The sequence below is a fragment of the Athene noctua genome, chromosome 2 (assembly GCF_965140245.1).
Source record: "Athene noctua chromosome 2, bAthNoc1.hap1.1, whole genome shotgun sequence".
Lineage (NCBI taxonomy): Eukaryota > Metazoa > Chordata > Aves > Strigiformes > Strigidae > Athene > Athene noctua.
This window is the reverse complement of record NC_134038.1, coordinates 79,620,359-80,773,791: the sequence shown is the minus strand read 5'-3', so window position 1 is coordinate 80,773,791 and position 1,153,433 is coordinate 79,620,359. Positions and strand designations below refer to the sequence as shown.

The 1,153,433-nt window shown below is 38.2% G+C and overlaps 2 protein-coding genes across 14 annotated transcripts; both read left to right on the top strand.

Moving 5' to 3' along the window:
- The first annotated feature begins 309,934 nt into the window (after window positions 1–309,934).
- On the top strand, window positions 309,935–999,246 carry CTNND2 (catenin delta 2). 13 transcript variants are annotated; one of them, XM_074899519.1, is made up of 24 exons: window positions 309,935–310,052; window positions 443,022–443,155; window positions 580,879–580,991; window positions 676,105–676,139; window positions 676,603–676,719; window positions 698,701–698,873; window positions 707,293–707,860; window positions 733,142–733,336; window positions 752,765–753,083; window positions 819,576–819,708; window positions 843,537–843,750; window positions 859,619–859,802; window positions 893,116–893,233; window positions 897,104–897,289; window positions 908,950–909,123; window positions 922,725–922,875; window positions 958,346–958,556; window positions 961,922–962,006; window positions 968,835–968,960; window positions 982,786–982,912; window positions 987,066–987,197; window positions 991,318–991,395; window positions 994,381–994,454; window positions 997,403–999,246. In XM_074899519.1, exons 1-24 carry the CDS (start codon window positions 310,034–310,036, stop codon window positions 997,661–997,663), a joined length of 3,927 nt encoding a protein of 1,308 aa, XP_074755620.1. In that variant the 5' UTR covers window positions 309,935–310,033; the 3' UTR covers window positions 997,664–999,246. The 13 variants fall into 13 exon arrangements, with proteins under 13 accessions (XP_074755620.1, XP_074755619.1, XP_074755623.1 ...); XM_074899518.1 differs by lacking the exon at window positions 309,935–310,052 and adding an exon at window positions 310,855–311,149; XM_074899522.1 differs by lacking the exon at window positions 309,935–310,052 and adding an exon at window positions 311,256–311,315.
- Window positions 999,247–1,093,323: 94,077 nt separating this feature from the next.
- Window positions 1,093,324–1,152,390, top strand: DAP (death associated protein). Its single transcript, XM_074899516.1, has 4 exons — window positions 1,093,324–1,093,473; window positions 1,100,222–1,100,318; window positions 1,144,877–1,144,919; window positions 1,148,034–1,152,390. The coding sequence occupies exons 1-4, from the start codon at window positions 1,093,419–1,093,421 to the stop codon at window positions 1,148,151–1,148,153; spliced, it is 315 nt and encodes a 104-aa protein (XP_074755617.1). The 5' UTR covers window positions 1,093,324–1,093,418; the 3' UTR covers window positions 1,148,154–1,152,390.
- Window positions 1,152,391–1,153,433: the final 1,043 nt, after the last annotated feature.

Sequence of the window (1,153,433 nt, the reverse complement as noted above, 5' to 3'; positions counted from 1 at the left end):
GCACACAGGCATGTATTTCATTGTACAGGCCTATCACAAGTTTCTGTATACGACTAGCTGCTCACTCACATATAACTTCTAGCAGATATACCAACCATCTTCTTGCAGAGTTAGCTCTACCTTAAAAAACTGCAAACATGAATCTCTGCATAAAGTCTCTTCTGTTTTGTCAAAATCTTATAGAACAAAGACTCTTGCCTACAAATTGCATATAAAAGAAAACTGTTTATTCTTGAAACCTCAGGAAGAAAATAATGCTTTCTGCATCAAAACATGAGTGAAAACTATTTTCCCTTTCGTGTAGCTATCCTGATAACATTGAAGGCAATGCACCCAATATTATATGTTATTGAATACTTAATTGGTCAAGTTTATTAATAATGTGAAAAAAATATTTACTGATCAGCACTACTGAATAACCCCATTTTTCCATAGTTTTCCATATCTCCTCTTTCATTTCTGAATGGCTTTAAAATTGTATATTTGTTGTAATATAAAATTCTGCGATACAAACTCTGAGTTACTTGATGTGTGTGCCTAAAATTGCAGTTCTCATTTACTAAAAAGTTAACATAATTTTTAATGTACTACTATTTTAAAAGAAACAGAAAAAAAAAATCTATGGAACATATACAAAAATTTTAGGTGCCTCATATCCATTTAGAAGGCAGAATATATATAAGACTCAATTTGTGAAATCATTTTAGTTGTTACTAACAGTGAGAGACTGTTCTTGCTCCTTCTATTCTTTATTACATAGATAGCACATGTTCCTTGTATTCTTTATTACACAGATAGTACTTTTGAAGATGTGAGGTGACTGATCTTGGATAAAAATATTGGAAATATGCAGTAAGTTTGTCTGTAACACTTCATGCTTCATACAACAATATTATTCAACAGTGTCTGATAGAATTTCTTTCTTCATCACCTAGTGGAAATGTATATACTTGTTCTTTACTTTTGATAGCTGTATTTTTCCCAAGGGTCTTGGATACATGATTCATTTTGCTGTTTCCTCTTTTGATACTAAATTTTGATTGGATAGCTTTTAATTTTCTTTCTATTTCAGAATAGTCTGGTAGTCTCAATAAGGTCTCAGATCTTCAGAAACAAACAAATATAAAATATTTTTTTAAAAAAACAAAAGTCCAATGAAACAAAGCTTCTTTACTTTTTATCTGACCATAATTTAAGTTTTAGCAGCTACAAGTAAAAGTTACTATTAAAAATATTGTATAATTCTCTACAAATTGTGATTTATTATGAGTGGTACTCTTGATAGCCTCCCTGAACATTATATGTTTTTCCAAACTTTATTTACATTGAAATTCTTTGGATGAGTCAACAGGCATGTGGGTAAGAAAAATCTTTTTACTATAGACTACTTGAATTTACCAGATATTTTTTTTTAACAGTGTTGCTCACCAAAGACTTTAAAGGAAACTTGACAGGTGCAACAAGAGAGGGAATGATTAAAAAAATAGAATTAAATCAATTTAAAAATTGGTTAAGTGGTTGGAAATAGAAGAAGCAAAGGTCAGCTCCCATCATGAAGGAAATCCCACAAGGATCTGTAGGGACCTTAGTTCATTAAAAAGTACTGAATAGTGAGATGATAAGATTTTTTGCCAAGTTATTCAGGTTAGTAAAGAAAGGCTGACTGTCAAGAACTGCAGAAAGACTTCACAAGACTGAGCATTAAAATGTCAAGTGAAATGTACTGTACATAAATGCAAAAGACCTTACAGTGGGCAAAACCAGTCCTAGCTTCACATATGTAATCATGGGTACTAACTTAACAGTTCTTACTCTAAAGGACAGGTTTTGACAGTTTGTTGAATATTGAGCTCAGTGATGTCACTTGTGGTCACAGTGAGAATTAGTCATAAAAGCAAATCAAATTGTAAAACTTAATAGGAAAGAGAGAAGAAAACTAAGAACAATGCTATATTATCATACAAATCCAAAATCCACCTGCCTTTTTGGGTGCTGTATGTACTTTCTTAACTAATCTACTCATCTCAAAGTGGATATATTAGAACTGGAGAAGGTTCACGGCCAGTGAAGAGGTATGACTGAAGGTATGTGTGTAAAGAAGAATTAAATAAAACCATTCAGCTTCACTGAGAAGGGTTCACTTCCATTCTCTCCACCCACTGCAAGGGATCTGACACAAGAACAAAGCATTTCAGAGGAGCAATGGTTAAGCATCAAAAATTGCCTAGACTTCAAGAAAACAGCAACACATTTGTTGGGGCTACACTGCTCCACAACTGGAGAGCTCTATGCGGTCCCTCAATACACAGTCACTTACTTTCTGTAACCTGAGCAGTTTGGAGCCAGTGAAGAATTCATTCCCCTTTCATTTGTTTTATAGGAAGTAAACACACATTTTAATGAGAGATGAAATAAGCACATTTAGAAAATCAATTCTATATGCTTAGGTATTTTTACTAGAAATGAATATTACATGTTTCTATTAGTCTGTGTCCAAACTCAGACATAGAATGATCTTTTAGTTCGACCATTTTTCAGAAATTCTGTTCAATAATAAACCTCTTCTGTAGTTTCTTATTTCTTACTTAGCTATATCCTTTTACTGACATGTTTAGAAAGCAAAGTCAAAATAACAACAGCAATGCATAGAGAAAAAGTCCATTGAACCATAGATGAAGTTTTTGTGAAGAATATTTATTAATTTATATTCTGGAAGCAAAAGTTGTTTTCTTGCATTGACTGTGAAATGGATTATATTCTTGTGTGTTTATTTGTTCTGTTTTCCCCTTACAGTGCTTTAATTTCAAAAACAATATGATAAACAAGGACACTGTTGCTTAGCAACTTTAAATATTTTGGTTTTAAACTCAGTGCTTATAGTTTGAAATGTAAGTTCATGTATACTGTGTGATAAGTTACTGGAAAATAATTAGCTTTTTCTTGGACTAATTCCTCGGAAATACATTTTGTGGGTTACTTGTTTACTATTTGTTTAGGGAGAAGGAATTTGTGTAAACTATATTCATCTATAGAGATTTTGTTAAAAAGGCAATTTATTATCCTACATATTGAACAATTAATTTTTCAGTAATTAACATTTGTCAAATTTATTTTTGCTCGATGTGTCTAGAATAATCTTAAATCAGTAAACTTTTATAGTTTAAAATGTACTTCATGTAGAGTGATTCTAGCTTGTATCTCTCTAATGAGCACCCAGTGATATAACCTGTTCATGCTGTAGTTACAATTTGAAATTTTTGGGTTTTGTGTGTGAATTAACAGGCTAGACTCTTAGTTATTTATCAGTTCAGAGACACTGAAGTTAAAGTCCATTCATTTTCTTCTAGAAGAATAAGATGTCCCTACAGTTTTTGCTTCCTAACAAAACCAGCCTTTTACTAGTGCCTAGTAGGGATATATGACCATTAACACAAGTGGGGATATGTGGTTATTATTTTGACTATCTTGCTTAGAAGCTTATTGCATGTATTCTGAAATTATTTCCTACAAAAAATAATATTATATGCAGATGAATATATATGTCTATTTTTCAGGAATTAGAAGCTATGTGTTTAATTAATACCTTGTATGTTGTTTAAAACTTAAAAATTGGTCATGCTTAATGCTTATTTTTAAATCTTTCCTGGAAACAGATTTAGGTAGTAAGATTCTAAAATAAAAACCTGCAGATACAGTCTTTTTCTCCTCACTAATAAGTTACACATATAGTTTGGGTTTTTTGAAAAATCTTTCAAATTCTTTTTTTAGGGAGAATAAGGTTTCTGCATTTTGATGGATTTGTGAGTGATTATGGTGGATAGAACTGAAACTTCCAGTGGAAGAAGGAGGTTAGCGAAGATGGCTGCATTGTGACAAAAAGGATTTTCAGTACAGGAAAGTGAGAATGGATGAAGCAAACAAGGAAATGCTTGTTTAGGGCTCATGTTAAACCCGGATACTGTCATATTATGGTATCTATATTGAAGAAAGGGAACAGGCAGTGGGTCATTATTGTACAATTATATGTAACTTCTATGTAAGTGTTAATTTCCGTATTTTGAGTAATTATAAACAAGCTAAGTATTCCTCAATTAGTAAGCACTTGGCAATAATTTAATAGGCAAAGATGACAACTATTTCTTACAATTATTAAGTATATTGAAACACAATTCAGATAGATTGAGTTGCTGGGCCTTTCTTTTGCTATACTTTTCTTTGAAGAAAACGGTATCTTCAGTTACTACCTGGTAGACGGACAAAGTTCAGTAGATTACCCTTGCTCAACATCAGCAGTTTAACTCATGTATCGTGGCACACATACCTCTGAATTTCATATCCCCCATGTTAGAATCACTGATTATGTTTTCCTCAAAAACTTTATTTTTTAAGTGAAAAGGAAGATAGCTTTGTGAATGTTTAATAAGAACTGGTAATTTTTACCAGTATGTTTTTGCTTTAATTTCCTTCTGACTTCAAAGGCTAAACCAATTTCTAAATAAATTAAGGCATAAGAAGCAAAAATATTGTTAGTACTTTCTTTAATCAGAAATTGCAGACATGAAATAAATATGGATTGGAAATGCTTCCTTTTTTCGTCATAAGTAGTCTCTTAATATTTGGTGACAATTATTGCCTAAGAGTTGTATAATTCTGCGTGCAGACATCCACTTCTTCCTGATGCTAGAATCAATTAAAGGGGATAAAATTGTGGAAGCTAGCATTCTTGATTTAGAAAACTGACTATTAAATTGCAGAAAGCTGAGTTGCAATATCCTCCTGAGTTGCAATATCCACAATTTAAAAAAAAAAAAAAAGCATTATTCATAGTTGCAACCTGTTTGTCCCAAGCATGTACATGAAAAAATTTCAAATCAAAGTTTTCTGAGTTGGCTAACAGCTAGATTTGGTTAAATATCAGTAATGCAACAAAATACTATTTATTATCAGTGGTAGAAGCTGGGATCATGATTTCCAGAGCTAATGACAAACTATAGAAACATTTTGAAGGTAAGGATATGTTTCCTTGGAAGGTCTTTCGGAAACTTTTTCAAAACCAATACTTTTTCTTCTTTTTTCCCTTTTACAACTTTTTTTTTCATGTTTTTATTTTCTTTTTCTGAATAGTCAGTATAAGATAAATAGATATTCTGTAGTACATTTGTTTAATACCAGAGTCTCTACAGTCTGATGTCTGTGAGCAATATAATTTCGTATGGCTTGTCATTAGCTCTCTGTAGATATTTTGCATGGGTCAAGAAAAGCCATTTGCCTAAAAAATGAAGACAACTTGTGATTCAGGAGAAGATCTCAGCAAGTGCCTAAAACTATAATGAGAATTAATCTTGCAGTCTCTCTTAAGCCATATGTATCATTAATATCATAATTAACCATTTAGATTGCCTAGCAAGTACTTCCATCCTCGTGGTTCTCCTTCACAACTTTTCATGAGCCTGAACTGGTTGCTGGTTGCACACCTGCGTGCACCTTTCTCCATCTGGATGCATTCTATGCATCTTGGTGTTCTCCCTAGAGAATATTTGCAGCAGTTCTAGAGTATGTGCATTCTTATTCTTCAGCTTAGCTGCAGTAATTTTTCTTGTCTTCTACCTGAAATTAAAAACAGAGAATGCAAAAATACTTTTCTATATAGGCTATTATTCTCCCAATGCAAGAGAACCTAACATATTATGTTAACATTGTTTCTTCAGAAATGCAGAATGGGATATAAATTTGGAATGACAAATTGGTGTAGACGAGGAAGGGTAGCTCATGCAGTCTTTGCTGATCGAGGAAGACATGAAAGATAACCCTACATGTTCATACTGAAAATTCCTGATTTGGGGACTTCTATGAGTAAATTGACTTATTTTCAAAACTTAACTTTGTAATGTGATAATCTGAAATTTGGTAACCTCATTAATGTACTTCCATTGGTGGTGTAGAGAAGGTAAATTTCTGGTTTAGAGGTCCTTCAAAAATTTGTTGCCATCAGTTCCCAGGATTTTAGAGTACTGACAAGATGCTCATGAGCACTAGATCGTCCCTGTGGAGTGGCTCCTCATTAGGCTCTTTGCATCATCAGCTCCTGTTCCCACCGATTTCAGTAAGTTCTGTCTCAAACCTGGATAGCTGAAATACAGATCAGATTGCTGTTGGGCTAACCCTTATGGGTACACAAACAGACTGTAATGGGTATATGTCAGACCATTGAGCTCTATCATAACAAAAAAAGCCACTGCACACCTGAACTTTCTACAGTGAGAGAAGCCCTCGCTTCTGGAGCACAGCACCCCTGCTCCAACAAATTTCAGAAAGACACTGGCAGTTGGTGGAGCTGAAGCCATGATCCAGGAGGCGAACAGATAAAAGCCACTCCATACTGGACTGGAGTACATACCCTGCTAAAGGCCTCCACCTTACCAGGGGAGTCCTAACCCGCTGACTGGAACCTCCAGCTAAGATACGAGAAATTGAGCCTGGGAAGACGGTTGGGTAGACATATCTGTCTAAGTGCAGGTGTTCTTTTCCTCACTGGGGGTTTGTGGTGGCTGGAAAAAAATTAAGTAAAATTACGTTCTCCAACTCTCTTGTCCATGGCATACAGTCCCATTATTTCCTCCCCTTGCATTTTTACCTTGATTTTTCTGTTTGTCGTTCCTCTGATTGAGTTCATATTCACTTGCAGTGAGGTATTTTCAAAATCTGAAGCTTGTGATATCACACAAACATTGCTTAAATAATAACAGCACCACTGTATTTCACAACTATTGAGATAAAATTCTAAGATGGAGACAGAAAACCAGGCAATGAGAAAAGAAGCGTACATTTAACACAGCATGAAAATAAGATGTGATTAAAATTAACAGTGAGATTTTCACTAGATATACCAGGATATAAATATCTGAATACCTATGTATCACTTTCTTTATGTGTATTAATATCTTTTTTTAGTTACCAATGACAATAGGGTAATATTTCTAAAAGAGACAGATTGTAACAGAAGAACGGGTTTACAGGCCATCTAAAACATATAGCTCCCAGAAAGGAAGCAAATGTAACGACTGAGTGAACATTTGTGCTTGCTCAACATGAACATGTGTTCAATAAATATTTGCAGCTATATTAGAAGGGACTGAATACTTAATTTGAGACTCAGATCACTTGCAATAAACTTCTAAAACCAGGAAATCTCAAAATACCAACAAATAAAGATACAAATAAACACTTCTGATGAAAAGGACAACTAACTGAAATAGAATGGAACTTTTCTTGTTCACAATTTTGGGAAAAATTGAATTTCTGATATAATGATTTAAGAAAACTATTGTTTTAAAGCCAAACTTAAATTTGTTTTTTGAATGATAAAATATTTTCTTAAAATATGTATTTCCCTCTTTTTCCTCCACAGCAACATTTTCTGCAAATATTCAAAGTTTATCCTGAACGTTTCTTTCAGTTTATTTTTATTAAAATCCTCTGTTCTTTTAGATGTCTTGCTACTGAAAATCCTAGAAAATAGTTTCATAACTTCTGTGGTAGCTAATAATTCTGCTAATTATTACTATTGAGTATAAAGTTGCCTGTCTTGTAAAGGGTGAAAACTAAATACAGAATAATTTATCCAGTTCACTTCTTCCTGTTTTATTGAAATCAACATTTGATTTTAATGATAAAATAATATTTATTGTGCTTATTTTATATGTAAATTTTACATTCTTCACTCTTTGTTCCTCTTCTCCCTGCCTTTTTTTCTGGTTTTATTAGTTCTCCCCTCATTCATTCATTTATGGTACCAAAACCTAGTTTTAGTCATGTAATGATTACAAAGAGATCATTTAAATGTGCTGTACGATGAAATGCTTTGCTTAATCTGGTGTTTGGTGCAAGACCTATCATTTGGACTGTGTTTCAATATTTATTACTGAGCTTCAAAACCAGAAGTTACATATGTAAATTGTGCCTTTAAGTGAGCACATCTTCAGTATTCTGCTATCTTGCCACTGCTTCCCATCACCTCTCCTTAATAGATTAATATTTTCTTTTCTCTTCTGGCTCTGTCCTTCCAAGTACCAGCTCACTCACACTGTAGTTCCTACCATTAGCTTTGTGGTCTTTAAAGGGTCAAACTTGGGGAATTACTTTCCCTATTCTGCATCCACAAAATCACTCTCCTGTAATCCCATAATAATCAACCATAGAACACCTGCAGAGGTGAGTCTACCTCTCTCAGGATAGGTTTTAATAAGTGACCAGAGGAAAGAAGCAGGTACCTGCATATCCAGAGAAAGAATTTCACAAGAACTCTCTGGTATATACTTTCTGATATGACACAGTTTGTATGTATGTGGGACTTCTCTTCATCATGGCATCTTTAATAGATTGTAAAATGAGATTTACAAAATAATAAACAAATATTTGCCTTTTTAACCACAGCATCAATGACAATTTAGCTCATGTGTCTTTTATTGAGTTGACTAAGTGTCAAGCTGCACCTTGTAAATGACTATGTTTGCTCGTTGCTTCTTTAGCAAAATGATGGAGAATATTGCCTAGAGATCCTTTGTAGCTCCCAGTAAGGTTCCAGTTCCTCTGAATATTCTGCTGAAGTTTCTCATCTTTCCTTTAATTTCAATAATTATACGGAATGGAATCCATCTGTAGTTAATACTTATATTTGCGAGAGGTAAAATTCTAGAAAATAAAAATATATAGGTTTTTCCAAGTTTGCCACCTTCCCTAACAGTTTCAAATGACCATTGGTTATGAAAAACTTTAGAAATGGCCAGAGAACACTGGGACCAAAAAGTAATACTGTAGTCATTTTGTAGTCTCTGTTCTAGTCCTTGTTTAATTTCGTGCTTTAAAAAAAAAAAAAAAAACAAAACAAAACAAACAAACAAAAAAAACACCACAAACAACAGGAAAAAAAAAAAACAACCTTGAAATAAAGCTTCAAAATGAAAGATTTTCTGCTTAAAGTGGTCAATAATATGCTGCAGCCACTTTGATACTTCTTTTTTTCAGAATTAGTCTTGTCTTGTAACCAGTTTTATTTTGAGAAAATCTCAATTTTCTGACTAGAATCGTTTTCCCTAATTTAAAAAAAAAAGACATTTCTTAATATATCAACCTTCATTTCATCTTCCTTCTGTACCTCTACTTGTGAGATTCATGTTCTTCCTTTCTTCCTACAAGCTTCTTCTTGCATCTGTCAGAGTTCATTGACTCATTTTTTCCTTTCCCTCTTCTGCTTCCTTCATAATGTCATTAATGTGTCTATGAAGCATTGACATTCTTCTGAATTCTGAAAAGATAATGCTGTATCTATTCTGCTTTCATTTTAAATTTTATTATTTTTCAGGTGGTACTCTAATCTGTGGAGTGTTAAGTGTCACAGCAGATAAGCTAAGTTGTAAATTGAATTTTTTCTTATCCATAGATTTATCTTTCAGCATTCCCCTTTTCATTGGGTCCTGCAGAAGCATACATTTAATTCTTTCCATTTATTCATCAGTGTTAGTTCATCATTCAGGCGAATCAGAAATCTGCTCCTAGAAAGAAAAATACATGTCATATATTTTGTGAAAACGTAAGCTCTTTGAGTGTAGATCCTTTTTATTGCAGCTGAAGGGAAATATTGTTTGCTCTGAACAAAAAGGAAAAATAATGATGAAGTCTTTATGAGAAAATGAAACACCTACTGGGAATTAAATGAAACTCAGTAGAAAAGCTTCTTCTGTGAAGCTGTTGTATCTCCTCCCAAGGGAATGAAATCATCTTACTTGGCTTCCAGGAGCTACCACACAGAGTTATTTCCACCCTAAGAGAAAAATTCCCATTAATTCGAAAAGATTTAGTGTTGAAATTTTTGTACCCTCAATGATAAAAGCTATAACAATTCACCCTGAAGACTAACAAAATATGCATGAATCATTTCTACATGGTTTCAAAATGTGAGCCTGCGCATGTGTGTGTGTGGTATGTACACAGAACAGAAGCTACATTAAACTATAGGTTCAGACTTTTAAGTGCTGGTAGCTGTCATCATTCTATACGCTTTAATTATTGGAAAACCTGACCTAACATTTTAAGATAATGTCACCCACTCTAACTAGACAACTCAGGAAACTTTCTAATTAAAGAAATAATTATAACAGGTGTAAGACATTTCAGTAGCTGAATGGCATATTTTTCTAAAGCAATACAGTGAGAAGCAAGTGTCCAGAATGTTCTGCTAATATGTGATCTAGCAATTATGTGTTTCTGACCTTCTCTATGATTTGAGGAGGATACTTTGATTTCAAACATAAAGCCATATAGAAGGATCGGATATTCTACAGACCTTTCCTCTGACTGTCTCTTTGATGATGCTCTAAATAGTATGGATCATGGCTATAGACATCTGATACTAGGTGTCTTTCTGTATCACCTATCCAGTGTGGAGAGATAAAGGCTGAATAATATTTATGAGTTAAGAACAAACACCCATGGGATAAGTCCCTTTTTCTTTCCACAAAAGATGGTATCAGTCTTCTTTCACGGTATGCAGTAAATACCATGTTAGGACATGATCATTGAAACCTCAGCATCTCCCCTTCCTCCCCTTCTCTAAAGTTTTGGCTAGAAGGCCTTTCAGTCAAATGTGACCAGTTGTGATTATGAGGTATTCGATGTCAACCATGTGCAGCACAATACCAGAAGATAATTACATTACTCAAAATAAGTTACTCATTATTAGTAGAACTGCTGCATGAAATACTGTAAACTGTCTGTCTGTCTTAGTAAGCTTACAAGCTGTTTGGCGACTTTGGTGTTTCCCCCAGTTTGTCACCACTGCTGTTTGTGTGCAGTGTGTATCAACATCAATGATACTTGCTACAGTCATCATTTTTCAGCAGTTGCCAGTTTGGTTTCATTAAACCATCAACTCAATACCATTTCCTAATAATCAATAATAAATAAGTAGTGGTTGCTATAAATTGCAGCATGTCCCATCTAGTATTCACCAAAATCAGGAAAGACTGAATGCACTATTTTTTTCTTCTCAGATTTATTTACTATTTCAGTTTCCAGAATATACCGTATTGTCACTTTCAGGTCTGCACAGTATTCAAAAGCAGTCAATTGAATTTTTACTCAGTATAATTTGATTCTCAATGTGGCAACATGGAATATTTTCTGTTTCCTGATTGGATGAAAGTCATTTAGATTCTGTTGTGAAAATGCTGTCTTTATGTGTATAATTACTTTTTTTCCTTCATTTTAAAATCTGCTGGTTTATGAACAGTTTTCTTAGTAAGCTGATTTCCTAGGGTATTTTTAGAAAACAAAAGGTAGTAATGGACAAAACAAAGCTAATTGAACATCATATCTGAAGTAATATGAAAGCAAAATTTTGCCAAAATTTCCCAAGGTTACTGGTATAATACACAGTGTATATTAAAGAATTAGGAAAAGATGAAAAACATTTAGTACCCCAAAATCTCTGTGTATGTGTATGTATGTGTGCATGTGTAAGTTTTGAAAACAGTTGGAAAATAGTTGAAGGATTGCCAGAGAATAGGTAATAATTACTCTTCTCTGTGTGACTAATTAGTCTCTGGTGTTTTTCTTGGAAGAGAACAACTGTGTCTCTAAAACAAATTTAGGAAGGATTTCGTACATGTGAATGTTCAAATACCATATTTTGTTTGTAATTGCAGTCGGATTGCTGATCTATTCTGGAAAGTCTATACTCTTTTAAGTACTTTGATCATAACAGCATAAAACTCCCTGTTGATAAGGATTTGAGAGATTTTTACTCCTTAGGATCATACAATAATTTGGGTTGTTAGGGACATCCAGTGGCTACCTTCTCCATCCTTGTGTTTTATTTTATGTAGTACAGAAATAGTCTTTAGTGATAACTAATATTCTGGCAAATTTAAGATGAACTTTTGTAGAATATACAAATGAATTAAAAATTAGTGTCTTAAACTTGTATTTAAAATGTTAACATTTTAAGTAATAGTAATGTAAAATAAGGGAATTAAAGCAAAGGGTGTTGCATTTAGTTGCCTAGAACACTAATCCGTGTAAGTATCCTTAAGGGACCCTATTCAGGAGTCGGTACTGCAGTCAGATGCATACTGTATAATTGTACACAACAAAATGATCCCTGCCCCCGGGGCTTTTTAAGCCATATAGTCTACATACAAAAGAAAGAAAGGTACACAATAATACAGAAAACTTTAATAATCAACATAACCAATCGTTTCACACATCATCAAAATAGTGATTATCATGGTTTTACAAAAATACATAGCAAAGCCATGTATGAAGCGAAGATTTTTAAGATGAGTGGTGAAGAAGTTTGTAAAAATTTATATGGAATTTCTGTAATAGGTTGATCTCCTCTGGCTGCCAGACCCCATCCAGCTGCTCTCTCACTGCCCCTCCTCAACAGGATAGGGGAGAATATAAGATGCAAAAGCTCCCGGTTTGAGATAAAGATGATCACTGACCACTTACCATCACAGGCAAAACAGACACAGCTTGGGGAAAATTCACATAATTTATCCAGTTAAAAATAGTGTTGGACCATGAGAAATAAAGATAAAACCTAAACCACCTTCCCTCAGGCAAGCCCCTTTCTTCCCAGGCTCGGCTTCGCTCCATTATTCCCAACTTCTCTACCTTCTCCACACCAAGCAGCACAGGGAGATGGAGAATGGGGGGCTGCAGTCAGTCCATAACATCCTAATATGAATTCTAAATCCTATTCAGAGCCCCTGGAAGGTCTGCCACTTCTGTATTTTTTATGGAAAACACTTTCTCAAGTCTATTTACCTGATGAATGGTTTGCATAACATGACAAGCTGCTTCTTCCATTTGACTGTAATCCCTTCTTTCAAGGGTGTACCTTTGATACATAATCCTGGGCTGGACACAGCACTGGAATAATTTTCCCTTGAAGAAGACAGCATCCTTCAAGATTTAAGTGGGATTCTTAATGGAACGATTGTTCAGTGATGTCTGCAAACCTGTAGTTAATAAACATTTCCATTTCCCTGAAGTCCTTCAAGTCAGTAACCTTGGTTTCAAGGCACAGATGTTTACCTCAAAGGATCATGAGCAGCCTACACTATCTACAAGTACATAGCACTCCCTTTCCCCCACCAATAATGCATGACACCTAATTCAGTTAACTTAGAAATCCATTCTCCTTAAGGGTTTCCAAGTGATCATTTTACCTTTTTCAAATGAAGAGTGATTACTTTAGCTAGCCTAAAGTATCCAGTTGAACCAGCTGACTTTTCCTGGTAAATTTATCTCTCAGTTTAGAGAAGGAGAGCCTTTTGGACTTCATTCTCCTGACATTGCTCCATTTGCTTCATGTTAAAAATCCCTTTTCGACTCATTAAGTTCCAGGCTTTGTGAAAATTTGGTATTGTTTTAGTCTGGTACCTTAAATATTTAATGAGTGGTTTTGCTTGAAGTTAGAGAATTTAATTTGCTAGCTCGACATGTTTTAGACTAGATTACATCCTTCTTTGATAAGGAAGCTTTAAAAAAAATTAATGAGATGGTGAATTTCCTTTTTGTCCCTTGTTTCACTTTTCAGGGAAACACACTTTATAAAATGAACCAAAAGTTACCTTGAGAAAACACCAGGGCATCCCTTGGGACAAAATGTCCTACATTCCCACAGTTGCAGTTACATTCTGGAATAAGACGGACTACATTTATTTAGAACAACAGTGGACTATGAACAATAAAGCAGAATCATCTCTGATCTCTGTCTCCTCCTCTTATCTCAGAAACTTCATGAAGATTTCTGTCCTACTGTCATCCAAAGGGTGCCAAAATGGAATACTTGTATAAGTATTCTGTTAAGTAAGTCTAGCCAGCTAGATGAACTGAGTCTTGGGGAATCTTCTACTTTGACATCAGGTGAAAGCTAAATCAATAATCTACTTTGATGAGGTGATCCCAGGAGAATTCCCCATTTTTTATATTCTAGGTGACTAACATGTGCCATATATCTGTGTTCTGCCCAGTCAGCCACAAGCAGTTAGATACCAATTCACCTGAATATTTAAATATACAAGAAAATGTCATTAAAGCCACTTGACTAAAGCAAATCTTCAAAACTGTGGTGGTTTAAACCCAGTGAGCATCTGAGCACCATGCAGCTGCCTGTCCACTCCTTCCCCCTCAACGATGGGATGCAGAAAATGAAACAAAAGGCTCAGAGATTGAGACAAGGAAAATGAAGGATGACTCACCTGTTATGGTTATGGGCAAAAGACAGACTCCAGTGGGGAAGAAAACAAATGTCAATTTAATTGGAACACCACCACCACCATCACTAATTCACCAATCAAACAAAGTAGAACAGTGAGAAATTCGATGACATCTTGAAGACACCTTTCCACCCACACCTCCCTTCCTCCCCAGCTTAGTTCTACTCCAAATATTCTCTACATCCTACCCCAGCAAAGATGCAGTGTTGAAGGGTCTGTGGATTGTGGTCAGTTCATCACCCCTTGTTTCTGCTGCTCATGCCTCCCCGGGGTGAGGACTCTTCACACTCGTTCTCCTGCTCCAGCATGAGGTCCCTCCCATGGGCTGCAGTCCTCCCAGCAGCAGACTGCTCCAGCGTGGGCTTCCCTCAGAGTCCCGGCCTTCTTTGGGTGCAGCCACCTGCTCCGGTGTGGGGTCCTCCATGGGCTGCAGGTGGGCATCTGCTCCACCGGTGACCTCCACGGGCTGCAGGGGCACAGCCTGACCTCTCACCACAGGCTGCAGGGGGGTCTCTGCTCCAGCACACCTCCCCCCCCCACCCCAACCCCCCCATCTTCCTTCTCCTTTCTTCCATTGACCTTGGTGTTTGCATAGGCATTTCCCTCACAACTCCTCCTCCTCTCAGATTCTCCTTAAATATGTTATCACAGAGGTGTTGCCCCTGTCACTAATTGTCATAGCCTTGGCCAGAGATGGGTCTAACTTGGAGCTGGGGAAACTTCAAGAAGCTTCTCACAGGGACTACCTCTGTAGCCACCTCCCCCCACTACGAAAACCCCCACCAATATAAACCCAACACAAAACCCCATTAAATACTTATTCTAACTGCACAGTCTTGACATACATAGATACTCAATTTGAAGTGTACACAGCAAGATCACATGGTGGTACTCTTGAGAAAAAATTTTCTCTTCTTCCTTATCTGTGATTTTCTGTGTTCCTTGGTTTTTTACATTTTTAATAATATACTTTTAATATTGTAACAAGTCTGTTGGATAGTATGGTATTGTAGCATTTTTAAGAGTTTTTCTTTAAAGAGCAAATCATGCACATTTCTCTCAAGACACACCACAAATGGCAGAGCTGTTATTTCTGTGGCACTTGGTGGACAACAGAAAGGCACTAGAACTTTTACTTCCCCAACGCTCATCATAACCTTACAGGAATGGGTATCCTGCCCAAATCTATTAGACACTTATGTCACCAAATGTATTGGTTACCTTTGTTTGTGATAGGATTCAATACAAATATGAGCTCTTCCTAGGTATAAGCTCTTGTTTATAACACAAAATCAGCTCCAGCTATTGCTTTTTATGAGGTGGTCTATTGTGATAGGGTATGCTGACAATGAAGTAGAATGGGGTCTAACAGTTCATCAGTAGTCAAATTTTGCTATAATACAGTGCATGTAAGAAAGCCAAAGGGGACTTCAAAGAAATGCTCCGAATTTCTGAAATTGTTAAATCTTTTTTGGGAGATCATGTTTCCAAAATCTTTTCTTCTCTGAGTAAAGATTATTATATTGTGTCCTTCCATTTTGTATGGGAACCAAAGCAAATGAAATGAAATAGCAACACAACAGTAACATCTGGTCCTTTCATTTTACCAGTGCAATCATGGCTCTCTGTATAGTTATTTTAGATTTAGACCACTATACCAGAATATATGAATTGAAAGTCTCAGCAGAGATTAGCTTGAGGTGAGGAACTTTTTTAATAAGGAAGATTTTTTATGATAGTGGCTGCTTGACAAAGAGTAAGATGTTTCAGCAATTCAGACACAATAGAAAAATTTGATAGAGATCCCGACTTTTGTCATTGTGCTTTTTTCATTTCCTTGAACAGTTCACATGATGCTGTTTTCAGGAGCATGTCAGAATATATTAGGTCTACACTTTCCTTATTTTAAAAAGCCATGTTTTAAAATTAAATGACAACACTGAACTAATTTAAGGACCATATTATTTCTGCCTGTCTATCGGTTGTGACTAGTTCCTCAGCAGACTGCTGACTGACAACCTTTTGTATCTGAATAGGCTTTAATGATCAATAGACCTTTCCTGAGCAAAATTGCCAGAAAGCAAGCTGAGATGGCTGATCTTTCTTACCCAATACATTAAAAAATACTGCAGAAGAACAACAGTGCCTTGTCATGGTATTGTTATTGTTCAATGAAAATATTACTTAAATGATGAAGACTAGATGACCTCTTCAGAGCCCTTCCAACCTGAATTATTCTGTGATTGTAAGATGGAGAAAAAAAGTCAAAATACTTATTTTCAGGAAGTGGACTTAAAAATGAAGATTTCCTTGCCCATACCATTAAACCTGAAATAAATATGTGCAGGTCTCTGGATCTCTCCTTAGGGTGATTGTGATAGGACAAAATGGCTTGAGGAAAATTTCACATTCTTTCTCTTCCAGAAAGTGAAATCTTCATTCTCCTTTTTATTCTCCAGGAGCAAAGGTCCTTAAAGACAGAGAAACTGAATCTCTGTAATTCACTAATAAATATAAATAAAAATGTAATTCAAAATATAAAATTTAAAATTCAGTAATAAGTATACATATCTATATAGATACCTTAATTCAGTTATGAATATAGATAGCTAAATATAAAACCCCTTCTCAAGTCTGTAACACCAGTGGTTTCAAAAGAGCAGAAAAGCACTGTAAAACACATGGACTCTTTACCTAAAATAGACTTAGTCTCTTGACTTTCATTAAAAATGTCTGAGTTTACTTGAATTTTATAGAATCACAGGATTGTTAAGGTTGGAAAGGACCAATAGGCTTGTGAAAACTCCATCTCTGACATATTAAAAACTAAATAAGACAAGGTCCTGAGCGACCTGATCAACTTTGAAGTTAGCCCTGCTTAGAGTGGGAGTTTCAACTACATGATCATCAGGGGTCCTTTCCAAACTTATTCATTACATGCTTCTATAAACTTTGTGTAAGTTCCATTTTTATTGAAAACATTAAGTGTTATGTTGATGATGACATGAAAACTTTGAGTTCCTTCTGACTATGGTGCTTTGAGGGTATTTTACTTTTCTAAAAATAACTTATTTTGAAAAATAAACCACAGCTATTGTTGCAACTGAGAATTCAGACTGATTCTAGAAAAACTGCCACAAATGTATTTGATTTTATATTTTCATTGCCATTAAATTCTTCTGAATAGAAATTTTTTACTTTATTATGTCAAGATTAAGAAATACATATTTTAAGTAATTTAGTGTTTGAAAGAATTCCAGACCTCAGGATACAGTTAATAGAAAAGAAAGCAATAATCAGCAATGATAGAGGCAGTCTCCAAATGAAGGGAGAAAAAAAAAAAAAAAGTCTGATCCTTGATCAAGTATTATTTCAAATTTTCAGATTCTTCAGAATAAATCTCTACTGAAATTAAGGGAGCATATTTTGCCGAATTGAGTGAGAAAATTTCCAGAGAAGTTAAGAACACTGTTGAACTGTAGGAGTGAATGATCCTAAATATTTTTCTTGAGTTTTGTTTCTAAATCTTCTCTCTCTCTCCAAAGTGTTTGTATTCATACTGTGAATTCAATACACTTGGAAGAGTATTGACCCCAAAGTTGTTTCAGTTGTTCCCATTCCAGATTCAGATCTTATGAAAGTGCTTCAGATTAATGTGTACATTTTATGAATACAAATGACTTTAAATAAAGTTCTCACACACACTTTCCTTTCAGCAGTTTTATGGTTACAGCTTATATTCATATATTTTGACCATAGTATGCTTTTAAATAGCAGCATTTGTGAAACTGGGCTTTATTTTAAAATATGCATTCATTAAAAGTCATGCATTCATTAATAATTTTCATTGTAGTTATAGTCTCAGTAACAAGATACCATGTCTAATGTCAAATACCACTACTTTATTACAACCACCAATGGCTCATTCACCTTTTAGATATCACCAATTCAGTTTTTTTCTTAAGTTTGCTTTTACTACTATTGTGGTTAAGGTTGTCCCCTGGACTTTCTGTTTTAGCAGGTATGTTTTTTTTAATCAATCAGGAAATTCTGAAATGCAAGGAAAGGAACAGAAAAAGCTGAGGAATGGAAATACATGTCCTTCTGAGATTAATGCAGAAGTATCTTCATTAAAAGAAAGTACTATCAGCCCTAAAGCTGGAACTCCTGACTTTTTCAGCTCAATAATGAAAGATTCAAATGAGCAGACAATATGGATATCTTTACGGTAAAAACTCTGAGTAGAGGAAGGAGTACAGGATAGTTATGAGTTAAAAAAGAGGCTGTTCATCTGTGTAGTGAAATTGCAGGTTTAACCTGGAGATCAACCTGAAGATCATGTAATGTCTAACATAAAAACTGAAAACTGCAACTGTGAATAGTACAGGCAGCAGGGCCAAGAAAGTTCTGGAGAAGACATAAGAACATTCTTGAGTCATTAAAAAGAAGAAATCTAGAATCTCAGAATTGAACAGAATCACAGAATCATCTATGTTGGAAAGGACATTGAGGATCATCCAGTCCAACCATTAACCTCACACTGCCAGTTCCCAACTACACCATATCCCTCAGCGCTATGTCAACCCGACTCTTAAACACCTCCAGGGATGGGGACTCCACCACCTCCCTGGGCAGCCCATTCCAACGCCTAACAACTCATTCTGTAAAGAAATGCTTCCTATTATCTAGCCTAAACCTTCCCTGGCACAAATTGAGACCATTCCCTCTTGTCCTATCGGTTATTACTTGGTTAAAGAGGCTCATTCCCAGCTCTCTGCACCCTCCTTTCAGGCAGCTGTAGAGGGCGATGAGGTCTCCCCTCAGCCTCCTCTTCTCCAGGCTAAACACCCCCAGTTTCCTCAGCCGCTCCCCCTACGACCTGTGCTCCAGACCCTGCACCAGCTTCGTTGCCCTTCTCTGGACACGCTCGAGTCATTCAATGTCCTTTTTGTAGTGAGGGGCCCAAAACTGAACACAGGAATCGAGGGGCGGCCTCACGAGTGCTGAGTACAGGGGTCAGATCCCTTCCCTGTCCCTGCTGGCCACGCTATTGCTGACACAAGCCAGGATGCCATTGGCCTTCTTGGCTACCTGGGCACACCGCTGGCTCCTGTTCAGCTGGCTGTCAATCAACACCCTCAGGTCCCTCTCTGACTGGCAGCTCTCCAGCCACTCCTCCCCAAGCCTGTAGCGCTCCTGGGGGTTGTTGTGGATTGTGCACTTGGTTGTTGGCCCAAGTGCAGCCCCCGGCATTTGGCCTTATGGAAACTCCTCCAGTTGGCCTCAGCCCATGGCTTCAGCCTGTCCAGGTCTCTCTGCAGAGCCTCCCTACCCTCGAGCAGATCAACACTCCCACCCAGCTTGGTGTCATCTGCAAACTGACTGAGGGTGTCCTTGATTCCCTCATCTAGATCATCAATAAAGATGTTAAACAGGAGTGGCCCCAAAACTGACCCCTGGGGGACACCACTGGTGACCAGCCACCAACTGGGTTTTACTTCATTCACCATAATTCTTTGGGCCCGGCCATCCAGCCAGTTTTTTACCCAGCAAAGCATGTGCCCATCCAAGCCACGAGCATCATTGAAACCTTGTTTTTTCACTATTAGAAATAAATGCAGTAAACTACCTCAAATGTATTAAAGTATTCATATACACCTAATCTAGAGAAAAAACTCTTGCAGAAATGTACCTTGTACTTGTAGGTATGACCCTTTAGAAGGTCACAAATTCTTGTGAAAAAATAATTCCTTGTCATACTATAACAGGGAATGTCTTTGCCAGAGTAAGGTATGGTAATAGAGATTTTTAAAACAATGTCATTTACTGACTGATAGGGAAATTAAGGAATTTTTTTTATAGGGATAATTGGATAACTCCTCACAGACCTGCATCACTGAGGAAACTTCATAGAACTTACTTTTATCTTCAGAATTAGAGACAGAATTTTTCTTTTTGTTTTTCAGGCTAGATCATAAGAGTCACTGAAATGTGCCAGAACAGTAGTGGAAAACTTTCACATCCACAGCCATAAATGAATACTCTGAGACATAACAGTTCTGAGATGGAAAGATGATCTTGTCATAGATAAAAGAAAGTAGAGTCTAAGGAGGAGGTACTATCTGAGAGAAGAAAATAATGTAGAGTAATGAAAACTTAAAAAGACCTTCAGTTTAGTCAGCAGGAGATCTGTTTTTCACAAGAAGGGTAATGCAGTACCAAAACAGGTTACCCAGAGAGGTTGCAGATTCTCTGTCCTTGGTGGTTTTTAAGACTCAGCTAGACAAAGCCATGTCTGACCTGATGCAGTGTTGGTATAGTCCGTTTTTGAGTTGGAGAATGGACTTAACAACCTCCACAATTCCCTTCAAACTACTACTTCTGTGACTTTATGGAAAAATAAAAATGTGGATTATTTGAAATGAGGACAGATAATAGGAGCTGGAGGGGAGTAAATGATAAAAACATTTAGGGAAAAAATAGAAATGGTAAGATTGGTAGCGTACATCAGAGATTTAAGATTTGCCTTCTTATTCCCTAACTTTTCACAAAAATGATGTTGTCCTGGTTTTAGGTGTGGATAAAATCATTTAACTCTTTTTTTGAATAGATAAAAGCAGCTTGTACACCCATAGGGCTAAACCAAGCTTTCAACTTCATCAGATAATTCATTTAACAAATGGACTAAGTATGACAAAAACATATTCAGGAAAAAAAAAAAAAGCTTAAGAACATAAAGTATTATTGGGTAGCTGAACTTATATAATTTCAAGCCCACCAGATGTTTAAGTGTGCAGTATAACAACAGGAATATGCCTAACCAACAGTTTCTATTTGCTATAGGGCTGGGGTTTATAGCAAAGACTTCTCTTTGGAAAGCCTTTAATTCTTATTTAACACTCCCCTTGTATCAGGATTGGACCATCATAGTGCCTCTTCTTGTGGAAGAAAATAAACACAATAGGGCTCACTGTTCTTGAGTGTGAGGAGACAGGCACTATCAACCAGCCAGACAGAAAATTCTTTGCAAGAACAGTATTGGAAAATGCCCTGGTTCTGTCCATTGTAAAATAGATGTTATATTATACAGAGTTTGTTATTCAGCAAAATCTTAAACTAAATGAAGAATAATACTAATCTCTTACTAATAGGCCAAAAGTAAAAACTATTATGTGGTACCCCTGGAAGCACTGGAATGCAAATCTAAAATTAATTAATATTATAACTTTTTATATTTTTATATGGGTAATAATAACACTGGAATTGCCTAATAAAATGTTACCTTAGAGAAATAAATAAAATCAATCAAAATTCTTTTTGAAGGTTAATCTACTCTAAAATTAAGTAGAGAGATAATATTTTTTTTTTTTTCCAAATATTTGGGAAACCTTATTTTAGGGAATATGTTGAAATCATAAAGACTATATTTAAGTATTCTTGAATTTACGTTTTAATTAATTATTTGAGCACTTTGTAAACTAAGATCTAATCACTAAATCACTAACCTAGACTGATTATGTCTTCATTGTTTTGTACAGATATTTGAAACAAAGCTTTCAAGGTTTGTCTTGGAATACAGCAAATTTTTCATAATTGCTCAGCATTATATAATTTTCCTCATACAAAAAAATATATATTTATCCTTAAGTATTGCAGAATGCTTACTAGGGAAATGTACGGTATCTACAGTCTTCATCTGTTAGTGAAATTTAACAACTTCAGATCATGAACATTGTAAGCAGTTGTTCTTTGGGGGGAATGTAGCATATAAAAAAAAAAAAAAAAAAGAAATAGAAACATAGAATACCACATTCTCTAATAGAGTATAACAGAGCATATGGACGATTAAATAGATTGAAAAGTAGTGAAATAGAAAATAAAAGCCAACAAAAGAAAGGAGTAAGATGTCATCATTATCTATTATGAATTTATGAAATGTTGCTAGCTTGCCACTGACAACTGTTCCTTGTGTGAAAATAACAGAACAGAATTTACTAGCCTTTTACCTTCTTTTAAACTATATTCATTAAAGACAAATAAGCAGAAAATAGTCCAAAGAAGTCAGAAATTTAACAAATATAATCTACAACAGATTAAGCATGTCTATCAATATGTGAAAAATTGTTTTCAAGAAAATGGTAGTTTACTCCCATTTGTGCACATCCCTCTATATGCACACGTACTGATATTCTACAGAAAGCTCTGGGAAAGGGAAAATACCACAACAAGCTGTTTCTGGAGGATTTTTCAGAGCAGATGAGACAAATATCTATGTAGTATATACTAGATCATCATAGGGTTTTGACCTGGATAACCTTGAAGACTAAACAGGAAGTAGAATTTATTTTTATGAACTAAATATGAGTTACTTCCAAGCATTATCACTACTATTTAGATATTTAGATTTGTAGTAGATTTCTTTTTAAATTTAGTGACTACATCTGTGTCTTCGATGTAGTGAAGCCTTAAAAGCTACTACTTTTAAGATATTTGCATCTATGCTTTTGAACAAAGTTCATAAACGAGTAATTAAAAATATAACAATGCAACATAACTTGTCACTGTAATAAAGTTGTCTCGAAAGCTAAGGAGGGGAGTGTGTGTGTGACTGAGATGTCATCACTTGTTTCTACTTTCTTTCTAACTGAGAAAACTGTAAACAAGCCAATATTATGCAAAACTATCTTCATGCTTGGCCTTTTTTGTGCTATGGACTTTTTATTAAATGTTCTAAAAAGGGCACTTTTCAGTGTAATTGTTCACATTTTTCATTTTATGCAACTAAAGAATGCTAGTCATTAAGCTCAGTTCTCAAGTGGCATACTTCAGATTGTGACTTCCACAAATTGGATGGGGATGTTGGATGTGAAATGAATAGAGAGTGAGAGCTATTCATATTAATGAAGAATTTTTAAAGTCCCATGGATGACTTTCCTTATTAACATCCTACTCAGACTTAAACTTTTACTAAAATATGGGGTTTTCATATTGACACTAATAGTAGACAACGTTAAAGTGGAAAACATTTTTTCCTCACTATACCATTAATATAATAAGTGCATAAGTTTTCCTCTACTAATCACTTCTCCATATGTTAAATAGCACTGAGACCTCAAATTACTAAACTAGTGTAACACAATACTCTTCACACTATATCTGTCTCTTCTGTCATTGAATCTCTATGGGAGAAGTAACTTTCTGTATGTGTATGATGAATTATACTCTTATAGAGAATTAAGACTAAAAGTGGGGCATAAAATGTATTTATGTGTTCTGTCATCAATGCAGTATGCACAAACACACCTTTTAAAAAATGTGTATGATTCTATGAATATGTAGTCAGTCTGGTTATGGTAAAACTACAAATTCTCATTTCTTAATGGCAGAATTAAGTCTGAGAGCATTATTAAATGGCATCAGAATGTGACAAAAAGAATTCAAATAGTCAAATACTTATAAATTCTATAAAAGATGTATATATAACATATACAACAACATTTTGCATTTCTCTTTGATGTATGGAACCTCATTTAGGAAATGAATACTGTCCTGAGGTTCAAATTGTTTGTTGGGAACATAAGCTTTGATCAAGAATGGAGTACCTTTAGAACATATATTAGAAAGCAAATAAATCAAATCATTCTTGTCATATAATTATGGAATGATGTTATAAAGTCAAATTAAAAAGATACATCAGGATTAATGGCCATGACCTGGCATAAATATTAAAAAAGCATCTGGAGAGCTTTCTGTAGTTTGCAACATATAAACAGTAAACAGAAGCACCTGCCTTTTACGAAAAAAAGTGTCCCAGATAGATCTTAACATATACCAGATCTCATGCTAAGTTTAGAAAAGAAATATCTGCAACTTTTTAAAATATTAAAACATTAGCTTATTAAAGTGATTTATGATTTTTAATAGCAGGTCTTTACTTCAAAGTGAATTATACATATATGAAAATCCAAATATGTAAGTATACAGAATCTGTCTTCCTGTTTAGTCTCTAGGGACTAGTTAGCTAGGTTAATGCTACATAACCTAAGGTAGTCATGAATGAAGTTTAACCTAAATGAGGTACTCAGTCTTCTGGAAAAATCTTTTAATATGATGCTTACTTAGAAACATCTAATCCAGCACATTTTGGGGGAAAAAAAATGCCATTGTCAGAAAGCAAAACTTTCTCAAATTTGTGATGTTTAACATTATGTTAGATTAGTGCAACTTTACAAATCGCCTCAGTAATTTTCAACCCTGCTTCAGCTATTGAAATAGAACAAGGCACAAAGCCATCATGACAAGAAAACACCCTAAACCATATTGTTCAAGCAGAATTATAAGAAAACAAGGAACCAAGACATGTATTTTTCATAGTCTTGAAAACTGTAAAAGTAGAAGCTACTTCTAGTAGCAGGCACATATAAACCTTATATAAAAAGGAAAAAAAAAAAAAAAGGAGTGGAAAAACATCTGCTGAAAATATGTTTTTAAAAGATTTATGTAAAGTTGAAGTACTGACTTGACTCGACTGGCAGCCAAACACCAGGCAGCTGGTCACTCATCTTTTCCTCTGCCTGGGAAGATAAGGGAGGGACAAAAAGGAAAAAAACTTGTAGGTTTAAATTTAAAAAAAAATGTTTAGTGATAGTAACAAAACAGTAACAACAGGAAGTCCAAACGGGTAATGCACAATGTGCTTGCTCACCACCCACTGACAGACACACGTCCCACCCCTGGCAGCAATCCCAGCAGAGCGAAGGTCCCACCACATGGACCAGAAGTGAGAGAGAACCCACCTCCTTTATATACTGAGCATGGTGTCACATGAGATGGAACACTCCAATATTCAATTTGGGCCTGGCACTTCAGCTGTGCTCTCTCCCAGATCAAGAAAATTAACCATATCCTAGTCAAAACCATGACAAGTACTAGTCCATTATAATCTTTACAGTTAATGCTTGGTCTATTTTATTTCTAAAACAAAGGGGAAGAACTTAGATGTTTGACAATGTCTGTGTTGTGGGATACAGAAAGGAGTAAATATTGTATAAAAAAGAAATGGCAAAGATTTCATATCACATAGACTATCTCTTCCATGTAAATATATCTACACTAAGCATGTATTCTTATTGATTAATCATTGGTCTCCAGTATGACAGAACATCTGTAATTATACAGCTACATTCCTTTCTATTGCTGACGTACATAGATTGGTTACAGAATCAAGGAACAACCAGATTTGAGTGGAACAGAATTGTAAATTAGTATAAAATTAGTGATATTTCTCAAAAATATTTGAATTTGCTTTCTTATCCAACAGAACATTCTAATGATCAAAGAAGTGTTTATCATTAGATAGCTTAAGTAACTAGCTTTGTTTATGAAACCCATTGATTTTTCTCATGTATTGTGTGAAGCAGGTCTTGGTGATTATACAGCAAATTAAGCTGAGGTGGAAGTTACAGTCTTGATTGTATCCATTAACTATATCATCATTGACTATTATGAATTCCTGTGATCAGAAACGTTTGGATGATTGTAAACTACAATTTTATTCCACAATAGAGTTTCAAAAAGAAGATTCAGTTATCTAAACAAAAAACAAATAAAAAGTATACTATATACTACTATAAGGTATGTTCACAACTTGACAAGAGCAATATCTTGAATAGTTGATAGGTACTGTCTGTAAATAGAGCAAGACAATATCAATATACTAGGGAATGTACAGAGGTGCATGAAGTCCGGTTGTTTTGAGACCAACTGTCATAGTGACACTACACAAACTGTATTTGTCCCAGGATTATGGTGTAAACCAGTGTGATCGAGTAAACTTGGAAATCAGGTTCACACCTGGAGTAATGTGGTATCACCTACACATGCATTATCTCAGTTTCTCATGACTGGTAACTAAGTCCAGAGTTTCCCCTCTACTCAGCTCCTTGAGGTATATGCTTTGCAATATACATTGTCATGAGCATTTTGATGACTTGTAAGTTGAGGATACAGAACACCATGATTTCCATGTTCATTTAGAAACAAAGTGTTTAAAAGCTGATGGCAAATTTGGTCAGGAAAAAAGAAAAAGGGGGGGATCAATGATATAAAACCAGTCAAATCTTGATATCCCTGCAAGTGAATGAGATCAAGCTCTTAAGAGCAGGCAATAGTGGGAAAACCTTTGTCTTGATGTGTGCAAGTCAGTATGTTGCATAACTAAGTCTAGCAAAGCTAGATATGAAAAAACCAAATATGCACATTGCTCTCTCAAATACTTTGGAATAGGTCCCTGACAGGGGACATAATACTTCTTGTAGATACAACATAATACTTCTAGCATTCCAAAACCAAGGTGATTTTGTATGTAATTACCTTAAGATGACAGAGGAATACCAACAGTACTGGGATAAACTAGACAAAGTAAAACAGAGGGGGTTTTCCATAATGAATATAAGTTGCATTTTAATAAGAGGTAATATTTTTCCTTAAATCAAAACAGACATTGGGTATATAATAAGCATTTCATAGAACCTGTACACATTGCAGAAATAGAAAATACATACCTGAAATATGTGTTAAGATATTTTTTTTCCTACTAACATATTGATTTATCCATTAAAATATTTTACTTCATGATATTTCTGATACTGTCAGAAATACTTCCATTATAATTATTCTGATTCTGTCCTGCACAAGAACAAAAACTAAATCATTAACAGTAACTTTCTTCTGTGATGGACATCAGCATTTCTATTGCATGAAAGACTTCGTAAGAGCTAGAACCTGCAGGATTTACTTAAAGATGTGAAATGGAAGGTAGAGAAAAGCTATTGAAAACACAGGTTCTGGCAATACAGTGGAATGAATACTGGATTAGCATCCTCACCTGGGAAGTACGAAAATGAAGCAGGACAAAGGGTGTCCCACAGTTTAAGACTAAATGAAAACATGAAAGGAAGTGTGTTTGTGATACCCTTGTCCAGATAATATTGTTATACTACATTACTGATTCCAATAAAATGTGAAAGCTTCTGCATGAAGTAGTTACAGATACAGTTATTCTTCAGTAACATAATAGGCCTCTTAAATAACTCAGCTTTTTAAAGAACTGCATATGATTTTCTATAACTGTAATACTCTAATGGTACGAGGAGATGCAGCAGTATGCTATTGCCACCATCAAAGTACTCTTTCATTTAAAGCAGTTAAAGTCGTATTGAAAATATCAGCTGGTACATGCTGGGTGACTTGTATTCAACAGGTAAGTGAGGTTTACCACATTGTCCTGGTTTTGGTTGCAATAAAGTTAGTTTTCTTCCTAGTAGCTGGTATAGTGCTGTGTTTTGGATTTAGGATGAGAATGACAACACACTGATGTTTTAGTTGTTGCTAAGCAGTGTTTTTACTAAGTCAAGGACTTTTCAGCTTTTCATGCTTCCCTGCAAGTGGAGGCTGAGAGTGTACAAGAAGCTGGGAGGGGACACACCAAGGACAGTTGAGCCAAATGAGACAAAGAGGTGTTCCATACCATATGACATTATTCCCAGTATGTAAACTGGGAGGGAGTTAGCCAGGGGACATCACGGCTCAGGGACTGGCTGCTCAGTGGGTGCTGAACTTGTGTTTTACATCATTTGTTTTGTATATTCTCTTGTTATTATTCTTTTCCCTACCTTTTCTGAGCTATTGATCTGTCTTTATCTCAAACAATGAGGTTTACTTTTTCTTTCAATTCTTTCCACCATCCCACTGTGGCAGAGAGATTGAGTGATCAGGTGTGTGCTGCTTAATTGCTAGCTGGGGTTAAACCACAACACACATATGTTAAACTAATATGAAATTGAATAGAAAACAAATCCCTCAAATCACAACTTGTAATACACAAGTAGTCATTTGGGGATATTATATTGGTCACTGGCAAAATGAACTCAAGTTTTCATAAATCAACTATATCCCTTTAATCAATATGTGCGATGTACAATTTTTATTTGCCAAACAAATATACAAGCAGTGCTGATGGATGTCACGCAAAACAGACAGATCCAAAGCCAGGTGATTATCTAAATGCTTACTTAAATCACCTATTACAGGTCTGAGTTGCATGTGATAAATAGAGTCCAGAAGTGTTCATACCGTTCTTGAAATAGTTGCACTTGCTCAGTTAGGAACATACAAGGGTGACTTGATTTGCTTTCTGAAAAACTCATGAGGATTTCAAAGAAAATTAGGAAAACTCCTTTCAGGACTCCACTAAGTTCTGATTCTTTATTATTATTCAACATCTTACAATTAATCAGTTTTTAAAATCTGTGCAGGATCTTCCTCTTTATCATATAGTTACTGGGTTTTTGTAAGAGCCTTTGGCTCCAGAGAGCCTTGGATTTCTCTTTGGATTAGAAATACAAGACTGTAATAGCCAGATCATCCTTTCTGATGGACTTAGAGGCATCCTATCGAACATGTTTGAAATCCCTGACCTGCTATGGAAAAGATCAAAGCACAATGGTAAATTATGCCTGTGTGAATCCCTGAAATACAGGCAAAACCAGCAGATTCACTTATCCTGTAGCATGGGCCAAGCTCCATGCTGCCTGCATCCCTGCTTGTGTGCCTCTGTCTGTATGCTGCTTCAGGAATCCCCCAGCCGGTGAGGTAACAAAAATAACTTTATTCTTTGTATTTCATGTGTGGTTTTAGGTTATTTCTGTGTCCTGCCTGTGCAGGCTCACACAATATCCATTATTTCTTTTTCTTATGTTTTCTACTTATTTGACCAATACAGTCTTCCAAGCATGTAGTTGCCAAGATTTCCCATGGAATACATTCAAAAGACAGCATCATGTTTGACACACTCCAAGGCAGTTTTAAGTAAGATGTTACGTTCTTCATTAGAAATTTGGCTATTTCACCAAAATTGTTCCTTTAAACTCTTGGGTGAATACCACTCAGTACTGGCCATGTATTTCTTATTTTTTTATCTCTCTACTCCCTAACTTCTCTCAAGCATTCATTTCAAGATAGATCCTGTAAACTGATTTTGGCAGTAGAAACTCCACTGCTTTTTTCACCGTGTACATCATTGTTAAGAACAGATTTCGCTTCTCTGCAATGCTCTTTTGTATCCTGATTATCCATTCTTCCTGCCGACTCTCTGGTAGCCTTTATGATCTTTGATGTGTTTGGAGTAGGGTGGGTCTGTTATTTTTTATTGCTTTTACTTAGACATTCCTCAAACTTTTAACCTTCATTTATTAGTTTATTATGCCCTTTCTGCAAGACATGAGCTTTTATACTTTCTTCATCTGGAAGAAATTTCACGGTTTTGAAGGATGTCTTCTTGCTTCCAATAACTTATCTTACACTATTGCTTAGGTTTTTCATGTTCCTTTCATCCTGTCGTAACCCCTTCTACTTGCAGACATTTAAGTGTCAGCTGGCCCTTGAAGCTCTTTGACAATTTCCTAATTTTTATGCAGTGTCCCTTCTTTGAGATAGAGCTCATTTATATACATTACAATTGCTGTTATGGTTGAGAAGGCACTCTAACATATCAAAGTACATCCTGCATTCTACTTGGGACCAGTTGAAAGACTGCATGTTTTCTTGTGAAGCCTCCAGCCAGTTGCTAGTCATTGAGAGTGGATAAAAGTATGATCCCTGCATTAGAGCCTGATATGACATTTGTCCAGTCTAGATGGAGTCAAGTCTCCCATGACTGCTGCATTTCCTGCCTCTAATCTCTGTAAGCAGATCACAATCAGTGTCACCATCCTGTGATATCAGGAAAAATATATCAAAAAATATACTTTTTCTGTCTGAGACCTGGAATTTCAGTCTATTCAGATTCTGTTACCCTGTGAGGTGTTTTTTCATATATACTGAACATCAGCATTAGTCTGGTATATTCTGTAACCCAATTTCAGTCTCCCACTGGTCAGATGAATATTCAGCATCCTATTATACATCTCTCTATTTACTGCTAGACTAAGTAGATCATCCACACAATTTCTTAAACTTCCAACTTTGATGCAGAAACATAAGTACTGCTGCTTTAGTTCTTGTCTTCACATCCTGTATGAAAAGCACTCTGCCATTTCTAATTCCTGTGCTTGAGTACTGAGTGTGCATGTCTTCTTCATTAACTCAACTTTTTGTTATTAATTTCAGGCACAAGAAGCCTGTTTCTCCTATTGATGAGCTAAAATCCATTTCTTCTGTACAGGTGCTTTTTAATCCACTATGTCCCTGGTTTCTGATGAATCCAGCTTCTTGCTCCTTACACTTTCTAAGCCAGACACTAAGATTCTTCATCTCCTTCAGTCGTGCAGATTAGAAATATTACTAACATAGGTGCACTGGCTGTCATCTTTCTTCTGAAGTGTCTGAAGTTGCCTCCAGATTCTTTCACTTGCTCTTCTCTGTCAGTACTACCCGTGTAAACTGTGATTGCTGGCTTCTTTACAGAGCTTTCTACAGTGGATCCAGATTCCTTAAGAGATCACACCTACAATCAACAGGCAAATCACTAGGCAGTTTTGTCTGGGATGAGAGGCTGTCAGTTTGGTTGAAATAGAATTTTCTACCGCTAAAGTACTTCTTTCCAGCCTGGGTTTCCAATTCCAAAGAGATGTCCTCAGTGCAAGAGGTTAAATGGCCATCTTTTAATGAAGAAAGGAACACTGATGTCTCCCAGAGGGATTATTTTCCCTTTCTTCAGTTAAGTGTCCTCCTCCCAGAAGATGGACTGCTATCTTGAATTTGATTCTGTTGCGATGTGTTCCTGAAAATCTCTATGAAGCTCTGCTGTCTTTCTCAGCACAGGGGATTGTTTGCTTTGAGATAATCTGCTCAAGGATATTCTTAAACTTGTAAGTGAACCTTTCCGGTTCAACTACTCTGCTCTCAAGAGCTAGAATGTCCCCTGAGGACAACAGGAGGTCTTTATTATATATATATGTATGCTATCTTTTCAGAAGGACGTTCTAGCAATAAAATGAATAATCCCTCTTTCTTTTGCTGAAGTTCTTTCTCCATTTCTTCATTCAGAGTAGAGAAGACAGAGGTTTTTTTATAGTTGATTTTGTGTCTGGATGAGTTTGCATACTGGCATATAGTGAATGATAAACAATAATCTGGTTACCATTTAGCTGCAGCACCAACTAAAATGCGTACTAATACACTATATTATACATTTTCTAATTGAAATTAGAAATCTAATTACATAGATTTCTTGTGCATTTAGCATATTCATTCATGCTAATTGATATATGTAGGATGCCTTGGTCACATAGTCTATTATTTGTTTGCAACAAATATGGCTTTCAAGTCATTTACCCCCTCCCTGGCAGTGTTCAAGGCCAGGCTGGACGGGGCCATGAGCAACCTGATCCAGTGGAAGGTGTCCCTGCCCATGGCAGGGGCGTTGGAACTAGATGACCTTTAATGTCCCTTCCAACCCAAACCATTCTATGGTTCTATGGTTCTATAATGTTCTCAATTTTTTTTTCACTATCTACAAATCCAGTTAATGTCGGTTTGAATTGCAAATATTATACAGTTTTTCATAATTAATACCATTATTAACATTATTCAACATTCATTTGCTTCAATGCAATTAAGTTAGAACTAAGGCTTGAAAAAATACATCTCTTCAGCTTTAACTATAGCATCTGCTATTATTATAAGTCATAGCTTGGTAAATCTCCATGCATGTATTATTATTAGCCTCATTATCAAATGAGTTCTTAGATTTTGGAGCTCATGGGCCAAATGTAGTCCCCAACAGTGCAAAGGGTTTTTTCCCTTTCTGTCCTATCTCTCCACGCTTTGTTATTTATTTCTTGAAGAGCCCAAACACTACCTATCATTATCCAATGGATATATTTAGTTCTAGCCTGGTCACATCAGTCAGCAGAGCACTCATAATATTGTAGCATCTCACTCACCCTGGAGAGGAATAACGGGCTTCCTGGCAGTAATTCTCATTCAAGATGATATCAGGCCTACCCAAGCCTCCTTGTCAAGGTCAATTCTCAATAAATAACAAAGGATAGAATCAGTCTGCAGAAAAAATATTTTCCTCCAGAGGATGCAAATCTCCACTAACTTAGTTTTGCGTTAAATCACACAAATGTGAACTTAAACATGTAATTAAAATATATTGAAGAGAACTTTCAGAAGTTAAACTGACAAACTATGCCTATTATGATTAGTTCACTTTTTAACTTGATTTATTAGCTGTCAAGGAAGACGGTCTTACAACTAGAGAAAGCAAGTCCTGTCAACAGCAGAAAGCCTCTAACAAGGTGAACACATTAAAACACCAACCTGGCTATTGCTGCCCAGAAAAATTTATTTGGAGTAAAATAAAGGCATTTGTAGATTCTAGACTCCCTTAGAATGATTTAGTGAAGCCTTATGGTGAGAAGTATTAAAAAGACAGAGAAATCTGACATCTTACTCTACTGTGAAATTTTCAGTGAAAGGAAAAATTAAAAAAAAAAAAAAAACAAACTTAGAAAAGGTATATCCTTTTTTTCACATTAAAAGACTTATTCTAAAATTATTCTAAGGAAATAACCATTGAATATTTTCTTTTACTAGCAAAGTAGACTCCATTAAAATGGGATTTGACAGTATATATAAATGCAAGCATATGCCTGGATAACTTTAAACTCCAAAGCTGGAAAAAACTTCACTAGATGTTGCTGTTCTTCCAAATTTACATCACTGTTCACAGAGATCAGTCTTCTTTCCATCACTGAACACTAATTCAGGAGTCAACCAAAGTGCCAGTTGTCCTGGATGTATCTACATTATATCTTCTAATCAAGTCTGGAACGTCCCCCTGAAGCCAAACTGAAACTTTCTTTAAATGCAGTATAGATTTCTGGATGATAATGGTCCTAAACCAAATCAAGATATCAGCTATCAATCTCAATTTACTGAGACATGATGAGGAACAAATTAAATTCCTTGTGACTATAAGTGATCATATCAGTCTACTGCTTTCCTTCCAGTACAAAATCAAACAGATTATTGACAAAACACACTCATTTGAATTTGTGATGAAAAAGAGTAGCAGTATACATGCCACTAGTTAGAGATGACAGAGACTGATGGAAATTATAACCACTCAATTTCAACGCAAAGTCCAATAGGCAGTAATTTTTGTTTTCTGGGTAATGTTGATAGAAAAATCTCTGCTTTCCTGCAGGACATGGATATTATAACTGCATGAGAATTTATTTGTTTTGAGCTACATCTGGAGCTGAACAAGATTAATCCAGGAGGGTACAAATAGTCACCCAGAAATAAATGCAGATTATGAGGTTTGTTGGGCCCAAGGCTTAGTTAATACTCAAAGATGTACCCCACAGAGATAAAGCAATTGGATAAACACTAGCCCACAAGACATGAAGGGGTAACCTTAAAAAAACCTCTTAACATTTCTTATTAGATTTCATTTTTCTTCTGTGTAATTTCAGTGTCACAGGTGTGAATACATGGCTGGCTTGTACATAATATCAAATCTCACTTTTAAATAAAGATGAGACTGGTTGATTATTTCATTTTGTGCCCTTTGAGTAGGAGAAAGACAGCTTGTCATGAAAAATAAAAACAGTTGTCATTCTTGCTTTGACAGTGAAAAAAGCATACAATAATTCCTTTGTTTTTTATTTCCTTCAAGCTAAGAGTTGCTTACTGTTTAAGTGAAATGAGAGGAAACTTACTTAAAAATAAACTACTTATCACAGCTGGTAGCATAAATCCTTAGCTTTTTTACTTTCTATAGCATAACTGTGATTGTATTCTTTTAAAATACCTTGCCATTATATCTAGCAAAACTAAACTGAGTGCATCCTGGGGTGGGGTTTTGCTATTTTGTTTTGTTTTGTTTTGTTAATCTATACTCAGAACAGTTTTGTTTCTGATAGAGGTAAGAATCTACACAAACTTGTAACAGTCAGACCACTGTTCCTACTAGTACCATTAGCAATTTCCAGGTTACAAAAAGTACATTTTCCTGTGAAGAGAAATTTGAGGCTCATTTTGGATGTTTTTTCAATTTGTAGCAGCTGCTTGTTCACCTAACGGCATTTCACGTTCCAGGTATATGTATGTCCTGCATACAGTTAGTTTTCCAAATTCTTCTAGAAAACCAGAATTATCCCAATAATATCTGAATACTACATTGTTTATTTAAGCACCTCAAAAGAAATGTGAGCTCCTTTATGGTCTTTATAACCTGGAAATCTGTTGGCTTGATTCGTGTCTCAGTTGCTCAAGTTTGGTCATTTAGCCTGAGGTAGAATATCATACAGATGATTCAATAGCCTAGTTGCTAATGATTGTATTCCACAATCTATCATCTTAGACTACTTTCTATTCTTTGACATGGACATTATCTGGTTATTACTGGTGCCTCTTTTTACTGATATACAAAAATTATATAAAATCAGTATCCATCTTATCTCTACTGGCTGCAGCTGACAGAAACTGAAAGTAAGCTTTTGAAGTAAAATAAGAATTTGAAGGCTACTCCATCAAAAGAACCTAGAATGCTTTGACAGAGCCTTTTTTAACATAATATGTGTTCGGAGACTTCCTATTGCAGGTTAGAAAACACTTTCTAAAACCAGTCAAGTTTCATGGTTCTAAGAACCTCCAGTACTGCAGGTGAGTTTCCACCTAGATGCATGTATAAACACTAAGGAACTTGCAAATCACAACAGAAGTTGCATGATCTGTTATAGGATCAAATACAATGCAGCATAATAAAAATAGTTGAATCTAAGTTCTCTGAAGTTATAATTACAGTTATAAGAGAGAACACAGAATTTTATGACACACATTATGAAATGTACATAAAATATTTTTGTGGTTTATGGAAAACAAACAAGGTCAATTAATTTGAATTGGAATGCCAAGTTATATTAGAAGGCAGATGACTAGAAAGAAGGGATTCATTTTCTGTCCTCCCTCCCAGAGGAGGCTGGTTTGTTTTGTGTTTTATTTAAATAGGGAAAAAGCTGGAAGCTTACATTTATCTCGAGCAGCAGCAGGACATGTTGGAATATGGACAAAATTGTTGAGAATTTTTGAAATTATATTAAAATATATAACATACTTTGAAAGAAAAATAATTTCTCATCCTCCCAACAAATCCAGAGGTATCTGCTTGTAATATATTCACATACACAAACCTCTTTTTTTTACACATTGAATCAGTCTCTCAGGTTACTGTTCTTAAGTATGTGAGTGACAAGAGTTTATGTTCATACACATAATATATTTCAACAGCTGAAGGCTTTGTGGGGTTTTTCTTTCTGTTTTGCAGTTCTCAAACCATTGGGTGTGGGAAATGCGGTAGAGGTTTCCTACCTGAGTCTGATGATGATATAGTTCTCTCTGAATGATTCTCACTTACAATAGAAAGACTAAACCCAGACTGTGAAGGGTGGTACATTTAGATATTGCAGTACACAACAATGTTATCCTTATAAAACTATTATAAATGTTCCAAACTATTTCAAAAATACTATAAAAACAGTAGACATGCATTGATCCTGCTGATTTATGACTGTAGAGGAATAAAATCTAATCCATAATTAGATTTGTTCAGAGATGGTATTTTCAAGCAGTTAATATGAACTTTAAGACTTTTTTTTTCATACCTACTTGGCAGCAAATGAAGGCGGTCTTAAAGTAATCCAGTCCAAGCAGAACAGACCAGATCCTGTATAGACTGATGCAGAACTGCTGCAACTATGGACAGATATTTATAAATCGCTCTTAAACCAAGCAAAATTATTTAGAAAAATTATCTTTTAGACTCAGAATTATTTGACCTGTACTCCTCTGGTTTAAAAGGAAGCTCAGAGAAGAATACCAAATTAAGATTTATTTTATTGTTAATATCTCAAAGGAGTTTATATATTAAATGGTAACAGAAAGTTTTACTTTCCATCTTTTCTGATAATTTATTCACTCAGGTTATATTTTGCTCCAGAAATACTCCTTCAGTCTATTTACAGAGTTAGTACAATTTAGGGTACAAAAATCCTTATTTGTATGAAACAAACACACCAAAGATTAGGGAAATATATATATCCAATAAAACTACGTACTGCCCTAAAGAAGAAATACTTTCTCCCCTATCCTCCACAATTCCCTTTTCTATTTATGGCACCTGTAATGACAACAATAAGGCACATCACATGGACAGTAAGAGAGCACTTTGCTTCTCCTTCCTATTTTGTGTGGTCATATTAATGAGGTCTGGCCTTACAAAACCAAACTGAGAGTGGGAGATCTGACATGCCAAATATTATAAAGTTGGGTGTTATTTTATGAATGTCATATTATTAAAAATTATTAATGTTATTATCTATATTATTGTGTTATTTATATTGTTATTTTTATTTTATTAGCCTTGAATGTTTCTGCAGGGTCGTTTCAGATACACATGAGAAGACATGCATAAATACAGTTTCTGCTGTGCTCTAACAGGATTTAGGATTGGTTCGTATTGATGCCCATAAATCTTATTTCTATGGTATACTTCCAGCTCAATTGCTTTTTAGAAAATAGCTCTGCTATCCTGTATAAAAAAAAAACAATTCCTTGTTTTATGAAAATATCTATCTGATCTTAACTAAACAGAAGCTATTCCTCTGCTGAAAAAGTTCATGGGAATAACAGCACCAAAACAACAGCATGAGAAAAACATGGGGAAAACACTGTCACGGAAGCTATGGAAAATGCTGTCACAGCCTCTTGGGTGAAGAGGTACAGAGCTGGCAGGTTGCAGAGTGGGAAAAGGGAAGGCCCTTAGCAATACAAAAGGCTAAGTTACCTGAAGAACAGTGAAACAACAGGCTGGTACCATCTGAGGAATGAAACACTCTTTCTTAGGTAGAGGGAAAAGTGAAGACAGGAAAGGTGAGATCCCATGCTGATCTATAATGTCAAACAGTTGCATGGTTTTTTGATGGGTTTTTTTTCCGTTCCTAGTAGTAAAATATGGAATTGTTTGGAACTTCTGCATGCTTTAAACAGAAATGAATAAAATTCTAAATGTCTACCTAATGTGTACAAACCAACTGATTGAAAGGCTGAGTCATTTTGTGGAACAAAATTTGAAATAGTCATTTTGAAGTGTGGATACTTTTTTTTATAGAGAGTTTGACATTGAATTACATTTGCCTAGAATGCTGCAGGCAATTATGGTTCCATAAACTAATATTATCGTTCTTCTTTGAGGAAGGTATCTTCCATAATCTGCTAAACACAAGGTAAAACAATGTATTATAGAAATCTACATAGCCAAAACGAGAAAATAAGTCATAAACTATATGAAATAATGACACTTGAAAGAAATAGCATTTAGATTTAATCTTATATACTAAATATTGTATTTTGATAAATCAAAATTATTTTCTCATTACAACCCACCTAATACATTTTCTGAAGAAAAAAGATAGCAATATATTTTTTTTCTGTCACATTTACTGTTAAGATTAATATTATAAAATATTATGAATCTAATAGTTTTGTTTAGGAAACATATTCTAAGCTTTTCAAAGAATGCGACACAGACATGAAGACATTTTATGGAATCAGGAATTAGTAGTTCATTTCTGTTTCTTGTTAATTAAACTGTTATGTTCTCTTGTTGGTGCCAATGTGCTTTATTTACAGAGTAGCGTTACTTGCTTTTACTTAAGGTATCAAAGTGCAAGATCTTCAACCTGATTTGCAGCTCTTCCGCAGATACGTGCTTAGCATCCCGTCATCTAAGTCACCAAAGACAGAATTTTATATGTCTAAGTAAAAGAAGATTGCTTACTTGAAAATATTGTGGCTCTTTGAGATACATTGTCCATATACATGACATAGAGGAATCTTTGTTTTATTTTGTTAGCCAAAAACAACACCCAAGTGTTAGAGATGATCCTGTTCTTTTTTCTTTTGAATGGTAGCTGTGACAACACTCAGAAGGTTTCCACAGTATAAATTTGAAAAGGTATATAAGTAAAGTTCCTTTAAAATATGAGAGGTCAAAGTTCAAATAAGAAGTTACACTGAGTATGGATTTTTTGAGGCATGTACCTTCATAAGGGAAGAGGAAAAAGAGTTGGAATGAGGCAAGTGCTTTCAGTTTCAGCAGTCAGTTCTTGGGGACACTACTGCTATACTTATACTGGTTTTCCAGAGATTTAACTCCTACATCTAACAGGTGATGCCCTCTTCTATCTCCTTCAAAATGATTACAAAAAGTTCTTGCTACCTTGTCTTCCATGATCCAGCACGAAGCAGAAACAGTCTGGATATGAGAAAGACAGAGACATTCTTTTTACATCTGTTGTATGCAGTAAATAATAATGACAATCAGCTGCCACAGATACTGAAGCTTGTCATGATAGAGATTACAGATGCATACCATGATTCATACAATCACAAGGTAGCTCAAGCTTGGAAGGGATCTCAGGAGGTCATTCAGTCTGACCTCTTACTCAAAGCAGGGTCAGCTATGAGGCCAGGCCAAGTTGCTCAGAAATTTATCCAGTCAGGTCTTAAAAACCTCCTGGAGACTGCAAAACCTCCCTCTGGGCAACCAGTTCAAGTGCTTAACTGTCATCATGGCCATGACAAGAACAAGTTTTTCCCCCTTTCAGATATGAAAATAAATAGAAAAAAAAAAGCTATGAGTTTATACAAAGAACACTAACTTAGTCTACATTTTCCTACTGAGCCATGACAAAATACATTGTTTTTTCTAAGACAAATCTCTGCTTTTTAGATCATTTTACTTTTTCATATGTTCCTGTTTCCTTAAAGTTAAAAAAAAAAAAAAACAAAAAACAACAAAACTACTCTGTAAAAATTAATTGCACCATATTCTTGGATCCATTATTGCGCAAAAGTAGTTCTTGAGGTATGCCTGTTAACTGATATGTAATGTCTAAGTTCTAGTGCTTGCAGGCTTACTTTGCTTGTTTGTCTCATGCTGTATGTATTTCTTTTGATAGATGCCATAGGATTTCAGCACACCACAGCACTAAGAAGTGTACTTACTCTTTATTTTTCATTTTAAAATGTCCATAATTTCTTATGGCTTTCTAATTTTCAGAAAGTGGAAAATTACAGAGAACTACAGCCACCCCATTTGAATTTCATGTCATGTGCTATATCTTTCTAGCTGTATTCTTAGCTGTACTCACAAATACTCAGGTGATAATGGGTTTTGGTTACTAGAATAATGCAGCTAGAAAAAAAAATACTACTGTCTTTTTAAAATGTATATTTTAATCATCATTTGCAGCATCTTTTAAAGGTAATACAGACTTGTAGCTGTATTGCCTGAAGGTATCATAAACTTTCATGGATATACCACAGGAAATAGTCCTTTTGACTTCTGTCACTTAAGGAAACTAGAAGGAGAAAAGTGAGGTTTTTATCTAATAGTTTGTCTGTATTTCCTTTTTTACAAGTAACTGCAGCATTTGTTACATCAGGTGATACATTTAATACCTAATTAACATTTATAAAATGTACTTCAATGTTCTGCAGATTTAGAAAGATTCTATAGGCTAAACATTGCATAATACAGCTGGAGTCATCCCTGGTTATCACCTTTAGATGGATACAGGGAGTCAGTGATGTAGCATAGATTTAATATCCTATTACTGCTAATTAGGTTTGCTTCACTTGCTTCACTTTCTTTTGCATTCTTGTCCTATAACTTGTCTTGCCCTTGATAGATGTAGGTGTCTAGAGACAAAATATGGTCATTGCCAGATATGCTCCTGCTTTCATCAAGTGAAAGTTCTTTAAATGTTTTATGGCTCATTCTTTGCCTCCTTGGCTGTACAGACTGCTGTATTAAATTGATACAGTAATGGTAATATCTGTTTAGGTACATCATGTAATACATCAGCTTAGTAACTCCTTTGCCATCAAATAATGCTTATCTAGGACCATAAAGATAGAGGGTTTATTTTCCTCTGCAAGTCTGTGACCTCTCTACCAATTATCCCAGGCTCAAGATCAGCCAGGCAGCAAGAGAAACAGCATGAGACAATGGCTCAGTGCTAAAGAGAAGCCTAAATATTTCCCCAAAAAACAACAGGCTTCATCTTTACCAAGCAGGGGGTCAGTATCATCAGCAAAGGATGAATGATCACCTACTGAGGAATAACCAGGGTTTCAGAAGCATTCAAAGCTTTGCTGCTGCTCCAAAAGCTTGCCACTGTTTAACAGCTGTCACAAGAAGGCTATTGACCACAGGGAATGCATCACAGTTCCCATCACTAATACAGCAATGTACATGTCTATCATACTATATATAGATCGAAAGATATACACATTCATTTGTGGTTTCTTTCACTACTGTTATTCACTGATGGCAGTAATGGAAAAAGACATAGCTCCAATGAGTATGATTTGAGAGAGACAAGATGCACAAGATTAATGAATTAAAGGCAATGAAATCATAAATAACACTTTTAGATGTAAAATAGATGCATAGAATGTACCCCCGAATAAGTCAAAAAGTAAATAATAGGGTTCACTTAAGTCACTGAAAATCAGAATGTAAATAAAAAATTTAATGTACTAGTGTAGATTATAAAACAAATTTGTGTTACCGTTTTTGTTACTGATGCTCACACAAGCTTGTGCAGGTCTTGTGATGGTGAACACAGATGGTAAATTGACAATAGGGTTTAAGCTGAATGCATTTCAGATTTAACCTTCCTACTTTTCTACTACATACATAAAGAAACCAGGAAAAGCCCCTCTATTCTTCTGGAACTTATTTTTCAGTCTGGTTTTGTAGTATATAAATACAATTGTGAATTCCACCTTTTTATAAATAACTTAGAAAAAAATAGAGGAACTTACTGGGGAACAGGAACATTTTCTCCGAGACTGAGCGGGGTTTTTTTGTTTTCTGGTATTGGGTTTATGTTTTTTAAGGCTGTTTGGGACATGTGACACTTTGGCTGCATCTTCTATATTTAGATAAATGAGGATGTGCTTTCTTGCTTGTCTTCACGTAGTTGTGCATATAGGCTACACTACATAGGTTTCTTATATCAATTGATTTTTATGAGAGAGTTTTTTTGGTTTGGTTTTGGGCTTTTTTAGTTTTTACAAAATGCATATTTATCCTTTCTGATAAGGAAATAGAGTCTGATTTATTAGATTACTTGTCCGAAATTCCATAGTAATTCACTGACTGAGACTTTAGACCTTCAGTTTCCAGACTCCTGCTTGAATACTCTCCCACAGAAAAACTATTCAATGATACCTGGAGTCCCAAGTATTACTGTCATATATATCTCACATGCAGAGAATGATTCTACATGCAACATTTGACAGGTCTCCAGCATCTAGAAACTTCACTGGTGGAGACCTGTTTCACAACTTGGAAGGGAAAAATAAGGATTCCCTTCTGTTTGAATCAACTATTGGCACTGATGCCTATCAGATTGTTCCCTGAGCATGTGCAAAAAAGTCATAACATATTTTTAAAAGCGTAACATCTTTAAAACTCTGTTTTCTGCACTGTGAGTTTCAAGTCTAATTAGTGTCTGTTCACACCTTTGCTCTTCCAGGGTAAACGGAATTGGATTTTCTAGCTAACTAGTGCTAAAACTCCAAGACAGTATGAGCCAAATTTCCAAAACTCAGCTCCGTCAACTTGAGAGTTCTAGGCTCAATCTTCAATCTGTAAAACTGAAATAAGGCTTTTTCACTTTTCAAAGCTTTGGGAAAATAAAATCCATAACACTTACAAAACAGGGGTATCATGACTATGACGAACATGTATGATGTATGAATCAAATTGATGTATGATGCTTCAATCTTCATTGGACAAAACTTTTTCCAATTAGAATTTATAAACATTTCACAAATTAGAAGAAATTAAGATTTCAAATTTTAGTAAATAAATATTGGCTACTCTCCTGTATTTTGTAGTTTTCTGGGTAAAAAATGTTGGCTTATCTATACGCTCAGGACAGATTATTTCACAGCATTCAATGAACTTCTGCCTTTCAAAAATGTCTTAATGATGTTTACCGTGATATTATTTCCCTCTTTTATGAAAAATTGTGACTTCAAATTTTCACATTACAGACTTTTCTATGTCTTTTCATTTTTTACTGCTTTGACATTCCCTTTAAGTCTATTATTATTATTATGTGTTGATGGTAGTTGTTTGTCTGAACTCAAACTAAATATATGGAAAATTTTCTCATATTTCATTGACTTTCCATGATAAAATGTGTAGCTGGGTTAACACATGATAGATTTGAAAAAGAAAGGCAGAAGTCCACTGTTATCCCCTCCTGTTGTTTCACTTGGACACAGATGAACAGCTAGGAGAAGTCTGAGGAGTATCAGGACTTCCAGAGACCTGGAAACAGTGGTAAGGGACTCTGGAGCACAGGTAGTTCTTTTCATCAGTCCTCCCAGTCAAAGGGAAGAGATTTGAATGGGTTGGTTGAATCTGGCAAATCAACAATTGGTTACAGAACTGGTGCCACAGCCAGGAGTTCAGCTACTTAGACCATGGGACACACTTTGAGAAACCTGGTCTACTGAGAGCTGATGGGCTCCATCTGTCAGAGAAGGGGAAAAGCATCTCTGATCGTGGGCTTGACAAACTGGTGAAGAGGGCTTTAAACTAATGTTGCCAGGGGAAGGTGAACCTCAATCCACCCAACGCCAGTGCCAGCAATAAATACCCAGAGGCTGAAGAGGGATCACAGGTCAGCAGAAGAGCACCTGAAGAGGAGCACAGATGAATTCCAAACAGTAAGTCAGATTCATTAGGAACCCAACCTAAATGCCTCTATGCAAACATGCATAGTACTTAGTATGTAGCACTGGGGAATAAACAAGAGGAGCTAGACATGCACGCATCTGCAGAGCTATGATCTTATTAGCATCATGGAGACATAATGGGCTGATTCCTATGACTGGAGTGTTGGAAGGGAAGGATACAGGCTCTTTAGAAAGGACAGGCAGGGGAGATGAGGATAGGGTGTCACCCTCTATGTCAATGACCATCTGGAGTGCATGGAGTTCCACCTAGGGATGGACAAGGAGCCAACCAAGAGTTTTTGGGTCAGGATTAACGGGAAGGACAGGGACAGGAGACATTATAGTGGGGGTCTGCTACAGGCCACCTGACAAGGAAGACCAAGCAGATGAGGCCCTCTATAGACAGATAGGAGCAGCCTCACATTTGCAAGCCCTGGTGCTCATGGGGGACTTCAGTCACCCGACATCTGTTGAAGGGACAACACTGCAGGGCATAAGGAAACCGGGAGGATCCTGGAATGCACTGATGATAACTTCCTTCTCCATGTGATAGAGGAGCCAATGAAGAGAGGTGTTATGCTTGACCTTGTTCTCACAAAGAAAAAGGGGCTGGTGGGGAGAGTGAAGCTCAAGGGTAGCCTTGCCTGTAGTGACCATGAAATGGTGGAGGTCAAGATCCTTAAGGCAATGAGGAAGGCACAGAGCAAGCTCATACTCTGGGCTTCAGGAGAGCAGACTGTGGCCTCTTCAGGGATCTGCTTGAAAGAGTACCATGGGACAAAGCACTGTAGTGAAGAGGAGTCCAAGAAAGTCAGTTAATATGCAAGGATCACCCCCTCCAAGCTCAGGAGCCATGCATCCCAACAAAGAGGAAGTGAGGAAAAAACACCAGGAGGCCTGCATGGATGAACAATGAGCTCCTGGACAAGCTTAAACTAAAAAAGGAAGCCTACCGAGGGTGAGAGCAAGGACAGGTAGTCTGGGAGCAGTACGGAGAAACTGTCAGAGCAGCCAGGAATCAGGTTAGGAAGGCCAAAGCCCTAATAGAATTAAATCTGACCAGGGACATCAAGGGCAACAATAAAAGCTTTTACAGGTATTTCTGTGATAAAAAGAAGACAAGGGAAAATATAGACCCTCTCTGGAAGAAAAAGGGAGACCCAGTCACTTGACATATGTAGAAGGCTGAGGTACTCAATGACTTTTTTGCCTCAGTCTTTTCTGGCAAGTGCTCCAGCCACACCACCCAAGATGCAGAAGGTAAACGTAGGGAATGGAATAAAGAAGAACCACCCACTGTAGGATGAGATCAGATTCGAGACCATCTAAGGAACCTGACAGTGTCCAAGTATACAGGATCTGATGAGATGTATCCACAGGTACTGAGGAAACTGGTGGATGATAGAGTCTAAGTCACTATCCATCATATTTGAGAATCTGTGACAGTTTGGTGACATTTCTGCTGACTGGAAAAGGTGAAAAATAATCCCCATCTTTTAAAAGGGAAAAAAGGAAGACCTGGGGAACTACACGCCAGTCGGTCTCACCTCTGTGCCCGGCAAGGTCATGGAGCAGATCCTGTGGGAAACTATGCTAGGATATATGGAAAATAAGAAGGTGACTGGTGACAATCAACGTGGCTTCACTAAAGGTAAATCATGCCTGACAAATTTGGTGGCCCTCTACAACAGTGTTCAGCATTGGTGGATAAGGGAAGAGAAACAGACATCTACCTGGACTTGCGCAAAATATTTGGCACTGTTCTGCATGACATCTTTGTCTCTAAATTGGAGAGACATGACTTTGATGGATGGACCACTCAGTGGATAAGGAATTGGCTGGATGGTCACACTCAAAAAGTTGTGGTCAACAGCTCGACGTCCAAGTGGAGAGCACTGAAGAGTGGCATTCTTCAGGGGTCAGTTTTGGGACCAGTGCTGTTTAAAACACATCTTTGTTAGTGATATGGACAGTAGGATTGAGTTTACCCTCAGCAAGTTCACAGATTACACCAAGCTGTGTGGTGTGTTTGACACGCCGGGGGGAAGGGATGTGCCATCCAGAGGGAACTTGGCAGGCCTGAGAGGTGGCCTGTGCAAAACTCATGAAGTTCAGCAAGGTCAAAGGCAAGGTCCTGCACATGGGGCAAGGCAATCACAAGCACAAATACAGACTGGACGATGAGTGGATTGAGAGCAGTCCTGTGGAGAAGGACTTGGGGTATTAGTAGGTGGAAAACTGAATGTAAGCCATTAGTGTGCACTCATAGCCCACAGAACCAATTGCATCCTGGGCTGCACCAAGAGAAGTATGGCCAGCAGGTTGAGGGAAGTGATTTCCCCCCCTCTACTCACTCTCATGAGAGCCCACCTGGAGTGTTGTGTCTAACCCTGGGGCCCCCCAATTAAATCATTAAGTCATATAAGCTTCTCTTTAGACGGAAAAGAGATTAGATCAAAAAAAATTTGATCAACTTTAGATCAAAATGTAACTGCATCTTCATTCTTACAAAAAGGGCCAAAAGTTCATTTTGCTGTATAACTGGAGTTATTAAACAACTGTAGATGCGACTGCATGTACCTATTACTATAAAACAACCTATGCTCTATAAAAATCAGGAAGGTCTGATCGTTGGGTATAGATCAAGGAAGTTAGTTATATTAAAGATGTTTAATCCAGTAATTTTGAGTTTGAGCAGAACATTACTACTTGTTTCATTCACCTTAATGTTTAAAGTGAAAACAACTGCAAGAAATGAAACATTGCTTAAAATATTCAGGGGAGCAGCAGCATATGCCTCAAGAGATAAGACTTTCACTGTTAGTTTAATTAAGAGACCAAAAAGAAAGCTTTAAGTGTTATTTACAGGTTCTTGACATATTCAATAATGAATCATAGGATGCTGTAAAGGTTATTCTGTCTATTACAAAAGAAGTGCACAATAATTGTTTTATAACCAACTTATTTTCTTCACAATGTTTTATTCCATTTATAGTAGATCAATGTGCTTGAAATGGGAAACAAAAATTATTTTTTTACTGTTTCAGCTATCTAGCTAGCTTCATATTTGAGAGAGAGTACAGTGGTAAATTATGTCCATTTTTGTATACTAAGATATTAAGCATACTACCAGCACAATATTTACTACTCTGTATTTTCCAGAACACTTAATTTATTTTTAGGAATATCAAGAACGTTTGGTGCTACTACCAGCACACCAGATAACAAAGGATTTCCAAAACCCAATGCACTCTTTGCTCTAGTACAATCATTCTTTATTCTTTTCGCATGCATATTTATCATCCTGACTGGTAATGTTTGGGGGCTTTTTTTCATTAAGATCTTTCTCATGCACACACATACATTCCTTCTTCAGTATTTATCTATTGCTTTAGACAATCTCTCAGCTAAAACAAGACAAGAAACAACTCTTCTTTTCCAAATTGATTTTAGGATTGATAGAGATGATAGTGCGTCCTCCCTGTGATATATGGGGTTCTGGACCACATATAACAGCATCTGTATTACCATTATGCCAGGTTTTTAAGTAATAACTCTAAATACAACATGCCTTACATAATAATGTGTTGCTCATCTTCTGTCTTCTAAAGAACAGGCATCGGCTTACTTCAGCTGTGGCTTGCTACAGAAGGACAGATTTTGAGATACAGTATTTACATATTATTTATATAATATATAAATCATATATTAAGATAACATAATATAATATAATGCAATGTCATGTCATATATATTATTTATATATAATTTATTTGGTTTTATTTAGAGTGTTATGAAGACTAGATTGCCAATATTGGCAAGCTATTGACTTGTCCCTATGAGAGAAACATCTTTGTAGTTTCTCCCTTATTAAAGGGAGAAGGAAGAGCTAATTTTATAATAAATCATGATTAAAATAACATTTTTATTATTCATCTTAAAAATAAAAAAATAAAATCTTGCCTCTCTTCACCAGGAATTAAAGGTTAAGATTTTATGTGAAAAAAAATGGCTGACCATACTGATCATTGAAAGCATAAATAGCCATCTGAGCTATACACGTTCAGAGGAAAGGAAGAAAAGCTAACATTCAAAACCTACTTCAAGGGTGACTGTGAATAGCAAATTAGATACAGCTTGTGGTAAAGTGTGGCTGGAAAAAGGCCATACCTTTCCCTGCTGAGGTCCTTAGATACATTTTCATGTCTGCTTCAGTTTCCCTGTATTTTATGCAGCAATCCAGATTTATCAGTCTCCGGCAGTCAGCAAGAGTACAGAAAAAAAAAAAAACAAAAACAAAAACCAAAAACCGAGAGAATTAAATTTCCCTCAGCAGCAGGTGGCTTCCCTCTGGCAAGAGATTTTCTGAGGACCTTAAATGGGCCAAATTAATTTCCAGCTATGTTGTAAAAGATGTGTTTCTTTTTGGAGGAGACTGTCTTCAACACGGATACTCATTCTAATGTATTTGTGTTAGGTTGTGCCCTGAAAGATTCAGTTACAGTCAAAATGAGTATATTATGTTCTCTCTACCTGCCCCATAGCATCTTCCACCCTCGGAAAACCTGTCCATATTAGGAGCTTTGCCACATCTGCAAGTCCCTATGTTCCCTCCGATGGAGACAGGGCAGTGAAGAGCTCCTTCTACAAGTCAAAAAGAGTCAATTAGGACTGAAAAAGAAATGGCTTTTAAGTGAGGTGCAACAGTCTGATGAAACCATAGTTAATGTCTCAAACATCCAATAAAGAACTTTGGTAAAGGAGACAGTCTCTGTGGACACACTGGGGTTGTGCAGGCAACAGCAGGAAGACACAGAGAGAGGAGGGGGTCCCACAGAGGTGGGATCACACTTTTCTGGGGCTGAATTTCCCTATCTTGAGTGACTCTGTAAAGAGACAATAGAGAAGCCATTTTCACGACACATGCACCAAGAATAAACATCAGACAATGGTCATACCTATAGGGAGGGAGGAGTTGCTCCGCAAAAACCCACAAGTCCCCCAACCCATTTCTGGGAAAATCTGAAGATACAAGCTATGCATGCACTAAAGCAAAAAGAATTCAAGAAGCATAGACTGCACATGATGCCTAATTATCCTGAGTTCAAGTGTCAACCTAGAAGAGGAGCAAGGAATTATAAAAGGATACGAGTCAAAGGTCTGGGTGGCAGTACCCTTCCAGAGCTGGACCCCTGGGCTGGCTGGACCAATGCTAGAACCAGGATGGGTGAAATCTTTCTTTCTTGGCTTTCTCTCTCCCTCTGTGTCTCTCTCACTCTCTCTTTCTCTCCTTTTCTTTCCCATTCTCTATCCTTGTATCCCTGCATATAAGGCAAGGCTTGCTGGGGCATATTTAAGGCTTGTCGGGCACGTTATAAGATTTACCACTAGTCATTGTATTTTGTAAGGTTTGTTGGTGTATGTTATGCAGTTTACTGCTTCTTGCAGAGGTTGCAAAACTTACTGACAGAGTTTCATGCTGATATCTGTTGTGAGGAAATAAAAATTGAATTTTGTGAATTGAAGAATTCTTGGTTTCATTTCACCTTAATCATGATTTGGGAATCAGTGAATCTGAGTTGTCATACTGAGAAATTGGGACGTAACACTAAGAGACCACTTTTTTTAAAAGATATGTGCCTCTGACAGCAAGGATCACAAATACGACTATCATTTCTCTGTGTCTGACAGATGACAAATTCCTGATAGAGAAGGAATGCATTGATGAATGAGCACAAATTCAGTAGCTTGGTTTCTGCAAGTCTCCCAAAATATTCTCGTAAATTAAGCTGTGGTTTTCTACTCATATACCCCCTTGTCACTTGCTTTCATCAGTCTGGACCAAATTACTTCTGGTTATGGACAAAATAGTGAATGTACAGCTTTTGTCAAGAGCCTTCAACCTGATATGCTCCACAGTGCCTTAGGAGCAGTTAAAGGATTTGAGGATCTACTTTATACAGAGCACTAATAACCACAACTCTTTTGACTTCTCTGCTATTCAGATTCCACTGTCCATTGTTTATAAATAATTGTGATCACATCTGAGATACTTAACGCCGTTACTAAATTTTAGTCCTATCTATCTAAATAAAATATGGAACTCAAAATTTTGGTTAAAGTTTAAGAGCAAAACCAACCGCTATCTAAATGAAAAATAAGTTTTATTTGAAACAAACAAACAAAAATTATTGTTATAGATCCTACTCTTTCAAACAGGTGTATTTTCAATACCTTTCAGGTAATCCTGCCTATGCCTTCCTCATCTTTCACGCTCTTCTTTTGACAAAGAATTAGAAGAAAATGTGTTCTTGAATCCCACAGTGAATTGACAGAAAAGCAGAATAAGACAAATGGAGAATGTAACTTCTTTCCCATGGAATATATTTTAACATCTTTTCATGACCACTGAAAAAGTAGATGTGAAACAGAAGTTTGAATACTGCATAGGGCTTTCTGAATAGAAAGCTGTAAGTCTTGTGGTAGATTTGGATATAGCTCTAATCATTTACACTTAAAAATCAATCCTCCACTTGGATTTAAAATAAAAACCTAAATGAAGCACTTATTGTTTTTAGAGACCCAAAAGAGCAAATAAGCTTACTTTGTAATTTGTGCCTATAATCTGAATACCTTGTCAAATGGGTGAAACGTGCTTTGAATTCCTCCACATTATGCTTATTACAAAATTTACAAAATTACAATCTAGGGGGGAAAAAAAGTAAATCTTAATAGTGGAGTTCTCAGAATGGTAAGGGAGAGATGTAATATATTGTTTCCTTATGGTATCAGTACTTAAAACAGACCTTGGAAATGTAGATCTAATCAGGTGAATCTTCAATTGAAAGAAGGATAATAATTATTTATTTCCTCTTTGGAACTTCTAATATTAGCAGATATAATTCTAACAATTACTTGAAAGGTAAAAAATAATTCCTCTATCAAGAAAAAACAACAAAAATTTGAAGAATGCTGACAGTATAACTATGGTGATCACATGGAAAATCTACTAGGTACTCCTTTGTTTTTTAAAGGAAATATTCATCAGTTACTATTAAGAAGAGACATTTCCCTTCCTCTGGCAGAAGTCTTCCCCATTCTTCAGAATCCAAAGACAGAGCTGATTCTCCCCCTCTACTCTACTCTCATGAGATCCCACCTGGACTGCTGTGTTCAACTCTGGGGCCCCCAACGTAAGAAGGACATGGATCTGTTGGAGCGAGTCCAGAGGATGGCCATGGGAATGATCAGGGGCTGGAGGACCTCCCTTCTGAGGACAGGCTGAGAGAGCTGGGGTTGTTCAGCCTGGAGAAGAGAAGGCTCTGGGGAGACCTTATAGCAGCCTTCCAGTACTTAAAGGGGGGCTACAGGAAAGATGAATAGGGACTCTTTGTCAGGGAGTGTAGTGATAGGATGAGCGGTAACAGTTTTAAACTGAAAGGTTGGATATAAGGAAGAAATTCTTCATTATGAAGGTGGTGAGACAACAGAACAGGTTGCCTAGAGAAGTTGTGGCTGCCCCCTCCCTAGAAGCGTTCAAGGCCAGGTCGGACGGGGCTTTGAGCAACCTGATCCAGTGGAAGGTGTCCCTGCCCATGGCAGGGGGTTGGAACCAGATGACCTTTACAGTCCCTTCCAATCAAAATCATTCTATGTTTCTATGATAGAGCAAATGATACAGTGACAATAATAAATGAGATGGCTGAAATAATATGTTATCAAATTGAGAGATTGACATATAAAGGAGGATCTTAGTTTTACTCTCAGTGCTAAAAATTCCACTAACAAGGTACTACTAAAAAATGTACCACTGGAAAACCAGAAAAATATATCAGAATCTAGCTGTGAATGTTTTTTTATTGAATAGTGGAACCTACAGATCACACATATCTAGAAGGAAAATCAGATTACTCAGAAATGACAGAATTGGAAATTAAAAGGCTTATGGTTTCTTGTCATTAAATGACACTAGCTGTGTTCTGTAGCAGCAGCAGGTAGTGGCTCCTCTCTGCCTCAGAGTTAATGTAACATATTATTTTGTAAAAGTTATTTGATAGTAGAAGTTGCCTCAAATGGAGGGAACCTACATGAAAATATTCCCAGGATGCCAAAGGCTGACATCTGTTTTTCTTACCTCAAGATGCAAACAGGCACACATGTCCAGATACTCAGTTGAATGGGAGCTATGGATCTTACTATTCAAAAGCATTTTTAAAATTTTGTCTGTCATGAATACATTTTTCACAAGAATTTTTCACTGTGTGTAAGAAGGATCATCAACATAATATCCTTTAAAAGGAAATATTAATGCAATATTATGTACATCTGCTATTATGTACAACATACCTGGACAGCTGCTACTGTGTAATTTCAACAATTTTAGAGAAAGAGAGGAAAATATTTTTAAATTGAAATGTTGCTACAAAGAAAACTATTGCTTCCTGCAAACTTTCATGTTTTCTTTGGAATTTCCTTCACTGCCAACTACACTGTCATATGCTCATAATAGTTGGCTCTATCTGGACTTGGTAAGGGTATAATCTTTCTTAATTTCTGAAGTCTTCAAAACTATATGAAACTTTTTTAGAAGCTGATGCCTATTCTGTTCTTCAGTTCTCTATCAGGGAAAACCATAATCTGTTTCATGTACTCATGCACAGTGTAGGGGTGCCTTCTTTACGATAGAAGCAGTTACTAGAATTCAGGGTTCTCCCTTAGCATCTCATAACTTCACAGCTTCAAAATATTCACCCTAGTTTGAACCTTATTTCCTTTCATACTGTTATGCTGCTCTTCGTGCGTGAAGGGCAGGAACAACTTAACTTATTAACAGCTTTCTCTATGTTCCCATTGACCATTGTTCTGGTTTGGCTGAGCCAAGGAGTTCATAGTCTTTAGGCAGAGATCCAATTTAGCAAAGAAAGCTATTCCTCTTTACTGGATTTGCCTGGGGTGGAGGTAACTCCCCACAGCAGCCCTCATAGTGCTATGCGTTGTATTGGTGGCTAGAATGGTGCTGATAACACACCAGTGTTTTGGCTACTGCTGAGCAGTGGTCACACTGCATCAAGGCTTCCTTCCCTGACCAAAGGGATGTTCCATGCCATATGACATCATGCTCAGCAATAAAAGCTAAGAGAAAGGAGGAAGAGGGAGGATATTTTTATTAAGCCATTTGTCTTCCAAAACAACCTCTATACATAATGAGGCCCTACTGTGTAGGAAGTGGTTGGACATCACTTGCTGATGGGAAGTAGACAATAAATCTTTTCTTCTGCACTTGGCCTTTGTTTTTCTTTATTAAACAGACTTTATCTTGGCCCACGAGTTTTTCATCTTATTTTCTCCCCTTGTCCCACTGAAGGGGGAATGAGAGAGCAGCTTGGTGGGCACCTGGTGGCCAGCCAACTCAACCCACCTCATCCTCCCTTTTTACATCTCTATTATACCTCCTAATCTATTTTAGGAGGTGGAACAGGCTAGTTACATAGCTATGTTGTAAGCGAGTATAGGGTAGAGCAGAAGTCCTTTTTATTCTGAAGACTTTCAAGACTTTTTGGACAATGAATCAGCAGACAAAGGTACTTGTCAGTTCCACCAACAGAAGCCATTTAGCCATATCAGCCTGGGGCTTCACACAAGACTTCTAGGGTCTCATAATTCTGGAGACAGCACAGCACTTTAAAAAGCATGGTAGCATTCATTCTGGACTCTTGGTAGGCCATGAAAAAAAAAAAAAACAACTCATTTGTAACTAGTCCAGGTGTATGGAAACTTCACAGATGCCATTCCTAATGATCTATCTTGGACTACAGTGTGGCAAAAATTTTAAGTCTGAGAGCATCTTTTACAAAACCTTGTGATACAACCTCTTCTGGTTTCAACTAGAATCTTTTGCTTCCATAACATGAGAGAGATCTGTTGCTTTGACTTGGGAAATGGAACTACTATTTGGAACTACACTTGACTGAAGCTCTGCCACTCAGTGGCGTGGGAGTAGAATTAGGCCCACTGTATGCTAACGATTGTACTGTGTGGTATTTACTCTAATTAAAGTAACTAAGAGCTTGTTTGTTAGAGGCACACTGAATCCAAGTTCACTCAGGTGTAGCTGCAAAGCAAACTAGCTGTGTACATATACCTAGCTTCATTCAGTGGCATGAATCAGTTTTCTTTAGACTGTAAATAAGAATAAACAAAATTACAGACATTTCAGTCCTAAATTACTGTTTCTATGCAAGGCTTTGTCATTGCTTAAGTCATATAAAAGTTAAATCAGGTAATTTTTCTTCAGTGTCTCTACCTAGGCAAGGCTTAAATGATTGGTTTTGGCAAGCATGTCATCACACAATAAAACTCATGTTGTGACGAGGGTGGATGTAGGCATTTATCTTCTGCTGACAGCTTCAGACAAAAGGAAGATAAGTGAAGCTATGGTAATTGTACAGTGACCTTTCCGCTTTAGGGATATTGACAGGTATCCTTTTACTTCTATACAGTATGTTTGCCATCATAATAATTAGGTTTTTGTTAGTCTGTTGTTGGTTTTTATACTTACAGTGCTCTCTCTTGAAATGTTTGTAGATTTCTCTGATTTTCTCAAGATAACATTTACTATGTATCTGACAAAATGTCAGCAAATACTAGTACATGTTTTCTTAAAAGGACTCTTGGTTTTTTTATGTTCATAACAACTGATAATTTTGCTGACCAGAAAAAAAATGCTCTTTCTTCTTCAGTTTTAAGAAACAATTTCTTCATGTATATCTCTTTGAGATTCATCTGGTTAAAAGGCAGAAGGGTAGACCAACTGCAAAGATTCATGTATAAAATAACAATGCATAAAATTTTCTTTTGAATACAAGAAAATGAAACTGTATTTGCAACTCAGTTTTCACAGACTTCTTAAAAATTCCGGCAGAGGATGGAATTATTTATTTAGTGTTCTTTTAAAATAAAGTTTATCATACTGCAAGCTCATGGTGGGGACTGTTACTCATTTTGCAAGTGACAGAGTGCTAAAAAAGGCTGGGAGGTAAGGAGTAGACTTGAATTTGATTTGGCAACCAGTCAGGTAACTAAGAAATCCCTATTACATTTTTGTTGCTCAAGTACACATGAATAAATCTGTCTTTCTGCCTGCTGCTCACACTTTAGATGGGATCTCCGGCAAGGTGCTGGCACTGGGCATAGTTACGGCTTGACTTTCCATCTTCTTGGTCAGTACCACTGAATAAATGCAAGGATTATCCTGATTTACTGCAGCTGTAAACTATCAGAAATTTACCATCCTTCTTTCCTCAAGGGAATGAGGAATTTCGATTTAACAGTTTGGCTTAAGTCATAAACTAGACGTTAATGTAACTTCTCTTTGACAATGCCACCCTGTGGTAGTCAAGTTGATTCACTGCTGCCCAGAAATAGAGCTTAACAAATAATTCATGGGGCTTCTCCCTCAGTTTCTGTAATATCTGTGACTAGCCAGCTGTTTCCCAGCATTAATATGTTATTTATGTGTTTCACAACTATCTTTTAATTGGCTGCTATTTGAATTGTTCATTTATGTATGCATGATGACGACTTGTGAATAAACAGGCAAATCCCATGCCTAAAAAATGCTATAGTTGATGAGGTGGTACTTTGCCCATAAATTTTGCCTTCCTTGTATCGTTAGACCACCACTACTTCAACACTTGCATTATAATTTCTCAACATACGTTTATGATTTAATATTAGGTCATTTTAATCTCTTTATAGAAAGATTCCTTTCTATTTTGTTGTGAGTAAAGTGAATTTAACAACAAAAGATTTTTGAAGGCACAGTTACCTCACTCAAAATCCATTGAACTTCAGATAAGAAACTTAGAGGTAAGCTAAGCTCATGTACATTTATACTTTGACTTTTATCTAGAATCTTAAAAAAAGCTTTTAAGAAAACACTCTAAAATGTGACCTAAGGAAAATATTCCTGAAGCTATTCCAACAGTTTGTAGCTTTCCAAGTCCCTTACAGATGTGGAAACATAACTGGCTCTTTAGAACTATGTATCATAGAAAACAGCTTGCATTCTGTAGTTTGTGATGAAGAAAACATCTTATATGCTGTAATGGCACTGACAGTAAAATTCACTGAAAAATCTCTTTCCTTATTTGTTCATAAAATATCCTTAATTATATCTGATATGCCATAAAAGAACTCTTCTTTACAACAGTCTCCCTTTTATAAATCCCAGCAGTGAGACATTTATTTTCTTAATTGGTAATCATTGAGCCTTTGCCTCAAACATGTAGTCTTTCCTTCTTTTTATGCATGTAGACTTAAAGGTTTCTAATTTCTTCAATCATTTTATTACTTTTTATATACTTTCAGTGTGTTTGATACCTTCTGTTCTGAAAAGACCATCAGTAATATTTGATGGTAGGCTACTGTCAGGCTACTGTAGGGGTAGAAAGGGGAAGGTTACTGGATTTACTAATATGAGAATATTGTGTGACAACAATGATGGGCTTAATGTGTGATAAGGACCATGTGCCAATGCACCATCTGCCCAAAAGCATCACTCTGTTCATGTAGGCAGAGCCTCTCAGAACCACTGAAAAACCCCAGGTCACAAGAATCATATATTGTCAGCTGCTATTACTTAATTTGCCTTAAGAAGGAGCTGTCTTCTGTCAGTGACAGTGTTTGACAAGGAAAAAAAAAAAAAAAAAAAAGCAGATATAAAGAAAAATTAATTATTTTACTTTCACATCCCTAAAGGGCTCTCTGAAATTGGAGTACTGCAACTGTGGAGAGCTGCATAGGTGCTTACAGATCATTTTGTATAGTGGTGTTCAGACTTTTGATCCACATTACTCATTTTTTATTGTTTGAATCATCCTCATAGACTGTTTGCTGTTATCAAAGGCAGACAGATAGAAAAATATAGATGCATTTAAAATCTTTATGGACAGCTAACCGTATACAGTAAACTAAATTAAATATTCTACACCTTACTTGGAAATATTGACGATCAGTCCAAATTGGTTTATTTTTTGTTCTTTCAAATGTAGCAAAGGAAAAGAAAAAATATTTGTTTTTATAAAAAGTCCTTATTAGGGAAAGATTATTCAGAGATAAAATGATAAAGATAGATCATATTATTGGCAAACACTCTAGTAATATGCAGTTTAAGCTCTCCAGATATAATCATGATATTTAAAGTTTATATTTCCACTTAGAAAAAGGCCAAACCAACCAATGTGGATTTTTTTTCTTCAATACTGTAATCTGGCATCTGATGCTAGGAATACAGGCAAACTCATAAAACTTAGGTCTGGATCTGGATGCACACTTCTTCAAAGACTGTAAGGATCTAACATTGAAAGTTAGATTCAAATGTTGCTTCCATTTCATATGCATAGTCTAACTACCTGCCTTTCATGAAGAGCAGACAGGATTAACTTGGCCTTGCATTGTCAATATTTCACTACCTGTAGTAAAAACTGAAGTAGTTATTATAAAAGAATATGGCGTGTGCTGTGATGTTTACACTTGTTACATGCATTTGTCCAAAGAGCCTGCCATCACTTAGAGTAATTCCTTTATTTTTATGGTAGCAAAAAGTGAGTGGGGAATGAAAAGAGAAGTATATGAGTTGCCTAAAAGTCTCATCCAACTTCTCTTTATATCTATACTTTGGAGCTGTCAATACCAAAAGCTAGGATATAATGTATAACAGGAATACAGAATTATACATGCAGAAAACACACAGAAATGTGAGTCTAAAATTGAGCTTTAGAGTAGTTACTTATTCTAGGTAGCAGTGTCTATAAAATGATTTTTTCCCTGATGCCAGTAATTTTAACAATAAAAGTGAAAGGATAACAAATTGCTCTTTAAAGGTGACAATGTGGTGATTGAAATGAATGATGTTCCTACACATATAAAGCAGCAAGAGCTTTTCCTCTGTCTTTAGTGGTACATAAATCAATCAGCCTTGCAGAGCCAGATCCAGAATTTTTTCCTCATGATTAGAAGATCCTTTATATATAAACAGATTCCTGTAAAAATAAAAGACATTTGGCTGACACCTTCGCACGGCCACAAACAATATTACTATATCACTTGTTGTGATATATTTAAACAATAACATTGGAATAGGTCATTCCAGTTAATAAAAAATACTCCTTGAAGAATGTAAAGCTGAACATAAACATAAACTTTTAAATTACTGTCTGGACACTCCACTTTACAATTGTGGGAGGTGTTCAACAAAATACTTCTGCAGGGTTTTTTATTTTTCTTGAAGAGGAATCAGATTTGGTGATATCCAACCATTCACTATGGATTTGCCTGATGTAGTGAAATAATAGCTGCTAATAGCATCCAGTGTTAATAAATTAAATCTATAAGGAAATAGTCTAGATTTTTCTCTCTCAGAAGTCATCTTTGCAACACGATACTCATAAAATGGTAACTGTGTTCTATTGAGGAAAATTCTTCTACTGCATTTTTTTTTCTTTAATTGCATTGAAAGAAAAAGTCAGATGTTTTCTAGTCCCAGCAGCAGAATGAAATTTTATGCTCCATTCACCACAAGAACTGTTACCCTGAAGGTTTTAATTCCAGGAACAGTCATTCAGTTTTGATGGGCAAGTTGATAAGAACAAGAAGGAAAGTATTTTGCTGATCTATCAGTATAGGTGAGCAATCTGTCATATTAAAAATAAATTTTAGAAATCCAACCAGACACGTATGTCCCACAAAGGACACAGCAAGCCATGCCCTGTAAAACTTATTAAAGAAATATCTGCCAGATCTAAAAGCATCCATATTCAGAATCATAAAGATATTTTAGTACAAACAGAAGAAAGAGGAGGAAGTTTCAGGGGCGAACTCTGAAAAGCAAACCATCTTCTGGCAGTAAAAATAGAAGTTAGCTCAAAACTTGCTTAGGATCCTGAAGCTTAGTTTTCTCCTTATTACTTTCCACTTTACTTTGGCTTATCAGTCCTCTTCATGTTCTTTACTTTCAAGTGAATTTGTCCAGAGACTGTCCAGCAGTCTCAGTAGGTTAAAGATGTGGGAGTTCATGCTGTACAGACCTAGAGTTTGGCTTCCCATACTTACTTTTGATTCCCATAGTCCCTGGTGCAAGACTAATTTTTTCTTTGAATGCATACACTTTCTGAAGTACTAGATCTAGTCAGATTCTCTTCTTTACTGTTGTGCTAGCTGACGAAGTGTACCAGTGATACTAAATTAAATAGATTTCTGCCTCATTCAATCTTTTCTTTTTCTTTGGCTCGTTGACTTAGAGACTTTTGCATCTCTTCTATGGGGATTAGCTTTAAGTATGAGCATTTACTTATATGGTACTGTAAGACAACAGAATGTCAAAGAGAAGAAAGAGGAAGAATTCAGAAGACGGAAAAACTAGAAAAACTAGCTATAAGGGTTTGCGGAGACCCTGTCTTTGCAAAGATGAGTTCCTGCTATAATGTACAGGGCAATTTCTCCCCTAAATGCTTCTTTCATTTTACTTTTGTACCTTTGCCTGACCCAAAATTTCATCTCTCTTTTTTCAAAGAGTCCATTACTTAATCTTCTCATTGCTCCATTAATCATTTGGCTCCAGCAACATCCAATACTGCCAGGAATTTAAACCTTTTCCTGTGTTGGCTATAATTTTTAGCCCTGTAGACAGGTCTAAAATATAGCATCTTGTAGTCTATATAAAGATGAGAAGTGTATTGATGTTTGAAAAACAGCATGATCTGGAGTTAGAGCTTGGTGAATTCAGATTTTAATATGACACTTCTTTTTTTCCCATGCAAAGACACAGGAGCACAGCAGTCCTTATGCAAGACTGGGAATCTTCATCTACTCACCACAATATCTACTCTTACAACCAAAAGATATGCACATGCTCATGAGAGGGTAAGAACATAATCTCAGTTTGACTGTATAGTAAGAGCTAGATTGTGTCTTGAAAAACAGGAAAGAGAAACACAACATCAAGGTTCCTTAAGGAATAATGGTAGGCTTGTTTCTAAGAATTTTTAGGACAGATAAGAATGCTGTGAGGTTGTAATTCTGCTTTTGTTTCCCTCTGCATCTTCAGTTATCCCTAAATAGCTAAATTACAGAATTCCAGTGTCTAAGTGAACTGGGTTAAATATTCAGAAATATTTAAGAGGCCAGATTGTTTCCCATATTTGATGCTTGTATATGAGCTGTGTTCCAAAAAAATCAATGCACTGAGTACTGTGCTCTTAAAAGTATACAGGACTCAGGTCTGGAAAATCTGGTCTCCTTGAGACTTGGATGTTAGTTTAGTATTAGGGCATGATGCTGGGTGCAAGGAGCAAGAGACTAGCTACCTCTGTACTGGTGAATTCAAGCACACATAGAGAAATGCCTGTCAGCATGAATTTGGCCTGTGCTAACTACTGCCTTCCCAAAGAATTCCCAAGCACACACTGACAATTAAAATGCTATCACGGGACAAAATCACAGCAACATTAATGTCAGAAGGTGTCACAGAGAAAAAATATTAAATTTGCATAGTTTGAACCAAGAGCAGGTTTGAAATGGTTTATTAATTTGCTAATGACATGTAATTTACTAGCAATCAATGAACTATACATACAGGATGAATATTGTTAATATAGCAGATAAAACACATTTATAAAATTATAATAAAGCCATACAAATTTCTAAATATGTCTCTATGACTAATCCCAAGGACTTCTAATCACAAACGTATACACAGTGTTACACACACAACCCCTCTGTAACTGCAAATGCAGGTTACAAGTATCCCCCTGGTCTGTCTGGGGATGCAGACTCCCCTACGTGCACCCACATCCTGCGGGAGTTGTGGGTGCTCTCACATGCTGCTCCCAACAGCTGGTGAGGCTGGACCCACAAGCTCATGTGTGCCCCAGGTGTGGGTTCCTTCTTGCATTAGCTTGTACTGTTGCCCCCTGGCCAGAGAGCAAGTAACTTATGGCATCTGACCAGACTGCCCTGTCTGACTGAGGCACAAGTGTGATTCAATTGGGATGTCTTCTATCAGCATCAAACAATATTTTTAATGCTGTTCTGTCTCCTTCAAGGTCTCTACCCACATGTTACAACTTATGCTTCTTTTATACTTCTCTGACCAACTCCTGCTTTGTTTCAAAAGTCCCTCTGTAATTCCTTGGTTACTATTTTTCCATCTGAGGTCTGTCTTCCCCTTTTACATGATCAGTTGGGGGCTGATAGTTGTCTTTCTATTTAGCACAATGACCAAACAGTCTCTGGTTTTGCATATTCAATCCAGCACACACATTAAATAGCCTCATGTTTTTACCCTAACAGATGCTGTTATCCAGGACATTTGCCAAGGATAGACTGTGAAAACAACCTACAGAAGAGATCTTGTGAAGCCCTCTAGTCCAATATAATGCTCAAAACAGATCCAACATGCAACTCAGATCAGATTGTTTAGGGTTTTGTCCAGCTGGGTCTTGGAAACCTCCAGAGCTGGAGATTGTACAACCTCCTGGGACAGCTGGCTCCAGTTCTTAAATATAGTGAGCATTTTTCCCCTTGTATCTATTTGGAACCTGCCCTGTCACAATTTAAGACCATTGTGTCTTGTCCTCCAGCCATGTACCTCAGTAAAGAGCTTGGTTCTGTCTTCTCAACAACTTGCAGTTGGAAGGCTACTTACTGTCAGATACCCTCAAATCCAGCTCTTTTCCATGCTGTACAAGCTTTATTCCCTCAGCTTTTCTTTACAGGACACATGCTCCAGCCCCTGACTATCTTGAGGAACCTCCAGTGGACACACACAAGTTTATCAATCTTTTTCTTGTACTGGAGGGCTCAAAACTAAGTGCAGTGTTTAGGACATGGTCTGTAAGAGTTAAGTAAAGGAGAGTAATCATTTCCCAGTGATATTACTTCCCAGTAATGCAATGCAAGATGCTGTTGGCTTTCTTTGCTGCCAGAGCACACAGCTGATTTTTTGCTGCCAGAGCACACTGCTGATTTTTGTTTTGCCTGCTGCCCACCACGACAGCTAGGGCCTTTCCAATGGATCTGAACCCCTGTCAGTCCATCACTACACTGTACCAATGCAGAGAGTATGTCTGTTCCTAGTGTAGGACTCTATATTTGTCCATCTCTAATTTCAAAAAGTTATTGTCAGCTTATTCTTTTACACTATGTAAAGCCCATCAAGCCATGACCTTGAGTGTGTTGACTGCACATTCAGTTTGTTGTCGACACTCTCAGGAGCTGTTTGCTGCTATACATGGTACTATGCCATTTCAATGTCCTCATTCTACCACTGCCCTCCAACAGTGTCACAGTATGTGTAACAACTTCACGTGGCCAACCAATGGGATAAAAAGACACCAGAGAGCAGCAGATGTCTGAGCCATACACCAAGAAAGGGTTTGGTTCCTACAAAGGCTAAAGAAGATACAAAAGTCATCTAGCCTGAACATGAGCAGCAAAAGGGGGAGCAACAGGACTTTCATGAGCTGGAGTCTCCCAAGACACACTGGCAGCAGTTGTGGACTGTGTGTTGCAGTACTGAAAGCTCATCGGGGACAGCAGACCTAAGGAAGGTGGGGGCAGGCTGCTTCTTAAAAAGAGGAAGGTGTGATAGAAGTAGATAATGGCAGAACATGGCAGGCATGTTGTACTAGACCATTATACTTCTGAACAGTCACAAAAGCCTGTGGGGTATGTTCTGTGTCAGACCTGTGTCAGCTAATTTTCAGTCTAACCAAGACTGACTTGCTTTGGGAAACAGGAAGTCAAAATCACATAGAAAAGGCTGTTTCATGCCAGTGGCATCAGTGACAGAAGATGTTCCTGAATATGTTTAAATTACCAGACTGGTAATGTAGACTGTATGTCTTCTTCTTCCTACTTCCCTTTCCTGCAACCACACTGTGCAATAGCTCAAGACACATGTGTTCTCAAACATTCTCTTAAATTGGTTGTCAATAGAGACAAAATGCTGACTTACATGTATGGCAAACCATTGTAATCCAGTGGGAAATTACACTGAAAGATAAAATTGTAAACTGAATTACTGTTTGGAAATAAGCACAATAAAATATAATTACTTTTAGAGTATAAATAATACAGCAGAGCGACTGCTTATTTCTTCAGAATACTTTGTTTATCTATTATCAGCAACCAAGTTCAGTAAACAGAAAATACAGTTTTCTTTCAAAGACTGATGGTTCCATGCAAGTCCAGTGTTCAGAAATTCCTGGGGGGAAAGAGTTTTTATTCCCTTTGTGTGGAAAAAAGAGAAAAAACCATAAGACATACATCACCCACTCACACCTTCTCCAGGGATATTTGGAGAGGCAGTCTAGCAATCAGAGCTGACGAGCAGTGGATTTTCCACTTCACAGGAGAAGCCAAAGTTTTGCATTTTATCCGTTTTTGAAATGAAAACTAGAAGTGCAGCTACATTATCCATTTGAAAATTTCCAGGCAGCTCTAATACCTGCATATGAACTTAGACACTAGGAGGATAATGGATACCCAGAAATGCTCAGTGAAAGAAAACATCTCTTATTCAAGAGATCATTTTGCGGTGGCACCCAGGCTTCTATTAAAAAGGGCTAGCTGCTCATTACTGCTCTCCCATGAAGCATGTGTTGCTGAATGCTGTACAGACGATAAGAAACAGTGCTGACTAAGACAACTTTTCTCAGAGACATGACACAGAGGACACACTGTAAGAAATGACACAACTAATCAATTTACTGCAAATGTCACAAAGGTGGCCTAACAGCAAAAATTAGGATCTTCAATACAGGAGCGGAGGTGAGCAAACTGGTTAACCCTTCTTTCGTCCCTCTACAAAATAAATACTTGGTGCAGCTTTAAAGGGGATTCTATGGTTATTCTTCCCAGCAGAACCAGAGAGTCTGGAAGGCTCCTATCCCTGCTGCATCTCATCAAATGCCCCTAAGATTCTTGAGCAACACTGCAGCATATTGAGTTTGAGGCTAGCTTGCTTAATTGTCATTATATTATACAGTATTTTCTGTACTAACTAGCATGACTGATATTATGAAGAGCTGGGCGAAAGAGGAAACTGTAATTTGCAATAACCATGTCTGCTAGTCAGTGAAGATTTTGCAACTGCTCAGAAAGCTTGCCTATATTAAGATGAAATATGCTAGTACACGTGCCTTTGTGTAGAGGGAATAGTCTAGATGCATGTAATGCCTTGTTATTTTGTGTTAGTGGAAACTTACTAAGAATGGGACATTAATAAGGCACAGACTTAGCTGACACAATATAAGATAGCACCAAGAAATTTTGAGGTATTGTAGTCATTTCTAGAGAAGATCTCTTCATGCCTGCGATCTTCTTTTCAGGACTTCCTACCAAGTATTAAAATCCTTTACCTTCTCCAGCTGTAGTCTGTGACCTTTTCTGTCAAGCTCTTTGTTATATAAAGATAAGGCCAACCTTTTAAAGACAGTTTGGGTGGTAAATTAGATACTGCAATGTATGGACTGTTTCAGGGGGTAAAAGTATCTTCCTTCCTTTGAGGATTGACAGTAGAAACTAATGCCTGTAAAATGAAGAAAACAATTGTGAATTTTAGGCCTTCCTCCACATTATGATTATGAGTGTCGTTGTGCAGATGTTAATCCAGAGCAGGCAATGCCTGTCTCAGACCAGTGAGCCTTGTCATCAGAGGTCAGATAGAAGCTTTCAGCTGGGGAGGGTCAAGCTGGTGAATGAGAAGGAAAAGCTTGCTGAAACCATAATCCTTTCACTCATGTCAAAACAGATTTGAGCTATTGTTCAGCCTGTGGAACCTCTATTACCTTTAGAAGTCATTCTCTTTGAAAGCATTCAGAAGCCTATGGATGGGAAACTTGAAATGAGCACAGTTTAAAGGAATTCACCTGTGTCACTTCAAGGAGAGAACAGCCTGTGCCTTATAGCTATGAACATAAAACATAGGCACAATGAAAGTACACTGGTTTATGAGGTTTGGTGTTAGAATAATTGCAATCATATGGTTTTGATAAATTTTTTAAAATTGTTATCATTTAACACGTAAACAAAGGTAATTACTTGCCTTAATCTTGGTCTGAGGGGCAAAGTTCCTTTAGTTATTGATGGAAGTAGTATTGTAAATGAGATATAAGCTGCTAAGCATAACCATAACAGAGCTGAAAAGCTCTGTTAAGTGAGACAAGAAACGCAGAAGAAAAATAGAATCCATTGCAGGATGAGTAAAATCCACATAGGGATTAAAAAAAAGACAAAATGTTGGAAAGTATCACTGTACTATGAAGATAGCTCAAAAGCTATGTGGAAATAAGAAGGGATGCAACATAGGAAATAGCTACTAAGGATGGCTATGCATGTGAAGGGGAATTGCTACATTTCATTTTAATGTTAGACATCACTTGTGTTTTACTAGCTTTTATTTTTCCCATATTTTACTGTAATGTATATAATTTCATTTACAATTTTTTATAACTAACTTCTGTAGTCATTATCTACTTGTAAGATATTTTAAAACCTTTAACTCCTTGCCTAGTAAAGATAGAGAGACCCTGGACAGTCTGAAAAACTCCCTGAGTACATCCCTAATAGCATGAACCTAAAGAAATCAAGTGCCTAAGAAGACACCAGTGTCAAGATAAGTGATGAAAAGCTAGTCTAAACTAACTTCCTTGGAATAAACAGGAGCTGAAGGACAGATTAATTAACTCTATGACCGTATATGGACACAAGAAACCTAAAGTTCACTAACGGACAGTGTGAGAAAAGCTATGTGGACCCCTAAGGAGGGGGGTTCAAGCTCTCCCGTTTGTTACCCATGCTGTGTGCATTGGTATACATGCACTTCAGATGGGCTGATGTTTTGCCCCCTTCCCCCTTCAAATCTAGTTTGTTTGAGTTTACAAGAAAACTAGGCACATATGCTGTGTCTCAGACCAGGGCCATAATTCTCGGCTGTCTGATTTAAACAAGCTTCTAGGTAAAAGGAGAAGAGAGTATAAGTAGTTTTATTCTGTGGTGGGAATGAATCTAGGAGACTCGATCTCATAGAAGTTGATGCAGAAACAGAAAAGAATAGAGCAAAGGGAGGTTATTGCTTTTGTTCTTAAGTGTAATGAATTGTGTCTTTTGCAGCTTGTTTGGGGAGGAAAAAAAAAAAAAAGAGATTTATCTCAAGAAATTTTGGTTGTGACACTGCCTGGTTGGCAGGAAATGCTTCTACTCCTATCTTCTTTTACACTCTCTTCCTTCACACTCCCCCTCCTAAGAAAGCCTATATCACCTCACAGGAAGAACCAGGCTAAAATCTAATTCCAAGGCCAATATTATTTTATAAGTAATTTACTAGATCTGGGCAATAATAGAAACGTCTAGAGTCTATGAGGACTGAAAGTAGTATTTCCAGGTTGCAAAACAGAGTGTAGAAAATAATACAAAACAAAATTTAAAAAATAATAATTAAAAAAAAGAACAAAAAGAAAATAAAGAAAGGATTAAAAAAAAAGAATAATAATAATAAAAAAAAAGAGGTAGCTGGCTTACTTCGAATTTCTTGGAAGTCATATGTGTTTTTTTCAGTATTAGTAAAAAATCGTCCATCTGAAAACCTAATGAAACTTAAGAGTCTCAAAATAGACTGTTGGAAATTAAATAGGAAAGTTCCTGCTGTCTTACTGGTGATAGTTTCATATAAGGACCATTTTGAGACCATAACTGTGTGGAAGATGTGTTTCTTCTCTATGATGAACAGGAGGGGTTGAAATCACCTCTCTGGTGTTGAAAATTTACATTTCCCAGTACACCAACAGTAAACCCAGGATCGTCTTCTTCACCATGTCAATAACATTACCATGTTATTCTGTGAATCTGTTACCATAGTTTTGACCTCCTTTATTAGAGACTAATCAGGTCAAATGCCAGCACATACAGATCAACTTTGATGTATTTGGATTTAATTGTAGAAGCCACTCAAGTCTGCAGAGGGTCTTGTAGAAAGTAGGAACTACTTATATGTCATCTTATGCAAGGCATCCTTAGAAACTGCTATGGTTAGAGATAATCTTCAGTGTCAGGAAAATTGACATGGACCCCAATACAAATGCCTACGTTCCTTCTGCTACCATGGTCCTGCAAGGCTTACATTGGGGTTGTGTTGTGTAAGTCAACACACTGTCACTAGTACTCCACACAATGCTATCTTCAGTATCAAGAATTGCCAAAGATCTGGTTTCCTTGGAAACATTTCCTACAAAAAAAAAAAAAAAAAGAAAAAAAAAAAAGTATGCTTAAATTTGACTGTGAATCAGCACAATCTCAATGAAGGGGCTAACAGAATTGGATACACATGGCACAAACCCACTTGCCTGATGATAACACATTCCTGGTGCTGAGTGACATTGAGACAGCTGGTCTACCTACCTTCTATAATAGAAAGGATGAAGAATTAGAAAAACCACCATGTGTTGCATGGAACAAATAAACAAAATGCTTTAGTTTCTGTTTTGGAAACTTCCATAAACTACATTGATTACAGAAGTTGAGAAGGAAAGGAAGAGGCAGAAGGAGAGAGAAATTGTAACATTACCTGAAATAAAAGTATCTCTGTTATTCCACTTGGTGCGGACAGACTGGTAACATCTTGCAGTGTGTCTAGCAAAAAATGCAAAGAAGGATCAAAGCTACCTCTAGAAACTTCAGATTTCAAAGGGCACCTGAGCCGTATGACTGAGTTCAGATTAAATTAGATGGGTGCCTGTTAGCTCTAAAAGAAGTTAACATCTACCAGTAGCAGACACAAATTCCACAAAACGATTTGAGACTCAGCTTGAGAAAATTGACAGTCTTAATTCCAGTCAAATAAATGCCCACAGTATACCAATAAAAACTTGTAATATTTGTTGTGACACTTGTGTATTCCTAGAATCATATCAAGAATTAAATCTCAAATAAGATGAATGCAACTGAGCTGTATTTTGTATGGGATGAATAATGGTTCCAAATATTTAACTAGTCTACAACTGTTAGGGATGTGTAAGTTCAGGCAGGTCTCAAAAAAATCAGTCTTGATCATGATACTGATCGAGAACTACCAGAAATTCTAATAACTCCCTGAGAAGGTGCAACAGCTCAATTGAAGAAGGCTCTTTTATACTAATAGCAAAAGTGAAAATGGAGTTATCAGATACCTTAGTTTGGTGAAGAAAGGCAAGCAGCAGTGTCAACCAATTGATTTTGTAAAATGATCCATTTTTTAAAGTAAGGAAAGGAGCACTTCATCATTTAGCATGGAAACAGATATTATTAAGGGGACAAAAACACAGCAGGGACTAAATTTGAAGAGAGAAGTCAGATAATGGTACAAATATTAAGGAAAAAGGATCATGCCTTCTTCCATCATACAGAAAGACCCTGTGTTATTAGTGATAAATGTTCTCTTCCAGCTGGTGCATATGCCCACTTGAGAAATAGAAGGCAGCTGGAGAGTTAAACCCCTTGGTCTCACCAAGTCTTCTGAGCAGAGTGAAAAGTTATTTTCTACCTTTTCTTCTTTTTTTGTTACAGCAACCTTCCTTGCCACCTAGTCTTTCAAGATTCTGAATTCAATATTATTTCCTATCCATAACAGGGCAGAACAGGGGAGATACTATTTTATTTATTCAAAGCCCTACCAGTTCACAACAATGAATTAATAAGCTAAAATTAATTTGTGTATTTATTGGTCAAGCCTTCTCGGAAACATCAATAATACTCAACTAAAGAACATTTCAGTTTAAAGTAGTGAACTTTAAAATTATATAAGGAAAGGCAAAATACTCTCTAGAATACAAAAAAGTTTAACTCTTTCCTACTGAAATCATCTCAGCCCTGCACTGGGTTGTAGAATCTTTATGGACCTGTACTGTAACTCAAGTGCAGTAGAATCCATATTAAATTGGTGGCATTAGTGGTTGGTAATTAGAACTCATCAACAGTGTACTATTTTTTCACTGAAAAAGTAAAGATTAACCTACAGAAGTAGTTTGGAGAGCTTTTGCCCCAGATCCAAGAAAATAGAACATTTTTGTTGGGGCAACAAAGGCAGACTCTGACCTTACGTATCAAATTATTGTTTATGGTATATGTAATGAATTTAGATATATGCTTGAAACTGTTAAAGATACTAAAACTCTGGTAACATTGCAAATAACAAATATTGCTATGGCAAATACTATGGTTCCTAACCCCAAATTAATGACTATTCATGTTAAGTAGTATCTCCATGTCTTCCAAGCAGGTCAGAAGGTTCTCAATAACTTAATAGATTGTTCTTGAGATGGTCCAGTGTACTAAATCAAATTCCATCATCAGTGCTAACCACTTACAATCATTACAAACTTTGGTGGCTGTTCTTATTTGTATATCAGAGCTGAAAAACAATCCTGGATTCCCTAGGTTTTTTACACATTAAGAACTTTGTTTCTGTCTCCAGTGCTGTATTTAGTGCAGGATGGGAACTAAAACAAAAACAGAATCAAACTTCATCCACCTTGGAAAAAGGAATGTTTGTGGTATTTTTATACTACATAGTTCAGTGTATAGTGAGCTACAAATTCAGAAATGTCTACAGAATGGTCCTGTTTATAAAAGAATAAATCTATAATTCTGTTTTCTTACAGTGCATTCCTTGTTCAAAGACATTTTCTTTGAAGGTCTATGGTACTTTTCGTTAAGGGCACTGTGTTAACGTGTGGTTATATCAGTCTAAGCCAGTATTTTTTTCTCATTTTATCTTATTGTTGCCAACTCTAAAACCCATTTGCTTTGATAAGAAACATCACAAAAGAATGTTTGGCAAATCAACACTGTCCAGACTCCAGCCATTTAATTATATATACTTTCCTCTGCACCTCATGATGGTAGACTGACATCCATAAGATGAAGTATAGAGAAAACTGAGAGACATTTTTTATTTGTCTGACAAAGATACATTTTCTCTGATAACATCACTTTTATTCCAGAAGGATATTATCTCAGCAAGTAAGACTGACAGCATGCTTCTCCTGGTTTCATTCATCAGTCTGAACCTTCTTCATGGCCTTGGCCTCTGTCTTCTTGTGAAAGACAACTATATGTCTAATAGGACAACAGAAGTGCAACTTTACTGTTTCTATGAACTTGCATTAGATTAAGAAAGACAACGTCGGTGCTTTAAGTACATTCACTTGGAGTGTGGAGGGAAGGAGTGTTTTGTCTGTTAAAATTTGGACGTCTGTGAAGCTAGATAGTGGTAAGAGTTCTGCAGAGAGAAAGGGACCCACATTGCATTCTGTGGTGGCTGAGGCTAGATGATGGATGCTAATAATCAGCACACTGTGGATCAGGAATATGTGTTTAGGGAAGCCCAGAAAAATGCCTGAACTTCATCACTGGCACCTTTCTGCCCCTCTACCGTCTTGGTACTAGCAATGTTTATCCCTGAGTGTACAGAAAGGCTTGATATCAGGATACAACTTTAGTGAGAAAAACTCACTAAACTCAGCCTGTATACTGTGGGTATGCAAAGACTGAACTACAGTTTGCAGGTTTTGCTGGCAATTAAAGCAAACTAAGTCCACCGGAAGCTCACACAATCTGGCTACTTCAGCACCACAAGGTTTGTAAAAGGAACTAGAGAAAAAACAATAATCCTCTTTCAACTCAAAAACCTCTTTTCTCCAGAGTACTTTTCTATGCTAAAGTCAAGTTTGTATTCTTTCTTTTTACCATTCACAAACCATCTAAACAACAAAACTGGGCAAATATTTAACCTTTAAGCCTACACTAAGATTATGTATTGTGTAAGGCAGGAGGAACCTTTCTTTTCCATTTTATGCGAGTTAAGGTTAGAAGTGAGTATGGGGGCCCTTTCCTGGATATTGCTCCAGTTGTGTTGTTGGATGACTTAGAAGAGATAAGGAGATGGTATGTAACCAGGGAAGAGCCTTGGTTTCCATCTACCTATTCACTCCCACCTACCTGGAGAACCCATGTAGTAATAATGAAAATCTTAGAAATGGCTGCAGTAAGAGCAACAGAAATGTGCTTCACTGAGCTACTGGTAGCATGTGGAGTCACAGCAGCGCTTGCAGCAGATTTTTAACTACTTCATCAGAGCTCTACTTTTTCAGGCCAATTCAGTGACAAGTCAGGAGGCATATATTTTGTTCTGTGCTGGGGCTAGAGCTGAAATACATTCATCTATTTTCAAATGAGATCCATGCTGTTGCATGATTGCCTGATCTGGAAGCCAGAGAGAATGAAATAAGCATAGAAGAGGCAGGGCAGAGAAACAAGGTAGGAAAGAAAAATAGTTATTCTGAAACCTTTTAAAGTATCTCAAAGTGAAGACTTAGTGCAAATTTGTGAAGCTGCTGTGAGAATATAACGGCAAATTCCCAGCTTCAACACAATGGAAATTGTTTGAACAAGGAACTCTGTGACTCAGTCACCGCCCAGTCTGCTCTGCCCAGTTGGCCACTTAGGGTGGCTAGAACAAATTTCAGACAGAATTCAGTTCTTGGCTTCTTTTATGTATCTTTTCATTCCCTTCTGCCCACACAGTGTGCTATTTAAACAGCAGTGTAAAATACAGCTGCATGAATCATATACAGACTATTGCCAATTAATGGGGAAATCTGAGGGTCCCTGAGACAGATCTTAGCAGTACTATGTGCTAATATAAAGTAGAAATTTAGAATTCGATTCTGCTTAACCATCATGCAAATTTCCCTGTGTAAGCAGGAAAGAAGACATACATCAGACATGCACACTAAAAAATAAAAAGAAAGAAGTGACTTAGTTTTGTGCCAGGCCTGTCTTCACCTGAAGATCTGCCTGGTTAGACAGGCAATGCCATGTGAAACATAATACAGCAGTGCTAAGCACCATGCATCCAGAAATCATGCTGGTTGCCCCACACATCAAGTCATAACATCAGCTAAAAATAAATAAAGAACCTTCAATGTAATAATGTTGGATTCAAAATCTTTATTGGTTTTGAGCCTTCAGAATTCATACTCTTGAGTAACTCTTCTGTGACTTTGGAATTTGCCTTGCTTTTAGTTCAGAACAATTCATCATTAAAAAATAAAATCATGTCATGGGACATAACATGCAAGTTCACAGCGTAAATGTTGTTTTACAGATCACAAGAGAATTTCAGGGTGATGACCCAAAGAGAGAATATAACGTCAGCTTGTTCTCTATCTCCTTTGTGAATACTTGTCTCTCAGTATTACTCATTTATGTTTTTTCCATGTTTGTTCAGGTTAAAGAGCAAAAACAGTATAAAAAGATTCATCTTACTCTTGAGTCCAGATTGTAATAAAATGTTCCCAGTGTTGGCTTCTACACAAAATCCAGCTACTTTTGTCATATTTTCTCTGAGGAGTTGAGGAGTAACTGCTTGTAGCTGTTTTTTGCTCTGATGCCTTCACAGGGCCAAGGGTTAAGATTGTGGTCTTATGGTAAGAACAAAATATAGAGAAAAAAACTTTCTCCTGTATATGCATACAGAAAATCTCTAAGGAATGCAAGCCACTACGGCTATGTCAAGTGTGGACCTCCCTGAACTACATGACAATATAATTCTTTCCTTGACTACATAACATAGTTCTTTCCTTGGTTTTACAGCTACAAGATACCATGAATGAGTACCTTGCTCCTCCAGAGACAATATGGGGGGAGAAGGAATAATGCACAAAGTCAGTTCTTAACACGATAATCTGAAATTTATTTGTGCGTAAAAATTATTAGCAAAGGAAAACATTTTTTTTTTTTTTATTCAGCCACACAGGTGTAATTCTGATAAATTTCATGGAAGTATGTAACATCTCTCTAAATTTAGACAAAGTAGTACTAGAAGGTATGCAGATGATAACCTGTCCTCAAAGGAAAATTTAAATGGCTGTCACTGTTGGGACTTTTATACCTGACTAAGAAGTGTGAGACTGATGTCATAAATCAATGTTCCTGAGTGTGATTTCTGATAGCAAATATACCTTTCAAAGAGTACTTTCATGAACTGCATGAGAAAACTTGTCCATGCTCTTAAGGGTAGTGAAAGCCATCGATACTGTCTGACACCATATCTATGTGCTTTAGGTCCAAATCTTATTACAGGAACATTTTTTAATTTTAAGTGTATCATATGTGTAATATATAAATAAAAGTTTATAGCTGTGAATCAAGTTTGATTGGTTGGTTGGTTGGTTGGTTGGTTGGTTGGTTTGTTCGTTCGTTCGTTTGTTCATTCGTTCGTTTGTTGGTTGGTCTTTTTATTCCTATCTCTGTTCTTTCCCATGTTTCAAAACTCCAGGCTTGGTCTTCTTGTTTTACAGGACATGTTCTTATTTCTTTAATCTTGGGAACTTCTTTTTTTTATTTTTAAATTCTTATGTAATTTTGTTGGTTTTTTTTATTTCCCCCTGCCTCAGATTTCTTATGCTTTTGTTCTTGTTTCTTACTTTTATTCAGTGTCCCCTATATTGAAATTTATAACTGACTTCATTTATAATTACTTCATTAACATTTATAACCAGTTACATTATTTAGGTTTAGTTATACTTTTTAATAATTTTTTCATTGGATGATTATTTTTTCTTTCTCAGATGAACTCTGCCCTGAACAAGGATAATGCAAACTCCTTTGACATCTTTCAATTTGTATCCAAAACTCAGAGAACACAGTTGAAATTTTTCTCTGAAAACTTTTTCTTTATAAATTAATCTTTTTTCTTTAACCTTTACTGTGGCTTGGCAACATATTGTTTCCCTGGTTTTGTTCTCATTAAAAATGTACCTTCACAGTCTAGAACTGTGGCAAAAAGTCAAGCAGGAAGGAACGGGAAAAAGATCCTATTAGAAATGTTATAGTGAAACAAAGAAGGGAGCATGACTGTTACATTTATTATCATAAAACTTGTTCACTTTTAGAAGCAAGTAATTCTTCCTTGGTCTTTTATCATTGCCATATAGTAAACACTCACTTTCATTTTTCTTATTGTTTCACAACAGTTTGCTGAGGTGGAACTTCAGAAGAAATAATCAGTAGTGGTCAAGAAACTCACAGTTTAGTGATTAAGGTTGCCTCCTCTTGCCCTTTCTGTTTGCTTTTGGATTTGTTTTTTCTATCTTTTTTTTTTTTTTTTTAGCTTCTTCCTTTCTTTTTCTATTTCAGTTAAAATGTGAATGTCACTAAGAAATGTGAGCACAAAAGAAGTGCTCTTTTCCAGTTTTGAATTTTCTCTTATTTTACAGATTTCTTTTCCAGCTTCATTCTGGACAAATGGGAAGTACAGAGAAAAAAAAAAAAAATAAAAAGGAAAAGAGGGAAAATAAAGCACAAACACCAAAACACAATTTTTTCAGCTTTTTAATCTGAACTAAATTAAATGCAGCATGTTTGAATATGAAACAAAACTTTAAAAATGAAAAATATCTAATAGTGAGTTTTTGAATCAAAATAATAATAATAATAGATTTCAAACATACTAGAAATATTTATAATATAAATGTTGGAGAGTAGTTATGTCAGTTTTAGGTTTCCACTTTATTTCAGTTCTATTTGATTGGGAAACTTGACACTATGCACTACAAATAGTTACTGATATCACAAAGACCCAATCAGGTTGTGAGGTATTTGATGATTGCACTTAACATTCATTGATAAAAATATATGGAATTTCAATTTAACCAGGTAATTTCAAGGTATATGGGCCAAATAGGACATTCGTGCTCTAGATAAGGGGGTAGCATGATGTGAAAAATTAAAATTTTTTAGCCCTTAATAAGTTAATGGAAGATTAGACGGTAACATAATATTTCCTACCATATTCCATCATCCCATACCTTTGTCATTAAACAGACTGCCATTATGTAGGAATTTATTTTTTTTTTCAGGAGGCTGCTGAAGCTCTGAACATGTAGAAACTGACACAGTAATCTTATCATTTGTATAATTTTACTGACTTTTATGATTCAGATAACAATCTCCAAAGCATCAAAAATCTAAGAGAGGGTTCTTGAGAAAGTAAATGAACATGAGAACAAAATCCTGTTGAATGTCAAACATAAATTATAAGATTATACTTGTGTGTGTAGGAAAGCATCTTTATGAAGATTCAGGAAAGATTTTACTCTTCTGTGCTCAACGACGCTATTACTTTTTTTCCTTTTATCATGTAAACAGCTTTAAAAGATACTGAATGATATTACTCACTAGTTTTTTAGCACTGTTGCTTGAGAATTATAGTGATGACTAAGTGATTATTAAAATCATCTACCCAGTTCAAATAACTAGAGTTTATATTAGTGTCCAAGAGTCAAAGAAATAGACAAGATACACATTTTTGCAGTGATACAAGTAAGTTTGCAGTGACTACATAACTAAAAACCTGTGAATATTAATGAATATTAATGGTTTTCAAGAGATAGTAATATGATCAGCAAATTTTTATTGTTAGTTTACATTTCAGTTTTAAAAGTGCCTTTGGATAACAATCTGATGCTGAATTGACAGGCTCTGCTAGAAGTAAAGATTTAAAGGACTTTTCAACACCTTTGTTTTCACCCTGTCTATGCTTTGCCTCTTTTCCACCTCTCTTCTATTGCTTTCACTTTTAACTTTTCAGTCTTAACCAAGAGAGTGAATTATAAGCTCAGTTGGCTCAAATCACTATAGTCATTACAACAGAAACATTCAACACCAGGGAACAAATGGTATTTTGTTATAATTAGGATTTGTCAATACTACAAACATGAACTGTACAGACTTTGATTAAAGTGCTGCTGTGTCCTGACCTGGCTGTGAGGTGATTCTAATTTGCAGTGTAGATAGTTGGCCTTCTTTTATCTTTTTCCCTTTATACCCTTCTCCAGATCATTAATGATAATGGGATCTGATTCTTTCCATTTTATTTTGGCAAGGAAGTTGGAGGTGTGCACCATGGAGAGCTGCTGAGTTACTGTCACATGACCCCAAAAGATCAGTAAGAACATAGTACAGTAAATTGCACTTTTGACACTTGATTTTAATCCATAATGATATATATATATATATGGCCAGATAATGAGCTGGTTTAATATTAATTTTATTCTTTTCTTATCAAGGTTTTTTACCCCTTTTGATCTGCATGATAACAAATTCAGTTGTTTCAGTTGTTTCTCAGTGATTTCTGTGAAGGCCTTTACCATATATGTTAATCTTTATATTTTCATTTTCCTAAAATTAAGGTATTTCATTTCCAAATAACATTTTGCCTTATTTACTTCCAGGAAAAAATAAACAGAACAGACACTATGGAAACTGGGAAGTGTTTGATTTCTCAGATAACAAAATTATTTGCCATCTACGGATTAAAAAATAAATACATTAAAAACATTGAAACCAGCATTTTGTTTCTATCCTAAATAACTTTTAAACAGGGTCAGTTTCTGGCCTGCTGTGTGTATGGATACCCGTAAAGGTATGGAGTATTTAAAGTAAATCACGGTCTCTGGCTATCTCAATAATTCTGGTGATTGTGTTCACAAATCTTGACATCATGTGCTGTTGCATCAGTTTATGGTAACAGCATATCAAGCCTAGAAGACCTTGTCAACAGCTTACTTTGAGTGTTCACCATTCAGAGTGAAAGTCCTTCATGAGTGGTGTCACTCAAGGATCCATTCTGGGACCAATATTATTTAGTATCTTAATCTGTTACATAGACAGTGGAATTGAGTACAACCTCAGCAATTTTGAAGATTACACCAAGCTGAGTGGTGCACCTGGTACGCTTGAAGGAAGGGATGCCACCCAGAGGGACCTTGGCAGGCTTGAGGAGTGGGCCCGTGCAGACCTCATGAAGTTTGATGAATCCCAAGTGCATGATCCTGCACCTGTGTGTAAGGGCAATCCCCAACATCAATACAGTCTGAGGGATGAATGCATTGAGAGCAGCCCTTTGGAGAGAAACCAAGGGATAGTGGTGGATGAAAAGCTGGAAATGAGCCAACAATGTTCACTCACAGCCCGGAAAGCAAATCACATCCTGGGCTGCATAAAAAGAAGCATGGCCATCACGTTGAGGGAGGTAACTCTTGCCCTATACTCCATTCTCGTGAGACCCCACCTGGAATAGTGTGTCCAACACTGAGATCCCCGGAACAAGAAAGACATGGACCTGTTAGAATAGGTCCAGAGGAGGGCCTCAAAAATCATCAGAAGGCTGGAACATCTCACCTGTGAAGAAAGGCTGAGAGTTTATGTTGTTCAGCCTGGAGAATCCTCCAGGAAGATGCTGTTGCAGCCTTTGAATATATAAAAGGGCCTTATAAGAAGCATGGAAAAATTCTTTTTACCAAGTCTTGTAGTGACAGAACAAGGGACATTTTTAAACTGAAAAAGGGTAATTTCAGAGATATAAGGAAGAAATTCTTTATTGTGAGGGTGGTGAGACACTGGAACAGGTTGTCCAGAGAAGTGGTGGATGCCCCCTCCCTGGAAAGCCAGACTGAACAGGACTTTGAGCAACCTGATGCAGTGGAAGATGACCCTGACAGCCTAAGTCATTCTACGATTCTATGAAACATATGAAAGCACACAAGAGGCAAATTCTAGAGAAATTGTGAGAATGAATGAATAAACAGGAAATACAATCAAGAGTAAAGCTGTTGAGAAAAAAGATATAGGAAAAAATTGTCAAAAACTCTTATACTTCTGAAAAAAATGCTTTGGGTCTTAACTAAACTAAAATTAAAGCTAAAGTAAAGGTTAGCTTAAGCAAAAGATTATTTAGATTTAGTCCTGTGAAACTGGAGTTTTAACAGGGTTAAATGAAGAATCTTGATCTTCAGCTTGTTACATACTTTGACTTTTTTTAATAGGCAGAAGTCAAAACAAATCTCAGTCCTACGAAAAAATCCGTATTTTACATGTCTGTGGATTTATATGTACATGGGTGTATGAATATGTCAAGAAGGAAAGGCGAACAGTAAATTAAATCCAAAATGAACTTTTTGTAAAATCTTGAATCCTGTATCTTACCTGTTTTTACTTAAAAGGGAAGCAGTCCATAATCTACTCTTTCTGGAGATTTCAAACCTGCTTTCACATGTTTGTAACTGGAACAAATCCATATCTCAGAACAGAAAGAGGAAAAAGAAAGTAACATTTGGAGAACATATAAAATTGAACAAAAATGTATTTAATAAAATAAAAAGTTTTGTAATTAGTTACATGTTATAAAATTATATTAATGTATTGTATTGCTCTCTTATTAACAGCAAAAAAATTGGAATGTGGCAGGAAAGTATGATAGTCATAATTTTGGTCAAGAATGCAGAAATTGTGAAATCACTGTTTTTACATTGATGTGGTTTAACCCTAGACAGCAGCTAAGCACCACACAGCCCCTCACTCACCCCTGGTAGGATTGGGGAGAGAATAGGAAGAGTACAAGTGAGAAAACTCGTGGATTGAGATAAACACTTTTTCCCTTCCGGTCCAAAACATTCCATGATTCTATGATAGGTAAAGGAAAACCCATGCACTCAAGCAAAGCAAACCAAGGAATTCATTCACCACTTCCCATGGACAGGCAGGTGCTCATCAGGACTGCAGGGCTCCACCATGTGTAGCAGTGACTTGGGAAGACAAATGCCATCACTCTGAATGTCCCCCCCTTCCTCCCTTTTCCCCCAGCTCTATGTGCTGAGCATGACGTCCTATGCTATGGGATATCCCTTTGGTCAGTTGGGGTCAGCTGTCCCAGCTGGGTCCCCTCCCAACTTCTTGTGCACCCCCAGCCTACTCACTGGTGGGGTGGGGTGAGAAGCAGAAAAGGCCTTGACGCTGTGTAAACTCTGCTCAGCAGTAACTAAAACATCCCTGAATTATCAACACTGTTTTTGGCAGAAATCCAAAATTTAGCCCCACACTAACTACTAAGAAGGAAATTAACTTTATCTCAGCCAAAACCAGCACATACACGCACTCAGTACATACTACATTCTGAGGCTGCAGTCCAAGCAAGTGAAGGTAAAAACACAGTGTTGTATAGGATGCATTTTAGAAGCAAGTGCAGTTTTAGAATTAAATTGTAAATCTCAGCTAAAGAGATTGTAGTTTTTATCATTGCTTTTGCTACAAATGTAAACCTAGGTCTTAAAAAACAAAATAAGGTAATTCAAGCCTATTAACTGTCATGAGAACTCCTTCTGTACAGAAAAGAGGGACATGAAGCCCCTTTTGTGATCTAAGGAAACTCATTTGATTTCTGTGAATGAAATCCTAGCCTCACCCATTGAGGTCAAACTGCTGTTGAGTTTCAGATTCCTTTTGTAATGTCCAGCTTCTGCATCTGCATGCTAGAGATAAAACAAATCCTACACATCAAAGGAATGGTAAGAGTCTTAATTCATTAATTGTTTTAAGTTCCTTTGAGGTCTTCAGATAAGTGCTGTAGAGTTGTTATTAATTTATTCAATTTATGAAAACCAGTAGTAACTGTTCACACCAGGTATAGCACACAGCTGCAAAAATTAACATTGCTAATTATGTGCCAGAGCCCTGAGTTTTTCCCTGCTTCCCTGCTGTCTGCTTGTGCTCAAGGCCAGCTCTGATCTGGTGCAGCTGGTGGACCCAGGGTTGGAGTGCTAGGAAAAGAGCTTGGAGAGAAAATACCGTGGGAAACCTTTTTGGCATCCTGCTCCTCTTTGCACAAGAGGTGCTTTTAAGCCAAGATGCTTAGCCTTGTCTTTTCCAGAGCTATCTTAGAACTTTCCCTGTGGTCACCCATATGTCTCGCTGCTCCTGACCTGAGGACTTGACCTTCCAGCTTGACCTTGGAACTGCCTTGTAGCTATGGGCAAACCTGGTGATCTGAACTGTCAGTTGAACCCAGTCACTGGACCTGCACTTTTCTCTTGAGTACTGTGGGACTATGCCCTTTATCTTTGAGGGTGCTGCTCCTTCTGCCCTGCTGTCACCCAGCTACTGGCTTGCATTCTCTTCTGAAGTAGCTGGCTCCTGCTACTCTCTGAGGCTACCTACAAAACAGCACATGCCATTCACTGCTATCCCCACCTCTAATAATAAACACATAGTCATCATGTGTGGTAATAAAAGACAATCTATCATGGGGAATCTAATAATGATACCTTGTTTTTTTTCTGAAGAAATATCCACCAGGTTGCTACAAAACCTGGAGCAGGGTGGGAACAACTTCTCAAGATAGTAATTATAAAAATTCATTCCTTTCTTTTGCTTGAGAAATAAAATTTAATTGCATATCCAGAAAGAAAAAGATTTCAGTTCCACAGCAGTTCTATATTTGCATTGTCCAGGTTATTGACTGGAAGATGGAATCTTAACACTAGTATCTTACTGTCTTTCATTTTGAATGCTTTGGAAGACAGAAACCTAAACCAACCCTGAGATCCAAGTAGACATGTACTTAGTGAATGCTTGTGACTCCGCCTTGCTCTCATTTTTAAAAAGCGTTAGTAACTTCATAATTGCAGTGTGCAAGAGGTACTTCCACTGAGCTTCAATAAGCTAAAGTGTTATCTTTTTAAAAAATAAGTCATCATCCAAACTATCTTATCACAGTGTAATACATCAATTAATATTGTGGTTGTAAGGACGATTTTTTGTGTAATTTGCTTAGTCAATGAAATGGAGAGAAAGACCCTACAAGAGTTAAAGAGAATTCAGCTCTTTGAAATATTAGCAAAATTATGTATCAAGATGTTTATATGGGTGGAGATGGAAACATAAGGAATTGACCAGATGGACCAGAACAGATGAAGGACAAAGAGAAACAACTTTACTAATGCTTTCTGTTAATTTTCAGAAACTGCTTCATACAGACTCCATTTGCTGAGAGGGCTGTAACTTTGTGGATCATGCAAGAGTTGCCAATGTCATAGTAGTATAAAATATATCCATGGTATTAAGAGGGCCAGATCTTGTAACATCCACACAATATTTTCTGCTATATTGTTTTCATTGGGGGCCATACAGCTGGAAGCCTATTTTCCAGAAATACACAGTAGAGATACAATTCTGTAGGGACTGATTTGAAAAGAGATGGACTTTAAGAAGTAATGAAATTCAAGAGTAATATAACATACAGGTGAAACCCAGACCAGTACCAGAAGAGAGTAAAGCAGTTGAAAACAAATTCACACATTCATCATGTAACCTACATGAGCACATGACACTTTTTTTTCTCATAATAATGAAGTGCTTTGTATATCAACCGGACCTCAGACGTCTTCCTCTGAAATTCACCAGGACAGCAGAAGACCAAAACAAAGTTTTATATTAAAGATCAAACACCAACTCATACCTCTGTTTTACTTCAGGTGACTGAATGTACTACAGCCCAAAGGAATGTTTTTAAGATCCTTCTATTGGCAATATCAGCAAGGTAACATTAAAGTGTATTAAGAAACGTATTCCTTTCTCCAGCGATAGGAATCTCAAAAGATCAAACCAGATAATAATACTAATGAAACTGAAATTCTGCATATTCTTTCAAGTAGTGACTGCAAGCAGGAACTACAGCCATATTCATGCTTGCCATGTGAACATGCTAGCTGTGACATAACCTGATCTCAGTGACGGTCCACTATTCCTATTACATATTTCCCACAGTTTGTAACACAGTATAACTCAACTACTAAACCATTACAGATCTTAAGATTTATTTATCACAATCCTCACCAGTTAAACTGCATAAAGAGTAATGTTGTTCATAGCATAGTCTTTATATTGTCCCTTACTCCAGCACTGCCCTGAAGACACAGCAGCAGCTGCCAACTTCTGCAAGCCTCCTGCAGAATGTGGCAAAGAACCTTTTTACTATGCTATTAACTCACTGCAAAAGCATAGTGTCTTAACTGCATAATTTAAAGAACTCCATGTGAATGCAAAGTACCTTGAATGTGTAGCTCACTTGATAAATGGTCATAGCACAAGAAAATAAAGGTGCTTAAAATGTTTCAAGATGCTCTTCAACTGGGAAAAAAAAAAAAAAAAAAAAAAAGCAGCAATCCAAAACAACAGTATAATGATCATTTAAACAGAAAATACGAGTGAAATTCCATTTTCGGTCTGTTTGGTTTTAATTATCAGATTGGTTTACAGGTTTTGACAGTAACCATTGAGGTGAAAATTGCCAGAATGTCAACATACACAAGAATTTGGCTGAGTTATTTGTACTCCAGTATCACATATACAGCACATTTAAGGTTTTCTGAATGTAGCTATCATTGCTTTCTCTTCTGACCACACCAACCATACTCATTCTAGGTACTGAGCACCTCCTGAAGGTTCAGGCTTTCCTAGCTTGCTTTGTCTTTAGGTAATAGACTTTTCTGGAAGAACATGACACTTTAGAAGAATCACTTTTTTGTGTTTTCTTATCGCTGCATGCACTAGCCAGCACTGTCTCTTACCTGAAATACACGAGCAGGAAATGTTTCTTTTCTGCTTTGCTGCCAAAAGTCTAAATACTTGTAGTTTTCTCAGTTAGATTTTTACTTTGTAATCTGGAAATTATTTTTGTCTCCGTATATCTTAGGTGCACCACTTTCCCGAGTATTACAACAAATCATATAAAATGGAAGTATTTTTTCAAGATAAACACTTTTCTTATTAATGCCCAGAGCAGCTGCAATGCCTGAACTTCTCACTGGAAGCAACCTTCCTTTGTTTTCGTGTCTTTTGCAGCAGATCAGACTGGCAACGATGAGCTGATAAACAAAGAGATTTTTTTGTTGTTCTTCAACTCCATTTATCCAAGTCATGCTCCAACACCAATCCTCCAGTAGTTGGTTGTGCCAGTTTCAAGGGCTTCTCTCTGCTGCATTGTCATTCAGGCTTAACCCTTTGCATGATGAAACTGTCATCTCGTTACTGAAACACAGGAGATGTCAGTCCTATATTATCAAGGAGAATGTGATTTTTCCCTTAATTTCAACCAAAAGAGTAGGACTTTTTAGCTATTTAGTTCGTTAGTGTTTTGTACACTTTACAGAACTCTAACTTCCATGCCACATATTCAGCTTAGTTGATGATTTCTCTATTGACAGTCCATGCAGAGCCACTGGGTGGATGATAAGGGGTTTTTCTGAGCTGAACAAGTAATGAGGAAATATTCTGGCAAAAAGTCAACTACTTCATAATCCATTAGGGAAGACAGAAAAATGTATCTGTCAGTTTCACATACTGTGCAATACATTTCATGCAGGTTTGAACATTATTGTTTCTCATTCAGAAATTTGAAAATGGAGGTACAGAAAATACCCTTCCCACTCCCCAGCTATTCACAATTTAATTCAGTAAAATCTTTTAAATGACACATCATGTTGGGAAAAAAAAATTGCTCCGATTATATTTTTCAGAGTGTCATGAAGTTATATCCACAGACAATTATTTTTATTAGGTGAATTTCCACAATAATACCTATAAGTATCTTCCAAAGTATTTAAATGTTAAAAGAATGTTCTGTAATAAGGCTGACTATATGAAAGCTTTAATATAAATAAGATATGTTGGAGAATTGTAAGTCCCACAGAGGAATGCATACACCATGATAAGAGAGAAATTCTTGTAATTAGGTTTACCAGTCCATGTAAGAATGAGGTCAAAATGTTGCCATTCACTCTTTCCATATGTATAACAGTAAACTGCATTCTTATAAATAACATACAAAGGCTTTTCAAATCATCTGCATCATGCTAATAAAAAGAACCGACACTTATATAAAAGAACTATGTTCTTACTCATATTACATTACAACACAGTAACCCACTATAAGCAAAATACTCTTACCACAATTCCTCTCACAGGAGGAGGCAACTTCTCAATCTGCATCAGTTACTAATGCTGAAGTCATAGCTGACTCCTATTGCAGCAATTAAGTCTTATAAACAGTTGGTTTTTTCTGTGAAGTAATGAGCAGATCTTAACACCCTCTATTGCGTTTTGTGGTTTTTAACCTGAGAATATGAAGTACATCTCAACCAGAGAGACTGTCTGTTTCATACTTTTAAAAGATAAGCTTGTGTAACAGATTTAATAGAAAATATATTTAAGCCTCATTTTAATCACTGAACCAAAATAATTTTTCTTGGAAAGTATAACCACTAAAAGCTACCAAAAACATTAAACCCTACTAAATCATACAAATGCATATATAAAATTAGTAACCCATCATGAAAAGAGCCATTTGGCAATACAACAAATTTGCATCATAAATGCTACGCCAGTTTAAAAAAATGTCCATTTTATAAGAGTGCATGCTCTGTTGTTTGCCCAGATTTTTTTGTAAGCACACCCTGTACAGTATTGATAAGATGTATAGTACACTCATTGTACTTCAGAAAGAAGTAATTTTACTGGAAATGCAACACATGACTTTAAGAGTTTAACAAATACTGTTAAATTTCATACAGTTTAAATCAGTCACAACAGATTTCTATAACAGTATTTTTTGATGTGCACTAGAATTTTTATCATAAATTGAGTGATGAGTAGATGAAAGGAAATATAACAGTCTACAGTTCTTTCCAACATCTGACAAAAAAATAAAATAAAATTAAATGCACAGCTAGCATACACTGTAAATGAAGAAAATAAATCTTTGAAGAATTACAGTGCTGTAGTTGTTTTTTTAACTAACAACTTCTGCAATTTTTTTTAGTAATATTCATAACATTATAAGCACATCCACAGAGAATATAGAATACCCTTATTCATGGTCTCTAAACTGTAGTCCAGGAATAGTATTACATAAATGATTTTCCATTCCTTTCAAGATCTGGGATTTCACGAAAACTGACTCTTCATGCTGCCCATGAACACACAGTTCAGTGGAGATGCATGTCATCAGCAGCTATTATTTTCTGCTCTGGTAGTAGTTTGGAATTAGAATCTTTCTCAACCAGAGCAGGCAATTCTCTGTTCTGGCAAGAATCTTGTCTAAACAGCGGAAGAACCGAGCTCATAGGAACAGTGGCTGCTTCTCCTTCTGCCTGCCTTGCTATGAGGAAGGTAGGCATTACGTGTGTATACCTCCCCAAAAGATCAGTATTTGCTAACAGGTGAATATTTTACTAGCAAGGAAAACAATATTAGCTAACTATAAAGGTAGTAAATTTTTGAAAATTTTTTCATGGACTTTTTTGTTTACCCTTTTTCTTAGAACATAATGGGACCTCACTGACCTCTAGCCAAGGCACTTGTCAGTTAAAGGAACAGCAGTGAAGATTATCTGATTTTCTTTTCTAGATATAGAGAAAAGCAAGGGTTTTATTAATCTGATATGCAAAACAGAAAAGGAGGGGGTGTTATGGAGATACAATCCCAACACCCATGTCAAACTACTACTTAAACTCTGCAGCTAGTCAGATGAGATGAACTACCCAAGCTAATAAAGTGGGTGCATGTGGTCTGCTTGCTATAGAGAACCATATACCTAAATATCTTAGTACAGATTATGACAGGAGAAAAGGCAAGAGAGAGTACAGCTTGGGAGTGCTAAGTCTAGACTACACTGAGAGTATTCAATCACAGACCTCTTCATTTTGTTTTCTTCTGGAAAGTAAAAACCTGGAGTACTTTAAAGTACATAGCTGCAAATGTTTCTTCAGCAAGAGCTGGACAGAATAACAAGGCTACTGGATCTGTCAGTTTAATTTTGCTGATTGAATAAGTTCAACTGAATTTAGGTAAAATACTTCTGTTTCAGTGTTCAGGATTTGTTTAGTTGGTAGTGCTTCCTACTATGTGGTGTTGATTTCTTTCCCTGAGATTCTCTTAATCTGTAGCGAATGCATCTGAAAACTGTGAGAAAGCCATGTTCTCTCATCACAGAGTGGAGTCATATCTGTCCATCCTGATACCATCATTTTAATGTTATTTTCCTTTTGAAGATCAGTGGAAGTCTGAAAAGAAAGAGGAGGTGACTGCTGTTGTGGGAAGATGAGCTGAAGGAGAAAGCAGGGATCATGGCAGATGAGACAGTCTGAAAGAAGAAACTTGACGTAGAGGTAGAGGAACTGCACTGGCATTACCTTTTCAGACATGAAAAATTGGAAAGGGGAGATGAGTAGTCAGAAGCGTTGTTAGGAAAGATGGGGAGTGACACTGCATGCAAAAGACTCGAAGCTGAGGAAATACAGTATTGGAAAGGCAGAGACATAGTAATGGTTTTGATAAGGCAGGTTGAAGAATACCTTGGAGCTACAGAAGAGGAATAGACAGAAGAAATATTGAGAAGAAAAAATGGTGTCTTAGAAGAAGGAGCAAAGAAAATGTTATCATGACTCATGTGATGAACTATGTTTGTTCTCAGCTGTGAGTTTCTGGAAGTCTGGGTCAGAGGAAGGCTCCTGAAAGTCAGGGACAGTCCCTGGGGAGCAATTGAGTTTGTTCATTGGGAGCAAAAGTTTTAGGGCCTGCAGCATGCAGCAGGGAGAGAAGGAGGATTCTCCTCAGTGTAGCAGCAAATAGCTTAATAGCTCTGAGAGATGTCTGAAGGACCAATCTGGAACATGCTGTGTTTGCTACAGTTTGGAAAATTGTCTACAGTTTGGAAAGTTGTCTAGAACACACCTGGAAGCAAAGATATCATGGACAGGGTTAGCTGTAAACCCTTCTTTATTTCTGTTCAGTCTGAACTAATTTGAACTTTCTCTGTTTAAAAAGTTAGTTATTTTTCTATAATAGAAGCAGATCTTTCTTAGTTCAACCTTTCTAGTCTTCACTGGGGGCTCACTACAGGGAATCTACATCAAAGGTCTGATGACTTGGGCTACAGTATCTTTTTGAAAGACACTGAATTTACAGGAATAGAGGGCAAATGTCTGGAGGAAGAGGTGGGATAGGGTGGAATAGAAAAGGTATGGTTTTTTGAAAACTATGATCTCACCTAGACATTCTGTTTTAGATCATACTTTGAATTCAAATAGTGTGGATCCTTATGTACAGTGACTTTGATTAATTCCTCAGTTGGATTATTCTGGATTTACACTATTTTTAACCTACGCTCACCTGTTATTATGCTGAGCTGATGTGAACACAGTTTTCTTTCAGAAGGATCTGTAAAATGTATTTGCTTAAGACAAAGCTGCTCACTGTGTACATCAGGATTTGATCCTATGGGTCATCTGTCAGCAGTATCCATTAGTGACACAGCAGTAAATAGTTATATATCACAGTGCCATCTCAGCTTTTTGCCTCTCCTAGGTCTCAGGGTTACTGTTGTAACACTTCAGATAATTCTTTATGTGGTGGTTTGCTTTTAAAAAACGATGGCTATTACAATTCAGAAACATTTATCCTAACATGTTTCCTCTGCACACATATTTGTTATATCTAATGTAGCACACTGTAAAATAATGTTTTTTTAACTATGGATTTATGAGCAAAAATCCTTACAGTATTAATGGAAAGGATGTGCATAAATTCCCTTGTGCACTGATGACATTATATTTCCCAGAGTGTATGTGCATTGCATGTCATTTGGTGCTTTGCTTGGCTAGAATCCTCCCAGCCATTTCTTCAATCCTCTAAAATCCAAGCCATTAAGGTACCATCACATGCACAGGGAGACATTTCTGATAAACTTTCCCATAGTTACTGTTGCTAGGTAAATCTCTCCCTTGACATCCAGGTATTTAGATATGTTTCTCACTTTCTTTGTCTCAGATCTGACACAGTAACATGACTTTGGAGATGGGGGTAAGGAGAGATGCATGCAGCCAAAGCAACAGCTGAACTGTGGGAATAAAAGAAATAAAGTTCATTTCTTTAAGGTATTTTAAATATGTTTTAATTATATCTGGACAGAACTTATCCATACATTGACTGGCTATTATTGAAGTGCAAGGGTAAAAACAGCAGTTACCTCTAAAAAGATATTTAAGCGTAAGTCAGTTCTGGCATTGCCTAATTGTTGAGAAATTATTCTCTCCAGCCTGAACCTCTCTTTAAGTTTTTCACTCCTAATTTACTTCTAATGAATACTTACATGTGTTTTGTGCACATCTATATTTAGGCCAGTTTTGGATGATGTAAACAATGCAGAAAATTATTGGTCCATGTCCTGAACATGAAAGCTCTGGTTTCAAAACTGAGACATGAGCATTGATTTCTGGCTGTTAGGATCTATGGGATGAATACATAAGGTAGGCTAACAAACGAAAAAAGACAAAAACATTGTTAGAAAAATCCATGGGTGGTAGATGAGAGGGAAACCTCTTTTTCATAAAGGGAATACCAGATTGAGTTGACCTTTGATATTCTATAGCAGTCATCTAGACATTATACTCAGTGTCTTGGAATTAAACAGGCTTGCAGTAACACATTGATTCTAATACTGACTTTCTGTACAAGGGTAAAATCTAACCTTTGCGAATGTTCAATGTACTTTTAACTGTACTGGTAATATTTCTAATGGATAAGTTATCATTCACAGAAAGCAAGATGTGTCTCAGCTTTTACAGAGATTTCTTAGACTCCTTTGCAAAAAGTGCATTTGGCTCTTAACATGACTGTTATGTAAACAGTAGTGGAAAAAAAATATCTTTTCTGGAACGAATAGGTAAATTTCTAGACCAGCTCATCATTTAAATAAGTTTTTAAAGAAAACATGACAAGGTAGTTAACATGATGTTGATCTTCTTTCCTCAAAGTCATTCTAATTTTTACCCTTGAACCACTTGATCAACTATTCATTTTCTGTGAGCCAAAAATATTAAGTTCAGAAGCAAGAATACATGTCAAGAGACTTGAGATGTTTGATGTGGAGAGTCAAAAATATTATTAGTAAATAGGATTCTTTATGTCACTGTGTCACCGACCAACAAATCCCTACAACGGAATAAGTCTCAGAGGAGATGGGCAAGGAGGATGGGCCCATGAAGCTCAGGGAATAATGGCAGGTGTGACCAACACAGCTGACTGTATCTCAACACAGGGGATCAGAAGGAGGCCTTCATTTCAGATAAACAGCTATCAAGTGTTCAGTGGATCAACTGGTGTAAATGTTTCTCTCTGAGTTCATTAAAGGACTGTGAATGTCTCCTTGAATTAGACAGATCAGCATGGGGGAAGTGAGTAGTTGGTCAGCCCAACATAGAGTATAAAAACTAAACAATTAACAAAACTATTTCAAAGAGAACAATATGCATGAGCTGGCTTCAACCCAAGTTTTCCTTCCCAGTGACTGGGGACACCCAGCATCCTGATGGTGAGCATATTATAGAGACAAGTAATTGGGACCACATTGGTATTGTGATTGAACTGCGTGTTGCAATTGCTAATTTTTGCTAAGTGTATCTTACATTTGTAGTATGTTTTCAGTATATTTTGTAGCACTCTGCTAAATCAGAAATGCTATGTAACATCAGCTGTCTTCAGACAAGTAAATGAAATATTAAACATTACACCCTCCACTCATGGAACATCTAGAAGAACCTGGTCAGAGAGTACTGGACTGTGATACACTGATTTCCTGCCTATCAAGCATTTTACTTCTCTCTGTTCATGTTCCATTTGCAAATGTTTAAATTTTATAGTGTAATAGCGTAACCAGTAATAGGGTAACTAATAATAACATAACCGAGTATTTTTTATGTATGAACACACACACACGTGTGCTATATAACTAAGTTTATGAAATAAAAACGTTAATTAAACTCAAGCCACGTACTTTAAAAGTTTTCTTCATGATCTCTCAAGATGACATTTTTAAGGAATCAAAGCACTGCTGCCAAAATTTTTTTTTCCAGTTTCTCAGTGTCTACATTTATCTTCACAAGCTGCCCATATACAACATTAAATTAAGTAACTTTTCAATGTTATCACCTAGATCATTATTTTTCCTCTTTGATGCTTAATTTCTCTGATAGAAGTAGTATCTCAATTTTAGAGGTTGTTTTGGTTTTTTTTTTTAGCCTTACTGATTAAAGACAATGTAACCTTCCCAACCCAAATCTTTTAATTCAGGGGCGTTATCCACTGCCAAAAGAAAAGCTTAAACTGGGGTAAAAAAAAAAAACAACTGAATAACTTAAATACCCATTAATTTCAAAGTGGTTTGAAAAGCGCTACTGACTAACTTATATGGGACATAAAATATTTATTGATATTTAAAAATAACTAGAAGGGAAGAAGATTCTCTACAGTTAACCTGTCAGCATTTTCTGCAATACATGGTATCATATTACAAATAAGAAAGCATTCTTCAGAATAAAAATAGAAAAGCAGAAAAATATTTGTCCCTAAAGTACCATGTGAAGCTTGTAAATCTTTATAAGATCTTCAACCATCCATAAATTTATCAGCAAAAGATGCATGGTCTCTTTCCTCCCCTCCCCATCTCCTACCCTACCGTTTTCTAAAGTCCTTGGCTTGCTATTACTGAAGGGCAATCAATTCCAAATCTGAATGGAGTTAGGGATGATCTTAACAAACCTGTAGGTGCAGAAGGAGGAAGCAGCCCTGGCAAGCTCCCCTGGGCCCCCCTGATGGACACCTCTGGGCTGCTGCTCAGGGCAGAGCAGGAGCCAGTGGCGCTTTTTGCTGCTGAGCTGTGTGGGCAAGCAAGAAGTTGGGCTCACAGCTGGGTGGTACCAGGCAATAGGTTCCTGTGGGATGGCTAGGAAGAAGTTGGTAGTCATTCACCACAAGCACCAGAGTTGCTAGTTGTCATAGGTATTCCTGGCTCACCAGGAACCTGCTGTAAACTCCATTGGTATGGATTTTTTTCACTGTGTATGTTCTTAATGCATTAGTAAAGCATGTAACATCCAGACACATTCTTCACTGAGGAAAGCCAATCGTGATTTAAGGTAATTTGAGAACAATACAATATTTCTGTTAGGTGTGGCAACTCTGTAAAGTAACAAATGTTACCACTTGTTCCAACAAGCAATAAAAAGGCAGTCTTCACCCTTGGCAAACAAGAATCACAAAGAGAGAGGTCTCCAGAGTTTGAAACTCCTGTTATTATTTATACAGGGGATTGATAACCTTTAAAATGGACCTTCATTTAGAAGACAGGACCCCAGAGTATTTAATTCCTTTGCTGAACATTTTCAGGTACTCTTAAGAGTAGCAAGGTAGAGAAAGAAATACAGTGGTATCACTCAAGATGTCCACTTAGTATTTGCGGCTAATTAACAGACTTTATTAGGAGCACAAATAATAGCTTTATGTTCCAGCAAGCACAGTTCAGTTTACATAATAGGAAATAGAATGAAATGGAAAACAAAGCCATGTCTGCAGAGACTGCGAATTATCACTGAAGACCTTTGGGAAGTGGTTGTATATCAGTATCTGTCAGGAATTTGTAGGTACAGCTGACCCTGCTTTAGGGTACAGAAATTAAATGCAAGACCTCATTCAAGTATTTCAACAGTCAGCTCTCAGGAACTGTAATACAGATTTTCCAATAGCAGAGCAGACGCAACATGAAAAGCTAAAAGCTGGGTTAATTCGAATGACATGTGCCAAATGATGAGAGGTAACAGCATTTGGCTTTCAAAAAGTTGTGTGGCATTAATCCTTCATAACGCTTTTGAATTTATATATCACCTTTCATCTCAGAGCACTTTGCACATTATTCAGTGCATCACTGGAAAGAAGTTTCTTCTGAATTGGCCTGTGGCAAGGTTAGAAAAAGCAACTATAGACAATCAAAATCCCGTGCTGTTCAACATGCTATTTTACATTATTATTATTTTAGAATCTTCCAACACGTGCTGTCCATAGAACTGGAAGTATCTACCTTACAGGCATGAAATAAATAAATCCTGCTTGTATATTGATGTTTGGATTCAAAGATATTATTTAGTATTTGTTATTGCTGTAGGAGTCCTCATCACAAGTTGTTTGCAGCTATGCTAGCCATAAAAAGATTATTTTTTCTTTACTTTAAAACACATATAGTTTAAAAAGAAAAACTGAACACATAAAGCAACAAAGACATTCATGAATGCTCTAAGAACGAGCAATCATGAGACACCAGCTGTGTACCTCTGTGGAGCATTTCTGTAAAAAACCTGAGTTTTAAGAAGGGTTTTCACTGTGGATGCCAAATTGGTTGTCCATTTATTTATGAGTTTACAAAGAGCTTGCCACAAACCCAGGAACAGAATGTCAGCAAAAGCAAGGGTTCTTCTTAGAAAGAAAATTGTTAAATTGGCAGTAAATGTTCTGCATTGCTGAAGTGGAAGAAAGAATCAACATCCCAGTAGTGTGCAAGAAATGCTGGACAGAATACACTATGAGAAGAAAAGCAGTTAAGTTTGACACAGCTGACAATATCGGTCCTTATGATTTCGGCATGAACAGGATAATTTTCTTTGTATATAAAAAGGAATTTCTTGAGAATGGAAAAAGAAGATGGCAGTACAAAATGGCAGTTTAAAAATGGCAGAAATGTGAACATGTTTTACTACTATACAACCCCATCTTCTAGTCACTACTCTCTTTGATTAAAGCTAGTGGGAGTTTTGAGTGAACAAGGGTTGTAGGGTCAAGTCCACAGTGTTAACAAAAAATTGAAGAGAGAAGAATGAAAGTACTTAATGACACAAACACTTCTGTGAAAACTCTGCCATCATTGTGTTCTTGAGTGAAAAATATTCTCAATCAGCTGTCAGGCATTTTATAAGTGCACATGAGTTGGAAAAGGCCAAACACTGCCCTTGATCTGTGCGTTCTCTGGTGGAGTCAGGCCACAGTCAGGTCAGAGTGCTTTCTTTAGTAATGAACTAGACTTAAAATCATAGAATCATTTAGGTTGAAAAAGGTCTTTAAGATTATTGAGTCAAAACGTTAACCTAACACTGCCAAGTCCACCACTAAACCATGTCTCTAAATGCCATATCTGCACGTCTTTTAAATACCTCCAGGGATCATGTCTCAACAAGCCTGTTCCAGTGTTTGATAACCCTTCCGATGAAGAAATTTTTCCTAATATCCAATCCAAACACCCCACCCCACCCCCCCCCCAGTGCAACTTGAGACCATCTCCTCTTGTCCTATCATTGATACTTGGAAAAATAAACCAACACCCACCTCACTATAACCTCCTTTCAGGTAGTTGTAGAGAGCAATAAGGTCTCCCTTCAGCCTCCTCTTCTCCAGACTAACCAACCCCAGTTTCCTCCTAAGATTTGTTCTCTAGACCCTTCACCATTCTTATTGCTCTTCTTTGGAAGTGCTCCAGCACCTCAATGTCTTTCTTGTAGTGAGCAGCCCAAAACTGAACACAATATTCAAGATGTGGCCTCACCAGTGCTGAGTACAGGTGGGGACGATCACTTCCCTAGTCCTGCTGGCCACAGTATTTCTGGTACAAGCCAGGATACTATTGTCCTTCTTGGTCACCTGAGCACTCTGCCAGCTCATATTCAGCTGGCTGTCTACCCTAGGAATGGAGGAGCTGACATTACTTCATCCCTATCTTGCAGTGGGTTAACTAAGGAGAAAAGCATGAAGTCTACAATTTTAACTTAAATCTGGGTAATTATGAGTTAAATCTAAGTAAACCTCCTGAAGTGATTTTGCCTTGATGACTATTGATAGCTAATCTAAGAATGAAGAGGACAACTGAGCACCAAGAAGTGTTCACTCACCCCTTCTCCCGCAGTGCTGGGAAGGAAAAAAATTAATCAGAAGGCTCAGAAATTGAGATAAGAACAGGGAGGGGTCATTCACACATTAACTGACACAGGCCAAAGAGAGACTCATTAGGGGAAGACAAAGGACATCACCTTAAGTCAAAACATTAACAATAAAGACATTTAACAGACAGAATGGGACATTGAGAAGTTTTACCATATCTTAAAATCAAGTTGCAGGCAAATCTCTGCTCCTCCAGTGACATCCATGGGTAGCAGGGGGGCGGCCCTGATGTCTCACCACAGGATGCAAGTGGGGTCTCTGCTCTGGCACACCGCCCTCCCTTCCTCCTCCTTCCTTCCACTGACCTTGGTTTTCACGTAAGCGTCCTTCTTGTGACTTGTCCTCAAAATATCCTCCACTCACTCAGGTTCCCCTCTTAAATACGTTACTGCAGCGGCAGAGCTACCATCGCTAGTTGGCTCAGCCTTGGCCAGGGGCAGGTCTGACTTGGAGCTTTTGAGAAGCTTCTCACAGGAGCCACCACTGTAGCACCATCCCTCGCTGCCAAAAACCCCACCACAAAAACCCAGCACACCTGGAGGATCTGGAGCTGTACAAACAGAATAAACAGCCCACATGCCTTCCTTATGAGGTACTCTGCAGAGCTACCAGAGGACAAATATTGTGCACCTGATAGTATTGGAAGGCTTTATCATTTTCTTTTCCTCAGGGTTTGACTTTTTCATGTCATGATGAGTATTTGCATATAAATAGTTAGAAACAGGCATGGGCTAAAAAGTTTGTAAAAGGATGACAATAGAGCTCTTCACTGATCTCTATTTTAGCAATCCGTCAAAGCTGCCACCCTTATTTTAATGTGTATACAAGGTTTAGATAGGAGGAGAGGGAGCAAAACTAATTCCTAACATCTCGAGGTGATGTTGGTTAGATATGGAAAAGTTACTAAATGAAGATAAAAATGACATTACCCACGCTAATTTTTGTGCAGCATAGATGATTTGTAGTTTTCTGAGACTCATTTTTAGTAGGAAACTGAAACTGTAGTAGACTACTGGATTGTACTCATCAAAAGACCAGAGCAATCCACAGCTTCATATTTCCTTTTGATTAGGAAAAAAAGCAGTGCAGTCAGAAAAGTGGGATAAAATAAAGACTGCTACTGTATACACCCTTGTCATAGTTAGGGAAGCCTAGCTTCCAGAAAGTAGTTAAAGTTCTGTCAGCTTTAGCAATGTTCATGCTGTCACAGCTATGCCCTCTGAAATGTTTTATTGCACTGTGGATCAGTTGTATTGAACACACTCATTTTTGTTTTTTCTACACTAATCAGCATCACTTAGCATTTAAAGCAGAATAGTTCAAGCATGCTCATAAGAATACAACTATGCTGTTGAGGTAGTTATTGCTGTCTCATAAATTTTCACTTAACTGTCTGTACTTCCTGAAATGTATTCTCTGCAATGGCTTTATTACTGCCACAGTATAATTTTGATTTTGAAGTTGATACATATTTTTTAAATTGCACTATCATATCTTGTGATATTGACAAAACATCGCCCTGTACCCTGCCATTCATGCCTTAATACAAGCCAGGAGCAGGCATAGACCATGCTGCTCAACGCTGTTCATTTAGTGGAGAACCATTAAATACGCTTTCTGTGAAGAGCAGGTTCCCCATCTCATGCGCAAAGGCTGAAACTCTTATCAGGATTTCTAGGTATGTGGAGTAGCTTGCCGGCCTGTATCCTGATCTATGTATCTTGAGCAGTTATGTGAGCTGTTTCTAGGGTAGACAGTTTTTCTAATGATATATTTCATCTGTTAGAAGTCAAAGTCTCAGTATTTTTATTGAACTTTTGTGCTTCAGGATATTTGTTAGTGTAATCTATTCATCTGTTAAATTGTTTCAGTTTTTGTTTTTCTGTGGTTTTCAAAAACTGCTCATTTCATTTTTTTAGCAATGGGGAAGATAACAAAGCAGACATATAAAATGTAAATAAACTCACTGTAAATTAAAAAATAAAAAAAATTAACCAAAAAAAGTGGGACACACTCTTTGGATTGATATAAATTGTCTCTGTATAAAATTTTAAGATTTCATGAGAGTTCAGTAAGTTTCCTAGCAATGAAAAAAAATAAAATCCTGAAGTTAATATTTCAGGACTTTGTGTTCTCTCATCTTTTTGTCATACTAGAAAATTTTAAAAAGCAGTGACATTGTTTCAAATATTCATAGGGTAAAATGTTTTACAGTTGATTTATTATATAAAATTTCAAGTTACTACAGAGGAACTTGTATGGGTGCTTGTAACATTAGGACTGAGTTACTGCCTGATGAGAAACCCTTACTTTAATGGAAACCTCAATGGATGTTCAGTGGAAAGCTTTTCTTTACTTCACATGAAACTAAATGTGACAAAGATCTTTCCATAGTGTGATGCAATCTGCCTGTAGTACTTTGTCCTTCAATCATAATACTTTGATGACTATTTGGATCTTTCCACGATTTTCCTGCAGAGCTCTATTCCATAAAAAGTGGGCATTCACAGCTATGAATTTTTAGAAATGTTTTTCTAATCTTTCCTCAAAGTCTTAATATTTTGGCAAGCATGACTTTAACAGTTGTGACAGCTTTGATAAGAGGCGTAACACGGATTACAGAACAATTACTCCCATGATCCCAAAATATGTTAAATTATAGATTTAAGTAGGTAGCTGGTCATATTGACATCCATTGAGCTATTCAGAAGACTTAAATTGTGCATGGACTTTGTTGAAGAGTGTAAGAATGTCTTAATACATAGCAAGGTCTATATCAAGTTTAAGAATTGCTAACATGTTTCTTATTATTTTCTGTCACTGTACTGTTAGACATTGCTTGGTTTCCATATTGTTAGAAATGGCATAAAAATTAAAATTAAAAAAAAAAAACAAACCACACAACAACACAAGAAACCCTCTCCTATTGTTGGAAAGAGCTTTTTCACTATTGTGCTCTTCTAATCAGCAAAATGCCTGAAGCATTTACCAGAAGTCTGGAGTTCTTAAGTTTAACAAATATTCTCTTCTGTTTTTAAATTAAACAATAAAACTTCACTAGGCATAGCAAGAAATTAAAAGTTTACAAAACAAAAATACTCTTATGAAGCTTAGATAGCAAACAACTCTTGAGCTTTATTATTATATCATTCAGAGGTTCTTTCAGATCATTCTCTAGAAAGACTGATGTCTATTGACAAACTGCAGAGTTGGCAGGTCGGTTCTATTTGGCTTAATTGATTTAGAAATGGTAGGCCTTTGCAAGGTAAGCTGCCATGGGAAATGGTTGTTGCCACACTTGTTGCTAGGTGTAGTAAACCTACTCTGGCTAAGTCAGGCTAGCTAATTAATGAAACACATCTTTTGATTCATTTGATGGATACTTATGAAAATTGTCAGTATGATGTTACATACCCTACAAACTGTTCTCTATTTATTCCTAAACTTCTTACATTTTATATACTAAAGAAAATATGAAAGCATTTAATCCATATGGATTTATGATGAGCTTAGTTAGTGTCCATACTCTAGACCACAGTGGTAAGCTAGTTCTTTCTTTTAGGAGCTTATTTTTTTTTCATATCCTATAAAAATATGTATGTATCTTTACCTTTAAAGAAAAACCTTTAAAGAGTGACCTTTGAAATAATCCCATCGAGATCAAGAATGGTAGGGAGCCTAGGAGGAAAAGAACTAGTCAGATATATATCATTTTTGTTTATCCTTAAAATCAACTATATTAGTTAACAATGTGTTTGCCATTTCTTACTGTTCCTAAGAATTTTTTTTCTTCAGCAGCTCTTGTGAATCAAAATGTGAATAAATGCATGATGATTTCCTATCACGTACACTGGACATTAACTTCAGAGTTTTGTTCAGTGTTTTGTTCAGAGTGTTTAAACATATTAGGTTCTATGTATTTATCATACAGTTCAGTTCACATGGAAATGGGAACTCTTATGACATCAGACTAGGACTTTATTTTTTTTTTAATATCAGTTTGATTTTCTGACTAAGCTACTATTATTTCCCTAATTTTGTCAGAATCCCATAAATAGGGGTTCCCACAAAGGCACCGGGTCCAGCTACATTGCTTTAAATCAATCATGTTCATACAATAGTGTTTAAACAAGCCTTTATCTTGATGACAGCAATGGAAAATGTCCTAGATAGGAGGCTGTGAGAGAGCCAGTCAGAGAGGAAATAGTCTTCCTGGGCCTTATTCTTTTTGTTGTTGTCTGATAAAAGAGTATATTGCAGAAGAGAAAGCATCTTTATTTCTAATGATAGTGAAAGTACTGACAAAACAAGGGTAACAATCAGGCTTTACATTTTCTTTTCCCTGAAGAAATGGAAATAGCACACAAAATATTAAGGGATTTTCTAATTTGTGAGCACTTTGAGACAGTACATATCATGTCAGGCAAAAATCTTTTCACTTGACTAGATCCACAAATAGAGATGAATACCAAGGCGAAAACATGACTTCTCAAGCCCCAAGTCAAAAACATGACTTCTCAAGCCCTCTTGTTCCTGGTCATCTAACTTTCCTAGACAGTCAAGACCATGCTTATATTGTACAGCATTATGAAAATAAAAGATCTTGAAGCAATCACCAAAAAGCCGTCTCTGGAGTTGGGAGACACAGAGTTTCATCAGCTTGGACTGAATTAATTTAACTATTCTACTTTTTGACCTGAGCTCCTTTCTCTATGCAGCCCTGCACTGAGTAAATATGGATCTGTTGTTTGATGATACTGGACTGCATTGCAGAAGCTTACTCGAAACATCATTGGAAAAGTTCCTTTAGATAAATGCTATGCATATGTATAGCTGGACACAGTCATGACCTGCCTTCATGGCACCAAGCAACTGCCACTTAACTGCTGACAAGGAATTCACATGGACTACTCTGCCTCTTACGTCCAGCCCTATGGTATTTGACTTGATCACTCCCTGTGTAGTTAGGCAACAATACCGGTCACCACTTCTAGTCTAAGCATCTTAAGCAACTCTGAAATCTGGTTTAAGCAACATACAGGAAAGGATTATACACAATCTGAACCATTTTCTGTTGCTCTGTGTAAATCAGAATGATGTGTTCAGCTCCAACATGGGTGGAAGTCAAGCCAGTTTTGTTTATATATTTATTTCTCCATAACCAACTAGGACACTGAAAACTTCATTGTAACACAGCTCACACTTTCACACTAATGTCATGTGTCATTTTAGATGACTTCCTTGACAACCTAAGTGAAATTTCCTTCTAGTAAGTCTGTAACTTCATGTTATTTGACCTAATCAATCTTATGTCCAGTTCTGATTCGGAATTACATGAAGTTGCTTTTATCTGAATTATCTCCTGAATCAGTTCCAGCAATCTCAATTTACCACTTCAGCCTATATCTTCTTCTACCCTTCTCCATCTCACTCCTGCTGCAGCGTTGGAAATGCAGCCCATCTGTTCTTTGTTATTATAACACTGCAATTTACAATTTACATTTGTACCTAAAGCTGGTTGGTTTGTTGGTTGTCTTGGTTTCCCCTTAATGCCAACATCATACGTTTAACACTTGGGCTATAGAAGAGTTAGAAGTCAATCATTACTACTTACAGCGTTTAATGTTTGAATGTTTCATCTAATCCAACAGGAAAAGTACCCAGTCTCATCTGTATGTTTAATTACAGTATAAATAGAATTTTAATTATGATAACCAGAAACATCATTTTTATTCTAACATCACCAGGTAATATTAACAAAATCCCATGTAATATTGTGAGGACTGCTCTGCTTCAGTGTTAAAGCAACCCTAACAGCATTAACTATTGGGCATTTTTCAGGCTAGAAATATAATGGATTCCCTATGCATGTTAACTTTTAAGAATTGCATCATTTCTCTGTCCAGTTTAATCATTGCATACACATCTCCCTTCATTTACAGAGTTTTGACTGTGCACAGTTCACTCTTATGTTCTCTAGGAAATTTAGGGGAGAGTGATATCATCTCTACTCCCAACCCAAGTACGATCTCAGTCTTTTCAATCAGCGGTCAAAGAGACTGATTTTATTTCGTCTAGTACTCTATTCTCAAATGATTTCTGAATGATTCTGTCGGAGAACTAACTTAAGTAATAATATATATAAAAATGATTGTTTACTATTTATTTATTCAGAAAAGGAAGCTGATAATGAAAGCAGGTGACTACAGTTCAGTCTGAGATGCCCTCTGTCATGAGATTTATTTTCTAGCTTGAAGGAGGAATATGTTCTTTTATTGTGTCTAATAGGCAAGTTGCAAATCTCTTGGTACAGTATTCCAAGATTTATTTTATTGTAAATAACAGCTAACATGATTTAACAGAGAAATAGAAAGCTACCTCTGTTCTCTGCTTTATTAATTTTCTCACATCCTAAATAATAATGCACTTGTTCAAAACAAAAATATTTTCTAAAATTTACTCTTTCCTAGTGTGTCATGAATTACTAACTTTTACTATTGTAATAAGACTCACTGTATTTAATTCATTGTTATTAGGATATACAATGCAACAGTCATTAATTTAGTACTGTTTGAGATAAATTGACCTCTTTTCTGTTTCAATCATATAATTGTCAAGGATTCCAATGTTAACTACATTAAATATGTCGGCTTGAATTTCAGCTTTAGTAATCTTTTCATTGAAATCTATAAAACACAGCTACTGATACAACAGTAGCATACAGGTTAAACTTTTCATATTTATTTTCTAGCATGATGATAAAATTTAAAAAAAAAAAAAAATATTTAGAACAGAATACGCTGCCCAGAGCACAGATGCATGTGCTTCAGTTTACTACCCATCTGCTCTTTGGCAATAGACGTATGAGCCTTATATGGGACATTGATGTGTGCTGTCAACACAGTGCATTGAGAATTTTGAATGCAACTTGCTGAAACGTGAATTGGAAATTATAACCATCAGTTTACCTCACTAAAATGAGAATAATCTCTTCCACAAGGCAGAAGAGGTATTTCTGAAATTCAGGCATGCTAATCTGTGTGTTCTTCTCAATGAAGGTGGTATATTCAAAGGAAAGAAGACATATCATATACTTTGTTCTATCATCATAAAATAAAAATGCTGTATTTCTGTCTGTCCTCATTCTAATTTTGACACCCCCAAAAAATATTACTGTGAATTGCATGACCACAAATTGTCCTTATGACAACTATATATTTCCCTGTAGCAAAGGCTGAGTTCTTATAAGAGCCTATGTTGGGTCCAAAATGTTGGGTCAGAGTAAAATAAAACTAAAGAATAGTTATAATTTCAATGCAAGAACAGATTAAAAAAAAAATACAGAGTAGCAGAACAATAAGTTAAATAAGAATAAAATGAACGATTCCACTTTTAAAAAATACAATAAAATCGTTTGGGTTGTATTAAAAATGGGAAGATCTAGAGTGTAACAGATGGCCCGGAAAAGCAGAGTGAAAATTCACTGGAACAAAGCATTGCATCAATAAGATATAGAAAAGACCAAATAAGGCGTTAATGTAGATTCGGTCTCAAAAGAACCCTTTAAGACTTAGTTTGAAGTTTTAGAAGGCAGTCATTCTTTATTGCAGCGCTGGATGCATGGGGGATCATTCTAGCTAATATTCATACCGAAAGACAAGGACACACACTATATACAACAAAATAAATGAATATTCATGTAATTTCCAAGAAGTACGCACCTATTTCCAGATAATCTAATGCATATGTTAATACATTGCGTAAGCATACTAAAATCTGGGGAAGAGTGCCTGAGGGGCTTCCACAGGTGTCTGCTGGCTTATCTGCCCTCCCCTGGATGTACCCTCACAGTTGCAAAAATTATGTCCTTGGGCCCATTCTTGCCTGAGGCCCCTTACAGCAATTAGCACCGACTACTTGCAGGCATCAGCTAGCAGGCATCAAAGGTATATAGCTACGGAAAAGTGAGCAAGTTTTGGTGGTAAACACTAGGAGTGAGAAGTAGTACAGCAGGAGAAGCCACAGGAGCGGTGAGGTATGAATTATGCAGATTACCATTAAATACCGTTGTGTTACCTGGTTGAAGAGAAGGCAAGCGAAGAGCTGTTTGGGTGAAGTTAAGAGAGTCGAGGTGCAGCATCCCAACTGCACAGACCAAGTTTTATTCTTACACGGGTATTATCTAGGCCTTGAATGATACAGCATACAGTATTGATGTGTTATTTACCTGTTAAAAGGGCAGCCTAGACCTGCAGAGGATCTGTATATATGGATAGAGCGCCTCTAGGAGTACTATTAACACTTTACTAGCTAGTTTACAACTAGTTGCATATAACTTTTGTATGTTTTAGTTCTGTGTTTCCAGAAACTGTGCTGTGTTGAATTCACCTAGTACAAAGAAGGTGTATGAAGGACATTAGTGTTTATTTCTTGGCAAGTTTCAAGCTATGAAGGAGAGCACCATTATGTGCTCTGCACTGGATTGTGCTGGAGACATTTATTCATATACATGAATATGTGAATACCTTCAGTCTGTGTTGTGTTCCTGCCATTATTTAATTGTTTCAGGGTCTTTTTCTGGTTAAATTTTTCTCAAGCTTTTCAACTACAGATGTTTAACGCTAGTTAGGCATTTAATTGCTGTGGAAGATCTGTGAAATACCACCCTAATGTTAAATACAGTCTTTCTCAGTTTGGGATTTTTCAGCACTGACATCTTCTGTGGAGAAAGGTGATCAGTCTGAGTCAGATTGCTAGATACGTTTAAAACCAAGACTTCAAGGAAAGTCACTGTGCTAACTGAAGATGCAAAACTTCTGTACCCATCCCTCCTCTAATACTGAGGATCGAAAGGGACCATATTCAGCTTTCTTGCTCTTGCTTTTAGAAATGCAGCTGTAAAAGTTTGATTTGCTTTTGTTATTTAATGGCTATGCAAGACTTGTGATCATACAAGCATTGTACGTTTTTAGGAAAGAAAAGAACCTTTTGGTTTTATATTCTGTCTTTTACGCTTGGAAATGGTGAGTTGTCCCTTACTGACATCTGCCTTTGATTATCACTCATCCCAATGCACAGACAACCTGTTGGAATTGTACATTAATAGTACAGCATGTACAGAAAGATGTCACTAGGGTTTTCATGGATAATAAGCTTTTTAAAATATCTGTCTGATTTCAAATATAAACCTAAAAATGTATTAATGACCTTGCTCCTAACCTAGAATAAAGTGAGACATTCATTTCTTGCAAATTGGTACAGCTTCTTTGACTGTATGGCACTAACCTGATTTACACATAAAAAGAGTCTGGCCCAGTGATGGCAAATGTATTTCCTCGCACCATTTTAGCTGTCTTGTTTCATCCCTAATCCTGTGTTTGGATGACACAAAAAGAAATTCAGAAATAGTGCACACATGACTTGGAGAAGATTTGTTTACCTTGGCTTGCAGAATCCCTCCTCTCTCATGGGTGAATTATAACTCCCACTGAATTTTAACTCCCACTAAAGTCTTTGAAAAGAAGACCAGGATATCTTTCAAAATTTATCTTGCAAATAAATGGGAGTGTTTCTTGCTGTCAAAGGAATAATAACATAGCTAATTCTGAAGAGGTGCATTCTGTTTTAATCCAAATACAGCATTGTCTATCCACATACCGAGAAATTTTCAATAGTCTATTGCTCACCATGTATCCACGCAGAAGTTTGAAGGCTGTGTATTTTTGTGTAATGGGCAAGTACTGAGTGTCTTGTCCCATGCAGAGAGGATCTGTGCATCTGTACTATTAACAAAATCTATTTTATTAATGTTACAATGTTACTCTGCAGTTGTTACCATGAAAAGACCTGAATCCTATTCCCTTGAACATTTGCCTGTATTTACAAGGCCTACCACAATGCAAATGACTAACACAACAGTAAACACTTAAAGTGTTAACACACGCAGTGGCCTGGCCAGCAATAGCTTTTGCTGTAAGAACGGGCCAGAGGCAGCAAGTGTGTCTCTGGGGCTGTGAAGTGAGCTGGTTAGCAGGGTGTGAAGCCATTCCTTCCCTGTGTTGCAGTTTTGTTTTGCTGCTTTTCTTTTTTTTTTTTTTTTTTTTTTGGTAGGTGTGAGATGAAGGGACCAAGAGGGACACTTAGTAATTTTTCAAAAATGACAAGCATAATTTTCACTTCTGGAGGAAGATGCGGGGGAAGACAGAAGTATTTGGGAAGGTGAAGCAACAGCTGAGTTTGCTTGTGTATCCGTAATGTAAGTGCCATTTCTTATTTTGTTTTTTCAGCTGTGGCAAGACCAAGAGTGGAGGAAAATAACATGGGCTAAAATGTACCAAGAAAAACCATTAACTTTGAGATGTGGCAAAATAATCCAGGACCTCCACAACAGTCAAGGTCTCCAGACTGAAGACTTTCTTACTTGGTGAAAAAAACAGGGACATGATGAAGAAAGGGAGGTCAAGCGTTTCTGACTAGAGCTAGGTTTTCTCTCCTGCCACTTCTTCCCCACCAAGTGCCATGAGGTGAGTGGTGCACCAGGAGCTCTCCGCCAGGCAGCAGCAAGGCTCACTGCTCCCAACAGAATGGGACAGTCAAGGCTGGAGGTGCCCTCAGAGACATGACACTTCCAGTCAGGTTGTGTCTCATACACTTTTAATTAGGAGTATATATCCCTGATACAGACTGATTTTGTGAGTTACTAAGAGTCTATGCTGTTTCTGACATTACATCGGAATAAATCAAGATTTTTCAAGCGGTGTGAACAACTTACATACTAACCGCCCATAATTGCCCATAATTTCATCTCCTTTCAGTATAAATTTAGTAATATTTAAGTCTCTTCTTCTTTGGAAGTAAACTGCATTAAGTCCCCCATCAGCTTATATACAGAAATTACTTTTGGGTGCTTCTTTGCAAAGCTCTCCATCAGTGAGATGACTAATAACTAGGGTGGTCTCCAGCTAATGGAACTATATCATGACTATGAACTCTATAAACTTTTCCTAACAGTTTTATATATATATATATATTAGTGTTTTGGACTTCAGCAACATACTTTTCATCTTATTATCTGACTTATGCAAGTTGTAGACCACACATGGTGGAGCAATACATTTGTATCTAATGAAGGATGAAAAGAGCTAGCCTACTAATTCTTCCCTCACTTAATTCTAAACTGTAAAGTGTAACAGTGAGAGACATTAAAGTGACCCAGTAAAATAATAGTTGTTTCCTTGTTTTCAATCAAGGTATGTTTCTAAAACATTTGTTGGAACTAAATCAGAAATTGAGGATTTGATAATGAAGTTAACAGATGAAGTTCTGTTCCCGGCAGGCTGCAGGAGACCAGATTAATCTCGATCACAATGAGCACTTTGAGTGTTAAAGACTGTCAAGGAAATTGAAAATTAATTGTACATATTGTCATACTAGTAATTAGAAAGATTGAGAAGCTTTTGTTACATCTCCAGACTGTCTGGCAATTTCTGTTTATAGGTCATATTTGTCATGAACATTTGTCATGTTCACTGGATGTCAAAACAGATTTTAGTGAGAATACTGATTTTGTGTTTTGACATTTGTTTTGGAAGAGGGAAAGGGAAGGGGTCACTTGTTTGATTTTATTTATTTGCAGCCACCCAAACAGACTGATTGAACTTGGCTCTGTTGCATGGTAACTTTCACTGCTGTCTGTGTCAGAAGACTCTCAGTCAGCTTAAGTTTTAGATGGGTCTGAACAGACTCTTATCTTTAGACCTGTCATAGTTTGAACTCGGCCAGCAGCCAAACACCAAGCAGTCGGTCGCTTACCCTTTTCCCCTGCCCAGGAAAATAGGGGAGGGACAAAAAGGGAAAAAGAACCCCTTAGCTTGTAGGTTGAAATAAAAAACAGTTTAGTGATGGTAACAACAGTAACAATAGGAAGTCCAGACAGGTAATGCACAATACTCTTACTCACCACCCGGCAACCGACATGCAGCCTGCCAGGCAGGGATCCCGACAGAACAAATATCCCACCTCCTCTATATACGGAGAAGAACATTACGTGATATGGAATGCTCCAATGGCCAATCCGGACTGGGCGCTCTGGCTGTGTTCTTTCCCAGCTCAAGAAAATTAACTCAGTCCCAGTCGAAACCAGGACATATGTGGTTTGAACATAGCTAAAACCCCAAATATTTTGCAAAGACTATCCAGAATTAATTGGAAGAGGAATAAGGCCAGTTCTTTTCTTTCAGGCTTCATCTTAGTCAACAATATCTGCAAATATTTTTGATTGCAACAAACTCTCTTTAAGGTCTCTTTTTTTTTTTTTTTTTTTTTCCTTTTTTCATCACCTCTATAATTTGACTGTATTTCTGCTGCCTGCTTCTATCAGCAGTCTCTGTTGAGCTCCAGATGCACAGCTTGCTGAACACTCATTCCTGGGCTCCCCTACCCCACACACTAGGAGTTAATATTTTGTCTTTTGTGTGAACATGCTCAACTGCAAGAGAAGATGCAGTCTCCCAAGGTGTTCCCACCCTTTTGGACATCACTTTGCTGCTTCTTCTGGTTAAACTAAGTGAGAGGACTAGCAAGAAGGAGTTAATATCTTTTTAATAGATTGATAGATGAATTCCATACCCTGAATACCCCTTGACTTTGTACAGTAATTTTGCAACTTGCATTCTCTCTCTAACAAAATATTTTTTACAGTTGACATGTTTCAGATCACAGTACCTAAAAATTTGGTTCCTAAAATCACCTTTAGCTTCAAAATAAGGCATAATATTGTTTCGGGCTTACTTTTTTTACAATGTCAGTAAACGTTAGTCTTAACTTTTAGTTTCCTAAATAAATTGCATGTCCCGGTATTACTTTCCACATAATGATCGGACAAAAATTCTAATTTCAATAAAATAACGGTAAAAATAATAAACTAACTTTCCCAATCTAGACAGAAATAACAGAATATATTTTGGCCAAGTACATTTTTAGCACTCAGGTAAATTTTCAAGAAACTCACACTGCAGCTTTCATTATGTATTTGTGTGTCATTTTTTCTCCCAAACTCACTCATTCAAGATTAAAAAACCAGAACTTTTTGTCCCATATTATTTTATTATTATAATACAGTGCTTTGGAAAGTTATGTATTTATGACTGTTCTGTCACCAAAGCATAAGACTATTTCTCCCATGTAGTAGAAGCATGCTTCTTCTGAGGTAAGCAAATAGACTCAGACATAAATACACCAAGATGATGTAACCCATGGTGATGCATATGTATACATTTTCATCAAAGCCTAAACACTGAACTGTGGAAGGATTTGCTTGTGGTTTTGCTTATGGCAAAAATTGCATGGTAGATGAGTGGGAATTTTAGGGTCTGGTTCTAGTCCCATACTTTCTATGTTCTTTAACTTCATCTGCCTCTGGGGCTTCCAGACTGAAATAGTGGAGACACAACGCTCATGATTTCATTAAGTAGTATGTAAATTGATGTCACCTTGCTGGAGGGAAAGAGGAATAGCAGACTTACTTAAACATAGTTGTGTTACACCTACATAGCTATTCTATGTATGTATGTACTAACTATACCTTTGTATAGTAAGTTACTATACTTACATAGTTAAATTTACTTAGGACTTCCAGTCAATAACTCCTTCAAAAGTAGGCTATTGTCACCAAACATAAAACAACTCATGCTTTTGGAGACCGGAAGGTATTTTTATGCCTGCTTTTCATTGGGTTCTATGGAACATATGGCTCTTAAACAAGGCAGGAAACGTCAGAAGGTGGATTAACAGATCATATCTTGTTTTTGCAAAGAAATCAACGTGTATTTCAATGAATTTATGTTTAGGCAGAAAGATGAGGAAACATTAAGTTAAAAATCAGTAGAGAAGCCATTAATACACAGATAACAGTAAAAATTGATTCAGCTTTCTGTCTGATAGCTCATCAAACACAGGATTTTGTAGTTAACAGCTGAACACTTGGTACTGATTCTGATTAGGCATGTTCAAGAACACTTATTCTTTTCCTATTCTAAAACAGTTTTTGAAAGATTTAATAAGCCTGAGGGGCCATTCTTTGCCTAGTGAAACACATCAATCTTCTACATACTGTTAAGCTTTCTTACATTCTTAGCTTGCAATGAAGGTAGCTTGCACCTGCAGATGTGAATGTGGACACTTCATTAGATACACTAATGGTCCCATTTGCCAAGCACATTTCGATACAATTAAAATATGCTTCCAACAGAATGGGGGATAAATTAGTCATAAGCTGATATGAGACACAGAGTAGGTTCAAACACAACACATATAGAAAACTAATTTCTACTTCCCCAGCATTTGCTTTTCTCTACTTAAAATGCAAACCTTTCAGCTCTGAAGGCATAGCTCCTAGCTGTTTGCTGTTTTACAGAAACTTAGCATTTTTGGTTTATTAGATACACCTAATCCTGTACACTGCGCTTAACTTGATCTGTGAGTGAATATGACAACAAGTATCACTGTCATGGTGTTTCATCCACCCAGGAAGGAGTGGTTGCTGCACTGTGGTCCTCCTGCCTTCTCCATTTTGCTCTGTGGAAAGGAAGGGAGGAAGGAGAAAGGTCTCATCTTCATATGATGGAATCCAAGCTTTCCAGGGTTTTACAGACCCTTTTGGAATTTGTCTTATAAAGCTGCAGTCATCCCTTGGAGTGTCCTCTGTAGCTCTCTCCTCATAAGACAATCTCTTCTTGTGGCATCATTTTACATGTACAAAAACTGAAAAACCTTGTTATACCATGCCAAAAGCTTTGATATGGCTATTGTACATCTTTTGTTTGACACTTCCAATATGGTAATTACCATTTAGAAATATTTTTAATACCTTGATCAAATAAACCTGTGCTTTCAGATTGGTAGACATGATTCTGTATAACTTGTATGGGGATTGTATCCAGAGGTTCCTGTCAGAATCTTTTTCTTGGTCACTGTACAGATGTAACATAAGAGACAATCTCTCTTAGAACGAGTGTGTGCAAAATGTGAAAACAGCATGGGTTGGCAAGAATGAGGTAGCAGTAAAAGCAAGCAAATTGCTATGCCATTACTAAAGTCTCAGCTTACTCAGATGTTGTCAGTCTGCCGCACACTGTGTGCTTGCTGTGTGCTACTACACAGAAAAGTTTGTAAGTACAAATATCACTGCTATTCCTAATGAGCATAAACACAAGATTTTGAACCCTTTTCAGAAGGATTAAAACTTTAGTTTTAGCATAGCAAAACAGGAAAATAAGAAGTTCAGCTTCTGCAGTTTGGGCATGATTTTTTTGTTTGTTTGTTCTGTCTTGAAATAGTAAGAATCCTGGTTTACATTAGACTTAGATTTGACTCTTTAAAGTGTTTAAGCTTTAAATAGGGTTGACATAGCGCTGAGGGATATGGTGTAGCTGGGAACTACCAATGTTAGGTTAATGGTTGGACTAGATGATCTTCAAGGTCTTTTCCAACCTAGATGATTCTGTGATTCTCTAAATTAATCTAAATAATAAAAGCATCCACACCACTAGAGAAACCCTGTCAGAGGCACCAGATGCTAGACTTGTGCATATTCTTCAAAAGCAATCAGTCTACTTTTAAAAACCACTGCTAAGATCTCCTCTTATGACCAAATGTCATGTTTTGAACTCGGCTGGCAGCCAAACATCACACAGTCACTCACTCACCCTCCCCAGGCCTGGGAGAATGGGGGAGCTGTTGGAGGGGGAAAGGGAGACTCATAGGTTGACATAAAAAACAGTTTAGTAATTGTAATAAAATGAAACAATAACAATAATAGAAAGTACAAACAGGTAATGCATAATGAGGTTGCTCACCACCCACTGTTACCCAGCTGATACCCAGCCCATTGCTGGCTAGCGATCCTGAAATAACAAGATCCCACCGTGGAAATGAGAAATAACCTGCTTCCTTCCTGGCTGCCCCTCCTTTATACACTGAGCATGATGTCACTTCATATGGAATACTTCATTAGCCAATCTGGGTCAGGTGCTTTGGCTATGCCCCCTCCCAGCTCAAGAAATATTAACTATATTCCAGCTGAAACCAGGACACCAAACTGCAACTTTTTTTCCCCAGGTTCTTCTTAAAGCTTTTCAAGTACAGTTTCCTGTTCACAGAGATTAAAAATTCACTATATTGATAACAAGTGCAGGTCTTCTGACTAAGTGTTGTTTAGGCAAGCCCAGGCCTGATCACTTCTTAGTCTCTTGTGTGAGTAGTGACCACGATTGAATGAGTTTGTGATCTCAGTCCAGTTACCAATGAAATGCATCCTTTTCACATGAAAAAACAACAGTGTTGTCACCTCTCCAAGTACCTGCTTTAGAGAAGCAAAGCTCTGAATTAAATTTTCAGGTGGAACTTCCGCCTTCTGGGTGTTTTGATAGCTTAGATCTGTCCTGTACCCCACAAAATATTTGTTATGAACAACCTTATTAAACTTATTATTTCAGTTGAAAACATAATCAAGTGCCAGCTTGCAGTATGTTTTGTCTACAAAAACTCTTCTTACATAGAAATACCCTCACTATTTATTTAATCATATGAAACATTTTTTCTGTATTGTAGATAAAACATCAAAATATATGCTTGAACGTGAGAAAAAACTGCAACACAGTAAGATTAACAATGTCATCCAACAAACATTTGACTGATATGAAATGGTTGTGAGCATTTCTCTTACATTATGAAAGTCACAGCTGTAATACAATTAATGCATAATCTTACCTTTGTAATTATATTAAATTGTAGTGTATTGGGTAATCTCTTTTGTTAAGAATAATTTACCTTATTCCTAAAGCTAGCTATGCCAGATTAGTGATGAAACTATGCTTTCTATTCTGAGCAGTTTAAGAAAATCTATTTTTCTGTTTCTCTCCTGTTCACATTGAATTCATTTCTATAAAAATATATATATATATATATATATCATTAAATCACTTCCTTTTTCAAAATTTTTCTATAAAACTTGAAGAGAGCACCTGAAGAGAGGTCTTCTAGGAGACTCCTTTCGGTATTCATTGATCTAATCTTATGTTTTAAGATCTCTTTTCAAAATCCTGCTAGGATTTGGTATACCTTGGGTTTCATAGAGTCATAGAATGGTTTGGGTTGGAAGGGGCATCAAAGATTGTCTAGTTCCAATCCTCCTGCTATGGTAGGGACACCTCCCACTAGATCAGGTTGCTCAAGGCTCCATCCAACCTCGCTCTGAACACTTCCAGGGATGGAGCATCCACAACCTCCTTGGACAACCTGTTCCAGTACCTCACCACCCTCACAATAAAAAACTTCTTCCTTATATTTAATCTAAACCTTCCCTCCTTCGTCTTCCACCCATTGCTCCTCATCTTATCATTACAGTCCCTTGTAAAAAGTCCCTCCCCATCTTTCCTGTAGGTCCCCTTTAAGTACTGGAAGGCCACTATAAGGTCTCCTTGGAGCCTTCTCTTTTCCAGGCTGAACAAGCCCAACCCTCTCAACCTGTCCTCATAGGAGAGGTGTTCCAGCCCTCTGATCATCTTGGTCGCCCTCCTCTGGACTTGTTCTAACAGTTCTATATCCTTGCACTGGGGGCTCCAGAGATGGATGCAGTATTCTAGGTGGAGTCTAACAAGGGCAGAGTAGAGGGGCAGAATCACCTCCCTCGGTTTACTGACCACACTTTTTTTGATGCAGCCCAGAATCTGGTTGGCTTTTTGGGCTGCAAATGCATGCTGTTGGCTCATGTTGATCTTATCATCCACCAACAAGCCCAAGTCCTTCTCCTCAGAACTGTTCTCAATCCACTCATTACCCAGCCTGTATCTGTGCTTGGGATTGCGCTGGCCCAGGTGCAGGACCTTACACTTGGCCTTGTTAAACTTCATGAGGTTGGCCTGGGCCCACCTCTCCAGCCTGTCCAGATCCCTCTGAATGGCATCCTTTCCCTCCAGCATATCAACCACACCACACAGCTTGGTGTCATCGGCAAACTTGCTGAGGGTGCACTCCACCCCACTATCCATATCACCACCAAAGATATTAAACAGTACTGGTCCCGGTACCAATCCTTGAGGGACACCATTTGCACTGGTCTCCACTTGGACATTGAACCATTGACCGCAACCCTTTGAGTGCAGTCTTCCAACCAATTCTTTATACACTGAGTGATCCATCCATCAAATCCATGTCTTTCCAACTTGGAGAACAGGATGTCAGCAGGACAGTGTCAAAGGCCTTGCACAAGTCCGTGTAAATGACATCAGTTGCTATTCCTTTATCTATTGGTGCTGTCACTCCATCATAAAAGGCCACAAAATTTGTCAGGTGTGATTTTCCCTTGGTGAAGTCATGTTTGTTGCCACCAATCACCTCCACATTATCTATGTGCCCAGGCAGAGCTTCCAGGATGATCTGCTTCATGATCTTGCCAGGTACAGAGGTAAGACTGGCCTGTAGTTGCCCAAATCTTCCTTTTTCCCCTTTTTAAATATGGGGGTGATATTTCCTCTTTTCCAGTCCGTGGGCACTTCACCAGAATACCATGACCTCTCAAATATGATGTAGAGTGGACTAGCAACTTCAAGCACCAGTTCCTTCAGGATCTGTGTGTGGATGAATCCCATGAGGCCCCATAGACTTGTACAACTTCAGGTTCTTTAGATGTTATCTAACCTGATCTCCACTGACAGTGGGTGGATTATCCTTCTTCTAATCCTCCCCACCTTCAACTTCTACATCTTGGGCAGTGTGGCTGAAGTCCTTGATGGTAAAGACAGAGGCAAAGAACCCATTGAGAACTTCAGCCTTCTCTATATCCTCCATGACCAGCTCTCCTTTTCCCTTCCAGAGAGAACCCACATCTTCCCTAGTCTTTCTTTTATTATTTGCATGCCTAAAAAAGATTTTCTTGTTCCCCTTGATGTCCTGGGCTAGGTTTAATTCTATCTGGGCTTTTGCTTTCCTAACCTGATCCCTAGCGACTCGGACAACTTTATATTCTTCCCAATCTACCTGTCCATCCTTTCACTTTCTGTAAATTTTCTTTTTATCTCTAAGCTTGTCCAGGAGCTTCTTTTCCATCCACACAGGTCTCCTAGCATTCTTACCTGCTTCCTATTTTTGGAATACATTGTTTCTGGGCTTGGAGGAGGTGGTCCTTGAATATGGACCAGCATTCTTGGGCCCCTCTCCCCTTCAGGGCATCACACCATGGTACTTCACTAAGCAGATCCCTGAAAAGGATGAAGTCTGCTCTCTTAAAGCCCAGGGTGGTGAGCTTACTGCCCACTCTCTTTGATGCCCTCAGGTTCATGAATTCTAACATTTCATGGTTTCTTCAGCCAAGGCTTCCCTTTCAGTTTCACATTATCCACCAGCCCCTGCTTGTTGGTGAGAACAAGGTCCAGCATGGCACCCCTTCTCATCAGCTCCTCTATCACCTGGAGACAGAAGTTGTGGTCAATGCATTCCAGGAATCTCCTGGATTGCTGCTGCCCTGCTGTGCCATCCTTCCAACAGATATCTGGGTGGTTGAAGTCTCCCATAAGGACCAGAGCTTGTGAATGTGAAGCCTCTCCCATCTGTCTATAGAGGGCCTCATCTACTTGGTCATCCTGGTCAGATGGACTGTGGCAGACCTCCACTATGACGTTTAAATTAATTTCAGTTCTCTTGGTTTAAGAGCATCACTCTTTGTGCTCGAAATTTAGGATTAATTTGGATCAAATCTGATTAATATTAAATAAACTAAAGCAAACAGGTAAAAAAAGGTCACCTTTTTGTTTTCTAGAAAATCTCTCTCAAAATTTTTAGAAACTTTTTCATTGCTTCTCTGACCCAGCAGTCCTAACCCTCACATATTTTCATATTAAAAAATGATCATCAATTCATCTTGTGTATCTCAGTTTGGATCCTAAAAGATTCTGTTACAAATTCTCAGGACAGATGGTACATTTAAAAAGAAACACTAAAAGCTGAATAGCAGGAAAACAATAGTGGGGATCAAAACATTTTACAACAGATGTATGTAGTTGCCTTTTGTGTTCTAACTGATAATTAACCATCTCTTATGTGAATGAATAAAACCTCTCGGCTTAAGAGCAGTTAGAATCCTGTTACGTACTCTACATTTTAGTAAATGATATTTTCATGCTAGCCAAATAAAATCAACTGGCTTTATGGAGACTATCGTTAGTCTTTTTTGAAACACTGTTTTGTAAGGAATCTCAAAGGAAAAAAATACAATATTTAAGTCACATTGCTGAAAATTTACTATTCTTTCTATTTTTCAGTTTTATAAAAAAGGACATTCACAGTTTATAAGGGTCTGACCAGTTGATCAGGCTATTTTTTAAATCAATAAATTTAAAAAAAAAATAAATATATATATATATATAAAAAAGTCTAGGGCTATTAGGCAATATCTTGATCTATATACTTGGAACTCAATATACATTTTAAAAGACACAGTCAAAAGTAAGGACTGGTGTTCTTTACAAGTAACTTCACTGTAAGGTTGTTTTAAAAGAAAGGGATTTTTAGCTCCTTAATTTAATAATTACAGCTTTTCTCTTTATGGAAACACAAAATTTTGGACAAAGAAAGCAAATAAAATGAAATTTCATGATACTTTAAGAGACTCATTCCAAACACATAACCTTAACACCCTTTCAATTTATTTTTCTTTTTTTTAGAAGCATATAAAGGCTACTGCAAATTAATAGTTTGCTACCACAAGCTGCTAAACAAGTTTGTTTATATATGTTTCAGTGAAGTTCAGCACTGTGTAGATGGCACTGTGAGCACTGTGGAGATACGGACTGAACATTCAGGAGCTTCCTCTATGAGATTTTCCCAGAGTTGAGATTAATTCTTTCTGACTAAGTGTTAACCATGTGAACTGTGATGCTCTAGTTAGTAGGACTATTTGTTGCAAGATTCGTATGTGCATAGCACTTTGAGAGAACTCTGCACTATTCTAGGGTCTACTAAAATACCAGTAAAACGGTAACTGTGGTTAACCTCCTTTCTCCTGTAATATTAGTAATTTCTGCTCGATAAGCAGCTTGTTACTACTGAAATCCTAATTAAAGTCCATTGTTATGGTTTTTACTATTGTACTTATGTATTTGCACAAAACTAGGCATATTAGGTTTATTTTTTAAGGTTTTTTAGAAACGTTGCCTATAGCTTACTGGCATATGCTTAGAGTCAGAAACTGCTGTAAAGGAGCAGCAACAAAACACTTCCTGCTGGCATACTGTAATGGAGTAATCAGAACAAACACCAAGGAAATAAATTATTTTACCCTTTATCAGACTCGACAGTGAAATTGCACATTTGATTTTTTTCTTCCTTAAAATAAAGTAAATAAAGCTCATTGAGTGCCTGTTGTGATGACGGTATTTAAGATGATTTTGGAATATCATTTGTAACATATTTTTGTATTTTAAGTTTTAAAGTTTTTTCTGTCTGTAAAGAACTGGTCTCTGGAACTAAAGCTGGGACACAGAGAAAAGGTTTGCACATGTCAGTTAAATTAAAAAGTCTTTGTCAGCTCCATAAAAAAATATGCATGAACTAAACTGTATTTAATTGGTTAATTTTGTGATTGTTCTGAAGTGAAAGTACAATATCAGTCTTAAATGTAATTATGAAAATACATGATCTCTCTATTACATGATTTGTGAATATTTATAAGTAAACCTTTTCAAGTTTGACTCATAGTCATGAGAAAATTTATATCATAACTATTCTAAGAATAACCAGAACTTCTCTTGTCTTTTTTTTTGTAAAAGCAGACCAAATTACTCCATCTCTACTGACACAGTTTAATCTCTTTTAAAAATATTAAACAGTAAAATTAATACCTTTAGTTATTTTTTTAATTCACTGTATTATTTCAAAGAAAATAATCACTTCAGCCAGCTATGAAAAGAAGAATGTTGTCATATTAACATGTCATCACATGCTAATATTGTTAGCCTGATTCAAATCTACTCCCTCTGTAACGCCAATCCTGCTTTCCTAAGGAAGCTTAATTTAAAAGGCTGACCATTAGTTCTGTGTTCTTACACCTTGGAGATCATATATTTTGTGATTTTTCTGTATAACGCTAGCAGTTTTCCTGTACGAGTGATAAAAATTTAATTTAGATTGTATATATCCAAGTAGGTGTTGAAAAAACAGATTAGGAACCTGAGTACCTGTTGAAAAAGTGTACATTTTTCTTCAGTAAGTGTTGCAGCTGGCATGTTTTGAAATATTTATGTACCCATAACTACTGAATAATTTTTGTTATTCATATAAATATCCAAGCACATTTTAAAACTTCTTAATCACCTGTTTTCATTTATATTTGGTTTTATATGGCTAATTTTTGCCATGGCTTAATTGCATCCCTAGCTTTTGTATTACAGGAGCAGGTGTAGAAACAATCATAATACGTGGTCAAATTAAAGAAAATCTATATGAGGTAACATTTACCTTCATGTCTGAACTAACATTGTTTCATCCTCCTAGGGAATACTGGTGACTGAAGGTAATCCTTTCATACTCAGCATCCTATGGTATGTTGCACCTTTTGTTTCAAGGACTTTCTTTTTGACTCTTTTTTTCATTGATAATTAATCACTCCTTTTACATAATTTTTGCAAGACTATGTAAAAATGTGACAGCAAACAGCCGTGTAAAAATCTGTCAGTAAAAGAAAAAAAGTTACCAAAAAGAAATCTGCAAGAAAGAAGTTGCTTTGGTAAACAAACTTGAAAACAAGTATTCCCTCGAATTAGATTTCTAGTCTTACTCACATATTTTAGACCTACAGCACAGCAGAAAAATACCAGTAACATGGGAAATCTGAGTTTTGGATCAATTTCTAAGTCTTGTTTCTTGCGTATCTTGGAGGTCAAAGTACTCACTTTTTTAGGGAGGTACAAAACCAAGAGAAATCAATGAAAAGGCTTAAGACTTCAATGAGGGTTAGTTCTGTAAGAGCGTTGTGCTCATCACTTGGATTGTAGTGAGCTGTCATGCCAGCTGACTCTCACAGTCTCATTATCAGTATTTTGGCTCCATTTCCCTACTCTGCTTCTTTTCTTGTTCTCTATTCACATAAGATATGTCTCCCACTGTAAAAGCATAACTCACACTTTTTTTTTCATCCCTTTGGTAATTCTGTAGACATTCCTAGTGTGAAACAAGTAAGTAGCATAATCCTGGAGCAAAATCTTAAAAGGCCTTGCTCTTTTTATTCAGCTGCTCTGGATAGCTTGGTTTACAGGTTGTCCCATATCACATTTCTGAAAAATAGCAGAGAAGACTAAAGATGTTCAACATAAATGCAATTTCTGTGGTAAAATTGTAAGGTTACAATGAATCAGGTTTATTCACTGCAAATTTCTGTATGTACATCTTGTGCTCTTTTTCCTGCTTCCTTTACCCTTTGGTTTGCATGATAGCTCGACGTATATATTCAAACAAATTTCTTCCTTCCAGAAATTGTTTGGTATCTGTTTGCCCTTGTTGCTTATCCCCCCTTGATTTCAGTGATGTCATGAAACACCATCCATTGCTATGGCAACGATCAGCGGTGTGTGGCGTGAGCTGCGATGATTACAGGTCTGCACTGCTCCACTGTTTTTTCCAGTCAGTTCACAGACACATCTTTTGTTTCACAGTATATTCCAAGTTGTGTTATTAACACACTTAAACAATTCTGTGCCTATATACATGCCTGTCACAGTAGAACATACATTCCCCAAAGGGCTTCCCGTACGCTCTTTTGTGTACGTGAAGACACACTTCTCTAGCTAGCATTTACGTCTTTGAGTGACATTACCTTATATGTGTGGAGAAGGGCATGCAGAAAGGTTAATTTCTGGTGTGAAATAGCACTTCAGTTAATTCTTCCTAAGCCTAGAGGCAAACAGGCCCAAGCAAAAAGAATGGGGCAAGTTGTGAGTAGTTATTAAATGAGGGGGAGAGTGCTGTGTAGGGGGCTTTCCCTTATCAAACACTGCCACAGAAATCCACCTCTTTTTTTTTTCTTTGCTTTTCAAGAACAAAGGTTGAGCTGTGATTTGCAACCCACATCCATGTTCCGAAAAGAGAGAATTTCCTGACAACATGTCTGCCTGTGGAAGAACTCTGATTCAGCTGTTGGAGACACAGCTGAGGCTCAGGTTTTCTTACGTGGCATGTAGCCAACATGTCTTTTTAAGCTTATTTAGTTACAGTTTGCATCTGGAGGGAGGGTGGACAGGAAAGCTCCTTCTGCTTAATTTTGGGGTCATGGGTGTCTCATACCAAGTTGTAGCTGTGAGGTCTTCTGCACAATTTATTAACATGAAATAAGCTCAGCTAGCATTTATCTGCACTTTTGCATTGGGTTAGCAAATTCGTTTGTCAAATTGTTCCCAAATGCTTGTCAAGTGCAGTAAAAAAAAAAAAAAAAAATTGTAAAGTTTTCTGCTTGCCAACTATTTATCTCCCTCTCCAAACTTTATGACTATGTTCTTGTATGTAGTATCTTTTGGAAAGTTAGGGGATAGAAAAGAATAGATTTTCTATCCATTTCTTGTCCTTCTTTAAGTGCATAACTGAATTTCCCTTTCCATCCCCAAGACACACCAAATCCTCATGAAAACTGCAGAGGTGAGAAACAGAACAAAACCTGCAGGGGTGAGAAACAAGACAAATGGGAGGAAGTGTTTTGCTACATGATTCAGAGATGCAATACTCCTGTACCTTGGCAGTGCTGTCAAGGAAAGGATCTGTGCATGACTTCATATAAATCCTTTTGGTTTTCAGAGCCATAGGACTCTCAAATTATGTTTAATTTAGTAAATCATGTGGTGCAAAAGAGTGGATTCACACAGCAAAGGAGTTCATGTGCTTCTGGAGCACATTTTCTAATTTTTATTGTAATAAAAAGGTTGCAAAAAGTGAGAGTTTTCTCACTTGAGACCCAAGTACAGCAAATGCAAACCATGAGATTCACTTCAGAAATGTTTTTCTCATCTGAACTGATATTTGGCCCTGAACTGAAAGCTGCCTAGGGATGTTACAAACCTTGTTGTTAGTGCCTTTCTTTAAAGGAAAGCCATTTTTTTGTCATTGTTTTTTAATTTAAAATAAGAAAGTGCTATGTGCTCTCATTCTTTGCATAATACTTACAGCCCTGAACCTTGCTTCTTCATATGTTTTGCTCCTATATTTAGATTACAGGCTACCCTAGAGGACTTCAAATGTTTCAGGGGTTTCCTTTGTCCTCAAAGAGAAACTTTAAATATATTTGAAAAATAAAATGAAATAATATATTTAATGCTGTATAAACTTTCCTAGCGTAATATGTTAAAATACTAATTGAAGAAAATACTTAGCATTCATTTCTTAATTCATCCCTTACTCTCAAAATGGGACCCTTAGGGAAAGAAAGCTGTCTTTTTTAGAAGCATGTCAGCAAAACAATTCCTCTATATGTTCTTTCCACTTCAGAAAACCTACAAAAAGCCATCATAAATATGTGATGAAATCTGTCAATTAATTTGGCCAGTTTATATTACTGTTTAAAAGTCAGTGACAAAGGGAAGGATTTTTTGTTCCTCTTCTGGAATCAAAGATACTCTTTCTTAAGCAGTGATCTTCTTTCTCTCTATGAGAAAACAGTTTATGTTGAGTTCACCATACATTATTAATTATATAATGAAGTTTATACATATATAAATTATTCCTGATTTAACTCCTGTCTCTCATTTTCTTCTCCAGTCTTTTGTTCCTTTACAGTACAGAGAGGAACTTCTATGAGAATTAGAAGTTGAGAAATAACTTTTTAATGTCCGAAAGACATGAACTTCTCAAAAAGTGGCTTTATTTTTCTATGGTAAGGAAGGTGAACTGAGTTTATTTCCACTAATTCCTTATGCTCCTAGGCATGGACAAATGTTGTCTGCTCCTGGACTGCAGGTGAAGGCTGCTTTCTATCATTTATTTCCATCTTTCTATCGGTTGTTTTTCGGAGGATAGAAATAAAAAAGGAAGAATAGAGAACATCCCTCCATATCCTATGGTGAACTGTCATCTTTCTTCTGAATTTCTATTCTTCCTGAGTCTCAACAGTATATCAGTGTGAATCATGTGCTTGCATAGAGAGAGAACAACAGTATTTGTGCATGAGTGTTAGTCATGAATTCATTTGGGATTTTGACAAAAAATTGTAACTAGTCATGTATCTAAAAATATTGATGCCCCAACACATCAATTAATTATACAATAGAATGAAATCATAGAACCATCACTGATTATTTCCCTGTCTAAATGTTTGGCATTTAATCAGTTAAATGAGAGTATATCAAAACCCAGATACTGATGTAAATTAGCCTGGTTCTTTGCACTGAATATACATTTTTGGGTTGTGCATCTCCTTGTCATTTCCAGCAAGTAATCCTGTGGAAGCAAAGCAGTTAGTGTTAGTCGGTTAGTTAGTAGTTAGCTCTTTGCAGGCCTCACTAATTGATAAACATTCACAGATAATGGTCTGTCAGGCAGCACAATGTAACTAAGAGAAGAGTGGATTATCCATAAAAGGATGTACTGTCTGGAGCCTCAGTATCTGAAAGATTTCAACTGCTGTTGTTATTTACCATATGCTGTGTATTCGATAGAGTTTTGGTGAAGAACGGGTTGCGTAACCTAAAGGTACATAATCTCTGTAACTGCCCCATGCAGGTAGGGTTGGCGTTGGCGGACGCTGGGTCTGATTCCCTGTGCTCTCTCCCACAGCCATGGGAACAAACATCTCAGTCGCAACTCCAGCTATTTCTGCAACAACCCCTTGCCACCAAGGAACCAAAAATACCTGTTCAAAATATTAACTGTCTAAGCATAAACTGATAGTAAGCCGAGCAAGCAGGAAGGGGTAGCTTCCAAACACCGGGTAATATCTCTTTATTTGGCCACTGATGTGAGGATCAGGTAAATACCTGATGACCTTCATGCACCTGTACCGATGCACACACTCACAAGAGAGCAGAGAAGGCATTATGCCTGTGCTCTTTTTCTTCATTCTCTTAATATCATTTCAAACGATTGATCTTCCACTGGGAAAAGAGCATCTAGGAAATTTTCCATGTGTGTTTTGACTGCGATTAGCAGGAGTTCTAAGTGAGGAGCAAATTACTGTAGCCTATTAGCATAATTAATACACAAACAATACTAAATTTTTGCATTTTAACAGGCATTTTGTCAAATAGGATAAATGAACCAAAACATATCTTTAGTTAAAATCGCGGCTGTCTCAGTAATAGTTATAGCAAGACAGCTTTGCTCTGTGTGTTTTGGTTAAGAAAGAATAATGCTCTCTCTTGGCATGGAGCAATTTATTATGTAAATATCACAGTGCTTCTAGTCCCTACTAAATCTCGTTTAAAATTTGCTGAACGTCTGCTGGTCTATATCGTAACAACACTGAAGTGTCTAAGCATTATTACTATACCAGCTACTTGCTTTTGGGAGGGGGAGATGTTGCATCAGTGGTTTAAAAGATTTTTCATCCCATGTCAGAGCTAGCTGAATCCACAGGAGAGAAAGGCTTGAAATGTATCATCTGTTCCTCTAATAATGATGCTTTTCCTCTTTCAAATAAGGAAAAATGTTTAATGCAAATAGTTGTCTGCATGAAAGATACTATTATATGGTGCACTTGGGATTTCCTCAGAGACCTATATACTATAACAGGGTGCCTCAGGTGATGTTAGATTTTTGACTAAAGTATTGACATTTTCTCCTGAAGAATAAAGGCTTTTATATTTCACTGGGATTTTTTTATATTTAATTTGTCAAGTTCATTGTTGTAACCAAACATTTTTGCATTGATTTTTTTTTTTTGTTCATATTTTGTATTTTCTTCTTTCTAGATTGTTTGTTCTGTTTACAAAACCTGTTGTCTTTCTCATCTAACTCAAGTACTGATAGCTGCTACTAAACATTTCCCTTACAAAAAAGTATTGAAATAACCTCTAATCTTGGGTAAAATGACAGAGGTAAAATAAACAAAAATACTTAAAAAATATTACTTTAGATATTTTGTCTTTTATTTCCTAGAACTTCATCAAAGTAGTACTCCACGGTTACAGAACTAGTATATCCTGAAGACATTTAGCAAACACATCTCACACAAAATCACAATTATGATGTGTCATAAATAAATCTGATGGCAAAAGCAGGATCTTCAATCTACACTTTGACTTCAACCTGTTATTTTTCACATTAGTCAGAGTAATTCTAACAAGTCTATCAAAAAAATAGAGCCATATTGCAGGCTATACCAATAACCAGATAGGAAGCAGTTCTAGCTGTCTCTCCTTGTTTTGAAGTCTGTTTAGTAATTTCTTGTCTGCTGTGAAACAATCAAGAAAAAGATGCCTTTTTTTTCCCTGAATTGTAATCTTATTCGGCAAGGAACTACATGGTTTTTATCTGTAGAATGCATATTCATATTTTGAATGCTTTATGTGGGTTTTCCATCAACAGGTATTAAGAAGCCTTAGATCCTAATGCAAACAGAACTTAAGATGTAGTTTAGAAATTAGACTATTTTCCTGTGTCTAAGAAAGGAGGAAATCAGCTTTATGGAGTAAGGGGTGTAAGACAGAAATGTGTATCTAAGTAATTATGATATTTGCACTAACTGGAATTTGCACATATGGGGTTTTTTCTCTTTATTATGAAGGAAAAAAACCCAAACAACCCAGACAAACAAAACAACCCTTGAAAAAACAGAAAGCAATTAATCAAAATTCACATTGACTAAAATATTTTTCTGGAACAATTTTGTATACATGATTGAAATTTGATCATATAAAGCCTTTATTTAAGGATAATATCTTTTTTTAAAATATTATGTTTTGAGCTAAACATACATGAAATAAATTATTTTGTTAAGCTGATCTGGAACATACCATCTCAAGTTAGTTTGGTATAATTTGATTCTACTGATTTATCTCAATTCTTTCTAGATGGAAGGTATGAGCACTCAGATGAATTCTATTCTTGGGTCCTCATGCTATGCTATGTTATGCTAACTGCATTTCCTTTAGCTATGAGAGACAGTTAGGAGCTCTGGATTCTTGAAATCCATGCCAGGACATAAAAATGAAATTTATTTGAAGAATTTTGTGCCAGTTCAAAACCAGATTATTCAGAAACATTTTGTTTCAACATTGAAAATGTAGGAATAATTAGTTTGTATGGATAAGATCTTTCTGCACACCTTTTTAGAGGCTATTCCTAAAGTACATATAAAAAGTTCAACTTTTCCTCCCTGATTCTAATCAGAATAACAATTTTTAATTTTGTTCAGTATTACTTATTTCCGGTCCAGTTAGACCTATTTGTGATGCAAAACCAAAAGAGGATTTAAGATTTCCTTGCCCTAACAGTAAAGCATCCCAAGGAAAGCAAAGCTTCTACTTATCTAAGCAGAAGAGTTGAACTTGGCTGTTACCTTTTTCAGCTCTATCACTCTTGTTATAATACTAAAAATCTCTCTTTAGCAAATATCACTTTGAACCAAAATTGGCAATACATGGTAGAACCAATCTTATTAAAGCACTCACAGCAAAGTAAATTATAAACTGTTTCAGCCTTATTTGAGTTAAGTTCTCCCATTAACAAATAGAACAAATCAGTTTAAGAGATATAGCAGATATGGCTGAGAAATGGTAAAATGGAAGAGCTTTCTGCTTTTGATATGTGACAAACTCCACTAGCTTCTTTTTTAGGATGGATTTTAAATTTTAAAATACTTGTAAACAAATTTTAAAAGTGAGTTTAGAAGCCTAATTATACTAATTTAGAAGGTGAAGAGGAACAATAGGTAATTCCACAACTAAGCAAAAGTAAACATATAAAAGTCTGTGTTGCAAAGGTGCCAAGGCATTTACATTCTAGTATTTTGTGAACTCAGAATGGTAAAACTACATTAGATGGTTTTGAAGTCTTTTAGAAAAAAATAGAGTATCAGAATTTGAGTTTCAGTGAAAAAAACAAAACAAACCCAAAATAACCTTTTGATATGTTTGAGGACTTGTTATAATTAAATTTTTAATCCATAAGCTTAACATACTTTGTTCTATTTGTTACCCTCATTACGACTTGACAAATGGCCACGAAAATTATCAGAGGGCTGGAATGCCTCTCCTACAAAGAAAGGCTGACAGAGTTGGGATTCTTCAGTCTAGAGAAAAGAAGACTCTGAGGAGACCTTACTGTAGCCTTCCAACATATAAAGGGGGCTTATAAGAAAGATGTAGAGACTTTTTACCAGGTCCTGTAGTGACAGGACAAGGTGCAGTGGTTTCAAACCGAAAGAGTGTAGATTTATATTGGACACAAGGAAGAAATTCTTTACGATGGGGGTGGTGAGTGAGACACTGGAACAGACTGTAGATGCCCCCTCCTTGGAAGTGTTCAAGGTCAGGTTGGATGGGGCTTTGAGTAACCTGATTTTACAGACAATCCTGCCCATGGCAAGGAGTTTGGCCTAGATGATCTTTAAAGGGCCCTTCCTATCTAAACCATTATATGATTCTATGATTTTATTACTTCATTTTTTTCCAGTGAAGCTTGAGAACAAGAGGTAAAAAAATTCTGATAAATACAAACTTTCTTGAGTTTCTTTAGAATAATCCAGCTGTTATAGATAAAGGATGGATTCCCCCAAATCCACTCACTGGAATCCAGTGAATGATTACTGGAAGACACAGGATTCTTTGGTTTCAACTTCTTGGTATTTCGGTTGAGTTTTTTTGAAGGGACCCCTATTTAGCCTCTTGCACCTTCCATTTTTTGCATGCACAGTTTTCTATAGAATTGTATTATGCTATACTGAGTAAACTCAGTAAGTAGAAATGTTCTATTTTTTCTTAAAACATTTTGTTCTTCAATTTGATTGAGAAAGCAGAGCAAATTAAGAGTGAGTGGCTTGTGGCTAGCCTTGCTGCATTTCACTCAGGCTAAAACAAATACACTAGAACTGGGGTTTAGATTTTGTATTGGGTTTATATGGCAAGGTTTTGGGGAGGGGGGGGGTGTGCAGGTGTGGCTTCTGTGAGAAGAGACATGGGGCTGCCCCCATGTCAGAAATGGCCAGTTCCAGCTGGCTCAAAAGCAGACCCACCACTGGCTGAAAGCTGAGCCCATCAGCAACTCTGGTGAAGCCTCTGTGATATATTTAAGAAAGTGTAAAAAAGTCTGCACAGCAGCTGTGAAAGAGAGGAATGAGAAAAATGTGAGTGAAACATTCCTACAGACACCAAGGTGAGAGAAGGAGGGAGAAAAGGTGCTTCAGGCACCTGAGCAGAGACTCCCTCATGGTTCCTGCAGAGACCATGGTGGAGCAGTTTTTTCCCTGAAGCTCACACAGAGACAACATTGAAGAAGATACCACACTGCATCCAGTGAAGAGACATTAGTGGAGCAGGTGGATATGCCCTGAAGTAAACTGCAGCCCATGGAAAGCCCATGCAGAAGGAGATTCCTGGCAGGAACTGCATCTCATGGAGAGGACCCCACACAGAAGCAGGTTTTCTGGTGAGAGCTGTGGCTTGTGGGGGACCCACGCTGCAGCAGTCTGTTCTTGAAGGACTGCACCCCATGGAAAGGACCTGTACTGGAGCAGTTCATGAAGAAGTGCAGCCTGTGGGAAGGACGTACACTGAAGAAGTTCGTGAAAGACTGTATCCTATAGGAGGGACCCCATGCTGGAGCAGAGGAATCACCTCAGAGAGGGACTGAAGAGGGTAGAAGAGTCAGGAATGGAGCTGAGCTTGGGAAGATGGGTTGGAGGGAGATGGGTCTAGTTTTGGCTTTGTTTCTCACTATTCTACTCTATTTTTAATTGGCAATAAATTAATCTTCCCCAAGTCCAGTCTGTTTTGCCCATGACAGCAATTGGAGAGTAATCTCTCTGTCCTTCACCCATGAGCTTTTTCATTTGTTTTTTCTCCCTGTCCTGCTGAGGAGGGAGTTGATAAAGTAGCTTGATGGGCATCTGGCAGACAGCCAAGGATAAGCCATCATAGATTTACACAAGAGAGGTGAATAATTATTGCATGCCTAAAGTGTTTATTTGACTTGTATTTTGCATTTGCTGTGTTCTCATTGGTATTTCTGAAAATCTAGGTATGCTGGAAAAGGGTTATGTTGCATCTTTTCAATATTTTACAAGACTGTTTTAGAATAATATTTATTTTAGTATTTTTTTTTCATTCACAAATCGTTACTGTTTCCATTGAAACTGCATAAGTTATTTTCATTAGTTACTGGTTTGTAAGCTTCAATAATACAGGTATCTATGACAGTAGAAGCCCCTTCTTGAGATATGAAAAAATAATCAATAACCTGATAACTGTATTGAAATATTACAAATTCTTGTATGATTTATGTTCTGGGTTTTCTGTCTTCCTCATTTTTATTTAGTACTCTCCATTCCCACCCAGACATTAATGTATTTGGTTATCATTATTATTTCTATCTTACCTAAGAAGATTTGAAATGTTGGTTCTGCAACAGCTCACACTCCCACATCCAGCTAGTCTCTGCTAAAGAATTGGGTCTGCTGTCTCATACCCACCTCAGTCCTTTCCTGGATTTCATTCCACATCTGCACCACAATCCCAGGATGATATATTTTGCCTCTCCTGAACTTCTTCCTCTCCTCCTAGTATTCTCCAGCCACTTCTGGAGGGACCAGGAGGACAGAGAAGCAATGTCCCCCTCCCCTTCCCCCAAGCCTCTGCACTGCGGGGAGAGCAGGGGAAGCATCTCCCTGGGGTGGAAGTGAGTAGAGAGAATGGGAGAACTGCTGGGCTCATTACAGTCTCCTTTTCTCAGCTTGTAAGAGCAGCACTAGGCTGCTCAACTGGAGTTCATTCTGCTTGCCAAACAACTCTAATCAGATGCCTCCACCTTGAGAGGCATTAAACTGGGACTGAAAGTTAGCCTAAGGAGTTGCCTTCCTCCTTCCCAGTAACTATTGATGATTTGTTGACAGTTCCCACAGAAATGCGGATTTTCTTTCCAAAGTTTGTTCACATGAACAGAAGATAACTTACATTAGTTGTAAGGAAAAACTACATAGTTTTTCTAGGTGATAAATCCTTTTGGGGATGTTTTTTCCTAAGAGAGTATTTGTTTAAAACAAATACTAGTTGATTATTAAGATACAGAAACACACCAAGTAAGAAGAACTTTGTTTTTAATATTTGGTGCTGATTTCACCACTTTTATAAGTCTATGTTTAAACATTCAGTCACATTACATGAAGAAGTGATCATTAAGTCAGATAAGGATAAGTTTTCTTGTACTAAAATATTGGACTGTTAGCTGTTTGTCTCCATTTTTTCACTCTTGACTAGTGCCCATAATAATAGACAGGATTGTAGAAGAGTTGGGGTATAGGTCAATTCTGCTACAGCAATTTCTATTCCTGCTTCCCTCCCTCTTTTTGCCATCAAAAGCTAGAAGCTGTAAATGCATTAGCTGAAGGCCACATCTTGGGAAAATCATAGAATCATAGAACGGTTGAAGGGACCTTGAAGATCATCTAGTTCCAATCCCCTTGCCATGGGCAGGGACACCTTCCCCTAGACCAGGTTACTCAAATGTATTTGAAATTTAATAGCAGTCATGAGGTTGATATACTGAAAGGGGACTTCAGGATGTTTGGAAAGCAATAATAAAGAGCAGCTGAATTCAGAAAGCCAACTATTAGAGTTTTCTAATGAAGTTTAAGCTAGAGGAGCCATTTTTAATAAAAATATCGCTTGCAGGAAGATAATGGTATGAACTAATGGAAGCGCAGTATCAACTTAATCCTTAGACTGAAAAGGTGGAAAATATAAGAAGTTGTGCTTTGTCCTTTTAGGAGAGACAGTTAATGTGGCCATTCTGGAGACTTATCCACAGCATGCTAGTCATTGGCCATCTGTCAGAAGAATAACACCACCTTCTTATTGAAAAAAGAAGGAAAAAAAGGAAAAATTGCGTTTTTTTTCTGTTGTGTATTAATGTTGCACTATCTCTAAGGATTTCAGTTATTCTGAGAAAACTCAAGCTCCCAGGACTTTAAGGATTCAGATTGGCAATGCAGACTGAGGATTTGTGGAAGAAAAGCACAGAAGTCATAAAATTAATTAAAAAATGAATAAATATTGCAACCACAGGCAATGACTTGTCTTTTGAGACCAGGCAGGAATTATTTCTCTCTCTTGATGCATAACTTGATTTTTTCATTTTTATCTCTTGATTTGGGAGTACTAGAAATGTGATATAAAATTGGGCAGTTAGGTGATGACCTAGGACCCTAGAGAAATTAATATCCCTCAACTACTTTTTTAATGTTGTTGATGAAACAGCTGGGGGACCCATCAACTCTACTGCATGTTACATGAGTGTTGGTGGTCACCAGAAGGTACTTCTTCTGATTCTTATGTTATAAAATCTTCCTAGACCATAGGATTTCTTCAGATTTGTGGGAAAAGCATGCCAGGGAGGGGAGTGCTTGCAAGGCTGTTCAAATACCCCAGGTTTGTTTAACATATCCCTGTGTGACAAATGTCTTGATATTAACCAGTAATCTTGAAAATCACTCTTAAATCAAGAGAGATAAGGTAAAATATAAATGAAGGTATTAATTTACCACATCTAAAATAATAATCAAATTTAGACATATGCATTAAAAGTGAGGCAATTAAAAAAAAAAAAAAAAAAAAGGCAAGTTCATTATTCACTTTAAGCGAAAATTATATTTAGAATGTCTTTTTCTTGATTCACAGGGATTTTCTTACCACAGATGTCTGGCATGGCAGGCTGTGCACCTCAGATAATAGCATTCATTGTTGAAGCATGCTGATTTTACCAACTATTTCTGGCTTCTCAGGGTTATTCAGAGGTTCTGCTTAAATTTGGTGTTTCACCATAAATACATACTCCAACCACCAGTAAAACCCTTCACTGTGTTGACAGAGACTACAGTTTCATATCACGTTTCTTTCAGCAGCACACTCTCCAACTCCCATAATCTTCTCCAGCCAGTTATTCCCACACACGTCACCATCTCCAATCTTTCCTGGCTCTTGGTGATTGGGGCTGGACAGAACAAATGCCATTCCCTTTGGAAGATAGTAGATCCGGAATGATGGAGCTTGTAGAGGTAATTTTCAAAGTTTGCTGTAGCATGGGAAGCAATGATTCCCTACGATTTTGATGCTGTACATTTATGATGTAGCTGCCATTCTGCGAATCTTGACTGGAGATCAGGAGCAGATTTTTGACCTAGGTCAGACTGACAGGATGACCAGAAAGGATTTTGTTCATCACTGTAGCAAGTAGCCTGCTTTTCAGCATTGTCTAACAGCCTTTATTAAAATTGTCCTCAGCCTTCATTTCTTCCTAGAATTGCATCTCCTTCATACTCTTAGAACTGTAAGGACAGATCCATCTGAATTTGGGGGGAGGGTGCTTTTTATTGAAAAAAGTGAAACTACAGCTTAATTTAGCAAGTCAAAGGAATGTAGAATATTGATGAAGCTCTTAAGATGTACTTTTTTCTTCTTGTGGCTGGTATGGTTGTGGATTATGACCTTTAGTTGTAGTTCTTAAATATGTTGGAAGGTATTAAGAAACCTTTGGCAGCCTGTGTTGTATGCAGCTGGCTTTGTGTGTGTTCCCATGAAGTAAACCTCCACACCAGTCCTGCTTGCAACAGTTGAGAGTGGATTTGACAATCCGGGAGTTTAATTCCATTTCTAATGATGAATGAATGTAACTGAGGTTTGTAGGTAACAGTCTTCCCAGGACAGACGGACAACATCTGTCATTTACACTAGGAGCTGGTTTGGAACCATGTGCAGGAGAGTGTGGTACAGGGAAATAAGTGGATGTTGATGCAGGGGCATGTGGCTGGATAAGGAGACAGAAAGAGAGTGCTCACATTTGCAGTATAATGAGAGAATAGATATGAATTTGACCTAGGTTTTGGTTAGTAATAAATCCACATGCGAAAATGTGTCATTAAGAAACAACATGAAATAGATGCAAAGCAGTGCAGCTGAACTGAACAGACTATTCCAAGACTCCTGTCTCTTGATTATTCAGTTCTTTCCTTTGCTACCTCAGACAAATTCAAAAATCTATAGAAAAGGAATATGTGTCATTTCTTTCTAGCATGGTAGTAATGCCAATAACATGGTGATGAAGTCAAAGAGACAATGAGAACAGGAAGCACAGTATCAGTAGAGGATTTAATCTACCTTGCTACAGATTGGAGAAAGGTGACACTGAAGCAAGATGCTAAGGCTAAAGTTTTAGGTACACATCATGACTCTTTCATGACGTGTTATCTCAAAAGAGAAATCCAGCATAGCTTTACAGTTTTCAAAAGGAGAACCACAAGAAAGTGAGGAAATTAGCAGGAACACCTGCCAATAAAGACTTGAGAAATGACAAAGAGAAATAACTAAACAACAATGTACGGGAAGCTAATAAATTAAGAAGGTGTTTTTCAAAAAAAAAAAATTGTTTCCAAGAAAATATCATAAACTCCAACAGGCACAGTGTAAAAGCACAGAAAGATAGATCATAAAAACTTCTGAAGAACAACTCAGAAACATTCAAAAACTGATACTACACATTCTTTCGGATACAACAGAAAGAGGAAGTTTTCCAGAGAATCTGCAGAAATAATAGAACAATTAAAATATAGAAAGAATGTCCTAAGCAGACAAAGTTTATAACATTGATTTTTTTTTTTCTTTTTTTTTTTCCCATCCATGTTAACTATGGAGGAGTTTGAAGTGTAGAAGCAGGGACCCTTCTTTTCAGAGTATGTGTCAGAGGCTTTGTCTAAAATTGAAGTATTGGCAGAAAAGGTTATGGATCAAGGAGACGATGTGAGCAATAACAAATCACCAGGAACAGATGGCTTCTGCCCCAGAGTTCTGAGGGAACTCGAGTGTGAAATAGCCAAACTACAAACTGTGGTGTGTAGAAAACTGAGTCAGTGTCAGAGGACTGGAAAGTGGTTAAAACAATGCCAATTTTTAAAAAAGAGCTCTAGGGGAACCACAGATGAAAAAAGACTGGAATTAAGGGACATATGGATAAATATGAGATGTCACAAACCTACTGGAGTTCTTTGAAAATATTAATATGCATTTAGATAAAGGAGATCTGACTACTATTCCTCTGGATTTGTAGAGTGTTTTCACTCATGTACATCACAAAACGTTGTTAAGAAAACAGGGAAAGTACTTTTATAGGATAAAGGCTAATGAAAAAACAGGAAACAGAAGACAGAAGTGAATGAACAGCCATCCTTGCAGTGGAAGACAGTTCACTGCAGAAGTTCCATAGATATCTATGCCAGGTTCTTTGGTGCTCAACATACACATATGCATTCTGGAAAAGGGAGGTGAATACTGAAATGACAGAACTTTCTGATTCTCTTAAGCTTATTCAGGATAGCAAACATGATGTCCAGCTGTGAAAAACTGCAGAAAGTGAATGACTGGGAGCTGAACTGACAGCTGAAAGGCAATGTAGGAAACTGTAAGTCAAAATTCCTGCCTGAACTACTTTCTTTCCAAGATCCAAATCCTTTCCTACATCAAGAAGAATGCAGCATAGGTTAGAAAATCACCTACCTGATTCTCTGTCTCCCAGATTCTCAGATTTCATACTCCATGTGTACTGCAACTATATTGAAGCTGCTGTAAAATAAATGTACTGGATCTGGTCCCTATTAACGTTATAGAAAAAGAACAAACCTTAAAGGAAGAACAAGCACTTAAACCAAAGCTTGCCTGTGAAAACATATGGACGTTTTGGACTTCTTCACCCAGTTCTTCACTTACGGCAGTTGCAAACATGACTCACTTTATTATGACTGTGCTAGCATCCAGCCATGATCAGCATACTTATATGATGGTCAAAATGCAAATCTCTGACAGATTTTTCTTTTTTTTTTTTTTCTTCTTTACATCTAAGTGGAGAGTAAAATGACAGACAGGACTAAATTTATATGGCTTTTCTTATATGGAAGAACTAAAATGCTGTGTGGTGTCATTAAAAACAGAGACAATACACTGTCAAATTAGTTTGCTTTACTAATTGGAACCCAAAGTCTGTGAAAAGGCTGCAGAAGTAAAATGTCATGAGGGAGAGGAAGGCAGGAATGACCATCAGGTATAAAATTAGAGTAGAAGCATTATGCATTGACTGTGTAATTTCTGAAATAAATTGCTTTATAGATAACTAACCATACTTATTTTTAAACCAACATGGAAATTGATGATGTAAGACATTGACACCAAATGCTCGGGTGAAAGCATTACACCAGCCTGAGAATTTTATTTTAGCTGCCATGCATTTATTCAAAACCACTATAGTGTCAAATATTAACTTGTGTCTGACATGATCTTTACCCTTCTCTAAGTTTAAAATGAGAGTCCCTAGATACAAGCATATCAGAAGAGAGTTAAAAATACAGTCCTTGATCAGAACCGCTTTCACCTACTCTTTTGTTCTATGCTGTTATTAAGCTTAACAAGCTCCACAGTTAGGTGTCTGTTCTGAAACTGGATGATCTTTTTGTTGGCTGTTGGCAAAATGACATGAATGGAAATATCAGTCAAAGTAGACCATTATGTGTGTGCATGAGGATTCCTGTGTGTGGTTATAGAAAGTATTTAATATATGCCAAGTATGTCCTAATTTCCACTTTTTATTGCATTTTATGGGAATTAGTAGTCCATTTAGTATGAAAAAATTCAGTGGTTGATACAACAGAACAGTTTCCAAAACAGTGGATTCTTACTATGGGTTAACCTTATTTCTTTGAATGTTAATTTCAGCCAAGATCTTTGGTGGACTGCTTGATTCAGTATACAGTTTAAAGACATTTTGTTTGGCAATGAAGAAGGTTGAAGAACTGCCAATCATGTTAATTTGTACGATTTTCATTACTCTTTAAAAATTATTTTGATGGAAACTTATGGTGCAAATATATCTCTGTCCAAATGCTCCTAGTTGTTTATGATATAAGTGCAGGATTAAACTCAGTTGAATTATCAGGAGCTGTTAACTGTGGAAAAAAATACTCTGAATATTCTGAGCTTTTATATTCCTCCATCTTCACATTTTTATATCTCATTATTTGTAGGTCTCAAAAGACATGCTGCTTCAACAGATATATTGGCATTGCTGTAATGTGTGGCAGGTGTGTGAAGTTTCATAATGTTTGTAGATTATGACTATAATTGAGCCAGGAGACCAAGTGCCATATACAGTAAGCACATACGTATACATTGATGTGGTCATACATGTTGCAAATGAGATTTAAGGATGAAATTAAAATTTGTCCTGTGGTTGCAATCATGGCATAGTGGTGTCAGGGTTGTGATGGCATCCACATCTAGTGCCCTTAAGTCATTAACTCCTCAGTTACTGCATAGATGAGTCAATGGGCTGATTTGGAACAGTGAACCAAGTGATTGAATGAACTCCTAGCCACCTTCATAATTATGTACTTAAGTAGTTGCTGCAGCCTCTCTGACTGCCCTGGAGATCTGCCCCAGGCAGATCCTGATGTACCCAAACCAAATGGTATATTTCAGTGTATAGATCAACATCCTGGGTGGAGAATCTGGCCATCTCAGAGACACATCCCATCCAGAGACTCCCAGAGTTGCCGAAGCAGCAATTACTTTTGCACATAGCAAGAAACTTCTAAATAGCCAGTGAAAATCACTTTACAAGTGCAAAAAGAGTTAGGTAAAAAAGTCTCTGTGCAGTAAAGCGGTTCAGAGATGTTTTGTACACTAAGTAAATTATTAGAAATAGATCATTCATGTGGAGAAGCCTCACAGAAATGGGGGCCAGCTAGACAAGGGTTAAGCAACACAGCAGTTCAGGGAGTCTCACCTGATCTGGCTGAAAACACCATGAAATTTCCCAAACTGTAGTTCCTGCAATATGTTAATTAGCTGAGCTTTTGCCAGTCAGAAAATGTCCATTATTGTTCCTTCCTTAAACAGAAAAGTACTATCTATATTACTTCTTCAATGGTAATTATTTGCATTCTATATTATGAAGTACACTTTAAATAGTAGTACCACTACTTCCACAATAACCAAACCTAGGTATCACAGATTTAAGATGGAAGTTTTGTGATAAATTTAAATAAAAACATCATTACTATTACATTTAATAGTACTTACTTTTAAGAGAACCAGTAGCACCTTTCAATAGAGAAGTATTCCATACATTCTTTTCTGGTTTAACAAACAAAATATCTTTTGAAGATTTAAATCTGAAAGTGTATGATAGACTGACATTATACACAATGTGCGAGACAATTATAACTGAAAAAGGCAGTGTAACAGCCTGTATTGCTCCTAGTGATAATCAATCTAGAAATAATTTTGAATAGAACAAATACAGTTTTTTCTTGATTGATCTTTAGCATTTATGATTAACTCAAAGTTGACTTTTATGCCAGTCTAACACCATGAAACAGAGGTGTAACCAAACGATGTGTCATATTGCTAGGAAATGAAATGTTGTATATACAAAAAGAAGAATCAAGTTCAGGAGATGAGTCAAGATGTTGCATTTAACTTATTTAATGATTGTCAAACTAGTGCTAAGTAAAACTCATCTTGTTGGGAGAGAAAGATGTGATAATGATTTCACTTTTACAAAGAAAAGCTGAAAGTAATGGCATAAAGAGGATTTCTGCTGTTACTTACCCTTTCAGATCCAATTAATGAAGCTATTAGGAGTCTACTTAAAACAAGCAAGGAGGTGAGTCTTCATGCAACATTTAGCAACCTTTCCAGAGGCTGTTGTGAAAATAAGAAGATTATATTAGTTCTAAAGAGTGGTTCATGGGAAGAGAAATCCTATTAGGGCCCTGACTTCAGGGAGCTTAAAAGGTTGGAAGGTATTAAGACAAAGTATCTTGTATTCTTGCCCTGTTTTTACACTTTCCTAACCATTAGTACATGCCTACTTTGCTTATTTGTTTTCTCTTGCAGATGGAAAGAAGATACATCCCTAATATATCCTCAGATCCCTCCCTGAGAATGTAGTTAATAAAAGATATCAAGGAGGGGAAGAGTCAGGAAAAAGTGTTCAAGACAACAAATTGGGGAGGGAGGGGGCAATGGGAGGCACAGAATGAACTGAAGGTCAAAGGCTCAGAAGTGGAATACTAAGGAACCTAAAAGATAACCTGAAAAACAGACACACCCCCAGCAACACCCCCTGCTCCCTGAGAAGGGTCCAAGGAGCAGGCTGATGGGCACAGCTGAAAGGAAGATTCTGAGTGGAAGAATCATGGGTCTGACCCATTTCTGTGTAACCTGCTGAAGTGGGTTATGAGTTTATATTGTTTAGCACTGTCTGTTATCTGTGTGTAACTCAAAATAGTTCCCACTGGGAGAGCACTTACATTGACAAAGACAAAGTGTGTGTGTCGACAGAATCAGCAGTGGGGCTGCAGGCTGAATGGGCTGTGACGAGAAAGGTGATTTTAGTTGTCCATGCCAAAACAGGATCTTCTTTCTGAGGAAAAAGATTAATGACATACAGAACTCTGAAGGTAAGGTAGACATGAAGATGTTTTCCTTGGTTATCCAGATACCAGCTACAAGTGGTTGATATGCTGAGTCACATAGCTTTGGGCTTTTTTTGATTGTTTGGGTTTTTTACAGAAGAATAAGTAGAAGTTTTTCAGGGACTCAGAGAATCCAGTTCATTTTAACTTACTTCTATGAAGAATCTGTGAAATATCCAAGATAGTAAAAAAAAAAAAAAAAAAAAAAAAAAAGGATGTAGCCAGATATTCCACTGGTGTTAATAAGCCTTACTTGAATTTACACCATTGAAATATTTGATCTTACAGCATCATTAGGTAGCTACAGATTGTCCTTTTTTAAAGATGACACTTTTTTATCTTAAAACAGACAGTAAAGATATTCTTATCGATTCACTTGCTGAACACATAAATAAGGACGTCAGTTTATGTAGATCAGGTGCATTTTTTTAACATTACATTTCTTGGTTTATCACATTCCCCCTTTTTTTTTTTTTTTTCTACAATATGTCTTTATTCAATACCAGGAAATCTATGTAATTACAAGTGACTATAATAACGAGACACTCAGGTTTAAAAACACTGCAGGCTTTACTAGTAGGGTAGGGATACTTTGCAGTACAAAATCTTCAAACTTAATTTATTTTCAGTAGGTATTCACTTTCTTCATCTCTGTTTCTTGTGTTGTCAGCCACAAGAAAAAAAGAGAAGCTACTTTCAATGACACAGGCATGTGCTGTTGCATACAATGGAGGTGCAGATGCTAAGCATATCATATCTAGTTCAAGAGCAGGGTCTAAATATGACTCTTCCATGATTCAGGTAAAATAGGACATCCAGTTCATTAATAACAAGTAATTGAGCCTTTTTTTTTTTTCCCATATTGATCTTGATGTTCTTTCAACATTGGTATCAAATGGACCTAAGGTTGAAGAATCAAAAGGATTAAGAACTAAATCTAACTAAAGAACTAAACTGAAACAAATTCTTGTACAATAATAAAGTGTACAGAATAAAAACTCAACTGAAATGTTTATTCAAAAATTACAGTTAATAGCCATGCCAAAACTTTTGTCTAGAAATTTTCAACAATATTAATTTCAATATTGTTTTCAAATAATCTTATAGAATTCTGCTATTGGCCCAGCTTCTATGCATACCTAGCAAGAATAGGCTGTTTTGCTTGGGTTGTTGTCCTGCTTTCTGTCAGGATAGAGTTAACTTTCCTTGAGCTGAGAGGGAGCACAGTTAGAGGTTGGGGCCAGACCGGTCTTTGAAGTATTCCATATCATGTGACATCCTGCTCAGTATATAAGGAGACACGTGCTCTCTCATTTCTGTTTCCATTTCCCGCCAGTGCAGTGTGATTTCTGGTGCAGTTTGGATCACTGCTGGGGCAGGGCTGTGTACAGGTTGCCACTCAGTGAGCAATTTCTCTATATTACCTGTTTGGACTTACTATTGTTACAGTTGTTTTGTTACTAATACTATTTTTTTTTAATTCAACCTACAAATTTATTTTCTTTGTATCTATTTCACCGGAAAAAGGGGTGGGGGAAAGTAAATGCCTGGCTATGTGGTGATTGGCTACCAGCTGAGTTCAAACCACAACAGTTTTTTGGCACGCAATGTGGGGCCTGAGGTTTGAGACAACAACAGATCGAGTCATAATGTCTATTGCTTGGCTCCTTAAGATTTTATCACCTCATTTGCTGTTTGTGTTCCCCATGCTGTTGCTTATCATCCATGAGAGTTGGACTAATATTTTGTTTTTGCTGTACTTTGTAATGCTGATCTATGACAGGATGCAGTTGTTCTGGGGCTATCTACAATTGTAACTGAGAATTTCAGGAATTTCAAATATCTTTGGAATGTTGACATTAACATGGTCATCTTAATACTAGGAGCTAGTGTGTTCTTGCACGTGGTTCATGTGTTGTTCAGATTTAAGCAAGTATTAAGAGTATCACCTGGAAATCTACCCCAAGGTTGGAGAATTATGAGTGACTGGGGGTGTGGAGTAGCATTGGCAAGTACCTAGAACAGTGGGTACCTCTGGTGTATTGGAACTTCACTCCCGAACAGGTGCAGAATCCTGAAGAACTAGTAAAATATTCGAAAAAGTATGTTGTCACCTGGGTAATTCCAGAGAGGCACAGCTCACTGCAACATGCTGGGGCCCAGCCCACGCCTACTGAGTGCTATTAAACACTGCTCAGCACCCTCACAAGGAAGAGAAGGGCTCTGGATCTGGCAACAAAATAAAAGACATTGCAACCACTCCAAAGTCCACAACAGAAACTGCAGCCACTACAATCCGGATGACAGGCACTGCAGAACCAGCGAACCAGCCCATGACAGTGTCAGTTGCTCCCATACACAAGACGAAGCAAGTCTGTCACAACAGCAAGAGGAGGAGGCAGAGCCAGTGATAGTCACCTAATCCTTATCCCTGAGCGAGTTGCAAGACATGTGAAAAGATTTCAGATGTCACCCAGGTGAGCAACTCGTTACCTGGCTGCTCAGATGCTGGGATATCGGTGCCAGTATTGTAGGATTAGAGGGTAGGGAGTCCAAGCAGCAAGGATCCCTGTCTAGGGAAGGGCGTATTGACAGAGCCATTGGAAAGAAGACACAAAATCTCTGTCTCTGGAGGTGACTCCTGTCAAGTGTGAGGGAGAGGTATCCCTTCAAAGAAGATTCTGTATGTCACCCAAGTAAGTGGACCACTGTGGAGAGAGGAATTCAATACCTGAGGGAGCTAGTCCTGCGGTAGAGGCTTTACTATGACCCAGATAATGCATGGCTACTCACAGGTCCAGATTAATTCCAATGCACCTGCCCCATGTGGCGGAAGTTTGTACAGAGCACACCAGTGCATTAACTGTAACGGACTGGAGAGATGAAGAGGAACCAGCAGTGGATGAACTGGCTCGCTGACTACGGCAATATGAAGGAAATCTCTCTTTCCCCCTTGTTGTGGCTGTGGAGAAATTTTCTCAAGAATTCCAGCAATTTAAAGAGGACATGTCCTACTCCCCACATGCATGGACTAGGATCTTGGCTGTTAGCAGTCGTTTCTCTACTTGAGAGAACTGGTACACACCACGGGGCAAGCTGTGGCATTGCCTGCTTGACCATGGAGAAGACATGAAGAAAATGGGACGGAAAACCTACCTACCTCCTGGAAAAGCAGGTACATGAGTTGGACGGAAGGACAACTACAAAACAGGGTTCTTTTAGGAGAAATGCTCCTCCAGTTTCCAGTAATCAAGTGCCCAAACAGAGCTGAAAGGTCACGATCTCATGAGAAGAACTTCTGATTTGTATTCACAAGTGAGCGATCAAGAAGAGACTGAAACCCGGGCACACCACACTAACCCATTTGTTGTTAGCGGGTATTATGACCAACATTAGAGGGGCCCAGCCTCCAGCCAGGTGGGTACAGGGACAGCCGAGCTTATCGGCCTGTGTGAAGTCAGTGGCCTGGCACATCTGACCCCCAGCAGTCTAAGGCTTTAGTGGACACTGGTGCTGAATGCACCCTATATGCCATCAAATTTTCAAGGGGTAGAATCCATTTGTATTTCAGGAATGACAGGGGGGTCTCAACAGCTGACTGTACTGGAGGCCGAGGTGGAAAAGAGTGGGAAAAACACCCCATTGTGACTGGCCCAGACACTCCATGTATTCTTGGTATAGATTATCTCAGGAGAGGGTATTTTGACGACCCAGAAGGGTATCGGTGGGCTTTTGTTATAGCTGCATTGGAAACAGAAGAAATTAAACAGCTGTCTGTGTTACCTGGTCTCTCAGAGGAACCTTCTGTTGTGGGATTGCTGAGGGCCGAAGAACAACAGGTGCCAACTGCCACTACAGCAGTGCACCAACAGCAATATTGCACCAATCGAGACTCTGTAATCCCTATCCATGAACTGATTCATCAGCTAGAGAGCCAAGGAGTCATCAGCAAGACACGGTCCCCTTTTAACAGCCCCATATGGCCAGTGCGAAAGTCTAATGGAGAATGGAGACTGACAGTGAACTATCATGGCCTGAATGAAGTCACGCCACCTCTGAGTGCTGCTGTGTCAGACATGCTAGAACTTCAGTATGAACTAAAGTCGAAGGCAGCCAACTGTTATGCCATGATTGATACTACTAAGGCATTTTTCTCCACCCCTCTGGCTGCAGAGTGCAGGCCACAGTTTGCTTTTACCTGGAGGGGTGTGCAATACACCTGGAATCAACCGTCCCAGGGGTGACAACACAGCCCCACCATTTGCCATGGACTGATCCAGGCTGCACTAGAACAGGGTGATGCCCCAGAGCACTTACAATACATTGATGACATCATTATATGGAGTAATACAGCAGAAGAAGTTTTTGAGAAAGGGAAAAAAATAATCCAAATCCTTCTGAGAGCCGGTTTTGCCATAAAGTGTGGTAAGGTCAAGGGACCTGCACAAGAGAGTCAACTTTTAGGAGTAAAATGGCAAGATGGAAATCACCAGATTCCAATGGAGGTGATTAATGAAATCACAGCTATGTCCCCACTGACTAACGGAAAGGAAACACAAGCTTTCTTAGGTGTTGTGGGTTTCTGGAGACTGCACATTTCAAATTACAGTCAGATTGTCAGCCCTCTCTATCCAGTGACCTGGAAAAAGAATGATTTTATATGGGGCCCAGAGCAATGACAGGCTTTTGAACAAATTAAGCAGGAAATATTTCATGCAGTAGCCCTCAGACCAGTTTGGACAGGGCAAGGTGTTAAAAATGTGCTCTACACTGCAGCCGGGAAGAATGGCCCTACCTGGAGTCTCTGGCAGAGAGCACCAGGGGAGACTTGAGGTGCACCCCTGGGGTTTTGGAGTCGGGGATACAGAGGACGCGAGGAGCGCTACACTCCAACTGAAAAGGAGATACTGGCAGCATGTGAAGGGGTCCGAGCTGCTTCAGAGGTGATCGGGACTGAAGCACAGCTCCTCCTGGCTCCCCGACTGCCAGTGCTGGGCTGGATGTTAAGAGCGAGGGTCCCCTCTACACACCATGCAGCTGGTGCCACGTGGAGTAAATGGGTCACATTAATCACACAAAGGGCTCAAATAGGGAGCCCCAGCTGTCCAGGAATACTGGAAGTGATTGCAAATTGGCCAGAAGGCAAAGATTTTGGAATGGTGCCAGAGGAAGAGATATCTAACACGCGCTGAAGAGGCCCCACCACATAATAAACTACTGGATAATGAGAAGCGATACGCCCTGTTTACTGACGGGTCCTGTCACACTGTGGGGAAACATCAAAGGTGGAAGGCAGCTGTGTGGAGCCCCACATGATGGGTCGCTGAAGCTGCTGAAGGAGAAGGTGAATCGAGTCAGTTCACAGAGGTGAAAGCCGTCCAGCTGGCCTTGGATATCGCTGAGCAAGAAATGTGGCCGGTGCTCTACCTCTGTACTGACTCATGGATGGTGGCAAATGTGCTGTGGGGGTGGTTACAGCAGTGGAAACAGAGCAACTGGCAGCGCGGAGACAAACCCGTCTGGGCTGCTGATTTATGGAAAGACATTGCTGCTCAGGTAGAGAATCTGGTTGTGAAAGTACGACATGTAAACGCTCATGTACCCAAGAGCCAGACCTGTGAAGAACATCAGAACAACCAATGGGCAGATCAAGCTGCCAAGATTAAGATGACTCATGTGGATCTGGACTGGCAACATAAGGGGGAACAATTTCTGGCTCGCTGGGCCCATGACTCCTCAGGCCATCAGGGAAGAAATGCAACAGATATGGGCTCATGACTGAGGGGTGGACTTAACCGTGGATGCTATTGCACAGGTAATCCACGAATGTGAGATATGTGTTACAGTCAAGGAAGCCAAACGGTTAAAGCCCATCTGGTATGGAGGATGACGGTCAAAATATAAACATGAGGAGGCCCAGCAGATAGGTTATATCACACTCCCACAAACTTGGCATGGCAAACACTATGTGCTTACTGTGGTGGAAGCAGCCACTGGATGGTTGGAAACTTATGCCGGACTTATGCCATGCCCCATGCCACTGCACAGAACACCATCTTAGGCCTTGAGGATGCATGCCTCGGAGATTTGATTTCAGGTGAAAATAGCCAATGAATCGAACTGTCAAATAACCCCGTTATTGCAATTGGTTCATCAACTAATAAAAACCACTCTTGGAAGTTTTTTTCAGCAGATTTAGCCCTTGCTTATGGAATATTGGAAATTTTCTGAAACGTATTCATGAAGAAGACAATGAAAGAACTTTTTCACTGACTCCTTGCAGCTGAGATTTCATCCAGAACTAACTTTAGCTTGTTCTTTTTCCCCACTGTAGGATTATTCCATAAAATATTTTGTAATGTATTGGCCTTGCTTGAGTTTCTTCATGTAATGGTCTTCTGCCATTCTACAGTCTGACAGAAATAGATGTGGTAAGGATTTCTTTAATCTCAAAATCTAGCTAGTATTAACATTTAGATTAGTCATCTTATTCAGGAATTATATATTTTACAATCATATTATTTTTTTATTTTAATTAATGTACAAAGTTACTTTAAAATTCAGTCCTATCTTCTATTTTTATTAGTCTCTAACTTGAATGGAACAACAGGTAAGGTACAATCAGTTCATAAGTAAGGTTGAAAGTAACAATTACAGATGAGAGACCTGGGAGCTTAATTCTGCACTGTTGGAACCACTGAGCATTTGGCTTTGGATCAAGCACCAGATTTATATTTACTGTCAAGGAGCAGAATGTAGAGAGAGTTGCTGGAAGAATTTAAAATAGAATTTAAAAGTAGAATTAAGTGGCACTTAATGTACTCAATCTAAAACACTGTCTGCATATGTAACCAAACTTTGCACCACAATCAGCATAGATTTTTTGGGGCTGTGATTTCTTCTTACTATGTATAGGAAGGGTGAACATCCCTTCTGTTGCAGGTTTTAATCTGTTTTTTATGGTGCTTGCAGGTTTCATACCAGTTGCTATGATGTGAGGTATCCCACAATGAACATATGCAAATTCAAACATCACCTGTTGATTTCCAGTTTATTTTTTACATTTTTTACATTTGTCTTATTGTTCAGTCAGAGTATGCAGCTGAGAGAGATTTCAGTTTAAATATATATTTCACATCCTGGCCATTCCCTCCCTCTTGATTATTTCAGTATTACTATGTCCCCCCAGGCATCTTTCCTTTCCTTTTCTTTCTTCATATGACTAGCTCTCTTGTTTTATTAATTTCAACCATATTTCAAACCTTTCTGGGTCCTATTGTATTTTATATATTTGATAAACCCAGAATGATAAAAATAATTCAGTCTCTGTTAGAGTCTTCCATCTCATTCCACTGTTCTGAATCACTGTATTGAACTGTCAACAAGTTTTCTAAATTTTCCTGATATAAAGATACAACGATACAATCACACAAATTTGTCTCATTCAAATTGGTGAGGTGACATTCTCTAATATTTCAATAAAATGTGAATAGTTTGATGCATTACATTCATTCAGTACTGTCTTCTGTAATCTGTTGAAGGAGAAATTATTTACCCATCACTTAATTAATAAAACTGTGCATTACTTAGACTTAATCTCTTCCCTCTGTCCTGATTCTCTCAAATCAATTATACTAAATTTTATTACCATGATCATTTTTCATGCAAAGTCTTCTAGTCATAATATGCCATAATAAAATTATCAGAAACCATAATATTTCAGGAGGAGGACACACTAACCACTAAAAGCAGTCTTTCTTTTGATAAAGACTGATATAGCAGTTACTTTCCTTCTCATTTAATCTCCTGTTCTAGTATTCTTTCAGATTCCTCTGTCACCAATATTCTTATACAAGCCAATATATTTGTTTGGCATTTTAATAAAATCATACCCCTTGTTCTATTTTAATTGTATTATTTTCCAGGAAATTCTTCTACAATATCTGGAAAAATGTGGGGGTTTTTTCTTCATTGGTTTTAGGTACATTTTACAATGAACATTGAGAAGAAACACTGGCCTTTCAACATGTACTTACGTTTGTCTTCCATCATATAGATTGAATTTAAATGTCTTGTTTGTCCTTCAGTTTTGAGGCGTCAGTTCAGTACTGTTTCTCTTACACATTTAGGGGTATTTCACTGGATTTTGATAGATAAGTATGTGCTTTGAAATGTTAATATAGTCAATACTTATTTTCATAGTTTTAATATAACTTAAAAATCTATATAGGTTGTTGACTTATTTATGTACTTGCAAAGGAAGCACTCTCCTCCTATTCTTATCGTTTCTTTTAATAATGTTGATAAATTGAAGACTCCCTTGGGTTTTCAATATATTCTTATGTACCTAAAGTAATTTGCAATATGTTTCTGAAAACTCCACTTTCCAGAGAGGTGACATATCCTAGGTAATGCTTTGGAACAGACTGAATGGGCTACATAAAAATTTAGTCTATGCTTTCTAAACATTTTTGTTTAGACCACATTTGAATTTCACATATGGAGGATCATCATGTTAGATCTATTGGGGAAAATAAAACTGTTAAACCCAAAAGTCTATTTTTATGGAGAAAAGATGGGATCTGATACATAATGAAGGAAAGATGTCTTTAAGAAATGTACTTTGTTTACTGAGTCAACATAGCAAGAGAGTTGGCATGAGCTTATTTCAATATCATTTTAATTTAATTGTTCCTTTCTGTGGAAACAAATTCCTGAAATAATGTGATGCATCTGTGAAGAAGGCAAATCCAATCCTAAAATGCTCCAGGCAAAACATTTCCAGGAGAAGTAAGGAAGTATTAATGTCATTGTATAAGGTCCCACTCCGAACTCATTCGGAAAACTGTGAAGTTCTAGTCAGCCATATTCAAGAAAAAATTACCAAAATGGGAAGAGGTACACAGAAGGGCAATGAGGAACATCAGGGGAATTGAGAACCTGTATTTGGAGAGGATTCTGGTAGAAGAACATAGTTGGTTTGTATGAGCAAAATAAAGGTTGAAAAGGGTTATGATTACTGTCTTGGAATACATCGTAAGGGAAGATCTTAGAAAAGAGAGGAGCTGTTAAAGCTAAATATCAGTGTTGGCACAAGAACAAATGGGAATGGACTGGTTAGAAAAATTTTAGCACAGATATTGCAATATGCCAAATCATCAGAATAAAGTTCTAAAAAAGCTCTCAGATCAGTCTAAAAGGGTCAAAAATCTACTTTTAAGAGGATGTTTAATCGGTATTATGAAGGGACTTAGCTAGTGAGTTGCCTGACTGCTAAATATTCTTGCCTATATCATCATGGCATCATGCAAAAAACCAAAATGTTAAAAAACCTGTCAGTTTCAATATGATATTTTGAGTGATTCTCTTTGAGCTCTTCTGATTTTGAATTATTCTCTTTCACTTACTATTGATGTATTTTGTGCTGGTCTTGACTCTTAAGAAACATAAGAATACCTTTCATTTGCTTTCAATAATAAACATTTTTTTAAAACTCTCATTCTAGTTGTACCTTGTAAGATGTACTAGTTTATCACCACTTGTCCCTGCAGGTTTTTGTTCCATTCTGCCCATGTGCTGAACTAAGAGGAAGAATATAAAATTTCAGAAGAGTTGCAGAATTTCTTCAAGTAGATACACAGTTTACCATTTCTGAAGAACAAAACTATGCTCAGTTTTAATCTCAAATTAATTTAATATTGAAATCCAGAAGGTGCATAACCAAGCAGCAGCCAAAAGGCAATTTCCTGAAAAAATATCTCACTTGTCAGTTGTGACAAGTATCCATCATTTTACACTGAGATCAGGATTATATTTTGGATACTGTCATTCTGTAGTGAGTAGCTGCTGGTTTAAATCTATATTACTAAAAGACAAACCATGTGAGGTTTGAGATGTACATTCAAGGTTTCCTATATTGCCAACAATTTTCCATTGCATAATAAAATTGTCAGTAAAATGGTAAGTAAATGAGTAGGAAGGATCCATATGTTTAACAAATAGTGTTAAGATTTCTATTTTGAATAATTTCCAGTGCACTTTGTTCATCAACTAATAAAAACCACTCTTGGAAGAGAAACGCAGGTGAATTCGCTCACTTTTGAGCTGGATGTCATAATCCACACAATTGTTATCTCCAGAATTGTTTAGAGACTTGCATTAGCAAATATACTATGTGGTTTAAATTGAGCATCCTAGGCCTTTCACAGATGCACCACCAGAACAGGAGTAGGGGGAGGTCAGCCTTCTGTTGTCTTTCTGTTCAACATGCTGCAAAACACCAAGGAAACAGAGATTCCAGAGGCCAAGCATACTGTTGATGTAGATACCAGATATGAAGATGAAATCTGTCAGATATATTTTCAGCTTTCCCATAAAGCTCTGTGCCTGAGCTCAGTCAAATATCATAGGAATGCTTCATCCCTCAAAAGCTTGCTTTTGTAAAATAGTTGAGGCATGTTCTGAAACTTCAACAGAGAGAATACAGATAACTGATGGCAATACAATACCTTTAACCGTTTCTGAGAAGTGCAAAGGCACAGAACAGGTAAAATCCCATTTAAAGCTCCCCTACCAAAAGTATATAACACAAATACTTCCAAGAAACTGCATTTTGTCTGGTAATAGTCCCTGAGTTCTGAGTGGACAGAAGACACAGTGAACATACACCACACATACATATCAGTTGTTCTCAACTTCACCAGCTACCATTATATCTTTCCAGTGCCATTCAAACTCCATTAAATCAAATTTTTAATTCAAAATAGTACATCTGAAGTATTAATTCCTATCTCTGAGCCACTATGCTTTTCTGATCCACCAGCAGTGCCATGTCACTTGACAGTATTGGCTGCCTCGTCTGCAGACTGGGCCCTTAGGGTTACCCCTCAATCTGCAGGCTTCTGTCAGGTAGTTTGTCAAAACAGAATGATTTCTGTTCTGACCTACTTAAATATTTCCAATTCATGTTTAGAAAGCACCATGCCTTGAAATCAGTTCATTAACTTTATGTGCAGCAGTCACACAGATGTCATAGCAGCACTTGTGATGAATGGAGGTGCCCAAAACATGGGTGAAAAAGTCATATTCATTTTCAGTTTAAGTATTATTCCTATTAACAAGAAAAATCAGATCATCAGATAGTCAGCGTCTGTTTCTCATATAGCACAGCTGAGATTTAAGCATACAAATAGAATTTACACCTTTGTAACAATTATCAAGCACCCTAACTGAAAACATGATAACATGGATATATGCATGTTTGTGTGTGTGGATATATGCATATAAAATGTTAAACATTTAAACATCATAAAATGTTAAATTTTTGTTAAGCATAAAATGTTAAACAAACAGCAGTTCTAAAAAAAATATTTTAGTTCCTGATATCTAAACGAATCTTATATCTTTCACTGTGTATTTCTTTGCTTTGCAGAGGGCTTGTCATGAAGGCCGTTGCCAGGGAGTCAGCATTTTTTGAAAAAAATCAGGTTAAATATCAATTTAGGATACTTTCTGGAGATACTAATTTCTAAAAATGCTAAGGATGGCTAATAAAGCAAAGTAGTGTTCAAAGCAGTGACACATTCTGACATAGCGCAGCCTTCATAAAAATGTAGAAGGAGGTTCATGAACTATTTGAGAAGAGGGCAAAAAGCATTATCACTGAATTAAATAAAAAATTTGTCAGATATTTATAAACGAGAATGTTTGGAATGTTTTGCCAAATATTTTTGAATGTTTGTTCATAGATATATAAGAATGAAATCAGTCTTCAATAGGCAGAGTAGATTTCTAGAGTTCAGGGATAAATTATAATACGTCAGAATCACTCCTTTGTTATCCTTTCGTATTCCAGGTGAAAATTCTTACAGGTCCTTTTTCCTACCTAATTTCTAATTTGGTATTTCTTCTATCCACATCTTGCCATTCAGTGATGATGTTTTTGCTTCCTTCTCCCACATCAACCTACCATAGATTACACTTTTATCTGTAACACTACTTCTCTTTCAGTTTCACATTATATTAAGCCAGTTCCTTTCCCAGAATCTTCATCCTGCTAATAACCTTTCTTTTCCTCTCAAAGACACTATTTTTTTCATCCTTCTTTCTAGAATTCCTTCTTATGTCTCCTGAATTTATGCTCCTGGACAAAAAAAAATTAATGAATTAAGGTCAAAGTTTTTAAATCACAGAACTTTAATGTGTATCTAAATGTGTATTTTAAAAGCTATACTCATTCACCAGGCAGATTAAAGAGAGCCGTAAATCTGTACATACCCCTGTGCAATCACTTTATTTTTTCCAGTTAATCTGTTGTCAATTCTCTGAGTAGCAGTAATCCTCCAAAATAAAACTCCTCACATATATATCATAGCTTTTTGGGGGGAAGTTCTACCTGTTAAGTGAGGTGTCTTTTTAGCTTTTCTAAAGTTTTAACTGCTTGCTTTAAATCAGATGAATAAAAATGCTTGTAAGGCTCATGCATCAGAACTGAAAAGAGACCACAGTTACAAATATGGTGTAAAGCTACATCTAAAGATCTTATAAAATCAGATTTCAGGATACTCACAAGTTATGCTTATTCTAAGGATAGCTGAAATTAATCTACCTCTAAATTAAATTTCAGTTAAATCACTTGAAGCTTAACTTTATAAAAAGCTTCATTGCATCATCCCCGCTCAAAAAATTTGCCACAAATCTTCTATAGTGTTAACTCACTTCTTTATGCAGCATAAAAACCAGTGTGCATGTGTAATGTTGTGTAGGTTTGAGTCTGACTTTTTCCTAAAAAAGTTTGGAAGGGACTGTTCACTGTTCACATACAGACATATGAAGTGAGTCTGAACAGTACCAGGCAGCTGTCCAGCCCAGCACATTGTCTACAGGACTGCTTCTGAGAAACTTCACAGCCAATCATTATGCAATAAACTTTCCTGCTTTTTTCTTCTGTTAAAGGCATAAGGAAAACAAGGCTCGAAAATTTTGTGCAGTTTTTTTGCACTGACGTGTATTGCACAGATTGCTTCTCTATAAAATGGCCATTCAGCAATGCCAACTAATATTAAACCTTTTTTTTATATATATCATCCGATATCTCAAATGACAAATGATTGTTAATGTGTGAACTTCTGGAAAGCTGGACTTCATTAAATGAGAGCAGTTTTCCTTTAAGCTGTATGAAAATATAAATTCCCTCCTCTCAGCATGCTGGACAGATATAACGTAATGTGGAAATGAGATGTGGTCCTTCAAAACAATTTTATGTCTACAGAACTCTCAAAAACTGAAATGTCTAAAAAGTACGTTGATGACAGGTGGCATGAAATTGAGGAGATATTTCAGCTAGCAAAGGTGGAAGTTTTAAAAGGCAACCTAAATGCAAGTGAGATGCAATAAATTATTTTCTTAATAAATAAATCGATTTTTTTTAATGGTCTATTAGCAAATTATAAACTTTTTTCTTTGATAGATCTTTAAATGAGCTTCCTAAATAAATTCCTATGACTCACTCTTCAGGAAAAAATAACACACATAAAGGTCAATGGCAAAGTTCTATTCATTTTAAGGGGCTCAGAATTACAAGTTCATTCAGAGCTTTTTTATAAGCATCTGCTAATTATGTCTCATCGAGATGTTTAATCTCTATTTACTGCTTCCTATATGGGAGCTCATTTACCTGATAATTTTTCTCTGACAGTATCTCGTGTTTTGGACTATTTCTGTGAAATAAGGTTGAGGTCCTATTACATACTTTTAATATTCGAAGCAGCACATATCTTAATGCATCTTTAATTCATTCAATATGAGTATATTTTTTCTGATGCAATTTCCTCAGAATTGCTGATCCTGAAAATTATCTGTGTCATCTGTTGTCACCTTAACAATGACATATCTTTTCTGCCTAACTTTCTGGTTATTCAACTTATCTCCAAGAAATTGCAGTGTACTGTAGTCTAATAAAAAATTGTATCATAATAAATTAAAAATAAGCCCCTGCTGCAATAATACACTGGAACTTTACCTGTGTTTTTATTATAATAGCAAAGAAAGTCCTATTTTAGCTATTACTGAATGCAAATGCTCTGTACAACTTTCTAGTACTTACTGCGTAGTAGTCATGCTATGTGAACATAGCAGTATAACATGCTATTTACTGAAAACTTTGAGAAAAGCCATCTGGTCAGTTAGAGAAAAATGCCGTCAATCTTTCAGTATTTAAAAAAAAAAAAATATTCAAGCCAGAATCTCTAACTTAGAACATGCTAATAAGCTTTTAAAAATGTACAAGAATTAAAAAAAAAAAAAAAAAAAAGTATTATGTGCAAATACTATTTTCTCTAAGACTTTTTTCCTAGGCATGTTTTTTGAAATTGTTTTCTGTGGATATTTGCAAGAGAAGCAAAGCCCTTCTTATCTCTGTGAAACTGATTCAACTATAAGGCTAGAAACTAATTCTTCTGATTTTTATGTTTATTTTTTTAATCGTCTGCTAGAAAAAGGAAATCTGCTACCCTGTTTGGTACCTGGATATTCCTTTATACATAGATATGAAGCCCTGTGGTGATCAAGATGAGCAGTGGTACATACTTAAAAAATCATGACTAACCTCTGAGTCACACTGTTAAAGACCATGTGGAGATTAAAGTTTTGAGTGGAATTCAACTGCCACATATTTGTTGTTGCAATGGATGCAGGTGACAGATGCACCTCTGCAGCTCTGATTTACATTTCAGTTCAGCACTGTAGTACCTAACTACCTTAATTTAAAAGCATGTATAAATTTGTCCTTATAAACTGAAAAGTTGTGAAATGGACATGAGTGAGCACCAAACTGATACCTGATTTTAATGAAATCAACAGACTGAAGTTCACCAATCTTGAAGTGAAAAATTAAACCATCCATTTCCCCCCATTCCCCCTTGTGTTTGAACTTATCTAGGGACAACTTAAAGAATGAGATGATACTAAGTCCATGAAATATGTTAATATTAGTATAAATACTCTTTGTCATGTCAGTTCTGGCTGCAACCTCTGTTTAGCTCTTGCTGGGTAGGGTGTTGTTTCTGCAGCTGAGAAGTGTTACCACCATCTGAGTTGTGTTTCTTGGATCTGTGATGAATCCAAGTAATTTTTACACTGAGTGGATAATTTTGTTGCTCTATAGTGAGTGTCCATCCCACATAAGGGTGAGTATGCAGAAGAAATAAAGAAATAAATACATGTTTCACTGTCAGTAACTCTACCTGGTCCTACTGGGGTTTGGTGACATCCACCTTCCCACTGCCACAAAGGATAGAGCCAAGTGCAGCTCAGTATCTCTTGAGACAACACTTAGGCTGATAGTTGGCATGTTCTGTTACTTTAGCACTGAAGTCTTGCAGAGTCATGACTGCACTGGACAGGCTGGCTACAAGATGGAGAAGCTTGCAGGACTTGTCACATGCCAGTGTACTGAAAAGCATTGCATCCTTCAAGACCTTGTATGAACTGTGCAGGGAAGCTGCTGCAACTTTCCCTGCAGGAGTGGGCTCTCTGGCACTGCTGAGCCCAGCCTGGCTCCACTGTCACATCTACCCATGGCTGACAGCATGCTACACACCCTGCTCAGCAGAGGCCTATCAATCACTCTAGTAGATAAGCTGTCTGGCCCCCAAAACAAAACAAATAAAACTGCTTTGCCTCCTCCTTTTCTCTCCTTCCTACTTTTCTCTCCTTGCTTGGAATGCATGTTAGATACTACTTGCTCTCTTTCTCTCATCCATTCAGTCTTCTGGCAGACAACATGCCTTTTTTTTCACACCTACAGTTTGCCCTTTTAAAAGCAGTCCTCCCAGTGTCATGTTGTTTCCTGAATTTTGACCCTTATCTCAGGGTATGTACTCTGCAGAGGCCAGGACCCTGGAACAAACCATGAATTCCTCTCCCAACAGGAAGAGTCGAAGCTACTACAAATACCACTTTTCACCTATAATGCCTCTTGGAGCTGGGATTCAGCCACGCCTGCCTTCTCAACCCAAAATATTAACATTGGGGCTGATGAACTGTACCATATGCTGAGTTTGCAACCATATGCTGAGTTTGATGAAACATTAATCAATTTTAGATTCTACTTTTTTTAAAAAAAAAAAAAAAAGAAAAAAGAAAAAAGATCAGGGACAACACAACAATTTTTCCTTACAAAAATTATTGAAATGATCAAAACAAAATTTATCAACAACAAAGGTACAGCCACCAGTTTTTCAGACCCTGGCCACCTCTCTGATCTTGGCCATGGTGACTGTAGAGCTGTAACACAGGGGAGGTGAGCTCCAGTACAGCCTTCTCAACATAATGGGCCTCAACACAGTAACCTTTACCCATAGTGATGCAGGAAGAGGTTTTTATTTATCTTGGGCATATTACCATCACAGGTGTTGCAAATGCAGAAGATTCTGGAAAGGCGTGATGGGGCAAACACCTACCACAGAAGATGTCAGACCCAAATTCCTTCTTAATGCAGGAACAGCTACGGTAGAAAAATCCTTTTCTTCAGCTCTGTTCTCTTCCTGCATGTGCTCCTGGCAATGGTCTTGGTCCCAGTAGCTGAAATCCACTCTACTATAAAAGCTTCTCCCCTTTCTTCGCTTTCTCTCTAGTACACAAGGTGTGATTTTTAGTCTGGAAGTGGCTGATGCTGGTGACTTTTCTTTGGATGTGTTTGGGAGACTTAAAAAAGTCCTGCTCTTCATGATAAGTATCTGGAAACGTGGAAGAGTGCACCCATCCCCTTGTCCACCTTTACCTCAGCTGCTTGCATTGCAAAGCCAAAGCTCCCAGCCTAGATATGAAGACCTTTAGATTTAACTCCTTCCTCTGCACTTTTGTGTCCCGGTGAATATTCATTACTTATTGCTAATGTATAGTGTGAAGTTGTGATGGCTTCCTGTTGAGAAAAATGGTCATGTAAGAGTCTGACATATCACCTGCTATTCTTAATGCAAAAGACTTGATGTGTTATCACTATGTAGCAGAGTCATTTCTGAGAACATCTATAAGCTGAAGACCAGCAGCTTGCATTCTGTCAGTGTAGCACTGACAAAGATGGTTTCTTTATGGCAACTTGGCTCGCATCATACTGAGTAGTTTATGTTAGTTGTGAAGATTTTCTGTATTTGCTAGGCTTTGCTCAGTAGCCAGCTCAACAAAAAGTCCTGCTTCCTCTCCTGAGAGCCACAGAATAGAGTCCTGGATGAATTTGGGTTGCCAGAGACTTCTGGACTTCATCCAGTCTCTCTCACTGCTCGGAGCAGGGCATCTTAAATCAGATTCCCAAGGGCATTTAAGGGACTTCACCTGCCCAGTTTGGGATTCTACTGAAATGGAGAATCTAGCATTCAGTCTCACGGATGGGTGACACAGAGTCATGACAAGGAATGAGTCATGGCTTTTTCTTTAATTTTTTTTTCCATAATTTTCTTTGACATGTTCTGTGCAGAAAGTCTGAATAATGTGGAGGCTCTTACATCTCTTTAAACAATTTCTCACTTATTCTGCATATGAGGAAAGGAAATAATGCTGATATACTATATGTAATATATATATTCATATATATTTATTGGCATAGAAAACTGTTTTGAATTGCTCTTTTATTTGCATTATTTTTTTTAATTGCAATTCTTTTACAGTAGCTATCATAAATGGTCAGTTAGAATAACTAATGAGAAAACAAGGTACCAGATAGCAAAGCAATGAGAATATCAATTGCAGTATTAACTTTCAATTAACATTTAAATTTGTTATAATACCTATTATTCTAATTACTAAAATAATTACCAGTTATAAATTCAAGTTCTAGTCATAAATAATTGTACATGAAAAAAAAAAAAAGCATACAACAATCCTATATTGAGTAATTAGGGGAAAAAAAACCCAACCAAACACAAGATTGGAAAACACATAAAATAGATAAATGTTTTTACATGTATGTCTCTTTCATTTTATAAAAAACTTGAAATCCTTATATTTTAAAAAAATTCAGAAGAAAAATTTTTTCACAAACAGTATTTCCTTTATACAGATCATATGTATTATGAATAATATATGTTCAAATCGTAAGTATATATGGTATGTGTGTACACAGGTACAGTGTATAGCTTGTATGCTATGGATATATCTTGTATGATATAACATATATGTATATATGCACATATAAATCCTCTCTGCATTTATGTTTGCATAACAGATTCCTGCAGAGTACAAATTTTATGATTTCAGAAACAGTAACGATTAGCAAAATTCAAGTCATTATCATGCACTTTTCTTTAACCCCCTTGAAAAAAAAAATTATTTCTAGTAAGTCAGTGTTACCCATGGCACTTCGGATTGAAATGAAAGTGTCTTCCCAGTTTTATCAGAAATTTGTTATCACGGCAATTTCTGAAGTAATATCATATCCACACAGGACTGGAGACACAGATATTGTCTTGAATATCAAATACATATATATTTTAAAAATCATAATGTAGGTTTTTATGTGGCATGCTCTGATAATGGTCTTTGGGCCCCAAACAAATTAGGGTATGTAGCTGAACCTCTTTAAATTCTCAGTTCACATCAAGCAATTAAAAGAAATGACTAATAGAGGAAATCTGATGAGATTTCTTCTTTTTTTTTTTTTTTTTTAGAATATAGCTGTTTGGAAGGTGGCAGCAAAAGCAGTCAGACTGAAATGAACTTCAGGATCAGGATGCCTGCAACACAAAAAAACCCCTGCTAAACTTCACAATGTAATCTAATTTCACTTTGTTTCTTATCTGGACTCTAAATCAGAATAAATGAAATTTAGATTACCGTAGTTAAATCTCTGCCCTTTATAAGAAAATCAGGGAAAAGCTATGAGATTTTCAAGAAATAAAGACAGAGAATCAGTTAACAGGAGATACATATACTGACAAAGATTTTAACTGAGTCAGGATTGAAAGACAATGGTCAGGGAGAGAATATGCGCTACAAGGCAGTTTGAGAGTGTATGCAATTCTACTAAGCCATTAATATGATCTACCTTCTCTATTTTTGCCACTTTAGCCACATTTTTCACCATTAACATTACTTCATCACTTTGCACAGAGAATATGGCTGTAGTAGGTGAGAACCAGTAGAATAGAAAGATCTTTAATGATAATTGGTCAAAAATTAAGTATGTAAATCACCATGACTTTTGTTCCTTCAGCAGAACATGTTACATGTTTTTCAATTTCATAGGCCAGTAAGATGATATTTTGCTTCATTTAATTTATGATTTGTTTCTTGATTATGAACCTTCAAGAAAGCCTATGAATGTGTGTGAAATGAATGGATTATCTTGGAAAGAAAGTTGAATTCTGCTTTGGAGAAGAAAAGAAAAAGATCAAAACAAAGAAGCTGAATTGAGTTAGGTCTACAGTAGTTTGACACTCCAGGATAAGCACCTGAGTATCATGTACAGACTAAGCCCACTGCTCAAGCATATCATGCCAACATTTCCCACTCTCCCTTCCCTTTTGTTCAGTTTTTACATAAACAATCAAACAGTACACTTGTGACCGTGCCACTAATGGAGTCTTAGGCCTGGGAATTCCATTCAGCCCCAAGTTTATCACCATTTGCCACGTGGCATTCTTAGACGTATCCAAAATCTGAGAGTTAGGAACCTAACTCATGAGGTTTGTTAGCTTTCTCTCTCCCTCCTCTCCTCCCTTTGTCTTACTGCGCACTCGCACACACACGTGAGTAAGAATGATCCGTTTATAATGGGATGAACTTCTAGCTCCCATATATATAATCAGAGGGTTTGTACTTGCTTTGCTAGATTGTCATAGAGGTGTAACTCTTTTCCTTTTTGTCATTTTCTTCACCCTTTTACTATCTTTTAGCTGAGGCTTCCAAGCCTCCAGATAATTCTGTTGCTGAGAGTAGGACTGATTATTGACTAATGCTCTGTGCTCACAAACGAACACGTCCCAAGAAGCCTGCAGGTGGCTAATGCCCATTACAGCAGTGTTACCAGTGCAATGTGTAAATGCCAGTCAGCTCAGAGTTTCTGGTCAGCTTAAAGTGGAGACTGCAAATGTAGCCCTGCTAAGAGACTAAATCTCTGCAAAACTTTCAAGCTTTTACTGACAATATGCTGTTTCTTGAGCCCACCCACATGACACCTGTGCGTTGAAAACGAAGCCATTAACAGAATTACAAATAAATTAAAAGTCATAGAAGTTACCTTGAATAAGACTCAACCTTATTTTGTGGTACTTCAGGATTTAATCAACAAGATTTTCTGACTCAGTAAAATTGGCAGAAAATAAACCCATTAGGGTTAGCCCCTGTGAGAAAACTATTAACCTTTGTTTAAACGCACACTGATTTAGGACTCAAAGTGGTAAACAGGAGTTACAAGTGATTGCTGTGAGCATTAAAGAGTGGAAGTTTAGCAGTCATTCTCTACATTTCTCTTGTAATTTCTCTTGTAAATTTATTCAGCACTAATTGTGGGAGCAGTTATTCAGGCTTTAGTGATGTGGAAGTGAATGAAAACAGTTTATGAAAAGTGACAATTTGTTTATTTTGGAGCCAGAAGGAAAACATCAAGGAACTAAATTACTGAATTTTTAAAATGATTAATTTGTTTTGATATTTCAGGTTTGGCTGCTGCATTTTTTTTTTTTTTCAGGATTTATGATTAAATGATCACAAATCTTAGAGGCATAAGCAGATAAAATTTAATATTTCTCTGGGCATGTTACACATGTGCAATCCAGTGCAAACATTGGTACAGTAAAGGAATATGTTCAATGTTTCTTGTTTCTTTGGGTTTTTTAAGAATCTGTGTCAACACTTCCCTGTATTAAGCTCTATCATTGTTATTTTCAGTCTGTGCTTTCATGAGTACTAGGAAAAATTGTCAAGTGTTTGTTTCCTTAACTCTTCCTCTTTTACTACCCTAATTATTTAAGTTGATAAATTAAGTGTTATATAAATTTACATCCTTATTTCTTGGATAAGTAAATTTGTCAAAGGATACTGGCTGTGTTTGGAGTGCTTGTCTGAAGGGACATAGAATGTCTTGGAAAAAGCATGCCTAATGTTGTTTCAGTGAAAAAAAAAAAAAAATCTAGTAGGAAATAGCTAACCTGTAAAGACAAAGAGACTTGATAAAATTTTAGAAATGTAGTACTCAGATCACCAGTACAAGCAGGAGAGCATTTTGTTGATAAAGGTTTTTGTGAAGTGTCTATTCCAGTTGAAACCAGAGCTGTGAATTGCTCCACTGGAAATCATAGATTTCCACTGCAGATTCCTTAGGCACTGACTGAAGTAATTTATTAAGCATTTGCCAATAACCTTGGCTCAATCAATCAAAAATTCTTAAGGATGAAAGTTTAAATTTGCTGAGAGCAGTCCTGGCCACCAAAACTAGAAGAATCATCCCATCTGAATGCTATCACAGGTGCCATTCCCCAAATTTGCAGTTTAGGAGACTGCCTAATGATGCAGGCTGATGAATTAAATTTTATCACCAGCAGTTTTCAGCTATTGTTCAGGACTACATGTACAAATTTAATCAAATATCATAGTCATTTTTATTCCCACTGAAATAGCATTGCTGTTAATTCGAGACAGATTTTGAATGTGTTGAGTTCTTTTCCAAAAGAGATTAAATCAAAGCACTGATGTTTCCGAGGTGATTCTGGTACATCCAGGAATCAGACGTCCTGTTTACAGGAAGGAAAAGAAAATTTCTTCCTGGGGCATGGTAGGCTTGAGAAAACAAGAAGTTTAAATGTGTAGCCAGGCATTATTGCAGAGTGAAGAGAAAATCAGAAAATACTCAGATTCCTTTTAGCATTTAGTCTGCCAATACCTCACAGTCAAACTTTTTTCAGAAAATTTCAATGTCTTCTAACTTTAGGTGAGATGACAGAAATAACAGAAGATCTTCATGGAGTACTTTTAGTCCTGGTTAAAACAACAACAACAAAAAAAAAAATTAAAAGTACTCATTTTCATGATTGAAAAAAAAAAAAATCCACTCCAGTTTTTATGTCTAAGCTTTTCTCCCTTATTCCTTTAGTGTAGAGATGAACATATCTGTAAATCTTTACTCATTATGGGTGACAATTAGATCTGAAAGTCACTGGCACAATGGACGTATTTTCTTCTTGGCAAAGAGGGCAGATTGACTAATTTTATTGTCATGTATCATGACAGTGCTACAGTGCCTGAGATTATATGAGTAGCTGCCTCTTCAGAATGCAGATAACCAAAAGGAGTTTTAACCTCCCTCATTGACTTTTAGGGCTGATTAACTCAGGTGATTTACAAGGGGAATGGTATTTAACCATTCCTGGAGATTCGGTCAAAGACAGTATGTACTATGTGATGTTGTTTCTTATCTACATAAGCACTTGAAAATGGATGCATTTAGATGAACAATTCAGAAACTTGTTTTAATCTTTCTTATTAACATTCTGTGCCAAGGACAGGATAGACACTTTTTTTAACATGTTACTAACATGATTTTATTTTTTTTTTCCAACTAATTCAACAGTTTGGACTTTGCAGACTGTGATTTAATAAAGCTCTCAAAAATATTCCTGAACAGATTTCACTAAATCATGTACATATTCAGTTATGCCTGTTAGTCCCAGTCATCTGTTAGATATGAATTAATATATTTTTATAGAAAGAATATATTTAAATCTAGAAGACATTATAGGATTTCCTTTGGAAAATAAAATTTACTCTGACAGCTATTTCCTAAAACAGCAATGAGAAAAAATAATTTAGAATGCTGAGCTCTTATAGTTGGCATTGTTGCTCTGACACACAGAAAGACCCCTGAGATTAATTAGTTACTGCAAAATATCACTGTGTTTCTTTGTGTTTCTTCAGCTCCTTCAACTGGATCTGAAGACATAGTAACTGAACAGATCCTTTTTTTTACGTACCTATACAGCTCCATGTAATGTTCTTCAGTTAATTTGGTAGTTTGTCTTTGGAAATTCACTTGTAAGTGCTTGTTCTTTAGGATTAAGTGTACTGAAGTGTACTTTTTTTGATTAACAGCTTGAACCCATGGATTCTTACCATGAGCCAAATTGCCATGTGTATTACCTTATAGCCATAAATGTATTACCCTTATAGCACGAGTCACCAAAGAATGTGCCATTCATGTGGAGTAAAAATTATTCTGTCAGGCATTCAAATTTGAAATATCTGAATGTCAGTTTGCTGTATTTCACATTATCTTTCAAATTATTCATTCTTGCTAGGTGTTCCCTCCATCTATTTATTTTTTTAGTTGTTGAGTTGCTCTACATTAATTATTAATACAGTCATTTTGCTATGGAAATACAAAGGGTGTACCATGGAAGATAAAAAGAGTATCTGTCTTTGGGAACTAGCAATGGGAATGGAGATCCTTTCTTTGCCAAAACACTGATGTAAATTATATGCAGCACAGTGAGGAAAATGTTTTGATCCAGAATTGTCTTGGATAGAAGAAGTTCCTGAATCTGTGGAGAGCGTCATTTTCTGGAGAGGTGAGGAGAGGCGAGGAGAGGCGGGGAGGGGAGGAGAGGAGAGGAGAGGAGAGGAGAGGAGAGGAGAGGAGAGGAGAGGAGAGGAGAGGAGAGGAGAGGAGAGGAGAGGAGAGGAGAGGAGAGGAGAGGAGAGGAGAGGAGAGGAGAGGAGAGGAGATTTTTTTGAGTCCTCCACTGAATGTCACTCAGTTGAACCTTTGAACCTAGGGATACAGCACAATACAGTAATAAGCTTGTTAAGTAGCTCAGAATATTCTACTATTAATATTTATTCTTTCAAATGAATGTGGAGATTTTTTTGCTGTATAAAGAGATTCTGCAGTATAAACAGATTCTTCTTGAAATTCTTTGGTTCTACTTGGAAGAGAAATGTAGCAATCTTCTGGGATTTTCTTTGGATTTAAAGAAAGCCTTAAGGTTTCCTTTGAAGGGGGATTCCTGGGGACTGGCTGGTATTCAGTGAATTTCAGAGTGTGGGGTTTAAACTGACAGAGGCAATCTTGTAAGAAGGGGAGCTGTTAACTCACATCCTTTCCCTGCCCAGATCATAGTTCAATAGACAAGTGTTGAATGTTTTTACTTTAGATGTTTCATATATTGCAATCATAGTTAGTCTGGCAGGTTTAGGTAACCAGTTAATATCAATAGAGTATTTCACTTATTTCCATATGTGCTTCAGTTCTATATTTTAATTCTATTATTTTCATATTCTGATTGCAATTTTGGTAAGGTTCCCTCTAAAATACAAGTTAAAAATACTGTTGTATTTCTCTTGATAACTACTTATATCACCAGTGTATCCAAAAAGTACATTATCTGTACTTTCCAGAGACTTATTGAAGAAAAGGTTCTGAAAAAAAAAAAAAAATTTCATAAAATATTATGTATGTTTGGAATACTGATGTATGCAGAAGAATTTTTTAGTCTTAAAGTGCAGGCCAAAATCTGTAGCCTTGATAAGGTAGATATTTTACTGTTTTATCAGAGTGCCTCTGAGCAAGTAATTGACAGTTTTCAAGGAATAATCCCATGGGTTTTTGGTAGCACAGTAAATATTTACTCTTCTCTTTAGAAACTATGTTGCACTGGCTAAGCAGAGAAGGTTGTCTCATGGAGTGACAGTAACAGTGAGGGAGCAGGAGGAAATATGAAGTTACGTGCATTCATAAGTGCTTGATAAAGAAGGTGGGTAACAAGATTATCAGGTCTGCAGTGAAAAAATCACCCTTCTCACAGTCCAAACTAGAACTGTCTCTGAAGAACTGCATCAGGATCTTATGATGGGAAAAAAAAAAAAAAAAAAAAAAAAGCAGCAAACAAAATTCTATATCCACATAAGAAAAATAAAACTTGGGACCACAGACAACATTGTACACAAGCCATTATGATTCAATAGTAGCTACCACTCCTTAGGAAAGAGATCTTAATCATTGTGATTATCACCTCACGGCTCACAGGGTGTTCAAAATCACCACAGAGAACAAACCAGAAAATAGCAGTATCGCAATGTATAAATTCATTGCTACCACATCTTGTGTACTGCTTGCAGATCTTGATTGCCCAACTTCCCCATTGTCCAGGACTACAGAGGAGATAAAAGTTGGGTCAGAAGTATAAAGTCCTTTCTACAGAAGAGAAGAAACCAATTAAAGTATTTCTGTCTAAACAGCAGAAAACTGAGGGTTATCATAAAATCATGAACAGCATAAAGAATGTGAATAAGCTATAATTATTCACTTTCTGCTTAGATGGTCCTTAAACCTTTGAATAACAGAAATTATTAAGTCATACCAAAAGGATGACTGAGTTATATTTTTCTCCTTTTCTTAAACTCTGATAAAACCAGCATGTGCTATTTAGACTTTCGATGTGAGAATCACAATACTTCTCACTGGGTACAATCTTTCAGGATAAACCCGCGTGGGCTGTCCACTGTCCATGTTCCTTTGAGGAACATCCATCTGTGTAGTGGGGCTCTCCAGGGGAGATCAGGATACCCGCTTCACCATGGGGCCTCTTCAGGGGCTGCAGGGAAACTTCTGCCCCAGCAGGGCCTCTGCCGGGGCGCCTGGAGCCCCTCCTGCCCTCCTGCCGCTCTCCCCTCGCAGGGAGCTCGCAGGGCTGTTTCTCACACTCTTTCCCTCAGCCCTTCCTTTCTTCTCTCCTCACTGAAGTTGCCCCTGCAGCCCCCCACTGCTACCAAAACCTTGACATGTAATTATTTACTTTCCAAGTACCTGAGGTCAGAATTGTTTGAAAACATTCCTTACACCTTTTCATTGGATCATGTGACTGAAAAGTTAATATCTTACGCCCCTTAGATTTTTTTTTTTCAAGCCATGAATAATCCATGCTTTTAAAAAAAATAGTACATATTACTTTACATACATTCCACCCTCGTCTTGCTGTACCCACTTTCTTTGACTATATTTGTTTCTTATTTTGTTGACCCAAAATTTTTAGCTTTTTGGCAACATGGAACATTTTTTTCAAATATTCCCTCCCATCTCTATGATGGAGTCTAATCTCATGTTTTATTGAGTAATTATGTCAATTAAACAATAATGGCACAGAATAAAGTAGGTAAAAGATATTCAGATATCATTTTTCAACCTTTCTTCTCAGTATTGACTATATTATGCTCTTTAGTTGACATGGTAAAATATAGCAAATCGTCACAATTGTTTAAATTTTAAAAATGTCAGAGTCCTGGCTTCTCCTGAAGTTATGATGATTTTTCTGCAGATTTCTCTTAAGCCACAATTTTAATCTATATATGTTCTTCAGAGATATAAGCATCACCTTCATTACTTTTTGATGACAAATGGCACTCAATTTTTTTCAGAACTTGAAAAAAATTTCTAAAAAGGCATATTCACACAGAAGACTTCACTAAAACTTATGACTTCCTCCCTCTAATATTTCATTAAGTCTTTCAGATTAGATATGTCCAAATGCTGTCTAAATACTTGAGGACTGATCGTAAGTCAGAAGAAAAACTAAATCCTTTCACTAATTATCAGTGATATGAAGATCTCAGTGGCCTACAATTCTGTATAAAGTCTCTGATTATTTCAAGTAATAAGCCAACTAATACACTTAGATTATTCATGAATAATTTATGAGAAGAAAAATAGAAAGCATTACTGTCTTTGAAGAGCTTGCTTGCTCTAGTCAAAGATCTTTTTTAAAGATCAGTTACTGTACATCAAAAATTTTTTTAGATCAAATACCACCATCAGCTACACGAAGCTCTCCAGTAACAGCCAGAGCTAATAAATTACAACAGTGAACAGACTGATCAGGAGATATTTGATGGAAATTCAATATCTTCTTGATGTTGTACAACACTGAATTAAAGAAAAACACTAACTGAATATAGGTTTGGACTCTAGCACTAGTGTACAATCAGAGTTTTTTTATATTGTACTTTTTGTGTTTTCCTTCTCAGAGTCTTAGTTGGCTTTTGGATGATCATGAACAGCTCAGTGCAGAGCTGTTCTTGCATTTCGCCAGTACTAAGTAAACCTCTCATATACCATATCTCAGGAAAGAACAACCTGAAAAATACATGCTGTGATTTCTTTCTTTACCATAATGCATAACATATGGCCCCTTTGTTGTTTCTAGTTTCCTTTATTGACAATTTTAATTTCAGTGCACTTCCTGCCAAAATGAAAGTCATATTTTATATTCATTACATGCTAGAGCTATGTCAATTTAGAGGCACAAAAGAAACATCTGGTAAACAAAGAGAAGATCAACTAAGAAACTGGTATTATCCCTACATGGCAAGAAAGTATCGTGCAGAGAAGTTGCCTGGTCAGGACACAGATTTTCCATCTGAAAAGAACATCATAAGGTAAGAACAGTTTTTATCTAGCCCACAGATACCAGCATTTGTTACACAGCAAAGACTGACTTTTTTCTCTGTGATCATGCTTGATTTTCTCCAACTTTTCCTTGGAGAGGTAACAAAAAAAATGAATAGCTTTCTCTTTTTTACTGCTATAACTTTTGTGGCTTTTGAATGCTTTTGAAGAAAGTGTTTTGAGATTCTTGTACCTGGTTCATCCTCAAGATCTGTGGAAGTTCTATTTTCTGATACTTTTACAAAAGTTTAACAAATATGCAGCTATGAACTGTGTCACTACAAGCACCAATCCACTTTAACTTATTTAACTCTATGTGAATTCTGTATCAGTTTAGAGAAATCCCCAATGTTTGAATTTTTTCTAAAATTGTTTGTTGATTCAGTGAAATTATAGGTATGTGTTTATCCCTTAGCATATGGAGTCTCTCACTGGAGCTGAAACAACCAGCTTTTTCTGAATCAGTATCCTCTTCTCAAAGGTAAAGTTTGAAAACAGAATAATTCATGCAGGAAGGGACTTCAGGTGGTGATATATTCCAACACCTGGTCATGTAAGTCATAGAATAAGGCTACAAACCAACCTGCTTGTATTCTGAGGACTGTTTGACCTAAATTCTGTGTTGGGGTTTCAGTGTCGTTCTTGGCATTTGGAGAGTTCCACACACATTTCAGGAAAACTCACAAATTAGTGTTTAATTTCTTTTCTTCAATATAACCGAACTATTGTCATGTTTAATGGCAAGTTTTTAAAGTATGGAATCAGCTAGTTATTTCTTGCTGAAGAAAGCCAAAAGGTGTTCGAAAATTCCCATCTTTTGTGAAGTTTCTGGAGTTTCTAGATTCTTGTTTGATGAAACCTGATGTTTACTCACTAGATGGAAAATGAGAATGTCCTATACATTTCCATTTTTGTGCCCAGTGTTCTCCAATGTTTGCAAATTCTCCTAACTGCTCATTTTTAAAGATTCATTAACATTTTCTTTGGATAAAGGAAGAACTTATTTTTAACTATGTAATGCTTTTTAATTCCTACAAATAATAGGGAAAATGTACTCAGAAAAAAAAGTTACCAACATAAAAAATAAATGAGATTAAAGTAACACAGAAAATAATTTCTCTACTGCATACATATCTGCACACATACCTTCCTAAAACACAGTTGAAAATTTCGAAGTCTAATGAAAACCACAATTAATTTAGATGTATATAAATAACATTGTGCAACTGAAATTAATATGTTTTCTAGATATTAATTTCATAATCTATCACATTACACAGCATCTTGTTTGTTAATATATTGTATATTCTTCAAACGGGGGAGGGACAGCTGCTGAGTAATTTCCAGAGCTTCTCTGACTTCTTTTCAGAGGTTTTCTTCTTCTGGATAGACTATAAGCTAACCTGGCCATATTCTGAACATCTTTCTCTTTCTTCCCTATCCATCCACCCTCAAAGTCCAGCAGGGTCACTAGGAGCTTCTGGGGAAAAAGTTAAATTTCATCATAATGCTTAGACTATGAAAGCATTTAAAGATCTCCTCAAACTCTTGTGAGAATGGATGGTACAAGCTACATTGCTAAGTCAAATACAGGAAAGCTTCAAGGGGGGGAAGATGGGGAACAATGCAAGAATTTAGCTAAAGCAGGGATTGAAAGCATAGGAGAAGAGAAGATAATTAAAAATCTCAGAGTGAACCTATTTCCTTACCTCTTCTATTATGGTCTCTGTGGAGTACCTTTGTAAAGGTTGAGATAAGCATTTGATGGATCTGTGTAGGATCCATGGGGTTTTGACAGCAAAATGACAGCAAGAAAAAACAACAACAACAACAACAAAACAAAACAAAACAAAACCCCAAAAAAAACAACCAACTAGAACTATGGGAAATTATTTCAGCATTAAATTACAGGATAGATAAAGAGGGATTGTGGAAATGGAGCCTTGAGCTATGAGAATATTAGTGTACCAAACAGTGGTTTTGTATGTCACTAGGCTCCCTATGAGTTTACTCACAATGAAGTTCTCTACAACGCACATTATTTTGCAGTGAGGATATCTGGCAGTGACGTACTTTGTCTCAGAGCTCAGTGATGCACTGACATAGCAGTAATGTTGCAAGGCAGTAAAGCTTTGCACTGCTACTCTTCCCTCAGGTAGCCAGAAGCAGTTCCAGAAATGTTCTGCAAACTGACACAGTACTCATCAACCGTTGTTTCCACTGTGTTTTGCATTGTCTGAGCCCTCTATAAGTTCTGTCTCACTTTGCTGAAATAATGACCCTTAAACATATAACATCTTAAAAGTAACTCACATATTGCTTTTAACTTTTCCTGGTTTATATGTACATTGCTAACCCAATACAGCTTGTCATTGCCTAATGTAGATAATATGTTCAGAACAACATGTAAATATTCTTGTGAAATAATCTGATTAATTCACAAAGTCCTTGCTTATTTATTAAAATAAGACATTTTTCAATCTGTTTTATCAGAATAACTGTAGTGCTCCTCTTTACATCTAACTGAATATTGGCATTTGCATCATGTGTGACCAAAGGAGTGATACATAAGTCACTTTATCTGAAATGCATAAAACCATAGCCACACAAACTTTTGAGTTCAAAAGGCATGGCAGTTCTCTCTTTTCCTATACAAATTTTCTAAATAAGAAAGAGTAAGATAGGACTTTCCCCTGGAAACCAGGGGAAAAGACTAGAGGAAAGAGGACATACCCTTGGTGGAAGATCAGGTGAGAGAATACTTAAGCAAACAACATATATGTCTATAGGCCCTCATGGGGTACACCCATGAGTGCTAAGGGAGCTGGCTGAAGTCATTAGAAGACCACTCTCCATAATCTTTGAATGATTGTTGTGACTAGGAGACATGCCTGAGGATTGGAGGAAAGAAAATGTCATTCCTATTTCAAGAAGGCTAAGGAGGACTCGGGGAACTACAGACTGGTCAACCTCCCTTCAATCCCTGGTAAGGTGATGAAGCAACTAAACAGGCACATGAAAGACAAGGAGGTCACCAGGAATAGTCAACATGAATTTACCAACAGGAAGTTATGCTTCACCACCTTGATAAGTTTCTGTGATAAAATGACTGGCTTGATAGAAAAGCAGTGGATATAGTCTACCTAGACTTCAGTGAGGCTTTAAGTGCTGTCTGCCATAAGATCCCTATAGAGAAGCTGATGAAGCATGGGCTGCATGAGTAGACAGTGAGGTGGATTGAAGACTGGTTGCATTGCTGTGCCCAGAGGGTGATAATCAGTGGAGAAAAGTCTAGTCGGAGGCCAGTAACTAATGGTGTCACCCAGGTGTCAACACTGGGTCCAATCCTGTTCAACATCTTCATTAATGATATGGATGATGGGGCAGAATGTGCTCTCAGCAAGTCTGCAGATGAGACTGCTTCACTACTGTTGTGGTTTGAACTCAGCCAGCAGTCAAACACTACACAGCTTGTTGTTCACTCTCCCCTGCCCGGGGAATGGGGGTGAATAAAGGGAGACTCATAGGTTGAGATAAAAAAAAAACCAAAAACACAGTTCAGCAATTGTAATAAAATAAAGCAATAACAATAATAGAAAGTACAAATGGGTAATGTACAATGTGGTTTCTCACCACATTGTACCAGCGCATCTCAGTGGGTCCAGCTCAACTGCAGACTTTAATCTGTGCCTTTTCCCGCTGCTATGACTCCTGCCGCTGCACACTCTGCTAGCGCCCGTGGTCACAATCCAGAGGCAAGAAAGAACCTGCCTGCTTCCCAGCCACCCTTCCTTTATACACTCAGCATGGCATCACATGATATGGAATACTCCATTGGCCAATCCAGATCCAGCACTCCAGCTATGCATCACACCCAGCTCAAGAAAATTTAACTCTACCCCAGCCAAAACCAGAACAACTACCTTATATTACAATAATTATTATTAAATGTCATGAATGGAGACAATTTCTCCAGATCCAAACACTGATTTTAGTACTGTGTACATTACCAGATTATTTCATTTCCCTACAGTGATAATTAGTGCAAATTATGAGGTAAACTTCATCTTATGTTGAGCAAACAATTCTTGGAGTAAACATCTGTTCATGCAATCATAAGTAAATGAGGTGGATATTTGATATCGAGCTCTTTCTCTGTTTCTCTTTCTCTCTTTCTCTTTCTCTCTTTCTCTCTCTCTCTTTTTCTTTCTTTTCCCCATCCGCCACTGCACAGTTCCAGAGGTGACAGCAATTAGCTGTTAACATATCTTTTATGCTTTCCCATTCCATTAAACAGTTACATTTCTGAGTGTACTATACAGAAGTAGTGATTTAGACATCAACTGAAAGATCATCTGGGCCCTTGACGGCAACTGGTTTTGACTCTACTGCATGATTTATAATGTGTTTTAAAGGCAGAAGGTTATTTTCTCCTATCAACTACTGTCCTGAAAATTCCTGTAGTGCTCCAGTGGATGGCAAAATTTAAACTTTTAAAATGTGTTTTACTTTTTCAAGGATTGTCAGTGAGCCACAGGGAACAGCTGTGTGCCTCTACCCCTCCTCCAGATCTGTGATGTTCTCGCTCCCCACAGAGTCCTTGCTTCTCTTCCAGCTGGATGTCTACACCCATGCAAAGTCAGACATATAGAGGGGTTGACACAAGGACAGCAGATCCTTTACAAGGCAAGGCCTGGAGACAATGCATATGTTCTCAGCCTGTGGTGCAGTGGTGATTAGCAGAAAATATTTCTTTCACAGTGCAATATTAGAATTAGAAGGAAATATTATGGCTTGAGTGTAAATCCATTCAAAAATGCATTCTTTCTCCCCACCCCACCCTGACCATTTCTGAAGTACCTTCTGGGTCTCCAGTGGTAGATATAATAGGAATATGTTCTTACAGAACCAAGAGCAGAATACCATTTGGAATTCTAGCTGGGAATATATTTGAGAAATGAATTGTATCCTGGGTGATTTCTTTATTTATTGATTTATTTTTATATATAGTATGAAAGAGAAAAAATATAATGCTAATTGTGTGAAATGTGTTCTATAGGTAGTATTTTAAGAAATGCACAAAATTTAGGAAATTTACAACTGAAAATCTAGATTAGTGGTTCCTAACATTTGGCTTAGAGACAAAGTGACTTGCAGCATCTTTTGAAGTTGTTAACAGCCACTGGAAATTAGGAGGAGAAATAGACTATGATTGCTATATGTTTACATTTCCATTGTCCTTTGTTGTTGCCAAATTATATGCATTTCCACACAAGTTAAGGATGATGGTCATTGCAGTCACAAAATAAAAGTCTCTTTACATTGTTCTACTTGTCCACTTGTATACATTGTCATGTCATAAATCACATTACATCAGGAATTATTATAGAAATTGGATACTCTGAAAACTTCATCCTACTGCTGCTACCATGTCATCGGAGATTATTTTGATCTTACGTCATTGCTGTGCAAATCATAAGAGTCTCCCCCGAGAGAGCACCAGACAAGCCTGGATATGAACATTCCACTGATGTTATGGCTGGCGGTCAGATGCTTGTTGGGATGGTAACCATGCGGGCAGCTGATATGCCCTACACATAGGTCCATGGTCTGGCCTGTGGCTAAATCTGTATGGTAAAATGGAAATTTTACACCTGAGAGATTAATTTTGACAATTGCATTGTTCTCTGTAATGTATGGGAGAGGTAGGATCTGTCATTCTTACATGTCACTCCCTATGGCAGCATCTTCTGAACAGGAGCCAGCAGTGTGCCCAGGTAGCCAAGAAGGCCAATGGCATCCTGGCTTGTGTCAGCAATAGCGTGGCCAGCAGGGACAGGGAAGGGATCTGACCCCTGTACTCGGCACTGGTGAGGCCGCCCCTCGATTCCTGTGTTCAGTTTTGGGCCCCTCACTACAAAAAGGACATTGAATGACTCGAGCGTGTCCAGAGAAGGGCAACGAAGCTGGTGCAGGGTCTGGAGCACAGGTCGTACGAGGAGCGGCTGAGGGAACTGGAGGTGTTTAGTCTGGAGAAGAGGAGGCTGAGGGGAGACCTCATCGCCTTCTACAGCTACCTGAAAGGAGGGTGCAGAGAGCTGGGGATGAGTCTCTTTAACCAAGTAACAAGCGATAGGACAAGAGGTAATGGCCTCAAGTTGCACCACGGAAGGTTTAGACTGGATATTAGGAAGCATTTCTTTACAGAAGGGGTTGTTAGGTGTTGGAATGGGCTGCCCAGGGAGGTGGTGGAGTCCCCATCCCTGGAGCTGTTCAAGAGTCGGGTTGACATAGCACTGAGGGATATGGTGTAGTTGGAAACTGTCAGTGTTAGGTTAATAGTTGGACTTGATGATCTTCAAGGTCTTTTCCAACCTAGATGATTCTGTGATTCTGTGATCTTACACTATGTGGCTTTTTTTTTTTTGCTGTAGCACCATGAGGTATGTAAGACGCTGGTAATGGTAAGAGTGCTGGGTGTATGCATCCATGGCTGGGCACAGATTTCTAGTAAGGGCCACTTTTTGTTAATTTTCTCCAGAAATAGTCATAGAATTTTTTTGCAAGGTTTCCTCTGAGCTAGTAAGGAACGAGTTGTGATGCGTTAAGTTGCTCTGACAAGCACTGTTAAGCAGCCAGGGAAGGGTAGTATAAAAAAATAATGCACCATCCCTGGAATGTGATCCCTTGTCCACTTTATTTTGTTTGACCCCAGATTTCAATGTTGGCCCAGACTGCAGACTGTCATCATTTGCCTCACAATACCTAGTGTATTTGTGGACAATGTGTTGTACACTGATGTCTTTTCAGATGAAGTTTTGGATGACCCATTACAATTTGAGTACATTAGATAAACTTTTCCTGCCACTGGTTGTTGTCCTTGACCTTCATTCAACTAGCTTTCTTTTTCCTGAAACAGCACTATTCTATATTTCTGTCAGATATCGCTCAACCGTGTTTCTCCATGTGTTCCTACTGGGAAAGTCTCCAGGTGGCAACTATTCTTCCAGCATAATCAGACCAAAAATTCAATTTAGTCCAGTCCCCAGGTTATCCTTCTGTGCTCCTAGGACTGGGATTACAACATCTTTTTCTTGAGTAGCAGCTGTAAGGAGTAACAAAATGTACCGCAGGACCAAATACTGAAGCAGCTGTTTCTCAGCATGTGAGACCTGAGTTTTTATAGGTTTTTGAAGCCTTGGGCTTGTTAGGTTAAAAGAAATTTTGGAAGAAAACATTACAGGGCTCAGGTAGCAAAGGAGGACTGGAGTTTGCAGGCTGTTGTCCATTATATTCTGTGGAGAGTGATACATAAATGAGGGTATCCTCTCATACATGGGGGTTTTTTTGTAATGTGACCGGAAAGTGGGGTTTTGTGAAACTTTCTTCCCTAGCATGTTGGTCACATGCAATATAGGTCATTAGGTTATAAGATGCTCTAAGTAACTCAGGTACCATTCCTAAGAACCTTTCAAGTGTTCCAGTTGGAAGTTAATAAAGATTGTACAATCACACAAAATATACAGGAAAATCAAAGATGTGAAATAAAATTAGCAACAATAAATGGAATAGACTCCAGAACAGATCATTTTAATGTGAAGATACATTTTTTAATACAGTGATTTGAAAGAGAACCATCAGGATTTTTAAAAAAATTTACAGTATTATTGTAATGAAACTTCGCTGGTGCAGAATGGGCTATTTTATAGTAAATGGCAGATTTCCCATATCATGGCATCCAGCTAAAATATTATTGCAATTTTTATAAAGTAGTAAAATGAGGAAACACAATTGGCTAAGAGGATTGTCTAAACAAAATTGTATTTAGGAAAGAACAGCATTCACCAAGATTTGCACTTAAAGGATTTAAGCAGAATGACTGGTATTTAACTGTCTGTTTCAAAGAATGATTCATGTAGTAGTCTGTGGAGACAGTATGGGGGGGTAGCCTTTCTGCATGGAAAATATAGGTCACCGCAACTCTTCAGTGACAGAAGTAATTGGACAACACTGATGTGTGGCTGGCAATGGGTTTAAGTTTGGCTAGGTCATTTGTGATGGGTCCATGAAATCAAACTCTCAGCAAATGTCCAATGGTGTAATACAAAACAATGCTCATTGAAAGAGTTGCAAGTTGAGTGTATTCTTGGGACTTCTACTACATATGAGAGTGATAGGACTGAAATGGCTTTTTTTTAAAAAAAAAAAAAAAAGGAAAAGCAATTCTCAGTGGATTTTATTGTGCTATTTTTATTTATCTGAACAGAGGCCTCTGTACCTACAGTTGTTACAGGGGGCCAGGTACTATAAAAAATCAAGAAGTGATTTGAAGCTATCATGCCTTTTAAGCCGAAGCATTTCAAAACTCTCCAGAACAAGGAAATATTGTAGCTGTTTTCAAACCTTGTCCTCAACAGGCCAGAGCACAGAGATATACTGAAAATGCTAGTGCTGGCAGGACGCACTGGCAGTGGCATCAAACAGATTTGGCACTACCTGTTTTGACGACATTCAGCCTTCTGCATGCTTAATATCTGCATGAATGTGTGTGGAGAAGTACCTCTTTAAGGAGTCATGACTCCCCTGAGTCTCCCACATTCTCTGAGTGTCCCCATCTGAACCGTTTCATATCCATAGAGCAGAGGAGCAGCTTTCTTTCAGATAAGAGTGCAGAATATATTTGAAATTCTGGAAAGGGGGCTGTTTCAACCTGGTACAGACACTATCCCAGATGTCAAGCCAAAACAATGACAAAACAATGCAGAATTTTGAAGTGTTTTGATACTCATCCAGAAATCATGGCAGCTGGGTTATCAGTAAAACACAGCAACAAAATTACCTTTTATAGTACTCTGCTGTACTTGATGTAAGACCCTGAATATTTGCTGTGAGACAAACCCAGTACTTTGCCAGTAGCAAATATCTGCTTTGAAGTTTCTGTTAAAATACTTAGTCTGACAATGGCTGGCAAGTGGCTGTCTTATCTCATAATACCTGCAGTTAAGACTAAGAGGATTGCAATTTCCAGTTTCAGTGACATAGTAGATGTTTTTTATTGAAAGGATGACTGTAGACTTTGGAAAACTCATCTAAAATAAGTAATAGTAAAATTACTGTAAAATTAGAAATTTCTTAACACTTAAGTGGAAATGACAAGGCAAATTCATCTAAAAATCTGTGTTTCCTTCACACCACAAAATAAGTAAGTGTAGGACAGAAGTGAGAGGAATTCTAGTACATACACCTGTGTAAAAGGAAAATGAAACATGCTGTTTGGGTTTGGTTTTCTTTTTTAAACTCTGAAACAAGAAAGTAAGATTCCATAAATTCCAGATATGCAGGATTTTCCACAGACTTTATTTCCTTTTACTCAAGCTTTCTTCTCCTGAGTTAATGTGGCTTTGTCAGAACAGCCACAGGATCTTCTATTCAATGAAAGACGTTTTCCTAGTATGTTTTAACGCTCCAAAACCCCATAAAACTATTCACAAAACCACATGCCATAGACTAGGCAGCCCTTAGGTTCCTCCTTATAGAAGTTGATGTTGTAATAGATGGCTTTATGCACTACCATCATTGACATTATTTTTTCAACGTGGTTTGGTTGCAGGAAGCAGGAGTCATTATAACTGAACAAGCAGTTCTGCAGCGAAACAACAGAACATGTTCACGGTCCAAACTGATCTATATGCAACATAGAAACTCCAGTATTCAAATTCCATAATTTGAGAGTATTTACCAGTATGATGAAATTCTTCATCCTGTCTTCTTGTATAAATGAATCTTTGCATTCCAAATTTATTGCAACGAATTGTTATTAGAAGTCTTTCCAGTGGGCAGAAATATTAATCATACTTGAAAAAACATGAAAGGCAGTTGGAATGAATTGGGCTACTAATGAAGGTGATTTTAAATCCAAGGCGCCTTGAAAAACATTAATTGCATGGATTTCCATATTATTACAGACCTCAGATGGTGGCTGTTAAGAAACAGAGTCACCTGAGCATTTGAATTATGTAACTGTTACTGTACAGAACAGTTCATTTTAAGTATAGTAATCAGAAGAACATTATAAATACATATACATATGTTAAAAAAAAAATAAGTGAAAATTTTTCTTCCTCTGCAGCTATGTGTTTTATTCATTGTGGTTGAACACAACAAAATTTGTGAAAAAAAAAAGCAGTACTTTTTATCAGTTCAGCTGATGTTACTGGAAAGACAGACATATCTTACTCCGTGTTATTAGACATATCAGTCTGAGGTATCAGATATGCCACTAATTTGTTTTTTTGATAGGGGAGGAGAAAGGGAAACTGGAGCTCTAAGGCAAATGACAGTTACAAAAAAAAATAAAATTCTAAATATTGTTTGGAGAGTGTTCTTTTTAGAGCTGCATCAAGTCTGGAAGAAATGAAAAAATTTTAAGTATAATATGACTTCATGATTTTTCTCAGTGTTGTTCAAAGATGATGGTCTAGTTGAATTCAGGCTTATTCCTAGAGTCACTGTCTTTATCAAAGTCACCACTGAATAATTTCACCTTTCAAATATGAAATGCATAAATGAACTATGGAGCAAAAAAGATGAGTGCCATCTTGTCCAATGGCAGTGCATGTTATTCTGATAGAAAGGGGCTGGGAAAAGACAGTAAAGTAAAAAGCATGGAAAATCTGCTATGTCTGCCAAGCAGAGGAAGTTTAGTCAAGAAGTAACTTGTTTCTTTACATGGGGAGTTCAGGAGGAGGTGAGTAATGCAGCTGAATTATGTCAAAAGAAATACAAAAGATCAGTGAAGATGATGCTTCAATAAAGGTTTCTTGGAGATTGCTCAATCTATCCTACCTTCCTCCCTTCAGATTAATTTTCTTGTAATTGAATTTCAAAATAAAAATTAGGAACAATTTCAGTGTGGAAACATTAATTTTTTTTTAATTGTTCGTGTTTCTAACTACTTTTTTGTACTTTTAAAAAATTATATATATAATATAAATATTTATTGGTTTTTTTCTGTTTTATTATTTGATGAAAAATTTTGTGTAAAAATTAAATGAAAAAATATAGGTATATTGTCACTAGGTTTGTTTGCACTAGATAAAAAAAATCATTTGCAGATTTTCATAACAGAATGTTTTTATCCATGGTGGTTTTTACAGGCTTCCTTTACAAGTATTGTTTAGGTATTCCTGTTGTAAGAAATAATGTGAGCGTAGCTTGATGATGGATAGCTAAGAAAAAATTGTGGTTTAGGTAGTAAAATATTCATTATATTAGGGTTTGTACTTTTTTTTTATTTCTCAGGGTCTAAATTTTTGTGGTGGAGAGTCCTAAGGGGATTTAGGGTTGACATAACACTGAGGGATCTGGTGTAGTTGGGAACTGTCAGTGTTAGGTAAATGGTTGGACTGGATAATCTTCAAGGTCTTTTCCAACCTAGATGATTCTGTGATTTGGTGATTTTTGAAATTAAAGCAATTACCATAAAGTCTAGAATTTCCAGAAGAAATAACTTTGTGCTAGCAGGGCATTTTTTTTTGAAGGGGCTTAAAATTTGAACTGCTTATTTGAAACAATACAAATACATGTTGAGGTGAGACATAAATCAGGTTAATTTAAATTTTAATACATAACCTTATACATATATATACAAATTGTACACATATATGTATTGATTATTAAACTTCTATTTAGCTAATACTGTAGCTAATAGATAAATGTGCATTATACAAAAGAAAGTGGATTAAAACTATTTTGGTATAACATCTTAGAAAAAATATCATTTGGATCTAATTTTAAGAAACATCAGTTACAGGACACTCAATACTGCTGTGCAAGTTTTAAATACGAATCAAGTTTAAAAGCTTCTCCTACTTTTCTATGACAGTTGTCACATGTCCTGGTGATATCATCCATGACTCTTATAAGTTCATGAACATTGAATGTAATATATGCTGTACTATATTTATCCGCCAAAGTTTATGTGCAGCAAGCTTCCTGTATAATTTTGAGCTGGTATATGTGCACTTCTAAGAGAAATTCAATGTACTCAAAAAATAAATTTAGGATGTTGTTTCACAGCAGATAAAATGGTATTTGAAATGTGGAATAAAATCCTGTCGTCTCTGGCATGTTTAGGATACGATCTAGTTCAAGCCATCCAGTCAAAACTACCCAAAAAAAAAAAACCCAAAAAAAAAACACCCAAACAAAACCAAAAAACAATCCATAAAACACAATCCCTATACTACTTTGATCTTACAAGTACAAATATTAGTATAATGTAGGGAAAGACAATGTGTAGAGGAGGGAATGGCAGCATGGAGAGGAAAGAGAAAAGACTGAGAGCAATACTATACTAGTCCCAACATAGATTGTTGTAAACTGCCAGGCACTTTTTCATTGAGACTTTATACATCAGCCTTTGAAGAGATTTTTCTTGTCTATACAAAATTTGCCACATTAAAATTAAAGTGTAAAATAGAAGTAAAACCAAAGGAACCAAGAATAATCACTTATCATATATTTTAAATTTACTGTTTACTGTCTTTAAAAAAAAAAACACTATATACCAACTACTGCCTTTCAAAAAAAAAAAAAAAAAAACCAACCAAAAACAACTAAAGCAAGCTGTCAGCTGTAGCTGGCAGATGAGAAGTGAATTAAATTTATATGGATAGGAGGGAAACATTTTCTTTCAGCCAAAAAATTGTCACTGAAAGGTATATATTCAGGTCAGCCAAACATTTCTTTTTGAATGGATTTACCAGGAAACTGAAACAAAAATACATAAAAGCCCTTTGGAAAATGCTTTCACATTTAGAAATTTCACCCTGAACTGTTTATTATGCCATCTTAATTAGCCAAACTATTCAGAATAGTCACTCACTAACTTGAACTTTTACTGCATGTTAGCATATGTATATGTATTAAATTACATCATTATTCAGAGCTGCTATACAGTTATTCAGAATAGTTTAATGAAATGAAAAAAAATATATATTTTCAGAATTCTTTCTTAAGAGAAAAAAATATTTTTTAAAATAATTGCATTTCTCCCGATAAAGTATTTCTTCTCTTTCCTCTTTTTTTGAACTTTTTTTAGTAAATGTTTGATTACACTGCTCTGTGTAACAACTTTGACATGTCTCTAGCATTCACAAAAATGTGTTCCAGCAATAGACCTTGTATTTCTTAAAGAGCCTAATTAGAATACAACCGATAGTCACTGAGAAATTCAAATTAATCTTAATATAATAAGCATTTTATATATACACTGTAATAGATTTAATTTTAGAGAGAATATTCTGTGATTTAATTTCAAGATTAAATGCAAACCTCAGCTTTAACAACAGACCAGCAACAATGTCTTTCCAGGACATATCGATCATGTGTGACTCTTCATATTACTTACTAGAAAATGTATGAAGACAGGAAAACTGAATATTTTCAAAGGCATCTTTTACCTTTAGATGTATTTTCAGTCTCAGCAAGCCCTATTAAACTCCTCTGAACGCTATATATTAGGGATACTTTTGAACCAAAGGACTTCTTTCAAACATACAATAATCACATACTAGAAGCTTTAGCTTTGAACACTTACAATAGAAAATTGGAAAGGTCCCTGTGTCAGGTTTTTGCTTAGGAGATTGTGCTTACATTTCAGATGATTTTGCGGTGTAACAGAGGATGCTGTAGCAGTCCCTGCTCTTATAAAATGAGACTGGAATCACAAAGTTTATGATTTTTTGTTCTGGCAGTTTCTCAAAACTGGGAAACACAACAAATAACTAGTTACAGCCTGCCTTTGTGCCTTGGTGGGACACCTGTCCTATGAGTGGAGCACTGGTTGTTGATTCCTATCTGACTCCCATCTTCCTATGTGAAGGTGCAAGGACATTTCACTGCTCTTTAAGTCCAAGTTTTACCAGTGCAGACTTAGTTTCCAGTACCTTCCTTGGTCCATGGCACGTAAAGTCTGGATATAATAGACACCCAAATCAGTTCTGTTGCCCTTCTGATCCTGTAATTTTTTAGAAGTACAACTGTCTTCCTTCCCAGCCACCATTACCCCCTTCCCCAGTTTCCCTTCATACTCAGATTCTTGAAGAACAAACAGACAAATTATTTTTTAAAAAAAGATATAAACTGAGGAAAGGAATTTCTTAGTCTCAGATATATTAGTTCTTAAGAAGTCAAAAGGCTCCCATCAATCTGTTTCTGTAAGAAGAGACATAGTCACTGCATCTCACTACATTAAACAATAGCTTACTGATTATTTTTATATGGCACTTTAAATTAGATTTGAAGGGGGAAGGGGTCAAAATATCAGCCCATCTGAAGTGCATGTATACCGATGCACACAGCATGGGTAACAAACAGGAGGAGCTTGAAGCCGTGATGAAAGAGGAAAATTATGATGTTGTTGCTATTACAGAAACATGGTGGGATGTCTCCCATGACTGGAGTGTGCCAATTGATGGCTACAAGCTCTTTAGGAGGGACAGATAAGGAAGGAGAGGTGGTGGGGTGACTCTGTATGTTAGGGACTGTTACCATTGCTTCGGGCACTAGTGAAGACAGGTGGAGTGTCTCTACATTAGAATCAGGGGGAAGGCCAACAGGGCAGAATTTGTAGTGGGAGTCTACTATAGGCCACCCAACCAGGACAGAGAGATGGACGAGATATTTTATAGGCACTTAAGTGAAATCTCGCGATGGCTTGCCCTTGTTCTTGTGGGCGACTTTAACTTCCCAGAAATCAGTTGGAAATAAACACAGCAGAGTGGGACCAGGCTTGGAGATTCCTGGAATGTGTGGCAGAAAACTTCCTGATGCAGCTAGTGAAGCTGACCAGAGAAGGTGCCCTGCTGGATCTCGTCTTTGTGAACAGAGAAGTACTAGTGGATGATGTGGCGGTTGAAGGATGATTAAGGCACAACAATCATGAAATAATAGAGTTCTCCATTCTTAGAGAGGCCAGGAAAGGGCTAAGCAGAACTGACATCCTGGACTTCCAAAGGGCTGACTTTGTCTTGTCTGGGCACCTGCTTGCCAGGATCCCTTGGGAGACTGTCCTGAAGGGTATAGGGGTCCAGGAATGCTGGGTGCTCTTTAAGGAAGAAGTGTTAATGGCTCAGGAACAGGCAGTCCCCAGGTGCTGTAAGAGAAGTCAGTGGCAGATAAGGCCACCCTTGCTGAACAGGGAGCTTTGGCTGAAACTCAGGGAGAAAAGGAGAGTTTACAGCCTTTGGAAGAAGGGGCTAGGCACTCACAGTGATTACAAAGAGGCTGTGAGGCTGTGCAGGGTGGAAATCAGGAGGTCTAAAGCCCAGCTGGAAATTTATCTGTCTTCAGCAATCAAGGACAATAAATGTTTCTGTAAGTAAGTGAGCAGCAAAAGAAAGACCAGAGAGAGCCTCCATTCCCTGCTAGACACAGGAGGAAACATGGTAACAAGTGATGAGGAAAAGGCTGAGGTGCTTTATGCCTTCTTTGCCTCGGTCTTTAATAACAAGACTAGTTGTACTGAGGGAATCCAGCCTCCTCAGCCAGAAGACAGAGACTGGGAGAACGACCCCCCCTGCATTCCAAGAGGAGACAGTCAGTGACCTGCTGCATCACACAGACATACACAGGTCTATGGGACTGGATGGGATACACCCGAGGGTGCTGAAGGAGCTGGCTGGGGTGCTCGCCAAGCCGCTTTCCATCATTTACCAGCAGTCTTGGCTGAGCGGGGAGGTCCTGACAGATTGGAAATTGGCCAATGCGATGCCCATTTTTAAGAAGGATCGGAAACATGATCTGGGAAAATTACAGGCCTGTCAGCTTGACTTCGGTGCCCGGGAAGCTGATGGAGCAGCTCATCCTGAGTAGCATCATACAACACATGCGGGATAACCAGATGATCAGGCCCAGTCAGCATGGGTTTATGAAAGGCAGGTCCCGCCTGACAAACCTCATCTCCTTCTATGACAGGGAGACCTGCTTATTGGATGAGGGAAAGCTGTGGATGTTGTCTACCTTGACTTCAGTAAGGCCTTTGACACCATTTCCCACAGCATTCTCCTGGCAAAACTGGCTGCTTATGGCTTGGAGGGGCACACGCTTTGCTGGGTAAAAAACTGGCTGGATGACCGGGCCCAGAGAGTTGTGGTGAACGGAGATAAATCCAGTTGGCAGCCAGTCATGAGTGGTGACCCCCAGGGCTCGGTTTTGGGGCCACTCCTGTTTAACATCTTTATTGATGATCCAGATGAGGGGATCGAGTGCACCCTCAGTCAGTTTGCAGATGACACCAAGTTGGGTGGGAGTGTTGATCTGCTCGAGGGCAGGGAGGCTCTGCAGAGAGACCTGGACAGGCTGGAGCCATGGGCTGAGGCCAACTGGAGGAGTTTCCATAAGGCCAAATGCCGGGGGCTGCCCTTGGGCCACAACAACCCCCAGCAGCGCTACAGGCTTGGGGAGGAGTGGCTGGAGAGATGCCAGTCAGAGAGGGACCTGGGGGTGCTGATTGACAGCCGGCTGAACAGGAGCCAGCAGTGTGCCCAGGTGGCCAAGAAGGCCAATGGCATCCTGGCTTGTGTCAGCAATAGCGTGGCCAGCAGGGACAGGGAAGGGATCTGACCCCTGTACTCAGCACTGGTGAGGCCGCCCCTCGATTCCTGTGTTCAGTTTTGGGCCCCTCACTACAAAAAGGACATTGAATGACTCGAGCGTGTCCAGAGAAGGGCAACGAAGCTGGTGAAGAGTCTGGAGCACAGGTCGTACGGGGAGCGGCTGAGGGAACTGGGGGTGTTTAGTCTGGAGAAGAGGAGGCTGAGGGGAGACCTCATCACCCTCTACAGCTACCTGAAAGGAGGTTGCAGAGAGCTGGGGATGAGCCTCTTTAACCAAGTAACAAGAGATAGGACAAGAGGGAATGGCCTCAAATTGTGCCAGGGAAGGTTTAGACTGGATATTAGGAAGTATTTCTTTCCAGAAGGGCTTGTTAGGCATTGGAATGGGCTGCCCAGGGAGGTGGTGGAGTCCCCATCCCTGGAGGTGTTTAAGAGTCGGGTCAACATAGCGCTGAGGGATATGGTGTAGTTGGGAACTGTCAATGTTAGGTTAATTGTTGGACTGATTGATCTTCAAGGTCTTTTCCAACCTAGATGATTCTGTGATTTTATCACAGAATGATGCATTGGCAGTTAAAAAGAAACTGAAGTCAAAAGGGAAAATCAACCAAATAAAAGCAGATCACTTAAAAAAACCCAACAAGGAATATGTGTTACTTGGGAAAGTATTTTGACTAGAATAAGAATGTCAAAACCTTAGCTGAGCAGGTGACAAAAACTCAAGCCTTATACTGCGCAATAATTCTGTAAGCACTTAAAGTCAGCATATGTCAGTGCTGGGCCAACAGAAGTCATTTCACTGTCATCCCTCCTCACTACCCTACAGGTTTTTTTCAGCAGCATGCCTCCCCTCTCTCTTTTGCTGGTGAAGTGGGTGCATGGACAGCAACCTGCATTGGGGTATTCCTCTGCTCCTGCTAAAGCTCTGCTCTTTGACAGTGAAGAACTTCAATCATCAGTCTGGGCAGAGAGGGGGAGTTCGTGCTCAGGAAAGCTAAAACCCTGCATTAGTGTGTCTTACTTATTAAAGCATTTACTTGGAGAGAGAGCCTCAGCCTTGCCCCTACTCCCAGGCACCTTTTGTAATTGATCCAGTGAGTGATTTAAATTAGCACTTGCCATAGGCCTTCCTGTGACCTTACTTGGGCCTAAGAAATTTCTTTTCATAAACTGATTTGATATAGAAGAATGTTAGTATCAGTCCCTTGGTTTATTCATAATTTGAGCCATTAGAGCTTTTGCTCTGAATATAAATCCAAACCATGAGGCCCAGGATCTTTACTGTGTAATGAGCTAGACTAAGAACAAGGTGAACTGTGTAGGGGTTGGAATGCAACCTGAAACATCATGTCTCCAGGAAAAAAAACCTACTTTTGCTTCTGTTATTTTAATATTTTAGCCCAAATAGATTTTTGAATTTAAAAATAGATTTGTCTTTTAAGTTAAAGCCAGTTTTGTGTGTCAGAGGTCAGAGTATTTATTACCCTTTTTTGTTGATTGAAGAAATAGAAAAGAAATATAATAGTAAAATGTGAGATCTACAAGTTCACAATTTAACTGCAGTAGAACCTGAGATAAATATGTACATTTGCATAATTGTAACTCAAAAGATTTTCTGGTAAACAGAATGAATGTTTCTGAGCTGTCCAAATGCTTCAAGTAAAATTATTTGTATTGCATATGTTTAAATTAACCATAGAAGAAGGTTAATTCTGGTAGTATCCCTGAGTGATGAGTTCCTTTTTTTTAATTGCAATTAGAGAATGAGGTATTCAATTTAGTCATTTATTCATTAGTAGAGTATAATAGAAAAATGAAAGACACAGATTGATGTCTTTGGTCTATGTAAATAATGAAAAGTCTATTTCCCTACTGTAGTTATATTTTTGATGACTAGACTAAGATAGTTTTCATTACATGAATATTACATTGTGCTGCCTGACTAAAAGAATTAATCTAATTTTTGTGGAAGAAGGCATTGTGATTATTTCAATGAGATTGTAAAAGGTGATACGGAGAGCTAGGCTTTTTTCACCTCAGTGGTATAATATGTCTGCAGTGACAAATGTAGTGCAGAAAGCAAAGCTAGGCATTGTGCCAGATTTGCAAGTACCGCACAAAAGGTTTGTTGTCCTATTTCATCAGTTTTCACTCTAGGCAAAGTTATTTTTGCCAAACACTGTATGTTACAGTTGAGTAGAAAAAAATGGGAGGTTAAAGAGCAAAGTTTAAATTTACTTGTTTTCTTTGTCGTAGAACTGCAGCAAGTCTGTGAAGCATCGCAGTGTCACTGAAATGAGTACACAAGTAAGCAGGATAACAGAGAGAGTATATTGGGTCTGTATTGTCATTTCCCATTGAGATGTCCTAAAAGGGGATCACAAAAGGTGGAAAGCATAAGGCACATTTTCTTCTCAATTCTTGATCTTGTGTTTTACTGCACCTATGACAGTAGGATATAGCACAACTCATCTAAAAAGAGATTCCAAATTTTTGCTAACTCTCACAGTTTTTAATGCTGTTTCATCCCTGATAAAACAGGGATAGATCCCCTGAGCTCTGTGGAAGAAAGTCTTCATAGCTCACATGGCTGCAGAGGTGAATATGGGTTTCTTCCCATTCTTGATATCTTGCAAACAGGGATGATTACCACTTTGGGGCCCTGATATAATATAAGCACCTTTTCATCCTGTCACTAGTCTCTCAGATTATAAAATTATTTATAAATAGTATTTGATTCCAGGAGTACTTCATCATTTCCTGGGCTATAAAAAATAGATAAATATTTGGAAAAAGTAAGCTCTTCCATCTATTATCCTTTACGAGTTCAGCTTTCTCTTAAAGTCCACACATAACTGTCTTTCATGAAAGTCATTTTCCATAGCACATAATGCAGATTTTTGTGAGGCTGGAAGGGATAGGAGTTGATTCCAGTTCATGTCTCAGTTGGTTTAAGCTTTGTTGTTAATGCAGTAAAGAGTATAATTTCTTGACTTCTTCCAATGTGCCACTTTCTTTCAAAAGCGCCAACACTATTTTGAAATAATTATGTGTGTTTTTCTCTTTATTTGAGTTTCTGACCACTTCCTAGAATGCTATACTCTTTGAATTATTTCTGTAATTGTTGTGCTCCCATGAGTTTCAAAATAGTCTGTGCTAGTCATTATATTCTCACCATCACATGAATGAAAAGATGTTTTTACCACCACATGAAGGTCATGTGGTATTTGTGGTTTGTATCTACCTCAATTCAAAAGATGCCTCATAGTGTGGGAATGGCTGTGCATGTGTGCTGAATATTAGCTGTGAAAAACTCATGTTTGAGGTTTAATTATCAAAGGTACAGTGAGAAAAGATACCAAGGCCCCTGTGAATGTATTACTGGAAGTATAATGTTATCATTGTTTTTTTTGCAGAAATGATAATGATTTAAACTGGTTAGTATGAATACTTTTGATCTGGGGGGGTGTGCTAGGCTTTTTTTGTCTTCTTTTTTAATTTTTTTTTTTTTTTTTTTTTTTTATATATTGCCAAAACTAAGGAAATAGCCTGTCTCCAAATATTTGAGACAGGTGTACAGGTGACATTCAGTCCCGCTCCCTGCTTCACCCCCAAGCTCTATGGTGAGTAACCATGGAGCATCTGGATATTTGAAAATTTTATTAATGCCTGTCCTTGCTGACTTATTTCCCTTGAAATAACTGGGGAATGTTCTGATTTTCTGGAAAAAGTTGATGTATGTTGTCCATGTGCCATCTTTGGGGACATGGCCAGCATGAGATATGAGATTTGTAATGCAATAGGGTACCTGTTGTGTTCAGTCTGACCTCATGTATTTGTATGAAGCTCATTTATTTGAAATATTCATTTCAATAAACTTTTTGCTTGAGATGAGTAGAAATTATATTGTTCAAATCTTGTTTTACAGATGAATGTTAAGGATATTTTTCATTGAAATTTTCATTTTAATCGTATTAGCTTACTAATCATTCTGATTTTTCAACACTTTGGTGTTAGCCTTTGCAAGTTGCTGGCTCCTGCTAAATGATATATGTTTTTAATCAAATAAAAGGACAAATGCTTTCTTTCCATGCATTTTTCTGTGGTTTTTCCTCACAGAAAGAGCTAAAAGCAGAAAAATATCTGAGGTAGCTGTGTAATGCCTGACTAAACAAACAGCATTACATGACAGATTTCAAATTCTCAATTTATATTATTTTCTTACAGCATATTAAAAGCAGGAAGAATATTTATATCATTCAATTTAATGTTCATTTAGGTTGAATTTGCTATTAATTCCTTCTGTCTGTCCTTGTGTACAGACAGACAAACCAAGAAAAGATCAATACCAAAATGAAGAATGTAGATTGTAGCAAGGCATCTAAAAAGTTTGTAGTCAATAGATGCTCTCTTTTAACCTAAACACTGAGTGTGATGAGGAGTGGAGGGAAAGGGAGAGGAGAAGAGAGTAGACACCTGCTGTCTCACTCTGCAGGCAGCAATGGGTAGATGTCAAAGTGAACTTTTAACTATTGAGAATTTAAAACAGTGGCCACAACAACCTTGGTACAGGCTAAATCTCCTCTGGGGCAGACACACTCACTTTCCCACCTTAATACAGAAAGTGATTAAGGGAATAACTGCATAGTGGTTTGTTCCCAGTCTGAATTCCTTCATTAACATTTACTTGGTTTGCTTTGTTTAATATGTCACTCAGGGTTGGTGTTTAAAAGAGTCGCCTCGGAGCCACTCATTCTTTCCCAAGGTAGAATTTCTGTTGAAGTAAACTAGGTAAAGTCCAAATAAACGCTTTAGGGTTATCATAAAATACACATGATCAATGGTTTTGCACCAGCATGTCCTTTAGGCAGTCTGTGTGCCGTGATCACAGGAGGTGTGAGAAAACTGCACTTGAACAACTGAGTAATATTTACAAAATTATTTTCCTTCCTGGTTCCCACTGAGTAGCCATTTATAAAAATGAAGCAAACTTTTATTTACTTCTCAGTTTTTACTGAGTCTTTGCTTAGGATAAGCTTCACTACAATTTAACAACTCAGAACACATCAATAGGAAATACATCTGGACCAAGAAATAACTGACTTCATTTCGTCTTCTCAGATGGCAAAATATATACTTTGAGAACTATCAAAGCATTGTTACTCTGGAGTGACAGTTAAGAGAAGCATAGCTGAAGTAGATCCAGAGGACATTTGCCAAGTAAATGCACATCCTTCCTGGTCTGTAAATTTTGAGCACTGTAAGTATTTGGCAAAATGCTTTTAAGTGAGAGCAGGCAACATTCCAGCTGCAAAATAAGAACTTTAAAGAGGTTTGATTAATTTGCCATTCAGACTCATACTATATAATTATGTTTTCTCCTGGCTGTTTGATCGAAGAAGTAAACCACTTCAGCATTAGAGTCATTAATATCAAACATGCTGATCCTGGGGGCAACTTAATACTTCTTTCCATACAGACAGCGATACAATCACTTAGTAGACGGGAAATGGCATCTTTATCTTTGGGTGTCACACTGTAAGTAATGACAGAGAAAGCAAAGCAGTTTTGTCATGGCCAACTCACCAGGTAAAAGAGGCTGAGTCATCTCTGCAGACAGTCAGCAAGTAGAGGTCTCCCTCCATAAGAATTGTCTCATTTTGAAAGATTTGTGCCAGGTTTTTTCAAAGCAGACTGAAAAAAAAAAAAGAGAGAAAATAATTAATTCAAGACAAGGAGATAATAGCCAATGCAGAGGCCTATGACACTGATAAATTATAAACAGACTAGTCAGGATATAATTAACATTATCTATACTGTAACTTTTAAACTATTAAGTTATTAAATGTTATAATTAATAGTAGTATTTATTTATAACACTGTGATGACGTCAGACACAATTTTACTTAAATGTGTGAATAACGTAGTCACCAAAGAGGCAGGCAAAACTAGTTCTACTTGCAAATAAAAGACATCCAGACAACTAAAGCTGCCAGAGAACAAGATAAGCACAAGGGACATCCTTCCAAATACACAAGGATAACTGACTAGACAAAGATAAACAGTATGGCAGTAAAGGAGAACCCCCTTCTTCTTTTGATGGGAGGACACTAATGTAAACACATCAAGCATAAGTGAGGAGTACTGGAGAAACTGAAGGAAGACAAGCTCACTTCATTTCTGACTCCTCTTGTTGACTTACTCTCATACATTATCAGCAGGACCTCTGCAACTAAGAACCACCAAGGACTGTACCCATCCGTACTAACTATATGGCATCTGCTCCATGGTATTATATACTCACTGCTGATTTTGGATGTGACTGTTAAAATACAAACAGATATGCATATGTATTAGTGATGATTAATATTAAAATCTGAGCATTAACAAATGCGTTATTAATGAACAAATTGAGTAAAATTTTATTTTTACAGTCTAAAGCTGGCCTGATTTACCACTCTTCTAAACAGTTCCATCATGATGTTTCTCTAGCTGATATATATATATTATATACATACACATATATATAATACTTACATGCACATATGTTCAGTAGCAATAGGGTATTGTGTCATTTTTCCATAATAAGATAATTTATGCATAAGATACAGAGCTGTTTGGTAATATTTGGTATAAACATAGCACCATCTTGCAAGCTAGGAGTCATAACACCTTATGCTTAAATCACAGAGTGCAATTTAAACCACAATGGTTTTACAGCTCCTAATCTGGAAAACATAACTGAACAGTATTAACAAATTTTCTTAAAGAACATCCAAAGAAGGCCTGATTATGCCTATGCTTCATACTACTGTTAGGAACAGAACACTACCCCTTCTGAGCCACCCATGATCCAAACCAGATATCTCCTGTATCTTAAGAGTGTTCCCTAATTTATTTTCAATTTTATTTAGGAACTACTTCATGCAAATTTAAAAAGCAAGTTGCTTCATTGCTAGATTAAATATTCAAACTCTCATGACCATTATTCTGCCTGATGCCATTAATCTTGAAAAGTGTTCCATGCCGTTTCCCCAGTAGTAGCACAGTTGCTATTATGAAGCAGTCTGACCGTTCAGAGCTCTCCAGAAGCACAGGAACTTGTCTTGGGAAGTGTGAGCTCAAACTCCTTCCAACTGAGGTGAGCATAAGCCCTTGGGCAAGTCCAATAGCCATGACGGAATTTTCTTCCAGCATTTTTAAAAGGAGTTATTGCAATGACATTTAGTGGGAAATCCACATGTGTACTTATGCCTAATCTGCTCTGGTTCTACCCATGGTCCAGGGCCTCATAGGACCTCCACATCCTTTCCCATGTGGTTGAGAAAGGAGAGGATGTGGTAAGTCATCCTAAGTAGGCAGCGTGCAGCATGAGAAAAAACAATAAAGCAAATTTTCAGGGCAAGCAAAAGCACACCTGAGGAGTGGTAGGTTTGGGTATCATATCTAAACCATGGATTATATGTGTGTTTCTTAAATCCCTCTAAGATTATTTTTTTTTAATTGCTTTTGTTATAGAGAAAGAGGGATGCATACCTTTGCCACAGAGTAGGCTAGGATTTACAGTTTCATGAATCCTTGATCTTGCAGACAGTTACACATAAGCTTAAGTGTTATTTACCTGAGTAAAACTTCTTGAAAGTGAGACCAGAAAAGAATTCGCTTGAAGTGAATGAGATTATTTATGTGGTAAATTCATCCTTTAAGTTTTTTTTAGAGTGTGCAACCTAGAAAAGCAGCATGATACGAAAACAACTCATTAGTCAAAGAGCAATCCTAAAACTGAACCTCTGCCTTAAACAGCTCTTAAATGAAACTGCATTGCTTGACTACTGTTTTCTAAAATATACATAGATTTTACATGTATTTCAGTATAAATATTTAAACCATTTGATGGATATCTCCATCTGCTTGAGGCATGCTAGGTTTTCTGTTTCTATTCTGGCACCAAAGATTGCCACTGAAATGTTTTTAAGCTGTGTTGCATTTAGACCTAAAAAAAAATATATCGTTTCATTTAGACTTAGAGCATGAAGTATGTTGTAAGAATTTGAGAGGACAAAGCAGTTCTTAAAATTGTTATGTACAGTACAGAGAATTTCCAATTGGGATCCAGGTTTCCACAATGATGGCACAATGCTCTGATTTATAATATAAAACAAGTTTAATACTAGCATGACAATTACAGAGTTGGAAATTTAGAAATGGAATTTCACCTGTATTCTGGTGTCAAACCTTCAGAAGTTAGGGACTTATAAATCATATTCTGAGTTTCAGCTGAGTTATGCACACACTTCTGTATCTTGACTCTTCAATTACAAACAAAAGTTTCAAACTCATATTTTATAAAAGTTAAAAGATGTAGTAAAAAAAGATGTAGTCTCACAAAAACCACATCCGGTGAAGTCACCAAAACAAAGGATTAAAGACCTGATACAGTAAAATTTTTAGCATCTTTAGCATTCATTATTTTAATGAGAGGGTTTCACTGATTCACGATATTGGACTATAGACTTCAGACAATCATTGTATAATTTTTAGATAACTGTAAGATTATACCCCTAAATTTGAAGTTATTAGTGCCTTGGAAAAATTTGATCCTGATTTTACAAACATCTTACAAATGTATCATTCCCTAGACACCATTAGTTTGGATTTCATTTGTATCTTTAAGGTTTGACTTATACAATAGGTAAGGACAGCAGACTGGCATCCATCATTATATACAGCAATACTCAATGAAAGCATCAAAACTACTTTAAAGAAATAACATATTAGACATGAATATTAGGTTGAAGCACACTCCTCCCTAATGTGCTGAAGTAGGAGATGTCTGGATAATTGTTGGCAGATTAAAAGCAGGAAAGCAGATTTCTAGTGTTCTGATCAGAATGTCTATTGGCAAACTGCAACAAATAATAAAAAGCCTAATAAATAAGTATTTATCGTTACTAGTAAGCACAAGCTCGGTTCAGAGCAGACAGTGAGAGGTATCAAGACATGCCTGCCTTCCATGACAGGAGCTGGTTTTAGCCATGTCAGCAATTACCTGGTGGCCATGTGCCCACGTTCTCCCTGAATTGGTTTCACTCTGGGGGTGTCCAGGGCTGAGGGCTGGGGGAAGAGTAGCCACATGTAGTCACTGGGGGACAAAAAGTTCCTCTGGGGCAACTTCACCAGGGAAAATGTAGCACATGGCTCACTAACTTTATCTGGGAAGCACTGAGAAGGAAGGATGCTGTGACAAGAAAATATATAAAAATAGTTCCTAGTGGACTTTGAGGCTGAGGACAAAGGGATATTATCTATAAACATTGTGTGTTCCATGGTGAAGGCTTTGGAATGACAATTGCTCACTATGTCACCCATGGCTTCTCTGAGGAAAGTGGTCACTACTGATGTTAGTACCCACTAGGGTGTTGCAAGGGTAAGCACAATACCAAAGAAAAGGAGGAGATATTTGTGGATTTTCTTGTGTAACAGCTTTAGGGATATTAGTCTTAATGAGGCTTTGCTGTAGTAATTTGGACATTACATGTTAGCAGTGCATAACTGGCCTAATGATAAACATTTGATATATTTTTGATTAGACTATCAAGCTTTCAATAGTCTATCAATGAATCTGTGGCTTCATATTTATATGATGTTCCCTTCTGACTGTAACAGGACTTTGAGTATAATGAAAATATTTCCAGCATTGTTACTGGCTGAGTGAATACCATGGTCGGGGAAACTAATGATGAACTTCATCAGATTTTAGTGAACTAAGCAACAGAAAGAATTTAGGCAGGACATATTGGATGTTTAAAAAATGTTTGCACTAGTGTTCTCTCAGAAAGCTAGACTGAACTCTTGGAGTAGATCATTTCACTGAGAAGAGCGATAGGGCTCAATAAATGGGCAGAAATGAGCAAACAAGATGACAGAAGTCTGCTCGCCTGAGAGCACTATGGTGAAACAGATGTGCAAGAACATGCCTCATAATCTCCTCTTCTTGGTGCCCCAAAATTATCACACCATTCTGGGTCTGCAAAATGAAGGAGCAACAAATAATGAAATTTCCCTAAAGCTAAGTGTATTGGGTTTGTGTGACAAGGTTTTGGTAATTACAGGGGTGGCTTCTGCACAACAGCAGCAGGAGAGAGGAGTGAGAATATGTGAAACAGCTGCAGACACCCAGGTCAGTGAAGGAGAGGGAGACATGCTCCAGGCACCCGAGCAGAGATTCCCCTGCAGCCCGTGGTGCAGCCCGTGGTGAGGCAGCTGTGCCCTGCAGCCCATGGAGGTTAATGGTGGAGCAGAGATCCACCTGCAGCCTGTGGAAGACCCGATGCCAAAGCAGGTGGATGCCTGAAGGAGCTGTGACCCCACGGGAAGCCCACACTGGAGCAGGCTCCTGGCAGGACTTGTAGACCCGTGGAGAGAGGAGCCCACGCTGGAGCAGGTTTGCTGGCAGGACTTGTGACCCTGTGGGGGACCCACGCTGGAGCAGTCTGTTCCTGAAGGACTGCAGCCCGTGGAAGGGACCCACGTTGGAGGAGTTCATGAAGAGCTGCATCCTGTGGGAAGGACTCACACTGGAGAAGTTTGTGGAGAACTGTCTGCTGTGGGAGGGACCCCACGTTGGAGCAGGGGAACTGTGCGAGGAATCCTCCCACCTGTTCCTCATTCCTCTTGCACCACTGCATGGGAGGTGGTAGAGAAAATCAGGAGGGGTGGGGGGAAGGTGTTTTTAAGATTTAGTTTTATTTCTCATTATCCTGCTCTATTTTAATTGGCAATAAATTAACTAATTTCCCCAAGCTGAGACTGTTTTGTCTGTGATGGTAATTGCTGAATGATCTCTTCTTGTCCTTCTCTCAACCCACAAGACTTTTGCTATTTTTTCTCTTCCCTGTCCAGTTGAGGAGGGGGAGTGATAGGGTGGCTTCTGGTCGGTACCTGGCACACAGTCTGGGTCAACCCACAACACTAAGGCATTCAAAATCACAATCTAAAGGCAACAATAGCAGTATTCATAATCATCCTGCTAGAAGACAAGACCACCTTCTGACAGCTTGAAATATCATACCTGAGGCAGCTGCCTTCTTAGTGTGAAACTTCAAGAAAGGTAGCTTGGTCATGCCAAGTTTCCTAACGTTGCATATCAGTATTAGTGATCATGCTGCCTCATGCTAGAGATATGGTTTATTCCATGATACTGATCTTGTATTGAGGTATAAAGATACCTCCTTCTGCCTCTAATCTAGCAAGAGTCAGTTTGAACACATAATTTACACATGAACTCAGAGCAGCACAGGAACTGAAGAGAAAGGATCTGAAATCTTGCTTTACAACCAAAAAACTTGGTTAATCAACATCACAGAAAGCTGGTGAAACAAATCAATAGAATTGGAAGGCTGGTAAAATAGAAATAGTTTATTCAGGAAGCACAAGCAGGAAAAAAGGAAACCAATATTACACTGTAGATCAAGAATGCTTTGAAGTCACTCTGAAGTTGAGAAAAAGGTGAGAAGCAAATTTGTTGCAATTCTGTGGGTGAAGATAAAAGGAGAAAGAACAAAAGAAATGTCCTTATCAAAAAGAAGCTGTAGATGAAATTTTTGATCAGGCAACAGCAGCCACTAAAGGATGACAGCAATGTGGGACTAAGTACCTAATTATTTATTGGAAAACAGTATGTAGGGCACAGTCCTACAACATGCATGGAGTGCAACTTTGGATAGGGTAAATCAGAAAGGTTCAAATGTGCAGAGAATGATGAAATTCATCCTGGAGTACCTGATGAGTACAATTATTCTTAATGTTCATCCTCCCACAGGAAACTGTATTAATGGTAAAAATCATAGATGATGACATAGATTTATTGCTTCAACTTCCCTTCTCAAATCATTGAGTAATCAATTTATAAGCAATTGAATGACAACAACAGTAAAGAACATATACTCTTTCTGATCATTGCAATGCTGTCACCAAAAACCGGGATAAAACCTTATTGACACCAATGTGATGTAGATAAGCAGACACTTCTTTATTAATGGCCAGATGTGTAGGGGAGGGTTCTCACCAACAACACGTACCAGGCACCAGAACCATACACCTTATATAGAACTTACTCATACATATTCATAAAGTATTCATACATAAACACACTATTTCTAAGAAATCATTAACATATGCTCCTTCTATTTCCGATTCTGCGCAGTAAAGGTTAGAAATGTCTAGAAATGGGTCTGGGGTGTAACGTGAGTAGGTGTCCATGAGTCGGTGGTCAGGATCTCCCCCTGGCAGAATTACCTTTTTCTTAAGGACATCGTTTTCTTGGCAGGTACTTGTAAGCTGTTACGGTTACTTCCCTCAGTTCCCATTAATCCTGGACCTTGATGACTACTTGCATTCTTCTAGTCCTATGTATGTATTATAAATCAGTTTACAAATCATTTTGTGTTTTCTTACCTAGGTTCTAACCGCTCCTACTAAACAATTATGACCAATCCCTTCGGTCTTGGTATGGGGGTGTACAGGGGATTTTAGAGTAGCAGTCAGTTGCTGGATTCAAAATACAATAAATGTAAAATGATTTTTTAATGAAAATATCTCTTAATTCTATATTTATATTAAAATCAAACAGTTTAATTTCAGTTGATAATAAAATCAGTAACAATGCCTTTTTGACAATATAACTGGCCTAGAAGAAAATGATGTAGCAATACTTGTGATATATTTTGACCTCTGTAAGGTTTCTGGCACTAGCCCACATGACATTTGTAACATTAGGAAGATCAAGTTAGATAAGCCAAATTCCCAACTCAGTGTGTACTTTTCAAGTAGATAGCAAGAGTTAACTCCTGAGCTGAGAAGATATTTCAGATGGATAACTGTAGGGATCTGGCCTGGGCCAAGTTCTAATCAATATTTTCATTAATGTCTTGAAAGAAAGAATCAAGAATATGTTTGCAACATTTGCAGAAAATGCCAGTCTAAGAGAAGTCACTAGTTCAAAGAACAAGATGAGAATTCAAAATCCATCTGATATTCACAAGATCAAAATAAATAAAAAGCAACAAGTACTTTGCTAGAATGGAGACGTCAGACAATCCTTCAGAGAGAGAACAGTCTGCTCTGCAGCAGGCAGGGAGCTCTGTGGATTTCTGCACTTGGGGTCTGCCATGAATGTAAACAGCAAGAACACATCCCTGCCAATGTGGGATATGATCCTGTCAATGATCCCAGTGCCAACCCCAAATGCAGTGATGGTGACTCCCTTAGAAAAATCAAAGGCAGAAAGTCTAAATGAAAATAATCTTTCTTTTTTCTTTCTTCTTGGTTCTGATCTATCAAAACCTCACCCCTCCAGTACAAGACACTATTAAGTTCATTGGCTCCTGCTATGTCTTTCTTAGTTGTAAAAGCTCACTCTTCTTTTCCAGGGCTGGCTCTAGTAAGAGGGCTGTCTTTGTATTCTATTAAAGTTCCTCTTCCTCTGCAAAACCAATTTGCTCTTATGGTTTGAGACCAAGAAGGCGGCAGATTTCAAGGCAAAATGCTGTTTGACTGAAACAGATTCATGCCAAAAAATAAGCTTCCACTGTCACAATAGGGCCACATTTGCGCTTTGGCCTCTAACTCCAAGTATAATTGTTGAAAGAAACCAGAAACACAACGACACCATTTGATAAGTTTCCAGTTTTCATACTTTTCCCCTGAAAAGGGACTGTGTCTGTTGTTTAGCACTACCAAACAGAGTTGCTCAGGGTTGAAAACTCAATACCTCTTATCTGGAAAGAAACAGTCCCAAGCTTCACAAAATTACTGGAATACAACTCCAACTTTAGCAAAGAGAATAAGTTACAGAGTCAACTCACTCACATGGCTATCCTTCACATTTTTTTTTTTTTTACTGGAGATAAAAAAATCCTCTTCATTAACAAAGTAGTTAAGAATCTAGCATTCAGCACATAACAAACCCAGATTCCCAGAACAGCAGGAAGAGTGAGCAGAAAATATTACACCTTTTGCAGGTACAAAGTATGTTTCTTTTTACACCTGGTCATTACCATTTTCATAATGGCATGGGTAAATAAAATGGCCATAGGGCAGTAAGAAGCTGGAGAAAGGCCCCAGAAGACTGGAATCTTCTGGGTATGAAATCCTTCTCAACTTAACCACTGCAAAATAAGATCCAAATTAGTGGTTAACTAGAAATATTGTAGTGAAATCAATTATACACATGCTCCTGTTTGATTTTACTGTCTGCACTGCACTGAAAAGAGAACACTGTAACGTAGTAGTTAGTTGCCTGTGTCTTTCTGTAAAGACAATAAATGGAGTAAGGGCAGTTTCTTACAATTGCAACAACTGTTACAGAGCACGGGTTTTTTTGTTACAAGGACCTTGGCTCCCCCCCGCCCCCAAAATGGTCAATTTGGCTCAAGAGTAGAGCTGTGTAACTGCAGATTTGATTCAGTTCTTTCTTAATGACAGCACACCACCACGGTTTCCAGAGGTTCTGTCCTTGGTACCATAAACCAGACCACAGTACTGATTTAGATCCTCTAAATTCCAACTGCAATAGCTGACCCCTGGACCAGTTAGGGGGAAGATCATCACCACTGGCTTTATTAATACCTATTAGCTGGTATGGCCTGCTGATTGCCACAAAACTCTGCCTTCTGGTGCTACAATTAAGTTTAGAGTAAGAGCCTTAAATACTTTTTCCTGTGTCAGCTATTTCCTTTTCCTTTCTTTCCTCCTCATTTCATTTCATTGCTATTCTCCCTGGATTATTAGAGATTTGTGAAGCTATTCTTGCTACCAAGAAACCTTATTTCTCCACAGAATTAAACTTGATGCTCTACACAGTTGGAAATTGTTCATTACTCTTTCTGTCTGTGAAGACAGTTTTTCTGAAGGCTATTTCTTCTGCTGGGAAGTAAGAGAATCACATGATGGTAATCAATCCCTGTTACTTTGTTTCCTTTATGAATAAGATCGCTGTCACAATTTATCACAGGTTCTACCTAAGGTGAAACAACTGACTTGGTACTAATCCAAGTCTGATGAATCTAGACTTTTTTTTTTTTCTTTTTTTTTTTTTTCTTTTTTTTTTGCCTAGTTTTGTATTTCTGAGTTTAAGTCATTTTTTCTGCAGAGGCTCAATCTTCTGTCTCATTGCAATAAATTTCTAACCCTATTTTTTGAGTGTCTGATACTGAAAAGGTTTGTAATGAAACTGCAGTTATGTAAGTGAGAATGCAACATAGAACAGAAATAATACACTGATTTTTTTTTTCTCGTGCTGTTTGTGCTGAGTGATTTATGTCCAATAGTATATTCCATTAGTCTAACAGATAAGGTCAATAAAACAGAACATAGCTTGCTAAAGAGGATCAGTGTATGTACCTACTATGCAGGAAAGTTTTTTGATTAAGGATTACAAGCAAAATTCTTGAGATTTGCCTGAAATGTAGCAAGAAGAGGTTGTAAGAAAAGAATCCTGTGAAGCCCAACCATCCAAAGATAAGTTAGCCATTTGATATTGGCAACAACTGAGCAATAAGCTACAGCCTGTTGACTGCACACATCTCCTGGATTTTTTTTTTTTTTTATATATAAACCTCTGCTTTGACAATCAGTCCTTTGCCATCAAAGGGTTTGTGTCTGATTACAGGTATTAAATATCAAGAATTACCTCCTACTGCAAAAGAGCTGACTGTTCAGAAAACCTCAGTGGTTATTTGGATCAATAGTTAGAGATCTCTGCACAAAGAGAAACTGGATCAGTGGCTCTGTTAAAATACCTTATGCCCAAGTGGATCTTCCTTCATTGATCAAAGTATATTCCAGCAGAGCCAATATTATTGCAGGTGTCTCACTGAGTGATATCTCCATTAACATATTTTTCAAATAATGCTCCTTAAAATAAAAAATTAAAAAAGAAAAGGGGAAAAAAGATCACCCACACTGTGAATTCATATATGGACAAGCATTCAAAGGAGAAAAGTAACTGGAAATTTTAATGATATTTTATCCACAAACACGTTAATTATTTATCCTTCTTCACATCATTTTCAAGATCTCATTAGACACTTGGGACTCTGATGAGATGAAACTCGGCAATGTGCAGAGTGCACTACCCCATATACCCAAAGATGTTAGATTAACATGAGAAGAAAAGATGAGGAAAAAATGTTACACCTAGACATCTAGAAAGTATTAGAAGAATCATTGTTACAGTGTGCAATAATTGGTTTTCTCTACTTGCCAGTACTGAAATCTTGTTAAAATACTGTGTTTAGGTTGACAAGCATGTAGAGACTGGCAACAGAGGGAATTAAAAAGAGCTTAACAAGTGATGTAAACTATTTGGTATACTGACCTGTAAGGACTCAAAAGATCAAGTTTTACTAGGTCTGGAAAAGAAGACACTAAAAGAGGACACAAGTTTCCCTAGAAGACAAGCCTACTAAAAGTGGTGAGTCAGATGTTCTCTATGTTGTTTGTTGGTTGGTTGGTTTAGAGAGAGGACTGGTACAATATAGTTATCATAGGTGATCAGTTATTAAGAAATTAGCCTACAAGGCTAATTATATACAGGAAAATTAGTTTATGAAATCTTTTTCACTGCAGATTTTTGTAAAAAGGAGATAGCCAAACAGTTTTCAGGATATGGGTTCAGGTATATTTATTTTCCTTCATATAGAACAGATTGAATAGACCTCTTGAGGTCCCTCTGAGGCAAGTGTGTTTAGCATTCTTTTAGGTTTCTTCTGTCTTCTCAACCTATATGAAAACCCTATGTTGTGCTACAGCCAGATCATCATGAAATAACGTGGTTTAAAGGTAATTCGTGGGACTCTCTAGTATTACAGGAACGTTCAGATAATCTAGATTTAGAGATGTTTTAAGATTGTTCACAAGATCAAAAAATGTGCTCAAACAAAGCAGTTCTTAACAGTTCCTTGAAGTCATTCATTTTACTATCCCCAGATCAACAGTAGTATAGATTCTGTCTTTCTACCTTTTAATATGAGGAAGCTAGATTCTTTTCATTTCCCTTTTTTAAAGTCTGGCTTTGTTCATTTTCAATAGACTCAGCATGTTATTTCCTCTGAATAGATAGGGGTATTTTTATACACAAGGTATCACACTGTATCAGACATCTATTTCAAACAAGTAACCTTTGATGTTAATTTTTTTTATTCTGGCAGATCTTTCTAATCTTTCTTTTTAAATGGAGAGTCAATAGCAAGGGCAAACATTTCTATCTGTCATTATTATTCTCACACCCTCCTAAAACATCATATCTATCCAAACATTTCTATTGTTTGGATTAAAATATATCTCTATACAGGATCTGAACTGATGATAAATTCTAGCAGCAAAAAGCTATGTTTACACCTCAAAAATGCTAAATCATTTTAACTACTGATACATAGATCATACCTTGTCATATTCTAGTGATTGTTTAGTTACATAGAACTACTTAATTTGTGAGGAATTTCTTTTGAAATGATTGCCCTTTTCTGCTTAAATAAGAAGAATTAGAGTCTGGGAAAGAGGGAGAACTGAGCCAGGCTTGGAAGATGTCATTAGCAGAGTGCCTTGCAAGCCCTCCTGTCCCAGGCTACAGAGTTTACCTGCTGTCTTCAAGAGGCTGGAAACAATTTCAAAGGACTTTACATCTCAGGGTACTGAGATAACATTCTGGCAGGGCCTATTCTTCAACATGCCATTGTGATCAGGCAGGAAAATGCAATATCTCCAGAATTTTCAAAAATATATTTAGAGTTCAGTGGAAGAGAAGAAATAACAGAAAAGCTCTCTCAACTTCCAACTCTTTCTAATGATCATTACATGAACCTCTGAGTGATGACTTGTCTGGAATTTATTTACCTACTTTGTACAAAAAGTTGGAAATAAATGGTTATTTTCACCTTTCAGTCATTCATTACAGACACCTCTGAAAGTTAACTTTGAATTATTGGCACATAAAGACAGTGTCAAGCTTTAAATAACTTGATTGTGACATATCTTTTATAGTCAAATATTCTTAAAGGAGTTTAATTTCTGCCCATAAAGCAATCAAACAAGAAATAGTTCATTTCTTTTTCCAACAGTGTAATAATGAGCAACTGTCATAAATGCAACAGTATTTCCATGGATTGTGGCAACACTTGTCACGGAGAAAAACATGCCATTTTCATTTAAGACTTTATTCTTCTCAAATGAAAGAGAAGTTAATACATTGTCCTGCCAAGAGGTTGTTGTTTAGCTTTAGGTAATTCTTCAGTGATAATTGAATTTATTATTTTATTAACAGTCCTTTGATTTATCTTGATTGCCTTGATCGGCTTTTCCTGTTTCTATCACTCAGGTTTAGCTGATACTCCTAGCAACAGAGGAAAAAAAAATAACAGAGTTGTTAGAAACTGTTCTGTAGCTGGCTTAGTGATACACTTTGCAGGCATTCTGGCAATTAACTACAAGTAATGAAAAAACCTATTCTCATAAATGGTTGTCTTACTGTAGCAATGACCTCTAAAAATTCATAAAAATATCTCAGTTCACCAGTTACTCTCAATGATCACTGGTATTTTGGAATAAGGCAGTCTAGACTCAATGCCCTGTAAAACCAATATTTACTCCACCCTGTAGGAAATTAACAATGTCTAAATAGGAAAGCATTGAATATATACAGTGATACTGTTGGAGAACAGTCCTATTCTGGAAATAAGTTTTCCCTTCAGTGGTAACAGAAGGCCTTTGGGCAGAGTTGTATAAAATGTGAGGGGTCTAGATAAATGTTCTGAGTTACAATGAGGTGTCTTATCTTCAGTGTGCTTATAGTCACTTCCAGATACTTAATAAAATGAGGCTATCTTTAATAATACACAGAGCAGCTAATTTTTTTTGTTCCATTCAGTGAACTCAAGGGTTTATTAACTGTTAGGATTTACTATATGTTAAATGCAAGGCAAGAAGTCTTAACTTTTAGCCATCAATTCCTAAATGCTGAGGTCACGCTGCAGTTAGGGGCCTAATCATAATTTCAGAGCATCATAGGTTTGAACTCCTCAAGTTTTACTATGACACGGACATTTTTATTCTGTAATGAACTCCTACAAAAAGGAACACAATGAAAATGAGAGGCAGTGCTTGATAGTGTGAAGTGTTCTTTGCTCTTTTTAATATAATGACAGTTTTTTAAACCTTAACATTTTATATAGATGCATATAAAAACAATATTAAATTTTGTGGGTAGAGCTTAAGATGTGTTTCAAATTGGAAACGTGTTCTGTTGGCCTAGGACAAAAGCTGAAGACTAAACTCCACTCAGAGCATGCCCTTTAAAGATCTGAAAATCACAGCTGCTGAAAACATTTGTATTTGAGTATAGCTTAGCTACTAGTTCATGTTTTACATAATATGTGCAAGTTAAACTCTATTTTCAATTTCTGCCTCTCTGATTTCATTATTTTCCTAGGAATGTATTTGATTTCATAGTAAAGAACAGTTTTCTCACTACTAAAGATGCAGTACATCAAGATAATGACAGGTACAAGCATAAGTCATCACATTCTCTCAGCACATAATACATCCATCAGAATGTGATTTTTATCTGTACAGTTCTTCATTTCTTCTCTAAAAAGCACAGGACAGAGTCATAAACTCTACTTTCAGCAAGCACTGATGGAGAAGTCAAGATGTGGGAGAAGCAAGCTCTAACATGAAATAGTCTTGCCGTTTTCTTCTTTTATTTAAATAGTTTAATCCTTTGTTTATTTTTTTTCCAAGTTGTTTATAACTTAACTGTAGGATATTTAATTTAGTTTTGCTTATTTTCTGTCTGCTTTTATTTAATCAGTGAGTTTATTACTTCCCCAACTCTTGTAAAGTTTTTTTTTTTTTTCAACTGGCTTCATTTGGAGTGAAATCAATCATTCTGACACCTTGAAAATCCTCAGTGTCTCACTTACTTTTTCTAAAGATGAGAGCATGTTCTTCTGTTTTCCCAGCTGCTGTAAATGTATTATTGCTTTCCATCAAATTTCATTTTTACAAGAGTGTACATTCACATTTTACCTGTATTCATACATTAGGTTTTTATTGCCCCATACTAAAAGTTTACTCTTCATAGATTTCATATTCATCTCTGAATTGTTCTCTTTGAATTAACATATTATTATTCTAACTTCTGACTTCTTCAGTTTTCTTGATCAAAACCAACAAAAATCGTGAATTTTTTATGTCTAAGTATATGATGACTATTTGATGATAAAATTTGATATTTGCTTACACCTTATTCGTATATTTTCTTAGGATTCTACACATTCATGGGTGCCATAGCCCCTCGTACTTCCATTTTTCATAAAGATACATTTTTTCATAGCATAAAATCATTCAGCAACTTTATTATGCTTTGCAAGAAAATTCCAAAGGAATTCCTCTGCTTTTTAGATATTTGGATGCTTGAAGTTAGCCTTTAATTACATCCCATGGGCAAATTGAGCTTCAGATCTACATCTAAGAAAGAAGGGACGAAAACACACCTGCTGTTAGATACGGAATACCTTTTACAGTGCATGTATTTAATACTTAAAAATGCACTCTAAAATCAGATGTTAAATCTGACAGACCGTGTTTGGTCTGCTAACAGTGAAAAATCCATAGAAAACACAGCTTCAATGACTGGGTAGCCTGTGTGGCCACTAGCTTGAAACTTCCATACCTGGTTAAAACTGAAGGAACCAGTCCAGGTCCTGAAATATGAACTGTCCCCATTGCACTTGTAGGACATTCATTTCATAGTGCCTCAGCCATAGGAGAGTTGCCACAGAGGAATGTTTTGCTGTTGAAAGGAGGATGTGATGCATTTGGAAAGAGAGATGAACCGTACTGAATGGCATTATCATTGGCCTGTAATTCTCTGTGAGCCTTTGAAAACAGAAAGCACTGAGAACTGGTCAGGAAACTGCACTTAACGTTGCATGACTCTTGTGTTGTGCAGTGTGGAGGCAAACGTCTGTCCCAGAAAATGGAAGATAAGTATATGGAAAAATCTGATTTTGATTTTGTTTTTTCCCATTTGAAACCTGTTTTGTAGAGGCAGGAAAGATGTAATGCAATGCAAAATAGTGGTCACTCAGACTTAAAAGCCTTATACCCAAAAACTCTGGAAGTCAGTTGTACAAGCTGTATCTCCCTGTAACAGCAACAGCTGGGATTTCCTGCACCCATAAGTGTTTTTTCAAAGCAAAGTGAAGAGAAAATCAAGTATGGAGTACATCTTTCCTGCCTTTCCTGCTCGAATAACTGTGAATTCTATAGAACTATATAGCTGAGAACTACCAAACATTCTTAATAGCTGAGTGCCACTGCTTACTAAAAGCGACCTGTAAGAATATTGAAACAAATATTATTTTTCAGTTGTGCTGACTGAAGCTTTTTGTACGATGCAATAAAACACAGTTTTATTAAAAGTTAAAACTTTCCAGGAATAAAGTGAGCAGCCTGTTAGGATTACTGCCTCCGGAAGCTTTTGGTTACTGCAGGAGCAGAAAGCTAATGAGGTAAATCAATAGTGAGTACCTCCCACCTCTGTCTCTGCAAGGTCTCAGCTATGTTTTCACACCAAGGGAAGCAGGGCCAGGTCCTCCAGGTGTTGACTGGTCAGGTCTTTTGTGTTGTTGTCACATAACCTCAGGCTTCTGAGCCAGTCATTCCTCCAGGCTGCATGTCAGCACAACAGTGTGCTGTGGGAGCCGTGGCAGCGCAGCACAGCAGCAGCCTGTGTGCTCTGCCTGTCCTTTAGCACCCAGACTTGCCCACAGCCTGGCAGCAGTGAGAAGCTTGGGGGATCCGATGGATCTGTTGGGCAGTAGGCCCAGCAGTCAGCCATGATGCTACTGCTCTGTAATTTGGGCAGAGGCCAAAGTAAGGTAGCACAGAGAGATCTGCTGTGTGCCTTCAATTTTAATTCAGAAAAATCACTGGCACAGGCGTACTTGTCAAAGCATTGTCCTTCATGGTGTCCCTTAAAAAAAGATAGATTACTCTAGACACAAAGACATGAAACACTACATCATAATAAGTGTCCCATAATTCAGTGACCAGGATGAGAAAGAGCATATTGTTAACCATTTAAAAATAGCAGGTGGGAAGTTTAACTTTCTCATTCCTGTCTCAGAGTCTGCCTAGAACTCTCCCACTCTTTTTGTCAAATGCACATATTAAAATCGCTCCTTAAAGCATCTGAGATTGAGAACGTTTCACACAAAAAGAAGTAACGGAATTAGGTAGAATGATTTTGATAAATGATTTCTGTGAAAGCTGGGTGTCATGAAAAGTGCTGGGAGTTTCAGCATTTATTCTACAAGAATAAAGGTTATCCTTCCTGAGATTTACTGGTGTGGTGGATTTGGCCCAGCTGACTGCCAAACACCCCACCCAGATACTCATTCACTCCCAGTGGGACAGGGAAAGAAAATAGGAAGAACAGGAATGAGAAAACTTGTGGATCAAGATAGAGACTGAAAAATTGCTTACCAGTTGCCATTGTGGTCAAAACTGACTCAGCTCAGGGAAAATTAGCTTGATTTATTGCCAAATACAGAACATATTTAATTACTAATTTGCGTAGTGAGAAAGAAAAAGACAAACACTTAAAAAACATCTTTCCTTCCACCTTTCCCAAGCTCAGCTTCACTCCTTCACTCTTAATTTCTCTCCTTCAACCCTTGTTACCACTGCAGTTTACCTTCAGCCCATTCAGCGAGAACACGGGCAGAGAAAAGATGGGGATAGGGGATTAAGGGTCAGTAAATGGTGGTTTCTCTCTTTAAACTGCCCAGCTGTGACAGTTTCTAAGTCTTTATGCAATTGTCTTTATAAGTAAAATCTGTGTGAGGTCTGTGCACTTACATATATTTTAAAGTTTTATCATTTTTAAATGAGAACTACTTGTTTTGTCTTCCAGAAGCTGATTGGATAAGGTTAATTTGGTTTGTTCCATACATATATGTTGAGGTATTTTATGACTACTGTTCTCCAGGATCCCTAAAGGAAAAGAATTACCTCTGTGCTTAGCTCATAAAAATCAAGGGTTTTTTATGAAACACATTCATTTCCTACCAACAGAGGATCTGGTCAAAATGCTTATTTCACAAGGCTAGCTTAGTGTGAGACTTAAATAAATAGATCTGACCCTAATGTTCTCTATATACCCACCATATACATCAGCTTCTGAATAAAGTATCTGCTATCCCTATAAGACAAGCTAGATGCAGTTAGCTTATCTTTCTTTCAGCTATTTTGTTTAAATTAATAACTAAACTCAACAATTAAATAAGACTTGTATTTAATTGGCACAACAAAAAGCTTAGGATAAGCTGGCACAAATTCTGTCTTTATGGCAAAGCAAAGGAGATTCAGGTGTTATGTGTAAATCCTGTTCTGCATCCTGCCTGCACATGAAATTCAAAATTTTTCTTGGTCTGGTTTTTCTATCTAGAGGAGTGCTCTGTATATCGGTAGCTGACAAAACCACTGCTTTGGAAATTACGCCTTCTTCACCTCACAAATACATGTTTTATAAGAGCCTTTAACTGTTCACAGCAATCAACACCCTCTTGTTGACTTCCTGGAAGCTGATCATTGGTTGGAGGAGTGGGTTTTGCATTTCATATGTTTAATATTGCTTCTTAATAACTTTGGTTGTCAGTGTTCTTTTATTTCTTAATGCTCTCTTTTCTGCTCCTGTTTTTGTTTTCCTGCATGAATTCCTTTTTCTTATCTTGTACTTTCTCTTCACGGCCTGGCATCCTGCAACACTGTATTATTCAAAGACATCCCTTCCTCTTTCTCAAACTGCACCACAAAAGATTAATGCAGAAGGGTACATAGCTAGTGGCTTTATCAACAAGTAGATGAGTCATAGATGAGGCCTATAATACCTATACTGATCACATGCAGAGCCTGAATGAATAAAAACTCAACTATGGAACAGGAAGGAACAAGATCAAGCCACACAAAATCCCAGCTTCTTGCCTTATGTTCAGCACCACCTACATAGTAACACTTTTCTTCCACATCTTTTGCATGTCTATGACTTCCTCTTAAATTTATAATTTTCTACTTAGGTTCTTCTCAAAATTCTTCTCAGCCCCTTCTTGTGTCCTATCCTATCTTATTTTCTCTTCTACCCAAATCTTTTTTTTTTGCTCCCAAATTCAAGTTTCTCTGAGTCAGCCAGTTTCCTCACCACACCAGAGACCTTTGCTACACACAACTAACATGTACTGCCAAAAATGTGAAGCTTTAATTTTAGTGTATCTTATTTTCTATATGTTCCACTAGTAGCCATACTGTTAGTTGGATTGCATGGACTGGATTCTTTTTAAGGTCTCATCTACAGAAGGCTGCTTTAAACAACTTTTTTTTAATAATAAAACCAGAGAAGAGTGTAACTAATTCTCCTCACCTCCCTTTCATGCCAATGCAGCATAAGCTATTTTCTATGATGCTTTATGACTTTTTTCCCATTTTTTTCTTTAGTCACATTCTGGAATGATTACTAGGCTCAGGACAGGGTGGGCTATTACGGTATTTTGAGATAAACTTTTTTGATTTCTAAAACACAGGACAACATTCCATATTTTTTCCTCAAACCCCCACAACCATCTAATTTCATGTAACTGTTAAAATCAGTTGCTAAACAACATGTAGGAATCACTTCTGAATGTGTGTAGGTGGCTTTTAGAAGGCCATATAGGAGGCAAAAGATCACCAGCACAGTCATTCAGTTAGAATGAGGAAAATAATCATGAATCATTTATGTCTGGTATTTTGTTAGAAGGTCTTCAGTGGATAGAGTTGTATCGTTTGGACCTAGCCTAGGTGAATTGACTTGTAGGACCAGTTAGTATGACAAAAATCAACACAGTGTAATGTATGTACTTAAAGATTTACTATAATAGAGAGGAAATTTTGAGAAAGATACAAATCCCTTGTGCCCACAGGGTCTGCACACTTGAGATGTAATCATATTAAAAAAAAATAAAAATCAAAGAGTAACAGGCATGGTTATTGAAGAGTACTATAGAGTACCAACACTGCAAAATATTACCATTGTTATGGCTAAACAGCTTTAAGATTAAGTAACATAAGTAAGGAAAATTTTACATGTTTTGAACATCTAGTTACAGAAAAAAAAAATGGGACTTCCCAGAGAAAGCATTTCATTGAAGTTTGGATGAAAGAACTAGAATGTGGGTTAAGGACGTATTAGAAGTTAATGGTCTGTTATTCAACCAGCAGACAGGCAGTGTTGAGATCTGATTTGCCATGTAATCAAGCCTCAAAGTTAAGAACAGGCATTGTTATTACTATAACATAGTCTATAACATAGCAAAACCAGTCACAATAGCAAAACGCAGAAGTTATAACACAGAAATTAATGTTTACTGGATGACATCTCTTTTAAGCTGCTGTTGCTTAGACTGTGTCTGCCCAGCTGAGCTTGCTTGGCCATAGACACATTACCTGGTTGCAGCATCTATCTCATGACAGGGATAGCTAGTTGCTTTTGTAATTAGGCAAATGTTTTCTCAGTTTTAAAAGCTGTGATCAAAGTTCACAAATTCAAAGCCTTCCTTATGAAAAAAAACCCCAAACCACCAAACTTGTTTCATTTCAAATCAAGCTCCACACATTAAAACACAGTCTTTGGAATGTAGATGTAAAACAGGGATGCCCTGGATAGCTCAATGGAGTTTGACAGCCAGAACGGCTGATGACTGCATGTGTTGCTCTCATGAGAGGGCAAAAAGACCCAGAGTATTATAATGAGATATCATAGAAATATGAAGAAATAAGGTTGCAATGAGCTTTCTGATTCTGAGCTGAAGTTCTATTTTGAAGTTATATTATAGGGTCACCTTTAGGCAGAGAAAAGGAGGAATTGTGTGCTTTATTTTTCTCTTGCAGTATGCGGTAATCATCTCAAGAAACACGACTTCAGACTGGCATTTGCACTCTTCCTTTGTGAGAAGAGTAGTAAGTTCAGTTAATGAGTGAGCCCTCGCCAAGAAAACAGCAGCATTACAGTGAAAATGAAAATGAGTTCTAAATGCCTGTCTTTCTTAGGAGTGATCTATTCATATTACAAACGAAATGCAAATCTAAACATCTTCCCTGTGACTGTTCACTCAACTCCTGCCCAGGTTTTGGCCTAACATACAGCTCATGCTAAGGCCTGATGTATGCTGGGAGCAGCACCACGAGGTCAACGCAAGAGCAACATGTAGGTAGGACAGGATGGACAGGGAGAGGTAAAGGTCATTGTGCAGCTGTTATCACCTGCTGCTTGCTGTCTTCTGCAGCCATTGCCTTTTACATCCTTGCATATTAAAAGCCCAAAGTTTCTCCAATATCCATTAGTTTATGGAAATGGCATAGATCAAACTTCTAAGCTGGGAGGTATAAACACACCAGCTTACCCAAAAACCTTTTGAAGCAGATCCAACCACAGCTGGACTGATGAGGCTTTTGTGCTTCCCCATGTGATACATGGGACACCTGCACTGTGAGGGAGGAGGAGTAATGAGCACTCCCACCCTTAGCAAGGTAAGGGTTTTGCTCATCGTCGCCTGAGTTATTACAAGTTAGAGAACTTGTGAGTCGTAAATTGCTGAAGTGATGAATGAGTGAATTCATGTTAGACTAGCCTGTATAAAGGAGATTGAGCCCATGTTTGATGTGTTTGTTCTCCTTGTCAATGAGTTCATAAAGTAAAGTTTAATTTACAGAGTATATTGTCCTGTAAATTTGAGAGATTCAAATAGACCATGACACTTGCCCTAATGCCTGTTATACTGGCCACAGTCCCAGGCTAGTCACATACAAATAATATCTTTTTTTTCACGCCAGGACTGCCAATTTTGTAAGTTTTAAGTCGTATTTTGTTTTCTGTCTGTCTGACTAGGTCTAACTGTTTCAAGTATTCCTTCTAAGGGGGAGAAGATTTAGACAGTGACACTTTAAAAGACTTTTCACTTGCATAGTTTCACCATAAGGATGTGATCTTACTGGCCTCTAACTTTTTCCAGACTCTTGAGGAGTATCCTTTAGTTCACTGGCTTCTTTTTGGGCTTGCTGCTGACTGAATTGCTGGTTACACGTATATTATTTATAAAGCTAACACAGTAGTCTTTTATATTCTATGATCCTATAACATTTGTCACATTGGGTATTGATCACTCAAATCCAGAAATATTGAAAACCAGGAATTTATTCAGTTTTTCTGTAAGCTGTACCAATTCAATTATCCTGCATTTATATAAGTCACAAGTAAATAGAGCTTCCGTATTACAGTACACCATCCACCACCTCTTAGAAATTTAATTTTGCTAGCTTTTGTTACTGTTAACTTTCTGAATTCCTCTATTTATAAGTGAAATCAACCCTTGCAATTTAACAGAAAAACAGCATTTCTTGTAATAGTAATTTCTGAACTAGGAGTTGGTTTCTGTTCTGTATATGGGGACTGGAGTTTTATTTAGGCCATGAATGTAAATCTTAGCTAAACCTAGAAAATGTTACTGTCAAATGCTTATTCAATGCTATTTCAGTCAGTACTGTGATAACAAATTAAAACTGATAATAACACATACGGCATTCTATTGAGGATACCTAAGAGATCTAAAAATGACTATGAAATCAGCATGAGAATCCTGTAAAGTACTATACACTCTAACAGGAGAGAAATCCACCATGTCATATGAAAAATTGGATCCAGATCCAAATAGAATTATTATTTTGGGGCTAAGGAATATGTTTACTTTCACTGTATAAAGTAGAAATATTAGGTAATTTTCACTTGACTGTTTTTTTATAATTTAAGGTAAGTTTAAATTTTTTTTTTTTTTTCCGTTATCAGTGCTGCGAATAATGCTATCACAAACAGGATCACATATTTATTTGAACCTTACTAGCTGATCAGACTATTAATTTCTTCTATCAAACCATAGAACTGTATGATTCCATCTCCGTTTAACTAGGTAATATCCATCAGTTTTCAGGTCGTTATCTTACGTAAAGGAATAATGGAAAGGTTTTTCAGATAGTAAGATAGCAAAACCCTGTCAAGCCCCCAGACTGTATTGTCTCAGTTTACATAAATATGATGTGCTGTGGAAATTAAAGGAGGTATGATAGAAAGGTATCCTTCTCAAGCTGTTTCTTTCAGTCTAGGAAATACTGGACCTGATTTAATTTGGGGGATTATCCTTATTGGGAGATAGACCTAAATCTCCATTTTTTAATGAAGAGTAATTTTATTTTGGGGGGTTAGTTTTGTCTGGGTTAATGAGCAAAATGCCACAACCTAGTGAAGCTTTGACTAGATCGTGTGACACTTGAAAACCACCAGCAGTAGTTGATTTAGTAATGAATTGTCATCATTTACCACAAAAAAATGCCTACTTCTTATCTTTAAACATTTTATCATCCTGGAGCATCTGAAATCTGACTTCAAGACTATCTTTTAGCATTCTGTTTCTGTCCAATGATTACTCCTAAACATGAGGTGAGCATGTTATATCTTTCTTTTAAAATGAGGTAGAAGCTCCAGTGTTCTTTATCGAGGATTTCTTTTTTCCATTCAAGATAAATAGTATATCTACTTTATCTGAGGAAGATAATCAGCTGACAGAAGTTTCTGACTGCACTGTAACTATGTAAAATGTGGTAAACATCGTGAGTCATTTCCTTCAGAAAGGCTAGCTACAACTGCTAAGCAAATATCCATAGAAAGACTTAAGTTTCAGTAGACCCTGAAGGAAATATCACATATTTTTTATCAGAAGGAAAAGCTTGTGCTGTATTTACAGAAATCAAAACGTAATAAAAGGCTGAATCACTCGTTCAGTCATTTTGTTCTGAGACTTTTTTAATATATATTAACTTTTTTCAGTAAAAGACAGGAGGTTTAAATAACACCTTGTCATCAATAGGAGTTAGAAAGGCATGGAGCATGTTCCCATTGCAGACGGGGTTGTAGAAAAATTTAGCTGCCAGACACTAAAGAAACTCTTCTAAGTGTGAGGAAACTAAGTCTTGCAAGAGTCCTACAACTTCATAACATTTCATGGAGCACCATAAGACCTGAGGCAAAAGTTCCGATTGTTAACAAAAGAGCTGAGGATAGCATACTTTTATTCTCAGAAATAACTCCTTTAGAATGACATATTTCTTAGCTGCAGAAATTTCAGCAATTTAATGAAAGCAATACATAGTCAGAGGAAAGCACATTAAATAAAAATATTAACCTCAAAACCTTGAGTTCAGCCATGTTGTAACCCACCATAAACATTTTCTTATCAGGAAAAAGATGATGACATCTTTTCTGTAGGTGGTGTTATCACCTACACTTATGATAGCATCATCATATATCAGACATTTATAGAATTCTAGCTGAAAAAAGGCTAGCAGATACCCTTGTGAATGCATTTTTCTTAGCCGGACAATTAATGACCTGCTGTCCAACTATTTTTTTAAATAATGTGGTGGCATTTTTATCATGTACTATATTTGGTTTTCCCTTTACACCCAGAATCTCAAAGTAAAGTTCCCCCAGCTGATCTTACTAAGCCTGCAATGATTTGTTAGCTCTGCAAAAATAGGGGTTCTAAGCCAGACAGTGTGATCTCGTTACATCCATACTGCTTGTAAGGTTCAAGTTCTGAGTTCAGGCCAGTCTTCAACCTCTGCCAGACTTTTCCTTGTTTGGAGACTGATATTTCTCAAGCTGGTGAAAAACCCAAGAAGAAAGCAGTAATAGCGTTTATCCGAAGTAAATTCAAGCTAAGTCCTAAGGCAATATAATGCCATACTGAACTAAATAAATTATTAAATAACAGACTGGAAAGTGTCCATTGAAGTATCACTGAAATGACTAACATCAGATATACGTAAAGAGATGGAGGGAACTGGGTTTATTTAACATGAATGAGAGAAAACTTAGGGGGATCTGACTGTAGCCATCCATTGCATTAAGGAGGGGTTATGAAAAAGAAGGACTCAAAATAATCTCAGAACTGCATAATGAAAGGATGAGAGGCCATAATCATAGGCTGCAACAAAGAAATTTGAGTTGGACAAAAGGAAAATTTTCTTCACAAATACAGTGGTCAAGTGCTGGAATGGGCGTACCACAGAGGCTGTGAAATCTCTATCCTTAGAGATTTTCGAAACTAGATTGGACAAGGTCCTGAGCAAACTAATCTAGCTTTGAAGTTAGTCCTGCATTGCAAACTTGAGTTATCCCTTCCAAATTAAATGTTTTCTATTACTTTTATGATGTATGCCCTGAACAACAATTTGGCCAGTTCTGGGCTGCCCAGTACAAGAGAGATAAAGAATCACTGGAGGGCGATCAGCAAAGAGCCACAAAGATGATGAAGAGAATGGAGCATCTTTCCTATGACGAAAGGCTGAGCAGGCTCAGTTCAGTCTTGAGAAGAGAAGACTCAGGGGTAATCACATCCATGTATATAAATACCTGAAGGGAAGATACAAAAGCTGGTGCAGGGTCTGGAGCACATGTCGTACGAGGAGTGGCTGAGGGAACTGGGGGTGTTTAGTCTGGAGAAGAGGAGGCTGAGGGGAGACCTCATCGCCCTCTACAGCTACCTGAAAGGAGGGTGCAGAGAGCTGGGGATGAGCCTCTTTAACCAAGTAATATGCGACACGACAAGAGGTGATGGCCTCAAGTTGTGCCAGGGAAGGTTTAGACTAGATGTCAGGAAGTATTTCTTTCCAGAAGGAGTTGTTAGGCGTTGGAATGGGCTGCCCAGGGAGGTGGTGGAGTCCCCATCCCTGGAGGTGTTTAAGAGTCGGGTTGACATAGCGCTGAGGGATATGGTGTAGTTGGGAACAGTCAGTGTTAGGTTAATGGTTGGACTGGATGATCTTCAAGGTCCTTTCCAACCTAGATGTTTCTGTGATTCTGTGAAAAACAATGGGCCAGGCTCTTTTCAGTGGTGCCCAGTGACAGGACCAGAGGCAGTGGGCACAAACAGAAACACAGAAGATTCCCTCTGAACATCAGGAGTTCTCACTGTGAGGGTGACTGAGTGCTGGCACAGGTGGCCCAGAGAGGTCGTTGTGACATCGCCATCTTTGGAGATATTCAAAAGCTGCCTGGATATGGTCCTGGGCAACCTGCTCTAGGTGGCCCTGCTGAGCAAGAGGGTTGGAACAGATTACCTTCAGAGATCCCTTCCAACCTCAAGCCTTCCATGATTCTGCAATACATGCTATGTTAAAATATCGATCTGGTACTGTGTTGACAGTACAAATTAATCCTGTATATTTATCTTTTTTTTCTCATGGTTACAGCTATAAATGACCTGAATGTCAACAGTATCCAATATTCAGTGATCGTTTCTGTCCAATTTATAAAATAAAAAAGTTTTATTACATAGCTATTTTTAATTACTTGACAACTAATTGCATAAAGTTTGGTGAAAACAGGGGTACTGAGTATTCATAAGCTTCATCAGCTTTAATAGAATTACTTTTTAAAAGCAGTGTTTGGTTTAGTCATAGTAAGGCATTATTCAACATACTCATGGAAATGTCTTGCTAGGTCCCTGAAAATATATAACCAAACTGTAAAAATAAATTGAAAATCCCTTCCTTCCTTCTCTCCATCACAGCAACATTTTCTCCTGTACTCACTGAAAATCCAAGAAAAAAAAAAAAAAAAAAAAGTAAATCTGAGCTTCAAACCAAGATTCAAATTAGATGCACTTGGTAATCAAAATTTATTCCCAGTTTGAGCTCTAATACCCAGAGTTCTATCAAGGTTGGGTAATAATTTAAAGAAATAAAACCCGATGATATCTGCTGGTCCCTGTGTCAGTATCAGCAATGCAATTAAATAATAGAACTTATGCTGGAAGCAATGTTTTCCCTGGAGTAATTAATGTTCAAATGGAAGCAAAAAAAATGCAAACCAAGCAACTGTGTGTGACATGATTAAGATTATCTTAGGTTTTGTTTTTCTGATAGTGTTGGCTATATAAAGCAAAAGCTCAAGTGAACATCTAGGTCTGCTATTTAACAAGACTCTCAACTACTGTAGCTGTCTACCATCTTTGCTGCCTGAAGAACTCTAAACTTTTTGTAAGTTCTTCCTTTGTTTGCTGGGTGTTTTCTTCCTTCTTTTAATAGTTCTGAATGAGATAAACCAGAAGAATAAACAAAGCTTTTCTGAGGAATTAATTGGTAATTGGCCAAGGTAAACAACCTAACAAGTTAATTTAACAAAGAGGTTGGCTGATAAGGATTCTCTTTTTTTTAAGCTCATTAGAAATTTTCTAATAGGCTTAGTTTAGAATCATGTTCATTTATGTCTCCCTTAATTATATTTTAGAAGCATTTTTACCACAAATGAAATTGAAGGATAAAGTGCTCTCACATACATCACATTAATTATTAATTTAATTATTAATTATTAATTCATCACATTAATGACATGCCACAGCCCAGTTCAGTGTATAGATTTCTCTTTTGTCCACATCACTGCCAGCAACAGTAGGAACGGGGATGAATCTCTGTTGGGATTTTTTGTGACAGATAGAGCAGTTTCCTGTTTTTTTAAGAAATAGCACAAATTAGACAATGGCAGTCCAACAGAACTGGGGTAGGTGCATGAGCAACATCACTAGCTGAGAACATTAGCACAGCATAACACTCTCTGTGGTTATTGATATGACAATTTCATTTAGGTATCCAAAGTTGTTAATATGCAAGTCCAAAATTTGTATTTTTTTCAAGCCCCTGTTGAATTATTGCAAATCACAGGAACAAGAAAGTCCTTCCTGGATGTCTACTTAAATTCATAATATCCAGGTTTATTTGATAGTTCTGAAACCTTTTTGGACAGTAGGTTCTATTGTTTCTGAATTTCACTGCATGTGTAATGAAACACCTCAGGAGGACATGGCTGAACAACTCAGGATCTATATTGCATTTAAGTATGAATGAACAAGGGCAAAAGGGTAAATCTGTAAAAGATATGTAGTTCCTGAAGCAGAAACAGTACAAATGATTCTTTTTTCAAAGTAAGAGAATAGCACTTGGGTTAACAGTTCAACTGTGATTGATTTCTGATCAAATAGCCCTTGGATTATCTACATAACGGCGCACCTCCCATAAGATTGTTGGAAAATATCTCTCCAGAACCAGGCAACCAAAATATGATGTACTGACAGCACTCTTGGAAATAGGTCATGTAGGCTTGTATTGTCTCAATTAAGGGAAAGAACTGACTAAATCACCCCCAGCCACAAGTGGCATTAGTAACATTAGACACGATTAGTAAGCAATAGTGTAAAACGAGACCTGTTTTTCTCTTTGAAAGAATGGACATGTGATGGGTCTACCCTGATAAGAAGTTCTTGTCTCTGGCTTTCTAAGATGGGCCACCTCTAGATCTTTCAGAACCCTACCCCTAGTCCCCATCTATAATTATACCAGTAATCTCCAGGGGGCCAGGCCAAAAGTGAAAAAATGGCATGAAATAACATTTACTATTTAATTCCTAGCACATTCCTTGGCACAATTTCGGCCTGTGTCAACTAGTATTGTCCACACCAATGTACAGTTCAAGGGATGGTATGGACCAAGAACTCTTTCCAGCTGGCATTTTTTGTATGGCTTCCCAGGGAGTGCAGCATTGTGGACCTGCCTCTTGACTCCAGAGCCATAGAACTGGCCTTCTCCTGTTTCAAGCCCTTTGTGTTTGTTCTGAACGTTGAAGGCTGTAGCCCTCTGTGTTTCCTCCTCTCATGAATTCCATACCTTAATTCCTGGTGCTGGATATACCTAGAGTTGCCACCTACTGACAGGAGTGGTAAAGTTCTAGCTGTGTTATTCCCATGTAGTCCAAGACATAATATACAGCTCATCAGGATATTCCTCCACTTTCAGAGTAAAAAGCCTGAGTGGAATCGTGGTTTCCACAGTTCTGGCACCCAATACTGCAGTTTTGCCACTGATTCAAACTAAACCTCTCTCTTAGGAAATTTAAACATATCCTACTCATCAGAAAAGCCCAACAGTTAGTCCTTAAAATGTTTCAGATTGGTAAAGTAAAAGCTAAGGTTTCAGGTTTCAAAAATTTGTACTACTTTCTAATATCATCATAGGAAAGGAAAGGGCCATCTCTGGATATATTAAAAGGAGACAATCAGGACATGGCCCTTTTCTATTGACAATAACAAAAACTTATGCTCAGACAGTCAGGCTGCTTCATGTCTTCCTGCAGGCTCAGCAGTAAGAATGGAATCAAAATAAGTTTTTCCACTGATATGGGTTTTATGATTTCATACTGGCCAAGTAATTCCAACCACAATTCCTTTACTAGTGCCAGAACTTCTTAACTTCCCAGATTAGAAGAGACTAGTACGTGATGTCCAATGTAGTTGTAAGTGTGAGAGTGATCATTCTTGTTTATCTATATATTTCCCTTTTTTAGGAAACTATTTGCCTTCCAGAGAAAATTAGGTGAATTTAGTGGTCTGCTCTCTAGTTAATTCTATTTATCTTTTATTCATTTGTGACTGGGGCATTAAAGAATTGAATGTGTTCTTCATTTTATTTTTATATGAGAATATAAATACACACTACAATTGTGCCTCATGGATTCACAGTTGAATGAAAAGCTAAAGTGCTATATTTTTCATGTGACACTCAATTTTGTAAGCTAAGCAGTAGTGTAAAGTGGTCTGCAGGTCTGATTGATTTGAAAGATAATTGCAAATACTCCTGAGACTTTTAAGAATTGTGATTTATTACTGGGAAGTTCATATTTGAATTTATCAATAATATTCTGAAGTAATGCAAACTCTTGCCTGTGACAGAAGGATTCATAAAGACAGTGTTAGTGTTTTGTATCACGATGAAATGATAGCCTTCACTTCAGTGTATGTAAATTGCTATAAATATAGTGTGACACCTTTGCTTTGCTGTCAAAGGTTTTCTATCTGAAAATATGTCCAGTGTCCCCTGCTGTTCAGTAAGATAAGCAGAATATTTTGGTTTCTGAGGAAAGCAATAGAGAATTACCATCTCCATTTGCTGCTTTAAACGCTTTCTTTTGCTCCACTGACACAGGTACATATGGAAAACAAGACAAGAATCAAGGTGAAGAATACAAAATACAAAGACATTTACAGAGGGTATCCAGCACAGTCAAAACAAAAGTGGTAAGACTGCTCTAGAAGTGAGCAGGGTGGAAGCTAATTTAGGAATGGATTGAGATTAATTATATACGAAATGACTAAGCAGATAAAGGGCCTAACGGAGCTGAAAATGGCTGGGGAAATGTAGGCTCCATATGGTTCCCAGTGCACTTTCCCTTTCTTCATATAAGTGTTCAGAAAGAGGCTGTTAAAAGAGTGGGGGAGAAACCGAATGGCTCAGGAACATCATGGCCTCATTCCAAGTTTCAGGGAAGACTTCAGTGCTTTGTTTCTGGCTGTGTTAAGCCTCTCTTCAGGTTGATAGATCTCACTCTCAATTCCTCCATCACATTTCTGATCAAGCATCCCAGGAAAGTACAGTAGTATCTGCAAGTGCATCTTTTTTTTTCAACAATCTGAATTTTGCCTATATAGACATATTAAGCAGTTTACTCATTTGTGGAAGAACTAATGTCTGATACTCTGAGGATATACATTTAATTGAGGGAAGCATGTTTCAAATGATTGGTACAAAACATGGAAAATCCTTCACACATACCAGTGGTTGGTATTAAGACATAACCTTTGTTCACTTTTAGCTTTAACCTCTCTCCCCTTTAAATTGTGCAGTAGCTTTATCAAATTAACAGTCATGAAATGACGCTTCACCAAAACGGGAGCATGCCAGAATGTTGTACGGCCCAGAGGGCTCCCCAGTGAGGGGCATGGCCAGGGCCTGTCCCACCATCCCAGGCAGGGTGCGGGGCAGGCTGGGGGGCACCACAGGCAACTCCAGCCTCACTCATCGAACATCTCCCTGGGGACAGGTCAGGAGCATGTGGGAAGTTAGATGGGGCTGGAAATGCTCACCGCAAGGAGATGATTGGGAAGGGGGCAGCCCTCCGCTTCACTACCTCTGAGCCAGCCCTGATCTCCAGTATCCAAACGCACAGGAGGGTGGATGAGCCCAAGGCCCCGACACTTGCCCCAGTGCTACACAATGTTGTGGAAAAGGCAACAGGACCTGGGTCCAGTTCCTCACGGTATCAATATAATTTCAGCAAACTCCTATGGCTGCTGATGGTGCTGCCACTCTCCTTAAGAAAAAGCGAAAAGTTCTAATCTGCTTTCTGTTTCTAGCAAATTAATTATTTTCTACTTATTATTTTACCCATTTTTAATTTCAAAACATTTTTTGTGAGTGCTTATTTAACTACTTCTCTTTGTTTGCTACTGTCTCCAATGAACTTTTGAACTTGTGTCTATAAATTGTATAGGCTAATGAATGTTTTTTATTACCTTGGAATGTTTTCAAATATTATTTTCGGTAATCCTTAATGCTGAGCTTACTCCTGCTACACTAATATTTGCCAGATTGAAAATAAAAAAATGTTTAGGGTGGTTGATATAATCTCTTTACAACCTCTAGAATCTCTAAATCCTGATTTTTTTATATAAGAATAATATTGACAGGTGGAAGGTGAAGAAAGAGGACTATATTTCCAACTGTCTCATAAAAATCCTCTTTTATCTGTCAGAAGTATTCTTTCCTATAATGGTTTCTTATGTATTATCTTTTCTCTTAGCAAAGTAAATATCTGTCCCCTGTCAAAGCAGATACAAAATCATTAGAATATGAGGAATTAGGCTCTCTCACTTCACCATTAAAATTACAGGATTAATTGAAAGAATTTTATAATTTACAGTTATGAAGTTCAGTAACAAGAACAGGGACATAGACTGAAAATAAACTATGAGTTTTGATTATAGTAACAGCAATTTCATTGTATAATTTATCTGGGCCAATTACTGTGGCTTTGGCGGCTTTGGGGAACAGAGGTTGTTTCTTCTTAGGTTGGGATGCTTTTGATGCAAGTCATGCAGTATTATAGATAGGGTACTTCACTGCATTCAAATGAACTTATCTTTTCAGTATTCAATTAGGATTTAATTTGTAAATGTAACAGTACCCAAAAGATAAACCTTTACTACAACTGTTACTGGTAAACTGTTACTACAGAATTTCAGACACAATAATAAAGCTGCCATCTTTGTTCAGGCCAGAATTGGACTTTTCTAGTTGGAAATGTATTAACCAAATCTGTAGAAAAAAAGAGATAGGAGAATTGTGCTCTAGGAAATCCAGCATTTCTTATATTTAGTCTGGAGCTATAATTATACCGTAATACAATTATCATCCCTTATCTATGACCAAGATATTAAAGTAGCCATCAGTGGATCACAGTTTGTATTATATAACTAATTAACTATTGAAAAGTTAATATGTATTTGTACATGATTCTTCCATCTATATATTCTTTTAATTTTTCTTTGGCTTTGTCAGGAAAATTAGATTATAAAATTATTGTATCTGTTTTATGTAAAAAGAAACAAAATGTTATTTTCTTTGAACCCATTACTCTTCTTTTGGCCTGAAACACTTTCCTTATCAATACAGGCTTCTTTACTGAAATTCTAAGCAAACTTTTAAACCTAGTTTTTGGCTTCCCTTTTAGTTGCTTCTTCTATGATCCAAAAATATTCAAATGGATTTAATTTTATGTTTGTAGTTCTAGTATTTTATTTCTTATTTACTTGTTTTGGACATGGTTTTTCCAACTCCTTTGCAGAGAAGCTGGCTTATTGCTAAAGCTTCATTCCATGCCTACTTATAGATTGCAGAGACAGACTTACTTGCAAAGAACACCCCCATCACAAGTGTCTTTGAAGACAGCTTAGTAAGAAGAGGAAGAGAAGGTGTGAGAGAGGATATAAATGTGTAGCTCTATAATTAAGTCATATAGGAGATTAGAAACTGATTAGGAAAGGCAGGGGAGAATACAAAGCAGTGCAATTTGGGCAGAACATATTGTCTAGCTATTCCTCTCCTTATTTGTATTCAACATATGAAGACCCAGAGAAAATACTATCTCCCTGATGAGCTGTTAACACTAGCCAGTATTACCAATGAATAGATAATATAGTTTCCCTCTAACACTGGGGGAAAATTAACTTTCAGTATGCGATAGTATGTCTATGTATGTAAGAGTATATATATTCATATAGATGCATGTAATATATAGATGTATAGATGCATGTATATATACTAGTCAAGTACAATATAATCTATACTATTAGTATATTTGTTAGTATGCATATGTATACACACATACATGCATACATGTAAAACCCTATATTAGTATCAATATATAATATTGTAAGTGTACTTGTAATATATTTGCATATAAGTAAAGAAGTACAATTTTGCCTTTGAAAGTATAGCTAGCAACAGAATTGCCAGGTATCAGAATGGCTGAGGACCTCACTTGTCCAAAAGTCTATTCTGACTGAAACTTTGTACGTGATCTGCCTCTGGTACACCAGCAGCTTGTTGTTGAAACAGAAGTGACTGAATCTAAATGTAGAAGGGGAGGGAAAAGGGAACAACCTTCAACTGTTCCTTTTTCCCAAGTGCCAGACAGTCCTTGCAGCACCAGTTTAAAGATCTCCTGAAGATTTGCTTTAACTGATTTCTCAGTCTGAAGATTAAGGTTTCTACTGCTCATCTTTCAGAATTTAGGAACTATGAAGATACCCAGGACACTTCATAGCCAAAGCTACCTGCCAGTTAAAGCAGGGGTGAAATAGTTCTTTTGTATGCTTAATACTCAAGATTGGTATTTAGACTTATCCTTCTGTAGCCAGCTGAAGTTTCTAGAACAGTTTTCAGTCAAATGATTACTGTCAAATGTTTAAAATTTATTTCCCTTGAATAGGCAATGAACTTCAGATTGGGGAGGTTCTTCAAGTGAAGGTACTCTACAAGCTTCCCTGCCATACCTCCTACATGTGAAATCACATATAAGCACAAATATAGGCATTTCTGAATTGAAAATTACCCCTCCCCAAAAAAAGTTAAAAACCAGGAGTTACACCTTTCTCAGAGTCTCAGAGTCATTTCTTCTAGGGTAGTCCTTAACCCACTAAGCTCTTTTTCTCAAGCCCGCTAGCCACTACCATGCCTCCTTGAGCTCCTCTCACTGCTTATCACAGAGTCTCAGATGCAGTCAAGGAGGGATACATGGGGATCTGTGTAGGGCAGGCTATAGGAGTATGTGGCCTTGCAAGAGGAAAAGGTGGAATTTTGCCCTTCTCCTTGTAGTCAGGCAGTGGTACCACAGGGAGCTGGTTACACAAAGTGAAAGTGAGACTTCAGTGTGGGATGGGCAGGGTATTGGTTGAATTTTGAGGACAGCAAAGGCTGAATGAAATGCTAAAAATGCTTAATAATGCTATGCACTAGAAAAAGGTAATAGACAACCCTTCTTCTTGGGAGAAAGTGTTTAGCAACAACATTGGTTGTATTGCTTAGAGGGAAGATTTCACAGAACCATTGAAATATTACATGTTTTCCACTCCCTGCATAACAAGCTGAAAGCCTTAAACAGAACCTTGTCTTCAAAAATGTTGTCAAAAAAAAAAAAAAAAAAGAGTCTTTGCTACTTAATACCTATTTTAAAAAACAGACAGGAATTTCAAATAAAGTTGTTTCATTCATTCAGTTTGGAGCTGTGCAGGTCAGTTGCATACTGGGGGACTGTATAAATGCACAGGCAATATTACACTTTGTGTGACCCAAAGAACCTACAAAAGTAATTTGGGTAACACATTTGAGGCTTTCAGAGACATGAACAGAGACTGTCTTCCCCATTTCTCAGCTACTCTGTAACTTACAGTAGAAGTAAGACAATCTTGCTTTTGAGTTTATAAATGAAGTGAGTTTTAACTGTCTATAAAGCCAGAATTGCTGGTACAAAAGCTGTTAAGTTTTTGAGGAATAACACTCTGGGGAGCCATTAAAAAGAATCCTGTAATGTCATAGAATAATCAAACATCATGATGGAGCATGCTGTAGTTGCTGTTTTTCAGAACAAGATGATTTCAGCTGAATTTCCAGCACCATTTCCTGACACATCCTGCTGCTCTCTTGGGTCTCTGGTTCAATCTATTTTCTCCTGTACAGTTCAGGTTGGGAGGACTTGCAGCTGGTGTGATTACAGTGATGTGGTTAAGTCAATTGAAGCATATGAAAGTTTACAGAATTTCTGTCTTGTTTAAATAAAACTTAATTTCATGAAAGAAGCCTATGATCAGGATTTACAAGCAAAGTTGGGAAGGCAGAGAAGGAAGAGGAATAAGACTGGATATAGATTTAATTGTAACTGTCAAGCTTTGAAGACTTCACTTAAAAATCATCTACTTGTTCTGTACTTCAAACGCAAAGAAAGGATTTACAAATGTACTCATTTTAATTTAGGCTTTATTAGGTTGATTTGTAAATTAATCATAGGAATTACATATAGAAGGTAGGATTTATAAGCCTAGGGGAGGATTATAAAGTATGATGTAGGATTAGTAAATCTATTGTATGTATATATTTCCAGACTTCTAAAGCTATTACATATGTAAGCTAGATCATGTTTAAATTAATGATGTCTAAATCAAAACTGAGTAAAATACTTCTCTTTTTTTTGTAAATCTAGTGGCAACATGAGACAAGTTGGTACAAAGTCTAAAAAAGGTGCATAACATATACCATTTATAGAATGAAGTCAATACGGAGTACATTGTACCAATGTAAATGTATGGAAGGAAAAAGAAGGTGTAATACTGAAATAAAGACCTCCTAAAACAGGTTACATTTAGAAACCTGCCCAACTGGAACAAAGCAGAAGTCTAAAACAATGTATTCAGTGGTCACATACACGATGGTGAGGGGAAGTCGGAGACAGTAACTGAATAAAGCCAGGGAAACGTGCATGCATCACTTTGACTAAGCCGACTAGAACAGACAGTTCTGGTGACAGCACAGTGATTAGAAACAACAGAGAAGTTACACTACTAGTCTGAGAAGAAATTTACCACCCACAGTAACTTTGGGAACTCTTCCTTTTTTTTCCTTCTCCTTAAAGCCCAGAGCAGGGGAAGAGTGGCTTGGTGAGCAACTGGCACTGAGCCATTTAAGCCTAAAGAACTGATTTCATCTTCCAGATGGGTAAAATAACCTGTAATGATATCATGAGTAATTTAAGATTTTTAGTAGCACAGCTTTCTAGAACAAAAAACTTTACATAAAGACAAAAATGAGAGCCTTGTAGTAACCTCCAATCATTCAGTAGAAAGTACCACAAAGCAGCAGTTACACTCAGACTTAAAATGCAAAAGGAAAACAACTGGCAGCGTTATCAGAACCATCTGAGCAATTTCACTTGCACTGTGAAAGTGTTTGAAATTTTCCTTGGCTGGTGCTCAGATTGCATTTGCCAACTTGTAGCAAATTGCTCAGATTTGCTCTGTGTTTGTAAATACCCTCCAGAATTTATTTTTATTCTGTTACAAAATCTATTTTTACTCTGTTTCTAAATAACCACAATATATGAGAAGTGAAGAAAAGTCAAAGCAAAACTGAGACAGAAAGACCTTTAAAGGAAGAAAGCAGATGAGAAAGAGGCCTTCATAGTGTAGAAAGTTTAATGGTAGAAAATTAATAATTTTCTGTCATTATATGAAAGGGATTGTTGATTTTGGCTCCTACATGCAAACAAGTTTCACCAAAGTTTTAGCGCTAAGCAAATCAGTGAGGGGTTCAACTTCATCCATATTTTACTAATAATTCAACAAAAACATCTCAGGAAGAAGTGAAAGTTTCCTCTTTTTTTAATGATGATTGTTACACAAGTTCTAATTTTTCTTAATTACAGTGTAGTGTTCTGTCTGAGTAAATAGGCTGTGATGTAAAGGATCACTGCACAACGTGTCTCTAAATCCTGTGACCAAAGCAGGATAGGTTTTTAATATTCTTTGTTCCTTGCTAAAGCTTGCCTATTAAAGCACTAGCTTTGACTCAGGAAGTCCTGACTCACACACTCAGACTTCAGCAACTTCTGCTCTGAGGGAAAATTGTATTATGTGCTTATCTTCGGTTTAGTTTTTTTTTCCTTGTCATCTGTTTTTGATGACTGGTGGAGACAGGCTATTTGGCTAGAAAACCGCTTGGTCTGACCTGAGATAGCTACTCTTACCTATTTTTTAAGATTCTCACTGTTGGCTGTTTGTTTGCATTAGTCCTGACAAGTGCTTTTTACCATTGTAGCACAATGTGAAAAACTATGTGTAGAATGAATGGCTACCCAGACTGATAGATTTACCTCTATGTACCTCTATCTGTTGACTCTTCTTAACCCTTGATGCTGAGAGGTCGTGAGATGAATTCAGCTCCCTCTTTGCATTAAGGGAATGTCTTAGGAAATTCCAGCAATTGACTCAATCACTTATTCTGCAAATGCATGTAATGGTTACAGAGTAAATGGAGGAAGAGCTTCTCCTTTAAATCACTGACAAAGTTTAAGATTCAAGGAAAGGTAGGACTTGATTTTGGTATTCCAGAATGAACTTGCAGAGTGAAAGTTAAGGAAAAACGTTTTTCCTTACTAAAAACAAAGTTCTGCCTACAGCTAATTGGAACTGAAGACTTAGGATGACAATTTTGTAACTGAATTCTATATTTCTTCTTTAAAATACAGAGGCATGAGAAAAATACAAACAAAGCAGAAACAACGAGATAACAAAAGTTGCTTGAAACTGAAAGTCAAATCAGTATAGCATTTAAGCATAAACAAGAATGAAGTATTGGAATTGTGATACCTGACAGGTATTTACCTTCTCTCATCTTCCCACAGAGCTCTTTCTGCAGTGCAGTTGTATTTAACAAGTAGCATGTTATCACTTGCCAGTCATCTGGAATGTTAAATCCTGCTTTATATTGCAATTTTGAAGAAACCAGCCTGTGGCTTAAATATTTTCCTGTAGCTCTGAGTACCTCAAGTTATTTCCATCACATGCATATATGGAACTGTAAAGTACAGGAAGACCATCAGTTAACAACTCTCACCTGGTACTAACCTTGCTGTCTATTCCACTTATCCTGTCCCATTCTCTTTTGTGCTTTTTTATATTCTACTTCCTCCCCTATGAAAGGCAACTGAAGAGGGTTTCTTAATTGCACCTTCTTTTCATAGGACTGTAGAATTGTAGAATCATGAAATTATCTTGGCTGGAAGGGAGCCCCAGAGGTCAGTCTCATCCAACTCACTGATCAAAGCAAGTCTCATTAGATCATGTTGCTCATGGCTGTGTCTAGTCTTGAACAACTCCGATGAGAGTTTGTGCAATCTCCCTGGACAACCTGTTCCTTCATTCTACCTCACCTTGTGAAAAACAAAGAATAATCCTTGAATCTAATCAGAATTGTTCAATTTACACCTTGTGCCTGCTCTCTCCTGCCCTATCACGGTCTACGAGTCTTGATTCATTTTCCCTGTAACCTCACAAGTAGCTTCAGACAGCATTAAGGTCTCCCTTTAGCCTTCTTTCCTCCAGGCTGAACAAACACTATTCTCTCGGCCTGACCTCATGCATCATGTGCTCCAACCCCCTAACCATCTTAGGGTGCCCCACTGGATTCACTTTAGGATGTCAGTATCTTCCTTGTATTGGTGAGCCCAAAACTGTACACAGAACTCCAGATACAGTCTGGTAAGTGCTGAATACAGTGGAGGGATCACTTCACCAGACCTGCTGGCTATACTCTTACTAACACAGGCCAGGATGAAGCTGGTCTTTCTGATAAAAGTATATTCTGCTGACGCATGTTCAACTCATTATCACAACACTCATATCCTTTTCTTTAGAGCTGCTTGCTAGTCTGTCCCAAGTTTGTATTATTGCATGGGATTATTCCGCACTGGATGAAAGACTGCATTTTCTTTCACTGAACTTCATGGGATTTCTATCGGGCCATTTATCCAGCCTCCCCAGTCCTCTGTGTCCTCCAGCATATTGACGACTGTTCACAGTTTGGTGTCATTCACAAATTTGCTGAGAGTGCACTCTGTCCCGTCCCAGACTACTTTAACAGAGATTTCAAACAATGCTGGCTCCAGTATTGATCCCTAATGATACCACTAGCTACTGGCCATCAGATGGACCTTTTGAGACCACTCTTTCAGACTGACAGTCCAGCCAATTTTTCACCCACCTCACCAGCCAGCTGATATCTCACCAGTTTGGTGACAAGGACACTGTGGGAGACTGCATCTAAGGCTTTGCTAAATAATGTTGAAGTATACAACATCCACTACCGCCCTTTTGTCAGTTGCAGTAGACATCTTACCGTAAAAAAACCATAGGGTTGTTCAAACGTGTTTTGTCCTTTGCAAATCTGTGCTTGCTGCTGCTAGTCCCCCTCTTGTCCTTCACATATTTGGATTCTCCTTCTTGCCTATCTTTAAGATGCATATGACATTTGTTTTTTTCCAGTCATTAAGAACTTCTCCCAACTTTCATGACCATTAGAAGATGATAGAGAACACTCTTGCAATGCCATCAGCCAGCCCTTTCAGCACTGTGGGAGGCATCCCATCCAGTTCCAAGGACTCTTGCATTTCTAACTGGCTTAAGTGATCCTGAACTCTACTGTGGGTTCTGATTTACTCCTATAGACTCCACTAGTGAGCTCAGGGACCTGGAAAGCCTGAGTAAATATGGTAAACATTTAACTGCTAAATATTACCAGTGAAAACTGAAGCAAATAAGGCACAGTCCATATCCCTGACCACTAGATAGATCCCTTTGCCCCACTGAAAAATGGACCCACTTCTTCTTAGACTTCATTTAAACTACCAATGTACATACAAAATCCTTTCTTGTCCTTCACCTCCCTCACTGCTTTCAATTCCAAATGACCTTTGGCTTTCCTAGCTGCATTATTACACATGGAAGCAATACCTTTTTATTCCTTTTAAGCAGGCTGTCTCTACCTCCACCTTCTGTGTATTTCCTTTTTGTGTCTGAGGTCAGTCAGATGTTTCATGTTCACCCATGCTGGCTTTCTGCTGTGCTTGCTCAACTTTCTGCACATTGGAATGGACTGTCCTTGGACTGTAAGGAGGCTGTCATTGAAACCTTTTCTGAAGACTCTTCTGAGGAGTCCCTACAAGCTTTCCTGGGCCCTTTGTCCTCCAGGTGAGTTTCCGAGGGTATCCATGAAGAGGTGAACATCTGCTCTTCTTAAGTTCAAGGTTGTAATTCTGCTGTACATGTTGCTTACTTCTCTCAGGATCTTAAACTTCATAATCTGACAGTCACTGCAGCCAAGGCTGTCATCGTTTTCCTAAATGTGTTCAATGTATTCAGCCATGTATTCCTTATTTGGCAATAACCTGTCCAAGGAAACTTTTTTTTTTTTTTTTGTTGATTCACTGATCATCTACATCAAGAATTGTCTTCTGTACATTCCAGAAATCTCCAAGGTCTCTTTCACCCTATTGTATTGCTCTTCCAGAAAATATTGAGGTGGTTAAAGTGACTTGTAAGTATCAAGACCTGTAATTTTAAGGCTTCCCTCCACCTACTTAAAAAAGACTTTATTTACCTTCTCTTCTTGGTCAGAAGGTCTGTAGTAGACACTTACTACACCATAGCTTTCTTGGTCTGTTCTCTGCTCTTTACCCACAAGCTCTCTAGTCATTCTTCACCTGTCCCAATACAAACTCCATGCATGCAAGTCACTCCTTTGCACAGAACACATCTCTGCCTTACCTTCCCACCATATCTTGCCTGAAGAACCTGTATTCTTCCACAGTAGCACTCCAATAACAAGAACTATCCACCATGCCTCTATAATCCCAATGAAGTCAAACTCTGCAACTGCACAGACTTCTTGTTTGTTCCCCATTTTGTGTAGAGGTATTTATGATGAGCCTGAAGTCATGCTGCTTTCACAGTGGGAGTGTGAAAGCCTCCTTTGTCATGCTGTCCCCTGAATGTATCTGCTCTGCCCCTTGTGTCCTCACTTCTTTTCAAGTTATGGCAACTCTTCCCCAACAAATCTACACTGAAGCCCTCCTCACTAGGTTAGCAAACCTGTTTGCAAGAACAATCTCGCCCATCTTGATCAGATCTACCCCATCCCAGCTCAGTAGTTCACTCTTCAAACAGGGTTCTGTTGTCACAAGCCAAAATCCTACCTGCAACACAAGCCATTCAGATAGGTCTTGATCTGATGACCACACTTCTGCTCAAGCCTTTCCCTCCTCACTGAGAGGATGGAGAAGACACCACCCTGTTCCCCTTCACCACCCTTTCATCACCCCAGAGGTCTGTAGTCACTCTTGGTATAGTCCAAATTACCCCTTGCAATATCATTGTTGCCTACATGGAAGAGAAGCAAATGGGAAGAGTCTAAGGGCAGACCATTCTAATTCCTGGCTCCAGCAAGCAACAAACCTCCTGATCTCTCAGGTCAGCACAGCAGATAGTTCCTTCCATCCACCACAGCAGGGAGTCTCCTATAACTATCATTCACATTTTCCTCTTTCTATGGACAGTAGGCTGGCTCAGCTGGCTCTGATGCACCTACTGATGGGTCTTATTTGTCTTCACTAGTACCTGTTCTGAAGTTGCAGATCTTCAGGTGAAGCAGGAACCAGAAGTCACAAGCTACCAGCTTTCTCCATCTTGAGAGTGTACCTTCACTGCCTGTTTGACCATGGCCTCTGGCTGTTCCTAACTTTGTTATGGCTTAGACTGTTGTCTTTGCCAATTTCTGTGAAGACCTGATCAATCTCCTCTTCATCCTCCCTGATGACAGAGCCTGCTTACCTCTTCCTTCAGCTCCTTCACCAAGTGACTCAGTGCCTCAGTCAAAGCACACCTCCCACATGAGATGTCCCCAGCACCAGACATTCCCCATAGCCCCACACGTGGACAGTGGTATCCCTCCCATGAGCCTCTGTCAGGAAAGAGGCCTCCAAAGCATCAATGGCATTTGTACCAGTTGGTACCAAGGGATGTAACCTCAGCATGCTGAAATATTGTTGTACAGTTTTCAAGCAACCTCACACAGTCTTGAGTGGATTTTCTGTGTTTGTCTGCATCCCTGCTGTGCCATGATAACTGCTATACTGCTGGTGTGCTCAGAAAGTTGGAATGGTAACAATTGTTTCCTCCTTACTGCTGCTCTGTATTCTGCTTTGCCCTTGCTTCTTGGATATAGAGATATCCGGACCTGGCAGCAAGAAGGAAACATATGTCAAGAGCATGGGTTAGAAGAAGAGGATTTCAACAGAAGAGAAATTAAAAAGGTGAAGTAATAATCCATTAACATTTCTGTCATTCCAGCTAAGGTCTTAACTTTGTACCTAAAAAGAAATACCATATACTGTACAGTTTCTGTTTTGATGTGAGTAGACACTTTTAAAATTCTTTATGACCCTTAGTAGAACTGACCAATTTACATGGCCATGTCATTGTTATGCTCAACTTTACATCTGTCAACATGGCACTGGAAAACAGACTAAGGAAACCAAGGTTCCAGACCTTAATTACTCAGAAATGTATTTGTATTGATTTATTGAATACACTGTTCATGAGCTCTCATTGCAAGGATTAAACTGTTTGTGATCTTTTTACATTTTTCCTGACACTTGCAAATCAAACATCTATTTGAAAGTCAAGAAAGCATGTTTACATTACTGTTGCAATCTGACAAAGCACACCTGTTACCCTTCGATGGATAAATTAAACCACTGATTGACCTTGGAAATAAGGCACAAAAGGGAAATGACAGTTATTTGAAGTAACATGGAACATAAAATGTAAGAATGAAAACCTAAAAGTAAACAGCATGAAACACAGTGTATGAACATGTGCCAAACTTATGCAGCTTTGTGTTTGTATTACCTATTCTATTTTTTAAGTAGGTACTTCAAAGATAGTGGAAAGCTTTTTGTGTGTGTGCCTTGGTTTTTGCCTCCTGACAAAGACAGCTCTTTCATCTGAACTATGGGGAGAAGCAGTCATTAGAGCACTGGTAGTGAAATCATGAACAATAATAGAAGTGAAACTAAAAGGTTAGAAGAAAGAGCAAATGACCTAGTGCCAGCACAATCATACCCATCTCTTAACAGATGCTTGTCAATCCCTTTTTAAAAACTCCCAATGATAGTTATTCCACACCTTTCTCAGACAATTTACTGATGTCTAAGTACACTTAACTTCAGAGTTTTCTTCACATCTAATAGAAATACTATTTCATCCTGCAATTAAAGGTCTATACAATTTCTTACATTTTCTTTACAATGAAACTGGAGGACAGTTTATTTCCTCCTTCTGTGTGGCAACAAAGAACGTTCAAAAACCATCACTGTTTACAGAAACGGTAAAAAAAAATTGAAAGGAGTTCATGAAGATTAGATTTTCAGTGTTAGTTCCCTTTGTTACCTTCCAAACTGTAACACAAAGAAGTTTATTCCATGGTACATTTTTACTCAAGTCAGTTTTTTAAATTTTTTGGTACTTTTGTTTGCTTTATAGTATCTTTAGTAAAAGTATCTTTAAAAATAGGCTGCTAGTTATTATTGAGGATGTACTCACTCTTTTTACTGACTACTGAGTCTGGTTGGGATGGAGTTAATTTTATTCATTCAGAGCCCATATAGTGCTATGTTTCAGATTTGAGACTAAACCAGTGTTGGTAACACAGCAGTGTTTTGCCCAGTGCTGAGCAGTGCTTACACAGCATCAAAGCTTTCCCTTTTCCTCACTCTGCCCTTCTAGTGAGTGGGCTGGGGGTGTGCAAAAAACTGGGAGGGGACATGGCTGGGACAACTGATCCAAACTTACTAAAAAGATACTCCACGATACTAAAGAGATACTCCGTGAAATCCTCACGATATCTTGCTTAGCAATAATAGCTGGGAGAAAGAAGGAGCGAGGGACTTCGAAGTTATGGTGTTTGTCTTCCCAAGTAACTGTTACATGTGATGAAGCCCTGCTTTTCTGGAGATGGCAAAACATCTGCCTGCCAATGGAAGTAATGAATAAATTTCTTATTTTGCTTTGTTTATGTGTGATCTTTGCTCCACCTATTAAGTTGGTTTTGTCTCGATCCACAAGCTTTCTTGCTTTTGTTCTTCCAATTCTCTTCCCCATCCCACTGAGCAGGGAGTGAATCAACAACTGAATTAGTGCTCAGCTGCTGGCCAGGGTCAATTCACCACACTGACAGTACATATCAGAGGATATATTGCCAATCCCAAGAATTTCCATCTAGATTTTTACCCCACAGGAACTTTAAAATCGTTGTCTTAGTAACTTTTAATGGCACTTTATTATTTGCTCTTTTCTATTATCCTTTTCTCCCCACTTCAAGTGATATTACTGGCCAATTTAGGAGTAAAAGAAGTCACATAATATGCTTCATGTGGTGTGCTAGTTGCCATCATAATAGCTAATGAAACTGGGCAATCAATATGCACCTGAATGAATCTATATAATTGTTAATAGTCAGACATGCATCCAACATTGTGGGAACACTTCCCCCTAAAGAATTACCCCATTGACTCCTCAGCATGGCCATTTTGGCAAAGCCTAGGAGTCTGTCTCCCTCTTGGAGATAAACTCTCCAAGGCCATTCATCAGGGCTCTAATCCCCAACTTCACTGAGGATATGCCTCTGCCTTGGGTAGGAGGTGTATTGCCATTCAGTGAGTAATCAGAATACGGCTCAGCATTGTAACTTCCCAGTTATGCTTTCACGTTGCTTTCCTCATGTGCTTTCCTTTATATTTATCTACACTGAGTTTCAGATGACATTGTATTGCCTGTCAAATTCCCTCCTGCAATCCTCATGTTTCATGTACTGAGTAACCTGATATCATTAGCAGATTTTCATATCGCACTGCTTGCTCAACTCACATGTATTTGGCATTTAACTCAGTCCCCTGCAGAACTCAACTGCTGACCACCCTCCATTCTGAAGGATGAATATTTAATTTAATTTCCTGTTTCCTATAATTGTTGTACATGCTGGTACTTTTTCTCTTATTCCTTTCACATGTTGATTTTTTAAAAGCATTTTATGAAGGATTTTGTCAAATATTTTTTCTGAAAGTCCTTTGAATTAAGCCTCACGGACTATCTGGATTATAGGCACCTAATATGGAATGTCCTACAGTTAGTAGTTACATTATGAAATGAGAAAATAGACCAGGATTTAAGAGCAGCAAGTACTCATTTAAAAATATCAGTAATTAGGAACATATAGTTGGCAGCCTCCTGCTGTACAAACTTGTCCCTTAAGTACTAAGTTTCATAGTTTTATTTCATGTCTAAAATTACAGATTCATTATAGTTATTAGTTTTATGGCATGTTGCAATCTTTTTCTCCTCCCCTCAATTGTCTACATTGTAAAGATCATAAACTACTTGTCTTTCTCCTTCCCTTAGGAGATTTATACCTTATCAGCTCTCAGAAATGGATTTTTTGAGAAATAGAGGTCAGTCCCCCAAAATCTTTTCCACTTCACAGGTACTAGCTGCCTTATCTTTCAGAAATAGTCTAACTGATACATATCTAATTAAATTTCCATCAGTTCTTCCACATTTGCTTTTAGTTTTTAAGTTTATTTCTTCTGTTCGCTGACCTGAAGAAGGATTTGTTTGAAACCTTGTCTGATTTTCCCTAGATATGGCACTGGATGTAATAAAAGTAGCGTTACTGTCGCTTGTAGACTTTGTCTTGCCTGTATCCTTACATTGTCATTCCAGCAGCAACACAACCATTATAAAGAGATTATTGCTTTAAATTTGCTCAGCCAGAAGAAAAGAGGGCTGCCTTGTTTCTCCTCCTTTAACTCAGAGATTGTATACAGTATTACCCAATACAAAATTTTCTTCTTAACTTCATTAATTCTGGAAAATACTATGTGAAGAAATGCACTGTTTTATTTTTAATTTCCTTTCTTTCTACATAGATTTTTAGTCATGCAGTTAAGCTTATGCTGCTTGGTTTGCATAATAAACAATGTGTTAATAAACACACATGAGAAAAATGTATGGTTTGTTTTGTATGCAAAAACATACAAAACAAAAAACTTATTTTCCAACATATTTTAACAGTAAATATGCTACCATATTTTCTGTTTGGCATGCCAGCACAATAAAGATTTAATAAAATTAAAAACTGGATAAAGACTGATGTTCTTTACAAACTTAAAATTCTGAGTGAAATCAGTATGAGATTTGGATAACAAAGAACTATAAGAACTGCTGAAATTCGTTGTTGTCAAAGGCATTTTCTAGCTTATCTTGGTGTTTTGGGATACCAATCAGAGTGTTACTGCTCTCATTTGCCTTGAGTTACAACCATGACTCCCAATATATTAAATTTTCAATTCATTTTTAAAAATCGCAGAGTCATTCTAGCCACACCTTACACTGTATTTCTCACATCTTCCACATGATTAGAAGTGAATGGAATTCTCTTTTATCCCTGCACAGGTATGAGAAGGACTCTGAAGTTAATGTGATAAATCCTTGTGAGATTTTAAAATGTTTGATTTTCACATTTATTTTGAATTTATTTGGATTTCACATTTAATTTGCAATAAGCTATTTTCTTTATGAATCTCTATTTGCTCTACACAAGTTACTAAACAGGACTTGGAACTTCATTTGTATTTTAAAACATTGTTAAAAGAAGGATAAATAATTTATTTTTTGCCAGGGAAAAAAAAAAACAAAAACGAAAAAAAACCACCAACAGCTACATACAATTCAATACTTTTTCTAGTTTCCCATTAATGTGGTGTTCATCAGAAATCAGCAGGAGGAATCTATCTCCAGAAGCTGCAGCAAAAGTATTGAATCTAATTACTACATACAGCACACTGCATGTCAGCTTCTAGACAGCATACTCAGCTAACTCTTGGGGTAAAAAGAATAGCTCGTGTCTTCAATGCTTAACTGTTGAGAAATATGCAAGTGTTTTTTCTTAGGAAAAAGTGGGTGTGAACAGCATATGCTTTTATAAACACATTTGTTACATTTTTAATTCTGGGACAAAGTGCAATACGGATCAAGCAGTTTCCGGAGTTTTGAAGATTCACAGCTGAAGCAGATTTTTGAAAAGCTCAGCAAAACTTTCAGACAAATACAGTTTTTCTAGTACTCAGCACCCACTAAAACCTTCATGTCAGATTTTTAAAATAACGTAGCACCTGATGTACTAGTCTATTCTGCAATTTGACCATTCATTTGGATACACAAATAAAACCTCAACCATTTAAAAAATCTCCCCCTTCATATATGCAAGTTCTTTCTCTTGGGGTTCAGAGCTAAAGACAGGCTCAGCTTTGAATTTTACTATAGTTAAACAGAATCTGTTTCTTCTGAATGAAGGGAATTCAGCTCCAGCACTTCAGAGTTAACATCAGATTTTCATTCCATTCACAGAGACAGGACTCATCTTTTCCAGTTTCCCTGTCCTCTAAGCCATTGAGAGACACTAATTTTAGCTGACATTGGATTCCTATTAATTTCTGACATTCTAGGAGAGTGTTTAGACATTAGTGACAATGAAGAATTACTTGCCTGCATAGCATGTTGTGTATTGCAACATTCACTACATGCAAGAAACTTTGAGCAGTGACAGTGATGCCTTGATATGTATGAGACTTCAAAATTATTGATGCCACACACAGAATATTAGGTTTTAAGTGTGGTTCATCTTGCTACCCAATTTGTCACATCCTTGCACAGAATTAAGAACAGCGTATTTGTCATATTGCTTCATACCTCCATTGATACTTCCAAAATTATTTCACAAACATAAAAACCATCCAAGCAATGCTGATAATTTTTGAATGCCTATCTATCTTGCTAATGCCTGAGCTAAATTCAGAGCAACAGATTTTACATTTTGTCTTCCATACTTAAACACTGCACAAAAAACCATCACAGTTACTCCCACATTTAAAGATAGACTACAAAAATATATGATCAGAAAGACATAAATAGAAATTACATTTTCATTCTTCTTTATGATTACTATGTGTTTTCCTTATATTTCTACTTGTTTGAGGGTTTAAGGTGAGAAACCTTGAAATATTAATATAGTTATAATTATAAACTGTTAATAATCTAACAGGATGTAAGATAAAAGCCACTTGAAACTCTTTATAGCCTGAGGGACTATGTTGATTCCTTTCTGCACTCATTTCTTAGAGTATTAAAAATGCATTATTGGGAGTGCTCTGATAACTGCTTACATGTCTATTTATTCAACTCTGCAATTGTTTATGTTAGAAATATGGATGGTTTTCTATTCAGACAGTTTGCTTGCTTGCTGAGTCTTGAAGCTATTTTAGTTCAAATTATATTAGAGAATCACATACAAAAGAATTCTTTGTTCACAGCCTGTCCGACAAAATGGAGAGGACTTCAGAGGCATCTATAGCTCCAGGGCCCAGTAAATTAGGTCTTGACTCAAAAAATAAAAGGAATAAAAATTGTCATACGTAAGAGGGTGGATTGGATGTGCTGTCTTCCACTAAGAGAAAGGAAACTATATTCTCTTATAAATTGAAAATGTGTTTGGTTTACATACTTTTCAAAAAAATCACATATACTTAGATAATAAGATCTCCTCTAAGATAAAGGAAAAAGTCTGGTTTATATTCTTTCTGTGACCCAGATTACATTTTCCTATGATGAAAAGAAAGAAGTCAGACCAGAAATCTCTATGAAATTTACATTATCTTGGTGACTATGCATTTTTATACCAGCCATGAAAGGTGTAGAGGAGAGTGGCTCCAGAGCATCTAAATTTTGCCACACCCTTACTGAGGTACAGCAGTACAGTCAGAAAATGGGAGGTATTTGCAGAGGCTCTTTCAGAATAGAATGGCTTTCTTCTCTTCTTTCTCTGCTTCTGCCCTTTTGCAAAAGGCTGAAAATTAATTTGCAGTGTGCATTTCTATTGAAGCAATTGCTGAGAGAGAACTTTGGAACGTCTAAGCCGTGAAAATTCTGGTATCATCAAAATGTTGCTTTTTGAGCCTTATTCTTTTAATGATCATATTATGAAACTGATATCCTTTTAAACATTATTCACAGAGGAGAACGTATTTTGTTTGTTTCCTGTAGATGTCTTGTTAGCTATGCTGTTTTCCTTGATATTTATATTTAGCTACCTGATACATAGAAATAAGTGAAAAGTAATAAAATTAGCTTTATGTACAATTCTGATAGTTGTACATGGAACGTTACTGGTTTTTAATACAGACTGTATATGGTGGATTTTTGTTTAAGTTGATTGATATTTAATATTATAGTGAGACAGGAAGTGATTTTAGTCATACCTATGTAGGGTTTTTTGCAAACTCTCCTACTTTGTTTTAAAGAAATTTCATTCTACATTGCATTTTCTGTTTGTTCATGTTAACTTTCATGCAGATTGTGCACATGCTATACTTTATTCACAGTTATTAATGTTTTGATTTCTACTTTCTTCCATTCACACTTCCCAGGGATAAGGATCGATTTTTAGTTTTATTTCAGAGTTCCTTACAAAGACATTTTGTTTCTATCACTTTGAAGTTCTTTAAAAGATCAGATCCCTGCATCTGATTTATATATTTGAAAAAAAAAAACAAAACAAAAACAAAAACAGGAGTACTTGTGTGTTACTGGAAACATTGAAAAAATTAATAGTATACTGAAAATATATCAGGTGTTATTTTTGATTCATCTGTATTATACCCATGCATCTTTAAACCAGTATGTTACTTATTTAAAATTTGATATACATGTTGAATTCATTAATGCAGTAAGCTAAAGCTCATTCATTAGTGTTTCATGTGGTGTTACTTTAGACAAGAAGGGAATTGCTTATAATTTAAGAACTTTTGTTGGAATCTATCAATCAGAATTATAGATAACTTTTCATTAGAGCAATAGGATATTGGTTTTTTTCTACAATGATATGAGCCAATGCATTTTTTCTTAAAAAAATAATGTCTTTTTTTGTTTCAGTGTTGACTTAGAGAAGGATATTCACAACCCAATATTTTATAAAATCTATAGAGACAAGGGAATAGAAACAGTGACAGAAGGTTAATAAACAGATAAATCAGTCAGATTTCAGAGTTTACTGTAACGTGTTTAAGACTCATTGAAAAAATGTTTTTACTGTCTAAGTTGAGGAGTTACAGGAAGATAGGCCTGATCTCAGAGGCAGAGAGGCTGCAACACAGCACCTATATTTTAAACAAGGGGAATGAAAATGGAAATATGAGACTATTTAGCTTCAAACTTTGAAAGATATTAGCACTAACTAAGTAATTGGGGCATGCACGTGTAAAAAATGAGAGTATAACAAATGTCAGGCATGAATATGTTGAGACTCAATGTCCCTCTTTTCGAGAATAACTGGCTTACTGAATGGAAGGAATGGTAAATATGATATAACTCCATTTCAGTAATATTTTGATAGGACCGTATGGCATGAAATTCCTATAAGCAAACTAGGAAAATACGTTTTAGAAGCATCTGTTATGAAGTATATGAACTACTAGTAACAAAAATTGCAAATTAATTATCAAACATTCATTGTCAATGGCTGGGCCATAGGTATACCTACAGGCTCCAAGTACCATGACCAGCCTCATCTGGGGACTCCATCCAGGTATGCTCCCACCCAGTGGCCTGAGAGGTGCACATAATGTCTGGCACTCTGCCTTGGTCCCTACCTGATCTCCAGGGTGTGAATGCTGTGCTATGCCACCTGCCTTCCTAATGTTCTGGCTTGACTTTGGACCTGTCTTGTCACTACAGACATGTCTGCTGATCACCAGACTGTGGCTGAAACCAATTACTATCATCAGACATGCTCAGGTACCATAAGACTGTACACCTTGTTCCTAAGGTATCTGCCTCTGCCTGCCCTGATGTCATCTTTGTCTTTCCTTGCTTAGCAACCTCAGGCTGGCTGCTCCCTGATGGTAAGTGCAGGGATCATCTCGAGCAGAATCTGTCCTCAGTCCACTTCCACTCTCCACAGCACTGAAAATAAGCCAAGACTAATTGCAGTAGAAATTATGAATACTTGGGAGATCCAAATTGGACAGGAGAGTGAAATCCAAAAAGAATAATTAAGCCAGGGTCTGATCTACTGCCATAGGGTCAAGAAAGACAAGTTCTTCATTGGATCCTATGAATGGTGCTCCTCTCCTTACAAATAAAACAATTAGCTTAATCTCCATCACGTTTTTCTTGGCACATCATTCCTTGCAAACTTAAAAACATCAGAGGAAAAGAAGAAAAAGCTGAAGCTACTGCAGAGCATCAGCTCGAGGGGCTTTAGAATGCTATCTGTGCCTTTTAATCAAGTCCTTTCTAACAAAAAATTAAAATTAGTATAGCTTTAATATACTGCTTAGCAAAGTTAGTGCATTTTATGAAGGAAAATAACTTAGTTTTTACCTTTCTAGTCCTGGACAACCTACAACTCCTCTTCTGAAATGCACAGAAAGAGCATATAGACACCTTTTAAAATAACTTGTTTTGTGCAAAAGTTTTATTTTGAGTATATGTGTGGATAATGGCTTCTCTGCTCAGTCCTGAACAGACAGTTTCAAAGGAGGTGTAGAATACCAAGAAATGAAAATGTCTTTCAGTTGTTAGCCAAGATATAGCATGAAAGCATCACTGATCTTTTTTGGATAATGTACCATTTTCTGCTTATTCTCCTAGATACCTCTAGAATCAGGCACTTTACAGTGGTGCATGGTGGGAGAACACAAGACCACAGACACAGCCAGAAACTAGAGAGGGTCCAGCCTGATATAAGAAAGAATATTTTCAAGGACCAGAACAGGTTGCCCAGAGAGGAACTGTTGAATGCTTTCACAAACTAACTGGAAAAGTCGTGAGTAGCCTGGTCTGATACCACAGCTGACCCTGCTTTGAACAGGAGGTTGAACTAGAAACCTTCTGAGGTCCTTTTCAATCTGAGTTATCCTCTGATCATACGACCAGCAGCTTTTCATATCATTAGCTAGGGGGGTTTTCCTCATGGGTCTCTCTGGTCTGTTTTGTAATGTACTTGATAATATAACCAAGCATGGTCTGACATTTTTAGAGAAGTTAAAATTCTGAGCTTCTTACAGATTGAAAGCAAAAATGCTATGCACACATGTACTATTTTGGACCTAAACCAGACTTACTGAGACAGCACTCATCTTACTTTGTATTCTAAATCACACCTTTCTGTGACCAATTTAGCGTCTGTTGATACCTAAATTTTATGTGTTGGCCGGTTACTTTCTGGCTCTCAAGGCATTGTATAGCTGAGTTACAATGCACCTCTGAGAGAATTACTTTTGTTAAAAAAAGGGAAGTCAATATAGTCTTTTCTGTTTGGGCTTTCTCATCGTGCTCATGTTTACTTCACTCATCCTTTCTTTTTGCTCACTGCTGCTAAGAAACAACTTTTTATATCAGAAGAGAAAACAGACCATCTCTTTATACAGCTTCTTACTTCCCCAAAGCTTCTTTTGACCTGAATGGAATTTTGGGAAGAAAAAAAAAAAAAGATATTTTGGGAATGTTTTATATCCAGTCAGAGGGAGAAACATGTTTGATGGAAGAGGGAAATAATTCATGTTTATTTCTTCACACTAAGAAAGATCTTGCTAATATGATGTCATGGAGAATTATCAGTTAAATTACATAAAAACTTAAACATTTATTTCTGCTGCTCTATATAGCCTGTTATGACTGGGAATTCACAATTGCAGAGGTCTGTGGAGACACCCTCACGATATCAAGAACTGAGTGTGAAAAGTAATACATTCTATATACAGTGTCTGTAGTGAGTTAATTTCTTATTTGTTTCTCTAACACTAGATGAAGGACAGTTCTGTGATCCCTTGCTTCCTGGTCTGATTCTACAAAACATCAGTGATTTGAATGAAAAGGGTTTAGAAAGAACAAGTTGCAGAATTTTCACATTCTTTCTATTTGTAGTGAAAGTTTGATCAAACCTGCCAGAAATTAAAACTTGTCGTGGAGATATTTGGATTGTTTATGTCCTAATCATAACTATTCAGAGTTGGCTAGTTCTAAAACTGAAATGAAACTGTCTCATCTGATAAGAAAGAACAGATGCTTTAGCAAGGTATAATTATCCAGTCTTTCTTTTTACTGTGATGTCTTATGCCTCATTCTGTTATCAAACTATTAATTACAAGTAAATACAGGTAGCCATATAAACTAAAAGTAATTGAGATTTCAAATACATGTCTGCTTACTCTTCATAATGCACACAGACTTAGCCTCATTTTTAGAAAAATACAAATATTCACTGATTGAATCTTTTTAATTGGATTTTTTAGTTTTATAGAATTTTTAGTAGAAGTTTGACTGTTGCCAAATAACATTTTCTTTCTTTTCTTGCATAAATCTTATTTCTCAAAAGAACTAACTAATGTATCTATACCCATACAGCCCTTCCCTGCATGTGGCTTCAGATTTTCCTAAAACATCAAGGATATAAAGTTCTTGAAAACCAGATCCTGAAAATTAGATCTCAAAAGATCTAATAAAGCTAAATAGTTCTCTGGAATCTAAATGTTGTATTGCATGTAAGAACTTGGGCTGGGAGTCATAAGCTAACATTTGATACAGTCGCAATGTGCAGGGAAGCTTCACTACCCAGTTTCTGACCCTTGTGAACATTTGTCATTCCTGGCTACAATTGTGAGTTTCTACTACCAGTTTCCAGTATGCCTATGTAGAAATAATCTCTTATCCACATCCTGGTGTCATTATTCTCAGTGCATCATGCTTAAGGTATGACTCTATCTATAAGAAACTGTGTCATGGCTGCAAGATAACTATTAAGATTGAGAGAGCACTGACACTTCTGAATATGTTTGGTGACTTTTACATGCGTTTATTATTAAATATTTGGAACACTGTGACTGAACAAGGTGCATAGGTTTAGCATGTTTCTGAAGCTACATCAGATGCAATAAGCTTGACTTTCAAATACATAACCAAGATTTCTTGAGCTTGATCTTCAGATTCGTAAGTAAAACTTCTTTAACTTATTCTTCCATTTTTCTTTACAGATTTAACCCTTGTGAATGCATGGATCTGCAGGTATTTCAACCCATATGACCTTTTGGGCAGAGAGGAAACCTGTACAGTGGAATGTTTCTTATTTTGCTTCTTAAGATATTTTGCAAAAAACTTGTGACTGGAGACTTGGATATATTTTAGGAACTCACAGAGCCAAATGTCTAATTTTTCTCTTCCTAAAGACAGCTAATAGGTCTACATTTCAAATCAAAGTGATGTCAGCCAAGTAATGCTGTAAGTAATTCTGTATAAAATTTTCATATTTTCCATTGTAGAATTTCAAAGATAAATAAAATATTCATCTGTCATTCTTAAACGAGTTATTTAAAAACATTTAAAGTTAAATAGCAAAAGAAGCCTTGTAAGTCTATTATAAAACCCATAGCATCAAACTCAGGAAACAGATACTGCACAGCTGGTCCCATGACTAAGTAAATATTAGCAAGATAAACATAAACACTGGTGAAAACAATTGTAGATTACTTATATGAGAAAATGGAGAGCTTAATAATTTTTCACAAAGAATGTATTTAATTGAAACTCTTCAGAGTAATTAAAATGTATAATTAAAATGAGATGTGGCAAGATAGTCTTTGAAAAGCCCAGACAAGTATCTAGTTGAAGGAACATTAAACAATTTACAGCATGGAATACAATTATACATTAATATACCGTGATCCTGTGGTTAAAATTTATTCTCTATGTATTGCAAAAATTTTAGGAAAACACATTTCTTTTAAGTACTGAAAAGTTCCTGGTCCTAACAGTCCACTTAGAGGAATCATATTTCTCTTGTGATAATAAATTATCTGATATGTATACATATTTGGAAAGGTTTTTCATTATTTCAACAAACATTACCAAAACCAACAACTAATATTTAATTATTTGTATTAATTTAATTATTAACAATTAATTGCAGCTTTTTGCATTTAAATTATACAATGTACAGCAAGGCAACTGCTTTATGAAACTGAACTGATATGTGCATCCAACAAAGCATCATTGAAACCAAAAGCTAAAAGAACATATTTCTTAAAAAGCTATATCCCTTTCTCATGTTCTTTCTGTGATATTACCATTTACTGTCCTCCACTACATGCCTGACATTCTGATGCAAATGTAACTGTTCTATAAGAATAATTACAACGTAAATATTAATCCCAATTAAAACTGTCTCTAAGAAGAGATCAGAGAAATTTAGGAAAAGTTATTAAATATTATTTTTATAGTTTAGCTGGTGTCCATATTGTTTATGTACTTCAAAAGCACTGCAAATAATTAATTGCTGAATTTCTTTTGAAAACACAAATTTATTGTCAAATAATGCTTTCAATGTTTAAAGTTTCACTACAAGAATTAAGATTTCTAAAATAATGTTTACCTTTATGAATATGCCCTCACTGAGGACTAAGCACTTTTTCAACAGGAAGCTGAACATCGTAATTTTTAAAAAACAATAAAACCTAAAAGAAACAGTAAAAAGATCATGTAGTAAATTCAAAAGAAAAGAAATTGCAAGTTAAAAATCTTCACACAATTTTACTTATGCCCTTCGGGGCTCATACTATAATTTTCCACTGTAGTATTATACCTTTGTGTAGTCACCTACACACACAAAATTTATCGAAAAGCTCATCATTCTGATGAGGTTGTATTTTTTGCTGCTGTGTTGACCAAGTTATTTTTATCTTCCTCTGTATCATCATGTGTCATCTGTTTCCCAGGCTCATCAGAGCATATTCACCTAAAAAAAAGTTATCTGCCTTTCTATGACATGGGGATTGCTGATACACTTGATTGTTCCTGCCCTCCTCCTCTTTTTGTGATCTTTTACACTAAAGATCTTAATTTCTAAGGCACTGAAGTACTTTGTGATGCAGGGCATGTCAGAGTGGCCCCTTCTAGACGAGATATTTATTAAATATCTGTCTGTAATCACAGCTGGGTGGATTTGATGGGTCAGGAGGTCTTCCCGAGCGCAATACTCCTGAAACTAAATGTGATTACATAAGGTGGGAAGTAGTAAAGGATATTTAATTACCAAATCACATAAGCTATTATTTGTGAAGGCAGTGATGCATCATGAATAAGGCAATGGAGCACACTGCTTTTATCCTCTCCTTTTGTTAAGCAAGGAGATCTGCATCATTCCACTGTAGGCTGTTTATCCCATTGGTGGGATTGTTCTCAGGAGCATAGTACAAATAAGATTCTTATTCTTTTAAACAAGACTAGGATATAAAATGTATTGCCATACTACTTCTTAAAACAGGTATTTACATCCTTCTTAAGCAATTTTTCTGAAACTCGGCTTGATGTTCTGTAAGTATTAAAAGATATCCTCTTCTGCTGATTATTGTCATCATTCAGGTTATCACCACTTTGCCGGGGCTGCAGGGAGATGACTGACGAGGTCTTGGCCTGGGGTTAAGCTAGCTGAACGCGTGTGGAAAACTATGGACAAAAGAAACTCCTGGATGTAATAACATGGATGGATGAGGATTTAATGAAAGTTACAGATGTGCCATAATGGGATGGCTGGATTTCTTTGTGGTTCAGGCGTAGATACACAAGAAACAGCCAAACTTCATAGGAGGTTAGTATGGAGGACCTTAAGGGAGAGGAATCTTGCAAGGTCTAGGAAACCCAGGTCATTATGTCAGCAATACCATATGTGGCTGAGATCACCTGGTTAACAGTATCAGAAATACCAAATTAGGGTACAGAGGTATCAGAACAGGAACTAATGGGGTGAAAAGTAATTAGGGATGTGTTGTTTATTTGGTAGGGGACAGTGGTAAAAAGAAATAATCTAAGAGAGGAAAAAGGGAATAGAAATCAGCAGCCAAGGATGGGGTTGGAGTTATCTAGGTGGACCAGTCGGGCAGTCTTGTGCTTGATTACCTCACCTGAGGTAGGACAGCAAAACAGAACTGCTGTTCTAACCATACAAAACATGGTGAATCTGCCTCTACTCTTAGGTTGACCAAGGGAATCTAGATGCCCTCACTTGCTAACAGGGGAATGCCCAGGCAAGATTCTTAGTGTTACCTTGTCACCGCCCATTCTAAGCCTCATGGCAACAACATTTTCCTCACATCTTCCCAGCACACTTCCAGTCTGACTATAGGAAATATGTGATTAAAAGGCTAGAACAAGGTATGGGCAAGGCATGGGGGCTGTTTCAGATGGATGCACTGTTGTAGATGAAATTATATTAATAATGAATAAGCCCCTAGAGAGTCCAGAACAGGAGGACAGGAAAATTACATGAAATTATACATGAAAGCCAGTCTTCTAGTTCTGGTACTTTACAGTCCAAGCACAATGAAAAGTTTCCAGACTTCACAATTAAGTTTTTTAAGCCTTCAGCAGCTTCACTGAATATCAGATTGTTTGGTCTGGGATGATACACTGGAGAAGTATCACTATTTCCACACTTTCCCAGGCCTACTCTACTACCACTGCCCCAAAAAAGGCTACTGAGACAGGTTGCCTTTTGGTCCGGTTCTGTATAGCTAGTAGCAGATGCAAGGGAGGCCCTGTCAGGACATTTGCATTGATGCCTTATTTTCAGGAAGGCTTCTTGGAAGCACAGATCAGTTTTACAGTGGTCTACACATTGAGCAGATCCATAGATTTGAAGATGAACTCTAATAGTTCATATTCCATGCAGTGTCCTCCTCTTCTGCCTAATGGAAGTATTAAGAGGAAACATCATGAAGCATTGCTCCCTTGGTAGTCTGCTAAAGGTTTTTCCAAATGTCAAATTGATCTTGGTGACTAGAGAAGATACATGATAACACACCAAAAAAGGCATTTTAGAGGGGAAAAATGCATTAAAATATCTTTAACAGAAATTTGAAGGTGAAGTTAAACCAAACAAGAACTAGTCATATAGAAGGATGTTGAAAATACAAGCTTACAAAATCTAAAATTTATAAAAGGTTCAGTCCTCTAAACTACAGCCTAGGCAAACACTTTAAAAATTAGCATCTCATCTATCCACTAATGAAAGAAAACATTAAGGTAAATTAGATTTTTGTGTGTGTTTTTCCAGCACAATGGTCAAATGCAGCTTGGCATTTTAAAATCTGACTACTCCGAGACTGTTCTAAGTAATACGGTTAGACATAAGCAGGACTAATGTAGCCAGTGTCTAGCCTGAGGTCAGTGGAGCATGGCTATCCTTCTCCAGGGCCAGATGTCAAAACAGCAAAATATTTTGTGAGCAGGTGAAGGTGAAATGCAATAATCTGTTCTCAGGGTAGCAACATCAGGGACAGAGACATGACATGATTTCTGAAGTGAGAAATATTTTTACTTAAACATAATACCCTGGCTTTCAATGCTGACACAAAGTACCTTTTCCAGAGTCCTTTATGGTTGCCTGCATATTAAATTAATACATTCAATTTTCAGCAGTGTCATTCAGTCTCACAATAATCTGGATAACACACTATCAATTAATTAAGTTCAGAAAAAAGGTATAATTCTCTGAGCAATTATTTAATTTCCACCCAAACAAACTGACTTAAGCTAACACTGTGCATGTTTTCCTGTTGTTAGCTGTGCTTCAAAGACTATTCGCATATACCCTGCATGGCATTTTACTCTCCCATCCCACACATAATAAGAGTTTAAATAATATTGGATTTATCTTCACAGAATACATCCAGTAGAATGCGCACGAGTACACAACATAAACAGTGTATGTAATATACAGAAAATTCTGACAAAATACTGGCTGATGCCTTTGCTGCATATACTGGAGAAGACTACTAGAGAGATTCAGCTAATGCATGAAAAACTTTATTTGCACCTTTTCTTCTATGTTTACTTTTTCACACCTACACATTTCCTTATCATGAGAAGCTTAGAAAATACTCGAAGTTCTTATGCCTCTGATATATTTTAACAGGGTTTCTTTGGAACAGCATGAAATAATAAAGCAGAACACACTGAGACCAATTGTGCTACCTCCACCATAAGCAAAAGCTGAAACCCTTACACATGCTGTTCTAACTACATTACAAGGGACGTGCATATATTTTCAGTATTGCTGCCTGAATCAGAATGCAATCAGTCACAGTAGTAATCAATCTGCTCCAACACTTCCTCATGTTTCCAGGCTTTCATAACAAGAACCTTTTTTATAATAGAACAAAATTTAAGCCTGATAGGAAAGTAAAATGCAAATTCCATATCTTTCCCTTGTAAAGACTTGTTTTCCTTGTGTTCCAACTAGGTGCAAAATGCCCACATATCAGTCCTTAGAGCTAGATAAAAACTTCAATTATGCCTATCATTTTTTTTTATTGGTTTTGTTTGGCTGCTTGCTGAGGAATGGATTGCCTTTCTTCCTTTTTTCCTTAGCTTATTTTTAAGAAACATATTTATGTCATCTTTTCAAAGGAAAAACTTATGTCAGACAGTCTTCCAGGACTGATGTGCCAACTCTCCTTTTTCTGCTGGAAAACTATATACAGATATGTGTAAATCTGGGTTTTTTTCCAGTGTTCTTTGGCTGTCTCAGTGAACAAACTGTAAAACACAGTTGTATCTTCCTCTTCCATATCCATTCTTATATATGTCATCTCATTTATCAGCCTTTCAAAGGGAAAAATTTTTGCAAGGCAAAGATGTGCCATCAGCAGAATTAACAAGGATTATAACAAAAATGTTCTCCTACATGGAAATGTGTGATATAAAGAGGCACAGTAAAAGCCTAGATAGTGTATTAGTTTGCCTTTCACTAAAGTGAGCATAAGACAGCATTCAGTGGACATAACTCTTCACTGGGGATTGTTTATGAGTAGGGGTGTAGAATTTCAAGATTTTTTTTATTGCTGATTATTTGTATTGTTTGGTACTTTCCTACAAGTAAATAGTCTCAATTAATTAATCAGGATTATTTATAATTTTCTAAAGCAACTATGTACTCTCTTGAAGTCAAGAAATTATCCCAGCTGAACCTCTCCTTAAGATTCTCCAGGAGGACTTTATCAGGGGACTATTAGAAGATATCGAGTACTTTCTTTGTATCACATGGAACAATGAGTCAGAAAACAAGTTACTTCAGAAAAAAAAATTTAAAAGCTTGATGCCTCAACTTTTTCAGACAGCATGCTGTTGTCAATTAGCATTCCCATTCTTTTCCACTGTTGTCAATAGATTTTTGAAACCTATTGTCATTAGATTTTCAAATGTATTAAACAACTAGAACTTTTTTCTACCATGTATATACTGAATTAATTTCTTCAGAATTTGCATAATTCGACTGTTCTAATCCCTTTAATTATATTTTCTTGTCTTTTGAATTCTCAATTTACTGATATAAAGTTTTATGATGAACTATGTTAATCTGTAAATTTCTACATTTTTCTTTTGCCTCTTTGCTAAATCAAGGTAGTTCTGAACAAACATGTCTACGAAGCCTAAAACCCAGAATGGTGCCACTAGCTATCTCAGAACTCAAAAGTTCTATGCTAAGAACCCAAAGCATCCCTTGTTTTGCCATCAGAAATAATGCTCATGTTAAGCATTCCTGAAAAAATCAAAAAGTAAAGGAAAGACAGCCAATGGAACAATAATTCTTTCAAAAATTAAGTGTCAATTGCTTTTAACAAAACCTACCATTTTTCAAATGAAGTCAAGAAAGTTCAGACCTTTTACTGGTTATAAATATAACCAATATAGAAAATACAGAGAAAGGTGTAAATTTATTATTAATTGCATATTAATTCACAAATTTTCAACTTGATTATTCACAGGCATTTTGAAGAGGGTGCCAGGTGCTTTTTATAGAGATTTATGTTGAAAGAAAATAAAAGTTTCTAAAGAGCATAGTACAACATTGGTAGTAAAAAGTCTATGAGTAAATACAGGATTTGCTGTTGATAAAAGGGCATACATTCAGAAATATGAATAGAGGGCATGGAGAGAGAAGAACAATATGGGAGGAATTTCAATTGACACAAAAAGATGGGGAATTGCATATAGAACTGTGAATGTCATTTCTCTTGACTGCATTTATGCTAAAAGAAACCATAAATGTAGTTCTCTAACTTTTTTAACTAAGATGGGTTGAAAAGGGCAGCTAACAGAAGAGCTTGCATGCTAAAATTAGATTAAGTCACTGTGGCTTTGACAACTTCCTCCAGTCTAAACCACTTACATGGAAAACTGAGATGCCAAGAACTAATGAAGATCGCATCTTAAAAATTTAAATTTTAATATTTATATGTTATGTTAATATAGTCACATAACATTTCAGATTATTTTTCTCATACAGGGTCTCACCAGGATCCTATGTTGTTCTGCCCTCAAATATAGCAATTACCCCCTTCTTTGCATTATTTTCCTGCTTTTTCTTTTGTGGTACCTGAGTAGATGGGAAAACTGATATTTCTTTGCATGGATCTTAGAACAAACCATGGATCGCAGAATAGAAGTCCAAATGCAGAGAGGTAGATTATCATTATCATTTCGAGGCCAAAGGATATGGCACTGTAAAAATTTATCAGTGGAATGAAGAATTCTTGAGGATGCATCTTGCTTAACTTCATATATCAGATCTAAGGTATTTTAGAGAGAAAGGAATCATTCTTTGAAGGGTCCTGCCCCTCCCTATTAGATGTAAAGGTAATCTTAAGCACCAGGAAGACTTGGTTCTTAAGTAAAGGTCAGCAAGATGTACCCAGTTCTGAATTAGTGAATGTAAGTCACTGATTCTATGCTCTTTACTTGGCTTCATGGCATTTTAAGTTACCAAACCAAACAGTGTTTGTATACCACATTACAATGTTCTGATCATTATGGTTGCTATGGAAACTTAGCTCACGTTTTATCAATATAAACTCAAATAACTGAATTGTGATTAAGCACAGTACAAGAAAGAAGAGCTCTGTTGAGGTTTAACCCCAGCCAGCAGCTAAGAGCCACACTATAGCTCGCTCACTCCTCCACCCTCCCAGTGGGATGGGGAGATGAATCCGAAAAAAATAAGTAATACTCACGGGTTGAGATAAGAACAGTTTAATAATGGAAATAAAATATAATATAAAATCATAACAACAATAATAATAATAGTTGTAATTAAAAGGAAGATAACAAAATGAGAGAGAAATAAAACCCAAGAAAGACAAGTGATGCACAATGCAATTGCTCACCACCCACTGACCAAAGCCCAGACAGTCCTCGAGGAGTGAACCAGCCTCCTGGCCAACTCCCCCCATACTGAGCATGACATTCTACGGTATGAAATATCCCTTTGGCTAGTTCGGGTTAGCTGTCCTGGCCATGTTCCCTCCCGGCTTCTTGTGCCCCTGGCAGAGCATGAGAAACTGAAAAATCCTTGACTTAAAAGCACTACTAAGCAACAACTAAAACATCGTGTGTTATCAGCATTATTCTCATACTAAATCCAAAACACAGCACAGTATCAGCTACTAGGAAGAAAATTAAATCTATCCCAGCTGAAACCAGGACAAGCTCACACCACATGCTTATACTTCAAAGGAAATTACAAGGTCATGAGTGGAATGAGTGGTACATGCAGGAATGGGGCCTTCAGGGTACTCCCTTCAGAGTACTCTCATCAAGGTGCAGCTGAACAGGAGTAAAGGTTAGAAAGGTAATGGCTATGAGTCTCTGTTGGTACATGCTGTCAGAAAAGTACTGCAGTAACTTCTTTTCCCTACTGTGCTTCACTGCAGAGTAGAAATGGAGCTTCTGGAGCCTTGCAATGGCAGTGAAGGCCTGGATACAGCTGCAGTTATCCATCGTTCCATCTCACATCTACAGCCTTGCCCCTCAATGTGATGTTGATTTAATGTAATTTTGTGAGATCTAATTTCTGTAATTAGCTCTAATTATCAAATAACTAGGTGCATAAATTAGGTGTGGAAAAAAGAAATGTTAAACATCTATATTTTCTATCCATGGAAAGGTACAAGTTTTCCAGCCAGAACTAGAAGAATTTAGTGCAGTAATTAATGATTTGGAACAGAATATAAGCAGAAAAGAGTCAGATCTCGAATGATTAAAAAGGGTTGAGCCTGCAGCAAAAGAATACGTTGTCAAGGTTTTCAAGGCAGGTAGGTAACGACAAGAGATTGTGCATTATTTGCCATGGGACAATAATGTTAACAAGTACAAAGCAATGTGTACTGCAAGGGTTAAGATGAACTGTTTGTGCATACTGTGGGGTACATGCCATTGTTCAGGCACAGCTATGCAAGAGAAAGAACTGGGTACCAGTTACGTGGCTCAGCTGAAGGACTGTGTTCAGTTCTGGTCATCTTAATTAAAAAGGGAAACAGCATGCAAGGAGTAACCTTAATAAGAGCCAAAGTGAATCAGTAAAAGCAGTGAAAAAGCACAGAAGAAGCTTTTCTGAAATACATCTGTTTATTTTAGTGAAGAATAAAAATGCATTATAGTATCAGACAGAACAGAAATACCAGAAAGAAGAAAAGTCAGAAAATGGTAAATCCCTTTGCCATTTCTCTTAGAAGACAAAAAGGGGCAGCTAACCTGGTGCTACTGTGTGTCATTCACTGAAAGAACTCTGCCACATAATATTACCAGGAGACAGTTTTAAGTTGAAAGTGGAAGGCAATTTGATTCTTACATGGCTCAGTGAGTAGTCCTCTAGCAAAATTCTAAGCAGAATTTTGAAGTAGGGGAGTTTGTAAACTGACTCTTCAGGACCAAGTGACCAAAGGTGCTTTTATCATGTGCCAGTTTTTCTAGGCTTTCTTCCGGATTATTTCACACTGTCAAATATCAAACACAGTATTACTAAATTATGGTTAGCAATATAGTTAACTAATAATGGTCTCCAACGATTTCTCTGATTTCTTAACTCCTTTATTTCTATGATGATCTCAGATCGCAACAATCTCTATGATACTGTAATTACATATTAAATTAATCTGCAACAAATGAGCAAAGACGAAAATCCCATGAGTTCTAATTGTTGACCAAGTTTCACCATGAGAAAAAAAAAAATCTAATGTATTTAAAAATATGGAAAATACTGATGTAAATTACATACTAAGAATACTAAGCGTAGCTGTATGGGGGATAGTAAGTTTGCAAAGTGCATTTTTTTTTTTATTCTTTTTGACAAATATCAGAACAACACTGGGCTAACTTTGCTCCTCAAGATGGATTCAACCTGAAATTGTACTGGAATTCAATTTCTGAGAAACAGGTAGTTGTCTCATAAGGATGCTGTGAGAATAAATAAGTGCATAAAAAGCTCACTACAAAAAGTAGGGGTTTTAAAGAAGTTTTAAATGAGACAAAATACTGCTGCTAACTTATCAATAGCACAGTATCAATCCATAAAACAAATTTCCAAGGAAAGCAATAGGAATTCTGTGTTAGAATCCGGAACAAGGACAAAGGAAATTAAGCAGACTTGGAGGGTGGGGGGGTGGGGGAGATGTTAGTGTCAGGTGTCTCTGTATTCTCTTTCTCTCCCTGAAATGATTTGATCTGGTCAGCAAGTGCTGTAGCAAGTTTCATAGCTGATTTGTATGAACACGCTAACTGGCCAGTTGTCAGATAAACCTCTTGTATTCAGAATGTGATCTTTCACTCGAGGGAACTCTAATTTGAACCTTCAACTCTGTGCAATGGTTTATTTTCATGAAGCTTGTGGGAACTTAATAGCTTTGAGTCCTCAGCTGCACTTCCAAATTTGGTTGAAATTGGATACTGGGTTTGAAAGTTGTTGGAGATACTGACTGACTGGCAGACAGATAAATGAAGATGGACAACATGATTGCATAAAACTTTTCTTCTTAGGAAACCAGGATAAAAATAAACTCACATTATTATAACACCCAGTAGACTTTCAGAGTTGCTAAGAAAGCTTCCATAATTACAGTACTATACTCCGAAGGCTGTTTGAAGGTATATAATGGTTATAACTGTTATTCTTGTCTGACTACCTGTAAAATTGCTGCATGTCACTCATTCCTAATGGCTGTTTAACAATTATTATTGTTGAATATGTGCTATCAACTGACTGTAGCTGGGAAAAAAAAAAAAAAAAAAAAAGGCAAGACAAACCAAAAATCTCAATATTCATTTAGGATTGTCTTCACTGAGATCTGTAAACACCACCTATTAACTCAGCTAGGAAAATGATGAGCCCTTATAAGCTGTGTAGTTAAAGCACAACCCAAAAGAACTGACAGGAAAGCCCTCATAGGACAATCATAGAATGATTTAGGTTGGAAAAACTTTTAAGATCACCAGGTCCAACCATTAACCTAGCACTGCCAAGTCCACCACTAAACCATGTCCCTAAATGCCACATCTACACATATGGAAAATACCTCCAGGGATGGTGGCTCAACCACTTCCCTGAGCAGCCTGTTCCAATGTTTGACAACCCTTTTGGTGAAGAAATTTTTCCTAACACCCAATCTAAACCTCCTCTGGTGCCGCTTCGTTTCAGGTAGTTGTAGAGAGCAGTAAGGTCTCCCTTCAGCCTTTTTTTCTTCAGACTAAGCAACCCCTTCAGCTGCTGTTCTCTAGACCCTTCAGTGTCTTTATTTCTCACCACTTGTAATTATTTTATGATGCCACCTTTTGAGAACCAAGCAAATACTTGATTCTGAAGTATACCAGGAAAAGCTACGGCCTTTCTGGTCATCTGATAGAATACAAAAAGCCATTGAAGTAAACTATGCTCCTCAAATTAATATTTATTCATATTCTGAAGTGGATTACTTCAGCAACTTCAAACTTTAAAATTTGTCTTTGCTGCATTGCAATTATTTTCAGTAAACAGACTGTCACTTATCTCAAGGCAGAAGAACATTTGCCTGTAAAAATAACCCATTCCAGTGAAATTATCGAGATTATAATGTGTGCAGTATTCAACAAAAGCAAGTTACCTTCCTGGAAATTTCCAAATGTTTGGTCTGATTAAATTATTTACTCTGTGAAAAGAAAGGCCTGTGACAATTCACCCAAACATGGATTTGCCTAGTGTTTGCTTTAGTCAGGGAAAAAAGTCCCTGCTGGAAGTTTGCAGCTAAGTTGATGTGATGCACTGGCATTAACATTATGATTTGGATACAATTTGAGCCAACATCAATACAGCTTAACCCTGAAGTAACTGTTTTTCATTAAATACTGAGTAATGATATCTGAGTTTTTTATCTCATATTTTTCAGTAGCATGGTCATAAGCTACAAAAGGGTCAGATCTTGTTCTTCTTTACGCTTGTGGAAAGAATTCTATTGTCATCAGTAGAAGTCATACATGCTTGACTTATAACCTGTTTTGTCTTGCAATTGTCAAGCACAGAATAGCTGAGCTGTGAGGACATTAGTGGGGAAAAAAAAAAAAAAGGAATATTTTAGTTAATCAAGTTCTCCATTTAGTTAAAATAACATTGTCCATTCTTACTTATTCATTTTTTGTTCTTTTTATCTCTTTACTCCTGGTGCATGTCCATTAGTTCTAAAGAAAATTTGCTATATGCTGATGAAGAACCTGGTAAGTGGTATTGCAACTGTACCCTAGAACAATGTAACATTAAAATGTTCTGCACTTACTACCTTCTGGTACTGCAGTCTCTCTCATGACAAGCAGCAAGCTGGAATACTGAACAAAGATTTTTTTACATCACTGGAGAAGGCTTATTGCACCATAATGACCCTCTCTGGGCAAAATCTAAAAATGATGCAATATAGCTCAGCTGACCTCATGTCTGAAGCCAGTCCTTAATCCTTAATATTCATCATTACATTGCCTTTCCTGATTACAGAGTAATCACGTATTCCTCCATATAATTCAGTTCAGCTAGAGTTTTTGAATGAGTTTTCTATTAATTGCAAATAAGAGACAAGATGCCAAACTTGAGATAGAGCCATTTTTCATGACTGGCATGAGGGCTGGGTGGTGGAGGGTGTCCTTTTTTTAATATATATTTCCTCTCTTGTTTGTATGCATCCATTTGCTTCGATGGCAGCTCAGTGGTTTGTTTCTCTTAAAAGACCTTGGATGTGAGATTTTGTTTTTGATGAAGGGTTATTCAGAGCTTAGTGTTTTCATATCTTAAACCATTCCATGCTGAAAATATATACCCTTTCCATCGCATGCCAGAAAGAAGACAATAAAACTGCCATAGCAGAATAGACTGCAAGGTAAGTAACTGTTTTCTAGTTCTTTAAGACAACTTGTAAAAAGGAAATGGGCAGGTTTTTATAACCATAGTTGAAAGACTTGATGTATTTATCTTGAAACCTGGAAGAATTTTTATATCATCAGTAAGTTCTGACCTATTGATCTTCCTTCCATCTGGTAACACCATTTATACTCATGCAGAGCACAATCAATAGTATAGAAAAACCATATTTTTCCTGTATTACAGTGATATTTTAAGTGACAGTAGAGTCAAGGGAGAAGGCTTTAATAATAAAAAAAATTTTAAATAAGAAATATAGTTTGGGGTTTAATAGCTTGGCCATATTGATTTTTACCAAGGTTATTTGCCATATTTTACCATCAGAGGAGCTGTCTTCTCTGCAAAACCCATTTTTTTTTTTCCAATTAACTATTTTCCGTTGGATGAGTAAATAAGCATCCTGACGGATTAGTATGTTTTCCTGAACTATAGACCAAACTTTCCTACCCCAGTGTCATAGCTTTTTTGCCCCATATCCTCTGGCTCTTTGCAATCTTTTAAGCTAAACATTTTTCAAAAATATGAAAAGTTCCCAGTTCTTTCCCTAGTCTAAGCAATGCAGACAATCATGTCACAAACCAAAGAGGTTTCCAAAGGTTGTGTTAGGAAGAGGGAAAGCAAGACAACACTTTTGTCTGATGCTCCGGCAGAAAATGTTTAGAGAAACATAGGCGTAGATGCTGGTTTTAGGCAACAACCACTGCTCAGTACTGCTATCTCAGCCAGTCTGAGCTGGGAGAAAATTCCTTCCTCACTCCAACTGATGTTCCATGGAGTCTGTCTCATGGGGTAAAGCTTAGCTGAAAGCACTGCTCAGGTAAATGAAATCTTGACTGTCTTCACAGCTCTGACTGACTATATCAATCCAGTATACACTGCAAATTAAAAAAGGATGGAAAAACTTCCTTATATTGCCTTTGCCAAATTCACACCCTTGTAACATATTTGGGGGAAGGAGAGTACAGTGTGATAGAAATCCAGGTAGAAAATGCTAACTGGCCTTCAATATAAATTGGCTTGGGCTACATGATTAGCAGCTTAACAAATGTATTTTAGAAAGAAATAAATAGTGAAAACAACAGCCTCTGGGGAGATGAGGGGAACTCCATATGTAGATGTCCAACACTGTAAAGAAGACTGAGTCCAAGATGGAAACACTATGCCCAGCAGTCAAGCTGCCAGCAGACTTGGGCATACACAGAAAACAGACTGCTGTCACGCTCCACCAGCTCTGTGATGCTGGTCAGAGCTGGGCTGGAGGACCTTGATTACGGTGAGCGAGAAGTTGGTGAGAGTTGTGGAACATAAATCTTAGAATAGAATATATTACTCACCTTCTATATCTTATTAAATAAAATTATCTTTATGTATCACTGAGTGTGTCGTTCTGTTCTCATGTCAATCCAATTCATATTCCCTTCAGGGCAGTGTAAGAGCAAGAATAGCACAGCTGACATTTTTGGCCTTTGGATTTGCTGAATGTCACTGAACACTGGTGCTGTCTTCTCTGGAGTTCCCTGCATTCATAGATGGCTAATAACTGATGCCTCAAAGGAAAAGAGGAGGGAAAACAAAACATAATTCAAAAGAAGAAAAACTATTATTTTTGCCTCTGCAAGGAATTTATATTTTCGTAGCCACTCCCACCAAAATCTTTTGTGTTGTTCCCCTACAACAGTAACTGGTTTTATGAATAAATATCACAGAATCATCTGGATTGGAAAGGACCTTGAAGATCATCCAGTCCAACCATTAACCTAACACTGACATTTCCCAACTACACCATATCCCTCAGCGCTATGTCAACACTACTCCTAAACACCTCCAGGGATGGGGACTCCACCACCTCCCTGAGCAGCCCATTCCAACACCTACCAACCCCTTCTGTAAAGAAATGCTTCCTAATATCCAGTCTAAACCTTCCCTGGTGCAACTTGAGGCCATTACCTCTTGTTCTATCTCTTGTTACTTGGTTAAAGAGACTCATCCCCAGCTCTCTGCACCCTCCTTTCAGGTAGCTGTAGAGGGCGATGAGGTCTCCCCTCAGCCTCCTCTTCTCCAGACTAAACACCCCCAGTTCCCTCAGCTGCTCCTCCTACGACCCGTGCTCCAGAGCCTTCACCAGCTCCGTTGCCCTTCTCTGGACACGCTCGAGTCATTCAACGTCCTTTTTGTAGGACAAAACTGAACACAGGAATCGAGGGGCGGCCTCACCAGTGCCTAGTACAGGGGCAGGATCCCTTCCCTGTCCCTGCTGGCCACGTTATTGCTGACACAAGCCAGGATGCCATTGGCCTTCTTGGCCACCTGGGCACACTGCTGGCTCCTGTTCAGCCGGCTGTCAATCAACCCCCCCAGGTCCCTCTTTGACTGGCATCTCTCCAGCCACTCCTCCCCAAGCCTGTAGCGCTGCTGGGGGTTGTTGTGGCCCAAGGGCAGCCCCCGGCATTTGGCCTTATGGAAACTCCTCCAGTTGGCCTCAGCCCATGGCTCCAGCCTGTCCAGGTCTCTCTGCAGAGCCTCCCTGCCCTCAAGCAGATCAACACTCCCACCCAACTTGGTGTCATCTGCAAACTGACTGAGGGTGCACTTGATCCCCTCGTCTAGATCATCAATAAAGATGTTAAACAAGAGTGGCCCCAAAATCGAGCCCTGGGGAACACCACTTGTGACTGGCTGCCAACTGGATTTAACTCCATTCACCACAACTCTCTGGGCCCGGCCATCCAGACAGTTTTTTACCCAGCAAAGCGTGTGCCCATCCAAGCCTCAAGCAGCCAATTTCGCCAGGAAAATGCTGTGGGAAACGGTGTCAAAGGCCTTACTGAAGTCAAGGTAGACAACATCCACAGCCTTTCCCTCATCCAATAAGCAGGTCTCCCTGTCATAGAAGGAGATCAAGAAATAGTAATAAGCATTCCCTATATGAAATACCTATGGAGATGACATGAAATGCTGCAACTCTACTTTGTTCTTCTAATCATAGCTCAGAATATACACACATGCTTTTAACCATTTGTTGAAGGAGTTTGCAGCTCTCTGCTGAGGCACTGTGGCCTCATGGAGTTCCAGAGACGCTGTGCCTCTCAGTGCAGTGCCCCATTTCAGCCATCATTTTTCTCACTTTAAGAGCAAAGTCAGAGAAACTGCCAAGGAGTTCGTCTCACACAAAGTAGCTTGACTCCCTCTGGGCCCCGAAGCAATCAGCATCAAGTGGTGAAATCCAATCCAAAAAAAAAAACCAAAAAAACCCACAACAAAAAAGAAGAAGATAACTCAGGTAAAAAATGTACACCTTCAAAGTTAGGAAGAAAGAGAAAAAGATTGTAATAGGGTATCTGATATTGTTCTAACAGCCATCCTTTGGGAATTGTAAATTCCCTGTAAACTTCACAGAAAGAAAAGCTGAAAGATTATTCATCTGAAACCAGTGAATGAAGAAAAATACAGCTAGAAGAGTAAAAAGAAAAGTGTTCACTCTGCAACAGCAATGAATATATTAACTCTTCAAGAGGAAGATAACAGATGCTGTCAATGCTGTATTTGTGCACTGCACAACAAAATATAACGGAGGTGGGGCAGCTGAAAGTTTTGCAGGGGCCTAAATTAGTAAACACAACTATCTTTGATACAATGGAAACCGAAATTTTAAGCCATTGGGGACATTTCCTGTAAAATGGTACAAAAGCTCAACACTCCTTACTCCAAGATTGTTTGTTTCTGTTCTGTTTTACTAGGCTTGTCTTAGTCCTTTTGTTATTAAAGAGGACATGGAGTGACATGGATAACAGCAAAATAAATTAAAAAAAAAAAAAAAACCACCAGGTTTTGCCTGAACAAAAGGAGATCTCAGATTTAAATGCAATTTTATGTGAAAGATAGATGGAGGGAAAATACTGATTTACTATGTATGGCAAATACTTTAAAGTAACTGAACAATGCCTTTCTTCCTACAGATGTATGAAAAATGTCTATGCGTTACTTTGTTCATTAAGCCAGAAATCTTCAGCGTCATCCAAGTGAGTGTCTGAACAGATTTTCAAACTAATTAAGCGATTGTAACTTCCTTTGGGTTAGAGGCAACCGGTATTAACATGTAGGCCTGAATGATATTTACTTTTAAAAAGTGTCTGGAAGAGTTTTCTAGAATATACGTGGTCGCACTATATTCCACTGCATAAAATAAGGTGTAAGGATCATCAGAATGCTTTGAAAATACCTGTGAAAATCAAGTAGGGCACTTGAAACACAGATTTATTTAAGAAAGCACAAAGTAACAGCAGAATCATTTTAACTAAAAAGAGTTTGAAATGGTTGTTTCTCGTATGAGTCTGTGTTTAATAAAGTCATGACCCACCTTGTAGGAAGGTATTGGAGCATGTATACTATAAAAACAGGAAGATGTGAAGTACAGTTCCTGTAATTCAGGTCATGAAGTACTAGAGTAAACAGAGAGAGTTCTGTCATTATAATGAATGTTTAGACCCTGATATATGTTAATAGACTATTGGATTTCAAGTAAACAAACCTGCTCTTAGTGATCCAAGTTCCTTATTTCACCACCTGTTCTTACTTCAACTCATAAATGCAGACTTACCAACTCCAATATACTGATCATGTGAGGTAAACTTCAAATTTGCAATACCCTTGCTTATTTTCAGAACTAGAAATCAAAATTTTAGTACACCTCAACCATATGGCCTAACCGATTGGTTGGCTCCATGATCTTAAAGGTCTTTTCCAACGTAAATGATTCTATGATTCTATGATGTTAAGATTTATTATTTCTATTTTAAAAATTTTTACTCCATGAGACCAGGTAGAATCTGGGTTAAAGGACCCATTATATTTTCAACTTCATTGGAGATCTGAATTCTGATAATAGATACAAATGACATTTATCATGGCTCATACAGCAGCTCATCCCTGCATAAAAATAGCATCCCTTACAATGCTGATCATCCTCTCTGAAGCAACAGCTTAGGGAAGGAGATGGGGATGGGATGACTATATATGTGATAACTCATCAACTGATAGTAACGTGATCCCATTTCATTATTTTCTCTCTGGATGTTTGATAATTTCCTCTTGTTCTGGTTCAGTGTGAGCTTAAGCAGAGCAGTGCAGCAGACGAGGCAGTGTGCTTCTACAGTTCATTCTTAAACTCTGGTACTATTTTTTTACCTCTGACTCTTGCATGTCATTGGATTGTGCTTGTTTGAGAAAAGTAATACTCTATTTTTTCATGGATAGCTGTCTTCAGTTTCGAAAATTTGTTTGTTTGTTTGTTTGGGCTGGGTTTTTTAAGCATTCCTATTAAATCAATTTGTTGTTCAGGAGGTGTTGAACAGTTTCATAGTTGTAGAAGAGTGGTAGATAGAGGAATACTTTTTAATCTGTTGCTGGCTAGCATTAAAAGGCTTTTAACCAGTGACATTCAGCTAGATCTCATGTAAACTGCATAGACAGGGACAACTGAAAGACAAGTTAATCTACAAGAGCTTCACTAAGACAGATTTTAATAGCAGCCTGTAGTCACCTGAATCCTCACTCAGGAAGATAGATGCAATTGTCTGTATTTATTGTTCCCCAAAAGAGCACTTCATGGTGCTAGGTTTTAGGTTTAACATAGCATAACAATCAGGGAAGTGTCTGGAAAATAATCTTGTGACTGCCTCAGTAGAGACCCAAGAGCTTTACTGAATGTGGTCTTCATGTTTTAAAAATCTATAGCCACTACTTAACCCAGCTGCCACTGTCTTCTCCAGTGACAGACAACTACATTACAGCAGTCATTTCAATAATCAACCCTATCCCACCGATACTGAACATGTCCACATATGAAATCAGCAAATGTGAAGCAGGCTCTTCTCTGATGAATAACCTCTTGGGCAAAGAGGGAAAAATCTTACTCCCAGATGAGCTTGGCAGGAGCTGTGTTGCACAGCCTACCAAGTGCACAGGGACCGGATGATCTAGATCCACAGTGTACTAGGATTTTCATTTGTGGGAGGTGCTTTGAGGCTGAAGGGGTCAGTTAAATTACTACAAGCATCCAGCGTGAAAGTCAGCCTTATTTTTCCTGTATGGATGATCTGTCTGGAGGACTGCAGCTTTCAAGATGCAAGTTAGGGGAAGAGGGGAAGAGGTTAGAAAGCTTTACTAAATTAGTACTCTCAGGATATTAGGTCAGTATAAATATAGACTTTTCCAAATAGCACATATTTATCACAGATTTGCTCAGCAGTTTGTTTTCCACTTTAGAACTCTTTCAGCATATAATACAAATAAATATAATGCTTCATGTTATACATCTTTGAAATAAACCTGGTTTTATGCTTGGTATTTCACAGTTTTAAATAACTTTTATCAGTTTATCTCTGGACCACACCTGGACCATGCTTTAGCAAGAACCTTCTACAATTTTCCTTCTTTGGGGCATTTTGTCTCTTGTTCTGAAAGAATTCCAGGGGATTCTAGGATATGTTTAAAACATTAACCCCATAATTAATTCAATTTATATGGCAGTGATATTAACTTGAGAGAGTTTGATATCAAGTAAAGCAGTGTAACTCTCAGTCAAATACAGCCCAGAAAAACTATTGCGAAGATTTGTGGGCTATCTTGCAACATGCCAAATTACCACATTAAAGGAAAGTATTTGAGTTTTTTCTCATAAATTTGTCACACTACAAACTTTTGTGTATGTCATATTTCTTCTGTGTCTTACTTTTCACATTGGTGTGTGATTCAGAGATGCAAGTAACTGGAATATTGGAAATGTCCACACAGATAGTGCTCTAAGAGAAATGCATGATTTTAAATCACCAAGAGGTATGCACAGTAACATACCAGTCAAAAACTGGCAGCAAAATATCATGCATCAGTGCATACAGAAGGGGAAGCCACAGTCACAGGACTATCTGTTTTATAATTGTACATTTTTCTTGTATTTGTACTTCACAAATTTGCACAGAACCAAACAAGTGAAACTCTGCATTCTCCATACTGAATGCAAAATCCACCTAGTAAAATATTCCAAGACCTTATTAGGAAAAAAAAACACAAAACAAAACACACCACACAAAACCCAAACCAAAACCAAATCACAACAGTCTTGGGCATATATTATTTCACCTGAAAAAGTCATTGACACAACACTAAAAAAGCGTTTGTAACCTGAAAGGAAATGCAATAGGCAAGAGAGTAAAGTGCTCCCTGGTAGCCTGGGTGACTGTCACATCTGTGTATGATTTTCTGATTAAATACCTAGAAGACACTGTCAATGTCAGTTTTCTAGGTTTGGCCCAGACCAATGTTCAGGAATCATTCAAGTGATATCATTAGAAGTCACTGTGTAATGAATAACCATAGGACATTTGGATTCCAAGATCTTGAAGCTACTAAATCAAAAGGTCTACTGTTGATTGATTTTTAAAAAAATAAATCACATATATATGAGAAAAGTTATTAAAAATGGGTTAAGGAGATTCATCATTCCCAGTGGCACAGCAACTATCTAATACCGCCATATGGCTTCTCAAAGTAAAGAAATACAACCTACTAGCAAAGACTTGAGAAAATCCAACAGGCTAGGGGATATCATTAGAAATGAAAATCCTTTAAAAACCTTAAACTGTGTTGAAATTAGTACAATAGAAGGAATAAGAATCACTAAGCAATCAGTTATATGTAAAAATACAAAAAGGCAACACCAAAAAAACTGTTTGAGAAACTATCTGAAGATATCATAAAACCAAATAATAAATCCATTTTCAAACAGATGAGGAAGAAGCCTTCTAGGGAGTCTGTAGCACAAGGAAATGAATCAAATCGTGAAAATAGCGTGCAGAGGAAAGGAGGCCATAGCAGAGAAGAAAAATTGCTTGTTTATATTCCCATTTAACATGGATAAGTTCAGGGAGATTTCTGAGCTGAACCTTTTTTTTTTTAGCTATAGACACATTAAAGGATACACCCAACAGTCAACAGATGTTACTAAAGGAATAGATGAAATTAAGAGCAAAAAATTTGCAAGACTGATTGATATTTACCTTTGGGCTCTAGGGACACTTGAAGATGAAACAAGTAAATCACAAACACCTCTCTCAGAAACAGTGTGGAGGCTGAGGACTGACATATGTGACACCAATTAGTTCAGAAGTCTGCAGGGGAATCCAAGGACTGACCAGTAGCTCAATGTGTCCAGCAGGTTAATTAGTTGAAACTGGTTTAAAAATAGAATTAATGTGCACCTGAATAAATATGAACCGTTATGGTTCATAAATATGAATGATTAAGGAAGAGCAACATGGTTTTTGCAAAGGAATAGCACTTCTCACAAATACACAGTTCTCTGAAGTAATCAGCAAGCCTCCAGACTAGAGAAAGCAGGCTGATGTAGTGCACCTTGACTTTGAAAAAGCATTGAGCAATGTCCTCTACCAAAGGCTCTTAAAGAGACGAAGATGACAGTGGAAAAGGGGACTAAAATGGATAAATAAATTATTCATTAAGAGATAGAAAACAAGCGGCAGAAATAGTTTTTACAGGGCAGGAAGATTATTAGAAGAATCCCTCAGAGATTTGCACTTGACTCTATAATTTTTAATTTAGTCATTAATGATCCTGAAAAGAAGCTGAGCAGTGATGTGGAAAAGTCTGTCAATGCTACAAAGTTATTTGGGACAATATATATGAGCAATGGCTGTGAAAAATGCAAAAGCACTTCATAGTAGTGACTAAGTGAAAAAATAGTGCATGGATGTACAGGAGAAAGCAGTTTATTACCTTAAGTGTGCTTTAATTAATCTTTTGATAAATTAAACATAGCAGTTAAATACAAAATTAAAGTCATATCAACCCATTTTGGAAACAAGATGGAACCTTTAGAATGTTCTCCAAAATACTGCTTCGGTTCAAAATCAGTATCTGCAAATTTCATCTTGAAGTCTACATATCAATACGCTTCCCTTGATTTTCAGGTTTTGGACAGAATGGACTAGACTGAAACATCTGATTTCCATTCTATTAAATCAAATCTAGCTATGAAAACTCCTGATATAATATTATAATTTAATTTTTATTTTACATGTGGATAAACCATTTGATATCTCTTTCCAATGTAAAGATCCAGAAACAATGTCTCAATCATCACGAAGCTACTGCAACTTCTAATGATCTTTTAAAATAAATATATTGCAACTGTTTTATGAAGCCAGGCCAATAGCACGAGTACCTAATACATATTATAAAATAATGAATACAACATAAAGTAAAAAATGTCCTAAAATTAAACCTGAGAACCTTTTCTACATATTTCTCCCTGACAGGGCACTTCAGTTAATATTAGTTCATGGAAACTGTTGTTCATGTATATTTTTCTGCCTAAAAAAAAGTTTGGTAAATTCTGTCTGAATAGCTTTAGTTCAGAGAATTTTCAGAAAGGCACCTGTGCTGCTTCACCTCTGAGCAGGGACAACACAGTGGTTGGGAACAGCTACACAGGATTATGTGCAAATTCTTTTATGACTAAAAGGGGGGAGGGGGGGTGAGGTGGGGAAGAAGGGAAAAAAAAGATAAAATATGCCTACCTGCCTAGGTCAATGAAAAAGCCAGAAGTCACAGGCAAGTGACACAAATGTGAGGAATGCATGTCTCTGCAGAGGCAGCAGTGCCAGCAGAGCCTCTCCAGGCAAGGGGACCATGCTGTTGTCATGCTCATGGGCACAACTCCATGAAGGCTGGGCAGCACTACAGAAATAGGAGACTGACATGAGAGCAAAGTCTTACTAGGGAAAATGCTCAGATTAACATTGTTTTCCCTTTTTCTGTCAGGTCATCGTGGTTTTTATTTAGGGGACTGATAGAACAAATAGATCCTCTCTTTATACCAAGACTTTGGGAATTTTCTATTTTATTATACCCATTCAATATTTTATCTACATTAGCTATGTGATTTGTTGCAGGTATTTTGGAGGGTTCAGGTAGCAGCATAGCTGTAGTAGCAACATTTTTTTAGTGCTCTCTAGTTCCTTTTTTTAAATGTTACTGTCTCGTCAGGGATGAAGGTATAATTCAAACAATTGCTAATTGCCTCCTCACCCATTTTTTCTAAATGTAAGAATATACTCTTTCCTCTTGTGTAGCAGAGATACACAGTACATGCATGTAGTTCGAAATGCTGCACATTTTTAATTTCCACTAAAATTAATAACATTTATGCATCTCTTGAAGATATCTGGGACAGTGTGACTGCCATGACAGTACTCCAGATACCTTATCAAGCTTGCATTACACTTTTAAGGTACTGCAACTTTAAAAACTGAAGCTAGTTACCTTGTATGTTAGTACTGCAGCCTTTCATTGGCCTTATCCTGTTCAAATAATCTCAGTTGCAGCCTTTACAAACTTCACAATTATGAAAAAGCGACACTTGAGAAGTTCACTTAAGACAACAAAATAAATATACGATAACAAAAATAATTGAAAATAATAATTTTATCTCAGTTCTTCCCCTCTGTCTCTCTCTTCACTTAAAAATTACATCAGTTTTGAATTGAATTTTTAATTGAATTGAGTACATCAATGTTGAATTGAATCACTTGAATTAAACTATCAATATCTAATATAGAGGAACTTCCTGAAATGTAGTATAAAAATAAGAGAGGCCACTGGGCTTTATTATTCCCAACATAATCAGCTTTTTTAAAAAAATATCTATCAATTTGATGAGTTTATCAGTATCATGAATGGCACGCAACTCAGACTATCTGTCAAATTCAGAAGACACCATGAAAAAAAGCCTGAGCTAAGGAAAACATCGGAAATTCTAAAAGATGAGTTTAAATTATAGAACGAAGATAATGTTCATTTTAAGGCAGCTATTTTAATCTTCTCCAAACAAGTTAGTACATATTGGACAGCCCTTTGATTAGTCTTAGATATTCAAGAAAATTATTAAGTTACTCAATGGCTTTAGAAATAAAGGGTGCCCTAGTACTTTTGCTGATTTAAAATGTCGCTGTCATACATTAATTATTCTACTATGTATATACTGTTATTTTAGTCGACTACTGTTATTGGCAAAATGTTCTGAGTACATGCTTATTTAAGTTGCTCAGATCTTCTAGAAGTATATTTTCTTATAATTTTCTCATTATTATTTTAGTCATTGTAAGTAGCAAACACATCTGAATATTGATGAACTAATTAGAGAGCTCAAGACTAGTGTCAGCCTCGGCTGCACTGATCATGTCCTTGTGGAATTCACAATCTTGAAGGATACAGGTCAGTTGAAGAGTAAAGTCAGGACCCTGAAGTTTAGGAGAGCAAACTTTCAGTTGTTTAAGGAGTTAGTGGATGGGAACCCCTGGGAAGCTGCCCTCAGGGATAAAGAAGCTGAACAGAGCTGGAAGATCTTTGAGAGTGTTTCTCCTAGAGCACAAGAGCTCTCTATTCCCATGTGTAAGAAACCAGGAAAGGAAGGCAGATCAGCATGTCTGAGTAAGGACCTCCTGGTCAAACTAAAGTGTAGGGAGGATAGGTGTCCTGAGAATATAGGGACCCTGCCCAGATGTGTAGGGATGGGATCAGGAAAGGTATGGCACAGCTGGAGCTGAATTTGGCAAGAGATGAAAAGAATAATAATAAGGATTTCTATATGTGTCCAGAAATTTAAAGAAAATGAACCCATCCTAATAAATAAGACAAGAGAACTAGTGTCAACCAACATGGAGAATACTGAGGTACTCAACAATTTTTTTGCCTCAATTTTCAATGGTAATCTCTCTTACCACATCTCTGAAGCCATTGAAACTGAAGGCAGGGACTGAGGGAATGAAGTCCCTCCCATCATGGGAGAAGTTCAGGTTTAAGACTACCTGAGAAACCTGAACATACATAAATCCATGTGACCTGATGAGTTGTATCCCAGGGTCTTGAGTGAATTAGCTGACTAATCTACTGGCCTTCTGTGATGCAGTGACTGCACCAGTGAACAGGGGAAGAATTATGAATGTCATCTACCTGGACTACTGTAAGGTCTTTGATATGGTTCCACACAACATTCTTGTTGCTAAACTGAAGAGGTATGGGTTTGATGCATGTACTGTTAGACGGAAAAGGAATTGGCTGGATGGCCATGTCCAAAGAGTCACAGTCATCAGCTCAATATCCAATTGGAAACCAGTAATGAGTGGTGTCCCTCAAAGGTCTATACTGGGACCAATACTATTTAATACTTTCATCAGTGACATAGTGGGATTGAGTACACTCTCAGCAAGTCTAGAAATGACACCAAGCTGAGTGGTGCAGCTGATGTGCTTCAGGGATGGGATGACATCCAGAGGTACCTTGACAGGCTTGAAAAGTGGGCCTATGTGAAATTCATGAAGTTCAACAAGGCCAAGTACAAGGTCCTGCACATGGGTCAGGGTGATCCTCAGTATCAATACAGTCTGGGGGTTGAATGAATTGAGAGCAGCCCTGTAGAGAAGGACTTCAAGATACTGGTGGATAAAAAATTGGATATGAGCCAACAAAGTTTACTTGCAGCCCAGAAAGCCAACTGTATCCTAGGCTGCACAGCAGGTCAAGGGAGGTGATTCTGTCCTTCTACTCTGCTCTGGTGAGACCCCACCTGGAGTAATGTATCCAGTTCTGGGGACCCCAGTAGAATAAAGACATGGACCTGTTGGAGCTGGTCCAGAGGAGGGCCATGAAAATAATCAGAAGGCTGGAACACCTCTCCTATGAAGACAGGTTTGGGGTTCTTCAGCCCAGAGAAGAGAAGGCTCAGGGAAGATCTTACTGCAGCCTTTCAGTACATAAATGGGGCTTACAGGAAAGATGGAGAGAGACTTTTTATGAAGGCTTATAGCGATAGGACAATGGGCAATGGTTTTAAATTGAAAGAGAACATAAGGAAGAAATTATTTACAATAAGGGTGATGAGACACTAGAAGAGGCTGCCCAAAGAGATGCCCCATCATTGGAAATGTTCAAGGTCGGGTTGTACAAGTCTTTGAGCAACCTCATTTAACAGAAGATGTCCCTGTCCATGGCAGGACATTTGGAATAGATGATCCTTAATGGTCCCTTCCAACCCAAACCATTCCATGATTCTATGATTCCATGATCTGTAATGTGACTATTGTATTAGTTTGTAATACAAAAACATTTTGGTTCTTTAGGAAGAAACATACAGTAGCATTTTAAATAATGAGATTTCCCAAAATGCTCACTTTTGTATAATCTTACTCAAATATATCAATGATTAATTTATGTTGAACATTATAAAAATCTGCTTGTCATATTTATTCTAGCTAAAAATGAAGAAAAGTAAGATAGCTAAATGCATATCAAACATGCAAAGGAAAACTAGACTAAAAAAAACCCCAAACCACTAGCTGGAAAAATAGGCTTTAGAATAATAAGAATGTTAAAAAATAGTTTTAAGGAATAAAGCCATGTAATATGTAAATAGTACTGACACTTTCTAATTTGGAGCCTGTATATTCAACCATGTAAATGACATATATTTCTTTTTCCTTTTCTTAAGTTGATGTCCCTTCAGCTTAAAATAATTTTGCTTATAAGTGCTTGAAAAGTAGACCAATTTACAGAAATCCTCTGTAGAATGTAATTGCCATCTAGTATTCAAGGCAGCTTTGCCCATCTATGGGGAGAAAGAAATAGATAAGGGTGAAACATAAAAGACAAGCAATGAGAAAGAAGTGGAATTATAGACTGCTGAGAAGAAAAACTATTGCTATCAGTCCTGCCAGTCCATGAGAAACAGATCTGCAATTCATGAATGTGACAAAACACATTCTCCTTATAAAACAATAAAATACAAAGAAGACAGATAAATATGGACAGAAGGAAAGGTGCCCTGCCCAGCTGCAGGACTGTGAATCGTATTTCCACTCAGGTAGATCCTTTGGGTGTTTACAAAACAAGGGTATGAAGAATGCAGAAATAAGAAAAAAAACAAAACAAAACAAAACAAAACAAAACATTTTTACCATTGAAAAAATGAACCCCACAAAAATGAAGAGGGAAATGAAAAATTTTGAACTGATATATAATCCTCTGATAACTGGGGAATCCACAAAGACTTGTGTTTGAGAAGCTATGAGAAAAACTGTTTACTTTTTTCTTGTAATCTAGGTTTCTTTCTAGCTGATAGAAGCTGAGATTCTTTTATGTGTTTTCTATTGTAGTTCTGCTTTTTTCATAAGAGTAGAACTCCTGCGATCATTTGTCTATGACTCTTTTTTGGTCTGATTACTCCAAAGTAACCAGGTGTCTTTTTTTCCTTCTTTGTGTTCCCATGTCTTTAAATGCATTGGATGGGAAATTGCTTTTTCTCCTCTCAGTTGGAAATGCAGGGCTGTTGTTTTGCTTCTGGAAGCAAAGAAAGGAAACTTCACAAATCAGCCTTAGAGTTTTTATGATTCTGGGCATTTTAAAATCAAGTCAAATAATACATCCTATTGATTATTCATTCACATGCAAGCATAGTACTGTTTATTGTTACATTTAACTTTATCAGCTTTGGTCTTTAGACCTTTCACAGTTTTTTACATTGCCTATTCCTCCATGAGATTCTTTGTTCATTTTAAACCCTAGTTGTAGGATTTCGAGCACCAGATCAGCATTCTGGAGTTTCAGATTAACATGAGGAAGTAAGAGAGTCTCTGATGGAAGAGTTCTTAAATCAAATGGCTACCCCAACATGGCATTTTAGAAAGACTTATTAAATATGTCTGTACAATAAGACCTTTTTAGAGCATAACAGCTTCACTGGTTCCAGAGCAAAAGGTGTGTGTGTTCTTGGGCATTAACACATCCAATACAAGCCCTTTTCATCTTTTTTTCTCAACTAGGAAATTCCTTCTCTTTCTTGTATCTGTATGCAGAACAAATAAGGTGATATCTCAAAGGAATTACGGTAACAGATTAAAAGTAATGTGCAGGATCACAATTATGTTATACTTTTCCAGAGTGAATAAAATACAATTAATTTCAGATTTATAATCACAAGGAATTAGGCTAATGAAAGGCACTAATTACATCCCTTTAACATGGTAAGCATAAAATAAGTAAGTATGGATAACATACTATGATTCTAATGAAGATCAGGAGCATAGATTTTCAGGAAAAACTGGGCAATGGAGAAAAGCCTATACCTTTAACATTAGGAAAGATGTCTCAGATATCAGATTTTCTTTTTGATCTCTGGAGGTGACACCTTTCAAAACTCCATTTTATATACCTGTGGTAAGGCCAGGAAGAGATGACTGTCTAATCCTCATTTTTTGAATGTTTTTTGGAGCATGTTTTTTGATGATAAATTTGACTCCTTTCACATTACACTATGTTCATTCTTTACAAACATTAGCAAATTATTATTTTCTTAGGAATACCTTCAAGTACTGATTTTAATCGTGTATCTCAACTTGTCTGGCAAAGTAAATTTTCACTTATATGTCACCACAAGAAAAGTATAAAAAAAAAAAAAAAGTCCACACAGGAATCAGAAATACAGAATTAGACAAAGGTATGGAAAACCAGTCCATCTTAAAATATATTCAATATTAGTATTGAATACTTACACATAACGTTGAACAAAAGCATTCAAAGAAATACTGAGGAAATTATGTAAATCACAACCTTAGTGATTAGCTAATTCAGGAGGAAAATTAGCTTGTACTTTAACTTTTATTTCTGAAATGTGATAGAATCAGCTTTACATCAAGGTCCATAGGAGCTTGTCAGCTTGTAATAGCATTCTGTCAGTCATGCCTGTACTGTTACCTGTACTCTACCTGTACCGTTATTTTAATATCTAGTTCAAAAATATTGTTCCATAATATATTGTCATACTCAGATCTCAAAAACCCTCTCTGTGAAGATTATCTTCTGAGAATACCTAATACTAGTAACCACTCAGCGACAATTTGACATAGAACAAATGTCTCTGAAGAATTTTGTTTGCTAGATTTACCCTGCGAGCACTCTTTATGCTACCATGTTACGTTATCCTCTTTAAATAAATGGTTGATTTTCTATAACATTTATATAATAATACCGCTTGGGATCTTTACAAAAATATTTCTGAAATCAAACAATTTCTTTAATGGCCATTCAAGTTTTCACCAAACCTTCCAATGCCCTTTTATGTGCAGTATTCTCCTGAGTTAGCAGATGCAGTGATGAGCAGCAGGCTTTTCAGTCACATCCTGTGGCCTGCTTATCTTTAGGTGCTGCATCAAAAGCGTGTTCTAAATGGCATGAGTGTTGCCTAGTAGAAGAAAAGGTCTTTTAAAAAGTACATGTTTTCAAGTTGTTTTGCCATTTTGCTGTATTTAGCTCTATTTTACAAACAGAGGATTAAGTTCTTCCTTTTTTAAATTTTTTTGGCAAAGTAAAGCTAAAGCTGGTGAAACTTGGCAGGGGTATGTGGAAGGGAAGCAACAGCAACTCTATTTATGTTTCATTCTCTGAAACCGTAGAGTCTCACAACCAACTTGCAGCTGTGTCAGGCTTTAGCCAGTCTGCTGGAATTACGACAGGATAGGAAAGGACTGAAGCTGAAAGATGAGCTGCTGTACATCTCAGGTGAAAATTTCCCAGGGTGCAAACAATGTCTCTGAGCAGCATTAGCAACCTCTGTACATTTTCTGCCCAGCACTGAGGAGATTCAATGCTTGTGTAGCTTTCAATGGAAAAATACCTTTGCTAAGTGACCAGAAATGGAGACAAGCTGAACATATTTTAGCTAAGTAGCAAAACACAGAAGTTTGGGTTTATTATTCACATAGCCCTGCCACGTGGGGGAAGCTACATTCCTTGGGTCTGATCAGAATGAAGCCCATGCTGCAGTGATTTGTCGAACTGATGTTTCTGGGTTCATTGAAAGCCCACTAAGTACGTGGAAAATATTTCATTAGCATTAATAAGCTTCAGAAACTAAAATCCTATGATCTGCAGAGCATGAGCCTGATTTCACAGTAAATCGCCTCATTGCAGCTTTTGAGCTGAACAAATGTAATGAGATTAGAAACCCCCTCTCATGGATATTTCTCATTTCACAATATAAATGGATATGTATTGCCTATAGATTTGTTCCTGTCTGTTACTTAACACCAACTAGTAATTCCATCAGATGTGTATTCTTCTTCCCTGATAATGCCTTGAAACTGGTTGGATTCAACTAAGCATTATGACTTGGAAAAGATAACAACTTCAAGTCAGTACTTCCAAGAAAAAAGTTGAAAAGACAGACATTTTTATTACTTCTGCACAGCAAACACACTGATTAGGTTGTGACTTTCTGAATGAAGAAACTATGAAATGTCGGTAGGCAAGTGCTGACATGACAAAATTCTGTTGAATTATTTCATTGATCACTGTCTTGAAAGCCAAATTTGGCAGCATCTATAGAATAAAAAAGCAGAGATATTCACAAAAACACAAGTCTTGAAGGGAAAAGCTTCGTTTTCTGAACAGAAAAAGATCCGAGTGAGAAAACAAATCAAACTCTTCAGAAAATGAAAACCTCATTAAGAAATGAAAGTTGGCAGCAAAAGAAAACTATAAGCCAAGTTGCTCATCTTATCCATGTTGTGTCTTTAGCTGTATCAGAGGACTGGCTTGCTTTGAATAGCATGCCCTGAACTGTCAAAAAATCTGTGGACACACGCTCTGCATCACTTTGGACTTGCCCAACAGAGGAAGGAAGCTGAGGTGACAGATCTCCACTTCCAATCTCACACTGCACAAGGGACAGGGCCCTAGAGGAAACAGTCAAAAGGTTTGTTTGATTCTATAAACCCTAAAGTATTCTTAAATGAATATTACAACAGGAAAGTGGGAAAGCAACCTGCAGTTCCTGGTACTGAGCAAGCTGAGGATCTCGCATTCCAGCTTATCTGCAGATATAACAGTTGTAGTAGATTATTTTGCACCAGCAGAGCATTGCAGAGGTATCCCACTGGAGCAGTAAATCCAGCCCAGCATATTTCATTACGGAAGGAACTGCTGAGCCTGACATTTACATGACCTGTAAATTATATTGGTCTTCCCTATTTCACAGTAGACTAACTATGTTGGATGTCACCTCAGGGTGAAATGGGTATACTTGGGTGTATATATATATGGGTTTGTGAAGGAACTGTAGTACCAGATATTTTGGTAGGAGAAATCTGTTCATAGCAACTCTGATTCTTGAAATAAGCAAAATTAACATTGAATAAATCCACATTTTGTTTGACAAAGGATTGTGGGATTTGACAAATGCCTATCCTAGACATAGGTAATGAAGGGCTATTTAGGCACTTAAACATAGTGATCTAGCCTCTTTTATGTGCCCAAAGGTATCTGAGAAATATATGAGACAGACAGAGATAAGCACATGGCCTCTTTATCTTCTAGAGTGGCAGCTGGAATTTAAACAGGATAACTTGTGCTAAAATGGCACAGGAACCTATTCAGGTACCTGAATAACTAACTCCCCTATTGCTTATGGAAGTAAACAGGAGGAAAAAAAAAAAAATCAGTTCAACAAACCCAAATGCATACACTCCCAGTTATAAAACTTTTGGCTGTGAGCACTAGCACTGATCACATGCCAAGTGATTATCCTGAACCTTTAAAAAGAAAATCATTAAGGATTTAATGTAGCACCAGTACTGCAATTATAGAATTTATGCAAAGCCCTCCCTGCTTCGCAGAAGAGCCATCCAGTCTGAAATGTGCAATGCGTGCTTATGTTTGGGGGTGTCTGTGGGTGTTGGGGTATGGGGAGGGAGGGAAAGGAGCATGTGTTTCCCAAATGCTCTGGAGAGAACTGGGCTGCTGGTGATTTCCATTCCATCATTCCCACACCTCTCTCCCTTGTTCATCTGCTTGTCAGCCTCAGCTCCTTTCTCCCCTGTTCCCCTCTGTTCTCCCCACCACGGGGTGTATATCAAGGTGGTGGCAAGGATTCTGCCTTCAAGGTCCTGTGAAAAATCTTTCATGGAAAGGACAGAGACTAGCTTGTCATTTGTAACTTTGTCTGGAAGGACGTTCCATATTTCAAAAGGTTAGCCTCTCCTGTTGCATGAGACGGTTGGACGCCACCTGCATAAGATAACAGATTCTTCTAAACTGCTTGCAGGTTATTTACAACCAGTTGTGAACAGTGATTAACCACACTTTTTTCAATATTTCCTCACCCTGATTTTTTATAACTTAATTTTTCACCTACTTTTATCTGTGCTGCTCATTCTTCCTTCTACCTTTTATCCTACTTCAGGAGCCCTTTTCCCTCTTTGGAAAGAGGAGAACAGATGAAAATCTTTAAATGGGCCTTATTCTTAAGTGCTTTAGGGAAGAGTATTGTGAAATGCAAAAGCAAGAGGTGACTTACAGACACAGCAGGCGAACAGGAGACACAAGTTTCGGTGCAAAATTACTTGAATTTTTTTCATTTGGGTGTATTAGACAAGGACTAGGCAAACATACAGAATGAAAGGCTTCAGGATAGGTTGAATGGCAAGGTTGGTATTCTCATTTATACAGTTATCTTATGCGAGCTAGTAGATGAACATCCACAGTGACATACACGGCAATCTCAGCTGAATCGTAGCAGAATTCGTGCTGATTTTTTAAAAAGGAAAAAGAAAGAGAAAATTTACTCCCTTCACAGATGTGAGCTTATTTTTAATTCATTCTGCTTTTCAGATACTGGAGTTATCCAGGAATAACTACAGAGTCCTTGATAAACTTTACATATAAAAGCATTATACAATACATATTATCAAAAATTGATAAACAACTGAAAACTGAAAAAGCTGAAAAACAATTCTTCTGCATCTGTATCATATTCCAAGCAAGTTGAACAATTTATTTCCTGTCTCATCTCTTTTCTTCTCTGCCTGACAAAACTTTCTTTAATCATATGATCAATTTCAGTCCCTGTTTTGCATTAGCAATATGTAAAATTATTTTATTAGGCACCTGTTTTTATGTTTACTGTATGTATACAGTTTAACAGTACGTATGTTATGTGCTTTAGGTTTCATCTACCTTTTACTTAGAATATGACATTTTTGCAATATATTGTAATCTTCTGTATTCTATTTATCTTAGTTTAGTCATACACATATTTATTAGTTATATAAACTACTACATGGTGGTAGATTTTTGCCAGTTGAGTTGTCTCCGACTATCCATTAGAGGTAAGATCTTGCTTGTTGAAGAAGTTATAATGAATGACAAAAAATTTCCTTTCATATCCTTCAGTTCTGCTAAAAGTATTTTTTAGGGTGCTGGATAATTAACTTTTAGCCCTCCTTAGGTACAGGCTGGAGTTCTCAAGGACCCACAAGATTAATGTACCATAGGATGTGCATCCTAAAGGAGAATGACATTATTGTTCAGCCTCTCATACTTCAGATGAAACAATTACAAAATTTCAGTGATGACAATACTGTTTGGTTTTGTGTTTTTTTTTTTCTTGAAGAACAGCAAAATAATGATGTGGTCCTTCCATTTTAGTAATTTCAGATATGTTTGTTGTGAGCACTAGATTCATGCTGGATGCAGACTGAAAACTGAAGAATTCAGAGAGCTTGTGAGGGAAGAGTAAAACACCTTGGTACCATGTTGGAGACAGAGGAACAAAGCAGGGGTCAAAGAAATCAATGGATTTATGTGAGTATAAACAGAGCCACAGGAAGAGAAAGGAGCTGGAGGAATTAGAAAGCAGCAGAAGGGAAATTTTGGGAGTGAAGCACTGGGAAAGGAAATGAAAATGTAGTTAGAAAGAGACTTGAAAACAGTGTTAGGGCTGACAGATTAGATAGATTAATGAGTGCATACTGAATCTAACTACTTTAAACTTACATTCAATAGCTAGAATTAGGTATCTCTGGCCATTGCAAAACCAGGATTTTGTAGTATTTGAGACCGAGTTTTAATAAACATAGAGGTAAACAGCCTCAAGTAAGTTAAAAAAATGGAAATCAAAACAAGGAAAGAAAAATCTAATTTTTAATGTTTTGTTTATACTTTATTATTAGCCTGAGATTACAATTTATGATGGGCGGTATATTTCATGCTCCTGTACGATACATATCAATGTCTTAAATGCATGCACAATTTCCTAAACAAATAATGTTTACAAATAAAAATAGTTCTTCAGTGAGCCAAGATGGGAAGCAGATCTTCAATCTGCCTAACAGAAACCTATACCTATACCATATTTATGGGAAGTCATAAATGAAAATAGAGTCAAATTGACATTTTATTTAAATGGTTGATTGTATAGAATTTAAGACTGGAACAAAACAAGTCTTTTTTGATGAGATATGGTAAAAATGTCATAAAAGTTAGTGTGTGGGGTTTGATACTAGGACTGAGCCTTGGGATGGACAGGAATTTTTATAAGATTATAAGGCAAATAAGTAAGAATGAAACTGGAGGGATAGGAAGTAATTTTAATTTTGCAAACCTAGACCTAGAAAAATGAAAGAACTGGTAGCAGCAGATATCACATTCTTTGATGTGATAAAAAAACATATTCCTTTATCAAACAGTGAAGTCATAATGAAAAAATATGGATCTGGTTTTATTTCTACTGAGAGAATTTTACAAAAGTAATAGGAAAATTCAGCTTACTAAACCAGGAGTTCAATTCAATTGGAATTTTAGAAAAACAAACTTTGAGAAATACTGGAAATTTTCTGGAAAGGTTGTCTAGAAGGATGAATTCAAGAATTTGAACTTGAAGAGGATGCAGAATCCTGTTTTGTCCCAAATACTAGCATCACTTGGTGCTTGAATTTCAGGAAGAAAACCAAATGCAACAAAACCCTGACACGGTTACAGACTTCGTAAGATCATTAAGCAGGTCTTACAGAGATGAAGAGTAAGAATAGAGCATGTAAACATGAAAATAGGAATATAGCAGTTTTCTACAGCTTGATATTTTAAAGGTGTACAAAAGACCAACACCTACTGTGGACCTAGATCTCACAAAGAAAATGAAAACATGGCACTAATATTTTCTTCAGCCATAAAGCGAGAAGTGAACAGAAACAGCAAAACCAGTGGACTGCAGACTGACACAAGATTAAGGATAAAAATAATCAAGTATAGCCAAATACTGAAAGATGATAATGGAATCCAGTAAGAAAAGTGAAAATAAAGTAATGGAAACAACAATATATGGCATGGAAAAATGTCTAGATTTCTTAGGATAACAAATGGAGGAGCTGAAAGATCAACATATGAAATCACAGGTATAAATACCTAAACACTACAGAATAGGGGAAACAATTTTCAACACCACCACCAACTTTTTGTGAGACTACGCATTTATTCTAGAAATTCAAATTTTTCAGTGGTTTGGTTATTTTTCTCTAGCGTTATATTTTGTACTAGAGAAGTGATCCACATTGTACAGTAAAAGCATTTCATATTCATATGATATCATAAAACTGTAATACTCGAAACTTCGGAGTATTAGGCATATAACTTTTCATACGGGATACTGAGAAGCCAATTAAAATAAATATTTCTAATGATACCCCACTGTTATCAATAAAAAATTATAAGAACAACAGCTCTTTTGCAGTTATAAAATAAAGCTGGGAAGTTTTACAAGTGTGACTCATGAACTACAACAAATTTGTGACCTGTCTAAAACTTAGGCCCCTAAGCTCTGTCTGAGATTTTAAGCAGAACTGGAAAGAACCACCTTGGTAATCAGTCCCCTCTAATACCATAGCAGCTATGCAATGAAATAATTAATTTCAGAAAGTTTCACAGGAAACAGTAGTCCACAGAAACCTATGAAGAATCTTCTAATAATCTCAAGATCTCTAAACAATATCCATAACTATAATGGCCACGGGAAAAGATTGAAAGAGACTGAGGACTGTCAAGGCTCAGATTCTTGTATTAGTGAACAATTATTTAAACAGAATTTCAAGCTAATCAAAGAAGCAAAACACACAGCATTGTACAGAAGAAGGCAAAAGAATTAAGAAGAATGGAGATGGGCCTGGTGGTTTGATCTTCAAGAAAAGTCTTCCTGATTTCAAGTATGGTCATCACTCTAACCCTGAGCATATGAGCAAGGCTCAATAACAAGGCACCTGATGATGCTACTGAGAGCAGTAGTGAACACCAGTCTCCAGTCTGCCACTGTCTTCAATTAAGAAAAAAATTTTAGGGAAAAAAACCAACCAAACAAACAACAAAAAACCCCAAACCCAATTTATGCCTGGAAGGAAAAAAACCCATGGCCTCATTTGGCAACAGGCAAAAGTCCTGAAGCATATTAATACAACTATCCACTTACATCATATACAAAGAACAGGCAGTCTCCTTTCAAATCTCTTTGGAGTTATCAATACATCAGATAGGCAGAGATTCCATTTCAAACTTCAAAAATTCTCCTGTTAACCATCTTTTCCATAAACTTGTCATCTTCTGTGTTAAAACAATTAAGATTCTTGTTATTATTATGTTTTGAAAGATTATTTTTGAGCATAGACCTTTGGATAGTAATAATAATAAAAGTGTTTTAAATATCCTTATGTCAAAATTAGCATCTTATATCCTTATGTCAAAATTAGCATTTCTGTGTCGATTTTCATATCTTGAAATTTATTTTATTTATTATACAGTCAATGTGCCCTTCAGACTCTAAACTAAACAAGCCAACCGCTTTTGATCTCACTTCTTTAGATAGATACTTCTCTCCTTTAACTAATCTAGTAAACCACAGGTTGTCTTCAGATCAAATTTTTTGTTCTGGAAAAAAGACTAACCTAATCTTTATATGATATTCCAGAGGAGGTCCTGCCAATGTCCTGAAGAAGAGTTCCGACAATTCTACATTTCTGCCAGATGACAGAGTTTTCTGTCCAAACTCTCTGTTTCTCTACTTTGCAAAATATATCTTAGAACAGTAGCTCTTTCCACACCTGTCTCATGCTGGCAGCTCAGATTCTTTCAACAGTTGATCATGCAGTTGATCCAGTTGGACAACCGACCCAATTACAGCAGTAGTTTCTGTCTCACTCAGTGCCTGACTTTTCATTGTTCAACATAATTCTATTCCTATGCCTCCACAATAGTGATGATACTCTGGAGATTTTTTGTTTCCCCAGTTAAATGAACCCATGACTATTCCTTACCTGGTAGCCACTACTGCATCTGTTAAACAGGATCAGTCCCAGCAGTGTTGTCAAAAGATGATCCTCCTCCTTTCTGACAACTGTTAAACACATTTTGTTGGTTTTTACCTACCTCACAGTTCATTAGAAATCTCTGTCATCCACACCCCACTTTATAAGTGTACAGGAGTCATGTAGCAGATGCTTAACCTAAATCTAGATCAGTGACATTGTCTGGATTAGATCCCTTCTCTGAGAAACTGGACATATTTTAAAAAAAAAAAAAAAAAAAAAAAAGAAAAATGAGATTGGTCTGTCATGATCTACCTTTACTAAAAACATGCTGATTATTGTGATAATTGCATTTCCCTCTTTGTCCCTATTCACCCTTGCCTTAGAGATCTTTTCTAAGGCAACATCAAGTACTGACGTATGCTACCAGGGAGATTGTTGGTGGATAATTTTCTGGAAAAAGCTGTTAAACAACTTCAGCAGCAAGTTCTGAAATAGACAGATTTTCCTTGATGAGGAAAAAAAAACCTCCAACCAACAAATAAAAAGCAAACAACAAACCAACACACAAACAAGATTGTTTTTTGCTATTCTTTAATCCACTTGATAAAAAGAGTTCAATAAAACCTGGTCATACACTGAACTTATAAAAATGATATTTATTATAGAACAGCACTAATATAGTCTGCATGTTCAGGGATTAAAGATTTTATTAGCTCATAGTTCCTGCATATTTTTTGATTAGCCAATTTTAAGGCTAATGTTCACACAGATAATGTTGGGGAATGCAAGAGGATACATCTAAGCTTGTTTTTGACTGTACGGACTACAATTGCATAAAAAGAGTCCACTTGAATCTAAAGTAAAAATTAGTTTTTTCAGAAAATCTTTTCTTAAAAAGAAACAAAAAAGTTTGCTAAAAGCTAAAAAAGCTACTGCATTGTCAGGGATATTCTAAAATGCAAGGAAGAGGAAGCGAGAGCAATAAAAGAAAGCTAAGAAAACTCAGATGAGAGAAATAGCCTTACTATTACTTTTCCAGCAAAGTTCACTTTCAAAGAAAGAGAAGTGAAAATAAAAGTTCATTGCTATTTTCACAAGCCATCATTAGTTGCCTGCAGATACCTGTATCCTAAAAAAGCAGTGGCAAAAGGCCTCTTTGTTTTAAAAGGAACATAATTTCAAAGACCCTTCAGAAAAAGCCTACCTGGATAGCTAAGGCATTTGACAAGGCTGGACACAAGAAAAAAAAAAACAAAACAACAAAACCAGTCAACAAAGCTTTGCTCTCCTTGGTCACACCTATCAAATGTCACACTCTAAAATATAATGGAATACAGACATAGACACCTAAATTACCTGGAGTACTGCAATTAATGTAGGAAAACCAGAGCAGTGCTTTTGTAGAGACAGTTTACCTTCCACTGTCCAATATTAACATTCAGGACCTGAGAGATTTAGATGTCATCATCCTGTTGAAGTGTGCTTTTTCCTTTTCTTTCTGAAGTTCTCCACACCATCCTTATGAAACTACATGTCTTAGTCATTGCAGGGAATCTTGATTCTCAGCTACTGCCATGGAAAATCTCCCTCTCTGAAATATCAGCTAAACCAAATGCCTGCCAGCTTAGACTGAGATCAGAAATGAAGTAATAACTTGAAAATCACAGCATCCTCATGAAACCTGGCAATGCAGATAGCAACAGGAGACTGTAAACAGGGTGAGAACTCAGCTAACCTTCCAAGCACATAGTCTGTGATGTGCTGCATATAGCAGGTACAAGTCTGAAAAATGCATCCGTTAGAGAAAGCATATAGTAGATGTGCTGAAAAGAACCCAAATGTTTCTGTACAGCCATCCATCTTGAGGTAGGTTATGAATTTTGTATAGCTACAAGTCATGATCAGGGAGGCACACAATACTACCAGTTTCCTCTTCCTGTACGTCTTCAGATCAATGAGACAGTTAATGTCTAGATACACATGCCAAAAAAAAAAAAATTAAGCAAGAATATGAATGATTCCACGATACAAGAAAACATTTTAAAGCCACCACTTTTTCAAGACAGTGCACTTTTCTACACTGCATAGTGGGAAGATGCTTTGGGTGTTGAATGTGTCCAGCATTTAAGTTTATGATGTATGAATCAGAAATGAAAAAGGTTGCCCCATGTTGCCCCAAACTTCAGGTAAGTTCTTTAATACTTAAAGCTTACAGCAAGCCTAGCCTGATTCCATGATCTTTAGTGAAATCCCAAAGCACAGAACACTTAACTACCTCAGAGTTTTAATCTCTGAAAGGTTCATGTAGATCTAGCATGAACTAGATTTTCCTCCTGCAACAAATATAGACTATTAGACAGAAATTATTAAAATTAAATTATCATGATGTAAACTTATGCACAACCATTCAATTGCCAGTGAGTACACAGTGAAAATAGAACCCATACACTTTTAGCTCTCATACTTTAGCCAAAAGTGAATCTGTTGATTGTATGAAAGCTTCGTCGTGTACCTTAATTTTTGCATTGTAGAATAAAAGTGTAATGACCATCATATTCTTAAAAAAAATTCTTGCACAAATACATTTCATACATTAAAGTTAATGATAGAATCCATAAACTACCACATGACTGAAGTAAATGATGAAGTCTCCTCAACAGAAGACTATTGAGAAACACTTTCCACAGTTTACTTAGTGATGTAATGACTTATAAGACATGGTATGGTCCCTAAATGTAGCAATAAATCAAAATTGTAGTGCTAGAAGTGTGATTTATTTTTTCCTTAATTTATTTTCAGCCTGTTTTTTTCCCTTCTAAAATATAAGGGAGGTTCAGTCAAAAGCTGCTCTGGGGCCTAAAGGACTGCAAAAGTATCACATGCTTCCATTTTGTGACTATGAATGACTCTCCGAACCTGAATTCCCAGAATTTATAGAAGCAAGGATCAGCAAAAAGCCCATCTGAATGCACACATCTTCCTGACTATCTAACCCTGAAATCTACGGAACCAAGGGTGTACACTAATTTCTCAATATAAGTGTGATGAACAATACGAGTCCCTGTTCTGAATTATAAGAATTTTATTTTGGACAAGGTCCATTTAAGCCATTTCTCCTCATGAGTCATCTGTTGGTATAAAACAATTCTTACATGCATAATTTTACTACAGTTGGAATTTTCAAATCCTCCTGAATTTGTAACATAAAACTTGGAACGCTTTCCAGAGAGTCATCATTCAGAATGTTACACTGTCTACTATCAATTTAAATCAAAACTAGAATTCCACGTATTCTTATCTCTACCTTTTACTTCATATTCTTGTTTCTACTTTCTTATGTGATATTTCTCACTGTATATTGTACTTAATGAGTGTAAATTGTGAGTTTTGAACTGGACTATAATTTAATCTTTTAGTTCTTTTCAGGCAGTAGGTACTTTGTAACTGAACAAAGTAGGGAGAGTTCAGAATTTATATGAATCTGGCACAAAATACAGAATGTGATTGCCTGAGGTAAAGAGGGCACATTAAAGATACACGGACAGCTAAATATGGCTAGCTGTTGATGAAGTATCTAGCTGTGCTTTATAGTATGCAAAAATATTTTGGAAGACCCATAAAAATGCCAGAAAACCAGTAAAATTGTCAGAACTGTTATATATATATATGTGGGCATTGTTTTTTTCACTAGAAAGTACAAATATATTTAAAGTTGCTAACAAAAAAATTGAATTTCTAAATAGTTTCCTTAAGAGTAAGTTCCACATAAAGTAAAATACATATTGCAATATGAATATTTTAATGAATATAGAAATTCAGAGTACCACCTGTCAGTGAAAAATAGAAGTAACTTAATATCCTAATTGTGGTGGTTTGAGCTCAGAGGTGCAACTGAGCACCATGCAGCCACTCACTCCCCGTTTCCCCCTCAGGAATGGAAAGGAGAAAATAAAGCAAAAGGCTCAGGAGTCCAGACAAGGACAGGGAGGGATGTGTCACCCATTATGGTCGTGGGCAAAAACCAGACTGGTTAGGGGAAGAAAAAGAACATCAGTTTAATTCAGATGCTAACAACACAAACATTTAACAGACAGGGTAGGACCATGAGAAGCATTACCACATCTTAAAAACACCTTCCCTCACCCCTCCCTTCCTCCTGGGCTCAGCAGTGCAGGGGGCAGGAAATGGGGATTGTGGTCAGTCCCACCACTCCTTCCTCCTCAGGGGAAGGACTCTGGCACTCTTTTCCTGCTCCAGCGTGGGGTCCCTCTCACAGGATACAGTCCTCCATGAATCTTCTCTGACGTGAGTCTTTCCCATGGGCTGCAGCGCTTCATAAGCTGCTCCGGCGATGGGCCAACCCCGCATGTTGCAGTCCTCCTAGTGCCAAACTACAACAGCGGGGCCTTCTTCCCACAGGGTCCCAGTCTTCTTTGGGCACAGTCACCTGGACCAGTGTGGGGCCTCTCACAGGCTGCAAATAGGCATCTGCTCCACCATAGGCATTCGGGGCGGGGGGAGTAGCCCTGACCTCTCACCACGGGTTACAGGGGAGTCTCTGCTCTGGTGCAGCTTCTCCCTCTTCCTCCTCCTTTCTTCCACTGACGCCAGTGTTTGCATAGGTGTCCTCCTCACAACTCTTCCTCCTCTCAGGTTCCCCTTCTTAAATACATTATCACAGAGGTGCAGCCACCATTGCTAATTGGCCCAGCTTTGGTGCAAAGACGGGTCTGACTTGGAGTGGGGGGAGCTTTAAGAAGTTTCTCAGAGGGGCCACCACTGTAGCCCCCTCCCCCATTAGCAAAACCCCGCCACACAAACCCAGCAGAGCTCTGAATGGTAGATGCCATGCTTTGGGGAAGAGCTGAAATCCGTCATGGTTCTTGACAATTTGCTAGGCTACATAATGTGAAGCAGAATTAAAAGAAATCCTAGTTATTTATGATTTAATTATTTTAGGTTGATAATATGCAGTGCTGATTTAGCAAACCACATTTCAAGTACTTTGCAAACATTATCTAATTTGTTTATAAATATGTCTCTTTGTTTTGGGCTTTTACTTATGCCATACTTTGTTTTGGATAAATGTGTTAAATTAAAATTAGCCACCCCAATAGGCTATACAGTAAAAAAAAAGAGAAGCAGTAGAATGTAAGAGGATTTAATGTCGCACAAAGCCCATTCTAATATTAACAACTATTATGTCAAAATGGAGGTTTCGAAATCTGCAGTACTGCAGGCCAGACTGTATCATTATGGCGTATCTGTGGAGCTGGTAGAGAAAGGCTACTGAAGGCACTGAAAGTTTTTTCCCTGAAAAAGGTGTAACACACACATATTTTAGCCAGTCACCAAAGTCATATAGGAACACAGTCATACAAACACACAAAAAATCAAGCTAGTGTTTGAGCAGTGTGAAAGCTGCTGTAGTTTATAGTTGCTGCAAGTGGTTCTGTCTGTTTACAGTAGAGCATTTTTTCATGTATCTCCACACTACAGACCAGGAAGTTTCTGATGTTATTCAGCTTCAGTCATCTTGAAAGACTTGTAAGATTGCAAGTTTTCCTAAAGTTATGTGAATTCATGTCCTGGAACAACTACAGATATGATGTTCAGTGTTTTCTGTGTTAAAAACACAGTGGAAGTCTCAGCTGACTTAACTGCTTTCAGATCCAAGAATATACTTTATCCATCCATGAGGATGGTTTTGTTTTACTAAACAGTGGGTGATGTGTCTTACTAACTCAAGTACATGAAATAAATAATAAACTATGTATGAAGGAAAAAAATATCTATCAAACAAATTATTCAAAGAACAGTACAGTCCATTTACGTTTCAGACATTTACTTAAAATTTCTACTAATTTTCAATTAATTTTGGATTATTTTTCTTTAAAACTTGTTTCACTAATCAGTAAGAGAAATAAAATGTAAGATTTCTGTAATAAAGGTGTCCTCATGATGGATCTAAATTAATTACAAGAAAAAAAGGGGGAAGGGGTATATATTTACACCATTTTTAAAGCAATATTCTTCTTTATCATAATGTAATTCAGATTCTAATTTACTCTGTAAATGTCTGCAACAGGAGTAGACAGATTCTGACACCCAGTTGACCAGATAGCCTTGGAGCCAACAAGCCTGCCAGAGTTTTCTTTTTGCTTTGTTTTTAAACTTGAAAGTTCTCCAGAAATGCATATACCTAATCCTGCCTGGGTAAACATTTGGAGTTACGACTCATGTCTTGGTCTGAGCAAACAAAAACTCAGAAAAAAAGAACTGGCATATAAGGCTTCTGCAGGAGTGCTTAAAAAATAGCTAGCACATCCCAATGCGTTCAGATGCCTCAAAAATTGCTTCAAGTAAAGAGGTGGCTGCTTCAGACTCTGGGTGACTTTGCCTGAAAGCGTTTTTTCAGTTGATGTTCTGGTGTTTTGAATCACCTTTACATGATCCTCCATCTCTGCTTGAATGACATATGTGACATATGCAGTATATATATATGTGAGTGTATGTATGTATATACGCATATGTAGGTATACAGTACATATATAGATGGCCATATATAAATATTGTGTGTATATATATGCTTACCACTGAGCAATGGGTACTGCTTCTGGGGCCTACTTGCTCAGGATGCAGTCACCAACCTGTTAGTGCTGGATTCTTTTATGGCCCTAGCCATCTCCTTCTAACGACCTTTGAGGGTCAAGACAGAAGCTCAGCCATCCAATGCGGAGGCTCCAAATGCTCAGCTGTCAAAAGAAAAAAAGAAAGACAGACTGCATCTAAAATACTTCTCTCCACCATGTATACATGCTTCAATAAGAAGTGCATTATTCCAAGCTTGGATTATGGACTCATTTTCAATATTTGATAGGATACAGTATCACTGAGATTTGCTGAAACAACTAAAAGTGTCTTTTGGGGAACAGAAAGCTCTAAGCATAGCTATAGTATATTTCATTTCATGTTTTAAGCCAGGAATGCATCTTTCTCATGCTGCCACTCCCACAAAAGTCAGTCTTTATTGCTGCTTAGAAAAAAGGCTTCATCAAGAATCTAGCTGCCACTTGGACACATCTTTCTATGACTGTCAGGATCTTTAAGATAAATGTGTGACTCCTGACAGCAAGCTTCAGCAAAAGAGCTAACCTACATGCATGTATCAATCAGTACATTTAAATATGGTATGGTATATGTAGTCAGCCTAATACATGTATATTGCTGGAGATATTTACTTCTTTCCACTAAATTATGACCTATAAGAATTCAACTTTTTCTATACTTTCTTGATACACATCTTAAAATATAACAGGAATCTTTCTAATCTTCTGTGGTCAATGAACATTTCAGTGCATTTTCACTGCATTTGACAGCTGGAATAAAAGTAGGTTTTTGAAGTTTTTTATTAATCAATTCATGGAGGGTCTAACACTTGCAAAAATCACAGGGTTTTTGTTCTTCTTCCCTTGTTCAAACAAATATCTTCTTTTACAAATAAGAGTACAGAAGCATGAGAATAACCATTTCAAATTTTATCTAGACCAACTAGCACCCTAGATCTAGCAGTGGCCAATATCACATCTTTCAGATAGAAACTTTACATCTCTACTAGGGATAAATAAATGAACGCTAGTGGTAAGATGAAAATGATGAATATTGCAGACAATATCTGACCATATTTGGCCATTTCAATTAGATAGTAATCTGATCCAATGATTTATTAGTACAATAAAAAGAAGGTCATAAAAATATCAAGAGGAAAAAAATAATGAATCTTCAACTATGCCAAGCCGCTGGGTTGAATAGTTTCATGAAGCAACCACATTCTATTCTGAAAACTGTTGAGTTTTCTCACCCCACCTCCTACTGGAGAGATGGTTCAAAGTCTCATTTTGTTAAAGAGTATCTTCTTAGTTCCAAGCTAAATTCACTTGTGCACAGCACACAGCTATTTTTCTTTTCTTGTACCAATATTATATTTCAGCTTTAGAAACTCCTCCACAGTTTTTGCTCTAGAAAAGTAGAGAGGGAAGTGAAGGTCTCTCACAGAGGGATCAAGTGTGTGTCATTCATTCTTTGTTTAGTGAGACTATTAAAACATATTCTGTTAGTCACTGTTTGCAGAAAATTCTGCCCTTTCTCTGAGCAGTGTCTGTACTTCTTTTAATATAAATTTCATTTTCTTGAACGTAGATGATTACAATATATGTAGTACTCTTCACGATAATTTTCTAGGGCTCTGCATTAATACTTCTTACTCTCCTGAAAATTCTTCTGATATGTTTAATTGCATTTCCTTTCTCTGGGGCACATCACACTCATAACTTATAACCCATCTTGATGAACTGAAACTTTTCTCCTCCACTGTCATTTCCTTTTCATGAACCTCTCTTTTATAAAAGAAAATTCTTTTATCAATCCTTAATAGCAAGACCTTCTTGGTCTTGCATTTTATACCAATTTCTATTTGCCTCTCTATTCTTAATTGCTTTTTCTTTGACAATATATTCCAAGATTTGCACACTGCAGAGGTCAAAGTAATTTATCGGCAGTTGCCTAGATAACCTTTTCCTTCTGAAAAGTTACTGCTTCATGAACTGTTTTTGTTGCCATACAGCATCGGACTTTTAGTGAAAATCATTGCTACCAGACTCCTTTGTGCTCTTTCCTATGTTTCTGTAATGATAATCCATTCCACCAGGTAGTACACTCATTACACTGACAAGGTATCTGATGAGGAGGTACTGACATCAGTTTTTCTGTCATTCCATATGTCTCAGTTTCCACTTCCGTACCATCATTCTCATAGTCAGCTTACTCCTGCTACATATTCAGCAATGTCATATTTTCTGCAAACAGAAGCAGAGTGCTAATTTAGGCTGGAACCACACCTGTAGTTATTTTGACCATCACTGATCAGGGTAAGATCGACTTTGGTTATTTATCATCTTCTTTCTTAACTTTCTGATCTCCCAGATAAGATTCCTTGATGATCAATCTTTTCTCTTTTTATTTATCCTTACAGGCTTCCAGTTTTTTCTTAGCATCCTGTTTCAACTGTTCAGTTATCCAGCTAATTCTAGAGCTTTCCTCTACAGAATTTCCCTTGTGCTTGGCAACAAATACCAAGTACTCTGTGTATGTTTCCTTCACTTCATTCCAGAGCCTTTGACACAGGAATCTTTTCAGTCTGACCTCTCTGAATTCCTTTATATACCTCAAATCCATTATTTTGAATGAGTAAACATTATTTAGTAGCCTGTTTATTTATCCTTCCTTTTCATTTGAGCTGAACAAGCTCAAGGTATTGGATTGTGTACTTAGTACTTATCAGCCTTCTGCAATAGCTTTATTTCTTGATGTTGTATCACTCTTTAATGACAAAATCTCTCAGCTATCCCAAACAGAAATGATAGTGCTATTCTTACTAACGATTTTTTCTGCTATCCTTTTCTAGGAAATTAAAAATCTGGTAAGTACAGGAATATAACTACTTGTGGTATTTATAAAATGGAAGAACCACAGATTTAAATTCTTGGAATCTATAGAATATTTTTATGTTGTTGCAGTGGTACTAATGTTTTGCAATTCTTTCTCAAAATTAATTTGACTAATATATTAATTAAGGGCCTCTGCTCCTTTTAGCATCTAGCTCAGTCATGCTTAAGCCATTTCAGTGGGAATATTTGTCCTCAGTAATATCAATTAGTAGATTTTTCTTTCTAACAAAATCCTTTTTTTCCTCCTTTTTTCACCTTATAGCCATCTTTCTTATTCTTATTCTTATTCTTATTCTTATTCTTAATCTGTCTGGCAGGCAAATAATTTTTCTATTCTCTGATTCTGCTTTGGCTTCAGGACTGTCAGTTCTTTAACATCAGTCCCCACTAGCAAAAACTTACACAGATTTGTGATGTTTGCAACAGGCCCTTATATTTCCCAAGTATTTAACTTTCAGTTTTCTCTTACGGTCTTTTTGACATCATTCGACTTTTATGGGGATTCCTGCCATCTGCCTCCATTTCCTTCTTCCTCTCCTCTTCTGGAAGGAGTCTTCTTTCTCCTTGTCCTTGTTACCCCATCTCCTACCTGACTCCTTTTTTACTTCTCCAGCACAGCAAAGCTTGTTCCTCAGGGAACAAAAAGACTTCTTCTTAATCTCAGGAATTAGCCAAGCCAGACAAGGAAAGATTTGTGAGCTACTGGTTTGAGCCTGCATTCAGCAGCGAAGAGAGAGAAATATGGGGAGTTGCCGCTGGAGTGGGATGAAGACTATGGCAGAGTCTCAAAAAGCATCTGATCTTTATTTCTACTTAGCTTCTGTCAGTCAGTTGTTATTAGCTGTCTTTTTTAATTAACAGTTTATGCAATTATAGGTCTAATGGTGCAAGCCTTAGTCAGGCAAAGATCCTGCTGAGTTTTTAAAGTGACTCTTCTCCAGGTTTTTCCTTTCTAGACTTCAAGATCAAGTACAAGAGAAAGAATAGCTGGATTCCCCCTCCTTTGAATCTTGACTGATTCCCACACCATCTGTAATAAGCATTTTTAAACCACTTGTTTGTGCTCTAGGGTTCCCTACAAAAGCAACGTGCTGAGCACATTACTGAATCAGTTCTGTTTCATAAAGGGCTGAGGCCATTATCTAGCTAAGTCCTAGAAAACTTCTAGTGTCGGGCATTACTTCAGATTTTCACCAAAGTCTTACTTATAACACAAGAGTTTAGTCATCAGCAAACACAGTAGCTTGGGTTCATGAGACATAATATTAAGTTTTATATTTATGCAATACCACAAAGATAACCAACAATCTTCACTTTTTATGAGAAGCTCTTGTTGGTCCAGATTTGACCCTTGCTCACTTTATGTAGTCTCCTGCATAATGGAATAATTTCCTGACTAAACTTCCCAGAACCTGGACCTTTGAGCGACAGTAGAAATGACAAGGGAAACTCTAAGATTATTTAGAAATGTCAAGCTCAGTGATGTAGCAGTAAGTGCTTTCATTTTTTTCAGTTTTGTTAACTGTAGTATTGAATCAGCTTTACACTGAGAAAATAACGGATCTATTTCTGCCAACTGTAATAACTGAGGCTCATAAGGTCTATGCCAGTTGTGAGCACAAGTGCTGCAAAGTCAATGAAAGTTTATAAAATGTTCTGATAACTGTTAATAACATATGCTGAGGGGGAAAGTACAAAAGAGAGAGAAAAGAGAAAAAAATTATCTAAGAACAAATTATACCAGTCTGTGGATACCATAAAAAGACTTTTTGGTTAAAAAAAAAAGCAGTGTGGAAATGAATGAATCAAAACTGGTGTGTTGGAAACACAATCTGTTTAACATCTGCCCTTCATCACTGCCTTTTTAATGGTCTTTAAAAAGGCAGTTTGAAAGGAACAGGTGCACACAGAATCTAACCATTAGGAAGGCCAATAACTATTATTTTCACTCTAGAGACTTTGGTCTTTGTTTGTGAGCCCTGAACTCACCTCCCTATGGGTGTTACCAGATTAGCTCATTACAAAGTTTGCAAAAACCCCTTCCTGATTAATGTGAGGCCTTCTTTCTCTGTTACCTTCCCAGGATCCAGGCAAAGGACTTTGGTGATAGAATCTACTATGATTGAGTTCCAGATTTGGATGCTAAAAATAATGAAAATACCCACCATATTTCTCCTCTGTTACAAGATTTCACTTTCCCCATATATGCTTGTTTCCTAAAAAAAAACCAAAACAAAACAAAACAAAGCATCTTTCAAAGAACTGAAAAACAGAAATAGCCTTTTTTTTTTCCCCATGACAACACATCAGTAGTAGACTGTTACATTAAAAAGGTGTTTGATGCTTTTTGGCCATACTTATCAGGTTTGATCCTTTTTTTCCTTTTTAAAAATATCATTATTTCTTATTTTAACAATTATTTCCTAGTTTCTGTGAAATAGTAACTAAGTACAAGTATCTGTACTTAAAACCTATTTACCATCTGACACACCGCTGCAATGGAACCATATAAATATTGATAATTCCTTAAGCTTATTTATCCTTTTGGAATAAAGGCAATTGTACAGAAGCTCAAGCATGACTGAGCAATTCAATGTGACTCCAGATCTGCTAAATCATGCCACTGAACAAACCACCCTTCATGGGCTGCAGCAGAAGGTCTGAGGAGTTTTCAGAGGCTTGGCTAAGAAATAAGAGGACATCAGACCACAGAGACAAAGGACACTGTTCACACTGCAGCAGCTGTTGTCCAATCTACATTCATCCATTCTTGGAAAAGTTTTTGCCCTTGCTTTGCTTGCCAGAATACAGCTGCTGCTGACTAATGAATGCTGCTCAGAATAACCACATTTTGCTGTAAGTGAACCACAGACACTTATGTTTCCCCTATGAGTACTGACGGAGAATGTAACTGAAATATAAGTTCTCTTTAAATAGCCCTATGATAGCTTGAAAAATATTTTAGTTTGATAAACAAGCAGGAGGCTTATGGAGAACTGTGCATTGTATACCTACCTTTATATGAAGAGTGTAAAGCAGTGAGGGTCTTACTGATCAGTCTGAATAATTTCTGTGGGTTAAAGAAAAGTTCCAATTTTTCAATATAAAAGGTTACCATGGCATATGAAAAATGCCTTTTCCTTTCTTTTGTCATGCGTTTGCAGCACAAATACAACCCAAAGTGAAATTATTCTGAAATCATATGATCTTAACGCTTAGGTAATTTCTCCATGAATTATTTACAAATATCTGTTCCTCACACATGTTACCCACTGCCTACTGGATACATGATTCAGGATATTTCACCTTTCTTTTACATTATCATGCACTTCCCACGGTCTTGCCACAGTAATTTCTTACCTCATTCAAACATTTATTCTTATGTTTTATTTTAGACAGAATTCATTTCAGGGCATATGACTCAAGAATTTAATTATATTTCAGCAGGTAAAGTTTAAGAGTTTTGAGTCAGATGCATCACTGGGTAATTTTTACATCACTCAGTATAATACCACATATCAGTTTATATTAATACACAGTTCTCTTTATTATATGAATATAGGGGTTTTCTCCTCCTTAGATGACACAACTCTTTAAAACCTGTATTAACAAGGATTTAAATAAACATATCATCTGCTTTATGATAACTTGCTTCATGGTTGAAGGGGATTCAGTTGACTGGTTGTTCAGCAGTCATTCATCACAGTTAAGTAGCACTAATATTTACTGATTACTGAACCTTCAACAAGATGGATACACAGTATTTCCTTATCAGCTGACACTGATATGTTTAGTTGCTAATACATTTGTATTCTGAAACTAATGTTATGAGGCAATTTAGTTTCATATTCCTGAAAGCATGTATTACTCTAAAATGCAAGTACTAACTGGTCATGAATCATTCACTTTTTGTTTTTAAATCATTGTGGAAGTTGTTCAACTGAAAAGATTTCACTTTTTTTGTTGTTGTTTTTCAGCCTCTAATGTTCAAAATATATTATATACTTTAGTTGCAAGAACTAAATTTCTCATTAGATGCTTTATATTAGCTCTGAGTTTATTATTTTCAATCTATTGTTCTTCTGTACCTGATATCTGCAGGTTATGATGGAGTTGAATGATTTAAATCAACTGAAAATAAGGAAAAATCATTCTCTGCAGTATGACCAACCACTCTCATACCTGAAATTCATTGACAATATTATCGCCTATATATAAAATTCAACCAGATTTTGGTTCCTAACTATGCTTAGCCAATTTGAATTAATTTTTCATTATATTCCAAACAAAAGGTTGTGCCAAGTAATCTCTAAAGATCATTGGGGTTTACATAAATGGAAGCTAAGGTGATATTTCAGTTCAAATGAAACAACATATTGATTTTCTACAAGAATTCTGATCTTTGATTCAACAGTGCACTCGCATGATGGTGCTATAGGAATATACTCATTCATGGATAGGGATCCTCAGACTTTTATCCATCTGGCTGGAATTAATGTTACAATGGACAAAACATCATGGTTCAGAAAAAAGGGAAAGCAGCAACCAAGTGATTAAACACAGAAGGGATTTATGCAGTGTTTGTAACCCGTTTCAGATTATGCTTTCAGGAAGTTCCCTCAAAGGCCGTCTTAGTATGAAAAAGGTACAGGGAGAGCTGACAGAATCCATTCACCTAGAAAAACTCATCTGTGGTGGTTACTGGTTTTGTTCTTAGTCTTTGTTTTAGTTTTAAAAATAAGAAAGAGAATATTTGAAGTTAGCAGGAAAGGGGCTGTCTTGTTGTAAGTTAAGTTTTCTATACAAAAGGTAGCACTCATAAATAAAAATTACATATTTATTTTGCTCAGGAAATTTGTTGATATTTCTGTTTTCTTCATTTTCAAGAACTCTGACGCACCTCTGTTCCCATAAGAATGGGAACTCTCCTTTTTTTATATACCTATAATACACAGACATATGCATGCACATGCAAATATGCACACACATGCACTTATGCCTATGAGTTTATGAATAATTTTAGATAGATTTCAAATAAATAAGGAGTACTTATATTTAAAGTACTTTTGGGACTGGTAGTGCAAATCGGACCTTCTGACAAGCACTGGAATTAGGGATTACAAGAAAATGAACAGAAAGCATCGGAGAGGCTCTTTGCTTAGTCTGAAGGAGGCTAAGGAAAGCAACTAGAGTTGTCTTGTGCCATCTGTTGGAAAAGGCCTGGAAGGAAGAACAGGGGTATGAGGTCTTTTTTAAGAGTCACGGAATATAAGATCTACAGAAATGAGAAAGAAATAAATAACAATAATGAGTAAATTGGGCAGGTAAAGGCCACTTGTGAGCCCCGTACCAAAGCATGATGTCATGGATGATCGAAGCAGTAACCCTTTGGTGTGCTGTCACATGCATTTACTCTCACTGAAGAGCCTGCCCAGACACAATCTTTATCTCTTTACATTAGATAGCAATACTGAGATGAATGATGGAGAAAAGCAGTGGGGAGGATAAAGTGTATATGAGGTTTCAGCGTCTTTTGAAGAAATTATCTTGTTATCATGAGAATTTCTTGTGGCTTAATAAAGGTGCTAGCATGCATTAATTACTCAAAAAGAAAAAAATTACCTTTGTGGTAAGATTTTAGCTATCTTTTTCTACCTGCCAAGCCGTAGAAATGTGGCATTCAGATCACAGCTAACCCTTGCAGGAGGTTAAAACCTTCATGGGAACAAAACGCCAATATGGTGGTTGCTATTTGCTCAATTTATTAACTGCACAATTGCTTTATATACGCCTTTCTGTACATCGCGAGATCTTTAGTTCCCTGTTCTTTCCGTACATCATGAGATCTTTCATGTGCCTCTATTCTCCCTTACATCGCGAGATGTTCCGAGTGCCTCCCTAAAATTACAGTTTGATCAACCCCAGTGTATGAATGGAAAAAGGATGGTAGCTTCAACAGCAGAATACTATCTGATGGTTTAGCACACTGCCTCATTAACCACATTGCCAATTTTAACTTCCCCCTTCCTTTTTGCTGACCCACCCAGAATCCACATTTTTAAACATTATTCATAAAATGAAGAAAAATCTGATTTTGAACAATATTTTTTGTCTGGATTATGAGAACACATGATTCCACCTTTTTTTTCAACCATCATTTTACTGTAAATTTTTTGTCCTAGCAGATATGGGAGAAAATATGCAGATATAGAATTTAAAGAAAATTTAGTGTAATGCAGTTTCTACGATAGAATGACAATTATAGATTGACAATTACACATTTTTTTTTCAGTCATTAAAGAATAAAAGAATTTCAATGATCATAACGTAGAAGAACACGGAAATGAAAATTGACGTAGCAGAATATATGGAAGCATCACTTGAGAATGAAAGACATCTTAGCAGATCCTATAAAAAAGAGACAGACTGCTATACAGAGGATGGAAAGATCAAATACATATGGAGGTGCGCAGATGCTTAGGTGGTACTGGTTTTTTTGAACAACTGTTACTCACTCTTCTCTAGGTGAGCGGCAGTCAGCCAGAAGCATCCCATAAGCCACATCTGGTCCAGAAGCCACTTTTGAACTATGCTGATAGAAAAGATAATCTTGCAAGCTCTTAAAATTATTTTTGATTCATAAGTAATGGGATCACACTTTTGTTTAGGTTTTCAGCTGTAAATAAACATTTTAAAAACCAGATTGAGGTCACAGAGTAATAATAGGTTTATTCAGTTAGGAAAGGACCCTGGGAGACCACTTACCCCCAGTCTCCTTTGCAAAGCAGGGTCAAAGTTCAAAACAGAGCAGGCTGCTTTGGGCTTTGTTCAACCAGGTCTTGAAAACCTCCTTAAAGCTACGTGAGACATCTTTAATATGAACACCATTAAAAGTGCTGTGAGAACTCTTTAGACATTTCCTTCTGGATTGATTCAGAAAAAGATTACCTCAGAGCTACTTCAGCAAAGTTCCTCAGGAATTTTCCAGGGGATATCATTGTAGCAGAACTGCAATGACACTTTTCTGGTCTAGGAAATGTGAATAAGTTACCTGGTCCTACTGGCTGTCTTTGTTTATGAACCGGTGTTGGACACAATGGTGGGGTGGGAGAAACATTCTGTTAGACACCTCTCGTTATTTTTTGACCTCTAGGGTGTTTAGTGGGACTCCTTTTCAGAATTACAGAAATATTCATAGCTTCCGTTTTAGCAAAACATGCTTCCTGCACTGACATCAACCCATAGTCCTCTGGTAAGTATTTTGTTAGGCTGTTTTTTTGACACAGACATAGGCTACAGTTTTAGGGAAGCAGTCCTTCCCTAAGGAAATTAACAAAAAATAAATTGTCTGCTTGATCTTCATTCATAAATAGCAGACAGATGCTTGTTTTGGTACTACTTGGCTATGATGCTCTTAAGAAGTGCTGCGTTAAATTGTGAAAATTCAGGAAGAAATTTGATGAAATGAAAAGGAATTCATAATACATTTATTCTACAGATAGAGTTACCGTCTAAGACTTACATTGTTTCTTCTTAAAATACATTCCCCCTTGCTAATATATGTCAGAATTAAATTCTATAAAAAATTAAAATTGGTAAGAAAACTTTCTTTGTGACATGTGTGGCATCAGCTATAAAAGTGCAGTAGAGTACAATCATTTAAGTGATTTTTCATCTCTGTGGGACATGAGATAATATCTTCATGACGAATAAAAGTTTGACTTAGGCTAAGGCAGTTTATAATATCCCTAAATTGTCACTCATAGCATGACGTGAACAAGTTCATATTATCATTTTTTTATTGTTTTTTCATCTTTTTTAAAAAAAAATAAATTATTTTTAGCAAATGGAAGGAAATAATTACTTATATAAAACAGAACCAATATAAGGCAAGGGTTGAATTGTTTCAAGGATTTCACTGTTTTATATGAAAATTCTTGAGATGTGTTTAATTGCAAGGCCATTTTCTCACATATCAAAATATATGGTTTTAATTTTTTTTTCCTGTATGAATCTTAAATCTATTTCCTCTACATTAAACTCATTGAGAGCATGAAACTGTAGCCTAATGTTTGTGCTACCAGAAAAGCAGCAAGGAAGCCTGTGTGGAAGACAAGCAAGAACTAGAACTGAGGAAAACATGATTTTTAGCCTATGGATTCAAACTTCCTATTTTCTGGGTTTTTTAAACCTGGTAAATTCTGATTTTAATTTTGAACTAAGGGACAGTTTAATTATGAAATTTAGTTGCTAAGTCAGGGGTCTAAATTTAAATATCAATTTATATACTTTTAAATTTTCTTGATTTAATTTATGTTAGAGAAGGTTACACTTGTGAAGAGAGAATTCTTGTGATCAAGTTCTGCAGTTCCTGTGTTTTAACTGCTGAGATGGACATTCAATAACCTGCATCAAGAAAAACTGCACTGATACTTTATGCTTGTAACAGTGAAATGGTAATTCTATTTTCAGCTCAAGTGGAGCCTTATAACTGGATATTCTATTCAAGAGCTTCTCAATCTTTTTTTCCTCCTACATCTCAGTATAAGTAATCGCACTTTCCACGGTTTTCCATGACCCTACAGTCAACTCTTTGCAGTAACTCATCCTCAGATTCAGAAGTGCTCCAAGACATTTCCTGCATGTTTTCCAGAGACACAAAAGCAACAACCACGACCCCAACAAAAAAAAACCTGTTCTCTGCTCTGGTCATAGGACCATGTAACTCATAAGCTGAGATCTTCTGATTTACATAAAAATTGGCAGACTAGATGAGTTAGAGAAAATGCTGAAATATTTCAAGACTTTATCTCTTTAAAAAGCAGAGGGAGAAGTGTGAAGATCAAGCAGATGGAGATTGTCAAAAGCCTTTATTAATGTTTGATTTTATGTATCACACTATATGAGGCACTGATACACTCAATCTTTTTACTGCTCCAGATATACATTAGATAGGATCTGTGTTGTCTGGAATGGCTGATAAACATAAAACACCTTTTGTAATTGCAAGTAAAGAAGTAGTAAGAGTTATTACACAGGAAAAAGATTTATAATGCTGCCACAGGGCAGATTACAAACAAACAGGAAAACAAATGAACATTAAAGGCCAGAAGATGATGACTTTATTGTTCTTCAAGGTCTGCCCTCACCATATGGTCTATCTAACAATCTATGATTGTTTTTACCTTTCCCAATTTTTTATTTTCCCTTTGTGTTACAAACATAAAATGTTAGGAAAATTAACTGCTGACACATTCTGATAAGATGGTTTTCAAACATAAAATGAAAAACCTTTCAGCATTATTCCCCTTGAAAATAATACTAGCTCCATGTCTAGATTTAAAACTCATTTGTTTCCTAGGAGCTGCCAAATGGTGTCCAAAATAATATTTGACAGTATCTTACAACACAAAAATGTCTGTTCTAATACAGTCGGAATCAAATCCTGCCACTGCATTGAAAATTGGGCGGACAAGAGGGGGAAAAGGTCCTACAGCAGAGGTAATAGCAACTCTTGTGCAGGTTGCATACTCCTCACCATATGACTACATCCAGAGAACATATGGCCCATATTTCTACCCCAGCCCTCTGCTGCCCATCCTAGCTCATTTACCTTCTTCCAGTTACAGGCAAAGCACCCACAAGAGATGGGTGGTCCATATCTCTGAGATGTGGGGGACAATGACCTGCTGTTTAGTGTTCTGGACACTCTCCAGGCGTTTTGGGGAGCTCTGTCTCACACCTTGAGCTCTGATTGTTGCTTCCTGCTTTTCTTCCTTGCTACTGCTACTGTCTGCCAGTAGGTGAGTCTTGGCAGACCTGGCTCCAGAAGCAGATGAAAAGATGTACTTTCCAGGACCTTTGAGAGGTGGGTGCTCAGAAAATTTTAACCTCACTGAGGTGCACTTTTAGAACCACCTCCTTCTTTCCCCTTTCATACACTGGTGTGGGGTGAAGGATTTCCAGGTCCCTATCTTGTCATTGAAATAATAGAAGAATGCCATCCTCCACAGTAGTGACCATATTTCCCTATGCGTTTCTTCCTGGCCTGTTAGACGTAGGTTGTACATGTCTGCGTGCTTGTGTGGGCATAGGCATGTGGTGGGAAGAAACAATTTTAGCCCCCATGGTTTTAAGAGACCTTCATCACCAATAGAACAGAAGAGGTTTCTAAAAAGCACACATATCCTCTAAGCTGATGGACAATTTTCATCCTTCCTTGGCTCACCCTTTTCCTCTGTCTTCTGATAGTGATAGCTCCTCAAAGAGCAGAAAGAAGAGTAGCAGACAGTGTAGCTGCTACAAACAACAACCTGGAGCACCACCTCTGTTGTGCCTCCCAAAACCAGCCGTGACCAGCTAGTGTCTAGTTTCTCCTGTATATTCTTTGAGTGTGTGAGTAAGAAACACGAGAAATTAAAACTAGTCCATTTTACTTTCAGTCAATGCCTGTGGGAGCATTACACTCTATAAAGCTAAGCTCTGTAAATTTGAAATACTTATTCAACCTTCAGTAATATAAAGGTTCCTTATGTTCTTCTCAGCATAGGGAAAGCTTCATGAAGTAGGGGCTGGAGTTTGATAGAGAGCTGTGCAATGACATGTTCTCCTGAAACGTTAAGGAATTTCTCTGCACAAGAGCAACTGCACCTCTGAATTGGGCACAGGAGAGGTGAATCCAATAGAAAAAGAAGGATATAAAAGATCTTCAGACTCAAGGTACAGAAAAAAAAATTGTTGGCTACAAGCAGGTGCTGTAGTGTTATAGGAGTTTCACTGTGGTTCTCAGGATGAGAATTCTGAGAAGTTCTCTCTTCTGAACAAATCGCAGAACAATGGGAAGTCAGATGGACCCTCAAAGCCTTTCATCTCAGATAAAATGTGACAATATCTCACAACCTGAGGCATGTAATACAGCCATTCCTTTGTTGCTCGCTGTTTGCATATATGACAGTGTGAACTTAAGATCTTTTATTTTCCTTGCATGTTATTTGTTAGGGGTTTTTTTGTAGAGCAAATGGTCATCTTTCCTCCAAAATTAATAGAAATTATTATTAATTACAAAGTACCAAGATACTGTGCCTTGCCAGATGTCATTTATTATGTAAACACTGAGGCTGTTTAATGCTTTCAGCATAAGGGGACCCACACTTGTCCAGCAATACTGAATTCTGCAATACTAATTATAATAATTCTTACAGGCCGTAGTGACAGCTTTTAACAAAGGAACAGCTGATCTGCTGTAGATGCATCAGTTGCCAGACTGAGTCAACTTTCAAGCCACAATGAGCTGATGAGTCCTGCTTATGTGCATGTGTGTGTAAGTATCCAAAACAAAACCAGTCAGGAACACTTGTAAATGGAAATGCCAGTATTGTTGGTATCTGTAATTTCCTGCTTATATAGTGACTCAGCTGGTAATCTGTGTTTCCAGGTCTTGTCAAATGCTAGCTAGTAGACTTGACTAGTATTAGCACTGTCTGCGAATCAGATTTAAAAAAAAACAGGTGAGACAAAAAAAGGCATTAATGCTGTCCTAGAAAAGGTTATTGTATTAATCTTAAATTATTTAATTGATAAACTCCAACAGTTCCAATGACTCTGCATGCTATGTAAATGAGATGTACAGCTGATTTAGAAAAAACTAACTCTGTATTTTATTAACTGTATATCTCCATTAAATTTTTATCTCTCATCTACTTCCATGTAGGTATCACCTGTTCTGAAAGAATGTCATGTTATGCAACTTCTAAGCCAGAGTCGTATTTTCACACGATCTTATAGTGCAGTGAAGAGGAAGGATAAGAAGCAATCAATTTAACTAATTAATTCTTCAGTTAATTCAACCAAAAGAAGAACTCAGGAAGTGAAGACTAAATCTGATGGCTAAAGATTAATACAAAATAACATAGGCAAGCATGTGGAAAGAAAAGACCAAGGCGTAAACCCCATGAAACTAACAAGACATATCACAATAACAAATGCACAGCATGCTAGAGAAGAGTAGAAAAAAATCCTGGCTCATTACCCAACAGAGAAGAAACTACTAACAAGTAAACCCATATATTTCATGCCTTTTTTGAATCTTGCCTCCCTGAAATCCTCCGTCTGTCAGCACTGGCTTCCACAATTGATTACTTCACACCAGTGGGATAAGATCTCAGCCTAGAGCAAGGGGAAGACAGGTATGAATACATTTAGGTGAGATAACCATTAGGACATCACTTGGCCCTGATAAATTTCCATCTGAAATATTTCTGGAACTAGCTAAAACAAACACATTCACTAGCCATTACTTTCAAAAATTCATAGGGGCAAGAGGCAGCCTAAATACAGGTTAACCCTAAGAGTGGTAAAAGGAAGTGAGCTGGAGGATTTTATGGGGATTTTACAGAATTTTCAGCTTCATTGTAGACCCTGAGTAACTTAAATACAAGTTACTAAACCATTTGCAAGTAGAGAAGAGACTGAATTGATTACAGGATTAATAGCAGTTAATGCAGCTTTGTAAAAAATTAAATGTGTCAAATCAATATAATTTTATTCTGTAGTGGGGTAATAAGACTTGTGGATAGAATGGAAACACAGAAACATAGAAACTTGTTTCATATCATGACAATAAAACTTCCAATGATGTCCTGCATGATACTCTGATAAGCAGGTTAGGGAGACATGATCTAGACAAAATTTATTACAGGACGATCTAGATAAAATCTGCTACAGTGTGGGTATAGATCTTGTTGAAAAAACATAATCAGAAAGGTAGATATCAATGAATAGATGCCACAGTAGAAGAGGTCTGCTCAGAATCTGTTTTTACTTAAATCTTGTCATTAATGAATTTGATGCTAAAGTAAAAAGCAAGCTTACTAAATGCCCAGATGATGGAAAACCAGGTGATGCTACAAGTATGTTGAAACATAACATTAGAATTCAAAATTACTTTGAAAAATTGCAGAAATGATCCAACTGAACAAGCAATTCAGTGGTGAGAAATGCAGTGTGAAGTTGTGCAAGTGAAAGGTGAAAAGCAACCTGTTAGAAATCAGTCCTATGGGAAGAGATAAACAATGTGAGCATAAAAAGGTTGCTCTCAGAGGATCACTTTTGAAAGACAGCACACTTCGAAGCCATCCATGTGTCCACATTGTGCACCTGTTATCTAGTCCTGTTCTCTATATACCAGGAAAGGAGGAGAAAATTTCACATCAACTATGTACACTGACTATTTTAGGCAGGGTAAGATCTAATTTGGGGTATTTAGTGGCTTTAGATACGCTTGGGAAATAGGAAAAGGGTGAAATCTACTCTATGGAGAAATAATGCCTGAAAACAATAGTTATCTGCATGATAATGCTTCTTTATTAGGATTTTGATCCTGAGCAAGAGACACATTTAAAATATTGCCTCCAGAAGCAACAGTTCTTTCCCTGGGTTTTTCAATGTGGAGCTGCAGTTGACCTGGTGGGTATCTTGACCTCTGACCACATTGTCTGGCTCTCATGGCAGTCCTTTAGAGGGCAGTTACCTTAATCTGTGGACTCTCAGGAATCTGCAATGAACAAAATCATCACCAATTCCTAGGAAGATATGTTCTTTTTTGTGTTGTGCTAGTAAGATGAAATACTGGTCCTTTCCACAGGAGTTTTTAAGGTTTGTAGGGTGTAAAAGTCTTTGTCATTTCATTCAGAAACCATTTTTATTAATCCATGCATTTTTTCTACATCTAGAAAAGTTTCTGCTTTTCTGATATTAATTCTTGGAAAGGACAAAATGGCTTAAAACTTCACCTCTCCACTCTTTGACTGCTTTGAGCTCTACACCGAAGAAGTCCCTCAAATCCATAGTTCATTCAAAATTCTGATTGATTGCCTCAAGGTGAGGGAACAGATCTGGTTTGTGTCACACAGTGACACAACAGGGAAGGGTAAGCTGCCTCTGGGAAGGAGTTGGGGTCTATGGAATATCTTGACAGGCTTTCTGCAGCAAGTAAAAATATTTTAATCAGTCCAAATTGAGACAAAATTGCTCAGTTGCTTTGGGTTTTTTCCTTCTCATAAGAGTTTGTGCTTATCAAGTATCCTCTTTCTGTAGGAGAAAATAATTATTGGAAACTGAACTTTTTGATAACTTCAGATTTGCATCTGAAGAACATTATGTGAAATGGAGTCTCATGCGCAACTTCTTCTCGCATAAGGCACTACAGCAGTGAAATTGCCAAGAAACAGCTCAACAAGATACTCCGAGAAATGAAGAGTGTTGCAGCTAAAATATTCTGGCTTTCAATTTTTTTTTCTGAATACTAGGAGTTCTGCGCAGAATACACAGACTCTCTCAGTTGCTGTTGTAGAAAAGCTGTCAAAGCAGCACTAAAAGATCTGAAGATTACTGGGTACTGTAAAAACCCACAGGACTAGAGTAATTCTTGAGTCTTCATGTTAAATTATGATATAATCCAAGTGGCTAGTTATTTGTTGTTACCAAAGGTGTTTTTCTTCTAATATCAGTGTATTTCTTCTACCAGTAATATATCATGTAAAAATCAAAGTAATTTTCTGCAGCTGTTGGTTTCTTCAGAGCCTGCAAAAAGCACATTGTATTGCTTAGAAAAAACACTGGGTGATGTTATCCTCAGAATCTCGTTAATAAATTACTCTAACAAAGAGGATCGGCTTTATTTTCTGGGTGTAGATCAGTTTTCTTAAGCAGATGAGCTTTAGTTCCTTAAACATGGGGGAATATTAAGTATTATAAGGATATGTGGAAGGTAAAAGCTGTGTGAAATGTAAAGGATATGTAGATACCTGTATTGTAGGGACATTTCTTGAGAATACTGTTGAAAAAAAAAGAAGACAGAAAAAAGTAACAAATCCCACCTAGATACACAGACCCTAAGGAACAGAACCTAACAGAGACAATATCAAAGACAGGATCTCTCAGGTCACAGGTTGAGGGAACACAACTGAACAAATCACTCAAGGCCTTGAAGAGGTTCCACCAGCTTTTTGTAACTGATAAGGGGTGCAGAGGGTGAACAAGAGTATCACGAGTCTCACAGGAAAAAGCAAACTTATTCTGAGTCTTTAAGGGGCTTATGGGAATTGCTGAAACTTATTACAGGATGTTTAGAGGGAAGAATGAAAGGCAGAGAAAGGGTCAATACCCTTGTCCAGCTGAGTTCCACAACTAATCACTGCAGTCTGTCCTATCTTCTTGAGCCCTGTTCTTCACTCTTTTTCTGTGTGACCTTGCTCTCTGTGTGGAGGAGTGTGGAGATGACTCACTAGCACACTTAAAGCTGGACTAGCTGGCAAGAAAAAGAGACAAGAATCTGGAAAGACACAAGGTCAGACCTGGAGATGAGTTAAATGGGGCCGTGACTTTGGACATGGATCCTGGGCAGACTTGTCTTACCTAGGGACCCATGAAATGTAGGAGTGACTGTGAATGAAGAGTGAAGGTGTATGAATGTCAGCTAGCAAACTGATCATCTGGAGAGGGGGAATGGGACTGCACTGTGTTATTCATTTCTGTGTGAGTGCTGTTGGTGTTTATGTGGGTGCACACTTTGTCCATCTGTGTGGCCCACTGTGTGTGTACTATGCCTATGTGTCTATTGGGAATGCATGCTAAGCCTTGCTAACAAACGATCCTACTAAAAGGAACACCAGGCTGGGTAGGAGAAATCTCTTGGGTTTAAACTCCACTGGATTTGGCAATCCTTCCTACCCCCAAAATTCTCAAGTAATAGCTGTTATAACTTCTGTTAAAGAATGATAGGGAGGAAGGGGAAGAAGCAGCAGTTTTGAATTGCCAGATGTATAATCTTGTATTCTCACCTTTTAATTATACACCATCTTTCCATTAAGCCACTGGAGATTAGGTACAGAAAATGGACTCCATGCTTCAGAGAAGTCTAAGTCTGAATGTATTGCTAACTAAGTAGTCACAGTTTCCTACAGCTGCTTAAGAAAATAGAAATGTGATGATGGACAGAGAAGGAAAACAGGGTCCCTAAGAATAAGCATGAAAGTCCCTATAGTCTCTTAGGATAAAGGAGTATGTCAATAGGGTACTGGAAATTAAATTTGACCTGAAAGTTGCAACAGGTCTGTACAGAGCTCAGTGGCACAAAGGAAAGAAATTTGAAGGATGACAGAGTTGGCTGTGGTAGACAATAAGTGAAAAGAAATCAGGTGATGATAGATCTACAGAGACACTAAATCAAGAGCAAAGGAGGCACTTGTGATACAGTAAGTGAAAGAGTTTTCCCCATTGATCTGGAAGGCTAATGAAGCTCCACTGTCTGTGCTGGTCTGAAAGGGCAGTCAGGACTCTTACTGTAATGGCCAGCAGAATGTCGTTTTGGCCATTCTTCACAACAAAATATAGCATTTTGCAGTATATGGTTGGCAACCTCACCTCTTCCCGTAACATCATGTTTCTCTGCCAATTACTCGTAAGAGGGAAAGTTGAGACCACCTGACAAACCAGTGGAAGTTCATGTTGCAGTGGCTATTTGTAATTGCCCACTCCGGAGTATACTGACTATATTCAGGGAATTTTTGTATCTGTCTTGTCAATATGTTGTCCCTCATCCAAAGACCTCAGTCTAGTCTATTACTGTGTATGATAGTCTTGTCTATTACTATGTATGATATCCCCATTTTATAAGTGAAAAAGTAGAAAACAGTTTTATGGAAGTTACAGACATGTCCTGAAGAACCGTAGCAGAGCACCCTGACTGTTCTAATGACTGCCTCATATATATATGAAATGGAACATACTAATTAATGGTCTGTTATCCCTATCACTGTAACAATTCTGAGATTATTATTATTAGATATGCTTAAGTTCCAGATCACATTTCTTATAATAGACTAATGTAATACTATACCCAAAGAACAAGTCGCTGAACAATTGCTGATGAAATATCCTTTACATATCAAAGTATTTTTCATCACCGTAATACACTGAACATTACTTCCATACATGAAAGCAAAGTGAAAGATAAAATTTACATATTGTTAAATTAATGCTCACCGTTTTAATACTTATAAACACACAGTGTATTTTATTAAGAGGCCACCTTCTTTCTTTTGAGCTCTGTGTATGAAAACAAAACCTGTAGCTTTTAAAAAGTATTCTTAGCCGCTATGGACTACTAAAATGATATGGCAGCAAGATGAGATCCCTCACATTTTGGTCTTGTGTTTTTTTTACAAGAAACAGAGAGCCAGCTCTACAAAGTGAAAGTCCATTCTAAACTTAAAATTCATATTGAGGGTATGATGATCAGAGCCTACACTGTGTCTCATAATTTCTGGATGCAATATTAGGTGAAATTGGGAACCACCTGTCAGACACTCATTGGAATAAACAAGAAGAAATAAAAAATCCAAAGATGGATAGTTGCTCACCGTTTTTTTTCTACAGAATATGTTCAAACTTTCAAAAGAACAATACTATTCTCTGCTGATTTATAACAGCTGAATAATGTCCCAAGCATCACGAAATAACATAAACATAACCAAAGGTCACTGATTCTAATACAATTTTCTAAATTTATATCCTTGAGTAAAAAGGAAAAAGATTTGCCATCTGAACTCTAAATGGGACAATACTAACTTATTTTAGGGATACAGTTGACATGGGAAATGTTGAAGATCTTATGTAAGTCAGTTAAAGGTTTTACCACTTCAAAAGTATTTTTGCTGTTGAGTTTATCAATCACAGCTGTCACAGCATATTTTTAAGGTCTCTTGAAAAGGACTGATGCTGGGACTAACCATGTTACCTTTGAACACCTACAGTTGTTGTCTTAGTGTACAGTCACAGTGGAAACTGTAGGAATTCAAAGACCCATAAAAAATCACTGTCTAAATAAATTTAATATAAATATATTTTTAATAAGTCTTTGATTAAAAAAAAGGAAACATTTACATTAGAATTTAGAAACATGTTCTTATTTCCCTCTTTGTACTACTTACCAGCTTATTATTTCTTTTTTTTTTTCTTGCATGAAAAGTAAGAGAATCTTTTCCTTTTTGATTTAACATTTCTTTGTGTTTTCCAGTAAGTTAAAAATAACACGAGAGGTCAGGTGTGCAGTAATACAGAGATTTAAATAACAGGCTTAGACAAAAATAAGCAGTTACTTTTTCTGCTGAAAAAGCTTAGAGTAAGAAACTCAAGTTTCAACAGTTGTTACCCTGAAACTGAAAGGAGCAGAACAGAAAGTGAGGGAAAACACATCCTGTTCCATGTGTTCAACATATTTGATTAGAATCATAGAATTCTTTAGGTTGGAAAAGACCTTTAAGATCATCGAGTCCTACAATAAACCTAAAACTGCCAAGTCCCACTAAACCATGTCCCCATCTTTCCTGTAGTCCCCCTTTAAGTACTGGAAGGCTGCTGTAAGGTCTCCCCAGAGCCAGCAGGCTGAACAACCCCAACTGTCTCAGCCTGTCCACACAAGGAAGGTGCTCCAGCCCCCCAGTCATCTTTGTGGCCATCCTCTGGACCTGCTCGAGGAGGTCTATGTTCTTCTTATACTGGGGGCCCCAGATCTGGACACAGTACTCCAGGTGGGGTCTCACGAGAGTGGAGCAGAGGGGAGAATCACCTCCCTCGACCTGCTGGCCACACTCCTCTTGATGCAGCCCAGGACACAGGTGGCTTTTGGGGCTCTGAGCGCACATTGTTGGCTCATAGTAATTTTTTTTATCCACTAATACTCCCAAGTCCTTCTCCACAGGGTTGCTTTTAATCCACTCATCGCCCAGCCTGTATTTGTGCTTGGGATTGCATCAACTCCTGTGCACTTGGCCTTGTTGAACTTCATGAGTTTTGCATGGGCCCAACTCTCAAGTCTGTCAAGGTCCCTCTGGATGGTATCCCTTCCCTCCAGAGTGTTGACTGCACCACACAGCTTGGTGTCATTGGCAAACTTTCTGAGGGTGCCCTCAACCCCGCTGTCCATGTCACCAACAGCGCCAGTCCCAACACCTACCCCTGAGGAACACCACTTGTCACTGCTCTCCAGTCAGACATCGAGCTGTTGACCACAAATATTTGAGTGTGACCATCCAGCCAATTCCTTATCCACTGAGTGGTCCATCCATCAAATCCACATCTTTCCAATTTAGAGACAAGGATGATGTGCAGGACAGTGTCTCTGCCTTCCTCGCTGCCTTAAGGATCTTGAACTCCACCATTTCATGGTCACTGCAGCCATGTCTGCCCTTGAGCTTCACACTCCCCACCAGTCCCTCTTTCTTCATGAGAACAATGTCCAGCATAGCTCCTCTCCTCACTGGCTCCTCTATTATTTGGAGAGGGAAGTTATCATCAATGCATTCCAGGAACCTCCTGGACTGCTTATGGCCTGCAGTGTTGTTCCTCCAACAGATATCAAGGTGGTTGAAGTCCCCGATAAGGACCAGGGCTTGTGAATGTGAGGCTGCTCCTATCTGTCTGTAGAGGGCCTCATCTGCTCGGTCTTCCTGGTAGAACGGTCTGTAGCAGACCCCCACTATAACGTCACCTGTCTCTGCCTTCCCATTAATCCTGACCCATAAACTCTTAGTTGGCCCCTTGTCCATCCCCAGGCAGAGCTCCATGCACTCCAGCTGGGCATTGACACAGAGGGTGACATCCCTTCCTCGTCTCCCCTGTCTGTCCTTCCTAAAGAGCCTGCATCCTTGCCTCAGTCTTTACTTGTATATCACTCTTTACTGAGGTCTAACTAGATGTTTAATCTACTGGTTTGTTGAAGTCTAACAGGCTTTCACACTGTGGAAAAATATGAGGTAAAACTCACACATAATTGGATTAAATAAAAGGAAAACCAGTATAATGATGTTTCACTAACTGTTATTCAAACAGAGCAATTTTATGAATCTGTGGCAAGATTTCTGCTTGGCCTTTTCCAGGATGGTCTTTATGGTTGAGATGCACAGTGTATACAAGTACAGTGGAAAAGGAAAAGAATCTGAAAGGTATGCTACAGTTCTGTAAGTGTTATAACTTAATCCTACATGCTTTTGCAGCTCTAAATGTATTAAGGGATATATTCTGAGAATGGCTTGGCATTTCAACTGACACTAATAGGGATAAACGTGTTTTGAACTATTAAAACTACATTGTAATTTTCAGCTGAGTTGATATACTGCTTGTAAGACTGGGTCACATGAAGATAGATTGAGATTACTTTCTTTCATGGGATTAGGGTTTAGAAAATGTTTCAGAAGATTCAGTTCTTTGTATAGCCTGTGCATGTATAGAATATGAATCTATAACAGCAAACTTCCCTTTACCGGATGCTGGAAAGAAGAGTTTTTAAATTACACTAAATTTTGTTTCAACTTCTGGACTTCCATCTTCTGAATGACAATATACCAAAAAGTTAAAAAAAAAAACCCAAACAAACAAAAGCCCAACATAAAAAAACCAAACCCTCTTTAATTCAGGTGTCTTTAACTGATAGGAATAATCAACCACATTGCCTCTCACCCCCTTAGTATTTTCATTACTTTTTTCCTTTGAGTTGAGTAAAATTACAACTGGCTCATTAATCAGGAACACTTAGATAAAGTTTTATTATTAAATATTAATGGATAAATTTTTATTATTAAATAATGCAGTCCCCTTACTATACCTTGCTGATCATTTGTGATTGAGACAGACAATTGAATTCAACAGAATTTTTACCTTTTTACATAGTCTTATATGAAAATCCAAAATGCTGAAAATGCCAAAATGCTTAAGAAACTAATGGCAGCTATCAGCCAAATAATAATTCTTCATATGATTTTTTTAAAGAAGTCGAGGAGGTCCAAAAAAGATTTTAACAGCTCAGCTGTCTCAGAGAGATTTTGTTCATAATGCCTATATGATTATCTATGGATGAAGCTGGAAAAAAGAAAATCACAGTCATGTCCTAGGGAACTGAGAGTTGTCTTCAGTACCTACAATCCAACTCTCCCAATACAAATACAGATTCATTTACAAAATCTGCAGGTACTACAAATTCAATTGTATACTCCTATTGCCAGTCAAGCTTAGCACTTCAGTCAGTAATTTACTCATAAACAGACTGAGTCAAAACCAGCTGTGTCTCAGAATAGAAAATACCTTATACTTCTTTAAGAGACTACAGCTAAAAAAATATTTCCAGGATATCAGGACATGAGTTTATGCAAATACAACAATGCAAACCTTCTCTTGTCATTTTATTTTTGGTGCATAGAAAGTTATCCTTACCCCAGGATTTACACATACTTTGCTGTTAGGTAAGCAATGTTGTATATAATATTGTGTAATAATTTAGGAAAAAAGGAAAATACAAATAATATTATCAAAATTAAATGTTGACTTGACTTATTAAAGATAATATGATGGTCAAGTAAGAGAGAAGAAATTTGAATCAGTTATTTAAATTAATTCCCACGTTGGTTTCATTAAGACACCATAGTGTGTGTCTCAAGAAACATGCTTTCTCATCTGAAATATAGTTCAATAGAGGTTGTAAACTTCTTTTAATAATTCCACCTTTAAATAATTCTTAGAAAGTGATATAACGGTAATTGCAATAACTTCTTTAAAGTACTGCTCTAAATTTGAAAAACTAATTATGCTTAGCTAATTTTTCAGTTTATTAAAAAGGGCAAACCCCATGTTTTCCTGATTTTATTCCAGACTTGCTAAAGACAACCTGAAACAGTAATCTGTGTCATAGGCCTAGTTTTACTTCAGTTGCATTTTTAGTATGGACAGTTCCCACTGCCTTCAGTTTGACAAAGCAGGGTCCTGAACCCTGATCATGACAGAGGATCTTGGTAATCTTTGTATGAAGTATACATTTAATTTTAAACATGATCTAAAAGTAAACAATTCAAAACAGCCAAGAAATGCTTTCTCTTCTGTCCAAAAATTCAGAAAACAAACCTCAAAGCTCTGTCTGAAGGAGGAGTAAAACAAGATTAAATATGGTTTATGTTGAGACAGAACACACAGACACAACTATCACTTGTGTCTAGGTATCCCATATTTTAGATGCCTTGTCTAACTGTTGACCAATGGACTTTTCCCCATGTTTTACACAGCTAGCTTCATCCTTTACCTGCAGATGAAACTTACCACAAAGAGAAAGTTATATTTCTAGTTAACAGGACAGGAAATGAATCACTGGCACCTAGCTATAGTAACATGTAACTCTAGAGCCCAAGCTTAAACAACGTGTTGTTGTTATTGTTCTTTATAATACAGTTGTTTAGAAGACAAATTATCTGTCTATTGCTGGATTTAACTCTATTCATGTGACTACATCTTTTATTTTCTAAAATTTTTACTTGTCATTATTTTGACCAAAGAGAAATTTAAGGCTTCAAGAACCTTTGTAAATCTTACAGCCAAATACAAATGGCTAAGATTTTTTTACAGCTCCTGAGCTTGAAAATATTTGCCTTGATATTGTAATATTTTCCTTTTCTTTTTCTATCTTAAGAAAAAAACCCCAAACAAACCTTCAAGGACGTTAACTGAGGATTAGGGTAGACGATACACCACTCCCAGGGACAGACCAAGTAAGCTTAAGGTAACCAACAGCCTGTATCTGAGACAGCTGAGGCTGACCGAAAAAGTGAACAGCCTCCACCTCTCTATGCTTTTGGCTTGTCAGAACAACAGGCTTAGTCACTGAGCAAGAAGTAGGCAGACAGTAGCCACTATAGAGGGGCAAGTCCTTCCAGATTTTGGTCCCTATCTTTTTTACCTTCTTATTCCTCACTGCTCTCCCTTACCCTTCCTCTGTGACAGCAAAAATAGGAGCAAAAAACCCCCATTTCTAGAGATCCGGTTTAGTTCCCTTGTTCCACTCCTCCATATCCATAAGCAGGGCTCAGACCTGACCCCTTCTCTGACCTTCCCTTGATGTCAGGGAACGTTGGAAAGGTGATGAAGGGAGAATCAGAGGAGATAAGCGGTTGGAGAAGAAGCTGCTCTGTGAATCCTGCCATGTCTGAATATGAATATCCTGTCACACAAGATAGTGATGAGAATGGAGGAAATCTTGTGAGAGAAAAGTGTCTCCAGACACTTTCCAGATTTCTCAAAAATCCTTCTGCCTCCAACTCTCACTTTCCCTACAGAGGGTCCTCATTGCTATACACCTTTATTACTACTATATTTAACTTCCAGGCCAACAGCTTCCAGACTAGTACTTATACAGTGAACACTATTAAGATTCAGGCAGACAGGGTGCTGGGTCATCTCATTTAGACTTTTTGCTTTGCTAAGAAGCTAAGAAAAGTGCTTTTGCTAAGAAAATTTGGACCAGATGATCCTTGATGTCCATTCCAACCTGGTATTCTATGACTGGTATATATAAAATACATAAATATATATATATAGAAATATATATATATAAAATCTATAAAGGTTACCTGGGTAACCTTTAGAATGTGGTGAGAATCGGGTGTCTTCAATGCATCCTTCACTAGCACACTCTGCTTGTCATACAATTAGGCCAGATGCGTACAATCCCCAGGGCCATGAAATGCCCCTATTATAATACATGACTGTGTGTCAGAGGAAGGAGAGGCCACAGCCTGTTTCTAGTCCTTCTGTCTTCTTTCCCTTTATCGACAGAAAGATCTTTGAGCTCTGACGAGGAGAAGAGGTTGGGCCGCAGAAGGTGGATCACATGACGCTATGGTGGATCTCGGATGCTACGACACCCAGTAATTTTATTATTAAGTACACCTTGAGGTGTATCTACTGGGTAATACACCGCTTTCAGTCTGGAATTAGATGCCTATCTTAGTCTGGTAATCACAAACCCAGTGTCTTGCACTTAACAGACATTATGTTCGTCTTCCAATGCAGTTTGGTGGGCTTTCTTCTTTTTGCTCTCTCTCCCCCAGAGAGGGTAGCTGCTGGTGGGTCTCTGTTTACTCTGCAATACTTTGGAAGTTAGAACATTTGTCAAGAAATATGAGAGCTGAGTTACATGTCTCATTAGGAGTTTCAGACTGGAAGACCAGCCTGCTTCCCGGGGAAGGGCCCTAATCATCAAACAGCGGGCTAGGCTACTATGCAGGCAGTTTTGATACCTCCAGCTGCTGCTTTCTGCAGCTCAGCCAGCCAGGGTGGGCCTGATCACTGATATTACAAGTTTGGACAAAGACAGAGGAACCAACTTTTCTTCTTTTATTAGTTGAGAAGATTCACATGGACGAACTCTTAATTACTACAGATTTGTTTAACTATTTACCGCTATGTCTTTCTGAATTGCTTAAGTGGGCTCCTCTACTAATTTTTTCTTCCATTCCTATGGCGCATCCATGAATAGATGAAAACGAGCACGCTTATTGTGAGGCTAGAGAGAGCTGATAAATGAGTTGGCCTCAAGGCAGCATGCAAAAAATTCTGCATTTAATGTTTTCCCAGCTAACCGGCAAAAGTAAAATGAAGGTAAATTATACAGGGAAATAAAACAAACCAAGAAGAGACCACAGGCGGAAAACAAGCCTTTCTGGCGCTGGGCGCAGCACGAGTGACGCAATGAAGGGACGAACTGGTCTCCGGCCTGGCCGTGAAAGGAAAGGGAGGTAACCCCCCACCCCCCGGCCAGCCCTCCGCGCGGTGAGGGTCCGGCTCCCGGGAGGGTTTGGGAAAGCCGCGGAAACGCCGAGCGAAAGGTGGCAGCAGCGAGTCGCTCTGCATCGCGGCCGCGGTCCGCCCGCCGTCCTCCCGCGCTCCCGTCGGCTCGACCCGCCTGCAGGTACCTCTCCCAAACCCGCGGCGGTTCATAAAGCGCCGGCTGGGATGGGTCCGGCCGACTAGGCGGCGGTTTGGTAGCGAAGCGGCCGAGGTGGGACCCCCCCGAGAGGATGGCAGCCCCCAGGCCGGCGCTGAGCCGCGCCGTTTCCCGCGGGCAGCGGGGAGCCGTGGCCCTCCACCTCCTCCTCCTCCTCCTCCCGGCGGGGCCGGCCTCGGGCCCGCGGGTCCAGGCGGGCAAGTGACCGGCTGTAGGCCTTGCCCTCACGTCTCGGCCGAGTGACTGGCTTTCCTCATCCCTACGCTGATCCTCAGATCACTGCGAGCGTGAATTAGCAGTAATTACCCCAGGCAACAACAGCAACAAAAAAATTGCTGTTTTTCCTCAGATACCAAAACTCCGCGCAGCAAGTTAAAAGGACCAATGGAATGGCAACTTTCGGGTGAGTGCTGTCATTGCATTTTACACAAGTTTCTCAGTAAAGGGTTAAGCGTGCACAGGAGTAAACACGACTTCCATGTTCCTCACCCTCTTTGCTCGCAAGAAGACTTCTGAAAACATGGTAGATTTTCCACAGAGGGCTCCCAAGGATGGGCAAGAGTGAACGGAGGGAGAAACGAGCAGGGGACGAAGCCCTCGCTGCCCTCGTGCTTTCACCGTTTGGGCTGGCAGACCTCAAGTTTCAGTCCCCCCAGCCCAGGCGGCGAGAGCCGCTGTAGCTGCCGAGGGGCCGCTCCCCACCGACGCCCCCCACCCTGCCCCGGGGCGCGCCATCACACCTGCGCCCTCGGCCCGCCGCTCTGCCTCCCTCTAACCGGGAAACCGGCGCCCCCCCCGCCCGCCTCCAGCCGCGGGGTGCTGGGGGGACACGGGGACGCGCCCCTCTGCGGCGAGGCCGGGGGACCCGGCGCGGCCCCGCCCGGTGCAGGCGGCGGCGGCTCAGCGGGAGCGGGGCCGCCCGCCCCCCTCCTCCCCAGCGCCGGCTGCGGGGCCGCGGCGGGCGCGCTCCTGCTGGGGAGGGGACGGGGGGAGGGAGGGGCGGAGGCAGGCGGGGAGGGAGGGAGGCAGGGCGGCGGGGAGGGAGCGCGGCGGCGGCAGATGCTGCGGCGGCGGCTGTGCCTCCTTCGGCCACATCCCGCGGCCGGTGCGTCCGCCCGCTCGCCCGCCCGGCGCGCAGCGCTACGGCGCCGCCGCGCCGCCTGCCCCAGCCGCAGCCGCGGCCCCGCTCCCCGCCCGAGCGGCGGGGCGGTGGATGCCGAGCCCGCCTCGCCCCGGCAGCCAGCGGGCAGCTGCCCTGCGGCGCAGCCCCTCGGACCCGGCCCGGCGCGGTCGCACGGACGCAGGGGCGCAGAGGCGCGCCCGGGGGGGGGCAAGCCGAAGATGCTGCAGCTGGGCAAGGTCAGGACCTTGCGGTGAAGCCCGGGGCCGTCGGTCGCCCCCCCCCCAACCCCCCCATTCATCCTTGCCTAGCGGACTGAGGATTTGCTGTTGGGTTTTGGTGTATGTTTGGGAGAAAGCAGGCTGAATCGGCGCCGATCGGTGAGTACGACAGGCACCGTAATGGTGCCAGGTTCCCCCCCCTCCCCACACCCTTCCCGCTTGCGTGATCTCTCTTCTCGGTGCGGGCTCCTGCACTGCTCCCCTCGGCGTTTCAGCCGGGCTGGGTTGGGCTGCTAGGAGCTGTGTTTGTGCCTTCAGCGGAGAGGTAACAAAGTGCGTTTTTTCCCCTTGTTTCCCCCTCCCGCGCCTCCCCCCCCCCCCCCCATCTCTATCCTCCCTTTCTTTCTACGTTGGTCGCTGCTTATGTAGGGCAGCCGCGGCACTGTGTCTCCCGACGCCCTGCACTAATGTACTCGTTACGGCAGTGAAGTCATGGGCCGGGGAGGAGGAGGAGGAGGAGGAGGAGGAAGGGGCCCGGGGACCCGCGGGCGGGGGCAGCGCGGGAGGTGCCGGCGCGATGGCCCCGGGCCCTGGGGCGGCTCCGAGCGGCGGCTGCCGCCGTGTCTGCGTGTGTGTATGTGGTGGTGGCGGGGGTGTATGGGGGGTGCGTGTCTCTGTGTGTATACGGTGTCTCTGTGTGTGTCGGGGTGTGTGTGCGGGAGGGGGGGATGTTCTTCCTTTGAAGCCACCGTCTGCGAAATCCTGCGCTCGAGGAGCGGGCGGAGGGGGGTGGGGAGGGGAGCCGCGATGTGCGCTGTGGTGTTTCGTTGATCTATATTTAATGGCTGAAAGGAAAGATGCTTTTCTTTCCTTTACCCTTCTCTTACTCTTATTCTGGTGTGTAATGTGCTTGCATCGATCGGTCAAAGCGTAGCTTCAGCTGAATCAAGTCACCACAGAGGAGGTGCAACAGCACAGGCAGTACATGTAATTCATCTGCCCGGGGATCGTGGAGGAAAATTTTAAAAAAAACAAAACCGAAGAGGGATCATTTTAGAAACCATGTTAAATTTCCCCTGGAGGGTTTGGAGGCATGAATACATGAAAGACAGGAATACAGCATCTTGTGCAGAGACATTTTTTTTCTCATACTTTTAAGTGTTAGGGTGTGCTTTGTTCGCATTCAGGTGTCATGATTAACCCCATGCGTTACCGGAAAATAGCCAAAACTTGCAGAAAATACTTAGAAATTAATAGGCCCCCTTCCTTAAACACCTAGCTGTTAACTTTACTGGCTGTAGTAACTGATATTCGAGCCCCTTAAAAGATGTATGCCTTTCCACTGGCAATAACAAGCTAAAGTAAAAACTTCACATTGCATGTTTATTTTCACAGTCAGTATAGGGAGCGGGTATGTAAAGTGAAAACAGTGAATCGGCCTGAGCTGTGGTTCTTAGCAAGTATCTCCATAGGGTACGTCAAGACTTACGTACCTCAGGATAGCGAGAGGACTACCCAGTATTATACAGAGTTTATGTAAGTCTGTTGTGGGTTTTTTGCAAAACCAAGAGAGGGAAAAATACCTTGTATTAAATATCTGTATTTAAGGATGTGTTTATCCTCTCCGAAAAAAATGAACTGATTATCTAACTCGTATAGACCGGGTTGCTATTTTTCAGACAGCCTAGTTAGTTGGTCAGTGTATAAATGAGACGGTGTGAGGGAGTTAGGTGCAGGTCTCCAGAGAAAGCTGCTGCATATCCTGTTTGCCAGCCTGTGAGACTGAGATGGCTTTAGGGCTTTTGTGAGCCTATTTACCTTTACGCAGGTTGTCTGGGGAGGAGCCCCAACCCTAAACCCAAACCGCCTAGGAAGACTGATATGTAAGCAAAACCGGACATTCTATGATGATCAAATACCCTTCTAAGACTAATTCTGAGCCAAGCTGGTGAAGCTCTCTCTTTTCAGTCTGTGAATGACTTGACCCTTTGGGAGTCTTGACTGACTATCAGTCTGCATCCTGCAAAACTGCAGAGAACTTGTGATAGATCATCCTCATTAGTAAGAAGTTGATTAATGGCTTGGGACTGTGTTGAACGTAATTACGTTGAATGTTGTAGTACCAAAACAGGAGATCGCATCTTGATCACGTTGTTCAGAGATGGTTTTTGCAGTCTGTTATATAAGAGAGGCTTGGAAAAAAAAGAGTAGCGGACTGTGCTGTGTATACGTAGCAAAGGAAATACCCCTCAAAGCTGCTGGTTGGAAGCAAAGTATTTATTTCTGAATGTCGGTTGCATGACTTTTTGTGGATTGCAGGAAAGATGCTTTTGGGAGGGAACTCCGGCTACGGTGCTTGACTTCTGTTTATCAGGTACCTTAACGGACTTTAAAAACAATAAATAGCTCATCAGTAACACAAGTCTGTGACTTTTGCTGTGGTTTTGAATAATGCTACTAAAATAATTTCTCCTCACATAATGAACTCTGACAGACAGCTGCACAAAATAGAAATAGTAGCAACTAAAAAAAAAAGGTGTTTGCATAATTCTGATTTGCATAATTTACCTTTGCTGATGGATGGTATCAATTTAATGGCTGTGGTTTGGTGTTAAGTATTTGTTTCTCAAGACACGTGTAAAATCAACTTATGCTACAAAGGAAGTGCCGGAGCAGCTTATTTTAAGGGTTTTAAGAAATGCATTTTTAGGTAGGACTGTAGATTGGCATGTAAATGGAGCAGATAACAGAATCAGCAGAACTCATGAGTGTTAAATTTTGCACTAAATTTCAGATACATTTTCTATTTCATGGTTCAGTATGATATGATTATTAGAGCCTATCACTTGTGGAAATCCCAGCATATCTTTGTTAGGATTTCAAACATACATTTCAACAATTCCTAGAAGCAACTGTTTTCAGGAGTATCAGCAAGATAAGGAAAATACTTTATTGCAGTACTCTTTACTTAAATGAAGAGCTGGTTTTGATGCTTATTGATTGCGCTTGTAAGTCGTGAAGAGTTTGATACTTCAAGTTACAGCTGAGGTTTGACAAAAATTAAATTGATTGTTTCTTTCCTTTGAAGGTTTTAGTAAGGTCTTTTTACGGGATGAGTTTTGGATGCTTATTTAACTGTACAACATTAAATGTAGTAGTCTAATTATTAATAACATGCAAATAAATCATAAACCTTAATGGAGGCAGCATTTTTAAATGCGGTGCTTTTTTTTTTTTTTAATGACAGAATGACTCTCAAATAGAACTAAAGCGTATTTGCTTTTAAATAAGAGATTGATTTTTTTTTTTTACTGACAAAAGTCATTACACCTGCAAAACCATTATTTTTCTGACTTTTTCTTTGATTGGGGCATGATGGGAAAAGTTATTTCTCTTCTGTCAATAGGAAGTCTTCATGCAGGACAGGTGTGGAATCCTCTGCTCATGTACTGCAGAACCACACGACCCTTTGGCTAGTGGCTCTTCTGTCTTTAGGCTCAGTTGGAAAGAAGTCAGGATGCAGCATGACACACTGAAACAATTTCTGCTGTCCTCTTGGGATGTGCTAACTTGGTGTCATGAATGGGTTGTAAAAGCAGATTGCCTGACCAGATTCTCTGGCAGCATGCTGGACGAAATTTAAGTTCAATAAAATTGAAAGGAAATAATGGTACCTGTTTATATGTAAACTGATAGCCATGTTAATAGATTTTTTTTTTATTAGTTGCTAGTTTAGTGTTAGACTTAAGAAACAGAGAGACATCTCGTTATCTATGAGTGCAAGTATTTAATATTTGTTTAAATTGCTCTTGGCATGATAATTTTTAGTGCATCTTACTGGCTCTTAATCTGCCTGTTCTACTTTATAAAATTCAATTATAGTAATAAGCAAGATACATAAAGCATGGAAGAGTCCATATTATCTTGTCCTTTTGGCCACTGCCTATTTTATTGAGGTTTCTGGAAGAAAAACAGGCTTCTAATGATACTTTGTACTTCTCAGACCTACCAAAAGTTGGTAAGTTTTTCTAAATTCTTATATAAAATATAATGATGTTACATTTTTATTATGATTTATTACATTAGCCATAATAGTTCTACTGTATAACAAACCATTATTTTCAACTTGTTTTCATTCAAGAAGCCACAAATATGCAGAGTTCACTTTGAGTAGTAACATCCAAAATCAAGAGATTTTTTGAGAGCCAAAGGGGCTTTTCATAAAAGGTTCTCTTCTAAGGGAAGATTTTGCATTTCCCCCTGCTGTTTCTTCTACTCCCCCCCCCGCCCCCCCTTTTTTTTTTTCCTTGCCAAGTTTGCAATTGATTTCTTCATCTTCAAAAGTCTTCACAGTACAGCCAATTTCTTTTTGGTCAAGAAAATTATGTTTGGAAACTGACAGTTAAACTTGTTTGCCTGGTTAGTGTAACATAAACATACTCTTTTTTTCAGACATAGGTATGTTCTGTTCTAGCACAGTCAATCATTGTCAATTCAGTAACACCAAAATATCCCTTTAAGGCTGGATTTTTGAAGGGAGCCAAATGAATTTAGGGAGGTAGTGTAAATCAGGATTCTGATGGGGTTCTTCATTGTTTTAATCCCACTGGATAAGATTTAAGTCATATATTTATGTCAGATTAATTTCTTTTAAATTAGTAAGATGTTTGGTGAGATAACGAGAAACAAATTTCAGTGTGGTGGTATAAAATTGCTTTTAGTGCCCCTAGGATTACTAAAATTTGTAATCTGCATCCTGTAAAGGTATATGCCTTCCATCAGAACCAGTAAGCACTTTGGAAGGGTGACTGTCAAGAGTCTCAGAGGTAACTCAAGGCTTCAGGCAATGAATTTCAAGGAATGTATTGTATTTTGGTTCCTGCTTCCCAGGAGAGTACTTTTACAATTTTTGGAGCTGGCTATCCAAAAAGCAAGAAAATATGCACTGGATGTTGGAAACAGAACATGTGAGTCCTACAATTTTTTGTTTATAGTTTTCCACCAAAATACTGAAACTCATGAGTATGTGTATTTCTGGTATTGTAGCCGATCTACAGGAGGTGTTTTTTATTTAAAAAATATTTACATAACTTTAAATTTATCTGAGTAAGGAGTCTAACTTCTCTGAGGATGACATACATGTTTATATGAATCAACTCCTGGCATTCTGGCATTTTCTTCTAACCTTGTATTTGGCTGGGTAATAATCAGATTTCTTTGAAATCAGATTGTTGTTGTCCCAGACAAATTTGCTTGTTTAAAAATAAGCGTTCTTGCCAAGAGGTTGATGGTTGCCTTACCTGTTTAGCATATGGGAAGGCCTTTTCACACTCCTTTATTGGCATGAAAAATGGCATGACATTGGATATGGAGGTTCATATTCAGTGAAAACCAGAGTAAGAAGGCAGAAGGCTTGGTCAGAGAATGGTTGTCTTAAAAAAACAACAGCTTAAAGGTTTTCAGCAATGGAAATGGCTCAAGGTTAGACATGGAAAATCTCCTGGGCAAACCTTGTTTTCTTGTATGTGAGAATTTTTAGAGAACTTGAGTTGTTTAAATAAGCAGATACCTGAAGGCATTCTTAACACCATCTCTTTCTCACTTATATTTCTTACAACAACTCAATTTCAGGAGAGCTTTTGATCACGTCTAATGGCATCATCTCATTTCTGAATGGCATGATACCTCTGAAAGTGAGATTCTGTGTGATCTAGAAGCTGAAGTTTCACAGAAAGTGGGAGGTGGGTTCCTAAATGGTGTAGATGCTAAAAACAGAGTGGATAATCTAGTGAATTCGTACAAATCAAAATCTAGGTCAGTCTATGAGCATTTTAACAAATTTTAACAAAGTGATTAGTCATATTTGACACTTTCTGAATACTTCTGAAGTACCTGTATCCTTGATCCCCACAGGATAGTAACCTGAACCTTCAGTTCAGTGCCTAACCTTGTCTGACCTAGTGTGCTTAGAAATGTGGTGAATAGAACAAAAAAGCTTTGGGTATTTTAAAAAAAGTTTGTGCATTAATGAAGGAGGTTGACAGTAGTTGGTGAATCACATAATTCTTGCTATTCTTACTGCAAATGGTTTTGAAGCTTGAGTTACAAGAATAGTGTGACTTTATATGTGGATTTTCACTGCAGTGTATGTCATCTGGCAGTACAGGGGAAAAATTGGAAGTGTGATAGTACATCTCTTCTTTAGAAATGTCAATAATATAGAAGGCCTAATGCATTCTCAAAATTGTCATTGCAATTAAAACAACAGAAGACAGTTGATTTCTGTTTTCTTCTGTCATTGAACCAATTTCATATCATTAATACCCAACAGAAGTATTTTGAGTAACAATGTTGGAAGTCCTGCTTAGGGATGACCAAGTTAATTCCAAAATGCCTCTCAGAAGGTAAAGTTTGGTTCACTCTGGGGGAAAAAAGCATTTGTAATCTTGCACAAACCTCATTAAGCATTAACTACTACACATGCTTTTATTTTCAGCATCCTATACTTTAATGTATATGAGATATGCAACACCATTTCCTCTTTTTTCCTTATAAGTGTGACAGTCCCTTAAAGATTTTACAGGTTCACAAGTACATATTTTTGGTTGAAAAGGTTCCTGACAAGCTTGGCAGCTTATTGCACTTATTTTCTGCTTCTGACTTCTACCGTCTACCAAGTACAAATATTGCACAAAGCCTCAAAGGTCTTGGGGGACTCTGACTTTAATCTCTTAAAAGAAGGATGGACAGGTAGAGCTTAATTAGAAACACACATGTCTAATCAAAGGGTAAATTTAGAATCACAAGTTTTAAGGACTGGCATTAGAAACAGTCATGATACCAAGAAATCTTTTTCATATAAATGGGAGCACCGAACAGAAGCCATAGTATATCTGAAAAGCCTATTCTGTTAAACAGTTGTTTAATACTCTCAGGCAGGTATGTCTTTTTAGTATGTATCATTACATGGTTTTTTTTTCAATAAAAACAAATTCCAAAGCATGCATTTCTGGTCAAATCGGGGAAGTTCGTTAGCCTCTGAGTGTTTCCACTGGGATCCTGTGCACTTAATTCTCAATGCTGACGGTTATAATGAGCACTCAAAGGATGGATAATACTCCTCATTTCAGAAAGGAACAAACATTTCCTTATATTCTGTGTCATCTTATGTGGCACAGGTCTGTGCAGCAGTTACTTTGTGTGCAAAGGTATGGTGTAAAACCTAACCTTTACGTCTCTTCTATAACTTTTTGAGGTTGAGTTTAGATCAGTTGTCTTAAATGTTCCCTCTCTGTAAATATTTTTTAATTAGAAGTAGCCAAGATTAATCAGCTTTGTAATTCTTACTTTTCTGAGTCTAGGAGGTACAGTGCATGTATAGGTCTTGCCGTCTTTTTTTTTTTTTTTTTTTTTCCTGTAGTTCGTTTGAAGATACCAATTTTTGGGAGTGAGTAATAAATATTTCTTCTATTTCATGTGTGCTAGTATAAAAGGACTTAAACTGAGCAGAGGAGACACCTGGGTTTGAGTGGTTAAAAAAAATTCTAGACTGCTCATGTTTTATGCCTTCAGTTTAGTTTAGAATGGTTAAAACTTTGCGCAGGTAGATTAAAACAATCCAGTTTGATTTCCAAAATAAGTTGGGTTTTGTTTTTTTTTTTTTTGAGCAAGTGCAACGTTAGCATCTAAGGAATATGCTATACTAGGCACTTAATGCCAGCTAAGCACCACATAAACTCGACCTACTTTTAGGACTTGGGGATATTTTGGATTTTTGAGAAGATCTGGCATCTCTGTCTGACCATGCTTGTGTCATTTCTTTGGAAAGCCTGCTGGGCAAAGTCAAATGGAATCCCTCTATATATTCACTCAAACCAGAACTAGCCAGCGAGGAAGAGCAGGGGTTTCCTCTACAGTGTTGGTCTTTCCACTGGAGTCCTCAGGCTGACATTGCTGATGGATCGCTCTGTCTGAGTCTCAGCATGGCCTCCCCTCTAAAAATATCCAGCAAGGAGCTACTTGGCTTTTGATCAGTGGTGATGACAATATTTCAGGTCCCCAAATGACAAATTGCTGGTGATCTATTGACAGAAAAGACTTGGAGCAATGATGTTTGTCAAGGAGCCAAAGACCCTGCAATATAAATTGCTTTTGTGGTTGTTTTTTTTACTGTGTTCAAAGCAGAGAAAGAAATCTAAGATACTGTCGATAGTAAACCGAAAAATGGCTCAGGGAGGAAGGTGGGGATAGCGAGACAGGCTGGAAGGCACAATTGCTGTATTGTCAATGAATAGCAAAGTCTCTAATTCAATCTTTTAACATAGGTAGTTGAGCCAGTCTGATGATTTCTAGCAAATACTTTTAGAAATACGTTTAATGTTTTATTTACAAAAGCGTGTCAATTCTAACAGGACATCTTGCACAGATACAATAAGTAACATACAGTTTGAGCATGTTTAAGAAATGCATGCATACATGTATTCTACTGGTATGCTATAAGCAGATATGGAATTAGTTGCACCTGTGTCAAATGTTAAAATTCCTCTCTTGCATGTGTGTTACATAAGTTGTAAATTAACCTCAAAGGCAATGTAATTTTGTATTTTCCCCCAGGCAAAACCCAATTGTACTCTTGCTGAATTTGGTAACAGCAATCCAACTGATTGAACAGGGCATCTGTGCTTTACAAGATGTACCTTAGTAAAAATATTTTTTCTCTTTATTCAATCTTCTTTCCTTGACTCTTCAGTAATTCCACAATCTCATATTTGTCATGACACAGTTGTGTTGGGGTTTTTTTGTTTGTTTTGTTTGTTGGTTTTGGGTTTGTTTGTTTGTTTTTAAAATTAAAGGTATTACAATTTTATCATAAAACAGGCAGGATGAGTAATCTCAGTAGTGGTTTATAATTTTTATGCTTTAGAACATACAGGTTTTGCCATACTGGGTTAAATGATTGTTTTCCAGATCTCATCAATATATGAGTTCCAGGTGGGGGAAAGAATGATTGAGGGGTGAGAAAGAGAAGGAAAAAATCAGAATGCTAGTTTGTTTAGCTGACTTACCTTACAGACATGTTCTTCCTGACCTGGAGAAAAGTATAGTTCTGGAAGTATAGGGTTTGTTTACCTAATACTGCAGTATGCTTGCCTGTAAATGGTGTTGCTCTCTAGAAAGATGTATAGACCTAAAACAAGTAGCTAAGTTTATGGAAATATGTTTTCTTGGGAATGAAACAATTATTTGTCCCCCTTCTGCTGTTTTTATATTAATTTGGTTTTAAACTCACTTAGTTCGTAATATATTTTGTATGCCTCCAGTAAAATACCAGGACTGTAATAAAGAAGCAAGGAATCCTGATTTTTGAAGGGCTTAATACTCTCAGCATAACATTTAAGTATAATAAATCTAATAAATCTTTATTTAAATATGGTCTTTTGTTTCTACTTTGGATTTAATAACTATATAGTATGTGCAGGTTATCTAAAATTAAGGGGTTTTGTCACATGGTTTTACTTAGGAGTGTCTGATTTGTAGTGTTATGCAATATAACCAACTTTTTGCTTAACTAAAGACAATGAGTGGTTGGTATGAAAAAGCTGAGTTGTCCAGGAGAAATGGGACAAGTGGAGAAGTGAAGCAGTCCCTATGGGAAGGAAAAAAGTGATTGCTCTTGAGGTTACATAGTTAAAAATATTTCTCTAACTGTTCTACCTGTTGATCCACTTTCTGAAATGCATTAGTCTTACACAGTGGACTGTAAGGATCCAGGTGAATCCTTACTATATATAGTCTCTTGAACTGTCTGTCTTTAGAGAAGTAGGTGCCAGGTTTCTTTCCTTGCACGCATTCAGGGTGAAACTGGTTTGTGCCCTTTTTGGTTCCGCTCTTCCTTCATGCTTGCCTACCTATCCCGCAAAACCATGTGTTGCAAATGTGTTGTACCCATTAGGATGCTGTCATCGTACAAAGAAATTATATTGGTGTTCACACTGAAAGTAGGTTTAATGAGTTTCTTTGACATTTTAACGATGTGATTTAGTCTTCAGGTCTGGAACAAGCTATTGGGCTTCAGTTCAACTTTTTCTGTTCATCTCAGGATAGAAGGGCCAGCTTTGGATGCTGAGAACACATTTAGAAATAGCCGTTTTTCTGTATGTTTGTTGAATGCACATATATTAGTATGTGGGATTGTTATTTGAATAAAAGTTGTAAAATAAAAATGAGAGAGAACTCTCTAATTTTCCCTTCTTATTGCTAGGAAGTGTGGTAGCCACATGAAATTCAGGTTAGATTAAGTTGTTTTTTTTTAAGAAAAAGTATTTGTTTTCTTATGGGGAAACAAGATGACTACAATACTTAGTTATGGTACAACTAAATTAAATGTATGTCTGTCTCTTACACTATCTATCAGGGTTTGTATCGAGGTGGGGGAACATACATAAAGGTCGAAATGTCTGCATACAAGTGTGGTATGGGCTTTCAGTGGCTGATCCCATTCAGAAGGAAAATCAGTCTCAGCAGTAAGTGGTAGTTACAGCACATCAGATTGCCAGTATAATTCATCAAAAACCTCTGCCTGTTGGAATGGTGTGAGTTGAGACGTATGTTTGATTTTGGATCTGCTAAAGGAGGCAACATCACTGCGATAAATCCTCTACTACTTCAGTGGAGTTTGAGGATAGCTAAAATAATTTTAGTTTTGTATTTCATTCCCTTCAATGTGCAACTTACAGTAGTTTATGTGAAAGGGTGAGAGACTTGCGATTTATTTCACAATACCAGGTTTTAGATATAAAGTGTATTTCTGAAGCACAGCTATACATCTGCATTTCACAGGAACACTTGGTGAAAGGAAGGCCAGGACAAAGATTTTTCTTCTTTGCACATGAATCATTTTAGAGATTCTTCAAAAAGGTGACTTACCTGCTGAATGAATTTATAGAACATTGTGTAATATTTCTGATGTTTTAATCTTCCCCTTTTTCATATACATGTAGAAGAAAAGAATAAAAAAGGACTTGTAGTTTAAGGTCTGAGCATTTATACATCAAAACTTATAAAGTTTGAAGATGTATATGCAGAGTTTTTAATAATACTTAAATATGTAATTCGATTACCCAAAATATAACAGACATATAAAGCAGTACTGCCTCTCAATTATTTACTTCTGTCAGGAAAGTTTCCTCTTTTATAAAGACTTCTTGTTCAATTGTTTTGAAACAGTCTTTAATGGCTTAAATAGAATATCATGGAAGTTTCTGTGGCCTCGTGAATTCTGTGGTTGGTTTTTTTTTTTTTTTTGTTGTTGTTGTTTGTTTTTAAATTAGTTTAAATATTTGGGTTCTCTCCTGCTTTCTGACAGGATGTGAGTGCTGTCACTTGTTAGCAAGCATACATGTGTTATATATTACATTGCTCTACAGTTTATGATACTACTTGGTAGGTGAGATAATTTTATGGTGTAAAAAGGTGTCAAGGGGCTGAAGTTGCTACTTCCAGATGCAGGCTAGCTTGTGGTGGAAGCCACAGGAAACTCTTTGAGTCATCCTGTTTGCAGCTCTCGTTTCAAACCTACTTACATTAAACAAAACTTAGCAATGTTTGAGTGGAAGTGTATTCACTTCTTATTGTTACTGAGTTTTAGGAGGGCAATTTTGTTATGAAACTGGACCTCAGCCCTAATTTACAACAGGAACTTGAAGCTAATTATAAATAACCTAGTGCTTCCCACCTTGAAATACGAAGTGAGCTCAGCACCTCTGAGTTAATCTGTGACAAGCAGTAACAAACACAAGAACCACAGTGAAGACAATACTTCAGCACTCTACCTGTGCAAAATGGCATATAACCAACTCTGTCCCGAGGTGTCTTTAGAAAATAGTGTGCTGTAGATTCATTAACTGTACCATATATGAAAGAACATATGCAGGAATGCAGATGGACTAACAGACTGTAATGTTAATTTATCAATCATCTAAACAATCAGACGTAGTGGTGTCTCTTTATTTTGTACTACATCACTGTTTTGACAACTGAACTTAGCTCACAACCCTGTTGAACCAGTGCTGTCCAAAACATACATATACTCCTTGTGCTGAAAAGTTCAAAAACCTAGGTAACACAACTGCTGAAAGGAAAACAAGTCTAGAGAGGCTGAAAACTGGTCAGGTACAAGCATGAGTCCTGGTTGCTTATGTACTCTTGTCTCCTAGAACACATAGCCCTTTCTTTCCATTTGCTTAAGCAAGTATGTGTCTCTTGTTATACTGCTCTCAGTGCATGGGTGGCATAGAACTAACTTTTTCTTGACTTCATACAACGTTTTCGAAAGCAGGTAACAACATATGTTTTATGTGATGCAAGAGACTTTTTTCCAAAGCAGAAAATGTAATTATTGGTCTTTTGTGCCTTCTTTAAAAATATGAAAGTTAAGTAAAAGGGGAGTAATTTGAAGGGGAAAGGGGGATAAACTGAATTAGGTCCCTTCTCCATGAGATGTTTAAAGGACAAAACCAGAACTTGCTTTTTCAAGAATAATGAAGCTATACAAAGTATCAGTGAATTCTCTGTTGCGGGTCCCTTCTTACAGCATTAATAATACTGTATTAACACAGAGTGTATAAGGAGCGCTATTAAACTAATTTGTGAGAAAAGGTCCATTGCTGTTGCTTCATCATGTACAAAGAGAGAGAACGGGACAGACAGCTTCTGTTCAAGCCTTGCTGTGGTACCGGTAATAATGTCTTTCCAATCCTTTCCTCTTTTGTTTCAAGCAAAAAGAAGCAGTCTCAGAGCAGGAAGGTGAAGGAGAAATGTTTGAATTTCCTATATCCATAGTTTGCTTTCTTCAAATAGGGGTCAAGTTGATGTTGAAGTCGTTAAAGAGTTCAGCAAAATAATGAGCATAGGTAAGCCCTAGAATATTTGGAGAATCTCTCAGCAATTTTCTATCACTTTTACAAAATGTTAAATAGTATTCTAATTTTTGTCTTAATAGCTCAGAGATTTTAAGATAGGTTCTTAAAAGCGGTCTTTTTCTGACACTTTTTTCTTGACGTTCATTTTGTAAGGACAAACAAACAAAACACAAAACAAACAAAAGGGGAAAGGGTCAAGGTGGCTGAGCACCTTAGGGTTTGACTCAGTGGATCAGAAGGCAACCACAGACTCTTCTTAGCACTTCGTGTATTAAGTAGAAGTTGCCTTTATCAGTTCATGTGTTTAAAATGAAATCAAATATCTCAACAAATATAGGTAATAACTGTGATGGCAAGAATGTATAATGATGTTTTTGGCCATGTTATGGATTGTATTTGTTCTGGAATAATTTACAGGTAGGAATATATGCAATCAAAAATACATTTAATGCAATGTTAATTTGAAAAATAAAATTTGTTAAGCTTAAACTCCATGAAACATTATTTGTAGCTTTTGTAGCTGCTACTATTTCAGTTAAAATATAATTTAAAAAAGGTTTGCTGAGCAAAATTAATTTATTAGAGAAATCTAATTTTCACAACTCTGATCTGTTTATATACTTGTAGTCAGTCTTGATAGTATTGTCTATTAAAATGTACAGTGAATTTTAGAACATCTGCCCTCTAATTATTTGAAATAAAAGTATCCTAAATGCATGCACGCAAGGTGATTATTCCTTATGTTTTTATACATTTCCATTCTAGGAGCTGCTCAAAGCATGTCTTTGTTTTTCTTTTCCATTGTTCCTCTAAATTGTCAGATTACAATCAGCAAGACTTGTGTAGTTAACAAACCTCTTACACCTCAAGAGGGTAAATACAATGTGAATGACAATGATATTTCCTACAGATATAATCTGAAAAGAAATTCCAGTTTAAAAACCATAGTTTCCAGGAGATAAGTTTGTTTGCCGGTAGGTGTGGATATAGAATCGTACATTATCCCCTTTATCAGTGGTAAAGATTTTTTTTTTTTTTTGGTGCTCGGAGGATGGTTAGGCTTAGACTTTGAATCTTTTTTTCTTTTCTTTTTTTTTTCTTCTTCCAATAGACTGTTCCACAGCTGAGCACCCTTCCCTGACATCACTCAGTCTCCTGCTCTCATGAGCTTTGCTCTAGGCTTCATTACTTGTGTTTTCAGCTAGTAGCTGGCTTGTTTTGGATACTGGTTTTTGTTGAGTTAAGGCGCAGGCTGTTGTTAACAACAGAGAACTAAAGCTCACTCCTCATGATTGTGGTAACATGAAATTTTGTGACATCTCATTATTGGTCTGTGACTATCAGGCTGTCTCAGGATGGTTTCCCTAGGGTTTTTCCTTTTATTCTGGTGTGGACTCTGTTCCAGATGCAAGAAGATATCGGATTAATTGCTAACAAATGACTGGCTTGGGGTTCAGCATTATCTTGTAGGCAACAGAATATTTGTTCCCCAAAGAGTGGAGGAGTTTGTACTCATCCACTTTATCATGGCATCTGCCGATCACATACATGAAAAATTCTACTTTTTTACTAGTTGTAGGGGATTTAAGGTATCTGATAATTATCTCTGTAAGGTCATGGTGATCAGGGGAGGTTCCTGAGGACTGGAGGAAAGTGAACATCACTCCTGCCTTCAGGGAGGATGATCTGGGGAGCTACAGGCCAGTCAGCCTCACTTCAGTTCCTGGGAAGGTGATGGAGCAAATCCTCCTGGAAATAATCTTCAAAGACATGAAGGACGGGAAGGTGATTTGGAGTAGTCAGTATTGATTTATGAAGCAGAAGGCATGCTTTACCAGCCTGATAACCTTCTACAATGAGATGACTATGGTGGATGAAGGGAGAGCAGTGTCATTTATTGACTTTATGGGAGACTTTTTGATAGTGGACTGAAAACTGGCTGAACTGCTAGGCTCAAATGGTTGTGGTCAGCAGCACGGAAGTCCAGCTGGAGGCCAGGCACTAGCAGTGTACCTCATGGGTCATTACTGTGTCCTGTATTACTTAACATCTTCATTTGTGATATGGGTGATGGCACAGAGTTACACTCATCGAGTTTGCAGATGATACAAAACTTGCAGGAGTGGCTGATGTGCCAGAGGATTGTGCTGCCATCGGGAGACATGTTAACAGGTTGAAGAAAAGAGATGACAGGAACCTTGTGAAGTTTGATGAAGGCAAAATGCCACATTCTGCACCTGGGTTGCTATAACCTCTTGCACCAGTACATGCTGGGACCAACTGGCTGGAAAGCAGCTTTGCAGAGAAGGATCTGGGATTCTGGGTCGACAAGTTGAACATGAGCCATCAGTGTGCTCTCATGGCAGAGAAGACCCAACAGCTTCCTGGGCTGCATTAGGAAAAGCATCACCATGAGGTGAAGTGACCCTTCCCTTCTACACAGCAGTGATAAGGCCACATCCGGAGAGCTCTGCACAGTTCTGATGCATTTCTAAATAATTTACAACTATTCTTTGACTTCTGCTTTGGCATTTGCATTGCCTCAGAGAAATTTGGATACTAGTGGGCTGTAGTATCAGTTTAACTGTTGCTTAATGTTGAATGAGGAACAAGGCTTTAAAATGGGCATGGAAACTGTTTGGGAGCAGGGAAGAGTCGTGGGTATGGGCCTGATGTCTTCCCACCAACACTTGCTTGTAACACATCAGGCAACTGGTTTCTCTGCACATGGGGGTCTGTGTGTGGCTTTCAGTTTGAACACTGGATGTGCTGATCATCCCAAGGATGTCCGTTGCATTGGCTACCATGGCTTGTCCAGCATGCAGAAGTTTCTTGGCAGGCAGGTAGCAAATGAATGTGCTGATACTGCCTGAAAACTTAGGCAGAAGAGGATGTGAAGGAGCTGAAAGCTCTGCGTGGTTTCCAGTAGGTCCCGTAGGCCTTCAGTAAGGGTGTCTGTGTAGCACCATTCAGCCTTGCCCGAGACCAACTCTTCTGCGTTCAAGAACTAGGCTCCTGAATTTCAGAATTCACAGTAGCTTGACCTGGATCCCTGAGGAGCCACCATCAGGATATTTCAAGAGTCTCATGAAAGTTTTCTCTGAAGCAGATGCTGTATTATTTTGTTAGCAATTGGTGTTCATTTCATTTCACCAGTCACTGATGTGGAAGTCTACTTTGAATGCAGTGATGTGTATGTCTCAAATTATTCTGATACTAAAACTGGAGAAGTATATGTAGCATGCTTCTTTTTTCTGTTGCTCCTGGGATAGCCTGGACACCCGGATATTTTTTTTTATTTTTTTATTTTATTTTTCAGTAAAACCAAAGAGAGATGTTTGCAGCAAAAGACCACTGGTCTCTGAGGTGGAAACTTGTGAATTAATGGTTTGCAGTTTCAAACTATCCTAAAAATAAACACTTCACAGTTGGAATTTACTTGATAATGATTTCTGTGATATCATTGATGATAGGAAATGCCTCTTTAATATTCCAGTTGTAGAATGTTTTTTCTTTTTTTTCTTTCATAACGAAATATCTAAAATGAGCTATTGTTTTTTTCTTTGAAGAAGTTGCTTAAATCTGCAGAAGTGTTTGAAACACCCTGTATTTTCAGACTTAAGGGGTGATGATAGCAAAAAATTAATGCTGTTATGTTTGAGGACATTTGTTTGGACCTGGAGAGCATGATCTACTGAGATCTGATAGATAGATAATATAGGAGGTTGCATCCTAACACCAAATTGATCAAACAGAAGGCATTTTGTAATAGAAAGTTCTTTTCCTTTCATATTTTCTATTGACCGGGTTTGATGGGAAGGGAGAAGTGGCTGAGCAAATGATGGCAAATTGGGTGATTAATATCAGAGAACATGAATAAAATTTAAATTCCACCTTATTAAAAAAAATCCATGTGACACTAAAGGTTTGGGATATTTTTTTACCGTGTTGCATAGAAGGGGGATCTGTTATTTTCCTTACAATCTTTAGCTTTGGTTTATTTTCTCATAAAGTAAATGAAACATTAAATTTTATAAAGCTCCAGAGGTATGTGGTACAAACTAGATTCCCTTGTCTTTTAACAGGGGAGTACTAATTGTGATGTGTTTTTTCTAGGGTTTTTTTTGGCAGACCCAGAAGTCCTGGGCTAATTGAATGAGATGAGCAATCTGATCACACAGAATGAAACCAGAATTGATGCTCTAATGTACTGTTTTTGCATTTTCACATAAATCTTTTTGTACCAGTTTGCGCTGGTTACAGGCTTGAATTGTGGATAGTAAGCTCTTCCAAATTTTGTGACATTTATATTGTCACTCTTCTGAGTTTCTCTGTGGGAGCAAAACCTCTAGAGGGTGCCAAAAAACTGGTTTTGGTTAAGGAAGCTGTTAGGTCCTGTACTACTACTGTCAGATGTGCAGAAGTGGAGGTCAAAGTTCAGTTCCTGAAAGCTCTTCTTGCTCTCAGTAATTCAGGTGCCTTAAAAATGCCAGCTCCTGTAACTTTGGTTCTGAAGTCATTCTACTCTGTGGTGATAGTCTTTCTTGTAATGTTTTTTGTTACACTGGGCACTAACACAGGTTTTGGATTTTTTTTTAAAAAACACCCATACTTAATCTTTATTCATAATATCTCCAAATGGGAAGAATACATGATGTATCTCTTGTAATACAGAGTGTACACTAAAATAAATAGCTTCTTTGACCAAGGCTTCCTATAACAACAGGGTCTAGATGTCTACAAGTTACAGATTTTTTCCATTCCTTGGTAACTCAGTCTTGCCCAACACTGTACCCTTCACTGTTGCCAGGTTTTCAAAAGCACCAGCTAGCTTTAGGCACACACTGCCTTTAAAAGAAAAAAGTAAAAGAAAGAGAGGAAGTGTTCAATAGTGGAGACAGGTACAGTGTAGAGACTCCAGGAACAGGTTCTCTAAGTAGTTACTTCTAATTGACTTCTTGACATGTGACCACATTTTCAGAGAAACTAGACCAGATTTTTTAAAAAAACCCACTGTTTAATAGCATAAATATGTACAACATGACAAAATATTGCCATCTGGACTATATATCAAGCAGTGTTACTGCCAGTCAGCTGCAGCTAGTGGTGAAGAGGACACTATCAGAAGCAGTAGGCTAGTAATTGCTCCTGCTGCAGCCTGTCAGAGAGATGAAATTAGTTTTGTTTCTTGTCTCTCTCCGTGTAGGGGTGCCAAAAATACCTGGATATCTTCACATATTTTAGTTCAGAATATTACTAGGGATTCTACAGCTTTGCGCACAACCTCAACAGACTTAGAGTGGTTGTAGACAGTACTGACGCATGTCTTTAAAAATAAGGTTGTATATCAAAGTTGGAGTTGTCAACACAGATTAAGAATTAGGGAGGAAGGTTATTAGGAATTTTGTAGGTATTTGGAAGTTCTACTATAAGATAGGATTGTTTGGAGGGTTTGTATATGACTTAAGACCATTTCCCCCACCCCTCAAGGGATGGGAATTCTTTGTATTGTGGTCAACACAATCAGAATACTGTTCATATTTACTCTCAAAATTCTGTTGACATCAGTGGGACTTTTAACAGGAGTGAAACCAGTAGGATTTGCCCCAAATTATATAATCTTCTAATGAATTTGATAATTTATGTTTTAACAGAGCATTTAGAGTCCTTCATGGTTAAGATCAATATTTAGTGTACAGAAATTGTACCGTGTATAAATTAATTGCATGACCTGCCTAAAGAGGACTTTAAGAATGTTGCAGAATTAAGTACCTGAAAAAAACCTTAAGAAGTCTTCATATATTCTTAACTGGAGATGCTCATTTTGAATAGAGTGCTGAGGAAGCATGGTGAAATCGGTGAGAGAAGGCTAGCTAAAGAGAAGATGTTGTCCCAGTAAAATACAGGCTTATTAGAATGCCAAGACTAATGGTTACAACTGATAGAGTCAGTTGGTTTTATCAAGAAGTTAAGATAATTCTGTTTATTAAGCTACTCATGAGAGTGGAGAGAAAATCTGATGTCATTTCTAGGAAAGAACAAAACTTGGGGATTAAGAAAAAGGGAGGAGGGATGAATCTGTCCCCCAAAAAATCACATGATATGTGTTGGATTAAAAATTAGTTAAATGATCTCAAAAAAAAAAAAAAAAAAAAAGTTTAAGAATCCTTACCCTTCAATCCAATCAGCTGAGACACTGCAAGTGTGTTGAGAAGGGTCTTACTGGAGTGAATCATGACCTAGAAGACACACCTGCAGAAGATGATAAAGAAGCTTAAGCTATCTTTTCTTGTCAGCTGAAAGTAGTAGATTGATTGCAGTCTGCTAGTACCTCACAGTGAAGTGTTATCTGTTTGGAGGGCTTTTAAATTTTGTAGCAAATAAAGCAATGAGAGTTGCAGGCTAATATTAAACAAATTGATTTTAGAAATGAGTTTAGACTTTTAATACTGATTGTAGTTCATCATGGAAATAAAAATATCAAATGAAAGTAGTCTTAATGTATTTATTGAAGACTATATATTTAAAATACATAAGTAGATTGGTAAATTATTCTGAATATCAGATCAAATGATAGTATTTTCTTGCCTTACTAATGAATTCATTACTGAACTAATGCATTTCAGAGGTTAGTACTTAAGTTGTTCTCAGTTGCTCACTAGTGTTTAGTGTACTGGTTGTATATTTTGTCTGTCCTCCTGAAAAAGCACCTGAAGCTCATTTATTTCTACTTACATTACCAGTGGTAATACCATTGGTTATATTATTGATGGTATTACTTATCTTACTTCTGGTTCTGGGATAATTGCAAGAGGATCATATATTTATAGGTACAGTAAACCTTGGTTTATTATTTTTTGTTTCATGATGCTGGAATGTAAGAATTTTACCAAATTTAAAATCATAAAAAAAAAATCTCATGTGCAGCCCTAAGGACCTGGTTCTTTCTCCATCCGAAACTCATGAACTATCATAATTCCATCTTGCTGTCTAAATATTCCTTAAAAATGGCACCAGAAGGTAAATCATAGCATTCGATTGCCTTCTCTGGTTGTTTCTAGGTTTTTACTTCTATCTGATTCTTAAAGAGTGTAAGGGAGAGTTTAGTGTAAGTAGGATCATTCCTAATACACAGTAAGAGGTACTGAAAGTATGCTTCTGATGTTGCCCTGTTTTGGTCTTTTGAAATGTATCTTAGAATACCAGTGGTCATAAATGTCTGTTCTGAATTTTGGCTAATTGACTTATAGCATAATTAATGTAGTAAGAGGTTTTTTTAGAGAAAAACTAAGTGTAACTGATAACAAAATTTGCTGATGCTGGTGTTCATTTTGTCTCTCCTCCAGTTGTTTGCTAAGCCACAGAGGGGAACAACTTCATGGTGTGTGTATGATGTCACTAAGTAAGACTGAGGTACATAGGAAGACAGAGCTTGGTGTCAAATTATGTGGGTTTTTTGTAATAAATGTTTGTGATGACTTTCTAAAATAATTGAACTTCTTCTGTGAGGTAGCCTTAAAATGATGCTGTTCTTTTTAGATACTGTCACGTGCACGTCTGCACTTTAGCATAAGGGTTACTCTATATAATGCTTTTCTGTCGTGGTAACTTCAGACCTTTTTCCTAAACCTGACACTATAATTAATACAGGCTTAGTAAGTATTTTGGTGTGTGACAATACCTGAATATCCAGATACTTAAAATGATTCATGCCACTTAATTTCATCATCATAATAATATAAAGAACTAGTGTTATGAGGCTTAAGCTCTTCCATGCATTAGTACAGCGTAGGCTTGGACAACTGTGTAGAACACGGGTTTTGAGCAGCCTTGAAGTGTGGTGATACTTGCTTTTGCAATTTAAGGGTGTCTCTTCGGCATCTACTACTAATCTGATTGGCACTTCTGAAACATAATTTAGGCTTCTCAGGTGTGCTAATTAAACTTTATTAATTTTAAATGTTTTAGCCATGTCATGAAGAACAAGAGAGCTTTTGTTAATGTTTTAAAGAGTAAAAAAAAGATGGATATTTCTACTTTGTTCTCCAAGTCCATTACTTAAGAAATAAAGATCACTTCCTATGATTGCAGTAAAAACTACAGATAACTTTTATAAAATCCAGCTGTTACAGACGAGTGAGTTGCTTTAGGTTGTTCAAAACCAAGACACCAACAAGTTAAGCTTTCATTCTTGGCTTTTAAGGTTTCTGTTTTCCAAGCCTTGATGTGTCTCATATAGTATACCGCTGGATTTTTTTTTTATTTTTTGAGGGTAAAGAAATATTTTTAGGGTAATTTGTATCAATTTTGATAAACAGAGATAGATTTATTAGCAATAGAAAGTGATAGCTCTCTTTTTATCATGAATTTCTGCCATACCAGTCTAGTGTTAAATCCTTATGTACTGGCATTGTACTCTTGGTAGTGCTGATTAATAAGTAATGTTTTGATTCTACCTTCTAGTCCATTTCCCAATGTTTGTATCCAGATTGTTTGTTGAGAGTGAGTCTTTTTATTTCTTTACTTTTTACTGGCAGGGAAGGGGGTACTTAAAAAGCCCGGTCCTGCCATCATATAACTTCATTGGGATATCATTTACCTATGCGTGAGGAAGAAAAATCTAAATCTCTAAGGTAGTGAAGAAGGTCCTGGAATTATAAACTCTAATTGATGTGTACGTGGGAAATACTTGTGAGGCTTTTGTGGGTACTTTTGCTGGGGAGTTGGATTTTTCTTTTTTTTATGGTAAGACTTTTGATACTGGGATTGAAATCAAAGAACTTAAATTATGACTGTAGTAGTGAACTCAGTTTATACTAATTTTTTTTTAGTATTTTATAATATATTATCTAATTAGTAATATGACAGTAAGATGTTTATAGTATAATAAAAACATCTATACAGTGGTTATAGTGTCTTACCACACTTAAGGTGGAGACATGTTAATTTTACCAAATTCCCCACAAATGTTTCCTTTGACAAGGTGACTTCTTGTGATTTACTTTAGTAAATACCTTGTCAAAGGAAACATTTGTGGGAATTTAGTAAAATTTCAGTGCTTAGAAATGTTTCTTTGGAAATTACAGTACATGTTATGAATAATGGGGAGCTTGTCAAACAGCATAATTTTGTAACTTGTAGTGTTGCATTTTATTGATTCCTAAATAAAGGACATGCATGGGCCCTTTGAGTGCCTGTGTCCAGCTCATTCTAAGACAGCACACATTAGTCTTAAATACTGGTTTCCCATGTAGTATAGCAGCAATTTGTGATTATGTTTTCTTTGAAGAGTAATGACCGATATAACCTAAGCACCTTTAAATGATGCAGAAATGATTTATTATATGGTGATATGTAGTTTAGAACAAGGTAATTCTTGTAAGAGTGTAATGACCAAAACTGCCACTTTTTTGTTGTTTTTAATCATTTACACTTGTAAATTGAAATGGATCAGATAATAATGAGGCTTCAGTATGACAGCTCTTTAGTGAGCTAGGAGTTCAGAAATAGAGCATCTCATAACTAATTGAGAGAGAAATGCACGTGCAAGTAGAAAATTATTCCTGTGCTTATTTTTATACTCAGTGTTTTAACAGCTGCATATTTCAATTATGTGTGGCTAATTAGAAGCCTGGCTTAAAGGCAGTACTGCTTCTGGGGTTTTAAAAAGTACATTGGGCTCTTTATCACAGGAATAAAGTTCTCAGTCAGTTTTCACTCTGGACTACTTTTGCGTTGCAAACAGTGTTTTGGTGTATGAGTGCTCCATATTTGCATAGAGAGATGTGGCATTGCCTTCAGTTGTATTTTGGTTACTCAAGAATTTTCTTCTCCCAGGATCCTTTTTTTCAGGGGATGCTAACATGGTCCTGTAATCACTCTATTTGGATTGTCAAGTTGTTGACCTCTTAAGATAGACTCTTTTATCTGTGGATATTTTTTTTTTTTTTTGGTAGTAATATATGCACCCAAATACTTGTTTCAGAGCATTTGAAAGAAACTATGACTATGTTGTCCTCTTCCTTGCTCTGGGCAGAAGTGAAGTCTGGATGTCTTAAAGTATTTTCACTGTTTTCTGAAGGGCACTGTGCTGGTGGACCTTCAGCAGCTACCCGCTAGTCAAAAAGTCAAGCATTGTTCTCTCTGTTTCCTCTTGCACTATTATCTGAGGGCTTTGGCTAAAGCATCAAAGCTTCTCTCTTAAGAAATGGATGAATCATGAAGTCATTTAAATGGTTTGTAGCTTTCCTAGAGCCAATTTGGGCTTTATCAAGAGATGTGGTTTTTATGTTGCTGTTGGGCTGTGTGGTCTGGATGAGTTGTGTCTTCTAAAAGGTGCAAGGACTAGCGTTGCACCATAGTCTGGGTCTAGAATTGTCACTCGGGGGGAGGGGAGGAACTGCTGTGTTGAAGATAAAGCTTTTAGAAAGGGGAACTGAATATTCTTTCTCGATTTATACAAATCATGCTTGAAAGAGCAATTGCAATGTCAGGTGAAATAGAAGAGTGTTATGTAAGGGGTCTTGAAACATTCCCAAGCTGAAGTAATCAGGACGAGAATCAGTCCAGTTTGCTGACAGTTTGATTTCTGCATCCTTCCTTGTGGTAAATCTATTAAAACTCACTCTGACTTTAACAGAGTAGGTGGTGGACTTGGTGATTAACTGCTAGTGTTGTAAGATTAGCTTTACCTCAGAGTGAAGTGGTGTATCTAACAATTTCATACAAATAAAATATGAATCTTCCAAAAATATGCTTGTGAGGGTGTGAAGTAGGTTTTTTTTTTTTCTTTTTTTTTAAACTGGTGAAATATGTTGAGTTATGGAAAACATTAAGTGGTATTCTGTCAGCATTCAGAAATACAGTAGAAAGTTCATTGTGAAGCAGAACAGACATGTAAAAAGTAATTTGAATTCTGTTCTAGGCTGTTTAAATAACCCAGTTGTTAGTTGTAAGTAAACAACCATTAATATAACCTATTTGGCTATTAATGGAGTTCAGACTAGTTCAGAAAGGCATTTTAGCTTTATTAGGGTGGAGGTTTTGGGGTGTTTTTTGTGTGGGGTTTGTATAGCTTAGATTATTTGGTTTGGTTTTTTTTTAGCTTGGTCTAAGAAAACCAGCTTCTGTCTTCAGTATATTAACACTTATGTTCTTGGTGCCCAAAGACACCTGATTTCACATAGGCACTTGCTGTGTGCAGTTGCAGAGAGTTATGGCATCTTATGATTTATTTATTTTTATCAAGACATGTTAAGACCATCTCTTCTTTGAATGGATTAAGAACAGGCAAACAACTTACAAAAAGGCTACAGAAATGCTCAAGAGGAGAACAAAAGAACAAAGGAAGATTCAAACATGATTTGAAATGATGTTGGCAGAAGTTTATTTTCAGTTTTAGAATCCTGCTTATATAAATGTGCTCTGTCTCTGCACAGGAGAGCCACTGACTTAAGGGGAGAACTTGATAAACATGGGCAGAATCAGGTCCACAAGCACTAATGTCCTTTTTCACTAAGCATAAACTACAGTCTCTCCCAGATGTTTTAAACATTTTCATTGTCATTTTTTGAACCTGGTTTTGATGTAGATAATTAAAAGATTCATTGCTTACTTAGCAAATAAAGGAGAATAAATGTTTTAAAGTGTTTTTATTGTGCATGGCCAGATGTCATATTATCACGCTGCATTATTTTTCTTTGAGATTAATAGTGCTTTGTCTGTTTCCCAGATGCATGCTAAACACCTGCTGGTTTAATATCTGTCTAGGTCATTGTTATAGAAAGTCTCTTCAGTATGTGTATGCTGTAAGGATCTCTTGTGTAAAATGGCTTTGCTCTGTTTTATGCTGCTTCTGTGTTTGGAGAAGTCCTTAGCTTTCTTCTCTCTCTTCTGGCAGTGAGAGGTCTCTTCTCTGTTTTCAGACCCAATTTTACAGTCCTGTCAGAGGAAAGAGAGGTGCAAATTTCTTTCGCTATCCCTTTATCCTTTACTTGGCATTTCTGTCATCCATTTAGCTCATGAATAACTGCACCACTTGTTTCGGATGCTCTTCACAGGGTCTTGCCAACAGCAATGCTGCGAAATAAGCGTGGTTCATGCGAGGTGTCGTGGCTCCCCACTGGGCTCTCAGTGGCAGCGCTGAGTGATAATAACACGGTCTTTTTGTTTTCGCTCTGCTGCGGTTTAACAAGCCCACGTGTAACAGTGGAGATTAATTCAGCTTTGCATCTGCTGACTTGGGACAGCATTACAGCACTTTGCATTAGGAAGCTTAGGTTTACTATTATATGATGTAGTAGGATTTATTATTATTATTTATTTAGGAATAATTTGGCACAGCAAAGCTGTCAGGCCGCTTGGCTTGCTTGGGGAAGCCCTACCCCTTGGTAATTAGTACAGTAAAATATAAATTTAAGAACCTCTTTGTGCCATGTAGTCTGGTCAGTATAAATGTTTTGTCTGATTCCTACCAGGAGAATGACGGTTCATGGTGGTGGTGCTAGGGATAATTCCCAAACTGAGTAGGGTTTGAGTCAAGAAGAAGCTAGTCCTGCAAATGAGCCACATTTCCTTAATTTAAACATTCCCATGGATGATGCTTTTATAAGTAGTGAGGGCATGTGTGCTGTTGCTGGTCCACCAGAAAGGAAAACTAGTTGCTGTTCTTCTTGAGTCCATTACTGAGAAAGGGTTCAGCCTTTTTTCTTGCCTTGTAGAAACTCTAGCTGTTGGTTTTCCGCCCTGGGCAGCACGACAGGCTCTGTGGTCTCTTTTGTATCACCAGAACTGCTGCTTCTGGTTTAGAAGAGGTTTTCATTTGGCAGCTTCCCACAGTCTTTCTAAGGCTTCAAGACTTGTTGCATCCATGTCCTATCTCATGGCTTTTTCTTGCCAGCCTATTTCCTTCCTCAGTGGGAGAAAGGGTACTAAAGAAAACTCAGCAGGATTTTTGCTGCTGTTAGTGGATGTCTCACTGTACAGTGGCTTCCTCGTTTTTAATTTGCTTAAGTGCTCTGTGCTGATTGACCAAAAATCATAATCTCCAGATATTTCAAGATCTGGTCTGTTTCAGACCCTCTGAAGATACTTAATTTTTATCCCTCATGAGCCAGGATGTATTCAACCTAATTCTTCTCCAGTACTTCAACTATAGAGAGCAGACAGTGTCATGAAAAGGATTTTGTTTCCCACCGTGGCCTGTGTTGTACTTGTAATTTTATATCCCTTAACTCTTCCTGCCCCCATTCCGGGGACTTGATCACAGTGAGGTTTCCTGTCATGAAAGCAGAAAATTCTTGTGCTTGGCATGAAGTTATGGAAGAAGATGTGAAAACCTCCAGTTCTGCAGTACTGCAAAAAGATAACACTTTATTTTCAATACTGTGAGGTCTGCTGATCTGGGATGCTCTGGTTTTAATGCCTTTGTCTAATGTCCAGAGCCCAGATCACCTGCCTTTGCAATGAAATGAATATTGCACTGTGGTAGAGTGAAAAATCTATGTGCGGATTGAGATGTATGGACAGATCTGCTTATCTCCTTCGATAAAATGCTTTCAAAGTTGCTGTGAAAATGCAGTGTAAGAGTTAGGTATTTGCTTTGCTGTTGAAGCTGGCATTTGTATTTGCTGTGGTGTAGTTTATTGGGTTTGTTAATTAGTTTTAATATGTGATTGAGGCTGCTTCTGGTACCTACAAGTAGATGGGGACCGAAGTTGCCAAAAATCAGTTGTCATTGCAGCTGCTTCCACTTTATGAAGAGATGGAGTGTATTTTTTCGGTCTCAGATGAGTGTATCTGTGATGCAGGAACAACACTTGCAGATAAACGCCAACTATTTGTCATTTGCATCCAGTTCAGACACTGTTCAGAAGTCAGTTAAAATCAGTCAAAATTAGTTCCTAAATGCGAAATTAAAATGTGTCCTTTCATTTAATGTCATATTTATCTTGAAGTTTGAGGAAGAATGTGAGGTTGCACATTACTACTGAGCATTAACAAGCTTCTGCAGCTAATTTTTGGAAAACAGAAATTACTCCATCTGGTTGCTGTTATTTAGAAGTGTGTGATTTCTCAGGTGTCTAGGTGACAGAGCCAAGCTATTTTGGTGTGCACAGAGTAAACTCATGTTCAAATGTCAATATAAATTTTCAAGTATACCTTTAAATAAATTAACTCATTCTCAGTCATCAACCTTTCATAAATTGAAATGAACTTTACCAGATATTAGCTTATATTTTAGTAAGCTTAAGTATCACAAGTGCTGAAGAGGAATGGAAATCTGTTTTAGTGGCGGACTTTTGAGATGTGAAGTTTCTTACATTTCAATGAAATAGAAAAGTTAAGTTAAACATTTTGTTTCAATAGCAGAGGCATTGCATTTTATGTATTATGTGAATTTTTACATGGGGAAAAGTCCCTTTGAAACGTTGTTCTATTCTGTGCTTGAATGACTTTTACATTAAGAAAGCATCACATTTTACTAGGAGGAAAGACACTTACTTGATTAAAAAAGCTAAATCATGGGTGTAAGACAGGAATAAAAGGAGGACTGTGTGTAACATCTGTTCAAGTGTGTCCTGGCAGGGACACCCCTTATTGTTGGGTTTAACTGTTGTGGCAACAAACTTCATTGACCCATCTGATTTTGGGGAAGTTTTTTCCATTTTATAATCCCAGAAGAAATACTGTTTGTTGTAAGATCTTTACTATATAGTAGTAAAAACAGATGACTCATTAGTAAATGTTAACTAATCATGCTGGATTAGCTCACATCAGATATTAGGAAGCTGATTAAGGAACAAACTTTTAAAACATCCAGTAGGAACAAAATTAAATATATCATTTTACAATACATTTTTAACTGGTGGGTTTTTTTTCTTTGTTGCATTCTTTCCAGTTTCTTTTTTTTTTCTCTTTTTTTCTTCCTTTTTTTCTGTTGGCAGTTGTCCATTTCTTTTTATAGCACCGGTTTATAGTAAGTAAAGAGTGGCTGATGATGATACTTTAGCATCTGTAAATAATCTTCTATTGTTCAAATGAAAGAGAGAGCTAATAGAGGAGTGACTGTATATATTGCCTAATGATCTTAGGCAGGCCAGCTGAATTGTGGGTGTTGCTATTTACTCTGTAAATGTTTAAGAAATCAGAAAAATTACATCATACGTTATGGGGAAAAAGTGGTCTGCATATTAAGATGGTCATATAATGTACAGATGTTTAAAAACTAGCATAAAAATACTACAGTCTTTTAAAATGGCCGATTCAATGACCAGCTTCATCAGCTAGTGTGTGCACTGATTGTATGCTGTTTCCATTGTAAACTTTAGAAGAAATACTGCTTATTTGACAATAATTTCTGTGTCTAGTGGGATCTTGTGGTAAGTAAACCTGTGGAACACTCTGATATGGGGGGTCATCAAGACTCCTAACTTTCTTCCTGTGTACTTAACCCCACTGTGCACTACTTAAATTGAAATTTACACAATCATGACTAAAGGAATACCACAATCTAATTAGCAAAATTTATGCTGTGGTATTTTAAGTGTAATTTTACAATGAACATAAAGCAAATACGAAATCCTGTGGATTAGTTGGTATGTTACATAATCTGTGTACAAAATATTTTCTCCTTTCTCTTTATTAATAAAAAAGAAGAAAAATCTGTGTATTTCTTTATAGCCGTCAAGAACCTTTTATATATGGTTTTAGTTTATAGTGAAGGATTGTGTCTGTTTTGATTTTTATTAAATGGAAGATGAAACAGGCAGACAGCTTTTTTTTTCTTCTTTAAATGAATGTTAAATGGTAGTACACTAGAAAGCACTCTTCCCCCCCCCAAAAAAAAAAACCAACCCTACCCCTGAACTCACCAAGTGAATACTACTGGAATGACCATAGAAGCTGAACTTTGCTGAAAAATACTAGATAAACTGTTCTTTGAGGCAGATAAGGTGTTATAGGTCAGGATTCTTTTTATCTAGTGTGGAGGGGAAGCCACTCTACACATAAGATATTTGGCTGAAAAATTTAGAGATGTTTAAACGATATAAATATTTTTTACTGCTTATGTTGTATTGTAGTATTAAATTCAGAGTTTATAGGACTAATGAATTCAGGCTGTTGCTTCCAATTATGTTTTGACAGGGTTTGTGTGACCTCCTCTCCCCATTATGAGTTATGAGCAAAATTATTGGAGATCAGAGAATGAATAAACTTCAGAACTAAAATTCAGGTGGTTTATTCCTGTAAATCTAAACTAATAGAAGTGTATACAGTTTTATGGGAGTGTTTGAATAGAGCATGCCATGCATATTTTAGCTGATTTATGGCCAAATACGCACACATCTAGGGAAAAATAAGCAGCTTGCTTATCCTATCAAGATTGTACATGTTTCTTAGGAAAAGAAAGGGGGGAAGAGATACCACCACCCCCACCACACCCCCCACCCCCAACTTATTTATTTTCCTTAATAAACTGCGGTATTTCTTGAGCATGTTGGGCTTTACTTTCTATATTATTCATGCTGTCACTGTGCCTCGGGCTTCACTAAAGCTAATGAATAAATGCATCAGCTAGCTGCATAGGAAACCAGTTCAGCTGGAAGGCTGATTCTGGATTATATCAAGGAATGCTTGGAAAAGAATCAAGCAAACTGAAATACCTACATAGCTAGGATTGTAAATTTGCAAATGGTGATAAAACTTTTAATATAAAGCTGCTGCTTCCTCCAGTATAATGCACTGTTCTGTATTTGGTCCTCTACTCCCATAATGTGAGATGAGAAGCAAAAGGAGGAAAGTAAGGAGGCTGCAAGCAGTGGATGTAGTAGGAGGCAACTTTGTAGGCATGGGATTGTGGAAGTCTCTACTCCCTTGTGCCTGGCTGTTACCCTTCTGGAACAAAATAATGGACATTAAAATGTTAAATCCTATCTCCTTATAAAAAAGGCTGATTAACTTATTTATATGAGGCATAAGTAACTGGTGATAAACTTGTGTAAAAAATTACATTTGGAAGGTAAAAAGATTACCAGGCCTTAAAAACTGTAAGTACAAATGTTTCCTTAGATGGGATTAAAGCAGAAAATACGTCCTTATACTTTAGGGTGTCTGCTAAGTACAAAGGGATTAGGAAGAAGATTCAGTGAAAGGCTATTTGTTGCATGATCACTCGGAATGTCTTATTTTTCAGAGGATACCCTCCCATAGTCTCCTGTACTAGCCATGGAGAGGGATCAAGCTGGAATAAATCAGTGGGGTCTGATCCCTCCTGTTGCATGTGTAGAGGATTGCAGTAGCAGTTTTAAAGGTGGTCTGGTTAGGAAGGTATGAGTGTGGAAGCACCAGGAGGAATAAATTGTGGGAAAGGGGTTATGGGAATGCACGGGTCTAAATGCAGCTTTTCCTGAGACCTGAGTCGAGGCAATGATTAAGCCCTGATGACCCTCAGGATGGAAAGACTGATCACTGGCAGCTCCTGAAGGCTGTAAAAAGCCCAGCCAAAGCTGCTTGTTGCTGCCATCCTAACAGGAGGAGAACTCATCCTGGGAGCCCCTTGGCTCTCAAATCGTCATGGGGGGCCCTGGATGGATGCCAGCGACACACACACTGACCCTGCAGCCTCACTGCTGGGCAGGCTGCTCAGACCTGTGAGTTTTCGTGTTAGTGAATAATTGGGTATGCGAGTGTGAGTGTGTGAAGACAGCTTTGTTGTGAAACAAAATCACCTTCCTCTCCTGGAAGATTTGTTACAGTAACACTGCAATAAGGCAGCAACATTTCCTACATACAGACAGCAATCGACATCTGTGAACCATTGCATGTATTTCTCCTGACATAACTAAAGCTTGTGGGAGTATTATGGGGTCTCTGTGGGGTGTTGCATACGTTTTCTGCAAATATCCCATCTGTGAACAGTTAAGTACTGGAAAAACACTTAAACCAAACCAAGCCAGAACAAAAAAACCCCAAACAGAGAAACTCAATCACCAAGATGTTGTTATGCTTCTTCAGTGCTTTGGTCCTGGAGCGCTGCTGGCGTGGGTGGTGCTGCTTGGTGGGCTTGGGTGGGATGCCAGCGCGAGGGCCTCTTACTGTGTCTTCCTGCAGGAGACCCTTACGTGGTAGGTATCAGGTCAAAGCAATTACAAAAGTTGTTCATGGTTTTGTTTAAAATGAAGAAAGGAGAAGGTTTTGCTGTATCTTCCTTGTATGTTTTGAAAAAAAGCTTTGGATGGCTGGTGGGGTTTACAGGACTCCATTATTTCTGTTTGAATAGCTACATGCTGCTTTAAAAACTAAGGCTGGAGATAAATTATAAGCAATGTTGTATATTTCAGAGTCATCTGTGGTCTACGGAATGTTTATCTGTTACTGTCTTTGTTTTTTTCTTTCTCCTGCCATGAGGTGAATTAACAGGGGAAAAAATATCAGTGGTTTCACTTGCATCTCCTTCCATGGTGCTCTCTGTAATACAAGCTGCTTTTCATGCATGGAGAATCCTTGCCTCTGTCACTGCTTGCTTTTGGGCTCTGGGAACTATTTTTAAATTTTTATTTTTTTAATTTGTTCTTTAACTTGGGCTTTCATCAGGTTCTCTCAGCTAATACGCTCCAGCACACATGAAGATGCTTTGTTCTGCCAAAACAAGATGTTGGTTGTTTATGCCAACATGTGGTAGCAGAAGTTTCACAGGTTTGTGCAGGGGTCATGATGGTGCCATGGTTCCACCTGAGTTTGCTTTCCGTACATGGCTGTAAAGACTTTACAGGCCTAGCATGAGGAATTATACAGTCTTTTCTATCGTGCAGCTCAGAGGTGAAGGGTGTGGCATATGCACTGTTCCCCGAAACTGCTGAAGTGTGTACTGTGGATGTACACATTGGCATAGTGAAGAAATCTGAGAGATTGGACACTGTAACACAGTGGTAGTATTAGAAAAGTTGATCCTCTGGGATGCCTGTGTAAGCCTTGCTGTACCTAGGCAGAATATTGTTTGGCATCATAGATCAGTCTGGATGGGTAGAATTTACTGAAGCAAATAGGCAGTGGAAAAATTTTCTGTTGTTCACCTGAATTGATGTTGATTTGATAAAAGGAAATTAGCTTGAAAATTTGATTCCAGATAATTCCCTAAGTGTTAAATGTATTTTCACCAGCAGTAAACTGATCATTTATTAGTCTGAGTCTAGTCATCTGTTCTTTCAGCTGCAGGAGCATAGACTTGGAAGTTTTCTTAAGTAGAAGAGAGATTGTTTTAAGTGATTCTATTGGAAGTACATACTAATGATGCTGAACAAATTTAGTTGTCTGAAAGATACTGTGGATAATTCATCCAATAATACATTTATTCTGAAGATGTAAGTATTACAAGGTAAATGAATAGTTAGCACACTGGCAACCTGATGAAGTCTAACCTTTTGCTTACTTTCATTATTTGTTCTTTTTCAGGTATTCCTATTTTCTTGCCACAAATTAGCATCATATTTTCTTTAAATTCTTTTAAAATCCTATTTCCTACAACATTCAAGAAAGTTAATCTATGAGGATAATTATTCATTATCCTACCAGGATTCTGAAAGAAGCTGTGTGTTATTTTGGTTAGATCCTGAAGAAGGATTGGGGGAGACAAAGCAGAACTAATGTTAAGTCCATCTATAGTTTTTCATCTGAACAAAAAAGTTTTTACTGTTCACCTGGTTTCCTGACAGTTGTTCCTATACTAAGAGAACTCACGCTGCAGTTAAACTAACTTTAAATATTGAGTGGCTAATGAGCTCTGGTAAACCTATAGGAGTATTAATAAATTATATTGATCATATTTAAAACCATACCCTGGAAACAAGCCACATACCCTCCATATTGGTTGCATTTAGTGCTGTTTCTTGATTCACCAAAAACTTTTTTAGGAGACTGACCAATCTGCTGATGACAGTAGTGGATGGCACAGAGTTACCAATCTATTTCTTTGTTGTTGTAAAGCCTGAAATATATTTATTTCAAAATACAACAGAAAAGCTTAATCCCACTAAGTACTTTTTGTTGATGACCACGCTGATGAGTACTTGTCACTACTAGTCAAATAAGACCATTGTCCTTCTTAACTCTTTTTTGCATGATGAAAATGTTGGAATCTTTTTTTGTCACTTTCAGCATCTTCAGTATCTCTTGCTGAAAAGTGAGCTTTCTTTAGCACAAATCAGTATTTTGCACCTTGAAGGACTGGACTATTCTTTTCATATAATTACTTCAAAAACATTTCCATAAGAGTTTAAGATAAAGATTTTGCGATTTGTGAACCCTGTTTCTGTTTATCCTGCAATGGAGTGTCCAAAGAAAAAGATGCTAAGCTTTCTCATATTTTTGTCTCTGAAAAATGTAACCTTTCTGTAATATAAATATGTTTAATAAATGAATTTGATAATGAAGATCCAAATTAATGACAAGGATACTAGTACAAAGAATAAGGGGTCCTATGTTCTTTCATGAACACTGTTTTTCTCCTGAAATGCTTACATAGCAGAAATTTTAAATCCCAAGCTAGTCTTGAAATAAGTATACAAGTAAGTATAAAATATTGCCAGCGACTACTTATAAAATATCTGTCAATAGAAGAAACATTTAACATGCGTCTGGTATTGAAACAATATTGATTTATGCTTTATAACCCACAACTGCTGCTGAAACGTTATTTTTTTCCCCACGTTTTAGCAGTGACAAAGGCTTGCTTCCTCACAGGTTTAGAAAAAAAGCTTTTACTTCAAAAGCAAAATTAAAAGCACTTTAATTTTCAGTACTTGAGAAACTACATTTTAGGTAGAAAAAAAAACCATTATCCAAGTAGATGCTTGTACAAGTACTTTATTTTCCTTTGGAAAACTACTATGTATTATAGAACTTAGTTTACAAAATTACTGACTCAAAGAGTTTCACAATTCTGCTTGCTCCCCCTGAAATGAAGAGTGTATGCCTTTAGACTGTCGTTCATTTAATGCAGCAAAACTTGACTAACTTAAGCTCCGGGTCTGTATAGATGGCATAACATTATTTTATCTGAGAGAGAGGAGGTATAGTGGATACAAATGGCCTCAGATGGTGAAGGAAGTGTTGAGGAGAATGTGGAGCTGTATTAAATACAGATTGGAGAAGCAAAAGTCTTGACACTCTGCATTGAATGATACTGAAGAAGACCTGAAGATGAGAAAAATGGCTTACTGTTTGGTGATGCTTACAAATTATGTGCAAAATGTGTTTTAAATCTTGTGGAAAACATCCTATGCAGCCAGACTTCAGCTTTCTACTTGATATGGCTAAGTCATACTTACAAGCAGTGTAAGTTTTGAATTTAATTCATCTAATTTGACTGAACATTTTTGTTTCATTTATTGCAGTTACTTTTGCTAGAGGTGTAACATTTAAGCCCAGGTATATCAAAATGTTGACATTCATAACTTTGGATTTTGGAGAATATTTCTCCACAAGCAGAAATGTCATTTTTTGCCTTACTTTGGCCAGACAAGAACAGCTTCGGCCTTTTTAATTGGGGCAGAGTCGTATGTCAAGTACTACTTAAAATAAATCCCATCTTTTTGATGTTTAGAATGTATAAATCCTATCTGTTCATGACACTTGCGTGTTTATGGACGTATGCATTGAAATCTTTTACTCTTGCTGTGATTCTTCCATATATTAACTTTATTTTGTATGCTCTAAAGAATTACTGCTGAAGACTGAGCAGTAGCTCCATGTTGCACAGATACTGCCTTGCTTATGCTGCTTTCTGGATCTGGAGCTTTCATTCATCTTCCGGACTCTTGGCTGCTGAGTGTGGGTGTACTAGATGGCTGTGGGAATTGAATTGTTCCTCACAGTTTATGTGAAACTCTTCAGTTTTCCTTTGTTAGTGTTTTATCTTTCTTGTAAACTACCTGTTTTGTTAAGCAGTGTTATGAAGCTGTGAATATCTGATGTGTTTATGGAGGTGGAAAGCTGTAGTAGTGGCTCTGTTATTATGTGGTGTCAGATTTTTTTCTATTTGTTCTTTAATGCTGTGTTGCAAAACATTCAGCTCTGTTAGGGCTCTTTTAATGCTATGGATGTCACAGGCTTTAATAATCTCTCAAACCTTTTTGCACTTAATCTTTTTTTCTGACTCTGGAAATCTGTCAATTTTTAAGTAATTTCATTCTAAAACAATCCAAATGTTTGTAAATTGTGTGAAACACAGTTGGCATTTAAAAAAAAAAAAAGGCAATTATCTTTTCCTTTTACTGTCCAAAATAAACAACAAATGCTAAGAATCCTCTCATTCTAATTTCTCCATTTGGCTCTTTTGAAATAATTGATGAAATGTAATTTATCAAGGTCTTTACTCTACAAAATTCTTATATTTAATAATGGTGTGATACCTTTGAATGGAAAAGCATGGCTTTCTCTGTGAATGATACATGTTACTTGAAGCGGTATAGCATTCATGCTCTTCAGTGTTGCTGACTGATTTCATGCAGACTAATTAAAGTCATTGAGCCTGGCTTCAGTGGGGCTTTGAACTGCCTCTTAAGTGGGCAGGGTGTCCCAATTACTGAGATGCTGAACGTATGGTATATCAACATGCTGTAGAGCCGTATCAAAAATCTATCCTGTACAGTAGTCCTATTACAGTAATATTTCTTGTGAGGTGACCGTTTGAAATACTCTGCTCTTTAATTCCCCAGTGATCAATTACGGAGCTTCTATCCAAGATGGTGAATCTGGGAGATCAAGGCACAAGAGATTCATGCAGATATGGTAATATCCCAGATAACAGGATTTAAATCCATAGACCAGTCAGCACTAGTGGAGATGGAGAAGCAGTTGCTACAGCTCTGTTGGGTCCCTACTTGAACAATTGTCCTGGTTTTGGCTGAGATAAGGTTAATTTTCTTCTTAGTAGTTGGTACAGTGCTGTGTTTTGGATATAGTGTGAGAATATTGTTAGTAACACACCGATGTTTGGGTTTTGCTTAAGTAGTCTTTATCCTAAGTTAAGGATTTTTCAGTTTCCAATGCTCTGCCAGCAAGCTGGTGCACAAGAAGCTGCGAGGGAACATGGCCAAAGGGATATTCCATACCACAGGACTTCATGCTCAGTGTATAAACTGAGGGGAGTTGACTGTGTGGCAGATCACTGCTGGGACATCAGTCAGAGGGTGGTGAGTAACTGCATTGTGCATCACTTGTCTTTTCTTGATTTTATTTCTCTTTTTTATTCTATTGATTTTCATTATTATTAGTTATTGCTATTTTCATTATTGAATTGTTCTTATCTCAGCCCACGAGTTTTACCTTTTTTTTTTTTTCCCCAATTCTCCATCCCATTTCACTGGGAATGGAGAGGGGTGAGCAAGTGACTGCATGATGCTTAGTTGCTGGCTGGGTTCAAATCACAACAACAACCTAGAAGTTAAAATTAAAAAACAACCACCACCCTCCCCCCCAAAAAAACCCCAAATAAACAACAAAAGCACCAACCCCCCAAAACGACAATAAAAACCCCCACAACCAAAACAGATGCTAGGGAAAACATCAATTTGTCCTATACAAGGGATATGCTAGGAGCTGTTCTGTCTTAGAAACCAAATATCTCCTTGAGCTTCGTGGATGCTAAGTGATAAGCAGCCTGCTGTTACTACACTGAGTCTGCTAAAAAAATGTTACTCTTCTTGTTGAGTGCCAGAATTTAGGATGGAATAAAAAAGATGTAGTATGCGTACTATTAATTGCAGTTGACATTGTACCAGTGTTCTCCTGCTTCAAGTACAGACTCTTTAGAAGGATGTGTAATACCACTGTCATGTAGGGCATGCCTGTCCCCATGTGGCAGTCAAACTTAAACTCAATCACAGAGAATGGCGTGGACCAACTGTACTTGAAATAATTGTTTTCCTTAGTGAAAACCAAGACTGACAGAAATTGCTTTGCCTTGGCAGACTAGAATGCTGAGAAGAGCATCTCTGGACTGAATCTTGGATAGGAACATTAAGTTCATATTACCATTGTGGAAGTATATGAATGCTAAGAGAATTCTTGTGCTGACAGTTTGGGCAGGGGGGATAGGACACAAAAAGTTTAGTATGGTGTGTTCTGATTTCTTTGAAAATAAGTGACCATAAAAAAATTGACCAAAGAATAAAGCCTGAATTAAATTGACAGTGTAGAATCTTTGTTTTATAAAAATGGGCTTATCAATACTTTTGATAAAGTATTAGGTGTGTATTTCTCCTAGTTTAGGAAATTTCTATGAATTTTAGTACATTAAGCAGACTTTACCTGCTGAAATATCTGGTTTTACAAATTGTTCAATGAATATTTCTGTAAAATAGAACTTTTCTCTTTAGGGCACTTGTTGTATTAATCTTTGTTTTGTCAGGTTTGTTACAGCATTCTCAAGTATGGTGCTCTATTTCTTACAGTTCCTCCTCGAAAAGCCCTGAAAGATACCAGGTCATTTTGCTGAGCAGGGGGAGTGATTCTCTCTTGGTCTGCAGTCTCTGTGTATGGGAAGATAAAACAGTGGCTGCCCACCTGCCCTTCCAGAGGCAGCCTTGTTTCTTTTAAGCTTGCTTCTCTCCAGTTCAGAGGTACTCCCGTATAGGTTAAAGAATGACTGCGTTTTCATGACTCACGTGCTAACCTGAGCATTAAGAATGTTGAGGGAAATGGGTCATGTTTACAACCTGATCAGAAATGCCTGTCTGAAGCACCTGTCTCCCAGGTAATTTCAGAAGTGCTGCTATGTTTTTGTAGAATGATTCTGTAAATCTTGGCTACACATGGTCAAGCCCAGTTATTTAGTCTCACTTGGCAGAGCAGAGGGGTGTATGTTGTAATACAATATGTGGGTATGTCTTCAAGTATATGAGACTTATTAACCCTTTTACAAGCATCTGTAACAGCTGTGTAGCAACTGCTTCCAGAAAACATAAAGTTGTGACACCAATATCTGTATTTTCCAGTCTCTTTACTGACAAATCATGTAAACAGGATCCATTCTGTTCATCATCGCTAGAAGACATGATATTGTTTTCTTCGAAATATTTTTTTAAAGAAATAAGAAATAGAGCTAAATAACCACTATATTTAGTAGTTGGATCACATGAATAAGCTTGCTTAACATTTCAAAGCAATTCCTGCAAACCAGCCTGAAATGGGTGGTAGTGGAGATTTTTTTTCCTGAAGAGCACATTGACTGTGTGAGCAGGTGTTTTCTTGATTTGGTCATTGGATTAGTTCCTTGTAAAAGGGAAGATGCCTTTTTTTTTTTTTAAGGATATGGTTCTGGAAGGAAGGTCAGGTATGACTTCATGCTACTGTGTTGAGGGGCAGGGGAAATTAATAACATTAATGAATTCACATTTGTTCATACTAGTTCATTAGTAGCAGTATCATGAAGGAAGCTATTTTTTATACTTTTTTCTGTTCTAAAGATGATCCTCCTATAACCCTTAAACATAATTTCATTATAATGGAAAGTAATAACACTTAATTGGTACTATATAAAGAATAAATCACAAAAGAATGTCCTGTAACAGACTTTAGAAAGTCATCAGTACAATTTCTTAAATAAACATTTTTTTAAATACAAGTAGCATGATGTCAAAAGGTCTTGTGTAAAACTCTCTGCTATTTTTTTTAAACTCAGTACTTACGTTTAAATTTAATCTCATGGTTTTAAAATTACAGATTTTAAAGAAAGGAATAATTTCAGAGGATACAAATTGAGTACCTTTTTAATGATGAGTTTTAGCTTTCGAAGACATGTAAGAATGGTATACACAGATAATTCATCACCTGATTACTATAAGCTATTTAAACTGGAAAATTTAGTCAAAGATTTTTCTTTTAAAGTTTTAGGTATATGGAAGAATTTCATTGTTTATCTGTGGGTGATAAGTTGTATTTAAGAGAAATAAAGCCTTTCACTTCTGTCTTCATTCTCTGTTGCTACAAAATTCTTGTTCCTTTTCTGTCATTTCTGTGTCCTCTGTGCGAAACAGTAGGTTGTGTTAATATTTGAGCCTTTGTGTTTGGACAAATAGCTGGTTTATTTTGTAAATGGTAGAGGGACTGATAGTCTGTGTAGATTATTTGCTGTTCTTAAAGAGAAGGATGATATTTTGCAGTTGGTTTTGTCTGTGTTTCATTGCTTCTTTCTGAAGGCTTAAATCGCTTGGGCCAGTTATGTCTCCATGCTCCTGTAGTTGGCACAAGTGAGATTCTCTTTCTGTTTTGGGCCAGAATCTTCTTAATGTTAATATATTGATTCCTCATTGGAGAAACAGATTTAGTTTAGCTGTTTCTGAAAAGTACAACTTGAAGACACTCTCTGCTCCTTTCGGGTTTTTTTGGCATCTGTTATGGCTACAGAAGTATTTTACCCCCCTTCATTTTGAAGGAGGAGAAGTGCGCATTCTTGATGATCTTTAGGGTTCAGAGAGAAGAGAGAACAGAAGGACTGTGCAAAACGAAAATTTTGCATTACACAAAGAATGTGCAGCAGACTGCATGTGCTTATATGTCCTTAACAGGTCTGGGAGGTGAGTCTCCATCCAGATAAAGGATCTCCTTGAGTAACCACCATGTCTGCGCAGCTTTACTCAAAGATGTTTTTTCAACTTTTCATCAGTTTGCAAGTTAGACAAGTGAAGACAGTACTAATGAAAATGAATGAGAATTGGGCATCTGGAATACTCAGTGATTGAGTCCCATCCTTCATTTCATATTGTGATACTGAGTCCTTTCACTAAGTACAAGACATGCTTGTCTTTTGTGAGAAGGGCTTTTGCTGGAATTGTGGAGCTGTTGGTTGTGCGTGCCCTGAGTCTGCAATGCTGCTAGCTTTGTAACCAGCACAAGCTGTGCTGCATGCCAGTGTTGTTCAAAGGTCCCTTCCTTCAGAAATGGTGTACCTGACTTGGTCAAAAATACTGTGGTTTCTATAGGTCTGTTGAATGTGTCAGGGTACAATGACATTGCTAGATCCCAACACAAAAACTGATGGTCTGTGGTTTTCTAGCTTAGTATTTGCAGCCATGGTGTGGGAAATGAGCAGCTGGGATGAGTGCTCTAAATATGTGAGATGAGATGACCTTTGCCTTTTCTGAGGGCCTCCTTCATAACTCAGTTTTCACTGCTTTTTGCCTTCTTGAGTCATTTTTTTGGCTAGCCATAAATGGTAATTTGTGTACAGAAAAGATCCTGCTGACTGCAACTGCTTTGTATTTCTTCTGAGACCTTGCTGGAGTTTATAGTCAGCATTTTTACTATAGTGAAATTAATGTTTTATTACTACTTAATGTAAAAGAAGTAAATCCTGTGACAGAGTTGCTTGTTACTTGCCACATCTTAAATTTTTTTTTTTTTTCTTCAGCTTGCTCTGTCAGTCTCTGTAGAGAATGGTGCTTGTTCTCTGCAGTTGTAAGTGAATTGTGAGACTCCCCACCCTGAGCCATATTTCCTTCACATTTGTTTTGTGGCAAATGTTTTCGGTTGCCTGGCATCTTCCCCAGACCAATTAACATTAAAATCTGTCAAGAACAGTTCAAGCAAAAGAACCTAGCCTCTAACGTGTCAGACTACAGCGAGCAATTGCATTTTTGACAAAATTTAAGACAAGCTTCTCTGCTGTTTTAAATTATTATTCTATTTAGCTGAGATTTTCTTCTTCCACGCTGTTTATTGTCTGTCTGGCAAATGTATTCCCTAAACACAGGCAATGCTCAAGTACAATCTCTATTCCAAACATTTTAGAACCTGTAATCTCCCCAATCAAATACCTGTCAGAGCCAGAATCAAATTTCTACAATCTCATTTTCCTCAGTCTCATGAACAGTAGAATTACTCCTCCATCACTGTAGGAAAAACAAGGAGAGTTGCTCTGTGGTGAGGCAGGGGTTTTTTATGCCTGTGATTTCTCCCTCTGTCCCTGATCATCAGGTTGAGCTGCTTCAGGCGTGGAAGCTGAACTGAGAAAGTGACTATATGTTTCCCTGCTGTATTTAAATGTTATTAAGCATTTTTAATTCATGTTTTGCAGTAGCAATAGATTTCGCAGTAGCGCCTAGAAAATTTAGTCAAGGACTCTTACAAACATGTATGGAGAAAGTGCAGCCTCTCTTCGGGGAACTGTGTCAAACTGCTCATCAGAGGTGGGCAAGAGATGAACAAACTTGTTTGAAGTTCAGTAGGCTGAAGTAGGGTCTTGTGGTGTTGCCTGGCAGCATCCCCTGTGAGCTAGCAGCATCCTGGGCTATGTTAGACAGTACTGATGAAAACGTTTAATCTCTCCTTTTGTCGGCACTTATCAGAGCACACCTGGAATATTGTGTCAAGGCTTGGATGCCACCTCTCCTCCTCCCCCCAGTCCAGTCCAAGACAGATATTGATTGACTGGAATATATTCAGTGGAGGGCCACCAAAACAGTTGAAGGCTGAATGTCCTTTTGAGGAGAAGCTGAGGGAATGGAGCTTGTTCAGCCTGGATAAGATGCTTAAATGGTGGGGAGAACCTTGGCAGCCTTCCAATAGAGACAAAGGTGCAGTCAAGAAAACAGAGCTAGGCTTTTTACTGAGGTGCTTGGCTGGAAGAAACAGTGTGCGTATATCAAGATACGAGGCTCAGACTTAAGGAGAAATACTCATTCACTGTGAGGATAATCAAGCATTGGAAGAGGTTGCCTGGCAAGGTTGTGGAATCTCTGTCTACGAGATTTTCAAGTCCTGCCTGGCAAAGCCCTGAGCAACTTGTTCTGAATGCAGAGTTGACCGCTTTCTGTGGGCTGGAGTAGATGATCACCTAAGTCCTTTCCAACATGATTTATACAATGATTCTATGAAACAAGGAAGATCCTGAGATGTAGAATATTTAGTGTCAAATATCATGGTTTATAGAAGATAGGCCTACTTTGCTGTAGCTGGTCAAGAAGAAGTTGTCAAATAGTTTTCAAGAGGCCACGTTTCAGGTTTCTGAGAGATCTATCCCCCTGAACACCAGAATTAAGCAGTGATTCAAAAGTAGGGCAGTGATGAAGAAAGAGAAGATGGAAATGATTATCAAGAGTATGGGATAGCTTCCCTGTGAAGGGTGGTTGGGATCTACTGCCTGGAGAAGGTAAGCTGAATGAGCATAATATAAATCCCAGGAAGCATGGAGGATATGAACTGGGAGCTCTTATCTCTCTTCCTCTAGCAGGCAAACGTGGTCATCAAATACAGTAACCAAGAAACAGGTTGAAAATACAAGAAAATGGTTCTCCCTTAATAAAGGTAGTTGGGCAGAACTGCTTGATGTAGCTGTCAATCTAAAAATAAATAACTAATCCTCATGTGTTGAAAAGAAATTGGAAAAATGATGGAAGAAAAAAAATCTAGAACTCTTAAACAGGATTCTACCATACACTTGGGAAGAGTATAGAGAGAAAGCACCTGTTTTTAACTAGTACTGGAGACAGACGAGGACACTCTTACCTATTAGAACTGCCATGTCCTGGTACAAGGAATAGTCTATTATCAAAATGTGAATTGTATCAGCTCAGAATTTGCTAAACTTGCAAACCTTAAAGTTATGTGCTGTCACAGTCTGACATCTGATCAATGATTGATTAATACTGGTGATCTGAGAGCCTGGAATGATCATGGAGGTATGAAATCAAAAGGAATTTTTTTTTACTGGAAGAGGGCTCAGAGGCAGTTTCCACCTTGCTGCTGGTTTTGTTGATGTTCAACAGTAGTTCAGCATTCCTTCTGGCAAAAAAGTGGTTTATCATTGAATCTTTTCCACAGAATTCGCATCGTGTTGTAAGCTTGTTTTTCTCTTTTTTTAAAAAAAAAAAGTCCTTGGAAGATATGAATAGGTATATCATATATGTAGAAATAAAAAATGTCCAGTACAGAATCAGGGGATGTAATTTAACATAATATGCTTTAAACACTGCAAGTGAGCATAGGGTATGAGGATATTGTAACAAATTTATTCACTGTAACTTTTTCTCAGTGTGTGTGGGATTTTTAATCATCTCAAAATGTTTCAAGAACAGCAGATAGAGAACTGCTATAACAACTTCTTCTTATTTGAATAAATTTATGTTAATAGCAAATATGTGATGACTGCCTGAGATGTAGGAGCAGAACTCCAGAAATACTAATGAACTTCCAGAGCTTTATGTACTTTTTCCACTTCTGATTTGTTGTATATTAAATCTGTTCTGTGAATATAGCACCCAGCAGCCACCTTTGGAGATCATGTGGGTGGGATGCAGGGGACAGTGAAAGGGAAGTATGAGCCTGACTACATACACCAGGAACTTTTTTTTTTTTATAAAACGAAAACTTAAAACTGAGACTATATTCCATAAGAAGTTTTCCATGTGAATACGGGATGTGTTTTGGTGCGCTCTTTGTTGATGTTTGACACAGGGTTCTCATCTTCCCTTCAGTACTGAAACGTTAATAATCACCATATTATGCATGTGCCTGGGAGATTGTTGTCTCCCACATGCTGCATCCTTTGCGTCGATCTATATGTGGGGAAGCCAGAAAGCATATGCATATATGCCTACAATTTAATTGATGGCTTTGCTTTACTTGTGGGTGGTCTTGTCCACTTAAATGTTCAGAGACCATGTTTTAGAAAGTTTGGAACTCTTGCCAAGATTGCTGTCCCTAGAAAGCCTACTTGATCAAAAGGATTTCCAGATTTCAGCATTGGGTGACAAATATAGAAGTTTTAAACTATCCTCAGAGCTTTTGTTAATACAGTCTTTATGTGGCATGGCAAAAAGCAATATTAAAATTGTATTTTAAGCAAAAGATGTAACGCTTGGAAGAAATAAGTGCCTATGTATGTGTACTGTAAGACTAAAGATGTGATGCAGTTAAGAAAATACATTCCTGTAGTCAACTGGTTTTGGTCTTACATACTTAATCATCCATTTAAAAACCATAAACATAGTCAATGACAAAGAACTATGTCTATTACTATTATGGATTGCAGGGGTTCATAGCTAATGAAATTTGATTTTTATATATACCTAAGAGCACCTAAATGCAGTTACTCCACTGTCTTCATTTTATGCTTTCTATTTGAGAACACCTGCAGTAAAACAAAAGGTTGAAATTTATAAGGTACATTGTACTAATTTTTTTTAAAGGAATTTCTGTAACCATGTTGTTATAGAACAGAGGTTTGTGTTCATCTGTGAATAATCAACTGGCGAACACTAATATCTCATTTTAGTATCTTTTATGCAACTGCATTATATAGAAAATGTGTTAAAGACTTCAGATGACTTTTATCTGTCTCTGTATTAGGGGTCTTTGTACCATATATAGTTTTCTGGTTTGGTGTCAGTTTCTGTGCACTAAATGATTTTTGGTGGTCCCTAACATCCACGTGTAATGATACATGGTTCAACTCAGATGGTCAGTATTTTGTTTGTATATGTTAATTAGAATTGCTTTTATTAAAAAACAACAACAAAACTACACACAAGAAACCCAAGCACAAACAGCAAAAATAGCCTGAAATGTTGTAATGGGAATTTGTGGAGATACTCAGAAACCATTTAGAGAAAGAAAATGAAGTATTCTGAATAATGTCGTCTTTCACATAAGAAGTCTGTTCTTGTTGAATGATCAAATGCTTGTTTTAAAATATTTCTGGTGATAATGAAATAGTCTGTGATGGATTTGATGAGACGTTTATGACAAGACAGCTAATTTCAGATGAAGGTGTACTTACTGTCTAATTCTTATGAACCAGTTCATATTATATACATGTGCTAAATGGCAAAATAGCTACTGAACTCTTGGGTGTTGCTGGTACGGTAACAGGTTGATTTAGACAACAGGAGACATTTGTATGTATCTGTCACTAAAATATCTTCGCTATAATTTGTTAGTGAGGATCAAAAATGACATCAGTGTGCACAGGAAGATGACTTCTAACTGAAGCAAATGTCGTTTGTTGTCAGTGTCGATTAAATTATGTTAAAGTAGCCCTAAATAACAGAAGTGCCACTCTAGAATGCAGGGAAAGTCACAGTGAAACAATTGCTCATGGAAGATGTTAAGTCAGTGTAATAATTCTGTATGTGCTGATTGTCAAAAATGTGACAAGTTTCCATAACACAGCCAAAATCACAATTATGCTGGAAGGGATATATATATATATTTTTTTTTAACACTGATTTCTGGAAAAGTGTCAATGAGAGAAGATAAATAGTAGGTACTGGGGCACTCTTTAAATCCTTTTTGTTTTGCATTTGGAAATTAGTTGCTAGAGGACTCGGAGAAAATCTGCTTGTGTTAAAAAATTTACTCATTTGCAAGAGGATCGTAGTACTTGCAGCTGACTGGATGTATCCATTTTATAGGGATCTACAGTTATAATTGTATGATGCTGGAAGTTCTCTGAGGCTTTGTGGAGGGCAAAGCAAAGATGAGATGTCTTGAAGTCCTTTGGTGTGGTTTGGATTTTTTGTAATATAATGGATGCGACAGTCACAAGGAGAGAAGGACCCTGTGTGCTACTCACATGCTTCCATCAGAACTTCTGCTGCTTGCTGGTGTGTTTAGTGGTGTTTTGGAAAAAGAACCCTAAAAGGTTTGCAAATGAAGGTGGTGAAGGTTGAACATTCTTCCTTGGTGAAATTATTTAACTTCTTTTGCCCCTTCAAATGTAGTTTAGGTATGTACAACCATCAGCTGCAAAAACCTTATTAAAATAAAAAAACCTGTACTAAACATGGTCATATCTCATTCTGTAACTTTCTGACACTTCAAAGCCATGTACATGAGAATATTCATGGTTGACCTCATACAGAAACTGCTGTCATATTAGGACTTAAATTTATTTTTCAGCTTCCTCCTTGATGTCAAATATGACTGTGAAAACAGTGACTTATAGAGGCTATTGAAAAACATCAGTAAAGGAAGACTTCAGGACTGCACAGTTCTCAACTTGCTGTAACAGGGGAATAGAAATAAGTTTCTTTCTGTAACTCTCTTCTTGATCTTGATGGCAACTTTTCTATTATAGTGACAATATATAACCTGATAGGACTAACCACTTCTAAGCAGTGGCATCAGCATAGCTCTCTCACTGAACTGCACAAGAATCTTTCATTTATAATATCAAGAAACAATATATATAGTTACATTTATCAGTTCCCTTCACTTGCCTTTAGTTTGCATGCAATGAATTTCCCTCTTCCTGTCTTTTTCTTAGTGTGTTTTTCTGATGCTTGTTTCCTACTTTCTTAAACAGTTTGAGGAACGGGTTTTATTAACTGAGACATCAGAAAAAATCAGTGTGGTTGCTGGCATGAGAAGGACTTGCAGGAACAGACTTTTAAATAGTACTAGAGAGAAAAATCTTGGAAATTAATATTCAGAACCTCATTTACTTGTCCTTGTGGTCTGCTTTCCCTGCTAAACATTTTGCAAAATTCTTGTTCTTCTGTCGGCAATTACTTCCATTCTTCAGTTGTTTCTAGTACCCGGATAATGATCATGACTTGTTTCCTTATGTCTTGTGCTTATATATATGGAGCATATACTGCATGGTGCTTGTGTGTTAATCAGAAATTGCTAGTCTGAGCTGCCATTTACTGCACAGGTATGACAAAAACTCTTCTGTGGTTTACTGGGGTTTTTTAGTCTGTTTGATGGATGGAATGGTGAGCCAATAAACAGGGTAAAGAGCTTGTATAGTTAGCAAAAAAAGTTACGCCTTTCTGAGCAAACACCTAGTTTTAGGAGGTCTCCAGTAATTACCTTTTTTTTTTTTTTTTTTTTCCCTGACTCAAACTTTCCAGTGCCCAAAGAAAGCTTCACAATTACTGTGGAACTGTTGCTTTTCTTCTTTTAGCCATTACAGAGCTGTTTATTCTAGTAATACAAGTTTGTAAAACAGTTCAAAAGTGTTTTCTCTACCTGGAAAAGAGAGCATTTATCTGTAAAAGAATGGAAGAGCTTAAATTTCATAGCTGCAGTGTGAATATATAATATTTCCCTGTTGCCACTATAATAGAAATTAAAAGGTAAACCAAAGCATTTTCTCTGTGAAATGTAGAGAAAAAGCAGTGCTATAGAACTGGCAGGTTGAACATTTATGAGAAATTTCCATTTATTTGGTGAACAAAAGGGATATTGCTAATAAGGAGACAAGAAAAAAATTCCCAAACTAATTATCACAGAATCATTCAGGTTGGAAAAGACCCTTGGGATCAAGTCCAACCATCAGCCCTACTCTACAAAGTTCTTCCCTACACCATATCCCCCAACATCTCATCCAAACGACCCTTAAACACACCCAGGGATGGTGACTCCACCGCCTCACTGGGCAGCCTATTCCACTGTCTGACCACTCCTTCTGTGGAAAATTTTTTCCTACTGTCCAGTCTGAACCTCCCCTGTTGCAGTTTGAAGCCATTCCCTCTTGTTCTGTCACTAATCACCTGTGAGAAGAGACCAGCACCAACCTCTCTACAGTGTCATTCCAGGTAGCTGTAGAGAGTGATGAGATCTCCCCTCAGCCTTCTCCTCCTTGAACTAAACGGTCCCAGCTCTTTCAGTTGCTCCTCTCCAGGCCCTTCCCCAGCTTCGTTGCCCTCCTCTGCACTCGCTCCAGCACCTCGATATCTCTCTCATATTGAGGTGCCCAAAAGTGGACACAATACTCCAGGTGTGGCCTCACCAGTGCAGAGCACAGGGGGACTATCACCTCCCTATTTCTGCTGGTCACACTGTTTCTAATACAAGCCAGGATGCCATTGGCTTTCTTGGCCACCTGGGCACACTGCTGGCTCATGTTCAGCTGCTTGTCAGTTAGATCCTCCAGATCCTTCTCTTCCAGACAGCTCTCCAGCCACACCTCCCCAAGCCTGTAGCCATGCAGTGGGTTGCTGTGGCCCAAGTGCAGGGTCTGGCCCTTGGCCTTATTGAAGCTCATCCCGTTGATGTTGTCCCACTGATCCAATCTATCCAAGTCTCTCTAGTGCCTCCTTATCTTCACTCAGATCAACACTCCTGCTTAACTTGGTGTCATCTGTGAATTTACTGATGATGCACTCTATGTCCTTATCAAGATCATCAATAAAGATGTTGAACAGAAATGATCCCAACACCGAGCCCTGAGGAACACCGCTTGTGACCACCACCAGCTGGATTTAGCTCCACTGACCACCACTCTCTGGGACCATCCAGTGAGCCAGTGCTTCATCCAGCAGACCATACACTCATCCAGGCCATGAGCAGCCAGTTTTCCTATGAGAATTCTATGGGGAACTTGTTGAATGCTTTTTGAAAATCCAGGTAGAGAATATTCACAGCCTTTCCCTTGTCCAATAGTTGGGTCATCTTGTCATAGAAGGAGATCAGGTTTGTCAGGCAGGATCTGCCTTTCTTAAACCCATGCTGACTATGCCTGATCCCCTTGTTGTCCATTATATGACTTGTAATCACACTTAAGATGATCTCCTCCATATATACATATATACACACATATATCTATCTTATATATTTTAGTCCAGGAAGATTGAGTTTCCTGAATGTTTTGTTTTTTGAACAACTTAAAGTAGGTTACATTTTTGAGAAAATGCAAGTATGTGTGGCGGCTCCCTGTCATTTTAACTTGTTAAAAATTTTTTGGGAAAAATGCCCTAGCAGCATCCTTGGTTCTGGGAAATACTCTTCTTTAGAAGAGATGTGCATGCAGAGACTGCCTGTGAGTTTTTTATGAGATGGACGATTAGAGTGGTGCTTGGCATTTCTTTAGACTGACAATATGTGCTTCAGGTGAGGGTAGGAGTCGGTATGTGCTAGGGGAAAGAAATGGAGAGCTAATGGGGTAACTTTGGTTTTAGAATTTTCGTAAATGTATGTTTTATGCATGAAGGGACATCAAAACTAAGAAACAATAGATTGATCTGTCATGAGAAGTAAACATTCAACTTCTGTAGGTTTATCTAATCTGAAAAGAGATATACAACACTGAAATTGCTCAGCTTTGTGGTTAAGACTGTATCGTATGGAATGTGAGCTCCAAAGCTTTAGATAGATTATTTGCTTACTCTGTAGGAAAAATGAAGGGTTATCTTCTATGTGAATACACTGGTTTTGTATGCATACATTCGTTTTATTTTTTGAATAAGATATTACTTTAACTCTCATTGCTATTTAGTTTAAGTATCCATTCTTTTCCTGTATCAATGAAGAAAAAACTTGAACAAACAATTGAAGCAAAATCTGTTAACGAGAGATTTAGGGTTGAGAACAGTCAAGGGGTTCTGGCACATGGTACTGAAGAGCTAGTGACTTGGTACAGCTGTCCCTAACTGTGTGCCCTAAGGGAAGAAATTTATTGAAGTAGTTTGGACAGGGTGGAGCTATAACAAGCTGCAGACCTCATTATGTTTTCTCTTTGCTTTAAATGGATAGATACCCTCTGGATGATTTTCAGTGGGATCAGGGCTTTTTCCCCCTCATTACTCTGTATTGTCAAATATACATTATTTCATTTTATTATTTTGAAAGATTTCCTTCAATTAAATTATTCACTGTAGCATCCCTGGTGATTATTGCCTGGGTGAATTTGAGAGTAGAAATTTTTACCTTTTTACAGCTGCGATTAAGAAACAGAGAGAACTGGGGATGAGAAGAGGAAAACAAACTCTGCTGAAGTTCACAGCTTTTTAAGGTTACCACAATACTTACTTAGCACCATTTTTCATGCTACTCCTTCATTAAATATATTAATATATTGTGCAGGTCTATTGCCAGAAATAAAAATATGAAGGAGCATCGGGAATGCAAATAGTCTCTAAATTTTAGAGCTTGCACTTTCCCCTAGGAGATTGAGCAGCATGGCCACGAGACAACTGTTGTCACTATTTATGTTATTCTCCTCAACCATTTTCACCAAGAATGATATCAGCAGAGAGGCTGTCATTACTGCTCTCTTCTAGCAATTTAGGGAGTGAGAGCAGCCTAGGGGACAGCTGATACAGAGAGTTGTCTTCTGTAGCTGTTTTTGCATCAATGGCATTAAGGTGGCTGCTAGATCCACACTGTAGCGATGGATTTATGTTAAAAAATGATAATTTGTATTTAGGGTGTCATTTTAATATAAAACAAGGAGGTTTTAGTCTGCCTCAAATTATGTTTAAGGAAAAGGCTATTCACTGCTCCTTAAGGAAAAAAAATGTATTTAAACAGAAACTTAAGAAGCCTGGGCTTCAGTTAGTCTCATTATATGCAATAGTATATGATTATCTTCATATTGTTTTCTTGTTCTTTTATGCAGGCTTTTTCATCAGTTGCAAGAGTGAAGTAAGATTAAACTTGTAAATTAAATGAGGAGAAACTATAGGTTTTAGACAATGCTATTTAAGAGACTGGGAGGGGGGGGGTAGGGAAGAAGTATTGCAGTTTCCTTAACTTTTGTATGACTGTTTGATAGTACTTCTTCTGTTTCTTCTAAATTAAGCTTGTACTGTGAATAAAATCCTCCTGTCCAGATGAACTTTGTTTTATTATGTCAGTGTGATTACCAAAACTGAGATCTCGAATGGAAAAATCTGAGCTGGAAACCTGAGTCACCCACAGTGAACAAGATGTGTCCTGCTCATCAGCTGTTCTTGGGAAGACACTGGGGGAAAAAAGCAGGGGGGTGAAGTGGGAGGAACTAGGGATGAAACTCATGACCCATTGTGTTAGGAGGCCATTAACTGGGTCTTGTTTCTTATATTTCCTTCCTGTTCAGCTCCTTTTAGTGGAGAAGGTGCTCAGGCACAGCTGGTGCCACTGCAAGCTTTTATGTTCTTAGTGGAGTTCGTTCTCCAGCTGTTTCTGCTGCATACCTCTCCCCTGGTAATTGTCTTGATTATTTGAACTTAGTGTAGGGGTGTTCATGGTCTTTATTTTGAAAGTGCTTCAGAATTTTATTTGTCACCTCTTCCATAAGCTCCTACTTAGAATATTTTATGGACATAAAATTGTTTACTTTGGGAGGGTGAAATTTCATGTAGTATACTCTTTGGCATTGATACGATTTGGCTAAAGACTATGTGTAGGTATTTATAGATTAACATCTGTCTTTTTAGTGAGTTTGGAAGAACTTTGTTCTCAAAGGGGGCCTTTTTTTGCAGTGAGTGAAAATGACTCCAGTTAAAAATAAGGACTGTGGAATTGTGTAGGGGACAGTTCTCTGATGGTTTAAAATACATTAAAATCCATATTATTTCTAAAATTCTGTGACAGTTGACTTAATTTTTGGTGTGCTGCTTGTTGCTCTGCAAATATTTCCCTAAACAAATGTTAATTTTGAATTTGTCTATGTGTTGATGCCATGTACAGAATTTGAAAAGAAGAAAGGCAATGAACTTGTCTTTCACAGCTGAAAATTGAGCCTTCTCCTCAGTGACACAGTGGTGTAAATTACCTGAGATTGTGCGTGTTTTGTAGAACAGCCCTCTACCTTCACAATCAATCAGAAAAAATACTAGAAAATTTTTGAAACCTCTCTATAGTTGTATTTGATGGACTAGTATTCAGTAGATCAAGGAAGACCTAGAATGTGAATATTTGCCATTCTTGTTTTCTGTTTGTAGTTAAGGCCAGAATAGTTTGAAGTGGTGTTCATGAACAGGTTGAATAAACAGAAGCAAATTTAACTTAGTTCAGTGGTGTGTTTTGGTAATGGATACATATATTATGTATAAAATAACATAACATTTAACATTTTATATATAATATGTTAAATAAGAGTAAAATACTATTTCATACAGAGAAGGGTCAGTTTGAATTCATGTGAATTGAATCTGTGATACAAAGGTCAAAAATGTTAATTATTTCTGCAGGTGGGAGATTTGATAGAGATTAAAAGCTACTTATGTGTCAAGATGATACACTAATGTTACTGATTTCATATGATGCAGGAAGAAGTAGTGTTCCTAAGCTAACACAGTTTACTTGATCTCTTAAATTTGTAATTCTGTAATGGAAACTCCAAAGGTTGCTAGATACCACACACCACAGAGTTCCTCATACTGAGGTAAAGGTGATCCCTGGAAATCAATTTTCCGTATGTTCTTAGTATTTGATGTTCACTTATTCAGAATCATGAGAATTCATGTTTTGAAGTTAATATGTTTATCCGGAGCAGGCAAACACATATATTTTCAGTGCAATGAGTGCATGAAAAAAGCATCTCTACTGTTTACACACACCACACCCCTATGTGTGCATTTGACTGCATCAGTAAAGTGTGCATCCCTTCTTTCCGTGGTAAAGTTTTGTTGGGGAGTACCTTGGGATTAGTGCTCAAGATAGCTGCAGATTAAGAAATGGGTGGTGGTGGAGGTGGCGTGTGCTTTTTGGTTTTGGTAGTGGTTAGTTTTTCTGTCCAACAGGCAGAGAGGAGGCATGGGAAAGAAGGACACTGATGCTACTGTGGCAGTTATTCTGCCACTTTGAAAGGAGAGCAGGAAAGAGGAATAGTGCTGGGAAGGTATAGGACTGTGGTGTCTTCATCAGTACGGAAAGCAGAAGCTAAGCGATCATGGTTAGAAGTGTACAGTGTTGTACTACACCTCACATAGTTTGTAGGTCAAAGAAGCACACCTTGCGTACGAAGCCAAGAATTTATTGTTAGTTTAATTGAAGTTGTAGCAGTCTAATCAAGAAGTGTCATTTTAATTGGACTAATAATACCAGGTTGTCTTGGACTCAAAAAACCTCATTAACAATATGCTTAAAGTTGTTCATAAACGTCCTTGCATCGACCGCTTTTGTGTCATGCTCAACCATGAAACATCCCCCTGGGTCCTGAGATCAGTGGAGTTAGTCTTCCTTGAGGATAGTGGGGCAGGAGAGAGCTGGCATCCTTGGCTTTTCTCTGAAGGTGGTGCACTACCATCTGCATGAGGGGGAAGCTTCCCCCTTGGTCTCAGGTCAGTTTGGGGCTGGTTTTATGTATCTGCAGTCTGTTCAGTCACTCTTTCTTTTCTAAATGGCTCACAGGGTAATTGCACAAGGACTGCTTATTTCACTTAGGCCTTCATCACAATATGGTTAAAGCGTTTCATGTCAGAGTCAGCATTAAGCTGTAGCAAAGGAAGCTCCTGTTAAGCTGTAGAAAATAGGTCACTGCAGAATCAGTGTCCAGCTATAGGAAATAGCCCTCCTGACCCTTATCAATATTTGCAGCTACAGCTAAAGCAGACCCGTATCCATTTAAAGCATTACCCGGTGAAGCCCCCAGGGCCAGAGTTGTGCTGATGCCCATTGTCAGGCCTGGAGCTGCAAGGAGGAAGGGCACGGTGGGGCATGGTTCCAGTACAGTGTGAGCAGAGGACAGGAGGTACTCAGGGAGAGGATGGCAACGGTGGATGCAGAGAAAACAAAACTTCACATCAGCAGAGGATAGTCTATTGGATGTCACCTAGTGCTCCACATGTGGGTTTATGAAGACCATTCGTTAGCCTAGGTCAGGTAGTAGCGTTTCAAAAAGTCACGTGTTTTGCCTTAAGCTTATGAACCATCCAGGCCAATTTGGGCACACAAGAGAAAATCAAAGTTTAAGGCACATGTTGCCATTGATGGCATTTTAAATCTTTGATTGTGCTTTAAGCCTTTAACTTTAAAATGCCATTGATTTTCATTAGAAGGCTTTGTAATCTATTTCAGAACTGCTCTCGTAAAAAACTAAAATAAAATCTATGTTGTTAAGGAGTTATACCGATTTCCTATTTTGGCCTCTTTCCAGTCTTATAAATTGGGACTTAATCAGGGCTACTGAACTGAAATAGATTTTATAGAGAGTAACAACCCATTAATAAGATCTTTTGCTTAAATAAGTCTTTAATTGCAGCTCTGTACAAATGTGATAGAGGAAAAATCTTGCTGGTTTCTCAGTGTATGACTTAATATTGACTACTATTTCTTCTTTGAGGGAAATATATGAAGACTTTATTCTAAATTTTTTAAAGTAGGACAAAATCTGCATCTAAACTTTATTTCCCTAACCAAGTTGTAGTTCAGGCATTAACAGAATCTTTTAAAAAATGTTTGTCAACTTGTGTAGCAAACTTGACTCAGCAGTTTAGAGCGCTAAGTTGTTAGAATAATCTATTTTAAGATGTTTCATGAGACTTTAAAAGCCCTGTTGAAGCTTTCTGCCCTCCCCCCCCATCAGTTCCACTGCTGGGGGGAAAATGTCTGCCTAGCTGAAGTATGAAAACGAGACAGTGTCCTTAATCAAACACGTCTTAAGTAAAGGTTACTCTAAGTAGACTGTATTGATCCCCCCCATTCCCGTACTGTAGTGATCTTTCTTTCAGTCTCCATATCTCATTGAAATACCTGAAACAGTTTTTGCCTGGTAACTCTTAGTCTTTAAAAAGCCTGCAGAAGTCTCTTTATCAGCTATACTCTGTTTGTTTTCAGGTTTTATTTGGAAAGGGCTGAGTTGAAAACAATTCTCTCCCTTTCACCTGTGAAAATGAGAGATTGAGAGGTGTCATGGTATGTTGCTGCACAGCTGCCTGATACAGTGATGTATCTGTGGCTGATTAACGTAAGCACTACTCAGTGTTGTATAATCATTAATCCTTGTATAATGAGATGGTTGTGCTGCTAATGCTCCTGTGCCTCTTTCCTCCCTGCAAAACTATTTTGTTTCTTAATTTCAGAGTTTTCAAGTAAGTGACCGTGTTACCTCTTCAAGACAAGGGTTACCTTTCGCAGGTGTAAGACCAGGGTCCATTTTGGGGGATCTTCAGCTGACAAATAGTGATCAGTCTGGACTACTGGTTCCAGGCTTGAGACCTATAAAGTGGTGTTGCCATTTTTAATCCATTTGAGCAGCCATTACAAATCCTTTTGGAAGTTATACTCAGTCCAGAGGTGGACTTATAGTTGATGTAACTTTTGTTGAGGAAATGCAGCATTTTATTGATAATGGAACATTTCTTCTATTGATGTGTCCCTTGGTGAGCACAACAGTGACATAGCTTTTGGTGGCAGATTTTTGTCTGTGAGCTGGGATACAACTCAGGACATCACAGTCAGTGTATGTTAACACTTGAAGTAAGAAAGTAGAGAAGTAGATCAGTTAAGCCTGTGTCGATAATAGCTAGACTGCCAGTTAACTACCAGCTGACAGCAAGATCTCCTGAGACTTGCTTCTCTGACCAAGTGGTGCTCCAGGCACATGTTGCAGCATCTATGGAGTTTAGTCATGAATGAGCAATGTAAGCTCAGGCCATGTCTTCTACATCTTGGAAAGATTTACATGTAGTTGAAGCTTAAATACAGAAATCCCTGCCTGGAGTTTAGCTTGTTTCAGCTCTTTATTTGGAGTAGGCAACAGATTTCACAACCAATACCAGGGTACCTTTTCCTATTCAACTTTACAGTTATTAAAGCAGGAAAAGCTCAAATATGTTACAGCATTTAGTACATATGGCCTATAGATTTCCAACCTATTTTCTGACCAAGAAAACAGCTGGACTTTCTCCTTCAGAAGTATCTCAAGTCTTATTAAGATGCTGAACCTAATTAGCTCCCATCCCAGATTGCTTTATCGTTCTGACTTGGAAGTACTGCTCTTTATTTAATTGGTTCACCATTTAGCCACAAATTAGCCAGTAAATTTGTAAATGAATAACTTTGAAGTTTATGTTCCAAATTAGACTTACCTAAGGAGTATTGCATTACTTTATGCAGTTGGAATAATTACCTCAGCTAACTAGCACTCAACAGATTTTCAGATAAATCTGTTCAGACAAACAGAAAAGGCAGAGTGAGAAAATATTAAATATTCTTTAAATCTCAACATTAAAATCTCAAGGTCTTAACTGAAATCTTCAAAATCCTTATACCTAATCCTCACCCCTAAGGTATGTAAAAATAGCCTTATGTAGCATGCAGACAGAATCAAGTACATTTCCCACCCTCTTTGCCAAGGATCTTGAAAAAATGAGATTACCCTAACACTTCCAAGGGGGTCTGCATCCTCCCAGTCCATTTTCTAATACCATACCTTTATAAAGCTTGTAAACATCAAGTTAAAAAAAAAAAAAAATTGTATCTTAAAAGTTTTTTTGGCCAAAGTGTAACTATGGAACACGTGTTTACAACCAGTCAGGTAGTCAAGACAAGAAAAATTCAGGGACAGTAATAGAAGGCTCAAATTGATAATTATTTTTCAGAGGTTAAAACCCAGAACTGATTAAAGTAATAGATAGTATTGGGGGTGGTCAGAGGGTTTGGAGCTTAAATGCTTCAGTTGAAAGAAAAAACCCAAACAACCAAAACTTAAATTATATGATGAGAGGGTTAATGAACATTTGTAAATGAGTTGGAAAATTCTTTCCCAGTCAGAACCTCACACTTGTTATTAGAAGGATTCTTTTCAATGCCTTTTAAAATATGGCATGAGTCTTTGCACACTTTTCACATGCCTTTATTATGCATAAAACACACACTTGAGAGGTTAGTCTTACAGAAATAACTTTTTCCAGCTTATTTCCCTGTAGTATCAGAAGCTCAGAATTCCAAAACCATAACTGAATGTAAACATTGTTTTATCAAAATGTGATAGTGCTTATTCCTAAATCGCTGGTGTTATTCATACAGCCTACTTTCAAGTCTACTTATGAATCGTCTTCCTTTATTTTTCTCGTCCCCTGTACCTCCCCACCACACTCCAAGTGTGAGGCTGGAACAGGTTATCGACCATCATGTAAAATATATGTGACAATGGATTGTTTCTGCTATTTGGAAAAGTCATTTAAATGAGTCACTACTGGAAAAAAAAAAAACACACCCCAACCAACCAAGCAGCCAGCCCAAAAAAAAGACCCACAAAAAACCACCCACTGTGTTTCAGAATCAGTGCCCTGGTCCTAGGAGGAAGAAGAGAGAAAGAGAAGGCAGGGAAAAACATATTCCTGTATCTATATAAATATAGATATTGTGTATGTAATTACTTAATAATTTATTTTTACATAGCGTAGAAACCAGTTTATTTTTTACATGAGACAAACTCAAGATATTTCAGTGTAGTCTTGCAACACAACATTTGTGAAAGATGTCATTAAGTTTGAGCATATGTATCAGAAGATACCACTTAGCCTTAGGCATGACCTTCCTTTCAGGGAGAGCTTATTGAAATTGGTAGTTCTTAGCAGCCTTCTTCAAGACTTCGCAGTGGGTAGATGGTTTGCTTTGCATATTTATATCGCAAGGGTCAGCATGCTAGCTCTGCTGAAATGACTTTTACAGAGAGACATTGAAAAAGATGTCTGTAGTGCTACCTTTAGAAGATAGTTCTTTCTAATATAGAGCTTCTAAGGGGCTTGAATATAACTGTCGACAACTATTTGAGGCCTACGTTGTGACTTTTGACCTAAAAAGGCTCCTAAGGATATGCCTAAATTGAAGAAGCCTTGTGATGTGACTAGCAATGGAACATTGCTGGCAAGTCTACTGTAGTCTAATTTAATATTCTTTTGTGGAGTGAGTTATGCTGTCAAACCAGCAACTCTGCCTGCTAAATGCTGGTACAGTAGGGGGGATTTTTTTTGTTTTGGTTATGTCAGCTGGTAGAAATGATTGTGGTGGTAAGAGACATTAGCATGAACATGCTCTGATCTGGTTTAGGAACTGTCCACATACATCATGATAGGGAAATGGGATTTGGTTTGGGGTGAAGACCTTGATGCATATGGTCTGCTCCTATGATGTGTGTCTAGCAAGATACTCAACTGAGGTTAGCGTGAAGCTAATGGCAGAGCATTGACTTACTCATGCATGCTTTCATGGAGACCTTACTCAAGCAATTTGACTTTTGTCTACACCCCAAAAATAATAAAAAGGTTAAGTTTTCAGTGTTAGTTTGGCAATTGGACTCTGTTTCATGAATAGCAGTACTGTTACACCCTCAAATTTCAAATGTTTTGCTGTCAGGAGTGCTGATGTGGGGACCACCTCTAAAGAGTTGTGTAAGACAGTGCATATAAAATGTGGAAAACTAATTCTCTTCCACTACCATACAGAGGAGAACTCCAAGTTATCTGTAGCAAGTTTATTAAGGATATCAAGAACGCTTATGTGTGTGAGATTTAATGATGAAGATTTTATTTTGAAGTGTTGATAATCTGAAATAATAAATTACTTTGCACTGATACTGCCTTTAAATAGGAAAAGTTATATAACATTTGGCAGAAGTGGTATTTAATCCTAAATTAGCTTTTTAAGGAGCTGTTGAATTGCTGAATAACACTGACATGGAAAATTATAAATTCTTCTATAATGGGAAGAGATGCAAGAGGATTAAATCAGGGTTGGGAACATAGAAGTGAAAGGTGAAGGTCAAGACTAATGGTTTAAACTAGGTAGCAAAATTAAGAAGCAATTGTCCGAGAAGCTGACCAAGCACGGGTGTTGAATTCTGTTCAGTCAAAATGTACCCCGTCGTTACTTTTGCAGCCTGATATGGGGAGAGGAAGGCTGGCTGTCACCCTGAATGCGAATGCCTCCAAGGTTGAGGACTCCAGAAGGGTGATGAGGAGTAATATGGAAACTGTAGCATCGTTTTGTTACTCATCTGTATCACAGACCTCTTCAGTCCTTGGCTCAATTTAGAGCGGCCTTGCAGCTGCTGCTGCTTACATGGCAGTGACAGTTCCTTGATAGCTGTGCAATTGCAGAGCTGCTCGAGTATGGCATATTCATCTCTTCAGATGGCAGGAGCAGTTAGGATGGAGACTTTTTTTTTTTTTGATCTGTGTCAGTGTACTTTGTCCTTACAGACAAAGAAATGAATATGAAAATGTATGCAACTAGAAAGTAAATAAACATCCTGAAAGCTGTGTAGGAGTCTATACAGTAGTTCAATAGAACAGGGAAAATAATTGAGATATAGTAAAAAAAAATTACCTTCTCATCTTCTTTTGTATAACTGTTACCAGATTTTTCTTTGTCTTCAGGCTTGGGTAAGAAGTGCAACATCGGATTTTTCATTGGATTTGTTTTTCTAATTTTGTTTGGTAACATGCCATGATGAATTACACTTTGCTGCAAAACGTAATGCTGTTTTATCTGTATTATGGTCTTAATGTATAAATAGCATAGTCCCACTGAAGCTAGCACAGGTTTGCTCTGTAAAAGAGGGGTAAGTTTTGGATCAGCCACCTGGCTCCGACAGGAAACCTGTCTACTGGAGTACTGCTGCCTGTGTTTGCTTCTCTCTATTCTCTCTACCACTCCCCCCAAGTGTTAGAGAAATTAGCTTTAGGCCTCAATTAACTTTTTAATCTGAAAAGTGAACATCTTTTCAAAAGTTCTGTACTTTGGTGGCTTTCTACTATGGAGGCAAGATAGCTATTGCTTCCCATCTAGTTATCAGTGCTGATCCTACTTGAGATCAAGTGATGCCACACAAAATGTGATCCCCTCACACATCCAAACAAGGGTTACTTGAGGTGTGAGTCACTACAGCTCCAGAGATAGTTTTTGAATGTTTACTGTCAGGCTTCTGTTTCCTAGAAGATAAGCATAATACAGTCCTTTCCTTTGAGTATCCCATCTTGTGTTGGTTTTTTTATCCTTTTTTGAATACAACCATTTCTAGGGTATCTGGTGTGATCAGCACTGACAGCCAAACTGACAAGAGCAGTTTAAGGAGATGGGGATGGCCATAAAGGAAAATGGGAAGCAGAACAGTGATGGTGGGGAGTGGAGTTTACTGGAAAAGTTGAAATGGGGGTGTCTGTCTTTTTTGGGTGTCAGGCAAAATATAAGAGAAGGGGAAATTCAGTAGTGTATAGCTGTAATTTTCTGAATCCTGTTGAAGACAGACTGAGCCATGTTGAGCACTGTACTGAAATATTAGTATTCTGGAGCTTTTAACTGTCAGTATGACGACTGCGGTGTTTTATAGACTCCTGACAGATAAGGTCTGTACATTTCTTCCTGATGACACAAGACTATGCAAGACTGAGCTTTCAGACCAGTCTTGTGGATTTTCTACAGGCATAAGAATTTTTCTACTCATATCAGCTTGTAATATCTGAGCTGTGTCAGAAGTTTGGTATGGACATTAGGAAAAGGTTCTTCACTGAGAGGGGGTTCACTCACTGGAACAGGCTCCTCAGGAAAGTGGTCATGGCAACCAAGCCTGTCAAGAGTTCAAGGAGTGTCTGGAAGATGCTCTTAGTCATATGATTTAGTGTTACACAGTCCTGCAGGAAGCAGGGAGTTGGACTCAGTGATCCTTGTGGATCCCTTCCAACTTGAGATATTCTATGATTTGCATCAGCCAAAAAAAAGTATTGCCAACACAGGTAGACATTTAGGCATTAGGCTATTCTACTGAGTTTCTAGTCCTCTAGTCCTTAATATATTCAAATTAAGTCGGGTGAACATGAACTTGGAAAGGCTAGTTAGTTATCTTTGCTTGTATGGTGTTGGTACTCACTAATTTATCAAGGTGAAGAATACAGTGTTGTATTTCTGTGAAGAAATGTTCACATTTTAAGATGTAAGGATTAGCTTTTACCAATTGCACTGTAATTTCCAACTTAGTTTGGCTTATTTTTTATGTGTAATTCATATTTCACTAAATGTACTGAATGTGAAACTTTTCAACTTTCTCACTTAAAGGTTAAAAAACCACAGATCCATACTTATGGCCTAGCTAAAGATGTTCCAGATGATTGAAAACGTTCTGATTTGGCTAGGGACCATATCCTCTTTTCAAATTCCCTGTATTGGAGAGGATGACTGAGAGGTTCCTGGCAACTTCTTTAGTTCTTTGTGCAGTCAAGTAGCTTGTTGTCTGTTAGTGCAACATTTAGTAGGTAAAAGCATTTACAGTTAAGAGCTTTTCTAAACAGAATAGGTAGCAGAGATGGGAAGGGAGAAGTGTCGAACTGGAAATAGCTCTTGTTTCTGTAATGGGCTGGATATCAAGTTCTCTGTTGATTAGAGATCTGAAAGGATTCGACAGTGTGTGTTTACTACATTACTAATACACCAGATAATAAATGTTTTTTTCAAAACATACGATGGAAAAAGCAGGCAGTAATGTGACAACTAAGAAGATGTTGGCAGCAATGAAAATAAAACCACTGATGCTAGATAGTAACCTCTCTTTATTTGAACACATACTATGCCAGTACCTTGCTGGGGAAAATCATCGTGAGATAACACTGCCGTAAGCTAGTAGGCATTTTCAGTCTTTTCCTTGCTAGTACTCTCTTTTTGATGCCAGTTTCGGAAAACTAAAGACAATTAGAATTAGAAGACCTTTGAATTTTGCTTTCCTGAGTCTAAGGACTCAGTTGGTAAGCTGCAGTGGTCTACATGGATTTGTTTGTTGTGAAAGGCTAATTGCAACAGGAAGTACTTAGTGGGTGAGCTGAAGCGAGTGACCTGAAAATGTGTTAAATCTTAATAGTTTTCTTCTGGTTTCAAATTCAATATTTGTCCATTTAAAAATTAACAAAATTAGTCTTAGAAAAAACCCGTCAGTCTACAAAGATCATATATAGTATCATATCTGTACAAAACTGCTTGAAATAATTGAGAAAGGACGAAGTCCATCTTGTTTATCTCAAAGGGTGAGAAATCCAATTGCACTGTATCCTGCTCTGCCAACAAAAGTAGTTTGACTAAATTGAAGAGGGTCATAAAACGTGAGCAGTGTGACAGATTGATGAGTAGGTTGAAAATGTTTATCCTGTAGAATATGGAGGCTTGGGCATGAAGACCATCATCAATCTGTAACGCAAATGAGATAACTTGAGAAAAATGTGAGCTGAATGTGGCATAATTTAGTCATAAGAAGTTAATTTATGAAGGGTTCCCATTTTTTTCCACAAAACCATTATGTTGGTGTTGGGTTGAATAAATGACTTTCATATTGTGTTGTCAAAGATAGTTGTTGTAACCATTCACTACAAAAATGTGGCTCCTCTGTCCTCATAGTTTCTTATCACTGCCTGAGTATTATTTAGGGTACAATGAATGATATTTTCTGTGGAAATTTTTCTGTTGTGAGTTTTCTCTGGGAGAGACAGAAATAGGAGATAAGAAGGACTGAGGGCAAGGTCAGGGTGGGGTGGCAGGGAGGCAACAATAAACAGGTGAGAAAAATTTTGCAGAACCAGATGTGATAATCATTAATGATATTTTGTTTTTGTTGTTTGCTGCAGTCTGTTCCATGGGGATTCCCAGAGTTTCAGAAGGAGACTAACCTCTCCTTATTGCTAAGGACAGTAATCTTACAGAAGCCCAGATCACAATTTTAGCAGTCCTGTGTGCCTGTGGATTGCACCCTTCTTGTCTATGGGGGGAAAAAAAAAAACAACCAAAAACCAACCCAAAACCATACCCCTAAGCATTAGCTGCTCATGTAGTGACTAGGGATGTCGCATCAGTGACTGTTAGGTTTTATGGGAGATGTGGCTATATTATTTGTAGCTACTCGAACATTTATCTAAATTGGCTCTATCAAGTAAATGCAAGAAGCTAATTCTAATTGACTGCATTTAATGCAGTGTCACCTGAAGGTGTCTATATTGCTAAATTTAAACATAAGCAAAATGACTTACATAGCCCAAGAGGAACTTTAATGCGTTTCTTTTCTGCTCTGCTTAGCAATTAAAGAGCATATCTCTCAAGATTAGCCAGGTGCAATATGCTGCTACTCACTTTTCTGTGTAGTGTCAGGTATTGGCTGGTGCTGGAGGCTGCATGCTGGATTTCACAGAGCAGCAATGTGATCTGCTATGACAAATCCTGTGAGTTCTTTTGGGAAAGTGGAAAGCTGCTCTGCTTTGAACACTGATGCATTCTCCACAGATTGTGTTTGTGGGTTTAGTGGCATGTCTATTTTTCTACATCTTGCTTCATAGCAGTAACATTGCCCTCTCCAACTGTTGATCTAGAAAAATTCTTCCAGTTTTACATTACCTTACATGTCAGCATGAGTGCAGTTAGAAGGATGTAAGTATTTACAAGGAACAAGGGTAAGGAGAAAAGAGATACAAACCAATGAGGAATGCATAGGCAGGGCTACTAAGTTTGCCTGCCTATAGGCAGCCTATTTATTAGGTGAAAATGAAGCAGGGCTTGCTGAACTAAAACAGAAGCTGAGGAGGTAAGCAAATAGAATGAACTTAATCTCTGCTTCACCACTCCATCATTACTGCCTGAAAACCACTCCATTTATGTCATGTTTTGAAAAGGCTGTCGTGTGAAATAACAAATGTCTCCTGGCTACATAACCCACAAGTGGGAGAAGCAACCCTAGGCACCAGAACATTCTAGGGGCCACCCAGCTTGACAGCAGCTTTGCAGAAAAGGGCCTGGGGTTCTTGTGGACACCAAGTTGAATATGACCCAGCAATGTGCCTGTGATGCAAAGGCAGTCAATGGTATCCTGGGCTTCATTAGGAAGAGTGTTGCCAGCCGGTCAAGGGAGCTGATCCTTCTCCTCAGCACTGGTGAGGCCACACCTGGAGTGCTGTGTCCAGTTCTGGGCTCCCTAGTACAATAGGTACATAGACATACTGGAGAGAGTCTAGCGAAGGGCTGTGAAGATGAGGGGACTGGAGTGCCTCTCCTATAAGTGTGAGTCTCCTCAGCCTGGAGAAGAGAAGGGTCAGGGAGAATCTTACCAATGTATATAAACACCTGAAAGGAGGGTACAAAGAAGATGGAGCCAGGCTCTTTGCAAGTGGTACCCAGTGACAGGACTAGACTCATTGGGCACAAACTGAAACACTGGAGATTCCCTCTGAACATCAGAAGACACTTTCTTAATGTTGCCCAGGGAGGTTGTAGAGCTTTCATCCTTGGAGATACTCAAAAGCCATCTGGACATGACTCTTGGCACCCTGATTGACCAAAAGGGTTGGACCAGATGACGTCCTGAGGTCCCTGCCAACCTCAGACCTTCTGTGATTCTGTGTCCATGCTGATCATACTTTTGCATAGCTGAAAGTTCACCTGAACACTGTTTTTTTTGAGAAGACCTGACTGAATTAGTGGCACAGCTACTTATTTATTAATTTCTTAAAATCTGTCATTTCAGAACTTTAATATGGTAATAAAACTAATAAAATTATCACATTGTAGTACCAGAAGAAAGCTGTGTTGTATTGCAGCGTTGCCATGATGGAACAAAAATACACTTTCCTTTACCAAACAAATCAAGAGCAAATGGGACAAGATGTCGCAATATTGGTTAAATCAGTAATGAGTAACAAAAGGGAAAGAGGAGGATGTTAGACAATGCAGTATTGAAGGCTTTCTAGCTCTGGAAAAAGGAATAGGGACTCCCATTTTTGGAAGGATGACTTTGCAGATCTTTCCTTATGACTGTTCTCAGGACAACACTTCACTCATTAAAAGAGGGAGTAAAGAATGTTAAAAGAATTGGGAATGGGTTATGATGGAGCTAATGTCATTCTTTAATTCTATCTAATGTCAATTCAGGGAATGCAGAAGCATAAAGGCGGCTTGGAGGATAATTACAAGATGACAGGAGTGGATCTGTATGAAAGATAAAATTTTCCAGACTTTGCTTTTATGTGAGGAAGATTCAAATTCAAAGTGTAGGTTGCTGATACAGCAAAGATCTTCTTGTACAATTTTCTTCCCTTATTTCTTTTCTTGTTGCACTGTGGACTATTTCAAAACTTTACTCCCCATCCCCGTTGCCGACACATTTGAATAAAATGAATGGTAAATCAGATGGTAAACCTGTTTGAGGGCAAAATGCTGTATTCCATGTCTTGAATCAATGCTTCCATGAATTGTTTGCAGTAGTGGGATGAATACTATTCATGCTGAGTCTAGTTTTCATTCTGAGATTATGTTCTCAATCTAATAGGAAGGGAGGTGGATTTTTTTTCCCTTTCTCCCATACTTCACTCCCCAGCTGAAGCCAGTTGTGTTTTCAACTCTAAAACCACAGAAGAATTTAAGTTAGAAAAATTATTCATTCTTAATTGTTTTAAGTATGTACACACAGATGTTAGATTTGTATTTTAGAGAGGATCTGTGGTTTCACTGTGTCAGCAGCATAATGATCCATGAAAGAAGACAGTCTTTATTTCAAATAGTAGGGGTGTGGGTTTTTTGCTTTATTTTTTAAAACTGGGTGCACTGAATGTGAAAAATGCAGGTTTAACATTAGCAGTGAAAGGATGATAGAGAGTGCAATAAGCTTCAGAACAAGGTGTCTGGAATTTTGTTACCCTTACCTGAGACTTAACACAGTATGAAAACCTCACACTTGTAATTAGCTGTCCTTTACAGGGAAAAAAAAAAGTATAATGATTGTTAACAGAAAATAAATGATGTCAAGATTCACTCAGCATAGAGTCTGGGTTGAGGTAAATGGTGGGGGAAAGGGAGCAGGCAAACTTGATTTTTGGATGTTGTCACAGCCTTCCTGTGTCACAGCCTTGGAGAAGCATGGGGGATGTTGGGTTTTCTTTTTTGTCTTTTTGCATGTTGAACAGTTCATGAAAGGTCCTGATTGACTTGTGTGATGATTTCAGCTATCTACCCATGCTCTGCCAGAATCTCAAAGTTAAATGTTCATGGGGATGACCTAGGACTTTTACACTCAGTGGTTAAAATTATAGAACAGACTAGACCACAAGCACAGATCTCTTGATCTGGACATGATTGGTTCTAAATGTTCATAATTGCGCATGACTCAACAGGTACGAGACAAATATAATGATTTGCACTTTAGGCTTTAGGGAATTGCTTGGGATGTTGCCTGGCACCTTACAGTTAGTTTTATTTAGAATTTATAGTTGAAAGAAACAAAAATATTACTAGGTACCCCTTTTTTCCTTAAAACAACCAAACAACCAAGGAAACTTTTTCCGAGACAGACATTTCTTGTTTGTTGTTGCACTTGGTGAGCTTGAATCCAGCTAAAAAGAGTAGATCACTGTAATTTCTCCGAAGGGGGATGGGAGGTGGGGGGAAAGCCATTATTAATCAAAGAGTGCATTCTAAATCAGTACATATCTGAAACACCTGCACTGAATCAGGGATCCCTGCTTAAAAAAGACCCAATACTAGTTGCACAAATTTCCTTCTGTCTGATGATAGACTATAATGCTTTTCCATAATCTACTTTCTCTGGCGCAGAAATTAATGTATGTTTGCATGGGTAAATAATCCCCAAATACTTGTTCTTAGGGTAATGAATTGTTCTGTTCATTCAAGTGGTAGGTAAGGATGAAACAAGTGGAGATTTTGCTATATGATGTATGTTTGCTTTAAAAAGCAAACAGAAAAGCTCAAAAGCAGCAACAAGAGAACCCCTGAACCAAAAACCTCCAGAATGCCTACATTTTAGCCTCTTATTTATCCTTAATCTCATCTAATCAGCAGTTTGGATCTCCTCCAAGACTGTGCCTTCATGGGATTGCACATGTAGAGATAGAGTAAAATAGACTTAAATGTAATCATTTAACTTTATTTTCTCTTGCTGATTTTTTTTAAGACTATGTGAAATTATATTTTCAGTTTTATTTGATATGTCTTGAGGGAAAAATAGCTTGAGTTTGAGTAACAGTGTCATCCTTTACTAAGATGCACTTGTGCCCAAGAATGGAGAGCCCTGCTCAAGTAGAGTTGGATACTTATATTCTAATACCCCCAGGGGCACTGCAGACACCCACATTCTTGTAGCTTTGGGTATATCCTCACTTGGTCCTCATTTTTGGGGGTTTTCTCAGAATGTAAATTACTCTAAAAATCTCTAAATGAATCAGGTCTGGGACATTCTGTAGCCTAGATATTCTCCCCCCCCCCTCCTTCTTATATATGTTTTTTAACTTCCCCTTTTTTTTTTAAGTGCAGCAATAGAGTAAGAGAATTGGAAAATTTATTTGTAGGAGACAGTCTCAGGAAACAGGGAGGTCAACCCAGTTCACGCAGTTGTCTTTCCCTGAAACATTCAGAATAATTCTAATTTAGACACTATTATATCTTTAAAGCAAGATGTCCACTGCTCTATAAACATCCTTGTTAAATTGCTGCTGTGGATGATTATCCTTTTTGTTAAAAGCTTGAAATGGATTTAGAATAACAATCTAGCTATCCTTGAGGTCCACCTTTTAATCTAGCAGATAAAGATAGTATTTCTATTTTCTTTATCTGTTCCCATATATTTATGGAGAACAAGATTATCTGTAACCTACTAGGTTATTGATAATTGATTTAAAACGTAAAGCTTTTTTTAGTCCAGAAGTGTTCCTGTGGCTCTCTTTCAGTGCACCCTCTTTGTCCTATGGATATCAGAACTTAACACATTCACCCTGTGTTTGTCATTGGGTTCATTAACTGTCTTTCTACTGTCAGTTCATAGGTTTTATCTGTGTTCTTTCCCATTAAACAGAAAATTTCACATCTGTATATACATAGTAGTTTATATCCATTTAGTGTGTACCATGGTGACTTTCTAGACTGTAGTATTTCAATGGATGTGAAGGCAGGTGCCCTTAAAGAAGAGCACCATTACTACTGTTTTCAGCCAAGGAAAATTGTCCTTTTATATTCTGTTCCTTATTTAATATAAAATGTTATCTTGACAGACGCATAATTACTCTAATTATTTTAGCAATAGAGCATTTACAGGGGGTATTCTTTTTATTTAGCCTACTTAGTATCTCAGGAACAGTTCTCAGTAATTTCACTTGCACCGTAAAATTAAATCTATTCAGAGAAAAGTTGTAAGTGGCATTTTAACTTGTGCATATCAATTTATGCAGCTATTTTTAGTTTTTATTGATTGATCTATTGTATAGAACAGGTATGCTGCACTGAGATTGCTTTGCATTACAATTGCAGGTAGGGATTTAGATCCACATTCAGGGTTACTTCAGGCTGTGAAAGAAGGCAGCCTCTATCTACTGTGAGAATACGTGAAACTATCTGTTCTGTCTTTGAGGGGGTTGAAGTTATACATCGTTCTTCCTGTGATACTAATTTTAGGTATGTAAGTGCTTCTGTAAACCTAGCACATTCCCCCTGCCTTTAAGGTAGTTTAGTCCTGCCCATATTTAAGTTGACTGCTTACATGTGTAAGGTTTAAATCAATACAATTTTCAGTAAAATTTAATTTTGTATTGTGTTTCATTTGTAAACTGGGTCTACTACATAAATAGAAGTTAACACTATTTGCATTTTATAAATTTGAAAATTAATCCCCTCTTTGTTAGGGGTTTAGGTCTAAGTAAAATAAAATTGTTTTAAAAAGCCCATTATCAGTAGTCTGGAGGATATTCAAATACTAGACTAAACTGAAATTACTGAAATCAAACTGTGGGTGTTAAACTTAATCCAGTAATTTAAACTGACAGAATTCCAAACCTGGGTCCCAGTCTATATTCTGAATTGCTGTGTTTAAGAAAAAAAAAAGGCCCTCTAAGGCTATATTTCCCATTTTATGTAGTTACAAATGGGACAGATAACATTTTCATTATATAATTCTGAAGGACAGTCTCTTTCCACAGATCAGGGCCTATACCTATTCATAACTGGATGCATACTGTAATTTCAAATAATGATTTCTTTAGAGGATTTGTAGACTGTCAGGTATGTAGGTATGTTCTCATTCCAAGTCATCAATTTTGATTAATATTTTTCTGGATGCATCTTAGCTTTCCTGAACAACCTTTTTAAATCCAAGGAATCCCTATTTTGACAAATGTTCACAGAAGAAAAAGATGGTAGTAAAGTTTCAGAGAATTTTACTGCATATTCCATTTTAATGGCTAGACAAAGCTGTGGTTGAAGCATGTGTTTTGAGCATAGACTTTCCTGTACCCTTTATGGAGAAAATGGTGACATGTATTCCCCTAACCTTAGCTCCTTAAAGTTTGTGTCTGAAATCAGAGATGACTTGTTGCTAATTTGTAGTCTACACTAAAACCCCTGCATCTCCCAAACAATCCAGAGTGCCTTTTTTCCTTCACTCTTTTTTTTTTCCAGTTGCCTTCTGATGTCAGTGAAGTTTTGTGGCCCCAAAATGTTGCTGTTGATCAGGGAAGTATAGAGAGTATATTGATTCCCAGTTTGTGAAAGCATGGGTTAGCTGGGCAGAGGTCAGGGTGTCCACTGGTGGAAAAGTATGTGCTGTATGTGAAACAAATAGGAATTGACATGCATCTGGAGGAAGGTGACAGATTTTTAGATATTAAGAAGACATGAGCTCAAAGAGCTTCTGTCCTGGTTTCGGCCAGGATAGAGTTAACTTTCCTTAGTTTGAGAGGATGCCCAGCTAGAGGGCCAGCCCAAGATCGGTCATTGGAGTATTCCGTATTATTTGACGTCCTGCTAATTATATAAGGGGACGGTGCTCTCTCATCTCCATTTTTCCATTTTCTGGTCAGTGGCAGGATTTCTGGTACGGTCGGGATCACTGCTGGGGCAGGCTGCGTACCGGTCACCATTTGGTGAGCAACTGCTGTATATTACCTGTTTGGACTTGCTTTTGTTACTGTTGTTTTGTTACTAATACTAAATTTTTTTCATTCAACCTATGAATTTCTTGGTTTTTCCCCTTTCCTATTTGAGTGGGGAGGCAGAGGAAGCAAACGACTGGCCACGTGGTGATTGTCTACCAGCTGAATTCAAACCACTGCAGTCTTTTGGCACCCAGTGTGGGGCCAGGGGTTTGAGATAATGACAGATTGGGTAATAATGTTGATTGCTTGGCTTCTTCAGATTTTATCACCTCACTTGCAGTATGTATTTCCCACGGTGTTGCTCATGCTCCCTGAGAGCTGGGTTAAGATTTTGTTTTGGCTGTGCTTTGTAATACTTATCTATGACAGGATGCAGTCATCAGTCCTGGGCTATTTACAGTTGTGTTTGAGAAATTTAGGAATTGCAAATATCCTTGGAATGTTGACATTAACCTGGTCATCTTACTGCTAGGAGCTATTGTGTTCCTGCGTGTGGTTCAGGTATTGTTCAGGGTTAAGCAAGTATTAAGAGTATCACCTGGAAATCTACCCCAAGGTTGGAGAATTATGAGTGACTGGGGGTGTGGAGTAGCATTGCAAGTACCTGGAACAGTGGGTACCTCTGGTGTATTGGAACTTCACTCCCGAACAGGTGCAGAATCCTGAAGAACTAGTAAAATATTCGAAAAAGTATGTTGTCACCTGGGTAATTCCAGAGAGGCACAGCTCACTGCAACATGCTGGGTCCTAGCCCACGCCTACTGAGTGCTATTAAACACTGCTCAGCACCCTCACAAGGAAGAGAAGGGCTCTGGATCTGGAAACCAAGTAACAGAAACTGCAGCCACTACAACCCTGAGGACAGGTGCTGCAGCTGAACCAGGGAACCAACCCATGACAGTGTCAGTTGCTCCCATACAGAAGAAGAAATACACAAGAAAATCCCCTTGGAGTGTACAGGGTGATGATGAACCAGGCCTATCACAAGAACAAGAGGAGGCAGAGCCAGTGATATTCACCCAATCCTTATCCCTGAGTGAGTTGTGAGGCATGCGAAAAGATTTCAGTCGCCATCCAGATGAGTAACTCGTTACCTGGCTGCTCAGATGCTGGGATATCGGTGCCAGTAGTGTAGGATTAGAGGGTAGGGAGTCCAAGCAGCAAGGATCCCTGTCTAGGGAAGGGCGTATCGACAGAGCCATTGGAAAGAAGACACAAAATCTCAGTCTCTGGAGGTGACTCCTATCAAGTGTGAGGGAGAGGTATCCCTTCAAAGAAGATTTTGTATGTCACCCAAGTAAGTGGACCACTGTGGAGAGAGGTATTCAATACTTGAGGGAGCTAGTCCTGCGGTAGAGGCTTTACTATGACCCAGATAATGCATGGCTACTCACAGGTCCAGATTAATTCCAATGTACCTGCCCCATGTGGCGGAAGTTTGTACAGAGCACACCAGTGCATTAACTGTAACGGACTGGAGAGATGAAGAGGAACCAGCAGTGGATGAACTGGCTCGCTGATTACGGTAATATGAAGGAAATCTCTCTTTCCCCCTTGTTGTGGCTGTGGAGAAATTTTCTCAAGAATTCCAGCAATTTAAAGAGGACATGTCCTACTCCCCACATGCATGGACTAGGATCTTGGCTGTTAGCAGTCGTTTCTCTACTTGAGAGAACTGGTACACACCACGGGGCAAGCTGTGGCATTGCCTGCTTGACCATGGAGAAGACATGAAGAAAATGGGACGGAAAACCTACCTACCTCCTGGAAAAGCAGGTACATGAGTTGGACGGAAGGACAACTACAAAACAGGGTTCTTTTAGGAGAAATGCTCCTCCAGTTTCCAGTAATCAAGTGCCCAAACAGAGCTGAAAGGTCACGATCTCATGAGAAGAACTTCTGATTTGTATTCACAAGTGAGCGATCAAGAAGAGACTGAAACCCGGGCACACCACACTAACCCATTTGTTGTTAGCGGGTATTATGACCAACATTAGAGGGGCCCAGCCTCCAGCCAGGTGGGTACAGGGACAGCCGAGCTTATCGGCCTGTGTGAAGTCAGTGGCCTGGCACATCTGACCCCCAGCAGTCTAAGGCTTTAGTGGACACTGGTGCTGAATGCACCCTATATGCCATCAAATTTTCAAGGGGTAGAATCCATTTGTATTTCAGGAATGACAGGGGGGTCTCAACAGCTGACTGTACTGGAGGCCGAGGTGGAAAAGAGTGGGAAAAACACCCCATTGTGACTGGCCCAGACACTCCATGTATTCTTGGTATAGATTATCTCAGGAGAGGGTGTTTTGACGACCCAGAAGGGTATCGGTGGGCTTTTGTTATAGCTGCATTGGAAACAGAAGAAATTAAACAGCTGTCTGTGTTACCTGGTCTCTCAGAGGAACCTTCTGTTGTGAGATTGCTGAGGGCCAAAGAACAACAGGTGCCAACTGCCACTACAGCAGTGCACCAACGGTAATATTGCACCAATCGAGACTCTGTAATCCCTATCCATTAACTGATTCATAGGCTAGAGAGCCAAGGAGTCATCAGCAAGACATGAGAGTAAGAAAGTCTAATGGAGAGTGGAGACTGACAGTGGAATATCATGGCCTGAATGAAGTCACGCCACCGCTGATTGCTGCTGTGCCAAACGTGCTAGAACTTCAGTATGAACTAGAATGGAAGGCAGCCAACTGTTATGCCATGTTTGATACTACTAAGGCATTTTTCTCCATCCTTCTGTCTGCAGAGTGCAGGCCACAGTTTGCTTTTACCTGGAGGGGTGTGCAATACACCTGGAATCAACTGTCCCAGGGGTGACAACACAGCCCCACCATTTGCCATGGACTGATCCAGGCTGCACTAGAACAGGGTGATGCCCCAGAGCACTTACAATACATTGATGACATCATTATATGGAGTAATACAGCAGAAGAAGTTTTTGAGAAAGGGAAAAAAATAATCCAAATCCTTCTGAGAGCCGGTTTTGCCATAAAGCGTGGTAAGGTCAAGGGACCTGCACAAGAGAGTCAACTTTTAGGAGTAAAATGGGCAAGATGGAAATCACCAGATTCCAATGGAGGTGATTAATGAAATCACAGCTATGTCCCCACTGACTAACGGAAAGGAAACACAAGCTTTCTTAGGTGTTGTGGGTTTCTGGAGACTGCACATTTCAAATTACAGTCAGATTGTCAGCCCTCTCTATCCAGTGACCTGGAAAAAGAATGATTTTATATGGGGCCCAGAGCAATGACAGGCTTTTGAACAAATTAAGCAGGAAATATTTCATGCAGTAGCCCTCAGACCAGTTTGGACAGGGCAAGGTGTTAAAAATGTGCTCTACACTGCAGCCGGGAGGAATGGCCCTACCTGGAGTCTCTGGCAGAGAGCACCAGGGGAGACTTGAGGTGCACCCCTGGGGTTTTGGAGTTGGGGATAGAGAGGACGCGAGGAGCACTACACTCCAACTGAAAAGGAGATACTGGCAGCATGTGAAGGGGTCCGAGCTGCTTCAGAGGTGATCGGGACTGAAGCACAGCTCCTCCTGGCTCCCCGACTGCCAGTGCTGGGCTGGATGTTCAGAGGGAGGGTCCCCTCTACACACCATGCAGCTGATGCCACGTGGAGTAAATGGGTCACATTAATCACACAAAGGGCTCACATAGGGAGCCCCAGCTGTCCAGGAATACTGGAAGTGATTACAAATTGGCCAGAAGGCAAAGATTTTGGAATGGCGCCAGAGGAAGAGATATCTAACACGTGCTGAAGAGGCCCCACCACATAATAAACTACTGGATAATGAGAAGCGATACGCCCTGTTTACTGACGGGTCCTGTCACACTGTGGGGAAACATCAAAGGTGGAAGGCAGCTGTGTGGAGCCCCACATGATGGTCGCTGAAGCTGCTGAAGGAGAAGGTGAATCGAGTCAGTTCACAGAGGTGAAAGCCGTCCAGCTGGCCTTGGATATCGCTGAGCGAGAAACGTGGCCGGTGCTCTACCTCTGTACTGACTCATGGGTGGTGGCAAATGTGCTGTGGGGGTGGTTACAGCAGTGGAAACAGAGCAACTGGCAGCGCAGAGGCAAACCCGTCTGGGCTGCTGAGTTATGGCAAGATATTGCTGCTCAGGCAGAGAATCTGGTTGTGAAAGTACGACATGTAGACGCTCGTGTACCCAAGAGCCAGACCTGTGAAGAACATCAGAACAACCAATGGGCAGATCAAGCTGCCAAGATTAAGATGACTCATGTGGATCTGGACTGGCAACATAAGGGGGAACAATTTCTGGCTCGCTGGGCCCATGACTCCTCAGGCCATCGGGGAAGAAATGCAACACAGATATGGGCTTGTGACCGAGGGGTGGACTTAACCATGGATGCTATTGCACAGGTAATCCACGAATGTGAGATATGTGTTACAGTCAAGGAAGCCAAACGGTTAAAGCCCATCTGGTATGGAGGATGACGGTCAAAATATAAACATGAGGAGGCCCAGCAGATAGGTTATATCACACTCCCACAGACTTGGCATGGCAAACACTATGTGCTTACTATGGTGGAAGCAGCCACTGGGTGGTTGGAAACTTATGCCATGCCCCATGCCACTGCACAGAACACCATCTTAGGCCTTGAGGAGAGAGTCTTATGGCCACATGGCATGCCAGAAAGAATTGAGTCAGAAAATGGGACAGATTTCTGAAACAACCTTATAGTTACCTGGGCCAAAGAACATGGCATTGAGTGGATATATCACATTCCCTACCATGCACCAGCCCCTGGGAAAATTGAGCGATGTAATGGATTGCTGAAAACTACACTGAGAGCAATGGGTGGTGGAGCTTTCAAACACTGTGACGTGCTTTTATCAAAAGCCACCTGGTTGATCAATACCAGAGGATCTGCCAAGCAAAGCCCCCATAGTGTGCATTAAAAATATGCTTTGGAAGACAGTCTGGATAGTGACTGCGTTGGGTAAAGGTAAACCCATGTGTGGGATTACTTTTGCCCAAGGACGTGGGTGAACTTGTTGGGTAATGGAGAAGGATGGAGATGTCCAATGTGTGCCTCAAGGAGGTTTGATTTCAGGTGAAAATAGCCAATGAACTGCGCTGTCAAATAACCCTGTTATTGCAATTGGTACCCCGCAACATTCTCCTGCCACATCTAAAACCTCCTACTCTACTAACTGAGTCAACTCCACCTCATTCCTTTAGTCTTAAAGACTGTAATGACAGATGGAACCCAAAGCTATGGACTAAATGAACTCAGTAGACGTTTTGGTAGGACAGCTGATAGACAAAGGGAATGATATCTGTGGGACTTGGGAAAGGGGTGGTGATTCCTTAGAATGTATTTGGAACCAAGCATAACTTCAGTGATATGGAATAAGGGGTGGAGACTGTCCTGGTTTCAGCCAAGATAGAGTTAACTTTCCTTGGGCTGAGAGTTAACTTACCTTGGGCTAGAGGGCCTGGCCCCAATCAGTCACTGGAGTATTCCATATCATGTGATTTGCTGCTTAGTATATATGGGTATGAGTTCTTTCTCATCTCCGTTTTGGTTTCTCGGTTGGTCGGTGACTGGATTTCTGGTGCGGTCAGGTTCGCTGCTGGGGGTGGACTGTGTACCCTCATATCAGTGAGCAAGTACTCTGTTATCTGTTTGAACTTAATATTGTTATTGTTGTTTTGTTACTATTACTATTTTTTTAAAATTAATTCAACCTACGAATTTTTTTTGTCCCTTTCCTATTTCATTGGCGGGGGGGGAGGGAAGTAAACAACTGGCCATGTGGTCGTTGGGTACCGACAGAGTTCAAACCATAACAGCTTTCTACAGAATGCTGTTCAGAGAACCAAGAGAGGAAGAAAGGCCTGGAAAATCTATAAACCAATTCTTTGCTTGATATGCATAGAGGTATTTACTGAGATCTTTAAATAACTCTTTTTAGCAATTCTTGTTTAGTTTTGCTCTTATGTAGTGTTCACAGTTTTCTTTTACTAGCCACCCAGTCTATCGGTAAGCATTTTGTCATGTAAACCAGAGAACACTTGGAGCCCAGGCTATACAATATTTAGAATCGTGTAAAACTTTACACTGGCAAAAATGGCAATATGCATAAGAGTTCTTTAAAACATTCTCTTATTTAAATGTGTAAGTCTGTCTCCACAGGCAGTATACAGTTTCCAGGCCTTCGGTTGTGGGTTTTCGCTTTTTGTTTTTGTTGATCACCGTTGGCTTATTTTCAGTGCAGTTGTTACTACTCTTACTATAGTGTCTGTGGTAGCCCTGGTCTAATAGGAGACAAAGAATGACAGGAGGGAAAAAGGACACATTTCTCCCTCCCATCCCCTGATAGCTGTTGAGGACTCTGGGAGAATGTTGTGAGTAGGAGGGGTGGCCTGAGGAGGAGTTACTATAACCCAAAAGAACTGTTCTGTTTTCTTTTCTCCTGAGGGTATGGGAGATGACAACTGCTGCTGTGCATGGTGTGCTATGTAGACCCTGACTTGCTCTGTCCTGTAATTCTGATGCTTGTAAGCTTTGTGAATGTAAAGATACTTCCATGTTTGCCAACAGACTGCTTTATATTTCTCAGCAGATGAAGTTACCACTGAAGTTCTTATTTATTAGAAGATCAATAAAATGTGCTATAGACTCAGATCTAGTCTGAGTCTTTGCACAGTCTTCACTTTTGCCACTTAGTCTGTGTCTGTACTTAAGGGCCTTCATATTTTTAGCAAAATATATACCTGCCACAGGCTTTCCAGAATATTTTGCTACCTGGATCAGTGAGATCAACTGTGTGTTACACTTAGCTTCTCAAGGTAATGAGCTGTCTTGTCTATTTGTTGGAAATGTCTGGTAAGATCTCTTAAGGTGCTGTCCTTTACAAGAAAAGAAAAAAATTAATTTACAATTTGAATAAAGTGTTTTCATTGATCAGATGAAAAAATACAATGTTTGAGAGTCTTCTGTTGCATATTAAAAAGAGTTAAAATGCCACTGGTTTGAAAAAAACCTGAACTGGTGCTTACATTCATTCTGAAAGATGAATCTTTCAGTATGGTACCATGCTTCTCAATAGCCTTGCCTGGACTTCCCTAGCACTTGTGGGAAAAGACTTTCAAGTTTCTTGCAAAACAAGAGAATGATTTCCAAAGTTGTGGGGTTTTTTTTTGTTTGTTTGTTTTAAAGCATATTAATGAGAGAAATGGACTTTCAGTTGATGAAATTCCAAGTTGTGTAATGAGTATTATCTTTGAGTTGAGAAGTATTTTAACTACTTTAGGTGTTTAAAACCAAATAGCACAATTCTTATGTCTAGGTGCTCAGGGAGGATAAATGGGTAAAGTCTGTTTGGAAATTAATTGGCTGCTTCATCATATATATGTTGGATAGTGGCATGAAAATACCTGCAGTCTCCATTGCATTACAACAATTCCTGGTGGGTAGTGAATGCAGCCCTGACATGCAGAGGTGGGAAGCTACAGCTTAGCAACCACCCCATCCTTCTTTTCTCCATTTGTCTTCTCTCTTATTTGTCTTTGAAAATATTATGGATCCATGCTTTAGAGCCCCTGAAAAAGTGAACGAGTGAAGATGCTGTGGGAGTAACACACATGCCTCTGGGCAACACAGCCTTTCTCTTTTTTCTATTTTTCTTTAAAAAACAAAAACAAAAAATCAAACAAAAAGCCTAGACAGAAACCAAGCACATGGGAGCAGCTATTACCTTAGTTTGGAATGGGGTGGTCTGGGAACTTAGGAGGGGATGAAAACCTTCAGTACCTGGCAAATCTGAACTTAGAAACTGTGAAAACAACATTTTGATCCTAGATTGGTAGACTGACTCACTGGAAGAAATACATATTTATAAACAGTTAAATACAAAATAAAGTACAACTGCTTTTTTTTTTTTTGCCACCTACTTGGTTCTAGATGTTGAACATTTCATACTAGTGAATTACAAGACTTCAAAATATCTTTCAAAGTATAAGTTAGTGGATTTTATAACTAAATTCTCTGCTTTCTATACTCTTGTGATTCTAACTGAATTATATACATGTTACTTATTTCAACATTTTTAGTTTTTTTCTAGTTATTCCATACTTCACTTCTTCATATGCATTGCTTACACCTTTTTACACGATTCTGCCTTTTCAGAATATGAAGTTATTTGAAAAAGGCACATCTCCACATGCATGAAGGAAGAGAGGCGTGACAGCAGGTGGGAAATCCCACTCTCTGAAAGAAAGGGTCACCTGCCCTAGCCCATCCCAGGGCTTTCCCATCTTCCCGTTTTCCTATGGCCTAGGGTTGACTCCCATCGCCATAATTCAATGGGAGCAGCTCTCTGGAACACCTGTCAGAGTGTGTGTGGGGAGTCATTGCCCAGGGGTATGGGGCATATTATGGGATGCAAGGGAAGGGCATTTCAAGATGGCTTTAGCTGGGGAGTAGGTTAAGTGCCTTTGGAGCCAGGTATGTGTGTGCTAAGGAATAATAATAACCTGAAGGAACTGGCTGCTGGAGTGACCAGAGGATCCAGGACACTGCCAGAGAAACAGTAGGGTTGGGAGGAGATCGGGGGTCTCTACATGTGAGGCCACTGGAAACGAGAGGATTCAGAGGTGAGTTACTAAGCAGACTGAGTATCTCAAGCCAGTGACTGAAGGGATACACAGTGTGTGTTTCCCAGTAGCAGACCTTCATCCTGATCTGTTAGAGAGGGAAACAGGGTTGGCAATATTCCTGCTTCTGGTTGACAGTTTACAATGCCGAGGCAAGTGAGGTAGCCATGCTGCTGTCTGTATACGTCAGTGTGGTGTTTTCACAACCGTATGAATTTGACATAGGTTCATCTAGTAGCTACTTGACTTTTCTGTGTAGGGCCCCTTTCTCTTCTGCTGTTGCTTGTTCATTATTGTGTAATTAGTTCTCTCTCAATCTGAAATTTGACAGTTGTCTGTATGGGATCTGGTCCTGTCTTTTTTTCTCCCCACACCATGTTGGAATCTAACTCCATTTTTGTGGTGCTTGCAACTCTCACAAGCTGCAAGTTTAATAACCATAGTTGGTCATCTAGGTGTTAGGTGTAATAGCAGATCAGATTGATGGGAATTGCACTTAAAGTTTTCTTCTCTTGTGATAGTTGCCATTGACAACTATTTTCAGTATTGTTTTCAGAACAATTTTATATTTTCTTTCTTAAAATTTATCTAGACCATGTTTCTCTAGCTTATTTTATGGTGATGTGAGATGGTAGAGGGATCACTTTTTTTTTTATTTGGATAATGCAAGGGCCTCTTTCACTGTTGTTGCAGCAATGTTGATTTCTAAGGGAAAAGTCAAAAAACTTTTTGTGTTGCTGTATCTTCTCTGCTCCAAAATATCGAGGCTTGAGGTCTCTGGCTCATTTAGTGAGCTTGAAATACATGTATTTGTCCCTAGTCCTGTCCTTCAAAAGTGTAGTGTAGAATTTGCAGAAAAGATATACATTCATATGAAAATTAGTTCGGGCAAACTGTCTATCAAGTAAAAGATTATTTTATTTTTAAATGTAACAATATCAAAAATATGTTTGTTGCTCGCCTGTTATGTGGAACATTAGAGTCAAAGATACTGGTTATCACATTGAAGATATTCAAGACAGTAAAGCTGATTGCAATTGAAAGCATATTTATATTAAATGGCAAATATTCTCATTTTTAATATACAGAAAAGCATTCATTAGGAAAAAGTAATTAATTTCTTTTGAATTGAAAGCAATGTAAGTTTAATTTTCAGAACATTGCCTGGGGTGATGGTTTGACATTTTCTTGAAACTGATCTGATTAGTTCTCAGAATTACGCTGAGAAGTGTCACTTACTATGGAAAATACCTTTTAAAGCAGTGAACCTCAGAAAAGAAAAATTATTTTTTCTTTTTCTTCACAAATTGCTTTGTGCATTTCAGTGGCAAGGGCAACAGTTAGCTCTAATTGTGTATTGAGCTTGTTTTTATATGATTATGGAATCAATTCAGAATCTTAACAGAAAAATGATATGGATTGAATCAAGTCCCTTGTGCTATTTTTGTGAAGGTGACCTTAAAGAGTAAGTGCAAAGGCTTTTAAGTTTAAAATTTCAATACTCTTCTGCTGTAATTCTTATGACATGAAGCTCAGAATTGCCTGTGTAACGTCTCCTTTAAATGAAATAGGCTTTTTCATCTGAATTAGTGGCAAAGATGCATTGTATACATGCAGACATGGGTTTTAAATGAGTGAATAAATATAATAAAGTTACATAATATCAGGCTACGGAGCCCTAGGAGCAATGGTAAGAAACTCTGGAGCGTAGCAGTTTTTCATCAATCCAAAGGGAAGGGGTTTGAAAGGGTCAGCTGCAGCTGGAAAATCAGCAGTTGGTTATGGGTCTGGTGCCACAGCTAGGGGTTTCACTACATAGACCATGGGCCTTGCTTTGAGAAACCTGGTCTACTGAGAGCTGATGGGCTCCATCTGTCAGAGAACGGGAAGAGCATCTTTGGTCATGGGCTTGCCAAGCTGGTGAGGAGGGCTTTAAACTAAAGTTACTGGGGGAGAGCAATCTCAATTCAACCCACTTCTACCAGTTTGATGCCAGTGCCAGCAATAGATGCCTAGAGCCTGGAGAGGTGGTCACAGGTCAGCAAGAGAGCAACTGAAGAACAACACAAAAGAATTGTAGTCAATAAGTCAACTTCACTGGGGACTCAAATGCCTCTATGCAAATGTACATAGCATGGGGAATAAACAAGAGGAGCTAGAGATGTGTGCGTGTCTGAAGGGCTACGATCTTATTGGCATCACGGAGATGTGGTGGGGTGACTTCTATGACTGGAGTGTTGGAATGGAAGTATACAGGTTCTTTAGGAAGAACAAGTAGGGGAGATGAGAAGTGCGGGATTGTCCTCTATGTCAGCAATCAGCTGGAGTGCACGGAGCTCTGCCTGGGGATGGATGAGGAGCCAACCAAGAGTTTATGGGTCAGGATTAATGGGAAGACAGGAACAAGTGATATTACAGTGGGGGTCTGCTACAGGCCACCCTACCAGGAAGACCAAGCAGTTGAGGTCCTCTATAGACAGATAGGAGCAGCCTCACATTCAAAAGCCCTGGTCCTCATGGGGGACTTCAGTCACCCTGATATCTGTTGGATGGATGACACTGCAGGTCATAAGCAATCCAGGAGGTTCCTGGAAAGCCTTGATGATAACTTCCTTCTCTAAGTGAGAGAGGAGCCAGTGAGGAGAGGAGCTATGCTGGACATTGTTCTTATGAAGAAAGAGGGACTGGTGGGGAGTGTGAAGCTCAAGGGCAGACATGGCTGCAGTGACCATGAAATGGTGGAGTTCAGTATCCTTAAAATGGCAAGGAGAGCATGCAGCAAGCTCACTCTCTGGACTTCAGGAGAGCAGACTTTGGGCTCTTACGGATCTACCTGGCAAGGTAACATGGGATAAAGCTCTGGAGGGAGGAGGGACCCAAGAAGGCTGATTGATATTCAAGAATCATCTCCTCCAAGCTCAGGAGTGATGCATCCTGACAAAGAGGGAGTCGGGTAGGACCACCAGGAATCCTGCATGGATGAATAAGATCAAAACAGAAAAAGGAATTCTATAGATGGTGGAAGAAAGGACAGGCCACCTGGGAAGAATACAGAGACACTGTCCAGGTAGCCAGGGATCTGATTAGGAAGGCCAGAATCCTGATAGAATTAAATCTGTCCAGGGGCATCAATGGCAACAGAAAAAGCTTTTATAGGTGCATTGGTGACAAAGGGAAGATCGGGGAAAATGTGGACCCTCTCTGGAAGGAAAAGGGAGACCTGGTCACCTGTGATATAGAGAAGGCTGAGGTACTCATAGGCTTTTTTGCCTCAGTCTTCACCAGCAAGTGCTCCAACCAAACTGTCCAAGACGCAGAAGGCAAAGGTGGGGACTGGGAGAAAGAAGAACCATCCATTGTAAGAGATCGTATTTGAGACCATCTAAGGAACCTGAAGGTGCCCAAGTCCATGGGACCTGATGAGATGCATCTGTGGGTCCTCAGGGAACTGGCAGATAAAGCAGCCAAACCACATATTTGAGAAGTTGTGGCACTCCAGTGAAGTTTCCACTGACTGGAAAAGGGGACGTATAACCTCCATTTTTAAAAAGGGGACAAGAGAAGACCTGGGGGACTACAAGCCAGTCAGTCTCACGTCTGTGCCTGGCAAGATCATGGAGCGGATCCTCCTGGAAACAAGAAGGGGATTGGTGACACCCAACATGGCTTCACTAAGGGCAAATCGTGCCTGACAAATTTGGTGGCCCTCTACAACGGGATTATAGCATTGGTGGATAAGGGAAGAGCAACTGATGTCATCTACCTGGACTTCTGCAAAGCATTTGATGGTGTCCCACATGGTGTGCTTGTCTCTAAAATGAAGAGATGCAGATTTGATAGGTGGATCACTCAGAGGATAAGTAATTGGCTGGATGGCTGCATTCAAGGAGTTGTGGTCAACGGCTCGATGTCTGCGTGGAGAGCAGTGACAAGTGGTGTTCCTCAGGGGTAGGTGTTGGGACTGACGCTGTTTAACATCTTTGTTGGTGACATGGACAGCGGGATTGAGGGCACCCTCAGAAAGTTTGCCAATGACACCAAGCTGTGTGGTGCAGTCAACACTCTGGAGGGAAGGGATACCATCCAGAGGGACCTTGACAGACTTGAGAGTTGGGCCCATGCAAAACTCATGAAGTTCAGCAAGGCCAAGTGCAAGGTCCTGCACAGGAGTTGATGCAATCACAAGCACAAATACAGGCTGGGCGATGAGTGGATTAAGAGCAACCCTGTGGAGAAGGACTTGGGAGTATTAGTGGATAAAAAAATGACTGTGAGCCAACAATGTGCGCTCAGAGCCCCAAAAGCCACCTATGTCCTGGGCTGCATCAAGAGAAGTGTGACCAGCAGGTCGAGGGAGGTGATTCTCCCCTCTGCTCCACTCTCGTGAGACCCTACCTGGAGTAACTGTGTCCAGCTCTGGGGCCCCCAGTATAAAAAGGACATGGATCTGCTCGAGGAGGTCCAGATGATGGCCATGAGAATGATCAGGGGCTGGAGGACCTCCCTTCTGAGGTCAGGCTGTGAGAGTTGAGGTTGTTCAGCCTGGAGAAAAGAAGGCTCCAGGGAGACCTTATAGTGGCTAAGGGTTTTAAACTGAAAGAGGGTACGTTTAGATTAGATGTAAGAAAGAAATTCTTCCTGTGGGGGTGGTGAGACACTGGAACAGGTCGCCCAGAGAAGCTGTGGCTGCCCCCTCCCTGGCAGTGTTCAAGGCCCGGTTGGACGGGGCTTTGAGCAACCTGATCCAGTGGAAGGTGTCCCTGCCCATGGCAGGGGGGTTGGAACTAGAGGATCTTTAAGGTCCCTTCCAACCCAGACCAATCTATGATTCTATAATTTACATGACTTGCTAATTGTATTTTGTCTATGTTTTGTCTATACTATGATTGAATACCATGAAGATTTTAGTGGACTTACTACATCTTACTGGACAGTGAAATGCTTAATGTTTTAAAGTATGATATTACAGTTAATATAGTTAAATAATTGGCAAGATCTCCAGAGCTTAAAAATAGTCTTTGACTGTCAGATTTCATGTGATGCAAATCTTAGGCTTCTGCCAAAAAGCACCATTTTCATATCTGAATCAAGATTTGTGGTCGTTTTGTACAGGAAGGACAGCAGAATACATTGTCTGGAGGATGATAATTTTCAGCACTGTAGTGGCTTTAACAGTTGGGTTTAACACTCCAGACTATTTTGCTTTCTTCATTAAGAATATAGATATAAAAAATAAAGAATTACGATATTAAAAATAATATTCAGATTGTTTATATTTATCATTTAAATTCTCCTATGTATCTTCTTTTTTAAATTAAAAAAAAGCAGGGATTTGGTCCTCCTCGTTAGATGACTTCAGTAGAATAATCTACTTCTATTTTAGTGCAGCTTACTACTAATTAGAGGATTTTTTACATGACAGTAAAGTTGATATATTTTACTGCATTTATCTGTCTGTATTTTCTTGAGATGTTTAATGTTTTCATTGTACACAAAGAACTATTTTCAGGGGACTTCAGTCTATCCATTACATAAAGAATAGAAAGGCAGTTGGTTTTATTCCCCCAGGTTCTGGAAAATTTCATGTACCCTTCCAATTAAAAAAAGTATTCATATTGAAGGAGAATTCATTGCAGAGGAATGAAGTTGCCTTTGACTGGTATGCATTGTGCAGGTTGTGGCACAGACCATGATCTCTGCTAGAAATGAGGGGATTTCCTTTAAAATTGTTAGAACAATTTCAGACTTAATCTTAAGCTTGCACTATGGTTGTTGCTAATATTGATTTAAATGTTCATATGCTAATGTGTATGTAAGTAGTTGGATGTGCAAATTGATGTAAATAAAATCCATTGTGATCCCTGTTATCTGAAAGGCCTATGGCTTTGTAATTTAAAAAAAAAAAGTGGTTTTAGCATTCAGACACTTTGTGACAGAGGTCAGTATTTCTTTTTTCTTTCTTCTCTATTTCCCAGGTTTACAGATACGGAAATGGGGAGGAGAAGAGAAAAAACTATTCACCCAAGGTGAATTAAGAAGGGCATTGATAGGACCCAGGTCTCTATAGTCCCAGTCATACGACATTCTTTAATCAAATTCCCTTTCAAGCAATGTTAATTTTAATTATATAGAACTAGTCCTATCGCTAAGCTTCATTAAGGTGTCATTAAGAAACTAGGGAGATGAGAAAAGGATGTCAAGAGTTCCTTCAGCAGGACCTTAAATTCTGTTTATAAACCGTAATGTAATTTCATATTCCAGTTTATTTAATTGTTTAGGGCACTGGTTTGTATTGAACCCTTCTGAAACATAAAAATGCTAGTCATGTTCTAAAGGAGCTTTCCAAATGAAAACAAGGAAAAAAAAATCAATTTAACGACTCATGTTCCCTTAAACATTTTGGGGACTGAAAACAACACAAGAGTTTTAATTGTGAGGAAAAAAATACTTAAATACAGTACTCGATAGCTTGAAAAAAATCATACATGTTGTGACTGAAGTGTAGCTACATTTGAGATAATGAGAAAATAAGAAGTTTTCAGATGCTTTCTTTTGATGCTAAAATTTTGTTATTACCGACCTGAAATACTCAAGTTACAGATTTGGCTTTATGTCATATTGTGCTTTGGTTTGGGTTCTTTTTTAATTTGTTGGGTGGTTTTTTTAAACATAATAAAGTTTATAGTTTCAGGTTTTAATCCACAAGCAGAAATTTAAATACGATGCAAAAAATTGTGTGACTATCAGGGTGCATCTTTTAAAGGAAGAAGAGGAGAAAATGTAATGTTGGGAGACTGTTTAAAACCAAGTGGTTGAAAACTGTTGACTTTGAAGTGAAGCTGCAGCACCATATGTGAGCATTTTAAAGTAATCTTTCTAATTACACAGTGTTTTAAAATTTGTGGCATATGCTTGTGTGTTGGGATGACTAATTGATGTCCACTAGGTTTTCACAACACTCACAGGAGCAGGAGCTGTGCTCCAGTGTTGTGACTATTTTTTTTTTTTTTAAAGTAAGTGGTAATGGGAAATTACAAGTGCTACAAGGTAATGGCAAGGTGAGCACTGAGCAGACAAAGTTTATATATTTCAAATTGCCTGCAGTCCTCTGAAATTTATGAAGGACCTAAAGTTGAAGCTGTCTCCTTAATTTATTTTGAAATTAATTTTCTATCTGACTTTAATCATCTGAGAGGTAGAGGACAGAGAATGTGTCCTGGAAGTACATTGGTTGGTTTGGTTTGGTTTGTTTTTCTCTAGAGATGGAGCACAGCCAGTGTTATCTTTGTTAGGCACTCTCACCAATATGCCTTATCCCTGGCCAATTCCCTCCCTGTTCGTAGAGGGGATAAAACAGCTTTCATCCACTTTGCTCACTGCTTGCACTGTCTACAGAGCTCTTGTTTAGAGGCATTTCTTTTTATGTCTTTGGTAATCTGGGGTCTAAGCAATTGGCCTTGTTTGTTTCCAACACTGTTGAATTGAGCCAGGGACTAAGGAAGGGCTAGCACTTCAAATCCAAGCATGGCTATGATAAAACGTACATTGATTTTAAAAAGGAAAAAAACCCCAACAAACAAAGCCAAAACACTTTTTCTAACATTTGTTTCAGCACTGTGCTTTAGGAAGAGATGACTCAAGGAACTGCATCTTTTTTTCCCCTTTGCTTTTCTTTGTTGTCTCGACATTTTCCCTCTCTGCTTTCTGAATTTGCAAGTTGGCTGTATTTAAGCAGTATTTTACCCTTCTTTATTTCATTATTCCCTCCAAAGATAGGATATGCATTCCTTACATGTACAGGAAAACCTAATGAATGATATGAAACACTGAATGCAATAGTTTAACCCTCCCCAACAATGACACTTGCACACAAAATATACTCTTGCACTATAAGCATCAGCCGTGTTTTGAGCAGACTTCATCTGTATTCAAAATACAGACTGCACTTTGGTTCTTGTATGGAGCCACAGGGCTCTCCTGATCCAGTCAAAATGTGCAAAAATCAGAAAAACGTGTAGTTTAAAAAGTGCAAAAAATATTTTGGTCTTTCCATGTTTTTCAGAATTTAGGCTCATTTGGATTCAGTATTCTGTGTGAAGTGGATTCACATTAACAGATTCACACAGACTGACTATAGGGAGTCAGGTGAAGAATGAACTCTTATTTAGGCTTCCTTTTAGATTCACTTGAGCTGATTCCTTTAGGAAGAGATTTCATCAGCTTCACTGCTCTGTAGGAAGAAACATGAAGTCCTAGTTGTAGGCTGAAAACTGGGCTATGGTATGTTTAGAGAATGAGGTGGAAACTTAGAATGACCCAGTCTACCATAGGATATTCAACATATGAAAGCTCTCTTTTTTGTCTAAAAAGTTTCTTCCAAAGAGCATGCAGTTTATTCATCCAGATGGGTTTAGCATCCAGGTAAGAGGTGTGCCACAGGGAGAAAGACTTAATAGCCATGGGCCTTAACTCTCTGATTCACTGATGCTTTGCTACTGAAAGCCATTTATTTCCTATTGCTGTGCTGAGAAAAGCACACTTGTGGTGTTCTCTCAATCTTTTTGGTTCTATCAGAGAACCTTTGCCCCAATGCCTTTTGAAAACTTGCACAACTCCTAATTTTAAGGCCAGTATCTCTACAGTTTTCAGAGTGTTTTGATTGTGAAAGCAGATACAAGACGAAAGTAAACGTGCTAGTGTGTTGAATCACAGAGTTGTAGCCTCCAATAACAATGCCCTCCCAGCTGTTTTCCTGGAAACCTGCTTTTCTTGTGGAAGAATTCAAGTGTGGTCCTGCAGCTTCTCAAGAGCAAACTGCTGCCTGTCAAGACACTTGGGAGATCTGGGATGCCAATGCTGCAGTCTTCCAAAACCACTATCTTCTTAACCCATAGTTGCTCAGATGAGATGACTCACTGATCTGTAAATGAGGGAGACTCCTGGTAGTCCTTTCTGGCAGCCACCCTCTTGCTGTGAAATGGTGAAATTCAAAGATGTTTGCACTTAATATGTACCGATTAAAATTTGTCCACTGAAAGAAGCAGCCAGCAACAAAGGGCTCCAATGATTCTGTGTTATGTAAGGGTCATAGAATATGGATTACTATATAATGAGGGTTTTAAAGTAAATATGCACACATGTGGTGAATGAGATTGAATCCGGTTGGAGGCTGGTCACGAGTGGTGTCCCCCAGGGCTGGGTTTTGGGGCCACTCCTGTTTAACATCTTTACTGATGATCTAGATGAGGGGATCGAGTGCACCCTCAGTCAGTTTGCAGATGACACCAAGTTGGGTGGGAGTGTTGATCTGCTCGAGGGTAGGGAGGCTCTGCAGAGAGACCTGGACAGGCTGGAGCCATGGGCTGAGGCCAACTGGAGGAGTTTCCATAAGGGCAAATGCCAGGGGCTGCCCTTGGGCCACAACAACCCCCAGGAGCGCTACAGGCTTGGGGAGGAGTGGCTGGAGAGCTGCCAGTCAGAGAGGGACCTGGGGGGGTTGATTGACAGCCGGCTGAACAGGAGCCAGCAGTGTGCCCAGGTGGCCAAGGTGGCCAATGGCATCCTGGCTTGTGTCAGCAATAGCATGGCCAGCAGGGACAGGGAAGGGATCTTATCCCTGTACTTGGCACTGGTGAGGCCGCACCTCAATTCCTGTGTTCAGTTTTGGGCCCCTCAATACAAAAAGGACATTGAATGACTCGAGCGTGTCCAGAGAAGGGCAACAAAGCTGGTGAAGGTTCTGGAGCACAGGTCGTAGGAGGAGCGGCTGAGGGAACTGGGGGTGTTTAGTCTGGAGAAGAGGAGGCTGAGGGGAGACCTCATCGCCCTCTACAGCTACCTGAAAGGAGGGTGCAGAGAGCTGGGGATGAGCCTCTTTAACCAAGTAACAAGCAATAGGACAAGAGGTAATGGCCTCAAGTTGTTCCAGGGAAGGTTTAGACTAGATATTAGGAAGCATTTATTTACAGAAGGGGTTGTTGGGCATTCGAATGGGCTGCCCAGGGAGGTGGTGGAGTCCCCATCCCTGCCCAGAGAGGTGTTTAAGAGTTGCATTGACATAGCGCTGAGGCACATGATATAGTTGAGAAGGATCAGCGTTAGGTTAACGGTTGGACTGGATGATCTTCAAGGTAGTTTCCAACCTTGATGATTCTGTGATTCTATGACATAAAGATCTGTAATATGTAGGGTGTATTTACTTATATGTGTGTACTTTTTTAAAACTTAAAACATCTTGCATGGTGAATACCTTCCCCTTCTTTAGTCATCCATTTTCTCTCTCAGTGATGGTATTTTTATACTTGTTAGTATTTCCAGGAACAAGCTGTATATTGCAGCTACAAAACTGAAGGAATGAAAAAGATTCTTATTACGTTGTTCTGTCTTTTAAGAGATGAAAGTGACTTCACTTCCTTCTTATACATTAGGTGTACCTTTCCCTTAGGATTTTCTACCATCAGAAATTCAAAGGCATGAGTGATAGCCATGCCAGCATGTCTGAGATGTTGATCTCAGACATGCGGTATCTTAGTTTTCTATTGTTTCATTTCCCACAGATTTTGCCTGTAGTTATTTTCAGTCTAACTCTCTTAAGAAACACTAGACAAAATAATATTGGACACATAAGTACATGTAATAGTTATGAAAAATTATTCTTTTTCTTTGGTCAAAGTTTTTTTTCTTTTTAAAAGTAATTCCATTTCTGATGGAGAAACTTTCTAAAACATAAGCAATTTAGGAGAAGTTTTGGATTCTTAATGCTTCAGCAGGGAACAAAGACTTGCTATTAAATGTCTTCCACTGATACAATAGCTTTGAAAATAAGTTTAGTATTTAATATGAAAGTTCTTCAAATATTAAATATTTTAAGTTAGTATTTGACCTTATGCAAAAGCATGAAAATTATAATAAAAGACATACTTTAGCTGACTGATTATACTGCCCTTATTCATGCATGGAGTTAGATTGACTTCATTGGTGGTTCTCATCTAAGTCCTCTGCGATTTTAGCTGAAGAGCACCAAACTGATGGTATTATTTATTTCAAATCTTTTGCCTACATGTGTTATTTTCAAAAAAACCCGAACAGACCAAACACCACTTTTTTTTTCTTTACCTTTATTTAAAACGTCCATATTTTTGCTGAAGTAATCACAGTCCCTTTTCCCAAAAAGCATAAACAGATAAAGAAACTATCATAGAAGCATTTTGTTTCATCAATAGGGTGTTAGCTGTTGAAGCTGGATTTAAAGGCTGCTCTCTTGGGATCTATGCATGAAACAACTGCTATATTATGTATACTTTATTGTATGTTTCTATATCATTAAATATAAAAGGGGATGCTAATTTTGTTGCAGCTCTATTATTAGGTAATAAATTGAGCAAACTAATTGGCTAATGAGTGGAAGTATCCCATCATATTTAATCATCTAAATGGGTGTATTTTATTGTAGTCGAAGTACAGTTACTTTAATTCTTTATAGACATGTACTTAAATTTAAAAAGTGTTACATTGAAAAAATATATATAATTTTTTTATATATGTAAGGATATATAAAATGTGTTACAATTTGCTGGTGGTATGAACTGGGAAAAAAAATGCCTTAAGGGTTCAAAAATCTGACTTATGAGTGTAGCTATCATTTCAAGAAGTTGTATATGAAATTGCTTAGTCTTTTTGTCATGCATTTTCCATTTAAGTCAGTGGAAGTTGTATAGCTAAAATCACACTGAATTCATTGCGAATCTAGGGCATGCTTAAGGGACACTTCATCTGAGTAAAGAAATCATTGCTTTGACTGTGGCTATGTTAAGTGGGAGATGAAAGTGAATAGCTTTTAGTTTATTGCTCATTTGAAAGCTGGAAAGAAAAATGGCCTTTGTCTACTTGCCAAGCTCTTCCCCTCCCCTGCCCAGACTTCCTAAAAATGGTCGTTTGAAATCTGGCAGCAGTTACCTTTGATTTCTTTCAGTAGCTTTTCCAGGTTTTTTTCCTACAGCACTTCATTTTTTTTTTCCCTGTGATAAATTCCATCTTATTTTTAAAATGCAATAAGTAAAAACTAACGTGGTTCAAAACAGGCCCCAAAAGAAAAAAACAGTTAAGGATACTTAATTCAAAGTCCAATCACTCAGATGCACTCTTGAGTTGCTGTCTTTCTGTGTTTGTTGATAAGAACCTGTTAGGTTTCTTTAGGTAAATTTTAAAAGTCTTACCTTTTTCTGTGTACTATAATGACATCTTCTTGCAGATGCAGTCTTAAGTGTGTGTCATAATGTTGAAAAACAGTAAATGCAGCTTGTAGCAAATCTGTGGTCTGTAAAACTGTGGATATAACACCTTATTGTTATGTATTTAAATGAAGAAAATAAAATTCTGAGGTCTATTGGTACCTTCAACAATAGTGCTTTTAATGAATTAATTAGATGCATTTCCTCTGAGACCAGCATAAAGAACAGAAAATATTTGTTGCTTTCATGCAAGAGCATTAAATAACACAAGCTCTTCTTAATTGAAATAATCATGGGTTTATTTTTAAATAACACAAGCTTTTCTTAATTGAAATAGTCATGGGTTTATTGTGCTTTTGCATTTATTCTGCTTTTTATCTTCTAATTTAATTGGGAATTTTTTGAGCTCCTGACATCATCATGGATATCAAGTAGACACTTCTTGGAGACCTTGAGAGATTTGTTTTTATGGAGGAGGAAAAAAAAAGTAAATCAGTCTTTTGTTTTTTTCTTCAAAGCTGTGTTATGATAAAGCAGTATCCATGCTCAGGAGTTCCAATTAAATGTATAGCTAACTAAAGTGTTACTGACACTTAAAGCCCTTTGCGAAATTAAATACATTCTGATTATTGGAGTGGTTAGATATTTTAAGCTGGTTATATTGAAGCACTGTGCCTAATTTGCTTTTGTTTAGTTTTTTTTCTACAAATCATAAAAGTAGACAATTATTGGCATCTCACGGGTATCTTCTTCTTGTCCTTTTCCTGTTCTCCTTCCTTTAGGAGTAGTAAAGAAATGCACACTTTGTGAAGTAGAACTGGTATAATCCATATAATAGTCCCTGGTTAAAAATAAATAAAACGAATACCAGTTTGGGGATCAGTGCAACATTCTTTGCCTTATGGAATATGTCTGTCATCTCTGGGCAGAATTCTACTTGCATTGACATTACAGAGTCCTGTAAAAACAGAAAAATCTGGTTTGGGCTGGCATAACATGTCTCCTCCCATTCTTTTTCCTTTGAGTGTCCTCTCTAAGTTCTCATGTTGTTTTACCTATTGCAGTCTTATATCCATCTCCATCTAAATTAAAACAACCCCATAATAAATTCCAAGTATATAAAATAAGTAAAATGTATTCTTTGTGACTGCTGATTTTCTTTCATTAAAATGCTGACCAGTGAAATAGAAAGTTGTTAGCAACATAATGATTTCTGCTTGATAAAGATGCTACTATAGATAATGATTTTGCCGGATAAATGTCATTAGAGTAGGAGACATTTTTCAAAAACTAATGTCAGGCCTCAGCTGATGTGCATATTGATCTGATAAATCGTTTCTTCATGAGTGTGGAAGGTGCTTATTTTTGCAGTGAGGGTAAACATGTTAATATAATGGTTACTTACGAGAGTTAATTTTTCTTTCTGCCTTCATTAGAGAACATGGACCAAAGTTGTGTGGTTTCCAGACCCAGGAGTGCCCATTCATACGTCTGTGCAGCACAACCTTGTCTTGACAATACATATAAAATGGGAAAATTTGGATATGTATGTAGGCTCAGAGTGATGCTCAAAATGCAGTGTTAATGTAGCAAAAGACTTACCTATCATAAAAGTATGTGTCTTTCATAGGAAGTGACATTTTCTGTTGGCAGCCGAGCTGGGGAGAAGACAGAATGGCGGTGCAGGATTGGCAATTTTCATGAAGGTCAGAGGTCTGATTAAAAGCTGGCAGCTTGTGGTTTATATACCTCTGGGATGATATTTCTTTATTAATATGAATTACAAAGTACTGTTTTAAATAATAGTGGTACAGAACTGACAGTCTATTTGAAAAAAAAATTATTGGATTAGTTCTGGTAATTTCATAATCTGTTAAATTTGAGTTAAGGGGAGGGAAAATTCTCTTCGTAATGTGACTTAAATAACTTTTGGGCCCTGTCTGTGTTATACATAAGATATTTTTATGCAAGGATTGTCTTCCTAGCAAAACAGCTGTATTTCTTATTAGTTCACTTGAAGTGTTTTTAGAGATATCCTTCATGCAGTTTCAAGTAAACTTCAATAAAAGAATGTAAAGATTTTTCCAGATCACTATATAAGAATGATGTGTACACGAATTATTTTATGGGACCCTAGTTTGCAGCGTCATTGATCTCTGTTTCAAAAGAATTATGATTGACAAGGTGCAGTAGATGTTTGATTTCCATGAGGTTTTGTTGGATGCTATTGCTATATAAAATTAAGGTTTAAGGGTACCCTGAACTTGTTTTTTAAAACTCTTTGTCTCCTTTTAGACAAAAATAAAAAAATAATTGCTTTAATCATCTTGGCTTATTCAAAACAAGAAAGATAAAACTAGTTTAGCATCCAGTTTAGGTAATTTTTGTCTTTTGGGAGGATGAGGGTGGTCAGGTGTTTGGTTTTGGTTCTTTGTTAGTTTTTGTTTGGGGTTTTTTTGGCGGTTTGTTTTGGTTTTTAGTAATGGCATTGTAATCTTACATTATGTTTTTCCTTGGAAGCAATATTTCATTTAGGCAAACTAGTTTTCTGGAAGTGTCCATGCTTCTAACACTTTTCAATTGATGATGTAAAATGTAAGTAGATAATTGGATCTTCAGGAGATATTTTGTAAGATACAATATTTCATAGGGTGATGTGTATTGGATATGTTCAGAAAATGACAGTCACCACACTATTTGTGTATACCTCTCAGTAGTATAAATTTGAGGTGTTAATGCTTCCTGTTAGAAGGGAAAAAGCAAGATACTGTCTACATTGCCTACAACTTGAAAGATCAGGACGTGAATGTAGCTGCAGGATGTCATAGCCTGTAGTCAGAAGGAGACCCAGTGAAGTCTTGTAATTCATTCTGAATGTAGTGAAGTTTGCTCTTGAATTCATTTCTGCCAGTAGCAAATTCCAGATATATGTATCATCTGCCAAGAATTCCCTCCTCCTGGCTGCAGAAAATACAATTCTTGGAACCCGTCAAATGCTTTGTGTGTCTCTGTTTAGAGAAGGGTAGATGGTTTTTGAAAAGACGTTGCATCCAGGTGATTTGCAATTGTATTGACTGCCCAGCACTGGATGTTTCACATAGAACATGTATTGCCAACTGTCATGGAGCAGCAGCACAGCATAAAAAATGTGTTGTATTTTATCTCCCATGCATACCGTGTTATAGATAACATGATGCAGTTTTTACAGCAGTTCTAGGCTAGAACATCAGAAGTCACATTTCACTGACTTTTGTGTGTACTAAAAAAACAACCAAGAAAAAAAAAAACTATCCCCGACTTATAGATATCTTGCAGTCTTTTAACATCTTGTCATTTTAAAAAAAAATATGTATAGATCTAGGCTGAACAAATTCATTTTCTTGTCAACATTTTATCACTCCAAACAACAAACCTCCGTCAGACATTCTTATAAATCATGAATGCTGTGAAGTTCAGGGCCTTCGAAGAGTATTTGCTAAGGATGGAGTGATGCTTGATTTTTTTCATTTACTGTCTTCCCTCCCAAAGTAGAGGAGACAGATTTGGCTTCAGTAAGCAGAGCAAAAAATATCAGGTGTAAAAGCAGTACATGGAAACTTTCAAAAGCAGTGAATCAATACCCTGATATTTCCTAAGCTTTTGTTATGTTTGGGCAATGCTTTTTATTGCAAATTTGGCTGCATTTTAGCAATATTCAAAATATTTTATAAAACCTTTTGAAATGTAAAATTTTAGCTATTAGTATAATGCATGGATATGAATTTGCACTATTTTTCTTTCAATACCGTCTGTAGTAAGAAAACTGATATTCTGTTTGGCAGTGATAACTGGTTTGCTAAGTTGACTTTAAATAGTATTTCTATTTCTTCATTTGTCATAGAAGTGCTACCTTCCTGAATAGCACCTGAGTTATTTATTAAGTGGCAGATATTTAGATGAAAGAGCAACATATCTGGTGCTCCTGTAGTTAAGGGGTCTGTAGCATATGATAAGCAGAACTCAAATTCCTTCACATTAAGATAAAAAATTTTGAAGATCATTATCAGTGTTCTGCTCTTTCAGTAAACAGAACATGTTTGAATTAGATATCTGAACTTTATCCTATGTTCTTCTTAGATTGGCTTGTAAATTTTTTTGGTTATTGCCCTACCCTTCTTTTGGGAAAAGCTACAGACTTCCCTCTGTTGATGACTAATGCTTCTGTGTGGAGTTGGTAGGTCTTACATCCTTAGCAGAAGATACTAGTCCTGTTGAGAGAGGAAGTTTTTCCTTCTGCAAAGCCCACAAAATTTGGTCTTCCAGAAACCGTGAATCTGCCTTGAAGCCTGTAGCCTAGCTGGTAAGAAGGAAAGAGCCCTAGACTTCATAAGACAAAGCAGGTACAATGTGATTTTTCTTGCTTTTGAGATTGCCTCAGACAGGTGAGAGTAAGTTGCTTTCTTTTGACTTGTCTGATTATTTTCGTTGGTCCTCAAGACTGCCTGGCAGAACAGTCCTCATCAAGGCACTCCTTGTAACTCTGGGCTTGCCTAAGCTTAGACTCTGTTTTCGAAAACCCCGTGCCTTGCTTTTGCTCCCCTTGCTTATGCCTTTAAAATAATTTGTTGTGTTCCCCTTCCTCTTAAGTCGTAGTCTAGTGCATAACCTCAGAGTTCAGTTTGGCAGGGCTGCTATAATATTGACTGGTGTTCTCCTGAGCAAGCGTAGAAGTAGATATCAAAAATGTGAAGTCATAAATTTATGCAGGCATGTTTTCTGAATAAATGAATGTATGCAAGGCGGGTTGAATGTTGATTTAGTGTTAAAATTTGGATTTTTTGTGGTCGAGGTCTTGACTTTCTTTTTATTGATCATTCACTTTTGCAACAAGAGTAGTCACAGAACAAAGAATATGTTTGAACAACCTTTGCTTTTGCATGTGATTAATGTGTGCTTGGAATAATTTGCAATGAGGTGCTTCAATATGTATCCATATTCAGTGCTATTTTTACATTAAAATGTTAAAATGACCTTAAACTTACTGATATATAAAATAAATTATGTACAAATAGTGAAAATTAAGGAAAACCAGTACAAAAAATTAACTGATCTTGAGTAAAGATTATATAATACGCAGTTCATTTGTGCTGCATATTGATTTCATAATCATAACAGAAGTGTAGATGATGTGTTAGAATTACATAATACATAGCTTCATGGTCAGCCCTGCGTGGCAAAAACACCCCCCCCGCCAACTTTTTTGAAAGAAGTAGTGTAGTATAAATCAAAACCCAGAATGGCTTGTATAGTATTAACACTATGAGAAAAATAAAGGACTTCTGAGTATCGGAGTGGGAAGTGTAGAAAGGCATATGCAATAGTGAATATTTTCAAAGTGCCTTAAATCTGAGGAAAGGTTTCCCCTTAAACAGGAGAAAGTGTTGTTTCAGCCAGAAGTTTGACCTTTAGACAGAGGTGTAAGTGACTCCTTGCTCCATTTTTGGAATTGTGCTACAGATTTCTGTATTTCTTGTATTATAAGGACCTCCCTTTACATATTTTTCTTTGGGAGAATGTGTTTTTAGAGAGAATCTTGTCTGCTCTAAGACTTCTTTACACCTGCTACCTTCCCAGGTGTAAAAAGGTATCAGTAAGTTTATTACGAAGTTTACTCTTAAGAGCACCACTGACAGAACTACTTGTGAGAACTTTCTTCTTTGGTAAGATATTAAGATATTGAGCATGATCAACTGACATCCTGTACTTTATATAAAAAACATACATGAAAAGCTAGAGACATGTAAGAATATATATAATGTGTATCTAAAGCATTCAGCAGTCTCATTTATGGAGAACTGCTTGTTTCCAGACTGGGAAAAGAATGAAGCTTTTACTAAGGGGAAAAAAACCTTCAGTTTTCTTAATTGACTGTCTTGAAAAAGGCTGGCAAAATTCAGTATTCTTCTGCATGTGATTCAGCTCTGACTGCCTCCTTTTCCTCCCATATAGGGAGTTTCAGAAAGCATCTGTTTCTAAAGCATGGACCATTTAATTTCCAGTTTTAAGAAAAAATTACTAGAGGGGACAAAGGTTGGACTGCTCATCTGCTACCTAAAGATATTGATCCAGTGCAGAAATCAATGTGGGTTGAGGGGTATATGCTCAGGATTTTGTCACTTTTCTTTTGTCCTCCTGAGGGATGCTAGGAAAACAAAAGAGGCAAGACTCAGGTGTTATCTTCTTCTCTTAGTGGGCTCTCAGAGCCAAAGGTTGGAGAGCTGAAGTCGGAATTACCTAGGTTGTCAGAATCAGTCTACACTTGAGAGTGTGTGTGTTTATACATTCATTCATAAATACATACATGAAATACAAAACTAGTAAAAATACTAGCCCCTGTGAAAAGCTGAAAGTCCGTAATTTGGTTTTCTTGTACTGCCAGAGTCATAGCCCAGAGAAGGAACAGGGTCATGTTGTCATAGAATCATAGAATGGTTTAGGTTGGAAGGGGCCTTAAAGATCTAATTCGAAGCCCCCTGCTGTGGGCAGGGACACCTGTTAGATCAGGTTGCTCACAGCTCCATCTAACCCGGCCTTGAATACTTCCAGGGAGGGGGCAGCCACAACTTCTCTGGACAGACTGTTCCAGTATCTCACCATCTTCACCTCACAGGGAATAATTTCTTCCTTAGATCTAATCTAAATCTACACTCTTTCAGTTTAAAACTGTTTCCCCTCATCCTGTCACTACAGGCTCTGTTATGAAGTCTTTCTCCCTCTTTCTTATAAGCCCCCTTTGTGTATCAAAAGGACACATTAAGGTCTCCCCAGAGCCTTCTCCAGATTAAACCACACCAACTCTCTCAGCCTTTCTTTGTAGGGGAGGTGTTCATTATAACAGTGTTTGGCAGATTTTGCATACACCATGATTTTGGAGAATGCTTTTTTCCCGCAAATAGCAAATGAAGTAGGCTGGTCAACTGTGCTGAGTTTTATTTGCTCTTTAAAATAATTATAGCTACAAAATCTACAATTACACATAATTTAAATACACATTTATTTAAATTAAAGTATTTTATATATTTTAAAAAATAAAAAACATATTTGCCAAATGGTGAGTCGGAGCAATATCAGTGGGAGATCTTTTTTTTAAAAAAAAACTAATTAATTGAAGTAAGTACATATTTGTAAAGAACTGCAGTGCTAATTTTTCAATTTATATTGTTAAAAGAAAAGCCTGTAAGGAGAAGACAAATACTTAGTAGTATACTGTAAATATTTTTTTTAAAGTATGTAAGCTAATGACTTTGTTCTCATTTGCTGATGATATTAAGCATAGTAGCTATGGCCATGATCAGAATGAAATCTGATAATTTGAATTATTTTTGCTGGTGGAAAAGTGAAACGGTCAAAACATTATGTTCTAATTCATAAATAAAATCTCTTCCTCTTAGCAAGCCATCCTGGTGGTATTGCTGAATGTAACCATGGAGTTTAGTAGTTGATGTTAGCAGACAAAGTAATGTAAGAAAGAATAGAAAGCCAAGTGAAACCTCAACATTAAGTGAAGCCTGTTGCTTATTGTGGATGGTGGCCTTGCTGGACTTCACATTTGGCTCCTGCTGTACCAGCAATTATATAACTGAGAACTTTTCTTCTGGTCAAAACAGAAGAGTGTGTTTGAGATTTTACTTTTCTCCCCAAAGAGTTGTGAACAGTAGGTACCCCGCCTTTCAAAATATATTTTCCTCAAAGTTACTCGAACTTTGTGGGAGTAATTACAAAGAAGGATGAGAAGGATGTCTGTGTCTTGTCAAACTGACTTGGTTGGTTGAAATATTGCACATTTACTTTATAACTGAAGTAGGATGGGGGTGGGGAGGATCACTGCCAAATTCTAATCAGACTGGGATCATAAACTGCTTTGAAACAATTTCCCTTCTTTTTCCACTTTTTTTTTTTTTTTTTTTACAGTGATGCTTTTATGAATTAATGATGCATGTGTGATTCTTCTATGTTATTAGTACTGCATATGCATACTGTTAGTGACAGCTTAGGTGGCAAAGACAGGGGAACAGTATGTTTTGGTTCACTGCTTTATGCCACTATATCCTGTCTAAAGGGAGCCAAAAGAGACTGCATCTGCCCAGTTTGTTTACGTTTTTATGTGCTGTAAATATATGCTAGGTGAAAAGCCAAAATCATGGTTCTCATTCAGTAGAATTGTCTTTGAGAGGCAGTTTTCTATTTTGTATTGAAGTGCATATCCTACAACAGTTAACTCTTTTTATGCAAGCTTTAAAAAGATGTGATGTACTTTAAACCAATAGAATATATGAAATGTAAAGAATGTTCCACTTAATACTATTTTACTATTTATACCTTTTTTTTTTTCTCTTTTTTTCCCCTTTTTGAAAGGGATGAATGTGAATGTGCCCTTCTGCATATATTTGTGGTTTAGAACTGAGCTTTTGAGTTTAAGATCTTGATTTTAAATTCTGTTCTTCTGCCTTCAGTAGTGGTGTTGTGAATCTGGAGCTTCTTCATTGGAAGTGTTGATTTTAACTCAACATCCTCTGTCACAGAGTACTGCTTTTGTTATGTTACCAGTCAGAAATGGGCACGAGTAGCACTATCAGTTAGCATCCTTATTGACTCAACTACATAGACTTATTTTAAAAAATGTTGTTAGCAATACCTTCCATTATTTACTTTATTTAGATAATAGGTGTGTTTTCCCTCCTCTTCAATTACTGATAGACATCCTCCTGGAACATCTACATCACCCTTCTGCTTTACATCAGCATGGAGTCCAGTTTCTTCATGTATGTTGAGCCTATAAATTGAAAGAAGATAAACTGGACAAAGATTAACTGGAGGTAAACTTTCAGTATGTCTGCTGACAGTTTAATGTTACTGGGATGAGATGCCTTTGTAACACTGTCCATCTAGTCTAGTGCATAACTATATCTTAAGAGCCTATGGACTGTGTATCTTGTATGGCCTCTGATGGCAGACATTACCAGCTGGCACAGTGGTACAGAGCCTAGAAGTTGCTTTCATGAGAAAAGAGACATGATTACTGGGATTTTTTTTGTTTTGCTTTAACCACTGCTCTGGTGCTCATTTCTGTTGTTGCAATTTTCTATGGAGAAATGGAGTTATGTCTTGCATGTTTGTGTAGTATCCAAGTGACAGACGAAAGAACCCCCTTTAGCTGCTCCTGGGGTAAGAACGATTTTTGTCCGGTGTTTGTAACTACATGTCTCCTCACACCAGTGCAGATATTTACATAAAGAAAATTATTCTTAAGATATACTAAAATCTGATGATTGCTTTTTGTTCAATAGAGTTCTGTGCAAGACCTTAAGGTATTTTTTTGATTTGCAGAAAAGAGACATTGGACTAATTCATGTGTAGGTTTTGGGTTTATCATTTGCCTCAGTTGGATGCAATACATATGACCAGTCCTTTGAAGTTTCAAATTTTTTTTTTTTTTCACTGTTTTCCCGCCCCCCCTCCAGTTTCCACTTGGGATGTAGCTGTTTGTGTTCTGGATTTTCAGTGGCTTCTTTTGAACTTAGGTCAGGAGTATTCAAGAATGTTTTTCTTCATTTGTGCTTCATAGTGTAGATTTCAGCTCTTTTTTAATATATGATTTCTACAACTGTGTTTCCATCTACCCAGAGTTGATGCAGATAAACTGTGGTAAAGTTTCTTTCGCAAGTGAATGGTAAAAGTCAGTGCCTACTGTATGTTTTCACATCAGTTTAAGAAAATTATTACTTTCTCTGCCTGAATTGTCATAATCTCATGTTGTTAGGAGGTGATCCTCACCATGGCCTTGTAGACATAAATGCTTAACCAGAGCTCAAGTAATTCTCTTGACGTCAGCATACTTCAGCTTGTCAGATGCCCGCCTCACTGTGCTTTGAGTTACAGCATTGTAATCATTACTGCATTAAATCAGCAGTCTAAGCCACCCTTAAAAATGGAGTTTGATAGTTACCTGCTGTGTTATGAATGTCACAGTGTGCCTACAGCTCATCATCTCAGCTCTGCACCATCAGCCCGGTGGGTTCCTGCTGGTGTGGTGGCCAGCCTGTTGCAACAGGTATGGTGCTGGGGGCAGGAGGAGAGCAGAGGTTTTAAAAAAGAGAGAAGGAAATATTGTCAGTAACTCTTCCTCATGAGCATATGAAGTAGGCAGAAATGCAAAAGGAAAACAGAAGAGAAGGTTGTGTACTCCTCAGCAGAGGTTAGCAATTTATTATTTTAATTTGTAAAAAAGATAAACTGCAAGTGTGTACTTCAGACATGCAGTTCACATTGCTTGGGCAAGGTCTTAAATTAATCATTATTAAGAAACCAATTCTGTATGTAGCATTATCATGTGCTAACGTTTTTATCTTTTACCTGTAATTTCATAAGATTTTTATCCTCCAACAGAACTGGTATAGGCTGTTATGCACTGAGAACAGGATTTCTAATCTCCTGGAAAAAATTCATAGAGTTTTTGTAAAAGCTGAAATACAAATTTATTCAAACTAGCTTAGTGAAGCAAATTTTGGGGTTTTGCTGGAAACAGAACATCTTGTACATCAGAGAACCAAATTATGTATCTGATTATTTGAGAATTTGCATAGAAATAAGAAATTATGCAGAAATCAAAACATAATGTTCACTGGAGTTTGGACAAGGGCAGTAAAGAGACTTGGAGTTACATAGAGTACAAAACGAAGGCAAAATCTGATTTACTCTACTTCCTTTGCGATTATGTCCAAAGAAAGATTTTTATTTTTTTTTCTTTCTCTCCTTTTTCACTTTTTGCATATGCCTCTGAAAGGGAGCATTGCTATTCATTGTATGTGAGACATTGCCCTTTAAGTATGAGTGATAGCACTGGGTATATTGAGATCCGCATCTCTGATTATTTCTGAGGTTTGTTTTTAATGCATTTTTACCTTCCTGAAATGTTTGTTAATGCTTGCACATATAAGCAGTGCTGAAGTGGATTTTAAGATAACTAGGACTTTATCTCTATTTTTCTTCAAACACAGCTCATGGATAAAGTTTATGCTAAGGAAAGTAAGAAAGCTTTTGGCCTATAAAGAATGTCCATAGTTATATAAAACATGGATAGCATATATTCTCTTACCCACTTCCAGACAAAGTATAAGAGAGTAGTGCCAAATAAAATTTAATGCTACCCACAGGCAAAGAACCATCATAGTATTGCATATAACACTAGTGAAATGATTTGGAAAAAAGTACTAAATTCAAACTAGAAATGGTTTTGTAATTTTGCTTGTGCCATTCCTAACCAAATGAACAGTATGATACTTGCCTTGCACTAGCTGTGCTTCATAGGAGAAAAATGAGACAGGCTCTCTAATTTTAGTCATACTGAAACATATTTCTTGGGATAAGTACAAAATGTGTGAATCTTTCTTTTTTTTAGAAATAATTTTTGTCTTGCTGTCACTGGCTGCGACTTTGCTTATGGATGTTAGATGATCTTGCAGATGTTAGATGAGTTTATGCATAGCGATGATGTAGAAGAAGGTACAACAGTAGTAGAAGGAGAGGCATTAATTGCTTGAAGTAAAAATGATGAGAATTATGTGGGAAGGTATATAAGAAAGGCAAATATACGTGGACCTTTGAATAAGGTAAACAAAAACTATGAATTTGAGAGGCATAATAAAGTAACTAAAGGGGATGCGTGTCCTCAATATTTCAGAATTATTCTGAAATAAATAAAGGAGGATGAGAAAGGTAAATATCAACTCTGGAAAAAGGAAGCTACAATAGGCAGCTCCCTTGCTGAAATGAGAATCAAACCACAGATTATAGTGATGCTGTGAAGCAGATCTAAGAGGCAGCTCAGGGACGGTGTGGTTGAACTTGGTGTGGTGAAGGTCTAAATAGGCTCTAACATCCCCATCAATGAAAAACTTGAAAGTCTTAGCTGAAAGCCATTGAGGATCTTCCTTGTTCTCTGGGTTGAGTTAAAGATGGCTGTGAAGCATCTGACAAACGGCTAATTAAAACAAATCAAGTTAGCTCTTTGTGTTAAGGACAGGTCTGTACTTAAAATGTTTGTGTAATCTTGTCTGAGGGCAAGACACAATGCACAAGTTGACAGCCAAGGCAGGAAAGATCATAAAAGGGCACTATGCATCTAATTAGGGACTATGAAGCTAAAAGACGATAATGGACAAATGAAGCAAATCATGAAGCAAGCAAAGTACCTGTTGACATTGGTACAGCTAGCTCATGAGAAAGAGAAAATATGGCTGCAGTTCACAAACATAGGCTTGTAACAGACAACAGGGAATCACCATGAACAAGGAATTGCCAATTACAGATCAAAAGCAGAAAGGATTGCATTTATATGAAGAAAAGCAGGAAGGAGAAACAAAAGAAACAAAAGCCAAACAAGCTCTATAAATACAAACCATGAAGTAATAATAAAGAAGACTTTCTAAAAAGAAGAAATTATTTTTTGTAAAGTGTAAAATAAATAATCAGTTAATCTCATTTCATTCAAGCTATAGGACAGAAATATAATCTTGTGGTAATCAGAAACAAAAAAACCCCAGGAAAATATTTATTTTTCACTGAAACTTCTTTACTGGTAAGGTATGTACAAGATACCTTGGAAAATGGATTTTTGCGCAAATTGCCTAACTCATCTATATCCCCAGGGTGTGAAGGAGGGTGGAGAAATAAATTATTTCTTTTTATCTGTCTTAGAGATAGAGGAAAGGGAGATACTAGCATTGCACTAAAAAAAACAGAAAAGTGATTTCCTGTAGATAGCTGAATTAGCATTATTATATGCTGTAGTTCCCCAGATCTGCCTCCCAACTATGTGAAAATGCTAAATGTTTCAAAAAGGTTAAACTGAAGCATTAGACTTTGCAGTTGTTAGTTATTTTCATTGAGAGAATACTTAGTAATTAAATATTCCTTGATGGATGCATGAAAACTAGCATGCTTTTAGTAAAGGTAGATGAGGTTCCCACTGCATAGTGAATGATAACTGTGAATGTCTACCCAACATACCACAGCTCAGCATTTCCCTAAGAAAATACTCAACATAATGAACATTTTGGAATCACAGTGGATTACAAAGCTTTAGTGAAAGAGGGTCTGAATTTGCTGTTGGAGGGACAGAGACAAATCCCTGTTCTTCAGTGGTTTTCTCCAACTTTAATGTCTGTGTGTCCTTTGCAGTGAAAGGATATGAGCCAACATGCCAAGGTCATCTTCTATGGCTTCCTTTTCCTTCTTTGATTTGTCTTTCTGTCTCTTGGCTAACAGTCTAGAAATTGTTTTCATCAACAACATCCTGTTTCAGCTCTGTCTTCGGTAGGAAGGCACTTCTCCCGGCCTCTGTGTGTCAGGTCTGGTGTTATGTGTCTAATCAGTCCTGCTCTCTGCCTGGTCTCATTAGCAACTTTCAAAATGACCGGCTGCTGTCACTGGTAATTTCATTATTTCTCTCTGTCTTGAGACAATCCGTTGACCACGCTAAGCGCAAGTCACCTCATGGCAGTAATTAGTGCTTCATTACTTCAATAAATGGTTTATTTGGCATGTGTTTTCTAAGCAGACTTGACAAACTTCGCAGGTGGACTCCTTTACAGCTCTACAATCTCTGGACTGATTGATTTTGACCAAAAATTGACTTTGTAAGCACTTCCTTTAGATTCCTAAAGTACAGTTCCAACATACAGAAGGTTATGGATTTCTGTCCATTAATGTTTTTGTCTTAATATTTGATGAAGAAATTAGACTGTAAATGTTGACGTCCTAGACTCCATTAACTATTCTCCTGGTCTTTACTAATTACACATTAGTTAGTTGTTTTCAAATGAGCTATGTATTGTTTTTCCTGATCTCTAATAACACTGATTTCCTGACATTTCACTCAGATCTAGTTGCTATTATTCATGTTGGAGATAAGCTTTATTCTTATGCCTGTGAAAAATAATGTTTTTTAGATCATTGTGTGCTATTAAATATAATACACAGTTTAGAATCAGTGCAGAAATACAAGGTTTGCAATTCAGTTAATATTTGTACATCTTACCTTGGCATGTAACAGAACCTTTCTCCACCTAGACTGAAAAAACTGCTGCTCTGTACAGGTACATGTTTAATAACAAAGCACATTTTAAAAAAAATTGTATATGAAGGGTTTCTAAACTTGTGTGGTGCTTTGACAGTTCACAGAAATGCAGAATTCACTATCTAAAATAAAAGTGTGTAATAAGGTTTACAGTAAAATCTGATATCTGTGGAAGAATCTTTATCTAGAAGACTTTTGCACAAAGTGCAGTCCTTTGTGTTTATATTTTTCTAAGATAATTGGTTTGTGTTGCTTTTGGAGGTCGGTATTGAAGATATTCTGAAATCACTCATCTGTTTTGCAGTATACTGATTTTTGTGTGCTCTGCTGAAATTCTCTTTTCTATTTAATGTCAGTGCCCAACCTGCTGATCCTCAAGGGTTGTGGTTGTAAAAGATAAGGAAGGACTTTAAATGCCAATAATCAAATAATAACCATGGTAAAATGGCTGGGTTTTGTTTTCCCTTTTCTTAATAAAGTCACCAAAAAAAAAAAAAAGGGGGGGGGGAAGTGTTTGAAGCAGCACATTTTGATGTTGCATTGCAAATTGTATTTAGTTAAGAAAAATCATACTGCTGCATATCTGTAAATTAATTATAAAATATTTATGTAGCATTTGTAAAGCTTAGCTTTATAATAAGGCTTCATTGCATCTACTCATTTTTGTTACACATCATCTTTGCTATGCACCTTTTGGTGTACCTGCTTTCAGCCTTCACTGTTCAGGAGTGAGAAATTTAATTCCAGAAGAGAGAATTCATACAGTGCCAATTCTGTATCGGTGTAAATCATTGCAGTATCACCTCTCTTCGATAAATGATTTTTTTTTTTTTCTTGTACTGAGATACCTGACATGTGGGCAGCAGGAGAATCTCATATTAAATGGAATAATTCAAAGCTCTGATAATGGAGTGGTCTTTTATTTTCAGTCCAGCAGTTTGGATCGAGCTGACCATCGTTTATCGGTTGACAGATGTTGATGAATGTATGTGTAGCACAGTACAGAGCAGGCAGCAGATTGCGCACCACTGTTGATCCTGATGCACCTCTCTTACAGTCTTGTTCAAGAGGCCACAGGTTCACTGACTGTAGACAGACCTGTTTTCTTGCTCAGTGAACACGATGCCTTCCTTCGTACTGGGTATGGACTATCTCAGGTAGAAGCTTTGTAATGCAGCTAGATTTTAAAAGAGAAATGATGAGGAGTCTGTTTTTCTCCTCTGCTGTGTAAGTTATGTGTTCTCAATTACCTTAGTGCTCAGGGAATTATTATTTTTAGTATAAGAATTCTTCATGTAAGTAGTCAAGCAAAACTTCAGTTCTGAGGAAACCTTTGGCATTACAACTATCAATTTAAATGTTTTGTCAATAACATGGTATAATCAGTTTGTTATTTGTACTCTGTGTACGTATAACTTTACCTACCCTGAATGTGCAATGTAGAAGTAGAATTTTGTATTATGAATACTATTTGCATTTCTTTCTGCTGCAGATTTCTTGTTTTGGACCTTAGGTTCAAGGTATTCAGTCCTAATTTAAAAAACTTTTTTTTTTTTTTTTAAAGTATATATGTTATCCTGCAGTGTGTCTCAAAAGCAATTGCACCTGAAAACTAAAATATTGAACAGAAAGTTACCTCAAGAACTTCTTGTAAAGAGCTCAGTTCACATCCACCAGCTCAAACAGACCATAATAATGTGTGATTGTTCCAGTTGATGCGCTTGTCTAATGTGACAGACTAATGGCGTTTTGCCTTTTAACTCCTGAACACCAGCCCTTCTGAAGAAGACAACTTTGATTCACTCAGTGTGTGCTCTGGCTGCACCCCATTGCTCTCTGCCACTAATTCTGTGTATTTTGCTGGCCACTTTTGAAATTCTTGGGACATGGGGTGTTTAGGAATCTTTTTTGCTTCCTTTTTGTGTAGTGGTAACACCAAGCATTTGTTAGTAGAACATGGATCTCTTCCTATATGCTGGCTGTATTGCACACCTGAATAGGAAGGGGAAAAAACAATTTGTTTTAACAAAATGATGGAGTGAAGGTCTTAAGTGGTGGTTCCGAAGTTACAGAGGTTTAGTACAATAACTTAGGAAATGAAGCACAATTCCGAAATAGTATTTTTTTAAGTATTCTTGAATTTACAGATGTTCTTGTTTAAGCAACACGGTTTGTATAAAAAATAATTCTAAATTATTAATCTAGTAAACTGTATAACTGTGTGTGGTTTTTCCAAAATTGTATTTAAATTTCCTATCAGACCCTTTAAAAAATGAGGGATAGAAGTCTGATTTTACTTTCATAGAAATCATTTGGTCTGCTTGCTTATAGTAGACCAGTTTAACACTGGTGTGGTCCTGAAGTTAAATCAACATGCCTGCCAGTATCAAGGTTACTTTTTCTGGTTTTTGATATTCATGTTGCTCTATTTGTTCATGAGCTCATGTGGCATTTGTACATTTGGTTAACAAAATTTGGTTTTGAGCCTCTTCAGCTTTCTATATCTCATTGCTTAAGTCTCATGTAACTTGCAACTACTGAGGGGTTGCAGTACTCTTTTGGTAATGCATGAAGTCCATTCCATATCTCCACATCACGGAGTGAAAATAAATGTCTTGTTTCTATAGCTAGCTCTGGTGTAATAGTTTTTTTCTGATTTAGGTGTACACTCTGAAAACAATGATTTTCCATGAAAGGTACATATATTTTCCCTCTGTTAAGGTCTTTATTTTCTCTTGTTCCACTGTGTTCTAGATGTGGAGGGCTCAATTCATTTACCTCAACATAGGTGCCTAATGCCATTTGAGACAGTCCTAGTTTTTGTGGTTCTGGACCTACAGGAGACTCCTCCTGGAGTGCCATCTGGAGTCCAGGCAGCATTACCCAAAGGACTCTCAAAAGGTAGTAGACACCCATGATTACCTTCAGTGTATTTTTTTTTTTTTTTAATTTTGAGAAGTCAATATAAAAAAATAAAGAATTGCTGTATTGGATCTGACTGTAATGCCCCTAACAATTGCCAAAGACAAAGATCAGAAAGGAAGATCTGAACAAGGCAGGTACACATTTCCTATATTTTTAGCACAGTACCAGGCTCAGGGACTTTTTAGAAGTAAGTGTAGTTTTATGTATTTATTTGGTAATCTTGCTGCATTTTTCTCACCTGAAACCACATACATGTTTAGCAGATGCAGGACCATTTCATGAGGACTTCAACAGTTCAGTGATGTACAAAGAGCCCCTTCCTTTTGTCCGTGTGGAACTTGCCACTTGTTCACTTCACCTGCTGTCCCTGTTTGTTCTAATTCACTCTGCCTGTGCTACCCAGGATTTTAGAGTTTTCTCATTCACCCTCTCAGCCCTGTCTTTTCTGAACCAAAGAGTCCTGGCACAGATCCTTGTTCCTTATGAGGGGGCCATTCTTTGCCTGTGGTTGTTTCTCTTGTCCTTCTCTGCCTTGCCAATTCTGCTGTATTCTTTTAACGAAGGGGAACCAGAGCTGCTTGCAGTATTCAAGAGGCAGGTGATTTATTGCCCAGTCATTCAATCTCGTAAGGTCCTTTGCAGTTCTCCCCGATAGACTGTTTTTTGTAATACTTTCAGTTTATTATCATCAGTAACTTTCATCACCTCCCAGAAAAGGGAATGAGCAGTATAAGTATGTTAAACACCCCAGCTCACAACTCAGCTCTCTCGGAATTTGTCAGTCATCTCTATAGGAAGAGCTTACTTGTACTACTTCTGTTCTCTCTTATATAGTTAGCCACTCATGAAGGGACCATCCGTCCTATCTCTAATTTACCTAAAAACTTTCAGTGAAGGACTTTAGAAAGTCTTTGACACAGGCTGCCACAACATCTTTGTGTCTGAGTTGGGACATTACATTCCAGATGAGTTGTCTACTAGATGGATGAAAAACTGACCAGGGGTGTGTCCTGTGCCTTTGTCTCGCTGAATTCTTTATCAGTGACATGGAGGAGGCTCTCTTGTCCAGTCTGTGAATGACAGCAAATTGTGAGGTGCAGTCAAAGCGCTTGGGAACCTGACTGCCATTCAGAAGAGCCTACACAGGCTTGAGGAGAGGGCTGACAGTGACCTTGTGAAACTAGGCACATAGCCTTGAGCCTGGGATGGACAAACTCCTGCCATCAGTACATCCTGGGCACTTGCTGACTGGGGAGCAGCTCTGCTGAAACAGACCTGAAGGTCATGGTAGACAGCAACCTGAGCATACGCTGGCAGGATGCCTTGGCATCCTGGGATGCATTAATAGGAGCACAGCCAGTATATCGGGGGAAAAGTTTATTTACTTTTACTCAGTGCTTATTAGACTATGCCTAGATTACCATGCGCAGGTTTGGGGGACACAGTGATACAGGAAAGATGTTGATAAACTGGGGAAAATTCAGCAGAGGGCCCTCAGGCTGGCCAGTGGCAGGAGCACTTGCTCTGTGAAGAGAGGCTGAGGAATAGGGCTTGTTCAGCCTGGAAAAGAGATGGTTTAGGGGGACATAGCAGCCACCTTCTTGTATCTGCAGGCTCTTACACTGAGGTTTGTGGCGGGAGGATGACTCATTAACCAAGAGGAGAGAATTTTGACCTGACTTAAAGAGGAAAAAAAAGTTCACTGTAAGTGTAATTAAGCAGTGGAACAGATTGCCTGCAGAGGCTGTAGGATCTTCATTCTTGGATGTTTCAAGAGCCAGCTGGACAAATCCCTGAACAACCTGGTCTTGAAGGTTGCTCATCTGACTGAAGCAGATCAGGGTGCTGGATAAGAAAACCTGCTGAGGTCCCTTCAACCTGAAAAATTAATTCTGTATGATCATTGTTCATTTTATACTTGCATATTTATTAATATCCACCTTCTTACATGCTTATTAATATCCTAGTTCATAGCTACTAACAAAATAATGTTTTTTAAAAATAATTATATTATGGAGAATAGATTTGTTCATATTGTCATTCAGCACTCACTTGATGGAGTTCTTTGAATACACAGACATAAGAACAGGTTAAAATGTCATTTTTGTAAGGGATTCTAGTTTGGAATAAATCCTCCTCTCCTGCACTGGAGGAGTAATATATCATCTCCTTTTCAAAAGGAAAAAAACAATCAACTCGATCATAAATGCTGCATACTTTGCATAATTTATTTTTGCATTGAATTTGCATACACATATTTCTGCTGAAAATTATGAAAAAATCTCTGATGATACTTAATTCTGTGTATGAAACAGAAAGGGTATAGGAAAAGCTTGGATGTTTTAATGTCAGGGACAATGTCTACTACTAGGTATTTATACATATCTTTCCAGAAGAAGTTTTGAATAACCTTTTGATTATATAGCATTTCCTTGATGAGCTTGTTTGTTGTTATATTTATTCTGCATCTCAGATGCAATTCATCTTACCTAATTTTAGCTACCTGGAAAGGTAGTCATTGAGTTTAAAATAGTTGTCTATGCACCCGCTACAGGTAATAGAGATGATTCCTCCTCTCCCCAAACATGAGTCATCCTGTCTGCCTTAGAGGCTTGTCTTGTGATAGAATTAAATCACTCTGCAGAAGCACCTGTTTCACCCTACTAACTAGGAGGAGACTATAGCTCTTACTGGATAACTAGTTTTATATGCTTATTTTACAAATCTCTACATCCAGACTCATTCTATATTATGTTTCCCTTCCCAAATGTCACTGAAACACCTTGGAAGAATAGAAAGGAGCCCAACTAAGAATAATATTAAATTCCCTAAATAAATCCTAGGGCTGTTGGTAGCTGATGCAAATTTCTGTTCCTGCACAGCCTTTTGGAATGTATCCCAGCTGAAGCCCAAAGTGCAGATATGTACCTGGCATGATGATTGTTTGAAACATGAAGGCAATACATAAGTGTGTCTCTTTTTCTGGATAGGCGGTGTGGATGTGCAGGGTGTGGTGGGGTGGTGGTGCTTGATTTTGGGGTTGTTTTTGTTTGTATGTGTTTTTTTTCATCTTCCCCTTCTCTGGATATCTCACGGGAGATATTACTTACGTTCTTGCTTCAGTACTGGAGTCTAGCAGCAACCTGAGAATTGTCAAGAAAAAACGGTGAAGCAACATTTCATCTTAGGCCACAGGATTATTCCAATATACTGAGCTAAATTCATGCAGGAGGTGCTCATGCTTCTGCTAAGCTTACTTCTGTCTTTTGTTTTCTAATCAGTGATAAGAAACGTAGGCTCATCTGCATGCAATAACTCTGCATTGTTGGCCAGAGATATATTTAAGTGGGGTAGGTATCATTGGGAGAGTCTGTGAAAACTGTAGAAGGATAAGCCTCCAAACATGTTCTGGAATTTCCTTTTCTTTAGCTGCTTTTTCTTGATTAATATCTAGACCCAACAGATTGATTTTGTACACATGTGTCTTTCCTCCCTTGGCAATATCCGAGTCCTCTTCAGGACAGGTTAGATATATGCCTTTGTATCTACTTCAGATTAAATCAGATGAAATCTGAAGTATTACTTCTTTCTTTTCTTTCAGAAAGTAATTGAAAGCAAGTTCTTTCTTCTTGCAGCGGAATTGGGCATGCTTCATAGAAATCTCATGTAATTCATAAGTACCTCTAAAAGCCCAACTTGAACTCCTGAGTTAAAGGTGATAGTAATAATGCTTGGTGTTCAAAGACTGCCTGTAGCTGAACAATGAAAGTAGTACCAGATCAGATCAATATGTAGAATGTATCTGATGATTTAAGGTGTAGGACAGGAAACAGCCATCTGTGTTAAGATCTATCTTTGGTAGGCAACAGTACTAAGTTGAGAGGATTCATTACAATAGCTGTTCCTTTGGGGATGTATATTCAAACATCTCTAGCAAATTCTAACACTGTTAATAGCAGAAATGGATAATCAGATGAATAGCTGTTTCTAGCCTTGTATTGTCTTTGTGTCTGGTATTTTCATTTGGTAAATCTTGCAGATGCTTGCAGATCATAAAACAATAATTTTCTGCCTAATTTAAATGATTTTAAATGCTTCTTGAATGGTTTTAAAGAGTTGTGGAGAGTTTGTTTTTTTTTTTAATTTTTTAAATTTTTTTTTTAAAGGGAAGGGCAAAGGGAAAAACAATCTTCATTAATAAGTGGCCATAAAGAGATCAGTCACTGTAAAGTGTATGAGGGGGCTTCAGAACCATGAATATCTGCTACTCTGCCTAGCTGGCTTTATTGCAGGGCATTAAACTTTCAGTTGCATTTCTTTTTCCAGTGCATGTTTGGACTAGCAAGCACCAAGTCTCTTATCAAATAGCAGTATCAAGTAACTTATGAATACTGCTTTTGAATAATTTATTTTGTAGTAAGAAAACAATTGCGTATGTTAAATTCTGTGCTTGTTTGATGCAGCATATTGAATTCAATAGAGATCTGAGTGTTAGGTTTTTATGATATTTTGCTTTGTCTTTTCTTATTTTGTAGAGTCCTTAGGCCAGTTTATCCTCAGTTGCAGTTGAAGGCTCTAGATACTTCTTCTGTAATACAAATAATGATTTTGCTAGTATGTCTTGTAGAACATGAAGACTTCCAAAGCTTTCACTTTTTTGAGGGACTTTTTAATAATGCAAACAGAAAAAGATACTTTCTAGAAATACAATTCTTGGAAATTCCTGAACTGTTTGACTGGGGTTTGTGTGTGTGCTTAATTATGAGACAGCTGCTTGGATGGAGCATTTCAGTCTAAACAGTGAGCTTATGAAAAGTGTAAGTGGCTCAAAATAGGACCTTAAAATGAGAAGTGTTAAGCACTGTTAGCTCTGCCTGTAACTAAAAGAGGAAGACAGAAAGAAAATTGTGAAAGTTCCTCACCAGCTTTACATCATGAAATAAGTGGGGGAAAACAAAACAAAACAAACAAAAAACCTCAAACAAAAACGAAAAACTGCTTCCAGCAAACTAGTCTCCCTGCAGTTGCTGACTGATTTCCTAGAAGCTGTGATGTCTCAGGTCTCTCTCTGCACAGGCTCTGTTTCCCACCTTGGTCGAGGGTGAAGAGGGCAGAGGCGGCACAGGGAGGAGTGGCACCTGCCTTCTTGGCTTCCTACTCACGTCCTTGGCCTCCTCCCCAGTACCGCCAGCTGTATCTCTGGCAGTACCTCCCTGAATGCAGTGTTTGCTTAACTTGTGCAAACTTTTTTAGGATAAAGAAACTGGATTTTCTGTTATGATGCATAATTTGACAGGATGAGCTTGTAAATAAAATAATAAATACAATTTAGATTCTATAGATATAAGTAGATTAGACCATCCTGTAAATGCACATGATGTGAATGTATATACACAGTTAAAATTAGGTGATGTAGACAGCCGAAACAGACATTAGAAAACTTGTATAAGCAATTGTGTGCATGTCTTTGCATGTGCAGTGAAATATATATGTTTTGAGTGGAGGTTGCTGCTGTTAGAGCTGCTTGACAGTGCAAAAGAATTCAGTAGCATCTTAAATTAGCCTCATAATGAAAAACGGGGGACGGCAGTTGTTACAGTGCTCCAGTTTACCCAGTGAGGCAATTTGAAGGACTTAACACATTGCAGTAATTTGGCATTAACCATGTTGAAGACTTGGACAATAGTTCTTGTTTGAAAATAATAATCTGAAAAGAAGAAATGGTTAAAAAAAGTCAATCTGCATGAAGACTGGGATAGAATGCTACAGAACTAGTCAATCCATGAGAGAGTGTTTAAAAAAAAAAAAAGGGAGTAGTGCATCTTTGTAGGGCTACAATAAATGGAAGAAGTAGATGCTGGAGGTTATATACTGAATTGAATGTATTGATTTCTTTTCTGTTACCACTCATAACTTTGATTTAGGAAAGTTACACAGTGTATAATAAAATTCTAGTACAGAGAAGTCACAAGTAATTTTCAGTTCTGTGCAACCAGCTGGTATAAACCTAAGTTACTAAGGAAGAGCTGACCTGCTTTTTGTTCCTAGGTGCCACTACAACTGCATTATTGTTTCTGATATCTTAGCATAGCTTTAATAATGGACCTGTTGTTTAGGAACCAAATTGTGTTCTAGCATATGTTCTTGATAAGTCCTGTCAAAGTAAATAAACCCTTATGAAAAGACAGTGATATTATAGTATTGTAAAAGAAGGCTCTAGTTTTAGGCTTTTAAAGAAAATTATCACAAGTTCACTTGCCTGAAATACTTGTAGGTGCAATAAAAAAGTAATCATAATTAATGGCCAGTGTAATGTTGCTGTGTTAGTTCAGCTATTTATCCTCACTGAAAAAAGGGTCTAGTATCTTCTTTCTAGGAAATTTTTGGCCTCTTCAGGCAACACATCCATGACTTGAAATAGAAATTTGACTGAGCTTCAGATAGTGCTGTGGGACCATGCCTTTCGGTGAGTTACTATGGCTCTTCACTGTTTTAAGAATCACTTGACTCATCCATTGGTGCCAGGTGAGGTTACTTGTGGTCTCGCGGGCAAAATAGCTGTGGATAAGCAAGACATGATGTACGTTCTTCACAGAGACAGTTCAAACCATCAGTCTGAGTCTCCCTCACGCTTAAGTCTAATCAGCTTGTGTCTGGAGAAGTGTTTTATGCTTTCTTGAGCTACAGCAGAATCCTTATGTTAGACTGCTTCCCATCTTTTATCACTTAGCAGCAAAAATATTTAAGGGAACATTTTCTGCACTTCCTATCTTGCATGTTGTGACTGCCACTTGCTTATAGTTACTAACTTCTCTCTGCTATTTCTGTATGCCAATCTGAGGGCTCCTGTCAATATTTAAGATGCTATACGCTGTGCTGCACTCTTTGGTCTTATATAATATACTCTTTATAGTCTTTTCTAAGTATTAGCACATGCAGTAGATTTTATTTTGTACATTCCAGATCAATTAGTTTCCTGAAACAAAGTCTCAAAGTCCCTTATGTGGAAGCGTCAAAGGATGAGAAGTTCCAAGCTGCTGGTGAAGGTGGGCAGGAATTCGTAAATGATGCTTAAATCAATTGGCTTTGAGGGAGTTATGCAAAGGTTTAGGTTTGTCTGTATTTTTCCACCAGCAATTTTTGCTATCATTTAACAGATTATCCAACTTGATGTACTGAGAACAGGAAGAAGAAGGACTTAATATAGCCAGTCTATTATAAGTCTTGCAAGTGATGTGTTCCTGTCCAGTGTATTTTAAGAATGTGCTCAACATGTGTATAAAGATAACACTGTAAATTGATATCCTTTTAGTGTGATAGAGTGAAGACTGAAACTATTAGACTAATTACAGTCTTATACAACTTAAATGTACATATTTTTATTTTTTTTCTGTCAATTAGATACCTCTTAGATAACATCATTATGGCTAGAAAGAAGCTAAAATAGAAGGTATGTACTGTGTAAGAACACTGGGTTCAGTTGAACAACTGTGTGAGGGGATTAGTAATTTCCAAACTTTAAGACAAACTGAAAAGAAAATGCAAATGACTGTTCTTTCTAAATCACAAGAGACAACATACAAGTAGTCATATAACCTCTTACTTTATGTACTTTACTGTAAATTGCTCAGTTAATTCCACAACATTCGTCTATAGATTTTTAACCAAACAGACGTAGAAAAGTTGTCATCATATTCTTACGATGACTGTCATTTTCAATTTAAGTGTGCTCCCGTTAAATCCAAACTTTCAAACTTGTTTGGAGTATGTAAAGTATACTTCCCCAAAAAATATGCATGAATACAAGGACTTCTGCCTCTGCTTTCTTGCAGGCAGACATCCAGAGACAGTTTTCTGCTCTGCTGGCTTTTTTTTATGATTGTGTTTCTAATGCACTTTATTAGTTGATGTGTCAGCAGAAATTTCTTTCAGCGTTTATTTCTATGAAAATCCAGATTCCATGCTCTGGAGCACATAAAATATTCTTCTGCAGTTTAGAAAAATAGTTAGGATTGTACTGATGGAATTTCTCTTGTTTCGTCCATTAAATTGTACATACTCTCATATAGATCAAAAAAGTGACTCTTGAGAGAGCTGGATTCAACTCTGATCTTCTTTACATTTCTCTTGTATCTTAAGTGAGATACTTTGCTTCGCTACAGAATCACACAGAATCTCAGAATCATTCAGGTTGGAAAAGACCCTTGGGATCATCAAGTCCAACCATCAGCCCTACTCTACAAAGTTCTCCCCTACACCATATCCCCCAACATCTCATCCAAATGACCCTTAAACACATCCAGGGATGGTAACACCACCACCACCCTGGGAAGCCTATTCTACTGTCTGACCACTGTTTCTGTGAAAATTTTTTTCCGAATGTCCAGTCTGAACCTCCCCTGTTGCAGTTTGAAGCCATTCCCTCTTGTTCTGTCACTAATCACCTGTGAGAAGAGACCAGCACCAACCTCTCTACAATGTCCTTCCAGGTAACAGTAGAGAGTGATGAGGTCTCCCCTCAGCCTCCTCTTCCTCAAACTAAACAGCCCCGGCTCCTTCAGTTGCTCCTCATAGGATTTATTCTCCAGATTCTTCACCAGCTTCACTCTTATCTCTCCCGTATTGAGGTGCCCAAAACTGGACACAATACTCCAGGTGTGGCCTCACCAGTGCAGAGTACAGGGGGACTGTCACCTCCCTACTTCTGCTGGTCATACTATTTCTGATACAAGCCAGGATGCCATTGGCTTTCTTGGCCACCTGGGCACACTGCTGGCTCATATTTAGATCCTTTTCTTCCAGACAGCTCTACAGCCACACCTCCCCAAGCCTGTAGTGATGCTGGGGGTTGTTGTGCCCAAGTGCAGGGCCTGGCCCTTGGCCTTGTTGAAGTTCATCCCATTGATGTTGGCCCACCGATCCAATCTATCCAAGTCTCTCTGTAGATCCTCTCTATCTTCATGCAGATCGACACTCCCACTTGGTGTCATCTGTGAATTTACTGATGATGCACTCTATGTCCTTATCAAGATCATCAATAAAGATGTTGAACAGAAATGATCCCAACACTGAGCCCTGAGGAACACCACTTGTGACCACCACCAGCTGGATTTAGCTCCACTGACCACCACTCTCTGGGACCATCCAGCCAGCCAGTGCTTGACCCAGCAGATTGTTCACTCATCCAGACCATGAGCAGCCAGTTTTCCTATGAGAATCCTTGAAGATCCAGGTAGACAATATTCACAGCCTTTCCCTTGTCCAGTAGTCCGGTCATCTTGTCATAGAAGGAGATCAGTTTTTTCAGGCAGGACCTGCCTTTCATAAACCCATGCTGACTAGGCTTGATCCCCTGGTTGTCCATTATATGACTTTTAATGGCACTCGAGATGACCTGCTCCATGACTTTCCCTAGTACTGAGGTCAGACTGACAGGTCTATAGTTTCCTGGATCGTCCTTTCTGCCTCTCTTGTAGATGGGTGTCGCATTTACCACCCTCCAGTCCAATGGGACCTCCCCAGTTAGCCATGACTTCGGGTAAATCATGGACAGTGGCTTGGCGAGCGCATCTGCCAACTCTTTCAGCACCCTTGGGTGTAACCCATCCGGTCCCACAGACTTGTGTGCATCTGAGTGGTGCAGCAGGTCTGTGACCACCTCCTCTTCAGCTGTGCTGACCTCAGTCTGCTTCCCCTCCCCGTCTCCCAGCCCATGAGGCTGGGTGTCCAGGGAACAGCCAGTTCCACTGCTAAAGACTGAGGCAAAGTAGGCGTTGAGCACCTCAGCCTTTTCCTTATCCTTAGTTACCATGTTTTCCTCTGCATCCAGTAAAGGAGGGAGACTTTCCCTAATCCTTCTTTAGTTGTTAATGAATTTATAGAAACATTTTTTATTATCTTTAACGGCTGTAGCCAGGTTGAGCTCTAGTTGTGCTTTGGCTCTCCTAATGTTCTCCCTACATAACTTCATTACATCTTTATAGTCTTCATGAGAGACCTGCCCCCTCTTCCAAAGGTCATAGATTCACCTTTTGCTCTTGAGATCCAGCCAAAGGTCCCTGTTCAGCCGGGCCAGTCTCTTTCCCTGCCTGCTTGTTTTTTGGCACATGGGAACAGCCTGCTCCTGTGCCTATGAACTCTTTAAAAAGGGAACAGTAGCATTTTCTTAAGAGTGCTGTGATGGCTGATATAGTAACATTCCTTATACCCCCACTTTAAGGTAATAAAGTAGGGTATATAAATTACAGAAAGTTTTCTGACTTCTCAGATGCACACAGTGTCAGGAACACTATTGAATTTTGTGGAAAAACTAGGCAGATCCTTATAAATGTGCCATCTCATGTGAATACTTTATTTTTTTGTTTGTTTTGGTAACAGAAGTAGTTTATTTTTCATGTTTACTTAGATGAGAATTTTTTATTTTATTTTTTCTTTTGTGATTCTGTAAACTTGCAATTTCGGCTATACACTTCCCTTGTCACTATTTTAGGAGTTACAGTTTTGTAAGTAATCATGGAGAACTATGGCATTGGTACTAAGTCAGTGTATAATCTAAAGCAGAACTGTGTGGATAGCATGTTGCTTTGTTTTCTCTCAGACTTCATAGCATTGTACTTACCATTTCTTTCATATGAACATTTCATGCAGCTTTTGATCTAAAAGCTGTATTTTTCTTATAATAAAAGTTTATTATATAGAAAAAGAAAATTTGTATACTTCTATAATTATTTATACAAAATGAAAATTTATTTTTCTTATAGACATTAACTAAAACATCTTCACTCACCACTATTTATTAACCTGCTGATGAGGTGAGAGAAGGAGAGGCAGTGAACTGGAACACGTACACCAAGCACAGAAAATGTGAAGAGCTGTACACATATGACTTCAGAAGCAGCAGATTTGGAACAGTAAATTCCTCAGTTTTAAAAGTATGTATGATCAAAATCAATCATCTGGGAAGCAGGTACTAGCCTGCTTGTTGTATTCTGATTTTTCCAGTGATGATGAAATTGTCAGTGTGAAAGTGTCTACTACGCTGAGCTCAACTCTAGAAGGTCATGTGAAAAGACCATTTTTCAAGGAAGCTAAAACTGGTCAGTAACAAGACTAATTCTTTGAAGGAGGCACAGAGATTACTTGAAGGACATAACTCTGGAGTGGTGAACAACCGAGTACCACAGGAAAGCAGAAGAAAGCTGGCGCAGGTATCCATCAGAATCAAGTGCTGAGGCGGCATTCCCATGTAAGAAATAGAAAGGATTTTGCACTTTGGCAAGATAAATGTGAAAACATAATAAAGAGTTCAGAAAAAGCTTAAGAAACAAGAAAAAGCATAAAAAGTTAATGAAAACTTTTAAATATCTGGAACAAGAAGCTTGGCAACAAGTCTGTAGGGCTAGTAGTGAATAGGGACAATTAGAGTTTCTTGCCATTTAAGACCAAATGACAATATAGAGGCTAAATGGATTTGGATACCAAAACACTTTCATCACACCTGTATGTAGTTTTAAGAATTAAATCATTTTGCTGTTCTGTGAAAGAGTTTACTTGGTCCAGGAGAAAAGCTGGGCAGGTTAGTGCAGTGGTTCCTCACAGAACTTCTCTTTTCTGTGGGGGAGAGAGTGAAGTCCAGGAGAGAAGTCAGGTGGGTCAGCACAGTGTATCAAGCTGGGCTGTATGCAGTCCTGGTGTGGGGTCATGGGCTCCCCTGGGTACTTTCTGGTGCTCTCGGGTCCTCTTGACTGTTGATGAGATGGTCCCAAATTCTGGTGCAGGGTAATGAGGTCTCTCTCTTTTGTACTCTGGTTTCCCACAGTATTAAGTACCCTTAGTTACAGGATTGTGAAGGGAATACCATGTTGATGATTAGTTCTTCCAGATGGCGATCTTTTCTGATTTGCGGTTGCTGCTCACAGTCTGCTTGTTACAGATACTTCTGGACATGTTTGCACTTTTTGGTCATCAACAGGCTGTTTGCATAGTCAGCTATCTGTTTTCTTCAGCACACAAAACCTATTCTGTTTGTCAGGACAGGTGACTGACTATATTTCATCTGCTTTTGCCTCAGTAAAGAGTTGGTTAACATTTACAGGCTTATGCTAACAGTAGTCCTGTCTAGACATAATTTATGCTAACTGCTACAAGAGAGTGAAGAAGAACTTAGGGATATTTCTAATCTTTGTGGCCATGAGGTATGTTCGGGGAGCTTCCCATAACAACATTCTTTTTGAGGATGCCTTGGGGTCTCAAAATACTGTAAAGAGTTTTTGAAGCTAAAAAAAGTAAGTAATGGATGGTGAAAATTCATGTGGATAAATGTAAAATGATTCATTTACAGAGAAGGAGAACACAACATCCCAACTTCACCTATAAAATGATGGATTCTGAGCTCATTTTACCTCACAGGAATCTAATGTGGGATCTGGTACTTTTGTGGGGCTTGGGATCTAATATATGTAAGCCCATATCAAAAGGAAAGAATAGACAAGCAGCCACAATTCCCATTAGGAGTACTGCTCAGTACTCTCTCTGTCCACCAGACAGCTCTGCCAATATTACACCAGCAGGATAATGTATGTGGAGAGAGAGAAAAGCATGGCAGTCACTGTGTCTGCACACTCACCTCAGCTCTTGAAGGAAAAGTTGGATTGTCATGCTCATCTTGGGCTGGAGGAGGTGGATCCAGCCATTTAAAAGAGAAGACATGCTTACCCCAGCAGGTCTCTACTTCGGCATGAACAAGTGAGGAGACTTTGTGGTCTTCTACCAGCTCTCCGTTTAAGGGATACGACCCTAAAAAGAGTCCCAGAGTGACTGCTCTCTTGGTTCCCTAGTGCAGCTCTAACTGCTAGGCATTGGTTGTGTCTCTGAAGGTTAGTCTAGAGGTACATTTCACAGTGTTGTATAGGGCTTGAAAGTATGCATTCTACTGTCCTCTAATAAAAGAGACGTGAGGCAAAGAAGATCTGTGCAATTCAGTGTGATATATATATAAGTAATCTCCTTAACTGTAGGAATTAGTGAGGAAGTAGATTAGTCCTGAGATTACACCAGTACCAGAACTGTCTATCCTACTTCAGGTTCAGAGCCATGGGAAACATTAAGAGTAGTCAGCATGAATCAGCCTGCAATTTAAATTTAAAGTAGTAGTAATAAACAGTGTATTTTTTTGCAGAACCTTAGTGGATTGCTTGCCTCAGATGCAAAGGGCTGTGCTTATGCCTCTCTGTTTCTGTTCTTTGGAATGAACATGTGCCCTCTGATGTTGCTGCCATTGACCCCATCTCTTGGATTACAAACTTTTTTCTCTTATGGTTGGTGGTGTTGGAGGGGGAATTACGTAGTCATGGTGTGTGATGGGTCAACCCTGACTAGCAGCTAAGCCCCCACTGACTTGCTTGTTAACCCCCCCTCATAGCAGGATGCAGGAGAGAATTGGACAGGCAAACGTGAGGAGAAAAGCTCTAGTGAGTCAAGATAAAGACAATTTAATATATGAAAGAAAATAAGTGAAAGAAAAAGAAAGGAAAAAAAAAGTTAACAAGTGATGCAAAAGCATGCACTCACCACCAGCAGACTGATACCCAGCACGTCCCCAAGCAATAGCTACTTTGGAGAAACTGCCCCCCAGTTTTATTGCTGAGCATGATGTCATATGGTATGGAGTATTCCTGTGGTCAGTTGGGGTCACCTGTCCCAGCTGTGTCTCCTCCCAGCCTTGCTGAGGGGCAAAGTGAGAGACAGGGAAGGCCTTGATGCTGTGCAAGCACTGTTCAGCAGTAGCTGAAACACTGGATCACAAATTTAAACCACAGTGCCACTGTTTTAGCTCCTGTAAAGAAAATCAACCCCATCCTGGCCAGACCCAGAACATGATGTCACTTAAATTTTCAAGTCACTCCCAGTCAATAAATGACCAATGAATGAAAAAAAAGTACAAAGAAACACCCCATATTATGTTTGTATCACCTACTCCTATGTTATCTAGGTCATACAAAATTTTAAGAATTCACTATAGGAGCATTGCTGGCTTTTGTTTTTAGATCTGCATTTTGCTCTGTATGCTTGAAGGTATTGGCATTGTCACTGAAATAAGAACTCCTGTTCCCTTGGTAACATGGCTAAACAATATTCTTTTACTGGATTCCATGAATGGAACAATTTGCTTGATTCATGAATAGACTTTTCACCAAAACTGAAATCAGTTATCATAAATCCTCATGCTGAGATCTCTAAAATATTGACAGGAGTATTAATTTTTATGCTGGTTTCTCTTTGTGATCATGTTCCTGTCTCCAACTGTGAAATATTTTCATAAGAATTTTAGGAGGTTGCTCTGTTCTCAGATGGTGCATGCTAGCTGGTTAGTGCAAATTCTTACAGATTAGGTAGGTGCTTTCTGTAGCAATGAAATAGGAACATGTTTCAAGCCAGCATGGGGTTTATCTGTCCTGATTAATCACTTAGTTGTTATAATATACTGACAGAGAAGGGGGCTGGGAGCAGTTAACTGACACAGCGCTGTCTTTGTGATTTGGGTCTGATCTTTAAATCTTCGTGCACCCTGCAGTAGTGCTGACACAACTTTGAGAGAAAAAAAGCAAGGGATGTACAATTGGGCCATCTTTCTCTTGCCTTTTTTTCAAAGTGCTTTGGGCCAAATGCTGTAGCTTTTCTCTCATAAGCACTTCTTCTGAGTTAGCCTGCTAAAATCATGGGGAATGTTTTAGAAATTGTTTTTGTTTGATTTTAAGGAGGAAGGCTGTATAGTAATTCAAAGTACTTACAATTTTATATATTATTGAAAAAAGCAAAACTGCCTTGCTTTATGACATATTACATGAGCAAAACAGTACTTAACACGATTATATTGAACTAAAAAGTTTGGAAGCGTTGCAGATGACTTAAGCTGTAGGCAAGACTTAAGGTTTCATATGGCTTCTAGTGTTCTGACATGGGTTAATGTAGACAGTGGTAGGAAAATATTTGATGCAGTCTGCAGAAACCTCATACTGGCAACTGTGTGCATAAGATCCTTCATTTTGCTTCCTCTTTGGAGGAAAATAGAGATGCTTTATTCAGACTCGGGGCAGAAGTAGAGTCCCTGAGGAAGAAACTTTTTTCCTGTTGAGCTGTAGTCTTTGGACTGTTTCAGGAAATGCCTTTTTGAGTCAGGCATCTGTGGAAGAGAAGGGAAGAGAAAATTTCATATATACTGGCTGCGTATATGCCAACAATTTTGGTTTCCATTTTGGGTATTACATATATATTGGTAGGATAAGTCAAGGAATATATATAGGGTAGGATAAGTCAAGGAAAGTGTTGGGGGAAGTTTGCCAATATAGCTTCTCTTCAGTTTGGTTTTAGAATATGGTTGTCTTCATACTTTACTGTGACAGATGGCATATTTTATATTTCCTACCACACTTCTGCAAAGAGCAGGAGAAGAAAAAGGGAAATTTTATAGTTTACTGAACCTGAACCTCAACTTTTCCTAAAATTTAAAACCAGAGGATTCTTTTTCATCCACTTAGAGGCCTGAAATACCTAAATAGTATGATTGAAATAATTGAGAATGCAATAGCGAAAGTCACAAAAGAAGACAGGAGACAAGCTTGCCTGTCTTAGTGAATAGGGAACAGGATAGTTCTGCAGACAAAGAACAATCCCAGAAAGAAAACAGAGAGCCCTTGCTCTTTGGAAAGCCCCTGTGATGGGTTAGCTAGAGTGAGAGGAGTGTTGACTTGAGCCGTCATATCTATCCTTGATTCCTAATTGAGCTTAAGCCTTTGCAAAGGTCTTTAAGATATCATGTCCGCTTTAATTAATCTACTTTCCCAACTAGTAATTTCAGCACTGGAGATACATGTTTTAGGATGTTGTGATAACTACTTAAGCAGTCAGAAGACATTTTCCTCTTTGAGGTATTTGGCATGGTCTGGCAGATTTTTTTATCTTTCCATTGGCTCAAGAGGATATCAACCTATTTTTAAGAATACTTACCCAGCCACAAATTGTATTAAACTGTCAACAAAGATAGGACAGCAAAGGAAATCTACAATTTCAATGGCTATGTGTGCAGGAGAAGGTGAGGACCATCTTACAAATTTCCTACCCTTTTTCACTGTTGCACAGCTGAAAGATTCAGCTTCATTGCAGAAAAGTCTAATGCAACATTAGTAGGTATATATCCTGCTGCCGAGAGCCAGTGCTGTCTCAGTGTTCAGTCACCTCCATAGTTTGACATTACTGAAGGAACACAATAGGTCGCATTTTTGTTGAAGATGATTTCTTGCATATCTAAATTCTCAAGCTGTGCCTTTTTCTGTTTCTTCCAGTTGGGATTTTATTCCAAAAACCTACTGTAAACATCTTCATTAGTCTTAACAGTCATATGTATGTGATAATGTTTGAATTGGCTTTACAGTATGTAATAATGAGAATTATTATCTTGGATATTTTTCTCTTCATATTTGCACCAAATGTGTCCTGTGATATAGGTAATAATTTATCAGAGTGGCCAGAGCTATTGCATTCTATTGTTTTGGCACCTAACTTACACCCTCTGAATTTTTAGCTTATCAGAATGACTCAATGAGCAGCGTGAAGGCTGGTGGTTTTCATGTTCATTGATACAATGCCAAACCTGTTGCTTACCACAGTTGTTAGAAGCTAGTGTGTTGGAGCTGTTCAGAACTGTAGGCTTTCAAAAAACAACTGTTGTTCATATACGCAGGGAGAAATAGAGCTTCCCTAAGGCATTCATGCAGTTATTAAAGCGAAGAAAATTGGAGTATTTTATGCATTTATTTTTTAATTAAAACCAGCTAAAAACAAGATCGGCCTTAGTCCTTCCTTCTGAAATGTTGATATGAGTTACTGAAATCATAAACAGTAAATTTAAGTGTAGTCATAAACATGCAGTTTTAGGTTAAAAAAAAAGTATTAAAGTATTTTCATTTTACAGTAAGTCCCCATAATTTTGAAACAATAGCAAAGTAAGAGCAATTTTAATAGGAACAATAGAAGTGCATGTTATTAAATTGTGGTCATACTGTAATCTCTATATAGCATATATAAAGTAGGGAAGAGGAAGCAGAAAATATTTCTAGGTGCATAATTGCATATTGGATTATTTTAAGTGATTGATTCTTATCCAAGGCTACTTCAGTGTCATTCATGGTTCTCCAGATTAGCTCAGTAACAAGCCAAATCTGATTGCTGTGCAGTAAGACAGCATGATTTACACTTTCATAATGAATGCTCTGACTGATTAATGGTTCATTGTACTGGGAAAACCCACTGGGGAGTACATATTCCTTACCACAGTATCATTTTATTAAGGAAACATATTTGGATTTTCTGATTCCACTGGTTTGATGTAGTTGCCAGTGTAGTGGATAACTTGGCTTTTACTGTGGGTTTCCAGACACTGTGGCGCTGTTTAGCTTTTTGTTTGGTTGGTTGGTTTGGTTTTTTTTAACCCTTCTACACTTTCTATCCATGAAAGCATGATGTAACATTAGACTGTGTAGACAGCATTATCAAAGTGACTTTTAAAAGGAATATCAATCTAATATTGAAAAATGAAAGTCTGCCTGTAATTTTTAAGCATTGTTTATAAAAGAACCTATTAAAACAATATAGTGTAATTTGGAAAAGGAATGAAATGAGCAGTTTACAGTTGATGCAGCTGCTTTTTCAGTACTAGGGTTTTTTTCAGTGTTCTGCATGGATGCAGTAAATGAAGTATAGTATTTCTGATGTAGAGGGGGAGTAGGGTAAGATCATTGAAAGGGAGATGCAGCCACCCCATCTGAGTAAGAGTGGCAACATGTCATTGGTGAACTATGCCAGCAAGGTACTTTTACCAGTGATGTCTTCATGGCTATCCCTCATTACTTCCCTACTTAGTAAATTTCTGCCCAGTATGATTAAAATCCATACAAAAGTGTGTATGCAAAATTAAACTTTCAACTGAAACCATAGCATCTGACATTGCCATTTTTATGAGCATTTATAAATCGTGAAAATATTTTGTTTCACCTAATGATTTATCTATGGCATAGAATGTACCTCTGTGTATTGTGTATGTACCTCTGTGCCTGAGTTCAGCCTGAACAGACTTTTGCAGTTTGACCTTGGAACTAGCTAAGTTGGTTGCATTACCTCAGAGAAAGCATGAAATCCTGCTTCAAGGAAAGGTGTCTCCCATCCTGCATCCACTACCATCTCAAGGGTCACAGAAGGAATGTGGTCTTGCAGTCTTTTATTTCCCAGCTCTAAATGCCATGTTATTACCATTGCTAGCCATTTGTGGGATCTAGTCATAAAAATTATTATCCTTTTTTTTTTTACATGTTGGTAAAATGTCCATGATGCATGTGTAAGAAAGGAATTACATATATAAACCACCTCATCATTCATTTATGTTTAAATAGAATTTTGTACGATCAAGAAAAGGCTACCAGCCCAAGTGCCATGTCCCCAGAAATGTCCCAAGAACTCACTGGGAAAAGTAAAGTTGCAGATGTTCAAAAGAAATGCAAGAGGAATGTAACAATAATTAAAAAACTTACATTGAATGCTTAGTTTGAGTAAGCATTTAAAAGTTAGCGAAACCTCTTATTTTTTCAGTGTGTGTGTGTGTGTGCAAGACTTACGAGGAGCAGCTGAGGTCACTTGGTTTGTTCAGCTTGAAAAAGAGGAGGCTGAGGGGTGACCTCTTTACAGTCCACAACTTCCTCAAGAGGGACAGCAGAGAGGGAGGTACTGATCTCCTCTCTCTGATGACCAGAGATAGCACATGAGGAAATTGTATGAAGACGTGTCAGGGAAAGTTCAGACTGGACTCCATGATCCTTACGGGTCCCTTCCAACTTTGAGATATTCTGTGATTCTAAGGTAGCTTTAAAAAAGAGGCGCTCCTCCTGTTGCCTTTTCTTCCTTTTCCCCTATAGTTTTATAACCAGATACCACAGATAAAATTTCACTGAAAATCTGCAAGTCATTTGAATGCTTCAAGTGACTTGCAGTTACTCTGAATTTGTGGTATTTCAGCTGTTTGAAAAAGACTGTCTTGCAAAAAAATCTATCCTTTTTATTGTTTTTTTTTTTATTTTATTTTATTTTTTTATTTTCCCTGTTGTTTTTTAACTCCTTAGCTAGAAAAATGAAAATTAGTCTTGTTTTTAGTGATGGTCAGTCTTTCTGAGATTTATGACCTTATTATGTTAAGGTTCCAGGCATCACAAAAATGTGTGTTTAAAAACAACTTTTTCATTGGAATTCTGTGAATTTTTCATGGTGATATTTTCGGGACTTTTATAAGTATTAATACAGGGTACCTTTTGTGCTGGAATGGAAATGTGTGCCTTTATATCAAGAAGGTGCCTTAACAAGAGGTACAAATACCTGTAGTTAAACTGCGAGAGCCATAGCTTGAGTTCAGAGAGAAGTGAGGTTTAACTGTCTCAGAAGTAGCTTATTTTTTGCTTATCTTTTGTCTCAAGAACCAGCCCACTGACCATCTCTGTCCTGTTTATCGTAGGAGTAATGCTTCCACTAGAACTCAGGTTGATTTTAAGTTTATGATAGCTCATACATGACAGAAGTGTCATGTGTCATCCCGGCTGCTCACCACAGGGGCTGCCCCTGCTGCCAGCACCTGGGCATCTGTGCATGGTATGGGGAGAGGATGGTTTTATTTGGATTTAGGGGCTGGTTTTCTTTTCATTAAAGTGAGGTAAAGTTTTTCGATGCTCTTAGAAAGATAACCAATAAAAGAAGAAAAAAAAGCAGGTCAAACTCCAGATTGAATTTTGCCAGCGCTGTGGAGTACAGGAATCCATGAATAATTTATGTCTGACTTCCCAGTATGTTCCCAAAAGGCTGGTAGTATTTTTCCTGTTCATCTATCTGTGATCGTCTAAGTTTTTAATTTGATTCTCTCAGGAGCATGTATATGCTCTGACTTACAGAATCTCATTTGTATTTTTGTGACACCGATAGGAGGTTCTGTTGCTGTTGTGGAAATGAAATGCAGCCAATTTACTTTTGTGTTTCAGTTACTCAGCTATGGTGTACTCTGTTAAACTGCTTAATTTTTATTTTTCTTCTCATACTTGCTCTAATTTTCCTTTTGTTTTTAGTGCTGAGCTTCCAGAAATGTGTGTTAAAAGGCTATCAGCCAGCTTACTTTACAAGGAAAAATGACAAGATTTGGGGTAGCTTTTCTAGAGAAGAAAAGCGAGAGCAGAAGGAAAGATACAGTGGTCATCATCATGTGGGATAATGCTTTTTTTAATTGTTTTTTTGTGTCCATGCTGGATAGTGCAGGAAACGCTAAGCTTAAATGTATTCTGTTAAACACTAAAGCAAGCATAAGGCCAGTAGAGCTCTGAACAGAGGGAGGCAGCCAAGGGAAGCTGCAGTGAGGGAAGCTGTGAAGGATTGGTTATGTGTATTAAATATCCAGAATGACATAGGAAAAAAATGTGCCTTCTCTAGACATTTGGTAGTGGTCTAGGGGCTTGGAGGCCCATGTCAGCCTTCTTTTCTGTAGTTCTACAGTACTGGCAGTTTTAAGTGCCATTGAAACCTGAGAATGTCCAGTTTCTTATACTGAAGACTGAACAAAATTAAAAGCCCATCTCTGAGCAGGTAGACTAGTGCAAGTGTGGGCCTTTGCTATGTTGTTGTTTGTTGTTGAAATGCTATTGCTGATTCACGCATGATTTTTTTAATGCAACTACCTTTGGTACAGTAGCTTCTCTGTTGCTTTTGAAAACTCATTCTGTGTTTCCTTTCCATATGGTATTTCTTGTATGAATTTGTGTAATGAGAAAATATTGAAATATATAATGTTAACAGCTCAGCTGGATAACATTGTGCTGTATATTCAGTGATACTAGTTTACTAAGTGCAGTTGCCTGCAACCTTTCCCCCTCTAACAACTGTAGTAATAAACTGAACTAGTGAGATAGATGCTAGAAATTATATTCTCTGTGCAGAAGAGATATTTTGATGGGTGCACAAAACATTCGTTTTAATGTCAGAGACATTTCTTGTGATTTCTCTGATTCTAGATGAAGAGGATGCGCAGTGTGCCTTTTCTAAAACTGCATTTTTCCTAAAATCTTCATTTAAAAAAAAAATTAAACAAAATCCTGGAAACATGCAGTGGTTACAGAATATTAGCTACTGTTCTGTCCAGATTTTGAGCCTATTTGAAGCAAGTACAGTTTATTGCAGCAGTTGGTTGTGTAATCAGATTATTTTTTCCCCTTGTATACTGTTACTTGAAAAATTATAGATTACTAAAGCAGTTTTTGAAGTGTTCTCTGATGGAAACAAAGTATTTGGAAAAACTTACAACCTAAAAAAATAAAATTTACTGAAGTTGAATACAGTCCCAGAATAAGTTCAGGATATCAGCAGGCAGTTGCTGCCTGTATTGCATGGATGTAATTGTTTTGAATGCACAGAAACTGGTGTCGTCTTATCAGTAGCATCTTTTCAGTCAAAGAGCAGCTTCCTCATTGACCATGCAGCCTTACTGTTTCTCTCAAGTACAGTTTAAATATTTTGGAGTCTTTGCAAGAGCAAGCATTTTGTGTAGCAGATAATTTTTTCCAGCAACTCAGGCAGGCTCATTTGCCCCCATCTTCCTGAAAAACAGCAACAGCAAACAACTATGCCGCAGTGGGCCTCCTTTGGATTGGCTCTTAGGGAGCATCTCCGGCCAAAATCTGAGAATCCTGATTCAAGGAATTTCACTTAATTGGATATGTTGCCAATTAACATAAGCTGTAAATTATTGATTTTGGTATTGAGAAATAAATAAGACAGCTAATTAAATGAACATTCAGAGAAGACATGTGGACACATCTGGTGCCTCATCCCCTTGCTACATGTTAGATGTTGTGCCTTTGGTGAGGCGATGGGTGAGGTCCTCCCAACACAGGTCCGCCCTGGAGCAACCTCACTCCCAAACATGCACCCTTACCAAAACCCTGCCAATTTTACCTGATACGGAAAGGTGCCGTATTGAAATGAGGGGCTCCTTAACTGCAGCCAGTGTCCTTCCAGGTGGTGTTTATGTCTTCCCAGTGAGGCCTAGTAACTGTGTGCTGTGGTAGGGAGCTGAGGCTGGATGGAGCAGGTAAGTCCTCTTAACTTGTCACCTGAGGAGCAGAATCTAAGTGAACCTCATATGACAATTACTTGCAGATCTGGGAGCAGGACCAAGGAGTGTTTTTGACTCCTAGTCTGGTTTAGTTTGCTGGGTTTTACATCCCTCGGGCCTAGTGTTTATGAAACAGCCAATTCAGCAGAGTCTCCCTGCCAGGGGTCAGGCAGCCCTGGAGGAGCATGAGGACAAGCTAAGCAGACAAAGGGGCTTTTTCCTGGAAGCTTCTTTGCAACTGCAGAGAACATAATCCTGCAGTAGGTGAGCTACTCCTGCCCAATGTGTCTGAAACTATTTTGCAGACACCTCTTTGACAGCTCTGATGTTTCTTCCCACCCCAGTGCGGTCTTGGGGAAGCAGTTCTTTGCTCCTCTTGCTGTTGTAGTTCCACTGTCTCCCTGGTGAGCGGCCCCGGACGCGTGGCTTCCCACTGCCCAGGGGAGTGTCTGCATGGGCGGTGGGACTGCCTCATGTGTTCCTACTCATGTTCCTCAATCCTGTGGTCTCTTATTCCTGTGCACAATTTTCAGCTGGACTTTACAGGGTATGGAGTTGATAGCAAGGAGTGTTGCACTCCGGGTTTTCCGCAAATATAGCTCTACAAAATGAACTATCCGACCATATTTTTCAAAAAGAAAATCCCTTTGCCTTCTATTATGATACTGCAATTAATAATCTAGTAAAAAAAAAGCAAATAATTAGGTTGTTTGAAAGTAATGGAATAGAATAAGCATGTATGTGAGTACATGTCTTTTCTGTGGTACTTTAGAAGAGAGTAGCAACTTTAATTGCATGCCACAAACTAGGTAACTTGTTATAATACAAGACGGTTCCTTTGTTGCACAAAATGAGAAAATGTAATTGAAAGTCCATTTAGGTTGATGTATTGGAATCTTATAAAAGTTTTGTACTGTATACTTGTGATAGAGGAGGATGGGTATATAATCTGAGTTTTTAAAGATTAATTTCAAGTAGTGTATGTATCTGGGGCAACGACGTTACCAGAGCCAAAGACTGAGTACTTACCACTTTCAGTGATTTGCTTACAAAAAGTGAGATGTATGAAAATATTTAGCTTCTTTAAATAAACTGATAAATAATCTTATGCTTCAATATATAAACTAGTCTAGCTTGAGATTTAGGGAGATTTCTCTTACAAGAAATAACTGACTAATCTGTATTTGCATGTTTTTGTCTTATGCATTTATGTCAGTGTCCTGAGCTTCAGGAAGCTTTTGGAAAAAGCTGCCCCGTTGGGCTGAATGAGTGTTCTTGGGCAGCACTGTGGCTTCAGAGCCAAAGCCTTATAGGATGTCACCTCCCCTTCTTTTAGAGCCCTAATTTCCATGGCAAAATGTAGTGGGGATTCTTGCTCTGGGTATTGAATTTTATATTTACTTTTACCAACTACCCTTTCCCATGCTTTTCAGACTTCTTATTTCTTCCAGAAAAAGTTGTACTTTATAAAAACATGGGCTTTGAAAAGCAGCATGGAGCCAAGGCAGGAGTTTTGCCATTGATATGAATGGCAAGTTCTGTGCATGTATGACCCCTTTGATGACATCCCTCTGAATATCCCCACTGCTCCTCAGGAGGCCCGGACAGCTGGCAGATGTGGGACAGTTCTCTTCCACAGAATAGTTCTGGCCAGCTCCCACATGAACATGATCTTATCCTGACTTGCCTGTGCATAACCGTGCAGGCTGCCTCTCTGCAACTTTACTTCTGGAATGTGACACAACTTGCGTGTAGAGTGACATTGCCTACAGTGACATTTAAACAGAGATGCTACACTGTAGTGTAGCTTTCAGAAAGATAAATCTTTCCACAGTCACCACTGCCATTTTGCTCTCTAAAAAAAAGTACTAGAAATTCAAGTGCTAAGAATCTTTTTTTTTTTAGTAACAGGTCTCAAAAATGACTTAACAACTGGTGTGCTGTTTGTCTCAAAAATACTCTGGTAAAATGTTGTCAAAATCACCTTCTAGACTAGAAGAAGGGCAAAGTTAGTTACCTAGGCTTGAAATACAATACATATTAAATAGTCATGCACGCTAGAAAGTCAACATTAAATGTTTTATATTTCTCTCCTGTATCATTTGTTGTTTTTCTGTGCAAAGCATTTTGTGATTCATTTCTTTCGTGATATTGTAGTTTCATATTGGATGCTTCCACTGGAATACTATACAGAAATCACAGCTGTAAATGATTTGAATCATTTCCAGATGTATTGTGGTAAATATTTTTGAGTAAGACTGGGAAATAATTTAATATTTTGTTTTATAATTAATTTAGAACTAGTTTTATTTTTAAATAGGTGATATATTCTATATTGCAAAACCATAGCACGTTCTACAATTTTTTTCCTTAAATTAGTGTTATTAGTCTTATATGCATACAATTTCTGTTATGTATCTGGTTTCTAATAACTAAATCATTGTTTTGTGCTTTCATAAACTGCAGAAACTATGCCTGTTCCAGACCAGCCCTCGTCTTCTGACAAGACAAGTTCCCTGAGTCCTGTGTTGAACACATCCAATGGTGATGGCTCTGAAACTGAGACAACCTCTGCCATTCTAGCTTCAGTTAAAGAACAGGTATGCAAGTGCTGCGTCCACAGGCTAGAAAATAGTAATATGATTTAATGTTTCTTTAACAAAAGCTTCATAGGTGGTATCTAAATAATTTCATTCACAAATGCATATTGCAAAGAATGTTAAATATTTCTTAATGTCTTAATATACTTCCATGTGCTGTCCTACAATGACATTATTATAATTTAATTGAATTGTTCATTTTATTCTCCACTTTCAGTCTTTACTGTTAATGCTGGTTTTCAGACAGCTCTCCTTTTCTTGTTGGCAGTCTTCATGTAGAATTACAGCATATAGGCATAGCATATAAGAGCTATAGGCAAATAAGAAGTTGTGGAGAAGATACATTATCCTAGACTTTTTAGTTAAAAGGATTTCTAAGAATCCTAGATTTTTAAAATTTAACATCTACATGTGTTTTATTTTTTTGCGTAAAACTTGACGTTGAGATTATTTTAGCACAAAATTGAGTAGAGACAGAGGCTTTCACCCTTAAATGATTAAACAAAAAGTATTAGAAATTTTTGAAAGAAAGGTATTTAGTGGGATTCTCTGCTTGATTCTGATAGGACAGGTTTGGACATTTTAATGTAAATTTTTGTGGGCTGAGTGTCTGATACTTTGCTTAGTGCCTCTTTGCACATCAGGAGATGGTTAACATTTGCGTTCATGAAAATGCCTGGTTTATGTTGCTACCTCATTTGTCTCAACAGCAGCAACAGGTATTGCAAAGAGACACATTAAAAGATAGCAGTTTTCAGTCAGCTTTCTCCTTGCTGAGGGTGTCTAAATTGGTTCCCCAGTTATAGTAATCTTTCCCTGCCTAAGACATTCACTGCTGCTTTAGTAAAATTAATGTATGAATTCAGCTTATGATATGTAACACCGTTGGGGTAATAGCTGTTGAGTCATAGGGTTTTTATAAACTTTGTGACTTTGCTCTTCATTTTTTCTTTTTGATATGTACCAGTTTTCTGTTTTGAGTGTTAAAGCTTAGTCATGTTTTCTGGCTCTGAAAAGAGGAGTGTGAGAAAGAAAGGTTGTTATGTGGAGTTTTGTCTTCAGATTTATGGCATGTTGATGTATTGGAGTTGCCCATGGTTTAGATGTTAATGTGCGTATTCTTTTCCAAGACAATAGCATTACTTGGGCATGTAGCAGTGTTTCAGCCTTTGTTACTGTATTATTTTGAAGAAAAATAGCTATATTGGCTTTTTATTCTTTGATGTTGAAAAAATGTACAGGAAAGTTATATTGGTAGAAGATACTCTGCATATTGCCTGTTAGAATGTGAAACACAGTATTGAATAGTGAGAAATTTTTCTCTGTTGTTGGTTTTTTTGATGATATTGCTAGTTTATACCTGGTCAATGTATTTTGCAGCTGAACCTCCCACCCTAATAAATCAGTGTTTTGAGTACTCAAGGGAATTGGTGCTGAATCCACTAGAAGAAAAAGATTTCAAGTGGTAAACATTAGCAAAATTATTTCTGATTCCTGTGAACCACAGCAAAAGGACCCTGTAGTAAAGGAGTTCTTCATTCCCACATCACCAAGAACAGCCTAGCCAGCTAACCGAAAGTACTGCTGGCTAACAAGATAATCTCTTGAATTATTGTAGTACAGGGTACCAAAACATCACAGGTGTTCTGTTAATTAAAATTTCTTGACAGGTGATCTCTAGTCAGACCTCTCTCAAAGCTGGAAGACTGTACTAAGCTCAAAAATGAGACTGATTTTATTTTTTAGATCTGAATGCGTTTCTCAGAGTATATGGTGACTTTTGTAAATTTGGTTTAATGGCACACATTTATGTTCAGCCACACTCACTACTGGGAAAGCCATGTAACTCCAGTATCCTTTTTTTATTTTGTAGTAAAGATTTGAAAGAAAAAAAACAACACAACAACCCCAAAACAACAAACTAAAAAAACCAAAACTGCTTTTCAGCTTTTCTATTTCCCACGTTTTGACAAGACATACATTATTTAACATTCTGTTGGAAGAATTTTAGGTACGGACAGCATCCTGTGCTTCAAGCCAATGAAATGCATTACACTGATTCTGCATTAGGGGAGTAAATTAAGTAAGTTTCTAACGGATTGTTCAGATGAGAATCCCTCTGCTTTTTAGAAGAAGAAATGAATTACTTTTCTGCCTGGTATGTGATTTTGCTTTGTGCCCTTTGGCTGTAGCTGAAAATATACCTAGGGTTTTAGAAATACACGTACAGATAATTATTCAGAAGTATTGCTAGTAAAGAAAAAGATGGTTGAGTTCATGATGAAGGTAAGTTTTGCTGAAGCAAATATGTTAAGTTTTCTTTATCTGTGGTGGTTTAACTTTCTGAAGTTTCCTTTTTTTAATTCTCTTGGAACACTTGTGGCGACTTCATGTGCTACTTCTCATGAAATAACTAGAACAGTGTCTTTGACTGCAACAGAGTAAGCTGCAGGATTTATGGTATTGATGACTGTAATAGGTGTTTTCAGGCTTTGAAGAGGGCAGGACACATGGAAAGAAAGCACAGAAAAATAGTCATAGATGTTATATTTATTCCTCTACTTAAATTTATTCAGAAAATCTGAAGCTTTGCTTTGCCTAGTTTGAAGAACAGATATCACTATCGTGTCCTATTTTGAGAAACAGGTTTATTTGGTCTAAAAATTTTATTGGGTCTAAAAAATTGTGCTTGATATGTCAAATGGAAAGTGGCATTCATGCTGGTCATGACTGGATCAGAAGGTGCAGCCCTATGTGTTTCAAGGCTGTCAGAAGATTTCTGTCAAAACAGAAATTGAAGCCCATATTTTGTTGCTGAGGAGTTAGGTTCATTTTAGGAACTCCTTGATTTAATGTATAAGCCATTTCGTTTGTGTTTTACCTCTGGACAAGCATACTGAATCATTTAAGGGTTTCAGACTTCTGAGATACAATTGAGAAGTAGTGATGGATAAAGAATAAGAATCCGTGTTTTTCCCCTTGCTGCTAACTTTCTTAAGCTCAGCAGGCATTGCTGGAGAGGAAGTCAGAATCATCCACCATGTCTTAAGAAATCGTGAGATGCCAGGCAGCAAACGTTGGCTTAGGTGTTTTCAAACTGTCCTTGTGAAGAGGAAAGGTTAATAACTTCTGTGAAAGTGAAAATTCTTTGTGTGTGTGGTTTTTTGTTTGTTTTTTTTAGACAGAATCAAGTTCTCTAAAGATAAATCATCAGGTAATGTTAAACCACTAGTCAAAGAGTTTCAGTTTTCCATGCTGTATAAAATGTGGTTACATATCTGTGTATGAGGAACAATTTTTTTCTTTCTTATGATATACTGGCAAACAGATTTGGCCCAATGCTTCCTAAGTTTTAGAAAACATAAGGCTATTTGTGTTTCTGCTTTGTCATCTGCAAATATGGGAAAAACAGACAAAAAGAGATACCAGAACTCTATGGTTTGTGAGAACATATGTGATAGAACGATATCTTCAACAAAAAGCATGATAATGTTTCTGATTGTGAATCTCTACCTGTTCAAGAGACTTCTGAACACACTCCGTGTTAAAAAATTCCTGGGAAGAGAGCTATTGATAATGCTGTTTTGAAAGTAGAAATAGCTGCTAGAGAAGCTTTTGAGTAAATATATAGTAAAGCTGATGCTTTTCCTGAAAGTCACCAGAAGTATGTGGTTCACAGCACTTTGGTTCTTGGCATACAGAAACTGCTCCATTGGAAGCTGAAGAGGGATGTAGTGACAATGACCTAGCAGAGACTTGTTTTGGCAGATTTTTAAAATAAAAGCCCTTGGAGAACATGAGATAAAATAATTTCCTAAGAATGAGATCCATCTTGAAGCACTGACAATTACTTCAACTCAGAAATAGTATCATACATCTGTTTTAGTTTTGTGACTCTAGTTTCCTTTACCATCTTAGCAGTAGCCTGTTTTAGAGAAAAGCTCTTTCCCTTTCAGAAAACTTACTCAAAGAGCAAGTTGTGTAATACTTAGTATTTCTTTTGAAACCTTTTTAAATATACCTATTTCAAATAATGGTACTAGTTTCCAGATGCCTTGTCTTCATTTCCCCCTCTCCAGAAAAAGCTTAGACTCTAAGACTTTTGGAATATTTCTCATACTGTTTAAATAAATGATTGATTAATGTGTTCTTTAAATCACAGTGCTGATGCCAGAGAAGATAGAAGTCTTTGGCTTTGAGATGTTTGCGCATAGTGATTGGTTTGTTTGGGTTTTTTTTAAAAACAAGAATGAGAGTGTCATCTTTGGTGTTAAAAATATCCCAGCTTTATAAGACTTAACATTTTTTGTAAAGTAACTTCTGTTACTTTTAAATATTTACCAACTTTCCCATTAGAAAGCTACTTTTTTGTCAAGAAATTGTGGTTAAAACTGAACCAAAAAACACAGGTAATAATGACTAAAGATTGTAATGCATGTCAGTATTAGATAAGGATAATATGCATGACTTCAGTGAACTTGTATGTTAGGGGTTAGTACTCTTTGGAAAGAGGGTTGTGTATGTGATGCACATCTTGTATATGCATATGTAAGTAAAACTGCAGATAGAAATGGCTGTAGAATTGAAAGATTTAATTTCTTTTCTTGGCTCTGCCAGATTGTTTTTCCTATCTCTTTATATCACTATTGAAGTTTTAGAGCAAAATCACATATCTAGGTGGATGTTTCAGTTCAGACTATTTTTTAAGGTTTTAAGGCCACAAGAAACTTGTGAAATCATCTAGGTCTGACCAGCAGGTCATGACATTTCATACAGTCATCTATGTATTGGGTCCCAGGTCTGATTACAGAATGACTTTTGCAGCTGTTTTCCCTAATATAATGCATGCCACATTGCAATACATGATATTCACCAAAATGAAATCTCATTCTTGCCCTATAGGAACCAGTAATTACCCTAGTAACCTTAAGTATTCTATAGGTTTTCTAAATAGGTTCAATTATGATATATTCATGTCTTGTTTCTTCCCCTCAAACATCAGGCTTTATCTCTGCCTTTAAAAGTTTTAGCAGCAATATTTCAGACCCATGCTAATTATATTCAATCAATATATATTTCTTTCATCATCTCTCTAAGTGGCACATCAATATATTAACTTCCTTAGTTATAGAACTCCCTTGTTTCCAATGAGGTTTTAAAATATTCCAGAGAGATAGTCCTCTTCCTTTTTGTCATCTTTTATTTTCATTAATATATTGATTTTAGATAAGAAACTTGACTGTATTATATGTTCTGAGTAGAACAAGTCTATACAGGGGATACTGTAATTCTGAGTTGCTGGGTGGACCAACATATTATTGAAATATGAAGCTTTGTGTCTACAGCTGCTTCTTCCTAGGTACATCCTCAAGCTGATGGAAATTGCATTTGAGATGTACAATTCTGCTACTGGAAATGGGGAGTTCAGTGGAGAAGTTTTGAAAAGCATCATCACAGTGGCTAGTGAAGAAGGAAATTATTTAATATATTTACTATATGCCCTGCTCTATATGATTCTCAAGTTCTTGCTTTAGTCTGGCACTGGTTTCACATAGCTCTTTGGAGCAGCTGTGAGTGTATCCATGTTGTGCTTCTCAGGAAACGGCAGTTTACAAGAATGGAGACCTAGACAAATAATTCCTATTCAGAACCCCATATCCTGTAAGTCATGCCAAAAACGCAGTAGCCATAGTAGATGTTGTGTGAAGAAACTAAAAATCACTGATAAAAGGATATGATGATAATCCAAAAAACGTATTTTGGTGATAGTTTGAAATGAGCTGAGAGTGGAAAGGTCCTGTGAAGTTTTAGTCTGATAGAGAGTATTGAGAGAATATATCCTCCTAGCAGAACCATCTTTGAAGAGAGGGAAGACAATGCTAATTATCAGAATGAGACTTAAATATGGTGCTGTTTCGACTTAATGATGTTGAAAATTTAGTAGTTCAAATCCAAGAATTTCAGAGAAGCTGAGTAGAATGCTGCTTAGTGACAACTCAATCTAATGCTGATTTAAATAAAGGCCATCACAAAGAAAGGCAAAATATCCTTCCTTATCATGCAGTTGGTATGATGAAAAGTGGTGATTACACTTCTGCTGATCTACAAGCACTTCTGCCTTAACTTTTTTTTTCCCCCAGTAGTGGAAGAATTTCAAACTTGGAATACTGATTCTCTAAGAAAGTAATAATATTGATCTCAAAATTTCAATAGATTTAAATTTTTGTATATTAAATTTCTAATTAACATGACTACATTTGTAAGATTTTAACATCGTTGATTTCTTTTTCTCTGGTATTGGGGCTTTTTAAGATGTAAAATATGTTCACACCTAAACCAAGTGTTTGAACCAGCGTGGTGGAATAGGTACTCAATCTCACCTTAAAGTCACTTGAGAGGGAGACCTAAATGAACTTAAAATAATTAAGAAGTGGCTAGTCAAGTTGTGCTTTTTCCTGTGCTGATACACCTCCCACTGTTGTACTGACAAACATGGATTTATGCAGCCACATAGGGAGTGCTGCTGGAAAGCTGAGTTGACAATAACCATCCGAAAAGATGGGAAGGCAGCTTTGTGTTAGAGGGTTGAGTGTGTTGGATTTCTTTTTGGCAAAGGGTGGTTGAATCAGTTTGCCAATTTATTTTCAAGGATTGACTTCTTAGCTCAGCTGCTGTAAAAATAGACTCTAAGCAATGGTTTTAGTCAACTTTTTTGTAGCATCTGGAATGATACACCCCTATTTAAATGTATAGAGGAGTGGAGGTTTTGGGTATGTCTCCCCAACTCTGCCCCACTTCCCTGACTAAAAGGAAGTCACAATTATGTTTCTGTATAGTTTATCTTACTGAGACTTAGCTGTCTTACCTGTTTTCAGTATTTTTCACTTTCTGCACATGAATTAAACAATATCCATCAACAGTAATTTTCATTTGCATAGAAAATAAATGAGGCTGTGAGGCCCATGGCTTTCAAAATCAGCATACCTTTTCTACAGAGAAAAAGAAGTGCTGTTAAAAGACCAAACTGTGAACATTTCAGTTCATGATTGTTTTTATTTCTTCTGTCTTTTCTCTGGAAGTGAAAGAAAAACATGAAAAGCTTGTACCAGATTCCACAATGACCCTTCTTCTTTAACTTGTGTTGCCAGTACTTTAATGCAGCTTGCTCTTAAACTTCAGTTTTGAAAGGGATTTTTGAAGGAGATTGAATTTTTGTCATAGTTTCAGCAATTTTTGATCCTTCTGTGTCATTTTGAAAACTTAAATACTTCAGTTGTGTTTTCCCATCTGTTTCTATATGTTTTCTGATATGATGGCATTTTCTACTCTTGATACATTTACTGCTAAATGGAAGTGTACCTTTCGGTGGGTAATTTAAATCTTTTGTATTCCTAGGAAGAGAAGTACATAACAGGTAGTTGAACGGTATGCATATTACACTTTGGCATACAGAATTTACAATCCTGTTTATCCCCAGACAAGAAAACTGGAAGCCAGCAAATGCTAAGCTAAGTTTAAACTGAAGTCTACACCTGAGAGTTAAGGTACATTACTACCCAAATAAGCTTAACTTTGGTTGGAGTTATGTCATTACGATAACACTAAACTAGTTTAGAATCACACAATAAGTTGATTTTAACAATGTGTAGCATGTTTTGTTTCCTCCCCTGTGGTGCAAATTAAATATTTTTCTCTGAAACTTCTAGTGACAGAACTTATTCTATAGTTGCCTCTAATTAGAACCTTTTCAGTGTGAAGGAGTAAAAGGCCAGCAAAAGACATCAATCTTTAAAAAAGATTTGAAGCTATGTAGTATAGTTCTAGACAAATTAGTTGCTTAATTCATAATTCTTTCCCTCAAGGTTATCACTGCATTTTTGGTAGAACATCACTCACTTGTTTTGGAGTAAGTCTTTACATGTATAACCTGTTACATGTTTAATAGTGGAGCCAGAATTTTTGCATGGGTTTTCTGCTACTCTTCATACATAAATTTGCCTTTATGTAAACAGCAAATCAAAGTCCTGAGGCCCAAAGAGTTTTTTTCTGCTTTTTATTTTTTAAAAGATTTCATTGGAAGGGGTTTTTTTGTGCTTTAAAAAAAATTTCTTTGTTTCTTTGGTTTGGTATGATTGTTTTTTGTTTGGTGTTTTTTCTTTAAGGGGTAAATATGATGAGATGATAGTGGCTTAAATTCTGAAATATCTTTCCTAGGATGATACCTTTTTTTGTTGTTGAGACCCTGTCCTAGTGCAATACTCTTTGACCATGTTCTTTTAGATATTCCACATGTGAAGGAATATCTAAATATATATTATTATATTTATTATTATACTTAATATATAGTACAAAGTTAATTAATTTGAAGTTATTTGCAGTTACACAGGATTAGCACAGTGACACAACAATGCACTCAAAATGCAATATAATTAGAAATTACAATTCGTGGGGTATAGCAATTACACTATACAATTGACACAATATAAATGTGAATCTCATTATGTAGAATATACCATCACGATGCTGAGCATCCCCCCGTCACCAGAAAGGAATGTGTTAGTTGAAGTCAGCTGAAGCCCTCAGTTCTCTTCAGAGCTCTTCTGTTTGTTTGGTTTTTATATTGGGCCTAACCACATACATACTCCCCGTGCTTGTCTGGCTGTTGTTTATAGCCTTAGTGTCTCTCCAGTACAAAGTTGGTGGCCCATCTCTTTTCTCTTCTTGCCTGTACTATGCTACTCTGCCTTCACTTCTGAAGGCTGTTGCTATCATGCCAGGCCTGTATCTCATCATTTCAATGGCATTAAATACCTCAATCTACACAGAATGACTGCTTGATACTTCTATCTATATAAACTATGGTCGTAGCAGATTAAGCCATAGGCACATGCTTGATTACAAAAATTGCTGTTACAGCTAAACCAAGTAAAACAAAGCTGCAGACAGATGAAGAAAAGTTCAGACAGAGAAAGCCTGGCAAATCTGCGTCCTGAGTTCTCGCAAACTTGGTACAAAGGTGAGTCATTACTTGGTTCATTAAGTGCTCCATATAATTCATATAAAGCTATCCAGCAAGCTCCACGATGGGGAACATATTCCTTCCTCCATCACTCCCCGAGTCCAATAGGGTGAGCTGTCCTATGCGCCTGAGCTCAAGGCGAGCAAGTGCTGGGGAATGAGGCTCATCTCCCAGAAGGTATATTCCAGCTCAGCCCACTTGCCTGGAGCCTGTACTGTTGCATTGCAGCTTCATCAGTCACTAATCGTAGGTAGAATCACAGCAGGCAAAGTCACTTGCTGAGGGAATGACTGGGCTCTGCAGAAAAGCTTAAAACAGCAAGCTAAATACCTATTACAGTTATAGGGGTAAAAGATACTCTTGATTAGAGTTACTATATCATAATTTATAAGCAGATCCAATATGTATAGAAGTTAGTTATTTTAACCTCAAGCACCCCCTAAAACTAGTTTTGTTTTGGTCTGGGTCTGCATTCCTTTCATTCAGGGACAGGCAGTTATGCAAGCAGTTAAAATACTTTGCTGATACATTCAGTTTGTCTAAAATAAAGACACCCTTGGGTTTCCTTTGGCATGAGATGAGTTTGGCTTCCTTTTCAGCAGTTGTGATCAATCATGTAATTATTCTCCCCTGAGCCTTCTCATCATGTAGCCTCTATTTATCTCTTCAGAGCATTCCTTCATTGTAGGTGTGGATGTGGTGGGGGCTGCCTGGGGTGGGGGTGTCTTTGGTCACAGCCCATTGTCCCCTTATTGTACATAATGTGGTATGAAACCTTGTTTTCTCATGTGCAGAAATTTACCTTTTTGGGTAATAATAACTTGTGACACCAGCTTTTGTAAGTGAAAAACTGCCACTGGTTATCTGCTTGACAGCATACAAAGTAATATTTCTATTTCTGTTAGTTTTCCCTCTATTTATTTGGTCTGGATTGTCATACAGCAAATAGCTGCTTGCAGTCTGTTTCCTTGGTTGTTTCAAAATGTGCGTCGTACTTCTTTCATCTCTGTTCCCTCAGTTGCTACATTTGTTTTTCCTTGAGTCCTCATAAAGCATTATTCTTTACATTTTTCAGATAGTCCCATTTCTTAGACGTAACTAGTATCTGTCTATGTTGAGCTTTCCTTCCTTGGGTATCTAGCGCCCTCCAGTATAATGATCTGATTAATCTGGCATGACATTTTGCTGGTTAGTGTGGTATTCTGTTGCCCTAACCTGCAATTCATGTTGCAGTGTTACCCATGGTCATGATTATCCATCTACCCAAACTGTTACACAGTGCAGTTATGTGCCTGGCTGTGTAATTAAGATTTAAATTGAGTCTTTTGTATACCATTACCAGCCTCTTCATCTAGGAAGTCTTTTAGTTTATTTTCATATTGCTAAGCATTTTTCAACAAAAATTTTGAGTGAAAAATAAAGGAGAAATAAAAGCAGAATGGAAAAATTTCTGACTTTATCTGTTCACTTTATATATTTCATAGTCTTCAGAGTCTTGATGTAAATAGGTATATGTAAGAATTTTACTGTATGCTGCCTTGAAACTGGTAAATGTTGTTTTTTTTTTTTACCCCATGTCTAATTTCAGTATAGCAATACATCTTAGTAAAATTCTATTTGTTTTTAGTGTATAGTTATTTACTGAAGCACATCTGTGCTTCAGGTGTTACAACTGGTAGCTCTGGAAAATAGTATTTTCCTTTTTCAAAGTAGTTGAGGATTTTTTTTCCCTCTTAATACTGTCTTTCCTCTATATAGTTACACCCCTCTTTGCTCCCTTCATTGTCAATCTAGGTCATTATTTGAAGCTTTTGTTGACAGAGCACTTGAGAGGTAAGTGCATCTGATACTATAAATAGGCTTCATTCTTCATAGTAAGTCAGCAGATTCACTTGAAAATTCTCCGTTTTATACTAGATTTGATGGAAGATTTACTGCATTCTTCTCTCAACCAGTAGCACAACAATTTTTAATGAATTGATATCTTCAAAACTTTGACATTCCAGAATTGAATAATTTTAAATTAACAAAGGATTACTGATTTTGTTTGAAGAGGACAAATGGCCCCTTTAACTATCTCTTTTTTTTTTTAATTTTTAATTATTTTTTTAAAAAAAACCCTTGTTTTTTTATTTCACAAAGCACTGCTTGCACATGAAAACCTGTTCCAACACAGTTTATGCTGTTCCGTTTGTTCCAGGTCACAGAAAATAGAGGATACTGTTCCTCTTACTCTATGCAGTAACCTGTGCTGTGAAAATAGATGATTCTTTGGATTAGGTTTTTGTTTGTTGGTTTACCACAAATTGTGGCAGGGACCTACCAAAAAGTGTGCATTCTTTCCACAATGTAAGGCAGCCTTCTGGTACAGCTCCAAGATGCTCTTCTATGGGTGAAAGATTTTCAGGCATGGAAAAACCTGTGATATACATTGTGTTTTCTGTATGGCTACAACTGAAGGAAGGGAGTTAGGTGCAGCTCTGGCTGTAACATGTGCACGGGCACCTTTCTGAAACATTTGACCACTTTGTATGCTGCTGCACCTGTAAAACAACATTTTATTCCTGCTTTCATATTCTCTGTTAGGCTTTAAAGCCTTATTTAAATTTGGAATAAATTCTTGAGATTAAATTAACAATGAAGTTTCATCCTATGCCCTTTCTGTGTACGCAACAAGCGTATTACAAAACCAGGTATAACGCCAGGTAAGTGCCTTTCTCTGAAAGTAGGGCTGGGTGTACCACTGTGATGCATACTGGGATTGAAAAGCATTGTAAAAGCTGTACATAACAGTGACTTTTTCCCACTGCAGTCTCTAAAGATTGGTAAGCACCTCCACAGTTTATATGCATACCCTTTAGAGGTTTTTCATGCTGAGGCAGGATGATGGACTGTAGAAGATGGACAGTTGTCCGTAATAAATTTGATAGCCCCTTAAACTGAGGTTTGATGCAGTGTCTGTTTGCTGTTACTGAATCAGCATTGCTGCTAGTACTTTTATATGCCAGATTCACTGTCAGACACAGAAATACAAATTTATTGATATCATATGCCATAGTGATGCCTACCCAAATCCAGAAGGGCTAAGCTAATGGCTCGAATATACTTATTGCTTTAGTAATTAGAGACTGTATTTAGAGGCTGATGAGAAATCCTCTAGTGCTTTTCATTGAATTTTAGAAAGTGAACTACAGTTTATTCCATGAATGTGTAAAAAAAAAAAAAAAAGTGTACAAATGAAAAAGTACTTTCTGCAGGAGTGGTGTGTGGGTGATATGCAACTGTATTCCCTTATTTCGCATGAGAAATTGTCCAGTACATAAAACCTTGCTAGATCATTTCTGTGTGTGAGAGAGCGAGCATTGCCACTGTCAGGTAGTTCTAGGGCACTTTGCTTTGAGAAGACCATGCCTGGTTGTGTGTCCTTTCCACTGGAAATAGAAGTATTGAAGGAAATCTGTCTGGTTGTCATCAGTTTAGTCTGAACAAGAAACCAATGCGTTCCCTCCCCTTTTCTTTTATGATAAGATTCATATGAAGCTTACTTTCTTCACTTGTCTCCACCATATACAGCTTAACTTCTGATTTTCTTGTGTTGACAACTGTGTGTTGACAACTGTATCTGTTCCTTCTCAGTTTATCTGTGGTCATGCAGAGAGCTACTTTATGGTTTCTTGCTGTAAATTTAAATGGTATACAGTATCCCTAGATGTTTTTTTGTTGCCTTTTATTTAACAAGGTAGGCTGTTAGTCTGTAGTTATAATGCAACATTTGTAGGCATAGTTATTATCTTTTATGAGGGAAAAAATATGCAGGGTTTTCTGTGGGTCTGACATGGATCTGAACATTTGCTCTATTAATTTTTCACTGTTAGTTGTTAGCGTATACTTCTTCTCATTACAAGCCTTCCCTGATGTGAAGATGTCTTACAATAATAGGTGTTAATGTTTTTCTGGTTCATTTGGTAGAATATTTTAAAAAAATGTACTGTTGTTTCATGAATCTTACATTGTTAATATACATGGGCATTTTATATTGTTGTACCTGCACTGTTTGCATAGTTCATAGTGCGTGTATGAATACAGCCAGTGGCTTCTTGTAGTACAGCAGTGCGCATGTATGCATATAGAGAAGTCTTTTACTAATAAAAGCATATTAATTTGCACCTCTTTTCACTATTTTAGATATTTGTGAAGATTTCTATTTTGTCAAACTGAAGTTTGAATGTTTTTTTCAGTTGTCTTCTTTGATCCCTAATCTGCATTAATCAGCATTACTTGAAAAGGAAGAAATAGGCATAGAGATTCTTCCTCTCATCAGTGACTGTGATGAGGGATCAATGGACTGACTTAAGAATAAGTGTGAATCTTCATGTTAACATTGAAAATGATTGTATTGACATTGACAAAGATGCACAAGTTAAAATTATTTTGATATTAATTTTAATATTCTTGACATATTCCTCCTTAGTTGAGTGTGGTTTATTCTTAGCATTTGTTTTCTCAGTATGTGCTTGAAAGAGTCATCAAATTATTGAGTCAATGTGTCCTTGAAGTTGTGGTCTAATAACTGCCTTTTTTCCCTGGAGTTCAAGATTAATTGGTTCAGATAATACTATACCATGCAAATTTCAAAATGTTTCTATTCATTACTGAAAAGCATAGTATGATAAAGCTTACTTCAATTCCATTCACTTACTAAAGTGAATTAATAAGATCATCATCAGCTATATTCTTTTTCTATGGCGTATTAGTTACTTTATAGTAGGGAAAAACTCATCTGTTTGTGTTTCTTTTTCTGCAAAGCTTCCTGAGACTTTTCAGAAATCTGTCATCTGCATTCCTTGCTGGATGAAAGTTCCAACATGCTATGCCTTATGACAGTGAAGAAAAGCCTACACCATTTCTTCAAAGAATATAGAATTTGATTTCTAACCCACTGCATATACTGATCTAGAAGTTGAATGTAATTCTGCTGTAGTGCTTCATATAGTAACTTCAATTTCCCTTTCATTATTTCTGGAGAAGACGAAGTCAGGGACTTGGGGAAATACGGGTCCATGAGTGAATGCTGGAGGCAATCTAATGGTGGACAACACAGAAAAGGCAGAAACTTCCCATATTTTTTTTACTGTTCTCAGTCAAGGGGCAGTATCATGTAGATTAAGGACTGTTTAGAGAAAGTGGATGTATTAAGCTTGTTGAGGCTTGTTGAGGCTCTATGCCAAGATTGAGAAGAGCTCAATCAGGTGCTAGGATTACAAGGCAGCCGTTGTCCAAGGAAAACCATGGTAATTGAGGAACATCCTGAGAACTAGAAGGAGGCCAACCTTATACCAGTCTTTAAGAAAGGTAAGGAGAACGATCCAGGGATCTACAGGCTGTCAGGTCACAGTCAGTTCCCAGAAAGATCATGGAACACATCATCTTGGCACTTGCTTCTAGACATGGTGAAGGGCAAACACATTTCTGAAGTGTGCTTAGTGTTTTGCTAATCTGCCTTCTAGGACGAAATGTCTGGCACTGTGAATGAGGGGAGCAAATATGTTATAGTGTAACTGCAACTTTATTAGGACTTCTGATACTTTCTCCCACGCTGGTATCAACAGTAAGCTGAGGAAGCATGGACTGGGTATCGAGTGGGCTTGAAAATCGGCTGGACTACTTACTGAAAGGGAAGTAATCAATAGCTTGATGAGTTAGCAGGCAGTAAGAAGTGGAATGCCTCAAGGATTGATTCTGGTAGTCATGCTATTCAATTCTTCACTGTCTTGGATGATAGAATTGAACTGAATGCACCCCCAGCAAAGTTGTGAATGATACTAAATTAGGGTGTGTGCAAGTTTAGCTCCTGCCGGAATCGGAGAGCACGTTGCCGTTGCCCCTCCCGCACCCGCGGCCGGTCAGGCTGGAAGTTAGGCACAGGCCCGGGCTAAAGTAACAAGGAATTTAATACAACAGAGTGATAGAACAATCTGAACAACAACAGTAACAATGATAAAAACAATGAACAGCAATAACAGTGAACAAGATAAAAGATATACAGAGAAATACTGCTAGATGGTCAAGGAGCAAACCTGCCGCGTGTAAGCAATCCCAAAAACCAGAAGCGAAAGTAAAAAGGCTCCGCCCCTGGACCTGACGTCAGCATGGTATGAATAACCCGGCTGGAGATCCCTTTCCCCTCTCTCTGTGCTGGAGGAAAAAAAAAAAATCTTGACTCTATCTTGGCTAAACCAGGACAGGGTGATGCTTGGAAAGCCAAAATAGAGCTCCAGTCTTAAAGCATCTTGAGACCCTGAACGAATTGAGGACTGAGCCAAAAAAGCCTCCTGTATTTAAAAAAGAGCAGGCTAAAATTCCACAGCTGGAGTAACACCATGCATCAGTCCAGGCTGGGAAGCACCTGGTTGAGTCACAGCTCTGCTGAAAAGGACCTGCGGTCATTAAATGTCAAGCTGAATATAAGCCAGTGGTGTGCTTTCACTGCCGACAAAACTAACTGTGTACTGGCTGTGTTGGAAGGAAGGAGGAATGTGACTGGCAGACTGAAGGAAGCTGTTACCACCCCTGTTCCAAGCTGGTAAAGCTGCTTCTTGGACAACCGTGTGTCATTTTGGTAACGCCCAATACAGAGGGGATGTTGAGAAACTAGAAATAGTCCGGTGGGGGAATAGTAAACTGGTCAGAGGCCTAGACCACATGATGTGATAGGAGAGGTTAGGGAGCTGGATCTGGTGAAGAGGAGGCTAAGGAGGTGGTCTTACATTAACCTACAATAACTATGAAGGGAGTGATAAAGATGATGCCACCAAACTTTTCTCAATAGTGGCCTACAGTTTAGCAAGGGGTAGTAGCCATAAATTGCAGCTTGAGGAGTTCAGACTGGACACAGGAAAACTTTTTCATGAAGAGGATACTGTAGTAATGGAAGAGGCGACCAGAAAGGCTGGGAGTTTGGTCTTTTCCAGTCAACTAAACAAATCCTGTTGTGGTGTTGGAAATGATCATATTTTTAGTGGGAGGTGAGACTAGGTGACTTCCAGACAAAATTTCTGTGGTGCTATGATGATTCTGTAGTAATCCAATGATAATGCACAATTTTGATCAAGTGGTAATTTACACCTTTGTATGTAGAGTGTGGAAAATATATTTTGAAGGAGAATAGTATGGCTTAAAAATTCCTCCAGTTTGATTGCTTATCTTTCAATGCTTTAAAAAATAGTATTGGAAACTGAGGATAACTGTTCATTGAAGAATAATCTCATTACTTTTCATGTTTTATTAAGTGGTAAGAACTGAAATAATAGATCAGTCAATGGGATTGGTCGATGAAGGGGAAAACTAGCTAATGTGGAATGGGATTTCTGAGGATTTTGGTCAGTTTTACTTTTTTTTTTTTTTTTTTCCCCTGGAGAGATCCTCTTATCTTTATTTTTACATAGAGATTTACATTTCTAAGCAGGTTTTAGAGACCAAGATATTATGCCTCAAACTCTACCAGACCTTAATATTTACAAGAGAGCAACATGTGGAAATAAATAAATAGTGTTTTCTTGATGTTAATAATGCAAAAGTGTAAACATAGCCTTACATTTAGATTTTATATCTTTTTTGTCAAACATCATATGACTGATCCATTCTCTTCATGATCTCTTAGCTTCTTAGTTCTTTTGAATTGGGAATAGTAACATTTACCTGAATTTCAGACTGGTTGCGTGTATATGTACATGAAGAAAGCCAGTATATGTCCACTAAGGGAGGTAGGGTACTTTTTTTTTTTCTGTCAGTTGCTTGTATCAGATTGAATACCTGGAGAAGAGTAAAATAGATAAAAAACCTATGTGGCACACTTTAATGTGGTGAAGATACCTATCTCATGAGGGCTGAACCTTCCCTGCAGAGGATTCAGAACTAATTCATAGACACTTTGCATCTCTCCATGTGACTTGGACCTCAGGTCACATAAAATAAGTCCAGGCAAGTCAATTATGCCTTCAGCAGGAAAATTAATCACCTCATAGTGTGTGTATAGCATATAAATAAATAGACGGGAAATCAGGGCAAGATACTCCCAATAAAGGAAACCAAGTGACTCTCCATGCTGCTGTAATAAGCTTGGATGTCTTTGACTGCTTGATCTCAGTGGAACAGAGAATAGTCAACACTTTTTGAATGCATGATCAAGTCTGCAGGAGACTATTCTTTGGGTTAATCCTCAGATTCAGCAAGGTATTTCTGGTGTTTGTTAGCTCTCTAGAGCTAAGGGAGGAATACAATGTAATAGTTGCAATGGCGGATTTTAGGACATAGTACCTTGATTGTTATCTCTATAATACTGAAGTGTTTGCCATGAAAATAAATGATTGTTCAAATCAGAGACAGTTCTTGTTCTTTCAGGGGTTATTTAGAGGAAATTCCAGTGTCAAAATGCCAGATGAAGATTTCATGCAATGCAAGTGGGATTGTGGCCTGTTTCTGTCTGTTATCTGACTATACAGTAGCCATATACCAATACCTGTTCCTTCCCTCCGTCATTCCAAGCTACATCCTAAGAAATGTTTGATACTTTAAAGAAAATCCGTACTTTTAACAGCTTTTGGTGGGTGTCTTGAGTAATGTCTCAGTAAACACAAACAGTATTGTTTTAAATTTTGCGCTACTTTTAATGGGTATTTTCTGTCAGTTCTCTGCTGTGCCCTATTGACTCCATTGTATTTAAGCAGTGCCCAGAAGGGGGATATGCTAATAATGTTTTCTGCAAAACCTGCTGCAGCTTATATTGTCAAATGTACTATGTACCAGTGTTTTCTACAGCAGCCTGTTTACAGTTAAAGTTTACTTTCTCCAATTCCTTTTGTTGCATCACTATCCGTAAAACTGAAGTATGTTCTGCATATTCATATGCTTGTAAAGCCATATTGTCTTCTCTGAATTAATGTAATTTTGGCTGTTTAAAGTAGATTTGCAGTAGTTTTCTTGGTTACCATGCAAATGAATATGCTTTCCATCTTAGATACTGCCTTGATTTGGATTACATATGTTATCTGATGTTGTGTTATTTTTCCAGTAGGCTGTGCTATTCTGAACACATTTTAAAATAGTTGAATAAAGACTTGGAGCTTCTTAAAGGAAAGATTTTGTATCAGGGTTAGGTTTTTAAAGCTTGTTAGTTATGATGTATTGGTTATTGCTGCACTTGTTCATTTTAGCCCTAATGAAGCCATAGTTCTGCAGTGCAAGAATTGCCACACAGTTACCATGTTTGTGACTTAATTTTGTTTCTTAAGTGAGATTTATTTTATTGTAGATGGAACATGTGTATTGTATAAAAAGCTCACCTTTCTCCATTAGCGTTTTTTTGCCCAACACAGTAAAATCCTTTCCTGTTGCTGGGACCTCTGGATGCTGTCATGCAATTTTTGAATTAGAATAGCTTTGTCTTCAGTATCTTTGACACTTTCGTAGTAAGTTAACACAATCTCTAGAAATGAGTTGTTCTAAAGAAGATTTCTTTAGCTGTCTACATTGTGTAATGGAACAACATAGATAATACAGGTGTACCTCTCTCAGTGGCTTGGCAGCCAGGCAGTGTCTGGGAAGACTTAATACTGAGCATGTGTTAATATGCTGAGTAAGACTTGAGCTGGCTTCATGTGATCAGATGAATTCACCATGGTTTGGAGCACTTGCAGTTTCAAAAGTAAAGAAATAAATTAATTACTTCTAGGTCCCAGCAAATGTTGAATGGCTTACAGAATCTTGGTGCTGTATCTGAATGAATAAAATCCGTTAGGTCTGAACTGTCTCTTCTTGACCTCTCATCCTTCCACAGTTCCTTAAGTGCAAGACTTCGTCTTGTTTTTTCTGTCTCCTGGGATTCAGTTCCCTAAAAACTACCTTTTCTCCATGCTCCAAAGTTGCTGTGGTGCCTTTGTTGAACCAAGCTATACTGAGCCTTCTGAGCTGTGATGAAGGGTACTAAAAGTTTCTAGCTACAGGGAGGTTAGAAAATGAAATGGGACAAAAAGAAGTGATACAAAAGGAGGTCATAAAGCATGTCTAGTTGTCTGGTTGTGGCAAATGTGAAGTGATCTTACCACTTGGGCAGGAAAGAGTTATTTGATTCTTCATATGAGCTTCCTGACATACCCTCATTTTACTTGTGTTATCTTGGAAGTCCTTTCTCATGTACTTACCACGGAGGATGTAGAGAACAGAGTAATGTAACTGTTGAATAAGAAGCTGTATTCGTTTGAATAGCTAGAAGTTAAATTTTCAACCTGTTTCTGTGTAAATATAATCAGGAAAGGGGTCTAATCCCACAGATCCTTGAGTGTGACTTTACTCACCTGAGTATCATTACAACTAATGAAGTTATTTGTAAATCAGAGGGCTTAGAGATTTGAGTTGAATCCTGATTTTAATTCTGAAGAGTCAGCTTTGAAGACTGGGATTCAGCTGATGTTAAGGCTAATTACAAAAAATGAATCCTCATATGAAAATATAAAAGCAATTCGATATAAATTTCCAAATGTAAATGATGTAATATCCAAATCCTGCCATTTTTTACATCATCTTTTTTTTTACTGCTGGAACTTACTCTCCTGTATGAAAAGGAGGTAGGCCATTGTATTAACTTAATTTTAAATACAGCAAATAACCTGTTTGCAAATATTTTATACTGATAACTCATGTTATACACCTTTAAATGTGTAGTATGTTGTTTGGCTTTCAGAGGGTGTATGTCTAGCTTTTCACATATTTCATACTAAGATGGGTTTCAGGGTTAAGACACCTGCATCTCTTAGGCTTGCAGAGTGTCTGTAACTATCATTTATATATTTTAAAACGCTAAAGAGACAGTAGAATGTGAAAAGGCAGGTTCGTTGCTGAAAAAAACCTGCCAAAACCCATCAAACTAAATTAATGCCTCAACAGAGTTTTGAGAATGAGCACTTGTTATTTCTCTCTTGGTAAAAAGTACTTTTTTTTTTTTTTTTTTGTCTTTTACAAGGTTTGTGTTTAAGTGTGGCTTTTTGGTTTTGTTTTGTTTTTTTCAATGACTAGAAGGAAATATCTGAAAGCAAATGATTAGTTAAGCATCCAGATTAATAATTTTAAAATGGAAGTATGTTATAAATTTATTCTACTTTAGGATGTTATTATTGAAATAATCTGTGCATCAACAGGAAGTTAGATAGTTTACAATTGATGATTTAGAGAAGGTGGTGTGATGTGTAGGCTCAGCTAATATTGAGGATTGCTTGTCACTGAGTAACAAGTTTAGCTTTCCTGTTTTATGACATAGCAAAATGGAATTAAACTCTGTGTAGTCTTGTGTTCTATGACGCGAGGTTCCAAATAAAATAGTGCAAAAACCGGTTTGCCCTTTTTTCCCCCCAAAACCCAACTTTTACTTTCAAAAACCGCTGAAGATTAAATGTTTTGGGCTTATTCCAGTACTCCTCCCTTCTTCCCACCTGCCCCACCCTGCCCCTTGTCTCTCAAGATAACATCTTGCTCCTGAGTAATCAGCATTTCCCAGCAAGAAAATGTTTCAGTGCGATAGTTTAAAGTGAGTCTAATGATGAATACAGTTAAGTTTTTAATGTTAGCTAATCACTTTGCAAAAGCAGTTCTAGACCAGTTACACAAACGAATTGCAATTTGATAAACAAGTGTAATATACACAATGAAGCTTATAAATATTATCAACCTACTGATATAAAAGAAGTTACGGTTATTTATTTAACATGAAGATGGAATTGTTTTCTCATTAAAGGCATTTCAAAATTTGATTCATTTAGTGAAAACTGCAAGGTTATTTTATCCCTGGTAGCATAGTAGTGTTGTGGAAGAGTGAGCAAAATCCCTTTTGTTCTTATGCATCTGCTGTCTGATTTTTCTCTGAGTTTTGAGTGTTTGCATTCTGTCTTCACTTTCTCCTGTACAAGCTCATTGAATTTTATTAGTTATCACTGCAAGCCAAACAAAATAAAAGGAGTTACACAGCTGCAGTGATAAGACTGAACTGCATCATCCTCCTTACTTGCAATAATATGCAAACTGGAAAAAATGAGCTTGATTATGGATCTGAGGAACTTTGCCAGAACCAATATACAAGTGATTTCCTCAAAACTGAACCATTTTGCACTAGGAATCTTAAAAACAAAACTTGAAAAGAATCAGGAAAAGATAGTCTACAGATGCTGAGCATTCCTTGTCCTCTCAACTCAATGAGAATGTAGGCTCCCACTGTCTTAAAAATTGGACCAGTATGCGGAAGGCTTTGTTGATATTTAAATTATCGTACTGTAACAGAAGTGTATCTTAATGCACTTTAGTTGAGCTTGTGTAATTGTGGTAGAAATAGCTGTGGCTGAAAATTTATACCAGTTATCACAATAGAATCATTTATTTTTGAGTACATGGAAGTATGTAATTTCAGTTTCCAGAATGAGCCCTTTTGTACTCTGCAGTTAAGTAATTCTGCAGTATTATGGCAGGCATAAAGACTGGAGTTAAGGAACATTCCTCCAGTGGAGTTGTACCTGTTCAGCTGCTGCTTGTAATGCATATTTAGTGCTGGGAACTTCTAACATTTTCTGTTAGAAAAAGCAATCTATCCATCTGAATTTCTTCTCTATGTTTGTTTAGTAACTAATTTATCTGGGGTTCCTACTTCACATGTTCACAAAAACTATGCCTGAAGATTTCAAGGTGATTTGCCCTGAGATTTTTAGCTGTGATGCAGGTTGACTTAAGTAGCGCATATCAATGTAAACAGGTGGCGGTGGTATGTCTTTTGAGAAGGGAGTTACTTGTAAGAGATCAAAAGACAGTGCATGCTTTCACATGTGCAGCATCTCTGTACTGACTTGTGTACCAGCCTTGTTCCTCCAGTGAAGTCACAAAATCACATTGCAGGTTAGTTAGGCTTTGCAAATAGCTGATAGAGACATGAAACAGCAAGTATATTAAAGGAAGTCATGGGACTGGGTATCTGCCATTAAGTGCACTTGCCTTCAGTTTATATAGCCAGGAAGGACTGTATAGTCTGTGTAGACATAAAAGGATATCAGGTATTTTTAGTGCAGAGTCATCCTAGGTTGAAGGTAACAAAAGACTATTTAGCACTAGAACAGTTGAAGGGATACACTGTTCGGAACCATACATCGTGTTTTGCCATATTTCCAAAAAAGTTTTAAAGTTTTGTAAACAGTTTGTTGTCTGACAGAAAAACATTGTAACGTTTCTAAAAGACAAAATCAATACTTTCAGCATTTATTGGGGTGTTGTGTCTGTAGGGTATTAATATTTAGTCATACAAGTATATACATTGTTTGTAAATTTAAGAATTTTCTTCATTACCTATGGGTTTTCTTGTACTGCAAGCGTATAACTATTTTAACCACTCTTTCTGGCCTACAACAGCATAACACACCTTTAAGGACAGTAAAATAACGCATTAATAATGCACTGGTTGTACTTCTACCTAACAGACCTCTTTTCTAGTCTTCCGCTCATTAAAACAAATGTACTTGTTTTAAGCTGATAAAACTAAAAATCAGGAAAAAAAAATTAATGGTCATACACATGAAATCATTATGTGAACGATGGTAACAGTACTAGGAACGGGCATTAGCAAGCCAAAGAATTGAGTTCAGTCCCTGTGACTTCTTTCTTTCCACACCATTCTATAGATTTTGGACAAAGCAGACCTATAATACAGTTTTTGAACATATATTTTTCATTTTTGTTTTAGACTCCTCAGAAGGCTACTAAGGATCAAATCTGACATCACTTATGATATTATTTGTGAAGAAAAGAATCTGTAACAATTTATTATTTGCATTTTGGTCTTTAGTTTCCAAGGTAATGATATTAATATTTTGGGTTTTTAGAACTTAAAAAAAACCCCAAACAGCTTGAACAGCTGTTTATTTTTTCTCCCTCTTGCTTCTGTTAATGGCAGGTTTTGAAACTAAAGAGGAGGATTGAAGGAACAATATCTGCCATCCAGATCGTTTCAGTATTTTGTTATGGGTTATTTTGGTTTCACATGTATTTATACTTCATCTGCCTAGTATCAGTTTTAGTGAAACAAGCAAATATAGTAATAAAAAAAAGAGACATTGTGAAATAACATCTAAATATTTTATCTTTGCTCTTAGTAAAACATGAGAATTCAAATTTTATTTTCCTGATTTGATTGCCCTTTTTTTTAATGTTCTTGCCTGATGTGCCTGTGTACCCTCCAAGAAAACCTGTCAACAGTTTTTAAAAATCCTACCTGTCAAATTTTAATAGGGTGAAAGCTTTCGGTTGCTAAAATCAATCCTTGTTTGTTTGTTTTGGTAGAATAAGAAATTATTGTACTGTAGGAAAAAGGTGGTTGTATTCACTTTCTGTGAGGGTAAGGTAAACTTATTCCTACATGAGAATATAAATAAAAATGGATGTTTACACAGATAATGTGCTTCTGTCTCAACAGGGGAAAAAAAATTAATCGTGTGCCTTTTTTTCTTTTTAATTCGGAATTTTACTCTTTTTTTCAAGTCTTTGAGTAAGATATGGTTGATGCATCAATTCCTGTGTGAATACCTGGTACAGTCCTCAACTCAGCTAGCTAATCCCATTATCTCTGGCTGTTGCTGATACACTGTATGACAGTAAATGGTTTAACACTGAGAACAGCATATACTTGACTGCCTCTTACAAGCTACCTGGGAAGATGAAGTAAGACAGTGCACATGTGCTGCTGACTTGGTGTTACAAAAAGTGTTGTGCTTCCTCTTTTTGCAATATAATGTATAGCACCATATCTTCTTTGGCTCACCTGTAAGTAGCAACCATTATGTATCTGGGAAGATCAATATGCAGCTACCTCTCTGGAGGATGAAGAGCAGTGAAGTGTTTTGACTTCAACTTCTAAGTGAGTGTTAAAATATGCCCTTGGATCCCTAAGGGGTCTGCATGGTTTGTTTCAAAGTTCACACTTACTAGTTTTGTGCATATGCTGAAACTGGTGTATTTTCTGTCATAATTCACATAGGAAAACAGCTGATTTAATCTTTTGTAGCAAGAAATACTTTTATATCACTGTTATACTACATCAAGCAGAATGCTGTAGAAAGAATGTGAAAATTGGAAATCTACAGTATTTCTTTAAACTTAATTGGAAAAATGACAGTGTTTTCAATGTCAGTGATAGGATATTTAGTAGTTTGTAAAGAGATAAACTACTTTTCATTCCTACAAGGCTGTTCAGTGTAGGAAAGGGAGGCAAGACAGCCTCTTGCCTTGTGTCACCATAGCAGTACCTACAGAAACAAGACTGTAAGGATTTATTTTTCTGTATTGTGGGGAAAAGAGTCAGCTTCTCCCAAACAGGATTTTCAGTACCAATCATGTGGCTATTCCTAGATAGGCCAACAAATATCCTTGTATTTTATTTTGGGTTGTTCTTATTTAATTTTTCAGATTTTGAGCTTACAAATTTACATTTCATGCTTCCACATAAACATAGGCATGTCTTTTTTGATGAAAAATGAGATTTTCTTGTAACTATCAGAGAGCAAAGAAGGCAGAGCTTTCATGAACTATGACACAAAATGACAGAAGGCTTCCATTTTTACCTACCTTTTATATTAGGTAGGGACAAAGTATGTGAAAAATTTGCTGCGTCCCTTTAGGAACAATAACAGCAGGGTTTTTTAATATTCCTGAGAATTCTTCAGAAAGAATTCAGATTTACAGGGGAAGTAACACTTCAGGGTTCATTACAAAATCTATAGACTATGAAGACATAGTCTATAACATTGTCTGAGTTAAGCTAATTTTTCTCACATGTTAGAATTCCTAGAATAATGGTCTGTATTTATGATGATATGTATACCAAATAAGCAGGTACTATATATTCGGTCTGTTATGTGTGTCTTTATTAAAATTACTTCTTTGAAGTAGAGGTTGGATATTGTTGAGGTATAAGTAAACCACTTGCAGGTTCATTTGAGAGCCACAATACAGGTAGATTGTACACCTGTAAATAGAGTAAAAACTTTTATTTCTCTAGATTAAATACCAAAGATAAAATTGACATTTATTTCAGCTAACAGTATGAATAGTACATGACAAAACATTATTAAATCTTTTTCAGAAAAAACACTTATTTTTTCCTGTTGTGAAATACTTTCACAATAAAATAATTAAGCTCAGAATGAGAAATAATTCCTAGTTTAGTTTCAAGTAAGTCTAACCAAACCCTTATCTCAGTTAAAGAATTAAGTATTTCTCTGGATACTACATTTTTTAAAAATTCTACTTATTTCAATGGAAAAATAAAATAAGATAAAAATGTGATTGCTTGTAAAGTTTTCTCAGAATGTTCAGGGAAAGAAAGATAAAACAGCCACTGGAACCACTGGTATTTTAAGTTGTTTTAAAGTCTCTGTTACTTTCTGGCACTTTTAATAAACCTGATCTTCAGTGTAGTGGGCAAAAGAGTACTCCACCCGCCGCCCCCCCCCCCCCCCCCTCCATTTTTGTAATTGACCTAAATTTTTGTGTCATCAGAAGCTGGCAGTGCTTTAAAAAGTCAGTAAATAACACCCCTTATGCCGGGTAGTCAAAACAATATCCCAATCTTGTAAATTCTTGAAGTGCAGAATCTGTGGTGCAGTGTTGCATCCAGAAGCAGTGAGCAGTGATGTGTACATGAAATATGGTTTTGGCTTTTGAAAAGCATAAGAATCAGGCCTTATTGCTTTCACTCCCTTTATTATAGAATCTATTAATTTTATTAGTATTACTTCTTTTCTTTTTTGGCCGAGTTGTATGTGTTTTTAAAAATTTTTTTAAACTTAGTATTAGCCTACCAAATTAATGTTCTGGTGTGTAAATAAAGGATCTAATATCCAAGAGTAGTGAGACATCTTAAAACTAGCCATATTAAGCATCTAGCAATCACTGAAAATCAATAATTCCAATTTGAATGTTTTGGGGAATCCAGTCTTTATTAACAGTAGTAATAGCAGTATGTGTCAACGGGGGTGGGGGTGGGGGGGTGGCCTCAAACCCTTAAGTGACTCACAGAAAATTTTTACAATATTCGGGGAGTACTTGAAACAAAATATAAGGGCAATCTCCCAAATGTTGTTTCTGCTCAATCACTTTTTCTTTCCTTTAGTGGTTTAAAAAGTTCTAAAGGTACTTCTCATGTTTGCATTTCACAACCTGTGAGTCTCTATCAGATTGTAAGTTGGCGTTTTTATAATGCCCAACATTCTCTTTAAACTTACATCCCCCTTACACCTCCTTTCTGTCTGTTCCACTTTGTTTCGAGTTACAATTACAAGAGAAGTCTTTTAAGCCCCTGTTAGAAATAAATTAAACCATCATTCAATAGCAAACATTCATTGCCCTTACTAGAAAATTTGATTTAGAGTGTAATTTTCAATTAAACTAATATTTGACTTGCTGTCAAAGCTGAATTTAAATAACAGTCTTATTAGAAATGCTGACAGACCAGCACAGGTATAGTTTTTAAAGTACTTTTCTGGATGCTGCTGTGCTTGTGCAGAAATCTCAAAACCTGAATACGGTGACACAAATGGCAGAAATTTTCTTGGGCAGAGAATAAAAATAGCATAACACCTGTTCAGCATAGGCTAGAAAATAATTAAGCAACCTGAAAATGCATACCAATAGTTTTTGCCAGTGCCATTTTGTTAATGTTTTACAGGGAAATTACAGACCTCAACCTGTCTAACTTTAAGAATCACAGAAAGGAGTGGGTGGCTTTTTGAGTGTCACTAAAATGAAAGTATTTGAGTTCTTGTTAAAATTAAAATCAGCTTGATCCAGCTTAAAAGCAATTTGTTTTGTGCAAATGGTGTTTAACCCCAGTGACCCAAGCACCTGGAAGGGTGGTGCTTAGTAGTAGTAGCAGGTAGTATAGGATTCTTGCTGAGGTAGGATAGTGTCAAAGTGGTACTGAATACTCCAGTTGTTTTAAAACATATTCCAGCTCTGTGCTAGTAAATGAATACAAGAGCTGTCACCAGAAATACACCCTGTGGTGCAGTACTCCTTAACTACTAAAGTAGTTCTCTAAAGGGGCATACACAAATAACTTTGAGAGACCCTAGTGCAGCATTAAGTTACACTGAAAGCTGAGTGTATACCTATTTTGATCTGAACTGATACCTATTAAAATGTGTAAAACCATCTAGGAGCCTTAACGGTGCAGTAGAATATTTCCGGATTTGATTCATCGTGACATCAGTCAGTAAAACTTACATTGAGGCATAAAGACTTCCTTTGCTTAAAGAAGTCATTAGAAAAATAGCCGAATACAAAATTTCTGAGAGAGAAGAAACAAATTTCTGAATATGAGGATGGAAAATGTCTTATTGTAAAAATGCGATAATAAGTTTTTGTGGTGTGGGGGTTTTGGTGGATTTTGTGGGGTTTTTTTTGTTTGTTTGCTTGTTTGGTTTTTTTTTTGTTGGTTTGTTTGCTTGTTTTGTTTATTGGTTTGGGTTTTTTTTGGGGGTGGGGGGTTGGTTGTTTGTTTTTTCTTTCCCATTCAGTAGTTCTTAAATTCTTAGGCTTACTGTTAGGTCCTGAAGAGTTAGGAAAGTGCATCAAATTTTATAGGACTTTGTCTTAAGTTCCTTTGAGCAACAAATCCATGTCTGGTAAAAAGCACTGGGTGTGTAAGAATGAACAATTTAATACTGTGGTTTTGACAGCTGTTTCTGATGAGAGGATAAGGAGTAAAGTGAAAACTACTTCCAGCAGAAGTCTATAGTCATGTCATAGCTAGAACTGATTATAGAGAGTAGTTTTCTTGTAATACAACTAACATTATACAAGCAAGTTGATGTTTTGATTTGATGGATGATTCAATTTGCAATTTGGTTTCCCCAGCCACAGCCAGCTCTGCAGGTAACTGAGGCTCAGAGGATGTGAAGTACTCACTATCACCTCATTCTTAATTAATGCGTTGTGCCTGTGTGTACTGACACCTATAGAGTAAACACTGAAAGTTCATAGCAGATGCTTAATGCAGTTTTCCACTTAATTCATTCCTGTCTGAAAATCCATGATATATTATATGTCAGATAGAATGCACTTTATATAAGCTGGATCATCACTGTGTAGTCTGCTTACAATATGGGCAGGCTTCACATTTTTCAGATGCTCTTATTAATGAGAATCATTTTTCAAATAACTATATTAAGGAAATAGCTACTTGCAAATACAAAAGCCCAGTCAGTGTCTTCCAACGCCTGTAGTTGTTCTCTGTTACTGTAACTCATGAAAAAAAAATAGTTCTTTACTCTGGCAGTAAAGACCTATGTATTTTAACGTAGGTACACTTTCTGCTTTTATACCCCCTCTTTAGTAAACATATTTTGGAGCATGATGTTTTCTGTAATATGGTCAGCTTCCTGTAACCTGAGATGCGATGGGACTATCCTGTGTCAAGGTACCCTTGGAAATGCAGCTGTCCCCTGGAACGCCTGTAGAAATAGACACCAGGGAGCTTAAGCATACACACACATCCTGGTAGCTGCACAGGAGTAGGATAGCCCATGTATAGCACGGTCCACGTTGAACAAGACTGCACAAATGGCTTGGCCAATTCTGAGGTGACTCCTACATAACTTGTGTGTGTTAAGCTCTACCGTGCTCTGGGAACCAAATAAATCTCCATGAACACGAACTTTGAGTTCATGATTCAATTAAATGATTTGTTAATTAAGGCTTAGCTTGGGTATAAGCCACCTTTTTGGCTCTGTTTCAGTGTTGACCATACTGGAGCAGATACAGGCTTTGTAGAGGGGCCTTCAAGAAAGTTGACACCTTGTTCCTGGTTCTCAGCTATTTCTGTTAATAGCTGCTTATCTTAGTGGTGTGTGCTGATAGACAGTTAAACCTGTCTATAGAAAACAGATTAGTCAGTAGGATGGTTATTCTCTTTGCTGTTTTAAGAATTAGGCATGTTCATATCTGCAAAAAGAATACAGCTGTAAATCTCACCTGTGTGTCTAGTTGTTTATGATGTATCACAGGAAAGCAGAGGAAGATTTGCATGTCTGTAGCTTATAGATACAAAACTCAGATGGTACTTAAACAGTTTCTGAAAGACTGTAGAAGACAGTGCTAATAAGGAAATGTCATGTTGAAATGCAGTTTTCATTACATAGCTCATAGATTTTTAAATGCTTGTAACTTCCTCAAGTGCTTTTCAGGGGGCTGAAATTATTCCAGGCTCTGTTTCAACTTGAGGTCATTAATTTTTAAGCTTTTTAAAAATTTTTTTTAAAAAAAGGAACATCAAACCTCTTTATTTTAAATTACAGAAGAGATGCTTTTTTTTTTTTTTTAACTATAGCACTCAAAAGATAAAGCTTTTGTTTTAACCATCCTTGTTTCATAGACTGCTTAGACCTTTGAACAGTAATCATCACATAAAGAAAACTGGTGCAGTAACTCTGGGCTTTTCCTTGTAAAACACTGCATTTTATGAGATATTAACTCTATAACTATTACATTGATTTGTATGTAAAGGAAAGATTGCTGAAATAGTTTTTGGAAAAACAGGCGAACATAAAATACCAGTAAAAAAATGGAACTATGAGTTGTGGTTCCATAAAGTTTGACCGCTTTAATTCACAAGTACTTTGTTGTAAAAGAAGTTACACTCACATAGTTAGACTGGTAATGGATACAAATTTATTTTACTCATTGATACTCAGTTTTCTAGAAAGGCATGGTAGAAAGGCAAAAGTTATGTTATTAGTAAAATTATATTAATTGAATATTTACAAAGCTGTTTCTTCTAGACTGTTGAAAGTTTGCTATATAAAACTGTCCCATTATAATTATATAGCATCCAACATATTAGTAGGTTTCCTGAATGAAATAAAGTCATCTCAGCACTTACCTCTTTCAAGGACTTAAAACACAACCCATAGACTCTCACATTTTGGGTTAAATCTAGAAGAGCTGGGCTTTTTCTCTTACTCAGTTTTACTTCATTTTAAACAATATTTAATTACTTTCCTTTTTTGCTAGGAGAATGCTTTATGGTTAGTACCTCTGTTTTTGTTGAGGTCAGAATAAAGCAAAACCACAACAAACAAATGAGTTTTCTCTCAAATTCTTTTTTTTAGAATTCAGACATAGGTGGCCTTTACCTTAGAAATCATTAGCAATGAGACGAAAGTTAAATGAGGTCCTTAAATATAATGCTGGATAAGTACAAATACTGTAGTGGATGGCATCATGTATACGATGGGAGGGATTGCATAAGATGAAAACAGTGTAAATGTAAGCAGATTATTTTCTTTATATAGAGTAAGCAGGCATTCCAGTCAGTAATTGAGTGCAGAATTGGAGAAAGGGATGAGTGCTGGCTATCACACTGGTAACCTGAGTGCCAGATTTTTGAGCATACGAGTAATTGAATTGGGTTTGCAAAGACAATAGATAGCATTGGCCTAATTTAAATATGCCTTAACCACATATCTTGTCGTTAATATAAGATGTAATGCAGGTATTTCTTTCAGGAGACCATAACCATACTGGGCAGGTATGAGGATTGCAGCCACGGGTTGTGGCAGTGCTTTCACCATGATTTAATCAAGGACAATAAACAATTAGAAAGGGCTTCACTTCTCAGCACTGCTCTGTGAGTGGCTGAAGCTAGAATTTTTCAGCCTAACTGCTTAATGAGACTGGTGAATGAAATAACAGTTTTGATTTCATTCTTAACAGCTTAGGCATCTGTGGGGAAAAGTAATTTTAAGCATATAACTCTTAAATTTAAGCTGATTAACTACCCTGCTCTACTCCCTAATCTCTCATCCCTTTCAACGTACAGGCCATCAGTTTTAACTTCTCCCTCACCCACATTTTAAAATCATTTTAGAAGCTGATAATACTTGAACCATTGTCCTTTTTCTCTTTTGTGCCCCCTTTTTTTTTTTTTTTCTGTGTCTGTGTATCACAACAGTGTGTTACATGGACAGCAAAACCAAGTTTGTCATTTAGTTCAGTTTATATGTTAAATTACGCTCTTCCATTTACCATGTCTTCAGCTGTTCATTCACAGCCAAAATTTAGGATTTATTCATCTCTCTGACCATTTCTTCTACTTTATTAAGTTCACAGAGGATTATGATTGTCATATGGCAACAAAATAAAAAAAGGGAAAGGGAGACACTGAGGTATTAATCACATAGGAAAACAGGGAGTAGAGCCTAAACACAAATCCGAATACAGTTACATCCTGCTGGTTTGTAGGCCATATTTCTTTGATGAGTGCTCATTCCTTATAGTATGTGTATCTTGTTAGTGTCTAAAGTATGTAGTAATTAAAACATGATGAGAGCCTTTGCTTAAGCCTGCCTTCAAGCAAAGCAAAACAATCCTCCAAACCCAATAAACAAACCAATAAACAAGTTAAAAAAACCCCAAAACCAAAACACAATAGAAAAGCAATAATTTCTTAAGTCTCTCTTCTTCCCTTTCTCCTTCTCCTCCTCCTTCTTTCCCTTCCTTCACCATGCTCCTCCTAAATTTGGATCATTGATACAACCCCTTTGAATATTAGTAAGCATGAAAATTTCAGAAGACTTATAAATTCTTAAATTGAATCTTTATTCTACTAAAAAAAGAAGCTCAAAGTGTTCTCAGATGGGTGAGAATGCTTCTTCCAGAGATCTAGAAAATGCAAAGACTTATTCAGCTCTGTGATTGTACATCTCCTTTCCCAGTGCTGGGGACACCTATCTCAGGTAGCCATCATGCCTATTTTCCACACTTCATCCCAGCCTCCACCCAGAGTGCCCCTCATCAGGCATCTCATGCTCTGCTCACAGAGGAGCAGGATTGGATCTCAGGACTGCTTACAGCCACAGTGCAACAGGGTTGTGTTCCCTCAAATGTGTAAGGACAAGGAGAGGAGCTTGCCTTTCTAATACACTATGCCTTTGGAGGACAGGGCTGTCAGATCCAAGTCCCTTGAAGCAAAAATGGAAAGGGCTTAAACACACTGATGGGTCTGAGACATTCCTTTCCCCCACTCTCTGATGAACACAAACTCAAGAATTGTACCCACCCTTTATCTTTCCCATTAACTTGGAATCTACTATCCAGCTATCCTTCTGGATCTGGACATCAGACAGCTCTCGGCACGCTTTTGTGAAGCCCATCATGTCCCATGTGTGGGTCCGTATCTCTCTAGCAATCATTGACTCAATCCTCCTTCACTGCTAGTATTTCCTCTCCTTTCCAGACCCTGCCTCTGGGCACTGAGGCCTGGGACACCTTGTTGGTTCACCTTAAGGCTGAGGCAGAGAAGGTATCAGGTACCTCAATGTGTATCTGTATCTGCTGTCATTAAGTCACTCACCCTATTCAACCATGGTCCCAGAGTTTCCTTGTTCCACTTTTTACTGTTAATGTAGTGGCCTTTTAGTTGCATTCAATTTCTGTTGCAAATCTTATCTCTAGTTCAGCTTTGGCCTTTCCAAATATCATCCCTGCAAGACCAGATAGTGTTTTCAGACTCCTTTGTAGCTTGTCTCTGCTTCCATCTCCTGACAGAGGAGGGAGTTTTATTCCACAAATATTTAGCTTTAGTTGTGTGAATGCTTACTGCATGTGTTTGAAAACTGGGAATCTGCATATAAACTAGAAGCAGTTGCAGCTTGTGCTTTCACATGTGCAAAGGAGACTTTTAGATGGGCTTTCTTTCTCTCATCAGTTTCTATGTAACAGTTACTATGTGAAAAACCAGCATTAAATGCTTCTATATGAAAGATGCGATATATGCAAGATGAAATGTTTGGTTTCTGTTGTCATTTACCCTCAGAGTCACTGGAGTGACTGTAATAGATGCAGGACAACAAAGCTGCATTTGACTAGTGCTTTTAGCATTCCAGTCAGTAATAAAATTATTCAGTATCATAGTTCTATTCTTTTTGGAATTTCCTAATTGTAATTACCTTGGAGAAAAATATGGCTTTCTTTGGATTCTGTTTTCAGAAGTCCTATATATGTGTTTTGTATTGATAGACAGGGAAGTTGAGAACTTGAGGGCACATGATTTTTTTAAATATAATTTCTTAAATTAAAAATCTCACGGACTAAAATGCTTTAGGTATTGACATAGATTTGGAAATTTTACGTAAAATAAAGATATTTCAGAAGGAGAGCTATGTTAGCAAACTGGAAAACCTATGTAGAAAATATTGACAGATTATTATTATTTTTTACCATTTGCATCTATCTCACAAGTCTTTTAGATATTGTATGATCACTGAATCTTAAATATAGGCTATACTAAAAAAGGAAAAACAGTGAAAAATATCAATTATGTTCAATTGTAGTTGTTTTGTATAGTAACTTCTCATATCTTTTGTCTCTACCTGCCATTGTAGTAACACATTTATCTTAAAGAATCACCACTCTGTTCCAAATATTTATTATAATAATCTAAGTGATGTTTATTTACTATCTTGTGATATTCAATATGATTATAATTATAATCCACATGATGATCATGTTTTCACTTAATAGTGTCTTGTTACTACCCACTCACAATAGAGCCAGTATGTTGTTTATTTGTTATAAAATGTAAATGACAATAAGTGATACTGAATATTCCAGAATTCATGGTTTTGGGTGAGTTATATAGTAATGTAGTAATTTAGAAGACTAATTCAGTGAATCATATCAAGTCCATTGCATGTGACGATATGTGACTTATTTAGATACATGGAGTTTCAGCTATTTCTGTCTTTTCTAAAATTAGATCAGCCATATTGTGGTATGAACACGTATACTTAGGGCACTCATGTAACCTTAACAGCCCTGTCACCAATGCCCACACAACCTTAACTGCTTTATTGCAGCTGCTTTCTGAACACAAGCTTCCATTTCACCGAAATGTTTGAGTCTGAATATATTTGAAGGCAGGAATAAATCTGGTTTTGTATAGCAAAGCTTATGTCAGATTTAGAACTTGGTTGTTACATAACTGAAAACATTTTGGTAAGGCACTATCATCCCTAGATCTTAAAAGGTCTTCTGCTTTATGCTTTTAAAGACAGATTTTGAAACCTGACTGTGGTTTTTAATCTACAGATAGCAGGGGTTGTTTGAGAATGCAGTTACTGGTAATTGAGTATCAAAGCACCAGCTCTGTGTGATAAATCAAGCTTAGCTTATGAAAGGTTAGTTAAAAATTTCGCTTAAAACATTAAGGGCACATTTGTGCTGAAATCATGTTGACTAGACGCTCTGATGTTATGTTTTATCCAGATGGCAGTGTGATGGTGTGAGGCCTTCCAGCACTGTTTGGGACACATGACCAGAATACTGCAGCAATAGAATAGACATTGTAAAATAAAGGGCAAAGAACTTGTCCAGATGTGCCTCTTGAATGTCACACAGGTGTTAATTCAAGTAAAAGGAAGTCCTGAAGAGCAGCAGCGTGGTACCGAATGGTTCCAAAATCCTGAGTGTCACTGCTGATACTCCGGAACAGCTACATTGCTGAGCTACCCACTGGATGTCACAGTCTGTTTTTTATAAATAAAAGAATAATCTCATCCACAGACCAGTATGGGTGAACGGATGTAAACAAAGAGTAAGTGTCTTACATGGAGATGACTTGTGGGAGTGGGCTTAAAAGCAAGGAATTGTGTAGGTAGATCCTTAGTATTGATACTCTCTTAGGATTTACTCGTATTAATATTATGAGCTACAGTGCATATACCAATACTCTTGAAGTGGAAGTATCAGCTTTATGTCACTCAAAGAATACCTTAAATTCAATTGATAATTGATTCATCTGAACTCTGTCATACAGCGGAGAAATGAGACAGCTTCAGTTCTGTGCTGTCAAGCTCTGTGCCATTAAAAAGGCTGAGGAAACTATTCCTATTTTTGAAGTCAAAAAAGATGCCAGATTTATTTTCCTGATGGATTTTAAAGTTTATTCCTGGCTATTGGTAATTGTTAGATTGTGAGAATGCAGAGTGCAGGTCTGGCCTCACAACATTCCCTTTTACATTCCAAATACATGAAGTATAATGTTGGCTTGTAAATTTGGCATTTCTCTCTTAACACACCCACATTCATATTTTAGATTTGGTTTTACATATTTCTGCTAAAACTTGCTGTTTAGTCTACATATAGGCGAGGCTTGGATGAGGGGTTATTTGCTTTTATTTTGTAAGTTTTCTTCATATGCTTTGCTAATGAGGAAACATAACTGTTAACCATAATAGTCAGAAATAGATTTGATATTCAAAATAATGTAACTATGTGAATAAAAGAAAAATGAAATATTCATGTAACTGAGAACATACTGTTCTGCAGAAACTGAAGGAGAACATGGAATTTTTCAAAGTTGGTTTCTAAAGTCCTGAGCCTCTGTGTAGGCACTGAAATGTTTGCATCAAGAAAAGTGTATTGGCTTTGGTTAGTGAATCCTCTGATAGTACTGATGTCAGTGGATGCTGTGAGTACTCCATATTTTAAGATCACCCTACATGCTTGGTGAATGAGTAAAGATCGACAAACCTAAATTAAGGCATCAAGCTCTGAAAATTCTGGGTGAAAATAATATTGATTCTTTTCATATGTTATGCTTGCTATATAGCTACAGGCGTGTTCTGATAAAACATACTCTTCAAATCCCACACCTACCTATGGTCCTTTCAGATTAATTAGACAAATGAATACCTCTTGAAGGATATTTCCTAGCTCCTCTTCTAGTTTCTGGTTCCCTACCCTGTCATTGAGTCTTCTGATAAAGGAAGTCAGCTGTTGCTGCAAGGAGATACAGCTATACTTTATATATTGATTTTCTAGATTATGTATTGAAGGGTGGTAAAAACTAACAAAAACATGTGATTAATTTAAAAAACCCCACCCATGCAATTTGGTATTTTGACAGTAATTACATACAGATTCCAGTTACCAAAGTATCTCCATAGCAATACATTGCAAATTAGACCACGATTAAACTACATAAAACCAGCAGACATTTTTGAAAGTATTCATAGAGGAGTTAAATTTGTTGTTAAAAAGATACAACATAAAACTTTGTGGAGAGGGTGTTAAATTTCATGTCTTGATCCAGGCATTTAAAGCTGGTGAAGAGCACTATCTCTGCCCCTCTGCAAAAGATGTAATATAGTTGTTCCTGGAGTATACTAAGTAAATGCTTCTGCTGCCTTATTGTGGATGATAGCTGGATGTCAGATCTTAGCAACTATGTTTGACTCTCTGTGGGAAGAGAGGATATAAAATATGTGTCACAGAGTGGCATTGAGTAATTGTTTGGAGTAAAATGGGATTAGCTAGTAAATCCTACCTCTATAGCACTAACTGACAGACTTCATAGCATGGGGAAACAAGATAAGGGGTAATGAAGAGAAAGTGTTATTCTCCTGTATTGTGTTTTTCCTCAACGGTCAAGATTTTTTTTTAGTTTAATATGGATTAATTTAACTCATTATTTAACTCCTTTCACCAAAGAAGACTTAGTTTTGTGGCCAAAAAGGGAGACCTGTATTCTCAGCTGGAAGGTTTAAATGACCACTGCATCTGTGTTACTCCTAAAACATACTGTCTTTAAAGGCTGAGACATCAATACCTAAGGGTGCCGAGAGGTTGAATGCTCATTCTCTTCCTTTGTTTGCATGTGATAAATTTCCTTCATATAAAGAGCTTCAAAATGGAGGTTATGTGAGGCAAACAGTGGGTATAATATGTGTGTAGATATAGTAGTATGTCCAGTGGTGATGATACTACATATTTTAGTAGAGGATGTTTTTAAGACAGTTGTCTTACCCATTTTTGTGATAAAGACTTAAAATAGTTGCATGTTATCAGCTTTCCAGAAGTTTTTATGTGTATCTTGGCTGTAATGAAAATACCTGGGGTATTTAGGGTTTTTTATTTATAAAGGATGTGTGTTTAATCGACTCTGGAAATGAAATAATGTATCGTCTTTTTTTTTTTTTTTTTTTTTTTTTTTTTTGGTTAGTCTTGTAATCTTGTTGCTTTGTTAATGAGTTTGTTTAGAAGCTACACTGAATACCCGCTCAATAGTCTTTAGGTTTCATTTTATCAACTAATGTTAGTAATGATGTACTTAAGACCACACTACAGTTGATCTTATATCATGTTCTGGCCTTAAAGTATCTAGCTATATAAGATTTATTGTAGCTGAACATTTGTGTTTTATTTTGCTGCCCAGGAATGATTTTTAAATTATTTGTACATCTCGTATTGATCAGAAATAGTTTTGATCAGTTCTCCCTAGTTAAATTCATATCCTTACTATTTTTCTAGAGATTCAGTCTTTCTGCTAGTAAGCTGTAGTATGGTTTTGAAGCTTGACTGAAAAAGTAGTTTCCACTGTGTTGTTCACTTACATTAGACATGATTTCTCAATGCCTTAGGTTTGAAAAGAAGACACAAATCTCTTAACTTTATCGATTTGCATAGGAGTGTCTTTCTTAACTCTTCCATTTTTATCTGTTGTGGGGTTTTTTGTTGTTGTTGTTTGCCTGTAATGATGTGATTGTGGTGAATACTATTTTCCTGAGAGATTTTTTAATTTAAGGAAGCATGCCAGAGACGCTCTTTGACTTCTTAGCAAATTCAGAAAATATCTGTGTGATTTGAGAAGACTGTTACCTCTTCATTTATTTTGATAACTTTTGATGATGAAGCTATGATAGATTCATATTTCGTGATAAGCTAGCATCATTTCCTGAACTTAAATTGCCGTATCAGCCCAAGGAAAAAAAAAAAAGTAAACATTTTCTAAATAACGACTGGGGGTCTCAGGCCCAAGAGCATGGCATGACAGGAATGAGGCAGGTATAGGTTTACCATATGGGCTTAGGTAGCGTTACCTTTTGTTAACACTGGTTGGTACAGGAGATGTGACTCTGCCACGTGATGCAAGAGCATGTCTGTGCAACCATCCCCTCGTGTAAACTGAAGCTGCATCCTTCCGTGTGGAATGCCAGTACAGAAAACAGATAGGTTTTTCTGTTCCTTTAATCTATCAGTTTGATTCCCATGCAACAGAGTTGAGTAGCTGTCAGTGGTTTATCTTTCCTCTCCTTCTACCCAACATGTACAGAAGTCTGAAGTAGGAAGAAGCCAATCTTTACTGTGTAAAATGTCTATATTACCCAATATTTCAACAAATAATCTGGATAAGTTTTTCTTTCTGCTTTTTGTGTGCAACCTGAACCTTCTCTTAAATAGAACATACTAAAAGGTAGTGGAAAGAGAGAACTGTTTTGTCCCAAAAGCTTCCTGAATGTTCTTCAATACAGATCCCCTTTCTTGTGTACCAACATAAGGTATGCACACTAAAAGCAACTGGTTCAGTATATGTATTGGACTGACTATTGTTATACTAATTTATGTGCTAGAATATGAGAACATTTACTTCTGCCACTACACAATTCAAATATGTGTCCAGGGTAGTTAATCATGAAAAGGCTCAAAGTTAGGGCAGAATGTAACAAGATTCGGTTGGTTACTTACCAGCCAAAAATCAATAAAAGAGAATCTAATTATCACTTGAACTCTGTCCTTGTCAAATCAGTTGTGAATTTAAAAAGGCCAATATCCTACGGCACAGCATAATAAATAAAATAAACTTTGAAATCTGTTTCAGGAAGGAAATACAATTTTATTTCTACTTGAATAACTTAAGACGTGATGTACATCCCCGTACTTTCTGTACCTTGTAAACTAATGAACCAAAGTAAGCTACATGTTAATTCTCAGTGTCAAAATTCATGCTTAATAAACCAACACTTTTAATTTCACTTGATGATAGTAAATTCAGGAAGAAAGATGGATCCAGAAAAAAATGCCAACACCCACAACCTGTAGGACTTGTGTCTTGTTTTGGTTGACTTTCAGGGATTTATTATGTGTAGTATAGACTTCAGGAAAGTCTAAAGTACTCTCTTCATTTCCAGGATTGTATGGAAGAATGTGCATTTATTCTAAAAGAAATCTCCCCTTTCTTTAGTTACAATGTTTCAACTTGGCATGACAAGAACAAGTCAAGGTCATTGGAACAGGTGATCTTTTTCAAGTTACAAATATTGTGACTTTCTTGAAAGCATACTTAAGATTTCTTGCTTCCTCATGTAATTGAAGGTACTCATGCTTTTTTTTTTTTTTTTTTTTTTTTGAGGTAGAGCTAGCCTTTACTGTAGAATTTTTGTGTCTGCACGTTAAGAACTATCCATGAAGAAAATTCAGCGGCTCAGGGTTTCTTAGGGGATAGGAAACAACATTCTAAAATTGCATGTCTAAGATCACAAGATAGACAAGATATGCCAAGAAGGTATAGAAACTGTTTTTTTTTTGTCTATGCAAGCATTGTCTTAAGATTTCTTAGCTAGACTTAAAATGGTGTTCTGTTATAGATGGAGAGCAACTTAAGTTGTTAAAGAAGAACAAGAGAATAAACTGAGATTTTTCTCTGTTATTTTTACGCTTGATGATATTTCCCACTTTGCCAGCTCTCTGCATCTTGCTCAGGACTGATTTCATCTAGATTTCTTCATGATCTCTCTCTTTGTCATGACTTCTGTAGTAATAATCCCAATGGTACTATTTTTGGTTCCAGAACTAGTTGAGAGGAATTGTCCCATTCTCACTGAATACCTGCTTCCTTGAGGTAAACTTCCCTTTTTTCTGTCCATGCTGGAAGACAGCTGACAATCTTCAAATAGGAGTTCAGAGGAAGTTTCTAGAGAGTGGGACACTTGATTGGGTTATATGTGCCAATGTTCAGCATAAACATGGCACATTTCTCCTGATAGAAGAAGGGATTGTGTTTTAAGACCATCCTGTGTTTTAAATAAGACCAGCCAGCAAATAAACAGAAAAAGTTGTTCTAGCTACCAGTGTGTGGAGGCAACCATTGATTGTATGGAGCTCTATATGTTTTTCAGTTATTGCCCAGTAGTAGTCCAATGAAATACTTTGTAAAATGTCAGTTACGTTTAACCCCTGTAATAAGAAAGGAAGGTCTGTTGGACATACCTGAAATCTTCCAATAGAGTAGATTGCTGCAGTCCTATTTTGTAGCCCATACAGATGGCATTGTACTGAGGTATTATGGAACATAGATGGATTTTGTTTGTAACATGGAGCTAAAGGAGAATAGAAATCTAAGTGCCAACTATCAACCATAGAGCTTGGAGTTAATAAAATATCAAACAAAGATAAAGAAAAATACCACAGTTGTATCTCCCTTATTTTATTCTATAATGAGTACAGATTTTACATAACTATATGGCTGGAGACTGGAAAAGTGTAGAAAAAACAACCTCAAGAAGTCTTCATCTGTTCCATTTAAATGAAGACATTTAGTGTGAAGAAACAGTGAGTAAAATTTTTAGGGACCATTGTTTTCTGCCTCTTTCTTTTGAAAGATGTGTTGTAATTCTGACATTCAAATTATCTGATGCTATCCTTACAACATTTTCTTCTTAGAGAGATCATAGCATTCTGTTTCCAGAAATGTGAAGTACTGTGTTTTTAGGTGGTGTAAGATTTTTTTTTTTTCCTCATAAGCCTCACAAAGGTAGAATTTGATGAGATTTCTAAAAAATTTGAAATCTTTTATTTTGACAGAGGTGTTTCATATCTCACTCTTCTTTAGGTAGCTTGCTGTAGCACTCTTGTTTTTTTCATTCTGTTTTTCATAGCCTTTGGTTCTCTTCTGGTCTTTTATAAATATCAACTAGTTTAGATCTTGGGGATGTTTGATAGGATGGATTGTCAAATCTAGGTCTGCTGGTCACTGTTTCCCTCCATCTTTCAACAGTATTACTTCTAATCAGGTGAGTTAGTGCTCTTTGAACTTGGCTTAGCTGCCTCGTATTTTACAATTTGATTTAGATGTCTGTAATACCTCAACCTCAGGATATCTTCCTGAATCTCACTTCATCAAACTTCACTGTTAAATATTTAACTTTTCTGACCATCAGCTTACACAGTTCAAGGTGTTGCAATTCCTGTTCCTGTGTTAGGCTCACATCATTTGCCTGAAGAAACTGTCTTAGGTACTAATAATCTTCCCAAACACTTAGAAAGTATTTAAAATATATTTGCCCCTTGCAAGTATAAGTGTTTCAAATCAAATGCAGATTATACACATTGAAGCCAACCTGTTCTCGTTTGGCCTACAAACCACAGTGGGAATCATAAATAGGGACATTGTGAGAAGTTTCCAAAAGCCTTTTTTGTGCAAAGATTATTGCAAAGACTGACACAGAAGCAAGGTGAGAAATGAGGTGAGTTAATTTTAATAAAGATACAAGGAACATGTGTCATCTAAGAATGTTAACACGTTCAGGAGAGAGCTGAATACAATTGCAAATGATAAAGTAGACTGATAGAACAAGGTAATAAAAATGCTGCAGAATAGAGAAAATCATAGCTTTTCAGATCAGCTCTAAGCAAGATGTCAAATCAAAGTGGGAGGCAAAATATCTTAGGATCACAGATTTATTAAAATCTACATATATTATGTAATTTTTAAAAATTTCATTCTCTAAATATGCAGATAAAACGATTTGGTGGGTGACTTTATAGGTGGCTTAAATTTCGGCTTTATAAGAGAAGGGCTTAATAAAATGACTCAGAAAAAAAAGAGAAAACCTGATTTCAAGTCCCATATGTGTAATTGTAAACTGGCTTAGATGTGAAGTTTATTAAAGCTTTCAGAAATTCTGCATTAAAATAACTGTCAATTTTTGGTGTCATCTTAGTAGGACTTCTAGAAACTGCTATCAATTGAGTCCCATAGTTAAGAAAAGAGTTGGCATAAGCCAGGAGTAGCTGGTTTGTATATTCACTATGCCAAATTAAAAGCAAAAAATGTCTGCCTGTATCCTACACACTGTTAACTCCTGCTGGAAGGTCTTTTTGTGTTTAAAAAAAATCACTTTTTAGAACTTTTCAGAAATTGGTGGGAGGCTTCTTTCCCTTTCATGACTCAATGCTGTAATAAGTCAAAAGGGATAAGGATGGTGCGGGGTTTTTTTCTATTTCATACTGAGAATAAATTCAAGAGTGTATATCTTGTGTGGCCAAATGACAAAAGAAAACTGCTTTACTTTTGTTATGATGCAAATTTCTTTTAATCTGGTGAAGTATGAACTTTGATTTTCAAGTCTCAAACAGTGTGGTTCAGTACCAATTTTTAAAGTGCAAATTGATTTATATGATAAAAAAATAAAGATTAATACTGTTGGGTAAGCTAACTCGAGTATGTCCACAGCTGCCCTTGTTTCGCACTTTGCCGTTCTGTGACTTCAAATGGCTGATCGGAACGCCTGAGTATCATTTCAGGGAAGAAGTGAGTAACAAAATCTTGAAACAGAAGGGTATTAGTTTGTCATCTAATTCTGCAGCAGTTTCTGACAGGGACAGGGAAGCTTGGGCCTGGTTTTGAGTGTGACACCAAGCTGCATCACACAAGCAGGAAATCTGGCCTTGGCAGTATATGAGGTGACCACTACTTCAGAATGAATCACTTGGTTTTTTCCTTTCTGCTGGACCTGAGCCCTGTCTCCAGGAGTTAATGTCACGCAAGTTCTGCTGAGCTGCGCTGCAGAAGCGTATGGCATACACAGCTTGAGTGGGAAAGCTACTTGAGCTGAAGGTGAATGTGAGAGCTTTTGTGTTCCATTGATTTCAGCTGAGTTGACTGTTGACTGAATGGACTGTTGACCAACTGGACAGCTAGTGAACACACTTTGTGCTCTTGGAAACTTCAGTGTCCCAGTGGATGTTTACTATAGCCTCAACAAGAAGATTTGAAGTCACTTTATTTTCTGATACTACATGGATTTCTCCAGAGCTTGGTGTCCTTTTGGTTACTGCTTCTGTTTCAGAGGTTGCTCTGCAACGTCCTTACCGTTATGTAGCCTTCCTCTCCCCCTTTGGCTTTTTTCTTCTGACACCTCTGCGGATTACAAAAAGCTGGTGTTTACTGGCAGATGCATGAGGAGAAGGAGGCACTAACTCTCCATTGCCTTCTACACACATGTTCATTGGGGTTTTACACTTGAATCTGTTCCCTGGCTAGTGGATCCTGGAAATTTTTATGTTACTTGTTTGAGGTTGCCAATGAATGGCAGAAGACTGACTGTTCTGTGAGAGTGAAGATCAACTGAGGCAGACAGATGTGCTTTCTCTTGCTGATCCCTACAGCACATGGCATGGAAGAGGAAGCACAAGCAATACATGGAATACAAGACTGAATATTCACAACATCCAATCATGCAGGAACTGTGACCCCAGTAATGGAATGATAAAGCACAAGTAAATGAAAGAGGAAGCTGTAGCCCTGTATGAATATAAAGCTATTCTTTAGGATTAGCATAGTAGAGTAGGATACACATTGAATATTTTGAGCCTGTAGCAGCATAGTCCTTTCTTTTACTCTCTTGCGAGGTTATATTCCACAGGTGTTGCTTCTCCAAAGTACTGCAGATGCATTGGACTTCTGGTTTTGCTCAGTATAACAATATATCATTGGGGAAGAGGATCCAGTGCACTTTCTGCTCTTATTATTCTGCAGCTTTCAACCTATTTATGTGGACTGTTGAAAAAAGAAAAAAACAGCAAACCCCCCAAATAACCTAAAGCAAGACAGAAAGTCCAACGGTAGAACAAGTTAAAGAAATGCATTTACCAGAAAGTTTGTCTTGATAGATTTAAAATAGGGAGGAAATGAAAGACTCCAACATTAGCCTTGTTAGGCTCTTGTTGCTGGCCACTTCTGAGGTTAAGATTTTTTTTTTTCCTTATAATTTGCTGAAGAAAATATATATATTTAACTGGAAGGGTACTGATTTAATGCTTTGTCATGGTTGCTCTTTACTGTATGAACAATTATTGGCTGTGCCCCCCAACTTTTTAAACAGTTCTCTGAAGGAAGGAAATGCCTGAAAGACCAGAGGGCAAGATTACTATTTTGCACTAATGCATATTGGGGTAGGGAAGATAGCAGAGTTGAGTGGAAAATATGGGTATAGAATTAGAATGAAGTAAAGAGTCCAGACCCAAAATACAAGCAGCTTTTGAAAGTAAGCTGCTGCCCCAGAAAAATTCAGCTATTTGTAGTGCATTTACATTTTCTTGAGAATATTACCAAGATTTGGAAATGACTGTTACAAGTTTTGTTTCCAATAACTTAGGTTTGTGAAAGGAAATTTTGAATTCTGTATTTTATTTGTTGTTGTGCTTTTTATGTGGAGCATTTTTTTCCCCAGTTTCCTTACCCCTTCTCTCCCCAGAGATGGTATCTAAAGAAATAGTTCTGGTATTTTTAACTGGATACTTTAAGCTTGACATCTCATACAGATGTCAGGGCAATGGGCTGCTTTGACAATTTAGCTAGTTCTCTATTTGCTGTTTTATATTTTCCTTGCAAGGACATCTCTGAAGTTCATCCCATTGCCATCAACTTAGTAATAGCAAATAGTGTGTATGGTTATGTAGAAGTATTCTGTAGTAGACTGTAGTTCTGCTCAACAGGATTGGTTTAGATTATTTTATAAACCTTCCTTTAGTAGCATAAGGAGCAGATAGCTTTCATAAATATTTTGCTTATAGTGTTTACATCATATCTGTTACATAGTATGAAGATAATTCAAATGATGCATTAAGGTGCAAGATGATTCACCAGCAGTGAGCTACAGATGGTCTGTTACTGAATTACAAAGTAACAGTGGGAAGGCAGGGACAATAATTACGGTATTTACCTGCACGGGGTCCAGCAAGCTGTTCAGAGCTAGTTGAGAATGAGGCAGCCTTACTGTTTTGCACACTAAACATTATTTTTTTGTTCACTTACTGGTTGGTAATCGGGAGGCAACTGAGAAAAAGAAGCCCTTTTAAGGATGGGTTAGCATACGCTAAGAACCCATTAAGCGTATTCTCCAAGTATCTACTTCTATACCAAGGATTCCAGACAGTATATAAATAGTTACAGTCAAAGCAAACATGCAGGAAAGATCATAGCCATGTATGTAGCCTCTCAGCATACGATGTGAGCAATTTCATGCAGAAAAAAACCCATGAAACACATGCTTTGCTACAATTTAGCTCAGTATGTAACAGACCAAATACCTTTTTGTCCTTTTTAGCATTTTTGATACATTCTTATGTAGTGTGCTTTGTATTTCTAATCTAACTGCAGCATAGATAAGCACTTCACAAACACATGCATCATAAGACGGATGAAACAGTGTATAGGTATTACAATAAAAAGTATAATCGTTTGTACCCAATTTACAATGGAGTAGGAAAAGAACTATTTTTGACAAAAGATAACATTTAAGCAATTAGCTGGGAATACAGTCTATCACATAATTTTAAATGTATTTGATAACTATGTCTTATGATTTTAATCCTTTTTATCTCAAAGCTGGGGTAGAAATTAATTACATAAACTCATTTTCTTTTTAGCGGTATGTCTACCTGTTTGAAAAAAGTTTGTGGGAGAACAAACTCCCCAAGGCACTTCTCAGGATGTCTTCTATGTTAGCAATCAGCAGAAGGCCTGATCACTCAGTAGTTTTTATTGACTGACGGCTTGTGCAGTTCTGTCTCTCTTGGTGGAGGAATTTTGTCTCAGATTCCCTTGAGTTTGCTCAAGTGGCAGAATTATGCAGTCCTGTTCAATGTTAACAGGTGCACCCAAATTTTCTCTCTTTAAATGATTCATTGTGTTTTGAAACTCATCTTGTAAACAACATCTGACAGTACAAGACTGCTCGTATTCTTTCTGTTCTTTGCTTAGAAATGTCACTCAATCACACATTTGATTTTGTAGTTTAAGTATGAATTTAATATTAAGCACATGCCCCAAATTCTGCTTTGTGCATAATACGTTGAGCCAAACAGATGCATATAGTATGTGTTTATGTATTTTATTCATTGGAACCACAGTAACTAATATTTCCTCCTAGATTAAAGCCTTTTGTTTTGCTTTATTGTCTCAAAAATCACAATTTAAGAACATGAAGACTTGGAGAGAATGATCAATTGGATGGCATGTTAGCTGTGGCTAATGACTTTAAATAGAAGCAGCTTTTTAAAATGGTGGAAAATGACTGATGTAAAATATAGCATATTCTTCTCACTTTTTTTTTCTCATAGTCAGAATGCTCCCCCCAAGCTGCTGCAGATGGTTACAGTCTTTTTTCAAACTTTTTTTGTCTTGCTTTTCCACAGTATTAGGCTTGATTATTTCTGTTGAATTGCTTTAGGGAACCCAACATCAACACTCATTTGCAATATCCAAGTAAGATGATGCAGTATGATAGCTTGCTCTCAAAGGAAGCTCATTATTTTCTCTTTAACCCGTCATGTAGGAATTCTATATCCAGACCTACTATCAGTAATGCCAGTAGCTCCTTTTATTAAGAGGGAGGCTGCTTTTGGCAAAGATTTAAATATTACAAGCTTTCACAGTGTATTTAGTTTGTGTGTCTTTTTCTGTATTAACATAATTCCATACAGTATTGGATACTGCTTCTATTGTTGATTTAAAGATTAATATAATCTGTCATTTCACATTGTTTCATTTGGTTTATTTCATAGAATCATTAAAAAAATGAGGAGGCCTATAAGGTCATCTCTTCCATCCCTAGAGTCCAAAGGCAGAAGTAACTTTACAACTAAATTATTATTGCCATTAAGTAAAATGTCACTTTTCAATTCAAACTTTCCCAGCCACAAATGTTTGATTAGCTCAATTGTGGCCAATTTGCATATTCTTTATCATATGTGACAGTATCAGCAGTACTGCAGTTTTTAAATTATTCTGCCTCAATGGTGTTTCCAACTAGTACAGTGAGTGATAAAGACTTTGCATCCCGTCTTTTTCTATCTTCAGTAAATTATTAGGGGCACACAGAATTAATATGAGCATTAACATTTTTAATACTTAGCCAAACCTAAGCTTTTCAGTTCTGTTATTCTAATAACAATAATAGTAATAGTAATCACTATATAGTCAGAATTGCTTATAGTAACCATTGTTTTAGTGGCACTCTGTTCCCAACTCTTCATAAAATTCTAAATTCGTCTAAAAAGACGCCATACCTTGGTGGCCCCCCAAATTTTGCAAACTTAGTCCAGGCGAACCAAACAACTCTGAGTTTAGCAACTGAAGGAAGGAAAAAAAGGCGGGGTTGTTGCCAAGGAGAAAAAGGCAGTATTTTGAAGATACAGTGCTTTCAGAAAGAGAGAACAAGAGGCATGATAATAGGTACAAAGCCTACCCCTCTCAAAAAACAAGAGGGAAAAATATTATGTTTGATGTACATGGAAAAATATATGACCAGGAGAATGTCAGATCAAATGAGTAAAGAAACGTAGAAGCAAGCTTGTTCTGTCATCTTGAAGTGTTCATATTTTCGAAAAGGTTGTTTTTAGTAACAGTATAAGAAGCCTCATGAGTGGGTCTGCTGAACAAAGTATACGCGCTACTTAAGCAGTGAGTTTGTGTGTCGATTCAAGAAGGAAACTCCCTGAAGAGCTGAACAGTTATTGTCTTGTCATAGGTTGTAGTATCAAAGTGAAACTGAAAAGATGAAGGAAGAGTTGGTAGCACTGCTCATGAAAGGACAAGGAAAGAGCTGCTCAATCTTGTTTTCAGTTGTATTTTTGTATAATCACACTTCAAATGTTGTGTGAGAGTGTTAATGGGAAGCCTGCTAACATGTAGGATGTTATTCTCTTATATAACATAAAAAGGGATTTGGCAATTACTGGATTTCAACTCCCCATTTCTCCTTCCTTCACTGATTTAATTTTGTTTCAGACGTCCAGTCACAGTGGTGCAAAGTTTCATCCTAGATACTGTTGTTACTGTACTTCAGCTGTCTGTAAACACATCAATGGTGGCAAACTGTCATAACACAGTGTCCAGAAGTCTTGAGGCTTCTTTGTATCAGCTTGATGCAAGTGCTCATTGTCATCTGTTCTCGTTGATGTAGAATTTTCAGTGCTTATCATTTCTAGTAATGAAAATTTCAACTTGAAAAGGTTTCTTTATGAAGAACAATACCTGATATTTGTAATATTTATAAGAATTTAAAAAAAACAAAACACAAAACACTACAAGGTGTGTGTTTTTTTTAAATCTCAAGCTTTATATTATTTCACAGTACATAGATGTTACCTGCCAAGATTATACAAATGGATGTATAGTGCCCCTTCTGACACACTGCTCTTTCTGGATGTGATGTAGTTTATGCAGATTGCTAATAAGATTGCAGAAAATGCAGTTACGCTTGGCATTTCTTTTATAAACTGTAGTCATTGGTACACTCCATAAGTCTTCTGTATTTGGATTTTTCTGTAATGTTAGGCTCTTCATTGTCATGCTTCCATTATCTGCACACTTGCTTCAATGTCTTTTTACTTTCCAATATAGAAAACACCGTTTGTGACATAAGAATCTCTAAATTTTCCAGATGATATTCAGGTTGGAGGCACCTGAGGAGGAGTTTACTCCAACCTCCTACTCAGGCATTTGTCCTTCATGTCCCAGAAACTTGTTCCAAGAGGACTTGCTCCATGATTTTCCTTTGGGCTGAAGTGAGGCTGACTTTGCTGTGACATCAGCCAGCTCTTTCAGCAGCCTTGGATGCAGAGCAACAGGTCCTACAGACTTGATGAGTAGAGTTCTCACAAGTAATCCCTTACCTGAGCATCATTCACTGCTGCTAATTCCTCTCTTCCTTGAACACTGCCTCTCAGCACTGATGCCCAGTAGCCTCAGCAGTATCCACCCACCCCATTCACCTGCAGTCACATGTTTTCTTTGTTTAAACTGTTAATGTAGCAGAACCCATGTGAGTTCTCCCACATGGCCAGCCTGGCAGTTTGAGTTCAAACAACCTGCAGAGCTCAGAGGTGTTATCCAAATAAGCTGGAGGTTTCAGTGATGTGATCCTATCAGAAGCTCCTTTGAGTGACCTCAAAGTATGATTATTGTTTCTGGTTTTCAGTTAACCTGACATCATCTTTTTTGGTTTAATGAAGCATTCCTCTTATACTAGAGTGCAGTTGTAAGTTAGAAGCTGGCTGGTGCTGTCACCAAGCCGAGCTACTGCCCAAACACTTGTAGGCCTCTCGGAAACATTAACATTCATAAGTGGTATCATATTGTTGGGGCACCAAGTCACGCCTCTGTTTCTCCAAGAGTGGAAAGAGGTAGCCATTGGCCGATAGGTCAGAAGAGAGTTGAAAGTAAAAAGGGATAATAAGTTATGCTAGCAAAAGTGAAGTTTAGCAAGAAGTCATTGGGGTAGAAGAAAGGGCAGGTATAGAAAATAAAGGATTTCAGACCAGAAACATGTATGACTGAAGGAGCAACAGAGTTGAAGAAGGAGTTGAGGACTCCAAGTCGTTGGCAGTCACTTTATATGGTGGAAGAACCTTCTGAGCTTTACTACAGTTTAAGAATTTTTAGGGGTGCGGAAGTCGCCTGTGGTGGTGTCATCTCTGTGTGAGTTTGGACCTAATGATCCCCATTGCATTTGTAGAGCACTTTGGTGCAGTACTTTTAGTTTAGTTTTCTGAAATCTAATGTGTTCACAAAACTGCTCTGAAAACTGAGCAAGCACCTCAGAAATGCAGTGAAGTGATTCAGAGGATTTGGTGTAAGACTGCACTGTTTGTCCAATGGGATTGCTGATGTATTCACAGCCTTTCTTAAAGAAGAAAAAAAAAAAAGGGGGGGGGGGAAGCATGGTTTGCTTGTATGCTTGTATTCTACTGGCAGCATAGAGAAATTGTCATTTGTTGTAAATTAAAAAAACCCCAAACAACCAAACACAAGACATCTGTGTTTAAGTTTTCCAGATATTATTTTTCTTAATGTTTGATTTCCAACACTCTTGCTTTGCTTTTATTTCCTTTACTCTTGTATCCACTGTATTGTTTCCAGCAATCTAAGCTGTTTAATGGGTTTACGCAGCTTTAAATTGCATTTAAATCACAGGCTCAGATCATAAAAATAGTAAAGATCATAGCTAAAAATCTACATTTGCATAAATTTGTCTTGTTTTTCTTTAGAATTTACTATACAAACATAAATTATTTATTTGCAAGCTTAAAAGGTTACTTCATTTATATCTAACGTCTTTGTTCTGACATTTGAATATGTTTGTTAAAGAAAAAAGTGTCATCTGTGTATAAGCTAGTGAACAAGAGACAAAAAGAATGTTTTAAAATGAGATAGTAGTTCAACCTTGTTGAACTATGTCCAGTTCTCACTCATTTGGGCCACAACAACCCCCAGCAGTGCTACAGGCTTGGGGAGGAGTGGCTGGACAGCTGCCAGTCAGAGAAGGACCTGGGGGGTTGATTGACAGCCGGCTGAACAGGAGCCAGCAGTGTGCCCAGGTGGCCAAGAAGGCCAATGGCATCCTGGCTTGTGTCAGCAATAGCGTGGCCAGCCGGGACAGGGAAGGGATCTGACCCCTGTACTCGGCACTGGTGAGGCCGCCCCTCGATTCCTGTGTTCAGTTTTGGGCCCCTCACTACAAAAAGGACATTGAATGACTCGAGCGTGACCAGAGAAGGGCAACGAAGCTGGTGCAGGGTCTGGAGCACAGGTCGTATGAGGAACGGCTGAGGGACCTGGGGGTGTTTAGTCTGGAGAAGAGGAGGCTGAGGGGAGACCTCATCGCCCTCTACAGCTCCCTGAAAGGAGGGTGCAGAGAGCTGGGGATGAGCCTCTTTAACCAAGTAGAAAGCGACAGGACAAGAGGGAATGGCCTCAAGTTGCACTAGGGAAAGTTCAGACTAGATATTAGGAAGCATTTCTTTACAGAACGGGTTGTTGAGCGTTGGAATGGGCTGCCCAGGGAGGTGGTGGAGTCCCCATCCCTGGAGGTGTTCAAGAGTAGGGTCAACTTAGAGCTTAAGGATATGCTGTAGGTGGGAACTGTGCTAGGCGAACGGTTGGACTAGATGATCTCCAGGGTCCTTTCTAGCCTAGATGATTCTATGATTCTATGTTGTCGTTTAACTCCAGCCAGCAACTAAGCACCATGCAGCTGCTTAATCACTCCTCCCCTCCTGCAGTGGGATGGGGAGAAGAATCAGAAAAAAAGTAAAACTTGTGAGTTAAGAACAGTTTAATGACTAAAATAAAATGTAGTAGTAGTAGTATTAGTAGTAATAATAAAAATGAAGAACCAAACCCCAAGAAAAGACAAGTGATGCACAATGCAATTGCTCACCACCCCCTGACTGATGCCCAGCCAGTCCCCAAGCAGCGATCTGCCCCTCCTGGCCAGCTCCCCTCAGTTTACATACTGAGCATGTCATTCTATGGCATGGAATATCCCTTTGCCTAGTTAAGGTCAGCTGCCCTGGCCGTGCTCCCTCACAGCTTCTTGTTCACCTCCTTGCTGGCAGAGCATGGGAAACGGAAAAATCTTTAACTTAGGGTAAGTGGAACAATTAGCAACAACTAAAACATGATGTTACCAATGTTACCAACATTATTCTCACATAAATCTGAAACATAGCTCTGTACCAGCTAGTAAGAACAAAATAACCATTCCAGTTGAAACCAGGGCATGCTCCTTGTCTTCTTGACTTCCTGTTCTAAGGTAACTTATTTTGTATTACAATAGAACGAATGCTGCTGTAAATTAAAGAGAGAAGAAAAAATGGAATTAAATCAGCTTTCTGGCCTTCATAACTTTCCTCTCCCCCAGTCAGTATAATTTGTTTTATACTTTTTCTTTTTACAGACTAATTAATTGTTTGCAAACCACTTTACAGATAAGTGTTAAAGAAATGCTTAATATTATTATTACAAGTGTATTTGCAATTCACTCATTTAATTGACCTCTATTTTACTACAGCGCATGACAACCAATTAAATCCTTTTTCAGCCTTCACTGATCTCCTTTCATTCTTTCTGTTTTTCATCTCAAGTCCCTTCAGAAGATAGGAATAAATCTAAAATTGCTCAAAAATATTTTAAATGCGCCCCCCCCCCCCTTTTTTTTTCTCAAGCTAGAAGCAGTGTTGGAAGATTTTTACAGTATTTCAGCTGTAGAAATTCAGAATAGGCACACTTATTCCAGGGCCTTACAGCTTGAAGTGTGATGACCCTAATCAATTGAAGAGAAGTACACCAGAATTGCGATATTTTATCAATAAGTTTAGGAAGAGCGCAAAAAACACCTCAAGTGTTTTGTTCTCTTCAGTGGAAAAAGTGAAGCAGTCCTAATAATTTTTCTTCATCACGTGAGGAATAACTGGTCAGTTCTATATTTTGGCTGCAACACCATACAGCAGAAATAAATTTCTAAGAAATATTTTCAGCTGTCATTATATCTTATTTTTCTTATTGTAGTAGTCCTTAAAATGTCAACTTCATGATATCCATCTTGGTGTCCTCAGCAACACTATAAGCCTGATTAATTTTTATATTTTTTTAAAATTATTTTTACTCAGTCTCATGGGGTTCTTTTTCTTAAGAATTGTTCAGCTGATTTGCCAGTGACCGTAACGCTTCTAAAATCTCTTCCCTGTGATTCATCTTCCATATTGATGTTTTAGACAACTCCTTTTCCAAGTTCCGTTCTCCATTTGATATTTGTGACCCTGCATATTACTTGTTAAAGTAATTAACTTGAAGCTGGATTAGTTTTATTTTTAATGCAGATTCCCCTTGGAATAGGTATGTGTTTTGTATCAACTATGTTTATTAAAGTGGAGGGTCCAAATTATGCCATTCTTTTTTTGATACTTATTCTTGTGAATAATTTCGAACAGTAAAAACCTGCTTACCTACATGGTGGGATACATCAGAATTCCATGGCACAAAAAAGAACATCTTGTGAAGCTGGCTAAGAGCAAAATTGAGAAAGGCTAATCAAGATGAGTGAGAAATGCAAAAGAAATGCAAAGATTCGAAACACCAGTGAGTGACATGGGTTTTAAGGTTTCTTTCATCTGTGATCATCTTCCAGAGTTACAGGTAGCTCAGAAAATCACAACTAAAAAAAATTCTCCTGCCACAGCAAATACTGACTGGCAAAAGGGAGAGTATGCCCAGAGCTCTCAGATCGTAAGTGTGGAGAGGTTACTTTTTGAGTTAATGGTGCAGAGATCCTTTCTGCATCTGGCCTGTTAAGTAAAAATTAACAGTGATCTGTATAAAATTTTGGTTTCCTAATTATTGTGCTGAAATGGATTAAAACCTAAGTCAACAGGAATGGTAGATGCTGTTTCTAAATAACTGCATAGCATTGAAAAGCATTTCACATTGCTGAGACAGGCATATTATTATCTGGAAGAAAGTATTTAAATAAGAAAAGGAAATAAGAGTTGGGAAGCAATTAATTTTCCAGATAACTAAGAAATAATGTTGGGTAGAAATAAACTGGAATAGAAAAGAACAGTAGCAACAAAAATGCTATCTGAAGGCAGTTTAGAAATATGCATTTATTTGTGTGTGTATATATACACATCCAAATAGAGAAAAAGTTCAAGCTATTGAGTGTAAATGCAATCAGAAGGAATCAGAGAAATTTAGAAAACTTAATAGGTGGTAAGAGCTATAAATAGAAGTGTAATTAGCTAAGTTAAGACAGCAAAAAAGTGGTTTTTGAAGGATAATAGGAGTTGATATTACACAGCATGTTCATAGTCAAAAAGTTACTTCATTTAAGGCTTTTTTTAAATTGTTATAACTACTACTACACAACTCAAAGGGGAAATAGAATCACTGCTATTTAATCAGGAATTTTAGAAGCAAGATGGTTGTACTTTTTTTAAAAAAACCCAGATTACATTGATAAAGGTGACAGCAGTGGTAGAACAGGCTTTCCTAATACACTTGATTTGATATTACCCCTGTACTGTTATCAGAATGGCATTCATTAAAAAAATTAAAAAATAATTTCAAAACTGTTAGGGAAAAGCTATCAAATACACTGACATCTAGTGAACAGCAAAAAATATTGGCTCTTCTTTTTGTAAGGTTTTTTTGGTAGTGTCCCAGATGACAAAATAAGCTTGTTGCTTTAGATATTTTCAGGCACCTTAAGGATTAATAGTACATGGAAAGGACTTATTGTTGCTAAAAGAGTTGTCATGACTGGTATATTTGCAGACAGGCTAATCAGTATTATCTCAGAAGGGACAAAGAACAAGCCATATGTCATATATATTTGTATTGATACATAGATACAACTTTGTGTATTGTATATACAAAGGTTTCAAACCATACTTAAAAATAGTCAGCTTTGTTGCAGAAATGATTGGTAGTCATGATAGAACAGTTCCTAGTGTGACTCTGAAGTCAAGAGAGTTGGAGTGGTTACTTGTGTCTTTGTTTTTAATTCAGCTCCTACAGCAGTATACTAACTAGTTCTTATGGGGCAATAGTTCAAGAAAGATGCAGATAAACTTAAGAGTATTTAGAGAGTGAGAATGACCAAAGGTCTAAGAAAAGTTTCTCTGTACCGAAAGATTCAAGAAACTTGATTTGATCAGTTTATCAAGGGGGTGATTAAAAGTGTCTACCTAGGGAATAGATATCTGATAACAGGGTTGATCTGCAGTCCACCAGAAGTAAAATGCCAATGCCCAAACTCTGGAAATAGAAGCTATGAAAGTTCAGACTCGGGTAACAAGTTGTTAATTGTAAAGGTAAATAAGGTTTGGTAAACTGTTAGAATTATAACATATATACCATCAAGATTATTCTACTATCTGTACTGTATCTTAAAACTAAAGTGCTTAGTTCAGAGAATCCTTATAAGTTATTTTGTTTTGGAAGTCAAAGTGGATATAGTTACTTCAAAAAAAATATTTTCTCTAGTCCAGCAAACTTGAGAAAGTAGTATTAGTAAAACCTCAAATGTCACTGTTCAAAATAAATTTTATTGCATAGTAATCCTTCATAATATAATAGGATTAGGTTCACTGAATTACAAGAGTGCCCTTTGTAGTTAATAGAAACAGTGTTACACCAGGCCTGCGCAAAGATCCACCTACCTCAGTATCCTGTCATGAAACAGTCATAAGCATGTGTCTATAAAAAGGAATACAAGAGACTTAAGTATGTACTGATACCTTCTCAGGATGCTTTTTGCTTCCTGGACCAGAAGTGGTGTATTTTGATTTTTTTTCCCCTTAAACTCATGTACATTTTTATCACCTACCACATCCTAAGGCCTTCCACAGCTTCACTATGTCTTGTGAGGGGAACCACCACCTTATTTTGAATCAGCCACAACTCTTCATTTGATGATCACTTGGTCTTGTACTGGAAAAGATATTCCTTATTTACTCTTCTTTTTCAGACATTGTATTTTTCTATCTTGCTTACTTGCTCTTCAAATAGTAGTTCTACATTCTTGAGCTTCCTTTTACTCATCTGATGTTATGGTGTCTCATATTTTTAAAAAAGATGGGACCAGATCTGAATAGTAAACAAGATACCAGATGAGTTTCCTGACTGCTTGCTGGTGAGAAAAAACTTGATTGTCCTCTTTGAAATATTTTCTGAAAAGTTGTAACAACCTCAAACTTGTATCACAAGCAAAGAAGTTCTCTTATGGAGCCAGAATCTTCCTCTTATGAAGAAAATAGTCTTTCACAGCCCCACTTCAGCTGTTTCTCAAAACAGCTGAAGTCCCAGAATCTCAGAAAAGTAGTTTTTATGCATTCTGTGCTGACACAGATAATTACTATGAGGAAGATTTCATAGCATTTTGTTTTCAATCCATATTTAAATAATCTAAGCTAAATTCTTGCACAGTACAATGATGTTGCTAAAATCACTGTGACGATGGATGACCAAAGCCTGTATCAGCTAAAGACACTTGATTTAGATGTTAGGAAGAAAAAAGTTGTGTGTTAAGAGCATGGATACTGTTTTCTGTAATTTGTGAGTGTAATGTAACATGTGAGTGTACATGGTTGTATGAGAGAAGCACTCCATTACTCATTTTTTCCTGACTAGGACAACTCATAAGGTTTCTCTCTGTGGCAATACATTCAGATTAGAAAGGAAACAAACACTTACTATCTACCACAGTGGTTTTGTAATGATTCAAACTGGGTTTCTAAATTGTCTTGTGAATTTTAGGTATAAAAAATAAGGGAATACATGTTGAAATTATAGGATAAGTACATAATACACTGAATGCACCAAAGAGTTTATTGAAAGTCTCGTATCAAAATCAAGTCTACTTGGCTTTTGATTTAAAAGCTTTTCTTGACAAAATTCTTTCTATGCTTGTTAAGAAAGTGAGTAGTGAAGAACACTAGCAAAGAAGGGTTTGGGTTATGTTGAAATGTTGTTAGCAGGGATAAAAGAGTGGCAGTGTCTTTTGGAGTTTGAAGTGCCAGTCTTTTGCTGGGACAGATAACCAGGCTGTTACACAAAAAATTGTTGAGACAAGTTTACATGCATGAAGATTTACTAGCAGGGATCTGTTACTGATGGCACATATTGACTCTAATGGTGAAGGTTACTTTTGGGGAGAAATGGAAAAAAGAAAAGAGGAGAGGAGAGGAAAGGAAAGGGCAAACTCCCTCAGGGGCTGTATGAGAGGAGAAGTGCCAGGGGGACCCCAGACAAGCATCCTTCCCTGTGTGTCCTCTTCAGTGCAGCAGGTGTTTTCCCCCATAGTATTTTTCCCAGAGTAACTACCTAGTTTTCTTCAGGACCACTCCCAGCTGATTATTCCTGCATGTGATGCTGTTAACGCTGACTGGTGCATGCTTAGATCAACAGAAGGTGCCCCACGCTGCTTGGCTGTAAGGCTCTCTGCATGCATAGATATCTTGCCCAAATGTAAACCAAGAGCTACAATAAAGGGCTAGGAAAAGAGGGCAAGGAAGGAGTGACCAGTGGCAGTCACTTCCCTTGAGAACTACAGTGACAACACTGTTGGGGTTTGCAGGTGCAAGGCCATGGGCGTAAGAGAACCAGAGCAATTGTATATGAATAGCAGGGAAAAACACTGCCACTGAGGCTCTAGAAAACAGTCCCCTGGCAGCCCGGGTGAAAGGATACAAATTCAGCTAAAGGGCTTTTAGCCTTTCAAAAAGGCACCAAAGGCACTGTGTGAAAATACCTCTTGGTCTTTGTCATGAACAGATGTGTTTAATGCATCTCTAGTTGTCTGTAAGATGTTTTTCCCTTTCTGAAGCCTAGTTAACCATGTTTTACAGTCACTTGATGCACTTGCTGCTACTTGTCATTGAGTAACATTATGTTAGCTGCATTCAGTCATGACATTACACCATCTCTTGGTTTGAGCTTGGTAAGCTCTATGATTTTTTTCTTTAATTTTATTCCAGTTTGGACGTCGCCACTTGCTTCCGTATCCTCATTCCACTTGACATTCTCCTTTCACTCCTTCCTAAACAGTTGTCCTTACTAAAAATGGAGTGAATTACTCATTTAGTTTTCAAGCCATGTATTGATTGCCTTTAATTTTGTCCCCAACCTCACTGTGTAAAACCTTCCTCGTTTATTTCTGTATTTAGTAGTTGTATCCACATTTAGCTATTTTAAAGTGAAAATGTGAAAATGAAATATGTCTTAATGGTTACCGACCAAAGGAAGTAAATTCTTTTGAAGGATATAGAATGACCATAGAAAAAGAGTTTTAAAACCTAGTGACTTAATTTCATTTTTGTTTTAAATCAAGAACCATGAACAAGCAGAAAAAGCATCCTTTGTATACCACGATCAATATTTATGCATAAAGGTGTTTGGAAGATGTAGAATGCCTAAGAGGGAACATTAAAAAGGGCAATTTAAATAATTCTTTAGAACTTCAAATAAACATGAGCTAGTTTTTAGATTTTACAAGCTGAATTGGCAATCTTGGCTGAGACAGAAGTGAAAGTTTTCTTTTTATTACACAGCAAATGGTAGAGAAATGATAAACCTGATGTGTAGGGAGTTTTGCTTTGGATCTGTGGATACTCAGTACAGGGATTTTTAGCTTTTTAGATGCATAATTTACAAACTGCTGCTGGGAAGATTCAACCAAATCCAAATATGTCTGTACAAGACAAATAAACACTGTTTGGTTTTGAGCCAGTGAGTACATTAGGAAGTTTACATTTTGAATGTGATAAATTATGGGAGGAACAATAAATCTTAAGAATGACATTTTAACTCTCATTTTTACACAAAATTGTCTGATTGCCAGGGTGTTTCTGTCCATACAAAAAGATTGTGAAGCTTTAAAAAGGCAGCAAATCAAGGATGTATTTTTTCTCTTTTTAGAAAGATTTTCTGTCCTTTTGTAGTCTTCCTTCTCATACTTAAAAAAAAATAAAATACTCTGGACAAGATTTGTTAATCTTTATTAATATATTTTATAATGTCAATAAAAGAAAAAATATAAGAAGGAAGGGAATGTAGTCTACACTTCTGATAGGAAGACTGGTTTTTAACACTTTTGACACTTCTGCTGAACTGAGAACTGGTGTTCGCTATTGAAATCAGAGTACAAGATTGTTCCTTTAATCGGGCTGTCCCCAGTAGAGATTTTATTTTGGGTTTTTCCCTAGATCATTGGTGAACTCAGCTGTTTATTTGCAACATTATCAGCCTAGAAAGAACTCTTAATAGAACTGTTTGAAGAAAATACTATGTTGATGATATTAAGCCTGTGTCATATAAAATTGGTAAAGAAGGTATATGGTTGGTTTGTTTGGGGGGAAGGTGACACTAGATATACATATATATGAGTTTGTCCCTGGCAAAAGACAAGCAATGGAAAGAATGCATTGCTATTACGGTTGCTTTCCAAACCGGGGGATAAAGAATAATGCCAAAAGGATTAATCTTCCTGCAAGTGTCATACTTTGTTACATTCAGACTAGTTCCCAGGATAGATTAATTTCATTTAGGTACTTAAAGTTGATTGGAAAATAATATATTACTTCCATTCTTAAGGATAAGATACAATTAGGAGGATGTTGTAGTTCTTTTTTTCATATTATGAAATATTAGTATAATCATCAACAAACGTAACTATAGGTATTATAAAATCAAGCTTTAACGCATTCCATCTTTGGATTGTTTGATGATTTACTCATTTAAACCAGTCCCTTATACCTCGGTAGTAAAAAATTCATTCACATAAATAATTATAAGAGCAATGGGAAAATCTGGCAGGAAGCAAAAGCAGAAAAAAGAACAGTGGTTTCAAACACTGAACAGTTGGCACAAAAAATTGTTTGTGACAGCTAAACACAGAATAAGGACATAGACAAGCAACTCTTGTTCACTGTGTTCCCACAAATTTTCTCATAAGCACAACAGCTTAGCAGGAGTTTCTTGTTGGCACACAGTGGGGTCTAGCTGCTACCAAGAATATGCTGCCCAAGAGGCCATGCGAGGGCACTGCCAGACTCTTCTGCTTCCCTTCAAGGTGTCCTGAGTGAACCCCCTGATGGGACTCCAAGTTACAGTGTATTGCAGCCATTGGATGCTGGATAGCATCCTCTTGAGCAGAATGACAGAACTGGAAACAGTGTTTTATTGGTTTTAAATAGGTAAGAATGAAATAGTTAAGAGACAGGAGTGTGCAAAGGGAGCGGTGCAATGAAAAACAAGTGAGAGGAGAGAGAGAGGGGAAAATAACATTTGAGGGAAGAATAAGCAAGCTTTGCCATTTGGTCTGGGACTCACATCCAGTGATGCCAATGCATGTGCTGTCCTGACTTTATACTAATCAAAGCTGGCAGAATTCTCTGGCAGAGGCGGATACAGGGAAGCACTAAAGACCAGAAGTGGCTTCCTCTTATTCAGGGAAATTCCTTCTCAGAAATGGGAACCAGATGTCATGAATGTATAACCTAAGCTACAAATGCAATTTCGGTCTCAGACACAGAGCACTGAATGATCAATAAAGTCTAAAGCTACACTGGACTTAAAAAATTACTGGCTATGAGTCAAGTACAGTAACTACAGTTCATCTGAGAGAGCACCTAGAATTTAATATACCAGAAATGTGTTCTGTAAGAAGTACTAGGAAACTCCTTGACTTACTTAGAAAAGCAGACTCTGAAAGAATATGGAATGAGGTGAGAAAAACTCAGTAGCATCTGAAAGATCCATATTGGAAGGTAAAGAGATATTTAAAACTGTTGAGTAATCTGTACTTAGAAGTCATATTGAAAACCTGAAAGGAACAGAAAGGAGAAAGAAACAGAAATAATTGTGGCTTGGTAGAATTAGGAACACTGTGAGAACATTAAAATGCAAAGAAATTGGGGAAGTGGCTAAACATTATCATATAGTAGTAATGTTGTAGAATAGGCATAAAGAATGAAATAGAGAACCAGTAAACTGATGACAGCAAGCATGAAAGGTAGATTTTCCAATTGGAAGAAGAGGCTGAGAAAAAGAGAAGCTAGTCACCACATAAAGAGGCCTAAATGTGTATTATGAAGGCTGAAGATGTAGTGTGAGGTGGTTTGTTATTTATATCAGATAAATATGGATTTATTGCAAGTAAGTATTGGTTTTAAGAGGCGGGGGTCTAAAATAATATAAGAAACCATCACACAATTTAAGAGAAAAACTAGAACTATAGTATTTTGTAATAGCAACCAAATCTGTTGCTGTGGTTTGTCTTTCCATACAAGCTCGCTCTCTTTTTAAGATTGGTAGTCTCGCTCTTGTCAGCTGTCCATGCTCCTATTTGCCCTACCTTCTCTGCTTGTGTGTAGTTTGATGCTAGTGTGCTCCTCTGTCTGTCAGGATGTATGTCAAGGTAGGTTTCTTGCCCTGAAATTATTGCTAGAAATAGCTAAAAATTCCTGGCAGTCCTGTATAATTGTAGTGAAATGCAGCTCAGGAGAAGAGTTGAAAAAATCTCAGGCACTGAGAGGTGCTCTGAGTATGAGTCCCTCTCATTTTCATTCCCATTCTAACACTAACTCCAATAGCCTTGACTGTTTAAAAAGTGCATGTGGAGAAAATGTGCCAGGAGGCTTGGATATCTATTGAGAAAGTGGGCCAACTTACCTACTACTGAACCTATACAGTGCCCACAAAAGATAGAAGAAACAAGTACAGAAATTCTGTGCAGAGACCTGAGGTCCAGTACGGTAAGAATAGATATAACCTTAATTAAATATAAGCATAATCTGTAAAGTATCTAATATTGAAAAAAAAACCTGCTCAACTCTCATTTGGTGTTATGAAGATTAGTTAAATAATTGATACAATGCTTGAGGTTTCTTAGATGGCACAACAATTGTCTGAATGGAGAGAAAAATGAAGAAACAGTATCCCAAACCCCCTATTTTGAGAAAAATCTATGGAAATTTATTTCAAAGATGTTGCAGAATAACACCTAGTAAAACAGTTTTATAAAGGGTATCTAGCGTGAATTCAGGCAGAAGAGGTTATTCTGAACTAAACAGTTTGAGTTCTTTGAAGATATTAGTGGTAAGAAAGATAAGGAAAATTTAGAGGATGTAGCATCCTTACATTTCTAAAAGAATCTGACATGCTTTCACATCAGAGATAAATGCCTACAGAAAGAACTCTGAAGTAGGAGGTAAATCAAGATGCTTGTAGAAAATTATTTGAAAGCAAGAAAACTTGAACTTTGAGAATTTCAAAGATATTGAATGACATTCACTTGGTCATTCCATTTTATGAAACTTGGACAACAGGACCAAGTACGTTATTATTTTTTTTTTTTAATGATTGAAGAAAGCAAATGTATAACTCGGCGTTGTTAAATGAGTTGCTCAAAACTTCAGCCATTCATATTAAGATTTTTCAGGAATTTATTTATATTCACACTCAGATGATCTCCTTTTATGTGATCACACCCCAATTTTCCACAGCATTTGTCTTTTTTAGTGTATAAAGTGTTTAGTATTCACTTGGCTATTCGGTAATTTGCTTTACCTTCATTCAGCCTCAGGTCTTGTTAATTATTACCACTTGACTTGTGGTTTGAGATAGATTTTTTAATTTCCTCATTGGCTTTTCCATGGCAGTTTCCAATAGCACACACTGTACTACAATGGATGAATATAAGTTCCATCTTTCAGTAATGGGGAACTGAGACTCCAAGCAATTACAGTCAAAGGTGTCCACTTATCAGTCTGAGGTTCTTAGAACATGACCTTTTATGGTACTTAATTTATACAGCATTTTATGTATTCCAGGCACAACTGTTTACCTTAGGATGGAGCAGTAAGTGAGGAACACACAACTTGGGATGACTCCCTCTGAAAAGCTTTAAATTTATTTAAATTTATATTGGCCTAGTACAGCATTTGGCTGCTTGGACTATATAGCTATCCTGTGTATTCATGTATTAAAACTAAAGGAGAGGACCTTAATTGATAGCTTGCTCAACAGATAAGGAAGAAAATAGTCTCACTGACTGCAGAATTTATATATCCCCGGGGTATGCCCAACCCATGCTGTGAAATGGGCAGATTTCTCTTGTTAAAAAAAGAGAACTATTGTAATTCATTAAACCTTTTTTTGGCGATAATTCCTGATTTTGAATGAGTTGCTTTGCAGTCCTGATAATAAGATTTTGATGTATCTTTTCTCTATTTATAGATGGGGAACTTTTCCAAAGGTTAACGAGAAAGTACTTTTCAGTATGTGTCAACATGCTGACACCTATAGAGCTGGAACCGTCAACTCCCAGGCACAGGCTTCTCCTACTGAAGCTGAGGAGGCAGCTGACAGCAATTGCAATGCTATGCATAGATTAACACCGAAGACATCGGTATATCTTAGGTATTACCTGGCAGATGGATGAAATGCTGATGGTGTTCAGGAGTGTATAGAGTCTTCCAAGACCTACATGGGATTATGTGATTAGTGTACACAGGCACAAACCACAAACCATGTTTTGCTGTGCCAGAGAACTGTTATCTTCTGGTACTAGGCAGGGCCAGTTCATAAGCTGGACAAGATCCTTTTTCCGATTCTGTGAGCTGCTGAATGAGATGCAGCACATCTTTTCGCAAAGCCTTATGGCTTGCCATCACTAGTGTATTCCATTACTGCTCCTGTCACTACTTTCTTCAAAAGTTTGTTTTCTATAGGTAGCAGAGATGACACAAGGCAGAATACAAGATGATGTATTAGGTCTTTGCTGATGTCTCCTGCTATTGTGTTTCTCCTTCCTACTATCAATCATCATCTTTGTTCATTAGAGATTCCAAATAATAGTTTATTTGAGTTACAAGTTGAAGTGTTGGGAATAAAGCTTCTGTTACGGCAATTCTGACTAATGTAATTTATGTAGTAGCATTCTCTTTAAAACAATTTTCAAGTCTTCTGGTTTTCTTAAATTGAAGTTTGAGGACAAAAATCTGTGCAGATTGTTTAGAGGGATTATCATACTTAGATCTGACAAGCAGAAAAAGAAGCATTTTGTTTCTGTCAGAAAGGTTTTTTGTAGTGTGTGATGTCTTTCCCTTACAGGATTTACGGAAGTTGAGTTTTTCATGAAGCTACCTGGTTTGGTACTGGGAGCTGGACTTTGGTCTCCTTCTCCTTTACTCTCCTAGACACATAGGTGTTAGATTGAGGGAGTATAAGAGGTTTTCTTCATCAGCATAGTCCAAAGGAAGCTTAAACAAGACAGCAAGATAGAATTAGGAAAGCAGCAAGTACTCTTCTCTTTTCCCTGCCAGAAGGGGGAGTAACTAGCGTGGAAGAATCAGGCTAATTGCTTTTAGTGTCGGTGTAGTCCACTTGAGTAAGAAAGGCTTTCAAGTGAGGAGGATGGAAGAACACCACTCTGCTCTAAGCACTTCAGAGTTTTCTGTGATAATTTTTCTTAATTCTCAAATGTAGCTGATAGAGAGGTGTGTAAAAATTTTCTTTAAAATCTTGATTTATCCATCCAGGTATCTTATGGATACATAAAAATGTAGGTGAAAAGGATAGGATTTATTTATTTCTGGAAAATTTGCCATTAAAATAGCGTTCTGTTAACTGTAACAGTAGTAGATGCTGAAACTGCTAAGGAGGAGTATTTCCTGACCTTTTCTCTTGTCAGATTGTTTTGAAAATGTTGCTTAAATCTGATGCCTATCATGCTTAATTTATGTGTAACACTGTCATTTTGTAGGGGCAAACACTTTTGTGTTGTGAGGCTGACCGAACAGTGACTCAGAGAGGGTGTGGAATCTCCCACCCTGGAGATACTAAAAAGTCATGATCCTGGGCAGGCAGCTTTAGGTGGCCTTGCCTGAGCAGGGGTTTAGACCAGATGACCTCCAGAGGTCCCTGCCAACCTCACCTTTTCTGTTATTCTGTGGAAAGGTATGAAAATCAGTTCAGCTACTGCTTATTTCTGAAATGGGATGTAACACTTCTGTTTCAAAAAGATAATGTACAGTTTTTAAAGTGCATAGTATTAAAATCTCTAAAGAGAGAAAGAGCCATACAATCACATGATCTTTTGTATGTTGAGAGAGGAAATGGTAACTTCTGTTTTCACAAAGTCAGTGACACATTTTCTGATTACTATTTCTCCTGTTAATTCTTGCATACTTTGCATAAGTGGTCCCATGGTAATGTGATGTAACTGCTTTCATTTTCTACAATAAGAAAATGCTACTGTTTCTTATTTCCAAAGAAAAACTGTCAGTCATTGCATCATCATCTTCCACTCTGAAGTCCAGGCTTGGTTGTAAGAAAGCAGTATTTTTAACATGCTGGTTATTAACCATTCTGTTTAACTCTGTTGAAGTGTTGGACCTTCCTTGTCACTGTCCCATCCAGTAAGTCTGCAGACTTTGTGTTCTTGGAATGCAACATCTGGAAGAAAAAGACTCTCTTGCATATCTTGAAATTTAATCTGTCAAACTTGAACTCTGATTTTAATTTAAGCCCCTTAGAACTCATATAGTAAAAACGGTCTTAAACTGCTGTTATTTTGTCAGTACAGGATGAACAGGAGATACAAAAACGTAAACCAAAGTGGGGTTTTTTTGTTTTTATGAAGTTTGATTTAATCTAATTGTTGGTTGTGGTTAACATTGGATTTAGCTGTATAAATAAAGATCTCACTTCTCCTTCAAGCTTCAGATATCAAGTCATGGATACCTGTTCTTTGATTATCATCTACTTCATATCTTTTGTTGTAAAATCTTTGTCTGTCCAACTTAGATTGTGTTTCTGTCATTGCAATGAATTCTGTCATGAAAGATTGTTCTACAACTTACTATTTTACTGAAATATATAACAGGCTAAATAGGGCATGATTTTTTGTACTTATGTGATATATGTATCTCCTGGTTTATTTAATGTAGGAACTGACTTAATAAGTAAACGAAGGGATCAAAAGCCATAAACCATTATTTTCTGGAAAAAAAAAAAAAAAAAGGATTCTGTATAGAACATATAACTACTCAGAAACATGTTAGAATTATGTTTATATATTGTGTTCCCTTGCTTCGAGGCATGTTTGCTATTGATTTTTCCCTGGGGCAACTCAGGTTTAACATTCTTAAAATTACGAGTTGGTAACAGAATGTACAGACAGTGGGACAGTGTGCATTTCTACAATAGACGTGTATCAAAGGTGTCAATTGTTTGAAAAAAAACCCAAACCACAGATGTGGGGTCATGATGTGACGGAGCATTAACAACTTGAAAGCCTTGAAGATGCTGTAGTTACTGAATCTACAGAATGTGTTGTGTTTACTTCTTTATATTAATCTAAAAAGCTTAAAGTGACAGTCATGGGTCTTTGAAGTTGAGTCGTTAAGAAATCATCTTGAGGGCTTGGACAATTTGACCGTTTGTATGTTTTTTTTTAATGTTGAGTTCTGTGCTATCACATAGGCAATGATAGTATTTATCTTAAAGTATAGTGATAAACTCTATGAATGAAAATAGTCAGTCACATCACCATTTTGATGAGTCAGGCTTCACTGAAGCTTATTTTCAATCAGAAGATAGTGCTATTAAATAATTTGTGTTGTAATCAATTCAGCTTGAGTCATTACAAATCTATGTCAAGAGTTAACAGCATAACAAGTTTTAAGACACAAGTTTGGGGTTTTGCTTTGGCTTATTTTGTCTTTCACAATATGGGCAAGACAGGGAAAGGGAAAGAAGGGAAGCAGTGTGAATGGAAGAAAGGAAAAGAAAAAAAAGAGGTAGGAAGGGAGGGAGGAACTGGACCAATCAGAAGCCTTGGGCTAGTCACTGGTCTTCAGTTACAGTTTGGGAATGCTTTCATTAAAATAGTGTTTAATTTATTCTTTCACACTGTTTTCAGATCTTAAAAACCTGATTTTTGCCTTACTGAAAAAGAGGTGTATAAAAAAAATAATCCTCTTCCTTTGTAATTTTTCCTCAGTAAAAACAGGAAGGTATCTTTGCAGATTTCAGACTTGCACCTCTGTGCATTGACACATGTGAAATGAATGTCACATCCTATATTCATTCTGGTTTGTACTTCACAATTTATTCAGGTTGTTAAAGTTCTGGAATTCATTGCTAGTCCTCTGGTTCTTCATATTATCACAGGACAAAAGGAATGACCTCTATGGGTGATTTCATTTTATTGTTGTTTTCTACATGGGTTGATGATGGCAGCCCATGGGGCTGAGACACTAAAGCTTAAACAGTAAAGCTCTCTTCAAGGATGAAGCAGTAAAAAGTGAGGGGATTTTTTTTTTTCTTTATAAATAAGAAAAATGGTTAGACTTGATGAGTTTTAGCAGTGAAATTGGTGAGCTGGAAAACTTCAGTCAGGTGAGAGGGCCTTCTTCTCCAGCCAATTTTTGGAGGCTGCTTGATGGAATATGTCTGTTTAAATAGAAACTGGGAGTGTAGAAGGAAGATTTTATTGAGTATGTCATCTTAGTGTTATAAAAAAACCTCTTATTGAAGTTTAGAAGACAAATTTGACTCTAGGGACTCTTTGGAAAGTAAAGAGGATTTTTATTTTTTAATAGAGAAAGTTTTTAGGAGTGTTAGAAAGGAAGCTAACTTTTTCAGCAATCCCAATTTTTATTTTAGGAAATTATTAGATCAAGAACTGCCTGAGGCAGGAAACCAAATTATTTTGCTGTATTCCAGAAAAAGTGTAATTACAATATTTATTTCCAAATATGTTTGTTAGGAAATAATTTGAATGGATTTTATTACTTTCCTGCAAAGGGAGAACCAAAACTAAGGTTGGGTGTGAACAGGTACAACTGATACTGACCCCATGCTTAAAAAAATTGAAGAAATATAAAGGGTGATGAGACTATACTGAGTTGGCCTCAGTGTCATTTCATGATACACACAGAAATGGGAAAAACAGAGAGATATAAAAGTCAATTAAAAAAACCCCACAACAGAATTAATTGGACAAAAGTACAATATTCTCTTTTCCACTGATAGAAAATAGAACACTTCAAGGCCAAAATGGCTATCCTTCCTCACCTGATGAACTTGCTGTCAAACCCTTTATTTGTGTAGGACCCACAGTCACATACACTGGAGACAGAAATGTAATCATAGAATTATAGCCTGATTTTGGTTTGAAGGGACCTCTAAAGATCATCTAGTCCAACCGTCATACTGTGAGCAGGGTTATCTTTCACTAGATCAGGTTGCTCAAAGCCCCGTCCAACCTGGCCTTGAACACTTCCAGCGAGGGGGCAGCCACAACTTCTCAGGGCAACTTGTTCTAGCATTTCACCACACTTATAAAAAATGTCTTTCTTATATCTAATCTAAATCTACCCTCTTTCGGTTTAAAACCTTTGCGCCTTGTCCTGTCACTGCAGACCTTGGTAAAAAGTTTTTCTCTGTCTTTCCTATAAACCTCCTTTATATATTGAAGTGGAAGTGGACCTCTGGACTAAGTAGGAGGCGGTATGACAAAGACTTGAAAAAGCGGAACCATCCTGGACATTAGTGGTTGTTAAAGTTAGTGGACATATTAGTGCACAATTCAAGAAGTGCAAGAAGTAATTCAGAAATAAGAAGCAAAACCAGTATTACAAGCTTGCATGCCCTTGGTAGTCACCTGAATAAAAGTTGTAACAGTGAATGAGGATAAGCCCCTCAATTGTGTGTACTTCACCTTTTACTATTGCTGCTTCAGTCAACTAAAGGCTCAGGCTTGTAATCGCACACCGACGCCCAAGCAGAGGCCCTGGTCAGCTTCCCCAATAGATGGGCCATGTCATTGCAACCCATCATTATTTGAGTGTTGAAGAGAAGTACATTCAATAAAATTATATCCATGTAACCTTCTTCTCAAAACCTTCACTTTTTGTTTGAAATGTGTTACACAAGAACACTGCCAGCATTTAAATAAGGAAAGTTTTCTGTTTACTCCAACCTGTGTAGATTTTTAAGTAACTGAGGTTTATATACAGGAGAAAACTTTTTCAGCTGCTAAGTATTGAGATGACTGGAATCAATGATTTCTTTTGCAGTATTCAGGAAGAAATACTTTGTTGCAGTAATTTTCCATGCATAGGGTTACTCTTGCAACCAAGGCCAGTATTCCAAAAGTTTGTCAAAATTTGCCAAACTGCTTGCCTTGTCATAGAGCTTGTGTGATGGGAATCAGTTTAATGTGTTTTATTTTAGGAGAGGTGATCTGTTTGGTTTTTCTTTTTTTTCTTTTTTTTTTTTTTTTTTCCCCAAGTTTTTCAAATGTATGGAGTTTATTGGTAAAAAGTGAGAAATGTACCAGCAATCCAGGGAACTTGAGAGTTTCCCTGCTGAGCTTAATATAAGAGCAGTTCTCACTCCACAGGGGTGCTTCATTTTCTGCTAGCTAATGTCCACATGGTGGGCTTTTTTTCATTTAGTAAAGAAGCTATTTTAAAAATCTGCTCCAAAGCCCATTAACAATTGCAGGAAAGCTTTTGAGCTCATGCTAGAAGTAAAACCTTTATTTAAGTGCTTTCTTGTATCTGAGCCTTCCATGCTGACCCTGGAAATAGAGATTCTAATTTTAGACCTTCAGGAGCTAGTGTTTCAGGTGGAGGTTGCAACAGTGTCTAAAAATAAGTCAATGTTATTATAAATAAGCCACATCTGTTTCAGGTGTAAGGTGCAATGATAGGGTTGCTTTGGACCATCCACTGCAATACTGGGTAACCTTACATGAACAGTCACTGAAAGGGTCTTTAAATTTAGTAGTCTTGGACTGTAATGTACCATTTCTATGACAATTCTCAGGTTATGAACAGCCAGACTACTTCAGTAACATATCTATTACCTGTCATTCACAAAGAATTTTTTTCCTGGACAGTAAGAATTCACTTAAAATATTATGTAATAGTATTTATTTTCCTGGGGAATTTATTTAATTGGAGCATATTGTAAACCTGGAATAGGGAATTTCTTCTTTAAATGCCTTTTTAAATACCTTTAGTGTTTTTATAATAGAAACTTCAAGTTTCATACTCTTAACTGGCTTGGAGCCATAGACTTGACTAGTCCTTACTTGAAATAGTATTCCTTCTTGGTTATATTTTAATTTCTTTAAATGAAAAGAAAAAAATCAGATAATTTCTGGGTTTTTTTCTGTGTTTCCCTAAAAAGGTTTCAGTATGGGGTGGGAGGACTGTTTCCTTCCGGGTAAGAGAAAGCTGCAAGATCTTAGACTCATAGAATCACAGAATGGTTTGGGTTGGAAGGGACCTTAACGATCATCTAGTTCCAACCTCCCTGCCAAGGGCAGGGACACCTTCCACTGGATCAGGTTGCTCAAAGCCCCGTCCAACCTGGCCTTGAACACTGCCAGGGAGGGGGCAGCCACAACTTGTCTGGGCAACCTGTTCCAGCATCTCACCACTCTCACAGGAAAGAACTTCTTCCTTAGATCTAATCTAAATCCACCTTCTTTCAGTTTAAAACCATTACCCCTCATCCTATCTCTGCTCTCCCTGATCAAGAATCCCTCCCCATCTTTCCTGTAGCCCCCTTTAAGTACTGGAAGGCCGCTATAAGGTCTCCCCAGAGCCTTCTCTTCTCCAGGCTGAACCACCTCAACTCTCTCAGCCTGTCCTCACAAGGAAGGTGCTCCAGCCCCCTGATCATCCTCATGACCCTCCTCTGGACCAACTTGAGCAGGTCTGTGTCCTTCTTACACTGGGGGCCCGAGAGCTGAATGCAGTACTCTGGGTGGGTGTCTCATGAGAGCCGAGTTGAGGGGGAGAATCCCCTCCCTTGACCTGCTGGCCACACTTCCCTTGATGCAGCCCAGGATATAATTGGCTTTCTGGGTGCAAGCACACAGTGCTGACTCATAGTGAGTTTTCCATCCACTAAGCCCTTTCCATTCCCAAATCTTTCTCCACAGGGCTGCTCTCAATCCACTCTTTGCCCAGCCTGTGTTTGTTCTTGGGATTGCCTCGACCCATGTGCAGGACCTTGCACTTTGCCTTGTTGAATTTCATGAGGTTTGCATGGGCCCAATTCTCAAGCCTGTCAAGGTCCCTCTGGATGGCACATCCCTTCCCACCAGCCTGTCGACTGCACCACACAGCTTGGTGTCATTGACAAACTTAGGGCGCCCTTAGTCCCACTGTCCATGTTACCAACAGAGATTTTAAACATACTGGTCCCAATGTCAACCCCTGAGGAACACCGCTCATCACAGCTCTCCACTTGCACTTTGAGTCATTGACTGTAATGCTCCGACTGCAACCACCCAGCCAGATGTAAAGTCCTCTCATATCTTCATCTAAGAAGTTTTTTGCAGATCCCTTTCAGTTAGAATTATCTCAGCTGTTACTTTAATTATAAAGTCATTATTTTTCATACACAAATCTAGTGATTTTTCTCTTACACAGGATCTGGTAAACTGCAAGAGCATGGCAGTAATTAACTTGGAGGGGGATAAAATTAGTGAATGATGTTTTCAATAACACCTTTTCTAATTTGATTTAAAAAATATTTCTATCATAAATGGTATTTCAGAAGCCTGTGGCAACACTGCCATGAGTGTTGATTTTCTAGGACATACAATCGACTTCTGAAGTGTCGGAGTTAAGTGTCATGCTTGAAACATCTTCCAGTCTGTTGTGAATCAGCTTCTTGTCTCCTGACAGGCCACTCTATTGTCTGAAATCCCTTTGGGTTCCCAGTAATGGCAACAGACAATATTATTTGTCTGTTAATCATTGAAATGTCAATTCAGAATACAGTTAGAAGTACTATAACATAGCCTTAAATCCCAATAAAGCCAACTGAAACTGTGTGTTTAAATGCTTTGCTGCAGTGAAGACTAAAGGACTAGAGGCAGGCTGTGAACGCTTGTGAAGTTTCTCTGATCTGAACAAAGTGCTGCAAAAGCCACTTAAATTCTTCCCTTCTCTTCAGTTCCACTACGAGGTTCAGCAGTGCAAACCCAATTTCAAAAGTGACCAGCATTTATTTCCTTATTAGTGTAGAACATGGAGGCTGGTTTCCTGGCTATCAGCTTGTGGTTTTGTTCTAATAAATATATACTGCACCTCTTGGCATCTCCAAGCAAGGATAAATGATAACCTTTTTGGTGCAAGCAATGATCAAAGCACTGCTGGTCCAAGCAAGTTTTTCCTTTCAGTGATAATGCATCCATACAGTTGTCTTTCTAGATTTTTGTGGGACAGTGCAGATGCACTAGCTAAGTTAAGTCAGCACAACTAGGGGGAATAAAATCTACGTAGAGGAGGTTCATATTTCAGGTTTTGAGAAACTGCAGTGCTTCAGCTGTGGCAACTGATATGGTGAACTCTTATTTGTACACGTGTAAACATACACTGTTGCCTCTTTAGAGAAATAGATAATATTTAGAAAATCTAAAATATCTTTAGAGAAAAAAAAAATTGAAAATAATACTTTTCTCACCAAACGTGGTGAAGTATTTCCATGATTTAAGAGTTTCAATAACCTAAACTACATCCTAACACTGAATTATAAGCCTTTTATACAAGAATCCCTTGTATATGATTGATTGTACATCAGAAGTAGTGAATACCAACCCTCTTTTCTGAAGGAAAATGAAGTAGAAGACATTTCAGTGAAAAATATTTTGCCGGTGTTGAAACTGAACTAAGATTCCTACTTTTCCCTCTTAGCTTTGAAGATAATGCTAAAAGAGAAGTAATTATTTGCTATTATGCTCCCCTCCTTGGTTGCGGTCTCTGTCTTGGCCTCCAATTGGAAGACACCAGTGTAGCAGTAGCTCACTTCAGTTAGTGTAGGGATGACATCTCCTGAGTGGCTGATATGATTTCCTGCAGCAGCAGGGGTTAATTTGAGCTAATGTATTTCATGCAATTTAAGACTTTGCTTTCTGATCACTTGCAAATTGAGTGTCCTTGCAGTTCTCTACCTGAGTGCTTCAAATGTAATGAATGAATATTAATGAAAACTTCTGATGAATTTAGATCATGGAATGTGTTTGATCGTTAGATTATATCTTTGAAAAACTTCAGTTAGAACAATGAGAAAGAATTCTGTACTGAAACTTGATCCCAAATTTATGCATATTAGGTTCATTTCTTATTATGTTAGAAGGTCATTAGGTTTCACTGAACATGTATTCTGCAGTAGAACTGTGTTTTTCTAAAGGATTTACTGAGAAGTGTCAACAAAGTTCCTTTCTGCTTTAATTAAAATTAGCTTTACTGCAATTGTTAATGTTCAGCTGCAAGTTTTAAAGAAACAGTTATTTTTAAAGAAAAAAAAGCCGTGATAAATTTATAACCATATTAAAAAGGTGGTTGATAATTTATACAGTAAATGAAATCTGGCTTCTCACAAAAGGGAATGAAAATGCTGATTTTGTGCCAGTTCCAGCCATCTTTATTCACATGTCTTATACCTTATTTTACATTAAAGCTCTAGCAGAGAGACTTGGACTACTTGTCTAGAAAAGCAATTATCTTTATTAATGAAGATGACAGAGTCTGTTCTTAAATAAACATGAATAAGCCTTCCACCAGTTTAGAAAACTGAAGGTACAGGTGCCATATCATCCTGGCATAAGAGTTTGTTAAAAAAAAACACCTTTTCATTCACCATTTCAAAGGCCTGGATTAAGCTACTGTTATTTTTATATTTCTTGCTCTTTATTCCGGGATTTAATTCATAGGTGTGTAATAGGTATTACAACAGTTTGGGATGAACTTTCTAATTTTTGCATGGACGGATCAGTAAAATAGTCTTTTCAAATAAGATAAGCCTTTGCAATTATTGTTGCAATTAAAGTTTCATGAAATCAGCAGGACTTATTTGGATAGTTTTCAATGCAGACATTTTGTTCCAACCAAAAATAATATCAGTATTTGAAACAGTGAAAGGAACCAGGTAAACCTACAGTAAGTTACATTGTAGGTGAAGTGGCACTTCATCTGTATCCCATTTCTGGTGGGAAAATCTGTCAGACTTTCATGTCCTACTAATCAGGTTATTTTCATTGTCTTTCTTTGATTCACCTCTTGATTTAACCATTAATGAAGATTTTGTTGTTACGGAGAGGAGGATCCAAAGCAAAGAAGGTTTTTTTCCAACTGTATGGTATTTTTCATTTATGGTTTTCTCTTAAAGGAAAAAGAAAGATTAAATGGCAAGGTTTAACCCCTCATATTTTTGTAGTTCTGTACTATAATGAAGAAATGAGCCGAATTTACTAGAGTTTCACAAACTATTGTATCTTTCCTCTGTATCATAGTATATATTCTCTTTAGGTAACGGGATTGTCTTGCCAGAGTTCAGTTGGCCAAATTCATACTGGAGAAATTTCTTTAAAAAACCCACCAAATTTTAAAAATAATTGTTAACTGGAACTGTGGCTGACCCATACAGATCCCAAGGTTCTTCAAAAGTATGTTATGAACACAAGAAAGCAATTGCTAAGGTATGGCTTGCAGTATAAAATATTCAGTCATAATTACTGCATAGGTACAGATGTCCTGGCATGGCTGAGAAATAACCATTCCCCAATCTCGTTAGAAACCATGTTGGGGAAAGAAAAAGAGTTTTTCCAGGTTCCTTAAGACTTTAACCTGTTTCCCTTTAAGCTTAAGATCTGCTAGGCACAAATTTACTTACTGCAAGGCACTGACTGCTCTTTGGCTATACCATCTGCACTGAGCACCTCTGCAAAGTTGGCCATGCCCAGGAAGATGACAACAACACAAACTAGTGGGCAGCCTGACATAGCCACTTGAGTTGATCCTGCTTGGATTATAAAGAGCCAGTCAGTTGTCACCAGCCTGGCCTGGAGTGAGTTCAGGGTGACAGTCTACCTAAATCTTAAAAGAACCTAAAACCTTGTCTGTGGAACTCTCCCTTAATTTTCCTTATGAAATTTAAAGTCTTAACTTTATTAGCAGACTTTAAATTTCCAGGTAACCTGATGCCTGATCTTTAAACACAGGAAAAAATATGTGTATGTGAATTTTTCGGTAATATCCATTTCTTCAGCATGAGACTTCAGTAGGTCTTCATCCTTGTTACTAGAGCTTTATGCTTCTCATCTCAACCTGCCTTGTCACCTCAATCCCATTTATGAGCCTCTTTTCTCCTGTCCTGTTGTCTGCCCTTTATCCCCTTAGATGTAAACGGGGAGTACATGGGGACGTTAACATCCTATACAGAAATCTGAAAACACATAAAGCATATGAAAGTACTTTCATTAACATCACAACTATAGATGATAGTCTTTGAATGTGCTGCTCTGCAGTTCTGTCTGCAAAGACTTTGGGTGATCATCAGTAAATAAGTAAAATGAGACATCACAGTCAAATTTAGTTTTGAATGGAAAAACTCCTGGGTCAGTAGATCAAGCTTACCTGTTTTCAGTCATATCATAATCAAGCTGTATGTCCAAAAAAATTAAAAAATATCCTAATGGTGCCCAAACATGAACTGGCCATTTTGGGTAGCTTGATGAGTTATATAGATGAATAAATGGAGAAGGCAGTGTCTCGGTTACAAAGACCCATAGTGGTCTCCATAAATAGTGTACTGTCATATACTGCTCACACTTCTTTTACTGTTTCTGTACTAATTGAAGGGGAAAATGCATCTATTTATTTTCAACATCAGCTGTTGTATTTTTTTTTTTCCTAAGCCATTGTATTTCACCAGAAAGAACCCTGAAGGGGTGATTCTCACCACTGTTCTTTGCCTGGAGTAGGCTCCAGTGCATTAGCCAACAGAGCCTCCAAAAGCTATAGCCTATTTCTGATCACAAGACCCAGACCTGAAACTATCTCAGATAGTACCAAGGCCAAAACAGCAATCCTTTACTTGGCCTAAGGCTGTCTGTCACACCTGGGTGCTGGTATCTGGGAGCAGCAGAGACAGAACTGCTGCCTAAGAGTTAGCAAGCCCAAGAGTTAGCATGCACAAGCAGTACCCTCACCCAGAGTGCAGCCCCATTATGCCTGAACCCAGCAAGCAGACTAGTAACAGGCCTTACTGGCAGTCCAGGCAGGACTAGGAAGTGAGGTTTAAAGGCCTCAGTCTGAGCTTAAATGGAGCCCCTGGACAGAAGGTGTGGTTGAAGACCCCAGGTGAGGCTAGTCAGGGCCATTAAGCCCTGTTAGTACCCTCAGGGCACAGACATCTGGAAGCCAATAAGCTTTTTAAAGGCAACTCACTGTCCTTTGCTATTGTTCCCCTTATTCAGCTTTGAGTTCAGTTAGCAGGAATGTCTGCTAGAAGCAGGAGAAAAATATACTTTAAAAACAATTATTCCTCAGCTCAGAAGAGGGAGATAGATTCCTTAAGCAAAGAACTTCTTGCTTGGGTTAGAGTGGACTAAATTCAGATGGTTTTAAAAGAGCACAAACCTGGACTGTTTTGAAAGAACATGTGTTGGGTAGTTTGTGTAAGGTACCAGTCAGCCAAGCTGGACTGGACACCCACTGAAATGGGTCTCATAAGTTGAAAATGTGTTTTACTGTGCCTGGTAATTATGAGAACATGTTGACCTGAAGAATCCTAATTTGTGACATATAAAGGCTAGTGAAGCTGATTGTATCTAGCAGCCAAATCAGACTCTGAACTCCATCCCCAGCAATAGCTTGTGTAACTGCTTTTGTCCCCCTAAGCAAGTATGGTGCAGGATGTGGGTGCAGGGCGCCCCCCCTGAATGGGTGTCCAGGATCTGTCACTGTTGGTCAACTTTTGTGCTGTCTGGTATGATAAAGCATGTTCTTTGTGACCTTCATCTTGAGAGTCATCTGTCAAGGCCTAGGTGGCATCTATGTGCTGGAGCCTCCTATGTAGCAGCTGCAGTCTCCATCTCAGCATCAGTTGTTGACTCCACTGAGAAGGGATGGTGACAGAGCTGCCATTGAAGAGCTGCCCATGCAGAAACGTGCCTTGTAGTCCTATGCCTCTGACCAGGAAAAACCCCAACCCAGCGCCCACCCCATTATCTGCACTTAACTCTGGATTCTGCAAGTCCCATTAGGAATCTTCCTAGGCAGTCCATTAGACCTTTTCTCCGAAAATATTCCCCATCAGAGGTTGTAATCAACTGTTCTGTCCTTGTCCCTATTGAGAACTTTGCTCAACAGCCAAGGTACTGTGGGATCAGTCTTTCTTTTTGTGCCAGCCATTCTCTTCAAATTAAAACCACTAATCAGACTGATGTTTTTCCTACCTTTGATCCTGTATTGCACAAGAATTAAAGTATTATTTTGGTTAAATAGGCCAAAAGCAGACTCTACAGGAGCTGAAGCTGAATCCCCTCCCACCCTGTAGTCCAGTTAATACGATGTTGACATTAGCAGAAGGCCACAGGATTGATGCTGACCTGGCAGTGCTGGGTCTCAGGATGTGTCTGGCCCTGCCTAGGTGGGAGCTGGTTTTATCCATGCCGGCAGTTGCCAGGTGGCCACGTGCCTGTGGCTTTCCTGCATTGGTTTAGCTCTGGGAGTGCCTGGGGCAGGCGGCTGGCACACCTGCATAGTCACTGAAGGACAAACAGCCCCTCTGGGGTAATGGAGCTGGGGGAGGGCAGCATTCCGCTCTCAAACTTTACCTGGGAAGCAGGAAGAAGGCAGACTGTGGTAAGGAAATTTATAATAGCCCCAAGCAGATCTCAAGACTCAGGAAGAAGAGACTCCTGCTGTGAACATCTTACTGCTCTTAGCAGGTACCTCAGGATGCCCGTAACTTGTGTGTCTTTCCCCCGATTCATCTTGAAGAAGACTGAAACTGTCAACCTTGGGATGCAGAGGAACATTGAAAGGGTGAGCCACATTCCCAGAGAAAAGCAGTAGATTTTCTTTAGACTGTTAGAGTGTTAAACATTAAATGGACTAACAACATTTTGAGTGTAATTCCCCCACTATAGCATGTCCAGCTGCAGCAGCTGGGGATGTAGAAGGGCTGGCACTAGAGCAGATTCCTATTGAAACCTGGCTTTGCTTGTCAGGGCCCTTCTCAACTGGTGAGGAATAAACTTTCGGCTTGGTCAATACCCCCTGTCCTCCCAGTTGTATTGAATCAAATACTACAACCTAGCTTTCAGACCCAGTGTTTTTGCCCTGATACTTTGGGCTTCACTTTTTTGGATACGTTAAAAAATGCAAAACTCACTGCAATATGCTGAATGACAGCATCCAAGCTGTATTTGGATGGTAACAAAAAAATTCTACTACAGATTTTAAACAATATGGCAATCTGTTGATTTGTAACAAAATAGATTTTAAATATACCACAAAATGGATCCAGAAGTTATAGTTTTTCTCACAGATAGCAAGTGTGATCTGACATGTATCTCTTCTCCTAGCTTTAGGCTACACAATAGGCCCAAATTTTTACTGTTTGAAGTTTGCCTGAGCATGTATTTAGAAGAACATTTGAGCTTTTTTAAATTGATGGAACTAGTTACTGAAGTAATTTCTCTCCAGGTATCATGATACTATCATGACTAGAACTCTTTCTCCCCTTCCTTTCTCTTACCGCTACATCCATTGTTGTCTTGAGAGCAAACTGCGGTGATGCCTAACTGCAGCTTCTCTAAATTAAAGCAGTTCCAGCAGGAATGAGATCTGTATGCCAGCATTCCTGTTGCAGTTTGTTTTCTTTTCTCAAGATACGATTTTGAGTGACCTGTATTATAGGTTGTTTAGGGTGACATGACATATCATCTGTTCAGGAGGAAAATGTATTTCATTAACTTACCATCTTTGTTTATTATGAAGTCCATTTACTATTTTAACAGTTATGTCCCAAAACCTACTTCATCGTTGCTTGGAGTTTTTCCTGAATTGCTCTGCTGAATAAAGCTGTTCTAATTGCTCTAACATTTCAACAATCTCTGCAAACTTTAAAAAGTTAATTCAAATTTATAATCATTACTACTTAAAACAATATTATCTATTTTGTGCATTTGCAATGAGGAAATACCACAGGTACTGATAATAGTGTTAGTCCTTACACCATGTTCAAACTGTAAGCAGCTATACAGATGAAAAAAATATTTGTTAGAACATCTTAACCTAGGGGTTAAGATTAATATCTTAACCTAGGGTCATCTACCTGGATGCAAAATATTTCCTTGGATTAAAAGGTACCTGATAAATAGAACATACATTTTATATTTTAGTATGACAAAAATAATTCATTATATTTTTGTAGCTAATTTTCTTTTAAGTGACTAGTTTTCCTGTATGTTTTACTATTTTCATTATCAAAAATTTAATTAGTTTCAATGGTTTTCACTCTTTTCTGAGGTAGGATCAAAACTCCTCTGAGAATAGTCTCTGATATTGATGCATTCCTCCAATTCCCTTGTATGCTGGTGAGGGCTCCACTTTGGCAGAATAGTCAGATGGGAGAACAGTCAATTCCAGTATTTAGTAAGGGTTTTTTTGTTTCTTTGCTCATTTTTAGCAACCGGATTAGTCACTGTAGATACTGACTGGTATTTGTTCTTAAATTGACCTTCTCTCTGCAGTCATACAGGACTCCTGTCTAAAAATCAGTCTTACAGTCTAGCTTTATAACCAGATTTTACTTGTCCTGTAGTATGCCAGTGTTGTGAAGTAAGATATGCATTGACCTTTTTACTGATGTAAATAGGGAATTTGTTGTACATAAGACCCTCACAAGACAAACGTAGGTTTATTGTGTGCTACAATAACAACTATTTCACCCGAGGAATAAGAAATAAGAGAAATGTAAAACTTAATGTGGTCAACATGACCACATAATACAGGGATGTGATAATCAGCAGCAGTATTGAACATAATGTTTTCTGTGATGTTAGATAATTTATTTCAATATCAAATAGATTCTTTAGGTTCATAAACAACACTGCTCTCATCTTCTGTCCAGATAACATGAATGCCTGAAATTCTGTCTAGTAAAATGCAAGCAAATAAACAATTAATCCTTACCAGGTGAAAAATAAGAAATTACATCACTCTTCCATCTTTCAGTTTCCTAGCAGGTGTCTCGAAGTTCTGTTTTGTCCACACAGAAGCAAATAAGCTAAGCTTTACTCTTGTCCTACCCTAATTCAGTTTCATTCTTTCATTTTTTGTTTATTTAAATTTATTTGTTGACAGTTTCAGCAGATGTCATTATGTAACTGTTTCCTGATGAGTCTAACTTTTGCAAAAGAATTGGAGTGAGATTTATGAGTGAAAAATAATAATGCTGTTTTAAGTATACTAGGTAATAGATTTTTCTTTAGTTTTTAATTTAACAGTGAAATACCGGAAGTTTTCAACGGGATTTTTAACCCAGTCTTTACTGTACAATACAAATTTATGCTTTCTTTTTCACTAAAGTTTTTATATGTAAAGTGTTCGTCATTACTGTGAATGTTTTACAGATCAAAACCTGGATTGTCTCCAATACTTTGTAATATGTTGTCTTCATCATAGAATCATAGAATGCTTTGGGTTGGAAGGGACCTTAAAGATCATCTAGTTCCAACCCCCCTGCCATGGGCAGGGACACCTTCCACTGGATCAGGTTGCTCAAAGCCCCGTCCAACCTGGCCTTGAACACTGCCAGGGAGGGGGCATCCACCACCTTGATCCCTTGTCCCATCACTACACTCCCTGAGAAAGAGTCCCCCCCATCTTTTGTGTAGGCTCCTTCTAAGTACTAAAAGGTTGCTAGAAGGTCTCCATGGAGCCTTCTCTTCTCCAGGCTGAACAACCCCAACTCTCTCAGCCTGTCCTCGTAAGGGAGGTGCTCCAGCCCCCTGATCATCCTTATGGCCTCTTCTGGACCCACTCAAGCAGGTCCATGTCCTTCTTATGTTGGGGGCCCCAGAGCTGGATACAATACTGCAGGTGGGATCTCATGAGAGCGGAGTTGAGGGGGAGAATCACCCTCTTGATGCAGCTGAGGATATGGCTGGCTTTCTGGGTTGCAACTGTACAAAGTCATTTGAGTGTGTAAAAACCAGTCAGTTTTTCATCTACTAATACCCCAAAGTCCTTCTCTGCAGGGCTGCTCTCAATCCACTTTTCACACAGCCTGTATTTGTGCCTAGGGTTGCACTGACCCATATGCAGGACCTTTCACTTGGCCTTGTTGAACTTCATGAGGTTTGCACAGGCCCACCTCTCAAGCCTGTCCAGGTCCCTCTGGATGGCACATCCCTTCCCACCAGCATGTCGACTGCACCACACAGCTTGGTGTTGTTGGCAGACTTGCCGAGTGTGCACTCAGTCCCACTGTCCATCTTCCCAGAAGAGATGTCAAACAGCAATGGTCTCAATACTGACCTCTGAGGAACACCACTCATCACCACTCTCCAGCTGGATATTGAGCTGTTGACCACTACTCTTTAAGTGCAACCATCCAGCCAATTCCTTATCCATCGAGTGGTCCATCCATCAAATCCATGCCTCTCCAATTTAGAGACAAGGATGTTGTGCAGAGCAGTGTCAAACGTTTTGGATAACTAGAGGTACATAATGTCAGTTGCTCTTCCCTTATCCACCACCACTGTAATCCCATCATAGAAGGCCCCCAAATCTGTCAGTCACGGTTTGACCTTAGTGAAGCCATGTTGGGTGTCACCAATTACCTCCTTGTTTTCCATGTGCCCTAGCACAGTTTCCAGGAGGATCTGCTCCATGATCTTGCTGGGCACAGAGGTGAGACTGACTGGCCTGTAGTTCCCCAGGTTTTCCTTTTTTCCCTTTTTTAAAATGGGGGTTATGTTTCCCCTTTTCCAGTCAGTGGAAACTTCAATGGAGTGCCATGATTTCCCAAATATGATGGATATTGGCTTAGCCACTTCATCTACCAGTTCTCTTAGGACCCACGGATGCATCTCATCAAGTCCCAGGGACTTGGGCACCTTCAGGTTCCTTAGATGGTCTTAAATCTGATCTTCTCCTACAGTGGTTGGTTCTTCTCTCTCCCAGTCCCCACCTTTTCCCTCTGTGTCTTGGTTGGTGTGGCTGGAGCCCTTGCTGGTGAAGACTGAGGCAAAATAGTCATTTAGTACCTCCACCTTCCTACATCACTGGGAACCAGGTCTCCCATTTCCTTCTGTAGAGGGTTCACATTTTCCCTAGTCTTCCTTTAATCACCAATGTACCTGTAAAAGCTTTTTCTGTTGCCCTTGACTTTCCTGGCCAGATTTAATTCTATCAGTCAGGGCTTTTGCCTTCCTAATCTGATCCCTGGCAGACAAGACAGATGCAAACACACTGGGTTTCCACAGAAGGGCCACCAAGGCAGTTAAGGAGTTGAAGCATCTCTCATATGAGCAGAGGTTGGGGGGAGCTGGGACTTTTCAGCCTGGAGAAGAGAAAGCTCAGGGAGAATCTCATTCATGTACATAAATACCTGAAGGGAGGATGAAAAGAAGCAGCACCCAGGCTCTTTTCATTGATGCCCCATTACAGGATCAGAAGCCATGAGTACAAAGTGAGACACAGGAGGTGCCATCTGAACATCAGGAGATACTTTCTTACTGTGAGAGTGACCAAGCACTGGCACAGGTTTCCCAGAGAGGTTGTAGAGTCTCCATCCTTGGAGATATTCAGAAGCTGTCTTGACATGGTCCTGGTGGCCCTGATTGAGCAGGGTGGTTGAACCTTATGACCTACAGATGTCCCTTCCAATCTCAACCTTTCTGCAATCCTCTGAAGATGCCTGCATGGTTAGAGCCTATGTCTGGTATATCCAGGCATCTTTTTGCACTAGGATGAGTATTTACTCTAATGTTTATGATCAGCACAATTCAGGCAGCTGACATTCTAGGCACACAAGCAAAATCATAAAGCATACTGTGAACCAACAAACAGTCATGATCTGTCACAAATTCCCATCAGGAAAAAAAGAATGACGAAACTATTTGAAGCCAGCCCTTTCACTGGCCCACCTGTTCCGGTAGTGTCCTTTTGCTGGAGGTAGAGAGCAATTTTCTTGTTACAAAGGGAATTACTATGAGACCTCAGAAGGTGGGCTGCAAGATAGCATGCTGTCTCAAGATAGCTATTATAGTCTCTTGACAGAGTGGTGTAATCAAAAGATTATGCACTAACAGCAAGACTGTTGATGCATGTACGGTGCCACCACTTACTTTATGCTCTCGGTAAATGATTGAGCAGGATGGGGCCATTGTGTACAGTGCAGCAGGATGCTCATATCTAGTGATGTGGATTGAGGACAGAACTTCTGAGCTTTAACGCTTGCTGTTACACACTTCTTTTTGCAGGTCTTTCTATAGCTTCTCTTCTCCCAGTTGTAAAATGAGTATTTCCTTCCCAATGTGTTGTAAGGATTAATTAGTTGGCATTTAAAAAGAGTTTCAAAGAGGTGAGTTAATAGGACAGTGTTAAATCTAAGGCACGAGAGAGCACAGTCTATTAGTTTTTTATCTGAACAATCTCACTGAAGTCAGAGAGCGAAATTTCTTTTCTAATCTAGGAAGTGAAATCCCAGGAGGTAAAAAAATTCTGCATCTTGTATTTGAAAATTTGATGTAAAATCTTTCTGACTATGATGTCTGAACCGTGGCATGATGAATTAAATCAACGGTAGCTGAATATGTGACTCGATTTTCTGTTCTGAGTACTCAGCAGCTCTCACTAAAGTCAGAAGGAAATGTGCAAAGTTTTTTAGATTTATTTTGTTTTTAAATGAGTTGACTTAAACAGCTGTCTCACGTATGAATTTAAGAAGCTAACTTTGGTTATCTTGTCTTCTCAGAATATTTAAAAATTTACGAAGGACTTTCATTATATAGGGAAGCTGTAATATGCCTTCTCTGAAGACTTCATCCATAAATAAACTCTTGTAAGCAGGACTTAATATCAAATGAACAGAGTGTGCAGCTACAGCAGGTGTTTGAAAGGCAAAGAGTGGCACCAATAGGCATAATCCAGAGTTTACTGAAATCAGTAAAAGAAAAAAGTCTATCTTATTTACTAAGTTCTATATTTTAGCTAGAGCTTTACAAGTGCATGTATGCATTGATGAATTTAAAAATTAAATATCTAACAACAATGTTAAAGACTTTTAAATCATTACAGTATGCTTTTGAAAAGTCAGATTTATAAATACAGAAGAAAAGAGGACTTCAACAGAATGATTAAATGCTTTAGTATGTAGGGCTTGACTGTGGTATCTATGCAGGGCTTGTGCAAATAATAAGAATCCCAGGGGTGGACTCTAATGCCACAAGAGGCATTTTGTCTTTAAAGTCCATCAGCAGAAACCTCAAGGATGCAGAAGCTGTCTGTTCAGTGCCCATGTCTCCTGTGACTACAGAAATAACACACACTGGGGTGCGTATCCTGTTGGGATGGCACAGAAAGTGCAGCATTATATGCCACTTTCCCAGCCCTTGCAGGGGGAGTGGGGAGAGGGGGAGCCTGCCTTTCTGACTGCTGGGCCCCACTATTAACCTCCAGATTGTTTTGTTGCAGCTGTGCTGAAATGTATTCCATACACCATCTGTCAGCCTAATGTAACTTGAATTGAGCTGCTGTAATAAACCATTATCAAAGCACTTGAAGAGAATGTGAGCCTTGACCTTATCTGGATAATTATCTAATAGAGTGCACAGAGTAATCCCTTTAATTGATGTTGTCATCCATTGCAGCCATGCTAGAATGTGCTGGCTTGGGCAGTTACCCATTCCTAGGCTAGGGTGTCTTTGTACTTTTAATATCCATGTCTTGGTTATAGCTCTGTGGCTTTAACTATAGATGAGAATCACACAGGATAGATAAGTGAATTTTATTTGGAGCATTTTAAAAATTTCCATTACTTAAATTGTTTGTTAAATCAACTCCAGTCAGTTCTTGCTAATTACTAATCTTTTAGGCTGTGTTATGTAAAAAACCCCTGAACAATATAACAAGTTTAGGTGATGGTCAGCAGACTGTCAAAATGCAGGTCAGCTTAGTTAAGACAAGTTTTTCACCCCTTCATGACCCACTGTCATCATGTGAAGCAAGAGGCTCAGCTATTCTGGAACACAAATTTACACACTTTGCTTACCACACAAAAGCAAGTCTTTTTTGCAAAGGGTGGATTAGTAGGGTTCAGCAGTACATCTATAACAATTTGTTTCCTTTGGTTTGGTGAATGGAGGCAAAATAAATGACACAAACAATTTTTCATTGTGTTACTTTATTTATGAGCTTTGAACACCTTTGTTTTTTGATGTGCAAAGAAGGCATTTTCTGAGTATCTGTATGTGCAGATGGGGGTGGTGGTGTAGTTTTTAAGTATTTCTTTACTTCTGTTGTGTCAGCTGCTTTCTATTGCAAGTTCATCTAGTGGACAAGACAGTGTCACTCCTTCTTAAGTAGCAAAATACATTATCAGTTCCCATTACAGGAACTCAGGTTTTTTGGACCATGAAAAAAATCTGCCAGTGTTCTTGTGTTAGTCATATAAATCTTCTTAATTGTAATTTAGGTAGAATGAACTGAACCACAAATCCGGTTTATCATTTGTGAAAGAAGTATCTCATAATCTGTATTGCTTTCATGTTTCTGATACATTTTGGATTCTGAAAGTTCAGATTTGGGAAAGCAAAATCTGTGGTTTAATATATGCTGTCTTCTAAAAATATTTTGGACCTTTTTTTACTGAATAATTATGACACTGAAATAATACTGTTTGGTTTTGTATCTTACCAAGAAGCCCTGCTCTAGCTTGTACTCGTGGACTTCTGGCCTTGTATGTCTGTCCGAACCAGATACCCAGAAGAAAACGGATTGATACTCTCATTAAAGATGTTTATGGTTTTTTTTTCATGCTCTAGGCAATTTTTTCTTAATACATTATGAAAATACTCTGATCATTTCTTTATGCTGGCAAATTTATGTCAACTTAAGTTACTTTTAGTTGGTTACCATATTTTTCTAATGAATAATTTAATCCACTGTATTAATACAGTGAAATATTAGCAGTTTTTCACTTGCACCCTATGAGGGAGAGATTTCAGATGTGAATAGCAACTCATATATCAGATTCTGAGAAGAATGGAAACTGAATGCACTGCAGATTTTTAGAAACATTTGTTGGTAACAAAGGCCTTTGATTTTTTTCACATGCATATAAATGAAAATACAATACAAGGATTGTCGTTATTTCAATAAAATAAAGATTTAGAATATAGCAAACAAATCCATTGTGCCAATGCTGGAAAATAAAGTAACTGTATGAGTGAGGAGTGATGTAGGTCAATGCAGCTGCTCTCCATATTCATTGTGACAGTTTGAAATAGCTGGAGGTGGAGTGGTTACTGATACACTGTACTGTATTTAGAGTTTTAGATGCTATGGCATCAAAAGCTAGACCAATGGGAGCACTTAAAAGGATATTGGTGATACAGAGGTTGAATTTCATCCCAAGAGGAGAGATAATGATTCTTATGGATTTTGGTGCTGCGACACAACTGACAAGGCAGTAGGTATTAGATACTTACGTGATGGTTTTTTGTGATTGCTGTTATGACACTTAATTTCTCTGTTCCCCAGTTCTCCACACTTCCATACTTAATGGGGTACACAAGGAGAAATACATAAAAAATGGTTAGATACTCAGATTTTACTGTAACAGAGATCATTTAACCCCACATAAATCATAATGCTAAACTTCCTCATTACATTGATTTGGCAATCTAGGATGAACATTGTCATGCTAGGTACTGGGCTGACAGAAAGTAGTAAAGAGTTCCCGTCCTATCCTGAACAGTTTACTGGCCACACAGTTAAAACATATGTAGCATGAGGGGTACATCAAACAAAAACGATAGAAAAAATATTGTGGAAATTCCGTGATTCTATTTTATTTTAGTTGGGAAGTAGTTGGATAGAAATAAACACTGAGAAGGAAAGAGATGACAGTAGAAAGGTAAAAACAGGGTGATAAAAGTGTGGGGTACAGTTAAGGAACAGGAAGTCAGGGCAGGTCTGGTCTGGCTACTACTGCACTTACCATTTGGCTTGGTTTTTCATGCAGTTTTCCCTGAGGAAAGAGAGGGGCGGGAGTTACAAGAACTGTAATGATTGTTACTGGACTGTATTTTTATCGAATGGAAAATATTCATTTTTTAACACAACATTTACACAGGAGTAAATTCATTTGAGAAATGGACTCTTTTTTTAGCACAGACCACAATTTCAGGAGTATTAAATAATATATGCCGTTACCAGCAGGATTGGGATATTCTCAGAAGTACTTCTTGTGTGGAAATAAATATCGTAACTTAGAAACAGCTACACAGACCCCTGAATTAGTTCAAATCTTCTCACTTGACATCGAGTCTGATGCCTACGCAGACAAATTCCTCACCATTGCTGATTTGTATCTCCTTGATAAGTAATCCAGTAGGGTGAAAGGTTGCTGGGGATTATTGTAAATAAAGGGCACATAGCAAGACCTTTCAGCGGATGTTGGTCATTAAAGGTGAGAAAAGGGTAGGTTTCATGATGACTGATTAAGTCTGGAGTTGCACTATGCAGTTATTAGTAGTCAAGATGGATTGTGAAGAGTGTATTAATATAATTTTAAAAAACTGTGTTCTTGACTGTTCTTGACTTGTTCTTTATGACTATTTGTTTGAGATTTGCCTTCATTTTTATGGAAAAGAGGAAAAACATTTCATCTGTACTGTCACATAACAAATATGGGTTGCAGCTTTACTGAAAGCTGTATTTCATGATCACAGCTCTAGCCCTAGCACAGGCAGCTGTGCTAATGGAGCTTGAAACTTTTAGTCGCGAGTCCAGTTCCATGGTTCACATAGAGTGCTGAACCCTGAAAGTAAAATCAGGTATGATTTTTCCGTTGTATCAGCTATTAGATGCCTTAATGTTGTAGCTCTTCACATCTTCCTGAGCCTTCTGTTGCAAGATAAAAGCAGGACTTAATTTGACATTGGCTTGACTTTTAGATAGCTCAATGTTTAGCAGCAAGTAGGTAAGATTTTTAAATGCACTTGAATAAAATTGGTGCTCTATGCTAATTCTCATTAGAGGATTAAACTATAAGCATTTTATGAAGTTACTCTTTATAAAGTTGTTTTTATCAAGTTATTTTTAATTGACAGAACAAAAAATTTAGAGGAACTCAAAATAGAGGAAAGTGCCATTATTCAGAAGCTTTCAACCAGGAAATTATTTGTCTACTTTGAATATAAAAAAACAAGTACTCAGTGTTATACAGAGAGCATGCTGGGTAAACTGTATTCAGATTTTTTTTTTGTTGGCCCTCTAATAAAAATTCACCTGAAACATACTTCAATTTCTTGGGTCATTATTCTGTATAATATGAGGATTTTGAGCGTGAAGAGGAAAGGTGTTACCCTTTCTTCCTCTTCTTTTTCTTTCCTGATTCATCTGTGAAAACGGGCAGAATTTGCACTGATGATCTGATTTTATTCTTTAAGAGGATGAAAATCTACCTATATGCAACAGGGCAGTGAAGAGGCTATTGAAGAATAAACCAGCAAAAGCCTTGTGATTTAAAGATGACATCTTTTTTCATTGAAAAAAAGACTGTTGTTTTTCACATGTATCCTGGGCAAAGGTAACCAGATATTTCATAGTGGTATTCTTTCTGTTATATTGAGTTGCATAAGCTGTTTTTATCTTACCTTTTACCCTGCTGTGATAAAAATCACCTCCCTTCCATCTCTCATCTTATGTCTAGTCCCACTGGTCCATGGACTGTCCTGGGAGGCTGAAAAAGAAATAGCTTCCTTTCTGAAAAAGCAGTGTGACCTGACTAGCCTGAGGTGGCTAAGGATAAGGGAATGGAGTAGCTCAGGAAAGAGAATTGAAGTGGCCAAGTGACAAGGATGAAACTAGAAAGCTCTGTTCTTCTTGTTGGGAGGAGAGAGAAAGGAGGTAGCGCTGGACCTAAAAAAGCAAGTAGTGACATTGGAATAAGACTAGGAAGGAAACTCTTTTACCAGGGAAGGGAAACAACTTCCAATACTTTAATGTTGAATTGGAATGATTTTGTGCTTATTTATATTCTGTCAAGGACAACCTGAATTGTTTTATTCTAAAAATAGTAGATGGCAACCCCAGTCAAATATTCTATTTAGAGAGCAGCAATCACCTTATGGAAAGCGCACGGTACAGGTATTAAAAATTGGGCCTGGTAAGTAAGATAATTGTGAGCTAGTTTAAAAATGTTATAAAATTATAATAGCTATTAAAAATAATAAGTTGCTATTGGTTGCTATATAGTCATTTCCAATCTGAAGCATACGGTATATCCCTTTTTCTCTTCAGTCACAGTGCTTCTTTTGTGTTCAAGCTTAATATCCTGTTAACAGGTCATATAAATCTTTTGAATTAAAAGGTATTGTGTACAACAATTTGTTTTAATTATGAAATTTCACGTGTTCTATTTAGCTGTAGGTTTAATGAATGGCTATTTAATTAAGGTCTTTAAATAAGGTAATCAGTTTGCATCATTGGGCAACAAGTGATCAGTTTATAACATGCAGTTGAACAGTCAAAAGGAGCAACAGGCAAACCTTTCCCCGCTAGTGTTTATTGGCTAATTAAATAATCTGGACTCCGGGGTACGCATAAAACAGGGAAAATAGATGGTAGGTAGGAAGGATGCCAGAGGAGGGTACTTGGCAGGGCTTGATGATGCCATGAAAATGTTCATAGAGGCTTGTCATACAATTCACTGTGTAAACGATAACAATTCACTGTGTACACTATACCACATTTGGAAACAGAATGTCTTATACCTTTGCCTGTCTTTGGCAAATACATTACAGCTCTAACAATGAGACATTGAAGGTATTTATTGTTGGCTATGATATAAAAGAACACATCAGTTAAGTTTTTCATTTTGTCGTAATATTAAAATCCTTTTTTTCCCTTTTTGTTTTTATGGTTTGCTTTCTCTTTCTAGTTCTATCACATCTTAAATGATTTCTGGTTAAATGAAATCGATTACACATTTCCTTGAAAAACCTACTGTACATCAGCATCTTTTAGAACAGATGCAATAATTGAATATAGTCACATTCTAATGGTGATACACCTTCTAAAGGTGCAAAGTGAGGTAAAAAAGGCTTTTCGATCTATCAGCTTAGTTCTCATACCCACATGTATTTATGATTATAAACAACTGTCTTCCTATGATGTCTCTGCTGCCATGTATTCATATTTTGATTTAGTAGATTGTAAGGATAAAGGAGGCCATTCTGATAATCCATGATGCATTTTGTAGGCCATAAGGTTTCAGGCAACAATCCTAGTATTTGTCTCAAAAGCTGTGGCTGATTTGTTGAATCGTTTTAGAAAGACAGTCAATCTGGAAATAGGAAGTCTCTAATCCCATTAGTGCTGAGAAGTTATTCTGATGTTTTATTTCCTTTATTGTTAAAAGTTTACATCTTCTTTCTCAATTTGTTTTGTTTTCCTTCATCTGAGCCTCAATGAACTGTCAACTAAAGAGCTTTTGCTTCTCATGTAGACCCTATTTATATACCATAGCTAAAGCACTTCATACTGTTTCTTCCAAGTAATAATTTAAAATAAATAATTCCTAAAGGTTATAACTCAGACAAATTGTTTGGAAAATGCTAGTGGTTTGTAAAATGAATTCTAGTTCGGCCGAGAGACCAAAACCAAGTATGATCCTGAACTGAATATGGAGAAGTGTCATGAATTTGGTTATTAGTTTTACTCTTAAGGCTTTTAGATTTCAGAAAACAAATTGAAATCTGGTACACACCACGTGCACATGAAATTTTTTTTTTTTTTTCCTGTTTAGGTTATGGCAAATACAGGTTTTGCATTTAGACTTCAAGAATAAATGTCTTTCCCCCATCCTAAAACAGCTAAGTTATGATGGTACATGTGTGCAAGACATACAAGACATATTACATTATAAGTAAATGCAATAATATTGCATATATTAAAGTTCATTTACTGAGCTCCTTTCTTCATGGCCTATTAATAAAGCATTCCTTTCTCTTTCCTTTTCATTTTGCTGGAGCAGAGGAGGATGATTTTTTCCTGTGTAGGAGTTTTGGAAGGGGAGATTAGAAAGTTTTGTTTTGCTGTTCTTCTAGGTACACCTTCAAAATATGTGTTTCTTCGTATCAGCCTTATAATACAAAAAATTACTGCATCTCTACGGTATGCTGACTGAAGAAATTATTTTTCAAGTTCTGTAGGTATTTTAGATTTGGTCTTGTGCCTTGACTCCCTGCTTTGATTATAATTTCAATTTTAACACGTTCATTGGCTATTTGAGTGAATTATAAAAATGGAAAAAATGAAGATGAGTTGGAGTCTTGAGTTTATGTAAATCATGCTTAGATGTAATTTAAAAACAACTACGATTTTAATTCTGCTTAATAAGAACCCAATAGCATTTGTAGTAGAAAAAAATGTATCAGTGATCATAACACCTTTCACTGTCTTACTGGACTAAAATTTTACAGTAAGGACTACCTATAGATGGCACCAAGAGTAAATATTACAGGAGCTGCACAGGAGAAGTCAGAGCTTTAGAATCCAACATATTTGTGATTGTATAGACACAGTATTCCATGACTTTCTGAATATTTTTACAGTGTTATGGTATTTTTATTAATTGTTATTGGAAATTATTTCAATCCTTCATCTGACCTCACCTTAATAGAGAAATTGGAGACTGGATTCAGGAGATACTTGGCCTAAATGGCCTTTGGCTTAATTTTTTTCTTTTTAGCCTGTTGGTCTTCTGTCAGTTCTGGAGAGCATACCTTCTCCCAGCAGTGAGCAACAACATCTCAAGGCTCTCAACTCCAATGTATAGAGCTGCAGAAGATGCAGGGCTGTAACGTTATCCCAGATGTTCTTCCTTTCCTCTAGCGGCATCCTAATTCTCCTGGTACACTAGCAAAACCTTTCTGAGGGAAAACAAAGGAGTACTGAGTTATGTCAGGGATGGTGCTGGCACTGTAATGTTTCTTTGTGGCTTTCTTATCCCCCCTCTGTGCAATGAAATGCTCTAAGATGTGCTGAAAAGTGGCCTCACTCTTCGAGGCAGCGTGGCCAATGGTGTCTGTGATTAGTACATGCATCACTGTATTTCTGCTGTTGGTCTGTTTGTCTAAATTGTCTCAGCTTTCCCCATCATAAAGCTTGCAATGCCAACTGGAAGCATCAGCGTCATTAGTAATGTTATGTTACTTTCTATCTTCAACTCCAGATATAATAACCAAGCAAAAAACAGTCAGTAGAAACTGCACAGAGGAGTCAGTCCCAGCATTATTCACCTTCATAAGTCAAAGTAACATGACATTACATTCAAAGTAAAGAGAATTCAGGCTGATGCTAGAGCAGGACTCTGGTGATTAGTAGAGAGAGGGAAAGCCCATATTGTTTCCTGTTATATCTCAGGTAAGGTGGAAAACATCTTTTTAAGTATTAAGGCAATATCATGTGTGAAATAAATAAAAAGAACTAAAATTTTACAAGGTATCTGATAACTCTTTTCATTTTAAAATTTATCTTTAATTATTGAGTTGTGAAATAATAAGAACAGTATGACAGTACAAAAACTGAAAAATTTTGCACAGTGCTGTTGGAAGCCTTCATGAAAATGAAAATATCTTCTTGATCTAAAGTTATGAGTATATTCTGAAAATAATCTTCCATATATCCTGTTTCTACAAGGTGTACTAAAGCTGTTTTTCCATTGCAACTGTTAGTATTGCTAACCCATGTGTAGCACAGGGCTAACTGAATGGTGCAGGAGATGTGTAATAATGAAATCATGTCACTCTTTTTTTTTTCTTCCCACAGAAGGATTAGATTGTTAATGTTTTTTGTGTGATAGGAGCTGATAAAGGCCAGAGGCCCCAATTCAGCATAGGAATTATCGCTTCACTCACTCTTAATGAAAATGCTTTTTATTACATGGAAATTGGGAGAATTTATAACTATGTGCTTATGAGAATAATTCACAGAATTTCTTACATTTTTGCAGTTTCTTTAGTCCTTTACTACAACCTTAGTCTTTCTTTCTTAACTTGAACAGAAAACATTGTGCAAAACATGTAACATGGTAAATGGCCATGTGCCAAAGCCTTGGTACCTGGTGCTCACCTTCTCAGACAAACAGATTTGTGTGTATAGATTGCACACCAGCAGTTCGAAGAGCCTCTGAAATAAAAAAGAGGACAAGGTTAAGGTACAAATATTTAAATTTAGTTAGTGCATAGCAGATTTTTGACATTGCATGTCTACTGTAGTTTTTCCAAGCACTTCATCTCTTCTAGCAGCATTGATCGTGTAAATATGGAGAAACTGTGTTTTAGTGTTTGTTTTTGAGAGAAAGAGAGTGCTCACGGTTGTTGAGGTCAGGCCATGAGAGGAAAAGAAGGGAAGAAAGGAAAGCTTCAGTTTTGCAGGAAATACTGACTTCAGAGTACATTTTTCTTCTGATGTTGTCTTGATGTTTTCATCACAGAGATAAATTTTCCTTTCTTACTCTTTATTTCCTATGTGTGAACAAAGTTTTCTGTGCAAGAAATAGACACACGTGTTTTTTAATTCTCTGCCATCCTTCTCTCCGACTGAGTCTCAAATACCTACCATTGGTGGGTTTAATACTCTAGGAGAGATTATTTGCTTTATCAAACAGCAGATTTTCTGGTTTGTTCATTTTAGAAAACATCCATAAAATAAGTTTAAAATGCAGTGCATGACAGTGCCATTTTGTTTGACTGTGGATGCAAACCCTACAAAATGTAAGGCTATTACAGTGCTAAAGCTATGTAACTTTCTTTTAAACATTAAAAGTTTTGTCTCTGAACAGACACAGCCTGACAGGGCATGTGTCATACTCTCATAGTGCTATTCTTTGTATCTCAATCATTTTGAAAATAGTAAATGTACTGTGTCATAATTATTTTGAGAGTATTTAAAGACATTGAAAACATAGTCTGCTACTTCAGTGGTATTATTGCCTTTATTTTTCTTAACTAACATTTTGTAATTCCATTCCAAATTCTTTCTCATTGTAAGAATGAATGTTTCAGTTGTTTTAATGTAACTTTAAGGGGATGTGTTGTAACTCTTTCTAGGCATATCTAACTGTTGAATTGTACAAATTCATGGGGTGGCCACTAATATCAACTGGAACACTGAAATGACAAAACTATATATTAACCTCCTAGTACCCATAGCAGGCATTAGCACCATGGACATTTTGTGTTTGGAGATTAAGGAATTATTTTTGATAACAGAGCAAAAAGTGCATTCTCCTTATATTCTACACAACAGTTTAGTCCTGACTTCTCTTATATTACAACAATCTTACAGTAAGTACTATTTACTACATCTGTATTTTTCACGTATTTAGTTATAAATATATAAAATAATGGTAGAATTGAAAGGAATTGTCATTGTTTAGTCTTGTACTTTAAAATTTCTTGTGTATGTTCCGTGTTTTGTTTTTAATTATTCCCCGAACTGATACACTGTTACTGTTATTGTTACTTTTATCTTTATATAATTGTAAATATTGATGTTCCAGTACTTTTTTTAGCTCAGAAGTGTGAGTCTCACCTCAGTTTTCAACAAAAGTAGTATTTTGCAATGTATAGGGATGGTCTGGACTTACGAACTTATTCCTATTTCTAAAGTGTATTCTTCCAGAAAAGAATCAGTGTATTTTGATCTGTAGTCAGATAAATAATATTTATACATTTTCTCTAAATCTACAATTGCATGCGTAAGTCCATGTAATACTGTCAATTTTTAAACAGAGCGCCTTACTGACACTTAATTGCTCAGTATGACAAGCATCTACTGCATGAGTTTAATCATAGTTTATCAAATTAACAATATCTTCACATTGAGAAAATATGACTTGTCTCACATATTACACACAGTATTTTCTATGATTTTTTTTTTCTCTTGGATATTTGACTTAGCTAAATCAAAACATCTTTCTTACAGAAGAAATTATGAAGGTATTCAAGGCTTCTGTCTCCAGTGATAATAGCACCAGATGACAAAACGTATGGGCTACAAACAAGAATTCTTTTAATCTTCTATACCATAGCAATTTTTCCTTAATTAGGCACTCAGTAGTATGCTTGGAGTTCCTTTGTTTTATGCAAAATCCTGAAGTGAAAAATTACCTGCTGTTTTTAGGTGCAATAGAATTTAATAGTTTTGTGAAGTAGTTATCTTAATTAAAAAGTAGAAATATTGTGTGGTAGCTCTCTAGTCTTCCATGTGAACTTCATACAATTTTAGATCTAAGAGAATGAAAAGCACAGCTGCCCTTACTTTAGTGTGCAGGAAAATAATTAAGACACTGACAGAAACAGTAAAAGCTATGAGAGACAGGAGACAGGAAAAGGCAGAGTAAGAAAAATAGCTTCAAAATGTTAGGTTGCAGAGTCAGGAAAAACAAAGCAAGCAAACGCTTTCTGCAGCTAGCTTTGTGTTCGGTACTAAACCCTGCCTATCTCTTTACCCACCTCTTTGGTTCATTAAAAATACCAGCTGTTGTCAAGAGACAAAAACCCCAGAAAAGGCCTTGCCAATTTGAATGACTTGAGATTTACTCATTCATGTTCTAATCAATGATGTTCCACAGTGTTTGGTGTCAGGTTCCCAAAATGTTTCAAAGCCCATGGTGGACCCCAACAAAGGATGTTGCTTATTAATTGGTGAATGGTTTAAGGAACATAGCTGACATCTTAAGATGGTGTTTCCAGGTCATTGTCCTTTTTCGTGAAAGACTACTCACGAGCAAGGAACGAGCACACTTCCATGATCACTAACTTCTGATTTCCTGCAGTAATGCTAACAGCGAATATCCCACAGGCTGTGGGAGCTGCAGAAATACCCTTGCTGGGCGCTATGCTCTCCTTACTCACTGCTTTCAATTAGCGTTCCCACAGGCTAAGTAATTTGTTTTAGGCTTAAGAAGTAGTGTGAATTAATCTCCAGACTGACTTTATTCCACTGCTTACTGCTAAACAGCTGGTAAAAGACTTTTCTTTTAACTGAACCATTCCTCATTTTCTCATTGTCTTAAGTAACATGAGGGAGCCGAAATGTGGACATGATTATCAGTTATGATTATTGCTTATTTACATCTGCTTGAAATTCTAGATGCTTGAGAAGTCTGCTTGTTTCACTCAGTATGAGAAAAATATTTTCATTAAAAATCCACAACATTTTGATAATTCTTTTGGTACATTTTGCTGTATTAATGCAATCTCTAAGAACATGGTATTTAGAGGTGGTTGTCATATATTACCTGCTAGAAAGCTGTTCTACCTACAGCTATAAATAGTGTTATATTCAGTAAATTCTAAGCTAATCTCTAGGTATCCTTTTCATAAAGATTTCTTTTCAAGTATGGAAAAGGTAATTTAAATGGGTGCAACACTTTCTTCCTTTATATTTACTCCTGTGATGTGTATGGCAGCTGTGTGTGCATATCAATATTGCATAAACATTTACCTATTTCAGAGCTTACAAATTGTGCAAGTCTTACTTCTTTCCATGATTATTTATTCTGAGTTTAAACAATTTATTTGCACTGATTTTTGTTGTTAAAATAAATAAAGGCCAAGTTGCATGCTGTCTAAGCCATGCGGGTCTATTAGAATCAGTTCTTCTTTTGTTCTCCAGAACAGCTCTGGCTGACCTATGGGGTATGCCTGCAAGTGAGTGAGAGCAGAATTGCTCTCCCTAGGTCGCAGGGAATGGAACCCAGTCCGTAAGTGGAAGAAAAACAGCGTGTGTCAGTTTAGGGTTTTTTTTAGTTTAGAAATGTGCGATAGGCATCTCCTTCCTCACCATGAATAAAATTTAAAAAGTCATTTCCTCAAATGCATGCAGAATATGTCTCACGATTCTTTCAGGCAGATATAATTGCTTCTCTTCATGTAGCAAGCCCCTGTTCTCTGTCATACCCGGTTGTAGTGTCCATAACTTCCTTGTGGAGAGAAATTTTGTCTGCCACTAGCAAAGCTTAGAAGGCAGTTTCATTTATAGTAATTAGGCCCTATTGACCATTTTCTGAACACACCCAAAAGCCAACGCTTTTCCTCTGGAGGCCAAGGGAAGGAGACAGACTTCCCTGAGATATGGCTGTTGTCAGGTATTTTAAAGATGTTTCAAGAAGCATGAGTTTAGGGAATATTTTCACCATTCTTTTTATAAATTTATGCAGCCAGGAAAGGTTCTCATTAGGAGGGTTAGCTTTCTTACTCTGATAAGACATCCTGGGAAATGCGTTGCTACCCTTTCTTGCCCAGCCTCAGGTAATATTTTGAACGTAGGTCAGTTTGAGCTCTTAATGTGGATCAACATAATATAACTTTGCAGCTTCTAGTTTGTAGAGATAATGTGGTCTCAAATATCAAAAATAAATTCTTAGACTGAACAGTGTCTTAGTTATCATTAGGTAGTTTCCACTAGTGTTTTCTGCACAGTATATCAGCTTGGTTTACTGGTAGCTGTAAACATATCACACGAGTGCAGCTACTCAAAAAGCTTGGGAACAGATTTTGAATTTAACACTCACAGGCAAAGTGTAAAGGCTGACAGACATCTCAGCATGGGTCAGGGCACAACCAGAAACTCTTGCAAAATGTGTTGCCAAAAAAAGGAAGGAGACAATAAATTTGCATCTCTGCATGGGGAGAGGCAATGACCAAAATCTCTTGAAATTTGTGAAGGGGGAGAACAAAATTGCGTGGTGGAGCACTCTGTGCACAGAAAAATAATTACCCACTAGGTCGCAGTTACTTATGGCTGACCGAGCAGGTAAATGTGGGGTGAAGGATACTGTAGGCAGTGATATATATTGTCACCTTTCAAAAATAAAAGAGGTGCTGTAGGACTGCACCCTGCTCGGGGAGAACATGGCCCTGGCCACGCTGAGGGCACCCTCTCCCTCCTCCCAGTGCAGTCCCAGGCCTGCTGCTCCCTGATCGTCCCTTGCTGGGGCCAGTGCTGGGTGCCCCAGGCAGAGCTGAAATGGAGCCCCTGGCCCCAATGGGCAGGAGTGTGAGTGGGGGGCGGTCCTGGTGGGCTGTGAAGGTCTAGCACTGCAGCTTGTTGATGTTGCATGGGAAGTGCTAGGTCTGGCTTCCAGGCTGAATTGAGGTGGTTGGGTGTTTTGGGGGCATGGGCAATTTTGGGGTGCTAATTGCCCTGTGCCATATTTTGAGGTATAAAGAGACAATTAGAAAACAAGTTGGATTAAAAAAAAATATACTACTGCTGTTCATGCTTACTACACTATGAGCAGCTATAGCTACATAGTCTCCAACAGTCTGTACAGAAAGGGCAGTAGGTGTTTTTTCTCCCCAAAATATTGTTGAGTTTGTTTGAAGGACAGGCAGAGAGATAACATGCCAGCAGAGAGAACAATGTGCTTGCAGAGGGTTGCTGGGATGTTTGTGTTGTTTCTTAAGGGAACTGGACTTAGACTAAAGAGAGGGAGGTAAGAAAAATGAGAGGGAAAGAAAAGGTAAAGGAAGAAATCGAGAAGAGGAAAGATGGAGCTGCGGAGTGAAGACAGGATGTTATCTAAATGTAGTATTGGTAAGTTATTGGGGTGAACGCATGATTGACTGGAGCATGTTAGCAGAAGTTTAAGTCACTTAATTGGTCTGTTAATCACTGGCCAAGGTGCTTTCTCTCAGGTGTGTGTAACAGTGTTTCTTGTTTTTTGCAGCAAATAGTTTTACAACAGTGTTCTACAGATAGAATTTGAGGCCTTGAATATTTGCTCTGATAGTATGTGAGTGTACTTCCTTACCTTCCTGTTCTACAAAAGCATTATATCCTTAATAAAATTTATGAAACAGATGCACTGTGTGCTGTTTTGGAGAAAACAAAAATTCCCACCTCTATCTGATTAAAAGCCTAAACTAAAATCCCAGTAGCCAACAGTCATGATTATCCCAAAGAATTCACTGAATTAGATTTATTTTGTACCTGATATGATTGCTGTAACAAGTGAAGGGTAATGTGCCTGTCATCCCAAAAGGAATGGTGAGTGCAGTCATTAACAAGTGCCTCTGTCTCTTTTCCATTGTGCCTCTGTCTCTTTCCCGTTAGTATCAATGGCTTAAACACATTTCTGAACATCAGATTCTTTCCCTGGTTTTTATCTGTTCTCCGTTTCTCTCTCAGCCTCCATGACTCCTTCCAATCAGGTTAACTTGTTTTCATTTGTGGCAATCATTCATCAGTTTTTTCTGAGAACTTCCACAGCCAATACAGAAATCCATTAAATCTATATAACAGGTTAATCTCAACTAATAATGACTCATTAATCTTTCTGGAAGTACACATTTTCTTCAACCCATTGCCAAGTCACAAGCCTGAGAAGAAAAGTGAAGTATTTAATCTGTTTTGTAAAGTTTGTTAATGACAAATTCTGGCTGACAGATTGAAAAATTAGGTCCACTGTGTTGGGGTGCATTCAGTTTTAAAAAGTGATTAATTATATGCCAAGCTGTCAAAGAAATTTTGCATGAAAAAGAAAAGTTGTTAACAGTATGTCTGTGCCCAATGATTTCATAGTATCTGTTTTAAATATACATGGGAAAAAAAAAAATCAGTAGCATACAGCCATCTTCAAAAAGTGGAGTTTTGAAACTATTGAAAGTGAAGCATGAAACAGCTTTTTTACTCACACTCTCCTCCAATTTTTCCCCCTATATCTTTGATTTTAAACCCACTTCTATTTTCCCTCTGAAATTTTAGTTACATCTGCTTGCTTATTGAATTGAACACAGACTCTGGCTTTCCTGAAGAGCTCCTCCTTATTCAAACCACAGCTGCATTCTGGGAGACTCTGTTTTCCAGTGCGGCTGGATTCGCTGACACAGGTAGGTTATCGCCCAGGATGATTAAGAAGTCCCACAGTTGCTAAATAATTCAACCTGTTTTATGGCTATTTGCTTAATATCCCATTTCTGCAGAGTTGGTAAAGTGTCTGACAAAAGGTCAAAGTGATTGCACAGCTTCTTTCTGTTGAACTGCTGCTGCTTCCTGGTGCTGCTCTCAGTATATCTTCACTTCTGATTGATTTTCTTAATTCAGAATTGACATTAAAAGTCTTTTCTAATGAAAAGCATGTTTGTCAATATTCCCCACTCCCTCTATGGATTTCTGTTATGTTTTTATTTTAATTACTAGCTCCTGACCTGTTTATATTCTGGTTTGCTTGAAAACCCAGATCTGTGTTCTCCATACAAAATACCACATTTGTGCTCATCTTCTATATTGCACCATGCTCTATAATTTAATTTTCAAGATCTTTTTGGGAGTAGATAGCAGCCTTATGTTACCAGACCAGTAGAGTATTTTTATATTCAGAAAGAGAAGAAAAATAACATGTTGTGAGCAGCAAGTCTTTCTTCCTGGTCAGAGATGATTCCCAGATAAAAGGATATATTTCTTCTTTGCCTTGTGACACCAAGTCAGACTTAAAAAGCCTTCTACTTGTTCAAAGTGACTCAGAGGCTGAAGAAGTGACACTACGTAAGGCTGTGTATGACACATAACGCTGCAGTTTGCTTGTTGTGCAGATTCAGAGCACACCTTTGGTTCTTGAACTCTTTTTAGTTTGATAGAAAACCCATCATAATGTTTGACTATTACAAAGCTTCAGCATCACAGATGTTGAACTTTACCTGACGTTTGTATACATCATACAAGATGTAGCAAGTGAAATTGGGTTACAGGCAGTGTTTTGTGTTGTGGCGATGAGTTATTTGTCACCGATCACCACACCAGCAGTGGAGTACACAGATGTAATAACACAGTTTCACATTCCATTTGTTAGTTCCAATATTGATTTAGTCTTTTTCTGATATACCATTTTTCCCTTGGACTTACTTTGCTTTATATTAAATAAGGCAACTTTGCGGTTTCCTTTATATATTTTTAACTAAAAAAATCTTTTATTTGAAGGGAAAATAGCACACATTACCCAGTCCTCTGAGATTTTATACAACCAAGCATATCCTCTCATTAATTTGGTTTTCCATTGTTCTGTATTGCCAGTGTGACTGGCAAGCTGTTGAGGTGAGACATAATATAAATGCAGTTGTAACAGAAGCACCTGTTCTCCTTTCATTACTGTTGTGCAAAATACTGGTCTGCTAGAACAGGAGATCTAACAATGGGGCTTCTTCTGCTAATGCAGAAGATCGTTCCTCACATGGGGTACCTTGCACCCCTTCTTCATCAGTTCTTCAGTATAATATTGCTAGTTGGGAAAAAAAAGGTCTTTCACTGCCTATGATGTGATGTTTCTTTTTCTGTTCCTTTTATATTTTGAGCTAGCATTATACATCAGCAAGTGAGACTTCAAACTATTGACATGGACAATGAAATTCAGGTTGATCAGGAAATCTTTACTAGCAACTTTTTGATGTGAAAGGGAAGTGAGTTGGTAGTCTTCTTTCTTATCCTTATCAATTGTATTCAGCATTGCTGGGCATCTAGTGGATCTTTCTGATGCATGAACAGACAGCTGATATATTTTGTAAGACTTAACCAGCTGTCATGCCTACCAGTGCAGCAGTGTTCCTCTGGTTTAACTAGAGCAGTTCAAGGTGAAATACTGTTAACAAATTACAGACCACAAACTAGTATCATTTGTGCCTATAGCAATACAGCCATAAACACACATAGATTGTAGAAATAGAATTTTCCTTTGGCAGGCAGTGGGGGTGGGGGTGCTGTATCTCCAGTTTATCCTGTTTTCACTGCATAGGTCAACAACCAAGATGTGAAAACAAGAGGGGAATAAATTCCCCTAGTGTCATGGCTTCTGTGCCCCTATTTCATGCTTGCATTAAAGCTTTTAAATAATATAGAGTTCTAAATAGCACAGACTAGCACTGACCATTGAGCTTTGCCTCTGAGAGGCAGGTGATACGGGTTTCTTGAGATTAAAGTTATCTATCAGGCCCCGTGGTTCTGATGGTGACTAAATCAACGGCAGAAAATAAGAATAATATTACACTATTTGGAATAGCCTACTTCTTTTTTTTTTTTTTTTTTTCCATTTTTTTACCCATCCCACCTCTTTTTCTTTTATACAGTGCTCAGAGCAGCTTTCTGTAACAAGGCTCTGCACAGACCATGTGATGTTGCAGACATCCGTGTTCACCTCATGAATCTGGGATTATCTTCAGCATGCCTATTTAGGTACAGTTTCCACTGACATTAGCATAGTTTATCCAAGATGGATTTGTTTCCATTTTGTTAGCATTTATAGAAGGATGAAAAGGTAGGTGTGTGAATGGTCCCTTTTGGATAGGGACAAGGCAAAGTGGGAGTTACAAAAGAGTTATTCTAACTTCAGATGGGAAAGGAAAATAGAGATATAAGTTCCCAAGGCTGGGGGGACAAAATCTCACTTTCTCAAAATGTGGACAGTTGCAGAAATAACCACTCTGTATGATTAAAAATCACAGATAGTCAGAAATTAGGTGGCAGCCAAGTCAATTACCAAGAATAAAGCTAAAACTTTATGTGTGTTATGAAGTGATTCGAGCATCTGTGCATTTACCAGTCTACCCATAGCTCTGTGATTTTTGGACAACTTCAGGTTTCATTGTGTCAGGTGCTTGCCATTTCCACTACATATAACCCTCCTTTAAGGGTTTGCTGGTCGTTTTTGTCAGTATGAGAGGTATTTATCAATCCTATAAAAGGGAGTGCTTGTCAGTCTAGGAATGATATAACATATTGCCTCCAGATTACCAATTCTGAAAATGAAGCTGGCTGAAGGTAGTAGGGGAAGTGTTTTCATATTGCGAATGGACACATTAGTATACCTATCTCATAGCATAATCATACAGTGTTTCATACTGCTTTTGAAACAATCAGCACAAAAAAGAAATAGAAAAGAACTCTCAGGTGTCATAAGCACAGGCTCCACAGTAGGAAAACAGCTGGAAAGGAAAAAGCTGTTATGTGGACAAATGTAAATTTTGGCAAAAGGCAAAATCCTTTTTCTTCTCTCTCTCTCTCTCTCTTTTTTTTTTTTTTTTCCCCCCAGAATTCAGCAGTATTTTTGATGTTTGACTTTATCAAACTGCCCCTCGAGATTTGATTGTTGCGAAGGATAACCTTACTTTTAAACAAAAAACATGACATATAGTTAGTTAGACTGTGTAGCTATTAGAAATCTGGTAAGAAACTTCCAATGAACTGTTTAAATTGAAAATCCTAATTTATAATACTTTTCTGAACAATATATCCAGAAAATGCTTTTGTAACTTGGAGAAACCGCTACTAACCCAATTAGTTGGGATTTAAGTACAATATTTCATAAGCGTTAGCTCTCCATGGTAATTCTAGTTTACCTAAATCTGTTCCTTCTGTAATCAGAGGGAGTTTTACTTTGGTTTCCAGGAAGTCATGGAAGTGCCCAACCCTTCTCAAATTGTTTTGTTTTCTACTGGCTGATTAACTTAAAATTTGATCATATTCTGCAAAATTCTTGCTGGGTGTTGAAAAACTTTCAGGAATACTTTCAAAGTTAATATGAAATAGTAGGAAATATCTTGGTAGCTCTTCTAACAAAGTTGCTTAGCTAATCTTCAAGTGCTTAGGCATGTTCTCTTCTTTCTTAATGTTACTGAATTGGTTATTCCCACAGACAGTGAAGCAGAGTAAGTCTTAAAGACTCTGTGGCCTGTAATATTTTTTTAAAAGAATTCTGCTATTCATTAGCGTTGCAGAACATAAAGAGCAAAAGTTGGTGGAAATAAGTACTATATACTACTGTCTATTCAGACCCTGAGAAGGGCTTTCTTCATTTATTATGCAAGAACAAAATTCCCTGTTTACACTATTGGCTTAAGCTGAGTATGTCATGGGAGAGAAATTGTAGGGATCTGCATAGCCACCATGCACAGTATCACACAGAAGTTATTTGTTCTTAGAGTGGTCTCCCCCACAGGGTTACCAAATCAAGAGAGAAAGATGAGCAAAACACAATAAGAGATTGTGACACAGGCCTAAGCTTCTGGAAAACATCTTCAGTTTTGCAGTGCTTGCAGTGCTATTTCACGGTAACTTTAATGTCACAAACCAGAAAATGTTAGTAAAGGGAGTGATCCTGGAGCAATTTCTGTCTGCATATGCATAGATTGTCAAGCAGAGGAACAGCTAAATGTGCTCTAGAAAGAGTTTAGTAGGAAAAAAAAAACCCACAACCCAGTATAGGAACCATTACCAAATTAACCCAGTAAATATTTGTGTAACTTTAAATGAAATAATCTTATTTCTGCTTTGGACAGCAGTTTATCCTGTGCATGCATCCTGTTCACTCACTAGACACATTAAGGAGAGCACAAGCAAACCCTTAACTTTCGCTGCCTTGAAACATTTACAGATTCATCTCTTCTGAAAAACATAGGTTTGACTATTGATGTTTTTCATTCAGATGATACAGAATCCACCTAGTTGCTACAGTCTTGAAGTTTGGAGATGTTTTAAACGGTTTCTTGAAGAAGCACCGTGGAAAGGATGGGAAAGTGCATTTGTGTAGATTAAAGTTGTGGATGTTAGCATAAAACCACTGAATTGTGGTTCAGAGATAACCATTCATGTGCTGCATAAGCAATAGAAAAATCCTGCACCTAACCTCCTTTCTCAGTATACCAACTTAAAGGCAGTTTTCCTTGAGTAAGTATTACTGCAAAGCCTAAAATACATTATAGGATTTCCTTCTACTTCTTCCTCTCCAAACTCTCAAAGTTTGCACACCTGCAGCATACCGTAAGTCAAACATCAACAGAGCACTGGAGGATCTGATCAGTTTTAAGTGTATAGGAATTTTGGTGAAACAGAAAAAGTACATATTCTAGCGACAGGAAGGGTATATGGGTTTGGAATGCAAATAGTTTTCTTCCACTTTCATCAATCAGTTTTATGAGATAGGATCCCTTTATATAAAGACGGCAGTTTGTACAAATGTCAAATTATTGAACAACAACTTCATGAATATGTGGCAATCCATTTTAATACCGATCATTGATCTTGGCAATGAGAGTAAAATCCCTTTGAATTTTATTGTTATATTAAATTTCTCTATTAAATATACTGCAAAATTACATGTGTGTTGTGCACTGCTGCAATAGATGCAATGACTTTATAGTACCTGTTTTCTTATTTTTTCAACAGAGCTTTCCTGAGATGGTGATGCATATTAGCACATTGAAATGAAACAGGATGGCTGTTGACAGTATTTCAGTGAAAGAGAACACGCTCAGACTGTTGTGTAATTAATTGCCCCTTGAAGATATTATTTCATGTGGAGTAGATTTTCTTCTATTAAATTGCCGTTTATTTGTGACCTTTAATTTATCATAAACAGTCTTCTTTCTACATCCTAGGCAGCAATGGAGAACAACAAGAAATTGTGACATTGCTCTCCTTAAATGACACTTAGAGCTTGGCAGAGTTACAAGGAAGCTAGTACGTTTGCCATTTAGGAGCTAAAATAAAGGGCTTTACGACGTAATTTTCCATCCATTGCCCCCAGCAGCATTTCACCTCTTTTTGAATTTTAGAAATACAGTTAACTGTTGGGTTTAACCCTTCCAAACGTTTCTGGGAGAAGTAGCTGATTGTGTAATTTTTTAAATTATTATTACTCTGTTGGCCTCAGCAGGTGTTTAAAAGAAGTGTCTGCTTAGCTACTTTCTGTATCTTCCCTCTGTCCCCTTTTGAGGGGGGAGTGGAGGGCAACCCCTATACTTATATTTGCCCCGGGGAGTGCAGATAAACCCAGGGAAGGTTGGTGGAAGCCAAGTCAGCGTTTTTTTCCTTTCAGACCCTGAAATGTCACTCTTCCTTCCTCAGTGACTATACCATGTCCTATAAAACCAAGCAAAACTGACCTCAGCTTCTCTGTGACATTTTGAGAGAAGAGTACTGAAATGTACACAACAGTTTTATGACTCCAAATTAGTAATAGTAAATATTAATGATAGCAGGTGTTAGGTACGTGGTCATTGTGATTCAGAAAAGGGGTTTGGCCCTTTGTCGGTAGAGAGGAGAAGTTTCTTTATGATCGGGATTTTATAAGGAATTTATAGAAAAGGCTAAAATGCAAGCCTCTAGTCCAATCCTTCAGCCTTTTACCTAAATGTTGGCAGCAAATAATGAAGACTGTGTACTCTGCCTTAAAAAAAAAAAAAAAAAAAAAATTGTTATAATAATCATATTTAGTTTCATTAAAAACATTGGGAAGGGAAGGGCTCATTTTGGAGTCTGAGCTGATAGTTTATTCACGTGAAGTATTTGAATATGAAGCTCATACTTATGTGAAAAGGAAGGCTATTTTTCCTGACAGGGTCTTTGTATATGAAATAATCACAGAGTTGTTTTCCTCCAGTGTTCAGATCACACAGGTGTTGACCAACTGAAATGCGCAGAATGAATAAGGCATTTTAGCAAGAAATCATCCAGAGCAAGTTGTCTTTTTGATTTCAGCAGAGTAATTGAGTTACTTAAACATTTGCACCACGCTGAAGAATGATACCGATCTTTTAGAGGCCATAAGTACATCTACAGGGGCCTTGTGTGAGGTTGCAGGAATTTGTCTTGAATGTTGCTTGAGCCTCATTTCCACCTTGGGCATCTTGATCCTTGACCTCAGACCCCTCAGGTTTCAGGGTGTATGATGAGTCTTGCTGGCGTTGAGCAGGAGTCATCCTGTACGTAAAGTTATTGCTTGTAACATGTGTTGGAGCCTTGGAGTTGTCCATGCTGGAGGCCAGGCTAGGCATGGAGCCTTTAGCTTTGAACCTTGCCATTTACTTCTATATGCACTTCTAAAAATTTGAGTGTTTTATTTTCTAGATGCCTGTGTATGTAAGACAGCAGTTTCATAGCTGCATGTCATGCAGTCTGTGAAGCAGAAGTTTAAAAGAAAAATTAAAAAATGATGCCCTAAATACAATGTTTTGTATTACAAGAGACTGATGAATGTGGGGTTTAATTAATTCAGTGTGAAGTTATGCTGTGCTGAGATGCTGCAATAGCATATCGACTTCTACTCGCAATTAGAAAACCTAACTAAATATACATATGCATGAGGATTGATCTGCACTCTAGGGGGGGATGTGGGGTCTGGGGGGTGTGGAAGGCACTGCAAATGTCCTGCCGGGCCGCGGGCAGGGCCGGCAGCAGCAGCTGGGCTCTGTATTTTTGCCATCAGGCCGCGATTAAATCGCGGTTGCAGCTTCTGCTGGGAGGTGGTTTGGCGGCCCCGTGTCGGCCAGGGCTGCTCCCCGGCCTGCCCGGCCGCGGTCGCGGCGCAGCTGCGGCGTTCGGGGCGGCACAGGCAGGGCACCGGCAGGGCACCGGCAGCGCGGGGCTGGGGGGGGCCGGCGGGCGGGGGGGCGGGGCCGGCGGCGGTGAGGTGTTGCCTGAACGAGGGCGATGGGGGGCTCGGCCCGCGGTTGCCATGGAGACCTTTGTGCCCGGCGGAGCGCGCCTCCCCCCGCCCGCGCTGCCCCGCTGGGCCGGCGGCAGCTGCCCGCGGCCGGCCGGGCCTCGCCCCTCGCCCGGGCCTCGCCCCTCTCGCCCCTCGCCCGCCGGCCGGCCGCGGCCTCCCGGAGCCCCGAGAGCGCAGAGAGCCCGCGGAGCGGCCGGGGTCTGCTGTCGCCGCGGCTGTTGGCGTCTTTCCGAGCGCAGCAGCGTTCGCCGGCTGGTTTCTGTTTCAAGTTTCTTTTTGTAAGTGGTAAAAGGAGGTTAAAAAAAAAAAAAAAAGAAAGAAAGAAAGAAAGAAATGACTAGACCTGCTTGAGCTGCTTCTCCGGAGAGGAGGGAAACTCGGCTCAGCTTTGAGGAGGCTCCCCAGAGCGAATGCTGAAGTGATTAAAGAGATTAATTTACAAGTGGGCGACAAAGGTAAAGGGTTAAAGATGGACCGTTTGTTTGGGGCTGCTTTGTAATTTGTTTGAGGTGAAATGAGAGATTTTGTGAAAAGGTATAGAACTTGTTTTAACCGTCGCCTCTGAATGGTTTAAAAATATTTTTGGACCTCAGAATCCTTTAAATCTGCTTTCACGAGGGCATATAGGTAGCATAACTGTTAGATTTTAAAGTCCGTGTGAAGTGCAGTCTAAGTTGTGGCTGGTAGGTTTTGGTCGTGGGGTTTTCTTTCTTTTTTTTTTTTTTTAAACAGAGTTCTTGGCTAAAAAATAGAGAAATTGGTACTTTAAAGTCCATTAAAGGCAAGAAAGTAAATGTTACTCTTTAGTGGAAGTATCTTGTCTCCCTGAAATGCTTCGTGTCCTTATTCAGCAACACTTGATTTGACAGTGGCTATTTCTTGTTTCAACTTACTCTCAAGCAGAGATTTAAGAAAATCAGCAATTCCACTGAGATAAAATAATTTAACAGGCTTATCCTTCCTGTGCAAACATGTATTTTTGTAGATGCATGCTTTGAGCTTACAGACCTGTTGCTTTGTACTTTTGTACCCTAGAAAATGTTCTCAGTAAATACGATGTACTCAACTGTGGTGATAATCTTTTTTTTCAGAATATGGTTTTAAATAAGTGAGAGTGGGATTTGCATCTCTTATAAATATGTTTAACCTTTGAGTCTTTACTAGGCTTTTCAGGTAGATTTTTTTTGTGTAGATGCTGACCCTAAGTTGAAATTCATTACAGAAGATTAGTGAAAATAATTCATGGTTGTGACCTCCTAGTTTCATCTGGTGCTGCTCAAGTCCCAGGAAAATGTGACTGACTGTTAAAGGGACTAAATAAATTAATTTCATGTGGAAAAGTCCCAAAAGCCTTTTCTGCCACAGATCTTTATACTTCTTAAGGTAACAGTTTATTTAATAGTTTGATCTTTTAGCTGAATTCAAGTATAAAATATCTGAAATGCACATCCCCCTCCCCACCCCCGAGTCTTGTACTTCCTACTAAAAAAAAAAAAAAGGGGGAGGGGGAGGTTAGAGCCAATTGATTTCACATTTTACTCCTGACTCAAGACAGTGACGGAATATGTTATTGTGGAGTAATACTGTTTACTAGGCGATTGCATTTGTCAAATTAAATGAATAAGCATGTACCCTCCCAAAGTCCATAATGAATAAAATGTATGAGGGAGTTCTTTTTTGATATAACCATAATTGTCAGTTTTTATTAGTTAACATTGGAAAGAAAAGATTTTCTAGACCAAACTAGTTTAATTGCTCAATCTTAAGCTAAGGGCTGGTGGGGTTTTTTTGTTTGGTTTGGTTTTTTTTACTGTGTATTGCAGAGTATTCAACATGAAAAAAAAATGTTACTTCAGATGTTCTGATCTTTAATAGACCAATAAAACTACATTAATTACTTCAAGATCAGGAACTAATTTTATTTCAAAAAAAAGTTCAGGAAAAATAATCCAATATTTGATGCTCTGTAGTTTAAATGCTTTGCATGATTGATCCAAGCTTGTTTGTAGCTGACCCAACTTGTCATTTTAACTAGTTTGTACCACTAGACTGTTTTTAATAAGACTGCTTAACTTGTTATATAGTACTTTTGAGTTGACTGTGATGTCTTAAAGCATGGTTTTTACTGTCGATTCTTTCAGTAGCTTTCTAATTGCATACTATTTAATTTTAGTGGCTTTTGAAGTCAGGTGTCCAGAAACTTGTTACCTTCCTTTTCTCCCTTTTGAGATGCACTGCCTAAAGACCCCAGTTAGTCTTGACTGTGGGAAGAATATTAAAGTGACTCAGAAACACTTGTGAAGGGACTCGTGAAGCCCATGGTGAGAGAGCAGCACCTGAAGTTGGTTTAGCAGTTAATTCCAGTCTCTCTTTCTAAAGTCCTCCGAGTCAGGTGTTGAAATAAAAATTCAGTGAAGTCCCTAATAGAGTGTGCTCTCGGTGGAACCTCCTGCAGTTGATAAATATTTCAAGAAGCTGAAAGTTAGTGATACATTTTAAATGCACTGCTAAGCCGAGATACTTCATGGTCCTTCACATACACATTTGCATTATTCATTTGTGCTGTGAAAGTAGATAATGATCCGAATCTATCTCTGGTATTACTCCACTGATTTCTGAGTAACTGAACTAATTCAACCATACGTTAACATCTTGATTTTTGGAAGTTGAAGGCAAAGTTGGAATTACTTCAGTGATTTTATTATACAGGTAATAGTTGTTTACGTACTAATGCTCAGTAGCTTAGGCATTCTTTCACTAAAATAATTGTAAGCAGAAGGTATAGTTTATTTTTTCTTCTCCTTTTTCTGAAAAAAAAAAAAAAATGTTCAGTCTTCTAGTTGCTGAGTCCTGAAGGGTCTGACAGAGAGATACGATAAAAAACAACTTTCTGTCACTTGTAAAAATTCATCTTAATAACCAACGGAAGTAGAAGGTCTTGACACACTTTTTTGTAGCATGATACTTTAAGTAGAAACTCTCCACGTTTTAAGCAGCCTTACATACAATGGGTCCATGATACTAGTATGTGCTATGTTTGTGTGTGTGCACATATGCAAATACATATGTATACAAACTTGTACTCTAAATAAATTAGAGACTTGCTTTAACCCATGAGGAAAGGGAGAGGTAACAGAAAATGGTAAGCCCTGATCTAACAGCATGCACTAGATTTAAATGTTGACACTGGGCAGGCCTTTCAATTTGCAGAGTATATAATACATTTGATGGAAGCTACTGTCCCTACATTTAAGTCTGGAATATGAAAGCAGTTATTGTTTTGAGGGGGATTTTCTTGGTTTTGTTTATTTATTTTAGTAGACATTGGTGTTGTAGGAAATAAATGGGATAATTTAAATGAGAAATTTAAAATATTTATTTTTGAGATCTTTTCAGAGAACTCTTAGTGTAGGGTTCACACTGTTACAAATAGTTTCTGCCAGAGGTCAGGACCTTTGTGTGACATCCTTGGAATGGTCATTCCATTAACTGGCTTTTGAAAAAGCTGACAATTAAAGAAGGAACTTTGTTCTCCCAGCTGCGAACACATGCAACACATCTCTGTCAATCTTGAGTGCTACAAAACTGTGCAGTTCTAAGGATATGGAAGAAAAAGTAGTTGGAAACACAACTACACATCAGTCGCAGTAAGGTTCTCCTTAACACACCCTGTGTCTTAACTGTGTTCTAATGACAGTGTGTATGGATGAGTTAGCGAAGATCCTTGATTTTGTGGCAGTGTGGTGGAGCAAATCAGAATTTGGGAGTTGATAAGAAAAACGCCTACACATTTAGTATATTACCTGGGAATTATCACAGTTTTGTAATTTCTGTTTAGACCAGTTATAAAAGTTTTATTCTCAGTGGACTGAAAGAAGTTGAAGCCAAATAACTTTCACAGCTTCAGAAGTTGTCAGAGAAACTGAGGGTTGGGACACCTCTCCCTTCTGTGCTAGAAAAGGCTGTAAAAAGTCTATTGAGGCTGCAATAAGCAGTCATGACAGTTTCTGTTAAAACTATAGGGAGTGAAATAGTAGCTATTTGTACTGTTGAGTTACAACATTAAATCATTTGGTGATCAACAGGCACTGAGACAGATGTCATGAGATTGTTGTGTTTTTTTTTTTTTTTTATTCTAGTTGTGGCCTCAGCTTGCCTGGTAGTGATGAATACTGATAATTTTTAAAGGAAAACTTGCATTCTTCTGAATAGTATTATCACTGAGCATGTGTGCACCATGTGTTAAGATATTTTGATTCTTTAATAGAGAAATTAGTACTTACTACTACCATTCTTTTAGGGTTGTACAGGTGTTGTGTAAGGATATCTACAGCTGTAGTGGTAGCAAATTTGGGAACTAAGGGCAGATGCCTTTGCTTTCTAGTACATACAGACTCTCATTCTGGCATATGTACAGGGCTATTTCATCTGAAACATGTACCCGTTCCTTGTTATACTTGAATGAACAGTGGCTCGAAGATGATTGTTGCCTGCCTTAGTGAGAAATAGGTAGTCTGCAGGTCCAGTGTGCAGGATGGCCCAGCAGACTACATCGGAAGTAACAATATCTGCATTATGACCTTGATTGTGCAGTTGCTCATTTCTATTTTGTGAAACCACAACACAGTTGGAATTGGTGGTAAATCGGAAATCTGATGTGGTTGAGTTAGCCTCTGCTGCTTGAATTTTCACTCCTTTTTTTTTTTTTAAGTGAATTTATTATTAACCTCATTTCAACAGTAACAGGCAGTTCTATTTTGATTTCTTACCTAAGCTGACTTGATCCAGTACTGAGCTTGCTTTTCTGTGTTTCCAACTTTTTCAACTTTTCTTAAGTGCCAGAGTTTATGAGTGTGCAAAAGGGACATGCCATAACCTGATACAAATTCTCTTGCGTAGCTATAGGATTAAGATTAGTCCATCATCGATAATATCAGAGGGGTACTGTTGACTAAAATGTAGATAACATGAAAGTGAAGAGGTGATATTACACAGCTGTAGATTTTGGCTGTTATTTTAATTGCTTATCTTCAGGAGGGTCAATATTTTATCACTGGGCCTAGTCTAGCATGACCCTTCTAATGCTTTTATCTTTTAGACTGTTGAAGCTGTTAGTTCTCACAAGCTGGCCTTTAAGCAATAGAAAAGTCAGCCTGTTTCTAGAAACATCTGAGGAAACCTCAAAAATTCTTCTCCTGCAAGAGATGATTAATTGTCAATAAATAAAGACAAAAAGTTAAAATAAAAAAATCTGCTAGCAGAGATTTTAAACAAACAAACAACAAACACCGGCATATTTTTCCTTCCCCCCCCCCCCCCCCCCTTCCGTTTTGTCAAGGCTGCAGTGTTATGTGTCTGCACTGCCCTGATTTCAGATTAGATTTCTTGTGGCTCCACAGCTGACTCTCCCAACTGGTTTTGGATGTGTTAAAAATTTAATAGCCAAATTTCAGATTGAGTGTCAAGCATAGAAATGGCTCAATGTCAGCTTTCTGTGAGGAGCGAGTTCTCGTCTTTGTACTTGAGCTCTGCTCCTTTTCTCCATCTCGCTCTGCACAGTGGCTCAGTTATTTTTCATTGTCTGTCTTTCCCTGACATTCAGAGCCATTATCTGTTCACAGCCCTATACTCCTAGGCAATGATTCTCTTTAAATAATTCCCTACCTACCTAATATTCATTCACATGGGTGAATACTTATTCCTGAGTCCTTCAAAAAAAGCTACTGTCAGCCTAGTCCCTGCCATTAGCTGAGGAGAGAGCTGGTCCTCAGTTCTCATATGAAATTCAGTGCCATTAAGGAGGAAAGTTTGTGGGTGCTGAGTCAGAGGAAATATTTTTAGTGATTTGTCTCTAGTATTTTCTTTTTTTTCCTAATCAAATCAATGCTATGCAGTAAAAGCCGGAAGAAGTTCTCAGATGGTTTAAAATGAGGTACCAAGATCTACTGAATTTAGTGGCACTTGACTGACTTAGAGGAGGTAAATCTGCATTGGGTTGCCTTATGGTACCATTGTAGTTGTTGAAGATAGGTTTTGTTGTGCTTTTGCTGAAACTGAGTTACACAGTTGCTTTAACTTACTTTAGATGTAGTAAACTGAACCACATACTGGCATATCCTATGGAGGAGGTGAAACATCACCAGCTTTATCTGCATAAATTGTGTTTGAAATCATTCACTCAGAATGATGCGATTAAGAGGAAGAAAAAATCATAAATAATTTTACAGTATCCTGATCATATTTGTTCGTTTCTGAACAGTCATAAGGTTAGACATTGCACTGGAAAGGCATGTGCTTGACATTCATAAAGCTTCAAACACTGAAATATTTTTGGTTTTATTTTTTACCAAGCACAGATGCCTAAAAAGTAATTCCCAGTAAATTATATGATGGTGTTAGGATTAGATGAATAGCTTGCTTTCCCCAAACTATTAATTGAACAAACATAGAAAAGAATTTAGAGCAGTTTTATTTTAATATAATTGTTCTCATACAAGATTAATACTACATATGAGTATTGAGTAACCCCTGCGTCAATCATGTTTTCTTCTTCATAATTCTTTTCTGCCTCAGTTCACTTTAAGTCTCTATGCTCTGGTGCAGCAATGCTATGTAATTTTCATCAGAAATAATAGAGCTCCTGTAAGAAAGACTCTGTATTCACTACCAAAATATGAAATGTAGTGAAATTGTAGTTATAGAGGTGGGGAATTTTCTTCAGCAATAACATAATGGAGTATATAGATTTCTCGTTCGTTTTCTGTTATACAATGTAGGCTTTAGATATCTCAGATCCATTTTTAGAGAAGATCAGGATATAGCTCCAATCTCTCATTACTACGGATAGCTGTATTCGCTGATGTGCTGGCAATACATGCTTTTCTTATTTTTTAAGACCATTGCTCTAATTCTGTTTCATAGATGAAAGAAGTACTACTTTATAGCTTTTCAGCTATAATTTTGCTTTTCCTTTGGGTACGCTATTACTTTATTTCTAATAAATATTTACCACCATAAAGTGTTTACTTTTTTTAAATGTACCTGTAAATGACTTTTTCAAGTGTCACCGTGCCTCTTAAGTAAGCTTCTGCGGTTGTTTAAAAGCCCATGTAAATATACATACAGTGCAAAATTACATAAGCAGTGATATCACAATTAGCTCTGCATTTAAATAGGAACTTAATGGAGAACATGCATCTATGTACTCCCCCAGTGTTCATTGCATAAGTTGCCTGTCTTTGAAGAAAGTTTCACACAGCAATATACCCAACAGTTATTTTTGCAGTACCTTTTACTTTGTTACTTTCACTGTGTTTAATAGTAATTTAAAGTATATCCTTAAATTAGTATTAACTTATCACAATGAAACTGTGTAGCACATCATAAATACATTTTTTATAGTATGCTAGCACCTGACTGGCCTATACTGTAAAAATGTTGGTACACTGAGGACTTGAATTCATTTGTTCTGAGGACCTATACTATCTCTTTCAGTTGACCGAGTAGGTCAGAACTTCATTTGGCTTTGTAGCTGTAGCTCTGTGCCAGAGACCTAAAGCTAAGTCGTGACTTCAGGGAGGGAGAGAAGAGGAAGTGGGGAACAGTGTATATATTCTTAAAAGGTGCTGGGTGTACATATTTCAGTGGGACATTAGCTCAGGTATTGGTCCTTCCAATGAAAGGAAAAGGCTTCTCTTATTTATAGACAATCTCAAGCAAAGATGAAATTGGGAAGGGTTACAGATCCACCACATCTTGAATGAGACTCAGAGTACCTTTCTAGTGTTCTTGTGTGCATCTCAATAGTAGATTCCACTGAAATCAAATGGGTCAACAGACTTGGGGAAAGTTGATATTTTTTGTCCTCATGGGGGACTTCAACCATCCTGATACCTGTTGGAGGTTCACAACACAACAGCGCATAAGCAATTCAGGAGGTTCCTGGAATGCATCAGTGATGACTTCCTTCTCCAAGTGACAGAGGAGCCAGTGAAGAGAGGTGCTGTGCTGGACCTTGTTCTCACCAACAAGGCAGGGCTGGCAGGGAATGGGAAGCTCAAGGGCAGCCATGGCTGCAGTGACCGTGAAAAAGAGGAGTTCAAGATCCTTAGCGCAGCAAGGAGGTTGCACAGCAAGTTCACTACCCTGGACTTCAGGAGAGCAGACTTTGGCCTCTTCGGGGATCTGCTTGGTAGGGTAACATGGGATAAAGCCCTGGAGGGAAGAGGGGTCCAAGAAAGCTGACGGATGTTCAAGGATCACCTCCTCCAAGCTCAGGAGCGATGCATCCCAACAAAGAGGAAGTCAGGTAAAAATGCCAGGAGGCCTGTGAGCGCCGGGACTCATTTAAACAGAAGAACGAAGTCTACAGAGGGTGAAAGGACATAGAACTTGGGAGCAAAACAGAGACACTGTCTGAGAAGCCAGAGATGAGGTTAGGAAGGCCAAAGCTCTGATAGAGTTAAATCTGGCCAGGGGCACCAAGGGCAACAGAAGAAACTGTATAGTTACATCAATGATAAAAGGAAGGTTAGGGATAATGCGGACCCTCTCTGGAAGGAAAAGGGAGACTTGGTCATCCAGGATATGGAAAAGGCTGAAGTACTCAGTGACTTTTTTGTGCTCATGCAAGTGCTCCAGCCACACTGCCCAAAATGCAGAAGGCAAAGGTGGGAACTAGGAGAAAGAAGAACAAACCACTTGGTTGGGGAAGATCAGATTCAAAACCATCTAAGGAACCTGAAGGTGCCCAAGTCCATGGGAATTGATGAGATGCATCCACAGGTCCTGAGAGAACTGGCAGATGAAGTCACTGTCTATCGTATTTTAGAAGTTGTGGCAGTCCAGTGAAGTTCCAGCTGACTGGAAAAAAAGATACATAATCGCCATTTTTAAAAAGGGAAAAAAGGAAGACCTGGTGAACTACAGGCCAGTCAGTCTCACCTCTGTGCCCGGCAAGATCATGGAGCAGATTCTTCTGGAAACTACTCTAGGGCACATGGAAAACAAGGAGGTAATTGGTGACAGCCAGCATGGCTTCACTAAGGGCGAATTGTGCCTGATAAAATTGGTGACCTTCTATGACAGGAATACAGCATTGGCGGATAAGGGAAGAGCAACTGACGTCATCTATCTGGAGGTGTACAAAGCGTCTGACTGCTCCACACAACATCCTTGTTTCAAAACTGGAGAGGCATGGATTTGACAGATGGACCACATGGAGGGTAAAGAATTGACTCGGTGGTTGCACTCAAAAAGTTGTACTCAACAGCCTGAAGTCTGAGTGCAGTGCTGTGACAAGTGACATTCCTCAGGGGTCAGTGTTGGGACCTGTGCTGTTTAACATCTTTGGTGACATGGACAGCACACCCTCATGACACCAAGCCATGTGGTGTGCTCAACACGTTGGAGGGAAGGGACGCTATCCAGAGGGACCTTACCAGGCTTGAGAGGTGGGCCTGTGCAAACCTCATGAAGTTCAAGTTCATAAAATGTGGCCTGCAGGTCAAGGGAGGGGATTTTCCCCCTCTACTCCACTCTTGTGAGATCCCACCTGGAATACTGCATTCTGCTCTGGGGCCTCCAACATAAGAGGGACATGGACCTGGTTGAGCAGGTCCAGAGGAAGGCTATGAAGATCATCAAGGGGCTGGAGCACCTTCCTTGTGAGGACAGGCTGAGAGAGTGAGAGTTGCTGTTGTTTGTCAGCCCGGAGAAGAGAAGGCTCTGGGGAGACCTTATAGCAGCCTTCCAGTACTTAAAGGGAGCTACAGGAAAGATGGGGAGGGACTCTTTATGAGAGGGTGTAGCAGTAGGGCAAAGGGTAATGGTTTTAAACTGAAAGACGTAGATTTAGATTAGATCTGAGGAATAATCTCTTTCCTGTGAGGGTGGTGAGACACTGGAACAGGTTGCCCAGAGAAGCTGTGGCTGCCCCCTCCCTGGCAGTGTTCAAGGTGGGGTTGGACAGGGCTTTGACCATCCTGATCCAGTGGAAGGTGTCCCTGCCCATGGCAGGGGGGTTGGAACTGGATGATCTTTAAGGTCCCTCCCAGCCCAAACCATTCTATGACTATGGCAATACACTATTTGGATGATTACCTGAAAAGATTCTTTAAAAGTTACAGGATTTCCTTTCATGGATAAGTTCTTTTGTTAACAATTTCTGAAACTTATATCTTTAGGCTCTATTCTTTAGCCTAGCATGGCAGGGTCTTTAAAAATATTATCACTTATGTGCAAGGATGACTTGCATGCAAACACAATAGCATTGATTCCAAGCACATGTATTAATTATACTTGTGAATTTCTGTCTTTGCAGAAAATCTCACCTGTAGTAGTATTTGGGAAAGACTATGGCCATGTCATGGCTGCAGGATAGAGCAGCAAAAGAAACTGCTTGGTCGGCTGTGATCTCCAGCTAGACTGTGACTGATACCTGGACAGACTCTAAAAGACTTTAATGTTAAACCACCTGTCCTGCCAGGGCCTCCTGGCCCTGTCTTTACATTTCTACGACAGGCAACAGGCTGAACTTGTTTTAATTAATACTGGCTTTTGAGAAACCAAAATGCTATCCATAAAATCAGTGGAATTCTTACTTGGACGTAGGCATATTCTCCAAGTTCTTAGACAACCTACTTATGCAAGTTTCTCTTTCCTTCCTTTAACTTTTAATTTTCATGGAATGATTTAAAAGAATAATTAGCCATTTGGTTGTCTGGGGGGAGATACCAGATGGAAATTTAAGTCACCATAGGGACTTTGCATTTTCTGATTGATTTTTCTGAATGACAAAGTTGGTTTCTTTAAAAAAAACCAACATGCTTTTCCATCTAAAAATCAAGTTATCTTGGAAGGGAATTTGGAAAAAATGAAATCCATACATCATGAAGGGATTAAAAGTGTTTCTGGCAATGGGAGCCCGGTCATTATTGCTTGCCAGCACTGTCGTTATTGCTTCAGGACACACTTTTGTCATGACATAATATTTTTTATATATTATGGAATTCATGTTCATTACGGTTTTTGTCATTCACCTCATGCTGATCTCAGTTGACGTTTTGAAATACATACCACTGATACACAGCATAACTGTGAAAAACAGTGTATTTTTTTTGTGGATTTAGGGGTTTTTTGACTTAGTTTTTTTTAAAAAAACCCAGTTTGGCCCAGTTTACCAAAACATCTGCAGGATTCACGAACAGCTTGTTGACTGAGCTCAACAGCAGGAGAAGCTGTAGTCAATCAGTTTTGCCCTCTTCAGCAGGTGTAATACCAGTTGATGGTAATTGCAATACATGGTTTCAGGGGACATGTGGATAATGTGCTCAGATGATAGCAACATCAACATAGTACAGAAAAAAACATGGGCAGATGTTTGGCTTAATTCTGTCTACATGGTTACATGTACTTAAGATCACTCTAATGGAGTTTATCTACTGTCACATTGTGGTTTGCTCTGTTACAGAGAAGGATTTTATGGTAATCTTACAAAACAGTCCACCTGTTGCAGCAGCCATATTTTGCAGTGTCTTAGCTGCAGATTTTTTGACCTTTTCTTTCTTTTAAATCTTTCTTTCCAAACATTTTTGAATGTTAGGTTTGTCTACAGTGGGATGAGTTACTTTGTGGCTTTGACATATAGCAGGTTATTCTTGCGGTACAACTGAATACTTCAGACCTTCACAGACAGAAAGAAGATTTATTACACATTTTTAAAACTTCACCCTTAGATAGACCTAGAGACATTTTTTTTAACTGAATGATTTTTACTTTTCGTTTTGTTTTTCTACTCTCTGTGCCAGGAGTATAGTCAATTCTGAAATTACTGAAATAGAACGTTGGCTAAACTTGATCAAAAAGATACTAAAATACATCAGTAATTATTAAAAGTATTTACTCAGATTGTTAAATTATGAGTCATTTTTCTTCAAGTCCATTTATGTATAAATGAAACTGATGGTGAATCCGGCTATCCTCTGACCAGGTCCTGTAGTCACTATACCGATATGGGTAGAGCATCCCATGTCTGTTATCTTCTCCAGTCTCTTCTTTCTCCATTCCCACTACTAGAACTCTTTACAATTCTAAATCATCACGCCTTGGAAATTTAAGAGTCAGTGCTTTGTAAGATTAATTTAAAAATGTATGAAACTGTAATTTTGAACCTGATGTGAGCATTTAAAGAAAAGGATTTTTATCTGTTATTCATTTAATGCAGCATGAAATTAACATCTGAATCAAACAGCAAAATTTTGGTAAATAAGATTCAGCATCTATTATGAGGCCTCATTATTCAGTATACATAGTAATATTTTCAGCATGTATTTTTGTTCTTCCTATGCTGCTCAAAACGTTTCCCCCTGTTTGTCAACAAGGCATTTTGTGCTGATGTTTGTAATTACATCATTTGCATACAGTGGTTGTCGTTAAAAAGTGAGCATTTTCAGTAGTTACAAGGTCATGGTATTTGAGTTATCCAATTTTTTACTGTTTCTACATATTTAAAATTGTAATTTATGTCACATAGTTCTCTTTGTGCTGTTATCTTCAGTCTTATTTCTCACATGCCTGCTTCTCAGTCTCAAGTTTGTTTCACTGTATATAATTTTGTAGTCTCCATTTTAGTGGGATTCTAACTATAGAGTATTCTTTTAGGTAAAACGTTGCAAGTTGCTTGCTTGAAGTCCTATATCCAGAACCATGTGTACTTGGTTGCTACAGAGATACCTGTCATCCTCTCTACCTGAGAAACAGACAGATGAGCATGGGATCAAACATGCCTAAAGTAGTGGTGTGCATAAAACTTGAAACTCACTAGAAGCTATAAAGCCTGTCTCACTGGATTGAGAGATGTGCTCTGTAAATTCAGGAAAGGAAACTAAAATCTTAGAAAAAATTGGTATCCACTTCAGGACACTTCCTGGAGGTTATGCTCCCCTTTGTCCAGTCCTGACAAATCAAGCTGCCAAACTTGGTGACAGAATTAGGGTTGGTTTTCCAGGCTGCCTCTTGGCTGTAGAGACTGTACTTTATGCTTATGGTAGTACTGAATCTGACAGGACTTCCTACTTCTTTCCTGTGTCAAACATGAACTGGAAGAACAGAAGATACAAACTGTTTGCAGTGTGGAGATACGAAGCTGCTTAAAGGGAAGGAAGCTGATTTATAAGGGTTAAATTTCCAAAAATCCTCCTCTAAGTGGTATTACACTGTTGTGGAGGGGTTTGCTCTTCCAAAAAAAGATGTGGGAAGTAGCTAGAGACACTTTATATTCTGATGATGCTGTCAAAGACATCCCAAACATTGTTGCAAGGTCTCTGCCCACTTCTCATGAATGTATTCAAGGGAGGGAATGCTGCATTTCTTTGTCTCTCTCTTTCTGACTTTGCTCTGCAATGGACATGAGCCAGAAAAATGTCTCTCTTGGTCAATGCAGTCTCTTGTTTGAAGAAATGAAGTAGAGTGACTACAGTCAGTGCATCCCATTAAATTATTTCTTTCATTCTAATTCCAGTGACTTTGCTTTTTGAAATGATACACACTTTGCCAGCCACTAATATATAAAAAAAATAAATTATCAGACCTTACCAAATAGAAATCAAGCTTTAAGAATGGGAGAGTAATACAGTAATAATAAGGCTTCAGTAGAGGTGAAATTTGGCTTAAAATCCTGACTAGTAAACTAAGTAAGTACTCTTCCTCTTTAGCCCAAGGAGGAAATTACTTTATAAATTTCCAGCACTTGCAAAGTAATCAGTTTGATGTTGCATTTTCATTGTTAGGTGGTTGGGTAATCTAAAATACACAAGGACTAGACAACAGAACAGGCCCAGAAAATTAAGTAGTCTTTCTTTCTACTTTTGCATTTTAGCATTGCAAATGTTGCTGCTACTTGTGTATTCCAGGCTGCTGAGACTCCCCTCTAAAGGGTCTGTATCAAAGGAGCCAGGCTTATTCAGCAAAGAGGCTTCTCAAGACTATAGCCACTGTAGCTTCTCAGGTAGAACAGGGAGAGTTAGTGCCATGATCGGTTCAGAAAATAAAATAATATTCTCCCATATAACTTTTCATATAATTGGACATCCTGTGCATTCCTAGCCCTCAGGCATACAAGGAGGAAGTTACACATCTCACACTGGTCAGAATGGGAAAACTCGTAGACATTCTGTCTTTTACTGCAGAGGTGTTCTGGGAGGGAGAGTTAATTTTAATGGCACAGAAAGTTACCTAATACTGTGTGCATGGCAAATGTCTAGTCAAATTTTTCTGTTTTGGGGTGACATGCATTTGCCTTGGTAACCTTGGTAATGCTAGTTGCAGACAGGGATATGCCCTTTATCTCAGGTACCAGTACATGGTAGGGGCCACCCAGCCAGCAAGCAGCTTTGCAAGAAGAGGACCTGGGGGTCCTTCTGAATACCAAGTTGAACATGATGTTCTCTTGTGGCAAGGAAGGCCACTGGTATCCTGGGCTGCCTTAGGAGGATTGTTACCAGCAAGTCAAGGGAGGTGATCTTTCCCCTCTGCTGAGGCCACACCTGGATCACTGGGTCCAGTTCTGGGCTTCTCAGTTCAAGACAGATTTGGACATTTTGGAGAGTGTCCAGTGAAGGGCCACTAAGATGATGAAGGAGCATTCTCTCCTATGAGGAAAGGCTGAGAGAGACTGGGACTGTTCAGCCTGGAGAAGACTCTGGTGGGATCTCAATATATATATAAGCACCTGAAGGGAGGGTGCAAAGAAGAGAGTCTCAGATTCTATTTAGTGGTGTCCAGTGACAGGCCCAGAGGCAATGGGCACAAACTGAAACACAAGAGGTTCCCTCTGAACATCAGGAAACACTTTTTTACTGTGAGGGTAACTGAGCTCTGGCATGGGTTGCTCAAAGAGGTTGTGGAGTCTCCATCCTTGGAGATACTGGAGATGGACACAATCCTGGACAACTGGCTGTAGGTGGCCCTGCTTGAGCAGGGAGGTTGGACCAGAGGATCTCCAGAGGTCCCTTTCAACTTCAACCTTCTGTGATCCTGTGAAGATGCCTCCTGTGCATGGTTAGGGCCTATGTGTGGTACTGATATATTGCATTGTGTGAGCAGGCTGGGGTTTGGAAGTGGCCAGAGTAATCTTGTGTCTTTGATATGTTCTGCAAGCATAGATTGCAGTTACCGACTCTCATTATTTCAGGCTATTCAAGATCATTCAGAAGTGTCACATTTAATCTCATTTCTGTCTCTGAGACTTTCAGCTGTGCAAATCACATGGCTTTGACAAAATAATCCCAACACGTACATGGTCGTGACATGCTGAAAAATCTAGTTGAAACTTTGGTGCCACGGGTTTGGTGTTGGTGATTTGTGAAGTAAAAATGAGGTCCCCTTGTGCTGTTTCAGTTCACAAGAAGTGGAGAAATGTGCTCTTGTGGCATCATCTCTACTTCTCCTTAACCAGGAAGTGGCCAGAAATACATCTGCTACAGAATCACAGGCAACATACTCTTGGACACCGTGGAAGGGGAGGAACTTTCCGGCCATCGTGGATCTCCTTCCACTTATCTGCACAGCAGTCAGTCAAACCGTTGTCTTGTGGGTGTCTGAACTACAGCAGCCCTTATGAGACACAAAGGGATGTTTCCATGCTGTGTGGTGCTGCCTGTGCCTTCAATCCTTCCCTCCCAGGCCTCTCAGGCTGCGTGGTCAGCTTTGCTCCTGCCCTTGGTTTCTCAGAGTGCCTTGCCCAGGGAGGTGAGAGGGAGCTTTGCTGGGGCTGGCAGCGGTTCTCCTTGCCTCCCTCCCTGACCAATTTGGAGTGGTTATCCTGGCGCTACCATGGAAACGGTGCCTGCAGTGGAAGAAGAGGGAATGTGTGTGGCATTCAGCCGCTGCCAGGTGTGGGGAGGAGAGAGCCTGCATTTTACCCAGTCCAAGTTCCCACTGCAGGGAGAGATGTTGGATTTAAAATGGGGGCAGGAGGGAGAACAGATATGGCTCTAAACCACAGCTCAGAAACTGTAGCTGGAAATCAATTTGTACCTCCTTTTTGCCATTAAATTCACTTAAAGCACTAAATTTAAAATTCAGTGTGTCCTGGCTTGTTTTTATTTACTTTGCCTTTTCATTTCAATACTGTGATATCATAAACCAGTCTGTTCTGAAAAGGGAGTTGCAACTCCTACCTGCTTGTTACGCAGTTGAGATCAGGGGCTTGAGTGATGTGTGTTGTATGTGCCAGGTCTTGGACAAAATCATTGGGGTTTTCAACACTGCTAGAAGATTCCTGTGTTCATCACATAGGGATAGACACAGTTTTGATTGATGTGTTTTACTGTACTAAAGGCTTGAATTTCAGGTTACTTCCACAGTAATATCAATGAAATATCCTGATTGCAGTTATGGAATCAGTTGATTCATTCATTATTTTTACTCTCTCTTTTTTCTCTCTTCTTATTTTTCCCCCAATTCAGTGAAAGTAACAATGATTCCTATGACTCTCTTACTTTATAATTGTATCATAGCAGTAACTCTGATATCCTTTCTGTGAGGAACATCCCTGTAGATATGCTTCTGTCCATTTTAATCTATTGACAGTTTCCTGAACAGGGTTTTGATGGCAACTGACTAGTTTTTGAACTGAAATCTGTCCTGTAGTTGCAGAAGCAACACCCATTATTTTAGTGAAGCATGATAACTCTGGAGTGCAGCAAGTGTCGATTGTGTGTTTGATCTCCCAGAACCATAACCACAATTCCAGTCCAATATATTTAATTCTTTCGTTCTATTCTGTTTTACTTAGAATGAGTAGTGCAAATCTAGGAGTCTCTTTGTTTATTTGAGGATTCTGTAGCAAAACTATTTTGTGTTTTGTTGGAAGTATGGCCCAGATTTCCAATCTGTATGTTTTATGGATGAAAATCTGGTTTTGTGTAAAAAACCTGATTCATTATGTTTTCTGGTTTGTGTTTTGTGGCAACAAATGTGTGTTTTACTGATGAGAATGGCTGTTGTTGGCTGGACAGCTTGTCTCCACCAATGACCATTAAGTATATGTTGAAGAAAGAGAAAGAACAAGGCAAGAATATGTTATACTGTCTCCTGATACACAAAAGCCACCTGTTTTCAGATTTCTACAACCCGATGAAGTTTTGATGTGCTTATTAACCATCAAAAGCATGCCGTTACGTAAAGAGCTATCTTCTTTCATCTGTTCTCAAGTCTGACTCTTATTTGCTTTGTTTATTATGTCCAACTTCTTGTTTTGAAAGAGCTAGTTAATATTGCCATGTGGGATGTTGTAGACCTCTGCATGTCTTCCTTTCAACTGTCTCTTTTCCAGACTGAAGACATTGTTCCTTGTACAGAATCCATTTCATACCTTTATCAGACATGGGAAGAGCAGAACTTCACATAGTTTTCAAGATGCTAGTAAACCATGAATTTTTCAGTGGCATAAGACTGTGGGAGTTTGTGTCTTGGTAGGAAAGCTGGTGATCAAATGGTAGTGACAGGACACTCCTGTGGCAGCCCACAGGGCTGTTCCTAGGATGACAGAGGCATTGACCAGCCAGAGCTCCTGTGAGGGCGAAGTGGCCATTTGGGTAAGGGACAGTGGGGAGGGCCTGGTACTTCTTGCTGGGCTGAGCAGGGTGGGGATCTCACATGTGGATCTCACATGTGGGATTTGCTGCCTGATGGACCCTGAAGCTGGCAGACATAGGACCTGCAGGGAGTTTATGCTGCAGCAGGGGGAGTGAACAGAAGACTAATAATATGTCAAGCAGCGATGCTGCAGGGGAAAGGGCCAAGGCCTGTGTGTAGACAAGAGAAGAACAGAAGCAAGCTTAAACAAGGAAGGAATAGCAGTGCACAGAACAAAACACCTGGAAGCCTTATGACTCATGGCAGCAAGGCAGAAGCTCTCCCCTTATCTGGAAAGGTTCAGCAGAAGAACAGATATGGAGTTCTGTGAATAAACTGGAAGGACGAACACATTACCCTGGAAGAGACAACCAAGCCAACAGCTCAACAGGTTTAACTTGTCAGGGAAAAGCATACTGAGTATTAATAGCAGGAGACTCCCTTCTGTGTTAGACTGAGGCTACATGTCTGCTGACCTGATGCAAAGTCATGTGAAATTTGCTGCTTCCTTGGAGTCAAAATATAGCCAAAGTCCTGCACAGATAGACATCCAAGACTCATCAAGTGCAAGGACACTTGCTGCTCTTCCATGTGGACAACAATGATACTGCAAAGTACGATCTGGAAGAAAATAACCAGGGCTGCAGAGTCTTTGAGATTAAAGTAAAGGAGAAAGGTGCTCAGATTATTTTTTCCTCAGTTTTGCCACAGAAGGGTGCAGGCAGAAGCAGGTATATCGTTTGGGTCAACACCTAGCTGTGTAGCTGGTGTCATTGACAGTCTTTCTCCTTCCATGATCAAGGGACTATGATCTACTGAGTGAAGAGATCCACTTTTCAAAAGAGTGCAAGGATGCCTTTGCCAGTAGGTTGGGGCACAATACAGTGGGCTTTAAATGAGAGTTAAAGCAGAGTGAAGAGAATCAAGGCTGGAGAGGACAAGGTGAAAGCATGTGTGGAGCAAAGCTGTAGAGGAGGCTACCACACTCCCCTCAGAGACAAGGAGCAGATGACACATCGTCTCAAGTGCCTGTGCACCAACCCTCACACTCCAGGGAAGAAAACTGAAGAAATGGAGTTCCGTGTACAGTCACAGAGTTACAGTGTCATTGGGATTACAGTAATTTAGTGGGATAGCTCATGTGTCTGGAGTCCTGCAATGGACAGTTCAAGACTGTAAGGAAAGACAGAAGTGTAGAAGATGAGTAAAACAGAAGAAAGGGTTGTTCTCTGTGTAAAAGAACAGTTTTAATAAAGAGAGATAAGCTGTGGGCTGTAGAGTGCTTCTGGGTCAAAGTCAGAGCCACTGAGAGGGACCTCATGGTGTCTGCTACAGACCTGGATCAGGAAGAAGAGACGGATGAAGCCATCTCCATTTATCTCAAGAGGCCTCATTTCTCAAAAGGGAATTAAACCATCCTGGTATTTAATGGGAAAGCAACATAGTAGTGTGTAAGCAATCTGGGAGATTTCCAGGGTGTGTTGAGAACAGCTTCATAACGCAGTCTGTGGATGGGACAACCAGGAACAGTGCTCTTCTGGACTGAATTACTATTAGAGATGTGTTTGAAGACACAAATGTCAACAGCAGTGCTGGCTGCAGCAACTGTAGAAGTGTAAAGGCCAAGGGACTTGAGCAGAAAAAGGAGGAGACGTAAAAAGAAATCAGTTGGAAAAACACTGAGCTACAAAGAGCTCAAATGATAAAAGGAGCACTAGAGCAGTGCAAAAGGGGACAAACTCCCCAAAAGCAACACAGAAATACTGCTTCAGTGTGCAGAGATGCAATTGGGTAGGCAAAAGCTCAGCAGGAGCCCAAACCAGCAAGAGAAAAAAAGAAGTAACATAAAAGTTTCTGCAGGTATGTTAGTAGGAAGCAGAAGTACAAGAAAGATGTAGGCCTGCTGCTGAACAGGACCAGCAAGTTTGTCAAAAATGACAGGAAAGGGTGAGGTACTCAACCTGTCTTCACAGGTGATGTCAGGCCTCAAAACTCTTATGTCAAGAAGCAATGATGAAGCAAACGGCAAACCACTGATAGTGGGGGGGGTGGGTCAAGTGAGAGACCATCTGTACAAACTGGACAGGTATAACTCCCGTTGTGACCTGATAAGATGCAACTGAGGGAGCTGGGAGAGTTAGCTGGTATCATCACAAAACTACTTAACATCTTTGAAGGGTCATGGAAGTAAGGGGAAATCCATATATCTGGAAAAGAACAAATACTAGAGTGATCTACAAAAAGGTCAGAAAGATACATCCAGGAAACTACAGACCAGTCAGCCTTAGGTTTCTGGGAGAAAGTATGCAACTCATGGAAACATTTCCAGGAAGTTGAAGGTCATGTGAAGTTAGGCTTTGGTTATGGTCCATGAGGATCACGTTCTGCTTATCTACAGGGAATGTAATCTCACACTTTATTTCCTGCTTTTTCAGGCTGTGAAAACATCCTTCTAAAATTCTCTGTTGACAACCTTCAGCCTGACTGTCCTGCATAATTTTGTATTGTTGCCAAGCTTGGTCACCCTGTTGTTCACTCCTTGTTTCAAGTCATTTATATATGTATCAAACAGTATGGAACACAGAACCAGAACATCACTGGTGGACATCTTCAACCACTTATTTCTAGTTTTGACTTCCTATTTAACAAAATACTTATCCATGCAGAAAACTTCTGGATGAGTAGTTCATGTTTATGTCAGTGTCCATTAATTCTGTTCCATGTTATAGGCTCCACTAATTTACCTGATACAACTATCTGGCTCGCTGCTCTGTAGGCTTATAGATCTCCCTGGAAACTGACATTGCATTCCACGTCTTTCTGTTCTCAGGTACTGCATCTATGTGTTTTTTAAGTTATGTATCTTTTAGTTCCTTCAGAACACTTGAGCAAATAACCATCTGATCTTCCAATTTGTTACAGTTTGTTTTGTCAGTTTGTTTCACGACCTGTTCTACAGTCACTTCAATTTCAGGCAGATCCTCTGATAAGAGTCCCTCAGTGAGTTCTTAGCATGGGATTTTCTCATGAAATAGCAAAAATCTTTCTGAAGAATTCATTTAGTTTCTCTTCAGTGAACCTTTTTATATCCTGATCACCTAGTGGCTCTATAGAATCTCCAGGCAGCTTCTTGCTCCTGATGCATTTAAAGAAAGGTTTGTTATTTGCGTTGATGCCTTTGGCCATTTGTCCCTTAGAACCATCTTGTGCTGTCTCGTTTTTTTATATTTAACCTGTCAGCATTTATGGGCTTTATTTTCTTTATTTGAAGATGATTTCAGCTTTCAGAGAGAGTGTTTTTGTTCCTAGCAACTTCCTTTGCCCTCCTGTAACTGTGATAACTTCTTGTTATGTCTTAAGCTTTTCTTGACACACTGCATTGGGTCTCAGCTTCCAATGTAGGGGCACCAAGTAGTTTCTATACTGCCTATGAGGACTTAACTCTTAACTTCAAACAGACTTTTTGCTTTTTTGTTACCTATTTTCTCTTTTTATGTGGCTTATAACTGGCAGATTTTCTGTCTTATGTAGTAGGGATGTTGGATCTGAGCACAGAGTGGTCACTTGGAGTGGTTTCTCTGTTGCGAGATGTCAAACCATCTTTTGTGCATTACCTGAGACCAAGTTAAGAATTGCATCTTTTCTTGTGGGCATCCTAAGCAGCTGTCTATGACAATATCCAAAGTTCAGTCTGTGTGCCATGTCTTTCTGTCACGTTTTTTTTTTTGGACTGTACAAAATACAGGGGTAATTGAAGACTCCCAGAAATAACGCATTTAGGACCCTTCTTTCAAAATATGTCTCTGTCTTGATGGACAGCCAGTACTGCCAACTCCATACTGTGTCAACCCATACAAGTTCTTTTTATTCAGTGAGATTATTTAATTAATTTGATTCTAAGCTCTTCCCCTATCTTTGCCCATACTACAGATGTTATCTTGAACTGCACGTTCCTTACCTATCTGTTTTAAAACAGGTAATTTTTAGACTGTAATTTCCTTATGAAAACCTTTTTACTTTGTTCAAAAGATGAGCTATTCATACCAGAAATTAGGAGAATAAGATCATAATGATACTCCTTAAAACTAACATTTTCATTACTAATTGGTTTTCTCTTTCATAAGAAACAAAATTAATCTGTTGGGAATTTCCTGAATCTGTGGTATTTCTGCAGGGTAGCCAGAAAAAGAATGAATTGCCTAATTATTTTACTAGTTCTGTTCTTTGTAATAAAAGATGTAATAAACCAGGAAAGACTCTAAAACATAGTTTGGGCTATTAAAATTGACTGCTGCTGCCACAGAGTCATCTGTGAGAGAAAATGTGCAAATCTCAAGGGTTTGCAGTCCTTGAGTTCAAAATTTTTAGCCCATACTGTTTGAAAGCTTGGGGCTTTTTTTCCTTAATACCTAATAGTAGTAGAAATAAGTGAATTATTTGATTAATCAATGTACTGTCTGCTACAATACTAGATTTTTTTTTAACAAACATCCCTGTATTTGTGCTGAATTTCCTTACAGTTTCTTTGTAATCCTCTTATTTGAAAGTCCATCCACATTCAATTAGTGTAGCAAACTGAGTGTTGCAAGTATGCAAAAATCAGGCTTCTGTCCTGTTAGTTGTAAGACAAGAAAAACCAAAATCCTATAGGTATTAATTTGCATGCAGTAGATTGCCCGAAAAAAAAAAAAAAGCCCATCTTGCTTTGTTAGATAACTTTTGAATCTCTTACTAACATGCTAATGACTAGCTCTTTAATAGCTACTCATGGCAATATTCAGATCTAGTATCCTAATTAATTCAGAGATTCAAGGATAATTGCAAATTATGGAGTCTGTTCTTGGATATGCTTCACTGACAGTCTATGTATGGATTGAAAAATCAGTCTCTCTTACAAGGCAAGAAAAATCAAAGGAGAAAATCGTTCACCAGAATAATTTCTCCAATGGAAGCAGGGGAAGAGGAAGGGACTAGATGTCTCTAATCTCTTAGGCGATTCTGGACAAGTGTAACGTTTTATAACGTTAGCTCTCCATCTGTATGCAGTACCTGGGATGACGTGTATCTTCAAAACTCTGGAAGGGAAAACTAGTTTAGAGATGTATAAAGAGGGAACTGGAGAACCCCATGAATAAAATGCTCGAGAAGACTTTAGATCTCTGAACATGTAGATAGACTGCACAAAAAGTGTTGTTTGTTATTGGTATCCGCATATGGTGGTGTGTATACTGACACCTCTTGTAGCTATTGCTAGCATCTTGGCATAATGCCCATCAAACTACAGATCAGAGAAGAAAGGGAGACTAGAAGCTGAGTATGTTGTCAGAATAAAAAAATTTTCTTAGTGCTTCAATGTCTAGAACATTTTTAGAAATTTCACTTTTGGAAGCCACATTGTTTCACTTTCTTAGCTTAGAAACTTAGAAACTCCCACTGTAAATGGAATTACTCTTTTCTACTTAAATGTAGCAAATCTTTGTGCCAGGACAACTGAGAAGTAGACAAGAATCACAAGCTTGGGCCAGTATAACACTGAAGAGTTGGGGTCTGTTACTAAACTCTAGCTCAGTTTCTCTTCCTCTCCTTGGAGAAGATCTACCATCTCTGAGGTTTTGTATTGCTCTCACATTGAGCTTTACAATTAATAACAAGCCCTAAAGCAAGTTAAAGCTAGTGAGTTAGAAAGTTTATCTTAAGTCTTCCTTAAATTGCTACTGCAGAGGGTGGAGCTGCAAAAGTATGAGATTAGAAAGCTCTTAGTAGTTCTAATGCTGTCCTAACACTCCAAGGGTTTTACTTAAACTTTATTACTTTGGGGATTTAAGTCGTTTGCATGGGACGAAGTGGAATAGCACAGGAATCACAGTGGGTGATAAACCATGGGGAGTGTTGGCAAAGGACGCAAAAACTAGTGAGAAGGAGAAGAAATGAGTGAGCTAAAAGACTAAAGCTGAATACAAAACAACAAGAAAAAAAAATGGGATAAAAAAGGACCAGGCAATTTGTAACAGAAAAATGGAGATAATTTGAATAACTTTGGTGATTGTGCTGGAGAAGAAATAATACAATTTCCCTAGGAACAGAAGTCCAGGCAATTGGGCAGTATGCCTTCAGAGAGCAAGGCTTGCCTGTAACTCACAGAGCAACAGGGCAGTGTGCCTGGAGAGCTGAAACATACAACTGAAAGCAATTGTGACCTCGTTTGTATCAGGGTCCTAAAAATAGAAAATAAAATAGGGTCTGATTTCTTTTAAAGTTTTTAAAGGCATGAAAAGGACTTCTTTGAAGTAATCTTAGATGAAAAAGAAGGAATAGTTTATTTTTAAACACCATAATCAATCAAACTAGTTCTTTACCCCATAAATAATCCATATGAATAATAGCCAGATGCCATGCTAATCTCTTGTAAAGAACCATGGGACTGCTAAACCCCTCAGTTCAGGTGAGGAAATAAACTAGAGAAATACAGGTTCAGGCTGATAAAATACTAGCACTTGACATCAAGTCAAATGTGTCTTTAAGCATGATGATGAATATCAGAAAGTTTGATAGCCACTGATCTCTAATCCATAATGCACATTGGCATAGAGCCTTGGCAGAGTTTCCGGAACTCATCAGTTCTGGGATCATGGAAAAACTAGGTTCAAAGAGACCCCTGGAGGTCTACTCTAAGCAGATCTAGCTTCAATGTTAGGTCAGATGTGCAGTTGACTTCCAAAATTGCCAAGCATGGAGGTCCTACAGCCTACTTGGGCAACCTGTTCCTGTTTTTAACCACCCTTGCAGTCTTGTTTGGTTTGGGAGTTTGGGCGCTTTTTTTGTTGTTTGTGGGTTTTTTCCTTGTATCCGATCAGAATTTACCTCACTGTGACTTGTGTTGCCTGTGTTTGCTGAATACCTCTGACAAGAGCCTTGTCTTCACTATAATCCTCCATTAAGAAGTAAAAGTCTGCAATTAGATACTCCCTAGACCTTCTCTTCTCCATGCTAAACAAATCATACTCATTCAACTGCTTCTTGTAGGACATCTTTGTTGCCCTCTGGTGGTCTTGCCTCAAAATCTCGTCATGTCTCTTGACTTGGTCACCCAAAACCAGGCACTGTACTCAGAATGCAGCTTCAGGAGTACCAAATAAAAAGGAACATTTACTTCCTTGTCTTGTTAGTGGCTCTCTTGCTAGTGCAGTGAAATGAGTGGTTGGCCATCATCACCACAGGAATGCACTGCTGAGTTCTCAATGCACTGCTGAGTCCTCCAGACCACCAGGTCCTTTCTGTGGAGATGCTCTACTATTACGTGGGATTCCACCCTCAGTGCAAGACTTTTTATTTTTCTTTCTTGAACTTCTTGACGCTATTGTTGACCTGTTCCGCTAATTTGTCAAGGTTCCTCTGAATAGTAGTCCTGCCTTCTAACATATGAATTGCTTCCTTTAGGTTGTTGTTACCTGGAAACTTGCAGTTGCATATAGGTGCAGTCATAGCTTTTATCAAGTGGGAAGGTTTTGTCTTAATTTCTTTTGGCCTCCATTAAGATCCTGCAACAACTTATCAACCACTGAGTTTCTGAATTTGCCACCTCTCTGCTCATCTGATTATTGTACCTTGTTGTGAGCTTTTTCTCTCACTGCTATGTTATTCAATGAAAGGGAAGAATGAAACGATTCACTGAAAAAGGATAAGAACGATACAAGTAAAAACACAGGCTAAGAATGGAGAAAGTAGAGAAGCTAGAGGAAATGAATGGTACATTCTGAAGCCTGATTTTGGGTGTCAGATGGATAGGGGCATTGCTAGTGATGTTTTTATCCTGTTTGAAAGCATCAAGACATTTTGTTTTCCTTCTAGTTATAAGGTGGGCTGTCAGGTCTGGTGTGTGTCTGATGCTGTTGCTATATTGTCACCGAGTTAAACTTTCCTAGATCTTGCTGTTTTCCTCAGGAAGTATGTGCCCCAATTTTAGCTGCTCATGTGTGTCCAGTATGATAGGTTAAGAATAGTTTGTTGCCAACACCACTGTAAGTAATGACATTTACTTGGAGTTTATAGATGTGCAGGATATGGAATTATGCATGATGCCAATAGGATGTGCACAGGCGTATACATGTAATACTTGTGACATTGAGGTACAGTTTTTCTTGTTTAATAGTTTACAGCAAGACACAGACGATGTTGTACATTTATACAGACTATGTACTTTAAGAAGTTCTGTGGTTTCTGAGATATTCCTATGGTAGTCTTCAATCCAGGAGACAATTTTTTTCTTTGTGTAGCTATAATCAGGCTTTCTCTATTCATCTCACCAGGGATTCCCAGACTTACCTCAGTGCTGTTATTTGTCTGTATTTGAAGATTCAAATGATTGTTACACCAGTTGGTTTTTGTGTAGCATATTTACAGTCAAAAGCTAAACACTTTTCCTCTTTTAATGTTATGACCTTAAGATTCTTGGGAATTCAAAAAATCTGCAAGGCTGTTCAGCCTAAATTTAGATATATTCTTTTTTTGTATCAGCAACTCTACTGTTTTTGCTGTGTCTTGCCTCAGCATCAATACACGTCTCTCTGTAAAAGGATTGAAGGATTACTTTAAGATTGTAAAGGGCAGAGTAGAGTGAGATCAGCTCTGAATATCAGCCAAATTTCATTTGACCTGTTTTACCTCTCTCAATATTCAAATGGGTCAGTACAGACCACCCAGCAGATACAAAGCATAAAAATAATCAAATACCCTCTTACTTGGTGTGCCCTGAGCTCAGGACTTCATAATCTGTCCGAAGGCTGTGAAGATTTCCATCAGGCTTATTCAGTTTCGGGACCACTGTGAAACGTGTGACCTCACTCAAGTTTTATTTAATGCTTAAAGTTTTGGTGGCTGCAGAGGGTAGGTAAAATGTAAATGTCATACTGAAAAGACAAATACATACAATTGCTGTCTATGGAATAATGAAGATTTTTTTACAAAAGCCCCTCATGGTAGTGGACAAATACCACTTCTAAACACAAATTGCTTCAGACCCTAGCAGATACATACTCCTTTGATCACTTCAAAACAATTTGATAAAGTTGTCATTAAGTTCCTCCCTTCCCAAGCTGCTCTCTTGGGTGATTACTCTCATGATTATCTCTAATCTTTCTGTTGGCTTCCCACTCCCACACCCTTTATGGTGCTAAGTGCTAAGGACTCCTCATTTCACTTTGCAGTGCCTTTGCATGTGCACTTGTTTTTGGCATCATTGCCCTTTGTAGCACAGTCCATGAAGCTACACTTGATGTGGCATTACTTAAATTAATTTTGATGTTGCAGTGTAGTTTCTGCAGTTCTTCATTCTGCAATTGTCTTGACAACAGATTTGCATAATCAGTGGGTAGGAATTTGTTTTTAATTTTGATGTTCCGATTAGCTTGATTCAGATAAATAATAGAAGGTTGTGAAGATAACACAACACGGCATGAACTGGTAAAAATGATTGTAAACAGAACAAATAAGACAAATGACAGAGTCAAATTCAGTGGTTATTTTTATAAAATGTAAGCAAATACTATTTCTAGTTTCTGTCTTCTTGCACTGTGACAGCTGCTTGAAAGCTAAACATATGTATTTATTCAAATATTAGTCACTCTCACTGCTTCACGAACAAAGAGAAGGAAGCTTATTGATTTGCTTGTGCCAAGAATTCTTGATACGAAGGGATAGCAGACTTTCCCGACTCTTACTCGAATTCTTCTTTTCTTCTTTCATTACAAAGGTAATGCGGTGGACCTGCACCTTTGTCATCACATGAGGGAATACCTAACACAGTTTGTTAAATGTAATGTAGAGGATAATTCTGAGGTAATAATTGTTTGCCTCTGCCCCTTCTCATATCACCCCCCACCATGTCCTTCCTTCCATCCCTAACTTCTGATGGCACCTGACAGAAGACAATTAAGTGAGAAATAACAACAGCTAAATCAAGCTAGTAATGAAGTTACTGTTCACCTATTTAGCCATTTTCATGCATTAGAAATGCAATATTATTATTTTCATAAGTGATGCAGCACATCTCTGCTTCCTGCTTGAGGAGTAACATACACAGAACTGTCCTTTTCCAGTCATCTCTACATGGCAGGACTTAATACTGCAGGCAGTGAAACCAGAAAACATTCATTTCTACATCTTAAGAAGAGCAGAGTCCCTCAATAAGGGACCCATTATTGAGAGAGAGAGACGCTGCTTAAACTGATCATTTTAGGGGATTTGCTAGAGTAGCAACTTGTATAGTAGGACTGAAAGAGATTAGTGGAGGGTGAGTCATGAAGTATGCTAGAAATGAAAGATGGAGTGCAGAAGAGAACAGAAAGGAGTAAGTATGAAAGAAAGATAAATGACAGTCAAGAGCAGAAATGTATATTTTGGAGACAAATCATGAGCAAAAAATGTTCTGTAGACAAAGTAATAGTTGGGAAAATGTAGAAGTGTCTGGAGAGTAGTCAACTAGAGTGATATACTGAAAATAGGAAGCATAGAAAATATGTATGATACACAATCCAGCTAGAGGGGAAAAAGAAAAACACAGAATAATACTTCTAAAGTATTTCAATAAAATAGGTTTGGGGGCATTTCTGTATTTAGTTGACTTGGGATAGCATGGACAAAAGGGGGCTAGAGAGAGGTCATTTGCACACCTACCAGAGTAGAAGGACACAATGAGCTACACTTGTTTGGGGAAAGGCAAATGACAGCATGGACAGTCGGGAGCATTACCTCCTGAGCCCTTGATTCTTAATGTTCTCTTAGTAATGTTATGAGGACAGTTTCATCCTCTCACTAGGAAGGTAAAAAAGTGCCCTCTGCTAGGCCATTCCAAAGAACATGTCTGACCTGCCTCACCTGGCATGGTGGGAAGTGAAGCTGGGTGGATGAAAACATATGCTAAGCATCAAAATCTGCATTTGATAACATTGTCATGATGTAACCAAGTAACATTAAAAATGCAGTGGAGTAGAATAGCTGTTAAAGCTTCTGCTTTTATTTTGAAAGTAAACTTAATGCTCTGTTTGGTTTTGTTTGGTATTTTATACTATCAAAACTTCTCAGTGTTTACATGCTTTGATATAAGCATGCTGCCATAGCAAATACTATACAACTTTGATTTTACGTTCTTCAAAACTTCACTAATTCTGTTACAATCCTTTCTGCAGTAAGGGTATTATTTTATGCAAACAAGTCCGGGATTTGAATAATAGCTCTTGGAAAGTTGATCAACAGTCTGTTCAGACAATTGATTCTATGAGGTGAGAGACAAATGCTCTCTGTGAAGTAGGCATATCTGAATTAGGTGATTATTATTAGGTAGCTTTTAATAGTCCTACAACAAAGAAAAAGACATTTCTGAGTACTACAAAAACGTGCAGAGAATATTATTAACTGTGGTTACTAATGCACTATTAAGATTCAGTAAGCAGTGATGTTTCACTGTTTACATCAACCTGACTCTTGATGGTGTTCTTGTGCTCTGTATAGCGTTGCTTGGAATAATGAATACAGAATTAAGTAGGCTTTGTCAAATAATGGCCATTTAGGTATACACCAGCTGCTTTGTGCTGTACGTAACTTGTACTTGGACTTCCTTTCCCCCTTACTCATAGTGCAGGGCAGAAGTTATTCCATGCCCATAACAAGAGGAAGAGGTCTGATGCAACTGGATTAGGTAGAACAACCACCAGGCATTTCCTGCTTTGATTTCAGTTGTGGTTTGCCTCATTTTAGATTTGAGGAGTTTAATGTCTCCATTTACCCTTAACTTCTTGTTTAGAGATTTTAGATAGCAGATAGGATGAAGAATTTTTAATCCTTCTCGCTACTGCTACCATTTCTTCCTTTCTCTCAAATACCAAGTTCTTCAGTGTCACTTGATGGGTGTAAGTCATTACCCAAGTTATTTCCAGTGCTTTTTTTCTGTTAGGCAATACATTGCTGGGGACTTACTCAAGGGACTCTGTCCCATACCTCTGCATCACAGAGAAGACTTTTTTGGGAAGAAAAGAGGGAGAAAGAGATAATGGGTGCATTTGTTTGGATTTAGGAATAAAATAACAAGTGGATTCCCAAAATATATTTCCTTCAGGCTTCAACAAACCCAAAGCACTGTTTCTGTTTACCTGTGAAAATGACTAAATGTAACTGATCAAAATGAAAGGGCAGCAACATCTGGCAAATTTACAGCAAACATAATTCCCTAAAAGTGTTTCAATTCTGTATTTGATAAAATTACTGTTACCATATGTGTGAAGTATAGCTCTTTAAGGAATAGTGGGGATGTTACTTGTATTGGTTTTGCCTTTTTTTTTTCCTTTTAATTAAAAAAATAATTTATTGTGTTAAAAACTTGTTAAAAGTACGTTTATAAGCTCTGTGGATAAATCTTGCCTGGTGGGACTGGTTTGTCTTCCTCGACAGAATAAAAGGAAATACATTCACTTAGCAGTAAGATTTTTAATATGGCTTTTGTCCAAAACTACTTGATTTTCATTTCTGCACATCATTAAATGCAGAAATTAAACTGTGTTCAGTCCGTAACAACACACCTTCAATTTAGTTTATTTCACTAGTGTGTGCTGCGGTGGTTGTCTTTTTGAGTACAAAAGCTTTCGTCACCACGTGATTATTTGCAGAACTTTGCATCTTTTTAAGTAACATGAATTGTTTTTCTTTGTGATCATACTTAGATCAGCTTGTTAAGAACCCATTTATATGCTGCTAAGAGGTCTACATGAACTATAAATGATTTTCACATACATCTATATTGTTTAATGTATTTGAAAATTCCATTCTTGATAAAACATCTTGTTCTACAACATATATAATTAGAGTGGATGAAGGAATGCCACAAAAATTTGAACTGAGAATGTGGTTTAAAAAAAAAAAAGCTTTCTTATAAGATATATTAACAGTTCTTGCAGAAATTGTAATTTTCTGTACTGAAATTTCTTCTTAATCTTGAGAAGTCAAAAAAAATGGTTTAATCTACTTTTCCAGGAGCTGCAGTTTGAGAGACTGACTCGAGAACTTGAGGCTGAACGTCAGATTGTAGCTAGCCAACTGGAGAGATGTAAGCTTGGATCAGAAACTGGAAGCATGAGCAGCATTAGGTAATGTATGAATTGTTAATTTCTTTGTAATATAATTAATTTTGTTGCTGTTACGAATTACCACTGAGAACAAGATTGATCATCTTCTTGTATAAAATTTTACACCAGGGAGTGTGAGATTTTATTCATGTTTGAAAATTCGCATTTTGATCTGCTTTTTAAAAATAAAATTTCAAGAAAAGGCTTAATTTCATACAATTTGGTATCTGGTTTGTCCCATAACAAAGTAGTAGTCATATTTAGAATTAATTGATTTGCTGTAGTCTGATGGATTAACAGTAAAACTCCTGTTTCCGCTACCAATACAGCTGTAATTTTCAGCGAGGGCTTTTTAGCGTCATAGTTTGAGATGTATTAATAAGTTTTGTGAACCTGTTTTTATCATAATTTCATCATTCGAGGTATTAAAAGCTTTTAGAGATAATTACTTAAAGCTGCTGACCTGACATCAAACTGTAATGATAAAATACTCTTTTTTAAAAGAAATTGGCTTTCTTCAATTTAAGAAATTGTTCTGGCACATTGTTTGGATGATGATGAGATTATTTAAGAAACTGTAACAAAAGGAAGCGGATCTTGGTCAGTTTGGTGCAAGTAAAGATTTTGTAGTTTGAACTTCTTGTTACTAGTTTCTTTGTTTTCTGAGATGAACCTCATAAATGAAATGATAGTACTTGATTGAGTTTCAAGGATCAAGAAAAAAAAACATTAGACATACTTCCAATGATAAAAACAGAAGATATTTTGTGATATCTTTTGAATACAGAAGATTAAGTATGATAATGCCAATCTTAGTGCCAATTTTTTTGTGAGGCTCGTAGGAAAAGCTACAAAAATACCTGTCACTCCTGGAAGAAACTCCTTCTCAGTTTAACCAATTCAGACTACAATCAAATAAATGGTAGTTTTCCATGACAAGTAGGAAATAATAATTCAGTAGAATGGCAAAGAGCAACAAAAATACTGAATATAACAGTTGAGTTAAAAGGGCCGAAGTCAGAAGAATCTTTCACTGATTCAGCAGAAGCTGTACATGAAGCTGACTTAAAGATAAATATTCTTAATAAATCAAGTGACAATTAACTCCCTAAAATGAAGTCTTAACTTTATATAATCTTCCCCACCAGCTAGACTTATATCAACATCAGAGAAACTATTACTTAGAATTATTTAAACACAGAGTAGGTAGTATTTGGCAATGCAGTACAGTGCTATATTTGCACCTTAAGTGCACTTTAAATTTGTACTCCAGCACTTTAAATTTTTAAGTATAATATGATTGTATTTCAGAAAATCTATAATCTGATCTGTGTTTGAATAATATTGAGTTATGTTTGAATAATACTGTTATTTTAGGATTATTCTGGAGAGTGATACAGAGGTTGAGAAACTCCTTATTTAGAAGGAAATATTTCTTCGGTGAACTTCTTTCCTTTTGGTAAAGTTATACTTCTGAGTCATCAGTTACATCAAGGTCATTCAGCTGTTTCTTGAGACTCCAGTTATTTGAGAAGTTTAATATTTTGGATAGTAATCTCTCTGTGGAATAAATTAGTACCGAGAATAACAGGAGATTACACGCAAATTTTTGACATCTGTAATTCGGGTCAGCAATGTTTTATATGTGTGAGTTTAAAATTTCTATCATTTCAACTAAAAACATTTTAAGAAATACTTGAAATAGTGCTGTCCAGAAGACAACATTAAAAAATTACGATTAGATATCTGTTCTTAGACTGAATCACTAAAATCAAGTGATTTAAAAAAAAAAAAAAAAAAATCTAACGTTTGTGTTGTGTCATTGTTTCTTCCATACATATTAAATGAGTTTTAATTTTATGTTAGTTTTAAAAATACTAAATCATTGTGGGAGAGAGTAGAACACAGTAGAGTAGACACAAATATTAAGTGAAGTCAAATACCAGTGTTGCTTCTGTGCTGAATTTCCAGTGCTCATCCAGATTTGAGAATGTTCCTTTCATATAGTATAGCAAGACAAAGACTTGGAAAGTAAAGAATTCTGTTGTGGAATAATATGTGTTAAGAAAAAAACTACCTAACTTAAAGTCTTTTTGAGTCTGTGGGTGCAGAAAAAGCTTGCTTAAAAATACTTTTTTTCATAAATCTGACCCCTGTGAAGCTAAGCTTATTAGACATACCTGCTTTAAAACAAGACAAATAGTAAATGCTTTAAAAATAATTTTCTTGCTGATACAGAGTAATTTGAAGATTTTGCCATCTTTATTTTATTCAGCTACTGAATAATTAATTAATTGTTTTAAGCATGCTTTTCTGGTGGAACACAAACTGAAATCAGAATTTATAGCTGTTATTACTAAGCTTTTATTGGTAAAGAGCTTTTTAAAACAATCTTTAAATCAATTGCATTTATTTTAAATACTGTCATTACTCGAAGTGAAATCCTACCTGTAAGTCTCCAGTAGAAGTGAATATACATCCTCCAGTGGTGTCACCATTGTCTGCTGAGACGTAGGTGTATTATTCAAGTGCTTTTTCTTGTCAAGGAATAATCAAAGTGGACTGATTGTAATCAGCATATTTTAATACTGGGAAGTTAGATATTAAGTTTTATTTCTGCTTTTTGAAATAATTCACTCAAAAAATATAAAAGGAATTTCTCTTGTTAATATTTGTTACCTATGCCTATTAATACCCAAGTATCTAAAACTAATATAGGGAGTAGCTATCCATATTTGCAATTTTAGTCAGGTTAAAATAGTTTACAGTGGTGTTTTCTGTCATATCTTGGTCTAACATCTTAAAACAGCTACAGGTATACATAACAAGTACTCATAGTGCCCTACATGGTGAACTCTGCTTTACTTCCTTGGGATAGTAGTTTTCATGGAGTCTATGTCTTAAGACTGTGCCCTTGAAAGCAGGTTTTTAGGAACATGCTAAAGGGCTGTTATTTCTGGCTACAGTTTTGCTTTTCGTACTCATCTTGCATATTTGATGCTTGGCCCGTTATGACTTGTGTATCCAGCTGTAACGTGAAGCTCCATGTGGCTCAATTTTCAGTCCTTAAGGCCTTCCTATATAACCTTTTCTTGTCACAGAAATCATGATCCGGAAAGTAATGTCAGTTGAATTTGCACAGCACAATGCAACTCTGCACAGAGTTACGCAGCCTAGATCCATAACGGGAATCACTGTATGTTACGCTGGTGTAGCTCTGTAGCTCAGATTGATCAATCCTGGTGAGAGACATGTCTAAGTAGCCAAGAAGGAATCTGGCATTCATAGTTTCTGTGATACAAAGTGGTATCTCTGTACTGCACCTTGCCTGTAAATGTGTCAGATTTTCCGAAGAGATTGGATTAGCCAGAACCAACTGCTCTCTCCAGAGCTCTGATTGCGACAAGCCTTGCTCAGCTGAAGGGACACAAACGCTCAGTTCTTCTACATGACCATTCGCTAACCTTGAAGAATTGATTTCCGACATGTGAGGAAACACCAGAGCCTTAATAGTGATCATAATTTCTGTTCTTACCTATCTCACAGCTGGGCCTCATCAAAACACCCAAAGTAAATTTTCTTTGTCATATGCTTGATAGGTAGTAATTTCTTAGAGGGGTAGGGACTTGTATGCACTAGGAATTGTACCAAAAGAACTTGAGTGCCTTCCCTTCAGGAACAGGTTCTTGGCTGTGAATCAAAGTGGAAATCAATGGCTTCTGAAAAAGCTGAATAAAATACTTAGAACATGAAGTAGGACAAAACTTAGGGAACTATTCCATGCCACAGTGTTTCCCTGTTGGCAAACTCTGAGCAGTTCATTACTCAGACTGCTGAGTTAAAATTTCATCACGCATTGCATAAGAAGCCAAGTCGTGTTTTATACTGCTCCATCCTTCTGGCTGAGTTGCTTATTCCTTCTGGGCCAGATCCACCAGTCTGTCACTCCCTTTAGCATGGGGGGCAGTTAGATGCCTGCGTATCTTTGAGTTCTTCAGTCTGATAATTTATAATTCAATTAATTTATTTCAAATTTCTGAATTTGCCATGACCACATCGTGTAGTTCCTCAAAACAGAAGCTGATGAGAGTGTTTGTTTTCCTTCCAGAGATAAAAAAAAAAAAAAAAAAAAGAAAAAATTTCTGAGGCACTTTGAAGATTCACTTACATGTTTTCTTTTGAAAGAGTTCAGACAAAATAGTGCCACAGAATGGAAAGACTGAACAAGCAAGAAAACAGCTTGCATGCGTGCATGCGTATATATGTAACATACATGAAATCTGTCTTTACACAAATATCCTTTGGACTTCACTGAAGAACTGTTCTTACTTGTTAGTAAATCCTTAAAACTTTGAAATAAGTTTCTGTTTCACATTCTTTATCACTGTTTTATGTGAGCAACGTAGGTTTGTTTACTTATTTTTTTGATGGACTCTTACTGTTTGCACTCAGGAATGTGGCTCAAGCATAGCCTACTCTTTTTCTTTGAACATACAGTTTGTAAATTGGTCAGGCAGTAGAATTTTTCTCCACTGAATTTCAGTCCCTCACTGAAATTAGTAGAAGAGATTTACATTTTCTTTTGACAGTCTTCTGAAAAGACCAGTATTTGTGCATGAGGTCCTAAGCAACATGCTAAAGTTTCTGTATTTTACAGGTAGAAAAAATATAATATACTTTGTTGAATTGCATGAAAAGTTTACCTGCTTTTTATATGCCTTCTTCAACGCAGTTCTCTCTCTTGGAGATGTATGATGTTATTCACACTTTATTACCAAGGAAACTGATGTTTTACTTAGGAGGATACAATTTTTGCAACTTCCCTGAAAAAATGGCTAGCAAGTCCAACCGATAAACCCATAAGATAGTTCATTTCTAGAACGTTGAAGAGATAGGTGAAATGCACTGTGACATAGGTAGACGATTTCCATTGTGTTGGTCAAGTAAATAACACTGCATTTATGAAGCTTTCCTGTAGAGCTGTGGGTATTAGATCTAATTTAAGCTACTTATTGTAGAAGCATATATAATAGTTTTTGTAGATATTTTATATTAGGGGTTAACAAATCAGTGGTCCAGTAGAGGTGAGGCTGCTACAGTCTAGACCTGCATAGGCTGGAGAAATGGGCTAAGTAGGACCTTAAGAAGTTGAACTTTATAAATTAAAGCAATGCAGATTCCTGCATCTAGGATGGACTAACCCGATGTGACAACACAGCCAGGGGGTGTCTAGATAGAAAAGAGCTTTGCAGAAAAAGACCTGCAGGACCTCTTCAACAACAAACTGAACATGAGTCAGCAGTGTGTCCTTGCAGTGAAGAAGGCCATCTGCATCCTGGGCTGCAGTAGCAGAAGTGTAGCTAGCAGATCAAGGCAAGTGATTCATCCCTTCTGTTTGAAACTGATGAGGCTACATCTTGAGTACCATATCCAGTTTTGGGCTCCCCAGTACAGGAAAGACTTAAGCATGCTGGAGCAAATTCAGTGCAGGACTGCCAGGAAGGTTGGAGCCTGGAGAGCACATGGGGTATGAGAAGAGGCTGAGGAAACAAGGGGTTTTAGCAGTAAGAAATGGGTCAGGAGACATCTTTCTTTTGTCTACAACCAGGTAATGGGAGGATGTAGAGAAGACAGGGTGAGACTTTTCTCAGAAGTGTATTGTGATTGAATGAGAGGTGACAGACACAAGTTGGAACATTGAAAATCCTGAAAAGATGTGAGGAAAACATTTTTCACCATGAGTTTGGTTAAACACTGGAACAGACTGCACTGAGAGGTTGTAGAGTTTCCATCCTTGGAGGTATGAACAGCATGACTTCCCCTTCCCACCTAAGTTTTTCTGTGCTTTTTATTATTTCCACATAAATACTAGGAAAAGAGTTGTATTAGATTTCTGTTTTTTTTTTTATTTCAAATTCTTCAGGTATTTCAGAAAAAAATTTCTAATCTAAACTAATGAATGTGTGGTTTGTTTTTTCCTGTGGATGTAGGTATTAAAAAAAGTTGAAAGGTATATCATTAGTGTGGACTCCAGAGCAAAATAATGAGCCAAAAGAAGAAGATACAATTCTATTATATTATGAGAGCAGAACAGTTGTTTTTATGCAAAGAGTTTGATCAAGTTATAATTAGAAAACAATGCAACTTGCAAGTAAAATTTATACACCATCTTTATTGGAAAACTCTTCTGCCTGCATTGTGGTGGTTCAGCAACTCAACATGTTATCAGTTAAGCATGTTAAACTTGTTCACATTGCTTTGGTTACAGTGATGTCTCCAAGGGCTAGTGGAAAGCTTTTAAATTTAAAACAAAAATTAAAAAAAATCATTAAATGTAAATTAGAAAGTTAACTTTTGAAAAGAAATAAATGAACAGTGATTATTTCTGAACAGAAATAAAAAGGATCAATATTTAATCCTTATTTATGAGAATGCCAAGTGTAATTTTTGTACTTGTAAATGTAGTCAGATTCTTGAAGAAGATTGGCATTTCACCAGTGGATAGATAAGATTTTGAACTAATTTTTAACAGCAAATGCTGCAGTTCAGAAATATATTTCATACTGGAACGTGTGTTTGCTCAGTAGTTCAGAAGCTAAATAAGCTTAAAGTTTTGCCACATGCTGTTGCTCATCTTCACTGTGGATTGTGTAAAGCTTAACAAGTCATGCTTGGATGAACTTTTGTCAACTGAATTAATAAAAAATTTTATCTGAAATAAAATAAAAAATAGCAATAAAAGAAAGCAGGTTTTTGAAAATGGGAATTTCTGAAAATGCCCCTCGGATTCTACAAGTCTGAATATTTAGCTGTGGTAAAACAGCATTCTGCAAATTTTTTTTGTTGTGTCCCCTCCCATTATCTCACAACAATTTTACGTTGCTCTAAGTGACCAGGTCAGGTGGAACCCTCTGGAAAGATGCAGAAATTGCTCCACTCCTGAAGAGCAACTAAACTTAATCAGGAATGGAATATGTCAGAGAATTCAGGGTACAACAGGCAATTACAGAATTACAATCAAAAGCAGGAAATCTCCAGTTTGTATACATACCAGCAAGATACATGAGTTTGTACACAGTCTGCGGTGAACATGAGGGAGCAGCCAACCAAACCTCAGCATTAGGAAATTTCTAAGGGTCAAGTGCAGCTGTCTAAACTTGCATCAACTCAAAACTTTCTTCAGTTGGCTAAGACCAAGTGACAAAGCAAGGATCCAGCTGTGAAGACACATGGGCTGAAGAAGAGTGGGATATAAACCTTTATTGTTTGGAGGAGGGGGTGTGGGTTTTTTGTCCTGAGATTTTTCTGAATAGATGCTAAGTTTCTATTTTCTACTCTAATAAAAGTTGTGTGGAAAAATGGGAGAGCTATAGAAGCTTTTCAGTTGTCTTTGAAAAAGATCTATGTACATCCATCCCAAAGTTCTGACTAGTTTGGGGTCCTATGACAATTCAGAAATGTTTAACAGCAGTACATTTTAAGGGCAGAGTCTATTCACAGGTGATTTCCTTCTTTAGTTTGTGAATATATGACCAAAAAAAAAAAAAATTTCCTCAATATTTCACTTTCTCTTTTGCAGTCAAGAGCATCTAAAAAGGGTTTTTCTTAGTGAAAAGGAGGTTAACAAGTACCCCCAAAATCCATAATAAACATGCTGTCTTGCAGTCACCAAATTTTACCTAGAGCTTTTTGTTTAACAGGAACTGCTGACAGAAGAGATGTAAATACAGGTATATAATTTCCCTCTTTCTCGGAAGTATTATGCAGAAACTGTGGAAAGCAGTGTTGGTAAAGGTGCAGAATCATTTAGAGGTAGATAAATTTAGTCAAATGAGAAATCAGAGAAAGGAGACTTTTTTCTTTATTTAAACCTCATCAGCTTATAGCTGTGTCTGTGTTAGTAGGAGTGCAGCACAATTATTTGGTCTCAGCAGAAGGAAACATGCAGTTCTGAGAACAGAGCATCCATATTATATGCATTTTGGGGGGATTTAAAACAGACTTTAGTTTGGTCCCATGGATTTCCCTGCCATTAGTTGAAGTAAAGCTCCCAGAGAGCCTCTTGCAGGTTAGTTTCTGAAAACAATTCAGTTGGAGTGCTACGAGGCCACTTCATCATGCAAACTAAAGCTTGGGAAGTGGAAAAGAGTAGGAAATTTGCTTCAAAGATGCATGGTTCCTTTGAAGTACAGTGCTGATGTCAGTGGAACCAGTACTGACCATCTCTTACAGTACCTGAGTCCAGGGTGAGCAGAAGGAAAATGTTGCACTGGACGTGTTGATATTTGTTTGTGTCACTTGATTCGTGTTTATACTATGTCTTTTTTGATGGCAGTTCCATTTAAAGACCCCTGAACAGGTACAAAATTGATTTTGGGTCTTGAGTAGAGAAAACTAAAATGAAAGGTGGGCCATGCATACAGATGTGTGAGGTAACTCAAATCTAGCTACACTGATGAAGAATGTTTTGTCAGTGCTAAGCATGGTACTACTTATATATTTCTGTCTCTTGTATAAAGCTTATCATGTGTTACTGGGAAATGGTAAAACCGAATATCCTGGTAAAAACATGTTTACAGGTTTCAAGGTAGTAGAGAGAAGAAAAAACGCAAACATTCTTTACTAGGGAGCCAGCTTCCTTGTTGAATAATCATGCATCTTTGGTTATAATGCCACTAAGACAGCGTGAGAATGTAACGAGCTGGAAGGAAACATTCCAGTAGATCAAAATGGTGGGAAAATGTGCAAGTTATTTGTTATACCATAGTGTTATCTTTGGAATCTTTTCATTATTTGAATATGTTTTAGATGTAAGCGAAAGTAATCAGGGAAATGTTGGGATTAGTACTGTCAATACTCCTGTTTCACTGTACTAGTTACCTCTTCATCTTTTGGCTGTGATATGCAGAGACCTGAAAGGTGATGAACTCTGTCTCCTATTAGACTTGATCAATAAATTAGTTTGAGACCACTATCAAAAAAGAAAGATTTGAAAAAGACGTTCTTTATAGGAAATAAATTGTGGGTAAAAAATTTGTTACAGTTCATATTAATAATGTGATTAGTTAATTATATTGTGCGGATTTACAGTTTATTGGATTAAAATAACGGATCTGTGATCTGATCATTGAGAGCAACCTGATACAAGATTAAGTTTGATTGTACTCACTGTATGAATGTGCAGTGTTTAGGGAAACAGTTAAAAAAAAATACTGAGAGAAGTTGGTACAAACGCAAGAAAATGAGATAAAGTAAAAGGTTGTACAAATTTTTTGTATTTCAATTAATATAACAATTGTGGGGGCTTTGCGCTGGTTCTCCACAGTAAGGCACATCAAGAAAAAAGATTAGTCCTGTTGATCCTTTACAGGGAACTAACCGGTTTCACAGCTTTGCAGCAGATAAGCTTCTGTAGCTGAAAGTTGAATTTCCAGCAAATGTCCAAGCAATCAGGTCTGGTGTCATTTTCGTTTTTTACAGTACATCCCTATCTTTTACAATAGTATTATGGGTCCTATAATTCCCACATAGATATGTCTCAGAACACACCAACTCCAACAAGACTTTTAAAACACCCCCTCGACAGATGCTCTTCTGCTTCTTCTGCTTGCCAAGTACCCTCCTGAGATATCACCTCCATGAGAGCAGTGACACAGTAATATTCAGCATTGCCAAACTTGTAACACTGGCATGTTTATGAAATTAAGGTATCAGATTTTACTTTAATCTCATCAAAGTTACTGCAGAGAAGCTGTGACAATAAGAATATAGATATTTTCTCTCTAGTGCCCTAAGAAAGGGTCTTATAGGCTGAAAGCCTTATCTGGGGCTGCCAGATGTCACTTAGATTGTCTCTTACTAGCTCAAGTCTTCCATTTTTCTTCACGTTCACTAATACCAGGAAAAAGAAAAAACAAACCCACAAAAAAAGCAGAATGACAACAACAGGAAAAAAAAGCAGATACTTTACATACCAACATTTACTGATATGATACTAAGATACCTGAAAACTCTTTCCAATTAGTACATTTACAATTTAAATGTATTATTGCAAGCATGACACTTGAATATTGCACTAATTTGAAATAAACCATGGAAACACTGATCTTAGGAAATATATTGGGGTTAAAATAAAACCTGTTTATGTCTTACAGAGTGAGGTTCTGTGTTTGGACTACTTTTGACAAGCCATTTGTTGAAAAATTAGAGCAATACAGTTTGCCATTAAGGGTAGATAAGCATTGTAATAGATTGCCTAAGGAGACTGTAAAAACTATCATTTGAAGCTTAAGGATATGTAGAATATCTATCAAGAATGGGACACGAGTGACAAGACTATTTCTCTACAGCTTCTAGCTCTCCTTTTTATGATACCTTGCTGGGCTCTACTTTAATAATTTGACAACCTTCCTTTTGTCCCCATCCTTACTTACTAGATGTTGAAATGTTTTGCATAGGTTTCGAGGCTAACAAGATTGAGGATGATGCTGAGGGAAACTGCCTTGCTGTTCTTGAATTTAGAGTGCTTACAGGAAAGTTTGATAACATTTGTCCAGGAAAGATCATTTTTAGTGCTTACTGCTTTTGGGTCAAAAGTACGAGATACCATTTTTGTGATATCCTAGAAGCAACTGGTTTACGACTGAGAACAAGTTCTGTAACATGGTGACAGTTTTTAATGGCCATGGGCAATTGACATCAAGCACTGAAACAGAACTAAGGTATCCAAGGTGCTTCAGGGAGTCAGTTCTGAAGAATCATGGACAGAGGTTGTAGTAGCGTCTGTCATTAATGTTGCCTGCTGGTTTGTATTAAACCAAGATTTCAGTTGTTCCTTATTTCGCCAAGCTGCACCTTCCAGGTTGAATATTTCCTTCTCAGGATGCACATACTGAGGTTTTGAAGGAAATTTCAACTTACCATCTTCATTGTTGTTACAGATTTGCATCAAAGGGCTTTGTTATTAACAGAGGAACTAAACATACCTTTGCATGCAGAGTTAGACAAATCCCTATTTTCCTACAGTGCTTGTTGCTGGCTACCTGATTTGGTGTGCGAAGGGGCAGAATACTGAAGCTGTGAGGGGAGTCTCTTCAGTGTTATCCTATCCTTCCCTCCATGTTGTCAGGGTAAGGATGGGTCCTTCCAAGTCCAGTGGTGAGAGGTCAAGAAGCAGACCTCCAGCGCATTTAGCATCCCAGTTAATGTGTGTATGGGGGGAAAAGTTGGAGAGGAGGAACCTTTGTTCAAAACGTGGATGAGGCATCATCAGAGGATCTGAGAAATGAAGAGGGGGATAGAGCAGGATGAGGAAAATGAAACGGGCAGAGCCTAGAGAAGAGCAGGACAGGAGGATAAGGCAGAGGAGTCAGGGAGCCACATTATGTCCTGCTTACAGTTGGAGGACAAAGATGAAAGTTGAAAATAGTCATTTATTCTGGCTACTCAATCTTAAAAGTGTAGGACTAACTGCTGAAGAGATCTGACTGGCTTCATTTGCTGCCATGAGTAGTCATCACTTCTGTATGTCAGTTCCTGATCTGCTTATTAGGATCCCTGCATATCTGGAAGGCTGTACAGAAAAATGAGAAGCGGAGAATACCTGACAGGGATTCAAACAAATCTTTACAACGACAGAATTAGGAGGCAGTTGATACAATTCCACTGGATTGCCTTCAGCTATTACAAGCAGCTAGCTAGTTCTTTTCCTGATGCACATTTTGCAAGTTATGAAACTCCATTGGTCCTGTAGACAACAGCATCCCTTCACACAAACATGATTTATCCCCAGAGCAGTTTACATATGAAACGGTCATGAAACAGAAGTTGTGTAGCAATGCATTTGTACAAGGATAAGGCAAAATTGCAGCCGGCTAAAGGCTTCTGAAAACTCCAGAAAAAAAATATTTTTTCTGTTGTTCCACAGATCAAGACAAAGTCTATCTTGTTGATGGTCTTGAGGAAACAAATTCAATTTTGTGTTGAGTTTCAAATAAATACTGCAGTCGGACATAGTATTTTCTGTCCCTTCAGCACCCCTACCTTCTGCTTCTCAACATCTGAGCTTGTGTAGGTGACCTTGACTTCTGTCTTGAGCATCCTCCCTGTTGATACATTTTTTTCTTCTCCATTCCCTAAATTTATATTCTACCTAACTCGCTAAACATTGCAGTTGGCCAAAATAAAGCCCTTGCCTTCTGCTCTCAGTACTTCCTTGCTTTGGCAAGTCCTGATCACCTTTCACCAAGTGCTGATATGGGAACAGTTACTAATACTTCCTTCCAAAAACTCATCTAGGCTAGTTTATCTGTCCCGAGCAAATGACTGAGTTACTTTTGCATTAATCTGGCTTTGTTTGGGTTCTTGGTTTTTATAAAAGCATAGCTGTTTTCTGATGCAATCTTTTAAGAAACTGGAGATTTTCAATAAAACTGCAGTGGTGGAAGTTATAGACTATCACCACTCATACCTTTCAAAAATACAGCCCTCTTCACAGTAGTAATTTCTGCTGTAACCTCGAAAGTGGATTCTGTGTCTTGCCATGTTATAAAAATTAATTTTGTTGTATTTAACTGTAGTGTTTGATACAGGAAATGTAAGACTTAAGAATTCACTTTGAAAAGATTTGGGTTTGGGGTTTTTTTGCAGTCTTTTTTCCCTTACTTTAGAAATTAACAGTGCTATTATTCTTAGTAATTAGGTACTTTCTTCTTGTTCTTGTGTGATAATTTGCACAGGAATTGGTCCTGATTTTCCTTTGTGTTGTCTGTATATTTCTTCTGAGGGACTGACATAAACATCTTAATGGTGCTGCTACAACTGTGATCACTGTAGATGAAACTGAGTTGTGTGTTCCTTGATATTCGACTACATCGAATATCAAAAGGGCACAGAAATTACTACTAATATATTTAGTTGAATTCCAGGAATGGCGTGAATGAACACAGTTCTGTTTCCACAGGCATCTCACAATTGGATAGCGATGTGCTTTGAATGGCTAATGTTATATGCTCTCTAGGCATGTTGCCATTTCAGCAGTTAAGGAAGATTTTTATAGATTTTAATATGTTAAAGGGGCTTTTAAATACGTTGTGCTTTCAGCTCATAGTAGACGCAGTCTCAGTTACTGCTAATTGTGAATAAATATTCTGCCTCCTTCTGGCTTTCCTCTATCCCTTTTATTTTCACCTTGCTCATTTGCACAAAGATTAAAAAAAAACCAAAAAAACCTCTTGCACACCAGCTGTCTACTTGTTCACTGTCTATAGAACAATATCCCCCAACTCCCCAGGTATAGAGAAGGAAGATATACTACAACTTTTATATACATGGATATTTTTTGTATCCCTCTTTTATCTTGAAAGAACTAGATCAATATTAAATAGTTATATTTTGTTTTCATTTAAATCTTCCTTCAGCATTTTAATTTGAAAGTCTTCATTGTAGATGTTACCAGTTTCACAGATGGCTGTGAATATAGTTGCAATAGGATTGGCATCAAACCAAGTGTGAAGTTTGCCTGATTTCAAATGTCCTGTAGAAGTTACCTTAAATTTCACAGTATAGCTAATGATTTTTTGACTGTATTCATGAATGGCTAACAGGAGCCGGTGACTATCATGAAAGGAATGTCTTTAGTTTAGATAGAAACACTTTATTCAAAGCTTATCAGAAAAAAGAAAAAAATATAGGTCCCAAAAATTTGGTATAAATGTTCTCACTTCAGCGGGGGCTTCAACTGGTTTCACAGAAATTGCATTCCTCCCCCCCTCAAAATCAGACATCAGTTTCAAGAGGACTAACTTGGTAGGAGGTTCTGTGGATTTTGGCCAGTGATTCTGCACCAGCCTCCCTGCTGTGTTAGAGCAGTGCTCTCCAAACATTTTTGATTGTTCACCACTATCAGTAAAACATTTCTGAACATGAACCCGCAATATATGGATATTTATTTATAGATGACATGTACTACTGTACTAATATATTATGAACCTCATAAAACATTAATAAAAACAATATTTAAAAGAGTGAGATAAAAATGAAATGAACGCTATTTTTTAATTTTATTTTATGCGTTAGTGGTACAATAATATATTCTTCCTGCAGTCTAGTGACTTGTCTTGTGCAGTGTCTGGCATGTGCGCACCCCACTTTGAAGACCACTGGGATGGAGGGCTGCTAATCTCACAGTGGTAATAACTTTGCCACTGAGGTGTCTCATTGAAACCTGGCAGAAGCAACCCTGCTTTAGGTCAGGCCTTAGAGGGAAGGAGTCAAAGACAGCAGCATTGGCAAGATACCTTTGCTGGCTGTAAGCAAAGAAGCTGTAGGGCCGTAAGGAAAGGATAACACGGCCAGACGCAAGTTTTCCCCTCATCTAGGCCATCTGAAGGATGCAATCTTCCTTTCACAGTACTGGGAGCTGTATAGATAATGCAGCAGTCACACTGAAGTTTTCGTTTTCTTGTTTTCCCCCTTCTGTTACTGCCATTCTTCCCCAGTCTCCCAGTGTAAAAGAGAGACATCATTAATCCTTAATTTTTGGCTCAGGTTTGTGGATTTACTGAATAATATACACATAGTTATCTTCACAATAAATTAGTGTTGCACCTAGGATTTAACTCCCAGTACTTATGTGATCTTGCCCTCCAAAGGCAAGTAGTTGCCTGTACCTTCCCTTCCATAAACTGAGGCATATATATAGTTAGGATAGTATAATGCAGTTAATAATTTCTGTTTACTTTTATATTACTCATTATGACATTTGTTTATTCTTAAAAAAACAGTTTGTAAGTAGTATTATAATCTAAACCCATTTCAACCACTTCTAGCTAATACAATAACAGCATTTCAACAGCATCAATCTGGAAGCATTAGTCTATATCGAGTCACTTTTAGTCAAAATGCTTGATTAGTAGATATAGAACAATACAAGAATTTTCTTTATTACAGTCATACGACTGATCCAATTATAACCAGCGCTTTGCACTTCAGCTATCCAATTTTCCCCTTCTAGTTGATTAACAGAAAGCTCTGGCAGATCTTTGGAAGTTCATGACCAAATAATTTGTCAATGAAATCTAGTGTATGTAAATTGATAAATGTAGCTGTTAGGAGGAAATAATCATTTCAAGTTGCTGATGAAAACAGAAGACCCTATTAATAATTTGACGTAATCATCACCTCTACTTTCTTTCCTAGCCTGCTAAATATATTAGTTCACAATATATTGCATTTTCCTTCTTAGGGATATGTAAACATGAGGGCCTAAGTGACTTCATGTATGAAAAGCTTTTGCAAAAGGCTTTCTAATTTTCTCTGTCCAGTGCATGTTAATCCTGTTAAAGAAATGTGCAAGAGATATATCCTATCCACACATAATGGTGTTTATACATCTGCTCTTGAAAAGGGAGGTGTAGTTTGTGCAGTAAATTACAGAAGTCAGTCTTAAACACTCCTGTAGCAGCATTTGTGTTTCCCAGATTTTTTTTCTGATTTAAAAAAATACATGAAGTTGGATGTTGAAACAGTAGTCCTCTTATTATTGGGTATTCTTATCTCATCTACCTCTTCCCCCTTCCTCTCCTCTCAACTTCCCTCCCCCCAGTGTTTTCAATTAGTGCTGTAATTAAAAAGGCAATAGCATTTACATTTGAAGTTAAAAAAAATTCAAGTCCTTAACCTTCCTTGAGTCTTTATTCTTGGCTCTAGTCAGAAGTTACAGAAATAGCAAAAGGTTCTGTTACCCTCCTTACCACTATAAGGATCTGATTGTACTACAACTCAATTTTGTTCTGATTCTGAACTGCTTTTTAAATCCATGTAAACATTGCTACAGCCAGCTTTACTAACACAATCTTCATAAAGTCTTAGTATTAGCACCTATGAAATGAAGAGTTAACCAAAAATCTTTTCCTTGACTTCTCCTTCAATCTTTACGTAGGTTTCCACTTAAATCACTTAGCTTTTGTCTTTACTGATCTATATTGTAGAGAAAGGAACAAAATAAAAATAAAATAAAATCCATTAATGCCTTGAAATATATTTATTTTAGTGGCCCAGGAATACACAACTGTTTCAAGATTAATCTCTGTTTATGCAACGAGGCACTGATAATACATTGCTTTATTCCTTTGCAATGAATTTAGATGACAGTTTATATTCAGCTTTTAAAAAAGACCCCAACAACAGAAAGGGATATTGATGTAGTTACAATAAATGTCCTTGTTCATGCTATTAAAAGAATCTGTGACATGAACCTCCTAATACGAATGATGTTTAAATAAGCATGATTTTTATTCCTTGATGAGTAAAAGCTAAAGAAGGCCCTCTTATCATGCATAATATAACCCTTGTCAGATTTTGATTCTTTAAAGCATTTGCTGAAAATGTAGTTTATGGATGACTTTTGTTTTGTTTAAAGTAACACAGGATATACACAGTGAAGAGATACACATCCATGGGTAGTCATTTAGAAAGATAATATGGTTAATGTACAGCTTTCTGCATTAATGCTGATGTTAGTGAAAAACAGTACGATGAGTGTAAACAGCCTGGGATATGAATTTTTGGATCTACTATTTTTTTTTTACTTTATTCTGTCATAATTTAAAGCTATATTAAGTGATGCTAAGCAGTAATAATGCTAAATAGTCTTAATCTAATGTAATGATTAAGATAGGATTTTAAAGGTTTATTTTGCTTTTTTATTCAAATTCTACACTGGAATAAGTTGTTTTGATGTTATCATTTTGATGTTTAGAGTTCAAGTGACTTGAATTTAGCTTGTGAAATAGTAGGTATCTTTCATCAAAGAAACTAAGAGAAGCATTTTGTAGGATGAAGCCTAACACAGAGCAGATTGGTAGTTGGATGAGGACTGTTTACGCCAAGACAGATAGTAACTGAAATAACGTTGGGTCGAGCAGGACCTTCCTCCCCCAGTGCTGTATGAGCTGATCATGTTGACATATTCTTGCATTACAAACTCCCAGCAGGCATCCATGTACTTTAGTTCTGAGCTGCCATTTTGCTTCTTATTCAACATAGCTGATGGTGTAAACAAGGAGGAATTTTAATTAATCTGCTATACAAGGGGATTTTTGTATGAAACATGAGTTAATATTATTAATATAATTTTCTGGCCTTCTTGCAATGTAATATTTTCTACTGCTTTCATATTTTTCTTAACATTTCAGTTCTGATTTAGCTTGTCATATTTATAGCTGTTCCTTCTCTCCCTCCTTTTCTCTTTTATTGGTACTAGAAAGGTGTAGGTCTTTTTATGAACAATTATCTATTCCATATGATTCCATGGTTTTGCCACTCTGGCATGTCTGATGAGGTAAATAATAAATTTTACCAAGTGATGTCATATCCATGAGTTTCAAGCCTAAGGGGTCTGAAGTCCTGATAACTGTAATTACTTACCAACTAACCTTTTCTGAGAAATACGATGTGTCTAAAAGGACAGAGATTTTTTTTCCTGTTGATCATCCCTCGTTCTTAGCTGATCTAGGAATAGATACGGGACTTTACAATCTACTTACAGTCAGTTAGTAGACTTTCTCTGGCTTTTAGAAGTATCTCATTCTTTGCTTCTGTAAGAATAATGAATCACTTTTTGTCCTTAAGCTTTATCACCACTTTATGACAATGAAAAATATGTACATAGTCTCCTATGTGTTCTGCTAACATACTCCAATCAATAATGGTTCCCAGGTCAGAATCTAGGGCTGCAAGACCAGAGGTAGTAAGGTTTGGAAGAGATGATAATGTTTTCAGAGATGTTTGCAGTTTGAGTGACTAAAGTACTTCCATGAAGGTCTGTCAGAAATATTGCGTGCTATATTTTTTGATAATAGCTATAAATAGAATACTATACGCAAACACATACACTTATTGCAGCTGACATTTTATCCGTTTCAATGAAATGTGTTTGCCATCCTCCCTTGGCTTCTTTGAATTGCTTAGTCTGAAAGTATTGCACCAGTGTTGCTAAAGTTTGCAAGTAATCTATTCACAAAATTAATTAATTAAATGTTTCAAGTGATGTTTAATTTTAATTCAGCCAAATCCCAAAGAGGAATACTGTGCAATGTGACTTGTAAGCAGTCAGAAGGCCTTTTAATGGAAGATACAAATCCTGTAGCTGGTCTTGAATGCAGTGACCTGTCATTAATTTTGAAGGTATTGCTTGGGTAAAGAGCTTAGAAAATGACCTTAATTTTTGCCTGTTTAAATTGCTAGTGAGCTGTTGCATCATCCTTATGGAAAAGAACTATGGAAGTAAAAATAAAGATACTAAATGTGTGGTTAAAAGTATATTCTGTAGATTTGTTTCTGTATAGATTTTTGCAAGCTTGGCAATATCTACTTTGACTTACTATACCGTGATTAGAGGTTAATCTCAAAAAACCCCACCTTACAGCATTGGTTTGACATTGGTCCCTCTTGTAAGATGGAATTGCAAGAGAATGCAGAAGCTTTGAAAAGGCCAATACAATCACAGCTAAATTTAAACAATCTGTATTAGATTAGAAGTTCTCTTTGTGGAACTGCACCCCTTGAAAATCTGTAGGAATAATATTTTGAAGTGTTTCAAGGCAGAAATTCAAGGTATTTTTCTGTTGGACCATTTTTATATCAGAAGGGTAAAATCTTAATTGGTTTTCATAACATTATACTGATAAATATTGAAGTTTCACTTCTCTGTTGAATTATCATGATTCTTTTTAAAAGCACGGGACCTAGATGCCATACCCCATGGAGACAAGTTGATTTCCTCCTTTCAGTTCTTTCGTGGATGGTCTCACATGCAGGGAAATAGGGGAAGAAAAAAAAAAAAAAAAGCTTTTATTTACATGGAGGAAGGGAAGATTTCAGGGGCTGAATGAAGCATTCAGTTCTGCCAAGGCATCCATTCTCTTTTGTGGCATCAGTGCTCTGCCAAGATTGTCACACTGTGATACCTCCTTTATTTTTAAGTTGGAGACTTTATAAAACTAGGATCTTTTAGGTCTGTGGGTTTGCAATATGATAGCATGAAGCCTGATGGGAAAGAGTCACCATCAGCTACTGCTCGGAAAAGCTTGGCCTGTTCTCTTTGAGCAGTAAGCTTGCAATGGAAGAAATGGGGAGGGAGGAAAGGAGCAATGAATGTGGAATAAAGTTTCTTTACTTATTTGACAGGACACTATGCACAGTCAGTGTGACTTCTTATCTCTTCCACTGCCATCTTGATGGCCTTTTGGTAGCATCAGGGGGAAAACTATTAACATTAAGAAAAAAATATTCAAATACATGAGGACAAACAGACTCTTATGAGAAATACAGCATCTAAAATGGCATTGTTTACTTTCTGAACTCAATTCAAAATGCCTTCAAATGCCAGTTTTGTTTGCATTGGGTTTTTAAAATGGTGCTGATATTTAAAAAAAGAAATCCAGGGAAAATCAAGATAAAAACAAACTCACTACATTATTAGAAGTTACAGCAGCCATAGGGATTTCAGAGTGTTATTATGAGAAATGTCTTACTGCTCAAATTAAATTTGTTTCAGTGTTGCAGCATATGTTTTTTTTCATTTTCCATCTAAGTTCATAACCTATGGAGGAATTACTACAGGAATAGTTGTATGTAAAAATATTTATGTCAAAAATATTTCACATAAATAGCTTTTTTTTTTCTGTTTCCCAGAATTATAATCATGCTTTCAATTAATGAAAATAATGCCAGGTGTTTCTTTAAGAGGGTATTATGAGTCCTTCAGTGATTTCCAGATTTTCTCTGAGATTTTGAACATGTAGTAACTAAAAAAGGTAAAAGCTAAAGTGTTCCAAATTATTAATAATGATTGAAAGTAGTGCTCAGTTGCATTCAAAGTTATGATATTTTGGATACTAGGAATTGCTCCACTTAGGAAATACTACGTTTAAGCTGTTTTCTTGATTAAAAAATACAATCTTGGGTTTTTTTCTTAAATTAATGGGATTATAATCAAACATCTTCCATGTGGAACTCATTGGTTTTAGTTACTAATATTTTGAGTGTAGACTTTTAGAATATTCTGTTCTTGAAATCCTAAGTCATGTGGCAGTTCAGAGAGAAAATTTAGTTTCTACCCTGCAGAGTCCAAACACACTGAGACTAACTGCAGGCTGCATGCCGATATGGTACTCTGATTTGGGGACTAAAGTGGTCATCCATTTAAAAAATTCTGGAGTAACTGTATTTACCCTGCAGGATCATTGTGTCTCATTGCACTTGTCTACCAGTTGTCCAGACATGGAAGTTATGGGCATCTGGTTGTAGCTCCCATCACTGTTGATTTCTCCAAGGTTCTTTCAAGTGGAAACAAAGGTGTGCGGAATCATAGTGCACGCTCATGTCGCATTGGAACTGGTAGTCTGGTTGGAGGCAGTCTCAGCAGTTGGGAGACACTCGTGGGTCCACAGGCTCTGATATACACTTTGCTTCTGTGGTTTTGTGGGCCTCTGCAACTGTTCTTAAGTGTTAAATTGGTATTTATTATCCCAGAAGTATAAAAATCTTTCCTAATTGCAAAGTCTGCTGAGAGCACCAACTGTTCTTTTTGGTTCTTATTTCACTTAGGACTTTTTTATTGTTTTAATCTATGTTTTGTGCTTGATACTTTTAAGTTTCACTTGTTCTTGTATAATGATAAAGATCAGTGATGGTTACTGTATTGTAGCAAGGCACCAATCATTGCTCCCTTGTACATAGGATAACTGTGTAATAAAATGTAAATGCTGTTAAGGAAAGATCACTTTTCACTGGAAGCTACTGACTGTAAATACGAGGCTTTGATAGACATTTTTTAGAGAGTACATTTAAAGGAGAAGAATGCTATCAAATGAAAAGGCTGGGGGTTATTTAATGGGGACTATTTAAGTGTTCTCTGAAGTAATTAGACCTGAAAAGTCTTTCTGAATATATTCCAGTGCTTTACTTGCAGAAAATGTATACTGCTTCCCTGATAGATACCGTGGTCAATTTTTACCAAGTGTTGCAGCCAGATGACTGATATTTTCTCTCTGTGAGCTTTGTACAAGATGACTGCACTTCCAGACTGGCTGTGAGAGTGACAGTGACACAGAACTTGTTTTTCAGTTTGCTTATGTTGCTCTATAAATGTATAGGCAGGTTGTGCTTGAAATGAATGTGTTAAGATTACATTGCTATATACTGGTATCTTTAATGTCATTTCCATTCCATTACCCTATCCAGAGCAATTTAAGTTACCTATGATAGCGTTCTTTGTCTGCTGTCAGCATAGTATCTCTAAGGTATTCAGGGGCTAATGGTAATAAATGAAGGGTGTGGGTATCCTTGCCCCCACCTGCAAGATAAACTTGCAGAATGATACACTAGTAATACTCAAGTTTCTAGAAGACTTCCCATGTCTGTCCTGTGGACTGGCCTGCAGCCAGAAAATATATGTCACTGAGACCGAATGTCAGTGTCCTGAGGGCACAGAGCCATTTTGTAGGTGTACCTATTAACCAGTCCTGTCTCCTGGATGAACACTGAATGCCTAATATAGGTAGCCTCCAGTCCTGTGTATGAATCTTGGACATATGTTACACATAGTTTGTCTCCTGGATGGTCCTCTTGGACATGCACTACAGCTTGTCTTTAGTCATGTCCCTAGTCCTGTCTTCTAGTGCTCATGACCGAAGCCCCTAGATGGATCTTGGAATTGATTGATTACTGTTTTGGGAACTGTTGATAGACTGTGTTACCACCCCCTTACTCTGCTCAATTCCTTGGCTGAAGTGAGGACCCTGGGCACAGTACAGTGTGGGGCATGGAGCAGACTAAAGATGTGTCTCTGAATGTTTCTTCACAAGGATCTTGTGTGGGGTTAAGCAATGATGGAAAGTTCACTCTTCTTGAGGACTCTCCCATGAGATGATCTTGGGTATGAGGGTGTGGGTATCCAGACGAGTGGAAAGCTCAGTGTTTTTTTCCCACATGAAAATGAGCTCACAATCTCTGTGATGGAGACATGTCTGTTTTGCTACCCACAATCTCTGGTGCTTGTTTAGAGTCTTTAAAGACCAGGGCTTTCATCTTCTTGAAGAGAATGCAACAGCTGGTCAGCTCACACACTGCAATGTAGTATAAGAAGCACTACAGAATACCTCCAAGTCCCTAAACCTTTCAAGAACCTTTTGAATGTCATATGTTAGTGAGTGTTTGGTGTACCTCTGGAACAATGTTTTCAGCTAAGTTCCCTCCTAAAAGAATCTGATTTGCATGCACTGTAGCTATTATGCAAACATTCAGTAGGGCCATTACTTCACGGATTCACTTCAAAATCATACTACTGATTTACACTGAAGGAGTAACATAGATGCAGCCTTAGGAAATGAATTTATATTATGCTTACTTTGGTCTAATGATTACCACTGAAAGGAGCGATAGCCTTCTCTTGCCCACATCACTTTTTGTGTGCTCCGTCTGCTTCCGCTTCTGAGTTTGACTTGTCATGGTAAATCTTCCCTGCTTGGAGGGAAAGCTAACTCATGAAAACCTGCAAGTTTTCCCTCGGATCAGCAAGCTGATGGGAGTGACTATAGAGTTGCACAATTGCTAAATTTAACAAAAGGGAAGAGGCAGAAAAGCAGGGAGAAAGCAGGTCTACCCCTCTGGCCTCTGCCTGCTGTTAGACTGAATTATATGAAACTACACCCTGAAGGAGAAGCATGTAAGTTTATTCAGAGAAGATTATTACTGTTGCTGTTGGTTGACAATTCGCACAGCTGAGGATTCACTGTTTAAAAAATGTCGTGGAATTCCCCAAATCATTCAGGGTTTTTTGCAGCAGATAATAAACTTTTTCAGGTGTCTTTCCTGACAAATGGATAAACATGGCATGTGTATTTGGTGTCCTCATTTTATTTGTTGACCTTCAGAAGGTAGCAGCAAACTGTTATATATCAGCATGCTATTCATAGGCAGATACAGTAACAAATGCACAGCTAAGTTTATGTTTCTTTTATCCAAAATCTTTAGATCAGTTTTAGTGTGAGGTCAATTCTCTTGCCAATTTTAATTTGCTTTTGTCTATCTGTACTTAGAACATGATGAAAATAGAAACTGTGCATTGTACTTTTCTACCTATACTTTACAAAACTCACTTTCTCTGCTTTCTTCACAATTCATTTGTCTTTTTCTAAGGGAAAAAGTCCTACTTAAAATACCATGTTAAACACTGTTCAGTCTGTGATTGAATCTGAGCCTCCTGCTGGAACTACTCTCACCTCACTTTAAAATAAACATAGCAAAATGCAGGAGAGTATTATATTCCCTAAATATACATTTTGTTAGAAATAAGGTTAGCTAATTAGAGCATGTTAGATCTGTAAATTGGGAAGTCTCAGTGCTGGTATGTAGGCAGATTAAAGTCGAAATTCTACTATCAAGTCTGCCCTTTGTATTCATGTACTGTGCGTTGTTTCTGCATGTATGGTAGCAGCATTCAGAGATTTTTCTGGGTTGAGTAGATACCATACAATCCCTCTAGGCTCCTAAGGGTTTGTTTTTTTATTTCCCCAGAGATTTCTCTGCAGTATGGCTGAGATCTGCTTTCTGCTCTGAGCAGAGACTTTCCCGTCTGTGCCTTTCTCCCTCTCTGCCTCACCCTGGAAGCCCTTCCTCCTCCCTCTGTGTAATTTACTCTAAATCTGAGTGCAGCAGCCAGGAGAGATAACTAACCACACACACTTTTAGTGAAAATAGCAGATAATGTTTATGCTTTGTGTTCAACAGCACAACGCATCCAACACACTGTTAGAGCATTCAAGAAAGAAGCACATATCAAGGAAGATCCTTTAGCCTTAATTACAGCCTTCAGTTGTTGAGAGCCTGGAGCTAGGACAGTCCAGGTTTAGAACTAGGTTTGTGTCAAATGACAAAATGTTTGGACAGTTTAATGTACTTGGTGTTTATTATATCCATTATATTAAGCATGGTTTAGGAAAGTGAAATCTGATAAACAAATCTGGCTTCTGAAACCTTGGTTGATCTGATATTTCCATGGTTACCATTCATGAAACCAAAATGATTTTTCTCCAGGCGAAAATATCAGTGTGAATGTGTCCAGCAAGGTTGTGACAGGTTATATCGAAGTATATTAGTTTGTGTGATGGAGCTTTACACAGAAATTACCAAGGCAGTTACTTCGAAGAGTGTTTAAGGGTTGTGCTAGAACAAACTTCAGTCATCATGTTCTTAGATTACAAAAAATATCCCCTTATGTGGTCATTATTTCAAGAGAATTTGCATATATAACCTTTTATCAGAAGCTAAATTTTGCCGACTTCAGGGAGGACCCACATCTATTTGTGACTGGTACCCCTGCTCCTGACCTCTGGTGCCATCATCATTCTGCCTAGAATCCCCAAAGAATTGTCTGTCTCCACAGTGTAAGGTGACACTGCTCTTAAGGACCTCTTCTGGTTGTACTTCTGAGTTTCATCCAACTGAAAAAGCAGCATAAGGATGGCAGATCAAATAAAAAATAGTCCAGGAAGAAACCAACCCAAGGCACCTCTCTTTACCTTTCTCCTTGTTGTGAGGAGTGGGCACTGGAACCCAGCTGCTGTCACTGACCAGGCAGTGAGCACCATGCGACTGCTTTCCCATTGTCCAGAACGGGGGCAGTGGAAAGCACAGCTGGGCCTCTGGACCTGTGTGGTTGGTTCCTCTTCTTTCCTGCCTTTGTGTGTGTATGTATACACTATTGACACAGAATGTTTTTTGTCCCAAGACTGCTCCCTACTTCAGTACCAGAGCTACTGTAGACCTTTTTGCAGCTTGCTTCAGCATCTCTCTCCTGCATATTAGCATTTTTTTTCCTAAACCAGTTGAAAAAAAAAAAGAGCCAAGTCTGAAAAATTAAAACTGAGCCAACTATATTTTTTTTTATTTTAGTCAGCATAGAATTATACATGTCTGCGCAGTACAGTATAAATCATTATCATCATTAACATTATCCTTAGGTAGGCAATTTCAGTGCTTTAAACCTGCTTCTCTCCAGTTGTTTTGTTCTGAGCTTTGACTGCCCCTCAATACGAATCCATGTTATGAGATCCCAGGGTTTCTTGATTCATTGTAGAGAACATCACATCTCAATCTGCATATGTATATGCTAATGTTGTGCATATAAGTACTGCAGCTGCCTATTTATTTATATTGAAGCCATTTTATCACAACATGAATGAAAACAATTACTTTGTCAGTAAATCTAGGTATATTTCAGAATATATGTTGATGTACAGCCAAACAAAATTTTTAATTAAACAATGCTGCGACTGTTGCTTCACTTAAAAAAAAATAGGTACATTCAAACCCTGACAGTTGATACTTCTCATCTTCCTGTAGCTAAAATTGCAGCAAAATAGTATGGCATGTCAGAGGACTAACATCACTGAATAGGTAAGGGCTATGTAGAAGGAATGAATACGGTGGAAAATGATGATATTTCTGTGATCAGGATTCAGTTTGGTTGACATACCCATTACAGGAAAGACAGCAAGAGGCATGGCCATTCCCACAGGTGTAGGAAACAGCTCTGAGGAGAAGTTTCTAAGACTGTTCTTGACCATACAGTATTGTGGAAATCCTCTACTGAAGAAATTAAATATGCTGAATGCCCAACAGTTTTGTGGGACCTGTGATGAAGACCTACAGTCTGGGTGTCCTATTCCTGTTTTTCATGACTTCTAGACTCACATTTTCAAAAACTTCCACACTTTGTCCTATCTCTCAGGGTTACTTTTCAAAGAAGAGTTTCCAAGTGTGGAAAAATTATCTGAAAGTGTGCTCTCAGCTGCGTTAGCTGCTCAATGCAGTGTTCTGGGTTTTTTCCTCCCGAGGACTGATGCATAACACCTGATATACATCAACACGCACTGCATCTGAGGGCCCTAAAGGAACAGGGAAGAAAGAGACAGTTATGTAGAGTTGTTACAGCTCTGCAAAACTTTTCCAAACAGAAGAGAAAGTGTGGGTGTATGTCTACAAGGCTGCATCCAGGTCTTTTACTATAATGGCCACTATATATCGGTTTCAGTGTACTAGTTCAAATAATGACAGCCTTCTCTGTTCTTGAAAGCAGAGCAGAATTGCTTTGAGGGTTCCAGATCCTCCATTCTGCATTTTTTTTCACTGAACAAAATTCACTCCTGATATATATACTTTTTCTTTCTCTCATATTTTTTTTTTTTCTTTAAAGTTGAAAAAAGCAAAACTGCCACTCTCTCAAACCAAACCCCTTTGGATGTCATGGGCTTGGGACTGCAGCACAAGGTAAGTGTAGCATCTGTCTTAGGTAGGACAAAGGGATGTCAGTTAATTACAGTTCAAATAGGAAGGGTAGAAACTGTAGGAAAACCTGGTTTTAAATATAGATAAATTTCATCTTTTAAAAACTTATGTGACAGAACTGGTGAACTTGTTCCTGAGTCCTTTATGTCTCTCACCAGAGCAAACAAGTCAATTTCTGTTTTTCCTAAGCTCTTGAAGCTCCACACTGATAGCTATGGCCCCTCCAAAGTGGCAGGAGAATCTCCCTTCCCTTTGCATCCCCTGGATGAATGTGTGGAGGGTGCATGCAGCCCCTGACCCTTTTTCTAGCTTTCAGAAGGGTCTGCTCTGTGTGGAAATTACAAGCTTCCAGACTTCTCCTACTTGTTGTCATCTGGTTCTCCTTCTGTTTTGTTACTATTTTATGAGAAAAAGGGAAGCTAGGAACTGAATAGAACAAAACTAGGAATGAGGAGGAGGCAGGGAAATGTGAACAGATGTTTAACGTTGAGTAGCTCAGGAATGCAATAACAGGGTAAGGAGGGTAAGTTAGGAGCAGCAGAGAGGGTACGGTAGGACTGGCTGAGCAAACACAGGAAGCCAACAGTGTACCAAAACTTAAGAAAAAAGTAACTTGAGATTATAAAAGGAGCTAAGATACGTGGATGGGAGCCAAAGGAAGTGGGTAGACAGATTAGATTAAAGATAGTGAAAACCTGTTTCAGCACAAAATGATGAGTGTTAGAATCTTGTTATCACCAAAAGGGAACATAACCTTATATATATACAAACAGGAACTTGTTTGCCACATAAATATTTTAATTGTCTAAAAGTCCAAATAACTAAATAAGAAAAACCTCATTAAAATATCTTTTAAATTTGTATACAAGAGAAACTTTCAAGTAGCTGCCCCTTCATTGTTGCTGCAATGTGCATTCTTCCAATGTTCCTCTGGGTCCTGGGGCTGACAGTGTCAGTCTCTCTGAAGCAGAAAGCGGGGACAATTAGAGTGAGTTTTTAGCAGCCTGAGGTCTTTGCTGGGGGGAGGTTCGTGGTGGGGATCCCTTTCTGCTCAGTCTTGGCTCTCTTTGGGGATATTTTTACGTAACGTCTTACCATAGCCTTCCTCCTTCTCCCTGCTTCCCCAAAAAAGTTTGGGAGCCATGTGCTGCTCTCCCTCAGCCTTGTTACCCCAGAGGGACTGTTTGTCCCGCAGTGACTATGTAGGGGTGCCAGCCACCAGAGTGAAACCAGCACAGCGAGGCCACAGGCATGTGGCTACCAGGTGAATGCTGCCACGGCTGAAACCAGCTCCCATCAAGGCAGGGCCAGGCACATCTGAGAGCCTGCGCTGCCAGCTGCCCACCAAGCCTGTGGCCTTGTGCAAAAATCATATTTACATAGTTGTGGGAGAAAGACTGAAGGAAAAGATGAAGATGCTGGATTTATGATGAAACTGGAAGAAAATGCTCAGAAGTGAACCTATGTGTTGCTGTGTAGGAAGATGGGATCTGACAGTCCCTACCCTGAGAAATGAATACCAGAGTCAGTTAAGTATATGGCGTACTTGGGGATTAAGACATCAGAGCTGGGGAAGGAGGTAGGACTGAGAAAAACAGCTTGGTACTATAAAGCAGTGGAGGGCAGTCATGGTGAAAAGACAGAGGAGCCTTGTGGAGTAGGAACAACTTCCAGAGAGTGGGTGGAGTCCGGGATTGATCCTGTGTGTTCCCATTCCTTGCTGTCTCTTGGGGAAGTATGTCCGGTCTTGATACAGGCAGAGTGTACCAGCCTCTAAATCTGTCAACTACTCTATTAATTCAGAAGATAGCAGAGCTGATTTTAGAGAGCCGGATCAGGCTGTTGATCTGCATGGATCTCAGCATGATGCCATATTTATGGAGTCAGTTGTGCAATAGGTAGTTTGTGTTAAAGGTTACCCAGGGTAACAGTTTTATAAATCACAATCCTTAATAGCATGGTCAGGTGATACTTTTCAAGAAATGTTTGTGTCGTTCTGTAAACAGGATGGATCAGCTCTAAGAATGGTTCAAAATTAATATGCAGTTTAACGTATTAAGAAATTAAATATAAAAATAAATAAATGGGTTGTATAATGCTAAATATTTTCGAAAAAGAGTTCCTAATAATCTTCCAGATATATATGTGTCTCTGTAAGCATACAGACCTCTCTATTCCTGTTCACTTGCAGTAACAAGTTTTGTTGTGTCACATCAAGGCACCTGCAAGTTACAATATAATGAAAAATGATATTTCACCTGTGCTTTTGTTACATTTTAGATATACTTAAGAGAGGACAGCTGAATTGGGTATTCAGTCTGTGACGATGCCTCCTGTTGTTTCCTTTCTAGGAGTTGAAGAATTTATCACCAAAAATAATAGATGAGAATGAAGTCAAAACTTGGCATTCATAATGAGAGAAACAAGTTTTCTGTTGAGGTTATAGTGCAGGGATTTTGGTTTCACTGTATTAAATGACTGGTAAGCATGATAATTTTGTTTGATATCGGTATAGTATTAACTTAAATGAATTTTGATTCTTTTTCAGAAAAGATTTGTTTGTTAAACCAATCATCAATTTAACTTACTGTTAAATTAATCTCAGAACATAGGACTCAATACCCACGAGTATTTTAGGTTTTGTGTGAAAATACCAGGTAATCTCACTGATGGAGAAGCTTCATTAATTTTTTAAAAATTTTTTATTTTAGAAGAAGGTCACTGTGGTGGCTTCTGGGAAGAAATCCTAGTGCATATATAGCTTTCTTTTGATGGTTTGATTAATCTCAAGGATGCTTTTTGTGGCAGAGTAAGTGATTCAGGGATGACTGCTGAAACTCAATGCTTACCTGTCCAAAGAGGACATGTACCTTGCACATACTGGCTCTTCCGCCGTCTGGGTCTTTTTGCTTTGGGTGTGGAAAGCACAACCAGGCTAATTCAGCTCTGAAGTTGCAGAAGAAATGTTACTATTGAACTGTAATTGAAATGCTGAGATCAGAGGAAGGGACCAAGAAAGCTAAAGGCGAGGTTGAAAGTTTAAATTGTGACTCAGAATCTATTGTGGCAATGTTTGAAGGCATTCCCTTTTGCTACCTGCTGCCCAAGTACTTGAATTGCTTGCATTTTGAGGCCTGAGGGGTCACCTTTCCTAGGTGACTTTGTTTTGAACTGTCTGACTATGGAAACACCACTCTCAGTGATGTTGGGCTTCTCTGTGCTGTTACACTGTACTTGCTGATATGTGCAGTGGTAGCGGAGGAGCTACAGACCGTTCTGTGAGGGCAGTGCTAGAAGCAGTTTACAAAATCAGTTCAGCAGCTGTCTTCAGGGCTCTGTGCCTGTGGCTCTGACTGGTTTTATGTGTATGCAGAGTAGGCTAAGAGATGTATCTAATGAGCTCAAACATGTTCCTGTGGAAAAGCATGAAGGACAATTAGTTAGGCCCACATTTTCTCCAATTTCACCCTTCTTCTTTTGTGGTTCTAAGAACTTGTGCATTCCTACCATCACTGTGGGAATGCAAGTTTTGATGCCTACATCAAGTACAAGGATTTGATGTATGGTGTTATTTTAAGTTGTGAACTAACAGAAGGAAGAGAATAATATGTTCTGTTATCTTGTACAGGGCAACTTTAAAATTGGCAACTCAAAAAGAATCAGAAAATGCAAATTTGTGAAATTGTTCACTTGTCAAATGCCAGTGTCAGGATAGGGGTTATAATCTACAGTTAATGTTAGATACTACGTGGCACTGAGTGTCCCCAGTCAATGCTCAGGACTACGCTGCCTCTAGATGACTGTTTATCTGACAAAACTGTTTCTCTATTAAGAATTTAAAGTGTTCTGAATGTTTTGATTGAATGGAACAGGATTTTGCAGGCTATCTTCATCTCTGTATAGAGTGTTACAGCATATCACTTGTTCCCTTGTCAAAATTAATGTTAAATTTCGTTCAGGATGGAAGAAATCTTGTACTGTTTTCTTGTGTATGTGACCTTGCTTTTGATGTCATTCAGATGGTGGTACTGTAATTCACTAGTTATGTTCAATTGCTATTTAACTGCCCAATACTAAAATTTGATCCCCAGAAGACTTCCTTCGTGATCAGGCTAATCAGCACATTGGCAGTCTGTTCCTGTCGTGCGGGATCATCCCACACCACAAACAGTTGCAGGGAGCTGAGGTTCTTTTTTGCTCAATGTCAAGCTGAAGGAGTATAAATTCTGCTTTTGAAATTACTGTTGCGAGGTTTTACTTTGCTGCTCTGCCAGCATCCCCTACAAAGACTACAGTGTTTGAGCACAAAACAGTATTTCTTGCCACTTAACAGGATGCTCTTGGATTCTCTTTCCAACTCAGCAGGGCTCTAACACGGTGCCAGACCTTTATTTTGTGGATATCCGGTCTGTACTCCCAGTTCCAGCATTACTGTCAGCCATGGCGAGGGGACGGCTGGCCCTCAGGGGTGGGGAGCCAGGGCAGAGCATGCTAACAAGCCTGGCAGCGCTGGGAACTCGCCAGCCGGGGCCCCATCCTGCAGGACCCAAGCAGGCAGATCTGGAGGCAGGAACGAGATTCGGAGAAGCTTCGAGAACACGCAAGATTCAGTGAAGAGGTCAGACAAGTTTGTGGTGATAAGGCAGGTCTGAGGTGAAGCTGGGAACACATGTCAGCAAGTTGTGTTCAAAGTAGGTGCAGAGACAGTAACCCTGATCAGCCAGAGTCCAGTGATCACCAGACAAAATCACAGTGATGAGGCAGTTCCCAGGTCAGACTAGGAAGTTAGTCTGGGTCTAGGTCTGCGTCTGTGGGGTATGCACGGGCACATGCAATGCAGCTACAGTGTAGCTCAGATGAGGGTCAAGCGTAACAACCACAGCTCAACAGCCATTCCCACGCAAAGGATAGGGCAGTCATTGAGTCTTCTTCCAGCTTTCTCTTGAATAACTCTTCAAGGTTGGTCAAGGCATCTCAGAGCTGGCCTTTGCTTCACAAAGCTGGAGTAGAGTGCATTGCAGTCCCGACAGTCACTGGGAAGTCTCATCTCTGTGTCCTGTAAAACAATGATTAGAAAATACACTCTTTTTACTAACGTTTAATCAAGTAAGAATATTCCTGATACACGTCCAAAGACAATCTACTGGGATGTCTTCTGTAGCACATGAAATGAGCAAGAACTATAAAAAATTTATAAAACAATATAGGACAAGTATATTCCTGCTTGCCCATACTGTTTATCCACAGATCTATGACATTTAATCTCTGCTCTGTACAATCTTGGAGGCAGACCATATATGTCAAATAGTGACAAGGCAGACATGAAACTCTGTCTCAGAGACTGCCATTTTCTTTCAAGTACCTGTGGGCAGAGTAGCTTATTACTGGCACATGGCCAATCTAAAGGAAGTATTTTCAAGATCTTCGGGCCCCTGCATGTGCTTTTATCAGCAAAGGATATCTTTTCTTCTACTGGAAAATCTCTCTCCATAGACCATCCCTCCTCCTTCTACCATGGGGAAGGCAGTAGGTGGGGAATGGTAGAAGGCAAGCCAAGTGGGCTCTGTGGGGTGCCTGTGTTAATCACTGTCCTGACTCATGGAGGTCGAGGCAAACCACAAAAGCTCAGGTTAGACCGGCACTCCTCCCCTTTCCTTATTTACACTCCACATACCTCCAGCAAAAAAGTTTCTGTAAACCATTAACAACACCTTGAATATTGAACTTTACCAGATCTGGCACAGATGCCGACCTTAGAATTAGCACAAGTGACATCATCTGTTCATGTGCTCGGAAACAAAATACCAGAGGGATAAATGAAGGCTCGCTGCATGTTTATGTTTTAGGACTAGCCCTCTAAGTCTGACACTGTAGCAATGAATTTCATGGAGCAGCAAACGCTCTGCAGGAATATTTTTCAAGGAAGCATCTTGTGGGCATTTAGAGGAGAGCAGTTGACTGTGATGTCTTGCACTGCTGTGGGCAAGCTGTACCTCCTCTGCCATTTTTTCTGCAGACCTAGCATTGGGCAGGGCTTCCCATTTGTGTAACTGGGAAACATGGAGTGGTTTTACCCTGATGGAGTGGGCTCATCTGCCTTGATGGTCTTACGCTCTTGGCTCTCCAGCCTGAAGATTTTTGGGGTCCTGGGCATAATTCATCAGGCAGGCCTTCAGAGGTGGAATGATACCTCTTCTGGCACTTGCTGGCAAGTGTGACTTGCCTCCAGGACATAACAGAATTTAGTGTCATGTTTTTGTGGACCTCATTACTTGAATCAAGGCAGTGTTTTATGTAAGGCCTGTGCAAAGCTTTCTGTACATAATGGGGACATTTGACAGGGAGTCTGCAGGGAAATGCTGGGATATTTTTCTACTTTGAAGTTTCTTTGTCTTTCACTCCAGCTAAAGGCACCAGCTGCTATTAAGGTTTGTTTTGTTTTGGTTTGGTTTTTATTTTCTCTGCTTTTGTTTCTCTGCAATTAAATAATTACCTTACTGAGAGATTTCCAGTTATTCTGGTAATGTCTTGGAACAGTGTTAAATTTCTGTGATCAACTGAATCTCTGGCAGGTGTTGGTATCTATTTAGTGTAACAGCAGCCCTTCTGTCGTGTGGAAAGGTAATGGGAAACAGCCAAAAGCAGCACCAGAGCAATGACAGAGAAGAAAGCAGTTCAGTAAAAATACTAAATCCTTTAAATCACAACTGTATGTTCAGTGAAGACCTACAATGGGTGTCTCAGTCATTTCTGTTTACTCACTTTTATTTATTTATCTTTCTGACTACATCAATGATGCAGTGGAAAGGCAGGAGTAGGAAAAACAGGAGGTTATTTCATAGTAAAGAAAATAATTTCAATATATTAATCTAGTGCAATTTACTTTGATACTTAGGTTAATACATACTTGTCAGGAATAAAAGTTGATTTTTTTTTTTCTGGAGGCAAAACAGTGCATGAAGTAAACCTATTTGTAGTTGTAAAATTGTTGTCTCTGTACTTGTTCTGAGTGGTACATGGTTTACATGCCAAGTGAAAACATTTTTGCTGTGCATCAGTGTTTTTTTAACTGTTCCACTTAAGTATACTTGGAAAGTTTTATTTTGAAGTGGTGAGTGCATTCAGGCAATGTTGCCAAATTCCAGGATTACTACAGTTAATACAGAACATTTTGTTGACTTTAATTTGTGAAATTGGTGTTTTAGCAGTTTAAGAGTTGTTAAGGGATATGCAGTCTCAATTATTTTTGGAAAAAATGCCACAAAACCTGAAAATGCTAGGACACGCAGATGATTCGTAGAAGTAGTAGTTTGTTGTCAAGGTTAATGGACCTGAAATGCATATACAGGGTATAGTCTTTCTGACAATTAGATGATACCACCCCACTTCTCCAACTTCTGTTTTATAAGAACCCACCACCCTATCTTTGTGTTTGCAGCTTCCTAGGGAAAAGGACATTAGGCCAAATTTTATGTGGTAGCTGGTTTGAATACTATGCATGAGAACAGAACCTTGGTTTTACTGAAGTTGTCTTGCTGTTACAAGGTGTACATTGTAAGAAATTGTGACAAGATGAGTGAGATGAATAAGACTAGTCTTTTTCCTTAAAATGAGCTCCCCAAATAAGACCAAAAAGGCTTTTAAATGCAGAAGAGGGGAAAAAGGGGCGGGGGGGGGGGGGGGGGGGGGAGGGAGAGGGAGAGAGAAGAAAAAGAAAAGGTAGAATACTTATCTCTTAAATACAAAAAATTCCAAGTGACTAGGAAAAACAGCATATAAATGAAAGTGGTTTTCCTGGTGTCATGGTACAGTGAATTAGTCCTTCTGGGTTTGCTTTATGCCAGCCCTTGACCTTGAATGGTAGGGAACTGTGAACATTTGCCCCCCTGCCATGGCTTGCTGCATTTCCCTGCCACTCTCCCTGATACCCAGCTGCTCCAGGGTCCTTTAGCTCCCCCTCTTACCCCCGCACCTCACATCCCACTGTGACCATCTGCCCCACCGGGTGATCCCTCTTTCAGCAGCATCCCTGGGTGTCCAGCGGGGAGGCACAGCCTCCAGCCCTCAGCTGCAGCCCCGCTACCTGTCCAGCCTGGCCCCTTCAAGGAGCTCAGCGTACTCCTGAGAGTTCAAGCCTCGCAGAGGTATGTGATGATAGTTTTCCCCAACAGCCGCTGAATTACTTAGCATGCAGCTGCTTGTTGCTTTCCAGCAATTGCTAAATCACAGTTCAGGCTGAGGGAAGACAAAGCTGCCCTTGACTTCAGGAATAACAGGCTGCAGCCTTAATTATTCTTGAATTTAAAGGCCTACTGTTAGCACTAGACAATCAAAGAGAAGGAGAAGAACACTTTAATACTACTCATGATATGGGTTTGCTGGTAACTGGCACTTTATAAAGCTGTTATTTTTTTCATTTGAGCAAGCTACCCTAGTTTTTGTGTAATTTCACACTGCTTCTCCAGAGACAATAAATGGCAGAAGAAAATTCCTAATTCCAAGCACAGGATTAGGGGAGGTTTTGCTCAATGTCTCAAGCAACTCCCACAGCTTTTCTCAGTGGCTGCCCTCTCCGTGGTGTTACACCACATTTGCTAATAAGGGTCTGTGTGATACAGAAACTTGCTAGCGCAGGGAAATGAGAAAAGGTGCCCTGTGCTAAGTGGTTGCTTGAGTGTCTTTCCAGAGCATCTCACCAGACCAGGCCAGAAGGGGGTTGAAGGGCTGTCGGGACTGCAGCTTGATGCGTTTTTCACCAAAAAGCTGACAGTGACATTACATTTTGAATCTTTTGTACTTCTTCAGAAGTTGAGTAAGATGAATTTGTCAGATAACCATCCAGTAAATAATCAGTAGAAATCCTTCAAGTTGCATATCTTTTTAGCTTGACTTCTTTTTTCCCCTTATTAATTTAGTTTGCCTCTGAGCAAAGTGACTGGTAGTTACCCCCATTTTCTGCACACATTTTCAAATTGTTAGTTTGGCAGTGTTCTTTCAACTGTAAAAACTTAAAATAACTATAGAGAGAATTATTACCTATTGCTAACAAACTTAATATTCTTAATAATTAATATAATTAATATATAATATTCTTAATAATTAATATAATTAATATTAATATTAGACTTTTAAAAAAGTAAAATACAAACCTTTTAATCCTAAGGTTTTTCTACTATCCTACTCCTTGCCAATACCCTTCACCCCCCAAATGTTTCAAAAACAGAACTGAAAATAAAGTTCATAAAAGTTTCTTTTGTATTCTGACATATGATACTATTTAAATGTTCTTGCATATCAAAATAAATTAAGCATTTGTAAACTGTTGAAGCAAAAAATTAATATTTACCACAGTATTAATTTTAAGCATCTGTTTTTAAAACTGCACTATACATCTGGACTCCCTGCATGTTTTCTTTGTTTCTGTCCTCATTTAAAGACTGTGTGTTTAGATCCTGATAGTAATTGAACCATCTGATCAGTTTCATATATGTATTCTGAACAAGAAATGAATTATCTATTCAATAAGTGATTCAGTGCCCTACTTTGGGTTGATGTTTAAAGAAAACACTTCTCTTAACAAAATATTTTGTGATTCCCATTGATGATGTTTAAACTGTAAAATTTCCAGGGCTAAATAGGCTCCTATTACTCTTGATAACACTAGGAGACAAAGCAGAAAGCAGAATTGCCTGGGCTTTTTTTTCCACAAAAATAAGGTTCAGTATTTTTCTTGTTTTTCTTTGCCTTGCTAGAATAAGGCATTGTGTGTGTAAAATCTTGAGCAAAAGAGTAGACTATAAAAACAGAGTAAAAATCAATGGACTCTTTTTGCATTTAGTTCACAGTGCCTTGCTGAAGATACGGTGATGCCAGCTTGTTCAAAAACAAGGTACGAGAAAAAGAGTTTCTTGAGTTGAGGAGAAATCCCATCTAGCTACGTAGTTGAAATGAATCTACAAATGATATATTGAAAGCTTTTTTTTTAAAAAAAGTTATTTGATACAGTTAATTAAGAACAAACTGTAAATTTTATGCTATATCTAGATCTTTTAAAGTAGATAAATAGAAACTAAGATGCTAGTCTACTCTCTGAAAACATCAATTGTATTTTAAAAATTTAAGCTCAGATTTTGTGAGGTGATTTCTGAAATTAGACCAGCAAAAGATGTCTCTTAAATACTCATTGTTAATGCTATATTAGGTTGCAGACTCACTTAAGATTCAAAGATGTTAATGTCTAGTATGGAAATTAAATCAAAAGTGAAGGCATAGTGCAGTTTTAAGTCAGAGAAGAAATGTTTCACCAAGCATTTGAATGATAGGCTTGAAGCATTTAAATTTGCTACTCTTCTTGTAACACTTTTTACCTTCACTTTCTTTGCACACCTTCTTTAATTTAATGATTAGAAAGAATTTTGCATTTATTTGGGAAACTGTGGACATGTGATAATTTTATTGGTTTTGTGCTTCAATGACTGAGCCTATATTTAGCATTATTGGTCTTTTCATCAAGAGGTGGTCACACACAATATCCACAGTACATAAAGTCTAACATAGCTTTTTAAAAGCACTCCGAACATGCAGTAGGTCCAAAGCTCTTGGGAAACATTTTACTTTTTTTTTTTTTTGAGCAACCAGCTACTGTAAGCATCCAGGAAATTGGTGAGATTCATCACCTTACACCAGGACCTTGAGCTGTCTTTCAGAGGAAAACACATCAGTGCTTACATGCATGTAGAAAAAAACCCATGCCCATTAAAAGTAATTTAATGTGTAAGTATTTTGGCACCCCATGACAATAGTTCAGAACATATGACTTGCCATTTTGATTCCAATGCTGATGGTTGTTTTCCAGTAGAGAGCTTCAGGGAGCCTCTCATGCGTATAATTTGCAGCATTGCACCTTTATGAAGAGTGAAGAATCTTTTTTAATCAAGTTGGCTTGTGTTTGACCACACCTGCACAAAATGACCACTTCATCTTGTCATACATGTCGATATACCTTGCTTTTGCAGCAGGATCAGAACTTCTGTATGCGTAAAAATTTTGAAGACAAAAACTAAAAAAGATAAGAGAAAAAACCAGGGTTTTTAGGTAAAGAGATGAGCGGGCAAAATTACAAGGAAAAGATGGCAGAAGGTGCTCAGCTTTTAAAGAATTTTTTTTTAAAATTTATTGTCCCTTTAAATCTTTAATTTTGCCGGTAGGTTGTCACCAGTTTGGACATATAATCCATCTCATTGTCACCTATTGAAACTATGATCTTTAAAGGTCACTTCCAATCCAACCCATTCTTTGATTCAATGGCATTAGGAAAATACCGTTGACTGAGTATCAACTTGACAGATGACAAGGGATACAATCATGCATATTGTAGATTATGCTTATTGTTTGTAGTAATTTCTCTGATGAGGGGAAAAAAAAAAAAAAAAAAGGTTTATTTCTGTATTTCATGTTTGAACAAAGAGCTATAACACCAATGACTACTCCCAATTATATGTTGGAGGTGAGCAGGAGAAAAGCTGAGAATGGCTACAATGTAACAACAGAAAAAATATAAAATTATGCTTCCTATAACTGTTTCTTTCCACATGACAGTCATAGATAAAATGAGTTTGAATAAATTCCAAAGTCACACAGCTTCAGATGTTTCCTCAAAGAATAAAGAGAAATAAAAATCAGTATGTATGGAGAATGCCTTAGTTTTGACAAACTTTTCTTTCTTTAAAGATAACTGCTGTTCACTTTACTTTTACAACCAGTGATTGACAAAAAAACATTTCAGAAATGTAGGTGCAACAAAAGAACTTGAATTTAATCCTTTCTGTAATTCAGGAGAGAAATGGTAAGGCCTTGATTCAAGATAAGAGCTAAAAGCATTTGTTTTAAGTGAAGCAGCTCTTCAAGTGCCATTTCTGTGCTGGAATTTTTCAGGTTTAACCCTGTAGTTACAATCAAACAAAAGTTGAAACTCTTTCAATCGTGACTCTTGAGGCTATGCCTGACAAGTCAAAATTGTGGTCTTCAGCCCACATCCCTCAAGGGGAATAGCCAATTTATTTGCCAGTTGTGACTTCCAGAACTGTCATGGATTTAAGAATGAGGATTTTTAAATCAATTTTTGAGTTAATAAACTAATTCAAGAATACCTTCTGACTGTAGGTTCTCAAAAGAGAGGAAGTGTGGACTGTAATAGGAGCAGTGGGTTTATATTGAGGAGAAAAAGAAAAACCTTACATTGCTGATAAATTAGCTATAGAAAATTTCATGCATAACTCTTTAACTTCAATTTGTCATTATTCTCTGTACACAGAGGTTCCACTGCCATAACTAATATTTGGTTTTTGTGATGTTACTTACTTTGTAATCCCATTTTGTGGTTTTGCTGGCTCATAAATGTCATTAAAGGTGGACGTTATGAAATTCAATCATGTTTCACCAGGCACTCTGGTAAGGTAAGAAATTAGCCAATGAAAATTTCATGGAAATCTGTGGATTTCACTGAAGTTACAGCTGTGTCTGACAGCAGTGAGTCTGGGACACTGTTCCAAAATACAGAAGTATTGACATTAAATGTGTTGATGCCTATTGAGTCTATAGCCTTCAAGTAAATCCATCAGATGGGGAGTTATCTGACCTCCTTAGTAGCCCTATACTTGGTCAGTTAATCAAAACTTGATCTCTTATATGTGTGTGCTCACCATGAAGCCCCAGACTGGTAGGATTTTTATTTGAAAAACACACCTTGCAGCATTACAAACATGTTCCTTTTGAGGATTGGAAGGACACCCCACCAATAACATACAAAACTGGTTATCCAATCTCGACTCTTAAGCTATCTCAAATTTTTAAACACTGTAAAGAGCACACAAGGAAAGTTTATTATTGTGTACTTGTTAATTTTTCCTTTCCATTGCTTTGTCAGTATCTCAGTAAAAATTTCCAGAGGACCTAAAAGAGTGAGACATACGTGAACGGTAGATACCCATTTTGTATCTCAATTGAAATTTGGAAATACTGCAGTATTATATCAGGGAGGAGAGGAAGACACTGTGACAAGAAAAAATATGAAATTGTTTCAAGTAATTTTAAATTCTTGGAAACTTAAGTCAGTGTTCGTGACTCCTGTTTGTCTGAGAGAGTTGTCTTCCGTACATCTGCTATTGGGTGTGGTGAACTGAAACTGTCTCAATCAAGACAACTGTTAAGAACAACTTGGGAAACTTCCATTTCTACCAGCTTTTTAATGATTCCAGAATGTGTGTAATTCCTTTCTCCATAAGTGATTTTCTTATTTCTAACTGCTTGTGTTTACTGAAAATTGTTCCTTGTTTTCTAGTAAAATTCTAGTTTGTATGCAGATGCTGTGCTGCAGGGCACACAGTTAAATATCAGAATATACACTGGTTGATTTAGTCCTTCTATTAAAGTCAGAATTTTATGCCACTCTAAAAATTTGATCTAGTAGCAGTTTCCACTTTCCCAAATGTCAAATTTTATCCTGTTCTATCAATGTAGTTAGTACGTGTGTACAGTACTTGCATTTGAATGCAAAAAGATGTTTTACTGCAGTCTTGAGGCTGGCTATTTAAAATATGCTTAAAAAATAAAAATGGTCAAAAACCAATACTAATGCCTTGTTTCACCCCCTGCAGACTTAACTAATGTTCTGTCTTAGAGATCAAAGAGAAGAAATCTAATTAATTCAAAAAACTCCTTCAGTGTAGAGACCAATGCTATTTAAACCTATTAGGCAACTAAGTGGTGGAGATAGAGGCTTCATCAGTGCAGTTCTGATTGCCTCAGAAGGAAGCAACCTTCCTCACTGCCCTGAAGGGGCATTGTGACACCAGAGCTATGTGTAATTTTGTTGTCTTTCAAGTCAGGTAATTGGACATGAAAGATTACATCTATATTTTACTGAAAGCACAAGAGTTTGACTGCAAACATTGAGACTTCTTTGATTGCATTTTTGAAATAGTTCAAATGTTGCACTGAAATATTTGCATCAAAATACGGGGGTATTATTGCCACAGTAACTCCGCGGAAGTTTGTAAAGTCTGTAGTGTATTGTGAATAGTTCACCTTACAAGTAAAAATTTCTGATACTTACAGTAATGTGTACTATACTCTGGACATTGTCATCTTTATTTAACATCAGTCTGGAGGGATGCAAAAGCTAACAATAGAAAAATACTCAACGTCAATAAATTAAAAAATAATGAAGTGCATTGGTGATAAAAAGCATCCAAGAATAGGTCAACTGGCAGGACAAATGGCTAAAGGAAGGGGGGTTCTCCATGTAGGGCTGGAGAAAATGCTTAAAGCATCTGGTTTTGCTTCACTGGTTTCAGAAGTTGGAATCAACTTTGCAATTTAACTTCAGGTTTGCAATTCCAAGACTGTAGTTCAGTGTGGGCCTGCCTAGGTACCTGGATTTTTTTCTTCGTTCTTTATTTTTTTGCAGGGTAAGGGGGGATGTGTGTTAACGAAACATTTTTCATTACTGCAGTAAGATATCTGTCTAGTTATTGCTGTAGATGTAGAAGGACAGAGACTAATAATTTGTGATTTCATTTTGTGTGGAGCTGAGAGCACTGAGTCAGAGAAATGCTTTTCTCAGTCATCCTAAAAGGCATGAGCATATTTCTGCTTCACACAGGCACATACATGTGCCACATACACAGGTTGTGTACACACTTGACATTGTCACTTGTGCCTAAATGAAATGGAAATGTAGAGTGAACACAAAAAGTATGGAGAAGCACAAAGAGAAGATGATGTAAAATAGAAAAAAGAGTTGCAAAAATATGGGAAAAAAATTATTGTGACTAATGTGAATTAAAACTAAAATAAACAAATATGTTGTTAGCAAATACTAAATATACAGCCCAACAAACACATATTTGTTTTTATCCCCTCTTGATGGATACACGTTAATTAGTCTAACTGGATATTACTGAGTTTTCCATTTAGCTACAGGTTTATGAAGTAGCACTGGTTTACTGCTTTAAGTATTGAGTAGGTAATATTGAGGCAAGTCTTAGAGTAATATAGAATCACAGACTGGTTTGGATTGGAAGGGACCTTAAAGATCTCTAGTTCCAGCCCCCTGCCATGGGCAGGGACACCTTCCACTGGATCAGGTTGCTCAAAGCCCCGTCCAACCTGGCCTTGAACACTTCCAAGGAGGGGGCATCTACCACTTCTCTGGGCGACCTGTTCCAGTGTCTCACCACCCTCACAGGAAAGAATTTCTTCCTCAGATCTAATCTAAATCTACCCTCTTTCAGTTTAAAACCATTACCCGTCATCTTATCACTAAACTCCTTGGTAGAGTCCCTCCCCATCTTTCCTGTAGCCCCCTTTAAGTACTGGAAGGCCCCTATAAGGTCTCCCCAGAGCCTTCTCTTCTCCAGGCTGAACAACCCAGCCTGTCCTCATAAGGGAGGTGCTCCAAACCCCGATCATCTATATGGCCCTCCTTTGGACCTGCTCGATCAGGTCTATGTCTTCCTTATACTGGGGACCCCAGAGCTGGACACAGTACTCAGGTGAGGTCTCACAAGAGCAGAGTAGAGGGGAGAGCTTTTCATCCACCAGTACCCCCAAGTCCTTCTCGACAAGTCTGCTATCAATCCCTTCATCCCCCAGCCTGTATTGATACTGGAGGTTTCCCCAACCAAGGTGAAGGACCTTGCACTTGGCTTTGTTGAACCTCATGAAGTTTACATGGGCCCTCCAGATGACATTCCTTTCCCCTAGTGTGTCGACTGCACCACAGAACTTAGTGTCATTGGCAGACTTTCTGAGGTTGCACTCAATCCCTTTATCTATTCATAGTAAACAGTACTGGTCCCAGTATAGACCCCTGAGGGACACCAGTCGTCACTGATTTCCATCCAGGTTTTGAGCCACTGATGACTAATCTCTGGATGTGACTATCGAACCAATTCCTTATCCACCGAACAGTCCATCCATCACTGTTACAACAAAACATAGTCTAGTCTCCTACAGTATATTCTGTCAACAGTGAATTGCTTCTACTTTTTATATCTTTGGTATAAACCCAAAGCATTAGTGTGTGTGATAATTGCATATAGCTGCCAGTATAGTGGAATATACTTTAGTGTATAATGGCAATGTGAATAAGTTAGCCATGTGGAATGAGTGCTGCACAACCTCCCTCTTCTGCCATTGGTTTTTTGGTGGAAGCTCCTCCAGGAATTTGCTGTTGCACTTTTGAAAGAATTGCTTGTGTTGGGTTTGTGTGTGTGGTGGGGCTTTTTCTGGTAGTGGGGGAGGGGGCTAGAACAGTGGCCCACTATGAGAAGCTTCTCAAAGATTCCCCGGCTCCAGGTTGGACCCGCCTCTGGCCAAGGCCAAGCCAATTAGTGATGGTGATCACACCTCTGTGATAACACATTTAAGAAGGGGAACCTGAGAGGAGGAGTTGGAGGTGTGAGGAGGAGTTATGAGGAGGACATGTATGCAAACACTGAGGTCAGTGGAAGAAAGGAGGAGAAGGAGGTGAGGGGGAGGCGTGCGGGAGCAGAGATCCCCCTGCAGCCCATGGTGAGAAGTCAGGCTGTGCCCCTGAGCCCATGGAGGTCCACAGTGGAGCAGATGCCGATTTTTGGCCTGTGGAAAACCTCACACTGGAGCAGGTAGCTGTATCTGAAGGCCAGGACTCTGTGGGAAGCCCACACTGTTGTAGTTCTGCACTGAGAGGACTGCAACACATGGGAGGGTTCCATGTCAGAGCAGCTCGGGAAGTGCTGCAGCCCTTGGGAAGGACTCATCTTGGAGAAGGTTCTTGGAGGACTGTCTCCTGTGAGAGGGACCCCACAGTGGAGCAGGGGCAGAGTGCGAGGAGTCTTCACCCTGAGGAGGAAGGAACAGTAGCAATGTGTAAGGGACTGACTGCAACCCCCATCCCCTTCCCCCCTCCACTGCTGGGGGGAAGGAGGTAGAGGAATCAGGAGCAAAGCTGAGCTAAAGAAGAGGAGAGGGATGGGGGGAAGGTGTTTTTAAGATATGGTTGTATTTCTCACTGTCCTACTCTGTTAAGTGTTGGTGTTGGTGGTATTTAAATTAAATTGATGTTCTTTTTCTTCCTCTAATGAATCTGTCTTTTGCCCGTGACCATAATGGGGAAGTCACCCATTATGTCCTTGTCTCAATTCCCAAACCTTTTGTTTTATTTGCTCCTTCCCATTTCTGAGGGGGAAGGAGTGAGCAAGCAGCTGTGTGATTCTCCGTTGCTCTCTGGGCTCAAACCAGAAGACTGCTGTGAAACACACATGATGATATAAGATGTTCTAGCTGATTTCAATACAAATCCTTCAGTGGAGTTACATATTGTATATGTCAGTGTGGAATTTAGATAAATGCCTTTATCCACCATGCCTTAACAGTCCTCCAAAAGACATGCTGCCTTGTAAATCAATTGAGATTTGAGCAGGGATGCTTAATTCAGGATATATACAACTATGAGTACAGGCTTAAGAAGTCACATAAACTCAGTGTACATTCCTGAAATGTATCAGAACTAAATGCTTAATTAACATAAATCACACTGAAAGTCCCTTATGTTTGCTAGTTCTTCTTCATCTCAGTTTAGCTTCTCAGGAGATTTATATCAGTTTTTTAAGGTACCCTTGTAGTAAGAAAGTAGTAATCTGATGTTTATATATGAGAAATTAAAGACATATAGCTCATAGGTCATTAGATTGTCTTTTTGTGTGTTTTTCATATGTATCAATATTCATTTTATTACACTTTTTTGAATAAGGACATTTGGTCAAATGATGGGTATCTTTTAAAACAAAAGACAGAAGATAGCCGTGTAAAAGTCTGCCCAATGGCTATCATTAATAGCTAGGTACCTTAGCAAATGAGTGTGGACTGTTGCCGTCTTCCATTAATATTTTCATGATGAAGACAGGAGGAGGAAAAGAAGGGGTTGAGGAAATTAATTTCTGTGTTGTGGGTATCGATTGACAACCTTTTTTAGTGATCTCTGTTACTGGAAGGGTGGAACTGGAATGCAAATAAAGTTTGTATTCCTGTGACCCAGGAAATTGTAGGATATATTATTAAAATACTCCGTCAAATAATACATATAACTTTAAATATTGTATAATTAAATCACCCGTGTCAGTTGGTGCAATACATGTACTTGATCTTTACTGAAGAAATATATCCCAAAAATATATGTAGTAAGCCTAGAGGAAGTGAATGTTTGCAGCCATAATTTGTATTGTCAATGTAGCATCTGCAAAGAAGTCAAGACATTGAACCGTCATTAAAAATGCAAATGAATTCTTATCTTTTCCAAACACTTGATAGTGGATGAGCTGTGATAAGACTGACTCTTTGCTACACAGTGCATAAATCTGCAAGCTGTGTCAATGTGAGATGCTTGTTGCGGGATCATTTAGGCTGATGCAAGCGGTAATTCATTTCCCCAAATCTGGACCTCTATTAAGCTGTATTCTCTCTCTCATCAGAACTGTCTACGTCTTTCACATATTACTAAACATAATTTCATTCACTGAAATAATTTCTGAGGTGGGTGTTATACCAAGGTCAACTGATGTCTAATAAACAGTAGAAGCATCTCACATGATCCAGGATGATGTGTAAGTAGTAAAGGGTGAAGTTGCTGCTTGTGAATTTCATGAGAAAAATGGTTTATTAGAAATTGAAATGGAAGTGTTTTTTTAAAGAGAGCTGTTTCATTATAGGTCCACTATAGATAATTATATATCTGCCCTTCAGAGTTTTCAAAAAAAATGAAGATTTATGTGATTACAATACCTATTAAAGACATGCAAGATGTAATAGCTCCTGGCACAGTGGAGGATGATATAAATGAGGATCTATTATGAGACCTTTCCTCTGTATAGGTTAATGCCTACTACTGTTACAAACACAGCTTTAGTTGCATCTAGGAAAGTGTACCACTCTTGAAATTCTTTTAGCTCCTCTGGTTAATGGTTATTTCAGGATTTTATTTCTCCATTGATTATGTGGTCAGTCCGGTGATAAATCTGACTTGTCAAACAGCTTTAGTTGAAATTACTCCTTCAGAACTAAATGTGTAAATCTATTATTTGCTGTGTTTTGAATTACATATTTGTTTAGGTCTCATCTTTCACCTAGTACTGCCTTGATTGAAGAATTTCTTTTAAAAAAATAGTAGCTTCAGAATCTTCAAGTAGATCCTTAGCTTCTGTTTGGACAGCCTCTTGCTATAGGTTTCATGTACCTGAAGTAACCAGCACACTTTCCAGCTCCTCAGTGAAAAACAACTTTTCCTGGTGCTACCTTGACTTCCATTTTACGTTTAAGGATGTGAGTCTTCATTGAACTTACAGAGAGTTAACATCTTTTAGATAAACAGGTTTTAAGCAGTGGGCTTCGATTTTGTAAAAATCAACCTGTTCATGTGGTTGTGATGTGTCTTTTAATTGTCCTCTTTCCTTCTGGTAGATGAGAAGGTCACCTCCATGTGATGCTTTGGGGTCTTCCTGGGTAGTCAGAGGGCTCTCTCAGTAACAGTCTGAGCAGTCTTTTCATCTGAGAAATAGTTACTTTATGTACAGAGTGTAGCAGTAACTTGAGACAAACTATACTCCTTGAAAACATTAATACATCTCTGTTAATTAATCTAAATGCTTTTCTGCTCTCCAGGAAGATGGGGCAGGGAAGAGAAAACAGCACTTTAGCAAATTTCACCCTAATTTAGAAATGCTCCTTCTTGATTCCAGAGTATCTGATCAACTGGATATACTTATTGCACAGACATGGACAACATGTTTCTTAAAAAACAGCCAGCTTGGAGATCACTCAGCCCACTGGCTCAGATCAGTCCAGGGTCTCAGTTGTGTTTGCCCAAGCCTGGCAGTTCATGGTCCACTCAGGGAACTGATGACTAATGTCCTGGGTGTGCACCCAGCCACGACACAATTATAATTTCCTTTGATTCACAGTCATAATTTAAGCTCCATAGAACCGGACACATACATTTTCCTGAAACTGCACATCCAACATTAGCACTGTAGGGAAGTAGAATAAGACAGCTGTAGAGCAACACTGAAAATACATATATATGTTAAAATCATTGTCACATCCATGGCAAACACATCTCTCTGTCCTGGAGAATGGAGGGACATGTTGCAGTAAAATGGGCTTCATTCCTGTTCCTGAAAATGTCTTCATTTCCCTCCTTGTAGGTTTTCTTCTTTGGCTTCCAGTTAACAACTTTGCCTGAGACTGGCTCAGATCTTTTTCAAATGAGGCCATAGGAGAAAGTATGCCATGGGGTCAGTATCAAAGAGGACTGGTACCTAGCCATTAGAAAGTTTGCTTTTATCCTTATCACAGCTGTAGATAACATAAGATCTTAAACTTAAAGCTCATCCTTAAAAGGTGGTGAACCTGGGGAAACTTGTGTGTAAAAAGTTCCTAACTGTGGAACATACTTCCAAGATGTACTAGGAAAGTCAGTTGACCTCAAATAGTACACTACAGTGGGTTAACACTGGAAATTAAAGAAAATTTAATCTTTTTCTAACAGACTCTTTCATCTTGGAATTTCTAAGGGGAATATCTTATTTTTTGTCTTCATTATAGTTGGGGAACTCACTTGTGAGAAGTGCAGAGAAGGGGATAGGGATAAATAGTACAAAATGTACCACTGTCTATTAGCTTGATAATGGTGATGTGAAAGAAGATGACAAACTGTTGATGGATTTTCCTTTTCTGTAGATGTTTCCACACCAACTGATTCCTTTTTAAGGAAACTCTTGTGCTTCAGTTAAGAAGAACTGATACTGCCTGGCTTCATTTGAGTCATGACACTGGAGGATGCAGAGACTCCAGAGCCATATATGTGGACATAGGGTTTACAGAATAGCCAAGAGCTATGTTGATTCCTGGAAGGCATGCTGGGTTTCTAAAATAGGACATTTTGGGAATTGAAGGTGAGAAATGGACTGCACTAAGGAATATTACATGAGGATAACATTCTCTGTCTTCTCTGTGTTGATCATTTCAGTATGTGTTTATCATTTCAATAGCTAAGCCATTATTGTTGGCCATTTCATGGATAATAAAAGTACTTCTGTCTTTAAACCTTTAAACTCAAAACTACTGACAACTTTATTTAGGAAGAGCAATATTCCCTCTGAGCTTATACAGGACAAAACCATCATTAACTGAACTTTATACATTCTGCAAAGCAGTCTTAGTTTAAGTAAAACAGGAGAAAACCATGAATATTATTAGCAAAGAGCAGTGAGGTAGTACCTTTTGTGAATAAAATAGTGGTGAAAGAGATTTTGTTCTGTTTTGTTCTCCCAGTCAACATTCTGCCCTCAACCTGTATTTTGATATTTCTCTTATATAAATAAATGTGATAATGTAGTTTCTGAAAATGCCCCTTGAATTAAGGGCTGTCCCTATTGCTCTAAATGAAAATAGGAAATCATATCAGTATGATTCCTAAGAAAATCCCCACCAATATCATATTACATAAAAATGAAATTCAGTGAAAGTATTAAATAATGCTAACTATCAAGCATTCCTGTATTGCAGCCTGAGAAGTCTTTAGGGACAATACTAAAAAAAAAAAAAAAAAGCAATATTAAATTACAGGTGGATGTTGCATTACCCTTTTGCAGACTGTTCCACCCATAAAATGGACCTTCATGAGTGAAGCTTTACAAACATGTTTCAGTATTGTCTCCAATGATTTTCAGGGAAGGAAACCTGTTTTCAGAAACAGATCATTAGAGCATTATATATTTCTACAAAACCCAGTTCACATTTCTGGACTGGTGATGTTGGAACGTTTTCCTTTCTAGTGTCTTGGTGACAAGAAAGATGTCTTTAGAGGATCGTTTTTATTTAGGTGCTATATGTCAAATGTTGTATGTGTGGTGCAAAAAAAAAAATAATCCTATTGTCTGGCAAATTTTGTAAAGAAAGTGACAAAGCAGTGGGAAACTGATAATTCCATATTATGACCATCAGTCACAATACTGACAGTATATCATGGCACTAATGAGAGTAGAGGTGTCTCATCAAAAACTAAGTAGAAAACTTAATTCCATGTTATTGTTGGTTCCATCAAATGAACTACCAGGGTTAGATACTATAACTAAATCAATGCTAGCAAAAAGCATTGTCAGAGACTGGTACTATTATAAAAAATAGTAGATGGTTTACCTACTTGTAGAATGTCAACAGTACAGAAGACTGTAGTAATTACTATTCTTGTTAATATAGTGTCTGTCTGCAGAAAAGTATTAATTTATGACCCAAATCTTATTGAAACCAATGAACATAATGCCTTGCAAAGCTACGGAAGTAACTCATACAGAAGTGATGCTTTATAGCTTGGAGAATGTCTTCAAATATTTTGATTGTTACATATTGTCATCAACTCCATACAGTTACTACAGGATGCTTGCTTTTGGTACTGTGACACCAATGCCATATGTGCAAATTATTCTTCCTCTTACGTGTTATCACAGAATGGTTGAGATTGGAAGGGATCTCTCAAGTAGGGCCACCTAGAGCCACTTGCCCATAACTCGTGTCTAGATGGCTCTTGAATATCTCCAAGGATGGAGATGCTGCAACCTCTGGTCAACCTGTGCCAGCGCTCGATCACTCTCACACTGAAAAAGTGTTTCCTGATGTTCATACAGCACATTTTGTGTTTCAGTTTGTGCCCATCGGCCCCTGTTCTGTTCCTGGGCACCACTCCTCTTGCACCCCCCCTTCAGGTATTTATAAACATTGATAAGATCCTCCCTGAGCCTTCTCTTCTCCAGGCTGAACAGTGACAGCTCTTACATCTGGTGACTTCCTTGCTACAAGGCTGTGCCCATTGGGTGCCCCTTGATAACTTGAAACACTGATTTGGAAGGCAAATGGTGCTTGATTTATGTGGTAAAAAATTGCAAGAAGCATATAGTATCTGAAAAAGCATTACTCATTACTTTTTAAATTATTTTAAACCGTTCTCCTTATCAATGTTACTTATTTTAGTAGAAAACGTGATTATGTATTCTTCTTAATGGTCACCTAGAAGTAATATTTGTGTCTCAAATAACATAATAATATTATATCTTCCACAGCTTATCTGTTTCTCTTGTCATGTTTGTGACTAGTCAATATAATCTATTCAAGCACCCTATCATTTTTATTTGAACATTTGGTTAATAATATTTGGGAAATAGGTTTGGAATGATATATCCCACTGGTTCTTGATTCTGTTGCAACTTCTTGGGTTTTAAATAGTTAAGCAAGCTCTGGATTTAAGGATCCTTTTTTATTTTGGACATGTCAGGTCAAAACCTCAGCTGAGTAGGTGGGTGTATCCATTCAGCGTCAAGTATGAGTTTCTTCATGTAAAGGCAATCTTTGCTTACATCCAGATAAAAAAGCTGGGATCTTGAAAGAGAAAAGATAAATGACTGACTTTGCGCCCCGACTGAATTGCTTGATTGTATTAATATTGATATATGATACACCATTTCTTGATGTAGAGTTTTAACCAGTTAAGTTTGGGCAGTGTAGGGAAATATTTTATTTTGTTTCCATGCAGCTCAGTACCAGAGCATTTCTCTTCTACTCCTATGGTATCTGACATACTAATTGCTAGCCTACTTTTGCAGCTATAGGCAGAATGTCTTAGTTTGATCAATGGCAGATTTTAAATCTGTTAATCATGTTTTGGCTTATCTGATTTCTTCTTTTCATCCCTTACTGCATACAGAGGGGCTCCACTACCACAGAGTGCTTACCTGCATCACAAACATCCAAATCTAAAGGCAGCTGAGGAGTCATGAGTTATCCATGAGAAACAAAGCAGTATTAAGCTGTGACAGAGCTGTATTATAAATTGCGATTTGTTGCTTGGGTGTCATGCTACATCAGATAATTGATAATCTGATGCCTCTCCCATCCTGCACCTGCTCCCTAGGTTACAAAGAACTGAGCTGCCAAATAGTTGCTGTAAAAAAAAAACCCAAAACACCTAGATGTGGGTATTCAATGGAAAGAATATGTTTCATTATTACCTTTCCACCCTGTACTCCATTTAATCACTTGTAACAATTGTCCTTTATGTCCTGCAGTTCTTTCCATTTTGCACGCTGTTTTAAGTCTTACATCTGAAATGGAATAACCCCATCCAACAGTATGGGCTGGGGCTGCGTGGACAGAGAGCAGCTCAGGGGAGCTAGTGGGCAGCATGAGACATGAGCTAGCAGAGACAGAAAAAAAGTCAATGGACACAAATTGCAACATGGGCAATTCTGGTTAGGACTTCTTTTATTTTCACCACGAGCGGTCAGGTTTGGGAACAGGTGCATAGTTTGATTTTGGAATCTCCATCCTCAGAGATACTGAATCCTCACACCAACACAACCCTGAGCAACCTGATCTAATTTAGCCTGCTCTAAGCAGTGAGTTGGGCTAAATGATTTCCAGAGGTCCTTTCCAACCTTAATTTCTCTATCGTTTCATGATAAGCAAGTGTGAGCCCCACAAAGGAAACAGAAAGTAGCTAATGAAGCAGCTTCATTTCATTGTTGAAGTTGGAATAGCTAATGATAATTTTTTTTCTTAAGGGTATATAATTTTTGATCTAAATGAGGAAATAAAACCTTAATGAGATAAATTTTTTAGAAAGTGCTTTTGAATTTTGCAACTTACACTATTTGTATTCCAAATGAATATGCTCTTGAAAACATTTTAACCAGGTTATTAGGACAGACCAGAGACTGATTGAAGTTTTAGATTTACAACTAAGGATATAAGAGACACTTGAGTTGTAGGGAGAAAATACTCAGCACAAGTATTATATATACACAAGTTCTGTTTCTTTGTAGCATCTTAATAAGTAATTTAGACTAGATGATTTTAGGGGTCTCAAAATTTTATATCCAAGTGTAGGTAGATAGGGCAACAGCAATAAGCATCTATTTTAAGAATATTAGGAGTGATAATTTGTAAGACAGACAGTATGCAGGTTTCTGTTGCACCCTGATTTATTATATTTTTCCTGTGGAGGGAAATATAATACAACCTTGTTTGCATATCAAAGTGTTGAAATCTAGAAAGAAAGAGAAGACAGGGCTCTGATTCTGGAAGTTCATGGGCAAGTTTTGCCTTTTGGATTCTGCCAGAAGGGTGGGACCCAATATCTGTGCAGTATTGATCAAATTTATTTTTATTCCTCTAATGTAACAGGGCAACTATATTGCTTATAAATTCTTCTATATACAAATAAATTTGTGTATGTATATGTATTTTTTAAAATATAAATGTAAACCACTTATATATTCTTCTGAGTAAAAAAAAACCCTGAATCCCAGCAAAATCTTCCCTGAAGGGATCATATACTTTTAGTCTTAGAATTTAACAGATAACATCCTAAATGTTCTCTGAGACATTTCCCTTCTTACTTCTCTAAAAGTGATCTGTTTTCAGGAAGTAAAATTATCCCAAAGGCAAGAAGAGAGGGGGGAAAAAAACCGCCACTGTCTGTATAAATGTCTCTTATATGGCCACAAGCTTAATATGTAGGGGTAGTCTCATTTACTTAAATATTTGGATGTTACCTTTTTATGTTCTGTAGTTTGGATGTTGCCAAACAGTGTCACATTGTGGCATTAATTTCTGCAGGTTTGGGGTTTTTTTTAAACATGTGGCAAATACAGTACATGTTTACTACAGCCAAAAATAACCAAGAGATGGCAGCACTGCTTTTAATATTCTGTGTGCACAATTTGCACTAAGTGATACATCTGTCAGTAGTACTATTGAACTTTTCCCTTCATACCTGCTACACACTTTAACCGTTCAGTGAATAGATCTTTCTTAACAAAAAATCTATTAAAATTAGTAGCCTTGCTGGTAATGGAAATTGTCTTTTACCACTGCAGGTTTGCATAATGCTGTATCATCTCTGCAGCAGGAAAAGCCTAGTAGACATTGGAACTTCAGTGAATATTTAAATGCCACAGGACTGCTTTGATCAGTGTGACTGAGCAATCTTGCTTCATCATTTGCTTTGCTGCCCTGCAATTATTTCTATTACATTTTTACTCCAGAAAACACTTTTTCCTCACCAGGCAAGGTCTTTTAGAATATAGGGCACAGTATTGTCCATGTCTAGTGGTTTCTTTACTAGTGGTTTTAAATGCCTTCTACCTCTCTGAAATGAACAGTTTAATCCGAAGAAAACCCCAGGGAAACATAGCCATCAAAGAATTATTATCATTGTCAAGAGATTGTTAGCTTTTTTAGTAATCGTCCATAGGCTGTATAAAATCACTTAGTTTCTTGCACTAATGGTCACTATGCATATAAAAAGACTCAAAAAATTTTAATTAATTTTATTTTTGCACTGGATTTTTAAGTGATTTTTTCTAGCACGTAGTAGACATCTGCAAAGGATGACAGAATAAAATGAGGTAACTCAAACTACAACTTAAGTATTTGGATATTAAATTAAATAGGTTGCAATACAGTGTGAGGTTTGATATTCTGCATATAAATATGAACATCTTTTGGTTTATATTTAAAGAAGTTAATAACATGTATATAGCTGCGGTGTCAAAGTCTCTCATTCCAGATTTAGTTGAGTTGAAAAGCAAGAAAATTTAGCTTGACCCTCCTAGAGTCAGCATCCATTTCTAGTAAACTGACTTTCAGATCACCTCTTAACTGTCATTTTGCAAGAAAAGTAAACAACCAATATGATGTTTGATCTTTGAGTTTTGGGGGTTGCAATTAAATTTTTAGCCGCCCGCACTCTTGCCATGATAGACTACATTAAACTTCTCAATCTGAGAATGTTCTCAATCTGAAAATGAGAATTGCATATCCATGTATGCCTAAACATTCAGAAAAATAGGTGAAAGTTCATGGGTCTGAACTTTGGGTTTAGACATTATTTGACGAAATACCTTGCCATGTCTCTGCTAAGAAATCAGTATTGTCATGAGAAAATATGCCTATTTCTGGCATTATAGATCTTTCAGTACTCACCTAACTTGGTCTTACAGCAGTGCTGCTAAGTGAAATACTAATTATTTTAAAATAAGCACTTAGGGTTGTTTTTTTTACACAGAAAACATATAATCCAAATGATTACCTATATTAAGAATTAGAGTCCTGTTATTTCAACATTTCTATTGGCAACTGCTGTGGAAGTGGCTGTCACCAGGCAGCTCCTATGGACAAATTTGCCAAACTGCACATTGATAATTTTAAATAGTCAGTAGAAACCATTTCTTCAGATGCTGAAATGATCATGCCAGGAACTGTTCTGTGTAAAGCTAAGATAGTTAGGAGATAATGTGCTGGAGATTTTGGGCAGGACCAGGGGCTAGACAAGTGGTGAGAACCCAGCAGAACCATTTGAGGAATCTCGCCCAAACCAGTGAAGAGACTGCTATGGGGATGCTTGCAGAGGAGGCTTCTGTTGCCACTCAGGCAGCGACTGACTGTCCTCTGTGCGAGATCTGGGTCTCTATGTGATTGTTACCCAAGGCAAGATGTCTAAACTAATAAGTTAAATAACTGTTCACTAGTATCTGTGCCTTACAGCATTACTGGTATTTTCATTGACACAAAACTGCATGTGGGCATATTTCCCATGAGCTTGTTGTTGCAGGCTTGGCTTTGCACTGATGACAGCAAAAGGTTGGTAGATTAGGGCTGGTATCAAACTTAGAAGTTGCTGGATCAAGCAGGGCAGCCAAGGAACACCAGGGCAGACCCAGCCCCAGGCACATCCCTGGCAATGGGACATGCTTTGGCAGGGTAGGGCAGGGCTGTAGGGAGCTGAAGACCACCCTGCTGCAGTGTCACTGGGACAGAGGCTGATGGCACTGAGGGGCTGACATGGGGCCCTTGACTGTGAGCGGGTGGGAAGAGGTCCGGGGGCTGGACAGGGACAGTAAGACCTCTTGTCCTACTGACATGTCTGAGCAGCTCATAAATTGGCCAACCATGATAACAGAAGACTTTATTAGCAACATCTAGTTAAAAAAACTCAACCATTGCATGTAGCTATTAGAGGCATTACAATAAAACGTTTGTACATTTTTGTTTGTATTTTTCTAAAACTGAAGCCGAAAATGAAGCAGAAAAGCTTTGTTACACAATCAGCATTGATAAGTGGCAATGCTGGAGAAGGGTCACCGTGGCTCAACACTGCTGAAGGTATGTGTGGAGAGTCCAGTAGAGTAAAATCACAGGGATGACAGTAGGGAGGCCAACTGAAATCAACAACTCTCGTTTCCTTGTTGACCACCACCTGAGTTTTCTGCATTAAAAAAGGCCAAAATTTGCTAAAAATAATTGTTTGCAATTGGGCTGAAGAGTCCCTGTTTCTTCCTTCAGTTTCCTCTTGCTGTTTCCCTTCTTTTGTGAGTAGGAGGGTGCTGTCGTGAATGAAGTAGAGCCTCAAGAGCATTTGAACCTTTTGAAGGGCTTCACAGTCCAACACATTTTCACAGATGAAGATGGCTGTGAGAATACTGGAAGGTGCTTACCAGAACAATGTTAACAGGCCTGTCTGCAGGCTAGGCAAGGGACAGAGATGTTAATTCTGTTAGTGGCTGTGTTTGAACAAGCCACAGGTAACAAGAGCTTTGTGACAGTAATACTGGATTTTAAATTCACCATGAAGCTAAAAGCTTTTCAGAGCTTTACTAACTTGAAAGTGGCATCTCAGTTTCTCCATAACCTTCAGAGTTCAAAGGATTCCACTGTGAATAATACAGGTCTTGATACAAACCAAATCAGAGAAAATGATAATAGTTAAGTCCTCAGTCATTATTTTAATTAATTATGTATTCATAATAGGTTCATCGACTCTTGCTGGCTAAGCAGAAAATGCAGCCACTTTTAATAAATAAGGATGTATTTGTGCAACTTAATTGGCAAATGACTTGAAACAAAGGCCTGAAAGCATAAAATCGATCAAATCAAGATCAGTGAAAGGTACAAGAAAATAGTTTGTGTTCACTGGTGGAAAAATAACTAGTGAAACAAAATCCTGAATAATCTTTAATGGGACTTGAAGTATGTCCAACAAGCCAATAAAATCCTTCACAAAAGAGATGTGCAGCCATGCAATAAAGGAATTTTAAATAGCATTGCAAAAAGTATTCCAAGTGTAACAGTAAAAGTTAACTCAGTAATTTAACTCGAATTAATAAGAAAGCATTCTTTTAACAGAAGATCTGCAAACTTAATTTCAGAAGTATTAAAAGGAAATTCTTATAATTTAATAATAATCACATTATAAATGCCACAGTGTAAAGTTTTTATGCTTTTAGGCTAAACTCTTTAGCCTCTTTGTAAGTAGTAGGATTCATTTCTAATATTCATACTCCTCCCCTCCAAAAAAATTATAAACTCCTACAGAATTATATTTGAGCAAAATATCTACCTTCTAAATTTTCCTCCTGTCTGATGTGTAGTGATGAAGGAATGTCAAATACAGAATATGAAAGCAATTAGTCACAAGGAGGGATTTAAAGTGAAAACTTTCTAGCCTTAAAAACAAGTCTTTTGATTTTTCTAAGTATTCAGAAAAGTAGTTTGCAAATAAATTACAGAATATTAGTACAATTAAAATAAGCCCCACTGTCTTTCCCTGTGTAAACAACAAGCTGAAGAAAACATATATATATATAGTGTGTTATATAGTATAGAAGAAGACACCGTATATAGTGACAGTCTAACAGTCTTGAAAGCAGTTGAAAATATGTGCTATGGAGCACTTCTATATGGGATATGCTTCCAAAGAAAGAAGCAATGGATTCTGTTTAAAGAAGTGTTTCAGAAAGGAAAATCTTTCATTAACATGCTTAGGGAAGTCTCAGATAACAAAGATTGTGTCTTTAGTAGAATTAGAAGAGGTTGGGTCACCAGCAATTGCTGCAATGTTTATTGAGAGGTACTGTCTCTGTAATGGCATTAGTGCCTGGAGATGTTTTATCTGACACCAGAGAATTTCTTGCAAAGGAGACCTATGCATGGGAGACAGAATGAAGGAGAGTTGTGAAACCTCATCAGTGTCCCACTGTGTGAGCCTCCCAAGTAGGATACAATTGAATTCTGGAATGCTCACAACTCACAGGCAGGCTGCACAATTACATCAAGCAGTAGACTTCACAAGGCATATATAAGTATTAACGGCTATGTATTTGATATATATTTATTGATACATACTTGAATTTAATTTTTGAATATATGTGGGCATATTGGAGGGTAGGCGATGAGAAAAGGATCTTAGAAGGGACTAAAAGCAACTAATACGGAAATAGTACTAAACTATTTTTGTTTAGTTGCCTTGACATTAAGTAAAAAAATCAAGGTCTTTGGCTTGCACATGGCCCTTCAAAATCTGTACAGTCTTGGTGAAACACAAATCAAGTAAAGTATATTTCACAATTAAAAGACAGGCCCAAATCCAGAATTCAGCAAGTCCTACATTTTTAAAATGGAAGGTGAAAACCTGTCTTTCTAAGAAATGTGTCTTAATCAAAGCAAACATAATAAAACTTCAACGAAATCAGGAATGGAAACATTTCACGTACACGTAAAATTAACTGAATTCTAAATTAATGACCCTTTTCTCAGTCTTCTGAATCATAGCATGATGTTTATGCACGAGAAAAACTGCTATATTCAAATATTAGGCCACACAACAAATCTGTGTTGTTTGGTTTCCATGTTAGGAAGCATATTTACCCAGATTATATGGGCTGCATACAAAGGGTAGTTTCACTGTGGGGAGCAAAAATTCTCCTTCAGGCTTTTCTGAACAGTAACCTCAGGGCTGCAGTTGTCTAAATGGCTATGTTGATAGTTTGTTATTTAGATTCTCTGTTTTTTTGTAGCTGGCTTAGCAGGTGACCTCAGATTTAAATTCTCTGAAGCAGGGACCATACATTTGTATGTGCATGAACAGTGGGAATTTGATCTTGGCTGGAGCTGCAGGCTATGACTGCGATGTAAATGTCACATCATAATAGAGTAAGCTTAGGCAATTTCTCTCAGAAATAAAACTTGCTGCTTTAAAATGTCACTAGGCTAAAGAAACTTCAGCATAAACTAATGCTGAAGTCAGTGAAAAATACATTTATCCACAATGTAGCTTCAATATAAGTATTTAATTGTAAGGCATATTAAAATTATGCTGTATTCTTCACTCCAGCAAGACTGTGCCATTTGAGAGGAAAAAGTTTAATAGATGCCTATGGAATTGACACACTTTCCTCTGTTTCTCAGACACTCTTTGCAATTTTTTGTCAGGCATAGTCTAAATAATAAAGGAAAGTAAATATGAAAACCATAGTAACATCTCTAAACATAATCTTATGTCTTAAATCAATCATAGTCCACACTCTTTTTTTAGAGAAGTCGAGTTCTCAAATGTCTTCTACATCATCAGTGTGATTTCTGGTTCATCTTCCCTCACTGCAAGTTCAGAAAAAAAATGTCACCTTTATGAGGAGCAATGGTAATTTTGAAAGATGTTACCAGTTGTTTAAACTCCTTAGAGCTACTTATCCAGAATCCCTAATATCTATGGTGTAGTTTAGTTACAAAATGTTAAAATTTATTAGTCTGATCTCAATGAGTGAATGGAAAGAACTCTGTATGTATGATCTTGTTCACTTTTCTTGCAGGCAGCCTTTTATTTCATGAGTGTACCTTTTGTTTTCAGGCAATTTAATTTGTTGCTGTAGTTGGAAGAAGTCACCATCCTCTCTCTTGCAGCTCTATGGCTTCTTTGCAGAATGAAGTTAAGAATTTATATATGAATTACACTAGGACTATGAAAACAAAATTATATATGGTATGAAGTACAGAAGTATATATTTGAGTCAATAGATGTGAACCATTTTGTTTTCCAGAATATGTATACAGTCATTCTCCTCAATGGTGTCCCATAAATGGTTAATGTTTGAATTTCATAGCAAATAACTACATAAAAATTAGATGCTGCTAATTTGGAATTGCAGATACAAATTCCATTTATCTAAGTTAAATGGCTGCCATGATTAAAGGGAAAGAATTGAGAGAAAAATATGGAAGTCACAGAGTCTTACAGAATACAAAAGAAAAAGATGTGCTTTAATTTTCTTATCTTTAGGTAGACTGTTGCATATTTTGAAAAGTTTTGTCATTGACTTCATTTCAAGAAAGTTGAGCCCTCTAGTACTGAGCTGATCCACACTGGGTTCAGGGGCTAATGTCATATCATGAAAGATGCATTTAGGGCCCTGGTCTTACACCTGCTTTTTTCTTGATCTTCAAGTGAGTGAAGTTGGTTGGGTGCACTCTTTCTTGGGTTCACCAGTAGCAGTACTTCAATAAGCATTGCTGTCGCTCACTACAACTGTAAGCTCTGACCTTTGAAGTGGACAAACTGGATCCTATGGCAGGACTTGACAGATGTGTCCACTATTACAGTTTGTTCCATGCACCTTTGTGTGGAAAGGGAAAAGTTAAGAGGAGGAAGCACATCTCTGCCAAGTTAAGGGTTTTATATAGTTCTGTCTACTTCTTCCTAGCTTACAAAAGGCTTTGCCTCAATACCTTTGAATTAAATCTGTGTGGTGTGTGATGTCTTACATCTACTCTGATTCATCTATGAAGCCTTAGCAAAGAGAAAAATTAATTGAATGTGGGCTCCTGGTGTGGTATCTAGCAGTGCTTTCCTGGCATATTTGTCACTGAATGTGACTTGTAGAATGATGGTAGGCCTTGAAAACACAATTACACACTCACATGCACATATATTACTAAGATGTAGCAGTCAGCATGTATTTATGTAGATCTCAGTTGTAGAATATAAAAGAAATGTTCATATATATATAGCCATCACATATAATTCATCTCCTTACTGTAAGAAAGAAAAAGTAGACCACTGTGTAAGAAATTCATCCACAACCAATTAATTCTGAAAAAAATACTGTATTATTTTTTAATCTGAAACTCCTAAGCTATATTTTCTTCTCACTTGGCTTTCAAATTGACAAAGCAGCTGTCAGAGGTTCTCCTGCATTGCATTCATCTTGGGTTTCACAGATGGATGCAGGAAATGCTGACCTGCATAAGGTTGTGTTGGTTCAATAAGTTGTTTGCATTTTGGTGTAACAGGAAGGTTCTGAGGGGAGAGCCTGGAATGGAGATGCAAAACCAAGGCAGAAATGAAGAGTCTAACAGGAGTAAGGCTGTAGATTTATTTGTAACACAGTATGTCCATATAAAGATGTAAACCATGTCTAGGGCAGACTGAAGATGAATACTGCAATACTACCATCCATCTAGGGAAAGAACTGGTCAAAGATTTGAGTCCTTAGATGGATGTGAAGACCTCTGCACATTTTCCCAAAGCTTTGAAGGCTGCAGCCTCTAACCACACTTTCCTCTGAGAGGCCGTCTGACCAGATGATCTGCTTTGGTGGTGCACACACTAGTGTGAAGTTGCAATTATAATACTGCTTGCCTCGCTGCAAAGTTTTCTTTCTCTTGCTGCTCTGAAAAGAGGACAGAAGAGGAAAACAAACCTCACATAGTTGGTTTTAGTCTCTCAAAAGGAAAATTTCTTCTTGATCCCTTATTGCTTTGGGTGATGAATTGGTGTGATTTCCACTTTTTAACTTGATGTAATTGAACTAGAGGAGTGGGGTACAGGAAGGCATTGTTGATCTGTTCACTATGAAAACATAATGGGCTACTCCCAAATGAGATAAGGTAATCCATAATCCAGTTTCCTTTCACGAAGGAAAGTAAGTTCATTGGTGACTGTCTAAAGGACAGTGTCCTTAACTAGGACACTGGCTTCAAATCCTGTGTCTGGCCATAGGTGTAAATGCTACTTGAAAGATTAATATAGCCCTAGGGTTAGAAGATTGGTATAATAAAAAATAAGATAAATTTGTTAATTTCAGAGCAAGAAATCTATGTAAAATTAAGATAGAGGAAACAATAGGTTTACAGAAGGAGAGAGATGCATAGAAATGCTTTAAAATCATTGAGAGAAATGTAAGAACGGAAGTAATTAACTAGAATTTAGAAAATCAGTATCATTGCCTCTGCAATAAAACTATAAGGATATCCTGCAAGTTTCAGTATCTGCAAATTGTTACACAATGAAAAGAGATATCCTCTCCTTCCTATAATTTATATGCAAACAGTGAAAGAAACATTTTAAAGCAACTTTTTTAAAGGAGTGGTATATGTGGGAAATCCTACTGATTGTAATAGCTGGTACAAATAACAATGTGTTGATTTGAGTGAACTAATTATTAATGTCAACCAATTTAGTACTAGTAAAGTTGCTTACCAGATGATCTGATACTGTTACGATTACTAGTAATTTCTTCAGAGTATTTTATTCCAGTGTCTCAAATCTATTTGTAAACTGAGCAAAAAGTACTCCTTTTTTTATTCAGTAAGTTATAAGCTATGGGTGAAAAAATGATACATGGACTTGCTATTCAAACATTTTATCCATTTTAGCAAATATATCACAATGTATAATTGTTGTAAATCATGATCAGTGATGTATCAATCACTAAGGATCAGTATTTGTAATCATGGTTAATGATGTGCTTAGTTCCCGAAATAAAATGTTAATGTGTCAGCAAATTACAGACAAGTATTCTTATTTCAGTAAACAGTGGAATGCATTTACAGTCTCCCAGCTTCCCTCAAGATTAATGCATTTCATCCTCAGCCTAATTCAAACTTAGTTCTGGGACTTTAACAATTTGCAGTAAGTTCTTGGGTTTTTCATTGGCTTTTACATATCTAAGTGTGATGTAGTCTTAAAGCTTGATTTGCTGACTAGCATTAGTACCTCTTCCAAATCAATTAGCATGGAAACTCCCACATTCCTAATCTGTATTTACTTTTAAACAATTTTCTGTTCAATCTAAAAAACTAATAAAAGATTTGAGACCTTTCCTGGAATTATTTCTGTAGAATTTTACTATTTAAATCCAATTCTAAGGGCTGAAATGTCAAATAAATGTGAGGAACATCTATGATCCTTGGTATACATCTGTTCTGATCTGAAAACTCTGTCAGTGAAGTCACCCAGTCAGCAGCTGAAGTTCTCTTGGCAATTTTAGCATTCATTTACTGTGAGTGCTACTGGGAACATGAAAGGTTCTGAGAAGAAAAAGTGGTGGTGGTGGTATAGGACTCAAAGAAGGGGCTTGTGAGCCATCTGTAATGGTTGTTCTAATAAATTACCTCTCCTCTCAAAGCGTGCCTCGCTTGAATGCAGAAAAATAGACATTGTACTAGGATCTGGATGGTTTAGAGAATGAGAATGAGGTTTAGGTCAAAGATTGTCATAAAAACTGAGCTCCTGCTGGTCTTCAATGTGAATCTTCATGTCTCTTACATACCCTAATAAGTGACTGCAAGGCATATTCACTCACTTTGGATATGATTTCTTAAGTTTCCTGAAATACTTCTCTTTCCATCCATACTTATGTGGTACTTTTTACTTAGCCAGGTAGATCACTTGGTACATAATAACAGTAAGATATCTCCATAAATCATTTTATTCTTATACCCAATACTTTTCCAGCTTAGCTGTACAGTTAACAAGACTCTATTCATCTGAGTAATGTGTTAAAACAGCTGTAGAACCCCAATCCTATTTTTTTCCCTCCCTCTGCAATTGTGATCATGCATTTCAAATTGATGTCACCTTGTCTGGAGCTTAAACATGATCTGAATTTCACTGATTGTAAGCTGGCCCCTGTGGCTTCATGTTTCATACATGCACTTCCAATGGTTATTCTCCAAACCACAATTCTTGAAGCTTTTTTGCATTCTCAGCTTGTGTTCTTTTCCTTACTATTATATCCCAGGCTGTGGCTCATGTTAATACTGTCATGGAAATGTCAGGCTAATTATCTGTGAGAACAGGTAATAGTTTGGCAAAGAAGAGGGGAAAACAGTTACACCACAACAAAAAAGCTTACTGCTGTAAGGTTTGCCAACTCTACTTTGCTGAAGTGAATGGCATTCTTTCATTTTTTGAGGCAAGCATTGATATATGTCAGTAAAATGTATAAAGGAGGGTGTTTATGGTTCCTAATATTGTACAAGCAATATTATGTTTACAACTGGGGTAGGAATCTCAATTCCAGAAAGGATGAAAGTGGTTAGGAGTGAACAGTGCATATTCATGCTCATACCTGTAGATGTCCGTTGCGTTAGTAGAAGAGGCCGTAGCATAGCAAACATTACAAAATCTATGCTGCCAAATGTTTATCCGTCTGGAAATTACTTTGCTTCTCTATTACAAATGTTGCACTGGGCTTAAGGTACAGTTGTTACCTATTCAAGGGAATGTCTTTGAATAAGCCAGGAAACTAGAGATTTAGATCTGCCATCCTTTTAGCCAGAAGAGATGCCCTATTGGGTCTAATTTTCTGCTTCTTAAGTCCAAGGACAGCAGGTGATAACAAATAAATGCTTAAGGTATTTTGGGGGGAACAGTGACCTTCTAGGAGAAGAAGGTACAAGAATGCTGGGCCACTGTCCTGTAAGAAGGGAGAAGAACAAAAGCCTTGCTGATAAATATCAATCAAAATTTCTATCTGTGGTCTTTCTTTCTGAGAGAAATAGTAGTTAGAAACTTTTTTTTGTGTAACTCCTTCTCTTTTGTAGTATGGTAAGATGGGAACTTACTTAGTGAGGTGAAATCAAGACAGCATTATTTGAATATTAATACAAGCCACTTTCAACAGTCCTTCTCAGCGGTCCTATAAATACAGCTGTATCTAAACATATTGGAGAAAAGTATACTTGTTTCTCCGTTCAGTGTAGTACTTTGAAATCGCCTAAAATATTTTCTTATTCATTTATTGTGTGGGAAGGTGTACTTTTCAACTGAAAATGGTGGAAAAAGTCCTGTCTTCCATATGCAGTACCATATTGGACCATTCTCTTACACCAGTTTTGTAAATCAGTGGTACAATTATATCCCATTACAATTAAAATGTTTAAATATAAAGAAAACTAGTAAAATTACTACATTGGTGTTGTGGTCTTTTAATTCTCCCCAAAATTGGTACAACAGTTTTAAATGAATCATAAATGAAGGGCTAAGACTGGTATCTAAGACTTCAAGATAGGGAAGGATGTAAGAAATTTTACTGGAAATTAAATCTCAAGTTCAGATGGGGGTTAGAGGGCAATATGATTGTGGCTATTTTTTGCTCTTTGTATCACGGGTCCATTTTTTTTCCCCCAGAACTTATGTGCAAAAAGGCATAGGATGGATCCTTTGAAGTGAAGTTGTTGTCTGCAGTTAGTTAAAAATAGACCTAAAATACAGCTGAGTGATTTTTTTCATTACCAAAACAAAAAACCATTTCCTCTGCCAAGTCACTTGGAAGTTATCAATGTATTCTAATGTATTTTTTCTTCTCTCTTCTTTTAAAAAGTGCCATCTTTAACCAGAGCAACTGACTCTTAGTATAATTTCATTTTAATACTTACTAGGTAAGCACTAGTTCATAATGTTAACTTTCTTACCTGTTTATCTAAGAAAAGGCGTATAGCAACTTTTAATTTTTATAATATAGAAGTCACAGCAGCATTAGCAATTGCTTTAAGGTTTGTATTACTTCAGATTGGGGTAATATGAATCATCCTTTTGGCAGAAATAATATAACTAAGCATCAGGTGAATGCATAGTATAAAGCACTAAAGAGGAGTCAAATATTCATTACATATATTCAACCATCTGTAATCACAAATGCATTCAACAGGAGATTTGCAAGTTCAGGGCACTTTTTAATCCTATGTTTCAAGTGCAGGACCTTTGGATATTTGTGTACTGAAAGCTAAAATTACAGTGTATCTTATTTATTCATTTATACTTTAGAAAGAAAAAAATTCTTTAGTATTCTTACGATTGCCAAAGTTTCTAAGGTTTTACATCTAAGTAACATTGCTACCACAGTAGAAAAGTAAAAGCGATATAGGGTCCACCTGTAAAGGAAATTTAGATGGAAAAGGAATGTGTTATCCAAAATGTACATAATAATACCAAAATAGTGTTTTGGAATAACCAAGGCAAATGCACTGGCTCTGCCCAAAGTTTCTTTTAAAATTAATTGAATGATCGGTCTTCTTCTGATGTCTAAATGCTGTGGCATTCACACAGGACCTTAAAAACAATAAGCAACTGATGCGAGAACTGGTGTCACAGTAGTAGAACACATAGGTTTGTTTCCTGATTGTATAGTGGTCATGAAGGTAAGTGTAATGTTGAATGACTTGTAGTATTAAGCAAAATAAAAGTTTTGGTTCTTCCATTTTGCTTCTCAAAATACCTCTAAGGGATGATCTGTTTATTTTTTGTTCTGCCATCATGGATTTACCTGTCCTGTTTGCCTGTGTTGAAAATATGTGCATGTATCTCTTCTGACATCTGTTAGCTGAGGGTCAAATGCTACAGGTTTGATAAAATCTTTGAGGATGAGTGGAATTTTAGTACAGTAAAAATGGAGTTTTGGCTTCAAGATTAATCATTAAATGCTTGAAGGATATTAAAGCAGATTCTTTGTAATTCTCAATGTCCAGAAAAATACTGTTAAGTCCAACTCAGTAAGTTGTTATACTGAGGCCACACAGCCAAATACTTATAAGGTCTTCATAATCATAGTAATGTTAACCTATCTTTTGGGCAACTGTGGAAAGATTCACAGCTTTTGCTGTGTTTACATTTGACTGCAACTCACGTTTCTGTTGATACCTTTAATTTCCTGTATGTAGGGGTCTGTAAGATCATCTCTGGCATTTGTGATTGGGGGAGATAGATGCATAGAGCAGTGAAGTTACCGGATGTCTCAGACATCTGCTGAGTGTCCTTGGTTATGTCTGGAGCTTTTCTGTAGTGTGCTGAGCCCCAAAGAGTGCGAGTGCTGGTTGCTATGGACTTAACTTGTCTTTAATTTACTGTGACTGTGAGCTAAACCACATGAGGTTAAGAGCTTCTCAGTGTGATCTGAAACAGTCAGCATATTGAATGGGGCATCACCTGAATTCACAGCGTATTACAACGCAGCTGTACACATCTAGTCACATTTTAGGTCCATCACTGCAAGCTTCAGGAGGTCAGTTCTGTCTGCCTGAGGCATGCTGGCCTAAATCTTTTCCTGTATATTACAAAATATACCAATATCTTCACCCATCTCCAGAAGGCCACCAAAAAAGGTGTTTGATGCTTGAAGTAGAAAATGTATGAAACCCAAGTTCAGTTTGTTATCCCAGTCTGTTAGGAAAATTTGCTAATGACCAGATACATAAATTATTTTTCCTGAGATTTAATTTTATACTTTCTGTGATGGCTGTTCTACTGTAACAGAACTGAAGATTCATTGGAGTGAAAAGAGGTCAAGGAACATTATTCTGACAGCTGGGGAGGTACCTGTATTCCCATCTGTGCTTCCAGGACTGTTTCTGTACTGTGGTTTCAAGGACTGAGACATCAACATCTAAAATACAAAGCTGCTTTTTTTTTTTTTTCTTTCCCTGATGACCAACTTCATGTTTGCTAAAAGTGAAATTTTATTTGGGTAAACAAATGTATTAATAATATAAATAGAAAGATGTCCTAATTGTCACTGCTCTGATCCTAGGTAAAAGAAAACAGTGGGCATTTTGTTGTGGGAAGATGAGAATATGGTTTGTGTAACTGAAATTTTTGTTAGAGGTTACTGCCTCTCTGAAGGTTGTTCAATAAGAATGGCACAGTGAGGTGAAGGTTTCTAACCTCTATCCAGGTTGTCTTCAAGTAAAGTGAGTTTTCTCAACTCGGGATGATACCTCTTACAGAGTTGGAAGTAGTTTTACTGTGCAAAATATTCATATGCTGAAATAGTTGTTAGGATTTTAAACATTTTTTATCTATCAAATACGGTGATTTTTTTTTTAAAAAAACAGGCTTTCTGTTCAAAAGTTTTGTGTTTTTTCATTTAATTCAGCCATGGATCTGTGGGTGTGGTCTTTCCTACACATCACTTCTAGTGTGCTGGTGGCAACACACAAATGTCAGACTTGAGTACTTCTGTTTTGAGAATATTCTCCAAGTGGCACTTTTAGCCCTGGTGAGGAAGAAAAAAAAAAAGGGTAATTGTAATTTAGACAAACACATCTTTTATTGAAGTCCGGGCCAGCATAGAGCTGTGCCCATTACACAGAAGTATACCTAGATATGTATGGATTGTAAGAATAAACTAACCAAGAAATTATTTTAGTTGCTCAAGAGGGCAGATCCAGAATGACCATAAAGGCTTATGAGGTGGAATGGTAATTTTGTTCTCCCCCCAACTTCTAAAATGAGCACAAACCAGAAAGTTAGTAGTTACTTTCACAGAAAGAACATCACAGAAAAGAATGGTCATGTGACAGCACACAAATCTCTAACATGAAAAGGAAAATCAAAGCCTGTAGAATATTAAGCATTAGCATTTGAGCCAGATGTCGTAAGATTAATTATCCTTATGAATCCTGTTTTTAACGTTTTACAAGCCAAGTCTACAGTTCTTTTACAGTTAACAGTTCTAGTTCAGTGCATTCCATCTAGTGGTTACATAGGGTTAGACTGATCCTACAGAAGACAATCACACATTCCAAATAAAAGACCGAATGTCTTGAAGTAGATCACTTGGAGATAAACAGTATTAAAATGGAAGCACATCTGCCAAGCATCAGCTGTCAAAACCCTGCAGCTATCTGAAACCAATCATGTGTTAGAATAATTCATTGTAGTGCACTTCATCTTTAAGTCTTTGCAATCATCCAGCCAATTTAATGAGCTACATGGAAGAGCATACGTATGTGTTTGTGATGATAATAATACTTTAAGTGAAATCAGAAATAACGAATAGACACTTAATCTGCAGCTATGAATTTTAGCACCTTATTTGATCATTATTTCCTGATTTCCCATCAATTTGTATTTTCCTATAGCAGCTAAAAGCATTTATTCATTCTATATCTAGCTAAGAATTAAGACAACTTGATGTAAATAGTTTAAAACTCTTACGCAAGTACATACAAGACTTAAATGATTCCAACATACGCATTGTTGCACTTTTGTCCTTTAAAAATGTTTGTATAAGACTCTCTGCAGAGGGATAGGACAAGCTGTTTGCTAAGGTCCAAAGTCTAATTTTCAGCTTATCTAGTTGTCAGCTCAGATAGCTGCTGTATATGTGTGGGAGCTGCAGAAGTTAGAAAATTTCCTTCTATTCTGTTGTGGTCACTGAATAAAAAGGAAAGCATTCTCTGATGGTTAGAAAAAAGGTTGATTATGAGAACTAGAAGACTCTCACATAGAACTGGAAGACGGTCTATGTGACATAAGAAAAGACACTTCATAGTGGCCCTTTTCCTTACTTTCTCACCTCTTCCTTCCTCCTTCATCTGTCCTCATATTATTTTGATACTTTATAGCACAGAAACTGATCTTTTTTATGAACTGGGTCTAGCTTGTTTGGGTGTTCATAGAGCACTTGGGCACTGTGCCATACAAACGAATTTCCTTTGTTATGCAATTAGTCAGTCCCAAAGACTTAATTTCAGGCTGTTGTATTTTCAAGTGGGGCAGAATTCTGGTGGGGTGGAGGAGATGCAGGGGAGAAGTTGAATGTGAAGTCTAGGCCGTGTCTGTCAGAACATTATAGATGCTACTGAAGTTCCAGAATCTATTTACTAAGTACCAGTGACTAAAATTGTATCTAAGCTTTGCCTTTGGTTTTGTGGTTTTCAGAATAATCACTAAATTCTGTACATGGATAGACTTAATGTTCCTTGATATACAGATGTGCATTGAGTGCAGTCTTTAAAAGTTTCATGGACAAAAGTGACCCTTTAAGTGTTCAGATCTGAGCTCTCACTTAAGTAATTTAATTTCAGTCAGCCTATATGTATTTGAGTAACACATGTTTATATCAACATAATTTTCAGAGAAATGCAAACTCTTGTTTTATAGGCATTAAGGGGTAGAGAACCTTTTAGTGCCCTTGGTAATTTGTAGCTCTAGTGGTTAGTTACCTTCATGAATATTTATGTCAGAATTTCAAGGGAAGAGTTTGCTATGGTAATACTCTCTTGTTATGCTTTCTGTGCTAGAAGGAAACCTTAGTGCCTTGACCGGGAGAAATAGTTTCATATATACTGTAATCAGACAACCTCTCAATCTTCTTGATTAACTGATCAAACTAAGCCTTTTAGTCATACATGTCACACAAAGACATTTTCATCAGTTTAATTTGTATTATTCTTCACTTGCTTCTCCAGTCCTTTCAGTGACCCCTTTTGAATTTGATCTCTGTAAGCAGTATTTAAATATCAGTAATATTTCTGAAAGCCTTCTACCAAAATAGATTTTTCTCCAGTGTTTTTTATTCTCTTTTTACATCCAAGGTTTTTATATTAGCTCTTCCTGCCACAGCATATCACTCTCAACTAGTTAGATGTTTAACCATGACACAGAAAATCTTCTGTCACTGTTTTTCCAAGATGTGTTCTCCATTCTGCAGGAAAGACCAGAATTCCTTATTGTTTAATGACTTATTCTTCTTTTGGCTGTAATAAAACACGGTTATGCCTGGGAGAGTAATCACAATCAGTCTTTCTACGTGTTCCCCTTGTATCTAACAATTTTGCCAATTCCAGTCATCAGCAAGCTTTATAAAGTCATTGAAATGCTTATTTCCAGCTCATCAGTGAAAATGTTAGCTGTCCCACAAACTGTCCCCATTTGCTACTGAAGGTGTCAGCCATTTCTCTACATGTGCTTTGATTATGGCCAGTCCTATTTTTTAACTGAATATATTAATCAAAATGGCATTGTGGAAACTGTATCTACTGTCACTTTTTAAAAATGAAACTTAAGATCGAAGAGGGCTATCAAATCAGTTCAAAAATACCTATTCTTGGTACAGTCTTTTTGACTGACATTTGGGACAGCTCTAGCTTGGTCAATGTGAACAGAAAATATCTTAATAGACCCATCAAGAGTTTCAGCAAATGGAAGAATAATCAGGTAGACTAAAGCAAAAATTGTAAGAAACTTTCACCTAGATTTGATCTGTCTTCTCAGTGTGAGGAGAGCACAAACATCTTCATCTGCTGTCTTTTCTCCTGGTTCTTGTTGTATAATCCCACAACAGAATTTCAGCTTCAACAGCTGTTAATCAAACATGATTTGCTTCAGAATTTATGCTTAGAATAATATACCCTTTTTTTTGCCACAACTGTCTGAAGCAATTTGCAGTTTGAACCAAGAAACTTTCTAATAACTAGACTACAAGTGATGTGAAAAAAGTAGGTACGTAGTCTAAAGCCTGATGAGGCAGGGAGTAACTTAGTATTTTGTTGAGTTGTACCAATAATTTGTTCTTCAATTTAGATCTAAGTATACATGAATGAAACATGAGTTGGGATGTAGTTTTTCTCGAGGTTGTATTTTGTAGAACATTACATGCTGAGTAAACATGCAAGTTGTTAAGTTTACAATTGTTAAGTGTCTTACCAGGATACAGGCTTAAATATAAGTTACTAATTAGAATGTACGATTTAAATTTCATTGTGAATCTTAACATTTTCTAAGTGTAAAACATTTAAGAGATTAACCTTAAGCTTTTTTGAAATTCATTGAGACAGCAGAGTTTTGTACTCAGCATTTGAGATCATGGGCAAATGAAAGAGTATTGGAATTACTGTAACTGCCCTTCACATGCTATAGCTTTGTAAGATGTTGCATTGTCTATCTTTTGTAAATAATTCACCATTCTTTTTAAAAGATCCTGGAATAAATTATCCTGTTAGTTAATTGAATAAAGGGTTTCCTGTATTAAATATTCCTGTTTCCATTAAAAAATCTAATCTTCTCTTTTTCATTATTCAAACTTAAATAGTTTGGATTGTATCATATATTAGATTCTCACATTCAAATGAGAGCAGTGTCAAGATTGCTTTTCAGCTGAGACAAACTCATTTTTGTAGCTTGTAATATGCCTGGAGAAGCACGTGATGTTCAAAAAGTTGGTGACAGTATCCAGTTCTGAGGGGAAAGGAGGCCAGTTTCCTTTTTTTTTTTTTTTTAACCAGGCATGGTATTAGGAGATCATACTTTCTATACTGTGCTTGACAAAGGGTCACAGCAGTAAGTTCAGCAATTACTACAACCTCTATTCACTGGTTGACTGAGTTACACTTGAGGATCAATTGTGAAGGGGTCACAGATGTAAGAACGCTCTCCTTACTTGACAGCCCTGTTCAGTTCAGCTAAGGAGATGTAGGTAGGAGCCATATGGCTTGGATTACCACACAGTATAAAACCTAGAGATGAAAGGGTACAGGGATTTCTCTGGAAGACTGCTGATATGGTGCATGATCACCTCAAACAATAAATGCAAAGATTTGCTTATTTTTGCCAAGTCTGGTAAGTGATACAGTATTTGACATTGAGAGGAACAGTTGTTACGATCGTTTATAATAAAGCCAAGACCTTTTTGTTTTCCAATTAAATTATTCCATCATCAAAAAAAAATAGCATCACAATTTTGGTGATTTCACAGGATGCAGTACCATTCTTTTTGTTTATGTGAAATTGTCCAAAATACTTAAGGAACTGGGAGCATGTAGATAATGCTAGTGTCAATGTTATAGCTCTAGCAAATATACAATATGAAAATTAAAGTATTTGTACATGCATATAGTTTGCATTGGTGGGATCTCTACAGGTAATTTTTCCTGGTGAATGTGCTCATAAGAAAAGAAAAATACAGCATCACAGCACTTTGCAATACTCCATGGTGATTAGCCTGATTAAGTTTATGGTACTTACAATAAGTAACTTTAAAATATATAATATTCAGAGATATGAGCAGGAGAAAACAGACTTTTCATCTGGAAAACATAGCTTTTATCCTTCAGTATGTGCTTGCTGTTAACTGTTAAACAAATGGCCTTTGTAAAACAGGATGTAGTTTCTTTTAAATGCCAATTTTCTGACTTCCGTAAATAAGACATACAGTGATAATATATCTCACCATTCCTTAGCTTTAAGGAAACACTTACAAACACTGGCAGAGCTTGGCTTCTTCCCTTCAAAATTTTGATCCACCACAGAGTATGTCTCATTACTTCTCCTAGGAGTTTGTTCTCACTATTCTGATAGGGGAGTTCAAGATTCCCTTCCTGGCCAAAGTTGCTGTTGAAACATTTAATTGCAATATAAATTTCTTAGCTTAATCTTTTAATCCAGAAAATGACACCCAAGGAGAGACATGAGTTCTGTGGAGCAAATAAAATGCGATAGTTTCAGATAATGAATATGTTATAGATTTTTGCAGTTGAAGCTTAAGAAGCACTGGGTAAGTAATGTTATCCAAAAAATATTCCCCTATTTTTTAATTAAAAAAAATTCATTCAAAGTATGAATATTTATTCTCAACCTGATTATGCAGTTTGAATTTTTTAGCCAAAATTCTCTTTGACCTCCTCATAATGATTATGCTGTAAAATGCCTTCAAATATTTTTAAAAAAAATAATTTAGTAACTAATTGTAATATTTAGTATCTATACATGTCTGCAGAAAAAGCCTTTTTTTCTGTCAAGTTAACTCTGGAGGAACTTACTCCATCCTTATTGGGTTTTTTTTCTTGCAGTATTGCCAGCATCATTACTAAACATTTATGTACAGCTGTGCATGCACTGTCATAATGATTTGACAATATTTTGCAAGCGTGAGAAACTCAGTATTTGCATCTTCGGTAGCTCTATCCTGACTTATCATAGATGCCTTTCCACCAGCAATACTTATGATGTACCACTCAGATTTCGGTCTTTGTTATTTAATTCAGCTACAAAACTGGAATTTTCCATATATAGTATTTGCTCTAATTGCCTCTGAGTTGTCTTAATACATCACAAATACCCAGAAACAACAGAAATATATTGACTTTATAAGGAGGATATTAAACAAAGACTAAAATGCTCTGAATATTCTGGTACTATTCGGTAGGCTTGCTTATTTTCAGGAATATATTCTAGGACGTCTTGTAATAGAGACAGAGAACATCTCCAGTCCTGCCTGTGCTGAACTAAGACTGATAAACAAGGTATCTTTCAATACTAATAATTATTTTTGTCTGTGGAGAAATTGAGCAAAAACTACCCACTCAATTCTAATCCACAGCCCAGCTAGCTGAGGAGGCAGCCTTTCCAATTTGGATTCCAATTTAGACAATAAAATGAGATCCTTATCCTATCATCTGCCTGTGCCCTGCTGAGTGCACCAGAAGAATATAGCTATGAGAAATCAGGTAGTTTTAGGGAAGGAGTAATCATGGTAGATACTTATTCAGTTCTCAGATTTAGAATCTCATAATGGAATATTTTTATTGTTTTAAAGGATAAGCAAGTTTGTCTCACAGCTTAATTTATTTTATTTTCCAACTGACATAACTCAGATGATAGAAAAGATGTTATTTAGTAGCAACTACTGTTCTGATGAGAAGGGAGGACTGGCGCCCTACTTGTCATGAAAGAAAAGATTTTTAATAGTATGTCTCAGATAATGATTATTTTAACTTAAGTCAACATTTGCAGAAAATTTCGACAAGGTTTTTGTTTTCTATTTATGTCTGATTTGAACAAATTATTTTTTAATACAGCACAAAAAAAAATCTGGAATTTAAAAATAGTTTGCTGTGTAGGGTTTAGAATCATCTTTTTTTTTTTTTTACTTTTCAGAGTAGAAAGTGGAGACCATCTGTCTATTAATTTTTTTCCCCAAGTTCCAACTGTAATTATTTCATAGTATCACATAACTTCATGTTTAAGCATTCCACTTGTATGAAATATTTCATTTTTGACACATCTCAAGGTTATGCAAAAATATATTTTCCCAACTAGGTCTGAATTGAATGCTAACCTGTAGCACATGGCTTAAATGTTTTTCCTTTCTTGGCCAAGGTGCATCCTCAGTTTAAAAAAAAGTCTTCCTTATCTGTTTTTTGTACACATCTCGATTTAAGTATTTGCAGAATGCAGTTAGCACAAAATTGACATTTATCATAAGACTGTTCTTGAAATATAAAATTTACTGAGCAATTTAGATGTGGGAGGAACCCAGCTTTCATCCTGGATGCATGATGTTCTGAAAATAGAAATGGTATTTCCGATGCTTGCTTATGATCCAGCTAAGTTGATATATGCTGGCAAGATTTTTTGGGAGCTGCAAACGTTTCTTAATTTCAGGATGTCTTCTTAGTTTGAAATCAAATCTCCCTTTCTTCCAGCTGACCACTGGATGATGGGGCAATCGCCCTTTTGAGTTGTGAAACTCAAGAGAACCTGAGTTCCAAGACAATGTGGTTCTGTTCAGGTTCTGTTTTCAGATTTGCCTGAGGTTGGATTTATTTTGCAAATGTGAATATCACTTTCTGTCTTCTGAACAATGTGTCTGTGTTGTCTTCCAAATATTTTTTAATTTGAAAACTAATGATACAAAGTCTCCTTAATTAGGTGTCTGATTGTGATAGGCAGCAAGGCAGCAGGCAGAAGGGATGGGACTTTACTGTGGAAAAATATAGTAGCTAAGATGGAAAATGAGAAAATTTGTGGGTTTTTGAACATGTAGCTTTGCATAAATAAGACAGATTTAGATATAAGTGGCTTATTGACAGATGAATGTCATACATAGTTACAAAACTATACTTATAAATAAGTGATTAACAATTAATGAAATAGTATTAATGATATTATTTTAAAAGAAGATATACCATTATATTTACAGCAAAGTTAGAGTCTTATTTCAAAAAGGCGTATAACTTACATGACAGTTTTTTCCTTACATGCAACCTCAGTACTAGATTAAAATAAAGCCATATGTCGTGAAGTAGTCCGAGAGTGCCATACCTGCTGGTAACATTCCTGTATTCTGATGGCAAGTGCACCTTTGTGCATTAACTTCTTATGATGTATAGCTACATACAATTGTTGTCAGTGACAAATAGCACTTCAGCTTCAGCCAGGGGAAAATGGGACAGGTGACACATGCAAACTTTTCAGACTGCCCGAACGAGTAATGGGAAACAATGCTTCACTGCATGCTGAGGAGCATGTGCTGGGGAACCAAGAGCTGAACCAGGATCTGGCTGAAGAGTCAAAGACCACTACTGTCAGGGACACTGTCAGCCTAAGTTTAGCTATGACACCAGTACCTTTCAACTGAACTTCAGCTTTTACCTTCAGTGCCTCCAGAGGAGAGCTGAAGTAGTGAAATCTACAGAAAGGACAAAACATTCTTGATATCTAATTTTGAGTTTTTAAGTCTGCATTGTGCCTAACAAGAAGCCAGCTAGGTAAGCTCAGCTTTTCTACAATAGCTGCAGTGATTAATTGCGGAGTGTAAAGTTTCATATTTTCTCTGGGTTGCACATGGCCACCAAGTTGCATGTAAAAGTTGAAGACGATGATTTTTTAGGGTCTTTGTTAATTTATTTGCTTTTGTTTTGTACTTTTCACTATAGCTGGGTTTAAATTCCATTTCAGGATTTATCTGGTCTTGATAACATTGTTTTAGGGTAACGAGGTATTCCAGAAACTGTTTTCACTTTCTCTCTAATCCTTTACAAAACATGAGTGTTTGCAAAATCACACAGAGATCCCAATATGCTCCATGTTTTTGGAATTCTATTGTAAAATCATCAAATGGTTGAGGTTGCAAGGTACCTCTGGAGGTGTCTTTTCCAACCTCCCAGCTCAAAGCAGGGTCAAATACAACCTCTCTGACCAACCTGTTCTAGTGTACTAACTGTAAAAAAAGTTTCTCCTCATGTTTTAAGTGGAATTTCTGCTTTTATTTGTGCTCATTGCCTCATGTCCGCTCACTTTCTACCACTGAGAGACCTGACTCCCATCTTCTTTGCTTCCTCCCATCAGGTATCTGTACACATTGATAAGATCCCCCTAAGCCTTCCCTTTTTGAAGCCCTTGCAAGGGTGCATGGGGTTGTTCCTCCAGAGTGTTGAACATGGCACACCCCTTATGAGATTCCCATCATCCCGTTTCTTCAAGCTATTGAGGTCTCACTGAATGGCAGCACAAGCCTCTGTTCTCTCAAATGCGTCTCACAATTTTGCATCATCTGTAATGTTGCTGAGGCTGCACTCTGTCCTCTCATCTCCATAACTAAATTATGATGGTCAAAATGCTCGTCTCCACACTTGATACTAATCCATGTGGTATTTTCATCCAGCTGCCTTTCCCTTGAATTGATAGAGAGGGGATATATGTGCTGCACACAAACAGCTGAAGACCGCTTCTTAATTTCCTATAGTCTGACAAGGAGGTCCAGAAGAGCAGTTTGTATATAAAGAATATCGGACTTGGAAACTTCGATGAGACTAGTTATGCATATATATATATATAAAGGTAGATTTTTCAGATGCAAGGCCTCACTCTGACTTCATTTTGAGCACAAAATGTATTAGTTCTGGGTCTGGCTCACTGAAAAGAAAATAACCCCTAGCATGTGTTTCTGGTTTTCACTATATGCCCATTCGACCTCACACACATAACTACTCTTAAATTTACTAGTATTCATATTTGATTCTGGATGGAAGTATGTAACTTATTATGTTTAAATGTTTTTATATGCATTACTTTAGAGATATCTTAGGAAAGACATCTTGAAATTACTGCTGCTGTGTTTATACTGTGTCCTATATATGTCTGTGCATAGTAGTTCACCATTTCAGAGTTCAAACTTAATGGGCAATAGAAGCCTATTAAATAACCATTTTCATGGAAATACTTTTTTTTTTTTTTTTTTTTTTTGGTCAACCATATTCATTTATTGGTTATTTGTTTAAGTGGGCTCTGTTTAAATGTTTCTGTAGTTTGGTTCAGGCTACTAAGGTCTTGGCCGTAATTGTACCGACAGCTGTGGATCCAGTAATCCATTTGTATAAAAATGAAAATCTTACTCACAGACTTATAGCTGGAAATTGATAAACTGGAAGTCTAGACTTTAAACCTTGAAGTCATAGAAAGAGAGAAAAAAATGTTTATGACTGGAATATTTATAACATTAAATTAATTTAAAATAGGATTCACACTGTGATGTGTGAGGTGATGGTATTTCAGAAATAAGATTATAAAAAAAAAAAAACACAACCCAAAACCAACCAAAAAACCCTCTTAGCTACTGAACTATATTTTAGTCTCATAGAATTTTTCAACATTTCATTTTCAATTTTTCCTGCTATAAATATGTGTAGAACTTAACTACATAGATTTGGCCAATTTGTAGGGAATATTGTTTTGCAGTAGGTTTAGTTGCCCATGACTTCCATAGCCAAAGAGTGTGGCTGTCAAGTAGACTGGCTGCTGGTATGTGTGGCATGAGTGGGACCAACATTGTCTCCTGACCTTTGCTGGTGAATTTGCCTCAGAAATTGAGAGGAGTTCGTACTGTAAAGAAGGCACTATTATTTGGTAGTCCAATGAAGAGCATTTTACCTACATTCAGTTTACTAATGGACAGGAAGGAAATGGAAATGGATTGAATTAAGTGGGATAGGTTCAGAAGAATACTTGCAGTAGTGCACTATCTGCGCTGTGGTCACCCTCAGGGGATGGCTGCGCTTTGCTGAGAGAGAAGCCGCTGTAGCAGTTCTCTGTCACAGCTCTCTGATGTGACCATAATTCAGTAAAACTTTCAGTGTTTTCGAATGAAGCAACAAAGAAGGATATTGCCCTCTGGAGTTTTTAGGTCTGAAAATACATGTCATTATGTCAGGCTCACAGTGTGAGCATCTCTTCTGTGAGCTGAGACAAAGTGTTGCCACAGAGAAGCTATGACACTTCTTTCTGCTGTGCTGCTGTTGGAGAACAGGGTCCTCTCCATTCCCCCAGTGTTGATTTGTTAGATCTTCATACTTCCCAGAAGCACATCATTATGAGAGGGTCAAAATAGCTCTCATGGATCTTGTCCATAGTTCTGCCTTTGTTTGATTCAAACTTACTTCCCTGTGTAGTAGGCATATGTATATATCCAAATTAGTTACATACTTCCATGTGACTCTACAAAATGCTGTCAGCAAGGCCATGAGATAAAGCCGTGTCATAATTAATTTCCTCTGATATGTAGTGACTCTTTTCCCACATAAAACAGAGGTGGTTAGATGACAAGTAACAGTGTGTGATGCAAAGAGATCTTTCTTTTGAAAGATGTTTGCATAATGTATGATTTTGCTTTTATTCTGATACAGTAAGTTAAGATGCAGACTCAGGTAGTGTACACTTCAATGGAGCAATATGGAATCTCACAGTGGAAACGGAGGGATTCCTGCCAGGGGCAGGTAAGATGCACAGTAGAATTGTGACAATCAGGGATATGGAGAGAAAGGGTGAATTCAGAGGAGGTATAATCCACATCATGGTAGGGCATGGCTTTCAGTGGACTCAGGTGGTCAGTGCTTCCATAAAATGATAGGGCAGTTGTCACAAATTCATTTGTGTAAACAGATAAACTTGAGCCCTGTGGGAGAAAGTTAAAAACTACAGAGTAAGTGTGCAGTTAGCAGCCCCCATGAAGTTGAATTTGCCACACACAGTAACTGTCGAGTGCACTGTAGCAAGTAATAGACTGACAAGGAATGATTTTTATTTCTATTTTTTACTCAAGTCTTAGCTTATTCTTTGCTCTAATACAAACTTATAAAGGACTTGAAGGAAAAAGGGGAAGAAAGCAATCTTCTGTCAGGTAGCCCTACACTTTAGATAATGCCCCATTTGTTCTTGGCAGGTTGTTCTTCTGCAGCTATGAGAAAGGGTGCCCTATGTCACATGCATACCTTGTGTCAGAACTCTAAAGAGTGAATTGCAGTGAAGGTAGGCTTGTTGTCAAGTTTCAGTTGCTTTCCAGGTGATGCCAACGTATGGTTTTTTGCCCTCTGCTGAAGAGGAAATTGAAACAATCCTTTATTTTCAAATATATTGCAGAAAATGTAGTTCAATCCTGAGAAGATGGTATCATGGGCTGCTGCTTCTGCTGTCCCAGTGATTCCAGGTTATATTTTCACGGTTTAGTGAAGTAGAAGTAAAAATAGGGATTTACATTTTCCTTCTCTTTTTCCTGTTTGAAATGTAACTTCAGACTGGGTTTTCAATGCAGCCAGGCTTGTTACGCATGATTTCCTGGTTAGGACAGTAATGCTGAGCACACTGTACAAGCCAGAACAAGCCACCTGTTTTTTCCAAGCTGCATTGGCTCTAAGTTTACAGAAGTTAATTTTATGTGTCTAATGTAAGTACTGACATGTTCAAAACATACCTGCTTCATATATTTGGAATCCAGTTGCTTAATAAATAACATGATATTTTTAATGCACAGCCTCACTTGCATGGTAATCTGTCTTTTTCATCTTCTAGTGATTTGAGTAAAATTTGAACTGCTTAAGTAGAAATGAATGGATCCATTAATTGTTTGAGATAAGTATATTTATTCACTAAATAAATAGTGTTTGGGATTCCACTGTGCTTGGTCTTGTTACAGGTTATGTTAATGCTTTTTGTAATAAGCAGGGGAGGAGATAATAATTTAAAAAAAAAAAAAAGAAAAAAAGGAAACAAAAAAGATCTAAGAAAACCACCAAACCACTCATGTTAAAGATTTTCAGAAAGATAGCACTTCCAGTAGAGGTGCAGTTAGCAGCAAAATTGTGGTTCCGTCAGAAGACCCTATTTCTGGGGGGTTGGGGTGGACAGGAATGAACTAGGCAGTCAAGCTACCATTTTTATAAACACCATCTGCTGCAGGAGAGCTTTCCTCACAGGGATTTACTGGGAAATCCTTCTTGATCCTTCTCCCCTACTACTGATGATAGGCTCGCTCATGTACTTGGGTGTTTCTGGATTTCCCCCAGTGCCAGGTCAGCTTGCCCTGGTAACAAGGCAGCGAGGGTGCTGGCAGTCATGCTGAGGTCACCTCTGGTCCGCGTCTCCAGCTCTGTGCTCTGCAGCTGCCTGGCCCTGACCCGGCACACAGAGGAGACAGTCTGTGGGGGAGCAGTACCTGTATTCTTGTGAAGGCTATTTTTTGTCTTTAATTATACATTAATTCTTCAAAGCACTTCTGCTATTATAAAACAGACTTTGTAGTGCACGTGAGTCTGGAGGAGACAGTATTTCCTTGTAATATGGAAACATGAAAGGTGTTTGGGCTCACAGTGCTGCAGAGGAACATGTTTACAAATTTAATCTGTCCGTTGTGACTACGACGACTTAAGGAAAAATAGGACAGAAAACTTTTTTCCATTATTAGTATGCATCACCTAAACTTCACATGCATTTTGCCTAATAATATTTATTTTTTAGCTAGAAGTCCTTATAAGTAGCTACAAGATATTGACATCATGATAATTCAAATGTTGACTTTTGTAAATAAGTATGTTAGGGAATCATTTGAATATTTATAATTGTGAAATTTTGTTTCAGGCTCTTAAAAAAAAAACCAAAACAAAACATTAGATTTAATAGAAAGTTTCATACAGAGAGATATAATTTTCAAGTACTCAAATGGGTCAATGCTGCGTCTATGTACCTATACATATATGTACATACATATTTATATGTACACCTATATGATAGATAAAGAGCTGCTTTCTCTGAGACTAGAGGCATTTATTTTCCTTGAAGCCTGAAATCTGGAATTAAAACTAACTTGTATTTGTCATCTTGGAAGATGAAAATATGCTGCAATGTGCAGATGGAACATGTGCATATACTGTGGTGCTTATGGTAACAACTAGCTATGCTTCTATTATAACTTTGTGTCTATTCTTTGCTGTTCTGTGCTTTTCTCCTCTTTTGATTACAGCCGTTTCCATGTTGAATAAAAAATTAATACATATACTGGACCAAATAACATTTTAAATTACTATTCTGTGCATGTAGTGGTAGTTATAGTAAACCTTGGTTTTCTCAATGTCTCTCCATTTGACTATCCATATTATTGACAGTACATTTTGGAGTAGTTTATGTTAAAGACCTATTTATGAATCATAGAAGTTGTATTGGTAGTATAAGTTCTATTTTATAGATGATCATAAAGGAGTTTCAGAATTCCTGCTTTCTTTAAACAACCTGTTCAAAAAACATTTCCTCTTTTTTCATTAGGGAAATTTAAAAAAAAAAAAAAAGTACTTGTCCAAGGAGAGGGAAGAAAATTTTCAGTCTCCTGGAAAAAATTCAATCCAAGTCATGGTAAGATGAGGCTGGAATTAACCTAAGGAACAAAAAGTCCAGTCTTATCTGATATCAGAAGACTGCTTTAATACATTTCAGGTACTGATATTGCCTCATCTTCAAACTGGCTGAATTTGTCTTACACACTCCTGTGGAAAACTAATGTTCCCCCAGGACTGATTTTTGAGTAGTTCTGCATCATTTCCCTTTCTCTCAGCTTCAGTTTAACACCACTGGTTGTCTGTTGTCTGGACATTTTTACACCCACTGTTCAAATCTTGTACTGTTTCCCAGTTTATTTTTTAAGCTATTAACTTGGCAATGTCATCTGATAATGGGTTGAATGCCTGATGGAATTCCAGGGATATTAGATCTACATTTCATTTTTTTTTACTCTGAGAGTTACCATTTTATGAGTTGTATGCAACCTTAATAAAATCAAGTGCATTTATTCCTTTTCCTGTTGACCATAACAATTTGAATTAATAGCAAATTTTTAACTTTGGAAGTCAGCCTAGGCTTGAGTTGTGGTTGGTTTAGTTTCTTTCCCCTTTTCTTGGATAGTTGCAATACTTTGTAATGTCTGTTTAGAAAGTGCCATCCCCAATTTGATAGATTAATATAATCTGTGATTATTATAGTTATTTCAGTTTTGGACTAGAGATTATATAGTTCATCATGGGATGTAGAGTATACTGTATTCTTTGAATCCTCCTTACCATGATCCCTCAGTAGAACATCATTCTTGTTGAAAACAGGCCAGATACCATTTTTGGCTCTCTATAGATCACTTTTATTCCAGTCCCATCCTAACTGCAAAGTTGTCCTGTACTGCAGTCAAAATTATATTGTTGTCCTGTAGAGTTTTGTGTTGAACTATATTGTTCAACTCAAAAAATGTTTGAAATTGTTTGACCACTAGAGATTCTTAAAACTTCCTTTATCAGTTGGTCTTTTCATGTTTTCCTTATAGACCTTTTCCTTACTCATTGTAATCTTTAAAATAGAAAAACATTAAGATATGGACACAATTTTTAACAATTGAAGACTGCTAATACTTCCCAGCCAAGGCTCATCAACCCTGCTTTGAGCAGGGGTTTGAACTAGATAATTGGAGTAAAAGTCTGTCTCTGCTTTTGACACCAACTGCCCTTAAGCTAACTTGAAAATACTGTTCTTCCTTAAAATGGCCACAAAACACATTGCTTTCTTAATTGTTTTCAACTATGAGCTTTAGCATTTCTATACTGTGAGAAATTAATTTTGTCAAGTCCAGAACAGATTTTATGTGATTCATATTCAGGGAGAAAAAAAATAAATCCATCTCCTCTCTTTTCATATTAGCTCTGTTTTGCCAGTGAAAACAGTTTTAGCTTTTTGATTGGACTGTTTCCGAGATGCACTGAACAAGTAATATAAAATTCTTGATTTTACAATGTCCTTTTAAACCTAAATAAAGATATTCAAAGAAAAGGAAGTTGCAGAGTTAGTGAAATGATGGGATAACTCAGTTGAGAACATAATCAAAATTTAATTTAGTGTGATTAGAGAAAAGAAAGCTAAAATAAATGCAAAGTGGGTAATTTTTATTTTATGTATATGTAATATTTCTGATGATGGAACATGTGATTAGGATGGGCATGGAGGGTAAAGTATTACTTAGTGACATGAGATGTAGTGAAAAATAACTGGATTCTGCATCTGCCAGCCATGGGGAAGAAAGAATTTTAATGAATTGTTTTGAACAAGTCATGTTCAGGCATCCTAGAGAAGGATTTGCATGGGTGGCCAAGAACTTAATTTTCCTACAGTTCAGGAAACTTCACCAAAACAAAGGGCTTTTAAAAAAATGTATCAGCCAATGTAAAGCTCAGCTAGTTATTTGAGCTCTGTGTTTCATTTCCCTTGTCTGCTCTTTCAGCAGAGTCAGCAGAGAAGAGAAAATTAGTGCTTTTATTTAACCTAATATAGATTAACATTTTTCTGCTTAATTATACAGACTTTCCAGAAAATACTAGATGGCGCCTTGGGCAGAATGAAAATCAGTGCCCTATCTTGACACTTCAGAGTGTTACAACTTTTCTAATTTGAAATGCTTTAAGGCTGCAATAGGTAGAATTTGGTTTTATCAAGCAAGCCATCTCAGCAGTTGAATTCTTCTGTTGAGAGATTCTGAGATATAACCTCAGTGTTACCATAACTGGTAGACTAACTGGTCTCTTAAATTTTTGCTAGTGATAAAAGTGTATAGCTATGCCTTTTTTTTTTTTTTTTTGAATCCTGTATTTTTTTGGGAACGCAACTTGAGAATCTGTAATATTTGTGAAGTCACTTCTCTAGTATATTTGGGACAGATTTGCATCAGAAAACTTTGTGATAATTAAGTAACAAGTAGCTATCACTACTGATCCATTTTACTCTCCACGTAAGTCTCCTCAATTTGTGGAGAGAAGGATGGTCTTTTTGGCATTTTAAAGGAACACTAATACAGAAATTCAGGGGTATGCTTTTGTTTTTTGTGAATATTAGTGGGATTACCCAAAACAGGAATGAGAGAGCCAAAGTACAACAAGGTTTAGGAAATAATCTGCCATTAAGCTGTAGCAAATCAGCTGCATGATAATAGGTGCAGACAAGGAATTTGGTACTTGTTTCAATATGCAGACAGTGAGCAATAGTTAAGTTATGGAAAAGCCAAACAGAAGAAGGAAGTTGTGAGTAGAACTTCCAAGATCAGCTTGAGCACTTGTCTTATCATTTGATCTGATTTTCAGCCTAACTCTTACTACTGGTGCAGCCCTTCACGGTTTACCTGGTGGCAGACCTTAAAGTACAGATTGGTTCACACAGGATCAGTAAATCACATTGCCAAAGTTCTCTTGCAATGTTTTAACTCGGTGTTGACCATGTAGATTGTGTACCTATACCAAGATGAAAAGATGAGATATTTAACTATCTTGTGAACCTTCATGTTTTGGATGTAGAGTATATTTAAGTAGAAAGGAGATTCCATCCTTTTGTTAACACACAAAATTTCAAAGGATGTTTTTTGTTGTCAAGTGACTTTCACAACATTTCATATTACAATATTCTGCTAAGAATAAATATTCAAAATATTACTGCTCTTAGTATTACTAGTATGATATCTGGAAGATCATTTTCTTCAAGATTCTACAAAGATAGCCCTTTACTCTTTAGGAATATTCTTTTTAATGCCTACATACTATTTTTAAAAATAGAATTATAATGTATTTCTTACATCTGTCTTTACCAAATGTCTGCCTGGTTTTACATACATAGTGTCTCCTGTGTTGTATTTCTTTAGTAACTGGTAGGCAATGAATAATGGAACAAATATTATTTTCTTAGGGAACTGATTCTCGTTTTCCCCTCTGAGCCTTAGTGATGGAAAAAGCCAGAACAAAAGACTGTGTGCTTACAGCAAAGCTCCAAATCTGTCTAAAGGTTACATTTATTTTTTGTCAGCTTGCATTAATATAATTTTAGTCATTTTCAGTAATGAATGGGTGATTAAAGGTTATCCATATAGCTAAATAGCTGTTATTACCATGTGCCATTTTAGTTACTTGGATAATTTGTCAACTCTGTATACAAACAGACAGTTTACAAATAAGAATTTTCACTCCCGTAGTTAAAATCATAAATCAATAGCAATTGTTCAGGGGTTGATCCGGATGCTTATCACCCACCTACTAGGCCAAATTACCTTTACATTCGTCCAATGTTTTAGGTTAGAAAGTAGTTCTCTGCAGCCTTTAAATTCATCCACTGAAATGTAAATTTAAGACTTGTCATTTCTTGCATGTGTAATACTTGGTACTGCCTGCTTCTAGAACAACTGAATTTCTCAATTTCTTGATGTTTCTGGTGGTGTGAGGTATTAATTTATGCAGTTCTGTGTATGCTACTTTATGTAACAATCACCAAGTTGCCAGCATCACAGTTTAAGATTATTTCAAATACAGAGCTGGAGAGACCATCCTGGGATGTAGTCCAGTTCCTCAAAGCTGAAACTAACATCAACTCTTTCTAATCAACTTATCAAACAGCCTTCTAAGAGCAGGTATGGTTTTGCCACCTCAGCTCAGATTGGAAGTCTGCTTCCATGATGTTTTAATACCTCTTTTAACTTTCCAGCCAAAATTTCAACAACCAGTTTGAACCTGTTTGTTCTTCTCCCACCTGTATGCTTCCTCTGATGATTTTTCTCCTGTCCTTCAGCCTTGCTGCATTATAAAAGCCAGTTGTGCTCCCTTCTCAGACCTCAGTTGTCTCATCTAAGCTCACCAAACTCTTCTGACTTTAGCTTTTATCAGTTTTTATTTTCTCTCTTAAAAATGATGATTAACTACACAAATTCTGAACAGCAGAATACTGAAGGAGTATCTCACATGCCTTGCTACAACATTAATGCCCAGGACTGTATTGTGAAGTTAGCCCGGCTTTAAGTGGGGACTGAAGCAAATGATGCCCAGGGGTCATTCCAACCTAAATTATTCTATTATTATTCCTCCTTCATCTCCACAGAAAATAATTTGTTCAATACATCTATTAAACCTGGCTTTTTAAATGTACACCTCAAATTGTTTATTTAATCTTTCCTTAAAAAGGATCAACAAAATCTTTCCTGCTCTCTGCAGAATCTTCCCCAGTTTCATGGCAATGTTTCATGTTCACACATCTGGTGAAGAATACAGAAATAAAGGACATGTACGGTAGAGGTATCTACCATGCAGTCTGTTCAATGTCAAAATTCAGACCGCATATTAACATTAAGACTATTCTTTGTTCGTTACAGGGGACTTCCTGCCACTATGTCGGCACAGTAGGAGTTTGCTCCTGGCCCAAACGGGCATGAACTTCAGGAAAGGGAATAGCAAAATCATCAGCTAAGTAAAAAGAAGAAACATCCTGGCTCTGTGTTTTCTTCTGTAGGAACAGGGAAGGAATGAAAAGAAAAGGAGTTGTTTACATGGAAAGAGGTAAAGGTGAAGATCCCTGAAGGGGTTTCTTGGAAGGAGCTGAGTGAAGCTAATGTGAAGAGGCTGTAGGGGAGAGGAACTGGGAAGGGCTGTGATGTGCGATTTCACACAGTGACAGGCTGTGTATGTGTTGGGAGTTTCCTGCATGGAATGTGCTTTCTTCAAGGTAGAGGCTGTCTGGCTTCTGTCTGCATCATTTCCCTAAGGAAGTGCTGAACTCAAAATGAATCATCCCTCAAAACCTAGAGAAAATCATTCTTATTAGTTATCAAGGACGACACAGAACAAATATTGTAGATGAAATAGTCATATAAAAGTGTAGTCATACTTAAAATAATATATTTAAAACAATAGTCAGCATGAGGTGCTCAGCTTGATCAGCATGTTAAGGATTAGGTCTTGTGCACAAGGGGTATCCTTGTACAGTTTGTCTGTAATGAGAAAATGAGGAGCTTCATGTTACTAGGGAGGTTTACCTGCTCTAGTTAGCTAGAGTTAACTAGAGTTAATTAGAATTTACTTAATTAACTAGAGTTAGTTAGCAGTTAGCTATCCCAGGAAGAAATATTGCAGTATCTTCATGTACAGAAGTGGGTTTCCTTAAAGACATTTTATTGCACCATATTTCTTTAGGAATAATGTGCTCGTACCAAAGACCAGAACCAAAAAGGTACTGAAAAAGTGTGTTGTAATGCTGATTTTTAGGTTACTGTCTCTGTGCATCCATGGTTTGGGTTGAGTTCCTATAGTGCTCATACAATGCATAGAGAACTATGTGCCTCAGAACAGAATCAGTCTCAATTCACTGAGTATTTCTTATACAATGTCAAAATGTTGGGCAGGATGTCCAAGGTATCTTACATGAAATTCAGTCTCACATCTGGATCTTCAGTACCTTTTTCTGCTCCACTGGGAACTTGTCTTTCCTCTTGTGGGTATTACTATCTTGCACCCTTTCTCTGAAGCCATCTTTAAAAACTTGGTACAAAGAGAAGGTCACTGTGGTGGTGTCTTTTATAATGGAGTTCCTTAACTAAAATACTGTGTAGTTTTCTATACAGGATTGAGGTTTCATAGGAAAGATAGGAAATAGCCTGATGGTTACACTCAACTTAGATATTGCTTTGATTTCTCACAAGTGAATCAAACAGGATTATACCTAGTTCTATCACATTGTGCACAAGTGCTTTAATAACTGAACTGTTGGGGTAAGAGGGAGGAGGGAAAGAAAAAAATAGACCTAATTTTATCTTTCAGGGTGTTGTGTTGTTTTCTTTAAAGCATGAAAACTATTACCATATTTTCTGTGCAATGCTGTCTGTAAGGCATGCTTGAAGAATACAGTTTTATGGGTACTGATAGGCTGTGTTGTGATTCAGGAACTGAACTGCTCAACTGTGTCAGGGCAGAGATGATTCTACCTCTCCATTAATGCATTTCTCTAATTTGAAATTTCTGATTTATTTCTTGAGCACTTAAGTTCCTTCCAAATACTATTTTAGATGCTTGTTTGGTTTGGGTCATATCCAAATATCACCACTGGAGCTGAAGAAATACAATAGTACACTACTATCTAAACTGTTATACTGTGGAGAAATGCAAAATTTAAAATTTAAAGCAGGGTGAGGGGTGACCTCTTTGTCCTCTACAGCTTTGTGAGGAGGGGAAGTGGAGAGGGAGGTGCTGAGCTCTTCTCCCTGGGATCCAGTGATAGGACACCTGAGAATGGTTCAAAAATGCACAGGGGAGGTTTAGGCTGGATGTTAAGAAGCATTTCTTTACAGAAGGGGTAGTCAAACACTGGAACAGGCTTTCTAGAGAGTTGGTTGGTGCCCCAAATCTGTCAGTGTTTAAGAGGTGTTTGAACAATGACCTTAACAACACATTTTAACTTCTGGTCAGCCCTGAATTGATCAGTCAGTGGGACTAGATGATTGTTGTGGGTCTCTTCCAATTGAAATAGCCTTATTCTGTTCTGTTCTATTCTATTCTATTCTATTCTATTCTATTCTATTCTATTCTATTCTATTCTATTCTATTCTATTCTATTCTATTCTATTCTATTCATGTACTCCTGTTGAGGTGGTTCAGTTTTGGAAGGGAGCTCCTTTCTCAAATAGGTTTGAATCAAACAAGAACTAACATTAACACCTTAGCAGAAATCCATCCCTGAGCTAATTCCTTCTTTTTGTAAACAATCATCCTTGTTCTTAATTAATTAACAAAGGGAAATTACAAAATTAGGTGTTTTTTTTTTTCTCTTCTCTAAATAAGAATAAAAGAATGTTTGTATTCACTCAGTTAGGGTCTATCTAGCCTAGTATCCTGTCTGTGATACATAGGGGTCAGAAACAGACACCGAGGGAAGAGTGAGAATTGGGAAATAATACTATACTTGTTTCCCTAATGCTGTCATTGCTTCCAGTTTAAAGTTAAATAAAATATATCAAGTATTCACATGTGTTGTCCTGCAAATTCTTTTCCTTGGAATAGTAGAGCTTTTCAGGCTCCCGCTGTGAAAGGACTCTCTTCACTGTCACACCAGTAACTATCTGCAGAACTAAAACTAAAGGAAACTGGCTCATATTGCAAGTTAAGTAGAAAGTGTTTTGTTTCTAGGCAGCTAAGTTCAATCAAAACTTCAGTAAATGTTTGGGGGGGGTTAGTATGTGTGAAATGAATTCAGTCCAAAAAAAATTGCTGTAATTGCTACTCTTGTTGACCATTCCAGGAGTGATGATCAGAAACTACAGGGATACAGACTGTATTATGCTTTCTCCATTAAATAACAGGCTTTGCTGCCCACTTTGCAAGCACCTAAGCAGCACACTGTGTGGAATACAAGATTGCTGCTGGCTTTCTGTGCATGCTCTGTACTTAAATAATGCTCTTAGCAGTGTAGCACAATGAACTTTACATCACATTTAAATAAGAAGAAATAGAACAGTTATTAAGCATAATCAGTACAGAAAATTTTGCTATAAATAGGACTGGAGCAGCTTAAAAGTTGCTTTTAAAGGAAAATGATGTCTGCAAACTTCTGCAAGTATTAAATACAGAGGAAAGCATTGATTTTAGGACCTTTTTTAAAATTTGGCTGTGAATATTTCCCTGCATCATTGGAAAAAAGTACAAAACATTCATAGCACAGCCACAAAGTTCTGCTGTTGATTTTGTAAAACCTAGGGAATAACAATAATTTGTCTGAGAAAAAAAATAGAGAATTCTCTTTCCCTGTAGGAACTTGTAGGAAGGTTTTTCTAATAAAGATGGGAGTTAACCACCTGAAAGGTTTTCTGGCATCTACAGCTAAGAAGAACTTTGTAATAATTTTAAAAGTCAGTTTGAAATTCACAGGGTACAAAAGAGCAGCCATCAGTAAAATATATGTGGATTTGGCATGGGTGGTGGTGGTGGGTGTGTATTGTTTGTTGTTTCTTTATTTTGGTTTGTTGTGCTGTTTTACATTTTCCAGGATTGTTGTAGGAGACTGGATTAGGTTTGAGGGAACATCAAAAGGTCTTCTTGATACAGTAGCCAAGTTGATACCACAGCTGACTAATAGAGTGCGATTAAGTATGTGAGAGGTTACTGTGTCATACCTATAGAAGTGACTACTGAAGTCAGAGATTTTGATGTAAATTTAAAGTGGGCAACAAAAATAAATTGCACTTGAGAGTTGATCTTCTCTGTGGTAATTTCTTGAAGGGTTGGTACTTTTTCATGGGATTATTTAATGTAAAACTTTTTTCTTAGGTCTTTTTTTTTTCCCTTCCAGATAGTTGATGGTAAAGGTTGTTTCCTATTTTACAGATAACCTGAAGTGTACTGCTGTTTTAAAATCTGTTTCTCCTTTGCTTTAGATGGAATATTAGTTCCTCAACCTCCTTGCTTTTTGTGAAATGCTTCTGAATCTTTTTCTTCCACCTTCCACAACCAGAATAGCAATTTACAAATCAGTGAGACAGTATCTGCCTGTAATTATATACAGCAATGTTTGTGTCGCTCCATTGCAGAAATAATTGAAAAGATCATGTGCTGATATAACTCCCTGTAAAAATCCTTTCATAACTGTTCTATAGTAGTGTTAAATATAATTTCATGAATTGTTTTAGAAAACAATAAAAATAAATATTTTTGTGGAGCAGATAGCTATAGCACTTTCTTCAAGAATGAGTGACAACTGTAAACTGAATGACTTCACAAAACATTTGTTGGGTAATTAAAGGAATGCAAAAGCATGAGTTTGCCCTGGCAGCCTGTATGCAGGCTCCATGATAAATCAAGGGGTGTGCCAGAAAGAGTGAATGAAAGAAGACCTACATCCCTTCCCAGCAAGCACTGAGGGGTTTTGCTATGGTATTCTTCATAGGAGCAGTAAGACACAGGACTTGAATAATGAAATCATATGGCCCGATGTGCATGTGCACTGATATATATTGGTGCATGGGATAAGAAAAATTAATTTCCACAGGCTGCATAATAAATACTATGGTAGGAGAAGTGTGTACAGTGCAGTGAACCTCCTTCTTGCGCTGGATGGTTCAGAAGCTATTGAGAGGCATTCATCTGATGGGAGTCAAGTCTCATATTAGGCCATGTAATGTCTAAAACTAAACCCAAGTGATTCTGCTGTGCAAGTGCCTCTGTGACCAGGTAGTGTACAAAATGTGTGGTTTAGGCTGGGAGTTTGATGTAAGTTGCCTTTGTCCTGCTGTTGGCCCTGCTGCCAGGGCCACAGGCACACTCTCAACTTCTAGGCGTTTAGCTGAGTCCGAGGTGACCTTGCTGTTCCCTAGCACCTGTTTTGAAAGTGAATCCTTGGGTGTTTGTACAGGCCCTATGGCAACGCTGTCTGAGGATATCTCAAGCTTTGCTTCCACCAAAGTGCTCAACAGCCTTTCCCACCTCTGGGTTATCTCCCATGAGGGTTCTGGTTACTTTTATAGAAATGTGTCTCATGAGCGTGCTCCAGCAAAGCAGTATTTTTGGTGTCACTTTGAGCATTCACTTGTATGCCACCAAAATTGCTTTTGACTCCCATAAATTGTGGAGAGAGGTGTTTGATGGTGATACGTAGCTCACCTTGTTCTGCTCGTGCTGGCTGTTGTGGAGAAGTACCACTGCCTCCACAGAGCATGTCTTGTCATGTTGGGTTCCTATCAAATCAGTCCTGAAGAGGACACCCACTTCTTGTTTAGCTTTACTTGAGATACAGGAAAAAACAATGAATCTCTGAAAGGTTCAATTTGTTGCTTGTTTATAGACATACTGTATCTCAGACTGGGATTTTTCTATGCATGCCTGAACAGGGATATACTTGGTGTAAACAGATTGCTGGTAATAGTCAGGCATCCTTTGCTGGCCATAGAAATTCTGCATTTTTGCAATGCTTTGTGCTTCTGATCTTTCCACACTGTGCAGAGACAGGTAGAGCTCCCCGAGTGCTCTATTCATGTGAGGTTCCCCAAAACAAGCTCCCTGCAGCGTGCTATGCTCATTTGCCTTTCGTCCTCCTAGCATGCAAGGTCACACATAGAAGGTTTCTCACTACATTGCTGCTTTTATTACATGCGTACAGAATTGAGAACATGTGAGTTCAGCTGGAATCAAGATGACCCCTCTGTGCATATTTACTTTGCTCATTCTTGCCTAGGGAGGTAAAATAACTTTTACTGAAATATGTCCTTGCATAGGTGGTTATTAAAGGTAAAGTTTTAGGCACAGTGTAGTGTATCCTTACAGAAGACAGGTTCATTAGCTTCAAGATGAACATCCAGAACCAAACGTACGTCAATATTATTTTTTTGTTGCATTGGATTTGTTTGTTTCTTTGGTTTTTAGCATTATCTTCTCATTCTGAAGTTATTCTGCTTCCCTGGGATTTTCCTTCAACAAATACTATTTTCCAAAGACAATATAAGCATAGAAGAATCAAAAGTTTTGTATAATTGAATGATGACACCAGATTCTTTATATCACTCAACTGTAATTAAGTAGAATGGTCATTTTATCTGTATTAGAACATCTGAAGTAGATACAGAATGCAATGACTACTAATAATGAGAGAAGAATACAGCAAATAAATCATATTCTCTGGTTTTAGGTTAAGGGAGGTAATAACTGCACTTCCCTGAGTTTTCAGCTTATTAGTATTTTATGCTACTATTTTCTAATACAATATTAATGTAATTCTGGTTAAAATCTCCCTCATCCCTTCTCAAACTCTTAAGTTTGGTATAAGTTTCTATAGTTCAGAACCTCTCAATAAAGTATTTTATTGCTCAGCTTCCTCAGTTGAAGGTGGTAGTTTGTTAATTTATATAATGAGGCATAGGAATATGGAGAAAAGTGGTCGATAATGAACTTTAAACCTTTTCTTTGTAAAAACTATAAAGCAGAAAGCTTTATTTTGCTGAACATGCTGAAAAACTTATTAGGGGGAATACTGTGTTTGGGGTTTTTTTTGTCTTTTCATCTATTTCATGTGTGTATATAGTCAGTTGTACTGATCTCTTGTGAAGCTGGAAAAGACCTAAAAGAAAAGCACAAAAAAAAAAAAACCAAAAACCCTTTCATTCACTCAAGAAGATATGGCACAGTTGTGTGACAGACTAAAGACTCCCTGAACAGACACATCAGATTGCTTCAGTCAAGAATCCTTTTCAGGCCAAAAGTAGGAAAATCTCCTTTTTTTTTAAAAAAAAAAAAAAAAAAGGTTAATTTTTTTTTTCTTTTAAAGCTGGGTATCTAAATTTAATCTCTGTCAAATCCTAAAGATTTTTTATAGGAAAACCCTGTATTTGTGTTTGTGTGCTGTCTGCAAGACTGAGGCATCAGTTTGTAATCAAGAAATAGCAACTGTAATGTGCAGCTATCTTGGACAATTCAAAAGCTAAAGAACATTAATTTAATTAGGGAAAACAGCACTCGTTTCATACCAGAATATATTGATAACCTTGTAGGAGCAAATTCACTTTTAATATAGAATCGTAGAGTCATTTAGTTTGGAAAAGACCCTTAAGATCAAGTGCAACCGCAAATCTAACACTGCCAAGTCCACCGCTAAACCATGTCCCTAAGCAGCATGTCTACATGTCTTTTAAATACCTCCAAGGATGGTGACTCAACTACTTTCCTGGGAAGCCTGTTCGATATTCCATATGTTGAATAAGAAGGTAGCCTTATGATAAAAATTTTGTTGGTGAATCTGCCACCTTGGCTATAAAAGTTGCAGTATTTATTAAAAGACCATTACAGTAGTTGTGAGGAGAAGCCTGACTAAAACTGCAAAAGCCAAAATATTTATAAAATTTATTGCAATCATTTTTTAGACCTTCCCATCTAAGATTTCTTAAGGTGAATACATGAAAATATTTCTATGGAAGTCAGACTAGTGATGTTAGGGATCACAATTAATCAGCTACTAGTGATTCATTTAATACTATCGGGTACTATGCCATTAACAAACTTCTACATTTTATACAAATATACTGCTTAAAAAGGGCCAAGATGGAATTCCTGGAAATGATAATTCACTCTTTATGCACAGACTTCATTTTCTTTTCTCACTGGTTTGGATGAGGTGGCACAGTCTTTTACATCAGTGTGTTCTTGCCAGCAACATTTAGTAATTCATTCTGCCAGCAAGAATGCCACCTGAGATGCTACATTTTTTTCTCTGTTTTGAGGTGGTATCTATCACATAGAAATCTGGATACTGGAAGAGGGACAGTGTAGTGCAAAGTAATATATTGCTTATTAGTGATGATGTGAATTCCAGAAAGGAAGATCACTCTCAGATCCCGGTGTGTCAGCTGGAGCTGTGGTTGTTTATTGATTTTGAAAATCAGGCAAAAGGAATTTCAAATTGGAAAAAGTAATATTTCAAAAAGAGCCACTGTCCCTGGTCACCACCTACTAAGGCTCCATTTGAAAAGGTAATTTAAATAAAATTAATTTCTTCCAGTTTAACACTTTGCCATTATTATTTGCCAGAGGACACTGGCTATGTTTATCTTCAATATTATTAACTTCAGTGGACTTGAATACAAGCATTTTAGTTGAGTGTCTCATTGAAGAGGTAGCTTCTTAATCTATGAACTCTCACTACAGTGAGTCAATATAAACCACAGATGGTATATATTTGGAAATTAATGATGATGTATAGATTTGAATTTGTTAGGTTAACACTTTTGATGCCAGCTAGAAATTGAAAGATGTCCTTTTAAAACTATTTATATGTAAATTAGGCAATTATCCTTTTTTTAACACTATCAAATATGATAAATATTCAACCCAAGTACTTTTCCTGTAAAAAGAGACCTCCAGAAAGAACCATTTAATTTCATTTACATTATTCTTGTTCACAACATAGATACTAGGAGCTATAATCACATATTCATAAGAGATCCAGCATCCATTGGGAAAAAAGAAGACAATTCAAGATTTTAAACCCATTAACTCATTAAAAAGAGCATATATTCTCAACATCAGAAAGAAATAAATTTACGATTTGAAAAGTTAAAATAATTTCTATCTTTTTTTTAACAATGGATACAACAGATTATTTTGTTCTCCCCTATAAATATCTTGTAAAAATGTACAGAAAAATGTTTTAATCATGACTATGTTCACTGTTATCAAAAGAATGATTATTACTGAGTAACTTCAATCCTTTTTGTATTCTCGGTGTGTAAGAAAGACCTATATTGAAGCATAAACAGATCATGCCTTGGAGGAAAGTGTACTCATTGCCTAATTGAATATATCATTCATTTTATTATTCATTTGAATATATCGTTCATTTTATAGAAAAAACTCTACCTAACCGATCCTCTAGTGTGCATGCTCATTATTTTAAAAGTAAGACCTTCCATTGCTTAAGTGCTTGTACAAACATATCTAAATTTACTATCTTGTGTAGTCCAATTGAATTAACTTAGCTGCACATTTGAATAATATAAAAATGCACATAATGATCAGTAGAACTAGGAATCATAGTTGTAATTTCTTTTAGAATTCGCATGTAACTGTTCACTTGAGAAAGCAATTTATGACTTTCTCTATAAAAATATAAAATCAGACAAATAGAAGGATGCAAAGTAGTTGCAAAATGTTAATGTTTTTGCTTTGAAATAGTGTGATTTGTGTATCAAGTCCAAGAGGGCATATATGTTTTAAATTACTGAATTAAGAAATGAAGATGCTTCCCTTGTGCTGAATGAATGCTGTACAAGTCATTAATTTAAAAAATATGTAAAATAATACTTGATTTTTAACCATGATATTTATTCTTAAGTCAGTTCCTTTATTCTTAAATCAGTTCCTTCAGAGTAGATTTGGATCTGAATATTGATGGCAGACTACTGAATCATTTCATAAAAAACTAACACTTTATTTTTTCTCTTTTCAGTTCAACAGAAGAGCAGTTTCACTGGCAAACACAAGGTAATGTACTTATCTACATATAGTATTACATACATTCTCTCCTAGCATGATCATATTTCCTAAAGAAGATAGAGGGGAAAACAAATTTTATTTCTGCGATTTTTTTTTTTTATTTTAATTGTGTGAAAGCTACTAAAAACTGCCAAATTTTGGCAAAATTTGTTAGGGTTGACAAAAAGAGCACCAAGACTCACGTAGAGTTTTGAGAGGGACCATTGCTAAACATGTCTCTAACTTCTTTTAAGATTAGACCTGAACTTTCTCTTTTTGCTTTTATTAATCCAAAGAATGGCATAATTTTCAATATGGCCAGCCTCCTCTGAATATGTGATCTTAGCATGTTCTCCATTCTTCCATCAGCTGTGAATGCTTTGTCTCTTGTAGCTGGTTTTACCTTTTGTCTTGTAACTGGTTTTACCTTTTGCATTTCTTTTACATTTTTATGTTATTAATTTTATTACAGATGGTCAGAAGGATATAGAAGATGAGCTCACCACTGGTCTGGAGCTGGTGGACTCCTGTATTAGATCACTGCAGGAATCAGGCATACTCGATCCACAGGACTATTCAGCCAGTGAAAGTAAGTTGCTGGAAATGTGCTTTCTAGAGCCCAGACATATTTGTAACATTTCATGCTTTAAAACTGAATGAATATCTTACAGGTTTTTTTCTTGATTATTTTCTGACATTGGCAGAAGACAATGTAGTTGCAAGCAAGCAAATTGCCACCTTGCCTTTGCAAGTTAATTTTTGGTTTTGTTTGTACTGGAGAGAATCTCACTGCTGGGGAAAGAAAACCCAATGTGGAAATTTTAAGGAAAATGTTTTGTAATTGCAGTGTTGCTGTACTATACTCTAAGGTCATGTCACAAGACTTCAACATCACCACTACAAAAGACAGCACTTTTTCGGTTTGTGAAAGCAATAAAGTGAAACATAGTGGGGGGCTGTGAGTAATTCTTATGTCTCTTTATAACCACTTGGCCAGGTTGCCAGTACTCCTTAAGACTAAATTTTTCAAATGGTTTCACAGACAGAAATAGTTAGGTTACATTTTTAAAGATCATACCAAGATTGGCAGCTGTAGCAAGAAAGCTGATGTCTTTCCTCAAAGGTTGGCTCGCTGGTCATTTAGCAGCCATTCTGTTTGCAGAATTGTGCAGTGAGTGAATAGATCCTCTGCTAGAACCAGCCGTTGGGGAAGTGAATCAAGGCTAAACAACAGCAAAAGTGGATGAGGGACATGCCACTCAATGTATTTGTAGAGCAGATGTGTACAAAACGCTTGTGCTCATGTGTCATATACACTGAGACAAAGTTTTCCAACAGGTTAACAAGTCCGTTGTCAGATGTAACACTAGATATTGAAAAAGCAGGTTAATTCCCTGTTTTCCTTTCCTTTTCCTCGGTCTCCTATTTGATATTCTGTTCCGATCTGCCAGAATGTATACCCACTTCCACTTTGCTCCTACTACAGCTACTTTCTCTAGTATTCCTCTACACCTTCTTCCACCTGCTCAGTTGAGACATTTTTGTCTTGTTCAGTTCTTTTCTGCCCAGTGCCTTCTGATGAATCATGTCTTTCAAGGTGGCTGCCCAGACTCAGCTGTCTTGAAACCAAAGGGGATGATCTCCCCTTCATCTGGAAAGGCTAATGAAATGTGACAACCACCTTCCGCAAAGCATCTCTAGCAATGACGAGTCATCACCTGAAATTTGGTCATCAGGTGATGAAAGGAAGGCATTGCAAATTGAATGCAGAATTTTAATTTGTCAGGACATTTTTCATTATTTTCAAACAAGATTTGCAGTAAAATTCACAGCTGACAATCCTGGGACAGTAAAAGTTTCTCAATTTTCATATGCACAAGATTTGTGAACATAGTCTATGTGATTAACATCTGTTAAGTTGCTATCTGGTCTGAAAAAAAATGGGAAAATGTGATGAAACAATGTAAATCCTTATAATTTGCCCTGGTTTTTTCTTCATTTGGGGGTGAGAAGAAACAGATTAAATGACTACCATAAGAATTGCCTTCAAATGTGATTCAATAGAAAAATGAAACTGGGTAGATGGCGATAGAGGAGATTGGAGGCAGGAAGGGCCTAGCTTGGATGGCAAACTTGCAGAAACTGGTTGAAGAGGTGGAAACTAAGAAAAAATGTTAGGGAAAGATGAAGACAGTAGATGGAGAGAAGGCTGGGTATGTGAACAAAACTAGTACTAAAGTAAATTTGTTGGGAGTATGACAAAAAGGTAAGACACAGCTAGGAATATAGGTAGATGGAAAGGAGAATAAGGAACATGGGCAAATGGAAAACAGTGATGGGGAAGAGGAGCAACAGAGATGATTGTGTGGGGGACCATCAGGGGAGGAACTGAGATTTGTGGAAGCAAGAGGTCCAGGCAGAAAGTTGAAAGCTGAATTTGCTTGGTGGGATGGTTTGTTAATGGCATCAGGAGTTAGGAGCAAAGAGGGGGAACAACGGTGTGATGAGAATTACATTTTAGAAAGGAAATCACTGTAGAGTTATGGGTAGGACAGTAGCTGTCCCTAGGAAACATAGGCTTGAAAAGAACAGGCCAGTGCATATGCTCACAAGGGAGCAGGCTTCCCCATATTGCTGCAAGCTTTATCTTCACCGTTGTCAGGAAATATTTGTGAAGCCTTACGTCACAGTGCCCCATACTTCTCTGCTCCAGACCCACCTCATAATGAAACTAGACTGCAATTTGCCAATTGTGGTTTTAATTAAGAATCAGATATATATGCCAAAACTAACAATTGCAGCTCTGATAATCACTCATAAATGAAATTAGGATGTCATGTACTGGATTTTCTTTTTGGTTTGGGGGTCTTCTTTCAATTTAGAGTAAAATATCACAAACACATCAGACAGTTAAAGTGTTACTGTGTTTGCAGAGTCAAAAGTACCAAAGTCAAGGATGTCTGTGCAACATAATTTTCATTTTTTATGACTGCATTATAAAGCAATTATTATCATGCCCTGTTATGTACATTTCCTGTCCATGCCTCATTTACCCCAAAGCTAAGGGTCAGATTGCAGAGCATACTAGAGGGGGATTTCATTTGGAGCGCTTCTAACTTTACTAAGCAGTGAGTATACTTTCTTAGTAAAACACATACTAAATGAAAACAAACATCTTGTATGTGACAATTCAGCTTTACACTTAGAATTTGATTGTATGCTTCCTTTGTGTCCTAAAGTTCTGATGTTACAGTTGTGAAATCATTCAAAGCATCTGCTATTGATACTTAGTTTTAGGTGTTCCCAGTTAGTTCGCAGGTGTGATGAGAACAAAAAGCTGTAACTGGACACTGTGGAAGCACAGTCTCAGATACATGAAGCGTAATATAAAAGGAAGTTTAAAACTCACTCTCAAGTGTCTCACACACAGCATTTGTATTTCAGAGATGCTTTCAGTCTTAGTTCCTTCAGTCTCCAAATAAGAAATGAGATCTATATAAATGTCTCACTTTACAGGCATTCTAAAAATAGTTATTTGTGATGTATTTGAAGTTAAATGTGGAGTGTCATAGAATAATCCACCAGGGTGCTTTTTTTTTCCTTTGTACTGGATATTTTTCAATGAAGACCTGAGGTCATGCAGTAAAAAAGGAGGCAACTACAAAGCACTGAATAGTTTTGCATTGTGTGCACTGGCTGTAAGAAAAGCAAGGAGGGGAAGAGCAATGATTGGAAAAGGCAACTTAGTCTGGCATTTCCTAACTTTTGAGCTCTTAACTTTACAATTTTAGTTATGTTTACTTCTGCCTTTTGACTGCATAGCTATATTTTAACAAGGCTGACTCTGAGGAGAGCATTTCCAGCCTGACATGGCAGTTCCAGTCTAGTTGACGCAGATTTTTAAAATCATCATATGAAAGCCTGCCCAGGGATGTGACCACAGCTTCTTTTTCTGAACTGTGTTCATCTAGTCTAACAAGTCAATCTATCTGTAGCATTCCCTTTGTAGAGGATTAGTGTGTCTGTAGTCAGAATCTTTACAATTTGGTTTCACGCACTCTGATTTTCTCAGAATTAGTTTTTAAAAGTCATCACATAGCAGGCGGCTGTTATAATACTCTAAATCCCAAACATCACTTCACATGTGCTGTTCCTTTAGTAGGAAATAAAAGCCATGAAAAAAGGCTAACAGGACAAGTCACATGAAAGGGGCTTAAACAGGAGGGGTTCTGTATTGCTAATAGAGATGCTCGCTAATTATCCTTGCTGAGTTTGAATCAGCAAATTTAAAAAGAAAAAAAAAACTTTTATTAGTTTGGTGAAATACAAGCAGAGTGATCGCTTTTTAAAGTAATTATTATCAAAGATGGACAAGTTCATAACCACTGTGTGCTCTCATACAAGTTTTCTGTGGTTGCACTGACCCGAGGACAAGACATGCATCTGAGGGGAACTCCTGCACTGTTGCCCATCTCTTTCTTCTGTCACAACTCAGTATAAATTGGCTTCCCAAACCCCATATGTTTCCAGTTACAAGTGAACAAACAAAAAGTAAGGCAACTTCCAGAATTACACAAGAAGCTGCAGCTGAGTCAAGACCCGAACCTGCATCTCTGTGGTCCAGTTCCCTGTACTACAGTGTCTTCTCTTTATGTAGCTATATATCTATCACCACTGCGTCACTCCAGTTTACATCAAACATGATCTGACATAGTTTTTGTGGAGTCAGAAGGGAGTTCATCCTCTCCTAAGTGTTTGTGGGGATGTCACCAGCAGAATGACAGTGGTCCACACATATCCTCAGTCCCTGAGGGTGGGCAGGCAGTGACTGCTGCTAGTGGCAGTAGCCATTAGTGATGGTCTGTCCTAGGGACCAGCCTGGTCCCTCAGTGTCACTGTGAGGGCACTTGATCCATCCTCTTCCCTGTTGTACATTGCTGTACCACCCAGTGTGGCAGTCTGGACCTGACTACAGAGTTGGCTGCTTCTGTTGGAAACTGTTTCTTCCCTCCACCATTATGTCTTTCTAAAGGGAACTCAAAATACTGCTTTTGCACAAATGGACATAAATAACTGTAACTTTACAGACATGTGAGAGCCAAGCTAATCACATATAAGTCACTAGAGACGAGTGACAGGAACACACTCTGTGTAGGATCTGAAATCACCTGGGAAGGAAACATGCAGGGGAGTAAAATTTAGTTCAGGACAGAGATAATACTAGGAATGTTTCAGACAGACCTAAGACACAGAAGTACTGAATAGTGACTGTAGCTCAGGAAAAGTATTTTCATGGCAGAATTGGTCAATTTAGTGGGGAAAAAAACATGAAAAAAATATTTTGCGGGGGCTGAGTATGTATTGTGGAGACCAAAAATTAATATTTCAGATTAGAAAGCTTGGAAAGGTGGAGGGTGAAAGAAACAAGATGCTTTTATCCTCCCCTTCCTATCACTGCACCACTGTCTGAAAATCACACAACCGCTTCAGATTAATTTTTTACTTTTATTACCAAGTCAGTACACCTCCTTTTTTTTGTTTTGATTTGATTTATTCTTGTTTCCCCCCATTAAGTGTAGGAACAACTAAAAGAGTAGAAAGCTTCATGGGAAGAAGGAGAGTAAACACAGATATACAACTCTTGAGTGAAGAAGGGTGATTGCTGAGGGTGTTTGTCATTAAGCCTAGATAAGGTTGCAGTCTGGACTGCAGAGAAGTGCGAAAGGTCCCGATGAACTGCCTGAGGCCCCAGATGTGCATCCTGTGTGACACGGAGAAACTGGAGGCCTCTGAACGATCGTTAAGGACCAAACTACCTTTTTCTGCCATTGTTTGTAAATTTGCATTTTACGGATGGGTAGCGTAAGAGTGAGATATATGAGGAACGAGAAGAATATATTGGTCCTGTATTTCTTTCCCTCCTATTAGTTCCCCTGTACCTCTATCCTGGTGGGTCATTAGCATGCCTCATCAGAGGACTGCCATTTCTGAGATAATTAGCTGAAGCTCATTGAATCCTTACAGACTACACCAAATCCTTACAGGCTTCAGGAGTGGAGACAGACAATGGTTACTCCCTCTGTCATGGCATTAGCAAAATGAGTGTTAGACGGACTGCTGAGATTACTGAGCAAATCCATTGGCACTTTCTTCCTAACTTAAACCACAGGCTCAAATGTCTCCTAATCCAGAAGTCTCTAATTTTAATTTAGGGTATCTATACTTAAATCTTTCATGCTATTTCCTTTGCTTCAGTCTCCACAAAATGAGCATAAGACTGGTCTTAAAAGGATTTTAGGGCAGATTTATGGAGCTTTTGGTGTTTTAAGTTTCTAACTGAAATGGAATTGTTTCACTATTTTTCACTTGCTTAAAGACTTCATGTGGCAACCCTTCTTCTTTGCTCTCTAAATTGACAGCACAGACTGCAGCCACAGAGTAGTTGTTGACATGGATCAGAAAACATCTTGGATGAGTCTTCAAATCGTCCTATATTTTTTAAATACTACATTTTAAATTTCAGTTTTAAAATAAATTATTAAAATTATTTTATTAAAAGTATTGGAATTGCAGTTTTTCCCACCTGACATTGTGAGTACTTCAGACAATTTTTTTTCCCAAATTTTCTGAGTATATTTTTATTAATATCTGTGTCCCTATTGTAGTGGTGCTTAGGGTTAATTACAAAATTAAGCATACTGGTAAGGGAATAAATACAATGTACATTAAATAACACTGTCTTCTTGGTTAATGTGATTTCAGAGTGCATTTCACCGAGGGTACATGTTGACAGAAATGCAGGTAATTAAGGATGTCTCAGTCCTTCTGGGGAAGAAAAAGCATGGCTCACCACTAAGGACTCAGCTCTTTAGTCACTTGAAACTATTTGCCCAAAATGCAGCACAAATGGGTAGCAGTACCATTTAGAAGTCTTTTTTTTTCTTCTGAAGAATGACTTATGTTACAAGAACAGATTATTTTTATCACATGAAATTATATCTAGCTGTTGTATTAGACAGATGTGGTTTTCACTTAAATAACCTAATTCTGAGGCAAAAAAGATGGGCTAAACTTTTATTTTAGTCTCTTAATTCAGTTTTCAGCAGTTTTTTACAATAAGAGAGATCCTCCTTACTCAGTGTGAAAGCAGATGTCCCAGTTTGAAAGAGCACTCCTTGTTCAACCTTTATGATTTTCATCCTTTATCAGCTGCTTTATTCATAGATATTGAAAATGGATTGAAACAAAAAGGCACTATTTACACAATGAATGTGTAAAAGGATGTGTGTTTATGTGGTTTCCATCCCATAGCTCTTGCTTTGTGAAATTGCCACCTGTCAGATGGCTGATATGCTCAATGAGATGAAATTTGGCATCAGTGGACCTCACAATTTGTTGATAGATGAAGTTATTTCCATTTCATTATCTGCTCTGAGAGCCAGGGCCATCCAGCTGAGTCAGTCTTTGTGCACACAAAGGAAGTGTTCTCGTGGGATCCACTGGAAAACATACACACGAATAAAATCATGTGCTCTTTGAGTATGTTTCAGAACTGAAAAACACCTAGGAAGTATGTGTGCCCTTCTTTCATTTTAGGATTGGAGTCTTTGGAGTAGGAGTGACAGAAGTGCGAAACACGGGTCACACCACCTTTTTTTCTGCTGCATTAATGCAAACCTGGTAGTTGTCTGGCTCAACAGTTCTTAGCTTCAAATAAATCTCTCAGAGTATGAGGTCTAAGGAAATCTTGATTTACTGGGGAATCTTCTGTCAGTATTGTAATATATTCAAGGTAAATACTTCCAGTTGGGCATTTTGGATGCCTCTCCCTATTCCATCCATCTCTTCTAATACAAGCCTTTTCAATATCTTGACTTCAAGACTTTGGGGTGTCAGAGTCATCTTTGCCCAATTTATAATGGGGTAAATCTGAACAGTGGACGCCTTTTGTTAAAGAGTGGTCTCATATTTATTTGTTGTATGTTCTCACAGAGGAAGTTGTACAGTAATTATCTCAAATGTGGGTCAAGTTTAGTCTCTTGAAGTAGTTGTTAAATACTTAGATTTATGAGAAATGGGGATAAGATATTGTTTCCTTTATTCACCTCCCCTTTCTGGCCCTCACCCTAAGAGTGAGCATGAAATAATTGTCATGTCATCTAACAGTGCAGTAGCCACTGGCTGGTAGCAAACACCAAGACCTTCTTCCAGGAGCAGTCCTCAGTAGGGGATTAATGTTTACAAAGTAGCAGATTCATTGCTAAACCCCACTAAGACATTTAAGATTTGATAATATGAAGCAGGCTCTAGCGCTGACCTCAGAGCCAGCTCTTCCATCCCAGCATCTGTGTTTACAGCCATGCTCCATCAGCACTGAGCAGCATCCTGAGCTTGGACTTTATTATTTTCATCCTCTGTCAGAGGCAGAGTTCAAAGGTATTGAGAATAGCATCTCAATGCTGAATGAAAAGATGTAGCTCACTGTCATTCAGTACTCTGTCACCTCTGCTCTTATCACAGGTATCAGGACAGTAAGGGCCAGGTAAAACAGTCACATCTTTGTTGCTGACATATCGCATCCCATTAAACTCATGTCAGTCCTCTCACTTGAAGAGTGGGAGTGAAATTATTTTCCTTTTCCCTTCTGCAGGCAGGCAGGAGGAGACCACTGCACGGAGTCAAACTTGGGAGTGGAGCCACAGGATGGGCTCTCACCACTGGGATTCGTGGCAGGCTTTGGTATCTGCTTCCATGGTCCATGTCCACTGTGGATTTCTGACAGTGGAGTGTTAGGGACTTGTGACTTGGGTCCAGCTCATCTTGTTCTGCTTCAGTTTGCTGCCTGTCTTCAAGTTCATATCTATCTGTTTACAAGCAGGAGGCCTGGAGAAGACAAAAGGAACCATCACTACTCGCTTCTGCTTTCACTGGTTCCTCAGGGCTTGCTGTGGGCACCCTCCTGTGCAGGGCTTCAATCGTCTCAGTTCTTCTGCGGCCCTTTGTAGATTGGTAGGGTATCTGGGCAGGGGTTGTAGGCTTCTCAGGGAGAAAGCACTAGAAGTCACTGGCAGAAGTTCAAAATGTGATGGTCCATTACATGCCCTTACTGTTGGACCTAAACTGCTGCAGGCTGCCTCTTGCGATTTTCTCTGCTCAGGCAGGAATCTCCAGCCAGAGACACTCACATCGTCCTAGTATCTCTCCCTAGCCCTCTCCTTTCCTGTACTCTCTCACTTTTTCTTGCTGTCCCATCTTTTCCTAAACTACTCATTAGTGTAGTTTAGGGAAACAGACATATCCTTACATCTGTTGCTTCCCTTCTTGTTTCAATTCCATCTTTTCTTTTTCCAGTTCGTTTATATTTTCTCACACATCATGAAAACAAACCTCAGTCTTTTCCCCAAAATAGATAACAATTCATCCTTTGAGGAAAAAAGAAAGAAAAAAAAAGATGAAGCCACATTTTCTGTGTAAAAGGGGCCTGGCTATCCTTGCTTTTTACATGCTTACATAACTTCAAACAAATCTGCATTGTTCATTGGTGTGTCATGTTGGGAGTCCAGAGTGTGTGTCCACACTGTGACAATATAGCAACTAAGTCATTTCTAATTTCCCCTCCATTTCTGTACAGCAGCCTATAGTCTGATTTTTTTGTTTTAATGTGCTGTCACCCACGGCAAATTTCTTGGAGTTTTCTTATTTCTGGTTATGTCTACATGATAAATGTGCTTTTATGTATAAATTCCATACTGATACCATGATATTACTCCATATCTCTGAGCTTGCTTGTCCTGAGGTGAATCCGACATTGGTACCTGCTGTCATTTTATGCTGTGCAATTGACTTAAAATCCTTGCCTAAAGAAAACACCCCTTCACAATCTGGTTTAATTACTGTAGTACAAAATGTGGATGTCAGATTAACACAGGAGCAATAACAGCAGGTAAAACATATAAGGGGTGAGGGGGGTGGAAAGGTGAAAGTCAGGACCACGAAAACAGATCAATTAGTAGCAACATCAAAGATGGAAAGGAGGTAGTGATCAACTTGTAATGCTTAGCCTATGGCAAACACAAATCCTGCACAGGCAACCAGGTGTTCCCTCATCCACTACAGGAAGCAGTTACTGAAACTCATTACAAAATGACAGTGACTTATGGTAGCATCTGTAGAAGCAGAACAGAGACTTTTGGCATCTGAACCTACAGAGGAAAAGAATATCAGTAAATATTGTGTCTGTAGTGTGGGCCAGGAAACAAATGCACCCACATCCTCACTACAGACTGATAAACCATTCGCCCTACTTGTGCCTTAGTGTCATGCCAGTGCCCGCACGCTTGACACAGTCGGAAGTGCCAAGAGCCTCATCGTTCTGCGATCTGCCAATGCCAGCTCATAAGTGTAAGCAGTGTGTGGATGCAGCCTTGAAAAAGAGGTAGTTGGCTTGTTAGCCTGTGTAAAATGATGGATATGGAACAGAAAATTTCGGCATGTATGGGTTTGTGTTTGATTTCTTTTGTGCTACGTGCAGTTTACATAGCTCTCAGTAAAGTAAGATTTTTGTGACTTCTGTGATAACACAGAGTAGGGAGTTGCCTCTGTTTTTTTTTTTTCCATTCTGGCCTTATAAAGGGAGAGATGCATTTTCAGAGTATAATATGAGAGCAGAGAGTAGTTCACACTTCTGGACTAAGAAAGAGAAGGCAGAAGCAAAAGGGTGTACTTTCTGTTTTACAGCAGAGGAGTTTTTGGCAGATGAAAAAGATTGTCATAAAATTTTGACCTTTTTGACTTCTTGACTTCGAGGCAGTGCTAAACATATCCTGAAGTGGCTCACCTCAGAGACCAAATAGCCATTTTCATTTGTGGACAGAAAAGATTCAAGATTTAAGCCTGTCAAAGGTCAGGAAAAAATGGAGTTCTACTTTGCACGAGAAGAGGAAACCTGTTTTGTGCTAGTAGCTAAATTCCTGGAACAACATAACAGCGTAATAGATGTACTGATGCCTTTTGTAATGGATCCATGTATCTGTGAGTAGTTTTATATGCTTTACAGTCAGAAGCTGGTAGGCGCTTTTTAAAATTATTCTTATTTTCCAGCAGTCTAATTCAGACTTATCAGAATAGATTTGTCTTATTTTTTAATTTCTGATAATACATTCAGCTTCCATGTGAGTCATGTTTGTGTGATGTCTATAGCCATCTGATTTTATTTCCTAGAAATAAAAAGGGAACACATTAGTTTAATACTATCAATAGCAGCTTTAGACTGCGCTAGGCACAGAGGGTGACTAGGAACACTTGACATTCACAGTTGGTCTTCAAAGGTATAAAATACTTCCAAAAAATTAGTATTTAATCATGCAAAATATGTTCTCAATTTACTTGGCTGTATTTTCTGTAAACAAAGCACACACTTCATTTTAAATGTAGTTATCCTTTGCAAAATGGGAGATTGATAATAAAAACACAGTTTTAAAAATAACATTTATGCCAAAATTCAGTGTTTCCTGAATAGAAACATAACAGTTCCTTCTGGGTCAGAGCTTACTGTCTATATCACAGCATGCAGTGCCTCCTCCTGTATGCACGTTTCTTCTTGTGGTCATATTCAGAAATGTATCTAATCCCACCCAGAAGCCCAGTTCAGGTACTGTTCTCCTGTGGTTCCACAGTCTGATCTTTTAATACATAGTGAACTTCTGTTACAGTGAAGTATTGTGTGACTTCTGTCACTCCTAGTATTGTGTAGCAGCTGCAGAGCTTCACAGAAGTAACCGTCACCATCAGTAAATCACGCCATTTGTGGAAAGAAGTGATTTATATTCTTTGTGTAAATCACATCGTGTCTACTTTAGACCACTGACAAGGTTTTGCTGGCAGAGGCTTCTTATGGATGTATAACAAGTGCCAACAGAAATTTTACTGTCAAAAGAGCTCCAGATCATCCTTAGATATCCCTAGATGGAAGGCTAGAGGATATTATTTTTCCTCTGTGTCCTTCATAGTGCAGAAATGTAATTTAGTTATTATCCTTGCTGCCTATCTTGTTCCTGTGTTGTTTTTATCTATTGCTTCTATAAAACACATCATCCTAATGACCAGTGATAAATAACCTCTTTCAAAGACTATCTGATTTCGATATCTGCAGAGTTTAGCAAGCAATTTCACAAAATACAATTAATCTTCTACAAAAGGAGTTGTATAATCTTGGGGTCATTTAAAAATTTGCAGTAGTAGGTTATCCTTGTTTTTAATCTAAATTTAGGATAGCTTTTTCTTTTTTTAAAAAAAAAGACAAGGGCAACTTCTGTATTCTGGACTTAAATATGTATAAACCTGTTCTTTCTCAGTGCATGTCTTTACGTTTTGTTCTCTGTCATCTTCAGTAATTTCTCTCATTAGTAATGGAACCCCAGATTTTCTCCTACTGTCAAACATTGCCAAGTATTGCTTATAAAATAATATCTGGCTGTATTACATTTCATACAAACATCTGGAATAATGCTCTTTGTGGTACAGTATAGAAAGCAAAGCATACACTATCAGTGTAAGTAACACTGAAGTCACCCGATTATTTCAGGATTGCTTAGGCTTTGTTATGTTAGTTACCTTGTTCAATGAGTCTGCTAGTATTTAATATTTGCAACACATTTCCTAACTTCCAGAAGACTTTTATGTAAACACACTGGAAATTCTATCATCTTTATAATATATCACCTACAGTTTTTTGCCATAAACTTATCTGTTGCTATAGAAATTATTCCACCTTAAATACTTCCTTAGTAGGCTCAGCTGTGGAAGAACTACTTTATTTCTCTCTGGGTTACTTCCTTTCCCTTACAGGTGCACAGTTAGTGGATTTTAACCACTGGGCAGTATTTTGTCAGTGCCAAACATGATTCTACCAAGCACTAAGAGGAGATCACATTTGCCACTCTGTAGTCCTAGTTTAATCACACAGTGGTTCCTCCTATTTGGAGGCACTTCGTTGGTGTTACTCAGTAGCTGGAAACCTGGTAGTGTCCAGCATCCTCTCTGAATTAGACAGTGGTGCTATCCCCCTGCCCTGACTCTGGGATTTCAATATGACCATCAGAAAAAAAAAAATAAAAAAAAAATCTTCCAGTAATCCAAAAAGAACCATTTACTCTCAGAGTGGGATGCAGGCCTTACTTTTTTCTGTGCACTTCAGGTCTTACGTTTTTCTACTACTTCTTGTAGACGTTTGTGGTGCTTTGCTATCCCTTGGAGTAGTAATTTATTATTTAAAATCCCAGCCAACACCTCTGTTATCCTCTTACAATAATGGAAGAATTTTTATCTTGTGTAAAAAGCTCAAGATAATCAGTATCTAATGAAACTATCTCTATTCCCAGTTCACTTACTCCTGAAATAAATTGTTCTTCATCTTTCATTCCAATGGTAATTAGGTCAGAAAGAGAGTTGGAAGGGATATACTTGTATCGTTACCTTACATAATGGTATCAGCTTAGTTTTTGCATCATTTTTCCAGATATATATCATTTATAGACTTCTTTGATGAAAATGATCTTATTCTACATTTCTGAATGTATTCCACCAAATCCTATTTTCCAGTACCTAAGAAAAGATTCTGTAGCAACACTAAAGCCCTTTTCTGTGTTTACAGGTGGAACATAGACATCTTAATGCTGGTAGAGCATGGTGTTGCATATAGGTTACTTTCCTTTTTTTTGAAACAACTTTGTTTTCGGTGTACTCATTTAAGAATTGCTGCCTCTCATCTAAAGAGATGTGTTTTGTTTGACAACAAGGGAGCTGCTTGTGATATAGCATATAAAGTATTATAATTTATTTCTTCATTTTAAGTATGCATTTGCTTCCTCACCCCATCCCCCCCTTTTCCAACTTTCTTCATTAGGGTATAGAGTACCTTTTATATTGCAGCCTTGACATTTTTTCTTGTCATATAAAGATACTGATATCTTTAATATTTAATAACTCCTAGAAGGTAGATCTTGAAATATTTTCATAGTACTATTCTAGTACTAGTCTTGGATTTAGAGTGAGAATGGGGGCAATGCTTACTGCTATTGTTACAGCTACTTGTTATCTTCTGTTTGAGATCTGAGAGTTATCTTGAAAGTCCTCCTTTTCCTACAGAATCTGTTTGACCAATTGTAGCTGACAGAATTTGTTTTCGTCTTCAGATCTTAAGTTTGGCTTCATTTAAGTTCTCCTTTTTCTGCCTGTAATTAAGAAAACATCTTCTTTTTATGATAGCCACAAAAGTCATCTAGCTCCCAGGGTTTTCCCTCACAATTGCCTCCTTCTCTGCTGATTCCGGCTGCACTTTGTGCAGCTTCCCCAGAGACTAGAAAATGAGGATAGAGGGAGAGTCCTCTGTACTTAAGTGGCAAGTTGGCTGCTCCTTGCCACCCTCTGAGGCACTTTGAGGGCCTCCTTTCCCCTCACACAATTCCTCCACTTTCCAAAACCATCCTAAATCATCCCAGCAAGTGAGAGTTTCTTCAAAGAATATTTCAGATGACCTCAAAAATAGGCCATACTGCAATGGAAGGGTTTAAAACAGACGAACAAATGTTCCTTACCCTTCCAATTTGGAGGAAAAGTCCCATCCAGATCGCAGCTTAATTCTGGGATCAGGACTTGGGAAACAGGATATACCAGTGAGATGCCAAATAATCTAGTAACACTAGGAATATGTCTATTGGCCTTGTCTTTAACTACCATCTCCTCTTCTTTACTGTCAAATATTGTGAAAGGACATTGACAGGTTACCATCAAGAGCTATCCCAGGTTTTATTGTTCTTTCAGTCTAGTTCCAGGATTCCCCCAGCATCCCAAGTACTGTTGAACACTCAGAAATTGAGTGACTGCTTTACAGATACCTGACCTGATCCTTTATTACATCTTATTTAATCATCCATTCTTTTGCAAACCTGGGCAACAAATACAATCCAACTTTCAGAGCAGTTAGCAACTACTTACCATGAGTACAAACGCTTATATGAACTAAAAAAAAAAAAAAGTAGGTTGTAGGGTAGGAATCAATATTTCATGTTCAAACTAAATGACCCGAGACGCAGAAGACACAGTAAGTGATGACTTTTTGGTATTTGAAATCCTTAATTAGGCATATACTAACAGTTAGGGGATGGTTCCTCTCACTGGGATGTGAGACACCTCAACCTGTTAACTCTGCAAATGAATGTTTAAAGGACATTAAAGGAGTTTTGCTAGTGCTTTCTTTCAACTGTTACCCAAATGAGCAAAGCAGGTTGAAGAATGTGTGAAGTGATTAATTACACTAATTAAAAACACTTTATTTACACTTACTCTATAATTTATCATTAGTAGTTCTGTCAGTTGATCGAAGGTGAGTGAAGTGTTGTTTATAATTGGTATAGGAGCTAATTAAATGTTCGTTCGAGCACGTTTTGGTCTATTTCCTTTGTCAATTAGAACTGGCATCAAAATAGATGACTGACCAAATGGAAATGTATAACACAATAGTAGTGTTCCACTTTACTCAGAGAAGGAAATGTGTCCCAGTAAGCCAACTGACTTTAAATCTTAAGGAGAAGAAAAAATCCTTCTCCTTTCACTTGCATACTTTTGTTGGGAACTTGATATGAAACACTATGTAACAAGCATGCAATTATCTCATGGGGGCTGACTAGGTGTATGTTTCTGTAGTTTGTAGTGTAATTATTTTAGCCAATTCAGAAGTAATTATTGCATAGATTTAGAATACTGAATTAATCGTGCCCTTATCTTGTAATAATATAGTACTGTATGTAACTTGTCATTCTACAGTAATTATTTTATAATTGAACAACTAGCAGATAAAGTATTATTGAGTACTTGTTCCATGATAAATTTTGCTCTGTAATGTAATATGTTAGTCCTGTTTCAGAATTCAGCTTTTGTTTGTTTGTTTTAAAGATTGACAATACAATGGCTATAGTATCATCTTGAATGTTACATACTGTGAGGCTACAATTTATGAAGTATTCCATGAGATACTGCAGTCTAAGGATTAGGAAATAGGAGTAACTTTCCAAATGTTTGACTGGTGGACAGTAGCGATGGACTGTCATTGATATCCTCACAGAGAACAATTTCTTTAGTTGCTTTTTGTGAGGTTTTCCTTTACAAGAACCCCACATTCATCTGGATATTTAGCTTTGTGACCCAGCAATGGCACTACAAAATAGAAAAAATACGAAGTTCTCTGAGTTTGTAATGGAGTTAATCCACAGATTCCTACTACTTGCTGTCCTGTAGGTAGAAATATATATCACAAATACTGATTGTACTTCAGTCTTATCAGACTTTACATGATGCGTTTGTTTTTAAATCCTCACTCATGATCTAGCAATATTACAAATAGCAAAATTTAATAGGATGTGCTTCTTTTCTCCCCCACCTCTAATCGGTGTAATGGTACTGGACGAGTCTTTTAGCACTTAGGAAACACTAACACTGGTAAGCTCCTTAGAGCCCATGTTCTATTGGGTTTCTTAGGTGAGATACTCTTCTGCTTTTGACCACTATGCACTACTATTTGGGTGAGCTTGGATACTTGCAAGGTAACCAGACAAGGCTGTGCCCTCTGGGGGAAGGAAAGAAAATGTGATGACTCTGATTCCCAAGTTCCCTGGCTTTTCAACTACTGTCGGTGCTGATGCCTATTTTTTGTAATCCCACTGAAGCTCCAGTTGGCATTAATGACTATTCATTGAATCAAAATTCAGTACTGTGCTGATGCACTTTGGTCTTCATTTCTTTCCTTTTTTCTTTCTTTTTTTTTTTCTTTCTTTTTTTCTATTGTAATCATAATCCTTTCTCTGGTTAATTTGGGCATCCTGCCCAGGGCTGCGGGTCACAGTGGGCAGCTGAGCACCCAGCTTCTCTTGGGGTTTGCTTCCCAGTGAGTGAGGAAAAGAGAGCTGTGTGCTGTACTCTTGGAGTCTGGCAATGCCAGGGAGCATTGAATCCTCTCTTGTGGCAGGAGGACTAGCAGAAAGAAACATACTCTTAAAATTTGGAGTGGTGGTGCTGATGTAGTTCGTCTGCTAAACATTACTAATAATATAGCTACTCTTTTACCAGCATCATGTTTATACCATACATTCAATTGATATATTGCTTCTGCTAGCACACACCACTTTAATACACTTAGAATATCCTAAAAACTTTGATTCCCACTGAAATCAGCAAGCATATTCCAATGGATTTGAATAAAGTAGCCTTAGCCCTTGGCAGTTTCTGAGCTTATAAAAATGGATATTTTAGACCCTTCTTCAATGTGTATGTTGGATTGTTCTGATGAAATGTAGTATAAAGTCAGTTGCACAACTGAATATAAATTTTTATGCTGAGGAACAGGATAATATTTAAAAGCAAAATTCACTTTTTTTCACACGATGGAAGGCTTGTTTTATTGTGTTTAAAGTATGCTGCAAAGTGTGGTTCGAAAAATAGGAAATTTAAGAGATGACCTAAATAGAGAAATCTGTTAAAATCATTATACTGGTGAAATTTTATTGTTGTATTACCATTTCTCTTGGGTATTTTTTTTACTTATTGGTCTGTTATCTTGTCACTTCTTGAATAAGAAGTAAAATAATTAGAAGTTTATGTGTATATGTTCTATACTTTTAATTTTTTGTTGCCTAAGCAAGCACTGGTAGAGCTAGAACAGTACATGCAGGTACTGAGAAGTATCCTAGTATTCCACTGTTCTAAACCAGCCATATGAAGTACTTCTGCATGCAAAGAGTAGCTGTTCAGCAATAATTCATTTTGAAAAAATAATTCAAATTGAAAGTTTTCAGTTGTGATTTATTTTTGCTTTGTTTCTTTGGGGTGTTTTTCTTACTTGAATGATAGAAGGAATAGGAGGTGGTCTGAAGAGAGCAGAAATGTCAGGCAAAAGATTTTATTTGCAAAGAAAATATTATTCTTGAAAATAAACGGACAAATATTTTCATAATTTCAGTTTTTTCCTCATTTTTGACCCAGCCATGGATGATAATAGTAACCTAGATTCATTGTGTTATTTTGGATTCCCTTAATCAACTTACTGTTAGTTTGGTTTTTAAATAGCTTTAATGCACCTTATTGCATCATTGCACATTTTATTGTTATTCAGAAAGAAAAACAGTGGCCCATGAAGAAATACTGCTAGTGCAGTACCCTACCCCTCACAGATGAGGGGCACAGGAATAGCCCCAGCTGCGCATGGTGGGGCTCATTCTGCAACCTTTGCCTCCTGCTCCCCCGACTGCACCTTTGACAGGAGCAGGTAGATGCTCTGGAAGCTCTCCTTCTACTAGGGCTTGTGATGGAGTCTGTAACTCACCAGTTTACATTTATGGCCATATGCAACATACTAAATGCCATGAATCAGCCTGTTCAGTGTAATGCCAGCCTATGCTTATTTTGTCAAATGCAATACGGCAGGAAGGTAGCAAGCGTGGGCTTCAGCGCTGCTCTCTTCAGTGATGGGACTCAGGGTAGGGTGCGTCCTGCGCTGCATCTGCTCCTCTTTCCTATTTTGCTTGAAGTAAGTGTGCCAGGTATTCTCAAGTGCTCAAAATCTCTGAAACTATTAGGTTTCTGAAAGAGAGAAATAATAGCCATATAATAGCCAACATAACTGCCAGTAAGAGGGGCGAGTAATATAAACTAATTAAAAGGGCTTCACAAGAAGCCTGCCTCCTCCCCTTGCTTTCTGAATGGGTGACTTCTTTCTTCTAATAGTGCCGTGCCTGCCAGCACCTGGGTCTCCAGACCACAAAAGGAAACTCCTGTTTCCCTCCTCTTATTCCTAGACAAGTCCTCTGCTCTCCATCACCGCTGAGGTTTCATTGTTGGTTGTCTCCCTGGGGTAGGCATGTCCTTCACTCTCTTCTGTTCTCTTCTTGCCTGGTCTTCTCTGTGCTCCAGCAGCTTTCCCCAGCTTAAGTGCACTTTGTCCATGTCCCAAGCAAGATGCACACCCTCTCCTTTGAGCTCCTCACTGAGCTGGGTTGCAGCAGCCAAGGTGAGGAAGACAGGGAGCCTTGCTCGAGGTTAAGAGGGAGAGGAAGGTATTGTCTGCAGTACGTGTCCACCAAACTGGAGATAATTTAAAGAGTTTTTTACTATACCCTGCTCCACCTTTTGAAGTTAGTCCACAGTGGCATCTCTTGCAGTATGATGTCTCTGACTTAGTTCCCTGAATTTGCACTCCTATCTGTACTGTATTAATACAGGAGGAAAGTGGCACTGACTGAATCAGTGAAAATTTGGTATTAACCACTATGAATAATCCAACACTAATCTCCTTTAATGAGGCAGATAGATTTTTTATTTTTTTTTTTTTTTTTAATGTGGTAGTGAAAAACCATAGGGGAAACCCCGGGTAGTTATATCTTCCCCTTACCACAAAAAGAAACAAAACGTAGTACGAATTTTTAAAGCAATATGACAGATCCTTGGTATCTGCTAAACTAATCCTTATAAAGCGGAAGTGTTTGTTTTCAAGCTCATTGTAAATTGAAGATTGGTAGTTAATTATGTACCATTAAGGGAACAAATAAGACTGAATTGTTCTAGTAGTTAACTAGTGATTTCCGATGCCTAACTGTAAATAGAGAATTTCCAGTTGCCTTAACTCTTCTGAAAACAAATGAGAAATAGTTGTATGAACACTTTCCTACAGAGTTTAAATTTTTCTCCAGGAAGAAACAGTAGGTTTTTGTCAAGAGTCATCAGCATATAGAAGTACACAAACAAACCACTTTCTTCTCTTCTGGGTGAGCTGTGGGCTCCTCAGAAGGTTTGGTTTTGCCTTCAGATTAAAATCTCAAGAATGTTGCAAGTGAGAAAGGTGATCCATCTTTTCCTTATCAGACAGGACAGGTCTGCCTGTAGTCGCTAAATCCTGAAAAAGGAACTTCTGTTTTTTCAAGATCACACTGATTGATCTCAAATGTATCTTGTAGTCTGTACACTTGCTTTAGACTTTACATGTTCTATGTTTAGTTGAGAAATGTGGGCCTTTTTGAAATTTAAGTATCTCCCTGGCTGGCTGTCTCAAATGACTCTTTATTGAAATGTATGTATGTTTTAATTGTTCATTACTGCTTTTTAAGGTACAAAATAAAAACTGCTATACTGTAGTTAGTGAATTTAAAACCGTGTGCTCCAAACTTTTTGCTAAATTTTTTTTTTCTACAGTTTAGATAAGTTTCTTAAAGTGCATGGTAATGTTTAGGCTATTTGGTGCAGGGAACCCATGTATGTGATTCTAGCTGGCTACGCAAATCCCCTAGTGAGCCATAGTAATATGAAAGAAACACTTGAAAGCCAGATGCAATGAAAATTTAAACATACTGAGTTCATAGCATGTGATAGTTTAATCATTATTTAAGCTTTAGAAATGTCACAGCATAATTACTTTCAGAACAAGTACAAACACTTTTGTGCACAAAAATTGCTTTCTTCCTGAAACTTTTGCCTCTCCTGGGAAAGTTACACTTTTGTGAATTCTCTGAACTTAATCATGTCATTTGATCACAGGCAAATTCTTACTGAAAATTCAAAATCCAAAAGATTAAATCAAAGTCTACAGATAATATTTTAAAACTAAGTCTGTATTTTCTTTATGCTCTTTCAAGAAATCTGTGAAAATACTTCTTTCATTAAAGAACAAAATTTGCAACAAAACTAGTTAAATGGAAAATGCTTAGTAAACCCTATTTGCAGAGTCAGGGAATGGAGAGCTACAAATGTTGGATTTATAAGCACCCATGCAGTATTAAATTCAGCTCCCCTATGCATGAGATACATTTTTAATAACCTCACAGCATACATGGAACCCTGCCTCCTTCTGTACTTGTAAGGAAAATACAAGGACCAGAATTTTCTTTCTAAATTTGTCCTATATCTGGAATATTCTGATGAATGTAATTGACTTTGCGGTATAAATTATGTTGGTATGTAAAATACTGTCATAATTCAAGTGTACGCTTTGATGTGAACTGTACATAGGAGTAGTTCGGGCTGGATTTGGGAAAATAGCGATTATAATGGTTCTGCCATTTTTGAGAAACAGGCTAGGGGAAAAAATATTTTCCATGTTAATTAGTGGGTGGGGTTGTTTGCACATTTTCTAAGTGGAAATCTTTTTGTAGCAGCTGTACATCGTGTAGCAAAGACTTAAAGATCATAAAATTTGGCCTTTGTATCAGGAATGTGCTGGGAGTTATTTCTCATAAAATTCATTGGAATTTTGCCATTGTGAGTCTTCTTGAAACTGAAATTTTTGCATGTTCTCTAGGAGCAAAATCAACATAATCATTTCACATCCCTTAAGCTTTGTGTCACCTTCTATGCTCTCATGAGCTTGTTAGTGCTAAGCAGAAGATGAACCTATCATCCCCCTGGAGCTGCGGAATATGCTATAGATGATAGCTGGTGAGTGGCAGGTAGACTTCCTTGTAACTCATGCAGTGGCCAAGGTATAACCCTCTTCTGTCCTCTTACATCTCACTTGCTGGGCCTGAATGCCATGGAAGGTGAGCAAGTTTATTGAAAATTAGAAGAGGCTAAGATCAGTGAAGACATAAGGAAGGATTAGGTGGGTGTTCTTTAATGTAGCTCTTCGTGTTTGGAGACAGAATTGAGTTCACCATCAAAAGTGGTTGTAGGAGGTCATGTCTAAACCAAGCGCACTGTAGGAAAAGTCATGCCCTGTCTGATACATGCTCTCGGAGCAAAAACTGGGAAATTTGCTACGGATACGTGATAAGCTAAATCACTTGTACATGAACCTAATGAATACTAGAACATGTTTTAGTTTCACAGAACAACTAAATAACTGTGAAAAGTGTCACTGTTCATGCTCCCGACATGCCCTTCAGTCTGGCAGTCCCAATTTAAGCTCACTGCCTGCACTTGGCTCTCCTGCCGTGCAGTGCTGTGATGGGGAAGATAAGATAGGCTGACAAAAGAGTCATCAAAGATTCACTGAGATCAGGGTGAGTCCTACATGATGAGAGCAGCTATTAATATTTTAAAGGCTGCCATCCATCCCTACGGGCACCAAAGTATTACATCACCATGTGTATAGGACAGAGTGGCAGTAATCAATAGATCTAATGTGCTGGGGGCCCAGGGAGGGACAACATAGCATGTCCCATGCAGAATGACTTGGATATAATTAAGTGAAATCAACAAGGCATATCCTTAGAAAAAAACTCATCAACTATTCTGAACTGAAAACCAAGACTTCTTTATCAGATAGTACGGTCAGGTTTGTTTAGGCTTAGAATTTCTTCACCAGTCAAAACCATACGTTTTTTGAGAGAAAGCAATGTGGTCTGTAGCTTGAACACAATAATAATGATGGTAAAGAAAACAATTTAATGTATGTGATTTTTACTTCTGAAGAGCCAAATGGTAAAAAGCTGAAGCCACATACATCTGATAATTTTGAGGCTCACTCAACAGATAATACAGATATGCTCTTTCACTGAGACTTTCTGACTGCTCTCAAATTTTGTCCCCACAGGGCCCAACCTCCTCTCCCAGAGTGCGCTCCAGCTCAATTCCAAACCTGAAGGGTCCTTCCAGTATTCAGCCAGCTACCACAGCAACCAGACCCTCGCCTTGGGTGAAACAGCAGCTGCCCAGCTCCCAGCCCGCAGCAGCCAGGCCAGAGGTGCCATCCAGAGCTACAGCCAGGTATGTGTCCAAGGCAGCCTGGGTCTCTCGCACCTGAAATCTTGTGGGGTAGCTCCCAGGAAACAGAGCTGTTTGGTGCCTGCTGGCAAGTGAATGTCTGCCTTTACTTTTTGACATCTTCAGCACATCTGCAGCAGGGTGGAGCTACCACCTGGATTTTCATAAATCTAAAGTAGGTTGACTTGCATAGTAATAAAATAATCCTGATTAAAAAGGAGATTTATGTGCCAGTTTTACTTACTCGCATATACATTTTGGTGATAGCAGGTTTAGGCATTTAAGTTTGAAAATTTCTGTGACTGTGCTCATTAGGAGCCCTAACTAAGGTCTTGGACTTCCCTGCGTTGTTATCAGGGTATTGCTGAAAGCAATAGGTGCCAGCAAACAAAAACAAAGCCAGGCTGACACCAGATGAGAAACCTGCTTGGGATGCCATACGTTGCCTGGTGCCGTGGCCTAATCCCAGGTGTAAGAATCATTTTTTGCCTTTTTTCCCCCATATAGAAAGACAAATAACTTATTAGACAGCAGCCTGTACATTACAAGCGTTTTGAAAGATTGTTTCAGTTACTCATGAAAACTTTATAAATTTCTCTTCCTGTCTAAATGATCCGTCCCAGCTCTGACACGTAACCCTCTCACCTTCTGTGCTTTTCTCTTCAACATCAAAGCCTCTCACTGGGAACTTAAGCTTCGTTTTGGACAAAAAATTCTAGAAGCATTCATATTTCTGTACATAAACAAAGTCTGCCTGGGTTTCATTGGTCAGCTCAGGTTATTTTCTGTGTTTAGATGTTAACCGCCCCAGCAAAGCAGACCATCTCAGTGTGACACTGAGACACTTTATAATTCAGGTTTCTGTAGAAGTGTGTAGTATTTGAATTTCAAAGCCTTAAATTGCTAAGAGATTTCAAGTATTATATAGTCATTGCACAGCTTGTGGGATACTGAGAGACATACAATATTCTATCCTCTCAATTTGCTCAGAAAAGCTCCCTGTCCTCAAAGACTGAAAAATGAAATAAAGCACAGATAAATTTCATTTCAAAATGGGTAGGTACTTTTGTTTGTTTTTTTTTTTTCTATAAAGGGTTTAAAATGAGCCTGCATAGTGGTAAAGCCTCAGGGTTTTTCCATGTTTACCAAGAGGACCTCCCTGATATTCTTTGGGATTTGAGCCAGCAGGAGAGCAGGACTTCAGTTAGAAAGAAAAAGGAGGCTATAATATCCAGTTGTAGCCTGGGCAGATGTCATCAGGAGTTGTGCTTTGTGAAAAGCATTGTACCCTTGGGTGTTAGCCTGAAAGGGTGTGATGCATTCTTCAAGGAGGCTAGAAAAATTAAGATGATGAAAAAGGAACAGGTTATGAGAGCAACAAAGCAACAGAAACAAAAGCAAGCAAGAAATGAGAGGGAAAAGAGAATTATTTTTTAAAAAAAAAAAAAAAAAAAAAAAAGGAAAGTGCAATTGTCTAGGGGTTAAAAGGAGTGATATTCTAAATTTAAATTTTCTCATACTCACTGATAGAAAAGGATCAGTTCATGGAGGGGGGGAAAAATTAAGGCAGCTCTTCCTATCCTTTTTTTTTCTTGGTGTGAGAGGGCAGAAAATAGGTTTTCTTTCTGTGTTCCTCCAGACTGTGTGGTAGACATTCCTGCAGGAAAATAACTCACAGAACATCATAATTTTTCACACTATCATCCTGCAAAGGATGCTCGACAGCTTCACGTCAATTAAAATATGTCTTGAAAATATTAACAAACTGACATATAAACTATGAATTAATATCATAAAAAGCATATAAAGGGGGTTTTAAAACAGGTAAACAAGAAAGAGTCAAAAGTTAAAATTAAAAAGTTCTGAATATGACCATTGCTGATCTCACAATTAGGGGAGAAAAAAAGCCAATCCTTGGAATTGTTTTGCTATCCCTATTATAATTAAAATAAGCCTCAGGAGTCAAAACTGCTCAGATTGTGATAATTTCCTTTGGTATTTGTGCGCAAGGAATATAGCTATCTCTTAACATGAATGATAGCCCAAATGCATGAAAAAATATGTAAATAGTCCCAAGGCCAGCTGTGACAGCAAGAACAATTTCTGAAAATGCAATTGTATAAAAAAGAGAAACTAATTAGTCTTGGGACTTCCTGTATAGTGCTGCAAAGTGCAATCTGACATTTTTGTCAATTTGGAGGACTTCATTATAGATGATAGAGTTTTTCCACTGCTTTGAGTACTTTAGAACACAAAACTTTTTGTCTTCTAAATGCTGCTGGAATAGGATTTCTTAGCAACTGCTGCTCTGGCAGGGAATTATTCTGTTTCACCACTGAAAATGGCTTTTCAGGCTTGGTGTCCAGATTCTGATTTATCCTTTAGTAATCGATTAAGGGTTATTTGTGAAGAGTCAGTAGTGGCTTTTATTACAAAAAGTAGCAGATTTTGCGGACGAGTTGCTCACAATTGAATCTTCTATAAGGACAATGTAATTTGTGACCAACTGATTGATTGCATTTACTGTCATCTTGAGAATGGTCATCATACGTTGTAGTTATCATAGGAATATAAAGCAGAGCATGAACTACAAATAGTGGTTTTCCCTGAGCTCTGCCATGTATTTGCAAGGGGAGGGGATTGGAAGTGAAACTAGTTTACATTTCTGGATGAGGACTTTTTTAGCTTCTGGTGATGCTGCGGTCTTTTCAGAGGCTGAGGCAGCAACAGAGGTAAATCCCTGCTGCATATTATGCTATTCTCCAGAAGCTTCTGCACTGAACAAGTTAGCACAGAATTTGAAAACCCTTAAAAACAAAAACTAGCTGGAAAATAAGGTGATTAAAAAAAAAAAAAAAGTCAGCTTTGAAAAATCATTTAGCCGTTCATTTTCTAACTTGTCTTCTTTTTCCTATAAAAAAGCCTTAAGTTTGTCATTAATCAGACCACCACACCTCACTACCCCTATTTAGAATATTAGCAAATGAGTACAAGAATGTGTTCGGTTGTCAAGCAAAAACTGTATACCGGCCTTTTTTCAGTTAGACTTATGGCTCTTCCCACTGTCAGTCTTCTCTACCACAAGGTGATAGGCTGCTTGATAATCTACCCAGACAAAATCTAAAATAAGGACTTCACTTCTGATAGGATGTGGCAGATGATGATGTGTTTAAAACAGGATTCCAAATATGAACATGAGAATTTTTCTGTCATTAAAGGAGGCAGATGAAATTTTCAAACAGATTCCTCTGATTACGACACTCACAGAGAACAATTTACTAGTATAGATTATGATAGCGAAGAACTGATCTGCATAATGCTGGTTTGATCCTACAGTAGGTAATGTCTGCAGCTTTCATTGCTGCTTTACAACCAAAGATTGACCATCTTTGGACACCCTGAAAGAATTGCACACAATTCTGTTTGTGGATGTAGAAGATTACAATGGTATTACCTACCTACCTGCATCTATACGTATGACCTTTGAGATTAGGATCAGGCAGGCTGACAAGTTTTCCTAATAGTGTTGGGGTGTATTTTGCAAACACAGGACAGCCATGACTTTGTGATAAAATCAGGAGAAACCGATGGAATAGGCCACATTTGAGGAATCCAGAGGTGCAGTCTGGTTTCTGTTACCATGTAAGTGCGTTTGAATATAGGTAGCATCTTCCTAGTTAGGTCAGGAACTTACAAATGACAGCAGACTAGAGAATGTTAAGCATTTTCCGTACCCTCTTCTGCCCTTTGTAGAAGAGTGTTGATAGAGGCATTGGACCAGAGCAGAGTGATAGCTCAAGTGAAGCCATATGGAACGTTCTTCAGGCTGACAGGAAAAAAATAGCCCTCAATAGACTGGCAAATCTTGCAGTCACTGAAAGAGCACAGAGCACCACTGAGATTGTGAAACAGAGCTGGACCCTTAAAGGACCACCCGTGTCTCTCGAAAACCCTAGTAAGGATGATCAGGTTTGCGGCCTAAAGCTAGCAACACCCACCAATATTCATGAAGCCAAAGCAGCCTGGAGGGATGTCTTCCACGCAACTTGAGCATCCAATTGGAAAATCCTCCCTAGAATCAAGAGAAAGGGTCTTCTTATGGCCAGCAGTGTACTGCATGTGATTATGTTCATATTCATCAGATATGACCTTCTGTGAGATGTTAAGGGCCAAGAGATCACTGAATGTTCCAAAGAGCAAAACAAGCTGAAAACTGGTGCTGGCATTTGATGCTAAACTAAAGATGCTTGTTTGTCCAGACCTAAGATGGGCATGCAGACTTACTCAAATATAATGTAACTTTCGGTTTCTACTATTATCTGTCAGAGAAGTATACAGAACATTGTGCGCAAATTGTCATTTCTTAAGGGCAATTGGTACCATGATTCAAATTTTCCAGCATTTTCCTGGAAATTGTATCATTATCTTATTCCCAAGAAATTACTATTCTGTTTTTAGTTCAGTTTCTAACACTCAGGTGGTTGCATTGACAAAGTTCTGGTCCTTAGCACCTGTGAATTATGGAGCATAGGTGCACAAAACCTACCAGGTCTTGGGTTTGTGTTTTGGCATGCCTAATAAGAAAATAGTTTGAAGGGATTTTAGATTATATGCCAAATAGATCTGCTGCACCTGCTAACGTATTCATAATGGTCATGTTGTTCTCTGAGACTTTTGCTATCCAGGTTTTGCTGGTGTTACACAGTTTTTTCCTCTGGGAGTTACCGCCAAGAATCAACATGCTGATTCCTCAGTAATTAGCAGCTGACCCCAAAGTATTGCTTAAGCTGCCTAGCCATCTAGGATTTTGTAATTCCTTAGCCATGAAAAATTTTTGGCAGAATAAATAATTCAGCACAGTTATTTGCACCTGTTAATTCCACTTAATAAAACAGAAATCTTGTCTTGCAGCCTTTCATTTAATCTTTTTTGGTTAAAGTACTCATTTAAATTTTCAATTGGAATTATTAAAAACAAATAAATAAAAAAAACCCTGATGTCCTGAAATTTAGTGCATTAAATTGCATGAATATGGCAAGCAAACAACAGTTAGACTGTTCTGTAGTCTACTGTAACCTAACTGGAAACCCTCAGTAATTTTCTTTATAGAGCTCTGCAGATCTCGTTTTGTCCATATCAGTAGAGAATGATCTTTCTGGTAAGATTAAATGGGAAAAAAAGAATATTTTCATAGCTGTATTAATGTTCTCATGTTTTTTCACACTTTTCTGCTGTTAAAAAAGGATATATCAGAATCCATATATTGAATCCAAATAAGAAAATCAGGCTCCTTTTCTTTGGGATGCCAGAAAAATAAAATCTCTGCCTCTTAGAATAGCTATTTTATAGGGCTGTAGTAAGAAAGTCCTTGATTTTTGTTCACATCTATGAAATAGATTGATGCAAGAGGATCTAACAACTGGGAAACAGATTTGCTCTCAGTTTATTAGTTTAAACACAGTTTCATTATTCGGTTGACAACAACAATGGATAAATGGAAAAATAAGGGAGGAATACCACTGTATTTCGTTCTTCCTTGTGAAGTATAATGTCACATTGCAGGATGAACAATGACATGCCTGTATGGTTGTCTTAAGCAGCAGACAGGGAGAGAGACAGGGAGAAACTAGAACACATTTTGCCTCTTAAAACCTGAGTGGAGAACATGCCTGTACGCTTGGCCCTCTGAAAAAACATAAGAACCTCACAGTAAATTTAAGACAGGTCTGAGATTAGTCACATCCTAGAAAATACTGCATGCTAATGTTTTCATTGCAATCTGTTCATCCAAAAGTTCTCTCCTTCACACAGAGCAAATGCTTAGCTTTTTAGGAAGTGCTTTACACTGTGTTTTTAATTAGGCATTTAATTCTTGTGTCCCACCACTACACCTTCTTCCCTATAGCAGACAATCGTGAAGTGGGATTTTTTGGGGTTTTGAGTTAGTACTTGCAGAATGCCTGCAGCTTTATAGAGATTTATTAGGAATATGGGATAACAGCGGTTTACTTGAAATTAATTACACTAAATCCTTGACACATCATGCAGTGTAGAAGTAGATTAGGAAGAGAAATTTTGTATACATGATGACAATGCTTGCCTGAAATCCTTATGATCGGTGACATACTGTCTTAAGTTACCAGTGCATTAGCAGTGTGTTGCAGAAACACTGGTAACATTGCAGAAGACTGTATTTTGGAACAATGTTGAGTATTACAAAATACATTATTATGCCACTTAGAAGCCCAAAGAGTGAAACTTACTAACAGATATCAATTGATAACATAGCTGGTTCAAACAGCCCTTCATCATGTGCAAAACTTGCTCTGTCCATGTTGTTTTAAGTCTTGTCAGCCTGTTTGTTTTTATAAAAGTTGTTACCATACAGTTTAAACCTGGAAAACGAAAACTGCACTCCTGTCAAATACATTACTGAACAGTCAGTTGCAGATTAGCCCTTCTGTCCAGTTTAAAGCAGAGACGGTAAGTAGCTCAGCATGAAAGCAGCTTTTAAAAGTCCACTGATGTTCCCAGCATTCGCCTTCCTGGTCTTTGTTAGGAGTCTTTCAAATGAGTGACTTGAGCTTGCTGGCCATTTATTAAAATTTTAAGGCTCCTACCTGATGCTGTGGTGTTTGTAACTCACTGCCACAATCAGAACAGTCCAACTCAACAGCAGACAGGCTACTTACATCAGTGATGCCCTTGCCCGCCTGGGACTTACCAACAGAACAGCTGGAAGGAACAGTTTACGTTACATTTATCCATCATGCCATTGCTCTTCGGGGCACAAAACCTCAGGAAGCCAGTGAGGTTTGGGTCTGGCAGTGCTCCCTCCCTGAATGCTGCGAGGGCTAGTAGCCTCCACGCTACTGACAACTAAAGTTGTCAGTAACACCCCAAGAGCAGCTCCTCCAGAGCCTTGTTTCTTGTCCGTGTCTAGAAAAATACATATTCTTCCCTCGGATGCAAAGCATTGAAGATGAGGGGTGAGGCTCCAACAGTAAAAAAGGACAGAAAAATTGCCAGTGGCTGTCCATGGGAAGAAGTACACATTTCTGGCATTTTGAACCTCATTTATTCTTTGCGCTGATTAGTTGTTTTATCTTGTCATTAATTCCTGACCAAATCCTTGATTGGGTGTCGTAGTGAAAATAAATCAATACCAGGAATACGGTGCTTTTGTTTACTTGGTTTTTTTCCTGTAGGATGCTACTAAAAAACCATGTTGCTATTTAAATGTGAGGCAACGCTGCAGCCGGCATTCACCACACCTCTTTGAATTGAGTCACAAAATTCATTATTCACATTTTAAAGGCTTTTCTCGCTAAGGAGCTCTGTAGCCGAGAGGTGTGCGTGTTTGGGCGAAGCATTGGTCAGACTGATGCAAACTGCACTGTCAGCTCCCAGGATCTGGGGTGCTTCCTCAGGGGGGAAAAAATAGTATCTGAAACAAGAGTGTGTGTTCCAACAGAGCGCTGAGCTCCTGCTCACTGCAGGGTGCACTTACGAGAGGATTTTAATGTGACCAGACTCACAGATGATCTCTTGAGCCTAAGATCCCCAATACAGAGGGGGAAGCCGCCCGTTTGTAAGGGCGAGCTCCATCCTTCGCTGCTCCAGAAGCGGCTCAGGCACAGAACCGGAATTTCTAACGGGCAGCATCTGCCGAGGATTTTTTCGCGTCCCCCACCGGCTATTACAGGCCTTTAGGGAACCTGGCGCTGCCCTGCCCCTGCCCATGTCCCTGCCCGCGGCCGGCGGGGCCGGGGCGCTCCCTCTTTCCCTCCCGGACTCCCCCCGCTGGCGGCGGCCCGGAGGAGGGGGAGGCCCCGGCCCCGGCCGCTCCTCCCGCGCCCTCCTTCCCCTTTCAGCCACCTCAAGAAGTTAAAGAGGCGACGGGCTGCCCTCCGCTTCTTCACGCGAGGAGGGGGCTGCGGTCGCGCCCCGTGGGCTCGTTTTCCTGTGAGGAAAGTTACGCGATTCAACGCCCTTTTCCGGGACTTCAACTGCTCCTTTCTGGTTCGGGCAGAATAAAAGTGCGCGGGGTGGGGGGGCGTTGTTAAATAAATGAACATTTTTATTGATTCGTTCAGAGTCGGGCCGGGCTGTGCCCGGTGTGAGGGCGGGCAGGTGGGCGAGCACCTGGCAGGGCAGGGTTCCCCAGCCGTGACGCGGGGCTGTCGCGCCGCTCAGCCCCCGCCGGCAGCCGGTTTCCCCCCGAGGCTGGAAGCGCCCGGGCCGGCGAACGGGCCCCGCGACGCCGCGGGCGCCGGGCCCGGCTGGAGGTGGACGAGGGAGCTGCGTGCGGCTGGGGGGGGGCGGGTGTCCTCCGGTGAGCGAGCCCCCTCGCCCCTCGCAGGGCCGGGGGAGCCGCCCCCCCCCCCCGCCCCGCTGACGCCTCTGCCTTTCCTTCCCGCAGCAGGGCCCGGGGGGCCGCGGCGCCCACCCGGGCGGCCCGGAGCCGCCGCCGCCGCCCGCCGCCCCGCAGCCGCGGGAGCCCTTCGCGCCCAGCCACGGCAGCGCCTTCCACCTGCCCGAGCCCCAGCACGCCGCCGCGCTCTACTACGCCAGCTCCACGCTGCCGGCGCAGCGGGTGAGCTCCCCGCTGCCCGCCCAGCCCGGCGGCTCCCCCACCAAGCTGCCGCGGGCCGGCTCCGCCGCCGAGGGCGCCGCCTACGCCACCGCGCAGCGCCTCTCCTCCCCGAAGCAGTCCCCCAGCCGCCTGGCCAAGTCCTACAGCACCAGCTCGCCCATCAACATCGTCGTCTCCTCGGCGGGACTGTCGCCGTCCCCCATCCGAGTGACCTCCCCGCCCACCGTCCAGTCTAACATTTCCTCCTCTCCTATCCACCAGTTAAGCTCCACCATCGGCACTTACGCCACCCTGTCGCCTACCAAGCGGCTGGTTCACGCTGCCGATCAGTACAGCAAGCACTCCCAGGAGCTGTACGCCACCGCCACCCTGCAGAGACCCGGCTCCCTCGCAGGTAAATCGCGGCCGGCAGCGCCCGTGGGAACGCGGCCGCGGAGGACGGGGGGGGGACGACGGACGGAGGGACGGGGGGGTGCGCGGTGCCGCCGCGCCCGCGGGGCGGGGGGGGAAGGCAGCGTCCCGCCAGCCGCCGCGTCCCCCGGGGCGGGGTGAGGGGGCCGCCGGCCGAGGGGGGGAAGGAGCGGGGCGGGTTGGGCAGAAGAGCGGGTTGCGGGAACTGCGGTTTTCCTTCCGGCGCTGGGAAGCGGAGAGAGGCAGGCTGCCTGCCGGCGCCTCGAAGAAAGTACCGTGCTCCTCCTGGCATCCTCCCGGCGCCCGGCAGGGGGGCGGAGGGGTGCGGGGGGGCGGTGCGGGGCTCGCCGCGCCGGGCGCCGAGCTCCGAGCTCCTCGCTCTTACCCACGGCTCGGGTGGGGAGTATGTTACTATGGTGAAGCCCTTCTCTGCCGCGATCAGATACCGTGAGCGTTTTTCAGGGAGTCGCCCTTGCCCGGATTTACAGGCGGTTCTGGGGTATTTGACAAGTTTGGGGTTACTTAGCAGGAACTCCCGGTGTGCCGCGTCGTGCCGAGTAGCGGGTAGCGGGTATTTGGCTCCGAGCACTCTTTAGGGAACAGGCTGTTACAGCTGATTTAATGTCTCTGTAACCGCAGACTTTGAACGGAGCCTAGAAGTGAGATACTGGTGCGCTGTTCTCTAAACCATCTCCCTGCTAAACTGAGCATCCTTCAGGGGTGGGTTTTTTTTGTGTTCTCAAAATTTCCAGTTTCATTGCTATAGTAACAGCTGCTATGCTCATATGTTCTCTTGTGTGACATAAATAGATTTGAAGATAAATAGGATACATAAAGAGGTTTGGCTGTGTTTATCAGGCAGGTACACAACTTTCTTACTGGAGTTAAAACAGCTTTTCACCCCCCTTCTCTCCTCTCACCCACCTTCCCTCCCCCCCTCCAGCAGTTGTTGGCATCCTTTATGAACATACAGATAACATTAACTGATAATAAAATATAGTATTACTGTATCTCCTTGTAAGAATTATTGGATGCTTTTTTTCCTTATTTGAAGGGTGGGATTTAAAAACTTTTTTTGTTTATTTAACACCACTTCTGACATTCAGAACATGTAGAGATAGCATCCTTAAATGATGCCAAAATCGAGATCTCAGGGCACTTACATCAATCCTCTTGTCAAATGTTAAGTCTCAAATTACAGAACAGTTTATTTAGCAGCTGTGTTGGTGTAACTTCTCCCCTCTGTAGTCCAGCGCACTGGTGGCCACAGATATTAAATACTGCCTTTGTACAGTAAAGTGGAAATGTGGAGTTGCTGCAGACTTTGTATTTTAGGAAGTTTTGCTTCGTTCTATAGAAAGAGTTTCTTGAGTCTAAATAGGCGTGGAGGGAACTCTCAGTGTCAAAGGAACAGAGGATAATTCAGTTTGAAACTTTATATACCTGTGGGTATGAACTACCAGTATTTCCCTGATTTTTCTTTACCTTTGTTCTAGGATAGAAGTCTTTGCTTCAAGAAGTTTCTAACAGGCACAGTCCATATTTCTCTTTACGTACTTTTAGCATTGGACTTTCTTTGTACGGGGATTTTGGTTCTCGTTTTTGAAGAAGGCATCTTTTATAGCCTTACAGCATCAGACCTGTGATGATACCTTAGTCAAAACTTCTTCTGAAGGGCCTTAAGACCTATTATAATGACTCCAAAGTGCTACAGTGTTAGAGAAGCTGTTTGTCCTACACTAGACCTAAGTTGCAACAAGGGTTTAGACTTTTTTTTGCTTTTTGGCCAATAGTGGTTGCACAGGCATTCCTACTGGGGTTTTCTACTGTGATTTGAATAAACATGAAGAAACTGGAATTGATTTTCTTGGATTGCTTTTAAATAAAAACTTTTGATGACTTTGCATCTTGCGTAATGTAGGTACTTCCCTCACTGCCTCTTTTTAGGACCTGCTGTAGAAGTTGCTTTTCATTGATTATTGGCTTGCGTGAAAGAAAAGCTTATGGACACATTCATTTAGGAAATGGTTGGTGTATTTTTGTGTGGATTTTTGTATGGTAAGGGAATAGTGACTTATCATTTGAACACACTATTAAGTTTGTAAAAAATTTGTAAAACTAACTTATCCAAGTGTTGTGCCTATCAGAGCAAACATAACAAGCTGCTGAGTTACTGTACCTCATAGGAATTTGCTTTTAAGATGTGCAAAAACATCTCAGTGTCTTTATTTTATAACAAATGGAAAATCCTGTAACTTGTATAAGTATTAGGTGACAGACATAGACATACCGAGATACGTGTTGCTACTTACGGAAAAAAAAAATCTATCTATCTATCTATCACATGACACATACATCTGCAAAAGTTTCCTATTGTGTGCTCCCACCCATTATTTTACACTACCATTCTGTAGCATGTTCCTCATGGCCTCCCTGCCATTCCAGAGTTACACATTTCCTGGCAGTGTTAGGTGCCTGACCAATCTTCTGGACTTTAACTGTATTTGCTGAAGTCAATGGACTACACAGAGGCTTAAAATTAATGGGGTTTTTTAAACATTTTTTTCTATAGGCATTTTTGGTCAGAACAGGTTTGGTATTTGAGCTGCGAGTATATTATATTATTGCAGAAGTTTTCCAGTCATTATGTTAGAAATCAAACCCATTGAGAAGGAGAGCAAGGAATTCTATGTTGAAAAGCTAATGTTCCATAAATTAGGTTTTTGCTTCTTGTTCACAATATCCAAAGATGGGTTTAGGGTTTGGATTTTTTTTTTCTTTGAGAGGGGAGGAGGAGGAGTGGAGAATAGTTGTCACATTGCACTGATTGATGGTTTGCCTACTGTGATTAATGTGGAGTTGCATTGGTATGTATGTGTCATCACAGGCATGATGTTACTCAAAGTAATCTTTTTTTATCTCTGGGAAGAAAAAATAATTATTTGTAGTAATTACTGGGGATGTATTTGTTCTATTTTCTTTGCATGATATTAGAACTTTGTGCTGGAACTATCTAGCGCATGAATACTGCTGGGTCCCGGTGTGCTAAACAAACAGAATGATGTCAGTACCAGGGTTAGATGTTTAAAAGGGAAGACCTTCACATATGACATTTTTTTTTTTTTTTAATTGTAGTTGACAATGTACAATACAAACATAGATTGCCCCAGAATGGATCTGTGTAAGACTTATTTGAAGAGATGGCATTATTTCCATTAATTTCCTACAAACTCGATTATGAAACAACTCGAAATTGTAAAAATGGCAATTCTTACACTGCATCCTGAATTTAAAATAAGACGTGCAACAGCATGCAATGACTCAGTTTTAACCGAGTAACCTTAGAAACGACTTCAGAAATGGGTTTTAGTCTGGTTATACTTGAACTGTTACCATTGCCAGGCGTGTGCATGTACGTGTGTATATAGTGGTTCGTGGTGAGTGTACACTTACCGTGTTTATTCTTAGTTTAGCTGCTTTGTTGCTATGATCTTCAGTTACAGTTTTGCAAGGAGCTTTCCGATCTGCACTGCTACAAAGTGTACTCAACTGTCTGTTCAAGCAGTAATCTGAATCCAGAAAGCACAGTTTGTGAATATCTTCTTGCATCTTCCACACCTGGACCAAGCTGCAGAGTGTTGCTGGGAGCCAAACTTGCCGAAGCAGCCTGTTTTGCCTGGAACAAGGAGTGTGTAGGACAGCAAGCAGCAGAAACACGGGAAAACCATTTCAGGAGGCCACTTTTCATTGTCTTCTGAAGCATCTGCTGCTGGCCAGAATCAGATATCATGGTACCAAAGGAGTAGTAGGAGCAAAGGGAGAGGAGGTGGTGAAAAGATGTTGAGGTAGTTTGTGCCTCAGGCTATGTGACAGGGGAGCAGCCCTGGTGTTGCAGAGCTGCTCTTGCCTCTTCATCTAGGCTTAGGGAAGACTAGGGACACATAAGACAATGGCAGGTAATTTTAAACATTACAAAAAACTAAAAAGAAAATAAATAGGTTTTAAGGCTGCATCATGCTTCATCAGCAGTACTAAAAGGTTAGGTTTAAGAAGTGAGTGTTGGTGTGAATCATTGTGTATAATGTTAGGTGAAAAGAATATTATGCAGCTATTCATGTAGTGGTGACATGTTCCACAGAAACAAGAGCTGCAGCATCCCTCAGACAGACCTGGTGCTGCTGCTGAAAACTTCAGTGCTCAGCCTCGTGTTTGCAGACAGAAACTTCTTTCAGTTCCCCATAAAATCAAAAAGAAAAGGAATTTGTTCTTTCTGAAGTAGGACTGTTTGTATGACTCTGTCATATTAATAATAAAATAGCATCGGTTTATAAAAATGTGTCATGGGTTAATATATGAAATATGCTTGCCACTCTTTAGTGAGCAAAGAGTTCTAAGTTTATCAGGGTCTTAACTAGTTCCTTCTCCTTCATCTGTCTTGTCTCGCTCTTCCGCCCTTTTGCTGGGGGCCTTCTTTTGCCCTTTCTCCTTCTGTAAGCTTTTCATTGCATGTGACACCAGGAACCCTGGTTTCCTGTTGAGATTTGTGACAGGACTGCGATTTGATGGTGAGAGCTGACATGTTTTAGCATTTTGGTGTGCAGTCGTACGGGCACAGAACAGATCAGCTTATGTGACTGTGTGGGGGATAAGTGATATACATTACCACTAGCATGGGTTTAGATTTCCTTTCCATTGTATGAAAATATCGAATCATCTATATATCACTGTTTCATTGCCGTCTTTACAAAAAATTATTTGGTTAATTATTTGGTTCTCCAGTAGGTCACGCTGTACTGTGTGTTTGTGCTAGAATGGCTGCATGACTGCTTGTGAGCATATATGCACCCACCCCCTTCCTTCATACCTCTACATGAGGGAGAAATAACTCCTAGAAGAGCTAGAGGGCATTAAAATCAACGATAGTGCTAACCTGAGTTAAAATCAGCCTCTTTGAGGGCACTGGAATTGTATGCAAGTAAAATATCCTTTTTAAACTCCATCAAACCCAAATTCCCACCATTTGCAAATGCAGACAAGACTTTGACACGTGCATCATCATTAAGCTTTTGGGCAGGGCATTATAGATCAGGAAGGTACAAGCAAAGTGTTAACCCACAGCCAAAGTGGATCTAAATCACCCCAGAATTAAAAGTTCTCTGTGCCTTAAAATCCCAACCTGAGACACAGGGCTGAGCTTATGAAACAGTCTAGGTGTGATGTGCAGTTGCACTTCTTTGGACAGGTAAGGAAGGAAAATCTTTGGATTTTTTGATTTCAAGATAAGGTATGGAACTTGGACTATCATTGTGACTGATCATAAGAAAAAGGACACTCAGTTGTTTCCCTTACTATTTTTCTTGTATTTTTACAGAATCCTGTATTTCTTTTACAGGGAGAACAAAATTGCTTCAATAATTTTAACCAAAATAATTTTCTATTGATTTTTTCTAAGTGTGTTTTTTTAGGTTTTTATTAGCTAGAAAATTCCTTTATCTGCTCTTGGAGCCTTTACACATGCAAACACTGTTAATGCCCATTTGTTCTGGGACAGACAGTGCACTCCTAGGATTATTTTTTTTTTTCCTTCTACTCGTTTGTTTTGAGATTCTTTCAGACAAGAAAATGAAACAAAAGATTTTGAGGCATCGGATAGTGTTTCAGATATTAATCAGAGACTTATAATTTGGTATCTTTTTGATTCTAAGTTACTTGTTTCTGCATTGCAACCTAGAGGTTAGAAGTGCTGATGATGGTCTTGGAGCTGATACAATTACACAACTCAGTGTTCACTTTGCTTTTCTTAACCTAGTTTTACTTCTACCTGTTCCTTCAGCAATAATTATGTTATTAATTGTTACAACTGAAACATTTACAATAGCGCTCAATTCCAACTTGGACAACGTAGCCAAAATGGACAGTCTACAGCAATAAAACAGAAGGAGTAAGATGGATGTCTTTGAAATATTTTATTAATGCCATGATTTTTGTTCCTGTGACTTTCAGATCGAGCTCACATGAAATTAATTTGCTCATAGGAGAAGGTTAATTGACAAGAGCCAAATATGGAGGCCCCACGTACATGCATATATCTTTGAGCTAATGAACTTGAGCTTGGAATTCCTGTGTGAGCAAATGCTACAAATGTGTCTAAACTTGTGTCCTATTCTCACACTGACTGTAACCTTTCCCTTTGCTTCCTGTTTTTAATATGGGGTATCGTTTGACTGATCCTCCCGATGGTCTTTCAGAGGGGTGTGAAATCGAATAACATTGCAAAATAACAAGCTCTTAGGTAAAGAAAACGAGTCTGCATCACTGCTGAAAAGAGATTCAACTGGTATGAAGCTGCAGGTATTTTAACTTCAATGTCTGGGGGAAACTGAGTGACAGTGGCTGTTTCTGGGCTTTTAGGTGAATGTAACATCAAATATGCTTCTGGTTAGTACCAAAGCCTGTGCTGTTGCTTGTAACCACACAACCTGGCATGCAGTTTCTGGCCTCTGGTCCTGAACTTTAGCACTGTACCTAAGAAGGCCAGGATTCAAATGGAAGTATGCAAGCCACTGGAAGACATTTCTTAAACATCAGAGCAGAGGTTTAAAAGGTCTGTTCTTACATATCTGCTGAAAAGAAGCACAAGAAGGAGTTGAAGCTGGTAAAAAGCTGACAGAGAAGTGTCAGTGTCTGTAGCAGAAAGACTGTGAATCCGAGGAGCCGGAATTGTTCTGTCAGTTTTTCTTGACTGCTGAAATCCAATGACATATATGAAGTCGAAGTGTAGTGTTTTGGGAATCTGACTTTTTGGAACTTTTATTTAGAGTGATGGAAATATAATAGCCAGTGTTGGCACTCCAATTCATAACGCTGTGTCTTGCTTATGTTGATTTGTATTAATTTTAGTATGTGACATTACAGGAAGAGGCTGGGGCCTCATGAACTAAGATATGTCCAAACTTTGGGGTCTTGAGGGCATTCCAGTGAGGCTGAGTCTTATCTGTGCCTGTTAACCAGCTCTGAAAGGTGTCTTCACGTACCTGTTGTCCCCTTCAGTTGCCAGGAGAGTGATTCTGCATCCTCCCAAACGTCTTTGGCCTTGAACTCAGTTGTTCAGAGCAAAAGGGAGTGCAGCTGTATGGGATGAGGATTATTAGGCAAGGGGAAGGTCCCCTTCAACTCAAATTTCTGATACTCGGGCTTTTGTGGCATTAGTGAAAATACGTGCTGTACGGTCTAAGTCGGGATAACTTGTCTCTTTTGTGCACTGAACAGAGAAAGCACATGTGGAAGCTGTAACTTCATAAGGGTCTGAAACCCCATGGCAAGGCCTTAGCCAGTAGCCTGGAAATGTTTGTCACGAAAGTCTCAATAATAGTGACAGAAGTCTTTAGTCCCTCATGGCCCTTAGGTATTTAAGAGGATTGAGAACATGTCCTCCATTTTTACTGTGGTGGAAAAGTTCATCCTTTCCAGTTGCTGTGGCACACAAACTGTTTGCAGTAGATGGAATAGTTGAGATCTAGAAAGTCAGTACACAGCTCATCAGTAACGTAAGCATTCATTTGTTGGGCTATTTAATAGCTCGTTGGTTGTTGTGTGCACACACCAACTTTAAAGCAGTGCCGCTGATCAAAAGTGATTAACTGTGGCAGGAAGATTGCAAACTGGGGAGCTGAGAAAAGCTCCCTTTATTTAAGGCCAAAACTTGAGTGAGGAGGTGCCCATGGCTACCCATGCCGAGATGCAGAGTGCTCACAGGTGAAGTTCATTAGCCATCAGTGGTGGCTGCCAGAAATTACACTGGACCAAATTTGCTCTATGAGCAATCATGGGAGATAAATGAGGCAATTTTTATGTAATCATGGGGTCAGACTTGAGGATCACCTAGGTATGGGCCCAAAACAGACAGAATACCTTTTGTTTTTATAAAGGTGGTATTACAGAGGGCAGAGAGATACTGTCTAATGATAATGAATTCATGGAACTGTATATTAACATAAGTGGGTAGAAGCAAAAGTCAGAATTTAATGTGCTGAAATGAGAAGGACCAAGTGATGACTAATCTTACAATTATAAAGCATGGCATATGAAGCGCCAGTTGGATGACATAGATTTTTAGTAAGTGCATCAAGTTGCAACTCATAGTGTATAAGTGAAGAATAGAAAAGTGCCATGTTAGTTTGAATACAAGTGGTCTTAAATCTCAGGCAAGCCTCACTTTTCTGAGGAAATTTTTGCATATGCTTTTCTTTATCTCCTCTATAGTGTATGTCAATATCTTGCCTTACAGTCTCTTACGCTCCCCCTCCAACCGAGGTGTGAACCAACTCTTTTATCAGATAGCCAGCTGTGCTGCTCTCGGGCAGTAAAACCTTTTGATCATAGGACTAAAGCTTTCCCTGGGTTTAAAGAGTGTTGCCTCGGAGAAAAGCAAGGGTGGAGAAGGAGCTGTGGGCCTCTGATACTGGGGCAGATTTCCTGTGACTGGAGAGCAAAAGGACTCCTCTCCATGGGGTCCTTCCTCAATCAGTACCTTCCCTGAGCATCCCAGTTCAGCAGGGATGCAGTTGTGTTTACATTTGCTCACCAAAAGGTGCCATAAGCTCTTCAAAGATTTTGATACAGTGTCCTGGGAGCATGATCCATGAAGGAGGATGAGTTGGACTCTCGGATTTTAGAGGGCGAGGGGAGGGGGAGAAGGTGGAGGGAGGTGAGATGACAGCCTTTTGAGTGTTTGGGGCTAATATGCTCTGAAGAAAGGGAGGACTGGGTACAAGAAAAATTGCAGACCAGCTAATCACAGTGCCTTTTTGTACATTACAAGAAAAGCTGATAGGAAGGACGAGACGTGAAGGTGGTAAATGGTTAATCGGATAATTTGCAACATGAGTTCACCAAAACCAGATTGTACTGGAATAACCTGCTTACTGACCTTTTCTTAGATTATATCTGATGTCTTTCTATTTCCTGTCAGGGGTCTGAGGATGCATTTTCTGTAGTGCCACTTGGGAAATGTTTACTTAAGCTAGAGAAGATGGATAATCCTGCAAGAATCTGGGCAAAGGAGCATTGTCATTTTGTCATTTTGAAAATCAAATTAATGGAAGGGAAGGATGCCACTAATAAAGTCCCACAAGGAGAGCTATTTCAGTCACTTGAAAAATACTTTTTCATTTTATTATCTCGACACAAAACCCTGAAATATGCCAAGGAAATTTTTTGATAGCAGAATATTAGGAGGCATTTTCTGAAGAGAGGAAGATAAATCCTCCCCAAGAGTTTTGCAGATCAGAGGGGAAGAACAGAATTGGAGCCGAGCTAATAACGCGCCTAATAACTAGTTACAAATTAGGGATCTTTGGCTGAAAATGAGTAGGAAGAGACTTGGGTGACCTGCTTGACTACACTATGTCTCAGCCACCTATATTAGGAATATAATAGAATAATTCATGGCCTAATCGGAAGCAAAATTGGGAGTGTTGTGTATGGTTAGGACGTCAACTGGGGAACTGTGTATAACTGTGACCCTCTGTGGGCAAGAGAGGCCCTTTACAGCCCTCTTCTCATCTGAACTGATCTGCCTCAGTGATTAAGAAATCAAGAAGATTGTTTTACACAGACCTGACTTCATGTGTTTCATAGAATCCTAGAATGGTTGGGGTTGGAAGGGACCCTAAAGATCATTTAGTTCCAGCCCCCCTGCCCTGGGCAGGGACACCTTCCACTGGATCAGGTTGCTCAAAGCCCCATCCAACCTGGCCTTGAACACTGCCAGAGATGGGGCAGCCACAGCTTCTCTGGGCAACCTGTTCCAGTGTCTCACCACCCTCACAGGAAAGAATTTCTTCCTTAGATCTAATCTAAATCCATACTCATTCAGTTTAAAACCGTTACCCCTTGTCCTCTCGCTACACTTCCTGGTAGCATCCCTCCTCATCTTTCCTGTAGGCCCCCTTTAAGTACTGGAAGGCCGCTATAAAGTGCCCTAGAGGTTTCTCTTCTCCAGGATGAACAATCCCAACTCTTTCAGCCTGTCCTTATAAGGGAGGTGCTCCAGCCCCCAATCATGCCTCTTCTTTTATTAACAGAGGAGAGGCTGCTAGCTAACGTGGCTGCGATTAGTAAATGGAGGTTATACATCAAGACTGCTAAATCCTTGTGAGACTAAGTGATTTGTGAAGGATTTGCCAGTCTTTTTTCAAAGACAAGACCAGTTGAGTCCCTGGCAGCTTTTAGGATAGTGGCATCTGACCAAAGAGGGAGTGAGGGCAAAAGGTGTCACGAGAGGCTTGCTTCACTAGCAGGCTTTGCTTTTAGAGCTTTGACTAACCAGCCATGATGTGTTTGGCTGGAGGATCTTTGCTCTTCATTTTTCCCTCATAGAATTAAATCTGGTAGCCCTCTTGAAGATGGTGACTCTTGAGGCATGATTGTACTTTGTCTGGTCTGTGACAAAGCTTTGAAGTTTTCAAGGCTTATTCATCCAAATTTTACTTTTTTTTCAGTCTGAAGTTGGAGTTCATGTCTAGCTCATGTCATCCTTGTCTGTGTTGGACCTTGAGCTGCTTTTGGCAAGTATCTGAAGCTAATGCTGAATATAACGGAGCAGTCTTATCCAAAGTGATCTCATTTGTGTCCTGCCCTGCTTAAGTTCCTATCTTGTGAGTCTGGGAATGCAAAAATAAACTGTCTTAGCCAAGAATCTCTTTTTTTTCTGAAGTTCATCAAGATTGTGATGGATTGCATGTCACTGTTTTGCTGCAGTAGGTTTCAGACTGCTTTTGTAACATCAGGCAAAACGATGCAAATGTCTTCAGCCAACCATAGGGTCATGGAAGTGTTTGTTTCACAGGTGAGGCATCCATTTGACATGCAAATGGTATAAATTTGCATTTCTGAATAACCAGGAACTAACTGTGGGACAGTTCAGAATCTCTTAAGTGTTAGTCACCTTTGGACTAACATGCTTCTAGCTGAAAGTGCTGTTAAGATCCTTCTTGAAGCTGAACCCTACCAGTGGTTTGTTACAAACTGCTGTGAACACATTTCTTAAGTTTCTTATCTTAGGTCTGCTTTCCTTTTGCCAGTGACCTTCTGTCGCCATTTGTCTCTTGCTGCATTTGTCATGGCCATTTCCTTTTAGCATGGACTCTCTGCTCGATTGACAGGACTCTTTTCAGCTTACAGTCCTTTCCTTGCATGCTTTTCAGGGAGAGTCTGAATTTGTGAGATTAATGGCACATCACAAAGTCTGTTGTGCTGCTTTTGTTTCTTTTCTTTTCTTGTGTCTTCTTTTTTTTCTTTAAATATGTTCCTGGAAAAAAATCTATGGCCATCCATTTCCTTTTTTGCCTGCTGCTTATTGTGGAAGGATTTACTTAAGATATTTTTCTGAGTTTTTGGAAGTTGGATACTAATGCTTACCACTGTGTGACTGCTATATTAGTAAGCACAATGAATGAAAAGAGAAAACTATTCTATGGGATACGATGATTATTCCATCATAAACTTGGCCACGGTGTTAACAGTATTCCTTTTCTTTGTCTCTCCATTCAGTATTTCTTTTATTTATAGAGCAAGCCTGTTAAAATTGCTTTAGATTAGAATGATTTTAATAATAGGAGATTATTTTAAGTGTTTTAGTAGAGGCCTTGATGTATACATAACGGGAACAACCTAGAACCAGCTTGAATAATGCTATGATAATCTATTGAACATAGTTTTAAAAGTGGATAATTGCTGGTCTAAACTTTTTTACAGGCATAAGTAAATTATTTAGTTAGACTGTATCAATATACATTTAATAAAAGCTCCATGTTTTCCCTGTCATATTTTAAATGCAGTGAATCTCAAATGAATAATAAAAACTTGATGAGTAATATAGTGTGTTACAGAATATGCAAAGAAAGACAAAGATAATGAACCCTGGTTGTTTTTTTTTTTTTCCCTTGGAATGTCACAGATTTATACCTTAGGTCGTGGTGAATTCTAGAAACTGGGGATTGCAAACAAATGCTCACTGAGGAGGTGAAAGCCGCTGGGAGGAGAAAGCGTTTAATATTCTATCAAAGATGACTTTACATAAAAGAACAAATACTATCTGATGCTTTTCTCCATTCTCTCAGTGAAATGCAAGTTTGAGTACAAAGTGTTACAGATAAAATCTCCAGAAGTTAATATTGTTCACATGTCTAAGAATATGCAGTCTCATTGTAAAAGGAACTACAAAAGATAAGTTGCAAAGACTCTTCTGTGAGCAAACCCCATTTGTGGTGTGTTGGATTTCAGCTGCATGTATCAGAGACTTGGAAGATAGGTTTGCAAAAGAAGTATGTGTGGTATTCATCATAAATTAATACTTTTAAAAACATGCACACATAGTTAGGATTCACTGGAACAATTTGTTTGCGTTTTCCTTGTTAGCAGGAAAACCACCTGTTGGAACTGTGAACATCCAGGAATTAACAGTATGATTAGATCAAAAATCCATGCTGCACAACAAAAGACAGTTGAGCAATACTGTAGTTGGACAGACTTGACGCTTCTTCACCTGAGTGAGTTTTGTTTTCCAGTGTTACCTTTTCCACAGCGTTACACAGCAACTGTCTTCCCTTTGGGAACCACTGTTCCACAAACCATGTTCCTTAAGAAATTTTCTGTGCCAATCTTGAGACTTTCACTTCTAGTTGGATTTAAGCTCTAGATACGCTTTCTGTTCCATGTGCAGGGAGGATTTGATGCAGAAAGGGTTTCCCCTTCCCCCTGAATCAAAGTTGCTGTGAGAACTTGCTCCATTTAAGGTTCACTGAGCCGATGCTCGGTTTGGGGGAAGGGTTGCAAGTTCCTGGGTGTTTTAGATGCTGTGCTTTTCCACAACGTTAAACACGATCAGAAAGTTAAGTTTTCACTGGCGGGCATCAGTGAAATAGTGCCTGATTTGTTTTGCTGGAGGCATCAATGCTTTGTAGGAGATAACTCGTGCTGCTGGTAAGTCGTCTGTAGCCCTACAAAGATCTACAGGGTTTCATATGTTTAGCCTGTGTGGCTGCTTAGGAGGCAGAAGTTGGGTCCCCAAGTGTGTACAGCCTTGTGCTTCGGCAAGGAAGGAAGACCCATCTTTGGGGAATTAAAAGACACGCTGTTCTTCCTTTTGATATGCAATCCTGGTTAGAGAAGTGTTAACTGTAGGGTTTCACAAAACATCGTGTAGAGGTGTTTTTTTCTGGATATTTACTTTATATGTCTCATCAACTACACTAGTATTTCTGTTCCTTTACTTGCTGAGTTGAATGTATCACCACAGCACCTGTATAGCATGGAGCCCATAATGCAACACATGCTTTTACAGTTCCAAATTTGAAACAACAAACTTTCATCTTTTCTTAAAGATGTTTAACAAAACTTAGAAGATCTATTCTGCTACAAATGCTTGATATTATTTTCAGTTGTTCTGAAGCTGTGGTGAACTATCCGAACAGCATATGCATGGCTGTTTGGCACTGTTGCTTAGTAACATCATCCTATTGCTGAGGAATTCATCCCTCAGTCAAAGTGGTTAGTGAGCAGGAAAGTTAGAAGCAGCTATTTCTATCACTGGATAGCAGTATCTGCTCCCAGCCATGCATAGGACTTCTTTAACCTTTTCTGCAAAATTGGCAGGGTTGAGGGGAAGGGAAGAGGCAGAGCTTAAGAGAAGGGGGTGGGTGTGTGTGTGGGTGTGTGTGTAAGCACCCTATATGATCGTTCAGTTAATAGTTAAAAAAAAAAAAAAAAGAAAAAATATAATTTTCTGACTTGCTGAAGGCAAGTTGTTGTTGTTGTTGTGTGGTAGCGGTTGATTTGAGGGAGGTTTTGTTTTTTATTCTTTCCTCAGTGACAGTTCCCTAGATCAGAAATGAAATGGGAATTATCTCCCTGAACTTGTCTGTCACATTTAATCTGCTATTTCTTCCTGGCTATCTTTGCCTCTTATCTCTTTGCTCCTAGTCACACTTCTCCTTCCACTAACAATTTATTTTTGATGAAATGTTTTAAGCACGTGAATGCTTTTCAACAGAATGAGGACAGTAGCAAGAAAAAGAAAATGCTTGTGAAGAAACACAAATTTGTGGTGTGGGGGTTTTTCTGTTTTTCCTAAATTTGTAGAACCAAAATAACTGATACAATACCTTGCAGTACAGTCACACAGCACGACTAAAATGTAAACATAGACAATTAACGAAAATATTGCTGGCTTTATTTCTCTTTTAAATATACTTAGGAGTGCAATTAATGTCAATATTTGGTTAAAAAACTAGTTTAAATGGGATAAAAATTATCCAGATACTTCTTATAAGACATAGTAAGATTTATTAAATTATTTTTAAAGTTTGTTTGGGGCCTGTTTATTACACTTTAAAAAGTGTAATAATTTTTTTTTCCCCCTATCTTTATTTTTAGCACTAATGTGAAAAGAGCTGACCCTGGGTCAGAGACTGGTTCTACAGTGTTGCTTAAGCAGCCAAAGCCAATCTGTTTTGAGGAGACTTTCCTAAAATACTTAATCTGGTTAATGGACAAATTATGTCTGGGAAATGCCACAGTGTGAGCCATACTGCTGAACATGACAGTACCTTGACAGTGAAACTGCTACTAGGTTTGACAGTGCAATGATAGTTTACAAGAAACACTCCAGGCCACATATCATATTACATTTTAATATTTTAAGTAGAAAACTTGAGGAAAAGCAATCTAAGATACTGATAGGAGAGGCAAGTCTGTTATTTCAGTTCCGTGGGCTTTTATGTTGTAGCACATAACTTGTTTTGTGGTGATCTCCTATAGTGGGGACCGGGATTGCCAAAGTAGCATATCCACATTTTTTCTGAATGTCTGGAGTTTGATATAAGTTGAAAGGCATCATGTGCAATCAGTCAGTTCAGTGATGGTGTTATTTCCTTCTTTATCTGTAGAAATAGTCCCGAGACACAGACAGAATAGTGTAGTGAGAATGAAAAAAAAGAGGCTAGGGACAAAAATTAGTTTAATTCTGAACTTTTGCTACTTAATTTTTAATTCGGTATTTGGGGAGGGAAAAACTTCAGACCCAAATGATACATTTCATATGTGTGTGTGTGTAAAATCTAAACAGGTGAGAAACCTGTGTTTAAGAAAAATCTGAACTCAATTGAAAGGAATTCACTCCAGTCTGTGTTTTGGTTCTGGGGAATGCAGATCCTTGGTGTGCTAGGGGCACAAGCTGATATGCCCAAGGTGTGCATTAGCTGGTACTGCCATATGGCCTGTCATGTCTTACTGGTTAATTTAACAATCTGTCATGTCTTAACAGTTTGTATTCACTTTCAGTACTTGCATCACACAGTGCTGGTATATTCCCATTATCTGAGTTTTATTATTTATAGTAACATTTGTTGTAAATCGTACTGTCCTTTTCCAGTGTTGAGAGTAGAGAATACATGTATTCAGACAAGCATTCTGAAGATGTTTCTGCATAAATTTCTGGCAGAAAAAGGTCAATATCAAAACTCTGGCGATGAATATCTGACTTCTTTCTCCTTCTCCCCTCTGTTCACTTGTGACTCTACACTTTGAGTTCACATCAGCTTCTTTACTACATAAACCAGGTTAGTGTCTGTAAAATATGCGTCATTACATACAAGTTCAGAGTCAAAATCCTACTATTAATATCCTTTTTCTCATGTGTTGCTTTTTCAGAATTGCAGTGAAGCTATCATGTGAGGTACTGTATAATTTTTTTTTTTTTTTTTTTTATATAAGGACAGTAGCATTTCAGGGCAAATATCTAAGAGAAACTCTTGTCAAGAGGGGTTTTCAGCCCTGATGTGCCATTTAAATTAAAAAGTTCTTTCAGTCCTCTGAAAAGCATGAAGCATATCAAAGCTACAAAATCACTGTGATTCTCTTTTAGTTTCTGTGCCTGAAGCCTCTTATCTCACTGATAGGCTTATTACAATTTTATCATTGTCTGGGGTTGGTTTTTGTTGTTCAGGGTTTTTTTAAACTTATAATCTAAGAAGAACTCAGCACAAATTACATGAGCAATGTTGTCATTATATTTGAAATTTAAAATCTGTGTAGTTGTGGGTGGTCAATCGTCTCTGTTAGAAAATCAAACCTTCTGAGTACAATGTGTGTTAGTGTGTTCAGAGCCTGAGTTTGATACTTAGAGCCTCAAGTAGCCAGAGATATGCTGTGTGTTGAAGTGTGTGGGGTTGCGACTAAGTTAAGTTAAATGGTGTAAACACATTACTGATAAGTGGTAATATAATGGTCATTGAGCTTCATCCTCAGCCCTTATCTCATTAATGATGTTCCTGTATCATAGTGTTGTGGTTTAACCTCAGCCAGCAACTAAGCCCCACACAGCTGCTTGCTCATTCCCCTTGTGTTGGGATGGGGGAGAGAATCGGAAGAGTAAAAGTGAGAAAACTCGTGGGTTGAGATAAAGACAGTTTAATAAGTAAAGCAAAAGCCGTCGAAGCAAAGCAAAACAAGGAATTCATTCACCACTTCCCATGGGCAGGCAGATGCTCAGCCATCTCCAGGACAGCAGGGCTCCATCACGTGTAACAGTGACTTGGGAAGATGGATGCCATTGCTCTGAACGTCCCCCCCCTTTCTTCTTCCCCCAGCTCTATGTGCTGAGCAACATCCTATGCTATGGGATATCCCTTTGGTCAGTTGGGGTCAGCTGTCCCAGCTGTGTCCCCTCCCAACTTCTTGTGCACCCCCAGCCTACTCACTGGTGGGGTGGGGTGAGAAGCAGAAAAGGCCTTGATGCTGTGTAAGCTCTGCTCAGCAGTAACTGAAACATCTCTGTGTTACCAACACTGTTTGCAGCACAAATCAAAAACATAGCCCCATACTAGCTACTACAAAGAAAATTAACTCTACCCCAGCCAAAACCAGCACATTCTCCATCCCTTATTCCATACAATTTACGTCATTCACAGGTCTCACACTACCCAATATATCCTCATAAACCACCACCCTGCTTCCTATCCTTTGATATAATATAGAGATACCATTCCCTTAGTCTGTGGACCACCCCTGTGAAATGTCTGTAAAATGTTCACAAATGTCCACTGAGTTCATTTAGTCAGCGACCTTGGGCTCCGTCTCTTGTGGTGGTCATTCAGGACAGGAGATGTGGTGCGATGTGTGGAGTTGCTGAGCACCAGAGCCAGCTCAGGTTGGGTCACTGCTGCACTTGCACTGCTTCTTGTAAGGCTTGTCCCCATTGATTCAGGTGGTTCCTGCTATAGTAATTCCTATGCCGTGCAACCCAAATCATGTGTTACAACAATTTAAAGGTATTTCCATTAAAGTCTCCACCCTTTGTCTTTCTGGTCCAGGTTACAGGGTTTAACATTGTAATGAACTCCTTCCCTTGCTCCTGCTCTGGCTTGGACTTACCCACAGACTGCAGTCCCTTAGGGCTGTACCTGCTCCAAGTGGAACCTTATCTATGAACCACAGTGTCCAGGGGCAGACCTGCTGCAGGATAGACATACCACCACCACAGCTACTTTGAGGTCCACCTATTCCAGTGCAGTCTTCTCCATGGACCACAGTGTCTTCAGAGATGCACCTGCGCCAGTATGGCCTTGCCCATGGCTGCAGTCCCTCCAGGGGTGTACCTGCTTTGTCATGGGCTTACCTATGGCCACACACTTTGAGGTGCTCCAGCATGACCTCACGCACAACCACAGATGCTTTGAGGTGTACCTTCTCCAGCATGGACTATGCTTGGGCCACAGTCCCTTCAGAGATATACCTGCTGCGGCACTGATACAACCATGGCCACAGATGCTTTGAGATGTACCTGCTCTGGCATGGGTTTACCCACAGCCACACACACTTTGGGGTGTCCTGCGCCCACATTGACTCATTCACAGGTCAACAGTCCCATCAACTTGAGTTCACACTGGAGTTCCAGCCTGTCCATCACAGCAGCACAGAAATAGCAGCGATATCCTGGCCATCAGCCAGCCCAGGCGCATCGCCATTGCTGTTATCAAAATGTTCCCAGGCACAGCAGAGTAAGATGACAAGCAATGCAGCAGTACAGCAAGCAGGAAAGCAAAAAGCAGCCACTAATGAGCACTAGACTCTAATATACAGTGAGGCACGCAAACCCTGTGGCAAGCACAGGAGCCTATTAATTAATAGCTAAACAGCAATAACAGCTCTAAATTCAGTATCACACATTCCAATCAAATCTGTTGTTATCTCTGAGCCTTTGAGCCTCACCCTGGGCAGCAAAAAGGACTGCCATGGTTTGACCCCAGATGGCAACTAAGCACCACACCGCCGCTCACTCACTCCCCCAGCCAAAACCAGCACACGTAGACATAAGGAAACTGCTTAACAGGACTCTCGATTAATATATTTCGTGATGGAGGATTTTTAAATGAGAGCTGAATGGTTTATCTGGTCAAATCTGGCTGCTTTTCTTCATGATGAGATGATCACCTGCATATTTCATGTTTCCAGTGAGCTCTTAAATCCTGGAGAGGAGGACAGTACTGTATGCTCTTGCTATTAGAGATGTTTAGAGAGTATCATGAATTTGTAGGGCGGCTTCTTAGGGCTGCAGCAAGGCAGGATGAATGGTTGTAAAGGCTTTCACAGGGGGCAGAAATAATAACTCTTCAGGCTTTATTAAAGCATATGCAAATGCCTGTATATCCATTCATTTGTATAGTTTTAATGTCTTTAGTTTCTCCTGATGAAAAATGCTGCCAGTTTAGTTGCTTTGCTTTATTGACCTAAACTGTCAGATTAGCAGTGTCATTCAAATGTGTTGCATTTATTTTCATGTTGTATTTACTTCCATGACAGCCTGCACAAGATCTGAAGTGCAGTTAGGTATTATTTTGTGTATTTCTCTCGTTACTCTTGTCTGATTACAGTATTTTTCTTCTCATGGAAAGTGCAATTTTGTCAAAAAAGAACACCATTTTGCTATAGTACTGAGGAACATATTGGGATAATTCTGAAACCTTCAGCTAGTGGGGTTTTCTTTTTAAGTGCAAAGAGTGGAGATCATCTTTTTGATCCAGTTAGATAGGACTGTATTCTTCCTGGGTTCTTTCTGTTGCCACTCTTGAATGTGGGAGGAGAGAAGAGGTTGTAGGAATGTGATGTGTTCATCTGGTAACACTTCTGGCTGGTTCTAGGTTATCATCATTGCCCTAATCTGATTCACCTTGGCTGAGCGCTCACAAGATACCCCTGCTGGAGCCTGACCACAGTCTACTTTTACAGGCTCCACAGAGGTACAGAAGAAAGGGCATTCCACTTTCTGTCAGGTTTCAGTTGGAGACTTCAGAAGACAGAGAAGACTTTTCTGCATGCTTTGTTCTTACAGTTAATCAGTTTATGTTTTAAAAAAATGAATGTACCTTTTTTTCTTTTTTGTCTTTACTTTGATGCCTTTTCAAGCTATTTTGGAGCTTTTTAGTCTTCTTCGTACTTCTGTGATGCATCTCCAGCACTGCAATCAAATTTCTGTCTTTTGTCAGACTAAAGATTGGACTGTTTGAGGAATTAATTATCGAGTGGTTTCTTCAGCCCTAAATAATGGTTTAGCTATTCTCATTGGTTTGGGATTTTTTTCTTAATGTAGAAGGGAGAAGAAAAGCCACTCCTTCACAACCATGGTCATAAGACTTCTGTATCTACTCTGATGCTAAATACATCATCATCATCATTAGCAGCTTGCAGAATTATAAAGTTAATAATGAGTTGTCTTTGAAGGCTTGATGCCTTATACATCCCAAAGGGAAAACCAGCATTGCTGTTAGGGACAGTTTGGGCAGGGAGGGGGGATGAGTCAGTTTTCATGTATGAAAGTTCTGTGTTGCCTTGATGCACATCACTCCTTTGGTTTCAAGAAATGCAGTGCAGCATAGTTGCAGTTCAGGTGAAGGGATGGCAGCTGGTTCAGAACAGGGTTTGGACAAGTGTGGTTTGGGGTAAGCCATAAGTTCATGATGCCTCTAGATTTAGGGGAACTGAGGGAGATTAGCCTCCTTGAATGCAAGAATATGAATGGGCCTTGGTAATCTGATGTTTTATTGCTTCCTGGTAGTATATCAGTTGCTGCTTTTCCATTCTGACCTCATTGCTTTTCTGACCTCTGTGAGCTTTAGACTGCATTAACGCACGTTTTTTTGAAGCAGATGATACAGATCAGCATTCAGCTTCAGGTAGTAAAGGTTGTAGGTGCTGCTAACCCAGGATGCAGGCAGGAGGCGTGTTACACCCCTCTCTTTCTCAGTGGCATCAGTTCTTTGAGTTCGTGGTCTTTGTTTTGATCAATTATCTTTCCAGTGTCTTCCAAAGTGGCAGCACAATATGGTGGAGGGGCTGAGTATGTAGATGAGGTAGGATGCAGTTATCTGAAATCCATCACACACACCCCCTTTTTTTGTAATGATAGAAAAATCTACAAGTCTTTTGTTGACTTCAGCTCTAATTGTGTTAGTTTCTCTGAAAGTTATCTGTGTGAGTTTTACTGGATATGATATATCACCAGCAACAAAGATAACTGTTGGCATAATAGCTAATGGTTAGCTGATTTTAATGTTTAAATAAAACATGCAATAAAAACCTGTTGCTCCTTAGTTGAGACTTGAATAAATTAATAGATGTAAGAATTTTAAGAGTGATGGAAAAGCTATTTTAATCAAAACCAAAACTTGATATTCCACTTTTTGAAATACCAATTTAATAGAAACATTTAAAATAATGGTTCTGTTCCCTCTTCTTATATTTTTTAAACCAGATTTAAGAACTAAAAATTAAAGGGTGCTAGTGTTTTGTGTTTAAATATTATCTGACAATTTGGAAATAGTGTAGTAGAATTGCATATTGAGGTCTGTCGAAAAGCATCAGTTTTGCTTGAAACTAAAGGTGTTTTAAGAGACACGCTTTAAAAAGTATATTAATGAAAGGGCTGAGGTGTTTAATGCCTTTTTTGCCTCAGTCTTTAATAACAAGACTAGTTGTACTGAGGGAATCGAGCCTCCTCAGCCAGAAGACAGAGACTGGAAGAACGACCCCCCCTGCATTCCAGGAGGACACAGTCAGTGACCTGCTGTATCACAGACACACACAGGTCTATGGGACTGGATGGGATACACCCGAGGGTGCTGAAGGAGCTGGCTGGGGTGCTCGCCAAGCCGCTTTCCATCATTTACCAGCAGTCCTGGCTGACCAGGGAGGTCCTGACAGAATTAGCCAATGTGACGCCCATCTTTAAGAAGGGTCCGAAGGATGATCTGGGAAATTACAGGCCTGTCAGCTTGACTTCAGTGCCCGGGAAGCTGATGGAGCAGCTCATCCTGAGTACCATCACACAACACATGCAGGACAACCAGATGCTCAGGCCCAGTCAGCATGGGTTTATGAAAGGCAGGTCCTGCCTGACAAACCTGATCTCCTTCTACAACAGGGCGACCTGCTTATTGGATGAGGGAAAGGCTGTGGATGTTGTCTGCCTTGACTTTAGTAAGGCCTTTGACACCCTTTTCCCACAGCATTCTCCTGGTGAAGCTGTCTGCTTGTGGCTTGGATGGGCACACGCTTTGCTGGGTAAAAATCTGGCTGGATGGCCGGGCCCAAACAGTTGTGGTGAACGGAGTTAAACCCACTTGGTGTCCAGTCACGAGTGGTGTCCCCCAGGGCTCGGTGTTGGGGCCACTCCTGCTTAACATCTTTATTGATGATCTAGATGAGGGGATCGAGTGCACCCTCAGTCAGTTTGCAGATGACACCAAGTTGGGTGGGAGTGTTGATGTGCTCGAGGGTAGGGAGGCTCTGCAGAGAGACCTGGACAGGCTGGAGCCATGGGCTGAGGCCAACTGGAGGAGTTTCCATAAGGCCAAATGCCGGGGGCTGCCCTTGGGCCACAACAACCCCCAGCAGCGCTACAGGCTTGGGGAGGAGTGGCTGGAGAGCTGCCAGTCAGAGAGGGACCTGGGGGTGCTGATTGACAGCTGGCTGAACAGGAGCCAGCAGTGTGCCCAGGTGGCCAAGAAGGCCAATGGCATCCTGGCTTGTGTCAGCAATAGCGTGGCCAGCAGGGACAGGGAAGGGATCTGACCCCTGTACTCGGCACTGGTGAGGCCGCCCCTCGATTCCTGTGTTCAGTTTTGGGCCCCTCACTACAAAAAGGACATTGAATGACTCGAGCGTGTCCAGAGAAGGGCAACGGAGCTGGTGCAGGGTCTGGAGCACAGGTCGTACGAGGAGCAGCTGAGGGAACTGGGGGTGTTTAGCCTGGAGAAGAGGAGGCTGAGGGGAGACCTCATCGCCCTCTACAGCTGCCTGGAAGGAGGGTGCAGAGAGCTGGGGATGAGCCTCTTTAACCAAGTAACAAGCTATAGAACAAGAGGTAATGGCCTCAAGTTGCACCAGGGAAGGTTTAGACTGGATATTAGGAAGCATTTCTTTCCAGAAGGGGTTGTTAGGCGTTGGAATGGGCTGCCCAGGGAGGTGGTGGAGTCCCCATCCCTGGAGGTGTTTAAGAGTCGGGTCAACATAGCGCTGAGGGATATGGTGTAGTTGGGAACTGTCAGTGTTAAGTTAATGGTTGGACTGGATGATCTTCAAGGTCTTTTCCAACCTAGATGATTCTGTGATTTTGCATGTTCCAAATGCCTTAATTTCTGAGATTTGAGAGTGTTTATGTTTTTAAAATGAAAATATTTTAATTATCTGTTGAAATACTCATTTTCTTTAAATGTTAGAGGAATAGTGGCAGTTACTTCATGATAATGTTTTAACTCTCGAACCTTTTTTTAGGGTGTTTACCCATAATTGTTTTATTCAGGTGGCTTCAAGTAATTTCTAGATTGCCACTTAGCTGGTTTTTGCCAAGTTATGTTGTTTTTTCTTTTATTGTTTGTCACATCTTCCTTGTCTTGTTTGCTTGAACTTCAGTATGTTTTGGTCAAGAATTTTCTCTGGTTATACATATGTTTACTGTTTAATACAGTAGTGTTACAGTCTTAATTACATGTGCAGTATGTAAATGAACATCTTTAATATTATAATAAACTAATGCTAAACTTAATTACATGATCAATATGTAAATAATCCTGTTTAATATTAGCATAATAAACTAATAGAGATCTTCTGTTTAAACTTGCAGATTCAGAAGTATCGGTAGAGTATGAAGGAGGTGGAATTAAGCCCACCCCACTAGAAGACTAGCATAACTGCTTGAAAATATGTTAATATTTGAGTTATACTAACCCTAAATTCAATGAGAAAAATCTTTTGGTTCATTGGAAGCAGGATTAAGAAGAAAATCTATTGTTCTGAAAAGCATTGATAATTTGTAAATGGATAAAAGCAGTACCTACAGAAGGGAGTGTAATTCTTTATTCTGTAGCAAGTCTGGTTTGTTGTTGAATAGTTGAACCTCTGAAAAGCTGCCCTCAGTTTTTCTGTATTTTTTTCCTGTGAATACAGGTTGAACCAAGTACACAGAGAAATTTGGATGTAATCTTAACAGGCTGTATTTTAGGCCACTCTGAAGAATACTAGACCTTGGTGGAGCCATTCAGCTGTTCTGAGAATCAGTCTTAAAGATGCAGGGGTTAAGGAGCATTTTGAAAATGTGGACCATGAAGAGTTTAATTCTATAATAGTAATATCAACTACCTGGATAATTGCAGTAGTTACAGATAAAATATGTCCTTGGGATTCTTGGCAGACTTTCTAGTAAGGGGAACAACAGAATTACTTTCAGTGGTGTGCTAATGGCAAGTCAACCTGAAAAATGTTTGAAGGGAAAAATATGCAAATAGACTATTCCACTGAAAACATGCACATACATTGAAAAATTTGGAAGAAAACACGTATATGGTGCAAGCTGATTACAAAGAAGGAAATAGAATAAATTATTTTTTTCCTCCAGACAATTTGTATTAAAGTTTAAGTAATGTCATGTCTGTGTATCTTTCTCATTTCTACCCTATGTTACTATCACACATGACTTCATATCTGTGCTTTGCATTTTAAAAAATATTTAGTGTTTGTTTATACAACAAAACCACTGTCAACACAATAAATGTTCTGGAGATTTCTGGCAGGAATGGGCTCTGAGTAGTACAAGCTAAGCTAGTAGAACGTTACCCACATCCAGGAACTTAACCTCACAGAAGTATCAGGAAGGGCTGTAATAGTTGTATCTTGGATTGCTTTCCTAAACATTTTGATAGCATGTTACCACTTTGTGGTATAGACCTAAGGTTTGTCAAGTGTTGCATACTTAACTTGATTCTTGCCTTCAAAATGTCTAATGTTGGTGTGGCTTCCCTGTGACTCTCCTTGGGAATCTTGTTAAAGGACCACAGAATCGAAGTACCTAAGTGACAAAGGGATTCAACTGACAAAAGTAATCACAGCTGGAAATATACAAGTCTCTTTTTTAAATTTCATGATAGAAAATAATATTTTTAATAGTAGAATAAGTAAATGCTTTAATACAATCATAGTTCATCTTATTAAAAAAAAAAAAAAAAAGAGTGCTGTATCCTTAAAATAGTTTTTCCAAGACGCATGTTTAATATATTTATCCTCAGAGGATATTTAAGTTGTAGAAGGTCTTAGCAATATGATTTTTTTAAAAACTATTGAGGGCAAAATGTTATATGACCATTCTGCTGTACTTTAGAGAAGCAGCAAAAAGATCAGCCTGTGTGTAACTACATCAATCCATGAGCTTTAGCTTGTTTCATTTGTAGATCTTAAGATACGGGCATGACATGTGAAATGACTTCTGACTGCTGCTCCTTTCTTCTCCCCCATTCCTGGTTCTTCTCTGGACCCCTTTGGTCTCAGACACTCCTGGATTGCACAGTTTTTTCGTGTTTTTTTGCTTTTATTTATTGGTTGCTTTTTTGAGAGGGATTGAGGGGTTTTTGGTCCGTTCAAGAGAGGATGATATCATGATACCTATCTTTCCACATAAAATACAGTTTCCTCGGAAGAAGTGAGGTGTTGGAGTAGATGCAGACAGCTGAATGATATAACTAATGTGATTAGCTGAAGCTGTTGCCTCCCTTGCATGCTGTTTCTATTTGTATGTTGAAAACATTTATTTCTTTGTTTTGTTTGGGGGTTTTTTCTGTTTAAGTGCTGTTTTCAAGTAAGCTTTTAATAAAGTCACATCCAGTATTTGTCACTGTTTTTTCTCTCTCTTAAATGTTTCTTATAAATCTATTTGCAGCTGGGTCTCGAGCATCTTACAGCAGCCAGCACAGCCACCTTGGCTCCGAGTTAAGGGCACTGCAATCTCCAGAACACCATATAGATCCTATTTACGAAGACAGAGTTTATCAGAAGCCCCCTATGAGGAGTCTCAGCCAGAGTCAGGGGGACCCTCTGCAACCAGCACACACAGGCACATATCGCACTAGTACAGGTAGGTGGCTGTAACTTGCATGGTTGTGTTTTTATGAGATATACCTTATTCTTCAGTACTAATTCTTTCTGATGTGCTAAACAAAATGTATTATGTGCACGACAGTCAAACAGAATACCTTGTGCAGATGGCAGCTATCAATAGAACCCCTAAGGCATGCACAAAACGCAGGAATACTTTATGTTGTACTATATCTATAGTAGGTTAAGCTAATTTGGGGGGGCTTACTCATAAGGAGAGAGAGAATATTTTTATTAATCTTGTATATTGTCTTTCAGAAAAATCTGTTGTCTCTGAAGAAATTGCTAGGGTGTTTTGCTTGCAAAGGTATTTTGTGTGTTGCAGAGGGACTGCAAAGTTCCTTCCATATGAAGCTAAAGGATTGTTCACTTGCTTTTGAAGTGAATCATACATAAATGTTCTTCATCTCTCCTACAGAGGTACACTTTGGTATAGGTACACAGACATAAAGTTGAACTATGGCATAGAGAAAAGCTGTTAGCATCACTGGCTTACCCATAAATTATAATGATTGTCCATGAAATGCATTGGTGTACAAGTCCTCCTTGCAGAATGTCCTCTCAACCAAATGAAATACAGCTGTATGTTGGAACCCACAAATAGATCACAAATCAACAGGGATATTTATGGTATTTAATGTACAAAATAATCAGAGTACATAAATGCTACAGCCAAAATAGCCTAAAGCAGATGTAGAAAGAACTTGCCTTAGGAATTGTAAGTATTTCTGGTGTTTTATCTTTGCTGTGTTGATAAGAGAGGGAAGATTATGTCCGTTCTCAGATCACTCCCATTTTCATCAAGAAAAAGTTAAGTGAACTTTTTGGAGCAAGATGCTTTACTTTCTTTTGAATTTTTTTTTTTTTTTTTTTAATTTTTAAAACCAAACAAGGACAAAGCTGGCAGTTTTTGCATGTCCAGAGATTTCTGTTGCCTTATGCATGTTTTGGGTGTTCAGAGTAGAGGAGAGAATCCTTAAAAATAAGTTTTTCCACAGAAAAACAGCTTTATACTTTTTGAAGAACACCATTACATCATTTCCTTCCTGTTAAAGAAAGTACCCTAGTATATGTTTTGTGTAGAGTCATACATATATGAGAAAAGATTGCTATTCTTTGCATGAAGGGGACAAGAAGACCACAAGACTGAGCAGCGGAGGCAGTGATAGTGACTGAAGCAATTATTTATATTGAACTTTAAGCGTCTTGTTCCATATGTGGCTGCCTCATATTTCCTATACGATGCTCTCTTTCCCAGTCATACCCTAAAGATGGTTTCTCGTTTTGCTTGCAAAATATCCCTTGGTTCTCTGTACTGAAGTAGCAGGCTCTCTTGTGACTGTAATCTTCATAACACCTTTGTAAGGAAGGAAACCCTGTCAACATGGATCACAATTATAGTGAATGAAACTGGGACGCAGGATGTTACTGGGTAATACCTGGAGATGGGTTTGCAGAATGGAAGAGGAAAAGCTAAAAAAAATACTCTGATATGGGTAGCAGAAATGGACCTTGTGAAAGTGAATTTTGTTTTGCCATTTGGGATATGGATTTGAACATTGCTCCAGGCTTGTTCTGAAGAATGACCCCATCAGTCCAGCTTTGTGTTGGGTTGATCCTCCATCACTTTACCCTTCCACCCCTATCATCAGGGTCAGGGGAAATAAAAGCAGGGGGATGCGTGCCAGGCCAGTTATTCTGTTGCTTCATCGATAGCTGTTAGCTGCGGATGCTGTCAGCCTTTCACGCAACCAGGCTGAAGAGCTGTCAGCGCTCACAGGGAATTTTGAGCTGGATCAGATCAGCTCTCAGACTCCTGCCTCTACCATAAATGCCCGTAGGAACATATCCCTTCTGATGGAGACCGTACAAATTTTCTCAGAAGAAAGAAGTGGAAGAAGTTCAACTGAAGTTTGGCACATTCATTGAGTTGTCTTAAGTGGTTTTTATTGTAGGACTGAATAGCTATTTGTCTTGACTATTTGTTATAAAATATGAGGGATGTAGATTGCTGTGTACTCCTTGAAGACATGTACCATGGCCTATATCTTCTGTGTGCGTGGATTTCATCGAGGTGGGAGGCAGTGATAGGGAGCTTTAAGGCTTCAGTGTGCTCCTTTACAGACCATAGTTCACATTCTCTTGTCAATTACAACAGTACCTTTAATCATGAAGATGGTGCATGCTTTTCCACATCTGACGGAAAAAAAGGAAAGGCAAACTTAGTCTAAGGACTTTGTCCAAAACCTGGATTTTTTTTCTCTGTAGCTAACATTGCCAATTAGAAACAAAAATTATGCTAGTTAGACTTGCAAAAGATTTACTTTTGTATTGTTTGGGTTTTTTTTAAAGAGAACATTCTTCCTGACTTTGAAAATTTCACTTAATTTGAAAGATTAAGTGACTCACAGAATGGAAAATTCTTTTTTCTTTTTCTTTTTTTTTTTTTTTTTAATATAGGCATCACCTCTTTCTCTTTTGTAAGCTCTTAAATACTTATTGCATTCAGGAATGTTTATACAACTAAGGATAAAGCCCACTCAGAGTTTTTCATCCCATAGGAGAATCAACGTTCAGTGAGCAGAATTCAGTAAGCTAAAATTTCTCTACAGGGTAAACTAAATGAAGATTGTTCTATTTACTTACTGGTTTTTGTGGGGGGGTTTGGGAGGATTTTTTTTAACTTTGTATTTTCCTTGTGTTTCACTCATGAATGAAATGCATGATTATAGTTCTGCACTAAGGGCTGCATATTGCAGAAGATTCAAAATAGTAGGAGCTTACTAAACATCTCTTTCTGGCATAACTTTAGATAGGGTCAGGATGAATTCTTCATCACTTTGTCATTTAAATTATGACCGAGTGTTTTACTGTCATGCTGTCTAAGGTAAAAATAAACATTCACTTGACAGCAGTAGATGCATAGGCTTTTTTGGTTGGTAGCTTTTACTTAATCCCTCTGGATCTTCATAGGGTAATGCCTTCTCTCATATAAAAAGTACCAGCCCAAATTTCTCTGCTAAAAGTAGCAATAAATGTGAAATTCTACTTATGAAATTGTAATCCGCAAAAGATGTGCTTGGAGGGAGTACACAGACATAATATAATTAATTAATTTACTTACTGAATGTAACTTGTATTTGTAACCCAACCAAATAACACTAATAACTTTTGTCCAGGCAGGTGTATTACTTACTTTCCTTATAAACCTAAAGGCCTTGCATTATTAATTTAAATCCTAAATTAAAAATAGTAGAGCTAAGCTTATTTGATGGGATGTTTACGTGAACACCACTGGAATTTGAAAAGGACTATTATTTAAGAGGAGTGAAGGATTGCCTTTCAGACAGAGTGGGACACAGAATTGGTGATCATTCGCTTATTTGCAGAATTAGAAGTTTTGACTAGGGATTTAGTTCTTAGTTATTCATGTTGAACATGAAACAAGTCCAAGCAGGCAGAATCTCGCTATTTTGCAAGCCTACGATTTCCGTAGCTGGCTTGAGGAGAAACCAGCTTTGCTGCTGAGGTCCTAGACTGTCAGTGCTGACCTGCAGCAGGGGAGCATGGCTTCAGCAGTGGTGGAGTCCATGGGACCAGTTGCCATCACCTTCTGGAGGCTGATGGCACTCTGTTTGGAAGTGCATAATGACACTTGCTTTTGTTGTGGTCCTTCAGTGAAAGAGATGAGCCCTCTTCTGTAAAACAGATGTGATTTCTGGATAAAGTTATTAAAAGCTTTGAAAGACTGCTGTCCTCCACAGTCTGTGAGGGAAGGGTGGTAAATGGGAAGTCTGTGATTATTTTGAACTCTCTACACATGGACTTTATCAGATTAAATAAGTGATGCTGCTTGAAAGCACTGGTGATGCTGGCTAGCTGTGGACATTTAGATCTCAAAACCTGCAGAGATCTCACGCTTTGAGAGTGCTTGCTGGTTTCAGGGGCTGTGGGTGAGTATCTTTGTCCCCAGCCTCACACGTGGCAAAGGTGAACCAGCAATTACACCGGAGGAGTGAACCTGTCCTCCTCCGCTCTGTGAAGGATATACGCATCTCAGTATCACCAGGGGAACCTTGATGGCCTTGAAAAAGTTTAAGGATTACCTCGGGATGTACAGCCTCAGGACGGTCTCTGCCTCTGGCGCCTGAAGGTCACTGTGGGGAGGGCCTCGTGACAGACGTCAATCATCGGAAGTCCAACAGCCTTGTATGGTTACATGGCCAGTTAGCATTAGTTTTGAGTGCTGAGTACACAGAGCTGAAGTGCTTCCTTGATGAGGACAGGGCACTTAAGGCACTTTGAGGACTCTTCTGTGCTTCCCAGAGAGAGGAAGAAACAGTACAGAAAAGGAGTAGTATGGTCTGTGATTGATATTGCTGAAATTAAAAGGAGGACCCTGAACTGGAAGATTAATTGAAAGGAGGTTGGTTAGTGCAAGGATAAGCAGTCAGAGTTTCCATTGCCTCTGAAGAGTGATTTATTGTGGGACTTGAAGGGTTTAGCAAGCAGGCTCTCGCAATGGCTTTTACATCAGGGAGCGTGTGTGGGGCAGGGGCACTCCTGCAGTACTTCTCATGCTATCTCCAAAGCTGCCTGATGTCCCTGCATGTGCAGGTAGTTGCCAGGCTGCCCTCCAGCTTCTCTGATGGCCTCCTCTCCTTGAGACCAGGTCTCCCCAAGGTTCTTCCCACTGATGCTTGGGTGGTTCCGCCAGTGCACCACCGCCTCTGAAGCTGTCTGTTACTGAAAGCTGTGCTGCTGCAGGCAACACCACCTCCTGGGTGCCATGGTGGAGAATGCTGATCAAAGAGAAGAGGCCTGTGAAATTCGTGATGGTAGGTGCAAACCAGTAACATGGCTCTTTGTGAGCTGGGTTTCTGTGTGAAGGGAGAGTGCTGTCAGGAGTGCCATGGAGAGTCAAGGGGACCCCTTTTCAGCAGGAAGAGTTACCTGTTGCTCCTGGCCGTGGCTTCTGTTCAGGTGCTTGCCAGTGCCAGGGAAAAACTCTGTATTTCATCGTCTTGTGATACGGCACAGGAAAAACTTTGGAAGGTGAGAATTACCATTGTGGTTCTGGGCAGATGCTGTCCTCTTCTCTGCCTTCCTTCCTGCTCCTGCCTGGTTCTCCATTAGTTGAAGGAAAGGATCCTGCACTGGGGAGGATGCGTTAAATCAAACACTGCTCCTAGTTATTTGTAACGTCGTCTTTCTCTTGTAAAAGTGTATCCTGCTTTAGCGAGGTAGGGACAGCATTTGCTTCCAGAGTCCAGTCTTTCTTCACAGATTATGTGTGCTGCTGGAGGGATGGGAAGAGGACCCAGACAGCCATGCCACTATTTGCTGCTTTGCACTTGGTCCAGGCTTTTGCTGTCCTGGAGGTTAAGCAGTGTCTGAGAGGGAGATTTACAAGGAAAATTGGCGTTCCTTTTCTTATCACTGAGTTGGTGGCTTTCTCACAACATGGCTGGGCTGTTTCTCCCTTCTGCGTCCTTGTTCCATCTTATGAGGTGCCTGTGGTGAGGATTAGGTCTCTATTCAGAACCTAAAGGAGAGGCAAGAAAGAGAGAAGCAAAACCCCCTTTTTCTACCACTCCGACAGGAACATCCCATACAAAATTAATTGCACTGTTGGTTTGTTTGGGTTTGGTTATTTTCAGGAAGCAGAGGTTGCTAGTTTTGTGGCTTGTGGGTGCTCAGATGGCTCTGACCTCTCCTTCCTCACCTTGTTCGCATTGCACAAGCAAAACAGGGCAGTCCCAGCTCTTCGGTGTCCGATGGCCTCCTGTTCTCAGTTCCAGGTTCACATGGTGTTCACCCCCACTCCCTGGGAGCTCCTTCCCTTGAGGAAAGGCAACCACACATGCAACTTGTTTGGGGGGTTCCATCCTGTTGACCTGGTAGACAGAAGCCTGGCATTGTGGAGTTGCTGCTGAAAAGCTGCACCAGCCCACCAGCTCCTTGCCTCTGCCCTGCCTTCCATCTGCTGCCAGCACAGAAGGGCAGAGACCTCGCCTTGCTCCGGGAGGGAGTGCTACTCTGCTGCCAGATAGCTCTACCTTGCCAGCAAGGGAGCCAGCGGTCTGTTGGAACAGTAACTGCTGAATAGGTGCAAGTTAATTTTTGCTTTTTCAATTGAGATTTTTACAGCAAGGACAGAGAATGATATTGTATGGACTTCTTAATGCTGCTTCCAAACACCCAAGTAGTTCATTTGCTGCATGTTTTTTATTCTGGTCCATCTGAAGCTTTCTTTGATTCTCAACATTTTGTCATGACTCTTAGCTCCTTTGTTGTCCCTTACAAAAGGAGCACGAGGCTACAAAGGATGCATGAACTGAGCTAGAGTATCTTATCTTCACAAGACTGTAAATATTTGTCTTCATATGTAATAAAGTATTGGATATGTTTGATATTTTTAGAAGTCATTATTTCAAGGTGAAGATTTTTTCATATTGTGAAGCAATTTTCCAGTATTTGAAAAATTCGCCATATGAAAAAAGTTAGACATCAGTATCCTATACTTTACTCTTCTTTCAAAAATAATTAAGCCTCCTTTATTGCAGTTATGCAGTTATCATCGCAAGATGATAGTGTTTTCCCACATCTGCTTTTACAGATGAACTGTTCTTTAGCCATTTTTAAGGTTTTTAATCTTAAACTCTTAACCTTTAAAGGTTTTTTGGTTTTGGTGGTTATGGAGTAGTTTATACATTATTACAGAGTCATAGAATAATTTGGGTCAGAAGGAACCTCCAAAGATCATCTGGTTGACCTGCAGTGAGCAGGGATACCTTCCCAGTAGACCAGGTTGCTCAGAACACCATCCAACCTGGCCTTGAACACTTCCAGGGAGGGGGCATCCACAATTTTTCTGGGCAACCTGTTCCAGGGTCTTACCACTCTTATTATAAATATTTTTTCCTTATATCTAGTCCAAATCTACAGATTAAAACTGTTATCCCTTGTCCTATTGCAACAGGCCCTACTAAAAAAGTCTGTGCCCATCTTTTTTATAAGCCACCTTTAAGTACTGAAAGACCATGACAGAGTCTCCCCAGAGAGAGCAGAGCCTTCTCTTTTCCAGGCTGAACAGCCCCAACTCTCTCAGCCTATCCTCCTAGGGCAGGTGCTCCATCCCCCTGATCATCCTCGTGGCCTCCTCTGGACCCACTCAAGCAGGTCCTTGTCCTTACGTTGTGGACCCCAGAGCTGAACACAGTATGCAGGTAGGGTTTCACCAGAGCAGAGGAGAGGGGCAGAATTGCCTCCCTTGACTGCCCACGCTTCTCTTGATTCAGCCCAGGATACAGTTGGCACCAGGACACATTGTCACCTCACATCCCAACTTTTCATCCACCAGTACACCCTAGTCATTCTTGTCAGGGCTGCTCTCAATCCCTTCATCCCTGAGCCTGTACTGACACCAGGGGTTGCCCCAACCCAGGTGCAGGACCTTGCAGTTGGTATTCAGTATTCAGCTGATACCTGAAACAAATACAAGAAATTTTTTCTAAACATTGCTTTGAGAAATATCTTTTCGATAATCATTTGTAATACCTTATAGCAAGCAGTCCCTCGGTAAGTTTTTCTCTGTAGCCATTTCAAATCACTGAAGTTGGCTTAAAGATGGCGAAAAACATTTAAAAAATCAACACAGCATTCTTATGTTGAAATAAGACTATGTAAAAATGCCACTGTGGGACTCCAATTTTAATGTCATGATGAATCCCATATAGAGCGCTTCCCTTCCTTCACAGCTTTCTACACCTGCAAGGCATGCAAACATAACTTCAGCTCTGGGAATCAGACTCTTAGTTACTCATAGCTATCTCATCCTTTCCCAGGTTGTGTTAGTATTGCTTCTTGTTATGGAACTGGAATTTAGTTAACCAGATGTAATTGTAATTCCACAGACTTCAGGTGAATAAGTAAAAGGAATTTTAATGGGACTAGAGGGAAAAAAAAAATCATATATATATATATATATATATGCAGTTAGGTGTTTTCACATTCTTACAGTGAGTATCAATGAGTGCCCTGGTATAGTTTCACTTTTGTTTCAGAGCAGCATCTAGGTATTGATGAAAAGGCACATTACATGCTAGTTCCTGTATTACAAATACTTAATCTGAAAGTAAAAAGGGAACCTTTGTTTCAAATGTATTTTTCTTTGTCTTTAAAGTCACATCAGGCAAAAAGGAGGAGCAACAAAAAAAATCAGCTTTGAATTGCCCCGTTTGGATTAAATCCTTTGTCTGTTATACTGCTTCTTAAATCTTTATTTAGTTTTTGTTCAGTCCTAAAATGCAATAGTTAGGTTATAAATACCAAACATCACTTCTTTCTGCTTAGGTTGTGGGTTTTTTCTGGTTGGGGGACAGGTTGGTTTGTTTTGTTTTTTGCTTTGTCACAAGCTAATGTGCTGTGCAGGGGCATACTGTGATGCCACAGCTGCAAATTAATTGAGGATCATGCTGGTAAATCACACAGCATGGAGTTCTGGCTATAGGACATAATGTTTTCGGGGAAATTAAAAAGAAAAATTATTCCTACCACTGCATCTCTATTAGTTTGGTAATGTTGTGATAATAGACCTGTATTCCTAGCTGACATCCACTTGATAACATTGCTTTGGGAGAGAGAATTATAGGAAACAAGTGGGGAACAAATCTTCAGTACAAAGTAAATTGAGCACGAAATACCTTAGTGAGGTATTATGCATACTGCATAGTGAGTAACAAATCACCTCAAAGCAGTGCAAAGTCATAATCCCATTTCATTTGACAGATCCGGGGTGTCTGGTATAGTCTTATCTATGTTACATTCTTGGATATGTTTTTAGGTGATTCTTTTTCCAGATACAGTGGCATCTTGTCTGAGAAAAAAATAATTTTAAAAAAAATTCTATTTCTTTCCAATTATAATTTTGGCAGAAGTATAATAAAAGACATTGTTTTCAATTTCGGTGGTATCCAGTGATCGCTGTGAAGCTGTGGACAGAAGCAGTGAGAGAGTAGGAAAGTAGCAGAAGGTGAAAACCCTGCAGAACCACCTTCGTAATGAAGGTGTGAGCAATATCCCCCTTATAGTGGAAAAACATTTCCTCAAATAAGATACTCATTGCTCCAAAGTATTGAGCCCATGATTGGGTTCCATAGTGGAATTGTACCCATCTGAAGACAGTCCAGATTCCACCATTGCTCAGAATGAAAACCTTTTAAAATGGTAGGTATCCACAGCCTCCTTCCTCAGTCCCATGAACAGGATACTTCCCAAGGCTTGTGGTTTGCCATATGTATTTTCTAACTCTTCTACTCTCCTTTTTTAATAGAAGGATGACTTATAGTGTATCTGAATGCTTCTCAGATGTCCCTTGACTTTTGCCACCTATTGAGGGAGAAATGTGATTATAAAATCTTGGTCAGGGAAATACATCCCTGTAAATCTCATCTGCCACTACTGAGAAAATACAATGTCTACTCTGTGCCAGAAACTGTGTATTTATCATCTTATTTACTGTACAGGTGTAGTCTTAGGTTAAAGCCCAGTCACGTTAGACTTCTGTAATGTAGGACTATGTCCATTCTCTTTTATTTACTTCAGTGTTGTGTGGAAATACGGGGTTGTCATTCATGAAATAAGCAGTTCAAACACCTTTCATAAATCTTCTTGTAAATCTTTGCAGAACAAAACCACAATGCTGTCCCTGAAGTTACTACCCAGTAACGTCTTCAAAATGACAAATGCTTTTGTTAGAGGATCATTCTTTCTGCAGCATTATATTTAAAGGCACTCTTCAAAAATCACCAGCCTTTTTTTTTTTTTTAACTCAAGCTGTAACTATTTTTTTTTTTTTAATATAAGACTGTCTTCTTTTAGAGGTAGTCTCTTCCTCTATTGTATGTTTACATGTAGGGTTGGAGTTTTTATGAGTACAGCAAGTATTCAGAGATGCTAGCTTTTACTATAATGGGTCCAGCAAGTTTCAAACTGTCATTTTCAGAAGTTTGGTTAATGTTTAAGGTATACATATCATATGGTCTGGCACTGGAATACAAATGTAGTAAACTTAATAGTAAAATAATTCTCTAGACTTGAAACTATTAATGTAGCTGAAGCTCAATAAGGTGTTCTAAAAAGTTAGTAGCCATTTTATTACTTAGGAGTATAGTGTACTATATAGGAAGAAGTCAAAATCTGAAGAAGACACCCATGTGCTTGATGGCTTTAGCATGATGCAGTGCAGGCTGTTAATCTGTTATTTTCTCACAATATTTATACTTTTTTTAATAATAATTGTCACTACTGTCCATGTGTTCTATTTTATGTTGTCCAGCTGGACAGGAAACTTTTAACAGAGGGTTTTCAAGAGAAGGTGAATTTGCAGTGAAACCAGAAATTTAGTTGCAGTAGGCTAGTCCATAGGCAGTAGTATGGTCATGGTTTTGCTGTGATTGGGTAATCATTATGGTCATTATGTCCCATGAGCACAATGTGAAACTGTGTAGCATTACCAAGAGGAGGAAATGTGTATGTCTTGCATAGTGCTATTGCTCAGGGTTGAATTTTATCTCGAGTGAGAAAACTGGCATGATGAATTTTAGTATCTCAAATTCTGAAAGAGCATTTGCTTTTAAGGGCCTTGGCAGTTGTTACATTCTCTGTTTAAATGCTCATGTAACAAATAAATTAAACTGCATGTTCTCCCCAAATTGAGGGATGCCACTCAAAGAAACAAGAGGCAATCTGAGAAAAGATCTTGGCATAACACCTTTAGCAGCCAAAGTTGGCATCTGATTATCACATTATGTGAAAGCATCACTTTTTTTTGTGCAGAGCAGCATCACTGAAACATGCTAGATGCTGAGTCTGAGAATGGAAGTTGCATATATTAGTAGAGATTAAAATCTGGCAGACTTAAAATGCTGTCAGTTCCTAGAGGTAGAAGGGAGTATTATATTTTTTAATACCGAAAACTTGAAAAACATGGCTTCTGCCCTGTTTGGTTGTAAAGAAGGAAAGAAATCACTCCTGTCTTGAGTCAGAGAGTTGAGAATCTGAATTAACTGAAAATATGTAGTTGTTTGAGCATTCTAATACCTGCACAAAACCTCGGTGTCTCCTCAGACTAGATAGATTTCAGAATGATGCTTTAGCTATATATGCTTTTGAGATACAGGCTGTATTACCATGATGTACACCTGTAACCCTGGAACCTGATGGTGGAGGATGACTGAAGGGAAGGATGTAGGATTTGAGAAGGTTGGGTGTGGGCATGTAAGGTTAGGCATGCAGCGAAGCCTTGTAATAGACCTGGCTGTGTCAGAGGTTGCATTCCAATTTTGACTTCAGGTTTCATTGAAGTCGCATCAAGCACAGCTGCAAATAAACTTTGATCAGAAGTCATTCATATCAGGCATCCTATCTATTGAATTGAAATGCAGGTATCTTAGATACAAATTCTGTCCAACATTGCTGCTCACTGAATTACTTGTCTACCTGTTTCTTCATTAGAATTTGCTTCAGAGGTGTAAAAATCTTTATATAGATGACTTTATTCATAAGGTATGTATTTGCTTCCACAGCTAACCCTAATAAAACTAGGTGCTTTTAGATTAATGCAAGCTAATCACATACTTGAATCCATAAATAAAATAAGTACTAGTAAAGAAATACTGTCTAAATTGTTAATTAAGAAAATTATTCCATATACTAGAGGTTAGGCAATGTCTTCCCCACAATGAAACTGTTCAATAAAAGGGAAAAGAGGTATGTATTTCAAACAAAATATAAGGGTGAAAAGGAAACTAAGACGCAGACAGTGTGAGAATGTACAAACTGAAGTGGAGCAATATAGACAATAGGAGTTTTCAAAGTGAAAAGATACCAGCTGGTCTCTAAAGAGACGAATAGCTCAGAAACAGAGGAAGCAGTGTTTTCTTTCACCAATTCTTTCTTCATTATGGAAAAACATCAGTTTCTAAGCAAAAGAACATTCAGCCTTATTGTAACAATTAGTGTCAGATTTAAAGAACACTCTTAGAACATCAAAATGAAAGGATACATCACTGCAGTAGCAACTCCAGTTCTTCAGTCTTCAAAGACTGTCAGTTTTTGCACTGGAAGAGGATATATTGAACATGACAATATGCAGAACACAAGTGATGTTTCCTTGGTTTCTATGGAGCAAGTAGCAGTTCTGGAAAACAGTGGCAAGTAAACACAGCAATGGTCAGGAGGTAATTTTAAGATTTTTGAAAGAATCAAATCACAAATGGGCAATAATTCATCAGTGGGGTATACAGTCACTTTGAGCTGTTTATGATCTTCACTAGGCTTAGTACTCTGCAACTGCCAGCAGTGGGAACCAACCTGTTAACTAACTCAGAGATGCACTGAGTACTTCCCATAGAAGTAATAGCATAGCAGCTACCTCTGGTTTTGAAGATGAGATGGGAAAGTATGAACAACGTAAATCTCCTGTGATGCCATCTGGAAGAGACATGAATGTTGCCTTGATAAAAAGGCTTCCTTCTTGCCTTGTTATGGAAACATCTGATGATAAAAGTGTTACTGTATACATGGCTGCAACAGCATGTAGACACGATAATAGTTACGAGTAGGTGTGACAGCCAGGTATAACCAGTACCAGAGGAAACTGTGACTAACATGTTTGTGGGTGGAAGAGACCTTTTTTGCTAAGTACCATGTTGTTCAGTATCTGTTTCTTTTGTTTGCTTGTATTGCCCCTGTACAGCATGTTATGTTCCCTTAAAAAGGCATACTTGGTACAGCAGGGAGACTGCTTGTTTGCCATGCCCAGCTGTTGAAGGTGCTGACCTGAGCATGGTGGAGCTGACTGGAGGGAAGGAGGTTGTATTTCCCCTGATATACACAAAATATGAACAGCTGGAGAAAGCTGGAGCCAACAGAAAATTAGGGGGAAGAAGGCTAGCTGAGTCTGTGAAGCAGATCTAGAAATCCTTGAGAGGGAAAGGATGTGGAGGTAACATAGGGAAAGAGGCTTTTCCAATTGTCTGTGTGAAGTTTGATGCCATCCCGGAAGCCCTGAAAGGTTGATGCATTAAAAAGAAAAAACTGGATGGATGGAGAAGAGCCCATCCTGTGAGGGTGCAAGGGAAGATTTGCTTAGAGGTTTTTTTCCTTTTGCTCGGCTGAGAATTTGGAGACTGGAGTTTTGATTGCAAAATCAGCAACTAAATAGCACAAAATAAAGAGTGGGAGAAATGAGGAAGGAGAAAACAGAAAACAAGAAGAATAGAAAGTTGCAGTAGTTTTGACTGTGTTTCTCCTGTTTCAACTACAAGAAGTTATATAGTAATGTTTCCAAGCTGCACAAGACTTCTGTGGTGTTGATATCTCCATCAGGTCCTGTTTGGCCGATTATCAGGCCTAGCATAAAGGACACAGCCAGCATAAAGACAAACCAATAACCAAATTGTATTTGATACAAAAGGGTCAGTACATGGGTGAGCGCTGGGGGTACAAACAAGTCAGTCAGATTATACATAATTGACATCAATCTACTGAACCCAACAATGACACCACACAACCAACAATGGGTGGAATAAATGGTGACATGCAATTTCCCATAGAAGGGATGGGAGACAACAAGCCAAATCCATAAGACCAAGGAAGCCACACACTGAATCTCTACACAGCCCACGTTTACAAAGGCCAGACCTGACTGGAGCCCAGTCCCAGGGAGGCAGGAGGTCCTTCCCCAACAGGAAACTCTGCACAGGGCATCCACCTCACAGACAGACACTGCCCCTGCCTGCAAGGGGTCCCAGCTTTTATCCCCAAGTGGGACACCTGACCTTTGGTTACTTACTGCAGACACCTGGGGCTCATTTACCTCATGGCTCTCCCTGCCAGGCCGGCCGCACCCTGGAGGGAAGCCTAAAGGCAAACTCACCCCCCCTTTGTGAAGGGCTGTGGGAATCACCCATATGTCAACCTTAATTTGGGGCCTGGGGTTGAAACCCCAGAATTTCAGGTCCTGAGTATTATAAATCTAAATCTTGTATTTTGAAATCCTTTAGAGATTTTTTTTGTTCTGCTCTCAGTTTGTGTGTTTAAACTATGAAATGAACAGAGGATATAAATAAAATCTTAACTACCTTAGAAGTAGTTGCTAATATCAGTTATGGGTTATTACTCTTTCAAGTAAATATTTCAGGATCTCCCAACCATGTATTTCTCTTACATTTCCAATGTGGAAAAGTGCTGCTAAAAGTAACTGCTAAACAAATTTATTATTATCATAATTTTTATTATATGTGTATTATCACATACATCTTGAACAGTGTTAAACCTGACTGCTTGTGTTCGTTACTTTGGATTGCTGATTTGCTCCTAGCTTGATTATAATCTACTTCGTTAAACTTTTATTGCAAAAAGGCTGGTGCATGCTCTAAAACACTTATGTAACATTTAGAAATATAAAGTTTCTGTATCCCCCAAACTTAATGAATTCTGTCTCCTAATTGATAGAGAATGCACTGTGTTATTTTTATGGTGTTTTGGATGGGAAAAGTATCTGTTTTATACATCTCCGATATATTTGCTACCAACAGAATCCACTGCCTTTGTATCATTTATGGACTCATGGAGGGATGGTAGACATAGAAAAGACATCTTACTGGGATCCAATTTTCAACTTTAACATGAGAGTAGGAATTAACTACAGGTGCAAATCAGTGAAGAAAAAAAGAAAGAAAAAAAGCCTAAAGAATTGTGAAATCTATGAAAGGCACAAGGAGAAGGTTAACACAGGAACTGAATGTCTAATACAGAATAATAAGAGGGAAATTTTACAAAGTAATATCCACAAATCAAACACCAGCATCAGCCAAGCAATATAAGTCTCATAAATTACAAGTTTATCCTCTCTGAAGGTCTGATCCTATGTATGTTGACGGGGCAAAATTCCCTCTGACTTCTAGAAAGTCTGAACCTTTTAACAGTTCTTATGTGAATTTGGTCTTCCTAAGATACTTCAGTATGGTGCAGTAGCATCCCTGCCTAAATCAACATGTTCTTGCTTTTTGGATTTTGTTAGTTGTTTCTAGAGCTGTCACAGATTTTAAAAGAAGATACAAAATCTGAAAGTGAATTTCTGAGTATCTCATTATGAGCCTGTGAGTATATTTAGCGATACACCTAAATTTTCAGCATTAGTATAAAAGTTGCTGTATCTTTGTTAATGCTATGCGAAAGCCGTAAAAAATTATAAAGGCTAGGTTTTCTGTATGCTGTTTCTTCAATCAAGAGAACCATAATCAGTGCATACATCTGGTCTTTGGAAGGTTTTCATTATAGTTAAGAAGGGCTTTTCTTTCTCTTTGGCAAGGATTTATAAGAACGTATTAAATATCTGTGTGGTGCCCCAGATGCTCCGTTTTTTGGGATGTGATTTCGGTGCTTCAGTAGTGAAGGGTTGAGGTGATACAATATTTTTAAGATATTAATGACATGTCACATTAAAACAAGATCTTAAATGTTTAGGTGACAAACTGAAATCTTTTCACTGAGACTATAGTTCTGGACTCGCACAGTGCAAAATGTTCACTTTGGAAATTCTCAGTGAAACCCTTTTCTCAACCCAAAATTAAAATTCTCCTCAAGCATGGTTCTTACGCTGAAGTTTAAAATGTCATGGAAGTATAGAGATTTATTTGCCTACTACTGAGCATGTTACTTGCTATACTCAGTATCTGCTAGCTGCGGCAGAGAGTGGGTGCTGTGACCCTCCGTCAGTGCAAGCCACATCAGCATTGCAGGCTGTGGTCTGTACAAGCCCCTGTTGTGTGTCTGGAGTGGGGTACTTGGAAGGGGTGGCCAATTGCCAGTTGCTCTCTCCTTGTGCCTCTGCAAGGCCACCACTGAGCAGTCCTAGGAAGGAGCTGTAAGTAGGCTGAGGTGCAAAAGGAGCAGAGCAGAACTTGTGATATGTATCTGACATCAACCACTGAATTTCCATCTAATTTTTTAGAAGTGGGGCAGCAGTCACTATTAAAAACAGTGCTTACATGGGTGGTCACTTTGGCAAGGCAAGATACAGGGTAAGTAAGATTTTTGAGGCCTTTTATTTCTTTGAATTTAATCTTGATCTCATTGTAAGTTCTGGGACTTTGAAGAAGAGGAGCAGGTCTCGTTTTGTAGACATCTTTACCTCCAAGCTTCTTATTAAATCGACAGGGTGTCAAGGTGTCCACAGAACTAGACCTGTTTCTTCAAAAGTTCACGTGACTGTGGTTTTACCTTTATCTGGAGGCAGAATAGGGTCCACCATAGACCCAGGGCAATAAAGTGACTTGGCCATGATCCTGTTTCAGCCAGGACAGATCTCAGGATGGCCGGGCTGTTGGCTGGTGCTGAGTTGGGGGAAGCAGCCCATTTCTCCAGAAACAGCACTTCTGTTAACTCCTCTCTTCCCTTGCTGGGGCAAACCCCTGATCCTTGTCAAAGTAGTATTGTGTCTTACCTATGATGAGCTGATTCTGGCTGAGGTGTAGATGGTTTAGATTTGAGAGTCAAATGTGAAAGCTAAAGAAAGAGGTAAGTGTCTTCAGTTTAAAAACATGTAAAAATGTTTCATGACCATCTGCAAAGATAGCTGGTACATGAATGCTTTCTGGGCCACTCCAAGTGTGTGACTTCTGCATGCCCCCGTGCTCACTGAAGGCTTGCTCTTGCTGGGTGAGGCAAATGGACTTCTGAATTTATTTATTTTAATAGACATAATCACTATGGCTTTTCTGTTTTAATAGCTAAATAGAAGAGAGATCTCAATAGATGGAAAGTTTGCCATAGCCTAAAGAGCCACACTTCAGTCAGTAAGTCTGGCTGAAAAAGGGTTTGTTAAAGCAAGAGTAATGTTTTGACAGGAGATGGCTTTGCTTTAATTCTACATGAAATTACTAGTGAAAAATGTCTGCTAAAGCTTAACCCTTTGACAGTCCATGAAGGGGGCTGTAGTCAAGTTAGATGTAAAAGTTCTTCTAAAGTGTTAGTTGTTTGACTTTTGTTTTTTCTTTTAATTGATCTGGGTAACACTAGCCAAACAAGCTGATTTGTGAATGTTTAAGTAAGTCATATATTTGTCTCATTCTCATATTCTGACTGTAGCACTCCTGTGTTCATTGTGATGAAATTCAAAAGGAAGTAACAGTCTGCTAGGAAGATAATTTGAGAAATGAATCAGAATGACTCAAAAAGCATGTAGGTGTTAGGGCAACAGCTAGTTTCAGTTCATAAAAATACCTATTTTGATAACAAGACAAAAGAGAAAATAGAAAAGTTTTCAAAGAGTTTAAAAACAAACACGATTTCCATCGAACTGTCTTGCAAAGAAGAGGAAGGGAAATGCAGTGGAATATTTTGCTAAGCAATATACATTGCAATGAAGTTCTTGTCTTCAGCAGTATTAGCGTTGTAGGGTTTTTTGCAATTCCCCAAGTGTCAAAAGCTAGCAGCATATTCTGCAGAGTGGCAGTACTTCAGAGTATGCTGTGTCAGTATATAATTTCGTTTTTGCTTTTCACTTGAAAATACTTCCAGTATTTTCTCTGTTTTCTTTTACTCTTTTTCTCACAAGGCACCAAATTTTGATTTTGAACTGTGTGTATTTTCTGTTAAAATGTGATGTTTCCCTTATGTCTTCCTAACACTGAATTTAGCATGATCTGTGCATGAGATGTTTCAGTATGCTAATACTGTTACTGCATTTTAACTGATGCAATTTTACAAAAAGGTCTATATGTGTCTATTACTAATATCTTAAGGAAAAACAGTAGTTTTAAAATGTTGCTATATATGTAAGTTAATGTAATCACAGAATCAAAGAGTGGTTTGGGTTGAAAGGGACCTTAAAGATAATGGGCAGGGACACTTTCACTAGATCAGGTTGCTCAAAGCCCCATCCAACCTGGCCTTGAACACTCCCAATGATGGGGCAATAGATAAGTGGGCGATCCCACTTACAAGTTTTAAGTTATAACATAATACTTGTTATTGTAAAATTATGTCCTTCAGAACTGTAAGAAAAAATTAGAAATGAGGAGAAGATTTGATACAAATTTAAAATTTTCAGGTGTTGTAAATTTGGCAAGTACTAGGTCAGATAAAAATGCTGTAATTGTATTTAAAGCTCACTGTATTTCATTTGCTGACACTTTGAGATAAAACGTTTAAAGTCCCTTTCATGGACCTATAATATATTAAATATTTATTTTCTTAAAATGTAAATGTGCATGTTTATAAGAAATTATTGGTAAATCTATTATGAAAACCTGCCTCTTTAATATGCGGTTTTGCCTACAGTTTAACATATGATTTTCACCCAGCTAAAAGTATTCCTGGACCCGGGCCCACTCCCATTGGCGAAAATATTCTTGTTGTCTTGGGACAGGGGGAAACAGGAGCCACCATGAGATCATGTGCCACTTCAAACAGCCTGAATTTCCTTCTGAGCAGAGCCAGCATTTAATTTGTATTTGTTTCCAGGCCAAAGATCATGTGGATATTGGTCCTCGTCCCCTTACAGTGATAAGCCATTTGCCATTGACTGGAATTTGGTTCAGAAATACTGCATGTTTAATAAGAATCATAAAGCAGACTGGATCTCTAGTACATGGTGCTGTAACAGAAAGATAATGGGCTACAAGAGAGATTAATAAGATTTTTCAGTCACAAAAGCATTAGGTCACTTTACATCTATTGGTTAAGCGGCTCAAAACTGGTAATGCATTAATCTTGAGCTGTGGTGTGTGAGCACAGCCATTGCTGGCATGCATTAAGACATCCATGTGATCACCTTGTGCTTAGCTCTTTTTCAGACTGAGTTAGCAGTATCAGTCCCCTAAGTCTTACTTAAGGTGAAATGCGCATAAGAACTTTTAACGAAGAGTAGGCAGCAACTCTCAGTAGCAAGTGTCTGGTTTTACCTGCTTTATGGATACCAGGGCTACAAACTTGGGATGGGTATGCCTGTCTGTTTCTTCTGCTATATAACCATCTGTCTCAATTTGGGCTCTTGAGCCTGGTTTGACCCTCCTTTTGCTGGTTGATCTGACTGATTCACACCCTTGTAAGGTCTGGAAAAACCTCACTTGGTGGTGGTTGTGAGTCCCGATTCCCATGCTGCTTCTGCACTCTTTTCATTTCAGGTTAGTGCAGTTAAAACTTCAGGTGAAAAGCACTGCTATGGTCTATTTAACTGGTGTAAAAGTCTTCTAGTCCAGAAGTGTCATTTAGAAATTCATTTGACAGTTATTTACTTCAATGGTTTTGAAAATGACAATGTTGTTTGTTTTTTTTTTCTCATTCTTTTTGGACCCCTGTTTTATATGTGTGTGGTTTTTTTTTTTCCTCTGCCTAGACCTGGTTAACCATTTCTGTGAACAGGTCCTCAATTTTTTACTTTGTCCCTACTTTCCTGTCGTAGCCCCATCTTCCCCTGGTGTCGACTCCGTACCCTTACAGCGCACAGGCAGTCAACACGGCACACAGAACGCAACAGCGACCTTCCAGAGGGCCAGCTATGCGGCCGGCCCAGCCTCCAATTACGCAGACCCCTACCGACAGCTGCAGTATTGTCCTTCTGTTGAATCACCATACAGCAAATCTGGGCCAGCCATCCCACCTGAAGGGACCTTGGCTAGGTCACCTTCCATTGATAGCATTCAGAAAGATCCCAGGTGGGTGAAACCTTCCTTGTCTACTATTTCTTGATCGTGCAGAGGTTTGTAATTGCAGTTTGCTTTGTATGTTTTTGCTGTTGAATATCGAAAAAAACAAAACAAAAACAAAAACCCCTGTGATTTTACGTGAAAGATTTTGTTTGCATAACAGTTTTGTCCTAATGCTTTGCCTTGGAAGGCTCTCATGAGCTCTTCTGTGAAACGAAATGATAGGTGTGGTCTTGAATGTGTGTCTTCAGCCTGCCTACAGTACTACCACCCCTCAAAAGCTTATGGAAAGTAGTTTTGTCTGAAAATGGGAGGAGTGGTATGACTGTTTTGACTCTAACCATTAATGGATGGAATTTTCAAGTTGTTCCTTGGGCAGAAGTTGTTAAAATTCTTGGTTTATCTGCAGTTAATACTCATAAAAGCTGCAGAAAACGATGTTCTGGTATTGTGCAATGAGACAGAGCAATGTCGAAGCAACATGTAATCAGGCTTGTGCTTTACCCTATGTGTTGTGTAGGCTTCCAATGCCAGTACGTGGTAACAGAATCTATGTATTACAGCTTTGCATAAATGGTTGTTACTGTGCATGCTTTTTAAATATATAGTACAACTTTTAATGTTGCTGTGAGGCATGACCATCCTTCTGTACCTAGGGAAGGTGCAAGGAGGAAGCTTTATAGTGAGCAGATATATAGCAGAGTATCCCAAACAGGCAGATGTATTAGAGAGACGGTTTTCTGGCGAGTGATTTTACTTCCATGATAATGGCAATGGAAATGCTAACTGTAATCCTCAATGCACTTGGTGATTTTCTTCAGTTTTCCAGTGGAAAAGAAAGCAAGTCTCTTTGGTAACAAGTTTAAACTTGTTGAAAGTGTTAATTTATACAGGGCTTTTCAATGGCAGATGGTTTGGTATATCTATTTTTGCTACGTGCAATTTAATGATGGGAGAGCCCAAAAATTTACCCCCAACAAAAATGCTGGAGGTGTTTAAGCAAAATTTGAAAAGATTTCTTTCTCTGCATTAAAAAAGCAAACCTTATCAACCTTACCTCTCTACTTGTTTAGCATTACAGCAGTTCTCTGTCGCTCCAGCCAGGAACACAACAACAGCTAAATTTTATGGCACATCAGAAACATCACTGCTTACAGCTACTTCTGCCATTGCAGAGTTTTACTTGTTGAGAACACTTCTGCTTTAACCTTTTTTTTTTCCCCCCTTAGCTTTTCCTCCAGAAATTTGAAAACATATAAATTGAATTCCTCCCCTTCTTCCCTCTACCCCAGAGCAAGCATTGGTAACCAGAGGGAAACAGTCTTTTTCTAAAACCTTAGTATTTTGATATATTTGTATTCCAGAACATAAAAGCCCATGGAGAAAAAAGAGCTTTGCTCTGTAATTGTCTCTTGTTCAGACTTAAAGAACATTACTTAGGAGTGCAGTAAACCAGAGGAGAAATGACGGTAATCTATATCAAATGTTCGTAGGAGAAGCATGATGATGTTGAAGGCACTACTCCCTGTAGACAGGAAACACATACTTACGGTACTCTACAGATCCTAGACAGTATCTTTTTAAGAAAAGGTTATCTCTGTTTAGTTGCTCTGCTATCGCTTTGCAACTGTCAGTCAGTTAATGTATAGGATATGTGTTTGTAAAAGAAGATTTCCTCTTGCAAGATTTTCATTTGCCTGCTTTTTGATTCTTTCTTGTCTTGTGATACCATTTGTCCTTTCATGAATACTGATTTCTGTAGGTAAAGCAGAAGTGAACGGGTATAAATTAAACTTCATAAACTCTTTAGAGGGGACCATTAAATATTTTTTCTAATTACTATTAGATGGACTGGGATTTTACAAAATAACTTTTGTATTGATCTCATTCATTTGATCCATGGGCTGTGCATAGTGTCTTTTACTCAGTATTGCTGCCCTTACTTGTTGGTTCGAATAGTTCTTATAAAGAATGTCAGAAGCACACCTGATTATGTTATGCCTTAGTCCCCAGAAGCTACAGTCCACCTGACTGGCTTGTGAAACTATCTGTGGCCTACGGCAGTTGCTGCTATTGGAAAGACATTGAAAAATTGGAAGGAGTTTGGAGGAAAGCAACAACAGCAATCAGGAGACCTTTAACATGTTGATTTCTATGGATAGATTACAAAAAATGTGGATAAATGACAAGCGTGGAAAGGAGGAGACAGAAAACTTTCCAGATGCTTGAAAAAATATTATGGAAGGACAGAAATTATTTAGGGTAGCACATGGGAGATATAATTAGAATTTAGGAAAACATGGCCCAAATATGAGAAGGACTTTCAATGGCTGTGTTTAGTTGCATTGTGTTCCTCAGGGGGTTATTGTTTATACTTATGCAGCAAGAAAAAAATAAACATGTTGGTCAGCGGGTGGAATTTGTCAACTGATAAGTTTTGAGTTTCATTACAGATGTATTGTTCCTTTGGTTGGCTGGTTGGTTGGGATTTTTTGTGACTGGCATGAATCCTGGAGGGGAATGGCAGGCATCATTTTCAGATACTGAGCCTACCTGTCCAACCAAAGCCCCAGACAAAGGCTCACTGGCAGAGGAAAATCTGCAAGACAAAGGCATACTAATTGCAGGCTTTTGATTAGTGTTTGCTATATATCAGTCAGCTCAAGATGAGAAATAGATACCCAGAAGAGAATGTACTGATCCTAATAAGCAATTAGAGTTCCTAAAACTGAACATTATTTTCTGGAATCTTCAGTTCAGGCGGAATTTTCATCTGAAGTCGCAGAAAAATGGTTGGCAGGCACAGATGTAGTTGACAATTTTTTCCATTGTTTTCACCATGTAGTTTGGATTACTAATACTCCAGTTTTACATACATGTTCTAAGCTGACATTTGGTAAATGAAATTTTAGCTCAACATCTGTTCCGCATCATCCAACTGTCATAAAATGCAGTTAATGTTCATTAACTTAAAGTTTGGGAGAACACTATTTTTAAAAAGTATCAAGATATTTATTAACAAGTTTGTGTAGGGAATAATTTTAATTTACACAGGTAGACTGTTAGCTGATACGAGCTCATATAACAGGTAACAAAAAATGTATACATCTATACTGGTGGAGAGTCTGAGGCTTTGTTATTTAAAAAGAAAATAAGCCCCGTGTCACCTGTCAGAAATAAAATTTAAGTTCTGCATATGGAAAATGGAAAAGCTGAGTATCAAACATAATTTACAGTTTGATTCCTGAGAACATTGTTTTATGTTTATTTCATGTCAAAAAAGGAAGAGAAATATGTAGTAGGGCTGTGATATAAACAGTTTCATGCCATAATCTCTTACATGAAAAAGTGTCATAGGGAAGGAAAGAGAACAGTATTTATTTTCTAATTGTTGTCTTGCTTTTGGTTCCTACTGAACTGTGAATGAGAGAGTCATGAGTATTTTAAGGTGTCAGAAATATATGTTCATGTGATATTTTCCAGCCTATTTTCATTTAGGCAAGATTAATCTGTCTCTTGGCACCAACAAATTATCTAAGTTTTGTCTATTCCTAGACTTTAGGGGAACTGGGGAGTCCTAGAAATATAAGAGCCGGTATCCAGTTGTCAGTCTGTGTGCCTTCCAATTTTCACTCCAAAATACAAACCTGTCAAGTGTGTGTAAATTACTTAATTTTTTGCGTTTTTAACCTAGTAAGAAACCATGTACATGTACAGCTGCTGATAAATCGTACTTGCTGCAAAACATGAAAACCACATAATTTTCACACCCTTCAGTTAAATACATATCAATGAAGTTTTGCAGTAACAGTGGTTTTACTTGTTTACAAATTCACTGTGTCTGGTTTGATGTGTTGAGTCAACCCGTTTTCTTCGTTGTTTTGTGACTTCTCTTATTGCCAGTTTTTATTTACATGCTGCTGTACCCCCATCTTCTTCTGCAAAGAAGCTGGCAAGATGCTGAGTTAACAGCAAGAATTATGTGGAATACATTCCATTAAGGCTGCAAAATTGAATTTCAGAGTTCAAATGTCCATTTTCATATTGCATTGAATTATATTGATCTACACTTAAGATTTTCCATTGTAGCATCCTCTTTCCCAAGACACGTTTCAGAATCTTTTAAACCGTTTATTCAGAAGAAATGGGGTAACTTGGTGAATGAAGCTATAAAGGGTTCATTCTTCATTATAGAGCAGACCACAATATTGATTGGGCTTTTTGTTTAAAGCAAACAAACAAAACACACAAAAACCCCCAAACCACTAGCAGTAGAATCATGTTGCAACTTTTTACAATCAGCTATTTCATAGCGGTTCTCACCTTTAGAATTTTCTGAGTATAGGCCAACATAGAGACAGAGATTTCCAGGTATTGCATGTTTTAACTGTAATACCCTGAAATGTTTCTACTCCATTCTGCTCTTTTAGAGTCAACTTTCCATTTCATTACCTCCACTGGCCTTAATTTCCTCCTAAGCAGAAGATGATGATGCTGTCTATCTTATAAATTTTTAAATTGGCTTCCTTTTGACTTTATGAAAGGAAATAAATTAGAACAGAACATTTTGTGTGAACTGTAAGTTTCAAAACTCATCCTTTTTTTTTTTTTTTTCTTTTTTTTCCCCCAAAATATGCTCCGTTTGCAAAATACAAGCTAGAGAGATTTATTTTTCTGTAGGAAAAGTGATAAAAGTAAAATAAACTCTAGTTACATTTCTGTGCTCCAGTAAAACTGCTTATAAGATTAGCACGTAGAATTTGGAACATGGCCTGATAAAAGATAAATGTTTCTTCAGGAGTCTTCAACATCTATTTAATCTCACTTTGTTCCAATGATTGTCTCAGTGTTAATAGTGTTAGTCTACTGTAAATTTGAATAGCAGCCAGGCACTTGAGCCGTGTAATGAGGTAAGAAAACAACAGTGTAAACCTGCATGTATGAGAGGTTGGACATCTTGATGGAAACGTGACTGGTATCTTCTTTGGGAAGGGTTGTCACCTTCAGAAAGAAACTTGTGGTGGAGTAAAAGGCCTTGCCGTGAACACAGTACAGCTGATGACAACACCGTGCAGCACTGCTGTGGTCAGTCCTGAGATCTGGGCTTGGCTTTTCAGAATCCAGAGGGCTGGGCTGTTGGTGGTGTTGGTGGGTCTCTGGCTTAACTCTCTGACCCAAGAGGTAGAAGACTGAAGTTCATATTCCTGGTCTGGATGAGAGAGAACAGGCTTGCAGATGTACCTTCCTGCTTTTCTATGACTCAGTGTGTGATAGGCAGCTCTTCTTATCACTCAATAGTTTTCAACGTGCCTCTTACCTTTATCTGAAATTAAGGGTAAAGTAAAAGGCGAGGTGATTTTCCAAAGGTGGTTCTCCAAATCCATAGACTATATCCTACAGTCTGTTAATTTGGGGTTTCAGGAGACTTACATAGTTGGAAACCTTGGCTGGAAAAGACTTTTGTAGAGAATGTTTAGTTCTGGCTTGAGCATAACAAGATAAATGAGGAGCTAACTGGTCCATGTAAGTGTCAACTTGTGCTGAAATAGAGTGGCCCCCAGAACGTGGAAAACTTATTTTTGTGTGTATTTGAGCACATTGCTGTATGTGCCAACAGTTTCTGTCTTTCCACTGTTTACATTGAGGTGGTTTATAAATGGCATAGGTGGAGTCATTTCACAGCGCAGCAGGTGCGATTCAGTATGCACAACAGCATCCACCTGTATTTGCTATTTTTTTTCTCTCTGGAATTTGCCCCATGTTGTTTAGGAAGCTCATTTCTCCTGGGAGAAATGCTTGGGGTCAAAAACAAACAGACAAAACAAAACAAAAACCCCTGAAGTGTGCTGAAGGAATAAATTGTGCTTTTAGCTCATGAAGCAGTAGCACCGACTTCCTCTCCTCTGTGACTAGTACCATTTTATTGACAGTGCAGGAGGCCACTCTATTTTGTTGCAATCCAGTCTTTAAAGAAATCTGATCCTATCATTAACAAACCTGCCTTACTGTAATCACAGAACATCAAAATTTTGGTGTATCACAGTAACACGAATGGTGCTGGTCCATGTAGTTTGAATAATGAGTCTGTCCAGAAGTGCTTATAGTTCCTAAGCCATCAGCAGAGTAGAACAGGTTATATGTAGTAAATTTATTTGGTAGGTTATTTATGCAGTATACAGAGTGTAATTTTGAGACAGATGATGCCTCATCTCTTGTTTTGATCTGAAAGTTTAGCTCTTACAGTCCTCTCCCTCTACCAGAAGGTAATTCCTTTCCTTTATGCTGGAGGGACAGAAGTGAAAGGACACTTATGTACTTATCAATGATACAGGGCATTCAGGAGGACAGGCTAGAGCTTCGTGAAGTGTTCATAAGTGCAAATCTAATAACTGGGGGGGAAATGAGACCAATGTCTGCTTTTCGGACAGTTTTACTGTTTATCCCCACCCCCCTCCCAGTAATGCTGGTCTGCACTTGATGAATGGCTACAAAGGCCTTTCCACTGGTTCTTTCTTAATCTGTTGCATATTTTAATGACTTCATGGATCCAGGAAGAAGCAGGTGGACAGTGTACCTCTTCCTCATACTGTCCATAGCTCATTTATCGTTCTTGAACAACATAACTGAGCTTCTAATGGTGAATATATGTCTCAATACAGTTTCTGCCTTTGTTTGCCACACATTTTGCTCAGTATCCTGTGGCTCATTTGCAAACTTTGACAGATGCAAAATCTGCGTGGTGCCTTTCTGTGATGACAGACTGTAAGAGCCAGAAAATGTTGTAAGTATATTTTCCAACCAGACATTAAAAACATGGAGAAGAACCATACTTTCAGGCTTTACTGGGCTCATGTAAGCTGTTACGATCTCCTGGCAAGATAAACCACATAAGAAGCTTCTCAGTAGTAGCTCTTGGACATCTCATCAGCCAAATGGATAATAATGACCCTACTGTTTACAGGGATGCTGAAAGTCAGTTAAATTTGTAAGCTGCTTTGAAGTTCAAAGGATAATTTTGCTATTACTTCCAGGGGAAACATGATGGGAGGGAGGGAAGGGAAGTGTGTTAGGTGGAGAAGATGAATAGGCAAAATTTTGAGGAAGCTTGCTAAAATTAGGACACATAGTCTCCAATTTTCTCCTCAAAAAAAGCAGTTGAAAATCATCTTCAACACTGAGACATAAATTGCTGTGCAGAGGTTGTTAGTTTCTGAAGCTGGACCTCGGTGTGATGTTGCACAACCATTTTATTGGCAGGAAACAAAATCCAGCTAATTACGTAGCTGTTGTACAAAACGCATAATTTAAAGTGAAGGAGATTTCCATAAGTGAATAACACCAAGAGTTTACTGAAATAATGTTTGTAGTGTAGAGCTGGGCTAAAAATGATTAAGGGAAAGAATGATCAACAACTTTTAGTTTCTAGCAGAACTGTATAGCTTTTATAAATTAACAGCTTTTAAGAACCATAGCTCTGTGTAGATCAGATACGTTACATGGGAATAGACTGATTTCTGCCAGCTCACTCAACATCAGAGCCTGATGTGAAGTCCAGCCCCTAGTCTGTCTTTCTCCAGGGCATCGCTGTTCCTCTGGCAATCTCCATCACCTTCGCTTGGATTCTTTCTCACCCCGTTCCACTGCCCCACTCCAGGAGCTCGATGAACAAGTGAGTTTCAGAGATGCATCACAGTTCTTAGCATTAAGCAAGTGGTTTCCTAGGAAGCAAAAGCCACCCCATAGAAATCCTACAGCCATTGTTGCCAGGGAAACTCCTAGTCTCTAGACTTACTGTTAAATATTTATTCTTTTTTACTTGGGTTTGGGGGTTTTTTTGTTAGTTTGGATTTTTTAAGCCACTGCAGCAACAGTGGGATCACCTGCTGTTTAGCTTGCCATCCACCTGTAATGGGGTCACATTTATCCTTACTATGCAATGAAGTAGAGGGATCTGGATAGCTGAAAACCTGAAAAGAATCTAAAAGATTTTCTTAGCCCAAAGGAGGACAGAGTAAGACCTCTAAGTTTCCTGAATATACCAAATGTAAAAATATGGAGGAGAAAGGCACATGAGGGGAAATGAAGACCCATGCAAACTCTGTCCCAAAGTAAAATAAGTAATTTACTTCAGGGAATGAGCAAAAGCCACACAGATTTAAAGACGCAGAGTATTTGAATTTAGTGTTTCACTCTTCAAAAATTATTTGAAGTTAGCTTGATCATTCTTTTATTCCATTCCAGGACATGATATATTCGGATCACATACTGCATTTCAAAGAGGAGGGCTGATTTTTGGTTTTATGCTGTTTGATGCTATGTTCTTCATTTCACCTACCTGAATTTGAGCATCTCGAATATAAAAACTTAGTTTGAAAGTTTGGTACTTATAGTGATAAGGCTAAAGAAAGTGATCGTGTGAGTGTGTGTGTGTGTGTGCGTGCACAGGCGTGTTGGTGGAAGTGGGAGGAATGAATACTGACAACACAGTTGTAACAGTGTCTAAGTAAATGCAACTCCCTTATCTTTCTGTTAGGATTGTGTTTTCTCTGTTAACCTCTCAGAAGCTGTGCTGATCAGCCTCACTTGTTCCAGCACATTACTAGTATCAAAAGTGGTCCCTCTTCTTGTCTCCCTGTGAGTCCTGGAAGGATTCAGAAACTAAATTTCTATGGCTGCTTTTCATTTAACTTCATTGTCCTCTCAGACTACTGCATACTAATGCAGTGTTTGCACTTTCATAGTCCTGGCTGTCTCCTTACAGAAACACCAACATGATTTCTACCTGGGACTTCTCTATGCCTCCAAAACTCAGGAAGGTTATTTCCACAGCAGTATGGGGTTCTTGGCTTATAGATAGTTGAAGTGCAGAATATCATGTGACCTTCATGTATTGAACAATTTCTGGCAAAGAACTGACCTTAAATCACAGGGTCAGAACAATGAAAAAAAATCAATTGTATTTCTTAACATGTCTCAACAAGAAGCAGGAGGATGTTCCAGGTGTGGATTCCCCTGGCCTAAGGTCTGAGATGGTATGTAAGATGTTAGGTATAATGTTAATGACCTGGGATTTTCCCACTAGTGAGGCAGTGATGTGGGTGCAGAATTACCACACTATTTTTCCTCGCCCACAAGGTGACACGGGGACAGCCTGCAACAGCAGTGCCCCTTGGCATGCTCCTTGGAGGGGACCTGCCCATCAAACTGCGAGGGGAAATGGTGCTGACTGGGGACCTACTGATCCCATGCCCTTATATTAAGGGCAGGCTGATGCCACGTGCACAGCCAGGGATTGCAGGACATGCAGGATGACAGGGTGGAACGGGGTCACTCGCCAGCAGCAGAGGCTGGAGCTGCTGCTGCATTGCAAGGAGGACCCAAAGGATCCATGTCAGTGAAGCCCAGGAGATGCCTGCTAGGACTCCAGGCTGAGGGTGAGCCTGGAGCAATCTACAGGTTTTTGTATTTCTGTGGAGTTAATACTTTCCTGCTGGCTGAATTATATTGCTGCTGTTCCCTTTCTGGTTCATTACTTTGAGCTGCATTTCTCATGGTTAGTTACGTGCTTTGTGTGCATGGTTAGTTATCTGCTTGCAGAGAGCCAATGTGTGTGAGCCTACTCAAAAACAATAGTTTGCTATTAATAAAGTTTACTTTAGTTAAAGACATAAAACGTTTGAACTATTTAAGTCAGTTATAATTCACGTCCAACAGTTCATGGATAGAAGCAGCCTCTGTTGTTCAGTGATGTGATCCTGTAATTGCGTAGGTGTTTGTATCACTGTACCTAAATTTACAGTCTTGAATTACCTTAAAATGAACGGAGGGGTTTTTTTTTCCCTGCAAGAAGTTGGCTTTTGTAAGGGGTTACCCCATTTATGCTTTCTGAGTTTTCTGTAGAGTTCTGTGATCCCTTCCAATAGCTTTTAATAGGGAAGGCTTGACATTTTTCTGCATCAGAGTAGTTGCCAAATGTCTTGTAAAGCTCTGACTGCACACAGATTGGCGCACAGAGGATCCTTTAGATGTTTTGATCTTAAATAGTTTTTTCAGGAAAAAAGTGGGAGAAGGGGGTTTGATTTCTCCTGTGGCTTTACCATCCTATCTGAGAACGGAATGTGCTGTGAGTAGCCAAATTGTAGAACCTCCATTTAAGGAAAGCTTTTTCCTCTCATGTATGTAGAAATTCTTTTAAATACATAAAATCTTCTCTGCGGGATGAAATCTTCTTTGCATAGTCTTCTCTAGTGGATTTTTTTTTTCATTTGTAAGCAGCTATATTTTTTAAATTAAATTTTATCCTAAACTGTAAAGGTTTTATCTGCAGCCACTAAGAGATAACAGATCCTGTCAGCCACTGCATTTTCTGTGGCACAGCTCCAGCAACCATCTGTTACCTTTCTGCTTCTGCACAATTTACACACCAGAATATCCCCCCACCCCCCCACCCTGCCCCAGAAAAAAAACAACAGAGAAGTGCTGTACAAAAGCTTTCTTCTGAAGTATTTAAGATTATATACATTCCTTCAGTAAAAATGGGAGTCCAGTTCTTGGGTCTGCTAAGAGTTTTGGAAGGGTGAAGGGAAGAACTGATAGAACTGTTTTCCTTCAGAAGGACATTTATGGGGAAAAAAAAAACAGGAAAACAGTCTATGCATCAATCTCTCTAAATTTTAGTTCAGAGCATTATTTATATTCTGTCTGTAAAATTAAGAATAGAATGGATGACAGAGGAATGATAGACCTAGTAGGTGACAGCTGAGACATGCAGAATAATGAAGGTAGCCTGTCACACTCGTATTAACAATTTCAGCATAGCCTGAAGGATAATGAAATGCACAAAGTATTTTTCAGAAACATTTTAAAATAAACTATTTATGACCTCACTTCTCTAACATTTTAAACTTCTTAGGAAAATGGAGTTCTCTGCATGTGGTGTTGATTTAGCTCCTTGGTATAACAAGTTTCTTGGGAAAGCTAAGCTCATGACACTCCCAGTTGTGCTGAATATAACCAATATATAAGTTAAATCTTGCAGTCTTTTCAAAGAGGAAATTCTGTTTACTTTGTAATGTAACTTTGAGTGGAGTAAATGCAACAACACAAAGAAACTTCTAAATGGAAATTTGACAGTGAGACAAATTTTGACAGCGGTTACGAGACAGATTTTGATTTTGGGACCTGTGTTAGTTTTCACAAGAATTTTAAGAAGACAAAGCTTTCATATGACATTTTATTAGATTAAAATGAAAACTAGTGAATTTCAGAAATTCAGTGAGGGTACTTTGATGTTCAGCATTTGTTCTCAGTACAGTTAGAGACTAGGGTTTTACCAATATATTTTTTTCCACTTTGTGAAACTTCCTGTGTAGGGGGAAGAATGTTTAAAAGGCACTGCTGTCAAGTTTACAAAATACATGCAATGAGATACGTGCAGAGAAAACTTTCTCTGCCTGTTTCGTCTGAAATGCTCTTGTAGTTTCCCTGTGCCTCTGTTAAATGCAACAGCTGAGTCTCTCAGCCTGTTCATAAGAGCTAGAAGCAATTCAGGGTTTTTTTTCCAACTTTCAGACAGATGAAACTGCTTGATTCAAACAAGAAAATAACATTTTTTTTGGATAATAGCTGTCTATTAAAATAACTTAGCACTCAAATGTTAAGATGTCAGTGTAGCAAGAGAAGTATTTTCTACTGTCATCATCTCTGAAGAGTAAGGATTTTGTTTCAATCTGGATGCCATGGATCCAGCTTTAAAATTTTAATTAAAACTATAGAGAAACATGTTTTAGATTTTTCAAGTAAGACTGAAGTTTGAACTCATTTCTCAGTGGTAAAAAAGAAAAGCAAATAACCTTCTAGTAGAGCAAGTAGTAATTTTCGTATGCAGACATTTGGCTTTGGTTAGTAACTTCAGAAAAATAATAATGTTATTTTGAAATGAAAGCCAGAAAAAAGAATGGAAACTAAAGAGAGTAAATGTAGCTTTTGGGTTTTCTGGGAATTGGAAGACCAATTGAGTGCTTAGAAAGCTCAGAGGGAAGAGAGATGGCTGCTTTCAGCCGAGTGTTGTAGTATTGTAAAAAATATGATCTCTGACTTTGTTTCTTTTACCTCAGGAAAAGAACATTTTGGGTAGGAACGTTTGCTTTCTCATTCTCCCTAAACCCATGTAAAATTTAGGCTTTGTAATACTGAATTCTCTTAGGATCCCATTGAAAAGGAGACTGGCGTGAGGATTTATGTATTTGTCTCCATATATGCACGCAATAGCGATAATGATGCAACTCCCATGAGAAGGTGCAACTTGGAATGGAAGCTCTGAGAAGTGCTTAGTGAATTACTGGCCTGCATTACTTTTTATGTAAAACAAAGGTAAAAACATGGATTTGTGCTGCTGTTTCTGCACATCTTGCTAGTATTTAAATGGTTCAGTGGTTTCATTTTGATGTACATGCTACAATTACATAAAATTGCACATCTTTGTTCCAAAAAGCTCATTTCAATTTGAAATGAAATGCAGAAAGGTGGACTGATGAAGAACAAGAGAAAGTAGAAAGGAAGGCAGGGTTAAAATCAAAAGCATTTAAATTGTTTAATTATGTCAATAGATTTACTTCTCTGAATCAGTTAAAAGCTTTGATTCATCACAACAAATAATTATTGGTATCCCCAGACTGCTTTTAATGTAGTCACGTTTCACTGTTACTCTGGTAAGGGTGTCTCAGTAGAAAAAACAAGGATTAAGAAAGGGGCTAGTTTCTTTCTGAATAGGCCAGCTGTGAAAGCCTGCGGGAAGGATGCCATGTGAAAATTACAAAAACTGTTTTGGAAGAGGTGGGCAAATATGTGTTCAAGGTTCATGTTAAAAGGGCATTTCAAAGTGTGCAGCAAAGGGCAGAACTCTGAAGGACCTTGGACATCTATGAGAACTATGTGGAAAATAGTCAGCTATACTCAACAATCTCATGCTGTCATCTTGTAAAAATCAAAACTGCTGTGAAAGCTTGGTTGCTGGAACAACAAAAAACATGTCTTTCAAATCGACTAACAATGTAAATGCTCAAGTATTAAGTCTAGCTGAGAAGAAAAAATCTGTTTACCACTCCACATTTAGCATTTGCTAAGCTTAGCTTACTATATATACACATAAATATATGTTTGTGTATATATGTGTGTATATAGTATTAAGTAGGGCTTTTAGCTTGAGCATATGCTGGCCATGGAATATCTGAAAGCAGAAGTGCAGAACACAGGATTTTCCACAGTGACAAGACACTGGAAGACCTCCTGCCCCGACCCTGCCTACAACCTTTATGCAGTTTGTAGGAACTTCAGTCTTTATGCATACAGTATAAATACAAACTATAAATATATGCATATAGACCAAAAAAAATTATATATAGTTTGTATATGTATACAGAATCTGTAATCCATGTATATATGGCATGGAGCTGTATGCTGTCAACATGTGTGTGTGTGTGTAGGTGAGGACATGAGGCACAGGAGCAGGGTGTGATTTTTTTTCAGAGGTGTGTCAGATTACTTTGTTTTATAAGAAACAGTAGGATAGATACAGTGAGTGTAATCTCCTTGTCAGTACGGTTGGCTGCTGCTGAAATTTATTGTGTAAATGTTGATAAGCACTTGGCCTGATGTAGACCCCAGGTTCTCCAGCACTTTTCACACAGAAACCTCATGTTCAAAAGACATTGTCTTTCCCGTGTCATCTTCAGAAAGGATATACGGTTGTTATTCATGTTCTCTTTTTACAGTAGAGTCATTGCTCCTATCCTTGATGGTCTTTATACAGCTCAGTCCAAAGTATCTGCTCTGTTTGCTTTGAAATTATGAACTCAGGAGCTGCAAATTTTACATACCCAAATTCAGTTACAGCAGTTAATCTCATTGATGCCATTGGGATTTGCTTGATTATAAAGTGGAAACTGCAGTATCGTTTTAGTTTGGCTGTATTTGTGGTATCTTGTAACAGACATCTCAATGAACAGACATACTCATTTTCAGTATTTTAGTAACAGGCAAGTTAAAAAGAATTTTGTTTTTTCCATTATTTCAAATACAGAGTAAGTATGGATGCTTTGATTAAAACATGTAAAAGTAATCTGACTAAAAAATTGCCCTGGTTTCACATTATTGAGTTTTTGTAGCTTAATACTTTACCTTGGACACTGCGTACACTAACACAAATCTAGTTCAGTGGTCATTCAGACTGACAGCTGCACCAAATTACTTCTGCACTCATAATGTATGAAGAACCAAAATATGTGAGAAGAAAGTATAATTCTGAAGTGACAAGGACTCTTCTGACTTGATTTATATCAGCTGGTATGTCTAAGGAAGCCTGGCATCTTACTAGGAATGCAGTTACTGGAACCTCTACCCCAGTAGAGCCAATGTGTAAGACTTAAGTTCTCTGTCTTTGTTTCATGATTGAGTTTACAATAAGAAAGTAGCTTTCTGGTTCAAAAGAGGTAAGAGACTAGATAGGTATTGGTTTAGTCCTAGCTAATTTTCTTGTTAGGAGATGTTGCTCTTCTTGGAAGACCTATGAATGAGACCCAAACTTGCACAGACTTTAAGGAGGATTAAAGAGTACTGGGTTTTTTTAAGAGTAATAATACTCTGTGTAATTAGATTCATATATGTATTTATTACATATTTCACATATATGTGACAAAAGCCTTGCTTGTGAAAAAAGCAGTTTGCCCTATAGGACAGCAAAGTTACTATTTTTCTGAAGAGATTTAATTATTGGCTGATATGGTACTATTTCATTTTGGCTTTGTTTTTATGTTTGAATTGAGCAGAATTATTTTTTTTCTTTAAGGACAATTATCCCTGACTAGGGTTTTAATATTACTTTTTAGGGCTAAAATCCCTAAAAATTTTGCTGAGGAGTTGTGGAATAGTTTAAAATGATTGCATGTTGCATCACATAAGAAGAATCTTCATTCTTTTGATAGGAAGCAGACTCCCCAACATGCTTATTGGAGAAATATGTTTTATAGCCCATTAGAAAGTACTCTCCGTGGAAGCTCGAGAAATTAGAGGAAGTAATAAAAGCAAATTTTCTGGGATTTTTTGCGTAATGCTGGGGAATCTCAAAAACCCTGCAATAAAACCTAGTAAGAGTCAAGTGATGAATCCCCCTCCTGTGTTACCTCACCTGCAAGCCAAAGACTTTTGTCTCTGAAGTCCTTAGAATAGATATTTTCTTCCTGTCATGTTCTCGTTTGACACTTTAACTAGATGTAGTTGAGTGATCTTTAACAAGTACCTAAAAATATGTAGGAGAGTGACAGATATAAAACTAGTATGAATTAAAATGGTCAGAAGATTGACATGGAAGTGTTTCTTCTAAATTTGTCAAAGGGAAAAACAGAAAAATGCTTAAGACCTTCAGTAAAGTACACTTGCATGTGAACTCCAAGAGCAATATTCCTAGTTGTAAATTTGCTTCCTGCTCTTTTTATCCTAAGAGGTATTTCTGGCCCCTAGGCTTTGAACCCTTCAAATTTGAAGTACGACCTGCAGGACATGGAAGTTTCTATCTAATATTTGGGGGAACTTTAGCATGCATGTGTTCTGCCAAATAAGACTTCATTGGATTAGGAATTGGTGTCTGCCTTTATTTCCCCTTTCTTATCATCTCTAGAGCCTCTAGTAAAGTGCTGTGTGCCAGGGTGCACAGCCATGTCATTAGCCATGGTTTTTGACTCTAAAGCATTCTTTGCTTTGAGTGGGAACTCTGTTACCTTGCATATACTTTTTTTTTCCCCTCACAAAGCAGGATGCAAAATTATTTTTCTTAGCATAACTACTAACTTCTCTGCTGAAAGAGGAGGAATTCAGAGCAGAATTTCATTATGGCCGCATAAAGCGCTGTGAGTAGTTAGGAGAGTGAAGCTGAACTCATATCTGCTTACATGCAAGGAAAGGTGGAAGAGGCACGCGATGATATGCTGGCCTTGAAGTGTAAGGCTTTAATGCCTCATCATTCAGAATAACTCAGGGAAAATTACAACTTCAGTTTGGCAGTGGAAGTGAGATGCATACTCGCTGAGGGGCATGTTCCTTGCTACACACAGTATGCCTATGCTATATCAGACTTTGGTCCCCAACTTTATTATTGTTTGAATTGTCCTCACTGACAGTTTTCTAGCTGGCAGAGCATGAATTTTTCAGGAGCAGGTCTAACAAGGACAACCATGTTGGAGTTGGTAGAAGCTGTGAGTGTTGACAGTAAGCTGCTGTTGAGAAATTATTTATGGATTAGTTAATGGTAGAAGCCCTTTGTGTGTATCAGACTTCTGGGAAACAACACTGGAAACGATGTCTGGATTTTATTTATCAAAGTTACTGGATGTACATTATATAATAAAAAACTTATCCTTACTTCACCTTAACATTTCGTAAGTGTAGGCATATTACACTGATGACTAAAAGGCACACAAAAACTGATTATAACGTGGTTAGTGTTTGGTTTATAGGTAGGGAATATTTTTTTTTCACACTGGGTTACTTTGAGCTAGTTGGAGATGCTTAGGAGAGGATGCCTTTTTTTTTTTCCTTCCTCCCTACCCCTGTCTACTCCACAAATTGTAAGAAGACCGGAACATAATTAAAAAGATGTGCAATTTATGGTATGCCATATGGAATGCCATATGGAAAAAAAAAAAAGAAAAAAAAAAAAAAAGCAGGGATCAGGAATCTTCTATCATGGAAAGCTAATGATTATTTTCAGAATTGAGGCTGATCTGAATGCAATGACTTGGCGTTGCAAGTTCTTGCTTTAGGTTACATCAAGCTGATGGTCTCAGTAACTTTAGAAGTCATACAGAAGAATTCTACCCTTCAAAAAAAACAAGAACAAGGGATGAAATCTGTCTTTCCCCATAGAAGGACACTTGTTCAGGGGTCTGAGTGTTCTCATTGCATCAGATTAGTGAAGTTGAAGATAATACAAAACCGTGAATTATTAAAATACGTAATTCCTGAATGTTTGCTGTTTTGAAGTTATTTTAATGTGTTCTGAGATGAATTCTCTTCGCATCTTCATTCTGAGTTTACAAAACAATTCAAATATTCTGAATTATTTCAAACATTTCAATTTGTTCGGTATTTTGCCTTTTTATTTTTACATGGTCAAAGCAGCACATAGATACATTCAGTAAGGAATGTGCCCTTCTACAGATTTTTGTCTAAAAGAGGATTTGTACAATTACATTTCAATCTTTGCATTCTAAAATACTAAGATGTGCTTTCAAATACCTGAATAAAGTTTTTGTTTATTAGAATTTGAATGTAGAGAGTATCTAAGGACTATCTTGAGTATAAAATGCTAAGAGGAGGAAGTTTTTCAATGCTTTCACATAAGATGGCTTTCTTATTCACAAGCTGATTTACTGTTATAATTTCAACTTTGCCGTTTTGATGACAGTTGACAGTTTTCTGTGAACTAGTAGCTACTAACTTGACAAGAAATTTAATTCACTGACTGTTTGCCAAAGTTTTTTTTTCGAGTGTAGTAAATAAAACGTAATAAGCAAAATAGGGGGAAAACCCCAAATCCTTAGAATTTCTGGCAATCATATGTTCATTTACGTAGAACCTGATCGAGGTGGGAGAGAGGAGTGAAGCAGTAACAAAACTTGTGTGACGTCTTTGAAGGAAGAATTAAACCCTGCTTGCAGTCACTTACATGAGTAATTATATTGATACCAAGTTGATCATACTGATGTTAAAGTTTTGTGAGTGTCATGTTTACTCAGGATAGCAGAGCTAAGAATAAGCTACATAATCAAAATCAGAGTTTCTTTTTCATTTACATATTGCTGAGGTGTAGATGCTTTTGCTAGTAAGTCCTTATCAAAGCAACCTGTATTGTTGGAAATTAATGACTGTGTGGTATGATCATTTACTTATTTGAACTGATTTATACCAGTGTATTTAGATTAAATTAATTTATCCATCTTTTTTAAAGATTAGAGTGTGTAAATGCCTATTTCACAGGTTTTGTGAGAAGAGATATCCATTTCATATACAAAATTTACCTTTTATGTTTGAACACTTGGTTGTAACTCATCTGTAACAGAAGGTATAGTATCAAATTCACCGGAAATGCTCTAGTATTTACTGGTCCACAGACATAAACCAGAATTGAAATTGTTTTTAACCCCTCTTTAAGTTCCTAGTGTTGAAGATGATGCCACTTTTCACTAAAGGTAAGCATACAGTACTGTTACTGTTGCACAGGCATCATAAATAATATAATATGAACCTGAGCCAGTCAGAACGGGTTTTGATAACAATGTGCAGAATCAAGATTGTTCTGCAAAACAATCCAGAAAATGAGGCTATCAATTCCTGTGCCAGTGGGTAGGTGAGGCTGCTATAGCTGAAAGCTAGTTTGAATTGCCTGCATGACTATCTGGTGCATACTCTGAAATTACTGAATTCTCCAATGAAAATTGTCACAGTTTGTCAAGAAAATCTGTTTTGCTGTATGCGAAAGAAAGATACCTGTCTTTGGGGCTTTCAGAGGACAGTATTTGAATGGATGACTGTGTTTACAGAGTGTATTATTATTTCTAGTGAGGATTGGTTCTGATTCTGCAAACTTTATCAACCTTACTTTCCACTGTCATCTTCAGCAGAAGACTGATCATACTAAGGGAAGTGATACACATATGTGCATGTGTGTGTATCACAGAAACAGGCTTAACCTAGAAGTCCAAGAAAGGATGTGATGGAAGGGAATTAGAGACAAGGAAAAGGGAGGATTGAAAAAGGTATGTGGCACCCCTCATCTTTGGTTTGTACTGTCTAGTACAAAGCTCAACCTGTGTCATGTCACAGGATGGCTGTCGTGCTGCTGTACAGCCTCAGCATACATTGATCCAGTTTGGCTTGTGAAAAACAGTCATGACTTAGTATGTAATAGTTTTTGTTCAGTTATTTTCCTGCTTCAACCTTACCCATGAAACAAAACGCTGCTTTTCTAATTTTAATACAAATTGCAGTTTTATTTCCAGTACTTTGAGATAAGTCTGGGTTTTTTTACACAATCCGTTATATGTGGTTTTGCTAGTTATTCTACAGCCATGCTTGCAAAACCATTATCCACATTGGTTTTATTGTCACCGATTGCTTCAGATGCAGTGATATTTGCCTATTCTCCTTAATCCCCTTATCTGCAAATTGGAACATTCCTTGAAAATTTTTGAGGTACTGTTACTTAACTCATTGTAACAGGTAGAAAGTCATATTACTTCATGCTTCTAGTTCATGCACAGAACTTTACTAGATGAACTCATCATGTAATTGTTGATAGTGTTTTGAGAAGGTAGGATAAGGATTTTATTTGGGATTTATTTTCTTTGGTTGAAAGTGCCTTCTTAAAGGTTTTTGCTTGGTTTTGTTTGTATTTCGTTTTCCTGGGATTTAGATTACTTGATAGAGTTTGATTATAAACTGTGTCTGCTTGTCTTTATGGTGGTTAAATACCTGCTTTATGTCTCTGTAGAGGTTTGGGAATAGCCATACTGTCTTTTGTACGAATGAGTTCTGAGTGGCCTTCCAAATTGTAGTTGCATTGTTCAGCCATGCATGAGTGTAAGATCATCTGGTGACAAACCAACTGTACTGCATATGAAAACCTGTTGCCCAGCTTTCACCAAAAAATTACTGGGTTTATGCCATATGCCTGTCATTTTGGCCACGGGTTAAATCCAGACATGCAGGTAGTCTATTGCTACTAAAAAATTTCTAAGGGTGAAAAAGCTGAGCACTGTAATTTAAATAAAAAAAAAAAACAAACAAAAAACAACCAACCAAACAAACAAAAAACCCCCCAAACCAGCAGTTTCAATTATGTTACTGTTACAAGTTCTGATGCTTATGAACATTTGCTATGCAGGATGGGAATATTATCTCATTTGATAAGTAGCCACCGTGACACTTACATGTTTGTCATATAGCACTTTGAAAATTATCCATGAGAGTTTTAGTGTGCTAATATCTTCTGATACCTATAGCTCTCTCCATACATTGAAAAAGAGAAACGAAACTAGACTTCAGATCAAAAGAGGTGTTTTGGCTTACTTTTACAGATTTATAATTGGCTTCATATTATTAAACTGAAAATCCTGTGGGATACTAGAGTTTATCTTGAACAACTGTTCCTTGGTGGCCATCTGGGCTTTTAGATGATAAAACAATGTACTCATTTTTTCTAACAGTGATATTCTGGAGTACAGTGCAAGATCTGTAATAAAATCAACTTCCCTAGGGGGCTTCCCCATCATCTGTCTCTTTTACAACCTCCCACCACAGTATTTTTTTTGTGCCCTGCTTACAGACTTTGCTTATATAAAATCCAAAAGGGAAAATGACTTGTGTCAATTCTGAGCTTTTCTTACCTTACATAGGTTAAAGTAGTTTATAAGCTTCCAAAATGTAAATTATTTTTATTACACTATACAACATGGAAAGAAATAAATCATCAAGCTTTTTAGACCGATAATGTTTAGAAAGCTTGTTAGCTTTGTGGCCTCCTGTCTGTTTATTACAAGATATTACTAGGGAATGCTTTTTAAGATTACTTCAGTTTTTCTAAAACATTATTCTTCACAGAGTTTTATGTCTAGATTGCCTATCTTGATTACATCATTTAATAACAATGTGACTGGTCTAAAAGATCCTGGCCACAGAAACAATTTTGTTGTAAGGAGAGAAAATAGATACAGCACTACAAACTGAAGTGTTACTCCAATAAAATCAGCAGAAGGAGTTCAGCCCTGATACAAATGAAACTGCCTGTAAGTCAGCACCACCTGATTCATTTACACGGGGACCCAGTAAGGCCCAAATGACCTGAGGGCTCTGAGCTACACTGGGTAGGGTTGCAGCCCTGTAGTCACAATTACTACTACTACATGTTAAGACTGAGTCATATCGGAAGGCCAAAGAAATGGCATGTCTTACTATTTCCATTACTGAAATCTGTTTAATGAATACATAATTATGAACAAAACACTAACAAAAATCAGAGGTGAGACTTCCAGCCTATGTCACTTTCTTGGATTGTTCATGTGAGATGTGGTGAATATTATATAGTGTTTACCTTCTGTAAAGAAATAGAGGACAAGTACTTTCTTTTAATTTGTTATATTTAATTGGCTTTTTAATCAATTTCTAGGACTTTGAAGCCTGTTTTCTATGTCTATAGGATACATTCTTATACTGCCTGCCCTTTTATAGAACAATTTTCTGTTACTTAAAAGGCTCTAGAAACTTATATAAGTTAATTAGTGACAGTGGAGTGGTTTGGGGTGAATATTCTCCACACAGAACTTCCATTGACATCAGAAGTATTAAATTATTTTTTTTAGATAAGGAATTTTTGAAATGATGTGTCCATAGAGTTAATGAAATGGGGCTGTAAAGTGACCTGTGTGGTGTACTGGGTCTCTCTGGCATAAGTTACGGGCAGGTGAAGGAAAAGATGAGTGGAAGCAGTCACCATGGATTTATTTAGGGTAAGTTACGCCTGACCAGCCAGTTGGCTTCTCTGATAAACTGACTTGATTTGAGGTTGAGAGAACAGCAGCACATGTCATTTGCTTTGATTTTAGCAAGGCTTTCAGCACTGTCTCCCACAGTATTCTTTTATCCATGTTAGGACACTATGTTTTGCATGGGACAAGAGCTCAGTGGGTAGAAGGCTGGGTTTATGATCAGGCTCAGAGAGTAGTGATTAAACAACATACTATACCTGAATAATCAAAATTTTTTAGAGCATCTAGGAGAGAAGGTGGTAGTGTTGATGTGAAATACAGAGCAGTTAGTTGCGGGTATTACAGTCAATTGCTAAAGAATGGTTACTGACTTACTGTTCCATGACCAAAGGCCTCTTCACTTTATTTTATATTCTTACGTGGAGTGCTCAAAGGCAGGGTAGATTTTCTTAAAGAGGAGAACAAGGTGGAAAGCTGAGGATGAACACAGTATCAAGCAGTGTGCCAAGAGCTCAGACTTTGAACACTTGATAGGTGTCCTTTTGTCCATGGACAGTTGTTTGTTCTGTCTTTATTCTTCATAAAAGCATGCTGTTCCTCGCTGGATCATCATCCATCATCTTCTAGTACTCTTTAAATACTATCTGGATTTCCCATTTATGTACAATGGTTTTCTAATTAGCTGTAGCTTAAACCAGTTTAAATTTCAGATTACTTGTATTCACCTTACTACAATCTGAACCCAGTTCATTATTGTTTCTCATTGTCCTTGGATAGAAAAGCTGGCGTGGGAAGACAGATAGTCACTGAAGTAGAGTCAGATCTGATACTTTTCAATGCTTCCCATGGAAGAAAAGCATTTACTAAGGCTTTTATGGAGTTTGATATGATTTACTAGGTTTTAAACTCAGTTCAGGTACATAGAATTCCTAATATACCTGCTAAGAAAAGAAGTAAGCCTAACACAAGTGCTGATGTATATGAACAGCGGTTTTTTGTTTGCTTGCTTAAAGGTTGTTGAGCACTTTTCCCCTAATGTGTCTGTTTCATTTAAGCTGTTTCTTGTGTTGGTGTCTTGTAAGTAATCAGTGTTGTATACATCCACCAATGTAACATTTCAGTATAAAAAAATTGATAGAACACAGCACTGAAAATTAAATTCAAGATATTGTGATAATAACTTGAACTTAATGCAAACAAACTCACTTTGTGAAACATTTCAGAATGAAAAGTATGATTTAAATTACATACACTTTCACAATGGCAGATAAAACTTCCATTGCTAAAGCAGACTGAGGATTAGTAACCAAACCGACCTGCAAGCTTCCATAGGTGTGACAGTGAATGAGCATGATCTTGTTTTAGGACAGCTAATGGACCTAAGGTGTGTGCACTCTTTCTCTTTTTGCACATAACTTATGCTTTGCATGATGGTGCAAAGGAGAGGTGTATGTACTTGCTCAGTTTGTGAAGGGAGTGTCTTTTCAGCCTGGATCCATGTATGTAGTTCTTGTTAACATGCATGTTCCTTTTATCTGGGGGAAAAGAGCATAAAACCCCAATTACAATAATGATTTATGATCCAGTTCTCAGACATTCAGTTTTCTGAAAGCTAAGAAGAGACTCAAGCTCTTAAATTAGGATGATACTTTTCAGCAATTTACTCGTGGTCAGCACCTACCCTTGTAAGTAACAAAAGATCCATCTTTTCTCTACCAGATAGTAATTAGCTTTAGATTTTCTTCTGTAAAGAGAAATAATTAAAATATTAAGAGCTTAAATAGTTTATCATAAGTGACCACTAATTGTCCATTAAAACTTGGAGGGTTGGAGTAGGGAACAATGATACCTAAATGAGGAGACAGCAACACTGAGGTGCTCTCCTGCCACATTTACCCATGGCAGGAGGCTTGAGTCAGTAACCTCCTGAGGCCCCAGTTCTTTGACTCTTTGAGAGGTTAGTCAAGACTTAATCAGGTACTATTGTGCAAGGAGGCAATATTAAGGCAAGACTGCAGAGAAGCATTACCTTACTACTACTGTGAATTTTACTTGAGCTGCTATTTTGTCCAGTCTTTTCCTAATTCCAGTGGTGGCTAAGGGAAAAACTTTTCCATACCTTCTGGAAGAATAGAGGGAGCATGGGAAAACTCGAGCTGATAGAGAAAGTGTTGGACTAGAAGTAGGGAGTCTATACGTACTTTTATAGGGAGGTTGAAGAGGCAAAATAGTATAAATTGTGAAGGTGTGACAGGAGATCTTAAAACTGATATAATTAGGAGCGGTTTAGCTATCTGTAGAATTTGTTTACAGTTGTCAACTGAACCATCTGTTCTCTTTCCTTGTGTTGTAGTCAGTTGGGGTAGATGATATTCTGTAATAGGTGAAAGGTTTTTTGAAGTATAGCTTATGTCTCTGCATATACATTTATAGAGTACATCTTATAACAAGGCCTAGATCCCATCGGTGCTATTTGGGGATGCCACTGTAGTAACAATGATATATTACATGCTGTTAATGCTGTGTTTGCAAAGCATTTCCAGTTAAAGTCATTATGCAAATGAAAGTTGCCTCCTTTCTCCATCTGGTTGTTTGCATACAGGCTACGGCATGCTTTTCAGTTAAATGATTTTTGGTGTTCTTTTTAAAAGGTTTATCTTTAATGTTGGCAGGGGGAGGGGAGGACTTTGTCATAGGGAAACATAATGTCCCTTGACAGGAATTGCCACCAGTGCATGGACTTCTTGGATATTCAGCTCTTTGCACTAGCACTTGAGCTGATGGGTAATTGTCAGCAACAGTGCTATGGTCTGTGCTCACTTGATGGTTAGGATATGGAGATTACTGCTTAATGTCAAGAATCACAGCTGCTTTCTAGGTGGCCAGGTAGTATTAGGAGCCTAGAATAGGTCTTCCATTCCAAACATGATCCTGCGGAGTGTTTCAGGGTAACTAACGGTCAGGAAAACCTGCAAGATGTGACTGCATCTGATTTCTGAGCTGCCCTCTGATCCATAGACATGGTTCCTCTAGATCGTGTATGGGAGACCAGAGACAGCTTTTTTCCCTAATCTTAGCAAGAACTTCACCGTTCTGGCCTGCCCTATCACATGGATCACGGTGTCACATGAACCACAGTATGACCAAAAGGGATGAAGAATCGGCTGACATTTTTGAGAGTGAAAGGTAAATTCCATCCTGTGCAGGCATTAACACCAGCTGAAAAAGCAAAATGTTCATTAAGATTCCACAGAATTAATGTTATCTGAGATTTAATGCACTGTTATGGATGTCTTTATTTCACGGCATTTTTTATCAGATTTTGTCAGTCTCATATGTACCCATGACCATGAAGGTCTGTTCTGAGTGTGTACCTGATAGTTTATATGACATTACATAACATAGTATTCACTTAAGAGTAATTGCATCTTCTAATTTAATTTTCATAAAGTATTAGGAGTTTAATTTAACATCTATGAAAGAACGTGTTCAGTCTGGATATGTTGCTCACTGTTTTCCCTGAATTCAAAGAGCATGGTTATGGAACAAATAATGCTGAATCTGAGGTTACATGGTCCCCTCTGAACAAAATATAAGCCAAACATTTCTGCCAGCATTAATAACTACTTGCTGTAGTGTTTAATCTTGTAGAAGCTAACCCAATAGATTTTTGTTGTCCAACTTAAATGACTCTTGTGTGTTGTTTGTAAGACAAGTCCCAGCAGCTGTGATCAGCACTTCAAAACAAAGATAAAATAAACCTTTCTGTAGTTTCAGCTAGAGATGTATTACCTTCCCGTAGCATCACAGTATGCGGTTTTCCTTAGTAATGGGGTTTTCAACTCTATTTATAATTGATTGACTACAATGCAAGCTTAGTCTGACTGTGGAGTCAAATCACAGCAAGTTTCAAAAGCTGGTGTGTACTGTGGACTCAGGTTCCAAATGCATTTCTTTCCTTGTAGAGGGCTTGGGCTTGTTCCCCCCTAATTGTGGACTTTGATAGATATTAATCACCTGTTAAGTGTCCTGCATTTATAGGAACACTGCAAAATTAATTTAGTGTATGAATCCTAATGACATGTTAAAGGATCAAATCCAGCACCCAGGGTAAGTTTTCACATATTAGCAGAATAAACAGATGCATAAATACCATAGAGTTTGATGACTTTGCTCCTCTTAATACATACTACTGCAGGAAGTTACATATAGCTACGTATGTATATATACATATATGTATTTCTATATGTAACATATATACTATATATATAATACCTGTTTTTTTCCTAGAGGGACTGATGCTGTGATGTTATCTAGTATTCACTTGGCAAAGAGCTCATGGTACTGCTGTCATTTCATTGATGTTCTGCTTTACCATTGCTAGTTGTTTCTTCTGAAATACTAATAGTGTTCAGGGATTAAAAGAATAAAGACAGACACATTTTCTTTAAAGTAGACTTTTGGCAGCTAAATGCAAATACTTTGTAATTGTTTTTATCTCTTAAGAAGCAAACCAGGGAACACATACAAGGCAGATATTAAAAAGTAGTTGTTATTGTTGCTAGCTGACAGCTTGTTACGTAGGATCTCAAATAAACAACCAACCACCAAAAATTAAAAGTGTATTGTCAATACAGTTAACTAGCCCTCCGCAAATTACAGGTTTGAATGTCTGTGAGAGGAGAACAGAACAACTTCCCAGGGTTTCACGACAACCCAAAACACTCTATCACTCACCTGACAAGTGAGGGCTCTCAACCTCAATGACCTGCTCAGGGCAGCGTCCTGACCCAAGTCACCTCAAGGAGTTTCCTTGGGTGGCATCACAACCCACCCCAAGGGGAGAGTCCTGGACCGCAGCTGCTGCTCCAGGGGGCGAGCTCCAAATGGCTCCCGCAGGGGACTCCATTTAGGCCGAATCTGACCTGTAGTCAATAGCGGCTCGCATTGCCCAAAGGCCCCAACTACCACGAGGCCCTGAGTACAAAGGCAGCCCAAAGCTGCTACACTTCAGCAGCCAAGAAGCTCTTGTTTTCACTGGGTGGGTGCACCTGCCACACAGCTCCACACCTGTTTGTTAGACACATGTCATAATTCACATCCTGTTCCACTACCGCAGTAGATGGTACTATTGTGGTGAAGTGTGGTGAAGTGGGTCACACGGTTCTGATGGAAAAATTTGTCCATGTTTTAGGAAAACTATGTTGAATTCTTTCTGACTGGCACAACATGGGACAGAGACTAGAGAGAAAAAAGGTCAAGATTAAGTTAAAAGTGTACTATTGTAATATTTCATCATAGTTCACATGTTCAAAGCACTATGTTAACTTCCATTAATGTATAAGTTCATATGTATAAAGTATCGCAGTACTTTATAAGGGAGTCAGTACTTAAATGGTAAATACGATTTTGAAAAATTATCAGTCTTTCATTTTAAAAGGCCATTTAAGGATGAACACTACTAAATATAAAGTTTAAATTGGAGTATTGGGTATATCTCTATCCCTACAGCCCATGTTTTAGCCTTAGGGGCTGAAAACCTGTAGCTCTGTCATGAAACAGCTGAATAACCTTCTGGTTGCGTGAAAAAAGACAAATAGTAATCAGTTTACATAGTTTATTTGATTTAATATTTAATGTGGATCATGAGTTTCTAAAATCAACTACTTGCACTAATTCATTATGGAAAGATGCTTGGGTTTATAATTTCTTTCTGTCCTGTCTGTTCATGCTGGTTCCGATCAAAGAAAAAATTTAACAGATATTTAGCCATAATTTTTTTTCCCTTAAATGTGAAACATGGGTTGTTTAATGAATACCATGGAAGTTAAATATTCTTAATGAGACAAGCATATTTTACGTCTTGATTTTCTTTCTGTTTATATGAGAATAGGCATATATTAATCACTGCTGAAATTATTTTTTTTTCAATAGGCCAGAGAATCCTTAAGAAAGTAGTGCTTGTTATGACAAAAAGATGTTTTAAACTACTTAATATATTCATTTGCCCCTCTAATCCCATTGAGCAAGTCACTTTAGTGCTACAAGTAGTTGCAATTTCACAGCTTCTGAGTAGCTTTAGTGGTTTAACTTATATAATTGGGTTGGTAAAATAATTTTTAGTATGAAAAAATAGTTTGTATTGCTTAGTCTGTTGCTTAACTGTAAAAAGAAATTGAAATTAAATCATTTCGTGTTCAATCGCCATCAGATGACACAATAAACATACTTCTTAAGGTGAAACATTTAAGATGGGAAATATTTGGTGTTCTTTTCTCAGGTGAATAGTCTGTTCTTACATAACTAGTCATTATCAGTTCAAGAGATTTGCTTCTGCAAAGACTCATTAATGTGCATATATTTTTCTAAAATTAAAGGTAAATGAAACATATTTGATGAGGTTTATTTCTATACCAGTGAAGCATACATGTGGCCATCTACATCAAGAAAATATTCTGTTTTCTCTCTCTCAAAAGGAAAAATAACCCAATTTTAAGTCATTTTTTATCTATTCTATTAAGCAGAAAAATGGCATTATTCCCACCGTATTTACCTCTAAAGGATAAAGAGCTGAATTTGTTACCTGCATGTTGCTGTAGAAATTATGTGCCATCATAGAAAGAAAACAATGTTTTATATCTCGTGGAGTAAACAATATTAAATTCTTGAATCATTAAAGTGGAAACAGTACTGTTCTTATAACTCTGTCGTATATGAGCACTAAGACTCTTTGATAATGCAGTGTTAATTCTAACTAACTAGAAAAACTTTATATAGGCCAAATAGAAGATGGCTATCCTGCTCGCATATTTTTCTTCTTGTTGTGTATTTTTGTGTTCTTCTTTGGTTTTAATTACCAGATTAGTGCTTTCTTGAAAAGAGGTAGTTAGAATTGTAGAATTCTTGCCCTTGGAACCCCTCAGGAGGTCCTAATCCAACTCTGCAGCCTCCCTAGTCAACCTCTTACAGTGCTTAATTCTTCTCATACTGAGCATCTTTTTCTTTATGTCAAGTCGAAGTCTCTCTCCTTTCAATTTTTGACCACTGTCTTTCATCTTCCAGCCATGGACATCAGTAAAGAGCCTAGGTTAACCTTCTGTATAACCTCTTTGATAAAGGAAGGTTGTTAGGTCCAGCACCCATCCTGAGCCATCTCTTCTTCAAATTAAAGAAGCCCAGTTCCCTCAGCCTCTTCTCACACATTGTGTCAGCTCTTTACCTTGTGATGGTGGCCCTCTACTGAGGTCCTGGTTTATCAACATCTTACATATCCAAAAACTTGATGCAGCATTCCAAATGCAATCCAATGAGTGAAATCCCTTCTCTTGATGTGCTAGCTGCACTCATGTTAATGCAGCCCAGGGTGTTGTTAGGCTTAATTGCTGCCAGGTCACACTGCTCCCTCATGCTCAGTTTGCTGTCTACCAGGAACCTCCTCGGGTGTGTCTCCACAGAGCTGCTCCACAGACAGTTATTTCCCAGCCATTGGAAGTATTTATTGCTAGAAGCAGGACTTCGTATTTATCCATTTTATATGTCATCAAATTCCTGCTGGCCCATTCCTCCATTCTGTCCAGGTCTCTCTGGGTTCCCTCAGGTTTGGCCATGCATCTCTCAAAGTTGCACCCAAATACGATAAGAGACAGCTGACACTGGTTGGAACATAGGAATTTTTGATTAAATACACAGATTTATGTTTTAATCACGCAGTTCAAATACTGGAACACATCCATAGAATTTGTGAAATCTTCATCCTTAGAGATATCCAGAACTCAGCTAGATAACATCCTGTGGAGCCTGGTCTAACTAGACCTGCTTGGAGTGGGGCATGGACTAAATCTCTTACTGAGATTCCCTCCAACTTAAAGTTACCCGTGTTTCTGTGGCTGTTCTTCCCCAATACGATATTGTCCACAAACTTGATGGGGGTTCATTTTTTCTCCTCTGTGTCTTTAATAAAGATATTAAAGAGGATACGTCCCAGAATAGACCCCTGAGAAACCCCACAAGTGAACAAGCTTTCAGGTCGAGTACAAAATAAGTCCACTTAGCTGGACAGCATCCCAGCTTGGATACAAAGATGCTGTGGGACACCATGTCAAGTCCTTGCTAAAGTCAAGGTGGATGATATTCATGGTTCCCTCCATCCACAGATCTACTTACTTCATTACAGAAGGTAATGATGTTGTCAAATGCGATTACCCTTGGCTCGTTATTCCAAATAAACTACTTCTAATTCATGTGCCTAGAAGTGGCTTTCAGGACAACTTACTCCATAATTTTTCCAGGTGCCAAAGAAAGCCTGTGACTAGCCTGTGACATCTTTTAAATACTGGTGGTTTTTTTTTTTTTTCCTCCAGTTATTGAGGACCTTAGCCATTCTCCATGTGATGACAATGAGCAGCCTTTCAGTGTCATCAGCAAGTTCTCTCAGGACTATCACATGCATCCTCTTTAGTCCCATGGGCTTGTATGGGTTTAAACTTGTCAGGTAATCCCTGAATTGATCCTCCTCTGCTGCTAATAGTTTCTCTCCTCTTTTAACCCTTGTTCCAGACTTAGAACCCTGGGAGACCTTGTTGGTGAAGACCAAGACAAGGAAGGCATCATGTACCTTGACCTTGTCTGTGCCTATGATTAGTGATTTAACAATGAGTTTGCATTTTCCTTCATCCTTTTACTGTTCATGTAGCAATAGGAGCTGTTCTCATTGTCTTTGATACTGCTTGCACATCTCAACTCAAGCTCATCTTTAGCTTTCCTAACAGCACCAATGCATGTCCAGGCAGTAATTCCACAGATCTCCTTCCACAGCCTGTCCTCACTTCCATCTCATGTACCCATTCTCGTTACACTGGAGCTAAGTGGTGAGTTCCTCAAGCTTTTTACTTATTACACTACCATAAATAATTGTGGTTTGTGGTTTGTTCAGTATTAAAACATGAAATTTTTTTCCTGGTTATTGCAACCATTGTTCTGTGACAAAAGCTGAGGATAAAATGCCAACAAATGGGTTGATTAGCCTTAATTCATCTTGTTTAAATTAGTTTTACAAGTAAATGAGTATTAATAAGGACATATGTCTGGAATTTTCTGAGGAGTTTGAACCTTGCTGAATCTCTTCCATGCTTTGTTTCTTTGTGTAAAATTCACACCAGTAACACTCATGTACAGAAAAATTGAATACTCTTTCGATTATACTCTTCAAACCTAAGAAAAATATGGCCTGTCTGGAAGAAATTAGATAGAGGAGATGTAGCCTTTTGTGTGTCTGTGTAGCATTTGATGCTGCCTGTCATGAATTCATAGTAGCTGAAATAAAAACTTGATCTCATAGGGCAAAAAATAAAGCTAAACACTGTTTAAAGAATAAAAGATAAGACAGTGATGTAGGGGTAGACAGCAAAGCATATGGTGCCAAGAGCTTGATGCTGGGAACAGTGCTACTCTCTGTCTTCATTATTACTTTGGAAAGAATGCAAACATATGCTAACTTTAATTTTATGTTTTGTTTTGCATAGATGGAATCTTATAAATTGAAGAATCTCGTAGTTACCAGTCAGGACAGAGGACAACATGATTTGGCACAATTATTTTTTATTTAAAAAAAAAAAATAGTATTTGAATTGGAAATTACGAACTAATGTAATTAAGGGGAAATGAGCCACATTTATTTATTTAAAGACAAGGACAGTCACATAGGAAATGGTGGTACTAGAAGAGACCCGTAGGATTCCTTCTGACTGGCTGCAGGGTGGGAGCACAGAGAGCTGCGTTTCAGAGCCATCTGCTCATGGATGAGAGGAGAAGGAACTGCCCTTTCCTGCAAAAACATGTTGCTGTTTTGCAGAGGGGGAGGGGGACAGGTCAAATTGGGATTTAAGGAAGACTTCTAGATTCTGACAGTTTTGAGTGAGAGTAGACCTTCTGCTGTTAGTGATTTGTAATGTTAGTAATCAGTTCCTCTGCACGTAAATCAAAGTTCAAGGGCCATGTTAAAACTTCACAGGGAAAAAAAGAAAACCAGCATATGGCTTAATCTGTCACTGCTCTAAAGGATGTTTGGAAAGTTAGGAGCATGGTTAAAGTATTCTGGAGTCTAAAGCAGAACAGAGAATCAGACAGCCATTGAATTGGGCCATTTTGCAATGTGAAAATGGCATCTGAACATGTTTAAGAATGTGAACAGCAGTTAAATGCAAAATAGAAAGGTACATCATGCAGCAGTTGATCAGCACGAAGTTAGCGAGTAGTGTAACTGAAGCCGTTTTACAGCAGACCAGGATTCCAAGTGTGTTTCTTGCACTGATATCCTTTCAGGCATCAAGTACTTGCCTGCCAACAGGGTGGTGTATGGATCTGGGGGATAGACAGAGACCAGAATTTCCCTTATGTCTGCTGTCTGGGGAGTGCTCTATTTCAGCACCAGATATCTTCATGCCTAATAATATGCCATTCTTCCTTATTACTTCCATTCTGTACAGGATAGTGGTTCAGGTTCTATCTTTCCAAAAACCAAACAAAATTAAAAATAAATCAGTGACCCAGTAGAATCATTTCAGAGCTTAAACTCTGTGATCTACTTTCCTCACCTGTGTTTTCACCTATTCCTTTTAAAACTTTTGTTCAAACAGTCAGTACATACAAAAAATAAAGAATAATTAAATAATGACCTCTCTGCTGCATTTGGGATAATACTTGACATTTGCTTGATATTTGCTAGTATATCTTGCTGGGTTTATTCCCTACAGCATCTTAAAACTTTGCTGCTATAATATATATTGAACAAGCACATCTTAGCATTTAGCAACTAATGTTAGCTTAATATTTTGTAAGTATGAATTCATTAAATATTAAATTAATAATAATAAATATAAATTCAGAAAATTAAGATATAATGCAGTTGTTGATACCAAATTGTTTTTTGTTTTAAATGAATCCTACAGGAAGGTTCAACAGCCATTGTATGCTGTGTTCTTGTTGCAATTTCTTCTGAATAATTTAAAAAAAAAAAAATAAACAGTCATTGCACATAAACTGGACAGCATTTTACATAGCATATGTAACACAGCATTTCTGTGAGTTACTTCCTATAAGGATTGCTTTGGGTTAATATGCACTTAAGAAATTATTTTAATTCACAGTATATGTATGTATACAGTTACAGATTCATGAGTGTATATCTAGTAAAACACTTTCAGATTACAGATTTAATAATAAATTTCTGATGTGATTTCACTTCCACTGCACATGACCTTTGTATTGCTTGAAATCATGGAGCTGCTCTTTGAGAAATTGTTGCTTGTCATCTTAAAACATCTTACTGTGAGTGTCTCTAAGTGGGGGTAATACATGAACAAGTTGGAAAATATACATAAAAATCTAATACCATAGTAATTAAGTGAAAAAATCGATCAACTGGTATAACAACAGGCAAATAATAAAGTAAAAGGAAAGCTTCATGTGCGTTTATTAGTGAGGGTAAACTTCCTTATTTTAAAATATAATCCATACGATCTTGAGATTTCTCTTAGTTGGTTTTACAGTTTTTGAGATTAGCTTTAAAAAAATTACTTTTCTGCAATCAGATTAAGAAACTTAATTGATATGTGCTAGTTTTCAGTTTCATATTTTGACTTTTTCTATAATCTCTTTGGTTGTCTCTTAAAATGCAATGATTCCTCAAGCCAAAAGTGCTCAGTCACTATGAAAATGTTAAAGTATCAGTAAAATTTCAGCCATTTAGGATGAAAAATTGCAGACAGTCCAAAGCATATCAGGGGCTCAGTGTTCTCACTAGTATTGTTATGGGTAAATTTTTGTGTCTTGATTTTTTTCCCTGGAGTAACCAAGAGTCTCCTCCCCACATTTGCCGTGGTTAGACATCAGATCACACCAACCTGATTCAACAAGAAAGAAATAATGAGAGTTCAAGCAATGACCCGAGTTAGAATTGCTTCTCAGATTTCTACGTATTGTGATTTTCCTTGGGGTAAAAATAAAAATGTATTAACATACACTATATTTTAGAAGTCTTGAAAATAGTGTAGAGCTTGGATTTAGTTATTTACCTATGTGTGGTTTCTTTCCACGTACTTTACTAAAGTGGACTAAAACCAGAAGATGAATACAACCATATCAAACAGGTCAAAATCATTTAAATCAGAGGCTTATATACTTCAGAAACCTGTACCAGCTCGGTACTGAGGGTTCCAGATACTGTCCAAGTTAACTCAGCTGCAGTATGTAAGATTTCACGTTTCAAGATGGCACTTAATGATCTTGATCTCTTTTCTCTCACTCTGAATTGATGGTAGTGAACATCACCTTGATAGAGGTAGTATCAGTGCAGGAAATCCACAAAAATAGCTCAGTAATTTATCTGGCATTTCAACAGGTTGCCCAGTTGTAAACATAAAAGTTTAATGACTTGTTCAGTAATAAAGGGGATTTGGAGGCCTTTTTTAAATAAAAGGTATGGAAAGGGCATTCAGCCGGGATTAATGTATAATCTGAGTGTATTTTTGGAAGCAAATGTTTGAGTTTCACAAAGTACATGGTTATAATTTCAAAAAAAGTAGTTACTAGAGGGTTGAAAAAGTAGCTAAAATACTTTGATTGTTAATACTCATTCATGATGGTCAGTAGACATTTATTTCAGCCTGACTTTTTCTAAATTGTATTGACTGATTTAATGTATGCCAGAAAAAGGTCAATTAAAGTTTTTAAGAAGAGTCTCAAGCTCTTTTTTTAAACAGTCTCAGGTGGACTGAGATACTGATTTTTGGTCATAAGTCTCTTGAGTAACAAGAGATTTCGACTGTTGAACTGTTCAGGAATCATGCAAGTCATACCAAATCTGTAAAGGGAAAGCACCAAGAGGCTAAACTCCTTAACTGGCTTATTACTTTAGAGTTTCTTCCTATTGTTTTCTTTTCTCCCATTTGTCCCTTTCCCCTTGTTTTTTTTGTCTGAAGGTTTCATAATGTTTAGCTTTTGCAAAATGTTTGATTGTAAAGATTTGTTAATTACTGCTTTGATAGCAAATCAGCAAGTATTAATTAATCACTGTCTGAAGCTTGTTATTGTTCTCTGTATATCTTTACGCAACAAGGATTACAAAATGGTGTTTAGTTCAGCAAAGAGTTCTTAATGTGACTTTCACTTTAACTTGTAGCATTGCTTTCTCCTTCTACCAGCTTGTGCTTCCATCTCTTCAGATTTTACCATTTTTGCAGGCATGTGCTGGCTGCATGTTCAGATGCAGCCTTTGTAAGAATGGTGCTGGGAGTGCAACAGGTGAGTGTAGCTTTGCCTTTTGAGTCAGCTTCTGAGCCCAGAGTGGTAGTAGGGAGTGCCAGCAGAGAGAGAGAGAGAGAGAAAATCCAAAGCCCTGACTCTTTTTAGTCATTAAAAGTGTCTGGCTTTATTTGTTCCTTCTGTGCGATTATTAGCTAGGTCCAAAGTCTGTTCTGAAATAATGATGTGCTCTTTCTGAGCACTTGGAAACTGCGTTAGCTAACTGTTGAATCCCAGTTCAGATGTGACTTCATTCTTAAACCACACCATTTTATCCATCTAGGTAAATTGATGTCTATAAAGTATTTTCAGCTCTTGGAACGAAATGAGAAATGCAGAAAAATTCCTGAAGTTCTCCATTCATACATTCTTACTGACTTGGCACATTACAAAACAATTTAAATACTACATTGCTGTTATTCTTCACCTCTATGCAAATGATTATTCCATTACTGAGCCATCTCATGGCTATGATGCAATCAGTACTTTATGTGCTATCTGAATTTCCCTTCACCACACCACACCTGGGACAGATTTTACTGGTTTATCTGCCTGTAGGTAGAATCACATCATTTCACTGTGGCTATCTTGAGCTGACGATCAAAAATGATGTGCTTGATCAAGAATAATGAGTCTTGAGCTGATGATCAAGCCCACTCTTGAATTCTTCATTCTTCAACTTCACTAGCTTGTGTGCTTTTCACATGAACAGTTTTCAAAGACCTCAGAAGCACTTCTTGAAAATTAACTTTTCTCATCTTTTTAGCTCCTTTTTACCTTTCCTCAGGCTCTTTTTGATAGGTGATTTACACTGCCATAGTGTTTTCCTTATGGTGTCCTAAGGGAGCATTCATACTTCATTAAATATCTTAGCTACCCTTTTTATTAAGACAATCTTTTTGTTCTTCTATAGTTGCTTTCTCTGAAGTCGAGTGAGACTGTGGAGAATATTCTGGCCTTAATTTTTTACATAGGGATGTTGAACTGAAGTACATTCTGTTCACTTACGGAATGGGTCTTCACTTGCAAGAGTTCAAAAAAGAGCTTGCATGTCATCAGAATCAGCAGTTGCACCTTCTGCTGTTACGGACTCCTTATGCAGGAGTTTTACTATTTGTCTTCATTAATAGTGGAAGACTCACCCCACACCATGTGGTATTCTGCACCCACCCTTCCTCCCCCCAGTCCCCACTTACCATTAAGTAGCTCACTCATGACCACCTGGTTTTGAAGTGCTAACAGGTTGATTCCCTTACAGTTCAAATGAGCTCCATCCCTCCAGAACAGGCTTCTTGTTTCTGGTATCTCATACAGAAGAGTCTCCGCTCCATTATGAATATGAAACCTCACTTTTTAGCCAAGCATCTTTACATTTCCGTCTGTTTACAGTCCTGAGTGGTATACAAGTACATAACTATGTGGAAGACCCTGTCTTTAGCTGTCCTTGCAGGGTCCTAGATTTTATCTCTAAAACCTTTCTCTTCCCTTTTCCCTGTGCTGCTGGTACCCATGGAGAACAGAATTGCAGGCTTCTCAAACCCAGTGCTCCTTACCTGGTGATCCAGAACCTTTGTGCCTTCACATGACCTTTGCATCCGTCAAGCAAGTTGACTGCATGGTGCCATCTGGTCTTGCTAACTCACTGACCCCTAGTTCCTATGTGCCAGTCCCACTGTAACAACCCACCTCTTCCCTTCATCATGGGTCCCTGGTTCCAGAACAGAAGGATGTATGGCCATCTTCGGACAAGAAAGCCTCAGCACAGCAGTCATTTCCACATTGGAGGTCTAATGCCGTGCCCTCCTGCCACGTGATGTTGTGGGTGTTAGTCTGGATTGATCTTGTTTTATGATGTTCCTGAAAGTCTCCTCTACCAGTCTGATGATCCTCTTTCTCAGAGGACTTGGTTTCTGTGTTTGGAGACCAAAGTGGTCTCTGAAAGTGCTGCTCGTGACCCATGGTCTGTGTTTCTCTGAGTTCCTTCAGTGCAGACCCCTCAAAAAAGCTCCCAAAGACACCATCTGCATCATGGTGCATCCAGGTGGCTTTCCCAGGGGTCAGGTGTTTGTACATGAGATGTGCAACAGATAGCTTCTTGCTGGAGCTATGCCTTTATTTTTCTATCTGGATGTGTAATAGTGGTTCTTCAAGATGGCTTCTGTATCACAGTGATTCACATGACTGGCAAATTTCCGGATGTTGCCGAATTTCCCTCTGGATCCAAACTTCCATTTATCTTCTCGGCTCACTTTCTTTTCTGTTTCCAACAGCTCTGCTCACTCTGTGCTGTGACTTTCCTTGCCTCCAGCAAGGGCTTCTTGCCCTTCTAGTTCTAGATTTTCAGCTGCAACTTCCTTCCCTCCCTCCTTCCTGCCACCCTCAGTGCTTTCCTGAGTGAGTTTCTGTCCTTGATCTTACTCATGAAACTCAGAGACAAGACTGATTTTTTGTTGATGCAAGCGGGACAAAGGAAAAACATGTAAATATTTTATGTTGTGCAAAGTAATATATTCACATAACATCTTTTAAATTACTGGGGAAAAACCCTAGATTCTATTTTTTTGAAAATAGAAAAAACATGAAACAATATGCTGTGGTCAGAACAGAATTTCTGACAGTTTTGATTTCAATTTAAGCAAGCAGTTTACGGGGGGGAACTGTATTAGGGATTTTCTTGTCTTTAAGCATCAGTTATAAAAAATATAAAGATATGAAAACCCAAATAGATCACAACTTTCATAGTTTAAGGAAGTCAGACCAAAATCAGCTACGTGCTCTGAGTAGGCATCAGTCATGCTTAAGGGAGACTCGGTCACAACTTGAGGCTGTCTTGCCACCTTTATCCATAAAATACATGTTGATCTACAGTCACTTCATTTTTGAGGGTATTATTGGAGTTGGCAAGGCTTGGGTGAGTCCACCTTCTTTGGGTCATCTCTAAACTTGCTCACTAGGCATTTCCTATGATGTTCCCCAAACTTGGAGACCAGGATTCTTAAAGAAGTTTTTATCAAGAGCACCACATCATTGACTGGACCATGCCAACATGCATCCATCCCATACTAGCTTTTTGTGTGGACAGTGTATTGCTCCCAGAAACTGTGACCTCTGCCTCACTGGACTGAACCACTTAGGACTACTGGAGCAGAAGGCCATCATCTTCAACACAAATAAGCAAAGTGCATACACACTGTTATACCAAGAAACCTCCAGTTTAACTAAAGGCAGTTCTGTGTGTTAATTCTGCAATTGACTTGAAGCATCCTAAGCTGTGAGTTGCTGTTGTGGTCATTTGGGTATTTCACAGAAACACTTCCTGAGCTTTCACCACATTTTGTTTTCCATTACCGTGGCTACATATATGTGTTTGGTTGCAGTATAATAGTAAATTATTCTCGTTTTTTCTGCTAGGATAGATGACTTGTGTTTTCAAAGATATTTTGTGTCAGAATGAGTTATGCGTAAGGAAGGATACGTAGCTGCTGAACACTGAATGATTCAGCAGTGTTCCACAGAACAGACTTTGACATATAGATGTGTAAATGACATGAGTTTTTCTGATATACAAGACTTAAAACATTGATTCATTTACTTATCCCTGTTTTATCTTGCTATATTTATTCATTCACAGCCTGGATGTTTTCCTAAAGGACTGTTACAGACTTCAATTATAAATTTCCAGCAGTCATAAATTTTATATGACCATTATTTTATTATGATGGTCTTGATGTTTGTTTGTACTACAGAAAACCAAATACAGATCTATAATTTCAGTGTTTCTTAGCCTCCAAATCCTCTGTCTGGCAATTTTAATATTTTAGTAGTATGTTGGGGGGTTTATATATTTATATGAAATCCGCTAGGATTTAGTTTTGCATTTCATACTGTGCCTCATGAAATGTGACTCAAATTAATTCACATATTCTCAGTTTGAGTGTTGTCATCTATTCCAAGAGCTTGCTGAAAGGCTTTAAATTAGGCATGATTATTAAAGCTTGTGGTTTAGGTTGTGGAAAAATACTTTTTTTAAAAAAAGAATATCTGTACCTGATCATTCTAAATGAGATGTCCTTATTAACAAAGTGGAAGAGGGAGTGAGGAAGCATGGTAATGAAAGCCACGCACTATTTTTGTTTGGATGCCTTCCTTTTAGTACCTCAGGAGGACAGAAAAATATAAAAGAACTAGAAGAGTCAATAAGTAAAATGCTCATATTTACACAGAAATTGATAAAGTCTTTGAAAAAAGAATGTTAAGTAATAATGAAGAATGATAATGGACGGCAAATCAGATATTTTAGAGGCATGATATTTCAGCTACAGTAGTTTGCAAGACTTTCTTCTGTGGTCAAATGCAAAAAAAAAAAAGTATTACTTGAAAGCTAAACAGGATAACATGCGATAAAATATTCTTCAGAATTAGTCAGAAGATGGACAGGCACCCCCTGTGCATTAAATTTAACACAGGAAAGCAAAAGCTAATGAAAATTTTCTGTATGGATTGCTGTTTGCAAGAATTTTGCTATTTGTTTGGGTATCCAGAGTGTAATTGTTTTCCAGTTCATCTGAGGAACATTTGCTGAAAGAATGTAAATAATTGTGTTTGTCTAAATCAAATTTTTACTCTTCATTGAAGAAACAAATTGCAAAATCTGAAAATAATGGAGAAGCAGATCACATAAACCTTTGTTGCTGTTAAAAAGAAGTCTACCAAGTTTCTTATCAACTTAAAATGAATATTAAAATATATAATTGGAATTACTTTTATAATTTGACTTCTCACAATCCAGTTTATGACATTTCTTCACTGAAAGACCAAAGCAGGAAGATGCAGGCCACAGTTCAGTGTATTAGAAGTGAGCTATTGATGAACAGAGGTAAGCAATGCGTTAGAAGTGAATTATATTCCACAGGCACCACATGGTTGCACAGCTCAATGCTGAGAGTGTAGCTCCTCTAAAAATCAGATACTTTTCTTCTTTTTTTTAATACATTGTTCCAGAAACTACCATAGTGTTTATCTTTTGTTTGTGTGCTTCTGGCTAGGTGCTTTTTCATCATGTTAATCTGCATTATACCTACTGTCAGGAAAAAATCTTCTTCTTATTAAGACAGCAAGGTTTGCCAAGACTTACGTGCTGAACATGATCTATGTCTTCATAATTTGTTGAGGAGACAGAACTTGGAATGCTGAGAGTGCCTCAATCTGACTGACACATTTTTTCTTCTCCCTATAATATTTACCAATTCTATGTGAAGAAATACAAAATAGGACAAGTAAGAAGTTCTGATTTCACAGTATTTTTCACTGTCCAAGCATTAACCTTGAATTTTGTTTCAAATTTTTCATTTAAAAATTTTGGTAAATTTTGAGACACCACATTAAATTTGATCTTTTTTTTCCTTGATAAGCACTGAGCTATAAATGAAATCAGTGTTCTCAAATCTGGAAATCAGTTCCCTAATCCCATCCCACTGTCCAGTGGATACAAAGTATTTCAAAAATTATCAATTAAATTCCAAACCACAGATATTTTCTCTGATTTTAATTCTTCTTAAAAGATTTTCTACAACTGTAATAATTAGACAATTTTTAGAAGTAGGAAGAATGCAGCATTTAAACATCATTAATCACAAAGTGAATCTGTCTAGTGATTAGATGTGATACTGATTCATATGTCAAAGTGGTTTGTTATTTGTGGAAGAGATAGAACATAATAAGAAATGAGAAATTTTTATTTGTAAAATTTTATAATTCATAATAAATGTATTTTTATTAAAGTTAATTTGAAGTTCTGACATAAAAGCAAGTCCTAACCTTTACTAAAATACTTTTCATTTTTAAAAAAAGAAGCAGGTTTTTAAGGATTGTCCACAATGTAATGCACAAAACCTGTTAGACTCAGTGAATCTGCTATGGGGTATCATATAATCAGTAATACAGAATAAACGTTTCCAAGCCTACCCATAGCATCCTTCTCAGACTCTTGATTTATTCCTTTTCTCATGTCTGAGAGGGTAATCTTGGGTCTGTAAGGCTTCCAGGTTCCCATTCTCTCATATGGTCAGATTTACAAGGAAAATCTCTCAGGTTTCCTTTGCTTCTTAAGAGGTGATCTGCCATTCGGTCATGTAGCCGTGAGGAGCAGTAAGCCCTGTAAGTGCTAGCTGTTGACTTAGTTGCTCCCTTAGCCCATGCTGCCTCAGATCTGATTCCCCCAGTCCTTAGTGGAACAGACATATATGCCAGGTCTCAATCCATGGCCAACTCTTTAACTGAAAAACATATCACTTGTGATCAGTTAAAATTATACAAGTTTCTGGAGTCTGACATCCCTGAAATCAAGGTAGGCAAAACTGAGAAATGGCAAGAGCTTACAAGGGATGGAAAATAACATAATAAAGCAGTTCAGTGGAAGTGCCCTCGGTATCAGATTACTTATGCGGACTTTGCCAATAGTCAATTCAACCTGTGAATCACAGTGTTTGTTACAAAAGAATAACATTTCTTTCTTTCTGAACTTTCCTGCCAGCACAGCAAATTCCATCAAAACATCTGAAGAGCAAGTAAAACGTTTTCACTTTCCCTCCTTCTTTTTTAGAGAGGGGGAAGTGAACTTACCATAGGATCTCTCTCAAAATGTGGTGTCAGTGGCAAAACTTGGGGAACAAATACTAACGTAGGAGTAACAAATTGCCAGGACTAGGTGATGTTCATCCAAGAGTAGGAAGAGCACTCAGAAAGAAAATAGCCAAACTGCAGGCTATAGTGTTCCTCTTTGAGCCCCCAGAAAACGTCTCATGGGATGTCTGTTTTTTAAAGGGGCTTCAAAGACGGTCTAGGCAGCTCAGATCTATATCACATTTGTATCACATTAATAGAAATGTCAATAGAGAGCATAACTCATGAGCTCTGTATCAATGCAATGTGGTATGAGAGAGTAAATATGCTTTTTAAAGAAAATAATTGTGATGCCAGATGAAAATTAGATTAAATTCATTTAGGGTAGATATGAAGTGATGTATGTGGAAAAAATCATGAGTTCACATATACAGTGATGCGTTTTAAGCTGATACCAGGCATGAACAAGGGTCGTGTGGTGATACAGGTCAGTCCATTAAAATGTCCGTTCAGTGGTCAATAAAAAGAATAAAAAGGAGGTGCTTGGAAGGAGTAGCTGAGATGAACCATTAGCCCAGCCCAGAATGGCTTTTCCTACTTTGTTACATGTAACTCAGCATGGCATTCCTGACAACTTTGATTTAGCTTTGCAAGTTCCTTAGCATTTCAGATAGTAAGTCCTGAATTGCATCCTGAATTTACCAGTAACATTTGCCTGTTGCATGTCTGTTTCTCTTAATCAGATCTTCCTACTGAAAACTTCAAAAGAATAGGCAGTCAGAGATCTTGGTTTTGTTGAAATAGCAGAGATCTTCAAGCCAAACACCTTGCTGACAGCCCTTTTGTCATTCTGATCATAATGTGGGTTAATATTACTATTTGTGAGTAAAATAAACAGTGGATTTGTTTATATATTCCATATTATTTTTAGATGCAAAAGGTGCTTTTATGTTATGCATCAAGAGAGTCAGAGAGTGCCCATTTTTGTGCTACTGCTGTTGTCAAAACTATGGGCCTTAATTTCTGATGGAGTAAAAGGTTTTAGTCCATATGCAATACTTCACAAAGTCCTAAGATCTAACCCACCAGTAAGCAATGTCTTCTGACTTTCCACCCATAACTTTAGACCTTTTTTATTCAATTTAATTATCCAGATTTACCACACGCTGTCCTTTCTTCTGTGGAAGTGTTAGTCCTCACATCTGTCATCTGAGCTTTTGCTTTTTGAGTCCTAAATGATGTTAACAAGTATGCCCCAAATAACCTTTCAGATCATGTCTGTGGTTCTCCACAACCGCCATTTTCCATACTATCCCAACAGTGCCAGTCTAGCTTAAAACATTTAATTTATAAGCAAGTGCAGTGACAGAGCTACATGATCCACAGCGGTGTTCAACATTTAAAAATGTAGGATAAGGCAGAAGATTTTAGAAAAACGTAATTGTCTATATAAAATGTACGTTTGTACAACAAAAACACTACAAAAAAAAGCCCTACTAGAAAATCTAAATACTCATTCATGCTGTTTGTGGTAGAGATAAATTTTAATGTCTTCACACTCCAGAGCAGCAAAAAAATCCATTAGCACACAGATTCTCACAGTCATTGACTGTGTGGGAAGATACAGATGGGTTTTTTTCTTCATTGCAACAATATCACTAACAGCAGGAGCTGAAACATACTATGTCATGTCAACCTGAAACAAATTGGGATTTAAGAATCTAATAAAGTTGGGATTGCTCAGTAGTGCAGTTTGCTAACAGAATGTCATTGCACACAAATGGCGTGTGCTCAGAGAGTTGAGTAGCTCTGGCAGTTAAAATACATGCATTTCCCCATTGAGCCGAAATGATCCCAAATTTTCCTTGGCACTGGCTGGTGAAAGAGCTATATTGCCAGACAACTGAGCTGAACTTAAGTTGCATTAAGAAAAATACCTGGTAACCTGCTCCATTCAGTGGTTACTATACTGTGACTGACTGATGGTATGTATATTGCACAAATTCAGATAAAAAAATTGATATATTCTGTGCTATACTTAATGTTTTTAAACATTTTACTTTTTTTTTCTTAAGACCTAACATATTAATTGTATCAATTTCATATATTTTTTCTATTACAGTGAGAAAGAAACCAAAAATTAAATGGGCAGACTTTTCATTTTACCACCAAGAACTGTAAATGTTTACATTTTTGCTTTGTGTATAGCCAGGGCTAAGAAACATTTAAGAGCTAAATAGCTCCCTATGCAAGTGTCTTAAACCTGATTTGAATCATCATAGCCATGTATGTAGTGTCTGAAAGAAAAAATTGGATATAGAGATGTTAATGGCATATATTGTCCCTCTTGTTTTATCAGCTGTATATGAGCTAAAAGCATTTATTTAAATGTACAATAGCTGTATATAAGCTAAAATAAATGCTTTTACAACTATTTTTCCCATAAAATAGAAAAGGCATGTTAAATATATGTTAGAAAAACTTTACATCTTCTGGGTCCAGTTGAATGGTGCAGAAAGACATCTTTTGGTTTTGTTCTTCTTTTGCTTAACCTCCAGTGTAGTGGTTTGTGCTTTTTTAAAGCTAATTGATGGTAAAGCTGGTGATGCTGTACTTTTTTCCCTATTTCTGTGCCTGACTAGACAGTTGGACCTCATTATCTTCTAGTATACTGATATTTCCACAAAATTTAGCACTATTAATTGTCAGTTTCAATGTACGTGGAAAGATTTTAGAAAGAAAAAAATAGAAGTTTTTGTAACTTTTAAGGTTTTCTGTATCTGTACCCTGGATGGGTCACTATTTAAAGGAGAATAAAACTTATCTCTGCTACTTCCATGTCCTTTACTAAAACAAAAACAGTAGCACAACTTCTCTATGGAAAGTTTATATTCTCTTTCAAGACTAAAAGCTACAGTAGAAGGTCATAGAGAAATGCAGAAATCCTAGTGATTAGCTGTAGAAAACTTCATGCAGCACACATTTTCCATGCTGACTCAACGTTTTAGTGCTCCTTGGGGATGTTTTATGGCACCACTTTCTTGTGTCTTATGAGCTGCTGGTACAGCCTTGGCATCCTCTGCCTATATGGTTCAGAAAGCTGTCCCAGGACTGCAGTGTTCTGCAGCTAATTGCTACTTCTCTCACTGGATCTTACAGACCTAAAATCAGGCAACTCCCTGCTCTGCATAAATGTATTGTTATCTATTCCATCTTCTTTCATCTCCCAATGGCAGGACAACATTTTTAGAGCAGATAGTTATATAGGGTTTTGATTTTCTTTTGGAGAAGGGAGAAGAGCTGACGTTTTTCTGTCTGCTTACCATGTCTGTGCCCACCTTTGAAATGGGAATTCGGGTATCAACAGATACTTGAAGGCCAGCTTGCTCTGATTATACCTTAAATCACGTCTTTACAGAAAGCAAGTCATTATTTAATTTTTCTGTGTAGTCCATTGACTAGTTCTTAGCTTCCAGCACTGCCAAATGAATCTCACAGAGAACCGTAAGGTTATTTAAGCTGTATCACTGTCATTGTCACTCAGTTGTATGCTGGATGGTCTTACTCACTTCTGAGACCCATCTGAGTTGCAGCAACAGTAAGCCTTAAAATGTCATTATGCAGTGTGGTTCAAAACAGATCAAATTAAAATATTCATAATTATTGCTTAGTACTCTACCTCCATTACAGCTTTAGGAAGTGTTTGAATTCTCATGGATTTTTAAATTCTGGGATTTCATTACAAACATGAAAAACTCCTCAAGTTTTTTACATGACGCTAGAAAACCTCTGAAGTCTTTAGAATAGAGGAAGAGATGTGACATTCTGAAGCTTTGGTGTTACGTAGTGGTGGATGCCTTTTTTTTTTTTTTTTGAGCAATTTCAGGAGTTGTTATCTCTGCAAAGTGGGATTTGCAAAAACTACTCTGGTCATTTCAGCAGCTACTACCTAAGGTCAGTGCATCTCTGAGAGCTTAGACACCCCTCATCCAGTCATGGTCAAATGGGTGGGCAGATGAAGGTTTCCTTCCAGAGAAATGTTCAGTAGCTTGGGCAGGCTCCTGGCTGACTTACCCTCTTCTTCTGGGTTCACATAGCATGAGATAGTCATGGAGGGTAATTTATCTGAGTATTGCCTTCTCCTGTGGGGCTTTGGACTGTTCAGATAATGCTGAATCATCACGGTAAACTATGGTGTAGTTCTTTGATTTGTAGGGAACTTAGATGTACAGGGAAGTGGGTGTCAGTCCAGTCATACCAGGAGATCATGGGCATTTGGCTACCCACGGAAGAAACAGACAGTGGGTATGTTTTAAATGTGCAGGGCTCACAACTTTACCTCACAGCCTGCCTTTTCAAGCAGTTTTTCCTTAAAATACTTACTCTGAAATGTGTAGAAGGCAGGAAGAAGGTAGGCCTGCAGTATGTCAATAAACAAAGTTAGGAGAACCTTGTTTGGCTCAAGTTTTATGATCAACCAAAGATAGTCTTGGAAAGACATAGGAGAAGGTTTAGTGCGGTAATAAATGCATTCTTAACAATTACTTACGAAAACTGTGAATAAGAGAAGATCAAAAATGGCTTGACTAGTTCAGTTAGTGTTACTTCTTGACTTACATACTCCTTTCGCAATCAGTTAATGTCTCATGAAATAGGCACGCAACATATTTGATCTCCAACTCTCAAGTCTTCTCCAGGATAACAGAAAAATACATACTGTGTTCCTGGTTCTCCCTCATCTGCATTGTATGTACTTCATGAAGCAGGCCCCCGAGAGTCTGACACTGTGCCTTGTGTTGTTGTAGATACCATTTATGAAAAAAAGTACATTGGACAAAATGCAATGCCAAACTCTTAACACATAAATTGCAATTAATAAAATACATAGCGATGAATTTCAATTAAAAAAGAAACTATTTGATAATTGCATTTTGTTAACACATAGAATAAAACATGCCATATAAGTATGTGGCTTCAATATAAAAATCGAAATATCTGAAAAGTAAATCTAGTGCTGACCAATCATGTTGATAACTAAAATTTTGACGGTTCAAGATGTTAGCCCATTTTGACCCAGAAGGAAATCTGTGCCAAGGATATCAGCATTCTCCAGAAATGTAAGCTTCTTACCTGGTTATAGTGGATGGTGAAAGTGTTTTTATGGAAGATGGTGGGAGTAGTATTTAGATGTTTACCAGTTGGCAAACAATTGAGACAGCTGAATAGATGGCCATAAAGACTGGTATCGATGAGTCTGGTGAGGGGTATCAGATAAATACCTGGCTATACTGTTTGCTCATCCCAGACCCATTCGAGATTTGTCATAAAATTACTGTTGAGACTATATAAAGTAAAACCCAGTTTTTCAGGCAGTTGAGTCTTCCTTTTGACATCTTGGTATCAATGAGTCATTCCATTATCACGTTAAAAACCAAGAGCAAATCTGACTTGCTAGAACAGTCATGAAACCTCCTCAAGTTTTCAGCTGTGAGAGACATTCACGTATTTTATTGACAAGTTGGTAACAGAATGGGTAAAACGCTGACTTAAGGTGTCATTTTATTAGGTACTATCCTCAGTGAGAATTTGTGAATTGACTATTCTTGCAGCTGCATACACTTGGATTATTTTTAATAAACTGAGGAATTTTTTTTTAGGCCTTTCTCTCTGTAGATATGTATTGTGTATATATTCTCCAATCAGCATCTGTTCTCAGTACTGGGATATGAGGAACCTATTTCAAGAAAATTCAATTTTTAGGGCAAGAGAACACCTGACAATGTAAATGAAAAACAGAACCTCTTTAGGCATGTGAAACAAATTGCCTTTTACTAAGCTTCTCTCATTTTGTTTTTTCACAGTGCTTGCTTAACAAATTGTAGTCAATAATCTGCCTCCTGATGGTTCTTTTGTCTTAGATCTTCACCCTCTTTAAAACCATCCAAATCTCTGTGACTATTCTGCATCTCTATGGCAGTACTGGTAATAACATTTTGCCCTGGAGTTAGTGATTTTTACAGCAAGCTCTCAGAAATCTTTCTGAAGAGCCTTTCAGCAGGGCCTTTTTTTATAGGTAGCAAAACAGATGTATAGAGAGATGAAATGACATGGAAAAGATAACAATACATTTGTGCCTCCCATTTCCTTGTCTCTTGCTGTGCTTACTCTGCATGATCTCTGCCTAACCTACAGGGGCTTTTTTCTTAGTTTAATTCATTGAGTTTGTGGCTGTGAGTATATTGCTTTGCTTTTATCTCATGTCTTCAAGCCATAACTCTTTATCTCCTAACTCAAAGCTGCAGGACTGAAGGCTGAAGCTGAATTTCTTTCTTCTCTTCTCAGTGCTCTGATGCTCTGGTAAGAAAAATTGGCAGAGCTAAATAACTGTCAAGGAGAAAGAACAAGACAAACATAGCAGACCAAGATTTTCAAAACTGGCTAGTAATTTTAGGTGGACTCATTTTAGGTGTACAGTTTGAAAAACACTCACTTACAGCTAGGCCCCTGTAGTTTGGCAGCCAAAATCATTAGCATCTTTTGATAATCTCAGCTACCTTAGTATCTTTTTAGATAACCTGATTTTAAACAGATAGCTAAAGTGCAATTATATTAGCAAAGGTAGGTAAAGTCTGTTGGAAATCGTGGCTATTTTTATTGCTTGTGTATTCTGGTCTTAACTATAGTTAACAAGGAAAGTTAACCTTCTAGAAAAGGTTATTGGCTTCTGGCAAGCTAAGTTTTTAATTTCTGACATGTTTAACTCCATGTGGTGGTTTGACCTTGGCTACATGCCAGGTACCCACCAAGTTGCTCTTGCATCACTTCCCCCCCCCCTTCCCCTTGTTTTCTCAACAGGGCAAAGAGGGGAAAGAAAATAAGATAGACAACCCTTGTGAGTAAAACAAAAGCAGTTATAATATAAGCAAAGCGAAGCAAAGGTCCGCGCACAGAAGCAAAAAAAAGAAGTTTTATTCTCTACTCCCCATGAAGAGTCACTGTGGGGCCTTCTCAGGAATCAGGGCTCCGATATGCGTAGTAGTTGCCTTGGGGGACCAAGGGTGACCCCACCCCCTTCCTCCTTTCTCCCAGCTTTATACTGGGCAGACGTCATACGGTATGGAATATCCCTTTGGGCAGTTGGGGTCAGCTGTCCTGGTTGTGTCCCCTCCCAAGATCTTGCCCATCCCATCCCACTGGGGGGTGAAATGTCGGAGAGAGCCTTGGTGCTGTGTAAGCACCACTCAGCAGCAGCCACAACACCAGGGTGCTACCAACACCCTGCCAGCTCCCAGCATAAAACACAGCACCGTGAGGGCTGCTATAGGGGAAGACCTTATTTTAAATTGTAATCAAGCAAGTTTGTCTGGTTGTATGTATTCCTAAGAAAAAGTAAGATGAAATAGTTATTGATGATTTGTTTTTCTCCAAAAACTAATTTATCAGTTTCTGTTGCTCAGAGTATTTATGTTGAATTTTTAGGACATCTCCTCTCATGTTACATTTCAGCAGCAGGAGTCAGTGACTGATCAGTATGCAGAGATCGTTTTGGTCCTGGTCTTACTTAACAGTACTAACCTCAAAATAAAAAGTTAATTAGAGCAAGTAAAGTTATTAAAAGTGTCTGTGTGATTTAAAAGCTGAAGTCTACATTTTCAGGAGAGTTTTAGGCATTTTGGAAACCAGATTAAATTAAAATCCTTTATGAGGTTACACAAAAATAGGACTTCAGCTTTAAATCACCTTGGTGATTTTGAAAATCTTACTTAGTGTCTTTCATTGTCTCACACAGTAAATGGTAATCCTTCATAGGTGAGATTATCTTTATACCATTCATAACTATGGAAGTGTGCAAGGACATCATTACCAACAGCATATATTAAGTCAGAATTCTCCAGAGAACCCAAGAGCACTTCAGATAACAGTTCATTTTAAACTACTGTTATTTAGAAACAGATGAAGACACAAGCAAGTATTTTTTTTCATTTTAGTTCTTCAGTGTTAGGAGAGATTCGTGGCTGTTTGTGTTAAGGTAGAGGTTACATTTCATAGCCCAATCTGATATACGCTGACATCCAGCACATCATGAGCTTAGGCAGGAGAAGAACAAGATGAGTCAGAGGGTTGCTGAGGAGAGGCAGAGCCTTTCCTCCAAAACTCCTTGTTCACATCAAGCAAAGCAGGGTCAAGGTGCCATTGTCCACATACCTCTGCGTACACATTGTCCACATTGGCCCATAAAAAAATAGTTTGGTTAGGGTTGTCAGCCCAAGTACTAGGGAATAAAGTGTCCATCAGAGGTCCAGTTGCTGCTAAGTGGGACTCTTGTTGCTAAATCCTCACCGGCAAACCAAAGACTGAACAAGTCTGGAGACCAATCTGTCCTTTCACCTACAGTGACTCATTTTGGTGGGAATTGGTTGCCCGCACTTAAATTAGTGTAAGAGATGCAAGACCATACGGATTTTCTTTTTGAAGGAAAGTAATACCCTGAATGGGATAATGAATAATCTGCCCTTGGTGAGGGGGATGAGATGCAGTGACGGGATAAAGGAGCTGTGAAGGACGTGGGACCACTTCTAATGATGTGGCTGAGGGATATCTGAAGCCCTTTAAGTGTTTTGCTTATCTTCTGCAAAAGCATCTTCAGATGCTTGTATTAGTTCAGATAGTATTGAATTTGTATTCTGTTTTACCTGTACTATCTTGATACTATAATAGGTGTTGAATGTAGCTCTGCTTGTCTCCTTTTCACTACTTGTCTAGAATATCCTTAGTATTTAAGACCAACCCTTGTGTCAGCTTCTTTATTAAAGAATGTGCTGTGGAAATTATGCTAATTAAGCTGGAGTGTAATTATGGGCTAGAAAGATTATTTCACAGTCAGAATTGAATTGTTGTAGATAAATGTGCATTAACTTAATAGTGTGCAGCTAATTAGTTTTGCTATTTACTCGCTGAAGTTAAAAAAAAAAGATGTAATCAGTTATACAAAAGCTTGAGAAATGAATATATTGCAAAGCCAATGGGAAGCATACTATGAATCTCTCTTTAATTATTGTTTTGCTGGAATTTTTCTTTGTTTTCCTGTTCTGAAATTACAATGGACACAAGTAGCTAATTAACATACTTAACTTTATTTCTACTTAAAAGATATATAGTACAAGTAAAATGTGTGGTTGCTAGTTTGACAGTTACATGTCTGTAGTTTATATTGCAGTGACTACAGCACCAGGGTGTCTTGTACTCTCCACAAAAAGTAAAATAGTTTTGATCTCATTATGTAGCAAATGAAGGTAGAGACTTTATGTGCTGTGCATACCTAGCTTTCTTTTTAGTGTTCGTCAGCAAGCTGAAATTTGTGTTCAGTATGTTTTAAGGGAGAAAACAAAACATTTACATGCTGGACACATATACACTAAATACCACTTAAAATATTGCAGGTGCATCGTCCCGATAAGTACTGAAAACCAAAGAATGCAGAATTACTTTCCCCCTATCTGAAAGACTGAAAGCTTTGAGGAGTTTGCCAACAAATACTTAATTTTGTATGTCCCAAAAATACCCATGTTTGCTGGATGTCTCAGACATTCACGAGTGTGAGAAGAAGGCTGCAGAACATTCTCCTTAATGTAAATTAGTATCAGCTTCTGGGAAAATCTAGTATAGTAATTTGATTTGTGCATATAAATTCATATATAGGAATTCTTTATAAGCCATCTCTGAGTATAATATTTCTTCCATTGACTGTGGTGTGAGAGAGACTCCAGTATAAATTAAAAGTAGTGATTAAAAAGTGCAAACTCAAACTGAAGTGTGTTGTGGTGTGCATCTGCAATGTTGCCTACAGAGCTTTGCTGTATGATCACCTTGGTTTATGCTCAAATGAAAACACGTAGAAGAGGGAGATATTTTTATGAAATGGAGAAAAATCATATCAATAGCCTATATAGTGATTTCTCCACTTATAAATAAATAACACCGGTTATAATATCCTCTGTTGCAGAACAGTTTCACAGCTTTTCCACACTGAGTTTTAATGAAAGTGGATATCAGTTTCATTTTTATCGTTATATCAAGAACACCATCTCCTCTGTGAATTCGTATTTGCCATTAGAAGAAAACTTTCAAACAGAAAGTATTGACAGAGACCTAAAAAAATCTCAGAATTTTCCTGCTCCCAGCCTCCCCTCGTGCAAACAACACAGCTGAAAATCTGTGGACTTCGTTGTGTTTGAACTTAACTTCGAAATTTACAGCAGCCCTTTGAATTATAAATACTAAAATCACAAAGATTTGTCCTAAAATGGCGAAAAATGTAAAATAAAGGATATGTAAGAAATACTTTTTTTCTCTTACAGACATCAGTGGCTGTTAAAAAAGGAAAGGGAAGGGAAGGGAAAAAAAATCAAAGGTTGCTTCTGTATCATGTGTGACAGGCAGGTGATAGCCAGCCTAGACAGAGAGCTCTGTGTCTGTTCTGTGCAAGCATGCTGGTGTCTTCCACAAAGCAGGTTATGCTGGCCAGCCCTTGATGCGAGTGTATCACAGGGGAGGAGAGGGAAGGAAGTAAATGGTTATCAGAATGGGTTCCATGTCTTTGAATGAGGGTTGATAGAGATGACATGAAGCACCTGCTATTACAGTTTTTATCAGCCTAGCAAGTGAAACCACGATTCATTTTTGGGAGCATTTTAGAGCAAACTCTAATTTCTTAAGTGATCATCTACTCAAAAGCAGATAGATTCATATAGGGTACACGTTACATGACTTGCACATGCTTCAGAATCAGTGCTTAAGTCTTTAACCACAGTTTAAACTATTAATTCTAAACATATCAGGTCTATTTTATGAACAGCCATGATATCAGTTGCTTAGTTGTATGTAGCTGCAATCTGATCTTGGTCGCTGAAGTCTGAGGCAATCATTCACGTTAGAGTACAGGATATAAGTACTGGAGGTTTTTATAGCAGGAATCGATGCTGTACATAGAGGACAGTTTCAAAGTTGTAGGGAGTGGTGTTGTCCTTTCAGTTTAAATAAGGAAATCTGGGGGGAAAAGGTTACCCAGAGTCTGAAAAGGAATTAGCTCTGAGGTTGAAAAGGGAAAGGTACAATTCACAGTCTGTACTTACTACAGTTGGTAGCATATATTGCATGGTATCACACACCAGCTAAATTATTGGATTAGTGAAGGTAATGGGCACTGGAATTCAGTGTGTCTGATGAAAAATCCCACCCAAAATGTGTTGCATGGCAATAAGTACCATACAACTAACAACTAAGTACCCTACAAGTAACTCATCCTTCTGTAGCTAGCTGTACTTCCACAGGCTGAGGAAAGATTTTTGATGGATTGAAGCACATATTTTCCCTTAATATATTCAAGTTTCAAAGACCTATTTAAGATACTGATTCAGATTTATAAATGACAGACGTTTGGCAGTATTTCTCTCATGCGTTAATAAGGGCAATCGCCCTGAATCAATAATGTGATTTTTTCTGTGGTGGATTTATTAGATATATACAGTGTTTCGCAGTTCAGCTGGGCACATTTCTCTAGAAGTGCTGTGCAGAACAGTCTGCAGCCTCATTGTTTTTGTCAAGGATAGAAAAGTCATGTCCCAGTTGCAACCTGATAGAATGGCAGCTAAGGGAGAAGTTGGTTTTCCCTGCTCAAAGGATGTTTTTCTGTGAGTTTCACTTTACCAAGGTAAAACTATCAAATACACATATGAGATGTCTATTTTACCTTTATTTAAAATCTGCAGCCTAGTTCTGCACTAAACTATTGTCCACACAAAATATTTTTTCTCTGATTTGGCTTTTGCATTATTATTTTTGCTAGGATGTGCTGTTGGTCTGTTTTTGTTGCTGGCATAGCAGTCGAGGGTTGTAGATTTATCTCCCTGGTGTTGTAGAGCACTAGTAATACTTTCTGTTAGTCTTACCTGTCTTTTGACAAGCTTGTCATTCTTCTGATGGCTTTTGAGTCATTGTGGATGCTCTCTGGGTTATCCTGCAGCCCAAACAGAGAAGAGAGGTGTTACCGTGTTAGATACCCAGCTAGAAACCATTCTTTCTGCATTTACTTCCCCCTGCAAGTGCAAAAGTACAGCCTTGTTTTCTGAATTAATACTCTGAAAATCAGGATACATACTATGTTTGTTGGTGCTTTGAGCAGAATAGAACAAGATTGAAATACCCTGTTAGAAACAACAACAAAAAAGCACCCTTTCTAAATGGTTATGTGTGAGAAATCATTTTTTTCTTTCTCCATTTATGAACTGAAACTGTTGTTAAGAGTCAACAAAATCTGAGACTGATTGAGATTTTTGTACATGAGGCCATCTTTAGCTTGAGAACGTATGCTGCAGTATACGTGACAAATAGCAGGAGACTTTCATTCAGAAATTGGCTTTGATGGCCCAGAAGGTTGCCTCTTGTCCTGTGCTCCCTGAAATGCTGTCCAGGTGGTCTATACTTTTTATTCTTGAAAACCTTTTGCAGTCAGCTAACACTGAATTTGTATTTGCTTTAGAGAGTTGAAAAGTAGAGCTGAGGATTTAATCGTGGCTCTTCTAACTTTTGGCAATTTTTTTTATTTTTCTCCTGTGAGAGAGGCGTGTAAGCGTGCCTGACATGAAAATGATGATATCTATATATCACATTAGGAGAGTTCCCTAGAATTTCTATAGTGCTTTGAAGTAGATGAAAAGCACATGATGAGAAGTAGCAATAGTATTCTAGTGTCACTACTCGTTACTGGTGGATATTTTTCCTTCCATCCAACAGCTTTCCATTCGAGCAATTTTTAACAATTTGACTCTTTTATTGTTGATCCCATGAACTTTCTGTCTCCTGAGTGTCAAGTATATCTTACATTATTACATTGTTTTGGTGGTAGTACATTGAGATACATCAAGCTAGCATGCAGGAGATCAGTTTTTTCATGCTTAATGAAACCTGAAATAAAGGCAGCAAAGAAAAGCCATTAGTCTGTATTTCCCTTTGACAAGAAGATCAAATTCAAGTACATTTACAGAATTGTACAGCTTGCAACTTTAATGAACAGAATTAGTTCCCCTATTTCTCTGAAAGATTGACTAGGAGTCTAGTTGTAAGAGAAGAAAATGAGAACAGTTTGTTTGGTTGGTTTTGTTTGTTTTTTTTTTTAATTCAGTATTAGAAAATTATGTGGGTTTTTATCTTGGCTTTCCAGACTTGGTGTTTCAGGACAAACTCTGGGGCTTGTCAATTTGTATGATATTTTGAGTCACCTTTAAGTTTTATTGTTTAATATTCATTATTTAAGCACCAAAAGAATGTCTACTCTGAAGGGTTTACTCTGCTTGGGAAGACTGGGAGTGCTGTAAAGTGCTATGTAGATAAGAACAATGCCTGGGCATGCATGTGTGGAGATAATGAGAGTTGCGGCTACACAGCAACAAAGTAAGCCAGTAGTGCACTCGATGGAGAAATCACTAAGGAATGAGATAGCACTAGATATTTCGGATTAATACTTAGTAACACTTCAGCTGGTCACTCTTTCCTTGCCCCCACCCCCGCTGTAAAAAGTATTTCTGCAGCTTGTGCTAAACTATGCACTGGTGATGTTTCCTGCGTCTGCTATTTACATACATAGAAAATACCCAGTTTCTGTTTGTAGACATCCCTACTTTCCCGTGGCAGTTTGCAGGTTACCAGACGGTGATCTACATGAGCTTTTTAATTGTGGACAGGAGGGAAACATCCAGTTGCATTGCTTTTTTATTTTCCCAAACCTGAAAAAGCTTGGCTTTCAGTCATCCCTGCGGGAGAAGGATAGAAGCAGTCCTCCTGTCACCACCATGCAACTCGGGAGATCTACTGGGCCAGAAACTTGATCAAGCAAAGAGAGTAACAGGGAGAGATGATCCATCTGTTGACGCTATGGTAATTGTGACACATTGTGCTTAATAACACGACATTAAAAGCTTCAGCTGGAGAGAGGTGAAGCGCCCGAAAACCTTTTTGGAACTCTTCTGGTGGTGTTGATTTCAAAAAATAACATGGATGCTCTGCAACTTTCAGGCAGTATTGTGTGTGCCAGCTTCTTCTCCTGCAGATTAGTTTGAATTGTTAACATTGATGCTGTTAGGCTAATGCTAAATTGTTCCTGCTGCTTTTTGGGGCTCTTTTTTTATGGCTGCAGTGGCTAGGTGTTATGATGGATGTGGGGAAATAAAATAAAACTCTTTCGCTCTAAAGTGTTTCTCCAATTTGCTAGGAAAATCAGTTTTTTGTGGAGTAACATTTGTTCTTTAGAAAGCATTAATTTCTAAATGGGCAGATGGGAGCAGGAACTCAAAAGCTTTTTTCTCCCATTGTCGAAATACAGAAAGGTTTAAGAGCCTCTGAATGGGAGCACTAGTTCTAGAGAAGGAGAAAAATTTGATTTACAGGTCTCCAGAGACAGAGAATCTATCAAACCTTGGCGAAAGGCATTAAAGTGAATGACTGTGTCTGACAAAGTAAGTCAATGACAGAGTCAAGGCTGGAATCCCTTAGGTCTGTCTACGGTTTTAATCTCCTGTCTACGTTTCCACCTTTCTGATGTATGAGGAAAGCATATCCACATCTGTAACAGCTCTTCTGCCAGTGAACATTTCACGATCTTCTGAAATCTTCCATGTCAAGTGTGAACTCATGTAGATGGAGAGAAGCAAGTGTAAGCTGGTCACCCAGGGAAGGGTTAACTTGGCATTTTTTCACAGCTGAAATGTATTAAGCTACTGTAAGGCCCTTCTGTAGTAGGGGGTCAGAAAAATGTTATGCATTGCAGAGAGAAAGAAGATAAATTAGTCAGCTTAAAGACATCTTGATAGCTTACCTAATTTGCCTCTTACTTGCCTTTGCAGAAGCAGTCCCTGTATATGCAAATGCCTGCAGAGGAAGAGATAAAACAAGATTTTCAAGACAGTTTCAGCTCAACAGCCCCAAAAGACTAATGACACTTTCTTACAAAAAAAAACCAAAAAAAACCCCAAAAAACCAAACCAAACCCACCACAAACCACTAAACAAACCAAATGGTACAAATGGCAAAATAAAAGATATCGTAAAGCAACCCCACAGTCTAGAGGAGAGATAACATTATACCAGCTACAGCAGGATATGGCTGCCTCAGGACACAGGCAACTTTTTTCTTAAAAGCTGCCTCACTGGGAGTGAGGGAATTAAATATTTATATATCAGTACCGATAGCATGAAAGATTATTTCACAAAGGTTCATAAATATATTTCAATTAAAAAGACATTTGTAAATTAAATCAGGGTAACCTTGAGCAGATAATACGTACACCTCTGAAAGTAATCATGTTGTGTTGGAGTCAGTAACCTAGAGCTGTAAATAGTACCACATGGGCCAGTGTCATCTAATCTTTACTCAGTTGTATCATCTTTAAAATCTTTTAAGATGAAAATGTTCAAGAAATACACAAACGGTTCAGCTTCAGACCATTTCTGTTATGCTGAAGTGGTTCTCGTCTTGCCTCTTCACAAACTCACTTCTTACAGTTTTATTACTTTAAAATCTAAATCACAGTGTCACGTCCCACTCAGACAAGGGGGACAAGTGACAGATTCGCAAATCCCCAGTGGAGCGGACAACAAGTCTCCAAGTTCAAGCACTTATTAACTACCCACAATGTACTAATTGAACACATGGTAATTGGCTAAGTATATAGCGAGTTGTGGCGAGCAATACAATATGCCTTGCATTTCTTAATGGGAAAAGGAACAGAGGGAGATAGAGGGAATGGGGGAATACAGATCACCGGTCTGGGTTCCTGCGCTGATCCCGCCGGCAAGGGTTCCAGGAGGTGGCCATCTTTTTTGCTGGTATCTGTCTTCTTTGCTTCACTGCTCTCTCCAGACGGCCGGGGGCCAGTGGGGAGGTTGGAGGCAGGGGCAGAGAGAGAGAGAGAGAGTCCTTTCTTCCCCCCCTCAATTTATACCCACTTTCCTTGGGTCCGTCCCCTAGGCTGACCCACATATCTACATATCCCATGTATGGGGAGGGGTAAGGTGTTTCATGGGACGATGTCATTAGCATGATCATGACAGCCCTCGTTAGCGTATCGAGGGGTGTTAACTTTAATATGCATTTTGTGGATAATGAAGCAAAGTTCATTCACCGGACACGTGGCCCTTGAGATTTGCTCAGGTGCCCCAGGGCAGAGCCGTCCTGTCTCCTCAGGGCTCTCTCCCCCAGCTGCATGGGGCAGCGTTACCAGCTTCGACCTCCACAGAATGCACCCTGTGACTCAGAGTTTTGTCTTGCGAGTGTTTGAGGCATTTCTTTGATCAGCCTCAACTTTTGCTTTCCCAGGTTGTTTTTCTTAGTTTCTCTCAGGCCTGGTTTCTTGTCTCTCACACACAGGTAGTAATATAAAAACAGAAAAGTGATGCCTTATCAGATAACATATAAAGGATACAAAGGCAGAACTGCAGGAGGGTATATTTGCCATTGTAGAAGTAAGTTTTAGCCCTTTGCTGTATCAGAGAGGTGATTTTTTGAAGTTCTGGATTAGCCCTGATACCTCAGTTTCGTGGTTCTGTTAAAGACCTGGGAGACGCTGAGCATCTTCATTGCTGTTTGGTAGAGCTGGGCAGGAATCTGTGCACTTGCCACAGCATATCCTCCTCTGCATCTCATTACAAATACATTGTAAAACCCACATTTATGATGAATCTGTGTAAGCACTACTGCATGGTGGTTCTAGTTTAGGCCACATAGAAGTGTCAGCCAAGGAAAATGTTATAATCCAAGAGCAGCATCCAGGTTTTTGGCAGGATTGCCAAAAGTTTGTACAGCTGTTTTACACTGAGCTGTGCAAAATTTGAAATCTAGGGAAGATATAAGCTACATGCTTAACTAAAAATAAAGTATACATTGTATGAAGTATACAGTCAAATGTTGTTGACTGCTCATGTATTATACGCTTAATTATTTAAATGATGTACTGCCAGAATGCAAAGTGTTGTCCATTTGCATCAGTGAAATTATTGATCCCGTAAAGTGGGTCCAGGTAGGGCAGATAATATCCTAACACTGCATATACTAACAGGTTGCAGTATACTTGGGTAGGTAGATCGGGTGCATTACTCAAATGAAAATCAGTAACTGTTGGGCCAAGCATATCTCTCTACTGTTTACCTGCTCAAATGCTGACAAGCTCTGAAATAAACTTTTCTCATACCTCAAGTGTCATGGGGCTCTGTAGTGAAATGCTTCCTCCTCTTTCTGATTCCATGTGTACCATTCATAGATTTTTTTTGCATATTAATTTTAGTTGTGCATATATTTTTAAAAAATTAAGCAACCCAGCAATGAAGAGGTTATTGTGATCATTTTTCAGTGTTACAAAGCCATTTGGCAAGCATGCTGCTCTAACAACAGCAGCTCTTCAGAAAGTGTTAAGAACTCCATTAGAGGAAGAAGCAAATGCTGAAGATTTGTGAGATTCAAGAATTGCAGGCTTGGTGAGATGTTTACATTTACTCTGATTGTGTGGCACTGGATACATTTGCGTAAGTCATATGAAGCACCCCACACAGGCTGCAGTTTTCAGGTTGGAACAAACAATAGCGTAGATAGGTTTGTTTCATTGGAACTTGCATTTTTATTCATAGAAGACACATCTACAGTGCCTTTCCTGTGTCCTTGCTTCTGGTGCTTCCAAATTTAGCCTAAACTATGTCAGATTATTTTGTTCCTAACATTTCCAGTAGTCTGGGTTAGATTTATGTTTCTTGAAAGGACGTAACAGATGTACAGGGAGCTCTCTGCTGGTAAGGGTTCATTGTTGCCCTTAAGTGTTTGTATTAGACCCAAACCTGCTGTTACTACATCTTGTGGATCTGTGTTGTTTGTGTCACTGTGGGTCTGAAGATGAAAACGATCAGTTGCTTGTTGGTTTTGTACACTTCTTTGTCCAAGTTTGACTAAAAAAGACAATACGGTGAAGGGCTTTGAGGGTTTTCCAAGGTGAGTGGAATAGAGGTTATTGATGATCTAGACAAGGGGATCGAGTGCACCCTCAGTGACTTTGCAAATGACACCAAGTTGGGTGGGAGTGTTGATCTGCTCGAGGGTAGGGAGGCTCTGCAGAGAGACCTGGACAGGCTGGAGCCATGGGCTGAGGCCAACTGGAGGAGTTTCCATAAGGCCAAATGCCGGGGGCTGCCCTTGGGCCACAACAACCCCCAGCAGCGCTACAGGCTTGGGGAGGAGTGGCTGGAGAGCTGCCAGTCAGAGAGGGACCTGGGGGTGCTGATTGACAGCCGGCTGAACAGGAGCCAGCAGTGTGCCCAGGTGGCCAAGAAGGCCAATGGCATCCTGGCTTGTGTCAGCAATAGCGTGGCCAGCAGGGACAGGGAAGGGATCTGACCCCTGTACTTGGCACTGGTGAGGCCGCCCCTCGATTCCTGTGTTCAGTTTTGGGCCCCTCACTACAAAAAGGACATTGAATGACTCGAGCGTGTCCAGAGAAGGGCAACGGAGCTGGTGCAGGGTCTGGAGCACAGGTCGTACGAGGAGCATCTGAGGGAACTGGGGGTGTTTAGCCTGGAGAAGAGGAGGCTGAGGGGAGACCTCATCGCCCTCTACAGCTACCTGAAAGGAGGTTGCAGAGAGCTGGGAATGAGCCTCTTTAACCAAGTAGTAAGCAATAGGACAAGAGGTGATGGCCTCAAGTTGTGCCAGGGAAGGTTTAGACTGGATATTAGGAAGCATTTCTTTGCAGAAGAGATTGTTAGGTGTTGGAATGGGCTGCCCAGGGAGGTGGTGGAGTCCCCATCCCTGGAGGGGTTTAAGTGTAAAGTCAGCATAGCACTTAGGGACATGGTGTAGTTGGGAACTGTCAGTGTTAGGTCAATGGTTGGTCTGGATGATCTTCAAGGTCTTTTCCAACCTATTCTGTGAGAATGACACCTCTGTATTTTATTTCCTAAAATTGTGTGCTAAAGGTACCTGATATTCATGTGTTACACTTTCAAAGCAAATACAATAGTTCTTCCTCCTCTTAAACTGTAGCAGATCATTCAGACCAGGCTGAGAATATGTATATATGTATGTGCTTTAATATGGTGAAGTATGTTTGAAAAAGGGAAAATATTTTAAGGAAATACATCAAATATAATTCCCAATAAATTAAGTGTAATAACTATGGGTTAATTTTCGTTTCACCAACTGTTGTAGAGTCACAAGAAGAAAATGAGGGAATGAGCTGTTAAGATGGCTTCTTCCCCTTTATATCACAATCCTTGTCTGTGGATTATGTTTTTGAATTTTTTTACCATTTAAGTTTAACATGTCTTTGCTCTTTTTAAATGTGCTAAGATAAAGTCCTTAGAGATAGATTCCTGTAGTATTGATATATTCTCTTCCAAATATTTTTAATAGAAGTTTTTTCCTTTAAACATATAAGCTCTTTCTTTGGTCCTCTCTTGTCTCTTGATTAGTGCTCCTTGCGTATGATCCTGAGCGACATGTAGTTTGCTTTTTCCTAGTACTACCAGAAAACCATTGTCACAGCTCTCCTTTCAGAAACGAGGCAAAAGAGATTTTCAGGCTTTATTTATTGAACTGGAGGGGTGGGGGTGGGGACAGGAGGGGAGCAAACAGGAGGATGTATCTCTGTAGGCATAAGTTCAGCAGAAAGTCGTGTAGACTGGCATTAACAATGCCACAATTTATATGAGTTAGAAATCTAGGAAAGCTTATCCTTAGCTCAGATTGTATCGTCTTGGCCTTTGAGCCTTTTCATATATGAAAACCTCTCCTTCATGAATCTAAGAACGTCTCATATGTACGCATGCGTATTAAGACAGGCAGATGCATACAGGCCACTTGGGTTTAAACATGCAGTTTTGTAATAAATATATCTAAAAATTGTGGATTCTCTTTCTTTGATAAATGCTTGGTGGTAGAGTCTTTGTCAAGCATATGGTTCTTCATAGCAGGCGTCTTCACAGTGCTGCCTTTGGGGAATGCTGCTGAGACAGGAATAGCTCTGGGTGTCGGTGCTTGCCTGTGCCAACTGCTTGATCAGATGTGAATGTTCTGCTCTAATAACATAAACCAGAAAGAAGAACCCAAGCTCTCGTGAGATTCACTGTGACCAATGGATGAAGAGTAGACAGAGCCATCACACCGGCTTCTCCAGTGCTTTGTAGAAGCAGTCAGTATCCTTAGTTACCAACTGGAGACCTGTGCTTTTCAAACTTATTTTGTAGCCCTTTCAAAATCAGTGCAGATACAGATGTAACGGGAATTTTGGTTTCACTTTTCTATGTGTCATCAGCATTCACAGTAGCAGAAGAAGAAAATTGTGGCATAATTCAGGTAAATACTCAGATGCAGTACATACTCTATTCAGCAGCACCTTTATATGACCCCACATAGCCAGTGCACTCAGCTGTGTTACTAACAATCTCTTCTAAGTCTGCATCTCCTTTACCTTCTGACACATGTGTGTGACATGATGGCAGGAGCAGGAATTGGTTTTGGTGCAATACTTACTGACTTACCCAAGTCAGCCTGGATTTCTTACTGCTACTGCTTCTGCTGCTCAATTTCAGAGTAGCTGTGTCTCATGTCCAGCTCCCTGTTGATTCTCCTCAGTTGTTCACAGATAAAATGTAGCCTGCTGTGATAGTCTAGGCATACATATTGGCAGCTTACATATAATTCGGTGTTCCCCTTTGGGTCCTCTTCCACCCCGGAACAGTAGCCTGCTGTAATCTATGGAACATCTACCTTAGTCACCACTTCAAGCTAAAACCTGCTGGAGGATTCAAAGTGAGATCAGTCCTACATTCCTAGAGCACAGTTTCCATCAAAGAAAGAAGGTGGAACACTACGGCATGCTTTTGTCAGTCTCCTCAGATGAGGACGCTTCCCAGAAATACTGCACTTCTACAACCTGCCAAAATATTTGGAGTGCAAGGCAAATGCTGCTTTCCAGCCAAAGCTGTGAAGTTCTTGCACAGCTGTGATTCTCCTGTGGGAGAACACAAACCACCACCTGAAGTCTTTAGCTGACCTGAACAGCTTAGCATTGGTATTCCAAGGGAAACGTAGGCAACAGCGGAAGACCTAGTACAGATCATGTACAGATGCTACTTACTCTTCATTTTCGGATCAACTACACAGATACTTCATTACTATTCTCAAAAAATTGCATGCCATGCACCTCCTCAGATTTTCTCCAGCTTTCTAGCTTGTTTCACTGCCTGTGTGGATCGCCTTGCTCAGATTTTGTAAGCCTGAGGATGTTAATAAAGGACACAGGCTTAGCTAGTGTTTGTTTAGGATATTCACTAGAGTGTCAAATTTTGCTTAATTATACTTTATAATTCTACTAGGGATTGGATCCTCATGTTGCCAGTTTAACTAATTTCCATGTGGCGTGATATCAGATGTTTCACATAAATAGAGGTAGATTTGATTTTCATTATCCTTCTCCCTTCCTTTAATCTGACCCTTGTCTTCATCAAGTACGAACCCCACTACTAGAATTTTGTTGGTCGGCAGTAAAAGATATTTTGCTATCTATTTTGAATTACCTTTCCAGGGTGCAACCCAGTTTATTTCAAATCTTGACTTCTACAACATACCTTCCTTTCGTATTCAATTTTTTCCTTACTTTTTGTTTGACTTTTAATATGTATTATTTTGTTATATAGGTGTGCTTGGAGCCATGGCCTGAAAGTTCCCCTGCATCTGTGCAAAATGTTCCAGATAGTTTTGTACCTTTGTCTTCAAGAATTTCTAGTCCTCCTCCCCTCTCAAGACCTCTGCCACATGACTTCATTAAACAGCCTTCCTAACTTTTCATAATTAAGCCATTTTTTTAAAATCAATATTTAAATTTTTCAAGTAAATGTTGTTAACAGAGCCACAAGCTTGCTGTTCTAAAAAAAAAAAAAATCCTCTCTTTCTCTAGCTTACTTTTTTTTCCACGTATAAGAGACTTGTATAAAACAAATGAAAAATTTAAACCCCTGGAAACTAGTCCTTCTTGCCCTGAAGGCTGCTAAAATTATCAGCAGCCTTAACTGTTGACAGAAGTTTTTGTTTGTTTTATATAGCTACTGTATTTCATTTAGAAACTACTAAAAATATAATCATCTTAGAGACCATCTGCTTGAAATGACAGTGCATACTGGAGCTAAATTTTTAAACTTTTTTTCCTGCTTTGTTCATTATCTCTCCTAAAACTGGTTACACAACAAACTCAGTATTCAGTGCTAAGAGTTTCTTTTCTGAATTAATTTTCTACTTACATGCAAGGTGCACACAGCCATTTCCAACAAGTATCCATACATCATTTATTTGCTTTTATTTTGAGAGATCAGAGGGCGAAAAGTAGGCACAGCCTTATTTTCATATATAAATACTATGTCAAGACTGCAGGTTCATCAGAACAATTAACTGTACCTTTGGTGAAGGGACCTTTTCCTTTTGCCCCCTCATTGTCTCTTCTGGCCTGGATTCCAGGACAAGAGGCAGAAGAACCTAAGCTGGTTGTCAGGGACCATGGTATACCACAGCATGTAACAGGCTTTCTAGCTGTTTGTTTTCTGTTCAAGTAATACACATATTATGAACAAGGAAATTTCCTTTGGGAGAGAATTTGGTGATTAAAGTTCCAACACTTCGAAGTATAGTGTTGGTGTAAAGCAACTCATTTCAAATGTTCCCCCTCACTGTCTTGTCACACAAGCTGTTTTGTTCTGGTATTTTGTATCCTCTCAAAAATACTAACATCTACACTTGGCATCTAGGATCAAAAATGAGAATAAATTAGAAGTGGAGGTAGGATAATTAATTTGTCCTCAGTAAGGCTGATGGGGTTTGGTTTTTCATGTTTTATTTTTGTTTTTAAAAATGTTCTGGAAGATATCTTTGGTTGACTGAGAGCCATGTATATGGGAGGCAGGTCTAATAGGTTTGAAGAAACTGTTAACAAGTGTTAACATGGTTAACAGTAAGAAAGCAAATACAAGAGGAAGCTAACAGGAACAAATAACATTGTTTCTATCACCTCTGTCAATTCATGATTTGTCTTTGAGTTCATACTACCCATTCTTAAACAGAAATAAGTGCTTAACGAAAGAATCACTTCCTTTTCACCTATTAACACAGTCATAGTAAGTGAGTACATACAGACAATGTGGTGTTTGCCATCTCTGGCTGCCAAAGTTCCTCGCCTTCCCCAATACCTTTTACAGTGTTGTCTGACTTTTCAAAATATCAATTCAATGTAAAGATCTTTCTGCAAATAAGCAAAAGGTCTCTGTAGAAGCTTCCCAACAGTCTATATCATCTAAACATTCATTGGAATAGTCCAATGAGTCCAATGGAATATGTGATTTATTATTACATCTTCATGGTTTCTTTATCTTAAACATTTAATATAAAATTTAATATTCATGAGTTAACATCTGTTCTGCAAGAAAATTAATACTTGATGAAATTCTGAGTTTATTTTTCTGTGTCTCCTATTTGTATTCTGGATCTTCATAAAGATACAACTGTAATGACAACTCTCAATCTGGCAAACATTACGTACGAGAACAGACAATACCTCTGTTCTGTAGTAATTCATTATTGTTGTAAAATAAGTCTTGTTTCAATTAAATGTCTTGGAGAACTGTTATACTTAAAGTGTGAGATGCCTGATTGTACTTGAGACAGACTGCACAGCTACTGTGAATTCCCCCAGTGACGTATGCTTGGCCTCACTGCAGCAGAATCCCTATAATTTGGGAAGGAAACTAATGATCAGAAGTATTTTTTCAAATATTATAGCTGGACTTTGTAACAGCTTTTACGGGTTTTTTGGCAACGATCCAGGTGATCATGGTAACTGCAACAGAGAACCTACAAACTTTTTCACAAGTCATTTCTTTTCCCTCATTTCTCTCTATTGCCTTGTACATGTAGCATTAGACAGAAGATGGTGAAAATACTTACATGGCACAAAAACTTAGCTCTTAGGGAAAAGACATGTGAGAATTAAGTATTGCACGCAGAGTGGCTGCGTGCATCTCTGGCTCTTGGGACACAAAGTCCAAAGCCATTTTCACAAATGATTTTACCCTTGAACACAGAGGGGAAAAATTTACCTGAAGTGTCAGATTGATTTTAAGTTCAGTTCTGGAAGCTGCAGAATGCCTGCTGGGACTTGTTCAACACACTTGGTTTCAGTTGTTTTATTTGATGCTAATAGTGTTTCATGCTTTGTAGATTAAAGAAAAGTGAGAAGACTGAGTCTTTGTATTTAGCTAGCTGCTTTAGATTGAGTAGTATGAATGAAGATTTACAAGTAATCCAGTGTGTGTGTATTGTATAATTGTAAAATTACAGAATCACAGAAGGCCTGAGGTTCGAAGGGACCTCTGGAGGTTTTCTGGTCCAGCGCTCTGCTCAAGCAGGGCCAGAACTGTGTCATAGTTTTACACTGAACATGGACTGTATCTGGAAAAAATAAACCAAAAGACAAGATAGGCCATTGCTTTAAATGTAAGATAGCAATTTATATCAAATAAAGGTTGCAGTAAGTAAAAAACTTATTGACAAACTAGCATTTCATAGCAAACCATTTGTGGTTCTGATTCTAGCCTCTATATTTTATATTTTAATAGAGAAAATATAATGATGCGAGGATGTATTTTCTTTCTTTTCTTATATTGAGATTTCACATAGCTATTTTTATTAAGGAAAACTTAGCAGGTAGAGACCTAATTCTATGAAGGTATTCAATTATACTTCACATAACCGGTGGGTTTTTTGGTTGTTGGGGTTTTTTTTTCAGAAAAGTACAGTTTAAAATGAAAAATAGCTTCATATTTGATTTAATGTTTGTTTTGAAAATAATGGGGGAAAAAATCAAGATTTTACTTAAGACATGTCTGTCGTCTTTGTTGATCCACTGTTGCCACATTTATCCACTAATAGCAAAATTTTTGATTAACCTTTCTTGTGTGTTTTCTCACAGAGAGTTCGGATGGCGAGATCCAGAGCTTCCAGAAGTTATACAGATGTTACAGCATCAATTTCCCTCAGTACAGTCCAATGCTGCAGCCTACTTACAACACCTCTGTTTTGGAGACAATAAAATAAAAGCAGAGGTAAGATTTATAAACCCATTTTTTCAGCAGTGATGCTGTCTGCCATTTATAACCAATTATTTATATGTACTTTAAAAAGAGTTACAAAGGAAATTGTGTATACATGTCTGGACCCATTTTACTCAAGCTTTCACTTATGTCATTTGTTACCATTAGATAAAGTAAAAACATGCATAAAATATTATTGTCACTCATTTATTTTGTTTGGTTTTGAGTGTTTTGCTTGGTTGCATACCATTTAAGCACTGTATCAGTAGTTGTTCAGTAAACAGCTAGTGCTATAGTCTTGATCTCAGTGAAGCATACGGGCATGTCCTTAGGGTTTTCAAAGAGAGATGTTTGGACACTAAATACAAACAGAAGATGAAAATTAATCAAAAGGAGTCTGAATCAAAGCCCACTTTAATGTATAATTGTGTGAATAGAGTTTAATTTCACTGGGTTTGCAGCTTGAACTGTGATCATTAGTCTATGATCTTGCAGATTGTATCTAAAATGTAATTCAAAGAGCAAAACAGACTTTATTCTGTACCTGTAGCGGATTGGTACTTCTTGCTTGCTTGTTCCCTGTGGTTAATGGGACCAGTTCAGCTTTTGGCACAAGTTGAAACAGAAGGAAGGCAGCTCTGAGGGATGTGACAAACACACAGGAGTCAATTAAAATTGAACGAGTGAAGCTGTTACTAGCCCCAGCTGCCTCCCCTGGCCCTCTCAGAGATACTGCTGATCAGGGATATGTGGTGTGCCCATAAATCTGTGCCTGCACTGGTGTCTTTTAGCCTGGCATGTAAAGGTAAACTGAGATCAAGACCTGCTATTGCTTATTTGTCAGAACTCTGCAGTGATGCTGGCTTGCTAGTGCTTCATTATCCTCAGCCCATTCCCCTCCATGGGTCTGTCCAGCTGCAGCAGCTTTCCCTTACAGACTTTTTTCATGCTGAGGAAATGCTCGAGTGAGTAAGTAAGTACATGGTCTGCTGGCACTGGCAGAACTGCCATGGTTGCCTACATCACCTCAAACATCTTAAAAATAATCATAAAAAATATTTACATGAATGTTAAAATGAAGAACTTTTGTGCACTGGAGAAGAGAACTCTGTTACAGGTATTGCTGAAAAATTTAACTTGCACACTCTTCCAATACTCTTTTCTCATCCTTCTTCACAAATTAGTTTTCAGCAAAAGAATTGATTAATCCCCAAGAAAAGCAGTTAAATGATTAGAGCAATTTATTCATTGTACAATCTGTGCTGCCTCCTGTTAGCCATAGATTGAGAGCCCTTAGGTAGCTATCACATTTGAGGGCAGAAGAAGGTTTGATTTTTGTTGCCAACCATTTAGGGAAAAAGAAGACTGATAGTTGTTGATCTGACCAATCCCACTAGGACGTCAGCCTTTGTAAGCTTCAGGCTCATGAGCTGAAAGAATGAAGATAAGGATATAAAACAGTAGAGCACTAGGCACCTCTCTGGGCTTCTTTGTAAAAAGGTAACAGATAAAATGAGCGTTTCTCTCCCTCATTTGTTATTATGAAGGGCTTTTATATATTCCTCACTCCTTAATACATAAACTATCTTTGGAAACAAGACAAAATAAATTTTGTTTGAAGAGTCCATCTGAGAATATGTTTTCAAACTTCCGGTACTGTGGATTTTTCTAAGACAAAAAATCTGTACTGTATACTTTTCTAATGTTTTGTGAAGCTTTTTAAACTAAAGCATCCAACGTTAGCTAACTATTTTCTGTCTGTCTGTCTATCTATCTACCAACCTATAGTATTTAATGATAAGTCCTGTTGTGTTTAGGCCATGATTCAGCAGAACACTTAAACAATTTCTGTGTTTCTTTATTGAAATCAGGATCTACCCAAAGGGCTTGGTAGTATGCTTTGGGTCTGCTTGAGCTCTCCACTGAATAAGAATTTCTTGATGAACCTTTTTTGTGAGGAGTTCAAAATCCTGCCAATAAGGGGATATCATAGCATATATACCAGATCCTTGCTAGGCTTATGCCCAGCTGGAATAACTTCAGCGGTGCTGTTAAACCTACCTGGGACAACTCACATGCTAACTGTTAAGGATGTGTCTGAATTCTGAGTTGAACCAACACATAAATAATAGGAACGGATACCAAAATTTACTTTCCTGCAAAGTATTTGTGTTGCAGTTGTGTGTTGCAGCCAGTTCCCCTCTGTCTGAGAATGACCACATTTAATATCTGATTCCTTCTTCACAGAAAGTAGCACACTGGTCCTGCTGCACCCAGTGACAGGGAAACACTCCAGCTTGGACACAAGGTGCAAGTTTAAAAAGCACCAGGACAGATCCTAATTTTTATTTTCCTTGCAACCTCTTGTCAAATTAGTAATTATGAGTTTTGGAAGTCCGGGTGTTAATTTGAGATTACAAAGCTGAAAAATTCCAGTTCTTTGGAAGCACAGAAAACTCTGCTCTTTTATCAAATGCCTAGCTTCAACATAGCAAATAACTTGGAGTAAAGAAGGAAAACTGCCTTGGTGGTCTTTCAAACCTTGGAGAAAGGACAAACAGAGGAATGTGTAACATAAAAAAACTGCTGGTATTTTGTACACCTGACAGGCACTGAGAAAAAACAAATTGAATTCACTAAATAATTTAAGTGTTAATGTATAACATGCACTTGAACATACACACACACACACAGAGGATGAATAATATTGTGCAACAATTTAGTTTATCTACTGGTTGCATTGAATTGAAATGTAATGCAGTTTTTAAATCTTTAGCTCTGGAGTCATCATAAGCATTGAATTGTCACACTGCAGTTAATGGCTATTTTATCCAGAGCTTCTGGAAATAACTATTCTGAAATCTTTTTTTTTTTTTTTTTATTCTTTTAAGCATAATTTATACCATATTGCCTACCAAGAATGTGATTAATGATCTGTCCTCTGAACCTGACCATTCTTTCAGTCTTCCAGTTATGTTTCTGTCTAGTGATAAACTTTGTCCTACTCTCATAAGAGTATAGTGATATTTGTGTAAAATTTCTCCTTCTGCACTTGGTAGGACAAAGGCCTTTATATTCCTTTTAGTAGAACAGTGTCAACAAAAATTTAGACAGAAATAGAAAATACGCATTTCTGAGATTCCTAATGTGTTTTATGGTTTTATCATGACAGTTTTCTAAAATGTTTTTATTTCTGTAGCTGAAGTGTAGAACACTACTCCTTGCTTCCTTTGTCCCCCCAAAGAAAAGGAGGTAGAAATATTCCATAGAAGACAACTATGGAAAAAAAAAAAATATCAGTCAACAACATTTGAAATATGGCTAGGAAACAAGAAAATTTTTTTCCCTTTGTGACCGTGTTCTTTATGGTTAGCTATTATTTCTAAAACACATGTTGGTCACAAGCATACTTCTGAATTTGATGACATCACTCTAAATGTGCCTTTATTGCTACATAAGCATAAATACCCTGCTCAGTCTTATATCTAGCAATGAGGTCTTCAAATGCCCTTCTTCAACTTGAAGGACTTTCAAACAAAGTTGGTGACTGTTTATGTGAAGATGCCCCAGGCTGGCTACTAAGGTGTCAGAAGTCATTTACTTTTCACAGTAAAACTTCTGGAGAAAATTAGGTTTTATATTTCTGGTAGTATTTTTCTTTTTCACCTTCCAGCCCTGAACATACCAGTGCGGCAATATGTGTGATAAACACTGACCATTGATAAAGATGGTGGTGTTATTTCTTGCAGATGCTGCCGCTTTTATGCTGCTCAAAACCATTCAGTGCTAGTCTTTATTTAGAAGTATAATTGTAACTGCTGCCCTTCCCTGAAAGTTTTGTGCATGTGCTACTTCTGAGCCTTGTTAAGTTCTGCTGACTGCAAGGCAGGCACTACATTTGCTGTCAGTGGCGCTTCTCATTCTCTACCTTTATTCCCTGTGCTTGGTGCTTAGGTGGTGCAGCAGATATTAGAATGTTGTTGAAGAAATTGGATCATTTTTGCTAATACCTGATAGTTACATTTTTCATCTCCTGTTAAGCAGTGATGTGACAGATCCTTGCTAAAGAACTCACATATGTGAAAGTGAACATAGGGAGGCAGAATGCTAAAGGTTGTAAAAAGTGCCAGGCAGCCCATTACGGTTTGGCATAATAATGATCGAATTCAGAATCTCATAATACTTTAGCAATTCATTACATAAATTATTCTTTCATTGATGACGGAGAAGAATGCAACTAAAGGGCAAAAGGAAAGGAAGGAAGAAGTTTTGATCAGATACTTGAAGGCAAACAAAAAGTTCATGAGGCAGAAGAACACAAGAAGGCCTTTTCAGATGGCATTTTCTCCTTAGTAGAGGGCTCTTACACTAACAATTGTGAGACTGTGAGCGGGACCAGAGTAGCTGGTCCTGGATGCCAAGAAGGAACAGACAGGGGATATAGGAAAAGAAGAGCATTTTAAAAATACTCAGCAGAGAACATTTCTTTAAAAGAGCACATTCTATTAAACACAGAATTCATTCTTCCATGGCAATTTTTCTCCCTATAATGACATCTTACTCCTTTGTATGAGGTCACCATATAAAAGGATTGAGTTGTACAGTTTCACACACCAGCACCATTACTCTCACGGAAAGTGGCCGCCTGCCATCAGCTGCAAAGGTGTAACAGGCCACTCAGGGGTTTTGGCAACAATGACATTCTTCTGCAAACTAGAAAATTGATTTTTGCTATCAAAGCAACACCACTTGAGGTTCTCCTCTCAGAAAATCATGCAAAGATGCCAAATAAAATAATAACTGCTGAACTGTCCTGCCTGAAGCCTTCCCTTGCATCCTTAATAAACATTGCTGTATTGGACGATTTCTTCTTTGTCTTGGAGAGCATTCCCATATACTGCCTGCAGAAGTATCAGTCCAGACATTATTGCATGGAGTTCTAAAAAGTGAGTGATTGCCCACGGAAAGCATTTATTTTTCCAAATTGATCAAAACCATCATTCACATTCATTTTGTCATTAAACTTAAGGTGTTTCTGCATCTTATTCTGTGAGTTCTTCAGAGTGTGCCAGAACCCTTTCAACACAGTACTGCCACTCTTCACATGTCAGGCAATGGGCATAGACTATATTAACCTCTTGTTTATCTTCATTATAATTCACATAATTGCAGTGTTGTAGCAAGACTGATGTCATCCTTAGTACTACTACATCCATGATGGTCAAGGATACACAGGTACCTGTTTCTAGCATGGCTTTGTCCCAGGGAATGCTTAGTATACAGTGATTGAGAAACAGTCCATGGTGTTGCTTTTAGACCTGCTGGCTAACACCGACAGTATTCTTCCCTCCATAACATTTGAAGGATCCAGAAAGGAGGTTGGATGTGCTGTCATCATCCTTGAAGGATATATTGATTTTATTTCTACAGTGTTCTGCAAGATTCCCCTCTGTTTTCATAAGGGATCCCAGAGAAAACAGGATTATCTTTCTTTTCTTGTGTATTTGAAGAAGAATCATAGTTTTACATTCATCTTCCCATAGCTTTCCACTTCTCTCTCTCTTTTTCCTCTAATATCTCTTCAGTTAAAGGCTGGAATTTGGCTTGTCCAGTAATGATAGTGTCAGTTTTCCGTTATGGATATTATGTAAACTCCTTTAATCTCTGCATGCAAGATGATATAGACGCGTTATTTAATTTAAATGAAAGAAGTATCTCATAAGTGATACTGAAAAGGAATGTAAAAATTGCGGGGAGACTCTAAAACATTTGTTGAGAGTGTGTTTTAGTGCAGACAATAACTACATACTTCTGAAGAAAGTATACTTCCCTGTTCAGTTATAAATGTTTTATTAGTACTTTGATAACCATAATTTTCATGTGTTAAACATCTGCATGGGTAAAATCTCACAGTTTGAGAAAGATTTCCCTAAATGGCTTCACAACGAATTTACTATTATAATGCTGATATGAAGGGGTGCTTGCCTGCACCTGAGTCCCAAAATGAGCACTGAAATGTTCATGCTTTTGCTTAGCTATGTTTAGATTACTGCATGCAGAATGATTTGGGTCTGTCTCCCTGTCACCCTGCGTAATTGTTTCACCTGTGCAAGTAAATGTCACACAGTCCCTTTCAAATACACTCTCTGTGTAGATTTTCCTGGCAGAAATTATTCTAATGACGTAAAGCAGCACCCAGTGACATCCCAGAAACAGTCTTTATGCAAGAATTTATTTTATTTTATAAATCCTCATTAACGATGATTTTACAGGACTTGACTTTCAGATTCTTATTGGCCTCTAGTCTATCTTCTAAGAAGTCAGTCAGCAGATGCTGGGGTTTTTTGCAATATAGGTTGGGGGGTTCTAGTGTCAGTTATTAATATATAAATTGATTATTTTTTTTTAATATTTTACTCATGAAAAAAATTTTTTAAATGACCATATGATTTGTCTTTTGTAAATTGTCTTCATTTGCATTATTGGAATGGTTTTTCCAACAAGATGTTCCACTCCTTGCACCTTGTCATTCAAGGATATGATTTTACACTGAAAAATGTGTAACTTCCATGCACACCATCAACAGCACTGTGGAGTCTTACTCTTCACAGTCAAAGTATACAAAAAGCTTTATGATTACTCCTTATCACATGATAGTCATGATTTTTATTCTTTAGCATGAGGAATACCCATTTTCATTCCTCCTCAAGGCTTATCTATCATTTTAACGTTAGTTTTGCAAAAAGTTTTTGAAGTGGTGGTACTTGAAGAATGTGTTTCAACTAACAGAGGCTACACTGTTACAGTATTTGTGGTGTACTGCATATATCTTACATGAGAAGTAACTGCAGAGTGTAAAGTAACTTACCAGTAATTATTAAATGAGACTTGGTCAACTGTGAGAATGATGGTAATTACAAAACCTAATTCTGACAAGAACAGTTAATTTGATCAATTTGAGTATCTGTTATTTTAGCTCTCTCTAGTGTAACTATGGCTCAAATCCACTCTATCATGCTGTGACACAAAAAATTAACATGTTTATGTTTCATTGTAACCAGAGAGAGAAAGATGGGATAAATACGTGAAGATGTCATAAATTATGAACAGATTAAGTAAAAGCTGTATATCTTAATATACTTGAAATAGAATAGGTTTATACTGAAAGCACTTGATTTAAGTTTCAAGCCCTAGGTCCATTTTTAGCCCTGCATGACCATGGGCTCTCCTGTAAAATGTGGATGATAAGTTTATTCTACTTTGATTATTTGCTTTTATTCGTCTCAAGGCTGTAAGTTGGCAACAACCCGTCAATATGAACACCTATGTGGTTTCAGGTTGAAAACATTTGTGAGGACTGTCTCTCTTTGCTTTCACTCTGGGTGCTTTTATGATATACTCAAATGGAGCCAGAAATGCCAAATCCTACTCTTCAGCACACACGTCTGTGAGAGCAGAGGTGTGCCCTGGCTGAGCAGTGGGTGTGGGAGAGGATTTGGCCCAGTTATCTCTTGTAGGACTCTCAGGTGCTTCTTGTTTCAAGAGTGGCTGCTGCAGGAGGTGGAAAGCTGCCTCAAGGAGACAGTGGTGGTTCATGCTCCACAGGGCTGGACACACGATACTGGATTCTCACTGGCAACAGGCTCTCACATGGTATCCTAAATCCCTGCTTTCTCCCATCCCTTGTGTTGAAAGGGGAGGGTGCAAGGCTGTGTCCCAGTGGTCCTTCTGTCTCCAGTTTGCCTGGCACCATGCATCTTGTGGCATTCTTGCGGTCACATTAATTTGCAGTGGGATATAGGGGCTGAAGACATCTTTTCCCCTGTTCTGTTGAAAGATTCATAAAACACAAACCTCGAACAGGTGAAGGATGGATGCTCTGTTTTCTTAGATATATAGAAACAAAGCCCTTTTTTTTCCCATGATCAGGATCTCATCACTGATATACTATGGCTTGTCTCACCTTCTTTCCATAGGAGATTTTTTGAAAGCAACCTTTGTTTTCTGCTATTGCTGCTGCTTTTTTTTTTTTTTAATCAGCCCTATTTGATCCCATTTTAAGACTTATGTAACCTCTTGTAATCTCTCTGCTCTCTTCCATTTTATTTATTCCATCAGTCAGTGACTTGAGATGTATTTCTGTGTTAAGGAAGGCAGATGTAAATGGTCTGTTTCTCCTAAGTAGAACAATGATTTCTGCACTTCAAGCCCTTCTCTACTGATAGGTGTGCAAGGGAGTATATTCAATAGCGTTTCAGTAAGTACAGTTTGAAGTGTCTAAAATGTCTGCTTTGGGTATCCCTTCATGCTATCTCCATGATACTCTCTTTCTTCTTATAGTTTGAACTGTGTGAATCAGAGAAGCATTAACTCATCACCTGTAGTACAAGTTTGTGGGTGACCATTTTCCCTCTTTAATATTAACTAAAAGAGATGAGGCAGAAATGGCTGCATTGGTCTTGACACAATAGTCTGTGTTAACACTGTTGTTAAGACTACTTACACTCTTAATGGTCTTAAAACATTATTTAGAATAATGCTAATAAAACCCACACTTTCACTAGCATTAAGGTATTGTAATTCTGTTTCTCTCCCAATCTAGAGTCCAACACTGAGTTACTAAATAATGTTTATCAGAATATATGTGTTTTTTCTTGCAAAAAATTGTCTTTACTTGGTAATAAATTCCAGAAACATAGTTAACCATAAAATGATAGGCCTTTTCCCTTTTGTTTTTTAAAAAAAAGCATAAAAGCCCACCTTCTGTCAGGGAATTAAATCTTAAACTGATAGTCTTGCTTTCAGAAGCATTTCTGAATGCATTCACCGTTCAGTTTCACCGTCTAATTTATGCACTATCATTTTATGACATTTATCTTTTCTGATGATAGAGTGCATGTCTTTGTTTTGTGCACAGTCCTTACATTTATTAAGACTGAGTATTAATGAATGTCACTGAGTGCTGTGCTGTGCCCTACAATCTGTGCTTTCTGTAGCACAGGAGTGGCATTTTACACTCTGGGATCCCTCTGGGGTCATTTAACCGTGGTTATTCTTGATTTCACTGTCAGGATACTGTGCCTGAATTATAATCATGATTTACTATGCACCTGGCGTATATTTCACTTGGTGTAAGATTAAGAAAATATTACAGTTGTTCAATAAATGAATTAATGACAAGTCCCATGGGAGTAACATTCTGTTAAAAGCGGAAACTGAAGAGTTAGGATGTTAACTGAAGACTGCAAAGCAAAGTAGTGGCAGATTGCAAGGGCCAGTTTTGTCTTTTACTCCTCTGCTCTGCTAAGGATCTTGATTAATGTTTTGGGTTTATTGCATTCACATTTCAAAATTATTGCTTTTGAAAAATAGCCTCAGCTGGGAATGAAGTACAGTCCTGTAAAGTGACATGGTTTTAAAAAATAAATAAACAAGCGTATATTTTTCCATAAATGTAATGGAAATTCTAGTTGTGGTTGGTTTTTTCTGAGTTAATGCTAAATAAGCAAAAATCAGACATTTTGCTTGTTGTCTTCTTGTTGTTTTCAGTTGTTATGTAGCATGACATCATTCTCTCTCATCTTACAATGAGACTGAATCGAATTAATTTACAAAGGTACTGAAAACATTAACAAAATGATGGACAATATTGAGAATATGTATCAGTATTTTTACTCCACACACTGCTTTACCCTGTTTTCATGTTCCTCCCCCACCACTGCCAAGTTATTCCCTCTCCAGGGAATAGCCAAATGGATAAAGTTTTGCCCACTCTTCCCAAAAGCTCCTCTTTAAGTACATTTTTCTATGATACTAGTAAAGAGCCAGCAATGGTTATTTAGAGCCAAAGCTAGCCAAAATATTTTTTTAAAATTATTAACGACTGTCTGTCTTCATGTGGGTAATTGCAGCTTTGCTGTTGTTATCTGGACTATTGAGTTTATGCACTACACTGTTAGCAGTGTCTGCAAGCATCTTTGGGAAAGAGTTTGACCTCTTTTGCTGCCATTTAGGGGTCTGGCACTGATCTTCTTGTGAGCTGACGGGAGTGAATAAGGTCTTGAACAAAACCTGTCTAGACCTGTTTATCTGGGTTTAACACTCGCTTCTACAGTGTCTGCCTCGCAGGAGGTGAGGATGCTGGCTAAAGGTTTCTCTTTTTCAGCTCTGGGCAGCCAGAGTTTGCCTCTGCATGAGTAACCACGTATAAGAGAATTTTCAGGCAATAAATTCAATTAGCCAGAAAATTCAGATGTGAACATCTGGTGATAATGCTTTTCACACAGTTAAGAGGAGAGAAAAAAAAAATCAGTATTATGTGTGCAAGATGAATGCCTTCGTGCTGCCTTCTGTGGCATGCAGCAGATACAGAAGAACACTGCACTGTGTCATGAATCTCTCTCCACTGTTTCGAGGAAAAAATGTCCCAGTTGTATTAAAACATTTGTAAAGGCTTTATCTTTTGTATCTGAAAGTATTAGGTGGTAGGGAAGGAAAGGTAATACACGCTGAAAGACAGTGACGTTTGACATAAGTAATATGATGTTCCCACATTTTGAATGGGCAATAAATATATTTGTAACTTTTTCAAGCAGTATAATGTTCTACTATATGTGCCATGAATTTCTTTCTGTTCATAACTTGTCTGCCAATTGCTTCTCTGATTTATTAGGCTGATGTGCAGAGGATTACTTTCCTATTGTAGAGCATATTTTTTTATTACTGTTATCATCATCCAGCGAGCCATGGTAAGACTTTGCATGCTATATATAGAAATAAAATAACCTAGATCAATAACAGTGTTTGTAATTTGATGCTTTCTCAACATATCTGTATTAAAAAGGTTGGCAGCAAAATTATTTTAATAAGGTGAATTGTAGTCCTGATAGAAAAGACTGTGCCAAATGAAACTTATAAGGTAAAGACCATCAAATGATCTCCAAAATGTGTTTAAAAATACAGAGATTGCTGTTACTAAGCTACCGAGAGTGGTTGCAGCAGAAGGCACAGGTTTGTAGAGGCATAAGGACACCTAAGGCTCTAAAATTAAAATGCCTACCTCTCTGTCAAGCCACTGCAGACAACTATTTGGAGTTGCTTGAACCAGAGATTCTTTAATGTAATCTCAATTTATAGCAGAGCTGCTGAAGTAAATCCTGCTCTTCTAAGGTTTACACTGGTATAACTGAGAGTATGACTCATACCACATAAGGAATAAAAGAAAAAACAAGACAATTAAAAACAAGATATAACAATTATCCATTTTCAAATTCTGAAGTTCTGTCCATTTTTTACCAGTCATGGGCCAGATTCCTTCCCATCCCAGAAAAGTACTACTTACTGATAAATGACCAACATTTCTAAGGTTGGTATCTTGTAGTGACCTTGGTTCAGGCAGATATGGAAATGCATTAGATCTGTGGGATATGGCTTGAAAAGTTATTTGGACTATAATAACTTTTTTTAGTTTCACAAACAGATTTGATTTGTTCCTGCATACTCATCTGTATAAAAAGTAGGGATTGTAATGCCCACTATAAGGATCATTAAACATATATAAAGAAACAGTTAATGCAAAATGATAAATGACACAATAGGTCCAAATCATCCACATATATTTGAGCTATTGCTTCTACCACAGTTGCTGAAGAGAGTGTGGGAATGCTGCCCACCTGTGTCAGCAGCACTGCTGGATCTGGCTGTTTGCTTCACTAGACATATTGCAGGCACATGGTTAACCAAGCAAAGCTCTAAAGAAAGGGACAGACTCCTTACTCCATGCACAAAAGTTTTGGGTGGTATTTTTTTTTTCAGAACTGCTATTCTACTGTTCTTATATCCAGGAGCAACTGAAAAATTGCTGCAACTCACAGGCTTTATAGAGTAGTAAGCAGAATTAGTCCGTTGTCAGTGAGGTGGCACTATTTTTGATGGTTATTTCACTTATTCCTCATTTCTGTATGCTTTTTCTGTATTCTGCTGATTGAAAAAGAGAGGTCTTGAGTTATTACTGGATGATTTTTGGAAAGTGTAATCTGAAGCCTATTGGCAGTCTTAACAAGTAAATGAAAGGTCAAGTGTCAGGAAAGCAATGGAGAATGAAACAGAGAACATTGCTGGGGCCTTCTTCAAGTCTGTGTTACACATGTCCTGGATACTGCATGAAGTTCTGGTCCTCCTCTATTTCAAAGAGTATCGAAGATTTAGAAAAAGTTTGGGCAAAAAGTGTGGAGGATTTTAGAAGGCGAAGAGAACCTGAGCTGGACAAAGGGAAAAAAATATTCAAACCAGTGCACTGGTTTGCACTCACAAACACTCTCTTTATTATAATGCATACTTTTAGATATATATAATTTTACATATTGAACTGTGGATATTGCAAAGTACATTAGATATGAGGCAGCTTTACTTGTGTACTTACTCCATTTATAATACATAAATGGTAAGACAAAGGAAAGATTCTGCAGTGGAGCTTTGCACTGGAACTCTTAAATTATGGGTTGTAGTCGTCACTGTGCCACAGCCTGCCTTTGTGACCTTAGGCAAAGAACTTAATTTTCCTGAGTTTGTATTAGCTAAACTTTCTGCCAAAGAGAGATGTTGTGAGAATGCATTCATTAGCTTTCAAGGCAGTAACTGCCCCCCACAGAAAATGCTCATATGACTGAGATTATTTGGTGGATAATACATCAGTTATAAGGAGGGAATACCTTTCATTTAAATCTCAGTAGAGAATGTCATGGGAGCAGAGTTCATCAGGGGGCAATATGATGCTTGGTCTAATAAATTGTAAATGTATTTTAATCTGAGAAGTGGTGTGTTGTTTATTCTGTAAGGTATACAATCTGAGATAGCTAGAGCAAACATTAAAAAAGGATCTTTTTGAAATCCCAGTTGGAGTTGAAACGTTAGATAGATTTATTCTCTTGTTTGGGCATAAATGACGGAAAAAAAGGAATTTTCTGTGGTCTTAGTTGGTGACCACTTTGTTCCAAGATGGTATTTGTGTTCACATTGACTAAATCCCACTAATAATATGCTTAACTGAATATAGTTAACTACAGCATCAGAAATTTTCATCTAAGTTGGTGTCCTCTGTTACTGTTAGAATATTTTAAGCACTGACCTACTGCATTTGTGTAACAAACTTACCTTTTCTTTACATAAAAAAAAAAGTGTTGAATTTTCTATATCTTGTTTAGCTTCACTAGGAATCTGGTTATAGGAATATCAGGATGGTTTTAGATGAGGTATATATGGGGGTTTTTTGCCCAAGAATAAATGTATCCTTCATTCTCAAAGAGATGCAAAATTCTTTTTAAATACCAGACAGTGAATGATCCAAACCCTTGGCGTTAATCATTTTTCATTTAACTGCAGACAGTACTAGATCGGTGCTTTGAGTGATGCCAGTGTCTTTTGCATCCTAAATTAATATTACCATTGCATTATCTATAAAGTGCACACTGCTGAACCTTCTTTAGTGTTGTGCTTTTTTTGACTGTTTTGAAAAGCAAAGACCCCGAATTAAAATCAAGTAATTACAGTACCTTCTAAGGGCTTTGGCTTCTGTGTATTTTTCCCAGTTTGCGTGCATTCCTCAGTGTTAGTTTATACCCCCAGTGTTTCAAAAGCTGAGAAGCTTGGCTAATGCAGGTCAATGCCAATCTATTCATTTTAGGAGATCCTGCTTTTAACAGTGGGATTGAAAATCGCTTTTCTGATACCTTCAGAGTCAGACAAGCACTTGAGGTCACCTCTACACCTGCAGTTAGGAGTGCTATTTGGATGATCCCATTAATGGCTGGTGTTTAGATTTAGAATAGGATGCTTGTGTCGGCCTACAAATTTAATGGTTTTTAGGAGTGTTAGGGTAAACTGCTTTACTATTATAGGTAACTTACACCTAGCTGGAGATTTTTTTAGTGTAAAAAATAAAATGATGCTAAAACCCTGATTTAGAATAGGCATAGCCTTCCTACCAAGCATGAAAAACAAAATGTATCACAGTGCAGAATACATTAAGGCTTACTGACTGAGAAAGCAGCAGTTTATTCATACATTTTCAGGCAATTTTAGAACATGGTTTTGAGTCTCCTCCTGTTCAGAACATGTTTTCAAGTCTCTGTTAATGCCACACATAGATCCCAGGATCTAAAGAGGTCACTTAAGAGACACAGGGAAAAAACAAATGTATACTTACTTGGTAACAGAATATGCACTCCCAGAAGAAAAGCTTCTGAGTATTGACCCTGTGCTGTGCTTCCTCATGATAAAAAAAGATCCCCTTTCTTCTCCACGCACTGCAGTTTAGCACACAAGGAACAATTCTTATTTAACTTAAAGCAGAACATTGTATATGTACCAATGGTTGAATTTATTTAAATGATGCCTGTTCACAGCTTTATGTTGCCTTTGTGTCTGACCTAACAAGTCCTAATGACAAAACCATTCTTAAATGGGACCCAGATCCAAACCCTGATTTAGATTACTTAAACAAATTAACTTCGGAGCTAATGCAGCAATTTGCATAACATTCCACTCTATTTTAAGCTAAAATTGCTCAGCACTTTTTTAAACTTGTAGCAAATTACTTTGCTAATGAAACTAAATTACCCTATGATGTTACAGGTAAATTTGTCTGTAATACATGTGTGTTTGCAGCGTATGGATTTTGTATTGTCTACCTGCTGTTCCATAGGCACCTCAGGAGAAATAGTGGAGAGGAATTAAAGTTTGAACCAGTACATTTATCTTAAGAGACATATTGTACTAAGTACTATTCTCATATTCTGTTTTGATGGAGATTTGTTTTCTTCCCTTCACATCCATTTTAAGTTTTAGGAATCAGCCCTCTGAAACCAGCTGGCAGTGAGGCTGCCCATCTTCCAAACCCGTCTGAAAAATAGTGGGGGTTTTTCCTCTTAGATGAAAGTCATTTTAGTAATGTAAACAAGGCAAAACCAAGTAACAGAGATGTCTCATGGAGAGGATTTGGAATTGCAGTAAAAAAATCTAGAAATGTAATAATTTCATGGATAGTGTGTATAACCAGTCAGTGCATTCAAGTTGCTGTGCGGGCAGTGGCCTCTTGGACTTCCCAGTAACACCCTGATCTGTGTGGGCACCACTGGCCTGCTCAAACAGTGAGCCTGAGAGGAGCAGGGTTCCCGTAGCCAAAGAGTGTCTCAGAAACACTACCCTGCCTGCCATTCTTTAAAAATGCTTCTGACATTTGGTTCTGCTCACTTGTAGCTTCTCCTTCCTGCACCTGTGGAACAGAATTGCTCAGAATCCATTCCCATGTGAAGTAATAAGCGTTTAGTCTGCTGGGTCTAACCAGCATCTAAAACTTAAAACCAATTATTACTAAAAATTTCCAGAAGAAGACTTAAATTGGATTGTCCTTTTAATTTGGGGTTTATTGGATATATACCATCACCTGTGCTAGCAGTCAGTTGGTTTTTAGTTCTGTTCCATATGTAACACAGTGGCATTAAAAATAATTCCATTTAAACAGTTGTATTTTGATATATTGAAACATGCTTTATTAATAATGGAAATGTCACAGAATAAGTGGTAGATGATGCGGCATGTTATGTCAGTCAAGCTGGCAATTAATATCTATGATCTCTGAAAAGGCTTGATTGTTGTTAGATTTCCTTCACCTACTTTGGATGAAGAGTTATTCAAAAGTGATTATTAAGAAAAATGTGGAAAGTAGCATTTAACCATAAATTAATCTTCACATTAGGACTGTAGAGCTGTTAATAGAGGAATGCTTAATGTCTTATTGGGAAGAGGAGATTGTGTTATTTTAGAAACATACTTTATCACTCTGTCAGTCTCTAACAATTTTTGTCACCTATTCTTAATCCTCTTCTGTTTCCATTATATTTTACTTTGTAAGGCAGAGTAGTCAGAATTAAATGCAGAAGAGGATGTTCCAGTTATACCTACTGGCAAAATTTGAACAATATCTCAGATACCCACTTGCTGAGTATAAATAGAAGAGGAAGGGTGTTTTGGTTTCTATCACAGCAATATTTTTAGGCTGTGTTGGAATACTTCATTATCTAACAGTCTTTGGCTAAACTGTTTAAAACTTTAAGCTTCACTTTTCTTCCCTTTTGTATCTAGCTCTGATTTTTACAGCCTTCCAAGGGATGGAAGAGGGAATTTCCATTATGCAGTGACTGAAAGAAAGGGGTTTGCTTCTTTTCTTTGCTACTGGGAAGAATAGAACAATTCTTATTTCAAAACACAGTTCAAAACCATAGTAATAATCAAAACAGCTAATGTCTATTTGCTTTGACTTTGCTTCTGCTGTTGCAAAGCCATAAGCAACAGCCAGATTCCAGGGCCAGTTTTCTCAACCTTGATACAAAGAAAGATCACTCACCTATATTTTGTTCATATTTGAGAAGTTATCTGTCCTTCTAAATGTAAGAAAATAACACTTGATTGTAAGTCAAAGCATGAATTCTGCTCAGTCTGACAGTCCTGGTTATCCTCACTTTTCAGGCAAACCTTCCCCATCCCCAGGGAAGCAAGCCAGTCGGGTTTTCACATCCGATTGTTAGACTTTAAACAGAGCCTGGAGGAACAGCGTGGCTTCTGTGCTGAATCAGTGACAGGTAGCATGTTTTGTCAATTAAGGTCATGGACTGTAATGCTGTTACTGCTTACATCTGACAATAATTCAGTTTCAAGCTGTGTTACAATTTGTGCAAGCTTTGGCATGCATTTGTCATGAAAAGTGAAAGGTAAATTAAGAAGGCTTCAATATTTCCTACAATACTTACACTGTAATTTTTTGTTTTCTGAGATGTCCCGTGTTTATAGTCATTCTGTCAGTTCTTTTTAGAGCACAGAAAGTATCCTTTGACCAGAGTAGTCTCAAAAACAGTAAAGGTTATATTTAACCAGTGTAATGCAAAGCAAGGAGGATATACCGAGAGCTGTAGATCCAGATATCTTTCCCAAAGGGAGCCAGATATACCTCGGGAGAAGTCTCTGGATTTTGATTTAATGGAGCTCTGTATTCAATCCTCTGATTCCAGTGTATCCTTTGTATAAGGGTAGTGCTTGAATGATGCATGAACCATCTCCTAATCTGTGTGATTAGTCTTAGTAGTGTTCAGAGTGATCAAGACCAAATTCTTAACTGCTGCTTGGAAATGAAGCAGGATGTATTATGGCATTGCATCAGAAGGTGGGTACTTCTCTGTTAGACTAGCTTAACAAGCCAGCTGCTGATTTCTCTTGTTCGGTATTCTTCAGTGAACTTGACATAAGGCTGAACACGTAACCCAGTTAAAATTTCGAGCATAGTGTAGTATATACTAACCTAAATGTACAAAACCTATACAACAAATGAACGAGAAGTTAATCGGATATGGATCATCCTAGAAATAAAAGCATCCCTATTAATTTTGTTAGTCATGTATGTTAAAGAAGCTTAGATCACACAACAAATTGACACGAACATGAGAACAGTGCCTGCACAGGCATCCCATGCACACAAAGCAGCGGTCATGCAAACACGGACAATAATACATGGTCCTTAATCTCTGGCTAATCAGTCTCAAAGCTTGCTGGCTGGTCTCATCTCACACACACACACAGACTCAGAGGTCTCTCTGGTAGCTGGCTCAAACTTTTGGTCTGCCAAGTAGCACATCCTCAGACCTTGGTCTTGCCGGTATCTGTCCCCTAGATCTATGGTGTCTGTAATAGCTCTTTCCCAGATCTCCTGTCCTGCTCATGAGCTGTTCCTGCTTGAGGTTCACTAGCATTATGCCAACACAGCATTTAGACCATCGTCACCCAGGAAAAATGTTGGGAATTAGGTTTATTAAGAAGATAGAACAGACTACAGCGATCAGGCACAGGGTTTGGCTGAACAAGCATACTTAAGCAGAACTTATTTATACATGACCAGCCCCTTTCATCACATGCTTCTCTGTATTTTCTCATGTTGTTCCTCCCCCATGCATTTGGATATCTCCCTTTTCCTACCTTTGCCCTTCTGCTAAACATCCCGTATGTTTTGCACATTGCACAATCCCTTGAAAGCATCCCATAACCATGCTTTTTCCCACAGGACCCATGATAACCCTGTCATTCAATCCTCCCTATGTGCCCCACCCTCCCCTTACTACTTAACAAAGCTCAGGCTGAACCTCTCGAAGCCTTTGAGCGGTTCCTTCAGCAGCCCATCAACCAGGGACCTCGCAGACCTGGTCTTTGGTATTGTTTCTGTAGGGTTTGCCCACATAAGTGTGGTTTACTACTTTTCCTGTCTCATCTCTACATGCTGGACAGCCATTGACCAGATGTCCTCACAAAACAGGTGTCCTTACATTCCAGGTATCTGCATACCGTTCACATCCTACATTTCTTTCCACACATCCATCCAATCTCTTGTATCAAATTAGGAAGCAAGCTGTCAAATGTGCTAAAATCATACAGTAATGAATTATATCTATATTGTTTCAGACATAACACAGTATTTATCAGTGTATTACTGACTTGTTTTACCAATGCATATGCCTCCGGCTGGTCACGTTTAACTCCTGGTAGATTAAATATCTAACAGTCCACTGTCATGGAAAATTTGTTGTGGTAAATGCCATTGAATCAAAGGTCAGCCTTGAAACTGATAAATGAAATTTCTCAAAGACTCTTGGCATGAGACAGCCAGGCACTCCTTATTAGGAATAAAATTAACATCTTCACTGCCTCCAGCATTGGTTTAAACCCTTTCTTGCGTCCAAATTCACCTTGTATCTGCATAGTGTGTATGCAGATATGTTCTCAGATGCAATGCAAAAACAAACTTCATATGATGTCAGAGGAGAAAACTCTAGTATCAAGTTGACATGAGTGCACTCTTATCAGTCTGTGGACCAGAGAGTCTGGCACCTTATCCTGTCCTGTCTGTCTGTGTCATGACATCATGGGACTTAACCAGAATAAGTGCTTCTGACCAGCAAGTAGACAATAACATTAATGGTGGAGGGTGAACTTTGAAGGGCAAGTTTAAAAATTTCCTGGAAAAAGTAAACAAGTGATTCATCAGCATCTCTGTGCATTCTTCCATGGAAATTTTTTTGTGGCAAAATTCATGTCATCTCAGTTCTTTCAGTTTTTACTTTGATCAGCATAGGTTTACACTACACAGCATAGATTCATAATTTATTAGAAAAGCTCAACAGGATGAGTTCAGGTTTATGCATGCTGGGCTTCCTTGTCCTCATAGGATTTGCCATACATTCCATAATGCCACATGTGAAAGAACACAGCCTGTTTTTTGTATTTTACAGCTCTCTCTCGAACAGTGTCTTCCAAAGACATATACAAAATATTTCTAGTCAGAAAAAAAAAAAAAAAATCAGAAATTAACAGTATCCATGGATTAAAAATCCCGAGAAACACTGCAACACAGACTCACCCAGCATTTTTAATACATCTAGTCTTATCCACTTTTTTTTTTTATTTTGAGAAGAAATGGTGTAAAAAAAGGACAATATATTTGAAACAGGAAAAATGAACTTTATGATATGACTGGGCAAACTCAGTTGTGCTGCAGAGTCGAAGGTCATTCTTTTGACTTCAGAAGTGGTTTCTCTGGGATTGGTCTGTGTGAGAACAGAGTTTGTCTGCTGTATCTCCTGACAACTTGGTACTACGCTGTTTATTTGCTTGTGGTAAGCAAGCAGACTCTGGCATACTCTATTTTCTTTTTCCCCTAGAAAGGCAGCAGCTACTGATGTGTCAATAAATATTACATTAAGAAATGTTCTCTTCATATAAAGTCAGGAGAGAGACAGAAGTATCTACTGAAAGTCCTTTGGGGGAGTGCAATTTAATGGCCCACTGGTGCAAAGTACTGCTTACCCACCCATCCCAGTATTCTTGGCAAAGACATTTGGCAGCAGTGCTGCTGAACTCATAGGAGCCGTGACAACTTAGCTCAGATGAGATCTGCCCCAAGAGACTCACTAGGTCAGAATTGTCCTCCAGGCTGCGTGTCTTAACTCCGTAAAGGACTTGAACAAATAATTCTGTTTCTTTTGCCTCAGTTTCTGAAAATGTAAATAGTTATGGTGACATTCATCAGCCTCACAATTTGTCAGGTATAGTTAAACCTGCTGGAGAATAATATAGTATTAAACAGCTATATAGATATGTGATGGAAACACAAAGGTGGGGTGAGACTTCTGGTGAATAATGAACTGTTGGAAAGACCAAAACAAAGACAGTAGTCCAGATAAAGAACAGTATCACAAACTGAGCTCCCAGTTGTGCAGAATCAGCTTTATCTCTGCCTGCATGACACAGCTACTTTGCCAAGTATCTGAGCCTGGAAATTCAAAGGAGGTTTGCAAAATAAGTCTTGTCTTTCCCAGGTAAGAATAAGTTCTTTCTTCAGTAGACTTTAAGAAATTTTGTCAAGTTAGGTGAAGTGTTATGTAACTTCCATTTCATTTCTGTTGTACTACCCTTATTTTTTTGTGACAGAAATGCATTTTAGATTAATATTTAATGCCCTTGCTTTTAATAAAATATCTTTGAATCACTTCAGTCTGATGCCGACTTCAGGTTCCTGGGAGAGGAGGAGCTGCATGAGCTGAACACTAGTGTACTGTCAGATACCATGACTGTAAAGAGAAGGTGCAGCTCAGGAATACCTCCTGAATGGGGCACAACCACACATTTTCCCTTAGAAATGGGCAGAAGATACAACAACCTGTCGCCTGAGAGCAGCGGTAGAGAGACTGCTGAGGAGCATGAGTTGTCAATTGACTGTGTCCGAGAGGGAGAGAGGGGAAAACAGCACAGGCACAGTGTACCTCTGAACAGAGGCAGAGCCCTTTGAGTCTTCAGATGAATTGTAATACACAGCATGATTTTTGCTACAAAGTTAAAACTTTTTCTCATTCTTAATCTTTTTTTTTTTTTTAGCAGTGAAGCAATTCAAATATTCATTCAGCATATTGTACTTTAAAAATATAATTCACAAAGATCAGCAGGCATGTTTTTATTCTGTTGCTCCTGATATTACTCATCACACCAGAACAACTTGTATTTTTTAAGCGTGTTCTTTCTTCTATCAGATCTTGTTTATTTTCAGAGGTTGAAGTGTGAAGCTCAGTGGCTGATTCACCTTTTGTAGAACTGATGCAAAGATTTTTGTTCCTAGTCTGTTTCAGTAAATGTCGTCTGTTTTGTCATGTAGGTGGGTCTTCATGTAGTATGCTTGGTTTTGAAAGTCTGGTTAGTAGGGGAAGCAAACGTATTTTAATCTGAACATTAAATGGTGATAGATTGTCAAAACAAGCAAACAAGTCTCCCCCACCCCTCCCCACCCCTCCCAGATAAGCTTGATAAATTTTTCCTGACTTGGAAAGGAGCGAATTATTTCATTGCAAATCATCCTGTTCACACCAGTAAAGTTTTGTCCTGTGAGTTCTCTTTGGTCTGTTTTCCTGGTTTCTAAACTGGAAGATGTCACAGTTTCTCTGAGCAGTAGAAGCATGAACTCTCCAAAAGATTAATGAACTTTTCTGCCTGAAGTTGATATGTTTTACCAATGTCCATTCACATCTCTGCACTCTCCATATAGTACCAGCTGCTGTAGTCTTCCAGGTGACCTGCATATTGTTCAGAAAGTTGAACACGATATACTGATACAAGGCCGATTTAAGGGAAAATATCTTTGTTTAAACACCATCACTTTGGCATTTAGCCCAGAGCTGTGCTTGTAACTGTATAGACATTAAAATATTTTAATTTAATACTGTAGCATCTCAGTATATATAAAAATATATACACAAAACCGCTTGATTACTGGGTCTTACTATTATTACAAAAACAGGAATATGCCAGATAAGCCAGTAGGTGAAAAAGAGAACTTCTGTTTTATCAGTGAGTGATTTTCTATGCTCGATTGGAACCTCAAAGACTGAATCATTTTTCAGTCTGTATCTGCAATGAATCATATAATAATTTAGACTGGAAAAGACCTTTAAGATCATTGAGTCCAACTGTAAACTTAACACTGCCAAGTCACACAAAACCATGCCCCTAAGTGCCACGTCTACACATCTTTTAAATATCCCCAGGGATGGTGACTCAATCCCTTCCCTGGGCAGCCTGTTCAGTGCTTGACAACCCTTTTGGTGAAAAAATTTTTCGTAATGTCCTACCTAAACCTCCCATGTAGCAACTTGAGGCCGTTTCTTCTTATCCTATCACTTGATACTTGGGAGAAGAGACCGACATCCGCAGCTCTCTGCAACCTCCTTTCAGGGAGCTGTAGAGGGCGATGAGGTCTCCCCTCAGCCTCCTCTTCTCCAGACTAAACAATCCTAGTTCCCTCAGCCGCTCCTCGTATGACCTGTGCTCCAGACCCTGCACCAGCTTCGTTGCCCTTCTTTGGACATGCTCCAGCACCTTCTTGTAGTGAGGGGCACAAAACTGAACACAGTATTTGAGGTGCGTACTCAGCAGTGCTGAGTACAGAGTGACGATCACTTCTCTAGTCCTGCTGGCCTCAATATTTATGATAAAAGGATGCTGTTGTCCTCTTTGGCCACCTGGGCACACTGCCGGTTCATATTCAGCTGGCTGTTGACCAACACCCCCCAGGTTCCTTTCCACCAGGCAGTTTTCCAGTCACTGTTCCCTGGGCCTGTAGCATTGCATGGGGTTGTTGTGACCCAACTGCAGGACCCAGCACTTAGCCTTGTTGAAGCTTCTCTTAGATTCATGAAATACCATAGATTGGTTGTACTTAAATATCTTGAAGTTAGTAGATAAAGCATGAATTTCTAATACATTTAAGTGTTAGTTCTTGTAATGGTCTTGTTTAACCATTTCCCAAGCCTCCCCCGTGCAAAGAGACCCACGAACTTTTTCATCATAAACTTTGATTTAAAATTAATGTTTCACCTTTCACTGCAGTTTTGAAAACACTCTCTAATTGTCTCTGTTTTACTGTCTTAGGCAAAATATTACTAGAGGTAGTAAAATGACCAGCTGAAGTGCATGGCTTGCTTTGCACCTTAGCCAACAACACACATGCAGAAACTTTTTGATAGAGATGTCTGTATAACTTACTTGAAGCTAAAGCATTGTACTCCTTGGATGTTAGTTATGAATCCATCTAGATTCTTAAAATTAGGTCCAAAATTAGGCCACCTTAGGAATGAATAAGAGTTCTGTTCCTGCATCACTTAAGGGTCTTCCTCAATCATAGTAGAACAAGCTTTCCATGATTTATTTATCATCCTTGTCTTTATGTTTGTGCAGACTTCCTCTTTTTCCTTTCATCTTTGCTTTTCCCAGTTTTGTTGATACAACATCATTACAGAGACTACAGTAGCTGCTCACATTCCCAGTAATCAAATGTAAAAGGAGGGACTCCTAAAAACTTTATTATTTTAGATGCTTTTTTTGGTTTGCTATAGTCTTGTGTTTTTTTCCTCTAGCATGATATGTTATACTCCAAAGCAGATGATGTTTCTCCAGCAGAGGAGAAACCCTTGCCAAGGCAAACCTTGCTGAACCTTGAGAAATCTTGATGAGGCAACACACTTCACTAACTTTTGGCTGCTTTTACGGAGGTTCAGGTTTGTCATTGTACAGTTCTGTTGCCACTGAAAAAATAATGTGAGGAGTCAAAGCAGTGTAACATAGCAGCTTTGCAGCGCTACCAGCATACCTTTGCTGGCACATAGCCTGCATAAACCACAACTTAATTACATTGGATAGTATATGTAATGCCGGTGTTCATTCCCTAATTTTATGATTATACCTTTGGCCTGTTTCAGATAAGAAGACAAGGCGGAATACAATTACTGGTGGACCTATTGGACCATCGGATGACAGAAGTCCACCGTAGTGCCTGTGGAGCTTTGAGAAACTTGGTATATGGAAAGGCAAATGATGACAACAAAATTGCTCTGAAAAACTGTGGTGGTATCCCAGCATTAGTACGGTTACTCCGCAAGACTACAGATTTGGAAATCAGAGAACTGGTCACAGGTTTGAATCTTTCAATATTTTTTTTTCACTCCCTATATAGGCCCTGCAAGCACAGGTCTGTGCTGCGTGCCACTTGCTCCATCAGTAACTTTTTATTTTATTACCATCTTCTTTGCTGTAACAAAACACTTTCGAGCCCTTTGGATTTATGTAATGTATAAATAGCTTCATTCAGCATCATGCAGACAGTTTACAGAGGTAGGCATAGTTTACGTTTACAGTTGCTGGTCACTTTTTTCTTGGTTAGCTGTGAATGTTCTTGCGTGAGATGTGCTCCGTACACAGATATATTGTGGTAGGAATCCTCTGTTCTCCCTCCTGTCTGGTGTAGGGCTGCACATGCAGAAGTTGGGTTTACTCAATTTTTTTAAAAGCTGTAACTCATTTCTATTATATCCTATATAAGTGAGAAGGAGGATTGGGAGGGTTTTACCTTTCTTGTGCTACTGATAGGAAAACGAAAAAGTGTGTTGGAGATACAGACAACATCATCTTCTGAAGCCTTTTGTCTGAAATTTGATTGCATGCTATGTGATGTATGTTAGGCACCGGGTGTGCTAGTGGCAGAGTCTATTTCTTTTCTTGATATAGTAGAATCTGATCTTTTAAAGATTGTTTGGGTTTTATCCCGTATAAAATTCAAGGAAGAGGGTGTCAGAAATACAAAAATGCTGTCAAACAGCATTCATCTGAAATGTCTGGAGATTTTTTTTCCCCTTGCCCCTAAGCTATCCTATTTAAAATGCAAACCAGAAGCTAGATGATGGGGGTTTTTTATTTTTCACTTTGTGATTTCATTTTATTTCATTGCTAATATCAATGTAGTGGTTAATTTAATGCTACAAATAAAAAATCTTAAAGATCTTTTCATTATCCTATTTTACAATGTCTGTATTTCCATTATGATTTTCTTACTAAAATATGTAAGAAAATTTCTCATTTCTGTCATAGAAGCATCAGAGTACACACTATAATCTATGTTTCTGCAGAAATTACTTACCCTTGTGGTCAGGCCTCATTTAGGATACAATTGATAAGATTGTTGTCCTTTGGTTGACTCCAGGTTTCTTCAGGGTGTCTGAATAAACTTGATGGTGTTTACTAAATGTACATTTTTATATTTAATTTTGTTTCTTAGTTACAGCACCTATCACCTTGTACTTGTTAGGCAGGATTAATAGGGCAAAGATAGTGGGTTACAGGAGCTTGGATGGTGCCTCCTGCAGAGTGACAGTTTTACTGACAGATCTAATAAAGTATAACCACTACTTTGGATTCAACATACTTGTTTGTCTCTTGGTTATGTTGTCTGTGTCCTGGCTCCAGGGAACATTCTGCCTATTTATTCTGCGTAGTAAGTGGCAAACTGCTAATGAACATCAGCAGTACACCTCAGCAGTTACAGTGGCACTTCCCATGCTATCTGTAGACAGAGCACATAATGTCATTAGGTCATTTAAAGAAAAGATACTAAGCTACAATTTACATTCCTTCCATTCCACAGTATGTTGTTAAATTTTCCTGAATTCCCACAGAAAGAAAAGATGTATATGCTAGCGTGCCCTCAAACTGTTACTGCTGAGCAGGGTAGGTACTGACCATCAATCGTAGGCAGTAACCAGCCCTTGTGCAGGTAGATGCAGCTCCCAGGGATGGTGAGCATCTGGAGTGCTGGACATCTATAAAAGGGGAGCAGAGCAAGATGGTGACCCTGAGGAATGGAATCCAAGTCAGTGGTGTTTGAAGGTTTTATTACTGGACCTGGATTTGTTGTTTGGTTTTTTGTTTTGTTTTAATAGCCAGTTCATCCCAGAAGGCCACTCCTTTCCTTGGCCAGGTTTTGTGCCTTTCAGAATGCAAATCACTGGCCCTTGCTTTGAAAATGCAAACCTGGTAGTGGTAGTGTTCTGCAAAGCTCTTTTCCAAGGCAAGGCTCATAGCTGTACCTCTCATCTTGCATCTCTTAGGAAACAGGATGGAATAGCGCATCTGAATCAGTTCTCGTTTGCTTTTTTGTGAAGTGTGGTAGTGTGACAGTTACCCCCGTTAAAAGTCCTTCCCTCTGTCCTTTTTCGGGAAGAAAAGATAGCTTCTTCAGCAGCTGCCTCAGTAATGAAAAAATTTGGCCTGGTGGTGGGCACAAGAGAAAGTAAAAGAAGCTCCTTCTGCTTCCCACCTAAGTTGAGGTGACAGGAAGATAAGTATTTCAGTAGTGCCACCATAGCCGGAGGGAAATAGAGAGAAAATAATAGCAAATGTGTGTTTTAGAAGTAAACATAATACCTGCATCCTTTCCATCTCATGTTCATTGTGCATCCTGTCTACATAAAAGCTGTTTGTTACTTTTAGAGAGGGCACAAAGTTCCTGCCTTAGGAATTCATATAGGCTCTGTCATCGTCACCCCTAAATACTCCTCCAGCATTTGTCCCCAGAGTGCTTCTCTTAGGTGGGGAAGTGTCATTATCTCAGTTGTACAGATGGGGAACTGAGCCTATGGACTCTAAATGACCTGTCCAGAAATCTGGCAAGATGAAGGTGTGAATCACTCTGAGTAGGCACTTAGCTGTGAGGGAAAAAATAGGGGTGGGAGAGGTTTTTAGCAGCTCAGTCTGTTTGAACAGTAGCAAAGCTTTCATCGTCCGCCCCAAGTACCGTGAAGCACACTCCCGCCAGAGCCAGTTACAATATTAGTTCCTTCTTCAAACATGCACATTTTCTTCCTTCTTATTGCTTCTATCTAAGGAGATTATAATTTCAATTTCCAGCTATCTCAAGACTGGTTTTGGAAGGGTATTTAAACCTGCAGACCAGCTTTCTATCCCAGTAGCTCCTTGCTTGTCAGGATTGCCTTCGGCGCCATTTGTGACTTTTCCTCTTTTCCAGAGATTTCTTTCTGCCATAATCTCTCCAAAACAGTTTTACAGTTTTTCACTTCTTCGTTTATCTCATCTTTCTCCTCCTCAGTAGCAGAGGTCTCAGGCTAATATTGGAAAACCTTAACATGCTGAAATGTTTGGATTGCACAAACTGAACCTTATTGCAAAGTGATAGAGCTTCAGCGCTTTCTCACATGGAGCAAACGGTTTCAGTGCAGGCTCCCATGTAGAAGGCATGAGGGAAGTGTGATGCCTGGTTGTTGTGAAATTAAAGGGTGTTAATGCCCAGGAAATACTTCCTAAGGTATTGAAAGATTACTCTTCCAGAAACACTTCCATAGTCACTGTTTTTTACTAGAAGAACTGGGATAAACTGAGGTATACAAATTAATATATTTATGCAGAAGTGAAACACTGTGATAGAAATAGAGATTTCAACATAGCCTACAGCCTCTGGAAATTTCCAGAAACATAAGGAGAACCTGAATTACAAAATCTTGTTTCATGTAGGTCTGTAAATTAAATCAGTGTAAGCTGAATGCACCATACTTAATTTAGCCATCTTTTCACCTCAGCACTGTGCTACTAGTTTCCACAGTAGCTCCTGTTAAGGGAACAAATAAAAGCCTTCTATTTTAAAATAATAAAATGTTAACACTTTCCTAATAAATATATATAGACAAGAACACAGTACAAAATTAGCACAGATCCTGCAGATGGTAGAAAAAAATGTTTTCACTTGTTAATAATTATAATGAGTAACTGATTTCTGATTGTCTTGCCTTTTCCAAGTTAATTATGAACCCTTCCACAAAATTCTATTTTAGCATTCTTTCTATTTGTTTTACTATCAGGAAAAAAAATGACCTGAAAAATGTGAAGTGTTAGCAAGGATAACACAGGAATCCCATTGATGCCTTGTGAAGAAGGTGAGGTCAAGCAGCTGTTGCTAGATTCAACCTACGCTTGCTCCTTGCTCCATCAGCTCCATCTGATAACTGGGTACCTGTCTCAGACAAAATTATTTAAACTGCTGTTCTCATTTTGACAAACAAAATCATCACAACTAGAAACACAGTTTCTGCCTATGAACAATAAGCTAGCTGAATGAGAAACAACTCCGTTTAAAGATACATCACTGTATCACCTGTTTTCAAACTGTATATACCATATTTGATTGAAAGGTAAAAGTCGATGATCCACTTTTAGAAAGCACATGATGATAAAAAAATATAGCTATAAATAATGACAAGGGAAATTGTTTTTTCCTATGCTGGCAGACAGCCTGCTGCTTATTTTGGTTGACTTTAAGGTGTCAGAGATTTAACAGTTGTCTACTGAAAATATATAAATTCTGAAAATTATCACATTTACCAAAAAAAAAAAATTAAAAAGGCATAAACTATCTAATACTATGCATATATACTGTATGTAGATAGATGAAGACCCTCTATATTTCCTTCACATTTTTATTCACTGAATCAAAAAGCATATAGTCCATTGCTGCAAAAATTATAAGATGTTTTATAGATAATGTTCCTTTCAAAGAAGCACTGGTTGTCCAGTTGTATCTGGCCCATGGTCAGGTTGGACAGGAACAAGTTTTCATTTACTTTGGAGATTCCAATATTCATTAGTGTTGTCTTTGATTTTATCTGTGGCCAGTTTGTGTTTTGGCTTGGTTGGTCCTCTGTTGTCACCCCATGTTATGCAACATTATTATGTAGTTGGTTTACATTTTTGTTCTTTTTTTTAATAGATGCCACATGTTTATAATGAGGTATTTATAACCTTATTGATAGTCTGTCAGTGTTTCTGAAAGCAATTATATGTTGTCTTCCTTATATCGAACTGGTTTGAGGTAACCGCTGCAGTTTAAACCTCCTTTTGATTGCACACTGCTTATTAATATGTGCATAAATTGTTGGCAGGTCGGTCAAGACACTCCAGAAGGTCCCTTTGAGCTTTGCATGTGTCTTTGCTAATCAGTGCAATTGCAAGTTAGTGAGCCTGCAGTGATGTGTAAGGCAGGGTTAAGAGAGTATTCTACTTAAATGGACCTTTTGGCTTACTTCAGTGGCAGTTTTATTATGATTTTACATTTTTAGGTAATTCTGGCCAATTCTTGAGAAGTTTTACCTCCTGGAACAATGGCAGTTCTTCTGTTGGAGTTCCCAAAGTCAAAATCACATGCCTGCAGTTGTTTCCTATTTGTCATGTTATTTTCTAATTGGACTTTGTAAGGTATTACATTGTGATTTTTATGTAGTAAATCATATTTAACAATATTATGGCAAAGGGATGACTATTTAGTACTTAGGATCTTGAAGCAGTTTATCAATTTAATAATTTTCTGCAAAAGTGCCCTTGACGTTAGCTTAGTTACTGGAGTGTATAAACACAGATGTGAAATTTTATTGTGATATAAACATTCATTTAGAGGTGGCAACTATTTGTAGCCCTACCACTTTTTGGAAATTTGATTTGAAAATGAGGAAAGGCTGTTTTATCCCACTCTGAGGTGACTTTCCCACAGACTTAAGTAAAGAATCAAAACATTCCAAGAGTTGCATTCTTACAATATTTCACCTTGATGTAATTCTTAAAATCTCTTATTATATTCCCTTTTTTTTTTTTCTGGTTTGTATTAGATGTCATTCCAGTGTTGATCATGTTAAATATCACATTTCTTCATTATATTCAAGTTTTGTAATGGAGCAATGCAAGTATAAGGAAGACTGGACAATGAAAGGCCTAATGAAGTAGCAACTGTTGATATTTAGTATGAAAAGATAGGTAGGAAAATAAATGTGTAAAGTGAGTTGCTTTGGGATCCAAAGATAAGATTTCAGTATTACATTATCTGAGAATTAGATTGTAAAGATAAAATACGTATTAGGTTCAGATACATATCCTGGATATTACAAACTTTTCAAACAGACAACATGAAAATCCATCTACTGCTTAAATTGTCATGATGGTGTAACTATGGTAATGCTGCTGCTAGAAGGTTGATGTAAATTTGGTTCAATATATGCTAAGCTAAGAGAATTAGACTGCCAAATATCATTAGGGACTCATAACTGTATGTAGTTAAAATGAAGACATGGGGTAAATGCAGAAAGTATACAAATGCCTCTTAAGATGGAGCTCTGTGAATTAGCTTCTCCTCCACCTCCAACATCCAATTACTGTGTCCTGTCAAGTCAAGGAAATTAGGAAGGTAAAGTGTGGAGATAGATAACTGCTAGCACAAAACATGGCTTTCAGAAGTGCTTGTTTTGATTTTGGCAAGAAAATGTTCATTCATTTCTTGCTTAGTTTCTCCTCTGCAGATAAGCAAATTCTCTGTAATAACTTTAAACAAGTGCATAGAGGAACTTACTAAGCACAGAGGCAGGTGATTTAGAGACTTTAAACTTAATTATTTTTTAAATAGTAGATTTAGGATAAGATTAACAATTTTCAAATCTACTTGCTTAGGGACTGAAATTTGCATATGTTTTAAATGCTTTTCATTCAAAAGGGAGATTTGAAGGGTACTTAGTAGATCTAATAATCTTTCCTACTCTTTCTTTAAATGGATGTTATTGTAAGTACAATATTCTACCACAATCGGTTTTAAAAGTTGATTAAATCTTTTGTACTAATTTGCTTCTAATTAGGTGTTTTAAATAACATTTGTTTTCAGCATAAACAAAATTATTTGTGTGCTGAAAATTCTTATGTGTTTACTCTGGATTGAAGCCAATGGCTGAATGAGGCATTACATATTTCAGTATTTCTTTCTTCAAGTACAAAAGCCTTTTCAGTTCCCAAATGCTACATAATAGTTTGACTCCCTCCCATTGCTGGAGATAGTTTTAATCAAGGTATTCTTCAAACTCTGCTCTGAGTCTTTTGAGCCAGTGAGAATTTCATATAAAACATCAAACTGACAAATCTCCTGCAAGTCTCAGATTGCAGTAAAAACGTGCATTTCATCTCACAGCTCAAACTTTGCATGGAATGGGTTGTGGTTCCTTGCTGTTACATTTCAAATCTTGTGGGGAAAAAAGGTAATCAAGGATTTGCTGGACAAAAAAAACCTACTCATTACTGCTACCTTGATAAAATTAAGCTTGTGCCACAGCATTATGCAAAGCTAAGCAAAAGCAAAACAAATTAAGCCACTTGGTCTGCAGAAGCAGCTGCTAGAGTTAATCAAGCTAAAGGTCCAAGTGTCCCAACACAACTTCAAGCAAGTCAACTTCAGAGGTCTCACCAAGGTAGTACAAACCCTCTGTCCTGTTACTGGCAATGGCAGTGGAATGGTTGGTGGGCTACAGGGCTACTCTGCTTTTCTATCCTAGTAATCAGTTAATTTAAGGTTTTACAGAGAGTCTTCAAAAATCAATTAGTGCATCATCATAATTTTTAGAAAATACTGTAAATATCTATTTGTACTTTTCCAGACTTCAGAAACGGTGGATGCACTATAACAAGGCACATCTGTGTAAGGAGGAACACCCTTGTACTTTACGGTACAATTCTACAGTCTGGCAAAGTTTAAAGCTTAGATTTTAGCATCACCTACAGAAAAACTCTGTCATCACATGTAGAAATTTGGGAGTGATTTCCAAACAAATTCAGAGCAGGAATTAATTGGCATTTTATAAAGTCTTCCTATGAACCCATTGTACGATCACTTACTGAGACACCAAATCTTTGTAGCCATTTTACTTGCAAACCGGGAAGGTAAAAGGCTGTACAGCTCCCTAAGTTGTTGGGAAAGTGATTTCCAACCTACAGGCTACAACATATTTAACAAATTCCAGAGCCATTCAAAACACATCCTATTTATAGCTCATATGTAACAGCAAATCTAAAAGTAATTTAATAAATTGTGTAATTTGGTTTAGAAATGATGCTGTCTTGTCAAATAACACTTATGCAAACAATATTGACAGTTCAGCTGAGTCATTTTATACAAAATCTATTACAATTTACTGTCTAATTATAAAACAAGCTTTATCCCTTTTCTCCGTATGCTGTCACTGTTTTGGCTCTGAAAATGGGAAAACCCTCTGATAGGATTTGTTGTATTCGTGAAGAGTCATTTTTGACTTTTTCTGAATTACAAGTTTAACTACTTCCCCCCTTGCTGCTACCAGCTAAATAAGGAGAGGTTTTAAAATAGATGCTTTCTAAAATCTTCTGCCCTGCTTTCTTAGCAACAGGCCAGGCCACTGATTTATTGTGTAAGATGTTGCATTCAAAGTATTGTCACAGGTAAATGGGAACATACTGATAAAAAACAGAGATACAAAACCTCCCTTAGGTTTGCAGTGCCTGTTTCCCTGGAGGTGAACGGGGGAGAGCCATAACAAGTCACTGGGGTGCCGAGGTCTTGCCTGGGACCAGTGAGATGCCGCTGGCAGGGGAGTCCCTCTCTCCTCTTTCTTAGGGGTCTGCCTGGGGATGTTTTCATCAATTTTACCATCACAGTCTGTATCCTTCTCCCTGCTTCCCAGGCAAATTCCCTTCACTTGTCCTGAATTTATCAGACTCAGCACAAAACCCAAGGTGGTCCCTTTTTGCTCTCCTTTTCTCTCTGGCACTGCGATCACTCCCATGTATAAACCACAACAACTTCCAAGTCTAAGTGGGAGACAACTATTTTTCCCTTGTACAATCAGTGAGATGCATCTTCTGCAGAAAATTCATTCAAGTTGTTCTGATTTATAGGGCAATTAAACCAATTTTTGGCGCTTTTTTTTTGTTTTCTTTTTACATTGGTCAAATCTAAGTTTCAGAGGCAATATCAAACAAGGCAATCTGGAGTGATAAATAGAGGACATCTGTTGCAGCATATGGCTTAACATAACAGCTGCATTGAACTTTTTCAGCAAGTAGTAATCCTTTGGAAAAATTCAGCTGGGCATATAATTTTGATGCCCCTGCCTGAATGATGGACTATTGAAATACTGTCAGTTTAAAAACACTCTGTAGTTTGAAATGTTTGCCATTTGCAACACAGAATACTTAAATTTTATTTAGAAAATAGGTTTTGTTTAGGAACAGATTTCAGTATTTCACTTTTTCTTTACAAAATGAAAGTTTGAGGATATACTGAAACATTTTCCTTTTGTGATGAAATCACTTTTTTCACGGTGGCCACTAATTTTAATTCATAAGCCAACCTCCCTTTGTCCCTCCCAAACAATCTTATTCTCAGTGTTGTCTTTATCTTGATAGCACTTTTAAGATTTAGGTAGTAAATAAGTTTTTCCTCCTTTTTTTTTTTTTTTTTTTTTTAGCCACTGTACACTGAGCCTTTCATTTTGCATGTAGATGCAACTTTATAGATAGGACTAATTTCCTAATTGGTTCTTGTGAGAAAGGAGTTTGGTGCTTAGAGCTGTAACTTGATCTTCAGTTTTAAGTATGACGGTTTTAGTCTCTGTATTAGGGTCTGTTACATATATTTGGATTTGGGGGGCTGTAAAAAATTATTTCATAAAATACATGTGTAAGCACGGAAAACAAATCTTTCCATTCATATATGCATCCTTGTTTTGCTTCCTTGTTTTCTAATAAAGCGTTTAATTGGAATGGTATTGGCATTAGTCATGTGTTAGGATTAAATTTTGTTTGAAAACAGTTGATTTACTTTTTTTTTTGTGTTTATCTCACTTAGAATGAATTAGTTTTGGTTTGGCTTCTGTGTTTTATGGGACCAGTTTAATTTCATCAGTTAGGAAAACAAGTTAATCAGGAACCACTGGTCTTTCCACAGTAACTTTAGTCAACTCTTCTAGTAACTCCATTGCTGTCTAACATTAAAGCTAGTAATTGTCTAACATTCTTGTCTGACAGTTCTTCCCTTCCACAGTTATACATTATTTTATAGTGTGCAACAGGAAGAAAGCAGCAACGTTAGGTCAAAATTCAGTTCCATGAGAAGAATATGGACTTCTTCGGTTAACGCAATAGCATTTGGACAGAATTTGTTTGCAAGCAGCATTTAAATTGGTCCCTCCTTTTGGTATTAATAAAATCCTACATGTCATTTTGGAATGAAAAGAGCAGTAATTGAGAAAGAAAGATAGAGTTAACTTGTCAGAAGAAATTATTGTATTACTTACATGTAGTCATGTACTTGGATGTAGTCAAAATCAAGCTGTGTTTGTAATTTAAAAAAAAAAAACACAATAATCTTTATTCTCTGTGGAAGTTTTTGCTTTCTTAACGCTGTGAGTGACTGCAAAAGGGAAAAAAAATAATCTGGCTACAGCTTCACTCACTGTTCCTTAAACTCCTGCCTGCTTATGACTTTTACTGAAACCCAGTCTCTCTCAATTTTCACTTTTCATGGGTCATCTTACACACAGATAGAAAACCACCTCTGTGCATGTAAATAAGTGAATTACAGGAAGGTGTGCATAGGTATGCATTCAGTAACCACACAAAAAAATTATTTCAAGAAAATTGCTGAAAATTCCTCCTCTGATATGCCAATTTTAAACTTATTATTATAGTGCTCTTTTTAGGACCTCTCTTCACATGCTGTGAATTGTTCAGGTGCCAGAATTCACATCGGCCACTTTTTGTTGCCTACAGAAAGTCTGTTACTGAGACCAACTCCTCACCTTAATGGCTGAGCTGGGTGTGAAGTCTTACTGCACTTTGTATCAAGAAATGTAGTGGTTGGTATTCAGCATCTTTACAGCAGTAATATCAGGAGCCCATACCCTACTGCCACTGGTCCAGCTCTGCAATTACAGGGGGCTCTGAATGTCAAAACCACAGTAAGAGCCAGCAAATTACTTTTCTAATACTTGAGAGCATTGGGTAGGAGATGTTTTTCCTAAGGACTCCAGCAAAAGATCCCTTGTGCTTGGCTTCTGTGCAGGGTATTTAGCTCTCAGATTTCAGTCTTAATTGTCGTGTTCATGAGGAAAACTCCCTGTAGTATCTGTGCCTTCCGCATATAAACAAAAAAGCCTGCCAATGCCATGTTCACTCTTCCGGGGATGCAGTCTCCCAGCACTACCAAATGGCATTCTGCACCAGTCCATGACCAAACTATTAAATTGAGATGGAAAAGATGAACCTAGATGAGTTCGAAGACTTTTAGGGTTTTGTTTTTACAAGGAATATTAAATAAGCAAAATCTTAGTAGAAATTTAAGGTAGATCTAAACATATCAAATTAAGAAGAGTCAAAGTCTCGTTTTCCCAATAATATTTGTTTACTTAGGATCCTTTTACCCTATAATTTATTTGGCAAAGTACATCTTTTGCAGCACAAAAAAGTAAAATACTTAGTGGCAGTGTGACAGGGGAGATGGTTTTTGGAAAAGCTGACTTTTCCAGTTTCTTGGTTTCCATTTTTATTTGTAGTCCAAGTTGTTCTAAGAGGCTTGTTTATATATATATAAAAGTCATAATTTGAGGTGCATTAAATCATGCACTGAATACTTGTTTAGACTTTAGTGGATTTGCACATGCTCTCTTGCTAGGGTGTTATTTTTTGCATGGAAGTGTATGATCTCAATTTTCTTAACTTTGAATGGAATAAGGATAGCATGTAGCTCATCAGGTCTTTAGTTATATCTGACTATAAATATACAAATGCGATTATCAGTTCTAAGTAAAACACTAGCTAAAAAATGCACTGAAGAGTTTAATCAGGATGAATTTGAGCTCCTGCCTGATTCAGAGATGATGAGTTTTTGGCTCAGACTGCTTCATTAAATTGGGTGAGTTCAATTTTCTAAAACATTTTGCTTTGCTTCTTTAGGGTAAGTGATGCAATATCTAGTGCAATAGCTTAAATTAATTTATGTAAAAAGGAGTGCTGTTTCTAAGCTGAAAGCATGGTGGATAAGCTGTCTACTAGGCAGTAGTAACATCTCATCAACCTGGACTGTGCTTTTGTAAGGGTTGGTCTTGTCTTCAGTCTTCTGGACTTTGGCTAAGAGAAAGATAAATCAAAGTTTACCTGGTTCTCTGTTCTCTCAGTTCCCTCTTCCAGTGACAACAAATCTAAATTGCCTTAACTAAGACCTATGTGTAGTTTTTCTTTTGAACTATATCTGTACAGTTACGTCTTTGAAAAGGTTGCTTATAACCTTTTTCAAAATTTATAGCCGTTTTTTTAATTTGATTGTTGTTATCTCTGAGACGCCTTCTTAGAAAAGATAATTTACATTTAGTGCATTAAATAACCTGTTGAACATAGTAGATGCATGTCCTCTGATAAACTACTCCAGAAGATGTAACCTGGTACAGAAAGACCTCCTTAGCAAGCATTCCCATAGAGTCCTCCAGGAGTCCTTCATCTGACGTCTGCAAGACTGGTAATTGGTACTTGGACCCAAAATCTATCTTCCAACTGGAACCAGCTCAATGAGATTGCAAGATACTTTTTTGGTGCATTTCAGTTTGTTATATGTAAGGGGGAAAAACTTCAACCTGCAAATACGCATAGTCAGTCTGGTGTAGCTCTTTCTAGGGAGCATCCAACACAGCCTAAAGTGATCTTCAGTTGGGGAGACAGAATTCCTACTCCGAATGCCTCACAACCTTAAAAGCGAGGAGGAGATAAAATGCTATTAATGCAAATGATTGAGTAAGAGATGTTCAACACTGATCTGGTTCGTTCCTTATTTCCCCTTGTCTCCCAGGAGTCAGTCTTTGGATGCTAAACTGTTGAGTTGGACTACTGAGTTGTTGGATTAACAGCTCACATCCAGTATATATACAGCAGGATGGCTCCCACTGTTCATGATGAATCACTGGTATGCCGAGTCCGGTCCCTTCCTGTGTGCAGCTGATGACACACAAATGATTTAGGGGGAAGTCAAGGCACCTCTGAGGCTATTACAGATTTGCTTATTGTCCTCAGAAACCCAATTGAGTCAGGGCTTTCAGAGTAAGGTGGCAAAGATCTCAGTGATCAGCTTCTTACTATAGTTGTAAAGGGCATGTAATGCATACATGCTTGAAAAATACTCTCAGGGTCATATGGAGAAGAGGTAGCTCCATAATTGAAGATGCCTCAGGTGAAAGCTTTATTTTATTATCACTTTCCCTTGCAAAGTCAAGACAATGGATCTTCTTCTTAGGTCCCACATAAATCTAGCTCCAGGTCATCCTTAGCAAAAGTAATGGAAAGTGAATTGCCAGTGCCCTTTCATAATTGCAAATTCTTAATTAAGGAAGGGTACAGGAAGACACTTAAAATGCCAACCTCAGCAAGTAGCAGACTCCACTACTTGTGAGAATAAATTATAATTTGTCAGAATAATTTTTTTTTTTTTTCATTAATGTGATTGGTAGTATTCAAAGACTTAAAATTAGATAAAATGTATTGTTCTAGGGTGGAAGAAGATTATCTTACTCCTTAAAACTGTCTTGTGAGGTGAAAAAATTTGAAAACTGTCAGGCCTACTGGGCAGTGCCATTTTGCTTGATTCTGCTTTGACTTACAGTCATTTTAGGAGAAGGTAGAACAGCTAATTTAGTCTGGTGATCCCTTCATCCTCTTACTGTGAGGTTTAATTTCCAGTTAGTGAAACCAGACCCCACTTTTTGCCTCTTGGATGAATATGTAAGGTTTTATTTGTATTTGGAGCTCCCCTGTTGCTATGGCAGTTTATTGAGCAAAAGCTCGTTTGCAGTGTCAAGTGGATTTTAAATGGAGAAAAAGGATTTAAAGAATATTTCTGGGCATCTCAACTATTGCTAAATACCAACTTCTCACAATGTTTATGTGAATTTGCTTTTAATTAGCAGGAACCTAGAGTGAATAGAAAAGAGTGTAGGCATACACATTTTTAAGCATTTTGCTAGACAGAGCTCTTATGTTTGCTTCTTTTGGGGTTTTCTTTCTGCTTTTCCAGTTCATGACTAGTTCTTGAAGCCCAAAGTACTGTTTTGTTGTCATCAAAGCACTCTTTTCTGCTTCATTTCCAAAATAGGACTTCTTCACAAAGAAGCAACACATTGTCTTGCGTAAGAACTAAATTGGACATTGAAGGAGGAAAGATTTGCATTCTGATTCTCTACTTCTACACCATGCACATCATTTGCACCTGCCTAGATAAATGTAAAAGAAAGGCAGCCACATCGTTGTTTGTACTGACTAAAACCAGCAAAATACCTAGTATTTCAGGAACAGTAGATGTGCCAATAGAGCTTACCAAAAATAGGTCCTAGAAAAACAAGTATAAATATCTTTATTCATTTAAATATGGTATTACTTTTCATAAAGGCATTCAGAACAGAATTCATGCACAGACTCTTTCCCTTTAAAGCAGCAATTTTTAAATGAAAAAGTTAACAGTATTCTTATTTCTGTTTCTTTTTTCTTATTTTGTCTGTAGCTAAAGTCTATCAGTTTCTGCCTTTTTACCATGTACAGATTATTTTAAGGTGGCTTGGAGTTTTTTTATTAGTATGCTAAACAAAAAATACATTAAGCTGCATTACTGTCTTTGCATACACTTTCATATAAAATAATTAAACCATGAAATTATATAACTGAAACAGTCTCCCCATAGATGTAATTAGTTTTAAAGGGAAACCCAAAAATGTGTGTTGATTCCTGTTAATTACACCTCTCCTTCAAAACACAGAATGCTAAAGAAAGCCTTGAGCAAATGGTATTCTTGATGCTTATATTTATAAATGTCTGAGTGTACGTTCATGAGGTCTTTGGCAGTTTCCTCCCACCACCACTCACTTTGGTTTTTCGTAGTGTAATGTTCGTATTTGTAACCTCGTGTATATGATGGTTATAATCTTTCTCTGTGTTGCTTCAAGACTTGATAGGCATAAAGGCAAAACTCAATTTTGCCACTCAAGGTTAGGTGTGGGGCCAGGCTACTGTCACTACAGAAAGGAAAGCAGGAAGGAATAGGGGTGGACTCTAGAGAAGAGGACATATGCTGGCAAAGGAAGAGGGAGGAAGAGGCAGCCTTGCTCTTCCAGATGCTCTGGGGAGGACGCTGGACTAAAATAAAGACCTCTGCTTCTTCTGAGAAGTGTATTGCCAGCCAGCTTCCCCCAGCACTAGTAGCTGCCCAGCATCAGCAGGCTCTTGGCACAACATGAAAATCAAATGTGCTTTTCAAGTAAATATACAAATATATACAAGGGAATGAAAAACAGGTTCTCTTTTGCCCCCAACAATTTCTTGCCTGCTTTCTGTGTGACACACATCGGTGGCCCTGATCCTTGCAGCTGCACTCAGAAAGCTTTGGCTCTTGATTGCTCTTCCTTTTCTTTGGCACATTATGAATTTTAACAGAAAGGGGTTTTTTAAATTCCGGTAAATCTCTTTGTGAGTTGCACCATTATACTTGTTGTTTCTGTGCAAAAAATGGTTAATATTCTGTCACTTTGTAGAGTAAAATATTTACAATATAAAAAATGTTGAAGGCTGGGATAATACCATACTGCTGTATCAGATTGTGAAGGAAGCCTTTTTGCTTTGGTAGTATCAACCAGCCTAGACCGTTACTTTCAATAAATTGAACACAGAGTTGGGGGTTTGTTCTCTCAATGCGTATCTGTCAACAGTGATAGTCTTAGCATAAATCAGAACCTATTTTCTGCTATTGGTTTTTATTAATATTGTTTAGAAGGAAGAAATCTGAAGGCCAAACCATTAAAAAATGCATATAATACTCCTTCATTCCATGTGTGGTTCACAGCCTAAATAGGCCTAGATCATAACTAGCTTCTCAGCTTTTAGGCTTAGCTCTGAGAAGTTTTCAGTGTTGCTGTGAATAATTCTTGTATATTCAAAGCTGTATTCTCACCACAGAAGTGTGCAGGGGTTGTTGAGGTCCACTTACAATGTAGTCTTCTTTTTCTTGACAGAAACAGCTTTGTTAAGAACATCAATAATTTGAAATGCTCTGTCGTTTTTTTTAAAAAATGAAAACTTTTCAGTCTTTTTTGCGGAAGTGTTAATTATTAGTCACTTGCTTTTTTGGTAGGAGTTCTCTGGAACCTATCCTCCTGTGATGCACTGAAAATGCCAATCATCCAGGATGCCCTCACAGTGTTGACCAATGCAGTGATCATCCCTCACTCTGGTTGGGAAAACTCTCCACTCCAGGATGACCATAAAATACAACTCCATTCATCACAGGTGCTGCGCAATGCCACTGGGTGCCTAAGGTGAGTACTGCATAACATTTGCTTTGCCTTAATCATCTTGCTTTGAATTGGTATTTCTCATTCTTAGGCATCTGTAAAGTAAATAATTGGTTTGTGTGTCAGCAAAGACGATTATTTTCAGTGCTGTAAACTTGAAGCTGGAAATTAATTAGGAAACAAGCTTCAGGCCATTCAAAAAGCAATCTCTATAATCATCACTGTGGGTTTTCTGTTTTTCTTTTCTTAGCAGTTTTGACCAGTCTTCTCATCCAAGCTTGTATATTACAGACATTTTTCTCCTTGTAAATTTGTCCCATTTCCCCAGTTGCTTAAGTGAAGTCAATATGTTCTTACTATTACACCCAATTTAATCAGCACAAAAAGTAATGAAGATGCTCACAAAAAGTAACATGCCTTACGGGTTCCAGATGCCATTGCTGGAGTTATGATAAATATATAAAGTATATTTTTTCTGCTCTGTGAAGATGAGAAATGGATTTCAATAAGAGACCAACCAATCTAACATTGTGCAACTAGAATACTCAAATAGATTCTTAGCAAGTATGGTATTTATTTATGTTTATATTCGTATGCCAAACTTGTATATGCAACACCAAGGTGCACTTATATAAATATGTGCAATATGATCTGTCCGTTCTAAAAATCACTGTAGATGTGAGAATGAAAATAGGATGAGTAAGAAGAGTTTCAGTTCTGACAAAACCTTACAAAAAGATTGAGTCATAGCAATTTCTGACTTGCAGTCCTTATCATTGTGTTTAAACATTTTAACATTAGGCAAGTTCTTTCAACCATTGATTTTTTTTTTTTTCTCCTTGTATATTGAAGATTTGGTAATCTGCCTGCGATATGTGAAAATCAATTAGTTAATATTTTTACATATATCACAAGGAAATTGTTGTGAGAATAGTATATATCAGTAATAAAGTGTATGTTTTATGCTGCATCTGAAGCAGATATCCGTCAGAGCTAAGTAAAAAAAGCATTGATAGGAGGCAAAGTAAAATAGCAGTATTTTTTACAAAGCAAGCACCTTCTTGTCTTTGTGCTTTTTCATCAAATGAAATGTCTCCCTTTCAGAATTAATATTGGAAAAGTTTAACAGAAAATGTAAAAATTATTATTGACTGTTTATGTGTAATTGGAAGAGAATGAAAGACAGACAGTAATAACTTCCATATTGCAAATGTATTGGACTGAGATGCAGATATGTATATGCAAATACCAGCTGTGTTGGGATGTGTTACTGAAGCTAGGCAGTTGTACCCGAGTTGTACTGATTTTGAAAAGAGTTTGGTAGTATAATTATGTTGCATTGCATTCGAATGATTCGAAAAATGTTGGTCAAATCACTGTGACAGAAGTCATTCCATAAGGACCTCTACCATGTTATATGTCTCACACTTCCGATGTTTAACCTGTCTCAGTTAAAGAGCTGCCTCTGAAAGAAATGTCCATTATAAATTTGGGACTTCACAATGCCCCTGCTCAGAATGGGCATGTCCAGTGTTGGTCTCCCCACACCATAAGACCTATCCTCCTGTTAATTTTTCCCAACTGCTTCTCAGGGACTGATGTCCATCCCTGATCCTGTAAACCTTAGTTCTTCCCACCTCATAGTTGATGGATTCGTTGCACACTGGTCTTGAAATCTTTCTTTTTTTTTTCTTTTTTTTTTTTTCTTTTTTTTGGTGAGCATATGTGCACGCCCATTTGCAAACTGATGTGAGCTTACTGTAGCCTGCACTGGTCAGCCTGAGGACCTGAGGCCACATGAGAATGGTACGTTGCCTGATCTAATACACACTGCTTTGCAGCAAGGCTTATTACCAAGTGCTTGATGGTATGCTGTCATAGCAGAATGGCTTCTGGTCAGCTCGTGCAAAATAAGCTCATATCTGCCTGCAAAAGACTGTGCATATTATAACTCTTGAATCCTTCCCAGGTAGCTGTAACAGCAGCTCTAATGGCTGTCCTCAGCAGGTTGGTCTTCCTTCTAAACCCAGGCCATTGCACCATAGTATGGCTTTTTAATATCTTTCTGATATCAAACCCTTCCTGTTTCCCAGATGCATCTTTCTGTCCTCTCTAATGGCTTCAGATATTTATTTGGCCTTCATCCATCTTCTTTAGATAATTTCATCCCACTTAGTCTATATGGATGCTCTTTGGCAAAGCCAAAACATTTGGAGAGGGTTGAATTTTGCTTCACACCAGCCGGAACTTTCTTGTTTACCTTTCCCCAGTCACTGTTGATAATCTCTCTCTGAACAAAACATCAAGTTTGAGTTTGTGCAAGAGAGAAAAGTGTAAGTTGACCTCTGAGATGGTAACTGAATTCTTGTGTTAAATTCATGTAAGATAATGGGGCTGTAGGCTGGACAAAACAGTGAATGTCAGAAAGAAAAGATTAGAAGGCTCTGTGGAGGTCATTGGAGTAGCGCACGCTCTGTGCAGGTAGTACCTTAGCTAGCATTCCCTAAATACCCACCACCCCCAATAAACCGAACAGCTCTCACACTTTCCACATGACTAATTACAAGCCTCAATATTTCCATTTCAAGATCTCAGTGGACAAGGGAGGTAATGTAAATCAAGAAGATGTAATGTGGTTGCTGTCTTAGATGGTGCTATGTTTATCTGGTAAATAGAAAAGTCTGTCGTCATCATCTTCCATGGGATAATTTCTTCTAAGACTCTGGTTTGGTTGTTCTCTGTTGTTCTCTTTTTCTAATTTTGCTAGACTTTGTTTTTGAAGGGACACTGGTTAAAATTCAGTTGCATCGGGATTATCAGTGACAATGCTCAGAATCATAGGAAAAGTAGTTGTGTTCAGAATACTTGACAAATATTTCTGAATCCGTAATGCTGACAGATTTTAGAGACATCAGTTTGTATCACATCAGGTTTAATGCTAGCAAATACGCCAGGAGGAGGGGGGGGGGGGGGCGTGTGTGTGTTTTAGTCTTCTGTGCCTTTGGTTTTCTGATTCATTCACTGCTGAAAACTTTAAACAAGATCTGAGAGGTGCTGTAATATAATCCATCCCATATACAATGCTAAGTAGTTTGCAATGGCCATTATATAGGAACAGTCAGATATTTGTTTTGTGTTTTTTCACTATAGTGTGTGAATTATTATTCTTTCTGCTGATCTTCCCTTTTCTCAGTTTCTTGATGAGTTTTGTATGCTTTTTCAATTAAAAAGTTGCTTATTAACTACAGATTTTAGTACAGCCTATTCATTATCATTCTTAACCAAGTTCTTATGTCTGCAACTTCAGTCCCACAGTAATCCAGCTGAAATCAGTATGAAATTATATGAAAGACAGCGGCAACATCAGACCTTCCTTTTCTGTTATTTCCTTTTTTCCTTAAAGACATTATTTACAAACTGCACTTAGCTTACTTGTATAATTTGAAAAAAAAGAAAATAGCTTTAACACAATATCGTACTAATTAATTTTACGTAACTGGAGTACTTTGAAATGGTTTAGATAATTCAGAGCTCTAAATACTATTTTATACCTATCACTTACAAATTTAATCTTAATATTCATCTTTCATAAATTGCCAGACCTCAGTGTGGCGTGTGGGAGAATAATCACCCAATTTACTTGCCTCCCCACTGAGATACTAGTACCTTACCTCATTAAGCTATGTGAAAGTTTAACTTCATTTCTTCCTTTTGGTTTTCCTGTGACTGCTTTATTTGTGTTGGGGAAATACTGTATCTTTGGTTTAGAGTTTGTGATTCATTTTGAATTTTTAGGGGAAGTCAGGTGAAAACTGAATTTGGAATCCCAGTTCTTTATAGCAGAGGTTTTACAATTACTAATCTGAAATTTAAAAATCAACAGGAGACACACTGCATAATGTTGTCTTAATGTTGGAGTGTCAAGATTACTTATCACAAAACTAGATCTCTGTCCAAAGACTACCTGAAGAAAACCCAGACAAAAAATCTTTTCAAGAGTTCTTTTCAACAGTCTGGAACCTTGTTTTTTTCCATGAATTTAAGGTGAATTTAAGTTGAGGGAACCTCATCTGAGGACTTTAAAGAATTTTAAGGATTTACTGTTTTAAGATTCTAATCTGGATTTACATGTAAAATCGTAAAATGCTATCTTTTCATTTCTTCCATTTTCTGCTTAATTTCTCACCATACACTGAAGGTACAGACACAATTGTGAAAATCGAAGTTCTATTAAAATATTTATTTCCCCCCGTTAGTTGATTAAAAATTTTATGGGAGAGTAATTCAAGTATGTTTGGTTTATAAAGTTCCATAACTTTCAAATTTTCATACTTCATACTTTCATACTTGTCAAACCTTTCACAAAATACCATTACTTATTTTTCAGCTGAAAAAATATGTAGCAAGCTCTCAGAGTAGAAAAGCAAAGGGGAAAATTGCTTTTAAAACATGAATAGAATGTAACTCACCCATTCGTATTTTCTGGCTAGATCAACTTTTGGAAAGAACAAATTACCTTGTTAAAACAATTTGTGTTCACTGTGAAGCCTGAATATCAAAAGTTTTTAACTGTTTTGTGGATGAATTATCTGTTTCACAGACATTTACAGCTAATGCATTTATCCCATTGTCTTATTTCTCCTCCAGATCTCTTATAAGCATCCAAAGTCTATTGATTCATGTTTGTAGGAATTTCTATAATTAGTTTTGAATATAACATTCTGCTTCATACTGACAAAAGGAAGATGTGGGGCAGCATAAAATAAATAGCAGACTGTTATTATTCATCATGTGTTTAGTTTCTAAAGAAATATACATATATATGAAGAAACATTCTTATATATGTGTGTGAAACAAAGGAACTTTCTTATATGTATGTGGGAAGCATGTTTCTCAAGAAACTGATACATGCATGTATGCATGTGTATATGTGTGTTTCTGTGCATATACATACAGATATAAAAGGACTGGTTATTGAAGCTAAAATATGTTTCTGTTTCTACTGACTGGTGAAAGTTCTGAATATCTTCAGTCGGGTATAAACACAGCTGGCTTCTTACAGTAGGACCAGGACCTTTGCTGGTGGTTTTATCATTCTCCTATCAACAGCACACTCACATTTGGACGAGGGAAAAGCTGCGGATATTATCTACCTGGATTTTCAAAAAACATTCAACACAGTTCCCCATAGGATTCTCATAGAAAAACTGACTGCTCATGGCCTGGATGAGTGAACGGTCTGCTGGGTCAAGCACTGGCTGGATGGACGGTCCCAGAGAGTGGTGGTCAGTGGAGCTAAATCCAGCTGGTGGTGGTCACAAGTGGTGTTCCTCAGGGCTCGGTGTTGAGACCATTTCTGTTCAACATCTTTATTGATGATCTTGATAAGGACATAGCAGTAAATTCACAGATGACACCAAGTTAAGCGGGAGAGTCGATCTGTGTGAAGATAGGGAGGCACTAGAGAGACTTGGATAGATTGGATCCATGGCCAAAATTAACGGGATGAACTTCAACAAGGCCAAGTGCCAGGTCCTGCGCTTGGTCCACAGCAACCCCCTGCATGGCTACAGGCTTGGGGAGGTGTGGCTGGAGAGCTGTCTGGAAGAGAAGAATCTGGGGGTTCTAATTGACAAGCAGCTGAACATGAGCCAGCAGTGTGCCCAGGTGGCCAAGAAAGCCAACGGCATCCTGGCTTGTGTCAGCAATAGCGTGGCCAGCAGGGACAGGGAAGGGATCTGACCCCTGTACTCGGCACTGGTGAGGCCACACCTGGAGTATTGTGTCCAGTTTTGGGCACCTTAATACGAGAGAGATATCGAGGTGCTGGAGCAAGTGCAGAGGAGAGCAATGAAGCTGGTGAAGGGTCTGGAGAACAAATCCTATGAGGAGTGATTGAAGGAGCTGGAACTGTTTAGTTTGAGGATGAGAAGGCTGAGGGGAGACCTCATCACTCTGCAGCTACCTGAAAGGACATTGTAGAGAGGTTGGTGCTGGTCTCTTCTCACAGGTGATTAGTGACAGAACAAGGGGGAACAGCTTTAAACTCCCAACAGGGGAGGTTTAGACTGGACATCAGGAAAAAAATTCCACAGAAGGAGTGGTCAGACAGTGGAATAGGCTGCCCAGGGAGGTGGTGGAGTCACCATCCCTGGATGTGTTTAAGGGTCGTTCAGACAAGATGTTGGGAGATGTGGTGTAGGGAAGAACTTTGTAGAGTAGGGCTGATGGTTGGACTAGATGATCCCAAGGGTCTTTTCCAACCTGAATGATTCTATGATTCTATGATTTTGTCCATCCCTTTGTATGCTGTAGTGGATACAGAGATGTAGGACTTGCCAGCCTGTCTCAGTATTCCCTTGCTTTTTCTAGAGACCAGGAGCTCTTCCCAGTCTGACCTTGCAATCTTGTGCATCAGATAACAGAAAGCCCATGCTCCATTAAGAAGCCTGTCAGAATCAAAAACTCATATTAATTATGTATTTCCACTGGCAGCCTACTCAAGGGAGGAACTTTTACTATAACCAGTTCCATCAGAGAAGAGACATGGGAGAGAGACAACTACCTAGAGGGATACTGAATCAGGATTATCCACTTGTAGAGAGGAAGCTGTCCAGATCCAAACCTGCATTTTTTCCTCCTCTTCGCCCCCTCAAATCCAGTCTTATCCTGGAAAAAAGGGGTAATCACCACTGTTCTTCTCTTTTTAATACATTTTGATCCATTAAAATTACACAGCTAGTGTGATTAATATCCAAGGATCAACATATCAGCAGATTTGATGCCTATTAATTTAGCTATATTCTATGAATGTATTGTGAAACACATTATACTTTACGTAGTCTGCAGACTTGCACACCATGTGTTAAACTTCATTTGGCCACAACTAAGATGTTAAATCAAGTTAGGGAGTTCCCATACTCCAGGGTTTTACTGGCTATATGTGTGTGTCCATTGTTAAACAAATACAGTCTCCTGAGAGCTCTCCTCAGTTTGGAAATTTCTCTAGGATCTGGAGTTGAAAGTAAGTGCAGAGAAAAGCCCTGTCAAGAAGCTAAGGAAAGTTTAGCTTTAATGTCTGATTTTGTGAAGTTAAATCCCTTTTCACTAAAACTTAATTTTTTATTAAAATCATATCATTTATGCTTCTGGGTCCCAGCAACAAAAAGCTGTGGAGGAACTGAGGGGCTAGTGTCAAACTCTCCATTATTTTGAAGAAACTGAGAAGGATTCCTGACATGTACTGTACGAATGCCTACCAGATAATTTCCAATTTAATATAAATGAAAGTATCTTGATCACAACTTCTACATCTTGTCTTTCGAGGTTAAAGCTGAATGGCATTTTGCTTACTTTTAAATATATTAGCTCAGAAGTTCTATATTACTTGTACAAGATGAATTTTGAAAAACTGTCTTCAATAAGTTTGATAATGCCTCCCAGAGTACCGTACAGGAACATAGTTCACAGGAGGGAAAATGAGCTGAACTGCTATTTCTTGTATTTTAAAACAAGATAGAAAGGAGTAGACTCTTAAGTGGCATTTACCTAATGGCAGGCATTTTAATCAATGAGTAGGTGTCTATAGAAGAACCTGGTTTTTAGAGGCTTTGAGTATTTCTAGACTATCACTGATTTACCAGCTCTGAAAATCATTTTTACTTTTGATGTTGTTGATAATGAGTTTAAGTGCCAAATTTCAGGCACCCCAATTAAAAACTTGCAGACAGGCTGCTTTCATGGTCATAAACTATGCAAAATTTATTTTTAAAAAGGCCTGAAACTTTCTCTAGCTCATGTGTAAATGTCCACTGCGTATTTTACAGCCATATTCCTAGTCTTTCAACCACAAACCAAAACAGGAAAAATCACAGGAAATTAGTAAGAGTCAGTCTGCTGTGGAAAATGTATTTCACCTTTTCGAGAAGCTAAAGGTCCAGTCCAGAAAAAAGTCACAAAGCAATCTGAGAGGCCACAATGATTGCATCCCACTTAAGCATAAAATTTTGGAGGCAAAATTCTGAAAGGTGTGAGAGAGATTGTTCCTTCCTGAATGGTGCAATCATTCAGAAATGTAGCTGAAATAAAAATCTAATGTTAGGATTCAGGGGGAGGGAGATCAGTGTCCTCTGATTGCTGCTGTAATATTTTTAATCAGAAGATACTCAAGGGAGAAGTACCAACAGAATTAAATGTGTAGCTGTGTCAGATACTTAAGCACCCCACTTTTTCTTCACAGTGCAGTTACTCCCACTTTGCATATTCATGAAGAAATTTATAAGGTTTATACAAGGTCATACTGTATTAATTATAGCAGTGGTATTCAAATAGCACTCTGAAGTTTAATGCTTTTTCAGCATTTCTGGTAAAAGGATTACTTCAGCCTATCAAATTGATGCTACAAATTCCACGTAGCGCTGGAAGTTCATTCTGAGCTCAAGTTGATCAAAATCTCAACCAGATATTTTGGTTTTAAACTGATGTTATGGAATGCTTTTGTATTCTTATTTGGTCTTAAAAATATTGCGGCATAGTTCCAGACACTTTTTTCTCTCCTATTCTTAAAAGCATGTAACACGCTTTGGTGGTGTACTCTGATAAGAGACACTGGGCTGTTCTGCCTAAATCTGCCCTCAGATGCAGAAGGAACTCCCAATGTATTGACTTTGCACTGAGATAGCCAAAAAGTGATCTGTCAACATCCATCTTTATAATGTTATTTAAGTGATGCCTGGGCAAACATAGAAACTCATTCATATTTCAGTGGGTCTCCATGTTTGGATACAAATTAGAAATATTGGACCTATACATCAGAGAGTGCTAATTTACGACCTAGCTGAAATTTAGTTCCTATTCTCCAACCAGGATCTTTCGTTCTCTGTAACATGAATGTATGTGGGGTTTTTACAGAAAATAAAACCACAATAACTTATCTTACAGTTATAAATATTTACTTGTGCTATGGCAGAAGTGTGTTATTCCTGTAATTTACTGTTGCTGGAAATCATACGCACACATATGAAAAGAATGAATGTGCCTTAGTACCTTTGCTTTCATTTTACAGTATTCTTAGTCTCAGCAACGATGACAAAACTGACAGCTGCTGCCTCTTAGACTTGAATGACTTATGGTGTACCATAGCCTTGGGTTAGGGATGTGTTGAATATCTCAAGTATCTTTTGACCAACTATTTTCCCAGCTTTTGGTGGTTTTAATTCCTTTCGAGTTGAATGCCTGCTGTTAACTAGGGCCTAATGTGCAAATTAATTGTCCACTCATATTTGCATGGTTAGGTAGTGTTAATTTACATTTCCTTCTGTCAGAGGATTAACCCGTGTGAATGTAAGTGCTCTGAAGAAAGTGAAATTGTTTGTTTTGTGAAAGGGCTTAGATTCGGGGGGGGGGGCGTGGGGTGTCATTTCAGAACAGTTTTCATTTATGCAGTAGTGAGTGTTAGCTTGGCAGACACTGTAGTAAAGTATGATATGAATCTTGGTGGCCTGCTGACTTGATTTGAGCTGACTCGCAGCCCGGCTGACTATAATGGGCCTCCTTCTTGCTGGCTAGCTGTGAAGTCAAGTATCACAGTGGCACAGGTATTTTCTTTTTTGGGAAAAGTACCCAAGCCTGTGTGGCGCCTCATGTGTTTTAGAACATGTCAGCACATCCACAGCGCAGTCACTGCGTAGGAAGCTGAAGAGATGGAGCCAATTCTGCCTCACCTGTCTGGGCCCATTGGAAAGAATCACAAGGGCCACAGTTGTCAGTAGGAAACAGAGTGCACCTTTGTTGTTGCTTTCCTGACTATCCAAAATCCTGGACAGTCCTTTTCAAATGGGTACTTTGAAAAACTGGTATAGTCTGGTTCCACAGAAAATACTATTTGTCTCAGCATGAGAGAAAACGTGATTGTGACAAGTCTGTATCACTACTCACAGTCATGGTGACTGATGATAGAGGATGATGCTTTATTTATGCAAGGAAGATGAAAAACACGATCATCCAGAGTTTGTATGCCCTCTCAATTCCATCAAAGATAACAGAGTAATATTCAGTAAGGTTCAGGTTCTTCGGAGCTAATAGCTTTATTTGTATATTAACTAGCTTTTCTCCTCTTAAAACTGTTTGCATTACTAGCCAATATCAAAAAGGAACATATGAAAACACATGGCTCTGCATAGTAAAGGAAAGGAAGGGCATACTTCTGCAGCTTTACCTCATTATCTTATGATAGACTGCTTCAAATCTGAAGAAACTTCCCTTAGGAGTAAGAAGATCATTTGGTTTCTTTGCTCAGTCTGAGGATTTTCAGTAGAGATATCTGTTTGAAGTGTACTGAGCTTGCTTCATCCTTCTGGATAAGCCAGCCAACATCACAGAGTAAACATTTTATCACACCCTTTCAGAATATTTTGGGCATGTGAACTGTTTCACTTTGAGCTCAGGAGTAATTAATGCCAGCAGCTCAAGTTGAGCCAGTGCTCAAGTCTTTTCCTGAAAGAAGGCTTTGATGGCATTCCACATTTCTGCAAGTTGGTGATCTACTTGAGAGCTCCTGAGAAACACTCTCCAGTAATATCCTTAGCACTAGAACCCATAAGACCTGCAGTCGCCACTAACCACACTTACAAATGTTATTATTTTTATCCGTTTTGGAACTATTTTCCTAGGAAGCCTCCTGATTAAGTAAGTAAATAAATAAAAATACTGCTTCTGGGGGATCTGATGAAATAAGCTGCAGACTGCCAAGCCTGCTTAGTTTACAGTCCACTCACGATATCTTAGCTGAAGACTGAACAGATCATTTCTGGATGTCATCTTCTGTTTAACTTTGCCTAGAGAGTGTTGAGTTTGTGCTCTTACAGTCCCTACACTTCTCCATACAGGAGTTTTAGCACTTTGTGAGATTTTTCCTTGAGTAGAGAGGACAACCTAGTAAGAATGCTTCAAGGAAGAAAGATGAAGTTCATTACTTGTAGTCAAATGGATTTCCCCCTTTCTGAGAGGATTAGCAAAATGGACAGTTAATCTGGGAGTAAATTGAGACTTTTATAAAGACTGAAGTTAAAAGGCATTCACTAATTCATTTCATCACTTCTATCTAATTTAGGTATGTGAGAGCTTTCAAAGCTAAAGCAAGGTGATGCTGACTTCCAGCTGGAGCTCACTGATACACAGTTTTGCAGACATCACCTCAGAAAGGCAACAACGGAACAGCACGAGAGGATTTTCCTGTCTTCTGCCAGCAAAGTCTGTGCTAAGTTTCTGTCTAATATGGCAGGCAGGGTAGAAGACTTTCCTCTTTAAAAATCAGTTAAATATATTAGAGGTTTGTGGGTTTTAAGTTTTTTTCCTGTTGCCTTCCCTAAGTTAGTTTCATATTGTATTTTCAAGTTCTTTATTATTGTTGAGAAAGTTACCTTTGGAAAGAAAGAACATCTTCTTTTTAAATAATAATGATTGTGTATTTTAACTGCATCTGTGTGTACCATATGAAAACATTTAACATCTTCTTGATAGTATTTTCAGCTAGGATTGCATACTACATACAGAGGATTTCTGTGACAAAGTAATTCTGAAGTATTCATCCTAGTGTAGCTTTTTTACTTTCACAGTTCATTTCTTTTTGTCAGGTACTCATTTATTATAGTTAGTTGGTTACAGCTTCAGCATTTTCTCTTGAAGGACAGTAGCATTGTGAAATACCTCCTCCTCTTCCCCTGCTGTCATTCATCCATCTTTATATCTGATTTACTATGAGCAGAAGTACAATACTTGGAAAGTGTTTCAAAAGAGATAGTCATGAAAGGGCACAATGTAAGTATGTGCATATGCAAATGTGGGTGGGGCTTTTTTTAATCCCCTAATGAGGTAGAAATACATAATAAAGTACAAAATTAAAATATTTTATTCACAAAAAAATATTATTTCCCTGAGTTCACTTTATGTAATTTGTGTTTAGGACATTTTTCAGTAGACTGGTCAAATGCATTGATTTTGATTCATACCTGCTGTCTTTGGTTACCAGACTTCAAAGGAGTGTCTTCCAATCTATGCAAATATGAGAAAATGCACAATATTGTCTGTACTTTTGGTAGGTACTTACATGTTACAGTTAGCTGCCTGTGCTTGCAGTCTGATTGCACTCCAGGATGCTCGGGTGAGCACTTGCAGTCTCTACGTAGACCTAAGGCTGTCTGGCCTTCAGCACAGCTTGTAACCTCAGAAGTATTTAAGTTTCATAACATCACAGAAACAAGGGAGATCTTGTATTTAGTTAACAAACTGGATGCAGGGGAGAGGTCATCCTTTTTATAGCCTGTGTGATAAATGAAGCACAGAAGAGAGTAATGGCTCTGTTTACATTCCCCTACACCATAACCAAGTGGCAGAAACAGTTACAAGTTAGTGTGAGTATTTGCTGTGCACAAGAAAAGGATCAACTGGGGCAGATTTAAGAAGGAAGATGCAGCTTCATTAACTTCACACCAAGGACAGTGATGTAACTAGGGTGATGTCTTCTATGCTAGACATCGTTTGTCTTGAAAGCAGTGTGGTCCTCCTTAGCCCACTCCTCAGCGCAGTCATGTCACCCTTCCCTGTCACTGTGTTGCAGAGGTCACTGAGGATAACTGATCCACACAGAGGCACAGGATCCACCAGCAAAATCAGCTGGACTGTGGCTGCCACTGGGAACACAACACCAGCACTGAAACGGGGGAGGGAGAAGTTCACATGCATGATGACTTTTTCTGAACTGAAATTTTACACGAATGATGTGGGGATATTTAATGGTTTTTATAGGAACAATGTGTTTGCTTTTTTGGTTTTTTGGCTTTACTTCTGAGAGGACTGGTCATTTTGGTTTTGCCTTCATTTAGATTGTAGAAAAGTGAACTAAAAAAGTCTTTGAGCACTGAACTAATCCCATTTCCCAGATTTTTTTATTTTTTTAAATTTTAATTTAGGGATTTTTTTGTTTGGGTTTCAGTCAAGAAATCTGAGGTACCCAAAGTTAAGTAGGCAGCATATCCACCTTGGAGGAGTTCAGAGAAATCAGTCGCTTTCCTTTGTTTATAAAAGCAATTTATGACTTGTTTTAAGTGTCTTGCTTAACTAGGCACCTGCATGAAGTGTACTGGTTGATTAGAGGCATACTACTGTTATACATCACATTTGTGTATACACAGATGACCTGTAAATAATCAATTTGTTGTACCATTTCCTCCTCCAAATGTATAGGTACTTTAAATACTTTGATATTATTATTATCTATAATGAAAATATATCATTACTTGCTAATAAACCACGAAGACAGATACATGTGCATTGGGGGGGGGGGGGGGGGGGTGATGTATGTGTTTATATAGTTATATACTTTCTTTTTTTGGTACTCTTTGGGCTGAATAAGAGCAGAGGTAGTATTTCTTTTAAGAAGAGTGGAAAGTTACAGCTTTAGAACAGACATTTTATTCTAGAATCATGGCTCCACATATCATGAAACACATGGAGAGCATTAACTGATTAATTATCCACCATAATTCTCCAACATATATCTGTCTAGACTGTAATGCATGCCGCTTGCTTCTGCCAGGGTTACATTTTGCTTGACCTTATGGCAGACATACAGTGTAATTACAAAATGGGGGGTTAATTTATGTAAACAAATGTTAGTTTTTCATAGCATGAGCACTATCATTATGTTTTGTTGCTAGTGGATGTGTTATGTAGTCAGCCATTCTTCAAGGGCTTGGGTAGATCACTATTGTACATTATACTGTAAACTTTAAAGATTCAGAGTTTACAAAGTGAAAGTATCATAATCCCTAGATATGATTTTTGTTTCCTCTTCTACAAGTATCTGAGAGCTTTAATTGGTAATGCTTTAGCAAAGTAAATGTATCTTACTTTGTAGAAAGGTACTCAAATTATTTTCTAGTTAGTATAGAAGGTTTGGGGGATGCTAATGTAAACCACATCTTGTATTATCAGACATGACAGGTAAAAACAAATATTCAGGAAGAACTGGAATATATTTAATAGTTTGATAACTGTCATGTACTGGCCTTCATCTATCAAAAACCTCAGAGGTAACTGCCACACAGTAAAAATAATTGACTTCCATTGTTCCTTATAAGCAAAGCTCACCTAATGGCTCCTATTCTTAAATCAAGTGCAGGAATGTAATATGAGGGTAATAGTAAAACTATCCACCAGTTTTCTTCTTGGTTTCCAATAATACCAATAGTAGCTTTTCTTTCCTTATTTCCTTCTTTCTCATTCTTATAGAAGAAAGAAAGAAGGAGATTGATCATGTTTACAATGACATTGAAATAGCTGGAGTTTACCTTGGTGCAGACATGTAGCAGATTTGGGAATGTGACTCTTGGCAGACATCTAAGCTTATTCATTCCTTTCCTGCTTAAACGTTTCACATTTAGTCCTCTCTGTTGGAGGTCTGTCCTTGTGCTGTTTGTTTTGTGAAGTTCCTGTGTTCAGTAAAAAATAAATTATTAACCTATCATCAATAATAAATATTTGTTCCTGCTGAAAGTCTGCAATGAGAAACAGAACCGTTTCTAGCAGATGCCAGTTTGGAGTTTGCTCTGCTCTTTTCATAGTTTGTGTGAAATTACTTCAGTGGCCTCAGCACAATTCCTACTACTGTCTCACTGAAAGCAATGTTGTCAGTCCTTGATACCCAGGCAGGAAACAGGACTGACGTTAGCAGAACTAGAAGACTAACTGGGCAGCACTGGGTGGGTGTACCTGCAGCCGTTTTGCATCTGCATGTTCAGCCAGCAACACAGATTATTGCAGTTGGTATAAACTTCCTATGGGTCTGGCATATATATTTAAACTGTTATTCTCAATTTTAGTGGTATATACTTTCCATTTTAACTTCTGTTGTTAACCGTACCTGCCTATGCTTTGATCATTCCTCCTGGTAATAGCGCCAATGTATCCATGGCAGTCACAGAATCAATGGATTTTGAAGCCTCTGTGGAGCTGCTTCATAGAAGAAGATGCTCACTGAATTTTTTTTTTTAAATCTCAGTGAGAACTTGGAGAAAAACCACCCTGTTTTACAGGAAGACTGGAAGTTGTGGCATAAGTTACACTTGTGTAAACAGAAAGCTTGCTGTATGTCCTTGTTTAAGCCCAGAGGGCAACTGAGCACCACAAAGCTGCTCGCTCCTCCCCCCTCAGGGGTGAAGAGGAGAAATAAAAGGCTTGGGATCAAGACAAGGACAGGGAGGGATGATTCACCCATTATGGTCATGGGCAAAAGACAGACTCGATTGAGGAAGAAAAAGCGCATCAATTTAATGAACTGGAGAGGGTGCAGGGAAGAGGTCACAAGTTTCAGCTTGGAAGGTTCACGTTGGGCATTATGCTTTACCAGGAAGGTAGTGTGACACTGGAATGGCAGGGTGGTGGGATGTCCATCCTTTGATGTGTTCAAGGCTCCTAACAGAACCACTGAACTTGTCTTGTGTTGATGACAGTCAGGCAGCAGGCTGGACTTGGATGACTTCCCATATGTTCCTTCCAGCCAGCATTTCTGAGATTCTGTGAACGACTTCAGAGTTTCAAGTCAAGCTTCTGGAAAATGAGGAATACAGCAATTACAAGCTCTGAAATCAATCTGGAAGAGAACAAATTTCCCTTACCTCCTTTCCTGTCTCAGGGCCATTATTTCTCTTCCCTTGCATTGGTCATGGAGCAGTCATGGTCATTGCTGACAGAGGCAAGCAGGCTAACAGAAAACAACCCCTTCTACAATATAACCCTGGTTCACATCAAATAAGTCCATCCTGTGCAGTGGATGCAACATGAGTCCTGTGGGGGTGAAAAGTGACAGTGTAGATTATAACGTATCACGATCATTCTGTAAAAGGAGACTGAATAGTAGTTGCAGAGATTAACTTAATTTGGGTATTACTTAAGTTTTCAGTGCTCGAATTTCTAATCGTAGTGTTCTGTAAAGTATTTTATAATTCATAGTGATGAACTGATTAGCAATTGCAATTATGATTACTTCAAACACCAGCGAAACAGCTAGAGAAAGATTTGTATTTGAAACATATTTTTTCAGTTACAGTAGTAGACAATAATGAGTGTTCATTTAGTTTCTCCTAATTTTTGTCCGGACTAATTTTAAATCTTACAATAGTTCATGAAGTAAAGTTCTGTGAATTAGTAAGTGGTATTTTGATAGGATTTTAAGTTGAAATGCATAGTTATGACATTGGATATGTAGTAAGATGTTTAATTAAATAACAATCTCAGAATTTCAGTTACAAGCTGCTGTTCATTATTTTTTACATCAAGATGAGATTGCAGTCAGAAAAAAGTATTGACCATTACATGCACAGTGTCTAAAGTATCATTTGCCAGTATCTAAAATCAATTAAATCCGCTCAAAATTGGGATCAAAATTCTATGCAAAATATTAATATTACATTTTTTGAAGGAATGAAGATAGAGGAAACAGGGTGGATTTTTTCATCAATTTATTTTCCTGACTAATAAGACTTTGGAACATTTAGGCATTATTTTTTGATCTCATTGATACCTCCATATTTTTCTGGACTTCTCTGAATTTGTATACTGAAATATTTCCAGAACTCTGTGCTCTTTATTTCAGAGTGACTTCATCATTGGACTAAATAAACAAAGATGATTGCTCTTGATCTTCGAAGTAGTTTCAGAGTTTATGCTTGTTACTGCTCTTCTTTCTGAGTATTAATAGTAGCAATCAACTTCTCTGGCACCACAATTTTATTTTTTTTTTTTGGCTGTCATGCTTTGTTCAGTTAATGGGATAGATTTCTAAAGCCAGTTTACGGTATGACAGGTTGCCTGAATCTTCTAGGGCAGGTTATAGTGCCACTCTTCAAGTGGAGTTTGGGTTATAAATTGAAGACCTAAGTGGTTTAAAACATTTCTATTTGGGGAAAGGGGGAGGGAGGCATACTGAATGTCATGAAATTATTACTGCAGGAGGCTATAGCAAATAGCAAAGGCATCTCTATGAGATTGTGCTGTCTGAATATTAAACAGCGCAGTGTAATTAGGCATGTTCTGAGGAAAGATTTCACTGTGTGGATTGAAATTCCAGCATGATCCTACATGCATTTGAGTGGCTTTGGCCGCAGCCATCACAGCAGTACCACTGGCTAGTGGAGGCAGTGGTTGGAGCAGCCCAGCACAGCCACAGAGGTGTAGGTAAACACTGAGGTTCATGTTCTCCATCTGCCAGGGTGCTGTTTTCTATGGGGATTCTCAAAGAGCAGGTAACATTCATGACAGTGGTGTTGCATGGCTTAATACCATGGTGCTGAGGGCAACATTTTAGGTAAAATGGTCAGGCAAGAATGCAGATATGGTTGGGGAGAGTTGGTGAGTATGCTTAAAGATTAAATTGAAGCTGAGTATGGGTTACAACTTGGGTGCTACAACCAAGAGTTTTGTCTTAGGGATGTCTACACTGTGGAAGAGCAGAAAGCAAAGAAGTGCAGTATTTTTTTCTCAGTAATTCTCCCTGTGAATACTGTCAGGGTAGACAATGAGTCCCCAGAGGAATGTAGTGCAAGATAAATACTGCTTATGAAATTCAAATAATTTTCCATAAACTTCCTCCAGCAGAAGAGTCTGTACAGTGCCTGCATGTTCCTGGTGTGTTTGGTGGCACTCATCGGTGGCAGTGGGTGTTTCTGGAGTGTGGGTGTACAGCTCTTCCCTTCATGTAAATGTTGGTGTGGTTACATATAGCTGCCATCATCCAAGGATGCAGGGAGAGGCACTTGTACCCAGCAAAACCCAAGTCTTCATCTGATCCTGATCATGGTAGGGAAGAGGGGCTGAGCCTTGGCTGAGGCCCCTCCAATACCTGTACCCTACTTAGTACAGGAAGGTGTAGGGCCCTCAGCAGCGTAACATCCCATAGATCAAAATTCACAGGATGGGGAGGAAAATATGGGACTGATGTGACTTTCCAGTCCATACATATATAATATTACATGAACAGCCAATTTTTAAACATGACGTAGTTACAGTTTTTGCTTTATTGAGTAGCTGAGATACAGGGGAGCTCAGATGGAGACCATATACTTTGCACTTGTGGACGCCAATGAATTTCAGCCTAGTCCAGTAAAGTATGCAGGTTTTAGAATGTTCAGAATAATAGACCTTTAACCAAAAGCACTGATCAGTCTTCAGTGGCTTTAGGAGTGGAAAGAGAAGGAAAGTCAAGACCAGTATAGCAAAATTGAGGGAGTCAGCTACGTAATGAATTGTGTCAGGGAGCAGCAGGAGCAGGGCTGCTCCTCAAGGGTCAACGAGCCAGGAGCTGAGGATGGCTGCAACATGGACAGGCAGCCCTCGCCAGTGGGCTCAGCCAGGGAAGCAGAGTTGAGGCGACAGCAGTGGGTCCTGGTGGCACTCCAGGGAACATCAGGCAACAGCAGGAGATCAAGTCAGGTGCAAGGCCGGGGTAGGAAATCCAAACAACAAGCCAGAAACAGGGCTGGGGACCAGCACTGCCTCAGCATCTTTGGAACAGCAACAGAGCTCTGGGCTTGGCTGCAGGGGGGTCCTGGGCTATGGGCACAGGTATGTAAAGCTGGAAGGTGAGTAGATAAGTATGTAAAAAATGAGGTAAATCAAATAAGTGGTAGGAATGGCTTTAATCATAATTAATAAATTGTAGGCTAATTCTGCCTTTCTCGGTGCTATATCTGTAAACTAATCATCTCATACAAAACAGACAGGTAGTTCATCAGTTATGATCATGTGAGCCTTCTGTATCCCTCCTGCTCTGGGCAGAAAGATAACTCAAGCACAAGGAACTGGAACATTGTGTTACTTGATTCATGCAGTTACAATCTTGATGGAGTGTCATTTTACCAGAGCCACCTGTTCAGGAAGGAAAAAAATAGTTCCACTAGTATTCAGTATTAGCATATTTATTTCAGCAAGATTTGGCAATGGAAATCAGCTCTGAGCTGAGGCATAAGTGCTGAGCTTCCTGAAGTTCTATTAAATCATTTGCACTCTTTTATACCGAATACAGGAAATTTTACTTTACTCTGGGAATTGTGTTTGCACTGTACTGGAGGAAGCTATGTTGTTGAATAACTGACAATTAACTGAGAATGGTAAAATAATAATTACAAAATTAGAAGGAGTGTTTATTCATAAAAGAACAGACACCTTTATAAGCTGTAATTATCTTTTTGCTAATTTGGTCTCTGACTGGCATACAAAGCATACAGAGGATGGAACTCTTCCCAGGCATTACACCACTACAGTCAAAGCACCGTGTTAAAGGTGAGGTTTGTACACTGCATGTGTTGTAAAATCAGGTCACACAGGAACAAGTCTCATGGTGCTGAGTATCTGTCACTCAGAGGATGCTTATCTGTCAAGTAAAGAATAATCACAACTGCAGAAATCCCTTCATGTAGGATTATCGAGAGGTTGGGGCAGATGGTTGCCACAGATCACTAAGTTGAAACCAGCTCTCAACTTTGTCTAGTTGTTCAGTTTACATAATTCTCCCCCCACTCTGTTTTTGTTGTTGGTCAGTCGTGGGTTTTTAAAACACAAATATACTCTGCCCTCTGTACCGAAGAATGTATAGTAAAGCCCCTATGTAAGGTGAGAGTTGTTAGAAATGGGATGCACAAAAGTGATCATGAGATAAAGAGCACACTGATTCTTCAGAAGCCTTTACTCAGTCAGATAGACACAGCTCCTGCAAAGTCCATTTTTTGAAGATGGAAGGGTTGGGGAGGTTTTGTCCACTTCTTTCACTGTATACAAATGTTTTGGTTCAATTTACAGGAAGAATCAGAATGAAGAAAATACAGTAACATGCTAAATGTATACATTTGCAGATGGGAGGGTAAAATACGTGAAGGCAAGCATAATAGTACATTTCATGGCAAAGCAAATGACAAAGTAGAAGAAGAGAGCCTGCTATTCATGCAAGAGTTTCATGAGCATCTTGTACCACCAATTGGAAGCTTGAATTTGGTGTTTAACAGGAATGAGTGAATTGACTCAAAGAGTACGTGTTAAAATGAAAAGAGAAAAATCAAATGTCTGACAATAAGTAGTCCCTGCTCCCCAAGCAATTACTGACGTACAGCTGAGTTGGGCACTAAGACAGGGCAGTGTAACGTTTTGTAAGAGGTTGTTTGGCAGAAAGTCCAAGTTGTCAGACACCATCCCTGGTTTATAAGCCAAAGGGGTAGAGAAAGCATTGACAACAGCACTAGTAGCAGTGAGTGTTCATTCATCGTTTTATATGGCATGGACTAGGTGGGGATAAGTAGGGTTGTGGTAGAGTGATTCCCTTCTTTTTTTACAGGTTATTTCAAGCAGCAGTGATGCACAATGACTCATTAGGCTGAAGGGCATGCTAGAGGGTCAGTTCTTTCATCATCTCTCAGTATGCACATAAAGCCGTTTGGAGGTATGATGAAGTGACATAATCTGAGGTAGGATACACACTCCGGCAATTTCAGGTTAACTGTCATGAAACTAGGACATGAACATACATATTTATTTCTTACACTGAAGGCACATTTACCAAAGCATAAGAGCTACAATTTATTTGCATCACTTTTTTTTTTTTTTTTTTTACAATTAGGCAATTTATGATAATGCAGGTTTTTTACAGGTATTTAGCTTTAAAAATCAAAACACTGTGAAATGTTACTAGTGGGAAGCAGCATAGATATCTTGATGTTTTTAATAGAGTTAAAGCATAAAAATATGAAAATTGAGGGAAGAGCTTGTTCTAGAAATAGTAAAATACAGTTTCACAGGAACAGTATCATATAATGAATTATGTGGCTAGAAAGAAATAACATGAGCAAATAACAAATCAGTTTTGAAATGCCTAACTGAAAAACTGAAAATTGTGAAGGAAGTGCTGGTAATGTAGAGCATGTAGATAATGACAATAAAACAAAAAGTAGAACTAGTAACTCGTCTGGAGTAGGAATGGGAAGAAATGAGATATAAGGCAGCATGTGTAAGGATTTTTAGTTTGATAAAGACACCTCTCGGGTTTGGAGAGAGACTCCAGCTGGAGAAATGCCCATAGCAGTCCATTCACTGAGAGTATCAATATATACACAGTTGAAAAGCATTTGACTTCTACTTTTCTATGCTATGCTGTAACTTAATTTGTTTCATTTGGAATAGTGTTTCATACTTTCTAATATTCTAATAAGTGTTCTGCTTTGTGACTTCTTATCCTCTGTATTAACATTTCTAAGTAGCTGATCAGAAAGAGATGAACCTAATAATCTAATGAACTGATTGATGTTGTCATTAATTGTGCTCATCTAATTAGTCAACAACAAAAGCTGATTTACCAGCCTTTCTTCTCAAGGCTCTGAACTGATAATGTTTTTTCAAGACTGTAAAGGAGATGCAGGAAGGCACCTGAAACTCATCTATGACAGTGAGATTGCTTTGCAGGTTAGGGGAATCATCTTACTGAAGCACTCCTATTTGTTCCTCCAGGTTGATAGGATTGCCTATTGCATGTCATAGTTTTTTCTGGAACATAATCGTTATTCATAGGATTTTCAGACTGGTAGCTCCACTGAATATAACTATTTACATTGTTTATGGTCGGAGTTTGGTGATTAACTTTTTCACTTTTTCACTCATCAAAACAAAAGAACTGTATAACTTTCCAATATTTTGATTTGTAAGACCTGAGAAGAAGTGTATTACTAATAATGCTTTTAAATGTTTCAAACTCAAGGGCACATGCAAATAAACTTACCGAGCTTAGGTGCCTACCAAAGAATAATAGAGAAATATGCAATATGTTGTAATACTTGATCCAAAACTCTTTGACTTAATGACAACAGTGTCAATTTATAAATCTTCATAACAGATTGAAAAGTGAAAATTAGAACATAAAAAATAAAATCATATGTCAGAGTGGAACCCAGAATGCATCTGTAATTACATTATTTATTTCCATATTTGTACACCTAGAAAGTAACATCTGAATTGTCATCTAGCCCAAGTAGAATGATTGTCTAATACAGAGTGAGAAACCAAAGTAACAGTGTCATGAGATCCTCTCCCAAAATTTAAAGTAGTTTGCCCTCATACAGATGCTATTCTGAGTTAACATGTATGAAATAAGTTCTATTTTTATTTTTTTCATGACATTCAGCTTTCATGTTTGCATAGACAGACACATCTGTATAACATTGAGCTAGAAGAACTCATTTTAGCTTGCCACCATTTCAAAGTGTTGACTTATTTGAGAGTGTAATTGTCTGCCCACTTGACTGTAAAATTACTGGTTTTATACCTGAAACACAGATTCGTCTTTTTGCATCATTTTGTAGAAGGAATTTGACAGTTGTGGCACAGGGCTTTTTACTGCACAAGCTTGGTTGCCCTCAACTGAATTTGTGTGACTAAGACTTTAGGACGTCCTTCAAATATTCGGCCAAGGGGTCTGTTCTGCATATGGACTTTATTCCATGTAACAGGCTGTTCGCTGGGTGTTTAAACTGCCTGTTTTGTCTGGGAGACTGACTGGCTCCTCAGTGTTTCATTTGTATAGATGAACCAAAAAGGAGAAAAAAGTAATAACATCAGCAAGATAGGAACCTATAATTTACTAATTAAAACACTTTTTTTCTTTTATAATGGACAGTTAACAGAATGTATGGACAACAGTTGAGACTCACTGGAATCCAAGACAGTCTAATGACTGAGAAAGTTTAAATGCATTTATTAGGCTTCAAATTGCTTTCCTTTTTTCTTCTGTGAGATAGCACATCCATATTCTTTCAGCAAAGACTTCTGAGAATGCTGGAGACAGGATTCTAAGTGCCTTATTAAAATGAAGCAGAGAATGACTCCAGAGCTACAAACTCTCAGGACTTCTTAGGTTCATAATTTCTTGACAGGGAGGAAAGGATGCACAAACTAGTGCTTTAAGAAAGCAAGATATTTGACAAATAAACTGCAAAAAAGCATTACCCAAAGTCTGTTTTCTGTGTGGTTTGGTGTTTGGTTTTTTTTTTCTGATTCCAAACACTATACTTGTGAAACTTTCACAGATTTTTTGGTTTGGGAGTTTTATTAAATAAGCAAACTGCTCCATCTGGAAAAGAGTCATGCTTATCTTTAACAGTTAATTTTATGTGGTGGTCTGGTCCTTTCCTATTACTCTAGAGACAGATAGATCTTCTGTAGCTAGGACATGCCTGCTAGCACTAACGAATTTCAAGTAAAACCTGTAAGCAGGTCAGCAATGCATTTTGGTCCCATGTTGGATTCTGAAGTTGCACTTTTATGATAATCAACTCAGGTATTCAAAATATTTCTGAGTGTATTGAAAAGAGGTTCTTGTGTATCCCTGAAAAGCACATGAGCTATGCTGGGAATAAGTCAAGGGGAAAGAACTGTTAAAACCAAGAGTTTCTGTTCTCATTTGTTAGTATTAGTTGTTCTTAAGCTAAAACAAGGTCAAATACATTAGAGGATGGCTGGAAAATTCACACACTATATGAAGTTGGCTAAATTCCTTTTCACAAGTTTCAAGTATGAAAGAAAATCCTTTTCCCCAGCTGTTGTATATGTTAAAAGATTGGCTGAAGGAGAGTGATTTTTCTTCATAAAATTAAAATTATATTAGAGAAATAGCATTCAAAGGATTTTATAAAGCCATCTCTGCAGTGTAAAACATACTGATAAATACAGTCAGAGTAATATTTTTAAACACTTAGTCAATTACTGGTTTTTACAGAGAGTATATTTCTTTGATGCTTATTCTGAACCGTAAAGCATTTTGCCTGCTTCTTTTCAATTGTTGTTATGAATGCAGTTGTAATGCCAAGTTTTTCCTGAGAATATAGCCTACAGAAAATAAAAAGGGGAATATTTTTCTTCTTGTGGAAGTATTTTTGCTAGTGGACCTCATGCAAGACAGAGACTTTCCCACAGGACTAAACAGGACAAATACAGGCTTCATCTTTTACTGGTGGAGAAAAGTAGACAGAAATGATGAACAAATAACCTGAATTTTAATACTTTAGAAATTGCTTGAACAGAAAGGCAATTAATAACATCAAAACAGACCAATTTGTAAGCATTTGAATAAAATAGTCTGATAAATAATAGGTAGAATGAGGTTAATTGAAAACCATTTATGTCTGATCAGTGGTTTTGTTCTGAATAAGATAACAAACTGAGCAGGAAAATTAAAAAACCAGGAGAGACTACTTTACAGTACTGAAATATTTGACACAGTATTTTTGAGTTTCCACAGTGGCCAGAGTAGATAACTAGGGAACAAGAGATTAGACTAGTAATACTTCCTCAAGGTATGCTTCCACTGGCCCCATATTTCTGTGGGTGCTGGCAAGGGGGGTGATGCCTGCATTTAATAGCCTCAGTGGCATCCTCCACAAATTCGTGCTGTTGCACTTGGATCCATGCAAACCTTAAAAGCTGCGGCATCCTCTGGCAAGCAGTTCTGTAGGACAGAAGTGCCTGAACTAATGCTGGAACAGTTAGTTCAGGTGCAAGGAACAACGTGGCTGTACCAGCTTTCATGATTAAGTTGCTCAGCCATGTGGAGGAGCAATCAGTGAGAAGCTGGTGAGAGCCAGCAGCAGTGATCTTGTAGCTCTTTCAGAGAGCTTCTGTGTCTTCGCTGGCTAACCTGCTGTGCCTTGCGGGTGCACGTCCATTTCTTCCAGTGGGGGACCAGAAAGCACTCCAGACTGTCCATTTCTTCTTCCATACTGAGCTGTGTTTATTACTGTACAGAATAGTATCTTTTAACAAGCTAGGAAGTGTATGGCTCTCAGACCATCAGCTCTGAGACTGATTCAGAAGCCATTGCTGAAATGCTGTACATCCCCTCTTTCTTCTCCAGCTGTTGGACAGCTATTAAAATTGCCTGTTCTCTTTGGGAAACTGAATGACACCTTGGTGTTTCATTTGTAGGTAAGATCAAAAGAAGAGACCCAAAGCACTTTTCAGGGTTAAATCCAGGATTCTGAATTCACAAGGCTGGTGCCTCTTCAGGTTTGCTTATCCTCTTTGCCCTAACAACCTCTTGCTGGCTCCCTGTCTTCCTGAAACAGATGTGGTTTCTTTGGTTTTAATAATTTAATAGATTTCTCTTCTGTGAACTTGCTGCCCTTTGAGCCCATATACCCTTTTGTCAGACACAGCTTCTTCTGGGCACGATGTCTACAGCTCAGCTTCACTGAACTACCATCCCTTTTTTGTGTTAAGCCTTCCTTGTCTGGTTCCATCTGATGACACTCAGTTTTCAACTGAAATTAAAAGTTGATTTGTATCCACCTTCTCTGTGACCATAATGACTTCATTATTTTTTATTATATTCTCCTGCTTCCGTTATCTGTCACTCTTTCAACCTGCTGGATTCTGGCTTACTAAAGTCTTCCTGATGTGGAAGTGAATACCCCTCCTCTGAAGCTTTTCCACTTCTGCTGTGTCATTAAGTCCTGCAGTCCTTCCCTGTTAGCTCATAGCTTATTATTCTGAATGACTTAGTATCTTCAAACTTTCATTTCATTGTTCATCTCCTGTTTCTGATATGTTATTAATAAATCACTCCACTGGTAACCACCCTCCATTATGATAAATGATCATTTATTTCATATACTTTAACAATTATCTATCCATCTTCCCATGGTTGCTTATTCTCATTAAAGTGTGTTTGTTAGAGATCTTATCAAAAGTCTGTTGAAAAGTGAAATAAGTACTATCAATCAATCTGTCCCTTATCTAACATGCTTATTGCTTACGCATTTCATCTTCACAGTGCAAAGGTAGGATTGTGCATCAGCCCTTTTGACTCCCCTTCGCATATCTTATTTATTCCTATGTCTACTACTTCTGTATTTTATTATGGTTTGCTATAGTTTATAGGATTTTTTCAGTGTGCTGTTGTATTTACATTCTTCTGGTCCTGAGATACCAGAGTGGTTTAACATAAAAGGCTGTACACCATGGTTATGGCACACTTAGATACAGGGAACAGTTCAGATGCTATCATTAGAGATTCAAATTATGACGTCCCAAAATCTGCAAAGTGCTACTGGCCAAGTACGGTGTATGTTGAAGGAAAAATAATGGTTGAATTATACCTGATACCTTCTCATTTCAATTCATACGACCTTGTGCTTTTCAGTGGAAAAGGCAGCTATTCTAAAATATTAGGATTTTCCAGGTTATTGTGCTCCCTCAGCTAAGGAGAAGGAAAGACTCTACAGAAAACAGAAATCTGCTTTTCCTCATCTCCAGATTTGCTGCAGTCTCTGGGCACGAGTGAGCAGCTGTGTGGTGCTTGGCTGCTGGTCAGGGCTACCATACCACCCCATACCACGTCACAGCATACACCACACCACACCATGCTTGTGTGCAGTAGGTCTTTATGACATCTAGAGCTCCATTTGGCAATGTTACGATTCTAAATGGAGAAAAATGTCTTCATACTGACATCTTGAAACTGTCCCTATTATGACCTTCAGAGCCTGCACCACAGCAGCTTCTTCCCCAAGACAGTAAATGGCACAATATTTCAGCTCTTACCAACTGAGTGAACACTGGTCAAACTGACTTTCACCTCCTGCAGGTAGTTCTTTAAAAGAGTTGTACGCATAAACAGCTGAGCATTAATGAGTGCAATGATTCTTATGGAGTCAAATGCTCCATGTCGGAGAAATGAAGTATCAGATCAGAAAATTGCTGCAGGTGGGGTTTTTTTATACCATAATTTAAAACATTTCCTCAGTGCACTACCGGTCATTCTGTGCACTGCATTTAAATAGAAGTTGCACTTCTAATGAAAACACATAGCAAAAGGGGAGAGGGGGAGTTAGAAATACTTTTTATTTCTTTCAGATGCGGCTATGGTTAATTATACCATGAACCTTACCGTAACTATTTTATGCTATAAAATTCTGTGGGTTTTTTCTTTTTTCTTAGGGAGACAATTTCTTTTAAGATGTTTATTGCAGTTTATGTTCTTTTCCACCACTTATCTCTTCAAAATATATCAAAATTGTCAAAAATTTTGTTAGAAGTCAATTGTTTCACAGATCACACAGAGCAGTCATTAATAGTGCATTTAGGCTAAGGATTGGACACACAGAGCACAGCAGTAAAAGCTACCTGTTGACTGCTTGACTCTGTAGTCTTAATTGCTCTGATGTTTTGAAAATGAAAGGTATGGCTGAATAATCAAAGCTAAATCACAGTGTCATACCATTTGATAGAAAGATTAATAACCAAGACTGTATCCACATTAGACACTCAGATGTTTGTCTAATTGCAAAGTATGCTTTTCAAGTTAAATGAATACCTAAGAGATAAAGATATGGGGCCAAATTCCTTGTTGATATAAAATGATGTTGCTTCTTTAATTACAGTTAAACTATCCTAATTAATAAGAGACGGTTGCCACAAAACCTGTGTTATTCTTAATCCACATGCAGGATTGATAAATTATTACTCCTCTGAAGACCAATTTATACATAAAGAGGGCTATAACTGGTACTAAGAATATTTAGCAAGAAGAAATCTTGCTAATCTTGCTAATACTGCACTGGAACTGTCATTCAAATCAGGCAAAATTGCAAGGAGGATCTGTGGCAATGACTGAAAAATCTATTTTAATTTATTATTATTCCCAAACAATAAGCTCATTTTGTAGTCACTAAAAGCGTGACACTTAGAAACTATTATTAAGAAGATTGTATTTTCTTATTTTTTGTCTCACTGCCTTATTTAAATTTGTGTGTTGTCTGAGAGATAGCTACTTTTGTCAGCTAGTTTTGTTTTCAGCAGTAAGGGATGATTTAAAAAAGTATTAGAGTACAAATAAATATTAAAAAATTAGAATTTGCCTGAAAGTTACAGTTAGTAACCATACCTACTACAGCTAATCTGTTTAGTGGATGTCCGAAAGCTGCACTGAATACTTACAAATAACCCAATGTGACTCAAGGTCTACTACATTATAAAAAGCCCTTAAAATTGTATAGTTGTCAAGGGACTGATGAAGGCTGTGAGCACACTTGCTGTTTATGTTCATGGTGCTGGTTGCTTCATTTTGCTATCTGTGTTACTATTTTAGACCCTTGCAGCAAAGAGCCTGAGTGCTTATAGAAACAGCTGGAAGTACACAGAAAAAGTAATAGCTCTTACATGATCGTCTGCTACACTGCAGACTGGCTCAGAGAATCCTCACCATTCACTGCAGCCTGTGATGGGACCGGGGATGCCAGCTTCCCACCAAGAGAAGGCTCTGTCCCTGAAGGAGAATGCTTAGTCAATCCAGAAATAAAGATAGGGAGCATATAAGAGAGCACATGTAGAGGAGGCCAGTATCGGGGGTTTTTATTTCTTTTTTAATGTATGTGTTTTAAAGATGAGTATTTAGTGTGTCAGTTGCAAGTCAGTTATTCAGTATTCTGAGTGCTTTTCCTTTGCCAGGTATTTTTAGGGAAACAAAAACATGGTTCCTACAACATTAATGGAGTTTTTTTAATTCTTGGTTTATATAAACTTCTCCCCCTTTCTGTGAAAATGTTGTCAGTGGCTATTGTAACAAGTAGAAGGATGAAAAAGTTTGAGGCTATTATTAGGCACTCTTACCCAAAACTTTTTTGGAATAAAGGTATACTTTGGATGCATCTAAAGTTTCATACCAAAGATAACTTCTGTGTTCTGCCTGATTTAGGATATTGTCCTTCCTGTGCCTGTCCTTTCTTATATCACATCAGTCCATAGCAAAAATGTTACATATACATAGATACATATACATAGATATTAAACATGCTTTCTCTTTATATCATTGCACCTTGAGGAAGACCCATCTCGATTTCATCTTTGCTAAATACAGATTATTTGTTCTCAATGATTATCCTACACAACTGCAGTGAGATCTGCAGTCTGCAGACCTGTAGCTGGTACGGGAAAGGTCATCCCATTTGATGTGACCTGAGCATGCTCGAGGAGGGCAGTTGTTTCTGTAGATACTTTAATTCTGTCTTTGAGATTTGTAGAACTGCCACTGTGAATAATGTCAACAGCTTGCTAAATATTCCCATACATGAATGGCATGTCTTTTAGCACACTGGCTTTCTGCATGATCTTTCCACAGAATTCAGTGTCCCTCCCCTGGATAGGGCAGGTGGACTTAGTTATCCTAGAGCCGTAAGGACAGTGTTCGAAAGCTCCCACAGTTTGTATGAGTGTACAGAAAATGACCCTAAAGGAGAAGGAAATTAGTTGGCACCACCCCTCTTCCCCTACCTCAAATCCCACCAATTACAGTGCATAACTAAGGTAAGTGCCAGGGTTGACAGGAATCAGGTATGTGTTGCACAGTGCATTCCTTTGTACCACACGCTTTATATCCATGGAGCATTGGATTGACATGTTTTTTTGGATTGACATGTATGTTTGGAGGATCATGACTGCTGTTGCTTATCAGGTGATGACATGATAGCTGTGACACATTTTCCTGTAAAACTGAGGCTGAACTGTTGTAGTTCTCTTTCCATTCCCAGATAATTAGCAAAATTGGTCTGCCATTTATTCAAAAAAAAGCAGTTTGATGAGCCATGGGTCTGGGTCTTGGTCTATCTGTTCTTGGTGTTCCTCTCCTGAGAAGGAGCTGTTTACATTAGCTGTCTTTTGGAGGTATGAGTGGAACCTTCTGACTAAACTAAAGTTACTCTTCATCACTCTGTATTCTTGGTATTCTGTGTGACTGCATTCCATTTGAAATTAATTTTACTCGTTTGTGGAGGTCTAAAGCACTGCTTGTCCTGTTAGATTTAAAATGTCAGTCTGTACCTCACATACACCCTGTGAGTAGTTTCCACAAAGAACAAAATTCTGCTAGGCAATCAAGGTTTTGCTGGGCTGCCTTTATGATGGAAAAGTATTTTTTTTTCTGAAAACCTGTGCACTGTATCTCTACATCTCTTTAAAAATCCAGAAAATATGCTTAATTAGCGGGACATTTTACCAACAGTAGATAATACTAATGTTCCAGTTTACGTTTTGCACACTGACCTGTAAATTCACAAATGCCAAGTCATGTCTTACTCACTGTCACACTGACAGCTACAACCCGCTTGAGTTAACAATGAGAAATAAGAAAATTAAGATGGCAGCGTGTTTTCTTTGACAGCTCACGTAGTCTGGAACTTGCTTCTCTTTCACAAAACCCACATAGCCTGAACGTGGTGATATTAGAGACCTTCTGTGAAAGATCTCAGTTAACAAAGATTCCTTTAACAGAAGTGAAATGTGAATAGTTAGAAAACAGCATGTATTTCTTTTTAAATAGTGAAATTACTATTTCTGTCAAAATATTGATGAAAGCTTTGGATTTGCTTGGGATTTAAACTGTTTACCATGTAAATAAATATGCCAGACCTGGGGAGGGCTGTAGTAGCTATGAGTCAGTGCAATAAACTAGACAGAGACTTTTAAAAGAAAAGGAGAAGCATGGGAATTCAGTATATCCACCTCTTGCTTACAGAAGCGGCTGGAGCACAATGGGGAAGCATGATAAACAGAAGAAGTGAACTCAACAGCTCCTCCACATAGGGCAAAGAAGTGCATTGTCTGTGCAAGATGTGCCCCTAGTGTGTCTGTATTACTTTGTATAAAGGCCTCATATTCTTTGTTTGTCTGGAAATGAATGAGGCAGACAGCTCACAGCTCAGGGACTGTAAGGTTGTCTGCATTGCTGTCTTGGTGAGGAGGAGTTTCTGGTGAACTTGCAGAGGAGCTGAGAGGCTGCCAGTCTCTGCAGGCTCTGGAGAGTCAAGGTGACATGCATTCATGCATTTGGCCATGCTAGAGAGAAGGATAAGTCACCTCAGTGAAAAAAATCAGGGAGAATGTATCTGTTTCTACCAATGTCTAAGTCTATATATTTTAAAAGCTTGCACTCAGTATTTCTAACTGCAGAAAATGAAGAAGCCTGAACACATTATGTAAGTTCAGACTGTTACATCTAGTTCTGTTTAAAAGGATTCAGTAATATTTTATCTTTTTTTTGATAATGTTGCAAATCGGTGTACTGAGAACACTTCCTCAGCACCTTCCTATTGTCATTTGTGCAGTTACTCTTTTAGAGCCAGATACAACTCTCTCTGTCTTCCTGGACGGTGGGAGAGTAGAAGTCCACTAATCCCCCCCTGTCCTCACAGCCCACCCCACAATGTTCAGATTGATGATTCTGCTTTTCCTATGTGTGCTGCCCTTCTGGAATTTCTGGTGGAGCTGTTGCCTTTAGTAAGGGGACAGTCTACTACAATATGCCCTTTAGGCAGAGTCTCCAGCCCTGTAAATACAGGGCACGGGCACTGTTTTGGGAAACCATGGTCTGTAATTTTAGCTTCTGATTGCCGTCACCTGAAGGGAAGTCAGAAGGTTTCCATTACTTCAAAGGGAGAGTCAATGGAAGACTTTTTACAGTTGATGCTCTCCAGACTCCAGTTCCTGGATGACAGAGGAGGGTTTCCCCATGAACTGGAAGAAGACTCCTCATCTGCTGCTCTTACAGCAGCAGAGAGAGAGGGGAAGAGGTATGAAGTTTGAGGACCAGAAGAACAAGCTAACAGAAAACTTGCAAGCCATTATGAAGGACACACTTCTGACATTTAATGTGGGGTGAACTGGGCAGTCTCAAGGAGAACGGAAAGCAGGAATTTTTCTGCTAGGGAGATAAAGTAATTCATTCTAGTGCTCCTGGGCCGTATGTTTTCTGTTGGGCTGTCTGCAAGGTGAAGGGAACAGCACTAAATTAATTGGGGCAGCTTGTGTGTAGGAGAGCAGAGCTAATTAGCACTGTGTGGAGATGCAAGTATAGACGGAAAATCATGGGTGTTTAGGGAGCGGAATCAATTAGGAACCTGCACTGGAGGGGCTGGGGGTTTGTCCACTTAGAAGATTATTTGATTAGGAAAACTTTTCGGTGCTTTGGGAGAAAGGAAATCCTTTTTTTTAGACGATAGGGAGGTAGAACGAGATGAAGTAGGTAGAGCAAAGAAAGAATTGAAAGAATTGAATTAAATCATCTCACTTTCCTCCGTCTAAAATTCATTCCCCTCTCCCAGAATTCTTACCCTTTTTCCATCTTTAATGCAAAGGCAATTCAAAATGGCGTAAGAGGAATAAAATGCCTTGCCTTCCCAAACCAAAGGGCTAGTGCCCTCCTTTCCGTTTCCATATGTTGGCATTAAGTACGTAGGGATGGCGTGCTCTTTTCTGCTTTTCTTTTACATAAACTTTAGCAGTGGGAAGAGAGGACCTACAGATGAACCACCTCAGCAGAGGGTTTTCTTCCCCTGCCAAACAAGACTGTGTGGAAAGTTTTACCCAGTTCCTGAAATTGCTAATCCACCCATTTCCAAATCAGAACTGCTATGCAAATTTGAATGCAGTTTTTCTCAGGGAGACTTGATGTTAGCAAGTATAGATTCTATTTATATGTGCTCATTCATACATATTTGTTTCTTTACATATCAATATTTTGAACTTTATGACACATTATGTTATGCAGTAAATTCTGATTTGTGTTCAGAAGGCCCTCTGGCCCTGTCTAAGGAACACAATTATTCTAATAAGCTGAGGCTTTAAATTTTGCAGTGTTAAACAACTTGTCAGTAACTAGGTAAAGAGAAGATTGAGGTATTAATGTTCTCTCAAAATAAGAGAGAAGGAAACACTCATGTAAAATGAGAAGCAAGGAACACCAGGTGTTGTGTGTTGTGCTTTGATAATATTTTTCTCTCAGGTTAAGAGCCCTAATACTGGGCTCTTGAAATCCTGGGAGATTTCTTTGGCAAAACCTCTAGATTTTTTATAGCCTGATTTATATGTACACATGCACATTTTAAAAATACTTTCTCACTACTACAAAACCTACCTTTTTTTAAAAAAAAAAAAAAAAAAAGAAAGAAAGAAAGAAAGAAAGAAAAATGATCAGCCCTTCTCCAAATTTTAGTAGGCCGTGAGTCTCCCAGCTCAGGTGGGTGCATGCTGCTTGGCCTCTCAGCCCCTTCTTGTGGAGGACCTGATGACTTCCATTTGTTCACCTCTGTGTTACATTTCCTGAGCTCATTCACAGCTGTCTTCATTATTCCCAGCTCTGAACTGATGAAAGGAGAAGAGAAAAGAAGTGATTTATCTGTATGCTAATTGTGAGAAGGTTTTAGGAGGGGAGGTGGGCAGGGGAGTTGTGGAGGTGGTGACCTTTGCTGTTGCTTTCCAGGAATGTCAGCTCTGCTGGAGAGGAGGCCCGCAGAAGAATGAGGGAGTGTGATGGCCTGACGGATGCATTGCTGTATGTGATCCAGTCTGCTCTGGGGAGCAGTGAAATTGATAGTAAGGTTTGTCATCTTTGTCTTTTCAGGAGAAAAAAAATCCAGGTATTCAGAATATGTCAGGACTATAAAGTGACAGGGTTTTTAAAAAAAATGCATTGTGAGGGGTGCCTTAGTGAAGTATAATTATAATTTAGCCTGTCTTTTTCTTTTTCTTTTGCTGAGCTGTGTGCTAATTATTGCATTTTGTGTGTACATGTGTAGCGTGCACAGGTAGGCATGTCATCCTCTCACTTCAATTATTAAGGGAGAAAATATGGTACTAGTTTAGAAAGAGCAAATATGTCATAGTCCATGTAAAGCCCCTTACATTACTCTGCTAGGTTACCTTAAAATTGATTTTCATTACCCAGTATGAGACACAGAGCTCATAACAGTGAGGTAGGCTTATAAGGCAAAAAAACAAACAAAAAAAAAAACCACCAGAAAGGGCAGTTAATAGACAGTTTTTCAGTACAACCAACAGTATTTCATCTTTGAAGAGGATCAATGAATTCTTTCAATAACAACTATTTTAAAATGTGTTTTCATGTCAACTATACTTCACTGAAAGTACTAGGATATGAACATGCTTCTCCAAAGGTGAAAGGCACTGCCTCATTAAAAAGACTTCAAGCATTTATAAGTTGAAGATTTGTAATAAAGTATTCTGGAGAAGAAGAAAAAGTCTAGTTTCAAATACCTTTGCTTTCAGTATATGTTGCTAAATTAATTATAGTTGCTGCTCTAGGACAACCTTGGTCTGTTTGCAAACCCCTAAAAATTGCAGAAGAGCAGTCTTTTACACAGTAGTTTTAAAGACAGCTGAGTTTGTATTTCTGAATTATCTCTCACAGATAGCTGACCATGGATCTCTGTGGGTTTATAGATTGGAGAGGGATAACTTCCAGAACTTTCTGGTTGTTAGCCTAAATGAAATATGTGAAATTTGTGTATGAATTCCGGGCAAGGAGAAGGGAATTATGAGAGATTTGTAGTATGTAGTGCTGGACTAGCAGCATGGTTTTGTTTTTTAAAATGGAAAAAAAAAAAAAGAAAAAAAACACCAAAAAACCAACCAACAACAAAGCCAACGCAGTCCATTAGTCTATAACCAGTTTTCCATTAATAGAAGTTCCCCTTCTCTGCCACCTCCTGCGGAGCAGCCCCCACACACCAGAGTGTTTTTAGCTTCCTTAGCTTCAGAAGAGCTGGACCGGGGACACTTTCAAAGCTCCCTGATTCTGCTTGCCTACTAGAAAGAAGTTAGAGGGGCTTCACTGGAGCAGAGAAGGAGGTGGATGGAGGAGGAAGGAGGATGTCAGTTTATGCCCCATCTTGGAGCTCAGCTGCTGCTTTTTCAGCAGTTTCTTTGGAGGTGACCCAACTGACTTCAAGACTGTTTTACTGTTAAAAAGGCTAAATAAGGAGTGCAGTAAGCTCCCTGTTTTGCCTCTGCTTGTTAACATAAACTCTTCTGTTTATACTCTCATTTGTAGCTGTTTGACTTGGCAAAACTGCAGATTAAGTCATATATGGAGGAAGAAATGAAAGAGAAATTATACTCCCTGCCTTAGTAGTTTTAACCTCCTAACATTTTTCTAACTGTATGACAAAGCAGTTGTGCAGCTAAATACAAAACACCATACTGTAGCCTCTTACCTTGCATCTTCATCCCAAAGTAAAATGTAATTTTAATTAAATAACTGACTCTAAATCACTTTCTAGTCTAGTTTCAAAAATGGTGCTATATTAACAAAAAATTGACCTTGAAAATAAAGTTATAAATGTTGTTTTCAAAATGCAATAATTGCCTTATCAGATAATTTTGTAATACTGCTAGTAACTGAAAACTGAAACACTGAAAAACAGGTCCCTGCTATTTCAGGCTCTCTGAAAGAGGATGGGGGACTTGCAAGCGCATGAGGAGTTGTTTTAAATTTAATCAACATGAGGAATGACTTTAAGAGTATGTAAATCTTAGCAGCATTACAAGCATCTTAGCAGCAAGGTTTCTTATAAATGTGTAACTAGAAAAAGCTATGCAAATTCAAGTTAAAGTGTTAAAAAATTAGTAGTTACTTAGACATGGTTACCTGATGAAGTTACTCATAATTTTGTGCTATTCAAGTAGAAAGACTGTTGAACTTGTGTTTAGTCCCCTTATGATGTAACTGATAAAGGAATGAGGAACACAAAGACACTTGAAAGTTGAAAGCTACTAGTCAAAAAAGAGCGAAGTCTGTCCAGTGCCGTGGCTAGAATCAGCTTTCTTGGCTTGTAGAAGTTCACTTTAGTGACGAAGGTGTCAGTTGCATTTGAGCCTTGAAAGTTTGCTTATCAGTTTTTAGTTTGAGGAAACATTGTCCTCCCAGTGGACTCAGTTTATTTGTTTTCAACATGATAAGAATTTTAAGTGCAAAAACTATTTTGTAAAAAGAGGAATTAAAATTTGGAACCCTAATCAACAAATACAAAGCTTCAACTTCAGCATGCTATGGCTGCGCAGAAGTAAATGTAACAAGAATAAGTCACATATGGCAATGTTAAAGAAATGAGGCAGCAAAGTCTTTAAAAAATTTATGGTCACTATGAGCTTTCAGGTATGAAATATGCACTAAGAACACTTTCTACTCATGCATATATATATTTCTACCTGTGTTTATGTATTTGGCTGGAGATTACAGATTAGTAGAAGTCTAATTTGAAACTTCATGTATGCTTTAAAATAAATAAATAAATAAATAGTTTATCCTGCATAGATGAGTCTGAGTTCAGTATCATCTCTGGAACTTAATGTCATTGCAAAAACTGTGTGCCAAATGCATACCTGGCATAAGCTCATACCGTATATGAGAGTAAATGAAGTCCCATCTGTTTGCCTCACTGGTGACTATGGCAGAGTAAGACGGGGCCAAAAGTTTCACAGTCATTCCATTCAGGGTTAATGGAGCAACAAAGCTGTGATGCACTGACTATCTCTTTTTATCTCCTTTGAGCATTAGTTGAAATAAATATAGATAGATGCAGACTGGCTTTTTTAACCATGCTTTCCCTTCCTCCAGAAGGTTAAGCTCATATCGTTATTATAAGGGATAGTCAAATCAAATCTAACCAACTATAAATTAGTGGGCTTCAAGTAAGTCTAAACTGAACTTTTTAGACTTGCAGAAATTATGTTGGATTATCAGTGAATTCTCCTTCACTGGGTCTCATGCCACTTCTGGATTCCTGCCAGCATCTTCTACAGAAGTCACAACCTATTAGGGGGACAAATGGATGAAAAGGAAAGGCTGCCCACTAAGTATTTGCAGCCTGGATAGGAGCAATAAAAGCAGCAAGACTGAGGCTTCTAGTCTTCTGGGACTTGAGAAATATCATCTGTTCATGCTGCAAGTACTTGTGAAACAGAACTCGGATCCCATTTTTCTTGTAATTCACATAGAATTTATGCCAGAAAAAGGTTATTTCTGGTTTTTAAAAAGAAAAAACAAAACAAACCCAGAACCTATTGCCATTTTCTGCTTGTAGCATTTTCTGTTCACTGAGGTGGGAGTTTGCTGACATTCTGTGTGTGTTCAGGTTCTCTTGATGACTTTTTGCCTTGGCTGCTGTTTCACATGGGGCTCCAGCATGAAATTCAGAATGACAATAAAGAAATTACCAGGAAAATATTGTCCATACTGCTGGTTTCTTTCCATAAAAATTTCTCAATCTCTTAAGCAGTGGTTATGTGAGGAGCACTCAGAAATGAACAGATAAGAACTGTGCTGGGAAAATGTATGTGTGAAGATTGATGATGTTTCTTCTGCTTTGTATACAGAATGAACACGGGAAGGATTTTAATTTTCTTCTGGTTTTGTTTCCTGTTTTATTTTTTCTTGTCACACTCTTTAGACCGTTGAAAACTGTGTGTGCATTTTGAGGAACCTCTCATACAGGCTAGCTGCAGAAACATCTCAGGGACAGCAGATGGGAACAGATGAACTTGATGGATTACTCTGTGGTGATGCCAATGGAAAAGATACAGAGAGTTCAGGGTGCTGGGGGAAGAAGAAGAAGAAAAAGAAATCACAAGATCAGGTAATGAAAGTTACTTGCAGCTGCACTGTGAGTAGTTGAAGTGCCCAGCATTTAAAGTATAACTAACTAATGTACTCTATTAGAAATGAAGTGCATGATGCATAATACACAAAACTGTTTCCTTTGTTAATTAGCTTAATTTCCTTAGTTAATTAATGTTAATAAGAGCTTAAAGCAGAGTATGGCTCTGGAGTAACAAAATACATTTGCTTGAGAAAGTTGCACATTACATGATGACACCTGGAAACTGTAGTCGTAGGTACACTGTGAATGCTATTGAATGCTGTAAAATGCTCAGTCTATGAAGGAAACCATTTATAATGAAAAGTGTAAGTCTTAACATTCATATGTAATCTGTGTGTACTTTTCACACAGCCGTGTGTGTCTAGAGAGGCCTTGATGCAAGCAAATATCAGGCTTATATTTGTATAAATTTGTTTTCAAAGTTTAGTCTTGTACTCTGCCTCTACATGTTGGGAGAAAACTGTGCAGGACTGAATCAAGCAATATGGGTGAATGTTAAAAAAGCATGTGTATTTTGATATATTTAATGTTGTTATCGAACAAAGATTGAGAAGTACAGTCTTGCTAGCTTCCTCAAGTTATTTGCAGTGCAGTGGTTTTTTTTTTTATTTATCTAAGTTGACTTTCAAAGTGTATTTATCTCCTTTTCTCATTAACAGCTTCCCCGTTGGGGAATGCTGACAATGATATTGCTGAGAAAGATGTTGTTGTATCAGTATACCCACTAAATAACACTGAGAATGGCTACTGATTTATGAACTTTTTCAAATGACCTGTGCTGGCAGCAGGTAATTTTCTATCTCTTCCTAGACTTAGTCTTTTCCATTACCATTTATTTCTGTTTCAGATTGCTCAAAGAAAATATTCATTAGGCACTACGCATTAGCAATTAGGCACACAGAGTATTTGAGTAAAATATGTAAACCACTATTAAAAATATTCCTGAGTTCGTAAAGGCAAATTGTGTTAATGTGGAAAAGTTACAAGGTCATTAACAAGCTTAAGATTCAGGTATTGAAAAATGCAGCACTTGCAGCTAGTAAGACTTTAATTTCACCTACTCTTCTAGTTAAACACTGCAGTCATCAGATAACTTGGAATTTATTGTGTCCTTTTGTTGGAATTCCTGTATTAGGCTACAGTGAGATTATAAAGGGCCAAAGCAAACTAATTTTATCCCATAAAGCAGTCATCATCCCTGTTCCTGAATTAACAGTTCCCACACGCTACGCTTGAAGTTATTCGAAGTGCAGGAACAAAAATAGCATGTCTGGATATGAATGGGTCATACTGCAACCTGCCTTTCTCTTTTGATGCTCTGTTTATCAACACATGTGTGTGCACACACCACATAAAGTCTTTTTTAACTCTTCCTTTTATATTTCTTTTGTGATTTGTGGATCTCAGGTTCATATTTTTAACTCTGTACTACTGACTCTTTCAATGTTCCTGTCATGCTTCTCCATACTTTAAAGGTTCCCTATAAAAGATCTTTCTCTTCCTCCAGGCCAGAGAACTAATCTCTTTTGACTGATTTCCTTTACAATATATGTGCTTCTGCCTGCTCTATCTTTTTCTGTTCTATAAGCATTCATTATCAGTGAGCAGCATGGTAAGGTCTTTTAAGATTTGCTTGTCTTTGTTTAATGGAAGGGTTCAATATAATTTTTTTAAATAAATTAAAAAAAAAAGGCAAAACAATGCACATATTTTCAAATTTATGTTCACTAGGCTCTTCTGTAGCAAGGAAATAAATTTACTCTTTCCAGAAACAATTTTTTGGTGCACAGGACCACTTTGCCTTACAAACATTAGAAATATTTTTCTAATGGTTGTTCTTCTTTCACCTCATTTCCTTTAAGTCTGGACAGCCTACCCCATCTTGCTGTATACCACTTCTCAGCTGTGACTATTATTCATTTCAGGAGTTTAAAGGAGCCTTGTGAGCCTTCTGCACAGTGCATTATTCTCACCCCATGATCCTTGATTGTTGTTTAATAAACATGTTAAAATATGTTATCAAGCTAACTAGAATGCTACTAAAAACAAATGTGACTGAAGTCTATCAGCAAGATCACCATGCTGGAAACAGCTCTCCCAGGTTATCCTCATCAGTGGAAAAGAAAAAAACAGGAGAATGTTTCTTTTCATGTAACTGTGCCTTTATATTAATAGCATAGAGCTTGGCCCACAACTCAAGCTGGGGTAAGAGTAAAGGTATACTTTTTTTTGATCCATTTATTTTGTAAAAATGAGTACACAAGTACAATCAGTTGGCTTGCTTTCTGGAAACCAGCCAGTTCAATTATGTAAAAACAAAATGTTCTTTCTGCTTCTTTGGCTCTGTCATTGTCTTGCATTTTTTCAGAACCCCAGTAGATTCATACTGCTGAAAAGTAGGAGTAACTGGAAACCCAGATCATCACCTTCTAGACTGTGTCACAGTCAGGAATACTGCGGTTATTCTTTCTGCGTGTCAAGAAAAATCAGTATTCTTGGGTGTTTTGTTGGGATTGTTTTTTCTAGGCAAGAGTCTAACAAGAGGATCATCTGATGTTCCTCAGGTTAGTCAGAATTCACTCATCTAAACTAACTAAGCTCCTCAGCGCTTTCTGCAGAGAACATTTTCGCATGTCGTTTCACCATACATTGCCTCTCTATGGGCTGACTGCTGCCTGGTGCATTGTACATGTACATACTATTTTCCAGTAATCTTGTTTTTCTGTAAGACTTCTAAATTTTTCCAGGTAATGCCTTTCATAATCTCTTTTCAATTGCAGTGCTTAAGCTGTTACCTGCTGTTTGTTCTGTCCCTCAGAACAGATCTCATGCTCTCCTCAGGATGCTATTTTTAGAGTGCTCATTCCTTTAAGTGCCTCAGGAGGGAAGCTTTTATGCTCTGAAATATAATAGAGTTCTGAAGATCATGATTTTGATGGACAGTGTTTTACATGTAAATAATGAAGGCATACCTATGGAATTTTCATAGGATGCAGTGACTTGCAACATCCAAAACACTGGAAGCACTATACACCATCATGGATTTGGAACCTGTGGAAGGAAACCTCAGAGACATGGAAGAAGAGAGATATATAAAAGTAGTCTGCTACCCAGATGCCCCATAAAGAGATGTCACTGAGCTTCAGGCTACTTTTAATATATCCTTCACTCTAGACAATACAAACCTAGTTAACCGTTGGAAAAGCTCTTCACAAGTGTAAAACCAAATCTTTCTTTGGGTTTATTATTGCCACTTACAGATACACAAAGTGGAGTTAAGCCCAGTATTAAAACTCCATTCATTTACCTGTGTGATTCCTTTAATATTTAAGAATTTTGCCTTTCCTGTTAGGTGAAGCACGGGGCACAGACACATCTCTAAGGGTTGTGACACCTCAGTACAGGGGAAGTTTCCCATTCTGCAGCCTGCTACATTTTATGTCCCCAGAAAATGTGTGTTAAGGGTGTAAGTGGTTTTGAGGTGGGGGGTTTTTTTGCTATTGCATGGAGTACTCGTATAATAAAATTTACTGTTTCAATCCTCCTCAGAAAATAAAGTTTACAAAACTGTGGGGGGAAAATATATTCAGATTTTAGCGACTGCCATTTTGAAATTTTCCTTTTACAGTATACTCCTTCAGCCTTTCACTTAGTTTCTCAAGTGTGTATGTTCTTGAACACCACCTGAAGTGACCATTATGGACATTTATGGGGTGGTCTTTCATTTTTAAATAAGCTACTAGCAGTGATAAGCTACAGCTGTAATTGGGCAATAATACCAGATGTATCATTCTAGACAGTGAATGTGGATGAAGTTGTAGTTTTCTATAGTTTAAAAAAAAAAATCATTCCATACACAGCTAGGGAGTTTGTTTCTTAAACCAAAACACAGGAGAAACCTTCTGTAACATTAAAGTCGCTGTCTCTTTAGTTTTCTCTGTTAAGAAGGTAGAAGTTAATTTCTTTGTTTTATGATTTAAAAAACAATTATCCCTATTTTTCTAGGTTATTGTCTCTCAGTTATTGTCAAACATAAGTTACTTGAGAAGAACAAAACTGGGTGGTAGTATAAAATGTGGTTTTCTTTGAAAGGCCTTTCACAAGGAAATTGGAATATATTTTTCATCAATGACATCAGTTGTCTCTACCAATGGCAACTTTTCTATATCTTGAAATCAAATAAGAGATGTTTCTTTGTTCAGGTTGTAGTTAAGTATAGTGACACTTGTCAGATTACTTAAGAGCTCCCTTAGGAACACAGGAAACAAGTGTTCTCCTGATTTCAGAATAAAGATGGGTGGCAGTAAAAGAGCCCACAATCATTCCTTTCTTTGGTGGTTTACCAGAGCTCAGGCAGGTTCCTGAGGCATATGCTTTGTCACACAAGTTTAATGCCTGAAGAGACCTAAACCTTCTAAAAATCTGTGATAAAAGCCAGGTATAGCATTGGCATTATATATGGAAAAACAGAAAGCAAAACTTCTATAAAGTTCTAAAGTAGATGATGCTCACCTGACTTTATTTCTGTCTCAGAGCCCAAGGATTGTAATTCCCTGCTGTTGCTGTTGTTCGTTATGGTCTCTCTGCTGGTTGCCTGTGACTAGCTGTTACTGAGCCCTTACCCCACAAAGTTCTTCAGCTGTAGAGGCCTTCATCTCTGACTAAGGATAATGTAGTCATAGACTTCTCTGCCTTGTATCATGTCACTCTTCGGATGAAAACTAATTTTTCCACGGCTGAAAATTTTGTTGCTACTATTGGTATGCTCACTGCTGCCAACAGGTTTATTCTTAAAGATGTATGAGAAACAAGGATTATGAAAAAAAGTAGTTAGGGAAAATAAGGTGTATAGTCCAATTTCAGTAAAAGAACGAGGGAGTTGTCATTAATCCTTATTTTATTTTTTGTTATGCAGCCCATTATATGCACATGTGGCACTGTTTAATTTCCTTCACTAAGAAGAAACAGGCTGACTTCTTGGCTTCATGTTCCTCTCGAGTTTCCCATCTGTGATCATTCCTGTCACCCCAGAATCTAGCCCAAAATCTGATTTTTCATTGGAAGTGACACTTTCGAAATGAGCCTGACCTTCTCTTTCACCTTCTGTCAGGAGCCTTAAGGTATAGCAGCCACATTTCAGGTTATATATCATTATGGATTGACTGGCACACCTCTTTAGCATGCTTGCTAAATGGGCTGTAAATTCTTCTATCCAGGTGAAATAGTAGGTTTAAGGCAATAATATTTCAAAAAGAATAAAAAATAAAGCTGTCAGATATGCCTTTTCTTGTGATAAGGCCACTATTTTACCAAGTATAGTTTAATATTCTACCAAGCCGTACCAAATTAATAAGCACAGAAACAGAGAAATGGAGGCAGCTCCTGGGTTTAGCTAATAATCTAAACTGAGATTGTGGATGAAAGGATGTGTTGCCACTATGTTCTGCTCAGGAACGATATTATTTCCACTTGTTGCTTCCTTGTCTTCCACAAGGTGATTATGCCAAGTGTTGATTAGCAAGAAATGAACTATCTTGAGCAGCTTCTTACAGAACTTCTTACAGTCATTTCTAAATTCTTGCTTGCCTACACAGAAACATCTCATATACCCTGGGAATGTATCAGTATCATGTATGACAAGTTGTTTTCAAAGTTAAGACTACAGAGTTATTAAATATAATTTGTGGAATATAGTACAAGTCCATTACCTTTAGCTTTTTATGGAGAGGAGAGGGGTGAGGAGAAGGAGTTATAGCGAGATGCCAAGGACTGTTGTTCCTGGATTGAACTACATCTTGTTTTAGAGGAGTCTGGTTTTAAGCAAAGAAATATTGGATGAAATTATTTTTCTTATCTATATGTAATAATATAAAAATTGAATAAAGGCATTGACAATTATTTTAAGAATGTAATATATAATCTGAAGTATAATTTAGATCTATTTATATCTCAATTAATAATAAAGATTCAAAACATTGGAATGTTTTTAAAACATTTCAAACACCTTTCCCAAATCTGTAAACACTGTTGCATCAAATTGGGGAGGTTACTGTTATTTATACAGCAGCAAATTTTAACCAAAAATTGTCTGGATTCATTGTGTCTGCATGTTGCTGGACCACAGCAGTTCTGTCCTCTCCTACCCTACTCCTGTAGTCTCTGTGTCAGTAGACACCTTCCTTTATATTCACCACCTTTCTTTAGGCCTGGATGTCTAAACTGAAATTTGGCTTGATTTAAATTGTGGCATTCCTGCTTTCTTTTTATCAGAAACATGGACTCCCATCACCCCTGAAAGCAAGCTATGTGATTTTGATGAAGTTTTGTTGCTTAACATTAGATTTCTGCACTTGACAGCATTGGCCAATTCAGCTCCTGGACAAAGGTTTCCAAAGGAGGTTGTTGGACTGACAGGCCTAGGTAAAGCTGACATGGACTGTCACAACCGCTAAGATATGCAGGGTGATAAATCATTGTCCTCTTAAGGGTCCTGTTAGTTTAAAAGGCTTTGGCATTTCAAAAATGCTTTTGGTGAGCATTGTTTAATTGATGATAGATGCAAAGAGCACAGTCTGATAACACTGTAGCTATCTCAAATGTCTAGGATCATTGGAGAGAGATAAAGATGGTTTTAGTCACTGCTGGGTTTTGTTTTGAGGTTTTTTCCTAGATTTCTATTTATTAGTAGTGGTATTTTGCACAAACTCAGAGAAAGTAAAGTACTCATATTTAATATATGAAAATAAAACACTGTTGTTTTGTTACCACAGGAAAACCTATCATCATGTGATACACCTTAGTAGCAAACCCCACCAACCTGAGGTTATTAATACAAAAACCAAAATATGGAGAGTGCACTTCTCCTACTGAGTTGAAGCCTTTCCTGGTATTCAGTACAATTACACTATAAACATGGATGTGCTTTCATTAAAATAAGAAAGAAGGTAGTAGATAATCTGTTGTGCAGCACGGGAGAACATCTTGATGAGCGATCTTTTTCTCCTCTCAAAGTTCCTTAGTAATGTGAAAACTTTGGAATCTTTATTAGAGTATTCATACTCTCAAAAGTCTGTTGTTCTTAAAGATCTTTGTATTTGGCTTTTTATTCTTCCTGACTTTCATCTTTTCTTTGCACCAGTTTCAGGAAATGAGAGATTTGTATCACACCCACGTAACAAACAGTTTGTCAGCTTCCACCACAATATATGTGGGTAATTTCAGCTGCGGAAGAGAAGCCTGGAAGGAATATTTGTTTATGACTTTTTTTTTTTTTTTTTCTCCTTAGCATAAGCTAGGAAGAGTAATTGCATGCAGTTGTCCTCTTTTTCAGAGGCTCCTACTACATCCACTGCCGATCTCATATAGACCTTACTGATCATTTCTGATGGTCTGCAACAATACAATAACCATCCCAGTAATTCACTGGGTCGAGTTGTTTAGCATGCTGCCTTGGTTCTTTAACATTGATCAATACGAACTACAAAGCAACTTCTTCTATGCCTTAGCCACCATTTGAGAAAAATGGACTGTATTATCATTTGGGGGAAAATATGTTTTTTTCACTCAGGCAGTTGGTGTTTATATTTATGAAATAAAAAATAAATGGGTGAAGTTCGGGAAAATAACCTTTGCAATAGCTTCTTTTCTGATCAGTATCAGTCCTGCAAAGCCCTGCAGCAGTTGGTCTGTACAGCTGCAGGCACTGGCCTAAGCTATGCAGAAGATGCCAGAAGCCGTTAAGCCCTTCAGTTGAAGGGATAGCTGAGACCGCACATGCAGGAGCAGAGAGGAGCTGAAATATGGAGTGCATGACAGGTCTTATTTGCTTGTGCCTCTACCTCCTAGAAAGTGGCTACAGTTCTGTCACCCTTTACTGCACAACCTTAAAGAGGCTACCATAGACACAGCACATCTGTTATGCGTGGTTGGCAGTAACCCCCTCCCCTATGGATGCTGCTCAGCTGCTCTGGGCACACAGACCATGTCTGAAGAATAGTGCAGGATATTATCCAGTGTCACTGGGTTTACTGCGCCTTCACTGCACATGCACTTGTGGTACCAGAGATTTCCATCAGCCTTACAAGGACCCTGAGGCATCACGTTGTCTTGAAAAAAAGGTCTTCCTCCTCAGTTGGTGATAAATTCATGCAATTGTGCTAGAAGTGAGTCACAAGAAGGGCAGGGCAATGCAGTAATTTGTCTCTCTTTTTTTAAATGTTTTCTCATTACTGGGCAAAATGGCAAAACCACATTAAATATTAATTTATCTGCAAGTATCACTTTTAGTCCTTTATATGTACCAGCACAGCGTGAACATATATACAGCTCTATTTATATCAGCAAATTTTCAGTAGTTCTTGGGATCTATCCCCACATATGCACAAAAAATCTATTGGGTAGATCTGGCACATTTGATACATTATATCTAGTTTGTCTCTGAAATAATGTAGTAAATACCCTGTGCAAGCACTGTTCAGTTGCATAATGTGTCCATAATTGGTGCAAATTGGAATGACATGGATGAAGACCTGAATTTGTGCCCTTTGACATCACAAGTCATTCATTAATGGACTTACTAAGGTACAAAGCCTAAATGTGGTGTGAGGTCAGATTTGACCTGTAAGATATGTTTCTCATTTGTTTTCCAAAAAATTCTGACAGCACGAATGATTGAATTCTGAGAGTTAAAATAAGAAGCAGGTTTTAATGTATTTTTTATGAGCTGGCGAGAAGTCATTTCTGGCAAGGATGGTGATTTATATGGAGAGAAAAAAGGAGAACTGAGTCACATGCAGTGAAATCAACTTACTGGTTTAAAGGCAGAAATGTATTAAAAAATTCAAAGGCACAGCCCTATAATAGTGCCAGTTAAAGGGATTGTTTCTCCAGCAGGCAATTTTCCTGTAGTTTCTCAACTACCACTGGGTATTGCTGTGCCAGTCCTTTTAAACTTTGGTAACTTTTGTCCAGTGCAGTGAGTTTCATATCTGAGCAATTTTCTGGTTTTCAGTAACAGCTCGTGTATTAAATGATTCCAGTAGCCTTCCACTTTGGTGTTTGTTTTGCTTTAATTTAGAAAAGAAAAAATGTAGAACCATAGAATGGTTTGGGTTGGAAGGGACCTTAAAGATCATCTAGTTCCAGCCCCCCCTGCCATGGGCAGGGACACCTTCCACTGGGATCAGGTTGCTCAAAGGCCCGTCCAACCTGGCCTTGAACACTGCCAGCCACCACTTCTCTGAGGAACTTGTTCCAGTGTCTCATTAACCTCATTGTAAGAAACTTCTTCCTTAGATACCATCTAAATCTCACCTCTTTCAGTTTAAAACCATTACCCCTTATCCTATCACTACACTTCCTGATAAAGAGTCCCTCCCCATCTTTCCTGTAGGTCCCCTTTAAGTACTGGAAGGCCGCTATAAGGTCTCCCCAGAGCCTTCTCTTCTCCAGGCTGAACAACCTCAGCTCTCTCAGCCTGTCCTCGGAAGGGAGGTGCTCCAGGCACTGTGATCATCTTTGTGGCCTCCTCTGGAACTATTCGAGCAGGTCCATGTCCTTCTTATACTGGGGGCCCCAGAGCTGGACACAGTTACTCCAGGTGGGGTCTCACAAGAGCAGAGTAAAGGGGCAGAATCCCCTCCCTCGACCTGCTGGCCACACTTCTCTTGATGTAGCCCAGGATATTGTTGGCTTTCTGGGCTACAAACGCATATTGTTGGCTCATAATCAGTTTTCCATCCAGTAAGACCCCCATGTACTTCTCCACACGACTGTTCTCAATCCACTGTTTCCACTAATCCACTACAGCCCAGCCTGTATTTGTTCTTGGGATTGCCTCAACCCATGTGCAGGACCTTGAACTTGACCTTGTTGAACTTCATGAGGTTTGCATGGGCCCACTTCTCAAGCCTGTCAAGGTCCCTCTGGATGGCACATCCCTTCCCTCCAGCATGTTGACCACACCACACAGCTTGGTGTCGTCGGAGAACTTACTGAGGGTGCACTCAATCTCATGTCACTGACAAAGATGTTAAACAGCACTGGTCACAGTACCAGCCCCTGAGGAACGTCACTTGTTACTGGTCTCTGCTCAGACATCAAGCTTTGACTTGCACTCATTGAGTGCAACCATCCAGCCAATTCCTTATCCACCAATTGGACCATCTGTCAAATCCATGTCTCTCCAATTTAGAGACAAGGATATCATGCAGCACAGTGTCAAAAGTAGTGATTTGCATTCTCAATTATAGTAATCTAACAAAATCTTGTTAAAAGTAAATTAATTGTTATTAGATGAGATTTGATTCATTGTCCTTTAAGCTACATGTAGATTTTTAAAGTTAGCTTAAATAAAATGATGATCGATACTTTCTGAAAATGAGAGATTCTAGGCATTTCCCAGTATAAGTGTTCTTGTGGCGTTTGACTCATAACCAATTAACTGTTGCAGATCTAAACAAGGAATTAATTTGTCGTGTGCTATCTTTGGATGTCTAGTAGATGTTTAATGTTATGATACACATTTTTTATCTACATAATCACAGTAAGCTCTAACCCAAGGCATTAAAAGATTTACTTTGTATCATATTGTGCAATCTGGACGTGTCAGAGGTGTTAGAAAAGAGATTTTGTTAAGAAGTCGAGGCTTGTTCCTAACTGATACTAAGGCTATGAATTTTCTAAATCCCTTTATCTGTACAAAGCAAAGCAAAATATGCATCACATATATAGATAGAAATCACATTTAAAATTTCATTAAAAGTGCTTTCCACATCTTTTGTTTTAAAAAAAAAAAAAAAGAAGTCCCTGAATTTCCTTCTTTTAAGATGTTTTATGCTTAAGGTGCAAGTATTGTGCATACCACTGGAGAGGTGAATCACTGTTCTCCTGGAATAAAGTTTCTGGTAAGAGTGGGGTTTGTGCAGTAACCTGCTTGTTGCCCAGGATTTAATATTGCCCATTTTGGATATCGGACTAGGTTTATTATGTGGCAAAACTCTGTATGTGATGAGAGGAAGAGTCTGTTTTGTGAGAGGTGGTTCTACTGACTACATTGGAGCATCAGACCGTACAGCTGGCCGGCTCTATGGCTGAATGCCTCCAGCTCTTGCAGGATGAGAAGCCAGAGTAAGTTGTGCAGTTGAGGAAGACTTGTCACATTTGGACATTCCAGGGGATGGAGGACTCATGGCCTTGAATTATTTCTTTTTCCACAGTACTGTTTTGTGTTGTTGTTTCTTCCCTCATGAGAAGAGAGGGAATGTGGAGAACTGAGCAGGATGTGAAAAAGGAAAATCTCTTCTTCCATGCAAGTTATAGACTTGCCTCTTTAAGATAAATTTACGTTCACTGGGCTTCTGTTCCCACCCAAAAAAAAAATCAGTGAAAAGTGTTTTTGTTATGTCAGCTAGCTAAAACACTGTGATTTCTGCCAATGCTATAGCTCTTCTATAAGGAGTGTTGAGTAGAAAATTTGGTTTCTCTGTGAAGAATCACATGATACACTGAAATTGAGAACGGCTGCTTGTGGGCAGATGCCTTCATGCACACACACATAGATGTTATAACTTCAACTGAGGCAATTCTCAAGTATTTCACTGTTCCTTGCTGACAATTTGATTTGTACCTTCCAACAGTGGGATGGCGTAGGACCTCTCCCAGACTGTGCAGAACCACCCAAAGGAATCCAGATGCTGTGGCACCCTTCAATAGTCAAACCCTACCTCACACTTCTTTCTGAGTGCTCAAATCCAGACACCCTGGAGGGGGCAGCAGGGGCACTGCAGAACTTGGCTGCTGGGAGTTGGAAGGTAAGAATATTAACCTGATAGGTTTCTCATTTTCAGTTCAGAAAAAGCCCTACAGATGACAGCAAATTGGTGACATATATCAGTGCTTCTGGTAGTGGAATAACTTTCTGTTTTTACAGAACTACCTGCAGTCAAATTTGAGGTAGTCTTTTAAGTCCTCTGAATTGATACAGATTGTCATAACCTAGCAATAGTCAGCATACAGCAGTGAAAACGGTGTTGGTCAAGTCATGCATGAAAAATTGCTGCTGAAAAACAATATCTAAATGAGGAAAAGCAGCTTTGTTATGAATCTGGATGACAAAGCCGTGAAAAATGAGCAAAAAATATCACCAGTGACAATCAAATGAAACCATATTGTTTTGTCACTGCAGAAACTGGTTGACATTCTGTCTCTTAAGAGAAACCAGGCAAGAGCAGAGCAAGATATAAATGATGTGACATCAACACAAGTAATCTCACCATCTACTTTTTAGAAAAATAAGACATTATTAAAATACATCAACAATATGATAAATTATATACAATGAGCAAGGAAATGCTCAGTGAAGTCACTCTATTTCTGCTAATCCTACTTTTCAGTTATATTCAAAAGATCCATTTTTCTCTCTTGTATTATTTGCAGTGAACTGAGAAGAACATTTACGAACCCATTTATTAGATTTTAAAATCTTTTCTAAATTTAGAACAAATCAGTAAAATTCAAGATAACAGTTGAGCCTGGTTTACATTTTAGGATAATTCATTCATTGCTTTCCTGATGGTTAACTGGTTTGATTGGGTGAAAGTACTAACTATCTAATCCTATTGTATAAATATAATGCATTAACTGGGATTTTTTTCTCATTTACTATGAAAACACAAATGTATGGGGAAACACAGTGATCAAAATTATGTCTCAGAAGGTATCCTGTTTGGTTTTAAGTGTTGGGCATTTTTATATGATGTGTAAATACCAATGTAATTAGGCATTCATCTTGAAATGTTAGCCCTGATGCTAATAAATTGCTGTGTTTTTCCCATAAAGTTTATTGGAAATTGAGTTGGCACATTCACTAGATTTTCAGAGGCATGTGATTTTTTTGAGCACTGTGTTCTATCAGACTTATAAAATGCCTTTGACTATTGCATTCAATGACATATGAAATGAATAACAAAGTATCTGTCTGGTGATTTTTGTCCTGTGAAGTGCTACATACACACTGTGCCTGAAAATCATTATACTTTTATTATTCTCATATTGTAGATGACATCACATTGTGTAATCCTGGCACAGAAATGTGATAAATGTGTTTTATCCATCCAGGAATGGGTGTAGCCCCCTGGTCCAAATGAGAAAACAATGCATGTATACTTGCCAGGACTAATAGCAGTGTTAAAATCCAAGTGATGCCCCTTCTGCCATTTCTAATAAATCTGTATACCTGTCATCCTTTAGTTGGCAGAATTGTACAGAGAGAGGAAGGAAGGCTCTGCAGAACTCTTTGGCAAGTGAAAAAGTTGGTTAGAAAAACTGATTAGAACTTTAATACTATCTGCACTGATACCATGGGGAAAGCTCAGCTGTTCTCGTGTTGCTCTATTTTTCTAAAGATTCACCAATTTTATTACAAGTGATGTGCAGACACAGAATGAATATGCTTAATTTCACATGTCATACTAGCCATTTTTGAGAAGGGAATAATCTTCTTTGGGGATTACATAAGCATTGATGTTTCTACCTTTTGGCCTCTTTTTTTCTACTGCTACGGTATTCTGGATATAAAATGACTGAAATAAAAGAGAAAACTCTTAAAAGAAGAGGTTATTCCTAAGGGAGATTTTAATTTTTTGTAGTTCCTCCAAGAAATTGTAATTGTATAAAGAATGGGAAAAGATTGTTATTTTTTGTAACTTGAACTCTTTCAAGAAGAACTTCATGATGGACTGAAAGAAAGAAAAAGAGCTAACTGCATGAAAATAAATAATATTGATATTAATATTAATAGCAATAGCAATTGTGGGTTTTTTTCCAACTAGCATTATTTTAATGCCAGAAGAATCTCAGAATATATGAGGCAGCCAGTGCACCAGGCATGCTCACACACTTCCAAAGATACAGTCTCTTCTGGAAAAAAACACAGTTGATAGACTCACATAATTCTTTCCTAGCCGTTTCACCCTTTTTGTTCCTTTGGTACAAAGCTGTCTAATCCTTTTCAGTGGCCAGGAGGTAACACTTTTGACATAGGCCATTATGAAGGGAAAGGGAGCAGATAAAAGGAAGCCTGAATAGTTTTTTAAAAATAAAAAAAATATGTGGGGGATTTAGATAAATGTCTGCCACTAGAATTAACAGATGATACGTGTCTAAATCCCCTAGGCTGCTTTTGAAAATTTCAAACACAAAAAGAAAGCAGCAATATGTAGCTTTAAGGATTAATAGCTGAGAGAGGCTGAAACTTTTCATTATTTCAGGGAATATAGTTTCTCATTGATACATACACATAAAATCAATGCATGCACATAATAAATCTTAATCTGTAGGACATTTTTAGCACTGTTTCATTTGCAAGAATTCCTTCTAAAGCTGAATACCAACAAAAAAGTGTGACAGACATACATTTGTATATCATCTTTCTCTGTCAAGATAAAACACTTTGGACCAAGGTCTTGCCATATATTACCCATCTGCAAAGTAAACGTGGGTTTCTTTGCAATGACTAATAAAATATTTGGTCTGTGCAATTATAATTAGAACCAAGACAATCTATAACAAATCAGAAAAGGAGTATATTGGTGAGAAATACACTAACAAATGGAAGTTTACCAATAAGACAGGATAGTGATCTGATGTATGAAGAAGGATATTTTCAATGTGAAAATTTAACTTGGGCTAGATCACATCTCAGTATTTTGACTGATATATATTCATCAAAGGTTCTGAAATTATTCTGAAGAAGAGATTGACAGCTTATATACTAAGCAGAACTCAATTTGGAAGAGGCTGTTTCAGGCAAATATGGAAGTTTGTACATCTTGCTCTTCTGCACCAAGATGTCATTGCATAGGGAGGACACTCGTATTGGAATCTGTAGGAAGCAAACCCATTTCTTTCATGGGAAAGGACATGCATATCCTTACAGGTCTCCCTTTTTTTATTCATATACTTACTTGATGTTTCTACGCAAAATATTAACAACTCTTCTGGAATAATATAGATATGGAGACAGCCAAATATGTAAGTTTTGGGGGGAGATTTGTCAAATTAAAGTTTTCCATATCACTGCCAGGATACCACTTTAACTTCTGCTTTGCACAGTGGCCTGTGATACTAGTAGTTGGTCACTGCATGTCCCCCTCCTGATGAGGTTGATGGCCTACAGGTCAGGTTGTCAGCACTGTGCCTTCTGCAGAACTCAGCTGTTACCTGGGGCTGGGTGGGTTTCTGTTTGAGAGGGGAGTCACTGCTTCCCAAAATATCTTCTCCCATCAAATCATAACCAGGGCAATTCCACTGTATCCTAAACTTCCTAGAAACAGAAAGAGCAATGCATAAAAAGGATGGCCATTGATTTTTACTTTCTTTCATTGCCACTCTGAGACACATTTTCTTCTGAAAGTAGAGTTTTCCTAATTATACTTAATATGAACTTGTATTTTAAAGCTCCTTAGTAATATGAAATAAGTCTAGGGAGATACACTCCTCATCAAGCTTAGCTGGAGTTTTGCCTGCGCAAATAAGGCTTGAGACATGCCTTTGGAAGCAGTGGAGTCTCTTTATTTCCCATTAGGTATTGACTTTCATTGGGAGCTCTATTAGTTTTCTTTGCCACTTAATTTGGGTTTAACCAAGTTTGTGCAAATAAAAATAGGAGGTTTGCTGGCTCACTCAGCTATGTTCTGAAGACACCTGCATGCTTATTACGAAATTTCTCTCACTATAACACTTCAACCCAGAAGTCCTTTATGCAACCTCATATCATTATTTATTTTAATACCCTGGATTAAAAAATTATGAGGTATAAAATTACAAGACTCATCCCATAGAAGGAAGTCTCCATATCTCTTTTTATATGTAGTTTGGCATCAGTATTTTTCCTTAGATGGTGGGAATAAAAGTGGCAAATTCTTTTTAGTTTTCATCTTGGTCAATACGCTATTAATATGTTAAATCTACTGAGCATGTAAAAAGTTGTAAGAAAAATGTTCTAGAGATAATGTCGAGAATCCAAGGTTATGTCCATTCTGAAAAAAATTTCCCTCTCAGAAAGAAAGGAGATATTGGGATATCTGTATATTACTATGTCTGTCTATAAATTTAGACTGCAGTTTATCTGCCAGAGACATTTTTGCAATATCTGTTACTGTGAACTGATAAAAATCACAGAAGGGCTGAGGTCAGAAGGGACCTCTGGAGGTCTTCTGGTCCAACCCCTTTCTCAAGCAGGGTCACATAGAGCTAGTTGCCCAGGACCATGTCTAGATGGTTCTTTGAATGTCTCCAAGGATGGACACACCACAATCTCTCTCCGTAACCTAAGCCAGTGTTTGGTCCCTCTCGGAGTGAAAAAGCATCTCCTGATGTTCTGCAGACCTCCTGTGTTTCGGTTTGTTCCCATTGCCTCTGATCCTACAATATGATCTTTTCCATTACATGCAGTATTGTTACCACAAGTAAGATTTCCTTAGTTTTGTCAAACCCTTAAAAATAATTTCTTCGTTCACAGAATTCACATTCATATCCTGGTTTGTTTTAAAATACTATCATAGCTTATATAAGTAATATGTATAATTTAAAACCAGGAAACAAGGTCTACTGTGTTTCTGTTGGCAACATAATGGCTAACATTAGAACAGGTAGCAGATCTGCTCTGGGACTTGGTTAGTCCGTTCTGTGTGTCCAGTCTTCTGTCCCAGTTACTTTTCAGGCTTTACAAACTTCCCTCATTTGCTTTAATGACAGGATGGCCAGCTTCATCTTCCTGAGTGTCTGTTAGTTCATAGAATCATAGAACCATCTAGGTTGGAAAAGACCTTTGAGATCACTGAGTCCAAACATTAACCTAGCACTGCCAAGTCCACCACTCAACCATGTCCCTAAGCACCACATCTACATCTTTTAAACACCTCTAGGGATGGTGACTCAACCACTTCCCTGGGCAGCCTATTCCAGTGTTTGACAACCCTTTTGGTGAAGAAATTTTTCCTAATACCCAGTCTAAACCTCCCTGGGCACAACATGAGAGCATTTCCTCTTGTCTTATTGCTTGATACTTGGGAGAAGAGACCGACACCCACCTCACTTCAGCCTCCTTTCAGGTAGTTGTAGAGAGCAATAAGGTCTCCCCTGAGCCTCCTTTTCTCCAGACTAAACAACCCCAATTCCCTCAGCCACTCCTCATAAGACTTGTTCACAGTCCTTCTTTGGACGTGCTCCAGCACCTCAATCTCTTCCTTGTAGTGAGGGTCACAAAACTGAACACAGTATTTGAGGTGTGGTCTCACCAGTGCCAAGTAGAGTGGGACAATCACTTCCCAAGTCCTGCCGGACACAGTATTTATCACAGAATCACAGAATCATCTAGGTTGGAAAGGACCCTGGAGATCATCTAGTCCAACCGTTCACCTGGCACAATTCCCACCTACAGCATATGCTTAAGCTCTAAGCCAACCCTACTCTAGAACACCTCCAGTGATTTATGATACAAGCCAGGATGCTATTGTCCTTCTTGGCCACCTGGGCACACTGCTGCCTCATATTCAGCCAGCTGTTGGCCAAAGCCACTAGGTCTTTTGCCTCCAGGCAGCTTTCCAGCCACTCTTCCACAAGCCTGTAGCATTGCATGGGGTTGTTGTGAACAACATGCAGGACCCAGCACTGAGCCTTGTTGAACCTCATACAGTTGGCTTCAGCCCATCGATCCAGCCTGTCCCAGTCCCTCTGTACAGTATTCCTTCCCTCAAACAGATCATTGGTCAACACTCCCTCCCAACTTAGTGTCATCTGCAAACTTACTGAGGATCCACTCGATCCCCTCATCCATATCATTGGTAATGGTATTAAGCAGAACTGGCCCCAATACTGAGCCCTGAGGAACACCACTTGTGACTGGCCACCAGTTTGGTGGATTTAACTCCATTCACCACAACTCTTTGGGCCTGGCCACCCAGCCAAGTTTTTACCCAGTAAAGAGTACACCCATCCAAGCCATGAGCAGCCAGTTTCTCCAGGAGAATGCTGTGGGAAATGGTGTCAAAGCATTTACTAAAGTCTAGGTCAACAACTTCCACAGCCTTTCCGTCATCCACTAAGTGGGTCACTTTGTCATAGAAGGAGATCAGGTTTGTCAGGCAGGACCTGCCTTTCATAAACCCATGCTGATTGGGACTGATCATCTGGTTGTCCTGTATGTGCCACATGGTGGCACTCAAGATGATCAGCTCCAGAACCTTTCCTGGCACTGAGGTCAGACTGATGGGCCTGTAGCTCCCCAGATCCTCCTTCTGGCCCTTCTTGTAGAGGGGCATCACATTTGCTAACTTCCAGTCAACTGGGACCTCGCCGGTTAGCCAGGACTCCTGGTGAGTGATGGAAAAGAGCACTTCTGCCAGCTCCCTCAGTACCCTTGAGTGGATCCCATCTGGCCCTATAGACTTGTGTGTGTCTAAGTGGTATAGCAGCTTGATAACCATTTCCCCTTGGATTATGGAGGCTTCATTCTGCTTGCCAACCCTGTTTTCCAGCTCAGTGTGCTGGATACCTGGAGAACAACTGGTCTTACTATTAAAGACTGAGGCAAAGAAGGCATTAAGTACCTCAACCTTTTCCTCACCCTGTGTCACTGTGCTTCCCCCCACATCAAATAAAGGATGGAGATTATCCTTAGCCCTCCTTTTCTTGCTAATATATTTATAGAAACATTTTTAATTGTCTTTTATGGCAGTAGCCAGATTAAGTTCTAGTCAGGTTTTTGTCCTTCTAATTTTCTCCCTGCATAACCTCAGAACATCCTTGTAGTCCTGCTGAGTTGCCTGCTCCTTCTTCCAAAGTTCATAAACTCTCTTTTTCATCCCAAGTTCCAGTCACAGCTCTCTGTTCAGCCAGTCATCTTCCTCACTGGCTTGTCTTTCAGCACACAGGGATGGCCCACTCTTGTGCCTTTAAGATTTTCTTGAAGAATATCCAGCCTTCCTGGACACCTTTGTCCTTCAGGACTGCCTCCCAAGGGACTCTGTCAGTCAGTCTTATAAACAGGCCAAAGTCTGCCCTCCAGAAGTCCAAGGTAGCAGTTCTGCTGACCCCACTCCTTACTTCTTGGGCTCCTTAACATCTGGAGCAAGTGCAGCTCTGTTTAAGTCTTACAATTGCATGAAGCCATAGCATTCCTTGGCTAGTTCTGTCTACCTCCTTTCCTTTCACTTCCAAGTTTGATCATAGGAGGGAATGATAAGGCTTTGATTAGACAACTGAATGTTCCTGCCTTTGATCCACAACAGGTACAATACCCATGTGAATGGGGTTTAAGGATCATTGTCCTGATCTCTTGAGATAGCTAGATGCAATCTCGGTCTTTTTTCCTTAGGCAAGGAACAACATTTATTTTCTTAATTCCATCCTAGAGAAATCTGACTCTCATGGGAGCAAGAGCTCCATTAAGTAAATTATTAGATAAGGAAACTGAAAACATAAAAGGGACTGATTCAGTCACAAGGTCAGTGCAGCTACTTCAAAGAGTAGTATGAAAACAGATTCAAGCTCCTGACCATCCAGACACTTGCAAATAATGAGTAATTATTGTCTAAAGCAGCAGACATCTAGGTTATCAGTTTTTCTCTTATCAGGCAAGGACATATTGTGGGTTCCTTGCCAGACTTTTCTGATTTTTACATATTAACCTTCTGGAGTTTCATTGGGCTGTTCCAGGAGAAAAGTTTTTTTTGGATTACAGTGAAAAGGGTTACATTCATTTTCTCCAAAATACTAATATTATGAATCCTTACGTGACAGGATGGATGGCTTATAACACACCACATAATAACAAACACAAACTTTTTAAATAACCAGTGGTTTATTCTGTCAGGAATTCTTACCCGGAAGGAATTCCTCCACATAGATGAGGCTGCATCAGTTAATACAGGGAAACACATTGGCTCTATAGGAAGGAAGTCAAAGATTCAGGGACAGGATGATATTCAAGAAGCAAGACTTGCTGCTGCAAATACCCATATGATAGACATAATGAGGAGATCAGCATGGACATCAGTTTTGGAATGGGAGCACAGTACCTCATGGTCAATTCATGCTCAAAGTAATCCCTTTCTATATTCAGTCCATTTGCTTCCCATGAGATGTGTCACTTTTGTCTCAAAGCCTTTCTTTTATATTAGGTACAGTGTTGGGAGAAGTCATTGTAATGGCTCTCAGATCATTCATACACAGTACATACTTATGCTGCAGAACCAAGAATGATGAGGTGGGAGGGCAGTTCCATCTGAACTTTACCTTCCTCAGACATTTAAGGTATCTTCTGTTAACACCATTTTAGTTTTCTCGAATTTATTTATTTAGCTATAAATATATCTATACCCACCAGATTTCTTTCTTTCTCTTTAAACTTGACTAAGGTAATGGAGCAAGAGGACAGTAACCATTAATACTTTCCTGTTGCCCCAACACAAAGATGTAGAGAACTTACTGGTGGCCTACCAGATGGGATAATTTCTGAGAACACAGTACTGCAGTCAGGGAGCGGAAAGTCCCTGGGAAGTGCTCAGTCTCTTCAGAAATGGCAAAAAGATAACCAAGATTTCAGAGCCTTGTTCTCTCTTAGGTATTTGAGTAAAGTAGATCTGTAGTTTTCTAAATGGAATGTAAAAATGTTAAAATGTTCTCTTTTTTCCCTGATGCATGTATTACATTGAGTATGATCAGACAAAGAGGAATATTGATCTTTGATTGCTTATTGATCTTTGATTATTCAACATTCAGTTCTCTTTAACGGTCTATTGTTCCACTGCTGTTAACAGACAGCCCCTTTCTAAACATCTCCTAGCAAATTCTGAGTCTCTCTAATCTTTCTGATTCTGTTGGTAGTTTAGTTTGCATTGTCACGCTTGCTCCCCTGATTTGGCTTTCATTTTGTAGTTTATGTCTCAGCAATTCCCTTTAATATTCAATATCTCAATAGTCTTTGAGTCACAGTGTTGAACTGCACCAATACAATGCAAATTCTAGTCAAAACTGAAATATGTGATGGTGAAGTATCATGGAGGTACTGAAATAACACTGGCAGAAGAATGAATCCATTCAAAATACCAAGTGTATACAATTGTTGGTCTCCTGGAGGGCGGGGGGAGTTTTGGTGGGGTTTTTTTCTTTCTCATTTTGTGCTGGAAATGTCACAATTTTTTAGTTTGGTCTCCTGTGGTGGTACTTCCCAGGAGAATAAACAAAGTCATATGAAACCCTAGAAGGAGTCAACTGCCCAAATGCTTTTCAATTTTTCTGGAAAAAAAAAAAAAAAAAAAAAGTTTTATCTAGATTAATTACTCTTGTTGAGTTTCAACATAATCTAATCTTAATCCCTAGAGGCATTCAGTTCTGGAAAGGGTCTTTTGTAATAATAACTGTGACAAGCTAAAAAATAATTTTCCAGTTTACTGTATTTTTCTGCTTAATTACTATGACAAAAATAAAAAGGGAACTACTAATGAAAGTGGACTTAGAGACGCACTAGGTACCTTCAAAGTGATGTATAGTAGTTATGCCCCCTGAATTCAATTATCTGTGAAGAGTATTCATGCACAGATTGTGGTTCCTGTGCTTGTCTTTGATAATTTAGCTGCAATCTGATGCAATAATAATGATTTCCTTTTATTTTTTTGTCTCTTTGTTCCCTCTAGAATGTTTGCTGTTCCCATAGGAGCCCTTTCTCTTTACAAACTGAACACTTATTTGGTCGTTGACACTACCACTGATTTGTGGAGTAAAAGGATGATCAAGAATATTGGCAGAGTGCCTCATTTACCTACTGATAGACAACAAACCCTTTGTCTCTTTTCTTTTTTATGATATTTCATCTCTTCCCTTTTATACTTCACTGAGCTCATATTAGCAATTGACCTGCAGTGTGGAAATGCAAACACGTTTCACGATGGCTTTAGGCAAACAAAAGGATCATCAGTATATGCAAGAGCAAATCAATTTTTCCATTCTCTGCAAGAATAAAATAGCCATTTTGAGGCATCTCAATTTGAGTGTTCCTGAAATCTGCACAGCGCACCATAATTGCTTGCAGAGACTCGTCCTAATTGGCAGCTTAAGGAAAGAGACACAGACAGCTTTTACCACTTTCCACATGGAAAGCTCTCCAGAGACTGTTGAAACAATTAATAGACATTTCTGTCTTTCTGCCTAAGGTGAATGACTTGAAAAAGCAGATGAAATGATAGCATATCACACATTGAGGAGTCTGAGAACTTTTCCCAGAGCAGATGATATCCTCTGGAAAAAGAGAGCTGGGGAGAGAGGAATGCGTAGAGGAGAGGTTTCATAAATACTTTTCCCTCTTTCTCCCATTGTTCTATGTATGTGTGTGCATATGTGCATCTGTAAAATGTTACATCTGGATTTTTCCCCTATGAAAACTTTGGAGCTGTATTTTTTACTATTGTGATCAAATTAATTGATTCATTACAGACACTGAAGGCTTACATGTCGTTTATTCAGTAAGGAGGTTTATATTTTCTCTTTTTTTCCATACTGAGTTATTTCAGTGTTTCTCCTACAGTGTCTTCTGCTCTCCCTAGGGTTAAAAAAAAAAAAAACAACCAAAAAACATTTCTTAATTTGTTTCTTTTAAACTTTTGTTTTGGAATGGATGATGAAAATACTGCAACCCAAGGAGTTGGTTGGGTTTCATAAAACAAGTGCTTGTGTTTTCCCTTGATAGCTGACTAAAAAAAATCAAAAGAAAACTGTTTACTGAGGTTGTAATATGGAGGGTTTTATAATATAGTGAATAATATATAAGATCATTTTAGATTCTCTCTGGTATTGAATAGACACAAACAAGTTGTTTTTAAAAAACAAACACCCCTACTGATTCCCCATGTAATCTGTATTGGAGGTGCTACATGTGTGATGTATTTTTGCAGTGAACAGCATCTTTCAGTATACTGTCTGCTAGCTTGAACTCTCACCTCACCCACACAGGCTCCGTCCTTTCTCAAATGTTCTCATGGCTACCATGAACTCTTACTCTGGCAGTCACCTTGTAATCACAGCAGACACAGTGGAGGCCTCCCCTGGGAGAGATGTAGAAAGTACAGCGATGGGAGTTTTTAAGTGCAAAGAGCTATTGCTTTGGGTACTCCCAGCTGCAGGTGAGAGTGTGTTTAACTGGCAGGTAAATACATGCTTATTAAGAATCTTAGGCAGATTAATTTGGTGTTTTCATAGCATCTTTTATATTTAATCTCCCATTAAAATCAAAGTATAGGAAAGAAGTTATTTTTCAGCGAATACTTTTTATTAAGTATCACTGTTCATTAAGATGTGTTTTACTTTTTTACCTGGCAATCTTCCTATACACTGTTTTGAGAAAAGAGACTGGAGGAGAGAGCATAGAATAAAATCAGTCAAGAATCCTGCTACCAGTTCTCTCACCCAAGAGCTATTTCCTTTGCAGCAGAAAATGATAGCACGTTTATGTTTTAGACATATACTATATTACTGTGCTCAGTGGTGCCAAGAACCCCATGTCCCATTTACCTGATTTAAAAGCTTATCGTAACCATTATCACTTTCATCTACAGCAAAGTTCAGCCAGCTGGCTTTTGTTATGCATAGTTACTACAGAGGAGAAATAATAAAATAATATTCTTTAAATGCTGGTTTCTTTTCCTTTTTCCCAATTTCTTCTGAATGACATCACATGGAATGAATTTGCACTCCAGAAACTGCAACATTGCAGCCCTTGTCTGTCTCCATATCTACTGTTCTTATCATAAAATATATTCTGGCTTTTGCTGTTCAGGGCACCTGTCTATAATATAAATAGATGCTAGCTTTTAAAGTGATCACTTCAGATGTGGTAAGTAGAAGCTGTATGCAGAGGTTAAGTATGGTCTGCAGACAGTGAGTGTGCTTACCTTTTTCTAATGCTTTATTTCATGGAATTTGTTTTTACTCTTTAGGGAGGAATGCTGTTCTTTAAGGTGTGATCTAACTATTTTTTAAGGAGGGTTTGTCAAAAGAGGAGGGTCACCATGATCTGAAAATCCTAAGTCTTATCCCAGTTTCTGAAGTATTTGAAATATTTCAAAGGCTATGGGCTTCCAGAACTTTGTCTTCACTTTCCAGGTACGATGGCAGGATAAGCATCCATGCCATAGCACTGAAAGGAGGGAGAAGCTCTGCTTCAATAAATTCCTTTCAGCTATCAGTACAAGGAGCATGAATGTGAACTTTATGAAAATTCTAGAGAAGGGTTCAGGGAAAGGAATATATGCCTAGTAGATGGCTTGTTTTGAAGTGGGCTGTGCTGGGAAGACTTGCACATCCAGCAGGTGTCCAAACATCTCAAATTTGGCAATACCCAATAGATTTTAAAATGACAAAGTCACAGTTTTTATGTTGTTTACATTTTTTTCCAACTTCTGAAGCTAACGGTGGAATGAAAAAGAGGATGGCATACTTAATCTTCCATCCTTTTGCACACTGGCAACTGCAATTTATGCAGCCTTGGATGGACCCCCTAGTCACGGCAAATTGCACAGAACCCATCCATGGAGAGGTTCACTGGTATGACAGCCTTTAGAGCTCTTAGAGGATTTTCTTAGAAGTAAACTATTCATCAATTCCACTTTCAAACAAAAAAAATGTTCATATGAGCACATGCTGCTTCGCTTTGAGATAAAGACAAGGGCATGCCAGTGGTGTCATGACCAGCTGCCAAGTGGGAGATGCCTACAGGCTTCTCCAATACAATCAGCTGCTGGGTTTATCCTGCGGCCACATGGTACAGGCAGCACAGCATAGGCCTGTGCCTCTCTCAGGTCAACTCTTACGAGAATCTTTAGCTCCTCAATGTACAATAGTCTTCCGATTAGGACCACTACAGGTACCAAAACCAGATGTACAGTTGTCCTCATTTTTCCTTCTGAACAAGTTGACAATCAAAAGAGAAATTATAACAGCATTTTCATGGTTTTAGACTGAATAGTTCTTATGGTAATAACAAATAAATACTCAGAACTCTTGAACATGTTTTGTAATACGTATTTTGTAATATAAATTCTGTTGCAGTGATTGCATCATTAGATTTTTGCATTGGAAATGTTGATGCAAAGCAAGTGCCCTGCAGACTTGGGCTGTAAAAATGTAACCAGGTGTGCTAGGAGTAAAGTCAATTCATCATCTAATTTCTCTGCAACCCTAAAAAAATAGTGCAGATTTCCAAATCAAGTGGTTGCCTAGCATCATAAATGCATTTCCCCTCTTTTGAGTTTGCAGCCACATGCTTCTGTTACCCCTTTGCATCTATTATAACCTCAGATGCCTTGCTTGCTGTAGTGGATTCCTCACTTTCTTCATGCTCTCCCATGTGTCTTTACAGTGGTCAGTGTACATCCGCGCTGCTGTCCGCAAAGAAAAAGGATTGCCAATCCTGGTGGAACTGCTTCGAATAGACAATGACCGGGTGGTATGTGCAGTCGCTACAGCTTTACGGAACATGGCCTTAGATGTCAGAAATAAGGAGTTAATAGGTATGTTTTTTCCAAACAATCTATATATCCTGTGGGTTTCGGGTTTTTTCCAGTTTGAAGCAGAATGAGCACAATGAAAACAATTATTTCTAGGACAATTTCTTTAATTTTTTCTTTACTGTGTCATATTCAGAATTTATGTGACAGCTTAGTGCTATATTGCAAGGAATTGTTAGATTAATTAAACATCATGCAGTGTTTCATGGTCTGTCATGCCGTAATCTCCCATAAGAAAAGCAATGGCTTTGTTCTGCTTTAGCACTTCATTCCTAGGCTGGCAGTTAGCATTTGCATCTTCCAGATCAAGGATCTAAGCAGAGCAGCCACTCCTGATCCTCATACTATCTATTGCAAGTAACTTTGGGGTCATGAAGTGAGAGCTCACGAAGATTTTAAGATGCTTCCAGGAATTTACTGGGCAGATTAGTAGCTCCAGCAAGAGAACTGGATCCTTGATTCACAAACACATATACAGTTAAGGAAGAGGACAGTAATTTACATAAATCATTGTTGCACCTGAATTCTGATAGTATGGTAAGCATACGCCTTGGAGTTTAGGGGTTTTTTTTGTTTGTTTAGGTTTTCATTGGGTTTTTTTAGCTGAAATTCATGCAAATGCTGTGGATCACTGAACTTTTATTTTCATGTTCTGTCCTTGAAAAATAATCCCTTCCTTGATTTTGAACTTTTCAGCAGTCATGACAAAATTATTTCTACTTCTGTACATTAAGAGCATATTTTTAATTCATTTTTGCTAACTTCTTAATTTGTTATCATTACAGAATAATTCTCCGCCTGTGGTTTTAATTACAGAATTCAAAACATAGATACTTCAATAGTAATGTTTTATTATTTGTATCCAGTGCTACCTCAGGGTTAGTGCTTTGTTACAGCAGTGCTCTGCAAGTTAAAACAAGGCAATCACTCCTATCATGTATTGTACGAACTATAGAGACTTCAGTGACAAAATGCTGTAAAGCAAATAGAGGTAGGGGTTAGTGAATAGTGTAAACCTGCTGTGATTGCACAGGGATTGAACTCAAGACTGAAGCTTTACCTGTAAGACCAGCCTGCTCATTCAGCTTTTACTTGTATTATAGTTGGTAAAATTGGCATGAAATTAGATCTGTTCTATCTATTGTGTTCAGTTTTCAGGAAGCAGGATGCTGCATGTGTGTTCTTTGTGGGTTTTTTGTTGTTTTCTAGGAATTTTCAAGTAGAAATTACTACTGAAGCAAGTATGTCAGGCCATCTAATCTAGTTTTCTAACAGACCTTTTGTTTTTTCTCTCATGATCCCACCTCCACCTTCAGTCTACAGCATGACATAGTCTCTACTATTTAACATCTTTCTTTATTTATGGGACTTCTTCTACAGGCTTCGCAAACCATATTCATACTGAGTTATCTTCTGTCATCTCTTATCCCTACTTACTGACATCACAAGAAACTCTACAGTTGAATTTACAGAGTATAAACATGGTTCGTAATGCCATGAATTAGACTAGATATGATTGTCTTTTCTGTGCTCTGATTATTGTTTTTTAATGGAAAGTTTTATTTACTTCCCAAATCTGCAAAATTAATTTAAGAAAGCAAGGCTGCATGTGGAATTCAACTGTCTTAATATCATGCGGCAGTCAAAATACTGGGTAAATTATGGATAATAAGCTTGCACAACCCTTTAATATTTTATTAGATTCTTGAAGAACATGTGATATAAACAAAGATGAACTTTAAAAAGGTGGAAGAAATATCTTGAAAATAATTACCTAATATATTTATGTAGCCAACTTGTAATGGCTGTACAGCACTGCTTAGATTTAAGTTATTCGTGGGATGATTCTGAGGAATTGCACTTCATGACTGAAATACAAATTTGCTGCAATTTAAAAAAAGTCTGAACATGCTAATATGACAGGGCAGTTATGACTATAATTCCTGAACCGTTTCAGCTGTGATCTTTATATGTTCGTGTCTTTGACTTTCATCATTAAACTTAAAAGAAACTGTAATAATGGTCATTATTTCTCTTGTCCTGAATATCTTCTAGCACATAGGGCATATCATAGAGCTAATTTTCAGAAATGCTGAACACCTGGAGTGGTCAAGGATTTCAACTCATATTGTAGGTGTTCCATTTTTGTGAATATTGCAGTTCCACATATTGTACAATGACTTAGCTGTTGTTATGGAAAGAAGGACTCAAAAGGGGCTTCTTCAGGTTAGTCACTCAAACATCTTTCTGCCTAAGCAGAATCAACATCCTGTTTATCTTTCCTCCTTGTAGTTTTGGTTTGTGCATCATATCCTTGTGGTGACAAACTCTATCTCATGAACTGGAATTTCCCCCCTAAGATAACCTTTTTTAAAGGCGAATTTTCCCACTGTATATATAGTAGAACTACATAAATAGAGTTGAGTTGGTTGGGTTTCTTTAATGCATCTATAAAGCTTTCTTTTTAGTGGTGCTGTGGTCTATTCCTGGCTGACAAATTTTTACTGAAATGTGCCAAAGAATGAAATATTTCTTGCTGCTGCTGCCAAGCAGCCCATAAATCAGTGTTGAGCTTGCTAAAATCCAGACTCACCTGTACAGAACCACAAAACAAACAGAAAGACGCTGTTTTTAAATGGCCAGAAGTTTTATTCTAGACTTCATTGACTTGACCAATCTATTTTGTTTTTCACACAGATCTATCAAGTGTGTTGTTATATTGCTAAAGGTTAGTGCCAGGCTTCTCTTATAATTTATCTGAGCCATCCCCATAACGACACTTACTTTATTTATAGCAAGGTCTTCTTCCTGGGTTTCATTCCATGCATGCTCCCTCTTTTTCTCCTTCTCTATTGCTTTTGCATTGTGTGATGTGTGCCTAGTGGACATACTCATCTTTCTTCTTCCCAAAATTAAACTATGCTCAGACGTGGCCTACTTAGTACTGGCACTAGGTAATCCAGCACCCAGTTTTCCCTCCTTGGGCATACTGTCCAGGTGCATTCCTGCTAACGGTCAGACCACATTCATTTTCCACTTGCCTTTCAGGACCCTCGTCTGCATGAAATAGTACCCACTCTATGTTTCTTCCCAAGAGTGCACCCCATGGGAAGGTTTATTGCCCTTTTCTCTCTCCCAGCAGTGCCATAGCTGAGGGAAGAGGAGCCGTTGGTCTTGAAAAGACCCACTGCTGATATTGACTGGTTTGTTCTTCTTTGGTTTCATCAGTCTAGGCAGCACAGTTTCCCTGTGTCCCTCTGGTACTCCAGCATATTCCTGCTTCTTTTCATGTGCTCTGAAAGCATTTTGGCAGGCTCGTTGTCCTTCCTCAAAACAGGTTCTGTCTCTGCTAAACTTCTCCACAGGGCTGTTAGCCTCTCCCCCCATCCCTTGAGTTGGCTAAAAATCACTTTTGTCCCAGAGGTCCTCCAAGAGCTTGGTTGATGACCTCTGTGCACTTATGTCATCCCCATGTTCCTTCCTGGTTTCTTTATCTTTCCCTCTCTCTTTCAGAAAAGAGGGAAGGAGAGGCAAGTAAAATAACAAACCCACCCTTCTGTGTCCCTCAACACCATATAGTTGCCTTAATTTGAGGATATGCCATTATTCTCCCTCCCCCAGGAATGTTATTTTTAACTTGAGGATTACCTGCAGACTTGCTGCTCCTGGCAGTGCCTTGGCAGGAGCCCGTCAGGCCAGCACCTCGCACAAGAGCTGTCCCACCATCTTCCTTACAGTGAATGCACCTACAGACTTCTATTTTCTAAAGCCATGCTTTGTGGAAATGCTATCCAAAAATTGCTAACTTAGAATTAAGGTTTTTCTCTTTAAACAGAGAACTTGGATCAGCTGGACAGGACAGAAATGCTTGAAAAGAAATCTGTGTCCTGTAAACAGCATCTTTGCAGGATACATTTTTTCCTTGCAGTCTGCTACAGCAACCTTCAGTGGATTTCTGATTCAAACACCTTCCACACAGTCCTCTGGGCTTCTAGGAAACTTTCTGTGGATCATCTGAGCCTGCACTGTAGACCTGTGTCTTCCTTTAGACAAACTCTCTTTTCCTCCCTGGAGTCTCCCAGCCAGCACCAGTGCAGCAGCCTCTCTTCTTGCCATTCCCTCTCCCCACTCTGCATGTGAGAAGGCTTTCTGAACCAAGATTCCCTATTCAACCCTGGGGAACAAGCCAGCTTCATCTTTCTTTTATCTGAAACACAGCCAGCAGTTTTCCTCTCTGCTGCCATCCATGACCCCTTTAACAAAAGAGAATATGCACAGTTAATTGAAAACTATGTGAGTTGTTATTCTACCTACACAAGCAGGTACGGGCTGTCCCTGTCTGAAATTTTTAAAGGATGAATCTCTGTCCCCAGAATTTGCATATGCGTTTTTCTTGTATATGCATGGCATTTACCTTTGATTTTAAATTACAGTTATTGTGGCATTTTAAAGTGCAGTAGGTGGCCTTTCAAAAGAGTTAAGCTGATTATTTAAGCTGCTGCAGATGAGAAATTTGTTACTGTTCATGTACAATACAGGATTTGCCCTCTTGAATTACAATTTGAAAGTACTGCATTCCATACTGTTTAGTGATAAGTCCACAGGGTATGTGTTTCAGAGTGAATGCAGAGCTGCAGGTAAAATTTATAAAATTTCAATGCAGTTTTGTGCTTTAGGTCTTTCTGTCGGTTTTCTCTTATCCTGACAGTGGTTTCTAATGCTATTCAGGGTCGATGTTGATTGAGAGAAGTATTGTACTAGTAATTCAAGAGCACCATTCTTTGTCTTGGCCTCTTGGCCTGTATTTTTGTGGTTAAATAAATTAAAAGGTTTTAGAGACTGGAAGTATTTTGATCACTCATCCCTGAAAAAAAAAGAAAGGGAGGGCAGTTCTACCCAAAGGTTTTTGTTGACTTCTTGCCCTGTGTAGAAGATATGTCTTTATGTATCTCTTCCCTTAAAATGTTTAAAGAATCCATGTGTTCAGGCTCTAGATTCTAGGGAGTTTGATGGAATAAATAGAAGTGTTGCAATACTTAAAACATCCTTTTTATGGCTATCGCTGTAAAAGCATGGTTCAGATAAGTGAAGTTAAGTACAGATAAGTACAATTTCTGCCACCTTCACAAGGTTTTGAATCAAGTCCTGAAACAGGGCCTGTAGCAAGAGTAATTTCTTAATAATTGTTCCCGAGTTGGGGGCTACAAGGTGTCAGTACTGAATCTTTCTCATTTCTCAGTTCACTACTCATCTGTTGGTAGTGCAGTTATAAGGCACACAAAAAATTCAAGGATATCAGTTAAGTTGTTAGTTAATGTGTGTTGGAACCTGCTTAATCTTGTCAGGTATCTAAAAGTTTGTTGTCTATTATAAGATACCTGTATTAGACTACCTTATAGTTGACTGAGAGAGACTCCCAGAAGATGATTTATTTTATCTAACATGCGATAAAATGGATCTCTCCCTTTATTACTGTCTCACCATTGTTAAGTGATGAAAAAATTCTAGGGAATGTGTAAATTGCCACTGAGTATATGCCACCAATATGGATCTATTTGGGTGCCTGAAATAACTGGTGTTTGTTTCAACAAAGTTTTATTGCTAAACTTGAGAAAGTTTGATTGAAATATATTTCGGGAGTTCACAACTCTAATGAATTGTTAGACTTGCAGAATAATTCAGGTTGGAAGGAACCTCAGGAAGTCATCTTGTCCAGCCTTGCACTCAAATCAGGGCCAGGTATGTTATTTCAAAGTGTGATAGTGATTCACATTTGGAAAGATTTGGTTTCAGCTGTTAGGCTGAAAACATATCAGGGACAAGTATTTGCATTCTCACAGCAGAACGTGACTCTTCTAGAGCATAAATAGCTTCATGGGGTTCTCCTATCTTAGAACATGGCCAGATTTTAGGACCATAATTTTGTTTCAGTATTAGAAATAAATCCAAGTGAAAACAGTGTTCAGTGTTGTAGTTAGAAGAACAGCAGCTTTAGGAAATTCTCTAAGTCCTATAAGAAAACTATAAATCCTAGTAATGTACATTGATAGAGAATATGGGGATGGATTGGGAGATGATTAAATCAAATATGCAGCTTTCATCCCACTTAGAGAGTCTACATGCAGTTTTCTCTCCTTTTTAAATGTGAGCACTTCTGAATTTTTCACATATACATCTACAACGATCTGAGAGACACTGAATTTTTTTTATTGAATTTTTAATTGACTTATAAAGTATCTTAGTCACTGAAATGTTGAGATAAATTTGCAAGGCACAAGATGCCAGAAAGCATTAATCAGGAATCATAGACATTTGTTCAGAAGAAGGTGAAGACAGAATATGTGCTGCAATTTGTTTGATTTTTGTCAGTTTTTATTGCACTTCATTTGTTGTGTTTAATAGTTGAGCTATGTAAAACCTCTATTACAATAAACAGATACCTGAATAAGAAGAGGCTGTCATCAAGAAGTTGATTTAGGAAATGGAGGATATGGTCATGAATTAATGGCTGGTACTTCTTACCCTGTATCAGTGAAGAGAAAGATGTTAGTTAAGGTGGTAGATGCATAATTAAACTTTGATGGTTTATGACACCTATATGGCGAAGTCCAGACTCCCTGGTTTCTAGTGTAGTATACATGTTAGCCAAGAATTCAAACTGATAAAATTTAAATTTTAAATATTTTTTCCATTGCAGTGTAAAAGCCTTGTGTCAAGGAGATTTTGGCTTTTCATGTGCCTTCAGCCATTTGTGCGTTGCCTTTTGCTCCAGTTTATCTCAAATATATTTCTGACAAGCAGACCTGGTAGTTATAGAGGTTAGGGAAGGTTTCCTTCCTCAGTCATTTCTTATTCTCAAGTGAAGGGATCTAGAGTGAAAAAGAGGGTTAGTAAAACTAGAGTCTTATTTTTAGTATCAAAGTCAAGATCAAGCATTTTCAAGACTAGATTAAGACCTTTACATCTGTATCTCCCTGTTGCCTAAGTATGGCTGTCTGAATTTGGAGGCATTCTTCTCTGCCATGAACCATCTGAAAAACGAATGGTGCTTCAGCTAGTTGGATAGGCTTCTGCTGTGGACAGTAGAATGAAAATGGCACTTCTAGGAGTTCATCCCACTTACCTCTATCACCTAAAGTCTTGGATCTTATGGTGGAATGGGTCCTGTGTGAGAACCTAGAGAAGTAGCCTCCATGTAGACTCATTGAGTAGACTCAATGGCTGACTTTTGGGTGAGTGAAGATAAGCAGTAGTTTCCCTTCAGAAGTTGATCTGATAATGCAGAATAAGTACTGTCCTGCTCCCCTTTAAACTTTAGAGTTTGCAAGGGAAATTAGTGAAAAAGCAGTACAATTTTTCATTGTCACTCAAAACAACAGAAATAACTGTATACAGGCTCAGATCTAGGATAATGAAGAATACCACTTTCACAGATCTGTTTTTCATTGTAATGCCAAGTCAAAGAATCACACAGCATTTCATCTCCATAAAATAAGATCAAGATGCCTCACAAATACTAACCACAACCCAGCCGTAGGTCAGCTATTCCTCATAGTAGAATAACCTGTGGAAAAATGCCTGAAAAATGCCTGGATTTCTGTTTTAAATGCCAGTCTCAAGAGAGTCATCATCAATATTGCACAATGACAGCTTATCTAGATGATAGAAATAATTTTAACTGATGCTGTATAATGTTTTAAAGTTTATAAATCTTAAAGCCTTTATTATAGGTTTTATAAATGTGTATACACATTCAGTATTACTTATGATTAAATTCTGAGCGCAAGTCATAAAAGTTGCAAAATGTTGTGGAGGTGGTCCAGGAAAGCCTAGATTCAGAGTGACTGCCAATAACACCACCAAAACCAACAAGCAGCCAACGGATGTGCCTTTTTACTTGTTTGATGTGCATTTCACACATAAGAAAGTACCCCAACCTGCACCTTACATTTTGTTTGAGATAAACAATTTCTGTTTGGTTCTGTTCTTATGTACAAGGTAGAAAGCAATTAAACTGTAACTGTATCCACTTTTCTCACTCAGAAGATTGACATTTCAAACAATTCAATATTAATTTTCATCTCTGTTTCTCAGTATGTTCATGCTGAGAAGTGCTACTTATCTTTTGAAAATTCGGAGTTCTGATCTAAAAGTGCATATAATTCAGTCGCATATTCAATAAAACATACAAAGGTAGAAATGCAAATATCACAAACTGCCAAAGTAATTTTAAAAGTACTTTTAAATCCATGAGGAATTATCCTAAATCTGCAAAGTGGTTTTGAAAAATCCAAGTTTTTTGACAGCCTCACATTAACAAATAAGTGTATCAAAACTGATGTTTCCGGCCTGTTCTGTATGAGCTTCAGTTCATGGAACAGTGAGCTAGTTTTATTCTATGTAAGATGCAGAATAATCATTTCTCCTGAAATCCTTATCAATTTAAGCATTTTTCAATGATAGAAATTGCACACGTGGCATTTTTTACTAAAAGCACTTTTCTTTGAAGAAACTAGAACTCCTATTTCTGACACGCTGGTGAAAGAGTAGAATAGAGCAAGTGAATTAGTATTTGACAGAGGAAAGTAACATCCTTTTCCTCTCACACATGAAGACCCTGGGAATGGGGCTGGGGCACTGGAGTTGCAAAGTATGTTGGAGATGCAGCTAAGAAATGGGAAAAAGGATGAATGTGTGTTGATTAAATTTAAACTATCTATAGATTGCTTCCAGTCATATTAATAGTAGTTTTCTCTGTGCATCTACATCCTTCCACGCTCTAAATTAGTGCAGTTGTTCTTGCAAAATCTCATACACTCCTAATTCTTGAGTTAGATGTTGACAGATGAACTGGCGGTACACTACATCCCTCTCCCTACATGTGGCTTTTGAGACAGACTTCGATTTCAGTGTCCCCAAACTTGTCTTCTGCATGTTTCAGAGCAGTGCTTGCTTAAAAAGGAAGAATGTTAAAGACAAAACCCAAACGTCCTTCACAAATGTGACACTGGTAAAAAAACTCAGATTGCAGGGACCTAAAAGATTTCTATGCCTCTGCGCAGGAGGCATATGCAGACGTGATGTAGGCTGACACAGAAGTGAAGTACCTGTGGATATGCAACACAGATGTTTGTCATCATCCATTAGATAAATATTCGCACCATAAAATGTCTCATTTTCCCGGGATAAAAATAAGACAAAGGTAAAAGATATCAAGAGAGTCGGTGTTCAAAGAATGCAAGATTAGGAAACAGTACAAATGTCTGGATTCTTACAACTGGACTTCTAACTAATTCTCAATGCAGTTAAATTGAATTTAGGTTTTGTTTCCATTCCTGACTATCAGGTGCTTACACAGCATTGCTGGTTGTTAACAGTATACATAGCAGTTGCCTCAGTATACACAGAAGGTGACTGCATTTCTTTGTTGGGTTATATGCATTCTGTGCCAAAATATCAGTGATCCTAGTGTTAGTTTGTCTTTGAGAGTTATCAAAAGGGAACTCAGTCTCATACTTGTTGGTTTCTGCATTGCATCTTCAGATGATGCTGTTTTCTTACAGAATAATTGATCTTCATGAAGTACTTTGGTATAGGATGTGCTTGCTTGTAAAAACTAAGTCATATGCTAGTTGTTTCCATCACTTATTATTCATTTATTCAGTGTTAAAGGCTCTTGTTTCAGGTAACATTATTACAACTTCAAGTATCCTTTTGATTACAGAAAGCAGAATGGTCTTTTGCTGCAGCCTTTACAAATGAATTCTTGCGTTTCCTCATGAATATTGTACCTCTACATGCATGTAGTATCTCTAAAAAGGCACTGTCAGGGACTGGCTGGACACACTGTCACTATGTGTTAGCTTTCTGCTCATTTCTGGGAGTCTTGTTTTGGATACTGGTTGAATAGGTCTCGGACTAAATTAGCTGGCACCCCTACTTAACAGGCAAATTTTAAAAAATCCAAATGTGCTGTTTCATGCTTATAATTGCTGGGATTGAATAGCATCAGTTTTGAAATATGCAATTGCAAAATATTAAAACGGTAGCAAATTCTCATCATTTGAGATAAGTAAGGAAATAATCAATTTGCTGAGGGGCTTTATTATCATAATTCCATAAGGTAAGACTGTGATTCTGGTACTTAATATCTCGATGGGCTCAATTAAACAAAAATAAAAAATGTAGTTTTCCTCCCAAGGAAAGCATAGAGAATCCTTAGAATCAGCTTCAAAGCCCCATTGATCTCTCTATGGCATCTCTATGAAGTTATTTGAAATCGAGTATTACTGATACAATCTTTAATATTATGTTTTTCATTTTCCTTTTGCTTCCTCTTGTGGCTGCATTATGCAAGAGATTGTGTGAACATGAAAAAGATACAATGACTACCCCCTAGAGTTAGCAATTTTATATATGTATAATGTATAATACTTTATAATGATAGATCAGAGTTCAGGAATTGATCTAAGAAAGCATTTACATGCATTACTGCTTAAACCCATGCTTTTTTGTATAGAAATGTAATATGCGTAGTGCAAATTGAAAGATCAGGTTAAGACAAAAGAATACAGCACTTTGTTAAAACTCGTAGTTGAAGGCATTTCTTTTTTGAATAGATAGTATTTTAGATATGATTCCTCCTCTACTCCAGAATGAAGATTTGGAACAAACTTAATCAAGAACCACCTCCAAAGAGAATGTTTTGAGAATTTTCAATAGATTTGGAGCCCTGTCCTGCAGAAAGAAATGGAAATAAAATTTACTTTGTTCCTGGTAGTTTGTAAACCCGGATGAACATGCAAGGAAGGAATCACTCATAAAGTTCCAAAGTTCCTTGTCTTTGTGGGCAGTCTTAAGTGTTAAGTGATGGCTAACAGTCTGGGATACATATACTATAAATTCATGTCAGTACTAGAGGATCTTGTGCCAGTTTACCTCATTTTAGTCCACGTAAACCCAGAAAATTAGGTTGAGAAAATGCATTTTAAAAATCCCTCACTTTCTCAGTTTGTAGAGAAGGCTTCAGTATGCCAGTGCATCACAAAACAGAATTTGGTCTTACTGAATCCATTGGGCTTGGAAGGAACCTCTTAGAGGTCAACTAGTCCAACCTCTTGCTCAAGGGAGGTCCAGTAGGAGCAGGTTGCTCAGGACCTTGTCCAGTTGATGATGGGATGGAAATTCTTCAACCTGCCTGGGCAACCTGTTGCTTTGTTTGACCACCCTCATAGTAAAAATTATTTTCCTTTTTATCAGTTGGAAATTCTGGTGTTCCAATTTCTGTCTTTTGCTTCTTTTTCTTAGACAGTGGAACTCTTAAGATGAGCCTGACTCCATCTTCTCTTCACCATCCCATTAAGTAGTTGTAGACAACAGTAAGATATCTCTTTAACCTTCTCTTGAGGCCCAGAAAATGCAGTTCCTGTATGCCATATGTTCCAGCCCCTCAGCTGTCTTTGTGGTGCTCCACTGGACTTGTTGAAATATTGCAATGTCTTTCTGATACCAGGGAGACCAAAACTGGTTGTGATACTCTAGATGCAGCCTAGAGGCAGAATCCTTTGAGTCTAGAGGAAGATTTATTTCTGTGATTGGTTGACTAGACTCTATCTCATACAGGCCAGGATGTGGTTGGCCACCTCTGCTGCAAGGGCACACTGTGGACTCAAGCTCAACTTGTCCACCAGCACTCCTAGGTTTTTTGGAGTTTTTTTAAAAACCTGCTTTCCAACTAGTTGACCCATGGCCTGTGCTGGTGCAGAGGTTTATTTAATCATGAGTACAGGACTTCACATTTGCCTTTGTTGAACTTTGAGGCTCCAGTCCAGCTGTCCATGTGAATAGCTGTCCTGCCCTCCAGCATATTGACTGCTCCTCCCAACATCACAGTTGCCAGTCTTTCTGAGAATGCTTTCTATCCTATCATTCAGATTGTTAATTAAGACATTAAACAGTATTGCCCCCAGTATCACCACCTGTGGGGTACCACTAGTAACCATCTGCCAGTTGGATTTTGTACTGTCAATCATCACCTTTTGAGCCCAGCAGCCCAGGCAGTTTTTCACTCACCATATCATCTACTTATCTGGTCAAAATCTCAGCAAGGATGCTATAGGGATTAAGTGGGTAAGATGACATGTTTGCTATTTCAAGCCATGCAGAGTAAACTCTGTAATTCTTAAATTAGAAGAGGATAAACACAATTTAAATGTGTTAACCTCAGTGACATCATTGAATATACTTAAGTTACTTCAGGACAAGTTTCACCAAATTTTAAATGACAGTTTCAGTCTGACAATGTATAAGGACCAGGGTCAAATCAAGGTCATAACAGGATAATAGCCACTAAATTCACTTAGACACAGAAGTTTGCTTTATTCACTGGGTAAGGAATTATAATAATAGCTCAAAATGTTGTGTTTTTAGTAAGGCACTGTACTTGCAGATTTTAAAAGGGAAATACTGTGGAATGTCTCTAACTTTGTCTTTGAAATTGGTTACTTTTAATCAGTGGAAGTAAATGTAGTTTACCTAGTGTTCAGTAGTGATGCCTATTATTAAACTAATATTAGTAATCACATGTAGACTAATAGATTCTGATCTAATCTGATATAAAATTTGATTATATAGCAATAACATTAATTTTAAATTATTGCAGATCATGGGAAAAATTGGAAAAATTGTAATCACAGACTCTCTTATGGCATTTTCATTCTCTCCTTTATTGTACCTTTCTTCAAATTCCCTCTGTATATCATCTGCAAAACTATCCCCATATTAAATTGACATGTAGTGTCTCTATATATATATATGAATATATACATCAAAATACATATGTGTGTGTTTGTATGTATGTAAGTTTTAATCTGACCTTTTACCTGCACCAAAGAAGAAGAGAATCTGTGTTGGGGAGTACACATACATAGTGAAAGGTACTCCATTTAGTTAAAAAACACATGTTACAGCATACAGTTGCAACTGCCAGAATAAAAACTTTTAGCTGTCAGCTTAATCTTATTCTCATAAAGCTAAAAGGAGTTTTTCCATCAAATTCCTGAGAAGCAGGATTCTACAGCCGCATCATTAAGGTAGAGTGAGTAGGCTGCATAGGTGCTAATCATCATAAAAATGTCAAACAATGGTAAGGTCTACTTTAAATCAGTTAGTTAAGTAAGAGAGCAGGGAAAGTGAAACTACAACTGGGTTTTACTATGTTAAATAATATGTGGATGAAATTTTTAGGTGCTTGATGATGAATTAAGAACTGAATTTGTATTTTCAGTTATGTCATGGCTCTAAGCAGACCATTTTAAAGAGACATAGTTTATTCTGAAAAATGTAGTTGGAATTCACTTTGGTCCTTGGAAAATGTTGCACCTTCCCAACTACTGTGTATTTAATACAAATAAATTCATGTTAAACATATTATACAAAACAGTTCCCTTTTTTTTAATAGGGCAATTTCTATTTTCACTCTGTAAGTTCTCAGTTGACTTGAGTTAACACGTTTAGGAAGTTACAGTTCCTCACCTAAGACATGGTAACTCACCCTGAGGCAGTCAGTGGCAGAAGATATTCCTGCTCCTGGGCTCCCTCTGGCCTCTTATTAACTCATCACATCCACAGTCAAACCACTTGTGTGAGTCAGCACTGCCTGACTAACCGGTCAAAATGAGCTTGGTGACTAAAAAATTAATCTTTCTTTTTACAGACAAACTTTTCTTAAACAGAATAATCTCAAACAAGTCATGTGAGTAGCTGACCTGAGGGGTGGAAAGCTCTGACTTGGCCCAGTAGTGCTTGTGATGTTCAAATTGTGGTCATTATGTGAAAAAATTTTCACACTTGCATACTGGATGTCTGCCCGCACCCTGAAAGTTGTTTTATTTTGTTAGAATCCAGCCACCGTGAGTCCTACCATAGTATTATTGCACCATTGTAAACTGTTACATTACTACAAACCCTCCTTCCCTCTTCCCTACCCCCAAAAAACCAACCCAACACATTTATAATTCCTTCATGTCTTTACTAGAAAATTAGAATAACAAAACAGATAAGCTGCATTCCTCAGCCAGACGAAAGCAGGCTTATTTGGAATAAGATGATATCAGATAGGCTGGCAAGCCAGCGTGTATAATTTCCCTATATAGGTATTAAATCTTCAGCAGTTAAAGGTGTTACCCTCTGTTTTACAATACTGTACTGCAATGTCTAAGTCAAGCCCCAATAAAAGGGCAGGTCTCCTTCTCTCTCATGAGACCCTAACATTCTGAGATACCGAGTACATCAAGAGCAAAGCCTTTGAGACAGGGGTTCTGAGGATGGATTTTTGTGCATTATCCACTGTAGTTTAATCCATTCTTCTGCCTTGGGATTGAATATGTATATGCCTTACACCAGAGAGCTCAGCATCTTCCTATGGAGACTGAAATTCATCTCATTCACTTGTAGCCCTGTTTAAGCATCTTTCATTCACTGGGACTTTTCTGATAAGCTATCCTCAGCTTACAGAAACTTCAAAGCTGAGGCAAAGTTATTAAAAAGAGAAAGAAAAAAGAAGTGCACCTTTAGTTCACTGAACAAACAAGACAAAAATTGATGTAAGAGTCAGAGAATAGCTCTGTTGTAACCATTTCCACATTCTTATGGAAATCAAATGTTGTCTCTTTCATTACCCTTTCTAGTCTAAAATCTACTTAAAACTTAAAAGATTAGTAACTATTAGCCTGGCAGTGTTAATAAGACGCTGCAATTAGGAGCCCTGTGGCTAAAGATTTCTTGTAGAGTTGCCACTGAAGTAAACAAAGTAAGAAAATGTAATGGTTTGGAAAGCAAACCTAACAAAATCACATCTAGAAGTTGGAAGAGGTCATTTCTTCTATAGGTTAGTTCAGTTATTCCTGGGGAGGAAAACCATTAAGTCTTGGATGGCTTCTTGAGTTGGTCATTGTCCTATCTTGCCTTGGTTTCCGTAACTGTGAATGAATAATCATATGTGTCTTTGTCATTGTCGGGGACAATTAATGTGCAGAAAATGCCTAAATATCATCAGATAAAAGGCATTATAAAAAGTGCATCATTATTACAAAATTGATGGAAGTACTTTCAGAAGCTGTGGTACTCATTTGAAAGTTTGGATGAGTGAGCTTTATTACCAGTCCTGGGGCACAGCCTAGGTTAGATTGCAGAGGGATCCCAGGGGAAAGCTTGCAAGGTGAGCTGTTCACACACTAATCTTTCTGGAAGGAGTATTACTCTTGAGTATTGGCCCTTCAGTGTGTGCATAACTCTTGCAGGATAGGTGAGTCAGAGCAGGCACTTACTCTGTCTGGCAATGGCAGCAGCTGACCCAGAAGCCAGAACTGCCATGTCAACTGAAGGCTGCGAATAAAGAAAAAGAATATTCCCTTGATTATGAAGAGGAGTGGAAGGATAGAAGGTATCTCAGCTTTCTGCTTCTTCTGATGCTGAAAGAAAGGGAGCAAACAACAGGGAGAGTAAGAAAAGAAGGATGGTGGTCAAATGAACTTGGGGAATTGTTTGGTTTGAAAATGTAAGGAAAACAGAGACCTGAATCTGGTGACTTAGGTTGCTGAATCTGGCATTTCTCTCATCTCGCTTCGTTTCTTGGACCTCTTTTATTCCTTTCTTCCAAATACCTGGAAGTTAAGTGGTTCATTCCTTTTGCAAGATGATGTTAACTTACCTTCTAACCAGAGTATTGCACTCGTTCACAAGCTAAAAGCGTACTTCATCTAAGAAATATATTTACAGAGCCCCTGAACCAGAGAGACCTCAAGTGAAGGTCTCAAATCATTATGAGCATGAAAAAGGTGAAGAGTATTACTGAAAGCAGATGTCATACTTTGATCACAGGAGGTCTGAAAATAAGATGTCTGCACAGGTTCCTGCCAGCCATCATTCTGATCCCATTAAGCCAATATATTTCCAGAATCAACTGAATTTCACTGATTATTCTAAGGGGAAACCAGATAAATCAGTGGATAGGCCTGTTGGTGAAAAGCACCATGAGCCAACCCCTCAAGTTACAAGTCCTCCTCCTACTCCTTCAATACACTATACATACAGTCAATTAATAGTCCTGCCTCTCCCAACACATCACAAGCCTTCACTTTCTGAAGTTAACTCTGTGTCTGACCCTTCTCCACCTCTGAATAAGCCAGCAATTTTCAGATCCTCTAGAGAGGACACTGCAGTCCACTTTTTATCCTCAGAAAAGCTTCTCTGACAAAGGCCCCATTAAAGAAACTTAACAGATTCAGAAAATAGTCTTTCCTTCTTACAAATGCTTTACAATAAAACCTTACACTAGTGCTGCAAGGCCCTTTGAGCTCAAGTTTGAAAGTCTAAACCCGAACTTAGTCTCTTCACAAATGAACTCAATGTAAATCAGAGTTGCCATCAAGATCTCTGTATTTTCATCAACCAGTTTTGAAAACACACAGTTTATTGCATCCCCCTGAATTCAACAGTGGAATGGATACCTTCAGTGTACAGATTTGACAAGCCTAAATATCAACCAAATAATGTTGATGCTTTGCCTAAAGTCATTCCTGTAAGCCATTCAGCACTCAAAGATGAGAAGGAAGGTGATGGACACACTGTTGCAGCCACAGCAAGAGGTGTATTTAACAGCAGTGGTGGTGCATTGAGCGCCATAGAGACTGGAGTTCATATTTTCATACCACAAGGAGCCATTCCAGAAGGAGTAGAGCAAGAAACCTATTTCAAAGTCTGCAGAGACAACAGTATACTTCCACCTTTGGACAAAGAGAAAGGTGAAACACTTCTTACCCCCTTGGTAATGTGTGGACCTCATGGACTAAAATTCCTGAAGCCAGTGGAGCTGTACCTGCCCTATTGTGATCCCAAAACCTGGCAGAACAAGTCTCTACTTGGGGATCCAAACGATCTTGTTGGAGCAAACTGTCTCAGTCCTAACTGACCACTTATACATATTAAGTTTACTGACTGAGTAAATAATGGGAAACTGAGATGGACCTTACATATAAACTGAACCACTCTACTTCAAGGCCGGAAAGAGAAGCTTGCAAGTGTAAATTCAGTAACCACAAAAAATACCAGCTGAACCATTTCTTTAAAATCTTCTGATTTTGGACACTTGACTCATGATCTTCTTTGTTCCAGTTCTTTAAGTAGGCCATATGAAGACCTCATCCTAAACATGCAATGGGGCCATATGTTCAGGTACCCTGATTTTTCTGTCTTGTCTTGATGATCTTCAGCCTCCAGTAGAAGACTCCTCTGCCATATATCTAGTCATCCATGGAGACAATCAGTAAGAATGATGCCACTGCAGTATAGTACCACAAAAAAGACAGCATTGCACGTTGTTTGCAGATTGAAGAGGTATAGTTAAGAGTACTTGAATATATTATTTAAGCCAAGATAGCAGTCGGTTTGGTCTGTCTTCCTAGCTATTCTTGTGTCTTTCATTTGGACTTAATTCTAGTTGGTCCGTATCTTTCCTGAAGTTCGGCATTCTGACTAGCTGTGGTATTCCTCCATAAGCTTTGCACAGAGGAACATATTATCTATATGTTGTCTCGTTTTCAGCTGAAGTAGAGTTAATTTTCTTCCTAGTAGCTGGTACAGTGCTGTCTTTTGGATTTAGTGTGAGAACAGTATTGATAATATTGTTACTGCTGAGCAGTGCTGATACCAGTGCTTCTCACCCTACACCACCTGCGAGTAGGATGAGAGTGCACAAGAAGCTGGCCAGGACAGCTGGCCAGGACAGCTGACCCCAACTGACCAAAGGGATATTTCATACTATAGAATGTCGTGCTCAATATATAAACTGTGGGGAGTTGACTGAGGCATGGATTACTGCTTGGGGACTGTCTGGGCATCGGTCAGCAGGAGGTGAGCAATTGCATTGTGCGTCACTTGTCTTTTCTTGGGTTTTAGTTCTCTCTTTATTATATTCCTTTTCATTACTATTATTATTATTATTATTATTATATTTTATTTCATTATTAAACCATTATTATCTCAACCCATGAGTTCTACTTCTTTTTATCTGATTCTCCCCTCCATCCCACTGGGAGGGAGAAGGAGTGAGCAAGTGGCTGTGTGGTGCTTAGCTGCTGTCTGGGGTTAAACCACAACAATGTTCTGCCAGGAATAATTGTTAATAAACTCCTGTATAGTTGTCTTTCTCACAGCAGCCCATCTTGTAACACATGCCTATCTCATGACCCTCTCGAGCTTCCTGATCCTCTTCTGCAGAATTATTACTCAGTAGGTTGTTCTTTATTCTGTATTTCTGCAGATAGTCATCTACCTGTTTATAATATTATCCATTTGCCTTTAATGAATTCCATCTTCTTAAATAAAGATAACTGAATTCTGAACCAGTCCTCAAACATTTTTCAGCCCCTGTCCTCTCTTTCATCATCCATACCAGGGACTGCAACACTGGATGGATGTAGACCCAGGATAGAAGATTGTCTATAGAACTTACTTCATACATTTTCTACAGAATTTATTTGCTACGTGCTTCTATTTCAATGACGAACCATTGGTAACTGTTCTGAGTAACACCATCCAAACACTTTTCATCCTATTTGCAGCAGTTCCTGTTAGCTTTCTCATGAGAATGTTATGTGATGCTACTCTTCTATGTTTTACTTAAGTGAGATCCACAAGCTTTCCTCCATGAGACCTTCTGCCACAGGATATTTTCTTTTAACCACAGAATGCACAAATATGCCATATTTTACTGCTACATTTACGTTTTAGTAAGTGTAAAGTACCAGTAGGTTATCAAAAAAACCACCCTCTTTCCACCTTATAAGGGACCCCATGTCACTGCTGTCATGATTTTGAATAGCCTGCTCTTCATTTCTGAGTTTCTTCTGTATTATTCTTTATTCCAGCACGCTGCATGTCTCCAAGAATAAAGACTAACATATTGAGAGTAAACTGCAGCTGCTCTAGCACTGTATTCCTTCCAGGGACATTCTCTTACAGCCACTTTTCTTCCAAATTGCAAAACGTATGAAAAGCAGCATCAAGTTTCAACTGCCATGACAAAAGAAAAGAAGCATAGGTTTTTCAGAAAGCTAAAACACAGATTAATTTAGAATCTTGATGTCCTAGTGGTTAGTGTTGAAGAAAGATTTGGGGTTTAAAGGTATCTGCAGCTGTGTAATATTATGTGCGTATACCAATACACAGAAACCATCTTAATTTCCATTCCTGTTCTGTCAATAACTATATATTTTCTGCCCTGTATTAGCTAATCTTTCCACTTGCATACTCTTGCTGCTTTCATATCCCAGAATATATTCATAGCAGAAAGAATGCAGTCCACTGTGGTCTTTATGTAGGCAAAATTTTCTTTAAAATTGTACTGGGAGAAGACACTAAACATGCATGTGCACACATGAGAGACACATTCATCATATTTAAATATTTATTTAATTATTAATAGTAGCCCTTTTAGCAGGAGAGCAGCAAAAGGAATATATGTGCCATTCAGTGTATTATGTCAACTATAGCAGATATAATACATGTAAATTTTAAACACTCTTCTCCTACTGATAGGCAGTTGTCTCTTCTGATGTTTTTCGATTGTGCTGGTTTTGCATTTGCTTTCGGAAGGAAGGTTGGACTAGAAAGATGTCCTTTCCAATATTCTGATTTCTATATGTAATTATGAAATACACTTGATACTAATACAAACATTTTTCCATGTGTATCTAAACCCAAATACTTCCATGAATTATAAGGAGACCTGACTCAGTCTCTGAAAGGAAAAATAATTCCAGGACAAAGAGAACTTGAATAGAAATGACAGATTTATCTACTTTAATTTGTTTTCAGAAGAGGATTTCATAGCTAAGAAGTGAGACAGGTTCCCAGATAGTCTCCAGGATGTTTACTTTTAATATTTGAAATAAATATGTACTGAGGAGATACTTCAGACATTTTCAAAGATAAGGATATGCATGTCAATAAATCTGGAAGCTAAGAAATATCCAGTAGAATATCATATAATTGGTAAGAGTGTGCTTTATATTAATGATTTTTCAGTATGGGTTGCCTGCTATAAATTTCATACATGACTGCAAATATTTTTGTATTGCTGATTATATTAGATAAGGAGTTCATGTTTAAAGGAACGCATAGCTGCATGATATTGCTGTTAACTGCATCTCACTCAAAAGCTGATACGACAGTACTAATATTCTCTCTTCCTTCCCTCATTTTTTTCACAAAAGTTTCATTTATCTGAGTGGAACTTTTTTGAAGAATAGGGCTATGATATTTAAGATCCATTGAGTTTAGCGATGCCATTTAAATTGAGTATTTAGCATAATTGTCAAAGGGAAAACCAGTGCCATTTGCTAGTGCATTGCATCAGATCCATCACGATCCTCCAGCTGCTTTACACTGGATTTGATTCATAGGCAGGAATTTTAATTGGGTGTTTTTGCTAAGTCAAATAAGCTAGGAACCAGCTTGTGCTGCAAAAACACCATGGCTAACAAAAGCAAAATCTTTAATTTTCTCACATAGTGAAGACTAATGTTTGCTTGAGACAGTGATAAATGAAGCCTTACCTCACTGCTCCTGCTCAGCTTTATGAGAGCAAGATCATGCCAAAAAACTGTGGTTTCTTTTTTGACAAATATGAATATTTCTTGTGGCAATTTATTTTCTTCTTTTACCAGAATTTTTATTATTTTTATTTGTTATGGGGTCGGACTTTGTGATATTGGGGTCAGGGGTTAGAATTTGGGATTGGAGTAGGGGGTGGGGGCAGAGGTAGGAGTTAGGAGTCAGACTTAGGGTTAGTGGTCAGGGTTAGTGTAAAGGCTTAACAGTGCTGGCCTACTGCCCTGGCCAGTCAGCTTCCATCTCACAAACGCCTGCCTGCTGCCCTGGCCAGTCAGCTTCTGCCATCACAGCTATCCTCACAGCTGACACCTCTGTCTCTGCCTCAGTGGCCCAGCTCTCTCCCTGGGCCTCTGCCCACCTCCCAGGCACAGGCTCCTGAGAGCTGGAGTCAGAAGAGGGGCTGAACGTGCAGGGCCAAGAAGGAAGGCTTGGGCTTAGGTTTTGAGCATCTGCGCAGGGTTAGGGTGAGAAGGTTGAACTCACCTCAGGCACAGGAATTAGGGCTTGAAGTTAGAGGAGGGCTTTGGGTGAGGGTTGGAGTTTCTACAAAGGATTTGTGGTGAGCAGATACGGTATAGGTGGGGGTCTGAGTCAGGAGTAGCCATGAGGGCTAGGGTTGGGGCTAGGGACAGCACTTTAAGGCTAACGACCAGAGCAAGGGTTTAGGGTGGGGATAAGATAAAGAGTTAAGGTTTTAGTCGTTGGCTTTGTGGGCTTGGTGTTAGGGATTAGAGGAGGGTGCTGGGGTAAGGGTTAGGGGCCACTTGCTTAGGGTTAATGGCCAGAGTTAGGGTAAGGGCTTAAAAAATCTGGTCTCACATTCATTGTACTAGCTACATTCACTTTAATTGCCGAGAAAAATCTAAAACCATGAGTCGTCAGCGGCGTGCTTCAGAAACAAAATGGGCAAACAGCCTCGTGGGCTGCATTAGGAGTGTTACCGGCAGGTCGATGGAGGTGATTGTTCTGCTTTACTCAGCACTGGTGAGGCCATACCTGAAGTACTGGCTCCAGTTCTGGGCTCCTCAGTTACAAGAGAGACATGAACATACTGGAGAAAGTCTAGTGAAGGGCCTCAAGGATGGTAATGGGACTGGAGCATCTCCTGTGAGGAGAGGCTGAGAGAGCAGGGACTGTTCAGCCTAGAGAAGAGGACGCTCAGGGGGATCTTATCTGTGTGTTTAAATGCCTGGTGACGGAGTGTAAAGAGTGCAGAGCCAGACTCTTTTTGGTGATGTCCAGTGTCAGGATAAGGGGTCACAGGCAGACATTGAAATACAGAAAATTTTATCCAAATGTAAGAAAATACCAAGCTTGACCCTACTTTGAGCAGGGTCTGGATGGACTAGATGATCTCTAGAAGATCCTGACAACCTCAAGTGTTCTACGATATATAAGGAAATTATTTGCATCAATTTTTGTTTCATTTTTGCTACCAGAAGTATCAAGGTCCATGGTCAAGCATGACTAAGCTGTGTACCTCATTCGTGCATTTGCACCTCAGTTTTACACGTTTAGCCCTTTGGGCAACAGGAGCAGAGGTGGGCTAATCTTTCTAACATAGGGAACTTAGTGTTTTAATTAATCAGTGAATGACCCTGTTAGTTTATGGCTGTCCTTGAATTTTATTCAAGATACAGGCTCTGAATTTCCTTTTCTTCTCAAAATCCTGACAAGTCCTCTGCAACCCTAAGAAAGATAAAAGACTTGTAGTCCAAGTTTACAGATTTTGCCGCATAAGGCAGTAATTCACCTCCGTGTACCATAAGAATGCACAGTGGTGGTGTTTAGAGTTCACCTGCTGCTTGGTAGATCTAATGTGCAACATGAGGAAAATAAATTGCCTCATTACTTACTCCTCTCAGGAGAAAAGTTACAGGATCTCTTAGATTGTGTGCTACTCAGGGTGCTCTTAAAGTGATATGTTTTATACATTATTTGGATTCCATAACTCAGGATTCTTCTAGCAAATAATCAGAGTGCTAATTTTAATTAGAGGAAAATGCTTCTATTAGCTTGAGTATGTGCAAAGTCATATATTTGTGTGCAAAATTTTTCAAGGTGACACTGACAACAACAGTTGCTTTGACAAAGGAAACAATACTCTGCAAATTTATTTTATCATTTGCAGTGGAGCAGTCCTTCAGGAAATAGTTTACCTTTGGTAATATGGTCCTCTGAGTCTCCTGTGGTTAGGAGGTCAGCATTGTATCTGACCTCTTGCCTGTTCATCTGACTGAGAGCATTTATTTTTCTGCTTTGCTTTTTGTTAAGTGAAGTCTATTCTAGCACTTTAAACCTGATCTCCCATCCTTCCCCTGCAATGCAGAGTGTAGTTTATATTCTGCCATGTCGCAGGGAAGTAGCAAGGCTGCTGAGTACATGTAAAGTTTTCACTCTGACTCCACCCTAGTCTTTCAGAACACTCTGATCATTTAGAATAAGGCACACGAAGCCAGGGAAACAGCTGCTTTCAGACAGATCCTTCTTTTCCCCAAGTCTGGAGAGGCTTGCCCAATTCTCCCCCTTTCTTTGGTAGTAGCAGAGATCAGCCAGTGTTGCAGAGGTCTGAGAAAGATGAACTTGAAGGATCTAAGAGGTTATAGGCTTTGCCTTAATCAGATCTCTGTCCAACCTGATGTCCAAGAAGGAGATCCCCAAGGAGGAGATCAAGTAACGTATCAAGTCTAACACGTGGACTCTCCGACTCTTGCCATGTGGGTAATCACATCCCCACGTAGGGGTAAGAGAAGGAAATTCAGTGAGTGCACAGTCCTGAGAATCCTCCCTCTATGTCTTACTCAGATGTAGGTGAGCAGCTAGCTGTGACTTAGGTTAAAAAAGCAGTAATTTAGTGAGCTCAAATGGATGTCTGGAGGCAAGGTTTCTTTGAGGGCCACTAGATAAAAGACTTGATCATCTACTAGCCTGAAGATGCCACGTGGAGCTGTTACCTCGAAAGGAACAGCAGTAGCACAGCCCAAAACCAAGTCACATTGTGAACCTGTTGACTCCCACTATTTGAGGAACCACAGACAGAACTGTACTGTAGAAGGTCTGTACTTTGATGGAGGTGTTGGGATTCATTTGTCACAATTTAACAGAATTAATGATGAGCTGTACAACTAAGAAGAGCTGAGGAGGTTTTTTATGAGACATGTAAAAACTAGTCTTGTAATCAAAACAAAAAAATAATATACATTAGTTAAGGAAGGTTATTGGATGCATTTTTGTCCTTCCCATGAGAACACAGTTTATTTTCACTCTGCACTATATCCTTGCTTACACACCTACTGTATTCAGGCCTTAAATCGTAATAGCTTCAGGTGAATTAAAATATAAAGCAATATAATTTGCTCTTTTCCAGTGACTGTGTTGCTAAGAACACAAAACATTCTGTTGAGAACGAGAATTAAACTGAGTCAGAACATTAACATTATCTACAAAATGAATTGTTCTATAAAAAATACCTAGTAAAACTGACTGTCTGTCCACTTTCTGCATGACCAGTGTGAGAGACCCCATTTCTAATAAACGTACCTATAGCTTCATTGCTACAGCAGACCTTTTATGGTCTGTGCTAGTTACACTAATGCATTAGCAGTTCAACAGATGGACACCATGTCTTCATGAGGTCTTTGCTAACAATTCGTGCAGGAAAAAAAGCAAATACTGTATTATAGTCTTACCCTTTTATGGATAAATTTTATTTGAAGTTTTTTAAAATGTTTTTTAAACAGCATTTTTTTCTGTTGATATTCTTCTACTTATTCTTTTTCTTTCCCCTTCTCTCTTCTCCCAGACATTGACATCTGTGAAGTTAGTGTGTGCTTTCACTGAGTCTTAGATACTAACCCGCATTTTGCTATTACATATAATTTATTTTATTGTATGGTGCACAATAAAGCAATGTGAAATACTGACATATCCTTCAGTATTGGTGTTTCCCCATCATGAACAGATTAATTATTTTAACTGTTCCATGTAGAGTTTTCATGGTGATGACAAGAAATGTTTGAACATTGCAGTGATTAAGGAATACATGAATGTTGCAGTATGACTTGGAGCTTCTGTTGGAAGAGTTGTTTTCAAAAGATGCTATCACTTTACCTAGATTTATATTTATTGAGCTAACACATTTACATCTATGCATTTTATTTAATCTTTAATAGAATAAATCATGAAGATCCATTTTGCTTTTATTTCTCCTAATATTTTAATGTACATTTCTAAACATAAGAATTTTTGTATGCTTCACCATGATGTTGTCATAACTGCATATAAAAACATGGAAAAATAATCAGTCTTTCAGATCATACAGTGGGGACAAATTTGTTCATGAGTTTCAGGCAATAATATAGCACAAGTAAAGAAGAAGAAAAATAGTAGCAAATAAATAGCAATTGCTTCATGGATGGTTAAAGCAGGATAATGTCTGGCTGCAATTCACTCTGGCTACATCAGTCTCCTGTCAGAATCTTGCTCTGTTTAGGACATAAGGTAAAAAACAAAGTAGAAAAGAAAAGCTACTTCTTTATGGATCCAATATAATACCTTCTGACATTGGTAGACAGGCTTATTAATTTCAGTGGGTGTTAGATCAGGGCATAGATCTTGAAGCCTAAACTTATTTTTCCAAAAATAGATTAAATTCTTTTTTCTTCATTATGGCCTAATTTAAAGTCCCTTGAATCAGACCATTAACAAAATATTATCCTATCTCAGAAAATAATACAGATAAAACTAAAGTTCCACTCAACACTCACATAGCACTTTTCCTCTTCAAAGCACTTTAGAAACACTGATTAATCATAACATTAATTAAAATGACTACATTTTTTAAAATTCAGCCTTCCAAAAGCACTACTCTCTGCAGGGAGCAGGGAAGAGGATAGCAAGGGATTAAAACCAGCTCCAGTAATGAGAAAATTTAGCCTGCAGCAATTAAACTGAGGAATCACTTCCCTTTGCAGAATCTTTTTTACCGTGGGCTAGTGGAAAGATGAAAGGAAAGATGACAGTGCGGTCTACAAGAGAAATCTGTTGGTGTGTAAAGGAGCTGATTAGTTAGATGTATTTGCAATACTTGGGTCAACAGGTAGGCTAACAACTTCTTTCCATGCCTTTGCCAGTTTGTATATCTGGCAGGAAATATAAACAAAATGAATTAAAAAGGAAATTATTTGAGTGATTGCACCATCACTTCTGGATACAAAACCCAAGCATGCAAGATCAAATTCCTTGAATTCAGGAATAAAGCCTAGGTCTGTCATTTTTGTTCCCAGCCAACCTACCAAAGCCACCACCCAAATCCTTTTTTCTGGCCAGGGAAGGGGAAACAATAGAAGAGCAGTAATAACTGTGGGTTTGTGAAAGTATAGCTAAAAAAATGTTACTTCCTTTGCTGCTGAGGGTGACAAATAGAAGCTTACTGGTAGAGATTTTTCCCCTTTTGTGGACCCAGTAGTTGTTTTACATACAAGGTCAACAGATAATTAGGCAGGTCAAGATGGACTTGAACTGACTTGCTTATATAGTCTCAGTGTGGGTGAGACAGTCAATAAATTAACGCTTGCACCTCTTCACAAAGTCACCTTCCAAAACCAGGTTGCAAGTCAGAGAATGCACCCTGGGTTGGGCTGCCTGTGTTTGATGATTGGTTTGCCTCTCCAACATGAGAGAGAGAGGATAGAGATTGTGCAGATGATATATGGAGTAACATTTAAACAAGAAGTATCCACTATGCTGGGCAAGAGGTGGTGTTAAGAAACAGGAATTCCATTTGGCCATGGTATCCGTAAGTCCATGTCTGTACTAGTTTTTTGGCTGTTCTGCTGTGAGCATCTACTACCCCAAAGGAGAGTTAGTTTCTCCAGAAGTCCACTTTTCTGTGGCAGCATGCATCCCGTGACAATTGCCAAAAAGACAGCATCAAAGATGAAAGAGGCAGAGATGCACAGTAGGGTCTCGGTACACTGCTCTAGTTTTGGCATTAGCTCCATTGGAGCCATCTGAAGTGCTTCTGCATGCAAAGTGTACACACGATTTGTGTTGGGACGGATAGGCTGCATGAATTAGCAGTTTATGGCCAGTTAAAGAAAGAGCCATGGAAGTTCCTTAATCTCCAAGTTTTAAGACAACTGCTGGAATAAAGCCTGAATATCTGCAGTCTTGCTGTGTGAGAGAAATGCAGAATATGAAGGTATTTCATTGAGAGAGGAGTAACATCAGTATTACGAGTAACAGTAGATTAAATAGATAGTTGTCTATGGAATTGAGATGTACAAGAGAAACAACAATAGCAATACAAGAGCAATAGCTTTTAAACACAACGGTATTTTCAAGTCTAAAATCTACTCTTGTAAGCTAGCTAAAATTTCCTTTAGTTCAGAACATTAAAGATCAGAAGCCTGGGGAGGGAGTCATGGACATGCAGGGGTGTAACAAAAACAGGATCTAGCCGAGCATCAAACTGAAGGTGTTTAAACCAATATGAGGAGAGAATGGCAAAGCTTAGCAGATAAGGCAGGTGCAGAGATATACGGTTAAATATCAGATATGCAAGAGAAGACAAAGGCACATGAAAGCTTATCAGTTAAGACCCAGAGGGTTGAGGGGGTAGAGCTCGAGGAAGAAAAAATATCAGTCATGTAGTAGAGGGTAGAAGGGGCAGCCCTGTGAAGGTGAGTTGAAAGCAAGAAAAATGATCAGCCACAGGAAAGCAGGAAATACATTAAATGGAAGAGTTACATACCTGGAAGCAGAGAAGCTGAAGGAGGAAGGTGGCTGGGTTAAAGTGCTGCTACATGAAAGAAAACCTGTGAAGGATCATGGATCTGAGAAAGCGATTTGCTGAAAAGCAGTGATTGCATTGCACCCAGTTATGATTTCCCACGGCATGTTCAGGGTGAAAATACCAAAATGCTTCTCTTTTGTCTTTGTCCAATGCTACTAGCTTCTATACATACTGCTCTTCCATCCCTGTTACAGCTGTGCCCTTTGTCAGTCCTAGGTCTCCTCATGCCATACCTCTCTCTTGTAAAATATAGAACTAGCATCTTTAATCTTTTTCAAAAGATGAAAGCTTCTATATTGTTTACGCTTTTGGATGTTTGATTCTTTTACAAGCAAATCTCAATTGACATTGCCAACACAGATATTGGTGCTTCATGTACTTTCATCATGCTATGAAAGTTTGAGGGTTTCTTCCCTGAAACTGTAAAAGATGACCATTCCTGCTCCCTGTAGGGCTTTATGTGCTACACTATCCGTGGCTGAATTTATTCTTGATAAAAAAGGTTTTAAAAAAGAAAATCAGTGCATGGCACATCACATATAATGAATGCATCAAGGAAGATATTGTTCCTTTTTATTGTGTTCCATAGTGAATCTTATATCTTGAAATCTTCCTGCCTGTCATCAGAGGTGGTGGAAAAATGAAAAGTGTGTATCATTTTTCTGAAGGGAAGAGGGAATCTGAGACTTCCACCTGATCTTTGTTCTGTCTCAGCAGCCATGAGCAAAGTGCACCTGGGTGCTTGGGGGCACAGGAGGGCATATGTGTGTAACTGGTTTTATTCCTTCTGTCTTCTCAAAAAACAATTTATCTCTACAGTCTTAAAATTTCAGTTCAAATAAACCTGCAAGGAGGTGAAATCTGGCATTGTTCTTTAGCTCAAAGCACTCATTATCCCAACTTAATTGGCAGGCTAGGCTTAATCTGGAGCAGCTAAAGCAGTGGCTCCAGCCCATGAGTTTTGAGGTGCTTACTCAAACCAGTCTAAGTTAACTCATCACTCATTCCCTTACAAATGATTGAGCTGAGATAGTAGTTTTTTGGATAGGGATAATTGCAGTACTATAGTCAATTAACGTTATGTAGTAAAATGTCTTCATATGCATTTACTCTGAAGTGCCAGAGATTATAAATGTTTGTGTCCATCCCTAACATAAGAAATAAAAGGACTTGAGTACCTAAAAAACACTTTGGCCCAACAATGACAATGAGATGCAGGTCCTGAAAGATAAGCATCGAACATTAAAGACCATAGGGTATCCCACCTTGTCTCCATCAGCTTTTCCAGAAGGCTGTGTATCTTCCATAGGTCTGCTGACTCTGTGCAGCTATCTAAGGGAATTTGAAACTGCAATTATCCCCCTATTTTTGGACACATGAATTGCCCCCTACATGGCTAAAAATGGTTTTCTCTCTCCTTTTACACCTAAATCCCAAACAGACCAGTAATCCTCTGTTCTCTGTCACTTGCTGGAAGTGATGGGGCCCATGCTTTTCAGTCCTACTCCTCAGGGGTTTTTTCCACTTTTCTCTTCCAATACTACTTCATGCACAGTGGTCTTAGGAACAAGAAACTGACCTGTTGTGATAAGCAACATCATAGAGTATTAGCTAGCACTGGCCAGGCCCACATGGGTTTGACAGTAACCACTGCCTTTGAGTTTCATAAATCTGCTCTGTCAACAGCTTAAATCATGTCAAACTAGAAGTCACCAGACAAAGGGAAGAGAGAGCTGCTGTATACAAACGGTTGTGAATTACAGTTCCTTCGTGTGCAATGTACACTGCATTTGGCAGTGCTGGAGACTGTATTATGTAGCTGGGTGGGTAGCGAGGTCACTGGCTTGGTGGTTGCAGTAAAAAGCCTGTCTGGAGGTCGTCATGTCATTCAGTGCTGAGTGAGGGCATTAAACTTCATGGTGCTACTGACCCTTGTTTCAGTTAGTACTGCTGTCTTCTGAAATAGGGATACTTCTTTATAAACCACCATTGCCATGTCAGGTAGGTTATATCTTGTTCTTGACTCACCTACACCTTTCCTAGTGCTCCCCGAAGTCTGAGGAGTATTCATCTACTCACAGGGACAGCTGTCTCTCAACCTCAGTACTGCAGCTTTTCTTGCTTTCAAAAATGTAACTGTCTCCTTCCATCCACTTTACTGCTGGTCCAACAGCTCTGGCATTGCCCAGCTTCATCTTCTTGGGTTTGCTTCCTCTGTCCTAGAAAAAACTGCACATGTTTGGCTCTAAGACCCAGTCTGACAGCATTTCTTACCTCTTAACCTGTTTTGCCTTTAAAATTCCAGGTAGTTTTTCCCCCTCAAGTACCCCTTTCAGTGACAGAAGAAAATCTCCCTATGAACACTAACAAACCTCTATCCTCTTAAATGACATTGGGGTTCACTGCTGCTCTGATGCCTACAAAATACCTTGTACTGACTGCCTTGGCAATCCAAGTAGAGTTTGCTACATATTTTACTGAGTGTAATTATTTTTTTGTGGGCTTTTAAGACACGACCTCTTGCACCTTGGAAGATTTCCAGTGTCCAGAGAAGGGGCAGAGTTCCTCTGGAACAGCTACAGCTGGACCCTGAGGGGCACTTTCAGGTGCTGCACTAGTGCCAATAGTGATTATCAATTGCACCTTAAAACAATGGTATCTGACAAGAGAAAGCATGGTGCACAAATGAACTATTTATCAAATAAAGTAGTGGTATTCCTGCCACTGCTATCATGTGATGAATACACTCTAACTTATTAGACTATTAGTTAGTTGAATGCACTGACTCATGATCAAAATTTGTTCCATCCAAATTAAGCACACAGTTTTGGCACATCTATTAAGTAAAGATTGAAAGTAGTAAGAAAAGGTCTCCCAGTAATGTTCTTTCCATAAAGACTGTAACATATGGAAGTTGAATAGGATTGAAAACACAAGGATGATGAAAATGCACAAAAACACATATGTCTAGAAATTTAAGTTGAGCACATGTGTTAGAACAAAGGGAACAAAATTCACATATATTGTGACATACAGACACCAGTAGTTCTGGAATGGGATATCTGTAGCGGTACAACAAAATATGGTGGCAGTTTGCTGATTTTATATTAACTAGCTACACAATGTGAATTAATACGTATCTTTGAGGGGGAAAAAATAGTCATGTATTACTTTTATTAGAGCAAGCTCTACCTCTCGGACAGGGTTCTTAGTTTGAATTAATACCTGTTTGAGGTTTCTTGTGTTTTCAGAAGGTTAATCTCCCTAGTCTTGTTCTCTCAAACTAGGAGCCATGTCACAACTATTTAAGAAATGTGGCAATGTGTCAAAGTCATTTTTCAGAGCTAAGTGAAAATCAAGTCAGTGGGGTTACATCAGCAGTGAATTTGTCGCAAGGCAATAGTAAGGAAATATTTCTGTAAGTGTAACCTTACCTGTGATGATTTTGCTTCTGTTAAATCTACCAGAAGAATAGTTTGCTCAGCTGTTTTGCTCTGAAGGCACAATCTTTCTTAGGACAGCTATCAGTTTGATCCTATGAAAGGAAAAGTTTTCTGAATTAAGTAACAAAGGCATATGCTAAGGTGTTAATGAGACTTTATCATGCAAGGGAAAAGACATTAAATCTACATTGTTGAAATGTTTAGTAAGCAAACATTATCATTTTACAGTCAAAGTCTTAGTGTATGGTGATAGACAATCCTGCTCTCAATATAAAAGTGATGGAAATCTGATCTTAGAAAAATAACAAATGTATAGTGTCAGAAAAATGCTATCCCAAACACCTACTGGACAACCCCTTCCTGTGACACTGACCCCAAATTATGGTTATATTATGTCTTTTTTCCTTCCTTTATGAGTGAAGTTGAACAAATAAATATGATTTCTTTTTTCCTTGTCAAGCTGGTGGTTATGTTTAATCTTATTATGTAAAACCTCTTTAAAAGCATCAAATCATTTTTGGGTCTTATAATGTGCAATGTTGCTCAAATGAAAAATCAATTTCTTTGTAGATCAAAGCAGTTCTGTATGAACTCTAATGAAAATTAACAAAGCTAATTATTTTTAATAATCATTCTCACACACATCCTCCTCTCTTCCCAGGACCCTCATCAGTTCTTGCTTCTTCAACTCAGGGAGGCTTCTTGAGCTGCAAGTTGAATTCCCCAGCCTTCCTACTAGCAGTGCTAGATAAAACTTCGCTGATAATACAAGATTAATTTCCATTATATGTTTCAGTTTGCTTTCAGAAGAGGTTCTTAACATCAAAAAAAAAATTTAAATGCAATCGCTCTACAGATTGTAACGTACACTAATGCAAAAGTCAAGGATTGCATGTGTTGTCAGTTGTGTAGGGCTGACGCAGCAGTAGCTGTGCTTTCATTGGCATTACTCGACATTTACACCACTCTAAACTAGAGCAGGATTTCATCTATAGCTAAAAAACGTGACTCTTGTCTCCTTCATGCCTATTGTAAAGCATCAGGAACATAACTCAGATAAAAGAAGTTAACGGATAACTGATTTTTTTTTTTCTGTGAATGTAGTACAGTAATTTATGAACTAACTACATGTATAGTTTTAGAAAACACATATAGCATGCAAGCAAGTTACCGTGGAATATTTTCTGCAGTGTAAAGAATAGTCCTTAACTTTTTACTTTTAATGGCTTAACTCTACATTAAAGCAAATGTACTCCTTTTTCAAATTAAGTTCATATGTTTTTAATTAAATTAAGGACACATATTTTATGGCAACAACAGGGGTTTTTCTCTTCTCAAATACGTTTCCAAATAGCTACCAAAGTCTTTGAAGTACTAAAACCATAGAAAATACATTAACAGTTACACTTGTTAATAGAATTTAAGACCATGCAAGCACTGGCTTAGATCAGCTCTATAGCCCAGCCACTCCTGTCTTCTTCCAGCTGGTTGTGCCACCTTTGTCTGGTGAACCTCTGGAAGGACAGTTTGAGCTGTGATGCCTGTCTGTGCAGTCAGCTGGTTTACCTGTACATGTGAGCAGCTCTGCTTTTGCTGCACCTCTGGGACAAGGCAGGGACTCGGAAGAGTCTGTCACCCCCACAGACAGCACCTGACAGGACTAGGGGCCTGGCATTGTCGTTATGGGTTCTGATATGGGAGGACTCCAAACTGGACACCAGCTTGCACAGCTGGTCTACAAAATCTGCACTGTGAGTCTTCTGGCACTCTATATCCAAAGGCTAAATTTGATGCATTTCCTTAGAAAAAAAGAACCAAAACCACTCGAAATATATTTTAGTGTAAATACACAACTGATTAAGAATTGAATAGTGTTACTGAGCTGGAATTACTACAGCCACTCAGAATAAGGGATGCTGTACCATCCCTCTGTTACACATTATCTATAAAAAGCCTGGTTTACTGGTTTGAAGTGTATAATATGATTTGATCTTCTCGTGCCTAACTTAACTCTGTGCACAGCAGAAATGTTAGAACTGCTGAGTATTAACATGTCCAGAATGCTTATAGCATGATTGGTTGTGTTTATTCCCATTTTCTTCCTGAGCTTTTCCTGATAGCTGCAAAGCCTTTATTTATTGTAGGAAGTATCTTGTGTGCCTAGATATGTGTACTGGTATGAATGCTATTGCCTGAAATACTAGACCAGTTGCAGGAAAGAAGTCTGCTTGGGGCAGCCATCCAGATTCCCTTATACTCAGTGCTAAGGGACATAGTCTTTGGCTGCTAATGGAATGATCATTATCATCTGATTCCACCAGAGGACTGAAATGGTGAGACACTTCCTTGTACTTTAAGTGAGGTACAAAAGGGAAAAGGAACATCGGTCTGTTCTGGATGTGTGTACAGAGTAAAACTGAAAGTCTCGCTGATCTGATGTATCTACTTGTACGTACTCTTGAGCAGTGCAGACACTGCCCTAGAAGAGTAAAAGCTACAGCAAATCATGGATTTGGGTTGGGGTTTTTTTGATACACAATCTCAATTTACTATGTGCTACAGACTGAAGTACTCACTGTAAGTGATAAGCAACTATTAATGTGTTCTTGTTACATAGAACAAATAGATGCAGATGTAAATAGCTTTTCAGGCTGTTCTTGAACAGTGTTTCGTATAGACGTAGGGGGAAAAAAGATTGTCAGTTTGTTCAAAAAAACCATTTCTGAAAGAGAAAGTGGTATTAACATCTGTACTACCTCTGATATTAATAATACTGCTGCAAAGCTAGTAATGCAAATGACCAATTAAATATTAAGTGCAAAGAAATAAAACTGTTCAAGGACAAGATTTGTATTTGTATTGCAGCATACAGTAAGATTCGAATCAACTGCACACATTTTGCTGGCAATGTTATGCTTTTTATAATCAGGAATGTTTTTACATGATACAGAGTGAGTAGTTTCTAAGATCTCACCACAAAATCTTTTTGATAACCTTTAAGTTTAACATTTTAGTACAGAGATTTTAGTCTTTATCTGTATTACAAACATTCTGTTCCAAGTGGCTGGCTATATTTCTACCACAGCAGGCAAAATTGTGAAAAACAAAATTAATTTAACATTTTATAGTTAAAAGATGTGATTTTCCTCTTACCTTTGCTTGTGAATGTGGACACACGCAACTCAATTTATGAATTCAGAAATAAGATTTTTAATAAGTACTCACAAGTACTAATTGATCAGAACTGTTTTAAGTTATCAGAAAATCTGATTAAATTATCATATTATATACAATAATCATACCTGATTATTTCATTCATAAAATGTGATGTAGATTAGATTACTAATTATATTTATTTTTCCCAATTTTCCTGTCCTTTTCATCCTGCATGATACACTTACGGTGATTGCTGTATGCAAATTCCCAGAACAGCTGCACTGAAGGTGATTCAGAGTTGTTTCACTGACCTCAGCAACAACTTTGTCAGGCCCTCGCCCTCTCTGAACTTCTGTTCATCACACTGAAGGAATGAGCAGCCATTTTACTCTAATAATGACCCTCTAGAACTGCTGTGAGGCTTCTCCTGTATCTGCTGGTGCTAACCCTTCCCTATATTTATATATATTTACATTTACATTTAAACTCTCTCTATATGTAATTTCTCAGAACCTCTTCTTGTGTTATTTTCACAAGCCTTCAGGTGCAATTCTGGAAAAAAAAAATTGTTCATTTAAATATGAAAAAAGTTATAATAGTTATAGAATCATTTAGATTGGAAAAAACCTTTAAGATCATTGAGTCCAACCGTAATCAACAGAATTTCATGTCTTCAGTTCAGTGTGAGCATTTTAAAAATTCATTGCGCCTTTCGTTTTAGGAGATATTAATTTCTGGAGGTTAGTGTTATATAAAGTAACTCCTTACTAAATATCAGGAATATGTCAGGAAGGCTTTTTTTCGGGTCAGTAGCATCCATACAACGAAGGATGTGGGGAAAAGGTGGTGTCCTCTCTGAGCAATAGAGTTTAAGAAATACTAATAAACCCAGTTAGATTACTGCATGTAGTGGTAGAATTAACCCTGTACAGTAAAACCGGTCCTTCAAGAGAAGACTTTTCAAAAATAACGACGTCATTGGCTTTGCATTCATTGTAGTGTTTTTAACAACTGATGCACATTTCATTTATAGTAACAAGATATGAGTTGTGTGGCGGGAGATGAGGACTTGCCAAATTCTGTAGGTTGTGGTATTCAGATTATCTTTGTACATATACTTGGCCTTTACTATCATCATTTCATTCTCCTAATGGCATGATGTAGCCATATCCAAAGTCTCCAACTGATGTAGTATGGAAATATCAAGAGAATCCCTAATGTGTGAAACACTTGAACATACAGTCGTATAAATGTGTCTTGCTCCAAAATAATATCAGTAGCCAATTAGATTACATGCAATGATGCAAATGGTGCTAATAGTCTTGCGTGTTTTCCCTGTACTTCTTCTCCGTCACCCTTTATTGCTGTATCTTCTGAATTCTCCCTTCGTTTTCTTTCAACAAAGGCAAGTATGCCATGAGGGATCTGGTCCACCGACTGCCAGGCGCTAACAACAGCAACAACTCAGCAAGCAAGGCCATGTCTGATGACACCGTTACTGCCATTTGCTGCACTCTGCATGAAGTCATCACTAAAAACATGGAGAATGCCAAGGCCTTACGAGACGCAGGCGGCATTGAGAAACTGGTTGGCATATCTAAGAGTAAAGGAGACAAGTATGTTTTGCAAATCACCTTGCACCTTTTTAACCTCTCCAATAGTTATTATTAGACCTGAATGTGTTTGCCTCCTCTGTGCAATCGTGAGTTGAATTCTTTAGTTTCATCAGAAATTATATGTTCAGTGTGAAAGGTGACAAGAAACAGACAATGCCAGTAGCAAAAGTCTCTGCTGTGTTTTATTTTTGACATACCATCAGCAGTGCATGGAGTGCACTGCATGTGGAGTTTAAGGAAGAGTAATTATCTGCAGTAACCACTACCTCTAAGCACTTCCAGAAGATCCTGATAAACATTAGGGACCAGAGCTGTTGGATTGCACCCTGCAAAAGGGGTGACATGCAGGTGGAGGGATCCTGTGAAAGGAAGGGACCTCACCGCAGTTCTGTTACTGCTCCTCTTTCTCTGGGAGTGAAGAATGTAAAGTCACTGTCCCTCTTCACAGCACCCTTTTCCCTGCCACCAGCTTGCTGGAAAGGTGGGGCATAGTAGAAAAATGGATCCTTGGATTTTCCTAACACCTTGCTTCTGAGAGAGCATTAGGATACCTGCAGGCTACTTTGTGAGGCACCAAAACATGCAGAAATCTTACACAAGTGGGACATTTCCAGACCAGCTATGGTTTCATCTTGTCTGTTTTCCTATGTACGCACTCTTCATGAAGAGTTCACTCTTTATCCTTCTTTTGCCTAAAACAGATAGCCTGGTTCTCATATTTGTCAACCTGCAGAAGTATAGTGCAATGGGACTATGGCAGTTTGAAAACAAAAAGCCTTCACTGTAGTGTACAAAACCCATCAGCCCACCTACTCGAAGCTGTCATCACACAGCCTACTGCAGCACCAGAGCTCTAAAAGAGCCTCACAAAGCCAGGCCACAACCTGAAGGAAAGATTTATGCACCCTACATTTGGTATGAGAACTTATGCTCACCTATATAATCGGAGCATTGCCAATATAATCACATTTCTTTTCCTCTATTGTCACCTTTTTCTTTTCATACCAAATTCATTATTGAAACATTCTCACATTCTAACTGTAAGGGGTAAAAATTAATAGTGTAAAAAAGTATTTGATTCCAGTTGTGGGAGCTCCCCATGCTCTGCCAATTTATTTACATTTGCATTTTTATTATCATTAAATCTATTTAGATTTTTTATTTATATTTTCTAGATCAAATGTACTGATAGTGCAAGCAGGTTCATATCCATTTCTCTTAAGTTGAATGTGTCTTTCCTCAGAATAATGCATTTGTCTACCTGGTCATTATCTGGTAGAGATTATTAATACCTGTTGAGTCTGGAATTTTCAAAGTGTCAAGAGTAGTTTTAGAAGGATCCAAGGGTATAATTCCCTGTCTAAGTATCGCTCATAAATGTGAAAGACATATCTATGTTGAATGAAAGTATTTAGCCCAGGTAGTGTTGAATAATTCCAGAATGCCCTCCCAAATCATTACACGTATCCCTCCTCTCAAGTACTTTGAGTTGCGGTCCTGTGTTATTATTATTATTACAGGTTACACAGTTCTAGAAGAAAACCTGTCAGCTCACAGTGCTACAAATGCCAATCTTCATTGAAAGTTCCATTTTTCAGCTTTCAGAAATGTTAGTATTGTGCACCATTGCTTTGGTTTGGTTTGTTACAGATAATCCATTGTTTAAAAATCAGAGTTGTTGATTGTCGGACTGATAGGAAATTCTGGCATGCACACTTTAATACAGTAAAATGCTTTAGTATGAATTTGTCTTGTCCAGTATGAAGCGTCTGCTTCTACAAGTGCAGGATACTAGCCTGGCCATGCATCCTGGTATGTATTAGTGCCAGGAGTGTGGGGCTGGCCCCGCTATCCTTTGGAAAATTGCCCAGGGCTTGAGTGCTTTCCCTGTATGACAGCATGATAGAACTGATGTTCATAAGGTCATACTGGCCAAGCCCATACTGGCCTCGCATCGTTCCTGTTTCTTCTCAGTACTCACATTATGGTTGGCGCAGTTATTTTCCTGGTTACTCCATGCTACCAGCACCCCACTAGCCAGTACAGCTGGGAGTATAATGAAAACAATTATGCTTGAAAGGGTTTATCATATTCCTGTTTATTCACCAATTACCCACCTACTGTTGTACTCTGGGTGAGAAATGGAAGACCAGGGTGGAAAACCACCAAATAAATTACCAGGAAAATACTGTTTATGTTAATTGAATCAGTTGTGTCATGAACATTGCTTTACCAGCTGGAGTGTCAGCCTCCCAGTAGTCCTTCTCAGAGATCAGAGGATGCACCACAGCCTGATCCCTGAGAAGAATTCCTGCCCAAACCAGTGACATATGTTGCTCTTTGTTTTTGCAATCCGTGTGCCTTTTCTGAGTAAAACATGAATCACCTCCATGACTGCCCCAAACTCAGTCAATCTTCCCTCTAGACTTTGGCCTTTGCAAGGTTTTCTAGCACTCTACTGCTTTATGTGTATTGTTGGTACAGCACAGTGTATGCTTCCTCAGTGGGCTGCGTTATCTTCACAGTCCTTTTCTATTTGACCCTTCTTCACTGAGCTGAATACTCTCTGATATTTTTTTTTTTTAGATTTTTTTTAAAGTTACCAATCCCAAGAGGATAGGTAACAAATAGGACTCCAACTGACTGTAACAATAGTTTATAGCTTCTTACAAAACCTTTCTGAAGACAAAGTCCACGTGAAGTTATATATGGTTTTCAACATCACGTTGTATTGCCGTTATAAAAGGGTAATCATGTGAGCAAGATGCAAGTCATAATTTGAATTCCTAATAAAATTTCTCATGGCTTTTTATAATCAGTGGGTTTTCTGCATCTTGGCTCTGCACTTCAAAAACAGTGCTCATCACCCATCTAGAGTGTTTCTTTTGGCCACTGATAAGAGGTACTTAATGCCTTGAGCACACTGTCAAGAGCTGAAGTTTGGCAGCTTATAGAGAAACTCTGGCTCTAACTTCTTGTCCTTTATGCCGGAAGTTGTAGCCAGGACATCTTAGACGTACATAATACCAGTTGAGTCCTCAACGATTTTGCCAATTGCTACCTCTCCGATTCCTCTTACTATGCTCTCAGCATGAATTCTTGTCCTCAGTGTGCTGAGGGACACACATTTCGCTCCTCACTGACTAATTAGTAGTATAGAAATAACATGTATTGCCCTTGCTTAAAAACACTTTGGTCTCCAAGATGCCAACCAAAGATCTTACGGTACATTTGAAACACACTTTAATTGTGGGTTTAAATCCATAGCAATGCATTTGAAAATTGGGATGAATGGAGTCTTGTAATTAACAGTCTCTTTCTCACTATTTCTTTCTCTCTCCCTTTTTAATATATGTGTGTAACAGGCATTCGCCAAAAGTGGTGAAAGCAGCATCTCAGGTCCTCAATAGTATGTGGCAGTACAGAGACCTGAGAAGTCTCTACAAGAAGGTAAGGCTTGGGCTTTTTCTAGATTTATCATCTTTCATATGGTTACCCAAATTTGGGGGCTGGGAGTCTTTAGACTCATTTATGTGACTTGAAATTCACCTAGTTTAAAACATGATACTTGGACCTATGAGTTTTTCCCTCATTTCTACTTTTAACATATAATTACCTTTTGAAAATATCTGTGGCAGTGAAAAAGGGATACGAATTTGGTTTCAAAAGAATTCATACAATAAGTGCTGGATCTGACAGGCCTGGAGAGTGAAGTTCTCTGTTCATAGAACAAACCCGAGCAAGTTCTTCTACTGTACCTTTCCTTCTTACACCTCCCCACCCTGTCCTGAGGTGATTACCAGATTTCCAGCCCTTCAGCTCCCAAATTTCCTCATGAGAATGTAAACAAGAGTATCTGAAGGAGTGGTGCTTAGGGACCAGTTACATGTTGAGCTGGGCTGAAATTTGATAGCTTCACTTCCAATCAGCTGGCATACAGTAGCATCATATACTTAGTTTTCAGTCTGTGGAGTCTGTAGTACCATTCCCATAGGCCTGCTAACCTCTTAAAATGAATTGCAATACGGCAATACCGTCATGAGAAACAACATCCCATATAGTCGTTAAAATGTGTCTACTTAGTAAATGACAACATTTAAAGTAATTCTTGCTAAATATGTCAAAACTGAATTACATTCCATGTGAGTATCAGCCTGCAGATACAGTTCTCAAAGGTCTTCTTGCTACATGTAATTTCACAGCTTATCTAATTGATATTTGTATTTGTAATATCAGCAAAGAGAGCTAAGACTTCATGTGGCACAAAAGTTTAGGTCCTAGTTAAGGCTGAGGCATAAGTATAGTGAAGTAGGAAAGGTTCACAGTGGTATAATCTGAGTTGTATGTATTTTGCAAAAGAAAAGAACTTAGTTATGTGAAATGTATGCACCAAATCTCAAACTGGCAGAAGCTGAACTTCCATTTGAAGTGCTGTTCTTTTGCATGCCCCAGCCCTGCTTGTGTCAAGTCTGAGGAGTAAGGAAGATGATTACTGAGTCTCTCCCATTGTTCACTTCCAGTATTTTCAGTCATCCTTGGCAGCCCTAGGGATACCATATGCGAAGATGTTCCAAGTAACAAGCTGGTACTCAACTGTCCCATTAAGAGGTGGGAACAAACATGAGCTAGAGTAGGCTTTTCTTGATGCAAAGCAGTAACTAACACACTGGAAGTGTGCATAGCCTGACTTCTGTGTATGTGGGTGGGTGCACTGTAGAGGCTGAACTTTACCGCACCATAATCTTAGAGGTTCTTACAATGTCTGGCTCATTTCCAGCCTTCTGTCTGTATATGCTGTGATGGAAAAGCAGTTTCTGGGGTTGCTCCATGCATGAGGTAATCTATATGCTGTGTGGCTTCTGAGTATACTGCTACCTAAAGGACATTCTGTTGGCTCCCAACGTGAATGCCTGGTAATGTGCTTAGATACTAAGCACCCTTAGGTACTAAGTACCTTGCATGCTTAAAAGAACATTTTCTGTGGCCACAAATATGTATTTGTGGTCTGGAAGATAGGGCAGGCTAGCCTTTGAGGTAGCTTCAAGGACACTCATAGCAGACAGATTGTCTATATTGTCATGAAGCATTTCATTAATCTCTATATCGGCTAATTCCTACAGGCTTCACAAAAATCTTAAAGTGCAGGTCAGTCTCTGCTACATATTTGTATACTCATTACATATGCTGCTAAGCCTTCTATAAATATGGTTTCCTCAAATCAAAATGTTCAGATAGTTAATGTAAAATACTTCTGTTTGATAAAAGACATACAGTGATGTTTATAAAGTAATAACATCTATTAAACTTGCTTGTAGTAGGCTGTTATGCTGGCTCTCCAAGTTTCACCACTGTTTGGAAAATAATAGTTTTATGATAGGAAAATTAGAAAAGTTGCATTATACTAACAGTCAGCTATTTATGTAATATAAAGACACTAGGTCAACGCCATCCTTATTTTCTCCCATTAGAATATATATACAAGTGAACATACAGTTGACAGTATAATATGATCAGCACTTTTCAGTACCTTGCACTTGCACAGCCTTATTTGAAGTGCAGGTAAATCCCATTACATAATGATCAGCAATTTCTTCCTATGTACTGAAGTATCTATACAACTACTTTCAAAGAATTGGTGGCCTACAGATAGGCATAACTTTGTATTGTAATACCAGGAAATTACAAGCATCACATCACATTTAAGAAAAAGCAGCAGCACTTACTGTACTGTTTGAGAAATAGTGTAACCAAATAGCTTGAATTGTAGTATATTTTAGAGCCACATGTTCACTGTAAAGAGATGTAAAAAGAATAGAAGTATTATCCTTTATATTAATGGGGAATATATGTTTACTGCTGATACAGTAGTAGTCAGTATATTTAGTCCAAATATGACAACATCAGCAAAAGCATGAAAACCTCTTTCACTTTTCTAATTTTGCTCAACATTACAGGAATCATCACATAGCTGTTACAGAGGCTCTCAAATAAACAACCAACCACCAAAAATTAAAAATGTACTGCCAACACAATTAACTAGCCCTCCACAAATTACAAGTTCAAATGTCTGCGAGAGGAGAACAGAACAACTTCCTAGGGTTTCATGACAACCCAGAACACTCTATCACTCACCTGACAAGTGAGGGCTCTCAACCTCGACGACCTGCTCAGCGCAGCACCTGACCCAAGTCACCTGCAAGAGTTTCCCTGAGCAGCATCCTGACCCAAGGGGAGAGTCCTCAACTGCAGCTGCTGCTCCAGGGGACGAGCTCCAAATGGCTCCCCAGGGACTCCATTGATAGCCAGGCTGAATCTGACCTGTGGGCAATAGCAGCTCCCATTGGCCAAAGGCCCCAACTACCATGGAGCCCCGAGAACAGGCAATCAGGAGCTGCTACACTTCAGCAGCCAAGAAGCCCTATTTTCATTGGGTGGGTGCACCTGCCACAACAGCTGGCAGAGTAGAAACTGCACTGACAGAAAGTCCATCCAGAGTTGGGGATTGGTGTGGTCTCCTAATGACTTGCCACACCTATGAAGGACTAAAAGCCAAGAAGTGCATAGGTAGCAATTTCCCACTAGCAGCACTCCCTGATAAACTCTGGCTGTGGAGAGAATTCAGGAGTCAGAAACTAGTCCCCCACCCGCTGCCAGTACCCAGGCTGCCCTAAGCAGGGTATATGCAGTCTTCCTGCAAGGTTCAATCCCATCATGGGTGAGCAAGCTCTTCAGCTTTAACTAAGGCTTAGGTAGTGAAACCTAAATGAAGCAGCTTCTCAGGACATTGTCAGAATCAGCTTTTGGATAAAAAATAGCTCAAATTTAACAGATTTCAGATTTCAGCTTCAGGTATGTTTCTTAAGACTAGTAGTGTGCTCAAATTGCATTGTGCCACTCAGTATCTGGCAGACATTGCCTATTTCTCTGGGCCCTTCAGAGCCAAAAACTGCAGCAACAGCTGCAATGACTCAGTTAATTTCCTTAACCAAATCAAGTAGCTCTCTGTCTCAAAGTCATAGTATATCTGGCCAAGAACACAAACAGTATCTTTTGACAGCACAAAATTTTAAGGTCCTATCCATCTTTTTTATTCTGAAAAATGCAAAATTTTTCCACAAGTCACAAAGATGGGAGACGTAGAAAATTAAATCTCAAGTTAAGCTAGAGATACATTTCTGGGAAAAGAGTTTCAGGATAGCTCATTTGCTGTGTTGAAGTAGAAAGGCAGAGCAGGTGGGCAGAACAAATCCCCCAAGCAATGTAGCTCTGACAGTCCAGACTTCAGAGTTTTGGTATCCAGGAACTTCTTTGCAGTGTGCTGATCCTGGTCCCAGTGAAAGCAATGAGAAAGCTCAGTTGATTTCATGGGTCCTTTCTGTAAGGCCCCAAAAGCAAGAGCCAGAATTTTTTGCAGCCAGTTGAACTTTACTGGGGAGACAGGCTAACTAATCTGCAGCATCCAGTGTGTCCTGGGATTCCCAATATTTTATAAAAAATAAGGACTGCAGGTTTGCATGTTGCTTTCATTCAGTTTGCTGGAGCAGGAACATTGTGACCAGTTATTAATAGCTAATACAAGAGGAGTTGCACTCTTTGAACTGTTGGTCTCTCTTCTCAAATAGCTTTTTATTTTCTGAAAGGAATGCTCAAGTGGAGATCGTAACTTTTCTGGCTCAGGAGAACAATGGATAGATTTCTAACTTCCTATTGCCTGAGCAAAAACCTCAAGGAGGAGGAGGCACTGACTTTGTTGTCTCCGTTTCCACTTGGAAAGCTCTGTAAGTCTGCAATACCTTATGCACTGTGTTTGCAGAGCTGTGTCACACTCTGTACCCTCCACTGACAGGTTCTATCCAGTGTACTAGGATTTCCAGTTCATACCTGTGTTGTGGCTTCAGTGGGACACATAGACTTGTTAGGCTGGGCTGGCATGGAAAAGGCACAGAAAGTAAATAGTCAGCATTCACATCTGTCAGTGAGGTGACTGTTTACTGTCCTTTGTAGGCTTGTCCTTTAGGAAAAGGATTTCACTCCCTAGTATGGATAATTTGTCATAATCCTAACACAGTCCAACAAGAAGAAGTTGTAATATGCATAAATGTTTCCAATCCTAAAATTATAGAGGAAAAAAAAAAACTTGACAGACCAAGAGGATGCAATTAATTTTGTCTTGAAGTGAAGGAGTTGTCAGCCATCGCAGAAATTTTAACTTGCAGGTCTTTCATCATGGAAGAGTTCACAGAAAATACTTCTCGGTTTGCTGAGCAATAGTTGAAACAGCAATCTAATCTGGAAAAAATCCCACCAAGAGGAAAACAAGGTTTAGTTTCAGTCCCGTATAAACAGTGTTTAGATTACATAGTGTGATTAATTTCTAAATGCTGCTAAAGCTTATCAAGTAGAAAAGAGATGATCATCACAATTTTTCAGAAGTAGATGAAATACTGTCTCCCAAAGAGTGACTTTAATGTCATTTCATTTTCAAATTTTTTTGTTCTCTACAACTAAGACTTACATTTTCATAAATGTTCATTTATCTGCCCCTGTTTTCATAACTCTATCCTAGAATACTTAAAATCTGGTTTATCAGAGTGCTTAATGGTCACATGGTCAGTGGCCTCGTGGGTGGGTCAGTGGCTTAGAACTTAGGAAAAAAACAGGTAGAGGAGCTATCCAGCTTGTCCTTGTGCTTCAGAGTCATGGTAAATTCCTCTTCTTCAAGTATCTTTGTAACCTGTACAGTCAGCAGGAGAATTAAATGCTGCTTACAGTCTCCAGAGAGAGGTCCTCTTCCATTTATGTTTAGCCACCTAAGCAGGATGAAAGGAGCTACTACGGTGATTTTTTAAAGACACCCATTTCCAAGTCAATAACACTGGATCTCGCTCCAGTCTCTAGGGTATTAGCTGGTTGAGGATTTGGGGACACCTTAGAAAATACAGATGTGACTGTAAGACAGCAGATTTCCATTAGCTGGTAAACTCCTACCTATCTCAGTATTCAAGAAAATAACCAACTACTCAAACACAGATAGCTTGTTAAATTACATGAGGAAATTGGAGCAAAAGGGTTGTGCTGAATGAGTTTAACAGGAAAGAAAATTTATTAGTGAAAAACAAGCTTCAGTTAGCATTAAATGTGTATAATATTAAAGAGCTGGAGGATCTGCCAGAAATAATATGTTTTCTATTAATTGGTTTGCTTTGCCTAAGCACTTAGGCTCCAATAAAATGTTTACATTCTATCATTATGTTTACACTTATTCTGTCTACAATATATAAGTAGAGATCACAATGAATTTGTAGAAATTATTTTTCTTTCCCGTTTATTACTGTAGATTTCTGTTCTGCATAGAATAATTTAAATGTTTGTCCTATTCATCTGCCATATGAATAAAAATACAACGATTATTTGAAACAGGGAGGCTGTTAAAGGCAGTTGTCCTTCAGCGTGTAGTGTGCCACGTACAATACGGATATTATTGTGATAGGCATTTAATGAAGTCACAGTAGTCACTCTGAAGATGGCCTTGTCTGTCATTGGCTGGAAAACATATTTAGAATTGCCCGAAGTCTTAGAAGCAGTTAAGCCAGTCTGGATCTAGAAAAAGGCTCTCTTTTCATGTGACTTTCAGAATAGTAAAACAATGATTCTATGATCAGGTCCTATATGGCTAAATGTTCCGTGAAAATTGCCAGCAATAAACTTCAAAACCCTCGTCAAGGAGTTTTAAAATCTAAAGCCCTTTCTTAAGTAAAATATACCTACTCACCTTTTAAAATGTTAATTACATCGTACTATCATATAGACTTGGAACACATCATTTAGGTTTTCTCCTGGTAAGGTTATCGTCAGTCAGACATCCCCAAAAAAGATGCTGTTTTAGGTTAAATTTATCTAGTGAAAAGGTCTGCGCAGAACTTAAACCCTACAGTAAGGATCTAAATTCTGAATCCAGAACATAATAGTTCCTAAAAAAAGTGGCTTGACTTGAAGGAACTATTCATGTGCTCAGATTGCTCCTGAGCATATGTATTTTGCAGTGCTGATCTTTCAGCAGGGATTCATTTATTTCTGTACAATTGGCAAGGCCTTTTTCAGATTACTATGTCCCCTTTTAGAAAAAGGATGGATTAATTTAAAGTAAACCCCCCAGTGTAATATAAAGGTAGATTATCATTATAGAAAAGGCATTGTCTAGAGCCCATTTTTATATTAACTATGAAAATGCAAGTACCTGATTAATAAATAATTGACTGATTGATTGATTTATGGCAGTGGGCGGCCCCAAGCTTCATTGTGACTGATGACAGAGGATTTTCACCAACCCACCACTCTGGGTCATGGCACGCTCAGCATACTCTCTCCCAGAGCCAAGAAACCAGAATCTATTCCCCAACCCAGGTATTCTGGCTGTCAGCTGACCAGTGTTGAATTGTTATGTTTCATGCATACTGAGATTTGTACCCAGAAGAGTTCTACAGGAGCCATTTGAATCAAAAGCAACAAAGCCTTACTAGAGAATATATTTTTAAATTACACAATTTAATGACCCTGTAAGTTCTGGATGGAAAGCATCTCACTTCACTTAGGAGAGCAGGCCCATTCATTTCAGCCACGTGAGGAAGGTGTATGGAGTTTTGCTCTCTCTGAGGACAGCATATACCAGAGAGGCAGACAAGTGCATTACATTCAGTTCCCTGGCAAGCTTTCTAGCATTTGTGTAATCTCTTTTCTGATTGTCTGAACCTTTCAAACAGAAAGGCAGTTATTGATAAGCAAATCTTGCGATAGCAGATTAAGTTTATCAAGCACTTTGCTTTCTTTTCTGGCCTGATGGCATCTCTAAGAAAAAAGCAATAGCTGCGTGTTTCAGTAAGAGGATCCCAGGTAAACAAGTATATCTATAGAAAAATCAGTGTGTCCAGGAGTCAATTAAATTCTTAAAATACTAATTTTCAAAATCTGTATTAATGAGAGCAACAGAGGTTTCCTTCAGACATAAGAACAGTTGATGAGAATTGGCATCTCAACTGTAATTGACTGGAGATTTTTTTATTAGAGGTACTGTTTAATTTTAGGTACTAAATTCCATTCCCTTAACCAAGTGCAGTTTGTTTTCCTCCTAATATTTTTTTCATAATAAAATGTAATGCTGTGGCATTATTGAAAAAAAAAAAAAGACCTTCCACATATGAACAGCATTCAAGTAAACCCATGGAGAAACCTTTCTCTCTATATATATATGTCTATGTATTATTTCTGATAAAATATTTAGAGAAAATAAGAATTTACATTGTTTTTGCTGATCACACAGGACACAGTAGTTATGCTATTTCTTTCAGGTTGTTTTTTTTTTTACTAAGTTTGCCTGGAAGGGAGAAGACATCAGAGATCTGATTTAAATACTTTAGACATAAATATCTTTCAAGGTTAGGGTAAATCCTTTTAATCTTTAGCTAATAGGAATATGATATTCAAAACACCCAGCATTTCATCATCTGATCTATGACATTACTTTCTTTTGTTAATCAGGTATTAAGCAAATTCCTAAATTGATTTTAAATAAAGGAAATATGGACATTTTCTGTGAAATTAACATATTTAAGCCTTTTTAAAGTATCATCTGAGTAATTTTAGAAGACAGAGATTCTATAACCAGTACAACAAAAAAAAATTATAGTCTTCAAATAAATCCTTTTTCTTTTTCTTTCTGTTTCTGTCTTTCTTGCCTAAAAACATGTTATTTGCATTTGAGTGTCTTAAATCTGGCTTTTTATCAAATGGCAATTTGTTAAGTACTTAATCATGAAATTGTCATTGGTTTCAGTACTAGAGAGAAAGTTGCTATCACTGATTTTGTGTGTGTGTATTGAATTACTATTAATTCTATGTTTAATGCTGTATATTAGTTTCCACTGTTCATGTAAAATAGGTTTGCTTTTCCCAATACACATGCAAATATGAAGTATTTCTTCATTAAAGCAAAGGTATATTTTCTATTCTGCAGGAAATAACAGGTAGTAGCTGCAGACCAAAGAATAATCTGTTAATCTTTTCATATTCTTTCTTAGAGACACAAAACCTCTTCAGTGAGGAATGATGCGTTAGTCTGGAATTTTGGTTTTCTTTTTACCTTGATGTTATTTTTTTCAACATAATTAGCACTAGGCAGCATCCCTGTGTAGTATAAACTTATAATTTAATCATTCCATCCTCTTTTGATTGTGTTTGCTTTCCCAGGGATTTTTTTGTTAAGAATCATTCAAAACTTTGTCAAATAAATTTTAACGTTTGTGGCTTTTTCAATACCAGTTGCCTGCTTAAAGAATATCCTGTTTGTCTATACAACAGGAATTTATATCTCATGAGCAAAATCATGAAGCCTAAAGAGGAAATTGTGCAAATGAATTAAGCTGAGCTATACAAGTAAAAATTTGACATATGCAGAAGTATTCACACATGGAAAACATGGTGTATAAACTGTGTTTAAATTTTTTAAAAGAGAGAGAAAGGGGAAGGAATAAAACATATAGATTTAGTGTCTTCACCTGGCTGTATTATCATTCTAAATCATTTGACTAGTTTTAAGGAAAATATTCTAGAAAAAAAGACAACTTTATATCTAAAATATTACAAAATGCTAAGTCAAACGGAATGTTATTTCAGTTATATTTTAATGCAAATAGTTATCATTTCACTTGTGTAGTCATGGAGATCATGTTCTGATTTTCCTTGCTAATCCATCATATCAAGTAATATTTTTCCTGATTCCTTCTAACCCCCTGTGATTTTATTAGCAGTATCAGAAAGTACTAGAAAGAAAAGGGATTGCCATTATCTTATTGCAATTTGTTTTATATTTTGCATGGCCTGAAAAGGTATAAAATCTTCTGGAATCCAAAATATTAAAGTTCTTGTCTATATGACAATGACAACTCATGATGGAGTATCAAAATTTGTGTTTCTGCATCAGTGGTTAAAAGGAAATGTTTTCAAATGTTTGATTCTTCTGGATTCCATCATTTACTGTATAATAGACTTAATCATTTTGCATTTTATGTAGTTAAATTCTTTGTGATACTCAAGAAAGTTTTTTTTTACTACACAGTATCACCTACCCTCCCTGTAATCATGTTTTGGTTATTTCAGTATTTATATGTTTCCTTCTAAAACATTTTCCATGTTTATTATGGTATTTAAAATATCATCAGTAATCTAAGATACAGTCTGTGCTGACCTGAAGATTCAATTCTGATTGTAATATTTCCATGAAAACAGTCCCGTGTAGCTGGAGCTAGACCTTGCCCGTCCTTACACTATTTTTGCACTGGCTTTTTTACTGAATGGTATCCAAAAAACACAGATATTATGACTAAGCACAATTGAAGCCAAAGTAATTGTTTTTTCTTGCACTTCTTGCAAATACTTGTATGTCTATGTGACAACGTATCTGCATTTTTGCTGGTAAATATGTGCATATTGTGTCTATACACAAATGCGGGGTGGTGTATGTAGAACATACATACAACACAACATGGAAGTAGAAGATGCTGACTTTAAGCATGATGTCTGAACAAAGAGAGTTTGGGAACACATAAAGTAATAAACCTTAATGGTTTGAGCTATGAGCTTAGAAAGTATCTGCAGCTATGCTTGACTGTTGCTTTTCCCATGAGGGCCTTAAAGGCATGATAGTGTTTTCTTTAACATTCAGCATTGTAGTAAGCAGTAATTCAACAATGAAACATAGCAGTAATTCTTCTAAATTATCAGTAAGAAGTGCATGAAAGCTGACACCATTCTCAACCAAAACTTACTAGACTCAAGAGGTGCTAAATAAATAAGAATCAAAGTTTGTCCAAACAGTTTAGCATGAGTCATACATATCCGTGATGCTAAAGTATCCTCAGCAATGACAGTGAGTCTCATGATAAGCTCTAGCTGACTTATGTGAGAAAGACTAGGTATTTTTCACTTGAAAACCCAAGTCCATTTTAAGGTTACTAAGTACAGATTTAGAAGAGAGAAATTCAATCTCATAGTTGTGTAAAGTCTGTCTCTGAAGTACTCCACCTTTTGAACTGCTCTGAAGAAAAGAAAATTTAAAATGCAGCCCAGGAGTCAGTATCTTTAACTTAGAGCCTTCTTTCTGAAGGGAATTGTATAACTGAAGTTCCTGAAATATCCTTAGGGTAGAGGTACAAGTAGGCATTCAGAATCTGGAGGGTTATGCATAAATGGAAGGTCACATCTACAAATTTTTTCGTCTCAAAAGTACAGTTCCTCAGAACACGATTGTATTTTAATACTTGAATACAAAGTAGATACCTATGACATTTTCGGCATGTCTTTTGGGACTGGGAACATTTTTAGTCCACTTAAATAATGTATTAAATATTTTTAAGCAAATATAAATAACATTAATGGCAAACAAAGTTTAGCTGGATTCAGATGTACAATACTGAAAAGAATCCAGAAGTCTTTGTAAAGACTTTCAAAAGTCTTTTAAAAATACATACTAAGTAATACCATTTTTAATTCATGTCAATCTTTTTCTCCAAAATTCATTCAAGGAGCATGATTTCTACCATTCAGAACAAAATATTATTTTTAATTAACTTGTCTGCTTGGTGTTTGCATATCTAGGTTCAAACACAGATAAAAGCACGTGTGTAGTAAAGAGTATAGGTGAGAAACTCATTTTCTCCTAGCAAACTTGAATGGGTATGTTGGATAGCCACTTACAGCTTTGCAAATGAATCGGATCAGTGGAACTTTTGCTAATAGTAATAGCATATGCAAGCAGCACAGAGGAGATGGAAATCAAATTAAATTTATTACTATGTCAATTGAAGCATAGTTTCTTTTCAGAGGTAAATTGTCTAGCTGTGGTGGTCTGATACGTAACACTGGGCATCTTTTGCTGATGCTCCTCTGTGTTGCTGTACTTCTGCTAGGATCATCCTCATTCGTCTGGGTCCTATAAGGAGGTTAAAAGTATTTGTTTAACATGGCCAATACATGTAAATTCAATCAAAATTCAATGGAATATTAAGTTGGTGAATCGGTGTCCTACTTTTGGTTCCTTGATGTTCTGCATGATCTAAGAATGGGTGGGGGAAAAAGTTGCTGGGAAGTCCTTCTCATTTCTTCCCTCTTCTCTTCCTAAAACTGCTAACAGAATTCAAAAATGGCCTAAATATGTCTGCCATTTCAGAGTCAAAGAAAGAAACCTTGTATTTTGAAAGGAGTCTCTTTTGTAGTATGTCCTTTGTTCTGAGGTTTTTTACTTTGTTTACTGGGTTGATACAGTTCATCATGATAAAAGAGCTATAGCTTCTTCTTCCTGCTGAAAGTAGAAATGAAAAGTTTCACTGCAAGTTTCTAAATTGTTTTCATTACTTTTAATATTACAAAGTGCTTTAATAGAAAGTTGTAATTCCTCTAGAATGAGAGTTGTATGCTTTGGTCCAATAGCATGTTCCTGTTTAAGTTAATAATAATAAAGCTCTTATTTTCCAAATCAAAAACTCTTAAATGTATTTCAGTAAAAAAGAATACGTATTTCTCATTATTAATGTCTAAGTGTGTTGGTAAACTACATGTTCAAAGCAGCATACCCTTAAAACTCATGCAGCTTAGCAGTTATTACTTGGATCTTCAGTTCTCTAGTTTAAGTATATGTATTCAAGAACTTTTGACCCCAAAACAAAGAACAGCATGAGCCTATCTAGAGATTTTTCCAAAGGGGCACTGATTCATTGTTTGTCAGAGAGCTACACATTTGAATAAAATGATCCTCTGCTTTCGGCCACAGTGCTACCCTTCAGAAAGCACAAAGTCCTTGATCACAGTCAGTATCACCATTCCCACCACGTTCTTCACCATAAGAGACAATGATGAAGGTTTTATTCTGATAATTATTTTTTTCATGTTTTATGTTCACAGGTATAATAGAAGAGTTGTATTTTGTTGATTTTGTGGTTTAATGCATGAAAAGTAAGATAAGAGTTGGTGATTAGTTTCTAGCCGTTGTAAGGAGAGTAGGCTTAATTAAGAAACTGACCCTGAGCTTAAAGTCATATTTGTCCTATTCCTGAGATTTGTCCTATCCCTGTGATTTTGTGGCCAAGAGCCTGAGTTGCATTTCCAGGGCATAAACGTATTAAGATAGATGAAATTGCATTACTGGAATGAAAATGACAGTACAAGTCAAAAATTATTGTAAACACTTTCTTGGATGCAAGTATTTTGTGCATACAAGATAAAAGAAAAAATAGTTCTTTGTGATTCTAACAATTTAAATTATAGCTTAAATACCTTATGCAGAGGAAAATAGGAGAAGAACAGAAATTCTAGCTGTAGGGCCAAGTACTGCCTTCATTCTCTCCAAAATACATTAAAACCATTTTATTTCTATGTAAGAGGCAAAGTGATGCTTTGAAAAATGAATTTATTTCATTTTATTGCAGTGTTTTGAAAGGTTTATTATTTAGCTGCATATAGCCTCCACAAAATGAATAATGAACTCTGCCGTATCTGAAGTCTTGTCCTTCATGCTTTGCCTCACACACGATTCCCTTTTCTTATAGCTATTTTATTCATCAGATTAGGTCTTGTCATCTTCACAACTCGCACAACAGGAAATCAATAATTAATTATGGATAGGTAAAGCAATGCCTCAGTGATTTCCTGAAACGTCCGAGAGTTGCACTATATAAAACCAGGGATAGTTTCCTAGCTGTTTCGCACTTGGATAGATTTGGCAAGTAATTAACATATCTCTCTCTTATCATGTGTTTGTTCATAGCTAAAATCAAGGGAGGAGATGTAAAAGTACAGTAGAAGATATGTGATTAGACGATGATAACACTGCACACAAAAAAAAGCATTTGAAAAAAACTGGCCAAGGTCATCTGTGGTATTTTGAAAGAAAAAAATAGGGTGATACTTTCAGAAGAATATAGTACCTCAGGCTCTGTGATAACAAGAGAAACACAGGGGGAGAAAATATTCCAAAGTATTTTGGGGTGGAATGCTTAAAATAGAAGAATAATGTCTTTGCTTTCAGAGAAGCTGAGATGGAGGCTGGGAGGTACACGTCTCTTTTCAAAAATACTGAATTTAACCACTGATTCTGAAACTGTCACTTTAAAGAGCAGAAAACAGAAAACTGAATAATCCTCATCCAGTGCCAAACAGGTTTGCTGTGGTTAATGGCTGTCTGACTAGGAGCCGTTCTTTAAGCCTCACGCTAAATACGTATTTCTCTTTTGGCTTCTTGAACTTCTGCTGTGTCTGGGATGCAGAAACAGTCACTTGTAAGTAAAAGCCATTTGTACATTGACATTCCAAATAAAAGGGAGAGAAGTGCTGAGGTCAAGCTCACTGCACGTTGTAAGAAAGGAGACTGAAATGGGGGGGGGGGGGGTGTGTATCACACGACCATGCCAGCCAGGGAGCCATCAGGCACTGCGGCAGGGGGCCAACAGTCCCTGAGAGACCCAGGTTGGCTTAATCCTCTGCCCAGCTGCCACTGCTCTTTGCCTTGGCTCAAGTGATGGCACTGCTCCCATGGTACTCTCAGCAGGTTCTCTCCCCTCAGTTATATCTGTGTAAGGGAGGAGAGAGTAGCCTTCCTCTGGAGCTCACACAGCAGTAGGTGTCATACTCCCAATGTAACCTGTAACCAGTAAGTAACTGGCATCATCATCATTATCAGAAGGCATGGGAAGCAAATTGTTTTCCTTTAACCACTTTGGCTAAGTGGTCATATTCTGAGCAACTCCTGCACTTTTATCCAAACTGTAATATTTTTAAACCCCCAAACTTGAATAATTTCTGTGTTTTAAGTAATCTTCTGGCTTTCATAAACTGTGGAAAAAAAGACTATAAACATAAATACTAAAATCCTCAAATTAAGATAAGCTTCAATGATCCATGTCTTCACTTTGTTGATTTTGAGGGCCTGGCTCATAAGTCTTTGGGAGAGGCGGGGAAATGGGACAACTGGAGTCAGCAGCCAGTCTTTTGAAGACACAGAAATTACTCCAGATTTCCACTTGCAGACTTAATGCAGAATTAGTTTGAAGGGTTTAACCCAAACAGCAACTGCTGATGTGTAAGCTGGGAGAACAGCAGGATCTTCCAGGCTCAATCACTACTCTGCTCTTCCACAGTGTGTCTTGAATTGCCACTTCAGAAGCAAAAGACAAAATTCTAGGAGTAAAAATCTCAGTATACTGTTTATAATTGTTTGTAGCTTAGCTGATGGCAGTAAAAACCATCAGTGAAGCAGATTTATTCAGAATACATTATAAAGCAGATCAATGCTCAGGAATTCTCTGGTGGTTTTGAGTTTTCCTGGAAACAATGCAAGGAAATCCAGGAAGGACAATCCTTTCAGGAATCATTTACTGATAATAGGATTGGCACTGTAAATTCAAAGAAAAAATGTAAGACCATCTTTATTTTTAAGTTAGATAGTTTATCTGAAACTAGTTTGTTTTTCAAGAGTTTTACATGGGTTGTTGAAGTTGTAAGAATTTAGTTGAAATGCCTCTTCCAAAGTAAACACACTTTAGGTACAAAGGTGGGGCCTTTTTAGAGAACAGCCCCCTCTCCATCTCTCCTTCAGCAGCTGACATTTCCTTGTCAGCTACTTCGGTGGCACACAGGGAACAGTCCTGCTAGCATACTTAATATTCAGGTATGTTGGTGGGGGGTGGTTAGTCTCTCCGCTGCCGTGGGGCTGGCATAGAGAGAGAAGTCAGGCTCGGTATCTCTGTTGAGAAGCACTGGGAAATGTATTTATTCTTTCTCTTCTATTAAAAGAAAATAAGATGATCCCAGGTTGTAAAGCCTAATGATAAGTGTTGCTGGTTGGTGAACACTTAAACCACAGTATTTCAAAATTCCCTTTTAAGAGCTCTGTGAGATGCATATGTGGATCACCCCAACCTTGTTACCCTTTTAGATTTCTCACCGCAGTCAAGTCACGCACATAATTTTCATATATCAATGAATGTAGATAATTTGATCCAGTTCTAATTTCTGTTATGTCTTATTAGCATTATGACAACAAATTCCCAGTGAAGAATTGCCCAGACCTGTGTAAGTCTGATGAGCCCTGACTTAATTCACATCAGATTTATCTTTTGCTCTAGACAGTGTCACACTGGTGCTCACCAGTCAGGGTGTTTCATTTAACCTGACAGCAGTGCTTCAGCTTGTGAAAGAGGCAACACCAGCAACTCAGAGCAATGTCTAGTTGAGTTTCAAAGCGAGTAGATCCTATGTTGCGTACTTACAGGCACTTTGCCTTATTGCTGTATCACCTACTTCTAACAGCGTTGGTGGGTCTAGTTACTGTTTCCTGCAAGTGGTTGCCTATCAAACTTCACATTTTTACAGCTTGTTACCGTTACAGGAGCAGTTATTATTACAATTAATATCCTGGAACCAAGTAAAATGCTGGCTTACAGATAAGGCAGTAGGATGACAAAACAAGTCTGATCCTGTATGCTTCAAATCATTTGGAAAACGTCTATTAAATCAAGTCACAAGAGGATCAGGCCTGAAGCAAGCACTAGCATGCTGGAGAGTTTATAAGCTTGGGGAAGACAACACAACATTGTAGTTTCTCAGGTTTTAGCTGTTTTCATTTATTGGATTTGTTGCACCATTTTTGTTTCTTTTCCCTAGTGGGATTTCCTTGCTTCCAAGAGGTTGCTCTCCTTCTTACTGACAATGTTAGAACATCAGTGGCCAGGAGTCAGGGCAGACTATGCTCTTCAGCACTGCAAGACAGTGATGTGCATGCAGCCATCATACGGTTTTTCTAAACTACTGACTTTTTAAGTCAGTGTCTTCTTAGCGGCTGATGAGCATCATCAGTCAGAGGGCAGAGCTTGTTTTTATTTTTGCTGTATGGCTATTAGCACATGAGCTGATGCAAGGTTTCTTTCTGAGTGGATGTCATGAGGTTATCCAGGCTAGGCACTGCACCGAGGCTGGCGATGTTGGTGCTTCATCCCCAACTTCCCATCAGGGCTTAATTTCATTCCATTCTCATAGTGTTCTATACTACAAATAAGAAAATGGTGTGTCTAATATCACCCACCTCCTCAAATCATCTCCTCAAGTCAAGGAATTCGCTACTGGAGAGTTCTGAAAATTTGAAATTCTTGCAAACACAATAGAAAATTTCCTCTTTCCCCCTACATTTTAAACACAAAAAGAATAATGTGGAAAATCCAAATTACATTCTCCTAAAACACTTATGCAGTAGGTGTTTGGCACAGTAAGTATAGTCATCCCCCCCATGGGCTTGAAAAAAATTTGTTTTCAAAATGACTTACAGTTGAGCAAGGAGACAAAGGACCTGTTCAGTCCTTAAGACCAGTAAAAGATGATCAGTGAGACTACAATATCACTTTTGTTTTCTACAGTGGTTGTCCAGTCTCCACCCCAAATCTCTGCAGCTTTCCCAAGAAAATATTGTCAGAAACATGTCACTGCCAATCAATCTTTAATGTTTGGATGTTATGGAGTATAATTGAGGGAGAATACATATATTCATTCTAGGCAAAATATAGAAAAATGCCCAGTAGAAGGTGCCTTGGAAGAGATGATATGGACATATAATGCTATTTCTGTACTCCAGTTATTCTGTGCCCTCCTGAAGTGTGCAGTTGCCACCTATTAATTGATTGCTGCAAGTTAACAAATGCATCCATTCTGTAATAGAATTGCATTGAATTTCTTTCCAACTTGTCAGATATTTTTGTCTTACTCTTCCTCTTCTGCGTCACGTTTGTGGCTGGTAAATTGGTTTCAGAAACGTAGTCTCACACACTTTGCTTTTGAGTTAGCTTTCTTCTCTGCAGGACACTGCTATATACTGTACCTTTAAGTATCCAGATCAATTTAATTAAATTTCATTACAGGCACTAGAGCTGAAACAAACTAATGAAAGCAGCCATCATGTCAGGTGGTATTTATCTCGGCATTAAATTGAAAATACTCCCTTTAGGCTCTTAAAAATTAGTTTCAATATTTAATGCTAATAGCTTTTGGAATTGTTGATGAGGATAGTTTTAATGAATTTGTTACAAACTGTTTACCTTTCCAAGGAAAGGAGCTTCTTCCTTGAGGCAGAAGAGAGGTAAAGACAGATGACATGAAAGTATTGGGGTTTTGAAATACTGTGATGTCTGGGAGCTGCCCATAATGCTGTTAGAAAACACCATGAAGGTTGTTGTACAGTGTTAGCAATATGCTTTGTTTAGTCAAAAGCAATGCCAAGTCACCACAGTACTCGTGTTAGAGTTTATTGTTTGCCTGACTTGTTTTATTGAGCTGATCGGGCTTGCAAACTTGAAAGTTTGTAGCAGATTTTATTTGAAGACCTCAGAGGTGCTACTCTCAGCAGAGAGGAAAACGAAAATTTGAAGGGAGGAGAAGGAAAAACATCTGCCACAAAGAATGCTATTGCCAGCATCCCAACTACAGCTGGATTTTGCTCCCTCACTGTTAAGGCACCTTGCAATGCTGTTTCTGAGGAAGCAACATTGACAAAGTACCCGTTGATATTCTGCAGAACAAAACTGGTGCCACACACTATTCCAGTAGAGTCCATGGGACCATGCAGGTAACGGATTTATTTCATACACTTCCCATCAGAACCAGGGTCCAGGCATTACTATTAACAGTACAGATAAAACAGACAACCCAGAAAGGTTTAGGGGAAGATTCAGGTCATTTTTTTCTTAACCACATGCCAGGGATTTATTTGGGAGTACCAAGAGTGCAAAAGGAGAGTCTACCTGGCCATGCATGGATCCAGATCCACAAAGCTGGAAACTATGTAAGCATGGCTGATGTCTACTCCTTTTTCAGGCAGACAGTAATAAATAGTCTATTCTTTCTCCTTTTATCAGAAACAGAGTCTGTGCTCTTGGTATCTTCCTCTTCAACAGTGTGTTTAAAAGAAAATAATTTATCAGACAAGTATAACAGAGTAAATTATAGAGTCACCTTTCTGGTAAGAACTTCTGACCCCAGAGAAGGAGTAAGAAGGGAACTGTTTATCTTCAGCAGGATAAAGGCAAGGGCTTCTCACATGTTTGCTACTTCATTTTTATAGTAGAGAAATCACCATGCAAGTTATTATTAGCAGGAGATGTAAAAATAATGCTATGTTATTTACAGTCTTGATGCCTGGATCAGATTATTGGACTTAAGCTATCATTATAATTATAGCTATAAACTATTAGTTCTTTAAAATGTATATGTATTATATATATACATACACAAATATACATATATATATTGAAAAGTTCTGAATAATTTCCAATTTGATGTAACATTAAGAAGTTAGGGCTTTACAGATGTTTTTGTTTTCATTCTCACTGATCCTTTCCCTAGGTTGGAGGATGCAGCTTGTGTAGAAGCTGCTTGTTTGAAATGAAAGTTTGGATATAGAAGATTTTAGTTGTAGCAAGTGGTATTAAAGATTAACTGTTTCTATTTTCAAGTTATTACTATTCTTTACTCATTAACTGATTTTCTTCCTTATATTTTCTTATATGACTGTCATGAAATATGAGGTACAGTTCAGCAAAGTGTCCTAAATATGAGTGACCTCTGTAGACAATCACTCACTATGGACTCTATGACTACTGTAAAATCCATGGCCCAGACTTCACTCTTCCTTTATTTTTTTTCTTTTAAATTATGACTGAGATACATGCATGTTTATACAAATGCATTATTTAGGGAGTGCAGACATTCAGAATCCGTAGTTAGGAGTCACCTCTGTCTATCCCAATTTACTTGTAACACTTCTCTCTATATCAGGTATCTTATTCCTTCCTGCTGTGTCACAGTCTTGCCGATTTCTCTTTCATAAAAGTTTAGTTGAAGGAGTATTTTTTAAGACATTTTCTCTTGCAGTTCCAAGAGCCAGGTGCCCCTGGTTTCTGTGGAGGGAATAAAGTCAGAGAGATGCCTTGGGCAAGGACAGAGAATGGGAAGGCGTGGGATTCAGGGTTGGGTGTCTGGAGGAGCCTGATGTAGGGGGTGGGAACAGTCTTTACTACCTCAACAGTGAGTTATTTTTCTGTAAGTAAGAGGAAAATTCCAACTGGATTTTGGTAATATTTCGTTGTGATTATTTTTATTCAGCATTTCATTGCAAAAATTTTGTTTAGCACCATGCCAGGTGCCTGACCCAATTTCCACTGAGCCCAACAGAAAGTAGGCATTTTTAAAAGGCTTACGCCTTCAGCGTGAGACTGGGAAAACTCTTGTGTTACTGATTTAGATTTCACATGAATCAGGGATAAAGACAGTTACAATCTATCAATACTTTAAGACATTTGAAATAGTCATTTAATAAGAGCATTAGCAAAAGTCAATTTACTCTCATATTTTCAAACTATTTTTAATATCCATTTAAAACTGTAAAGTACATTATTTTGGATTATTGCATTATATTATGGTACGGGAACAAAACATATATGATTTAAACTCTCCTTTTTAATTTCTGAACTAGCTGTTACTAGTGTTCGTATTACTTTGTTTCTGTTTTTTAAATACATCACCATCACCACAGTTTTAAATAGATGGAATAGAATTTCTTTCTGTACATCTTGGAGAAAAATGTAATGAGGAAAATGCATTGATTCTTTTTTTCCTCAGGTATGAAAAAATGGGCAGTTAATATAACTAGGCTATAGATACCCAAATAGTTGCAAGAATTTTGATATTCTTGGATCTTCACCATCTACTTACTCCAGAGTTTCCTTATATGATAAAAATTATTTAAAGCAAAAACTAACTTTCACCATGAAAACAAGTAGTCTTATGATTTGGAATATTTTCATAGCCAGAATGCAATGTGAAAATAGAGGCATGGAAAAAGACAGAACTATTAAACAAATAGCCTAATAAGTTGTTTGATGTTTTCAGAATTTAAGTCCTTATGAAATGCGTTGTTTTATAGAACTTCCTGCATTTTAATTTTTCTCCTGATGTGTCAGTACAGTCAGCACATTGTATCCTGCACCGCTAAAAAAAATATTTGCCACCCAGTGGCAGGAAGAAGATATAGTAACCTACTTGTGCGTACATACTGAAAACCCTAGAGGAAAATACTCTGTACTTAAAGTGGTGAACCGTATGGCGTTTTCATTAACTGCTGTCGCAACGTTTGATGTTGCAGGATGGATGGTCCCAGTATCACTTTGTAGCCTCATCTTCAACAATAGAAAGGGATCGGCAAAGACCGTACTCTTCATCACGCACGCCCTCCATCTCTCCCGTGCGCATGTCTCCTAACAACCGCTCAGGTAAGACCAGGCTTTCAGGACTGAACTAAAGACAGACATAATCCATCACTGTCATTTTCCTTCTTTAAGCAATGTCACTGGCACCTGGATTTGTTCTTAACAGTGGTGGAAGGGCATAAAATACGTTCTTTACTGTTACCTGGATTATCTGTTCAGAACAGGAATAATTTTTCTTTAATTAACATCTTGTAAAGTTTTACAGCTGCAAGAAAATTCCATAAATTTTTGTTATGAATTCTCATGCAATGTTTTCCTGATTGAGATTACCTGACTAGATCTTAGGAAAATGGTGTCCACTAGTAGCATGAGGAAATTCTCTTACTTATTTTGCTGTTCCTGAAAACCACTATGTTGTTTGTGACCACGCTGCACAATTAGCAGAATTTGAAGGATCCACTTAATTTTTTCATCAGTTCTTACTCTGATTATGTGTATGCGTATGTAAGTGCACATACACGTCCATATGTAAGTTTCACAAAGTTTGACAACGGGTTTTCATGTAATGTTGATGGCATATTTACACCAGCTATCAATTCTGTATGATCCATACAATGTAAGTATCTCAACTTATGCTGCAGCGTTAATTTTTCTATTCAGAAATCTGCACATTTTCCCCTCAGCTTATTCTAAGGTAGAACATACCTAGGTTAAATAAAACCATTCCCAGTGAAAGTCTTCAAAGATACACAGAGTAAAAGTCAGCCTTTCAGTGTGCTTTTTACTACTTGTTTAATCAAATGCTGTCATTCCATAGGTATACCAAGAGTTCAGGATTAAAACTAGCCAAACTGATTATTGCCATCAGCATTGTGCCATAGTCTTGCTTTTAAGCAAATTGTCTTGTTAATTATCTAGAAGTTGCATGTTAGTCCTGCAGAGCAACCACTGAGGAAATTTGAAAATGTAGCCAGAAGAACAGTGAGAGCTGCTCTTTATTTTTCAAAAGCTGTCATTACACAAGTCCATAAAAGGCTCTTGTTCCTCCAAAGTCCTCCAGAATCTTATTTTGACTGTAAGTACAATGCACTTAAAATGTCTGGCCTTGAGATCTTAGTTCTGTCTCTTGCCAGAACTGTCTCCTCAATTCTGTTACTCTGTTGCTTAAAGAATATACTTAAAGAAATTTTGGTTTAAATCTTACTGCCATCATCAGTTATAAGACTGGAAAAGGATAAATACTGTGACTGTTTTTGAAAGAAGAAGAGCCCGTGTAATAACAGACCAGTCAGCTCAACTTCATTCTAGAAAACGGCTGGAACAAATAGTCACAATCTGAGCACTCAAAGGTAGTAGGAACATAAGATACTGCTTAATGAAGAGTATCTGTTTCTGCATAGTAGTGTAAGTTACTGTCTGTCTGGTAGTATCCATATCAAATCCAAACATTGGTTTGATACAATTTGTTCTTACAAAATCTACCTGAATTCCTGCTACAACAGAATTAAAACACTTTGTGGAAAGAATAGTCAGTAAATGAAATCTACTGTAATCAGTAAGACTCTCACACAAGATTTTTATAGACAAACTAGGGCAAGCTAGCAAACAGTCTAGAAAATGTCATGTGTGGTAAATACAAAATTGACTTAAAACCATTCCTAAAGAATGGGTATTGCTTATTGCCAGAATGGAAGAATGCTTTGCTTAGAGGTTTAACTTGGGCCCAGCACTCTTCAGCGGTTTCATTAATGACCTAGATAATATTCAAAGGATACCTATTATCTTTGCAGGTGACATAAACCTGGGAGAAACTCACATACCTTGAGTACCATTATTGGAATTCAGAGTTATCCTGAGAAACTGGAGATACTGTCCAAAGGGAAAAAAAGATCCAATCCTTTACATATAAATTATAAGAATATCTGACTAGACAAAAGTTCTTTGGAAGTGATGTAGGGATTTTTGTCAGTTGTGCACATGAATCAGGAGATGGAGAAATCAGGATATGAAGACATGCTGAATGTATATGTTTAACTTGAATAAGAGAAACATAAGATGGGGACAGTAGGAAGAGGTACACACCAAGTCCTCACGCACGTAACAGCCATCTGTGAAGAGGAACAGCATGAACTTTCTCTACTTTCATAGCAGACAAATGGAAATAATGAGCAGCAAGGAGTCAGGCTAGACGTCAGGGAACATTTCCTAACAGTAGGGAAACAGAGCACTGAATCAGGCTGCTTGGAGCAGTTATGTGATCTCTGTCATTAGAGATACTTAGTTTTAGATTAAAATCTGTCATGAATTGTTTTTGCATACTGGATCCTACCTTGGGGTAAAGAGTTGAAGTAAATGAACTCACAATGTCCCGTGCATCCCTAGGACTTGGTGATAAGATGCTTAAGCTAGCATGGAGAGCTCTGTCTTCTTCTCTGTGTCCTTTAACAATACAAGCAGAAAACCTTGATATCACTTTTCAGTATAATGTCAACCAATGATTCTATGTCTGCTTTCAGTAAAAACTCTGAAAGAGGGCGCTTCTGGATCTTAACACTTGACAGAAAGAAGTTGTTCTCACATGGGCAGAGAGACATAATTCCCACAGGGAACAGAGAGAGAGGGTTTTGTCTATCTGTCAATTTTCTTCAAAACACCAGAGTGCTTAAAAGCATTACTGGTGTATGTGAAACAAAATGCATCCCTGTGTTAGTAACTTTTTCAAGGTTTGCATTCTGGGTTGTTCCCTGTTAGACTCAAATTCCAATTAGGTGATTTGGTCATTTAATGTCATGGTTTTTTATATCTGCTGGATTATCAGGTTTAGAATTACATCACTATTGACAAGCAATTTAAAAGCAATCTTCACTTCTAACAGCTTCATAAGAAAAAACATCTGTCCTGCATTTGCTCTGTAAATTCAGAGGCCAGGACCAGCAGAACCAATCTAAGCAGAATTCAGCATCACTTACGCTTCCCTACTCCTTAGTTAAGTACAATTGCTTCCCTGCTCCTTAACTATAAAAATGTGACAGTTTAGAGATGCTGAAAGGTATAAGTCACAATCAAACCTCACAAATTAGCATGTCTTATATTTTTTTTAATATTTTTTTCCTTCTTTTTAAGCAAGGACATTGTAACTGCTTTTGAAGTTCTTTTGAGATATCAAATATGTGGGTGAAGCCAGGGGAGGATGTGGAAGTAAGCACCATCACTTAGGTTTTTGTACCACTGTGCCTTCACAAGGTTTTGGGGTGCTCTGCCACTCACGTTGTACTCCTTCCCTTTCCCTCCACAACAGAGGAAGTGCGTTGTATCTACCAACACCTAAATACATTGAAGTCAGTTTACCTGAAAGCCATTATTTTTCCCTCTGCTTTTCTCCTTTTCCTACGCATCACAAGCGCTAAGTCGATGATCAGCACCAGTGATCATCTTCACATTCTCCAGTAGATGAGAATCAAGTACAAACCCAGTTCTCCTCCTAGTCACCTTGTACTTCTTTTAGCCATACCATGAGTATAGGTGATGAAGGAGTCAGTTTTAATAATACCTTAAAGTAGTAGTTGTTGTTTTAATGGCAATTGTTTGCCATAAGAAGTATGATATTTAAAGACAGAGAAATTATCTGAGTTACCTTTAAGTGTTAGGCATTCTTTGCTACATGTTTTCTATGAAAAACAACTTTCTTTTCTTCCCATCTCCATCAGATTCATTTATTTGGTTTGTTTATTTTCAACAGAGAAGGAAGAAAACTATTTTATAAGGGTTTTTCTGCACAGTTGAAAGTTAACAGTCTTTTCAACTGAAATAAAACAACCATTTCAGAAAAAAAAAATGGAAGTGCCTATACCGTAAAGTTTCCACAAGTTATGAAGAAATTGAAAAGCTGAAGGGGGAAAAAAAAATATTATTGTACTTTTTTCATAATGATCATCTGAGACATTGGTATAAGTGAAAAAGAGTAAAACATTCAGAGAGAAAATTATGTTTAGAGTTGACTGTCCCATAAATAGATTTGTCCTATACTTGAAGTAACAGCACCTTTTCTTTTCATCCGTATGTGGTAGTATTTCTTCAAACAGCTTAATGTTAGTATGCTAACAAATATAAACTTTACTAAAATGTTTTTTTAGTGAACTCTAGAGTTTACTCTGGAATTAAAAAATACCTTCAGTCATGTGTAGCGAGAAAAAATAAATCCATTTTTGTGATCTAGCAAGTGCCCCAGCCTCACCTCGGGAAATGATCAGCCTAAAAGAAAGAAAAACAGACTATGAATCAACTGGAACAAACGCCACTTACCATGGAAATAAGGGTGAACACACTTCTAGGAAAGACACCATGACAGGTGAGATTATGCTTGCATAGCATATGTAAAAATCAGCTGTGATAGATGGCTGATTTTATAGGCTTGGCTGGGTTTACTGTATTATAGAAAAGGGTCATCCTGCCTTTGGTTGATTCCAAAATTTAAGCCACCTTGAGAAATACAACTGAAGAAATATTTGATCTTTATGAATACAATGCTATGTGAAAATGATTTGTGAAGAGAATATTTCTTCACAGAAGAAAGGCTCTAAAACCAATTCTACATTTCTTTTTAATTTTATGTTTGCTTTCATTTCAGAAGGAAGTTGGTAGATCACTCTGAATTAATTAGTGCTTTTTCTGCAAGCATGACAATGAGCATGTGCAGTGATCCCTAACACCTCTCTTTTGCAGGGAATGGCTTTCCAGGACAAGTTAGGTTATTTTGCACAGCAGTCATTTCTAGGAAATTTGGTAGCTGTTTGTAAAGTCTATCCATGCTGCTTTCTCAGCTGGGCTGATTTAAATACAACAATTTTCTCTGTGTTTGTTATGGCATCTATTGCAGGTTTCACTGAAGGCCTCTCTCCACCCGTGAGCTCATTAACCTGTTTTGGTAATCGTAACATTTTGAGTGCTTTGCCCAGTACTGCACTTCTTCATTAATTCCCTTGCAAAATACATATTGGTCTCCATCACCATTCCACAGGCTTCTATAACCTCTCTTGAACATTTTGTTACATTTATATAGTGCCAATCATCATGGTGTCCTCTTCTCCAAATGCTACCTCAGAGCAAGCAAAAAATCACAGTGAGGAGTCACTCTGCATTTTCTGAATGCCTCTTACCTTTTCCCATGGCCTCTGTAGAAGTTTTGCTCAGCGGATGCCAGAACAGGTTGTCTTTGTGTTTCTCAGCTCATTTGGGACACCAGGAACATGCTGATTCGTGTCAAGCCGTCCATTCTAGCTTTCAAGACTGCATTCAGGATATGATGATACTCATACTGCAGCTACTGTATTACACACTGTTGTGTAATCAAAACTTAAAGACCAGGCTTTGAATTTGTGTGAAAATGCAATGTGGAACAGTTATTAGCATGAAAGTGACAATCTGAAGAAGAAGAATGGCAGTCAACGGCATTTGGAAACCACAGAAATGAGAAGTGTTCTGAACAGCATCTGCAGGATACTGCGTGAGATTGCAGCAGATTCAGTCAAGGTACTGCATTTTATGTATCTGTAATACTTTGAGTGTTTCATAGTCAGTGCACAAGGTTGTTCTCTCAAACACTTCAATGGTTCTTACTTGTGTGATTGTGAAGGACAGGACTGCATTTTTTTCAGCACTTTGTCGAGGATCCCTGAGGAGGGAATCTCAGGAGTAAGAGCAGCAGGCTGAAAAGGCAGAAACATTAGTGTTTTGCTCTAGCTGTATCTGCACATTTAGACTACCAGATTATATCAGAAGGTTCACCAAAAACAAAGTGTTTCCATGTGGAAAATCTGTGTTTCCTTACAGATAGTCTTGTCTCCACACATTAAAAAAACAGGGTTTTCTTTTTTCCCAAACCTTTTCATTTTCTTTTTTACTGTAGTGTTTTTCTTCTCCCATTCCTGTTTCCCTACTTTCCTCTCTCTTTCAGTATATTTTTCAGTGTGAGGTTTGTACTTCCCCAGAAACCTTTGCTCCAGTTTGATTTTTGCATCTTGTTTTCCTTTAATATCTGCTTGTGTTTTGTCTGTTCTTATTGGTCTTTTGGGTGGGTTTTTCATAAGGAAACTAGAAACTCAGCATCATGCTCAGCTATTGACTATTTTTCTAGCTACTGAACTCAGTGAGAAGAATCAAAACCAAAATCAAATTGAAAAGCATAGCAATATTTCACAATCTTACATGACCATTGTACAAGTGAAAATGCAATTAACACATTGTTTTCTCTCTCTTTCAGATCACCAAATCTGTGCTCATTTGGTCTCAGCTCAAATTAAGCACTATTTTAAGAACAAAAGAAAATGACAGAAGGAGTCTTGCTCATCAGCATTCAACATGAAATCTGTGTAACATATTTGTAGCTCATTAAATAATAAATATTTAATTAAAAAACAATATAAAGTTAGTAATGTGTGGTTTTAATTGTGAGACATTTTGGCTTTACACGTATGGTCTAGTATAAGTTTGTGTGGCAAGTTCATTGCAGTGCCTGTATTTCATTGTGTGCATCAGACAGTGCATTATAGCTATTACATCCACAGAGCCTATGGGACTTAGATAAATGTTTTTTTCAGGTTTCACCTGGTGCATACATATTTTGAGCTGCTCTTGTATTTTGTGCCAAGCTGATGTATTACACAAAGCTTTCTTTGACTTACAGATTTATACAGGATGTAGAGCCACAGCTGTAGTCCCAATTTATCCATGACTGTCTCCATGCTCTTCTCCAAAGCTCTTCTCAGTTTATAGTTCAAAAATTTTATGACCTCTTGACAGGGACTGAAATGAAGGTTTTTTGATGGATTTTCGAAGTAGAAATGTTGGCTTCTTGCCATTGTGGGGAGTTGTCAGGAAACCTCTGGGAAAAATGGAGAATCTATGAAGTAAACAGTTTGGCTGAAGACGATAACTTCTATAGATTTCACAAGGACAGCTTAAAAATAGAGGAACAATATCAAAGTTCTCATTGCCCTCTTCCCTTCACATGTTTATGATGCCTTGTATATTTACTATCCATCTTCTCTGCAGAAAATAGTAACCAATAATAAAATTTTATCACCTGAAGTGTATTTTTAAGACAAAAACTATTATATTCCTTTTAAAAAAACAGGAACTATAAGTGTATGTGATAATTTTATTTATGCCATGATGTTTTCCTTGAGAACAGGGAAGATAAGGTTGCTATATACTATCATGGGACTCCTACTCATACGGTCCTTTTACTTTGTTAGTTCCTTCACTGAATTAATATGTGCATCACAGTCTGCACCCTGTATCTTCATTTCCACAAGCAGAAACACCTTCTGATTTATTTATTTTATTTTGGTGTCAAGAATCAATCATCTATACTTTTGTTATTTAAACTTACTTGTAAGTCCCTGCACATTCAGAACACAACCAACCATCGTTATCTCTTACAATAGCTACAGATGTTCAGGTTACTTGAATTTATTATTACTTTAAGAACCCATAATACACTGTAATCTTTTCTCATGCCCTTACCTCCTCTTTCATTGTGCAGGAAGGTGGCAGCTGTAGTGACAGGTAGTGATCTCTGTTACCTGAGATTTTTGACATGCAGAGGCATTCTCCTTTACTGTCTTGAACTAAATTTTAGAAAATGGAGTCCTGCTGCTTATAGCCGAAAAAGCAGGTTACACAATACCAGATGAGAATGACTACCTGTCCTGTTGAGCCTTCCTTTCTTACCGTCTGTCTGTGTTTCTGAGGGCTAAAGACTAGCACCTCCGTATTTTGAAGTGTCTGTAAATATGTTCAGAATAAATACTTAGAAGAACTAAAAGCCAAATATTAAACCATGAATGAAGTGACTGGGATATATGGGAATGGCTTCGGTCAGTGATACTTTTGTGACATAAACCAGTGAATGACATAATTTTCAAAACTGTTGTCAGCATTGAAGAAAACTGCTGTGCAGGACTATATGATATTTTTTTTAACCAACATCACCTTGAAAACTGAACAGGGGGAAAAAAATAAGGTATTTTTCTACAATGTTCTTTATGCAGTGCAACCACAAAGTACTGCAGGTTGATCATAGTGCTCATTTTAGAACCTTCACAATTTTCCCTAGTAAAAAGTACCTCTTCAGTACTATCATGTGCTGATGTTTAGATACTGCATAAAATACACATACACACACACACACACTCATCACTCCTCAAATCATTTCATCTGCAGCTACAATTCTCACATCTCTGTAAGAAAGTGTGGCTGCTAGAACATCTCCATCTCTTACTCGTTGTAGCCCCTTCCTTTTTCTTGCCATGTTTTAAAAAAGAAAATTAACTTCTCTTTCTCTCTGATAATTTAACTATGATTGTACAATATTAACTGCAAAAATCAGATACTAACCACACAGTATCTGTACATTCATCTAGTTCATTCTCTCCTTTCTTTTATATTTGCCCTTTGCTTTTGGACAGCAAGAGTCAACTGCTCACTGAAGCATGGCAGAGTGGGAATGGAGTTCCCAGGGATGCCGCCTGCGTGTTCAGAAGCAGGTACTGGAGCAGGGCTGCATGCACTGCTAGCAGCTATATTGCTTGACTTACATTTCTTTCAGACACAGAATTATCTCAGCCTCCCAGCTAGACTAAACCAAGATTTCTTGTTCTTGAAGTCTTGGTATTCATTTCCAAGCATTTGATATGTTTTTATTACATTAAGAAAAGAATACTACTTTCTTCTTTTAATTTTGTGAATTTGTATCCATATCACTGCAGTGAAAGCAGCAAAATAGACTGTTTTCATAAACTGATAATACCCATTTTCCATCACAAAATCTGTGATCTAGGAGACTGTAAGTCATCAATCTGGCATGTGACATTTGTGAGCACATCAGTGCAAATGTCGCAGTAGTGCATTGGACAGCTATGCACCAACTCTGGACTATTTCTAATTTTGTAAGAGTCATGATTATTAGTGGAACATATGCACCATATTCCTTTTTATATACCTGTAAAAAGATCGAAAGGTCAAAGACTCCTTGAAGTCTCACTGATTGCATATAGGAACAACATAGGAATTAGCATGTGTCCTGTTTGCTGTTTTTCATCAGATTCTTCATAAAACCCTCAGATGTTGCACCATATACCAGCCTTTTATTCTTGACATCAAAACAGCCATGAACAGTATTGTCCCATCTGGACTGAGTATGTTCAGTTATGCTTGGCTAAAAACTTGCATGCATGAAACTTCAACCCTGCTTATCTTGCTATTTATATACATGAAGACAAAATAGTTACAAGAAGTTCTTCCTCTGATAATGAGTCGCAACACATTGAATGTCACATTCATTTTTTTCAAGAAGTAGCACTTCACAAAATGGGTAGCTGAAACACTAAGTATCTTTGGATGTTGAGAAGACGAATCTGTATAACCCAACTTCTTCTAGCACTTTGTGGGGCAAGCAAACAGCTCAGAAAAACAGCATGAAAAAGATGGTATCAAGGAAAGATCTGTCATTTGTACTACTGAGAGTCGTGCCATCTTGAGATGCACCAGAAATAACAATGCTGATGTGGACTCCTCTGATACCAGAGACTGTCATCAGCAGTGAGGTTTTCAAACACTGAAGCAGAGGATGCAACAGGAATATAAAAAACACTGAAATAAAAGTCAAGTCTCACATCACTTAAGTTAGGTGACAAAATCCAGCCTGAACAGAGGGAATCTCTGCAGATCAAGCCTTCAGCACCAACATCTATGACAAACTACTCAAGCAGTTATAATTTCCATCTGTTGGCATCTATTAGCACACAGGTAGAATTAAGAGTATCTACCACTGGAAAAGACCAACCAGCATCTGTTACTATAGCTGGTATTCTTCCCACCTTCAAAGAAGGGATCCTGCTGCACTCCTTGGAGAACTCCAGAGCACTTCTTCATTTACTTACGCAGGACTATGCATTGTGTCAGTAGCTGCATGCAGCTCTTCAAGGAACAAATTTTTCACCCCTATTAGTTAATGGCTGTGAAGTGAAAAATCTCTCTTTCCACCTGTTACGGCTCATCACCCCACCATATAAGCTCTGTCTTTATCCTGTTTCAAGAACACCCTGGATATCTTTAACAACACAACGAGATCTGTAAAGCAGCAACATGGAGCAGTACGCCAAACTCTGACAAAAATTACACCCTCAGCACGGAACCCATGGCAGATGTGAAGATCAGAGGTGGCGTATTACAGTCAGCCTTTGACTGAACGCCATGCCATTCCTTTCTCCACAGAGGGTGCAGTGGTGGGGGGAAAGACAGGCAGTTGTATGTGCTGGGATCCGTGCTAGCAGGTTGCCAAAGGGAGAAAGAGTGGTTACTTCTACAGTAACTGTGATTCTTCATAGTGATGTGACTAGCATGAATCCCATGCCCAGCTTTCAGCTCTGATGCTCAGTCCTCACCCCCACAGGTTTTTGAGTTGTGAAGGTATTAACAGCAACTCTTGGTGTCTCCAAGTTTTATACCATTGCACGGAGACCTGAGAGAAGTCACGTGAGGAACATGTTTCAGTTCCACTGATTACTCTGATTCACAGCTACTCAATTTTTTATTTCAGGCATGTGCTTTTATGACAGTCCTCATGAGAGCATTAAATCATTGGTTATAATGTCTGCAAAGTTAATAATGCATGCCCAGTAAGAACAGTATGCAGCAGCCAAATGCTGCTCTCATATTGTTTCAAATATGAGAAATAACAACAATCTTTCTAGTTTGACCAGCAAACTAAGCTTCAGCTAGATAGCCAAATCAAAGTGATGAGTGAAGTCAGCTTTGCAGGGAAAATCCTTAGCTTTTTATCTGTTTTTTTTGGACAGGGTGGGAAATAAATTTTTGCAGAACTGTATGACGTTGTCTTTGCTGTTACTTTTGATTTCCAACTCAGCTTAGTTTTGTCTGTGCATTCTAGTAGTAGGACATCTTAGAAGAATGACAGCAGTTCATGATTTGAGACTATCTTGGCCAGACCTCTGCAGTGTAACTACAGATTACTTTTTTGCATAACTCATCTTTCAGTTACATTTAATCACTTTCTCCATGAATAATTTTCACAATATAGCAAAAGCACCGTAGGATAAATAATCCACATCATTCAGTGAAGATACTGAAATGTTTCTTAATCTCAATATTTTCAGCTGTTACCTGTTTAATGTCTGTGTGATATAAATTCCCATATATAACATGAAATATAGTACTGAATGTTAGCTGCATATGATTTTTTTTGTTGATTTTTATGTGACGTGCACAAGATCGGTATGAACACAACATAGCACATGTTACCATTAGTAAGTGCATGTACACCAAAGCAAAGATTATGACTGTTTAGCGGAAGGAAGTGAAAACAGAAGTCTGCAGATGCTTTTAAAGATTTTTTTTGTGGGGAAAACAGGCACTGTATAATGTATTTAATGAAACTTTAAGAATTCATTTTGAAGACAAAGAGGTATGTTTGGTAAACCTGCTTTTTCCTTCCTTTTTTCTCTCTCCAGCTCAGAACACTGGAATCTCAACTTTGTACAGGAATTCGTATGGTGCACCTGCTGAAGATATCAAACATAACCAGGTAAGTATGGAGATTAAAATTTTACTGTTCCAGATGGCAAAGACCAGTGTAACATTTTACATGGAAATGAAGAAGAACATCACAAAGAAAATCTAAGTATAGATTAGAGGAACTGAGTCACCTGCTTGTGCAAATGCTAGCAATTACACTGACTTCAAACAAATTGTGTTGTTTATGCTAATAGACAATTTCAGCCCAAGTTTCAAAAATGTCCAACAGATTATGCCAGCATATGCACAAAAATTATCTAAGGTGTTTAAGCCTGTAACTCATAATGAAATCAAGAGGGTCTTGGGACCTGAATGCCTTTAAAGTTCTGGATATGTGTGATGCAGGCTACAAAAGCCAAGCTAACATTAGTGGGCACTTCTCCTGTCTCTGTTACCTCATGATGTCTCATGTTATCTCAGTGAATTTGGTGAAGTCTGGCCATACTTACGTGAGTATAGCCATCTTAAAATTCAGCACTACTGCTGACACCGCACAGCTCATGTGCTAAGGCATCCTGGCAAAAACTGAAGTATTTAACAGGCCTGGAGAAAGAACCGCCTGTATCTCCTGCAAGAGCATGCACACTCTACTTAGGTGTAGCTAAAGCCCTCAGATTTGCCATGTAGCATAACTGCAACAAGGTTTTTTGTTTGTTTTTTAAAGTATGCATCAGGGCATGGGCAAGAGAAAAACTAGCATTTCATTGCTAAGGATACTTTCCCATGTATATACACCCAAGCCATTCAGTCTAGAGCTTTAGGACCCCAAACATGTCCTGTTCCTGAAAACCAGGAAACAGTAAGTGCATCTGAATAAGGTGGGCATTACAAAAATGTAATTGGCAGCATGGCTGCCAGGCTGATGTGCTCACAGAGAAAGGGTTGTTGCAGTATCAACATGTGACATTCATATGGCTGCTATTTCCAGTATAGTATTTCCTTGGTCCCTGGAAAAAGACATTTTTCTGCAGCTGTAGACTTTGTTTCATCATTACATATAATGCTACCTTATCCTTAATTACCACAGATCCTTAATATTTTCACAACGTCCCTATGTAATATGCAAAAGTTACATCATTTTTTCAACTGGATAAATGAGGCTGGAAACATTTAAGGAAAGCACTGAAAATTCTTACTAGTAGTATCAGACAGGTAAATGAATATTTAGTAAAATTGATTAAAAATATTTTTCTTTGAAAATTTTTACTAGATGACCTGAAATCTCCATTTAAGAGACTGATATTTCAGTTTTAATTCACAAACTTAAGGTGAAGCGTTTCTGATATTCTGTGACCTCATTTCTCTTTATTGTTGTTTTAATCAGCCAGTATTTCCTGTGGTGCATCATATTCTTTCTTTGCGTGAGCCAGTTCAGTGCATGAAGGTGTTTCTGCTTTTATTGCATTTAAAGAGATTAAGCCCTTCTAATTAATGCAGTCTTTAGAGAAAATAGTGGTATGAGGTGTTGTAACAGCAGGTACACTCTGCAGTCATGAATCAACTAATTTGATTTCGGGAGCAAGAGCGAGCTAAAAAGAAAACACAAAAAAAAACCCTAAAACACACACACACCCTTTTCCTGTTTGCTTTCTCACTGAAATGTCAAGTTTATGACTGACATATCAGAATGTTTTTAGCTAAAAAGAACCCAGAAATACTACTTCAATCCCCTATTTTCTGCTCAAAAATTGACTGTACCTAACTCTTTGGCATATAAATAGGTTGCTTGGTATAGAATTCTTCTCCTATGTACAGAATTAAACATCTGTGTTTGAATATGTGAAATGAAATGAGGGGCTAACAGTCCTGTACACCTTGATAGCAGTACTAGAAATAGAAGCTAGAGTAGTTATGCTCCCTTGTGCAGTTTTGGTATTGGCCCAGTCTTGTAAGATTGTTAAAGGTGTAGGCAGTTGTTTGCACTCTACACATAGAGTCCAATACAGGCGTGCTTTGAAAGAATATCACAGAGTTTGGGACATAGCAGTGCAACTTTCCTCTCTTCTCAAAGGAGCATTTCTGACTCTTGCAGAGTCAGCAGGATCTGGATCTGCAGAATCTTCTGACACCAGTGTCTGAGCATCAGTATTTCCAGTGCTGAGCATTTGAGGATTGAAAGGCTATATAATTTTACAGTCACAAATTCTGCCCAAACTTAGAGAGGTAGCATAGAGTGAAAGGTAGTGTTCCACTAAGGTACCTAGCCTGTGTTTATAAATTTTAGATTTTAATTTAGTCCCAACTATAAAAACAGAGACTCGCTAGGGCTGTCTGAAAAAAACTTCATGGCAAACTTAGCTTAGGGGGCCCCTGAGATTTTTTTTCTGCATATCATAAATACTTCAGCTTCAAGGCAACTTGCTGGAATGCAGCAACACAAGGTTGCCAACATGAAGTTTTGAGGAGGTGGTAAGAAGACGGTTCTGCTTAACAGTAGCAGAAGAACACATTTCAGGGCACTTAAGTTGACATTGTCTTGTGTCAGTGCCCTGAAGACTATAAATGGTTCTTAAGGATATGATGTCACCCTAAATCTCACTTGCGGCAAAGGCAGCTACAAAATGTTTAGTGTTTTTGAGTGTATATTGCTTCCATTCAAATTCTTCAAGGCTGAGTTTTGGTCATCAGTGTTTGCATTATACATTTCAAAATAGTCAGAGCTTATAGTTATGAAAGTAACTGTACGCTGCTTGAACTACATTTGAAGTAAACCAGTTTCTTTAGCAGCAATAGTATTAATAATAGTATTTAATAGTAATATTAAACAAATGTAGAGAAATATAATGACAGGGTAAAGCTGTGAAATCACTACCAAGCAATACCTTGAGTAGATGTTAAGATAACGCACAGTTTTGCATTTCCAACACGATAAACATAAGTGAGATTTACTCCTCCTTCCATCCTGTTGTCCACAATAAGTCGTATCTAACAAGCTGTGGGTTTGTTACTATCTTGCAGGTTTCAACACAGCCAGTTCCACAGGAGCCCAGCAGAAAAGATTATGAACCATATCAGCCGTTTCAGAATTCAACAAGAAACTATGATGAGTCCTTCTTTGAGGACCAAGTGCATCATCGTCCACCTGCAAGCGAATACAACATGCACCTGGGACTAAAGTCAACTGGCAACTACGTCGACTTCTATTCAGCTGCTCGTCCCTATAGTGAACTTAACTATGAAACAAGCCACTATCCAGCCTCTCCCGACTCCTGGGTTTGAGACTTGGGCAGATACAAAAGCTCCAGGAACTGTGCATGTGCATGCATACCACAAGACATTTTTTTTCCTGCAAATTTAGTTTGTTAAAGCCTGTTCCATAGGAGGGCCCAGATAACCAGTATGGAAAAAATTAAGAGATTTTTTTAGAAGGCTAAAAGATATGAAAGCTAAACCTGGGAGTAATTAGAAAGAAATATATATACATATATATATATATTTTACAGTGTGGGACAACTTTACTGTTGGCCTGTAGAGTCTGAAGTTCGGTGCTGTGTATTGAATGTGGCTGAAGGAAGGAGGGAGAACATGACAGTGGATGTGGGTCAAGAGTTAAGCACAAGTAACTGAGCAGCGTACATACTTTATGGGGAACAGCTTCTCACACTTTGTTTAATATCCTCATTCATTGTGAATCTAGGCTTCAAGTTGCATTTGGGGTTTCCTCTGTACAGCAAGATGTTTCTTGCCTTTTGTTAATGCATTGTTGTAAAGTATTTGATGTACATTACAGATAAAAAAAAAAACAAGTGCATTGTGTATATTACACCAATGCCACAGTGTTTCTTCATCTATGGTTCTAAATATTGCTTCAATTTCAAATTTTGAAAGATGTATGAATTTCAAGTTTTTTGTTTTCTTTTCCCCGGTGCGTTTTAACAAAAAAAAAAAATCAAAAAAATCAAAAAAACAAAAAGGAATATTTAGCAGTATTGTTTGTTCTGATATGTGAATTTGTTTGTGGCAACTAAAAAAAAAGGCATTCAGCAGTTTCTGACAATTAACATTCATCATTCCACACTCCTTGTCAACAAAGTGCTTTTTCACTGCCTAAAATTTTAGATGTAGATATTTGAAATAGATTTTTTTCATTTATACCAGTTTTCTTTATGATGATACAGTGTTAAAAGAAAATAAATTACAATTGATCTGTCATCCATATTTGCTAAGAATGTCTATTTCCAAGAACCTATCATACAAATACACATTCTTACTTGTGTGTGTCCACGTATGCATAGTATTCTGTGTGCGTGTGTTTGAGTGTGTGTGTTTGTGTGGTGTAAGACTTCTTTTCATCCAGTGTTTCCTTGTTCGAGCTTCAATTTTTGTTTGATTTTCACTTTTTTTAAACAGTGGAAACTCCAGTATGTGCTTTCTCTTACTCACCTTCTTAACCATTGAAAGCAATTCAAAATTGTTAGGCCACATACTCACAAAGGAAGGGGTTATCGGATTTTTTTCACCGACTCCTTCACTCTTAGGTGCCATTTCCTTTAAAGTAGCATCTTTTGATCTTCTCTTGAGGAAATTTCCTTACTCTCCAGCCACCAACCAGCAAATGCTCAAGGAAGGCAGAATTTGATCTTGCCATCTCCCTGAGTGAATGGAAAACAAAGACCCAACAGATTTAAGTCTGGAGTCTCCAAACTCTTCAGGTTACAGAAGGGTCCAGCTCCTGAACCATTAGGACAATCATTTATTTAACCCATACCAAAAAGAAAACCTAACACCCAGAACATGTTCCTCAAATACGAAAGATACCAACCATTTCTGTGCATTTAAAGTAAAACCCTAAAATATAAAAATTTTAAGGAACAGATTTTTTTTTTTTTTTAAAAAAAAAGAAAGGAAGCTAGGCTAGGAGGCCAGAAGAGCTGGCATATTTATCTTAGCTTTTGGGATTCTGGTAAAAGTAAAAAAAAATAATCTAGCCTTTTTTCAATTCTTTGATTCAGGCAACAGTTCAGCATACAGTTTTCACAGCATAAGACCCACCACAAATGGGAGTAGTTGTAAATTGCTTAAATTACAATTAAGGAAATTGTTTCAGGTTGCAAACATTTCTGTGATTAGTCATTGTAATAGTCTTAACATCACCTGGCACACTTCTGGCTGTGCGCAGGGGGAGAAGTCTCTTGCAAGTAATCGCCTGCTCTATAGGACACAGCCCAAGTAGTTCATGCAGGCGGGTATTGTGATGTAGAATTGGTTTATTGGTAATCTAGGACTATAGTTTAATCTTTTTGGCAGCTTTTCCCAGTGTACGATATGTAACCTTATCTGCTCTTTGTAGTAAACCGGGAAAAAAATCGCATGCAAAAAAATTTTTAAAAAATTTAAGAAAGGGTGGGTGGGAGGGGCACAGTGGGCCAGATGTATAGTGAGGTAGATAAAAATATTATTCATAGTTTTGGAAACAGGTTGTTTATATTTTATTTATTACATTGATTTTAATAAGATAAGTGACATTTGCAGTGCTCTTTTGAACAAAGCACATTTTCAGTATAAAAACTTTTTTTTAAAAAAGAATGTCACTTGCAACTTGAAGTTCTTCTTGACTGCCTGATAACCACCAGGCTGGTGCAGTTCTCCAGGCGCAGGATTGCTGACAGGCTGAGGGGATCTGTCATTCTGTTTGAAGTTCCTAGACAGGAGGTTATCGTAAATTGGATTTATTTCCATTCTTTAAGCTACTGAAACGCCCACATGCCCCCTTTCAGCTCCTCTTAGGAAATACTTGGAGTCAAATGTTGACCATTACTCAAGTGAGAGATTCTGAATTGATGAAGTGGCATAAGATACCTTTTGTCTATACTTTGTGTTGTTTTGTTTCCGTTCCTCTGTAGTGGCAAGTGCTCCAACTGATAACGTTCACTCTTGCTGTACTGAGTTTTGAGAAGGTGTTGAATTACCTGGCTTCTTTTCCAGGCTTGGAAATCCAGCACTGCGGCCATACTGAGCAAGATATATATGATGCATTCTTTTTAATATTGAGGAAAGTATCATTACCTATTGCTGTTCCCTTCATTCTTGTACTAGATCACACACAGAAATAGAGAAGAAACAAAACTGTTCCAAAAAAAAATGTATAAAATGCAATTGATGTACTGTAAAATGTCGGATTTTTTTTTTTTAACAAGCTTCGTATTAGAATCTTGTTCAGCTGTGTAGAGCTATATAAATCTCACTGTTTTATTAAATGCTGTTTATGGTCTGGAAGGAATGGTTAACCTATCTCAAGATTAACAAATTTGCACTAACATGAGCAATATTGATTTGAAAAAAAAATATTAATTCAATATTTAAAAGATAAACTATGATTTTAAAGGTATATTAACACTGAAAGTACATTTTGACAAATAACATATTTAAGCCCAAAATATAAATGGTTATGTCAGATAACACAAAAGAACTATAACAATATAGATTGAGAAAAAAAAAATGTGTTTCCCTGTACATGTTGCTAACATGTACAAAGACAAACTCATATTGACATATTTTCTATTAATAAATCCTACTGTATTGTGGAGAATCGCTGGTCATAGTGCAATATGTTTAAACTCAGAAGTTGACTCCATAGATTGATGCCTAGCTTCGCACAGCCAACAAACCCTTGCCATTTATTTATTTTAATTATTAATCAGATAGCTAACTTGCAGCTCTCAACTCATTCAGTCTTCCCTCCCTCTCCACAAGGTTTATGAGCACAGCAGCAGCAAGCAAAAGGGAAAGGTATTTCTGAGATGAACACTCAGTTCACCCCTAAGTATCGCTGCAAGAGCTCAGCTGCCACTGCTTTGAGAGAGATAGTTTATCTACACCTGTATAAAAATATAAAAAGCTCAAAGCTGGTGCCACTAGATAGGAACATGCTGTAAAAAATACCATCTTGGCCTCAGTGTTGCCTAGACCACAACCAAGAAACAAAGAGCGAGCCATTAATTCGCTCATGCATGGCTGGGAGTCCCGGCATGCAGTGCATGTAAGGGTTTGGGAATAATTATTTCCTGGGACTGGGTTGCAGAAGCATCTTGCCAGGGAGACTTGCATCTCAGATCAGAAGTGCTGACTTACTTTTTTATACGTTGGCACAGCACAGGCTGTGCAAGCCGCTGCACTGCAAGAGAGACTTTCTCAGCTCCTCCTGCCCCTCTTACTCATCCTCTCCTGCCAACAGGCACAAGGAGCTCTGAATTTAGTGTTACTGCTTGTATCAGGGGGACTGGTGAGAGGAGTGGGAGGGATGGAGACAGGAATCCAAAGAGGCGGGGAGGAAAACAAGGGCCTAAAAATACAGAAACTCAGAGCTTGTGTGTGGAATAGACCCAACAAGAGAATATATACCCCAAGATCATCAAATCTTACAAACACGCTAATGTACTGAACATTTAATAGCAGCAACATGATGCATCAAAGCTTTATTCAAGAAAAGTGGGAGGGAACAGCAGAGGGAAATCACAGGTCATCGCTGGGCACTTCCAGTTTCAGCCAGCAGATGTTGGGCATGAGGGCAGTGACTGCTTACTGCTGTGAAGGATTGGAGAGGGATGAGACTCTTAATCAAAGACTAGGTCCAGAACTTAAGACTAGATCAAGAAGACATTAAACAGATAAAACAGAGACAACTTTTTGCAAATCTCCCCCCCCTTCCTTTGCAAACGCCCCACCATCCTCAATGGCAGCGTGGTCCCCCCAGCAGGTACATGGACATGGTGCACACAGGGGACAATCCCATCACGAACCTAGTTTGCAAAGGCCCTTTACTATCATCTGGGCAATACCCTGTACGGGTGTGTGTCAGAGCGGCCACCTGCACTGAATGCTGCCGGTGCTAGGGCTGGGCTAGCCAAGAGGTGACTCCAGCCTCTTGCAATTCGCAATCCAGCATTTTCCCTGGAGGCCAGATGCACACCAACATCTGCTGAAGAACTGTGCAGTGCTGGCTCTCTGCCAGGGGACCAGCCAGGTTTTAAATAGTGGCCTAAATCCGGTTTCAGACATTTAGGCTGAAAGTGGGAAATCTGAGTTTCATCGCCAGGCAAGAGGATTGAAGCCTGCAGTTGATACCTGTAGGGAGGGGAGCATCCCCCCCTTCCAGGATGTTCTGAAAAACAAGTGAGAAAAGCAGTGATTATCACATCTTCTGATAGCCGGTTTGGAGCACTTGCTCCTAACTCTTGCTCCACTCTTCTGAGGGCCAAGTCAAACAACTTGATCTGACACAAGCACTTGAAGTTCTTCCTCTGCAGTGTGTCCCCCCACCCTGGGTTTTGCACCATCTCCACTGAGCCGTGTCGTTCATTGGCACACCACAACCCTCTGCAGGTCCAGCAAGGCACATGCACGAGTACTGGTGCTAGCCAAGCATAGCAAGACACCAATGCCAATGCATTATTCTTAAACCCAATTCCCAGTCAAACTGACTTTAGTATTTTTAATGCAATTTTAAAAGCAGTTTCCTTCCTCTGTGGGCATTGGTATTGCTTTGCCAGAAAAAAAGCGCGCATGTTAAACTCTTGCAAAGTGTAAACCTTTAGCTTAGACCTAATTTTAAAGCCCACAGAAGTCCCTAGAAAGGCTTCCATCCGCTTCACTAAGTCATGGATCAGGCCCAAAGTGGAAAAAGGTGAAGAACTGATGCAAAGGATGAGCACATTGAGGCCACTCTTGCCAGTAACCCAAAGGCTGAAACCTTCTAATAGCTGAAAGGATAAAAAAAGCAAGTTATTTGCGAGTACATGTCCGTCAAAATTTACTATAGAGCCTTTGACTCCCTGTAATTTTATTTTCACTGCTTTAAGAACATGACATAAATAAAAAACACTTGCAGTGACTGATTGTTGCCGTTAATTTCGTAGCTAGATAAGTAGTTTCAGACACTGAAATACCTTTCTTTTCCAGACAGGCAAAATCTGAAGCTTGCCACTAAATCTAGGAAAGCAAAATTGCAGTGGTCTGCTGATTCACTGTTTTTCACAAGTTCAATTAAAATATTAATTCACATAAGCTTCACATAGCCCAGTGGCTATGGGGGTTGCTTTTTACATCATCTGCTTATTTTACATGAATGTTATATAGGCAGAAAATGTTGATAACTAAACACATCAAGACAATAACTAAACACATCAATACAATAACATCAAGGCTGAAAAGAAAATGTGTGGCAGAGAAATCAAGCTACTGTGTACAGACATAACCAGTTATTACCTCTCTTTAACATCAACTGATAGGAAAAAAAAAAAGGAGCATCTACTCTATGAAGCCTAACATCTTCCAGAGCAAGAAGTAAGTCTCTGTCAAAAGACTCACACCCTTTACCTCAAAAAACAAAACAAAACAAAACAAAAAAAACCCCCAAACCACAACCTTTTCCTCTAAGCTACCCTGGGTTTGATTTTTTATTGGAGTGGCAGGAGGGGAGGAGAATTTGCATTATATGCCATATTTGAACAATGTTTTGTGTTGGTTTTGTTTCTGCCTGAGGTCACTGGATGTGAGTAAGAATGCCACTCACTGTAGTGCTGTAGAGCATTAAGCAAATCAAAATATACAAACAAGAGCCACATTACAACATACGATAAACACCATTTCTAATATCCTAGCTACCGCTGCAAGCTTGCCATCACAGGAAAGAAAAAAAGTGAGGCTGGCTCTTTTGAAATAACAGCATCCCGTTACACAGACATACCAGCGCTCAGTCAAAAGTTAAAGGCGTGACCAGTGCAAAAACTGCTCGGAAAAGACCCACTGACTTTGGGATGCCCTTAGCCATGGCAGCGCATGGGGCAGCCTGCTGCCTGAGGGGCCAGTGTGGGCCAGGGGCCTGCAGGATGGCAACAGTGGGCAAAAGTAGGCAGAGGCAATGGAGTCATTGGTGGGGCACGAGTGCAGGAGCTGAGACACGACTGCTCATCGGCAGAGCGCTGTGGGTGCTGCAGCTTTGGGGAGCTCAGCACTGACAAGGCACCACTGCTATACGTTTCTGATGCAGCTCAACCAGGGGTCTTCCTGCTCAGGTTTATTTTTTTCTTTACCTTCAGTTAGAATAGTTTAAGAGGTCACCTTTTTTTTTTTTTTTTTCCCCCTCTGGTTCCTTTTTAATAATGTGACAGTTGTTATCATCCATTCTGATTACCAAAATCCAGGTGCAGAGCCAGTGCTTTGCATGTCAGCAACTCATTCTACTCTTGCAGTCACAGCTTATCTGTAACGGAGAAAAAAATAAATCTCAGTTAGCAGAAATGGATAATTATGTATCCTAGACAAAATATGCATTTTGTTCAAATTTTAAAATAAAAAACCTAGATACTTCAAATGTGCCTGGTTTCCTGGCACATTAAAGCATGGGCAGAGGCTCATGCCCCTGAGCTAGGCTCAGATCTGGGCAAACAGCAAGAAGGCTTTTGAGCAGGAGGTTACAGGTGGGGAGGAGGAGGTGCTGCCCACAGGTTACTTCATGGTCTCCACCAAGGAGGAGGGCCCCCCTGTCAGCATGAGTGCTTCAGTAATATCTTTTAAGTTAGTAAGAAGGGAATGTAAAGTCGGAAGCCAGAGACCATGGGATTTGAAGCTGCAGTTGTTAACACTGGGGAAAGTGCAAGCTACCCTTCCCACAGCTGAGGTCTGTGGTTTGGCTTTTTTGGCTTGTTTTTTCACTTTTCATAATTAGGGTTTATGGCAATTACAATTTTGATGTAATTATCTGTGCAAGGTGTTTTGATTAAGTAAAAAGAAAAGTGACGTTAATATATGTAATTGAAAAATACAGTTGGAGATAAGTTGTTTTGACTTCCTAAAATTTGATGTATATGTGTAGGATAAGGTAATGATTTGGTTTAACAACACTGTGATGTAAATGCAAATTATGTACTCTGCTAGACTGTGAAATTCCAGATCTATCAGGGTATCTGTGTATAACATATGTAGTTAATTAATGACTGTGCAAATCAGCAAAATTAAGGTTAAACAGGTGTTAGAAGACAGGAGGGTTTTGGAGCTGCTTCCTAAAGTGACAAATGATGGCTGTCATTCGTCTTGTCTCTGCCATGCCACAGTTTAAGTGTGCTGTTTGTCTGCTGTGTTAACTCTGATTTAAAAAAATAAAAGTTTTATAAACCAGAACAACTTCAGTCACAGCTAAGCCTGACCCGCTGAACTAAGGGATGTAAAAAGTGGGAAATTAACTATATAATCCTTTATTGTATTTCCAATACCATGTCCAGAAAACATGAATTATCCCAGAAAGACTGAGACTCTTACTTCCAGGGATTTACTCTGTGCCTTGCTGATGGCACTTACTGCCTCTCACGAGGCCATCTGTCAAGGCACCAATGGAGCCCACAGTATGGCCAACAATATTTTCATGAGCTCTCAGCAAAGAGGTATGCGTTTGGCAAGCAAAACAGCAGGTCTGTGTTTTGCCACAACCAAATGCCCCATCCTTCCTCCAAGACCTTCATCCACCCCACACAGGGCTGGAGGGCTGGAGGGAAGAGCAGAAAGGGGATGTGACTGGCCCAACCAGCTCTTTGAAATAAATCACCACCAGGAACTAGGACCATCTAAAACTGTTTAATGACTTCTTAGCTCTGTTTTTTTCAGTGTGTGGGCTCTAATAGTTTCTTTATGTGATTTCAGCTAAAAGGCAATAGAAGTGGAAATTTTTTACAGCAGGAACATTTCGGGGCAAATTCAGCTTAGACAAACCCACTGGAAACATGGGCTAATTGAGACAGTATTAGCTATGATGTACCAGGTGCTCCTTGCTCTTCTGTGCCATCTGTTTAGATCTAGTGGCTGATGCCTAAAAGCAAGAAATCTTACCTACAAAATTATTCCATAGGGGAAAATGAGCTGAAAAAGAGAGAAATAATCTATGAAGATGTGGTGGAGAGAAGGAAAGATAACGAGTGACCAGTGGGCTGACCTGTAACAGGGATAGCTGGCACGTCATTTCACTTGCTTAGGAGGCATTTCTGCTGAAAATGACAACACACTATAAAGCAGAGAAGTGTTTACAGCTGTAGGTGTGTGGATGGCCAGGCCAGTTAGCTGCCTAGGGTGAGTAATTGCTCTAAGACAAAACAATAGCAGGCCAGTCCTGGGATGCAAAAGCTACACTATCAAAAAAAAAAAGGAAAACATCAAACATCTTTTTTTTCACTTATGACTTTTAGAGTCAACAGTAAAGTGAAGAAGCTGTTCTAGGAGTGTCCTTTGTGCAAAAGGTCTTTATAGGTCCTGAACAATCTATCAGTTTTGTGGCAAGGTGAAATAACAGAAGCAGCTAGCAGGGTTGGCTGGAGTAGCTGGCAGAGCAAGGCATAGCATAGGGCACAATCAGTTGCTGCATTCATCTCCTTGTTAGGTTCTTATTTTTCTCCCTTTCAATAAAATATTTTAAGGCAATGGGTGCACCATGGCAAAGAGAGAAATTTAGCTTATTGAATGCAAAAAAGTTTCCAGTTTGTTTTTTTTCCCATGCCTCTGAAGGATGCTGTCCTGGTTTTGGCCAGGATAGAGTTAACTTTCCTTGGGTGAAAGGGAGTACAGCTGAATGGCCTGGACCTGATCCATCGGAGCATTCCATGTCATATGACATCAAAGCTCAACATATAGGTGAGCCTGTGCTCTCGTACTCTTTATTTTCAGCTGGGCAGAGTTCATCTGGTGTGGTTGGATCGCTGCTGGAGACGGGCTCTGTACTGGTCATCGCTTGGTGAGCCACTACTGCATTTTACCATTTTGGACTACTATTATTACTGTTGGTTTTGCTAGTAAATTTTATTTAACCTACAAATTTCTTCTTTTGTCCCTCCCCTATTTCACTGGAATGGAGGGGGGGTAAACAACTGACCACGTGGCGATTTGCTGCCAGCTGAGTTCAAACTACAACAGATGCTGAAGCCAGTGTGTTAGTAGCAACCTCCTTAAATGTACCTGCTGCTCCTGTTACTGCCAATCCAGTCCTTGCAGACTTGACTAGTTATTGTACCTGGGTCAATAAACAAGGTAAGAAATACTGCCACAGGGACCTGAAGTTAACTGAGGCTTAATGAAGTCTAACCAGTTTGATGTAATAGAACAGACTTGCAAGGCAAAGATCCTGAGACCACTTAAAGAGCCCTCTGGAAGATTTCCCCTCATCACAGAAAGGGGTGAAAGGCAGCATGCCTACAGGAGAGGCAGAGGTGCACTGAGTCCATCAGGTCTCTGCACAACAGCCGCCTGCTCAGCTGGATGTGCAGTTTGCTGTGTGTTTTCAGTGCCTTTGCCCAGCACGAGAGGCACTGGCCACTCTTACTGCCCTGCAGGAGAAGGGACTGTCAAGAGCTTTGCAGCAGTTTCTCCTCTGGCACAGTCCCAGCAAGTGGCCACATCTGGGTGCTGGCAGGACAGAAACGTGGTTTGTCCGGTGCAGGGGTGGCACTGGCAGAGGCACAAATGCTAAGGAGAGCCATGGGGGAACCAAGACTTCCCTGAGCTCAGGCACTGGGATAGAGGTAGATGAAGGTCAGCAAGGCTGTCAAGCAATAATAATAATATTAATGGAAACGATGCATTTCTACTAATAGCAGGTTTTAAGCTTTATAACAATAACAGTATTAAGCCTCAGGCCTTGTTTGAATTTGTCTACTCTTGAACCCGTTTTAGCAATATTTGCAAAAATCATGATAGAAACTTTTGTAACAGCAACTATGTTATCCATCTTTCTTTGGCCATCTTAGTATTTATATGTCTTAGCTGAGGTTTTGCTTAGCCTTGTGCAATTGTGTGGTGTTAGCAATCAGCATGAGCAAAAATAGTCATCAAAATACAGGAGGGATAAAGTATAACCAATTAAACAGTTGTACATTAAGGCATGAACAGCATGCAGAAAGTGAGGAAAGGAGGACATGAGATGCATCCATACCAAGATGATACACATTACAGGGCATGGATGTGCCCATGAGCTAGGCACCCTGAGGGGAAGTAACAGGGACTGGATGTTAAACCTGGTTAACAGCAGGTATGTAAGGGAGCTACTGCTTTTTTCCTCACAGGAGGGATGGATACCAGAAGAGGCTGCCATGGACAGAAGGAGCTCCTGTCTGATATCTCTCAGGACTGACAAGTTTAGGGAAGAAAAATCAGCTTAACAATGAACGCACGTCTGTTCTTCACATGTGTAAAATCTTGCTAAAATTATATCAAGAATCAGGAAGTATTGTCAAGTAGATGTGCAGCAAAGACATACCCAGGACCTGTAAAACAGCATAGCCCATCCCAGAATGAAAACTCACCAGAAGGGGAGTTGCTTCTCCCTAGCACACCTATGGCTGTGTGTTTATAGGTAAGGACCTCAAAGATTATTGTAATAAGATATTGTTTCTAGTCAGTCCTCAACTGTCAAAGTCACAGAGCTGCTCAACTTTGGTTTTGGCTTTGTTGGAAAAGAAAAATTCAGGGTCAAACTTCATTAAAATCAAAAGCTTCCAGGAGAGGAAAATGCTGCATGGTGTTCCTTCATGCTGGAATATGATGGGAAAGGATTGCATAGACCAGAGCAAAAGCCCTGACAAAGGCTAGGTCCAGCTGAGGGGTTCTCCATGAAGCAATGAAAGTATCGTACTTGATCAGGTGGAGATTTTGCTATATTCAGCCTTTAGTCTTGACCTCAGTTTTCTACAAGCAGAATGAGAGGACTCTTTGCCTGATGATGCTGACTCTGACTAGGACAGATGCTTTAAAATATAGACAGAATTCAGTGCAGATAGATGAGATCAAATACTGGTTTTCTTTGTGCTCTTTATGCTGTTGTTATTGTCCTCTGAAAGGACGATGAATGTTATTTTTATGTGTTTGATAATTGATTTGCATTATTTACTTATTTAATTTCCTTAATGTTGATAGAGCTAAGTAGTACAATATGGATTATATTGATTTTTATGGAAACAAAATATTTGTCTGCAATTTCTATTACTTCACTGAAGAAGACATTTATGCCTTACAGTGATAATCAAATAATGCCTAACTAGCTTTCTATTGCTTTCAGGAAGCATCAAGAATGAAGTGTGATCAATTCATAAAGTTCCATAGACACTGGAGCTCTGTTCTTTATAAAGCTGCCTGAATTGTCTTCATAGAAGTAAAATAAGGTCCTAACACTTGATTTACATCAGGGGATGCTTAGTGTTCTTCATCCTGGGTAAAGCTAGGTTCCAGAATTCACTTGCCCATCCAATCGATCAAAGTCAATAAACATTTTGTGTTTCAGGGAGCATCTCTTGTTTTGGACTCCCCAGATGTGAGGTAAGCGGGAGGAATGAATTCTGAATTAGGATGACCATCTATTTTAATTGAGCTTTTTGGCTAGATATGTGTTTTTTGAAAAGCACATGCACCAGGATTTCTTAAAGGGTGTTTTTATAAACTTGAATAAGTCAATATTGGTTTTTAGGCCTGAAGGAAAACCACACTCATTAGAAAAATCTTCCTTGCCTAGGTCTCCATAGCAAACTATGAAGAATGTATGGCAGTATCCCACGTTGGGCTTCAAAGCTTATGGTCCGCTATCCTTTTACAGCAATGTAACTGAAGTCAGTTTTATTTGCTGATGCTAACACTTGTTAGCATAGAAAGACTTCTTTTGTCAAAATATTTTCCAGATGGATTCCTGCAATGTGTCTATGAAGACAGGTTATTTTGTCATGTTGACTGGAGTTTGAATGTGCATATTGTCCAACAAAATAAGGAAGATAAGACTGCAGCATTTGTCAAAAATTGCAGTTCAGTTTCTGCATATCATCCCTCCCACTAATTTAGCCTCCATTTCTTGTTAATATCCTACACAAGAATAATTACTTTTTTTGTGAGGAAATGATCTTCCCCCTTATCTGTTCTAAAGGGTTAAGTAGCTTTTTCATCACACTTAGGAACATAACTATAACCTTGAGTTTTTCATAAAAGCCTTTCTTTCCTTCCAGCATGCTGACTAAATTCATCCAACTTTGCCACTCTGATCTGCATATTAAAGAACTGTTTCTTCTTGCAGAAAAAACAGTGTGAGCAAAATCCATGGCTTTTGATGCCAACTGTAAACTAGATTAATGTTAGAGAAAATAATTGCAGAGGCCAAAATAATATATAACTTACTAGAGAACTAACAAGACAGTAGCTAGTCATGGGGTTAACAGCTTGAAGAGAGAGTTCTGTTTCAAAGGCTTTTATCTTCCAACAGATGTCTGTAAAAGAAAATCGTCACAAGAATACCTAAAACTTAAATATCATGCTGTGTCTGTAGAGCTGAGCAGGGAGGGCATGGATTACCCACACACAAAATCACATTACAGAAAAAACAAGCATCTCAAAGCCACTATTTGGTGGCAGTATGCAGAACAAGTCAAGGATTATGTAAATGCTGTGGACTCTTCACTTGAAAAGTCCACCTTTTATACCCAGCTTTTAGCCCCTTTTACCTAGCCGTAAAAGTACTGAAGTGGACAATGTGATGTCTATCTTAAGAAGGATTTAACATGCAGTCTGAGTGATGGTCATATAGAAACTTGAGTGTCAAAGGTGATGGAACAAAGCTGTCTGACCATTTCAAAATTAGGTGGGAGAACCAAAAGACATGCTACTGTCTATGTATGTGCTTTGCATATGTAAAGGATGCATTTTTCCTATGAAAAGAGGAGGAAACTGAACATGTCTATAATACATATAAATGTGTTTGAGGAACCAAAATAATTTCCCCTGAGGTTTGTATTCCTGGAGGGTACAGTACTTTTTGATAATGACAGGACATATTAGAAAAGAGTCAAAAATCATGAAAGCTCTCTTGTAGTTTTCCTTGGTCAGAGCTAGCAACATTTGTAGGTTTCTTTACCATGTCTGTAGCCAACTATCTCCTATAAATTTACTTGCTGATAAATCCTGTCTATGACTTCTCCTACAGTTGTCTCTTTCACTGTCATTTTAGGGCTGTCTTACTAACACAGTCCTGAGGTGTACATATGCCACCCAAAGTTCAGTCTTTTTTTTTTTTTTTTTATAACCCCCGCTCTTGTCTTTAACACCCTGAACTAAAATCCCCTATTACTTTTTTTTTCTCTTTCACAGAGCAGCCAACCATTTGATCAACTAAATAGCATCATTTCCAGAAATTGAAGCATACTGATTTCCCACACTGAGACTATCTTTAAAGAATAGAGTGCTAAGGTGCAATGAAAAGCAATCAAAAAAGAGGTATTAAAACTGCTTCCCCTAAGATCTGTCCTTTACTCTCATTTGTGGAGGATGCCTTTCACCACCTATCAAGTCTTCAGTCTTACCAGCTATCACTCATGCCTACATAAGAAAGTGTTGCCATCATTAACATTTAGCTAATATGCCATCACAAGCTTTTGCATCTCATTAAGTAATAGTATGCTTTGTGTTATAATAGTTCTCTTCATATTTTGTCACTTTTGACACCTTTTTTGGCAGAGGCTGCACATACAAATTTCTCCAAACCAACTTGCTTGTTCTCATTACATGAGCATGTGTATTTTCCATTTCTACAAAGACCATTCCAGTAGCTGTCTTTTCTCTAAACTTCCAAGAAAATGCATACAGCAAGCTTCTACTCTTTCCTACCGTGAAACTGTCTAACACATCTAAATCTCAGTCTCTATACAGATGCTTCCAGTAATCTATGCCAAGGCTTCATATTCTGCAGCCCCATTTCACTTGGATAATTTGTGCTGAGCTTAATACTTCTCCACATTTAAATATATACTCTCCAAAGCTTTTACAACATTGGTTTAGTACTTTCTCAGAGTTAGGAAAGCAATCAAACATGCCTTCCATAACAAGTCACTTCAGCAAATGTATTGGCACTTCATCAAGAGACTTTCCTCACTTTCATATTCCTACCTGCTTTTATGACTTGCTCCTTCTAAACACAGCCAATCTCATCCCAGTTGGATTTACATGATTTAATTCCTCTCTTGCATTCTCTTCAGGTGGTACTCTTGCAAAATAATTATTCAAAGCATTGCTAATTAATTCAGCATTCATTTCCAATATAGCTTATTTACCTCTAACATAAGCAAGTGTGTTTGTATCCCTTATCATTTGTTCCCTTGCCTGGATAAGCTTGCAAATGATTTTCTTCTATGTCTTGAGTCTTCCCCTCCCTAGAGAGCTATAAAATTCACTGCTAACTCCACTTTTAGCTGACATTGCTTCTTTGGCTTCTTTTTTTTGCTTGTCATATTTTCACTGTTCAAGTGATTGTCCCTGTCTTTTCAACTCTTTTGCTTTAGTTTTTCATAAACAAGTCGACTTTATTATCCAATCCAGCTCCAATATTAGTACAGAGGGCTTTTTGCAGAAAATTTACCTATAGTTCCTAGCCTGTCCCTTTTACCTCAATTGTATTTAACAGATTACAGATCTCAGAGGTGTTCTTAATACTGCCTGGAAAATGGGGGTTGCATGTACGCAGTAGGATTGCCCACCCAATGGGTTTGTCTCAGTGATTTTTCTGAGGTTGCGATGGTATTCAAGGCAGCAATTAATTCCTTTGTCCCAAATGTCTGTAAGTGGCAAAACACAGATACATGAATGAAGAATCAAAGTAACGCAAAGCACACAAGTAAACCTAACAAGCATTTAACAGATTTTATAAAATGCTCAGCAATTCAAAGCTTCAAATATTTTCATGGGCAGATTTTTTTCAGAAGATCTCATTAGCAAACATGAGTTCCTTTTGAAAAACTGGTCCCTGATCTTTTTTCGTGAATTACATCTTCTACTGAACAGCTGATGGCTGCACAGTATGTTTGCAGTAAAGCCAGAGAAACTGGGCACCTCATCCTGACTCACTATGTTGTGTTTATACTACCCGAAATCCCTTCACTGTGCAATCCTTGTTTTGTCTGGCTACTGTGCATAAAATTCAACAGGAAAGCAGAGAAAAAAAAAAAAGGCTTTCTGAAGAAGAGGAAAGATTAATCATCGTTGCAATGGAAATTAATTTCAGTGGGGCAGCAGAAAGCATGTGTGCAACAGCCACTTGTAGCCAAGAAGAGAGAAATGGGATAACCTCTAACCAGAACATCTAAAGCTCTGTCATTTCACTTGAGTGTTAATTTAATTCTTTGACAAGGTTACCTTAATTAGTTGGCAGATGATAGAAAAGAACCTGACAGGTAAGCATAACCTGACAGGTCTTGGATCACTGCTGTCCCCTCTGCCTTTTCATTTTGAGGTGAAATTTGGACGAAAATATGCATTGCCATGAGGCTAAATGTTGGCATGGAAGTTCCTGCACCAGATGTTAGTTTCACTTTTAGGAGGTTTTGTAGGCATACTTAGAATATTTTAACAACAACAACAGAAATTCATAAGAGCTTAATTTTTAAAGGACCAAAGTCAAGGTTGACCCTTTCCAGTTTTAGTCAGCAAATAGGAGCTGTCCAAGCCTTCACAATTTGGGAACACTTATTTCTCTCCAAAAGGGTGTGGCAGCCTGGCAAAATACGAAAATGGAAAAAACCCTGGGTTTATTTTTATTATGATTTAAACAATTTTACAGTGATTAAGAGCACAATTCACGGTATAATTAGGACAGCAGGCTCGCTCATTTTCAGCCTGCCTTCTGGTGGTTAGAACTAGGCCTGAAAACATTTCTCAGACTTAATGGATACCACATCTGGGATTGCCACTAATCATTGGGCTTGATCCTGCAGATATTTCTGTATGTGAGTACCACTGCCTGCATGAAGAGAATCACAGCTCAGCAGGAACATTCATAGGTGTTAAGCTGCATAGGGCTGTGCACTGTTTCTAGTATCAGAGTCCTAACTTCTGGCTGTTTTCAAGGTGCAAAATGCACCCCTGTACCCTCAAAAACTTTTCTAGATTTTCCTGTTTCATAATGCTCTGACTGGTAGGGAGCATGAGCAAGCGATGAGACAACAGTGAAAATCTGGTGTGGAACAATTTAGGGCACTACAGCTCAGCTGGGTGCATTTCTATGTGGTAGGGTTTTCCTATGTTGCTTTTATGTTACCTCAGTTGTAATATTAGACACTGCTCAGTAAAACCACTTGTAATTTCTCCATTGAGACTTTTATAGCTTTCAGGCTCACCAAGCAGTCCTTTCTCTGACATCTGATGTATATTATACTGGAAACAGATAACATCCTCTTGGTCCAAGTAGCTCTTGACTGAAATTAACTTCTCACATATCTGACCACAGGATGGGAATTATCTATATTGAGCTTAAGAAAATACTTCACTTCAAATTATTCACTGCTTATGAGTCTCATCCAGTTTTGGCCAAGGGGCATTTCTATTTTCTAGGTATTATAGAAACAACCTTGCTCAGCTCTAGGTAAGGATCTGTCGACTTTTCCAACAGAATCTGCAGTCAGAGGTTAGCACCTCAATCATAAAACATCTGATACAGCAGGCAATGTCTCCTCATGGAAGATACTATTTCAGTATAGAAACACTGCATTGTAGACTGGTCTCTATTTCCAGCTTTTCTTTTTCTCTTTTTGATAATCAAATGGCATTTCTCGGAGAGAAGCCTGCAATGCTTGCTGCTGAGACCCCCATTTCCAGGGAGACGGCCCCTCCTGGTTGGAGCAACTGTCACTGCCTTCAAGCTGCCAGGAAAGGTCCACCTGACTGAGCCTTCACTTCTTGTTTCATCTCTGAGGAGAGATGTTGTACCTACATGCTGCCAGCCCATGTCTCCTACAGGTGATGTGCTTTGCATAGGTCTGACCCTTGGTCCAACTGTTATGAGTGACAGCCCAAGTGAGAAGTACCTTCAGTGTTGACAATACTTGCAGAGAAGTTGCAGATACATAAAACAGGGCGCCAGCCTGGGTGTTGCTTTTGCCGATTAGTACAGGAAACAATCTCTTTCCCAACTGAAAACTCTGGCAGCCACCTGAATCAAAGCCATAAGAAACTTGCAGAAAAGGAAACCGATTCTCCCCAGCTACCCAAAGATGGATGTTTCCTGATGAGTTTTGACTAAGTGTATAATTAGCACCACTCAACATGTTCCATTAAAGGAACCTCTGCCTCAGCAGAGAGACTGTGGTTTGGTATCCCATGCAGCTGGAGGGTTCATTGTACCTTAACTCACGACTGGGTAACCCTTAATTTCAGAGTTTCATAAGGGGTAAATGATAATTTTAACCTAATGCTTTTTGATTACAGTATGAACACAAACATCAGAAATGCTGACTTTATTAGGCTTTTATATTTCAAACCAACAGGCAGATTTTTTGAAAAGTCAGTCCTAAACTTGACTATACGACAAACACATAGGTGTATAACTTTGTTTACTGTTACTCACAAAAAAACCCAACTTCGAAATATTTTAAAAATTTAGTTTCTAGTTCTCTGAGAACAGTTACTGCTCTCTGAAATTTTATTTCCATTTTATAGCATATCATTTTGATGTCTATTTACAGCACCTGGCTTAGAATCTATAAATGATAACTTCACTTTCAAAGAAAAATTTCCTTTCTAATGAAAAAAAAAAACCCTAAAACCCAACTCGGTTAACATTACAACAAAGTTGTAGGTTTTTTGAAATAAGAAAAGACAAAACATTGAAAACCAAGGTTAAAACTGATGTTCAGAGATAAAGTGAAAATAAAATTAAGCATGGAACTTTTAAAGAGGGTTTAAAGAGTGCTATTAAAGAACTGTGCATTGTTATTAAATATATTTTTTAATATATTGATAGTTCGTGTGTGTGTGTGCATATGCATATTTGGTACATAAGTATTTATATCAGCAGCTGGCTTAGCACAATTCTGATGTAGTTAATGATCCAATCTAATTAGATCTTAATGCTTGTTATCTACAGATTCATAATAACATCACAGGCAGAAATTTGGACCATCAAGATTGCAAAGATCAATACTAGAACACAGAAACAATCGTTACAGCACTCAGTCTAAACTGTCAACCCCAACCCTGCTCCCCAGGGTCACATCCCCGTTTCATAGCAGGAAGATGTTTCAGCATCCTGGTGCCCTTCCAAAACAAGAACTGTACACAAAGGAAGCGAAATCCACAATGAGTTTCTGAACAACCCCTGTGGGGAGCAATAAGAAGAGCTGGGAAGCTGGGCACACCAGGAGATGCCTTTGCTTGACAAGGTAAACAACCTCAGTTTCTCTTGCTCATTTATACTACTTAATTGAAAAATCCTGACTATGGCAAGGTATCACACTCAGACCACAGCAATTATCATCTGTAGCTTCCAGCTTACACTCAAAAACATTCAAACAGTTCTTGACAGTAATTAAGTAAGTGAAGTTCTGTAGACTCTCGTGTAATGTAATTGTAAGAAGGTCCTCAGCCTCCTTTTGTAGTTAAATATTTTTTCAGCACTTTGCGAAAGTCTCACATCATTTGCACAGAAATAGATTTTACTAACCTCTCTGAACACATGCTTTGAAGAGCTGACTACTGTGTAAAAGAGAACAATTTCTATTCCCAGAAAAAAAAAACCACATGGTTTTTAGTTGAAAGGTCCATCTGAGCTGGATGTCTGCTTGCGTCCTCTTTTGGTACAATCATATTGGAAGAGCTGGGAAGTGTCACCCTTAGTGAATTGCCTCAGACTACTTCAAACAGTTGGGGTTTTTCCTTCTCTCTTTGGAGAAGGGAAGAGTTTGGGCATTGCTATTACTCCCATGCACAAGCCCAAACATTGTTAGCTAAACTAAGTTCAGGAGTACAGTTTGCTTTTGCTGGTTGAGCTTGTACCTGTCAGTATAGAAGTGGGAGGCCACTTCTTTCAGGCAGGTTTTACTCAGATTTTACACTCAGTTTCCCCAAGACACATTTCTTTCACATACAACAATACATAAAATATTGCCCAAGTGTACACTAATTCTGTTGGAAAGCAGATGAAAGACTTCCCTCCAAGGCATTATTCTTTATTGGAGGAGGAGAATCGATTCTAGCAAAGCTAATTAACTAGATGATTATATTGCAAACACCGTGCTAATTGCGCAGGTCAATATAGTGCTTTTGAGCTGCTATCTTAAAGCCATTTGCCCCACTGCAAAATATTAAATACATATTGCTTCACAGGTGGCTTTATAGTAGTGCCATACAGATATGACAGTCACATACTGATTGTGGATTAACTGTGAGAAATCCAAGCCCTTACAAGCTATTTTTCAAATCAGCTACTGAACTGCATGGGAATTGAAGAATCCAAGTCTGAGGAGGACATGATTTGAAGTCTGTGTACACATTGCTAGAAGGCAGGTGCAATTGCACCTCTCCATCACTGCTCCTAATAAATACCTAACTTAGTTTTATGAATTGACTCTGTGAGTACATCATTAACCAGCACAGGGTAAATTCATCATGGTGACCAAGATAAACTTAGAGAGATCCACCACGGGGAAGAGGATGTGACTAATGGGTGTGGAGGGTGGAGAAGAATTTAAAAAGACAAGGCAGCCAGAGTACAGAGTGTTGTGCTGTCAGGAATGCTATATTTCTAGGAGGAAAAAAAAAAAAAAAAAAAAAAAAAGATCAGTTCAAAGTAGGCAGCTGTCAGAGCCCTACAATTTTAGAGAAGGAGATGGGGATGCTTCTTTGAGAAAGATCATGAAATGTAAATTAAAGAAGAGAAATTGTGTCTTGTCTGACAAGATGATTGGGGGAGGTTCAGATGGGAAATTGCTTATTTTCAAATTTAAAAAAAGTATGTGGAAATACTAGCAGTGAAACCAGAGAAAACTCTTAAGGAGAATGTATTAGCTGGTTAATTTGGGGTTTTATTTTGAAGATCTGGAATATGCATGCATATTTGCTTCTACATGCATGTGCACACAGATACATGCATATATGTATACACATTTTTATGTATACGTTTGTATATTTATGTATGTATATACACACGCACGTTCACTTCCACGCAAAGCAGGTGCCTGATTGTCAGTTCCAGCCCCACTGCATGCTTTGAGTGCCAGTTGCTACCTGCTTTAAGAATAAAGTGGCATATTGAGGAGGAGATTAAGCAATATGCTCCATTAATCCAATTAAAAGGTAAATCATGTTAAACAGTTAGTCAAGCCATGCTTATTGTAACTTTTTGCCTGCAGAGTATAGCAATGAACCTGGTCATAAGGCCTAATGATTTTTCCTTATACCAAACAGCCAGCAAAGTGAACCAAAGACATATAAACCAGTAATTTTAATGCATTTGTTTTGCATCCAAAATGTGCTATTTTTGAAATACGTTATCACACACAGAAAAATTATGGAAATATAAATTCATCATTCCAGCTGCATGATAAATTTCTCAGTCTGCCAAACACTAGATATAACCCAAGGTGAAGAAGTTTTACCATTCCTTTATTTTTATTCTGTTCCCAGGTTTTATTCTACTCAAGCAATCATGGAAACTGTAAACTGGAAAATAACTCTAGAATGAATCACTGCAGAGAAATTCACAATATACTGCCTGAAAATTTTATCAAAGAAATGCTTGAACCTCACTAGCCCTATAAAATATCTGTGGATCACTTTTACTATCTTTTTATCTACATTTTTTCAGAAAGAAAATGTCTTGAAAAGGCTACTGTGAGACTGTGTATCCGTGTGTCATTATCAATTCAAAGTCAGAAGAAAAGCCTCGCAATTACCTTATGATTTCTTGGTGGTCTTGAGAGACATTTAAAAAAAAAATAATTGTGAAGGCAGCAGAAAAAGTATTACAAACAAATGTACTTTTAGCTAGTTTTTCTCCCATGTTTTAAAATACAAAGTGAAATTTATAAGTACAGTAAGAAGATAGGAAGCAATGGAAAACTGAAAAGTTCTTGTTTCTGCAATCCATTTCCATTTGAAAATCCATTTTTATTTTTTTCTATCAGGAAATTGGAGAATTAAATCAAAGTTATTGGCATTAAGCATAATCAACACATGATCCTCATTATGCTATACTGTATTATTTTGAAGTCTCCTTGCTAACCACCTAGTTGCCTTTAAGAGCTTTAGTTGAAAGCTTGCATCTTGCATGAGCATGTAACACTTAACACAGCCATGCCTCCAGGCAACACAAGATGGTTTACCCAAGATTAAATTATGTATATTATAGATTATTCAGTCTATGAATAAACTTTAAATCAGTAGTTCATACTTCAGCAGCTGTGCAAAGCTCTGACTGAACCGTGTACTGTAGCACTGGGGTGGCAAGTTGAGAATAATGTTTTAATAAAATTTTATGAAAAGCTGAATGTCAAACGCACTAACACAAATACTTCTGAAAATGTCTGGACAAAAAACTTTCTCTGTGCTGCACTGCTCTTGGTAGACTCCAGACCAAATATGTATTTAAAAATTGCATGTATTCAATGAATTATTTGCTTATATGTTTGTTGCCAAATCAGTAGAGAGAAACAACATTGCAAATTTGAATGAATATTCATATGGCACAAAAACCCAATGAATACTATCATGGCAAACTGACAAAAATTATGCTAAAATTATGTTGAAATTGCTTCTGGAACAAATTCAAAATTCCTGTCCTGTTGGCAAATAATTGGATGAAAGAAGAAGATCTACAATTGTCATAAATTCATTTGCATACTTAACTTATTGCACTGAGTTATTTTATTTAGCCATAAGGCCTCTAAGACTTTCAAGTCTGAAATCAATTCCTATATGAAATAAACAGGTTTTAGAAGATACACTGATAAATTGTCTTTGGCTCCCACCATTAACCCTCTTACCAAGACAGATGAACAAGACTGGTCTGCAGACTCTCTTATTTAAACACCTGTACATATCTTTGGATATAATTACTGGAAATTAGAACATTAATTTTGAATTCCTGTTCCAATACTGAACCCAAACTGATCTTTTATTGTCTTTCTTTTCCCACTATCCGATGCGTAAGTGGGAAGTTAAGCAGGCAGCCATCCCTATCCTGGCCTGATTTTTTCATGCCTTTTGGTTCAAAAGTCACTTCAGTCACTGGAGCCCATTAACACCTTGTGTACCTCTTAGCCAGACTCTAGCGTACTCACCACTTGTTTGTTTTCCCCATCAGCTGGCTTTTTTTGCAAACATAGCCACTTTTTCTCTTGTTCTCATTGTGCCCCTTCCTGCACCAGTTTATTACCTACTCTATCAAAGCATTTTACTTTAAATAGTCTACACAGACAGCTGCATTGGCAGATGTCCAATTTGTCTGTGATGGATTTATGTTTCTGAGATTGCACTTCTCATAGGAGGAAACTAAAGGCATTGTTTCTAAAGACCTTTATGTTTGTGCTGTTATTAATAACCCTGAATTTATTTGGGTTTGAAATTCATAACTTCACCTTGTCTGAATAGAGAAGACAGAAACTTTTTTAAAAAAACTAAAGGCAAATTTGAACCCAGAAAAAGGGTAACAAAATGCAAATATATGAGTTTAGCCACATCTAGGTCCAATATAACTAAATTGTTGACAATGTGTTCTTTATCATGTAAGCTAAATGGTACCTACTTGTCACCAGATCCCTGAACTTCCTACCCACAGTGTCACTGTGCTCCTTAAATAAGGGACTGTACTGTACACTTAACTAAGTAAACAATGTGGGGACAATTTTTCAAGCATCTACTGCCATCAATTGTCAAAATCTGTTTCTTTTATCAAGCCAATAATCTTGCAAATAAAAGCAAGAATCTGAAACACTAAACTCTATTATAACGGCTTCACTCACAAGATTTCCACAAGCTCAGCAAAGCTCCAACTAATTACCACAGTCTTACAACACAGAGATGAAGACATTGTGAGGCTGCTTAGAGGAGGATCTCTTTAGAAAGGCAGTATGGAAGGAAGGCAGGTGTTGAAAACCAGCCATGAAGTCAACATTTTGAGCTTAATTAAAGCAAGAAACTTTTCTCTAAAAAAAAACCCCTACTATTGAGAATTGAGGAGGAATCAGGGGAATATTTCCAACTCCAACTCAATTTAATGACAGCTGAAATCTTATAGGTGCTTGAAAAAACAGCACAGATTTGATTGAATACCCACTATTCCTGCTGAATCTTTACCCTTCTCTGTATCTCCTTGGCTGGGGCCTTTCTGGTGTTGAAGCCCCATCAGTACTTTTTTGCTCTCTCCATTCACAAATGTAAGCAGTAGAGTTTTGTGTTGTAACAAACCTGGGCTTTTCTGAGTTCAAAAGCTACTTGGGGAATTCACTGCAGGAAAACATCCGGGTGAATCCTTCTCACATTTGTCCACCATCTGGAGTCCTGTCACATGCAGTTTTAAGCATAAGGTGATGAAATGTTGGGGTTTCAACCCCAAGCCCCAAATTAAGGTTGACATGTGGGTGATTCCCACAGCCCTTCACAAAGGGGGGGTGAGTTTGCCTTTAGGCTTCCCTCCAGGGTGCGGCCGGCCTGGCAGGGAGAGCCATGAGGTAAATGAGCCCCAGGTGTCGGCATTAAGTAACCAAAGGTCAGGTGTCCCACTTAGGGATAAAAGCTGGGACCCCTTGCAGGCAGGGGTAGTGTCTGTCTGTGAGGTGGATGTCCTGTGCAGAGTTTCCTGTTGGGGAAGGACCTCCTGCCTCCCTGGGACTGGGCTCTAGTCAGGTCTGGCTTTTGTAAATGTGGGCTGTGTGGAGATTGAGTATGTGGCTTCCTTGGTCTTATGTATTTGGTTTGTTGACTCAGTTGTCTCCCATTCCTTCTATGGGAAACTGCATTTCACCATTTATTCCACCCATTGTTGGTTGTGTGGTGTTGTTGTTGGGGTCAGTGAGATTGATGTTGACTATGTATAATCTGGCTTGTTTGTACCCCCAGTGCTCACTCATGTACTGACCCTTTTGTATCAAATACAATTTGGTTATTGGTTTGTCTTTATGCTGGCTGTGTCCTTTATGCTAGGCCTAATAATTGGCAAAACAGGTGGCAAATGTTGAAGGGCCTTTGTCCCATTAGAATTCAATTTACAAGTCCTTGCTCCATAAGTGTCTCTGGGCAGCACTGCCTCCAAGAAACATACCTGGAGGTCTCCAGCCTTTCTTTTGGGTACATTTAGCCCATTCTCTGTCCCCAACCTTGTGCTGTTCTTCTTGAAGGGTAGCTAAGGAGCACACCAGCTCTCTTTCACAACATTGCACCCAGATCATGAGCGCCTCCAAAACTTGGTGACCTATTCCAACTGGCTCATGACAAAACTTTCTCCTTTTCTCTTAGAAACAAATCCAACAGCAGCAGTTAAGAATAAAAAAATTTCACACTGTAAAACTGAAATCTTTACGTAGTTTGCATTACCTGGACCCTGATGGCTAACCTGTGCAGTAGCCTCTTGTGAACTGCATGGTCCCTGCTCTGACATCAGTGGGTCCTGAACTTCTAATTTCAAAACTACAGCTGTTGCTAACATCTCACCAGGCAAAATCAGCTACCTTTGCTCCCCTTTTTCTGGAATTTGGAGGTGACATTGCTTGTGACTTTACAGAATGGATTTGTCTGATGTGACTCTCTCATCTGCATGGGGGCTAAACCCCTACAATGTTTGTGCTACCTGTATGCTTTCTTGCTTTTCTTGGGTGATGACAGTAACTAGGATGCCAAGATAAACTCATTTTCTTGCTGTTTGATTTTATTGAAAACATTACAGAATATGTTCCTTAGCCCTAAGTCAGTCACAATTTTTTTTCACCTTCTTTGGTACTCCCTATAAACACAGACAATACCATTCACGTGTCTGTAAAACAGGTCTACAGTTAACTGAAAACTAGTAAAAACATCTAAATTAAAAACTGAAGGCACACTCTGTCATTTGTGTTGGCAGCTACTGTTTGCAGACCCAGAGCAAGGGGCTGCTTTCAGTCTCCCAGGTATCCTTCAGGCTTCTGGAGAGATTCAGCTTTCCTGGAGATTTTAAGTGCTTCTTCATGCTTTTTAGGCTGTTTCTCTAGGTGACATATCCATTCCCCCCCCCCCCCCCCCCCCCCCCCCCCCAGGTATTAGTTTCTTGAGGCTACAGGGAAAAGAATTACATGTCTTCCAGAAATGTCAGTAGTAATTAAAGTCTCTCTAAATCAAAGTTCTAGCAAAATACTTCTTATAGTTGTGACTTCACATGGAACTAATATGGTAGGTGAGTTTTCAGTCATTCCCTTTTAATTTAGAGATTCAGCACTAGGAATAGCTCTTGGCAACATTACTGCACAGTAACTTCTAAAGCCCCACCTCAAGAGTCTCTCATTGTACAATATCATGTTTAATAAGAGGGTCATGGAGAGGAGGAAAACCAGAACAACAAAACATGTCTAAATCTTCAAGGCTTTATTAAACCAGAAACTCAAAGATTAAAAGGAAAAGTCTTTCATGCTGTAGCTAGAAGTGCCATTTTAGAACTTACCTTTTCTTGTTAAATACAAGAGTGAATACAGTCTAGAATTAGAGAGAAAATAACAGTACCCCCTGTAATTTCTATTAATTTGACTGTTGAAAACCTGGGGTTCTTATCACGATAAAAAGTTGTAAAAATTAGTGTGCTTGTACAAAACCACGCACATTGTCACAACCTGGGGTTTCATTCCTGTTTTGCAATTATAAAATATTTTCTGACCATTAGATTGAGGACTTCACTTGTGCTACTGGACATTTTACTGGTCATGGTTCATTGTCTTTCAGTAGCACAGAGCTCAACTCTGGCAGTATGGGTCCTCAAGCTGCCCTAATACAAAATCAAAAGAATAACGACTCCATACAGTGGCAGATAATAATAAGAAGGTAATATGCAAAAGTTGGCAGATATGACCATTGGAGAAATACAGACTCAATAAAATGTTTACACAAAGGAAGTTTACAAATATACCTGCCTAATGAAGTCCATCAGCTTTCTTTTGTGAGCCAAAACCTGTGCATTGAAGGAACTGAACACAGCAACCCTTCCTGAATTCATAATTGCCACAATTAAAGAAGCAGAAGTAAATGCATTTGCATTTATGGAAGTTACCTTTCACCGCCTGCCGTTTAAATTTTTTGCCCTTGTAGAAAGTGACAGCAATATACTGTGAATTAATTCCCTTCTTCCACATGGGCAAGAGCATAGCTGTGCCAGAAAACAGAGAAACCAACCCAAGTCGTACTGTGATTAACAAATTATACACAGAAAGAATCTATTCCTGTCATCAGGGATTAGCTGACAAATATTCCTCTTGATGTTATCCTAATCGGTGGGTAGACTCATGTCTGGGCTGGATGATCTACTTAACTCCACATCAGGCACAACAATTTCCATGAATTTGGAATATGCAAAGCAATTTCTATTTTTTGTTTACATTTTGCTGATTATGGAATAAAGAAAATGTCCCCTTGCTTACATTTTGTAGACTGGTGGTAATGAGATCTTCCAATTACCCTTTACTGTGTTATGTATTACAAATATATGAAATGCCCAAGGAGTTCAGAATAACAGACCACGTCTTAGAGGTGGAACATGACTGCCACTTTCTTCAGTCCACCCTCCTCGCAACCCTCCAGCATTCAGGACTGTGTGTAAGAGATGTTGGAGGGTATACAGCCTTGTTTGTTCTCTTTACCACATATGCATGGACCAGCAGACCCTGAATTTGACTACTCCACTCTCCCCTTTGGACCTGCTGACCATGTCTGTCTCCACAACCTCCTGCAGCAACTGTCATGGTTTGAGCCCAGAGGGAAACTGAGCATCACTCACCTCTTCACCACCCAGCACTGGGAAGAAGAAAAATGAATCAAAAGGCTCAGAAATTGAGATAAGGAAGGGGAGGGGTTGCAAAACAAGAAAATCACTTTAATTCAAACACTAATAAAACCTACACTTAACAGACAGAATGGGACAGTAAAAGCATTACCATATCTTAAAAAAACACCTCCCCCCACTCCTCCCTTCTTCCCAGATCAGCTTTGTTCCCGATATCTCTACCTCCCCTCTCCAGCAGTGCAGGGGCAGGGAATGGGGTGTGCAGTCACTCCACTGCTTCTCCCTCCAGGGTGGGGGGAAGCATCTTCTGCATTCTTCCCCCTGCTCCACGTGGTGTCCCTCTCAGGGCAGACAGTCCTCCACCAACTCTCTCCGCTGCGAGTCCTCCCCATGGATGCATTCTCGAGATGCTCTGCCGTGGGTCACCTCCACGTGTTGCAGTCCTCCCAGCACCAAACTACAACAGTGGGGGCTGCTGCTTCCCACAGAGTCCTGGGGGTCCTCCACAGGTGAATCTGCTCCTCTGGTGACCTCCATGGGTGGCAGGGGTGGCCCCGATGTCACCACAGGATACAGGGGGTCTCTGCTCTGCTGCACCTCTCCTGCTTCCTTCCACTGACCTTGTTGTTCACATAGGTGTCCTCCTTGTTACACCTCCTCACAAGACCCCCCCACTCCTCCTCCCAAGGTCCCCTTCTTAAATACATTATCGCAGAGGCGCAGCCACCATCGCTAACTGGCTCGGCCTTGGCCAGAGGTGGGTCTGACTTGGAGCCTGGGGAGCTTTCAAGAAACTTCTCACAGGAGTCACTGCTGTAGCTCCCTCCCCTGCTACCAAAAACCCCACCACACAAACCCAGCACTGCAACAAACCCCAGATGCTCACCACCTACAGCTCAAAGAAGTACTTTCGTTTCTCCATTTTAAACCAGTCTCCTACTAGATTCCTTGAGCTTCCCCAGTGCCTGTACTTCATAGGATCTGGTTAAGAGCACAGTTCTGCATTTGCTTCACCTGCTGCCTTTGTGATTTTGTAAACCTCAGTCGCATTCCCCCTTCCATCTCCTCTCTTAATGACTGAAGAGCTACAGCCTCTTTACTCTACTTATGAAGCAACCCCTGCATCCCTTTGATTGCTGCAGTTTCTCTTCTCTGTGCCTTCTCTAACCCCACCCCATCCTTCCTGAAATGTGTCATTCCCAATATTTTTCCTGGTGATGCCCATGGTTCTGTTGGCTTTTTTGGCTGCTGTCGCACAGCAGGTCAATAATTTTGGAAAACAGCAATGTCTCCAAGATATCTTTCCTGAGCTGTAGCTGTCTGTCCTGAGATGCAACACTATTTTATGTTCCCTTATGTTAATGCTCTTTTCAGTAATAGCTATAGCCATTTCCAACTCCCTTCACACAGGCAGCAACTCCATATCTCTGATCTCCTGTTACCCTTCTTAAGCCACTTCTATTTCACTTATGTTCCTTTAGAAACAAAGTAATAAAGTTTGATTTGGCTACTCAAAGCAAGGATTTATGGCATTTCTGAAATATTTTTTTATATTGTACTTTCGTCTTTTTCTTTGTATATTAGTCTAACTTCCTAATCAGAAATTGTATTTTGCACAGAAACTATGTGTGATTTGAAATACAAAGTACACCTTAAGGAGCTTCTTCATTTTATCATTAAAAATAATTCCCAGTTTTTGAAGAAATTTCAGCATATCCAGAAACAGGGAGGTACTATTGTATTCTTTAGGGGTTACCAGAGTTTGGAGTTCTTTGAAAACATTTCTAAAATATGGAGCAACTTACTGCTCACTCCTACTCATTTCCATTCCTCTTCCAAACCAGTCAGGACTTCAAACAGGTCTATTGGGACCAGCAGCATACATGCCCATGTATTTCTACCTTGCTCTTTATCTGTAGAAGTTGTTTTGTACATGCTAGGGCTTCTTGCAAACACTATACCACTTATCAGAGCACTTATCCCCTCAAACATTCAGGTGCTGGAACAGGTGCATGAAGGCTATGAGTAGGTTTAATAAATACTGCCCCAAAGAAGCTCCTGCCTGACCCTGCTACACTGTGTATATTGAGAGAGTAGGATTATGCAAAAGTGATTCAAGAAAAGAATTTTGTTGTCTTCCTAGCAACAATTTTTTACCTAAACAAGTAAGAAACATTTTTAAGGGCTTGGGAGCCACAGCAGGTTTTGGAAGATGGAAGTAAAAAGAGGTTACAAAAGCACACTGATTATTGCCAGGAAAGAGAAAATATTTCATCTGAGTCTGAGAAATCATGGCCTACAATGAACTTTAATTACTGTTTTCCAAGGAAGGTTGAAAACAATAGAAACGCTGATAAAAGATAATCTGAAAAGGTGTCAGGTTTTTTTGTTCTTCTGTAAAGCTTTTTAATTTTTTATCTCATATATACAGTATCATATATTTGTGCACTTTATATTGTATATTGCACATTTACATAACTGTATATCAGCATTCAGAGATATATTTTCTAATTACATGTTCATAAGATATATTTCATAAAATATTTAAAAATATTCAAAGTTTTCCTTTAGATCACAGTTTTGCAAGAGGTGCTAAGCAAGAGAGATTTTCTATCTACTTTGGCAGAAAAAGTTATCAGGAGGGCAGTTCAACCAAGAGATGAAGAGACCAAAGGCCATTTTAGTCAAGAGGATCAGGTTCATGTTCCACACATGAAATTTAACCAAATACAGTCCTGAAGAAATTTAGGACTATAGTTGAACTTTATACTCTTGCGGGCTCCTGACACCCATTTCTTGCTCATACTGAAACAGCATCCAGAATATCAACATAACTTTGAACTCTGAGTCATTTTACAAACCCTATTGAGAAAAATCCTTTCTCTGCTAGTCTTTCCACATCACAAGATTTTTACCCAAACTTGACTTCCACTCATCAGCTGCTCTTTTGCCTGAAGGACTCTCTCAGTAGACAATACTGTTAGCCTTGCTCTCCCTAAACAGCAACTGCCAAAAAAAAACCCCTCTAAAATGAGTTGCCAGCTGGACTTTTCTTTTGATCTGGGGCTGCTCTTTGATTAACAGTTGGCCTTCCTTCCCCGGCTTGCCTGTGGCACCTTTAAACATCTGTTGCATCAAAAGGATCACATCATGCAGCAAACTGGAGATTGGCCTTAAGCCTCACTATCTCTTAAAGAAGAAAGATTTCCTGCCCTATTACAGGGACAAAAGGTGTTTTCATTGGTATTTCAGATTATTTTAGGAAGCTTTTTTCTTTAATCAGTTTTCTGGGGAAGAAGCAAAGCATGATCTGTATTTGAGTCAAGTATAGGCCTCTTAGCCATGGACCAAACAGATGCACAAATCAATGCTCTTGGCAGCAATGTGAATGCGTGTAAATACATCTCCTATTCATTCCCAAGGAACTTGCTTGTCTAGACTTTCATTCAGTGCTATGAAAAAGCAAGGCACTGAAGCAATAAAAATGCTACGTCTCAGTGCTCTTCTACACATCTATCATGTCCTCATTCTTAGAGAATAAACCAAGGCATTGCATATGATGTTTGTTGACAATGCTACAGCTCCTCTACCGTTAGATGTTTTCTAATAGCTTGTTTAGACTAGCTGCTGGGCTGTGCGCCTTCCATCATCTGTCTGGTGACTGACTGGCTTCAAGGGAAGGCTTGCAATCTGTAAGACCTCAGACTACCACTCTACATTTTCTTGTCAGCTGGAGTGGTTGAATAACTCTGGTTCATTTGGATGCCACCTATGGGAAATGCAGTTGCAGGCACTGGTGCAAGCATTTTAGGAGGCAGAGCCCAGCCCCAGCTGTGACGGATGCCTCAGAGCACAAAATGTGTTGCTGTCCCTTGAGACACTTCTCTGCTGTAGATTTGGACATATGGAGCAACAGATTGGTGGACAGGGAAACTGGTTAAGTTAGTCTGTAAATTTACTGACATTAAATCTTATCAGTCTTCCTGAATGATGAATAACATATTTGCAGTTGAAAGGGTACAGTTTCAGATCTACTTTCAAGTGAAGTGTCATTGTTTTGTGATCTCTGGACAGATTGTTATATGGGAACGTTTTTGCAGGCTGCTAGTAAACTAATGTCATTACTGCTAAGCGTTCTGCCCGGGTGATGTTTAGCATATTTTCTCTTTAAAGTGCTCTGTGGTTGTAGGCCTACTTGTTAGAAAGATGTCACCTTTCTGTGCTCCTGAGAAAAACAGATGAATAAAAAATAAAAAATGGCTTTCAGCAGTGCAAATAGTATTTAGCCCCATAATGCTATGAAGGAGCCTAATGCCAAGAAACAAGATTTGGCAGTGTAGATTCCAGGACACTGAGATGTGACTAATATGGCTCTCAAGCGTGTGCCCTTTTGCTTGTTAATGTTTGAATTATGCCTACACTGTTCATAGCAAATTTTAGGACCATATATCAAGCAGTAAACATCCAGCTGTTAATAGTGTCAAACATACAGTTAAACTGAATGAATAACATCGAAGTCTTTCTAAATTACCTCAGCTTTTTTTCAGAAAAATACCTATCCTTTACCACTAATGAAAAGTAGAAATGAACAGAGCACAGGCAGTCATTATTAAGAAAAACTAGTCCTGTCTCTCAGGATTCCTTTTATACTTTTTTTTTTTTTTTTTTTTTTTCACATGGGATATTGTCTTCCATATCTGCTTGTAGCAGGATCATTTTGTTTGGTAATTGAAATTCAAATCTATAGGCATATACTGTTCTATAGCTACAATGAGCAAGCAAATAACCTGGCTAGTCAGAAAGGGAAATTAGACATGATCTGAAAAATGCTGTAATGTACTGTCTCATGTGCATACACATCTGTGCCATGGAGCCACAATAAGTTATGCAATGTTGTAAATCTAAAGATTATTCCCCTCATGTCCAGGTGGCAGAGTCCTGTGTGTTTGCAAAAGAGGACCTGTCTCTGTCTCCCACTGAAGCTGTGAAGTGGCTCTTACCTGCAGCAGCAGCAGGCATGAAGCTGCACCTGTTTATACGTTTACGACTCTAATATCATTCTGGGAGGGTGAACACCATCTGACGCATGGACCTTTTCTGATGAGAGTGATTTACTAGGAGCTGTGTACCAATAGTACATGCAAAGTGTAAACTGAAAGGAGGAGGAGAAAATGTGAAGAAAAATTTTTATTTATTTATGTTTTTACATATTTACGTGTTTATGTAATTTGGTGCATGTTTGCTTGCAAGAGGGACAAGGATACATTGTACACATGTACTATAGTAGGCAGAATACAAATGGCCTAGTAGGTTTACAAAGCCAAGCTATAACAGTTATTTTCTTTCATCACAAATCATTACACTTTAAAGATAAAGAATCTGGGCTCTCATTGAAAAATTAAAATCTGCCATTCAATATAGTACATTGGAAAACAGAGAGCAGTGTAGGGTCACAATTTTTTCCCAAAATGACTGGGTATTTGAAGTTGTTATGAAACGTATCTGCAAATGCAGAAGAGCATAACTGCAGGGTGTTTGGAGACAATCTAAGTCTTCAAAATAATGATCAAAGGAATGAAATTAAAAAATACCTGAAGAACATCCAGAGACAGGGAAATCTTTGTTATCTGTCTGATTCCATTCTTATGTATGAAGTAACATACCCAGGTCCTAGATGGATCTCCTGAGAGGTGGTAGCAAGAGGACTTCCCTCCGAACACACAGCAACTCAAATATCTGAGGATTTGATTCTCTGAATACAGCCTGCATCAGCTGACAGAAACCTGCTTAAACTGTACGGTACAGGAAAGAAGTGCCTGGAGTCAGGATTTTTCCATTGATCCACCCGGCAGAGAGAATGTGGATGGCATAATACCCAGCAGCAACCAGAAAGTCTATTTTCTTAATGATGAGCAACTACCTATATAAGCTGCTGATGGAATAATGTGTTTCAAATTTGAAACTGCCTGATTAGGTTATGAATAGGCCCCATGTGGCATACCATTTGGTTATCTTTATATATGCTTTTTAAAAACGAAGGAGTCAGGCTTGGAAAGATTATGCTGCACTTTGAGTAGTTTACTTTTTGGTAGACATTACAGAAAATAATTTGCGGAGTCCACAGAGACTGCATATTACATAGTGCATAAGACAAAGAAATGGATACCATTTAAAACAATGAAGGAAACCATTCATATGATCTGAAAATAACAGGAACTTATTTTTCTCTTTTACTACCTATTTCAAATTGCAGAACAGGGAAGAAGCAAAGTGAAAATTTTAAGGAATTAAAAAACTGAGTGGTGTGTTAGATGAAAATAAGTAAATGCCCTTGTAAAATTAAAATCTCAGTATTATTTGTAAGCCTTTGGTGTGCTAACCCTTATATTCTGTGTGACGAGTAGAGAAGTGAGCAAATTTACGTATTAACATCACCTCCCAGGAATATTAGTGGTGTGGAAGGAAAATATATTTTGGTGGTATTAACAAGGCTGACTTTAGAGACAGAAGACACCAGATGATGGACATACTTCTCTCCTCTGAGGGGGGACCATGCCATGCATGGTCTGGCTGGAGGCAGTCTGGAGGGACGGTTGTCTTTTCAGATACCCCAACATCAGAGCTGTAGGACAGAGCCTGCCTGTCACAGAAAGTATGGTTTTCAGATAACCTCTCTGGAGTGTTTGAGAGTATTCAGGTTCACATGCCCAAAAGCCAGGTGGGAAGCATATTTGGACCATCTTCCTTTTTTGTTGAACATTAGGGTCTTCTGCTGATGGTCCTGGGGAAGGCTTCGTGGAAAACAAATAGCTAAATACGGCTTCTTAGGTTGCCCTTTTTTCCCCAGAAGTGACTGCTCTGGTCAGAAGTGTACAAGCCAGGTACATTTTAAAGAGATATTTGAATTTGGGAAACAAATTATGCTTTTTCACATGTCCTGCTCTTTTAGCACTTCTTCAAGGAAGCTTCACATGTTGCTGAGAAGACCAGTCACTTCTGGGAACCTAGGCTGCTTCTTTGTATGCAAGCCTGGCTTTCAGACCTTGGTTTTAATCACAAAGCACTCAATCCTTTCTTGGGGACTGTGCCAATAAAATCCTTCTACATTTTCATTCTCGATGTCATTGCAAGCTGTGGCAACTGAATAAACTGGAGAAGTTTTATGGGATAATCTTCAGGTCTGCTTGACTGTGTTTCATCATGAAGTACCTAGGAGCATTTAAAGAAAATTTTCCCTCTTAGATATATTTCCTTCTGCAGTAAAAGACATAGATTGTTGCAGACAACCAACAGGCAAAGCCAATCTGCAGCAAATGGAAAGACGGTTTGGGACAGACTGGAGGATTTACAACGTTAAGAGTGGGGCAGATATGTTCTTGCTGTCTTGATAGCCCTGCCTAACTTCCAGCAGGAATCCTGGCTTGGATAATTGGTTACTGTTGTCTACACACAAAAAGGACTTGAATATCTTCATTAAGTTAGTGTCAACATGCACTTCCATCCAAGGCTGTGGGTAAAAGAGCTAAGCTGGGACATCGAGTGGCCCCCTGCAATGAAGTGATTGCAGTCTGAAAAGAACAAATGGGACATTCTGCAATTGTATGCTGCTGTTCTGGAGAAAAATTATATGACTCTTTTGAGACCAGATATAAATATGAAATTAGCTTGAAGAACTTTGTCCTGTGCACTGGGGTCTTGAGAAGATAGCCATTTATGACTCCAAAATGTCTTCAATTAAAAAATTGCCTTAAGATAGTGAAACTTCAGGATAAAAATGTTCTAGCCCCCTGATGCTGCTAGTGATTCACTGGCAGGACTACTCATGTTGGTTTTCTTGTTTATGTCTGCATTTTAAAAACTGTAGCCAGCTGTGCACAAGATGCATTCACAGAAGTGAGTTACTGCAGCTGCAAGGTCATGCCAGCGTAAGTCAGTGAGAGCCAGAATGCCCTGTCACCTTAGCATGTACTACTGTGTCTATCCATTTTTCTACATGTGCAACTGCCAGAGAACCCGATTTTCTACCATGTGGGAAATCACATCATTTTACAAGAAAAGCCTTCTGCACTAGATAGAAAACAACAACAAAAGTTGCTCTCCCTGGAATAAAGTGGAAGGTTATGTTTATTTGATCAGAATGAAGGGAGGTCTCTTCACTGTACACAGTTAAAAGTTTTCTATATCTGTATCTTTATATCTATATTGTGGGTTGTGACAACCTGTCTTGAAAGCTTTGTTCCTGTTGCTTGTAATGGAAAAGGACAAGAAGATTTAAGAAAAGGGGGTAAAAGGACACAAGAAACTTTAGACAGCAGCAGCTGTGCTAGGTTGAAACTCAGTAGCTCTTCCATTCTTAAGAAATTGGGACTGTCAGTAATGCCTTGCTGTCAGCATTGGGATACAGTAAAAAGCCAAAATGAAGAGCTGGAGTTCTGTAGCAAATAGTGCTTCTACTGCTCGCATTAACAATCAGAGCATGTAGTTGGACTCCTTCCCTTGTCAGAAGCTAGGCAATAAATGAAATTTCAAGGGTCTGATGAGCAAAAATTCCAAGGTCACTCAACCTGAGCAGGATAAATTATAATAAGCTTCACTATAAATAGCAATTCAGTGACCTGTTGTTGCAATTCTGGATGAGTTATCAGTGATGAATTTTCAAGTATTCCCCATTAAGAATATTATGCACCATGTTGAATTTCAGTTTGCAGAGGTTGCAGCTCTTTTTCTTCCTCAGACACAGGGGTGAGACACATCCCATCAAACTGCAGCCATTCATGGGCATCTAGTTTAGGCCAGTTACTTAGAATTCCTCTGAAATAAAGATGGATTATTCTTAGTATTGGATGAATTGACTTCTGGAGGTGCATATTTTCTTTTCTGTTAACTATGAAGGGAGATTACATGACAATCCTTAAACCAAGGATGTGTCTTTCAGGACTATAAAGCGTAAATTCCATGTTTATGTTTAGTGATACCCAGTGTCAGTATAGTCACTAGTCATGAACTTCCATCTCACCCTACAGGGTTAATAAAATAAAGGACAATATTTATGCTAAATACAGACATTTAAAACACAAATGCTGCTAAATTTACATGGGAAGAAAAGGACAAGATGATGGCAAACACCTGGCAAACAAGAAACTATTCAAGTGAGCTTGGAAAGCATCACCGAGAGACAGTCAGTTGAGCGGTTCTTCTTTCCTCCATCAGAAAGGGTCAAGAGATTACGTTTGTGTTGGTCATTGTTTGGAGTGTTAACTACAAATACAAGTCACACAACAGGCAACCCTTGATGTCCCACAGTCTCCAAGATTTCAAAAACTGTCTTAAAGAAAAAGATAGAACCTTAGTACAGTCTCATGATTCCAGGAGCTAGGCTTTAAAAATATGAATTCTGAAGGAAAAAAAGCAAGAACATGACAGAAGTATGACAGATGACAGCCTTAACTGCTACCTTTCATTAATCTCAGGAATGTTAAGGCCTGACCCTTTTCTCATGATAATGCACATCAGTGTAATTCTACTGTAGTTGTCTTCATCTTTCTTCAAAAACTGAGGGCTTGGTTTACATTATCAGGAGTATGAGCCTTCTTCTTCTATTGATCACAAGTTTTGCATCTGAGCAGCCACATTGAATTCACTGTAAATATTCCTAACATTTTACAATGCAGGCAAGAAGAAACTGATAAACGTGATGATTTATTCTTTATCAGTCAGAAACTATTTAAGTAAGGCATATTCTCTGATGGGTTCTCAGTGACACTGTATGAACATGAACTTGCATTGCTTGATATCAATTTGCTGCTAAACAAAGCCTCTTCTGACTTCAGTGTGACTCATGAATAGCAAATTAATCAAATTTGGAGATGTTTGTTTAGTCTTCAAAATGATTTAATCACACATATCTCATTTAGAAAGTAATTTAATAACAGAGGTAAAGTAACAGTTAACACTGAAAGAGTCATGCTTCAGCATGAAGCAGATTATAGATCAATTGGTTTATGAAGGCAACATGCAGTATATAAAAATGCAGACCTATCACCCTACTCTTTTTGAATCAATAGCTTCAACAAGTTCCTAACAACATGTTCCAGAAAAGGATATTAAAAAAAAAAGCATTGAGAGAAGTTTCTTATAATTTTGATTTGTGAAAATAAAAGTTTGAATTCAATACAAAATTTTAATAGAAAATGTATCAAAAAGTCGGTATGGGTCAGATTAATACTAAATCAGAAAACTGGAATCACTGATGTCACTGGAGCTACTCCAGTTCATTCCTGTGGATGTGTCCCTAGAGGTGTGAATGCATTGCAGAATAAGAAAAGTATTCTGCAACATGAAAATCATTCTCTGTGGAGAAAAGATTTGATAAACAAAGTCATAAGTATTACTTGTCAGTGCCCTAACTCCGTAAGGAAAGGATTGCAGTTGTTTAAGGAGCAGCATGAAGATGTCATGCCACTACAGTAATGTTGTTACAGAAAGGGAAAGGAGACAGATGCCAAGAAGATTTGGATTTCCCAGCAAGCATTGTCATTGCCTTCTAAAATGTATGCTTTAAAAGTGCACTACAGTTAGTACAGGAAGGTGAAAATAATGAAGAAAAGCCATCGCTTGAATGTCCACATTGGAATGATTCATGCTGCTATGTAAAAACCTTCATGTTTCAACAGGCACAAAAAAAGGACCCAGTAGGATACAATGTAATTTATTTTTCAGGTTATAACTTTTATTATGTAATTTAGGGTTTGCATTTATCACTCTTCACCTGAGAGATGTGAACTCCTGTTGTGTATTCAAACAGGAACTCCATGACTGAGATAGGAATGATGAGTCAATCAGTCATACATTAAAGACTTTGCTAAAATCTGTAATGGATCTCCTCTTGATTCAAGGTGATGTTTACATGAGAAATCATCACCATCTCAGGTCTTCCATATTCCCTACCCATCACTCCTGTGCTAACCTCACCCTCCCTGGCCTCCCACCACATGTTCAACATCATATCATGCTCCTCACCCTGGTACAAAATGCCCTCAGCTCTGCAAACTCTCACACAGCTCATTAATATTGCCCTTCTTCCTTCAGATCCACTACTAGCCTTTGTTTTGTCAGACCCTCAGACAAAAGGAAGCACAATCCAGGATGCTCTCCTGCTAAAGACAGGCTTTTAAAGTGGTTGTTTTATAAATGCAGAAGAACAAGAGACATTGGCATCATGTATAGCTGATAGGATACTGGCTCTTGGTTCCATCTATATTTCAGGGACATAAAGAAGACTGCAGTGGGTCAAGCCAGCCATCTCTCTAGTTCAGGATCCTTGGTTCAGCAGCAGGCAACAGCAAATGGACATGGAAGAGTCTATAAAGTAAGGTAATGTACAAGAAGTGTAATATTTTCTTCAAGTTTTTTCCTAGCTGTAGACCTGTAAGTACAATCTTTGACAATAACAAGTCAAAGGCCACAGGCTTTAGCATGGCAGTAATCACCTGGTGGCCACATGCTTGTTGCACACCTGCATTTTCTTTGCACTGAGAGTGTCTGGGGCAGGGGCCTGGCACCCCTATGTAGTCACAGTGGGACAAAAACAGCCCCTCCAGAGTATGGGAGGGCAGCATGCATCTCCCAGACTTTGTCTGGGAATCAAGAGAGAAGGAACTAGGCTGTGATAAAATATTATATAAAAATATCCCCAGAGACACCCAAGGCTGAGGAGAAAGGGACCCTGTCACAATCATCACACTGCTCCTAGCAAAGACTTGGGACACTAATGACTTGTTGCAACCCCACTCCATTTTTCATGAGGGAGACTCAGATCTTGACCTTAGCACCTAGAAGGACCTTAGAAGGTCCTTCAGACCATTAGAGGAAAGGAGGTGATAGCAATAAATCTTCTTGTAAAACAATGGTAACTGTATTACTAATGAGGTTTCTCTATATTAAATTTGGACCCAGAGTGCATGGTATTGTAAATGCACTAGTAATTTGTACTATTAGACTGGTAAAACATTAGTATGGATGATGCTAAACGGTGTTCCTTTTTTGCTAATAACAGGGTTTTGAGTGGAAATAGATTCTGAGTGTAAACATCTTCCAGCAAATTGCCATCCTTGTAGGGACTTCCTGAACCAGAACTTGTGTCTCTGTAGTTAGCAGCTGTGAATGGGCTGTTTCTACCATGATGTTGTCCAGTCAGTTTTTAAGCCCATGCAGATCACTCCTCTTGCAAGGTTGGGCATGCTCACAATAATTAGCGAGCTGAGCAAGGGCTTTGGGGCATGTACACTTTGTAAACCAGCTCACTTTATACTACAGAAAAACAGAAGTTCCCATATTCTCATTAAGCTTTGCAGGAACTTCTCTATAATTGTGAAGATGTATGAGAACATGTGAATGTGCATATTATTACACCATCCACATCAAGATCTTTCTAGTGCCCCAAAAGCTTATCTGTGCTTCTCCAGCTGTGTAGAAGGTTGATTTTGGTTTTGTAATGTACCTACTACTAGTAGTTGAAGCGCACTTACTTAAATACCTTGGAGGCAGCACTTCACCTCAATATGCAGAAGTAAAGAGGTGGGCTTTGAACAGAATCTAGAATCCCTAAAGGATGAAACAATATTTGAGATGGCTTACATAAATTATAGAACAGCAGAAGAAAAATCTGTCTGATCGTCTAAGCCCAAGAAGGGCTTAGGACTCAGTGGGGACTCTTTTTTGTGTTTATACACAGCAAGCCATAGCTTTACATCCACAGGATTTTTGCTGATGATATTGTCTCTTCCCCCTTATGAGTCAGGCATGACTCCACTGCTAGAATATCCAAACATGAATTGTGACTTCAGTTATTTGCCACCGCGTTGTGCCTCTGCTCAGGGCAATATGTATACATTCTCCAATGAAATAAAGCTGTCACCAAAACTTGTCTGCAGTTCTTTATGAACCAATCTCCTGTTTAACATCTGTGTTGATGATCTAGACGAGGGGATCGAGGGCACCCTCAGTCAGTTTGCAGATGACACCAAGTTGGGTGGGAGTGTTGATCTGCTCGAGGGTAGGGAGGCTCTGCAGAGAGACCTGGACAGGCTGGAGCCATGGGCTGAGGCCAACTGGAGGAGTTTCAATAAGGCCAAATGCCGGGGGCTGCCCTTGGGCCACAACAACCCCCAGCAGCGCTACAGGCTTGGGGAGGAGTGGCTGGAGAGATGCCAGTCAGAGAGGGACCTGGGGGTGCTGATTGACAGCCGGCTGAACAGGAGCCAGCAGTGTGCCCAGGGGGCCAAGAAGGCCAATGGCATCCTGGCTTGTGTCAGCAATAGCGTGGCCAGCAGGGACAGGGAAGGGATCTGACCCCTGTACTCGGCACTGGTGAGGCTGCACCTCGATTCCTGTGTTCAGTTTTGGGCCCCTCACTACAAAAAGGACATTGAATGACTCGAGCGTGTCCAGAGAAGGGCAACGAAGCTGGTGCAGGGTCTGGAGCACAGGTCGTACGAGGAGCGTCTGAGGGAACTGGGGGTGTTTAGCCTGGAGAAGAGGAGGCTGAGGGGAGACCTCATCGCCCTCTACAGCTACCTGAAAGGAGGTTGCAGAGAGCTGGGGATGAGCCTCTTTAACCAAGTAGTAAGCAACAGGACAAGAGGTAATGGCCTCAAGTTGTGCCAGGGAAGGTTTAGACTGGATATTAGGAAGTATTTCTTTCCAGAAGGGGTTGTTAGGTGTTGGAATGGGCTGCCCAGGGAGGTGGTGGAGTCCCCATCCCTGGAGGTGTTTAAGAGTCGGGTCGACATAGCACTGAGGGATATGGTGTAGTTAGGAACTGTCAGTGTTAGGTTAATGGTTGGTCTGGATGATCTTCAAGGTCATTTCTGACCTAGATGATTCTGTGAATCTGTGGGAGCTTCTCTGCCTGTGCAGCAAGCATTTGGGGCAGAGACCAAGGACATGTCATCAAAAGCATTATGAAAGTGTCTGTTTTCCCTGGGAGGCTGAAGAATATGATTACCTGAAACCTCTACTCTTCATTATTGAAAAAACAAAAAAACCACACCCGTTTTAACAATTATTGGAAGATAGCTATGTTATAGTAGTACTGAGCTAGACCTTATTTATCTAATATCTCACCTTTCCCCATTCTAAGCAAACTTCTGTGAATCACAGTGTATCTCCCTATCTCAGTTTTCCACTGCATATACTCCCTTTATTCCATCCTTTGTCTGCCTTAAGCAGCCCATTCATTAAGGCAATGACTTGTTCTTATTATGGGTAGCAACTGACACAGTAGTGAAAGATGCTTTGGTACTGCTAAATGTTATCATTATGAAAAAAAAAACCAAACAGTGTTTAGTCAATATTCATTGTCAATATTGATATCAATACTCATCAGAAGGCCTATATAAACTTTTCTGTTAGGGGAAGGCAGAAATGTTATTGTATACATCCTTATTTCAGGAAAGCACCCTTATTTTGGACATCCTGTGCCTAAAGAGCCTAAAGTAGAAGATAAAATTGTAAAGTGAACTGTTGAAATAATCCTAATCAGGAAAAATACAATAGAGTTCTTTTGGGAAATTAATATTGTGCTTATAGTCCATGTGGATAGATGATCTAGACAGCTTTGTGATTGCTGATGGTATAAAAACGCTCATTTGTACTACAGGTTGGTGAGCAGATCAAAGAATCATAGTCATGTTGGTGGGAAGGGACCTCTAAAGGCTATCTAGTTCAACATGCCACTCAAAGCAAAGTATCACTAACACAATTCCAAGTCAGCCATGGCTTTGCCAAGCCCGTTCTTGAAAATCTTCAAGGTTTCCCACATCCCCAGGTAAGTTGTTCCTGCTGCACTGATGTCTTAGTGAAGAAGTTTTTCCTCAAGTTCATCTGAACCTCCCAAGCCACAGCTGGGTGGTTTTTGCACCTCACTGTATCATCTGTGACTGCTATGCACAATTTGACTCCTCTGTCTTTGTGACTTTCTCTGGAGTAGCTGTGGATAGCTATTACCTGGCCCCTTGTTTTCCTCTCCTCCAGGCACACAAGCCCAACTCCCTCTAATTGTAGGTCCCTGACCATGCTGGACAGTGAAAGGCTGTCAGCATCACAGCTTTATTTGATTCTCCTGAATTAATGAAAAGACGTCCTAGTGAAACCTAGGTGGGAAACAAACAAACAAAAAAATCCAACCAACTGAAAAACAACTTGAGTGAGGTTTTTAAGGTTTTGTGGAATAATCTCACTCATACAAAATCAGAGGGATTTTTTTTTTTCATATGAAAGCCACATTATGTTAAACTTTAATTTTTTGAGCAAGCTCTGTACAGCCAAACACTTTCACAGTACTGTGTCCTGTAATATCTGAAACTGCAGTTTGCATTTTAATGGTTTGGTAGTACTGAAACAGTGCATCAATTGCTATTTGCATGTTAAGTTCAACAAGCAAATCTCTCCCTAGCACAGCAGTACCACTATATATTATATAGCTTTCTACCTCTACATAACACATATCAAAAGACATATTTGCATTCAGGCAACCAACTGCATAATGTAGGTTAAAAATGTGATAAACTCCAAAAGAATGGTGGGATAAAGAATTCAAATATGTACAGAAATGACGGAGTCAATTCCAGCATTGATTTAGTGTTCTGGAGCCACCCTGGTATACCCTAACAATACACTTCCTTCCATCTTCAGCAGACACTACTTCTATTCTTGGTCAGCACAATTGCATCTCCTACAGTAACTTCATGTACTTTAGGTTGGACTCTGTGGCAAACCTGAGTACAGTGTCTGATGTTTCTGCAGTATTTTCATGTTTTTTGCAAGAATTATGCAGTAATTGACTGCATACTGCATCTGTAAAACTATTTTTTTGGATGTGTTTCAGATTTTCTGTCTTGCAGCTCCACATGTATTACCTTTGTAAATTTTCACAGGTCGCCCTCTGAACTGTGTCTGTCAGTGTTTCTATTCTGAGAGGTTCTCATCGCAGAACATCTACTCTGTTTCCAGAGTTTTTTGACTGTCTGATCTTTGTCTGGGGTGGCCAAAGGTATTCAATTAGACAGATTGTTTTGTTAGGATCTTTAATGCCATGGGGGCAACATGATGCTTTTCATCCCTAAAGAGGAGTGTGTAGAGTACAAGCTGGCCTACTGCTCCAAGACAGTGCATAAGCAATGCATACCATCATGCTTCAGAAAGCTCTTTGTCATTGACTGCAAGTACATAATTTTAAATATCCTGATCCAGTCACAGAAACAGCAGGTGCCAGTGGGCACTACACAGAGGCTGAAGCTAGACTGAGCGTATATCTTTGTCACCAGCTTGTAGTGTACCCAGGAGAAATGAAGGAATGGGGTCCTTGGAAATTATTCACACAAGGAAGCCTCTGGAAGTACCACACCACCGAGGCAAATGACAGGACACACCACCCAAGATCACTGCATCCATCCTCTGCTTTTCACGTTGATGTGTAGAAGCGTGGTGCTCTCTCGTCCAGTACCATTCCTGCAATGCTGCACAGCTTCCCATCTTTAAATATCTAGTTTAGCAGGATAGCTCACTTCAATGATCTCTGCAAGAATAGAGTGCCTGCTGTACTGTTATTTCATATTTATTCCTTTATGAACAATCTTCTTTAGAAAACCTGTCTACTAAATGTAAAGTGGTGTGTTGAGGGATTTTAAAAGCTGGTCTTTCTAGATATGTGCAATGAGCCTTGAGTAGATTGGTTTTCTGCAATCATGAAACATGGTTCTCCATTTCTGGGAAGGGTAGAAAACATAACTTTCTTTTTAACGATTGCTTATTCTATATAACGTAAACACAAACCATCCCCAAGATAAAAAGAAAGAAAAAAGTAGTGTTAGATAGTCTAGTCTTCCTGTTAATGAAGACCCTGTTGAAACCAAGACATATTTTGTGCTCATTGGAACCTCTCCAGTACCCAATATGGAGGAAATACCCTGGGACATCTAACAAATGCTTTCTAGTGCTTTCATCTTTTTTGAAAATTCCTGATGAAAAAGTTAAGGAAGACTGAGAGCTGAGATTTCATAATCCCTGTGTGAGGAAATCTTACTAAAGTACATTCTTGCTAGCAAGGAAAAAAAAGGGGAAATAATCTGTTAAATTAAGTGAAAGCAGAGGGCTAGATTTATCTTGTAAGACTTATGAATTCTGTTTTCAAATGCAGAATATTATGTGCTGTTCAAAGAAGAAAAATAATTTCCTCTGGTCTCAGTGAAATCCAGGAATGATGGCAACCTGCTGCCTCTTGCTGCTTTACTTCAGTGGCAGCTTCTAACAGCAACTCACTTTCAGGAAAGCTATCTTTCATCTCTGAAGGGGGGAGGAAATAAGCTCATTAGCACGTTTTCTTTGTACACTAGAGATGTTCTGTGTCAGTCCAGGGTGTGGGGAAAGGCACTGCATGGTTGCTGGGACCTCAGGGTTGTCCAGTTTCATTCTTCCTTCCCTTGTGATTAGGAAATAGTCTTAAAAGTGAGAATACAACGGGCCTAAAAGGACAGAATAACAGAAGTAGGGCTTTGCGTTCCGCCTCTGAGAGCTTTATTGCACACAAGATTTGGAGACTATTTGTTTGCTATTAGTTTGCCCTTTTTACCTTGCTTTGCTTGTGTTCATGACTTTCTCTTCAGCCTGACAGATCTTAATGTCCGTTACCAGGATTTTTTTCTCTGAACTTTGCTACCAAGCTAAGCAACCTGCATTGCAAAAGTATACTGATGTTAATGATAATGCATACAGAAAGCATTCCCTAAAGGAAAAAAAGGCAGGAGGAACAGGACTTCATAAAAACTGGAGGCTTCTGTATTTTTCATGTATACATTTTTTCCTAAGATGGTGAAAAACATTGGCTTATAGCAACATTTCCCTGCCCTCCAATAACCTTAGCAGGTCTGGGCTTGTGACTTCTTTAAATTGGTGTTGCAGTCATCTTATCCCTTTCCTAGGCAATAAAAGCACTAGAGTGCTCAGTTCCTTTTCTCATAGAAGGATTTGTTGGGGGCTCTTTCTAACTCCATAAAGTTAATCTATTCTGGCTGTAATTCAATGAATTATTGGCTAGAGGAAAATTGCTGAAGCTCATCATGACAACATTGTTCATCACATTAAACAGTGTTACTGAGGGGGGGAAAAGTTGTGCTTCCAAGACAATGCACCTGCAGAGAGTTAGCTGATAAATGGATAACAGACAAGTGGCTGAAAACATCAGCGGGGAAACCGATTTTTAAGAACTTGTGTTTTTGCAATGAACTCCAAATACCTCCTGCGTGTGATCTTAACAGTTAAAATATTTGGCAGCCCAAAGATGTGCCACTACACTTTGTGCCACAGGAAGCAAATTGCTCAGGCATTTTTCCCTTTTGCATGCTGTTTGATGGTTCTCCTCCCTGTCATTTTGCCACTGACGCTAGCATTGCACAAAGAAATCATCATGGCTGGTGATTCTTTTCCACTCCCACAGAAAAAGTGGGAGCATGTAGCTACCTGCCTAAAAGGGGCAACCATCTCTGTGTTATTTATGCTGCTTATACATTCTTTCTTCAAGTATAAACAACTATACTCTGCAAGTTTATGCTGCTTATTTTATATTTATACTACAGTAAAAGATACTAGCATGTTACTGCTGGGCCCTCAGAAGTATTACTTGAATGTCTAACTCTTGGACCTTGGTTGTTGTGCAGTGCCTGAAGTGAGCAGGATGCATGCAAATGGGAGAGGCAGCCAAGCATCATACTACACTGTTTCCTGTAGCACCCTTGATTCCCACATTGCAGCTTTTGGGAAGTATGCGGTTAGTAAAGAAGGACCTGCAGGAAGAAAAAGAAGGGATGAGCCAGTGGAATGGTGCCATGGAGAAATGGGCTTTATCCTCCAACATCCTGGTGGAGAGTTCCTATGTGATGCTCATTATTAAGCTTTCCAGAGTAATTAGTTCCATAGTACCCAAAACAGAGCACAGAAAGGGCCAGGTTTGCTGAAGTGTTGATCTTAGAGTATAGTGATTGAGAAATCTTGGGGCCGTGCTGAAAAAACAGGGAAGAAGAAAGTGATTAAACTCGTTGCGAGTTGGTTTCATGGTCATTGCTGAATGCAGAAGAATGCAAACAGAGGACTTTGTGGAAGTGTCTGGAAAGCAGTGTGGTCTGGAAACGTCTGTGAGACAATAAATCTTTCTGATCATCCTTCTGTGTCTATACAGCAGAACTCTAAAGCAATCCAACTAGGATTGGATCTTGTGTGCCAGGTCATCTTTTTCTCACACCCATCCTCACCTTTTTATCTTCCAGGTGCATCCTCACTTTCCCCTCACCACCTTAATTTATTCCCCATTGCTTCCTCTCACCTACTGCCTCAGCCTCCTACTTCTTCTCTTTAATCTGTTTTCTGCAGTGTTATTTACGCTGTACTCCACACCTTTCCTCTCTCCACATCACAACTTGTATTATTTCCTCCATTTCTCTCATTCCTTGGCATCAATAGAATAGCATCAAATTCAGTAATTGGCAGGAAAGTTTTGATCATTCCCTGTGTCCCCATTATGTGCAGTCCCCTTGCTGAGATAAATCAACCTCAATTGACTTAAATGTTCTTCTTTCTGTGGCAACATGTAGCATGCCTGATATCCAGATGTCTAACCTGAATCTTCCCTCCTGAGTTTAAACCTATTAGTTTATCCCCTGCCTATTACAGACATAGAGAAGAACTTATTCACTTGCTTTTAGCAGCAACACCTTTACACATCCAAAGACTGTTATTATGCCTCTCCTTGACATTTTCCTTTCTAGATTAAATAACCTCAACTGACTTAACTTTTCCCTGTAGGTGATGTTTTCCAGCACTCTCATTGTTGTCTTTGCAATGCTTTTTTGCACGTCCTTTTTAAAGCACGTCACCAAAAGTGGACTTAATATTCCTGCTGAGACCCTGTCAATGCTGACCGTGGTGGGATTCAGTCTTTTAAGATATAATATTTCCTTTCTGTACCTATATAGAGAGATATAAGAATAGAAAATGTCTTTCAGTATAGTGGGTTTAATGCTTTTTTTTTTTTTTTTAGCAACAGCATGACACTGCTGACTTACACTCTTCTCTATAAAATCTGTTTAGTTTTGGTTCTTTTTTCCTGAAAGAATGATTTCTTGCCAGTTCTTGCTCCACCTCTGTTTACATGAAGGATTGTTCCTGCCTAAGTGTATTATTTATCATTACTGAATGGTACTCTATCTTATTTGCAGAATATTCCTCAAATTCAACAAAATTATTTGGAATCCTAAACATGCTCTCTAAGGTCCTTCCTAGTTTGACACCACCTGCAGATTCAGTAGTCATACTTTCCCTTCCATTGCTTCTGCTGTCTCACTTTCTATTCCCAGACTTCCTGATCCAGATCATTCATGAAAATATTAAAAACCACTGTATTCAGATCAACCCTTAGTGGAACGATGCTTGACATATTTTCTCCCATTTTGTGAATTGTTATTATGACTATGTCTCATTTTCTAGACGGTTTTTCCCTTGCATAAAATTAATTCATGTAGTAGTTCATGTTTCTTTAACTTATTTATAGACTGTAATGGAAGGCAATGACTTTCTAAAGACAAGACATATGAAATCTGATGCTTCCTTCATATCCTCAAGACCTGTAATTTTGGCATAAAATAAAAATAGATTGGGAAGTCCATGTTGGATGTGGCACCACACATCATTATCTTCTAGGTGCTTATGTACAGTTTGCTTGACTATTTGTTCTGCTATTTTTCTGCAAGTGAAGTCTCTTTGTTACCTATGTGTTAACATAGGTGTTTATTATAGCCTTTGTTCATAGAATCAGTATTTCTGACACTGTTAGTATTAGTGCATGCCACTTCTTGGACACAGACCCACAAAAATGACAGAGGGCAACTGAAGGAAGAGAGTAGCTTTTGCATTTGACATCTGCTGTGTTGGTGGTTTACTACATAATGTACATTATCTTATTCCACAGCCTTGTCTTGGCTGCTGCAGTCTGAGTCAGGAGGAACCTCTGGATGAAGCAGAAGATTGCCCTTCCTCTGGGAGCCACTGAGCGTGGCCAGGGGAAGCGTCAGGGGACAGGATGGGCCCAGCTGAAGGGAGGCAGGGAGTAAGCAGTCAGGCAAGAAGCCTGCAGAATGGCCAAGGAGACTGCTGAGAACAGCAAGAAGCAGATGGACAGGTAACAGCGAGATGTTTCCTACAGAGCCACAGGAGGTGACACAGGTCTTGTTACAAAGAGATGTTAGCAAGTAGCAAGCCTGTAAGAAGGGACTTGCTCGGCAAAGACATGGTGGTATAATGAAGATTTGTAAAGAAGTCCTTTTATTTCTGTTTGTTCTCACCAGGAATTTTCCTTATTTAAAAAAGTTTACTCTTTTATTTATGGTACAACCTGATTTCAGCTTTTAATTACCATTTTGATGTCCTGACCAGAAGGAGAGGTCCAATAGTACCATCCCAGTGCTCTGGGTGATAGAAGGTGTCATTATTGCAGCCATGAAACCTGAGCTCCTAATTTTTCATCACCCCATACCAACCTGCTCCCTCTAAGTATTTTGGGCAACACTCTAATTTCCAAAGCCCCCTGCCTGATACCACCATTGGTGATGATTGGCATATGAGTATGAAATGCAGGGAGTTTGGCTGAGGAAGCTCTGGAAAGCTCACAACCCTCAGCAAGCTGAAGTTTCCTCCAGAAAATTCTGATCAGGGGAAGATGTACATCTGTGCTTGAAAGGGATTATGGTATGCACTACAGGTGACGTAACAATTTAATTTCCTTTGAACTTGTCTCAGGCAATCTAAACTACTCAAGAATTACATTGATTTGTATAGCTGATATTTTATTTATGAATGCGACATCTTCCATATTCTAAATGATCTCTATCCTCAGGCTCCAGCTGTGACATGCATAAGCAGAGCTGGCTCAAGGCATAGGAAATGTATGCAAAATCAAATGTTTCTTACCCAAGGATGACAGACCAACACCCATCCCTTGTCATTAAAAAAGATCCCTGCAGAGTTGGGCTTGTTATGGGGCTGCCTGGAAGCAAGAAGAGGGGAGATGGCAACCATGACTGCTGGGAGGAGCCAGGGTCCCCATCTCATGGAGAGCCTGGTACCTCTGTGACAGCAGCAGCAGCAGACAGCCTGGCATGTTAGGACTGAGCACAGGCAAAACAGGCAGACTCCTCCTCCCCTCCCATGCAGTGCCCATTTTGCTTCCCCATGGCTTTAAACAGAAGGCAGATGACTACTTTGCCTAGGGCCATAACCACCATGGGACTTAGTATCTAGTTATGGTGGATTTCACAGCACCTTTATGGAGCCTGTCATACCCCTAAAATGTTTTAGGAACAGGAGTGCCATATACATGCATATCTTCTGCCTAATTTTGAGAAGTTAGGGTAACCGTTAGGAAGATGGCAAACTCCACATGTAAAGCTTTTCTGTGCTTGACACATGCAGAAAAAGGGAGTTTAGTGGCAGCTTTGAGATCTTTAGATGTGAATGTATCCTAAATAAAACCATAGCCACAAGGATAAAGTCACTGCTACATTGCAACAAGAGTTTGATGACTTTCTGCTGGGCAGGACTTTTCTCCGAGAGGACTCCCATGAGTCTGTGAGCAAAGCAAAATCCAGGCAGCTCACTGAGCCCCTAAAAATGTGGCCCCTAAGCAATGAACACAAAAGTAAAACCTCAGTGCCATAGCAAAGCACACCAGATCTTTCTGTTACTATTTGCACAGCCGTTCAAATTTTTCCCTTCAGTGGCAGCTCAGAAAAGAGTCAATCCTGCAAACTGATACGCTCAGAAGACCCTGTGCCGTGCAGAGCCTCCTCAAATACTGTAACCTCTGGAATCACAAGGTAATTCCTCAGTTACGATCAGGTAGAATTTACTGTTTAAGAAGGCATTTTTAAATAGGAATTTCCATTTCAAAATCTCTGGAAGCTACAGAAGCAAACAAACTCAATGATGAATTATCACTTTTTAAGCCTTGCATTTAAGATGACCTGCTCACTGATACCCTTGAATTTATTACTTTTTAGGGTTATAGCATCTGAGACCATCTGTCACTATCACTTTCAGCTGTGATGATTACTGCATTATAGAGGCTTTAGAGTTTCAAAAGGGAAGATTTCATTCTTTCAAGAGGAAACTTGGATAATATCCCTCCAAGCAGAAAGTCCAGCAAGTCACTAAGTTCTCATTACACGGATTTTCTGTAGGAGAGAATTTTGCACATTGGCCTGAAGCTGACTCAGATGTGCACTTCTGGTCCCTGGCACTTTCTATCACAGACAGAGAGTGAAGATGGCCATTGCATTCCGGTTGCAGATTAGTTTGAAACAAGATTTCACTAAGTCACGAGTGCTACAGGGTTTCTCTGGGTTATTGTTGTCATGACTTGTTACTGCAGGATGCAGATTGTTCTACACAGGCTCCCAGGCATTAGCGAGGCTACAGAAAGTAATCTTTTTGGCAGCAGCAGCCCTTGTTGATTGCAAAAACTGTAAATGCCAGGGGCTACTCCAGCCAAATAGCATATTTCATCCTTTGGTATCCTCAGAGTGCAGGCAGGCTTGGTCAGGCCTCAGTGACTTATTTAATCTCAAATAAGGGAAGCGGAGTCAGCACTGGTGCTGTTGAACTGGCTGTTATCTCCTATGTCAAACTATTCACACCAAAGAATTCTTACAAGGAGAGAAAAATTTGTCACTACAGAATAATTCTGCTGGCTTTAAAGTATTATTTTAGCTATAAAATAAATTCTTTTAGCTTATGGAGCACTTCAACTTTGACCTTTTACGATTTTGATGCATGGAAATGACTAGAAACTTAATATCCGATTTGTTATTCTCTTTGCCCTCAACCACATGCATGAGGAATATATTAAATATCTAAACTAATGATATGTGGCAAAAGAATATCATTTAAGTATTAATGAATTATCAAACATCTATGTGGCTTTTCTTAATAACAAAGCAAGGCTGAAAACCCCCCACATTTAGATTCTGGAGACAAAACAATTTAGTAATTACTATGTAGTTCCTTCTCTGGTAAGACACTTTTTCTTTTCTTACACTAATCACAGATGTTACTACACACTGTGTATTTAGTGTGAGGATTTGGTTATAACATGGGCGTTGCTTACTGAGTGAGCCACATCAGTCTATGCTATTATTTTTGGTTTTCAGGCCTAATCTGAAAGCACTATGCCTAGTAAATATGGAAATAGCTGAAACCTCAAACTCGTAGAGTGATTTAGCACCTTTGTTTAACACATTGACACATTGAGTTTTTTCATTACATTTCACAAACTGCAGTTTATATTAATATAATAATTACTGATTAAATAAAAATATACCATCATACTAGCTCTACCAAATGGCTAAGGAACAGACTGCGAAGTCATTACCCATCATTAATTCAACGTAGGAAAAGGAGTATTTCACAACTGTTCTGTTCCATCCACTCATCTTTCATCTGCCTTTCTTAGCCTGGGCTAATTTGGAAACTCATGGATCGAGTCTTCAGCACAAATGGAGTTGTTTGTAAGTTCCTTAAAATCCCTCACACAAAAATTCACACACACTCATGGAGAAGAGTAGGGCAGAAGGTCAGATAACTGCAAAACCAGAATATTATTTCCCAGTCCCTGCAGCATTAGTAAGTGGGATGGTCATTTGTGCGTCGGCCTTTGCGTATCAGGGGAAATCACACTACACTGTTGGCAGACTATGCCTGTCATGGGATAGAATTGGACTGACTTTCCAGATATAAAAAACAGATCATGCAGCAATGACTCAGAGCTGAGTACAAACACACACAGAAGGTGAGGGGGATTCTGAGGGAGCTGTTGCTTTACAAAATACTTGTTGAAGTCTACTGAGCGACCATTTACACCTCACACTGCTAAGATGATCAACAGTTAGCAGTTCCATCTCAAAAAGGTCTCCTTACCAGGGAATATCTGTCTATATTTACCTTCGTGTCAGAAATTGGCACACTTCAAAAGCCCTTACCTGTATCATAAATAGACTAAAAGTAAAATTTGCTTCTTTTTAGAGGCCTGAATTTGGTGTTACATCCTGACATTTATGAATCTAATCATGGCATGTGGTAATAATACAAACAGTAGAACAGCTCTCAAATTTACCAGCTTGACTTGGACAGTAAAACCAGAATTAATTCTGTTCTTTTTTATCATCCTCTCTGTTCTTTCCCATGTATATACACTGCAATCTTTAGGTTCCACTCATAATAAAAGACTTTCTATTTTTGTTCATCAGATTACCTCATTTAAACACTTCTGTCACTGCTGCTTTTTGTACAATTAGCTTTACCCTAAATGAGAACTGGAAATCTAAACTGGTGTTACTCTCATGCCTGAGACAGTCGGATTAGTTGGGAATACTGGGAACACTTCCTGAAACTTTTTTTTTCCTTTAGGTCTATAACAAGGACTTAAAACCTTAAGAATTTAGGGTATCTGTATGAAATTTTTAAATCCAGCTGGGACGTCTTTCCTGAAAGAAGGGTTGTGACTTTCAAATCATTCCCCCAAACCTCTTTCAAAGCCTGTTTCACAGTCCTTTCCTCTTTTTTTTTCTTTGTGTGTCTAACAGCTGCCAAGTCTCTGCACTGTACCATTCTCCCATGCTTCTCTTCTGCACCCCTTTATCATTCTCTGATTTCAGCACTGAAAGATAAACTCTGCTGAGACTTGCATGCCTGGCGTTAAGTCTGCAAATAAGGAGCTTGATTTTTAAAGGCACTGAACACTTTCTACTTCCACTGGAGCCAGTGGAGTTGCTCTAGAATTACTTCACTGGTGATTTGTGAGAAGTGTGGTGACATGCACCTCAAATGCCAATTTTACTGTGGTGGACAGGAAAAGAGCAAACCAGCCCCAATGTCTGTGACGTACTGACAGCAAAATGGTCTTACCTGATAATGATTTCATGCTTCTACATGATGATTTAAAAAAAAAAAAAAAAAGACACATCTCAATTTCAGTTGATTAGCATAAGTATACTGCTTGGATTAGAATTATACGATACTTCATACAAAATAAAGAATAAGGAGTAAGTCTGGTCCTGAGACTGTGGTGGGAGTATTTAACATGGGCCTAAGTCCTGTCAAAGATTTTGGGAGACAAGAGGTCAATTTCTGTGGGACAGGCCCAGTTTCGAACAAAGTCAACTTGAGCCTCAGTTAATCTGATAGAGAATCTGATAGAGAATCTCTGATAGAGAATCATCTCAGGATGATGCTTAGGCAAATCTTGGCTGATGCAGAAATTCTTTTCATGGCACAGAAAACACAGCAAGGGCTCTCTTTCTTTCTGCAGGTAAAAATCAACATGCCCTCTCATTTCTTTGGAAATACTTCACTCCTGCTGGCCCAAAGGAGCTACTCAGACTGCGTGGGAAAAGCCCTCTGAACCTACATGGGGTCTTTCCCCACATGAGAAAAGGTAAAACCCCAGACATGACCTGCTTAATGAAATGCCTATCAGTTTCTGTCAAGATGAAACAAACATCTGGATGATCTGAGAACAAAACAGCAACAGAGGGGAAGAATCAAAAGAGTCAGGAGAGGGTTCCTCAAATGTGATAAATGAGGGACAGAATATAAAATTATCTATGTATCTTCTTTGCATCACTATCTCACAGTTCACTAACCCCAGTTATCCTGCTCAGTTTGTAAGAGTCTCCTCCTGTTTGGAAGAACCTGCAAATCCTGGATTAAACTGGCCACGAGTGCACCAACAAGACCTGCAACATCTTCCCTCACTCAACAGGGTTTAGCATCTTGTGTCCAAGTTCACCTCTGTGCAGCAGTGAAATCTTGCATTATTCTGCTGTCAAAACAACTATGTTGTGAGAAAGAGCTGTGAGGAGCTTTGTCTGGGGCCTGCACCCTGTGCTCAGGAGCTGTCTTTCAGCTCAGGCCCTTGCACCTTGCCTGAGCTACATGGTAGGTATGCCTGTGCCCACCATGGATCCTGACCTTGCCTTGCTGATGCAACCTCCTAGCTTGACCTCAGATATGCGTCATCACTACAGGCATTTTTGGTGTTCATTGTCAGCTGAGCCTGGTTACTGCTTTGCTCTTCTTGTTCAGGTGCATTGGTCTGCCCCTGTCACCCTTTGAGGATGCTCCCCCTGCCTGCTCTGCCATCATTATCAGCACTCAGCTTGCCTTCCCTTGTGGAGCAGCCTGCACTTGCTGCTCCCTGACAGGAAATTTAGTTCAGGTTAAATTTAGCCTCATCCTCTGGCCCAAGTGGTTTTATTATATATGTGGTTCAAAACTTTCTAAAGAAAAACTGTTGTGCTGGAAAATTGGATGTACCCCACCCAGTAGCTCAGAATTTATTGCCCTCATTTAAGTGTTAGAGTGATTTATGAAGAACAGCTTCCAGTTGAGTTTTCACCAAGTAGATCTAGTTTCTGTGCACCTAAGCCATAGTAAGCAATTACCAAAAGCTGGTAAATGGAAATGGGATTTGCTTCAAACTGCACCAAACCATCCTCTTGGGCAGCCTTTGTGATCCAAAATGCACCAGCTAAACACAGTGACTAAGAAAGATACTGATTTTCACGTGAGGCTCCACAAAGGAGAAGCTTTTCTTCCTGAGTGTACCATACTTTTCCCTGAATACTTCAAGATCCTAATGAGGTAAAACATGTCTATGCTCCCTCAGAAATGCCAGAACCTACTTCATTGTAACTGTGTAGTTACAGAGTATGCAACATAGTAGTAAAGCACATAGTGACTATAGCAAACAAGGATTACTACCAATCTGGCAATTAGCAGCAGTGCACAAGAAGACCCAGATCTGAGGCTGTGTTCTGAAATGCTGAAGCAAAATTTTGCTTTATAGTTTGGTAAAACCTCAGTGGTAATAATTATAAGAATGTCAATGCATGGAAACCAAAATTCAAATTAGGCAATGTTCTCCTTTTCCTAGAAACCACTCATGGAAACCATGCCCAACTCTAATTTACAGAGTTGTCCTGTGTAATGGTGCAGACTGAAAGGTAGACTTGTAGCTACAAACTGCCCATGCCCTAAGACAATCCACCATTCAGAAGACGGGCTTATCTGTAAGGCCAAAATTGGAACATCCAAAGGTTTAAGCATGTGTTTGAAAGTAAGAATCAAACACAGGTAAAGTATCACGTAGTAAAATCCCTTGTGTTTTATATGCAATGCAGTCTTGCACATCTCAGGCATCATGAATTACTTCCTGTTTGTTCTTCTATGTAGTAAGGTCTTTTGCCTGCAGCTTGGCTATTCACTGGTATTTTTTCAGTGAAGTCCTAAAAACAGGGAGAGAAAAAAATCTCTTCATTAACTCCAGTGATTGTAGAGAAGTGTAAATCTCTGACCGCAGCCTAGATGAAGGATGATAGCTGTAAAAATGTTACATCAGGCCTGTCATTTGGGCTCTTTTCTCAGTGTTGGGCTAAACAGCAGTTCATGGGATTACTCACAAACAAGACTGTAAAAAGAAGACATTCAAAAGGTAATCTGCATACTATTGTCAGAACAAAACTAAATCCCTCAATTTTGAATAATCTGTAGTGTTTGTTATGCTGTCTTTGCTCTGGCAACAGTCCCAAAGTTAATTACCTTTTTTTATTCCAGTTTTTCCCACATCATTTCAACTATAGTGTTAGTAATTTTACCTTTGATGCTCTTTTTAACTGCTCACCAGTTCCGGCAGCCATCTTCTGGGAATTCTGAGATCTGGCTGCAAATTACAGTGCTACAAGCAGACTGCTCAGAAAGAAAGCATAGTCAAGGAATGCGGTGCTAGACTATGTTCTTGACAGGGATTTTTCAATAGGTTTTGATTTAGGTTGAGCTAAACATTTCCCTCTCTTTCCTTGACTGGAGTCAACATTTTTATGATTCGATGCCTTAAGCAACTGTGCTACACTTGAAAAAAAAGAAAAAAAAAAAAAAAAAAAAAGCATGGTTCTTTGATGCACAAGAAAAAAAAGAAAAACTGTCATGTTGGCTGAGACTCATTAATAGTTCTACTTTTCAATTTTTTATAACTTTGTTGTGTGTTTTGGGAAAATGGGACATGAAGAAACAAAGCATCAAGGCAAAGCTACTGACACTGCATTGTGTCTGCTTCTTAGACTAACAAGTTTGTTGTGACAAAACAACAAAAAGTTTATACTGAGATCAGATCATCTTGGACTTTAGTCATTTGAACACTGATGCACTGAGAATCTTGTATTGAATTTACAGGCTATGAAAATATAAGATAGATTGTAAAATAGAATAAAGATGTGTTCTGTACAATAGCCTCAACTGGACTGCAAGATTTCCAGCTAAATTTATGTAAGCAGGAAACTCCATTAAACCAAAGCTTTATATGATCTCTACCATCAACATTCAGAAATTTTTAAACTAGGCTACACTTTTTGTCATCTGAGGACCTTCCAGTAGAACATGAAGCTATTTGATTAACATCTGTCACAACTTTTTCTTTTCATACTCTTAAATCTTGCACACTGTGTCATGAAGCCATCAACAATGTAGAACACAGAACTTTTTTTCAGGTTTAGGTTCTCTGTATAATCCATGAAGACAGAGGGATTCATGCCTAAGGGATCCACACAAGCCAACTAGTTTACCTAATCAAAAAGGAAAAAAACTTAAAAAGTGGAGATGCCTATCTGACATTTTGCTCTCTTTAAAGCCTGGATGCCTTACCCTAATGAAGAAGAAGGTGCTTGGCTCCCTTTGGGCTCCTGCATTCTCTCTCAGGGTCAGGTGCCAAAGGCAGTATCTCACAGAAGAGGACAGAAATAGACTGTATGTGACAACTCAGTTACTGAAGTGTGAGCTTCTAATTCAAGCTTTCTCTTGATATACCTCTTACGAAGGAAAATGTTTTGTCCACCTGGCTCCAGAAATCCCAAAAGAAGTGCAAGCCTTACCAAAGTAAAGTGTGTTGTATTGCATTGGAGATGAAGACTGTGTAAAAGGATATATTTTGCTATAGTAACCTTTTCCCACCTTCTTCTTGGGAAGGAGCTGGGCCATTCATAGTTTTTTGGGGGGTGCAATAATTTGGAAGCCACCAGGCTGCAGCATTCTTGTGTAAAAGACTGTGGGGCACACCGTTCTTACACTTCATGTGAAACTATTAGAGAGACAATAAACATGCCTCTAATCTACTGATCTGGTTACCTGCTTGGGCAGAAAGAAACTGGAGGTCACTATCCATATTTCAATGGGAATGCAGTCAAAGCTGAGTCTTTTGAATCCTGGTCAAGTGCTCCAGTGAATACCTGTCCTTATCATTGTACAATATGTTAAATAGTTCTTCCCTCCTGATATCATACCCTGAACCATGATGGTTTTTAGACAACATTCATACTCCATTTCCTAACAAGGCTCTTTGAGTAGTGTTCTACATGTTAACCTCTCTTTTTCTCACAGTTCTAATAGACCTTCTTTCCAGCATCCATTCCAGCTTGAATTAATTTTACTTTAACATAGGTAAGCAGAAGTAAGGCATTATCAACACAAGCTTCTTCTTCTGCTTGAAGCATTCTGGGATTATTACAGTTTTTAATGATAGAGAATCAGGACCTTGTTTGTTCCAAGTTGGGCTGCATCAAATAATGGAGCATGCTGCATTTATTGAATTGGATGTCTCAGCTGGGGCATCTCCAATGTTGTCTGTTTTGCAAAAGGTCTCCTATCTGAGTAAAGCTTCAGTGTGGTTGTGATTTGCCTCATGTATCTGCCAAGACCCTAGAAAATAAAAATATTAATTATATTAGAGGAAGGTTAAGTATTTGTAGCAACTTTTGATGAAACTCATAGCAAAAATATGCCTTTCATTAATAACTTTTTATTTCTGCTACTTGTAACATTTTCCACAGGTTATATCTGGTATTTTTCAATTAAATTGAAAATAAAACCTGACCGTCTTACTTCTCACAGTTGGTTTCTCTTACCACATGCTTATATTTTTGTTCTGCCTGTCTTTCCCACCTCTCTGTTGATCTTTATGCTTATTCTTGGCTCTTACCTTAGCTTGGTCCAGTCCTTCAAGCACTCTTCCATGTGTTAGGCATAGTAGAAACATAAATCCCAACATGATTGGAGCATTGGACTCAACATATTTTTAGGATATAGGATGTACTTCTGCTTCATAAGCCTTCCCACAAAGCAGAGCCTCACTCTAACCCAAGTGTCTGCATGTGATTGAAAAATAAATTATTTTATAAATAACCTCAAAAAAAAGAAAGAACTTTTGCTTGCTTCTCAATGTAGGAACGGCTTTCTCAGTTACCAAGCAGAGTGCCTGGTAAAAGTATCTGGTTCTTGCCATTGTTGAATAGGCAGAGCAACAAATTTCACAAATTTAAGGACTTGCTCTAAAAAAGCTGTATGCAGATGCACTGGAAATGAGGAATGGATTTTGAAAATTAATGTTTATATAAACAACAAATAATTGCTGGAAAATCTTAAAATGGATTTTAACAAAAATAAGAAGATATATAGCAAGCATAAAGTTCAGTTAAAAGAAATGCATCTCTTTTTCATTCCAAAACATTAAGGAAGACTGATTTCAGAGAGATATATCAAGCATCTCCTTAACCTGAAAACTACACTTCAGTGCAAAACGAACCCAGTGGGAGGTATAGATTGCCATTTTCATTTTTCAACAGTTAGAGCACTTGGAATAGTACTAACAATAGTAATATGATAGCATTCCTGTGTCTTGTAATTAGTGAAATGCAGGGCTTGTTGGAATGCTATTGTGCAAAGCTTACATATTAACTGTAAGAAAAAAAATTTAAAGACCACTTGAAATTGTACTTTAATTTCTCTACATGCTTTACAGGCTGGGAAATTATCTAGACAGAGTAAGGAGTTTTGCTCTTAAGGAAATTCACTGCTGAGCTTCTCTCAGTACTGTTAAATATAGGGAGAATTTCAATCACTAAAGTAATTCTCTGTCCTTTCTGCCAGGCACACACCTGGCCCTGAGCCTTTTTTCTGCCCATGCTGTGTGCTGAAATGAAAAGATATTTGCGTGCTGTTAAAAAAAAATAAAGAGGAATTTTCTGCTGTGAGAAGTGATGAAGATCACTCAAATGTATATTAGGGGTTAGCTTCTGCCTTTAAGATCAGGGTCAATTTACACTGGGATAAAAAGGGTGCTGCAGTTAAGTTAGGCCTCTGGGAAATATTTAAACTGTCTATAAATAAATACTTTGTGACCTTTTTAGTACTCTTCATTGTCTTGTATGCAGTCTGTCTCTGTGACACCTCTGTGCAAGGTAATAGAGAAAAATTATCATTCTGCAAATAAATTTCTTTTATACTAACTTTTATTTTATTTCCCCTTAGTCAAGCATAAACTTTCACTTGACGTTGCCATATGTGATTATTGATCTGAGTCTGACAGCATAACTCCAGCCAAACAGTCCAGGAATAAATAAAATGTTGAGTGATTCTTTTTTCATGTTTTTAATTTAAATTTTATTTTAAAGCAGAGTAGCAAAGAATGGAGAAAAATGTAGCAAACTACTGAGTTTAAAACGTATTATCAAAGCAGAATCATATGTTTTATGGCTCAGAAGCCCAAGAGCCCTGCTGAAAGAGCAGTGTATATGTGCCATAGAATCCTCTCCACACCTGGAGTGTTTGACATACTGTGCTGATTAAGTAAAGACAAAAAGACAAAAGACACTAAAACTGGAGCACTGACAATGTTGAATGAAGTCTGGCAGAAGCATCCCTTCACCATGATCTGGTGACTTGCCCTGCACATTGGAGGAGGCTGACGTCCCTTCCCCATCTTCTCTACCTTTGTCAATTCTTGCACAATCAAAATTGTGTGTTCTGTAAGTTTTATTCATTAAGTTATGGTGGTTTGACCTTGGTTAAATGCCAGGTACCTACCAAGATGCTCTATCACTTCCCCCCCTGCCCCTTCCCCCCTTTTTCTCAACAGAGAAAAGAGGGGAAAGAAAATAAGATAGGGGAAAAAAAACCAAAACCAAAAAAAACCAAAACAACTCTTGTGGGTAAAACAAAAGCAGTTTTAATATAAGCAAAGTGAAGCAAAGGTCTGTGCATGGAAGCAAAAAGCAAACAGATTTATTCTCTACTCCCCATGAAGAGGCGATGTCGGGCCTTCTCAGGAATCAGGGCTCCGATACGCGTAGTGGTTGCCTTGGAGGACCAAGGGTGACCCCACCCCCTTCCTCCTTTCTCCCAGCTTTATACTGAGCAGACGTCATACGGTATGGAATATCCCTTTGGGCAGTTGGGGTCAGCTGTCCTGTCTGTGTCCCCTCCCAAGATCTTGCCAGCCCTGTCCCACTGTGGGGAAATGTCAGAAAGAGCCTTGGTGCTGTGTAAGCACTGCTCAGCAGCAGCCACAACACCAGGGTGCTATCAACACCCTGCCAGCTCCCAGCATAAACCACAGCACCGTGAGGGCTGCTGTAGGGGAAAACCAATTCCAGCTCAGCCAGACCCAGTACAGCCTGTAGTAAATAAAATATTTCTGCAAGTTCAGTATAATGAGGAAAGACTCATCTTTTTCAAAAGCACTGTGGATGTCCTGGAGGCTTATATATGAACTGAAATTTTTATTGTAACTATTGCAAACACCAAAGCTTTTACTCCATTGATTTCTGAGGTAATTTGCTTGAGTAAAACATGTGATGAAGCTTGAGTAAAGATATGATATAAATCACACATTTCTAACCTGAAGCACAGCTGCATCAAGGCTTTGCAGAAGAATCACAGAATTGTAGCATCATACAATCATAGAATCATTGAATTCTAGGTTGGAAAAGACCTTTAAGATCATCAAGTCCAAGACAACCTAGCACTGCCAAGTCCACCACTCAAACATGTCCCTAAGGACCATATCTACACATCTTTTAAACACCTCCAGGGATGGTGACTCAACTACTTTCCCTGGGCAGCCTGTTCCAGTGCTCAACAACCCTTTCAGTGAAGAAATTTTTCCTAATATCCAATCTAAACCTCTCCTGATGCAACTTGAGGCTATTTCCTCTTGTCTTATTGTTTCTTACTTGGGAGAAGAGACCAACATCCACCTCAGTTCAACCTCCTTTCAGGTAGCTGTAGAGGGCGATGAGGTCTCCCCTCAGCCTCCTTTTCTCCAAACTAAACAACCTCAGTTCCCTCAGCTGCTCCTCATAGATTTGTTCTCTAGACCCTTCACCAGCCTCACTGGTCTTCTTTGGACGTGCTCCAGCACCTCTATGTCTTTCTTGTAGTGAGGGGCACAAAACTGAACACAGGAATCAAGGGGTGGCCTCACCAGTGCCGAGTACAGGGGAAAAATCACATCCTGTCCCTGCTGGCCACAGTATTTATGATACAAGCCAGGATACTATTGTCCTTCTGGGCCACCTGGGCACACTGCCAGCTCATATTCAGCTGCCTGTCGACCAACACCCTCAGGTCCTTTTCCACCAGGCAGCTTTCCAGCCACTCTTACCCAGGCCTGTAGTGTTGCATGGGGTTGTTGTAACCCAAGTGCAGGACCCAGCACTGAGCCTTGTTGAATCTCATACAGTTGGCTTCAGCCCATCGATCCAGCCTGTCCCAGTCCCTCTGTAGAGCCTTCCTTCCCTCAAGCAGTTCAATGATCAACACTCCCTCCCAGCTTGGTGTCATCTGCAAATTTACTGAGGGTCCACTCAATCCCCTTGTCCAGATAATTGATAAAGATATTAAGCAGAACTGGCCCCACTACTGAGCCCTGGGGAACACCACTTGTGACTGGCCACCAACTGGATTTAACTCCATTCACCACAACTCTTTGGGCCTGGCCACCCAGCCAAGTTTTTACCCAGTAAAGAGTACACCCATCCAAGCCATGAGCAGCCAGTTTCTCCAGGAGAATGCTGTGAGAAATGATGTCAAGGGATTTACTAAAGTCAAGATCAACAACATCCACAGCCTTTCCGTCATCCACTAAGTGGTCACCTTGTCATAGAAGGAGATCAGGTTTGTCAAGCAGGACCTGCCTTTCATAAACCCATGCTGATTGGGCCTGATCACCTGGTTGTCCTGTACGTGCCACATGGTGGCACTCAAGATGATCAGCTCCAGAACCTTCCCTGGCACTGAGGTCAGACTGATGGGCCTGTAGCTCCCCAGATCCTCCTTCTGGCCCCATAGACTTGTGTGTGTCTAAGTGGTTTCCACTTGGATTATGGGGGCTTAAACCTAGTAGTACAGCATGCTTGAACTTTTCTGTCCAAAGAGGACGTGAAACTTATTTGGTTGCCATTCTGAAACAACATTTTTCCACAGAAAAATTACCTTTTTGGGGAAAATTCGAAGAGACACAGTAGTGACTGGAAGTGATCTGTAGAATATCTGTTGACTAGGGATCCAGTGTGAATTTTGGAGATCTGATTCCCCCTTCATGACCCCATACACCAGCTAATCAGCCCTAAGTAGGAGAAGGAGCCTTGCATGGGCAAATAAGAGCAGCTCTGGATCTTATTTGTGACAATGACCAAAACTCAGAAAAAATGACCAAAACTTAGGGCAGAGGAGAAAGCAGGGCAAGCATATTGCAGCCAGTAAATGTCGGTTTTGCCACCACTAGCACGGGGCCAGACACATGCTGGGCAGCTGGCAGCTCAGGGTCTCAGAACATGTCTGGCTCTGCCTTGACAGGAGCTGGTTTTAGCTGTGGCACCAACTGCCTGGTGGCCACATGTCTGTGGCCTTCCTTGTACTGGCTTCATTCTGGGAGCACCTGGGACAGAGGGCTGGCACCTCTACGTAGTCACTGCCAGAAAAAATACCCAGCCCCTCTGGGATAACAACACTGGGGGAGGGCAGTGTGCAGCTCCTAAATGGGAAGCAGGGAGAAGGAGGCAGGCTGTGATAGGAAAACTCATGAAAATAAGCCAGAGCAGACCCCAAGACTGAGGAGAGGGGGACACCCTCCATCACAGACATTCACAGACATCACATCTGAGGGTGCTGATGACTTGTTATGACTTCCACCATTCATTATGAGGAAGACTCAAATCTTTCATTTGGCACCCAGAGGGATATCAGAAGGGTGAACCTAACACCAGAAAAATGAGTAGGTATCAATAAGTTTTCTTGTATAAAAATTTAAATTGCATTATTAATGAGGATTTCTTATATTAGCTATATACTTTTTACAAGTAGACTGTTAAAACATTAATTGGGATAACAATAAATTCTTGGTTCCACAATGTGATGTTTCTCCAAATTCTCTCCCAGCATTCCATAGCTTGTGACTCAGGGGCCACCTGAACCAGATATGGTGACTTGGTACTCAGTAACTTTCAGATAATTAATTTTCTTCCCCCCAGAACTGTCCAGTTAACTCACAGAAACTTCCAGTAATCACACTATCGAACAGAAAGGTGTTTGGAAGGTGAGCTACATGGTGTATGAGAAATACCTGTTTGCTATGAACTTGCCACCAGCTCACTTCATCTCATGCCCCTCTAACTGGCATGCAGCAACCACTACCCTGGTAGTGTTTCCTTCATTGTCTGCCACTATCTGACCTCCTTTTCCCTATCTCTGGGGGCTTTTGGTTCGTACCACATCTCTCCCATACAGGTCTCTTTTAGGACCTTGCTGCTTCCTCACACTTGCACAGGTCTCTTGGCTTCCCTTCCCACCCTTTCCTAGAGGATGCAGGAGGGTTTTCTCGGCAGGTCCTCCTGCAGCTGCTCTATTATTAAGAAGCCACCTTGCAAAAATGACTGGCACATCTGGGATCCCTGTTGCTATTTTTAGTTGGGAGCTCAAGGCTTGAGATGTCATGGAAAATGACCTTCCCAAGAAAAACAGCATTTGTAGATTAGCATAGTAAAGTGGGAATAATTCCTGCTTTCAGGGAACCTGTTTGGATGACAAAAGTCTCGGGATTTCTGGATACATGAAATACCAAACACAGGAAATCATAAAATCTGTAAAAATTTGCCATTTTGCAAGATGAAGTGCTCAATTTATTCAATCAATTACAGGACATTTTTGAGAAGCTTTAAACACAGAAAAGATGCAAATGGTGTGATGTATATCTCCAAAGCTGGATTCTAAAAATCAGCTTCTGCAAAGCAAAAACAGGGACTTAAATTCAGATTGCCTGGGCCAGTGCGCTAATCGTAGAGCTGCTGAGGAGAAGGGAGTGGAAGTGGAGGAGAATGGCAGCCGCTGCCCTCCAAGCAGATAACCATTAAATGCACTTAGGTAGTGCCTGTTGACAGGGTCCCTCTGGCAAAATAAGTGGCCAAGTACCTGTCTAATGGCTGCTAACGGGGTTTATGCATGAACAGGATTCGAGAGGCTCTGCCCTGTCAAGACTGAGACACTTCTAAGTTTGCTCACAAGCAGAAGAACATGCATATATATATATATATATATATATATATATATAAAATTTATTTTTTTTTAAAGAGGTAACTTTGGGGGAGTTCAAGTAGTTATGTGTGTGTCAGCCTGTAAACATCTTTTTCCAGCTTTCTAAAGCAGTAGGAGAAAGGATAAATCACACTTCTGTGTAATAATAAGGACTCATTATGTATTTCTTATAGAAGTGAAGAAAGAAGTGTCACTTTCTAAAGACAGAAAGATTTCAGGAAGTGCATTGTGCCAGTTAGATTTAGTAGTACCATTAGGAAATAAAATTGTATTATTCAATTATCAGTCACATTTGTAGCCATTAGTTTCCCTGGAAACTTGTCAAAGCTTTAGAGTACAGCTGTCAAGGCAAAAAATGCAGAAAAGGAATACTTTAAAAACAATTTGCAATTGACCTTTAAATGTTATTTTCATCAATGAAACTAACAACGTGGAAGATTTCTCAGAATAAATACCTTATGCCTGACTAAAATTATATAGTGTTCTCGTGTTTTACTTGATATATCTACATATATATATATTTGATATGTGTACATATGCACTTATATCTATATATTCTATATTCTATATTATATCTAGATATTACATTAGATGTTTCTTTTACAAGCAGTAGGTTTCCAAAAATTAATTTTGGACAAGATTAGGACATAAATGTTAGAAACGAGGCATTCATGTCTCTTACTCCAGGTCTAATAATGATTTTAGCAAGAGTGAAGATGAAATTTCCTCCCTAAATGTTTAGTAGTACACAATTGTGTTTTCTTTGTTTGCTGCCCTCCTCTGATGCATGAAGTGCTGGCCACTGCTAGAGGCAGGATTTCAGACTTGAATTGAAAGATATTTCATATAATCTTGCAACTCCTTGGTTCCTATGCAGCAAAAACCCAGTAATGAGAGACTCAATAAATAATTTAATCTGAGGTTTACTATGCTCAAATAAATGAGAGTTTCACGCATGGAGGAAAGATGGGCTCCCAGGTGCACTACCTAGGATGTAGACAGGACATACATAACATAAATATGTTTTTATACAAGATAAATATAATTCACAACTTTTTTCTACTTCAGCAAGCAAATGAAAGGATAGATATTTTGCAGGTATTGACTGCTAATTTAAATTGGTTTGTACATGATTTCAGAGACTAGTACACCATTACAGCAGGAAATATTCAACAGGAGTTGTTATTTTATAATCCTAAGGAGTTTCAGTATTGTAAAGAAATCTGTACTGTCCTTAAATCTGTTCTTCTTTGGCTACTTTTACTCAGGACTTCTTTCCACACCTGTCTTGTTTCTCTGCATGGTATTGGAAAAAAAAATACACATAACTTTTCTAATTACATCTTTACAATAACACTAAGAAGGAAGGTCTGGTGCTTAGTACTTTAGTATAATAATCTAAATTGCCTGGTAGAGCCTTTGTTCCAGCTTGGGTTCAAAATGCCAACTTGGCTTGCCAGTCAAACAAAGGGGAAAAAAAGCTTCTAACACTCTCAAATTCAGAACAGTAATTGCATTTTTTTATAGCATTGTCATTGACTATTGATTATTCCCAGGGAACATCAGTCTAATAGACAGGGTGTCAGTCTCCTAACCTCTGTGTGTGTGGCTTAGATATATTTAAATAGATACGACATGGGAAACACACTGTGGGGAACACTGCAATGAACACAGATTCTTCAACTCTATCAATAAATGTGACAAAGAGTATTTTACAATTCATGTTTCAAAAACAGCTAGTAAAACATAATAAAAGAAAAAGGATAATAAAAGCATAGGCACATGATGTTACCAATTTAATGACGTTCATTCCTTTTATTAGTAGCAATCCCACAGATGCCCGAGGAAGCATATTTGCCTTTGTTAAAACAAATCCATTCTAGAAACTGTTCTGACATCCATCATTAAAGCATTTTATGTGAGTAGTCTTTCTTACTGTATTATTAAACCCGTCATTAGCATGATAGATAAAAACTCCATTCCACTGAGAATCTGCCATGGCACTACAGAAATGTAACCTGCTTGACAATGATGAACTATGTCATGACAGAAAAACAGTAACACAATGTAACTTAACATTAGGCTTTTCAAATTATGGAATATTTCTATTGGGTTACTTATAATATATACCAAAGTCAGTTTGCTCTTACAATAAATACATAATAAATAAATAAATAAATAAATAGATTCCATTTGTACGAGAACTGAATCTTGGCAGTGCAGTCTATGAAATGATTGCTAAAACACAACAGAAAACTAAGATGGAAAACTCTTAGTATAGCACTCATTGCACTGACTCCATGTAATTTTAAGTTCCTGATACAGTTCTTAAATGTTCCTGGACAGCCTGAACTATATCTCTGCTACTGAGCAAATAGCAAATGACTGTACTTAAAACACCTAAAACTGCACAGGGTTCAGTGAGCAATGTATTTAGGCATGAAGGAAGACATCACCAGCCTCTTCTTCAATATACTACAGGGAATACTTTATTTTCAAAACTAGGCTTTATAGGTACTTTCTCATACTATTACTGCACCTCACAGCCTTCATCATCTCTTGTAGTGTCCCTGTGAGATAGAAAAACACACCTTGGAAACTGAGATAAAACAGAATCACAGAATCAGACAATCACTGAGTCAGGAAGGACCTCTGAAGATTGTCAAGTCCAAATTCCCTGCTCAAAACAGAGTCATCTAGAACAGGTTGCTCGGGGTCACATCTAGTCAGCTTTTGATATCTCCATGGATGAACACTCCACAACCTCTCTGTTCCAGTGTTCACTCTGGAGTGCTCACTCACTCAGTCTCACATTAAAATAGTCTTTTTCTTAGGTTTAAGTAGAATTTCCTGTGTGTCAGTTTGTGCCTGTTGCTTCTTGCCCTGTCACTGGACACTACTGAGAACAGTCTGGCTCCATCTTGTCTACATCCTCCTTTCAGTTATTTATAGATATTGATGAGATCCCCGCTGAGCCTTCTCCAGGCTGAACAGTACTACTTTTCTCACCTTCTCATGGAAGAGATGCTCCAGTCCCTTAATCATCTTTGTGGCTCTTCACTCTTGCTCCAGTAAGTAAGTCCATGTCTGTCTTGTACTTGGGAGCCCAGAAGTGCACCCAGTATTCCATATGTGGCCTCACCAGTGCTGAGCAGAGGAAAAGGTTCATCTCCATCAACCTGCTGGCAATGTTCTTCTTAATTCATCCCATTCATCCCAATTTATGCTGTTGGCTTTTTTTGCTTCAAAGTGAAGTGCTAAGGCTTGGACAACCAGCCCAAGCCAGAGTTGACCTCTATGTGATGAATCCTGTATATTTTATAACTGATAACCATTGTACTACTAGGTATTATACTAAGTTATAACAAAACACCTATTCTGATGCAAAAGGTGGAAGTGTTGAAGCCTGAGCAACAGGCCCTGAACTGAAACTGCTGACTCAGTATGTAATCATTAGTGAAATATGTATGGAAGACATAGCTTAAACATCATAAAACATGTCTATCTTGAACATACCCTTATCTTTCTTTGTGTAAGATAACAGGGCCACAGAGACAGCTGTCTGGCCTTGTGACCTGATGTGTGACCTTGCTCATAAATCAACTAGATAAGTAGAGAAACTCCCTTAGCTTTTCCCTTGAGCCCTGACCAGGCTCTGGGGGAATCTGATGTGAGATTGAAACCAGGTATTTCTGCTTATAGCAAAGGTGCCAGCTCTTCTGGCTTGCTGATTTGGGGGTATATAAGGCTGGGCCCGCTCACAGCGACTCTGGCAGCCTCACCTACGGGTGGATGCACCACGTAGGATTTCCCCCTTGCCGGGACAGGCTCTGCAAACCCTCGCTGTAACCGGGGCTCCCCAGCCACTGCGGGTCTGGATGATGGGAACGTATGCAAGTGGTGATGTATCGTTCTTAATCACTGTTCTCTCTCTCAGGTAGTCGTGATTTGATGCATCACCCTGTATTTTCCTATTTGTTTAAGTGCACTATTCTGTCTTTTCTTACTGTATGCTTTCTGTATTATTCTGTTATATTATTTAGTTATCTCTAGTAAAATACACCTGCTCTTTTCACTCTGGTGTCTGAGTTTAATTGGTATCCCCAATCAGCAAAACACAAAGGCACACTGCTGGTTTGTGCTCAACTCCTTGTCCACCAGGACCCCCAGATCTTTCTATGCCAAGCTGCTTTCCAGACGGTTGTCTCCTAGACTGTACTGGTGCAGGGGTTATTCCTCACCAGGTGTAGTACATGGTATTTTCCTTTGTTGGAGTCCGTGAGGCTTTTCTATCTCTGTGTCTGCAGCCTGACAAGGTGCTTCTAAATGACAGTGCAATCATTTGTAATATTAACCACTCCTTCTAATTTTATGTTATCAGCAAATTTGCTAAGTGTGCACTCAGTCCCTCCATCCAGGTCAGTAATGAGGAGGTTAAACAGTATTGAACCCACTACTGACCCCTTGTACACACTACTAGTAGCCTCTTGCTGGACTTTGTGTCACTGATTACAACCCTTTCAGCTCAGCAGTTCAGCCAGTTTTCAATTCACCTCACTGTCTACTCATCTGACTTGTACTTCATCAGCTTGTTTATGAGGATATTAGGGGATACATTGCCAAAACCCTTACTAAATCTGAGGTAAACCAAGTTGGTCATCTCATTGCAGAAGGCTATTAGGTTGTTTAAGCTTCTTGCCCTTCATGCATTCAGAAATGATTTTGAGGATTAGTTTTTCTATCACCTTCCTAGGGATCGAGGTGAGTATGACTGGTCTGCAGTCTCCTGGATCATCAGTCTTACCCATCTTGAAGGTGAGAGAGACATTTGCTTTCTTCCCGTCCTTAGAAACCTCTTCGTATCACCTTGACCTTTCAAAGATAATCAGGAGTGGCTTCCCAGTGACACTGTCCATCTCCTTGAGCCTTCACAGTTGCATTTCATCACATCCCGTGGATTTATCTATGTCCAGTTTATTTAAATGTTCCCTAACCTGATCGTCCTCCACTGAAGGTAAGTATTTCTTGTCCTAGACTTTCCCATGAGCCTCATGGGGGCCTGGGATTCATGTAGGACAATCTCACCAGTAAAGACTGAAGCAAAAATTGCATTGAATACCTCGGACTCTTATGTGCCTGCTGCTACTAGATCACCAGCCTCATTCAACAGCAGACCCACATTTTCCCTGGTCTTTCTTTTGCTGCCTATGGACTTGTAGAAACCCTTCTTGTTGTCCTTCATGTTCCTTACCAGATTGAACTCCAGATGGGTTTTGGCTTTACTAAATCCACCCCTGCATGCTCAGTGTCTCTATATTCCACCTGGGTCACCTGTTTAGTCAAGAGCTCCTCATACATCCAAGCAGGCCTCCTGTTACCTTTGCTTGATTTTCCACTCATCAGGTTGAATCATTCCTGAGCTTGGAGGTGGTGATACTTGAATATTGACCAACAGTCTTGGACTCCTCAATCCATGAGGTTCTTCCAAAGTCTTGCTCTCCTGAAGCCCAGGTCTGTGTTCCTGCTTTTAACCATGCTCACTCTTCACAAGATTCTCCATTTTTTGTCACTGCAACCAAGGCTGCCCCTTACCTTCATATCCTCTACAATTCATTCCTTGTTTATAAGGATCAGGGTCAGCACAGTGTCTCTCCTTGTTGGTTCCTCAGTCTTCTGCATCAGGAAGTTGTCACTGATGCACTCCAGAAACTTCCTGGAATGCTGTGGCCTCCGGAGTTGTCCCTCCAGCAGATGTCAGGGTGGTTAAAGAGCCCAAGAGGACCAAGACCTGTGAATGTAAGGCTTCTTCCAGTTGTCTGATGAAAGACTCATCATTTTATTCTTCCTGATCAGTCAGTCCACATCAGACAACCACATCACCCATGTTGGTCTATCCTCTAATCCTTACCTATAAGCTGTCACTGGCTCATCACCCAGCTGTAGGCATAGCTCCATGCATTCCAGCTGCTCTTTCACATAAAGGGTAACTCCTCCTTCTTGCTTTCCCAGCCTTTATCAGTCCATCACAACACAAGGCTAATAAGCTGTATCTGAGCAGCTGTGTTCTTATCCACAGAAACCTAGGCACCGTGAGAACTTCAATCTAAGAAACTTCCAGGTCTGGGGAACTGAGACAGTTCCATGAACAGGAAACAGATTAGCAAAGTTTTGAGAATGTCTGTGTTTGACTTGACACCTTCCTGCCCACTGCCGGGTCAGGTACAACAAAGCCTATACTAGCACGGTGTTCTGCCCAGCCTGATTGGACTTTCTCATCACCTGAAGCTGTGCTATAGCAGAGGGCAAGACTTCCCGTTATATTACAAGGAAATACTGGATGAAAGCCAACTCACTGTTTCAGTGTGCTCTCCAAAAACAGTGAAAATTAGGTGCAAAAGTAGGCTACACTGTGTATATATGAGGGTGACCTTACATGGAGGGGCCATATATAAAAAACATTAAGTATAGAGCCTGTACTTTGAAAACATCTGATACGAATCTTGGACATGTTCAATTGGGATAAAACATCAGTTCTTTACTGGCTTTTGAAGTTCTTCAACAATTTTTAACAAGCTGAAGCTCTGCTCCTCCCTATCTAGCAAAATATAAGTCAAAATGTAAAAGCTAAGTTTATTTCAAGACTTCTAAAAGCAGAAACATGATTCAGTAGCACCTGGTAAAAACAAAGTGAAGTCTGGGGGTTTTGTCAAAGTCTATCAAACATTGCTAACTATTCCATAAAGACTCAGCTTTTAGTTACAAAAAGATTCCATAGGATCTAATATATGTCATATTATAGTATGTAGATTTATAATAACCTTAAAATTTAAATAATCCACAGTGCTTATTTAAACAGATTCTTAAGTGAATTACTGCTTGCAAAATCCTTAGCAGAACATCTTGCATTTTCATTGAAAACACTGAAAATAACATCCACACATAACAGGCATCAGATTTATCACTGTTTGAGGCACAATTCTTGCAGTAATTATCAGAGTTAATCACCAGACAGATTCAAAAGGAAAAGCTAAAGTGCATATATTAGACTGCATAGAATTGTAGAGAACAATACATTATCTTTTCTATTTTCATTTGTATACTTATGTTGTTAACCAAGTATCATTATAGTATTTTTTCTCGTGGTTTACAAAATGTAGGACATGTACAGTAGTAAAAACCTCTTGTCACTGTAGTAGAATTTTGCTTCTGGCAAGACTGTAACTCCATTTAATATCCTTAAGTTAGCACTGTATGTTTAAACCACAGTTTTCTCTGATTTAAAAAGATCTTCAGGTCAACTTATTAAAAACTTGAAGCTTTGCGTCTGAAATGGGTACAGACATTATAACACCAATACATTATTGTGATCCACATATGTTATTATCATCCTGATAATAATATCTGCAAAATGAAACACATTTATATCCTTGTATTTTGCTTGGATTTCCTGAAGTTGTCTAGAACAATGATTTATAAAACACAAAGTACCACTAATTAAAAATTTAAATTAGCATTAAATTGATGGAGAATTATCTCCGTTATACCAAAATTGCCTTTGAACTGTAAAAGCCATCTCAGTTTAATGGTAGAAAAATAGCAACCGGTACTGTTCCTGTAGTAGAATTGTTAATCTTAAATCTCAGAGAAAAAACTACTACGGAAACTTTTCTTCTTTTTTTTCAGCCAGAGGGACTTTTTTGTGCAGTGAGGGACTGAAAATTTGATAAAATTGCCTCTGAGTACAACAAAGTTTTGTTCACACTTGAAAAAAAGCAATAAAAATTAACAGTGGCAGCTAGCTTTGATTTCTGATAGACTTAGTCCACTGAGACCTAACCATCAGTTATCTAACCACAGTTGCCTAATCCGTACTGCTGATGCCACAACTAGACTTCGTGCTGTATTAAAGCATAGTTTAAAAATCTAGCGGAGGGCATTTAAACTGCAAAGCTGACAAGTCTTACAATGGGAGCAGAATGAAAACATATCAGCTGATTATCAACCAACCAACTTCCAAACAATTTACAGTCCAGATCTCTCTACTGGAGCAATAATCGTTTCAAAAATTCCCTTAACAAACAGTCACGCTGCCAAACTCTCATTTGCAGAAACCCAGTCCAGAGTTGCTATACAGAAACTTTCTCTTTTAAACTAGAAAACCAATCTGAAGCTAGTCCTTCCACTTCAGGAGAAGCAGGAAATTGGACTGTTAAAAAGTTAACCTCAGAAATTATGTCTGTTGAAGCTCAGTTTTCAGGGGCAAGTTTCCAAGACGGTAAACCAGTCTGTAACAACAATGAATCTTCCCACTGGTACTACATGCTGGGGCCCCCACTCTCTGCTACATGTTAGATTATGTCCTGGGGCTGTATTACATGAGTATGGAGAATGGGAGGGGTGTGTGGGACACACAGCATGGGGGCTAGCTTCTTGAAGCATGATTTGGGCTAGAAAGCACTCTCCCCTGCCGCCAGGCCCTTCCGTGTCTGAAAATCAACTGGTGAGGTCCCTTCCATCCCTATCTTATATATTGAGGCCAGAAGTGAGACCAGATGAGATGAAGGACGGACAGACCCCGCACTACACTGTCAGCTTACTGTCCACTGATGTGCAGTAATCATTCATATCTGAAGCCCATCATCATCCAGATCCCCTCTGCTCTGACCCTGAGGGCAAATGCCATGGCACAGCTGGTATGCATACAACTGAACACTTCCTCTCCAAAACAGTGTGTCCTGACCCATTAACACCAGCTAAGAACAGTTCTTGTCCCTTGCTAACTCTGGACTGTGTCCCAGCAGCATCTCAGGGAATACCACCCTGCATGGGCTAAGGTTGGGTGGGGGAACACTCTAGCAATTAAACAGTCGGGACAGCCACCAAGCAGTGTCCTGTGAGCCTGTGTCCTTCCCCTGTTTTTTTTTTACCAGCAGGGGTGCTGTCCCATTTCCTCTGGATCCCCATGGGTTTACTCCCCAAGCAGCTCTGCCTGGTGTCAGTGTCAGGCTTCCAGCAGGGCTGAGACTTCGCAGGATTTCTCCATGAAGTTGCAAAGATGCTTAAATTTGAGGAAACTTTAAGCAGAGCTGCCTTTCATCAGGGGAGCAGAGGAAAAGTCTCAGAGAATGCCCAGGGCCTTACTCCAAGTCTGTTGGTCCAGCATTAGTAGCTTTTGCTCCTGTGAGGAACAGTAGAAAGTATTTTTACAAAGGAATTAAACTGTACATCACCTCAGAAATGAGCATGTAAATCCCAAAACTAGAGATCCTGTTTCCCTGCAGCACAGTCCACACACTAGTTCAAGCACTAAAAGTTATTAATCCCTTTGCTACTTCACAAAGTTTCCAGTGACCCCAAGTGAAGGCTTTCATGTTTTTAAACTAAAATGTTGTCATGTTATGTGCTTGGGCAAAACACCAAGTTCTTCTATGGTGTGTCCTTCAAAGGGAATGGTGGTTGGAAGCGGCAATATATTACACAAACAGCACTAAAGCTTGAAAGAGAGGGGCTCCATAAAGCTCAGAAGATTTAAAGGCACTCCAAAAGCAATGCACTAGAGTACACCTTAAATATCTACTCTAGTCTACACAAGGAAAAACAACTAATTGGGATTTCTGCCAGCACTTAACAGAACTCAGACACTGGCATCAGACAGATTGCTATCCAGCATAAAATAAGATGAACTAAGCTTATCCTGGGAAGGGGTGAACACATTACTCTGCCATGAACTCCAATTTCAGGATGCTGAAGGGGGTTCCACTTTGTAGTGTTGTCATGTATCTTATAATAATATGAAGCAGAGAGAGCCTGGCCCACTTGGGATCTCAGTTCACCTTGGAGGCTAACAAGCTATGCTTTGAGGACTTTGTTGAGTAATGTGGGAGTTTTGGATCCTCATCAACAGTGATATCAGAGAAACCAGGTTTAGGCATGTACTACTGCTTCAGTGACCATCCAAATGGCTACACAGGTATCTGGAATTGGAAAATTTCAGCACAATACTATGGTCAATTTACAATACTGCAGTTAATTGTAGTTGACAGAGCTAAGATAGTCTACAACACTGAAGGATATTACTGCAGTCAAACTGCATTACTGTTCTCATGGTCAAACTGTTCTCATGACTCAAAGTCCTTGTTTGGCCCTCATTACACTTTTATTTGAATCCTGTAAAATCATTATGTTATTCATCCTTACAACACCGAGCAGAGGGGCATGTGATTACACCCACTGCTGATAAGCTGAGGCATAGGAAGGCCAGAAATCAATTTAAGCATCTAATTCTTAAAAGTTCCTTTCTACTCCAATGAACATTTTTGTTTCCACCAGTCAAGCTACTTAGATGCTTAAAGTTTTGCTCTTGTACATGGAGTGATCCTTTTATGTCTGTGCTTGTGTACCTTACTAGAACAGGATTTAGAGGCATGTTCAAGCACTCTGTGGTTGTCTTACTCTGTTCTTACTGCCTCATTGTTAGTATGCTCCCTAGCGTGGGTTTGCCCACATCTCCACGCAGCCTCTGAGACAGCTGAACCGAAGACCAAGAACACTAGGCCACATGGACAAGACTGTACCACATTTGTCTGGCCTGCACTGTCCTTGCAGGCACCTGTGCAATGTCAAACATTTTTATATGCTGTCATCCCACACCATAATGCATGCAATGCATACTTTCTGTTTCAGTAATGACAGGCTGTGTTACAGAGCTCTCATTGTTTTGAACACTATGAGCTAAAAGTTAGGCAGAAACATGCTACTGGAGGCACAGAAGCACCCAATGGAGGAGTCTTAAGTCTAGTTGCTTTGTCATGGATGAACTCAAGCCAAGCCAAGCCAGGCCAGGCCAGGTCAGTGCCACAGAATACTCTCTAGTCCTGTTTAGTGTATTGATAGAGACGTCACTGCAGCTGAGCAACTGTCCCTAAATATAACACGGATTCTTAGGTTAAGTGTGCTCCAGCCCGTACAGCAAAAGGCAAGTCCCAGAAGAACGGTCCCTCCTACTTCTTTCCATTAGGATAACGAACTGTTTGGTGTTGGGAATACTCTCCTAGAATCTCCCTCAAGCACCAGAGAAGTGAGATCTCTCTTTTTTGTTTCCTAGTGAAATCTCCCACTCAGGTGACCATGTACCTCAAAGTGAAAAGCTATGGCATCAGGCAAAATGGCATGTAACTGATTGTCTTCACAGAATTATTCCTAAGTGACATGCTTAAGGCCACCTCAGATATCATGGTACAGAGACCTAAACCAGACTTGTAGGCATGTATGTCATCCACCCAGCTGCTCTTCTTTTTAACCTGCTGAAATTTGTCATGTAATGCATATCAAATTAATACTCAACTTCTATTCAGTTCTATTTCTCATTCATTAATTTTCCACAAAATATGAAGAGCCTGTCTTACTAAAAGCCAGTGCTTTATAATAGGAATAATGGTTTCTGGACACAGTCCTAAAACATGTCACCCCTGAAATTCCCTTTTTAACCAATAAAAGACATTATTTCTATCGCCTAAGGACTGATGCCATGAAAAACTAAGTCATGCCACTTGAAGCCTCTGCTCAATTTACCAGACATATGACCCAAGTATCAGGACATATATATAGTAAGAAATGTCATAAAAGCAAGAAAAATGTTTGGTAAGATATAAAGACTAAGACAGAGTATTTACTACATCTTGAAATCAGGTAGGGCAATTACTATAAAGAATTTTCTGAAACAAAATGTGCTAACTAAATAACCACTTTGCTAGACAGTAACTACTTAGCAGAGTAGTTTGAGAGCAAAAGGCCCGTTTATATTTTCACAATTTAAATTAATTGGATATTTAATTAAATACTGTGAGTCTGTGGTACTATGTTAAAAAAATGCAGCTGGTCAATGCGTTCTCTGAAGATAGGGAAGTCCCTGAAGATCTGTAAATGTTAGCTATTGAGGGGTGATTACGCATGACAATGAAATATTCAAGTACAGAAACTGTAAATAAATCAAATGTCAAAGACATAATGAGAAAAGATACAAATTAATTTTATCACAAAGAGTAAATTTTCAGTACATATCACAAACTGATGGAGCTATGTGCAGCAGGGAGGCATCTTGGCCTGATCACAAGCTACCGTTTATCATGACTGCCAGAAGCCTGTATCAACATGGCTCCATGTCCAAATAAACTTTTGGACTCAGGCAAGAATACACTAGCAGGCTTGTACTTCACCTCCAAGGATGAAAGTTAAAGCTGCTATCATGTCAAGCCTCTGGGCAGCTTCTGTGCAGACATTATTTCAGTCACACGGTGAGTCCTGCTGTTCTGGATCTTCTTCCCAACGACATCTCCCAACCAACACTTTAACTCACTAAAAGATTACAAGATATCCAAGGGGATGGTTCACTCACTGAAACATTCAGAGACTTGAATGGCAGATTAGTTTTATCTGAACATATACGCAGCATGTGGTGCTGTGTATAATCAGCCATTACTGTGAGGGAGAAGACTGACTGCTTGCCGCAGCTCCAGCTGTCCTGGGTCAACTAATGAGGCAGCAAGGACAACGCAACTGTGCTAGTGGAGACAACAGAGGAGCAACGCTGAGCCTCCTAACTCCGACAGTTGCTAGCAATCATTTGCGGAGGAGCTTTAAGCCAGATAATGAACCCATAAGCGACATCATTCAAGCCTGGTGACCAGTAGAGGAGCTTCAGCACCCCCTGAGGGAAACTGGCAGTCCCAGCCCAGCCAGTAGCTAGTAACTGGGCTGCGCCTTGATGGGGCACAGAAAAGGCATTAATTAATCCAGTCACAAGGGAAGAGCCAGCTGTTAAGTTGGACACAGACGACCAACACACCTCCACATTGTTCCAGGGTGAAAGAGACACAATAAAATACATAGTCTGCTAAATGCAATAAAGTGAAACAAGTAAGAGGTTCCTCTAAATGTGCAAATCTTGACAGCAAGGACTTTAGATAAGTGATAAAACACTAGGTAAGATTATAGCATTAACGGTGACTGCTTGTGAAACTCTTCTGTAACCTGTTTTTCTTGTGCTCCACTCTGTGGAGCAACCTTCTAGCCAGCCTGCCAGGAAGCTCATCTCCCACTTGGCCAGACAAGCTATGGTTTTAGTGATACTGTGAGACACATAGCCTGTTTGAGGCATCTCTGCTCAGTCTGTTGTAGGCTCAGGTGGGAGAACACACAAAGGCCTCTGAGGCTGGGAGTCCGTAGGACACACGTCAGTGAATACTAATTAAAGCCTCTCCTTTGCAGCCATGGCCCACACGTTTGGGCAATGGCTTTGTCATACCAGCTTAAGCACCTAGTTTTCAGACATGGCTGATAGATGCTTAGATATTACATTTCAGGTAATTGCTTTTTGGGTTCTTTCCTTGGAAAGCCTGCTACCAAAATCCTCATGCGTCTTTGATGCGCTTGCGGATTTTCTCTGACTTAGAACAGAACAGTTGAATTTAAATTGATTTAAATATTTAATGTATCTCTTTCACTGAGTGAATAGTAATGGTCTTCAAACTTTCTTAGTTAGGTACCTGCAGGAGTGCTTTTTCAGTCTCCCCTGTTGCTGTCAGATAAAAATGAGAAACGTGGATTATTGGTAACAAGTGTGTGAGCTTTTCCTTCTGACTTGTGAAGCTTCAGACACAATTCTTTGGTGTATACTGCTTGGCGTTACCTCCTCTTTCTTTTAAATTATATTGAAACTGTTTTCACTGGCTCTGTCTCCCCCTCCCTATTGTTCCTTTCTTCCCAAGCTCTTTTATCCTCTGGCAATTCAGTTTTTTGAGTTTCTGCAGTATAATTTTAATATTTCCTGTGGTTTTCTAGAATTTTCTTCACAGGCCATAAGGTCTCTTCTTACAGGTTCTTCCTGCTGCAAAACAGAGTTCCCCAGGCTTATCTAATTAATGTGGCTTGGATAAATTTGTAGCAATTTAGCCAAAATGAATGAAAATTTGTGTTAAATTACCAGAGCTCAGGGGCCTGAAATTACCAGAGCTCAGGGGCCTGCACTTCCAACTTTTCATTTGGGTAACTGACAGAGCCTAAAGAAGTACCAAAAATGCCTCAGTGTTGCTCACCACGTGGTAGTATTTTAACCTTCAGACTTAAATCTATCCACAAAATTCCTTTTAAATTTTATTTCTGCTTTTATCTAGCAGCCTCAAAACATTTGGAAAAAAAAAACCCAAAACTCGTACGAGTTTTGTGTCAGGGTGTTTCTAAGAGACAAACAAAAGTGCGTGCAGTAAAACTGATTTACCTGGGGTGTGGAGATGGAAAGTGAAGTTGGTCTTTAACAGACTCACACTAAATGTCACAGTCACCCTGCTCAGAGGAATGCACTGCCAATGCACCTTATGATTTCTCTAATGAAAGGTAACACATGTCCTTCTTCAGCTGCGGAGAATGATGTGCCAGCCATCTGGCCCAAAGGCTGCCTGGTGTCTCTGACAAATTTGCCTGAACTGTGGGAAATGATGGACACTAACTAGCAAGGAAGATTTCCTCCCTGACATACATCAGCCATCTCCTACTATTCTGAGAACTAAGCAGAACTCCACTGTGTTGTTTATGCAGCTTTAGACGGAGGTTTTATGCTTTAAATTTTCCCTCTGACCAATACAAGATTTGCTGGGACCCTATGTAACTTTCCAGGAACCATGTAATAAAATCAGAGCAGTCGACAATAACAGCTGTCAGTCCCAGTTGCCAATAGGTATACCATCAGTATATGAAAAACAGATACAAAAGATTGGTCTGGAGTTTTCTTTTTCTCCCTTTTAACCTGGAATATATTCAGACCTCTGAGGAATTGTTAACTTTTATATCAGCTGTTTCCCCAGCTGTTTCTACTTAGAAAAAGCTTGTAAAATCTGGACTGTGCCTTTGAAGGCATCCCAGTAAGAAGTTGCAATACCACAGCAGTGAAGAAAATGCAAAATACCCATTGAGCCACTGAAGCTCTGCAACCAGCTCGAACAGATTTTCACAAAACTACGTCCTGTTTCAAGCAAGGAAGTGTTATGTTACTTCAGTCAGTGGCAGATTAAGAAAACCTATCTCACTGGCTAAGATCTGTCTCCTCCTTTTTTCCCCCAATAACCATCCTACATTTCTTTGTGATATAAAAAAAAAAAAAAAAAAAAATCAGTAAAAATTAATTAAAAGAGCTGCTAAAGCAGAAAAGAATATTTTAGACATATGATCTGAGTTCTCTCCGACAACATCATCTTAAGTAATGGCTTATCACATAACATTTGCTTTATTTTCTCTTTAACAGTAGGATATTTCCAAACTTGTGTATCCCATCTGTATCCATTTTCACAATGACTGAACAAATGCAATTAGTCTGCAGTCAGCCATGTAATGGTCTCCTACTACTACCACTAGGTATTTTTAGTCCATGGATTCTCTTATTTCCCAGCTATGCCTTCTTTCTTTTCCTAGTTTACATTTATTATCAGTTGATTTTTTTCCCTTCACTGCCATTCTGTGTTACTGAAAGAATCATGTATGCTTTACCTTTTCATATTTCTCTCATGGTCACCTCATTACCACATACAGATGGGTGAAAAAGGAGGAAATTTTTCAGTAAAATCATTGCAAAATTTGCCCTTTGTTTCGTCTCAAATTTTGTACTTTGCATTATTTCCTAGATCTGTACAGTCTGCCTTCTACCCAGACTCCCTTTCACTGATTACTATGTTTTTACAAAGATATATGAACTGCTGGCGAAGAGAAAATCTCCATGTCAACCTACTGAGAGAGTTCTGTTTCCTTCTTCCACAACATATTTTGAATGATCCACCCACCTCACAGCAGGATGCGACATTGATTTTTTTGAAGTCCAGATTGCAGTTCTCTTACATGCTGAACAGAGCAGGAATGAACGTGACTTTGTGTGTGCTCTTTGCCTACAACATGCAAACCTAGCAGCCTTTCCAACTTTGCTTCCAATCCGTTAAGAACAAAGACACGTCACCGAATCCTCCTTTATCTTTCAGAGTGTTAAACATTACATGATTTAAACTATCTGAATTTTTCAGCTGCTTTCTTCATCAAGCTAAATGCAATGTTTCTCTGTCTGTATCAGGGATCCTGGCTTTCCTTAATGCTGCTTGTTGAACAGGCCTTTCTGTATTTTAATGTCTATAATTCCTGATTTTGTGGTCTGATTGTGCTGTGCTGTGTACGTGGAATTTCCTGTTTGTTTGGGGTGGTTTTTTTTTCTATAAGGCAGTCAATTTTTTTTTTTATTTCTAGCTTCTTTTTCAAAGTACTTCTCTGAAAAATGGTGAATCCTCAGCTATAGCTCCTCAGCAGTGAAATACTTTTATCAGGTGTGTCTCTGATGTGGACAGTGCACATGCTGAAAGCCCTCTTTACAACAGAATTTGAATTTAATTTAAACCAGGTTTAAACCAATCTAATTTAACTAATGTAAATTCTTGTGCAGACATTCTTAGTTGGTATAGCATACACAAGTTTTTTATTTTCCTGAATTAAAAATAAAATGATTTAAGATCAAACAGGAATGTCTGTTGTATTTATTTAAAACTGCATCCCTAAGCAGAATGGTGCAACTTTCTCGTGGAGAAAAGGGTTTAAACTATACACAGTAAGATAAGAAAAAGTAAATACAGGCCCCTAGAGTATTTTTTCCTTCTATACTGTCAGTTCCCCATCTTTTCCACACTTCTATCTCTGACTGCAAGCACAGGTTTTTAGTTGTTTCCCAAAACAGAAACTTGCATAAATTTCACTGCAGCTTCTGGGGACTGCAATGATCTCCAAAAATGTTCTTGTGCTCATACTTCCTATTCACCAGTTCCTGTTTCCCTTTTTACTCTGCTTTTTCCACACTGTCTCTGTGGATTGTATTGGCTCTAGAGCAATTTTGAACATTTAGACTACAGCATCTCCTTTCAAAAATGTAACCAAACTTCTAGGAATATCTTCAGAATATATATTTTTTTTTCCCTGACACATTCCTACCTTTTAATAAAGAAAGAACCATTAAAAAGAAGTATTCTCATAGTGAATAGAAAATTAAATGGATTTCTACCTCTAGATTTGCCTAAGTTATATTCAGAGGCAGGATATACTGAAGAAGTTACAGAGATACAACAAGCCTGAATCTTTCATTACCTTAAAGAATACCCAAGCTTAGAAGCAGTGATTTCATCTCTAAGTCCAAAATCTTCAGCTGGAAATATTTTCCTTGCTTTCTTTTCAACAGGCTTAGAAATATTTTCTGCCTTCATATCACTTCTCTTTCCAGCAAAATAAATTATTTTGGTTTCTCAATCAGCCTATTTTCACTAGGCATTTCAGTTTGAACCCTCAGCTCAGATTCATGTGGGTGAACCACTTAAGCAGACCTGATAGGATGTTACTATTGTCTTTTTTCCCCCTTATGCATAGGCATATTTGCTATTACATTTCCTTCCCTTTGATATCAGATTAGTGAGGCTACATTAATTATTCATTCCTCTAGGCAACAAATGCTCTGTGTTCAATAGTTGATTGACCCGGTTCTTTAAGCTCAATAGAGATGTTAGTTTTAGCTATTCCAGTGAGGACAAAGGAGAAAAGATAACTCAGCAAGAGTTCAAATATTTATAACAGATCATTTTCCTACTGCTTCTCACAGTGCTGTATGCTTTCACTTTACGAAACTCGACATTTAAAAAATTCTTTCATTCAGTGTTAGGAAATACTTTGACATCCAAACTGGCAGAATTCCTGGATTAAGGATTCTCCTCCACTATTCTGCTGCTTCCCTGACTAGCACTGGTCACCAGAAAATGCTTCTTCCACTTCAACACCTATCTGATAAGCCTCAGAAAGAAAAAAAAGAAAAAAAAAAAAAGAAAAAGAAAGAAACCATTGGGTTGCTGGGCATTGCAAGAATATTCCAGTAAAGTGGTTCAAAGTTTAGCTGCACCTATGGGATTAAATCATTAGGTATTTACCATTAAATCATCTTTAATTCAAGACAGCCTAAACTAAAAAGGAAAAAAAATGTTTACCTACAGAATTTAAATTACATGGTTACAAAATTTTCTGAAGTCCAAATGCCAAAAGGAAATAGAAAACACATGCAGATCTTTCATCATTATTTATGTCGGTTCTAAAGTTTCTTCCCACCCATTATGAGGCAGCTGAGAGACTGTTAGAAATTCACATCCTCTTGACTGAAGATCCAGCCTTGAAATAACTACATTCTCAGGCTGGGGTCGTGGAAGCGGATCTTGGCTCAGGGAGGAATGCTACCTTTCATAATACATTCCTTTAACACATTTTAAGGATATGTTCAAAATCAAATTTCTCTTCTCACAAAATCTTGAACCTCACTTCTTATGTGATCCTTCACTTTGTATCTATTCCTTGACTAATAATCACCCTTGACTCTTTGAAAATGCTGCTTTCTTTTTAGCAAACCAGACATAGTCATCTCCCTGGCTTGGATATTAGCAAACTGTTAATCAGTTTATTACTGATAGACTTCTCTTCCTACCTTATCAAAACTGAAAATACTTCTGAAATTCAGTGTGTATTATCCCTTTAACCAGAAGGTTTTATTTCACGTAAGACTTCACCCATGTTTTACACAAACACAATAGTCTATGCCACATCTGTCTATCAGATATGATCACTGGACCAGATGTAACTGAGCTCTACCCCATAGGGTAAGTCATGCATGGGATGTCTGAAGAGTATCCCCAGCTGACAGCTACATACGTGGCACAGAGTTTGATTCACTTTTGGTCCATGATGCAGCTAACTGGGGTCAATGCAGCATGCAGGCTCTCACGCAGCGCTTCTCAAACATTGCAGCAGCACCCCAAGGCCGCAGGAACAGGCACATGCTTCAGGCACAGGCTACCTTTGCTGGAGTCCCAGCATTTTCCGAGCAGATGTCCAGGGTAAAGCGTCTCATAGTTAAGGGACAGCAGAGATGCCCAGGTGGGACAAGGAATGTGGGCAACAGGCCACAAAACCCATTCCAACATATGGAGTGGAAGCACTTGAGGACTGTGTGAGATTCCTTTCTTCAGGATTTTTCATTTTGTGTTTTCCCTACAGACTTGGGATGTCATGAGATATGAGAAGTGCCCATGAGATTTAAAAGCAGCTAGATTGTTTTCATATATATTTCATTTGTTGAGAGGAGTTTGATGAAGCATAAATTTATTCCAGGATTTTCTCCGAAGGACAAGCAAGATTATGTGAACAGAAGGCAGGCAAAGCAACAGGTATTTAACTGATGTATGGGACTGAGCAGAGCAAAGAAAACAGGCATTTCTTCCTGAACAGTCTGTTGGTGGAGGGATTTCCATCAGGTGTTCAGAGTTGGTAGCAACATGGAGGACTGGCTAATCTTCTGGAAAGACATTTGGGACAGGACTATGTGGAGCTATTTTCATTGCCATATTAGGAAAAGATAGCAACAGAGCACAGAAAGGAGAAGCCAGAGCTAGCAAGAAGCATTACAGAAGTAGAGGCAGGCCATACAGTCTTTTGAAGGATGTGCTTTTAATCTGTGATTGAATTTAGACAAGAATGAACTGATGGACAGGGAACAGTGGAGAGAAGTGTGACTTGTGGCCGTTGATAACGACTGCAAAAGTGCAGTTCAGTTTCAATGTGGAGTGCTGTCTTTTAGGCAGCTTATCAACTTTCACACTGCTGTGCCAGATGCAGGTTTGGAAACTAAGATTAAGTTTATGTCATGGAAAAGGGCAACTAGGATGAGAAGGAGTAGACAAAAAGAGCAAGGAAGGAGCACTAATCCTTGGGCGGAAGAATGAGGTAGTTTGGTGAGCCAGAACTTTCCCAGTTAATCTGTATGAATTTGAGGCTCTGTTTCAGCATGACCGTAAGAGACAGTATTTCTAACAGAGTTGTCCTTGAGGGGGAACCAGGAGTACTGTAATAGCCAAGAATTTAAAATCAGTAAAGGGCTGGAAAGAAATGGCCTATAAAAAATAATAAATGACGTGGCTGCAAAGAGGATTATGGGTCCCTTTACTCCTCTAGGACAGATATTGACAAAAGGATGTGATGAATTCAGAACGATCCATTAAGCCCCCCTCTTATCCTCACAGAGTGTCCATAAATGATGGTGGTGACCCTCGATTAGTTCTCTGATACACATTTTCCTTGACCTGGCAGTATCAGTCATTCTTCCCCACGGCCTTGTAACATGGCTTGCAAGTTCTAACACCAAATTGGCATTTCAGCTATTACCAGCTCACCATCATGATTTCAATTTGCTGGGATTCAAGATCCAGGGACAGTATTTCTTCAAGAAAGTGGTGTCAATAGGTTGCTCGGTGGCCAGTACAGCCTCTGGTAATTCATCAAAATGCAGTACAGGCCGTGAAATGGGAAGTGGAAAGCCTCTGGTAGCTTACTGTCCTCAGGACTCTGCTGGAAAGAAAGGGAAGAAAGGAGAGTAGTACACAACAATATGGTAGCAGGCGGCAGTAGCAGGGAGGCAAGAAGTCCCTGTGACCACATAAGAGAACAGTGTTTCTGTGCAGAAGCTGCCTTGGGAAGGTAAACAAGCTAGACACCCACATAGGGCCAACCCATGCTGCCAGCGGATAGAAATTAGAAGGACAAGGGGGGGCCAAGATAGATCATTCAAATAATTGCAGGTGTTGCTGGGGGACACTTAGATCTTGTATGCATAGTGGTAGTGATTGCACAAAGGCACCGTGCACAAACCACTGTAAAATTTGATGGTCATATACAAAAAGGTCTTAACTGTTGATTAACAACAGGATTTACCATAACATAAACTTGTAGGGAGTCTGTGGTACAGTGCTGATGGTATTATACCTTATTCCAAATGAGTACATAGGAGGCCTGAGTAAATGTATCCGAGACAATTCATTTCAAATTCAGGTTTGTTTGGGAAATTAGGTCCCCAGCCAGTGGATTGCTCAAGACAACAGCCTTGCATCTAAGGATCCCTAAGCGTTAAGTCAAGGGATGCAAGCCTATTTTGCACCAAAGATATGGAGGGCCTATAAAAGCACATTCTGAGGAATTTTTGAGGTTCTAAAGGAAGGAAAATCTGGAGGAAAATGACTTTTGCAATGCGTATGTAGCACAATAAAGATTTCCTCATTGAGCAGGCCATGGCAACATCCCCAAGAGAAGCTCAGTCCATAATCGTTGCTCTGAGTACAGGACTGATGGATTCTATGGAACTATGCTCAGTTCACAAGTTGGGACTGAGAGATGGTGAGACCTGGATTTCTTGAAAACCAGTGGAGAGAATATGGGCCTCATACTTATGGACAGTTACAGAGCTTCACTCATTAGGCTAGACAAACCTTTGCCTTCACACATGGCTATTAGTTATGTAGCATGTGATGCATACTGAAGCATATCTTACTGTTCTTTTGGAGTTCTGAGAAGAAACTGAAGTGATTCCTGATATGACAGTCCAACTGTCATATTGTCATTCTGTAAATGCAACAAATATACCTTTACATATTCTATTTTTTTTTTAAATATAGAAATCTCTTTACACAGTTTGATGACATAGCCATTCTGCATTGAGCATTTACCTCTTCACCTTGTATAGTACTTCTGCTCTATTTTATTAGATACAGCTGCATATGTGTATATGCACACTATCTAATTACATCTTCATACACTATCATATATTATACTATGTGAAGGAATGGAGTTAATAAAGTTAAAGCTTAATTGGACGAGAAACTAGCATGGCTAGGAAGGTCTGTTAAGAAGGACTTCTGTAAGTCTATTGGCAGCAAAATGAAGGCTAGGGAAAACTTAGATCTGCTGTAGGTCCCCTACCTAGGGGACCCAGTGACAAAGGATATGGAGAAGGTGAGGTATTCAGTGCTTTTTTTGTCACGCATGCTCTTCTCTCAGGTGTATCAGGAACCTAATAGCAATCAGTGAAACTAAAGCATTACTCATGGTAGAGGGTAACTAGCAGAGTTAGGAATCACTTAAGCCAGCTGGATATGAGACTGGATGAGGTTCATCCAACAGTGCTGGGGTAGCTGGCTGCTGTCATTGCAAGATCTCTATCACTTTTGAAAGGTCACAGCAATCACAAATCTGAAGACTGTGGAAGGCAAATGTCATATCCCTCTTCAAGAAGGGCAAGAAGGAGGATCTGGATACAGGCCAGTCAGCCATGCATGGAAAAGTTGGGAAACAAATTTTCCTGGAAGCCTTTTAGGACTGTAGGGTTGACTGTTAGAGGTGCCAAACAGCTGCCATTAAGACAAGATCATCATAGGTCAGCACCTTGGAGTACCTGACTGTCTCAAAACTTGGGCACAAGCAGCCACTTTTAGGACACGAGTGATGTTGGTACTCAGCTTCCCACAGTACAGCATTGTGGTGGGTTGACCCAGGCCAACAGCCAAGTACCCACACAGCTCCTCACTTCCTCTCTTTCTCCCACACACTGCGGGGCACAGAGTGGGAAAATGAAAGCCTTGAGCTGTGCAAGAACTGCTCAACAATAGCCAAAACACTTCTATGTTATCAACACAGTTTTGGTCACAAATCCAAACCACAGCACCATAAGGGCTGCTATGACAAGAATTACCTCCATCCCAGCCAGACCCAGTGCAAGCGTGATATTTTGATAAATGCTTAACAATGGATAATCATTGAACATAAAATTAGACTTCTGTGAAAAGTATAAAAATTGCAATACTAGCCACTAAAGTAAATTAATTTAAATTATGTAGTCTGTACAAATGGAAAAAACTGAAAACTGGTAAACAAACTTTGTGAAAAGAAATCTTTGTGCAAAGAAAAATAAAATATAGATGCATACTTTAAAAACATCTTATAACCTTTAGCTTTCAGCCAGCAAATATTTTAAAAATATACTCATTAAAACTGACATAATTCTGGAATGCAACTGAAAAGCAAAACAACCCTTCCACCATTGTTACAACGCTGCAGTTTCCTAAGGAGAGGTCGTAAGACTTTCCAACCCTAAAAAATGCTGATACTTTGCATTCTTTCCATGTAAGAAGAAAGAGGACTGAAGAGATAACAGGAGAGAGAATGTGTTAGCCTTATACCCTTGAGCTGTGATGAAATACCAGTCTACTTACATTTAATTATGTTCAGTTTATAACAAAGCTTTCAGCAGAAAACATCAATAAGAATGTTGACACACTCAGACTCCTTCTAATAAGAATGAGGAAGAATTATAGTTGGAAATCTGGCATCTAGAATTCAATTGAAAAGGGATTTTTTGCTGTTTAGCAATTAGTTCTCTCTGTAGCGTAAAGTAGTGTTTCAAAGGAAAATCACTGGATAGATTTACAACTGAGCTATGTGTTAAAATCAGTTCAAAGATTAAAAAATGACTACATTACTCTAGACAAAGACACATTTGGACTAAATATACACCACAATATATAATTTCTTGTGTCTATTACTTAATATTCTCTGGAAGGAAGGCAAATAAATAATACATAAAGACCTGAACTCTGCAATTGATAAGTTTGCTGCAAAGTTAACAGAAATCTTAGGTCAACTACCAAAAGTCTGAAACTAAGGCACTAAGGTTCTTCCAGGAGAAACGGTGCTTCTTAGAATAGGTCTGGCTATCTCTTGGAAGGATAAAATGGGGTCAGGTACTGTTACTGTAGGAAGCTGAGTATCAACTTCACTCATGTCTTAGGAGTGGTTGCTTTTGCCTAAGCTCCAAGACATTCATTCTGTCAGGTACTGAAATGTGCTAACTTATGATGATCTTGTCCTAATGGAAGCTGTTTAGCAGCTCTAACAGTCAACACTACAGTCCTAAAAGGTTATTTCCTAGAAGCTAGGGCCAACTGTCTATAATTGGGTACATGCAAAATTCCCTCTGAAGCCAGAAACAATCTCTGTGAGAGAATAGAAAGAACCTGAAGATAATGAAATCAATGAAGTTTGGTGTTATTTACCATGGATATGGTATCTGACCCTAAATATGAAATACGGGCACCAAGCAATCATCAGTTCTGTAAGAACTGCTTATAGCAAAGCTTGCAGTCGGCCAGGTTCTCAGCTCCCATCACAACCACAAAAACCCACATTCTGCTGTTCATTGGTCTTAGAAATAAAATGTAGACACCCACCCCACCCCAAATCCCATGTGCTTGGAAACACTAAAAATTTAAATTAGCTTGACTTTTTTTCATTTTCAGTTTTGAATCAACATTAATTCTTTCTTTTATTGAAATAGCACAGCTTCCACAGGTCCAAATCAGTCGCAATCTCAAAGACAGAATGGAGTGAGAAACAGAGGAATAGAGAAGTGGTAAGACCCAAAACCAAGTACAACTTGGTAAGACTCTCTTGAGCCTCATTTGGGAGCCATACCAGTACCCCCCAGGAGCAATCGTAGTCCCCATTCCCACTGACAGTGAAGCTGCCAGCTGACTCAAAAAAACCAAGAGGCTGTGCACACTCACACTCGTGTGGAGGGAAGCCTTTTTGTCTACAGAGCTAAAAGAACAAGACCCTCTCTAACTGGGCAGCAATGTGCCTATTATCTAGAATGTTAAAATACGCAATTTCTTTAGTAAGTCCCAGACTAATGAGACTTAATGGAGAAAGAACTGTGTCTCAAGAGGCCTGGCTTCTGTTTTCATCTCTGCTGCTAGGTTTGCTTTAGCAACTTTTTTTTACCTCTCTGTACTTCCATTTACCCATTGTAAGGCAGAGGTTAATGAAAATGATGGCCTTTACGCAGAATGTGTAAATCTTTGGATGAAAAAACACCGAAGGATGGCTTTTACTTTCTCTGTTGCACTAGACATCTTTTCTACTCCCTCTCTCCCTCCCTTCCTACTTTCTTTCTCTTTCCCTCTCTCTTTCTTCTTCCCTCTGTCCTCCTCACACCTTCCTCCTTTTCTTCCTTTGAATCTATAGACTGCTTTATTAATCTTGCGTATCAGAATATTTCTGTATTATTATTACTGTGAGTAGTGTCCTAAGGCAGAACTGAATTGCACTGAATTGGAGGAAGAATGAACAGCGATATTTTGTAGGGCAAGGTCACTGGAAACTCACGGGTTTTTTTCAATTTATTTTGCTTTATTTTCCTTTTAGTACATAGTGATAGAGACATTTATAAAGATTTTAATGAAAAGCACTAAATTTTAGCTTAATGTGAGGCTGTATTGTGATAGTGGTTTCCATTTGGGTTTTCCTTAAACGCAGAATTCTCCTGTGAAGTCAATATAAATTTCTGGTTCAGTCGTATGGCCAGTAACAACAGGTAACTGTTCTTGAAAGAGAAATCTACTACAAATTGTGTCACTCTAGCATGCACCATGTCTAAAACTTAACAGCTAAAATAATATTGTAAACAACAGTGGGGAGAAGCAAATGGAAAAAGTAGTAATTGCATCTAAGATAACTATTAACAGAAAACCAGAATGCTTTTGTGAAAAAGGTATACAGAGCAACTTCTTAATTTGCTGCAAACGTCCTGAATTTGATTCACATCTCAGCAGTAATCCATCATACTGAGAAATTGTTTTTTGTGCTGATTTAGTGTTTGGTAACAGCTCAGAAGTCTGAACTTTGTGACAATATGATGTAAGAGTGGTGAGTTGCAAGTAAGGTTGCAAGATTTCTTTATGAAAACATCATTCTACCTTTCTGATGATGGACCTGTTGTACTCATTTTAGTGGGAATGCTTCCAAGGAACTTTAATATAGCACTAAGATAAAAGAGAGTTTTACATTATGATTCAATTCAGTAACTTGTAACACTCAACAGATTCCTGTGTTTGCCACGGTGGGAACTTACTCTAATTCTAAAGAAAAAAATGAATTATATAGGTTTTCCTGGAAAACTGAATTAGTAAATCCAGCAAGCAAATAAACTTGTGTTCCTTGTCAGAGTAACAGTGCAGTTAGAGTAACAATATGGAATCAATCACATCATCAAGATACCAAGAAACCAACAAACTCTGGCAACCCAAGTGACTTTAATGAGTCAGTGCAACAACAGTCAGTAAGGGAAGGGTGGAAAATTGTTACTAAAGCCCCTTGCCCCAGATTTGTTTGCTTGCTTTCTTACAAAAACTGTTTTCCCAGATCTGCACATTATAACAAAATCACCTTTTTGGATGGTGGCCCACACAATCTCTGAAGATTTCCAAGCAAACCATAGTCTTAAAACCAGCACCCTTTTCTTAACATGGATAGCAGTGGACAGAACTTGAATGACCAACAGCTTTTGCCAAAAGCTTTACATATGTCCATGGAAGTAGAAAAGCAGGGAACTTGCCCATCTTGTGCCTGTATCAGAGTATAAACCCACTGTGTTAAGTAGTGGGTAGCAACATATACAAGGTAGAATCTGCAAACCCAAAAAGTCAAAGTGAAGGATCAAATTCCAAAGAAAAGCATTTTGTTTGTTTATCCTTCATTTTTCAGAAATTATCATGCTACCATAAAAATGTCACAGTACTTTGTGGATAACTGATATTTTTATTAACTACTGGGGGGGGAGGGGGGGGGAGGGAAAGAAGAGAAAAATAATTTCATTTCTCTGTGGTTTTTAATCTTTAAAAACTGCAAAATCTTAAAACATGTTTAAACAAAATAGCCCAATTTTCAAACCAAGTAATTGTTTTCAGGAGAAACTATTTTGGATGCTTTATCAAAATCAGCTGGCAGTTTTCAGTGACTTGATTCTTACCTATGTATTTGGCAAAAACCTGTTCACTGAGAGTTCTGTCCACCCTGTAGCTAAATTCAGAGCAGTTTATCATGCTTCCCAGGATTTACAGCATGCATGTGCATATGTGTGCTGGAAATGACAGCAGAAGTCGAGTAGCAAAACATTTAGCTGCCTTTTAAGCATCGAGTGACCGTAGGTTGCACTATTATAATTTCCCTCAGCTTGAACACAGAAATGGCTTTTCTATGTTTCAGTATTTTCAGAAAGAACACAAAGCTTTGCTGCAGGCCCAAAGTGAAAGCACCAAAATTGCAGCCATCTGTTAAGTACTAGGGAGTATTTTCAAAATAGACATAAATGGTGTCCTAATCATAGTTCAACAAACTGCCTATTTTTAAAATAGACTGCTTACTGAACATACTTTGGGCTGTAAAGCACAAAAATAAGAACCTAGTATTACTGTCAAAAGTGCTGTGAACGGCCAGCTGCCACTGAAAATAGTTTTTTAATGCATGCTTTTGCATACTTTACTGTCTAATCTCTTCACGTTTGGGGTTTTTTGGGGGTTTCTTTTTGGGGTTTGGGTTTTTTTTGTGTGTGTTGTTTTTGGTTTTGTGGTTTGTTTTTTTTTTTTTTAACTGAGCCTTTAGGATCTGTAAAGGGCTTTTTCCTGGTTTTGGTTGTTTGGGGTTTTTTAATGCAGGAGCTGGGGTTTTGCCTGCATTGTCACCACAAAAGACATAGCTTCTCTGTGCTTGCTATTTTAGCTAACAATAGTAGTAGCTGGAGATTACTCTTCCTTCGTTGTGCTGGATAATGTCACAGATACTTGAGATGCCTACTATGAGTTCTTACCTATTAATTGAAGAGGTGTGTTGTGGAATTTTTCACAAAAGTGCTCTTATTCTAAAACATCCACTGGTCTTCAAAACACATTAAAACATGAAATAAAAATATTTTAAGTAGCCTGACTGACTTACTTTTCCCTCACAGTGCTGCTGCCTCTCATTACCCTGTCTTGTGATGTTGTCATTCACTGGTTTTCCAGCAGAGACTTGTCTTTGCTACAGTCTCTGGGAAAGTGGTGTCAGCACCAGGCGTGGTTGATTTGGCAAAGGAAGTGACTCCACAGCCAACTTCTTGTAAAAACTCTGCTGTTTTCCGCTGAGGTTTCCCACAGTTGCTCCCATTTGTGTGCTGGTACAAACAGTGGGACTGCTGGAAATGACAAACTGACTGACAACTCCTGGCATTTTAATTCTTGTCATTAATTAAGAATACCTCTGTATTTCTTGTACATTGGCATAATCAAGAAGGACATTGCTACTAACATTATGGCACCACCACTAAGCCAGAGAAATGCATGTTGCTTTAGATCTGCCACAGAAACAATTGCTCTGTTTCGCAACAGGGATATGCCAAAGAAACATTTACAGCATCTCCTCATGCTTGATGGTGCTTGGTCACCAGCACCAGCTAGGTGCTTGATTTTACAAATCTGATTTTAATTAATTTTTTTAATTTGGGATTTTTGTCTTCTTTTTGCTTTTCTTGCAACATTTTAAAAACAATAATGGAATAAATAACTGAAAATTAAATTCTATCCTATGGTATCATACTGACACCTATATAATTCTTCTGCAGACACAGAGCTTAGCATTTGCACAGGCCCCTGTCACTTGAGGAAATGAGTAATTATATATACTGACAAGTATAGCGAGGTCTGAGAACCTCCAGGCTCTCGAGAGCAGCGAAGATCCTTCCTGCTCCCTCCCGCAAGCCTGATCCTTGGCGTGCTCACTCCTGCCTGACCTACCTTCGGTCTTTCCTCCCTCCCCCTGGGCTTCTCATCCTCGTCTCACCCAACTAGTCCTGGCTTCCAACTTAATTGCTTGAGGAAACATGTTTCTTACCTCCCATGGTGGCACTCACTCTGCTTCTGCAATTCTCATGTCACCTCTCCACCACCCCCTACTCAGCTTTTCATCCTCATCTCCTTGTCCACTCAGGCCAAGTCCTCCTGTACCTTGCTTTTTCCTGTTCCCATCTCTCTTCCCCTCTTCCGGTCCTTGCTCCTTCTGCACCAGAATGGTTTGCCTTGGGATCCCAGCTTCCAAACCTGATGCACAGCTGCATTTGTGGGAAATACTCCATCTCAGCTCTGGGTTTCCAAGGCATACTTAGGACCGATGTCGTACTTTAACCGTGGAGCCTCAGCAAGCCTTCATACAAGTACTTGTGGCAATGGTGATGTGCAAAGTCTTGTAATGTTAAGAAATGTTGCCAGCTTTCGCAAGAACAGCCAAAGCACGTCTCTGATATAATTCTTCCTCACAGTGCACCTCCACATACCAAATCGTTGCACTGAAATATGAAATTATTACTGATTCTTAGAGAGAAAAAAATTAGTTTCTGGGGTTTTTAATGTCATAAAGCACATTATGTTTAACTTCAATTCTATAACAGCTGGTTTAGAGTAAAACTGCAACAGCAAAAATTCATACTGACACTGGTAACCAGCACTGGGAAATCCAAAGCAAATGTACCTGGGAAAACCAAGAATAATGAAAATAAAATCTTTTAATTCAAATCCAGAGGACGGTAGAAAAAGAAGCATTAAATTCTCCATTTAGGAGGTAATTCTGCCCTAGAAAAAAATTATAATCTGAATAGACTTTGACAGAGACTGGAAAGGGAATTGGAGTCATTTGTGTTAGGCTACACAGAAGGTGACAGAACTGAAAATATAATCTGAGACTCTAAAGTGCCGTATGTGTAAGAAATTGAAATTACCCAGCAGCAAAATGCAAAAAACTTAGTTACAGAATTTTTATAACATTTGTTCACGCAGGCTGTTAAGGATACTATGATGTGATTATATTTTGGGCTGTTGCCAGAAAACCCCAGTATATTTACCCATCACTTATGTTTTGACAGTGGTAATATAAGTGTAACAAGAGTGATAGCAAATAACTAAAATATTACTACATTAATTTCCCTATAACATACCTGGGATGCAGTATTACTACAGCACTTTGGGGGGGTTCAACTTCCAACCGTCATACACTCATCTTTTTGGGGGACTTGCTTTCCTTATGTCAAATTATAAAAGAAAACCAGAATAGCCTGTATGGTTTACACTTTGCGGATGATATAATGAATTTACGTATCACGCTCCATGCCTTTCCACATCACTTGGAAAATATAACTGAAGCGTTTGAGAAACTCCTTAAACCGGCGTGAACGAACATTGTGATGTCAAAGGGAAAGGTAAAATCTGAAGCACGGGCGCTGTACACACCGCTTCACACAGACGTGGTTTGGCAGAAGAAAATAAAGCTGTCGAGTTGCCGATTAGTCACTCATGAAAAGTATTATTTGAAGCGCACGAGCACGGAATTCAGAACCACGTTCACTGCCCGCGCCGTTTTCTCGTGGCAACGAAATAAAAGGGTGGTATTGCCCTCTAAAATACGATATCCAAACGGGATTTTAAAGGCGCTCTGCTGCAGGACCCTGTTACGTCAAGTAAGGCGAAATCGCACAGCTAAAGGGAATAATAAAAAAAAAAAAAAAAGAGAAAGGCAGGCTTCGGCGGTTTCGCAACACTTGACTTCGCGCCCGGCCGTGGCAGAGGGGATCACGAGAAATGAAAACCCACGCCCCCAACGCGCCAGCTCAGCGGCGGAACAGAACTGGAGGTCGGGGGGCAGCGCACCGGCACACAGACCACGGAGCCGCCGGCGGAGCCGCCACCACCGCCCCGCCCCGCCCCGCCGCGGGAGGGCGGGGCCGCCGGGACCGGCGGCCCCGCCCTCCCGCGGCGGGGCGGGGCTGGGGCCTCTTGCCCCGCCCCGTTGGCTGTCGGCGCCGCCTCCGCGCAGTGCGGGCTCCGCCCCTCCCGGCGGCCACGTTGACAGGGCGGGAGCGGGGCGCGGCGCGGGGCAGGCTGGGCGCTGCCCGTTGTTGGTCGGCGTTGGGGTGCGGGCGGCGGGGCCGTTGCCGCGGTAAAAATGTCTTCGCCTCCTAAAGAGAAAGCAGAGACGCGGGCCGGACACCCTCCTGCTGGTACGGCCGCCGGTTCCCGTCTCTCCGCTCTTTTTTTTTTACTTCCCGCTCCTGGGGACGGGGCGGGCGGGCGGGGGGGTCTGGGCAGACGAGGGGGCCGAGCGCCTCCGGGAGAGAACGGCCGGGCGGTGGTTCCCCGCCAAGTCCGCGGCTTGTCCGCTGCCCGGGGCTGAGGAGGGTGAGGGCTGGCTCGGGCGGGTGCCGCCGCCGCCCGGGGCGGTGAGCCCTGGGTGGTTCCCCCGTGTCGTCTGCTCGGTTGCCGCCGCTTAAAGCGACGTCTGACCCGGCTCTCTGGCCGTGGGCCTGGCCTCTGCTCGCCCTTAGCTTTCCCGGCTCCCTTCGCCAGTAATGGGGGGCGACGCTCCCTGCCCCGCTTTTCCCAGAGGAGTTCTGGTGGAAGACAAGTCCTCATCGGGTTTGTGCCGTTTGGCATCTCCAGGCTTCGAGCCCGGGAGACGGGTGGCGCTGCCTTCATCGCTCCTCGTCCGTCAGGGCATCCCGACCTCGAAAGGTGGTGGAGGCCTACGAAGCCACTGCCTGGGGCTGCTGAAGGCGGGAAGGGGAAAGGAGCAGTCTCAGCCGCATCACAGCCTGTGTGGCAGCACGCAACACGGCTCAGGCTGGGCGCCGACAAGACAAACTGCAAATCTTATACTATTCCGTGCGTCCATTTTGCCTGTGGGTGTCACAGTGTGAGTGCTTGAGCAGGCTTCATGCTCCCAAGTTAAAATTCTGGAGGCTGTCAGGGTAGGAAGCGAATGAAGCTGCTTGCTAGCTGCCCAGCGAAAGAGCTCCGGCACCTTCCACCCGCTGCTGCCTGCTCGTGGGCCAGCAAAGTGGCAGGTGGTGGGGTTAGGAGCTGCGTTTTGCCTTCGGTGGGGCACTGGTCTGCCACCATCCAGAGGCGGCAGCTCTTCTCTGTGCACAGGTGGGGTTCAGTTACTCGCAGTATCCAAGTTGTCTTGCTCCTTCACATACTGTTGTTTTTCTTCTTATTTACAGTTTTCTGAAAAAATGGGAACTTTGGTCCCTGCACCAGCAACTTTTCACGTGTCTTCTAGAGTTTCCTAGTGGAGTGGTTTGGGGTTTTTTTTAAGTGTTTCAGTCAAAAAATGCTGGAGTTCTTAATACACAGGGTGTTTAGTTTTATATTCAAATCAATTGTTGAGATTTAAAGCTAAATTTGAAAACAATTTTGAACCCTAATTGAATTATGCTCTTTTTTATGATGAGGACCTGAAATTCCTTTAAATAGATAATAGGAGTGAGTACTAATGGCTTTGCTTTGCATGGCCAATACAGTTCAGCAGTACAGTTAAGCCAGTCTCTTGGCTGAGCAGAGTCATCCTGGTTCTGCATCCTCCCTTGTCTTGGCGTTTGCTCTTACCTGACCTCCTGCTGAGCTGGTTCAGGGAAACAAAGCAAAGCACCTTTCCCAATGTCCACAGCTTTTGCTGCCATAGCTCCTCGAGCTGGCTTGCCTTGCGGTCAGATAAACGTCAGCGTCAGTGGGAAGGGATGGTTAAGACCTTAGGTTGGTTTAGCTGTGTCTTCAGCTGCACCACTGATGGAAAGGGAACAAAGGATAAATGGTGGATATTTTAATTGGGATGCTTTATCACTGTATTTTCTGATGATGTTGCATGTTTGAGATTTGCTTCAAAACCTGTCTTTTGAAACAGGTGACATTTTTTTAAAGACCTGAAGTAGAGCCTCCATAGGCCACATGAGAAACCAGAGATGCACAGTGCAAAAGCACGACTGGAATGCAGTACAGGTTTCCCTTGCTGTCAGAATATTTCAGTATTTTTTTTTATTTGTAAAACATGCATTTACATATGAACTGAATAACTTTTTCAGCTAAGTCCCTTCTAAGATCATTAGCATCCCTGGAGTTTTTTTTTTGTCAGTATGCACCAATTCAGCTTTGGAAGGAAGGTTATCACCAAGTCTGCCTTTGAGGCCAGAAAAAAATTTATGCTTTATAGTCTCTTCGGGTCGTTTCTGGAAGAAGGTGGTTCTGAGCTGGTTGGCAGAGGAAAGTAGTGGCCTTGTGGTCTTTTTACACTTGGAAAATCCGCAATAAACGTGCTCACTAGCAACACGGACTCTATTTACTCGATTACTCAATATTTACTCTAGGGGCTGAAGCTGGGTTTTAATCCTCTATCTCAAGCTGGTTTAGATGCTTGAATAATAATATAATGCAATAGGGCAGTTCTGCAATCAAGTTTTAATAAAATCAAAGTAAAAAATTCTTTAAAATAAATAAAATATGACTAATAAATACAGGTGAAATTGTGTTCGCCAATAACAAAGCAAGGTGAAGATGTAACGCAGTCTGTTTTGACCAGTGACTTAAAAGCTCTGGTTTTGCTGCATACGGTTGTGTAGAGAGCCCTGCCTGTAATTACAGATGTGTCTTTACTCCACTGAGTATGAATTAGAGATGTAAAAGTTAGAAAGGACTTGGATCATCAAATTAAAGCAGAATTGACAAATCCATTGTTGCTCATATGCACTGTTAGCCCTTGCTTACTGTCTGCGTACAGTCTGTTAGCTTCCTCTCTGCACTGATCTTTCACGTGGAGGGGGAAAAAAAAAAAAAGGACAAGAAAAGCACTTGAAAAGAGAAAGGATAATGACATAGAAAGAAACCTCAAGACCTCAGGCCGGTAACAGGGTGCATGAAGCAACTTTGAACTCCTTTCTGAAACTTAAAAGAGGGCCCCGACTGAAGCTTTATTAAATATCCGTCAGTGAGCTCAATGCATCTATAATACATCGCTGAGTAGGTTTGTACAGCTCGTGGTCCCTCTAAAGAGGTCCACATAATTATGCTTTTAGCTTTTTATTTCTTCTAGTAGATACTGTGGAGGAATAAAGCAAGGTGATTGTGTTAATAGTTTATTTATGAAGCTTTGCAGCAGGTTCATGAGAACAGTTACGTGCTTTTTCCTACATAAAAAAAAATATAGCTCTAGGCCAAGATTTCTGTGAAATGAAGGCATATCGTAACTCTTACTTCTGTTCTTGTTTTCTCAGACGCTAATGTACGCGCTCTTAAGCTTGCAGAATGGCATATTTTGAGTTTCTCTCAGTCCTGGCTTTCCATGCATCTTATTGATGTAATGGAATCTGTTATTATACAGTACATAAGAATAAATTTTGTGTTAATATTTAATATGATGCTCAGGGAAAACAGGAAGCTGCTAAAGCTCTTGGTTATGCTCTGGATTTCTAAAACTCCCTGTAAAGTTGTGGTGACAGTAGGTCATTTGGGTTGAGCTGGAAGGTTTCCCCAGGAAGGACTGCCTCGGGTCTGCAAGCTGAGTGAGCTGGGGCCAGAGCCATCACTGAGCTGTGGTGCTTCGCTGGGTACTTGGTGCTTGCTGTGACTCAGTGGGGTTTATTTTAGAATTCAGTCTCAGCAACTGGGAACAGTCTGAAAGAAGCATGGGGGGGGAAGGTTAAACAGACTGAGAGTGTTTCCCTACTCCAGATTGTCTTGAGTGGTAATTGATTAACACAGTTTAATACATTTCCAAAATGAGTAGTCATACCCTTAAGAGGAATGCAGGCTGGTGTTTGCAGGTCAAACAAAACAGTCTTGTCTGTCTCTCGGCAGGGGGGGAACATGAGATATAATAACTAAAATCCAAAACTCTGCTCTTACCCAGTAGTGGGACAGACAGACTTGTGCTCTTGGAGTGTGCTGGCAGAAGATTCCCTCTTTATTTTGCACTTCAGAGGCTGGTGGCCTCTTGGCCATTGCCACCGTGGGGAGCCATTCCCGGTCCCCTCCTGCCTTAGCACAGGTCCCACCTGACCTGGCTGAGCAGTTGCAGCCTGAGCTCCCTGTTCAGCTTTCTTCCTAGTCCCATCAGGATGTCGCCGTCCTCTTCTGTGCACTGATTTCTGGCAGTGTTCTGGAAGGTGGTTTATCAGTTCTTGAAATCCTCTCTCTGCTCTGTGCATGATTTACTATAAGGAAATCGAAGCTCTTACTCTTTTAAGAATGACTTTTAAATGGCAAAATCACCGTGGTAAGCATCTGTCAAATTCTGTAGTAAATGCTAGACAAGTAAGAAATAGATGAATCCTCCTAAGTCCCAGGAAAATATTGCAAATGGAGTGGGTTTTTTTTAGCTCGGTGGATATAATCGTTATTTCTTCTCTCTGTCTAACCCTGAGGTAGTGTAGCTTGGTCAAAACTTGAAAAGGAAGGCGAATTATGTTGCAAGGGTATTTCTCAAGCTAAATCTCTTGAACTAGATTGGGTACGAGCATGCTGTGTCATGGGTGGCAGAGACGTACATCAGCTATGTATGTACAGGGTGCTGAGCTAATTGTTTCACTTTTGGTCTCAGAAATCCACATACTACTGCAGTTGTTTGCTGAATTCTTCTTTTGGTTTCCCAGATCTGCACAATAACCCTGAATTACTAAAGATTATTCAACTATGTTCCGATGTGCTTTTAGCTGTCCATACTATGCCGGTGGATATTAGTGCAAAAGATCAGATTATTAAAATTAATAAGTTACGTCATCGGTCAGTCGCTGTTATGCCTTTTAATTGTCTGGTTGGTTGCTTTTAACAGGGATTTAACAGAATCCCTGTTAATTCTACATACAGACAAATCTGAACGTGTTAGCTGCATATCTTTGCCAGTGACAGATAAAGAGAAAACAAGTGGGTCATGGTCTGATGATATACAATAGGAGAGGAGAGAGATTTTAGACCATGTAAATTAGCACTAAATCTTCAGGTGTTGTTTTCTGTAGTTTTCTGTTAGATGGTGAAGAACATGGAAGCATGTGTGAATTGTCCAGAAGCCCTGTTGGTAACCTGGCAGATGTTGCTGTGGAGACAGCACCTTCCACAGAAAATAATTTGAAAGGGAGCTAATAAGAACTGATTGTGCAATGATGAATTAAATAAAACATACCAATCACTTTGATTAACGGAGATGTTAGAAGAGGACAGCACTTGCCAGAGCTCAGAGTGTTTGCTTTTGCAAACAAACTTAAATTTCTACAGAGTTTGCATCCAGAAAAATGAACAGGAATGTTAATTTTTGTTTCATTTTTGAAACTACATTTCTTTGTAGCTACACCTTTCTATCTTTTCATGTTCCACATGAAACATTTCTCATCAATTTAAGGATTGTAAGTTTTATGCTGGAAAGATGACACAAAATGGTTAGTGTTTTGGTTGTGGAATTTAATGCATGCTAAGAAGACACAGTTTTGATAGGTTTTAAAAGATACTTCTTTGGGTTTGTCTGTTGATCACCTGTCTTTTAGTTAATGTCCTTTACTGAATCAGAAGTTTGTCTTTCAAGTATCGCACAAAGCTTCAAATCTGTTTAAAAAATCCTAGGGCTAAAGAGCTGTCACTTTCTCATAGGGCAGGTCACTTTCTCTTTATTGCTTGCTCTCACCCCGGCTGTAAAATCTATGCACAGGAATGTCCTTTCCATTGCTGTCCTGGTTAAGAACTGAGAACTAAACCTATTTCTAGGTTTCAGGGATTAGTACTCGACTGCTGTGAGGTGTCTTAATCCCTCTGTGGCTAGGCACGGGAGGGCTCTCAGAAGCACAGCCTCCCCTAGCCGCGCTGGCAAGCCGCCTTGGCTCCTTCCCACTGCTGCTCTGGCATCCTGCTTGCTCGGGCTGTGACATCTCTGCCGAGGCTGTCTGAGAGACTTACTGTGTCGTGGTGATGTGAAACACAAACCCACGTGTCTGTAGGTGGTTTTATTGACTTCTGACCGCTGTAGTGGTTTTCTGATGTGGTTGCTGATGGCAGTGTAACCCATCCAATTAGCTAATGAGATGCATCATCTTATCTTGTGCTGTCCTTAAGTGTGTATAGCAATGGTTGAAGAAAAAAAAAAAAAGTACAATATTAAAACAGAAAGCAGATCAAGAGCAGCCTGCCTGTTGCTCTGCTTGGTAGCAGCAGTGTTAGGCCTGGCTTGGTTCCTATTTTATATTTCGCTTTGGAGAACATAAATGATGAACATAAGTGGCTTTGCTTTCACTTCTTTTGTGTTTCAAAGGGATTCTTTCATGTTTGCATCACTTCTAAAACTAAATCATGACAAGGATTTGAAACGTGGTAGATGCTCATGTTTTGCAACACAAAGCTCTGTTCTAAATGCAAGTTAACTGTCATTCTAAACTTTGATTTTTATTCTAGTGTTTGTAAAGTACTTCTTTGTATAAATACAAGTATATATATGTGTGTATATATATATTATATACACACACAAATAAATGTTATAGCGGTAGTTTTTAAACTCAAAATGACTGGTAAAGTTCTTCAGCCCTTCTTGTTTTATGGGCGTATTTAACATTCATGTTTGTGGCCTTTTGTGTAGTGTTATGCAAGCCATCGCCTCTGTTTCTTCTTCTGACTGCTGCAAGTTAGTAGGGGTTGGGAGAGGGTTAAAACAGAGTTGAGTTTTCTAAAATGGTATTGGAAGCAGGTGGTAAAATGAGCTGCAACTTCTCAGGATGAGCAAAGATGGCATAATGTGAAAGAGAATGGCAGATGCGGTCCTGAAGTAGCTGTTCCTCAGGCTTGCCACTTTTAAACACTTTGGGGCCTTTTTTCAAACTGTGATTACTCTTAAACTACTCTGCAAAGTATTAGGGCAGGAGGGAGGGTCATCTTTACTTACTTAAAGTGTTCTTTACTTCGCTGATTTGACTAATTTGCTGTTTCTAATTTTTATTCCAGTGAAAGCTGGTGGGATGCGGATCGTGCAGAAACACCCACATAATTCTGATGCCAAAGAAGAAAAAGATAAGGATGACCAAGACTGGGAAACCAGCAGGTGAGCACTGATTTCACACACGTGCCACAGCAAATTTCTATGACCTTGAACCTTATCACCAGTTTGTTTTCCTTGCAGATAGCAAACCAACTATACAGTTGTTTTTGTACCATAAAATTGATTTAAAGTGGTAGCAAGTTATATGCTCCATTAAGAGAATTGGGAAATTTGGGAATTTTTACACTGCTGAGCCTCCTTTAAATGGTCCTGCCCAGTAAGAGAAGGTTAGAGAAGAAAGTACAGTTAAAGTAAAACATCAACTTTTCTAAAATCTCTGAACATTATTTCAGACTGTGCAGAAACACAGAGGCTAGGCACATTTGGACACAAGCATTAGGCTGGCAAACTGTGTATGATGTGGTCTTGCTGTGTGGTGGTTGATTCCTTCTACCTTTTGGCCCATACTCCTTTCTCTGTGAGGTATTTGACAATATGGGGCTTTTAAGAAGACAAGTACAAATAAATGCTATGATTATTATCTGCTTTATTTTAGGTGGGAATCTAGCAGTTTTAGTGGTGGAGGATACCAAGGCAGACAGCACTTACTTAGCAGTTTTAACTAGATTTACCAGGTAACTGCTGTGTAGAAATGAAAGCAGAGAGGTTCAGTGGACTGTTGCTGTATTCATACAAAAGCCACATGGTTTTCTGCTGCTTTACTTGGCTAGTGGTTTGTCTTTGTAGCCAAGATTATATTTACCTGAAATCTTTATATACTAGCTTACTGTTTGTCCTTGCTATTTGCTCAATGCAAAAGAAAGAGAGCCATTCTTGTGCTTTTGTAAGTAGACTGACTTATATGATGTTTATTTTACATGTAAAACAATGGTAATAAATAAACATTGTGAAAATGTTGGTATAAATAAGAACAAATGTGTTTATTTACTAAATCACAATTTGAATAGGAAACACCTTTGAGAAGGAAAAAGTAATTTTAATTAATATATTCAAATGAAAGGCAGGAAAACGAAACTTTATGCCACCTCATTAACCAAGTTGGCCATCTTGTATTTCTATTCAGTGACATGTAAGTTAGAACAGAGTCTGTACTGCAGTCAAGATTTGTCCAAAGGGAAGTATCATATCTTGTGGTTCATATCCTTTTATTTAAGGTGTGCTTGTGGTGGATTGACCTTGGGTGGATGCCCACCAAGCTGCTCTATCACTCTCCTCTTCAGCAGGTTGGGAGGCAGGAGAAAATAAGACGGAAGAAACTTGTGGATCAAGATAAAGGCAGTTTAATAAAGCAAAAGTAAAGGCTGTGTGCGGAAGCAAAAGAGAACAAAAGATTTATTCTCTACTTCCCATCAGCAGGCGATGTGCAGCTAGAGCTTCAGTATGTATAGCAGTTGCTCTGGAAGACAAACGTCATAGTAACAAACACTGCCCCCCCCCCCCCCCCCCCCCCCTCCAGCCCCTTAGCTTTTATTGCTGAACAGAGGTCATATGGTATGGAATATCCCTTTGGTCAGTTTGGCTCAGCTGCCCTGGATATGTCACCCCAGCCTACTGGTGAGGGGGGAGTGTTGGAGAGACAGCAGGATGCTGTGCCAGTGCTGCTCAGCAGCAGCCAAAACACTGGTATGTTATCAACACCTTTCTAGCTACCAATACACAGCACAGCACTGTAAGGGCTGCTGTGGGGAAAATTAACTCCATCTCAGCCAGACGCAGTACAGTGTTATATACCTGCTTATTCTTACATTTCCTTGGCCTGACAACCTCATAGTGACAGAATCTCATTAGGATCCAAATGAGAAGACTTCTTGTGCCTCTTCACAGATCTAAACCCCTGTTACAATATAGCTATCTGCTTTATTCCTTTCTTCAGACAAGATTAGAATTTTCCCCTCTCAGTCAAATACTGTAGGGAAAAGTTAAAATTTAACCTCGATACTCATGGCAGTGTCTGCTTTAGCAGGTGCTGTGGCACGATAGAAGCAGATCTGTGGAGGGAAACAGTTGGTGCCAAGGACTTCATGTCCACACTGGGTATGTTTTGGAGGTTACTTAGTCTGATTGTCTGGACTGAAGGACCAAGCCCAGCTGGCACCTGTTAGGTGTCTTCTTGGACTACATGTTCAGATCAGCGTCATCTGCAGGGAGTCCATGTCAGGTTCCCTGAGACCAGCCCACAAGGCAAAACAAAGCCCGGCCAACAGAATGATCGGGAAGGGGAGTACACTCTGGATCTTAAGATACTAACAAATATGCACTGCATATTAATATTGTAAAGCAGGTCCGTGAGCAATTTTCTTGCTTTAAAGGCAGAGGAGAAAGTTTAATGACCTCTAGAGCTACTGTATTAGCTAGGGAATAGTTAGTGGTTGCACCTCATAAAATCCATTCCCTCAGCCATCTGATCAATTTTTTGTCAAAATATGCACTTAGAGCGCACTCTTCACTTTGGCTTTCTTGTAGAGGATACGTTATTGGTCTGTATTAGGCCCTTGTGCATGTAGTTATTTCAAGCCTGTGTATTAATACAAAAAGCATTCATTGGTCTGAACTTTTTATTTTTTTGATTTAATCCTCTTGAGAAAGAAAGCAGTAGGAGGGACAGAAGGAACACAGTTAGATGGGAAGCAGCATGAATTATAAAACAGAAGTAAGTTTGTTTACAAGTCTGAGAGAAGTTGTTTTCCTGGTAGAACTAGGAAACTTTTGTGTCTGAAGGAAAGAATTTAATGTGACTGTTGTAGGCTCCTGTGGGAATACTTGTATAGCTCTGGTGGCTGTACAAGCTGTATATGTGAGCAAGAAGTTACTTAGCCATAGACAGAGTAAGTAAACTCCACAAGCCGTAGTACATAAACTTCTTGTTGTTTGTCAAAATTAAATTACATTTGCAGCATGTCAGCTGCTTTTGTGCTGGGAGGTGCACTCCCCTGGAGTTTCTGTTCCTGGTGATTCACAGTGCCCTTCTAAAACATCTGGATTTCTGATGCCTGTGGAGGTAGGTTTATCAGGAGATGGGGACAGGTTTGTCAGGAGGGAGAGAAGAGGCCACTAGCATTCTGTTCTGCTTTCTCCAGCACCAATACATACATACTTTTTGGTCTTTGCTAGCTGATATTTTATGTCCCTTTGCTAAGCAGATGCAGTGTTTTTAGCTTTCTACTCTCGTGTTTAGTCTTTGTCATTTTAAGTAGTATGCTTGATCTGATGCAATCTCTACTCTGTATTGCGTTCAAAGTCAAAAGAAGCAAACAGCCCTTCAGGCAATTCATAATCAGGTGATATGGGCATTTTACAGTGATGTGAGAGAGAATAGTAATACAGAGAAGAGTAATTTGTGTGTGTGTGAAGAGGGAGACTAGGATTGAGTGATTATTTTAATCTCATTGCAGGTTTGGTTGAGGACAGATTAGTGGAATTGGCAGTAAATTGAGGCAGAAGATTTTCAGCTCTCCCAGAGTTCCTTGTGAGCTCCAAGAGCACATGTCCTCCCCATGATGGTACAAATCTGAGCAGCTGCTCAGCAAGAAAGCTTTCGGCTAGAGTTCACAGAAGTATTTGTGGCTTTGGGGACAGCTGGCATTGTTTTTGCAGTGTGCTTGCAGAAAAAAGACATTGGGTCAGTGTTTCTAGCCTTAATGTAAAAAAAGGTGATATAGGTAAACACCCCTGAAGCAGCTAACTGTGCTGTGATAAAGGTGACTTTAATATTCACTGGGTGTATCTTCTGTAACACTTCTTTTTCTCAGTTGTTCAGCAACTTGCAAACCAGTTACTGTAATTTACTCTGCAAAGTATTTTATTCAGTTCTGTTTCCTAAAATAAAATTGTTATGACAACCTACTATTTCATGGTAGGCTGACTTGTTATAATGGTGATTTGTGATCCCTTAAAACAATATGTGGTAAGATGATTTTATACAAATTTAAACTTTTCCTACAATGCAGTTCTCAGCCTTGAGTAGTAATGGAAATAATTTTATATGACTGGTATAAATATAGTTTTACTTAAAGAGGAATGGCTGGATACTATTATATGGAGAAGACTCAGTGAAAGAAGAGAGGGGTTGCATCATTTCGTTTAGGTGAACTAAAAAAATGTGTGGCATCCAAAGCCAGTGGCACTACTGTGGTCAAGATGTCAGTGGTAGACTTGACTGTGAGGTGGAGTCCTTGGCCCAAATGTTCTTGAAGATAACGGTGATTTTGATCAGCTTGGTTGGAAATAGGCTACTGGCTGGCTGAACTTCTGGTCTGATCTGTTACTGATTTTCTTAATGTTTCTGTAGTTGTTTAAGACTTGCTTTGATTTGCTTTTGGATATGGCTGCAATTTTGATTGATTGACAGTCATACTGATTGCTGCCGGAAGGTATTTTTTGTAATGCTAGATGAAGGTGAAACATATCATTAGAAGTAGGGTTATGAATGGAAACCATCATTTTTGAGGACCGTATGTTGTCGTAGAAAATATTTGGAATAAGTAGGCTACTTACAGTCCTGGGCTTTATTAGAAGCCCATTAATGCATGTTTAACTGAGATTTGCAATATCCTGTGCACTCCTGTGCCAGTATCTGACTCTAGCCATAATAAACACTCTTGAAAGACAGATAATTTGAAGTGAGAGCTGCTTGTTCAGTTTTACACAAGAGCTTCATTAATAGTCTCTCTGGGACCTCAAGAACAAGAAACTATAATTAAATATCAGCATCTGAATTTTTAAAAAATATACATTTAAAGCAAAAACCTGGTTTATTTTGTTTTCTAACAGGGTAAACTGCAAAGTCTTTCATGTTTAAAGACTCCTCTTTTGTTGTATTTTTGAAACAAAGTGGCTAATCACAGTGATTTAATTATCGAATATCAAGGCAGTAGAGTGATTTCTCAGTATACATATGTAAATTGTATGTGTTTTGTATCTTAAACTTACTTGGAGGTTGTGAATTCAGCATTGTCTGACTTTCCCATTAGCTATATTCACTGGGCAAAAGAAAAATAATTAAAAAAAAGAGATCATTTAGAATATGGTGACTCAAAAGAAAAATCATGCTAATGAAGCATAAGGGTGTCTGTATGTCAAAAAGCTGGTCTTGTTACTTAATCCCATGGTGAGAGAGTTGTCTAAGGCTGCTGTTATGCTTCAGGTATCTCTGTTGCTAGTTAAATCTGAATATGCTAGTTAAGCTGCACGTACTTTTTTTCTTTTAGAAGTGCAGTGGAAGTCTCAAATTTAGACTGCAAGTATTTGCTTTCATTGAAGAGTATATTTGTTCTTCCTTTCCCTCACTTTGCTCTGTTGCAGCTGACAAGAAATAAGTCACAGGCATTATCCATTTTTCATTTGCCACTGAAGATTCTGTGGTCATTGAAATATATTTAATTTTTGCCTTGTAATGACCCTTGTTATCTTAACTTCTGACAGAATTTTAAAAATACAAAGTAGGTTATACAACTAACCCATTAGGGCATGTTTGTACATTTGTTTACACCCTAAATATGGAGATGCTTGAAACTATTTCTGCTCCTTGTATTTCACCCTGTTCTGGTTGTTTAGCTGGGGCAGAAACTGTAGAGTCAAAGTCCTGATCCTTTGACTTGGGAATGTGCCCTTCAGCACAGCCAAGACCTGGGAGATGACATCTGGTGTTCAGCTTGCTTACACAAGTCCTGTAGGAGGTAGTTTGTGTCATGGATGAAGATGTTTCAGTCCAGTTAGTTGTAATGTTGTCTGTTGTAGAGTCAATGGGTGCTTGACAGAGGGGGAATCTTGGGAGTTCCAAGCAAAAAAAACCCACAACAGTGAGACACTTTACAGCATGTTAAACATGGAAACCAAACCCCCATAAACAGGTAGCATGGTACTTCCATAATGCTCACAGTGAATAGCCCATTAGTGTTTCTCCCATGTAGTTCAACATAAAGCTGAAAAAAAAGGCACCTTCACCTGTGTTCATGCATCTATAAAACCAAAATATTGGAAAAGCAAGTAGGCATTGACTCAGCATGTGAATATTTACAGTTAAAAGAGACGGGTCAGGCCAGATATGCTGCTACATCATCTGCTTAAGTTTTGGAGAGGAAATACACAACTTTGGTGGGGGGAGGATTGACTGAGTCTCCTTTTCTGGCAGCAGGGCCACTTCAGTGTTTGGCTTAAAAGGTCCCTTGGGCTACCGTGTTAGTGGAGGCAGCTCTGAAAGAGTGAACTGATACTGTGTACGAGCATCCATCATCAACAACCAGATCCTCCTCTTTGGCCTTTAAGCTCTCATTACTCAGATGTGGAGTTTTGGAGGCAGTTGGCCTTAGAGGATGAAATGTCTGGGGGTGAATCCCATGCTTGCAGTTTCTGGGAAAGATGCAAACTACAGCAAACGTTGGGTATTGTGAGAGTTTAGTGTGACTGTAGCTTTTTTTTCGCTTCATTAAATATTCCAAAGGCTAAAAGGCAGTTCTGCTGGCAAAAGAGCTGTAAAAAATTCGCAACTACAATTTTGTGATATTATTAAGCAGAACAGAGAACATAGCGCAGTGAGGGAACTAACTTCCTACCTTCTCTAAAACATCTTTATTTTCCAGAAAGATTCTGTGCTTAGGGCTTTTTTTTTTTTTTAATTTCTCCTTCCTCCCTCTTATCTTTATTTTGGACTTAAGATATTCCCTTAACTGTGAATTTCTTAATAGCATCACACTCTTCTCCTTTACATAAGTGATATTGCCTTCGATACATTTTCCCACCTCATTATTCATCTTCATGTCTTAAACTTTTGCATAGTTTTTACGATTAGCAGATGCTCGTCTACTAAAGTTTATATATGTATAATTTGTTTAATTATAAAAATAAAAACCAGTATTAGCAATTTTCATGTGATTTTTCAGGACAATACCTTTTGCAGATGACCGCTTACTTGGAGAAGTAGCAAAGTAACTGCTATGACCTGTGTTGAACCATATCAAATGCATATATGGTTATAGATTTAAGTATAAGTACAGAGAATAGAATATGGAATACTGATTTTTAAATGCAGAACTACTGTAAGGCAAGAAGGAAGGCTGTGAATATCTTCATTTAAGAAATGAAAGTATCTGTGAATGTAGGGAATGGAGAAAAAGCTAGACAAGATTATGAATGAAGCATTCTCATACAGGAAGATGTGAGTCTTCTGAAAGACTGTTTCATCCTTCCAGTATTTCTTGATGAAAGTTGATAAATCCATCAGTGTAAGTGCTAGTTATGACATTATATGGATAGCTCTTCTCATATTCCTGAAGCACTCTGTGCATGTGTGAAAGAACTAAAAATGATCTGATATTTCCCCCTCTCAAAGTGAATAGAAGATACGCCATCCAGCTCAGCGAGAGCCAGGTTCAGTCCCAAAGAAACATATGCTATCTTATGAAATAAGCTGGAAAGCTGAGTTGAATTGTCAGCCAAGCTGGTGTAAGAAAAAGATTTTAAAAGAATGAAAGTCTGTAATTTGTATTCTGTGTGATGAGGAAAGGAAGAAAAGCTTAGTCACATGTGAGAGGAAAAAGGATGGGAAGTAGTATCTTGTGAGTGGCACGGCTTAGCATGGCGTTCCATGTCTGTACAGAAAAGTAAAGTATCTCAAGCTAATAGCTCAAGTGGTGATATTTTGCTTAGTGCTTTTCACTTGATATCTCTCTGAATGTGGGAATGCATTGGATGAAGGTCATCATGCCAGTTTGAAGGCACAGACAGTGGTGAAACAGGTATTACCTAGGCATTATAAAGCACAAAAATTTCCAAACCCAAAACTATAATCAAATCCTTTTATTATACTAACTAAACCCAAATCTCTAATATTTAAGTGTTCAGCAACACTGAGAGCATTTCTAAAGCTAAAGGTATGAATTTCTACTAGAAAAAGCTGCCAGAGGACCAGATGCTACCCGTTTATTTAGAATCAAAAACCTATGTTTGAAGTGAAGTCACCATGAGCTGAAAATGAGTAGGAGGTGTGTGAGATTGACACCATGTTTGCCAAGGAGGGGGATCTAGTTTTTTCAAGTAGCACCTTCCTCTCCCTTAAGTTTCTTCTTCCTCAGCTGCATCAGGCACTGAACTTTGAAGCAGTTCAATATTAAAATAAAATTAGAATTACAATTTGCTAACTGTCGGTGGACCAAACAGGAGGGAATTTCACTCGGCTGCTCCCAGGACACTGGTACTAGAAGCAGGAGATACATGGGAGATAATTGAAGACATGACTGAAACCCTTTGTTGTATTATTATCAGAGTTTTATTTAGTCTGCAGTAACAGTTGATAGAGCTGTTCATTGCAGCATGTTACTTGATGGGCAGGTGTTGGCTGAAGTAGGCTTGCTGCCTTCTGATTTTACTGTAAGATTTCAGTGACTGCATCTTGGTCACAGTCGTCATGTTAAAGAAATGGCAATTAGTAAAAAATACTTTAGCAGCATTCACACAAATCTTAGTTCTGATGAGTTTCACTTTCTCTGGGACTCATTCCTTAGAATAGATACAAGATGATGAGCCTGGGGCTGTTAGTGCGTTCAAAGAGCTGGTTTTGTTCCTCCAGGATACAACCAAAGTGCCTCATTCTTATCCCTAATGATCTTGAAATGTAACTTATTTTTTTCTTTCAGATTGTTAGAGCCACAGTTAAATACTAGGCTAGCTCTCAATTACAGAGAGAGTCATGGCATGCTGCACTACAGAATCGGACAGTCCTAGAGTCCCCGCGTATCTGGCTTCACCCGTGTCTCTTGCAGCAGGTGGACTCTGCCCTCCCCAATTCCTGGGGCATTAATTCAGCCTGAGCCCCTTCCCTTAGGATTCTCACTGGGGTGGGGTAGCACTAAGCTTGCCGATGATGATATATTGAGGGGCTGACTGGGTTTGGTGTTGTCTCAAATTACAGTTTCACTCTAGGAAAATGACAAATACAGAGGACTGTATTTAAGACAGGTGCTTTTAGGGGGGTTTTGTTTGTACTTTGCATTGCTGAATGTTTGTCATTGCTTCCCAAAGCCTGCTTTAAAGCCTTCTTTTTGACTTAAAAAGAAATCACCAAATGCAGAGCTCCAGGTATTACAGTGGAAGAGCTAGGCTGGTTTTTGCTATAATAGCCTAAGTTGTAGTGTCTCTTTTCAGAGTATTTGGAACTACTGAAAGTCTTCAAAATAATTCAGTAAGGAAAATCTCATTACTGAGTGTGTGGATCCTTGTACACCTTAAATGTTGATAATGAGCTTGATTGTCCTGCAGTCCTGACGGTCAATCTCCTGAAACTGTAACCTCACATTAGTGTTTAGAACATGCACTAGTAAAGTGTGTTTACTGTTTGGTGGTTGTTAGAATGATCAAGAGTACTTTGCATTACTTATGAAAGCTGCTGTTGCTATTTTTTTGAAAAAATCCTTTCTTTTTGCATGCAACATATTTACTAATATGTACCATGTTATTGTTGCTAATAAGCAACTTACTTGCATGAAATGTATTAGACTTTGTGAGGCACTAATGAATTAACTGACCAGTTAATGCACAACCCCCATTTAGCTTGTTTGTTAAAATGTTGCTTTTGTGTTGGAGGTGGTGGAATGAAGTTGCATTATACTTCTGTGATTCTTCATTTATTTCTGGGATCATGCTAACTTGTGATTCTAGAGGAAAAGTGTTTGTAGCCATGTGTATGCTGTTTTATATCAACAGTGACACTAATAACATTACCACTAATTCTTCCACATACTGCTCTTTAGAAGGCTTTTGACTAAATGAAATTTAGCATTCTTATTTATTGCTTTGAAAATTGCTGTAGAATTTCTTTCCTGTTTTCAGACATTACATGATTCTCTTTCGGCTGGTGTGTTTGAAAGATTTTATTCTTGTTCCAGTTTACAATGGGGGAAAAAAATGCCAGAGCCTCAAAAGATTCTAAGAAGTAGAGCTTCATGTTCTGTGTTTTCTCCAAACATAGGCCTTCTGGCTGCTGCCATTGGTTGTTCTGGTTCCTTCCCTGTATTGGGATGGTTTGGATGACCTCTAGATGGCTTTGAAGCTAATACTACATTTTTCCTTCGTAACTCAAAAGCAACCACATTTGCAGAAAACTTGCAGTCCTGCTGATAATGTATTATTTATTCCTGCTGCTGTCCTTTGGAGGATCTCCCTTTATAACTCCTAGTTTCTCAGTCTTCATGTTCTTTTGTGCTGTCTTACCCTTGAAATTATTTCTGTATTAGTGATCGCAAATTGTCCTCTTCCTATTATATTTTCCTAAAATCACCTTTTCTGATAAGAATTCTAATGTTGAGAGACCTCTGTATGTGTGTTCCTCCTCCTGCAGAACTGACTAACAGCTTAGCTGGTCTGATGATTAGAACTTGGATCTTTCATATTGTCTATGTCAGACTGAGAAATAAATAGAAATGGTGTTTAGGAGCTGCGTAGCTCTAATGGAAATAGACAGCAATAGTCATATATGTTTTACAGCAGTGATGTGTCATTTTTGTGTTTGGCTGTTCCAGTCTCTGATCCCCAAGATGTCTCCTGCTGTATCCCAAGGTAACTCAGTTTAATGAGGGGGTCTTGCTGGCATTTTTTTTAAATCTGTGCATTCCACATAGGCTAGAAGATTGGGGGGTTATGCTTTAATTCTTTCAGGTTTTAATACTTTTACTGGGAAAAGAAAATTTTCCAAGGTAATGCACAGTTTTCCCCCGCTAATAGGAGAAGGAAAGGGAAGATAACTGCTTGCAGTTAATGCACCAGATTCTCTCTTCCTCTCCAGCTTTTTAAAAAATTGATGTAGCTTTATTAGCTAATGGCTTTTTAAGATGCTGTATAGTCCTTACTTCTCCCTGCCTGTTGCCATGTATTCTAAAACAATAAAGAACTATTAATACAATGAAGGAAAGGGGGTGTTATAACATCGTTGTAGTCTTTTCCTTCCTCTTCTGTTTCAAAGAATATGAAGAGCTGTGCAGGGCCAGCATGAAGCTCTGTCTGTCCTCGCCTGCCTGTGCCGCACTCCACAGCGGATGGTACTTTGGGACAGTGTATGAGAAGGGCTGGTGTAGACTGAGCCTGATGAAACTCTCCCAGCATCTAGCAACCTAAATTACTGCTTAAAAACTTGCTAATCATATTAAATTACTGCCACTAGATCTAGTTCATATTTCTCTAGCCCTCTTTTGAGCATATGTACATTTCTCACCTTGATAATCGTCTTCCTGTGGAGGTAGCACCACACTCTCAGTAGTGTATGCTGTAGCAAGTGTTTTCTTTTTGCTTGCCTGGTAACTTTTTCCTGTGCCCTCCAAGTCTTAAGTACTAAGAAATAATACTGTAATAGTACTGTAAACAAATAACTGTATTTGTTTTACCTTCTCCTCTCTATGTTATTCCTCGAGTTCTCTTTTATCTTTTTGTTTGTTATTGTGGTGGAATAACTAGAATTGCAAAGTGGAGAGTAAAAGCATACTGCAGACTTACACAGTGGCACAGTTTTATTTTTCTGCTTTTCCTTCTCTTAATTGTTCTTGTGTTTCAGTTGTGTTTTTATGTGCCTTTAGGGTATTAAGCTGCTGATTTCAAAAATCTTTTCACGGTGATTCCAACATTTGTTTTTGAGTTGTAATAACCGTTCTAGAGACCATCATTATGTATGTACAGTTACGATTGTTTTTCCCAGTGTGTATATTCTGCATTTATCAAGGTGCCATCTTTCACTTTATTGTTCCGTCATTCCTCTGAGATCCCTTGTAACTGTATACATTCAGGGTTTTTTTTCATCCTGAATAATTCACTAACATTAGCAGATATTGTCATATCACTATTTAGACCTCTTTTAAAGATTCTTGCAGGATCTCCCTGTTAACTTGCATGATTATGATATTTGATTTATTCCTATGCTTTGTTTACAGTTTCTGATCCTTGAGAGTGTCTCCTCCATATCTCATGGTAACTCAGCTTATTTAATAAGGAGCCTTGTTTGCGTTTTTTGGAATTCTGCACATATCAAATAGGCTGAAGATTTTTTTCTGCACTTGGTCATTCATTCAGATTTTAATACCAGTTGCATCAAATATTAGCCAACATATCTAGCCTCTATTTTGGGGTAAATTTACAGTAATTTACCTTGAAAACACACTCATTTTATCTAGAAAATCCTGAGCTAAAGTCTTCTAACACTATTACACTCACTAGGTGGCATGCAAAAATAGGCAAACAAAGGAATTAAATAATAGATTCATACATTGAATCTAATTCAGGATTCACATTGCTGAAACAAATTAAGTCTTTATTTACTTGGTTTTAAAATTTCCTTTTCTAAGTTATTTTTATATATTTAAGAGAGAAACCTTGGCAATTAAATAGCTTCTGTGAGATAAGTGGCATTAATTTGTTTTTATTTGAACTTAATTACTACAAAATGTCGTGAAAAAGATCATAATCAAATGGGACAAAGTGTCTGTACAGTGAACCTAACAGCAAAATTTCTATCAGAAATCATCTCAGATTTTCACAGTCTTTATAATGATGTTTGCTAACATTGGAGTTGAACCTTCATAATTTGTGCTTAGTCTGCCATAATTTCAGCAGGTGTTTACTGATAGGAGATGCCATAGCCCATCTCACCTTTTGGTAAAGAAGGCAGTGTTGGGCCAAGCTTCTGAGCAAATATTCATGCTTTAGGATTTGAAGGAATAAACAAAAGTTATGTTTATGGATATAGTAGACATGTCTTCATATATGCAAACAGTGAAAACATTGATTGTTGTCAGTGACCTTAACAAGGAAGTAAATAGTGAAATCTGCAAGTCTGCAGGTGATACAGAGCTGTTTTGCTTAGTTAAATACCCTACCAATGGTGAGGAACTCGGGAAGGACATCACTAAACTCTGCAGGGAGTAGTTTTGAATTACAAAAGCCACTGGAAAATTAATGGAAAACAGTTTGTTGAGGGCTACTAAATACAAGGATACAGCCTCTGGTTTGGGAGGTTCCTGAGCAGCAGAGTTCTGGAGAGTGCTCTCAGGAGCACTCTTTGCATGCTCTGTCCTCATCTCCTGCCCCATGTGTTTGCTGTTTCCTGCTGAGAGTCAGCAAGGTGAATGTGTGATCTAACACTTTACAGCTAATTGTAGACTGACTTAACATTTAAGATCAGTTGCCATTTCAATAGAGACATGTGTGTTGGGAGGAAACGGTGATCTCATGAAAGATTTATGTATTGAAACTGAGTAAAAGAGGTACTTGGGAATTTGGTTTCTCAGTGGCTGTGGTGGCGTTAGTTGACTACAGAGGCAGTCCAGTAGTACTGCTGCAGTAGTTTGCAGAACGTTTGTGGTAGATTTTTAGGGATTTGAAAAATTGGAAGCTTGCATGAGAGCACCTTCTAGGAGGGCATTAAAAAATTGAATGCTAAATTATGCTAACAAATTGCTGCTTTTCTTAACCCAGTTGTAAGTAAGCATAAGTAGGCTGGACTCGCAGCTGGTGTCTACAGGCCTGCCTCCGTAGCCTTAGATGAGGATCTTGTCTCTGTATCCTACACCTATTTAGTCTGTAGCATATCTGCAGGCTCTATAGCAAATTCAGGGAACAACTCAAAAGCTGTGTTATTCTCTGGATTCACCACTGTGACATATGATATTATTAATACCTTTAATCTTGCAAGATTCCCTAGGCAAAAAGGGCTAGAGAAAATGTAAATCTAATTGCTCAGACATAACCCTGATACTGTTTACAGTACCTCAGGAAATCTCTCCTGGCTACATTCTGAGAATTAGTCCAGGGCAGGAATTCAAGACATACATATAAGTTTGTTTTGGTTTTCTTTTTAATATTTGACTGTCAAAGAATGTTTCCAGGAGTTCAGTTTTGACATAGCAGTGTATGAGTTTGCACCTTAACTCTCCTAGGGTTTGCTTGGATTTGTATCCATTGTCTTAAATATGCGGCGTAAAGGGGCTATGATTAATTCTTTCCTGGTTTCTTCAGACTAGAGTCATGGGCATAAATATAGACTGAGCTTTTCTAGCAGATACAAGAAAAGAATGAAAAGCAAAGAGAGAACAGCCTTGATTTATACATTTTTCAGTTTGATTTCCTCTTTCTTAAGATGAAGGGAGATAAGAGTTGCAGTGTTAGTTGATGATTCATCATCTGCCAAAATCAGTTTGACTAAAAGGGGGGAAAAAAACCCCACCAAAAAAACATGTTTTAGCTTTCGAAATATGGAAAAGGAAGGAAATGTAAGAGTTGTCTGAAAAAAGAATTTTACCACAAACTTGGCAGGGATTTTATGGAGAAACGTCTGTGTTTTTCCAGTTCAAAATTGCGAAAACAACCTGGTAAATATGGATGAAAAATTTAAGTTCCACATGTTAGTCTAACTAGCATAGTCTCTGCAAATAAATTCTTGTGAGACTAGTCAATCTTTGGATAGATGTCAAGGCAGGGATAGTTTTGATCTAAAAGTTTAATTTGGTTCTGTACATCCATCACTTTCACTTCCCTAAAGTAAACTGTTGGAAGAGATGAAATACTTCTGTATGGGAAGAAGCTTGAAAAATCTTTATGCAGAGTAGAGTTGCTTTAGTTCAGTGTGTAGTACTTGATGTTCATGACTTTTCGTACTCAGTAATGAGCTTCTCTTTCCCCCTCTGCACTCCTGGTGTGATAATTTTCATTTAGGATACAAGTGTGTGGTCCATCTGCTGCTAGGCATCTTGAAGTAATTAGGAAGTGATGTTGTTTTGGAGACAGTGTCCTGGAAGAGTTCACACTGGTAGAAGTAGTATTGGCAGCGTAAATATTGACTTCTATGGTTGTGCTCATCAGCTGGTAATTACAAACAATCCTGAAATGATCAGAACTGATGTCTGTCACGTGCCCACACAGTAGTTGCGACTAGAGACACTTCTTCAATGGTATTAAAAAGTAAATCTATTTAAGCTAGAATAACAGCAGCATTTCCTGAGGCAAGAAGAGTCTTCGAAAAACATGCAGCCACTTGTGTCCTTGTATTTAGTAGCACTCAACAAGCTATTTTCCATGAATTTTCCAGCACCTTTTGTAACCCAAACCCTCTTTTTACAGAGTCCTTCTGGAGTTCCTCACTACTGGTAGGGCATTTAACTAAGGGTGTGTCAGCAAGGCTGGTGAGTGCTGAGGGTCGGTGCTTGGTTTGTGAGTGGTACTGTGTTCTGGGAAGATGATCACAACCACCCAGCTCAAAGTGCAAACCCATTCTGAAGCTGGCAGGTAGGTCTGACCCCAGGAAGGACCTATCTTCTCACTTCAGTCCTCGCACCACCCCGGTTCAGAGCTCTCCGCTATAAGGGCGCATGATAAGCGAGAACCTCCATTATTTTGGTTTTCCAAATCTCCCTTAGTCTTAACCAATCCAGGAGCTGATGGCTATGGGAGGAAAAGGCAAAACTGGTGTCTACTATTGCAACATAAAGGTAAGCGTCACAGAGTAGTGAGCCTAATTTCTGTTAATCCATGTGGGAATTCACTTTTTTTATATAACAGTAGGTTTTCAGGGGGAAAATTACTCTGATTATTCTCTGAAATCAATTGTCTTAAGGACCTATTGTCAAAAGCAAGAGGTTTTTTGGGCTGTCCGTAAACCAGGAACTAGCTATGGTAATGAAAGCCTTTGTAGGGAATCCAACAATTTCTTTAGTCAAAAAATACTAGTGGCACATTTATGCTAGCCATACTCTCTTCAGGTGGAAGATACTGCAAGTGAAGTAGCAGGTGTGGCAGGAGCAGCTGCTGGTGAAAATGCCCAGCCCCACAGCACCCCAGCAGAGATGGGTGGTCTCCAAGGCAGCTGCCATCACCAGAGCAGGCAAGGCAGTGAGCCAGTGCTAGAGCCTGCCTGGGGAGGGCTGGGATGGCCAGGGGCAAGATAAAATGACATGAAAGAGTAGTTTTAAAAAGCAAAAGTCAAGCCATTTTTGCCTCCTGAGGTACCTTAGCACTTTAGTGAAACTGGTTGGTCAAAAGAACTGGTATCTTGTACTGGTGCTTTCAAAATGCATTTGAAACAAGCAAGGAGAAGTAAGCCATTTTAGAGAACCAGATCACCATGTTATCTGGTAAATAAACTACTTACTGAGCACTTATATAAAAGATGGAAGTGGACTTGTCTCGGAAGTCCACAATGAAGGGGTAAAAGTCAACAGCTGCAAATGGCACCAAGGGAAATTCTGACTAGTCATAAGGAGGAAAAACCCATCATACTGATGGTGGTGGTCAACCACTGAAGAAGGTGCCCAGAGAGTTTTGGAATGCTCATCCTTGGAGATACTCAAAAGTTGACAGGTCAAGGCACAGCAGGGTTGCCCCACTTCGAGCAGGAGTTTGGACTGGTTGCTTAAAAAGTCCTTCCAATTTAGATACTCCATAGTGCTATGCGATAAGAAGGATCTAATTGAAGTGTCAGTAAATCATGTAGAGAGGTGGTGTGGGATGCTTCTATTTACCCTCTTCCATAACACAAGACTAGAACATCCAGTGAAAATAAAAGGTAATATTTATCATGTGGCCTTTCTCAGATGAGCTACAAAGATATCACTGAAGTTTTGTTGATAGCTCTTCTAGCAGACTGACTGGTTTGTGTGTATGTAGAGGGTTTTTTTATGACAAATACCACAGAAATGTGAGAAACTGATGAAGATTTGTTCAGTTGCACTGTAGTTTCTGCTTTGCGACACATACTGAAACACTGCTGAGCGGCTGGCAGTCTGGTTACTGTCTGAAATGTTCATGTGGTACCTTGCCATCTTGACTAGATTCCTTTCTCTGGCATGGCAGTGAGGAGAGAAAGAAAGGTGGAGGTAGAGACGGTGCATTGTCAGTGGAGTCAGACAACTGCTGAAACAGTTAAATCTCTCATCTGTAGCGGTAGCTCTGCCTCTGTTGCAAGCTTCACCCTGGAGCCCAGCCATGGGTGAATGCCCTGGCATTCTAGCTGGTCCTCAGAGATTAGAGGGGCTAGGGGCAGCTGGACTTCTCTCTGAATAGGCATGCCAGTTATGGCCGTAACTATAGGCCTGACACCAGATGTACGAACAGCCCATGTGCTGTAGGTCCAGTTGCATTCAAGAGAAGCAGTCAGGTTCATGAATAGTACTATTTATTCTTACGCAACATCTACAGATTCTTTGAGATTGCCTATGAAAAATGCACAAACTGCAGGTTGGCTATGTAGCACTACACACAAAATTAATGATTGCAATCACACACACTTAATTCCTGGATAATCACCTGGCATAGCCGAGGGTCTATCTCTTACCAAATTGATTTGTTACCTTAAATGCAACACATGGGCTAACAGTTTTGTTATGGTTAACAGAAAAAATGACTGAAGTTGAGGCTGCAGCAAGAATGTGAATTAACCTCCTTCCCCCACTTCCACCAGCTAGGAGGTATTTGTTGCCTGAGGTTATTGACAGAGTTTGAGCCCTGTGTTTACTCTCCAGGCCAGCCAGGAACCAGCTTGTAGTGCTTTTGGATATGCAGGCTATACTGCTAGCCCTGTAACTCCAACTTGAGATACCTTCTTGAGGAGAAAAGAATTAAGAGGCTTGTGGAGGGACAAAGCTGACTTTTTCTCCCTTCACATTTCTGTAGAAGTGAATAATTCTGTTTATATGAGCCCGCTTGTGAGTTAGAAACTGCAACTGTTTTAATTTATTACCTTGTCATATTAAAAAAAAGCATCATAAATGTTTACCTCTATAAGCAGCCTCTGAAAAAAAAAAAAGGTTGTGAAATACTGTTGGATTGTGTTCCCACTTGTCTGTGATCATCTAAGAGGAATTGCAGACAATTGTTCTTTTGCCTCAGAGGCCAGTTTAGATTTTATCTACGGGTATCTGCAATGTCTCCTGCTCTGGGTAATACATGAACAAATTCTTCAGGGACCCAGTCAGGTTTTAAGGACAGCAAGCTGGCTTCAAGTCAACCCAGGTGAGATGAGATATTATTGAGGAGCCCTGCAAGGCAGTTGGGTTGCTCTCATGCTCTTAGGGTAAGTAGAGGTGTGGAGGTGCTAGCTTTAAACACTTCTTTTCCCTTTTGTATCTGCCTTTAAACTTAGGACCTTTGCTCCCTAGTGCAGCAGTATCAACACTGAGGTACAAATGTCCTGCTGCTGTGTGCTCTGTCAGGGCCCACTGAGAAGCTGTGTCCAGTGCACAGTTCTTCAACTTATTTATGAAGTAAACCTCTGCATCTTAAATTAACTATGTCACAACTCTGTGGAGATCTGTGTTGCTTCTTACTGAAGTTTGTGAGCCAAATGCGGAGTTTTGGTTTTAATCTGCAAGTCCTGAATGGTTTTGTTCCTTATTACCTGGCATGCAGTAAACATAGATGCTGAACTTGAGATTCCTCAGTAAAACATACTGAAAGACTGCTTTGAGGAGGTTATGAAAATCTGTCCGACATACTCCAAGTCTGTTAAAAAGAGAAAGTTCATCTTTGCCAAATCCTTTGGCACTTCCAGCCTAAGAGAGCAGAAGGTCTGAGTTGAGGTTGATCAGCAAGCTTGACAGACCAGAGAAGTGGGCCAGTGTGAGCTTCACAAATGCAGCATGGCCAAGTGCAAGGCCACCTGGATCAGGGCAATTGCCAGTATCAGTACAGACTGAGTGATGAGTGGATTGAGAGCAGCCCTGCAGAGAAGGACTTGGGGATACTGGTAGACGGAAAGCTGGACGTGAGCCAGCAATGTGCACTTGCAGCCCAGAAGGCCAACTTGTACTGTGGGTTGCATCAAGAGAAGTGTGGCCAGCAGGTCAAGGGAGGTGATTCTGCCCCTCAAATCTGCTCTGGGGAGACCTCACCTGCAGTAGTATGTTCGGCTCTGGAGCCCTCAGCACAGGAAAGACATGGAGCTGTTGGAGCGGGTCCAGAGGAGGGCCACAAAAATAATTAGGGGGATGGAACACCTCTCCTGTGAGGACAGGCTGAGAGAGTTGGGGTTGTTTAGCTTGGAGAAGAAAAGGCTCCAGGGAGACCTTATTCTGGCCTTTTAGTGCTTAAAGGGGACTTACATGAAAGATGGGGACAGAGCTTCTAGTAAGGCCTGTTGTGATAGGACAAGGGGTGATGGTTTTAAATTAAAAGAGTGTAGATTCAGGATAGATACAAGGAAGAATGTTTTACAATGAGGGTGATGAAACACTGGAACAGGTTGCCCAGAGAAGTTGTAGATGCCTCATTGTTGGAAGTATTCAGAATCTTGGAGTAATTTAATCAAAGCAACCTTGAAGATGTCCCTGCCTATGGCAGAGGGGATTGGACTAGATGAGCTTAAAAGGTCCCTTCCAGCTCAAGGCATTCTGTGATTCTATGTCTACAGGTAGTACTTTACTTACGTTGTTTTCGGTTTTGTGGGGTGAAATTTCAAACCATTGGATAGCTTAGAACTGTATTTTTAAAAGTCCAAGAAAAAAAATGTTTAACTGAAGCACGTTTTACCTAGAGACTTGAAGTCATTACAAACAAGAGCTTCAGAGGGTTTAAAAAGTCTTACAATAGCAATGTTTATAGTTCCATTTATGTATAAACTATCTTTCTCAAAAAATGCCAACCACCATGTGATACAGTAGGAAGAATCTTCCTTATAATCAGATTATTGTATAGTTTGCTTACTGCTGTGTGTCTTGACACCTCTTCCTGAGGCAAGATGAGCATGTGAACAAGAGAAGAACACTGGCTGATACTGCATTAAAAATATCAACTCTTCAAGGCTGATTTTGCTGGCATTTGTTTGTTTCCCTTCACTTAGATATGGTAAGACAGCTGTCCTTCGGTGTCCTTGGTTTCTGGTAGCTAAACACCAAGTGTCCTCACTGTGTTACTTTGCCTATTGTTACTCTATCCTGGAGCCACTTTGTAGACCTCCGTTGCAAAAGGGTAAGAGCACGGATAAATGAAGAAAATGTCTGAGGATAAATCATGAAGTATAGAGGGTACTGTGCTTATTAAGTGTCAGTTCCTCAGAGGGTGTTGTCATCCTCATTTAACAGGCTAATGTAGAAGTTCTCTCTCCTGTTCCATTTCTATACGTTATTGGCAGCTACACTCATGAATGATGGAAACACCCAGGCCTATGTTTGATGTCTGCTTCTTTAGGGAGGGGAGAAGTTCTTCGTTTTATGTATCACCTGAGGTTAGAGGTTTGCTGTGTTCACTGTAAGAATTTGTGGAATGACAGAAAGAGCAGTACTACCTAGGAGGAAGAGAGTAACACAAAAGCTGTAGACTTGATGGAGGAGATATTTTGAAAGAATAGAGGTAAGTGTTTTGCTTATATTAACACATGTCCTTTCACCAAGGGACTGCCTGTCAGGTTTAATTTGAAATTAAACTAATTGTTAGTCTGACAGCTTCATGTGCTGGGAAACGTGATAAATACATTGGTACCAAAATCATTTTCAGCTCTATTATCTAACTGTTGTTTGACTTAATGAGAAAGGAAGAGCTGAAACATGGGCGTTTTTATGAACAGCTGCCTATAAATTTTGCTTGTGTAGAAATAATGCACGTTTTTGTGCTCTTTACATGAAATGCTTTAAAAAACTGTTCTACTCTTGTTTCATAATATTTGTTGATTAACATAGACATAAAAATATTGCTAGTTCTGGTGACATGTTAGTATGTTTACCCCAGTGCTTTTGGTCATGTTCACATTTTCTTCCCTACTCTAGTGTATCTGGGACAGAGAACAATCTGAATGCCCTAAACTGTCAAGATGTAGAACTAAAGCATTAATTTGCATTTTTAGTCGTAAGAGATTTCATTAGAATCACTTGAACTTTAATGAACTAATTGCAAGCTTATTTTTTACAGTTGGTATTAAAAGGACATCGAGGTCACTTTCTTGATCAAAGCAAAGACTGCAAAGAGCTGCTTGGCAACTGGCATAGATAAACTTGGAACCAATTGTATGAATCATCAGAGTTTTATTGTTATCGCTTCAAACTAGTGTAATTAGGCATTACCTTTTAGGCAGTCACAGAATGCGGTTGGTTCTTTCCAAAACTAAGAGAAGCTTGCCAGACACTGCTGTGAGACTGGCTTTGAAATAGAAGAGACAATGGTTTCTCAGGAAGGTAAGACTTCAGGCACCAATCTGAATTAAGTGCTGTCTTTGTAGGCAGCTGTCTTTGCTGCCACCAGTTTCCTATCTTGGCTTTGTTACAGCAGTTTAGATTTTCTGAAGAATTGACATAATGTTTATTAGCTCTTGCCTTGTGACAGTGGCCAAAACTGTACAGCATCACCAGAAAGATTTTTAGCAAATTTTTTTTTTTTTTTACTTTTCAAGTTAAGTTGACACTTAAATATATATTGTTTCCTTCCAGAACAATTTCTTGTTTTTTCTTTCTTTGCAATATGCTGTCAGATCTGGAGTGGTACTGGTTAGTGGCAGCGGGGAAATACTCTGCTTCCTGAAGTTCCTTTCTGATCCTGCAACAAGAAGTGAATCAGCAGAGGATCCTGATTGTAGAAATACCCAGGGACTAATGTCTCCAAGCAGTAATTTATCAGAGCTAGATAATAAGGGGAAAAATTAAAGATCTCCAGGGGATGAATATCTTTCTAGGACAAAGAAGGGAGGTTCAGGGAGTAGGAGGAAGCTCTTGGAAGAAAAGATTGTAATTGTTTGAGAAGATAATGGGAAGGTGGAGTTGTCTAAGTGTGAAAGAGAGATCTGGACTGCACTAGATAGGGCAGAAGACTGAATGAGAGGCCTGCTGAAATTAATAAGTAGCTAAGTAGAAAAGTGGTGAGGAAGGAGAGATCAAAATCAAGATTCAAAGTAGAATGGCAGAAGGGATTATACTTGAGAAACAAAAGCATATATGCTTCTAATTCTGCTGCTCCTTTGTGGCCAGGAACTAGACACAAGAGTGTCTTTACCTCATGCAGTGCTGGCCAGTGCAGAGGATGACAGCTTATTACTACTATAATTTACCCTTCTGGCCTAAGTAACTAGTATTCTCTGTGAATGTAACAATCTACAAATCTTCATCAGTGTGGTGGTCAGTATGATGCTGTGTGATGAAATCTGTTTTCCTACTTTGCCTTTTAAAAGCAATCTCGCAGAAGACTTCATCCTGTGCAGGCTTACCATCTAATGAGCTATGTGCAACCCTATACCCCGTGTGAAAGTGATCTTCAGAACGAAAAAAAGCTGTCATCTTTTCCTTACCTTCCTGCAAGAAAGACTGCAGATAGTCTGAATTATATTACTAGGTTAAACGAAGCTTAACAAAAGAAAAAATTCCTTAACCTTCATTGAGCTTTGGTTTGGTGGTATCTTCTAAAAGCAGCAGAAGCTGCAGAAACCTGTCTATTCTTTCAGACATGTTTATGAACTTAGTAATGTTTCAGACTCCTCTTAATTATTAGACCATCACACTTAAATGATACCAATCAGAACCTTCATATGTATAAAAATTATTTTAAAGGAGCAGCAAGACTTCAACCAACCAACCAGCCCACAACCCCCCCCTCCAAAACAAAGAATTAGGGTTAAATCTCATCAGCTCTCCTAAGTTTTTCTTCAGAACCTGCTTTATTTCACAGAATTTATGCCATTAAGCAACTACTCACTCAGCCTTTTATAATCCCCATTCCTGTGGCTGTAGTTCCTACTTATTACACTTTAAAAATCTTTTTTCAGAGTCTCTGAATAATTTCCTCATGAGCTTTTTCATGGTGCTTGTAAGTGGTGATTCCAGCATCAGTGTATTCAAAGATTCTTAAGGTATGAAGAGGCTGAGTTTAATGTTAAAAGTGCAGAGAGTACAATTAATCAGCTGGCCAGCTTGACCCTAAGGCCCAGTCATATTAGAATACCTAGCTTGCATATAGCTTTTTGTATCTTCCAACCATATCTCCTGTTGCCTTTATATGCATTGGCCATTCTTTCTTTGAATCAAGGATCTCAAGCTGGACACCATTAAAAAAAAAAAAAAAAAGTACAGTCTGTGAAAAGTTTAGTATGTGATTTGCTAAGTATAGCTTTGGCACATTCTCCAGGAAATCACTGGAATCCCTTAGCCCTAGATGTTTTCTCTCTTGAGCATTCCCTAGCTTATTTGCTAAACCCCTTCCAAATCTTAGAGCAAGGGGATCTTCTGCATGATCCTCATTGATCACCAGAGGTCTGTTCTGTTTGCTGAAGAAAGACAGGGTTAATAAGAAGGTAAAGTATAAAAAAAATGAGGTGAGCATTCAGTGCAATTTGTGAATTCTGTTTATTAACTGTTTATTAGTAGACAAACTGAGTAGAATAATTAGATTCCATTAAGTAATATCCAGTTCATATGCATCTTCATCCCACTCTTCTATCAGTTTCACAGCCTCTTTCATTTTAAACAATGTACATACCATTAGCAGAATTTTGTTTTCTATCTGGATATGTGCCACGTGAGAGTGTAAATTAATTTTGGACATTATTTCAGATGTATGCTGACAGCAAAGGCAATGGTGAGAATTCAGAAATCTTGCTACTTACTGCCAAGCTGCATGGGAATAGATGAAGACAAAGAGATGTTGCTGAGATGAACAGGGAAGTGATTAGTTTATACTTTCTTTAGTCATTAGCACTTTTCCTAAAGGTTTGCTATTGATCACTATTAGAAACAAATAGCCAGGTGCAGATTGCCTAGTTTAAAGTAGTAGATGTGTAAGCTTCTTAGAAACCATAGCATCTTGTGAACGCAGTTCTGGCTCTGGATCATAGGATAATTCAGGTTGGAGAGGACCCCAAGAGATCTCTAGTCTAGGCTCAGAGCAGGGTTAACTGAAGTCAGACCAGAATGAATGGCTTCATTCAGCCAGGTCTTGAAAACCTCCAAAGATGGAGGCTATACCATCCTTATGAGAAATCTGTTCTACTGCTCAGCTGTCCTCACAGTAAATTTCTCCCTGAAGCCAATCTTAACTTCCCTTGTTTCAACTTACCCCTATTGTCTCTCATCCTGCAACCATGCACCACTGTTTAGAGCCTGGCTCTCTCTTCTGTAGGTGTTGGCAGGTTTTCCATAGCCTTTGTTCCTGCTGGCTGAACAGACCCAGTTCCCAGAGCCTTTCATCGCAGGGGTGACTGGTCTGACACCCTGAGCATCCTGATGGCCTCACTGAGCTCACTCCACTTTATTGATGCCTTTATGTTGGGGGCCTAGAACTGGATGCAGTATTCCGGATGTGGTTTAGTGAGTGCTCAATAGAGGTAGATAATCTCCAGCACAGTATACTGCTGGATTTATATGCTGCCAGGAAAGATGTCTGGCCCATGTTCAGCTTGCTGTTCACCAGGACACCAGGAGAAAAATGAGGTCTATGAGTTGTAAAACTTAGTCTTAATCTTTTTCAGCCACATCATCTATAGCCTGTGTTTCATCACTTAGCACTCTGTGTTAGGTTTCTCTCCACCTTAGCTTCAGGTGTCTTTACCTCTCTTTCACAAATCCCAATCTTCTGTCTTTTTTGTCTTTATCTGTTCTCGCTGGCCTGTGAAGCTAATTTTCTTCACTCAGCTCTCCTGGGATTTTCCTCTGTAACAGTATATAGTAGGGACAACACAGGAGTAATGATAATAAAGCATAGCTCACGTTTTATGTGTTGGTTTTGGTGATATTGCTGTCTGCCAAAATTACAGGACAGTCCCATTTGGCCCATGAAGCTTTGAGGAATCTTGTACAGGGTGAACTGTATTTGCCCTGCCTTAGCATGTGTCTAAGCAGATACATGCAAGCACAAAGGCTTTATCTACAAGCACAGACAGTGTATCTCACTAGACCTCCTAACACAGCTGTAGATTTAGATGAGCTTTTGGTCTTGTGGACCTTTATATATTTGAAATATTCAGACTTCCGTTTCACACCCGAAGATGTTTGCACGTCTTGCCTTGCCTGTGTCCTTAGCCCATCGCTGGAACTATGATGTCACCTCAAGGCTTCATGTCTTTTTGACACACTCACAAAGGCTGGAAGGAATGTTCTTGACAAAGAAGTGGCAAAGCTACTGTTTCTTAAAGTTGCTTCTACTTTCAGTATGGGAGAACAGCTTACCTTCCCTTGAAGCTAGTTATTCAAATAGCTGGGCTACATCCCTGTTTTCCAGAGGATCAGCACTTTCTGTGGTAGAAATTTCTTCTACCTGAAGAGGGTAAGCAACCTCAATGCTGTGGAGGAAGTCAAGTCCTGGTGGGAACTGTCTTGGTTCTGCTGTCAGTCATGCATGAATATTTCAAGAAGTATCAGCATGAATTTTTAAAAAGTTAAGAAGTAATATGCTCTGACTTCTGTATAGCTAAAGGTATTCCAGTGAGTACTGTCATGAGTCCCACCCCGTGATTTCTGTTGTACATCTCTTCAAGGTCTTTATCTTCTTTGCATTTGTCTTCCCTTAGCTGATGAATTCCAAGAACCAGCTGATCCCAGGAAACAACCCTTAGCTAATCAGTCCACTGATCTTAAGGCATCTGGGAGAAACAGATAATTTTTCTGGGGTTTTTTGAAATTCAGAGTCTAGGAACATAGAGCATGTGAGATAATCATCCGTCTGTTGCAACAAAACAGTTCAGCATCTCAGAGAGCACTTTTTCCCATGGATAAGGGATTCATTCTCACAGAGACAGACATTATCTTGGATGATAAAGTCATCTGCAGTGCATGAACTAGTGCTGCCAAAGTACAGCACAGGAATAGCTGTCCAGCTATGCACTGGATTTTTTTTTTTTTTTTGCATTAGATTAATAGACCTGAGCACACAGAAAAGTAGAAGGTTTGAGGTTACCTTAGTGTGTTTTTTCTTCACATAATAAGGTCTAAAGATCTGAACTGTTGTGTAAACAAGGATAATGTCACAGACAGAAATTTGAAATCAAAGCTTTGTGTTTTCAATAGAAGAAAGTTGGCCCTGTGTCTTCTTGTAAGAAAGACTTGTTATTTAAAGTGTTGATACTGGTCTAATTTAGGAAATGTGCATTTTTTCCAGGCTATGGAAATCTCAGAAGGAGCAAGCTTTGATGTGAAGGGTATTACGTATTCCTTTTTAAGGAGATGTTGTGGGTTCCTCTGTCCAAGCTGCACACTTGATGAAGCATCTCAGGCCCACTAAAGTAAAAGGCAGTTCCTAGGCACTAATTTAATTTGTTTGCCTATGCATATTTATTGCAGTTTTAGAATTATTTTTATGGTGTCACTTTTGTCAATAGTTCCCTATTCTCTGCTCTCAGAACTTTATTTTTAAATTTCCTGTGGTAACTCTGACAGACTTCACTTCCTCTGTCATGCCTCTGGCCTCCCACAGAGTGGAGCTAAAACAGCAACCAGCCACCCTTTGGACAGCTTTGTACCATTTGTTTTAGGGTGAAAACACTAATGGAAAAAAAAAGTCAGTTTACAAGTTAATTTTCGTGGGACTCGACTAAGGTGCTACTGAGTCACAGGTTCATCAGTCTTCTGTTAAGTTTTTAATGTCTCTTAATCCACGCAGTTTCTGTAAAGATGAACAGTAGAGGCCCACGCTTCCCAATTTGTTTACTTTCCAGGAATTTTACGTGAATCTTCCCAAAGCAGTTTCCAGAGCTCAAGGTTTATTGAGACCTTTTATCAGTGATACAGCACTTCTTAGAGTTACAAGTACCTCTTACTTCAAATATGTCTCCATATAATTCCTGAAGTTTCCACACCCCAGAAGTCTTTCGTCTGTTAGATGAGGATATTACAGTATATGTTTTACTAAGAAGTTGAGTTCATAAATGCAAGGAAGGAGGAAGTCAAATTCTGTTGTGCAAATAGCACAATCTAAAAACTATTTTTGTAGATAATAACCTTTAAGGCCTTATCTATATCAAAAGTTTCTTTAGCGGGGCAAATGTAATACTGCTGAAATTCACTATTCTGCTTTTCATAGAGGAATGTACATGTACCTATTTAATTCTAAACCATAAAAAAGTAAATATGGATATCCATTATCACTTCATGTGTTCATAGTTCTGTAATAAGTTTTGGTATTTATTGCAGAATAATCACTACATAATCTGATGTGTATGTGTCAAGGTTTGATTGTTCTATATAGAAGTATATTTGACACTTAAAAGATTCAGTAAGTTTAAAGCTAAATGAAAATAAAATCTTTTGAGGGAGAAAATATCTTATTCTAATTTTGACACTTCAGTCCCACACTTTGCAGTAGCTTTTTTGTTTTCTTGAAGCACTTAAGAGAAACTCTTAGAGTAAGAATTGTATTTCTTTCAACAAAGGAAAGAGTAAAATTCCTGGTGTTGTGAGCACTTCAAAAAAGGCAGTCAGGAGGAGCCAAAGAACTACAGGCTGGTCAGCCTCACCTCAGTCTCTGGGAAGGTGATGGAGCAGCTAAGAAGGACAAGGTGATAGGAGTAGTCAGCATGGATTCAGCAAAGAGAAGTCATACTTGACGAACTTGATAAACTTTTGTGATTAAAATATTGCCTTGGTAGATGAGGGGAGAGCCCTGGATATTGTTTACCTAGACTTCAGTAAGGTTTTCAATGCTGTCTGTGATAAGATGTTCATGGAGAGGATATAATGAAGTATGGGCTGGATGACCAGGCAGCGAGGTCAGTTGAAAACGGGTGAATGGCTGGGCCCAGAGGGTGGTGATCAGTGAGATGAAGTCCAGTTGGGGACCAGTAATCAGTGGTGTACTGCTGGAATCAGTACTGGGTCCAGTCCAATGCTGTTCAACATCTTGATTAGTGATATGGGTGATGAGGCAGAGTGTACCCACAGCAAGTTTGTAGATGACAACAAGCTGAGAGGAGTGGTTGATATGACAGAGGATTGTGACCAGTTCTGGGCTCTCTCAACAAGAGAGTTGAAACTACGAGAGAGAGTCCAGTCAGTAAAGGGCCCAAAGATGATGAAGAGACTGGAGCATCTCTCCTATGAAGAGAGGTTGAAAGAGCTGGGACTGCTTAGCCTGGAGAAGTGAAGACTCAGGGAGGGTTTATTATGATACTCTGTGTAAATACTTGATAGAAGGGTTCAAAGAAGAGGAAGCCAGGCTGTTTCAGTGGTGCCCAGTGACAGGACTAGAGGCAATGGGCAGAAACTGAAACACAAGAGGTTCCCTCTAAACATTAGGAAACTTTTTTTAACTGTGTGACTAAACACTAGCAGAGGAGTGGAGTCTCGATCCTTGGAGATATTCAGAAGCTGTCTGGACATGGTCCTGGGCAGCCTGCTCTAGGTTGTCCAGCCTGAGCAAGGGCTTGGACTAGATGACCTCCAGAGGTCTCTGCCAACCTCGACTATACTGCAGTTCTGTTGTGGTCTTCTCTGTATTACAGTTCTGTAACTTGTTTTATTAGTTCTGACAGTGGTGTTTGTCTTTTAGCTCTTTAGCTCTCAAAAAAAAGCAGATTCATTGAAGACACTTTGTTTTATGAACTCTGTAAATAGTATGTCCAGAGAATAGGTTAGGAATGAGAGTGAGTAGGTTTAAGAGACTTAGATTAAAGGATTGATGTAATCCAAGACAGCAATTTTAAATCAGTCTAAAACGTAGCGGCAGACCTTCATTAAGAGTGGTCGTAGAGGAAGCACTTGTCCTTTGTGCCACTGTCAGGGAGGAGCAAAACAAGAAGCACATACTAAAGACTGTATGATCCAGGAGAGTCATCTAGCCTTTTCAGAGTGATACGTTATGCATGTATACCCAAACGTTACAAACTTGTTTCACGGGATGACAAGGAACCACCTCTTGGTTATCTCTACAGTTTCACTGGTCCAAACTGTCTGATTTAAGTTCTGATCAACAGACTTCCGATGTCAGATTAGTTCATTTTGCGTGCAGAAAATATATATATGCTCCACACACACACACACACACACACACATATATATATATATATATATGACATGCTCCACAAAGGAAGAAAAAGCCAGTGATCTTTAGAGTGAAACAACTGTGGGCTTTTGAACCTCTGGAGATAGCCTGCCCTGAGCACTGAACTAGTACATTGCTGTAGTGATGAGAATGTTATCTGTGGCCTGATGTCTGTTCATGGGCACTGCTAACAGAGCCTGAGTGGCAGTCAGATAAATGACTAGGGAAGATACTGAAGTGCAAGTCCAGGGACAAGGTCACATTAGCAATGGTATTTGAGTTGGCCTTTGCTTGCATTGCTTGTTCTGTACCTTAAAAGGACTATGATCTTTAGGGCTGTCAAGTCCACATTTTGCACAATATTGTATTTCCTTATCATTATAGCCAAATTGTTTATAGAAAAATATTAGTTAGCTATTGAAAACTAGACTGTGTAGACTTAAAACCAAGATCGCATGTGAGGTGGTGGACAGCCGGCTCTTTTGCTCTATCCCGTTTATTCTGTGCATTTGTGCTCAGATTCTTTTCATATTTTTGCCAAGGATTGTATCAGATGTCTCCCTTTTGTCATGCTTCTTTGACATTGGTTATGCAGGCTAAGTTACACATTTTACTGAAAATTCAGAAGTGGTTTGTCAAGTGCAAGTACCCTACTTAATACTGTTCGCTCAGTTTTCAGAGGTACAGTGTTCCTGTTTAAATCAAGTGAAATTGTGAATGCCTAACCCCTTTGGAAATTGAAGCAGGGTATATTAATGAAAATACCCAGACTTCAAGATTACAAACTGCTTTTGAAACTGTTGCATTATGTGCACAATAGCTGAGATACTGAATAGGTTTTTCTTAGATATTCCAAGGACATAAACACCACCAAATTATACCTTCATATTACTATGTTAATATATTTATCTGATCCAAAACCTGACCTACCTGAAATAATTAAAAGCCTTTCTGAAGTTCTAAGTATGCATTTCCATTAGAAAAACACCACTGAATAGTCACACCTGTCAGCCTGGTTTAAGTTTTTAATGAATTTGTTCCTCAAGATTACCATCCCTAAAAGAAATAGTAACAGCTGGTGAAATGCTTCATATGCCAAGAGTGTCAGTGAGGTAACACTAAGTGAAATCAAAATTAGACTTTCTGAATGCTGATCGGTTGATGAGAAAGTTATGTGAGGCTGCTTGCCAGTCTGTGAGACCTAGAGAAAGACAGACAGGAATTACTTCAGGGTGGACTTTCTTAATAGTGAGTTGGCTTTGTTCATATTTTCTGTAGTGTTTCCATTCTGCCTTAACACCCTACTGTTACTTGAAGCTCTGTAAAGTGAATGCAGACTAAAATCAGCACAACTTCTGTTACTTCCATGGATGATCACAGATCCCTCTTTGACACAATGCTAGGTATATCATTTCTGTCACAGATCATGGTTGTACCATGGCAGCACAGAGCACATACGGAGAATGGGCAATTGCTCATGCATTTTTCTTCTGAGTTGGACAGCTGTGGGAATGCTTAAGTCATAACCTTCATAAAATTCATAAAAGATTGAAGATCTGCAGTGGTCTTTATGGAAAGTAGGGTTCTGGAAATAGCAGAGGTACCATACGTAGATGCCTGGTGGTTCATTATTGCTGATGGCTTCTCAGTGCTTTTCCTAGGAGTTGCAAATCTGTCTTCTGGTGCTCTCTTCAAGAGAATGAGAGTGCTCCTTGTCTCTGCATAGGCTGCAAAACTTGGATCATTTCTCCATATGACACCAAAAAATGGTGAGGGGGTGAAATTGCATACATGAGACTGTAGTTAGTCCATCCACACAGAAAAGGGGGAGGAGAGAGAGTATTTGTGAACAGTGTTGTCTCCCTTGTACGATTAACAAGGTCATAGCTCAGCTCTTTTTCTGGTTGAGGCAGTAAGCCCATGGCAACATGCCTATTACTGATACCCTGCAGTAGCTACATCAGAGCACTTCATGGGCAAATCAATGGCATTTTTGCATTGTCTTTTCATGTGCTTTCTCTAGTATTACTATTGTCTACAAAATGAGATACCTACTACTTGTAACATGAAGTATGTCCCTGGGTGTCTCTTCTGCCCTGTCATCTAGGCCTGTCACAGGAGCTTATACTTCCACCGTGTTTTAGGAATTTTTTCCTGATACTTACTCAGCAGTACTGCCAAAGGAGAGGATCTCCTTTTTTCCTTCTCTTTTTTCTTTTTTTATCCCTTTGCCTCTAGAGTTTTCTCTCCTACTGTTCTGCCTGGTACTCATGAAATTCTTGACCTATCTGTCCTTGGAAAGAAAGGGCCCTTCTCTTCTTATTTCCACTTACAGATCAAGTAATATGATTGCACTGTGTTTTTTCTGAACTGTGGATTGTGCTATTAACCTCTCCGTTGCATCAGGAAATGTTACTGTTCTTCACAGCAGAGCTTTATAACAAAGCTTGCTTTCTCACCTGAAGCTCCTGTACACGTTTTTACTTCCTACTTCTCTTGATGTGTTACAGTTATGAATGAGGATTTGCTACTGTAAAATTTGTGGAAATTTATCTTTCTTTGTAACTGAAAGTAGCTAGAAGATATCCCTCTGATAGACAAAAATGAAATTAAACTTCAGTTTGTAGCTGCCCATTATGTTGCAGCAATAGTATTGCTGTCATCTGGGTGCCTAGGCTATGTCTCCATGGACAACTTCTGTATAAAGATTTTAAATAAATATGACAGGAGCCCAATACCCTTCTGTCAATTTTAATGTCATAGCAGCAAGTATTCAGAGTAAGTATACACAAGAGGTCTGTCTTCTCTCTTGAAAGTGCAGGTTAGTAATAGGAATGCCACATTAGTTAATACAGTTTTGCCATAAGTATAGAGGATGAAAATTAGAAACTGCTCTGGCCTTTTGATAAATTAAGGATGTTCTCTTTACACCTGCTCTTTTTGCTTTCTTCATGGTCATAAACTCAGAATGAATGGGTAGGCATTTGACATTAAAAGAGTGTGCAGAAAAACTTGTTTGCTGGTCAGAAGTTTACACATATCAGTTTATAAATTGTGATCTTGGGAAATAATGTGAAAGGAGGATTATAAATGAATACAAGTACAAGCAGTAAATATACCGGGCATGAATTTGGCTTCTTGTTTTCTGATTGAGTTCTTAAGCGTTAACTATCAGGTTGTGACCAAAAACCTGTAGTAATCCATGTGATTGGGGTTTTTTTCAGCCCCCATCAGAGACTAGATATTTACCGGACCACAGCTTTATGTGTCTGGGAGCAGCCTAAATTGTAGTCCAGTCTCACCACTTGATTTGCACCTACCATGTGGTAGGTGCTCTGAAAATCACTGAGACTGAGAAGTGATAGACACTGTTTCCCAAAATACATTATCATTACATCTAGCTTTGCTGCTTTCCTTTGACCTCTGTTATTTTGTTTCAGGATTTTTGTCTCATCTGATTAAAAAATTCATTAATATCTCTAATTTTGAGTTAAATGAAGACTTGGTGCTTTTTTTGGTGCCAAATTTTTAAAGACGTATCTGTATTGTAAGTTATCAAACCAGAATTTAGAGCCTTAATGGAGTGTGAGACCTTTTTTGGATACATGTATTTCTGTAAGTGTGATTCAACTGTTTCTATCTCCCCTTTCACACGCCTTCATGGTATGTTTTCCTGATGTGAGCAGGTTACTCATTTGAATCCTTTCTTGGTGTTCTTTAACTTGGCAATCTCAGGCCGCTCTATCTTTAATTTTCTCCTTAAGTCTTTGATAAAAAAAGAAGAAAGTTAAGATCCAAAATGGTGCAGTTCCTCTAAAGTGTTTTTAAGATTTCTCATTGCAGAGGTTTTCAGCTGCTTCTAAGATCATGTGAATTTAGAAGAGTGCAGCCTACAGCAAAATTTGGTTGCTACAAGTTCCAAATTCCAGATCTTCTCTATTTACATGTGAAGTGATTATGCTGTAAATTACAGAGATGTTTTCTCAGGAAGGCACTGGCTTTGGATATATGTTATCCATATGTGTTGTTATTAAAAACAACCTAAAAACCTATTGGTTTGGGAACTAGCCCTTGGGGGCTAAGGCTGTTAGAGGTAGCTAGAGGTGGAGAGAATGGAGAGGATGACGGGATCATTACTTTCCCTGTACCCTCTGCCAAAAAGTACCATTTAAAAATTTCCTCTGGTTCCTGCTCCTGCAGATCTTGAGCTCCCTTGAACCACTTGCTTTTGTAATGAAAACTAAATGGTGATGTGTTTTATACTGAACTCTTTAAGTGTCAGCATTACACAGCTGTAAGTCCTAGCAGATTGCAGAGTCTTAATGGTGGAAAGCGAAATAAGAAAATTAGTGGAGCCCACAGATAAATAATGGGAAGTATATTTTTGTAGTGGAAATGTCTCATATTTACAAATTGTTTCTTCAAAATGTGAAAATTTGAAAAGAATAAGTTGTCAGTGGTACCACATTATGAAAAGTCATGCAGTATAGTTTACAAATATACACACCTGGTTTTCTATGTGATAAAAGGTGCACTTATTGTGACAGCTGCTGTTTTCCCTTTTTAATTGTTTTAAAATCTGATTGTGGTGTCATATATTTTCATTAATTTTCACATTGATGTCCTGGGGCTCTGTTACTCTGTTGAACTGCATAGAGTAAAAATGACCAGAACTGGGAGAGGTCTCTGCATGTTAATAGACTTTTACAAAAGGGATATCCTGTTTCATTAGCAAATAAAAAGCTATTAATGAAAATTTTTATATGTCCAAGTACACACAGGATGATAGAAATTACTTTTTGAAGCATACAGAGGTATCAAGGAATCTTTAGAAAAAAACTTTTTTGCTAATCCAACCTAAATTGATACTTAGATAGGTACACTTTATTTTTGAAATTAGGTACATTTTACTTATGCCCATTGTCCTTGATTTCGAAGGCGAATAGGCCAATGACTTCTTAAGTCAACTCCCATTATTATATTGTCACTTGCTATAACATTCAGACAGTGGCCAGAGGTACTACCACTAGGTAGTTGTTCTGGAAAAAACATGTTCTTGCTAAGGATGCCCTTCAGCTAGAAGTACAGAAACATAACTTTAGACAGCATTCAAGCCAGAACTGTGCTACCAGGTAGAAGATAAAGTAAAATGAGTAATTTTTAGTGTCTTTATTTTCTGTTGTGCTCTGTATGGAAATGACCAGTATAAAATACCAACAGTATTGCTGATGTTTAATAAATGCACAGTCTCAGATGAGTTTTGCATACTTAAGTTTTGTTTTCATTCCTCAGAAAGACTAATCTATTTGTCCTGTAAAAGCAGAGTGAGGAAGCAAAGCTATATGTGCATCACAGGCATAAAAAATATTATCTAACCCTTTTCTGTATGATAGAAGGTAATCCTGTCAAGTGGTTAGCTGCCATCTCGCAAGGTGCTATAGTACTTCTTTAAAGAAATCAACTACTTAAGCTATTATTAAAGCAGTTAAAAGCCATTCATACAAATGGAGCACCAAGATGTGACAGATCTAGGAAACTAGATTTTGTTAGATTAGCAGAAAAATCAGTAGTGATATTCAGGAGCTTGTAAATGCTTTAAGATTTCTACATCCCATTGAAATGAGTGGGTACTACTATAGAACTACATTCAGATTTAACAGCACATTGATCTGTTACTCATTTGCATTGTCATGGCTTATATTATCACTTAAAGCTAGACATTTATTTCACGCTGAGTGAAAGCTTACCATCTAAGAAATCCTCTTGAAATCCTTCAGACTGTAATGCTTTGAATCCCATTGCTATTGATTTCTTCAAGGTCATTTTCTGTGTATTTTCTTGGTACCAAGTTCCGGTCCCATTGACAGTGGAAGTTTTGCAGGTGATTGTAGTAACATCTGATATTTTCCTTCTAGATTAAACCCTTAAAATAAGTACAGAAGGAAGAAATAGCCTGTTCTGATTGTGTTCAGGTGACTGGATATTTCTAGATGGAAAATGAAGATGCTGCCTTTCTGACCACCACAGTTCAGCAGCAAGTGTAGTAATGACAGTAGAGAAATCAAGTGGTTGCTTCCTCTCAGGTCAACAGAGGTCAGTTTCTCCTTGGAGAAATTAAATTTCTCCAAGTTCTTTCAAACAAAGATGCACCCTTATCTGAATCCCTTCTATAGAACTTTGTTCCTTTTGTCACATTAAAAACCTAGGTGGGCTAAGTTTTTGTTAGGGGTTAGGGGGTTTCTCTCTGTTAAAAGTAAGTTAAGTTGAAAATATGTTTTAAGCCTGTCTTCTGTTGGTCCTCTATGAGCTCTAAATGTAAGATTGCATACTTAAATGTTTTCTTTGTTTTCTATATCCAAATAAAGAGGAATTCCAGGTACCAGGATTTACTGGTCTGTTATTCCTATGACAGAATTGATGCCTCTAGAAATGCCAATTGCCACTGGAGAATAGGGAGAACTGTGTCTAACTTTGGCAGGGTTTGAACTAAAGCAAGTTCCTGGCCGATACAGCCAGATCACACAGTCTTCAGCGTGGGATCTGATAGAACCAGAGTGTCTTCATGACCTCCCGCAATGCCATTATTGCGCTCAAAGCTTTCCCAAAAATGGGCAAAAACTTCACCATAGTCTGCTCTGCTGTGGGCAGAGCAGTGAACAGCCACAGAATTGAAAATGTGCTGACTTTTAGTCTGCATTTGCTTTGGAGAACTTCACATAACAGGAGGGTGCAACTGCAGAATGGAAACCATGCAGAACGCATGGTGTAAAATTGGATTGAAGAGACTCCTCACACTAGTGCTGTAGCTGTGGGAGATGATGTAGTGTTTATGCATGTGCAGACACATGCATGCACATTTGACCTTCTGTCTGCAGTTCAAGGTAATAAGAAATGATACTGCAATTGTTCAAAGTGAAAGGTGCACATCTACTGAATGATTAATGGCTTGAGGCATTGGAAACCAAGATTCAGGTACGAACTGCTAACAGTAAAGGTTGGGAAATTCTGGGCTACTGCTGAGTGTCTCTGAGACAAACACAGATTCATCTGGGCAGGAGTGAGAAGATTTTCACCTTCTCTTTAGCTTCAACTATCTGTGTCTCCTTCATTGCACTGACATTGTGTATTCCTAGTACAGTGTCAATGCTGTTTTTCCAGTTCCACTCCATCTTTCATCTGCTGGGAGATGGAGAAGCTACAGCAGTGCTGAACTGGCTAATGTGTCGGTAGCCGAGACACTGTAGTGCAGGCCCATGGTCATGATATTCTGTATATGAAAGTACGTTACCATCATGGGAATGTGCACAGGGGTACACTTCAGTGCTTGACTAATACATGGAAGACTTGGTCCTCTCTCCCCTTTGCACCATGGTCTTTGCTGGCTATTTTGCAAACACTTGGTCTGCCCTACTTCATTCCTTATTTTAGAGCTTTCTTTGAATTGTGTTACCATTTAAGTACTACTTGCTTTATGTCAGTTTTCGTAGTGCTCATTTTTCCACAGTGAAGTGACTACAGATACTAAGTGTGCTAATGCTGCAGTTGCTGCCTGTGAAAAGTTTGTCATTGATGTTCACTAAGAGCTAGTGTAGGTACTGTGATAACAGGTTTGAACTTTAAGAAATGAACCAGTGGTTGGAGGATTATGGACTATTTCTAAATCCTCTGAGTCCACAGGAAAGGTGAAATACTTAAATCTTCATTTTGTGATCAGAAGAATGCACGAAAGAGAAATTTACTCTCTGATAGCAATGTCATGTGCAACAAGATAGATACGAGATGGCAGGCATCTTTCTTAAATAATTTTCTGTTAGGGTTAACACATGTGCTAAAAACAAAGATGAATGAGAGGCTGGTGAGATTAATTGGGCCATATGTTGCAATACACTGACAGTGAATGTAAGAACAATGAATGACAATCAGTTGCTATTAAATATAATGGCCAGTGATTTACCACCTCATTAAAAGATCAGGACACCAAATTTGCTTGTATGTGAATAGCAAAACAAATAGTCATTAAAATTTCCTGAATGGTCATTGAGTTCTTCTTTCAAACTTGCATTACTTTTGCCTGCATAGGAAGAGGAACAACTTAACAGAGTGGAAGCTATTTCATGGGATATGTCAGGGCACAGACTAATACATGGGGATGTGAAAATTGTTTTTGAAAAGTAGTGTCTGTAGGTATGTGTGTGCGTATTTGGGAGTGTGTGTGTATATGCATACTGGATTTCATCAAGATCGGGCATCAAGGGGTAGTATTGCTTTTTACTTGTTTTGGTATTTGAAGCAGCACCTGGACTTCTTTGAGGTTGTTCCCTACTTACTGTGCACGATACTCAGAGGTTCAACAGTGCCATCCTGTGGGTGATCTTAAAGGTTTGAAAGCTATGGCAGATAAATAAATGACCTCAACAGGATAAATTATCATAGAATATCAGATACTGTATGTCCCCGTGCAATCAACTAGAATATTTCCCTCTGGTACTCAGACTAATTATTACTTTTCTGTCCAGAAAATTAATAACCTAAATGTATTATAACCAATGGGAAAGTATTTCAGGCAAGCTGATGAGCAGTGTGCTTGTTCATTTTACTCTATTGCTGAGGAATGTATTTTTAATTATCTCTGTGTGTTTTTAATTGTCTTGGAATTTATTTTCGCATACAATGCCAAAATCAAAGGCAACTATATAAATTCAATAAGCACCCCTATAAAGAAGTATCTGGACATCTTTAAAGAGGCATTAGGCTGAAACTAAGATGAGCTAGCTTTCATGTTTCATAACTAGAAAATATGAATTCCCAAGCAACCTTGAAGATTAAGCTGGATGGTTTGAACAACTGGCCAAAATGCTTTAAATTCCAGAAAAAAAAGAGAGCAGAATTAAAGTCTGAAGGTTTGTTGACTAGATATGAAATTCAGCTAAGAATATATGGAGAAATTTCTGTTAATGGAGTGAAAATCATGCCAGGACAAGGTAGAAGCTAGCAAATCCTACTCTAATTAGGGAACAGTCAGGGGATCAATGCAGGTCATACTATTTCATATATGTTTTCAATTTTCCTTGCATAAGCAACTTGTTAATGAAAGTGAATGATATGTTTATTTGGAAATGAGCAAGAAAATAAAGGTCAAGCTGCTCGGTAGAAGGTTTTGCTCATTTTTCAACTCCCTGCTGTTTTGGGGCGCTGGAGGGGTGAGGTGTGTGCTGTCTGCACACTGCCTTTGCCTGGTGGTTCAGGGAGTTGGGCACAGCTCTGGGTTCTGCGTACATGCCTCTTCAGTTCTCAGCCTGTTGCAGGAATTTCTCCTTTGCTTGCCTCAGCTAGAGGCCAACTATGAGTTGCTGCTGGATGGTTTGATTAAAGGAAGGAAACACCCAATTATAAACTACACTGTTACTCTTTGGTAGTTAAAAATTATGACATGGTTTGTGGTTCCTAAGTCTTTGAAAAACATGTCATGCTATTATTTATATATTTCACATGTCTGGTTGCCAGACCCACTTGAACAGCAAAAGATGATTTCCAGTGATAAGACATATCATTAATTTCCACAAGTATGAAAAGAAAAATAAGAGTTATTCCCATTTAGAAGATAGTTTAATGTAGTTTTAATGTATTTAACTTTTTTTACCTGTTTTGACAAAAAGTCTTCTAGCCTAACAAAGGCCTTGCATCTGTGTAATTCTGACCCCTTTAAAGTAGGATAACCTCGTTTAAGTGTTGGCGTAATGGGAATCTTGAGGTTGTGCTTGTACCCCGATTTACAGCATGTAGATGAATTTTGGATGAATCAGATGTTGTAAGAGATTGTTTTCCTGATACATTTAATTGAAGGCAGGGTAATGACATACCAGAGTTTAACCTCTGCACAGGAGAGATTTATTTGTAGTCCTGATCAGTTTAAGGATATGTGCTGGTTTTGGCTAGGATAGAGTTAGTTTTCTTCATAGTAGCTAGTAGGGGGCTGCGTTTTGGTTTTGTGCTGAAAACAGTATTGATAATTCAGGGATGTTTTAGTTACTGCTGAGCAGAGCTTACACAGCGTCAAGGCCTTTTCTGCTTCTCACCCCACCCCACCAGTGAGTAGGCTGGGGGTGCACAAGAAGTTGGGAGGGGACACAGCTGGGACAGCTGACCCCAACTGACCAAAGGGATATCCCATAGCATAGGACGTCATGCTCAGCACATAGAGCTGGGGGAAGAAGGAAGTGGGGGACGTTTGGAGTGATGGCGTTTGTCTTCCCAAGTCACCGTTACACATGACGGAGCCCTGCTGTCCTGGGTCAGCACCTGCCTGCCCATGGGCAGTGGTGAATGAATTCCTTGGTTTGCTTTGCTTCTGTGGCTTTTGCTTTACTTATTAAATTGTCTTTATCTCAACCCATGAGTTTTCTCACTTTTACTCTTCCGATTTTCTCGCCCATCCCAATATGGAGGGGAGTTAGCGAGTGGCTATGTGGGGCTTAGTTGTCAGCTGCAGTTAAACCACAACAGGATAACTTGAGCCCAGTAACTTTTTACATATTTCTGTCCTAACTGATGTGAAGCGGTTTGCGTCATATGAATGTCTAATTCTGGTTTTGAATCTCACTAAATTCTTGATCTTGATGTTGCCTTATTTTCACGAGGTTCTGCATTTAATTCTATGGTATTTTAAAGGTATCTGCTATTATTAGTTTTAAATGTATGCCTTTTACTTTCTTCAAGTGTCTCTACTTATACTATAAAGAAGGTAAATGGGAACAATATTCTCCACTCTTATGTGCACTGTATGCAAATAGTTCTTAGCTCTTTCCTCATATAGAAGTTTCTCCATGCTCTCTCAGCTATTTTTTCCATCTTTATTTCTGCTCTAATTCTTTACTTACGGTGTTCCTGGACTGAATATAGTATTTTAAATGAGGTATACTGTGAGGCACTATTTTTACCATTGCTTTTTCTCATTTTTTATTTGTCTTAGCATGTTGGTTTGGTTTTTTGTTGGGTTTTTTTTATCATCAGTGAACATGGAGCACTAGCCTTCTGCACTGACTGGCCGCAGCAAGACCCATTTCCCATTTCAGGAGCTTTTATATTTCATGTGGAAAGGAATGGTACATATGTATTGTTCTGTTTCCTGGTTTGTCAACTGTAAAAGTAGGCTTTTGTTTTGGATCACACTGTGAGCAATGCTTATAGTCCTTTCTCCAGGCTGGATCTGCCATTCAACCTGCCACTTGAAACTGGCATCAGATTCAGATCCATCCTGCCAGGTAACGGTGCGGGAGGCAATTCAGATGCTGCAAACAGGAGAAGGCTGCAGGCATTCATTCCCCACATGGATGTAGGAACGTGTTGTGCTCTTTCCTACATTTGGGACCACTCTTAAACAGCTTTGAATCTGTGTAATTTATGTATCTGTGTGTGTATATATATGCATAGCCTCTGCATGTGTTTGTGCGCATACCATGGCATATCTAGATATAGTTAATAATTATAAAATTCCCTCTTAACTTAGAAAACTAATTTATTCAGTTTCTCAATTTTAAATGGAGTTGGATAAATGCTCATCTGCCCTATGTATTTCTGTGACTTGTAGGAGATTTCACAGTAATTCCAATGTCACTGTGTCTGTCTTTACAGTATGCCTGTCAGACTTCAGTTCAACCAGTCCCTGCAAGGTGAAGGCATAAGACTTTAGTATTATTAATGCCTCATTTCATCTAGTTAGCAATCTTTTCAAGTATTCCATCTTCTTTGTGATTTACTTGCAGTGTCAGATAAAGATCTTATTTAAGCTAAGTATTATGAAATAATAGAAATCTTTATTTTATTTGAATACAATCAAGGTAAATTAATCCAGTAGAGAGTCTGATGTTAAACAGGTGCAGTTCTTAGTAGCATCGCACATGTAAAATTAGGGTAAGTTCTTTGAACACTCAGATCTTAACAGATGTGTTCTTTTCCTCCATATGTTATAATAAAATAACGTTTTGCTCTGAAAGTATTGACACACACACTAAGCAGTCTTGGCAAACATGCCAGCGTTCTCCCTACACAATATGAGCTGTAGCTATTATTTAATTTTAAATAAATGTGTGCATTAAATAGCTGCAAAGCACATATATGTATAAACAAAATCAGTTTTTGTCAGAAAGTAATATTTTTTTTCTTTCTTGTTTACTGGCGCCTAGACAAAGGAATGCTGCATCTTCAAAACAACATCTGTCAAACTGATTTTCGTCAGATTAAGTATATCCTCAAAGCAGCCATCACAGTTTACAAAATACTGGAAATGTAGGTTGTGCTTTGCATAAAACACCAATAGAATTTAAAGCATTTGAAAGTGTTTTACAAATGTAGCGATGATAGCCTGTGCACATTCTCCATTTTTGTTTCTATTTTCAGTAGGTCCTTGGGAAAGATGATGAGTGATGTTGCAACACTGCACTCCTAGTAGATGTCCCAGAGTGCAGTTAGAAAATTATGGTCCAGGAAGCTAATCTGTGTCCACAAAAACCAATGGTTTGACAGTCTGGCAGTAGAGATTGAATTTATTGTGAAGAAGTTCATCTGTAGAAAGATTTCTCTCATTAAGAATGAAATTAAAGTGTGAATCAGGGACTGATTTTTCAGGCCTTTCTCTGATCCATTGAATTATTCATTAGTATAGATGTGTGATTATATAGTATCTGGCCTGATTCTGGTTCTATAGATCATCAAAGATAAGTGATAATATTAAATTTTTTAAGATCTTTTCTGGAACAATGTAATCTGGTAAAAGTGGGGGGAAAGCCAGTGGCTTTAACGTAGAACATAAATACATACACACTTAACCATTCTCATTTCTGGCCAGTTTTCTGTCTTTTCCCCTACTAAGGAATAAGTAATGTATGAAAATGAGCTTTCTAATAGGCTGATATATCTTCCATAGGAGCAAAGCATTTTGCCTTTGTGATCAGTTAAGTGGAGAGGTGAAGCCTCATTACAGCATATGCCTGCAGCTGAGTGTGGGACCTCGGGTTAGCCAGAAAGGAGTGCTGGGATTTCTGTAAAAGATCGTTGTGAGTGGGGGATAGAGGTGCTTGAGAAGGAAGCCAGGTCAGCGTTCCCATTAGTTCTCCATTTAAAAGCTGGAAATCTAGCAGAGATCACGAAAGTCCAGTCAAAAATCCATGGAGAAGACAAACAAGGGTGAAAGTTAAGGACACATCTGTTCCCACTGCATCTGGGTGTAGATACATTTTTGGAACTCTGATTTCCCATTAGGTTGCTTCCTGTGTGTTGGTGAATTGCCCTATGCTATCCTAAAATGTTCCACATGAACCCTAGGTGAGTTATGGTGATGTGTTTTGGTGCCTACCACACACCTGTGGGATGGTCCTAATTAGTGTCCTGTTCCTAATACCGTGCAACAAAAGACTGTCACAGAACCTAATTGCATACAAACAAGGCTAAATATGTTTTTTTCATGGTAGAGTTCAAGATAAATGCTTTAAATCTGAAGGATATAGTTTTTACCAGGAAAATGGTATTGCTGATTTTTGTTGTCTTTATAAAGATATGTTAGCTACTTCTGTGGTACTACCTGAAATGTATACCTTGGACTGGGATTAGTTTAACTGAATATGAAAATGGTCTTTATAGGATTTTCAGCCTAGTTCCTTAGACAAAGGAACATACAACCAAGTAAAAATAATAAGTATGGAAACGTACCAAATATTCTAACTCTGTTCAGCTCTATTGTGTACCAGGGAACTTGGCACTTGCGAGCTTGGGTCTTTTGAATATTAATAGTGTGACATTTCGAACAGGAGATCAGGGTTTCTGAGAAGGTTTTTGCAATTTGCAGTGAGAAAAGCTGTGTTTGAAACAACCATTATGCAATACATTCCTTCCAGTAGTCATTTTTGGCCAAAACCATGAGGCATGTCACTTGTTGTTAAAGCAAGAAGTATGAAACACAGCGGGTAATACGGCGTGGTGGTGGGCAGACAAGCCATAGCATGTTTAGTGAATATAGGCTCTTTTTGGGAAATGTTGATTTGAATTTCATGCATCATCCAAGCATACTGAACACTGAAAGGTCATGGTAAGAAAAAAATCCATCTGATTTTAATTTCTCACTATCTAATATTGTTACTAATGCAGTGTCAAACAAGTAACTTCCTCTGAGTGTGACTAAAGCCAGATTCCATGTATAGTTGAAGAATAACTTGCCACACATTTTTTTTCCATTTACTGTTCATTTCTTTTATAATATCATGGTGCGAGTTTATAAATGATACCTTAAGCCACCGCAGTACATCTGTGTTTTCTCAGAGTTATTTGAGTTTGTTACTCAGCATCCAGGAAATCTCATGCAGACAGTAATGTACTGATTGGCTCAGTACAATTAGGATAAAATGAAAGTGTGTTGCTATTGATCTTTGCTTGTTATTAGTTTATACTAACAGAAAATTAGATTGAAGGAGTCTAATACAGCTATCAAAATAATCTTTCTCATTGCAGGAAATATCACTGGTACTCTTACATGGTGGTATTTTAGAGCAGAACTTCCTTTCCCCTTTTTCTAATCCTGTCTTTCAAAAAATGTTTAGAAGGGATGATGAGTGTTGTTAAATAACAAGGGTGTTCAGAGACTGTGTAGCAATGCTGTGACTTAAACAGTGCTCAGGCAGTGTTTATTAGACCATTATATCAAGGTCTAATACGGTGCTGCTTGTTACCGTAACTTCATATAACATCATATTAATAAATCTTTACAAGCTGTGTAGTTGTAAAGCGCATCATAAGAATCAGTCTCATTCTGCTAATAAATAATTTGATTTGTGTTTGCTTTATGTTGGTCCAACCTCATCAGCCATAACATCACAGAGTGAGGACCTTTCTCATGGTCCAAGTTAATGAACCACCTGCTCTGAGTCCTCGGTTGTGGACATGCTCAGAGGGAGGCACAGCTTTACTTCTGCGCTCTCCTTCCCTTTGCAGTGCCTCAGGTTACATGGTTTTCTTACAGAAGTATTACCTCTATCGTGGAGACTTTCTGGAGCTCCTGGCCTTGAACCTTCTGCAGATTCCAGGCAGATGTATGTTTACTTGCCCAGGAGACCACTGAAGTGCCCCTCACCAGGGGCGAATTGTTAGATGTGGCTGCAGATATTGCAGATATGATTCTCCTTCTGTATAATAGAGTAGATAAATATATGCTTGAAAATCTGTGATTTAAAGTACTGGGTGTTGTTTTTTTCTGAGACTGAGAATCTTAATCCATTTGATTGACAGATATAAACTTGAATTTTGTTTTATTCTCCATCACAGCAGTAAGTTTAGTCCAGCTACAGTTTTCATTGTTGTAGTACAAATATGCTAAGCCTAAAGTACTGCTGGCAGCTTATATGTAAAATTTGAGGATTAAGAAACCAATGTGCACAAAGACTCTCAGCTTTAAGTAAGGAACAGAGCGCTGTTAGACTAGCCTTTTACTGCTGTCACACTTAGTGTGAAGTAATAGCGACCAAAGCCTACAGGTCTGTTCTTGCCTGTAGTAAGTACGGGTAAGGCAGTAGTCATTTGTAGAGGAAATTTGTCGATTTGAAACATTAATTAATTGCCAAAAATGGCACTTTTTTGGCACTGTATGTGATGTACTTTTTATTTTTACCTTCTAAATAATTTGTACAAATAATCCTTCTTATTTTTTTCAGCCCACCTAAACCAACGGTGTTCATCTCTGGTGTCATTGCTAGGGTAAGATTGTCATTAAATTTTTTTGATTCATAGAAAAATTATTGTAGGCTTTTCAGAATTATCACTGATCAGAGCAAAATTAATCTTTTTCATTCCTCTTTTATGAGAAGAGGCTTTATGTTTTGCATATTTGTGTAAGTCCCTTTGAGCATTCTTTTTGGTTTTGTGTGAAATTGAAATTATTTATTGAAATTACTTCCACTGTTTTACTTTGAATTTTAGCACTTTAAATTTATTGGATTTTTTTTAATCTAAGCTAGATATTACTACATTCATTTCCTTTGAAAGTGGTTGCATGTTAAGTCTGCTGCTATAGCTTGATCTGTGATGAGGAGTGACACTCCTGCCTGTAAGGATACGTGTTTAAAGATACATGTTTCAGCTGCCATATGTGCCTTGAGGTACTTGGGATTCAAGGCATTATTCCCTGGATTTTAACAGCAGGCGGGACCTGGAAATCTATAAGCTAAACCATTAGTATTAACTCACTGTTAATCGTATGATCAGTAATTCATGCGTTGTGTGTTGTGACAGGGTTTTTATCATGGCTTTACATAATGGATAACCTTATTATGATGGCCTTACATCAGTGGGGTATGTAATGTCGATTACTCTAAGACGGTTGTGTCACATCACGTAGGTGGAAAGAGTAAGCTGATGCCATTTTCCCTAGCCTGTAAGGGTAGTAGACAGGCACTGCTGGATTTCCTGGACCTCCATCTGCACCAAGGTGGATAGCTATTTAGGCATCTAGATGCCTAATTACTTCTAACTACTTATTGCGTTAAAGTTTAGTAATTTTGATAGCACTTTAACAGGTGATGTTTTTTCTCTATGAAGAAAAATTTTATCACAGGCGCCCAGTTTAGTAGGCATGCAAAAGATTCAAAACAGAAAAAACCTGTTTTCTTAATTTTGTAACTGATCTCTAGTTAATCAGTTACTTGATAGGGTACTATACTTATGCTCAGTAAGCTGTCAGCTACAGGTTTATTTATTAACCTATGGCAGAGCAAAGTTTTTCTATCATTTTCTGAGACTTTATAGCTCCCAAACATATCAAAATTTCTTATCTATGTAATAAACAAAACCTAGCAATGCTTTTTTGAAACTAGAGTAATTTTTCAATTACGGTTTCAAGTTTCCTGGTATATAATAGTTCTCATCTGTGTCAAGTGGAGGTTTTATATACTGCGACCTGTCCTGTTTAATGTCTTTATCAGACAGAAGGCTCCTCATCAAGTTTGTGGCTGGCATCAAATTGTGAGGAACAGTTACTAAGTTTGAGGGAAGGGCTACTACTTGGAGGGATCTGGACAATCTGGAAGAATGGCAGGCAGCAACTGGTCATGAGCCAGCTGCGTACCAGCAAGAAAGCCAACAGCATCCTGAGCTGTCTTAACAGTAGACGTTAGATCAAAGGAAGGGATTATCCCCCTCTGCTCAGCATGCTTTAGACCACATATGGAATAGTTCATCTGGTTTTGAACATCTCAGTGTATGAAAGGTGTTGATAAACCAGAGTGAGTTTGCTGGAGGGCCACCAAGGTGGTCAGGGGCCTGGAGCACACATCCTGGGAGAAGAAGCTGAGGGAACAGGCCTTGTTTAGCACGGAGAAGAGGTGGTTTCAGAGGACCTAACAGCAACCTTCCCACATCTACAAGGAAGTTATAGAGAAGATGGAGTCAGGCTGTTTGGAGTGGTGCATGGCAGGCAGATGAGACAACAGACATAAATTGAAATGGAAGGGCCTGACTAGACATAAATATTAAAACTTTTTAACTGTCAGAACATTCAGGCAGTGCAGAACGTTGCCTGAAGTGGCTATTCAGTCTCTGTCCTTAGAGGTTTTCAAGACCAGACTGGATTAAAACCTTGAGTAAGTTGGTCTGATCTTACAGCTGGCTCTGCTTTGAGCAGGAGGTTGGGCTAGAGACATCCTGAGGTCTCTTCCAACCTGAATTCTACAGTACTTTGATTCTAAGATAGACATTCCCTGCTACCATTTACAGACTGACTCGGTCATCTGCTCAACCATTACAGTACTCTCAAGTCATAGAAGAGCTGCATTCACATCACCCATTTGAGACAACAAGGTCTGAGTGGTCAGAGTGTTATGGAAAAGGCAAACAGCAGCATCAGTGGGAAAGAAGGCAGAAAATAAAATGTCTGAGAAGAGATCTTTGGAAATTGGAAGTAACTTGGAATAGAGAAAAAAGTGAAAAATGTAAAAAGTTAACCTAGTGATCAATATAAAAAGTTATGTCAGAACAGAAAGGAAGAATCTGGAGTAGATTGAAATGGGGTCAGGGTGAAACAGGCCATCTGAGACATCAGCTTTGTACAAAATACGTCTGTGTGAGGTTGTAACCCTGTAACCCGGTGGAATGCAGAGCGTTTCTGGCTTATGATGTATTTGTTCCCATTTATAAAGAGGGAAGTTGTGGTGCTGCTGTTCTCCTGTTACTGAGCACTGGTCGTAGTTGTTTCCCATTGCTGTTTGGAAACCTCATGGGTCTGACCATAGAAATGACAGTTTTAAGTAGGTGGCATAAGGCTTACACCTGAACTGAGCCTGCCCAACAGCAGCATGTGAGAACACTAGCAGACCTGGTTAAAAGAGCATGTTGAACTTAAAAGCCAGCCACCTCTAAGATGTCACTCAAAAGCAGGTTTATATCCTGCCTTTCTTACTACAGAACTGGCATTTCTACAGTAGGTTTTCTTGTGCAGGTAGTTTTTCACACTGCCTTACCTTATTTGTAAAAGAGTCTTTTTCTGGTTGCTTTGTGAAAATGTAAACAGGTCAAGGGGATCTGACCATACAGGGCCAGTGAAAATGACTTAGTACAAGGAGCTGTTAAGTACTGAAGACAGGAATGTTGGATTTTTTTTCCTTAGGTCACTTTAAGATACTGTGTTCTTGGATGATGTGTAGAATTGGAAGAAGTGAAACTTAGAATGTCAAGATAGGATGTGTACAGGGGGATTCCAGAGTAACATGCAACACTGTTTTCCATCTGCTTTTCACATGTTTAAAACTTATATCCACTTGAACTGGAAGGTACACTTTTAACATTTCTTAAATTTTTCCTGGTGTGTTCTCTGAACAGGGTGATAAGGACTTCCCTCCAGCTGCGGCTCAGGTGGCTCATCAGAAACCACATCCTTCTGTGGAAAAGCTTCCTCACCCACAACATGTCAAACAGCACATCCACCAGCCTCGCAAGTGAGCTCTCTATCAAAATCTCAGCCAAACTGCCATCAGTGAATAAGTTTTTGAAAGAAGATGAAAACCCTTTAGGACTCACACTGTCAAATCAGTAAAATTGACCTCTAAAATATGCTGTTTCTTTTACTTTAATTCCCAAGGGTGAATAAGAATGAAGACATTGTTCAGTTATCCCAGATGGAAAATTCTCTATTAAGTATCTGCTGATCAGGGATGGGTTTTTTATAAAATTTTCTTACTGCCAAGATAAAACTTTGGTATGATAAAATGATTAATGAGCTTAAAACTTGTATTTTTAGTTGTGGCATTGCAATAGCAGATAGTTAATGTAGTTTTTATGCTAAGCCTGTAAGGAAGAATAACCCTTTTGAACTGGTACCTTTACTATCTGGAGGGAGTTTGGTGTGTGTGTGTTGATAGAAGTCAGTGGTTGTCTTGATTACGTAGAACCCTTGCAGTCTTTAGTATCCTGCGGTGTTACACCGCAGTGACTGTGCTCTCTGAATTCCACTAGTGAGATGCTAAAAGGGCCAAAAACCAGTCTCAAGTGGGCAGAAATCCAGCTGAATATTCTTTACACCCCTTTGAACTCGCCCAGTCTTGCTGAGGTTCTTCCCTTTGGAGGTCTGTGGGTATGGAGAGGGGAGAGAAATGAGAAGTACAATAACATTGCTGCTGTAGGCAACTGATTTGTGGTCTTGCGGGTCTCTCTGGGGGCTCTATTTTTATGAGGTGATGATTCCTCAATTCCAATAACAAGCTGAAGGAGCTCGGGACCCTCCAGAATTCAAGTTAAAATAAACTGGCAAAAAATATGTTTTCTTCTTTAACTTACAGTTTGAGATACCAATTGAAATTAGTAGATACCATTAGTAAATGTGCTTAACTTTATGACCTAGTCTCTGTTGCGCATCATATTTTTCCTAGTCTTCTTATTGTGAATAAGGACAGCAGCAATATAAGGGAATATAAAAGTTACTTTTCAGATAGAGCAATTGGCCATATATACATTTTTTGATTGCACAGTTCAAAATCACTTAGCTCTATCATCTTCCTTCTGCAACTCATTGCTGTAAAACCCAGGAAAATAATTTTTTAAACATTCCACCTACACATTTAAAGTGTACTTCTGTTTTTAACTGGCTATAAATATAGTACAGCCTTTAGTACCCTCTAGGTTTATAAAACTTTTACTAACGTCAAAAAAGCGGGTACTGGACCTAGTGCTGCAAACATTCACCTGGCAAACCAGTGAAAGTTTGGCATTGCTTGGAGCTTTACTACTTCATTTTATGTTTAAAATCAAATGTCTAGAAAGCCAGTGGGGAGAGTTTTTAAAAGACTATTTTTTAAAATTTTTGTAGATTAAATAGTTATTCCCTGAGTAGCTGGTTTAAAACAACAAAAAATCATGTGAAATGTGGCCCATTTCACAAGTGGAATAACTCACTTCATGTGGGTGAGAGGGACCTGGCATTTCCATCTCTTCATGGGCTTGAAATGGAAATGATGCAAAGGATGTGCATGGATATATTTATTCTACAACTGAGGAAGGGTGTACAATCTGTATATGCAGTCTTTATTTTCAGTTGAATTAGATAACCGTACTTGCCTTAAGGAACAAGCGTTGTTTATAAGAATTATTCTGTATTAGAATATGCATAATTTTAAAAATACGCTTTCTGTTTCTGACATTGGTACGTCTGAGGCCTTGTTTGTAGCCGCTCATGAGTGTACAAGTGATTCACACTGTAACTCATTCATAAGGGTAGCATTGTGGAGCCTTGTGGAATATCTGCATGAGGTAATGTGCTGGCAGGAACATTTGCAGATTCAGGACAGAAAGCGGTGGCATCTGGTTGATGGTGCAGCCAGCAGCTGTCAGTGTGCTGCGTCAGCAATGAAGGAGATCATCACAGTCACTTGGTACTGGTAGCTGCTGGCTTGAGAGTGAGCTGGGTGGGATTCCATCTGAAGTAGTGTCTAAACTCCAGCTGTAGTCAATGGTGATGTAGTCAAGATAGTCAACAGAGTTTAGGTATGGCATTTTTGACCAAATGTGGGATTTGTGTCTTTCAAGATGACTTGCATCACCCTCAACTCCACTGACAGCAGTGGAAAACTAAACGTACCTCAGTATAGAAGCACACAGTTAAGTGGGGCTGGGTACCTCTGGTCTGTGTCCAGTAGTAGCTGGTAGAAGTGTTTCTGCGAGCAATACCACATCTCCATTCAATACTAAAAGTTAGGAACATAGATGCTTTTGAATTATGAACTACTGTTCCTGGTTGTGAATGCAATATATACAACATACATAGACAATACCTGAATTTTGTCTTTGATTACTTAGACGGATATATAAGTTTGTACAACAGAGTATGACTCTCAAGGTAGCTTTAGTGGCTTTTAGAGTGCAGGAATTCCAATATGGTTAGAAAACGTCTCTGTATTGAAAGCGTATTATATATATTGTTAGGAGGTATCCATGTTTATACATAGGTGTCCTTACCAAAGCATTACCTTGCCTAAAATAATCATAACTGGTGACCTGGATTGCCTACTGATGGTTAATGATACTTTTAAAATATGTTACAATAACATACAAACATAGGAAATGTTCAAATGTTACCTCAAAATGATTGCAAAAGAAATTTTCTGTAATTGTCAGTGTGGCAATAACGCAACAATAAAGCATGGAGTTGTATATGTGGGCTCTTTTTTTCTGTAAATACAGTGTAAATCAGCAGGGTGCGGTTTTGTGGGGTTTATGGGATTTTATTACAGAATGCTGTATGACTAATCAACATTTTATAGACAGTGACATTTATTAGGAAGTTTTACGACACAGTGGATGAGCTGTTTTGGATAGTCCAGTCTCATTTAAAATAAAAACTAGATGCTACCAGATAGAATGGGAGTTGTTTTCCACTATGAAATTGGAGATCTTAACTTGATTTTTACGCAACTATAGAATCTAAGCCTGGTGATAAATCAGTATGGTAAAAGAAGTGAAATTAAAACATTTTCCATTGTTTTCCAAGTTCTAATCTTCTTTCAGAAAAAGAAAGTTTTGTTACGAGGAGAGGTGGCAAGCTTCTCATAAAACTGCAGTTAACATTACATAGTGCATGCCATAACACAAGTGGTTCACTGGAGTTTGGAGAAATGGCCACAGCGTTTCTGGAAGCTTTCTGATGCATTGGGCATCCTATATTTAGTATATGTGTGGTCTGTATATAGTATAGCAAATATATGTGATACAGTGCAGATAATGCCAGATTTACAGCCCTGGGACTATTGCAATGTTAGGTCCTTAGACTCTGCACTCACATAATGATGGACTACTTTATTCAAAAAATGTCGTCTTCCTTTAAATTTGGGGAAAATATATGTGCATGCTGTCTGGCATGCTGTTGATTGAGTTGTCCATAATTATTCCAAGTTCCATGGCCCTGCTGTCAGCAGTACTGCAAATGTTATTAGTAATTAGAAATTATTTACTGCTAGTTTCAACAGTATGGTTTACCCTTGTATCATTGGATGTCTTGAACATAAGTCTTGTACTTTTATCTGTAGTAATATCATCGTCACATGCTCCTGGCTGTTCAATGAAAATACAGCAATCTATTTCATACAGAGGTGAAGTGGATGGATTAGACATACGGTTTTGTCCTTTTGGAATAACTTTATTCTGAATACTCATCATCTTCATGGAGGAGAGAGGTATGGGTTTTGTAAACCACTTATCATGTCCCCTTCAGATTTGGGTATATCGAGTTTAAAATGAGATTTAAGTCTAGGCAGATGCTGTTAGCTATAGGATTAAGATATGTTAATTGCATTTTAGAAAATGTGGGGATGTCAGTAAGGGTATAGTTACTTTTACAGTAGGAAGAGATGTTGGTGGTCATATGCTGCAATGATGTAAAGAACTAAGAAGGCAAATCTCTGTTTTAGTTGAATTTTTTTGCACCCAAACCTTTTTATTCACAAGATAAAGACACTTAAATATAACTGGTTACAGCTAACATTATCTGCTCTGTCAGTAAAAGAGGAATGCAGATCATAGTGACTGGACAAGTCTCAAAGAGAAGAAATTTGATTCAAGTCTGCAGCAGTAAATCTTCATCATATTTCTTCAACAGATGAGTAAAATAAATCTTCATTGTAGCTGAAGCCTTTAGTAAGTGCTGTGCATAATTGTATTATGTAAAATTATTAAAGGTAATTTCTAAGTATCCTATTTGCTTTCCTAAAGAATTCTTTTTCCCCCTCAAAATTTCTCTATCACACCCCTGGCAAGCACACTTTTTTCTTAGGAAGGTTTGTTATTTTGTTGCTGTGTTCCTGGGTCTCCTTCAAGAAACTGTATTTATTGGTTTTCCTCATCCCCCATCAGAGAAGAGACTGCATTTAGTGTATACTATTTTTTCAGTCTTTTTCATAAAATGGTATCATTAGTATTTAGATAAGAAGCCTGAGAGGAGAGGTGGAATGGGTTGTATTTTACAAAGCTCTCCATGAACAAAGAAGTCAGTTCTGTTGCACAAACTGTTTCCCTTCCCTTCAGGATGCTGACCAGAGCTGAGAAAAAGAATAGAATACCTTTTCTGATAATGTAATTTATTACTGCTTGGAGCTGATGGGCATGCATGGATGCTGATGATTTTTTTTACAAAGCACACTCCCAGTGCTGCCAGGGACAAGACTGAAACACATATACTAAAGCCATCGCGGGCATAGATCTTGCAAGTGACCTTGTAAGAAGCCCTGTAATATAATCTCTGCTGCCCGGCTTGCATTGGAGATATTTTTAGAAAATTCGAGTGGCTGGTGTTCTGTAGGTCACTTGCGGCTTTATAAAAAGAAAAGCATTTGTAATCCACAGTGATTTTAAGGATTATAAAAATTGTTTAGCTGTTAACGAGCTGTGAGCTCTCTGTAGCCGACAGTAAGGACACGTGTATTACCTTTGGTATATTCGCACACTGTTGTGATAAAGCTGGTTCAGCAAAACGGTTTTTATCCTTCTTGGCTGACAAACAAGTGGCAGGTTATGAAGGTATGCAGAATAACTTCTTATAACCTGTTTTTGGTAGGTTGTCTCGGGTATCAATGGGTGTCTAATGCCATGTTAAGAAGGCTAATAGCATCCCTTTCTTACATACAGAGAGGCAAGTGCACTGGAGAGCACAGCAACTAACCTGGCTTCCATCTTAAACCAGAAGTGTCTCTTGAAACACAGAACAGCAGGTTTAGTTAAAATAAAATCAAAAGGTAG

Excerpts from the sequence above, each read along its gene's own strand:
- CTNND2 (XM_074899517.1), top strand. The coding sequence starts at position 313,289 with ATGACTTTTTGTGGATTGCAGGAAAGATGCTTTTGGGAGGGAACTCCG. Across the intron at positions 958,557-961,921 it reads TCTAAGAGTAAAGGAGACAA|GCATTCGCCAAAAGTGGTGA; the intron begins GTATGTTTTGCA and ends TGTGTGTAACAG. Across the intron at positions 968,961-982,785 it reads GAATCTATTCCCCAACCCAG|GATGGATGGTCCCAGTATCA; the intron begins GTATTCTGGCTG and ends TTGATGTTGCAG.
- DAP (XM_074899516.1), top strand. The coding sequence starts at position 1,093,419 with ATGTCTTCGCCTCCTAAAGAGAAAGCAGAGACGCGGGCCGGACACCCT. Across the intron at positions 1,093,474-1,100,221 it reads GGCCGGACACCCTCCTGCTG|TGAAAGCTGGTGGGATGCGG; the intron begins GTACGGCCGCCG and ends TTTTTATTCCAG. Across the intron at positions 1,144,920-1,148,033 it reads TCTCTGGTGTCATTGCTAGG|GGTGATAAGGACTTCCCTCC; the intron begins GTAAGATTGTCA and ends TTCTCTGAACAG.